Source organism: Drosophila yakuba, chromosome X, assembly GCF_016746365.2.
Source record: "Drosophila yakuba strain Tai18E2 chromosome X, Prin_Dyak_Tai18E2_2.1, whole genome shotgun sequence".
Taxonomy (NCBI): domain Eukaryota; kingdom Metazoa; phylum Arthropoda; class Insecta; order Diptera; family Drosophilidae; genus Drosophila; species Drosophila yakuba.
This window is the reverse complement of record NC_052526.2, coordinates 15,090,776-15,965,281: the sequence shown is the minus strand read 5'-3', so window position 1 is coordinate 15,965,281 and position 874,506 is coordinate 15,090,776. Positions and strand designations below refer to the sequence as shown.

Below are 874,506 nucleotides of genomic sequence, written 5' to 3'. Positions count from 1 at the left end.
TAGTTTAATTTGGCAAATGGTAGACGGTATTAGTTAATAAATGAAAATGTAGTTTAAATCGATTTTAATGGCGCCAAACAGAAAGCGGAAATAGCAATGATGAATAAGAGCCGGAAACTCGATTTCTTATCGATACTTACGAAACTGCAGTGACTGGCAAGCAACCGCGAAACGTGCACTCACCAACACTTTCCGATAAACTATCGCGAGGGTATCGATAGCACATCTAGCTATCGACGTACCGTAGTCATCGATAGGCTCGGACAGAAAACGCTGTTTATGTCGATGACAGTCTTGTTTTTGTTGCGTTTAGGTTACGAAATTAATGGAAGGCAGACGAATCCTTGTTCTGCCAGTATAAATAGATAGATATAAACAACAACACAAGTGTAAATTACTAGTGAATACCCCGAGAGCCAAACGAAAAAGCAAAAAGTACGTGCAAAAGGTTTGGAAAAGGAGAAAACGAAAGCGAAACGCAGTTACAGTGAATTTAAGTTGGTGTGCGTGTGTGTGCTTGTCGGAAAGTGAAAAATAAAGAAGAATAAAAATCTTTTTTTTAAGGTGCTAAGCGCACGTAAAGGCAACCAAAGAAAAAAAATACGTAGATAATAAACGATTATTATAAAAATAAAACCAAAAATAGTGCCCGTGCATGTGTGTGTGTGTCTGTTTATAGTTTTTGTTTCTTTCGTTTTGTCATGCGCTCTCTCTCTTTTTTGTTTTTGCTTGCTGCCAAAAAAGCAAATCCAAAAACAATCACACATGGCTGATACACAGGAAAAAGTGCAAAGCAACAGTTGCACAGAGAGTCTTTCCTCTCCATTTATTCATTTTTCCTCGATTGAATTGTCAGTCCTCGTGAATTTCAACACTGTTGTAAATAGAAAATTTGTATTAGCAAGTGTGTGTGTGCGTAGTACTGTGCTCCAAAACGAAAATTCGGCCACGAAAAAAGAGAGCGAGAGCGCAACTCAAAATTTCTTTTGTTCCCGGATCCTAACTAAATCCTGTTTTATAGTTGTTTGGTTCTTGATCCGTTTCGTTTCGTATTGTTTATTTAGTTTTTATTAGCAAAGTTTAGGCAAATAACACTTAAGACAACCAATGCAACAACAACAACTACTGCCACAGGAATAACAAGGACACGGACACGAAATAGAAAGAGAGAGAGAGGGAGAGACGACACCAAGTCAAACACACACTTACACATCCTCGCTGCAACTATTTTGTTTTTGTCATCCCCACCAGGAGAGACAAAAGGAGAGGGAGCGAGTGAGAGGAGCCAGTGCGAACGAGAGCAACGATGGATCGCTACGACATGGAGGACGTCGTGGTGGCGCCCCCTGCCGAGTGCAGTTCGCCGCTCAAGGAGTGGCGCCTCAAGCGCCAGGCAGGCACACTAGACCGCTCTGATATCATCGAGTTCTTAAAGCGCGAGTCGCCCAAGTATTTCGATTACCAGACGAGCGGTACGGATACAGGTGAGTCGAAGTGGCTATGCACGTAATCCTTACCCGTATGAATCAGAAACTGTCAAAACTAGTTTTATTGCTCTTTGGAAAACAGCTTTTTTATGTTGTGATTTAGGTATCAATCAATCCAATATACGCGTATACTTTCAATTCCAATAAGATACATGCATTTCATTCTTTGAGATAGTTTTCAATTAGAATATTGCATTCTTTCGATCAGAAGGCTGGTAATAATGGCACTACCATAATGCCAAATCGATAGGGGCGTCAAAAGTTGGTCGAATCCCATTAAAAACTCTCGCTCTTGAATTATCATTATTCGTCGTGTGTTTTGGTGCTATTTTTGTTCAGCTTTCGTCTTTTGTTTATTGCCATTGAACAATTGCACGCTTTTGTTGACTTTGCTGTTGTTCTCACGTTTTGTCTATTTCACATTTCCGCGAATTTGTTTTTCCTATGCGGCGTGCTTTGCTGCGCCAAGTTTTCCTTTCAATTGGCTCTCCAAGTTTGCCAGCTCAAAACGCAACACCCCCTTATCAGCCCACCGCTCACCTGCCCGCCTTCTGGATTTTCTACCTGTCTCGCCTTCTATGCACACTCACCATATCGTACACTGTGGGAAATCTTCTGATATTAATTTAGGAACTAAAACATAAACAAGAAATAATGTGCATTTTCTAAGGCTCTCTTTCAATTTGCAAACCAGCTTGCATGTACCAATTCTTATTAGAGAAGATTTTAAATCTCTCTTTTGTTTTTTTGCCCAGTGTATGCAAGTTGTTTCAACAATGGCTAAAGCCTGGCCTGGCAACAAATAAATGTAGTAAACAAACTCGTTTTGCACCACATTCCGCCAGAAGTTCGCATTATCCGAAGCTAAATGCAAAAACGCGACTATTGAAACAAACAAATTGGGAGAATCTAGGAAAGCATTGGAAGCGTCACTAATTTGGAGACGGCTTTACGTTTATAACATATTGATTTAATAGGAAATGGGGAAATGCAACGAGAGGAAATATTTGTTTGTATGCCAACTATGAAACATATGTATATTGACACGTATGACCAATTTATGTGACTAAAACAGCAAATCAGCAAGCACATAACCTCTAGTACAATGTAGGTAATGGGAATTGAAATATAAATAATAATTATTTCCAGTGTATATTCTTCTTTGAATGCTCTTCATTTCCTGGCTTTATTGAGTAATCCGTTCTTGGCATGGCGAATATTTCCGCCAATTACTTTAACAATGTTTACTTTCCGCTTTTGCTAATCGTGTTTTTACCCCTTTTCATGACCCTTATCATTTCTTATCGGCTGCTAAGCATATGGATGTCATGGCTACCGATGTTGTTGCGTTGCCATGCCCATATACCCTATACGAGTATAGCTCCCTGTATATTGCTTCGTTTCGTTTGGCAGAGAGCGGAGACGAATCCCCGAATTTCGCTGCTGACTGATAAGCCAGAGAGTACAGAAGAGTATACAGAAATATGTGCATACATATGTACATATGTATTTGGAGGCAGTTTATTCAACCTGCGTTTATCTGGTCCAGGTGCACGTTTGGGGCGTTTGACGTGTCCAGTTTTTGCCAATTTTCGGTGTTTATATCTCTGGCTGTTCGCCTGATAAACGCTATACATGCCCCAAAGTGCGAAGACATTTCTCATCATCTCGCAGTGGAAATGATTCAAACTTGGGAAACTCATGTATTATACATTTATGCGTTGTTACACAAAATGCTGTCCAAATTTTGTCTTTCTTTCTTATCTTTGTTTGTGATATCTTCCTCATCTTAAGCGTACACAAATGTCTTGTTTCTTTTTCCGCTTTCGCTCTCGTTTTTTTTTTTTGTGCAAAAACAGCACAGCTGACACAATTTTTTTTATATTATATTTAACAAAAGGTGTAGGTGTTTGTATTTACCGAGATTTATGTATATGAGGTCGATCGCCCACCTACCCTTGCAGAACTCAAAAATGCTCTTTGTAACGATTCGAGTCTTCAATCTCGGTATCGAGAAATGTGCAATACAGTGGGTGCCACAATTAATATCAACTTGAACAAACTTAAGATTTATTTGTTCTGAAAAATAACATTTCATTGGAAGCTGTAATTGCGTGTGTTGTTTGTAATTCAGTTTTTTTGCTTTTAAATTTGCATATATTTTGAATTCAGTCACCTTTTGTGACGTCTTGTTGAGATTTTAATTGTTACTTTTTAGTCGAATTTTGTTGAAACATACATATATACATATATGAAAATGTAAAAAATCTATGAATCATTCATTTGCCAACAATTTTGATGATCCTTTCATATTTCTTTTTGTAGCATTCCCCATATTTTAAAAATAGAGTACCGCGATCTCTTTTTGTGACCGTGCCTGTAGAATTGTGATTCAGGAACCGATAAGGTGGCCCTGGCCTCTTCTTTTCCGGCGTTCTTTCTCCTGTATAGTGCATTTCAGTTCAGTTCAGTTCAGTTTTATTCGATTCGTTTCTTTCTTTTATTTTCCGCTCCAGGCGCCTTCTTTGTTCCAGTCTATTGCGCCTCAGTAAACTGACGCACACGCAGTTTAAATGCATTTCTTTATAGCCACCCATGTACCTGGAGATATAGCTAAATGCAGCGATATGTCTGACCATGAAGATTATATACAGTAACTATTTTCGAGCTATCGCCGCTTAAGTCTATTATAACTATGTATATAGAAAGTACACAGCGAGTTTGCTATTCGTATTTACTGTATGTGCATTGCAGACATTGTAGGTAGTAGATACATATGCATATATATATTTTATTTTTCACTGATAGCCCTGAAGCTACGTCAGATGCGTTGATAATAGATTATATTGAAAGCTGTCGCTCTCTTTTCAATATTGTATTTTTTCGATTCTGCGCTGCAGAGTTTTCACAGCGTTTGTGGCGACCTTGAACTGCATTTGTTGTAAATTGTTTATTTTTGTATTTGTATTTGTATTTGCATTTGATTTCATTTGGTTTTTCTGGTTGCGAAAACTCGTTTAGCCCGAAGGTTTCTCTTGTCTTCGACTGTGATTCTCTTTTGCGGTCGCCCAGCCCCAATAATATAGCCGCGATGATCATGATCACAATCACGATCATTATCCACATGCGGTGCGGTCTGACCTGTTCTAAACATTTGAACGATACTCCAGCCTGACTATGACCACTATTGCATTACTCACGGCATCGAAAAGCAATAAAGCCAGCAGATGACAGTTTGCTAGCTCATGAGTCAGTATGTTTATTTATAACCTCCAATACCAATGTCTTCGAGCCGTCTCTAATTACATTTAACCAAAAGTTGGGCCGACCACAGCTATCAGTATATATATTATATATATTTAGAATTAAAGATTAAAATAATATAGCACGAGTAATGAAACTGCACCATCGCGTACCTAATTCAATTGTATTTTTAAATCATTTATTTGTTTTCAAACGTAAATTTAGACTTTGAACACAAAGAAGCTGCCAATATTATAGATTCTAAAATTTATTTACTTATTACAGTTACAATGTTACTAATTTCAAACAATTGTTTGTCTTTCAGATACCAATGCGATCACTCGTGAGTTCACAACTGTTTTAAGTGAAAATAAGTTCCAAAAATGACCAGATGCAAACGTTCGTTGTAAACTTACCTATAGCCACGGCTAAACTATAATCCCGATTGAACAACCACAACAGACACTATTTCACTAATCCGCCCAAACTCGCACTAATCGTAACCCTTCATCCTCCCCCACTCCATCCCCATTCATCAATCAAATCCAATCAAATCAAATGAAATCAAATCCAATGCTATGCAATCCGAACCGAACTGACCAATCCATCCAATTCCATCCGATTTCAACCGTGCGGGCTGTCGTGGGACAAACTGCTTGGAGTGTGGGTGTAATCACCACGAGCATGGTTGGGGCCAAGGGCCTACGAACACGGATAACTTGCGAGTTGGGGTGCTGTTCCATTTGACCCATGCGCAGGCGAACATGGTGCCAGAGATCAAGCGGCTTAGGTGCAGGATGAGCCTGATTTGCGGCTCCAGTAAGTCTGGAGCGGATTAGCGTGACGCGACCCCACACCAGCTAGTCTTTTAATATACTCCGCATTCAGCAAACCCATTGAGCCCACTTTTGGTTCCGTTCAAACTAATGGTGTTATCTCTTCTCCAGTCAAGTGCATGTTCAAAGAGTCGTTGGCCAAGGAGGAAATCATCGATGTTGTGGTGGAATTTATGCTGGGCGACAATCCATCCTCCGCGTTGGAGAAGCTCCGCCTGGAGGGCAACACGGCCACCGTCTGCGGCAAGGTCTTCAAGAACGGGGAGCCCACCTACAGCTGCCGCGAGTGCGGCGTCGATCCCACCTGCGTGCTTTGCGTCAACTGCTTCAAGCGCTCGGCGCATCGCTTCCACAAATACAAGATGTCCACTTCCGGCGGCGGCGGTTGCTGCGACTGTGGAGACGACGAGGCCTGGAAGAAGGATCACTACTGCGAGCTGCATCTGGTCAGTATCAATTACAGTACACACAGATGCAAATACTAAAAAAACTAATAAACACAATTTCTCCTTTCCAATCTGTTCAGGCAAATCGCAAAAATCCGCTGGAGAGCAAGATCCTGACAGACGCGGTACTGGAACGGGTTGAGATCTGCTTTGGGGCAATCCTCGCCTTCTGCGTAAGTTACTTGGAGATCGAGCCAAACGCCAGTCTGCAGTGCCTGGATGGGAACGTGGAAGGTGGCCAAGTGGACGGAGCGCAGTATTGCACTGTGCTCTATAACGACGAGTCGCACACGTTCGACCAGGTCATCCAGACGCTGACCAAGATCGCCAAGTGCCGGCCAAAGGACGCCATGGAAATTGTGGCGGCGATTGATCGCGAGGGACGAGCGGTTGTCAAATGCGATACATTTGAGGTGGGTCAAAAGACACAACTTCTTTGCAAGAGCATCATATATTCATAGCGGTATTCGTTTTTCAGGAGTGCAACAAACTAAAGGAATCCATCGAGAATCAAATGATCCTGCCGACCGCCCTGCTGTCGACGGCGCGCAACAACCAGTCCCTGAGGACATCGGTGCTGCACATCGGGGCCGTGGCCTGTCAGCAGTTTGCCCTGCAGCTGCTCGGCTGGTTCCAGGAGTTCCTGGTGCGTCACTATCTCTTCCGGAAAACGTTCTCCGAGCTGGTGCAGCGCAAACAGGAGGCCTTCTGCATCCGGCATATCCTCGAGTACGACGTGAAGCTGTGGAAGACGGCGCGCACCTGCTGGCACCGCCTTCTCATCTCTGGCATGCTCATGGAGTACGACAACAAGATGGTCCTTGCCCAGGAGTTTTCGCGTCGCTACGCCACTATTGTGGAGGACTTTATCAGCGATGACCACGATCACGCCTTTTCGATAGTCTCGCTCAGCGTTCAGCTGTTCACGGTGCCTAGCATAGCCCATCATCTGATCGCTCATGAGGGCATCTTTAACAAGCTGGTGCACACGTTCTACCACGTTGCCATCGAGAAGTTTATCCGTAACAAGACGCTGCACTTTAGCAAGAACATCGCCAGCCTCACCTTCTTCAAGCGGGCTAACTACATCCTCTACGATCTGCGATACCTGCTCAGCCTAAAGCCGGAGGTGATGAGCAACGATCTAAGGAGCGGTTTCCTAGAAGGTAGGCACCGGCAGCTTGTTCAATTTGTAAGCCATTCAACCTAATTGATCCCCCATTTGTAACACACAGGCTGTCGGGTTTTGATGCGCGTGCTAAACGTAATGCAGGGCATGGAGTCGATAACCAGGCAGACGGGCCAACACATGGACTACGAGCCGGAATGGGAATGCGCCTTCAACCTTCACATCAAGCTGGCCACGACCATCTCGCAGGTGATTGAGTGGGCGTCCGGCGATGTGAAGCTGCTGCGTAAGCTCTACAAGATGACATTGCGTGCGCTGGTGGGCAACAGTTTTATAGTGGGTGGCGAGAGGACCGTGCAGCCGAAAAAAGTGGCTGGCCATTTAGCAAACTGTCTAGTTTATGATGTAGCAGTGCAGCCGGTGTCCATCCACCTGCCATTGTCGCGTTTCTACGCCGGAATTTATCTGCACCTGGGTGCCCACGATTTAACCTACGACGAGCTGCAGACGGAAACAGATGCGTTAAGCATTAAGCTGACGCCCAGGGAGATCATCGAACCGGTTTTGTGCACCCAAGCTATGATCGCCCAGGTGGCCGCTGGCATGTGGCGCCGCAATGGGTACACCCTGTTGCACCAACTCTACTTCTACCGAAATGTGCGTTGCCGCGTGGAAATGCTGGACAGGGACATAGCCTGCCTGCAGATAGGCGCCTCCCTTATGGAGAGCAACGAGTTCCTGATCCATGTGTTGAATAAGTTCAACATGATCCCCTGGTTACAGGAAACATACTGGTCAATGTTGTCGGATAATGATATGAACGATGAAATCCTGCGAGAAGCATCAATCTTTGACGAGTTCCTCGAACTACTGATCGTGATCATTGGAGAACGTTGGATGCCTGGCGTTTCGATGGTGACCGAAGAGGATCGCCTACGCAAGGAGATCATCCAGCTGTTGTGTATCAAATCCTACTCACACTCTGAGTTGAGTCGCGCCTTGCCGGATGGCAATAGCGGAAACAACGACATCATTTTCGAGGATGTTATCAACACGGTGGCCGTGTTCAAGAAGCCCGTTGGAGCCGACAGCAAGGGCGTGTACGAACTAAAGGAGCATTTGCTTGTAGAGTTCAATATGTACTTCTATCACTACACCAAAGAGGACAAGTCCAAGGCCGAGGAACAGCAGCGGGAGCGGCGCAAGGCCAAGAAGCAGCTTGTCTGCTGCCCGCCACCGATGCTGCCGCAACTTACGCCAGCCTTTACGTGAGTTTAAAGGCAACATCTCCTAATCTATATATTGACGCATGGTTCTTTTTAGATCCATGGCCAACATCTTGCAGTGCCCTGTGTTCCTCAACATTTGCACCTTGGTCATGAACCGGGCATTGAATGTGCACAGTCGCTCTTTTACCGAATCGCATCTTCAAAAGGTATATGTATTATATTTTACTTATGGTTCAATCTTGCTAATATTTAATTTCGTATATTTCCCCACAGGTCCTTCACTTGCTGGGCTTTGCCATTCAGGAGGAGCTTAGCGAGCACTATTCCTTCTTGAGCTTCTACGAGCGTTCCCAGCAGTACGGAATTCTGGAGAAGTTGGAAGAACTCGCCCGCTGCCCGAGGGTGAGTCTGATCCCTAAAAATTTAAATTTCACTAGCTAATCTTTTTTGTTTTATAATTACCCGGCCAGTTGGAGGCTCATTACGACTTTGTGCTGTGGACCATCGAGCGCTACAAGCAGCTGCAGGCCAAGCAAGCGCCCAGTGATGGTGGAGCAGGACCTAGTGGCTCGCAGCAAAGCGCCGGTGAGGAACTGCCACTCAGCTCCGAGGAGCAGGCGCGTAAGGAGAAGGAGAATCGTGCTCGTTTGGCGGCTGAACGTCGGGCCCAGATAATGGCCCAGATGCAAAATGCCCAGAAGTCGTTCATGAACAGCAATGCAGAAATGTTTGCGGCCACCGACAAGGAAACGCGCGAGGAGTCAGCATCCACGGGTGCAATGGATTGGGCGGATATACCGTCCGAGGAGGAACAGGGAGCAGTGGCTCTTAAGCCGAACATAGCCTGCTTGGGACCGAACCGCAAGCTTTATCAGGGCAGCGACGATACCTTTAAATGCATCCTATGCTTCGAGATCTGTGCCATCAGTCGATGCGGCCCGCCATTGGTTAGCTCTGCCTTTGTCCAAACCTCGCGTGTGATTTACACTACGCCAAACTTGCGTAGTAGTCAAAGCGCACTGCACATGAGCTGCTGCGGCCATGTGATGCACTACAACTGCTGGCTGGAGTACTTCAGCAACGAGGAGTTCAAGGAGCTGCGTCGCCCGCACCGCAATCGTGCGGTCCTAGGAAACCAGTCGGCCAACGTGGAGTTCCACTGCCCGTATTGCCGAACCCTAAGTAACACCGTACTGCCGGTTACCGAAGCGTTGCCCGCTTTTTCGCCGGCTCCTACATCGACCGATAGCTATTTGCCATTGGATAGTTTCGTGGAGATCATGAGCACACTGGCCATCGAACTGGGTGCCATGAAAGACGACGAAGTGGCCCAATTTCCAAGTCTGTCCAACATTCTGCGCATGTCCGGCGTGGTCGGGGGCTTGGCTCAATTCGAGCGGAGCGTGCAGCTAATCAAGAATCCTACTAGATTGCATGCCGACTTTAGCGAATTGATGCAATTCCTAAACAAAACGCTCCTAACAAATTTCATGCAGATTCAGAAGTCACATTTTAAGGATCATCCACCCACTGAACCTAATCCCGAATGCCTCGAGTTGGTGTCCATGCTGTGGGACACGTGCAGCTACACGCTGCAGGCGTTGGAAATATATTTATTCGTAGTCCAAAAGCCATTGAAGTCCGAGCTGTCCATGCGCCACCAGAGTTGTGCCCGGAACTTGGTGAGGGCTTGCTCATTGCGTCCGTCGTTGCGTTTCGAAGCGGAGTTCTCCGCTAGACTCCTGGACACCGTCTTCAATCAAAATGGCACCAGTGTGCTCGAGTGGGACTGCTTCCGCGTGCTGGTGCCGTTCCAGTTTGGAGTGCTCAATCTGATGGTACCCGAAAAGGGTAAGTGTGAAAAAGTATTTATTAACCAGCTGTAATTAACCAGATTGTTTGTCATTATTTTTCAGGTTATAAATCAATCATACCCAGCGGCAGCATGTTCGACTTTTACATCCTGCAGACTATGTTCCTGGCCAATCTAACCAAGGCGGTCCTCTGCTTTGATGTGGATAAGGAAACAGCCGAACGTGCGCCCAATTCTGAACTGACACAATTGGATTATGTGGAGCAGCTGCCGTCACGGATTCGGGACAATATGGTGGCCTTTTATCGCCGCTACAATATCCCAGCCAGAGTGCTGCAGAAGAATAAACAGAAGCAGTTGGCGGAGGAAGACACGGAGGAGAATCAGAGTCATGAGCAGACAGTGGTGATACCCTGTGAATCACATCATTTGGCCCTTCTACTCGAATACGTGCAGCAGCAGATGAGCTCATTTCTGCGCTGCTCCTGCCTCTTTTATCGCTTCCTTACGGATGTGGAGTTTCCAGACACGTTTCCCACAGATCATCCGGATCGCTTTGATCTGATGTGCCAGTATTTGGGCCTGGATCCCATGCTGGGCGTCTACTTTGACATGGAGACGGTGTACGCCACCATGATGCACTCGTTTGCCTCGCATCCGCACATTGACCGCGACGTGGAGCAGCGTTGCCAGCCTGAGGCGCGTCGCTCCCTGCAGCTGGAACCATGCCTGCGCCCGCTGCCGCGCTTGAAGGTACTGTGTGACGACTTTAGCGATTTAATCAACAGCGTATCGGACATCTTCTGTCCGAACAACGAGCGCGAGGCCATGAAGACGCCAACGATGTGCCTGATATGCGGCTCAATCCTGTGTGGTCAATCGTACTGCTGCCAGCCAGAGCTGGACAAGGTCTCGGTGGGCGCGTGCACTCATCACGCCCACGCTTGTGGCGCCGAGGTGGGCATCTTCCTGCGCATTCGCGACTGTCAGGTTGTGTACCTGGGCCGCGGCAAAGGGTGCTTCATTCCGCCGCCATATTTGGACGAGTACGGCGAAACTGATATGGGTTTGAGGCGCGGTAATCCACTGAGACTTTGCCAGGCGGCTTACAGCAAGATCTTCCTGCAGTGGCTGGGTCATGGATTGCACGAGGAGATTGCCCGGCTGAACGACAACACAAATGTGGCGGCGGCGCAGTGGCATCACATGTAGTCCTCCGCAGGCACCGATAAGGGAGCAGAGGGCAGGCATAAAATAGGAAATGGCGGCAGTCTATGTGATTATTACATACTAACATTAGGAGAGCCTATTTATACGTCTAAGCATTTTACTACTTGTCCGTTTTGGAGACGCGCTCACTCATCCAGCGAGCCAACCACGCACCCAGCCAGCATCCCCATCTCACACAGTCAAGGACACCAGCCACGAACACGCCACCACCACACAATCCTGTCCAGCGGCCCTGAAACCGGCAACTGAAACCATTGTTTGATTTTCTTCTTATTAATTAATATTAATTGATTACAATATTCTTATTATTTTTTTGAGCTAATGTTAGAAAACTTGTTGATAGTTTGAGTTTGAGCGGCCCAGCGCCCTCTAGTTATATATATGTATGTATATATATGCATATTTATATATATATATATATGTTTATATATATATATGTAATCATATGCAAAAAATGTAACGACTAGGTTAAACTTTTGCCAGCACTTCAAATGTCGCAGCAACTAAAGGAAGAATATTACATTAAAATAAAGGCAAAAATTTATACGTCCCGCTCTCTCCCCCTCTCACCCCTGCTCATGCAGCCCCACTCCACTCGATGTATATATAGTCCCGAACTTTGAGTGCCGATCCTAACCAGGTTGAGATCATATTTTTGGCGTTTGTTGAGTTGTATATTTAGTTAGTGTAAAAATATTGATACCGATTAAGCGTACGTCCGAGAGTCGTAGTCGCACCGCATCCCCTTCCTCCTTCCCTCCATTATCCCAATTCCACCACACACCTCCCCATCCGCCCATCACCTACGCACACAGTGAAGCATACACCTACAGTCGCCCTCTCTTTCAGCGCCCCGCCTTGACACCCATCTCTCTCTAATCCAAGGAACACAATAAAATTAGTCAAACCATGTTTACTTGATCAATATACTTAACACCCTGTATGACTATATATTTACATAATAACAAGCGTATATATATATATATACTATAGATACATAACACGCATATTTCTTTTTATGTATTGTACAACAAAAAACAAAATCGACTATGTATGTGAAATTCAACCGAAAAGAAAAATAATGTTCTTGAAAAACATAAATCTTAAGAAAATGGATAATGAAACAGAAACAAAAAAAAAACAAGAAACAACAGAAATAAATGCAAAATTTTAGTGATATTCAAGTGTCCTTGCGTTTTTAATGGGTGGGAATGGGAATGGAAATCATCGTTCACATGAGACCTTTACTTTCAGTTATGACAGTGAGTACTTTCAAATAAATTAACTCAACTTGATGGTTTTATTATATCAAAATAATCATTAGCAAATGAATTTATTTTTATTAGTTAAATGGTTTTAAATGTAAGCAAATATTGCATAAATGCAAAACCAATTGAAAACATACATGTAAGTATAAAAACGATATAAGGCATTTTATAAAACCTTTGACTAATCTAAAATTTGATGCTCTGTTTGGCTGTGCCTAACTAATAGTTCGCCATACCTACATATGTAGATAAACGCTAGATATGTCGGATAACGAGCTATGTTGAAGACAAAGGGCGTTTTCTTAGTTATACAATTGATATTCCTTAAGCTTATGTACAATTTGGTATTTGAGTGCCGTTATTTACAAAAAAAGTGAAAAAAAATATTTTTTTTTCGTTGGCTAATTCGAAATATTGGAAAATTGTCGAAATAGTTCGTAAAAATATCGCTAATCGTATATATCCCTAAGTTTTGCGAATAAATTCTGAATATCTACATAAAAATGCACAAGACGACGTTAAAATCTATGTTTGGCAGCTGGGAGAGGGCACTTTTACTTGATGATGATCTCCGCCGGCGGCAGGATGTTGTCCCTGTACAAGCAGTACCAGATGCTGGAGTACCAAATGGTTCGGTCCACCCACTCGCTGCCCGCCAGGACATGACCAATGAATGGTGCATCGCGCGATCTGTTAAATAGGATGGATGATATTAAACTATTTCATTGCAGTCGCAGATGACGATGATGATGATGACCCACCTCATGATCTGCGCCTGCGTACGCTCCACAAAGGTGATGGCCCAACTCCAGGGAAAGTCGCGCTTGCGCTCGCAGCCGAGGTACGCCGTGCTGCTCTGCAGAAAGATCTCCCGCACAATGGTCGTTTTGTCATTCTTGTCCTTCTTGGACACCACAATCTTTCCATCACGCAGCTCGCACTGAAGCGTTTTAAAGGTTTTCGTTCTGGAGTCGGCGAATCGCAGCTCCTTGCCGGGCGTTACGGTGGCCAGATTTTTCACCGCTCTCTGGATCTCGCACAGCATTTCAACTGGACGAACCACCAGGTAGTTGTGCTTGCGATCCTCCTCCGGCCAATAGGACCAATTTAGAATGACATCGAACACCTTGGTATCATGATGAAGCGGACGCTCTAAGCTGTCGTTCAGGATCACCTCGTACAGGGTCAACTGGTGGGTGGGCAGCTGCATCTTGGCGGAGTATTCGCGACACAGCTCGTAGGCGGTCTTTGTGGGCGATATGGTGGCGTTCACTTGCGTCTTCTCCTGCTCATAAATAATAATAAAATTTTTTTACTATTAATATGCTTTAAAATATCGCACCTCAGTTTTGTTTTCAGGATTGGGATTAAGGCTGATCCAGATCTTGATGTCCCCGGACTGCTTCACCGCATCCTTAAGCGTTTCGGCGGCCGCATAATACTTTTGCAGACATGCCAGCATGGCCTGCTCCCGTTTCTATAATAAATACGATTTCAAATCATATTTTAAATTGATATTTATATTCAGTAAACTCACAATTTCATCGGCACTGCAGGGGAAAAGATTTTTGTAGAGCACTACTAGATCGCTGAGCACATCCGCCTCCTTTTGCGAGTAGATTAGCTCGTCGCTCTGTGGATTAAAATATTTAAAATAATTCATTTAAATTGGCAATGCTAGTGCTACTAGTAGTTACCTTCTTGGCCAGCAGCGTGGGACCCCAGATCATGGTTAGATTTTGAACACTCATCTTGTTCTTGGACTGCTGCGAACTGATGAAGACCAGATGACCCACAATGCGGCGCAGTGTTTCGCGCTCGATGGCGGATAGTCGGCCAAGTAGCTCCCGATAGATGGGAATCTTTTCGGTGGCCACCGCCAGCTCCGTGACGAAAACAAAGCTGTCCGTCAGCTTGCCGAGCAATCGTTCGGGTAGATCGCGCATAAAGCGCTTGAGGACATTGGCCACATCGTGCTCATTGTATTCATTTCGGGTGATCTCCACATTGAAGGCGTCCGCACGGAAGGCGCTCATAAGCTTGTGCATGGAGTTCTCTGATCCGGACTTGCGATATATACCCTCTGACATGGAACCGTGGATGTACACAAAGTTGATGCACTTGTCCACAATGACGGGCACATCGTACCGCGTAAGCTGTTGATCGCCCAGGGAAAAGCCATTGTTGTGGGCCACCTCACGGATGATGTGCCTCCAGATCTTAGTCTCGCGGGCGGAACTCATGATCATGTAGACAGCATACGGCGGGCAGTCAATCATCAGCATGGGACCGCTTTCCACGTGCAGATTGTCAATGGACTCGTCGCTCTCCTTCAGAACTGTTTGAAAATATATTGATTTAATGGGATTTTACGAGGATCAGTTCAAGGATCAGCTCACCTATGCAGCGGGCTTTGCGCAGATCCATCTTCTCCACATTGCCGTTGGCCTCGCTTACGAAGATCAAGCGTCGCTGGCTCTTGCGAAGCACCAACCAGGTGCCGCTCCACTCAGAGGTGATAGAGTTCTGCAAATAAATGGGCATAAGAATCCCAGAAATCCAGCTATTAAAAGTACTCACCTTCAGATAACACCATCCAGCACGATAGTAGTGGCAAGTGTACTTCACCGGCAGGCTGTTGGTCAAGCTCTCGAGTATCTTTTGCATCCAGACGCCGCGTTCCGACTCCTTGCCCACGCCATACAGATGCGAGACACGCTGTTGCTTTACATTCCCCGACGAGTTGCTGGTCATAAGAAGATTGGGATTGGAGGACATGGCATCTCCCGCTCCATTTCCGTTCTTCGGCTGCGAAGTGGTTATCTCGAAGCAATAGAAATGGGTAGCCGTGTCCGTGACGCGACTGTTGCTTACGCATTGCAGCGTGGTGATCGTGTCCAGGGGTATCATCTCTCTGGGCGTCTTCATCTCCTGGTCGAGGAACGTCTGGAACTGGCGTTCCCTGAGTATGGCCTTGCGATTCTGCATCTCCTTGAGTATATCCTCCACGACCCCAGATGGAAAGCGCACCAGCGGACCCTCGTAGCGGATTAGCAATGGCGATAAGCTCGGTCTGGGCACCATTTGCAGGGCCACCCGTACGTCGGACTGCCGCTGATTTGCTCCCCTGAAGCTGGCCTTTCGTTTCATGGCGTCCATTTTCAGTTTCACATTGGAGATGGCATTGATGGTTTGTCGGAAGCGAGAGCCGATGGTGGAGCGATTCTCCTGACTGCCGGCGGCATCCTTGCTGCCTCCAATGGCTTCCAAGTAGGTGGGTGGGCTGTCGCCCTCGATGGGCGGCGTAGTTTTGGAAGCGATGGGTGTTACATCGCAACCTGATGCCTTGTCCGGCACAAACCAGTTGGTGCGGTTCCTTGAGGCACTGGCCAAGTCCACTGGCCCACTTGCCTTATTTGCCGACTGCGGCATTCGGCTGAGATAGGGCTTTGCCCTCTCCTCGTCCCTGACCCGCTCCTGATCCGAGTCCAGCATGTTCTCCATGCTATCACTCAGCAGACGGGCATTCTGGTGCACTATCTGCGGCAGCTGGGGCTTCGGTGATGTGGCGGCACTCGTCGTGGGCTCTTCCTCGGAGGTGCACATGCTCACATCGTCCTGCTCCGCCTTAACCGTGCCGTAGGTGTCCTCCTCGAGCAGATGCTCCAGCAGCAGCAACTCATTGCTTTTGTTGGACCTGGCGAGGGTCGAACTCTTGCTGCTGAGCGGATCGAACTCTTCGATGAGGGCCTGCGGCAGAGGAACTCCGCCCACAGCTCCTTCAGCGGCATCCAGCTCCGAATCCTCGGTGATGCAGGCCAGCTGCTGCTGCTCCGCCACCTGGTTGGGGGTCAGCACATTGCTGCGACTGCTCCCTGCGGTGGCCATTTCAAAAAGCTTGCCATAGGTTGCCTCCTGATTGGCGTACACCGGTTCGGGCGAGGAGCTTGCCTCCTGTTCCTCATCCTCCTCCTCCACCTCGTTTTCGTCTTCGCCGTAGAACTCCCACGAATCGCTGCGTTCCGGCTTCGGTGTCTTGGTCTCCGCCTCGGCATTCTTGGCGGAGATCAGCAGCGATTCCTCGCGCTCTGCGGCCGCTGCAGCCCGATTAAGTTCCTCCAGTTGGGCGGAGTCGACGGGCGGACGTCGCAGTTCGATGTGTTCGTAGTTCTTACGACGCTTCTGGCGCACCGGCGGCTGCAGTGCATCCAGGCGGAACTGCTCCGGTTGCTGGGAGAGGCGGGGTGGCGGAAAGGCAGGCATGGGCAGTCGTGGCGACTCGTCGCTATTTGTGGAGCTGCTGCTCAGCTGCCGCTGGTTGCGCAACTGCACCAATTGGGCAGCCTCCTGTGCGAGATTCCTGGACATGGGTGAGGCACTGGGCGAGGGACGTGACCGCAGTGCCTCGTCATAGCTGGGCGGTTTGCCTTGCGTTTTGGGCACCTCGTAGCAGCCGTCGTCCTCCTGTTCCGGATCCGGACGCAGATACTCCTTCTCTTGCAGTTTCGCCTCATTTTCACGCAGGTCCGCAAGACCACCGTTTCGGTTCAATGGACTGGAGAACTGTATCGTGCTAAAGACCTCCGTATTGGGCATTGTCTGCCGCCTGTCCAGATCCATTTCACCAGATCCTCCTGGCCTTTCGCCTACTTCCGCCTTGTCCTTATTCCTGCCGAGACTGAAATTGGAGCCGAACCTTTTGCCGGCGTGCTTCAAACTCCGGCTGGCATCCGCTCCGAGGGTGCTGATTGCCTCCGTGGAGCTCTTCAGATTCCTGTCCAGTCGCTTCTTGGCTCCCTTGGCCTTGACCGTGATCCGCTCGCCGATGGCTTCTCCCAGCAGCTTAGATGTGGTGCCCAGCGATCGGAGCAGGTTACTGCGGGGAGTTCAAGGAACACAATCTATTAGATATTTCGATATTTTGGCACTCAAGACTATTCCATTCCCTTTAGTTAGTTTAGTAGTTAAGATCCAAAAAACATCAAGCTAAATTGGTTAGACCACAAAAAACTTCGTGTTCAGGCGGGGATCATTCCAAAGATTGAACACCAAGGTAAACCCAAACCGAAACACCGCACTTCATTCAAAGAACACCGAAATAAAGTTCTTTAAGGATTTTTACAATACTATAATTAAATTTAAACTATTTCGAAATAAGAAAAACCAAAACCTGGTAACTAACCAATATGCCTCACTTTCTTATAAAGTATCTTATAATACCTTATGCAGCTTTTTATACAATTTAGACAGTGCCCGACATTGCCTTTCCTCTACGCGGTTCCCAACCGATTGATCTTGAAAACCATTGTCAACCGCACAAAACTCAGATTTCGGTGTGAAAAACGATCTTAAGACTTTCCGCTCTACTATTTTTAAACGATCCCGCTTGCCATTGATCTTGAACAGACGCCAGGCTAATTATAGGCACGAATCCCTTGATGGTTCTATTTTCATTTACGGATGCAGAGGGAAGTGAAGGCGGAAGTGATCTCGTAGAGACATAGCCCGAAATAGTTGAGCATGGAGTTCCGCAGGAAAGTACATAAATCAGAAGGAATGCTATCAAGCTAGGGATATATTTTTGGCCCAATGTGATATGTAAATGATTAGTGAAACAGCTGTTTCTTTAGCAGGAAGTTTGAATATATCGTCTCAGCTCCATTAAACTAAGCGATTCATGCTGGAAGTGTCGCTGCTTAAAATTATTTATCTAAATTCCAAATACTCACAGAAAAAACCCCACCAACTGCGTTAAACTCTCGATAAGAGATTATTTAGAAAACAAAATTAATGGCTCAATAAACCAGATAACAAACTTAGCAAATTTGTACAGCAATGTCGAAAGAAGAATGTGATTATTTTACGCTGTTTGTTTAGGCTTCAAATGTTTACTGAAATGCAATAAAATGTTGCTCTATCGGCGCATAAAAACTTATTGTAACCACAACCGCAAATTAAGAAAACATTTATCAAAGTTTAACTACTAAACATTGTAGAGAAAAAAGAACATAAAAGTACACTTCAAAGATCATAGCTGAGAAGATTAATTTTTTAAAAATCAAAAGTGTCTGTGCATAAGTTAATAAAAACATATTGTGCAAACTACAAAATTAAACAAAAATACACCCAAAAATCCGCGTATATATTGTGCATTGTTAGCATCCATTTTAGAGCAAAAGAAAGGGGAACCCATCGAAAAACTAAGGAAAGTGCAAGACAAAGGGGTGGAAATGATGGTCAATGGTTTACTTGTCGTCGCCATCGTCGCCATCTTGGCTGCCGGAGGACTGTTCTGCGGAGGAGGACTCTGCCTGTGGATGGTTTCCGTTTGGATCCGGATGATCCGACTGCAGAATGGATGAATCGACGGCGTCTACGTACCCGGGTGACTGCGACTTGAACTTGCCGCTGTGGGAGCTCTCGCTGCAGTCCAGTGAGGCGTTGGACGCGTATCGCGATCCTTCCCGATCCTCGTCAGCTTTGCCCGGCGTCTGGACACTGGTGGTGGAGAACTCGCTGCAGATCGAGGCTCGCTGGTCGGGCAGGAAGTTGAGTGGCTTGGGCGGTATTTGTGGCGCCGCTCGCAGAATCCTTAGTGGCACCTCATCTTCGGGTTCCGGTTCGGGATCCTCCCGCTCCTCCGCTGGTGGCAATCGCTGGCGTGGAGCTGGCCTTGGTGTCGCATACACCGGCTCCTGGACATTCTCATTGGCATCCGGCCCGTAGATCGGCTGCTGGCTATCGGCGTTGTTCTCCTGCAGGATCAACTTGTTTTGTCCACTCGATGGCAGCTTCTTTTCCGCACAATTTCCATGCAGATTCTCCGCATTGATGTTAAGCTTCTTAATGTTATTGTGGTTGATATTGTTGTTAGTTGTATTGGGTGTCCTGATCTCTATATTCTCGTAGTTGGCGGGACGCAGCTCCGGATAGAGGCGGCGGGGAGCGGGCACAGGACGCGCCTGCTCCATGGTGGAGCCTGCAAAACACAGATGGAAAATCGCGTTAATACAGCTTATTACAAAATATATATATACCAAAGTTGGTATGGGCAAATAGAGAATAAAAACTATATATAGATAGCAAATTATCTAGGTAACACGAGACAATCCGCTCTTATAAGGACCGTAGGCAACCGGGTTATCCCAACAGCCTCCTTGTCACTTATTGACCCTAAAAGTTACCTGATTAGGATGCCCTAGGGATTTAAGCCCTGTTAGCGGATTTAACCCGTAGAAGATATATTCTTACAGGTAAGCCCTTGGAATTTCAGCAGTTACCTGCCCGAGTTACCGCCCAGGTAACCTCTTGTACTATATAAATGTCGACTACCGCTTGAAACCTCACACTTCTCACCAGTTAACTGAGCAATCGACATGTCCACGAGTTCTATCTCCGAATTCTATCAATCCTCATTGATTTTCTGGAGCCATCTGATCCACCTACTGCTGAAGTTCATCCAGACCAAGTGCTGGAATCACACCACACAAATGAAGAAGGAGCAAACGGAACTCAAGGAACCCTGTGCCATCGCAAGAACCATGGACGCCTTTGTGGAGGAGCAGCAGAAGCGGGTGCAACGGAAGGCCCAGGAGTACGCCAAAGTGGAGCTACTGCATCGCCTGCTCGTGCAGCAGCAACTGCAGGAACTGGAGCAGCGGCGACTCATCCGATTGGCTCTGGCCAGAAGGCGACTGGACTACTCCAATTAGACAATTAGACGTGCAATTAGCTCATAATTTATTTAGATTTATAATTTACGCTTAGATTGTGCCCAAGTATTCCCAATTTCCAAGTGGCCACATAATTATGTAAGTGCCAGCGAGGCAAATAAAAATCTGCAGAGAGTGCGAAAATTAAAGACACGTGTTTGCATTTCCTTACGAGCGACCAACAATATTCGCCTCTTCGATCATTAATTTTTCCCCCACTCACAGATGCGCTTTCACTTTCCGCTTTCAAAGTCAGCGCTTTTCAGTCGATTATTTATTCAGTTGGATTGAAACAGAGATTTGAATAAACAGCATTCAAACGGCCCAAGTGCAATTATCAGCACATTTTCGACGGCGAGTTTAGAAAGTGTGATAAAAAATAAACAAACGATAAGGGAGTATAACAATTTAATAAAAATAAAGTGTGCATTTCGGTAGCCCACATGCCCATTAATAAGTTATTTTAAGTTAGCTGAATGCCAAGTTTTTGCTTTAAAATAATATATAAAATTCTTACATGCCTTTTGGTGATAATAGTTTAATGTGTAATACGAATACCACGTTAGCTATTGCAATTCGATGCAGATAGTTCACACTTCCAACTACTCCGATGCAATGTAACTTTTACGAGTGCGGCATCTGGCATTTGAGAGTTGTTTACTCCATTACTTTGCTCCATTGATGATCCTAATTTCTGGTGCCCACCCATTGTTTCGCTGCACTTCCATTGCAGTTCCCTGAACTTTTCAACTCTCGACAGCGCCCAAAGTGGACCAGACCAGACCAGACCCCATCAGATCGGAGCGGATCAGATCGTATAGTTTGGCATGGGATTGCACAGAGTGGACCATCTGGGGATCCCGGGAATTGCTGTCGTTGTCGCTTAAGTGGTCGCCCCACTTCAAATGGGAGAACTCCTCCACTCCGCCACTCCACCAATAGTCCACATCCCTTAGCCTCGATGGTTTTTGTTTATAAGCGTTTAAAGTTTAAACGAACTCATTGTTGCGGCTATTGTCGCCGGCGCACTTCTCCTCACTTCTCTTGTTTATTTTTTTGTTTTGCATATTGCGCCGGATAAGTTGAATGAATGAACTTGATGGATGGCATGACTCACATTAGAACGGACCCTATATGTTTTCCGGGAATATCAGCTAGAACTACCACTACGCCGCCATTCGTGTCTTCTCCTCGATGATTAATCGAATATCAAATTTTACGCTCTCACACGACGGGCAATAAATGGATATACTCGACTCGTATAGTGAGCGAGTGCTGGCCAAGTGAATCAATTGTTTTGCCGCACACAATCACGAATACGAATCCACATTCAATTGCCCAATTCTGTGACCATGTGGACTACGTACAGTGCGTTTCATAGCATTAATGCACTCTAATTTCATATAAAAGGATTATTTGTACATGAAATTGGAACTCCTTTTAAACTGAGTTTTGTTTTATGTATTTTCTTTAGAGATCCCAACTCACTTCAACTAACGAATTGGAAAGTGCTCTAGCTATTTGTGTTTAGCTATTTGTTTTCCAATTATTGTCCCCATAAATATGACCGAAATGTGTCATACTTTCGTGTGGTGAGATACTCGCGAATTGTACCCAGTGCATATAGCTCGTATAGTATAAAACACTCTCTATATACACGTTTTGTCCAGATATCGTTCGTATTTATAGTGGTTGGGCAAAAAGAGCGATAAGAATGACAAGCCACCCAAGAGTGATAATTATATATGGATGTATGTAGCACTGAGTGCCAGTTTACATCATGAATGACCGGCGATAGATGGACGTCTGGAAGTCCTCGGATTTATATGCTAAAACTGATAGGCATATCAAAACTCTTGATTCATCAATGGCAGCAATGAGCAATATCGATATGCACTATTGAATGAGAAACTAAAAGTCCCAATACTATTTTCTTAAATGGATATTTTCGTTTGGACAATAGCCATAAATCCATTTTGAAGCCAACTTTGATATATATATTGATATATCACATTTCGCTGTCGCACGTTGCTCCATTATTTGGCGCAATTATACGATCTAATAGGGCTTACTTCCGTTGCGATATTATTTGGCCAAACAAAAAAAAAGGAAATATTGTTAGATATATACAATGTAAATGTGGAATATGAAAACGGATGGATTTAATACACATTTAAACATTTAAACATATAAAGGCTTGCATGCAAATAAAGTAATGCATTCATGCGCATTTGCAATTGGATAGTCATTTATTCGCATGAATCACTTGCGTTCTCCCTTTACGTTTTTATGCTTTTCTTCTTTTGTTGCATTGTTATTTTGCTAATTACAGCAGTTTCCATGGACCAAGTGCAATGGCTTTGTGGTAGTACACTGAGCAAAATAACTGCACATTGGTCATTTAGTTGGGATTCTGTTCTACTATTTTCATTTCATTACATTTGTTTTCATTTCATTTATTTTCATTTGTTCCGAAAATATTGTTATAATCAAAGTGGCAATTGCTCCTGAAGATGAAGAACAGATATATAGAATGATATTTTCACCGTGTATCTATACGTATTCTCTGATTCACGAACTGCGTTTGAGCTTTGTTTTTGTTTATGTTTATAAGCGCGATAAGCGCTGCGACAGTAAAAATAAGCTGAGTTAACTGTTCGTCCCTCATTCCGGGATCGTATTCATGGTGCAAAAAGTATAAATATTTAAAAAAAAAAATGGAAAAAAACTGGAGGAAATGGGCACAGATAGTTCCACACTCGAGTTAACGCTTCCATGGCCCCAATTATATAAGACCAGGCAGCGCGAAGAATCGGAGAATCACGGAGGGGCAGTGTGGGGTTAAGCGATCTCGCGACTTGCGACTCGGTTTCCAAGTCGTTTGACAGCATTTTTTGTCGTATGTAAGTTGCCATCGATTTGTGATTTGATTTACACACGGCGAAAAGAGAAGCCAGGTAGACGTAGACAGAGAAGAACCCACCAAACGATCGTTAGAGGGTAGAGGCAATCCCAGACACTTGACTACTGATTACCTGGACTATCACGAGGGGAATACTAAGCGTGGAGCCATTCCGTTCATCTGTAACTGTGTATATACATACATATATCTGTCACTGTGTATAGGGAGAATCTTTAGGTGCACCTATTAAAGGGTTACAGATTTATGGTCATTTACCATATTATTTTGACAAATACAAACGCAGCCTTACATGAGTTCCATTTTTAGGCAAGAAATTAAAATAGGTAAGCAATGGCATTTCTGAAGAAATGGGAGAAGATTACAGCTCTTGTTATTTAATATAAATATATTATAAATAGATTAAGCTGCTTTTCTCTTTTAATAATCATATTGTTTACAAATCGGAGATACGTATCTGTATAAAGAAGTAAATATCCAATTATTTGTCAACTCACGGGTTTGCTGTATTTTATTTTATTTATTGCCTAATAATAACTAAGAGATCTTGAGAGTCATCTATTTATTCAGCCCAACTTTCGGACTTTTCCCCTGGATTGATCGATTATTTGGTTATTGATTCTGCTGCGAAAGTCAAAGGGAAACCCGAATCCAATCGGAGAATGTGTGTCGACTGTCTTAATATGTTTATAATTGACTTAATTGCCAAACAATTAAGAACAGCAACAAAATGTGTCAAACGTGTGAAAGGGAGAGGGGAGAGCGGCGGAAAGAGATGGAGCGGAGAAGCTCAACAGGTGACACCTGTCCCGCTCACACAGCCAGCGCCAAATGGGAGCGATAAGCAGTTAGAAGCGAAATATATGTGTGTCAAAAATGATCATAATTACAAATGCGTTCAAAGCAATAGTGGTCTTATAAATTTAGGCAAAATTATATTTATATTGCTTAAATTTGCATATAAACAAGCTAACTTCATATGTTTACATAGTTGCCAAAACACTCTAATAAGCTAATAACTTATTACAAAATAAATACATATCTACTAACGAAGTATTTATAAACGTTTAAATGGGAGCTGAATAAAATGTTATTAATATTACCGTAATATATGAACAATTTCCTTTATTTTTAATATAACTATTATTTGGCACACAGCTGTCTTAAAAACTTATCAGCCTACCAACACAGACAAACGGCCCGCATATGTACACGGATTGATTAGGACGCATTGGAGAGAGAAGAGACAATTGAAAATCGAAGCCCGCAGAAAAAGAGATCGCGAAGAAACGGCGGCTTTCAAATAAGAAGCATAAAAATCGCTTTTACCTTTCGCTTTTTCCTTGTTCAAAATTCGTATGCAGTTTGTGCGTGGTCAACTTAACTTCGTTTTATATTCACAACACACACACACACAGAGCACAACAATAAAAAACGAAAACAAAGAGTGAGGGAGAGAGCGGTGGGCGAAAAGCAAAGTATCTGGTAAATTGCTAAACCGATTTCCCACACATATTGATATTGCACTGATATTTTACGGCCGCCAATTGTTGACACATTTCCACAAACATTTCGCCCCAGTTTGCACTGCTTTATATTATTTATTTATTTATTATTCTTGCGGAATGAATCACTTGCGGAATGTCTCACACACACATGCGCACAGGTACGCATTGTTTGCATCCGTCTCGCTCTCTCTCTAGCGATCGTTGCTGCTGGCTTTGGCAGAGAACAACAACTATTTGCCTAACAAAAGTTGACAATTCGCGGATGGAAAAGTCATGACCAGAACAAGATTCTTTGTTTTGTCCCCAAAGCCCGCTTTCCGAACCGGATTTTCCGATCCGAACGATCTGCGCCCGATCGAAAAATACAAATGCATAATGTAATATAACGGGCGCGCCCAGTGTGACCGTTCGCTGAAAGACAGGGATTGCCTGGAAAAAGTTGTAATGGTTATTATCAGTATTTTCCGGCACCGCCAGCTATCGATAGAAAATAATCGGCTGGTCGTGATGAATAAGAAAAAATGTTTTCACAACCTGGTAACACTGCATTGTATACCAGAAAAAAAAAATGGTATTAGCATTAGCAGCGAAAAAATCAAATAAATAAAGAAAAAATCAATTAAAAGTGCGCCGTACCAAAGGACAAACGCAAAAGACTCGATCAACGATATCAGATGCTTGAGAATCAGTCGGAAAACCCGACACCGAACCGTTAGGCTAGTGAAAAAGTGCAAAATAAACATTCGCCCAGGGGAGGGGGCCATTCAGAAAACAGTCGAGAGTCTTCCGAAAATACTCATATTACTCCAGACCTAGAATACCACACGGATCGTTTTGGATCTACAATGGCCACCAGCGAGATCTCGAGCTCCAATGAGCGCCACTACTACGCCAAACTGGAGGCCATCAAGGATATCAGGGACAAGACGCTGTCGCTGGAGAAGCTCAAGGTGCGGATTATTAAGGAGGTGAAGCTGAGCGATGATGAGGAGAAATGCCTGGAGGAGTATCGCAAGGAGATGGAGCACCTGCTCGAGGAGAAGATGTCGCACGTGGAGGAGCTGCGCCAGATCCATGCGGACATCAACGACATGGAGAACATCATCAAGCAGACGAAGGAGAACCAGACGCGCTCCTTCGACATGGCCAACCGGGTGTACGAGGAGTACCTGGCCCTCAAGTACCAGATCGATCACATGCGCCGCGATTATCTCGGACTAAGTCCGCTGCGGGATCTTCACGAGGAGGAGGGCAGTCCCATTTCGAAGGATCGCTTCCAGACCAACTTCCTTAAGGTGGCCGCCCAATCAGCGGCAGCAGCAGCTGCTGCAGCAGCGGCGGCGGCCTCCGTTAATCAGACCTCGTCGCTGGCCCGTCCGCATGCCCGGCATCCTCTGATGCCGGAGGCCACGGTGACCGCGCTGCCATCTGGCGGCGGACAGGGCGGCGTTGGTGGTGGCGGCGCTGCAGGCGGTGGTGGTGGATCCGTGGGCGGCGGAGGAGCCGGTGGCGGCAATCCTGGACACGCCTTCATGCCACCCGCCCCGCCGGGAGCAGGCAGTGCTGCTGCCGCCGCCGCTGCGGCTGCCGCTGCAGTGCGTCTGGGCAAGGGCGATTTCTCAGCACCACCGCCACCGCCGCCGCCCAGCAATCGACTGCAGCAGTCGCCATCGATCGGCATCGGCCACCATCCCTCGTTTCGCTCCGACTTCAATGTGAATCTCCGCCAGCAGCCGCCACCGATGAAGTCCTGTCTGTCCTGCCACCAGCAGATCCACCGGAACGCGCCCATCTGTCCACTCTGCAAGGCCAAGTCGCGCTCCCGCAATCCCAAGAAGCCCAAGAAGAAGAACAACTAAACGGCCACCGCTCAAGACCAGCCACTACACTCATCTTAAGTCCGGAGCTGGTTCCGGAAACGAATGTGTTTTTTTTTATGCCTCATCTATTTATTAATCCCAATGGAAAGTATTACAACACCACAAGGCGGTGTGCTCATGATTGTTGGAGAAGTTTGAGCGAAACATTAATATTTTATACCTTATTAGTGTATTTGAAAGCCTCTGGAGAAAATATTCATGACGCACCAGCCATTAACAAATTCTCATAACAATTTTAGTTGGTAAAGCAAATGAATTTGATTTTTATTTTTACTATAATCATAGGCTAAGTGTATTTTAAAAGCTCAAATAACGTGTCAAATTATCGAGAACAAAAATTCTTTTTATACATGTAAGCCATGCAAAATATGCAACTATGCCATATTTAAGCAGCAAAAAAAAAAAAACACAAAAATCAATAAAAATATTTCATTTTTAAATGTGTTCTTTTAGTTCTTTAGTTTTTAACTAATAAGTTCGAGTGTATATAGACGTATTTACATTTTACATTACCTTACATTATCCGTGAGCTCAAAAGTATTTGAAATATACAACGTACTAAAATTCAGATCAATGGTATTTTTGCTTGTCCCCGGATTTGGTCACTCCCAACTTAAGCCGAGCAACAAGTTCGGTTTTTTTATTTAACTTTTAATCCGGCCCGCAAAACAACAAATTCGTATTTGCTGCGCTGAGTTTCGTTGTTTCAATTGTTGTCTTAGTGAAAAGTAGCAACAACCACTTCAAATTGAACGCATCAGTGCACTTGTTTTTTATTTTTCTTCCTGTGGATCAGTTTGTGGTTTTTGTTCTTGTTGTCGCTGCGTGCGTAGAATTTGTGAAAAGAGAAAGTTCTGCGCCGCCTCTTTCTCCGCCTCTCTTTCCCCCAATTCTTCCACACAGTCGTGGCCAAGAAGTTGCGCCTGCGCAGCGACAATTTCACAAGAAATCGAGGTCGATCGCGAGTTGGTAAGTGTTTTACACGGAAAGTGGCCCAAAAGCTGATACTTAAAGCCAGTAACTAAAATAATAATAATAAATTATATCCCTGGAAACTCTTAGCTGTTTGAAGTCTTTATAAGAGATGTCTTTATGGTTTAGTTTGAGCAACATTTAAGGTGTTTGATATACAAAAAGCTGATCTTTAATCAGACAAAGATGGCACATCTAAAAATATTTTACTCAATAATATTCAAAAGTATTATATTATTATAAGCATTATAAGACAACTTATTACCCTAACTAGCCATATTAAAACAGCAACTGTTAAGAATATTCTGTAATTTTGTACTACCAACAGAAAAAGAAACATTTATGTTGAATTTTATTTATTTATTTGTTTTCAAGAGTTTTTCACATCTCATAATATTGTCAGTAAAACAATTTCTGAATTATCTCATTTGTTATTAAATGTTTTGCCCCATTTCCTTGCAGTAATCCGCTTGGAACACCATGGGCACCAAGCAGACCGTATCTCCGGTGGCCGGAAAGAATAAGACCACCGATTCGCCCAGCGGATCTCCATCGAAGCTCAAGTCCAATGGCCAGGTGCAGGGGAAGGCCAAAAACAAGGAGGTTAATGCTCTGCCGCCCCAGAAATCGGTGGTCATAGCCTATCTATGCTGGCTTTTCGGCGGAATCTTTGGACTGCATCATCTGTACCTGCATCGCGATCGACACGCCTTCATTTGGTGGTGCACCCTGGGTGGCTACATGGGCATTGGCTGGATGGGCGAGCTCTTCCTGATTCCCGAGTATGTGCGCGATGCCAACGAGGATCCCAAGTTCGTCAAGATGTTTGTGGCCAAGCTGCAGGCGTATCCAAAACCGCCGTATTCCTCGAAGAGATTCGTCGGCCAGGTGATGATCGGCCACCTGTTCGGTCAGGTGTGTTCCATGGCCATTCCGGAGACCGTGGTCGGCGGCTGGGATCTGAGCTTCCTACACTGGGCGATACCGCTGTTCGTTTCCCTGGGCGTTTGGATTGTGGGCAACATTGGCCGGGAGCAGGGTGTCTGGTGGCACTGCCTGGTGACCGCCTATCTGGCGTATCCGGCGAGGTATCTGATATACGACGAGACCTACTCACTGCTGTTCACTGGCCTCGTGGCGGCACTGACCTTTGACGGCTTGTCCAAGCAGTGGCGAAGGACGCCGCCACGAAGGGGAAGCCCCGGTGAGAGGACCTTCAAGCTGACCACCGCCGTGATCATCTACTGCGCCTTCTGGGGCAGCTTCCTGTACTTCAACGGCACCATTTCGGACGAGGACGGCGGCGAGGTGCCCATCCACGAGGCCATCCATAACTTCTTGGCCTCCGCCTGGTGGACAGATCTGAAGCAAGCCCTGCAGGACACCTATAACTATGCGCAGCATCACGGCTGGTACGAGACCTGGAAGGAGGTGTTCGAAAGCATGGACGTGGATGGCGAACGCAATTCATACAAGGTCTTGGGCGTAAGTGCCACCGCCTCGCAGGCCGAGATCACCGCTGCGTACAGGAAACTCTCCAAGGAGTACCATCCCGACAAGGTCAAGGACGAGGCCTTGCGGGCCCAGGCCCACCAGCGCTTCATCGAAATCCAGCAGGCGTACAGTGTGCTCAGCAAGATCAAGTCCAACCGGCGGCGCAAGAACAAGCAGTACCAGGAGGAGGAGGCCATCGTCCTTTAAGCGCAGCTCTTCTCCATCTAGTCTAAGTATATATAGCGACTAGGAAATAAGATTCTTCACATGCGATTACTTACAAAAATAGTACCTAAAGTGCTGCTAAAGCACATATTGCGAATTCTTTAACTGTTATTCATAATAAACTAATGCTTATCAGTTGTATTTGTTTCCACATATATTTATTACCATAAATCAGCTTTGTTTGTAGTCAAGACTGCGTTTAAAAATATTAAAGCACCCCAAAACACCAAAAACTATTTAAATTATCCCTGTACTGGGTATCTACAAGTCGGTTAAATCGACTGGACTGTGCGCAACTTCCATGCGACTAGAAAAAATAGAAAATTAGCTGCGCTTACGTGTCGCCCGTTAAGAAAGTGCCCTTAACTAATTAACGCGTGAACGGCAAAATATTACCAAATCACGCTTCCCTCTATCAGTGAAAGAATTCGATCCATTTAGATTTATATTCATTTATTTATTTTATATATTTTACATAATATAATGAACTACTTACGAGACTAAGCAAAAAAAAAAAAAGAAAAATATGTATTGTAATTTTTTTTCTCACAAATTTGTTGTGTGCGTGTATTTTTTCCATTAATATTTAAGTAAAACGTTTAAATAAAACGAACAAAATTTATATATATCGCTTTGTGGATGTGTTTATGGTATATCATTAGATTTCACTTTAATATTAATTGCCATCGCAGGGAGTTTGTTGAAAAAGAAGAAAAAATCAAACTCGAAATCGAAAAACAAAATATCGTAAAAATAGGGTTGACGAAAAAAAATATATAAACAGGAAACAATAACTCGCTTAATTTTAGTTTAAAACATAATACTGAGCAAAAAATGTGTATATAACATTTTGCCTACTAGATTTTTTGCTTTTTTATTTTAAAGATATTTTTATATATTAATTAATTGCTTTTCGTTTGTTTGTTTTCCATTTTTTCACTGATCTATCGTGTATATATATTTTTTAAATATATATTCCATCAGGGCCAGTATTTTTAAACTTTACAAATTTGACTATTTTTATATAATTGTTTTTTTTTTTTGTTTGTTTGTTGTTGTGACTGTTTTTGTGTTTCGTGTGGGCGTGTGTAGGTTATCACGTTTTCTTTTTCAAAAAAAACAAAAACTCAATTACAAAAAAAAGAAGGGTTTTACAATTCTTGTTTAGGGGTAGACTATATTTAAAATACGTTTTAAAATAAAATAACAATTTGTTAGGCATCGTACACACACACACTGCTGCAGTGTGTGCGTCTCGTGTATAGGTGTGTGCGTTTTTTTTTTTTTGTATGATTGTGTGATACCCAGTTTTCTAGAACGCCCTTATTTTCAAATATAAATGTACCGATAATGTATCGAAATGCATATTTCAGAAATTGTATGTTTGACTTGCATTCGGCAAATAAAAAACATTTGCGATTTCAAGTCGATGGATTATATCGATCGATTTCGATAAGCGTCGATTAATTTATATTTGAAAGCAGGAAGTCCGTATCAACCAAGTACAAGTGTGCTTACACCTAGACTAACACACAAAGGTTTTGCATTTTCCGGGGTTTCTCACTGCCTTTGCATTCAATAGCATTTCGCTCTTTTCGATCTCTTCTCTGTATGTACAAACTAAAGTTAAAGCCAAACTCGGTTGGACTTTGAGCTAAATGGTTTCTCTCTTGCAGGTGTCTCGGGTGTTCGGGGGGGTGAGGGGTACAAATGTTCTACTACAAAACTACAACCACAAAAGTATGCAACGCGTTGCGGCCTTCTAACGGCGCTAGTTGTTTATCGATCACGGAGCGCATTTGTCTATCGATAGTTATGCTAGTTTTCAATTATCGATAGAGTTCATCGTCTTTTTTTTTTTTTTCATTTAATCTTGTCTTTTTTTTTTTGCATTCAAATCGATAAAGCGTCCAATCAATTCGCCTTCTGTCTATCGATAACTTGATGGAATGTGGGGTGTGAGGGGCATGTGCGGTGTTTTTTGTTTTGCTTTCGGGGTGTCCTTGGGTGAGAATCAAACATTTACAGGCGCGTGACCACAATGTCCTCCTCGAGATCGTCCAGTTCGTCGTCGGTCTCCTCGACGCCATCTGCTCCTGCCTCGGCGGCGGCCAAAGCGGCAGCGGCTGCGGCGGCGGCTGCCTCCTTCTCCTTCTCGGCGGCCTCCAGTTTCTCCTGCTTCTTGAGCTTGCGTTGCTGCAATGGAGGAGGATATTAGGTTTTGGATGCATGTCAAGTGGGTGGCCCACTTCTGGGGATATTTGGGGCGCGGCTCCTCAAGGAAGCTTTTAATGCCCGAGTCCTTTTTTTCAATTTAATCCTATTCAATTCTATTGGAAACATGAAATACTCTTTTTATATTCTCTTTGCATGTGTACGTGTGATTCGCAAAAATGTTGCCTACTTTTGGGCATGCAAGGCAACGAGCAACGAGATATCAAATTAAAAATGTCTATAATTATAGCTATGATCTATTTTATACTTTCCAAATATGAAATAGAGTACTATTCGATAATAAAGCATCCCAGTAAAGAGTATTAAATGGGGACTCACCTTCTTCCTGTAGAGGATCTCCACGATCACGTAGCCGATGCAGCCGAGCGTGAGCACCGCCAGCAGAATGTAGAGCTTCATCTGCGTGCAGAGTGTGGTGGCGTAGGCGTAGGCAATCACGAATCCGGCGGACTCCCACAGGCGGTAGTTGGAGAAGGCGGCCTCCTTGTTCCGGCGGAACAGCAGTCCGTACAGTCCGTTGATCTGCGTCTGCCACACGGCATCGCCGACGCCCCACAGGCCGGACATGGCATAGAAGATGATGGGATTATCGGGATTGGGACGCCAGAAGAGCTCGACGGTGATCAGGGTGAAGTGGACGACGGCGCCGAGGACAATGATGGGCGTGCGACCAATGTACTTCATCACCGATCCGAAGAGGATCGAGCACAGGGCATTCACCACACCGAAACAGATCATCACGAAACCAATCTTGTTCACTCCCAGGGCGCAGGCCACATAGGCCTGGGTGAAATCGGCACCAATGAAGGCCTGTTCCATGCCAATGAAAACGGTGATGGGGATGAGGAGCTGCAGATTCGGTTTCTTCATCTGACGGAAGGTGGCGGACAGCAGCTGCAGTCCCGACAATTCGGCTGCGGAATTGGAACCCTTGCGCTTCTCACCATACCGCTTGAGGGGATCCAGGAAGAAGGCGATGATGCAGACGGCGGCCACAATGCAGGACAGATAGATCATTGAGATCTCGAAGATCTCATCCTCTGGCGGACGCTCCAGGTTGCCATGGCCGCCGCTGCCGGTGGTGCAGAAGTTGGCACCGCAGAACTGCAAATCCTCCTCGCTGACCGTCGTGTTCGAGCTGCTGCTACCGCCATGGGCGCCGCTGGAGAGGACTAAAGGGGATGGCAGGGTCTTGAGTTAGTTGGGTATTTCGATGTCTGGTGTCTGGCCAATCGGCCAGTGCTACAGTTCTACAGCTCTACAGTTCTTATCGTAATTATGTTTACTAATGTTGTTGATTTCCGGGAATCGGTTAGCGATTATCAAATATGCTTTGTAATCGCGCTGGCCTTAAATGACTAAAATGATTCCCGGTAGCTGGCTAAATCAAAAGCTAATACTTTATTAATTTAAGAGTCGAGTTGGCAATCTTTTCAGTCTTTACGATCGATCTGATTAGATTGCTGGTGACTTTTCGCAATTGTTTATGACTCAGTTATGACCATTTCGAGAGTGTGAGGAGATTACTTAGCATAGGAGTTTTGGAACTCACCCAAACTGGAGATGAGATTGCCCCAGAGCTCAGCGGATTGCCAGGCCAGGAAGAAGAAGCCAAAGAATCGCACTATAATGGCATCCACCGCCTGTTCCGTGATCTTGGCATACACCTGTCCAACCTGCGTCAAATAGGTGGCCTTGGACGCCCACATGGGTGCGGCGCCCATACCCACAAGGATACCGGCGGGCACCAACGTGTAGAATCGCGGGAAGAGCTGGAATGCGATGTATGGTGCGTAGCAGAGCATGCTGCACACCAATGTCCATTTGACCGTTAGTTTCCTAATGATCAGAGTGGGCAGGAAGATGCAGGAGACCACCAAGGCGGCGTAGATCGCACTAAGCGACACTGTGCCCAGGCCATCCTTGGCGTTTATAGAGGATTGCAGATTGGCCGTGCCCTAAAATATGAGAGTTTGGTTAGCTGGCGTGCATATCGAATTTATCGAGAATTTGTGATCAATTTTGGGTAATTAATAAAGCTGAGGAAAAAGTTGCTTAATAATGTAATTAGTTTAAAGTTTTTTAGGTTTTTAGTTTTTGGTTTTTAGTTTTTTGTATTTTTTTTTTGGTTTTTTTTTTTCAATTGGTGTTCAATTGTCAAAGATGGCGGTACATACTTTGTGATCAATATTCTTAAGTTATTTTAAATGCTGTTAATATCACAGAAAAATTCTGCAATAAATAAATATAACATTATTATACTTTTTGCATTCAAACAATTTGCAGTAGATTGAGTTCATCATAGGTACATAATTCGGATTCAAACAATTACAATTACAATGACTATTACATTAACAAAGAAATTTTGGCAACGATTACTACAAATTTCGAAACAGTTTTTCTTTTTCTTTTTTATTTTTATTTTTCTTTTTGGTTCGTTTTAAGGGCTATTGTGGCAATTGTGTCTCTCACCTGAAACGCTGTAAACTGCACCATGAAGGCGATCGAGATGATCGAGATATTCTTTAAGATGCGCCATTTCTCGCCCGGATTCAGCACAACTTTCTCTCGCAGCGAGGCGGTGTCGGGCTCGAAACCAGCTTTTGGCTAAAAATAAACGAAAAACAAGCAAAGAAAACGTATCGTAAGCAAAGTGGCAACAGATCGGTATTCGCTTTTGGCTCAGATCTCCCATCTCTCGCATCACCAAACCCCGAGGAGTGCAGCCCGCGAATATATATGTATATATATGTAGATGTAATGTCAAATGGGATGGGATAATGAATGGATGATCATGATAATCATGATCCTACTTTCTTTCTTATCTCCTCATTTTCGGAGCAGCGTTAACTTTCTTGCTGTGTCTTTAGATAATAAACAAATTTATTTAAATAGCTGACCATCAAAACCAATTTCCTTTGTGTTGTAAAGCGAAATGCACAGCGAGAAAAGCAGCGTGGAAAATATCCAAACAAAATAAGGCCAAGCAATATAAATTAATGTAAGATAATAGCTAATAGTGAATTGTTTAACCATCTAGATGCTATCAGTGTTCAAAAAAGATTCATTTCATTTATACTTTATTCATTTGCATTACTCTATAGAGCATTCGCAGTTCGTCTAGCCCCTTTGACAGCTTTCATTTTCTGGTCTTGTTTGTGCCGCCCGACACACTACACATTAATTAATTATTTATGTGTTGGCGCATTTTACACTTTTAGCTTTAAAAACAAACAAAAAAAAAAAACGAAGGGGGAAAATTTTCGGAATGATCCGCACTCAATTTAAAAAGCCCGCACGCGTTTTGCTCGCGTTTCGCGCGCGTTTTTGCGCATTGCGCATGCGTGGCGCGCCCTGCCCGCTTTTCGCCTCCAAAATGGCCATCGAAATGTCCGTGCCGCCTGGCGCTGGCTCCCGAGAACCGACCCAGAGCCAGAAACGGGCCCAAAGCCACTCCGAAACTGGCCATTTCGCATGCACCGCACAGGGCCAGAAGGTTACATCGATAGAGGAGTAGAGTACGTAGCATTTAGACAGTCAGGGGCGTCGGCTTCGCAGGGGGTTCGGTGCGGTTTGGTGCGGTGCGGTTTAACCCACACGCGTTGTTATGCAAGTCGCCCCATCAATTACATTTTTCACATTTTATCTGTTTCGTTCACTCGACACCTTCTGTGTATGTGTGAATGAGTGTTTTTTATTTTTACTTTTTTTTTTGTTTTTAATTTAAGCCAACAATATGGACTTAATTACAGCACATAATAGTTGCCGCTGTTCACACGATTTAAAAGTTAAGGAAATCGGCAGATCGGGCGAGTTGAGGGGCTATAGAAACCCCGTTTTGTTTGTATGCAAATTGCAGACAGATTTCAGATACAAAAATCCCCTCGCAGCTTATCAGCATAATAAAATTGCATTTAAATTTTGATTATAAACAAAAAGGGAACAACAAATGGCAAACCATTAAAAACGTCAGCGCAAGCACACTCAAAAAAAAAACAAAAAAAAAAACAAGAAAAAGGAAAAAATTCCTGAAACGCCTAAATGTCACATTTAATGAACTGGTCAAAAACGCAGTAGTGTAAAATTGAAAGTTAAGCGCAATTGGTTTATACAAAGTGCAACAAAAACAGTGAGCAGGCAGTTAAAAATTTAATATCACTCATACGCCCTGTGTGCGCACATTTTTAAAATCTACGTAAAAGGTATTTCAAATTTAAATGTGAGCCAGTGTTTTTGGGACAGCGTATAGATAAAAGTACGTATTGATGGATTGCAATCAAAAACAAAGCAATTAAATGGAACTTCTAAGAAAAGCGTTGGTGAATTTCAGCGAAACGCAGTGGCTGCAAGGGATTTTCAGCTATCGATTGCAGTTGCCACACCGCAAGTGCAAATGAATATGGGCTACGAAAGGTAGGAAAATCATGACAATGCGCAAAGCCAACTGGAAAACCACTCTCAACTGTCTGTCTGTCTGTCTGTCTGCGTTTATTTGTTAGTGTTTGCTGTGTGTTTGTGTCATGCTTTTCCCGCTAACAGCTGATTATTTGGGTTTTGTTCGCTGTTCACCCATTTCTAGCCAGTTTTGTATACCTTTGCTTCGCTTTTGTATACTTTGCGAAGAAACGGCAAGCCGAGCTTTAAAACAAGTGCGCGTAATAATAATGCCAGTGCACAGGGGCCATAATGATATGCGAGAGTGTTGGCAGCGACGCCGCTAGTTGAGACCGAGACAAACAAAAACCGCCGCAAACCAGTTCAAAGCGGCCTGCTGAGCGGACAGACTGTCGCTTCGAGTGTGGCCGCAGGTGTGCTGTGTGTGTTCATTTTGTATACATTTTCTTCGAGTGTGTTTGCGTGCGTGCACTAAGAGAAAATATGCAGCTCTTATTGACCATTGAAATGCGAGTTTAAATTTTAAAATAACAAGCTTATTTTAAAATTGGTTGACTAAATTAAATAGTTAAGATTATTCAAGAAAGCCGCACTAGCATTCATATAATTTATGCAAAAATGTTTGCTATGAGATCATTTCTTAGTAAAATATGCAAAAAGGTATTTAAATAATAACTACATATAACATTAACTACATATACTGCTTTAGAATTATTTACTTCATTTTTTTTTGCTGTGGAAAGCCAAATGCTTCGGCAACATGTTGCCAGCGACCTACTGTCTGTTGCACGTGTGTGTGTGTGCGTCTGCGTCTGTCTGTGGCAACATGTTGCGCACGCGCTGCGCCGCACGAGATTTGCGTTTTATTTTTAAACGCGGCACGTTTCGTGTTTGCTCAGCTCACACAAGTCTGCCACCCCCCCCACCCCCCTGGAAATCCCCTTCACATTTTACATGCCATTTGGCTGTGTGGTGCCTTACATACAGCAGCGGTCAGCAGAATGCAGCACAGCAGCCATTAAAGCTGCAAACACAGATGCATTTTACAGAAATCTGCTGCGTTGACCGCCGTTGTAAGTTGGTTAACGTTCTCTGGTTTCTTATACGAAATTGGTATTATTTTTATTATTTTTTTTTTTGGCTGCTGCGGTTCTGTGTTGACCAAGCGCGGAAAACGAGTTTGGTTTCGATGTCTCCCAAGAACCGATTACACACTGGGTGGGGCATGTGGCATGGGGCATGGGGCATGTGGCATGGATCTTGTGGAGGGAATGGGTGTGGGGTTGGGGGTGTGGTGCGGCCATTGTAAATTGGCAATATTTTATTATGAAACCTTGTCGGTGCTTTAATTGTGCAATACGTTTTTAGTCTGTCGTTAGTTGCTGTTTGTTCGTTCAACTTGGTTTATTATTATTCTTTTTTTTTCGGCTTTAGTTTCTTCTGTTTCTGTTGCTGTTACCTTATTTATTGCCAAATCGATTGGCCATCAGCTGGCTGGTCAAGTTTGTGGCTAAGACTTATCCATAAATACTTCTTCGTTTATGTGTGTGTGTGTGTGTGTGTGTGTGTGTGTGCGCTTTCTGCTGTCACATTTCTTTTTCTGCTTTTCAGCTTCTCGCGTGGGCTTTTCGATTTTTCAAATTTTTGTCTTTGGTTTTTGGTTTTTGGCTTTTGGTTTTCAGTTTCTTGAGGTGAAATTTATTTCGCCTCATTAAAAGCCAAGCCAAGGAGTGGCCAAAAGCAAGCCACATCACATGCTAATGATCATCCGATTCCGAATTTTGGCTTAGTTCGACCGGGTTTCTCGCTTTATTGAACACTTCCTCCCCAACATAAGGGCCATCGTAGGAAAAAAAAGACTGTGACGCGTGTCATTATAAAACATGATTTCTTTGGCGAAGGCAAACACAGTCATTAAGTCAACAGCAAAACAATACACAATACTAAACAAAACAAAATAAAAAAAAAGAGAAAAAAAATACAAAAATCATAAACAAACGGCCCCAGACACTCGATAAGTGTAATCCACCTTATAAGCTATATGGCCAAATGCCATACGAGTTTATATACCTAGTCGTCCATGCATGAATGAATGCCAAAAACGCGAATGTGACAGCAATTTTCAAGTGACTTTTCAAGCTTTTATGGTCATTTCGATAGGTTCTGTTCTATGCCAGAGAGAACCCGGTAAATTCCCAAGCCGTCTGATTAGAACTTGATATCTAGGCGTGTGTGTTTATAAGGTTGGCCATTGGCACTCCACAGTTTGCAGAACTTCAAGCTCAACTAATTCCAATGACTTCCTATGCGCGGCTCTCGTTGAACTGGTAAACCAGTTGGGATAATTGTGTGGCAGCCAGTTGATTTCATTGTAATTACCCTACTAAATCGAATTAATCTAATTAACCGACTAGGGCGATAATGTTCTATGTGATCTGCTGAACGGATAAGGTAACTTGCTTAGAATTCGGTATGTGGCACTCATTTGCACTGATAAGAAGTGAGGTAAACCCAAGTAAGAGACCTTACTTACAAGACCAATAACAACCCAACGATCTGAGTAATGAATTGAGGTTTGCGGCCCAAATTTGGTATAGGGTCTGCTCACACTTTTCAATGTTGAATAATTGAGGAAGAGTTATCATTTAATTATGCAGAACTCGAAATAATGAGCCTTGTTTCGTAATTTCTCTTCGCCCGCCTTTGTTTACAAGATTTGTGGGCCGGTGATTTCATTATGGGTACGTTGACGTGTCCAGCGCTTGTTCAAGATGAATGAGGAGGTGCAAGCCAGGTAAGCACTCCACGAGGTGGAGAACTACTTGGGATCCCAGCCATATCCCATCCCAGAACCCATAACAAAGTAAAACACTCACCTTGACGGGCTCATCGTTCTCGAAACCGGCGTTCGTGAAACCAGTCATCTTGCTGGCTCTTTGTGTTGTCCGCTCCCTTTTGGATTTATTTGGGCCTGGTTAATCAATTAACCCAAGGGAAAAGTGGGCTGCAAACAGATCGAGAGAGAGAGAGAAAGACATGTAACACCATTAGACTATTAGATTATAAAGCCATTTGTTCGCGATTGCAAAATACAGTGGATATAGCCCGCGATTTGCGAGCACTCGTATGTATTCAGCAAGCGGTAATAACAATAATAATAAAAAATATAATAACATCAATACAGAAAGATTTTCGTTATTGAAAATTGCCTGGAGCGAGCCATAATTGTTGGAAATTTCGTAGACAAATTGATGGCACTGACTGCTTGACTGCTTGACTGACTGACTGACTGACTGACTGACTGACTGTATATATATCTACATACATATATATTATAGCCCAGGAACAATTGCGAATCTGTTTGAGATTCAGAAGCATTCTGCCAAAGTCTTCCCCATTCATTTGGCCCGCGTTCCCATCGGTTGGTTACCAATTTTGCCATTGTCTAATTGTTTATAATTGACATTACCCGCCGTACCCGCCCCCGCCACCGCCACCGCCACCGCCACCCCCCCTTTCATCCGCAGTTCAAGTTCATGTCCAATTAATTGCATATTAGGCGGTATCCAAAACTATTATTCAGGCCCCTCAACTGAAGCGACAAAACACAATGAAACCTCTGACGACACAACAAAACACTAAAAAAAAACACTAAAATATCAAACACACTCTCGCACAAAACCAGTAATGATAATAAAAACAAAAAAAAAAAAATTGGGTAAACTTTTTATGGCCAGACATTGGCATAGAAATTCTCAAAGGAGATACGCTCAACAAATAATCAAGCGAAATAATCAAAACTCCAGCATAAAAATGCTAAAAACTTTATGAGTTATAATCATCGCCGGGTGCGGTTTCTTTTTACAATTCTGCATAAATTAATATTTATTTATGCTAACTAAGAAGTTAACATTTTCCGAAAAAAACGCAAAGACTTTAGAAATAGATGAGGATATAGACCGAAAATATCGATGGCCTCGGTTGGTTCACTCGGCTGATCGCCATTTGCAGTCACGTGTGGATCAGTGGACTATAACCAAATAAAAGTTTATTATATGTACTCTCTAACTTGTGTGACTTTTTATTGGTGCTAATAAATTGAAGGAATAGCTGGAGGCCCCATTTCGGGGATTTTTAATCTCTCTGTAACCAGTACATTTGTGGTTGTTTTTACACATTTTTAAATGGTACATTTTAGCTAACTATTTAGTATTTTATCTCCTGTACCATATAATCTATTTTGTGCATACATCTCACGTTTTTCCGATTTGAATGTTAGTTGGGACTTGTTAATGATTTTATTAGCAGACCCTATGACTGATTGGCTTAAGCGCGACCTATTGTTACTATAATGTGGCATAAGCTGCAGTCCCAAGTGTCCTATGAATTTTAGCAGTCACTCTGGCGATTGTCTAAGATTTTCTCTGATGCAATCCAATCCGATTCGACTAGTGAGTGACTCGTCACTATACGGCATGTGACTTCACATGCATTATATATGGGGACTTGGTGTTATGGCAGTGACAGTTGAATTTGCGGCGTGAAGAGCACGAGCTGTAGGATTGATAGGTATATACATAGATGTATTTGAGTACTAATGGGTATCAATATGCCAGTATATCCCAAACTATAATCGATTAGTGGGCTTAAGTATCTGCTACGCGACCGATTCAATTCGATTCGAATACGATTCCATTTGATTTGGTTCGACTACTATCGCAGATAATACGACGTAGATTGGGCATTTCGGGTTTTTTTTATTTACGAAAAAATCCAGAAACGTAGCAAACGTAACAAAAACTGGCCAAAATGAATAGGGCTCATAAAGAACTTGCTACTGGCGACTGCGATCAACGATCCACTGACGTCATCACAACAAAGTCGGCGCCGTCTAATGCTAATTATCTTAAAGCCAAACAGCTGGCAAAAGTCGATAGTCTTGGCCGTATATGTACATATATATAGGTACTATATATAGATATATATAGGTACTATATATATGTATAAACAATATGAGCATGCCAGAATATTTGGCCAGCACGTGTTCTTTTCAGAGCTTTTCAATTGGCGATATAGTTTTTTTTAGCGGATTTAGCCGATTGCACATATCTGATATCTGATGGCATGCATTCGATTAGAAGTGAATGAGCCGCCAGCGCTTATATAAAATGTATAATATGTATGTAGATACATCTATTATCCGAATTTGGCCGGCAATTGGCGGTTCTCTACATTTGAGCCAAAGATTTTTATGGCTGCTGCGTGTGGGTTAATTTTTGTATATGTCGCATATAGTACATAAAAAAAGCGCGACACGCGCCAAACGTCATTAAAAAAAAAAAACAAGCAATACGTTTTCAATTATTATTCTAGCGAAATAACGTACTCATCAAAGTCGGGAACTCCATAACACACGACGTATCAACGTATTTCCCTTTCCATCCGACGCCTTTCGAAATCAAAATCAAAATCGATATCGAAATCGGCTATAGACAATCTGCATTATCTTGGCTTAAGTGGCCTACAAATTGGCTAGTGCCAAATGTATTTTCATTGTTATTCGCTCGCTTTTATTTATTATTATTTCCATTTTGCCACACAGCCCTTCACCTAAACAAAGTTTTGGATTTTTGCACTTTTTAGGGATACTCTTGAATTACTTCAAAAGTTTGTGAATGAAAAATATTGCATTTACTTATTTACAGCACCTATTTTTCTTAAGGACATTGTCTGCTAATTTAAAGTTCTCAAAAATTATTATTTTTTGAATATAACATTCTCGATTAAAATTGAGGTTTTTCATATATATTACAATCAAATAAAAAGCTTCTAAGCTAACCCACTATTTTTGGCAACAAGTGCACTTGGCACTGCTACTTTTTCGACGAATTTAATTGAATTGAATCGAAACGAATTATTTTTATACAAGATTTAAGACTTTTTCCGACACGCGGAACTGTCGCAGTTTCCGCAATTGAGAAATAAAATCTATAGTATTATTTGTGTGGCAGTGGAAAACCTTAAACCGAATGCTTTATAGCACTTGTTCAACGAGTTGTATGCCTCTTTTTTTTCGCTTTATAGAGTAACTCAATACGGTCGGCTTGTTTTGATTTTTATTACTAAATACTACAATTTGCTTCGATTTGTTTTTTCTCTTTTTTATATTTTTTTCTGCATTCGAATTTGGTTATTTGTAATAAGTTTTTGTTGCTCTTTCGCTTCGCTTTGTTAAACTTTATGGCTGTGATTTGTGATTTGTTAGCCTTGTTTGTTGGCTGGATGTTTTTGGACTTTTGACAGGATCTTCACTTATACTTTTTGGTGGTCACACTCACAATTGTCGGGCAAAAAAAATGCGGATCCTTTGGCCGGTGGACACGGAACTCGAAACGTGAAACTTCAAAACTTCAAAACTCGCACCTTGAATCTTGGCGATCTTGGCGCAGTAGGAACTCGAATTGAGGACTGAGCCAAGGAATTAAAAAGGGAACTCCAAGTGGCCAAGTGGCTGTCTCAGAGCCTCGCAGTACAATGCCAAGAAACTGCGACAACGTGCGAATTTTAAACGAAAAGCACTTTCTAGCTAATTGGAGTGATTAGTGGCAGGCGTCGCTGTCGACGTCGACGTCGCCACCAGGTAATCGCAAATGGCGGTCCAAGAGCTGGCCAAGATATATGTGGGCAAGGTTATCGCCTGGCCGGAGCTAACTGTAAATAATCGGACAGAGACAGAGACAGAGATGGAGACAGAGACGGAGACAGAGATAGAGATACCGCCCCGGCGGCATTATTATATATATTTGACTATATATACTATATATAGTATGTATATTTGTTGTACTCGTCTTAAATTGTTAACTCATTTTGGGCAGATACTATATAGTATATATATTTGCACTCTCTCTCTCTCTCTCTGATTTGCCTTTGCCAATTTCATAGGGGGCAGCGGGTGACAGTGGGTGGCAGGTGGGCGTGGCAGCTAAGTCGCGGGTCGTGTGGCAGCTTTCAGGAGCGGTTCAGCCGCAAAGATCATTCAATGGGGCCTCTATAATCAACACAAGTTTAAAAGGATTTCCTAGACTTTCGACTGGGATTCCTTTGACTTTATAAGGATTCTTGTAAATACTTTGTAAGAACAAATCCCACTGGAAATGAATAAGATTCTAAAAGTTACCCAACTAAAAAGACTCTAAGAGTTCCTGAAAGCAGTAGCATAAATAATAGTTAATACTTTAGCTCAAAGTCCATAAACATGGGAACCCTTCGAGATGCCCTAAGTTCTAAGTTATTCAGCTTGGCATGCCATGGTATCGCTGCGATCTCCAGGGATCCGCTGGGACAGCCGCTCCTGGGCGATAGGAGGGCTCTTCAGCTGTCGAGAGATTGATACTTTGAAGCACTGGAGCGAGGAGTGGATCCGGCTCGATAAGATTAGTCGGTTCCAGCTCCAACGACATATACAATGGCTATTTATTGTCTCCATTTGGACGCGGCAAATGCCGTTCCATAAATTCTAATTAATAAACGCGCACGGGTTGATCGAAGGGCGTTTTTGGGGGTTTTGGGGGCGGTGGGTGGTGAGTTGTTTTTTTTCGGGTGGCTCATCCTATCACCAAAAATGTGATAGCCCGTCTTGTGGCTAAGTTATCGCGGTTATTAGCGCGTGATTATGTGGACTGTGATTTCGATGCCGGCGATCGTAAATAATATATGTATGATTAGCACAAAGTTACGCGGAAAACCGGGCAATAAAAAAATCGGGTGTCCACGGGTTTTTAGGGATTTTTTTTTCCACACTTGCTACCGCCTTTTCTTTGTTTCACTGCTGTTCGTTTGTGATTCGTTTCGATTCGATTCGATTCGTTTCATTTCAATTCGGCTTATGGTTTATGGCCACTTGGCCATTTCGGACTCCACTTGGCGGCAGTGGCTCAAGTGTCTGTGACTAAGGGTCTGCGGTTTATCGGGATATCAATAAATTCGGTCACTCGAAAGTCGAGAATCGGGTGACGGGCGCTAATGAAGAATGACGGATGAAATTGCCCCTAGGATAGCGATCAGTAATACCGGTAAAGTGCACTGTCAGAAATCGGGTAACAGCACACTGCTAAAGCTTGCCAAAATACGAACTAAATTCTTGCCTGTGCAGCTAAACAAAACTCGACTATACATAGTTGCCAAAAACAAAAACAAAAAAGAGTTGAAAGCCACAAAAAGCGAGTGTGCCGCAGTTGTGTCAACAAAAGTATGATGCCCGCGTTGAAGGGTATCGCACTTGACACATGCCTGGGTTTATTCACACACCGATCGGCTGTGAAGCTACTTAAGTATGTATGGAGCTTTAAAGCCGGCGAGACTCGTTGCGGATCTGGCCCGAAGGAAAGAGCCAACTCGAGGGAGTTGTGTTTAAGAGCTGCGATCGCGACTTGGAGCCCCACAAAATATTTGCTATTTGGATGACCCAGTTTTCGGGCCAAAGCAACCAAATAAAAAATGCCAAGACTTGGGTGAACCAAAAAAAAAAACAATACACTTCGATTGGCATTGGTGGGCATTTGAATAAGCCAGCGAACGTAGTTTCTTTCTTTCTAAAGGTGGTTTCAAATTTCAATAGAAGTATTTGAAAAGTATTTATGAAAAATGTAGAAATAACACTTTAATTATTTAAATGCCTTTGGGAGGAATGATCTTATAAATTAAAAAAGGTTTTTATGAACATGATTATTGCGGTTCTTAAACGAGCATTTATAATATACATATGTAAGTACCTTTTAAGCACTTTACTGAATATATAGTAGGTGCGCTTCTTATTCACTTATCCTTTCGAATGAGAAACACTCATCGAACCGCTCTTTGATCTCTAAAGGTTAAGTTCCCTAACGAATAGAGGCACACATTGTAGGGCTTTATCAGTCTAATAGATCGTTTAAAATCAATTAATCTTCGATTCGGTGTGTACTTAAGCCCTAAAGCCACGAGAGGCCATCGACATAAGTCAATGGCTGATTGATAGAGACAGCTTATCACTTGGAATACAACAATGGAAGTCGCATAACGCTTACAACAACCATTAAACCATTGAACCATCGAAAATCAAAAATCGAAAATCGAAAATTGAAGGCTAAACCATTGATAAACGACATAAACAGGAAAAGCTGCCAGCCAGGTAAATAATACGAGTATAATGAGTCATAAGATCTGGAGCGATCTGTTGTTACCAACTCAATTGGGCCAAAATGTGAATAACAACTGATGAACTGATGAAATGGGCCCAAATCACTGGCTATTCTTGCTAACAGAGGCCTGACTTCTATCGGTATCGATATTGATATTATATTAATTAACATTTTTTTTTCCACACTTTTTTTTTTTGTTGCTGCAGTGAATTCCAATAATCAGGTTTATTGCCAGAAAATTTCACAAAATCTCCACACACACACACACATGCGAGTATATGACAATTTTTTGCTGGTCACGTGCATGGATCTCGAGTGGGCTGAAAAAAACGCTGGGAACCCAACTGGTTTCGTCGTCAGCAATTGTGGGCATACACTCTTTGCCTTTTTTCTCTGATTTTTTTTTCGTTTTTCGTCTTTTTGTGGGCATTTGCCTATTTATAGCCAATATTTTTAGCTGCTGATTTCATTTCTTTACTGGAGTGTCCGATACTCGAGGCGGGTACATATATTTTAATTAAAGTAACAACACAAATCGCTTAAGTGACCAGCGACCAGCGAACAGCGACAAATTGTCTAAGGAGGATTAGAGATTGCGGCACACACGTCGTATGCGCGATTTCTGCTCAGATCTGCGCCAGATAGACATATAAGCCATTTCTAAGTGTTGAAGGGTGCAATTCGAAATTCTGATTAGCCACCTGATAGCCCGCATTCTACGAGATGTTTCTACAGGAAATTATGGTCGGCCAACTAACGAAATTGATAGCCGTATTGAAATAGGTAGAGTTTAAGGCAGGTGCCAAGTTATAATAAAATATTTATTTATTTTATTGTTTGTGCATGGATTATAGAGGTGCAGAAGAGAGCAGAAATAATGGAAACAACGTGCTCCAAACTTGACTAACAATCCAAATAACCAAATTGTTTCGCTTTGTTGGCCGTCGGCCGAGTTGATTGAACTGGCCCAAAAGCAATTGTACATGACAATTACTTAATAACAATACGGTTTCATATATTGGCCCGTATCTCTATGTGATATAATTAAAATCTTGACTCTTAATTGTTGTCGAATGTCAACGAGATCGGCACAAAGGCGGATTGATTTTGAGATTTGATAACAACAAGGCCCTAATGATAGTTAATCTTCGAGGGGCGTGGCAGGGGGGCCAAAGCGATTTGCATTGTGTTTCGGGGGCAAATTGAAAATGGGGAAAATAAATAAAAAAAATCAGAGAGATCAGAAAACAAAACACAAAAATAATCAAAACATAGAGGGAGAAAAAAGATTCTCCCAGGTTAAATCACAGTGGAATTAACACGCAACTGTGCACACAATAATCGTATTAATAACAATGATTTCCACAGTCCCCGGGCCATTCATACATCGTATATAGATATATAGATACATATATATATATATATATAAATATATATAAATGTTATATATGGGCATTATTTTGTTTTTGATATTATATGAACTAAGCCAGCTAGCCAATTTCCGCCCGCCAATTTGAACCTCGTCGAGTGAGTTTGCGTGATTTGTCTGGCCATAAAATATTATATTGGTATAACCGGGCTGTAATCGGCATGCTAGCCATATATCATATACTATATATATATATAAATATATGGGATGGCAGAAATCAGAAATCACGGCTTAATCAAATTTAAATTGATTGATTTGGCGGCGACCGTAAAGATTACTGCACGCGGCTATAAATCGATTGATTCGTATCAGCAGCTATCGCCAGCTCCTTTATAGAGCGTTATACAATAAAAATGATGCCATAAAATTATGGCCGGGATTAGGTGCCAAAGAGGAAGTGGCTCCAAGTGGTTCCAGGGTCTAGCGAAATTCCGGCACTCGAAAGGGTTCTGCACGTGTGCCCATGGAAAGTGAAAGGTTCTAGAAAGCTATTAACCTTAGTTCCAAAGTTCTCACCCAACTATTTATATATAAATAAAGCATTTCGTTTATTTTTCGACTGAGCAAAAGGAAAGGAAGGAGAAAATACTGTGCGCACAAGACAACCTAGACCTTGAGCCGGCTAAAAACATCCGATTGACATCTAACAGGTCGCCAAGACTCGTCATCGAAATGCATACTTCTAAGCATATATACATTTCTGCTATTGCAATTGCAATTGCAATTTCAAGAACACACAATTCATGTATTATTTTAAAATTGCTAGCTCTTGCAACCGATGCTATTTGCAACCTGCAACATTCTGCAAGAGAAATCGTATTTCTCTTTTTGCATCACGTATACGCAGCGTTGCTCTGCCCGGGCAAGCATTGCTCATACGCCGCGTGTGTTTTTTGCACATCTTGGCCAACTGCTTCCCACAGCAGCGCAGCGCAGTGCAGCGCGAGAAATAAAAGCACACACAAAAAAGCCAACAAATCACCGCGTAATACAGCAAACTGAACTAAAAATGGCCAAGACCGAGACCTTCGTCCGCGATTAGAATGCAATTAGTGGCAGCAAGCAAACGGCAAACACAGCAACAAAAATATAAAAAAAAAACAAAAAAAAAACTAACAAAATAGTAATAGGAAAAAACTCCACGAAAAAAAAGGTGTTCTAACAAAAAACATTGCATTGAGCTTCATTTCATATCATTCTGTTCAATTTCCATTTCCATTTCAGTTTCAATTCAATTTTTTACTCTGCCCGCCGTTACAGTTTCGTTTTCAGTTAGTTGTCGTTTTTATTTATTTATTTCTCATTTGCTCCGTCATTTTTTTTATCTGTCATAATAACTTCCGCTTCAGTCTCTTTACGAGCGTAAGAATAATTAGAGGGCACTATACAGCACCGAGTTCTTTACTTAACCCACATTGTTTTGCCCATGAGGTTTATTTTCAGCAAGAATTTTGGCATGAAGAGATTATGGGAAGAGAATAATGCCTTGTCACCTGTCTGCTTTTAATTTTATTTATTCTTGTGGCCAAAATAAATTGGGAATCGAAAAGTCTGTTTACAGGGAATATTGTATCATTGTATCGTTCAAATGATTTTCGAAAAGATTTCGATGGTGCAAAGAAGCCTTTGGGTAATTTATACCCATTTTATAGTACATATATATGTACGTATCTGTCACGCGTACAGTATTATCATTTAAACAAAATAACTCTAATAAATGCTTCATAAATTAAATGTAAGAACTTAAGCGTGAAAAGATTTTTAGACAAATAATGCCCAGTCACCTGTCCGTTTGTATTTCTTTTTCGACAAATAAACGAAAAATCTGAAATCCGCCTCCGCTTTTGGCCATTAAGTGTTTGCCCAGCCTGCGGCTTAAACTCAATTGTTTGGCTTTTGATATTTCTACGCTTTGGTCCGTGTTTATCTGCGTCGCAAAACATGGGCCTTTCCCAAGCGCCTTCATCAGCAAAGATTAAAAATCCAAAAAAAAAAAAAAAAAGGGAGTGAAAAAAATAGAGGAAAAAATGGGGGGCATAATGGGACATAATGAACGTGTTATATAATCGCAGAGCACATCAAAGTTCAATGTTTGCCATTGAGAGGCTTCTAGCACTATCATATCACTCTGTGATATTATGAAATGCGAGTGGGAATACGAATTCCAAATCTTATCTACCAGCGGCCACGAGTCTGGATGCTATATGCTAGTATACCCGTATTCGGATTCCAAATCGGATTCGGGCTCATCAGCGACGTGGCTGGTCATACGGTGGCTCTTATCACGGGCAGCTGGTAATTATTTGGCTATAAATAACAATAAAAACCTGATCGTAAAACTCACAGCGCACCTTATCACGATAATGATCGTTGGCCGCTTGGCTACTTGGCTACTTGGCTACTTGGCTACCGTCTTTCATTTCAGTATCTCTCTCTCTCTGTAGTTTTATAATTTCCCCCATTCCATTTCAATGGCGGGGGGCCTGTGTGGAAAATCAAAAAAAAACTACATCAAAATCAACACCAGATCGCGGAGCCTGTTTAATGGAAAGTTTTGATTGCGGCTTGGAAGTTTTCCCAGCGCCTTGAAACTCCGATTCTAGAGGTTACAAGCCGTTTCATGTTTATTTCATTTCATTCACAAAAGAAACTCGTCAGCGCCAACAAAAGGTGCCTACAAACATATAAGTATGTGATCCATATGTATCTATATATTCATATTGGATGTAAACAAGTTTTAGTCTTATTTTTGTCACCAATCATGGTTGCTGCTGTTCGAGGCTTATGCAATGTTGGCTATCGATTTTATCACTTGCTGCGGCCCCAAAGTGTTGGCCATTCAACCAAGTCAGCAGAAAAAATTCTAAATAAAAGAGTTTTTAAAGAGTCATATTAAAGAGTTTTACAAAAAAAATGCGGGTAAATTCACACAGCTATGAAAACTTGATGCTCAAATTTGAGGATTTAGTTTATGGCAAGTTAGAATTTAACAAACTGAATAGCCTGTGTATCTCGCAGATTGCTTACCTAGCGTATTAAATTATACAGTTTACCTTGCAACCTTGCTTAACATTACAATTAAATACGGAAAAATATAGGGCAGCCATAAATTGTGTAATAAATAAAAGCGGGGATTAGTGCGAGCTGCAAAAGGGACGGAATAAGTGGCGCATTTTATCAGATCTTATTCTGCTTATTTAATCATGCTATAACGAATTCCGGGAAAAATAAACGATTACGTGCAAACATGAATTTCAGTAAATTCTATCCTCTGAGCACGAATACAAAGCCGCCTTTTAGCCCACATTTTTTTTTTGCCTTTAACCAGTTTCGCTAACTTCTTTATCAGGTTGAGAGAACTAGAAGTTCAGCAGTCTGCTGGGGCTCTTCCCCGAAAAAAATGCAAATCGAGGGAATTGGCTGACTAATTACACCTTGATATCTAGATTCGAATTCAAGACGATGGCGATGATGATGCTGATGCTGATGATGGGTGCGCCTGTGTTTGCCGTGTTGCCAACTTTAATGAAGTGATAACACATTGGACGGCCCAAGAAGACGCTCCAATTTTGCTTTCGGCGAGGATGCTAATTTGCCGTTTACATAAACTTGATTTGCCCAGCGTATTAACGAGACGGCAGTCAATATTTGCCAGGCCATTTGGCACTGGTCGTGCCAACGAGGATTCGTCGTAGTGGTGCGACCACGGTGCGGATGAGTAATAAAGTCAAGCTGCCGTCTTCTACGCTGTCATTCAAGACGAAGTTGCTGTGCAAACGATCGCAGCACGGCACGATATCAACAGCAGATATACATACATAGCTGCCATAAAGCAGCCGCAAAACTCAGATATTATTATCAGCATTGTGTTTCGGTTTTTTGTTGTACTCGTACATCTGCAGCGTCAACAGTGCCGAAAAAAAAGCGAATAAACAAATACAGAATCAACTATGGACAATGCGTATAAAGAAAGTGCACCCAACAACAATGGAAAACTTATCGGCTTTTCTGATCCATATCGCATACTATATATAATATATAAACCTATGGGCTTCAGTTTTTCCTAGTCGAGTTCATAATTTAAGTTGCTGCCAATTTTATCGCTGCCTTGGCTATATTTCTGATTGATTAATGACCGACTATCTGAGAAACTCGTTCGTCATTAAGAAAATAATTCGGGTATTTGTTTTCATCTATTTTAAATGATGATTATTTCAGTGGTATTCAATTTATGGCCATGTTTGGGAGTATTAGACTTAATTTACGGCCAAGTTCCTGATCTACAAATTGATAATTTAAGCGACAAAAATTAATGAAATGCCATGTTCAAGATTTTTGTATAACAATCAATTTTGTTGTTGATTTAATGTTATAATTTATATTCAGCTTGCTGTAAACTGTTTGCAGTTGGCTTTTCGATTTATGGGAACATTTCATAAGACAATTAAGAGGAAAAAGGTTCACTTGCATAATTATCTAGATATTTTCATCGTAACAAAGTAATTTCATATTGTTTAGATTTCTTTCAACTTACAAAATATTTGCAACAATTGTTAATCAAAATTTTTACTGAATGCCTGAAAGCACTTAAGTTCTCAACGTTGAATTTAGTTATGTAATTGTTTAGTTAATATATTAATTAAGCAACCAATTTTAATTGCCTGCAAAGCGTTGCAATAATCGCTCGGATATATATAATATTTTCGGTTGGATTATAATAAGGCCGCTAATTAAATAAGACTTAATAAATCTGGTAAGAATAATCGCATTCTACAGTCCGTACCGTTAGGCGTGTGTACAATAATTGTGCGACTCATTGAGCCATAAATATTTCATAATTAAATAAAGAGTTTGATTTGTATCTGTGTTTGCCTGTGTTTGCTGTCTGCTACTTTTTGTTGATTTTGTTCGTTTTTTTTTTGTTTTTTTTTTTGTTTTTTGCGGAAGTGCATTGATTTTCCACTCAAGTGGGCACTTGACTCGCCGCTGTCGTCATGAATTGATTTTCTCACCTTTATTTACTTAAGTTTTTCAGCTTCTCCTCTCGCACCGCGCAGCGTTCGAAAAATGTTAATTAGTTTTTTCCCCGGCGGCCAGCACTTTTAATTAGAACTTAGTATTAGTATTTCTGTTTGTCAGCAGCGACAGTTGTTTCTAGGTGATTTGTTATCGCAACATTTATGCAAATTGCCATTGCAAGTGGGCAATTTGTGTGCGGAAATCCGTTTGCAACGCATCTTCATGCGACTTGACTTTTCAACAAAAAAAAAAAAAAAATGCAACTCACATCAATCGAAAAAATCGAAGAAATCGACCAAAAAAAATCGACAAAGCATCGAAATCGAAAAAAGCGCACTGTGGATCCCAATAGTGAAAGTTTTCTATGCTGATCCGGGGCGCCAGATGTGAGCTGCCTGCCATATAAGCCACATATAAGCCACATATAAGCCACATATAACACATATATAAGATATATACAAGCCCGTAAGCCGCTGACGCCGATTGACAAGCTGCGCATGCGCGGCCATCGCTTAAATAACGCCCCGTGTCTCTGCATCGCGCATGCCAAAATTCAAAATCCCAAGTCTATGTGCCTCCCTGTCCCCTGTCCCCTGTTTCCCAATCCCCAATCCACAAACCGCAATCCCAAATCCCAAAAAGTATCCATCAGATACAGCGCGTCACATGGCCATAGATGGGCGTGTGGGTGTGGACCACCCACAAAATGCCATTTGTGCCAAATTAGCCGACATCAAAATTGCGGGTACGTAAGGAAAGTCAAGTGAATAATGATTTCAAATCTACAAGCCACCTGAATATTTCCCTCTAAATCTCCATCTAAATTTACGAGCTTAATAACATATTTTCATGTTTCACTTGACAAACTAAGACAGTTTTGCTGCACAAAGTATTTGAATATTTGAAATTAATTGTAAATTGTAAATTTGTTGTGCCTAAATTTACAAATGCATATTCGTAGTTAGATTGTTACTATAGTAAGGTCTGGAATTTTCAGCTCCATTAACTCACATCGCCCTTCATTTGAAAGTCATACACTTTCTGAAGTTGAAAGTCTCTGCAAACTGAGACTTGAAAAGCGATTATCGTTAAGCTTGACCATAAATAATTTTTTAGTGCAAAAATCGGGCTGTATTTCAAAGATTGTAAGGGTTTTTCCAAACTCCACACATAACTCAACTGTTTTGAATATTTGCGAATATTTTAAAGAAAATATATTGGTAACATAAACTATATGTGATCGAACTAACTCAACTTCTACGCTCAACTTAAGGGGAACAACCCCATTTGCCACGCCCACTTGGCTTTCATTAGAATTGCCTAACAACTTCCACTTTTGCTGTGTTTGGTTTTCATTTTTATTTGTATTTTCATTTTCATGTTATTTTTATTTTTTATTTTGTTTTGCTTTTGGCCCCACTAAGCCGCAAAGTTTATGCAATTTGTTTATTTATATTTGCGGCAGCCAGTTGTTTTGGGTCTTTGGGTTTTTCGCCCCTGTAAATGAGTTCTCTTGATTAAGAAGGTTCGTTGTATTTTTATAAAAATGATTAATAGTTGCAAACAGTAGTGTGTAAGTGCTTTGATTGTTTTCAAGGAAATGCAATATTTGGGATATGTTATATAAGTGTATTTTTGTTTTCTAAACACTTACTATTATATAATTTTTTATGTTATATAAGGGAAATTAAAAATTTCGATCCTAAATTTGTATATTCCTCATTTAAAAATAATTTGTTTTCTTTCTACTATTTATCACAATTTATATTTTAAAATACCTAACGATCAGGAAAAAAGGCTATTTAATTCAATTATTTATGCTTAAAACATATATGTAAAAATTAAACAAAGCCTGGCTTCATGCTCATCAATTTTCAAATATAAATCAAATTAACTACAGGACACTGTATTTCACCAACTTTAAGTCTCATATTCTTAAGGACACCGACTTTATAGATCCCTTTTGCAAGCGTTAAGTTGGCTCCTGCACTTACCGTTATTTGTGGATCTGCAACTCTTAAACGAGAGAGCGACTTCCAGTCCTCACTGTGTGTGTGCGTGTGTGTGTGGGCTTGTGTTCGGGGTGCGTGTGTGTGCGTGAGCGTGTGCGGACGGCCCAAAAAAACAGGATGCGCTGCTTTGCCGCTTAACGAAAAAAAATGCACTTCCGTCTTTTAATGCGATCGCCTTTGTATTGGTGAGCGCGTTTTTGAATTATGATATTATTGTTTTTATTTTCTTTATTGTTTTTATAATTTTTGTTTTTTGGCAATTAAGTGTTATGTAATTGGATTTTGTTGCTCTTTTGTTCTGGACTTTGAAGCAGGAAGCTTAAGGGGGGCTTTTTCGGGGGGGCGAATGGTTTACATTTCCGTTGGGGAAAAAAATGGATCCGCAAAAAAAAATGTCACAAAGGATGCGTGGTCACCAACAAAGTCACATATGTGCTTTAGCTTTTATTTATTTATAGCGTATTTGGATTATTTTCGAATAGCAATTGATTTTCGAAATTAAAAAAATTGTTTTTTTTTTTCAATTTTCAGAGAGGGAAAAGCACACGACCAACTTGAAAACGCACTAAAACGGTATTAAAAGCCGAGACTAAAATTAACTTTGCAAGTAATTTACAAGCCGGAGCCGAAGCGAAGCCCGAAAAAAGCCGAAGTTGGCCGAAAGCGAGAGCGAGAGAGCGCCCGAGAGTTCACTTCACTTTTTTCTTGATATTTATCGCTGTTGCTGTTGTTGTTGTTGTCTTGTCACAGATCGTTATTATAATTGTTGTTGCTGTTGTTGTTGTTGTTGTTGCGGGGGAGAGAGAGATGCGATGCCCTTGTTGCTGTTGTAGCTGTTGTTGCAGTTGTTGTTGCTGCCGCCGTTGCGATGCCAGATAATGGATAATGGCAAAAATCAGCCGAAATCAGCTAAAATCAGGCAAAATCAGCTGCTCGTTATCGCTCTCGAGTGCTGCTGTCTGTGGTGGCCAAACGTTGATCGCTGGCCGTTCGCTTGGGAATGATGTTGGCTTAAAGCCCGGCGCTACGTAATATACGCTCAGATCCTGTTTGCATGCCGTCGACGTCGCTGCCGGCGTCGCTGTTGGCGTCGCAGCCGGCTGCAGAAGAGAGCGATGCGAAGAGATGGAGATGAAGTGAGCGAAGAGAAAGATCACGAGCTTTTTTCCGATTTCTGTTGGCCCTGCATCGCACAGTGGGCCAGAAAGCGGAAAATGCCAGTTGGCTATTTGCCCAGACACAAAAATACAAAAAAAAAAAAAAGAAACGGGGGAATAATTGAATCAAATTGTTTTGGTAAACATTAGCCACTTGGCAGTTTGCCTATTACGTTTTAACAAATCAAATATATTTTAAGTGCAAAATAACATGTTCACAAATATTACAAGGAACCTATTTAAAGCATCGTAAGAATGTTAAGATCGCGAAAATTTCTCTTTCGAATTCGAATTTTACTATCCCATTCGAATTTCTGAAAATCAAATGCAAATCGGTGTTTCGACCAGCAAATTAATCTAATCACATTGATTTGGTAAATATATTTCCTAGTTGGCACACTGCCTATTACGTTTTACATATCAAATAATACAAATAATATGCAAATAATTAATATTAATCAAAATCAAGGCAAACTGTGTTTTCTTACATTTGCATGTCAATTACTTTAATAACGTTGACTTAAGAAATTAAAGAAATTCAAAGTGATTTGGTAAACTGTAGCCACCTGGCAAATTACGTTCATTACGTTTTTCAAACCAAATATATAAAGTCACACTAGATTTGAATCATGAACTGAATACAAATAATGCAATTAATACCATTAATAAAAAATATATCTACATCTAACGAGCTAACCTTTGGGGTTCATTTCTAATGTAAATAATATATCAACATTTACAGAGGAGTTTTGATATTTCTTAGTTTTCATTTTGTCCGTTGTTAATTAGTGATCGTGAAATTGGAGTTCTTGAACTTGGGCCCACTGTGCGGAAGTCGACTGCGCAGCATGTGGGATTCACACGCCAGCCAATCGCTTCCAGCGGCTCTTTTCAACTTTCATTAGAAATTATCTGATGCCACGCCCACTTTCGTGGAGTATCCGATTGTGTGTGTGTGTGTGTGTGTGTGTGTGTGTGTGAGAGTGAGTGTGTGCTTGTGGGGATGCATATATTGAAAATTGGATTTAGCGGCAGCGATATCGCCATATCCCCCCGATTCGGCCATATAGCCCCCCCAATTTTAGCACATCTTAATTCGATAATTGCCAATAATTGCCGTTAATGGAAGAGATGAAACAACAATTGGCGCAACGCCATTGATAAATCGAGGAATATGGCACATTAAATCGGTTATATGTGATACATATGCGATATCAGAGATATAGGCTCCCCTCAAATGCAATTGTTTGGAGCGAAGCGACGACAAACAAACGGATGGATGGACAAACAAAACAAAAGCCCCCCAACTTCCAATGCTTCCATAATTGTTGGGGGGGGGGGGGGGGGGCAGAAACAAAAGAGCCAGACAAGCCGTCAAGCAATTTTTATCGTTTCATTTTTAATTTATTAATTATTTATTTGTTTGCTTAAACGAACGACGTTGTCGTTTATTGTCGTCTCCTCATCGCTTCTCGGTGTTTGTATCTCAATTTTCGGTATTCCGACGTCACGATATGGATATATGGATACGGATACATGAGAGTAAGAGTAAGTATATTTATGCTGATACACAGATGCGGGCCCATCCACAAGTATATGGAACGTATGTATATATAGTTCATAAGCGAGCAATCTAGCAATCGAGCTTACCATATCCGCAATGTTTTGGCCTTCTTGCTTCGCGAGAATTTGGCTGGAAACTCGGTCTAAAGAACATTTGTTTCGCCATTAAGCGGTGGTTCCTTTCATTTCTCGTTTTCTGTCAACTTTATGTTTAAACAAAACATATACGTTTCTTTTGTGTAAATACGCCCGAGTAAGCTATTGAACGATTTCGGTTCGTTTAACCCGGTTTCAAGGCCAGGCTATAACCCACATTTGTTATTCGAAAATTGCTGGTTTTCAAATATATTTTAAACTCCAATTTATATATCGAGTGTTTATATTGTATATTTATAATTATATGATTTAAAGTCACGTGTCGTTTAGAAACCCTTATACGCTTGCGTATACTTAATATTTATTTTGGAAATATTTACTTTTCAGTGTCCACTCTTTGAACGCCTTTTGCACTGCGCAATTGATCCTAGTGGAATAATACCAAAGTGCAGATCGCTTTAAACTTGTCGACGTCATCAGGCGGACAAACAGTGTCGCTGTTATCAATCTCGTGTATCTCATGTATATGTGGATATATGTATATCCACATCCATAGATACATTGAAGGGAAATGGGGAGGAGTGGGGTGGCAGCAGCGAGCGTTGTCCCTCGTTTAATTGTCGTTTTATTTATTAGATATCGCGATTCGATACCCCCACCATCTGCCATTTCAATTAAACACCCAAGGCACAATACAATCTGCACTGATCTGCCCCAAGCTGACTCGGTTAGGATCGAGTGCGTACATGTGCATATATAGTATAGTGAAGTATAGTATATTATGGTGTGTGTGTGTGTGTGTGTGTATATAAGACTGATTCATTTGGCCTCCTGAATGCGTCACCCGGATGCCAATGGGCGGTGGGAGATCCGATGCGATGCGATGTGACTTCCAGTCATAATGGCTTATACAATTATCGCTGGCACCACATGATAGTGTATGTACTATGTAACTGCGAGATGGGGCGCTAATTGGAGGCGCGACACGTGCTAGTATCTGCCAAAGGCTATAATCTATAGGCTATATTCTGAACCTGAAGCTCTATTAATCAAATCGGTGTGAAGTTGCATAACCAAAGTGAAGCCCCCCAAAACAAAGACAAAATCCATACCAGTCATCACAAGATACTTAGCTCTTTTGGGCTGACTAATGCGAGAGATAAGCCACCGCTTGCGATAAGATAGATCTAGATCTCTAGAACTGGAAGTTTGTTTATAAAGCAAATATATTCAAATTTGGTCGCAAAGAATTCGACTGGAATGTAACTAGTTTTACCAAACGGTATTTAGTATGGTAATGAGTTTGTGCCACCCAAAAATGCGTTGTAAAAATAATGGGAACTTTGTGTAGATATCCATAGTTATTGGATTGCACTATTGGGTGGAATCTTCTCAGTACTTATTTTACGGTTTCCAGAAAACCATATCTCTGCCATGCAGTTACTCTAATCTGAAGCAGAAGCCGCTGACTAACCAGCCCAGCGATATTTTCACAGATCTGTTAAATCTTTTGGGATCTTTTGGCGATAAGGAGTGCGTTAGAATTCGTGGACCATGCTTCGCGGTGTTTGTGTTTGGCCTTAGCAAATTGCAAATCACTTTACGAGCTCTGCGAACTGTAAATCTAGTGCCACGGAAAGCGACAAGAGTTGGCTATAACTGTGCACATATAGGGCTATTTATCTGGCCGATCTGGCGACACCCATGTGGGTCAGACAGCGACGAATATATACGAGCACGGGTATTTGCCTTAGCGCCCCGACTACCGCACTTGAATTTTTAATAACCTTTTCAAGTTCACTGCCTCGTATCGTTGTATCATTGTATCATTGTATCATTGTATCATTGTATCATTGTATCATACGGCAGCCATATAATAGCCATTGTTTACTATACTATGCCATCCTAAGCCATCGGATCGGATACCCAGCATTTCATCATCTGCAGCAACATTTGATTCGATTTCGGTTTCGGTTTGGCTCGAGTTCGAACTTGAGTTCGAGTTCGTCGTCGTTATCGTCTGCTGCCGTCGTTCATTCATTAATTCAATCAATTATTAATGGCTAAGAACAATTAACACTTGGCCAAGCCGCTGTAGATATATGTATGTAGCTTCCGAAACGCATATAGATACAGATACATCTGCGATCGGCAGACCGCTCTGCGCCGGACCCAATTGGTTTCCATCCGCCTCGATCTGCCGATCCATCGATTCACCCAACTCCTCTGCGACATGAGTATTATTATTATATTATTTTCCTTTTGTTCGTTGCTGGCGGCTACTTGTGTGAATTGGGATGTCTGAATGCAGACATGCGTATAAAACAATTTAATTAACTTTTTCTGAGCCGCAGCGAGTTTCCACTTCAGCAGCAGATAGCTAAATTAAAGTGCTCATTTCCCTACTCATCCTTAGACAGCTTTTAGCTAATGCAAAAGACCATTAAATTTCTCTGATTACGTTTTAAGTGCTAGATTTTAATTAAAATTGTGCGATTTTCGGGGCGTTCAAGTGTCGAACTTAAAATAGGCAATGCGAGTGATTCACAGCCTTAAAGTGGAGTACTTTAATTATAAAGAAATTTATTTATGATATTTTTATTTTTCGGCAGGTAAAGTACATAGATAAAAGCGAGCCTTGAAAACTGGGAATATGGAAGGTGTGAATCAGCATTGTATGCGGCTATTTCATCAATATGGTCAACGAGTTGTATGAATTACTGCAAACAGTTCGTTAATATTGTTAATATTGTAAATAATCATTAAACGGTTTAAACAGCTGTCACTATTGGCAGTAAAAAGATGTTCGGGTGCTAAGTGTTGAAAATTATAAATATAGCACCCAAGAACCAAGTGTAAGTTTTTCGCTGGCCATTTTGTTTACCAAGTCACAGTTAATTAAATATCAATCTCCCGTCAGCTCTTCACATCGTTTGGGAATCGAGTTGGCTAAATAATGAACTCAGCTAAACGGCATAAATCACACGGGCTCCTAATGTATAATTTACAACAAAAGAAATCTTTAGCCAAATGATGATTGAGTATGGGAAATTCTGCTCGTTCCTGCCATTTAAGTGATTATTATTTTCGATGAAAAATTTCCGCTTTTCAGTAAGAATTTTGTGCGACGCAACTGTTTTTCCTGTCCGAAAAACACCAATTGCCCAACCCAACCCAAACCCCATTACAATCCATTCCAAACCATTTCAACCCATTTAAACCCACGCACGCGAGCCAAGAAGTCCACGGGTGAGTCCGCAACGGTGGTTCAGTCTAGATCGGGAACGGACAGTTAGGATGGTATCGAATGATATGGGGGCTTAGTATCGGCCCGCTTTGAATCATTAGCCATAGACTGTGGCACAGTCATCAATCTTCCAATTGTCCACGTCCATAGCTCGGCTTAGCCCCTTCGATCCGATCCGATCCGATCCATTCCTATCCATTCCTATCCATTCCTATCCGATTCGATTCCAATCGCAACGGAGCCACACGAACAAGTGCCAAAAACTTGGCTGGCACTGCTGAAAAACACTAGATACTCTTGCAAATATCGTGATTAGTGATGGATTTAATGGCTTGCCTAGTTCAATCGCAAAACAAATCTTACGTTTAAACGTTGAGTAAATGATTGGTACCTTCGCTATTTAATGAAACTTTATTTGGGCAACTGCTTTGAATAACTTCCTCAATAAGCAGAAACCTGATTAAAATATGTCATAACTTTCTAATAAAGAAATAAATGATGCATGCACATTATTACAACTTAAGAACTTGATTAAAAAGCATAATGCCCTATAAATCCCCTGCTTAATTGCCAGAAAAGAAACAGTATTCAGAGATCTACATAAGTGGTGTGGAAAATGGTGACAAGTGTGGAGCTGTGAGCGGAGTACCCCCAATGAGGGTATGTAAATAAATATTGTTGAAAACCGGCAAGTCGGCGACGTCGATGGAAACAGAAATCAGCTTGAAACTGCTTGTTGCCGGTTGAAACTAGAATCGGTGGACCGTTCGGATCGGTTCGGATCGGTTGGGTTTCAATTTTGGCTCGGATTGGCTCGGATTGGATTGGATTGGGTTGGGTTGGGTCGGGTTGACTTGCGTGCAACTTGCGGGCCAAGTTAAGACGGGCTTGACTTGGTGGTTATCGGCCCATTAAGACGATTTGCGGGCATCCGTATATCGGACATTGCAAACTAACAAACTGGTGAAAAAGTCGCTGATTTACGGACTTTAACCCGCACCTGACAAAGAAAAAATGAATCCCGATCCCCCATGAGGCCACAAATTATTGGCATGGCCGACTAAGAAATGCATTAAGCTGACTTAAATACGATTATGATGTGGCGTTCTTTAAGTTTCGGCTGGCCTCTCATTTGAAAGGATAACGACTAAGGAATACCTGTTAGCCTAAATTCTAAAGACTACGTAACATAAACCCATGAAGATCCATCTCCAAAACAAACAGATTTTAATAGTTTACACTTTAACTACATATACTTTTAAAAGAACGACTATCAGTACTATATCTCAATTTAAATAAAGTAGGTTGTATAAACTAAATAAGCTATTGCTGAGCAGAAAACCCAATCACGTGATCTTGTGGGCACTTCTTCTCCCTGAAAATCCGTTCTCCTCAGAACTACAGAATATTTTCATTCTTATTGCAGGGTTTGGCAATCGCATACTCGTCGCATGGTGCCACTCTTGACGGTGTTTTTTGCGAATCGTGTCGCATAATTTGCAGTGAACCGCAATCGACATAACTCATACGCCGCGTGTCCCAAATGGAGGTTAAGAGCCAGTGCAGTCGGTGCAGTGCCAGTTCGAGTGTCTATAAATAAATCTCTCGATGCAATCGCAAACTGGTCTGTCCACTCGGACTCTCGTACCCAAAAACGAAACCATACGATCCGAACCATTCAGATGCGAAACCAAACGAAACGAAACGAATCGAAATGGCCTGCAGTTGCATGCCGAAGAACGGCCAAAACGCGTCCACATCAGTTTCAGTATCAGTATCAGTATATTTCGGCTAAAGTCATTTCTTGGCTGTTTTTGGCAGCACCGACGGTCAAGGACGTACATTAACCAGGGCCCACTGTGCCGCGACGGCTGTGGCGGGGCGGGGCGGGGCGGGCTATACAGTGAAGACAGAGGCCAGACAGACAATTACATAAGTGCACGGCACAGGTAGTTTGCTCGCTCAGGGACCACAGTAAACCAGAAGGCACGAGTGAAAGCATAACTAAATAAATGAAAAGCATCAACAGAGAAAGAAAGAACTTTGCAAATATATCAGCGACCTAAGATTCAAGCATTTTTATTTGTAAATGTAACATAAAAATATAAGATCAAAACCTAATATATACCTATATAAATAAATAAGAAGCGAAAGATTGTGCTTTTTAATAAATCGCCATCTCGTATTAGCGAAGCCCAAAAGTGAGTAGACAAGTTCTGCAAAATGATTAACTGAAAAACGAACAAATGCATAATTCAAACCAGAAAAAATATTAATTGGCCTGACAAGTTGGTAAAACCTTTCTAAACTGTTTCTTGTTTATTCTCATTTTTTGGTTTCGTTAGTTTTCGTTGACATTGCTCACTTGGCTGCACGTGGCGTATGCGCAATATTCTGTGGTCGGTGGTCGGTGGTGTTTGGTCTGAAATCTTGAATTAACAGCAGCCACACCCCGAAGACAAGAATGCCACTTTTTGCTCGGATCCATTTCAATTGCAATTTTTATAACGCTGTCCAGCGTTTTTATGCCACATTTTATTGCTTAACAATGGGATCTGAAATTCGGTTTTTTCTCTCTTATCGCAAGGCCGTTCATGAAAACAAAAACAAATATGCACACAAGTATATATTCAGTTGATCTGGACTGTCCCAGTTGATTGCATTTTATTGATTTTATTATTCTGCGCTTATGGCTCATTAAGTTTACAACTTTTCGGCCATCTTCTTTAGCATCGTACCCATTTATACACCGATTGATTTATCCGTGAGATTGTGTAAAAATTGCACTTGCAATTCGATTTACAAAATATACGGATATATTTACAATAAAAAGAAAAGCTCAATGTTATAAATAAAATGAATTTTGGGAAGGACAAAAGAACCGAGGTCTGTGTAAATATTTACGTGCGTCATTATATTTGGCCAATTACCTTATGTGCTAGACGAATTTCCAATTAAGCGAGCACTTTTCAACAAGAGAGCACTTTTCTCCCACAATAGATCAATGACACCGCCCCAAAACATCCGCCCCGAAAAACGAATAACGAAAAACGTTTCACAATCCCAAGAAAACTGGGGACCTTGACTATCAAATGCGAACTACATTTCAATGTCGACACTAATACCGCCCACCCCCTGAGAACACAATGCTACTTCCAGATACTACAGCTGAGATACATTCGAGATGTTCTAGATACGATCTGAAACGATCCGATACGATACGATCCGATACGATCCAATCCAAAGCCGTGCTCACGACCTTCCTCGTGCTGCCTGCGTTGCCTTTGCCACACGCCACACAAATTGACGTAGTAAACTCTTTCCAACTGGCGGTAAATACCATTTATGTACTTAATATTTATTTATTTTGTATTTTTTTTCCCGTTGTTCGAGTCTCTCAGGGTAAGTTTTCCAAACAATAGCGGGAAAAAATTAGCACAGCTGCTTCAAAAAAAAAAAAAAGCAAAAAAAAAGGGAAAAAACCGAAATGCAAATAACACACCAAATTAAAAGAAGAAGAAAAAAGTATTGAGCAAAGTACGTGAAAAGCGCGAATACAAATACAAATATTATTGCAAAAAATTAAACAAATAGGAGGCTTAGGAGGCTGAGAAAACTATTTAGTTTTTTTCAATAAAACTCCACAATATTTATTAATCGAAGAGCAAATTGCAATTAGCAGCAATTTGCGAACTATCTAATTGATAAGCTCCATATTTGTTTGCGCTGGCCCAGGTGAAATTCGTAGTCTAAAACTCATAATCCACATATCCATAATGTATAATATATAATCCGTAATCCAGACCAGACTTTGCATAGCCTTCCCGTGAGTGATCAGTCATCGCGACAATTAATGTACGACATTAGAGTGGACCATTAACACGGTCATGCTAAGTGGCCATCCTCCAACGTTTATTGTCCATCGTCCATTCGCAGTGCGGTCAAAACCCCTTCAACCCTTGATTAATTATCGCCAATCAATGGGATGTCGCGTCTTGCGAAACCCACACAATGATGAAATATATTTTTTTGTGTTTTAATCTAGGAATCGAAATTGGAATTAGAGTTCGTAACGAAAATTGGCGCGGCGGAGGCCTGTCGTTCATACTATACGATCTTCTTCTGTCTGTGGAATCGAATCCGGTTTTTATTTTCGGCTCTTGTGTTGTGGCTTTTATTTCCAGCATTATGACAAATGTCTGGCGATCCATCAAAATGTGCCAAACACTCGGTTATTTATGAATGTGGCGTAGCAAATGTCCAACGTTCCCCGTAATTTGGTTCACTTTATTGTCTGGCAATATCCCAATATCCAATTTCATACGACTTTCGGGGCGGAACCTATAAGCTATACATACCTGGAAAATACTATCTAAATTCAGCCAGGAGGGGTTGCCATTTTGGCACATTAACTAAAACAGACTACCATTTATTGCGCACTAATTTAAGGGTGTATTATTATATAATTTCCAAATAATCATTTGCAGTTAAGTGTAAGCAGCCCTATTAAATATGTTATGCAAATTTATAAAACGTATATGTATTTGTCCCCATTCAAAAGCCCAATTAATCATATTTTTTCCTGCCCGCAGTTTCAAAACATTAATTAACTTCTTCTTTGTGGATTCTGTCAAATCAAAACCACTCCCATGTGCAAAATTCTTGTCTATAAAAAATATGCAACAAAAAATAAAGAAACAAAACCGCAACTGAATATTTATTCTGTGGTTAACCAAAAAAAAAGACCATAAAATCCAATAAGTTATGGGGACTGTAAAAAGTGTATAGAAAAAATGTAAGTTTGACAGCATTTACAGCCAAAAACCATCTGGGCCTCCAAATAGTTATAATTCCGTTCATCTACATCTAGTATATCTTGTTAACATATTTTGTGTTGTTCACATATTTATGCTTCGCCGTTTGCATGTGAATTATTATTTAATTTTATCTGCGTAGCCGTCCGTCCATACAATTTCCTTGAGGTTTTGCATAAAAGTACAAAAAGCATTTGTGTTTACAAATCAATAATGCAAAAATCCGCATGGTAGGCGTAATCAACAACCGTTGCTGTTGTTGACCACGCCCTCCCCTTCCTCATCATCATTATGGTCACTTGCACAGTAAATAAAAGTTCAATGTTTGAATACATTAAACTTAAAGACCCAGCCTAGTATGTAGATACTTATACTTATACGAGTATGTGCTGATAATAATACTGCTGGAAATTGAGGTGCTGCGGGAGGTGGAGGTGGAGGTGGAGTTGGAGGTGGAGGTGGAGGTAGGCCAGACTTGTCGAGGTGCCTCGAGGTGCTGACAGTACGAGCAGCGCCAGCGAAATGACCATTTTCAATAACACTCACGTAGCATCCGAGTCGATAAATTACAATAAAGGCGGCGAGGGATCCACAGTTGAAATTTCGTCGCTGGCAGCACGTCCAAAAACAACATTCAACATTCAACAATCAACTTTCAACAATCAACAATCGGCAATCGGCAATCCAGTGGCAGCAACAGAAGCGACAGAAGCGACAGCAACGGGAGCAGCGAATGGGAAGGTTACCACTTTTGGTGACCCCAAACCCCACGAATTACAAATGCACTTAACATTCTTCGACAAAAGTTCCATGCTCTCAGCAATTAAATCAAACTAAAATTAACAATATTAACTATAAGTGTATGGTAATTAAACAAGAAGAGATAAAATATTGACAACGCACATAAATAAATATATTTAGTATCAATCATCGTATGCATAATAACGAATGATTTAAATACGAAACATAAAAAATAACTAATAACAGCTGATTAGGTGTCAAATATTATAAGCTGTTGAATAGCAAATGAAATAATCAATAAGACAGATTATAATAATAAATACAAATGAGCACACACGAATAAATAAAGAACTCATTTAACAATGCAAATAAATAAACACGAGCACCGAAAAAGGAACGCAATAGTTCAAAGTGTTAACATTTTGTTTTCTATAGAAGTGACTGAACTGCAGGTAGGAGATTTATTATCCATGGATATACATACATATATTGTGGGACCAATTCGACAATAAAATCAATCGAACCCGATTTAAAGGGAATAGGTAGCAGAAACACAAGGCAGACGAGTTTTGCTCGGCGAGGAGTAAGAAATAATTATAATTATGTATGTGAAGGACAAGGACGAGCAGCCATTCCCTGGATTCGTGATCGGGTCAAGGGATTTCCCACTCCTATTTTAAGGCAGTTCGATGGAATCAATGAAATATTATATCAAGTGGGCTCTTATCACAAAAAAATCAAGACAATTACGCCGGAACAATAAATACAACAAATAATGGTTGACTAAGCCGCTTATTTATAATTCTTTATATTTATACACCTATACACTTGATTGAGCACTTGGCACGAGCTGTCAACTTCCACGATGATGATATGCCAAAAATAATTGAAATTCGGGATGTCTGAGGATGATCTTGAGTATGATCCAAAATCGCCATCTTTTCTGGCAGGCCTTGAATCATTGGGGTGATTCCCCCGCCGCCTATCCGCATGAATCACCGCCGCAAATAGGAATAATAATTTTTAATCAAACCTCGATAAGCATTTCGAGTTGCATTTGTATTTCCTAATTAATTAGCTTCACGTCTAGTTCTGTTTGCCCGATTTTGTTCATCGAAAACATCGAGAAATGCAGACGTCATACATTAGAAAACAAGATATCAGTCAGCATTGTATTTGCATATATTTGGGTGTGCACTTGAAATAATACTATGCACTTTGTAAAACATTCGTCAGTTCAACAAAAAAAAAAAAAAATTAAATAGCTCTGCAATATTTGTTAGTTATTTTTTATCAAAAAATAGAAATAGCCCTGCAATTTCATGACTCGTAAATAGATAGCACTACTTTATGCGGCCAATTAAACAAATTGTTTCAAATCAAGTTTATCTTTATTGATTGTTTATAGTTCGATCTATTGGCGGCAATTAAAACTTTCGGAAAAACCTCATCCACCAGACTCTGCCGAAATGATAAGGTCGCCGAATGATAAGAATCGAGGGATGATAAGTGCCCTCACAATGATAACGCTAATAATTTCCAATTATCGACGGCTATTGTTTGTCACAAGGGGGGAAATGGGTTTTACTATCAAATTCAGCAATATCATTGAATGCAAACTTTACTTAAAAATCTATATAACTATTATTTAAATATGAATATGTCATAATTTGATTTTTGAGCTACCAAACGGTTAGTATCGGTTGGCTTTTTGGTTTAGGAATTGGTCCAAAATGTTTTCGAGCGCGAAATGTTTGCTGTTCAGCAGGTGGGTTTGCAGTGGCAAGGGGGGTGTTGAGGGGGGAAAAGGGGGGTGCAAAGGGGAGCAGGGGGGCGTAGAGGGGGCGGTGAAGCGACCTGAGCTGGGGTTTTGAACTGGCTTGGCTACCTTACCCGTTCACCTTGTAAATCAGCGCCACATACTAAAAATACCAGTGATCCGAGCTCTTTTGTTGTTGTTGCTGCTGTTTCTTGGCTTCTTGTTGTTGTTGTTGTTGTTGTTATTATTGTTGTTGTGGTTGTTGTTCTTGTTGCTGCTGCTGCTGCTGTTTGTTTTTGGCCAGTATTTGTTATTGTTTTCATTATGGTTTCTGCAGTCGGCCGACTTGAAGTTGGCCAACGAGCAACGACTTTAGCCTGAACCGCTTCTAATAGTTTATAATTTGAGCCAAACCTGTCGGCCATTTTGCTTGCAAATTTTTATATGTCTCGCATTTTGTTTATGTTTTCGATTTTGGAGTTCTTCGAACTCGTCGGGGTTTTTGAGATCTCATGAAAAATTGCCCAACCCGCTGACAACAGAAGAAGCGCCATCACTGAGCGAAAAATGCCACAAAAAACAAGACAAAAAAAGGGGTAAAAAAAAAAGGTAAAAAAACCAAAAAAAAAAAAAAGGCCATCTGGTGAACGATAAGAGGAGCTGAGAGTTTTTTGCCATTGCGGAAGCTATATTTATACGAGTGTTTTATTTCTTTTCTGCATACTCTAAAAGTAGGTATTTCGCTTTACGTATTCACTTGGAAATCGACACCTGAATTATAACGTTGGTATTCCAAATAAAAAAAACCTTATTAGCAATAAAAAAGAAAATGTTTACAAGTGTTACTTTTATTTGTGGGCATAAAAGATGTTCGTGTTTGGCGGCAAAGAAGAACGTTGGTATCCCAAATTGTTAAAGCTGCTATTAAAAATATTTAAGCGAGTAATTTATTTCTTTTTCTTTTTTTTTTTTTTGGTATGCCAAACGATGTAATTCGACTTTTGTGTTCAACGGTTTGTTATATAGTCGTAATTCCGATTTCCAATAGTCGTTAAACACCAATTCAATTAACACAATGTGAGAAAAGGTATGTAATTTTGGCTATTTGAATTATATCCGGATAGGGTATAAACCCCGACTACAATCAAGTTGAACTTCTCTTCTCGTTTTTTGGCAAAAACGTGCCCGAGTCCGTTGCCCGTTGACCGATTTGTTTACCTCGGTCACAAAAAAGAACCTGAGGAGCAGCCGCATCAGCACAAAGAATATTTAATAAGATGTGTCTTCAAATTCAAAGTGTCGAGAAGTCGCCAGAAGCAGCAACAATTCCACAAGCCTAGGTTTTTAGGACCGGCGTTATATACATACATCTATTATATCTGCTATATAAGTGGTGTGCGTGCAGATGGCATTATTATAATTATTATTATTTGTTTTTTTTTTGGAACCGGCTGACAGTGTGAGTGTCTCATTCGGATTCTCAGGGTTGGCAGTTTCTTGATCCGCACAGCGCCTGCTCGCAGTTCCTGCTTTTATGGCCATTTTGCTTGTACCATTTGTATATGGTTATACCCACTTTTTGCCACACATTCAATTCTGCGATTCTGTGATTCTGTGATTCTGGTGTGCAGGTGGAGCGGCGCTTGTAAGTGGATTCCAATTAGAACGCCGACTCCACTCCGCTTTCAATTTGCCAATTGGCCTTGGCTCAGCCGCACGTTTCTGCAGCGGCCAGTGAGAGAGATAGCACTATGGGCTTAGAAAGAGAGGGCTGGTGAGCACATGGTGTGGTTTGCACCAAATAAATATGAGAACTAAACAATAATGAAAATAATAATGAAAATATCACGCATACGACCTGTTTTCCACACAGTTGCATACAGAATTTAATATATTTAATTATATTTAATTTAAATATTTAATTATATTTAATATATATATTTAATTATATTTAATATATATATTTAATTATATTTAATATATATTTTGAATTATATTTTATATATATATTTAATTATATTTAATATATATATTTAATTAATATTTATTTTCAACAGATTTGCAAAGTTACCCCCACCTTTGTTAAGATTTAATATTTTCTCATACTTTCTCCCACTTAGTTAGTAACTTATATTGAGCTATTCTACTAAAGTTCTATGTTACAATGTATATTTGTAGATAGTTTACAACTCAGGTAACTACAAATTATATTTTACATTCGCGGTCCACCCTAATTAACAACAGTGTAATAGAGTAAAGGAAGTCAGCCAGAACCGAGCGACACATGTTCCAACACTTTGTCAGCCGGTCCAAGTGCAATGCATTTGGTTTAAGAATAGCCTTTAAGAATTGCCAAGCTAAGCAACAATTCGATATTGCAACTCATGACCAGCAGGGTCGGTCGGTCAGAGTCATAAATCAGCGCTGGAAATAGTAAATAATAGAATAATAATAAATAATGGAAATAGTGGTAAGACACGGCGGTTTTGCTTTCCTCGTCTAAGCATTCTTTGCGGATTATCCAACTGACATTTGCGTAGAGCAACTTTCTCTCTGCATCTCTCCAATCCTTTCACATTCTCAACATCTGCCACTTTCATCTGTCATTTCAATTCTCACCGCTCGCAATCGCATTCCAACGTTAAACGACATCTGCCGACTCTCGATTTCTGTTAAATCAATTATATTGAAAATCTTTTGGCAGAACTTTAAGAGGCCTTTAGTGGCTTACGAAATGGAATACTCTGCTAAGTAAGTGGTAAATATAAGTTCCCCTTACTATTCAACACGGCTTGCCATTTTGTCGGGCAGAAAAGTGAAACCTTAAGTAATATGGCGCTATTCTTTCTTTCTTTAGTAATAGCTAAATTACTTGAAATGCTTTACCGCAGTCTGAATAGATTTTCGTAAAGTATACATAAGTCAGCTCACAAGTTAAACTGCCCAACCAAGTGGCATTTATGTTGTTGGTCACTCGCTGGCGCTTATTTGCTGTGAACCTGTTACAGAGTTGGGCTCAAGTGGAGACCATGGCGGTGGCATTCCTGAGCCTGGCATGCCCAAAGACGAAGCCGCACCCGCAAACGCTATCCATCTCGATCGGATTGGGATTCGGATTCGGATTCGGATTCTCTATTATCCAATATCCATTCTCCTCTTACGATCTGGGAAATACGTTGATCTAGGCGAGAGAGGGAGAGAGAGATCAATTAAGACAGGTGATTGCCTGGCCAGCAATTAAATTCTTGACGGGCTCTAATGTATGTCCATAGTGTTTATTGCCAATGACTGACTGAATTCAATTGAAATGTCTATATCCGACTCTTACCTCAGCGGTGCCAGGTGGCACTGGCGATTCGAGGGGGCCTTCGAAAGGAAAACCGGACACCTCGCAATCCAGTTGAATCCAGTAAGCCGCCAGCGGTATTCTGGCCACCATGTCGGATACGCGATTTCTGAAGATCAGAGATGGCCAAGGAAAAGGTCAGTTTTTTGGCCAAAATAGAGGATATAATGGAGGGTTAGTATTGGTAATTAGAAGTAAAAATATGTAATTCTTTTGTCTGTCTGACCATTTTTATCCAAGTTAAGTTAAGTTACCGAAGTAACAATTTTTCCTACCATCAACAACAAATTTCAAGGAGATCTGAATAAAATATACAATTATTTTCCGTTCAAAGGAAAACCGAATAATGCATACAACCTGCTAAACGAAATTTCTTTCTGCTCTAATTTACAGACAAATTTGAAAGAAACTTGTCAAACAAACAATAAAATCGATTATTGGTTGTACATTGCGCAAATTGATATCAGCCTCTAATTGCATATTAATTAACCGCGAACTTGGCGAAAATTTTCCACCAGCGCCATATATGAAAAAGCCACCGAAATATTTGCTGTTCGCAGGTAAATGCTAGAAAACCGAAACCAAATCGAAAGGTTCAATAAAAGGCAATTTGCCAGGGAACATTTGCAGCACCAGACTCAACCAGATATCGAATTTGCCATCCAGAATCCGAATTTGCCAGCTGTAAATGGCAATTTAACGCCCGGCATACGAAAACTTTTATGGGCCACTGTAAACGCCCCGCTAATCAATTGTGCAAATGTGACATTTTTGAGGGGCCATTTCTTGTTTGCCGAGTGTCTTAAATTTTGTTTTTTTTTTTTCATTGGCATGGTCGACTGGCTTTTGGCAACTGCCACACAGCCGCCGCAGGGGGTGTGTATACTCATTGGCCATCAGGGGTTAAGGGGGTTAAGGGGGTTAAGGAATGACACCCAGGCGGCTGCAGTCAATTTGCTTTAACACTTTGAGACAAAGCCCACTAAAGGAGGTTTAACGCTTTCGATACTCGAGCTCGTACCTTCCGCATACACTGCCAGAAAATGGACACATTTTGAATAATATTCTGCCTTTCCGTATTTAATTGAAGAATATCGAACGATAGACATAAACCTTGTTTATTGCCAAGAACCTTAATTTGGCATAATTCTAAACAAGTTTCTAATCAATAAGTTTGGCAAAAAAGAAGAACCAAAAAGATCGAGTTCATTAAGACTTAATTAGAAGGAAAATATGTTTCGATGAATCATCACTAAATATAATTGGTGATCCTTTTGAATGGAGAGAATTCCATGCAAAGTTTAACTAACTTTATGTAGATTTGTTATTTATTCAAATGCCAATGCAAAATTCAAGATCAAGAACGCAAATGCTGCAGATTGAATTAGTGATTGTTTGCTTAATTCGCAAACAACTGAAATGACCTAATATTAAATTCAAACATTTTATTTAATTTTGAAACGTATTTGATTACTAATAACATAATTGAGCTCTGCCCGAAAGCATTCAATTTGATTTGCTGCATCGTTAACTGAATCTCTAATTCGCAACAATCCATGCTACTTCGAAATGTATATCCAATTGAGCCAATCAGAAGAGCTTTAGATACTCGATCATTTTCAGTCGGATATGGATATGGATATAGAAATGAATATGGATATAGATGCCCTGATTTGGATGAGGGATCCCTGCACTTCCTAATTACTCAATCAACTGGGATCTCCACTGGGGCATGATCGCATCTAATGATCCAAATGATCAGCGATCGGATTGCAGCTTCGGCTTCCCCACAGCCGCTGTATCGTTTACACAATGATAGCCGTAGGCAATTAGATGATGGCCGTAATTACGGGCCAAATTACCCGGCAGCCGAAAGGGAATCTGCCAGTCTGCCAGTTTGCAAGTCCGACTGAAGTCTGACAACCTTCATCAGCGCTTGCATGATTGCCATATTTAGCTAATCTATCAATTATTGCATACAACTAATTGAAAATGGTTTAGGCAAATAATAAAGACAAGTCAGCGAAGCATGTCCAAGTCGAGGTCACGTGATCCGTAACTCCGTGATCCGGAATCCGGAATCCGTGACTGTCTGGGAATTTACGCCATTATACAAGGGTTTAGGAAGTGCTTATCAAGCGTTTAAAATTATAAAATTATATTTTTTAATTTAGTTAATATGTGTGTTTCTTCCAAGATCAGATTGAATAAAATAATAATAAGCATGGCTAAATGTTAATAATTGTTTTTAGACAACTTAAGCACTCCCCTCTCAAGTCGTGGCCATCGAATCCGGAATCTTCCATTTGCGTGTCGGCTCCACATTCACTTGTTTGCCTTTTTGCGCATTTAAATTTGCTATTTATTTATTTGTTCCTGAAAGTATTATTTATTTAATTAATTTAATACCCTTCTCATTTATTTATTTGCTTAATAAACAAAATGCGAACGGCGAACGGCGAATGGCCCACGATGTGTACTCTACATATTTGCTCTTCCCATTTTGATTAAATGCTGTTTTCTGTATTTAATCAAATGAGAGTGGGTGGTAATGGGTGGTGCTTTCATTATGGAGCGTAGATGAAATGTCAACGACTTGTGACAAATTAAAAGTGCAACGTCAGCGAGCAGGAAATGATCTTGGAGTAGCGAACCCAATGGGCTGAATGCCCTCGATAGGGAATTTCAATTCCAATTTCCAAGGAACTCAGGTGCACCTGTTATACTCTACGTTTAAAGCAATCGAAAATTGGTCTTTTTCCAGTGAAAGCAAATTGTTAAGACATACAAACAAATAAAGAAAGAAGCGTCGCATTTAAAGCTGCAAACAGGGCGTATGCGTTATATTAGCAAGAGGGTTAACTTTAATAAATATTTGCTAGTTTCAGCCAATGGGAGCCACTTGTTTTTGTGGGAATCCAGGAAAACAAACCCCCATTTTATGGCTTGCAAAATAGCATGCAACAGTGTTAAGCAGCCAATAAATCTAAAAATAATTTAGTTATACGATTTTTTCCTGCATTTAATCCTACTGAATTCATTGCATTGCTGAATTCCGTACTCGCAATGGATGAGCATCCCCGGTTCTTATCAACTGCACTGCCAACTATCCCGGAGAATAGTTTTGAGTGCAAACAGGCAAATAAACCGAACGAGCGGGCAAACAATGTTTATGGAGTTATATACAAAACAGTAGCCAAGTAGCCCGTTTGCACAACGTTCAGATCCACACTTCTATATCTATATCTACAACTATATCTATCTCGGTATGTGCATATGCATATTAATATATGCATGTCGCATTGGCCCTGCCCGCTAAATTGTACGAATTATCTATCGCATTTATATAAGACGGGCAGAACAGGTGAAGTCGGGTAAATATGGGATCAAACAATGAAAAAATTAATAGAAAAACAAGAGGAAATGTTACGAGTTGCAAATAAATACACTGCGTTTTTATCTTAAGCAGCAGATACAGATACTGTATCCATAGGTATACAAAGTAATAAAGGCACTTAGATGTAATGTACTTAGATTTAAATACTCTCACATCAATCTCAAAGAGTTTGCGTGCTGTGGCCCCTTTCAGAATTCGACGTTAGTTGTGTATTTCTATAATTGCTGGGAGTTATGCCCATTAGGCATTAACGTGCACTGATAATGACAGACTGTGAAAATAATAAGTTTTGATTAAATACGAACGTGGTTGTTTAGAAATTCGATAACATCTTTATGCCAAGTTTAGCATTGGCAAGGAACTATTGTGTTCGACCTTGCGTTAAAAATAGCTTTAAAATAGAATCAATCAACTTTCGAATCTGTCCAGCAAATGGATAACTTGCAGCAACTAGAAGTAGTAATATAAGCATTTATATATTATTTATATACTTCTTATACTATACTGAAACATTAGTAAGCAGAAGGCTCATCCTGGAAGCAGCTTTATGAATCTTTAAAGAAGCTATTCAAATCTTTTCGAAGCTGCAAAAAGCTGAGCACAGCATGTCCTTTCTAATACTTTCTAGTACTTGAATGATTCAAAATGGATGTCTTAGCACCGGGATAATGGGTTAATGGGTTAGTGTGCACCCATATAACTAATGCAATCCGGACAGATCGGGTCAGCACCAGTTCAAAGCGGTCTTTGTGGCTGGTTAGTTAATACGGGTGTTTATGATGCAAACACATTCGATCGGCTCACATCAGCTGTGACCATTATAATACTCATTGTAATTGATGCATATGAATTCCGACTATATTGCATTTGCATGAGCATTCGACTCGAAATTTGCATTCAAACAGTGCGTTGCAGTCGCAGTAAGGCAGTAACTAAATGGGGAAACACTTTCAAATAGCATAATACCATTTCTATAGGAATTTCAAAAACCATTCTCTAATTTATCGAAGTAGAAAAATATCTTATTAGTTATGGCAGCATAGTGTCATGCATACCTACAATCCCGTACCGCACTGTATCCTATATAGTGCAGTACCAGGCATTGTAATCGCATCCCATCGATCTCAATCGCAAATGGAGTGTTATCGAACACTCTGGTACCCTGTAACTGGTACGAAGCTAGTGGAGTCGACCTCAAAAGGCATTTAGAACACATTGTGCCAATAGGCGTCACACGCCGCGTCGAGTGCAGATTTATTACTATTTACTATTTATATTTGGAATTTATCGTTTGTTGTGACTTGACTTTCGTCAGCTAACCGCCTGTTTATTGTTATTACGACACCGCGCGAGGCAAACAGATAGCGGCCCAGAAAACAAATAGAGTCATACGTATTCTATAACATCTCATGGAAAGCGGAAACTACACACACACACACACACACACACACAAGTCGACAACTCCCAGCAGCTTCGAACACATATTTCATCATCTATATGATAACTAGATCTAAGGCTATCAATGGATATTTTCAAGGAACTCAGCTCCAAGGACTATAGGTGTACGAATGAATGTACTCCTATGTTTAATGTAAGCATCTTTTCTATATGGAAAGCATTTCATAATATCCATATACCCATTCACATGATCCATTGCATTATTCTTCAAATAGTTAGAACTCAGTAAGAAGTATTTAAATCAAAAAAGTAAGCATTGACACAGTACAAATATTAGCAGAATTTTATTGCTTCACTTTAGCCCACCCACAAAATGATTCACATGACGAATGCAAACCACGTGCATTCAACAATACGTTTTATAAGAAAACCAGCTGAACCCGAATGCACAAACATTGTAAATTTCCCGAGATCTGCAAAGTCAGTTTTGGACGGGGGAAATCACCTTATATGTACGTAGCAATCGTCACGCGGAATTGCGAATGAGTTCAGCGAATTTGGACGTTGATGTGGAGATGGATGTGCATGTGGATGTGGAAATGGAGATGGATGTGGATATGGATATGGAGGTGACTGTGATCTGGGGATGGCGCCGCATCTGATCCTTTGGCAAATAGCAGAAGGGGATTACTGGGCTAAGTTCCCATTTCGAGTGCGGGGCTTATCGCCAGCGCCACCAGAAATAACCGAAAAATGGATGAAGATGAGAAATTCTGTTTCTGTTTCGGGTGCATGAATATGAAATATTTCGCTTTATTTGCAAATCATTTAGCCAGCGCCATAAACGGTGGGACGCGCCATTGAAGCCGAGCAAACACCACCAAATCAGGCCATAAAACCAGAGCAGCCTGGGTGCTATAAAGTATAAACTATAAAGTGAGCAAACAGTGCCATCCCGTCGAGATTCACTGGTTCAGTGTCAGGGTGCAGTCCACGGTCCTCACACTTTCCCATTATCACCGCCGGTGGCAATTGTCAATGGTTCGTGGCGTAGATCTTGAAGTAGAGTGCCGCACAGGTCTTTATATCTCCCGAGGTCAGGTGGACCAGGGCCTTCACATCTCCGGCGACGTCCATGCGAGGCAAGTTCCTCAGGAACACATGGTTGCTCACATTGACCAGGCTGTAAACGTGCTGGAAGATGGACAACGAGTGAAAGTAAATGCGAAATCTCCCCCGAATTTTATCCCTTTAAATTCCTTTCTTTCTCTTTGAACTCACCCCCTTGGTCGGCGGACAAACCTTCTCCTTCTTGGGGACTTTCATGAAGACGAGATGCCACAGCTCCAAGGGATCGAACAAGGCGTGGCACAAGTTGTTCCTCTTCAGGGCCAGCGGTGTGGGTATCCATTCGCTGCGTTCCCAGCGGAATACATCCACCTGCAGGACAATCGGACGGTTGGGCAAGTCCATCAACACCCTGATATCGCCATTGAAGTAGAGGGTCTCCAGATCCTTGGCCATATTGAATGTCAAATTGCTAATGTCGATAATCTGTTGCATCGGCGTATTGCCCCTATCCTCTGCAGCATTGCACTTGATATTCAGGGTCGTGTCATCGCCTAGTACCTCGTAGTTCATGCCCTAAATGAAAATGTATTATTTGAGACAACTAAATGATTCAATGCTTTTATACCTGTGTCCCTTGCAGGGATTGCAGAATGCAAAGCAAGCCAATAATCCAGCCGATGCACTGCTCCATTTGGTGGTTTTTGAAGATCACCCGTGGTTGCAACAATTTATACGGGGCGCTGCTAATTGCTCGCCAATTAGCCTACGATATTCGCATTGTTTAACTAATTGCCAAATTAAGTTGTACACAGATTGTTTAATTGCCGATGCAGATACTCAAAAATGCCATTCAGATTCACCGATCGTAGCACCCTCGAAAACATTTTGGAAAAAAACGGTGTAGAGAACACTGAAAACAACAACGAAAGCGGACCAATTCGGCATGCGGCGGGCGTAATCCGGAAGGTCGGAGCCCGGATTCGTCCGGAAGTGGGTCGTCCGTCTCAATGGAACACCCATGCACATCTCATACACCCACATCACGCATACGTCGTGTGCGCCTGCGGGACAACGAGTGTACACACTACGAGTAGCCAATAAAAATAAGCAAACGCACTTGACCCTGGACAACCGACAACCGACAACCGAGCGACAAGCGACTTGGGCTTGGCTCGCCGATTCTGTTTGTAGGCCATGGCTGCCGTAAAATAGCAAATCGGGCCGACACACGACGCCCGTTATCCATGTTATCCAAGTTATCCGATAACGGAGCGCCTCTTCGTAAGGGCCATAAAACGCAAACAAGGCAAAAGCCAGAACAGCAGCAAAAGCGCGTGGCCCACACTCGCGTGTCTTTGGCCCGGGAATGGAGCAGGCTGCTCCGGAGCACTAGCATACTTTACGGGTTGCGATCAAAGCTAAACAAGGCATTGTTAAAGATCTATAAGAACTAGATTCTGGTCGCTTATGTATGGCATTTTTAATTGCAATTACTTAAAAAAGAGCGTTTATGCTATCAACACACAATTTAAATCTAATTTCTTAGGCTCCTAAGCGTTTGAAGTATCATTTTACAACGCTCACTTAGAAGCCTAAAAGAGTATATTAGAGGTTGAAATTCGTTCTTATATGATACAATCGGTCTCTTTTTACAAACATTAAGTCATAATTTGGGACTTTCAGAATCATTTACAAATTTGTTTCTAATAAAATTGCAAAGTAATTGTTGATCATTTTACGTTTACGATGCATAGGAATTTTCATGGCCGAAATGCTAAATTCTACCGATACTAGCCTAATAGTCTTTTCTAACCTATTTTACAATGTATCACGTCTGGTTTTCAGGATTGTCTTTGATATGAGCCAAATTGCTAAATGGAAACATTAAAAATGTTTCGAGTCTTGAATCAGTCTGTTGAATGGTCTTGGTCAGTTTCTTGAGAGTTGGCGATTATTGGTTTGCCGTAGAGCAGGACTTTGGCCAAAATGGACTTGCAACCAGAGGCGCTAGCATCGACACTGCGGATTATCTCATCTACGTGCTCATCTTCCAGTTGCACCATCGCGTTGGCGGCTTCCCTGCGGATGCAGTCGATCAGATGAGTGGATTCCAGTGTTGCGTATGTGATCACATGGGTGTGTGGCACATTTCGCAGGGTTTCCATATCCATGTTATATGCCTTGCCGGACTGCATGCTATTCACGTTAAAGATGAGCACAAGGGTCAGGAGTTTCTGGTGCGAATGCTCAGTCTGGTTGGCGTTCTCTTTGGCCAGATTTATTAGTTGGTTGATGGCAGGCACGAATTGTGCATCCTTCGGCGTCATGTTGTCAATAAGGATCATATTCTGGCCGCAAGTTGTAAGGTCGGATAGCATGCTCTTCAGTTGGCGCAATGTACGACTATCGCTCCAGGAAAGCGTCTTTATGTTCTCGGACCAGGGAAAGTTTTCCCGCAAGATGCGCGCAGTATGGCTCTTGCCCACGCCCGAGGTGCCCACCAAGACGATGGTCTGTTTGGAAGATAATCAGGGGTATTAATATATACTATTGGTTATTCATCAAAATTAACAAAGGTCTGTAACCAGAATGACCACATTCTTGGTAACTATACGCTTAGGATGTACTGTATATCTATAGTTAGTTACCTCTTTGGCGGTGCTGTCCAGTGCCAGTTCTAGTTGGTCCAATGCCTGCTTCTGGTTGAGTACCTGGCGGCGGGCGTGCTGGACCATGTCGCCCAGCCGCTGGGAGGGATTGCAGTAGTTGTCCTGGTTATGCACGATCGATTGGTATTGGTTTTTGTAGTTTTCCAGGAATCCGCAGCCCGTGGGACAGTTGTCGGTAAGCCTTAGGAGCACGCTGCCCACTGTGACGATAGCGAGGACGAAGTATGCCAAATTCTTCTTCTTTTGGTCACCACCACATGTGAAATGGAAATTGGCCACTCTTTCTTCCGATCGCCTGTTCTCCAGCAGGCGGCGAATCCTCCTCCTCCTTCTGGCGTTTATGATGCTCGTCGAGGCCGCATCGGGTTTTGGCTTTAGAGTATTGGATGTAGTCATTTTACTTATATTTCCGTTTTTAGAACCGAAGTTTTGTTGTTCAATATTTTGTTGGTGAAATCTTTTGAAAAAGTAGGAAATGTAAAAAGTCGTGTGTGAAATCGAAGTTGTTAGCTGTACGAAACCACTAGGGAGACTGAAGGTTTTGGGTTGACTTGTGGAGAAATACAATTTGTAGCCTACTTTGATTAATTTTTATGAAAACTATGCTCGCAAAGTTACAACCGGCAAATTAATCTAAATGCCGCCTCATGCGGTATTTCTCTAAGCCAACATGTTTTGGTATTTTAGTATTAAAATATTTTTACATTTTTACATTTTACACATAAGTAAACAATTAAGTAAAATTTTTAAATCTAATTTAAAGGATATATATTAAAATCATTTTTATCAATGCAATATAAATAAATATGCATAAATTATAATTTAAGCTTATTCGTACTTGGTATTAGCTAGTACTTAAATTCAAATTGTATCTTGAATAAATTTCAAAATCATTTTAAACCGCTTATTAGTTATATTGCAGAATATAAATTAAGTACAATCTAAATTGCATTATTATTAGGTGCTTTAGTGCTAATTCAAAAATCTTTAAAATTATCAAAAATATATCAAAACTTATCAGTAAAATCAACCCTGCTTGCTGTGGTATATTCACGGAATATTTTTCCGTGTGTCAATTTCGGTATATTTTACGCGCCTCAACAAAAACGGTCAGTTTGCAGAATCCCACTTCTTAAAACTGTCATTATTTCAATAACTCAATAACCCGGAGCAAATCTCAGCCAGTTAATCCGATCCGCAATGACGAACGAGGATGTGGGCACCAACAGCGTCGCCGACCGCCTGCAGGTGGGTCCGCGCGAAGGCGTCACCTATCCGATCCAGATGAAGTACTGTGGCCACTGCACGATGCCCATTGAGGTGAGTTCGTCTGCAAAGCTGGGAAAAATCCATATGATCCCTATTGGTCATGAACTTACATATATGTATCCTTTATCCGCAGTACTGCGAGTACTATCCGGAATACGAGAAGTGTAAGGACTGGCTGGAGCGCCACATGCCCGACGACTTCGAGCGACTGAAGATCGAGGAGGAGGCTGCCGCCGCCGACGGGACGGATGACGACAAGAAGCGCCAGAAGCGCGGTGGCAAGGGACTGCTGCGCGTCAAGAAGAAGGAGGATGTGCCCAAGCGCATCTGCGTCTCGAGGGCGGCACGTGGCAAGAAGAAGTCCGTGACCGTGGTCACAGGATTGAGCACTTTCGGTAGGTCTCGGAGTTGGCATCGAAAATAGTCATTATTTCCGTCCTCAAACCATGAAACTTAGATTTCTTCTATACATCCTTGTGAGCTTTATTGTTAATTATGGCTAATACCTATTCCAGATATTGATCTCAAGGTGGCGGCCAAGTTCTTTGGCACTAAGTTTGCCTGTGGCTCTTCGGTGACCGGCGACGATGAGATCGTCATTCAGGGCGACGTCAAGGATGACTTGTTCGATGTCATACCCGAGAAATGGGCCGAGATCGACGAGGACGTCATCGAGGATTTGGGCGATCAGAAGCGAACATAAATAATTTACTTTTTTAGCTTATTTTATACGCTACATCAACATAAAAATATGAAACGTTAAACGTAATAATCAGTTGGGTTATTCCGGTGGCTGCTCCCCAGGTTTTTCTCCATCTGCTGGCGGAATGGAATCGATTTCCATTGGAGTTGCTTCATCCGTTGCAGGCGCTGGAGCAGCTTTATTCTCTGTTTCCACAACTACAACATCCGCTGGAGTAACTACATCCGCTGTCGTGGTTTGTTCCGCTGGAGCGACTTCTTCCGCTGGATTGGATTTGGCCTGCGAATTACGCTTTCCAGTCTTGCCGGTCTTTGCAGTGGTCTCCGCAGGTTTTTCCGCCGGTGTTTCCTTACTAGCGTCTTTGGTTTCCCCACCATGGAAGTGTTTGTAGCTCAGCTGAATGATCTTCTCGTTCTCCTCATCGGTTAGTGGAGCTTTATTGTCGTCGATGAGCTGGGGAGGTTGTTAAATGTTACTTGTTACTTAACCTTTTTGGTTTATGATAGACTAATCCTCACCAGCTGCGTGTGCAGGGCACTTGTAGGCGGGTCGTTGATCATTTGTAGGATCTCTTGGCACTTCAGACGATAGGAAGACAGATCCTTCACGTAATTTGCAATGTTCTCACGAGTTTGTGTCTTGCAGGGCGACTCCTCCAGATACTGCAGTGCCTGTAGAAACACGCATTTGGTTAATTCATCTATTAATTAAATATTTTCAAAAAGCAATACCTCATAGGTAACAGTGGCCAAGTTTCGCATGCCGAACTTCTTTTTGGTGCTCTTGATCTTCTGCAGAATCTGCATCACCTCCAGATTGGTGAGGTACGAGAACGTGGGATTGACCCTGGAATGGAAGCGAAATCATCTGCATATTACTCACTGTTTAATGTTAAATTTAAAAAAAACAAAAAAATCCTCACGTTTCCATTTCGGCAAATATTAGTATGACCGCAGGGCGCGCGCTGAAATATACCACACCACTGCATATAATGGTAACGTACTACATATAAATGTATTTATAAAATATATATATAAAAAACATACTCAATAAATTTATTGGTGTTAAATGTATCAGACTTGGTGCTCAATTCAATTAATCGATAAGGTTAATAAATTTGTTGTTAAAAGTGGGAACATATACATTGAATTAAAGGTAAATCATATTTTTAAGTGCTTTCTTTTTATTTTATCGGATAAGGCCTTTAATATAGTAATACGTTTAATTAAGTTTGTTAAGCGCGTAGTTAAAATTTTTACATTGTAGTATATGTATTTTTTTCCATTAAAGCTATGGGCACACAACTGCATCGCTTAACATAACATTACAGCGAATTTCGCCACTGTTATTTGATTGTGCCACTTGCTGTTAATGTTTTGGAGTCCACTCCGCTGTTGGAAGCAGAGGATGTGGATGCGGTGATACTGGAAACCTGTGGACGACATGCATTCCCATACGAACGAGGCGGCGGCGACGTCGACAACGGCGGGCGTGGTCACGAACGGAGCAAGCGGATCGGGAGCTGGAGCAGTTGGAGCCCATGGCAGCACGGAGGGCAAAATCCGGTGCATCTTCCTCAGCGAATTCCATGCAACGGCGGGCTGCAAGATAAGCTGCCAGGTGAGCTGGTTCCCAGGAGTACTGATAATACAATTAAATTCAATTCGAATCCACGTTCCTCAGGTTCCCGATAACTACATATCCAAGGATGTGTTTGATGCCATCAATGTTTACATCATACCCAAGCAGCATCTTCAACGCTGCATTCTCACCGTGAACGCAATGGACGTGAAGATAGTCGGCTATCCGGTGGGCATCCAGGATCAGCAGAAGTACGCACGGAATGCGTTCCTATTCAACCTATGCTTTGTGTGCGATTCGCGGGCCAGAAGCGTCCAGTACGAGCCGGTGGTCAAGAAGCTGTCCGAATACCTCATAATGATGGAGGAGGAGTCGTGCTTCCTGTCTCGCGAAAATGACAAGCGTCGCCTGCAGAACATCTTCGAGACTGTACTACGGGACCTTAACGAGCGCAAGGTGGCCACCATTGTTGAGGGCGACAACACCATTTACCTGAAGATTGTCATGCACAAGCCGGACCCGCCGCCGGTCAAGGATCACATGGTGCCCCTGCTTCTGGCGAACCTGCGCGATGCTCCGCTGGACAACTGGGACCTTACCACGCAACAGGTGCGGGCTATGCCTGATGCAAATTTCATTTCATTCATTCATTCAATTCATTTCATGGTTTCCTCCAGATCCTGCCATATATAAATGGAATCAACCATGTTGCCCGCATTGCCGCCGAAGCGGACGTGGAAACGGATCTGGTCAAGTCGTGCATACAGAATTTGGTCTACTACGGGGTCGTCCAGCTGCTGCCCATCCTGAAGTACAGCAACGTGTACATGACGCAGAACCTAAAGCATCTCATCCAGAGTGCATCGCTGAGCGGCGCCTGCCGGAAATACGTCGCTTTGCGTCCGGACAAAACGTTGCCCAGTGTGCAGCGTATCTTTCAGTTCTACGCCTCGATGACTCACGGCGTCACTCTGCGAGCCATTTGCCAGCGATTGTGCCCCCAGCACCACAACATCGACGAGCGACGCATGGTGATCTTCGGGCTACAGCATCGATTCATTCGCTGCATCCACAAGTACCCGGTGTTCACGGGCTCAGTGCCTTCCGGGCGACAGAAGATGTACACCGGGCTGATCAGCTTTGATGAGATCTGCTGCAAGACGGGTCTCTCGCCCTGCACCATCGAGCGGGATATCGAGAAGGACACGAATGTGACTGTGATCTGGAAGTGACGACCGAATGGACGTCTCCAGCCGGTTGGGTTTGTTGTAGTTTGTAAGCGAATAGATTGTTATGTTTCCAATAGCTTTTTTATATACACACATATACACGTACAAGTTGAAGAATTCAGTGGTTTGGCTTGGGCTGGTTCCGGATCTGATTTGCCAGCTGGCCAGCAATCAGGAATCTTTTGCGCCAGAGAGAATGCAATCATGAACCGCCTGGGCCACACAGGCGTCCTCCGAGGCCATGCCTTAAGTAGAAACAATGTGAAGTGAATTTGAGTATAACTTTGAAAAAGACAGAGATAGTCATATAGTTAAGTAAACTTAATAAAAACGCACCCATGGATTGAAAGATGGTGATTTCTGTCTCCTTGGGGTAGTTTTCACTGAGAATGATCTGTCCCACTTCAGCGGTGATCGGAGCAGGTAGCCCCACCAATTCAGCCTCGGCATTGGTATAGCAATCCACGTAGACCTTGGCCTGGTGGTAAATGTCTGGAGCCAGCTCCGAAAAGTGAACTTCGCCGGCTCCCACAGCTACAATTGAAAGTTAAGAAGAGAAGGTATCTTATTATTCCCTTAATACAGCAGGCCTACCATTAATATGAACACCCTGTTTGGCTTTCAGATCCGCAAACTGGATGACCGACTCCTTGGCGTACGTGGCAATGCAGATGACATCGGCATCCTGGCAAGCTTCGTGAGCACTTGAGCAAGCTTTAACCTGGGTTTCGCTTTCGGTGTCCAATGTTCGCTGCAGTTCGTCCGCCAAAACCTGAGCCTTTGCCAGCGTGCGATTGTACAGATTGAGCTGCTTCACCCGGAAGTTAGCGCAAAAGGCGGCGGCATGGAGCTGCCCCTGGACTCCACAGCCCACGATGGCCACGTTGATGGACCTTTCCAGCTCCGCCTGCGACCCAAAGCGCCTGAAGTACAGATACTTGGTGGCCACCAGTGAAGCGGACACAGTGCGCCAGGTGGTCAAGTCGGTGCCCTCCATTATGGCCGACAGTTGACCAGTTTGATTGTCGAACAGCAACACATGGGCATGGATGCTGGGCAGTGGGGGATCCCGAGCGGGATTCTCACGGAACGAGGTCACCAACTTGCAGGCTAGTGTGGAGCGAGACTGCTGGGCATCCCCAGGAGATTTTGGCGATTCCAGGCTGTAGTTGCCCACATAGGCGGGCATGGTGAACAGAATCCTTCCTGGTTCCTTGCCGCAAGCGGTGAAACTCCTCTTCGGTTGGCAGGCAAAGGATGTAGATTGCGGATGGGTTTCCGCATCCTGCTTAACTATAGCTACAAGTGCTGTTTCCACTGCTCTATTGACCAGCGGCCAGCTGAGAACCTGACGCACTGCATCCGCATTGTAGTAAGCTGGTGTAGAGCTGCTCATTGTTAATAAATTAATAATAAAGATTAATAATCTGATCGATAATTGGAATCAAACTTAGTATCTTATCCGATCTGAGTTTCTTATCGGATTTTGTAAATTTTCGGGCACAAAAGCTTGAAAAGTTTGAAATTTAGCAGCACTATTGACTCAAGCTAATAAATGTACTAAAAAATGCCGTTAATTTTATTTAAAACTTATCGAAACCAACAGTCGATTATTTGTATAATGCAAAGCGTTAAAATTTTAAATTTGAAGGGCAATGTAAGCATTTTGAATAATATAAAACATTTTAAAGAAAAAAGTTTGAGGGCCAGCTGAAATCAGGAAAGACCATTAAATAGCGAAATAAAATGTGAAATGGGAAAAGCCAACCAAAAACCAATTTTCACGGGCGACTGTTTTTCCTCATTTCTAATGCAGTTTTCCCCATTCTTCGGCAGCGCTGGGAAAATGCATTTTCACCGCACGCCAAGGGCGAAACCGCAGCGCGAAAAAGGGAAACCGCTTCTGTCAACGGCTTTATCGGCCCCAAAGCGATTCTCGCGAACAGCTGGAAACTGAACCACAGCCCACACAACCCGTCCACTTCACTTCACTTCACTCCACTTCAATCCAATCCAATCCCACCCAGAGCAATCCAATTCAGAGTCGCAGCAGCCGACACGAAAGTGAAAAGCGAATGCACTTTTCCGAGGCTGCAGCTGATAGGAAAATTAATTTATGCACCGCCATTGTCTTTCTGCTCGCGCCATTTTATTTTCCCAACTGCTAATTCAAATTTTGACATAATTTCTTCACTGTGCGCCTCCGTCGCCTGCTTTCTCGCCTTTTTCCCAACCAATTTCACTTGACTTGACCTTTGCGCGGCTGCTTCATGGGTTTCAATGCACTGCGCGAAATATGTCGCACTTCGACAATGTCATTTCGAGTTCTTCCAAATAGCTACCTATTCTGTCAGTCATACAAAACGGCTAGGATTGTACACAGTGAGAAATTTGGGAAGCTTTTCATTATTTTATATGTATACAAGGAGTAGTTTTGCGTTAATTTATGATACTAAAATGCTACCTAAATAAATGGAATTTTTTAAGGCTTTCGAAATATACAACGGGATGAGCTATACTTTTCTTTCGAGTGCATGGGCCTGTGTGGTTAGGTGGTGGCGGCCTTGGGAATGTGCAGTTGCTGCCTGATTTATATGCGCCCCCCAAGTGCAACAAATCAAAGTCGAGCTGCTGCTGACTCATTGGAGCGGCTCCTGGTTTATCGCGGTGACCTGTTGCATGCCCCACTCCTGGAAACTCGGCGGTGGCACCACCAGAACCAAAAGAACCAAATGAACCAACAGAACGAACAGAACTTGCAGAACCACCAGCAGCAGCACTTCTGAGTGTTCTGACCTTGCTGGCGGGTAAGTGGTTGGCCATAAATTTTGGCATTGCGCAAAAGCCACACCGGCAGCAAACAAAATAACAAAAAAGAAAAACGCCCCGATTCTGAGCTTATTCCAATTCCAATTCCAATCCCAAGAATCCATATCCGAAAAGTGAATTGTCGCTCTGACGCTTTGAATAAATTGCTGAACGATTTGGCAAGCGCCAAAACTTAATGGCCAAAAAGGATTTCGCCTCGCTGCGCATAAATTTGCGGGCCAAAATCAATGACGAATTTATTGGCCAACTACGTAAATAAGAAGTTGAGGATTTTAACACTGCATAAAATGAAACTAAAATGTTACAGACTGACTTTTATATTTATATTTATATTTTATATTATATTATTATATTTTTTATTATATTTTATATTTATATTTTATATTTATATTTTATGTTTTGATAAGAAATTTTTAAAATTGATTGAATTATGTTTAAGCACTTTATTTTATTTATTTTAATTATTTATTTTAAATACAATTTAAAGACTTTTTTAACCATTTAACGTTTAGTAAGTACATTTTTCCAATTGAACAATATTCAGTTATTATTTTTAATGGTTTAAATAGATGCTTAAAATCCATCTTAAAAAAGAGCTACTGAAAAACGAATTTTGCAACTTTGTCTGGCGGCTTTTGAAATGGAAACTGTAAGTGTAACTGTAACGGTAACGATTCCTGTAACTGTAATAGTTATATTAATAGTAATGGTAATAGCAATGGCAATAGTCTACTAGCCACACACAGAAACAGAACGTTGCCACACCTTTTCTTTGCGGAGCTGGATTTTAATTTTTTACTGCCTTATTTTTGCGCTTAGTTTAAATTTGTTATTGTTTTAGTGCGCGCCCGCACACTTGGCCCACACAGATACACACTCACACTAGCGCACACACGTACATACATAGGTTAGAAAAAGGAAAGTCTGCCGGCGCGAAAAACTCGGTGCTGAAGTTTCGCATTTTGTATCTCGCATTTTGTACCCCGTATTTTGTATTTTGTAGTTCGTATTTTGTAGATCAATCTTGGAATGGGTTTGTGCCGTTAGCCGCCGGCGACGTCGTCGCTCACTAAAATGTTGTTTGTCCTTGGAGAATGTGGCAAAAAAGATAGAAAAATTGTATGGAAAAAATATTAAAATTATAATATACATGTGCGCACTGTTACCGCGCAAGTGCACAGTGAAAAAAATGTTTAAATGTTAAATGTTTAAACATAAAAACCTTTTGGTAATTTAGGTTATAATTCACGGGAATTATCATTCTATCATATGAAATGTCTCGTAAACACTCGAGTGTTTGTGGTAACATAATTACCGAAAAACAAAATAGATTATGCCCAAAATCTGTAGATAGCTTCTTTTTTGCATTTAATTTTACAAAAATTAAAACAACACGAAATATAAAATTCCTTTTTATATATTTGATCATTATTTGATTGATTGATATTATTTGCTTCGTTAAAATTGTTAATATTTGCATCTCATATTTAACTTTTTAAATGTATAATTTTTCATTTAAAAATGATAAAAAAAAAAAAAGCAGCCACAGCTAAAAGTCAGAAAGCTAAGCGTCCCTCTCCATTTCTCCCCAGTACTCACCCCTTTCCTTAAGCTCTCCTCTCTTCCACGTCAGAGCAGACAGCTGGTTGTAGCTCCTGAGAAACTGAGAAATAGCTAGCTCAGGCACTTCCTCCAGTAGGTCGAAATCACTTTATGGATATCCTCTGCTGCCACATAAAATCACTGCACCACTCACTCACTTTTAGTATTTTTTTTTTTGAAAAACATCGAAAAAGTGGTTTGCTTATGTAGGACTTTTGAGAAGCGCAGAGGAGGGCACTTATTTTTTGGTATTATTTGGTATTATTTAGTATTAAGTATTTAGTATTATTTAGTATTTAGTATTATTTTAGCGGGTGCACTCAGAGTGCCGGTGGCTCTCTGCAGTTCTCTGATTCTTAAGCAATCGTTGCCCAAAAGAGAGCTATAGAATATGGAAATTCTAATTGGGACATATAAAACACCCAATATGGAATTACTCTAATTATATTACAAATATCAGCACATAATTATATAAAAATTAAAAAAAATTATTTAACTAACTTGAAAAGAGTAATTTAATTGTATATAAAAATCATTAAATATAATATATAGCTTGTCGCAATACTTATTTAATTGTATGAACAATTTGGTTCAGTAATCCTTTTTCTAATGACCATCAAATAGACAATCATTTTTTTCCAGTGCCGAAATATATGTGTGCACATATCTGACGACGACTATAATTGTGCCGTTATGTTTAAGCGTTGGCGCCGCACCCAATGGACTTCACCGAGCAGCCCCCACACCCCCTCCACCCCTCTGCCAGCCAACTCCCTGCCACCCCCCACCATCCTCCTGCACCCCCAATTAGATTCGATCGGCAAGTATTGTTTCTTGTTATTGTTGTCGAACTCACTGCAGGCATTGCCTTAGTTCGCCTTTGTCTAATGATTTCGATTATTGGATTGTTTTATTTTCCCCCTTTTTTATCGGACTATGTACGCTTTTCTGCGATACATTTTTACAACTTCCGTCTGTGCACTTTGCGTGGAGCATTGGAATGCTAGAATGATAAAAATGCAAATTGGACACAACATCAACATAAATTGGAGCTTGTTTAGGTAGTTCGATCGAAATCGACTACATATTCGAAAGATATTTTCTTAAAATCATATTAGTACAGCAAGTATTACATGAAATAAATTAAACATTAGCCTTTAAGGGTGCTATTTTCAATATCTGTATGCTAGAATAATACAAATGCAAAGTGGACTTCAAATCAACATAAGTTGAAGCTGGTTTTAGTAATGGGTTTCTAAACTGCTTTTATATTATTCGAAATGTGTTTTCTGAAAATCCAAATTTATGGAAAATCAATAATACACCGATTTCCATATTTATTTTATTTTAGACATGCTAATGCTATAATTATAAAAATGCAAATCGAATAGAAGGGCTTAAAAAGCAGAAACAAATTGAATTCGATTTGACTACATTTTAGCAATAACATTTCCTGAAAACTATCATACTAAAAGTAATATTGTAACATACAAAAATTTAAATATTTATTGCGTTTAGTTCACAAAGTTAATGTTATGAAAATAAAATGCAAATAGATTACCGCTTACAATCGACTTATTTTTGTTGAGGAAGAACATATGTTTACTTTATCACATTTTCAGTAAAGCCGTTTTTGTGTGGAGTACTTGCAGGTCTTAAAAATGCAAAATGCACTTATGCCAAGTTACTGAGTAGTATTTTTTTCCATTTTGGGCCTGAAATTTATGCGCCGGCCCTTCATGAGTCTTTATGGCTGCAATTGCTGCACCTCAACTGCTCGACTTATTTCTGCTGCCTTTTTCGTACGCCCACTGACTAATCCAGGGCCTAATATTTCAGAGGCCTATGATTAGCATATTTCAGACCCCCCCTTCCACACACACCCCTTCCCCCTAGCCATTGAGTTTAGGCCGCGTTTCGTTTCCACCAACTTGGCTTTCAGTCGTTCCACTGGCTTTTCAGTCGTCTCAGCCACGATCGTTTGGGGGATCGGTTTTCTTCGCCGGCGATTTTTCGGTTGAACTCGGCTTGGCTTTTATCAGGCAGTCAGTCAGTGTTTCGCTTTTGGCCAGAGCTGACGAATTTCCTCCTCTCGCCTTTTGAGCCCGGCCAAAAACCATAATCAAACGGGCTGCAGAAACGTTCAAAAACTTGGCGGTTGTGTGGTGAAGTGACTATGAATTGATCAAATTTATCAATATATACTTGTTATAGTATAGAAAGGGGTAAATCACATTTATTCGCTAATGATTTGTTCTGATTTGCCAATTTTTTTTTGTACTCCTTTTTGTTTTTGTGCAATTGGTAATTTATAAGATTCTGTACATCGTGGTATTATGAAATTCAACAACAGCAGCAGCCACAAATAATAATAATAATATTAATAATCAAAGAAAGCGAAGCGAAGCGAGAGAAACAACAAATTCTTATATGCTAATGAATTAAATTTGTTTATGGTGCAGTCGAAGGAATTCCAAAAATAAAGTGCAAATAAGTAAAACAACAAAATAATTTTATTTGAAAATTGAACCTGTTCTGTTAGCGGCTGAATCCGGCGATTGAGGTAAGCTGATTAATTTTGGCTTAATCATATTCAAACACAACTCAAATGCGTCGCAAAACATCGCTCATAAAAATGGGGGCATATTAAGATATACAGCATATATGTATATTTTATATGTTTATGTTTGCTAACTGGCCGATTTGGCTGCAGTTCTGCAACGCTGAGTTGGACTTGGCTTTGGCTTTAACTTTGGATTAGTGGCAGTAAAACACTTCCGATCCCACTGAACCGCAACCATCTCGATGGAAGAAAGACGACCTTGCCCATGAAAGAACCAGAACCCACTGCCTTGGTTCCATATACTATATGTGTTATAGGTGTCTGCATTTATGGTCTTCGGGAGGAGGAAGTCCGGTTGGACTGAAGGATGGCCGAGTGGCGGAATCAAGGCAAGGTCGTCTTCACAAGTTCAGTTCTAACAATTCATTTTCAGAATGCCATCATTTATGGATAATCTCAGAGTTGTTATGTTTTAAGACTCATAACTGAAGAAACATAACTTTCAGTTGCTATTTTCTCTAAATGCAGGAATGATGTTATAAAGGCTCATAAAATGTATAAATTTATGCAAATTAGAAACGCTGTCTGAAATATTTCAAGCACTTAATGAATGAATAAAAACAGCATTTCAATAAGTATACTAATTGCCTTAAATTGTGGGATATACATAAGTGTAAATTTAAGGCATGATGGAGTAGTTTAAATAAAAATAAAGATTTTATAATATTTTTATATTACTTCGCTAAATAGATTTTAATTGTTGAATTCAACGCAGTTCCCAAAATTCAATTTAAATTATAATATGTTTCATAGCTTCATACATTTTTGAATTAAATACAATTGGAAAAATTTGAGTAAATCATTAGAATACGTTTCGTAATGCTCCCTGAACACCTTCCCTATTTATGGGTCTTTCGGATTCGGGATTACCCCATCGCTTGCCCAACTCTCGGCCCCATCCATCCATCCGGTGGAGTGAAAAGGGGATCGGGTGAGCAGTGACCACAAGTTGGCAGCTTGGCGGCATTAAAGAGCAACTTAGGCACTTACCTCTTGACCCGACCCACTTCCATATGTCACAAAAGAACAGCGTCAGTCGGTGGTTATAGTGGTGATAGTGATTCGATTCAATTCAATTCGATTCGTTTCGTTTCGGTTGTGTGTGGCTGTTGTTGCTGTAGCCCCCGGAAAATCAGTGAAAAAACTTACAAAAATTCCAGACCCTCGATCATCGACGATTGCGTTGTTTCATATGCGCATAAAGCAAATTGCATTAACATTTAGGCCTACGCGCAGAATGCCGCCCACTTTGCGGCTGTGCTGCGGCAGCAAATGTGCCATTCCATGCCATCCATTCCGCTCGTTCAGCCGTTCCATTCCACATCGTACCGTCTGTGCTTTATCAGCGATTCGCAGCGATCAGTCGCAATTCAAAGTGCGCGCTGTGCGGAGCCATTTACAGCTATTTAAATCGCTCAACCGTTTTCCGACGGCGGTTATTTTCGAAAATCCCAAATGAAAATTGTGAATATAATCAAATAAGTCGATCGATTTCAATCACTAACGGTACACGGTACTGGGCATGCACTGATTTCAAATGTCATGTTTATCAGCAATAAAGCAGTGATTTTTTTTGGGTTTTTTCGCCAGCCGATCGGTCATAAAAATATATGATAAAAACAAGGTGCATCCAGTGAAACAAGCCATAAATTAGCAAAAGGTATGCGTAATACACATAAGAGTGATGATGATACAGGCCCAGAAATTAGCCACTTTATATGGACAGAGTGTTGTGCGCATGTGAAAGTGATGGCTACCTTTTTAGAATTTCAAAACCCAAACAAATTATTACAAGTGTTTAATTGCATGCAACAAAAAGTGTGTTAACAAATACAACAATATTTGAACAACAGGAATTCAATTGTTGAGAGGCTACGAAATTTGAAACGCAATTTGCTTTAAATAGTATATATTTATATTTTGAAATATGGTTTTACATTTGTTACTCTCATAAATATTGCAACAATAGCGAACTCGTTTTGGGAATTCTAAAATATTTCGGGTTCAAGTTAATTATTTATTGTTAATTCGTGTTGTCTGGAGTACATATGCTTTGTTTAATCTCATAATTTGCATAATATTCATATATTTATATATACACTGGAATATGAAAATATTTCTTATTTTATGCTGATATTCAATATATGCTTACTTTGTATATCATTGGTTTGAAATTTAATTTCTTTTAACTAGAACTTTTCCTTTGAGACAGTTTGTAATAAAGTCAATATCTTATACATGTATCGAATACCTAACTATTTTGGCTTTATCCCGGTAGGAACTATTTGCGATCTACAAACGTATTGTATTGTTTGCCGCATTACGTTTTCGGTGATCACGGCGATATACATAATTGCGACACAACCCGGTCATGTGCCCATAACTTCCCATTTCTCTTGTCGCTGGTCAAGAGTCTTCAGCACTTTGTTCGATTGAATTTTTTGTAAATTGACTTTCTGCGATTGTTGCCGTTTGCCTTACGCTATATGTACATACATACATGTGTACATATGTATATATATATATAGCGCATATAGCTATATATCGGTGTGTCGCTCGGCTTTGGCTCACTTTGGCAGCTTTCTTGCATAATAAACAAGATCAGGCTCAGCACACAATGTGCAACATTAGGCCAATGTTGGTACGTGGACACACTCCTCCAAAAGGGGGCGGCCGCAGCGGGGGGAGTGGCTGCGGCGGATGCGGGGAGGGTGAAGGAGGGGGGGGGGGGGTCTGGCCTGAGTGGGGCATGGGGACAATCATGGACGGCGGGCGCTAAACTGCTAAGAAAACAAAAAGCGAAAAGCAGTCGGTAAAGCACACTGTAAACAAAAAGTGCGAACTAGGATTAATCTAGAATATCATTATTGGGCATAGAAAAAGCATTAAACACTTTAGAAAAATCTAAAATATATTAGATATATGTGCATTATTTATCAAGCTTAGAATTATCCCATGTAACAAATTTAATATACCACACTATTTAGAAAAAAAGTATATAAAATATATAATGCTCGTATCAAGACACTATTTATATACATATATTAAAGCTGAAATAACATTTCGAAATGCGGTAGAATTTTCTCTCAGTGCAGCGCCAACATGCAGCGCAACAAGCGATGTCGGTGGCTACTTTTGCTCTCGTTTCGACTGCTGCGTGAGGCACATGGATAACTGGATAACTTGGACAGTTTCCCGTTACCTGTGTCCCGCTCTGCCCCCCTCCATCTTCCTCACTCTCCGTCGCCCCTCTCTTTCACTCTGATCGTGTTCGCTGTGAACCTGCCACAGAAAACAACAACAACAACAACAAGAAAAAAAATAACCACCGAAAATAAATCGCCAACCGCAAAAGTTTGCAAACTTTTTTAACTTCACAATAAATGCAAACGAAAAATGAACAAATGTTGCTCCATTTCGCAGCTCAGCGAACCCTTTTTTTTGTCTTTGCCTGCGATGTGAGACTATACATTAAAGTTAGCCGCTGCCTACAGTAGAACCCCCTTACATGCGAAAAGCTCTGCAAGAGAGTCCTTTTAAAATGGTAAAAGCACTTTAAATATTGGGAAAGGAGTCCAGATAGATGTGACCTCTTTCCGAAGTCTTCCGTTCGGCAGTCAATCTGATGCGATGAGATGCGCAGAGATTGCAGCAGCAGATGTGATGGACTCCGTGCTGCAGGGGGGATTCCCCATAATTTGTTGGTCTTGTAAATGCGGACGCGTGGCACGAGTCGAGTGCGATCGAATCCCCAAGTCGCTGCAACCATAATTGCCGGCACTCACACATACACACACGAGCAAAATAGTTCCATCATCCACTCGAGGAGTCGTTAGTCCCGATCCACCAAGTTGCAAGTTGCAAGTCGCCAGTTGCAAGTCGCCAGAGTCGAGAGTCTTCAGTCCAGAGATCTGGTGACTCTGGGCCAACTTGAAAAAGAGCCAACGTCGTGCCCAGCGATCTGCATTGTTTGGCAAATTTGTAAGCCAAAACTTATTGCAAACTTTATTTTTTCTCGCTGCCGCGGTGGCTATTTCTGCTTTGCATACCCTTACACAAGGTATATCTACTTGTTGAAGGAGTTGAACATATTTACAAAGTCATTAAAGAGGACTCACTGTTTTATGTTCTTTGTTTGATTTTGACGCAGCTCTTGCAAGTTTCTGCTTTACTTTTGGGTTAACACTTTTTTCAAGGAAGAGTATTGCAGGTCTGCTTCCCTTTCCCGTTTTTCTTTCGCTGTCCGACTGACTTTTGGCTGCTGCTTTGTTGCTTTTGTTGCCTTGTTGCTTTTGCTGCCTTGTTGCTTTTGCTGCTTTGCTGGCCAAAAGCCGACGACGACAACAGCTTCTTGTAATTATGGCGAGAGCCGCAAGTTGCGGACACCTTGGCCATGTTTATCTTGCAGGAACTGCGAGTCTGGGCCCTCAGCAAAAAGATAAGCTTCGCCCACATGCCACATGCCACAAAGTGTCGGCGCTGAGTGCTCGCGTCTCCGAAATGCCACTGCAAGATGACAAAGTGCCACATCCAGGTAGCTGCCATAATGGTAACAAAACAAAAGCCATTAACCGATTGGGTAACTCCGGAGCTTATATTAAGCTGAAAATATGTAGCACAGCTTACTTGGATTTTACTTACTTACTTTTTGTTCTGAAACTTTGAAACTAAGAAATGTGACAACGAAATGTTAACATTTTGCTGAGCACAAATAATTATACATATTTAAAAAATATTTAAACAAAATTGTGAAATGCTGGCAGACATACGAATTTTATTGTAGTTTAAAATGGAAGGTTCTCTAAGGTTATTCAACAAAATGATGCATTAACTACAAAATGCATTACTCGTATTGATGTGATTCCTATTTTTAGATTGATGCCACAGCAGAATGTGTTACTAACTGGGCAATTGAGAAGATGTCACAGCTGCAAACAATGCAATTTCCACCCACATTTTCCAAACGATTTTGTACATTTTAATTAGTGGATTGTGCAATATGCGATGCCATGTGTTCGCTGGTGGGATGTCTCATTTATGGCTCGCGCCCCGTTTTGGGCGACATCAAAGGGTGGCCGCAGGCGAAACCACTGCACCACTGCATCACTGCACCACTGCATTGAACCACCTAGCAGCTAGCGAGCCACTGAGAGGCACCGCCATGCGAAAAGTAAAACATTTAGTGGGCAAAAGTTTAATTAAAGCAAGGCGCAGGCATGTTCGGCTAAATGAACCTTGGCAAGAATTTCCATGGCGCAACCACCACGGGCAACAGGCAACAACAACCACTCAAGCGCGTCATTTGGTTTATCAATTTTCCGTTGCCGCGCTGCCGTCTTGTGCAATTGCATTTTCCGCACAGCCCCTTTGGTTTTTCATTTTCATTTTCCTATTGGGCTTGTGTTTTGAGGTTTTTCCTTTTAAACATTAACACACACACACGCTCCCAGTCGCTCCCATGACTCACGTTAGAAAAATAAAACTAAAAAAGTGCATAGATCTAGCATAAAGTGGAGCAACAAGCACATGTGTGTAACGCCCACTGGGTGTGGAGACGTCCGATGCTGGATGGCCATGCCTTCAAGCTGGCAAAACAATTTGCTATTAGCAGTTTGGTGTTTGGTGTTTGCCGTCTGGTGTTCACTGTTTGCTGTTCACTGTTTGCTGTTTGCTGTTTGCTATTTGCCATTTGATTTGCTTTGGCAGCTTTTCATTTGCAGCCCGCTGATGACAACAAATCATGACAATGCTCAAGGTACAATGTCAAGACCTCGCGCCACATGCCTCGCAAACTAAGGCATTTAAATCTAGACATAAGGTGGCGTGGGTCAAGCTGTTCGAGAAGTCTCCACCCCCATCGCTGCTATAGAAGGACGCACCACACTCGCTCAGGTCACTTACTTTGGGGCAACAAGTTACACAAAGCGCTTTAGCATTTTCTTAAGATAGTTTAATCTTTATATGCCACACTTTTAATCTTTAGTTGGATTAGCTAACAATCGTTGAAAGTGAAAAATTCAGAACAATTCATGTCTTGTTTTAATGATCTCTTAATTTCCACTTCTAACGTTTGCATGCATAGTATATATTTCCTTTGGAGCAACCAAGTATTACTTTCAAATTTTCGCGCAGACACAGTTGGCCAAACATTCGGCATGGCTATGCTCTATTTGCCCGCGGTGGTTCAGTTTGGCGGCGGTTCGGTTCGGTGGTTCAGTGGTGCAAGTCGGGGCGGTTCAATCGATCGCTGGTGTCGCCGATAGAAGATTCGATGATAGGGGAGATCCAAATGCGCGTTGTCTGGCATTCACTTGGCTGATTGACGGTGCAAGGTTGGGTCAGGGTTAGTGTCAGGTGGTGTCAGGTGGTGCAGGGGGGTGCAGGGTGGTGCAGGGTGGTGCAGGGTGGTGCTGGATGGCGCAAGCGGTGTTTCAGACACCTCAGGGTATTTATGTGCCGAGGTTAAAGGGGATTAAACGAACCAGCTTTGAATGTAACTAATATTTAGTCAGCTTTGAATATTACTGACTTTGTATTAGAAGTGCAACTTTTATGCTGTAGATACTTTTGTACCATGTTAAAATATTTATAAGCATGTATATAAATCTTATTATACATTACTTATTTACATATTTATTATAGATGTCATAGTTATTCAGAAAACTTAGACTGCAATTTACTTTTAGGCAGCGTTTTAGTTATATCAAATATTATATATATTTTTCTTATATATTTCCTATATATTTGAATGCTGTATTTTCCACTTGCTGAATCCTCGCCGGACCAGCTTCGCCTTTTGACCCACAACCCAGCCCAGAACCACTGAACCACTGAACCCGCGCTTTGTGTGGCTTTCACTTTCGAATCGCAGCTCGCCAGTGGTTTTGCTTGGCCTGACTTGCTTTTGTTTATTTTATCTGACCGAATCGATCGGGATCCAATCACTTTGTGAGTGGCTAGTTGACGCCTCCGTGAACCACCGCTGACCTCTCACCCACCGCACAGCACCACCCAGCACCACCCAGCACCACCCCCTCCACCTCGTCCATTGATTTTCGCGATGCTGTGCCGCTCTTGTAGATAATCCATTGATAAGGCTTGTACTTTACGGTTTTCAATTTCGAATTAAAAGCTGGCCAGGCCAGGAAAAAGGTTTGGTGGGCTGGGGGGGGGGGGGGTGGTAGGGGATCAAAATGGCGCAATGACATTTAAATTGGCTACGAAGTTTTCCTTCTTTTTTTTCTCGGTTTTCTGACCGCCCTACAAAACGTGCTCCATAGTTGGTGGTGCTGTGTTATTTTCGGGTTTCTTTCGATAAAAGCCAGAGCAACGACTTGACAAAATGAAATGCGCTCAAATTAAAGTGATTTTTGTTTTTTTTATTGGTCGAGGCTTTGGCTTTGCTTCTTTATTGCTTAGCGTACTGCTTGTTGTTGTTGTGTACCTTTTGTGGTTTGTTGTTTGTTGGTTTGTAGTTTGTTGTTTGTTTGTTGTTACAGCAACGAGCAGCGGCTACGAAAAGGAAACTTAAAAAAAAATACAGAAAAATTATGACTTTTGATCTAATTATGGCTTTGGACTCTATTTGTTTGTCCCGCGGCAACCTTGGCACCAATTTGTTTGCTTTACTTTGCCCAACTTGGTATTTTGTTTATTTTCTGCTGCCTGTTGTTGTTGTTGTTATTATTTCGTTTGGTAATTGTATTATTGCTTTCTCTACCGCATTCTAAGGCATAGCCGTCTGCCACGCCCACACATCGATATTGCCTGCAAACAATAATTACTGCAGCAACATTTGGCAATTTTTGATTTGATTTGATTTGATTTTGGGATTGGTTGCTGTGCGATATTTTAAATTGGAGCAGTAATCGAGACAAAGGAAAACCAAGAAACATATTTGAGATAACCAAACAATTATCCAAAACCCGCTGGTCATATGATTTACTGGCTTTATTATTTTTTTTTATTTTTTGCTTAAGTTGTTGCACGATGTTGGATTTCTGGGATTTCGGGAGTTGTTTCGTTTTTTATTCCCCAATTTTTTTGCGCAATCTTTAGCGCCGCCAAACGGCCAAACGAATGACTTAAGAAACGAACTTTAGCATTTTTTTTTCTGCCTCCGGCCCGGCTTCTTTTATTTTTTCTTGCGAATTTTCTTATCCACCCTGCCCCATGGAAAAATCCCAGGGGCGTGGCTCAATCAAGGGGCGGAGAAGGGGGCTTTTGATTTTTGCTTTTTTTTCAGCTGCACAATTTTGTCGCTCAAACGACTCCATTAAGTCAGTCGATGGTTTTATGGCTTTATGCTTATTGCCAGCTGATGAATTGCATTTTGCATACCCTAACTAAATTTGTGTTCATTGAATATGCTATGTATTTTGTTAGAAACATGTTGGCAGGATAGTTGACGTCTTACATTTTATTAGCTGTTATAATACTTTTCAATTGGGCTTATGATCTATTTGACTTGGTTGTAACTCTTCTTGAAAAGAGCATTACACATTCAGTATTTGTCGTGATGTGTGTGTGGCTCATTTAAACGTTTTTCCTTCTTTTATTTTCAATGCTCATATTTATGTAAATTTCATAGGCGTGACTCAATGATTTGTAGTCCGTGGCTATATAAGCGTCGATCTGCATATCGCCTATCGGCGCGGCTATATTTGTGTATTCGAATCGCGTTGACAACTCGACGACGGCCCTTTCACATATATTTTTTTTTACTTTTTTTTATTTTGGACTGAACAATCAGTGGCCGCGGATTAGCTGCATCGACAAATCCGAATGGGTTGCTATATATGAGCATATATATCCATAGATATCCATGCTGTCAAATTCGTTGCACTCATTAGGCCAATTGAATTGGCTGCGGGAAAAATGGTAATAAAAACCCAAATACAAATCCAAATCCGAAATTGTAAACGTGTCTTAATTGTGTTGTTAAGGCCGTTCGGTAATTCGATATGACTCGATATGTGATATGTGGCTTAAAAAAAATTGTAAAAATTGAAAACTAAGCCAAGCCTCCGCAACGTCAAAATTAATCACTTCCCTTTTACTAGAATTTGCATGCAGACCTCAGACTTTCGATTTTTTTTTTTTTTTGCATGCCTCTGATTTGATTTGATTCGAGTTCAGACGCCTTTTGTGGGGTTTTTCATTCGCTTTTCGTTTTGGTATCAATTAAAACCCAATTATGCCCCGCAGGCAAGACTCGGAAAATGCGCACCCAATGCAAAGATAATGCCCGTCCGGTCATAACGGGTTTGGGCCACGCATCCAAGGTTACCATGAGCAAATATTCATGTGCGATCGACGACTTATATGCTATATATATGTGTATATTCGAGTGCAGATCAGCGAATGCTCCCCGTTGTCAGGCGATCTGTAAAATGCAAATATCTGGAACAGGCACCCAGATCGTTCTGCGAAGTGAATCACGGCATCGAGGAGTCCACAGATCAAGGCAATTAATCAGTAGCTCTGGTATGCCAAGGAGTGCTGAAAACTTCAATTAAAATGCAGTTCTAAGGCTATTCCATCTATGGTTTAAATGGCTAGCAAAACATAATAATTAAAAGAAAAAAGGAAAGGTAAAGCAAAAGCTAAGTAAAAGCACGCCAGGATTTAGATTGCTTTATAATCTCTTAAGACATTTGAGAAAAATTAATTAAAGTCCGTTAAAACTAAGTTCCATCATTAGGCACACACCATTATCATTTCATCCACAATTAAGCTTTATTTGCAGTCATATTTCGGCTATAACAAAATATCTTTCACTTAATACTTCGCTGAGTTTATCTGCAGACATTCATCACTAGTAGTTTGCCCAGTTTGCATTACTTTCTTTCTTGTTTTTCCCCACCCATAACGAGATCACCATTATGTTAGCAATATCTTAATTTATTTGGCGCAGCAAATAAGGAAACTGTTTGGTGCGCAAAACAAAAAATTATGATGAAAAATTATGGAGGCTGAAAAGATAATTTATACCCAACTACCGCCCAAGTGTGGTGTCCGTTGTCAATGTTCGATTTATTGGGCACATGTCCGACTGTCCGAATCGTGCCGATTGGCAATCGATAACGATAGGTTCGACAAGCTGCCGTCGATGTGTGGTCCCATCGATCGATCAAGTTGTCCGGCCGCCTGTCCAGCGATAAGATCAGATCGCCATCTGTTTTTCAGTTTTTACAGCCCCTGTTTTTTGCAACATATTTTTTTGTATTTTTGATTTTCCTACGATGAAGCTGTCATAAGTTCTATGCTCTCAATTTCCAATTGACAATTCGATTTGTTTCAATTCGTTTCGTTTGGTTTCGATTCAATTTATGCGCTTCCTGTCCAATCGATTGGCATCAATTATACGGCATTCTCGACTTAATAATATCGCCGGCTGTTCATGTCAGATGGCATTGATTGCATCCTGTTGAACACACATTTTTCAACCACTTTTGGGGGTCTGTCCAAATGTGGGGCATTCTCTGCGATCTCTGCAACACCAGTAAAATATACCCCACCAAACTTCGTTTTGGCATGCCGCTCATAAGACTCTTTTATGGCGTTTTAAAGTGTTTCACATCGCAATTATTGTTAATCAGCAGCCGGCTAATTGCAGCTGTGGTCCCCGCCATAAACAGACGAATTATAATCACAATTAAATGCGATAAGTAGCCGCTTAGCGCGGTTGACAATGAAAATTTCCAAGTCATTTTAGTTTTGGTTGGAAAGACACAATTTCCTTGGGAATTTATTTCGTGTTGCTAATGCTAGGAAATCTGCAGATAGAAAATTACTGTATGTATGTGATTGTTACAAATTTAAAATGTGCTTTTAAATTCGTTTTTATAATTGTAACTTTGAGAAATACTATTGACATGATGCTACTAAGATGGCTACAACATAATTTAAATAAAATCTCCAAAAAATCATTGACTCTGCGAACGGAAAAATGCATAAATCATTTATTCTCTGAGCGAAAACTCATCGACCATCCCTCTTTTGCGATCTGCCATTCGATTCAAGGGCCTTTGGAATATGCATTAATTGCTGTCATAAGCAATGAATGCATATCGTTTGTCTTGTGGCACGGCAAAGGCAAATAACTCAGCCCGAACAATATCTGGTTGGACAAATGGTTGGCAATATGTTTTGCAATCGTTGCCATATTCCGTATTCCGTATTCCGATTCCGATGGCGATGGCGATGGCGATGTCGATGCCATATGTCAATGGCTTCTGCGGGTTCTCACAATTGCCACACATTGTTTTTATTACGGTTGAGGGCAATTAAAAGCGATTTAATTATCAAACGGATGGCCAGAGGGATGGGGCAAATGGCTAGATATATGTTTTATTTCTTTCGCTGGAATTAAATGCAAATGAAGAGCGCAGGCCGCAGAAAATAGCTGAAATAGCTGACTTCGTTGCGCATGCGTGTGACTTGATTACAACAACAAAACCGTTGACAAAGACTTTTATTGGCAGGCAACAAACGGCGGCGGTGCAAAAAAAAAAAAAAAAATGAAATGAAATGAAATGAAAATTATCGTGCCACCGCGCAGAGAAATAAAGGAAAAATGCATCGAACGCGCACGCATACCAAGCAAATTATAGAGGGACTAGCAACAACAAATAAAAAAAAAAATATAAAAAACCAGACCAAGTGGTTAAGTCTGTAGCCACTTGCGTCATCTAGACATATGCATTGTGGCATTTGTCATTTCAATTGCGCGTAAGCTTAAATAACTGGCAAGTTTGTGTCCTAAGTCTTTCGTTTTTTCCCCATTCGAATTTTTCCGCTGAGAAATTCTGACTGCGAAATGAAAAAACTGCATTGGGAAATTTAACTGGGAATTAATAATATATAATTCATGAATAAAGTGAAATAATATTCTTGTTAAACATATTTTTGTATTTTATTATCTTTTTAGAAATCTCTGCCAATCGTACAAATGTTTTTGGCGTGAGTGGAATACTCATGAAGTGTTTTTAAGTAAGTGGTTAATTGCTTTTTTTGTAATAAAATTGAAATTGAATTTTGAGTGAAATTATAAGCATGTTTGTGCAGATTTTAATTTAATCGCTATAAGTTTTTTATTACAATGTTTCATAGAAACTCTTTTATTGCTCAAATATTTATTGTAGTCAAACACACTTTGCCATACTGTTTACCTCTTTAACGCTCATCTATTCGCCGATATACACAAATGTAATTTTTGGGCATTTTAATACTCGTTTATTATCTGCCCATTAAATCGGTTTATCTATCAATTTCGTACTTACTTTTTACACAACCAACTACATCCGACCGAGCGCCTTTTAATTTAAGCAACAACGAAAAAAAACCCTCAAGCTAGCTGAAAAAAAATTAAATCACGAAGCGCGAGCAATTGCAAAGAAAAAAAAAAATTAAATAATAAAACCATCAGCATAATCTGTTGCTTGGTCAAAAAGACGATGATTATGTTGATGATGATGATGCGCGTGCCGTGGCGCCATTTAGTGCAAATTTGTCGATGCTTCCGGCCAAAAAAAGATTTCGCTGGCCCACCTGCAACAGTAGCAACATCAAATACCAACTGGCAACTGGCAACTGGCAACAAGCAACTGGCAAAAAGCAACACCAACGGTGGCAAGTGGCAACATCAACAGCAGACATTCACTTTGGCTACCTTCGCATTTCCATTTCCATTTCCATTCAATGCCAAAAAGAAAAGCGCCTCATAATTTCCGTGCCGCTTTTCCACTTTTTGGGAAAATGGATTTGTGGTGAAAGATGAGTTGGCGCTTTTTTGTGGCCACAATACTGGCCTGTCCTCACCTCGGCCCATCTATCAATTCGAATTGAATTTAGCCAGCCCACTCGATTTAGATTCATAGTCGAGTCAAGTAATTTGCATGATGTTGCTGCTGCTGCGGTGGCTGCTTTTGCCACTTTTGCTGCTTTTGCCACTTTTTGCTGCTTTTGTTGGCAATTAAGCGTTAAGAGTTGGTCTGGCCCGGAAGCCGTGCCCAAAAGATCGCGTACAGTTAGAACGGCCGGCGGCAACCGATAATTATGGTTAATAAATATTAGCTGCCAAAAGTGCAATAAACCAGACGAGCGACAGGCGACAAATGCAAAGCAGAAAGCCACCGGGTCAAGGGGGCGTGGCAAAGGGGGTAGCTAAGGGGGAAGGGGCAGGGGGAAGGGGTGTTTGTCTGGTTTGGTTCTTGGCCCGATCATATTTCCAGCCAGTTAATTACATTCGACACACACATATGCTATCTGGCATGCTAAGGAAAATAATCGAACAAATTGTCACACTATTTGTGGATTTTTTAAAAATTATGTTTAGTATTTATTATTTATATATTTAACAAGTTAGAATCATACAAACTTAAATAAGAAATATTACAAATTTGTTAACTATTTGTGTGCTTTTGCATACTTATGCATAACTAAGTCTCTATTTATTGTATACCATTTTATATCACATCTCAATTTAAATGCTATTAAATAGTAATGGAAACTATTAAGCATTTTGAGCATTTTAAACTGCCTTGCACCACTGTAACCTTTGGTGTTTCCATTTCGTTGGCTGCCAAAGCGCAGTTTAAACAAACATTTTGCTGACCGACAGATCGCAACGCACCACTACCCCTCCCCCGTCTTATCGAGGGGGCGTGGCACGGGGGAGCGAACTGAAAAAATGAAAAAAAGTACTAGGTTGCATGCAACAATTTCAGAGTTTCCAGTGGACTCCTTGTTAACGTTTGGCAATTAAACCGTTATCGGGGACATTAAAAGGCACTAAAAACAAAAATGGTGGAAAAAATCTTAGAAGTAAAGTAAGGTAAAACCAATTAGAGCGTTTAGACCAGACGAGATTTCGCAATTGTTTAATAGCCATTTTTCAACCTGACGGACCGAGTGATCGATTCTTAAAATTGAATTTAATTAGAGCTGAGTACTATGACAAACTGATTAATTAAAGCCAATTCGAAACGCCCACTTGGGGCCTACATAGATATGGGCCCAACATATGGGCTTCGATCGCTAAATGTCTATATACATACGTAGTATACACATATGTAGGACCCGGTACTTATCCGATACGATACGATACGATCCGGGCAAGTGTCGTTGCTAATGGCTGTGGAAGCTGGCGACAAGTCTGAGCTGAGATGCTAAATTGTTGTTAATTTGCAGCCATAATTCAAGCCAAGCGCCTCATAAACAAACAACTTTGTTAACAACATAATGGCCAGGGGCGTGGGTGCAAAGGGGGCTTCAGATGGGGGGTGGGGGGTCTGGCCTCACTATCAGTTGCAAGTGTTGAAGTCATAAATCTGCATAATGATCATGTCGCAGCCCGTTAGTGCGTTAGCTTATTTAATACTTAATCGTGTTACGCGCCCGTGTTCGTGTGTGTGTGTTTGTGTGGGTTGATTTGGCCAAGACAACAAACAAAATAAAAAAAATATAACAACATTTTCTGCAGATTTAATGATCTGTCATGGGTTCCTTTCACAATTTTAGAAGGGTGTCAGGTTGCTTTGAGCCGCCGCTGAATCAGCACAAAATTCTAGCCGTAGAATGGACCGAAATAACATTGATTACCCTTGAAGGAATATAAGCAAATCAAAAGACTTAGGCAAAGAACTCGGAGCAAAATAAAGTCAAAGTTACAGGCGTCAAATTACTTTTAAATTATAAAGAGTTTCTCTTCTTTCAAATTACTTTTAAATTATAAAGAGTTTCTCTTCTTTAAAAAAATATTCGAACTAAGTACTTGGTTTGCTTTCCCAGTTTCCTATTAGTCATCCAAAACCATAGCCATAAACTTTCCTACACTTTCGTACAAAACTGCAAACTTTCCGCCACTTTCTAGATATCCAAAGGCCCCTTGCATGTGCATATAATAATAATAACATGATTCTAGGGCCAAAGTCACTCGCTTTTCGCAGCTTTCACAGTGCTGTGCGAATTCAAATCCAAGTATTTCTCTGGCGGCACTCCACTTTTGCCCGCCCCGTCATTGTCATTAGCGCTGGACTACAAACTGCAGACTGTAGACAGTAGACACTCGAAAACAGACACATGTGAACAGCTCGGGTGCCACGCCCACCTGACAGTCGACTGCCCATTGTTGACAGCGGGAAAGTTGCCTCTTTGTCTGCCGTTTGTTTTTTTTAGTGTCTTGACTTTTGCCCTTCTTTCACTCGATGGATGGTGAAACAAAAGCCAAAAAGAAAAAAAAAACAGGCAGCTGAAACTAATGCTATTGGCCCACTGTGCACCTGGCACGGTTCATTAACGCCGCAACACCTCAATTAAACCGAATTAGTAAAAGCGCGCCGCAATTGCCGACCCACAAAAGCGAGATGTGATGTCGCTCATTACGCGCATTTGCATAATGATCGGGGTTTTATTCTAATTTCGGTCTTTTGCCCGTCTTCTGCAATGGGAACTGAGAGGAAAGTGCTCATTAATTGACGTGGATACACCATAATATGAGTCTGGGTAAATAGACTACTTATACCAATTGTAATTAGTAAACTGTGGGAAAAAAGGGGGAAAGCACTTGGGATGTACAGAGATTAAATACATTCAGTTAGTGAATATTACTAGAAATCATATTGGCAATGGTACATTTTCCAATGGCAGCAGACACTTTTCCGTTTTCCAAGCCACCCACATTAACCTTGAAAGAGAGCGTGTGGCAAACGAAAACCTTGTAACAATCAATCGCCATAAAAACGAGATCAAATCGATCTCTATCGGATATTAAGTAGCGGGTAGCGAGAGGATGGAGGTTAGTACTCAGCCAGACAAACGAATCTGCTGTCGAATCATGTTCGAATCCCCAGTCGTAATGCCTTCCGTTCACAGCTCAAAGAAAACCATAAAAAACCAAAAAAAAAAAAAAACAACTCTATTATTCATGGGGCAAATCGACGGCGAAAATCAAAGCAAACAGCATCGTTGTCGGCGATTAAACAATAAAATAACAATTATTGGCGGCAGCGCAGCAGAGCGGCTGTCCCGTAATGAATGAATTTGGCGAGGTGATGAGTGCGGCAAATGAGTCAAGTGGCATCCATGAGTGCAGCTTCCACGAAGTTGCAGCTTCTGCGAACGGAACTCGTAAATCAAGTGCTTTTCGTCCGGCGATCGCTGTTTGCTGCACTGAAAATAATCTAAACTAAATAATCTAATCAAAAGTGAATGGCTTTTTAAAATGTTTCAATGTGTAATTTAATGAAAATAAATTATTTAAATTTGTTTACACATTCTGTATGCTTTTTACTTAATTCAAGATGAATTGTTACATTTATTGTATACTTTTATAAATGCAATTGATAAATCTGTTTGATTTCGATTTTAAAGGGTGATTGATTATATTCAAAATAAATTAATTAAGTAAGAAATGGGAACATATAAGTATATATTATATAATGCTTTTATATTTCTTTCTGTGTATTTTGGTTTGGCGTCCACTTGCTGCTCTCATGATGATCAACACCATGAGTTGGGGGCATTCAAACGCTTAGCCATTAATCGGCTTTGGCTGCACTTAATTTTCGGGAGCCTAACGATGGATGGTAAAAACAAATAAAATTGTATATGCAAGTGCTGTTTAATTGAGGAACCGCCGATCATGTGGCACACGCACATGTTCAATTGCAACATGCCACATACATACATACATATATCTCAGCAGTTACAGTTACAGATACAGATACAAATACGGAGAGCAGCCGATTCATGGAAATCTTAGGGAAATTGCAAAACATTTACTCAGTTTCAACTTCAACTTCGACTCCGATATCCGGTTGCCAGTGGGTTTCTGTTGCCTTATTAAATCATTTTTGCCGACTTCATTTCGCCTTCTTCTCGTTGCCTGGCATTTTTGTGCCTGGCATACAAAAGCACTGCACGCAGGAAAAGCAGCAAAACGATATACTCGTATGCACTGAGTGTGGCAGATGCCAGAAATAATATTGCAAAATCTTAATAAACTGAAAAATAATGCAGAGGAAATGAGGCAAAGCAAAAGGGAGGAACATTACGTGAGATTGATTGCCCATTTACGAGGAGTAGATATGAACGCAATGGCTACGAGTTGGTTAACGCAGGAAAGTGGATTTTTGAGGCTTGTTCGGAATTTTTAATTTAATTTAATAAAATAACCAAAAGGAGCGATGTTTTAACTTCTGCCATACATTTCATGGGTAAAGGAAGCATTTATAGATCCTTGTTTGATTTATTCAGAAAGTTTCAACTCTTCAGCGAGCGCATTTAAAATATTCATTGACAAATCCAACGAGTAATCTGTTTAAGCAACTCAACAAAGGTGCTTCAAAGTGCCACCGCCGCCGCTCGGAAAAAGCTAAGTACACTTGAAAGCCAAGTCAAACATGGCCAAGTCGGGCCAAGAGTGTTGGCCAACATTTGACTAATTAACACATCACAGTCAACTGGGTGAGACGACGGTCAGCACTCGATAAATGGGTCAGTCGGCTCACAGTTGCTCACACAGTTGGCCTAATGTGATTTTGATGTACTGCACAAAAACGAGTGTGGAAAATATGCTTGCTTATTTATCATTTCTCTTCTTAATGCGGCAATTACGTGCAACGTGCAACGGAAGGCAGATGGACACTCATCCGCATGGATGGTGACAGTCTCGCCAGGTGTTGCATCCACACCAAAACAGAAAAGCCGAACAAAAATCGTTGGCAAAACTATGGACTTCCGCCTTTCGCCTGTGGAAATAGTGGAAATAGTGGAAGTCGTAGAACTGAGCTGCCTCCGCTTATAAATCCCCTAATTAAAATCGTAATTACGCTTTGGATTGCGTTTTTGTGCTGCCAGCGGTTTCATTACCATTCTTGTTCTGGGTATTAAGTAACAAAGATCTGTAAATCAGCTTCACTTTCAGCGGCTTGAATTGATTGAATTTTGTGGCCATCTGGTATTACAAGTAATTGGTTTTATCAACAAAGTGTTACAGTACTTTATTGTACTTACATATCATGCGATACCAGTTTCATATATCCCTACTTCCCTTCTTAAGTATGAATATCCCCGTTTTTGTAAACCCGAATCACTTGACATTTCTGTCATTGTTCGGCTACATCCAATTGCGTTTATCAACTAAGTTTTACATCTATATCTGGTTTGAACTCAAAAATAATAATAATTTCCTTAACCTCTTGCAGTTCGTTGATTGGCGGCCAGAACGCTGCGTCATGTTGTTGCTGCCAACGGAAATGTGTCCAGCAGCAACGACAACAACTATAAACAACACCAAAAGTTGCCCAACGAAAAGTAATTTGCGAAAATCATAAAAAAGTAGCGTAAATAACTCCCGGCTCTACCAGATTCAAGTGGAGCAAAAAGCACAAAGGCCAAGCGCGAAAATAGCCAGAAAATTGCTGGAAATCTTTTGGTTCACACCAAAAACAAGAAACCCCAGAAACGCAAAATAATAACATTCTAGAACGACAACTATAGGAACAAGCCGAGTGAAAAACAAAAAAAAAAAAACTAAAGACGAAAAAAACAACAGCAAGTGTCGCCGTTTTCTTATGCACAAAAACCATTCTGTGATATCTCAAGACCCAAAGGTGAGTTGCACAAACCAATTTTACCGGCGAATTGAAAAACGCCAAGTTTCCAAAAGGAAATCAAAGTTGGAAGTAAAAACACTTGGCCTGCGGAAACGGAAATGCATTAACCTTTGTTTATCAAGGTGGTTAATGGGTTAGTTTAAACTGAAAACTCCAAGTTAGAATTCGAACATAGGTGTTTTGTCTATTAATTTAAATGGCGTAGTAAAATAAAATACCTTAATCAGCTAATTAATATGAATGCACAAGTGATCACAATGTTTATGACTTCATTATTGGCAGTTGGTAACAAATGATACGTATTGCCGCAAACACCTAATCTCATTAATTTATTACTTCAACTTTCATAGATCAGCCAATCCCATTTTTCACCCATTTTTTTCTGCACTCATAAGTTTCCTGCTTAGATTGTATCTCACTGGTTGTCCCCCATGCGATTCTACTGTCTACCTAGCTGGATAGATAGATAGATAGATAGATAGATATATACATGTATGTGGATTGGAATTAGTCGATCATGTTGCGTCCCAACTTAACGGTGGGTGTAGCTCAGCTCAGCTCAATTAACAACGACACTGCAAGAAAAAGTAGATGCACTGGGGAAAATCAAAGTGACTAGCTAAGAAGTATATATTTTGTAAAGAATTAAATTAAGATCTAAAGTTCATGTGGTTCCATTATGATAAGTTACTATTCTTTGGACAAACTTATTCAGTAAAGAGGAATTTATTTTCGCGGTGTGAAAACCGCATTCTTCGCCTGTCGTTGACAATTAGAGAGCGAATTATGCTAACTAAATGTGCGACGGGCCAAACGGAAAACTGCATCGCAACTCGGCGGGAGGGCCTCGAGATCGGGGCGTGGCTATATAGCGCATTGATCCAAACCGATCCATTCCAGATCGACGTTGCATAAATGCGGTTGGGAAATTTTCATTGGGTTTTTATTTTTTTGTTTTTGCTGAGCCGCCGTAGTGAGTGGCAATTATAATTATAGATTATCGGGTGAAAATTCGGTACGAAATTCGAGTTTTTCGCGGAGGCCACATCAATTTTCCCCCCATGGGAAAAGCCGGTGGGTGGCCGGTGGTGGAAAAACCTGTGGAAATGTGTCACTCGGCTACCAAATGCCCGCCTGTTGTCGCCCCATTGCGTCACGGTAGTTAAAAGGTGTCAATCACCGGCCAAAGCCGACCAACAACCAACAACCAGCAACTCGCAACATGCAACATGCAATATGTGTTGCATGTATTGGAGCCGCGAGCGATTTGATTTTGGGGGAGCTCAAAACTACGTGATTCATTTGCGGTTTCAGCTGGGAACATTTCGTCGTTGTGGCTCAAAAAAGGAGTTGGGGTCTAGCTTTCGCTTCAATGGAACTAGCCGACAATCTAAACAATATATTTTTTGTTTCAGGTTTTTATTGTAACGCTGCTATATTCTCCCATAAAATCATACATTATACTCCAGATCTCAATGTAAAACGTACTTAAAGGCACCAATAAAGTTCAATCGATGCATATCGATTCTGTTCCCATAAAATTGAAGCAAATGCTGTCGCCCTTTTCGCTTGAAACGGCACACGAACCGAATGGCTTTACACGTTGGTTAACTAAATACTTATATATAGAGCTAAGTAGTCAGCTTGTCATTAGGGCAAAATCATGATGGGAATGGGAAGTGAGCAGTGGGTACTGTGGACTGTGGAGTAGCCACGACGAAGGGGGCATTCTGGGCACTTTGCATAATAAAGTTGTTTGCTTTGGCTTTTGCTGCACGCTTCCCACGCCCAGTTTCCCCTAGTTATAAACCACCAAATTCCACCGATTTGCCCCCCTAATCAAGTGTTTTTTTTATTGCTCGTTTCGCGCTGGGTCTGCGATTTCGGTTTGGAGTCAGCACCGACAGAAAAGACAGACAGACAGACACGCCCAGCAACACTGCTCTGCGAATGACACAAGATTTCCGCTTAATTGAGGGTTCAATATTTCTAGCTGCGGACCAAGTGGCGTATGCGCAATGCGCGGAATGCATGCCCAAAATATTACGCATACGCCGCGTTGCCGTGGAGGGAAGAGAATGTTAGCTTTAAATTGTAACAAAAAACGTACTCCCTCATTATTGCATCACACACTGCAGCCTGATCAATCAACCCGCAACAACAATAAAATTCCCAAAAAAAAAACAAAAATAAATTAAAGGCATAGCAATAAACTCAGAAATACCACATTTTAAATCAATGAATATTTTGTAAACATTTCTCGTTGTTGTTGCTGGCCCAGTTACGCGCCGAGCATAACTTTACCCATAATAACAACGACGACGGACTCTCGCTTTCACACCCGAGCCGCCGGAATACAGAATGAAATATATACACACAGACGGGGTCAAGTTAATAGTTCTGCGCTTAGATAATAACTCTCAAAAGAAATGCAAACAAATGTCATTTTAAACGAATTATTAAGCATCTTATTTTATATCAAATAACTACTGAGATTTCTTTGCTACCAGAACTATTATTTTGGACACGGGTGTAGGCAAAGCTGGCTTTACTTGGGTTGGTTAATGCGCCGAGTGCCTCTTGATATTCGTTGCCAATAAGCAGAAACAGAAACCAACGAAAGACTAACGATAATACATCATATATTAAATTGTTAGGAGCTTACGCAAAGCCAGGAAGTGTCAGGCACACCTGATACCCTGTAAAATCCATTAAAATATGTTTTAAATATGTTGCGAAGAGCTTTTTTACTAGAACTACTATGGTTAAGTTTTGTCTGCTCAAAGTCCTATTTATTAACTTAAAAAAAATTTAATATATTATACTGAAGAGCAAGAAAATCATAATTGACTTTTTAATAATTGCGATATCCAACGATTTGCAGCAAAATGCCTATGAGGTATTTTAGAGTTGCATTGCCCCTGATATTGTTTGCCATTTTGTTATTCTCTGGTCGACAGGCAGCTTTTTTGTTACTTAAATTATTTACCATAAATTCACAGAGCAAGTGGCGTCCAAGAAAATAGAGCAATAAGTTGGGGGAACAAAGTAAAGTAAAGCCAGGCAAATTGTTGCACAACTAAATCGCATTTATTTAAAATTCCAGACCATTGCGAGCGGCGTTCAACGAAAGGTATCAACGCGAAACAACGGCACAAATACAAATATTTCGCTTTGGCGGCAAAATAAATATATGTATGCAAACCGAACGAACGATCATGTCCCAACTTCTGTGGATTGCAGTCTGGGCAATGCGGGGTATCAAGGGGTATCGGGGGGTCTGGAGGGGTCCGGTGTCCACGATATCCAGGGTAGTTCGCCCCCACAGTGAAGCCTCGTGGCGGTTTAAATTTTTTCGATTTTTCCACTGTTTTGCTGCCTTGTACTACTTTCCTGTCGCTGATTTCGGGCTGCGATAACCAAGTGACTTACTATTCGCCATGTTAAGATCGCGATTCGGTTTTTGGTTTCAGCCTGGCCTCAGGTGCACTGTTAGGCTTATTAAGGATGAAGGAATCCGTCGTAAACACCATAAATATGTCGCCATTGACAGTCTTTCACTTGCCGAATCGCTTACCAAATCATAAGTAAGAAATTGTAGTATTTCTTTTAAATATACAACCTTTATTTCGCTGCTTTTTTGGAGCACAATAAATTTAAGTATGGCCACCTCTATAAAGTGTAACAACCCATAAAACATTGCACCTTTCCATTGCTATCAATCATTGACCATCGCCTTAACCGATTAACCTTCACTCCAATTCGGTTTGGCAGTTACGCCCAACCGAAGTTGCAACATTTTAATTTCGATTATTTTATTCGAACGCACAATTCCACGGAAAGTTTCTTTCTCCGCTCCAAATCCGCACACGAATTTTAATATTTTTGATTAGCATTTAGTTTTAATTGTTGGGCTTATTGTCATTCGACTTGCTCCGCTACTTCCATTGTTCTTTGATTAACTATTAACTAGAGCACAGCGTTCGTTGACTTATTCGAAACTGAAACTGCCATCTAAAATCAAATATTAGCCACCCCTAAAAATTGAAACTCACCAAATTCCAGCATCAGTTCTCATTTGAATTGTGCCGCGTTACAAAGTGTTGCGGAAATATAGTTGATCAACTGGGTATATTGTAAATCGAGAACAGGCAAAGGAATGTCTATGTAATAAATACGAAATAATAACAAGAACAATTAGATAATAATGTGGAGCAAAAAAAAACACGAACGGCGGCGATAAAAAATGAATTGAGTCCAATTTAATCTATGACACCATCGCCCAAAACTGCTTTCAAATAAACTAATTAAATTTAAGTAAAGCAACAGGCGCAGCAACAACAAAGAATTATTTATTGCCAATGGCCAAAGACAACCGCGTTGCCTTTCATTCAAAACACAAAAGCCTACGAAACAACAAAAAATGTATGAGAAAGGCGGGCTTGTCAAGTCGCACCGAACGGGTATACCCTTGAAATAGTTGCTGAAATATCAAAATAATAATGTAATAATAATAATACATGCATTTGTATATTATATACCTTTATTAAACTCGAGAAAGTGCTTTTGTGGATCCTTAAATATTTATTTATGTCTATCTGACTTATGCCAAATTTTAAGATATTAATACTGCGATAATAATAGATGATTTATATAAGAATCAGTTATATTATATATAAGAATCACTCTTAGATTAGAATTAAAAAAAACCTAATTTAAAATATATAGAAAACAATTCGATTGCCGACTAGTGCCAAATTCAAAGATTAAGCCACTTTGCAGTACCCTCGTTGCGGTTATGAAAAATGCCTCCAAGTGGCTGGCGGCGACTCCAAGGCTTGGCCTGGAACGTGGTCGCCTCTATGACGAATCTCTGGCGGAGATCGGCGATCGGAGAACGGAGAACGGGGGGGATACGGGGTATCCGGGGGATTGGCCACTACAGGCACCGTTAGGCACCGACCACTGCGCACGCGAACAGTTTTCATTATTTACTGTTTTACTGTTTTACTGTTTATGATACCCTACGCCCACAGCGATCTAAACAGAGTGGGTACATGCACTAAGCTATAAAGTATGCAAAGTGCATTTTAAAAGTGATACTTAAAATCAGATCATTTGGCAAACAATTGAATACAAATTGGGTCTTAAGCAATCATAAATTCTATTACTATTAAATAATAAATATATGCAGTGCTTTTATATACATATATTATAATATTATATTTATGGCTTCATTTGTACAATATATTTACCAATCATTCTGTTTACAACTTGTGAGTGTACTTAACATTGCTGGACCTACCAGCCGCGATTAGCCGCTGACTTTTTGTTTCAACTTCTTTTTTGATTGCCAAACAACAATTTGGCAGCCGTCGCTGGTCGCTGGTTCTACGAATAAAATAAGACCCAAATAAAAGCGGGCTAAAAGCAAAGGCTGAAATTGGAGCGCAGTGGACAGGCGCTAGGCACACGATACAACGCATTCCTAGTCCATTCCGAAGTCCAGTCCAAGTCCAGTTTTGGGCTTAGTTTAAGTCTCGGCCTGGGTTTCGGTTTCAGCCACAGCTTCAGTTTCAGTTTCGGCTTCGAATCACGTTCCATTTGATTGTTTCTATTTTTTCCCCCACTTTTTTTTTCTTTTCTGTTCACCCTGCATATATATCTGTTTTTTTTTTTGTGACTGCACTTTGCATTGTTTTTTTTTTCGGGGTTTGGCAACTGCGCCCAACAACGAAAATGCCTCAAGCTTGGCGCCTGCACTTGTGGGCGCCAAAAAAGAAATATAGATATACCATATATATATGTACATATATATATATATAAGAAATATAAGAAAAAGTCTTCAACCTGTCGCGTTTTTTGGTCAATTAGCCACGGCGCGTATGAGTAATGCCCAGCGACGAGAAGTAGTCGAGAAAAACACAAAAACACAAAGACCAAAAGTAAAATGTTATTTATGATTCGATTTCTTCAAAGCTCTGTCCTTGATTTCGCATTTGGCATTTCGGGGCGTCGAAAGTGACTGGCATCGAATTGGATTGGATTGTATTAAATTGATGGGCGGACAAGCCTACGTTCCTTCGGCTTCAAGTGGCGTAGGAAAATCGGTCTTAAGACTCAAACTTAAAGGTTTAATTGGAGGTGCATTTCAATGGCTACTTCATAGCTCCTAGAACTAGAATTCATTCATTATTGGCATCATATAACTTAGAGCATACAAAACCTAAGTGAAATATGCAAATTAGAAAGGTTTTTAAATTTTCACAACATGAAGAATGAAAAGTCTTTCATAGTGAGAATGGAGTTGGAATTTCTAGATAAAAATGCTTTATTTATAAAAGGCAAATATTAATAAATTTTTAATTATATTATACCACTCTGCGATCATGAATTTCTCACCTTTTCCTGCTTTTAATTGTGCAATCGAATTGCTGAAAAATCACGAATCGCACCCCTCTCTTTTTTTTCCAACGATGCGCTCAAGTGCATTTGTAAATGAAAAAAAAAAAACTATTTTGACTTCAGGTTTTTTTTCGCTTGTCTTCACTTTTTTTGGGGTTTTGGATTTTTGCAAGCGACGCGTGCTTCAAACTTTACGGCTGCTTTTTGTTATTGTTATCTGCTCATTCATGTTAATTAACCGCGCGCAGCAACAACAACTACAAACACGATTGTGAGCGGTCTTGGCATACACATATTTGTTGCTATTTCCAATTGATTTACGGCTGAATGAGCCTGCTTTAAGCCATTGTTTACAGCGATCTTTCGAGATCAAATCTGAGGGTACTTCGAAAGGGTTATGTTGGCAGGAGATTTATAATTAAAACCCACTCTATGTACCAGATTAATTCACTTTGCTTTTAAATTGCTTGCTGTCTTATGAAGTTTATTAGATACGTTAACTTGTTAACTTAATTACCACCCAAATAGCAAGCTTATTATGCAATGTTGACTTATATAAGATACATTAAATAATATACTAAAAATAATAAAATACTTTACAAACTTATTTCTTGTACAAATTAGTTTTCCAAACCAAAAAACACTTACTTCAAAATAATTATAAGTGATTTATAAGGTTTTAAAAATGTTTAGGCATAAATAAATCTGTAAATAAAGTGGGAAATATGTGCATAAACTTTAAATTACCTAAAAGCGACTTGGGATTGTAATGTTTATAGTTTTCAAAGACAGTCTTTGCTCTATGTGTTATATTTTCCACTGTTTTCCGTTTTCTCCGATTTAATAACACCCATTTGACTGGCGCTCGTGTTGTGTTTCTTCTGCAGATGGCATCGTTAACCTTGCACTTGATAGTGATAGCTCTGCTGGCGTCGACTGCGCTGTCAACGGCGGCGACACCAACAACAACAACTACAGCAGCCACAGCAGCAACTGCGACAGCGACAGCGGCAGCGTCGCGACAGCGCGGCCGTGGCGCAGCCCTCTTTCAGGGGGCGGGGGGCGTGCCGGTGTCCACCAGCAGCACAGAGGCGCCAACGCTGAGGGCGCCACGTCAGCGTCGTCCGCCCACGACGCAGTCGATCGATTTGACGGTTACGGTGACCCCGATTCGCAGTCGCGGCCGCAGTGGCAGCGCAGCGACGCCTCTGCCGCCGCTGGCAGCACCGAGAACAACAACAACAACAACAACAACAGCAACAAGCGGTAGGCTATTGCAGCGGCGGCGCAGCACAGCAGCAACAACAACAACTGGAGCTCCTGCCTCGGTCGGCAGATCCTCCAGGGATCGGGGGAGTGTGCGGAGTCCCAGGCAACCGCGTGATACCCCGGATTTAAGTGGCGATTCGAGTATTCGACGCAGTTGGCAGTCCGCGCCGCCCACCGCCAGTCCCTACCACGCCCACTCGCCCACTTCCAGTTCCAGTGACAGCGCAGGCTCCGCTTCCAGCACCACTTCCAGTCGTGGCGCACTGAAAACGTGAGTGATACCCTACACTAAAGAGGCTAGGTATGCTGGTTCTAGCATAGTTACTTTGTCTAGTGTAAAACAATTAAGAGATTTTTTATTGCAAATGAGAAGAGTAATCTAAAAAACAATATTTTTGATAGTTAACTGCAAGTTTAGAGTATTAATTTTTCTTTTAAAATGCACGGTACTTTAACCGTCGGTTCGCCCACCATAATTGCCCACCATGATTGTGGTCTTTGCCTTTTGAGATCTTGGCAGGCGCCTGCCCATTTTGGGTGCCGCCTTTTGATTTATGTGCCATGGCACAGATGTGTGATATTCCCGATCCCTGACTGCGATTCCCCAATACCAATTTCGTTGACAGGCCCCGAATGATTCAGCGCCTGGTGGCCGGTCACATCCACAATGCCCAGGGGCACTCCACCTACGAGGTGTCGGCGGTGAGTGCCAACAGCTCCTTCTCCAGTTTTGGTCCTTCTACGACGGCAAGTACGAGTACCTCGACATCGACAACAACGACGACAACCACGACGACGACGACGAAGAAAACTCCTTTGAGGAGCAAGGCGAGCAGCAGCTACCGACTGGCCAAGCCATCGAGCAGGCCGAGATTAACCAGCACGGTAGCCACCACGCGATTTAGCAATCCGCCGAGCATCTCGAGATCCACAACACCGCTGCCCCCACCCACATCCAATACCCCGAATCCCTACAAGGAACGGGAATCGGACGATGATGAGGCTCTGCTCAATGAACCCGACGACTTCGACAACTGGGACAATGGCATCCTGCGGCTGAGCGCTGGATCTGGGAAGGAAGCCGATGCACCGGCCAAGAAGCCGGCCAAGGAGGACCAGAAGAAGACGCTGGCGGATCAGGTGAGGGATGGCAAGTACGGGCTGATCGAAAAGGAGCTCTTCCGTCGCATTCCCAAGCGACCGGGAGTGCTGAGCTATGCCCGCAACTCGGAGGTGCCGCTGGACAACGAACGCAACTACGGTGGCCTGAACGAGGAGGATATCTGGCTGGCCGAGGATCACCTGCTGGTCATTAAGGGCGGCTCCCTCAACGAGGAGGCGGAGGACAATCAGCACGGTCCGTGGCCGGCAATCGATGACTACGATGCGCCCGGGAGACAGATCAAGTTGCCAGCAAATCCGGCGGTGCCGCCTCCATTTCCCGTGCAGCTCGAGCCAAACGGGCCGCTGCAGCTTATCCGAGATAATCAACTCGAGATCCTCCGTCCGGCGGCTGGCAATGCAACGCTATCCGCTAAGGGAGCCAACCACCAGGGCCACCAAGGCGCCGCCGCTGAAAATCTCTCATCGCATCCTGTTGCCCGGACGGGAGCGACTGCAGCATCTCCGGCAGCTAAGTCCGCGGATGCCGCCGGTCCGGATACTACCGGTCCGGCCTACGTCTATCCGGCGCCCTATGCCCCCTGGCTGCTCTACCCCACTAACGACACGGTGGCGTCCAAGGGCCTGCTGAGGACTCCGCCGCTCCTGGGACCCTGGCTGATCAACGGCCTGAATGGCAACGGTTCGCTGGTCGGCGATTCTCCACTTCCGGCCAATGTCAGCGATTTCGACGAGGATGATCCCTCGCTGTACTATCCACCAGCCTACACGTTCGTGTACAGGAGCAACTACACGAATCCCGTGCCACCAGGACCGCTGGTGCCGGGCATTGTCCTACCGCCGCCACCGGATCACTTCAGCCGACTGGAGGGCAGTGGCTCGACGCGAAGACCTCCGACCACGACCAGCAGCACTACGAGCAGTACGAGCAGCAGTACCACGACCACAAGCACCAGCACCACTACCACTTCCAGGCCACCAGTGCACTTGCCCGCCATCCGAACGTCGTATAAGCCCAAGTATAATGGCATCACCTATCTGCCACCGCCGCCCAGGCACAGTTCACCCAAATATGTGGAAAGGGTACCTGTGCCGGTGGCCGTGCCCATTCCCATCTATCCAGTCAACTACACACCGCGACCCCAGCTGGTCTTCGTTCCCAGCTCGACGGAGAGCTCTCGCCAGGATCAGTCACTCGATCCGCCGCTCTCCAAGTCCAATCCTATTTACTACGAGTACTTCGAGGCCAAGCGGCAACCGGGTTCAATCAAATCCAATGCCATCGATGACTTTTTGGCCACCAAACCGCCGAAACGACACCATCACAACAATAATCTCCACCAGCGTGAGCATCTGCAGCACTACAAGGCGTCGCCTAGTCCCGCCAACGATGTGGCCCCCGAGGTGGTCAACATCACGCCCAAGCCCAGGAACGCCCAGCTGCAGCTGCATGCGGAGTACGAGGCGTCACTGGGCCAACTGCTCAGGAGCAACCTCATCTCGCCGACAGGAGGAGCAAATGCGGGGCGATTCCATGTGAGTTTGATTAAGAATTTCAATTTTATTAATTTAAGGAATTAATTATTTAAACAAGAGAGAACGCTGTAGTCGAGTTTCTCGACTATCTGACACCCGTTACTTTACATGCCTGTTACATACTTTTCAACGAATCTAGTATACCCTTTTACTCTACGAGTAACGGGTATAATCATTTGTTAAATTAACAAACAGAAAAATCGCCACGATTAGTATTTTCACCACAGCGCCATCTATGGACTGTCTCAGAAAGCTTTTGACAGTTGAATTAAAAATGCTGCATAGTTTCAGGCTGCGTTTAACTGGCGGATTTTAATTTATTTCGTTTTATTAAAGCGACAAATCCGTACATGCAGTACTAGTACCATAACATTGCAATTAAACATATAAATAATATATATATAATATATAATATATATAAAAAAAAAAGAGAAAACGATTTTTGGCAAAAATGAAATATTTACGATTGATATTTTCGGTATAACTTGGCTAAAAATGGTCAGAAAGTTAAAAGAATTACATTTTTGTACTCCTAATTACCAATACTTACCAACCAAATCACTTTTTAAACGACTTTGTTTGTAATTTTTGGCCAAATTTTCGCATTTTTTGTAAGGGGGTAACACTATCAAAAATTGCAATAAATGTGAAAAAAATTTTAATTTTCTTCTGAAAACACAGTTTGATTGGAAATTTAATTACGAACTCAACGAGGTATGACATTCCATGATTGGAGTTATGATCAAAATACTGCTATTTATAGTGGCAAAATAACTGAAAAGCGATTTTCGGCCAAAAATCATCATCAAAAATTGGAAGAAAAGTGAAAATAATATTTTTTTTTTTTTGAAAACACAGTTCGATAGGAAATTTATTTACGAGCTCAACGAGGTATGCCATTTCACATTCGGACCAATATTTCAAAAGTTATGATCAAAATACTGCTATTTATAGTGGCAAAATAACTGAAAAGCGATTTTCGGCCAAAAATCATCATCAAAAATTGAAAGAAAAGTGAAAAAGTTATAATTTTTTTTTTGAAAACACAGTTTGATTCGAAATTTAATTACGAGCTCAACGAGGTATGGCATTCCATATTCGGACCAATATTTCGAATGTTCTGATCAAAATACTGCTATTTATAGTGGCAAAATAACAGAAAAGCGGTTATTGGCAAAAAATCATCATCAAAAATTGGAAGAAAAGTGAAAATAATATTTTTTTTTTTTGAAAACACAGTTCGATAGGAAATTTAATTACGAGCTCAACGAGGTATGGCATTCCATATTCGGACCTATATTTCGAATGTTCTGATCAAAATACTGCTATTTATAGTGGCAAAATAACTGAAAAGCGATTTTCGGCAAAAAATCATCATCAAAAATTGGAAGAAAAGTGAAAACAATATTTTTTTTTTTTTGAAAACACAGTTCGATAGGAAATTTATTTACGAGCTCAACGAGGTATGCCATTCCATATTCAGACCAATATTTCAAAAGTTATGATCAAAATACTGCTATTTATAGTGGCAAAATAACTGAAAAGCGATTTTCGGCAAAAAATCATCATCAAAAATTGGAAGAAAAGTGAAAATAATATTTTTTTTTTTTGAAAACACAGTTCGATAGAAAATTTATTTACGAGCTCAACGAGGTATGGCATTCCATATTCGGACCAATATTTCGAATGTTCTTATCAAAATACTGCTATTTATAGTGGCAAAATAACTGAAAAGCGATTTTCGGCAAAAAATCATCATCAAAAATTGGAAGAAAAGTGAAAATAATATTTTTTTTTTTTTGAAAACACAGTTCGATAGGAAATTTATTTACGAGCTCAACGAGGTATGGCATTCCATATTCGGACCAATATTTCGAATGTTCTTATCAAAATACTGCTATTTATAGTGGCAAAATAACTGAAAAGCGATTTTCGGCCAAAAATCATCATCAAAAATTGGAAGAAAAGTGAAAACAATATTTTTTTTTTTTTGAAAACACAGTTCGATAGGAAATTTATTTACGAGCTCAACGAGGTATGCCATTCCATATTCAGACCAATATTTCAAAAGTTATGATCAAAATGCTGCTATTTATAGTGGCAAAATAACTGAAAAGCGATTTTCGGCAAAAAATCATCATCAAAAATTGGAAGAAAAGTGAAAACAATATTTTTTTTTTTTTTGAAAACACAGTTCGATAGGAAATTTATTTACGAGCTCAACGAGGTATGCCATTCCACATTCGGACCAATATTTCGAAAGTTATGATCAAAATACTGCTATTTATAGTGGCAAAATAACTGAAAAGCGATTTTCGGCAAAAAATCATCATCAAAAATTGGAAGAAAAGTGAAAATAATATATTTTTTTTTTTGAAAACACAGTTCGATAGGAAATTTATTTACGAGCTCAACGAGGTATGGCATTCCATATTCGGACCAATATTTCGAATGTTCTTATCAAAATACTGCTATTTATAGTGGCAAAATAACTGAAAAGCGATTTTCGGCCAAAAATCATCATCAAAAATTGGAAGAAAAGTGAAAACAATATTTTTTTTTTTTTTGAAAACACAGTTCGATAGGAAATTTATTTACGAGCTCAACGAGGTATGCCATTCCACATTCGGACCAATATTTCGAAAGTTATGATCAAAATACTGCTATTTATAGTGGCAAAATAACTGAAAAGCGATTTTCGGCCAAAAATCATCAAAAATTGGAAGAAAAGTGAAAACAATATCTTTTTTTTTTTTGAAAACACAGTTCGATAGGAAATTTAATTACGAGCTCAACGAGGTATGGCATTCCATATTCGGACCAATATTTCGAATGTTCTTATCAAAATACTGCTATTTATAGTGGCAAAATAACTGAAAAGCGATTTTCGGCAAAAAATCATCATCAAAAATTGGAAGAAAAGTGAAAACAATATTTTTTTTTTTTTTGAAAACACAGTTCGATAGGAAATTTATTTACGAGCTCAACGAGGTATGCCATTCCACATTCGGACCAATATTTCGAAAGTTATGATCAAAATACTGCTATTTATAGTGGCAAAATAACTGAAAAGCGATTTTCGGCAAAAAATCATCATCAAAAATTGGAAGAAAAGTGAAAATAATATTTTTTTTTTTTTGAAAACACAGTTCGATAGGAAATTTATTTACGAGCTCAACGAGGTATGGCATTCCATATTCGGACCAATATTTCGAATGTTCTTATTAAAATACTGCTATTTATAGTGGCAAAATAACTGAAAAGCGATTTTCGGCCAAAAATCATCATCAAAAATTGGAAGAAAAGTGAAAACAATATTTTTTTTTTTTTGAAAACACAGTTCGATAGGAAATTTATTTACGAGCTCAACGAGGTATGCCATTCCATATTCAGACCAATATTTCAAAAGTTATGATCAAAATACTGCTATTTATAGTGGCAAAATAACTGAAAAGCGATTTTCGGCAAAAAATCATCATCAAAAATTGGAAGAAAAGTGAAAACAATATTTTTTTTTTTTGAAAACACAGTTCGATAGGAAATTTAATTACGAGCTCAACGAGGTATGCCATTCCATATTCAGACCAATATTTCAAAAGTTATGATCAAAATACTGCTATTTATAGTGGCAAAATAACTGAAAAGCGATTTTCGGCCAAAAATCATCATCAAAAATTGGAAGAAAAGTGAAAACAATATTTTTTTTTTTTTGAAAACACAGTTCGATAGGAAATTTATTTACGAGCTCAACGAGGTATGCCATTCCACATTCGGACCAATATTTCGAAAGTTATGATCAAAATACTGCTATTTATAGTGGCAAAATAACTGAAAAGCGATTTACGGCCAAAAATTATCATCAAAAATTGGAAGAAAAGTGAAAATAATATTTTTTTTTTTTTGAAATCACAGTTCGATAGGAAATTTAATTACGAGCTCAACGAGGTATGCCATTCCATATTCGGACCAATATTTCGAATGTTCTTATCAAAATACTGCTATTTATAGTGGCAAAATAACTGAAAAGCGATTTACGGCCAAAAATCATCATCAAAAATTGGAAGAAAAGTGAAAACAATATTTTTTTTTTTTTGAAAACACAGTTCGATAGGAAATTTATTTACGAGCTCAACGAGGTATGCCATTCCACATTCGGACCAATATTTCGAAAGTTATGATCAAAATACTGCTATTTATAGTGGCAAAATAACTGAAAAGCGATTTTCGGCCAAAAATCATCATCAAAAATTGAAAGAAAAGTGAAAAAGTAATAATTTTTTTTTTGAAAACACAGTTTGATTCGAAATTTAATTACGAGCTCAACGAGGTATGCCATTCCATATTCAGACCAATATTTCAAAAGTTATGATCAAAATACTGCTATTTATAGTGGCAAAATAACTGAAAAGCGATTTTCGGCCAAAAATCATCAAAAATTGGAAAAAAAGTGAAAACAATATTTTTTTTTTTTTGAAAACACAGTTCGATAGGAAATTTATTTACGAGCTCAACGAGGTATGCCATTCCATATTCAGACCAATATTTCAAAAGTTATGATCAAAATACTGCTATTTATAGTGGCAAAATAACTGAAAAGCGATTTACGGCCAAAAATCATCATCAAAAATTGGAAGAAAAGTGAAAACAATATTTTTTTTTTTTTGAAAACACAGTTCGATAGGAAATTTAATTACGAGCTCAACGAGGTATGCCATTCCATATTCAGACCAATATTTCAAAAGTTATGATCAAAATACTGCTATTTATAGTGGCAAAATAACTGAAAAGCGATTTTCGGCAAAAAATCATCATCAAAAATTGGAAGAAAAGTGAAAACAATATTTTTTTTTTTTGAAAACACAGTTCGATAGGAAATTTAATTACGAGCTCAACGAGGTATGCCATTCCATATTCAGACCAATATTTCAAAAGTTATGATCAAAATACTGCTATTTATAGTGGCAAAATAACTGAAAAGCGATTTTCGGCAAAAAATCATCATCAAAAATTGGAAGAAAAGTGAAAATAATATTTTTTTTTTTTTGAAAACACAGTTCGATAGGAAATTTATTTACGAGCTCAACGAGGTATGGCATTCCATATTCGGACCAATATTTCGAATGTTCTTATCAAAATACTGCTATTTATAGTGGCAAAATAACTGAAAAGCGATTTTCGGCCAAAAATCATCATCAAAAATTGGAAGAAAAGTGAAAACAATATTTTTTTTTTTTTTGAAAACACAGTTCGATAGGAAATTTATTTACGAGCTCAACGAGGTATGCCATTCCACATTCGGACCAATATTTCGAAAGTTATGATCAAAATACTGCTATTTATAGTGGCAAAATAACTGAAAAGCGATTTTCGGCCAAAAATCATCATCAAAAATTGAAAGAAAAGTGAAAAAGTAATAATTTTTTTTTTGAAAACACAGTTTGATTCGAAATTTAATTACGAGCTCAACGAGGTATGGCATTCCATATTCGGACCAATATTTCGAATGTTCTGATCAAAATACTGCTATTTATAGTGGCAAAATAACAGAAAAGCGGTTATTGGCAAAAAATCATCATCAAAAATTGGAAGAAAAGTGAAAACAATATTTTTTTTTTTTTTGAAAACACAGTTCGATAGGAAATTTATTTACGAGCTCAACGAGGTATGCCATTCCACATTCGGACCAATATTTCGAAAGTTATGATCAAAATACTGCTATTTATAGTGGCAAAATAACTGAAAAGCGATTTTCGGCAAAAAATCATCATCAAAAATTGGAAGAAAAGTGAAAATAATATTTTTTTTTTTTTGAAAACACAGTTCGATAGGAAATTTATTTACAAGCTCAACGAGGTATGCCATTCCATATTCAGACCAATATTTCAAAAGTTATGATCAAAATACTGCTATTTATAGTGGCAAAATAACTGAAAAGCGATTTTCGGCCAAAAATCATCATCAAAAATTGAAAGAAAAGTGAAAAAGTAATAATTTTTTTTTTGAAAACACAGTTTGATTCGAAATTTAATTACGAGCTCAACGAGGTATGGCATTCCATATTCGGACCAATATTTCGAATGTTCTGATCAAAATACTGCTATTTATAGTGGCAAAATAACAGAAAAGCGGTTATTGGCAAAAAATCATCATCAAAAATTGGAAGAAAAGTGAAAACAACACAGTTCGATAGGAAATTTATTTACGAGCTCAACGAGGTATGGCATTCCATATTCGGACCAATATTTCAAAAGTTATGATCAAAATACTGCTATTTATAGTGGCAAAATAACTGAAAAGCGATTTTCGGCCAAAAATCATCATCAAAAATTGGAAGAAAAGTGAAAACAACACAGTTCGATAGGAAATTTATTTACGAGCTCAACGAGGTATGGCATTCCATATTCGGACCAATATTTCGAATGTTCTGATCAAAATACTGCTATTTATAGTGGCAAAATAACAGAAAAGCGATTTTCGGCAAAAAATCATCATCAAAAATTGGAAGAAAAGTGAAAATAATATTTTTTTTTTTTTGAAAACACAGTTCGATAGGAAATTTAATTACGAGCTCAACGAGGTATGGCATTCCATATTCGGACCAATATTTCGAATGTTCTTATCAAAATACTGCTATTTATAGTGGCAAAATAACTGAAAAGCGATTTTCGGCCAAAAATCATCATCAAAAATTGGAAGAAAAGTGAAAACAATATTTTTTTTTTTTTGAAAACACAGTTCGATAGGAAATTTATTTACGAGCTCAACGAGGTATGCCATTCCATATTCAGACCAATATTTCAAAAGTTATGATCAAAATACTGCTATTTATAGTGGCAAAATAACTGAAAAGCGATTTTCGGCAAAAAATCATCATCAAAAATTGGAAGAAAAGTGAAAACAATATTTTTTTTTTTTTGAAAACACAGTTCGATAGGAAATTTATTTACGAGCTCAACGAGGTATGCCATTCCACATTCGGACCAATATTTCGAAAGTTATGATCAAAATACTGCTATTTATAGTGGCAAAATAACTGAAAAGCGATTTTCGGCCAAAAATCATCATCAAAAATTGAAAGAAAAGTGAAAAAGTAATAATTTTTTTTTTGAAAACACAGTTTGATTCGAAATTTAATTACGAGCTCAACGAGGTATGGCATTCCATATTCGGACCAATATTTCGAATGTTCTGATCAAAATACTGCTATTTATAGTGGCAAAATAACAGAAAAGCGGTTATTGGCAAAAAATCATCATCAAAAATTGGAAGAAAAGTGAAAACAATATTTTATTTTTTTTGAAAACACAGTTCGATAGGAAATTTAATTACGAGCTCAACGAGGTATGCCATTCCACATTCGGACCAATATTTCGAAAGTTATGATCAAAATACTGCTATTTATAGTGGCAAAATAACTGAAAAGCGATTTTCGGCAAAAAATCATCATCAAAAATTGGAAGAAAAGTGAAAATAATATATTTTCTTTTTTGAAAACACAGTTCGATAGGAAATTTAATTACGAGCTCAACGAGAAAGAACGAACGAACGAACAACGAAAGAAAAGTGAAAAAGTTATAATTTTTTTTTTGAAAACACAGTTTGATAGGAAATTTAATTACGAGCTCAACGAGGTATGCCATTCCATATTCGGACCAATATTTCGAATGTTCTGATATTTATAGTCGCAAAATAACAGAAAAGCGATTTTCGGCAAAAATTCAGAAATCATCATCAAAAATTGGACGAAAAGTTAAAAAAAAAAATGTGGGAGTAGTTGGAAAGTTAAAATCAAAGCTTAAACTATGTTGGCTTGCTTACACAAAATAATCTACATATTCTTGAATGTAATATATTATTATGGATTATTTGCAGGCCCCCGACTTTGACAAGCAGCCCTTCCTGCCCATGGTGAACTACAGTGCGGATGAGCACGATCAGAACGCCTTCAAGGCGATAGTTTACCAGCCTCCTGGCCAGCGACAGCGTCACTTGCGTGTGGGCAAACAGCAGCTGCAGTTGGATCCCAATCTGGATGCCACCCAGCCGGACTCCTACCTGCCGGGTCGCCACTTCCGTGTGGGCAAACAGCACCAGCAGCAACCGATCTATGAGCCGCAGATCTACAGCACGCCAATTCCGCAATTTGTGGAGGATCCACAGCAATTGCGGCCCCCATCTCCTGTCCAGTCCAATCCTCTGCAGTTCTGGCAGCGACCTCCGCCGCAGTTCAAGAGAGTGCGTCCGAGCAGCAAACAGGGACATCTTGCCCACTCCCATCCGCACTCACACTATCCGCCGTACTATGTGCCCGGATATCCAAGTGCTCCGTCGGCGGAGCCGCTATACCGTCTGGTGCCCGTGGCCCAGCACAAGCACTGGAGGAACAAGCAGCCGCAGGTTCAGCAGGTGCAGTCGCAGCCGATCCAGGTGCAGGCCCAGAACCAGGGCTATCCCGATCGGAGCGTGAATATCGGTCACAGTCTCGCCGGCGATATCCTGGTCAACTACAACACGAACAACCAGTTCAATCCGCAGGCGGAACTGGTGCCCCAGGCCCAGTTGGCGGCACCGCCTCCTCCGCTCTCCTATCAGGCCCAAAGTGGTCAGCCCTTGTGGTCCGAAAGGGAACGGGAACGGAATCGGGACAGGGAGCGATCGGTGAGGCAGTCAAGGGAACAGCAGCAGCAGCAACAGCAGCAGCAGTAATAATATACGTACATACTTATCATAATCTGAGTAATCATGTCGATAATGATGGTTCTATGTCATTGATAAGCGTAGTGTCAAAATGTGATCTATACGGAGGCCAATCCGAATCCGCTATTTTGCTATTGAATCCCAGCCTAGACGATACGAAATGGAAAGCCTAACCCTTTTAATAGAGAAATGATAATCTTACTCATTGTTTATAGCATTTCTTAAGGCCTTTGGTTTCCATAGACCCAAATCTTTTAATATGGTCTCACTTTTGTTCATTCAACATTTCTATATCTTCTGCATTATATTTTGTGTTTTTTTTAACAGAATATTTCGTGTACTGTAAAGCTGTTATAAAATTGAAACTTTTCCATTAATCCACTGTCTACTTTCTTCGCCACCACTAACAAATAGTTACGTTATGTAGAGCTGGTCATATAAGAAATAAACCCCGATTTGGTCCTGCTGCTCACCTTTCGATATGCAGATATACATACATATGTATATCGCCAATCGCTGGCAGAGTTAATATATATTTATACCACATTTAAGTACCTACATATGTAAATCCCTATGCGGTAAATATATACACGAGTATATTCGAAAACCTATGTAAATAATAAACGAGTGTAGGCGCTACGGACACCACTTAGTCTTAGGGGCAGTAAATTACTTTTATGCATTATCGATATGGATAGAAACGAAGGATCCTTCGCTTAGCCTTAGCTATACATATGTTTTATCCTGCACACACACACACTATATGTATTATTTTTTTCTATTTATTGTAATCTGTTTTTGAATGTTTTTCCAAAATCATTGCAAAACTTTGTATAAAAGCCATAACAACTAAGGTCACTATAAGTTAAAATCACGCTATGCAACTAATGAACACACTATGCGTTAATTACACATTTAGTTTGTATACCATACATAAAAAATATACATATATACTTTTTTTTTTGCTAAATGTAAACGAATTAAATAATTTGTAGACGAAAATTCTTATTATCGAAATAAAGCAAACTGAAAATACTGATTGGTTTTGTTTTCGAAGGACTTTTTGAAATCGATAATTACAATACTCGGCCATGGCTTTGAAAGTTAAGGATATGCATTTATCGATATCATATCGGGCATTGGTGGTCGATAAACAACAGCTGGCTGGATGTAAACAACGGTATTGGCGCAGGCGCAGGACGAAAAGAGAGCGGAAGAGCGGGTCGAGAGAGAGTTTCTGGGGTAGGAAGGACGAAAAATCGATGAAGGACTATCAGCAGGAAGCTCTAAGGAGCCGATTGACTTTGGGCCGTAAAATGATTACGGGCTAAAAGCTAAAAAACACTTCGCGCCAGAGCGAGAGAGCACGAGAGAGCGAGAGCGAGAGGGCGAGAGTGAGTGAGAGAGGGCAAAAGGAGCAACAGCGACAGCAAGCGAAAACTTGGAAAAAATCGCTGCTAAAAATAAAAAGAAAATTTAAATTAAAAATTCGAAAAATACACTAATTCAAAATTATACCAGAAAAGCTGCTGGAGCATTGTACTAAGCGAACCGTCACCTTGTGTGCGTGTGTGTGTGTGTGTGTGTGCCATAACTCCAGTGAATTTCAAGCATACAGGAAAAAAGGAAACGGAAGAGCGGAAGCAGTAAAATCGAAGTGAAAATCCAGGAGGAGCCAGAGGTGGAAAAAGCTTCGCAAAATGGCATTAGAAAAGGCAAAATGACAACTAAAAATTGAACAAAATCTATTTAAGCCATTCAATTGATTCACACACACACACGCACTCAAGCCCACACACACACACACACACACGCGCACACAGGCTGGGAAAACACCACCCACTTTGGTGAAAGGAGCAGCAGTAGGAAGCAGAAGTAGAAGCACTCGACAAGCAGCCGGCACCCACGCCCCTCTGCGCCCAGCGTTTAAAAATAGCCACAGCTCTGGAAACCAAATATCCCTGGAGCGCAGCCGTTCGAGAAAATGGTAACGATGAACTCGGAGGCGGACAAAACACAAGCCACCAATGCCAGCAGCACCGCGGCGCCGGCCAAAACGGACTGCTCCAGCAGCAACAGCAGCGATCCGCTGGCGGTGGCCATTCCGGAGCCACAGTCCGCCAACGCCACCACCACCGCCACTGCCACTGCTAGCACCAACACCACCGTCGTTGTCGGAGGAGGAGGAGCTGAAGGAGCTGCAGCAGCAGGAGTAGTAGTGTCCGGCACAGGCACTCCATCGCCAACACCACTGCCCAATGGCAGTAACAATGGCAGTGGCTCAGCGGCCTCACCAGCAGCAACAGGAACAGGAGCCACAGTAGGCACAACATCGGCATCCCAGCCAGCAACCACACCAACCACTGCACCCACATCCACATCCACACCCACCGTTGCAGGTGCCAAGACGGCAGCCGCCACCACCACATCCCCCTCCTCGGCCACAACCTCGTCGACGGCGGCGGCGGGCAGCAAGCAGAGCGGCACCAGCGGCGGTCTGCTGACCGTCAGCGGGAACCACCATCACCACCACCACGCCCACCCACAGCAGTCGGCGGCGGGACAGTCGGCCGCCCAGCCGCCACAGCCGCCCACCGCATCCGCCCTAGCGGTTCCATCGGCGTCGCATCATCAGCGCGGCGGGAAGAACGAGGACGCACCCAATATCCTAGTGTACAAAAAGGTAATGCACTTGTGCGACTAGCAGATGCCTTAAAAATAGTTATTATTTATGTAATGCTTCATTTGGTTACTTATGTTTAGTTATGTTTTCTACCAAACATTCTTGAGAGGTCCTAAAATTTTATTTGATTTTATTTAAACTTTATTTTCAAATGCACATGTGATAACCTTACAGGCGCATTATCATTAATTGTTACCTTGAACAATGCCTTGCATATTTGTATTCCGCTAGATAATTGCATTTCCCTTTCTTTTCTTGAGAGTGGTGTTCATTAGCGTTATTATGCACATGCCAGCTTATTCAGCTTATTGATTCGCATTCAGTTTTGCCGCTAATTGGCGCTAATTAAATCGATTCCATTCCCAGATGGAGGCCATCATCGAGAAGATGCAGGCGGAGTCGACGGGCGTGGCCGTGCGCACGGTGAAGGCGTTCATGAGCAAGGTGCCATCGGTGTTCACGGGTGCGGATCTGGTGGCCTGGATCCTCAAGAACTTCGACGTGGAGGACGTGACGGAGGCGTTGCATTTTGCCCACCTGCTCAGCTCACATGGCTACATATTTCCCATCGACGATCACGCGCTGACCGTCAAAAATGACGGCACCTTCTACAGGTGAGTGGTACCATCTCATATACATAGTATCTTTGCATCTTTCAGATACTTATATATGTAATTCTCGCGCCAGATTCCAGACGCCCTACTTTTGGCCCTCGAATTGCTGGGAGCCCGAGAATACGGACTATGCCGTCTACCTTTGCAAGCGCACCATGCAGAATAAGACGCGACTCGAGTTGGCCGACTACGAGGCCGAGAATCTGGCCAAGCTGCAGAAGATGTTCTCCAGGAAGTGGGAGTTTATATTCATGCAGGTCAGACTTTCAACCGATAATATAATAGGCCAATTTAATCTTATATGATTTGCATATTTTCCAGGCTGAATCGCAGAGCAAAGTGGCCAAGAAGCGGGACAAGCTGGAGCGGAAGGTGCTGGACTCGCAGGAGCGGGCCTTCTGGGATGTCCATCGGCCGATGCCCGGCTGCGTCAACACCACCGAGATCGACATAAAGAAGGCCTATCGACGCGGTGGTTCCAGCCATGGAACCGGATCCGCCGGCGCCTCCCTGGCCAAGAATCCCGTCGAGCAGCTGACGCGGATCATTGCGCTGCGCAAACAGAAACTCGAGCGTCGCACAATCAAAGTGTCAAAGGCGGCCGAGGCGTAAGATATACATTTGTGCATAAGTAAGATTTGATTGCATTAAAAATTATTTCTTTTTCCACAGTTTGGTTGCCTACTACGATCAGTACAATGAGTTTGATTACTTTATAACCTCGCCCGAGCTGCCGAATCCCTGGCAAACCGACAGCACCGAGATGTGGGATACGGAGAAGAATAGGTAAGGCACCACATATCTCAAAGTTAATAATGATTTATGCATTTCATTTGTTAATAATTATTTTCAATCTAACAGCAAAGAAGTTCCTGTGCGGCGCGTGAAGCGCTGGGCATTCAGTTTGCGCGAATTACTGAACGATGCCATCGGACGCGAGCAGTTCACCAAGTTCTTGGAGAAGGAGTACAGCGGCGAGAATCTCAAGTGAGTGCCTTCCACAATCGTTGCTAATATCTCCTATCCACTATCTCCTTGACTTTCCACAGATTCTGGGAATCGGTGCAGGAGATGAAGGCGCTGCCGCAATCGGAGATCAAGGAGGCGATCCAGAAGATCTGGCAGGAGTTCCTGGCCCCAGAGGCCCCATGTCCGGTCAACGTGGACTCCAAGTCGGTGGAGCTGGCCCGCGAGGCGGTCAACTCGCCGAGTGGACCGAACAGGTGGTGCTTCGACGTGGCCGCCTCGCATGTGTATCACCTGATGAAGAGCGACTCGTACTCCAGGTATCTGAGATCGGACATGTACAAGGATTACTTGAACTGCTCGCGCAAGAAGATCAAGTCCATACCAAATCTGTTCGGGGTGAAACGTTGAGATACGCTGCGGGGATTCCCCGTCATCGCAGTGGGCTAGGATGTCCTTGTGCAGGGGAATTACCAAATGAACTTGGTACTCACTCGGTACTCACCTCGGTACTCAAATCGGTACTCACCTCGGTACTCATTCGTTGTTACTCATTTAATTAATCTGCCACTGTGTCGCGTGTTCTCTCGATTTTGAAGTATTTTTTTATGTGATTGTTTGTTGATCGATTATGTGTTACCTCAAAGTGCCCCAAGAAAAACTATAGTAGCCATCTCAATCTGTAGCTATCTCCCTCTAAATCAGACGAAATGCAAAAACACCACTTACTATGCAAATATGAAACTGCCAAAGGCTTGATTAAGAACAAATAGTAATCGAATACTGGAGGTTTTTCTGAAATCAATGGATATTTTAAAACAATTACCTGCTGAGGTCTAAATGATAGGATAAACAATGTCCCTAGGAATTCCACTGCAATATATTGAACATAATGATTCCATAATCGGAGATTTCGAAATTTGTATTAACCTACTTTTTGGAGCCACTCAATAGTTGTTTTCAAATCTCTAGCGATTCTCAGTTAAGCCATCCGGAATGTACTTATTTTAATAACCGAATACGGAAAGTTGAAGACGAAAGACAACACCAACAACCGCCGAGACCTTATTCTCATACTTATAATATACAAGCGAATACGAATTATTAACTATTAACCGACATGCAAAACGATCGTAATCGAAGACACCAATATGAAAATATGAAGTAAAACCATAGAGAAACCACTAGTAAATGTCAAACTGTAACCAAATAACACCAAAGATACGAAAATCCAAGGAATGCCCCGATTCTATGAGGTACTTATATTCAAACTAAGAGAATTAGCTTAATTAATAGGAAGGCAAGGCGGAAATCGGAAATCTTACGAAAATTGAAAACGGAAAACCCACTCATGCTGGACAGCTTTTGTCAGCATGCGATGCCATAGCATTCAGCTTTTCTGCCGGTCAAATTTTAAATAGCTTTTGACACGATCCCACATCCATCAGAGAAATGTAAGAAAAATCTAATTGTTGGCTTAAGTTCCTTTATCACCTTGATTAGGTGTCTCTTTTCATCACTCCTCTCCCTCCCCCTCTCTCTCTCTCTCTCTCTCTTGCACACACACACCCGCACCGTTACCTGCATACCCATACACACCCACTCACATATCGTTAAGGCGCCAGAAAAATAAGAAATATAATAGCTAAGATTTTAATCATAATATTTTTTTGCCGCTCACTGTGCGCGCTTGTGTGTGTGACAAAGAGAGAGAGAGAGAGAGAGATGGTCTAATGTTTTCGTTTTTAGTGAATGTTTAGAATTAATTATGTTAATAATAGACAGTAAAGTAGTAGCAACAAGTGGAAGATGGCAAACGAGAGTGCGAGAGCCAAGTTCGGTTGGGCGAGTGGGCGGTGAAGTAGGATAGATAGGGTCAAAGGTGTGATAGCTTATAGGAAGTTAGATCAAAAAAAAAAAACAAGTGAGCTTTACAAACAAATAAAGGGGCTAAACAACTAGGGAGACTTGATAGCCCCAACGAACTTGGTTCTCCCAGTAGAATCTCTCCCAAAATATAATTTGGATTGGACAAACGGGGTAGGACTCGAAACTATTACACATACAGCTGCGGTCAAAACAATAGCAGCGTGCGCTTTAAAAATCGGAATATCCTTTAATTAATGCCTAATACCAAGTCTCAAAAGCAATCAGCAGTAGTTTTGTGTCTTATAAGTAAAAAATTAGTTTTTGATGGATAGAGCCAATTAAATAGTTTTCTAACTTATTTTTAGAAAGTTCTTTATTATTTAATTTAATTACATTATATTACGCTGCTCCTATTTTGACCGCAACTGTATAAAAGTGAGCGCATCTATATATTAATGTGAAACATCAAACTGATCCTCGGATCTTACGGAATAGCAATTAGACTTAGATAAACTAAGGAACTTGAACTTGAAACTTGGAACTATATATTATACACATGTAATTTGCACACACACTCATGCACTCATGCTGCCTACTTTTGGGCCAAAAAAGGATTAGCAAAAGGATACAAAAATCAGAGGCGTATTATATGTACGATTACTTAATTAGGATCGCATTGTGTGTGTCTATCTAATTGTAACTGTAATTGTAAATGGTGTCTACAAATAATAACTTCAACTATACAATATAAAGTATACAGAATTCAGTAAAATTAAAGATACACGAAAAAGGAAAAAAGAAAACGGAATAATTATAAACTACGATATATACCATATATCTCGATGTGCGTCTATGTGTTGGTAGTGAAAAATTTAAATCGATTTCAAAATAGCCAAAGCTAAGACAAGAAAAAAACTGGGAAAACCCCGCCATTCACACACAAATTTTCCTTTGGCTTTCCACTGTTATCGTTTGCCAGATTATATATAATTACATAAATATATATATAGAAACTGTTGGCCAACTGTTTTTCCCCTTTTACTGTTTCAACGCCCCCACCTAATGAAAATAACCATTAAATGTAGCGGAAACTATAAAAACTCTAAACAAAATCGATGAAAAACTAAGTGGTTAGAAGGGAAAATTGGTCCCCTAACTCGAAGAAAACTAATTAAATCAAATAATCAAAAAATATTCGATATATGTACGTGTACACAACAAGCAACAGCAAAACAACTTTTTAGGTTTAGACTGCAGGAAAAAATTTAAATAAAACACAACAAACAACATACAAAAATCAATAAGTATTAAATAAACTAAAACAAGCAAGGAAAACTACAAGAAAAACACAACAAATGGCCGCGTTTATTGTAAATTGTTCAGCAAGAAAAACAAAACTGAAGTAAATAAATAAAGCGCAATTTAAGCAACAAAAAACCAAAGTATAAAATAAATGAATTTCATTGTGACTCAAAACTAACTAAAACACAAACTTAAGCAAACATAAGTGCGTTTTATTTGTAATTAGGAGCTTAATCGATTTTAATTTATAACTAATTTATATATTTTTTAATTAATTTACGTTAATTAACCGTTTTAATTAATTTACGTTAATTAAAAAATATTTAAAATTAGGCATTTTATTTGTTTATTTCCAATATTTTTATAGAAAATTCATACCAATTCTACTATTCTTTTATATATATAAATACCCACGTAATTTTCCATGTAGGAATTTTACACGAGTAGTTATAAAAGTAGGTGGTTCCGTTGAAAATGGGGAAAAGCCACAAATCGAAATCAGAGTTTCCGTTGGCTTATGGCTATGCCGAACCCAAATCAAATGGCGATAGCGACACCACCCACAACCTCCTCAGACTGTCAGGTGTTTACCTTTGTTTATTCACTTTTTATTTATATTTTTTATTATTATTACCCGCGAGGTCTCGAGATAAGCCTAAGCAACAACGACTTCCCGTCCCGCAACAAAGCTCTGCTGCCCCCTTATCAATTTGTCTCCCGGAACACGAGTATGAGTATGAGTATGAGTATGAGTATGAATCTCAATCTGGAACCGAATGTGGCCAAGTTTTATCCGGGGGATGCGACTTATCTAATTTGCTTTAGCCAGGCTTTTGGCCAAGATACAGATACTTGCGAATGGCAGTGAAGTTGAGATGCAGGAAAAGATACTCGGATACAGATACAGATACAGCGGCATGCGACGTGACCGGCATTTTGCACAAGTTTTTCCCAAAGTCGATTCTACAGGGAAATGGCAAGGGGGGGAGGGAGGATTTTTTTTTAGAGAGCAGCCCGATCACGTTTTCGCTATAAAACCTTAAATGGGACTTGGCCGCTCTAAGCCCCGTTCTCTCTGGTAATCCATATATCTGCGTACCTGGAAAAAGAGTGATCATCTCGAGTCATTGCACTGCTGTCCATGTGTTCATCGAACTATCCCATAGGCACATACATACATATATGATATAATCTGGTTGGGGTAACGGTACCCGGTGCTTCGTATCCAGGCGAATCGTGCCTATTCGACGTCTCATTCGGGGCATTGATAATCCATTGACCCACATTTATTTTAAATCAAATACTCGTACAATATACAATACAACACAAAACAATATTCGGATGACGCAATCGGGGTTTATTGAACACAATTTTGACGGATCAAAAAATTAGTCTGATAAGGCAAAAAGGTAATGTACAGTCAAGCTTCCTTCAGAGTGTACCTTCTCATTTTAACGCAATATTGCAAATCAAAACGTAAAGATTTAATTCCTGCTCTATCTTTATCATAAACGAACTATTTTTAAATGAAACTACTGCCAACACACACGTGGACAACGCAGAATGATATGCAAATTGATAAAGATATCGTATAGTTTTTATGGCATTTTTTTGCGTCTTCACAATCTTTGTTATCTGCTGTAGTATAAGAAATATTTTCCTTTTACATTTTACAACTTCCATTGCAGTGGCTTCTTCTGCTCCACGAAATCTGTAATCTCTTCCCAGGTCTTAGTGAATTCCCAAAACTCCCCCCAGCCAAGAATCTAAATTCAAGGCTCACGATTAAGGTAAGCCCCATAAACATTTCTGAGAGCCAACTATCCAAAAAGGCACAAATAAATAGCAGTATGTTAGGTGAAGATTTCACCACTTGCCAGGCGAAGAATGTGCGAATAAAGATAAAGGAGCAGGAGAAGATAAGAGTGCAGAAGACTCCAGACAGAAGAGGTGTCTTCCCCCTTATCAGTGCTTTTGTGTGTGCGTGTGCAGATCGTTAAGCTGTGACAACAACAACAAGCGTTGGCCCATCGCCGCCTCAATGTGTCACATTGGCAATCAGATAACGGCATCTCTTATCACCAGGCTCCCGAAAATGAGCGAGTGAGCAGCAGCAGCAGAGAGAGAGAGAGAGCGCGAGAGAGAAGAATTGCGAAAAGTGTCTTCGGCCCGCTTCACGATTCACACATCAGCAGAGGAGAGAACCAAACTAGATCTACGAATGTTTCCAGAGATGCTCAGAAAAGTATTCATGATCAATAAATAGTTGATTTTATAAATGAAGAAAAAAAAATATCACATTATCAGAGTCACAAATACAGATAATTTCTGTATTTCTTGACTTTATATTTTACTTAAGAAGTCGTATAATTTGTAACTCTTCTTTTAAGGCCTTGAATATGCTATTTAAAGAATGAACTTGATAAAGCGTGGCAGAAGCAAAACAAGCAAACTGATTATTAAATTACAAGTAAGTATGGTAAATGGCATGAAATAAAATCGAAACATTTTATAAAAACATATTCATATTAAAGTTTAAAACTTATATTAAAATGAAGCAATTTTATTCGTAGTTACGTTGATAACTAATCATTTTCAACGCCCAGTTGCAGCATCTCTGGTGCGAAGATTGGAGAGCGGAGAGTGGAGAGCGGAGAGTGGAGAGCATCTTCACGAGCGCCAACAAAAGCAACAACAGACGCCTCCACCTCTGCCGACGTCGGCAGCGGAAAGCGAGGCGCTGGCAGCGACGTTTGCGATCTGCCAGTCGCTTCTCAGCATTCTTCGCCTCTGGTTCGAAATTCTCACAACGAGCAGAAAAGAAAAGCATAAAGACCCTACGTACTACGTGCCGAATAAAGACCGAGGAACAGGGGAGGAAGCGGTGGCCAGCGAACAGAAGACGGAAAATCCATTTCTATATACCCAACATCGACATCGGGATCGAGAATCCACATCGAGAATCCACATCGAGATCGAGATCGAGATGTGTATATGAAGGCAGTTCCTGCTCGCAGACCGGTCGTCCGTAGTAGTAGCATCGTTGTGCTCCACAGTTCCAAAGTTCAGTGAGTGGGCCACAGAAGAATCGCGAGGGTGGAGAATCCAAAAGCAAAACCAAAACCAAAACCGAATCAAAATCTATAATTCGAATCCTGCGCGGAGAAAAGAGATTCGATCCAAGATTTGTTGTAATGGTGCACAGGCGCTGGATTTTCTGTGAGAGCGGCGAGGATCCAAACTTCAGGAAGGAGCACTACGAGTACACCCAAAGCCAGCACCGATAATTCCGATAATTCTCAAAACCAAGTGCCAATTTCCAATTTCCCCTTAAAAAAGTCCATTCAACTTGCTGCAATTCAGTGTGCCAACGATCTCATTTGCAAACCGCAAAATAATCACAAACATAACAAAACAAAAATAAAATTTAAAAACAAAAAAAAATTCACCCACGAAAAACAATTGAAACGCGTGCATAATTGCTAATATAAAACAAAAGAAAAAAAAAACAGAATTTCAGTGCTTTTTGTTTGTATATTTTTTTATTGTTTGGCCTTTTGTGCTCCTCAAATTTGAGGAAGAGAATTCAATCGAAGAATTGCAAAAACGAAGCGAGGCAAAGAGTGCGTGAGATAGAGAGCAGAAAGAGAGAGAGAGAGAGGAACATCCACGGCGGCCAAAAAGCATTTTCAAGTGAGTACACAGAGAAAAAATACCTATGTATATGCCACTAAAGCTACAGTTATGCTAGTACAAAAGATACAAGAAGATAACATTTTAAAAAGGTATTAAGCATTCTTAAGCATTTAAAAAGGGTATTAAGCATTCTACGAGATATATTCAAAGCTACAGGGTCGATCATAATTTTCCAAGGGAGCTTTTCCATGTGGGTCGCTTTTCGCAAGTGTACCAAATGCCGACAAACATGTTTACCCCAAGTGACCCCCCAAAAAATCCCCCATTTCTAAGGCTATAAATAAAGTGCACAGAGTGGGAAAAGCCAAAGGAGCGAAAGGGATGGCAGACAGCTGGTGTGCATATTCGTATGGCTCATCTTTTTTTTTGTTTTGTTTTTTTTTCTCTCTCTGTGGGCCATGCAATTGGCAATATAAAATAAAAGAAAATTTGAGCCATCGCTTCGCTTGGAAAACAGGTGTTTTCAGTTTCAATGCTTATCAGCAGCTACAACAAAGCCATTTATTTTGAAATCCGCTCGGGAAAAAAGTAAACAATGTGTTTCCACACTTCGAAATGCTTTTGTTTCACAAAAAAAAAACGCGAGAAGAATCGTCAAGAGCAACAAGCGGATAAATAAAATTTATTGATAGCAGGCAAAAAGAATTAAATGTTTTCATCATTAGTTTCTATATATAGTATCGTTGTGCACACATATATAGCCCACTTCTTGCGCAGTCCAGCTTGTGAAAAAAATATATAAAAAACCAAAAAAAAAAAAAAAACAAAGAAAAACAATAAAAGAAGAACTTGTAGAACGAGCCGAGGCACTTTTATTCCTATATATCTATGTATGCACGATGTATGGTGGCCACCAATTATTGTCAAAAACTTGACTACGTGACCAAACAGGAAATAGAGAAGAAAAGAGCGAGCTGCACAAGTGGAGGAATCTTTTTCGGCTTTTCTGGCGAAGCTTTCACTTCCAAGGGGATCCCCGCTTCCCCTTCCCTTTTAGGTTTCCCCCCCGCCATTTAGTCAATCAAAAAGCATCGAGCAACAAATGCTCCCCCATTCACAATTAAGCGACACTCGGCGATCTGATCAATTAATACAATATTTAATGCCTCTCCATCATCGGCATCGATTCATTTGTTTTTGCTTCATGTAAAGCACTTAAAGATACAGATGCACACATGACCACAGTCGGGGTTAGACTAATAGATAAAGTAAAGTAAAGCGACATTTGTTTATCACCAGATTTTCCCCAGAGTCTACCAATTTCTGAATGGAAAAAGATGGGTTTTTTTCGTATGATTATTTTGCTGTAATGTTCACTGTAAGTTCACTTATCACTCAGTCATATCTAATTGTATAGATTCCCAATTAATTGCCCTCTGCTGTGTATATCCGATTCAGGCTCCCTTGCAAAGTGGGCCAGACAATTCCCAAGAATTTGTTGCCTCGCTTTTTGTGGGCGTCAGTTTCGTCAGGTTTTTCTTTTTTTTTCATTTTTATTTTCAGTTTCTGCTTTAGTTTTATGATTTTCTTGTCGCGGCAATTAAGGAAATTGTTGTGCTGTGCTATGTTGTGTCTGTTTGTGCCATCTATAGATTGCCACACATCGGATAATGGTGAGGGAGGTCGGGAATATCGCCCAAGGAATTTTAATTAAATTCTGCATTGTTCTGAGCCACAAACGCCACTTTTATTAACAAACTATAGCCATTCTTGCCGGTTTCATAACGTTTCAAAGCGAAAAAATGGCTGGCGGTTAGAAAAAAAACATTAAAACGCTGTCACTCTCAGAATTGGTATCTTTTCAATTACTTAAGCTGCTGAATAAGTGATTGAATATTGGCTGAGGCATTTAAATGTCACCTTCAAGTTTCATATTATCTATGCGTGAAATTACAGTAGTCCATATAAACATGATTCCAATGTAAATACATATGTAAGTAGCTGGCTGTGCCATGCACAATCAACATGATATCCGATGAAAATCTACCCCAAGTGCATTAATTTTGCTTACAAACAACAGTATATCATTTTTCCCTAGCAACTAATGGGAAATCTGAGCGGTACACAAAATCCACACACAGTACATATGTGTACATGTACATATGTATGTAGTACTATTACTACATCTATTATATATTTTGTGGCATTGTGGAGCTGCATTATCCCCTCTTATCGGGTTTTGATAAGCCCCAAAAGATTGCGAGCGAACTGCAGATTCGCCAAATCTGTATATTCATACCATACATGCATATAATTCCATTTAGCTGCGCTGAATCATATCGTATACCATATATGACGCATGTGCTCCAGAAAACAAATAGGGAAATTCACCCGTCTACTGGGAATCGTATACTTTTACGGCCTTGTTATTGTTTTTGTGTCTAGGCTAATTCTTTGTAAATCCGACAAACTGACGAGCCAAGTATCGAAATAAATAAATCCGAAGGCCCTAGCAGCACAACTCTAAATGCGAATTTAGCGTTTAACCAAAGTGCAGCTCCCTCGAAAATAACTCAAGCCGAGTCATCAGAAATTCGATACACATGCTGCATACCACATATGTATGTATGTATGTATGTATATGGCATATGGAACTGATAAATGTTCTGGTGATCTCTGCACTTGGCTGATTTGCACTCCAATTGGGTTTCTGGGCCACTGCTGACGCTCGAATGGCGATCAAAGTCTGTCTCTCTTTTCAAAGTCAAGCTCAGCCGGTAATGTAATTCCATGTTATTTGTAATTGCCGGTTGTTTTACCCTAAACTATATGCTACATCATATATATATAGCTGTTTTAACAGAGATTTAGCTTTTTGTCAGCTTTTTCTTGCGGCCTTTCCCTATTCATTTGATTTGTGGGCGTCGCTGACAGCCAATTTGTATTTGTAGGCAATCATTTTTTGATCAGCTGACATTGTGCACATGCAAACGGTAAAGATACTAAAGTATATCCCATATCACACATACTTAACGTCTGGAAATGTGATGTGCTTTTCAACATCTGGTCAATGACTCGATCCGATTTTCGACCCGTTGCTGATGCAATTTGTGAATGGAAAGCATGCGAATTGTATTCAAAATTTGGATATCGTCACGTAGTACTACGCATATCATCCCTGCACCGGAAGTATGCATATATATAGATATAGATATAGAAGTATCTGGCAGATACGGAAATGCATAGGCAGCGATTGACTTTAGTCGTAAATCTTACAGTTTTGCCAATGTGTTTATTGGAAAGACAAAGATGGGCCTCTGGATGATTAAAGGGATGCAAAAAACTTGCAGCAGATGAAATTCGAGCGAAATAATAACGGCAAACAAGGGAAAAGGTTAATGCGCCCCGATTCTTACGTAAATCGGTGTCGCAGTCGAAGACCCAAATTGGGTCCTCACCCAGAAAGCAAACTTTATGAATTAACAAGCGCATTAAATCATTCAAATGAGGCAATGAAGCGTCGGAAAACGGGAATGAAAACGAGGACAATCAATGACAAACTCTTTGCAGGCAAAACCGGTTTGTATTTGAGTATATTTAAGCCGTTGCGCCGTCTTATCAGTGTGAAACTGATAATGGCCCACCATCTGTATACGAGTGTATATCATATTTGCGCTTGTCATATGATGCATCTGTATCTGAGATCTATATGGACTGCAATTAAGAGTATCTATTGTGGCCGACGAGGTCCGGGCGTTTCATTCAGCAGACGCAGTTGGAATTACAATTGCAAATTTCCATTGTCTGATCGGCTTCGGCTTTGGCTTCGACTTCGAGGTTTTCACATCTCCAAGTTCGCCGCATTCCCATTTGCAGAGATCTTAAGTATTTCAGCGGTAATCAAGACTTGTCGCCACGCTATCTGCTATCTTGTATCTGGAATACATACAATATGTATGTATGTTTTTACCAGAGTTCAGACCACTTTCAGATAAAGTTCACCATATCAAAGGAGCGATGGCAGTTCTTTACAACCGGTTTCTAGATAATACCAGCTGACAAGAACCTTATTAACTTGCCCGCTATCATTATTTTCTTGGGCAATTACCACCTCTCTATGCCCTTTGCAATTTTTAATTTCCACCAAACTGATTATTTTCTGCTTAGCATTTCGTTCTGGAATTGCATTGCTGTGATCGCGTGCTGCTACCCATTGCAGTTTTCTGGGTATGCTGGCACTCTTGCAGCGGAAAATTTGCTACTCTAATTTAAAGTTTTCTTCAGTTCCCTGGGAATCCTAGATGGAATTATCACCTATTATTAAGATATATCCAAAGCTTAGAAACTGCCGCTTTAAGGCGTAATATTCCAGTTGACTTGAGTTCTGTAGGGTGTGTCCAAAGTCCAGATACGAAAGTGTTGAAGCTCTCAGCTGACAGCATATCCACATCGATTATGCTATATGGCCACTTTTGCTGGACGCTTTTCCAGTCCGATTTCAACATTTGACCGGCCCAGATCGCCACGAATCGGTTTCAGCCCGACCGAGCTGGCTTTAATTTCACTCTTTGTTTGTTTGTTATTTATTTTGTGCAAGTCAAGTCCAATGCTGAAGTGTTAATTGACAAACGCCTTGGTGCAAATACATATACCATCCTATTATTGAGAGACAAATAACAATGCGTGTGAGAACGACAAACAATCACGTGCAGAGGCCCTTATCGTTCAAGTGAACTGCAAATCCCCTTTTTGATAACACCCATCTTCGATGCAGTATCAACCACCATAGTTTTACAAATCAAGTATACGCCGGGTGTGGCGCTGATACCATTTCATCTTAATTTTTCCGCCTTATCTCCCTGTGCGGTGTAAAAAAAAAAACACAAAGCCATAAAGCGCTCCTCTCACAACACCATAAATAATATGCACATAAATTATAAACTTTATAAAGAAAAACAAAACATATATAGTAGATATAAATTAAACGTAAACGGCCGGTTTTTGTTTATCTAATGTTTTAATGTAAACAAGCGGCAAACGAATTAAAATAGTATCAAATTCCACTTTAAAAAATATTTGAATAAGTCAGCAATTTCATTTCCAGTGTAGATAGCAACGCTCATTGAGAAATATTTTTTATAATAAGTTGAATCTTTAAAGCGAACAATATAAACAATATATATGCTAATTAAATAAGAAGATTTAAAATTCTCTTGTTTTAATTACCGTGAATATTAGTTTTAAATAATAAACAGAAATCACATCTCTGTGAAAATGAAAAACATTTTTTTAGCTCAAATAATAAATAATAAATATTCGAACCTCGATGGCTGTAAGATCAAAGACTGCATCAACAATTCAACTCATGTGTCACACTCAAATCATTGAATAAATACGCTTACATCAACAATATAGAGACAGTAATAAATTAACCAATTGATATCAATAGAAAAACATAAAACAAAAAAAAAAAAAACAAAGTCGAGAGGAGTGAATAGAACGAATATCAAAATGCGCGCCGTATACGACTTGTTGCTGAGCAACGCCTTTGATCCCAGGTACGAATATGATTCGCCATATCTATATATATATGTATATATAGATATATGTATATATGTACATAAGGCTATATAGACCACAATCCCAATCAGAATCGCAGACACAGACATGTGGGTTTGGAATATGATACATCTTGGCCGGTAATTGAATGCTAACCAATGTTAATTGGACTCTAAACGAGAAATGCTTAGCAAATATTTGATTTTCACCGTCTGCGCCTCAGTGACGCAGTTGATTTTATTGACAAAGATGGGGCGTTTATCAAATGTTTATGGTATTATTAAGCCAATGCGATATGCGCTAAATATTTGCCAAACAAATCGAAAACAGCAATTGGACTGCAAAGTGTTCTTGGCTAAATAAAATATCGGATCTCCCACTCCGTTAACACAGTAATAAAACCTTGTTAAAGTCCAGCGATAAAACTTAAGTAATGATCCAGTTCTATTCGGATTAATTAATAATCTAGTTCCAATTGGATTTATTGCTCCCACACTGCAAACAAATCGATTCACATCTAATTATGTACTTTAAATATTTTGTACTTGTGTAATGCATGTGCATGAATTCCTATAAAATTATGAAATTAGCTCAGATCTAATAGTATGCAATAAGCTGTAATATATACGAAAAGCCACCATTGTGTGGATAGTACAGCGATTACAGTTAGTGATCGGAACCGCTTCCACTGCAAAAATCTCATGGGTATTCATTGGGGATTAACAATCGAGAGCCAGCAATTAGCCGAAGTTCCCATCACATAAACATGAGACGTCTGGGCAACACTGGGAGAAAAAACGCAATTAAATACCGGCTTATTGGAATACTTTCAAATCAATGCATTGTGCAAATGGAGCCGCGGAAAATGAAATAAGTTCAACATATCCTTAGGCAGAAAATTCCAATAGCGGCCATTAAAATGTTTTTTTATATGTTGAAACAATTTCCCCCTTGTTTTTCGCCGTGTAATCCTGTATGTTTGTCCCACTTTCCAGAATGGTGCTCCAGAACCACAACACGGTGGTGGCCCGTTCCACCTTGACGCCGAACAGCAGCAGCCAGAACTTTGGCTCCCATCCGCTGGGTGGATCGGCCAACGGTTCCGGATCCGGACGTACTCCTCTGAACGCCGGACCCAGCACCCAGCGTCCCATATTGGATCTGCTGGTGGCCATGGTGGCCGTGCCGGTGCTGATCCTCTGCGCCCTGCAGCTGGAGAAGAATCTGCGGGACAACAGCGTGGAGTCCCGCTGGCTGGTCTTCGCCCTGGGCATTGGGATGCTGGTGATCAGCGTGATCATCTGCGGCTATGTCACGCACCGCATGGGCGTCTGCATTTGGGCGGGACCCATCGATGAGGCGGGAAACCGGGCCACCAATGGAGCCATGCCACATGTGAGTACTGAGTAGTGGACAGAATGCTGATGAATCACTCACTCGCTGCAGAAGATTGATAATCGTTCTATATACATATATGGTATATTCTGAACTTATTTCCAGATCAACTCCCAGAACGATGTGCTGCGCATAGTGGACTCACTGCCGCCAAGTTACGATAGTGTGGTGAAGTACGAGCTGCCGCCTCCGGCCTACGATTGCCTGGTCATCGACATGGAACAGTCGAAGGATCTGCAGCCGCCACAGACCACCGCCAAGCCAGGAGCTGGCGGATCCACCTCCCCGCCCGGTGCCACCCTGCACATCTGAGGGGAAAGGGGACGGAGGGGGAAGGGATTGAGCAGTGGAAGGAGGAGAGAGAATTAAGAGATTTTTTCCCAACTGGCAGCGCAACGGATTTCTGTACTTGACCCACTTAAAAACCACATGCAAACATGTCTATAACTACGATTTCGATAGGTGGTAATCTGGAAACTCTGTTGTTTTTTTTCCGAAAGAAAAAACCCAGATCATTCAGCTGAATACCGCCATATATCCGTATATCAATTATAATGTTTGGCTCACTGGTAGCTTGGCAAAGCTTTATGGCATTGTATTTACTTTGTTTGTAAGCAGCTAGTATTTTAACTCGTAGTGCCCATCAATAACGATATCGATTCCTTTGCATTGTACATAGAGTTCTCTGAAAACACAAAAACACACAGCATCTAGTCCAAAGTTGTATATAGCCGAAAAAAGAAATAACTGAACCACACATGATGCGCCCATATATAAGTTTTAAACACATACGACTATATTGTATACTAAATGAATGCCAGGGCAGGGCGGGAATCAAACTACAAAACTACTGGGTAGCAATTAGTCTTAGTCTTAGCGTATTGCCTGTATATAACTATGTATATTTCAATTACAAATACTTTTATATAGCCATCTCGACAGCGATGTCGATTGCCAACAAATGTCGGAAAACGTTCAGTGTTGCTTTCCAGAAATAAAGAATTCCTATTAAGTTTATTGAAATGCAAGCAAATTTTTGGTTTTTGTTTGTTTTTATTTTTATTTTTATTTTTATTGTATAAGGTAGTAGTTAGGTAGTAGCATATAAATTTATATAACGTACGATATACATAGTATGTAAAAAAGACATAGCTAGCTTAAATACTTTCACTTGATGCGATCGATCTGCTTTCCAACTCTCTAAACCAGATCTGCCCATTTATACTCTCGTGTTCCATGGAAATTGCTCTCTTTTTCGGGCAGTTCTACTCTAATCTCAATGCAATGTTTCTGTGCGTGTGTGTAGGTGCGTTTCTGTGTGTGTGACTTATGCGTGTGTGAGTGAGTGGGTGGATGGGTAGTTGGGTGACCTCTTCAACTAATCACCCTAGAAACCTGCAACTCCGCCGCGTTTGCGATAGTCGGCATTCGCATAGATGGCAGTGGCATTTCTCGAAATGGCCGTGACCACGGATGACGTTTTCTTGGGAGTGGACTTCAACTTGTGTCCCCGTTTGGTCAGCAACTGGAGCAGGGCTTCCGGATAGCCATTCTCCTCGTACTCCAGGACATCGGGCATCAGTTGGTGGTAGAAGCGCGGTGCATCAATCGCCTGGCGCAGATCATCGCCGAACCACAGCACATTGGCGAGCACCTCGACCACGGCGGGTATGATCTTGCTGCCACCGGCTGCTCCAATGGCCATTTTCAGGTTGCCTTCCTTGTCGGCGAGAAGGATCGGCGATTGCGAGGACATTGCACGCTTGTGGGCCTCGATTTTGTTCGCCTGCGATGGGGGCAACTTGAAATCGTTGTTCGCCACCGCAAAGTCGTTCATTCCGCTGTTCAGCACAATGCCCGTACGTGGTCCAATTAATCCGGAGCCAAAACTGAAATTTATTATATATATTTAAAAGTTTTATGTGAACTAACTTATGGGTACTCACTAGAAATTGATGGAACTGGTCACTGAGACGGCATCTCCGTTGGGCGCCAGAACAACCAGATTCGATGTGCCATCCGGATCCGCAATGGCGGCAAAGTTGGCTCCATACGCCTGCGCATCGGGCAGCACGTGGGAATCATTGATCTTGGCCCGGTTCTGATCGCCAAAGTCCGGACTATTCAGGCGGCTAACCAGCTCGCGTGCATCAATGAAATGCATATCGCCCAACTCCGGACGCTGGGCAAAGGCGAACTTCATGGCCTCAACAAAGCGATGCATGGTACGTGCCTTCAGCTCATCCGTGGACAGATCGTGTGCCGTGAAGTTGTAGCCCTGCAGGATGGCCAGGATGTGGGCCACCACCGAACCGGAACTGACCGGTGGCACCACATACAGGGTGTCGTCACCCAAGTCCATGGTAATCGAGTTGATTACATCGGCCTCGTACGACTCCAGATCATCGGCCACAATAATGCTGCCGATGTCCTGTAGATCCTGCACCAGCAGCTTGGCTATCGTTCCATTGTACATGTCCATGGGTCCATTCTCCGCCAGCAGCTTGTAGGTCTTGCAAAGATTTTTCGGTGGCTTCACTACCGTTCCGGCGGCATGGGGCTTGCCTGTTTGCGCATTCAGATAGATTCTGCAAGAGGAACATACTACACTTAGAAAAAAAGGCACTTTTCAAAAGCAATTTCATGCTCTTTGGACAATTTACTGGTACTGCTCGTGCTTCTTGATGTTCGGCAAGGCGAGACCCAGCGAGCGTTCCATGTGCTGCGACACATGGTATCCCTTCTCGCAGAGCTCCAGCGATGGAGCCACCAGTTCCGACCACGGCAGCTGTCCGAACTTCTGATGCGCCACGTGGTAGCCCATCACCTCGCCGGGCACAGCGATGCTCAGCGGTCCCTTCATGGACTTTTCCGGCTGCTGGTCGAACATGTCCTCGGTGACCTCGTAGGGCGCCACCTCGCGGGCATCGATGGCGGTGGCAATGCGCTCCTTCCGGTTGTAGATGTTCATCAGGTGGCCACCACCGATGCCCATGCTCTGCAGCGTCAGCAGTCCGTTGCAGAGGAGGGCGGCGATCGCTGCGTCCACAGCGCTGCCATTCTTCTGCAGGATGCCGCTACAAGGATTGGGATCAAAATATTATTAATATATATATTCATATTATTAGTATATAACTATATATCTTTATATATCAATAGTTACCTGCCGATCTTGCTGCACTCGATGTTATCGGAACTCACGGCTCCATGTTGGTAGACGCCCAGCACCGAGTTGTACTCCTCGCTGGTATCGATCCTGATCTGATCCGCCAGCCAGGTGGGTGGTGCCGCCGTGGTTGCCGCCGTGATGGCGGCCACATTGGGCTGGTCCGCTGGAGTGGGCGTTGGGTTCGTGAGGTTGCCAATGTTGTTCGTTTTCGGTTCCGTTTCCGGTTCCTGTTGCTGCTCATCATCTGTTGAATGAAATGTTTTAGGTGTGGGGCTGGGATTGCTATCTGTTCTGCTAGTGGTTGTTGTTGTTGTTCTTGTTGTTGTTGTTGTTGTTGGTGGTGGTTGTTGTGTTGCACTTATTGTTGTTGCTGCTGCTATTGTTGTTGTGCTGGTGCTTATTGTGGTTGCTAATCCTGATGGTGCAATTGTTGTTATGGTTGCCTCTGTGCTTGTTGTTCTTGGTGTTGCTGTCGTTGTTGTTGTTGTTGTTGTGGTTGTTGTGTTGTTTCTATTTGGCGTCGATTTAGGCCAGTCTTCGTTGTTGTTGTTGTTGTTGTTGTTGTTGTTATTTAGTGAGTTGGGGTGTAAAGTTTTTGGTTGGGGTTTTGTTCATGTGAATACTTTTTGGTGCCACAATAGAAGAAATTATTTTGAACTAGATTAAGTGCCAGGTGCTTGGTTAAGATGAATCGAAAGCATGCAGTAAATAAGCAAAGATTTTTCTATATTCTATTTTATTTTATTTTTTTTATCATAGGGTGACTAAATTCGGTCTTGAATACGGTCCCAAAGTCTGTCTGTTCGTATACATACATCTACACATACAATATCTATCTCAAACGAGTTTCGGTATTAGTTTGCAGTGGGTGAGTGAATTGTTAGCTGGATGTGGTTGGCCATAAATGTACCTTTGACCCGATTACCCATACTCACCACTGAAACACAGGCTGATGATCACGTAGCTGATCAGGGCAATGCCGATGAAGCAGATCAGCACGATGGTTAGCTTCTTCATCCAGGCCAAAACCTTCACGCGCCTGCGAAAGTTCAATTGAAAGTAAAGGATATAATCAGAAATTGACCCAAAACCAAAGAACAATTTTTACTAACACCTATTTTTAAAATGATTTTGAAATTACTTATAATACTTATAATAGTGTAATCTTTAGCTATACATAGCTATATATTTTAATTGTTCAAAACAAGTATTTACTACTGCAGTTGCCTCAACTTGTTTAATGCGATTTCCATGTAAGCAGCTTCCTCTGCTCGTCGCAGCCATAAAACGCGCCAAGGACTCTTCAAACCTAAATGTTATTGTTAATGTCCTATTTTATGCTCACATCTGTTCGCGACGCGCCTCCTCGGCGGCGGCAGTGTCCTGCATGAGTTCGCCGCCATTCTTCTCCTCATCGGAGTCCAAACCGCCGGCGGACTTCAGGGGTATCTTGTTCATGGCATCCTCGTTGCTGTGGTGCACCATCTTGGTGGCATCCGCTGCTGCACTTGCTCCGGCTCCTGTTCCTGTTCCTGTTCCAGTTCCCGCCGAACCCGCTGGGATTGTGATGGAGCTGTAGTTTGGTGGAAAATGAGGCGTAAATAGGTTGTAAACAAATGCAACAGTTTTTGCTATTCGCAGCGCTCGAAAATATGCAACAGTTTTCGCCAGCAGCTTTCAACACCAACTGAAAATGAAACTGAACATGAACATAAATGCGGCCAAAGCACCGACAATCTCAAGCGATTCTCAGTCATCGACAAACGAGAACTACAGTGGAGTCTCTATAAATTACTGGAAGAGGTGGTATGCAGACGATTCACAATTCTTTAATATTTATAAAACCACTCTTTTTATATTATAAATACTGTATAATTTTGTTAAACAAAAACGTATATGAGTTCGTCTTAGCGACACTCCACTGTTACAACTCAAACAACAACTATATCGCTGTCGTCATCGCCAACTTTGATGGCAGGATGTGGCTTGTGTGCTCGGCTACCCGACACCGTTCACCACCCACCGCCCAACGCCCAACGCCCCCACGTTCCTTGGGTGGGCGTGTCCCGCATAAAAATGGGTCAGACAAGCGTCGACGTCGACAGCGGCAGCGACAGCGACGCCGGCAGAGGCGGTAGCAGTTGGAAATGCATTTTCCTCAATCGAGCGAGTGGATTTCCTTTTGTTGCTACGACCATAACCATAATTGAATGTTGTGATTGTGAGCTCGCGTGGTTCGCGGGATTTTGTGGGCGGAAATGGGGTGGTGTTGGGTTAAGTCATTGCTCGCGGGAATTGGGTTAATTGCTGCCAGCGAAAAGAAATAGAAAAAAATTTAAAAAATTGAAAAAAAAAAAAAGAAAAAACAAAAATGCAACGGACAGGGCAGCACCTTTTGCACCGCGGTCCTGACCTGGGCTACATTTGTAATTGTTGACGTCGCCACTCGCACTCGCACGAACCCCTTTTAACCCCTGAAACCCCAGCCCGCGAGTACGCCCCTTTAACCCACCACGCAGCGATGACGACACTTGCTGAAGAGGAAAAGCCCCTCGTAAAACAGGGTGCTTGAAAAGTAGCAACATTTAAATGTTAAATCGTTCTTGAGTGCAGTTCAAAGTCTTTGTGGGCTACACTGGCAGAAATTGTTTTAATATAGAAATAATAATATCACTCATATTTAGAATTAACTCATAATATTCCAAGCTTAGTTTATGGTTACAAAACCTAGTTTATAAATGTCAATTCAATATTGTAGCTTTGGAGAGAACTTTTCGTTGTTTTCTGCGATTTCTTTTGAATATATCGAAGTACCACTGTACGACCGTAGAAGCTCTGCCTGAAACGCATGGCCCTATACGTGGTGTGCACTTTTTAATATTGCCCGTTGGTGTTTCTTTTTTTCTGGTTAATAATACTCTTTGCCGCTGCCGACTTTGCGCGGCCTGGCAGGCAGGCATTAGCGCTATTTTTGGGTCAACTGCATTTAATTTCGCTTCGTTTTCGTTAAATGGTCGGTGGGCCGAAAGAACAAGCCACAATTATGAGGCATTCGGAATGCAATTGGGGTTTACGATCCACTTGTTCCTGGCTGCGCCCACGAAAAATGGCACACGGAACCCAAAATAGAGTTCGCTGTGCCATGACCATAGCAAGTTAAATACAAATACTCACAAATAGTTCCCTATTCTGTTTCACTTTAATTGATTGCTATTTCCACTTAGCGGTTCGCCGGAACCGAACGACAGGTGGCGTGTTGGTGGTGGTCATTAGGCAAGGATAATTACTCAATTGCAACTTTGTTTTGGCAAACGGCTGCTTTAGTTAGGTAACATTTTGAAACTCTTTTAGCTAATTTTACAATGTAATAAATTGTTAAGCTTTCTCTCCAAGCCTCATTATTATTATTAATGCTCAGTTCCTTTCTCTTTAGTTTACATTCCTTCAACTTCATTTTCACATTAGAACTTTTAGTTTTGGCGCTGCGCAAGCGCAAGCCTACAAACCAAATGAACTGCCAGCTAACTAATATGAAATCGCATTTGGAATTGGCTGTCAATATTCCTACGTGTGAAGACTAAACAATAGGCAATAATTTCAAAAATCCGATGCGAAACCGCTTGAATTATGGCTATTGGATAGTTTCGTCGTTTGGGCCAATACTTTTAAGGGAAGTGACCGACAAGCAATATTAATAATAAGTACACCCATGTCCAAATACATGGCGACATATGTTTCAGGCATGATGTGAGTGTGCATTACTTTAATTACTCCATTATATTCACAAGACAAAGGAATGCAAAAATCATTGCCTGGCTTTCATCTTTAGCCGACTTCTTATCGAAGGAATACACAATCTGAATAAAAAAGGAAGTATTAAGTGCAGGGTAAAACTATAACTTAAGATATGGGTCAGTCAGTACAGAGATAGCTTTGCAATTTATTCAAATATATATATTTCCCATTAAGCAGACGCATTGAAAACGCGTGTTTTTCCCTTTAACCACCTATAATTTGTAATCTAAAAGCTGAGTCTCAGCAAAGCATAGGTTATTTCGAGTAAATTTCCACACAAAATGCTTGATAATTGTTTGTATTTGAAGGGGGCAAGGGCAGATGGCCATAGATCATGGTTGATTGGGCATGCCCAAGCCCAATCAAATGGCGGCACCAATCCGATTTGCATTTCGGATGCCAAACGAATCGATTCGGTGGGCAATTAAATCAACAATTTGACAAAACAAATACAATTAAAATGCACGAAGACCGGCGCAAATAAATCAAAACTTGCCGAGGCCCATAATACGCTGCATAATTTAGCTTCGAGTGACGAACGCCTTTGGCGACACCCAAAAAATACTCAAAATTGCACTGCGCCTAAGTGTGTTATGTCCAAAAGTTTTGAGTTTTTTGCACCCAGAGACCCCAAAGTGGCCCCATTTCCAGCTTTACGAGGAGTCGGTTGGTTATAAGCTATTTTTACTCTGCTTTGTTCGCTGCTGCTCAAAAAACATCTTTCGAAATCGAATGGGCAGGGAAATTATGAAAACGGTATGCTTCAACGCAAATTTCACAAATCTAGAACAGCCATAAACTTCGGAAGTATTCAGATGACAAGCCAAATTAAAAGATCTAAGATATTTTACAGTTGCATGCATTGCAACATCTTTTATTTAGTTAGGAATACCCAAACCTTCCGGCAAATATAATACACTTTCTAAGCAACTTTATCACTGAGCACTTGCACGTAGCTCTCAGTAAGTCATTATATATAATTAATATATAAATAATAATTTGCCTAACCCTTTCAGCACAAAGATGGTTAATTCAATGGCCCAACGCCAAAACCCAGACGAGGGACTTGTCATAGATCAACTAGAACAAAGGTCTGTCATTGTGAAGGATTCCCGGATTCGCGGATTTACGGATTTTGACACATTCGGCGGCACTGGCGGCACTCGCGTTTTTCCAATCCAAATTGGTGACAGTGCAAATTGATCTCGCCCAAAGTTCAGGGCCGCTGGCCCACCAGATAAGTAGCGCAATCCAAATGCGGGTGCACATTGTGTACTAAATGCTACATAGTACATACTATATGCACACTGTACAGTAGCATCTGGGTGTTGTGTATACGAGTACACTCATAGCAGATAGACACCCCAGATCCAGATATTAGCTGGCATGGGCATGGCATGGGCTTTTCTTCAGAGCTCTGGTTTTGTTCTTCTCTGTTCACTCGCTTGATTAAGTTGTCAGCAATCAGCTGAAGGCACCGAAACGAGACGGCGTTTAGCGTCGATTACTGTTAGACTAAGTGGCCCGATCCCAGATCTGTTGAGCCAACACAATTGAGCGCTCTCCTGGGAATTAGCTTGATAAAAAACCAGCCCATCAACCAACCCACCAAATCACAACAAACCAAACAAACAAACACCGCACTAGGACTGTAAGAGTAAAGAAAACCAGGGAAAATAATGGAAAATAATGGAAAATGTGAAGGAAAGAGTTAAGGGGAGGGAGTTCATGCGGGATCAAAAGATAACCCGAAAACAAAGGGAGTTGTGATTTTCCCGCCTATTATCTTTATGCTGCCCACTGATCCCAGAAGTGAAGGTCAGGGCACCGAAAGCCAATAAAAAGATTAAGGGGTTGTGATTGCCAAAAATAGACTCAGCTCACACGACATGTCAAACTAATCCCAGCAAAGCCTATTTAATTCATTCATACTCATATTCACATTCATATCAAGTTACGATTTCCGAGTTCAAAATTACGAGTTACGAGTACCTATGATTCGTTGGAAATATAATATTTTTGCAGCTGCGCCTGGATGGCCACTAAACTTCTGCTCCTAACACTGAGTTCATTTGAAGGCGATAAAGAAATTGCAGACAATTCCACATCCATTGTCACTTCCGCTCTTGGCACTCATATCAGCATTTCTATGAATTTCTTTCCCGCTCCTTCCGCTTTTAATTTATCGGTTTAAAAAAACATGTGGAGTTTCCCAAGAACCGCTTTGGTCATTTTTGTATAATGGCACTTGTGTATATATGAAATCAACTACAACTAAATACATTTTGGTGCACCAATGAAATGTGATATATGGGAAAACTAATCACACATTTTCCTATTTTTCACGCCTTTCCCTGAATTACTTAAGTTTCCATGCCATTTTATTTTGACTGATTTATGGATTTGCCATCAATGGATTTCCATGAATTTCAGCTTGAATACTTTTGGCATTTCAGGAATTCGACATGTTATCACCCATTTTCCAATTCTTGAATATTTGTGAAGCAAACATTTTTCATGGCATCCAATGACCTTCAGCAAGAACAAGAAAAAGAGTGCATTCTCAACAAGTGTTTGCTTTTCTACGCTCTGTTTTTTTTGTATTTTTTTTTATTTGCTGTTTTTGTTAATATTGTTATAATTTTTATTTTGGCGCATTTGGCGGCATTTTCGGCGTCTGGCATTTATTTGGCTTTCATTCTTTGGCCGACGCCTTTGTTTCGCTGCTGTATTCGTTTATTTTTAAATATAATAATTGCAAAATGAAACGGAAAAGACACGCTGTGTTTTTTTGGCCCTAGACTTGGACTTGGACTTGTTGCTGCCAACGTATTTTTTATAAATATCACATATACATATCTCCTTCTATATATATTTTTTTTCTGCTCTGCGGTGGACGGTTTTTTTCAGGTGGGCGAACCTGGCGAATGCCGGCCCAGCATTAAACAAAAAAAGAAAAAAAAAGAAACAAGAAACAAGAAACATACAACATACAACAGAAATAAAACACATTTTGAGTTAACGATCCTGAGATACGCACACGCACCACAACAACAACAAAATGGAATAAAAAAAATATATTTTTTTGTCACCTTTAATTTTATATCTTTTTTTTGTAATTTAAGTCGTGTAATTTTTTCGAAAACGCGCGCGTTTTTTAGTTTTATACTCAAAAAATTGCGGAGTCGAGTAACGAATGCAAGCGTATTATCCTACGCAAATACGAGTATATATTCGCAGCTAATTATAACTGTGTGGGAATTCTATAATTTTCAATTATATATTTAACTTCTTTTTAGCTATATTTTTTAGTCGCGTGTCGCGTCTGCGACGTCGTCTGCGTCTGTTGGTCAACTGAATTAAGAACGGCCGCTAACGACGACGACGCTGGCGCAGCGGCAGCGTTTTGAGGCGGAGGCGGCAGAGCCAGTGATGCGCATCTGGCTTGATTCCCGACATGCTTAGAGATTTTTAAAAATAAGACACATGTGCACCGACAGTTGTACGTTTGTGATACTAGTACCTTTAGCAAGCAATCGAAACTGATAGGGATTTTATTTCAGAAGTATAAAAGACATACAAATTCACTAGCCATACCATGAAAAACCTAAAATCTTCTTTTAATATTTTATAGTAAATATAGAAATCATTACGTTATGGTGCGGGAGAAACAACTATTTATAAATTATTTCAAAAAAACCTGAAAACATGTTAGTGCAAAATTGAATACATATGTATATTTTGCCTTATTTTGTATTGCTTTAAAGGTGATCAAATATCTTAAAAAAATCAAACATCTCAGGTGAAGTTATTTAAAAAAAATATATTTACATATTAATAAAACATAAATGAAAACTATGTACTCCTAAATATAGATTTTTATTGTGGGAAATATTTAAAAACTTTTTTAAAGTGTGGTATAGCTTTCTTTTCTAAAGTATTCGACATCTCTGACTGCGACTGCTTTTCGTCTAGTCGAGTGGGCAGCGAAGTTGCGTCGCTGCCGCAGCGCAGCTACTGTTGCTCTTGTTGTATTTTTGTTTCATACTATATTTTATTTTATTTTTATTTATTTATATTTTTTTTATTGTTTTTTTTTTTTGTTTTTTGTTCCACGATGCATTGCAAATTGTTGCTGGCGGTGCGGAAATCACAAAAAATTAGACGACCCCGTGATTGCCATCATTCTGGATGCTAGTTCTGCGAGTTCTGGTTGGCTTTCGGTTTTAGTTATATCTGGGCTTTATTTTTTCAGTGGTTCCCGGGCTGGGGGGCGTGGCCACCACCCACCCGCCGGCGAGCCATTAAGAGCAATTTGTTGACAGTGACACACAAAAATGGACACACAAAGCGACGCGAGGCGACAAAACAGGCTCAACCAAACAAACAAACCGCAACCAAGCCAAACTAACAAAAATGAAAGAAAAAAAAATATAGCAAAATAAAATAGTAATGATAACATGGAGGGAAAATCGGAAAATGTGAGACAATTCCGTGACATCATCAAATCACTTTAATTGCAATCGCCGCCAAGGTTGGCAAATTGAGTAAGGATAACCGTCGTTCCTGTATTTATGTTCCTCATTTATTTCACTTTGATTTATTTCCCATTACTGAGAAAGTATCTACAACTGTTGAATCTAATTTTCCCTCTGACTTGGGCATCTTTCGGATGTCTGCTTCTGAAGCCAGGTGAAATTGAAGGCGCTTTATGTGGGAACAGGTGCAATAAAATAATGGCAAGCAATGGTAAGTTAGCTTGCAGTGACAGCTGATAGATTATGGTGAAAGTATAAGTAATATAGTTTTCAAAACTGGTGTCCTTTATGACCTATTCCCTAATCGATCTAATGACTTGACCGCGACTGTTGCTAGATGTGCGTGTTTGCTGGAGCGGTCATCGCTTGGCCATCATCTCCGCACATCCGCTGGGCATCTGAGCTGTTTTTTTTTGTATTATTTTGTATTATTTTGCATTTTCCATGCACTCTGGTGATGCGATGTGTGTCTTTGTGGGGCCACGCAGATTTCCGCTGCAGTTTGACATTTGCAGTGGTGCGCCGGTGATAAGAGAGCTGTGCAGCGGACAAAAGGCAACGCCAAACGCCACAAGGAGGCATCATGGATGATCATGGAAGCATGTCAATTGCACTGAGATACAAAGATACTGAGATACATGTGTGGCTGGCGAAAATAGTACTTATTTATTTCTACATGCGCGATGTCGTGCTGCTAAAGCGTGCAATTTGCCACAGTCGCCATACTATACTCTATACTATATTCTAAATGCTATATGCTAGATGCTATATGATATATGGTATATAGTAGCTGGATCCAAAGGCAAATCAAAGGCAGCAGACGACAAAAGGCGGACGACAAACAAAAAAGAGCGCACGGAAAAAATTAAAATGTGTGTCAACAAATTGCACAAATTATCGGCAGTTGAGCGCAGTTTGGGTGCACTCGAAAAAAAACTAAGGCACTCATAAGAGAAGCTCAAAGCGATATTAAAAAGGTGATTTTAAGAGGAAAAAGGTAAACCATCCGCAGAGAATGGTATACTAAACCTAACCCAATTGTCTATTTTATTGTTTAACATAGTATCTGCCAAGCCATTTCTTTCGGTGTAGTCCAACCTTACTGACCCACAACTCGTTTGTGACTCCAGTGTGTGACAACAAACAAAGATATGACCTTAATCTGATCACCTTTAAATTGGCATGCGAATAGAGAAGGCTTCACTGTACTTGAAGCGTACGCTTGTGGGCGGAGTGGGCGGCATTGCATCCATCCACATGACAATGGGCTAATTGCAGGGAATCCATCACGCGGACTCATCCCACTGTTCATAAAAAACACAACTCAACACTTGACCCTGCGGTATCTGCCCTTTTTGGTTTGATTTTATTCATCCCATTCAACTTTACATCGATTTGCATAATAAATCACAGCTACTGTAAACACAACATTGCGTGGGCCTCTTTTTGAATTAAAAATCGAAAAAAAACTGGAAAATCATACAAATTGAGCGAACTATAAAAATGAAAAGGAAATTGTCTACATTTATATGAAACAAGCGGATAAGTTTTGTATATTTTAAAAAGCTGAATTAAAAGTTGAATCTAACGATTGCTTTATATAAATAAATAAGTATCATGCTAAAATTTTATGGTATTTATTCGCTTACATATTTTCGCTCACATTTTTCAAAGTAAAATAGACAATAATTTCAGTTAAAAATCTTTATATGTATAATCTCTGCAAGCTGCCCATCAAAATCAATGGTCACAGGCCCAACCCAAATTAAATAAATAAATGGCTTTTTGCTCGCTGACATTTTTTAGGTGCGAATGCAGAGGAGAATACACATCCATCACATGCATTTTTAATTTTTTATTTTTTATGCGTTGGTTGTTGGCGACGCCGACGCGGTGACGTCACAAATTTTATTTAACCAGCTAACCTTGGCCCGATCTGCTCTCTCACTCGCACTCGCACTGGAGAAGGGGCGCGGAAATCGAGATTTATATATTTGTGCATTTCCACTGTTAACAGTGAAAGAAATGATTAACTATGAATTCAATAAAAGTCCTACGAAACATTACATTTTTGAAACACCTATGAACGTGTTCTATTTGCACGCAGTATTAGATTATCTAGAATAACATTGATATTCATTTTTGCGAGTGCATATTTGAACTTGTCAGTTGTCTGTCTGGGATTTGTGAATTCGGTTTGGGCAACAAATTGATTAGCACTGCCCATTAATCCGCCACCACCTCGGAATAGAAAAAAAGTGCAGATGGAGATGGAGATGGAGATGGAGGCACTTGGCGGGCTCATTAAATGGTCGTGGAAAAATTCCCTTCTGGTACTCGATGTTATTGTTTTCGTTTTTCGAATCTCTGGTTTTTGAAGTGCTCCACATTGTGTTGCGCGCTTTCATGTGGCATGCCACGCCACGCCCCAATCATCCTGTGGAAACTATTTTCGGTTCGTCTGACACACATCGATGGGCAGGAAAGGCGGAAAAAAGTGGGAAACGAGCAGAGTGAGTAATTGTTTACATTGCGCTTCTTGTGAGCTACTTTACGGCCCAGCATGTGACCACGCCCCCGCGCCCCCCACATATCCACCGATTTTCCTGCCCGATTTTCCTCCCCCAATTTTCCAGCAAGAGAAAAAAAAAACAGGGCACAAGAATTTCACTTGTTGGTTTTTCCGCGCCGCGTATTATCCCTCTTTTTTTTTTTTGTTGATGGATTGTTTTGCGGTCCACTGAAATGGACGAAACTTAAAGTTTGTACTAATGGCAACAAAAATATCCGAAGGAAACACCAGTACACACAGAAAAATAGGGAGGGGGTGGTGGGCACAATGCACATATTTGGCTGGCATGTAAATGTAAACAGCATTGAAGCGATTTGATCTTTGATTACCTTGAATTCACTCAGACATTTTGAAGATACGTAAACATTTCATTTGGGTTACCTTTGAGAGCATACAAAAATATCCAAACGTTTGTTTATGCTGCCCAAGATGTATTTAGTTAGTGGAACGTTGGAAGAACTATAGTAAAAACCTTGAAACAATTTTTAAATATGATAAAGTATTATTGTGCAATTGTCAACTAGCAAAAAAAATAAATACTAAAAAAATTATAAAAAGTTTTGGTATTTTTTGCTACCGTTCTATGCGATTCTCATAAGTCGCACGTAAGTAAACTCGATCGGCCAATAATTTAGTATGTTTTTCAGTATTTTTTGTGTATTTATTGTGAAGTGCTCTCTTAACTTTTTAGTGGTTTTAAGTATAGTTTGAAAGTTAATAAAGTTTTTATGGATTCGAAGACCCAATTTGAACCCAGGCGAACTTACGATTGCAGTGTTGAGAGATTTGTGGCCGACGCACCTACGCCGCATGCCGTGGAATGCATTTCGCAAATTTTGCCGATTTGATCGTGCTCTCTATGGGATTAGCACCTCCTCTCCAGCTCTTGGATGCCGATGCCGCCAACTGGCGATTCAAATCGCTTATGCCAATGCACGCACAGTAAAAAATTGCAAAAAAAAAATAAAAGTTATTATGAACCCGGCACGGATGGATTTCCTTGACTTCAAGTTTGGAAAATCAGTTCTGGTTGGATTTGAATTGGAACTATGATATGGAAGTGGAATCTAGAACAGGTTGAAAGTGGCGATTACTTCTGGTCGCGACTTTGGACAGCGACAATTTTTGGAGGCGGCAGCGTACGCGGCGTTCAGTTTCCGACTGAATTCTCACTTTCCGCCGGAGATGCCGTCCTGAGATGCTGCCGCTGCGACGCCGGCAGAGGCAGAGTCCGGCCCCATTTCCCCCATTTTAACATTACCATCACCATCACCATTCCATGCCACCTCATAGCTAGAGCCGCAGCTAAATACAGATCCGAATCCAAATCCACCCACGTGGGCCGGCCAATTGTTGCTGCCGTTAGCATAAACATTTAAGCATCCCGCAACAGTGCGCGACATACATGTAGGGCTAGGGAAATAACTTTGCTGTAACTCACCTTATACTTAATAGAACTTAGAAATGTATATATTGGCGCAATGTTAGCTAGACTTTTTTGGTTTTCACATATAAATAACAATAAATTTCTGACATATCTTATAATTTTGCCAGGCACTGTCCAAATAAGATAAATAACCGAAAGGAAATGACTGCCGTTGCCGTTGCTGTTTTCAGTTCTTCGTGTAGGTGAGCGATGCATGTCACTGTTTTATTTTACCACAATTAAACTACTCGCAACATCACAAAACATTGGAGACCAACGCTGCGTATGAGCAATGCGGCTAGCCATTAATCAGTTTTATTCAAAGAGAACTCAGGAAGTTTAATGAAGAACTCTTGCCTGTATGGGAATTTCTTGGATAGCTAAGGATGGCATACAAAATAATACCGACAAAAGAAATCCATAACTAATCCAAGATCTGTAAACCATTCCGGCGGATAGTTTTCCTGATTCCTGGAAGCGGCGGGCACATGTTGTTAGTTTGCGGGAATGTCTGTGGTGGCATGAATCCCATGAATCACGGACAGATAAAATATATCCCCATAAAACTGGAGGCCCCAAGCCAACAGCCGGCGAAAGTGAAATGTTCCGAGATAGATACATATATAGTCCGAAACATACGTAGATTATTCAGAGCAACCGAATGGACGAAAGACAATGGCGAAAAGTTGAGTTTATGGGCTGGCGAAAAAGAAGCCTATTTAAAGTTTGAAATTAATGGTCACAAGGGGTGGCTAAAGAAATATATATAAAACTCTTATAATCATTTTGTAGTTTCTGCTATGACAGGAAAAGTATTATATATTTTTATATATTCAATTTAATTTAATACATGTACAATACACATGCACTTTAATATTTTGAAGGAAGTCAGTGCGTTTTAAGGTCCCCATTCCCATTTCTAAATTTTCCCACTACTTCACTGACTAAGCCCATAAACAATCCGCCACTTGTTTGTTTATAATCCCCATTCCAAAAAGAGGAAGATCCCAAAATCGAAGAATATCGAAAAAAGAAATAGAATTGAAAATCCAAGCGCTATGTGAGATATTCCATCTGGCCGGCCGTGTAATAAAGATCCTCGGGGTGGCGGGGTTTACCACAAAAAAAAAAAGAAAAACTTGAAAGGGGGCAGTATCTGAAATAGAACAAAATGTTTTGGGGGGAATGTAGCGAAATAAGGCACTTATGTACTTAGAGCGATGCGAGATGTGAAGTCGAGAACTCGCAGAAACAGACACACTCGACCACTTGACATTGATGGGTGAGGATTCTCAGGAGATCCCACAGAGCGTTCGACTTGAGTGGTGTCACTTGGTCTCACCAAACCTCCCCCGACAGCAGCTCGTTAAAATCCAGACAAAAATCTAGAAAAAAAAAAAGCAGCGGAAAAGTGACATCAGCCCTGCGAAATTCTTGCTCGTTTCATGTTCGAATTTCGTTGGCCAAATACAAAAGTCCGGAACAAAATTTGGCCAATACCAAAATTGTCTCTCAATTAAGTTTCAATTGGCACACAATGCGGCAAAAGCAAAACAAGGGCAACACGATGGTTAATACGAACTCCGAATGCTCTGAAAAAATGCTTAAATATATAATATTTTTTTTGTGTTTAATATATACATATATATTTATATAAAATGTATTCCATTTTTTTATGTTTATGACTTAATTTTTAAATATGATAAATTATTATTGTGAAATCGTCAAATAGCAAAAAATGCAAAAAAAAATTAAATGATAAAATGTTTTGGTATTTTTTTGCTACCGTTCTATGCGATTCTCATAAGACGCACTTAAGTAAACTCGATCGGCGAATAACTTAGTATGTTTTTCAGTATTTTTTGTGTATTTATTGTGAAGTGCTTTCTTAACGTTTTAGTGGTTTTATGACTTACTATGATTTACATATAAAATATATAAATATATGTGAAAATATTTATAAATATTGAATTATTTATTTTTTTTATTTGATTTTATAACCAAGCCATATCTCTTTTTTTTTTACTTCGTATGGGCAGCAAGAGAAACTGAGTTGGGTATCAATTAAAATTGGAGTCGCGTGGCGATTAGCGCCATTAGTCGATATCCGCAATCGCTGAGGGCGCAGTCCAAATTTCCGGCGCAGCCCCTTTTTCCGTGTCTACACGCAGCGAAAAAGTGGGTAAGTCCTAAAAGTGCTTTCAGTATGTGCTAAATTTTCTTTTAAAGCTTGCATTTTGTATTGCAAGGCAAATAAATGTTTTTTTCTCTTTCTATATTAGCTAAGCTTTTTATAGTTATATATTATATATAGATATATTTTCTTTCAGTGTCAACTGAGGTCATTTTACCCGTGGATTCGGCGTTCGTTGCCCTTTTTTTTTGTTGGCTTTGCCGTGGATTTATTTATTGTTGTACTGTTTTCTGGGCCATAAACATTCGACTATGCAAGAAGAACAACAAATAAGAACATGAGAAACCTGGCTACAGAGAGAGAAAATCCAGTCGATTGAGGAGTTTTCATCTTCGAATATTTCCATCAATTGCTGTGCCATTGTAATCTTTAGTTTTTGATAAGGTTTTTATTGTATCGCAATTTTCGATTCAAAATCTGTTCTTTAACAATTACCAATTTTGAAGCAATTTCATTGCTTTCAAGTAAATGTTTCTGTTTTCGATGCAGTAAAATCATGTTTTTTCCTGTGTATACAGCTTCAACACCTAAACCTAGTCCAAATAGGGATAGGTGGGGAGTTCCTCATCCACCCGATCCACTGGTCGCACTTGCAGCGTCCGCCAAAGTTTCCTCTTGCCCGGCGCCGGCTTGTCCAGTTTCCCGCGGCTCTTTTGCAGATCATTGTAGGCCGGCGGCGGGGCATTCCGGAGCAGACCACCGCGGTTGCGGCGCACAGCTCTACGGACGGGCATCCGGATCGGGGTCAGCCAGCGCAGCTGCTCCTGGCGGCGTTTGTGGCGCTGCCGGAGTGTCCGGGAGGCGCAATACGGACGGACAGTGATGTAGAAGAAGACCTCGATCACCGAGAAGATGCTGAAGCCCATGAAAAGTCCCAAGAGACCGCCCGTATTTGCTGGTAAGTTAAAAGATTACCACAATTTATATAAGCTTGAATGAACTACTTTTCCACATTATAACTCTGATAAAAAGTATCTTAGTATTGGACACTTTGTCATAATGTTTCAAGTTGATTTGCAACAAACAAAACTCACACAAGAATTCAGTAAAGCCAAACATCTCGGACTTGGTGGTGCTGCGAAATATGTTGGTCATGTAGTAGAAGTGCAGGATCGAAATCTCGCTGGCGTTGCTATATGGTCCATGGAAGATATAGTCGGGCAGATTCTCGCCGGCCTGGAATCGTGGATCGGAAACGATCGAAGCCGTCGATATGGTGGCCTTGTAGGTGAGCTCAAAGCATCCCGGCCAGCAGCTCTCGCAGGATAGATTCGTCAGCGAGGACTCAATCTCGGTTTGTACCCGATCCGTGCACTGATTATCGTTGGGTCCACACACCCTGGCCTGCGGATCGATCCGTGGCAGGTAGTAGAGCACACAACTGCACTCGCGGAGCAACAACTTTGCCTCGCATTCCAGCTCGCAGTTCTTGCGCGAATACGTCCGGTAGTAGGCCAGGTCATTCTCATCGGAGAAGAGGCAGCGGCGCACCGATTTCTTGATGGACCGTATCGTGGGCAGGGCGTCCTCATAGATCGGTTCGATGGGTATTCGTGCCTCGCGTCCCGCGGTCACAACGAAGCCATAGTTGCTCACTTTCGGCAGTTCGGCGGGATTGTGAACGAGGACCTTGAAAGCGCATTTATGCATACAATAAATAGTTTACTGTTTAATGCTTTCTATCCCACCTTGAAGCCCACACTCATAGACTTGGTGCAGTAGTACTCCGCTATGGAGGCATTCAGCACAACGGTGAGACCCATGCGGATACCCGTGCCACCCGAGGTGCGCGGATAGTAGAACTCCGGTAAGTTGCGAGCGTAGCCCTTCTCCGGTGTCCAATCGATGGGCTCGTAGCGGGTATTCGGATGAGCCGTCTCCAGCCGCACATCGTCACTGTAATTCCGAATGAGATACGACGGATGCAAGGCATTGAAATTGCAGCACAGCCCATCGTCCGTCAGTATGGAGGTGAAGAGCCAGGAGCAGTCCTCCTCCCGCGATCCGTAGCTGCAGTACAGGAGCATTTTCTCGCACGGCTGGGCCACGTCCACCAGGATCGCCTTGAAGTACTTCCAGGTACCGATGTACGAGATGGTCGTGTCCCCGCCCTGGTCACACAGACCCATCAGCAGCGAGAAATTGGTGCTGCTGCGGCCAATAAGTTCCACTTTACTGAGCAACGCCTGGTTGAGATTACAGATCGTGATCGCCGGAAAGGGCATGTTGCTGGTCAGCTTTTGCTTGGCACTGGTCGATATGATTATGGGCGAGGCACTCCACTTCATGTACACGTTGGATATGAAGAATACGGACAGGATCACCACCAGCACGAAGGAAAGTCCAAAAAAAATGCTGAAAACGATACATGATAATGGAAATGCTGTACTTAATTGCATATACAATTTATGGTGAACTGATAATCTTTATATTATTTAAAATAGTATACAAGAACTTACCGTTCCGGAATGGTGATGCTCTCCTCGGCAATGTACTTCAATCCATGGAGAGTGCTGTTCTTCAGGTAGTAAACCACACTTCTCTTAATGGCCGCCCCGCTGCAGATGGTATTCGCATCGTCTTCCGATTCGGAATCCTTTTTGCACACCGAGGAGCCACTGTGGCGCCGCCTGCCTTCCGTCAACGTCCCCATGATGCACTGCGTCCGCACTTTTTGGGATCTGCACTATTTATAGGTCACTGCTAACTGCCAACCGACTGCACTTTCAGGTGCAATTCCATGGCGGTCATCAGCTTTAATCATATTGATCCAGAGCAAACACGGTCGTCCATTTGCAGTGATAACTGCCAAATTGATTTTAGCCACCCCGTTGCCATTCAGGAATTTGGAAAATCAAGTGGATGGCCAGAAAATACGATTACACCGAGGCAAATAAACTTTACACCTGAAAGTAAACATGGATACACGCACGCTCTTCAATACACATATTCTAGAAATATTATATACATATGAACGTGTTAAAAAGGATTAGAGCAGCACCTTTGCACCAAAGGCAATCATACTTTCACAAAAGTTTACAATTTAGCTGAACGCCATTAAAATTGCGATCAAGTTAATTGATGTGTAGTAAACACAAATATGAAAAACGGATGGAAGCCACAGCATACATTAAACTAAATTGGCCAAGATTTTTTATCACCACCAAATGTTCCAGCAAATAATAACGCATCCATTTCAAAACTCAAGGTGGCTAAATTCATTTAATAGGCATCTTTCGTGAGCCAGTTAAGTACTTCATAAATAATCTCCATCAGCCAGGGGCTGTTTTGCCACTCATCCATTTACATTGGCCTACTAATGGCAAGATATTTGGCTTTTCATTTGGTTTCTTTTTAGAATTATACATCTTCAATATTAAGCTTAATCTTCAGTAAAAATTCCAAATACTATAAAAAAAAAATTATCTAAGACCTTCCTTATTTCTATATTTACATAATCCATTAATAATCTTCTTAATTAATATTTTCAGTGATTTCCTTCATGCAATATACACAAAAAAATAAAATAAATGTTGTAAACTTTCATATTATACAACTTTTTCAATGTTCAACGTAAAAAGTAGTTAAAATACCTTTCACTCTATCATAGGATTCATCTTCTCCAAGGCTAGATAACCGCTTCCGGAAGAATTGCTCTTTCTAATTCGGGTTGAACTGAAAGAAGTCCACGTTGAGATCGAGAATAGCCTCTGTGTTGGGCGTTTCCTTCATGGTCAGGGCCTCCACGGCATTGTCGCTGGCATGATCGTAGCCGTGGTTCACGGTTGGAGCAGCAGTTGCCACTGGCGGCTGCATAAGATCGCTTACATTCCGCAGCAGACTCTCCTCGGAAGGCGGATGAAGTTGACCGCCCGCCGACAGATTAAGACGTTGTGCAGCCTCGTCAGTGAGTGGATCGTCCAGCGACATGCTCAGCTCTGCGTAGACCACCAGATTGCGGGCTCTTTCACTACCGCTGCCGGCAACCAAGGCGGCTCCCTCCGGTTCCGGCATCGGGACCAGCGGCGATTCCATGGCGGACATATCCAGGGCATACTGACCCTCGGGTATGCCCAAAACTCGTGCTATGCGTGCATTTACAAAATGCAATCCAGAGGTATTTCGTATAAGACGTTGGCTGCGCAACTGCAGCTGCTCCACAAAGTCGTTGAGTTCGTTCAGAAAGAGATCAGAGCGCTGTTCCTCGCTGAGATGCGAATGCCGTTGCAGTTGGGCGGTCAGAAGCCCGAACAGCGAGGGCGTGGACGGAGGAGGAGCTGTTGATGGTGCTGTAGCTGTTGCTGCAGCTGCAGGCGGTGGCTGCTCGCCCGGACGGGGCATGTGCTCTGGGAACTTGACAAAGTGACGCTGCAGACGGCGTCCCAGAAAGATCTTCCCACAGCCCGGACAAACGGCATTCTTGGGCACAGCTCGTTGAGTGGTTATTGTGGTCGGTTCCTGGCTTGTACTGACGCTGCTGCTGACAATCGTACTTTTGGGCGCTGGCATGGGTGCCCGGTAGTCCTTGTCGCGCAAGTCGGCCACCAGCATCTCCAGCAAGCGGGCAGAACTTGGCTCCACGGCAGGACCACTGGCCACGGGAGCGGGCTGTGGCATTGAGCTACGCACCTGGCGACCGGATCTGGTGCGATGGGTGTCGGCAGCAGGTTTCTGCTCCGCCACAGCTGGTTTTTTAGCCACAGGAGCTGTGGCAACCGCACTGGCTCTTTTCGATGGTCTTCCCACTTTGGGCGGTGGATTCAGAGCATTTTTCTCTATCGGCGGACTAATACCCATGCCGGCGGGATCCGGACAACGGTAAATCGTTATCTGCTGCGTCACAGCATCCGTGCGAATCACCTGATTGCGCTTTCTGCACAGGATTACAAGGTCACAGAGTGGGAAAGTTAATAAGAGCAACCAAAAAGGGCTTACTACGCACCGGTCGATGACTATGTGATCGTCTTTGGACAGCTTGTGCAGACTACAGGCCAGCTGGCCGAGAGTATCCTTCTCCCGCAGCAAATCGTCTCCAGTGACCGGCAAACCTCCGTCAGGCGCGGAATTCTCGGCAGTACTCTTGGCGGCCTCCTGCCGATCCTGCACAGAACCTGTCTTCTCCGGCAGCACCTGCAGGTCGGCCAGTACCGCGGGCTCCTCCAGGAGATGCTTCATTGGCCAGCCACGTTTGGTGGTTTTAAATAAACACAAAAAACAAATCAAATAACAAACCCGAATTTGGATTTGAAGGTGTTTGTGTTATTTTGGTATTTTTTAGAAGAACTAAGTACTTATTTAGTATATTCTTGTGACTAAGGTCACACAAATTGTTTGATTTAAATGTGTAAACACCTTGTGGTGAGAATAGACATGCTCATGCAGATTAGAAAACAAATCGATGAGTCTCGATTTTTACTCTCAAAAGAATTACTGTCATCACTCGCACTAACTTTTCAGATCACAATTACTAAGCGCAGGCTCATCAGACATCATCATAATTTAATCTATCATCATTTATATCCCAATTAAACTTTCGATATTAATCGCCTTCACTTGATATTCAACACAGCCATAGTCAAAGGCGTTAACCCGTTTTAAGCCTCAAATTCCGGATAATGTGTTTCAATTTGGAAAATTCGTGTAGGCGAAGAAAATGGCCGAGAACACGGGATTCATCAATGTGCCCTGGCAGCAGCACCGGCTGGGCGGGCGGTACACCAGGCCGTTCCCTTCGATGAGCCGCCCGAAATGCCTTGGCGTCTGCAGCATAAACGCTAGCCGGGATTATGTGGACGACGCCAGCCATGCCAGCTACCTGGCTGGCCAACCGTGGCCAGAGCTGCCGCTCGATCTCAACGATGGAATAGAGGATGTGATCCGCAAGCCCCTCGATCACATCAAACGGGATCTGGAATATATGCTGCTCTATATCAAGCATCACCAGAAGGAACTGCTCCGCAAGCGGAGCTCCGATCCGGGAAACCTCTTCTTGGACACCGACTTTATAACGTTGCGTGGTATTTTGCGGCAGATAATGTGCCTCCAGTATGATACTAATCGCACTTTCCGCATCAAGGCGACTCTCCTCAACGGCAGCGTCTATATGGCCAAAGAGGAAACGCCAGAGCAGCAGTGGGAGAACGAGAACATGAGCAAGAAACAGCTGGACATGTGCTCCTGGGGTTTCAAGTTTGAGCAGTACCTGACCAGTGCTCAGGCGCAGGGCAAGCCGATCACCAATGTGCCGGTCAACGAGGCAGAGGAGTTTATGGGCGTATATCGCGTGAACCTGGCCGGGATTGGGATACTCTACGGCGCCGAACTGGACTGTGTAGACAGCTTGGAGCCAGTGTGAGTTGTCCAGGGCTTAATGTCACTTATTGGTTTACAATTCTTTATTCGTAAATATACTTATACGAATCCCATTAGTGACTTCAACGATCCCAAAGTGCTCGACTCCTTGAATTTCGTGGAGCTGAAGACCAGCGCCTTCAATATGAACAGACACCAAATGCGCAGCTTCGATTCGTACAAGTCGGCCAACTGGTGGAGTCAGTCATTCCTGGTGGCCATCGATACGATATACGTGGGACTGCGCGACGCCAAGGGATTGGTGCAGAAGATCGATGAGATCGATGTACGTACACTGAACCACAACAAGCCGTGGAATTCATCGGCAATGGCTTGGTTCCTGGAGCAGTTCTTGCGCAATCTTAAGAAGCTGCTGGTGACCATTAACGATCCGTTTGCGGTGGTCCAGGTGACTTTTCAAGATAAGCGCGCCCACTATGAAGTGCTCCGCGGCCCGGAACACCAAATCCTGCCCGATTGGTATCGAGATTTGCTCAAGGCGACCACCTAATGCATTTGCACTGTATGACATTTGCTCTACAAGAGTAAGTCTGATTAATCATGGAATTAATCGTTTTTTATGATTCTCGTACGATATATACAGTTCGACTTAGAACTATTCAATTGAATGCATTAGTCACTTGAGGTCGTTGGTCTCCAGAAGGGGCACGGCGCTTGGTTCCAGCTTGGCACTGGTTGGGCCATAACGTCGTCTATCGGGCGGACTGCCGGCGGTGAAGCCGCCCATTCCAAATACGTGGCCTCCGCTGCCGCCGAGCGATTCGCGCTTCTCGATAACACAGTCAAAGAAGCGGGATAGTTTCACGGCATCAGTGGTTCCAGCGGCCAGACTCCGGTTGTCTCGGCAATTCAGCCAAATCTCCTCGGCGCCACACTTATCGGCTGGTGGATAATAAAATGGATGAATGTAAGGAGAAAACATTTGTCTTGTAGTATTTGGAGGCACCTATTCCGCCCGCCTTCTTCACCGCCGTCTTGGGCTGCCGCTTCTCGTCGATGAGGTCCAGTTTGGTGCCCATGACCAGGATGGGCGTTTGCGTGGCGCCTAGAAACTCCTCCATATCGAACCGGATGTGGCCATCCGTGCCGGAGGTGTTTGATGAGAAGCTGCTCAGTGGGGTGGACGGCGATGGGGGCATGGATGTGCCCCGCGATTTGTACGTATCCTTGCCCTCCTTGTTAACGATCTCATAAAGCCAGTCGAGCAACTGCTCCTGCGACTTGCCGTTGGTGAGGTCGTGCACCAGAATGATGCCATGGATGCCCGTGTAGAAGACGCTGCGAGTGTTTTTGTGGCTCAGCGAGCCTCCGACATCGAACAGCTCCACAAAGTAGGGACACTGGCGAGCGGTGCCCTCCTTGAACTCATGAATCTTCACCTGGATGTTGCAGCCCACTGTCCAGCCGGGACGGATGAGGGACTCGTTGTGGGCGATCAGATGCGTCAGGCAGGTCTTGCCCACACCTGAAGAGGCAATTCTCGAGGAGATTAGTGGCACGTAGAGCCTTTGGCGCCCATTATTTACCCGAATCGCCAACCACAACAATTCGCACCCGATTGTTCATCGCCATTTGATTGAGAAATTGCGGCCACAGCCACACTGGCATTTCGTAAAACTACTAAAAAATATAATAATATAAATTTCAGTAATAGTTAAACTATTAAGTAATGTAATTTCAAATGGAACTTAGTCCTTAAACTTTAAACAAATGCCTGTTCATTTAATCAATTAAATAATTTTGAAATATAAATTCCTTTGAGCTGGTATATTTTTAAGGGTCTTGTGGTATATGCAGGCTATCGCTCGCCGGTCACACTGGCTAAAGCTTAAAAAAAACACTTGGCAAAATTCAGATAATAAACAAAATCAAAAATAGTTGAATTTCGAATAAGATGGAGTACGAAAGTGTGCTGATCGTGAAGCCGGAGGTGTTTATCTACAAAATACCGCCCCGTGCAAGCAATCGAGGCTATAGGTAAGTGGACAAATCGGTTGGGAAAAGAGGCGACTATTTTTTTTTTCGCCCCCTGCTTTGGATTTTCTGCCACCAAAATTGAAAGTTTTCTCGTGCATTTCAACGCCCACTCATTGCACATATAACTAAATATATATGTGTATATATGCACCCCGGGGTGTAAGAATGCATTAATTATGTTTTTCTTTCTTAGTCAAGGTTACAGGGACCACGACTTTTTGTTGTTGTTGCTGCTGCTGAGGCTGTGAAGTTCAATTCCAATTGATTTTTTTTTCGTGCAATTATTGTTGAACATTTTCACGTACACGTATCAGGGAACCAAAAAGAAAAAGCAGAAAAACACACAGAAAAAAACGGGGGGCAGCAAAAAAGCTCCGCTGGCGTGCGTGTAATTGTTGCTATTTGCAGGCACTCTCTTTGTTTTCCTTTTGTTGCTGTTTATTTCACAGTTAACTGCGCTCAGGTGAGCAAATAACACAAATTAACGGAATATCTCAAATATTGAGGGTATACTATAATTAAATGGCTATGAACGACCTATTAATCGAGTGCCTGGTGAATTAATCTACAAGAACCACATTCTGCATTCCACCGGTTATTTCTAATGTAATTTATGGCTTGTGTATGGCATCGTGTAGTGAGTCCCTCAATTATCTTACAAGATATATTGCTCTTTATACCGACTATTTCTTCAGAACCCATATGATTATATAGCTTCACTTCTGAAAACTATCAAAATGAAAGAATTCTTAGACTAGAAGAGCCAGATAAAGTCCATGTCGTTCATTTTCTGTAAGATTTTCAGACCTAAATAATATATTTAACTTTCCTTATCAGAGTACATACAATTTCCGCAAGAAAAGATAACTAATTAAAGTAATTTTCCTCTTTCAAATGCATATTCACAGAGCGGGAGATTGGAACTTAAAAGAGCCCACCTGGACGGGCAGGATGCGACTGGTGGCCAAGGGCACCGCCGTCGTCCTGAAGCTGGAGGACAAGACCAGTGGTGCCCTGTTCGCCAACTGCCCCATCGACACATATCCCGGCGTGGCCATCGAGGCGGTATCCGACAGCTCCCGGTACTTTGTCATCCGCGTGCAGGACGATAATGGAAGATCGGCATTCCTGGGCCTCGGATTTGGTGATCGATCAGATTCGTTCGATCTGAATGTGGCGCTACAAGATCACTTCAAGTGGGTGAAGAACCAGGAGCAGATCGAGAAGGAGAAGACGGAGCCCAAGCAGGAGCTGGATCTTGGATTCAAGGAGGGCGAGACCATCAAGATCAACATGAGGATAACGGTGGGTACAACTGCATGGACTTTAAGCGCTAAACAACCATTTCCATAAGGCATCTGGTCAAGTTTTACACTTTGTGCTTAATCAGCTTCTGTAACGAAGTCTCTGTTTCAAAGCCACTTTGTTGAAGATGTGCACATTCCACGGATTTTGCTTAATCAGCTTATCTGAACAGCTGAAACTTGATCATTATGGTTTATGGTCCAAGATAGCGATTCTGGTCTTAAGAAAACGCTGAATCGAACTTGTTTAATGTTTGGAATTTTGATATTTATTTCAGAAAAAGGATGGTTCCGAGGGATCCTCGCGTACTGGCAAGAACAAAGGCTCCTCGGGCGTGCTGCCACCGCCGCCTGGTGGCCTTGGAAAGATCGCTCCGCCACCGGCCGCCGCCGCAGCCACGACGGTACGGCAAAGTCCCGGCGTTTCGCCTGCCCACAGACCCGCCGCTGGAGGATCCGAATGGACCGACTATGCATCCGCCGGGTGAGTTGTAACTGGGGTTATACCCAACTATGTTTATCGACTAGTTAAACAGCGAATTGGCTGTTGTGATTTACAAATGGGCATTGAATCTTTCTTACAAGGCGAATTCTTGTTTTCCAGTGGCAACCAGGGACAACAGAACTCGGCCAATGCCAACTGGGTGCAGTTCTAGATAGACATCATCCTGTTCCTGCTGCTGCTGCGCTCCTACCCCCCAGAACTTTATGTTTAAGACTCTTCAGATGTGTTTTTTTTTATTCACCATTTGCAAGCAAATTATTATCGTTTTAAATAAGACCAAAAGATTGAACAGAACATTCAGCAAGGGCGTCACGCGTTAAAGTTAAAGATTTTTAATTCAATTGAAATTGTGTATTAGTTTCCCCGCCCACCACTCGCCCACCTTCTCGCTCTCTCTCTCTCTCACTCCCTCTATCTGCGTAATTGCGTCTCGCTCTAATTGAAGAAGTATGATGAAGGTGGGCGGAGTTCTCAGTGAGCGGGGATTTGTAGCGAACTATTTAGTCTGGTTGTTAATTGTATAAATGAAAGTAACGATAATTTGTATGAAAATTATACTAAAATGTAATTTGTTAACGTCGAGATAATGCAATTAAAAATGCAAACTAAGTTTAAATCAAGTTATACACGAACACGAACACTGCAACAGCTAAACTGAAGTGAAATATTCAACTTTTGAGTACTTACACACGACACACACGCACGTAGAAAGGACATTCCGCAGATGAGAGATAGGACGCACTACATACCAATATAATTTATTGTTAACTCTATTCCCAATTCTCCCTGATCCGCTTGTTTTACACCCCTACCTTAAATGGAATACAAGAAATTATGCAGATCTATCCACCTGTTCCCGTTTTCGGCTTTAATCACATTGTGTGAAATCGGAATTGATTTAATCGAACATGAAACACTAGACATGGATTGAATTTTATTAGCCTTAGTTTCAAATGAATGCTTACTGGATTAGTTATGGTTTCACATAATTTGAGAGGAACGCAATCGGGATCAGGGCAATATATATATTTTTTTCTGTTTTTAAAAGGCACACACATGCATAGCAACTAAGTAAATCAAATGAATTATATATAATATACAATATGAAGAAATATCCATATGTATTAATAAACCACATTATTGTAGAGAAGGAAACCTTTCTAAATCTGAATTGTTGTTTCATCCCCGATTCCCCCTCCCTTCGCCCAAAATCAATATCCTATAACTATGCTAAACGAAACTCTGTGCTCCACTCTCTTGTTTCTGTTGCTGTTGATAACAAAAAACGAAGAAAAATGTAAAAAAAAAAGGGAGTTCTATTCGTTCCATAAATGTTTATGATTGGAGCTGCTTCTGGCACACATTTTCATCCCTTTACATTTAGAAATATCTATGTGGAAAGCCCAGCTCACGTCTTTTTTAACTGCTATATTTGATAGTTATTTTTTGAGCTAATTTATTATTTACTTTTAATGGGAAACTATACAAATCTTGGCTCCGCTTTAAGTAAATCTTACGACTTCAATAGTCAACAGCCAATAATTTGAATTGAGCAGTATGTATTCGGTTGACAGTTTGTATTCTTGAAATTCGCAGTCTTCAAAAGCTTCTATGATATTTTCCAAATTTGTTTCTGTTTATGGCGCCTTGAGTTTTCAGTGTAACATCCCAGAACTGCGAACAGGATATATTTTCGCTTAGTTTTCGTGGCTAATTTTAGATAACCTTCGAAACGAACATATTCGCCAGCTTTGAGCAGTCAACAAAATCAACAAACGAAACATAAATTACATGGAAATAAAATTATATATATATATACACACAAGATATATACAAAATGTAATTAATATTAATGAAATACGAAATAAAAATAGCAATGAATTTCAATGTAAAATTCCAAAGCTATTTTATGGGTAAAAACGATTTGGGCGTTAAAAAACAAGATTTTTACGAATTCCAGCTCGCTGATAAATATAATCTGTGTGTTAATTTACCCCTTGTTTAATAAAAACCACATTTGCTTTGAATTTTTCTGTTTTTTTTTTCATACGTTTTTATTTAACTTACAATTTTGTTTTCGGATTTCTTGTAGGTTGTTTTCTGCAATGATGTTCTTTTTTTTCGATTTTCTTATGCATTTGTTTTTTAAATAATCGTTTAGGTTTTAGTACATATAATTACAACGCAATATTTTCATAGGACTTCGATTTCCGACTCTCGACTGCCGCTTGACTTCGCGCCGATACACAATTAATTTATCCGGCTTTCTGCCTCCTCAATATTTAGCTTTAGTAATTTTCTGCCTCCGGATTTCACTCTCCAACTTCATTGCCGAACTACGTGGATCAATGTTACATCATCGTATTCTATTCATATACATAGCTATCTGCATAAATAGATGTTGGGTATCTGGTATAACCTGGCTAGCTTGAAGTGACAATCACCACGGATTGCACATCATAGTTTTAGTTTGGGTTCCCCGATCGAACTTTAGGTAATGACAGGCTCGTATTCTCCGCAGCTATTTGGAAATACAGTCAAGCATCCATAACTCGAATCACCAAATAAGAATACAGTTTACATGCCAATAGAACTATATCTTATCGAGACTCTGAGATATGGTTGCCCACTGTATATACATATAAGGAGATTTCGAACCGATCATTGCACATAGTTAGATCAGAGTTCCCTTTCAGCTCCTCCTCCGCCTTCAGTTTTGAGTACAATGTTATCGCTTTAATTTCGATTTCGTTAGGTGGAAATTTGTTTTCTGTTTCGGGGAAAGACACCACACACATATGCGGCATCATGAGCTGCAAGTTCCGGAAATTGGATGAAATAAGGCGGGTTAGGCGGCTTTAAGTAGCATATACAAATAGTGTATATATGTAACATTATATTTCTATTGCGATTTTCTTGGGGTGTCTCTTATTTTTGTTATTTACACATCTTCATTTGTGGTTTGCAAAATGCAAAAAAAAAAAAAAAATTTGGGGTTATACATTTTACAATACCATTCAATATTACTGCTTCGCTTAATCGTAAATCAGACGCACAGCTGGCATATAACAGATATCGTACTCCTAAACTCTTCACTCCGTTTCGCATTAATGCATGATGACAATGATTAACAATTTGTGCCCACAATCGGCATTATCCTCATCAACATAAACATCTTCTGGTGTCATTACAATCGACATGACTTTTTACTTAAGTGCTATTAACTAAAACATAACTTAACGCTATTTATGTGTGATTTTGTGTGTTTTTACGTACAATTGCTGCATGTAATGTGCACAAAGTGGGGTTAAAAGGGATTGCTTTTGTAAGAAAAATACGGTATGCAATTCTTAAACTGAAAATCTTAAATCAAATGTACAATTTATGTTCTCGGATGCCATCGACATCATATCGGCCGTTCATTCAGTTTACGCGCAGTGCTCTTTATGTTATTCTTTTTCATTTTCATTTTCGATGCCAGAAGGTGGAGTTGGTTGGTGTCCTAATGACCAGGAGCTTGGCTTTGGGCTGGGATCGCAATTGGTTGTGGATTACATGAAGCGCTGGCGTTTACTGCTATAGTGGCAAATGTCCATTTTGTCGTCGATGGGACTGCCGGGACGCTTGCAATGGCGCGCGATTTCGTTGGCAACAAATGCGAATAGTTCTGGGCCACTGAAACATAAAGAACATTTATTAGTCCACGTCAATTAGCTAGCTTTACTTGATTAGCTATATTATTTACTGAACAACCATCTTAATAAAATCCTTCTTTTTTACTTTATTTTTTCTAATAAAATAATAACAACTCTGTATATTTCCGCGCGTCTTTAAGTTTTGGAAAGATTGCAAAAACCAGTTTTCAATGCATATGCCAAAAAAGGTATTCTCATGTTTCCTGTTGCACTCATTCTCGTCGTTTTCAGAAAATTCTTTCGGGATTGTTAAAAACTTGCAGTGGCTGAACTTGAAATACACATGTTTCCTGGGATAACCTTCAAAAGCAGTCGCAGTGAGGACTAAACGCATGATAAACCCCTCAACTAACCGTGGGCGCAAAACCAAGGCCTCCTTGAAGGTGTGCAAATCATCGCCGATTCCGCCGCCGGTTCCGCCCGTTCCTTCCTGACGGCCACCGGCTGCTCCGGCGGACAGCAAATGTCCACCGCCGGCAGCTGTGGGCGGACCACCGGTCAAGCCCAGTCCGGAGCCGTGGAATCCCAGGCCAGAGCCACCACTGCCACTTTGGTGGTGATGCTCCGGCTTCGGCGAGCTGCAAATAACAGATGTAAGGATCCAGTTTTAAATGGGCTTGCTTAGTGGAAATTGCAACGGCGACTCACCGACGATTGGCATGTGGATTTGAGTTGGATGGCGGTAGGGGTTTTCCGGCCAGATAGGCCAACAGATCCTCGCGCCGTATCATACGGCGTTTTTTGCTTCGCGCCCAATCGGCCAATTCGCGAGTGCGTCTTTGGTAGCCGCACTGAATGGCAGCGTCGCTGGTGCGTTTGAGACCATCACATGATTCTGGAAAAGATCAATGCACACGGATTAGTCAGGCAGGATTCTTTTGGGGAACCGACTTGGACTCACCTTTGTAGAGTGTTGTCACAGTGCCAGCTGCGGTCTGGAAGGGCAGCCAAAGGGCGCCTGTGTCTGAGGAAAATGTGTTCGATGAGCGCTCTGTAAAATATGCAGAAATATGTTATTATATCCGGTTATTTCTAGTAGTTTTTTTTTAAATTTCTATCCTTCAGTGTTGCTTTTGGTTTGGTTAGTGTTTTACAGTCTTTACTATGAAAATTTAAATGTGGTGCTACAAAATACAGAATGTATTTGTAATGTTAGGGGAAAATGCCATCAATAGATCAGATACTTTAGCTTTGAGATATTTGTTGTATAACTTTTGAAAACAAGTATTTAAAATTGTGAATCGTATTTTAATAGTTGAGTCCATTGCTAAAATGGTAAATTATAACCTTAAGATATTAATTTATATATATAGCTACAGGATATAAGGACATGGTGAAATGAAATGGCGAACTCGCAGGCCTTGCAAAACCTATTCTTTGTGTTAAGCAAACAATAGAAACAAACATGTCCGACCTGTCGATCGTTTTTTCCCATTTCTCATTCTCTTTTCTCGGTTGACCCTTGCTCCTTGCACACCTGCTGCACGAAAGGACGAAAAAGGACGAGAGGGAGACAGAGAGAACGAGAAGAGCCGTTATCGACCCGGAGGAAGAGCAAGAATGCGGTGCAAGAGGGATGGCAATAGGCACTCGAAATTATTTGCAAACAAAAAAAAACAAGAATGAGAAGGCAAAGAGCGTGGGAGATTAATCTTACACCTATGTTCCCTACTTCATTTTGTTTTGTATTTCGCTAGCCGAAAACAATGACGAAAGCAAAACAGCTGTTCGACTCTCTCACACACACGTACGCAAGCAAACAGATGAGCCTGTACGCACATGTTGATTAATGATATCAACAACAACAACACCAGGGTCGGCAGCAACAACAAATATGGGCAATGAAAATTCTTAAAGGCGACGCCTCTGCCCTTTTTTCCTCTCGCTCTCCCTATTTTCCATAGCCATTGCACTTGCCATCTCTCTTTTCGTGCCATCTCGTTCTCTCTTTTGCTTGCTCCCCCCTGTTCTATTGCATCTCCCCCTTCTTCATTGCCTATAACCCAAAACAAAAACAACAAAAGCAACACTGGAGCCCTTTCTGCATTTTGATAATGCGTAGTATCGAAGAGCGAGCGAGAAGGGAAGTTGCATTTTCATGAAAGCCGGGCTGCTGCTACCTCCTCTTCTTCTTCTCCTGGCTGTTCTATTAATACCTCGCCCAAAACTATTTTTGAAGAGAGACTATACACACACACACACAGATGCAGATAGTCAGACGAAATGGAAACACAAAGAACAGTAACAAAAAAGCATGGAAGCCTACGCCCTTGGAAGGGATAACGGGATCTATCCCTCAGCCCCCGTCGCAATCAACTCACCTCTGTACAGCTGTGCAACGGCGGTGGCCGAATCCTGGAATGCTCCCCAAACAGTGCCCAGATTGTTGTCCCGCTGACGCACAAACTCCCGTTCGTATTCATCGTGCTGACCGTGGATTTCTCGATGACACTGCTCCTCCAGCCAGCTCTCCTCGCCTCCTGACTCCGGTTGTTGTTGCATTTCTCTTTCCTCTCACAGTCTCTCTTGCCTTGTGTCCCTTCCAAGTTACGGGTTCTTTCCCGTTCCGGCAAATGTGCCTGGACAATCTTCTTCTTCCGCTGCTCCTTTTCTGCTGCTGCTGTTGCTGCTGCTTCTTCTTACTCTGGTGCTGCTGCTACGACGACACACGCACACACACACTCACACGCGAAGCGAAACGCACCAACACACTCGCACGCACTTTGGACCAAACTCTTGGTTTTGATATTGGTTTTAGCCAGGAAATCGGTTGGCAATCCTTTGTTTCCACCTTCTGCCCAAAAAGAGGGCTCCTCTGGCCGCCCGGTTGGGAATGATAATAATTTATATATTGCACAAACGTAGAGCGAGCAGCACTTTTATGTAGTAAACCAGCACAAAAAAGAACGACACTCAGCGGCGGCGTTGCCAGATCTGCAAGAACTGTCGAAGCGAACGCTGCTGGCATTCTAGTTCGATTATGGGTCCGGTAGCAGATTCTAAGCCTTGTGAACCAGTCACTTATTTTTGCTTCTTAAAAATAAAGATGGCGGCATAATGGCTTCTTAAGTCTGACGTCAAGTAGAACATTTCAATAAATAAGTGGTCCATGTTGTTTTGGAATTATTTCGTATATGAGCTTTCCAGGTTTATAAATGTATTCTTATCTGGCGAACCAGTCACAAACTACTAGGTTCAAAGTAAATTAACGAAATTTATTATTTGTTAGTTTATTATTTAAAAATAATTTAAAACAGCCGTATTTATGCTGATAACGGTGTTTTTATGAATTAATATACTCTCTTTTATTTGTTGCGTTGCTAGAACCGAACACCTTTAACTGTTTTAATGTAGATGTTGTAATATTTAATAAAACGACTGAATCGACATGGCAATATAAAATACGAACAAGTAAAACTAAATGTTGCCATCTGATAACGCGGTATAAATAAATACATGTACATATATCGACAATACTAAAAATTTAATAATTAATTAAAAATACTAAATTTATTGCATACCCAACATTTTTCATAGGTTCCATAATAGAAGTTAGATGCTAAATAAGCCATAAATGCCTATGAACCATTTATTTAATTTGGGTAGCCAATTTAAATATTCATTTGTCCACAGGTGCACAACGAAACGGCGTAAAAAGTCCCCCTTCTGATGCCCCACAAATTTGCCCTCTAATTGCACAAAACAATACAATTGCTAAATATTTATTACGCACTTTTATAGTTCCAGTTCCGAGGTAACCAGTTCCGGAGCAGCATGTAGTGGAGCAAAGTGGCAGCGCCGCAGTCTGCACGTTTTTAAAAGCCGGCCAAATTCAGTCAGAATTCAAAACAAAGCAGAAGGATCCTCCCCAAAACCAGGATGTTCATGAACTCGAATCTCTTCGAGCCGGGAAAATCGAAACCGGAGCGTAGCTTCGTTCAGTTGGCGGTAAAGCAAAACCAGCGCTTCGATGGCCGGCGCTCCAACGAGTGCCGCGATGTGGAGCTGACCTTCGGCGCGGATTGGGGTACTGTGGCGGTGTCCATGGGCGACACGAAGGTGCTGACCCACGTTACCTGCGACATGGGCGCACCGGCCACGTCTCGGCCCAACGAGGGCAAACTCCAGCTGAACGTGAACCTTGGCGGCGTGGCTTTTCTGGACGAGGTGCAGACCACACATGACCAGCGATCGCTCACCCTGAACTCCCTGCTCGAGAGGACATTCCGCAGCTCCAGGAGCGTCGATCTGGAGTCTTTGTGCGTGGCCGCCGAGCAGCATGTGTGGTGCATCCGTGTCGACGTCAATGTCCTCAATCACGACGGAAATCTGTATGGTAAGGACACCAATATCAAAATTAAAGGTGATTGATTAACTTTTAAATGACCATCTGAGTTAGTCAAGAGCCCATACTTTGATCGTTTTTTAACTGCTGTTATTTCTTATAGACGCCAGCACCATAGCCACCTTGGCTGCATTGATGCACTTCCGCCGACCGGATGTCACGTTTACGGACGATGAGCTGCGCATCTATACGGAAAAGGAGCGGGAATTTATTCCACTGCTATTTCTGCACTATCCCGTCAGTGTAACCTACTGTATATACAAGAGCAGTGGGCAGCCAATAGTGGATCCCACGCTGCTGGAAGAGAACGCTGCCGATTCAGTAATTGTCCTGAGCTTTAACTCGTACCAGGAGCTTTGCAGCCTAAATGCCGGAGGCACTGCACCCACAAATGTCCGCACCATCATGCAATGTGCCCGCAATGCTGCGACTCGTTGCAAGTCCCTGGTGGATTTCGTACGCAAAGCCTTGTTGCTGGACGAAGAACGTCGATTGCAGGGCGGTCGATTGGTCAATGGACTGGTAGCTCTCATTGGAAATACGCAACACAAACTAAGTTTCAATAAACTGATGAGCTGCCAAAAGCAGGAACCGCAGCCAGCTCCAACCGAGAAAATGGAGTTGGATAACGAGAGCAGTGAGAAGCCAGAGGTCGAGGAGATTGAAGTCAAGGAAGAGCCGTCCAAGCAGGAAACAGGTGACGCCCCCATGGACTCCAGCGGTTGGCTACCCCAGGATGAGGACTCCCAGGAACTGTCCATACCCTCGGACGCATCCACATCGAAGGCAGGCAAGGGTAAACAAAATCGCAGTAAAAACAAGGCAAATAAAAAGCCGCAGCAGAAGAAACAAAGTAAGTTAACAATCAAAATAATTGATTAAAGTTGAATTCCATTTATAACGCACTTCTTCTCCACCAGATCACAGCGACTCTGAGGAGGAAGCCAGGCAATACATCTAGCCGATGTGATAGTCATGTAGTTAAGAGAAAATGCTTTCTATTAAGTTTTATTTAGGCTTAAATGTATGGCTAAAATCAGTCTAGGCTTTAACAGAAATCGTTTAATGCGGAATTCCAATTGATTTGTGGAACCGATGTTCGTCTAAGTTAGGCTTAAACTAGAGCTCAAAATATATTTCCAACCCGCCGGGGCAAACGACATGATGTTTAAGTTTAAATATTGCATGTTATTTCGTTCACTCTTTTACAGCGAGAATATATTGGCTTCCGATTCATGTTGCTTTCATTGAAGTCTAATTGTGCATTGATTCGTTTAAAGTTTCTTGGTGTTTTCTTGTCTTGTTGCTTACTGATGTCTAGCCATCCCCACTTAACTTGAATTATAATACAAACGATTAAATGAACAACATTCGCGTCGCCATGTCTTTAAGCCTAAGGATACGAGTTGCTATTTGATTCAGTGTGTTCAGTGTTTTCTGTTAATTCTCTTGTTAATTTACATAGTTTATTAATGTAGTGCGTGTATAAAGAGCTATTAACAACGGACCAAGGCTACAATTAGTTTTGTAAATTTCTTGTTTAAGATTAGGTTTACATTCGCGTTATACTATTTTTGTTTTGGGAGCACCAGTTGCCATTTTCCTTACATTCTTTCATTGCAGTTTTCCCTTTCGAATTTAACTTGTATTCCGGGGAGTCGAGGAAAGGGTTTTGGGCAGTGGTGGTTTATGGGCGCATAGGAGTGGGCTTCTTGGGGGTCACACAGATGAGAAGGGCATTTCACTATCAGTATTTTCGTTTATCCTTGTTCGGTTCAACAATGCTGACGTCCAGCAAATGCAGCAACAATGTGAGAAGTGTGTTTTTTTGATTGGCAGTTGGCCAGCGTTAAAAGGAGAAAACGTCGTCGGCGTCCTCCTCCTCCCTCCGCCCGCCGACGCGCCTTCAGGTGGTATCGTTGCCAAGGCCGTTTTTCTGGTCCAGCTTATTCGCGCCCATCTTCACCATATACACAAAGACCGTGATGATCTCCTTCTCCTTGATTTGTATTGTCTTAAAGTGTTTCATAATTGTCTGCGGGAGTAAAGTGTAAGTATGCATCTGGATTAAAACAGAGTCTGCACAACCCTATAAGCTAAATAAAGAGTAATAGGGCGATACAAAAGGTAATTTGGATGAAATGGTAAGGTTTTTCATCTATATGAATGATAAGCACTTCGTATGCATATGGCATAGCATCACATTTTGGCTGTTCTTGGTTATTAAAGAAACACAACTTGAATGTATTTCAATTTCACATGTAGCATCACACAGCACTTTACACCAGTGTTTCTACATGATTCGCTCCCAACTAAAGTGGGTATGCCCACCTAATATGTAAAGTAGGTCAAACTTACATCCGCCAGCTGCGCCCGTTTCATTCCCTGCCGTGCTTGGACCTTGTAGTGGCGTTTGTAGCGGCGCAGCGTGCTGACGCCCAGCTGGTAGAGATCGGGAAACTCGTGCAGGTCCGTGTCCGTCTCGTTGCTGTCGTCCTCGCTGTCCTTGCGACGTCGCTTGGTGCGCACAGACTGGATGCGCTCCTTGTGGTGGTCACAGATGTAGATGTGCTGCGCGGCGGGATCGCTGCTGAGCTTCAGCCGCTTTTGGGCCACCGTCTTCTGGATGCGCTTGGAGTAGCTGGCGTAGCCGGCCTGGTTGCGACACCGCTCCATGTCGTCGATTAGGCAGCAGGTTTGGTCCGTGTGCCCGCGACTGTCCTCCTCGCCGGTGCTGAATCCGTTGTTCATCCTGTTCCCGATCCTTGCCGATCTCTGGTGAGTTGCTATCCAATCCAATCCCTTCCTGCTTTGCTTGCTGCTCCTCTGATTTTCTCCGTTTCGCTGCTTTGTCTCCCCTTTTGCCTTTTGCTTTGCTTTGTTTCCCTTTTCAAGAAAAAAATTTTCTTTCAACTGTGTGGTGTGACCAGACTGGGAAATGGAGAAATTCCTCGGCAGCTGTCAAGCGCGCAAATATTTGAAACTTTTGTATTTTTATGATTTAATTATTATAAATGGGGTACTAATAGCATAATCGCACAAAGTGTTTTGGAAATCCAACCTCTTAAGCTATTTAACGAATTATTTATCTGTTGAGCATATTATGTTTGAAGCCGTTTGTTAGTATGTATATTAGTACTCAAATTAAAAAATACCATGTACTAAAAACTACTAAGTACCTTTTCCAACACTGATTCTAATAACGATAGGTAATCACCGGTACGATAGTTACGCCAGCTACAGTATTTGTCATCACTAGTTCACATTTGTTCGCTTAAACGAAATTTGAATTGTCAGAAAATTCCATCAAAATGCCTGGAACGCAAATTGCAAGCGACAGCGACATGGAGACCGCTCTGGAGGAGTTCAAGCAGCGCCAGGGACGCCGGAACAGCACCGGCTCGGCCACGTACACGTGCAGCATGCCCAAATGCAAGGCCACCTTCAAGCGGCTGGACCAATTAGACCGCCACGAATATCACCACACTGGGATTGTAAGTATAGCAAACGGGGATAGGGCATTGTATAGCCAGTAGTAACCCCGCCACCTTGCAGAAGAAGCACGCCTGCTCCTACGAGGGCTGCGACAAGACGTACTCCATTGTAACGCACTTGAAGAGGCATCTGCGGAGCACCCACGAGCGTCCGGATGCGGCGGCCATGAAGACGGTGAAGTGCGCGCTGGAGGAATGCAGCAAGATGTTCATCTCGGTCAGCAATATGACCCGTCACATGCGCGAGACCCACGAGAGCCCACGCGTCTATCCCTGCAGCCACTGCAGTGCCAATTTCTCGCAGAAGCTCAAGCTGAAGCGCCACGAGATCAGGGAGCACACGCTAGAGTATCCCTTTAGCTGCTCGAAGTGCTCGCGCGGCTTCTTCCAGGAGTGGCAGTGCCAGAGTCACGAGCCCAGCTGCAAGCTGTACGAGTGTCCCGGTTGCCCGCTGAAATTCGACAAGTGGACGTTGTATACGAAGCATTGCCGCGACACGTTGCACGGAAAGAATCGTCACAAGTGTGACCGGTGCGAGAGCGCCTTCGACAAGCCCAGCGAACTGAAGCGTCACCTCGAGGTGAAGCATAAGGAGGCGGCGGACAAGGATGCGGGCGCCTCCTCGTTCACCTGCAACGAAGAAGGCTGCGGCAAGAGTTACTCGTACCTCCGGAATCTCCGTCAGCACATGCTCACCGCCCACTCGGGCAGGCGTTTCGAGTGCCAGGCCTTGGACTGTGGCCGCTGCTTCAGCAGCGCACAGAATCTTTCCAAGCATCTGCTCAGGGATCACAAGGATGGCAAGAAGAAAAAGCAAGAAGACTTGAAAGCTAAAAAGGATAAGAGTAAGAAACTAGAAGGGGGCAAACTTAAATCCACTTCACGCAAGCGACGTCGCGATGCCGGACGCAGCAAGCACTCGAGGCTCTCCAAACTGGCTTGCCTGCAACTGGACAAGGAGGAGGACGAGGCGGTGCGTGAACGACAGCCCTTGGCCCTCGAAAAGATCACCCAGTCGCTGAAGGAAGACCCCATTGAGGAGCTGCTGGCACAGACCCTGCAGGATGAAGAGGACGTGGAGCAGGAGTAGGCCAAAATGCCATTAAATAAGGAAGCGAGTAAGAAGATCTAGTCCAAAACCACAAAATATCGATATAAATAACGTATAGTAGCTACAAGAGGCTACAAAATGCAGTGCGAATGTCTTTAAGCTATTATAAATCTTTCACAGAAACAACAATTCCATTAAAATAAATGTAACTACGCACTGAATGTTTAGTAAATAAATTAGGAGCATCCTTATAGCAAGCTATTATTATTAGTCGCCGCCTGGAGCGAATTAGTTTTTAATCAGCAATTTATTTACGTTAAGCTTGTAGGTATCACATTCCTTGACTTAAACCAATAAATCCTTGTATATACTATACTATACCATACTTTTCCTTTTAGACGAAATAAAGGAAAGATTCTCTCACATAATTCTTTTGTCTGTTTCTTTTGTTTATTAAACAATCTTCTAAAAACCGAAAAAAATGCTTAATGCGAGGACGCGTTGGCGCAGGAGGACTGTATGTTTAGGGATCGGTAGCAAGCGAGTGCCATATCAGGTGGCTACAGTGAGTTGATGATCTTCCGGCTGCGCATCTGCTCCATCCAGCTCTCGTACTGCTGCTCCGGCGTCTGCGGCTCCTGGTAGTAGTGCTGCGGCGGCTCACCCTCCTCCAGTCGCACGAAGTAGTGGCAGTGCTTGTACTCCACCTTGCCGAAGCGACCGCGAGCATGCCTCCTCACGCCCTTAAAGACGCGTCCCTTGCCCACGAAGGATTCGGCTGGAAGATGAGAAGTATACAGATATAAGATATAGGGATAGGATAGGGATAGAGAGTTTCCAATAGTTTCTTGCGCCTCTGCTCACCTATCCAGAGATTGCTCTTGTACTCAACATTGTGCCGCTCCACGGCCATTTGCTGGGCCTCCAGTATGGTCTCCTTCACATCGGTGGCGCCCTTTTTGAGCACAAAGTTGAGCTGCTTCAGCGCCTCATCGACGGAAATTCCGCGAACGAAGGCAGCGATGTACCACATCTTGTCCGGACTGTATTTGATGTTGTTGCGCATGTGGCAGACGTACTGGAAGTGGATTACAGGTAAATTGGGAGCATTATAACTGCGGCACGATCCAAAAATATCTTACAGCCTTTCTAGGCTCCTCGTCCGTTTCCTGCGGCGGATGCACGGTCTTGTTGTACTCCAGCCACTTACGGGGTCCGTAGTTGTACTTGTTCCACTTGGCGCACAGCATTCCGGCGGAAGCGGCCGTGTGCAGGGATTTCGACTGGAGGGCAGGTGGTGAAACTGGTGATATGGCGGTTGATCTGCTGGCTTCGCCCGATCTGAGGAGCGCTGCTCCCTGTGGCGCCTGCAGGCGCAGCTGTGACATCTGCCGGATCACCTTGTGCATCTTAGTTTGGTTGTTTTATCACAGCAAAACCAGGCAATTCAATCCGGAACGGAAAACGCAGACTTTCCGTAAAAAAAAATAATCGCGTAATCTGCCAGTGTGACCAGTGGCAGCAAGCATGCCGTGTGCCTAAAACGTACCGCAGAAACGGCTGATCTGCGAGCGGTCTGGCTGCGCTTGGTTGGGGTATAAAAAACATCTGGCAGCCTTATCCGTGCTGTTTAAAAAATATTTCATTTATTAAATTAAAAATTAATTTCAAATACTTAAATTAATTGATCAAATCAAATTAAATGAGATGAATGCAGTAATTCAAATTAATAGCCGTTTCAAATTATATGTTAAAACCAAACCATTAACGTAAAAAGCAAACTTAATTATGTTCTTAATAAATATATATAAGCTAACAATAAAATGTACTCTTTCACTAAGCTATTATTTTCACACATAATCAAAACTCGCTATGCATTAATTAAATATTCTAGTTGATATACACTTGACTTAATCGTGCTTAACGGAGCGTCGCGCCTTCGTTTGAATCGTCCAACAGTCTGGCAGCGCCGCTGATTATTTGAAATTGTATCTGAGGGATTGCTAGCCATTTGAGTGCTGCATTCGGTGGCGTGAAGCGAAAGTTGGCTGGTGTTAAGTGCGGAGCGCTCGCGTTCGAAACGGAAACTCAACGGGCGCCAGATTCGATTTAAATTCGAAACACAAATTCGCGTATGCAAATTCAATTCGATGGTAATTGGACGGCGAAACGTTACTACTTGCGTGATATCTGATATATCCAATACATTCGAAATGTTTAGCGCATTTCCGAGGGCTCATTGTTTGTTTTCATTAATTTGCATTGCCTGTTTGCTCTGCCTCGAATGGCCGGCGAAAATGCTCGTATTGTCGAGTTGCAATACATTCCGAGATCTCGTGATTGCGAATCTAAACCATCTGGATAAATGGGAGAACTTATTTTCGCTGCAGCGCTCTAATTTTCCAGGCAGAGTTCATTTGCTTCAACGCACATGCGAAAATCTATTAAATTGTGTAATAAAAACGTATAGGTTCCAAAGCAAATATAGTAAAATCGTTGAAAAAGTGTAATTACCTTTTCGAATTTTAAATTATATGATTTTCATTTTTCTGAATCTATATGTAAACTTTACCAACTGGCTAAAAATCATACAAGTTTGTGTGCTGCATACTTAAACATAAAAATTATTAATTTATATCCGAAGTCAAAACTATGTTTAAAATAAAGATTCTGCCATTTGTATGGGCCACAAAGATGACACATCAAATGGCCGAAACTTTTGCTAACGGAAATTACAGACTTCCCACACGAAACTTACCTTTGAAATCTGTTCGAGTGGGATGCTCGCACATAGATAATGAAAAAAAAATAAATAAAACTTTTGCTATCGTTTCGGGTGTTTGAGAGCTTTGAGATTGCTCTCCCGAGTCGAAAAACTAGAGACTACGGAGCAGAGTATGTCCATTGAGTAGGCGATCTGGCACGAGCAGTTCACCCATGTATCTCTGGCGGTGCTAAGATGTATCTTACAGATACTTTGCGCCATTAGTCGTGGTTTAAATCTTGCTGCGTTCGCTGCCGAGGTAGAGCAAATAGCAAATAGCTAAAAGCAAAAAGCAAATGGCAAATAAAACTACTACAAATATAACAAATAAAAGTGAACTTCGCTAATCAACAGCACAGAGAGAGATAATAAAAACGCAACACGCGACGCGCTAACAATTTGTTTGAAACATTTTTTTCCAGTGTTGCAGCACCAGTGAAAAGTGCACTCACCAAATAAATATTTATAATATATATTTTTTAAACAACATTTAACAAAAAAGCACAAAGAGCCAAAATCAACAAATTCAAATTGATGTCGCAGCTGTGTTTGCACCACCGCCGCGGCGTTTTGTGCAGTGTAGAATTCGATCTGTATATGCACGTCTATATATACATGTGCATATATACCTAGATATAGGCGGACTCTGCTGGGCGTAGCACACAGATTCCAACTTTTTAGATTTATTTTTAGATAAATGATCGGGTGTGTGTTTTTTCCACTAATTTGATGTGTTTTTTTCCGTATTCATATCTTAACCATCTGGGCAAGATTGTATCGCAATTCCAGCCCATGGCTGCTACTAATTATCTTAAATTGGTGCACGAAAAAGCAAAGTGTTAAAAAAAAGGCTTTCAAACCTATACTTCTATACCAAAGGTTATTTGGTGTGCAACTGAATATGTTAAAAGTTCAAGCGGTGATCGAATAAATTGGAAACGAACAAATATTTTTAGAAACTTTCGCCAGACTTTTGTGTTTTTTTTGCATTTAAATGCGAATTGCACGCTTAGGAAGTTATTTATGCAAATTTTGCAACTTTCAGTTAACAATTGTGCTCGCCTGGCAACGAACTTCAGTTTTTTAGCCTGCAATTTGTGGGCCACGAAATTAACTGTCTTATTTATATTGGCACATTCGCCAGTCATTTCGAATGCCAGCCGCATGATCAATTGTTAATTTTGTTGAATGTTAAATTGCCTACACCATATGGTGCGTTCTAAAGCGAATTTTTTTCGGTTTTTTTTTCGCTTTTCGTTTAATTATTATTCAGTTTCTTGTCTATGAATGGCAGCCGCCCATCAATGAACTCGAATCGCCCACACTCGGCGGAAAAACTGGGCATTAAGTGCACATATATATGGTGGAAAATGTGTCAAATGTCACCTGCTCACCGCCTACAACTTGTTTGTTTCTTTCCGCCACAGAAACCTAGCTGCACTGAAAAAAATATCATCCATCTCTTGCATCTACTTGCCACTAAAATAATAGTGCACTTGCATTTGTAACTTTTCCTTGAAAGTTATCTTCAATTTGGAGCAAATTTGTGTGGGAAGGGCTGGCTGGCTTCAAGCTGGCTAAAAGTCTAATGGCTTTTTGGCCGTTATTTTGTTATTTTGGCCAACCTGTTTGACGGCCCATTACGTCACCAGCAGCGCGATGCTGAGCGTAGAACGCGCCAAAATCTAAGCATGCAGCTAAAAAAAAACACCAAAAGCAAACATGAAACCGTCAAAAATGTCTAAAAACAACAAATCAGATTTTAGAATTAGCCAACATTAAAGACACGACCCGACTGATACCCTAGCACTTTGCTGCAGTGAAAACAAGAAGCTTCAAATCATTGAAACTGAACGTAAAAAAATTTTTAGCTTTCAAATGAATTAATGCAAAATATAAAAAATAAAAAATAACTGATAAACTAATAAAATTTGTAAAAATAATTGAAGAAGTAATTGAAATCTCAAGCTAATAAATATACAAAAATAAACAAAATATAAAGATTTTAAATAATAACACAAATAAGAAGCATTTAATAAGTTGAACCAGCATAAAAAACTAATGGAGCAATGTAAAACATTAAGAAATAATGCAGAAATAAATAATAATAAAATCACATTTAATAATAAATAAAATTTAATAATAAATAAAGTTTTATAATAAATAAAATATGGGTAGAAATGAATGCAGTTTATTGAGTTTTCGGCATTGACAATCGACGAATAATTATGTGAAGCGAAACTGAACCGTGTAATAAAGACCGATATGGAATACCCGTAATTGCCCGACATCCGACTTCAGACATTAGATATCCGACCAGCCCTAACCACCCCGCCCACCCCGCGATTTCCAAGGCCAAGAGATCTTGATTATGATGTTAAGACAGACAGAGAAAGAGAGAGAGATAGAGAGAGAGAGAGATAGAGAGAGAGATAGAGAGAGAGATAGCGAGAGAGAGACGTAGAGATAGAAATACGTGGAGATACTAAAAAACAGAGACACTCAGCATTTGCCGAGTTGAAGAATATAGTTTTTTGGTTTTGGCTTTTGTGTTTTATGCTCTTTTTTTTTGTTTTTTGGTTTTTGGTTTTGGAATCTCAACTCATGTTGGCCAAGGTTGAGTTTATATAATAAATAAAGCCGCGTGTGTGTGTATGTGTGTGTGTGTGTGGGTCTCTTTCGACCATATGTTATAATAATTCTCGATTCCGATCGCCAGCTGTGAAGATGCAAGCGTAAAGTGCCAAGTTCTTGGATGCAAGCCCAGCGAAATCGAAACAAATTCGAGAGAAAGTCAAAAATATAGAATAAAAGAAAGTAACCAGCGAATACGAAGTAAGAAAGTGCCCAAAATGAGTGGAGATCCCATCCACCGAAGAAGAATGGCTCTTCACACCCCGCTAACGAGCCTGATCCTGCTCCTGGTCGCCATCTCCACGCATGGCTACAACATCGATCTGCCCAGCTACGTCCGTTTCCGGCAGTCCAGCAAGTCCATGTTCGGATTCAGCATTGCGATGCACAAGGGTCGCAGTGGATTCTACGGCAATCAGAGCAAGTAAGTCCACATCATATAACTAGACTATAACTTTTTAGGGGTCAGTTTAGGTATGTGGACTATTAAGCTAGATTCTAGGGCTAAAGGAAAGAAATCTCTTACCATTATTCATTTCATTATTCATTACAACTTCCGAAGAGGGTCATTTATTTCGCTTTATCTGCGTACGACCCTCTTGACATTTCTTTTCAATAAATTATCTTCATTGGAAACAAAATGTGCTTTAAACTCAAACTCATTAAAGATAAGTAAATCATATGGGATTTAAGCACGCTCTACACTTCATGCCGTCTGTAAAGTCGTTTTATCTGAATTTCTCAATTTCTGAATTCATGCCGCTATCGGTTACTCTCTCCATTTCACTTTCCCAGTACAAATTGTATGGCGATCGGTAAAAGATGCTGGTGCTCGCACTTGGAATATCTTTCACAAATACCTGATAAGACCAAGCGATCTAAATAAAATGTTAAATATAGTATTTATTATTTATTAAAGCCAGCTTTTTCCCAAATTAAGTAGAACGCGACTGTGCCCAAAAAGAAAAAAAAGGAATTTCGATATGAGAGAAAAGGGAAAACCATTGCATCTGGCGATAAAAGAATTCATTGCATTAAGTTTAAGCTTCCGGAAGGCAACAGTTGCAATCATTCTTGTTCGGCAATCCCATTTTAAAGTCAGAAAAATGCCCAAATTGAATATGCAATAAGCAGCGACATATATGCAGATAGCCATATGATTCAAGTGACTATTAATGTTATCACTGGCATAGCAAACTGAGAGATACTTGGCTGCATGACAGTCATCTTTTTTTTTTCGCAGCCGTCCATTGGTGGAGATAATACAGTGACATGTTAATCTTCAAGTAGAGATTCCCGGCTATCTGCACTAGGCTCCCAGCACGCAAGCGCCTTTTTTCCAATCTTGAGGAGCGTGAAAATATGCATCTAGAATGCTAAACGCCCATTAGTTTCAATCGCAACGAGATAGCGTCGCCCATTCGGGAAAAGATTCATTGATAAATTTACGAGCGTGGTCATTTAAATCTATCTGGGACACTTGGAGCACTTCCCGCACTCCTCGACCTTCCGTCGAGCGGAAAGTTTATTGGGGTCTTTTTTTTTTTTTGTTTCTTTTCATTTCTGACCCCCTGACAAATGGCGAAAAACATATTTCCATTTCCCGCCCATGCGATCCACCCAGTACTTTCACGCTACTCATGTGAGCCGTTCGATTGCAGCGATAGCCTTTCTGAACCCGCAAAGTTCAGCTTGATGGACCGTGTTAATCGCATAGTCCCAGGCCCACACTGTGCGAAAATACCCCTAACAGATTCAAATTATGGTAAAGCTGCAGTTGCAGCCACTTAGACATGACTCGCTATTAGTTTGCACTTGCAGTTACTTGCATTTATGTGTGATAATGCATTTGTAATAATTTCTAGAAATATTTTCTTGCAGAAATATTTTGCTGTGTACTGCGGCATTGAGGCGGTAGTCTGCTTAGAGTTTTCGCACGTTAGCTGGTTTCCTTAGGAGGAGTTGGGGCCTCCACTTGGAGGAGAGTTCGAGGACTGAAGAACGGCGTTGAAGTCGCTGAAGAATCCGTCGAAGATCCGAAGATCGATGGAGAGAGTGGAAGGAGTGGATGAACCAGGGACCAGGGGCTATCAGGGCAACAGCATCTGGCCTGGCTACGTGTGTGAATGGCCTTTTGGCCGTTTGCACTTCTTTTGCCGCCATAAGTCTCTATAATCCATTTATACACAGCGGTCGCGGAGAACGGAGAGCTGCTGCGCTAAGTGCACTTAAAAGCAACGAAAATTATTTAAATGCAGCGTTAAAATTGTTTACAATTCAATAAACAGACGCAAACACACACGGAATTTGGTTAGACCCTGCCCCAGAAGTGGCGACAACTGAAGATACAGATACAGATACAGATACAAAGATACAGCTACAGCTACAGATACAAAGATACACAGATAAGAGACGCCAAACAAAAAGTTAGCACTCAGTGACTTTAAACCCGAGTTGAGCGATCTTCGAATGCTCTATACTCGTACGTAGATTTACAAAAGTATCTCAAACTGTTTAGCATATAGCTCTGGAGAATAATGGAAATTTGTTGAATAAAAGTATGTAACATCGAATTGAAGCTATGCATTGCCCAGACAATATTGATAGTAGCACTATCTATCAGCAAATTCTATATAGTAAAAGCGATCGCAAACTATGAAGTAATAGTATTCACACTTGCTATTAGCATTTTCCAGAGCTAAAAGCTTAAGACACTCGACTCCATGAGATAATTGTGCGTTAAACGAGAAGACAAAGATACACAGTCAAAGCGAGATACGAAGTGAGGAAAGTGGTGTGCACGAGGTGGCTAAGTAACTATTATACATAGATGTGGTTATTGTTTATAAGGCAACAGCACCCGAAGTTGTTGGCCAATATGTGGTTTGCCCTGAGAGCGGCAATTAATACGCGTTGTAACCGTTTTTGTACAAGAATTCTACGTGGGCCTATATCTGCCGTGCTACCTTGAATAGCGAATGTATCTATGTATCTGTATCTGGGCATCTATGCGATGCACCTGTATCTGCCGCAGCGGCATACTTATCTGCGTGGTGCGTTCTATTTACGGTCAAGTGTTCGGATACAAAGCGGCAAGGTTGTCGCCGCTTCACCCAATTGGCCAAATAAAGTCGTTTGTCCGTTATCCAGAACGAGAGTCGATCGGTTGGTTGGTTGGATGGTTGGATAGCTGGTCACAAGTTGCCTTATAGACGGACTTAATGGTCGGTACCAACTCATTAGCCTGACCCCGTTCTCCATGCCTTGCCTGCATTCGGTATCCTTGTGGCACATTATATCTAGTTCAGTGAAATCGCCGGTGTTGTGTGTTAATTCACATCATCAAATTGTTTGCCAGCCAGGCATAAAATGGCATAAAGATAACTCCCATGTGATGTGACTCTTGGTTTCCTTTGGTTGAAGGCCTAACTTTATATGCCTTGCCAATCAGCTGAGCTGTTATCACTAGAGCATTTCTATGAGTAATATGGAATAAAGCCAGGCGTGTATAAATAGATGTTCATATTGTTAAGCCTAGGTGCGATTGTTTTTCTAAACGATTTCATTTGTAATGTTTTATAATCATGGAATATACATACTTATAGCATATTGATGATATAATTTCAGTGCATTGCTTTTGAGTTGGTTTCGTAAACAGTTGATTATTTCAAAACCTTTTTGGGCAAGCAAACGTTTTCGTAACACATTTAGTAAACGCATCGCAAAGATAGCATCTCCAAAGTCACCCCTTGAATTATTTTTAGCCACTTCTCCGGTAGCCCACCAACATCGATCGTTGCCATTGCGGCATTGCAAGATCACTTGAGCAGTTCACTTGGGGTCTCCATCCGCAGTGGCTTCCCTCGGTTCTCCAGTTCTCCAGTTCTCCAGTTCTCCGGTTCTCTAGTTCTCCAGATAGCCAGACCTCCAGTAAGTGGTACGGGCAATCCATCTATTGCATAAACTCAAATAAACTACTGTCAGCTGCAGCCTGAGATCGTATCGATCGTCTGTCTCTCGGCCTTTTTGTTGTGGTTATGAAATGGCAAAAACGGCGGCGGGCAATGAGTACTGTAATTGATTTCAAATATTTATGCCGCACGTGCACTGCAAAAAACATTGCAAGTGCGAAGGTTATTTATCACTAGCACTAGTGTTTCTATATAAATCAAAATATTTTAAACATAATATATTTCTGTGCTTATTGATCTCTGATCTTAATAAATCATTTAAATTAGAAACAAACAAATGTTTAGAAAATGTTTTGCTAACCTCTAATTCTTTCAAATTCATACCTTTTATTTTATATATTTTTATTGAATAACATTAACCTCTTATAGTGACCATTTATATTTTCTCTGCACTCGAATACTTTGGCATTTTCATTTGTTTGGCCAAACCGCCTTAATTGCCGCTTGATTGCGGAGTTTCGAGTGCTGGGGTAGCCATAAGATATCCATCGCAGATCGGAGATAGTCGATCATCGATCGCAGATCAGCTGGCCATAGGGGAACCAAGGAAAACGGAAGTGTCAATGTGTAAAAAAGGTGCTGGGAAACCGCACACACACGCACTTGGGTGCGGGGAAATGGAAAATGGTAAATTGTAAATGGGAAATTGAAAAGGGAAAATGCTAAACTGAAAATGGTAAGCTGAAAATGGTAAATTGAAAATTGAAATTGGTAAATGGTAAATCGCTCAATGGACAAAACAAACGCCGGGTCTGTCACGTGTGCAAGGGTTTCGGTTCGGCTTTTCCCGGTTTTCCCAGGCCGCCGGAGGGCGCACACATGTTTAGCGCCGACACGCCCTCGCCGTCGCCCACTTTTCCCAATTTCTCCCCGACTTTCGCCTCACCCTCATATCATTCTCTGCCGATCGGCTACGATATGATCCTATCCCACACGATCCATTCGTTTCGGTTCCTTTAACGCCGCCTGACTTCGCAAGTGACTTGGCTGTTTTCCTCCTCACTTTTTTCTGTTCTGTTGCTCGAGTTGAAGGGAAAATGGTACCCCCTTTTATTTACCTTACTTGAAAGGTTACCACGTGACAGTGTCCCTCAAAAGTCAGCCTCAAACGGCGGAAGTTCGGTTTAAAGTTGAGCAACTAAAGTGGTTTTATAAACCTTTAAAAATTTAAATAATGCTGCGGCGTAAACTGGAGTAATGCAAATGAGAGCTGATTGGATCAGCGGAAATTGGAGTGGTAAACTAAACAATTTTTATAAACAAAGATCAAAGAATTTAGCTATGCGCAAAAAGTTTGTTTCATTTGTAATATTTATTTATTTTTTTTAATAGCGATGTAGCACATGATGATAGTAATTTTTGAAGGAAATTTATGCAGAAATTTCAATTTAATTTCACTTTTGCTGACAAGCTTAAGAGAACGTTCTGTGGGGAATCGCAGGCCATAAAATGTCACTTAAACCCCGTTTCTGCAGCTGTCTTTTGACATATCTATCTACTGGCTGCTTACTTTTCTGCAGCACTGTGGACTGAACTCATTCAGGAGGAGAAGTTTGTGGCAGGAAGCATGCGCAGCTTCACACGCGCCCCGCACCCACATAATTCAGAAAATTGAGAGCTGGAGAAGGCCTACAAATCCGCAGTGGGACTAAAAACGAATACGCACATGAATATACTCGTATGTACATACTCACAAATACTCGAACGGAGAAGTAGAGACGTACACATCCTGCGAGCACATGTGTTCTGCGAATGACTCGGAAGTCGGGGGCACAGGAGAGGCGGTAATTTTCAAAAATGTTATTTTTAAAACATTATTTTTATTGCGGCTGCTGCACGCGACGTCCAAGTCGAAGGTAATCCAAGACGGGTCTCCGTCTCTCTCTCCCTGGACAAACTCAATTTGGCATTCAAGGCGCGAAGCAACAGAAGGTTTCCATTCCATACCAAACCATACCATTTCAGTTTATTGTATTGTATGGCATGGTATGGTATGGTATGGTATGGTATGGCATTGTATTGTATTGTGTCTTCTTGGTGGCTCCTTTTTTCCCTGAATTTCGGTTTCAAGACATGTGTGCGGAAAATTGCTTTTCGATCTATCCTTTCCGATTGAGCCATTGAACCGTTTTCAAATTACAAATCGAAAAACCAAAAAAACCAAAAAAACTGAACAATCACATTTGTTCGTTTGGCGCCTGGTCGCATGTTTTGATTTTTTTCAATTGACTCGCATTGATTTTGATCATTTTAGAGGCTGGCATTGTGTGCGGTCGGGGGTTTTGATCTCTATAAGGTCCACTGAACACCCCGACAATACCATCGCATTCCGGACTGACGCGTGCTCTAAAAACTTATAAATTCAAATTACGTAAGCCAGAACGCTTGACTGCCTTAAATTCATTTGGCAATGGGGGAAATTTACAAGTGATTGCAAGCAAATCATCATGAAATGAACGCACAATGTGATTACCTAAATAAATGGGAAATAGTAAATAAATAAATAAATAGTAAATGAGTAATATTTATATGCATATTATTAATCAATACTTATTCAAAGCATGATAAAAAATCTATTTATAAAGTTCAACACAATCCAACTTGACTTCGTGGTACATAGTATATGCTATAAATAAATATTGTTCTGCATTGCAATACTTGGAAATCAATTGACATGAGTCAAACAAACAAATATGCATTAATCATCGAGTGAAGAAAGGTCTCTCATTTTTCGGAAATTTCGTTACTCATTGATTCACTGAAGTGAAATGCAAATGGGATCTACGAGGCGCCCCCTCAAATTGGAAACTCACTTCAAGAATGGGGGAACCTGTTTGAGTTTGTGTCATTTCTGTTCGTCTGTCCATAAATTAATATTAATTATATTCAAAGGCGAGCGAGAGAATGATCGAATCGACGCCGTTCGATGAATGCCAATGATGTCAGCACTGAGCGCACATATCAGATACAAAGATACAAAGATACGCAGATGGAAAGATACTCAATTTCAGGTTTACAGAGCATTAGAGAACTCGATCTATTGCGCTCAGTAGAGCTTTTTTGCTAGCGTTCTTTTTTTTTGGTTTTTGCCACTAAAATCTTAACTTTGCAATAAACTGCAGCTGCCCAGTTGTGCAGTTGTGTAGTTGAAATCTTTTTTGAATAAGTACGTTGCAAATGCCGCCAGAAACAACAGCTTGCAAACTTCCAAAGACCCGCTTCATTCAGTCGTTTAAAACCCTCCCATTTACTGCGCGACACTGTGAAAAAAAAGTGTGCTACACTTGTAATATTCAGAATAATATTTTAAGGCCAAACCTTAAACAGTTCTGCTGTTTGTAAACCGCTCCCCTCATGAATAATATGCTATTATAAAAATAGGCAGCTGTTTGGTGCAGAAGTAATGTGTTTGTTGAACTCTGTTTGCTGTTGGCTATTTGCACACCATTTTCACATCTAGGGCTGTGAATTTCCGCGCAGTGCACTTACTCGCCCATTCATAGGAAGTTCGGCTGTGGCTGTGGGTCGTCCCCTCTCGAGTTTCACGCATCTGTGGCATTTTTGCTTTAGTGAAGCATCAAATTGTTGCATGTGGGCCGCGCAGGTCGCTCGCCAAGGGGGCGGATCGTCGAAAAGGGGGCGGGGCGGTGAATGGGTGGCTTAATCAACTCTCAAGTGTTTGATTTGGACCGTTTGCGGCGTGCCGTCTGTAGCATCCGTAAAAGTTTGCTACACTTACAAAAAATTGCGCCCCTCTTATTAAGTTACTTTATTTATTGCTTTGGCAATTTATAAGTTGGAAATACATAGCAAATGTTTATAAAATAAGAAGACTATGTTTTGCTAAAACGTTTTAGAATTCTTGGAATATTTTTTAGAAATCAAATAAATAGAGACTTGCATTTACCTAACTATTTCGGTTTAATTCATGTGGAAGAATGTATTTGCTTGTAAATGACTTTTAAATAATAGCCAAATTGTGCCAGTGCATTTATTCACTTTCCGTTTTATTATGCTCAATTTTAATGAAGACCCATTTGCTGCACCCTAGGGTTAAAGCATCAACCATCGACCAAAGAACTGGGCACCCTTTCCCATTCTTTTCCTTTCTGTTCGCCGCACTTCCGCATTCAATGCTAATGACAGCTGTCAATGTGCGTGCCCCGACGAACTGCTGCTCCTGGAGGCGAACGAACCACTAGAACCATCACAGCCATCAGAACCACTGACTCTCCGAAGTCCAGAGCCACGGGGTTGGAAAGATCGAGGGTGCGGGCGGTGCTGTTCCATTGGGAGGGTTGCCGAGTGGCAAGTAGGGAGGTTTTGATCGGCTCGAATGGAATGGCAAGAATTTCAAGAGTCCAATTAAATGTGTTAAAGGAATGGCATCGGCAACTCATTGAAAGATCATTAAAACGAGGTTCGAGTGCTGAGCAGATGAGCAGACAAATTGTTGCAACCTTCAATGTCACTTAAGAATAACATAATTATATTATATAGGCTATACATGCAGGATAAAGGAGTTTCTTTCTATAAATTTCACTTATATATTTATGCCCCGTTTTCTGCCCATTATTAACATATATTTTCCATTTCAGTGTCAGCTTGGTCGTTGGAGCACCCAAATTCGACACATCCCGCTATCAACAGGGCGTCACCGAGGCAGGAGGCGTTTTCAAATGCAGCCTCAATGACGACGACTGCAAATTGGTGCCATTCGACTCCAAAGGTAAGTTGATAAGTTTATTGAGGGAAGAGAAACATACATGTATATGCACCTTAATTCGAGTCTGAGTCTGCTCTTGGGTAGATGGCAGTTCCTAAGCGCAGTAGTTGGCGCCAATCCCCGCGAGAAACTGGCGCCAGAAATTGCAATTAGTTTATTTATGGCCAACACGCATGCGCAACCTTTTAGTATGCAAAATGCGAAGAATGCAGTGGCAAACAAAATGTGCAAAATAAATGCGAAAAATGCAAAATTACGATAATCTATACATACATATATTTTTAGACAATTACCGAGCCGAACATCCGCGGCATAGAACGGAAATGATAAACTCACTCGCATGCACTTCCTACTGTCGCCCCAAAGTTTTAGCATATTTTTTGCATATTTTTGCCATTAACTGAGTTCTCTGCACTCGGCCATAAATATGCACAATTCGATTGCGGGGAAAAGGGGGAAATGAGTAAGAAATAAAAGGAAAGAGGTAAACACCTTGGGTAAAAGTTATTGACACGTGCCCCATCAGACTTCAGACGGCAGACTGCAGACTGCAAACTCGATAATGGATGTTAATGCTTCCATGGGGGGTGTGTCCCATAAATTTATAGACCCCCACCAGCTGCCCTCTTCATACCGCTAAAATAATATATAAATCTCTGCTCAAACTCATGCTTAATGTGGCTAAAAAAAAAAAATAAATAAAAAAAAATAAAAGGAGTCAACAGGTGCTTCATTCAGCTCGCAGGTTCGTTGGGTTTGCTCATCTACTTAAGTGATTCTGTGTGATTCATCGGGCTCTGTCAGCCATTCATTAGTTGTTAGATCTTATTCACCACTCACCCACCATTCATTACGCAGAATGCGTTGTCTTCATGACGCAATACTCATAAATACTCATATAGTACAAAAGGAGGAAAAGTATTCGCTATGTTTGTTCCGTGATAAATGTGTAATTAGTTGTTGTTTGAATTTCTGCAAAATATCACAAAATATTCATAAACTCAGTTAAATCTCTTTGACTGCTAATCCATTATAAAAATGGCATTTCAAATATCCCCCGAATGAATGGACAACAAACTTGGTTTCTATTTATTTTCCACACTTCTTCATCCATCCATCACCTTTAGTTAGCATTTTTGATGGATTCACTGCAGGGCATTTATTCCCTCATTAGCCCAAAATTTGTACAGTACGCACACTCCATAATTGCAATTAATATCATATATACACATATCATATATACACATATCATATATACACATATCATATATACACATATCATATATACACATATCATATATACGCGTATAGCACCTCACTTTACCCTCTGGAAATTGTGTCATAAATCAGCGACAAAGGAAGTGACCATCATCATTATCCATTATCCACGTTCTTCTCAAGTGTTTTGTGTTTGTTCTCAGTGTAGCTTAATTAGTTTGCCTTTCTCCCCCTGACTTAAAATACATATTAATTTCACTAAATTGTTCATTTCCGTCCACATTTTGTCAGAATTATTTCTGCGTCTTTGTTTTTTCGCTCTCCTCAGAGATCTTAATCTTTGCCCGCTTCTTTCTGTACAAAGAATTAGGTTTATTATCTCTTCAGCCTTGCAATTTTGATTTGCGAAATACAAATATTTGACGTGTTAATAATATGAATCTCTCGTTTTCCAAACCAGGCAACAATCGGAATGTGGACAAGGAGATCGTGGACAGGAAGTCCTATCAATGGTTGGGCGCCACTGTGGCCACTGGTCGGGATAGTGACTTGGTTGTGGTAAGTGTGAAGTACAATAAATAAACATGAAATCCAGTTATACTTTCATTTTTACTTTTTAAAGCACGTCCCAAGTCATTGATTTTATTTTGGGTTTTACGATTACCTAATGCCCTTGTGGTGTGCCCTAAAAATAGTTAATAACCCACCGATAACTCCTATTATCGCCCATTAAAACCACCGCTTTATGGTGGCACACAAAGTGAGTCAATGTGAGGACTAAGCTGACAGATACTTTCATTTTCCGCAGACCACAAGACGACCTATATACTAACTAAAAAAAAAAGGGGGAAAAAGGTCAGATTTTAGTGTTCACCGATGATGGCATCATCGTAGCTCGTTAAAATGTCAAATTGCATTGAAAGTGCAAGGGAATTGATGGCATTCGCCCACCTCAACGCGTAACTGACACCTTTTCCTTTTTCCTTTTTCATTTCCATTTCCATCATGTGCCAAGAAAATCTCTGAGGAAAATTACCTTTTTTATGGCTGGCTATCTGTTTGCCGTTAGATATCAGTGGGTGTTACGAATAGAAGACTGTGTTCTCAATGGGGTTTTTCGATTTCGATTTGGATTTTGTTTTGGTTTTGGTTTTCGATTTCTATGATTTTGTCATCACTGCGGTGGATTGCGTCAAGTAAGCCACAATAGAAAACCAAGACAGATGGAAAACTATAATAAGATACCAATGCTCAGATACAGTGCTTTGTGGCTGCACAGTGGGAAATCTTCAAGTTATTTCATGAAAATATGTTATGCCCTTTTGATAATACTTGCATATGTGCAAGTGTGCTTTCTTGCATTTGTGCCAAAGTGCTTTGCTGCTTTGGGAGCTGTATTTATTGATTTCTATATATTTTTATTTGAAGGCACTTTCGCGTTTATAAATATCAAATATTGTACACATTCTATGAAGTTTCTGTTTGTGCAAGTGCGCTTTGTTGCTTTAGTGCCAGAGTGCCAGAGTGCTTGTGTGCTTTTCTGCTTTTGGAACTCGGACTCTTAAAGGTGCGCCACGTCTCGCAACTTTTGTTAATTGCGTTGGCGTTGGCTTCTTTTGTTGACCGCCCACCCAGCATAAACATTTGATTTTCACTTTAGTTCTCAATTAACTTTGATTTGGCCCATTTGATTTTGGCCCTGGCGCACCAAGAACCGTTAACATTGATGGCCTTTGTTACCCTTGTTGTTGTTGCGGCCAGGTCAGGTCACTTCCGCCAAATGGGAAATGTGAAATGGGAAATGGGAACCTGGGACCTCGAAACTTGGCAACTGGGTCTGGGACTCCGAATGGGAATGGGAATGGGAATGGCCTTCAAACGCCCATTAACCGGATGAGGAGCGAGCAGGTCATCCATCCATCCATCGATTGCTTTTCGCCGTATTACAATCCATCCAGCGCATTACATCAGTCGCTGAGTTAATGTGTGCTGCAGTTAAGGAATTATATCATCAGGCAGCTTTAAACATTTAAACTTTGTAATCTTAGCTTCATATAAAGCATGGCTTATTCAGCATTTTAAGCTGCATTTTAAGCAGTTCTTTCAAGACAAATAGCAGTCGCAATCGGTTGGCAAACGCCAAGTACCTCGAAGTGACCTTTAGCCTGGCTCATTGTTTTGGGCATGTCAACTATGTATTTCCATTTCCATATCCATTTCCATTCTTTAAAACCAAATTGTTTTGTCGTGTTCCCGACTTAGTATTTCCTCAGCAGCTTAACATATTTTGAACGATTTTTGTGCCTGGCTTTTGTTTGAGCTTTCTTTTCGCTTGATATTTTTTTTTCTTAATTTTTTTTTTTTTTTTAGTAGTTTTGAGGTCTCTGTCTGTATTTGGGCTTTTGTTTTTTGGCCGATTTTGCTGTGTTTTTTTTTGGTTTTTTTTGTTCATGTGGTTTATTGCCCATGTTTGGAGCAGAGTGCATACCAAAACGCCAACGATAAATTTTTGAGACATTAAACTGCACTTTTGCAGACGCCGTCGGTTCTTCCTGTTTGTTGTTGTTTTACTCGTTTTTCTTGTGGGAGCAAACAGAAATAAAAAAAAAAACCAAAGTCAAAAGTCAACACGTTTGACATGGTCGACATGCAGACGTTACCATTGCGAATGCCCAAGAAGAATATCTTCTGGGGGCCAACGAGCCAGATGCAGATGCGGTTGCCAAATCGGCTAGGCCCAAGGCAACTCCGATCTGAGGATCCCCTCTAGTCCCTCATTCCCTCATTCCCTGATTCCCCGATCTGTTCTCCTACTCCGCCTTAACTATATATAACGATTTATATCTGTGTGTGCGAGTGCCCTCGCCATATTGGAGTTCAATAGCGCTGCAATTTCGCAGATCGTGTCGATGATCATGTCGCAATCGCAGCACGGCAAACCAAACAGCATCTCTTCCAGAATTGGTTAACCCAAAGCCGACTTTAAATTACCTAACTAAATGTTGCTACCTATATATTGTTTATTTATTAATTTATTTGGGAAGTTTTACAATTGAAATTCATTTCAAAAGGTTTCTTGAGTTATGCCACAATTATTCTTAGAACGCCCAACGGTTGCGTTCTAAAAGAATCAAGAATCAGGAATCAAGAATCAAAGATTCTAAAAAGAATCAAGATTTTTTGCTGCATACTTTTAGACACTTGGATTTTTGAAAGTTAACACCTGACTGCCCCGAGTAGTATACCCATCAAGTGGGTGTGTGGTATCAAAAAACGTAGCAAAACGAGACCGCACGACATGCGGCACTTGCGAAAGAGACGGCTATATGGGGGAGAGAGAGAGAGAGACGCATTGAGTTCACAGTGATGTCACCTTGGTGTTGTTGCGCCGCTGATTGCGGATCATGGTCATTGTGGGCGGTGGCGATGGCGATGGCGATGGTGATGGTAATGGCCACCCCGCCCACTCGGCGACAAGTTGTTGATTGGGGCCACATTCGGCGTGTGATCTCATACCAATATATATATTTTATTTTTTTTGGGCTACAGCATACAATTGTTGCCTGATCCTTGGCCCAAATTCACGGCAATTAATGCTGACCCAATTTTATTAAAACTTTTACAATCGCTGGATTCACTTCTTGCTGCATTTGCTTGGTAAATAATGCCCTTAAAGTGTTTATATTAACCACATTAAATATAAACTCTGGTAAAAAACGTATAAATATTGCTAAATGTTTGCATAAAATGGTAAAATACTTATGCGAAGTGCAATAAACCAACTGCGTAGCCAACTTTTTTGCCATACTTCCAAATGACTTGGCCATAAATAAGGCATCTGGAAATGGTAGTACATATAGAGTCCCACTCTTGGCCAAAACCCATATTCATAACCATAATTTTTGATTTCAATGCTCGGCAAGAAGAGCAACTTGGTGGGACCTGTTTCATTCGTTTCGGGATCCATTCTCCACCGGCCACTCCTCATTTGCATATCTAACTATTTTACCGCGAACTGCAAACTGTTACCGCTGTTGGCCAAAGAATCTGTCTGATAATAAAGTTTTTAATAGGAAATTGCTATTAACTTATTGATCATGGCATGGACAATGGTCCACGCGGCCAATTGTTGGGAATTTCAATTGAATTGTTCAACGCTCCCCCGATTGCCCAGCGGCAACTCGATTGTCTGTCGCGGCTCGCAGGGTCTTGTTTTTGTTATTATTTGCCCATTTCTTATGCACACACTGGGAGAAACTTCAGGTACTAAACAGATCACTTGATTATGTAGCTTCCCCGAAAAATAAACTTGGAAATTAAAGCGCTTTTTGTTATAAACTGGGTTGTTTTGTTTCTGAAACTGTGTGTTGAAAACTGTAGCACCCATGAGATGTACCCCTAGTTTTGGTTTTTTTATAATTTCATATAGAGTTGAGCTAACTTTTGCCCAGTGTAGGGATAGCTGGACTGTGATTTTATTTTTTTTTTTTTTAGATATTTTTCTCGGTTGCCTGTTTCTGCGCCTGCTTGCATAATATGGCCTGGCCCATAGATTTGTGATTCAATGGGGCATTTGAATGGCTCAGCCTCTCCAGCCGCTTCCATCCGATATCCGATCAGCATGCATTTTTGGCGATAGCGCGTCATTTTGAGTTTATGTCAGAGTTGCCAAAAGGAGGAGCATGGAGATGGAGCATGGAGGAGGAGGATGGAGGAGGAGGTTGGAGGAGGAGGTTGGAGGAGTTGGATGGGGCGGAAAAGCGACAGATACAGAGAGCCACTGGTTGCCATAAATGGCACAATATGTATAAATTTGTAAAAGTAATTGCACTGCAGAGACAATGGCCAGGCCTAAGATCTTGACGCTGATGTTGATGCCTCCTGCCTTCTGCCCTCTGCTGTTCCTGCCCCATACCCAATGCCTCATGCCTCATGCCCCATGCCACAAGCTCCGCAAACCGCTGACCATATTTGGAGCGGCACTGCGACAGAGATGGCTGAGACCTCGAGTCTCGTGCGTGTTTTATGTCCAACTGCCAGCCATTTATACATTATAAAACTATATAAACACACAGATCTGCTGGGATGCGAAGCGATCCAATGCGACGAGGCTAACTCACTCCCCAGGCACAGTGGGTCCAGTGACTGCCAAAAAGTGCAGAAATTGATAAAGGAATTTAGAGAACAAAAGTGGGGTGAAAAAGTAGAAACCAATAAGATATAGTTAATATAGAAATTTGGAATAACTGGTAGCTCTTAAAGTTCTTTCTTATGAACTTATAAATCTTAAAGTTCCATCATTGCACTAAATTTATCCAGAGATATTTAATCCTTTTTTTGAACTGTGGTCCCACTGTGCCTGGGGGATAGGGGGTCTGTTAATTCGCTTTGGCCATTTTAGGAGGGCCACCACTCCATGCCTTTGCCGTTTCTGCCATGGCCTGCCATTGTCTCACATCTTCACCAAATAATTTCCATGGCTGCCCCCGTCTCCCTCACCTGCACTGGAAAAAAAACATAATAAATATTCAACTAAATATCTATGAATAATTTTACAAAATAATATAAATGATATAATATGTTATTTAAATATAATAATCATATGTTAATTATTAAAGAAGTTCACAAAAATGATCAGTTCAGATATCTATTCCAATATATCTATTCCTTCTATGTACAAATTAGTCTGCATGTTAAGCTTAGTAGTAAATGATTACACTTAGTTATTAATCAATATCTACAGCTCATTTCTCGCCGTGTAATGCACTCGAATCTCCAATGATTTTCCCCATTTCCCATTGCAGGCCTGTGCACCGCGCTATGTCTTCCACACGATGACGCCATCGAGGGCGTTCCGCATTGATCCCGTGGGCACCTGCTTCACCTCGCACAACTTCGAGGAGTTCCACGAGGTCTCCCCCTGCCGGACAAGTGAGTATCGATCAGTGGGACAGGGAATGGTACCGGGATTAGCATTAACCCACACCAATGGACCCCAAGGCGACCTCCGATTCGTTGTGATTCGGTAATTCGAGCGGCACAGGGAATCCCTTGAAAAGCGAAACTCAAACTGTCAGTCTCTCTGGCATTCCTTCGGCTTTTGTTGCTATACTTGTAGTTACCTTTATATTTTTTTTTTTTTTTGGTAATACTCGAGCGTATCGAATAACGGCTACTTTGGGGAAAGTGAAAAGCCTCAAGAGTGCCCCACAATCACTTTGGCCACAATTTAGTTAAGCTGGAACATGTTCCACTGAAGTGAACACCACGATTCTGCGTCCGCGGTCCGAGAAACAGAACCTTACGGAACAGCAGCAGGCTGAAGATCTGATTAAACATCGAAAGATCACCATGCAGCTGTACGACTCGGTGAAGGATACTTTAAGCCCAATCCCCACGAGGACATCTCGCAGCAACCACTGCCCCGACCAGAAAGAGAAATCTTTTTCCTGGGAATCCAAGTAAACTCTAATTTAAATCACATTGAACACATGCAAGCAAACAGATGACACCACCACCGATCCCCGGTTCATGTCCATATGTGTCCGTTAGTGGCCGTACTTCTGGTACACCCACTCCTTGTTGTCCAGCGGGCAGACCAGGCGCGTCTTCAGCCAGCGCGCGATGCAGTGATGATGGAATGCGTGGTTGCACTCGCCCCAAGCCACGGTGCACTCGTCGTGGTTTGCATTCGGATCCGCCTGGCACTCGATGCACAGGTTCATGATGTGGTTACGGCAGATGGCACAGTTGTCCACCGCTACGTCCCATGCCCAAATGGCGCGTGCCACCCACTTCTTTACCACAAAGCGCTCCGTCCTGGCTGGGCCAGCTGCTCCACTACAGGATGGCTCCTTGTCATTGAAGTCCATGTCATGGAAGTCCTCCGCCTCCTCAACCTCTTTCTCCTCAACCTCCTTCTCCTCAACCTCTTTCTCCTCAACCTCCTTCTTCTCGGACATTGTGTAAAATAAATGAATTTTTTCTTTCTTAAACTAGGATTGTCGCTTCGTATTCGAATTTGATTTGAACTATTGTAGATTCCATATGTTTCTAGCGTGACATTAAAAAGAGTGACGACTACTGATTTAACTAGCAAAACCCCTCGGCGAATAAATAAAAAAAAAAATATGCCCAGAAAATATTTATAAAAACCAAAAATTTTAAATAAGAGTCAATTTTATGCAGATCGTTAACATATTCAAATGCGTTTGAAACACTTTCTACAACTACTTGCATTGTAGAATTGAAATTTTAAACAGAACTCCATTATTAAATGTTTAAAAAATAAATCGTATATGCTTGCAAGTACAAAAGTTTAGAAGAAGTTGATTCAACTTCAAAAGACTTTGAATGTTTGGATTACAAAGTTTATTATGCGATCGTGATCGAAATATAGCTTCTTTTAAGAACGCAGCTGTTGGAAAGTGAAGTTTTCGATGTTCTCTCATTTTTCGAACACAACTTGGCGATAAGTGACTAATTTGACGTCATTTGGAGGCATAAACCAACAGCAGATCGAATCGTAAACCTTTGCAACCCAGAAAATCCCCACCTATTTGGATGAACTGAAAGATTTATGCGACTTGACAGCCGACAAATGCTCACCGAGGAAAACTTGAAAAAACATATCCATGCTGTTTGTAAATCTAAAAATATTTAATTCGATGTAGTAGCTTTGTAGTTGTTTTATTTGTTTCGTTCTGATGCATTTTGTTTTTCTAGCTTTTACCTCACATTACTTTCCCTTGCTTTCTATTTTATTCTGTTTTTATTATTTTTACGCATTTCTTGTTTTTCGTTTCTCGTTTCTCGTTGATTTTGGGACAGCCTGCCAAATTTGTTTGGTTAGTCATCGCTTTAAACCGACTATATCTAGGTCTATATAAATGCTCATATAGGTATCTACATACATACATACACTCATAGATACATGTGCCAGCACACATGGGGCATTCGCGTCCTCCTCCTCCGCAAAGTTTTGGATGAGGTGTGATTATTTTTAGCAGCGCCTCGCAGATGCAAAGCATTCAACTGGCGTGTATATATGCATATATCTTTCGGATTTTTAAGGAGCTATATCCGTATATATATATATATATATATGGATGTGTGTTTACGTATGAATCTTTCTATATGGGGGCTAGCATATGGCCATTAGTCGGGGTTGTGACTCTTGAACTAGTTTATCATACGGAAGAATTGCTTTGCTTATTTCAATTTTCAGTTTTATAGCTTATTTGCTTAGTGGTTCGTGGAATGGCCAACAATTTGATGGCAAAGTACACTGCATTTGGTCAAAAGTCTGAGTCAATTGAGGTGGCTGTAGTAAACTGATTCATTCAGTAAAATGTTTCACAATTAAGTGAATTCTAGGGATAGTTTGCAACTGCTTATCGAACACGTTTTGCATGATAAAAAAAATACAATATATTTATTAAGAAAAGCTGAATATAATTCACATTGACCTAGAATTTCTAAAGCTTAAAAGGGGCTTCAAATAGCACTATAAATCAAAGATTTTAGTTGGAGTTATGGGTTTCATTTATAGCAGTCACATAATAAGCAGACTATAATAAAATGTTAAAATGAACTGCAATTTATGTGTAGTATTTAATATGCTTGTTTAATATGTTATAGTTTGCTTTACATTTTTATTGGCTATAATTCTTTGAAGCAGTTGCATGAGCTCATATGAGGCGATTGCTCAATCCGCGACCAAATTGGCCCAGCCAAGGGCGATTTATAGATTCTAAACACACACGAATGGGCCAACTCGATTCCCAGTGGCCAGTTTGTTGCGTTATTAATGCTGTTGTTGTGAAATGATTAGCAGCAACATCAGCAGCAGCAACAGCAGCAACAGCAGCAGCAACTCATCCTGACAGTCGGTCGGTTGGTTGAGCACATTCCGACATCACTGAAAGCAATAAATACCAACTTAACGCACAAAATGCCAAACTAAATAGTTAAAGGAAACGCAGGGCAATACAAATACAAAAAAAAAAAAGAGGGGTAAATCAAAGTACAAAGCAATCGAGTCGAGTCGAGTGACCAAGCCAAGTTGAAATGTCGGCAAAGGAGCGCAGTTCTCGGCGTGCCCTTGCTAAAAACTAATTGTAATTCAAGACGGGGCGATTTTATTATGGGAATTACTACAACTGCGAAGACAATGCCATGGGTATGCTCACGTACGAGGACCTGTGTGCGTTACGATTATACAAAAAAAAAAAACAAGAAAATAAAAACAAAAAAAAAAAAGAGTTAAAAGAGTTGACTTATGCGATTGCCGGTGCCAGCAGCAACATGTTGCTGCCGTCGCTGCTGTCGCTGGGCTCAAATTGAAACACTTCGAGACAAATTGTTATCGTTTAATTTGATCAAACGCACGATCTGCCTGTTGATTTCTCTGTTGTTTTTGCTCCAAGTCCCTCTTTCCTGCCCCTTTTTAGCTGGAGGCCTGGCTTGTGACATCAAGCTGTTGGTGTTGCGGGAAATACCCTTTCCTAAAGTACAGGATAGTACAAATTGACAAAGAAATGGAAAGCACATAAAATCACATACCGTTTTGATTACATTACATTAAAGGTAAAGTTCACCATTGGGCGACATAGTAAAACGCCCACCCGGGGGCGCCACAAGTTGCGCAGTGTGCATAGCTACCATGATAGCATTGTAATAGGGTATGCTAGCACTCGACTTCCTGCAGTTTTATTTCTTGTTGATCTTTTTGCTGATGTTACGTGATTTCGTATTTGGTAGCAAGGCAACATTCGCCAGACACTTTGCCGGACAAACAAACAAACAAACAAAAGGCGGGGCCAACAAAAGGATGTGTGACTGTGCATGGGGATATGGATGTGGATGTGGATGTGTTTGTGAATGTGTTTGTTGATATGTGTTTGTGGATATGTGTGCGGATGCCGTCTCCACTTTGGGCCTCGTCTTGATCTTTTTGTTTGCCGCTCGCAGGCAGTTGGGGCTGCCTTTATTGTTGTGTTTTCATTTCAATGTCCATCGCTGTGGCAGGCAAAGATCTTGCCCCAAAGGCGCGCTCTAATCCTTTTATGTTGTTCCAACTCTCGCTCGTCCAACTCTCGTCCAGCGTCTGACAAATAGCAGCGCAATTTATTGCATTGCATCGGTAATTATTTGCAATTTATTGTCCCACACACCGTTCCCCCCTTTCTCGCAAACTAAAAGCCCCGTGGCCCTGCGAACATTTATGATGAAATCGCACAATACCTAAATGGTCAACTGCGTGTGACTGGCATTCCCCTTGCCCCAGCCTCCCATTTTTTTTTCCCCCCCCATTTTGCCCAATCACTTATGCGATGCATTTCCATCTCTCGTTGCAGACAACTGGGGTTATCATCGCCAGGGCTCGTGTCAGGCTGGATTCAGTGCAGCGATCAATGGGGTAAGTACTCATTGGGTATCCGTATACCCTATTAAAGAACGGGGGGGTATATGGATGTCGTGGATGTATACAAATGTGTTGTTGAATTCCTAATTAAAGCCTATATAGCAGAAATAAAATATTAAAATAAATCATCTAGAACCGCTTGGCTCTATGAGTATTTTAGTATACTTGTCTAATTTAGCAAAATATCAAAATTATCAAAAGATCAAAGATCAAAACATACTGTTGCATACCTTTAAAACACCTTCATAAGTTGCTTCAAAATCATTGTATACATATAAAATATATGTCATATTTTAAACAATTTCAAGAGTATCCCAAGTGCGTCAATTAACTAAGTACGATCTCTAGATCTTCACAACGTTCCCTTTTTCTCTCTTGTTTTTATTTTTTTTTATTTTTTTTTGGGGCTTCATTGAGTTATTATATGCATGGAATGATTCGGATAAGACAGACGGACGGACGGACGTGGGCACGTTTAGTTGGCACCTCGTTGGGATCGTGGCATAACATTTGCATTCACAATTGCATCCCCAGCATTCGATTTGACTATTATACACACATGTGTACATATATGTACATAACTAGCTATATATGTACATATATATTTGTAACCTCTTTTCTCCCGTTGCAGAATGGCTCGCGTTTGTTCATCGGCGCACCTGGCAGTTGGTATTGGCAAGGTAAGTGCACGTTTTTCCCACATATACCGTGTACCGTTGTTCTACTTCTTATTTATTTATTTATTTATTTATTTATTTATTTATTTATCCGTACCTCAATATACCTTTTGTCTCTTGAGACGAGTTACTTTACTGTATGTATTTTGATGTTGCTGCTATTTCTAGTATCTCGTGTCTCAATGAGGCGACCGAAATTGATCCAATGTATTTAGACATAGCTAGAACTATAAGTAATATCCGTAAACCCTAGACCATCCCAAACACACGAACACACACACACACAAACACACACGTAGTCTGGTTTGAAATTTTGAATTTCGTTATCCCCATTTTTCATATAGCATTTAGCATTTGTCTTCGTCCTTTCCCTAGCTATGAAGTCCACGAAAGTATTGAATTTTGATTGCCTTCCGATGTACAAAATCAAAGTGATTGCATTAACATAGTATCCCCTAGTTTAGTTTATCTTACTCCCACTCCTTCGTGTGTTTTTTCACTTTTTATCTTTAGAAAGTGCGTAACCTAAGTAACTTTCACAGAGATACGAAATCAAATGGATAGTGTCCAAATAATATGGGTCTAGTTTTATGTATGTTTGTATCGTAATACCCATTTTCCGAAAGGGAACCTATGTTCTCCAGTCTCTAACACTCGATCCGTAGATCTAAGCGGGCTAAATAAAATGTGCATCTGTAGAAGATGGAATGCCAATGGAATTTAGCTGTATCTTAGATGTGTCTTAAGTGCATGTCGCATTGTAGTGTCGTCTAGTCGATAAAATATCCTTAGGTGTAAGGATAAAATTATATATGAAAACGTTATCTTTTTGTTAAATTGTACTGGCTAAGAAAAAACGATAAGTGTGCATCTGAAAGAGCTTATACTTTCCCAAAATATATATAACTAAAGTTTAGTTACAAAAGTAATAGTTATGCGCCAATCAATTGGTTACTTTAGGTAGAATTATTAAGTGCACACTTATCAAACGAATAAAGTTACCTAAGTTTTGTGACGTACATTCATAGATGTATGTAAATTGTGTTGTCGAGTTGTTGTCCTCCAATTCGTTTAACCCCAATTGGCCTAACGTCGCACTGTTGTCGCTCCCAGAAGCTAACTAGTTTGTACCGTACGAAATTGTACCGAAAGGTACATAAAAATCAAAAGTTTGCTAACTCCGATATCATCATCTACAACTCGACAGCAGGAGTCAGCATTATAACCGTAAATCGTATTATTGTTAATCGTAATTTAATGTATACTTAACCCAATTGAAATTAGCATTTACTGCATTTACTGTACCGTATTTGATACACGATTTCTACTGTAACTGTAACTGTAACTGTAACTGTAATCGTATCTATAACTGTAACTGTAACTGTACCTTTACCGTATAACGCGTCATGTTCTTCCTGATCTGATTAATCAAAATTATGTTCTCTCTTTCTCTTTATATTTTTTGCTCCTTCCTCCACCTTCTGTCTCACTCTACACTCAATCAATATCCCGTGTGTGTCGGGGCAAAATGCATGCGATTTTGTACCGAAATTGATATGAAAATGCGATATGCATTCTGTACCGATTCCCAAAAAAAACCGAACCGCACCACTCGATCACCCGAAACCCGTAAACCAATACCGAATACCGAATACCGAATACCGTATCCCAATCAACAATCTTTCCCAACAACCAATGTTGCTATCTAAAAAAAACTCCCGATATACCGAAAAAAACAAAAACCATAAAAAGGACAAACCTACTCGATACCGCCCGATGCCAAGTTTCCATTTAAGCCGCCTCTTTATCAGCCCTTCGGCACTGGAGGTAATAATAATAAAAAAAAAAAAACGCCAAAACTATAAAAAATTAAATAAACCAAAAATACAAACAGCAACTATGCTTCTCACCCACTGCCTCAAAACTCAACCGAAACTGTACCTACGAACATTAACCCAGCGTAAAAAAAAAGTACCTAAACACAAACACACACACACACACACCCATACATTCACACACACAAAACTCCAAATGAGAGTGGCATTAACGGTGTCTGATAATCAAAAATAAAATACCATCTCAACCTCATGAAAGCTCTATCCAACATCCATCATGCATATAAGAAAACACCCCTGGCAATCCATCGAAATAAAGCAAACTCTATAGATTTGTGCGATGCTTTGCAGTAAAACTCGATAGACGAAAGCTTCGCTTCCTAACTTCTGTGGTTCCATGCGGTCGAAAAATAGATACTTATAGTACCTAAGTTGCTTTGCTGAAATCTGCTTAAATGCTAAAATGTTGCCTTAACAACTCTACTCTCTTTTTTGGGAAACTTGGGCGAAAGAGAAGTTCTTTTATTCTTTTAAACAAATAAAGATAATAAAATAATTTCTCTGTCACCTAACTATGGGGTTTACCTAAAGGGCTGGCAAAGGAGTCACGGGACGGCAAAAAGAGATTATATATTATACTTTATATGGTTATAGTGGCCATAATTCAATACTTTATTTAGTACATTTCAAAGCTGTCTGAAAGTAGGCAATATATTTTTTCAATCGAGAGGTTCGTGACTTCCGAGAACGTTTAAAGTAAATGTTTATTAAGAAATAAAAGTGATGTTTACCAAACCAATTAAAAAGAAATTACTATTCCCAATGCCCCAGTGCAATCATGGAAATATTATATATTTTATATTTTTAAGATTACCTAATGAAAAATACTTGTTATTTCTCTTGCTGCCTGTACCAAGTCGTCCCTGTTGTCTCGCCCAAAAACCCGCTTAGCTTACAGCTGTAGTGCATGTAGTTTATATCTGGTCTTGACTGTACTAACTGGGTATGCCAACTAACCGTAATCTCTGCACGTTCTCTTAGCATGTTTCCGTTTGTAGTGCCCCCTGTAGTCACACACACACACACACACGCACACACACACACGTAATCATCCAAAACCGTAGCGTAGTATCTTGTGGTAATTGTTGTTGTGGCTTCCTTGGCTGGGAGTAGTTAAAAAACAAAAGGTCCATGTGCCATCTTATCATGTGTCCATCATCGTTGATTTCGTTGTTTGTTGTTGCCCAGCATGCCCATAGCCATTTAGCGCCAACAGTTGCGGTCACAAAACTAGATATTGGCATTAAATAGTAAATTGAAATTAAAAAAGTAATATACTATTATTTTGACCGCAACTGTGGCCAAACCAACTCACCTTAAAACACCAGAAATAGAGCGGACTTATCTTCCTCGGAGAATAATCGGAGCATTTTCCGCTGATTCACAGGTATGGCCAGCTCCCACGACGTGACCAGGCCGGAGAACCAGGTGTTCTCCACCTCGGAGAGTGCCTCGCTGAACGATGACTCCTATTTGGGCTACTCGATGGTCACCGGTGACTTCGATGGCGATCGCAGCGAGGATGTGGCCATTGGAATGCCCCGAGGTGGCAATCTTGTGGGCAGGATCGTCATCAATCGCTGGAACATGGCGAATATCTTCAATATCACGGGTCGTCAGATTGGCGAGTACTTTGGCTACTCCTTGGCCACCAGCGATGTGGATGGCGATGGTCTGGATGATCTGCTTATCGGTGCGCCCATGTACACGGATCCCGACAACGTGGAGGGCAAATACGATGTGGGCAGGGTGTATATCCTGCTGCAGGGTGGTCCCACCGAGGAGAAGCGTTGGACAACGGAGCACATTCGCGATGGCTACCACAGCAAGGGTAGATTCGGCTTGGCGCTGACCACCTTGGGCGATGTGAATGGCGATGGCTATGGTGACTTCGCCGTGGGCGCTCCCTACGATGGACCCGAGGGTCGTGGCGTGGTCTACATCTTCCATGGCTCGCCGATGGGTCCATTGGCCAAGCCGTCGCAGATCATCAAGTCCGAGCAGCTGGTGGAGGGTGCTCCCTATCCGCGAACATTTGGCTTCGCCCTGTCCGGTGGTCTGGACATGGACGGCAATACCTATCCGGATCTCGCTGTGGGCGCCTACAGCTCCGACCAGGTGTTCATCTTCAAATCGCGACCGGTGGCCGCAGTTAATGCCGAAACCAGCTTCGCCAGCAACTCGAAGCTGATCAGTTTGGATGACAGGAGCTGTCAGCTGCAAAGGGATCACAAGAAGGTGCCATGCATGCTGCTGACCACCTGCTGGAGCTACACGGGTCGCTATCTGCCCGAGCAACTGGACTTCGATGTGTCCTGGCTGCTGGACGCCAAGAAGTTGCCCAATCCACGCATGTTCTTCCTTAGGGATGAGGGCAAGAACATCAGGAATCAGACGATTCGCTTGAACTATGGCCAGAAGTATTGCCTGAATGAGACCGTCTATCTGCTGGACAAGGTGCAGGATAAGCTGACGCCTCTGGAGGTGGAAGCCCGCTACAATCTGCGCAGTAGTCGTCCCTTGGACCCGATGGTTCGCAACCGGAGGAGCATCCTTGAGCCGGTGATTGATCAGAACCGTGAGATCGTCCTGCGGGATGCCATCAACATTCAGAAGAACTGTGGACCCGACAACATTTGCGAACCAGATCTCAAACTGAAAGTCAGGTAAGTCATAGGGTATCACCTCGTTCAGACGTTCCTGGTAGTAATAACTCTCTCTTCTTTATGGAACAGCACTGTGGACAAGTATCTTTTTGGCTCGCCCGAACCTCTGGTCATCGAGGTCCTTATCTCGAACACCAATGAGGATGCCTTCGAGGCTGCCTTCTACATGGTCACCCCGCCGGATCTTCAGTTCAGGAAGCTGCAGCAGCTGGGCGAGAAAAAGGACACGCCCATCACCTGCTCGCCGCCCACGCCGGAGAACAACCACACACTCAAGTGCGACATTGGAAACCCGTTGGAGTCTGGAAAGATTGTAAGTTGTGTTATCTCTAAGTTTTGCATAAACTAATACAAACTTATACAAATCTTTGTAATCTTTATAGGCACACTTCAAGATCAGTTTGGTGCCGGAGGAGAAGTACGGTAGCTCGTCCAGCTACGACTTCTACTGGGAGGCCAATTCCACGAATCTGGAGAAACCCGGCTCCGATTACGACAACAAGATCCGGCAGAGCGTGGGCATCTGGGTGGACACGGATCTGGACATCAAGGGCACCTCCCTGCCGGACTACCAGCTGTACAAGGCCGACGACTATGTGGACTTGAAGAATGCCACTAAGGAGGACGATATTGGACCGCAGGTGGTGCACATCTACGAGATTCGCAACAATCGTCCGTCGATCATCGAGGAGGCGGAGGTGTTCATCCATCTGCCCCACGAGACAATCGTCGGGGATCCTTTGATGTACCTGTTGAATCAACCAGAGACCGGGGGCAAGATCCAGTGTGACGATGTGGCATTCAATGAGTACAATCTGCTGCTGGACGAGAAGCTGGTTAAGAAGTCCTATCTGCAGGCCCAGGGAGCCATTTGGAATTCGGCCCAGGTCTCTGGCCAATCGTCCAGCTCCTCGACTTCCGGCGGTGGCAGTGTTCTCATTGAGAAGGCCAGCGGTGATGGATTCGTCAGAGGAGTCTTGGTCAGCAATAGCACCGATGCGGGCGACAAATTGAGTCCCAAGCAAGTGGAGCAACGGCGGCAGGAGGACACATTGGAGGCACTGGGAGATGCATCGTTTGTGCATCGCGATCGCGCCAGTCAGGCGGTCCAGGAACCACGCATTAATCAGAGCAGCTTCACTACATGGTCCACCAGCAGCTCCTCGGGTGCTCCATCGGCACAGCTGCGTGGCCACAGCACCCAGGGTCACATCCAGATGGCCGAACCAGTTCAGCACACGAGCAGCTCGTCCTCCTCCTCCTCCAACTACCGAACTTGGCCAGCACAGCAGCAGCATCAGCAACTCCTTTTGGCCGGTTCCGGCGGATCGGGACTGGGATCCCCAGTTACCTTCAACGACAAATCGCAATTTGGTGGCCGTAACAACAACTTCCATACCGGCACTTTGGACTTGGGCACCCTAAATCGAGGCAATGTGGACAGTGAGCTGTACAGGAGTCAGGATCAATACCAGAATCCCAGCCAGAGTCTGGGCCAAAGCCAGGGTCAGTTCCAAGCCAATGGCAACCAGGGACACTACCAGGGCCAGAATCAGGCCCAGTTCCAAGCTCGTAATCCGGGGTTCCAGGGACAGACATCGTACCAGGGACAGACGCAGTACAGTGGCCAACCCGGTGGCTATCAGACCCACCATGTGACCTACTCCTCGGGCAGCAAACCCTACTATGGCCGCGAGAATGAGGACTTCTACGACGAGGACAACCTGCAGCAGGCAACACCTGGACACTGGAGCAGCAGCAGCAGCTCCAGTTCGAGTTCCGGCACACGCCGCCTGCGGAGATCCGACGATAAGGATGGGGAGACGGAGAAGCCGCAACAGATCGATCTGAACTCACCCTGCCAGTCGGCCAAGTGCAAGACCATCCGCTGTGTGGTCACTAATCTGGGCACCGAGGACGGCGACGCCGCCTTTGTGGCCATCCGGGCACGCATGGTGGCCAAGACGATGGAGAAGCTGGCCTCCAACGTGCCACTCAATGTGTCCACACTGGCGGTGGCCAATGTCACCCTGCTGCCCTTCATCGGAGCGCCCAAGGATGCCATCGTGAAGACGCACGAGATCTTCTACAAGGCGGAACCGGAACCGCTCCAGGTGCCCGATGTGGTGCCTCTGTGGGTCGTCGTCCTGGCCGCCTGTGCCGGAGCCCTCATCTTCCTGCTGCTTGTCTGGCTGCTGTACAAGGTGAGTTTGACATGAATGTGAGATAAAAAATGTCACTTAATTGAATAACTTATTATTTTACCCCTACAGTGCGGCTTCTTTAATCGTAACCGGCCAACGGATCACTCGCAGGAGCGGCAGCCACTGAGGAATGGTTACCACGGCGACGAGCACCTGTAGAGTGCCAGGATGTCCTCCAAGTGCTCCAGTTTAGCGAAGAGAACTAACACAGCCACGAAATACTTCTAACATCGCACTAAAACCAAAACACAACGTACTAAAAACAACGAAACGGCTCTAAGACGTACTAAAATCGAGCGCTTAGTCGAGTTTTAAACCATGCGATGTCGACACGGGAGTTGCCAGTGGATAATCCCCACTATATACATAGATATATATAACTATTTTGTTGGGGATCAGACTGCTGCTTGGATAACATGAGGGAGAACATTGTTAGAAAAACAACACATTTGAACTTGCCTAGTCACGACATGAAGAACTTTCTAATGCGTAAAGGTTTCTTAACTTTAACAAACACACACATATTTTTTTGATAATTTTTAGACTTTTGTGTTTTAGTTCTTTGCAAAAATTTCGAGGAAAGTTACACAAGTGCTATATTAATCTGTACTAAGGAAGCGAAATGAAGAAGTCGAAAGGAACCTAGGCTAAGTGAGTGAATGAATGAAATGAATTGACTGAATGAATGAATGAGCACTGATTGAATGTGAGTGATAGCCAATATGGAAATATCGAAGTAATAAGTTCTGAATCGAGAAAAAAGGGGAGTATGTAGAGCCGAGAGCTGCCCAATACTGCCACGCCCCCAGCAGCCCAGGCATGGAAAATGAATACAGAGAAAGTCCACACTTATTAGGTGCTACTCTAATTTTTTTTAAATCGCTTAAAATTATTCGGCGTTTGCCTAGTGCAGTGCCCATTAATGGACAATTGTTTGCCAAACTCAAAGTTTGCCGGTTGGAGGAAAAGTTACAACGCCAAAATGTGTTGAAAAATGCAAAAGAAATTATTAAAAATATTAAACAATTATTGAATAATCTATATAATTCTTGAATGTAAACTCTGTGTAAATACTAAAAATGAAAAACAAGGAAAGTGAAGAAGAAGAAGAACAGTTGAATCGTTATATTTAAATTAATATTGCATTTATTTCCAAATTACAGTGGGAGAAGCGCTGACCGACTTCTTGCAGTGTACTCTCGAAATAAAACACCTGTCTGTACCACGTAAAACCCCCTACTAAAAATTAGTCTCGCCCGCTGCTCACAGTTAGTTTAGTTCAATTATACGCTACTGTTTAATTTATTAACTGTACTTATTAATGCGTGTCATGAATAATGATTGATTGCCCCCTTATATTTTTTTTTTGCTAATTTCTGTATTAAATTTAATGATTTACCATAAAAATACAAATAAAAATGACGGTCGAGTTGTAAAATTAAATAAGTGTATGGGTAATTATGACTATCTGGGTGGAATATTTACGACGGTACAGTATATTCTGAGCATACTTTTCTTAATTTATTTATTGCAGGGATTTCTTTTGCGCATAATGATCTTAAACTTATTTAAATCATAAAAACGTTGTTTTCTGGCATCTCCTATTCCGGTTCATGTCTTTGCTATTCAATAGCACAGTTTTCTACCATTCCCAAGTTTCACATATTCGATATATCGCGCCGATATAGAGATGGTTTTTTGATTTCATTTGCGGCTCCGATTGTCCATCTCCAGCGACCATCGCCATAAAAATCGTCACAAAACAAAACTACGACCGTTGATTTGGATGTCGTTCCCCGTTTAGAAATTGAAAAGAAACCCTAAACCGCCGCGAAAATTATAAAAAGTTCGTATTTGAATTCCTGTTAATGATACAAAATAACTGCACTCGAATTTAAAACACGCACAACCCTGTTTTCATTGAGAAGGTGAACATAGCGGTTTATTCGGTTTCTCGTTGTTGTTGTTGCTGAGCGCGTAAGAATTCAAAGCAGATCTCAAAAAAAGTCCGCGCGTATGTGTACTGCTTGATTTTTTTTTCGAGTGTGTGTTTTTGCGAATAAAAGTATTTGTAATTGTGGCGCGATGCAAATATATCAAAATGCCAAATGAGCTATAAACAAAAAGGTAAAAAACTATGATTTTCCTTCTGCAAAGGAATTTCCAATCTCGTATGTGTGTGTGAAAGAGAGAGAGAGTAAATGTAAGCGCACTTCAAGCCAGCGTTTTGTTGTTGTTGTTTTTGTACGAAGGTGGAAAAGTGTCGCAGTGTGTGTGTGCTAGTGTGTGTGTGAAATGCCGGCAGAACCGGTTTAGCAAGTGGCCAAAGCAAAAACAAAAAGAAAATAAAAATAATAAAAAATAACCGATCAGATACTTCGTTCACACGTCGATCGGTATTGCGATCAGGATTTCTTATCACCTCATTGCGACTGATGATGTGTGATGATCGTTTAATTTGGGGATATAAATGTCATAAACGGAAACCGCATATCTTTATATATCAAGTCGTATTTATTTATACGCTGAGTAGATTTATTATTTTACTGTGTCAAAAAAGTTTTCTCACCGACTTATTTGTACATTTTTTTAATTCTTATATTTGTATGTTTTAAAAACTCAATTCATTTCGTTCGCAATCATTTATGAATAAACATCGCGATCTCCTTCGTGTGAACGAGCAAGCAACAGCAATACCAACAATTCTGTGTCGCTCTCTCTTCTTTGCCGTCTTCCCCCTGATTCGTTGCAAATGCGCCTGCGTGTCAATTCTTTTATTTTTATTTTCCTTTCCCGAAATTCCCGTAATTAATGCGTAAGAACGTCGACGTCGGCAGAGGAAGAAAACGAAGAAGCAGAGGATCAGTGCATCACGTCCCAAAAAAGAAAAACAACAAGAAATCATAATTTTGAGATAATAATCCGGTGACATTGAAAAACGACGTAAATCACCTTGATCTTGGGCAGAAATCTACAGATCTTAACGCCTGATTGCGTTATTAGTTGGTTTTGTAAACATTTTCCAAATGTGTTGCAAGTAGCACGGGAAAGGAAATTATTTGAAAACCTTCTTAAATGTAGAAAAATGTATTTATCAAAAGTAGTTTCCACAGATATTTCCAGGTACACGCAAAAAATTATTTTGGTACACATCGCATCATAAAATCATTCTAGTTAAATGAATATACCAGATGGTAATGGTTATTAAGTAACTTCTTGTATTTATTTTCCAGATATTGTTTGTTTTTGATAATTGGATTGTTCTGCGGATAATTATGATATTTGAAGCACTTCCTGTTGCAGTTCCTGTTGTTTTTACCCCTCTTTTCCGCTTCTTCCGTTTTGGCCCACTTATTTTTGGATTACCGTTATGCATTTAGCACTTTAAGCATGTGCAAAAGTAAACCCTCCGCTTTTCATCGTTGTAGAGCCATTGTAATGCTCACGCGCGATATTGGGACTGCACAATCCCCAAAAACTCCCTCAAGTTTTTTGTACCTATGTATTGTACATACATACATAGTTGCCTCCGCCCGCATTCGTCACTTTGCCATTGTCTGCGTCACTCGTTACGCACTTTTTGAAACATCGAAACAAAAAGTGAAACACTCGAAAAGCTAACCTTAACCGCACCTTTTTCCGTTAAACGTTTTACGGTTTCAGCATTCCGCTCGAGTGCTTTTTGCATACGAGGGTTAAGATCACAAAGAGATTGTGTGTACATAGCTCAGCTCGAATGGCTTACAGACCTGGTCGATCGCATATGATAGGTTTTAGAGCTAATTGCTTTTAAAATCAAACTTATCATAAAAATATAAATACATTTTCCTATGCATTTCGCTTGGCATGTTTATCAACTTTTAATTTAAATGGTTGGTGAATAACCAAGTAATGCTACATTTATTTGCAGTAGAGTGGGCTGAAAATCTTAGAAATGTTCTCAGCCAGCTCAATTAATTAGGTTTCCATGTTTAGAGTGTTTGTTTCGTTCGCAAGCAAAGTTGCATAAGCAAACATTCACATTCTGCAGTTCTCAATTTGTCGACTTTTTAGTGGCTTCGACTAGTTGACGACAAATTGTTGACACATTTAACAACTGATTGCGATGGGCGGTGGGTGGAAGGGGTTAAGAGGGGGGTGCGACAAGGTTATCATCGCACCCAAAGCTGCCCAATCAACACTTTTGATAATACTAGAGCGTTGTACGCTGTGCCATTAACTCAAATTAAATGTCAATAGCGCGGGGCACAAAAATCGTATAAATTGGGTTCGACATGGTGGCGAAAATCGCTGTCAAATTACGCCACACTCAATTAGCCGCAAAGTCAAATTGATTTTCTAATTCCATGTATTATTTTGTATGGCTAATATCTGTTTAGCACGTCTAAATTGTCAGTATGCGCCGAAAAGTATGATTTTTTAAGTCCCAGCATTACTTTTTATAACGCCTGTCACAACTGGTCATCGAATTTATGGTCTTCCCCAACCTATCTATACATTTTCGTTCATTATCTGTAGAGATTTATATGGTCGCTGGTGATTTATGCGCGGCATGTTCAAATATGGTAACTCGAACTGGAAAGGAAATAAATGGGAGGGGAAAGTGGAAGTCGCTTTTTTGGTCACACAAAGCAAACACCGATTTTCTTTCAGTTTTCTTCGGAGGCGGGGCAGCGGAAATATTACAATAAATACCTACATATGCTGTGAATGAATAATGTCTTCATTTCACTTTGGCTAAGAATTATTGCCTCATAATTGTAATGAATTGCGGCGCTGTAGGAATAACAATATAATTTTGGAGCGAAACTTGATTCATTATTACTGTTCCTGGATCAAAAAAAAAAAGAAGAACTGCTGACTCGCACTTTCATTGAGTTATTTTTCCATCAACACTCGGATTTTATCAAAGTCAGTTTATCTCCGACTTCCAAGGGAATTTCCCACACCTCTTCACATTTATTATCTCCATCCCCAATCGAACTGCGTCTCAACTTTCAATTGCGCTGCGCTCGAGGAATAAGAATAATAATCGAGAATCCACCCCAAACTAAATGACGCCGCATCTTCGTAATATTTTCTAGTGGCCGAGATAAACTCAGCATAAGCTTAAGTTTCTTTATAAGCTCATGAACCAATCAAGCCAAATATCAATTCGAGCCAAATATGCATAAATCAGAAAAAGAAATAGAAAAAAAGGCTGAAATCAAAGCAACCGCAACTTGATAAAGAACGTTGAAATCGAACTCTGGTTTGGCACTTCCATTACTAGAGCGTGTGTCCCCAATAATTAATGCTTTTTTTTCAATAAAATTTCGCAACTGCGGCAGGCGTTCTTTGAGCTGACAAAGTGGCCCATAAAACCCGAGAAGCTATGAGTGACAACTCATTTTAATACAAAATATTAAAGGCATTAAAGCCTGCAGAACATAAATCACTGAAAGGGTTGAAAGCGAAAACAGCAAGTCAAAGTAAATTCGTTATAAAAACTCTAAAAAGCTTTTAAAGAAAAAAATCTAGAAAATGTGTGAAACAATTAGGAATTGTAGCGTTATATTTTATAAGAAAATAAATGCTCAAGGAGCTGATTAAAATGATTACAATTTCTGTAAACTCCTTTAGAAATCCTCTCATTAATGCTTTTAAATCTGTTAGTTACTTTAGTGTGTCATCCGCGTTTATCTATATACGACTTCTTTTAGAGATCTTATCGCTTGATATGGGATTCAGTTCTCTCAGCATTACTCAACAACCTGAGATAGTCGCCCATAGCACCACCATTTCATCGTAACCTTCAGTTTTTCGAGTGGCTATATAGGGCTAGACAGATAAAGTCGGAGATATAGAGTGCGGTGATTATTGTTTATGGGCCTCCAAATTTCAAGCAGCCAAAGAAGAGTACTTATTTTTTTAATTAATCCCTTAGGCAGGCAATCTACAGAAATAATCTTGCTGAATATTACGAAATTGATTTATGCTAACCGTGAACTATATAAAAGTAATACTTATCAGGTTGAAAAAAAATAGGCGGAGAATGTCTTAGTAGCAGCGCCTAGAAATGAGCAATGTATTAGGCAATAATCTCAACTCGATAAGATAAGTAATAGCCGTTTTCATTGTTTCTTTCCCCGTTTCGCTTATATTATTTTTTACCCAGCCAAATCCTCACAACTGACCACAACTTATCGCTTTTTTGGGGCTCTAAAGATTTGCAGGGGCTTGGAAAAAGAAATCTAGATTGAATATCGGACTTCTTTTGTAAATGCCAATGCGCTGAGGGCTCTTCTAATTAAATGTAATTGTGATTCACGGCATGGTAATGTTCGCCAGGCATTTTAAAATGGATTTTTGTAATGCTGAAAAATGTATTTTTTGCCATGCGACTTGAACATCATGTGCTGATGCTCGAATTGCGCTTCATAATCGCTCGCGTGCATTGTATGTAGTTTCATAATTAACCTGCCGCCTCCACATTTTATTGTGTGGATGAATTGGCTGCTTTCCTCGCGGATTAAATGACACAAATGCTATACGATTTCACGGCGAAAACAAAAGGTGGAAAACAATTTCAAGTCTAGCATAACCACAGAGAAACAAAGCCCAGTGACGCCCTCTGGCGGTCGGCGGAGCGAAACTAAAGCGGTCTGCAATACAAATAGATCACTTTTAAAGATCGTACTCTATCGATTGATATAGCCAACCAATGGCTACTGAAATGCATTGCAATGCTTTAAAATAACATAATACTTCGCCTATGCGGTTTTTTTTTATCAATTTAGCTAAATTTTTAGGCCTTTGGCTTCATCTTAAACCCTAAACTTTCTAATACTCTAAATACTATAGAACTTGCCTACATTGCCAGACAGATTTTTCGTGCAATTAGCAATTAACCTAGTTTAGTTTTTTAAGACAATCGAGACGTCGCTGCATTTTTAATTATTTGCACGGCGCTCAATAGAAATTTATGCATGTCGCAAAAATAAAAGTCCTCAGCCAACGATCTTTCTGTCTCTTTCCCTTTCTCTCGGTGGTCTCACTCCCACATATTTGGATATATATTTTCGCCAGTCGATGTCTTTCGCCAGTGCAAATTGCCAGCAATTGTTGTCAATTTAAAATTGAAAAGAAGTCAAATGTTGAACAAGAATGCATGCAACATATGTATATATGCGCTTAGGAGCGAATATATAGCCGCTGATCTTGGATACTTGAACGCTTTCGTACAGCTGGGTGCATTCAAGATGGTGTTCAAAAACATATCCAGCTATTAAATATATTGTTTAAAACTTATTTAATGCAAATAGGTAGTTTTAAATAGCGAGCTAGAGTTTTGGGATTACCATCATGTATTCAAAGATCCAAAATAGTATTTAAACAATGATTGAAGTATGTAAGATTTCCTATTGATAACTTTACTTTAAAAAGCAATTCCTTGGATTATATGATTACTTTTAAGCAAACATCCAGGTGCCATTTTGCTGGCCGCAGCTGTGGATCTCAAGCATCAAGTGCCTGCTATCTCTGGCAATTTTCACTTATCTCCGATGCTCCACATAACAAAAAGGTTTCTTTATTGCCAGAGGTTGGTGGGTGGTTGGGTGTATGGGTGGGTCGACGAGTGTATAGCCCCGTATATCATGTCTCAAGGTAATCTTTTGATTAGCAAGAGACGTGGTTATACCGCCTGGAATTCCGTGTATTCGTATACTTTGGGTAAATTCTCAACGATTTCCTTGTTTTACTTGCAGAGCTACTTAGGAAGTGATTGAAAATGCCGAATCATCTGAATTGAGGGATAGAAACGACGAGAGCACGACTTAAATCAGCTGGGGAAAACAACGAGGGGCACATCCACACGCAATGGCCATCAATCAGGGCAAGTACAAACCGACGATCTGCGCCATCGACGAGGTGGATGACCGCAGTTTCAAGCTGCACAACAGCCAGGACGAGATCGGGGGCAAGCAGCAGCTGCAGCAGATCGAGGGCAGCGAAACGGCACCGCTGACCACCAATCAGCAGAAGTTGCACATGGACGACGGCTCACATCTGACGCCCAAGGATCTGGAGGCGGCGCGCCAGGATGCCCTCAATGAGGTGGCAGGCGGAGGAGCAGGTGGCAGGACACCAGCGGCAATTACACCCAACTCCACGCATCCATCGGCTAATGGACTGAGAGGTGAGATACCGTCATCGAAGCATTGATTCATTCATTTCCATTCATTCTCATGCTTCGAAGTTGAATTTTCTTGAAAAAGAAGATTGAAGATTTCAATAAACTTTGGAAATATGTACATATAAGTCTTAATGACCTTTAGTAGTTCTGTTCAAACTAAAAACGTTTATATTTTGTGTAACTCAAACAGATATTTCATTCAAAAATATAACTAAATTAAACAGTTAATTTGATTCTATTGTCTTTAAAGTTCACAATTGCGATTTAGTTGCTTTTGTAGAGTAAAATATGTATGCACTTGCAGCCAGTTCCATCCTCATTTCATTAATATCACATTCTCCCTATCCCTGGCCCTCGCCCGATGATAGCCTTGCTGCTTCCAGGCCGACGATCCTTCGACGCGCTGATGAGCCTGTCGCGCAAGCGACGCATCCTTTACGTAACCACCGCCTGCCTGTGCGCCCTGCTCCTGCTGATCATCATCCTGCTGCTGGCCTTCTGGCCGGAGGTGCCCTCCTACCTGCGGGCGCCGCTCTGCCTGGAGAAGGAGTGCGTGGAGAGCAGCAGGCAGCTGCTTCTGTGGGCCAACACCTCGAAGAGTCCTTGCCACGAAACGTACGAGTGGGCCTGCGGCAACTTTGCCAGCGATTATGCCAACCACGACTACTTTGTGATCAAACGCGGCGAGTGGAACTACGAGACCTACAATGAGTATCAAGGTAAGCTGCGCTCTATCCCCCATCTATCTGCCATTAATGTACCATATCTCTTCGCAGAACTCAATGAACTGAATCGATTTATTGCAATGCTGCCCAATTCGCAAGAGGGTTCCGTGGAGTCCACGGTGAGCAGTTTGTATCGCAGTTGCCGCGAGACCGATGTCCTCGACAAGAGCCAGTCGGATCTGCTCCTGAAACGGGCCATCAATGCAGTGTGTGAGTTCTAGTATTAACAACCTACACTTTTGCGGGCATATATACAGAAAAAGAAACTGATTGACTTCGATGCATATTGGTTTTCTAAGGACTTCTTTCTTTGCTGAACTTGTAAGCAAAAATGTGGCATACTTTTAGGCTTCGCAGTTAAAGTGTTACAAATTGACCAATACATTAGGAAGTTTTCTTCCGATTGTTAATAATTTGTCATAATTTGTTTGTTAAATTCAGGTTTCCTCATTCTCCGCTCCATGTAAAAAGAATCAAGACCATTATTTATATTCTTCTATTTCGTTTAAAATGTATTTATGCTTTCAAAAAAAAACCTTTGACTATTGCATCGCTGTACAGTAAAATTGTGGCTATTTATCATTATGCTGCTGACTATCTATTTGCCACTGGGTGGCAGATAGACGGCGCTCTTGGCATTCTTGATGATGGTGCCACCAGAGATGACTCCTCCGGCGATTCCGCCAGAGCTGCCGCCGGACGACGAGGTCGTAGTGTAGCTGCCACCAGTGGAGCCAGTGCCTCCAGAAACGTAGTGAGAGCTGCCACCGGTGGAGCCAGTGCCTCCGGAAACGTAGGTAGAGCTGCCGCCAGTGGAGCCAGTAACTCCGGACACGTACTGAGAGCTGCCAGAGCTGGCGGCACCAACAGCACCACCATCCAAGATGCCCACAACCGACTGAGCGGGGGCCACTCCACCATCCTGGTGCTCTGAGGTTCCCTCGATCCTGTCGTATTCGGCTGATAGATAAGGATGACGAGTATTAGTACAGTATTAAGAAGACCCTTTTTTATGGTGCCAAGATGTGGAGAACTCACCTTGAATCTGCTGCTGGGCGTGAGAGGCCTCGGCCTCGGTCTTGTACTTGATGAAGAAGACCTCCGGCTTGCTGGGCACCGTGGGTGCGGGTGTGGCAATGTCGTTGACCTCCAGCTGGTTGTCCTTCTTGCTGAGCACATAGATGACGGTCTTCTCCTCCTTGGGCGCATATTCGGCGGACAGCTTGACATTGGCATTGCTTGAGGATGGGGCCTTGATGAATACCACACGGTAGTTCTTCTGTGGACGTCCAATCACCAGATGCTTGGAGCGCTCCAGATTCTCATGCTCTTCGGGTGCGGCGACGGTGAAGAACTGCTTGTGGATGATGGGCTCCTGGAAGCCGCGCTGGACCTCCTGCTCCTGCTGCTGCTGGTAGCTGGGTGCCTGGTAGCCGGCCAGAGTACCGAATCCAATGTTGGGCGAGGGTCCAAATCCGGTGAAGGAGCTGCCACCATAGTTGGAAGAACCGCCGGTGCTGTAGGTGGCACCTTGTCCACCAGTCGAGTAGGTGGCACCATTTCCACCAGTCGAGTAGGTGACTCCTTGTCCGCCAGTCGAGTAGGTGGCTCCTTGTCCACCAGTCGAGTAGGTGGCTCCTTGTCCACCAGTCGAGTAGGTGGCTCCATGACCATTACCGCCGCCAGTGGTGTAGGTGGCTCCCTGACCACCACTGTAGTGGCTCACCGATTGGGGGGCAGAGGAGCTGCCCACCAGGGAGCCAACGCTGGCGGTCTGGAAGGCGCCCAGCGGGCCGTAGGAAGCCACCGAGGAGTGGCTGGGAGCGGTCAGGAAACCGCCGCCGGATCCACCACTGGATCCGCTGGAGGTGGTCAAGGAACCAGAGACTCCGCTGCCATAGTTATAGCCCTGGGGCTTGGCTTCGCTGAGGACCAGCAGAGAGCAAAGGGTCTAGAAAAGCACACACACACAAATAAAAAAAAAAAAAAAGAAAAAAATGTAATCCTTTGGTTAATCCTGCGTTCCCATCGCTCCTCCGCCGCTCTTCCGGTTAATCCTCCAGCAGTTAACTTACCACAAATAGACGCATGTTGAGTGCTTTTCAGTTGTTGGCTTAATGATGCTCCCCCTTGATGATTTGTGGCCTTTTATACCCCGAATATTGGTTCCTCCGCTTCTTACGATTTTTCTATAATTTTTTCTTTTTTTTCTTTTCGCCGGTTTAATTAATTGCTCAATTATTTGACTATCGCGAAGCTCTGACATTTGACTTGTGTGTCTGGCCCTCTCTGTCGCACCTCTGGGCGCCGTCTCTTTCGCGCTTCCTTTAATGTGACCTGTTGTCCATCGATGTTCGTTTTGTTTCTTTTCGCTGCGATCATAAATCATAGTCGAATTCATATATACTCGCGCCGCTCGTCGACGATGTTGATCGCAGGTGGATCAGTATCAATATCAATATCAATACCAATATCAATACCAATATCAATACCAATATCCATTTCAATTCCACACAACACACGAAATTCGGTTGCATTTTTTCCGTTTTGTCGCATTGTTGCGTGATCATCAAGCCAACATTTTCGCGTTGTATGCAAAAGTTTGCATAAAATCCTTCATTGATTGATTGATCTCTTGCGATTGATCAAGTATGGATATAAGTATATGTAGGAACGTGTTTATGACTTAATTTGATCAGCATTGAAAAGATTAGCCCGTTTGCAGAGATAAAAAGGTTTTGAGATATTCGAATTTATTAAAATATAATATTTATACCGTAAAGGTGTACAAAAAGTAACAAAATATATAACATTCTCTTCAATGTTTGGACTTCCATCGAGCCTTGCTCCCAGTGTCATTATCTATGGCGGATTTGAAGGCTCTGTTTTTTTTTGTTCTGCGCGTATTTGTTCAATAGTTAGGCTTAGAAACAGCTCCCTGTTCATCATCAGTAACTCTTTCATAACAGTGCTGACGAGTTCCTGGATTCTTTGACTCAAATGCATTTTCTTCATGAAATATAGTGATGGAAATATAATGGGCATGATGACCTCGTTGTTTTCCCTCATAAGCTCCAATAAATCCTCGTCTTCCCATAAATTGAGAGTCTGCTCAGCTATCTGAAACGTAATATTACTCTGGGTCATCCATCCATATACCATTTTTTTAGGTTCAACTCTTACCTTAGCGCTTTGACTGGATAAACATTTAGCAATTTGTTTAAACGCCGGCTCCAGAACTTTCGTAACCTCTTCCTCATTTTGTATTACCAGAATACTGGCAATCTCGGTCAGAAACAAAGTCTCCTTGTCATAGGCTGTCTTTGGCCACAGTCTCAGAAAACCAGTGACATATCGTTGAATCAAAGATGGGTTCGATTGGAGAAATTCGATAATGCAATATATTAGTGTAGAGAAATAACTTGGCATCGATTGGGGTTTGTGCAAAGGCAATAAGACCTTAAGCAGCACTTGCTCCTCATTGGTTTTTAGTGGCGCCGAATAGTCCTTGATTATACTGTTCGAAAAACACAAAATTATCAAGCGGTATACAATGTAATTTAGATAGAAACCTACTCGTAATAAATATCCAGAAGTTCTGTGATGCAATGACACTCAATTGATTCGAAAGTAAATCGATTGAATACATCGTTAAACTGTTTTAGAATAAATTCACGCAAATATTTAAACTTTATATAGATGCGCAGCAACAGAGACTGTACATATGTGCGATCGTCCACATCTTTTGTGTCCAAGTGTTCCAATAGCTATACGAATGCCATTAGTTAACTTCAAACTCTGAAGATTCCCACAACTCACCTTTACGACAATCATCTTATCGAGCTTACGTTCTTCGTCGCCGGGGTAATAAGTCCATCCGCTCAAGAAACAAGAGTACAGCTCTAGGACTACCTTCTTTTTGGCCAACAACTCCGTCCTTTTTTTGATTTCACACAGACTTGAGTCAATGCATCTGGGCTGAGAGTCAGAGTCAGAGTCAGACTCAGAGTCAGAGCCAGAGCCAGAGACAGAGTCGAAGCTACTCATTTTGGGAACGTTTGAAATAAAAAGCTATTTTTAGGAGCAGAATGGATGTTGACCGGTCACTCGATTATAAGTGTTATGTGCAAGTTGAAAGCAATCGAATAGCTTATGTGATTGCCGAAAAGTTTGTCCCAAATATACAAAGTTAAAGAACTATTTAATGCAATATTTAATGCAATAAGTGCAAGTTAACTTTCACTTGCAGTGCTTTCAATTTCCTTTAGAAATTCCCTTTCCATCGCATTTGCCATCTTTAAACGCACACTTGACCATTTGCGCATATATTTGAAATTTTAGCTTTAGCCATCTTGATTGATGGACGCGATTTGTTTGCTGTCTTTGTTGTTCAAACAAATGCCTTCAAGAATCAGTGGGTTCTTTATTTTCTGGTTCTTTTCTTTTCGCCGGTGATTTTTCTTGTTTTTTTTGGTTTTTTGGGACTTCTTTTCAGCTGGCTTGGTTCTTGGAATAGAACTTGCTTCCGCCATGGGACTTTAGTTTGACGTATTAAGCCTTTGTTAACAAGAGCTTAATTATGTTGGAGGAATTAAATAGCATCACTAAGAGCGTTATTATTTTTTCTAGCCACAGGCGCAGCAATTTATTGGCATTGACTTTATACTCAGCTTTTATTTTGAATGCTGTATACTCTTGTATATTTTGAAACGTTGAGATAAATGTATTTTAATTCAAAAGAAACTGGTGTATTTGATTATACACTTTCATTTATAAACTGCCTCTTGAATTGAATTCATTTTGAGTTTGAAAACTAGTCGGCTTTCTGTTGTCGCAATGGCATTTCAATTATTGTTGGACTTTAGGTTTCCGCTTTGATCTTCGCAGTTTTGACAAATCTTTGTTAGCCCATAAATTATATCATTAGTTTTGATAAGTTCGGCGGCATGGCAAACAAAGTGCCGAAAAGGATTTTATAATACGCCAGACAGGAAATACCCTAGGCACTTATATTATTTTAATATTTATTTATCTATAAGCTGCATAATTTTATTACATTTATTGCTAGTGTGTTTAGTGTGTGTGTTTTTTTTTTCCGTTCATTTCTATACATCCAACAAAGGGTATTCCAAAATATGCATAGATGGCGTTGTGTCATGGTCTATTTTTAGTTTTTTTTAGTTAAAGCGACTAAAAGCAGAAATTCCAAAACCACAAATCGTCGGCCGAGTGTTTCTGCTGGTTTTGTTGATGAAAAATTTCAATATAATTGCCATAATTTGAATGCGTTTTGGGCAGGGCCGATTTAGGCCCATTGTCTGTGTTTGCGCTTTTGGCTAAAACCAATGTGTGATTTATTTATATATTTGTTTTCGAGCACCTTGAAATGCTCAGTTTCATAGTGAAAACAATGAAGTGTGGAAAGGCAGGCTCAGTTTGGCGACTTAGAATCGCACTTTTTAGTTTTTAAATTTTCGCCATGACCTTGGCTTTTATTTGCTTTTGCTATGCTGGCCAACTAGCAACAAGATTAATTGCTGCCAAATTGTTGCTGCTGCCAATCAAAAAAAGGTCGCCCACTTGATGCCCAAAAATGGCTTAAAAAAATCCCATTAATTAAATGCAAATGCAAATAAATCCAAAAGCAGATAAACTAGCCGAGCCAAAGAGACATCATAAAAAACTGCATTGCCGTTTTGCGGTTTCTTTTTTCGGTTGCGAATTGCAAAATTTATGCAGATTGTTTGTTTTACGATTCTATTTTTTGCAAACTATCAAGCTGAAGCGAAATTTTTGAGACCCTGAATCTCAGAAATGCGAAAATGCCACAAATAGAATAAATAATTGGTACTTTTTTTGCTATATTTATTTATATATATATAGTTTTTTTCACATTTTTCTTGAATAATTTTGATAAAACCACTTGATGGGCAACTAAACAAGCCCTTTGCAAACTCAACGCGAATTCTTCTCCTTTGTCACAGGGTCAAAGCACTTTTGTCAGTATCTGTTTTCAAACACAAAGCAAATCAGATAAAAAAGTTTGCAAAAATTATGCTAAACAAGAAAAAAAAAGAAAACAAAAAACTTTTTACGCGTTTGCCATTTTTTATGATAAATTCGCTGGTGGAAATGGCTTATCAATTATATGCAAATAGCATGGAATATTCAACAAGTTGCGGATATAATCGGCGCTTCAGTTAGTTCGTTCCACTGGCGCCAACACTGTGGAGGTGGGTCTATTGTAGTGATAGCCGGGTGATTGCCCGGCACTTGGGTAAGGAGGAGCTGCTGGATATTGGGGGCTACCAAGTGCTCCAATCACCGACCTAATGGGCGCCACATAGGGCGCTGCGATTTCCGTATTTCCACCCAGTTGATCGTATTGCATTTGGATTTCCCTTTGGGCAGCCGCTGCCTCATCGTTGCTTTTGTACTTGATGAAGAACACGTCTGGCTTCTGTTCGACTTGAGACTTCTGCTGAGGTGCCACAATATCCGCGGCCTCCAGTTCCGGTTGCTTCCGGGTTAGCACATAGATCACAGTTCGCTCCTCTTGGGGCGCCAACTCCGCCGTATATTTCACATGCTCGCTGTTGCCCGTTGGAGCACGAATGAAAATCACTCGGTAATTCCTGCGCGGCTGTCCGATAAGCAAATGTTTAGTCCGTGGCTCCAGATCCTCGGCATCTTCGGCGGCTGATATACTGTAGAACTGCTTGGTTATGATGGGTTCCATGGCCGTAGTTGGTGGCGGTAAATAGTGCGATCCTTGTGCCCAGGATAGACTTAACAACGAAAGTGATAGGCACACAAATATGTTCAACATTTCACGAATTCCAGAAGACAACTGACTTCGGGTTTTCATCTCAGCTGCACTTTTAAAAGCGATCTACTTAGATCGCACAGTGCGATAGGAGTGAAAATTTGTGAAAATTAGCTTTATTACATATTTTGCCGAGCTCTAATCGCTCCATTTGGAGCCAAAACAAAAGACTTGAGCAACGAACTTGCTCTTGGCTCGAAATTTAATTGTGCGTGAAAATGTGGGAACAGAAAGAAGCTGCTCAGGGCTTTTTAGTTTACTGTATTACATAATAAACATGTTATCTCTTGCTCTTTACTATTATTAAATTATGTTAGTTGGCTTTGTAATAATAATAATAATAATAATAGTTTCCCCATAACCTTGTTAAAATAAATAATATAAATACTAAATATAAGTAAATCATCAACACATTATTAATAATCATCAGACTGAAGGATTTTAATTAAATATTAGTTTTATCAATGTTACATGCTTACAACAACGTTATTCTTATTAGTTCTTTAATCCAAGAAGTTCAACGTCGAATAGCCTTGAAAATTCAGTTGAAAACCCGATTACCCCAAAAAATCCCCTAACTTAATTTAAAAGCAATTAATTAAAGTTTGATTTGCTTCGGTTTTGACATACCTTTTCGTTATGCTCTTCTCACATCTCACCGATTTGCAGATCATTTATCATCATGTGGGATTCGGATATTGATGTGCTATGTGCCATGTGCCATGTGCTCTATGGTCAAAAGCATTCGGGTGGGATTGATCCCAGCATCCAACGCCCTCACCATTGACTAATGATCTTGGCCAACTCCAGTTGATCGCTGTTACCATCTGCATCTTTCGGCCAATTCCAAATCCGATTCCAATTCCGATCTTAGTTTAGTTGTATTTGGTTCGCAGCCTCGTCGCTGATTAGTAGATTAATTTGGGCTCTTTTGCTCGTTTTCTGCCCGTTGTTGTCAACAAGAGGCACTTACAATACCACCAATATACAAATATATAGTATATATGCATTGGATTTGCATAAATTGGCGCGTAATTCCCACACTTTCATGTCGCATTTAAGCAAAATGGTACAGCTAATTTGATTTATGTTCGCTTTTATTAAGAAAAATTGCTTGGCCATAAGCGGCATACGCATAGATAAGTGGGTTAGATGTGGCCAATGAAGATGTTATAGTTGCCATAGCTTCGTTTTTTGAGCCAATTCTAAATGATTTTAGTAATGCTATGATAAATAATATTAATCGGTTATTTGTTTATCCAATAATTTGACTTGGAATTGCATAAAAGTTCTCTGTTTGAGTCAAAAGTGGTATTATTTTGCAATCCCCAACTGCTCACTGTTATTATTATTTTTCCCACACATTGTTTTATTGCCGCAATTAAATCTCAATTAATATTAATGCAAATGCCAATAAAGAGATGCGATAACTACTTCCCTAATGCCCAAATTGGTTTGCACTTGGTTGTTTTATTTCCTCGCTTCAATTTTGTGCAGTATCTTGGGGTGCCATTAGCTTCGGATTCAACATTAATCAATCGATCTTTGGCCCGATTTTATGCAGCGTCAGTTTAATGGCCCAATCAAAGCAACAAAATGGAGAGAAATAAGCCAAAATCAAAATATAAAACTCTGCTATTTAATTAAATTTGATGGGCTTATTTTGATTTCTCACTTCATTTAAGCTAATTTCTGTTGGAAATTTTAACGGCAGCTTTGGCTGCGATTTCTGAATACCAACTTCGATTCCGATTTGGATTTGGATTTGGACATATATTGAAATGTCGCTGACTGCTGATGCTGATTTGAATATCGGGGAAAACAAAGCCGAAATGTTTGTTTCTGTCTCGATTTATTTTTGACTTTGACTTTGATTTGGATTTTGATTTCGTTTTTAATTTAATTGCGCCGAAGAGACATTTCAATTTTATTTATACGATTTTTATTAATTTTTTAAATGACTGACCTTCTGACTTCTTCCATACTTGTTTTTACATATATATATATATATATATTTATTGGACTGGTGAAACGAGTAATATTAGGTTTTCTTTTGAAACCAGATGCATTAGAAATTACTGAAGACCACCCATGTTTTTTCACTTGATAAAAGAAATTGCTTAGTTGATTCAAAAATGATATTATTTCGTTGAGAAACTTAAACACATTGCTTACAATTTTTTTTTAATATAAGCTTTTTATTAACAACAGTTCGATATAACACAAAAAAAATACAAAAAAATATTGAGGCATTTCTTAAAAATATACAACACAACAGGGTTCGAGAATGGGCGTTTTGTTTTTCTGATTTTGATTGAGATGGAGAGAGATGATCCACTGGTGCCGACATCCTCTAGTGCTTCAGCAAACTGGGCAGATACTGGGAGTTGGGCGCCACTGCCGGTGGACGGTTGGCGATCTGGCGGTAGTTGTAGCTACCATCGGGATTCAGGCCATCCAGGCTGCCGATCACCGAGGTGATGGGTGCATTGTTGTCCTCCTGGTACTCGTTGGTGCCGCCCAGCTTGTCGTACTGTCCCTGGATCTCCTGCTGCGCCTGCTTGGCCTCGTCGTCGGTCTTGTACTTGATGAAGAACACCTCCGGCTTGCTGGGCTGTGTGGGTGCGGGCGTGGCAATGTCACTGGCATCCACATCGTTATCCTTCTTGCTGAGCACATAGATGACGGTCTTCTCCTCCTGTGGCGCAAACTCGGCGGAATACTTCACGTTGGCATTATCGCCGGCTGGCGCCTTGATGAACACCACGCGGTAGTTCTTCTGTGGACGTCCCAAGACCAAATGCTTCACCTTGCCATCGTTGCTGTGATCCTCGGGTGCGGAGACCAGATAGAACTTCTTGTTGATGATGGGCGCCAGGGTGGTGCTGGCCGGGGGCAGGTACTTGTCGCCACCACGGTGTGGCTGGATGCTGACCAGACCGCCGCCGGAGGAGCCACCGATTCCCACGCTGCCAACGGGCGCGGATCCACCGCCGATGAAGATGTCCGAACTGGGTTGTTCGTAGCCGTATTGGGGACGGGCTTGGGTCAAAGCCACCAGGATCAGGCAGCCAACGAGCACTTGCTGGACAAACATGGTGATTTTTGTTATTTTTCGATTATGTGCGTAATCCCTTCCTGAGTGTTTGTAATCCTTAGTGGTAGTTGTTCTCCTGTTTTTGGGGATGCTGCGTTGACGAATTGCTGCGAGCCAATGATTGCATTTTGGGCCGCTCCACTTGTCTTAAATATGCTCCGATTGTCAAATGGCTGCCTCCTCTGTCGGCGTCGCTGTTTGGCCGTTTATGCAAATGCAAATGCCGCATATAACATCATCATAGCCGCTGCTCTCGATAGCCAAAGCATCGCCATCATCGTCACATCGTCATCATCGTCTTCTCTGGGCCTATGGGTCTACTGCTGCTATACGCCGCCTTGTGATCTGACCTAAAACTTATTCAAATTAGAACGAACGCAGCCGAGCCAGCAACACAGCAACAGCAACCACCATGGTTTGGGCCCACCATTGGACCATTGGACTATTGGACAAAGACGACTCTCCTCTGACATTGAACTTGACTGGGCCGGTGCGGTGACCCTGGTGGACGGCTGGGCATTCACGATGGATTAGCAAATATCTAAATGTACGGCTTCATCACTATATCTTACCTATCTCAGCTGCAAAAAAAAAAACTGAAAAAACTATTGAATGGAGGCCTAGCGAATCTCATTAAACGGCACCTCAACATCGCTGGCGGCATCAATCTTGTCCAGAAACACGTTTGCTGGGTTATTTGTTAGTTTGTTTGTTCACGTCCATCATTAGTTTCGGGCCTATCGATTAGTTTGCGAATATCTGTGACAGTTGGATTGATCAATGAATATCTTGGGCTTGCATTTATTTTCTATTTCTATTTTTGGCAAATTTCTAACTTCAAAGTATTCCATTTTTAACAAAGCTCTTGTTATATTGTGTTTATATTTTGTAGTTAGTTACTTTTATAGCTAATGAAGTGAAAACTGAAGAAGTACTTGCTTGTTAGTGAAATAAACAATAAATATTTATTTCTTATATATTTGGAACTTCTTTTGAAACCTTTTCCATTTAAATATATGCATATTGAAAATGAAACTGGCATTGTTTCACAATTGAGTCGAATTTAATTTCCGTTGCCTTAAAAGATCCAGATCATTATCGCCCAGATTAGCCATCTTGTTCCATCTGTGCGGAATTTCCCACCAATTTCGACTTGTGTTTCGCTATTTTTCGCTATTTTTGTCACCATAAATGGTGACCCAAACGCAAAATCGATCGGTGAGTCAGTCGAAAGCGAAGACTCGAACCAACGTTCACCCGGCGCTTTGGAGGTCGCATAAATATTGCCAAAATAAACACATAAAACATAATTTGCACTCATCGAGCGTATTTGAATAATGCCTTTGAATGGATTTATGGCCCCCAAGATTAATGATAGAATATAAACGCATAAAACAAACAATGTGGTGGCGTTTTGGACTAGATTGTAATCCGCATTCTAACCGTTTTCAATCGATTTGACTAGATACGACTAGACTAATTTAGCCATTAGCCGATCAGCGATCACAGATCATAGATCGCATATCGCATATCGCCGTGTGGATTATGGAAAACCGAACAAAATGATAATTATCAATTAGGCATTCCATATTTATAAGCACCTGCGTTCGCTCGCTGTGCTGGAAATTTATGTAACATTTTATTGATGATGACAGTAATAGAAATCGAATCGAGGGACAAATCTTCGATCTTTCGATCTCAATCTTCTTCGGACCTCGGCTCTTTGCGGCTACCGTCCGTCGCGGTAGGTTTTTTATTTAGTAGGTGTGATTATCTTTATGCAAAAGATCTGGCCGCCGCCCATTGATATGCAGATCTCCGGATCTCCAGATCTCCGAGCAAAGATATGGAAGATGGTAACTGATTTTTTCGCCCCTTCTTCTCCACCCATTTTGTAATTGATAATATACTTTGTTTGCGGGCATGACCCATTTGCCGCTCAATATATATTTGGTATAGCTAATTTTTATTTAATACCCTTAGGTATTTTAATGCGACTTGCATTGGCCCAACTGGCGACCTTGGCGACTGCGACCACCGATAGCGATAGCTATTCCAATTTTAATTCCAATTCCAATTCCATTTCCAATTCCAACTCCGAGTTGAGTTTCCTCTAATTCGCTAATTTATTTAACCGAGTGGCTTTTTGAGTTGAGTTTTTGAACGGGTTGAACGGGCCAGTTGATCGGGTTGAACAATTATGAGCAGCTTGCCAAATAGGCGAGGCAGCTGTCTCATGGATTAGTATTATGTATTTTTTTTGGGCGACATCGCGGCCTCTTCGATTATGCAAGATGCAGGCGGTTCAACCAGATCAATTCACTCCAGGGATTTCCATTTAAAGGTGAAAAATCTACAGACACTCGATTGTACAAATGCTAAACCATGACTTGAATTTTTCAACTTCATTGTACCAAAAATAGAACTCAATGAGCTTTACATTTTTTGAATGCCTATGAGAACTCTTAAAGTTTATTTAAAAAAAAAAAAAATGTATACACAAATAATAAGAATTAGGGCCGAAGGCAAAACTAAATAGGAAAAATCGCAAAGGTTTCCCCAACAAGATTCCACTGTAATGGGCCCCAAACCCAAGGGGTTTTCCCATCCAGTCCGAATCTTTCAGGGCTGAAGTGTGTGCATGTGTCATGTCATTGGCAGTGGATGCGGACTATGTGCTGGAATCCAGGCTACGATTCACCTACTTCCTCACCGGCCTCACGGGCAGATAGGTGGCCTGGGTATTGGTGCCGGTGGTCACGGTGCTGATCACCTGGCGCTGGCTACCCTCGGCATCGTAGCTGGCTCCAGCATCCACGGTGGGTACTCCGCCGGTGCCCACGACGCTCACGCTGCCGCTGGCATCGGTCAACACGCCGGAGGCTCCATTGTCGCCCAGGCTGCCGATCACGGAGGAAACGGGAATCACGCCCTCGTTGCTGGTCTCCGAGCTTCCACCCAGAGCATCATAGTTGGCTATATAACGTGGCATAGAATGATATCAAGTTGATGGGATTTGGAATGCAATCAGATGAGTGAACTCACCCTGAATGGTCTGCTGGGCATGAGCCGCCTCCTGAGGAGTCTTGTACTTGACAAAGAAGACCTCCGGCTTGTTGGCCACCGGGCGCTGAGTGACCACCTCGGCGGAGACATCCAGAGCGTTGGATTTCTTGGACAGCACATAGATGGCAGTCTTCTCCTCCACGGGCGCCACATTGGCAATGATCTTGGCCTTGCTGGCGGTGGATGTGGGTGCATTGATGAAGACCACACGGTAGTTCTTCTGGGGCCTGCCCACGTTCACATAGCGCACGATCTGCTGCTCATCGTGATCCTCGGGCGCACTGTGGATGTAGAAGTGCTTGTTGATCTGGGCGGGCTGGAAGTTGGCCAGGTGGCTGATGTACGACTCCTGCTCGTTGTAGTTGATGGTGGGTCCGGGCTGCAGACCGGCCAGGCCAATGCTGTCGCTCACAATGCCACCGCTCACCGAGGAGGAGGAGGAGTCCACTTGGTAGTTGGCAGAGCCAGAGCTGCCCACCTGGTAGTTGACCACACCAGAGGAGCCGACGGAGCCGGAGGAGCCCAGATTAAGCTGGCCAATGGCTGGTGACGAACTGTAGTAGTTGGTGCCAGCGGCCGTGGGCTGATACGAGGTGGTCACCGTGGTCAGGGGAGCACTGATCACCTGGTTGGCCACCAGGTTGCCGTTGTAGCCACCAGCCTGGTAGCTGTAGCCCGCCAGATGGCTGACATCCGGACGAGGAGCGGCCAGAGAACCGCCAATCACAGCCAGAACGGCCAAAACCTAAGGGTTTGGTCGAACTCTCTTAGTTAGTTGCTCCGGAAATCCCTTGAAGATTCACTGCGAACTTACCACAAACTGCTTCATGCTGGACTTGGTATAATGGATGGATGGATGAGGAGGAGGAGCAACTGTCGCCCTGGAGCTGTTGCACTGGATTGATATGCCAGTCACTAACAACTGTCACCTTTTATACAGCGGCCAAGATTTGCCTTTAATTGAAGTTAATTAAAGTGGTTTGCAATAAATCGTTAAAAAACTATAACACCCAAAAATCCCAAAATCGAAAATCAAACTCCGTGCTATAACTACGAAATCCGGCTGACACGGCTGGTATTTTGATTTATTTCTTCTCGTATCTCTTGCTTTTGTTTTTGTGTACCAGTATCAAGTGCTAATTGCAGGTGTCAACAGCCTAAAACACAGTCAATTTCTATGTCTGCATGTCATTCGACTGGATGATGAAGTTTGCGTGGATGGCACTCAATATGCTGACCCCACACCATGGGGTTGAAGTTATGAGAGATCCACATTAGTGATAATCTATGGGGTGGCACTAGCTGATGTATAAATCTTCCATATATATAATAATCTTGAATTAATATTACTTGCTCTTTTGGTTGATATCCCAAAAATAAAGAATACACTGCCCAATAAGATATAATTACTAATAAAAAGATCGCATTTAAGAAATGCACATTTCTACCAAAATTTTAGTAAATAATTGTATTTAAATTAATTTAGCTGTATAAATTGCCATATTTTTCTTTCAAGACTTTCAAGTGACTTCTTAAGAAAGGGCATTCCAAATGTTTTCTTCAACATTCATTGGTTTTTTGTTTTAATATTTTATGATTGCAAGAGAAGACGGACTAAGCGCCCCGAAAAATTTCAAGCAGGCAAACATTTTAGCGCCTTTAATTGCCATAAACCACCGACATTCGGCCATATAAACTTGATTCAGTGTGTGTGTATATGCGGATCTATGCTATAATGTGTGCATGCAACTGATATTTTCTTGCCAAAATTCATGGGCTTTTGGGTTCTGGGGAATGTCTATTAGCGCATAGCCAGCTCATAGGGGGGTTTCCACTGAAAGAACCAGAACTATTCGCATGATCCCACTAATGTGCGCCTCGTGATTTCTTTACAGATGGCTGGCAGGCATTCCGCGACTCCAATCGACTGCAATCCTGGGAATACAAGCGGGTTCTGGTCGTCCTGCAGGCCAAACATGGCATATTCCCCTACTATCGCGTCACCGTGGAGAACGGCTTTAGTAATCCCCACGACTATGTGATCACCCTGGACGAGGGGGAACTGGGTCTGCCGGACAAGTACTTCTATGGCAATGATGCCGATGAGGAAGTGGTTCGTGGCTATAAGCTGCTCCTCCGCGACTTTGCCATCAACATGGGTGAGTTTTTGAACTTAAAAATCATTGTTTGGTATTCATTAACAAATTGATTTATTTAGGAATCGTTTCCCGGGAGGCTGATCTATTTGCCGACGACATTTTCCACTACGAACGTCGCATTGTGAATCACATTGAGGACGCCAAAGCGGATGCAAGTCGTCCGATAAACAAGCTAATGCGTCTGGCCGATCTGAAAATTAAAGCACCATCCGTAAGTCAAGCTAATTTATTTGTGGCTATAACAATTTAACGATGGTTTCCCCTTTAGTTGCCCATTCTGGAGTCTCTGCAGGCCATTTTCCCGAAAACCAAAATCACCGAGGACACCGAGGTCTTGGTACGCGATCCAGAGGTTATGCATGCCCTATCTGTATTACTCTCCACTTCGGATAAAAAGTATGTTAGCATGTACATTTACTTGGCAGCTAATGCTTAATAATATCTGTTTATTCATAGGCCCATTAACAACTTTATTATATGGTCGCTGGCACGTAAAATGCTGCCGCATTTGTCCAAGGAGTATCGCACTTTGGCGGAGAACTTTGACCATGCGCTGTATGGACGCACAGCCAGCTATCCCAGGTGGCTCATATGCAGCAAAGTGGTGCGCGATTGGCTGCCCTTTGCTGTGGATGCACTGCAGCAACAGCCACCCAGGCAGCAATTCGAAGCGGTGTCGTCCAAGAGCAGGGGCTTAAACAAGACGCAGGGCAACGAGGAGCTACTCAAGCTGATGTTCTTCAGTCTGCGGAATCAGTTGAAAGATTCGCTGAATCAGGCCAAATGGCTGGAGCCGGCGGCTAGGGAGTTCATCCAAAAGAAACTCAACGAGATGCGGCTGCAGTTTGGCATACCCGATGAGGTGTTGCAGCAGCCCAACTATCTTGCGCAATACTACAACGAACTGATACTCAATAATGTGTTTTTCGTGGAGCATTTGGAGTGGATTTGGACATTCCGTCGATCGCAGATGGAGAAGAAGCTGGGCCCGCTGGCCATACTGGATGTGTAAGTCTTGCGCAATGTGCATCTGATCTGCTGATCCAAAAACTTTCTAACACTTTCTCCACGATCTTATTTATCCATCCATCCCGCTCTGTTTGGCAACAGCATTGTTTCCGAGATGTACACAAGGGACCATCCACAGGCCATCGCCTACTCCAATAAACTGAATATGCTGCTTGTCTCCAAGGTGTTGATCACCTCCAATTACTATGACTACCGATATCCTGTGTGCGTAAAATCAAATATATACTTATTTATAGTATTTATATTTCGCTCGATCACTTTCTAATGATTTCTTCTCTTTTTCCTTTTCGTGCAGAGCTGTGAACTTTGCCCGCATAGGCACTGATATATTGGAGGCCCTGATCGATAACTTCTCCACCTTCCTGCTGCAGTTCAACACCCAGAGCACGGATATCAGTGATGCGGCACCGGAGATTCGGTATGCCCAGCCGGATGTGAATTGTCTGGCAGCTGGACAGCCACCACGGTTGGTCCACGAGCTGAATGAGCTATCGAGTAATGCCCTGAAGAGCTTCCATGTAACGCTGAGTGCAGCTCGAACGGCGGCGAGGGCGTTGAGTAACTTTGTGAATGCCATTGATGCGGGCAGTGCCATTCCGGGATCGGGAATCGATCAGGCTAATACCTATGAGGCCCTTGGACTTACCAGGCGATTGAGGATACCTGGACTGAGGTCTTTCAATGAGAACGAACTCTTTACGCTCTCTTACATGCAGCAGCACTGCAGCACCACAATTGCGGACAAGGACTACGCCAGGATCAAGCCGCTCGTAGAGAGCCAGCTGGCCGAGAGCTATCTGTGAGTGGTTGCCATTTTAGTTACCAGCACAATAACCACTAATGTTCCGTGTTATTTCAGATTTAACGCCACCTGGCAGCACATCCAGTTCCTCCCTCGCTCCACAAACTGTGCCGCCGCGGAGGCGAGTTGCTCCAACCTGCTCTGAGATGCGTTTTTCCATCCACCAGGACCTCCACCTCAGCCAGAGGCCTGTGGATGAACCGGAGGGTGATGTCCTCGGCAGCTGCGAAATGGAACAACCTATTTATTGTACTTTTTTTTACTCCCACACATTGCCAGAGACACAGACACCGACACCGACACCGATATACAGAATACACTTTACACTATATACCATATATACCATACAGACAGACACAGACCCCACCCCACCACACATTGCTCTAGTTGTAGTTTAGCGATTAAGCCTAGCACGTAGCTTAACCATGAAGGATCAGACTTGACATTGACTAGCCACTGTTGACATCACGCCACACATTCGCAATCTGCTCCAACTTGACACGAAGTAAGCAAGTGGGGCAGCAAGTCGACTTAAGTACGAACCCTACGCCTAGTTTAGTCTAGTGAAGTAGCCTTAACTTAGTTAGTTGCTAAGCGCCGTCTGCCACCTTGTATAAATTGATGAATTTGATTTTTGGAGAACCATTAAATGAGAATGACTTTTCACTCCCAATTGGAAAAGGAACTTGTAATTGTTTGGGGACCAATATTTCGAATGTTCTGATCAAAATACTGATATTTATAGTCGCACAATAACAGAAAAGCGATTTTCGGCAAAAATTCAGAAATCATCATTAAAAACTGGAAGAAAAAATAATGTGGCAGTAATTCGATTGGAAAATGTCTACAAATCATTGCCTACTTTCAGGATCCCCATCAATTTAATATTAAAATAGAGTATCTATTCCATACACACAATAATTTTTATTTACATCATTTTTGGTCCATGGATTTTTAAAGTTCTGTTAATTTTACTACACTTACAATTTGTCACCTTGTGGCGGAATAAAGTTACTATTCACGATACCATAAGATTAGCATAAAGCTCTACATTAAGTTCTGTAAAATCAGATAAAAGGGTTGGCAGTTACGATGAGCATCGCAGGTTGTTGCAATTATCAGTTCACTTTGTGGCCTACAATGTCGTTGATATAATTGGCTACACTGCGATGAAATTCGACATCCACGCTTTCGATTAGCTGCGAACTTAGCTTGCTAGCCACTCTATAAAGTATTTATATATTATTTAGTTTATATTTGTTATATTAAAGTCTTACTTGGCATAGATTTTCCAGGGCGCTGAGCTGTGTGAATTGTTGTAGAAACAGCTGCGATTGCAATTGGCTTGAAAGCGGTCCCGCTCTTGGAGGACCTGCTGCCACGGATCAGTGGGTCTGGGAGTAGTTGGATTCTTAGACTGATTGCTATCATTCAGCTTCCTAATCTGCTCCTTCAGAAGACGCTTCTCGCGGCAGCTGATCACCAGCTGCTTGTCCCGCTCCAGCTGCTCCCGCTCCCGCATCGCCTGCTCCTGGCGTTCGGTCAGCGGCTGCTGAACGCTTCGATACTCTGGGGCATTACTCACACTATTGTACCGTCCGGTGGCGTGCACTTTAGGCTCAGTTTTCATATAGGTGTGCACCTTGTTTTCGCCCTTCAGTTCCTTCTCCAAAGTGCGAGCGTAGAAGACCTGGCCATCAGCACCACGCAGGACCTTCATCTCCTTGAAACACTGATCGCCGGGGCGTAGATTCCGTTGCTGATTCTGGCGCTCCTTCAGTTGTCGATTTCCTTTCAATAATTTCTCCTTATACGGGGAATCAGTCAGGCTAAGGGGTCTACAAAAAATTGGTTAAAAATGCATATTAGATTTGCAAATTATAAGATATTTATTTTATTTTGATGAACTTCGCAGATGCTGATAGAAGTCCTCAACATAACACCCGTATTCATAAATAGAAATGATAATATCAAACTTATACCCATGTATACATGTTCCCTATATAGATAAAGTTGAGTTATTGCATCAGCTTTCGGCGCTTTCTCCGGGAAAGAGGTGTCCGGGGAGCTGTTGGCACTGGCTTCCATATGGGCTGCCGTCACGCAAGTTTTCTTACTCCTCGGGGAACTGCACACGTTGTCCCAAGCCCCAAAACCTCCCAGCCACCCACTCCACTTATTTTTTCGCAGTGATAGTGGAAGGCAGAGGCCTCAAGGCCAATGCCAAAAATAGGAAAATTACAATTTCTCTAGAACACAATTTTAAGCACCCTATTCTTTGAATTCGATTAAATGTTCAAATTCTTCAGTTCAGTTTAAGTGTAGGTTTTTTATACTTCTTTAAAGTATTATGTTATATAATAAATGTAGACTAAAATATTTTTAAAATAATAAAGTTAATTTACAATTTGAAACACTATAAACTCAATGATAATGAACTATTGGCAAACTGCATGCGTTAGTCGTTGCAACTTATTGACTTCATAGAGCATAATTACGCGATTCATTCACTCATTCATTCATTTGTGCCTCTATTCAAAGCCTGGGTCACTGGGGTCAGGGTTGTGGCTCCACAACAACCCAACCACCCCCCGGTTTCCCGTTTTTGGGAAACCCCCTCTCTTCACCCATTTCGGTGGCAGTGATAGCGCACGTAAATAATATGACACAATCAAACTTGGCAATGGAGAAGCCAAAAACCGTTGAAGAATTAATTAATAAACACCGCCCGATGAGGCAACCCTCCGGCAGAAAGAGATGGGGCTAACCGTTCGCTAAATGGCAAAGCCAAATTTATTGATCAAACAAATAAAGCGCATCATCGCCAGCAGAATACAACAAATACAACAAAAGTCCAAAAGAGTGGAGCAAATGACGAAATAAAGTCATGAGAACTACGAAAAGGGTGGTTTCAGATCTACAGGATAGGATTTATCAAAAGGTTAAAAGGTTCTCGAACGATTGCCTATAGGTAAATATAGCCACGCACACCCAGTAAGCTACACATGTATAGGGTATAATTGGATCCCGAACTTTGGTTGGGTAAAAAGAAATATTGCATAGAAATATCACATAGAAAGAGTTAAAAAAAGGGTTATAAGGTTGCTGGCGTGCTTGAAACCCATCACTATTTATAGAGTTCCTTTATTAACCGAAATCGAAAGATTGCCGATTTTCGGTTGGGTAAATATAGCACAGCACACGGTATACGAGTATATACGCCCATATAACGCAAATTCCAACTGCAAACAGTTGTCGATTAGCGACCGGCGATCGTAGTATTTGATTACGTTCGTTCTTCATATCAGCAAAAGAGCAAACTGCAAAAAGCTGCCAAATTTGCACACCAAAAAGACAATAAAAAGCTAAAGAAAAAAACGTAACAAAAACGCGAGACATCATGAGACATTAGCGGAGCCAGTAATGACCCAAAAACCAGAACCATATAAAGCCAGTAATCCGAAAAATCAGCGGGAGAGCGCAGAGCAGAGCGACCCTGAACTTGCCATTAGTCACCGACTTTGTCTATCTTAACAGTTAGATATCTACAACTAAGCCCCACTGGATAAATATATATGTATCTATACATATGTAATACCCATGAATATAATTAACAGTTGAGAAGGGAGAAGATCATAAGTATTTTCTAAACAACATTACACTAAAGCAAGATTTGTAAAGAAATTATTAATGAATAGGTATAGCACTAATGCTTTATTGCTTTGACTGTCAATTCATAACATCTTAACAATTTGGCAGTTTTTATAATCAATTCTATTCAATTATTTAACGATATTGTTTGCCAATTTGTACTTTATGAAGCTGTTTGGACTGCAATAAAACTGATAAGTAGCTGAATAATAAAAATGCTCGCGAAGAATCAAATTCGAATCAACAAATTTGTGCATAAAAGTTAACTTAACTTTGCAGTTTTATGTATATTTATAAAAAAGTTAAGCTAGTAGTGTATATTAAACTATGGTAAATTAAATTAAATACAGGGTACCAAGGCTATCGAGTAAGTTGAAGCCCACAAAAAAGGGTCAAACGAAAAGAGAGCGAGAAGGAGAGATAGTTTGAACTAAAACAACAAAGGAAATCAAAACAAATACCAAAACACCTTAGTGGCCCTTGTTGTTGTTGTTGCTCCTGTTTTTGTTCTTCGTTAGCTGTTATTGTTGTTGTTGTCATTGCTTTAGACGCCGGCTAAGTTGTAGTAGTGTGTGTGTGTGTGTGTGTACATGAGTAACTCCACGCGAGCAGAGCATCGACAGCGCCGCCGGCAGAGCAGATGGCGTCAGCGGAGGAGCATTGCCAGCTGACTCCCACTTTCCGACTCTCGCCAATCCCCCCCCGAACTCCCCCTCTCACCCATCCATTTCGCACTCTCCCCCACACTCTCTCTCAGCTGACGACCGGCGATGACATCATTCTGGCGCTGGCATTGCCTCTGCCGCGGCGCAGTCGCAGCGCCCCAAACGTCGCCACCTCGTCAACAGCGAAGGTAAACTCAATAGCAACGCTGCTCACAAAATGCTCAGTTGCCAAAATCAAAAATTATATAATACGTTATTTATAAAGTATATTTTATAATTATATTCTATTAGATAATTATAGGTTAATTCTGCGACACCATTAATTTCGCTTAAGAAAAATAATAATTTCTGGTTGTAAAATAAGAAGACAGTATATAATAAATTAATTGAAAATGTTAAGTGTATCATTAATACCTAGCATGTTTCTTTAAATTACTGCTACTTTTTTTCAACTTTACGATAAGAACAATGCTTTTAAATAATTGTAAATGCTATTCTTAGTACCTCAGCTGTTTGGGGCACCTACAGCATCTGGAGGAACACTATTTGATTATTATTTTCAAATATTGCTGCCACCTGGGTAGCCAACCGAAACCGTAACCATTATACCGTTTCAACCGAAATAACCGAATCAATTTTACAACCGTAACTGAAAAAGGTAATTTCGAGAAACATTTCTACCGGCTTATATTTAATATGAATAGAATATATGTAGAGTAACTTACCCACAGAAAGTTAGATAGATAGTAACTAATAATTTCCGATAATCGAATATACTCACATCATCTGGAGCAGCATGAGCATGGTGTCCCGGGAGGCGTCTCCAGTGGCGCCCACCATATCCACGATGCCCTTGTCGTGCTGCTCGCTCCGCTGCAGCAGCTGCAGCAGTGCATCCCGCTTCGCCGGCGGCAGTTGTTGCGGATTCTGGACGAGCGGTATGGCAATGTCGTGGCGATCCCCTTCTCCATCACCATTCCGATCCCGATCCTCCGCCAATTCAGCGCCGCCTCCGCCATTGTTGTTGTTTCTACGAGCGCTGAGCATTGGCGTTCCAGCTGGCACTGGAGGTGGTTGCGCCATCTGGCGACTCACCCCCTTGGCGACCTTGACACCAGCGCCTTTTCTCCTGAACTGCGCGACAGGCGGCGGCGGTGGCGGTGGCTGATAGTCGGTGATTCGCTCGATCCTCGAAAGCATCAGCTCCAACTGCTGGTGCGCCTCCGCCAAGGATTTGCCCTTTGTGGACTGGCAAGGTCGTTGGCAGCTGGGCTGATCCCGTTGCTGCTGCTTGGGCGCCGAACGCGGATTGGTGGCGAGGTGGGGACACAGATGCGAGTCGACCTTGGCGCGTACTGAACGCAGACATGGGCGCATCTGGCTGCCAGGCGGCTGAGGAGCAGCTCTGCGCAGAGTGGGTGGCGCTGGTGGCACGGTGTAGTGCCCACCGAAGGCCGTTCGAGTGGCGGATAACGTTGGGTGCTGCTGGTTACGGTTCCTCACCGCTGATCGCTGACTTCGCTGGCTGACGATGGGTCGTCGCTCCTTGGGGGACTGATCATCCAGGTAAGGATTGGAGTGGGGCACCAACTGGAATTAGTTAGGTACGTTTTATTGGAAACAGCTTTACTGATTACCATTAGATGGGAAAGTATTTGGATTAGCTAACTAATTTAACTATATAGATTCAGTTCGAAAATATATAAGTAATTGCTTATACATAAGTATGATAGTCAGAACTTTCGTTATTAACTACTTCTATAATTTACTTCTATTTATATTACTTAGATAATATATTGCTTTAAATTATAATTAAATTATAATATTTAAATTATTGCAAAAATGCGCAATATAATATAATATAATATTATGACAAGAAATTGTTGGTTATTATAGATAGTTATTAAATACTTCCTGTAAGTTATTAGGATAACACATACCCTGGCGGACAGAGCTTGCCGCGGAGGCTTCACTGGCGACGCCCGTGGATGCCTGCGATCCTGCTGCCCCCGGGTGTCATTGCTACCTGGTCGCACTACGGCTATGTTGCCGGAACTGGCAGGCGAAAGCCGGCGCCACTTGCCGGTGGATGCGGTTGGGGTGTTGGCGTTGGCCTTGCCGGTATTGGTGGTATTGGTGGTATTGGTGCTCCTGCACCGCTGGCCCCTCGGACTCTCCGCAGCGCGGCCACTGCGCCTGCGCACCAACTGACGCGTCGACGACGCCGGCAGCGACGGCAGCAGCTGCTCCGGCCCCCTCATGTCCAATTCCATGCCGTCGCAGCTCCTCCTCTGCCGCTCCTCAGTCGCTCCTCAGTCGCTCCTCAGTTGCTCCTCTGCCGCTCCTCTGCCGCTGCGCTGCCACGCACGCCGACGACCGGCGGTTCAGTTTCAGTTTCTTGGCCGATGTTCGCCGGTTCGGTTCGATTTGATCCGATCCGATCCAATCCAATATATAACGCACTATATATTCTTCGACTGCTTTTCGCGCTACGCCAACGTTTCGCGTGTTTTTATTGCCGCCACTGCCCTTTCTATCCCGGTTTTCAACTGAAATTTGCACGGTATACTACAAAAAAATAAACAAACAAAAAATAAGTACGCAAAAATTGTGGGGAAACTTATTAATATTTGCTACAATTACATAAATTGTTCGAAGCCGTCTGTTTTCTGTATTTCGAACTTGCCTTTTATTGACAGCCTTTGCTATGAGGGTTACTTTGTTTTGATTCAACGAGGTGCGATTGAGCAGTTTCAAAAAGATGTGTTTTATTCAAAAATTAAATTAAATTATTAAAATATTTGAAGCATGCAGTGCATTACTTATTTTGCTTTTATTATAGTAAATACAATTATTTAAAATTTATTAAATAATGTGCTTAGCGAACTTGCTGGATTTTTAACTTAGAATTTAAATATAAACGTTGTGTTTTTATAAGGAAAGTAGCATAACCTTGTTTTTAGTAGGCTGTGAAAATCATGTGTTGTTTTACATTTTTTTTCATGTTTTCCCATTCAGTCAGTGCTTCTTTTTCCCCCGAGCATCAGCTCGCTCAAAAAACTAATGTCAACTGTATATTCTTACACTTTTTTTTAAGTTCAAATCTCATCGAAAAACAAGCACAAGCAAACACCAGCAGAAACAGCCAAAACAGCCAGCAAAATGGTAAGTGAATGAATATAACCATATAACCAATTTGGGGATTGAAAAAAGAGTGGGTAGAGTGGGAGGCTGGGTGCTCCAAATGCAAATCACTTTCCAACTTACTGGTCGCCCAGCTGGCTGGCCCAATACCCAATTCCAAACCCAATCCCAAAGCCAATTCAAATCCGAATCCCCAATCTCCGGCGTGGGCGTCTTTCAAACAGGTTGCAGATTGCTCATACGCCGCGTTGGCCACCCATTCGGTGTGCGGTGTGCTGTGTGTGTTGTTGTGTGTATGGTGTGTGTTGCGTCTAAGTTTTCCGCTTTCGATTTTCAGTTTTCAGCTTTCCTTGTGCAAGATTCATGGCACAAATGTGTGAGCGGAATTTTGAGAGTGTCAACTGCCAGCGAAATCAACTAAACCCAACTGAAATTGTCATCCATCTGGCTTTTGGCTACCAAAAAAAAAAAAAATAAAAATAAAAAACATAAAAAGAGCGAAAAAAAAACAAACAAAAATAAAAATTCACGCACACTCGAATATGGTTTGCCTTGCCTTATTAGACTTTATGTTAATTACCATACTAAAAATGAAAAAAAAAAAAATACAGAAAAAAAAACAGAAAAAACAATAATGAAATAGTAGTGATTTTCAAGAGTTACCAAGTGTCTGCCAAGTGGGCGTTCCAAGTCGTGTTTTGGAAAATATTTGAGTTTCGAATAGTGTTTTTATCAGTGGGCGATATAGCAAGTGTGCGGATTAAGGGCCATAAACATTATTATATATCTAGTTTGTATATATGTATGTACGTGCATTTGGATACATACTTAGCGTCCTAAGGTTAAGCTAAGCCCAGAACATCTCGCCTCGGATGATATCATCCCCGAGCTTTTTACACACAAAATATCATCAATTTACAAAGCGATTTATTCGTTGTCCGCTTAATAAAATGAGCCATATAAATCAGCCACTTTGGCGAAGCCTGCTTAACCAGAAGGTTTTGAGGAGTCATCATCACCGCGATCATCGCTATGTTCACCAAACCATAATGATCTCGATCGGGACAGGGATTGGGTTTGGGATTGGAACTGGGATTGGGATTGGGATCGGGAAGGGAGTGATGGTCTGGCCAACGTCTGGACGACTGATAAATGAAATTGGTTTATTCACCTATTCACCCGACTAACCACACGGAAATTAATGTTAATGCTAAAGTTAATGTTTGGGCTTGGCACTTTTCAAAGCACACAAGTCATTTGACTTTGGTTTTGTGATCTCCAAATAGTTTCTTCAAATGATGAATGAAAATGATTTGCTTTGATATTTTCAACAACTCGATTGGCTGGCTCTGGTTTTCTATAGCAACATGGTCTTCTTTTATATGTAGCACTTCAAACAACTCACTGGTTATTATAAATATGCATATTATTTTGATTCATACAAAACTTTCCATTGTCGTTCATATTTGTTTATCCCATTTAAATGGCTGCTGATTGAGAACTTCCTATTAGTAGTTTATGTCTTAAATGTTCCGATGAGTCTATTCTTTTTTCAGCATTTAATAAGTAAAACTTTCTATAAATTGACTAAATTTATGCCTAGCTTCCCTTTATCTTAACTTATTCAAAATGCTGTTGTTCTACATTTGTGGCCTTCGGAAGAGTACAATTTTCAATGTTTTTCGCCATGCAAAAGTCTTTGAATAATCCGCTCCATCGATCTTCCGCAAAAGTTTCCCGGCAGATAATCGCACTTATATATACAATTTGCCGTATATTACAGAGCCATTTCGGCATTTCACTCACAGTTTAAATGGCATTAATGGCCATTACGTATACGCAGTGTGTGCCGCACAATGTTTAGAGTGTGTGTGTGTGTGTGTGGGAATCTTTTGGGGGATCTTTTGCTCGTTGGAGGCGTCTGCTACCAATTATCTGATCCAAGGCAACGGGCCTTATATACACATTGCATACCCCGCACCGCGGTGATTGACAACTCTGATTGATGGACGCGAAGCAAATAACAATAACAACAAAAATCGAGAGCACTTGACGCCACCCCCTCGAAAATGCCACCCAAACGCCTGTAAATTTTCACTGCCTGCCATGAATCATGCATTCAATATTTTAATTATCGCCTATGAATAAACAATATACTCGCACACAATACAAAAGGAGAGAGCTGTAATATGGATTTCCACTTATTGCGGTGGCCTCTGATGTATTGTTTTATTTTTATTTTTCATTTTCATTTGTATTTTAATTTTTTTTTTTGTAATTTTTACGTTCATTTTTTTGCTAGTGCTTTCAAGGGAAAAAAAAATATTGGAATCGCTTGCAATATTGCGGCAATTAACTGATAAGAAATGCAAATCGTCAACAAAAACGTAATGAAACGTGAAAATTGCAATTCGAGCCGAACTGAGTAAGCAAAAGATGGGTGACAGTGGGTTAAATGGCGGGTTAAATGCGTTTGGAATTCGCAATTATATGGGTTAACAGGCGGCTTCGATTTTTGATTACTTCAATTTGCAGATGCAATTGTGAAGCTAAGCTGGCAGTAAAAGTCATTGAACTTCTTTTTCAAATCATACTAAATGTAGTGTATATACTTATTATTCAGTGCTAACTTTTTTATCTATGTATGTAGATATATATTTTTGTTTGTTTGCTTGCTGCTGCCCATTAGGCGCTAAACATTTTGCTTAATTTTTGCAGCCTGGCTTTTTGTTACTTTTTGTATTCGGGGGCTGTGTGTGTGGCCTTTTGTTATTGTTTTCTTAATCCAAGCAAACTTATTTGAAGTGTGCGAGCGCTGCTGCCCTTGGCCCCCTAAAAGTGCCTCCCCTCTCTTTCTCCTGGAATAGCGCGCTCTCTTTCTTCTGGAATAGCGCCCTCTCTTTCGTGCGGGATAGCGCCCTCTCTTTCCCGTGCGTGTTTGTTTAATTCGATTCTAACTCTAGCGATGATCTAAGTGAGACGTCGTCTAATGCAGAAAGAAATGCTTGTTGTTGCTGCTACATCTGGCGAACAACTTAAAACAACCCAAAGAACAACGAACAACGAACAGCGAGCAAACTTGGAAGTCCGATAGAAATGTGCGTTTAATTTGGGCAAATTAAATTTTTGAAAATTTGAACATTCGAAAATTACCGCTCACTGAAATGTAAATAAAACCGCAATGAAAACATCGAAGGATTGCAATTTGCGGATATTTCACATTATTCCCATTATTTATGGCCGCCTCTTGCGGCATTTTTATGAGCAATCGTTGCATTTTCCCTCTTCTATTTTTTTTTGGGCATCCATTTAAATCTTGTAACTTGGCCAACAACAATCCATTTCTAGCCCGACTTCTTGGGTGGCTCACCCTTATTTATTTATTCGGAGGTGTTACCACCAGGTGATAATGGCCCAAACGTGATGGGCTAGTTAATGTAATGCTTGGCCATACTAAAAGCTAATAGCGGAAGATGGCCAAAAAAAAGTAGAAAAGCAGTTGTTTGCTACCAAAATAGCATTAAACTGCATACTTTTGGGGTTAACTTTCCCCTTTCAAGGCAAGCAAATGGGTCTATAATATTTTTTGTATTACCTAAAAATACATAAAAATCTTAATTATATATTTATATATATATTCGTTCATATTTATTTATCTAAAACTCTGAACTTTCGCAACTGTGGTGGCAACCCACCTGACAACTCAATATTGTATAATATATGTGTTATGCTTATTGTTATTATTGCCGCTGCTTTGTAAATAATTTTACGCTGATGCTCATCATTTATTGTATTATATATATATATATATATATATATATATGTGTGTGTATATATAATTATTTTGATATTTGCGCCGGGTGTTCTTTGTGCTGAAGCCTCTGGCATTTGGTATTGGGTTACGTAAATTCGCACCAGCAGCTGTCTCTGCGGTTTTTGAACCCGCTGATGAGCTGAATCTCAGTTGAATCCCATTAGCTAGCCCGCTCCCAGAAAATTCGCCCACAATTATGGTGTATTATGAAATATTTGAAGTACGTGATTTTCATTTGAAATGCGCAAAAATTAATGGCTTGGGATAGAATTCACCATTCACTAATAATTGTTGTTGCTGCTGTTCTCTCATCTCATTTGCCCAGTCGGAGCCGATGTCCATCTGTCACAAGTGCAATGAGGTCATCCAGCAGCGCATCATCACCGCTCTGGGCAAGACCTGGCATCCGGAGCACTTCGCCTGCAAGGACTGCCAACGCCCCATCTCCGAGGCCACCTTCAACATCCAGGCGGATGAGCCCGTCTGCTCCGACTGCTTCGTGAAGAACTACTCGGGCACCTGCTTCGGATGCAAGCAGCCCATCCTGGAGGTGAGTAAACCATGTCTACAGATTTTTATATTTATATTATTATTTATAAATGCTCCAGTAATATTAGTTTATACTGTAAATATAAAGTAATGAAATATATGGTAATAAAATATATAGTAAATATATAGTAACAAAATATATGGTAACAAAATATATAGTAACAAAATATATAGTAAATATATAGTAAAAAATATAGTAAAAATATAGTAAATGTATAGTAAACAAATATATAGTAAATTTATAGTAAAAAATATATAGTAGCAAAATATATAGTAACAAAATATATAGTAACAAAATATATAGTAAAAATATAGTAAAAAAATATATAGTAAATTTATAGTAAATATATAGTATAAAATATATAGTAACAAAATATATAGTAACAAAATATATAGTAACAAAATATATAGTAACAAAATATATAGTAACAAAATATATAGTAACAAAATATATAGTAATAAAATATATAGTAACAAAATATATAGTAACAAAATATATAGTAACAAAATATATAGTAAAAATATAGTTAAAATATAGTAAAACAAATATATAGTAAATATATAGTAACAAAATATATAGTAAATATATAGTAAAACTATGTAGTAATTGAAATGTTCTTCACGGCATGCAGTAGTTTTCCTTATTCCATCCATAACTATCCTATTTTGTGAAACCAAAGTTAAGTTATCTACTTGCTAATTACTATTTGCCTGACAAATATTATTTAAATTCTTGTGCACCAGCCAAATTTGTTTCGCACCGGAAATTCGCAACCATGCTGATTAGGAACCGAATGCGCAAATATTTGTGTACTTCCCATCAGTGGTTCTGCATTCGAGTATAGGTATTCCTATTCGTATACGTATAGGTATCCGTATCTGTATAGGTATCCGTATCTGTATAGGTATCCGTATCTGTATAGGTATCCGTATCTGTATAGGTATCCGTATCTGTATAGGTATCCGTATCTGTATAGGTATCCGTATCTGTATAGGTATCTGTATCCGTATCTGTATAGGTATCTGTATCCGTATCTGTATCCGTATCTGTATTTGTATCTGTATCTTTTTCGCATCCATAGTTCGCATCGTCTGTTTGCCATAAAATCCGCGGCTTTACGAGCATCGTTGTAATGAATACTGTCAACATTTACCTAGATTCGCTGCGCCATAAAACCACTTAGATATCTGCTTAGTGACGATTTAATTAAGGAAGTGATTGCGTTTGTATTTTTAGACATTTGTGTTGTTTTCATTGAATAAGGCAAGAAAGTATCCGCAAATTTCTATTTTTATATACCGCGCGCTGAACAGCAAGCATTCAAAATTTCACCTTTCAAACTGAAATTCAAAACTGCATTTTAAGCATTTCAAATAAATACTTACTTAGTCTTAAATACTTTTGAATTGATGCAGAGACTTTATGCCAAAACTGCATATCACATGAAATGAATAATCGCAATTGTAGTTGGGGATTTCTAAATTCAATAAATGTTTTCCCCACACAGCATTTGTATTCATTTTATTTGGAGTGCATTTGTTATTCCCCTTTTGCAATTTTTTATTTTTATTTATTTTGCGCAAGGTCGGGCTGAACTCAACGTGGGTGTGTGCGCGATTGATTGGCTTTGATTATGATGATAAAATTATAAATATTGGTATATATGCACATTGTGTGCACCATTGGTTACTCGTAATTGGACTAAGTAGGCTAATACTTGGGCGCAGCTTGTAGTTTAGACACTAGCATATACTTTAAATATATATTCTCTAAATTTGCATATATATATATTTCCAGCGCACCATCAAGGCCATGGAGAAGTCGTGGCACGAGGATTGCTTCGTGTGCAACGGACCCTGCAAGAAGCCACTGGTGGGCACCTCCTTCTACGAGCGGGATGGCCATCCCTACTGCCGGACGGACTTCGAGCAGCTCTTCGCCGCCAGGTGCGCCGGCTGCGGAAATCCGATTACGGAGAACGCGATCGTGGCGCTCAATGCCAAGTGGCATCGGGAGTGCTTCCAGTGCAAGGTTATAACTGATTCCACTACTGATTCCACATCAAGGAGTGCCTAATGCTTATCCTTATTTCCATATTTCAGAAATGTAATACACCCATCACGGCCAGTTCCTTTGCCGTCGAGGACAACAAACCGCTGTGCACGGCCTGCTCCGGTTAAGGAATCCGGAGTCCGGAGTCCGTAATCCGTAGTCCGGAGTCCCAACCATTCACATCGCTATCTATGTATATTATCTATTCTTATGGTATTTGTAGTAATCCAATTTGTTGAGCCAATCGCCGAGGAACGCAGCAAGCAGCAAGGTCGTGGAAATGGAAAAATGGAAAAATGGAAAATTATGAAAAAGTCCAATACATTTCGGTGTTAAGAGAAATTTACATTTTGATGGACAGCAACACGAGAAGTGCATTCAAATGGGGTGGAGAGTGGTGGGGAAGGAGGGGGGGTTGTTAATGCTTGAAATAATTATAATTGTCTTTCTCTCTTTATCTTTCGCTATCTCACTCACGCCCACGACCACGCCCCCCAAAGAACGCCGCCCACTCACTGCGATTCTCCACTCGAAAATTCAATCGCGAACGTTGTCGTACTGCACAAAAGTATCTGATAAATACAAATTAATCTTTGAATCATTGTTGATATCTCTTACAAATAAACAAAATACAAATAAGCACTGTTTATATACTTTTCTGGATAAAAGAATTATAAAGCAAATGATATACTTTTCTGGAATTATATAATTAATTTATAATTTAATTTAATTCGTTCAAAGTTGGCATTTTATTCGCACTACGAATACTTAACAATTTAGCATTTGATCGATGAATAGTATTTGAACTAGTGAGTAATAGTTTAACAATTTGGCAAATGAACAATTTAGATGACTGCTGGATGGATGAATAGGTGCTTTGATTGATACATTTAGGATCTACTGCTCCTGGTGGACACCTCCGCCCTGGGCGCTCTTCTCAGCCAGGATGACGCCCAGCGATCGTATGAGTGGATCCAGCACCTGTTTCACCTGCGAACGGGACACCAGGTGCAGGGCATCCAGCAACACGCGATGCAGTTGCTCCTCCCGCGGCGCTGACCTTGCGCTCTCCTGCTGCACATTCCCGTAACCGAAGCGCTGACCTCCATAACCCAAAGTGGGCAGCAGGCTCAGGGAACTGCTGGTGCCACCATCGGCGGTCATCTGCATCTGGGTTTGCATATCGTCGACTCCAAGGGATGGCGCCTCCATATCAACGTGCTGTTGTTCCAGCTGCCCATTAATATTCTCAGCCGGATTTGCTGGATTCCCCGGTGTGTTGGTTGCATTTGGAGTGTTCCTCGGACGACGCAGCCGTTGTGGTCGCTGCTTCTCCGCCGGCGGACGCTCCTTGGGCACCAGACGCGGCTCATAGAGCTTCAGGTCATTCAGGCACATCTTGAGATCGTACCGCTCGTGGTGCGATCGCATCTTCTCCTGCCTCGGCTGAGTGGGTGCACGCGGTGGATGCGAGGACTTCTTCTTGCTGCCATGCTTGCGAGCACTCTGGTTACCCAGTGGATGAGTCTTGCGCAGACGCCGCATCGCCTCGCGTGCCAACTTGAAGCGCTCCTCCTGCATGTCCTCGATGAAGCTGAGGAATCGGGTGCAGCGTTCCTGCAGGCACTCCACCACCGGATCCTGGCGATCCAGCATGCCCTTGTCCAAACAGCAATTGGTCATCGTGTAGATCATCTCAATGAGTGCGCTCAACTTCTGTGGCACCTTCTCGAGCAGGAAGTAGCGCAGTTGCCGTTGGTACGTCTGGATGGACTGCTGCATCAGGCCATAGACACAGACGACCCGCTGGCAAGCCTCATTGGAGTGGGCACTATTGAAGCTGGCCACCGTGGTGTAGCGCACATCGTCGATCATTCCCTTCAATGGGTAGAGGAAGTTCCTCGAGAAGCGCACGCAGAATTCGAAGGCATTGCGCTGGCGCTTCTGCCGCTCCTGGGCACTGCAATGGGGCACCTGGAGGTGGAGCAGACTGGTCTGCAGCTTGTCCAGTGCGTTGATGATCCGCTCTTGCGTCAGCGTGATCTTGTTATAGATGGCCAGCTTTTCAAACTTCAGATCCTCCAGCGATTTGCTGTACACCACCATGGGTTTGGGTTTGCGCCGTCTGCTCAGCCTTTCCGGTGTGGTTACGATCTCCTTGAGGGGATTAGGGGGATTAGGTGGATTGGGGGTTTGTGGAGAGCTCTGTGGCACGGCAGCCATCTCATCTCCGCCTCCCGCTCTCAAGCTGCGTCGTGTCCTTGGATTAACCGGATTCCTATGACTGCCCGCCGCACTTGCCATGACATTAGAGCGGCGTGGCCTACTACTCTTTGGAGCAGCATCCACTGCCGCCTGCCTTTGATGGCCCCGCCTGGACTGTGTTGGCTTGGGCAGCTCCAAGGGTTGCAACTGGCTTTTCTGCTCCTGCATACGTAGCGTCTCCTCCGATCGCTGCGAGGTGTATCTCATGGGCGAGAGACTCTTGAGCAAGCTGAGTCGATGGGGTCGCCTCTCCATCTCCACAAAAACCGGCTGCATGGGCTGCTCCACCTGATTGTCCCTCTCCGAATCACTGGTGGTGTACTCCGGCTTGGACTCCACGTAGCGCATGTAGCCCGACCGATCGGCATACTCGTGCTCCAGGTCGCTGTCCTCGAGGAAGAAGGGCATCACTGGCTCTGGCTCCACGGTGCCATGTTGCTCCATGAACTCGTAGGCCGACAGGGAAGTGGCGTTTTGTGCCTGGCAGACATTCACCTTGATCGCCTGCGATGCCATCTCCGAGGGCAGGATGTCCGCCCACATGGGCTGCGGCTTATGATAGTCCTCGTAGGATACTTGACCCATTCGCGTCGGCGAACTATTCTCCCGTGCCTTCCTCTGCTTCTTGGCCCAAATCCTTCGCTGCTTGGCCAGCACTTTGGGACGCGGCGTGGCATCGGGACTAACTGGCGACGACTCGCCCATGCTCTGCAGCTCCGCACACACCTCACGATGCAGTTCCTCCAATCGCTCGTAGGTATGATCCTGCTGCAGCGCCTCCACATGATGATTCCTTCTTCGGCTCGTGGCCAGCTGCTTCTTACGGCTCCTGAGTTTCTTCTTGGCAACTTTCGGTGATTCGGAACCACCGCAAAGACGTGGAGACTGTTGTGCTTGGTATTTGTTACTTGGCAGGTCGTTTAACTCACTGCCATCATACTCCTCCTCCTCATCATCCTCATCATCATCATCCTCACCATCATCATCATTATCATCATCAGTATCATCATCATCATCCTTATCATCATCCTTATCATCATCATCCTTATCATCGTCATTGTAGATGGACTCGGAATCGAGGGACAGCTGGGTGACCACGTCCAGATCGCGTGAGGTCACCATGCTGGTCACATCCTGACCAGGACGACGTACCTTGCAGAAACGCGGCATGCTGGGCACATGGGATCTGCCCATTTCCCGCTGCCTCTTCATCTGCGCCAATTCCGCACCTCGCAGTGCATTGTAGCGCCTCACCGCATTCGGAATGGATTCCGGTCCAGAGAACTAGGTTACCAATAAGGTGGATCACCATTTTCAGCTGCTATATAATAATATAAGTGCATCAATCTTACCCGAAACTCAAAGTTGCTGCCACGACCTGCAGATTGGGAATCGAATCCATGGCTTCCGTACATATCTTGGTAGTTCATGTTCCTTCAGCTTCAGTTGCTTCTGTCAAGTGTATGGTTATGCTTTACCTTTTCACGGAAAATTGCATCTATAACTCAGTGGTTTTCTTAGTTTTTTGTTTTTTTTCAAGGATTAAATTTTGCTCTGAACGTTTTTTTCCAAATTCAAAACTTATAAGAACGGGTCTGAGTAAGAATTCTGTTGATGGGTTTTGCATGAACGTTCTGATCGACCTAGTTTTCCAAACTCTCTAAAGTCTTGCCACTGAAGTTAAACCTAAAATCTGACTACTTTTCTACAAGCTGCTCAGTTTAATGGAAAAATTGTGAAAATTGTGAAAATTGGGAAAATTGTGAAAATTGTGAAAATTATGAAAATTGTGAAAAAAGAAAACAGCATTTTCTTCTAGAATAGATTGCACTGGTTGAACGCTTTATTAGGGTCTCTTCCTGTTCACAATAAATAGTACGACGAAGGTGCCAACTTAAGTCCTAGGCATGCTTAGAAGTAAACAAAAAATCCTTAATTATCGTTTATCGTTTATCCTCGCTCCTCAGCCGAATATATTCGAGTACAGGCTATTCAATCCATTGCTGATGGTCGAGAAGATGCCGCTGTCGCTGGAGGCGGCGCCTGCGTAGGGCGGCACAGGTGGGCGGTAATGTTGGGGCGCCGGAATGGGGCGGTACAGACCACCCACGCTACCCACTGGCACTCCGCCGCCGGCTCCCATGGGCCCAATGCCCTCCAAGCGCTGCGAAGTCAACAAGATGTTGTGGTTATGATTGGTTCCCCATTTTAGATTATTATTACAAGCAACCATTATTATTATTATTTAGTTATAAACCTTTTACCAGCAAAGGTCTTTACATTTAGGTGAGTTATTAGTGTTTGGGATTTGTTTGAACAAAAAGAAACTCAATTATTTAAAGGCATAAACTGCAGATAAACGATAGGTAAGTTAAGTACATAATTTAAATTTATATTTTACTTCAGCGAATTTTCAAACTTAAACTGAACTAAACTGTAAGTAAATAACTTACAAACATTGACCAAGTAAAAACCAAAAAAGGATACTTAAGCTTAGAGTGAGATGTTCAATGGTGTGTTAGTGTTTTTAGTGGGTTAATGTTTTTAGTGGGTTAATGTTTTTAGTGGGTTAGTGTTTTTAGTGGGTTAGTGTTTTTAGTGTGTTAGTTGCGTAGCATTTCCTAGGTCTAAACCAATTTAGCTATTATTTACACGCCAGCCACACTTCACAAGACTGCGAATTGGACTCCAAGATCCTCAGATCTTCATTATTCCGGCGACAGCTGCAGCTTTCCATTCACGGCGGAGGATTTGGTGGAGGTGGATGTGGATGTGCCGGTAGCCACCAGATACTGATTATGGTTAGTCGATGTTAAAGGGGGATTCAGAAAACAGAGAGGGTTAGCCAGCACCTGGGATGTTGGGGAGCAGAGAATGGATGTGGGTGGTGGCTACGTACCTTCGAGGGCTGCAGTGTCACATTGAGCAGCGTGGGATGCTGCTCCACGATCACGAACTCCACCTCGCGCGGCGCAAAGCCCTCGGCAAAGACCTTAAATGGATGAACAATTGGCATGGGATTAGTTCTGCATATACCATATGATATGGTGGCTCAGCACTCACCTCCACTTTGTAGTAGCCCGGCAGCAGTATGCGCCAGAACTCGCCGTACTTGGTGGTCTGGAAGCCCACATCGCGACCCTTGATCTTGATGGAGGCACGCTCAATGGGCATGCCCGCCGGATCGAACACGAATCCCTGGACACCGCGATGCGCCTCGGCCAGGAACTTGATCAGCGACTTTGTGATGGCAATGAAGAGTTGATGAACTTTCAATAAATTATATTTAAATATATTTAGTTACCAGTTGATTATCCTCCCAGTACTTCTTGAGCTCGTAGGCTGGCGGAAACTTGCAGCAGGATATCTCCAGTGTGATCTCCATGCAGCCGTACCACACGTAGTTGTAGTCCTGCATGCCGCCAGTCAGTGGATACCAGGCGGCACCATTGGTGATGCCATTCTCGAAGGCCGGCGTCGCCGACTTGCAGGCCACGCCCCTGGACATCTTGGCATGGTTGCGGGCATAGACCAGGGACAGATGCTTGAACACATCGTCGTCGGGCGTCAGCGATGGCGCCGCCGAGTAGGTCTGGAACACTGCGCCCAAGGGACATGTTTTGGCGTAACGGAACAGAAAGAGAAGCAAACACGATTAGATGGATCGTTCGGGATCGGAGGTCGCGGTGGACGCGGAGGACTCACTCGCGCACAAGGCGGACGAACGGCAGATCCCTTTGAGCAGCCATATTGGTGGGAGAGTACAGAATCAGCTTTATCAATCGGCACTCGACTGGGAGTCCAAATGGGAAAGGATATGGCCTCGCAGAGCGAAGCCACTGGATGTCCTTGCAGATCGTACAAACCCAAATTCAAATGGTAATAGCTTACTTACTAAATTGTTTCAGCTCATTTACCAAATCATATCAGCTCATTTACCAAATCATATCAGCTCATTTACTAAATCATATCAACTCATTTACTAAATCATATCAGCTCATTTACCAAATCATATCAACTCATTTACTAAATCATATCAGCTCATTCACCAAGATCTCTTGATAATGTCCACAAATATTGGGTTATCATTGGACTTTGTAGGACTCTGTTGATAACACCCATCTGGAATTATCTAGAAGCCGCGTAATGTGCTTCCTAACAAAGTTTTGGTTGTGACCAACCCAGAAACATGGGTAAGCCAATAAGCAGACAGACATAACTATAAGATCTCTCAATGGAAAGACATAACTATAAGATCTCTCAATGGGAACTAGGAACTTAATCTCTGCAAGGACATTTGAGGTGTTGCATCTGGATGGGGATATACATACTACTGGGACTACTTACTGGAGTTTGGCGTATTGTCGTACGGATAGCTGGCCACCAGGGCACCACCATGCAGGCTGCCACTGAGCACGAACTGGATCTTGGATATCCAATCCTTGACAGAATCCGTTTCCGGCTGACCCCGCTTGTTGTTCTGCTTGAAATAGTCGGGGAAATTGCGATTCAGATCGAATCCTCGAGCATTATATCTAAAAAGTAAATGAGTTGAAGTTGCAATCTTGGATATAATCTCCGATGGAAACGCACCTTCCTTGGCCACCATCGCATGTGCCTTCTTTGGAAACGGCATATCCATCCGGATTCATGGTGGGCAGTATGTGTATCCGTGTGTTGTCCAGCAGCCACTTGACGTACTGATCCGAACTGTAGCTGGTCACAAAGTACTGGATGAGATGGAGCAGCATCTCCCGGCCGACGGGCTCATTGCCATGGATATTGCCCACATACTTCACATCCGGCTTGCCCACCATGTGCTCATACGGCGACGAGCTGACCACCATCACCCAGAGATCACGTCCCTGGATCGACTTTCCAATGGAGTACAAGGCAGTGAGATTCGGGTACCGCGCACTGGTCGCTCTGTTCAAGAGTTAGTAAGGTGAGTAAGCAAAATAGTTAGCAGCAGTGTATCTGGTTTAGAAAGTATAAACAATGAGACACAAAGGATCTCCGAATGAAGAACTCACCTGAGGAACCTCGTGAGCTCCTCGTGATCGTGGTAGACAAAGTCCAGGTGCTGGGCATCCGGCATGTAGGCCCTGGGCTCCGGCAGACCCGGTTCCGCGGTCATCTGATGGTGCTGCATCTGCATGCCATCGCCGGGATTAACCGTCTTGGCATCGCAGTGGAGCAGTTGGAGCAGCAGGAGCAGAACGGTGGGCAGCAGGAGCAGCAGCAACTGCAACTGGTGGCCGGCAATGAGTGGCGTTCGCAAGATCATGGTCGGTCGGCGGCGAGTCTGCGAATGGTCAAAACTGGCGGTCGGACAGACCATTTAATGTCTAGTAGTCGCTGGCGGTGTGAAATGCGGTTCGAAATGAGAGCCAACTGGTTGTGCGGCTGGCCAAGACGAATTGGTTCGCCAGAGGATGGTATGGTATGGTATACTGTGGTACGGTATACTATGGTATGGTATACTGTGGTATGGTTTGGAATGGGTTGGGATGAGATGAGCTTTGCTACGTGCGAGTCGAGATCTCCGATCTGCGATCTGCGATCTGCGATCGTTGGCCCCTGTCGTCGCAACTGTGTGGCATGCCTCAAACGTTTTCGCCCTGGATTATTACTCCCCTCCCCACACTCCTGCACCTGGACAGCATCCATTAGCACACCAGAGTTAAGAGTTCGTTGCTACATGGCCACGGAAATGCGCACATAGTCATCATACAACATCTTAATTAACTGGATCCCGAAAATATCAAAGAGATTCCATTGTAATAAGTCGTATTAAGCATTAAACTTGCACTTCATTTTAAATATTTATTATTTTGCAAGTAAACTGACATATATGCTTTAAATTGCGACAATAGTTCCATGATCGTTTTATAATTTTGCCATCCCTATCGCGTTCCTAGAAACTGATCCCCGCAGATATAATACCATCGATACGGGACTCGATCCCGATAGCCCCGCACAAGGCGAGGGCTTGTCTAATCAGGAGGAGTCGCTGTCACCGGATGGCTCTATCTATCCGGCTATCTCTCTCCAACTGGCAGATAAGATACCCATACCCATACCCATACCCATGCCATGCCCCCTGCATGGGTAGTGTGCCCTATAAGAACTCACGCCATCGCTGCGAGCCCATCAAAAGTTAAACAAAAGCGTAGTGCCATGCAGCTGCCCATCACCATTGGACTCATCCTTGTGGCCACCGTTGCGCTGGCCCAGCCGCAGGGCAGGATCGCTGGTGGAGAAGATGCCGTGCCCGGCCAGCTGCCCTACCAGGCGTCCCTCTCCGTCGGCGGCAGCTACAACTGCGGCGCCGTGATCATTGGCCAGCGCCACGCCCTCACCGCCCTCACCTGCGTCTGCTCCGATGGCAAGGATAACCCGTAAGTATTCGTACCAAAAATCTAGACAAATTTCTTATAGTTAAAGAGCAACTTGCAGAAGCTTAAATGTATCTATGTTACTAAGTTCAGTAAGGGTTTTCTTCCATAAGTATCTGATGGAACTGAAAAAACAAAGATAAACTGACTTTTCAAGTAGTTCTAAATACCTAGAAAATATTTCTTTAAAAGCGAAGATTATAAACTACATAGTTTAAGTACTTCTAAAGCTTCTTTTGAGGAACATCCTAAGATTTGAATTCCATTCAATTCCCGCCCATTTCAGTTGGCCTGCTGTCCTGTTCGTCGTGACCGTGGGATCGGTGGATCTCTACAATGGAGGCCGGCAGCTGCGCGTGGAGGAGATCACCATCAATCCGAACTACAGCAGCCTAAAGACTGGAATCGCCCTGCTCCGTCTGCAGGAGGAGATCACATTCAGTGAGACAGTGAGTGCCATTCCGCTGGCCCGCGACGTTCCGCCGCTGGGCGCCCAGGTGGAGGTCTCCGGCTGGGGACGCACCACCGAGTCCGAGGTGAACATGCATCGCACCCTGCAAATTGGCGCCGCCGAGGTGATGGCACCACGCGAATGCGCCCTGGCCAAACGGGATGAGCTGCAGCTGGTGGACGACCAGGTGCTGTGCCTGGGCCATGAACGTCGTCGGGGAATCTGCAGTGGGGACATTGGCGGTCCGGCCGTCTACCAGGGCGAGCTGGTGGGTCTGGGCGCCCAGATCCTCGGCGAGTGCGGTGGCATGCTGCCCGAGCGCTTCGTTAGCATCGCGGCCAACTACGATTGGATCCAGCAGCAGTTGCAATAAACCCATGTCGATGGCAAGAGCATTATGAAATCCTACGTTTTTATTTTAAATATTTTTAACAATATTGTTAATTTCAAAACAATATTGTTAAAAATATAGTTTATAGTATAACATACTGATATTATGTTTAGTGATGCAAATAAATCCAGAGGTACTTTCTTATGTTTGTGAATTAGGTTTCCTCTATTATTGGCTATTATAAGGCATATTAAGTGCTTTTGTTTATTCAAATTACTAAGTAGTCGTAAGCAAACTCATATCGATAGAAAATAAATATTCCTCGTACTATTTTATACAATTTAAAATCAGAATATCGTGGCATACTTATAGGAGCTTTTATAGAAATCCTATAAAACAATACAGGGTGCTTTAAATCCAATGTGTCTAAAGTATACAGTGAAAAATGAAACGTGAGCATTCGAAACGAATTCCATCGACATTTTATACTTAATTAATAATTAACACTATTCTATTTCTATTGTTCTAGCTGGCATTCAAAGGGAAATTATAAAACTATAAATAAAATTAAATTATAAATTATAAATACTAAATAATACTAAATACTAAATAGTACTAAATACTTAATACTAAATAATACCAAAAAATAAGTGCCCTCCTCTGCGCTTCTCAAAAGTCCTACATAAGCAAACCACTTTTTCGATGTTTTTCAAAAAAAAAATACTAAAAGTGAGTGAGTGGTGCAGTGATTTTATGTGGCAGCAGAGGATATCCATAAAGTGATTTCGACCTACTGGAGGAAGTGCCTGAGCTGGCTATTTTCCGGGAGCTACAACCAGCTCTCAGCTCTGACGTGGAGAGAGCTTGAGGAAAGGGGTGAGTATCCCAAAACAATTGGACAGTTTTAAAGACCCTCTCGATGTTTAAGTTGTTGTAAGATTAAGTAAGTGTGAGGTTTGGTTATATTATTTATATGTTTAATGGCAATGTTATGGTACTAGTACTGCATGTACGGATTCGTCGCTTTAATAAAACTAAATAAAAAAAATTAAGACGCACGATTAAGTCGTAAATTAATACCTGCAATCAACGATTGCTGAGTCAGCTAAAAATATATACCCCGCATAAGTTAAAAAGCTGATAGCACTTAGAATGTGTAATATTTCCTTGTAAGAATTACTTTCTATCAGAGAAAACAAAACCAACTTTATCTAAAACGCACTCAAAGTAAAGTTTTGTTATAGAAAAGATTGTCGAGTGTAAATCAAAACCGGAAAAGCGCACTTTACCTAAAAACACTATAGGTAAAAGTATTTACAAAATCTGTTTCGCTTCTATGTTATTAAAAAGGTCTAAAACTGAGGTTTAAGCTATTTAAACGATGTTAAGTAGTATGAAACAAAGAGTATAATTTAAAGTGGGTAATGAAAGTAATTGTTGAAATATAATGTATTATTATATATCACTATCATGTCCGCAACACACTAAATCCCCATTAATATCTCGTTTTTATTTAAACAGCGTTCTCGTTGATCCACTCCAGATGCTGGGTCACATCCACGTAGCCATCGGGCTGTCCGGAACCACATCCGCTCACAAAGAAGGCGGCAATGCCCACCAATTGGCTGTTGTACGCCGCCGGAGCACCTGCATCACCGGAACAAAGTCCGGCGAAATCCTCGGCCAACGGCGACAAACAGAGCAGATCCTCGTGCTGCAGGAACAGCTCCTTCTGGCAATCGGATGCGCTCAGGCTCTGCCTGGTGGCCACCTGAAGGCCATGACTGAGAGAGCCGTCCAACTGGCTGGAACCCCAGCCGGAGAAGGTGATCTCCGCACCCGCCGCCGGTCGCTCGGTGGCCAAATCAATGGGTTTCGTGTTCGCATTCAGCACCACCGGCGATTGCAGCTGCAGCAGGGCCAAGTCATTGGAGCCAACTGCATCCGCAGTGGAGTAGTTCTGGTGGATTATGATGTTGGACAGGGGCACCAGTTGGCCACCAGCCAGACGCTGAATGCTGCCCACTCGCACATTGTAGGAACGAGCTGGGTAGCTGGATGGAGGAGTTGGTATTGAGAAGATACTAATGTATACTGTTCCACAAGGTTATGCTACACAGTGAAAAAGTTTATGCACTTGGCTGCATTTGGAATTAATTGGTTTTATATTGATTATTGAGTGATTATGCTTTGGCACATTTCTTCATCTTTGCAAGTAAGTTCAGTATATAGAAACAATTCCATATAGAAAGAATTCCATATAGAAACAACCTGAGTTGACATAAACTTTTTCTCTCCGTGTAAATACCAGCTACCTCTGCTGCCCACCACCCAAGCTAACGCAATGGGCTGCGGTGAGAATCCACTTGTCGCGGATCAGAGCTCCTCCGCACACATGGACGCCATTCCGCCGCAGGGAAATGCTGTGTGGCTGGGAGCCCACCTCCGCCGGCAGCCGACTGGCCTGGACGACGCCCAAGGTCACGCTGACCAGGAGCAGGAGCAGAAGGAGTTGGTATGGATATGACTGAACCGGACTCATGGCTTGTGGGATCTCAACTGAAAGTTGCTCCTGCCGGCCGGCGTCCCTTTATAGAACACACACGTTTACGACCATGGGTTAAGCAATCTAATCGCCCACATTTGCTGGCCCCATCATAAATTCAAGTCGCACTCCTTATCGCCACACAATGGCCATCGCATCAGATAAGATCGCCGAGTGGCGGTGACCATCGATCGCTGGGTTCCATGCCCGTTCAGTTGCCAATCCAACGCCATGGCTGATCCACGCATCACTCTGGGCCTCGGCCTGCTAATCTTTGCTCTGTTGATCCTCCACTCCACGGAGGCAACGCCACAAGGTCGCATTCTTGGCGGCGAGGACGTCGCCCAGGGCGAGTATCCATGGTCCGCATCCGTGCGTTACAACAAGGCGCACGTCTGCTCTGGTGCCATCATCTCCAACAACCACATCCTGACCGCCGCCCACTGTGTGTCCAGCGTGGGCATCACGCCGTGAGTGCTAACTACACTTCTAGAAAATAGAATGCATTCTAATTCCCTGGTTTTTTTCTTCCAGTGTGGATGCCAGCACCTTGGCCGTCCGCGTGGGCACCATCAATCAGTACGCCGGCGGCAGCATTGTGAATGTGAAGAGCGTGCTCATCCAGCCATCGTATGGCAACTTCCTGCACGACATCGCCATTCTGGAGCTGGCCGAGTCCTTGGTCTTTGATACACGCATCGCTGCCATCGCACTGCCCACCAAAGAGGAGGAGGAGGAGGCGACGGAGGATGTGGACGCCGAGCTGCCCAACGGCACACCCGTCTATGTGGCCGGTTGGGGTGAACTTGCGGATGGCACCGCCTCCTACAAACAGCAGAAGGCCAACTACAATACGTTGAGCCGTTCGCTGTGCGAATATGAAGCCGGCTATGGCTACGAGTCCGTGGTGTGCCTCTCCAGAGCCGAGGGCGAGGGCATCTGTCGTGGTGATGCCGGCGCGGCCGTCATCGATGACGACCAGGTGCTACGCGGCTTGACCAGCTTCAACTTCGGACCCTGCGGCAGCAAGTATCCGGATGTGGCCACCCGCGTCTCCTACTACGTCAACTGGATCGAGGCCAACACCCAGTAAACCACCAAGGATTACCCTCTATTTTTTATTCCTTTTTTTTTACGTGCATAAAGTGTGTTTACTCCCTCTAAAAAAACAACAACAAAAAAACCTGAAATTGTGTTTTGAAACTTGCAAACTATATGGAATTTAGTGCTGGCCATAAAGCTGCAATCGATTTGGCGCCGTTCAAAGTTTCTTCAGTTAGCCAGAAACCTTGGGCAGTTTTACTACTTTATGGTTTATTTCATATATATCAAGGATTACCTAGCAATTGGCCATTATAGTTTATAGAGCCATTAATAACGGAGCAGAAAACTAAGATAGAAATCTTAGGAAAACCCGGTAAACGCCCACAGAAACACGAACAAACTTTTAACTTCAATGACTGGGCGAAATCTTTATAATCTCGATTGGTTATCGCCCAGCTAAAGATGCCAATCAGGGGTAATTCCTACTAAATACGTTGATTACTTGCTTAGTTCGAAGGCATTTGAAGTCATTAGAAATTATAGAATAGGATTTGCTTAGTTCGAAGGCATTTGAAGTCATTAGAAATAATAGAATAGGATTTGCTTAGTTCGAAGGCATTTGAAGTCATTAGAAATAATAGAATAGGATTTGCTTAGTTGAAAGGCATTTGAAGTCATTAGAAATAATAGAATAGGATTTGCTTAGTTGAAAGGCATTTGAAGTCATTAGAAATAATAGAATAGGATTTGCTTAGTTGAAAGGCATTTGAAGTCATTAGAAATAATAGAATAGGATTTGCTTAGTTCGAAGGCATTTGAAGTCATTAGAAATAATAGAATAGGATTTGCTTAGTTCAAAGGCATTTGAAGTCATTAGAAATTAGAGGATAACTTAAAGCTGCCAAGTTTCGATAATTCTTATTCTATGTAGCTGCCCTGAGTCATGACTTACTCATCTTTGTCTGATACACTCGTAGATGGTGTTCCATTCCCCCTGCCAACGCCCTCTGCAATTTTCTATTTATGTGCCAATTGAGCGGTGAAATAAACAAGTAACAATGGTCTATAGCGGCATAAAGCTGGCAATGGCGGCGATAAGATTAGATTTTCTCCGATGCCCAAGCCGTAGATAAGCATTGGTCAAGGCAGGGGTAAAGTAGAAGGCGGGAGGAGTGGGTTAGATGGAGCTAGTCACTTCAATACTCGCCGCTGGCATTGCGCATTTCCAAACCAACCGCCGTGGGCAGCAGAGCCACCAAAAAAAAAAAACGCCAGAAAATGATGCAGTCGAGTGTAGTGATTGTGGGTCTGATCGGATTGATGCTAGTGGGCATGTGCCACGCCCAGGGACGCATTATGGGCGGCGAGGATGCGGACCCCACGGCCACGCCCTACGCCGCCTCCTTGCGGGTGGACAATGTACACGCGTGCGGCGGATGCATTCTCGCCCAGACCAAGATCCTCACCACCGCCCACTGCGTCTATCGCGATGGAAAGCTGTGAGTATAGCACACTAATCTATCAATTTATTACTATTTAAACTATTTATTCAATGCCTTTTAACTTTTTTTGTTCAATAAATAAGTGGTTTTTAAAGAGAAGAAGTACTGAGTATGTACAACTAGGCGTATGAGTGATATTTGCAGATAGTAATACCTTTAGATACTATGTCTATAGTTACTATGTCTTTAATAAATGTAAAGAATAGAGTGAGGGCTTTTTGAATCTATCATAATAGTATTTGCTTTTTAGCTCGTTAAATTATTAGCTCGTTAAATTGTTAACTCGTTAAATTATTATCTTGATAAGTAAATATCTTGTTAAATTAATCGAAATTAATTACATTAAATTTCGCGCAGAATCGATGCCAGTCGCCTGTCTGTTCGCGTGGGCAGCACCAACCAGTATGCCGGTGGCAAGATACTCTTTGTGGCATCGGTTGCCGTGCATCCGGACTACTACTACCTGGACAACAACCTGGCCGTGATCACGCTGAGCACGGCGCTAACCTACACCGAACGGATCAGTGCCATCTCGGTGGTGGCCAGTGGTGAGGCACTGCCCGCCGTGGGATCGGCGGTGAGCGTGGCGGGTTGGGGTCACACCAGCGACGGCGCCACCTCGTACAAGATCCTTGAGACGAAGCTAACGGTGGCCACGGAGGCGAGCTGCCTGGATGCGTACAGTGGACATGGCGAGCAGAGCTTCTGCCTGGCACACGAACTGAAGGAGGGCACCTGCCACGGCGATGGAGGCAGTGGCGCCGTCTATGGCGACACCTTGATCGGACTGACGAACTTTGTGGTGGGCGCCTGCGGCTCCCGCTATCCGGATGTCTTTGTGCGCCTCTCCAGCTACGCGGATTGGATTCAGGAGCAGATCGCCTAGTTATTGCCATAACACTTCATGTTTCCTTTGCAAGCGAAGCTAAAATAATAACTATTTTCCAAACCCTTTTACCCCAATGGCAATGAGTCAATGGTTTGATTTCGATAAGGATAAGGATCGGCGATTGCCACTGGACACACTGGTTAACGTAATAATAGCTAACTAACTAAGCACCGCCGCCTTGCGCGTGAAATGCTTATATTTATTTATGACCTCAACTGCTTTTATTAGCCCACAACTCGAGACTTCGATAAAGCCCTCGGGCTTTGGGCTCAATTTGGGCAAGATGTTGAGCATGTACGCCATCTAGGCCTTCAATTAATTATGTAAGCAATCTTGAAGATTTTCTTATTCATATTTGCTGAAATTAACTGTCTTTCTCTTGACCATCGCATGTTACACAATCCATACGATGGCCTTACTTTTGGCACTTCTCCACCTAAAGCCCAGTGCACTTAGAAGGGTTTCTTTGCAAACCAAATTACATCCATAATTAAATTAGATTAAATTAAATAACAAGTTCAACAAGGTATGGCATAAAGTACTAATTAAAGTACTAATTGTTTTTAACCAACAATTAGAGCTACGATTTTTTGGCAGAAATACAGAAATACTTACTTAAATCTGCTCATTTTTAGCAAGATTTTTTCTGTAGAAATTTAACAGAAATTCAATACATTCGCTGTACCAAACTGAATATCTACTTTAAGAAATCTTTCAAAAATCCTATCAAATACTTGCAGCAAGTTAGTATTTGGTTTAAGCACTTTTGTGGTTCCCAAACCCTTTTGGGCCAACTTCCAACCTCCAAACTCTTTCCACCGCAGGTTGCACACCCCCAGCAATTAGAGGGGCTTCATTTGCAAACGAATTGGGGGAAGTTAACTAAATTAGGCTGCAGCTCGATAGCGACATTGACTTTGACATCTTAGGGAACTAATGATGATGAGGTTCTCCATACATATACCCAGTGAAGTCTGGCAGTGAGCACTACTCTTCAGTTAGCTAGCTAAGTCATGTTACCCATCTGGACACTTCTACTTCTACTAGTTCTTTGTGCCGCCGGAGTTCTGGGCCACAACGACTCCGTGGTGGAGCCCCGCATTGTGGGCGGCACCAAGGCGAACGAGGGTCAGTTTCCGCACCAGATCTCACTTCGCCGACGTGGCAGTCACACCTGTGGTGGCTCCATCATCTCCAAGGATTACGTGGTCACTGCGGCACATTGCGTGAAGCAAGGCAACAATGTGTAGGTATTTCAAGCTCAAATTAAATTATTTAAATTAAATTATTTTTCCCACAGAGCACCAGCTAACCAGCTGGAGATTCAGGCGGGCAGCCTGCTCCTCTCCAGCGGCGGAGTTCGCGTTCCAGTGGCCACCGTCACCGTGCATCCCAACTACAAAGGTAATGGCTACGATGTGGCCGTGTTGCGACTGCGCGATTCGCTGGCCCTCAACTCCAACGTGGCCGCCATCCAGCTGGCCAGCGATGATCCGCCCAACGATGCCAACGTGGACATCTCCGGCTGGGGTGCCATCTCGCAGCGTGGACCGATCTCCAACTCCCTGCTGTACGTGCAGGTGAAGGCGCTGTCGCGGGAAACGTGCCAGAGGAGGTACCTCCGCCAGCTGCCGGAGACCACCATGTGCCTGCTGCATCCCAAGGACAAGGGCGCCTGCTACGGCGACTCCGGCGGCCCGGCCACCTACCAGGGCAAGCTGGTCGGCCTGGCCAGCTTCGTGCTCGGCGGCTGCGGACGAGCTGCGCCCGATGGCTACGAAAGGGTCTCCAAGCTGCGCACTTGGATCGCCGCGAAGGCCAGCTTGTAAACTAAAAACTGGTAAAAAAAACTATATATATATCCCAACTTTATTTTTTTCTCATGAACTTTAGCAACTTAGCAGAATTATATGTTGTTAAAAGCGCTTAAATCAAATAAAATATTATCAGCAATGCACAGCTTTCTTAATAACTCTTTGTTTCGGAATAAAGTAACAAATGTTTTTCTTCTTTTATGCGAAAATAAAAAAAAGAAAAGGAAAAGCTACATATATACTCCACCTTTGCAAAGTTGCTGACCCCATTTATAAAAAAAACTACATATAACACTTGTAAAGCAAAGCTATTATTTTGGGAGTGTTTCAAATCCAAATGGGAGGTAGTTGATCTAATGAGGAGCCCCCCTTTTTCCCTGTTTTTTTGGGGTCATCTCTACATGACTCATTTGCGGGGCAGCGAATTGTGACGGCTTTTTAGAACCCGCTTTGTGGATTGGTAACTTGGTAACTTGGTGGCCATTTATCAGAGCGCAACTTTTACCCGCTTTTCCCCGCCTTTCCCCTCGCCAGTGAAAGTGAAAATGAAAATCAGCCAAGAGCTCGCCCAACTCTTTCTATTATTGCTCGGTAATTTTCCGCTTTTTTTTCGGTTTTCGATTTTCAGTTTTCAGTTTTCAGTTTTCCAGGCACTCGGCGTTTAATGACTTTGTTTTGCTTTTCATTTAACTGGTCTCGCACTTTTTATTTATCCACCAGTTTCCACAGCTTCAATTTTCCACCATCTCTTTGTTTTCCTTCGCTCTCTTTTTTTTTTTTTGGATTTTTCTCAATTATCGGATCGCTGGGGATCGTGGCGTGCCTCCATGGTTTTTGGTGTCCCAAAGTGTTGCCCCTGCCCCCCAGGTAAACTGGCACGATTTGTTCACTTTGTCCACATGGCTCTCAATCCATCCATCAATCTATCCATCAATCAGTCCATCAATGTGCCAGTTAATGCGACGCTTAAAATGCAATTCACGGACAAAGTCATCGAACCTTTTGGAGTTGAAGAACTCCATGATCTACCATCTTGGTGGTAATTCATGGGATTGGCTCTCAAAAACCTGAATATTTAATGCTTGGAGTTCAGACAAATGTTGCACTTAAATAATTTATTGCATTGGCAATTAACAAGTAACATATTCTCAGAGTTCTCTCTCAGTGTAGTTCAAACCTGATAAGAAATCGCCGAGTTTATCATCAAAGTAGCTCAATTTCACCCGGTCCACTTTGGTGCCAGTTCCAAGAAGCCAACCACACTCCGCACTCCACACTCCGCACTGTCCAGTGACCACTGACCACTGTCCACTATCCACTATCCACTGTAGACTGACCAGTTCCAATCCAATGGACGAGACTCCAGAGAGATACATTCAAAAGTCGAGACATGTCGCGGCGGCAAACAAATTTCTTCTTATTTTGGGCTTCAATTTTGATTAGCATGGAAAGTCAGTGTAAGTGGCTTTTAATGGTCAGAGCGATGGCAAAGCCGATCGGCGGGTTAATGCTAACGGGTTTGCCCGAATCCCAATCCGGCCATGGAGAAACACTCATGGCTCTTTGGAGTCCGCAGACTGAAAACTGAAAACTGAAGACTCAAGACAGCAGGCAGAAGACAGCAGACAGAAGACAGCAGACAGAAGACAGCAGACTAAAGACTGGGAATTGAAGAGCTGCGAGGGGGGAGGGAAGTGGAGCAGGGAGCAGTGGAGCAGGCCAGTTAACCCACTAACCTTGTTAGCTGAAAAGTGGGCAGGCACTGGTTAAAGGCGCTCACCACCACTGTCAAGTTCAATGCTAAAAGTCTGCCAAAAGGGGCAGCACACACGCGGCCAAGCAAATAGTTGCAGCTCAATTTAAATTGCACATTGCAAAATAACACTTTAAATGCAATGATATAATGTTAAATTGTTATAAAGAATTCTGTTGCTGTTGACACAAGTATTGCAATATTAAATTATTATTTAAATTATTATTTGTTACTTGGGTTAACAGCAAGATAATTCTTTATAATAATTTCACATCAAAAAATAACAATTTAAATGCAATGATATAATGTTAAATTATTATAAAGAATTCTGTTGCTGTTGACACAAGTATTGCAATATTAAATTATTATTTAAAGTCGTAGAACTTGATTAGCATATAGAAACCATATAAATTGCTCACATTTTCTTATCAATTTGCGTACATATGGAATTTCAGCGATAATCCATATGACATTTTAGTGACTAATTCCCCGTTGAATACAGATAATTGTGAGAGTATCCCTGCTTCTATGTTGTTGCTCACTCTGTAGCTATGCTCCTGCCCCCGGCTGTGGCAGGAAAAGAAGGCGGGCGGGCAGAGGGCGTGGCGGGGCCTGAGGTCATGCGATGGCCTTCGAAGGAGGCGACATGCGCAGTGGGTTAGTGAGCCATGTGGCTGGATGGTTGGATTGCTGGAGGGATGTGGGGTATGTGGGGGATGTGGGGGATGTGGGGGATGTGGAGTGGGGTGTTTATATAACAACAATGCCAGTGCAGGCCCGCCGACATTCGGCTGCAATGTGACCTTCACCTTGGCAGTGGCAGCAAGGCCGCGCCTGCACCACCCCCAAATCCACCCAATCGTCCCGAGGCCTGGCCTTGATCTTAAACTTTCCCACGAGAAACAGACGGTATTTGGTATTCGGTATTCACCTGATTTCCTGCTGCTGCCTTTGGATTTCCAGTTTTCTGCTCGACAGCAATTTCTACTATTATTATTCTTGCAGCTGGCGTTGTTTTTGTATTTGTTGTGTTGCTTGTTGCTGTGGTTCTTCGCACCTTTTTTTCTGCAATGGGAAATTTGCATAAAATATTCAATCAACTTTCATTGTTCCAGGCGGCCGCCTTTGCCGGGCTTCAATTTCGAGCACATCAAAAAAAAATACAAACAAACAGAAAGCAAAACAAATTCTCCGATTTTTGTGGTAGTTTCTCTTTGCGCCTACGCGATTGAACAAATTAGCACTGAAACATTGTTGAAACAAAAACAAAGCCGCGTGGTTGACAAAGCAAAAGGAAGATTTACGCGTTTAAATGGATTCTGTTTTTCATTTGCTGTAGCTTACACTTTCCCAAAAAAAAACCAGAATGAGATATGAGAGAGGGAGCTGGTTTTCAAAACGCGTCCGATTGCCAGCGCCGTTAAAGTTCGACTGAGTTTGTGGCGCGTTGTTCGTGGCTGCGGAGGCCAGAAATCAGATTGCCAGCCGCCAATGCAACGACCTCCAATCGGTCTGCACAAGCGTTTCAGTCGGAAAAGTTTCTTTCAAACATTAAATAATTCATTTTACGTGCTAAAATTAATTTTTTTGTAATTTTTCCTCTTAGTTTTGGAATTTTACAGGCAATTTTCCTGAAAAGCCTTTTTAACTTCCAGTTTTCAATACATTCTGCTTTTGTCAGCTTGCAAATTTTGAGCACCCGCTGCAGTCGCACAGCGGGTAGCTTCCGTCAGTGCGCAACACTGAGTTAGCTTATTCAGTATTTTTGAGTTACATTGCAAACTGAGCTGTAGCTACAAACTCTCTGTTTCTTTTCTTATTTTAGCTCTACAGTGCAATTTGCTTGTAAAACAGCTTAAAAACAGATTGCTTTATATTATTATAGAATTACGCACATACGTAAAGATATAAAATATCCTTGATTCTGCTTTTACGTTGTATAAAACTTCCCATAGTTTTTAAAGTACCTTTCCTTTTGATTTATAATTCTTTACTGCTTGATATTCATTACATACATATATACCAATATTATGGCTTTTATAATGTTGAATCATGTTAAAATGTACTTTTTGAGGTTTAAATTTGAAATCACGTATTCAAGTCAATTGGCGCGAAGTAAGACCGTTCTAATATTCGTGTGGTATTTTAATGCTGGTATTTGTAGTTCGAATGTTTTTGTAAATCGAAAAGCAAAGCAGAGCTAAATTGCAATCAGATCTCGACGCGACGGCGATGAAGAAGCATCATTAAAAGCGCGCAGAAAATATACGTTTCAAAATATACATATTGCGCTCAAATAACAATATTTGGTATTGTAAATAATATTCCCTTAGTAATTCGGAATATTTCTCGCGACAATTTTTTGTTTTCGTGAAGTTCTACGCGGTTTTGTTCGAGAAAGAGGAAACCAAAACAACGGAAATAGTTAATAACAAAGTGCGTGAGCCTATTATTTTTATTATTATTTTTTTATGTGTGTGAGAGCGGTGATTTGGCCGTGTGTGTGTGTGTGTATTGTGCATCTCACTGTTATTTGTGGTTGTGTAGGTCAAGGTGAAGCAGCTGCACCGTTAGTTTTCCACCCATTGACTATGCACTTTTCAATTGCGAATACATTTGATGTGCATATGTGTGGGCAGAAACCCTAAAAAGTCAATATTGCAGTTAGTAGCTCTCTTTCGCACTGCCTACCTCCCTCCCTCCCGCTCGCACCTCTTTGAGTGAGATAAGCACTAGATAAGCATGTGTGCGTAATTTACTGTTAAGCTTAACCCCTAGTAAACAACAAACTTTGTACATAATTAAAATGTGATGTTCAAAACTATATGGGAGAAAATGTAAAACAGTAATTTAAGTGATTGATTAACCCGCCCAAATACACTGTAACTAAAACTTATTCATATGCACACATTAAACTAAATATAGATTCGTAGTCTTTAATTTTGTATAATTTATTAAATACACCAATTCAATTACCCATTAAATATTAAATTTAGTGTCAATTTAATGTGGCAACAGTAGCAGCTGGCAACCTGCAGTAAAATCAACAACAACAACACCGGATTGTGCAACCTGCAACTTGCAACACAGGCGACAAGACGGCGTTTCTACCGCAGCGTCGCCTCTTCGGCGGCGGCAATGTGCCCCCCTCGGCGTCCATGAAGCACCAGCCGCCGCCCCCGCCACTCCCCCTCAGCCAGCCGCCCTCGATGGGCGGTGCAGCAGCGGGGGGCGTGGCCAGCGTTATAAGCAGCATGAACGGCGGCAGCAACAGCAGCGTCAGTGGCATTGAGGCGGTTAAATGCCGACCACCCATTTACCCCAAACGTAAGTAAATCCCTTCTTTAAGGGTGCACGCAAATCTGTTGACAAAAAAGCGGACGAAAACATCAAGGGGTTAATGAAGCAGTTCGAAAAGGGTTCACATATCATACATACATGCATACATACATAGTTTTAATGCGTAAAGCAGTTTCCTAGAAAACTCTGTCACAGAAAAGGACAGAAACCAAAACAGAACAATAATTTAGTACTTAATACATGCTAATTCTACCCTATAAGTTTTTTTGGCGCGCAATTCATTCATACATTTGTATCGATTCCTGAAAATATGGATTTAAAGAAAATGATATGATATTTGCGAGTTTTGCTTGAGTTCTGTTTATTTTGAAAACATCAATCAACGAAAGATAAAAGAAATCATTTTCTCTGTTTGAAGCTCTCAATAGGAATTGTTAGTTACATTATTCCAATAGTATTTCTTAGTGACTCATATCCATGATGTCTAGCTATGTACATACATATGTATGTACATATGAACATAAGTGAAGCCTACCATGGCTGAAGTTATCATACATAAGAAGTTGATAAAACGAGAACGACCTTTACAGATAAAGGTTTAATAAGTAATTTAAAGAATGTGTTCTTGAAAAACCAATTAGGTATAATATTTTCTTTTCAAATTACACACAACTCCACAACTTGGCGCGCAGTGCACTTGGGTTCTCCTTCTCCACGCCAATTGCCTTTGGCTGGATCGATGATATCTAGTATTTGGCATTCGGTATCTGGTAACTGGCATCTGGCATCTGGTAACTGGGATCTGTGATCTGGGATCTCGATAGGCTACCTTATTACGTGGCCCACTCCGCTGTTTTTCCGCCAACAAGAAAATTGGCTGGCCAGTTTCCGAGGCAACTACATATGCAAGTATGGATGTACATATGCATGTATGTATGTATGTACATACTGTATGTATTTTCCGATGGTTTTGGTTTTGGTTTTGGTTTTAGTTTCGGTTTTGGAGGAAAGTCGACGGCGGCTTCCTTTCCTTTTTTGCCCACTTCACTTTGTTTTGGCTTCGCTTTCGCCTTGCATTTTTTTCATCAACTTTTTCTTGGCTTTGACTTTTGGACTGCGGGAGGGGGTGTTTGTACTGAGTTGGTTGTTGCGACTGCCGTTTTTGGTAGGCGTAGACTTTGTTTTTATTTTTGTTTTTATTTGTATTTGTATTTGTATTTGTTTCCCCCATGTTTTCTATTTTGTTCCTACTCCGCATTTTGTGTAGCTCGCAGCAGGCCGCACCCAACACACCCAGCACAATCCCAATTGCAGATCGGTCTGTGCCTTGGGCTATGGGCCTTTTGGTCTTGGCCACTTGGCATTGGCCTTAAGTTGGTAACTTGGTAACTTGGTTACTTCGGCGGCAACGTGACCGCAGCTAACGGTTCTCCTGGTTGACATGTCGTTAGTGGCCGATGAGCATTTGTGTCGTTGATATCGGGCTACGTTCCTAACTTGGCCAAACGACCCATAGGAATATGTGTGTACTGGTCCACACTGCAAAAAAAAAGATAGCAGTTATGGGCTTTTATTACACAATGTTATATCTACATATCTTAATTACTCTTCTATGGTTACATACATTTGTATTCAATATATAAAGAACTTCTATACTCATATAAGCAATATATGGAATATTTTAGAAAGTCATCGTGCTTTATCATCTTTTTTCTTTTCTCTGCTTTTTTTTATATGGAGTGCGATATTTTTATGAGAATTATTATTATTAAGAGAATTTGATGAGCAATACCCACTTCATTTTACTCACTTCATTATGTTCGCACACATACAGCCATAGTCATAGACCTAGAATCGAACGTGATAAGATAAACACATTTTAGCGAGGGCTAATAGTATTTATAAATATTGCACTGAGCTCACCTTAAGTTGACTCTACAGTGTTTACTTGCCATTAATAAGTAAGCCAATTTGCAAATACGTTTTTATGGGCATTTCTATGGATGTGAAAAGTAGAGAGGGTCATCAAATGGAGTAACTGGAAAACTAGCCAATCAATTGATTGAAAACAGAGTTTTATTTGATACTTACTGCTGTAGTCAGTTAACTGGTGTTCACTGTACTCGCAGCCACACTCCCCAAATGGCGTTCAATTAATTGATGCATTGGGAAAAATCACGCTCATCGATTGTCTAAGTTTAGTCATACATTTCAACCATTTCCATTTCTCAATTGTATGGTGCCTTCACTTCACTTCGCATTCCCAGTTTTCCAAGTTGCAGTTCCAATTTTGTATGTGGCAGGCTTTCGTTTTGTTAGTTCCAATTAAAAATGCGGCAGCTTAGCGTTTTAAAACTCATTAAGAGCCAACTCCATTGTTATGGCAAATGCATACACATGTTCCCTTCTCCCGATGTCTCCTATATGTTCTACTATATGTTTTCTCACTCATTGTTCGAATGCGGGGGCGTATGTATGCAGTTGCACAGCAGCGGTCAAGAAAGAAGCATCATATATCATATACATACATATATCTGTTTTTGAATTAAAATTTTATATTATCTATTATTCCTATTTAGTTTAAAGCAATTCCGTCACTACTTCTCTGCCCGCGTCTGTGCACAGCGCACAGTGGGAGTGGAATTTTCATGGCAATTAGGGAAATCAGTGCATAAACCTGTCAAATTCCCCATTCTGTGAAAAGGGGTTAAGTGTCGTGGGGCTTGCTGCTGCAATGGCACATATTCAGATGTTTTCGGCTATTCATATGCTATGTACATGTATTAGATGTATTATAAATAGAATGCGTAAATCAAGACAGAGTGCATTTAGGCGGGAATATAAACCTACATATCTGCATAGAAGTGGTGGGATGTCAAAGGCGGGACAGATCCATTTCAAAGATCAAAGTTTCCGTAATAATAGCACTTTACGTATATATGTACATTGCAAGTATTTAGAACTTTTTGTTCTTGTCTTCGAAATCAAATGGAATCTGCGTGTTACTAAATTTACAGATTTTTGAAATCTGTCTAATCGATCAACATAACAGATGGATGTGGTTTTCTATGCTGAAATCTGAATGGTTAATACTTTGGCCCCATAGATCCATTTTCCCCAGTCGAGCTCCGCATTTGTTAGGCAATTTTGTGCATTTCGAATCGAGTTCAAAGATAAACAATTTTGTGTGTGTGTGGATACTGAAGAAGTTCGATATCCGAACGGTTGGAAAATGCCTCTCTGGATGCGAGAGAAATTCCCTGTGAAAAGCTGCCTGGGGGAAGGGGGTTGCCACGGGTGGTGGGGAATAGGTGGGAGGAATGGGAGGCGGTAAACCTGGCCAGCTACTTCAAATGCCGTCAATTGTTTTGAAAGTTTTCAGCGTGTCAAGAGCGGAGATGCAGCTATTTATGGAACAGCGCAACAAGGCAGCAACACGAATGCCCTTGGATGTGTGGACAGGCGTACAGTGAAGCCTGGCCACATCGAACCAGGGAGTCAGTAAATCAATAAGATTAAACTGCTGTTACCTAGAAAAACCTAACATTTTATATAGTTTGACTAGAAAAGAAGCTTGGCTAGAGATATTGGTCATGTGGGAGCCACTTCTGGCATGGCTCCTGTCAGCGCGCCTTTGTTTACCTAACCAAATGCCTGTGAGGCTGGTCTGGAAATGGCGGAAAAGTGAGCGGAGAAGAAACCCAATGCCGATGCACGTTCGATGGCTGCATCGCGAGTCATTCCAAGCCCCCAAAGACCCAGAAGTTCCCCCAAGTCTCCTCTCCAGATTCCTATTTCTCCGTCTGGGCACTCGTGCGTTCAACGAGCCACTCGAACTCCAGAAAGTGGAGGAACAAGATGCGTAGATGGGCTCCAAGAAAGTATATCAAGATTGGCACCGAAGTCGCCAATGCTCTACTAAAAATTCCAGACCTAATTTGATTCTATGCAGCATCTTATTTCCTACACTAATTTCTTAGGTATTGAATTTAAAATGAACTTTCTACATAATGTGCTTGCTTGATAATGTGGGTATCTTATTGCCAAAATAATTCATTTTTACTATGTAAATTCAGAACCTTAATAAAAGTAGTTAAACCCTTTGGTTTAGAGTAGAAAAGCGCACTTGAGAACATAAAAAATGAGCTGCATTTTGCAGCATAACTCGAATTGAGCTTAATTGAAATGAAATTGAGATGGCTGAAAAAGTAGAAGAAGGCGAATGAATGAGCGACCGAGATTGAGATTGAGATTGAAATTGATGTGTCGCCAAGTGTTAAATGGTCCGTCATAATGCCGATCGAGATCGTGTGTGTGTCGAGTGGCAAAGGGAAAATCATTTCCCAGGCCATTTGCCAGCGATTCTGATCAAACGCTGAAATGCTCAAGTGTTTGACACCCAACAACCTATCTAATAGTAATACCCATGGGCATTTTATCTTCCCCTCGGTTACCAACAGAATGCAAGGGAACTTATATCAAGTTATTTTCTTTTTTTTTGAGTGTAATACTTAAAGCGACAGACGAGCGAGCGACCCAGCAATAATGACAGCGACAAGTCTAGTCAATGAACCACATCGCACTGGGGCTAAGGGCGGGGGGAGGGGGGAAATCGTTGGGGAAAGATGAAAACTGCAACGCCCACAGAAAAGCTCTTTGGGATAAACAAACGACAAGCGACAAGCGACAATAAGCAGCGGCGATAGAGATCTTCAGGCACAGTGAGAAATATTGGACAGAGGGAGCATCAGATTTACGGAATTGAGAGCTCAGATTTTGTCCGACGAGTGTGGGTGGGTCTGGAAAATGGAAAATGGGAAATGGAGTATAGGTTCTTACAAATAGTGGGTGCTGGCTGGCTGTGGGCGTTTTCCCAACTATGTAGACTGATGATGAAAGAGATAGAGCAGGTGAAGAAGGAAAGCCAAAAGTTGAAGGAAGTCTACTTTACACTATGTTTGGTATTCAATAAAAATCGATCTTTTCTCTCAGTGCCTCATGGCATCTCACCCTTTAGAATCTCGCTCCCCCCGCTGTCTGTTCATCCCCTTCTTGTTTACACAAGCCAATCTTTCAGCCGGGCCAAGTCACTGTGCTCATTAGCCTTCCTTGCGGTCGCGTTCCGATTTCGCACATTTATCCGACAGATGGAGATATGCAGCAGATATAAAGATACCATCCATTCCGAGATAACTGTATCTGCGCTGAGCCCAAAGTCCCAAACAAATATCGTAGTCCATGGCGATAAAGCCACGCAGCAGCAAGTTCATCCCATTCCATGTTTGCATGCGATTCGCAACAATTAAACAAAGTTTACCCAAAATATTCCGAGACATTTGGCGATGATCATGCGGAAGCTAAGAGGTATCCTCCAACTGATATACCCCAATTTGGTAGCGTGTCCAGGGTGCATTACATGGATTTTGTAATCTGCTCAGTAGCACTTATGCACAATGTGCATTGCACATACATAAAGCATATATTTCTCAATATTTTTCAACAAATTAATCTTTAATATATACAATATAAATAAGCAATTGAATCTATTATCTTTATGGTTTTCTGTCACGCCAGTAGCGAAATCGGTTAAGTTTTACAACATCTAATTTATAAAATACTTTCTTTATGGCAACATCTATACTTTCTTAGCTTTTCTTAGTTGCCTAAAGCGGTTAATTGAAGCCACATTTCGCTTGGCCAGTGTCATTAGGAATTTGGTCCTTCAGTTTGAGGGCTTGTACTCGAGTTGCACTGTGTCATCCTGCAGACTAAGGGGTCCTTATTCCATATCCCCTTGGCCTTGCCAGCTGAGCGCCTTTCCAACTCGATTAAATGCGAAACGTGAGCGGGAACAATGAGCTGACTGTCTCCCCGCTGACTGACACCCTTAGGAACTCAGGAACTTAGGAAGACATAAACTCAGGAACTCAGGAACACAGAAACTCAGGAACATAGGAACTCGGTAGCTCAGGAACTTGGTAACTTGGGAAATCAGGGGGTGAGTGCTTTAGCGATCCGCGGGGGTGGGCCCTCAGCCAATGCTGCCGTATCGCAGGAAGCGTGGAAGGGGGAGAAGTGCCACGGGGTGCAAAATGCAAAACGGTTTGTAAGGAAATGCAAGTAACCTGAGCTGCGGGACGAGGTAATTCTGAATGTTTGCCAATTTGTTTGGCATTGTAATGGCAACAGAAATTCGGTAAACAATTTTAAATTAAATTTATAAAATGTTGTCCCAAACTTATATGGATTTAGTTATCATTATTCCTTGTTTGACCTAACAAGTTTTTGAGTTTCGTTGGTAAAACAACTATCTGGCAACATTGCCCACTTGCCCCGTTATTTTGTTATCTGGCCCACTTTTTTCCGGGCTTCCGTTAGTTTGAGCCAGGTCCTTGAGCGCAGGCGCGGAGAGAACGCGGCTCGAGAGGGTGATAGTACGGGTGAAAGTTGCATTTCGGTGTTGCCACTTGATGTAACATCCTTGGCAAAGGATAGTGGGCGTATGGTGAGGGGGTGTGGCCACAGGGCGCTGGGGAGAGAGAGCAAGAGAAAGAGAGAGAGTGAGAGAGAGACCATTAGATTTGGATGGTTTTAGGGCAGTTCGCTCGCCAGTTGCAGCTCCACCACAATACAATAAAGTGTTCATCAAACTCGGGGATTTATTTTTTCAACGACCAAACAACAAACCACTACAGACTCTCACTACGAAAATAAAACCGAATTAATAAGCGGTTGAGAACCATAAGCAAACAAATCCAACAATGTGGCAAATTTGCTGATAAGCAGGAAGACAAAGAGTGTTAACCCGGAAGGCAGAAAAAGTGGCGAGGCTTGGGCCAATTACGTTTTAAGTAGGCGTTCCGTATACACACGAAAGTCGGCGGGAAAGGGCGGCACAGGAGGCAGAAGGCGGAGGGAGTTACGAGGACCAAAGAACCCAAGAACCAGGACGCACACACACACACACACCAGCAGCAGCAGGAACATGTGTAAGGAGCGTCCAAGGAGCACAGATGGGATGCATGGGCTTCCTTCCTTGCCCACATTCCAAAAACCTGTCACCCCTTCACTCGAAAGTCATTCCCACATTTCATTTGCCTAATGAGACGGCTATGAAGTCGGCTCAAGGATTCAAGGACTCGAGATTCAAGACCCAAGTGCAAGGTCCTTCAGTCGATTAGCTCGTTTCGAGTTCTCATTCCTAATTAAACACTTGGCGAATAAATTGGACACTTGGCACCGCATTTGCTTTGGATATGTGTCAAGGAGTGGCATTACCTGTGCTTAACCACATGATATATAAACCCATTAAAGCATATTATTTGAATCCTTAAAACCTAATATTATGAAACAACCTTTTTTTAATGAACACCTCGACTAAAATCACCGTGTATACTCTATTTTCCAACAGCCAAAACGCCGTCGTTCGACAAGGATCGGGACTACATAGGCTTTGCCACGCTACCGGAGCAAGTGCACCGGAAGTCAGTGAAGCGGGGCTTCGAGTTCACCCTCATGGTGGTGGGCGAGTCCGGACTGGGCAAGTCCACACTGATCAACAGCCTCTTCCTGGGCGATCTCTACAAGAACCGGCAGATGCCCAATGTGGAGGAGCGCATCGAGAAGACGACAAAGGTGGAGAAGAAGACAATGGACATCGAGGAGCGAGGCGTCCGGCTCCGACTGACGGTGGTGGACACGCCGGGATTCGGGGATGCCATCAATTGCGAGGACAGCTGGCGCGTCTGCACCCAGTACATTGACGAGCAGTTCCGCCAGTACTTCACCGACGAGAGCGGCCTCAATCGGCGCAACATCCAGGACAATCGGGTGCACTGCTGCCTCTACTTCGTCCCGCCATGGGGCCACAGGTAGGATCCTAACTAATAAATCACTGTAAATCACTAAATGTTGTATCAGCTTGGATGTACTTTCAATATATGATATTATATAAATCTAAAATGTAATAATGTATGCTTTCATTCCTTTACAGCCTGCGACAGATGGACCTCGACTTAATACGGCGGCTGCACCGCAAGGTGAACATCGTGCTGGTGATTGGGAAGGCCGACTGCCTCAACAAGCAGGAGGTGCGCAAGCTGAAGGAGCGCATACTGCAGGACCTGGAAGACAACCACATCCAGCTGTATCAGTTCCCCGAGTGCGACTCCGACGAGGACGACGACTTCAAGCAGCAGGATCGCGAGCTAAAGGCCTCCATTCCGTTCGCCGTCGTCGGCAGCAACACCATTCTGGAGGTGGCCGGCAAGAAGGTCAGGGGGCGCCAGTACCCGTGGGGCGTGGTTAACGTGGAGGACCCAGAGCACAGCGACTTCATTAAGCTGCGCACCTTCTTGATATCCACGCACATGCAGGACCTCAAGGATACCACACAGGTGGGTTGTTATTGAAGAAAATTGAGTCTTATCTACGAGTAGTACTAACATATATACTCTTGAAATATTTCAGGACGTGCACTACGAGAACTTCCGGGCGCAGTGCATCTCGCAGATTTCGCAGCACGCGCTGCGTGAGCGCGGCAAGTTGAAGCGGGACTCGATTAGTTCGACCAACGGATTCGACGCGGCCATCTCGGAGACGGACAGGCTGCTCCTGCAGAAGGACGAGGAGATACGGAGGATGCAGGACATGCTCACCCAGATGCAGGAGAAGCTTAAGCAGACCCATCTTATGGAGATGAAGAAGAATGACAGCGTAATCGATGTCTAGGGAATGGAAATGGGAACGTGTTCAATTTTGCAACGCCATATATGCATCTACCTACTATATAGGACATATATGGTGACCCAGAGAAATCCTGGAGCAGCTGCAACCAAATCGACTTTGTTTATAAGCTAGCACAGACTTTTTAAAGACAAAAAACACCCAATTAAATCCAAAACAAGAATGATTAAGACAACGACTTCCCAAAAGCACAAAGAATCCGACGAACCAAAAACTGCAGACATCACAGCCTTTTTCAATTTTGTAGCTAAAGTTACGATTTCGTTAGTTCTCTAACGATTTAATGGAACACATCTATCTTGAGACATTAGATATTGAACAATACGATTACGATATTATACCAAAGTTTAGGGAGTTTCAAAAACTTAACGCAAGTAAATAGTTTATGGAAAAGATCAAGAAACCACAGAGGCACATAGAAGTACCGCTAACGATACAGAGAAAGACATAAACAGATCCCGAAAATGTTTTTATTTTATTGTACGAGAATAATTTTAATACATTTAATTTCCTTACATCTTGGGTTGAAAGATAAAAACTTGCGAAAGATCATGATATAAGCAAGTTTGCTTGAATTATGTGTAAAGAACTTGTACCATTTATATTGTAAGAATATATCAGATCGAATGATATAGGACAAACCGCTGGAGGTTTTGGCACTGAATTTTCATGAATCGACTTTCAGCAAGTTCCAATTATTTATGCTAATTACGTATTATCAGATATATGTATCTATGAAACAAAACGTATTTTGTTGAAACGAATTGTTAATGAATTTATTTTAAATTAATCGTTTAAGCCTTCACGCAACAACCATAATATTTAAATGAAATTATAGTCGAAAAATTATATATAAACATAGCGATTGCTACAAATCGATTTCAAATAAAGATAAAAATAATTTATGTGGCGCATTTCTTTTCTTTTCAAACAATGAACACAAATTTAAAAAGCTAGATTTGAAGGTTTAACAATAAGTTTCCTGTTTTCTTTTTGAAAAATGTCCGTTAATTCAGCTTTAAGTAGTTACTACGCACTGCTTGCACACTGCTTGCCGTGACTGCCAGGTGCCAAGTGCAACAGTTGCGCATCACTGGCAGAGTTGCACACAGTTATCGATAAGTGATTGATTTGTTGCAATGCCGAAGGGCGGGAAAGAAGAGGCGATTCTAGTTAATTTAAACAAATTAAAACCAAATTAGTTGTGACATTAATGATTTATTTTTGTACTTGTTGCTGTTGTCGTGGCAGAGAGGCGTACCGATTCGATAACATGACAGCGATGACGTCACGCGCCACGCAGCTGGGACAACAACAAAAACAATTGGATTTGAACCGGCAAGAACTGAATATTTTGGCATTATTATTAAAAATTCAGTATTTCGGCATTGGCGCGGGCCAAGATACTCTCATACACGCAATTAGCGCGCACACGTACACCGCAAGTGCGAGCGAGACAGCAAGCACTTACTCATGCGAGCGGAGAAGAAAGGCAAAAACAAAATAAACCAAAAGAAAGAGAGAATTCTGCAATATCATATTCGGATGTGGATGTGATTGTTATATTTTGTTATTAGTTCAGCGACGCCACTCGTCGTCAACCGTAAACGATGTCCGAAGATGCCAAGAGTAAGTGCACCCAGTGAGCTGGCAACTAATGCCACCTTGGCCCATCCGCCAGCAATCCCATTAAAACCGATTATTTCCAGGTCCAGGACCACGCACACGGAACATCATCGAGAACCAGCTGTTCCGCCGGCAGCGTAGCCTGAAATTGGAGGCACTGCAGCGCCAGCGGACCTTGGATTCCAACGACGGAGTGGAGGGATTGGGCGCAGACGCGGAACCCTTCGACAAGGTCAGTTATCATACATTTTATGAGGTGCTCCGCAAGGTATATTTACGAGCTTTTTACCCCAAACAACAGACGCACATCGTCATTATCTTTACGGAGAAGGCCAAGCTACGGCACTGCCAGGATGTGGAGAAGATCATCCAGGAGTTTGGCATCCAGACCACGCTGGAGATCGTGGGGTAAGTAAATATAATTAACTATATAAAGTAATATATAGATATAGACAACGAATCTTACACCTTTTTTGCTTAAAAACTATCAAGAAAATGTGATTGTTTAAGTCTTATGACTTCCAAACATTTAGCACTGAATATAGAAATTTATTTATGTAACGCACAAAAACTATGAAGTCTATATTATTAACTCGTTAGCAAAAACAAAAATAATTTTATATAATCAATCAACAAAAGAAATCTTGTTGAATTACATAAATGATACAGCGAAAAAACAATTAAGTTAAAAAATCTTCAAACTGATTGCTGTTCCATATAGTCATAGTTATAGCAACATTTCTATGAAAAACATTTAAAATCTAGGACACATCAGTAAATCAAATTAAATGAGCAAACAGCAAGTGCAGTGTTTACAATGCAAAAACCAGATCTTTTGATCTCCACTTTGTTTGGAAATGAATATCGATTTTACTATTTGTTTACGAAAGTTCTTGCTTAAGTACTTCTCCAGAAATAATCAAATTCAATTTGGATTGCAGAAAAACCGAAAAGTATCTATACTTGTCGGCCAGCGTGGATACCCTGCTCCGCTTGGCCGATGCCGCCGAGCTGGAGAAGATGACCACCACGAACAGCATGCAGAAGTTCAACCACGGCTGCATCTCGGATTTCCTGCTGCCCGGAATGGGCAAGGAGCAGATCCTGCGCTACTGCGAGATTCCTGTTCTCATCAAGGACGTCATCCAGGACGGCATTAAGTCCTACGTGCAAAAGGGGTACATCGAGGATATGTTTCCCCTCCACGATATCGTAAGTTATGTATCCTGTTTATATACGTGGATATGTTACATGCTATATGTAATACATCAATCTATACACCTAGCTGTATCTCGAACGCTTCAACTGGAACCTGAAACGCACCAAGCTGCCCATTGAGGACATCCGGAACTACTTTGGCTCCAGCATAGGTCTCTATTTCGGCTTCATCGAGTTCTACACAAAGGCCCTGATCTTTCCCGCCCTTTTTGGTATACTTCAAAATGTATTCGAACTGAACATCTCGCTGGTCTGCAGTTTCTACGTAGTTTGGACCACGGTAAGTTTATTTGTCCACTTAGAAGGCGAAACAAAGTAAACTTTTGCACAATAAAAATGAATTGCTTTTACAGCTTATAAATCTAAGTATAGCAACACTTAAGTGCTCTTAAGTTGGAAACTTTTAAGTGCTATAGTAAAAATAGCTAGCATGTATGTATTTTAATCTTGCAGTTTTACAAATTTTCAAGTTCGAATAGTTTAATTATAAACCGACTAAATCATTGTCACTAAAAATAGTTAACTAAAGATTAAATAAGCAAATACTCAAGAGCTGCTAGTTAGTAAGATTTTGTTTTTCCAATCGATTTGATACTAACATATTTCAATATTTTTAGATTTTCCTCGAGTTGTGGAAGCGTAAGTGTGCCGGCTACTCGTATCGATGGGGCACCATCGAGATGAGCAGCCTGGACAAGCCGCGATCCGCTTACACGGGCCAGATGAAACCGGATCCCATCACCGGCAAGATGACACTCCACTACCCGATGCGGTACACATACCTGCAGATGTACTGCATCTCGTATCCCGTGGTGCTGGGCTGTGTGGTGGCAGCCGGCTGGTTTGCCCTCTACCAGTTCCAGATCGAAGCCGAGGTGCTGGCGGATTTTGGACCGGACTCCTGGCTGCTGTACGTGCCGGTTATTGTGCAGTCGGTGCTGATTGCGATATTTTCGTGGGCATACGAGAAGCTGGCCACATTCCTCACCAACCTGGAGAACCATCGAACTCGATCGCAGTACGATCGTCATCGGGTCAATAAGCTGATGCTTTTCGAGATCGTGAATAACTTTTTCTCGCAGTTCTATATCGCCTTCGTACTGCACGATCTGCGCCAGCTGAAGTACCAGTTGATGATGCAACTGCTGGTCTTCCAGGTGCTGTGCATTGCCCAGGAGATTGGAATACCGCTGCTGGCGGTGCTGCGCCAGAAGTACGCTGAGTTCCGGCATCGCGAGGTGGCCGAGGAGAAGCTGCGATCCATCAGTGATCTGCCGCGCTACGAGCAGTCGTTCTACGAGTCCGGACTAGATGAATATCATTCCACGTACGAGGACTACCTGCAGGTCTGCATCCAGTTTGGATTCGTGGTCCTATTTGCTGCCGTTGCCCCGTTTGCCGCCATTGGAGCTCTGATCAACAACGTCTTCGCGGTGCACATTGATATGTGGAAGCTGTGCAACATCTTCAAGCGACCATTTGCCAGGCGGGCCAAGAACATTGGCGCTTGGCAGTTGGCCTTCGAGCTGCTCTCGGTCATGTCGTTGCTGAGCAACTGCGGTCTGCTCTTTCTCCAGCCTAATGTCAAGTGAGCTATGGCGTTTACCAACCTTCTTCTTTATATTCATCCTTTCCATTCTAACAGGGACTTCTTCTCGCACTGGCTGCCATCGGTGCCGGATCTTTCGTTCGTGATCTTCGAGCACTTGCTGCTGGGCCTAAAGTTCCTCATCCACAAGGTTATCCACGAGAGGCCGCGCTGGGTGCGCATCGGACTGCTGAAGGCGGACTTCGAAACCAGCCAGGCTCTCAAGCAACTCAAGTGGGTGTAAACATGCCAATGCGGAAGTAACTAGCTAACGAACTTTTTTACTTGCAGGAAATTCAAGGCGGAGGCCAACAAGATGGCCTGATGGGCCACGAGATCGCCGGATCTCCCATTCTACTCGTTTTGGTGCTAATGAAACCAGTCCATTTTAAATGTTATTATTTATAAACATACGACTAATCGCTTTTACCGTGAATGTTTGAGACCAACGGAAATAAGGTGCCTTAAACCTAAAACTCATATAAATACGTCCACAAATTACTTAAGATACTGTTTTTTTGTCTGGCCGGGATTAGCGTGATTATCGTGCGCCTCGAAAGTGCCGGAACGCCAAGTAAGCGTCCAGGGCATGCAAAATTCCCGCCGCATAGCCCATGTACTGAAAATTAAAGAATTAAAAGGATTGTTGTCTTTAGATGAATTAATAGCACTCACGTAACAGGCAGTCATGGCCGGATATGCCCAGAATCCGGGTCGCACCAGAAACTGCGGATGCAGCCACACCACGCAGGCGAAACCCATGTAACTGGATGAGCTGAAGTACATGCAGCTGGCGAGGCCATTGAACAAGGTCTCCTGGAATAGGAGCAAAAACCATATCGTATATAAATAAATGTATAAAATGTTTAAGTTAGAAATAATCTATTGAGGAAAGCTGTAAGTCAACCTACGAAAAGTGACTGGCGGATGAGGCTGTAGGATTTGTCGGAGAAGGCGTAGCACAGCAGCAGGATGCCGGTGGTGGTGAAGCAGTGGCCGGTGGTGGCCAGGAAGCTGGTTAGCGCCTGGCCAATTGAATCGGCGTATGGGACGCCATAGCGGATGAGCAGTCCCTCGCAGAGCATGGCCAGGCCCAGTTGCATCAGCTTGAGGAGGCCAATCCGCGAGAGAACGAACCCAAAGTTGATGCAGGTGCAGACGCGACAGCAGCAGATCCGTATGCCCAGCGGCTGGCTCATTCCCCGAACTCCAAACGAGGCCATGGTCTGATTGCAACTGATCCCGGCGATGCAGCGACTCCGCTTTGTTGTTGAATGTTGTCGTAGCGCCAGCGCTGCTATAAATAACTTTCGAAACACATGGACCCCAAGTGGCGCATTTCCTTGCAATGTTCCAGTGATGCTGCACCAAATCCACCCCAATCTCCAGCTAAATTTAGAACAGCCATGAGCAATTTAAACAATGTGCGAAGATTTGTCTATGCGCAAGGTTACCTCCTTAAATACCCGATTTATATACTCCATATTAAAATATACATACAATTTGTATAGTTAAAATATCATTTTGTTTTTATTTGATCCATTTACCCAAGTGTTTACTGTTTCTGCCTTGAGTTTAGTTTTCGATGCCATCCAAATTCTAGTCGTTTATTCAAATCGTTCCAAAAGCGTAGAGCATTAATCTCCAAATTTAAAGGTCACTCGATTGCAACGGATCCTGCATCCAAAGTCCCACTTCCAGTATGTGCATGCCGTATCTGAATAAGCTCTTGGGTGGCGGAGATCGCCGGCAGCGTCGCACCCGTGATGGAGGCATTACCCCGCTGCCCAGCTTGGCCAATGTGACCCAGGTCTCCATGGACACCGTCAAGTCCGCCAAGTCAGCGAAGTCAGGGAAGTCGGCAAAGTCCGGCAAGTCCGCCAGTCGCCGCAGTACCAATGCCAATGTTAATCCCTCTGAGTCCAGTGTCAGCAGCATTGAGGATAATACGGAGCAGCCTCTGGCTACCGCCTCCCGAGGAGCTGTGCGCAACACTTCCGCCTCGGTGGCCACCAGTGCTGCTCCAGCAGACGAAGCGAGAGCACGACGTTCCTGGTGGGGTTATTTTGGCATGAGCAAAACCAAGAAGTCCAGCATGGAGTCGCTGTAGGATTCCAAAGATCGGGATTGAAGCGAATTGCCACCAATGGGAAATACATTCAATGGGTACGAATGGTCATCGAATTCGGGTTGGAGTCTCTTATGAACTAATCAAAAATCTATTGCTTATTCGGTTTCAAGATAAAAGTTGAATTAAAATTTTTATTTTCGAACCTCTGGACCAAAAAGTCCTAAAGTTTTTATATGGGATCTGCTATTATACCATTTTAATCGTATTCAGAACTAAAAAAATATTTATTGAGTTAATGATCCGGATGGCAGGTATTTTCCGATTTTCCGAATTTCCTCTGTTCCGCTTTTCCGACCGACAACAACGACGACGACCAGTTCGTCGAATATCTCTTTATGCTCTCGTGTTTATTTTTAAAGATATGTACATACATATATAATAATATATCAACCGATCGGGCAGAAAATGGGAAAGCTCTGTCTGCCTTTCATTGGGGCAAATGCGTCTGACGCCGCAGCAGCAAAACAACAAAAGTTTAAAATGTTAAATAGTTTAAGTAAAGAAGCAAAGGGCTGTAAATAATTCGCATCTAAAAAATCCCTTGTAAATTGTTGTTGTGTAGCAAAAAGTCAGATTGTTGACTCAATAAAAAAGTGCGACAAGTTCTCGTAATTATTTTCATTTTAAGTTTCCAAATTCACTTCCCAAAAATAAGTTGAAATCCATTTAGTCAAGAAAATAAATCGTTTTATTCTGTTTACATGTTATTCTTCATGTTCTCAAAGTTTTTAAAGAGTCAATTTGAAAGTAAAAAAAAACGCAGCGCTTCCCCGTTGTGAAAAAGAGACGTTCTGAACGTCGTTAACTGATATTGTATGTTAATCAAAATGTTGTGTTCGGGTGATGCTTCTCGAAGACTCAGTCTTGGCATTCTCTGGTACTTATGAGCTATGTTATGGCACCTAGGCGCATAACTAGTGCGTTGAACGTTCTTATACGGTGTTCTCTCTTGGACGGTACACGAAACTCATGGTTTTGGTGTCGATCATGTGCATCTTGGCCACCGTAAGCCAAGTCTGCGGTGCCGCATCGCGCAGAATCGCCACTAGGCGCTTCACCGGCAGAAAGGCCACGCAGTCCTTGTGGTCCTCTTCCGGGCATTCGTCTTCGGGAATACAAAAATTAAGGTCGTCGTTGCTTGGGACTCCCGGAACAGGGCGCTCCACGGGGATCACATCCTTCTTACTTCCCTTGTACAGCTCCCCAGTTGCACTCAACAACTCAATAACCAATCCCAGGCGGAATACACGCAGCTGTTTGGCATTGTTGCTAATGGCACGCATAACGGCATTGATCATGTTGGCCGAATTATGAATACACTTTGGGGTCAGCAGCAGATCGGTAACAGTGGGGCACATGGCAATCAAATCGGTAAAATGGCTTTCTACATCCACATTAATCAGCTCCACTTGCTTTACCCCTCCAGCATGGGAAATGCCACGCATAATGTCGTACAACGGAAAAACGGCATCGATCTGGTGCTCGTTCTCCAAGCGAATCGACCGTAGAGACTTTAAATATGGCAGCACTTTCTGTCCAAATCGATCAGTCTTCATGCCCTGGCATGAACTCAACACTAGCACCCTCAGACGCGTTAGTTTCGTCAAGAACTGGAAGTCCTCCGCGCCTAGAAAATGAACTCCACGTAAAACCAACTCGGTTAGATTCTTCAGGTTGCCCAGAGAGTGGATTGATTCAAATTTGTTTCGGCGGTCCGACAAGAAGATGTGTAACACGCGCAGTTCATATGATTGATGTCCAAGATGGCTGAGATTTAATGTGGGACTGTTGCAGACTGTCCTTAGCTCCAGCAGATGAGGCAAATGGCGAAAGACCAAAATAAGGAACTCGGCACATACTGTATCAGTGGTTAGGACGCGTAGTGCTTTTAGGACGCGCATGTTGCCAGTAGTGAGAATCTGCGGCCTTGTCAATATTGCGCCGTACATGTCCAGCTCGCGAGTGCGATGGCGGGCGAGTTCACGCAGACAGTACACCCAGTTGTTAATATGGATGCCGCAAAGATCGACTGTACGCCATACACTCCTGTCCCGACTGACCATGGCCCAAGTTTTGCAAACCCGCGCCATTATTGAACGTTCCTGGATGGGGGAGACAAATCAAAATATACGCGTTAACTTGTACTTTCATATTTTGCTATAAGCTATTAAATTTACCTTCAGGTTCAGTGTTTTCATAATGCCCATCACCACTTGACATCCGATGTTGGCATCGCCCAGGCTCGCCACCAAGTCGTTGCCCGAATTCTTATTTGAGATCGTTTCAGAGACAGTCAAACTCTGCTGGCGTGGAACCCTGTCAATTTTTGGGGAAATACATATTAAATTAGCCATTAGCTGTGGGTTTCGTAGGCCCTGGTGGTCTTCGTTTTGGAACTAAACCGACTCACACTTTCACTTGGCGACGAGGCGAATCGGCTTTGATGGCTATAGCCTTCCGTCCGCCAATCACAACAATCTCCTGTTCCTTTAAAGCGGGCTTCTGACCCAAGTTGTTATACAGATTTTGCGGCGGATGTTGACTGGGCATTTTAATTTCCTCGCTGACCTCCATCACGCTGCTGACACTTTCAATGTCATCTTCATAATTATTCTGATCCTGATGTACCGGCATCTGCTTATTTCCGCTTTCCTTCTCACTCTTTTTCATAAAGTACATACATCTCTACAAAAAATGGTATTATAAGCCATTAAAATTCGTATACCCTTTCGAATACTACCTTGCACATATTAGGCGCTATCCCAGCCGAAATCATAGGAGCCTGACAGCGCACACAAGCCCTGGTCTTCTCAGAGAATCCTCTTCCGTGAGCCCTGGACATGAAGCTACAACGTATATAAATATTGAAAAGTATAAATGATTACAATATATCTACCTTCGCTTGCGAGTGGAGCTAATAACAATCGGTGAGCCACCGGAGCTGCTGCTGGCGTTGCTAGATGTCTGAACCCGAGATTTCCCCTTCACAGCCATGGTGGAGGTCCAGCCCTCGCTCGGTGGACTTGCCCCTTTGGGCACCTTAGGCTTCGGCACTCGCTTTCCAGTTACCGCCAAGGGAGACGGCTGGGGCTGTTGGTACTTCGGTCGCACTACGTGGGACGGGGTGGCTTGACCCACACTTACTTCCTCCGATTCCGGGACCGCCTTCTGTGCGGTGTGCTCGTTGGGCACAATAAAGAAACCGTCACCGGTGCGACGCCTTGGATTCCCAGAGCTGGGTATAAAGAGATCCCGCTCGTTTTCGGATTTTTGCTTCAGAGCTGCGCAAATAACTTTAGCGGTGCAATTGTCGCCGGTGGATTCTTTCATCACTTTCTTCGTCTCCTCGACCAGCGCTCCATGGCTGCTAAAGCGCACTGTACGACGCACCTCCTCCGTCCGCGAATTGTGGTTAGTGTAAGACATGGAACGTTGTTCGAGGCGAGCGGATGTGGCTTCCCTGGCGTCCTCAAGTGCAAGTCTTTCCCAAAAAGCCTCAGCTTCCGCCTTCATCTTGGCAAACTCTTCTGGAGACAGTTTTGTGTCCATATTGGACGTGCTGAGTTTGCAGACACCTACACTCGGCGGCGATGGTACCAATGCTGCATTTGAGTTGCTCTTATTCTCGTCCACCACCTGTTTCCCGGCAGGCATGGCATGCGGCTGCTTGTCTTCGGCCGGCTCCTTTTCCTTTGCCAGCGCCTTCTTCATAACTTCATCCTAAGGGAGAGTGGGGCGACACAAGGAGGAGAAAAGGTCAATAGTTAGTAAGTTTGTGATATTCCCAATTCTTAGCAGAAGATTTTTATAAGAGTCACCACCTTGAAGTCTAAAACAGCTTGTTGCACGTTGGATGCTGTTGTACTGGAACTGGATGTTGTTGCAGTACCAGTTGCATTTGTATTCTTGCTTGTGGTTGTAGTTGTGGTGCGTTTTTTTATAATGGCTTCGAAATCAAATGTCTGTTTCGGTTCTGTTCCACGTCCTGAAGCCATTGACACCGACATATTCATGTCCGAATTGGAGGACAGAGTGGTGTCGACCGGCAATGCTAACGACTTCGGCTGCTGCGGCTGCTGCGGCTGCTGTTGCTTTTGTTGCAGCTCCTTTTGTTGATGCTGCTTCTGTTCCTGCTGCTGCTTCTGTTCCTGCTGCTGCTTCTGTTCCTGCTGGTGCTTCTGTTCCTGCTGGTGCTTTTGTTGCTGCTGCTTCTGTTCCTGCTGGTGCTTTTGTTGCTGCTGCTGCTCCTTAGACTTATTAGTGATTTGAGCTGGCTTTGTTGAACCTGCTGCTGTCTCCTCTTGCGGTTCCACTCTTGGAAAAACCTTTAGACCACTCCATGGCAGTACACGCGGCATGGCCGTCGACTATTGTCATCGTGTGCGGGTTGTGTAATTAATTGGTTGAGATTTGAGATAGGCACAGATACGATTACGTGTTGAGACATACAATAATACAGAACATACAAATAGCTGTCCGCACTCTACAGAACACACAAAAAAGAACGAGCATAGCCCTCTGTATACCAGTTACCAAGTTTGATTTGAATAAACATAGGGCATTAGCCTATAAACAATTAATGGGGTTCTCATAACCGTACGCTCTTCGGATATACGGGTTATGGAAACTTCTGGTTACGATAAATACTACAGGACAGGCTGCTACTCGACCTTTTTGCAAGATTATTTACAACATTATAAAATAGACTAGAATTACTTTCATCGTACGTTAATAAAGCAATAGGGCCCATTTAAAGTGAAAATGATTTTCCCATACGAGTTAGAGGGCAAGTAATGCCTAATGATTATACACAAAAATATATTAATTTGAAGTTCAACTGGTGTGCAGTTCATATGGGGTTAATAAATTACTTTGGAACAAAAAAAAAATAAATGTGAGTTATGTATGTATGTGTTTTTGTGCATTAGTACCGACCGAAAGGGAGATTTTAATAGCCCATGTGTGGATTGAATGTGAGTATACAGAGGGAAATTCCATAAGCTTGAACAGACAGCAGCAGGCCAGCTCCCATCCTGGACATCTCCGCCATCCCCGCTACTCACCAGCGGCTCCGCATTCGAGTTACTATCAATGTTCGATATGGGCGTTAGCTTTGGGAATTCTCCAGTCCATCCCATGAGACCTAAATCTCCCGATACACGGCGGTCACGATTACGGCGATCACGGCGTCTGCGGCGTTCAATATGACTTTTCTTCTTCATCATCTTATCAGACATATAGTTAAAACCTATTGAAGATGGAGATGGATATGTTAGATTATACCACAACTAATGATTGATGTTCTTTGCTGCTTACCACCAAAGGTTACAGCATTCGGATCCTGATCAGAATCGGAATCGTCGAAGTTCAAGTCTTTCCTGTGAGGCGAAAGAGAGCCATCGATGACACTAAGATTCCCGAACGCGGAATTGTCATTGTGCACCAGCAGGCGGTCGCGTACATTGCTTGGTCCTACTCTGGCACTCTCTCCACCAACGGAACCCTTTCCATCTGTAGCACGACGACCACCTATGCGATTTTGATTCCCGGCGAAACTGCGTCCTGCAGCTGTAGATGATCCTGATTCGGAACCAAGGCCACGACTGCCGTTATTCTGCACCCATGACTTGGTATCGCTGCTTGAGATGCGATATGAGGGCTTCCTCTCACGCGGCTTTGACGGCCCGGGATAGTCATCGGACGAGCTCATGTCGCTCTGGAATGGATGTGCAAGAAATCAAGGCTAAGTTTCTGGCTATATGTTGTATATCTCCATATAAAAGAGTACTGCTTATGACTTACAGCAGCTTTAGGCACCCTATTCAATGGAATTTTGGCTGACCTTGAAACTTTCTGCTGAAGACCAGAGTTGCCACATTTTAAAGTCGAGCGAATTTATTGTCAATAATCTATCACTAAATTTGAAAAGATGGAGCTGAAAACTATAGTCTGTTTACCAGAGTTGTCACCTTAGACCGTTTTAATACTTTACATCAAACTATAGTCTGTTTACCAGAGTTGTCACCTTAGACCGTTTTAATACTTTACATCAAGCAAACTCGGCAAAATATTGACCTAGAAACTTTTCGCTGAGACCAGAGTTGTCGCTTTGAAATTTTGCATTTTAGAGAAACTCTTGGCTGCACCACCAGAGTTGTCCGAGCTGTTTATTGTAAGGTCCTGGAACTAGCACTTTTTAAAATTTGACAAGCGAATTCTGATTTCAAGTTTTGTATTTTATTTTTTGATATTCTGACATACATATGTATATGGTTGCATGCAAGGACCTGTTTTTCTGCTCATGTCAAAGAATACGCAACATTTACGCATTTGTGTGTGTGTAACGACAAATTTCGACAAGAGCTTGCAGGTAAATCTGCACAAACACACATACATACATATACATGCATCTGCGTGCGCGGCTTCGCGGTTTGTTTTTGTTACGTTTCTGCTTTGATCGCCACCCGCTCCCTTCGCTACAATTCATAATCAATAAGAAACCTGCACGCGCACACACGCAAAAACTTAATAGCTGTTTCTTGCCGGCAGATGCACAAATTTCAGTTTTTCTTGTTTAAGTTAAATTTACTAGCACTCTTTCGAACTTTTTCACTTGGCCGTTGTGTTTATAAGTCTATGCTTTGCCGCATCTTCGGCGTATCGCGAACTTGCGCTGCAAGTGTGTGTGTGTTTGTGTGAGCGACGCTTATTAAATCAACCGCAGACTGTTCACTTAACCGAGTTAAATTGGGGAAACTCAAGAATTTTGTTTTAATTTTTTCGCTTACCTTTATAAAAGAAAAGAAAATTTCACTTAAAAAGATTACTGAACACGACGAATTTCCTCGGCAAAGTGGTTTGAGCGCACAAGCGTAGTTAACTTATCGACTTCCACTCACACAATTATGCGTTTTGATGGAAAATCTCGAAGTCGATTATCGATACTATCGAATGGGATTTGAGATTTTCTTTACACATTTTAATACCAAAGAGTAGAAAAAAATGTTTAAATACTTACCGTTTTGTGCCCGGATAAAGATCACTGACTTTGTTCAAACAAATGTCTGAAAATATAATATTTTTCTCTTCATTTGTTATTTATTCTTCTAAGGGAATACGAAATTGCCAGTTCTGCCGACTCATAACGGTTTTTCTTCATCAAGTTTCATGCCATGTGCAGTCATCGATAGTCCAACAAAAAAGTATCGCGTGCAATCATCCCTGGCGACACAACTGGTTGTGCATATGTATGTCGCGATATTACATACATTTATAATATTGCCAGCTCTGCACGTGAAATCCGAAGACGGCTGTAGTAATCTGTGATCAAATCAAGTGAGTTGCGCTAAATGCGAACTTCATAAGCTATACAACACTATCTATCCATCCCTATAATTTTATAGACATGTCCAAGGCCAAGGGTAGGAAGAAGGAGCGCTTCGATGACGACGAGGAGCAGCTGGAGAAAGTTCAGGAGAAGAAACCGCCGACGAACAAGAAGGGCGGTAAGAAGGGAAAGCGAGGAGGTGGTGGCGACTCCAGCGACGAGGATGTCACGCCCAAGAATCGAGAGAACGAGGATCTGGAGAGCATAGCCTCCTCCAATCAGAGCAAGCAGCAGGCGGCCGGCAAAAAGCAAGCCAAGAAGGGTAAAAAAGGCAAGAAGAATGACGACTGGAGCGACGAGGATGATAAGCCAGCGAAAAGTCTGCCTGCCAACGATCTGGACGATGAAGATGACGACGAGGCGCCTGTGCCAACCAAGCCAGCTGCAAAAAAGCCACAGCCCAGCAAGAAGAACAAGAAGAACAACAAGAAGCACGATTTCTCTGACGAAGAGGAACCTGAGCTGGACTTGGACGATCTGAACGATGAGGACGAGGTGGAAGTTGTTGCTGCCAAGCCAGCCTCCAAGAAGTCGAAGAAGAAGCAACAGGCTCAGCAGAAGAACAAGTTCGCCATGAGCGATGATGAAGAGGATGAGGTCGCCGAAGATCTGCCAAATGACAGCGAGGAAGAAGAGGAACAGGTGTCCAACAAGGCAACCAAAAAGTCCAAGAAGGAACAGCAAAAACTACCATCCAGCGAAGAAGACGAACAGCCCGAAAAGGAAGTGGAGGAGCAGAAAGTGGCGGAAGTCCTAAGCGAGAAAGTGGCTGCAGTGAGTCTCAAGGAAAAGACACCTGAACCTGTAGCCGTACCCGAACCCGAGCCCGAACCCGAGTCTGAAGCTCAACCCGAAGAGGAACCCGAAGCTGAAGCCGATCCCAAGTCCGAGGACAGCAAGGAAACCAAGGAGAAGAAACTCACCCACAAGGAGAAGAAGAAGCAAAAGAAGCAGCAGGAGTACGAACGTCAAATGGAGCTGATGACGAAGAAGGGTGGTGCCGGCCACTCGGACTTAGACAATAATTTCACCATGTCCCAGGTGCAGAAAACCGCTGGTCAAAAGGCGGCGCTTGAGCAAGCCGTGGACATTAAGATCGAGAATTTCACCATCTCAGCCAAGGGTGAGTCATTCCTTCAACTTTTCCTTGTGTATTATTAATAATATCTCCATCTTATAGGTAACGATCTATTTGTGAACGCCAACCTTTTGATTGCTCATGGACGCCGTTATGGTTTGGTGGGTCCCAACGGCCACGGCAAGACCACCTTGCTGCGGCATATTTCCACCCGTGCCTTTGCCATACCGCCCAATATCGATGTGCTGCTCTGCGAACAGGAAGTCGTTGCTACCGACAAAACGGCCATCGATACAATCCTGGAAGCGGATGTGCGACGCACACAGATGCTAAAGAAGGCTGATGAACTGGAGAAACAGTTTGTTGGTGGCGATTTGACTGTGCAGGAGGAGCTAAACGATACCTTCGCGGAACTGAAAGCCATTGGAGCGTACTCGGCGGAAGCCAGAGCACGACGAATTCTTGCTGGTTTGGGTTTCAGCAAAGAGATGCAGGATAGGCCCACCAATAAATTCTCTGGTGGCTGGCGCATGAGAGTGTCCCTAGCCAGAGCTCTCTATCTGGAGCCCACACTGCTAATGCTCGACGAACCGACCAATCACTTGGATCTTAATGCTGTCATTTGGCTGGACAACTATCTGCAGGGCTGGAAGAAGACCCTGTTGATCGTGTCTCACGACCAGAGTTTCTTGGACAATGTCTGCAACGAGATCATTCATTTGGATCAGAAGAAACTGCAATACTACAAGGGCAACTATTCCATGTTCAAGAAGATGTATGTGCAGAAACGCCGCGAGATGATCAAGGAGTACGAGAAGCAGGAGAAGCGCCTGCGAGAGCTGAAGGCCCACGGCCAGTCGAAGAAGGCAGCGGAAAAGAAGCAAAAGGAATCGCTCACACGCAAACAGGAGAAGAACAAGTCCAAGCAGCAGAAACAGGACGAAGACGAAGGTCCACAGGAGCTGCTGGCCAGGCCCAAAGAATATATCGTCAAGTTCCGCTTCCCAGAGCCATCGCAGCTCCAGCCACCCATTTTGGGTATCCACAATGTCACCTTCGCCTTTCCGCCACAGAAACCACTGTTCATCAAGGTTGACTTTGGCATTGATCTAACTAGTCGCGTGGCCATCGTGGGACCCAATGGTGTGGGAAAATCGACTTTCCTCAAGCTGCTGCTCGGTGAACTGGAACCGCAGGAGGGTGAGCAGCGCAAGAATCACCGCCTCCACGTGGGCCGCTTCGATCAGCACTCAGGTGAACATCTCACGGCAGAGGAATCGGCTGCGGAGTACCTGCAGCGTCTGTTCAATTTGCCTCACGAAAAGGCGCGCAAGGCATTGGGTTCCTTTGGCTTGGTCAGTCATGCCCACACCATCAAGATGAAGGATTTGTCCGGTGGTCAGAAAGCTCGTGTGGCCCTCGCTGAGCTTTGCTTGAGTGCGCCGGATGTACTCATTCTCGATGAGCCTACGAACAATCTGGACATTGAAAGTATCGACGCCTTGGCGGAGGCAATCAACGAGTACGAGGGTGGTGTGATCATCGTCTCCCACGACGAGCGTTTGATTCGTGAAACAGGTTGCACCCTCTACGTTATTGAGGACCAAACGATCAATGAGATTGTTGGAGAGTTCGACGACTACAGGAAAGAGGTTCTCGATTCGCTGGGCGAGGTGGTCAACAATCCTAGCGTGGTGGCCAATGCGGCTGTGCTGCAATAACCCTCAAGTTGCATACGGACTTGGAGTCCATGCCACTGGTCATCATCTCGTCAGCCGGCTCGCTCTGTTAATTGTTCAACTGTTGAATGGATTATCCGCTAGTTAGCCTTTTTATACCAACATATATACAATAACAAATTGTGCAAGTAAATGTTATTACACAAGAGCGGTGAAGAACATGTTGTTTATTTTTATCATATGAGAGTTAAGAAATTATGGGATAATATTGTTGTTTCTGTATGATGACATACAATAACTGGGTAACTGGGTAAAATCACTCGTAAATTCTAATGGTAAAATTTGTGCTTGCTGTTTATATATAGTTTATTCCGAGAAATGAGGAAAATAGTAATTAAAGTACATAATATTAATTCTTAGATATAATTGTGGGTATCCTAGCCGCTGCGATAGAACGCCTTGACATTATTAATCAGGTGGCTCAATCCATTATAGCCATCCTTATCGAAGTCGATGTTCTCGCCACCAAACTCAATGATCTGTAAGTGAATAATTGGGGGAAATGGTTAGGGATCATTGAAAGGACTCCAAGGAGTGAGTGCACCCACCTCCTTGGCCCTGATGGTGTCTGCACCATGGGGCACACCAATGACCTCCACCCAGGCTCCTTCGGCGGCGCCCAACTCTCCCGGCAGATTGATCTTCAGCTTGTGGTTATCCGTGGAACTGGCCAGCAAAGTGGATCCCGCCACGCTCTCCACGCGAACCATTATGCTCACGGTTTGGCCAGAAAACTGTTTCAGCATGCCGCCGTTGATAATTGAGCGTGGATCAAATGCATCCATATTAAGCCTCAGTTTATTTCGATTCAACAAGCAAAATTCGCGAATTTCAGCAGAAAATGAAATGCCGTAAACAAGAAAGAGCGCCAATACAGCTATCGAGCCTGTCAATCGATAACCTTATTGCATGATGTCGGCTCTCGACGGTATTCGAATTTTGTAGTCAATATATTAATGATTTATTGTATTTATTGAATTTATTATAAAGTCAAAAGTCATTAATTTTTTTCAGATAAAAACTTTAAAACTGTGGACGTATGTATTATAAAAAATAAAACCAATTCCTTTTGATTTCAACAGTGATATGAATTGTGATCTCCAAAGATAATGCAAAACTAAAAAAAAAAAATGTATGAATTCAGCGTCTTGATTTGTAATAAATTCTGAAAATTGACTTTACACCTAATGGATTACAAGTGTTACATCAAAGTTATCGATAGCATACAAGATGCGCGGTGCTTACAGATATGCTGTACGGTGAGGACGTGCGAGTTTTAGCACGATAGCCAGTTACATCGATCTATCGATAGTTAATAGACTGGCCAATGTTTATTGTTATAAAATAAATGTTAAAAATAAACAATTAATCACTTAATATAAACAAAAACTAGTGCAAGTAGCAAGTGCGTTGTAAAGACGACCCTGCCCTTCGAATTTCCTTATTGCGGGCATAAAACCCCTACAACAACAACGCCACCATCAGCAGCAACAACAATAAGCAGGAGATTCAGATTCGCAACGCAATCAAAACGAAATAAAAAAGAAGGAAAAAAACTACAAGGCGAAACGCATAAATAACTAGGGGAACAAATAATAGTAATAATAAGACTAAAAGCAAGTGGAAAAGTACGAAAGCGAAAAGAGAAAACATATGTACGTTGCGTGAGAGTGACGTGTGTGTGTGTGTGTGTGTGTGAGCGAAAGAGAAAGAGCGAGAGGGGAGGCGAGCAAAAACAAAAACAACATCACAGCATAAGCGAGACCTTGAAAACTTTAAAAGCAGCAAAAAACAAAAACAACAAAACAGCCAAAAATAAGAAACTAAAAGCTGAAAAAGTAATAAAAAATAGTTTACCCGAAAAAAAAATCCATATAACATTTCTAGAAGTGCGGAGCGTATACTCTGTTATGGAGAGTGACGATTTTCATTTACCGCAAGGCGCCAATTAAAGGGGAAAATCCATAAACCGAGGATTACAAGTGGAAAACAAGGACGCAGAAACGCCAAAAAAAAGACCAAAAATGGCAGCAGCAGAGGCGGGCAACACGGGCACCACAGGATCAGCTGGCTCCACAGGATCGGGATCGGGATCGGGAAGTGGAAGCTCCTCAGATCCAGCGAATGGACGGGAGGCCCGCAATCTTGCCGAGAAACAGCGACGTGATAAGCTTAATGCCAGCATCCAGGAGCTGGCCACCATGGTACCACATGCAGCCGAATCCTCCCGTCGCCTGGACAAAACCGCCGTCCTCAGATTCGCCACCCATGGACTGAGACTCCAGTATGTCTTTGGCAAATCCGCTTCCAAACGTCGCAGGAAATCCGGCCTTAAGGGTTCGGGTATGTCCGCCTTACCTGTCGGAGATCTACCCAATCCCAGTCTGCATCTAACGGACACTCTAATGCAACTGTTGGATTGCTGTTTCATCACTCTAACCTGCAGTGGCCAAATTGTTCTGGTCTCCACCAGCGTGGAGCAGCTATTGGGCCATTGTCAGTCCGATTTGTATGGCCAGAATCTGCTGCAGATCACTCATCCCGACGATCAGGACCTGTTGAGGCAACAGCTAATACCCAGGGATATAGAGACCCTGTTCTATCAGCATCAGCACCAGCAGCAGGGTCACAACCCCCAGCAGCACTCCACTTCCACATCAGCCTCGGCTTCGGGCAGTGATCTGGAGGAGGAGGAAATGGAGTCGGAAGAGCACCGTCTGGGGCGGCAGCAGGGAGAGGTGGACGAAGACGAGGATCACCCCTACAACCGACGCACACCCAGCCCGCGGAGAATTGCCCATTTGGCGACTATTGATGAACGGCTACGCATGGATCGCCGCTGCTTTACCGTCCGTTTGGCAAGGGCTTCTACGCGAGCGGAGGCCACTCGTAATTACGAGCGGGTAAAGATCGACGGCTGCTTTCGACGCAGTGATTCCTCCTTGACTGGAGGTGCCGCTGCCAACTATCCGATTGTTTCCCAGCTGATACGGCGCTCGAGAAACAACAATATGCTGGCTGCTGCTGCAGCTGTGGCAGCAGAAGCGGCGACGGTGCCGCCCCAGCACGATGCCATTGCCCAGGCGGCGCTGCACGGTATCAGTGGCAACGATATTGTCCTGGTGGCCATGGCCAGGGTGCTGAGAGAGGAACGGAGGGAACCGCCTGAGGAGACGGAGGGAACCGTGGGCTTGACCATCTACAGGCAGCCAGAACCCTATCAATTGGAGTACCATACGAGGCATCTAATCGACGGCAGCATCATCGACTGTGATCAAAGGATTGGTCTGGTGGCGGGCTATATGAAGGATGAGGTGAGTATACCAACATTATCTTCCTGAACTGTTTATAACTAATCGTGTATTCTCCATTCGAAACAGGTGCGCAACCTTAGTCCCTTCTGTTTCATGCACCTGGACGACGTTCGCTGGGTGATTGTGGCCCTTCGACAAATGTACGATTGCAACAGTGACTATGGCGAGAGCTGCTACCGTCTGCTGTCACGCAACGGGCGCTTCATATACCTGCACACCAAGGGCTTTCTGGAGGTCGACCGTGGCAGCAACAAGGTGCATTCCTTTCTGTGCGTCAACACGCTGCTCGATGAGGAGGCGGGCCGGCAAAAGGTGCAAGAGATGAAGGAGAAATTCTCGACAATCATCAAAACGGATGTGCCCACGCAAAGCAGCAGTCCCGATTTGCCCGCCTCCCAGGCACCGCAGCAACTGGAGAGGATTGTGCTCTATCTAATAGAGAACCTACAGAAGAGTGTAGACTCGGCGGAAACGGTTGGCGGCCAGGGCATGGAAAGCCTAATGGACGATGGCTACAGTTCGCCAGCAAATACGTTAACACTCGAAGAGTTAGCTCCCTCGCCCACGCCCACCTTGGCCTTGGTGCCGCCGGCTCCGTCTTTGGTCAAGAACTCCATCTCCAAGTCGGTGAGTGTGGTCAATGTTACGGCGGCCAGAAAGTTTCAGCAGGAGCATCAGAAGCAGCGTGAACGAGATCGGGAACAGCTTAAGGAGCGCACCAACTCCACGCAGGGCGTGATTCGCCAATTGAGCAGCTGCCTAAGCGAAGCGGAAACAGCATCCTGCACTCTATCACCAGCCAGTAGTTTGAGTGCCGGCGAAGCACCGGACACGCCCGATCCGCACAGCAACACATCACCGCCACCATCGCTCCATCAACGTCCCAGTGTCCTGCATCGAACCTTGACCAGCACGCTGCGATGACGGGCTGACGGAACCTGGTTTGCCTTCTAATTGGGTGTGGAAATGGACGTCATTGGTAGCTCACATGGCTCACATACAACTTAGTGTCGGTAATATAATCCTAGCCAATCACAAAGTGAGAACCCAAAATGTATCGGAGGAAAACGGGCAGGAGAACATGGGTTGAAGAACCTTTTTTATTCACATTTGCAAACTTTGAGCAATTAGACATTTTATTTTTCAGTATATAATGAGTTGACTTATAAATGCAATTAACAAATCAGAACTTGTAATCAAGCAATTCTGTAATTTAATATGGGACTTTCCGTGATTTTTGCCTTCTACGTACTTTTCAACTTGTTCCAAACGCATTATTCATTATACAGCAAACATATCTATAGGGTTACCGTATTATAAACAAAATTAACGTGGTTTCATTTGAGTTTAAAAATAACCATGGCTATATGATGAAAGTGCAATATAAGCTCGCATTTATTTTGATATGATGATATTATGGCAGTAATAATGATCTGATCACGATAAACGTTTTTCTCAAAACATAAGCGATACATTTTGGGTATATGGCTATTACTGTTTATGTGTGTGATTTCGGTATAAAAAAAAGTAGTTTGATTACATGTTATATTGAATGGCGATCGTGTTGTGTGCTGCTAAATGCGTTCCATTATCAATAATCTTCGTTATGTAATTACGTTTAATTTGTAAATATGTATGAGTGCGTGCGAGTGTGTGATCAAGTGAGCATGGGTATGAATGAATATTAGATCAGTGCTCGGATTTGGTTTTAGTTGAAATTTAAGCCCCATTTCCCAATTTCCCAGTTATCACCTTCCGCCCCAAAACACCAGTGTAAAAAGAGTACAAAAAAAAAAAAAAATAGAAAACAAACAAACAATTATATATTTATTTCGCCCTAAGTCAAGAACGTGCTAAAACAACTCATTAATAGTTAAACGGAAGTTGCAATCGATGGAAATTAAACGTTCGATTTTAGTTTTGCCATCTCCCTCGAAGAAAGAGAAAGGACTACATACAGTCAAACTTCTCCAAGTCAAATTTATATTTTATAAAATTATTTTTTTATAAATCTTAACAAATCTTTTATAACCCTATGCAAAGAACACTTTTACGCGCAGCTACATTTCAAAACATTATATAGTATTTGGAACATTACAAAGAATATAGAGAACAAAATTAGAAACTAGGAATGCCAAAATGTATATTTTAAAATATACAACGAACTACACCATATCTATACCCTCATAAAAGTTTGTTCAAAATTAAAAAAAAAAAGTTCGCCACTGATATAAAATCCAATTTGCTAAAGACAAAATAATCACTATAATGATCCAAGTTACATGTCTATATTGTCTACCGGAAGAAATACGATACATTTGTTGTTTAGGTTCGTATTAGCGAAGTTTGGCTGTAGTTCAATACTCACGGAAAGGGAGCGAGACATATTCCCATCTCGCTCCAGCGTGTTATCAAAGCCTTTGCCATTGTCCTTGGCGTTGCGTTCTTATCACCGGCGTATCGGAGGGAATATATGATTTTTTTTCGGGCAAGTGGTTCTAGTGGTAAATAGGAGGCGGTGGGTGGTTTCGGGGGGTTGCGGGCATGGCGGATGGTGAAGGGCGTAGAGGACGGCGGGGGTACACGTTTCGTTATTTTTTGTTTTATAGCGAAATTCATCTAGCTATAAACGTATGCATATATACTATTAACTTTTCGTTTAGCTCAATTTTTTGTTTGTATTTCTAATTATTACTCGGTTTGTCTAGTGTGTAATTTAATTAAAAGTCCAATGCTAATTCCCCAGCGAATCGTTCAGTGTTTGTTTATACGAGTTGTGCTCTTTAAACACTTTTGGCTTATCCTTTCATTTAATTTTTGTTTGTTTTTCTTGCGTTGTTATATGTACAAATAAAAATAAAAGTTAAAATTGTTTTTTTTTTTTAGCAATTTAGTTGTAAGTGTAATGTCAAATGTCAAGAGGTAGACTCTGCATAAGAATAATAATGTGTAATGTCATTTTTAGAACTTGCTAATCTTTAGCAATTAAAAAGTAGCCTGTAATTAACAATAATTAATTATAATAACCAGTAACAATTCATGCAGATGAAACTTTAATAAATAATAAATTATATAAATAAAAATGAAGGTGTTTTTATTTATAGAAATTAAATATTACATTTTTCTATAGGGGATAAGCTTTAAGCGGAACTGGTAAATTTATAGTTTCACTTTTAAATTTCTTTTGTCCACTTGAATATTCGAGCCAAAACTGATTTGAAATGCGCGCGCTATCGAACACTTCTATTGCTGCCTCGCTCGCACGCTTAGCAGCCGTATAACGGTGGTTCGAATTCCCCTTAGAGGTGGATTTAACTATCGAGTATAATCGATTGTAGTCGATTTTAAAAAAACCAAACACCTCATCTTTGTTTTGAATACATGATACAATACTACATTTATTTTGTAACCACGCAGGAAAGTAACGGATAAGGTTGATTTTAAACAGTGACAAGAGAAACATAGAAGCCGAACAGGTTCCTATCGATACTATCGGAGTGTCATCGATTATTTGTCCAGCTCTACAGGTGAAACGAGCGTCGGCGATTTCGATTCCAATTACGATTTCGACTCCGGGTTCGAATCAGATTCCAATTCAGTGTGGTGAAGAGCGAACGGGAGTGCGGACGGAACGGACGCGAAATCTATTTAGGCGGGCCGCAAAGCAAACGCTCGAAAAACGCAAAATTTGTCGATTGTCCGTTCCGCTTTTTTTTTGTGTCTGTGCTTTGCGTCGCGTGCCTGCGTGTACGTGTGCGTGCGCCTGTGTTCGTTTTTTGTTATTTTTTTTATAACCAACGACAACAACAGAAGTAAATAAAATTCACAAAATTAACGGTGTATATATTTAAATGATTTGGTTGTTTTTGGTGGCGTGCCGTATGAGAAAAATTTGAGAATAACGCAGTGGAAAACGTAAGAAATGCTGAAATAAAGCTTAAAGTAAAAGCAGAAATTGAGAGTTGTTTGTGCGTGTGTGTGTGTGCAACAATAATAACAAAACGAGATGGCGAGAGGGGGGCAGACAGAGACAGAGCGAGAGAGGTAGAAGCAACACCTACGCAGCTTTTTTGTGTGTTATTTCGTTTTTGGCATGCCGCTGCTTTCTCTCTTTTACACGCAGCCTCATTTGAATATTTTGTTGTTGTGCGGCAAATTTCTCCACTTCCTGTTTCTCTGTCGGCATTTAATTTTTGGGGGAACTTTTTGGTGTGTTTCATATAATCCCTATTTAATACCCTCAAAAAATTGCGAAAATTTTCCAGCCGCATTAAAAAAAACTTGTCCCACATTTAACAATAAATAAGAGGTGAAGAAATATGTACGTTTATAAAAACTTGTTTTGTTTTTGTGTTTTATGTGCCGAGATCATAAAGCTCTCTCTTCCCCTCTCTCGATCACCCGCTGCTCTCTTTCTCGCGACCAGAAGGAAAAAGATCAATCAAATCAATCTGCTCTGCTCTTCTTCTCTCTTTTCCTCTCTTTGCAACAAAGTTGAAGGTCTTTTTTGCATAGCAATGTTGCCAAGCGCAGAGAGCAACAAAAACACAGTGCAACAATAACAAACCATACACAGAACATTATTTAGGAAATTAAAATGGCATCACTCCCAAATTATATTCGTCTTAAGGAAGGATTACCAATTAATTAGGAGCCTATTAAAAAGTTACAAGGATTAGATCGTGAATCTCCCAATAAGATATAATAATTGTCAAAGCAATTTGAATTTTGTGCGGTGTATCGTTTCGATTTCGCAAAACTGGTTTTTAAGGCGTTTAGTTTTATTTGTTTTTCATATTTATTTGTTTTATTTGCTGGCTGCGATATTTTAAATATTTCAATGACGTCAGCGGAGGCTAAACTGTTGATCAGCAGTATTTTTTGCAACTGCACAAGACAGTGCAATTAATTAGCACTTATCTGCGAAAGAGATTTAAATGAAATTAATGCATTGCAAAATTCCACAGTTCCAGGAGTAGAAACAGGTATATGATTTCTTCAAGCGCAAAAATATATTTTTTAAATGTCTAATGGTTTATTAAGTAAAAGTAAGTCTTGAAAGTTGTATAGTGGTGGGGTTATAAATTTGATTTTTATTTAAATCCTCAATGTGTATTCATATTTCATTTAAGGCTAGTTCCAATGTGCACAAATATAGAAACAAGTCGCAGAAAAATATGAAAAAAGAAACAACTGAAGCTTTTGGCGCAAGCGCAAAGTGTTGGAGAAGAAGAAGAGGAAGCAGAGCAGGTAGAGAGCAGGATAGCGACACTATCTAGCTGTCTCCTTCTCGCGATCGCTCTTTCATTTATTTTTATTTCATACTCTCTTGCAGATCACAAAATTAACAAAAACAAAACAAAAATATGTTATAATCAATTCAAATAAAATCCGGAAAGAAATATATAAAATTGCACTACGCTGACGAAAAAAACTGTGAAAACAATGCATTTAATCAAAGTAAAGACTAAACTCGTGCTGAAAATGCCCGAATTCGAAAGAAACTAGCGAAAAATCCAATTCAAAAATCGCACAATAAATTGCAAAGTCTACAGCAACAGCAACATAGAAAAAAAGAGAACAAGAAAAGGAGAGAGAAAGGGAGAAGGAGAAGGAGAGGAAAACAACAACGAAAACAGCAGCAAAACGACGGCCCCAAAATGTTGTACCAGCTAAGTAAAGCCACAACTAGAATCCGGCTCAAAAGGCAAAAAGCCGTTCCACAACATCGCTGGCTCTGGAGTTTAGCATTTCTGGCAGCATTTACACTAAAGGTAAGCGAGAGGGCCAACAAACATGGCCAAAACACACAATAGCGGGTGGATTTATAGACACCAACGGCTCAGGCAATCGTATAATTACTCGTTTCGGAGTCTTAACCTGGGAAAAAAACAAATACTCAACACAACTTTCCATCTTACATCATTATTTCAGCATTAATTCAAAATAAATATGCAAATATAGATAGAATGCTTAATAGAGCCTCGTATTATCTACATTTTCAAAGTGATAGGATATCATAGCTGAAGGACAATAACATTAAATAACTTCATTTAATTTCCAAATTCGAGGGCTATCGGAGATCGAAAAGGTTCTGCAAACATTGTCCAGAGTTATTTAATTATTTGGTTGTGCACACCCCCGCCCCCCCATCCCATTTACCCACCCACATGGAAACCATCGTCTTCATCGTCACTTTTGTCTGTGGTCTTTCCCATGTTAATTAAATTCAATTATTTCGCATCGTGTTTGCTTTTCGCTATTGTTCATGCGGATGTATTTGTCTCACTGGACACACACAGTACTGAAAACAAACAAACAAATAAACTCTACCCCAATCAAAGACCTTGAGGAAACAACAAACAAAAGCAAGAGTAACAACAATAACCGAACAAGATTTTGCATTTTGCATTGTGCATCTCAAGTCGTGTGTTGTGCAGATATGAAGTAGAATGCATTTAACCGAAGATAAAGATGCGACATATGCCCTGTACTCACAAAAGAGTTAAGTATAATTGCACTTAACTCGTTGTCCTACGTTTGTCTAATAAAATACTTTGCATGCCTAACATTTTTTAATTGATACTTTAAGGTGTGTGTTGCATAATAAGTAATTGCATTGCCTACTCTTCGATGTGTGCAACCATGCAACTACATACATACATGTATGTGATGCAATCGATAAGACTGGCAATTTTCCTAATTGGGTTTTCGACTTTTGCGAGTTTTGCACGAATTCAATTTTCATAAAGTTGATACTTAAAGGGAAAATTTCTAAATTTCTGCCTATTTCATAGGGCATTGAAGCTAACTCAAGTCGAGCTGTTTGCCAACTGCTATTCACCGGTTACTGTGGGTAATTAATTGTTACAGATGTGGGCACGACTTGTCATGAATTCTAGACCCGCAATGAACCGGCTAGAATCCGATATCGGTTTCATTTTACATTGACAAACTTTTATTTGTTTGTTTTTATTTGTTTAGCAAAATTGTTGGCGCGTAACGGCTACTACATATACATAAATGTATGTGTAAACATTCTATTCTATTTCTAGTACAACTAACCAATTGATTCCCGGTAGATCCCTTTCCATTGGTTTTTTGAGTCGTTAAAGTTGCAACACCGGTTGTGGGTTTGTTTTTCAGTTTTTCATTGCACCGATAAGTGGCCAAAAATATTTGCCATTTGGTCACATACAATCTCAACTTATTTCGTCGCTGGTGGCCATAAGTCACGTTTCACTTTAATAGTAAACACGAATATATGTATGTAGATACATTCATTAATGCAAGTACACATCCATAAGATACTTTTCGCTTATATTCTTTTCCGCTTAAAATGATCAAGTGTTTCGCGAAATGTGTTACCTATATATGTATAAATGTATAAAGCAATAAAAAATAATTTGTTTATAGCCTTAAAGAGAAAATTTAAAAAAAGCTCAATAATCGGTATAAACATTTGTTTTTGGCATATTTATGCCATGGATTAATATGAACCGAGGCCCCCGATTAAATGGAGCGGAAAATGTGGCTTACGGAGAAAATTTAAAACAATTATTCCAGTAGGAATGCGGGCGCGGGGGGAATAAAAGGAAGTGTTGGGTAATTAAATGCCGGCCAGAATTCTCAGATGCACAACGCAGATAGGACGACACTCCTCCCAAAAAAAAAGTAACTCCGTCGAAGACCACACCCATTTCATGTCCAGGACACGTGTCAACCGTAGCAGAAACAAAAACATCCAGATGGGGCACACTTCTTCCAGAAAATAGCCGAGATTGGGGGGAAAAAGGTGGTAAGAAGTCGGTGCAGGATGGCAATTAAATGCAACCCTGCATTGTCATGCAATTGACACCGAAAACACTCAGGTTTTTACCCCCTCTACTGACAGAGGGAAACCCCTTTGTTTTTTGCACCCAGCGCTAAAACCGAATTCTACTTGAAAACGTGCATAAATTAAGCAACAATTAACCCAAGTTGAGCTGAGCTTATTAACCCTCCGATGGCCTGACTAATTGATCTTATTCCAGATTAGCAATACTCGAGTGAGTCAGTTGAAAGTGCAGAATAAAGTGAAGGTTATCTCAGAACTTAGACTGCAGAGCAAAGCAACAGAATAGATCACTTCCGCTTAGCTCAATAAATGATATTAGTGCGCCTGGTGCGCTTCGTCACTACGTGGACTGCCGTCCACAGTGATATATGCCAGATCGACTTTTGCGCGAGTCTTAAAAATATCTTGCAACAATATTTTTTGAACGAGTTACCACTTCGTCTCGCTTTCCCAGACATCAAACACAAACTGAAAATAGAGTCCGAATGCCGGAAATGCAATATCAAAATGCGAAATTAAGAGTGAAAAATCGAAAAGAAAACTGCAAGTAAAATGTGGTTTTCCAATGGGGGAAATTGTTTCCATAACTGGATCCATTTCTGCCTCCGACTTTTATTTCATAGATCGATTAAGCCCCGAGGAGGAATCGTTTGGCCAATCCTCCCCTGCTTTCAAGTATAGTTTCTGATTGGAAAAACGGGCATTTTTCGGCATGGAGGAAATGTTTGGCCCATTCGAAATATACGGCATTGTCCTGCCACAAAAGCCAGAAAAGAACCGAAAATGAAATTGCTCTAACGGTGTTTGCTCCCGTGAGGCGTTTTTCGATTCACCCACTATTTTATAAGGGTGACTTTTCCGCACAACTCTCGCCATATAAAATACACTCATATATAAATGTATATATATCTTTGGAGGTATTCACAACTGCGGCGATGAGTGCAGCAGTAGTAATAAAACATAAAAAATTAAATTATCAATGCTTAACACACTTATATATAGCGTAGTAATTTTGCTATTTTAAGATTTAAGTTTAAAATGTTTAAAATTATTAAGTTTCATTTCAATATACGAGCAACTATAACTTCTAAAGATCTATATCTTCATATAGTAAATCTTCATTTGGTAGCAGTTTTCAAACTTAGTTCTACAACTGTGAACGCGTCTGTTGCCGAAAAGTGTGTGTGTGCGCTTTCTATATAAAGTCACTTAATATTTAGTTCACTGTACACATGATTCATAACCGGGGAGGTTTCTTCCAAACGAGGGGAGTTATTATATGAGGGCGAGGCCGGAAGGAGACTGCACTAGTTCCTGCCGCCACTTGAGCATTATGAAAGTCATAATTTTTGTATGCGAAAACTTTGTTACATAGACTGTCTGCTTACTAATTACTTGTCTGTGTGTGTGTGTGGGTGTGTGTGTGTGTGTGTGTGTGTGTGTGTGTGTGTGTTCTGCTGCAAAAGGTCGACAAAATGACTTGGCACAAATGAAGAGCTGAAATCTGTTGGCCAAAAGTAGAGCAGACTGGCCAAAGAGTAACAACATATGGTCGTATACCAAGTCTGATCCATTTTGTAATACAAAACGGAATTCTCGACTGAAAATGTGTGATAAATGCGCTAAATTCTTAGGTAATTACAACTTTAATTATCATTATTGATCTGAGCGCTGCACTTTGAATGTTCCCTTTTTTTTATAAATGCTCACTCCATTGATGATTAGCTCAATTTTTATTAATTAAAATCGATGCACGTACATTCTGCACTGCAATCGTAAATCCCGATCCGTTTGTATACAGGAATTCGCAATTCCAAGTGAACAAAAGGCAAACAAGCAGACGGGAAAATAATAAAAAAAAAAGGAAAAAACTAATGAGAAAATGCAATGGAAAATGGGGGGAGGAGGGGTCGCTGTTTTGCAGTTGCTGTTTGTTTAATTGAAATTTATTGACTGCGCGTTTGTAAATGCTTTCATCTGGAGCCGGCGGAGCCAAAGTGCGGAGTTACCAGATGCAGATGCTGTGGCAGGCGGAGAATTTACTTGCCACAAGGGCCACCCTTGGATTTTCACACTCTGATTTTCCCCATTTGCAGCCCCGCATTTGCGGCTCATTTGTGAGCTCCACTTTTCCCCATGCGCTGACATTTTCATTTTTGTACAAGAAAATCTTGCGAAATAATCCACAAAAATTCTTGGGTGCCCAGTAAATGACTCCATATGGACGCATTAGCACCATTGGAGATTTTCCTTTTTATTTTCTTCTAGCTTGTCAATCTCTTTATTGGATAGTTCTTGGCCCGATGCCTGTCAGTTGGCCCAAACTGACAGCTTGTCTGTTTTATGCTATATTGTGACAGGCGAAATAAGGTGATTTAGGTGTGGAGTGGATGAAGTACGTCTAAATACTCCAGAACTTTGGGGTAGAATGTATATATATATATATATATACATGTATTTCTATACAGATTGGAGGTAATTTTGAACATCACTGTATAAAGAATTTATTATTAAGCATTCCAACTAAGAACATGCGACTTTTTTCTCACAGCAATTGCACTTAGTGACAATCCCAATGCAGTAAACCACTTTCATGGGCATATAATACTCGTATATATCCATTCTTTTGTAACAACTGGAATCGAACAAATCCACCCAAAAATCGAAGCTGAACAGGAAATAAATGAATAGAGAAGACAAATCGGATCGCATCAATGATTTCCCATTGCAGGAAATAGTGACCGATGTCATTGGCCTTGAAATTTTTGAAAATTCGACAACCCTCCGATGGGGGAAAAAAGGAAAAACTCCCTGTAGGAAAACTGTTTGGCCAGCACGATCGTAATTTAGTTGAGTTCGAAGGGTGTGAATTCATTTGTCGATTTAATTATTAGTTGCTGCTGCTGCTGCTAGTGCACTTTAATGAAAAAATAGTTACTTCAATATTATTATAGGTTGGAGCGTTTTTATTGCTAACGTAACTGCTACATGCGAATTACAAATTTTATAAACAAAGATGTTTAGCTTTCAAATTTGTTTCTTGCTAAACAAGATTGATTTATTTTTCTCAGTGCTGTTTTTGTGAAACCCAACTCTCGACTACTTCTGTTTTATTTTTCTCTGCCAAAGCAGCGAGGGTGGATAGAAAAAATGTCCACCCCCGAAGAAAATTATCGAGTGCGTGCGTACAATTCACTGACCTTGGGATATACATATGCACTCGGATTGGGAATCGGAATGCGGAAACCTCAAACTCAATCGAATCGGGGTTGCAAGTTAATCCACTCCACATGGTCCATCAATTCAATTAGTCGATGGGAGCAAAATGAAAGATAAAAGCTAGCCTGTTATTTGCCATCGATAAACGAATAACGAAAGAATGTCTTTTACTCCAAAATGAAAGTGATATCTTAAAGGGGCGATATCGTAACTGATACGTTTAAAGATATACCCCCTTTACTATTCACATTTCCTTAAAATGACGCCAAACTACAGGCAATTCCGAAGTGTCATAGAACTTTAAACTCGAACAACTGATTCACTGATTCAGGTTTTCAAACGAAGTTAAATTGGACATACCAAGGATGACTGAGTTCCTGCACGTTGCATATTCATCGCTTGCAACCAATCACCCGCCAGACTTGGCTATGGACTCCATAATTGAGGTGCCTTATGCTCCAGAAAAAATAAATGTATGAAGGAATATTCAGAGGATGTGCTCCAGGGCTTGGAGTCTCTGAACGAGCATGTAACTAGACGCTAAATAACGTTTAGCATGGAAATTGCAACATTTCGCACAGTTGGCTCGGGCTTCACCTGTGGCCACCACCATTTCCACACACTTCCTCAAGCCTTCCAACTTCACTCGTGACTTAAACTGTTTGCATAAACATTTCCATTCTTTCTGCCATCCACATACGTCGTTCGCAACCCGCAACTCAGCCAAATCCCACCATGCACCATCATCCAGCATTAGGACTACGTGCTAAAGTGCACTGCGGAGTCAACAGCGTCTTCCCTGCAAATTCAATTTGCCGCAAGTTTAGCAAACACTGCGAAAATTACCACAAACTGGGGTACAACTTGTTCTAGTTAGTTTGGTTCTTTAAGAAAAAGTTCCACAAATAGTAATTATAAGTTTGCACCACCCGGGGGCGCCACAAACGTTGTACTGATTTCTAGATGTTTTATATATTCAAATGGTTAATGTTTTCAGCTCTCTTTTAAATATTATCTTAAGAAATAAATAAATAAATAAATTGTGACTTTTTTTCTTTTGCTAAAGTTATGATAAAGTCTTGAGCAATTAGGTTCATAATTATTTCAAAATGTTCCCTATTTTCTCAGTTCCCCTACTGTTGACAGTTATGGCAGTGGTAGCAAAAGCTTGTGGGTGGCAATGGCAGTTATGACAGTGGTAGCAAAAGCTGGTGGGTGGTTCTGTGGCACGTGGAAATTGGGAATTGGAGGTGCATCCTTAAGCCCTTTCTTAAACGTAGCAATCAGCTTACATGGCCGTAATTCGCATAGGGTTTCAAGTGAACTGCGAGTTTATGATATCGTGTGTGCCAGCGACATTTTGATCGTCCTTCGCAGTTTGTGCAAGTTATCAGCACATTAAATGATGGCCATTGGCAATTTTCGGGGATAAGGTTCATTTAATGTCCTTTTCGACACGTGTGTGTGAGTGAGTCGCGTTTTCATTAGCACAGCATTTTATTGCTATTTTTTATGGAATTTCACGCACAAACAAAGGAAAAGAAACATCTATATGATGGGACCTCTTTAAGTTGAAACATTTTGAAAAAAACCTTTTTAAAAGAGAAAAGGTATATATAATATTGGAAGTATAATAACAGTTGAATGATTTACTATCCCCCTCCAAATGGGAAACACAATACAAAGAGGGAAATCAAAGCAGCTTTTCCTCTTCCTTCTGCTCTCCTCCCTGCATGGAATGCATTTTTAACACTTTTTTGGCACGCATCTCGCGCGACTTTTCCCAAGGGTGGAATAAAAAACCGAAAGGGGGGTTCCAGATATGATGGCAATCGAGGGGTGTGAGTAGGCAACGCGGGGTAGTTCGATCTGGCTGCCTTTAATATTTATCGATTGGCATTCGATTGGCCATTCGGCCTGTTAACAATTCAGATGGTGAACAATGGACGACAGACAGCAGATAGCGTTGGCTTTCATCAATTGTTTATTTTGGGACAACACCTCAAGCTATGGTACACTTAAAAACATCGGTTTTTTCAATTGATTAAGTAGCCGAGTTTGTTTAAAGTTTCCGTAGCGTAGAATAAGCCTAGCTAGGCATGAAATTTGAGATTTCTAAAGCCTTAAATTAAACAAAATAAAATCTAAAGCCAAATAAGCGCAAAAACCGAGAGCAAACCAAACCAAACCAAAAACAAACAAACATATCAAACGTCCCTCAACATCTGTTGAAAAATGATTGAAGCACCCAAATGCCGGCTGCCACAAACGAATGGTAAAAGGCCAACATATGTGGCGACCTAACCCCAGCCCTTCCAAAAGTACATACATATATACATATATATTTCTTGACATCTTCGTGGTATTATGTCACAAGGTGGGCTACGTGTTGGGCTTATGCTAATTTATAGCTGCACCAGAAGCTATCTAGACTCAGGTTGTAGCAATTCCAGGCCTACGCCTGGTGCTAACTTTTGCCACCACCCGCGGACAATTGAGATATCTGTGTGCTCTAGTTATTTTATTTTTTCCATTTACCATTTTGTCTGGGCTTCTCGGGGTTTCCGGGGGTTAAATCGCTGGGCAACAACAAATGACATTAACAACGCTTAGAGCAATTACACAGAGACAGACGGCGAATAAGAGAAATATGTGTGTATGGAAGGAAGGGTGGCTGAATGGGTGGGTGGTTAAATGGGTGGTTGCCACTGGGCAGGGGATCGGGGATTATTTATAATGAGGCAATAACAATTTGTGCTGCAGTTGGTCATGACATTCGATTAAGCTGTCGAATGGCTTAGCTTTTGTCTCTGGCCGTTCTGCTTTCTCACATAGCCCAAAAGTTAAGCTGCTGGTTGTATAACTCATTTGCTATGTTTCCACATTATCATCTCTTGTAATCCGTGTAGTTTTTACCTTAAATTTTAAATCAAGATGCCCAAAATCGACACCTGTAAAGTTATTTATTAATCTCACATAATTGATATTGCAATTTGATTAGAATGTGTATTTAAGAGCCGTTTCTCTCTTTTCATTTCAGGTTCGTACATAAAACTAGTTAACCTCTCAACTTCCAACTTTCAACTAAAACTTCTATGGTCGCCCAGAAGTGAAGAACATTTGACTTTGTGGACTCTCAGTACTGAAAGGAAATTGTGAAAGGAATTGTGAATTGAATTCAGAGGTTTAGGTCTAATGCCACTTCAAAGCACTCAAGTTGTCGCAATAATGCTCTTAGGAGCAGCTACATCTATACAGATAGATTTATATACAAATGCATTTATACATCTACATACATTTGGGAAAATTGCAAAGAGTGGGCGGAATTCAACGCATTGTTGCACATAATTCAGGTTTATTGTTAAAAAAAAAAGACAAAGACAAAGCCAAGTCGCAAACACTCCAAGGCAATTGTGACTTGTTTTATTTCCAATATAATTTCAAACTATTTGTAGCTGCATCTTTAAAGATTTCATGTCCTTGGGGCTTTAACCTAGAGTTTGAATATTTTTAAATGATTTATTTCAAATGGTTTCTGAAAAGCGTTATTGCATTGGCCATGTGCCACACAGTCAGTCCAAAATTTATTCATGCACTTGGCCCTTGCATAAACTTACTTGCTGCATTTAAATGCGTTTAGAAACGCTTAGCTGGCACTGAAAACAGCCAGATGGAGATGGTAAGATATGGGATATGGGATATGCAGTGGGGTGTGGGGTGTGGGGTTACCACAAAAGGTCGGCCTTAACCCCTGACAGCCCCCCTGGAAAAGAATGGAGACGAGCGGTGGAGCTCGCTAAGCTAAGACAAAGCTTTCTGGTTTATCTGTCTGCAGCAGGCAAGTGCGATTTCTCTTTCGCACTCTTTTGTTTCTGTCTCTGTTTGTCAACGCACACACACACACACACACACAGCCAGACACACCCAGCAGTGTGTGAGTGCAGCTCCATGCGGTTTATTTATGCCGTCTGCCTGATTTCCGCTTTTTAAATGCTTCTGCCCTCTGTTGCAGCTTCTGCTGGTGCGCCGCTTGGGCGAATACACTGAAAAAACCAAATGGCACTTTTGAAAAAGAATTAAAATTTCAAAGTCGAATGACTACTTGAACATTTGTAATAACAGTCTCACTTTGAACACTTCTTTGTAATCTATGTACTCATTATAATCCATAAATTCAGACAATTTGATCGTGAGTGGATACAAGTACATATTAATTCAAGCTTTGAACTTCTCTCAGTGTACGCTACATCGCCTCTGTCCTTCAAATCACACAACAACAAATTTATTTCCATTCTGTTCTTTTCTATGCGTTCGCAGTTAATTTTCGCTTTTTGTTTCATTCCGTCCGTCTCACTTCCAGCCTCACTCCATCTCTTTCTGGCGGAGGTGCTAAGTGGAACACCAATTGGCCCTGACAAAGGCATTGCAATTAGAGAGGGGGCAAGCGAGACGGGGAGAGTGAGGCCCGAGTGAGATGGATAGAGATTGAGCTGTGGGTGCAGAGAAAAGTTAATGGGGAAAGGATTTCTTGTAATAGATCCGTTCCTAATGAACAGCTCCATTTCCTCAATTTGAGAAAGGAAGAGAACTCGAGAAAGCGAGGGAAATTAATTATAGGAAGGTACAAAAGTTGTTTTTTAGCGAAGAGACGTTGACAAAGGATTGAGAATTAATGTAGAGGTGGAAAAGGAAGAAAGTGTAAAACAATGGGCAATTGTTTAATTTATAGGTTTATACATTCTGAGTTTTCCAACGTTCCTGGTTTTCTGGTGTATCTTTCTTGCTTCTTAGGATCTTAGTTTGCTAGCTAAAATGTTTCGTTTTCAACGTTCCTACAATATCAATGGACTGCAATGTCTTAGTTGGTTCAAGAAACTCTTTCATTAAATACACACTAAGTGTCTACCTAATTCGATAATATTCTCGTTAAATTTATCCCCGACCACATGGCAACTTAATCAAACAGCAATTCAAAGCATTTCCCCCATCGCCACCATCCAAAGTAAACAAATCAAACGGGGTGCAGATAATAAATGGGTGACGTGCGGTGACGAGTTGCATGCAACCCCAAAGAAGAATTAGATGCACTGACCGCAAACTGAAATGGAATTCCCTTGTCCAATGTGTCCGAAAGCCGAAAGGTCAACGCCAATAAAAGGGTTGTGGATGGAGATGGATGAACGGATGGATGTATGCAAATGAGTCTAATTAGATGACAGGACCTGCACACATGATTAAAACGAAATATTTCGGTTTTGTCGGGGTCACCACATTGGCTGTTCTTCGTTTTCTATTGAACCCCATCCATTTAGCTGGCAAATAGAGTTAAAAGCCGAAATTTGAAGCGGTTACACATAATTGTCAACAAATTTGAGCACGAAAAACCTCAACCCCCCACAGAAACCTCAAACATTTTCAAGTACACCCTGCTGAGCATTGAAATACTTTTAAGCCAACGCTAAAAGCAAAATGATTAATTGCATTTGCTTCACGGCCAAGGAAAAATGGAAAAACGCCAAGAACAAGAGAATTTTCCCGCTTCTTAAGTAATTTCGGGGGTTGATAAACTCACAGAGGGAAAAAATCTTAGCTTTTTGATTTAATTATAAATGTGTATTTATTTTAAGATTACAGACTTCTGCAGTCAGACTAGAACGACTATTTATTTGCAAGAAAACTTCCAGGACTTTATGTCTGAAAGGCTTTCCACTTCGTGTAGGGCGTGTTTCGTTACTCTGTGCGACTTTTACTTTGCCGCCTGATAAATTAAATTGAATTCCCTTCCGTGGCCGGGTTGTGATGTGATGAAATCCGTTTAAACACAACTTTATATAGACACCCCGTCCCCAACTGGATACCATCCCCCTTATAAGTCTGCCACCCCGCCAAGCTGTCGCATCAGATGCTGATGATGATGATGATGATGATGGGAGCTATGAGCATTTCTTGTCGCTATGGCGATGGGAAGTGCTTTTGACCAGCTTACCAACCCCGAACTCCCCAGGAAAAATTGTCTAATTTCTGCAGGATTTTTGTGCAAAGGGGGGATAACTCTGGACTTGGTACTCCTCAAAACGCCAACCCACTTTATTCCCTCATTTCCGTTGATCAGGGGGGGGAGGCAATAGTTGCTCTAGGCTTAAGCTTTTCCTGTTTGTTGTTGCCATTGTGGTTGGTGTGCCTTGAGCTTGGAGTTGCAGGTTTATTTCATTTAAAGAAGGTTATAAAAATTGCCAGCTAGGGCAGTTCTGGATGCTTGGAGGGCAGAAAGAGATAAGGGGTATATGCACGGAATAATTAATGGTAAATGATTTTTCGATGGATATACATTTGATGAAGATGGATGCTCTTTCAAGCCACTTTGCCCATTGAATTTTAATTAATTAAGGGCAGAAGTACGCTTTGTGATCAGCAATATGATTGATATCAGTGGGAGGTGCAGTTGGGTAAACTTTAGTTTACGTGTTTAAATTCAGTGTTTTACCAATAGAGAGAGACCTACTGAAATGACAGGAAAGAAAGTCCGTGTTTAAATCACCTTTTCCCCATTTCGCCTCCCTGCTTACTTCCACCCTCCTTTTACCCCCTTTTTTAAGTCAGCTCGTTGATTTTATCGCCTGCTTTGACAGCTGTCACGCCGCCATTGTTGAATGCCATTGGTGTTGCCGTCGTGTATTGTTGTTGAAATTGCGTTGTCGCTGTTGTTGAGTGTGTTGTTATCATTGCATTCCCCCATGTGATTCGCATTGATTGATAGTCAGCGAAGATTTTTGCAAAGGGGAAATGAGTTTGCGACGTTTGTAGACAGAAATTGTGACAGAAATTTGTATTCGGTTTTAGATTTTATTCGTGGATAAGCGTTACAAAGTGGATAATTAGTAAAAGGGCTAAAAGAGTATGTAAAAATCAAAGTGGATCCACTAGTAAAATTTATATATGCGTACAGTTTGATTTTGAATACGATACTTGTGATACTTGTATCAAATTCACTTTATTAATAAGTGGAGAAAGCTTTTACGCTCTGTGCCTGCAACAATAGATCACAATTCCATTTCCGTAGTAGTCGCTTCCTAGCAATTTCCTGACGCCAGGTGTCGCATTTGTGCATTAATGCTCACCTCATCCATTGTGCTCCGGTAAATTGCATCTGTCTCACTTTTGGTGACTGTCTCTGCCAACATTTCCGCCACAGACGACGAATGGAAAAGTGTCGAGGAAAAGTGGGCAAGGTGTATGTACATATGTATGTATGATGGGTTGGAAAAAGGTCTGAAGTAGCTAAAGGGAATTGTTTTGCTCTCGTTGTCTATTGTGCGATGGATGGAAAGGTGGAGATAGCAAGGGAGTTGCGCAAAGGTGCATAGAACACACACACACACACACACACACACACACACTAATATTGATTGCTGCGGACCCTATGCGGGCAAATAAACTGAACTATGCATGAACCCAAATCGAATTACCTGTCTGAGTCCACCGTTGGACTTCATTAACTGGTGGAAATCACCTCTCTGGTTGCTGTCAAACCCCTATTTGCCTCCTTTCACCCGGTGTCACAGCTAATTTTCCATGCAATTACATGCAGTTTACTGTGAAGTACTGCCCGTGGTCTCCTCGACTACGTTTTTCACTTCCCATCGCCTTCCACTTCCACTTTCACTCGTCGTGTTGTCCTGTTTTGCCTTTGGGGCATATGGCAATATCCCTTCTGCCGTTTGGTCTTTTAACTTTTAATTGCATCAGTGACGCTTGATTTAACATGTTCCAAAGCGAGTCATTTGTTGGCCAAAATGGAAAAAGTCAATTTGGGACTATTTTTGACAGCTCCAATAGAACGCAAATAGAATGCAGAGGGGAACTGCTATTCATTTCATAGTTGAATGAAAACTGTGAGGATACATTTCCTTAATGCATAAATGAATTGTTTTCAAAACAAAGAAACCCGCACACAAAAACATTTGTGCGCCAAATAAAAGAAAAGACATTTTTGGAAAAACTGTGTAAAAACCAAAAAAGTGGGCAACAAAGGTGGTCCGGAATTAATCAATGAATTTTTGTGGGATTTAACAAGTGGGTCAGATGAAATGCCCATGGAAAACGCACAAACACATGTAAGTGAATACGGAAAGCAAAGGGAAGTGCGGAAAAACAACAGAAGCTTGCCGAAAAAATAAGACTTTTGTGAATGATAGCTGCTATATCGCTATCTCTGTCCAACGCACCATCTCTTTTGCACTGCTTTCTTCCTCTGTTCATTCATGGAAATTCAAATTTTCGCCGCTGTTTTCGCATTTATCTAACGGCATTTACTGCGCAACAATCGTGCCCTCTCTCTCTCTCTCTCTCTCTCTTCCGGCATCGGACCCTCTCTTTCGTTCTGCCGCCTTTGGCGCTGTACCACATGGCGTATACGTATACGAAAGTTTTGCCGGCTACTCTTCGCAGGAACAAACGGTCTGTGTGTGTGTGTGTGTGTGTGTCGGCGCGTCTGTGTGTGTATCTGCCGAAATATATTGATTTTCTCTATTCCCTTTTATTAAGCATTTTCTGTTCACTGTTGTGAACACTTTTGTTGTCTGCATTTGTTGTTGTTGTTGTCTTTGCTCCCCGCAGACGAGACTTTCCTTTTTTGTTGTTGTAACTTTGGCAAAAAAGAAGAAAAAAAAAACAGGAAATCACAACAAAAAGTTTGCCGGCTCCGGGTAAAGAATACATATAGTTGTAATGCTCATTTAATATTTCCCCCCATGTTTTTTTTTTCGTTGCCTGACAACCCTGGCACAGTGATGCAATTTGGTTTCTAAAGCTGTTTACATTCATAATATTTTAATTTAAAAAGTATATCAAATTAGACGAAAATATACTATTGTCAAATATAAATATAAAATAATAATAATAATAATATATAATATAATAATAATTTTTCCAAATGCTGAAAATAATCTCCAAAACAACGCGCATGTTGCCCACTGTACAATGAGCACGACATTTGCTTTCTCAGCTTTATTTTTGTTGTACTTTTTTGCGTCGGCTCTTTTTTTGTGCAGCTTCCGCTTTCACATAGTTGGGCTTCCATCTGCCACTCCCACTCCCTGTGCCGCCCACTTCTGACCCTCCCATTCGAAAGAAACATTTTGTAGGAGAAAACAAATTGAATTTGTCTGCCCGGTATTCCAAGACTTTGCCGGCAACCAAACAGAATCCCTTTTTTAGGAATTCCCTTCGGAGAAAGTGCGAAAAAAGGCCAGCGAGTACAGTAACTAATTCAGATTAATATTTTAGTTTCGATTTTTATAGAGAATATTCCGCATATCTGTATAAAAACTTCGCTACTTAACAGCACAATATTTTAAGTAGAAGATTTGTTACTAACAAGTTTGCTTTTTTCATATCTTCAATAACAAAATGCAACTTATGTGACTTATTCAGTGTGTTATGCGGTTCTACTTAGTGAGTGCTCACTGTAAGCCCTAGCTTCACTTTCAGGCGGCTCTTTGTAAACGTAAACAAAGCGCCAGGGGAAAAGGTTCCCGGGAAAAGTGGAAAAAGGAGCGGATCCTGAAATGGCTACAGGGCGAACACACATTTGTAAACACTCCCACACAAGCGAATACATACGTATATACATATGTATGCACACACCGATGATACATACAAACAACACCCACACACTCGTAGCAATTTATGTATGTGCAGACACACACTTTGTGGCTGAAAATTGTTTGCACAAATCTTTTGCCCGAGAAGAAGAAGAGGGATTTTTTGTGTATGAAATGTGAAACTTTTGCCAACCGTAAAGTTCCTGATGATGAACAAACCAAACTTCTCTGTGTGTCTCTCCTCATGTCTAATAGCATTAAACTCGGAAATATTCATATTCCATTCAGGCAGTGAAAGTTTCCCTTCCACGCAGATTTCCGTTTGAATTTTGCATAGATTTTTTAAATAAACCTTGAACAGAAGGCAGGACTCCTCCTGTCTGCATTTAATTGAATTTAATTCACTGATTGTGTGTATGGCTTTCTTGGGTTGTGTTATTTTTGGGGTATCACAGCATCTAATTGAATTATTTAGAGATTCTGCACAGAGGTACAAAAAAAAACCTAAAATGTGTACTGGAAATGAAATAAAAAGTACATACATATGTCTTCAAAGTAAGCTCAAAATAAAGTTACTTGCATTTTCCCACTTTTGTGTTGCCTACTTTTATGGGCTTCCCATTTTGTGTCTTCTGTTTCAATTGCTAAGTAATAACCAATTTGTCATAACAATTGTATGGAGATTTTGCTTTAGATTTCTTGTTTTCAGCTTTTATGGTCTTTTATCGAACATTAAAGCTTGCACGTTTCATTCGGTATCCTTTTACAATCCGGCCAACCTATTAATCATTCTATCAATCAATCAATTCATTAAATTCTCGGACTTTCTCCCCTTCTTTTATACAACCCTTTTTATGGGCAAACTTTTCTTCTTTTTGCCATCATCTGGCTTTTTATTTCTTTGACGTCTTATGCGATTTTGATGGCCATAAAATGTCATGGGCTACGGCGTCATAAAAATAAGATGAAAATAATGGGAAAATGAAGGGAGAGTGCGAGAAAAGAGGGAGTTCCTGTAGAGGCGAGGAAGAAAATGGGGTTTGTTTGCGATTTTTTCGCAGTAAATTAGGCAAATTAAAATGGCAAAATTTCCTTTGACAGAAAAGAAATGCAAATTTATGTGCAGCACACGTCCATATCTCCATTGCTCAAGGATCTGATCAAAAAATTTTGCAGCAAGAAAGCTGAAAGCTGAAAACCGAGAAAGGATAAAAAACGGCAAAAAGCTGAGTGCAGAGATGCAGAAAAAGGAGTTGGAGATTTCGTTGGGGTAAGCAAAACAATAGGCGGCACATGGCAAGGAATAAAAGCGAGGAAATGCCAGTGGAAATGGGAAAAGAAGACGTTGATTTGTGGGGCTGAATCCGCCATAATGTCCTTGAAAGGATGTGAATATATTTCTATGTATGTATGTATGTATATATGTACATGGCTGTGTATACAGGTGGCCCATAGCCCAAAGCCATTTTCCCTATTTTCCCCATTTTGCCCACCACCACATTCCCTGCTCCCTATTAATCCAGGTCCTATTCCTTTGGGGGCCCCCATTTCCCATTTCCCTATTAACCGGGAATTGTTTGCACAAATATTTCCACCGCTTGCGGCCTCAAAGGAAAACAAAAGAAAAGCTTACAGTCCACACGCCATCCACAAAAGGAAAAGTATAGCGATTTTCTTCTAGGATTACTCTAGGATTCGTTAGCAAATATTTTACGGCTGCTCAAGGAGAACCTTTTCGATAACAGCATTTTATTGTACAGATTTATAGTTATTTCTTTTGACTGTATTTAAATTTAATTAATTTGGAGCCATAGAATAAGCATTTATCATAAATACAAATCGAAGTAAAGGCTGGTTACAGGTTGTAGGCTTATCTTGGCATAGTTTGTGTTTGATTTTGGACTTCAACGCTTACGTATTTATGGAGTTTTCTGAAAGAATTCTGCAATCTACATAACTTGGCAATTAGAAAATGTAAATTGCCGCAGAAAAGAAGGCCAACTGCCTCACCCAACCTACACATATACACATCTGCCTGACTGTGTGTCTTTTAATATTCTGCTGCTGTTTCTTCATTTCGGAGTTTGGCAAATGCAAATTGCCGCACAGCTGCCGTAAGTTACTGCCTCCTAATCCTGCAGTTCCTGCTTTCCGGCTTTCCTGGTTTCCTGGTTTCCTGGGCTGCTCCTGCTGCCATTCCAGCCGTTGCTGCAAAATGAGAACATGAAATGAGAAAATGTTAATTAATTTGAATTTCAGCACCAAGAAGGGCGGGCCAGTCTGCCGCAATTTCCCATTGCCATTGTGTTTTGCTGCAGAGAAAACAAATTTCAGATCAAAAGTAATGTTAAATATTTGCACATTTGATTTCGTTGGTTTAAATAAGTGAAGTTTGCAATATAATGTTAGGAGTATTGAACATAACCACCGCTAGGTGGCGCTCGGGTATCTTATAGTCAAAACACTTGACTAAATCGTTCTGTTTCTTTCTATCTTAAATTACGATGAATTCTTATTAAGTAGTAGTAGTTTTAGAGCTCATTGCATTCCAGTTTTTTTGTGCGGTGTAAATGATAGCACTCCCGCGAAACTGGCAAACTGATGCAATGACAAACTGACGCCGCTGTCAAGTAGGAAATGCGATGCATTGTTGTAGTTTGTTGTCGCTGTCGCTTATAACAATGACACCAAATTACATCATTAATGAAAAATATAACACAACAAGAAGGCGGCTGCGAGCTTGTCGCGCTGCAGATGAAAACTTGCATCACGACAACAGACGCGGCCTGCTTTTGCCATACAAAACATAAACATATACATATATACACTTATATATACATATATATATTTATATATACATATATGTATTTATATATAAAGCAAAAAAAGCATAGGTACCACTGGCATATGCATTGCACACACATAGATAACCTTATCTAAATATCTACGAGTGTTTGTCTGCATACTTGAGTTTGAGTTTTGCGGTTTGGGTTACATGCGAAGTGAAATCGCTGGAAAATCCCAAATAGGGTGAGAGGAAAACCTTACAAAGAGAAAATGCTCAAGCACTCGAGCATTAAAGTACTTGATATACATTTGTGGTTCTGCGGAAAACCGAGCTACTTAATTCCACTGAATAATGTCAATTCCGCTTTCAACGACTTCTAGCTGGGCAATTTCTTAGAGATATTCGTTGATGTATTTCATTAGAGATTTTCGTTAATTTACTATATTTTATGACAGTTTTATTACGACAAACTTGCAATTATCGAACGAAACTTTATTTAATTTTTCCAAATTAGTGCACCAAATAAATGAAAAACTTTGCTTCGTAAGTTTCACCCAAGGAGAACTATTTTGATACGAAAGAAATTCGCCGCTTTTTTGCCATTTCAATGCGTTGCAATGCGAAACCAACTCGAACTTTGAACATTCAGCAAAGAACTTGCGCCCCTAAAGTTTGCTCTTAAAAGAAATCTTCAACTTTTGACACTTCCATGCACTCCAACGCTTCTCAATACATTTTCCAGCACTGGCAGGTGTGCTTTATCGCGCAAAATTGGTCCTCAAGCTGACGTTCTAGGCGAATAGTGTGTGTGTGTTGGTTTGCCCCCAACCACAAACACATTTATGTATGTACATTTCTATCTTTTAACATCATCAAAAACCATCAGCTGAAAATGTGTTCGCTATTGGGTACACCTATGTATCTATAGCAGGGATTATAGTGCAGAGTACTGGTTTTGGTATTGGTTTTTTTCAGCAAACAGCTCAGCTTTTGGTTCAACAAACTTCAATTAATGGCACACGGCAGGTTGAGCTTTTGTTGTTCCTTTGTTTGTTTGTTGGCCAAACTAGGAAAAAATGTGGAAAAATGGCGTTGAAAAAAAAGGAAACTTTGCGACACTTTCAAGTGTCGTCGGCGGCTGGTGGGCTCATAACGAACACCAGTTGAGAACTACGCCCAATGCACTGGCAGAAAAAAACGTGTCAGTTTATTCATTAACAATTCTTGTAGCAAACTATCACAAGTATCAAAAGTAAATGGTAGCATAATTCGTGGTAACTTCTTCGGTCGCTTCCATTATGGAAATTCCCGCTTGATTTTTTCCAGTGCATCGCCGCAATATACCCTACCCACTGGCACTGCGCCCTCAGCCATTCATCTAAATGTTGCCTAGCCTAGTTTGGTTTTGGTTTGGGCTGTATGGAGCCAGCTCGCCGCCACCAATGGAGTTTTTGAATTTTCCTATGGCTTTTCCCACTTTTCACTACCCCCCTCACCCCCCATTTAGTTTTCACTCTCTTTTATGCGTTTTTGTTGGCTTCTTCTTCTTCGCCCGCTGCGTAAATATTTACGTTGCTTAAAATGTTGCTCTTTGGACTTGTATAGCATGGGCGCTAATGCCTCGGTGGGCGTGTGGACTTGTGGGCTTGTGGGCGTGGTTCAATTACCGCCTCTGAGGTTGTGCAAAATTCATTTCACACATTTCTATACATGGAGATTTGTGGCTTAAAATGCATCCACACACACACACACACACACACACAGAGCCAAGTTCTGGAGAAATGGTGTGCCATTTGGTTAAACTATCAACTGTAAACTATAAAGTCGCAATCAACACTGTTGCTTATCGTAGTTGGGCTATATTCATTTGTCATTGCTTTCTGCACATTGCACATAAAAACAAAAAGAAAAAACTGCACATAAAACTGTGGCAGTGCGAATTTTTATGCTGCAATAAGTTGGTTTCATTACACTGTTTGGATGTAAAAATTGGAGAGAGTTGAAAGTAATGGTTTTGCGGACAGGCAACAAAGTTTTTAATTACAAGCGTGACATACTTTTGCGACAGTTGTTGTTGGCTCAAACAACAGAAGAATAGAACAACAGAAGACCAAGGTGGCCCTATTAATTGGCAACAGGAACAAGGAGCCAAGGACCAAAAGCGCTGTTCATTCGGGCCCAAAATCAGCGCAAATGGTTATCCCAACTGCCTTGGCATCAATCTGTCAGGATATAGCCAACTGGGCTAAGAAGCGATTCTCTCGCTTTAAATCCTTAAAGGATTGAGTTCAGCCAGCCGAATTGGGGCTAAGGCCTTGCCACGTTTCGCTGCACATGCTAAAATGGCAAAATGCGAAAATGTGCAAAAAGCAAGTGGCTGCGCAAATGCAAATGCAAATCCGTATCCAAATCCAAATCTAAATGCGAATGCAAACGCCGAGTGCAAGTCGAAGTCATTTAATTAAAATGCTGCATGCCGCATGCTGCTAACTTTTAATTAAGATTAAACGCACTCGCCATTTAATTGTGAGCAACTAGCAACTAGCTAAAATTACAAGTTATAATTGGAATATATTGGAATACAAAACAAAATAAATACCTGTGTATTGAAATAAATACTTAAAATTTATATGATAACCAATCAAATGGAATCTCTAGCAGAGAAATGCAAACATGGTTATGTCGTTTCAAATTCTATCAAGTTTTTCTCGCTCGTCCAAGGAAAATAGGTTAGCGTATAACGATTTCGCCCAACCCCATTTCTTCGGGGGGGGGAAATGGGGGGAAAATCCTAACTGACATTTGACATGGCCAAAACCGAGAAAGCTTTGTATTGGCAAAATGTCAAAGGGGCCAACAGCAAACAGCCGAAATCCGAAATCGAAAGAAAAGCCGGAGAAATGCAAAGCACACATTAAGGTTAATTCCCCGAGATGGGCATTCGACAAGGTCCATTAATAATGCTAATTTATTGATTTCGTGTTGCACAACTCGCTTTTGCGTCCACTCATTTATCTACTTCCAATCTTTTTTTTGTTTATAGCCGCTTGTGACCCCGATTACGTAACTGTGTGTTGTATATATATTGGAAGTTTAAAATGTGCACATTTAAATATGAAATTCACGCTAGAACATTAGTATATAATTTGTTGTCTAAGAGAAGAGTTTTTACTGCCAAACGTTAATTACATGCTTAATACTTGCAGCATTATTTGGCAACTTTTAACCGATTTCCAAAATATGCCCAGTGCGTAATTATGGCTTTTGGTTGCAGACTTTTACCTAAAGTAGCCACTGAATACTTTCCCATTTCAATGGCCAGTATGCGAGTTCCCTCAAGGAATCACCAGTCCTCCCCAAAATATTTCCATTTGTATCCCTATCCAGGATACGCATCGTTGAGCAGCAAAGAAAATGGCAAACCGAGGAATAATATTCAGTGCAAAAGTTTTTTTTTTTTGCAGATGGAGAAGAGGAGAGGGAAAATAAGAGGAGGCCAAGGGGAATTGGCAGTGGAAAATTGTTACCATCTCCTCTCTGTCTTGGCATAAATATTGATTTTTTCCTTTTTTGCATTTGTTATTTTGAGTTTTGCATATAAGGGAAGCTAACTTAACTGCAGACCCTTCACCATTTCTCCCCTCATTTAAAACATAATTTATGCAATCCGCAGCAGAAACTTTGTTGGCAGGAGTAAAAGGGTTTTTTTTAAAGTGTCATTTTCTGCAAAGGAGAAGTCGGCGCATTAAATTCCCATTTTGCAGTTTTCATTTTTAATTAACTAGCAAAAATGCATTGATTGAAATGAGCACACTTTTGGGTTGAGGATAATTCTGTCTGAGCTTCCAAATGTTGAATAAAAATTTAATACAATAAATTATATACAATAACATCAGTTAAATGAATGTTTAAATGCAGAAATGCAGAAAGAATATTAAATATGAGATGCTTAAAATGGAAATTTGACTTTTTTTTTGACATTGGGAATCCACTTTGTACTGATGTCATTTAAATGTACATATTCGCGTACATATTCCTCCACTTGATGAACAACAACAAGCACTTGACAATTTTTCCCCCTGGCTTTTCCATTTGCATAAACACATTCGATATGTGTAAAAGATAAGCAGCACAAAATGAAAATGGTGAGGTGTTGAAAATATTATGATAAAGGTGGCACATTCTTGTTGAAACTTTTACTTTAAAAAGGAATTTAGAAATTTATAAATGTAATTATTTATTTATAATTAGTAGTTGAGAAATAAACAAGTTTTTCAAACTTAAATCTGCGTCCTATCGAAATAGTGTAATTACAATAATGACGGTGGCTTTATTCCTTTACCGGTGCTGGCCGTCTCTTTCGCACAGTCTACCTGTCTCACCTGTATCCCGTATTAAGCAATTATCAAGATGGCGCCTCGTCTGTGTAACGGCAACTTTTGAATGCTCACTCACTTTGCACACACACACAGACAAACATGCACACGCATAGGGACACAAACTGCGCCTAGACATGCCATCCCTTTTCCTCCTGTTGCCTATTTTCCCAACCCCCCTCCGTCCACCGACCACATTTGCCGGCACCTTTGGCTCCTTTTATATGCCCATTTGTCACAATATTTGCCATGAAAGGCAACTAATAAATTCTCTTACTGCGCGCTACTTGGCCTTCCCTCCTCCTCTTGTCCCTCCCTTATCCACCGTTTCACTTTGTCTGCAAGTTTCCAACTTGTACACACACACTCCCTCCCTCACACACACACACACAAAGATGCCGGCATACACATGTCAGCAGGGCAAAAGTTTCATTGGTAAATTGCCTGGTCAAAAGCAAAAGGCGAACTGTAGTTTGCTTTCAGGCAGGCTAAGCAAGTCACTACTCGTGTTAGTGTATTCATGCACTCAGAAAAATCGCTATTTACAAAAAAGATAAAGATGTAAACTATGAACAATTGCTATCTGAAAGTGTTTTAGTAAACAATAAAACTTTTAAAGTACGTTTAAATTTGAAGAAATGCTTAAAGAATCAACTTGAATTAAGTCTGAACGTTAAGCAATGAAGTTTTAACTTCATAATCATTTTTATCATTTTTCTCAGTGCATAACTATGTATGTATGTATGTCCTTATGTCGGGGAGCCTAACTCAAGTCCACAAATGCTGTCCTTTCGCTGTCTGTTTGTGCTTTATGGCTGAGGCCCATTCACAAAATACTTTTCTATACCTTTGGGCATCTTCAGTGTAAATGGAAGCTGGAAAATGGGAAATGGGAAAAGGAGAAGGATTCAAAGCTACTTAGACACTTCCCCTGACCACTGCCACCGACGAGGATTCAAGGATTTGGGCTTTGGGCTTTGAGGTTCCTTTGGGACATTTGTTGATTGCCGTCTGCCATCGAAATCGTTTTGTAATTGCAGAATTGAGCACTTTTCAAAAAGGCCACGGGTGGGGAAAATTGTGCAACATTAGGAAAAGCGGTATAATAAATTGCTGAGCTTTAGTTATTTCCAAAAAAAAATACTATTTACATACATATGTATGTGCATATGTAACTACCTTGGCATGGAAACTTTAGAATAACACATACCCTTACTTATTTTTGAACTGAGCTTCGCAGATATTATTGCAAAGCGGAAGTCGTAGGCGGAAAATAATGATCGACTGAGCTTAAGAGATACGTCTGATTCGCAACTGCGATTTCGACTTGCAGACAATTTTCGCGGCTCCAATTTAAGTTTCCGGTTTTCGTTGTCAGTTATTAAAGTTGCGGATAATGCTGATAAACTGATAGCTGTTATGACAACAAGCAAAACAAACAAGAAAGTCAAGCAAAGACGAAGCAATTCTAGTCACGCATATTAACCAATAAAAGAAAGGTGAAATGCGGGGGGAGGGTGCGGGGTGGGTGGCCGATGGGAGGTCTTAAGCGATTTAAATAGCCGCTCAACTGAACTGAGCTCGGCTCAGAGCTTAGAGCTCAGAGCACAAAAACATCCGAAAAAAAAACAGTAAAACGTACAAAAAACTACGGGTGCAATTCAAAAGAAGAGAAACAGAGGAATGCCAAAAGAAATAGAAATGAAAAAAAAGAGAAAAAAAGAAAAGAAAAGGAAAGAAAACTGAAAACAAAAACATCCAAAAACGAGACGTGCAATGAATGGCAATTTCTACGCAAAGAGATGGAGAAGAAGCAACAAATGAGCATAAATTGAGGTAATTGAGGTGGGAGAGTGAACTACACTTGAAAATGTATTATAAACTTAACATTTTTCATCTTAAAAAACAAACCTTAACACCTTTTTCTTATTCTTTTTAAATTTACTATATACAGCATAAGAAAGTATTTATGTAAAGTAAATATCCCTGTCTGTAAACCGGAATATACATATTTTTAAACTATAGAATTAACAAACAATTTTCCGGGCTTCGGGTGAGCCTAAAACAATTGAGCATAAAAATGTTGAGATCCGCTTTTTTATTTGTGTACGCACGCAATAACCAGGCAACTTTTGCATACATATGTCACTGCCCAGCCTTATCCGCCACGCCCACTTTAGTTACTCACTCCATTGTCCACTCTTTATTTCGAATACCCCACCTACCTTCATTTCCGTCTCTCCTCCACCTTCCACCTTTCGCCTGAAACCTGCAATTCAAGCGGCAACTTTTCACACTTCAACTACAGCCACGGCCATAAGTAAGGAACTAGTTGCAACTGCAACAGCGTCTGGAGTCAGAGGCTTAGGTGCTGTTTTTTTCGAAGGGGGATTACATCATAGATTACCCGCTGCCTTATAACTGGTACTCAAGAGTATATTTGAGATCATAATTTAATTATATTCCCCAGAACTTAAGCACTTTAGCACACTTGTTTTACAATTAGTCATTAGTCATGCAGCATCCTGGTGCTTTTAGAACCCCCCTTTTCGTTGCGCCACTGCTCTGTCAGTTGGCTGTCCGGGAAACCGGAGAACCGAGGAACGGACAAGCTGGAGACCCCCGAATGGAGCACTTTATGCTAATTGCGCTTTTCTGCCTCTCGGTCAGGTGGCCCAGCCAGCAATACAAGTCGTAGACAAGTCAAGTGCTAAAAGTTCTGTGCACAGAAGATACAAAAATGTTGCTTTCAAGTGCACTATTACTGGCTAATTAATGGTTAAAAATAAGCTTGGCAATTATGTTGGTCATTTTTAAAAATAAGGGAAAAGAAAATAAGGGAAAAGGGAATAATTGACTAAATAGTAGTTAATAATTAGCTTTGGCTTTCGCGATTATCAGCGGGTAAACTAGATATAGTGTGACCTTGCAACTCAAAGAAGCACGCAGTGTGAACTTGCAACGATAAGGATTAGCACCTAATCATTTCATCATTTCCTTTTACCATTTAAATATCAAATATCTTAAATCCTAAGAAATTTTCCATTTCCTAATTCGCGCATTGGGTGAGAAAATTGAGAAAAATATTCAGGTTTCTAAATAAGAGAAACTGGAGAAACCTATGTACCCAAGTGAGGAAAATGTCTTAGAAGAGACAGAATTTCGAGGGCAAGTATTTATGTGCATTTATCCTAAAAAGCACTATAGCAAAATGTGCCCCAGTTGTTTTCTTGTGCCGTCTTATCTCTGGAAAATGTCCAGCTTTTCTTTATTCAGTTGTTTGCTGGCATTGTGTGCCCCATGTTGCCATTGTTCTACTTGTGTTGTTGCTTCTTGGATTGGCTTTTCTGTGGACTTCTTTTATTCATAGGCTGTCCCACCTGAGATGACGTTGAACTTTTAACTTGCGAGAGATGTCGTAACTTCCCATCTCTTTATGTCGCTTCTTATTTGTTGCTGTCCAAATGTCTTTATGTGCGCTTAAAGGTGGAAATTCTAGTATCCAGACTCTTGGGAATTTGCCTCTTGGGACTTTGAAATGCAATTTTACGCGTATATTGTGGCTAAGAAGTATTTGGGTTAAAGTCTTACTCAACGGGAGTGGATAGATGAAACATATTTCAAACATGGTCTCAAATTTATTTGGATAAAATGTCCAGCGGCATGATCCCAAAATGCCTTTGGTTATTACGGCTTTGCACTTGTTAGCCAAAAACCGATTTGGCTACTGTGTTTAATTATTCAAATGAAACTCGCCCGTTGGTCGTTGTTGTTTGCAGCGTATGTTTGTTTGCTTCGCTCGCAATGTTTGCTTTGCATTTGTTTGTCTGTTTGTTTGATTGTTTGCTCTTGGCCTTTGTTTGCCTTGGCCAGTCTGCATCAGCAGCTGCGACAGCAACAGCCACAGCCAGAGCGATGGCAAAAGTTGAAGTTCATGTTTCTTTAGTGGCTCACGGCTGAAAAGTACGCACAAACAAATCACAGAAAAAACAACATGACGAATAAATATGATTTTAATGCGGGAAAAGTCTCTCCCATCGGACTTCTTCAAATATGTTTATATCAAAAGCAATAGCTGCAGTTAAAAGCCTGTTTCTGAGATCGACTTTAAACAATGAACATGCGTTTCCCCACAAAACTCCTTGATAATCTGCGATGTTTTCGAAGCCTTGGCCATAAAACCACTTGATACGAACTTCAAGACCATGTCTGGCTTAGGGTTTTATACTTTATATGTTATATAACAAATTCGAAGGCTTTCAGCCCATTGTTAATTGCCATTAATTTTGATATTACCATTATTATTTGTTGTGTATTTCTGCAAAATTCGTAGCTTCGCCTCTGGCTTAAACAAATGGCAAAAAATGTGTGAGTCACAGAGCGTGGACTTGAAATGAGAGGAGTGTAGTACATATGGGGTGTGGTTAAATTAACTCAAATGGTTTGTGCCCGAGCAATTGCAAAACAAATAAAAAAAATAAATAAATAAAAATAAAAACCGCCAGCGAAAACTCATGTGCGAATAATGCAAAGTGTAAATTGAGCATTTAAGTGAAACGAAACCACAACAAATCGTACATATATACTATACATATATATATATATAAATATCCATTTAATACACATATATGTGTACACTTCTTCAATGGAGTATGCGATGCGAATATTTAATTGCATAATGTGAGTCTGACCAGACTGACACACTATGCGTTAATAATAATCAACAAACTTACCATGATCATCGTTAATGTTGCCATTGATTTCAGTGCTGTGCGTTTGGCTTTTTTGCAGCCAAACTGAGTTTTTTTTTATTTCCACCCTGTTTTTAAAAGTTAGAGGAGTTTCAACTTGTTCTAATTCCCAACTGGTCGAAGACCAACTAAGTTCTGATGATAAAAAGCAGCTCTACTTTAAGTTCTCTGGTTTATAATGCATAAAACTTAGTTACTGCAAGTTATATGGCTTTGTAATAATAGCATCACTAATTCACACCATCATCATTATCTTGGCTAATGACTAATGGGCCATGGTAGCTGTGGAGCTCATGTAATGGCCAGAAAGAAAAGAAATGAAACCAAAGAAAAAGAAAAGAAAACGCCAGTAACAGACGCACAGCTCGAAAAAGCGAAATGAAGAAAGCAAAACAAGAAGCTCAACGAAAAGTGTTCAATTATGCAAGCGAGTTACAGTTAGGCGCCCACCAAATACAAAAAAAAAAAACAAAAACAAAACAAAAAAAAAGTTGAAAACATTAAATAAAAGAGGTAATACGGGTATTCCAGGGGTAAAAGTGGGGTATAGCCGTTTTTGGAGCTGCTGGCCAACATTTCATTTCGATTTCGAAGCGAAAGCGCAACGCAAATTGCAATTGAATTCATTTATTTTTTGTTTTTTACTTATTTGTTTCACTCTGCCTTTAGTTTTCTGGCGAAAAAAAGCGTTGTGAAAATATTGCAAGTAAGCCGACTGGGTTGGATAAATAATAAATAATTGATTGTTTGACCGATTGATTGAGTGAGTGACGACGGTAATTGGCAAACTCCATTCCGTATGCAGTGCAATTCGTTTCTGGAGTGGAGTGCCATTGCCATTTTGCGACGGGGGTACAGGTGGGCTGCACTAAGTGCTCACTTTAAAGTGTTTGGTAAAAAAAAAAAAAAAAAAACGAAAATTGGGGAAATTGAGCTGTCAAAGCAAACAGGTTGACAATGCTTTTTACTAAATGGCAATGTGAAAATTGCCACTGAATTAAGATTTGCATACGCTGGTGATTTTTTGCACGTTCTACTCGTTTATGCGTTCGCCAAATTGGGGATTATTCGCTGAATATTTTAATCTCAAGAACTATGAAAATGTAATTTTGCGAATAATTATAATTGTAATTGAATTCTGCCCTCGAAATATTTGTTAATATAAATTTTGAATAGTTGTTCTTGGCATGAATAGCAGTAGATGAATATCGTGAAGTTCTGACACATAAACTTGGCATAAAAGCGACTTTTTATTTGCCGCCCAAAGTCATCAATCAAGCCAACAAGTTGGCAACATTTTTTTTATCCACTTCCTGGCGCCATTTTTTTTGAAACGCCATTTTGTGTGTGTTTGAGTTATACCTTTTTTCATTCTTGTGTTCAAACGCTTTCAGTTTGATGGTCAACTTGCTCTAGCTTTTTTATGAACTTTCTGTACGGCCATTTGAACACATTTGAAAACATTAGAACAGTCACGCCTGCCATAAAAAAATAAGAGCAGTCCCGCAATTTGATCGAATCGAAATTGCTGCCAAATGAAATTACAAAAGTTGGAACAACCGCCCCGAAGAAATTGATAGTTTCAGTTGAAATGGAGGATATAACCACGGGTTTCGTTGATTTCCATTTTCCTAATTGAGCGTTAAAATTGAGTGGTTCGCAAAACCACTCCAGTCCAGTAATTGGATATAGTAATAACCGTCATAAAGTCGAGTTTTGGGTTAATCGTGTTTTCCTGGCAAGAAAAGTACTGTATTTAACTGCTATAAACTCAATGCTCTTTGTTGTTAATAACATTTAATTTTGAATTCTTTCAAGCTCTAGAAAATGTCTAGTTTCAAAGTGTTTAAAGATTTTATCTAGTTGAAGATGAACTACATTTGAAAAGGTGCACAATTGTCGCGTTTAAATGCAATGCAATAATAGCGGGTATGCAGTCTGGATTTAAGTCTCCACCGACGGCGACTGCATTTCCCTCATTTTAATCCTTTAATGTGCCGTAGTCCTCTTCTCCTTGTCTGCCGCCCCGCGGGATGTGTGGCAGCATCTGTGTCCTCTGTCCTATGTCCTGTGTCCTGCGTCCTACGTCCCTCTGCTAGCCAAATCCATTATACCGCCTCCTTTTTTATTTCGTCGCTTGCCTCATTTTCGCGGCAGTTTCGAGGGGGGTTCCAATAGTTGGGAGTGGGCGTGGGCAGAGCTCATTGTTTGCGGTGTTAATATTTGGCGTCTGGCACCAGCAGACAGCGCCAGGAATGCCGACAAATACACCGAGAGAAAAACGAAAGCGAAATCTGTAAAAATCAAAGCAGCAAATCATTCTAAACAGCAATAAATCAGAGGGCTAATGTGAGATTGCTTTTCTCGACAAATATATCTTGGTTAGCAACAACTAGCAGCCCATTTCTCTCTGTGTGCAAACGAGCGGAGTAACAAGGACAACCGTTTACTGTCAACACTCGCTCATGCCTTCTCTGTTTGTATCTGTATCTGCATCTGTATCTGTATCTGCATCGGTAGCTGCATCTCTATCTGCATCATCGTCATTATCATCATCATGATGTGCCATTTAATTGTCACTCGCGTTACTTTTTGTTTGTTTGCCAGTCAGTAGTCGTCCTTGTTGCTTTTGCTGCAGGTATTGTTGCTGTAATGTCATTGCACTTTTTGTGCTAACTGAAAATGACAGAGAGTAAACTTTAAATGAATGTACATAGCAACAAACTTAAACGTAAGCGCATAAAAGGGCAATGCCATAAGAATAAGAAGGATATTACTTCTCACTAGAAACTCTAACTAACTGTTATATGTTGTATATCTTATCTTCTTGCAGGACGTGCGATGTGCAGATCTAGCCATAAGTATACCCAATAATCCCGGCCTGGACGATGGGGCCTCCTATCGCTTGGACTACAGTCCGCCCTTCGGTTATCCGGAGCCCAACACGACGATTGCCTCGCGGGAAATCGGCGATGAGATCCAATTCTCACGCGCCCTTCCGGGCACCAAATACAACTTCTGGCTGTACTACACGAACTTCACGCACCACGATTGGCTCACCTGGACGGTGACGATAACAACAGGTGAGTGATGAGCGAACAATAGTCCTTAAAATGCTACATACTTCGAATGTATCAATACCTATCACATAATTAAGGAATTAAGGGAGCATATTACAAAGATGTCAACCATATTACTTATACGCAACATTGACTCATCTACCAAATGTTCTTCATTGTTTTAACTATTTGCATATATACCTACTATATTATTATTATATGTTGATCCTGCACACTTTAAGTTCTAGATAAACAGATATTGCAAATATACTGAGCAGACCAACGTGGCGTATGCGTAATATTGAATTAAAGCCATCGCTGATCAACATAAAAACCCTAAAGTCGTATTATCCGGTATAGGGCACTATACCAAATATATGTTTAATCGATCTCTATATATTGTTGTCTCCCTTTCACTTGCAAACTCTGCCGGTTTTTGAGTAAAAGTGGTTGGCCATTACGGGTTTTGTTTGTGTTGCCTTTGTTTATGTCTTTATGTTACTTTAGCCTCTGTTTTTATTGTATTTTTTTTTTTTTCAACGCTGTCGATCGGCGGCGATAACTTGAAATTTTTGTACACTTTCTTTCGTTGACCAGCTTGGTGTATTTATTTTTCTTTTTTTGCAAAAAACAGCAGTAAAGATTAAACAAAACAAAAAATGGGGAAGAGTGTTTTAGCGGAATTTCTTGAAAATGCGTTGGCAATAATAACATAACAGCATTTTGCTCATTATCGTAGACAGTAAAAAGTACAAATGATACAACCGTTTGTAACGCTTTTCTTTCCTCTTTTTCTTCCCTGCTTCCATAACTTTTCCCCATTTCCCATAAACGAGACCCTTGGGTAATTTATAGGCATAGACTGGCACTCAACGCCCTGTTTTTGTCCACTCCCCCCGGTTTTCCCACTCCCCCCCCACTCCTTGATCAACCCCTCATTTTGGCTGGACTTTCGCAGGTGTCGGTCGAGTTTTCACCCTCCGTATTTTTCACAGTTGGAAAAACATCCAGTTACTTCTGATATATGATGTTCTATTAGTTTAGCTTACATTTTATATTTTTTCCATTGCTGAATTTTTAATTAATATTCTATAAATCGTACATGACACACTTTGGCCCCAAAAATTATACTTCCAAATACTCGTGTATGCAATTTTTATTATCTAGAACATTCGTATATGCAATTTTTAATATCTATAACACGTGTTTTGTATCAGTGTAGACACTGCACAAACTCCCACTCCAATTAACCAACTTTCGTCCATGTTGTACTTCCCCTCTATCCGTTTGTCTGATTGATTTCGTTACTTAGTTCGATTTGCTCATTAGCCAGCTTACAAACATTTGACGAGGGTGAGGGGGCTGTGGAGGGGAAATGTGTAATATCGAACTGCAATTAGCAGTTTGTGGCACTTGCAACACGTATTTGGTTGCATGTTTCGTTTGCTTTCTTTCAAATACAACACAACGCAATACAACAGGATAAGGCAATTAGATGGAAGCCATTTGGAGGACAAGGCCAAGTTCTATCACTTTGTAATCCTGTATCTTGAATTTCAAACTATTTCAAATAGGGGTGATTGTAATTTATTTCAAATCCCTTGAAAAGGCTTCAAGAGCTTCTCAAATTGCAAAGCCCTTCGGTGAAAAGGGAACTATTGATACAAATTGAACTTATTGGCCGAGTAAACCAAGTAAACCATTACAAATTCAATTGTATTAATTTAATGTGCTTTTCCCCGGCAGCTCCCGATCCGCCATCGAATCTGTCCGTTCAGGTGAGGAGCGGCAAGAACGCCATCATCCTGTGGTCACCGCCCACCCAGGGCAGCTATACGGCATTCAAGATCAAGGTGCTCGGCCTGTCGGAGGCGTCGAGCAGCTACAACCGCACCTTCCAAGTGAACGACAACACATTCCAGCACAGCGTCAAGGAGCTGACCCCCGGAGCCACCTACCAGGTGCAGGCCTATACCATCTACGATGGCAAGGAGTCGGTGGCCTACACCAGTCGCAACTTCACCACAAGTGAGTACATCCCAGTCCATTCAAGACAATCCAAGCCCAATAATAACCAGAGTATCAAAGCCAATACCCCACTATACACTTGAAAAATAAATATATATGTTATTGTTCTATACGGTGATGGTGACTTAACCTGATTAACTTCTTTGTCTCCCGCTTTCATTGTAACTAAAAACCAAATATACACGCACAAAAAAAATGAATTTAAATTAACAACACGTGACAAAAAGGTCGAAGGACGCGGCATAAAGAATTGCTGGACATTAAGATCCTAAGAGGTAATGTTTTAGCTTATCCCTTTCCCTAAAAACTGATTCCTTGCCCTAAAAACAAATTCCTTTTCCTAAAAACTGATTCCTTGCCCCAAAAACTAATCCCTCTTTGCCTCACTAACATATATTGCACATATTAACCTACTCCAATAAACACCACTTTATTTGTAAGTTCTTCAGTTCTTACTTATTTAAATTAAATACCATAAGCCTTAAAACGTTTCTGCCTGTGTACCCAGCACATGACTGACCTCAAACCACCTCCTTTGCACAGGCTACAGTCGAAAATTGCATTCCAAAATGCATTTGTGATCCAACAATTGGCAACCGCAGCGCACTTTCTCCACCCAAAAATGGAGGAGGAGGCTTTTCCCCATTTTCCCACACTTTCCTGCCGCTTTTCTCGCAATTTCCCCTGCACAATGTGCTTGTCCAGCCGCAGCAAAGTGACCGAATCACAAATAACAGTGGTCACATTGTAAGTGCAACGCTTGCTGGCAAAAATACCTTAATCTGTAATAATCCTAAAAGAGGCTTATGGTGCAATTTACTTCTTTTTATACTTTTTTATATATAATTGCTTTTAACATTGTGTATGAGTTAAGTATGAGTAGTTTTAACCTTTTTTCCACATTTTTTTTTTAATTTTTAACAAGAATTGGTTCTAGTTTTCTTTAACATAACTCACATTTTTGTATTTATTTAGTAGTTTAAATTAAATCAAATATAAACCTTTTGGTGCTGGAACTCACTGCTCACATCCACTGTGCCCAACAATTCCCAACTGGCACAACACACACACACACACACACACATATATACACATAGCCTGCGGCAAAATGCCTCATAATCCAAAACCCCAAAAACTCTAACCCCCCTGAAAAACAAACTAAAACTTCGACCCAACCAAAAATTCCGACTGCGACCGCAACTAACGCAAAGCCACTTCTCTGTCTTGTCCGGCAAATCCACAACCACGTCCGCATCCGCATCCGAACACGGAACATCCACTCCAATTCGCAATTGGGAACCCGCAGAGCCCAACACTCCGGGGAAATTCATCGTCTGGTTCCGTAATGAGACGACACTGCTGGTCCTGTGGCAGCCGCCGTATCCGGCGGGCATCTACACGCACTACAAGGTGTCCATCGAGCCGCCGGATGCCAACGATAGTGTGCTCTATGTGGAGAAGGAGGGCGAACCGCCCGGACCGGCGCAGGCCGCCTTCAAGGGTCTGGTGCCCGGTAGGGCGTACAACATATCCGTGCAGACGATGTCCGAGGATGAGATCTCATTGCCGACGACGGCGCAATATCGCACGGTGCCATTGCGTCCGCTGAACGTGACCTTTGACCGCGACTTCATTACCTCCAATTCGTTCCGGGTGCTGTGGGAGGCGCCCAAGGGCATCTCCGAATTCGACAAGTACCAAGTCTCGGTGGCCACCACCCGGCGCCAATCCACAGTCCCCCGCAGCAATGAACCCGTGGCGTTCTTTGACTTTCGTGACATCGCCGAACCGGGCAAGACATTCAATGTGATCGTGAAGACCGTTTCCGGTAAGGTCACCTCGTGGCCAGCCACCGGAGATGTCACACTGCGTCCACTGCCCGTGCGCAATCTGCGAAGCATCAACGATGACAAGACCAACACCATGATCATCACGTGGGAGGCGGATCCGGCCAGCACGCAGGATGAGTACCGCATTGTGTGAGTATCTGCCTTCAATCTGAAATTTCATTTCAACTGAAATACTGATAGTAATGTTTACTTCCGTTTACTTCCAACAGATACCACGAACTGGAGACGTTTAATGGTGACACCAGTACGCTGACCACGGATCGAACACGATTCACCCTGGAGAGCCTGCTACCCGGCCGTAACTACTCACTGTCCGTTCATGCTGTATCCAAAAAGGTGGAATCGAACGAGACCAGCATCTTCGTGGTCACGCGACCCTCGTCGCCCATCATCGAGGACTTGAAGAGCATACGGATGGGTCTGAACATCAGTTGGAAGAGCGATGTCAACTCGAAGCAGGAACAGTACGAGGTGCTCTACTCCCGGAACGGAACCAGCGATTTGCGCACCCAAAAGACCAAGGAGTCGCGTCTGGTGATCAAGAATCTGCAGCCTGGTGCTGGCTATGAACTCAAGGTGTTTGCAGTTAGCCACGATTTGCGAAGCGAACCACATGCCTATTTCCAAGCAGTTTGTAAGTTTAAATCTCACGATTAAAATAGTATTGTATGCAACTGAAACTATGCGATTTCAGATCCCAATCCGCCGCGCAACATGACCATCGAGACGGTGAGAAGCAACTCGGTGCTGGTCCACTGGTCTCCGCCGGAGAGCGGTGAATTCACAGAGTACTCGATACGCTATCGCACGGACAGCGAACAGCAGTGGGTGCGCCTGCCCAGCGTTCGCTCCACGGAGGCGGACATCACCGACATGACCAAGGGCGAAAAGTACACCATTCAGGTGAACACGGTCAGCTTTGGCGTTGAGAGTCCCGTGCCCCAGGAGGTGAACACCACAGTGCCCCCAAATCCGGTGTCCAATATCATTCAACTGGTGGACTCACGTAACATCACCTTGGAGTGGCCCAAGCCAGAGGGTCGCGTCGAGTCCTACATTCTGAAGTGGTGGCCCAGCGATAATCCCGGTCGTGTCCAGACCAAGAACGTCTCCGAGAACAAGTCGGGTGAGTTAGCGATCGATTGGACTGATGGCGCCTTCTCGAATCCTGAATATAAATCGGAAACACTCTCACATCCTTCTGTCTGTAACCCCACCCACTTTATGCTATGCCTTACCAACTCTTTTGTTTTCGGCATATCTTCTAGAAGTCATCCCTTTCCTATAATGTTTTACCTTGATTTCTGAAACTTGTAAAACTGAACTAGCCGTAAAATAGACTTAAATTCGTTCTGTTCTTTACACTAAAAGAATACCATATATTCCTCTGCTACAACTGCTTTCAACTGCAATCTTCTGAAGCTTCCTCCTGTTCTGTTCCACTCTAACCCTTCCCCATCTGCTTCTGTGACTCATCCAACAACAGCCGACGATTTGTCGACGGTGCGTGTCCTGATCGGCGAACTGATGCCCGGCGTGCAGTACAAGTTTGATATCCAGACGACGTCGTATGGAATACTATCGGGCATCACCAGTCTCTATCCGCGCACCATGCCGCTCATCCAGTCGGACGTGGTGGTGGCCAATGGCGAGAAGGAGGACGAGAGGGACACCATCACACTGAGCTACACACCCACGCCGCAGTCGTCGTCCAAGTTTGATATCTATCGGTTCTCGCTCGGCGATGCCGAGATTCGGGACAAGGAGAAGCTGGCCAACGATACGGATCGTAAGGTAACGTTTACGGGTCTGGTGCCTGGTCGGCTGTACAACATCACGGTTTGGACTGTGAGCGGTGGTGTGGCCAGTTTGCCTATACAACGACAGGATCGCCTGTATCCGGAACCCATCACCCAGCTGCATGCCACCAACATCACGGATACGGAGATCTCGCTACGCTGGGACTTGCCCAAGGGCGAGTACAATGACTTTGACATTGCCTACCTCACGGCGGACAATCTATTGGCCCAGAATATGACCACCAGGAACGAGATCACCATCAGTGACCTGCGACCCCATAGAAACTACACCTTCACCGTGGTTGTCCGTTCCGGCACTGAATCGTCCGTTCTGCGGAGCAGTTCACCACTGTCCGCCAGCTTTACGACCAACGAAGCGGTACCGGGCCGTGTGGAACGCTTCCATCCCACGGATGTCCAGCCCAGCGAGATCAATTTCGAGTGGTCGCTGCCCTCCAGTGAGGCAAATGGCGTTATTCGCCAATTCTCGATAGCCTATACAAATATCAATAATCTCACGGATGCGGGCATGCAGGACTTTGAATCGGAGGAAGCATTCGGTGTGATCAAGAACCTCAAACCCGGCGAGACGTATGTGTTCAAGATTCAGGCCAAGACTGCCATCGGTTTCGGACCGGAGCGGGAGTACCGACAAACAATGCCGATACTGGCGCCACCACGTCCTGCCACACAGGTGGTGCCCACCGAGGTCTATCGCAGCTCATCGACGATTCAGATTCGATTCAGGAAGAACTACTTCTCGGATCAAAACGGCCAAGTGCGCATGTACACGATCATCGTGGCCGAGGATGATGCCAAGAACGCCTCCGGCCTGGAGATGCCCAGCTGGCTGGATGTGCAGTCGTACAGCGTTTGGCTGCCCTATCAGGCCATAGATCCCTACTATCCATTCGAGAACCGATCCGTGGAGGACTTCACCATCGGCACGGAGAACTGTGACAACCACAAGATCGGCTACTGCAACGGACCACTCAAATCGGGAACCACCTACCGCGTAAAGGTGCGGGCGTTCACCGGAGCGGACAAGTTCACGGATACCGCCTACAGTTTTCCCATTCAGACAGGTGAGTGTGGGGATCGATTTTAAATGGAACTATGTAAGGTAGTCAATTGAACTAATTAAGACAAACTGGGGGATGACAAATGATCTTAGATGCATAGAAATATAGTTGGAATTCCATTTACTTGGAGCAAATAATATTAATAGAACTTAAAACCTCTTTACTTATCCATGACTGTTCCGATATATACATGTATATAGAAATGCTAAGTTCACCGGGTAAGCAATTTGTAATATTTTATAAACCTCAACGTTCCTTTTGATTGAGTTTTTAGCCATTTTCAAAGTTATGTTTTAGTATTCGCTTAAGGAATTATTTTATGATTTAATGATTTATGATTTGGATTACTGCAACTTTTTGCTCGACAGTCTTACTCATCCAACGCATAAACTTTCATCCACAGATCAAGACAACACCTCGCTGATTGTGGCCATTACGGTGCCTCTGACCATCATCCTGGTGCTCCTGGTGACCCTTTTGTTCTACAAACGGCGACGCAACAATTGCCGCAAGACGACCAAGGATTCGCGGGCGAATGACAATATGTCACTGCCGGATAGCGTGATCGAGCAGAATCGACCCATTCTGATCAAGAACTTTGCGGAGCACTATCGCTTGATGTCCGCCGATTCGGACTTTCGTTTTAGCGAGGAATTCGAGGAACTGAAGCACGTGGGCCGGGATCAGCCATGCACCTTTGCCGATCTGCCCTGCAATCGTCCAAAGAATAGATTCACCAATATACTGCCCTACGATCACTCACGTTTCAAGCTGCAGCCGGTGGACGATGATGAGGGCAGTGATTACATCAATGCCAATTACGTACCAGGACACAATTCACCGCGGGAGTTCATCGTGACACAGGGACCATTGCATTCGACACGCGATGACTTCTGGCGGATGTGCTGGGAGAGCAACTCGCGGGCCATTGTCATGCTGACCCGGTGCTTTGAGAAGGGGCGCGAAAAGTGCGATCAGTACTGGCCAAATGATACGGTGCCCGTCTTCTACGGGGACATCAAGGTGCAGATACTCAACGACAGTCACTATGCCGACTGGGTGATGACCGAGTTTATGCTATGCAGGGTAAGTGGTTCTTAAAGCAGAATAACGTAATCGCTAACGACCTGTGGTATCTTCAAATTCTAGGGCAGCGAACAGCGCATTCTGCGGCACTTCCACTTCACCACCTGGCCGGACTTTGGGGTTCCCAATCCGCCACAGACACTGGTGCGCTTTGTGCGCGCCTTCCGCGATCGCATTGGTGCGGAACAGCGACCCATTGTGGTCCACTGTAGTGCCGGTGTGGGAAGGTCGGGCACCTTCATCACCCTGGATCGCATCCTCCAGCAGATCAACACGTCTGACTATGTGGACATATTCGGCATAGTGTATGCCATGCGCAAGGGTGAGTATTTGTTATTAACATTAAATGCACAACTATATCGCTTATCATTTATCACAGAGCGCGTTTGGATGGTGCAGACGGAGCAGCAGTACATCTGCATCCATCAGTGCCTGCTGGCGGTGCTCGAGGGCAAGGAGAACATCGTGGGTCCCGCTCGCGAGATGCACGACAACGAGGGCTATGAAGGTAGGTCGCTGGACCAGGGGCATTAAACTTTTCCCCAGCCAGCCCCAACCGTTCGTTCGCACACTGACTAACCAAAGACAAAAAAAAAAAGCAGAAAAAATAATTAAACCAGATAGACAAAGAGCCCCAGGACATTGTGGGACTTCTTCTTCTAGCCTATTGTTTTTTTTTTTGTTGATCCTTACTAGACCTAAGCTTTATGTTTCGATTTTCATTCTGGTGATGGGTGACTAACTATGAGCAAAATCATTTTCCTTCATTTTCCCCCCCCGAAACAATGCAATGCAAACGCAACACGCAGGCCAACAAGTGCAGCTGGACGAGAACGGCGATGTGGTGGCCACCATTGAGGGTCACCTGTCGCATCATGACCTACAGCAGGCCGAGGCGGAGGCCATTGATGATGAGAATGCGGCGATACTCCATGATGATCAGCAGCCGCTGACCAGTAGCTTTACTGGACACCACAGTCACATGCCGCCCACCACATCGATGAGCTCCTTTGGCGGCGGAGGTGGCGGTGGTGGTCATACAAATGTGGATGCACCGGATAGATGACATTCGGTTGTCAACCAGAGTGATAACAACAATTCGGTGGTTATCGTTCTGGTTGACAACAAGCCCAGCTCGATGATCTGCAAGGACAGCAAGGGCGGCAACATCGATGTGCTCGAATCGCAGCAGCAGCAACAGCAGCCCATCCAGGGAGGCCACAACATAACCACCATATCCGCCGTCAACGGCTACAATACGCTACAGCATAGACGGAAATCGCAGCTGATCACGTTCAGCTCGTCGTCCTGTGATATCAAGAACAGTCTCAGCCATGAGTACATCAATGGAACCAATGGATCGGCAGCTAATGGTCCACCCAGTTCCGGTTCCGGTCCAGGAAGCAATCGGGCCAGTCGTGCCAATGTCCGACTAAGTTTCGCCGAAGAAGATGTAATGATCTTGCCGCAAAGCCACAACCAGCAATCCAATCATCAAGATGACGAGGTCTTCACGCGACGTCGTTCACTTCTGGAGGTGGAACTCGGTGTGGAGGTGGGCGAAGATGGTGAACTGGCACCGCACGATATGGAAGAGGATCTCGAAGAGGAGGACGAGGATGAGGAGCTGTATATGCACGATGAGTTCGAGACCCACATCGACACCAAGTCGAATAATGCCAACGATGACAGCGGTGGCGGCAGCTACGAGGACTCCCATGCTCTACACTCCTCATTGGGGGGCAGTAATCGAAATAGTCTGGAGAAGGATGACGACGACATCGAGGTGGATGTAATTAGCACGGACGTTAGCTGTTACGATCAGCTGCTGGGAAGCAGTTGCAACACGCGAAACGGCGATGACGATGACATAGCCACGCTGGTCGGCGATGGCGACTATTCCACCACAAAACTCAGCAAGGCATCCCGATTATCCGGCACCGGAGTCGGTGGATTAGTGGTCAGCGGGGGAGGAGTTGGAACTGGCATCGGCGGTGGAATCGCTGTTAACGGTGGTGGTGTTTTGGGAAATGGTGTTGGTTCCGAGGCTGGCGGCGGCATCATCTATGCCAATCCGTTCATGGGTTTGTAGAAACTTACGCAAATCCCTTAGGAGTGGGTCAGTGCGTTTCATGGGCACAACAATAGATTTGTAAATATATAACTTCTGTAGTTGAAGTCAACGTGTTCACCATGAAACGCACTATGGCCGCCACATTCCCTAGATGTTTTGTATCTTTTCCGATTGTTTTTACCTGCATGATTATGTACCTGTTTCTTGTATTATAGTATTGATTGTTTTCTAACCCCGCATGTGCTTAGCCTTTGCTCAACTTATCGTACCAGTCTAACCATGCCATTTCGACTGTCTTTCAGATGACGAGGGCATTGCAGAGTCGGGCATGTAAAGCCATTCCAAAACTCCAGCCAATACTCCAGCAAATCCCAACCAACTGAACTCAACTCAACCGAATGGAACCCAACCCAACCCAACCATCTTGTGGCAACTACATTATTATTTACTTAAGGGACGAAGTGCGGAGGAGAGCGCGTAGAATGAACGCTTGATATTATACTTGGATATATGTGTACTACACTGGATACTACTGGATATATATACTCTACACCGATCTATCGAATGGGAATGCAGCAATCTCGCCAAACAGAACGAACACGCATCAATTTATACATTTTATATATATCTAAGATAACGAGAAATTGGCGTACAATGTAACCGCAATTGCCGCTTCAAACCGACGGACGGCAATACTAAATACTGGAATACTGATTGTATTTTTACGCTAGCCACAATTTGATATAAACTATATATCTTCCAATTTTTTTGTACACCTAATGTTAGTTGAAATATGTGAGCGAGACGAGCAAATTTTTGTAGCAAACTAAAAGCGCTAAATGTTTACTTTTTTATATTATTATATATATAAATACTTGATAAACATATACCTAATATTAGATCTAAACTAAACTAACTATAAATCGCACACACTCATACACTCACACACAAACACAATGCAATAATTGAGTTACATAGTTTTAAACAAATGTTAAAACATTTTGCTGCAACCGTCGGAGATGTAGTGTACAATTTTAAGTTTCTCGTATTTTTTTTTTCTGTTTTGTGTTTAACTTTTTGTAACTTTTACAAAGCGTAAACTGTGTATGTATGTGCTACATTGATTTTTGTTTAATTATATCAAGTTTTATTTAAAAAAATCGAATACCACTTTGCATTCTCCTCATTTTGAACTTGGCGCTCACACTTATTACTTATAATAGGTCGAATCCAGCTGGCGCTGGATATCAATCCAATCAACAGAAAGTAATGTTAAACACCGAAGTAAATGTTTAAACAAAAACACACAGAGACAAAAGAGTCGTGTTTCCATTTTCACTTACGTTTGTCGGTATGCGATTTTACTCACAGAGAAGGAGGGTTTTTTAGATATTCAGCTTAAAACTGAAAACTTTTAATAAATCAGCAAGCTTAAATCGATAAAATTGTTGTATATATCAAATAGTTTAGCACTGTGTGATTTTATTTATCTTAACTCGTTTTTAAGTGCTTGCCGTATGATCTTACTTAAATAATTAATTAAATTTTATAAACAGAAAGGCACTTTAAAGAATTTATTTATGTGTTCAATTATAAAAAAAAACTTTAATTTAAATTAAGTGAATATGGAAACACAGCTAACCAACAGACAGCACAAATAGAACAACAGGAACAAATGACCAACGCATTTCGTAAGGCGATAATCATTTACACGAAAAAACCAATATAAATAACAGAATCCCACGCAAACTGAAGACTAACTAACAACCAAGTTAAGGGCTAGTTAATGGAGCCGGTGCCAAAGCAGAAATGAAAAACAACACCTACACACACGACAACTAAATGTAACAATAGCAATAAATTTTAATGAAAATTGTAGTCCAAATAATTTGCATACATTTGTATTGTATTTTGTCCAAACTTAGTTGAAATGATTAACCGAACTGTGAAAGAGTGCAATAGAAATCGTTTTGCTTCTAGATTAGTGAAAATACAACGAAGCCCCTAATTTGAATACGAACTAACCAAAAGTCCCCGCCCTCCCCCAATAACAATAAATACATATGCATAAATATGCAAAAAGTTCGAGAAGATGAAACTAGAAAGTCTGTATAATGCATACATAATATACGACTCCATTATACACTTACTAAGGCCGACGAATAACATATGCATATACAATATAGACATATATTAAATATATATCATTGTAATAATTTGTAATGTTTATCAGTAGAATTATGGTCCGAGGTGGAGCAGACGAGTAAAACGCATGCAGAGATCCATTAAAGTGTACTGTAAAATGTGCCACATTTTGTTTTATCTAAATTTATTCTATTGCAGAGGGTAAGTAAGACCTAAAACTAAACAACTAGTCTTATTTGGAAGATCCTAATGAATTTTGGAAATCATCGCAACATTTCATCCATCGAAGCTGAACTCTTACTATAGTAAACATTTGGCTACGTATGGAAAATAAGCCAATACTTAGTAAAATCCTTAGAACATTAAACAAAAACGTATTTAACATTTGGCTACGATCGTGCTAGTTAGTATTGCATACTTTTAGGTCCATCTTTTTGCACAGAGATTGTGTGAATTACCTATCAAATTGGCACTGGAATTGGTCGATGGTGTCCCACTACTGATTACCAGACGCTGTTGCTCCTGCAGCCTTCATGGCCAGCATGGCGTCCAGTTCGCCCTGGATGTTCTCGAACTGGTTGAACAGTTCCATTAGTTCCGGATGCGTCATTTCGATGTTGATATCCTCGCCGACGGCCGTTTTCATTTGGAGCACGGCCAGCGGGGTCTTCTCCCGCTGCTGGCAATGCGAGGAGATCTCCATGTTGAGCTTCCAGGCCACATCTTCGATGACATTTGATTCGTACCGCTTGCTGGCCAAATTGTTCATAATAGGCGTCGTTTCGCGCACCCACAAACGCAAAATGGCATCGATCTTGGCCTCATCCTCCAGCTGCAGTTTCTCGCGCAGCTCACGCTGCAGCAAACTTGGCTTGATGATGAACGTGGAGATGCGACGGAGGATGTAGGAGAAGGTCTTGATCAGCAGCAGAAAGTCCTGACGTGGCACGCCCACCAATCGCTCCAGTTCCTCGAGTGTGTACTCCGGTTCCGTGCTGCTCGTGGGATTCTCGTCAGCGCTGCTATCAGCTCGGCCGGTGGTCGTCACACTGGTGCCCACCGTACTACTGGTGGCACTCGCCGACGCTCCGCTGGGACTCATCTGCCGGTGGGTGTAAAATAGAACCGTCGTGAAGGTCTCGTACGGCAGGGCATTGATGATTTTAATGCCCTCGCGGGCTCTAAAATATAAAAGCAAACCATTAATCACTAATAGAAAGTAAATAGCACATACCTTTCGGTGATCTTTATCCAGTTAATGCTCATTGTACGATGTAGTTATTTGTTTGTAAGGAACATAGAGTTATCAAGTCTTTAGAAGCACTTTTTGAATAAGACTGTGACTGTATTATTATTTGTTTATACGGAGTGACAAAATAAAAAAACCATCGACTTGCCATTTGGCGGCGTTGCCACATAGATGGTACTGTCAATAATAACGGTAAATGATAGCTAGATATACAATTATATCGTACATATATAATTTTTTATTATTATAGGTTTAAATGATTGTAGCGCCTTCCTCCGCGCTTCTTATCTCTATGGTATCTGAACTTTTCCTAATAGTATATTTTTAGCGCCTTCCTCCGCGATTCTCAAATTTTTAATATAACTATTGCATCTGAACTACCATTTTTAGTATTTTAGTTAATTTAAATTCTGGTATCTCGATTCCTTTAAACAAAACAAAAATACAATGTTTTCAATAATGTTTGCCCTGAAAAATAAAACCTAAAAATAAAAAACAGCTTACGTTAATTTCAATACAAGAATATTCTCAATTTTGAAAATATTATTAAATATGTATAATTTTTCAACTCACTAGCTAGATTTCACATGAAAACCGCTCTACCTGGCAACTCCTCTGATGCTTATCGATGGTCCGCTCGATAGCGCCAACAATCGATAGGCAGTATTTGTGTATTGGAAACGCGGCTTAACTTAGTGCAGATTTTTCCGCTGATTCGGCTGCAAAAGATGCACTTTTGAGGCGCAGCGAGTGCACCCACGCCCCCGAGTTCGAGTGCAGTTGCAGTCGGGAAAGTTTGAAAAGTGCGCGGAGCAAGGAGAGCGACGAGTTCGTTGAGCTACAGCGAAACGGAAAAGTGGCAAAAGCGGGGGAAACAGGCGCAGCGGAGCGAATGATAAACGGAAATCGGGATCGAAAAATTGGAAACAAAACCAACCACCGATTATAAAAAAGGCAGCATCTCAAAAGTAAGGACACCAAGCTTAAGTTTCTGCGAAAGCGCGAGAAAAACAAAAACGCCAACTAAACTAACGGAACAGTGCGTCGAGATATATGCATGTGTATGCAGTATACGTATGTGTGTTTTTGCCTTCGTGTAATGGTGTTGTTCCTGTGTAAATAAACAAAACCCGGCTCTTGAGTCTTTCGTTAGTTCCTTTCGCCTTGGCCTGCGTGGTATTTTAATGGGAAAAACTTAATTTGGCATAGCATAACTTCCAGTTTATTTCCCTATTTAGCAATCTGTGTGTATCAGTGTTCTGGTGCTTCCAACATGCCGTAAAAATCGATAGCGCGTCGTCGGTTGTTTATTTTATGCTTCGTCTGCATTTTGCAGCCCCTTTTTATCGCTCTCCCCTTTTCACCCACCCTTGCACACACTCACACTCTCTCCGGCGGAGTCGTATTGATGCATACACACACACACATGCAGACGGCTGATATGGAAAATTAAAAATAATACTTTTTATCGCGGCATGCAAAAGGCAAAGCTGCAAAAACAGAAACAATTCCAATTCCAGCAACAATAATCTAGCCATGCAATCAATTTTAGCAAAACAATAAGAATAATAGTTTGCTTTCAGTTTCCTTGCTTTTCTTTCCCGTTCTTTTTTTTTTCTTTATATTCGGTTTTATCGCATTTTCCGCTCATTATGGCAGTTTAGCATATTTATGCTGGAAAAATATTGGGGTTTCTTCGCTTCTTACCTTTGTTTTACGTTTTGTTTGTTTTTCCGTCGGGCTGTAAAAACAGCAGTTAATCCAATTAAGAAAAATAAAACTCTAAATGGTATAGCCACCACGAATTTTAAATCACCTTTCAACTAAATGTTCAACTTACCACTCAACTATAAATTGAATATCTGCTTGTGTCAGCTGAATTAATCATTTGTTTTGCAGGCATATTTATAGTTATTATTTATGAATTTGGATTTCTGCAGGCTGCGATTTTATAAAAATGACTCAAGTTTTTATCTCGACTTTGCTAATGAACTTCCTACATATGTAAGCATAAAATAATTGCTGCAATGACAAATTCTTATTCATATTCAACTTTTGTTTAACGTAGTCAATTTTTTATAAAATGTATATAGAAGAATGTACTCCACTTCCTATGTGATAACGCTACAACTTTTGTCTATTAGAATATATTTTATCCCTCGCTTATTGGTTAATCTCGAAAGCTGGTCTGGTTAACAGGGGATCTTGGGATAGTTTCTTGAATTGGATATAATTTGCATGGTTGGCCAATCTTTTGGGTCGGCTATGCCCGCCTCTTTGCTTGGTAGAGGAGCTTGGGCAGCGGGCACTTGCAATTGGCACCAGCTTCGGGCCAGTCAGTCCGCCAGACTTGGTCTTTGGGTCGAGATGTGGAGCTGGATATTGTGCCACACTATATAAGGGATACTACTGCGATACAGATACCGCGGATACGCCTGACATGCACTAATGCCCCGAATAATGCCTATTGCAGACGGGGATAATGGAGTCACAGAAGCGGCCGTCGTTGGATTTACACACGGATATGCCAGCAGGATCGGCAGCTGGAGGATCTGGGCTGGGAGCTGCAGCTGAGATGTCGCCCACTTCCGGATTCCTGCCGGACATGCCGCAGTGGAAGAAGGACCTCATCCAGCGCCGAAAGACGAACGTGGCCCGCACCCAGGCGGCGTCCATCACCTCGCCCACCGATGGCAGTTGTGGGGCTTTGGCAGAAGCCACTGCCGCTCCAGGTGCAATTGCAGGTGAGTGGTGGTTGGACAAACTGGAATACTTTCACCTGACATGCAAATCAAAGGTATTTCCAAGCCAAGCATTTCTGTCAAGACATGTTAGGTGCAAGTATTCGTATTTTTTATCGGTGTTTACTGCATTTTTCTTTTTAAAAATCTTTATTTCGAACAACCACCATTCTTATCCCTTTAAAGAAATACCGTTCGTTACTTAAAATAATCTTAACGAACTAAGTTTTTTGCAAATGCTCTTTAAAATAGTTTAAAGCTGCCGTCCGTCGAAAGCAAAGAAAAATAATTTATTAATAAGTGTGAAATATATTGACTGGAAAAATTCGAAAGACTCATTGTGACTTACGCAATCTGCAATTGCTCAGTTGCCATTTAAGTCATGAGTAGTGGTAACAAGTGTTTTTAATTCGTTTTGGCGACAATTACGATTTCTATTACCGGTATACTTTCAAATTACCCGCCGCACATATCGATAATCGCTTATCGATAGCTGACAGAGTTGTCAGATTTCGGACGAATAAGACAAAAAAAAAACCAAGTTATGTTTTATTGTACTGTCGGTATAACATTTGTATTTGATTTCTCTTTTTAACCCTTTTTCCAACAGATTCCATGGAACCGGCGACAATCAGTAGCACTAGTCAAAAGAGAAACATGATCGGTTCAGAGGAAAAGTCTGAGAAATCTTCTATTTCCAATACCAATTCCGACTCCACTGGAGGTCATCACTCTGTTGTTGCCGTCTCCCTTTCGCCCGAAGCGGCAGCAACAACAAATGTAACAGTAACACCAATACCAAAGCAGCGATCGAGTTTACTCAACACAAGAAGTCAGGAAAGGGAGATGGTGCGATATATTCTAAGCGAGAGCGGAGAGCGTGATGGAGAGCCAGAGAGTAGCGAACAGCCGGCTGGTGTGGTGAGTAGCAGCCGGTGCGGTGAAGTTGAAACTGGCACAATTGGATCGCCGTCGTCGTCAGCAAATCAAAATCCAAACCCAAATCATTTAAAAACGAAATGCAAACCGGGACAGAGCGTTGCTGAGGGCAAGCCTTCAGCGAAAGAGACCATCGTCGATAACAGCAAGAGCTGCAGCAAAACCAAGAATATTTCCGATAAATTGCAGAGCAACAAGTTTATAATTCAACAGCAGCAGCAGCAACAACAACAACAGCAGCATCAGCAACAACAGCAACTGTCGCCCACAAAGGTAACGGTAAAACCGACAATGGTCGCCATGCAAGAGATGAAGAAGACAACCAAACAAAATGGCCAGCACCGACATCTAGCGGGCAAAATTGGCAGCGTAGCAGGAGGCGATGTGGATCCACAACATCCACCGACGAATCCCATACCAGATTCATTGGACACCGGTGAGGATCTAAGCTACGGACCCGGAATTGTGTCCAAACTGCGATGCCGCTACTTGAGCCTGGCCCTTCGCGAGTCCCGCCAGCAGAGCAGCAAACAACGCCTCCAACGCTCCACCAGTCTGAACACCCTGCTCGACCGCGACGATGATGAGGTAGAAGTGGAGGAGCCCGAGGTGGCCCCCAGCCAGGTGCGTGCCAAATCCACACCGCCACCGATATTGGGGGCAAAACCGACACCGAAACCCAGCAGCCAGCAGCAGCGTCCCGTCAGCCTGGGCGCCAATGGCGCTGGATCAGCTGTTAACCCGCCCTCAAATTTGGATCATGCCCAACCGGGCGTCGTTGCCAATGGAGGCGCCGGATCTGGCCAACGATCGCGTCACTTTAAACGCGGCAACGAGGTGATGAAGCGGGCACGTTCCGTGGAGGCTCTGCTCTGCGAGAAATCGCCATGGAACAGCCAGAGAATCAGCACTGCCGGCGCAGCAGCAGCAGCAGCGCCTTCACCACCTGCTCCCAAGGCCACAGCCACTGCTCCCTCACCTGTTACCTCGCCCACCTGCGTCACCATCGAGGATAAGATCCACAATGCCCGCGAACGGTTGCACAGCGGCACGGACACGGCGCCACCCAAGCGCCTGACCTCCATCATCGATGACACCGAGCGGCCGCCACCGGATCTGGTCAAGCAGACGCTCAAGATGTTCGAGGCGAGTGCCAATCGGCGTCCACGCGCCGCCCATCGTTCCAATGGCGTGGGCGGAGTGGCCAGCAAGGTGGCCAACTACAAATCGATCATTAAGGATCAGAAGCAACCATCATCAGCAGCGGCGACGCCACCGCCGCCCGGCATGGGCTTTGCCTCCTCCACGCCGCTAAGACATGTCCATCCGGATATTATACCCCGTCAGGTGGATTCGCCCGTATCGGCGTTGAGTGTGATGATGCGTCGCATGGAGCTGCAGGAGCCGGAGACGCCGGAAAGGGAGACACGGGACGCGGAGGCCACACCGCAGAGCGAGGCGCCAAGTGAGACTGAGCGAAATGATCGCGATGAAGGCGATGGCGAAGTCGATGACGACAACCACAACAACAACGACGACGATCACGACGACGGCGACGACAGCAGCGACAACAATGAGCAACGCGATAAAATGGGCGCGGCGTCGGCCGTGGCAGGCGGCGATAAGCCTAAGTCCCCAGCGGAATCGGCAGCGGGAGGCGCCCAACGATCATTCGCTCCCTCGACGGAGAACGCGCATGTAGCCAGCGGGAGTAGCAGTACCAGTGCCAGTGCCAGTGTACGCAAGCTCAGCAACAACAACGATTCCAGCGGACCAGCAGTGACCAAACAGATCGGAGTTATACGTCCACTATTCAATAGCCAGGGAGCTGGGAGCACGCCGCTAACGAGTCGCGAGATCGAAAAGAATCGCATCAATGAGATGAAGAAGTCGACGGCCACAGAAGCCGGTGGTGCGGTAACCGGGTCCGGATCCGGATCAGGTGCTGGCGCTGGATCAGGAACCTCGCCCACCACTAGTCTCGACAGCGTGATAAACACCAAGGATGCGGCCAGCAACGAAACGGAGGCGAGTGCCTCGCCACTGTGGACACTGCGCAAGCTGAGGAATCAGAGCCAGGCGGCCGGTGGAGGATCGGGTCCCAGTTCCAGCCTTCATTCCACAGAGAACACCTCGATGGTGTTCAACTTTTCCAAGAGCACCAAGGAAGTGCCCGACTACATCGAAAGCGACGTTGTGATTTTCAGGCGCAAGCGGGAGCTGCCAAAGGTGAGTACCAAATGGGAAAGGGGAAACGGGTATCTATGTGCAGGGTACTACTGGTTAGTAGGGTTTCCATTCTTTTTTCTGTACGAAATCTTTCCCGGAAGAGTCACATTCGGGCGTCTTATCGGCGGACAGCCTTGCGGATTATTCATGCTTAATAATTACCCCATGCATTATTATTTTCCCCGATAGTAATTTGGTTTCTTTCGTCCGTCCCCAATATCGCTGTTGTTTTGGCTCATTTTCCGTTTCTTTCTCGCGTACTTTTTTATTATTATTATTTTTCCCTTTTCTTTTTATTATTTTTTTGTGTCATACGCCAGCCAAGCCGTATAAACAAATATGAAACAAAGCACACAGAGAACAGCGATCATGCGCATTTCGAAAGTTCAGCAAGGCAGGGCGAGAACGGAACTGAGGAACTGAGTAACTGAGGAACTGAGTAACTCAGTAACTGAGGAACTGAGGAACTGCGGAGAAACGGAGAATCGGGCGTAGAATTGACAAAGCGCAACTTGTATACTCTTTCTTTCTTTCGAGCGAACTCGTGGGCATATACATATCTCGACTTTGCTTTCTGGGAAAATTAGTCATGTGTTGTGCAAACACGTCGTTTATAACGCCAATTGAGCCAAGATGACTGACTAATTGCCTACTTGCGATAAGGAAAGGGATCTCCTCCAGCTGTTCGATCAATGATCGGAAATGGAAATATTGATGGTTTCGAGTTTTTTGTATGCACGAAGATACATACAGTATAGCATTATATAAAAGAGATCAGTAATGTAAATGCATTATGCTTCAGTCTCAATGTTTAGACTACTCCAATTAGCATTGGAATTAGCAGAAGCTGAGGTTTTCAATGATTTCTTACCGCCCATTTATTATCTGCCGGCAGCCAAATCATGGTGTTGATCAATACGATTACATTAATTAACAATTCAGCGATTTGGCAGATCAACTATGCATCTGCCACTGTCATTGCCACTGCCATTGGTGGTGCGCTACACTGCTGTAGGAAGTGGCAAACCCCTAATAGAGATCGAAGCTTGCATCACAGCTGCGAATAGTTCGATGTGATCTTCTGCTCCGAGTCAATTAAAATTCGCCTTGAATAGCTCGCCGATCGATAGCCCCGAATGAGCAGATGCCCCTCCTATGTATGTATATCAATGCATATACATAACTATATATATACATAGCTATATATCTACATAAACACATATCTGCATATTCGTTCCCAAGTCTGCTTTGTTCCCAGCCAGATGCGCGTCTCATCTTCTGGCAGTCTTCTGCCTTCTGTCTTCAGTCTTCAGTGTTCGGTCGCTTCTTCTTCTGCGTTTGGGCTCTTCTTTGGCTGCACTTTTCGAGATCGGAAGAATGGGAAACCAGTTTTGAGGCATGCATGTGGACGACATGAGAAGATATTTCTGCGCTTCCTGCTGCCAGCAAAAGTCCGAGTCTGTAGAGATATGTGTACACAGTGCCCATGAGATATTATGTGTCTCTCTGTCTGTCTGTGGGGAACTTTATTCTTGGGGCAGGGATGAGCTGCTCCTCGGGATGCCGGTTTTGATGGGTTTGGGATTACAAGGCAAGACAAGGCTGCTCCTTACAGCTGTTCCTGTTACCTTGCCAAGCATGTTCAAATACCCTCTATTTTGTGATGGCAATTCGGCTTTTTCTTGTTGTTTAGCTCATCTTATCTAGCTAGTCTTAAATCTGTAGAAAGAATCTTATTTATAGTAGATTTCCAATGATTTTCCATTTAGATTTTGTTAATATTTCGATATCTTTTTATTACATTTAAGCTAATACCAAATTAGGTAGACAAATTACCACAAAAGTAGCTTAACTAAATCATGTTCTTTGCAGTTGGAAAAGCGAATGGTGTAGCCCATACTCTATATAGCTATAGAGTCTATAGCTCTCCCTTAGCTTTAGACTGTAGCTTTCGGTGCGGCTGAGTTTTCCTCTTGCCTTTTTCTCGCTGCTAAACCCGTTTGGTTTGTGCTCTGTGCCGTTCTCCTCTCTCTCTCTCTCCGTTGGCATGTTACTCTCTATGTCCATATCCATATCTCCATATCTCCATGGCTCTATATCTCAATGGCTCCACAGCTCCATGGCTCCATAGCTCCATGGCTCCACAGCTCCATGGCTCCATGGCTCTCTTGGCCCTCTTCCTACCACTGAACTCAATTTTGTCAATTCTTTTTTGAGGCTCACTTCTACTTGCTGTGTTTGCCTTTGCCTTTGCTTTTTGCCTTTGCCTTGTCTCTTTTATCTCGCTTTGAACTTTATTATCTGCGGCAATGGTATACGAGTATATGGCATATATAGCATATGGTATGTTATATGGCTGGGGGTCGATTTGTGCCACAAAAATACAAAAAATGGGCCAAAAACTGTGAGATACGAGGGGGGTAGTGTATAGGGGGATAGGGGAGATACATGACATGAAACGGGACTGGGAACTGAAATTGGAACCGGGATCTGGACATGAACCTGGACCTGGACTTGGTACACTGCTCTGGTGCGCTGGAACACCCGCCGTGAGTCACAAGATGACCCATAACATAATGCCGATTAAGAATGGCTTTCCATGAATTTCACTTTTCGAACACATGGTGACCTGGAAACCGGACAGATTTTCGGGTGGAAGGGGTGAAGCTGATCCATCCTCCTTTGTAAATCATCGAGCGACAGCCATTTAAATCCGAAAACAAAAATCGAGAAAAAAAACTTATGGTAAACGAGTTATACATCAGCGAAATGTGGAGGGTTGCTGGACGTTCTGAAACTTCAGTAGGTAGTTAAACCGAAAACAAGGCGTGTTTACCATTAAGTGATCATATCTGCAGCAACAGAAGAACATTGCAAATAGCTTTAACAACATTCGAAGGCAATAATACATTTTTAAAGTGGCTTGTTTGCATTTAAACGAATTTCATTTCCAAACAAACAAAGCGTTTGCAATGAAGATAATGAATACTTTTATTATTGGGGAGCACATTATTTGTTGTGTTGTGATTTAGCTATTTGTTTGTGATGTAAACCTTTTAGAAATGCTTGGTACTAATAGTATCCTCTCTTTTCTATCCTTTTAGCCAAACGAACCTGGCTTCGTGCTGCTGGGCGATCTCTCCGTGGAGACGTCAACGGACACGGACTATGACGACTACTCCATGTGCCCGCCATCGCCATGCGATGTGGAGTTCGAGAATGCCAACATTGTGATCGACGGCAAGTCCAGCATACGCCAAAAACCCAAAGAGTCTTCGGTATGTACGCAAGGATATGGACTGGAATGCAAAAGCACCTAAATCTGAACTCTCAACCTATAAACAGCTATAATAGTGTAGTCGTTACATACCCCACTCATGAGTGAGTCAGGTGCGGCGTTTTGTTTTGCCACCAGAATGGGTAGATAGCATTGGTTCTTTTTGTCCAATTCCAATTCCAATTCCAGTTTGGGTGTTGTGTATGTGAAAAGGATAAGATAAGATTATTTGTGCCCCTTGGCAAGGAGGGAATGTACATACAAATTCGAGTGCCATGCACGAACTGTTTGACCACTCCAATCAATGGGTGAGAGCTCGTCGATAAGAAAGGGGGGAAATGTAAAGCATAAACATTTTATTTTGCCTTATATAACATAACATTTATCGGCTGTGTCGGTCGCCTGTCCAGGGACTATTAATCAACCAGCATTAGGTTCGCCTTATTTCGAGATTTGTTTGCCCATTTCGCTTTCGCAGTGGTTTGATCTGTACACTGCTTCGTACTGTTCTGTTCGCCTGGCGCTAATTTATTTATTTATTCCCATACTCGGGTGCGTTCCATCAGTGTGAATGATATGGGATAGCCTCAGCAGCCACCGGCTGTATTTCAGAATCAATTCAATCGTATTCGTATTCGTATTCGTATTCGAATCGTATCGCATCGCAACGCAACGCATCGAATTGCGTCGGTCTGTTTGGGGTTTGTTCTCCGATAAGGAAGAAGCCCGATTTCTGCAGTCATTGGGGTTGACTCATTGATATGCCATCGCGATAAGGCATCCATCGATGAGTAAGTGCCGACCGGGTTGGTAGTTGCTTTTGGAACAATCTGTTTGCCATTATTACCCCAATGTCACGGTTAAATGCTATTATTGCTATTGCCAGCTGAAAAGTGGCCAAATGTCCAATGCATTATGCATTTGCCCCACACATTGCCTTTCATTCATCAGTCGTTTGGATATTTGATTTATTTATAACAAGGTTTATAATTGGTCCAATGCTTACGTCTAACCTTGAATTTGTTTAATGGCAAGCTAAGAAACTATATTCGGTGATTTGTGGACCGCTAAATGTAAATCAAACCGTCTGGTTATGTAAATTATACACCACTAGCTAAACGTAACAACAGTCTAAGATAAAACACATATCTTAACGTGTTGATCTTCACTTTAAGTGCCTTTATAGGCCTACAGTTTACATATATATGTAGTTTTGTTTAAAATGCAGTATCCAAATAGTTATCACTAAGTTCAATGGCGCCAGTATTATAGTATATTCAACATTGGTTTTGTTATCAGCAATGCCAGCTAGTCATACATTTGTGCCAAATTAAAAATAGTTTCGTTTAAAGGGAAAGTATAGTAAAGTATAGGTTGAGTGGCATGACTTCAGTTTAGTATAGCTATTAAAATAGATATTAATTAGACGACTATCACAGTTAGGCATGTAAAGATCTGTACCAAAAATGGCACAAGCATTTCAATGTTTATTATTATTATTATTCAACAAACTATCAATTATAGCATGAGTTAGTGAGTTCGGATTCTTCCACATTTCTTGATGCCCCATTATTGAACCCATCGAAGTGAAAGTAATCTCAGAATCGAGCACTGATCAGATTTCTTTTGATTTTCCCACAGTTCCGCGTGCAGTTCAACGACACGCTGACGTCGACGTTTGAATACCCCTCCGAGGCATCGATGACCATCGAGGATCCGCCGTACGCCGATCCATTTGGCCATGTGAGCAAACACCACCAGATGCTGCTCGCCGAGCAGATGCACCTGTTGCAGCACCAGGAGCAACTGGAGCTGGAGCAAATGCACCAGCTGGGGCTGGTGCCGGAGCAGCATCATCATGTGACCGTCGACGAGATCATCGAGCTGCCCACATCGACGGCGGGACATGGACATGGACATGGCATCGGACTTGGTCACAGGGCGGGGGCGGCGGGGGGCGGCACGATGCTGGGGAATTTACCGTTGGGTAAGTAATATCTGTTCCACAGCGTTCATCCAAGCGTGTATTGTATTATTATTATTATTGTTGTTGCTGTACGTTGTACGTTGTACGTTGTACGATGTATGTTGTGTGTTGTTGTATGTGGCATGCAGCAGCGAATGATGATGGAATGGCTTTTTATCTTTGTCTCTCTCTCTCACTCTAACTGTCTGTCTCTGTCACACACTCTGTCGCTGTCTCTCTCTGTCTGCCTGCCTGGTTGCCTGCATACTTGCCTCTCTATCTATATCTCTAACTCTATCTCTATCCCCGTCTCTATCTCTGTCACTTGCCTTGTCCTTAATCTTGATTTACCATCTACCAGCTGCGTTCTTGAGTTTTGTTTTTTGTTTACCATCATTAATACCCACTCATCCATCACACATCGTCGCGATCTCTGTTTTTTTTTTTTTTCTTTTTTTGAGTTCAACACTTTCGTTCGCCTTGGCCGGAACGCGAATATCGCAATTCAAAAACCAAAAAAAACCCCAAAGACACTTCCAGACACTTGTCAAGCAATGAACGTAGATAGGTAGTGCCATATATCAGTTATATCAGAATAACTATCCTCGTTACAATGCTGATCGAGTAATAAATGTTAAAAATAAACTTTAAAAAGAGCTCAAGTCAAGGAAATTACATGCACAAGTTTATGCTCCATGTTAGAGAGTTGCATATTTGCTGTAAGATCTGTACTGTTCCAATTAGAAAGTGTTTCCAAATTGACAAATTGATCAATGTAAAGTTATATAGTACAAAACAGATTTAAACTAAAGTATTGGACTAGGAACCAACTGAAATCGGTGACCTGAGAGCCCAAAATTAAAAATCGGGTATATAACAACGAAGGTTTCTGCACTTTACAGATGCTGATAGAGCCACCGAGCACCCTGTCTCCGTATCAGTTTCTGAGCCCGCTCCAAACTCCGCTCCAGCCTCCGCTTCAGTCTCCGCCTCAACTTCCGTAACCGTAACCGTCTCAGAACCCAAATGTTTTAGCGCCAGGACCACGGGCAACGGCTGCTGGTCGTGGCCGCGGTTCCGTACGGTCCTTGGTGCTCAGTTTCGCCGGCTGACCAGGCGCATCAGGTGGGTGCAGCCATCAGCTAGCCGCCCTTCCAATGCCCCGTTTACCCCGATCCTCCTGCTCTTCTATAAACGCTATAATGTCACAGCTCTCAACGAACCAATAGCTAACGAACCCAAGCAACCGAGATCTCCAAATAGCAAAAAAAAAACCATCGTGCTCCGTCGTCTTTACTGGCTGAATGGCTTTCAATTTCGCCTCACGCATATTTTGCAGATTACCCAAGTTTAGGGAGGGGTATTATCTTGCCACAGTCGCCACAACAGCAGCCACCACAGCAGCAGCAGCAGCAGCAGCCGCAGCAGCCAGAACCTGCAATAGCCACATCAGCAGCAGCAACGCTGGCAGCAGTGGCAGGATCAGCAGTGGCAATGCCAACAGAAGTGGATGTCGAGCCACCACCAGTGGCACCACCAGCCACAGTCGCCAAGCGCCCCGAGCTCCCGGCGAAGCCAGCACAGCAGCAACAGCAACAGCAGGCGGCGCGTAGGGCCAGGCCATCGGTGCTGCTGAAACCGCAGTACGCCTGCTTCCTTCGGCATGACGATGATGCACCCAAATCCCAGCCAGCTGCTGCTGCACGACCGCGCAAGGCAGCCTCGTTTTCATTGGGCGGCAATCAGCAACGCCAGTCGAAGGAGAAGCAGCAGGAGCAGCAGCAGGAGCAGCAGCAGTCGCCTCATCATCATTACCAGTCACAGTCACAGCCACAGCATCAGCAGAGTAAATATGAACGAAGCGATTGCAGCAGGAGTCGGAGCAGTGGCGAGAGTCCAGCTCCAGAACTCCAGCAGCGACGTCGTCGGCCTAGTCTGCCGTCGTCGCTGGCTTTGTCCAATGCCAGCTCGGCCCTGCTCCAGGCACGCATTCCAGGCACCACGCTCTACTATGTCTGATGGCCTGGCCTGGGCCACCCGATATGAATAGCACTAGTCTCCAAACTCCAAACTCCAAACACCAAACACCAAACTCCAGATAAGCAGATAACCAGATATCCAGATAACCAGATAACCAGAACTCCAACTCCGAACCGATCTGAAAGCGCCAGCGAAACGTAGGCATTGCCCAAGCTTTACTATATGTTTACAACTAGGCTAAAGAACACCCATCATCCCTTGGATACCTCTTGGTGACCCCCGTTCCGCTCCCAAACAAAACAAAAACAAAAACAAAAATACTTTGGTTTGATGGCCGCTAAACTGTAAAGTGTAACCCTGTGCATATCCGACTCACTCCAAAACAAATAACTCAATGCGGAAACCAGGAACACCAAACCCCCGAACACACGAATCACCACACACACAAGAAAACACTGGGGCAACCGGACACTCGAAACACACGTTTAATCGATTCATAGATGCCCAGATGCTTCCCGATGCACTGACGCCGTTTATGCGGATGCCCTGGATAACAATCAACAGCAATTCGCGAATTGACGAGGGAAGAATTACGCAAAGGATGGATTTTGAAACTAACTTTAATGAAGGATTATGCTGGTCTCCCTACACTTCACTAAAACCAAACCACGTTCCCTTGACTGCTGATTGATAATGCCCTGCTCCTCCGTCTCTATTCATTATCCACAACCCTATGTATAAGATGCTCTATAGCGTAAATTTACCTAGTAAATTGTATGCCAAGTATCAGATTGAACCATCAGCTCATCTTATGTTAGAGATGATTGTAGAAACGTTTTTAGGGCACCTATATGCTTAAGAATTTATGCAAACTAGTCAGCTAGAGATCGAAGAAACTGTTGAAATACTTAATATCACGTTTGTAGGGGTAACAAAGCGTTTAATAAGCTAAAAGTCGAGCCTCCAATGCCACCTAATGCTGTACACAAAGCAATGCACCTTATGCAGCGATTAGTTCCGACATGTGGCGGTGTAAACCAAACAAAAACGAGTCATAGAACACTAGTTAGTGACTATTTTCATTTGAGTTACGTATTAAGTATACATATTTGTGCACCCGTGTGAGTTGGCGTTAGTTATGTGTTATGTGCTTATGTATGTTTGCTTTGTTTCGTTTGTTTGGTTCAGTTCAGTTTAGCTCAGCTCAGCTCAGCTCAGCTCAGTTCGGTTTGGTTTGGTATGCAGTTGTGGGGCATGTATTGAATTGCAATTTGCGATTTGAAATTGTAGCCATGTAGTTACGCTAACCTACCTTCTCGCCCCCCCGCTGTTTCCCCCGCCACCCAAATGGTTTTCATTTCAACAACAAACAACCTTTTGTTAAAGTGTCACCGCTGTCGCTTTGTTTTGTTTGCTATTTGTTTACTTCTATTTCTATTTTTTGTTCATACTAATTTCTTTTTGCAGATATTATTTAAATGTAACAGAAAATACATAAGCAAAGCGTTGAAATAATATCTATTGTATACCAAAACCAAAAACAAATATCTATGATAACAAACAAGCAAAGGCAATTAAACCGATCCGTAAACTGAATAACCGATTAATAACTGCAGCCGCTCAACCCGAACCGCAATAAATAACTATCGAGTAAAAAATAGAACCACTAAAACAATGCAAAATGCAATATGCAATATGCAAAATGCCAATCCAAATAACCCAATAACCGATTCAAGTGCGAGAACAGAAATGCCACACCTCTAACCCAGTGCACTTGCTCTGTCTGCTCCGCTGGGCAATCAAACTAATCGCCAATTCATATTACTATTAAGGTAACTAACCCAGATTAGAACAGAAACTCAAACACACACACATACATACACCCACACCACATGGCACATCCTGGTCATATCATCAACTTCCATCGCTCATCTCCACTTCATCTCCATTTCTCCATCTCCGGGTCATGTTTCGTTTTCATTTGCTTGAAAAGATCCGGGCGAGATCCTCCTTTATCCACAACACCATCACCGCCATCACCCCCCACCCTGATTATATATATGTATGTATATATATATATTCTCAAGTATATTTCCCAACTCGGTGCCACCTTATTTACCACTGTACTAACCCCAAATCCTCACGAGGATTTAAACTCACTTAATGGAAATGAAGTAATCAATCAGCTAATCTCAATCCACGCATAATTGCAGGCTCCACGGCCCTGGGCTTCTACACGCCCATGAAGGGCACGCCGATGGACAACCTTTTCCAGCTGGGTGTCACCCGGTACGCCCTGCCCGAGAGCAGCAGCAGCAGCGGGAGCAGCAATGGCAGCCACAGCCCAGGCAGCAACGGGAGCAGTCCAGCCGGAGCTGCGGGCAGCCGGTTGATGTTCAACGGGAATGGCAGCATTATGGGCATCGGCGAGGGACTGATCAAGGAGGACGACTTGGCGGCGGCGACGGAAGCAGGACCTGGATCTGGAGCAGGTGCCTCCAAGAAGGGCTCAGCTGTGGACGAGGATGATTACCATCTGACGGCGACGCCGGGCGCCGAAGTTGTGTACAGCGAGGGTACACAGAAGACGGATTTGCTATATTAAGTCGTCCTGCCAGCCAAAAAAAACCGGAGCGTGTTGCTCATTTTTCTACCGGTTTCCTTCAAACTGCAAACTCCAAACCTTCCAAACATAATACCCTACCCAAAAACCCCCCACCATTCCCCATAATTGAAAAGCGTGCGCTTAGGTGAAATAACGATTTCGGTTAGACACAAAAACAGAAACAAAAAAAAAAAAAAAATAACAAGGCAACGTAAACCAAGTATGGCAAGAAATCCATCAAGATACGTATATAAATAGATATTATTTGTAAGTTTGTAGGCCTAGAGATCCGATGTGTATGTGTACAACAGCAAGCGTGTGTGTCTGTCTTCTTTATATATATATATATGGTTTTTTTTTTTCGATAAATTAATAATTATATTATTGTAATGTATCTACATACGGCACTGAATGAACAACTTTGCTGCTGCAATTGTATTTGTATTGTGTATTCCATTTACGGCATTTTGATAGTAAATATACAACAACAACAAATCAACGTATTTCCGACTGCATCCCGAAGATTACTGAAATCTTAATCTGAGAAATACGCAACGAGCGGTCAGGTCCCCAGGTCCGCCCGAGTATTAACTTAAAGGATCTTAATGATCCAATCTTGTGACCCATCATCATTTCTATTCGCGACCCTTCCAAAACGAAAATGAAGAACATTCTAAGCTCCGCTTACCCATTCGGAAGAAAGCTAAGGAAAATGTAACATTTGCCTCATAATTATTATATACATTAGCGCTTATTGAATATTTTTTACAATTGTATTCCGTAAATAAATATAATATACATCAACATCAAGTCGCGTTTTTTAAGTTAAAGCCAACTTTTAATAACAGTTACTTTCAAAAGCTATCATTGAATAATTGCTTAAAATGTATCAATTGGCTTACTGTATAAGGGCAACTATATTTCGCTAAAAATATCAAATTATAACTGAAAAACGTATTTTTTAAATTTAAAGTTGCTTTTAGCAGGGAGCAAGTATTTGCTACCGTGTCTTTGCTAACAGGTGTAAGTCTTCGCTAAGGGAGAGAGGGTGTCTTTGCTAATTGCACCCCTGGTCAGGAGTGTGTCTTTGCTAACAATACATAATCGATAGGCTATCGACAAGCTATCGATGTCGTCGGTTTTCGTGAATACTCGATAGTATCGCGTTGGTATCGAGGCTAGTGCCACCTCCAGTTTTGTGATTGTGTCAAAAATACAGGGTTTTATTGTTGCATTTGCAATTTAATCCGATAAATATATATTTGGCGTGGAGTTATGCACGAGACGTCGTTGCCAGCGATTAGAGAGCCGAGCGGCCACACGTGTATGTGTTTCACTGGCGGTGCGTGCGCCAACTCCGCCAAAAAGCGTACTACTTTTAACCTTAGTTGACATTGAAATGTACCCGCTTAGTTGGATGTCCACGATGGTGCGTGTGTGTGTGTGTATATGTGTGCTGTGCGGCGTCTGTGTACGCGAGTGTGTGTGATTGCAAAGGAGGATGGGAGAAACGAGAGCAGAGCAAAAACAAAAACAAAAGGAACAGAAACCTGCTGCACATAGTCGCTGCATGCGAGCCTGTGTGTGTGTGTGTGTGTGCGTGCAAGCAAAACAACTGCAAGAAATCAGCAACAGCAGTAAGAAGCAGAGAAACAGTATCAGTGATAAGGAGGCTAAACAACAACAACAGTAAAAGCAGCAGCAGCAATGATAATGCACCCTTTTGAAATGCAAACAAAACAAAGCGTTGTAGTTGTGTAATCATTCACAACAGACACACACGCACACACACTTGTGTAATAATAAATTTTAATTCTATTATTTTTGATTTAATTTTTGCCTGTTATTCAAATCGATTTGTGCTTTTGCAGTTGGCATTCGTCGTTATTAATTAAATCAGCCGCCAACAGCTGAGCGAGAGAGCAATAGAGAGCAACAGAGAGGGAGAGCGACAGGAGAGGATCCCACTTTCAATCGAATCCGAATCCGGGAATCGAAAATCGGAGCAGCGCAGTCGGCAGCGCAGTTAGCAGAGGCTTGGTAATTAAAAGGAAAGACCAAACTGAACCGAACTGAACTAAACTGAAACGAAACGAACTGAAACGTTACGTTACGAACTGAAGCGACTGAAGAAACGAAAAGAAAAGAACGAAAGTCGGCAGAGTCGGAAAGTCGACTGTCGGCAAGTCTGATTGTCGGCAAAGTCCCAAAGTCGGCAAAGTCGGAGAGTCGCAGTCTCAGTCGCAGTCACCGAGACAGAGATTCCACTCGTGTCGCACGTCCGTTCGTTTCCACATTGTCGTTATAAAAATAGCAACGCCTTAAACGATCGCATCAACCTCATCAACAGAACACCACCAGAAATCACCGCCCCCTCCTACTCCTCCTCCTCCGCGTCCGTGTCCGCCGCCACCACCGCTACCACCGCTACCGCCACCGCATCCCATCACCATCATCTTCATTAGCAGGCAGCCCGACAGAGTAACTAACTGATCTTGATTGCGATCATGATCACTGTCATTATCATGTAATCCTTCACTAACCAATTGCTTTCCCACTCGCCCGCTAAACAGATTCCAACCTGCCGTTTCGGCAGCCGGCAAGATTTCACTAGATCTAATGGCCAAGGACGAGGAGGATGACCTGCTGCCCGACAAGGATGCGGCCAAGGGCTTCTATGCCAAATACGAGCCCAAGGAGATTCTGGGCAGGTGAGAATCAATAATCGTTAGACATTTGGCGGCACCTCAAACCCCTTATCTAATCCTTAAAAAATCATTAGAACTTAACTATTCAAATATGTTCCTCTCTATTTTCACTTAAATTATTTGATATTCATGGCTTAGTTATTTCTGCCACTTAAAAATCCTTTAGATCATAGAACTATTGATCATCAGAAATCACTACAACATCCAAAACATCCCAAATTCTTACTGCTAGGTCTGCACTAATGCAGTTTGGCTAAATGGTGCTAGTGAGTCAGCCTCATGAACCTTCCACTCTTTGCATGGAGCAATGGCATGGGCTGCTTTTCAAGCGGCGCCTGTCTGCCGTCCACTTCTCCGCCCACTCAAGCCTCACCAAAGATCACAATTTGCTAGGCAAATAGCAGGAGACTAAGCGAAAACAAGGGCTAATTACATATTACAATTCTAGTGATTAGAGATTAGATAAATTCCCGATCATAGCAATGTCAAGTGCAGCAGAAGCAGAATTGTTTATATACATCCCATGTTTGTCTTACAGGGGCATCAGTTCGACCGTGAGGCGATGCATCGAAAAGGAGACGGGCAAGGAGTTCGCCGCCAAGATAATCGACTTGGGTGCCACCACAGAGGCGGGCGAGACGAATCCATATCACATGCTGGAGGCAACCAGACAAGAAATCTCAATACTGCGCCAGGTTATGGGACATCCCTACATAAGTTAGTTACACATAGCACTCACATGTACACAATAACACCACTAACCATCTACATTGTCGTGCACAGTTGATCTGCAGGATGTGTTTGAGTCAGATGCATTTGTTTTCCTCGTGTTCGAGCTGTGTCCGAAAGGCGAGCTCTTCGACTATCTGACCTCTGTGGTGACGCTCTCCGAGAAGAAGACGCGCACCATTATGCGACAGATCTTCGAGGGCGTCGAGTATATACACGCCAAGAACATTGTCCATCGGGATCTGAAGCCCGAGAACATCTTGCTGGACGAGAACCACAACGTAAAGATCACGGACTTTGGCTTCGCCAGGCAGCTGCAAGAGGGCGAGAAACTTACAGGTAACTATTATCTAGTTTCTATCTTTCTTTGCTAAGCTTAACTATATACTTTCCGCCCATTAGATCTGTGCGGAACGCCGGGATATTTGGCGCCCGAAACGCTCAAGTGCAACATGTTCGAAGGATCCCCCGGCTATTCGCAGGAAGTGGACATGTAAGAACGAACAAGCTAGCCATTTATTAATACATGACACCTTTTTTGGCTCGAGTAATTCGAAGAAGTAATTTAAGCACGAAAAGTATCAGATATATTGTAATACGAATTTTCTGCTCGAATTACCAAATTGCTTATGGTAATAACAAGTGTTATTATTAACTTTTTTGCTTACATAAATATAAAAGAAAAGTCTAAATGCTCCCATCGATATTAGACCCATTTCCCACTTCTTTTTTTTTATATACGCAAATTTGCTGATAGTTGTTTATACATTGCTTTTACTAGTGTTATTCGCGTCAGGCGATTTGTTTTGATCTTTAGGTGTGCATTTTAATAAATGAGTCACACAAGCAGAAAGGCTGAATAATAATCTGAAATCTGAGTAGTTCCGATGCCGACGTCTATTTTTTTATTGGTTCAGCAAAACGCAGGGCTTTTTGTATTTTTCGGTTCTTGAACGTTTCCCACTGATATCTACGTTACTTGGTTTCAGCAGAAATTTAAAATAGGAAAAATTGACACCTTTTACCCATTTCTTTTTCGATTTCGATTTCTTTTTGTTGTTTTGCAGATGGGCCTGTGGCGTGATTATGTTCACGCTGCTCGTCGGTTGTCCACCTTTCTGGCACCGCAAGCAGATGGTCATGCTGCGGAATATCATGGAGGGCAAGTACAGCTTCACCTCGCCGGAGTGGGCTGATATTTCAGGTTGGTCCAATGCTATACACATGCCAAACGTATGCTCATTTATCTCGATTGATTGCAGAGGATCCCAAGGATCTGATACGCAAATGTCTAGTCGTTGATCCCGCGCAACGTATCACCGTCAAGGAAGTATTAAGACATCCATTCTTCAACCAAATGGTAAGTGCCGGAATTGTTGGCAGCCGCCGGGCTCCAATTACCAACACAACCACCACCACCACCACCACCACTACTACAACAAACACCTGTACAAGAGGAAAATCAGTTAAATTAGTTCAATTAGTCGCCAAGAATGAGGTCCGCCTTCGAGTCGCCTTTTGTGTTCGGGCAGCAGTCTATATAGTTTTCCGGGTTCCTGTTCATGTACATAGATACTAGATCTCTAGTTGATGGGCTTAACCTGTGGAGGGGATCTTCTACACAACCAACCCACCCAACCAAACACCTGGCCCTGCAAATGTTCCTAAAAACACAATGTACACCTAAGAACACACACTCTGATGGAAAGAACACACCTGTGACTCACAAACCACTCACAACAGCCTATTAACTGCTTCTTCTTACTGTTACCTCCTAAAAATTACGATTATGATTTATGATTCGGTTAGGGTAGCAGCCTAACCACCCGTAGTTTAGTCCAATTGTCAGATATATGGCCTGACCAGATCTGTCATTAGTTTGGATCCCTCCGTCACAAAAAACAAAAATGAAAGAAACCCTTCGGGCCCTCTTAAGCAGCACTTCGCGTTTTGTTAACTTTTTATTTTTATGATTACTACTTATTATACCAAACATTTTCTCTCTTCTTTTCCTTACATATAAACTATATATCAAATCGAATCCAATTAATTTTAAACGAACCCAAACGAACGATAACGAACACACACCACTACTATCGATAGCTGTTCGAGCAAAACATTGATGGCCTCAAGCGCAGCCTGTCGACCAAGTCCCGACGAATGAGTCGCATCACTGAGATCGCACTGGTAACGAACCGTTCCCGGACTAACCCAAGCTCTCTCTTTTAATCTCTCTGTGCTGTGTGTCTCCGTGTCCATTTAATATCGGAGCCGTAATCGTAATCGCAATCGCAATCGCTGTAATAACGATGATCCCGATAATAACGATAATACCGATAATCAAACAATCGGGCCGGCAGACCCAACTCATGACCATATATGTATGCAAAACCTGCCGGCCCAGCATTCGTGTCTGTGTTCCGTTGCATTCTGTTCTGTTTCGTTCTGTGCCGATCTAATATAACCCAGCTAAACTGTACATCATAGTGCATATCAATTGTATACTATACACATTTACTTACTTAAATACCGTTCAGGTCATCTGTGCCAAGCATAATAACTTTTATTCGACAATATTCAGCGATAAACGAAACGAAATGAAACGACAACTAAAACTAAAAACGTACCTGATCTGCTTCGTTTTTGTTTGCATCTGATTTGATTTGCTTGTCGACTGATCGATGCCCCATGATGATAACAAAAAAAAAACCCTCCTCTAATCCCATTTCTTGTTGTGTTCGATGTTGTTGTCGATTTTGTGTGTTTTTTTGTACAAATCAACCGATTGCCCCGATAACTAAAAACGATAACACACGTCTGCAGCTCAGCGCTCGCCATTTGAATCATAATCTGTTAAGTTAATAACTGTGTCTGCATGCCAACCAATCAACAAATCCAGCAGGGTTTCCCTTATCCCAACCTCCAAGGAAAAACCCCAATCCCTATTTTGAGTCACTGCATGCAAGCGTGCATTAACCATTTTAGTCAGCGAGAAGAAGGAGAAAAAGGCAGTGAGATTTAAGGATAGTACCTTGAAAATCTTGAAAAATTCACAAAGTAAAATAATAGAATAGAGTAAAATTCAAAGGCATTGAATGAAGGTGCATATAAGTATGAAAAGCGAAGGTATATTAGGCCACTAGGATGTATCTAGACTGTAAGTTGAGTTCACTTTAGGTATTATACGTATAAGAACGCCCTGATGCACCCCAACTTTTGATTTAATCCCCATGACTGATATACCAATTTTAATTTCTTCCGCGCCCACTCTGCTGCTGCTACCTCTGACCACCCTCCTGCCCACCAATCTCATCCTTCCTCCGCCTCCGCCTTCGTCCTCGGTTTTTTGTTTGCCACTCGCGGTGTCGACGGGATCAGGTGTTAATGGGTGACCGCCGGCACACGGCCCCGCCCATCGCGGCCGCCCACTCGAGCAGCAGGTACCTGTTCAATACAGAGGCGTCATCATACCGCTTTGGGCAGCTAAACAGTTGCAGTGGCGGTGGCAGTGGCAGTGGCGCCCCCAATTATCTGTACTGTGCGCCACAGAGCTCCTACTCGTCGAATCGAATGCGGGATGGGCCGCTGGACGATGCAGCTGCCAGTGCATCCGCCACCTGCCATGCCCATGCCATGTCATCCAACGCCTCCACCTACGCCAGCAATGCCAACAGCAACGCCAACGCCGCCACGAACTCGGCAATGGCATCTAGCTCCTTGGCATCCGCCTCCTCACACAAAACGCTCACGGCGACGGTCTACTATCAGCAGCAGCCGCAACAGCATCAGACGCAGCAGCAGCAGCAGTATCAGCAGCAGCAACAGACGACGCAACTGCCGGTGCCGATGCCGATGCCGGTGCAGTTGCAGTTGCAACATCCACAATTGCAGACCGGTGGCGATGGCAAGCAATCGGTGTATGCACCTCCTACAGTGCAGGCAGGTTTTCCATTAATACTCTTTGATCTCGCTTACTCCTTACCCATTCACGAATGGCCCAACGGGCGGTGGCAGGAATCGCTAGGGAAACGTTAAATTGCATACCACAGACCTGGACGAGTGTGCCCCACATTTCCAATCGAGTTTGCCTGAGTTTATTGAATTTTCTCTTTAAATTTTTATAATTTACATATATTTTGTTCCCCTTTTTTTTATTTAAATGAGAACTTGTGTTCATTTTTGTTTAAACTTTCCGTTGTTTGATTTCTACTTGCTGTAAATTTAAAAGTATCTTAATAATGAAATCAACTTTTGATCACTATTTAAGTCAAATCACTTTATCAGTCAGTTTTGTATGGAATTTTTCGTTTTTGCTAACGTTTTTTGACAGCCGCGTGGGTTATGCCTAATATTTAGTTGCCACACGTACTATTACCGATTAATTTCTAGTGCTTTTAGTTGATTCGAATCAGTCCACTCCACTCCATAAATCATCAGAGACAAGCTGCACTCGATTTTCACCTCCAAAGTATCATCATTCACCCATCACCCCTCTCACTCCCACTCATCCACACGCGCAGCACATCGTTTGGCTGTCTCTTTCTAAATGATGTTCGATCCTTCGATGGATCGTATGTTAATATCTACCGATCGATCGATCAGCCGCTGCTTTCTATCCAAAAACCCAACCATCTACTACCAACCGTCTACTATTTAGCATAAGATTTTGAAAGTACCTCTACCTCTGCATTATACTATTACTATTTCTATTACTATTATTGTATTTTCTTATAGCTGACACTTAGTCATATCATAGCGAGTAAACACTATGTTTGTATTATATGCACCTTTCTCTAGTACATATCTCTCGGGTGAACTGGATGATATTTACAAGAACTGTATGTAGTAGTTGACTTGCTTCCGCAGTTTATACCTCTGTGTAGCGTTAGTCTATAGTAAATACATAGTATATATATACTATCTATAGATCGTATATACATAGATCACTTATCCTCTCGGTGTCTCTCATTTGTCTCTGTGTCTTGTGGAGGAAGTCAGGATAGTTTGATAAGCTAACTAGCATGTTAGTCTTAATTATGATTAATCCCCCCATTAACAACCCCCATTGTGTATATACACGCAAAGTAAAAACTATGGCGCTTTTCGATCGTTATTAACCATTTCTGCTAAATTTCTAATCAAAAGTCTATGGTTTCTACAGCTTTATTTGGCTAATATATTCGGATTTAATATTCGTTTTGTGTGCATATACTTGCCCATTTATAATCAATTATCAATTATGAAATAACGCCAAAATCGATTCACTGACAAATTATTTTGTTTAATTTCTCCTCTGTTGATGATGTTAAACACGTTTTGTTTGTGTGTCATGTTCTCTATATTGTCAGAGTCTCAACGCCCTTATAAGATGTGTGTCTATAAGTCGGTGTTGTGGAGACTCCCTTGTGAGTAAACCAAGTCAAAGTGAGATAGATTTGCATATACATAGTATTTTATCCATACAACCACGCCCACTCCGCACACCTAAAACACACTCAAATCGTCTATGTATGTATATTCGTTCGATTTGCATAATGCCACACATGTGAATATATATATATATACATATATGTTGAATGGTAATACGTAAATAGCGTCAATGTTGTGGTTCACCTCAAAATATGTTTCTCTCACTGTAATTTACCCCGCTAACCCAATGCCCTAACCTCTGACATCCGACCCCTGACCCATGACCCATGACCTTTGGCTAATGGCTTTCGGTGATGGCTTCGTTGTCCTCTGTTTACTGCGTCTGCTTAACCCATCTAAACACTCGACAATGAATGTAACTAATGCCAACTCGAATCCACTAACGCTCATCCATCGAAACACTGAACCAAATGTTGTACTTACTCCACTAAGAATAACACCCAAATGTGGACTAACACTGGGACCAAAACACTCGAAAGCTATCGCTGTTCCCGATCCGTATTGTTCTTCTTCGTTTGTCCGAGGAGTTAACCATTAACCATTAGGCTATAATCCAATTGCTAACCACGAGACGAACTAACCGAAAACGTAACCTAACACCCTTTAACCTTTAACCCACCCCGCTGATTTAACCCATGGCGTGTGCACCTCTAACCCAAACACGAAGCCAAAAGAAAAAAGAGATCAATGCCGCAATGCCGTGTATCCAGTTGGTTTAATCCGTATCCCATTTGTCCTCTCTCTCTCACGTTTAGCTGCGCAAACAGAGTCGCTTCAACGCGCGCAAAAAGTTCCAATTCGCCATACTCGTGATACGGGCCGTCATCCGGATACGGCGCCTGCGCTTCACCGCCGAGCCGCTTCACGTTGAGGAGGCCATCCGGGATCCGTATCGCGTCAAGGTTCTGCGCAAGGTGAGTGTTAACTCTAATCGCGATAAAGCGATCTGGAATATATGTACTCATTCTACTTTCTTGCAGGTCATCGATGGCTGTGCCTTCCGTGTCTACGGACATTGGGTTAAGAAGGGCGAGGGCCAGAATCGGGCCGCCCTCTTCGAGAATACTCCGCGCACCGAGCTGCACGCGCTCTACATCAACAATCTCAGCCGATAGGAGGCGGTCGGGCGGCGGGGCGTGGTCGCTGAGCTACATAAGCACACACAAAAAAAACACACACACACACACAAAAAACACCCACAAAGAACACCCACACTCACAGCAAAACAGCAGAAAAAATAAGCGAAACCCAAGCTCTAGCAAGCAAGCAACCAAGAAACGAATTAGCAAAAGTTACTATGAAAAACAGGAAATTGCAATTGCAATGGAAGAAAGAGATAGAGACACACCAAAAAGGATGCAATCTAACCATTCGGATTCGCCTCGTTCTGGACGGAGAGCCAACTAGTAACATTACCTCTCTGCCTTCTTCGTCCTTGTGATTTTGTTTAAATACCTTTTTTTTTTTTAAAAATTGTATTTCATTTTATTATGTCTTATGCGCCAGCCATCTAGTGTAATCAGTTAGTAGTGTAGCGTCGAATCGGGCCATATATCATAACCATGCCCAGTGGTGGTGTACCATATAACCCGACGCCAGAACGAGCCGAATCGGATATTGGATATTGGATATTGGATAGTGGATATCGGATATAGATGAGATAGGTAGCTAGGTAGATCCAAACCTGGTCTCACCATCCTCCATCCTCCATCCTCCAAAAACCCAACTAAGCCCACACAAGCAAGCGTACATGCATATGTATTTTCTGTTAATGATTCTATTAAATTATTTAATTGTATTGCTAAGCGTTTACATTTTAATTGTTATGTTGTAGTATACACAATAAATAAAAAAAAAAAAAGAACAAACAAATAAATCGAGGATCGAGGTTAAAAACAATACCATTGCAAAGGTGAGCAATTGTAGGATTGAATTAATTAGCTTTAGATGTGCTTCTCGCAATTGTATTTGCGCTCGCAGCACTCGGGGAAATCGCGATTGATGTTCACAAAGTCGCGCTGCTTGCAGCCGGGCGGCGGAGCAACTGCATCACAGGTCTTGAAGGTCACCACGCCATCCGCATGGCACTCGGCCCTCACACACTGCAGATTCGGCGCCAGTCCCGTCTGTCCCGGCGACAGGATCGTGTTCGTGTCCAGCACACACTTGCCGGGATGCGCTGCAAGCGGATGAAGCATAAGGTTATTACATGGCATAGAAGTACGTTGGATCCCCGATGTGGGCACCAGCTCACCTGAATTGCTCAGCTTGACTTTGGCAACGGCCGCCTGGGCACCTTGGCCGCCAAGGATGACGAGCAGGCTGAGGAGGAGGAGTGCGGCAACGGCGGAGGTAAAGTGCGACATTCTGCTTGATACACTGGCTGGACTGGATCACTGGTAATCTCTGGTGGAACTCTGGATCGAGCGATGTTATCAACTGGGATGCTGGTGCGCAAGTGCTGCTGTTTGGTTGCCAGTGGCAATGTTATATACGCAGCCCGGGGGCGTCGGTTATCAGAAGGCGAAAACCGAAAGCCAAAGCCCCCGGAATGAGGCGGCTTATCCGCTCCGCTCCAGCTGCCGACGACATCGACGACACCGACTTGACCTTGTCCAACGAACGGAGCTCCTTTTTCCGATTCCCCGGCTGCCGGTTTAGCTGCCTGTTTGGCTGCTTTTTTCATTTCGTTTTTTTTCTCAATATTTGTAATCGTTTTTTTTTTCACTTCCCTGCGGTTCATTGAGTACTTAATTACAATTGCCCACGCACACAGTGACGCCTTTCATTTATTTATGCACAAGCACACACACACACATATATGTTTATTGTTATTATTCTTTTTTTATTATTTTTTTAATCGACGCTGTGGAAGCTTATCACGTTTCTCATTTTTTTTTTTTGGATTTTCGGCACCCGTTTTGGTTTGCCACCTTTTATTTTTTTGATTTTTGGGTTTTGTGGGGAATTTTCTTGTTTTGGTGTTTTGGAATTCCTGCGGGTTTGCGCAGTGGAGCTGCAGCGGGTTTACCGCCACTTGACTCATCATCCCGAGGGCACGCATCTTCAATTTGCACTTTCACCGGCGCCACGGGGTTCTTGAACCGCCGCAAAGCCATCATAACAAACTGGTCCCTCAATACTCGTTGGATATATAATATTGATGAATGATCGGTAGTATCATTCTCATTCTCATTCTCAGGTTGAAAAGCCTTTCAACCCACAGGCCAATGTAATTGGTGTAATGGCTTAAACGAACAACAAAATGCGAAATGTTAACAACAAGCTCGGATCGAAAAAAAGACAATAGACAATTGTTTCTTTTTAAAACATTTCTATTTATTTCTTTTACTTTGACGCTTGAATTTATCAGATTTAGTTTTGTTTTGCGTCCTTTGTGTTTTCTTTGTTTTTTTTTTTTTATTCAACTATTTTACAGGTGATAGACTATATTGCGCTTAGTGAAACTACATGCACTTCTATATATAATTTATTTATATATATATATAAATATATTTATGTATATTCTTGTCAACATAATTTCTTCGGCTTTCGGCTTACATTTTATTAAAAGACTTGTACAAATGCAGAATTAAAATAAGATTCAGAATTGGAATCGCTATCAGAGCGTAAAAGTTCGTAAACGAGAACAAGAATGAAAAAGTCACAAAGTATTGATGGACAAGTGACAAGTACAGAAAGAGCGAGATTTCATTTGAGATTCTGGACATTCGATAGATTCTGGTGATGCTGATACGAGCCGATGCGAACTGCACCATGGAAATTCCAGGTGGAATGCGGCAGATAAGATTTACAGATCAATCAACAACATGGCCGAGAAAGGAGTGCTGTGAGCAGCGAACTAAATGCCCGCATAGAGCGGCAGCTTGGCGGTGTCCACCTTCTCCTCCACCTTGAACGAGGGGAATAGACCGCCCTGATTGGTGCGGGTGTTCTTGCCCTTGGAGTTGCCATCCCAATGGTTACCAGCCACTGAGACTAGGTCACCAACACGCAACTGTAGATCCTCGTGCGTGCGTGGCTTGTGGGCGATAACGACGCGACGATTGTGCGCATTCTGACCTCCGTAGTAGTATATGTCGTCCAGCGACTTGAACCGATGCGCTGCATCCGGATACATCGTCTGCATTATCTCGTAGGCCACGCGACACACCTGCGACGAGAAAGTGCACACCAGATGATCGGACATGGAGAGCAGGTGGATGTCCAGAATGATCCCGTTCAGGGCCGTATCCGTGTATCGTGTGGAAACGGACGCCATGCGCGCCACCTCCGGATCACCAATGATCTGGTACTGTGGATACTTCCTGCGAGCCTCTTCAATAACCTGAGCATCATCCGACGCGAGGAAAATGCGGCGAGCCACAGTGCTGCCATTCACCTCCAGTGTGCGGTAGTAGTCCTCCACATAGGTCATGTACTCCTCCACACTGTGGCAGGCCGCCTCTGTGCCCACTTTGTCCGTGCGACGGACATGAACGCTGTAACAAAAAAACAACAAATATTTCATTTCTTCAGGAGAACAATAAGTCTTGGTGCACTTACCCAACGATGGGACGCTCCCATCCCAAATTCCGCATGCCAGCGGTAAGGAAATCCCGCGTCGTTGGTTGCGGTCGAAGCAAATACTTAAGGAACTGACCCACCCACCAAACGATGGGGTCTCCATGCAGACGCTTGAGTCTCGGCGCCAGATCCTCGGGAACGGCGAGCGGCAGGTACGGCGGTCTCGGCATCAGCGAGTCAATGATGGGCAACACCAGCACCTGGGTGTTCGGCTTGCCCGGCCAATTGTATGTGTTGGCTGTGCCCGCATCATGGCAGCTGTTGGACACCGGCTGAAAGACCTCCTCCCAGCCGCCCTTGTGATACCGCCATCCGCGGGATTTCAAGATGAGCGTCCGCTCGGTGGCATAGGCCACTATAAAGCAATACACCACATGGTGCAGTTGGCAGCCGTAGCCACAACCCTGGAATTAGATAAAGTCGTCGATCAAAACATGTGCATGCAGTTATAAATAGTTAACTATAGAACTAATAACAAGCAGATTAAATGATTTCCTTGTTGGTATAAGCCAAGGAAACCATTTTCTAGTGAATTGGGTTTATGGTAACGGAAAGATTAGCTCGAGAAATAGAAGGAAATCTATATACCGCACCTTGTTGAGCTTGCAGACCAGCTTGCGCGCATTCTGACAGTCACTGGGATTCTGTAGGTGGTGCAGTCGCCGCTGTACCAAATCGCTAAGTTCGCGCGCCTCCTTGTGCCGCCAGGCTTCGTAGCCATCGGACTGACGCATTCGCTCCATATCGCTCAGCAGAGAACGCTTGTGCTCGGCGCCCTGCAGCAGCACCTGGTTGATGGACTCCTCCAGATCGGCACTCGCATGGCCGGCGGTCACTGCTTTGCGCACTTTGCCCAGTTCGCTGCTGAAGAAGTTCCAGATCTCAGCAATGTTTGTCTGGATGCGTCGGCGCGTGAACTCGTACTCCAGGCTGGGCTCAAACTCGCCATGATCGTTGACACCTGCCTCCAGATCATTGGGCGCTCCCTCGGCCACATTATTCCAACCGCGCAGATCAGCGGGCGCCGACTCGAACATGGATTCTGGTTCCGGGCCGCCGACCTCGGGCGCTAGCTTTGGATTCAGCGCATCGTTCTCCAGCCTCTGCACCAGTTTCAGTGCGCTCTGCTTGTCCAGTTGGTCACTGAAAACAAAGAGATGGGGGTTCAGGTTAGCAAAGCAGCTTATCGCATGTAATTCCGCCTACGTGCCATGCATAATTAGCCACGCCGCTAACAAATCAGAAAAAATGATGATCGCAACAGTGTACCTGGCAATGCTACAATGTTTCAGGTAACTATACATGGTAGAACTACGGATGAAGTTCCTTTATTTCCATATAAAACGCGAACTGGTTATTGATTGATGTTAATCTCTTTGATATCACAGCTGTTGCGGCATTTAAAACTTTATACAAGTGCTTCAGAGCCCAGAAAACAATTATTTAGCAAAACTAAAACGGGATTTCAATGCAGGGAATTGCGAACAATGATATTCTGTTGCCCCCGGCTGTATGCCCAGCTCCAGCCAGCTGTGTCAGCCACCTACCTCATCAGCTCGTCGATGAGCTGTTTAAGCTCCTCGTTGCGCTGACGTGTGTGCTCCAGCATCTGAAGCGCCTGTGAGATGCGGCGGGCGTTCAGCTCACTCTCCCCGGCCGCCTGCTGCCCCTGTGTATTGGTCAGCTTGACCACAAACACGTAGACCAATCCGATCCAGGCCAGGACGAATATGATAAGGGCACGGGCCCACGAGTTGGCCGAAGCCCCGAATAGCTGACGCACCAGCAGCATGGCGGCGTTTCCACTGCTCCTCCTCCTATGGATACAGCCCACCGCTCGCCGGGACCACAATCGATCAGCCAGGGGATCAAGGAACGGGGCACCGAACGGGGGGGGGGCGGACTTGGGAATGCGCTCTATGTGGACTTTGATGCGGAGCTGTTTCAATTCCGGCACATAGTCCCAATTAACTTCGATCCGGCCAGCGACCAAGGCGGTCCAATGACATGGTCGACGGGTATAGGGTTCCGCTTTGATTTATAGATATTGTATATGTGCTATATGATGTATGGTGGCCCGCTGCAATGCGAGTTGCATGCAGTTCGATCAATTCCAGAATGAAATTTCTGACTGGAGGAGGAGGCGCAAGTGGATATCGCTGATCGGGCTGGCCAGGTAGTCGTGGCAAAGTCAAATTAGGTGCGAAATTATTCTATATGTTTCCGTCCTGTTCTGTGTTTTCTTTTGATTAGCACTAGAGCTGTGTTGTCAACACACAATGTTATCGATATGCAGTAATCGAAATATATATAAATATACCCACGACTAGAAAAGCGCTGCCATCTTCGAACAATTGACGACCTTATCGACTTATCGATAGAAGTCGATGACCATGACGATAACGAGTTCCAACGGCTCTACACGTAACGCTTATTCAAAACGTCAAATTAAAAACAAAAACCTATTGAAGTGATAAAACAATTGAAGATGCTTTGTGGATGTTTTCAGTTTTATGCCGTGTTCTCTTAATATTTCACATTTTATTTGGACTTATGCTACTAATAATAAAAATGATTATAATTTTCAGATGTGTTGTTATTTTCAAAGTTCCGACCGATCTGCGAGTTGTATGGGTCGTGGATAGCGGGGGAACCACCCGTTACCGGCAACCCAGACCACCCGGAGATCGGACGACCTGCGCCGGGTGCAATCAAGATGCGGGCTTCTTATGCTTTTGTTTCTTCTTTTTTTTTTTTGTGGAAATCAAATGAAAAGTGATTATCGTATAAATTATAAAAAATTCAGTATATGTAAAGTTAAAAAAAAAGTTGTACACATAAAATATAAATTATATTATTATAATTACGACCACAAAAATTTCTTAGTGTTGAAATGAGTTTTGTTTTGTTTTTTTTCTTCCGAGTGTTTGTGTTATGTGTGTGTGTGTGTGGGTTGGTGTGTGTGTGAAAAGGGGGTGTATTGTGTGTGCGGCGTGTTTTTTGAGTGAGAGAGATAGAGAGAGCGCGAGTAGCTGCGGGTCGTAGGTCGAGGGGGTGGAGGTGGTGGTGGGGCTTGGTTTATGCGACAAGTTTTGATTTATTATTAAATTTAAATACCTATGTATATAAATTACGTTTCTGTTTTATTATAATTATTGTTGTTTCCATCTTAATCATTTTGTTTTGTTTCGTTTTTTATTTTCTCATTTTTTTTTTTTGTTTTTTGTATGTAGTGGGCAACTGCGGCATTTGTAAATTTCTTTATATTTAAATGTTCCTTTTGACTGTGTAAAAATATCGATTTCCATCTGATCTTGTTTTGTAGTTACTATTCATGTATGCATTTGCTTTTCGTTTCAGTTATATTACGTTAACGCTGCATTCTGAACTCCCATTTGCTGCTGCTGCTTCTGCTGTTTGTTCTTCGGATTCTTGATCGGATTCTTCAGATTCTTCATCTTGGCGCGCTTCCTATGCTATTGAAATGTTGTTTGTGGTACTGCTTACTGCCTTCTGGATCGGGATCTTATATTCCGCTCTGATCTGATCGGTTATGTTTATGTTATATGTCGGATTGTGTGTGTATGTGTGGTGTCGTGTTTTGTGTATGAGAGTGGAGTGTGTTGGGTGTTCGCTTCTCGTTATATGTTGTATATATATATAATATATTATATGTATGTATAATTAGTTGCTTAATAGTAGAATTTCTTGAATGTTGTTGTGGTAAAGTGTAGGTAATGTTGCTCTATGTCTCTATGTCGACTCAACTGCACTACATACATATGTCTTTCCACCAGATACGCGGCGAAACGAACCGAACCGTGCCGAGACGAGCCGAACCGAACCGAACCGAACCGATCCCCGTTTCTGATCCGCATCCGTATCCGTATTTCGTATCCTCACCTCCGCCTCATTCGCTGCGCAGTTTCTTTAGCTCCGGTGACTTCTCCCCCACGCTCACACCAACTCCGCCGGTGTTATTCAGCTCCATATCGCAGTGCAGGGCCGTACGCTTCTGGCCAATAGCTGGCGCCGAATCTGCACCCGCTGACGCTACCGGCGAAACCGCATCCGCCACCTTCTTCGCCGCCAGCTGCTGCAGTTTACTGTCCCTCACAATGCCGTTGCTGCTATTGCTCTCGTCAGCCTCTAGCTCCGCCTCATTATCCTCCTCCTCGTCCAGCTCATCTTCCTCCTCGTCCTCCGCCTCATCCTCATCCTCGTCGCCCAGGACGCCGTTCCCGTTTCCGTTTCCATTGGCTGGTGCTGCAGTCGCTTTGCTGGCTGGCTGCGGTTCTGCTGTAACCGCTTCCTCTTCTGCCGATGGAGCCGCCTGACCGTTGTTGGTGATCGAATTATTAGTTTTGTGGGGCTGGCTCGGCGCCTGCGTCTGATTCTGGGTCGAGTGCTGTGTCGGAGTCAGGATGGTCAGGCTGTTGGTCTTGGGCGGCGCCTCCTGATTACTTTCGGAGTCCGAGGCGAGCGGTGTGCCACCCAAGCCGATGCCGATGCCAATGCCCAGGGCTATGGGCTCGCCGTCCTCTGTGGAGGTGGTGGCCGTTGTCTGTGTGGTGCCATCGTTGTCATCGATGATCGGCTCCTGGGAGGTGGAATCGTTCGACACAAAGTTTGAGTCACCGTCCTGCAGGGCGGCGCCTACGGCAGCTGCGTTGTTCTTGGCTTCGCCCGACTGTAGAGGCGTCAGAGCAGCCGGGTTGGTGTTCTCGTTCTCTGTCTCCGATTCTGTAGCAGTGTTGCGACCGCCTGGGGATAGAAAGCATTGGGTTAGGCATCAATGGACAATTTGTTAACTCGACGAACTGCGACCAGAATAATTGAAAAAAGAAACCTTGTGTTTGCTATCTGCGGTGCGGATATTACCTATTTTACTGTAGTTGCTCATTATTAACTTTACAATTCTTGCTCTTAAACTGATATGTTCTCAATCGTAAATGCGTTCAACGAATATGTTATAAATTTGACTGATAATTCATCTACTACTGCAATACTAATAACATAACTTTTCATGACATGACATTTCCTAACACAAGGTTTCTGGAAAAGATTACTCGTTTGAGTCTGGTGTTGCTCGTGTGAAAACTCTAGCCGCAGCTGCCGGATCATTTTCACTGCTTACCTGCTCCCTGGCTTTCGTCGTCCAAATCAACACCCACACCGTCGTTGGTATCGTCGCCATCAAGCACCTTGCTGCTGCTGCCGTTTGTGCTGAGTGAACCGGTGCCAGTGGCGGAGGCGCCGGAACCCGGCGGCGGCATATCGTCGAGCATCTCGGGACTGAGATCGTTGGCCACATAGTGAGACCAGAGGGCCAGCTCCACGCGATGCGGCGACCAGTGCGGCGTATCCCCGCCCACCTCCGCATTGAGGCGCTCCACGGTGGACTGGATGTGATTGACGAAGTTGAGGTACTCCTTGGTGGTGTAATCGATGCCCTCGATCTCTGGTATGGCCATCAGGCACTCGTCGGCCATGAATGGTGCCGAATCGGGAGCGGCGGCCGCCAGCAGTGCACTGGCCATTGTGGTGCCGACGCCCTTGAGGTTCGATAAAGCTGTGATCGCCTGCTCTAGATTGGGCAGCTTGCGGAAGGCCTTCTTCGTCTCCTGGATGACGGCGCGCGGTGTGTTGACCTTGACCAGGTAGGATAGCTGCGGATAGAATTTGCCGCGCGACTGCTTCCATTTCATCGACTGGACGAGTTCATCGTATACCATATGCGCATCCTTGCCGCGTGCCTTTATCAATTTGGGCAATTCATTCTGATACCACTGATCCAAGCGGATCAGCTCCTGCGGCTTCTTGCAGCGCTTCTCAGCCTTTAGCTTAAGAACCTGGGGATAGAGCTGGTAGCAATACTCGAACTGTGTGGTGCTCCCGTTCTCGAAGAACGAGACCGTCGCCTTGCCGTTGGACATCTTCTGCGGGTGCGGATTTGTCGTTGTCGCCTGCTAATGATTGGTGCTATCGGTGTATCTCCTTATCGTGGGATCTATCTTCTTGGGGCCCAGGACGTTGGCTGATCCGCAAGTGCCCGGCTGGCTGACTGGCTATATATATATATATATATATATATATATATATAAATATATATATATTTACTTAGGTGTAAGCTACTATATGTACGCCAAATCAATCTATTGCTGACGGTTTAATCTCCTGCTTTATCCTGTCCGTTCCGAGCTGCTCCTGTCAATGTACTGCTATTCGTGCGTTGAGAGTTCCCGGCAAGGAAGAAGAGAGTACGTGAGAGACAGCGAGTGCGAGAGAGGGAGCACGAAGAAGCAGCAAAGCAAAGGAGAGTGGATGAAAAGAGAAGAAAAGAGGCACACAATTAGGTTTACAGTTACGATTACATATGCAAGGGGGATCGGTGGCATCGGGCGGTACTTCGATTGATTACTGTTAATGCTGTTGCTGCTGCGGCTGTGTCTCTGTTGTTTGTTGTATTTACTCAATCCGATAATCGCTCACTATTTGCCAAAAATCTGCTCGCTTCCTCCGCCGTGTGCACAACACACAAATCGAATTTTTACAGTGCCGTCGTCGGGTTCTTTTTAGTCCGCCATGCACTCACACAGGCAAACTGACAGGCACACGGACGGACAAACACACACACGCACACACAACCAGCACACTCGCTCTCGCACACCCAAAGAGAGAGGCCGCTCATACACAGGCAAAAACACGCACACACCACACACACACACACCGACTAAAACACACACTTATATACTGAGGCAACAGCAGCAGCAGCAGAAAATTTCTTTTTCATCTAGGTTTTCGAAAAAATACGAACGCGAGCATTAAATAAACGAATGCTACTATTTTTTCGTTGTTGTTGTTTGTTTGTTCTTTTTTCGTACCTCTTGTCTTTTTGGCAAACGCTGAGAACAGCTTTTCACTAGCACACTGCACGCACACAGATGAGTGGGTGAACAACAAATACCTTTTAGTTAGTCGCCGCCAGTCTTCCTTTCCGTCCACATCCAAACAACTACTCCAATGCTTTGCTGTTTTTCTGTGTTGCCTCTGCTTTGCTTCGCTTCGCCTCTGTGCTTGTGCTGTGTGCTTCGTGCTGTGCCCGTGCTGTGCTTCTTCTTCTTCTTCCTCTGCTGTTTCAGTCTCTGCTTCTGCTTTCTGCCTGCAGGGGCGTCGTTGACAACCGACAAATGAAAAGGGGGTAACTCTGTTCTCCAAATGAGCACGCCACAGAAAGCACAACAAAAAAGAAAAAGGATCGGAGCGGAGCTGAGCGTTGCAGCTGTGCGATGTGCTGCTAACTCGTGTGACGAGAATTGGGAATTGGGATTGCGAATGCGAATGGGAATGGGAATACGAGAAGCGAATATGGGAATGACGAACGACGACGAACCGGGAACAGGAGTTGTCGCTCTATCTCGCCCGCACTCACTGCCCGAAAGTATCTGTATCTCTCTGGCACCCTCGGCGTTCCATTTTGCCGGCGACGTCCGTGCTCTCTGCCGCCGCTCTGCCATCGTCTCTGCCGCTGCGTTTATGCGAAATGCGTTACACGAAAACCTGTTCAAAGCGGAGGCATAAACGCGGCTTTGTCGATCAAATTCCAAGTTACCGAAAGTCTTGTTTGAGTTATAGAAACTTCGAGTACAAAATATTTATATTTCAGCAATTTTTACCCTTATCGGCTTAGCTAATGCAATCATGCTTTATGTTTTTACAAATAGCAAGCTTGCACTGGAATTAACTTAAAAATATGTATTTCTATTTTCAGGACCTTAAATTTAATCCGTACTTAGTTGGAAAATAAAATGGAATGGGTTCTGTAATAATTTAAGAATTCGCGATATTCTAGTGTAAACAGCTTGTTCGCTGCTTTTGTTGTGCCAGTTGCCAGCGGCAGCGGCGTCGTTGTGCCATTATTCATGAGGGGGTGCGTCAGGTTTGCTGAGTTTTACCGACTTGTTTGCGTAAAGCGAAATTATTTATGGCTCAGCACGAACAGCGATAGAAATGCATGCATACATATGTTGCTCGTTGCTTAAAAAGTTGCCCTTACATGCAGTTAAGTGGTTATAATTTGTCTACTTGCACATATTAAATAATGTACATAATTAATCGGCGGTTCGAGGAAGAACTGGAGAATGTACGGAAAGAATTCGAGTGATCAAGAAGTAGTTATGTATATTTACATACACATACATATATATTTATATATATAAATATCAAAAATATTATAAAATTGTTTTAACTTTCAAGCATTAACTAATTCGAGAACAGCTGCTGGTTCCATAATCGAGTACACACGTGTGCTACTCAATGTCTAAGCTGAGAGAGCGGTCGAGCGGCAACTTGATATTTAAAAAACAGAACCCTACTTAACAGTCGACTCAAGTTTGATCCCCCCGCAAGTACGCCCCTCAGTTCACCTATCGCTCGTTTGCCTTTGCCGCCATCATTCGCTGTGGCCGTTTCTACCCTATTCGTTGTCGTCGTCGTTCAGCGACGAACAACATAGCAGCTGCAATTTAGCTGTTTCTGTTTGTGCCCTCTCTGTGCCTGCCATTCGCTCATTATACCCTTGCAAAGAGAACTATCGCTATTTAAGTCAGCGGTAATCCTATCTTATACATTATCAATCTGTTTAATGGTTTTATATGTACTTTAGTGCGATTTAGTTGACAATTCGATAAACTATAAAAATAAGCCCTTTGCATGGCATTAATTTCAAAGATGTTTAAGCGAAATCTTATTTATTCAATAAGCAATCGGACTATTCTAGTTTGTAGAGCACCAAAACATTGGCTAGACGCAGATGGCTTCCTTTTCTCGTTTTGCCCCGCTGCTCTCTCACACACACACACAAACGCACACATGCAGTGATGCATGTGCGACGCGGCGATATGCGTGCGATATATCGCATCGATACTCGATGCGGATGCCCATCTGTTTTGCGGCTTTTTCCCGCTTTCCCTGTTGCAAAACCCGTTTTTCGAATTGCAAAACGGAGTGTATTTCAAAAGTGATAATGATTAATTTTCTAAAATCCCCGCTGGAGAGCGGCATTCGTAGTGGTTGGATTTGTATTCTCTCTTTGCCATGTCACGGCTGTATGTATTAATCATTCGGTATACAAGCAACTTTTTCGCACACCCCCCTCCCAAATTAACTACGTCTCTGTGTGTGCGATTCGCTCGTTTTTGTGTTTTGCCATTCTCGCTATTTACGCACTAATACACACAAGTAGCTGTTCGACGTTGCCAGATCAGCATCTTATGCGCTCAGCGTTTTACCGGCGCAGGAAAGTTTAAAATGTAAAATGGTTTATGCATGAATATGCTTATATTTCTTTAGAGACAAAAAAATAATATAATATAGTACCAAAATTTAATACGTAGAGTATTTTTAGGATTTGGGCAGCGTACAATTTAAGGAAATGTTATATTTAAGATTTGGGCACAACAGTCACGATAATGTAAGTTCCCCCTACCATTTGTATTTACTTATATCGATTATCAGCTGGCCCTGCCTATCGATAGCCCCGTTGTGGCATCTCTAGTCTTGTTCATCAAAATTTTATTTTGTATCCGGACGTGGTCCCCCAAAATTTCAGATCTCTCCAAGCGTTTCGTGCATCATGTTCGCCAGGTCCATTTTATCTGTGGCCGTGTGCGGCCTTCTCCTGTCGCCCCTCCTGCCCATCACCCGTGCGTCCCAGGAGGAGGAGGACAAACAGTTCGCCGTGGAACTGGACCCGGAAACCTTTGACACGGCGATTGCCGGCGGCAATGTCCTCGTCAAGTTCGTTGCTCCATGGTAAGTTGCAATTCGTTTTGGGTTCCCCTCCCCTACCCTTTATATCGACCTGCGCCTACACTTTAACGAAATTAAATGTCGGCGTCCCAAATTGGCCAACTTTTGCCGGCGAATCACAGCGGCCCACATAGGTCGTTTATTTTATGTGATCAGGCCACGCACACATAATTATTAGTGGTGTTTTGGTTTTCACTGGCAACATTAATATTAAAACTGTTAACCAAATCTTGTTAATCAATATTTACTAAAATTAAATGTAGCACACAAATAATGGTCTTCAAAACTAGTCAACTACTTAATTAAAAATTTTAATAATTACAATATTTTTTATAGTTATTATTATTATTATTGAGAAATTAACGCATAATTAAAATTTTTTATAGTATTAACCATATAAACTATAAAAGTTGCAAAACCAGTAGTATCCTTTCTTTTCAAATAAGAAAATCCATTACAAATTTGGCGAAATACGTTTTGATACCAAATCAAATTCTTTACTCTTAGAAATTCCGAAAATGGGAATCTGAAAACCAGAACACACCGTTTGTTAAATTTGTTATATTTGGGCTTGCATGAAATACCTGGCGATCTTCAGTGACATAAATTCGTGATCCCGCCCATTTGGTCAAAAAACGGAAGATCCGTAGAACAGAATATTCGTCACGTCTTTCGAGCAAATCGCACGTTCGCCGATAAGACGATCAAAGGGGCTTTGTTGTCCCCATGATTGACAAACTAAATACTCCAGATTTCGGCCACTATTATAGTTTCCATAGCTCCCGGCTCTCACGTCTTATCAAAAGCCATCACAATGTCTATGAGCTAATTTGATTAGGTTCAATTATGTTGCTAGGAAGTGCTCTGCGATTAGAGGGGGGAGTTTAAGGAAGCTCGAAATGCGATTCGGCATTAGCGGCAGATGATAAACTCTTTGTTCGGGACAAAGCGCCAAGTCTTATCGCTGTGCATTGTTTTGTTTTCCTTTGTATGCGGGGGCAAAGCAATGTGATTTTGACCGATTTATCGAAGCTTATTTCAAAATCAATTTAATCTCAATAGATTAGGGGCTATATATATTGTTTCCTAGTTGTGAGTCATACAAAATTTGTATCCATTTCATATGCCATTATTAAATCCTACATTTTATTGTACATATGTAAATAGGTGCCCCCATTGCAAGCGTCTTCAGCCCCTGTGGGAGCAGCTGGCCGAGATGATGAACGTGGATAACCCCAAGGTGGTCATCGCCAGGGTGGACTGCACCAAGCACCAGGAACTCTGCGCCACCCACCAGGTCACCGGCTATCCCACACTGCGCCTTTTCAAGCTGGGCGAAGAGGAATCGATCGAGTTTAAGAGCACTTGGGACTTGCCCGCCATTACCGATTTCATCAACAAGGAACTGGGCGCACCCGCCGAGGGGGATCTCGGTGATGCCAAGCGTGAGCAGGTCGAGAACGTCAATCTTGGCAAGGTGGTGGACCTCACCGAAGACACCTTTGCCAAGCACGTGTCCAGCGGCAATCACTTTGTCAAATTCTTTGCACCCTGGTGCAGTCATTGTCAGGTAAGCCAAAACAAATACAATGTCTTCTCGCTGAATATGTTTAACTGTGACATCCTTTCTGTACAGCGTTTGGCACCTACGTGGGAGGATCTGGCCAAGGAGCTGGTGAAAGAGCCTGCCGTAACCATCTCGAAGATCGACTGCACCCAGTTCCGTTCCATATGCCAGGACTTTGAGGTCAAGGGCTATCCTACTCTTCTCTGGATCGAGGATGGCAAGAAGATTGAAAAGTACTCGGGTGCTCGTGATCTGTCCACGCTGAAGGTTTATGTTGAGAAAATGGTAGGCGTGCCACTGGAGAAGACCGCTGGCGAGACCGGCGATGAGGAGGAGGCCATCAAGGAGGTTGCTGGCAAGGAGGAGGCAGCCAAGAAGCTAGCCCCACAACAGCTGACTGGCGAGGAAGAGTTCGACCAAACCATTGCCGAGGGCATTGCCTTCATCAAGTTCTATGCTCCGTGGTGTGGACACTGCCAGAAGCTGCAGCCCACATGGGAGCAACTGGCCACGGAGACGCACCAGGCTCAGAGCACCGTGAAAATTGCTAAGGTTGACTGCACGGCACCGGAGAACAAGCAAGTGTGCATCGACCAGCAGGTGGAGGGCTACCCAACCCTCTTCCTGTACAAAAACGGTCAGCGCCAGAACGAGTACGAGGGCAGTCGCTCACTGCCGGAGCTGCAGGCCTACCTTAAGAAGTTCCTCGGCCACGACGAGCTCTAAATCGTCTGCCGGTTCACAGGGGATCAGCAGTAGTCCAATGATCAAATAATCACCCGCCAAATTAATTGTAATCGTATGTTTTTCTCCAGCATAAACCTCTGTGAGGAGTCCGCATTTAATCAATATAATCGAACAACTCCCAAAAGACAACGCGCTTTACTGGAATTGAAAAGTTCAATCTATGTTCCTTCGCTGTTTTTAGTTTTCGTCCTCCTTAGCTGAGTTTGTTAACCTTTTTTTATGTATTTAGTGTTTACGTAAATGGGCCACGGGACTGTATGCGCGAAGAAAAGCCATTTAGCGTAATTTAATTTCAATTTTAAAATCATTTTGTAGCCTATGTTAAAGTCATTCTTAGAAACATTTTTCAACACAAAAATAAATATCAATTGGAAAACAATAGCCTGCTGTTTAAAGTATTTAACGTTTGCCTAATGAGACAATAAACTGTACATATGGTTTATTTGAATAATTGTTTGGGAATAACCACCATTTGATGTTCCGGAGAGCTTGAAACCAATTGTTTATGGGTTTTTTTTTTTTAAATAAATATAAATATGCCAGTTCTGTGCTAAGGTTTAAGCTGACTTATATGTGTACTTTAAATATTTGTTTAACACACTTGCAAATCAATGTAGATTTTAATGTTAAATTGAAATTATTTAACAATGGAGCAGACAGTTATTTTTTTCAAATTGAAATTCCAACTGCGCGCACTTAAACTACGATAACAGCTTATCGATTTTAGATGTAGTCGAGCGAATCGCCATTTGATAACACTGCATTTTCGAAGAATCTTTATTTGGGCTGCCAGATCTACGTAATAGATAAACATAAACCGAAACTTGTTTTATAAATTGCATTGAAGTAAATATTGTGTTTTTTTTTAATTAAGCTGTTATTAAGCTTGATATGTAATTAAATTTGAGGGGATCCACAAGAATATAATTATTAGGGATGCGACAATTTAATCGGTACATCGAACATTAATCGCTATCGGTCAGCCCTGCTGTTTGGGATGCATCCCTGGGACACAGCTGCGATATATATCGTATCGGGTCATATGCATCGTCCGTCGTTGTTTTTGCATCTGAAGAGAGACTTTTTGCCATGTCTTTGGTTCGTGCTAACGGAGCCGTCCTATAGATTGTCCTTAAGTCACTTGTCAGCGCAGACCGAATCCCCAGCCGGGTTCCCATCGATACCCAATATCCCCGATTCCCGATGAACGCCAGCGGTAACGGTGGAGCACCGCCCGTCTCCGGTGGAGTGGGCGGTTTTGGTGGTGCGCTCGGAGCGGTTGCTGGCGCTGGTGGTGCTGGCGTAGGCGGTGGTGGTGGCGGATGCGGAGCTGGAGCTGCTGGCGCAGGTCCGGACGGAGGGCCCGGTGGCGGGGCAGTTGCTGCGGACCAGGCTGGCGAGGCAGCTGGAGGTGCAGCAGGTGGCGATGCAGCCGTCAATCCGCAAGGAAATGACAATGGAAACAGCGATAGCCCAGCGAATGGACCCAACTCTACCGAGGATCAGGACGCCAAGCGTCGCAAGTGTCGCGAAACAGAAGAAGCTCAGGATGGAGCCAGCACGGTGGGTAAACGCCAAAAACAAGCTCCTATTAACCAGTTATGAACCATATGATTGCCCACATCAATGTGTGTTATCAACATTATTGATTTTGTCCACTATTATTGGGGGATAATAGTACTGCATAGTCAAACTAACTAAGAACCTTTATGTTTACTAGATCCTTGGAGAATATGCTCTAATCCTGTTGAAATCTTACCCATCCAGATGATCGATGCAAATAGTGTGCTCAATAAGATCGCTAACCTGTACGCCGAACAGCTGATGTCGGACATAGTGCTCCTGGTGGACGGCAAGGAGTATCCCGCCCACCGCGTCATCCTCTGCGCCAGCAGCGACGTCTTCCAGGTGATGCTAATGAATCCGGAGTGGAACGAGTGCAGCAAGCATGTTATCGAGCTGCACGAGGAGGCCTGCTGCTCGGCGGTGTTTCCGCAGTTCATCAAGTACCTATACGTTGGCCACATCGAGGTCACACTGCAGACGGTGATGCCAATGCTGGCGCTGAGCGACAAGTATAATGTGCGCGACCTGATCGATCTGTGCGTGGGCTACATGAACAAGCACGTGGCCAAGGCGGCCACCAGCGGTTACCTAGTCTCCTGGCTGCAGTATACGCTCTCCTTTACGCCCACCCACAACGATCTCACCGAAACGCTCAAGCGGTTTCTCAAATGGAACCTCGAGATGGTGGCCGAGTCGCGGGACTTTGTGGAAATGGACCCGGCCATACTGATACTGCTGTTGCAGCAGAACGATCTGGTTGTCACCAGCGAGTACAAATTGTTTGCCATCCTGCAGACGTGGCTGCTGCATCGTCGCGAACAGATGGAGGCCACTGGCAGTGGCGGCTTCATGGAGCTAATCGAGCAGACTGTGTCGCACATTCGCTTTGGCATGATGACGCCGCGCCAGCTTTCACACCTGCTAATGGATCCGTTGATCGAGTACCACAAGGAGTTCCTCGTCGAACGCATTGCCATCGGCATGAGCTATCAGTCGGGCCAGGAGGATCGTGTGCGGGAGGTGCGAGCCACCGAATCTGGTGAGCTGCAGTTTACGCCGCGACTCTATTGGAACGACACCTGGAGCGTCGACATCGATGTGCACAACTTTGACGCGATCGAGGACTACAAGAATTATGTGACCTGCTTCTTTTCGCAGCGTCACATTGCCGAGACTGAAGAGGACGGTAAGTAGTGGCCGCCAGCTGGCCTCGATTGATGATCTAGAATATGATAACGATGACTTATTTCACAGATCCCTGCATGACATGGGAAATCGAGTTTTTCCCGCGAGGCGTTAAGTACAACAAGGCCAAAATGGTATGGGGCGAGGACGTACCAGGCTGCTCCTTTAATACAGTGCGTTTACGGGTTACCTGCAAGCATCAAAACATCGGCGAGGAGCGTTTTAAGGTGATTATAGTTCCGCTAGTTCCCCTGTGCATTTGTAGACTTTGGGACATAATCATTCATGCGTTTATGTTTATTTTCAGATCGCCGTGCTGATCGTTGGCGTACAGAACCAGATTATGCACATTCGCACAGTCGTGGAGCGTACGGAGTACTTCTCGGATACGTCGCGCGTTATCAACCTGGACAACCTGTTGCCGTACGAGGAGCTGGAGCACACATCACCGTACTTGAGTCCACATCTGACGGGCACCGCACGAAACACGCTTACCCTGCACGTGGTCATCACGCCAATGGGCTCCCACACCTGCCGTGATGCGCCGCCGTTTCAGTTTTAGAAAAGAAGGGGAAAAAAAGAAGCGATTTTGTGGGCATCTCAACTATAGCACTCCGTACTTCCCGGCGCATCCACAGGCACACGCATCCTCATGCATCCCCACAGCCGCCACCACTGTATTTCAACCTACCATTTAAAATTTGTATGTATGTATAAATCCACTGTGACTGCGAATCCCCCTGGGCTCAATCTTTGCGATCCTATCTGGCGGTCTACTACGGCCCCCAATCGATCACATTTCGATTGCAATATGTTTTGTTATTAGTTTTTTTTTTTTTGTTTTATATTACACTAATTCCTATAAGTTAAGCGCACCGACAGTGAGTGAGTTCTTAGGCAGAGCCATATTCACTGATTGATGTTGGCCATATTGGACCCGAAGTCCATATGGTACTGTATTTACTTTACCATTTCGCAGAAGACTATTGAAAGGAGATTTTCTAATAAACGTTAAACTGTAAAGTAAAAAAAAAAAGAGAAAAAAATCGCCAAAATCGCTACCGACATGGCTGAGAAAGAGAGGGTCGCGTTTGGCTATTTGCCGTCTCGTTTGCAAACTGTAGCGCCAATGCATGAGGCATCAGTTTTAATGTTTTACAGCCGATAGATATGTGTAGCCGCTTGTGTGTGCCCGCTTAGGCTTTTGGATCCCTTTACGAGTGCGTTTGTGGCCCGGGATCAACCTGTCGCGTCTCGGGGGCCTATCTTTATGTGTGTGCTCTCTGCTGTCCATATAGTCTACAGTGCGGAACACCAAATATGGCATAGAGATGATGGACTCTGTATGGAGTCGGTCGCCAAGACAAAACGAATATATGTACATATATATGTATATATACATATAGATATGTGTAAATCGGTTCAGGTAACGATCATCAATCGAATTGATTTAATCTTGGCGTTAATGTAGTTGTTAAATAAAATGTCTCTTCAAAAATCAGCTATGGTCTATTATTGAAGTTTGCGTTTTCATTAGACTGAAACTAAAGACTAGAATTACTGTCATTTAACAATATAATTTAGTGATTTCGGTTTTAATTTAATTATTGCCTAACGTTGACCAGTCATTTTGTAAAATAACGTCTCTGAAAACCTCTAATAAAGGTGTATAAAACTTGAAACTTAATGTTTTTATTACCTCCTGTAGTACAAATATGATGATAGGCTTGCATGAGAATATTAATAAAGTATTTTATTTTACTTTAATCCGACTTATTGTTTTATAATTTCTCCTGGTTTTTCATTGGTTCTAGGGGAGTTCTACTGGATTGCAATGTAAGTTCTTGAAGTATTTTGATTTCTATAACCCATCTATAACTATAACTATCTTACTATCCACTCGAAACTGTTGCTATGCTCCAGGAATCATTGCTTAAGAGACATCCAGTCACCAGGGGGCTGTTTTTGATCTAATGTGATGCCATTTACGATCGGTGGGCTTAGTCTTATCGCCGATCTTTCATCTTGCTTGCTTAAATAACCAAGAACTTTAACACCACGATACATGATACTGACTTGCAAATTGCTTTAAGTTGATGGTGCGGTTGGTTATTCAAGATTTACAGCTCTTGTTTTCGTCTTTATTTTTGGTGGGTTGCGGATATCTCTGTCGGGGTTTACGATTGTGTTACCGTACAGAGCTTTACAGAACGCAATTGCGATCGGACTTTGAAGCACGTACCTCTGCGTTCGGATACCCGGACATACTTTTAAGTCCACAGCCCCACGGAGCTCATCAGTTGGCCGTGAACCGTGCCGCCAGTCGCAACGAATCCTCGCTCCGTCTCCCACATCCAGGACATTATGGATAATCCCGCATATGTAATAGATTGCGAGCGCGAGTTCGGTGAGTGAACGAAGGAAATGATTATGGTTTAAAGTGAGATCTATTAAAATATGGAAATAAAAACGCGAATGATGAAAAGTTGTGATATATAAGATATTATAGTAAAATCTGATCGATATTAGAAATAGCATTAAAATGATCACAACACGGTTTTTGTACTAGTGAAGATAATACAAAATATTTCCCAAGCAAAAAGGACATAGTTAACTTATTTTTGTTTGCTATGCTTTATTATTGCCAAAATGACTTTGTTTTTCTTGGTATACATATATAAGATATATGCGGTATATAAGATATATATGCGGTATATGCCCATCAGTTACAGATTCAATTCTATATCGTATGCATATCGTTTATACGTATTATTATAATTTATTATTGATGAATTCAATTCTCGTGTCTTTGGATGCAGATGCAGTTTTACTATCTCTCCCTTTCACCTTCTTTCTCTCTCTCTCTCTCTCTCTCTCCCTCTCTTTCTCTTGCCCACTTTCCTTAACTATTTCTCCCGCTTTTTCGCTTAGTGTAGTTGGTTTTTGATAGGTTTGCATTTAGTGTGTAAGTATGTGAATAGAACGAGCCAATGTCACGTCACACATCGGTTATATGCCCCATATATGTACATATGTGCATATATGACCACATATTTGTTCTTGAGTTGAGCACGCCAGGTTTTATCTTGAGAAGCAAAGCGCCTATGGTATTACCCAGCTATTTTTAGGCCACTTTATAGTGCGAATCTCTTGTGTGTCATTCACGTGGCTAATTAGGCTTACATTTTACATTCGTTTGCCAGATAATAGAGTTCCGAAACCAATATTTCGTTGAATTTGTTGTACATGCTATTAGAAGTACATAATATAGCCAGCATATACCGATATCTGATCATGACATAGTCCTCTTTGCGTGAGGCGACTTGGATTGTGTGTGATTCATACTGATGCTGAATTATAGTGACATTTATCCGCTTCCCCGTTTGCAAGGGGGATATACTCCTTGGATGGGTTACTGGTAATTGGTAATTGGTATTTTTGTAATTGGTAATTGGTTACTAGTTACTGGTTAATGGTTAACTGGTAAACTCTGGTTACTCTAGGGTTGGCTAATTATTGTAGTTGGTGTAGCGTTCGCTAGCTGCCTGGAAGCAGTGTCCTAGGTGGGGTGAGTTTGCTGCTGAGCTTGGTGAGGTGAGCCGCCTGTGTGATCCGTGATCCGTGATCGCTGATATCGTGTGACTTTCTACTGAAGTGGGTCCCGTATTATGCGTGTGTGTGTCCCTTTCGAGTGAGTGTTTTTTTTGAATTGAGTTTTGAATTGAGTTTAGTTGAGTGAAGTGGTGTGGAGTGTGGTTGGTACATCGATTATCGTTTAGCTACGGTTTCAACTATCCTTTTGCAGTACATAACGTTTATTAACCTCTTCTATTTGTGGCCAGGCCTGGCTACGTATATATATGGACCAATTTCTAGCTCAGTACTGATACAAGTCATGACTTACATGTATCTATAGCAGAAATAAGTTATGCAACCGATCTACTTGCTTTGGCTTTTGTTTACATTATAGAATAAGCGATTAAAACGTTTGTTCCTAAGCTATTACTATAAATCGTTCATTTGGTTCAATCGCAAACGCATTCTACGCATTAACTGAGTTTATATTTGTACCTGTAAATTTCAATATGAAATGTCTAATATATCTCTATCAATTTCGAAAACATATCTACTCGAACTGATTAATTGAAATATCTTTTCCATGCTTATGCCAGTACTGAGCTTAACTGAGTTATTTCTCCATTGATATAGGTATGACAAGGTAATGCCCATATGTTAGTCATTTTTTCATTTCTGTGAGCTAATCTCCAATTCCGATCTTGACTGTAGTGTATATTCCTCTATATGCATTACAAAAAAAAAAAAAACAATGAACCACGACGTTTAAGTTTAAGTTTCCTGATTGGGTCCAGTTCCTTACTTCTCGAAGATCAGCTCGCCGGTGAGGAACGGATTGAGGTAGGTCTGCGCCTCGTAGCCAGAAACGGAGGCAGTCGTGGTCCTTCGTCGCCCGCCGGATTGCGCCCCGTTCCGCCTCTCGCCATGGACATGTCCGTGGGCGTGATGTGAGGGTCGCTTCTCCTCGCTGGGACTGAGGATCAGGGGAATGGGCATCGAGGTGTATAGCTGCAGTTGTGGTGCCTGGACAATGGTTCCTGCCGCCGGATTCAGTGGTGCGTCCATATAACCGTGTGGCAATGTGGCCGCAGTGGCCAAGGACGCATCTCCTCCGGCTGTGGTGCTCGGCGTGGAGCTGGCAATCGAATTGGCAATGGACAGTTTCTTTTGACCACCGGCTCGAGCTCTATGATGTTTGTAGTGACCCCGATGTGTCTTCCGCTTCAGGTGACCCATTCCGGTTACTTCGATCGGCGGCGAGGTGTCCAGGATTAGGGGCATATGAGCCTGCTCTTGATCTGCATCCAAGTTGCCCAGGCCCGACTGATCACCACCCATCGTGTGACTTATGTTTGCCGGTAGCGGGCTATATGGACCTAAAAGCGGCTTCTTGGGCGGCTCCCTGGGATGTGGATGGGGATGCGGATGTGCCTGAATGATTGTGGCCGTGGCAAAGACCTCCTGGAAGCGATTGTTTGCCTCCAGTTGCTGTAGTTGAAGATGTTGGCGCTGCAGCAGTTGCTGGCGTTGCTGCTGCATGTGGCTGAGGATGCGGTACTGCTCGAGGATGTGTTTGTAGAACTGCTCCGCGGTCACTTCCGATGAGTTCAGGAGGCGAATGGCTATTTTTTCGGGTATCACAATTTTATCTGCAAGAATTGAAAGCGAATTTGTATTTATTACTGCGATTTAAAGTTTAAATTCGTTTCAAAAGCAATCATAATGATTCTATTTTGTCTGTTTTTGCAAGTGTTTAACTTAGTTTTAACTTAATAGCTTGAAATGGCGAAACTCCAAAGTTGGCAAAACTTCAAAAGCGAACACTAAGCATATTACCTTACATTCGGTTCTGGCCAAGTGCATTCTCGCTGTCATAAATTGCAATTTTGTTTGCCTTTCTGGCGTATTACTTTCATTGAGCCCCCAGATTCCACACTTAATTGCATCAAATTAGATTTATTGAACTGCAAACTGCAAATGGAAAGTACACCAAGGAAAACTGCACCCTAGCGTGTTTCGGGCGGTGGGTGGTTTCGGGTGGATTTGGGTGGTTTTGGGTGGATTTGGGTGGTTCGGGTGTAGTCGTGTGCATGACACCCCATTGACCTAATTTCGAGTTGATTTACAAAAACAGAACAAAAAGCCAAGAATCAGCGGAAGGATGAAGGCGGAACGAACTCAAGCCGAAGCGAGTGGAACATTGTGGGCGGCTTTTTCACGTCCTTCCTGAGAAAGTGTTGCCAATTGCGATATTTTGCCAAGAAATTTGGGTACATTCTGTTTAAACTTACCTAAAAACTACGTGTGCCATTGTTTATTACAGAATGCTTAGTAATAAATTAAAGAACACTTCAATTAAGACCCTTTTAATGGAATTATTACTGCGAGTCACCACTTTACTATCTTTTCATATAGTTAAAAACGAAAAAATTCTTCAATAGCTGTCACTTCTTTGAATCAGATATGGCAGTACTTAACCATATTTGTTCGACTGTGTGCACATCGTGCACTTTCCGTTAAAAGCACTTTATATTGAGGCTAAAAAAAAAGGGTCAACACTATCCTGCCAGCCATCCAAGCCCATCGGTAATGGCTAACTACTAATGGGTGACCCAGGCCCAACGTCAACCCTAATACCCCATACCCATCACCATGCCCATTCCCATCACAATCGTAATAGCACTAGCTCTTAACTCTGGTAGCCTAGATTCGGGCTTTGTCCCAGATTGACCGCTGGCCGCAAATTACCCGGCGCGTGATTGGTTTCTGGTTTTTTTTTTGGTCACATGGTCACTGGTCATTGGTCATTTGGTGACCGGTTGGCAGTCATCAGTTTATGATGGGAGCAGTTTAACCGATGATGTGGAGTACAGTGATTACACGGTTGATTAACCGCCCGCCTTACCGCAATGCGTGGCCTTGGTGACAAAGGGCCGAATGGTGGGGTCCCAGATGAAGATGTAGTACAGGGATAGCATGATGGCCGCCAGCGAAACGCAAAGTACATAGACGGCGACGGTCAGGATGCGGATGACCTTGCGGTTGCTCTGCTGCGGCTGGTAGCATCGGCTTATTGTCTCCGTGGGCGGCAGTTTCACTTTCTCCTCCAGCGAACTGTGTTTCGAGTTCATTTTTGATTCGATCTATTCGTTTGTTTTTTTGATTGTTTCGATATGGCTCTTCTTGATTTTGCTTGCTTTCCTTTAAAAACTTATTTGAATTCTCTTTTGGTTTTTTTTTGTGTTTTTGGCAGTGTCCCGTTATAGTCTAGTATTTTGTATTTGTTTAATAAATGCAAAGTTCTTTTTGGTTTTTAGCTAGCCACATTCGATTAGTTTTACATGTAAATGATATATATTTGATTTGAATTATTTTATTATTGTTGTTTATGCGTGGCGAGCTTAAAAGTACAAAAAAAGGGCGCGCAAAAACTTGTCTGCCAACCGACGCGTCGAAAGTGTGAAAGCGAAATGAGAGCAGAGAGAGAGATTCTGACAGGAGTTGGTACCGTTTTTCGCCTTCGTTCGCTTTTGCAGTTCCTGCTTCGTGCGAGAGCGTATCGCTCGCTCGCTCACACTCGCTCTTCCATCCTTCGTAGCAACTTCGGCTGCCGTTGGTGGAGCGGGGGGCATTAGCGTTGCATTAGCGATCTTCGCTTTTAATTTCATTCATAAAATCCATCTCTCTCGCTCGCGCTCATTTGCATTTTCGGCTGCCCACGCTCAGTGTTGTTTCTTCTGTTTCTTTTTTTTTTCGTTGTGTGTTCTTTTCATTATTTCGATGGATGGCATTCCTTGAAGGCGAAATAAAAACAAAAACAAACCGCATGTCGGCACGTTGCCGCTCTTTGTGTGTCAAGTGCAGTTTTCACTCCCTCGAAAATCAGCGCTCCCCTTTTTGCGTTCGATTTACATGCGGAAATTAAAATGCGCGCTTGAATTAATTTTCCATTATTCCAATGATTTCAATGCCAATCAAATGTTTGGCCAATTGAGGCGATTTTTCGCATCGATAAAATCAAATGTTGTGCAATTTCTGGTGGGCCGTTTTCCGCCCAGTTGGGCGGTGGGTTATATTTGTGGGTGTGGGCGTGGGCGTGGCGGTGCACTGCTGGCTTTGACAGCAACCTTCGCAGGTGCCGCGAAGGACGTTCAAACTTTCGCTGCACCGCCCGCCATAGCCCACCTTTAACCCGCCGTGCACACCTTCGTTTTCCGTTGCCTTCGGGGGGTTAACAAACTGCAACTGGGTCACTAGGACAAGTCGAGAGAGAAAATGGCAGAGAGCGAACGAACGAGCAAGAGAGTGCAAAGGGAGAGAGCGAAACGAATGCAGCGCTCGGCGAATTGAAATGCAGACGTGCGAGTGAGAGGACCGAACGGTATTGCAATGTTGGCCATTGATTTTGTTGTATAAGTTCCATACACACACACACACAGCCAAAGTGCTGGGAAAGAGATAGCCAGTCACACACCCACAAGCATGTGCAGTTACAGGTGAACTTGCAAAACGCAAACACAGGACTTAAATGCCTAAAAGTATGCTATAGAAATATCAAAATGTGTAGATAGAGGTTATTCAAACCGATAACTTAAAGCCGAAGGTGGTGGCGCGTGTTCGCAATAACAAAGCTCCACTGTACGTGCACTTAAATGCATATTCATCATGTGGGCCAGGATGTAGGACACGCTCACACTCACACGCAAGTTCACATGCATTTGCCGAGCAGCATTGTTGCAAAGTTTCCTTCAAGGAGTTTAATTCGCCAACGTGGCCAGGTAGAGCACTCATCCTGCCTGTTCTGGCCTCGAAAATGTTTTGGGCCCGGCCTATTGCATTTTCCATTTTCCATTTCCCCCCCCCATTTCCCATTTGCCATTACATATTTCCCACCACTTCCGCTTCCCTGCAGCCATTTTGCCCATCGCAAGTTTAAGGATGGTTTATCCATCTGCTTACTTATGTGCAGACAAAGCTGATTAAGCAGCTCGGGCAGCCGGAACGATGGGATAACTTGGGCTGTGGGTCTTGGCAAGCGGGCAAGGGTAAACTTATTCCCCCAAACATGCATGATACAGAGTTGGATACACATAATTAAACTTAAACTTTTGCTGGGCGCAAAGTTTCTGGGCCAAAAAAAGATGGGCGAGAAGGGAAGGGAAGGGCCTATCCACTTAATAAGAACTAATGGCATGACTCGAGTAAATGTCTGTGCAGGAAAGATATTGGTTTTGAATTAATTAGACTAACAAAGTTTGCCATTCAAATCAAATTTAAAAGTTAAAAGCCTGGGACAACATTGCGTATGAGTAACAAAAGCGGGTACCTCAAATATAACTCATACGCCACATATGCCAGAATGTGGCTGCAATGCAAATTATGAATGCAAATTAATCCTTATTGGATCCTTACCAAAAATGAAAGAACGTTTCTCTGAGTTGGGTGCTATTGATGGTGGTGAATGATGGTTAGCCTGGAAGGATGGATAGCCAGGCTGCTCTAGCCGAAGGCAGGTCCCTTCTTCTGGCCCTTGTAAACGGGTGGCATGCGTGAGTCCCAGAAGAAGATGTGGTAGATGGACAGGAAGAAGCCCAGACAGCAGAGACCGCACAGATAGATCACGATCACAAAGTACCGAGCAAATCGCTCGGTGCACGTGGGCTCAGCGAACACAATCTCCTCCAGCTGCGGTGACTTGGGCACATACGATGTGGCACAGGCACTTCTACGCGGCGCACTGCTGCTGGCCAAGCGAACGCTGCTGCTACTACCACTTCCGGTTCCGGTTGAACCCCTGACCGCTTCCTCAAGCACCTCCGCTTCCTCACTCTTCACATTCGATTCGATAAGATTGACAATCTTGGCCAGATTCGCCATGCTGGCCGCATTGCCCAGGCCCACTCTGCTGGATTCCGACGTAGTGGACATTACTGCGGATATACACGTCGTTCTGGTCGTGCCCGTTCAGCTCGCGATGTGCCAGCTACTGATTTAGCAAATGCCACCACGATTAAATCAAAATCACTCGAATGACGCCATATCACCCCCTCCCCCCCCCCTAGGTAGTTGGTGGTTTCAACTCTGCGATTCGGTGGCACGTAGCAAAGCGGATTAGTTTTGTGCCTGGCTGTCAACTTTTGATATCGGCCACGGGGCCAAATTAAGCCACTAAACCCAGCCCACAAACAGTGTTGACTGCTTTTTGCCAAATAAAATCTCTGTCGAAAGCAACCGCAATAGGATTAAAGTGCTTTGTACCAGATGTTAATGCAAAATATATAGGCATTAGGTGCCTAGCGAAAGAATAACTTATACAGGAATGAAAGGTTAAATAAGAAACATGTTACTGTAATGATTAGTGTTGAAGTGTTCATGATTATCATAGTAGAAATGAGTCAATTTTATATAGCATACTTTTTCGCGCCGCTCCTCAAGATTAAACATCAGTGTAGATTTGTGTGTAGTGCAAGCCAAAAGTCAATCTAATTAGGTAGCAGCGATTTAATTGACAAATAGCCAAATAGCTGACAGCACTGTCGCCATACGAATGACCCTAAATTCTGTCCGTTGTCGTGGTCAGTTTGACGTGGCCACTCACCCAATTCCGGTCACTGATGTCGCTGGGAGATGGCTAACTAACTGCCTGACTGCCGAGACGATCCTAGCCAATTGGATGCGTGTGCTTGAACACGGGCAGCGGCGGCATGCGGGAGTCCCAGATGAAGAGGTAGTAGACCGCCAAAGTGAGGCCCATGCCACTCACGCCGCCCATGTAGAGCATCAAGGTGAGCAGGCGGAAGGTTTTCGACTCAAAGAAGTCATTCGATTTGGGCATCGGTATCTCCTCATCCTTGGCCTCCTTGACCACATCGGCCAGGTTGGCCATCAGTGCTGATTGTCCGCTCATTTCGCTGTCGCCCACTTCTTTTTCCTCTAGATATATAAACAACAACAAAAAAAAAAGGTGGCCAATTGCAAGCGTAACCGCCTCTTCGAACGAACTGAACACAATTGAGCAATTGCTCCGACTGTCCGTGGATCTGGTTATTGGTTCTGTTTCTTCTGTTTGCCGTTCGTGCTTCCTCGATTCTCGCATTCCGCTCGACGGTTTTTTGCGGTTTCTTTGGGTTTTGGGTTTTGGGTGTGGGCACCTGGCACCTGGCACCTAACTTGGGCCAGGGTGGTGGTGGATTCATCGTCTTGGCGGCCACGCTAATAAGATTCGCCAGTTGCACTTTGAGTATCCCAACCCATTCCAACCGGATCCGCATCACGTGCTGCGTTCTTGACGACCACTCGACCCGGTTAGTCGTCACTCCTCCAATCCTGATTCCCTATCCACATACACTTTGCTTTATTCTTTATTCTTTAGCCACCAATTCTTGCCGTTCCATATGTAGTCCATATGCAGATTCTATATTCATGTTTGGCCCGGGAATTGAAAGTGACGTTGGTGGATGGATGGGCAGTGTGCTCAAAAAGGCATAACCGAATTAAAAAGCTTCTGGAACTTGTTAGTTCATTCACATGGATGGTATCGATTTGTGTGCCTTCTATACATTTTAAATCCATTCAAGTTATTTGATTAATGATTTATATATAGCCATTTTATACTGCTCATATTGTTACTATTCTTAATTGATTTTCACTTTTTTCTGATTCAAAAATGGAATTTTCTTACACACTTAAAAAATAGAATAAACTACTTTTTCTGTTTTGAATAAATTTCCCTCTTTTGTAACTAGTAAATCTTTGCATATTTGTATTCAAGGGCATCTCCCAGTCGAGACTTTCACTTGGGCCCACTTTGCCCACCTTTGCTAGCATTCCCAAATCCAATTAGCAGCAGTCCAACCCACTTCGCCTGCAATTGTGAAGGTACTGGTACTTACCGTCCGGCTGGGTCAAGTGGTCAAATGGTCAAATGGTCACTGGTACTCGTGCACCTTCTGCACTGGATGGCCGCCAATGGAGACGGGGAACTTGAGGTGGATGTCCGGCATGCTGGAGTCGAAGAATATGAGATAGTAGAGTGCCAGCACCATGCCCAGGCCACTGATCCCGCCCAGATACAGAATGATTGAGATTATGCGAAAGGTCTTCGATTCGAAGAAGGCTGGCGGTGGCTGCTCCTTGGGCAGACGCACGTCGTCGTTCTCCTCCAGCTTCTCAGCCAAATCCAAAGTGGATGAGGCCATGATTGAACGCCAACTAAACTTGGATTCCTGGCCAAGCGAAATGCTGGGGAAAAACTTGAATTATTCCATAAACTCTAGGGTTTCGCTTTGAGTGACAATGATTGACTGATCCTTTTGGATGCGTAAACTGAAAGAAATTAAATGCATCTAATAATAAATAATGAAAATAAATTAATAATAACATGAAATTTTGAATATTTATATACAAAATTTTATATACAATATTTATATACAATTTCTTAATAAAAGAGTTATGCTTTTAATTAATGGCTTGTATCGCCCACATTTTCGCACCGTGTAGCAACCATTGCCGGGGGTCGCGAGGAGAACCTGTCGGAGAAGCCCCGGCCGCACACTTTCGAGGAGGCCATCACGCTGACGGGAGTGGGCCGCTTCCACTACAAGTTGCTGCTCATCTGCGGCCTCTGCTTCATGGGCGTCATGGTGGAGATCATGGGCGTTAGCCTGATCATGAACCAGATGAAGTGCGACCTCCAGCCGACGCTGGAGCAGCAGGGCATCCTCGCATCCGCCGGTTTCCTCGGTGTCGTCTTGAGTTCCCATGCCATGGGCTTTCTGGCGGACACTTGGGGTCGGGCGACCACCTTGCGCTACGCCCTGTGCCTCAGTTCGTTGTGCTCCATTGTGTCCGCCTTCTCGGTGAACATCTGGATGCTGATCGTGTTCCGCTTCCTAACGGGCTTCTTCATCTCCGGCGGACAGGCGTGCGTGTTCAGTTTGTGCGGCGAGTTCCATGGCTCCGGATCGAGGATCAGGCATGTGACCCTGCTGTCCGGATTCCTGTGCACGGCCATGATGTTTGCGCCAGGTGAGTTCAAGAATGTGAAATAAGTCTATGATGGATTTGCATCTTATGTTGTCGCAGCTATGGCAATTGGTATTTTACCACTGCGGATCGAGACGATTGTGTTTGGAATGCGCTTCTCGTCCTGGCGCGTTTTGCTCCTGGCCAACGTGTCCGTTTCGCTGCTGGCTCTGGCGGGGATCACCGCTCTGCCCGAGACACCCAAATACTTGCTGGTCCAGGGACGTGGCGATGAGTCGCTGGAAATTCTGCGCAACATTTTTGCCCAGAACTCTGGCCAAGATCCCGCGGAGTATCCGGTTAAGGAGGTGGCCCTGGAGAGCGGTGGCGCCAGCTTGTCCGATGTCCATGGTTTCGTGGACGCAGTGCGTCTCGTTTGGCACCAGACAGTGCCGCTCTTCCATCGCACCCGACTGTGGCACACCCTGAACATTTGCTGCACCCAGTTCCTCATCTATTTCCTCGCCCAGGGCATCTTCATGTGGTTCCCCACCATCCTGGATGAGTTGGGCACACGCAATGGCGATGATACGCTGCTCTGCAATGTCCTGCAGGATTTGAATATTGCTACTGCGTCGCAGGAGGAGAACGTGTCCAGCTGCTCCGTGGCCGTGGACACCTCCACTTACCAGGTGATGATCATCATCGGCGGCTGCTTCGTGTTGATCTACCTGATCTTTGCCTATATCATCGACTATATGGGCAAAAAGAATCTGCTGAGTGAGTAAACAATAAGTAAAGTAAGTCGACGATCCTAACATTATCCTTTCCAGTGGCCTGGATGGTCCTGACCATGATCTCTTTGGTGGCACTGCACTATGTGGAGCAGTTCGCCCTGGTGGTGATCGCCCTGACCGTTGTGATGGCCATTGGCAATTGCGGCGGCCTGGTCAGCACCATAGCCATGGAATTCTATCCCACGCACATCAATGCCATGGGCATGTGCTTCATCATGATGGTGGGTCGTTTGGGCGCCGTGGTGGGCAGCAATATCCTTGGCCGCATGCTCTTCGCCAGCTGCAATCCGATCTTCTGGGCCATGTTGGCCCTGGTGGTGCTCCTCTGCGCCTTGGGCTTCCTCCTGCCGGAGAAGACACGTGCGCAGCGGACGAAGCCTTCTGGCACAGCAAAGGCTATCGTGGCTGCCACCACTAGCCCCATTTTCGCCATTAACTCCAAGTAGGATTAGGTAACGCTAAGTAGAGAAAATCCACACAACAACCCATCGATTTAACAACTTCATTCAAATGCCTTTTTTTCGATTTCCTAAATACTGTATATATTAAAAACACTTTTTAAAGTTTTTTTTTCAATATAATTAATTATGTACTTAAAAAAATTATTATTAAATATGTACTTAAACAAATAATATTAAATATGTACTTAAACAAATCTTATTAAATATGTACTTAAACAAATATTATTAAGTATGTACTTAAACAAATATTATTAAATATGTACTTAAACAAATCTTATTAAATATGTACTTAAACAAATATTATTAAATATGTACTACAAAATTATTATTAAATATGTACTTAAACAAATATTATTAAATATGTACTTAAACATTATCATAGTCTACGGTAGGGTAAACGTAAGTTTAATAAAATTACCGACTTCTGAAAGTCAAAGTCAAAAAAGAGAGAAAAAACACACTTTAATGTTAAGTTAATATCTTTATAATGCTTGGGAGTGGCGATGGCAAAGGAGAACTGCACCAAGTTGCACGCAAATGGCTAAGGAATCAGGAGCGGGAACAAGAGCAGCCGGCTTGGAAATGGGAAATGGATTAGGTAAATGTTTGTGCCCATTCCGCCGCCAGTGGCGATGGATGTTGTCACCGAGGCAACAGGCACAAGTAGAAGTAGCTGCATTAACATTCCAGGCATTCGTCGCTGGGCGCAGGGGACGCTGGTCAAGGGGGGATTGGGGAAGACTAAACGCATTCCGAGTGCCGTCGCATCACCAACTTCAACTTCAACTTCAACTTCAACTGCTACTCAAGGTGGCGGGTATTTCTAAGGCGTGTGGGGCATATTTGCCACTCTCCTATTGAGTTATACTATTAGTAAGTAGTAGTAATCAATTATTTATTTACATAACTAGAAAGCATTGGTATTGTTCATTGTCCGTACACTTGTCCGCTCAAGAGAGAACTCAATGATTTGGACTTAATTCACTTGTTTTTGAATCTTAATGTTAAAGTTGCTCGGCATATTTGTAGCTCTTCTTTTACAGGGTAGAGCATAATCGAGTTACTCAAACGAGTTCTGGCCAACTTGTCGGCCAGTGTTGTTGTGGGCCTTTTTTTTTTTTTTTATTTTGTTTGTATTTATTCAGCAAAACGGTATTTGCTCCGCCGGCTGGTCACAGTCTGCGCCTGCGTCTGTGTCTGCGTCTGTGGCGGCACCTCCAACCCGCCGATCAGGTAGGAAATGGGCAACCAAGCAAGTGAACAGGTAAGCAGCCAAATAGCCAAATAGCCAAAGAGCCAAGCTAGCTGGCCAAGCAACAAACCGTTGCCAATCATAACACACACGTTGCCACACAGTGAAGCCAACCGACGCCGCGACTATGAGACAGTGTCATTGCGGATTCCTAACGCCGATTCCAACTGCAAGTCCAATTCCGATCACCTCCGCCACAATCCCTGAGCTCATGAAACGATCGCCCGATCGCCGGATCGCCGGATTGCCGGCCATTGATTGCCTAACTGCGCATTTCTCGACTTATATGGCATTGGCCAGATAACCACCTAACAACTGCCAGTCCCCAGTCTCTCCTGAAGATACTCAGTCTCCAATGTCCAGTCTTCAGTTCTTCACTTCACCCAGTCTACGTTTCGGTACTCCATCGGTGTCCATCGTCTGAGTGTCAGTTTCGTCTTCGTTCTGGTCCCAATGCCAGTTCCATTAGCCAATGCCATTGCCATTGCCATTGCCATTGCCATCTTAACATCGCCGAAGAGCCATCTGTGGGGGCTAGCTGGGAATCCAGTCCGCAGTTTACTGTCCAGCCAACCCACAACATCTTGGCCATCGCCCAATTCTGGAGGTGGCTCGAGGTCACCATCGCAGAAACCCCGATTTTCAATCTGACAAATTCAACAATGTAATCGGCATAAGCTATCGTTATCCACAGATGTATCTGGGTCACCTTTGTGCAGTTACAGATACAGATAGAGAAACATAAATGTGTGCGAATATTCTTTGGGATAAGAAATAACTAAGTTGGATGCAATTATCTTTATTTATTTTAGAAGATTCGGGGTCACCATTTAACAGCGTCAGGTGACAAATGAGCAGAAGTTGCAGAATATTCGTTGAGGGGCGACCATCCATTGTGATGGGGCCCATCGACCGGCCCACTTACCCATAATGCTGACAAGTTAGCATCGACATTAACTCAGTGGCGGTATCGCCTCCTCCTCCCCCTGCTCCTCCTCCTCCTCCTCCTCTTCCGCCGGTCACAAATGCGATGCTAATTGCAACAACACCTGCGTTGATGGTTCGTAATGGCGATGACAATGGAGGAGTCTGTCCGCGGCGACAGCTTCATTTGCTTGTGGGTCACGATGCTCGGTTTCTTTGTGGCTGGTGTCGAATGACTTGGGACATCATTGGAGCCACAAGTCCATACCGACCAGGTGGGCTCACGGAGGGTATTAACATCGCGCACGCCCCAAATGGAGCAGCATCTGCCGGCGTGTGACAAAAATAGTTAAATAGCCGACTTAGCCAAATTGGCACTTGGCACTTGGCGATCAAGGAGGCAGTGTACAGTAAGAGAGATGCACTCAAAGAAATATTACAGATTAAATCAATACAAATAGAATGGATTTAATGGGTCCTAATTGGTGTATGAAAAGCTCCTTTTACCAGAATTAGTTTATAAGTTACTATTATAAGTTACAATTTATTTGTAAGTTACTATTTATTGTATATTCTTGAGAGCCAATACTTTTCTCTGAGTGCAGCTGAAGACGGCAGCAATAGGAACAGCAGTCGGAGCAGAGATGGATTTAGAGACAGCTTTAGAAGTGCGTTGAGGAATTACAATGATGACAGAAAGGAGAGGAGCAGGAATAGCGGAGTCTGGTGGCAAAGGGGGAGGGGAAGCGGTGGTGGTGGAACAGCGGGCGGACAAAGTGTGCCGATGGATGTCTTAGAAACGGGCGATGGCGAATAGCCAACACGCCAAGTGGGAAAAAAGAACGAGCAACTGAGACGGCGACAGACGCCAAATTCAAAAGTGGACTGCGCATGCGTGGAATGGGAATGAGAACGAGAACGCAATTGCGAACGGAGCATCAGAGAATCAGAGAATCAGAGAACTGGAGAATTGGAGATTCGCACTTGAGGAGTTGGGACAGAAACAACTTTGTTGCCCTGACTCCCATGTTGAGCTAATGAAGCGGGCCAGGAGGTGGTTTTGCTGGAACGACCAGGTGGACGCCCGCCAAGTCAAACGTTATTTAATCACAATTGCAATGGCCTCACTGGAAGCAATAACAACAACAACAACAAGAGCTCCAGTCTGGCCTGGGAGAAGTAGCTACGACAGGTGCTGCTGCCGCCGCAGTGGTACTGGAATCCAAAGGAATGCATCACGGCAGAACAACAAAAACACAAGTCCAGGAGATCGCAGCTACCTTTGCGAACCGGAATGTACTTATCATTATTACTTATCAAATTAATTTGTAACTCTCTACAACTGATGAGTTGATTACTTACAACAGTTTTGAAAATGTTAATGATTTAAATAAAATTGGGAAATAAATAGGGTCAGTGAACAAATTATTTCAATCAAAAGTCGCAAAAGTTCAAATATAAAATGGTAACAAAATGCAAAAGCTAGTTCGTTTTAAGGAACATCAAATAAAGGACGCATTCTTCTGGGCCCAGGGATTCTTCCACTTTCTTCCGCCAAACACATCATGCTCTCAGGTGCGCGAAAGAAGAGGGTACTACTACACAAAAAAAAAACCCGATGTGGCAGCCGAGACTCTGGAAGAGGCAGTCGCAGTGGCGTGTGGAGTATGCAGGCGCGACGGCCAATCAATTCTCAGAAATGAAAACGCCGTCTTCGGTGGGTATTACCGTTGCTGTTGTTCTGCTTCTGCCGCTGGCTCTTCTCATTCTACTGGCTCGGCTCTTCACATTTCTCCGCCTTGTTGTTGGCACAATTGTGCGATGCAACACACAGCAACAGCCACATAAACAGAAAAGAATGCGAAGAAATGCAAAATGCAAACACCACGAACCACAACACAACCACTTTCCAAATGCATTCATGATGTTTACCGTTTAAATGCGCCCAGTCTACAAAGAGAGTTAGTGCCAGCACGAGGGAAAGAGATGGAGAGAGGCAGTGGGGCAGTGAGAACGAGAGATCGAGCGAGAGCGAGGAGCAGTAGCCTCTCAAACACTAACAACAAATGTGGAGAAAAGCAGCTGCCAGTAGAAGTCCAAGAGGAAGAAGAAGAAGAACGAGGAAAAGAAGAGCCAGCATTAAAACCGTTGCAGATTTGCAGATTTGCGTGTGAGTGTGTGTGTCAGCTTGGCATACAAATGAGTGCGAAAGAGACGGAGCACAAGATCGCAAGAGGAAACGGATTTTGTTCTTTTTTTTTGTTTATTGCTTAAATCAGCGCCGATCAACTTCTGTTCCCATCTTGATTAGTTGTCAACGACGGGCGAAAACTGTTTAACCGTTATGAGCCGGCAGATCGGTTCCCAGCCCCAAAAAGCTAACTTATGCACCTTGCACACCTGAAAAGCTGGCTACAATATTTCGCCCTGCCTGCGCACAGGCAGGTTGAGGTATAAAGGGTATAACGATTATTTGGTTAGTCTATATCAGGATGTTTACTTTTTAATTATTACTTCTGAAGCGTTTCTTTATTTTGTATTGTAAATTAAATTAAATGTAGTTAACAGAGATGCGTGATTTAATTACAATTTAATTACGCGTTTAAAAAGTAATCACCTAATGCATGGATAACACTATAGGGTATCCATTAAGTCGAAAGCTCCTTAACGAGACGATCGAGCCGAAAGTTCAAGTTCAAGTGCGCCAAATTCCCGACGTCGACGTCGGCAGCGCTGCCATCATTCCAGTGGAGTGCCGTTTTCCTGCAGGAGAAGGAGTTTCCACAGATCTCGCGATCTCCTGCTGTTTGAGGGGGCGTTCGAAAATTATCAAAGTGCTAGATGTAAGTTTCTTTTTATTGGCCGTCTAATTGGCAGGCTATTCTATGTCATTAGGCCGCTTGATTAGCGCCAGCAACAACAATCACAACAGTAAGAACAACAAGTTCTGGCTGAGTTGTGCTCATTTCCGCAGCTGCCAACGCAGGTGTAAAAAGCTCGTCGCGCAGTCGCAGTCGACGCAGACAGCGATACTCTCTCAGTGTGTAACTGTGTGTGTGTGTGTTTCTAGCTTCGCCTGCTTCTTTCGCTGCCGCTCTCCCCCTTTCTCTCTTGCTCGCTCTTTTGTGCTGCTGCTGCTGCTGCTTCTTCTTCTTGTGCTGCTGCTGTTGCCTCTTTCTTCTTATGCTGCTGCTGCTGCTTCGGCTGCTGCGACTGCGGCGGCGACTGCTGTTCCCGACAGTTACATTACGAGGCCAAAGAAAGTATCGCCAGGCTGGCTTGCGTATTTCGCGTTCGTCGCTCGCCGAGTCCACACGTGCTGCTGCTGCTAACGGTCGTGATCGGTGATCGTGATCCGTGATCCGGTGCCCTGTGTGCGCTTTTCCAGTCCCCCCCACAACAACAAAAGTTGATCAAATATATAGAAATTTCGAATATAATTAGAAAATCAAATAAGTAACACCATCCAAAGTGCTTACAAGTGTTAGTGCAATTTTTTTTTTATTGTTGTTATTGTTGCCACTGCCTGTTACCGTTACTTGCTTAAGCTTAAGCAAGACACCGAGAAAGAGAAAGAACGAGCAGCGAGTTGAGAAGAAACGTCCCCGCGAAGTGAGTGTTTCTTCTATCCAAAAGCAAATCATTTTTTTTTGTAATTTTTTTTTTGTATTTGCGATATATTGCCAATTTGAATTTTGAGTTGCGTGAAATATCCACGATATGCAACTCAAGCAGCAACTTAGTTTATTCCTTTGGCATTCTTCTTAGACCATTTCTTCTGCTTTCTGCGAAGACTTTATTTTTTGGCATCTGCCATTTCTGCTTCTTAGTCGTATATCTCTTAGTGCAGACCCAATGGCATGGCTTGAGTTCTGTGAAACATCCAATCTTGGCCTTTCCAGCATCTTCTGCCCCGACTTCTTGCACTGCCAGTGGAGCCGATTAACCAGCTAGACAGCAAATGCAGCCGAGCATTTCATGCTTTCTAATTTTCCCAATTAGCACAAATGCGGCTAGCTTGTTGCCTCCGCTTCTTGTGCCCCACCCCGTCGTCCCCTCGTCTTCTGCCTGCCACTGATTCTTCTACTGCTGCTGCATCTGCTGCTGCACCTCTTGCCTCTGCTGGCAGATTGTCTTCTCAGCCTGGCCAGAATCGAAATCAAAATCAAAGGTGTTGCATGCACTGCGCCTTGGCGGCGGCTGGTACTTTCCAAAGCTTTTCCCGTGTGGAAAATATAACAATCATACATAATAATAGTCATAACAATCACACGTACCACGAAGACGAGACGCAAAGAGTTAGAGTCCCATAAAAGACAAAAAAAAAAAAAAAAAAAAAAAACAGCAACATCATCTGTCGGATCATATTCCCACACGCCCAGCAGGTGCACTATTTATTGACCGAGCTCCAAAACCCCCCAATTCTCCGCCCCCTGCCCACCACACAACTCGCATACACCTGTCAAATGGCAACTAATCATCAATCAGTCGCCATGAGCACGGTCTTCTTCTCTGTTCCCTCGGACTGAAAAGTCTTTGATGACCATGATGATGATGATTCCTCTTTATTTGCGTTACGTGTTTGGCAGTCCAGTCCGGTTCGGTTTGGTTTGCTCCGTTCTGTTCTGTTCCGATTTCACTTCTGTGCTCCTCTGCTCCTCTGCATCGTACATATTTATGCCACTCCATTTTGCCTATTTTTTTTTTGTTTTTTTTTGGTTCGTGCCTCACTCACATTTCAATGCATTTGCCAAACGCAGCGAGGGGATTTAACAAAAGCACGGAATTATAAGGAGTCCAGAGCAGCTGCATCACACTCAGCTGTGTCCTGACCCTCGGAAAGATTACTCTTCATCGGTAAGTTACTCGACTACGTACTGTCTTTAATTGGCGCTACTAACTTTGTGGGCAAAATAGCTTATATTGATAACTTGTAGTACTATGAACCATTAAACCTATAAAACCTTTTAAAGTTAAATTAGCTGGCTCTTTGACTTATCAACTTATTAAGTAATTAATTAATTAATTGCATCGACAATGGTCGATACAAGCCAGACAGATGGACACGAGGATAAGTGTGCCAATTGCAAGTTTATTAACATACTATTTTGACACCTTTTGCTGAGACCACATTGCCACCATTATAAGACGTTGTTGACAGCCAGCAGATGAAATGTTATGACAACTTTCGTCACTTGGCAGTTGGTTCATTAGTCTGCGAGTTTGTCTGCGGCAGAGAGCAGATAAATAGAACAGATCTTCGCCAAGATACACGGGGCCAAGTGGATGGAGAAGTGAGTGGTAGCGGTGCAAATGCATTTGATCCGTTTTGGAGCGCATTAAATGCACCGTTAACTACTTCGAATTCTAATTAAGCTGATGCGACAATCCAAAGCACGCCGCTGTGGCACAATAAACTCAATTCCAGGAGGCCAGATTGGCAGTGCGGCCAGAGCGGCAAACAAACACGCGACTTGGCCATAAATGCAACGCCAAGTTGCAACCAGCCAGTTGCAAGTCTCGTTGTCGCATTCGCATCGGCATTGGCATTGGGATCGCTATTGGAATCGGTATCGAACAACGGCAACTATCTCCACGCTGGCCTATCTCTTTGTTTGGCCTCAAATGATTGGCTTTAACCATTATTGGTGGAACCCTAAGCGGCTTTATTCAACCCCCCCTCCCCCCTCTTCTATCACCCCCCCCCCAAACACTTTTCGTTGCAAGGTCTGCCCCTTCGTTTCTTCATTCATTGTTGCCGAGCCTCGTCCCATCGATGACGCATAATTTATGAGCTGCTGCCGCGATCGACCCAGTAAATTCTGTTCCCAGTGTTCTCTTTCACATCCATATACCATATCCACATTCGCAGATACATCGTAGTAACAGTAGATACTTGGATACATGGATACATAGATACAGATACAGATACGCAGACGTGTACAGTATGCAGATGCGGATACGAGATAAAACCTTGTCGACAAGTCTTTTCTTCCACAGAATGTTAATTTGTATTCAGCCAACATCAAAGATACTTCGGACACTGGAAAATACATATGTAGATTGCGATGGAAGGGGGGAATGGAGAGGGGAGCTTTGAGATGCCGGCGTCTCGTCGTCTAACTGTTCTTCGCCTTTCTACAAACATTCCATAATGAAATGGAAACTTTTCGTGGCACATTTCGGCCTTTGGTGCATCTCCGACCCAACCAAACGGTTAGAAAAGTGAGAGTACTGATCGAGCCATCAAGTTTACATCTCTTAAACACTTGGGAAATAAGTTTACTTAAAAACTCAAGAATGGCTAAAAAATACATTTTGATAGGGAGTTGTTAGCCCTTATGAAATTTGGATAATTACAATTTCCATTTTTAAATACAGTTCGATATGTAACATTTCATATTTGGGCTATTATTTTAAAAAACAACTTTTGGACAAAATGCTCTGCTTACAAAAGAAATATTTATCATTACTAGACTAAAAATGGTAATATAATACATCGAAAAGAGTAATAGTTTTCTGCAGCTAATTACCAATACTAAGTATCTCCCTTTTAAAGGATTTTGAAAACTTAATTTTGTGTAAATTTGCAACCCATATTTAAGCCATTACTTGCAAAGTGCTGGCCTAATATAACAGATTACTTTCAGGCGGAAAATCGAAAAACGGAGTTAAATTGGCTATTAAGGTGTGAACATGCGGCAGAATCGCTTCTCAAAGTCGAAGCCACTCTGAGCCACAACAGTGCGGGCCATGAGTGTATGTACATATTTAAAGACCTCGAGACGAGTCCTCTTCAAGCGCCGAGTGCCAAGTGACCCAAGGGCACAGCGCATCGAGCAACTCTTGAACACTCTGTGGCATAAACATGCCCAATAAAGATGTTGGCTTTTCGTCTGTGCATCCGATGATAAGCAGCTGGAGGGCTAGATGGCTATGTGGCAAGGTGGCAAGGTGGCAGACTGGGCTTGGTTGTGCCGTCGAGACGGTAATGCCCCAATGCTACCAGCTCCAAGCACACCCAATCCCATTCATTCCCATTCTTGAATTCGAATCCGAGGAGCATTGTTTGCACTTGACTCTGCTGGCAGTGGGGGAGTGGGTTTCCAAGTGGGATTCCGAGTGGGAGTCATGGATGCTGGTTGGAGGATGAGCGGGCGCTCAGTTGGCAGTTGTCATGTTGACAACAGACTGCCAAACAAAAGTTTCGCTGCAACGAGTGAGAACGAAGGAAAGGAGGAAGGTTTTCGGTGTTTTGCAAATGGCTCTTCACTCTGAAGCCATGATTCCCAGACTCTGGGCCTGGCCCAAATTTGAATGGCAACTGCAACTGTCGGAGGAGGGATTTTTATGCCATAGTATGCCATGGTATGGAGATGGTATGGAGATGGTATAGAGATGGTATGGTGCGGAATGGTGCGGAATGGAGTCAGGGGCCATTTGACACGTTCTCGGTCTTTGCCAGCGCCATTTGAACGTTTTCCAGCTGCGGAATAGCTGTTGACAACTGCTGCAACAGCTGGGAAACAACTGGGAAACGATGTCATCCTCACTGTCGCCTCTTCCACTTCCCATCTCACTGCCATGAGATTTAGTGGCAAATTGTTGCCATCTTCGTGTGTGAAGAGGCGCACAAATTTAATATTCTGAAGCTATTAACTCGGGGACTGTTTCACTGTTCACAGCTTGTTTGGGAAAAACTTACGTTCACCAAATTGGCCATCTTTATGGATCAGCTTTAATTGCTGAGCCGGCTTTTGCGTACCAGCCTAATTAAACCGAATAAAATTGCATTTGGCGATGTTGGACGCTGAATGCGCCCCCGAAAAACAAAATGAAAAAAAAATGAAAAACTGTTGCCAAAAGTGGACAAACTTGCTCCAAAAAAAAAAAAAATAAAGGTGGCCAAGTCGGAGGTGGCTAGCTGGTTTGTGTTTGTAACCAGTTTAATTAAAAGAAAGTGAACCATTTAAAAATGTATTTTGATTTCGGCTTTTAGCTTTTCCCATAGCCAAACCAAAGCATCATTATCATTATCGTGCTTTTCACTGGGGCATGGTAAGCTAAAAATACGTGCTATTATATACAGACATACATACAAACATAGATAGATAGATGTATCTCATCAAAAAATAAGCCAACGTAAAGATATACGAGTTTACGTTTTATATATCTATATCTAAACTGAAATGAAGCATGGGCAGGTGATTTACCGTTTGCTTTTTGCACAGACCGTTATTCGATTCGAAAGTGGTCGGCGCCATCGGCATTTCCAACTCGGATCCAACTCCATTTCCACTTCCATTTCCACTGGCATTTCCATTTCCACAAGAAAAGTGAAAACTGGTGGTAACCGTAAGCAAAGTTCGGCATTGATCGCCTTTTGATGCGACAATTTCTATACGATTTCGATTTCGATTTCGATTTCGTTTTGATTCGATTTTGATTCGTTTTTGATTCGTTTTTTGATTCGTTTTTGATTCGTTTTGATTCGTTTCTTGATTCATGTTCGTTCGTCTGACTTGATGCATAGTTAATGAGTCAACAAATGGATCGCATCGAATCGTATCTATTGGATCGTATCTATTGGATTGAATCTATTGGATCGTATCTTTTGGATTGTATCTATTGGATCGTATCTATTGGATTGAATCTATTGGATCGTATCTATTGGATCGTATCTACTGCAGTGTTTCTTTATGTTTTATTTATTTTTTACATATTTTTTTTTGGGCATATAGTTGTTAGTTTATTTTAAGGGGGCCCAATTCACAGAGCGTGTCGAGTTAACTTCTACTTTTCCGCTCTGCCCCCTGCTTCTGCTCTCCTTCTGTTTCTGCCCCCCGCGTGTTGCAAGTGCGGTACTGTTAATTGCAACGCCAGCAGCAGCAGCAGAAGAAGAAGAAGTAGAAGAAGCACCACTATCGGCGGCGTCATTAATTAAGCGCCACTAGAGCGTGCAACACGCGGCCAAAGAGCTCCATCGCACTTTCTTTGGCTTAGTTAGTTAGCTGGCTTGGCAGTTAGTTAGTTAGTTAGTTTGCTCGTCATGTCCCCAAGTGGGAAAGGTGCTACATTGCTGTACCAAAATCCAAAAAAAAAAAAAAAGAAAAAATAAAACAGCCTTGTTTTAAGTACATATATAGATGTGTCAAAATATGCATATTGGATACTTGCGCTTGGAGACACAGTTAAGTTCCTAATCCGCAATCTAATCCATAATTCAGTGCGCTGAAGAGACGCACAGATCCGTGGATACCACCCATCAGTGCCTCCGGGTAAAAAGTCTTAATTGGACGCCCTCTGTCGGCGCTCATGCAAATTAGCACCTGAGTTACAGTTAGTCTAGCCGCAGTCTGGAATTTGTTTTTTCTTTTTTTTTTTTCTTTTTGGGCGCTACTTGGCTACTCTTAAATACGAACAGTTTTCACTCTTCACTCGCTAGATAAAAGACAACAAATAAGAAAAGAGGAGAAAAAACAATAAACAAGTGGAGAGAAATTAATTGGCTCCGAATTAAAGACAAATAAGCATATCGGCTGTTCATCGTTTACCGTTGGTAACGTCGTTTTTTTTTTGGTTTTTTTTTTTTTTTTTTTATTATCTTTCAGTTTGTTGCTTTTTATTTACAGTTCTGCGCGAGATTCTCCAGTGACCGCATTTTTGCGCTTCATTCGGAGGCTTGTCCATCATCTTTCATCTTTTCGTGCATTCGAATCTCGCATTCGGTATCTCGAATCCATGGATACGAAATTCGCTTTGTTTCCAATTTCATTTTCACCTGTTTTATAGCCGCGCACACCTGGTTAAAAGTGGGCACACGAATCGCACAATGAAACGCAGACAAGAAATGAGATTTTGTTATTATTATTATTATTATTATTATTGCTGCTCTATGGATCTGTGATCTGTGCACTGTTGTGGGCTTGACCAACCGACCAACTGACGAACTGACGTACTGACTCACTGACTCACTGACTTACTGACTATCTGATTGATTGATTGATTGCCGGCGTCACCTTAATTGCTGGTCGATCTGGTGAACAGGGAAAGTGCAGCCAACGCACAATCGACCGACCGTGTAAATATTTGTCGAATTTATTTATTTATCCGCCACTGTGCGCGAATAAATTGAACAAATTGGAAAGTTTGCAGTGAAATTTTCGGCAATTTTCTAATGTCAATTAATGGCATTTAATGGTTCTCGCCGCTTTAAAAGGTTCTATAAATAGTTTTCAATGGCGAAACGGGACAGTTTTGAATAATTTAACAAAATACTTTGTGGCAAAAATAATCTGAAAATGAAACCAATCTTGTTGGTATATATTTAAAAAGGAACTGAACTTTTAAAACAAATGTAGTCAAGTGTTTCCGCTGGGAATAAATACATATTATATGTATATATATCTAGGCTTTTCATGTCTCAATAATTTAGTTTGACTTTTAACACATAATGCTGCAGTGGGTCACCAAGCATGACTCACGATTAACTCCTCCTGCGGCTCCAACTTCAACTTCAACTCCAACTCGATCTCCATCTCCACCTCCATTTCCATTTTCATCGACATCGATCTCAGGCACCTCAATTTGCAATGTTGAAATGACGCCCCCGGGGGTCCCGTGATCGAATGGATCAGAGTCGATCGGCGATCGGCGATCGGCAGGTTGCAAGTTGCAAGTTGCAAGTTCGGGTTGGGGTTCAGGTTCGAGGATCAGGTACGGGCAAAATTGGCCGCCCGGCCGTTTATTAAATTTCAATTTGTTTATGGCTTCTTTTCGTGGTCGCGCAGCTCCACAGCCTCACATTTGCGGCCATTTCACGTAGTTGGGCAATTTTCGGCCGATCCATTTGGCCAATGGTTCAATGGTCCAATGGTCCAATGGTCCATTGGTGCACTGGTGCATTGGCCGGGGGCGTCGGGTTAAGTGCGATCTGGCCCCGGATACGGACAGCGCGCTAATGACGAGCATCGACATCTTTATTACCCCAACGGGCTCCTTCGACGTGCTCCAGAAAACGGAAAAAAGAAGCCAAGGAACCCAAAAGAACCACAAAAGAACCCAAAGAACCCAAGGAGCCCAAGGAACCCAAGGAACCCAAGGAACCCAAGGAATCCAAAAGAACTAAAAGAACCTTGAGGGTTAGGACCCTTCACAATTGATATTTAACATACGAATCGTTTGGCGGACGACAACGATGATGATGATGATGATGACGATGTGACCGCGCCCACTCTGTGTTCTTGCGCCGCCCCACAAAAAAAAAAAAAAATATACAAAAAATGAACAATTTGGGAATTTCATGGGAAAAGAAGAAAAAAGGCAAGGAACTCGATGGGAAGAATTGTGTAATTAAGTCAGGTGGAATTTGCTTAAGGATACTACAATTCAATCGCCCATTTAAAAGCCTTTTTCGAATACAATTTATGTATGTGTAACTACATGCCAGTGCTACTTAATAGCTTAAAGATGTTAAGTGCGTTGCGATCGAGTTTGAGATGCAATAACTACAAGATACACGGCCCAAATTGAGTTAAGATCGGATTAACATTCGCTTTTTGCAATAAGTTAGCCCAGTTTCCTGGTTTCTAGCCTACAACCACTAGCAGGACAAGCGATTGCAATCAGGGATCAGGGGATCAGTCAATCTCTTAATGCAATTGCCGCAATTTTCATGGCCACATTTACTGCGGATCACGACTTTCGCTCCCTCAACTTGCAAGCTGCCCACCGAATTCGTGCCTCTAAATCGATTGCTTTCCTTGAAAGATATTTATGCACTATAGTGCAATACAAAGCCCTCAGTTTATTGTGCAAATGCGTTCAATTAAGAGTGTGCAATTAATTGAATACATGCGCTACAGTGTTGATTGGCTGGCATGGACGTTGAATAACACACGCGCAGTGCAGTGAAAGCGTTTCAATTATATCCGTTGTTTGGGTGGAGAAACAGCTGATTTCTACTTTCTAACACTGTGCTACATGAATGCAGCATTATTTAAATTGTAGTTAAATAAGATAAATACTATGAATGTCTGAAAACAACATTGTTGTTAAATTAAAGAAGAGGTGAAGAGAGAAAACCAGTTAAAAGCCACTTTTGTATGGCTATTTTGTATAATTGGGGTAGTCCCAGAACCACAGAGCTAACTAAACTGTCTGATATGATTGACTGATTATTATTTTGTTTGTTTTTATTTTCAGATCCGATCGCCACGCCCACAGCCCCAACATGTGGAGCCCACAAAAAGGCCCTACACGACTGTGGGACCTTAGGTTTAGTAGCTGTATATTTATCTTACACTTAATGGTAAGTATAAAAATATGTCTGAGCTACAAATAGAACCTTATCTTATCTACCGAATCGTCGCGAAAGGGATTCCAAGTTGTTTGATAAACAAATGTTTTGATTACAGCACACAAGCAATACATTTTAGAAAAGTTCGGGTTTTAATCAAATAATATTTGGATGCATTTGTCATGATTGAAATAGTTAGTTGAGAAGTTAAGATCTCTTCAGATATCACACACGATCAACTTGGTTCCCAGTAGAGGCAGTTTGCTACCCTAGATGGTTTCGCCAACGGGCTTGATGATCAGCTCGTGGATCTGGACATTGGGCGGCGTTTGGATGCAGTAGCTGATGGCATCGGCCACATCCTCGGAGCGAAGCAATGGTAAATCGGGAATAAGTTCCAGGGCCTTCTTGTCGATGATCTCCGTATCCACGGCACCGGGACTGATGCTCTACAAAGGCACAAGGAACACAAAAGATACGGATCAGCAAGGGTTGATCAAAAGCCCAGATAATCTCAGTGCACTTACCGTGATCTTGGTCTGGGTCTTGCTGGTGAGGAACTCATGACGCAGCACCTCCGTCATCGCGGTGACGGCAAACTTCGATGGCGAGTACATGCCCATGATTAAACCAGGACTGGTGACCACCCGATGACCGGCGACACTGTTGACGATCAGTATGTGTCCATCGTTCACATTGCGCTTCTGCAGGGACTTGAATGCCTCGCGGGTGCACCAGGAAACACCCAGCACATTGGTATCCAGAATGGCACGCAAATCAGCGGCATTGCTCTCACTGGTGATGCCCACTCCAACACGAACAATGCCAGCATTGTTCACCAGCACATCGGCGCCACCCAGTGTGGCATCGATCCAGGCGAAGGCATCGATCACCTCCTGCTCCTGGCTGACATCGCATTTGCGTCCATGGAAGCGACTGCCCTGTTCCGCCGGCAGCGATGCCTTCAGCTCCTTCAGACGCTCCTCGCGACGTGCCAGACCCACCACCACCATGCCCTTGGCCACCAAATCCTTGCAGACGGCAGCTCCGATTCCAGAACTGGCGCCCGTAACAACAGCAACGCGATTTAGCCAACGATCCATAGTTTCTGCTTGCTATTTGTTTATACTATACTATTCAGTTGATAGTTACTCGTCTTTATATACAGTTGCTTAGCAATTGCGACCTCGTCTAGAACTGCTCTTTCCACGCCGATCCACTGGCTTTTATAGTTCACCATCATCAGTTCACAGAAGCGACCAGAGTGCCGAACTCAAATCGGGAGAGTCTAGAAGTAGTATATTTCACCACTCGTCTCTGTTTGGCTCGAATCCAAAACATTCTCATCGTTCAGCCGGCGCTTTTCAATTGTAGCGTAAGCGTGACTCGGCACAAAGCCACAACACATTCTAGAAACACACACTTCGAGCATACATCATATGCGATAGCCATCCCCCTTTGATGATAAACAGAAAAAAACAGAAACCAGAATGAATGTGATTGTGGATGGAATTCATTGTGGATCAGCACATTCGGTTGGGAGCTTCCGAAGACGGAAGACCACATTGTCTACGTCTCACTAAAGTTCCATGTAGAATTCACCAAACATGACGTATTTGCTTTGCACGAAAAGTGCAAATCATTGTAAGTAAGGGAAAATCATTGATAGTAGGCAACTTTTTGTAAATCTTATCAAACTAGGTAAAACTTTCAGTAAGAGATAGTTAAACTTAAGCAATAGTTATTGTAAACAGCGATGATTTTCATAGTGCTTATTACGCATACGAACGCTTTGTTCATTACGCATACGCACTGTTGCCAGTGATTTTATTTGAATGATTTATAAAACATAAAATATGATGTAAAATACGATGCCAAACTATTCGTTGGCTTGATCAAGATGTAAAACAATTACAACGCATTTGCATAAACTAATTTATACAGCGACCAGCAACTGGAAGATCTGGCTGCGCCGTCAGACAATGTGGCACCAGCCAAGATCGGATGCTATATACCCGGTTATATACATATATATATATCTATATATATATATATATATATCTACATATATATACGTGCTTATAGCCACTTAGCCAGTAAGGCAACTTTTACTGGCGGAGGGGGCATGGAAAATGTAAATTCCTTGAGCCAGCGACTTTGCACAGACTTGCCTCGTTTTGATTTTGCTGATCGAAGCCGATCTATGCGGCATGCGGCATGTGGCAAGGCAGTTTGGGGCAGGTATCGGTATGCAAATATGCAAATGTCAGGTGCAACTAGCTCCCCAAAAACCACAAGCCCCTGTGCAACATGCAACATGCAGCATGGGAGCACAGGTTCCAGTTAGATCCCCCTCAAAAAGCCAAACGGATGCAGGCCAAGTGGAATTCGCTTTCCCATTTCGATTGGCCTTCATTGGCCATTGAATTGGAGGGGGAGGGGAAGGGGGAGGGGGAACTGAAGACTGGACACCAAAGACCGAAGACTGAAGAGCCTGCAGCCTGAAGACTGAAGACTGGAGAGACTGGATTGCCGTTTCGTTTTTATTGGCAACACGTTTGTCAGGTGCCACCAGGTGCCAGGTGGAACCGTTAGGAGCCCACCCACAAGGTTGGCCATTGAATTTCGGGATCGGAATCGGGATCGGGAATATCAAGTTATAGCTGAAATCTATACAAGTTCCAATTCAAAACATGACTTTTAGATGACTAAGTTTAGGCACAATGCATACTTGTTTTCATTACTTCTTTACAAATAATTCATAAACGATAAACAAACAATTAATAAACAATTAACAACATTAACTTTTTCAATTACAGTTTAGTTTAGTCATAGCTGGTAATGAACTATGGCCCATGGAGCGGCCAGATGGGATGCCCAACATCGTTTCACTGGAGGTGATGTGCGGCAAGGATCACATGGATGTACATCTAACCTTTTCGCACCCATTCGAGGGCATTGTCAGCTCCAAAGGTGGGTCATCACTGCAAGTTCTATAAAATCTATAAACTTATGTACATCATTATCCCTAAAGGACAACACAGCGATCCGCGCTGCGTTTATGTGCCGCCCTCGTCGGGCAAAACATTCTTCTCCTTCCGCATCTCGTACTCCCGCTGCGGCACCAAGCCGGATCTCAACGGGCAGTTCTACGAGAATACGGTAAGTGAACCCTCTCTATAACAAGAAGGTCCTCTGATAATCTGATCTGATATTCCACTTTAATTGTCAGGTGGTGGTGCAGTACGATAAGGATCTGCTGGAAGTTTGGGACGAGGCCAAGCGATTGCGCTGCGAGTGGTTCAATGACTACGAGAAGACCGCCTCCAAGCCACCGATGGTAATTGCCGATCTCGATGTTATCCAGCTCGATTTTCGCGGTAAGTAGTTTACAATAAATGCGAGTAGTATCATACCATGATACTTGCACCATGATCTATGATTAAGATTATATGATCTAGTATGATTAAGAATTTGATTTGCTGTTGCAGGTGACAATGTGGACTGCTGGATGGAGATACAGCATGGCAAGGGACCCTGGGCGCCGCCAGTTAGTGGCATTGTGCCACTCGGCTCCACTCTGACCCTGGTGGTGGCCATTAACGATTATCGAGGTAAGATACTCATCATTCTCGCTCGCTTTCAAGTGCTTAAAGTAATTGAATCCATGCTCGATCTCTGCCAGGCGAATTCGATATGCGTGTCAAGTCCTGTGTGGCGTCCGATGGATCCGGTCATGTGATCAACCTGTCCGATGAGTTTGGCTGCGTGCTGCGACCCAAGATGATCTCACGCTTCCTAAAGGCCCGTGCGCCCGACGAGAGGGCCACCGTGATTACCTATGCCTTCTTCCACGCCTTCAAGTTCCCGGATGCGCTGAGTGTGCACATCAAGTGCAAGGTGGAGATCTGCCGTCACGGCTGCCTCGATCATTGCCAGAATACGGGCGTGGCCGGTGGTGGTGGTGGTGGTGGATCCGGCGAGAATCTTGGATTGGGTCTCGGCCTGGGACTGACCAATGCCAATGAGCGCAAGGATGTGCACATTTCGGATGCCATGGGCAGCAGCAGCAACGATCTGCTCAGAGATCTGGCACTGCCGCCGGGCGGTCAACATGGCATGGGCATGGGCATGGGACCAGATCACGACATCTTCTACGAGGACATCATTCACGATCACAAGCAAACGCTGGGCGGAGGCGGTGGATTGCCAGCTGGCGGCGATTATGGTCACGAGAAGAGTGTCAATCTGCAGCCACGTCCCGTGCACGAGGAACAGGAGGAGGCGGATCTCTCCGATCTGTTTGGCGACGAAGATCTCGCCGACTTGGACATGGAAGGCGGCGAGGGTGAGCGTTACTTGGGGCTAAAGAAGAGCGGCAAGTTCCCACACGGTCCGCGGCAGCTGGAGGCCCAGAAACGCATGGGTGTACCGATGGCGGGACCCCGTTCCCTGGAGCCACATGGTCATGAGGATGAGGAGGTGCCACGACCCGTCTACAGGCCACAGGCAGAGGCGTTGAAGCAGCCACGCGAGGATCACATCGATTTGGACAAGGAGGAGGAGGAGGAGGAGGAAGAGAAGGTGCAAAAGACGCAGCCGGAGGAGAAGCTGACAGGAGAAGCAGCTGCAGCTGCAACTGCCGGCAATGATTCCTCCAAGAGCCGTCGCCGTCGTTCCTTGGTCATTTCCGATCGCAAGGTGCGCAGTGCCGACGTGGGCGTCAGCGGTCTGTACGATGTTATATCCGAGGCGGATTTGGCCTTCTCGCCGGACTCCAAACAGGAGGCGGTCACCGTGTTTCAGGGCAAGATCAGCGAGGAGGTCGTCTACGGCATATGCATGCCGGTGCCCGGCTTTAGCATTCTCTTCATCGTTGTCATCTCGGCAACGATCGTGTCCGCTCTGGTGGCCGGATCGCTGCTCTATCGCTACCAGCTGCAAAAGGAGGCGCTGGAGAAGCAGACGCCCATGCCGGTGACCGGAACACTCGCCTCCTGGATGACCCTGCGACTCTTCCGCCTGCGACACATGCAACAGCAGCAACAGCAACAGCAGCAGCAGCAGCAACAAGTGAGGCAGCCGAGTTCCGGACATGAAACGGTCCAGTGATCGTTCAGGATCAAGATATAAATCGCAATCAGAATCAGAATCGGAATTAGAATCGGAATAGCAATCGAAAGCGAATTCAAAATCGAGGTGGAAACCAGCAAAAAACTAAATCAAATCACGTTGCCCACATCTATGCCTTCCATTATTATTTATTTATTATGATTATTGTTTTTTTTTTTTGAATGTATTATTGGGTTGTTTGTTCGGCATCCTGATCCAAACAAAAAGAGATATATGGTGCAGATATCAGAGATCGGGCAACAATGCAATACTCAAACTGCTCGATTCGGTGCTGAATGTTTTCAACAAGTTTTTTTTTTTTGTAATTTGTTTTTTGGGTGCATTTAGTCGTAAAATTGCATAGAGAAAATCATAGAAAAATAATGGAAAAGTACACAAAGAGAGAGAGAGAGATGCACAAACGTAATGAAATCAAGACTCCGGAAAGGTGCTCCAGGTTTAAGGAGATGGATGTTATGCAACGCATCCACTAGGCGTAAGGGAACTTATTTATTTATATATATATTTATATCTATAAATTATACATACGAGATTTAGCTGTAAGTCGCGTGGTATGGAAATTTTTAATTTTATTATGTTTCGGACACTTGTTTAGTTTTTTTTTGCATTTGTGCGCTCTTTTCGATCCAAACATGTAGGGGAATTTTATAGTTAAATTTAGTACATTCTCACTCACACACACAAACACACACACACACTCATAAAAGCACAGACTTGCTGACGCACACATACAAAACCGACTACCATTTTCCATTGAAAGTATAAACAAAAGAAAATGCAACTGCTTGCATGCATATTAAAATTTAAGTGCAAATTTTGTAACTGAAAAATTGACAATTGAATAAAGACTAGTTGAGATGAAAAATAAAAAAAACAAGCCATTGTCGGAATTTATTAGAAGCTCTATAAAATAAAGGGTGCTTTAAATCCAATGAGTCTAAAATTATGCAGTAAAAAATGGAACGTGGGCTTTCGAAACGAATTCATTTTATACTTAATTAAGAATATTCTATTTCTATTGTTCTAACTGGCATTCAAAGTGAAATTATAAAATAAAAGGTAATAAGTAAGGAAATAATGAATAATACTAAATACTAAATAATACTTAAATACTTAATACTAAATAATACCAAAATATAGATGCCCTTCTCCGCGCTTCTCAAAAGTCCTACGTAAGCAAACCACTTTTTCAATGTTTTTAAAAAAAAAAATACTAAATTTGAGTGAGTGGTGCAGTGATTTTATGTGGCAGCAGAGGATATCAATAATGTGATTTCGACCTACTGGACGATTTTCCAGGAGCTACAACTAGCTCTCAGCTCTGACGTGGAGAGAGTTTGAGAAAAGGGGTGAGTACCAAAAGTTATGTAGTTTGTTGCATACTTTTGCATACTTTTAGATTTGCTGGAAATTTCTGCAGTACTCTTGATTGCCCTCTTTGATGATTTTGGCATACTCACACAGAATAGTGTACACTCTTCCCATAAAACAAAATCAAAATAAGAAAAAAACGCTTTAGGGATTCTAAACAATTTATTGAACACTTTTATCTTCTCACTCGCTTTGCTCGGCTTACAAAAGTAGACAAAAAAAATCGAAGATATATATAAGGCGGTATATATGTGGGTATGTATGCGATATGTATAAATCATTATGCAAATAAATAAGTGGACTACAAGGGCGTACTAACTGATATAAGTGAAGGGAGTCGTCTGGAAGTGTGGGCAAATCTCTCTGACAGTGGGACGCAAAAGTATTCGGCTTAGTCTACGGCTTAAAGCGCTTAAAATATTTAGTGACTAATTCAAGTGTATATTTGTTATGCATGTGTTTGTGTGCAAAATGTGTGTGTATGCGTTTATGCGTGTCTACAAAGTCTTAAGAGAGTCTTACGAGAAATACTCTAAGTAATGGATTGTATCGGCTCAACTGCTGAAGAAAGCTACAAGTGATTGTCAGATGGATATATGTTGTATGATGTGGGCTGATCATGGCTTAGCACCGTTTTACATGAAATAGAACCTAGGCTTACACTAAAACAAAAATAATCGATTATCGGACTGCCACCAAGAGAGGGAATGTGGATGTGATAGATGCAGACAGGAAGTGGTGTGCTAGGGTTTATAGCTACAGTTTGCAGGAAACGGAAACGGAAATGGAAATGGAAATGAACATGGAAAAGGAGGTGTAAAAGGTAGAGGAAATGGAAGTGGAAGTGGAAGAGGAAGAGGAGGAGGAGAACCCAGTAAACGGCTTGAGTTAATGTTAAATGATTTGTATCAAAAATTATACTAACGAAGTGTACGCTACAAATTTAAGAGCCGCAGACGCAGACACAACTGTACCTAGAAACCGGAAACGGAAGCGCTGGCGAAACGCAGTAGCTAGTGATGGCACCAATGGCAGTTACTCTTCAAATCGGTCTCATTGCATTTGAATCTTTTTACTAACACAAGAATATAAAATTCAATTGATTCAAGCCAATTTCAATTTGAATTCTAGAATTTGATCACTTTAAGAACGGTTTTGAAAACAATTTATACTGTTTATCAACCAAAAGATGTGATTCCATAGAAGCTATCAGTAGTGCCATTGCCCAGCCGCCGCCAATCGGTAATCCGCCCGTGAAACTAGTTGCAGTCGCACAGTCGGTGGCGTGCTCACGACATCGCCCGCTTCTTGGAGAGCGTTCCCTGCAGATCCGCCGGCGAGGGCAGCTGGATGACGGGCAGCGGTGCCAGCTGGGGATTCGTGAAGGCCACCGCGCGCTCCTTGGCGCTGCCGGCGAACGAGGAGAACGGACGCAGTCGAACGTAGAGGACAGCGGACGTGAGGCAGGACGTCACCAGGATGCCCAGAAGCACGATGAGCGTGATGGCAAAGCCCGGCGTGGTCATGCAGATCAAGCCCTCCTCGCGCAATGGAAATACCATGGTCTGTGGACTGCGATCCACGCCAGAGTTGGCGCCATTCGTTGAGCTACCATTACCATTACCACCGGCCTGCTCATCGATGGCGAAGGTCAGATCGCCGGAGGAGACCACCTTGATGATCCGATTTAGACCCACCTGCGGTTCGGCCACCGCTCGAGCACGTCGCTGCACCCTGCGCTCATCCCGCCGCTTGCCAATCGCGCTGGCCACATGGTAGGCATCCACATGGAGTTGCGGCGGTGGTCCGTACTGCGATTCGGGACCCACCTGCAGATGGTGGACATCCTGCAGGTTCGTTTCCGCCGAACATTGCTCGGGACAATGGTAGCGACAGATCTGGATGGTGCACTGGAAATGCACCTCCATTGAGTCCGGGAACTTGAAGGCCTGGAAGTGGGCATAGGACAGCACGGACGCAGAGGCGCCAAAGTTCTTGATCTTGGTGAAGCGCGACATGAGCTTGGGTCGGGTGACACAGCCACGCTGGTCTACCAATTGGATGGGCGCCCGCTTGCCGTCGTGCGCCACACAATTCCTCACCAGCATATCGAACTTGGAGTCATCATCCTTGATGGCCAGCACCATGGTCATCGTCTGGCCGATCTTGACCAGGCCAGAGACCTCCGATGCCCACGGACCCTTGCCCACCTGGATTTGCATCCAGCAGCCAACGTTATCGCCAGCAAAATCGGCCCTCACCACATCCAGCATATCGACGGGGAACGGACGGAAGGTGACGCTCTTCTCGTACTGATCATGCCACGTGCAACGCAGTTTCCTTGCCTGATCCCACACCTCCTGCACCTGCGGATCATACTGGATGACGATGATGTTCTCGAAATACGTTCCAGCACCCGTGCTGCCCGCCTCATGGCCATAGCCCTGGCCATAGTTGTCCGTATTGCCGGCGGTGCCGCACTCGTGCAGTCCAATGTCAAAGGTCGCCGAGCTGCGTCCCAATCCCGATGGCAAGTGGACGCAGTTCATGTTGCTGTAGTGACCCTTGGAGAAGACGATGCCATTGAAGGGCTTGTCGAACTGCACGAACACCTTCATGCCGTTCTTCTCGCACTTGACGTCCAGCGACACAATCTTGGGCATATCCTGCACAGGTGCCGCCCAGATCTCATTGTTGCTCGAACCGCCCACACTCAAGTCGGGCACCTGCACCTGCTGCTGCTGCCCCTGCTGCTGCTGCTGCTGCGTATGTTGCTGCTGTTGCTGCTGCGGTTGCACCTGCAACTGCAACTGCGGCGGTGGCTGCGGTCGCTGCTGCAACTGCGGCGGCGGTGGTCCCTTGTAGAACTGGGCACCCGGTGGCGGTGGAGGTCCAAACGGCTGGCCAAAGCTCAGCGGGATGTTCTGATGATTGTCTGTGGGAATTCAATATTAATATCCATATTAATAAACTAAATACTACATACTGCAGTGGAGCTAGCTATTTGTACTTACTGCGCATGGTGAGTGCCACATTTGGTGGCGGCTGTGGCATGTTGTGCTGGTAGTGCACCTGCACCTTGGGCACCGATTGCGGCAACTGCATCTGGATCTGCGGCAACTGCTGATGCTGCTGCTGCTGTTGCTGCTGCTGCTGCTGTTGTTGCTGTTGCTGCTGCTGTTGCTGTTGCGCCTGAGCCTGCTGCTCCTGCTCCGATTCCTGGGCCATCTGGTCCAGCTCGTTCTCGTGATCCCCAAGAGCGATGGTCAGATCGTCGTCGGGTCCGCCGGCAATCGCCTTCACCACCTCCACATCGTCCGCGCATACGAGTGCGACCTGTAGCCCCATTTTTTTTGATGTTAAATGAGGAGAGGGTGAAAAGATGAGAATGAGAAGTTGCGCTGAAGAACGGTTTGATTTCAGTTGGGGAATGTCCAATGGAATGGGCGCAGAGCAGCAAGTGGCAAGTGGCAAGTGGGGTAGGCTGGTTGCAAGGCGGATGCGGCATGCAACTCAATTGCATAAGGCAGCAAAAAGCCGTAGAGAAAGAGAAAAAAAACCACTGGCACTGCAACAATTTCGCTTTTTTCCGCCGTCTGTTTGCCGTTTGTCGATTGCCGTTTGCCGTTTTCTGTTTTCTGTTTTCTGTTTTCCAACCAGCAACTCTTCTTGTGCCACATGCAACGTGCGGCGACCCAATTGCCATGGAGATCCGCCTGGCTTAAAAGGCGATGTCAAGGCTAGAACCAGACCAGACCGGGCCAGACCAGACGACTACACAAACAAAAGACCAGAGACCATGGACCATAGACCATATAACATAGACCATGGAGCCACGGACCCAACCCCAAAGACCGAAGACCGAAGACCGAAGACGGAAGACCCAAGACAACAGACACCAGACATTCAAGACCCAGATTGAACATGGAGTAGGAGATGCCGGGCTGGAATGATGGTGATGTATACCCGATAATAGCCGCCTAACAGATTAGATGCAATCCAGATAAATTAGATGCCGGATGGATGGGAAGCAACAGCTCTTCTAGTAATATTAATATGAAATGGAATATTAATTTCTAGTTCTACAGTAAACTAACTGCTGGAATACTAGAAACTTAGTTAAGTATATAAACATACAAGTAAAACCTTTCTCTGTGCAACTGTAGCATCTTGAAAATGTTGAAACATCTTCTATATATAAGCCATCCATCCTTTCTAATCAAGATTCCCATGTCGCAGCTTGTGACCAACTGTGCGATCTGCTAATAAACTTAATTAATTTTCCATTACTTTCTTTTTGCGTCCTTCACTCGCCGCTTGGCAGTTTGGATTGGCCAGTGGCCAGTGGCCAGTGGCCATGTTCCGGGTGACCATTTCTACATTTCTTCATTTCGCCTGGCCATTCAGGAAGATCTTGATCCGCGACGACGACGATGGCTTGGCCGTGTACTTGTCGCCGACAACTGGACTGATTCAGTTACCAACTCGCCAAGTTGCCAAGTTGCAAAGCTGCCAGGTTGCCTGCACTTCCCTGCCTATCTTGGCAATTAGATGAGAGAGCGGCAGGAGGTGGAAGCACTGGAGCAATTGCGGACAGGTGGACGACGATGATGGCCATGGCCATGGAAATGGCGATCATGGCCAAGATACTCATACCCATACCCATACCCATACCCAAAACCCATAGCCATACCCATACCCATACCGATACCCATACCCAAACCCATAGCAATCCCATGATGAAGATGCCCAGCGAAGATGGCGAGGCTGCATCCCATTTGGCCAAATCTGTGCCGCATCGCCGAAAACAACTTTCTCCGCCAACTGGGAAGCTGAAGCTGAGAAAACTGAGCATCCGAGTGTCTCAGTGTCTCAGTATCTCAGGTATTGGATTTTTATATTTCTTTTTTTGTAGTCTTAAGTTGGGATGTCGCAACGGCTGAGACGGCGGCATCCTGAAGCAATCCTGTTTGGTAGAAAGTGATGTGGCAAGCGCGGCAGACAATTGACGACAAAAAGCAAGTAGGTAAGCAAGCAAGCAAGTAAATGGTAAAATTGTAAATGCTCGATGGGGCAAGATGCTTGGAGGCTACGGATGGCAAACAAACGTGGGCCACGAACCCAGCAAAACCCACTGCTCAAAATTCTAGAATCAAATTTGCATGTAGCTACGTGATTTGGAGCAACTGCAGCGTCAAGCCATGAATACCAAAAAACTCTGCTCAAATTCGGGCAAATCGCACAGAGAAAAAATAAACCAAAAATATGTTATAAAAACCTAGACATTTGTATACAAATTTTTCAAATTCTAGTTGTGATTATATGTGTATTTATACCAAAAAAAAAAACACTTTTTGCCAACTTCTTTGTGAAGTTTTGCAACTCATATGCGACTTCAACCAGAAACTAATCATCTCGAGGGAACTGCGTTAATTGAAATGTGTGCCAAGTGGGCTTCACTGTTTGCCCATCCAAGCCAGTGGGAAGTCGTGAGTCTCAAGGGGCGCCCCCTCCCAAATCCTCCATTTGGAACCCCCCCTTTGCGGTCCCCCACGTAATACGAAATGGAGAAGACTAATGATGTGACTAAAGACTAAAGACTAAAGCCTCAAGACTCAAGACTTAAGACTCAAAACTCAAGACTTAAGACTCAAGACTAGAGACGGAAGACAGAAGACAGGAGACAGAAGAAACAGGCTGTTGTTGCCAATCTTGACCTCGACCAATGCTAGGCTAAATTTTTGTTTTTTTTTTTTTGTTTGAGGGGGAATTGAGGGGGATTTCGGGAAGAGGCTGTCTGCCTGGCAGCGCACCAAATCGGGAGAAAGTGAAACATTAGCAGAGAATCGGAATTTGGCAACCACTTGGGCATGGAGGAGCATTGAGAAGCATGGAGGAGCATGTTGGGATGGGGAATAGAGGATGGAGGATGGAGGGTCAAAGGTGAACGCCAGGCCGTTTGGCAGCATTTCTCGACCCCAAGATGAAAGCGAAAAGGAGGCGAAAAGTGGCGATGATGCTGCCACCACATGCTGCCGCTCGTTAAAGCAATGGAAATGGAAATGCTTCGTTTTCCTATGCTTTTTTTTGGCCCGGCTAAATTGTGTCATCGCCCCCCAGAATGGCCGAAAAAACGCTGGCGAACAACAAAAAGAATAACTTTCTAACATCATGAACGCTGGACACAAGGAGATTTGCACTGGGAGGATGGGGAGTGGGGATTGGGTCATGTGGCATGGGTATTACCTAGGCAACATGGGATGCACATGGAATTTTAATATGTGCCAAAAAGGCGAAAAAAAGAAAAGAGAAAGGAATGCTGCGACTGTAGAATTATGTGCTGCATAGTGTAATATCATAATAAAGCACGTTGCCTCAAATAGTTGCTAATATCCATCTAAATGTTTCTACATAGTTAAAGTGGAGCAATCTTTGCGAATTAATTGAAACACCGCCTGTGCTACGTTAAGTTTCTAAATTCCAGAGATGGCATCTGCCATGTGCAGTATCCTTTCCATTACGCGCACTAATTACTCGATTTTCCGTTACTTTCCCCGCTGGTCACTGCCATATCATATACACATACATATATGTATATGTTCCTGATTGGTTCCAGGAACTAAAAGCAGCACATGTAACATTCGCACAAGCCGGAGAAACGAGGCCATGCCAATTACACGTCCCATCCAACCCATTCCCACACATTCCCACACATTCCCGCACATTCCCACCCATTCCATGGCGTTCCATTCAGTTCAGTTCAGTTCCTCTTAATTCCGTTTCATTCCGACAGAGGCTCTCTTTCACTCACACACTCGCACACTGGCACACTTGGACTCGCACGCACACGTCGCGGCAGACGACAGGCAGACAGAAGGAGAGGGGACGTGGCGGAGAGAGCAGGATGGGCAGCAGTGGCGCAGAAAAGGGGATCTTGGTAATTGTAATCACCGTCTGAACTAATTATTAACTAAATGCAATGTTAAACGCTTTCGTTTTAAACTACGCATTTCTTTTATATTTAAGTATATTTATATTTTTATTTAAAACCGCCTTCTAATATTTACGTACTTCTTTACCCTAGCCTTCAGCTAAAGCGGAATAAATCCCCCTCTAATAAAAAGCCACGCACGCCACTGAAAGTGAGAGAAGCTTAAGCCGGCTGCTGCTAATGGGAATTATCTTTTTAAGCTGCCGTTGTGTCTGCGGCTTATGGCTTCAATTGATTTCAATTATTTGCATCGGCTCAACTCACCTGCAGTGAAAGGAAAATGATAAGCGGCAGCCAAATCTTCTTAGCACCGATTTCTACGTTTCTTCGTAGATTTCTGCAGCGCACTTGCATGTGTTGTTGCTGTTGCTGTTGTTGTTGCTGTTGCAGCTGCTGTTGTTGCTGCTGCTGCTGCTGCTGCTGCTGTTGTTGCTGCTGCTGCTGCTGCTGTTGTTGCTGCTGCTGATGTTGCATGTTGCTGCCGTTACTGCTGCTGCTGCTGCTGCTGGTGATTGTGATGATGGCGATGGTGTTTCTGTTTGTTAAGTGTGTAATTAATTTGTTTATCGTTATTCGATATGTGTAGTGTTGTTGTGGGCGGTCAAAGAAGGAGAAGGAGAAGGCGAAGAAGCAGGAGAAGAAGGAGAAGAATAAGCAGAGGAAGCTGATGAAACGGAAAGCGGCAGAGAGAACGAAGCGGCGAAGAAAGTGCTTTTCGCTTTTATTTCTTCACATTGTTATGGTTACCTGCTATATGAAAGTGTTGCCCGCTAATTGCAATTTATTAGCAATTTCTCAGTCAACTCAATGATGATTGATTGACTTGCTAAGTGTTGCGCCCCCTCTTCTTTTCCCCTCCCCCTTCTTTCCCCTTTCTAACTCCACCCGCTGACCATAAATGAAAAGATTACAAAAAAAAAAAAGACACACAGACAGAAAGAAAGAAAGAAAGGGAAGCTGCGACAAGGCGAGAAAGAAAAGAATCTGTGTAATGACAACTCACTTGTGAAAATAAAAGGGTAACTGCGGAGGTGAAAAGTGTTAATAGGTTTCCCCATAACTCAAGTGGGTCAAACTTGGCCCAGACAAATACGAGCGCTCTTAGTTGGCCAATTAGAAGGCCAAAGATGGTGACAAAGGTGCGAGGAAATGCCGCCGAAAGAGAGAGTGAAGAAAGAGTGCAGGCGAGAAAGCAGGAAAGCTGGAAGAATTCAGCGAATTCTACACTCACTATTTATTGACCTTGAAAACTGACCGCTAACTCCTGTCATTACGTTTAATTATCAATGCTTAATTTATGAATTCTCTCACTTTGAAATTAAGTTTACAGAGGGTTGCATTTAAGAAGACAAGGATTTCCCTTTTTAAAACGTAATTATATACTTTTAAGTTTTTCTTACTTTTTAATTCCTCGCATTTTAAATTATCATTTGGAAATCATGTTTGCCTGTGAAAGCAGAATGCTGTCTTATAGCGTTGGATTCTAATAATCAATTTGAGTTATTCTATGTTCCTCAGCCAACTTTATTGATAAGGATATATTTGATCACTAAGAAACGCCTATTTATGGTGAAAAACTATAATTTCTATTAAAAGAAGTTCCAAATAGGTGAACTAAGATCACTTCAGATCAAATATGTACTATATGTTAGTTAATTGATTGCGAGTGATAACCACTAAGAGTAAGTAAAACCCCAAGTTAAGATCTCTCTTTATGTCTACCACCTATTTTCCTCATCATTTTCATAATTTGGGATCCTCTCTCAGCTATTCTACTGCTTCCGTTTCCGCTGCGCACGAGGCAACTTCCGGCTTGTGGATCCTATCCTAGCCGGCACTTACCTATAAGGTCCTGGGCTCAATTCCAATTCCTGCTGCAGCTAAAGTTTCGATTCCCGATTCCGAACTCAATTTCAATTCCAAATCGAAATCAAAATCAAAATCAAAATTCCGAAGGCTGACAAACAGGATGCGTTAGCGGCAACTTTCGAAAACAGTTGCACTTGGAACGGTGGCCGTTACGATGATGTTGTTGTTGCTGCTGCAGTTGCTACTGCTGCTGATGCGGTTGCTGTTGCTGCTGATGCAGATGCTGCTGCGTCTGTTGCTGATGCTGCTGCAGTCCGCTGATGTTGCCGATGGGAGGAGGGGGGCGGTTGTTGCACGCGGTCAACAATTAACGATCGCAAGTGGAGCACACACAAAAGAAAATGCAAACAAAAACAACAACAACAACAACCAAAAAAAAACAAAAGAAAAGGACACAAAAAGCGTGTTGATCACTTTGCTGCTAACCGTTTTTCCCAGCGGTTCTTTACGTTCCGTTCCGTTACGTTTGACGTTTGACGTTTGACGTTTGCTTTACGTTTGTTTACTTGTTTGTTTTTCTATGCGCTTTTTACATATGTAAGTTGGCTAATTTGTTCGATTTGTTGCCGTTACGCTCGCATATATATCTTGATCGTTTTTTTTTTTTTCTTTGTATTATTTGTGATTTTCGCTATGCAGAACGAGGATCGATCGCGCCTGGAGGAGCAGAAAGAGGGAGCAACGCGTCTGCTTCGCGCCGTGGTTTAGCGCCGAATGCTGCAGACACCTGCTTTCTCGCAGCGGAACACTTCGCATGCGCAGCAGCAGCAGCAGCAGCAACAGCAGCAGCAGCAACAGCGGCAGCAGCAGCAGCAACAGCAGCAGCACGACGTCAACGTCGGCAGCGAAATTTCTTCTTTCCATTCCATTGAGGCCTCCAGTGAGGCAGTCGGCCAAGTGCGGCAAGCCAAAATACGATGCCAAGTACGACTTGTTCGAGTACAGCTTGCCGGCTCATGTTGCATGTGCCTGTTGCTGCTGCAGTTGTTGTTGCATGTGCCTGTTGCTGTTGCTGTTGCTGCTGCCTGTTGCTGCTGCATGTTGCTGCTGCTGCTGCTGTAGTTGTTGTTATTGCTGCCTGTTGCTGCTGCTGCTGGTGTCGCTTTTTGGGCCCAAATGTTGCTGCTTTGACTGTTGTTGCTTTGAATACTCCTGTTGTTGTTGCAGATACTGTTCATGTTGTTGCTATTGCTTTTGCTGTTGCTGCTGCATGTTGCTGTTGCTGTTGCTGTTGCTGCTTGTGGCATGCGTCGTCGGCCGCCAGTTGGTTTCCCCCATCCTTCTGTTTGTTTACACTGGGCAGCAGTTAGATTTACATACATATACATATGTATGCATACATATATACATACATATATGTGCGTACAACTTTCAGTTGCGCTGGGTTACAACAGCAGCAGCAGACGACTTCGTTGACAATTGCATGTGGCACAGCACAAGTCCTCTAACTGTTTGCACTTTCTATTCCCCTCCTGCCACCAGCCAACAGCCAACAGTCGACTGCTTGCCACACTGACCAAGCCCACAAGACGCGGACTCCGCAATTATTGACTGCCACTGCCACTGCCCATGCTCCAGTTGTGGCAAGCAATCAAGCCGAGCGGCGGTGCAACGCGTGTGTGGGCGCCCTACGATTGCCGCACGCTGCGCTGCCCCCAGTGGGTGCCCCAAGTGGGTGGCAAATGGGTGTTGCAAGTTGGTTGGGGTGGCAGTGAATAAAGTAAGAAAAAAACTGACACACAAACAAGTGCGGCAGAGATATCGTGGTTTATTTTTCTTTTTTTCCTGACTCCCCTTGTAATGTTTCATCGACTGTGCCACTTTTCCATAAAATATTTTTGCCAACTGCCGCATTTGGCATTGTCGAGCAACACAACACAACACAACACAGCACAACAACAAAAACTGTAACACCAGCCACAGCAGCAACAACAACAACAACAATAAGTGTACGCCACTTGCTCTCGTTGCAATAATAGGATGAGCAACTGCAACACCAGCGACAACCAAGCCAATTGATAACCAGACGGCACAGTGGGGCAAAAGCATGCATTTCTCTTCCATTTCCTGATTATCGGGCAACTTAAAAGTCTGCATTGTGGTAAAACTTTGGAAATAATGGTTTAAATCTAGTTTATTCTAAATTATAAATTAAAGCTTTTAATTTTTTGACATTTTTTTTTAATTTTTTATCAAAAATACGAAATACGAGCAAAAAATTAAATTTTCTATATTTTCCAAAAAGTGATAGCGATTGTTAGATCTTTTACTAATATGACAATTTTTAATCCACTGAATCATAAAACCCAAAAAAGAAATGCAGAATTTCGAATTCATAGCAATGTATTATATTAAAATTGAACCAATTAAGGATCAAAATATTATTAATATTATTTAATCATTAATATTTATTAATCATTATTATATATGAAATATCCATTTAATATAAAATAATTTTGTTAATCAGCCGCAAATGAAATGTAAATGTTGCAATCAACATCTCTGGATGGCCACTTTTAATGACCCAATGACCCACTGTGCGCCATGCCCCATGACGATTCCATGTCGTTCCGGAGCATTTCATCGCCATTTCGATGCCACTTGGTAGTTTTGAGTTTTTAGGGGCGCCAACTCGCGATTCATTCCATTCCTGTTTGCTAAATATGACCAAAAAGACCCGTTTCGAAATTGGAGTAATTTCGATTGGAGTCATTGAAGTGGTGGCCAGTGGTTGGGTCCAAAGCTGCTCCGGTTCCGCCAGAAAGTGGCGTCTATCGCTGCACACATTGCACACCGCACATTAAGTAACACGCGCCATTCAGTCTGCCGTCCACTAACTTGGTCTGCTAACTTGGTCAATTACTGCCGATTTTGCATGGATCGCAAAGCAAATCCAATCCCAGCGGAAGAACCTGCAGCTCAAGCCTGGTATGTGGCATGGTGGCAAGGTGGCAAGGTGGCAAGGTGGCTTGGTGGCTTGGTGGCATGGTGGCAAGGTGGCTTGGTGGCATGGTGGCAGCATATATCATATAAAGAAGGGCAGCTGGCTTCGCTGGTCGCACGCCTCACGCATCTTAAGCGGCATCGCGAGATGTCTTATTAAAAGTATCTTGTTACTTTCACCATCCGCCGTCGACTTGAATTGCGCTTCAATTTCTCACAACTTTTTTTCCGTTTTTATTTTCTTACTTTTTTTTTTGTGTTTTTTTTTTTTTCCTCTTTTTGTTGTATTTTCGTACGGGGGGCTATGGGCTTGTTGGCTGACCAAATGTGGTGCCACATGTGTGTTTGTTGTGCGTTGTGCGTTGTTGTTGTTGTTGTTGTGCGTTGCAAAAGGTCTGGGTGAAAACGAGATGCCGGTGGAGCAGGTCGAAGTACGTCCATCGGGATTCTACGGTTCTGGCTGCAGCTAATGCCACATCAAGTAGACACACATACATACATATGTATGTACATGCATATATGTACACATATGTATGTATGATACATACATACGTACTACATAAGTTGCCGGGCCAAAATCCTCTTCGCCACGCCGGTTTTCTAGCCAACTATTTGGGTCGCTCTCACAATTTATTGGTTTAGTTTTCATTGCATTGACACTTCATCATCGCCGGGCAAAACAGCCTGCGTTTGTCATCTGTCGCGCTTGCTGCTGCTGTTGCTGCTGCTGCTGCAACTGCAACGTGCTGCTGCTGCTGCTGCTGCTGCTGCTGCTGCTGTTGGTATAACCTTTCGGCTGCTTGGCCAGCGCCCAGAGGGGTTACAAGGTGGCAATGGCAGATATCGACCAAAGTGAAAACACCGACAGCATACAGCACACAACAGCAACAAGTGCCACGGCAGCAGCAGCAGCAGCAGCAATAGCAACAATTGCTGCAAGTGCAACTGCAACAACAACACCGTGTGTCGCCACAAAGCGGCAGCTGCAAACAGTAGCAATAGCTGCCATTAGGCCATGAGAAGACACTTTTTGTGCGCTGTGGGCGTGGAAATATTAGGCGGAGCAGCCGCCACCCAAGGGAGCAGATTTGGTTTGGCTTACACTGCGAGAAAAGTCCCAGTAATCGCAAAAGAAGTTTGTGCTTTACTCCTCCTTACTCAGTGTATTACAAAATGTTACCTTCATGATGTTCTTAAAAATACTATAAATTATAACTTAAATTCTTCATCATCAAAAATTGAAAGAAAAGTGAAAAAAAAAAAAAAATTTTTTTAAAACACAGTTTGATAGGAAATTTAATAACGAACTCAACGAGGTATGACATTCAATATTCGGACTAATATTTTGAATGTTCTGATCAAAATACTGATATTTATAGTCGCAAAATAACAGAAAAGCGATTTTCGGCAAAAAATCATCATCAAAAATTGGCAGAAAAGTGAAAAAAATATAATATTTTTTTAAAAACACAGTTCGATAGGAAATTTAATTACGAACTCAAAAAGGTATGCCATTCCAAATTTGGAGCAATATTTGCACCCCGCACAAAAATAAGAAAAATTTCAAAACATTTTTTTAAAGTGTAGGCGAGGCAATTCCATACTTGTCAACGAATCTAGTATAACCTTTCACTCTGCGAGTAATGGGCACTATAAAACAACATTAAAAGTCAATTAGCCGCTGTCGAAAGAGATTCTCCAATCGAAGCCTCATCCGATTCCATACGATATGATATGATACAATCTACAATCCGATCCCATTCGATTCGATTCGAACGCACACACACACACATGTGTGTAGTGTGAGTATCTCGAGTATCTGAGGGAGTACTTTGGTGTATCTGAGAGTACGTATCGCGGCATCCCAAGTATCCGAGCAAGTATCTTGGCCTGCGGCCATATCTTCAGCCTGGAAATCGAATGGAATTTCAGGTGCGGACGAACCCCATTCGATGAATGGGGCTGGATGGGATCCATCGATCGGTTATGAAAGTTCCGCAACAAAAAAAAAATACAAAAATGTATGTACACTTTTTGAATACTTTTGAGCTACATTCTCGCCATGAAAGTTTTTATTTCTGGGAAATGAAACGGAGAACTTTCATATCGTTGGGTTTGGTAACACTTTAGCAAAAGGCGCAACTTAATTTGCTCGAAAGATGGCGAGATATGACTTTTCTAAATCGAAATGATAAACAGCTTAATTACACTTTTAAAATTGTCTTCAAACCGCAAATTATTTTGAGTACATAATAAATTAAGTTTTCACTCGTAAATAAGAAACCCGAAAATGGTTAAATACTCAGTGTAAAAATTTAGAGATCATGCAAAATGTCATCATAAATTAGATGGACCACTTGACTGCGCTGAACTTGCCCCTCATATTGGGAAGATCACTTTGAAGAGCATCGTAGATCACTTTCCTCGTTTTTCCTCGTTTTTCCACGACATTCCGCGCATTTCCTTTTCTTTTGGGGCTCAAACATTTCAGTTTTCAGTTGACCCCAGTCCATCAGGGGAGGCACATTCCCAGACCCAAAGCAGCCAACTGGTGACCAAGGCGTTGACATTGGAGATGTCTGTGGAGTTGGGGGAAGTCTGTTGGAGTCTGGGGGAGACTGGGGCAGTTGGGGGAGTCTGTTGGAGTCTGGGGGAGTTGGGGGAAGTCTGGTGGAATCTGGGGAGTCTGTGAGCACGGCCATTCGGACAGCTAGACAAACACACCCACTTTCCAAATGAAAACAAAATCGCGGACCACCAAATAGCAGCACGAAGTCGCCTCCATCCTCCTGCCCCCCACATTTTCCATTTCCATTTTGTTTTTATTTCTCTACTCCATAGCCATAAAAAAAATACAAAAAAAAACTAAAAAAAAAAACGAACGAGTGTCTGAGTGCCGCAGACGACGATCGTGAAATATCGATGCTGAATGCGCCGCGCATGCGCAAACAAAACGGAACCCACTTGATGGGTTTATGTTGCTCCAACGACGGATGATGGATGGTGGCCATGGGAAGGGCACGCACAGACCCCAATCCCCACCACAAATCCCCCTGCATACCCCTTAAATACCGCGCAGATTTTCCAGCATTTACGGACTTGTGTCGCTGCATAATTGAGCCGGTGGCCAGCGAAAACTAGCCATGATCCATGTGGCATCAAGTGCACTCCAAGTAATCCCACACTGGCTGGGAAAGCCACACGCACTCGAGTTCAGTTGGAGGAGCAGCTGATGGCCACCACTCCATGCCAGGCCAGTATCATGCAGAATCCATGTGCAGCGTGGGCAAAAGTTGAGTTACTTGCAAAGGCCAAGATCTTAATGGCTTGGTTTAGATGCGAAAATGGGTTCAGATTGCAACTAATTGCAATGGAGTGGTCTCTTCAAAAAATGATCTAATAATAGAACATATAATATAACTATATAATTTCATATAGATACATAGGATGTGTGTGATAGAATAAGTAGCTTGTATTAATGTTAAGATGTATCTTTAAGATACGATATCTATATCGTGTATCTATAACATTTTTATTTATAACTACAAGTGGATGTCTACAGCTAGTCGATATCTTGGACTCCAAAGTATGTAAATATATATAAGTTTATATATATAATGTATGTATATATTTGCAATAAAACGAGAAATTTGCCTATCGCGCTAATCAAGAAGGTCCATTGTCTTGGCAGCTGAAAGTTGTAGTGGCACCATAATCCAATCCATCGGCCTGCTCCCCAGTTCGGTATGCCATTAACGAGCCCACCGGACGTGGACACCATCATCCACCAGCGTCCAGCTCAATTCAATTTCTGCGTTAACGTTTTTTACTATTTTCTTTGTATTTTTCTACCAATTTTTTTTTGTTGCGTTTTATTTTGTACCATTTTATGTGTGGCTGTTGTTGTTGCCGATTGCTTGGCAGGCTTCGCAGGCGGGCATCGATCAATTGCAAATAGAAAACAAATCTCCAATCAGCCGAATTGCTCCCACAGCTTGTCCATGGGCGGGGGATTGAAAAAAAAAGGGGGGGTTAGGTTAGCTAGATGGGTCATCAGCTCGGCTTGCGGGTGGTGGCCAATTGGACGAAAAGAGACAGAAAACGCGATGCTGCGAAAGAAAGTGTTAAGACCAATTTGGAATATGCGCTGGTGAAATTTAAATCATTTTCAAATTTAATTACCGGCAAATAAACGTTTGACATTCCACACCGCACCGCGCCAGACATTCCGTCGACTGTCACCTGTAGCTCAAGCTTAAGCTGAAGCTCACCTGTGGATTCCGATTCCGGCTGCACAGATTTTGAGTTGCCCCACCTGTTACCTGTTGTTGCCCCATTCAGCTTTTTGGATGCCAACTCACATTCGCCGTCGGATTCAGATTCAGTTTCGGTTGCGGATTCGGATGCGGATTCGGGTGTGGCACTCCCAGTGTGCGAGGCATTCCGATTCCGGCTGCAGACCCCCATTTATGTGGCCATTTCGATTGGATGGATGGAATGGATGCGATGGATGGATGAGCGGCTGGCGTGTCCAAAAGATCTCAGCCAGAGTCGTTCATTGAGTAAACTCGATGCGCTGCCGGATGAGCACACTGCGAAAAACTAGTGAACAAAATTTTAAAAAACAAACAACTCAATAATTACCAAAACAGTTCTAATACCTCTTAATTAACCTTTAACTATTTAATGCATAGTCTAATTTATTTTAAAATATCTTACTCAAAATATATTTAAATATATTTCAATATTTTTAGACAGATTTAGATTTCCATGAAATCTATATTTCATATTTAGATGATAAGGCTTCAAAATGGTTGCCCACATATGGGTTAAGGGTTTGTGGGAATGCTGGCCTACTTATTCGGTTTCTCTATCTTCGTACCTCCCCGCTGATCCTGCCCTTTATCCGCCCTTGATCTTGGTTTTCATTCATCCGCACACACACACACACATACGTGCTCCAGTTAGGAAAAGAGAGCGCAAACGAGAGAGCAGAGAGAATTGAAAGGAGAGCGGGAGAGCGAAAGGAGCAGGCGACATTTCTTCGATTGCGCGCACTTGTTGCTTTAGTTCGTTTTCGTTTCATTTCGTTTCGCTGCCGCATTAAGAGCCGCTTTTCGCTTCGGTGCGTCTGCGATGGCGAAGGAGAGCGAAATGGAGGGGGGGAGGTGGCGGCGAAAGGTGGGAGAAAGGCGAGGGAAGGAGCTGCCGTAGAAGCCGGAACTGGCCGCTAACGCATCGCATCGCAACGCAATGCGGCGACGAAAGTTGCGCCGCGTTTTTGGGCTGGCCAACAAAAAACCAGACGACTCCAAAAGAAATGAGAGAAGCTACAAAAAAACAACAAAAAAATGCGATGCAAAAAGAAGCTGAGCTTGCAGACGCAGGCGGAAGAAGAAGCGGCGGCGGCAAAAGTAGCAACCTTCGAGGATGTCCAGTTTCATTCCAGTCCGGTCGTGAAAATGCCGCGCAACTCGTTTCGCAATAAAGAGAAAGTGTCCAGCGGATCGCGCTGTTCGTTCTGGCGATCGTAAAGAATAAATTTGCTGGCTATTAAAATGTTTCCTGTTTCCACTCGCCGCTTACCGCTCACCGCTCGCCACTTACCCTTCCCGCACACACTACCCCGAAAAATTCGCTCTCCGCGGCGAGAAAGTTGCCTGGAAATCTGGAAATCTGCATCCATGCGACAAGTGAAAACAAGATGCAGCCAAAAATACCTACCCCCTTCCCTAGACTCTATATATTTCCATATACGTATATATATATAAATATATAATTATATATGTGTGTGCATTGGAAGGCGTTGACTGGACTTTACTGGCAAAACGGACGTTACAATTGATAAGAGCGACTAACTCACCCGCGCTCTTGGAAAGAGAGCAAGTGCATGGGAGCGGGGAGCGAGGGGAGAAGCAGTGGCGGCTGATTAAGTTCCAATATTAAAATGCTGGAAAGAGATGGCATCGCCTTGGAAACAAGCTAAACTTTCGGTGCTAGCGATTCCAGGAAGTAGTTGAAAGGTAAGTCAAACCATATCCTGGAATCATAAAGTTTGTATTTTTTATTAACAATTTAATGGTGTGTGTTGTACCCAAATGGCAAGCCAACATGTAACACTCTCTCAACTTTAATCAACTTCTATATATAGCTAGAATCCAGCCAAGTGCTCAGTAATGTCGCATTTATTTCCAGCCACCCGATAATGACCCAGCCACAGCTATTCCCATAGAATTCTGTGGCAATAAGAAGGCGCCTTATCCGCAAAAACATCCGAATCCGTTGCGTTCCGATTTGTTCAGCACTCGGAAAAGCAAATCTCAACATTTGAGTTATACAAATAATTTGTTTTTCAAACATTTCATAATTAAAGTGTTGTGTAAAACAAGAAATATTTGAGATTTATACCACTACATTAAAAAAATTACAAATCCATACATTTAAGCAGCGCAATGATACTTAGCACTTACTTACCATTCCCAGACTTCTCTTCTAAGTTTTTCCATATTTTTTTTACAGTGTACCTGCTGCTGGATGCTAATGTCGCATGTTGCTCGCGGAGATGGCGCAGTGCCATCGAAAACAGTGCCAGCTAAAGCGCAACGGAGATCGAGCGTCTGAGACCGCCGGAAGATTGACGACAATAATCCGGAATAATGCCAGCGATCATGGGCAGGACTGGATCGCTCCTGCTGATCGCCGTGCTCATAATCATCCTGGATGCTTTGCTCAGCCCGGTGGATGGCAATCTGTGGACACGACACAATAGCAATGCCTATCAAACCAGGAGGCGCTCAGGTCCCAGCAATCGCTGTCCCAAGGTATGTACTCCAGCCACTCCACCCACTCCCATCAAGGTCAACTAAGCACATAAATAAATATGCATGAGTGTAGTTCATAGTATGACTCATTCCTTTGCCCGCTAAGCAAAAAGCCCCTTATGAAATTCAAATTGCCAGTGAAACCCTGTTATAACTATATATTAGATTTGCTAGAGAACATAATAGCATTTGTTTGAAAAACAACCGGATATTAAGGTCACCTGGCTAAATAGCAAAGCGAGTAGAACGGCAGACAGTCGAGGCGATCCATTGGATAGTCGGGCGCAGGTGCAGCTCTGGATGTACAGGTTACCGTCCCTGGTCACGTCCCCGGCCTCTCCTAACTGGATCACTTTCTTTGGCAACGCTCCGATTCGATTTCATTCTAAGCACAGCCGCCGGAGGAGGCGAGCATCTCAAATCCAAAACCGAGCCAAAAGCGAGTCAAGCCCAAAGACTCATCAATATGCCGGACATATTTCTAGTCGCTAGTGATGACACCATCTACTTAGCTGGCAAAAATAACTGCGTCTATAGCTGGATCTTCCTTAACTGAAACGATTTTGTGGCTAAAAAGCTGAACTCTAACCCTGCAGATAGTGCAATATAGTGATATAAAAGTATTAATAGATTTGTAATAGATTTATCTGTATCCTGCCTCACTGTGTAATCCATTCATGTTCCATCTCTAGCGAGTAGAATGAATGGGACATGAAGCGAGCGCAGAAAGAGGCAGGCAGAAGAAATGGGCTCACACCGATGCCAAAATCAATCACACTTTCTAAGTGGCTCAGACGTCGTCTGAGTCTCGCTGTCTTCTCTCCACTCCACTCTTCTTCTCTTCTCTTCTCTGCTCTGACCGCCCTCCTCCCCCCCTGTTTTCTACGTCTGCATCTCCGTTGGCGGCGACAATTGCACTTTGATGCAGGTGCAGTTCGACAAATACTGCTACGAATACAAATACCGAAAAGCGAGCCAAAAGCCAAAAAACAATCAGCGAGAATAGACAAAAGACACGCACGTAGAGACCCGAAGAAAGACACGGCGCGAGGACAGAGGCTAACGAGATGAGGGGGGCCCCAAGTGAAAAGGGGAGTGGTGGGAAAGCGGGGGGCGACACATGCGGTGCAATGCGCTTTTGAGGCGCATCAATCAGAGGCTGTCTTGCGTCTGCAACTCGCGTCTCCGTGTCTGCGCGTCGCGTCTTGCAAGACAGCGAAAGAGATGGCAACAGCGGCGCAGAGAGAGAGAGAGAGAGACGGCCATAGTGACTTCTCAATGAAATGTCAGTAGTCAATCACGGTGACAGCGCTAACGGCTTTCGTCGTCTGTCGCTTCTTTAACTCTTTCACCAACCTGAAGTTTGTTTTGTTTTGTGGTCGCCAGGGCAAACAATGTAAATACTTCCAACGGGCGGGAGGGGGAGGGGGATTTTAGCCAAGAGTCATTTGTGGCCTAAGCGTTTATTGCGCCTATTTATTAGCAGCCTTGTCCTCACAAATGTCATACTAATGCTCCTACACTTAACTTTCCATTCAAAAAACCTAAAACCTTTGGAAAACCTTCTACATCTACTTTTAAGTTATTGAAATAAATCTCATTATACATAATGCTTTCAAAATCTGAAGAGGTTTTCCTTTTAACATTATAAAGATCACCTAACAATAGTATTTTAACTTGTTATGGTTATCAAATTTCCGTTACAGGTGGGCGCCATTAAAAACTTCGATTTGGAACGCATGATGGGCTGCTGGCACGTGGTTCAGTATTATGCATCCACAGAGGAACTTCCGGAATACGCGTGCATGCGCAGTCACTTCTCCTTCTCCAAGGAGGATCAACATGTGAGTGGCTGCAAGGATCTCCATACCCGTAACAAATAATTACTGGATTACTAATTCAATTAGATAACGATGAACTTTAGCTACATATTTGCGGAGGATCCGCTGCGCGAGAAGCTGGTGGGCAACATCACCTGGATGATACCCAAATTCGAAGAGCCAGGACATTGGCAGCACACGGAGGACATATGTGAGTAAAGAAAAGGTTTTTCACAAGCAAATTTCAAACGAAAACGCTTTCCAAATTTTGGTTGAAATATGTTATTACATTATATTATGGCAACTATTATGGCTAATAATGCCATATCATTTAGTGCCTAAAAGTACACACCAAAATTTACTGATGGAATATTTAAGTGCATACTCTTAAGAGCAAATATATAAAGTGTAATAAATTCGATCTGCACGGGTTTAAGATATAATTAAACAGCATTTAAGTTTCTAAACGCATATAATAGAAGATTACCCCCTTCCAGATGAGGGCATCTACAACACATACGTTCTGGACACGGATTACGACACCTGGGGCCTGGTGATGCACTGCGCCGAGAAGAAGAAGCAACCACGTTACCTGTCCGCACTGCTTTTGTCCCGGAAAACCTCGCTGGCCGACAACGAGATCAGCTTCCTGCGCGGCAAGTTGCCGCAGGATATCGACACATCCTTTATGTTCGACATCGGTCAGGAATCGTGCGAAAACCTAATGGAATCCAGTCGTGACGATCCGCTGGCCTATGTGGTGAATGGAAACCAGAGAGCCAAGGAAATCTTCAAGATTGTCAATAAGCTGTGACAGTGAGCACATGCACATAAATATAGACGTATTATTAGTCTAAATAATCATCTAAGAAAAAAATATTATACCAAAAATCGATTTATTTTGTCGATAATAAAAATTTAAAAATTCACTTTCAAAACTTGCAACGTAGTGTGACCATACAACTGATACAAAATAATACCCAAAAGTAGAAGTAAGACCATCTTGCAATACGTAATCAGTAAATCGATAGATAAATAGTAAAACAGCCAGCTAAATGGGGGTAATATAACATGTTTAAGCACATGCATTTTTTTAACAAATAATGCCACGTTATATTAGGTTAATTGCTTTCCTGAAACAGTGTTTTCAAGCGCGCAAGCCATACAAACCGATATATCGCTTAGCGATGACACGGCGTCACGGCGATTGGCAATCGCCTGCGGACAGCGCAGGACAGCGGTTATCGATAGTCGCGATTGCATACCTGGTACCATCGTCTTCGCTACAATATTTGCCTTTACCGGTTCAGCTGCATTGCAAAATTCAATCAATTTGCGTAATTATTAACAATTTAGGTGAGTGCTGGCCACTGGAAGACAGCCGCAGCGGAAATAATGCAGAAAAGCAAGTCGGTGTGCGTTGGATTGCGCTCATCAGTGTGAAGGCGTGCGTGTGTGCACGTCTCTATGTGCGCTTCCCTGTGTGTGTGTGTTTGTGTGTGTGGCCCCTGTATATGTGTCTCTTTTTTTCTCAATTGTCACAGTGTGTGCTTCTTCTTGCTGCTCGGCACATTTTGTATGAGCGCTTGTCAATTGTCAAAATACGAGTATAAAAATTTATTTTTTTTGCCCCATTCCCCCCATCCAAACGAACTGATCATCGAAAAATAGTAACATTACACAAGCAAGGAGAATCGCACGGAAAACCGAAAACAAAAACCTCAACAGCCAATCCAACCAAAAAAAAGGAAAAAAAACGAAAAAAAGCGGAAAAAGAGAGTGTGGTGTGTGCGAGCAACAAGAAGCGGAGCCAAAAGGAAACGAAAAGAAAACGGGGGGCTGGGGAAACAAGAAAGTGGAAAAACTTTCGTCAAGTTTGCGTTCCATGGTATTTTAACAATAAATTCCGAACGCCAGCCCAAATTACGCAAAATAATCCCCTTAATGTATGTAATAGTGCGTGAGCGTTTGTCTCAGTGTGCGTGCCATGATTGCATGTGTGTGTGTGTGTGTGCGGGTGTGCATGTGTGGTATGCGTGTGCAGGATAATTTGTCAGCAAGAAAAAGAAGAAAAGATGAATTAGCAACTCTATTCGCTTATCTTTGCAGCAAAATGAGCAGCTCCGAGGAAGTCTCCTGGGTCACCTGGTTCTGTGGACTTCGTGGCAATGAGTTCTTCTGCGAGGTGAGATATCTTCATCATCCATCAGCATCAAAGACGTTTTACCCGCGATAATCGCGTTATCTAAGCGCGCGCTATAAGTGCAACAATTGCAAAGTGCAGCCCTGAATCTCTGCCTATGCGTGTGTTACTCTGTGTGTGTGTGCGTGTGCCGCAAGGTGGGGCAATACTGTGCCCAACTGTACACACATGCAGATACCCCACGATATAGTAGATATATGGGGGCATAATCCAGAACACATTCTAATTGCATACGCTTTCGATTCCAGGTGGATGAGGACTACATACAGGATAAATTCAATTTAACTGGTTTAAATGAGCAGGTGCCCAACTATCGCCAAGCATTGGACATGATACTGGACTTGGAGCCGGGTAAGATCAGAATGAAATATTTCCCCCACCACCAAAATCCTAATGCATGTAGCTAATGTGCCTTTTGAATCCACAGAGGACGAGCTCGAGGACAATCCCCTGCAGTCCGACATGACCGAGCAGGCCGCCGAGATGCTCTACGGCCTCATACACGCCAGATATATACTAACAAATCGCGGCATCGCTCAAATGATCGAGAAATATCAAACTGGCGATTTCGGACATTGTCCACGTGTCTACTGTGAAAGTCAGCCCATGCTGCCATTGGGTGCGTAAGCAGATCCTTGATTAATTGCTCTTACCAATTGCTCTACCTCACATAATATTAATCTTTCTGCTCGAAATTGATTATAATCTGGAAACAACATATCCACGAGCAACCTCGTGCTCCGTTCTCAAAACAGTATCTACATTCTCAGAAAAGATCAAAGCGTTCATAATAATACATCTATTGCAATTCCCTGAGTAGCAAATCCTTGGGGCTTTCCCAGGATACATCAACGCATTCTTAAGATCTCTGTTTTGTTTTCAATACTTAAATTACTAAAACAGAAATGCAATTACCTTCGCAAAGCTTCTCAATTGCCAGACGTAAATAAATAAATCATTCCCGAAACTTCCTCAAACGTCGTTATCGATCAAATTAGACAATGCTGAATCAAATTCATGCACAAATGCAAGATAAGATTTCAATTTGTAATAAACAAACTGCCCCATAACGCAATCTTGTGCAATAGACGTGCCTTGTAAACATTTCTGCGAATGCGATTGGCAACCTATTTAAATTTCTAAAGCTCAAATGATTATTATTGTAGCCATGTTCAGTTAAGTCAATTTAGATGCGTATGTTCCAGATTCTCACAAACAATTCGCTAGATCTTAGATCTTTAAGTTGCTCTGCCACTGCTCTAATACTCTTGTTAATCCTCAGGTCTGTCGGACATCCCCGGCGAGGCAATGGTAAAGACCTATTGCCCCAAGTGCATTGACGTGTACACACCAAAATCGTCGCGCCATCACCACACCGATGGCGCCTATTTCGGCACTGGATTTCCACACATGCTCTTCATGGTGCATCCCGAATATCGTCCCAAGCGTCCTACTAATCAGTTTGTTCCAAGGTGAGTTTTATGCCGCTAACTGTAGACAATCAAATTTTTGACATTCTCTATATTTTATGTATCCCACACGACGAACAACAACAAATAGGCTGTATGGCTTTAAAATACACAGCTTAGCTTATCAAATTCAGCTGCAGGCAGCAGCCAATTTTAAAATGCCACTACGAGCGGTAAATTTAAAACTTAATAACTAGCTATTAGTGTCCTATCCACCGTTTACCCCACTCCCTCATCTTTTTTGTTGTATTTTATTTTGGAATCTAAAAATCTATATATTGACTAAAAACCAAAAAAAAAAAAAACACCACCTAAGGATCATTCAACTAAGCATATAAATATATTATATCTTTTTTTATTTGTTTTCTCTCCCCACACATACAAAACCACCAAACCAACCACCACCACCACACAAAAAACCAAATCAAATCAAACATCCATAATATCCGATCGACAACCTGAACCTGAATATGATTATGAATCGAAACATGTCTCTGCCTGTCTGAACAAAACAAAAAAAAATCAAACCTATCGATCTACAATCGATCGTTCCAATCGATCGATTCTTAACATTGGGTGTAGAAAAACTAATTAAATAAATCCACCAACAACAACAACAAATACTACAACACAAACACATACGCACGAACACAACAACAACAAAAAACAACAAACAATCCATTCAACTGCATGTAAACCAAACAAAAACAAAAATCGAAATGTTAGTTTACAACGGGAAGACCGATAGACAGCAGCACACAACAACAACAACAACCACAACCACACTGAGAGACGGAGAGAGAGACAACTGTATTGAGGTTTTTTAACGCTAGGAGCAAAGTTTCATTTATATAAATATAAAAACTAAAAAACAACACAAAAAACAAAAACAAACTGCGTTTATATTTAAAAAGAGAAGAGAAACAAAATAAGAGAAATTAAACATTCAACAGAAGAAATTGTATAACAAAACAAAATGTGTAGACGAAAGGACACACAGACACACGCCGATTCATTTAGAGCACACACTCGAAACATGTGGAAACCTCATGCGATTTTGATTTTTATTTAAATCACTGCAACTTCTTATTAATCTAATCTTCATGCAAACATTCAGAAACATGTATTAAGTTAGCTTTTAGTATTACCGCTGAGCAGGAAATCCTTCGCATTGAAGTTTAAGTTCAAGTACTATACAAGCATAACTCTCAAATACACACACACAAACATCCACACACACGCGCTTATATATATTATTTGCTTTAGTCAATTAACCAATTACATATGTGTTTTTACCTGTTCGTTTCGTCACTTTTGATGTATGTATGTTTTTGTGTGACATTTTACAACACTGGCGGTGCAACACTTGACCAAAAACAAAAGAAGGAAAGAAAACAAACAAACAAAAGAGACTCGAATTAGACAGAGAAAAGAGAGAGTGTGTGAGAGAAAGAGAGACAGAGAGAGTTAGAGGTATAGCGATAGGTAAGAAGAAAGTAATTTAAAAGTAGAGAAAACAACGATATAAGCAACATAGTACTTCCAAATAATAAAGAACACAAATAACGATCACCATTTATGTAAACGACAACGCAAATAAAACCCTGTATAAATCCCATAGAGCCGCCCAAACCCGTGAAGATCCCCAAGCTAGTGGCAGTCAAGATAATTAAGGAAGAAGTTAACGAAACCCCAACTCCCTCAAAGAAGTAGCCGCAAAATCAATGAAATCAACAACAACAACATCCAGTACAGTCATCCCCATCCATACACCTACCACCCACCCCCTGACTCGCACACACACAGACGCACAATCACACATAGATACCGAAATCAAACCCCCATCCCTCTTAACACCCACAATCACAACAAAACACACAGAATAAAAACAAATGAAGAAAGCCACCTTTTGGAAGACACAGAATAAAAACAAATGAAGAAAAGCCACCTCTTGGAAGATAAGGATGTGGATCGAACAAGAGGAAGAAGTATGGCATCTGGACTCGAGCAACAAACCGAACGAATCAAGCCCCAAAAAGCCCAATTAGACACACACACACACAATCAAACAAACAAATACATGCACACCCACACACACACTCATGAGCATGCACGGACAAGCAGACAGCAAAAAGCAAAAGAATGGCAAAAGGATCCTTTTTTCATGATGTGCACACACTGTAATCCAAGCGAATGTTGCGGCAAGTGTTGCCTTATCGTTCCCAGAAGCAATAACTAACTTGTGGCAGTGTTCAACAATCAATCAAAAACGCAATAAGAAAAACGAATGAAAAAATAAATCGAAAAGCGAAGCCAGCATTAAAATTCATTGCAGATTGTGTGTGTTCAGTAAAGTAAAAAACAAGAGAAAAAAAAAACTACAAAAGATGCAAAAACGTACATAATACATACATATATAGCTTTGGCTTTGTTCCAGTTGTAGCGGCATTAATCGGTATAGTTTAGTTTTTTAAGGGTCCAAAATTGGAATCTTTTCCATTTCAAATTCTACTGAATTCAACTCGCCCTCCCCCTTGTTGTTCTTTTTTTTTTTTCCAATTCTTAACTCTAAACGTATTGTATGTAGTTGCAAGAGCATTTTCGCCCAATTGTAATAATGTAGAGAATTGCATTTCTTCTGCCAAAACGAATTAATTCAATTTGTTTTTTTTTTTTTATGTTGTTAAGATCAATATGAATATTTGCGTAATTAGGAAGAACGCAAAACAAAACAAAACACACAAACAATAAAACGAGAAGTGAAGAACGTTTTTTAAGAAAATTAGAAATAAAGTATAAATATATATATATATATGAAAATCTATATAGAGATCGATAGAAAGGCCGAGGACCGTTGATAAGTTAATCTGAGAGTGTGCAGAAAACTGTTTACAATTAATTGATGAGAAAATAAAACGAAACGAGAAATGAAAATAATGGAGAACAAAAGTAATAATAACAATAACTAAAATAAAAACGAAACTGATATTTAATACAAAAACGCAGTCTATCATTTCGCGACACTTTGAATTCGAGTATTTGAGCATTTCCTCATTTGAACGCCTCACAATCGCAAGAAAATATTATTATATTATTTTTGAAAATCTTTTCTTCTTATTCCTTACATAAAAAGGATTTGATTGGTAATGATAATTAGCTTAAAAGAAACATAAGGAAATCTGCCGCTTGCGTCTTTCGTGTCCCTTAAAGATTTGTAAAATATGTCACCGCAGTGTTTTATGTTCCATGTGCCCACGCCATCCTGGGTATTTTCGTATAGCATTTTAATTTGATTTCACTTTTCCATATGCTTCGCTTTTTGCACCTCCTCAAGGACTATATTGCACTCTGTCAGGAGATCCTGAGTCGTCCTGATCCCGAGGCCGAGGCCGAGTGATCGTCGTTGTTCCATTTTCCACAGACGAACTTCTCTAGCTCGCCCACAAATATTATATTTCGAGAGATATTGATCAAATATTTTATATGCTAACTTAAAAAAAAACTAAAAAAGAATTCTGTTTGACAGTTTTTTGTGTAAAGTTGACAGATGTTTTTAGTGATTGAAGCAAGAGTTCAAATAGATTTAAATTTAGCTTTGCCAGTTCAAAGAGATTGTAAGCTTAACTCGAATCAAATTGAGTTGGAGAAGTTCTACTGCGATTATTTCTCGATCCATTCACCCACAACGACGATGCACTGCTACATATAACCGGTGCTGACAAAACCTGGCTGCTGCAGCACCCGCCTGACCTATTTTAATTTATATATACCCCTCCAGAAATTACCTGCTTAGCGGCCGATCCTAATGCGAATGTGAAACGAATACGGCAACGAACATTGAATCATGTGAACAAATAAATATGCTAAATTTATACATTATTGGTTTATTTTTATTAATAACTTAAATGGGCCCAATCATGCACCTCACTCGACACACACCCATACACATACAAATGTTTGGAACTGCTTGCTTCTCCATTTCCATGGAAAACACCCCGTAACCCCCGAAATTCACTGCCCCTACTTACAACTCACACCTGGGTGGGCGCAGACTCTAGAGATTTAATAATATTATTTCGAAATTAATTTATTTCTTGCTAGTCTTATTTGATTCACTTAAAATGTACGTTTTGAAGCATACTTTTCAGCACTTTTTCTTTAAAAGCTTCCAGGTGCATTTAAAAAGTACTTTAAAAAGACTTTATTTAAAACAATTTTCGTTGCTTTTAAATAATTTAAGTCTCTAGAGATTTTGAGAGTACCACAGCAATTAGGGGAAAAAACAACACAATTGGAACATTAATTGAAAAGAGAACACAGAGACGCAGAGACGCAGAGACACACACATAATGAAGATTACTCAGAATTTGGAGATTTAGAAGGACATTCATATCACCGCTCCGTTCCCCCGGATTTCCCATGGAACTTTTCCGTTGGCTCGGCCAACTCATTTGGTATAGACATTCACGGTTCAGATCAATATCCTGAAGCCATTTCCATACCATTATAATCTCAAATCGTTTTCCCATTTCGAAATAAAGATGTCACTCTTAATGCAATTATCTATCTATAACATTCAAATACAAATCCAAATCTGAAGAACAACTTTTTTAAATTGAAGTTCATAATTTTTAATTTTGCATTCGAATTAACTTTCCCCAAACCTGTAGATACTAAAACAATTTTACTGTTTCGATCAAGCATATATAGAAATTTACAAAGTTTTATTTGTGAGCTTGCACTAATTTTGATTCTGCCGAAATTGGAAAGACGGGTTGTATTTACACCAACTTATTCCCACAATTGATTGAATTGATAATTGATGTGTGTGTTTCTTCTTTCTCTTCCGCTTTCTTTTTCTACTTTCTGCTCTCTTCCACGTTTTTACCCGTACGTGTGCGTTTTCTTATCATTTGTTTTTCCAACAAAACAACAATTCGCTATGATCTGATACGATTTGATAATGGCAATTCGCTGATCCCCGTGCAGCAACGTGGTCAGCCGCCCAAGGACGAAGAGCCTGAGAATAATGCCGATACGGTCCCCAAGCGCCTCTAAGCGCAAGCAGTGCATCCAAGCAGTGCAGCCAAGCAGTCCAGCAGCCGATACACCCAGTCACACACACACACACACACCTGAAGACAGACACAGATACAGATACACACACACAGGGCGGCCCACACTGAGGAAAAGAATTTGGAGATAGACAGGAAGGACCAACATCAAAATCTTCAACGCTGGATCCAAAAACAACAGCAAATCACCCGTTAAACACATACCGACATACACACACACACACAGCCAGCTCCTGTTCGAAAAAAGAAGGAAAGTAGGATCAGATGCAGTGTGTTCAGAGTTTTGAACGCAAAGGTAAAAATGAATCTAATAACCAGTGCAAAATTGGATAATGTATTATTATTCCATTGTTTTGTAGTTTTTGGTCCTTAAATAATTTTAAGACATGTGTTTTTTTCCTATTAACTATTCGCGTGCATCAAATGTGCTACTTTCAAACTATTTATACTTGTATTTTAAATATTTGAAATTGTGTTTGAGAATTTTTGAAAATTGTTCCCGAATTGACAGTTATTAGATTACTTTTTACTCTGGTCACACTGAACAGGTGTCGTCAACAATATTCTTTGCATTTTATTTATTAAGTGAAATGAAAGGGGCTAAACCGATTTAGATATATAGTATCTTTAAAATATTTAGTCATGTGGCCGTATACCCACCTTTGTTCCCTCATTTCAAAATCCTCCCCCGTCCCGCCCGCAAAGAGCCCAATTCGATATCGAATCGCCCAGCCTGTTTGCTTCCTCTTCAAAGCGTACTACTTCAAGAACTTGCATATGTCGAAAGCGGAATGCGGAAAATCTACAACAACAATAAGAACAGAAAACAAAAACCCAAAACTGAACGTGAGCCGAATTCGAATGCGAAATCGTTCGGCGTTCCCTTTTTTCGAAATCTGAGAGTGCATATACTTATATAGAAATACATATACATATAACATATAAACAATATACCGTTAGCTTATTTATATATGTACACACACATACACAACATACACACACACACAGACACATGCAGACCTGTTCCCAAATTCGAATCGGTTTTAAATTGAGCGAAACCGGAAATTCAGTTGTTTTCACAGCCCAACGAAGCCAAGAAATTGAAAAGTTCTTCGATTGAGTCAAAATCGCCGCTCTTTCGAGTTCGTTGAATTCAAGATCGAATACGAAATTGGGAACAGAACAGATATTCAACACAAACAAGAACAACAAACAAAACAAAACTAAACAAAACGGAAACAAACAAAATATTTTATGTATTTTTTTAATGTATTTAAGAATAATTAAGATTAAAAGAAAGAAACAAAAAACGAGAGAAAGCAGTTGGCGTAAGATGATAATGCAGTTATCGCAGGAATTACATATATAGCAAAAAACAGAGATAAGGTTAATATGTTGCGCAAGGAAATGAGAAAAATAATGAGATGATGAATTTCGATGCCAGCGAATGGGGAGAAAACAATAAAGATGAAGAAAAACGACAAATATTGTTATTTATTTTTGGAAATACCCATTATCTTTATCCTTAGCGAAGGAACACAGAAGACCCAATTATATTCTCTTGCCCAATTAAAAAACAAACATATTTAATTTTTTCCATTTTTTTTTATTTTATTTTTAAATAAATTAGAAAATTCTTCGTAAAATCGAAGAACCCATTTATGAAGCCTGGCCCGATGGTGTTAGCCGTAGCTTTCTAGTGGTTTCCTTATGATTTTGTGGTTTATCTCTTGCTCTTTTGCCATTTGCATTCTCATCGACCTATTCTCCGCACGACCCGCAGCTCCCTGTGCTCCTCTCCCTTCTATATCTCATCAATATAGCCCGATTTGCCGACATATTCGCATTGCTATACAGATATCAGTGCCAATATGCCCGTGGAATTCGGACCATTACTCGCTTATACATATAACATTTGTCTGTTTTGTTTGTTTGTTTGTTGCTTCCGCTTTACATATCCGTAGGCTAACGCTAACCTATTGATTTGCGACTCCTCGGGGATTTCGGGGCTTACAGTCGTCACAGTTATGTGTATAGATATATAAAAAAAATTTACAGTTTTACATAATTATGCAGCTAACGTGTGGGAAGTGGGCGGAAGGGCGTGAGAAATGCGAGGAACACTCGAATAAATCGTTATTACATTTCTCATATTTTTTGCCGACAAAAAAATACTTTAAGTTAAAGTGTAGAAAAAAAAAAATGTATAAAAAAAGGATTGTGTTTTTTTCTTTTTGTTTTGTTTTCACGTTTTTCTAATGGATTACTTTCTGGAAAGTTTGCCTTAAAGGTCGAATGGATGGGGGATGGCTGCTGAGGGCTGTAAAGTAGTATTATCTTTTGCTGTTGTGATCTCTGCTATATCTTCCTCTTATTCTTCTTGTTGTTGATGTTGTTGTTGTGGCTACTGCGTTTGCAATTAAGTTAAAATTGTTTTTTCAGTCTGAATTCCAACACTATGATCTCGAATGGATGCGGGCTGGGCTGTGTGTATGTTATGTTGAGGAGGGGTGGCCATCTTACAGCTCGTCCTTGAGATCGGCATCATCGCCGCCCTCTGGAGGAGGAGCACCGCCAGCACCCTGGTACAGCTTAGCGATCACGGGCTGAACGATAGCCTCCAGATCCTTCTTCTGCTTCTTGTACTCCTCGGGATCGGCATCGGGATTCTGTTCCAGCCACTTGATCGACTCATCGATGGCCGACTCCAGCTTGGTCTTCTCCTCGTCGCTCAGCTTGGCGCCCAGCTTGTCCTTGTCGCCGATCTGGTTCTTCAGACTGTAGGCATACGACTCCAGTTCGTTGCGCGACTCGACACGCTCCTTCAGCTTCTTGTCCTCATCGGCGAACTTCTCAGCATCGTGGATCATGCGATCGATGTCCTCGGGCGTCAGGCGGTTCTGGTCGTTGGTGATGACGATCTTTTCCTTGTTACCGGTACCCTTGTCCTCGGCACTGACCTGCAGGATGCCGTTGGCGTCGATCTCGAACGAAACCTCAATCTGGGGAATGCCACGGGGTGCTGGTGGAATGCCAGTCAGATCGAATTTGCCCAACAGATGGTTGTCCTTGGTCATGGGACGCTCGCCCTCGTACACCTGGATGGTGACAGTGTGCTGGTTATCGGAGGCAGTGGAGAACACCTGCGACTTCTTGGTGGGGATGACGGTGTTACGGGGAATCAGCTTGGTCATCACACCGCCAACGGTCTCAATACCCATGGTCAGTGGGTTCACATCGAGCAGCACAATAGCATCGGTATCTTGTTCGCCAGAGAGCACGCCAGCCTGCACAGCAGCACCGTAGGCCACAGCCTCATCGGGATTGATGCCTCGGGATGGTTCCTTGCCGCCGAAGAAGTCCTTGACCAGCTGCTGTACCTTGGGGATACGAGTGGAGCCACCGACCAGCACAATCTCGTGCACGTCCTTCTTGTTCATGTCAGCATCCTCGAGCACCTTCTGCACTGGCTTCAGGGTGGAACGGAACAGATCCAGGTTGAGCTCCTCGAACTTGGCACGGGTCAGGGTCTCGGAGAAGTCATCGCCCTCGAAGAAGGATTCAATTTCGATGCGCACCTGGTGGGAACCAGACAGGGCACGCTTGGCCTTCTCAACCTCACGACGCAGCTTCTGAACAGCACGGTTGTCCTTGCGAATGTCCTTGCCCTTCTTCTTCTTGTACAGCTTGATGAAGTGATCCATCACACGCTGATCGAAGTCCTCACCTCCCAAATGAGTATCACCGTTGGTGGCCACCACCTCGAACACTCCGTTATCGATGGTCAGCAGGGAGACATCGAAGGTACCGCCGCCCAAATCGAACACAAGCACGTTCTTCTCGCCCTCCTTCTTGTCCAGACCGTAGGCAATAGCAGCAGCAGTGGGTTCGTTGATGATGCGCATCACCTGCAGACCGGCAATCACACCAGCATCCTTGGTAGCCTGACGCTGGGCATCGTTGAAGTAGGCTGGCACAGTGACGACAGCATGGGTGACCTTCTTGCCCAGATAGGCCTCAGCGGTTTCCTTCATCTTGCCCAGAACCATGGCGGAGATCTCCTCGGGTGCGAAGACCTTGGCGCCCTGCGACGTGTCAACGCTGATATGGGGCTTCGAGTTCTTCTCGACAACCTTGAAGGGGAAGAACTTGATGTCGTGCTGCACATTGGTGTCGGACCACTCGCGACCGATCAGACGCTTGGCATCGAAGACCGTGTTCTCGGGATTTGTGGTCAACTGATTCTTGGCGGCATCTCCAATGAGACGCTCACCGTCAGCGGTGAAAGCGACGTAGGAGGGAGTGATGCGGTTACCCTGATCGTTGGCGATGATCTCAACGCGTCCATTCTTGTACACACCAACGCTGTAAGGTGAATATGAGAGAGAAATATTTAAATTAGTACCGAATCGTAAATTGAAAGTAAAGATGCCCAGTGGTTGCGATACACGTCTACACGTGTGAGTAAATTTAATCTTGAATCTCTAACTACAGCGAAAATTACTTATTATAATGCGCACGTGGAAGTGTGTCAGCTAAAATTACAAGTATAAGTGCATAGATAAAGTCCAGTTTCTTAAGAACTTACACAATCGTAAGTTATTTTTTAGGGCATTTCAACTTTACAAAATCTAAAATTGTTAATACTACTAGAAAACACAAGAACACGTCCCAATTAACGCAGGAGTATTTATGACCACTGTATTGTTTATGATCTAGATATTTCAAGGGGATTTGATATCGATGGAAGAGCAGGTCTAACTTACCAAGAATACGTGGTGCCCAAATCAATGCCGATCACTGTGCCCAGCTCCTTGTCCTTCTCCTTCTTTTCCTCGCCCAGCGAGAGGCCAACGAAGGCCACGACAGCCAGTAATATGCATAACCTCATATTGAAGATCTCTCAGGAAAACTGCAAATAAAAAAGGGATAATGTTAATTTTTGCCCAACTATTTCAAGCTCGGCTTTTTGTACACGTCAACACAATCACACGCAGACACACACACAAACATCTATGGGCACAGTATTCTTTCTCCCTCTCGCACTCTGCGAGAGAACTACTACTGATGACGTCGGCCAAATTGTCAACTGTCAACATATACCGTTAGCTGTGCCACTTTGGCAACCTTATTCTTTTAACTACAATTCTACGATTATAAGTACCAATACCTTTTCTTTAAGTCAAGATCAGTTGAAAAACACGTCTACTCCAATGGCTAACTGCCCGGCAACTGCTAAGCGGTGCGCTCATCTCTGTTCTGCTGACATTGACCGACGTCGACGTCGCCGGAAAGCGAGAGAAGGAGAGAGAGAGAGCGCGTGAAAGAGCTGCCAAATTTGTATACGTGTAACATTTTTCTGGTTCTTTCTTTGGACAAGAGGACGACTGCTGCCGGCGAGAGAGCGGCCAAATAACTGGTTTAATTCTTTTCGTACTTTCACGCACTCCGAGAAAGTCCCCCTCCCCACGCACAATTCTAGAAGGAAAGCTGGCTTTGCACAGCTGTTTGTAGCTTAACCACTCAGGTATTTTATTCTTTTGTTACTATGCCGCACTGACGTGTACTTTGCGACCAGCGGCAAAAGGCAGAGAGAGAGAGAGAGAGAGAGAGCAAAGCGATGAGCTTATAAATCTGTTAAATAAATGACGTGTACCAAGCGGATTGAGCGCACACACACACATACAGATAGCCCTACTCCCACTCACACAGACGCCCAAGTGCGCAAGCGCTTTGCGGTCTTTCAAAAAAAAAAAGAAGTGCATGCTAAATTAACCGTAAATTACTGTAAGAAGACAACAATAACTTCACCTATGTAAATGCAAACTTAAGATGTAAAAAACTAACACAAAGGAGCAAACAAAGTTCATTCACCGAACTTGTCATTTGCATATTAACTAAGTCGTGCGTCACGACCACCACGTCATTGGTTGGCCTTTATGGGATGCAACTATAAAAGAACATAAATTCACACGTTTCTATTTTTTTTGGGCACGTGCTGGCAAACTTTTTGTGGCAGACCCCTTTTACTTTTGCCAACATGGCGACCGTAAAGTTGTAGTGTATTGGTGTTCCTCTTAGCTTCCCGTTCCTTTTACAAATATTCTGGCAGTGCCTGTGCACTTTGCAACTATGGTTGCTAACGTTTAGCTTGTATTTATGCCTTTTTTTTGTAACTAACACTTACACTTATCGCTGAGCGGATAACAATTTCGGATTTGTTTCGATTTAATGTGCTTTCTCGACGCTTCAAACTGAACTGACAGAGCCGTAGAATATGTGGCTGCTGCTTTTCTGACTTTTTTGCCGGCGCTTTCTACGCACGCACACAGTTACACGCTGCGGCACACACACACACGTGCAACTCTGGGGCCGAAAAGACACGTCAGTGGTAGATCAGTGTTGAAAAGCGTGCGTTTGTTGATCCAACGAATAACCGTTTTTTGAATATATTTATTGATTTCTAAACACTATATTTGTGTTACTTTTATCAATGTCAAGTTAATTTTAAGGTTTTGTAACTATGTGTATGCTGTATATTTGCTGTTACGAAGCAAATGTTTTATATTAATTTTTCTATTAACACCTTTCTGTCAGTTCAATTAAAAGCTGAATAGTTGGCTCAATTTTGTTATAAAAAAAACAGAAAATGCTATAACTTTATCCAAGCCAAGAAATTATTCCTGACACACACACCAATAACATATTAAAAAAAAAATAACATATCTGAATATACACTTATAAAACAGTTTATAATATCCTTTTCATATACTTACATTTTCTAACTAAAACTATTAAAAAAAATTCACTTATTTAGGTAATTGTCACTTTTTGTCACAGAAGTATAAGTCTTTGTTGTTTTTTGGCTTGGTTTTAATTTATCTAATGGGAATGTAACGATTTCTTGTTTATATTTGCGGTCACAGCGCGTTACGTTGTTCTTGGGATAATAAATTGTATTTAATAATTCGCGTTTCTCTTTTGCTGTGCTGTTATTCCTTGTACTTTTGTTTTGAAACTGATTTTCGCTCTCTGCTTTCCGGCTATTTATTGCTCCTCGCTCCCACGTACCACTGACGTGTCGATGAATTTGCTTTTCTAGAAACATCGATAGGCATCTGGCAATCGAATAAGTCGAACAAATATCACGTTAGACAAAAATTCTTAGTAGATAAAGGTGTTGAGAATATTTCCCTTTTTTTGATACTAATAGTTTTTTTTTATTTAAAACTACATTAATATTTATTCAATACATAAAATGCAATTTTAAACGATAATTCTCTTAGCATGTTCCACCTCTAGCACTGACGTGTCGCAGGCGTAGCGGTACCGCCCACTAATGCCAACACTCTCTCTCTGTGAGCTTTCCACTATTTGTTTACCCAAACATTTGCGGAGCGGAGAGAGTGCGATGTTTGGCCCTCTTTTTTTCTTTTTTGGTGTTTGGTTTGTCTGATGCAAATATGCGTTTGCCTTAAGTAACGCAAGCTACGAACACTGACGTGTACATTGCCCCAGGTTTACCGTTATGCTTCCAGCTGAATCTGGACGTTTGCCGTTACTTTAAGTGGGGCGTAATTACTGACAACTTCCAGAGTCTAAAAAACTTCTCATTCCAATATTTAAAGTTATAATTCATGCATTCTTTAAGAATCTTATTACTGTAAGCAGATATTTACATTACGAATTCCAATTCAGTTTGTTTGTTTCAGTTTCAAATTGTTTTTCAATATTGTAAGAATACTATCTGCTGATATTAAAAGTAAATACGAAATATCTGTTTTACGAATATTAAAAATAACAACTAATACCTTATGTCTATTGTGATTAATGAATGAAAATATATATAATTAAATTAATATCCTATAAAATAATCTAGAATTCTATATATAAATTGGAATAAACTGCTATTTTGAATTTCCAATAGGAACTCTTGATTTTTGCAACACTTCCCAGAACTTTATTTAATTAAAATAAATCATGTTTCGGTTTTATCTAAAATGTTGAAATATGTTGAAATAGCACACCCCAAATATTGGTTAGAACATGTTTCGAAAATATCATGACTAATAATTTGGTTGATTCACATGGTATATTCTCCGAATGAGTCGAAAATACCACGATTGTCTGGCAATTTCCAGGCATTTCCCCGATCTTCATTCCAAATGATAATTTCCATAAATTAAACCTCTGCCGATAAGACCAAATATGTATATGTATAGCATATTTATAGCGAGTGCTTGACCGTTCCGCAGTACTTATCAGTTCGCATCCGCCCGAGAATAAAAAACACCCACTTTTTAGTTTTCCTTTGGTTTTTTTTTTTTTTTGCTTTTTTGTCGATTTTTGTAATGACACTCATTCAATATCAATATATTTTCATAACAATACATAATAGCATGTAATAATCTTTTTATCATTTCCCCGCTCAGCGCCCCATCGATATCGTACCGTACTTTACATTAAAAAAGTATACGTTGACCAAATTCTGGTGTGGAATCCAGCCAAAATAGTTTTCTTACTGTCGCAGATTGTGCAGGAAAAACTATGGACAGTTGTACACTCTAAGCAACACATTCAATAATCTCTATTCGGTAATTTCCATATCTATTAAAACAAACTAATAAAAAAAATTTATAGAATTGATGATACAATCTAGGTTCTCTATGGCGAATTTGCTACACTCGGATAATGGGTAATGAAAATAATGGTCGACGTGGTCGAAGAATAGGCCACATCATCTGCACTCCACAATAATTAAAGCTTAACGACAATATAAACATCAATTGCTTTACAATGCTGTCGTTTCTCTGGGTTTTTGTTTTGTTTTGGTCAAAAGTTTGTGGCTATTTGAAAAAGTGAACTAAAATCGCTAAGATGTATATGTTTCACACATATTTATATATATATAAAAAGTCGGAGCATAAAGAAAAGCACATCGAAAAACGATTAATAGTTAATAGTTTGTATAAGAGTATAGTTACAGCTTTCTTTTTTGCTTTTGGGCAATAGAGTGCACAAAATTGGTTTGCTTTCTTCGTATATAATATATAAAGTGGCTTTAAATTGAATTTGTATGCTTGGTTTTCCATCGCGAGTTGCTGAAACACTTGAGTTGCATAGATCCTTTTTGAGTGTGTTCTAGGCTTTTCTTTTTTCTTTACCATTTTGTGAGAGAGTTTGGTCCGTAACTGCGACACGAAGTGATTTATTCTATGGATACAGCATGTTGGCTCTACGGCATATCTTTACGATCTTAGAATCGCCGGCTAGTTAACAATATTAACAAAGGGCAAGCAGATGTTACTGAAAAAGTTTGGAACAATCGAGTTATCTGTGGACAATACTTGGCAGTTGGCCTTAATTATTTACAACGGACAAATTGTGGCGCTCTCATTTGTGTTTACTTAAAAGGTCGAAATGTAAATGGAACATGGAAGCTTTTCGAAAGAAATGTAGTATTTTGTGACCCATATCATATGAAAGGCCAACTGGCTTGGAATTATCCAAAGATTACCCTCTGCCAATGCGATTCTTTGTCAAACCAAATAAAGACCCATTTTCAGCATATATCTGCGTATATATAGTGGTGTATATATATATTCTGTGTTCTGCTTGGTGCGGTGGCAGCAAATTGTTTCATCATTTTCCTCCATATCATCCTTCTCATCAACATCCTTCAACTTTCTGCGGCTTTCTGGGGCTCCTACTCGTGCCTCACTCCGCAAATGGACAGGAACGTACTGAAGTTGTGCAGGCTGCAGGCGGGCAGCACTGTGTAGACAATGGCGGCCGTATCCTGGCACTTGAGACGGAAATCGTGCAGCGCCTGAAGCAGCAGATCCGTTGCCGGTGCGGCATTAACTTGGTAGAACAATTTCAGGTGAATCGCCGGCACTGGCTGGTGCTGATCTCCGCCAGCACCGCCCGGTTGCGTGGGTGTGGCCGGTGGAGTTCCCGAATTCGTCGGTTGCTGCGCCTGCTTCTTGGCCAGCGGATAGTCTTTCAGCAGACGATTAACCACATACGTGAAGATTTCGTCCAGATGTTCGGCAGTAACCGATTGTGCAAGACGGCAGTGATTGCCCAGTATGTCGTCGCTCAGCTGCGTCAGTTGGGTGGTGGACGAGGCCAGGCCAGTGGACACATAGCAAACGATGGCCGCGCAATTGTTCTCGTAGTTCCAGCGACGACGTATCGAGATGGTATAATCGCCCACCGAACAGCCAGTCTCCTCATCTGTAAAGCAAAATAAGGAATAAAATAAGGAGATGTTTGTGTGACTTGTAATTTATGTGCCTCACAGTCGAAACGATCGTTGTGGGTGTGCGCCCACACCTGCCATTCCACCAGTGCCTCACGCGGCAGTGCCGGCAGCACTATATAGTCCATGATGGCATTGGTGGTGCGACGCTCCCACTGGCGACGCGCCTCGCCAATGAAGGCTGGATGGGTCACAAAGCAGATGCCGTGCACCACATCGCGCAGCTGGCCGTGGGCGTTCATCGCCTTGGCAATGCGGCTGATGTGGCGCAACGTGAGCTTGCACTGCGGACGGATGCCGCCCTCGATGATTGTCATGCTGCCGGGCACCAGGGCGATCTGGCCGGAGATGTACGTAATGTCGCCAATCTGCAAGAGATTTTAAGATTTGGGAATTAGTGCTTGTAGAATTCGATCGATCTATATTCTAAATCTCACCCTGGTGGACTGGCTATATGGTCCAATGTTGGCCGGCGCCCAGTGCGAGATGCCCTGCACATGCATCGTATTGCGGCGCCCGTTGAGCAGCGCCGCTGCAGTCTCCTCGCCCTCGCGATCACGCTCCTCGGCACTGGATATCGTTCCGGCCACCGGTTGGCGGTAGGCAATGGCCTCCATTACCACATGGCAGCCATCGGGCAGCGGACACTCAACGCAGACGCGCGTTGGCGGATTATGAAAGTCGAAGGCGCGATGGTAGACACGATTTAGCGCTGGATACTCGCCGATGGAGCGGACATAGAGCGTGACATAGCACAGATCCTGCAGATCGTAGCCCTTGGCCTGGCACATATCGCGCAGCGTGTCCAATGCCTGCTGCATGCCCTGCTCAATGCCCTCCGTTCCGGAGCCTGTCGAAGGATTAAACATAGCGTTAGCAATCAGTTTTGGAGTCAATACAAATGTCAAGCACGGTGGTCACTTGTTGAATCTACTCGTAATGTTTTAGTGTTAGTTTAGGTATGGGAAATGTTAGTTTTAGTTTGACAATACACTAACTACAATATATAATTTGTACTCATATTATACTTATAAACAAATTATACTAAAGTACGAAAACTGTTTATAAGAATTATGCAAAAGCTCGAAACACATTCGTTATGGGTTACTGTACTAAGAGCGAGTGACCACCGTGCCCATTGAAAGTGATAGTATAGAGATGCAATAGAGACTCTTTGGATACCCTGTATGCCCGCCAGCCACATCCAGCCCTTGGCATTGATGGCCGCTCTGGCCTCGTTGACCAGTGGACGGAATTCCCGCTCGTACTTCAGCGGACTGGGCGGTTGTGTGGTGGCCAAAGGTGCTCCTGATCCTGCTCCTACTCCTACTCCTATTCCAATTCCTCCACCAGCTCCGCCCGGATGACAGCAGGTATTGGCGCTGAGCCCAAGCGAGGAGATGGCCAGCGACAGCGAGCCGCACACGGCGGCCGTGCTGCTGCCGAGCCCATGGCCACCGCCCTGGCTCTGTGAGCTGGCCAGGCTGCTCAGGCCGTCGGCGGTGGTGGCCAGCAGCATGGACGCACAGGCTGAGGTGGAACAGATTGGCGGTCCTCCAACTCCGCCCAGTATCGGCGCCGCCGCCGCTGTGGGCTCGTCGACGCTGGCGCTCTTCGTGACAATGGGTATCGGCGAGGAGGCGGTGGCGGCCAGATGGCGGCCAAATGAGTTACTGCGCGATATCAGCTCACTTTGGCTAAGCGATTCGCGCAGCCTCGTCTCCTTTTCAATCAGCTCCAGTTCCGTTTCACTGAAGTCCGGATCGCTGAGGTCGCTGTACGTCGATTCGTTCAGATCGCTTATATAGTCGAGTGAACGCTTCACGAACACCACCTCATTGCCGCCACTGCTGGCCGCGCCCGCCGCCTCCTTTGGCTGCAGCGTCAGTTTGGTGAAATTGATGTAGCCCACCGGGCAGATGGGATCGGCACTGCTGATGATCGTCTGGATGTCCTCGACAACGATGCGCTGCCGGAAGAGCGGGCAGTCCAAGGTGAATGTCTCATACTCGCCACCCTCGCCGCACACATTCAGTCCGTACTTGTCGCGCATCTTCAGCAGATGCGGCTGCATCTCGCGCAGCGACTTGCCCAGATGTCGATCCGGCACGAGGCCCAGGGCAGCCACCTGTGTCCGGGATATCGGGGGAGATGGAGGCGCCGTGGATGGTTAAGCGTGGGTATATTGCGATACAAGAACACCTTCGATGGCGTGCAGACTTGCAATGGTTGTGGTCTAAAGATCTACTTTAGATGTGAAGTACTCAAGTATTGTAAGTTAACTTAACTATTTTCAATACTTTTCATCCACAAATTGTTTGGAAATAATGCTATTGAATCCTATTATTCGCAAATTAGCATGTCGCATATCATCTTTCTCTACCAACAATTGAATAGTCGTGAACATCATTATGTTGTTATTTTGTATATTTACAATGGTTGCTTATGGCAGCTGGTGTGTAATTCAGGTGAAATAGATCATTTTCAGCTGAGCAAGTCGAGCGTTCTATTTACATGGTCTAAATTTAGCACAAATGACAACTCAGCTGATAAATTGGATAGCTGGAGCTGCGGGCGTGGATTGGTTACGATTATGAAACCCATCAACGAATATGTCATGTACGTTCATTCAAAAACTCCCTCACAAATCTGCACAGCCATCGAAGGTGTTTCTTAACGTTTTTCTTCTATATTTTTATTTTGTATTTTCACAAACGTGTATCGCAACGTGCTTGTGGACGCATTCATACGTACCTTGATGATGATGGCGTGCACCTGGCAGTCGATCATCTCCTGCAGCAATTCAGTCTGATCTCTCCTCCACAAATAGGCCAGGGATATCAGGTTCAGGCGGCTGCACACGTTCTCCACACGCACGCGTTGGTAATCCGACAGGATGGCGCCCACGGCCACCGCATCCACCTGCAGTTCGTGCTGCGAATGGAATGGAGCATAAGTATATATCGAGCAGAGTTGGATAACTATGTATATATGGGACAAATGGATATAAGACGAGGCGTTGGGTCAGTGAACTGTTTAACAGTGATTATATTTAAGATGATATGACAATAGAGATCCCCTTAAAGGTTAAACTCTAATAAAGTAGATATTAGACAATATTCAAGACCCAAAAATGCTACTTGCCTTTTGAACTTCAAAGTCATCGAAAGCATGCCGTCATAATTATTAAACTATTTTCGCAGTGAAAGACAGCACTGTATTAGTTCTTATATACGACACTGTGCCAACGTAATTAATTTGCTATCAGCTCAAAGCTGATCAAATTGTAATGCACGATATCAGCTAAGCGAATGCAAAAATGTAATTACACTTTGAGTGCAGGCGATACTGATACTGAAACTGATGGTCGGTTCGGTTAATAATACTATAATGCCTATAAGGCCTGCCAAACTGTAATCACCATCAACAGTTTTTCTTAGGCCGTTCGATTCTCTGCCAGTAAACAATTTGTGCGATTATATAGTATAGTATAGTATTCCTGGTTCGTATTGTAATTGTTTTGGTTGCTGCGGTTTTAATACAAATACATGATATATATAGGTTTATAAGTACATATATATTTTGAATACTTTCTGTATTATTATTTTGAGTGTGTTTTTTTAACCCGGCGGAATGGTTCACGTGCACGGCAACAGCTCGTCCCGTCTCGATTGGCCGGACATCGCGATAAGATTACCCACCGGCGACTTCCCATCGCGAATGGCTGTATATGTGAATATTTAAATGCGAATGAGAATGCGCCCATCCAATTACCGGGTGGCTTGTGGATTTGCAGTTGCAATCTGTGCTGCAGTTGATTGATGCGCAGAAATGCGGATGAGTGGGCACGACCAGGACGACCAAGGACATCGCACAACAAGCGCGGATTTACGAACCAAAGCGCAGAGCACTGATAGGCCCACGAATGAAAACTAAAAACTATTACGTGCAGTTAAAGAAAATACTTTTCCCACTAAAACAGATACACTTCAATCATTTAAGGCTTCAAATTCATTACCTAGAAACAAAAACCCATTGAAAAGTAACCCCTTCAAGCTCATTTATCAAGATGTTTTGTCTAGCGCAATATTTGCCAACGATAGGGCTCGTTTTTCTCCGTGTATATGTAACCCAAACCAAATGAAGGCTATGTGATATAACTATATCTGATAACACACACTTGCGATTTTACGAAAATAAGCAGGACTGCGTGGAGACATAAACAAGTAATTCGAATCGATTTCAATGGTAAGTGCACTTTTTCCGCTTCTATTACAAGCAAAACTAAACAAAAAGTTCGTCGAAGCAAACATTTACAGGCCTAAAGGTCTCGTGTTTTCCAAGTGAATAGGAGAGCTTTAGAACCCTTTATAAATATTCCTTATAATTCCATAGTAATGTATATATTAAAAACCAATACACAAATATGGAAAGGCTTAACAAAACAAGAGTATCAACAGCAATTGCAGTTGATTTTCCCCCAAGTTTTCATATCACCCGTATTAATCAGAGTTTGGGGAATGGGTTGAGGTTGGGATTTGGGGCCAATCATTAAGCAATCAATCACCTTGCATGTCTCCAGCAGACTGTATAGATCCTCGACCTCGTCGTCATCGGTGGGCACGTACTGCTTGCCGGTTTGGGTGCTCTTGCCCTTGGTTTCGCGCCGGTACAGTGGCAATCCCATGGCGCTGGCCAGAATCTCGATGCCCATGTGGCCGACCGTCTGGTACATGAAGCTGTCCAGTTCGTCTGGAATGTAGAGATTCGGAGGCACATGCGACAAGAGATCAAATAAGGCGTATCGCTGATAAATGATATTGCAAATAGGAATACCAATGTTGTGTGCTTGTGACAAACAACTAAATTGAAAGCATACAGCTATCAACATTTATGATCCTTCTTCAGAATCGTAATCAATGGTATACAAATGGGGGAAAAACGAGATGTGTTTAGTTTTCTATATCCTTTAAGCTTGATATGATCGCCGAAGACTATGGCTAAGTGATTGCTGTGGACTCACCTCTGTCCTTGGGATGCAGATTGGCCAGGGCGACGATTTCGTGACCCTCGGCGACGCACTGCATCATGTTGTAGCAGCTGTCCTTGCCGCCACTGACCATGGCCACCACCCGCATCTTGAAGCCGATTTCCGATGCGATTTCGCTCAGTGTAATGGGTTGTGCTAGTGTGTGCGTGTGTGTGTGAGTGTGTGTAGCGATGTCTTCTGCCTCTCTTTTATCTTTAGCTTTATTTTTGGCTTAGTTTGTGCTGCTCGTTAGTCCCGAAGTGCGTGCTCATTTGGTCTGCTTTTGTTGACTAGACTGATTTGCCGTGTCTTTTGGTTTGTTTTTCACTCTTCCCTCGCTCTCTCTCTGCCGCCGCCTCCGCCGCTCTTGTGCTGCAAAAGAAATAGCAATAGAAAAGTAAAAAAAAAAAATAACACAAACAAAAAAACATATAAATATGGAGGAACTAAAGGAGAAGGTAAATTGCCTGATTACAAAGCTTTCAAACTGTAAAAGTGCCCGTGTGTAATTGTTTTAAAACCGTAAGTGCTTGTTGCTCGAGGAAATTGAATTAAAGCTGGGAAAATACCCCCACACACACACAAACGCACGCACGCACATGCACAGGCGATCTGATTGCATTATCGCAGGACCTCGCTATTCGGCTTCCTCCTTCTCCCTTGCCATCGCTTCTTCCTCTTCCCCTTTCCCAATTGGAAAATTGCACGAAGGTCACACATACACACACACACAAGCGCGCGAATAGATAGATGCTTTTATTTTGCATTTGTTTAGAGCAGAATATTTAAACATGTATAAATCTACGTTTTATAAATAAATCGAATTAGTTGCGCCGGCAGAAGAAGCTCGTGCAGCAGCAACAACAAACATGCGGAGCAGCAAAACAAGAAGGCGCAAAGAAAACGAAAGTAAAGCGAAAGGAGATTAAGGAAAAAACGAGTGTGTCTTATATACAATCACACCCACGCACACACATGCACGCACAGATTTGACCCAAATATATTATTTTCAACATATAACACTTTCTTCATTTCCTTTCCTTTTTCTCATTTGGATGAACTCACTCTGGATACCAAAACACAACCAAACACACACGCACACACACACACACAGATAGGCACAACCGCAAATAAACACACACTTTGCGAATTTCGAAAAACAACAAACACAATGCGCCGTGTGGCTGTTGTGCAAAAATATGCCGCTGGACAGGATTAGATGAATCCTGGGGCAAATGGGAGCGATCACGAACGCTTACCAACCCAGCTGGTCGAGCTTTATAATTGTTGTGCGACAGAACTTTACGCCAACGTAAATGGCAAAAAATTAATTTTTTTTGCCGCTAATGCAGCGCCAGTGTTGCCAAATGGCGTTGGTCTGAATTTACCAATCGGTTCCGGCCTAGGACAATAAGATACTAAAAAATACTACAAAAGCTCAAATTTAATAATGACATAAAATACTAATAAAATAATTAATACAGAAAATATGTGAATTTGAAACTATACTATTTTTAAGAGCATTTGGTATTGGCTTGTTTATATTTCAGTAACACATAACAAGTTATAATATTTATTCATTTATCCGTTACAAATCCCTATTAATATACTTTGAAATAACATAATGTCTGGTCACACTAAGCGCGCTATACTATAAATATCCCGATACCCCAGCACCCTACTAATTTGGTTTTTTAGATTTCAGCTGCCGCGGTCACACTGGCAGAGCACCCAGAAACCAAAAGAGCGAGACAAAAAACAGAGACAGAAACAGCGCAGCAACCAAAATAATAACAATTAATAATACTAAGTGTCCGCTAAAGATATTGCACGAATAAAGGCAAACGCTCGGCAGCAGTCAGACCAGCTAGTACTAGTTTTTTTTCCCCTTTCGTTCTGGCAGCAATCTCTCTTGGTTATTTTCTTTTTTTTTCTGTTGCGACGCATAAATCGTCTCTTAATCGATATATACATATATATATATATGAGTTAACGGGAGAGTACGAAAACAAGGCGAACGTTTTGCAGATTTAATGTCGCAGTTACTTTATGTGCAGCAACAACAATAACATTGGGAGTAGGCAAAAGCAACAGCAACGATAACAATAACAAAATCATAAACGAAAAACGACGAAAAGGAAACTCAAGTAAAACGTACGACGCAGCGCAGTCGTTGTGTCTGTATTGGTGCGTGTGTTTGTGTGCGCGAGTGCGAGTGAGCCAGCAATAGGGCTCTGCGTCGACGGCGGCAGCGGCAGAGGAAGACGAAGAAGAAACATACAAAAAAATAGTTCAGTTTTTTTCAAACAAAACTCGAGCTCCGCAGTTGAGAATTTGCTGCGCGTTTTGAAAAAGCTTGTAATTAATAGGAAGACGCCCATCATTAAGCAACAACAGTTGGAGGGCGTGGCAAATCAAAATAAAAAGTAGCACATAAACACAACATAAGGGGGAACGAAAAAGAGAGAAAAAGCAAGACGCAATTGGAGATTTTGTTGCTGCTGCTGCCGCCTGCAACAACCGAAGATAATAATAAAGAGGAGTTTCAAACAAGAACCAACAAAAACAACAATAACAACTGACGAAAAGCACACACCAAAAAGGAAATCAACAACAAAAGCTAAAGCAAGAAAGAGAAAGAGGCGAGAGAGGAGAGCGAGCAGCTAAAAACATATGATTTTTGTTTGTGTTGTTGTTTTTGCGCGCGCTCTGCGGAACGTGTGAGAAAAGTGGAACGAGCGAAACGAGTGGCAGTGTTGTTGTGCTTCAGCTGCTGCTGATTCAACCAACGAACAGCAACAACAACGCAAGTGGTAAGTTCTTCCTCTTCTTCTTCTAGTTGTTTTTGTTTGACGCGCAAAAAAAAAATGGAAAAAGAAAAGCAAAGAAAAATCGTGTATATATGTGTACGTATATGAAAATCAAATCCTCTATTTATGCAACTATTTGTTTATTGTTGCTCTGTCGAAATCACAGACGTGTAAGTTGTGCAAACAAAGAGCCAAGAATAGAGCAAAAAAAAGGGGAAGCAAAGCAGTGAAAAGAGAAGGAGAGAGCAGAAATTGTACCACCAAGTATTTGCTGTTATTTAAATGTCAAAAGTAGTGGAAATTTTGTTTTGGCTGTGACGCGAAAAAAAACAATATTTCAAAACACAAACAATGAAGAAAAAAAATCACACACAGATACACTCGCCCACATATATGTATGTGTGTGTATGTGCGCATTAGACGGCCAACAACAAAGCAGTGGAATCGAAACGAACTGATAGTGGAACACATTTGAGCACAGTGCGCTAAAAGTGAGAAATCTATCATAGAAAAAATAATGCTTTTAAAATAATGAGATTAGCAAGGACAAATACTATTTGAATACTTCGTTATTTAACTTTACCACAGCTTGTTTGTTATATACAATCTCATTGCATTACAACTTTAAATTTGTGTTCGTGTTTTCGATCCACTGTGCGACGCTGCAAGGCAAAAAGAGAGAGATTGAGAGAGAGCAATAAGAGCATAGCTGCAAAAGAGAGGACACCAACAACATTTCGTTGCAGCTGAGTTGCTGAAAAGTGCGTTTGTGTGTGCATTCAAGTGCAACTGGCAGTGTGTTAGAGTTTTGTTTTCGTTTTCGGCTCTCTTCTCCTCCATCTCCCTCTCTCTCTATCTTTCTGTCCCACTCACTTTTCGACTTCTGTATATATTTTGATAATTGCTCTGCTTTTGCCTCTTTGTTTTCCAGCTGTATTCGAGGGCAAAAGCAACAACAGCAAAATGCTGTCGTGTAATCAAAAAATAACAAAAATATTTGGATGGCACAAATTGTTTTGGCTTCATTTACAAAATTTAAAACGCACATTAAAAGTGACATTTTTCAATTGCCACCACCCGCTCTTCTTTTTCCTCATCGCGTACTGTTTTCACCCCACTTTCCCCCAACGGCCCATCTGTGATTTTACCTAATAGAAATGTTTGCCAAAAAATCGCTAAATGTTTGGCCGAGTGGGTGGGTGTCATTGAAAATAAACAGAAACACAAAAGCAGAGAACAAAAAAACAAAACATAGAAAAAGCGAAAATTGCATTCCGCCTGTCAGCACTACAGTGGTACTACGTTCTGTTCTCCATTTTTAAAAGTGTCTGTTTTACCTTCTATTAGAAATTTTAAAGCGATCCCCAGTAAACTAAAAATGCACTGAAACCAAAAGCTTCTTTTAATATTGCACATTGCCTTATAAAAAGATTTTCTACAAAAATAACTCTTGCTTAAAAACGCATCGAAGGGGTTTTGCTGTGCGAGTATGGCCTATGGGCTAGTTTTATCTGCTCTAGACCAAGAGGTTCCTTTGTTCGCATCCAAGGACTGCCAAAGGTTGAGGGACGTGGACGGAAGCCCATGTGCCTTATCATCTGATGAGGTGTATATGGGGGCGTGTGTGAATGATATACGTACATATGTATATGTATTCCACTTTAATCTGCATCAATAGGAATTATTTCGCTTGTAATCAAGTGAAAATAATCAGCTGTGTGTGGGTTGATGAACTTGTGGTTTAAAAAAAAAATCTGTTTCACAAATACTTTATAAAGTAGCTATGTAAATGTATGTGTGTTCGTGCAACTCGGGAGAATAAGCACTCCAAAATAGAATGGTTACCAGGAGAAATTTATTTTAAATAAAAAAAACTGGTATTTCTCTGTTTAAAATTGCTGTTACTCATAGCCTAAAACACGTTTAATTACTAAAACTGATGAAATAAATGGCTTGTCTAACATCTGAACAGTGTGTGTTGGTATTGATGGTAGCACCCCATTGCGTTTTTGGGATGTTTTTGAGTGTGGAACTGCAGAGACCTGTTCGCGAATTGTTTTTGTATGTACATATACATATGTATGTATGTAGAAGGAAAGGGAAAGGTTTGCTGAGATTTTGTCAAGTGGCCTTTGGCAATGGGCAGCATAAACAATGGGGCTTCCAATGCAAAAAGCATGTGTCTCTCTTTGCATTTCTTTGGTACGATGGAATTGCATCGTTTATGCGTTGGCCGCGTTCCCGTTTGAAGTTGCACTGGAATTGATCGAGTGTCAAGGATGCGTGTAAACTAATTCGAGGGCAGGTGCAGTCATACCCCCATATAAAGAATCTCAATTAACTTAACGACCTGGCTAGTAAAGTTTAAGAAATTCAACATTTTCAAAAGCATCTCAACTAATTAAAATAATCATTGCCATTTAAAAATGGTCAACGATCTTGGAGCTCAGTATAATTTTGAGCAAATGTATGCATTTATGAGCAGATGTTTGAAAATAATATTTTGCTGACCTACATATTTGATGCTGGCTTTTGTTTTGGATGTTTGACTGTATTAACATTGAGGGGTCTGTCTCTTTCTCCCTCACTCTGCACTCTTTCTGCGATTTAATGCCGTTTGGATGTCTATTGCTAAACAAAGGCAAATGCGTTACTTATGGTCGCTGTGTGAGTGCGAGCGAGAGAGAAACAGCGAGGGGGTGGTCGATTGTCTCTATTTCTCTCGCAAGTATGTCGCTTTTGAGTTTGTGTGACATTGCACGTTCCTATTACAGTTATTGTTTTTGTTTGTGTTTGTGTTGCGCGTGTGCCAAGCCAATTGAGGAATGCAGTGATGCAGCTGCACTCCTCCCACACTCTCCCGATTCTGTGGGGGAGCTTAACCCTTGGGTCACTAGAATCCCGACATTAGAATTTCGTTTGGGAATTTCTAGTGCTCAAGAGCAATGTGTGCCCCATCTTTTGAAATTCCTCTCTGGTATTTCGCAATTTTTACTAGCGTTTAATTGAATCATTACGCCTTTACAACACGACTTCGTGCCTTATCATTTGTTAATTCCAATACGGAATACTATAGACGTATATAGTTGTGGTAATTACCTCATTTCTATCTATATGTGGCGAAATACCCGTTTAATCAATTGCAACCACACGTGGAAAAGTTTTGCCAACTGCATATAAATATTCATTATGCATTTTATTTGTGCAGTCATCGATAGGGATCGTTCACCCATCGTCCTTCGAATAGGTTGAATGGTAAATGAATCAGACTTACGGATACCTCTTAAAAAGCCACCTTTTTGTCAAATTTGTTTAAATCACATAATTGTATGTGATTAAATCAGCTTAAATCAACAGTTTAAGCTTAGGTGTTAAAAAATAACAATACATTAATTTAACGAAAATAGAAATGATCCTTTACGCGGGTTCATAAGGGTTAATGTGTGTTCCTTTTACGGAACTTTTTTGCTGTCTTTGTTTTACCTTCTCATCAATTGGAAAATGGAAAATGGAGATTGGATCTTAGGCTTGGTTTAAACGGTAATTTCCAATAAGTTGGGAAAACGGAGAGAAGAACAGCTCATTGCGAAGTTCTTTGTGTTTGCATATTGCGTTTTGCTGGCGAATATGAGGTGAAAAGGAACAGAAAACCAAAACTAGAAGCTAAAGGCTAAAAGCTGAAGCAAATGGCCTGATGATTTCTGCGTGACTTTAAGGTTTGTTGTTGTGGTTTGAAGCTTGCTTTTCTTTTTCTTTCCTGTATACAAGTGTTGTTTTATTTTTTGCGTTGTTTATTTGTTTTTACGATACCTTCAATTTGTAAGCGTATTTTGTTGCTGCTTTATTGCACACAATTTGCACCCATGGAATTGAAATTGACAAAAGTGGTGGAGGGAGGGGGTGGGCTCAGAAAGCCATCGAAATAGTAAAATTTATATAAAAACAAAGCGCAGCGAAGAAATACACGTAATGCGCTAATAAATTGGTAACAAGAGAGTGAAGAGGGGGCGGGGAATTGGGTGGCAGTGGGTGGGGAGGTGGTTACTGTCCAAAGATTAAAGCATTTTGATTGAGACAAAGAGAAAACGGAACGAAATGGAATGACCAAAAGAAACTATGAAATGTGCGCATTAGGGTGGACCTTAACTCAATGTTAAATCATACGTTCTTTATCACGCATACGCAGTGTTGTCATTATTTGGGAGTGCATGTATTGTAACGAGCCCAACGATTCTGATTTATTTCCAAAGCTTTGCTCAATATGCAGATTACTTTAAGACGAAAAATCAGGACATTTTTTTTTTTTTGCCCAAAATGATTGCTTTGATAACAAATAATTAGTATGTTAACTGGGCGTAAAAGTGTTTAATTATTTTTAATGATACATCAAGTTGAGCAACCTGTTTTCGGTGCATTTCAGGTTGTTTTGCTGTAATTGTACTTTGCAATGAGTCAATTCGCATATAATTACGAATATTAATGACTTCCAAAAGCTAAACAAAAAGTTGAACAGACTATCAACATAAGATCTTGAAACTATTGGTGCACAGTTCATGTTTCACAAACTCGGCCAAAGTTCTTTTGGGTTCACCCTAAAGAGGGTGGAACAGATGAATGTGTGAGATTGTTCAATTTGTTTATTTATTGTCTTTGCTTTCTATTTGCAGTTGACAACAAGAGAGCAAACGAGAGAGAGAGACAAAGCGAGAACGAATCAGCTGGGGAAAGAAACAACCGATCAGACGCAGTGTCTCCAAAAGAAAGAGAGTAGACAGGAAAAGCGAACGAGGCTGCCACCCGCCACCCACTGCCATTAGCCATCAGCCATCTGCCACCCCCAGCCGTCCGCTGCCCATTGACCTCCAGTGTGGAGGCACTGCATCATTGGCAGCAGCTGTGGTAGCAGCTAGAAGAGGAGCGATTCCGGCGGCCAGCAGTCACCACCGGCCATCCCCCCCAGCAGCCGCCGCATCATGTCCGCGGACTCGCCACGCCGCCATCCCTCCGGCGTGGTCGGTTCCGGCATTGGATCGGGCTCCGGATCCGGTTCCGGCCTGGGCTCCGGTTCTGCTGGTGGCAGCAAAACGGGTGCCGCCGTGCCGGCCATTGTACCTCCGCAAACAGTGTCGGATCGCTCGATCCTTGACTCAGCCATTGGTTTCATCAACGATGTGACGCTGGCCAATCAGCCGGTGCAAGATCCCAAGGACACGATCACCTGGGCCCGTTTCGAAACGTGTGCGGATGTCAGCGATCCGCGCTTCGGTGATGACTGGGAACTGGACGGGAACGCAGCGCCACCACTGTTGCTGATTCTAGGCTACGGTCTCGGCGTCCAAGTGTGGGCTATACCAGCCAATGGCGAGGCGGTCGAGGTGCTATCCTGGCGTCACGGCGTCGTCACTGCGCTCCGTGTGCTGCCCACGCCGGCCACGGCTGCCGCCCTGGATGAGAATGGTCGGGCGGATGAGCCGGTCGATGCCTTTGCCGAGAAACGTCCCCTGGTGGCGTTCGTCGATGGCGGCAGTGCAGCGGCCAGCGGTCTACTGGCTGGTAGCTCGGGATTGGGTCTGGGTGGCGGCGGCGTAGGAGTCACAACAGTTGGCAACTCGGTTGGAGGAGTCGGCGGTATCGGCGTGTCGGCCGCTGCCCAATTCAGTGCCGTAAATTTTATGTCCCTCAAAACGGGTGTCCAGGTGAAGACGATCAAGTTCAAGAACGCCGTGCTGGACATCCAGGCCAATCGATCGGCGGTGGTCATCACGTTCCACGAACGGATCGCTGTCTTTGATGCCAGGACACTGGAGGACCGCCTAACCATTACCACCTGCTATCCCAGTCCGGGGTAAGTTCGGATCATGAGAAAAACCATTAAGTCAATTAGTTGAAATTGAAGATAGTTATAACGCCCAACCATTTCACATTAACTAAAATGATAGAAATAATGATAATGGGAATCTAATGAACTCAATTTGTATTACATGGTGACAGTAGGTCATTTTAGATGGTTCATTTAATGTGATGATAGTTAGAATTAGTTGAAAGTAACCAACGCTAGTTTTGCTAATGAGAACCTAGAATCTAAAATTGATTGCTCTTTCTTTGCAGGATCAACCCCAATCCCATTGCTCTGGGACCGCGCTGGCTGGCGTATGCGGAGCATAAACTGCTGCACTCCAAGCGCAGCGGCGGCGGATGCGATGGCGAGGGCGTTCCCAGCTACACGGCCACTGTTCTCAATGCGGCCAAATCCCTGAGCAAGGGACTGCGAGAGTTTGGTGAACAGGTGGCCGCCGGTCTAACGGGCACCACTGCCGGCAGCGGCGCCAGCTCCAAGAGCAGCAGCTTTGATTCGGCCAGCGGCGGTCCCGATGCCAAGCAGTCCGGTGTGGTCACCATCATCGATGTAAAGGTGCGTGAAGAAATATTTATAGTACTATATTTGATCCAATACTGATTACATTTATGATTGCAGCATCCGGTGAAGGACTACAGCCCCACGTCGGGTACTCCGTTGAGCTCCACGGGTGGCTCACAGGGCGGTGGCGATCCCATCGTTGCTCACTTTGTGGCCCACAGCGAGGCTCTGGTAGCCATGGAGTTTGACAGCTCTGGTATGCTGCTTCTCACCGCCGATCGACGCGGTCACGATTTCCACGTGTTCCGGGTACAACCGCATCCTGTGGGTCCCAGCCTGGCCGCCGTGCACCACCTGTATGTGCTACATCGCGGCGACACTAGCGCCAAGGTGCAGCACATCGCCTTCTCGCTGGATTCGCGCTGGGCTGCCGTGTCCACGTTGCGCGGCACCACCCACGTCTTCCCAATCACGCCCTACGGCGGCGCCATGGGCGTTCGCACGCACACCTCGCTGCATGTGGTCAACAAGCTGTCCCGCTTTCACCGGAGCGCCGGCCTCGGAGCAGATGGGCGCTCCAGTTCGCCGATCTCGCACTCGGAGAGCACGACGTTCGTGCAATCACTGCAGCCGTATCATAATCCCACGTTGCCGCCGTATCCGCGGCCGTCGGTGGTGCAACCGCTGGCCCAGTTGCGCCAGCCCTTCACTCTTGGATCACCGCCAGGATCGGCGGGTCTGGGCGGTGGAGTGGGCGGAGGCGGAGTCATGGGCTCTGGAGTTAGTTCCGGCGTTCATGGTGTCGGTGTTGGTGTAGGCAGTAGCAGCCAACGGCAGCGGCAACGTCTATCCTCGCTGTCGGACGATAGCGGCAAACCACTGAGTGTCTGCTCCATCTTCGCCAAGTCGCGCTCCTGGTTGCTGGAGCCACCAATGGCGACGCGAGAGCAGCCGCATCGTGTCCAGCGCAAGGCGGTGGACTCGCTCTTCGTGATGGCCGGCCACGGGGCGCTTATCCAGTACGATCTGGACACGAAGCTAGCCTCACGTAAGTTACTCCAGTAGCTTTTTTCGTATCATCTACTGTATGGCACACAAATCTTGTCAATTGCAGATGTTGCCAAAGAGAAGATTTGTGATGACACGCCCATCGAGCTGGAGGTTGAGGCCCGCGCCCAGTGGAATCTGGGACGGCGCAAGGATGGATCTCAAGAAATCGCACCGCCGTTGGGTCTGGACAATTGGCTGATTAAGGATCGCCATGCCAGCCTGCTCTTGGACAGCGCCCATCATTTTGACGAGCCGGACGAGCGAACCGAAAGCTGGCTGGCCCAGGTGGAGATCATCACGCACGCTGGTCCCCATCGCCGGCTGTGGATGGGTCCGCAGTTCGTCTTCAAGAACTATAATACGCCCAGCGGGTAAGATAGTCTATTTATTTGGGCAATATGTCGAGGGAAAACTAATCCGCATTTCTTCTATCCTCATACAGTTCCAATCTGAACCACGTCGATGCAGAGGCTGTGGAAATTGGCGTGACCAAGACGACGACCACCACGTTGCCCTCGACGGCAGCTGCTTCTGCCTTGGGATTGGGTTCGGTGGGAGGCAAGGATCGCTCCAGTCCGCTCAATATGCCGCTAAGTGCAGCCACATCGGTGGGCGGAGCTGGCATTGGCAGTGCAGCAGTGACGGGACGCAGCGGTGCCGGCGTACCGGTTCTCATCGAATCCGGATCGTACAGTAAGTATTCTCTACTTTGTCTATATTTAGTTCCGCAGCGTACTTATATATTCATAAACGCAATAGGCAGCATTGAGCAGAGTCCCAAATTGATGGATCGCTTTCGACATGGCCACCTGGATTCGGATTATGGCCATGGCGATACACGTCTGAAGGAGGATTTGGCGGATGCCATGCGAGAATCGCCATCTACGGCAGCGGCTCGACGTGAGAATACGGGTAAGTGGCTACCAAATCCCATGTCGTCCTGGATAGATGTACACAAAAATATCGCATGTTGTGCAAGACTATTCGAATGCTAGCCGCTGATTCCGGGAAGGGACCTTGCTTCTCTGATTCTGGACGGGATCATTCAAGCGGGTTGAGTTCCCTGAGTCAAAGGCATCCTCGTTGATTATTAGCCGATTCTCGATGTCTTCACAAATTTGTTTATTAATTGTTTACCATCTATACAAACGTTTTATGTACTCTTCTTATATTTTGTAATTTCTACTTGTATTTACGTTTTTGTTTTGGAAACACTCATATTTTTATATATATATATTCTTATTCTTACGTTTTTTATTTCGAACGCTTTCAAAATGAAAATGTTTAATTCAAAATATTTTTGGTGGTCAAAAAAAAAAAAAAAACTGTATTTTGATCTTGTTAATGAAACACCACGAAATTGGCATTGGTTGTTGATAATGATGATAAACTAAGATGATATGATGCTGATAATGATGATGTTATAGCCATCCCTTCCACCTTTCTCCTTTGCATGTTCCTTTTACTCTACTTCAACCTCATTTCACTAAGCTTTCTCCTCATTCTCCATCAATTCACATTTTCCCCCTTCTCTGCGTGTGTGTGTGTGTGTATGTGAGCGTGTGTATTGGAGTGTTTTTGTGGTGTAAAGTGTGTTGGTAATTTTTTTTTAAACTTTAGTTGTTGAAATTTTATTTTTCTAGCCGGATACAAAAATCACTTAACCAAATTAACAATGAACTTATCTTTGGTGTTTTTGTCTAGCCGTAAAATGAGATACCACTAAAATTAATCTATTTCTATTTTATTGACTACTAAATTTAAGCTAACAACATTTTTGCCACAGCAGTGTCCACTATCTAAACGCAAATATAAAAACCCACAAAAACCATACCCACCCCCCCTCAAAAAAAAAGAATTCTTCTGCAACACGTTATATACACATCTACTTTTGCCCCATTGGTCGCTGTTAATCCTGTCGAGCACCTAACCCCCTGGAATTTGGTCGGACTGATCGGGTGGAATGTATGGAGTTATATATCCTCGATCTTGTCTGATTTTCCCAATGAAAAATTGAACGCTTTTCTCCACACGAAGCAGCACAGTATTTCCATTTTCTTCTACTCCACCACAGCACTTCTGATCCTATTTTACTTTCTCACACTTTGATTTTCCCATAGATCTTTTTTCAGTTGCAAGCTTTATTTTACACGTTTTACTCACCAGCGTTTACTACTTTCCACAAAAGTTTTTCCAACACATTTCCCCACAACCAACACTATTTCTACGTTTTCATCTCACGTTTTTTTTGTAATTTACGCGTTTCTCGTAAAAACTAGTTAAAAGGAAGAGTTTCTGTTCTTCTAAAGTATTAAAGTCATGTCCCAATCTTCATCCGTCTGTCTGTCCGTATAAAATGTTTGTCCGTATAAATTGAAGTCGCTTCTTTAAACTACCGACAGATGTCGCTTTTTTCCGCCAGCTGGCTAGTTTTTTTTTCAAAGCTACTTTTATTTTGCAACGGGTATCAGATAGTCGAGGCATTCGACTATGGCGTTTCTTCATAACTTCACATTGGTTCTAAGCTTTTCATCATTCAAGATTACATTTTTCATCACATGTGCTTTGCTGCTTCCTTCTCCTCTTCTTCTGCTTCACTCTAATTATGGGTGCCTGTTTTTCTTGTCCCTTGTCTCTTGTGATTCGTTTGATGCACTTCTAAATTTGTGTTCGTTAAAAAAACGAAAGGAAAGAAAAATTGTGTGCCGAAAGTTTCATTGCACGTGCGAGTGAGAAAGCGAACGAGTGTTTGGGGGCGAGTGAGATGTAAAGAGGGAGCAAGCAAGGCGGGAGAAAGAGAGAGAGAGAGAAAGGGAGAGAAAGAGAGAGAACGATTGAGAGGAAAAAGCACATTAATCTACATGAATCTCTTAATAAAAAGCCAAAGCCATAAAAATTTCGGAAACGCAATTCAAAATTCACGATTAAACTATTTCCAGTTTCGTTATTACTTCCCCAAAATCAATGTCTCGCTATTATCTTAACTTTATTTTTTAATTATTTTCGTTTTCACACTAAAACAAACAACAAATACAAAAAAAAAAGACAGTTAAAAAGTTTATTTTCGTTTTTCATTTTTAAGATGCCCAATACAAATATATATCTTTACAAATTTATATATTTTTCTGTTTCACGTTCGATTTTCCATTTTTGTTTTGAGTGTTTTCCGCTTCCTTTTCAATCGAAAAAATAAAAAAAAAACAAGTTTTAATCGCGCCTACTGCCAATAATGCATTACAAGCTTAGCTTAAATGTTACAAAATATGTAGAACAAACTGATCGCTGAAATGTATTTTCCAATTAAACATTTTCAATACTTCGAATCAGTATCGAAATCAAAATTCGCCTTTGGCTTTTTGTTTTTTGTTTCCTGTACGAACCAAAATGCGCTTTTCTCATAATTTGTTTTCTCTTCTATTTCTCTTTTTTCTCCGCTCTGTGTTCTGTGTCCTGTGCCCCAACGTTGTTGACCCGCCTGCATCTGCAGCTGCATCTGTCGATCAGGCAGCTCCCCCATGTGGCGATCACCTGGCCACCGCCTACTCGCCTGCTTCAGCGGATCAACTGGCTGCCGGCGCCGGAGGAAGTGCGTCCTCGAATTGTGATAATGCCTGCTATTACGATGCGCTCGCCGAGCACGAGAGTCTCAATGATCTGGACGAGGTGGTGGAGGATCCCCAACAGCATCAACATCAGCATTCAGATACGGAGACGCATTTGCATTCAATGGACTCCATTTCAGCCCTGGCATCCGTTCTGCCCAACATTTGTAGCTATTCGCGTGTGGAGAAGATGGTCAATCCGCTGGGCACTGTCACGGATCTGAATGCGGGCATCTCCGGTGAACTGCAAACGGATATGCTGGACGAGGTGGTTGGCCAACTGTCCGCCGAGGATACGGTCATCCATGAGAATTGTGATGAGGCTCTCTTCCGGCCAGTGGTGGCCATCTTTTGCAGTGATCCGGCTGAGAGGCAGAAGCTCCTTCAAAAGGATCAGCAGACGGAAGAAGCGACGGCATCGGAACTGGAACGCGAACAGGCCAGTTGCCAACCGCCCGTGGTGCTGGTCAATAAGTTGATTGTACCGGTGATTGCCAAGGAGGTGGACGAGGTGCTTGTCCAGAAGGAGAAGCAAAAGTCCCAGAAGCAATCACACAAGGCGCAGCAGCAGCAGCAACAGCAGCAGCAGCAACAACAACAGCATCAGCAGCAACAACAACAACAACAGAAGACCCTAAGATCCCTGGCTGCCGCCGAAGATGCGGCACAAGCGCAGAAATTCGCAGAGCTTTCACATCTCAACAAGCCCAGGGGCAATAGCAACAGCAACAACAATAAAACTGCCAGCCAGAAGAGTGGTAGTGGCACCTCCGAGGATGAGGCCACCACTACCATCACAATCGCCAAAACAGCGAAGAAGGCCAAGAATAACAAGCAAAAGACCAGTGGCAAAGTCAGCGAAAAGAAGGCAGAGCCAAAGAATCTGGAGGAGGAGAAGATCACTGTCGAGAAAGAGGAAGAGAAGGCGATTCCGGTGGTCAAGGAGGGCGCATCCCACAAGGAGGGCGATTCGGATGCGGAATCTGATCATGCAGATAGTCTGCTGGCCAACAAGAGCAGCATTGCGGCCGTCATGGTGAGCAGTGCCAGTGCCCAGGGATTAAGTTTGCACGTGGAGATGAGTGCGCCGGAACCGGAACACGACGAGGATGAAGAGATAGAAGAGCTCGAGGAGGAGCCACCCAAAATGGCCACCACCAAAGACAACAAGAAGAAGCAAATAGTAGGAGAAGCAGTGGCAACCATGACAATCGACAAGGAGAAGGAAAAAGCCAAGGAAAAGGAGATGAAGCTAAAAGAGAAGGAAAGGGAAGCCAAGCTTCAGGAAAAAGAAAAAGAAGAAAGGCTGAAGGCCAAGGAAAGAGAAGAGAACCTTAAGCTGGAGCGAGAGGAAAAGCTTAGGGAAGAGAGACTCAAGGAGAAGGAACGCGAAGAGAAGTTAAAGGAGGAAAAGATCAAGGAAAAGCAACGGGAGGAAAAGCTGAAGGAGGAGAAGCTTAAGGAAGAGAAACTTAAGGAGAAGGAACGAGAAGAAAGGATCAAGGAGAAAGAGCGAGAAGAAAAGCTTAAGGAGAAGCAACGAGAGGAAAAGCTTAAGGAGGAAAAGATTAGGGAAAAGGAGAGGGAGGAAAAACTCAAGGAAAAGCAAAGGGAAGAAAAAATCAAGGAGAAGGAGAGAGAAGAAAAGCTCCGAAAAGAGCGTGAAGAGAAAATTAAGGAAAAGGAGCGAGAAGAGAAAATCAAAGAGAAGGAGCGAGCTGAAAAGATCAAGGAGAAGGAACGAGAAGAGAAACTGAGGAAAGAAAAGGAAGAAAAGCTCAAGGAGAAGGAAGAGCTGCTCAAGAAAAAGGAGAAGGAGGAAAAGGAGAGAGAAGAGAAGCTCAAGGAAAAGGAAAGGCAAGAGAAGCTGAAAGAAAAGGAGCGGGAAGAGAAGCTCAAAAAGGATATGGAAGAGAGGCAACGAGAAACGGAAAGGGAGGAAAAGCTAAAAGAGAAGGAAAGAGCTGAAAGGCTCAAAGAACTGGAAAAAGAAGCAAAGCTGAAAGAAAAGGAGGAACAGCTCAAGGAGAAGGAAAAGGAGGTTAAGCTGAAGGAGAAGAAGGAGAAAGAGAAGGCCAAGGAGAAGGAGAAATCTCTAGAAACCGAAAAGCCCCTCATCTCGGCAAACGTGAGCAATCCCTGGAGGCGAGTCGTCGAGGAGACGCCACCCAAACTGCCAGCGGTTCAGGATTATCCGAGCCTTGGCAAGAATCCCACTAAATCGAGTCCGGAGAAGAAGCGGGATGAAAAACTGCTGCCAGGACTGACGACTCCCCCAAAAGAGGTGAACGACACCTTTGAGGACTTCTTGAGCGGCTTAAAGCCACTGGAGGCCTTGCCACCTCTTCCCGCTCTCGAACCCCTGGAGGTTAAGGAGGACTCGAAAAAGGAACCCGTCAGTCTAATCAATTTTGAAAGTCCGTTGCAGGAGACTGCATCCATACCGCGGAAGATTTCCCCACCGCCTCGTGGTTTCACCGAACAGAACTTGATCCTCGCCTTGTGCGGTTCCCTGCACTATGAAAATGAACAGGAACGGATGCGGGAATCGGACGCAGAGGTGCAGCCTGAGGTGTTAACCACACCGGAACCGGTCTTCATTACCCTGGATACGCTAGCCCTGCAGAAATCCACCTCTACGTCAAATAACTCCTCCGGATCCGAGGAGATTGTCGTCATGGAGGAACCCGTAAAGAAGCTGAGCAAGAAGCACAAGCGATTGAAGCAGCTCCAGCTGCAGCAGCAGCAGCAGCAAAGGGAGCGGGAACCGGACGATGAGGAGCTGCGTCCCCTGATCAGCATCAGCATGTGCGATTCGCAGCTGGAGGTGCAGGACATACCAGCCAGGACCACGCCCGACGACGATGAGGGTGTCGAGGAGGAGCCTGAGACGGAGCCAGAGCAATCCCTGCCGGAGGATCTACTGCACTTTGGGAGCAGTGGCGTGGCCACCAATGCCACCACTACCGACAGCGAGGGACCAGTGCCGGCCACCACATCCGACGACAATGTCGTCTACGGCTCCGCCAGCACAACCAATGCCGCACCGCACAAGCTGAAGACCAAGAAGCTGGAGCACAAGATCAATCTGATAGCGGCCATCGAGGCGGCCACCTCCTCGTCCACATCCTCGGCGGAGGAGAGCAGTGTGGAGACGACGGTACATCCAGATCCCACGGGACTCGGTCTCGGCATTGGCCTGCAATCCCATTCGCCTGGCGCTGCAGTCGCCGCTGGGAACTTGATCACGGGTGCCGCTGCACCTGCATCTCTGCCCGCTGCCGGTGGCGTCACCTCTGTGGGATTGGGCGTTGGCGTGGCCAGCCCACCGAGTGCCACAAAGAAGAAGACGAAGCGCCGAAAGAGATAAGAATTAGCGATCTGTTTGCTGTGCGTCTTTAGCCTGGTGGTCCTGTGGCATCTGTACGCCGCCAATCGACAGGATGGAGCACCCACTGCCCATGCGCTCCAACAGCAGCAGCAACAACCGCAACAGCCGCCGCCACCGGATCATCCACCACCAACGGAGGAGGAGTCAGGGCCAGCCATTCTTCAGCCCAATCCCGTGCTGAAGCAGGAGGAAGGTGAGCAGCCGGCGGGCAGGACCAGAGCCAAGTAGAAGAAGAGGAGAGGACGCCAAGCAAACGAGTGGAGATCACCGAGTGCTCCACACAGTAATGGACAGCAACCACGACAGATGATGACTCTGGATTCATAATTTTTAGCTGAGTGCAAGAAAAGTATATCATTTCAGTAACCACACAACAACAAAAACAAAAACAAAACAATTCAAAAAGCAAAACCAACAAAAAACAAAACAAAACACAAAACTCTGCAAAAAAAATGTGATTTATCGAAAAGAAAAACAACAAGTTAGTTATAATGCATAATTTAAAGCGAAACGAAACATAAACAACAACAAAAAAAAAACAAAATGAAAATGAAAACAAAACGACTGTAGCTACTCGTTTAGACAAAAAACATAAAACAATTAAGGAAAAGCGACAAAAATATTTAAATACTAACCAATTTTTAAGTGCAAAGTTATATTGTTAGCTATACATTTCTAGAAATTAAAAATATAACAATATATATATATAAACCAAACACACTTATATATATATATATATATATAATATATATTGAAAAGGCCTAAAAGTAAAAACACTTTGATCAAGTATCAAAACTAATTAATGCTCTCAAATTGTACATAAATGGCGCCCGAAAATCCGCTCAGTGTGGAGATCGAAATTTGTAAAATTGATATCCTGCCCCTAAGCTAACAAACACACACACTATACACTCACACACATGCAGCTAAAGCTTGCAGGACACCCAGTTGGAATTTAATGGTTAAATACAGATATTCAGGCCCATAAATGGGTATTCAATAGAACGACTTTTCCCCAAGAAACTACATTTTCCTGCCCAAGCAGCCAACTGCGTGTAAGAACCTACTGCAAAGCGACTAATGACAACTATGTGGATTATATTACTAATTGTCCAATGTCACAATTGTTTAAACTCGTTTCTAGGCTTTGCTTTCGTTAAGTTTTCTCCATACTCGTTCGAGTTTCAAGGTCTCTTTTTTGAACCTTTTCTTTTTTTTTTAATTTTCTTTCATTGTCAATTACTTGATGTTAATTTATTCATTTTATTAGAAATGGTCTCGCTTGTTTGTGTTTAATTTGTTTTAATTTCGTAATTTTTTCTGTTTCTTGAAAAGATTGTAAAAAGTGAGGAAATCAATTGTTTTTTGTATATAATATATGTATATCGTATAAAAATTACATCTAACTCGCAGTATTTATGATTTACGTTTGAGAGATGGATGAAAAAAGGAGGCAAGGAAATAGCTAAACACTAAAATTTAATTTAATTAAATGATGTATGATTAAATAAATGCAATTTTAGTTAAAACAACAAATACGACTAAAAAGTGTTGTTACTGGGAATCGCGGTAATTTAAGTATATTATTTTAATTTTGGCAGCAATTTGCAATAGATTTCCTGGATTTTCAGTTAATATAAATGCATGACAAACCAATTTAGACTTGCAAGCCTAAAAAGATTCCTCTTGTTTGTTATGAAAGATTATAAATGAAAGATTATAAACTAATGTGCATTCTACATGTTTTTTAGGCATCTACTTCACCACGGATCAGCTGGATGGATTGGTTCTGAACAACAACAATAACATCAACAACAACATCATCCCAACCAAAGACAACCCGAATCCCAATGCGATGCCAAGTAGCAAGGACAAGGTCCAGAAGCCGGAGATCAGCGATGCCGGCGACTATCCCATACGCCATTCGTTCGGCGATCAGGGCGAACTGTCGACGGTGGTGAACATCGAGGTGTTCGACGATCAGCTAAGCATGAGCAGCATCAGCACCAACAGTCGCCTCTCCCTGGAGGGACCGCCATCGCAATCGTCGCCGCCACTCAGCCTGACCAACGGTCTGATGGACACCAATCTGATGCACTTTAGCGAGAGTGCGACTGCCACTGCAGTGGCGCATGGCGCGCATGGAAGAGGTGCCAACCGCTACGAGGTGGACGACGAGGAGCTGGACGAGGAGGCGGAGCCGGATGTGGAGGAGGATGAGGCTGCGGCTGAGCGGGAGGATCGCCAACTGGGCAGGCGGAATTTGTGAGAGTTAATGCAGAGGGCGGGCCTGTTGGGTGGCCAGCTCCACCAGATGCGACGCATGTGCACCCAGCTCTTCGGTGCGCGCGCTGGCGAGGATTGCTAGACGTAGCTTTTGGTAGCTGCTTGCTCCAACCTGTATTCTCTGTATCTGCAGATGTATCTGCATTTGCATCTGCATCTGCATCTGCATCTCCAGCGGCTTCTGCCTCGGTATTTGTATCTGTATCTGTGTCGCCGACGACGACGATCTGTGTCGTAGTTTAATTTTTGCTTGTTTTGTTTAGTCCAAGTAGTCGATGTAGTCGAGGTATCCGGTAGCGATTCTGTAGCCATTTTAATATTTTTTTTTTTTTTAGATTCTGTTTATTGATTTCTACGAAAAGAAAACATACTTTCCCCCGAGAAAAAACTAAAATGTGAAATGCCAATGCAATAAAAGTGAAAACAAAATCGTGTGAAAAGATATATAAGCATAAGAAATAGATCAGATCAGACCTCAGCTGAATGCCGTGATATTTAAAATAAAATTTAACAAAAAAACCAATTAAACAAAGTGAAACGTTATGAAAGCAAATGAATTGAGGAGCGTAGAACGAGCGAGAGGCGTAATACAATACAATATTAATTATATATGTATATAGATATATATATATATATATATATAAATATATGTATCTAGAGATCGAAGGGCGCAACGAGCGCATCAACCACAATGAACCACAAAATATGAGATATGTAATAGCATAATAACTCCATCTACTTATCCTAGACTAAAGATGAGCTCCTTAAGCCCAAATTCGCTTATTTTTCCAACTCTTATTTTATACCTTAATTAAGTAGGAATTTAGTTTTATATACTTTTCTATTGTGAACCAATGAACTCACTGTGCGTTTAGTGAGCAATGATTTATTATACACATTTTCCTTACCCAACGTTTTGTGAAATGCACTGAAAATAGTTAACTAATTCCGAGTCCTGAATATTCTGCCTTCAGCATTCATAGTTTTGGCAATACTTCGATACGGAAACGAGAAATCATTCCAAAAATGACGCGCAAGAAACATTAACGTAAAGTTCATAATAAAGTTGCCCAATATAAATGAGAAAAAAGTAAATAAATAAATAAAAACATATCCATTTACAGATATACATATATAGTATAGAATATATCCACATTGGTGCATTAACGACATCCCAAAATGAAAAGCAAAAGTCTTGAGAGAACAGTTCAAACTTCATGGCAAAACATGTAAACTATATATTTTTTTATAAACGTTGAACGATGATCTACACATTTATATATTATAGATGAGCATACTAAGAAGATCCCATCCCACGAATAATCAAAATCGAAAATTGAAAATCAATCGCAGATAAGCAATGAGAATTTGCTCTTATTGCCGCTTCCTGTTTCCACCTAAAAAAAAAAGGGGTAAAGATATAAAAACTGAGGTCGCTGAAATCAAACATAGATACAAAAACATACACACACACATACACACACGCATACTGCTGGCCAGGTTGAGGTTGTGGATATAGAAGATTGAACATTTTATATAACAAATGAAAGAGAGAAATGGAAGTTTTGCAGAAGGAGAGAAGAAACAAGCATACAAATATTTTTTATACGTGCAACAGTCGTCTTCACTTTGTGTTTGTTTTTGATTTTCAACAACAAATTTTTTAGCCAGCTAAGTCTACGGATATGATTTCGCTTATATATATATAGAGATATACACACAACATATAGATACGCAAATTGGCAGACCATTTACTTAAAAACCTATATCTAAATATATGAGTATATATATCTATGTTTATGTGGGCATCTTATCCCGATGTTCATTTCATGTCGTCGCATGTTTTTTCCCCTTAGTTAAACGAAAATCAAACAAACAAACAAAAAAAAAACACCTAAAAGCCTAAGCAAAAAAATCACAAAAAAATCTATCTTTTTTAATTCATTTGTATAACCGAAAGTGTCATAGAATTCATTTGAGGAATTGATTCTAGAATTGATTCCACCATATAATATAATAAATGCATAAACTAAAAAACTCAATGAACATCGTTTTTCTCTGCAAGGGTTTTTAGTGTTACGAATATTATGATTTAATGTCTTATAAACTTTTTAAAAACTTGATCTTTTCGGTTTTAAGATTTTAGTTTCTACAAACATGAACTGAAATCCGGTTTAGAAAATGTTACTTTCAATATGTTTTTCAATTGTTTTATTTGTTAAAAAAAAGGTATATTAAGAAGTGTATATATCAAAGTCGGTGGGTTAGTTTGTAGCCAAAGGACCTAAATATTTAACCACTGCGACGACTGCGTCGCACTTTCTTGGAATTCTTGTCCTTCTTATCCTTCTTGTTTTTCTTGCTACTCTTGTGCTTGGACTTCTTGTCCTTTTTGTTCTTCTTGTCCTTCCTGAGGCGACGGTTGACGTAGTGCCTCCTGTGCCGAACTTTCTTATCGCTGGACGACGATGAACTGGAAGCCTCCGTGGTGGTGGTGGTCGTGGGCGCTGCTGTCGTGGTAGTGGTGGTGGTGGTCGTCGTGGTGGTGGTGGTTTTAGTCGAATCCGTCGGAGGCGTAGCCGCTGGCGTACCAGAAGGAGTGGGCGTAGCTGCCGGAGTGGGCGTAGCTGCCGAAGTGGGCGAAGCAATCGCCAGGATGCTGGCGAGGATCAGAACGCAGAGGAATCGCATGGTGTGGTTTTGAGGCAATGGCACTTGGAACTGTGCTTTTCAACCGATTCTTAACAGACTTTTATAGCACCCATACCATCCAGAACATCCAACCAGCATCCAACTGCCTGAAAATGAATGTTCTATTTGGCCAGGGCAAATAGTGCCACCCATTTCTCGCCTGTCTTGGATCTCTGCTACTCCGGATTCATGGCTTTGTTTCATTTGGTTCGCTGTTTGCTTGGAACACGCTTAGAATCCCAGTTTGTTTGCACTGGAGGCACATATCATAATAATTGGCAATATTTGCCAAAATCGAGGGTACAAGTTGTGTTTGTAATAAAAGAATTGTTGATATTGTCAGGCGGTTTATTAATATCTTTTGCACATGTGATTCTGTTTGATGGATCTGTTTCACTTTAGGAACTTCTGGCGAATTTTCGGTTCTAGTTATGATGGTATAATGATTATGATATAAATCTGTCTTAATATGATATAAATCTGTCATATTCTGATATAAATCTGTCATATTCTGATATAAATCTGTCATATTCTGATATAAATCTATTTTAATCTGATATAAATCTGTCATATTCTGATATAAATCTATCTTAATCTGATATAAATCTGTCTTAATATTGATATAAATCTGTCATAATATGATAAAAATCTATCTTAATTTGATATAAATCGGTATTAATCTGATATAAATCTGTTGTAATCTGATATGAAGATATCATAAGGGATCTTCTCATGCTTTGCAGACCCAGCGTAATCATCACCATCATCAAGAAGCTGCCCAAGATCCCTTCACTTGACATTCGCTTTATTTTCGTAGTGCCTATGATGAGCCGGAATCCATTAGATACGGTTTTGTCAATGCCACTGACCAGTGGGATTTAGAGCCACCTAAATTATGAACACATTTTGTTCGAATAATTATTATACTATAAGATATCCTATACCAAAGAGCGAATCTTTACAATCTCTACTTCAAAGTATCTGCTATAAACTTGACAGAATATTAGCAAACCTAAGAGGTCATCTTTAGGCAATACTTGTGTGTTTTCTTTCGCTGTTTTCTGGTATTAGAGCACTGTGTTTACATAATACCATCAATCATGGTAAAATCCTCAGTGATTGATGGAGGAAGTGACCGCTGCACAAATCCCCTAATAGAGTCTCGATTTCCCAGTTGATTGATTAGATCGCAAAGCTCACAAACAACCAACCATGTCGAATTGCATTCGTCACAGTTTAAGTGACACAAAAGATGGCAATTTGAGGGGATTTCAAATTTGCCAATTGTTTTGGCTAAAGTTTTGGAAAAAAAGATGTGTTTCTCATCCACGAGCGGAGGGTGAATAAATATTTGTGGGCAAATATAGGAATCGAGCAGCTCAACACTCGACAATGGCCTCTTTTGTTGAATTAAGTGTTTCAATTTGCTTCGTTCAGGGTTGTCAGGTTGCTGACAGAGTACTTTCACTACTCCAGATTTCAACTTTTTGTTGCAGTGTGCATGGTATACATGTATCATCTGATTTTTGGTCCATTTTTCGATTTCAAAAGTTCATTGGATATGCAACTCCCCTTAGTTGTTCTGATATAAGAGCAGTTCGTAGCAGTAATTCGATAATGGCAGCCCCCAAGTTCCAGCGACACGCAAGCTCACATAAGATCATTTGCAAAATGGGAAAAAAACTATATTATATATATGAAATGGAAATGGAAGCACGCTAGGGAGGAGATGCCCCATCCCCAAGTCCCAAGATGCGCGTATCCAATTCAATTTCATCCACTCAGTTTCGCCTACGACGTCGTCATGTTTGGATCGCTACTACTGGGCATCGCCACCCTGCTGGGCATCATCTACGCCTTTCTGGTGTCCAACTTTGGCCACTGGCGGCGACGTGGAGTCACCGAACCCAAGGCCCTGCCGCTCTTCGGTTCCTTTCCCAGCATGGTGTGGCCACGCCAGCACTTCACCATGGACATGCGCGATATCTACATGTGGGTATTCATCTTATTCTATATCTTAGATCGCATTTAATGGATGCACTTGCTCTGCAGGCGTTACAGGCACACCCATAGCTATGTGGGCTGCTACCTGTTGCGTGCACCCAAGCTGCTCGTCTTGGAGCCCCGCCTGGTGTACGAGATCTATGTGAGCGCGTTCAGTCACTTTGAGAACAACGATGCCTCCAAGATGGTGGACATCGCCAAGGATCGCCTGGTCGCCCTCAATCCCTTTGTGCTCGAGGGCGAGGAGTGGCGCCACCAGCGGGCGGTCTTCTCCACTCTGCTGACCAACGGTCGCATTCGCACCACCCATGCCATCATGCAGCGCGTCTGCCAGGATCTCTGCCAGTTCATCGCCATGAAGTCCGCCGGCGGCAAGGAGCTGGACTGCATTGATGTGAGTTATCTTATCACAAATGGCATCAAACTACTTCAAAGGGTTTCTACAGCTTGGTCTCCGATTCACGGGCGAATCCCTGTTTGACTGCGTCCTGGGCATCCAGGCGCGCACCTTCACCGACAATCCGCTGCCGGTGGTGCGGCAGAACCACGAGATGTCCGCCGAGAATCGCGGATTGGCCATTGCCGGTGCCGTCAGTGGACTCTTTCCGAATCTGCCGCGTTGGCTGCGTCCCAAGGTGTTTCCTCGTTCCCACGATCAATTCTATGGCGCGATGATCAGCGAGGCACTGCGTCTGCGACGTTCCAAGCATCAGGAGCGCAACGACTTCATCAATCATCTGCTCGAGATGCAGCGGGAACTGAATCTCAGCGAGGAGGACATGGCCTCGCATGCCATGACCTTCATGTTCGACGGTCTGGACACCACCTCCAATAGCATTGCCCACTGCCTGCTCCTGGTAATGTACTTCAACCATCTGCATATTTATTCTAACCTATATGAATCGCCCTAGCTTGCTCGTAATCCCGATAGCCAGCGACGTCTGGTCGAGGAACTGCAGCAGGTCAGTTCTGGCGGAGATCTGCCCGATCTGGATGCGCTGATAGACCTGCCCTATCTGAGTGCCTGCTTTAATGGTGGGTAATCCTATGCAGCATTCCAAATATTTTACAGATATATATTGTATATATATATTCAGAGAGCTTACGGATCTATCCAGCTGGCGGCTGGGCATCGAAGAGCTGCACCAAGGAGTACGAGCTGCGGGGTAGCCACCATGCGGAGCCACTGAAGCTGCGGCCCGGCGACAATGTGATGGTGCCCATCTACGCCCTGCACAATGATCCCGATCACTATCCGGAACCCGAGGTATTCCGGCCAGAAAGATTCCTGGACGGCGGCCTGAAGACCTGCAAGCAGCAGGGCATCTTTCTGGGCTTTGGGAATGGACCGCGCCAGTGTGTGGGTATGCGATTGGGTTTGGCCATGGCCAAAGCCGCTCTGGCGGCCATTGTGCAGCGATTCGAGGTCCTGGTCAGTCCACGGACACTGAGCGGCACGGAAATCGATCCCATGACCTTTGTGGGCGTCCACAAGGGCGGCATTTGGCTGCAGTTCGTCCCACGGCAAAACTGGACTAGGAAACCCATTTAGAAAGTAGTTTCAAGAAACACATTTACTATACATATGTATAATGTTATTCATTTAGTAAAATAATATTGTTGTATAGTGCAACTTATAGTTCTAATTGTTTATTACAAACTTGTAAGTTGTAAGTTTTAGTTGAGTTTGATCCATAACCTTTCTATTAGCTGTTTTCATGGGCTTTCCCATCGTGTTTTCAATGATTTGTATTTTCATTTTATCAATGGAAATTAGAGTGGACCTTCACCTTTGTTGAGCTCAGGGTTTAGCTGCATTCAGCTGGGAATTATGTCATCGGGCGATGTCCAAACACTGGCATTATAATTCATCAAAAGGGCGGCGGAAATAAATGCATTCATAGCAAATGCACTGAAAGAAATACACTGAAAGAAATAAATGTTGGCCTGAAATCAAAGAGTTATGTTGAATATTCAAACAAAAACATGTTAATTACCCAAAACAAATTAATAAATATCTATAATAATATACACAATGGTGACCACATTTTCCCATTAACTTGAAATGAGTTATTTGCAAAATCATCTGTTTATTTCTTTTTTTCAGGGGGAAGGCCTACGATATTGGGTATTGAGTAAGGTGCGAATAATTGTCATGGCATCACACTGAAACTGAAACTGAAACTGAAAAATGGAACGTGTAGGCCCCAAAATCCCAGAAATCCGGTCTGGCCTTTCACTATTAGCCGCTTACTAAGAGCGGAAGCAAACAAATAAATAAAACCCGTCAGAAACCCACTGTTCGCAGTCCCAAAATGAAAATGAAACCAAAACCACCGAAGGTCACGCATTTGGGAGAGAGTTTTTGGGCCCCAAAACCAGAAGATGACACGCCTCTGGGATGAATAATTTGGGATCAGAGACATCGTCTAAATTATAGTGGCAATCATAGAGATGTCACAGCTATAACCATCTAAATTGTTTATAGGGTTTTTTTAGATGTAAAAGATGATAATATGAACCCAAACTGAAGATTCCAAGTGGAAACTCTTTGAAATGCAATTCAAAAGAGTTGCTATCATATGTTAGCTCTTTAGCAAACATTCAAGTATATAGTGTTATATATCTTCTGATTGCAATCGCTGCCAATTCGAGTCGAATAAAACCGAGTACCCTATACTGATTCACCTTCTCGTCGAGCACAACCCATTTGTTGACCATTAAAATTCAAGGTTCGCCGTAAAATGCACAGCCAACTGAGATTCCCGATTAGCCCCAATCAACGAAATTAAACAGTCAAATTATTTACATATTTTACGTAAGTATAAATTTATTAGGTAAGAAATTCGAATCGGTTGTTATTGCATGCAAATGATTTGATTTCGAATGCGATTGTGTCTCGTGTATTTGTGGGTTTTTTGGGTATTTGAATTCGTTACTGAAATGCATGCGAAATGTGGTGGAAAATCGAAAGAGTTGGAACGAAAAACTCAAAAAAAAAAATATATATATATATATGTATATAGCAAAAATATATATAGCTGAATGATGAGATTAAGAACTAATCAGTGCTGGGCATTGCGCTCCGGGTGAGTGGCCCAATCCTCTACAGACTGGCCACGGGATGCAGACGCAGTGGCTTCGATGCCTGCCGCACGATACGCGACCTGGGACGAGCTGGTGGCAAGTAGGCATTGCCACGTGGCTGCGCCAGTGGCAGCAATCGCAGTGGCTGCTGCACATCATCGTAGATCTTGACGGTCTGCACATGACTCTCTGCACCACTGTGCGCATTCTGGGTGACCACCCGGACCACCTGATGACGTCCCTGCGGCTGCTCATTGCTCGCGCCCAGTATCTTGATCGTCTTCACACCAGCCTGATCGAGTTGCTCCAGCACCTTGAACGTTCGTGTGGCATGCGGCTTCACTATCTGCACCGTGCGCACCCGGGAGCTGCCACGCAGCGCAACAGGTGCCACCACTGGGGCCGTGGCTGCCATGGCCACATTCACCGCCACCTGGACGTCCTTGGGCATGAACTTCTGCAGCGATTGCTGCGCCTTGAAGTTCAGCGTGGGCTGCAGCTTCTGCTGGCTCTGCACCACGCGATGGTAGTGGTGGTGCAGGTGGTGCTGTGCCTGCTGCACCTGCTGGGTTTGCTGGCGGGGCACAGCATTGCTCACGTAGGCAGGGGCATAGAAACGAGGACGCTTCGATTGCTCACGGTACATGGGAGCCACCTCGATGACCTGTTGCTGCTGCTGCTGCTGCTGGACATGATTATGCTGCTGCTGCTGGACATGATGATGTTGCTGCTGGCGGACAGTGACTGGCTGCGCATAGCGGGCGAAGGGCTGCACGGTGTTCATGTAGCTCCGCAGGGAGTGGATGTGAGTCACCTGGGTGGGCGCTGGAGCTGGCAGCGAAATGGCAATGGGAGCGGGGCCACTCACGTGGATGGGAGCGGGCGCGGGAACTCGCACTGGAGCTGGAGCAGGTGCAGCAACACGAACTGCAACAGGAGCTGGCGCAGGAGCTGCAACACGGGCGGGAGCAGGAGCTGGTGCAGCAACGCGGACTGGAGCTGGAGCAGGAGCAGCAACTGCTGGTGGCAGATAGCCAGATGCCCTGTATTGCTGCTGGTAGGAGTGGCTGCTAGAAGTGGCTGTCGCCTGGACAACGGCAACAGGAACTGCAGCTGGAGCGGAAACTGGAGCGGGAGCAGGAGCAGCCAAGGGAGCAGGAGCTGGAATGGAAACGGTAGCATGTGCCGCAACTGGCGATGGAGCTGGAGCTGATGCAGTGGCAGTGGCAGTGGGAGGCAGGTAGCCAGGAGCCGTAAACTGTTGCTGGTAGCTGCCACCAGTGGATGTGGCCAGTGTGGCTTGAGGAGCCAAAGGCTGCTGCTGCTGCGACTTGGGGCGACCATAGACGATGTCTGCGCTTTGCTGTTGCTGGGCAACCTGCAACTGAGACTGCACCACGATCTGTTGCTGCTGCAGTTGCTGTTGCTGTTGCTGCTGTTGCTGCTGTTGCTGCTGTTGCTGTTGCTGTTGCTGCTGTTGTTGCTGCTGCTGTTGCAAGAGCAACTGCTGCTCCTGCTGCTGCTTCAGCAATTTGGTTTGGGTTTGCAGGCTGTGCAGCTCGGCAATGGCGGCCTCGGCGTTTTCGGGCTTCACGAAATCATAGCCATCGGGCAGAGCACCAGGATTGCTAGCGGTTGCTTCCGCGGGAGCAGCGTATACCTGTTGCTGCTGCTGTGGTTGCTGCTGCAGCTGTTGTTGCTGCTGCTGCTGTTGTTGCTGCTGTGGCTGTGCCTGCTGGTAGGTGATCTGGGTGGGTGCCTGGGGACGTGGCTCATCGTAGCCAGGTGGCAGATAGCCAGGAGCACGATACTCGCCGGCCACCTGCTGCACGGATGCAACACTCTGTGTGGTGGTGGCAACATTCTGAACGGAGGACACACTCTGCGCTCCGGTGGCGACACTCTGGCTGAGCGACACGGGCAACTGATCGGGAGACGCGAATTCGTAGCCAGGTGGCAGATAGCCAGGAGCACGGAATTCCTGACCCGGATTCTGCACAGAAACCTCCTGCTGCTGCTGAACGGACTGAATCTGCTGCACTTGCTGTTGCTGTTGCACCTCTTGAACTTGCTGCACCTGCTGCACTTGCTGCACTTGCTGCACTTGCTGCACCTGCTGCACTTGCTGCACCTGCTGCACTTGCTGCTGCTGCTGTTCCTGCTGCTGTGGTGGCAGATATGTTGGTCCTTGGAAGACCTTCTGTGGCTGCTGGTAGCTGATGGGCGTGGCCTGGTAACTGGGCACTGGCTGGGCAACTGCCTCTCCGGCAGTAGGTGGCAGATATGCTGGTGCCTCATAGTTGTTCTGTTGGCTGTACTGCTGTTGCACCTGCTGCTGCTGCTGCACCACTTGCTGTTGCTGCTGCGGAATCACTTGCTGTTGCTGCTGCTGCACATACTCCTGTTGCTGCTGAATCACTTGCTGCTGCTGCTGCTGTTGCTGCTGCTGGACAATGGGTGCGGTAGCCGTGGGTGGCAGATAGGCCTGACCGCTGTAACCCACCTGGGATGAAGCCGGAGCTGTGCGCTGGAAATCATGCTGGTAGTTTGAAGGGAAGGGCACGGGAATCGAGGCAGCAGCTGGAGCAGGAGCAGGAGCAGCTGCAGTGGCAACTGGAGCTGGAACTGGAGTGGCAGCAGGAGCCGGAACTGGAGCATCGGCAAAGTTGAGGAAGCTCAAGTCCAAGCTATCGTCGTGGGCATGAGCATTGGCACCCTGACCCGCGGGCGGCAGGTAGGCGGGGCCCTTGGCGGCAAAGTGATTGTGCACCTCGAAGATCTGATAGCCGGAATTGGCGTAGTTGCTCTCCTGGAAGCCACCGCCCGTCTTGTAGTACTGCTCCTTGGTGATCAGCTGCGGTTGCTGCTGCTGCAGTTGCTGTTGCTGCAGTTGCTGTTGCTGCTGCTGCTGTTGCAACTTGAGCGATATATCCGCTTGGGTTAATCCGCATAGCGCACAGATGGCGAGCGCAATGAAGGCGCCAAAGAACTTCACCGAGAACGAATCGTAAGGAAACAAACACAAAACAAATACTTTGAGTCACAGAAAAAAAAAAGATGTTATAGATATGTTGTTATATTATCACTGTTATGTGGATGGATGTGGAATTTTGTGTGTGGTGAATGAATCCTTGGCTGAATGGTAATCCTTAGCCATGGGGGGCAGGTGCAGCGCTTACATTCATCTTCACAGTGGTCGTGCTTGAGCCCTCGATGTCCAACCGATCAATGATGCCCCCATTGACCCAGCCACTCGTTTTATACAAGGGCCATCCGCAAACTAGTCGCTAGTCGGCGCATCTTCAACTTCATCGTCATATTCATCTACATCTACATCGATCGACATCTCATCGCCATCATTTTGCCCCCCTTTTCGTTGAACCTTCGTCATCTTTCGCCGAGCTCCAAGCTGCCCAGTGGTCAATGGTCAGTGGACAGAAGGGGACCTTTCATTAGTTGGGTTTAGTTACCATGGGATGCTGCGCAACATTTTCGGATAGTTGCGCTGCGGCGGCTCGTTCGCATTTCGCTCGGCTATTCAGATTCCGCTTATTGAGTTATCGCCGCTCAGCTACACTGAAAACTTTCTAGTACTAAAGATCAAATGGTCAAATGAACAGGCTAACTTAATATGTATTATAATAATTTTACTAATTATGTAAAGTACTACGTACTACGTATTACGTTACATAAAAAGGAAATAATGAATAATACTAAATACTAAATAATACTAAATACTAAATAATACTAAATACTTAATACTAAATAATACCAAAAAATAAGTGCCCTCCTCTGCGCTTCTCAAAAGTCCTACGTAAGCAAACCACTTTTTCGATGTTTTTAAAAAAAAAAATACCAAATGTGAGTGAGTGGTGCAGTGATTTTATGTGGCAGCAGAGGATATAAATAATGTGATTTCGACCTACTGGAGGAAGTGCCTGAGCTAGCTATTTTCCGGAAGCTACAACTAGCTCTCAGCTCTCACGTGGAAAGAGGTGAGTACCCCAAAACAATTGGACAGTTTTAAAGACCCCCTCGATATTTGAGATTTTGTTGTTAGTCCTCCCGCGATAAGTGAGAGGTTTGGTTATATTATTTATATGCTTAATTGCAATGTTATGGTACTAGTACTGCATGTACGGATTCGTCGCTTTAATAAAACTATAATATATTTTTTCTTTTCCAAAATTGTCTAAAGTTTTTTGCAGTGCATGCCGTGCGCTTTTGGGCGGATGTAACTAATACGCCTGCTAGCTAAATACGCCGCGGACATGGGACATCAGTCACCGGTGGTCAGTGCGTTCTCCGTCCGGATTGCGCAATCCTACGGCTTGGATTTCCTGTTATTAGCTTTTCAGCTACGCATTTGCATCGGTTTCGGATACAGATACAGATACGGATTCGGATTCAGATACGAATTCAGGTACGGATACGGATACGGGTTTCGCAAAATGCTCGCTAAATAGCTGGCTGGCATTGCCAAAAATGATTACATCTGTCATTAGCAATGCGTGTCGGCTGATTTCATTTGGTTTTTATATTTGTTTATTTATTTGTATATTTTTCGAGGGCCTATGAATTAAACATTAAATATTGATAAGCGTGTCGCCTCACCTCTGGAGTTGCAAATAACACCACCTGCTAAACGGGAAATATTCGTGAATTCTTGTGCAACAGCAGTTGAAGTTTTATGATGGCTTAAAATTTTAAATGCCACTTTAATTGTTATAAAAGCCATTTTTAAGTGAGTAAAGCGATTCTTATCAGCATTTTAATAAGACAATATTTTTACACACTCTACTATTAAGAAAGTACATATTTTATAATTCTGCAAATAAAATATCTCACATCTGTGCTCCAAAAACCTAAAATTGGGCCCCAGCAAAATGCCAACCATTCATTCACACATCGCCTATCCAAAAAAACGACATAAAACATGACTGTATTCATAGGCTTTTGATACCAATCACAACAAAACAGATGCAGTTGTATAACCATTATAGCGACATATGTATCTTTCATTTGGTTTTCCGCAGAAACGCGTGTAATTTTCCCATGGCGATCGGTTTTTTGGAGGGGGATTTACCCCTCTCGCCAATAATCGAGAAACCTTGACCCATCTTGACTCAAATATTTTATGCATACGCTAGCCAATGCATACAAAACGGCCAAAACGATCGCCAGCCACTTGGCCAACAGACGACAAAAGGCGGCCGAAAGGGGAAAATATTCGGAGGAGATGGCCAACAAAGGCGGGACATGCAAATAATTGAATCGAATTGAATTGAATCGAGATATTGGCCAAACAAAAATCGAAAATATCAAAGGGCCTGGCCCAGAGATACTTATTAACTGATTAAATAAAACAATGTGCGAACGTTTATTTCGGTTCGCATTCATGGGGCTTTTATGTGTTGGATTGCATAATTATATGGCATTTGTAAAATGTTTTATGACAATATTTTGACATGATATATAGTTTAGATGAGAATGGGAAAAAACGTTTGTAGCTTACGAACTTATTAGATATATATATTTTGTAATATATTTCATTATATAGTTTAGAAAAAAGAAAACTTATTATATAAATTAGATACATATATTTTTTAATATATTTCATTATATAGTTTAGAAAAAAGAGAAAAACTTCGTTAGCTTAGGAACTTATTATATATATTAGGCACATATATTTATTTAATAAATTTCATAAGACAATAAATAATCATCAACATTAAGTTCCATTTTATTGTCAATTTGCGTGTAATAGTTTAATGTTAGACCATCTAATTTAAAAATCAAATAATGCGTCTTGCCACAGTAATTACAGCCAGTTAATGAAAACTATTATTCAAAATTGGTTATGAAATGCATTTTATTGTAACTCTATCCCCAATTCTTTGGGGCCATAAATTTGGGCTCAACGCGAATTAGCATTGGATATGCATTATTAATTATTTATGAGTGTTCCCCTGCATTTTGTTGGCATAACTACAAAATTTGATATGCATATTGCCTGGCTTGTTAATTATTTAATTTCTCGCTTGAATTCCCTCTCTCTCTCTCTCTCTCTTTCTGCTCTATCTCTCTCCCTTTCCGGTTCCCTGTGGAAAATGTAAAAATGCCCAAAAATGTGCATATATTCACATTAACAAACATCGCCACCCATTAGTGGGCCATTGGAGGTCGATTTACATACTTATAACTTATACTTATTGGCCATGCGTTGGCTGGCATATCTATTGGTATTAAATGTGTGCCATATTCGAGCTGGAACAGCAACAGGTTGCAGCCGAAACGTAGTGGGGCTACACAGAAAGAAATTGGGTATTGCTACATACTTAACAAAAATTGTTCTTTATATGTATAACTTATATTTCCTATGTTTTTACAATATTACGCAAAAGTGTTACTTAAAGTAGTTATCTAGTCATTTGATAATTTTCATCATAAACACTTTTTCATTTAATCGTCCATGTATTTTAACTACTGCTATTTCTGTCAGTGCATTGGAAATATTTGGCAAAGACGATAAAGATAAACAAACTTACTACTACAAAAAAAAAAAAAAAAATCACAACACGAAAAATAAAAACGAAATGAAAAGGGAAACCGAATCGATTTAATAAATATGCGACTGCAAAGAGGGCAGATCAATGGCTTTTAAAATAACTTATTTAATCAATAAATTAATATATAGTCAACTTACAGCATGTCAGCTTTAGAAACTTTATTCATAACTGATGCAGTTCTTTGGCACATGAATATATAATATTTTAAAAAAATCAATGTGTTGTCAGTGTTAAATAAAGAACAATATTAAGCATTATATTTCATAATATATAAGTATTAAAAATGAATTATCATTCTTTAAAGCAGTATCAGAGAAATCTACAAAATGGTTTGCTAATGTTTTATTATAAAGAATTTGCTCACCATTTTCTAGAAACTATTGAGCAACCCTCGCAGCATCCGGTCGCAGATCGTCCATTGACGGATGGACCGGTGTCGTCGGATTACTAATTGACACATAAAACCCGGAGAGTCTCCGGCAGCCACAGCGGCGACCTCTTGGCCCAAAAAGTGGGGCTATATTTCGTGGACTTTTCAGGGGGATGGGGGGTTTAAGGCATGGAATGAAACTCGCATATAAAATGGGCGTGGCGCTTTAGGAAGCTTGGGGCGTGGTTGGCTCATTTGTTTTTGGGGGCCTCATCGGTGACGATACATTGATTGACCATTATCTCTTTTGATTGAGCCACGCCATGCAAAACTGATTGGGTTTCGAAATCGCAGTTTTTAATTACCCCCGCTGGCCAAAATAATTGCTGCGCATGAATAATTTATATCAATTAATATTTATAAATAATATCTATAAGGCTGTACGTTAAGAGTTACATCCTAATAGTTGGGTATACAAATAGCCCCTTATTTTATAACAGGAATTATAGAAAGCTAAGATTGAAAGACACTTGATGAAAGACTAACTTATAATTAAGAGTTTATGGTATATTGGTAACTGGGTCTGCGATTTAAACTCTGACACACGTGCCACCATAACTCGAGGTGTGATTAACCCCATTTTGGGGCCGATCAATCGATCCGCTGACAATTCATTTACAAAAGTCCTTCGGATTGGATTTCCCTTTCACTTTGGCTTTGAGCTACCTGGCCATCTGTTGTTGCCAAGTCGCGAATTCAGTTTGGGCCAATATCTTTTAGGGCCAGCGAGGTAATTAATTAATGTGTCAAAAATAAATAAAAAAAAACTCCAATGTCTTGTTTATTCTCTAGAAATTATACTAATCATAGTTGGATATTTAGAATATGGGATAGTTATAATTACTTTTATCAGAATAAAAAAAGGAAACACAGGATATATTCGCACAACTTCAAAGTTAAAGTGTAAACCTATTAACAAAAACCACTTACAGCATAATAAAGATATTTCATACATATTTAGTATGCAAGAAAAAAATAGATAACATTTTTGGCAATTTTATTGTTTATTGTTTTTTGCCCCAGCATTTTTTCCCTGAATGATGTGTCACTGTCATTGTCTTGGACTGATTTAAATACTATTAATTGGCCGGCGGACAAACGGCGATATTTGCATATCATTTAACGTATTTGATATCTGAACATGTGTATATATTTGGCAATGTCATATGCGATTGACAAAAGATCTGCAAATTTCCATGGGTCAGTCAATGAAGATCAACAAATAAAAGTTGACAGACCGCGCAAAAGGCAGTTAAAAAGATTTATTGCATCTCAATGGCGCATCAGCTCAGCGGTGGCAACAATTTGGTTTGCATAATTGTCGTTTAGTAACACGAATCCCCATACGGATTTCATAATATCCATTATATTTGCTGATATATCTGGGTGTGTATTATCTCTTATCAGTTTTCAAACCAATTTGGATCTCAAAAGTTGACCAAGTTGCCCAAATTATTATCAGACTGATATGGCTGGAAGTATGAACAAGATTAATGCATTCATAAAAATCAATGATAATTTTCCGTTTGCTGATAAATGTATCCCTTTATTCCACTTGATAGGTACGTGCTATAAGTTATCATATTCGTGGCTGCTTTATTCATTTTGTATCTTTGTATCTATTCATATGTCATATCTATATTAATTTACTTTACAAAGAGTAAAACTTAAAATATGCTTGAGCATATAATAATATAAAACCCAATTAAAGTACATTTTCTAATACCACATACTCCACCACGCAGCTAAAATACTTTTCTATTGACTCAGCTGAATTTTAAAAGATATATACGTACAAATCTTAGCTATATCCGTGACGTTTTACACGCCACGCCATCTGAACTGGGATATGTTAAAAGAACAGAGTCTTGTGAAAATTCAGTCGATTTGGTGTTTAGTTTAGAATAAATATAGATACTTTTACTGCGCGAAATATTGACGAAGGGGTTTTCATTGTTTATATCTTTCATTGTCCGATTTTCTTGCTTCTGGGCGAGATTCATGCCCCAATGAGCCCTCCCCTATTGAAACGCTTTGTGAGTACCTTTAGCTATCGATTTGTGGTTGCTTTTTTATGTATTTAAAAAAAAAACATTTTCTGTTTTACCGGGTGGGGTCTTAACGAAAAAATATTACATGTCGTTAGGGGTTTTTTTTCCCGATAAAGAAACGCCCTTGAGGGGGGGGAATGAATACGTTGTGGCTAAGACGAGATTGACAACATTTCGGGGGATTTGGACTGTTGGGGATTGTTGTTGTTATGGGGGGACACCCTCTCCCTTCAAGGGCTCTGAACTAAGCTAGATCCCAACATGAAGCCCGATCCTCTAGAGCCGCCCGTAGTGCGCCTGGCTGGGCTTTCGGTCCGTAAAGAAGTTCCTCAGTACCATAATCTGAACGAGACCGATCAGGATGACGGCGGCCGTCTCCAGGGATGACCAGACCATAACCCGCTGGTTGAGATCTTCGGCCCGCTTGCGACCTTGCGCCTCCCTCAGCCGGTGATGCGTCTGGGCGTCCAGAATATCGTTGAGGCCCTTGTGAATCGCCTGCGACGATGTCTCCATTTGTGTAAGCACCGTGGCATGTTCATCCACACCGGGGAGAGCCGGCTCGTCGCCCACTTGGAAGTCCACGTAGACGATCTTGTGCGAGAAGGCCGAGAATTGATTGCCAAAGCAGGCGGTATACACGCCCGTTGTCTCGGCAACAAACTGATGGCTGTCAAAGGTGGCCTTTTCCAGTTTGTAGATGACCTTGCCCTGCGGATCCTTCAGGGTGACGTCCACATCCAATTGGCCACCGGCCGACACCTGGAATTCAAAGTAGGCGCTCGAATTCTTCTTGATCTCCTCGTAGAAGCAATCCTCCGCATTATCGGCCAAATCGAACGTGAATTCCACGGCAGAGATGCAGTGCATCATCAGAGCCACCACAAATACAACGATTTGTGTGTTCATGGTTCCTATTTGCTTTTTGGTATTGCCTGCTGGATTCGATTGATTCCCTGGTTCGCCGCCTGCTATTTTTCCAGCTGCAAAGGAAATACGCTGGGTCACTGCCAAGATTCCGGCCAAATGCGATGCCACCTGTCATTTCATTTACTCACCAGCCTCCGTCCGGATTACGTGACGTGTTTTTGTTATTTGTGATATGGTATCGATATGGCCACCAGTCGGCGTTCTTTGTTATCGCCGCACGATAGGTCTGAGGTTCTGACGTGTCAACACTCTTTTTTGGCGCTCGCTGTACAACACTACATGCCCACGTAGAGGCTATCGGTATTTAATGCGCTACCTATCGATATTACAGCGTTGCCACACTTTTTAAGAATCTTGGCTTGGCGCCATTATTAAAATTTGTTATGTATTTATAATTAAACTTCATCAAAATAACAAAAATTTAATATATATACATTACATTATTTAAAATTTTATTACGTCATCACGTTCTCAAGATTGTTGTAAAACTATTAATCTTCTAAACACGTTTCAATATTGGAAATGTGAGTGGCTAAGTGCATAAATCCAGTTATTGTCCACCGAACCAAACATTTTTTAAAAGTAAATGGCGAAAAAGGGAAAGGGATTCCTGCCAAGGGAAGCTGATCAGGGTCTACACCTGCAGGCGTAGCAGTGCGTGCTTGGAGAGAACGGTGATCACATTGTTTGCCGTAGTTATACCCAGAATCTCGTCAACATTGTCGCCCAAGGTGACGAGATTCTGTTTACCCAAGGAGACGGGAGGTCCGTTGCGCCTGCGCAGACCACCAGCGGATTCGTGACTCGGAAAGTAGACGAGCACGTGGCGTACAGGGTCACATATGACCACGTAATCCAAATCCGGACAGCAGGCGGTGAACTTTCGCTGAACCTTGGAGGCCTGCACGTAGCCGAAGGCGTGCAGCTGGCCCTCGTGGCGGACACTCCATTCATCTGGACGACTGGGCTGGTACATCTGCAGCCATATGGAGGCGTCGACGCCCTGGCGGGTAGCAAAGGCTGCCGGAAACCCAGGACGCAGCGTGGTGGTGAGCACCAGTGGCGTGGAACCAAGAAAAATGGTGTGGGTGATGTTCCCGCTGGACAGATTGAAGCGCACTGAAAGAGATAACGTTTTAATGAAGTATATACAAAACAATGAAATACTTACCCATCTTAATTTCCTCGTCAGCGGGTCCCAGGTCGCATTCCTCAAGAGGATTCTCGAGATCGGGAATGGGCAGTGGTGTAGCTTCCATGGGAGCTACTTCTTCCGCTACTCCTTCGTCCTCCTGCGCGAGCAGCCGTGGCCAGTTTTGTGTCTCCGCCTTGGTAAGATGTAATTCTAGGCCATTCTCCACCAACTTAAGGACACCTAAATCTTCTCCCACACTGGCGTATAACTCTTCGTTGAAGATAATTTGGTCCCGGTGCTTTACAACGATATTGGTGCTTGTGCCGCTCACGTCAAACTCTTCTGCGGATGCAGTTGAAGGAACTTTGAAACGAATGAGCACATTATCATCTGTCTGGGACCAGCCATAATTAGCTTGGCCACCATTTTGCAGTTGGATTTCCTGGTCAACTGGGGGATTTAAGCGGGCAGCGACTGCCGCCGCAGCGGCTGCTTCTTCGGCTGCCTGACGCTGCTCGGGTGTCTGAACTTCGCGGTTGCTGGCAATGACTAGGGACTCGGCGCGAGGTTCAAAAGCGCAGTATTGCAATGAGCCAGTGGTTTCCAGGCGTTGGCAGATGCTATATGACCACTCCTCATTGTTGGGCAATTGAGTCCACCGTGCCCAGGTCAAATCCATGTAATAGATATGCGTCTGGTCCCGGGCAACTGCATCACGGCGTGCCACATGACCGGCCACCAGTGAGATTTGCTTACGTTCCTGAACCACATCCAGCCGGGCATCAAAGAGTTCAAAGCCGCGATGACCACTGGCATTATTCACAGGCGAGCGTGTAATCCGTTGCCATTCCTGCTCACCAGATCGCGATCTGTCGCCAGTGTCCACTAGATGGTATGAGGTCATCCCGTCGCAGATCACACAAAACCTTTCCGAAACGAAAATGATTGTGTAGTTGTAGTCCCCCGGCCTATGTAGCCTCTCATCGCCCTGATCGCTATAGTCCACCGTGAAGACAACACGCTGGCCACGTGTATGCCCACTCTGTGGATCGGAGGTGCACTGCACCAGCTGGTGGCGCTCGTTGAAGAAGTAGCTGTGGTGACGCAGCCATGGATCGGCTACCAGATGATTGTGCCGGGCAAACAGCTCCACATGCAGCAGCGAGAACTGACTGGCGTGCGGCTCCAGCACGTAGGCATCACATCCAAGATCCTGCCGCAGCACTGGCACCGAATCGAAGGACAACTTGTAGCCATCGAAGTTCGGGCACACCAGATTGCGGTCCACTTTTAGTTCCACCACCGGCATGTTGAGTTCCTAGGCCAATCTTGAGTTCGATTTTAGTAGAGATTTGGAAAAAATGGAAATAGAAATTCCAGAAAGTCAAGGCAAAAGGGGCCAAAACAAATCAAATCAAATCGTTTGTCAGCCGGATAGCGATGACAGTTCGGGCCGAAGTTTGTATCGAGAACTGGGGGATATCGATAGTGGGGGAGCTTTTTGCTGAACGATATCTCGATATTCTAAAAATCAAATTTTATTTGGCGTTATGTGTAGATGTAAATTTTTTGCTCGAAAATTAACTAGAGTTCAGCTTTAAGCGAAACATTAGTCAGCAACATTTTGTATCATCCCTTGTACTAAATTATCGATAAATATATTATCTATCGAATCGAAAGCTTCAGCGATATATCGAAATGCCCAACGTGGTATCGGACATCTCGAGAGCGCCTGTCTATCGGCTTACGGCCATCGCTAGTTGCGTGCCGTGCGAAAAACATAACGGGAGCGGAGCAGCTGTTGCCTGTTAATTGAAAAATTAAACACAAAAACACAAAATTGTGAGTTTCGTGTGGAGTTTGGCCAAGTGAAAAGCGTTGGCGGGAGGCAACTACTCCAACACAACAAATCAGTAGCAGCTGCAATACGACACACTCGACTCCAAAGTTATTTTAGTGACACAATTCGGTACGGGCAATAGGGCGAGGGGCAACTCAAAAGTTCAAAATCTCAAGTTATCAAGTGCTCAAGTAATTCCGTAACGTCGTATTCCGCCCATCAAAATAATGCACATTGAGGATGCCAAGTGACGGAAAAGAAGCAGCGACAATGTCCACGGTGCGCCTGCCCATTGTGGGCATGACTTGCCAGTCGTGTGTGCGCAATATCACAGAGCACATTGGCCAGAAATCGGGAATCCTTGGCGTGCGCGTCATTCTCGAGGAGAATGCGGGCTATTTCGACTACGATCCCCGACAGACGGACCCCACCCAGATAGCCAGCGATATCGACGACATGGGCTTCGAGTGCAGCTATCCAGGGGAAGCACCAAATCCCCCCACAATTCCCACCAGCGCTTGGACCAACATACGGGTGGTGGGCATGACCTGCCAGTCGTGCGTGCGCAACATTGAGGGAAACATCGGCACCAAGCCGGGCATCCATTCCATTGAGGTGCAATTGGCGGCCAAGAATGCCCGCGTGCAGTTCGATCCCGCCAAGTATGATCCCGCCCAGATAGCCGAGCTCATCGATGACATGGGCTTTGAGGCTAGCGTGCAGGAACCTCGTTCCCCATCCCACTCGCCGTCACCCGCTCTCGCCTCATCACCCAAAAAGAGAGCAACTCCCACTCCCCCTCCTTCATATGCTCAAAATGGTGCAGCAGTGGCCATACCCGTCGAACAGGAGCTACTGACCAAGTGCTTCCTCCACATCCGGGGCATGACGTGCGCCAGCTGTGTGGCCGCCATCGAGAAGCACTGCAAGAAGATCTACGGACTGGACAGCATCCTGGTTGCCCTGCTGGCCGCCAAGGCGGAGGTCAAGTTCAATGCCAATGTTGTGACGGCCGAGAATATAGCGAAATCCATCACAGAGCTGGGCTTCCCCACCGAACTCATCGATGAGCCGGACAATGGCGAGGCCGAGGTGGAGCTGGAGATCATGGGCATGACTTGCGCCTCCTGTGTCAACAAGATCGAGAGTCATGTGCTCAAAATAAAGGGCGTGACCACCGCCTCCGTCACACTGCTAACAAAAAGGGGTGAGTACTGCACAAAGTAGTTTACAAACATCGAACTAGTTTAATAGTCAATGTAGAATTTAAAATCACGTTCTGGGTCATGCACTCGCATCGCGAGTCTGGCATTCCACAAGTGGTGGTGCCAAGTGTTACACAATATTTATAATAAACACCTGGAACCGGGCCATCAACCGAATTGCACCTGTTGCGGTTTACTCTGGCCCAACGCCCACAAGTGTTCAGCTTACGTTTGATCGTATATCTGGTTTATATCCAAACTTAAGGGTTCAAATTCTGGAAATCGGAGTAATGAGGTTTAAGAGAAACAAACTATTTAAATGGGAATAACAAATGATTTATATACACATTAAAGGGTATTTCGAAGTGTGCCCTTGTGCGTTTTTATTCGGCGGAAAGCAACAGCTGTTCCTTTATTAACCTCCTAGTGCAAATGTTTTTGTTCGCTTTTCACAATTGAAAACTGGCCCAGCAATTGTTTATTGCAACTGATATACTCGATTTACCTTATGCTCCATGGCTGGGGGGGCCTATAATTTCGGTAGGGTGCGAGGCGGGTTGATAAGAAAGTGCGAGGAGGAGCACTACTAGATGTACATTCATACTTATATATATACATATGTACTTTATAAGCCATACACTATGCTTTCAGCAAACAATGCCACTGGCAACTAGATTAAAGTGCTGAAATCCACGCTCGTGTGCGTGGGCAAGTAAAGTTATCTGGAACACTGGGGGAATTCAATGGCGAACCGAGAGGCGGGAAAGCGATTAGGGATTCTGCTAAAATATTTGAAATATTATTGCTCTCTAGAAAAATAGATATATGTCACAAGTAGGGAGTTTTATTGCCTTGACTAGACTATGGAGTATTTTTTGCTAGTGTTCAGGAAGCAGCATACAAGATTAGCTGACAACAAGGGAGCACAATTAAAATGCAAAGTGTGATTGTTCGAAGCTCTTTGTTTTCATAAACTTGGACTGCCAATATCGAGCTAGCATTTAAGCCTTGAAACTGAAAGTCCGCCTGTTTGAAAAAAGAAAAAAACTCAAAACAAAAGTGAAAGAGCTACAACACGCCCCGAAATACAAGTACATTCATATATTTATATTTATATGTACATATATACGAGTATATATCTACGATCGGGTGGCAATCAACTGAGGAACTAATCTCGCTTTGGTCTGGAAAGAGGGAGACCTCTCTCTTTTGCAGCTTTGGACTCTTTGTGCTCCGCATGCGTGACCACGAACTCCCATCCACTCCACTTCCACTTAGTACACAGCGAACAATTGGGCTAGCTAAGATATATGATAAGCTATGATTATGTTTAAAGAAGTTGATCAAATATCTAGCTGGAACTAGTAATATTTAACACACTTTGCATTCAATGAGTTAATAGTGTAGTTATATTATAAGCACCCCTTTTTTCCCAGTGCATTGCCAGTTTCATTCACCTTCACTTTGATTTAGAGCTGCGCTCTTTTATTTTACCTTCACTCATTTGAGTTTGCTCTTGTCCCGCGTAACTTGATTTCAAATTAGTGGCGAATTATGCAATGACTTCGCTCTGATCACCATTTTAATATTGAATTCTGGCTGATTCACGAATATCGGTTTGCATACCTGGATTCAACGGGCGTACGTGCGCCGTTTGAAAAGCTAAATTGCAAAGGGGAAAAAATTAAATAAATAAAGGAAAATGCATAAATGGGAGCCTCGTAATTATGATTGCAATGGAACTGGTTTTCGGTTTCAGTTCACTTGCCTTTTGCGATTTTTTTTTTCGCTTTCGACATGGATATGCACACGGCGGAGAAAAGCGAAACTATTTCGATTATATGACACTGAAAACTATTTTGGAGCAGCATGAAAACATTTATGAGAGGATATTTGGTGCTATATTGCATGCATTTTAATATATTATTTAGTATTTGAATAATTTGAATTTACCTATTTATTGGGATAAGATCTATTTATATATTCAAGTGTATTAGTCATTATTCCCAAGCACAAAAAAGTGCATGACTTACTTTCAAAAGAGTTTTTAAGTGTTTTGGGTTCCGAAGTTTGATTCCTGCCATATGGATTAGTCCGATTCCGTGGCACTGCTTATCTTTCAATTAATTAGCACTTAAACTTCTTCAACTTCGGAACGCATTAACTCCATCTGATTAGTTTAACTTGTAGTTAACCAATTGTTACTTGAACATTTGCTTGTTCTCGCTTGTTTGTTTGCAGTTTGTTTGGCCCAAGTCGGTAGTCGAAATTGGGAGTGTAAACTGTTGAGCAAAACATATGTTTTTCTACGATTCTTATCGTCCGGCGATAAGTGAACGACGGAGAACAAACGACAGCCAATCTCAATTCAAATTGAAAATGTTCTAAAATGGTAACAACCAAGCACGAGCGATAAGATGCAATAAGCGAGCAAATAAAGAACAACTGAATGGAGGCTCTCTATAAGATCCTAGGTTCCAGAAAATATACTATACTATAAATAAACTCAAAAACGCTCTAAACAATAGAAAGACTAGTGTACCTCTACTATAAATACATGCCATTTGGTAGAACTAACTAATAGTCTATAGAAAATGAAGTTGCAAAGCGAATTTCTGGTGGCATTTCGAGTGTACACACGACCCGCACTTATCAATTGAAAAGCGGGCGAAGATCGATCGATGGCACTGATAATTAGCGGCAATTGTCACTTTTGGTGCGATCAACCTAATCCTTCCTCAATTTTGCACACGACCCATGGTCTGGTGTCCACTTGATGACCCTCTAATTGAACGATAAATAATCATATCATGGGTTCTGTCAACTATTTCATTCTGTCTTATTCATTTTCGAGTATATTTACAAATGACAAACTGCTCATAATTGTTTGTTTATATAAGAAGCGGGTGAAGATATCCACAAAAAACTCACATTGACATCAATTAAGGGACTTTATTCTTTTGAATAATCATTGCATTTTGCGTTACCACACAGACGGCTAGTAAATTGTTTAATAAACAAACCGCTGCTCTAATCTAAAAGTAAATTTGCCTAGTTACAGCTTACGAGATTTCAAATGAAACAGAATGATGATCTTTTGTTATATTTTGATATGAATGCTTAATAGTGATTGCAATGAGTAGACAAAAGTGCAGGCACACAAATATTGATAGACTCAAATGTAGTATAGGTAATACTAAGCTTCCAGTTTTCTTGGCCTCTATAAACATATGCCTATGTATCTTTAAAGATTATTCTGGGCTGTAGGAATAAATGAGTAAGCACTGGATTATTAAAAACTGTATGAGGAATAATATATGGTATAAAAATGTATAAAAAATGCAAATCCCGAGGGTTGTGATGGTTATATGCACAACTTATAAGGCGATTACTCGCGTATCAATGAACCCAATTGAAGCTTGTAATGCTGGTGGCGGGGAAACCCTTTCAAATAGAGATCGGAAGTGTGGAAAACTAATAACACGATGAATGGGGGAACCTTCTGGGGGAATAACATGCTCAACAGATGGCAATAATATCGAAAAATTCCAGTTGCGACATGCTAATCATGTAGAACGGCAGCGATTCAGTTTACACATTCGACACACATAGTTGAAAACTTATCTTATCTATATTTGCCTTAGTTCCAGCAAAGGCAATGAACCTACAACTGCGATAATTTGTCCACAAGATTCCGGGAGCTTCTAAACCCCACGGGATCTACTCTAATTCGGCTGCAAGCGATAGTTTTGGCCACATGCCTGATAAATAAGACGGCCTAAATGAATGGTGATATGTGGCAAATGTACGTTGTAGCTCACTTAGCCAAAACTATCAGCCATTGCAATCGAAGCCATTCAAATCTGTCGCCATCGAACCGGTTGTACGCTCCAATTTCAATACCAGAACAACCGGCATTATTTCCAGTCACAAATTCATTTGATGCCAACATCAAAAAGGCAATCTCCTCCAAAGCTTCCCTATGTATATGTTTACTATATGGAAATACTATATGTCTTGGCAAAACACTGGAGTGGCTATAAAAGTGATAGCAAGCTCCAGAAACTGTGATGAAATTGATATGACAGTCAGATATGCAAGTCAGATTCAAGTAAACATATCCAAGGAAATGGGAATTTCATTGTGGAATGCAATGTACTGTAACCTAAAAGTAGTAATTTTTAAGTTCCCAAGATATATGCATCTCAATTTGTATGGTTTTGATCTATTTTGTGGGCATTTTCAGTCAGTTTCTTGGCATTGCAATCGCTATTATAGATCAGCAGTATGTACATGGCTTTCTCTTCAATCAACTGGAATGAGCGCCTGAATCTGTGATGAATATCCTATGTGAATATTCACTGGCCATTCAAAGTGGCTTTTTCTATTTCTTACAACTCGTTCTGTAATCGTTGAACATGAAGCAAGTCCGGTTTTGCAGTGTACCAATTTAAATAAACTAGGCTGAAATGGGGGGAATAATAAAGAAAACTTACAGAGCTACATCGCTGTAATTAACTTATTCAACTGATTAGGATAGATGATATTTAGTTAAATCTTAGTTAGTTTATTACATAGGTTAACTCAATTTAGATGAATTCCTTAACGCATTCGCAAGATAACAACACTTAATTGCGTCCATCTTAATTTGCACAGGGAAATTCCGGTACATCACGGAGGAGACGGGTCCGCGGAGCATCTGCGATGCGATCGAGGGGCTGGGATTCGAGGCCAAGCTGATGACCGGCCGGGACAAGATGGCACACAATTACCTGGAGCACAAGGAGGAGATCCGGAAGTGGCGCAACGCCTTTCTGGTCTCGCTAATCTTTGGCGGCCCCTGCATGGTGGCCATGATCTATTTCATGCTGGAGATGAACGACAGGGGACACGCCAACATGTGCTGCCTCGTGCCCGGATTGTCGATGGAGAACCTGGTGATGTTCCTGCTGTCAACGCCAGTGCAGTTCTTCGGTGGCTTCCATTTCTATGTGCAATCGTATCGTGCGATCAAACACGGCACCACGAACATGGATGTACTGATCTCGATGGTCACGACCATCTCGTATGTGTACTCCGTTGCCGTGGTGATCGCAGCCGTATTGCTGGAGCAGAATAGCTCGCCATTGACCTTCTTCGATACGCCGCCCATGCTGCTGATCTTCATATCGCTGGGTCGCTGGCTGGAGCACATAGCCAAGGGGAAGACATCGGAGGCGCTGTCCAAGCTGCTATCCCTCAAGGCGGCCGATGCCATGCTGGTCGAGATCTCACCGGACTTCGATATCATTAGCGAGAAGGTGATATCTGTGGATTATGTGCAGCGTGGCGACATCCTAAAGGTGATACCGGGCGCCAAAGTTCCTGTCGACGGCAAAGTCTTGTACGGTCACTCCAGTTGCGATGAATCCCTGATCACCGGTGAGTCCATGCCGGTGGCCAAGCGAAAGGGATCCGTGGTGATCGGCGGTTCCATTAATCAAAATGGAGTGCTCCTGGTGGAGGCCACGCACACGGGTGAGAATACGACGCTCGCGCAGATTGTGCGATTAGTGGAGGAGGCGCAGACCAGTAAGGCGCCCATCCAGCAGCTGGCCGATCGGATCGCTGGCTACTTTGTGCCCTTCGTTGTTGTGGTTTCGAGCATCACGCTGATTGCTTGGATCATCATTGGCTTCTCCAATCCAAACCTGGTGCCCGTGGCCATGGAGCATAAGGAGCACATGGACCAAAATACCATCATTGTTAGCTATGCATTTAAATGCGCCTTGAGCGTGCTGGCCATTGCGTGTCCATGTGCATTGGGCTTGGCCACGCCCACCGCCGTTATGGTGGCCACTGGAACGGGTGCGATCAATGGCGTGCTGGTGAAAGGAGCCACTGCCCTAGAGAATGCCCACAAGGTGAGCAATCGATTTGCCATGTTAGCATGCACCCTACTTATACACAACTTTCGCGATTCCAGGTAAAGACTGTGGTCTTTGACAAGACCGGCACCATAACCCATGGCACACCGATGACCAGCAAGGTAACCCTCTTCGTCACGGCCCAGGTCTGCAGCCTGGCTCGGGCTCTGACGATCGTGGGAGCCGCCGAGCAGAACAGCGAGCATCCGATCGCCTCCGCCATTGTGCACTTCGCCAAGGATATGCTGAACGTGGGCGCGACGCCTCAGGCCGGCAACTTTGGCAAGAGCAGTCACTTCCAGGCCGTGCCCGGCTGTGGCATCCGCGTCACCGTCTCCAATTACGAGCAAACCCTGCGACAGGCGTGCAACGCCGAACGCATCATTAACTACGAGAACCTGCATCGCACTCATCCACAGGTTTCGGTGCCGGTGGACAATGGAGCCAGTATCGAACACTTGCTGCCGCCGTGCAGCGTACACAAGTCCATGGAACTGAACAATCAGCAGTTGCTATCCGACTTGGTCTTGGATCAGGAGGAACAGCTTCCCGCCGATCAGAAAATCATCGATGGCCCCGAGATTCTGGTGCTGATCGGCAATCGAGAGTGGATGGAACGCAATGCCATCGAGGTGCCGCTAGAGATAAGCGATTGTATGACGCATGAAGAACGAAAGGGACACACCGCGGTGCTGTGCGCCCTCAACGGGCAGCTGGTGTGCATGTTTGCGGTGTCCGATATGGTCAAGCCGGAGGCCCATCTCGCCGTCTATACACTGAAGCGAATGGGCATCGATGTGGTGCTGCTCACTGGGGATAACAAGAACACGGCTGCCAGCATAGCCCGAGAGGTGAGTCACCAGGATTAGCAATACTGTTTCCAGGCTAATAATCTTATTTTTTTTATTAGGTTGGCATCCGAACCGTGTACGCGGAAGTGCTGCCATCGCACAAAGTGGCCAAGATCCAGCGTATACAGGCCAACGGTATTCGCGTGGCCATGGTGGGCGATGGTGTCAACGACAGTCCGGCGCTGGCGCAGGCGGATGTGGGAATTACGATTGCAGCGGGCACCGATGTGGCCGCCGAGGCATCGGACATTGTGCTGATGCGCAACGATCTGCTGGACGTGGTGGCCTGCCTGGACTTGTCCCGCTGCACAGTGCGTCGCATTCGCTACAACTTCTTCTTTGCCAGCATGTACAATCTGCTTGGCATTCCGCTGGCCAGTGGCCTGTTCGCACCCTACGGCTTTACTCTGCTGCCATGGATGGCGTCCGTGGCCATGGCCGCAAGTTCGGTGAGCGTTGTCTGCTCTTCGCTGCTGCTTAAGATGTATCGCAAGCCAACGGCAAAGACGCTGCGCACGGCAGAGTACGAGGCGCAATTGGCGGCGGAACGAGCTGGTGGCTCCGAATACGAGCTGGACAAGCTATCCCTCCATCGTGGCCTTGACGATCTGCCCGAAAAGGGCAGAATGGCATTTAAGCGGTCCAGCACATCGCTAATTTCACGCATTTTCATGCACGGAAACGGCGGCATCACGTCGCCGAATGCCAAACACGAGGAGGGATTGCTGGATCCCGAGGAGCAGTATGATGGCCGCACCAAGATCGTGAGGAGTCGCTTTCATGCCAATGATAGCACCGAACTGCAGAAGCTGTGAGCTTAACGATGGCAACTATCCAGCAAACCACAATCCAACCGAAGACCTCAAAACGACAAATTTTCAGTGAAATTGTTAGCGGACTTTAAATTGAACCAGTAAGAGAGCGAATTATAAAACCTATGTACATATTTGCAGATTGTTTTGACAAAGGATAAGCAGTAGGATCCTAGAGCTAGCTTTGTTCCACTTGCAGCTTAATATGAGTTTGTGTGCCTCACATAAGGAAAAGATATAGGTTTGTTTTTTAGGAAAAGTATTCCCTGTATGTAAATATAGCTCAAACACAAAGTCGTTCACTTTTATTTTAAGTATACTTTTTTTTTGAACAACTGAGGTGCCTTCTTATCTTTTTGTACTTTGAGAAATGCAAACTTTATATTAAGTATTGAAACAAACAAAGACGACATTTCGCTACCACTGATTCTAGAGTTCTTTTGTTGTAAAATCAATTTGTGGCCGGTTTTCCATTTCTTAGACCCACAACCACACCGTCCCCATTTTCTATACAATTGTTATTTTTCCCATTTTTATTAAGAAACCTTGAACAGTTATAAGTTTCTTGTTTGATACGACAGTTTCTTTTCTTTCCCGCTTGATTATGATTATGATTATGATTATTATTATTGTATACAAACCTTTTTTTTTTTGTTATAATCGTAAGTAAAATATTATTATTAAGTTCAACTGAACAAAGGCAGAGGAGTCACAGACCAGGAGACGAGACCCAGACATCAATCATCATTGAACTATTGTTACTCATTGTTAATTCACATTATCATATATGCACATATACAAAGGTAAAATAAATCAAAAGACGAAAATCGAAAATCGAACAACTTTAAGACCATTTGACCATTTCGGCTTTAATCCTTATTTAAGCAATCCGAAGACGACGAACACTTGTAAAACAATTGGGCACAAGTATAAGACGAACATTCTTTTGATGTACATTTAATGTTTATAAACATATAAATAAAACGAGAGTTACGGCAAGGAGAATTCCCATACCAGCAAATTGCATCGGAAGTTTTATTACTTGACACTTCACAGGATGCCCAGGATGCAAATTGCATCGGAAGTTTTATTACTTGGCACTTCACAGGATGCCCAAACACAAAACGCAACTTGATTACTTTAAATTTTGATTTTTATTCGTGTATTTGTATTAAATCAGTACGAAAGTCAGTGCGATCGAACATAAACGGTGTTTCCATACTCCAAAATGCATTTGTCCTTAGCTGCGTGTGTGCTGCGTTACTAATTTATAATGGATGAGCGTATTACAACATAAGCGCAAATTCCTGACTTGGTCAGAAGGTAATCGTAAAAAAAAAGCTTGCATTCTGTGTAACTAATCTTCTACCTTTGGCTAGTGAAACAAATTGAAATGGCGGAGATGGTTTGTTGGGTGGGTGTGTTGGGTGTGTTGGCCGCAAATCTCACGCCTGGCCGAGTGCATCCTCAATGCGAGCGGTGAGCAGCAGCTCCTCGTCCTGCTGGCTCTTTTGCTTGGGATAAACGTCGAGGCCCTTCTTGAACTCGTTAATATCCATTATGGTGTTTTGATTGGGAGCACCGGGCAGAAAGACGACACTCAACTTATTTTCTAGAGCAGCAAATAGATCCTCGTCGTCCTCCTCTTCCGACGATTCCTCCTCATCCTCCTGATCGTCTTTATCAGAGCCACTCTCATCATCCGATTTGTTTGCGTCCTTGATGTCTTCATCGTTGCGATCGATGTTGGTACCACACAATGGTTCCGGCATACCTGGTGGCCGATGGCCAATCACCTGCACGGACAACTTCCTCATGTTATCGGCGTCAATGCGCAGAAGAAAATCAATGATCTCATCTTTTTGCAGCGTGCGCAATATTTCAATCTGGCGTCGTCGACGATCGAAGAGGTAGTCTTCATTAATGATCTCATCCCAGTTGCGACCCATTTCCGTGCTCAATGCCATGTCCGCCACGAGCTTCAGCTTGATCAGCGAGTCGCGAGTGTGTTCGTATTCATCTTCAGGCAGGTGGCGCAGAATTTGCAGCATTTTAGCGCGGAACACCTCAATGCGCGTCTCCACATAGTTGGCCGTTGTCTTTGTCTCCTGTGAGTTAACCATAATGGAATACCCAGCAATGCCGTAGTTAATTCTAACAGTGGCGCCCACATGATAGCCTAGCTGTTCTTTGGTCCGCAATTGGTCAAACAATGGTTCGTCCACGAACATCATCATCAGATCGAGAATGCTCTCCACACGAACTGTATTGGGTCCGATTTGATAGAAGTTTGTAATCACCGTGTTCGTATCCTGCTCGTTGAGGGCATGGCATCGGATAATATTGGTTCCCAGCGGCAGCATTATGGTCCTATCCTCCACGTAGCGACGCTCCTTGATCGCCTTGCAATCGAGGCGACTCAGCACCGAGTTCAGTACATTGTGAGCGGACTCCTCCGTGTAGTTGCCCTGGATGAGAGACTGGATGTATAGTTCCTTTGGGAACTGGCGGGCAAACTCGCGCAGATCGTCCAAAGTAATATCGTTGAGGCACTTGTACTTATCGATCATCAGCCAGCGGATTTGCTCCAGCACACAAAGACGAACGTCCCTGAAAAAGAGCGAGCAAGATATACACATAGTTTAGTATCAGCATTGTTTGACTTCAGGTATTTCTTACCTGTTGAGTGCCTTTGGCTTGATCAAAGTGTTGAAGAAGTTTTTACGCTGGTTCTTGCGGAAGGCAGCAAGCATGTTTTCGTCGAGCGTTTCAGCCACATGGAGCATGCCTTCGGCAATGGCTTCCACGATGAGATGCAGTTTTTCATTGTAGCCGCTCACCTTGAGGAGCAAACCCTTTTCGATGGCGTTAAAGGTGTAAGAAAGTCCAGCGCTAATGGCTGGATAAAGTTCCTCGCACACATGGAACTTAACGAGTTCCTCGTAAAGTGTGCACATGGCATCGCTGAACGAAAATTAAGGGTAAATATATGTGTAAGAGGACCTTAGGAAACTACGTGTATGTACTTACTTCTTGGCACTTTGCCGCTGCAGCGGCGAGATAAAATAAAAAGCCATGTGGGCTTCAGGTAAATCGAACTTATCATCCTGGCGGAACCAGAGCTCGCAGGTGTCCGTCTTGAGCAGCTTCTTCGGTGCATCGGGCACTTCCGGCTTTCCCATCGAGTGCCAAAACAGTGTAAAGTCCTCCGTGACAAACTTATTCGGCTCGGGCAAGAACAATTCCGGTAGAGGCTTTGAGTCCTCCCACAGCTTGCGCCACTTCTCTGGCATCGGAATGGTGGCGTACTCAGTGCCGAACCACTCCTCTGTCTGATCGTAGGCGGAGACGCCATCATACTTGTTGCGTGAGGTAACCATCAGGTTGAACTTCATCTCATTCAGGTGGCTAATCAGTTCTTTGAGATGCTCCTCATTGTACTCATAATAGAGCTCCTTGCCGGTGAGAATATCTTTCGGTGGGAAGTACTTTGAGTTCAACACCAGCTCCTGTACATTGTCGAAGGCTGGACGCTGAGCCTGGAACCGGAAACCTGTTTCCTCGATGCGCTGTTGCTCCTCGTAAACTTCCTTCATGGAACCGCAGTTGGAGAAGAGCTTGACGTAGGCAAACGTTGCTGCCAGGACTTCGTCCAGATTCTTAAAACCCTCGTCGGTGAGGTAAATGCAAACGTTGAACAGAGCATACATGGAGTTCAAATCAAAGCCGTTCTCCTCGATGCCCGCAATCAGATGGAGAGCCCACAGGCGGCGTCGCAAGTAGGCACAAAGGCTGCCACGGCCTTCGTAGCCCAGCAAATACGACAGAAACTGGTCGGGCTTGCTGCGGTAATACTGACGTACATTGGGCAGCACCCAGGTCAGCTCCAGTTTGCACTCGTTCTCCACCGGCTTCACAAAGAACACCTGCTCGTGGAACTCGGGCTTAAAGGCGTCCCTGTAGTTGAAGCTGCTCAAGTCGGGAGCCTTCACCTCATTGTGGGGAACATCAGAAAAGTGACGCACCACCAGTGATTCCAGCTCATCGATGGGCAAGCGAGCCTGCAGGCAAACATACATGCGATTGGCGCCATAGTGTTCCTTGCGGATTTCGTGTAGAATCTTGTGCAGCTCAGCGTCGTCAACGTTTTCCTTCAGCGACTTCATATTGCCCCAGGCAAAGGTGCCATGGGGGAAACCTTTGGTGGCCAAACTGGCCAGCAGCTGATCACGTCTGGTCTCATCATCCTGAAGAATCTGCTGGAACTCTGAGTCGACGGCGCTGCGTTCGCGTTGCATAGCCTCCTGCTTCATCAGTGGCGCCTTCATCAGGGCCGTAAAATAGTCCAAACTGGAGTCCAGATGCTTCTCGGCTACCTCGAAATAGAAAAGTGTCTCCTCGCAGTCAGTGTTGGCATTGCTAAAGCCGCCGCATTTCTTAATGTGCGCATCAAAAATGTTCTCCTCTGGATACTTTTCCGAGCCCATGAAGATCATGTGCTCGAGAAAGTGTGCCAGTCCCTGATATTTTGTGGGCTCAGCAAAGGATCCGTAATCAATCAAGAGGGCGCAGGCGGCCAGTTTTTCGTCGCCTTCCTCGCTGCCCGATTCCACGCTGCTGCCAGTATCGGAGGAGGTAGACGAGCTGGAATCGCTGCTTGAGGTCACGGAACTGCTGGTCGACTCGCACTCGCACGACTTATCCGAGGACGACTCGGATGTGGTGAAGCCATCGTGTGGCATGGGACTGGGATCGGAGACAATCAGCGCATGCAGTCCATTGCCCAAGAGCAGCGTCCTAAGGGAAAAGCAACCATTGAATCCGGTTCAACTGGGTAAATAGCCCGCTACTCACTTGTAAAGCTTCTTGTCCGTCTCCGACTTGTCCGGCGTGTCCAGATACTTGACCTGGTCTGTCATTTTGCACAACGAGCCGTGCGTGAAAGTCCGTACGCCGGTTAATTGAGTAATTGGGCTCCGGCGTTTTGTCCGGACGTGAAACTCGATTTGTCTGAACAAATGTGCGCTGTATCGCTGCCAGCGCATGCAACTCTCGAATGGGAATAAAGCGGATGACGATCCGGATCGACTGGGATCGGATCGATGGGAAATCCTGGGGGAACAACGTCACAGGCTGCCAAACTCCCGACGCAAAGGCAAATAATTAATATTTTAGCGATAAAAACTATTAATCGAAAGACGTGGGCTCAGTGATGGGACCAGGTGCTTGGGTGTCGCCTTATCGATAACGCCGTAGAATTGGTTTGTGTGGCGGTATTTTCACATGTGGTGAAATGAATATTTAAATATACCATGTAAGGTATGACAGATTTCTTTGCAGTAAATTGATCTCTGATCAGTTTCTCAGTTTAATGAAATCAAAAAATATTTATGAAAATCAACAGTTATGAAGAAAATATGTAATAAAAAATACCAAAAGCTTGCACCGATAGCCGCGGACAAATATCGGAAACCGATAGACTCCGATAAGCTCGGACAGATTACGTCTGGTATCGAAAGGAAGTTGTGTTTATTCCAAATAAATCCGATTCCAGCGGAGATGCAGTCGCGCAGCAAGTCAGATATGAAGCCCATTCGAAAGGAGATTCTCAATCCGGGAAACGCTTACATCGAGCTAACCCCGGGCACCAGGGTGAGTACCCAAAACCGCTCAGCAGGTTGTTCAATTCCATCTGCGACAGATGCAGCAGGAGCAAAACAGTGGGAAATTGGGCCAAGGCCACAGTTAGTGGGTGGTGCACCCAACACAGCCTCATCCATCTTGATATTGCCGTTTTTCAGGTGAAGTTCCACTTCCAAACGCGAAGGGCCGGAGACAGTCGCATCATCGATGACAGCCGCAAGATGGAGAAGCCCATGGAACTGGTCCTGGGAAAGAAGTTTAAGCTGGAGGTCTGGGAGCTGATTGTGCAGCAGATGTCTCTTAACGAAGTGGCCAAGTTCACGGTGCATAAATCGGTAAGGGAATGTGATGTACACAACCTGGACAACCTAATATCCACTGATTTAATTTTCCTCAAAACTCAGCTCTGCTCCCAATATCCGTTCATATCGAAGACCCTGCGGGACATTGGCAAGAAACCAGAGGAGCGACGTCACTGCTGCGGAATGACGCTGCAGAACGAGGGCATTGGGTACACCGACCTGGACGAGCTGCTGCAAAATCCTGCCGAACTAGAGTTCATCATTGAACTGATCTCCATTGAGCTGCCCGAGCAGTACGAAAAGGAGCGCTGGCAGATGTCCGACGACGAGAAGATGCTGGCCACCAGTACGCTACGCGAACGGGGAAACAACTTCTACAAGGCCAGCCGGTTCACTGAGGCAGAGACCTGCTACCGCGAGGCCGTCGGCATTGTGGAGCAGCTGATGCTGAAGGAGAAGCCGCACGACGAGGAGTGGCAGGAGCTGGCGGCCATCAAGACACCGCTATTGTTAAACTACGCGCAATGCCGGTTGATCGCCGGTGACTTCTACGCTGTGATTGAGCACTGCAACGAGGTGCTCACCCTGGATCCGCGCAATGTGAAGGCACTTTTTCGGCGGGCCAAGGCCCATGCGGGTGCCTGGAATCCAGCTCAGGCACGTCGCGACTTTCTCGACGCTTTGGCCCTGGACGCCAGTCTGAAGTCGACTGTTTCTAAAGAGCTTAAGTCCATCGAGGACCAGCAGCAGGCCCGTAACGTCCAGGATCGCATTCACATGCAGAAGCTCTTCTAGAACATAAGTTGCGTCAACGTGCTGCTCATGCTGCTTGTCTATTGGAGCAGCTACCTGCAGCGCTAGCAGTTCTTGTCACTACCTTCGTTTCTTTCGCTGGCCGTCAGCTTCGCCCACGGTCTTGTGCTGCTCTGTTCGATGGCGAACCTATTCCTCTGCTGCTGGACCCTCACGAAGCTACTGCGAGCACTGCAGGGGATCAGCTGGTGATTTTGCGACAACATAACACAATCAACTACGGTACCATACCACCTCATTTTGTGAGAACTGCATTTCAGAGCACTATATGCCCATACTCATCCTTCGCCTCGACTCACAATAAACGGTGTAGGCTAAAGGGTTTAAATATAATGTAAATGTACCATCCAAATGCTTGAATGGAATTGTAATCGTGTGTATATGGAATGCAACATGTTGTTTGCGTAGCGTTACCAAAAATAGTAATCAAATGTTTCACATTTGTTGTCCATAGTCGTATATGTATGTTTGTATTTGTATATCCCTATGTGCGATATTTATTCGTAGCTAGAATCTATCCTAAATCTAGACAAATTGTATAAGATGTAATAAATGTGCTTTTGTGCTGTCTAATTGTTAATTGTAGTTGGAGACTTTATTGTTTGTATATATGCTGCAAGCATACGTAGTAATATGCATTTGCATAAGATAATACATTGTATTAAATAAATAACCAATCCTTTAAATGGACTAGTAACTATTTCTATGGTTTCCAAATAATATCAGTACTGAGCTGAGTTATCTTTTGTGGTTAGCTGACCGAAATAAAATTATCGCATTCGCTCGTACACCAAAGAAAATAACTTATTGACTACAAAATAATGACAAACAATTTTGTTACGCCAAGAAGCTTTTGTTACTTCCCCGATATCAAAAACACAAATATTAACAACATGCAACCAACTGCGGTTCAAGAAATAAAATATCAAATTTTGTTTTAATATTAAGTTTGATTTACTAATTAAAAATCACGATTAAGCGGCATCGTTAACGAGTAATATACACAGTAAATACACGAATATTATGAGCTAGGAAAATCTTTGGAGACCAATAAGAGTGTGGATTCAGTGGGTATCCTACAGCCGCCACAGACGACTGCTGTTGCCCCCGGTGGCGCCCTCAGCCTCGCCGCGCAGTTTGTTGTCATCGGTGCGCCAGACGAAGGGCTCCAGTCGGTCATCGTCGTCCAGGAAGTTATTGATCGCCTCCAGGCTGGCAATGTTCTCGTGCAGCAGCGAATTGCACCTGCTCAGCTGATGGGATATGCTCCGGATCTTGGCGAATTGCTCGGCGTACGAGGCGTACGTCTTTTGCATGTCCACGAATCCGGCAAAGAGGGTGGTGATGGAGTTGCTCACCACCTTGGTGCGTTCGACGAGGTGATTCTGTTCGCTGGCCACATAGCTGGCGCACAGATTCAGATGTGTTTGCATGCGGGCACATATATTGACCAGATGCTGCGAATTCAGTCGCTCCAGAATCTCCGCATCTCGTGTATTGGTCGCCGACGTGATGGACTCACGGAGCACGGGCAAAAACTGCGGTATATTGCGCAGTCGTGCCAGGTCTAGGTCCACATCCTCGCCAGCATCGCTGGCACCGGGACGCACAATCACAATATTATGACTGGATGCCGTGGACTGGGGTCGCTTTGGTTTCACGGCGCTGGTGAGTCCACTCGGATGTGACTTTCTGGCCGCCGCCCGACTGGCGCTGCTCTGCTGGAGCATGTGCGCCGGCTTGCTGCGTATCTTGGGCGAATCGCCGATGGGCCGATCCGTATAGGACACATATGGAAGGTCGGAGCAGACGCTCAGCGGCGGCGAAGGCGGTCTGCTCAGTTCGGAGCCGCCGGGCGAAGCGGCCTCGGCGATGATCTGCTTGCTAGCTATCACAATGCTAGCTGGACCCACTCCAGCTCCTGGTCCCACCAATGTGCCACCTGCTCCTCCAGTCGTCGGCTGGCGATGACCAACACCACGTCGCTTGTTGGCCGCCGCCGTTGCCGCCAGCATCATGGAGCTCCCATCGCCGAGGGATCCAGTGGCCGCTCCTGGCGGCTGGCGTCCGTCGAAGATCTCGTGGCCATCGGCCTCAGCCCGCTGCTGCGAGTGCTCGGCGCCCATTTATCGATCCGATTCCTGGCAATTCCGACACCAAGTTCCGCGTACTCCTTGGCTGAAGTTCGTGGTTAGCTGGCGCTGTCACTGATGCCGTGCTGGGCCCACCTGCTGCATCATTTCCAGTGGTCAATGCCTGGGGATTCACTCCCAAAAACAAATCGATGTTAATTCCTTAGAACGAATCCCAACAAAGTCCTAATTAAGTCCTAAAAATTTCCCAGCTGCCAGTTAGAATGCGCTAGTGCGTTTTGCGGTATTTAAATACAAATAACGAGCTGTTTCCACCGCTCGTACGATTGCAGCTTTCAAAAACGGGGGTTTCCATTTTTATGTGAACTTTTCTTTTCCCAAAAATATCATTGAAATAAAAGTTAAACTATATAATTTATGATGAAATTTTAAAGAATATTCATATTAAATAGTTTTATAAGAAGATAAAAGATTTGACAGAAATACTGCGCTTATAGTTTTAGAATCTAGACATACGCTCTGTTCTTTCATAAGTTTAAATTTGAAGCCGTAGTTAAACTTTATAACTTCTTATTTCTTAAGGTTTAATAGACTTTTCAGGTAGCTGCTGATAATGTAAAATATAAATATGTAACTTTTGTATGCAAGCTCTTATATTATCTTTGACCGCTGTTTTGCGATCGAGCTCTAGTTGGGCTGTATAAATAGGGGGATGTCATAGAGGTTCAGATAAGCAGAGGCGATAAGTGGAAAGCCTTCTCTCCCATTGCTTCCGTATAAGTTCGCCAGTGTTTCTGTGGCCGTCGTCGTTCTAACCGGCATTTTCGACCGACGCGTCGTGTCTTTTGAGGTGCTAATTCTCAGCATCGGATGTAGACTCGGTTTTGCTTTTTTTTTTTTGTTTTTTTTTGTTATTGGTTTCGGTTTCGATTTCAGTTTGAGCAATATTCAGCAAAGTCAGTTGGCTGACGACCGTGATCGCGATAGCAACACTTTCACCCACCAGAACGGATTGCAATGGTGAGCAGGGATTGGTGCTTTCGTGGAATAATCTTATCGAGGTGTTCCATCGATCTACGCACCTGAACTCTCTAGTCTATCCATATATTATTATTATTATTACTTTTTGTACCAGCTATTTTAAATTGGCTTAGTTCTTAAAGCCTAACTAATGTTGGTCTAGGTCATGGATTTTTTGTATTCAAGATTTTTTGTCAGTTTGAATTTAATGTATTTTTTAAATAAGAGCATTTTTTTAAAACTGAATCATAATATTTTATTACTCAGCTATTTTTAATGTTTAATAAATTTCCTTTTATCGCCTTAGGCCAAACCGCAGCACATTTTGCAGCTGAGTGAGGAGCAGCGGAGCAGCTTCGTCGACTCCTTCGACCGGGTGCTCAGCGACATCGATGGCGTCCTGTGGACCTTGGAGCACAGTGTGCCGCGTGCCGCCGATGGATACGCTGCCCTCCAGCGGATCGGCAAGAAGCTGACCTTCTTGACCAACAACAGTGTGCGCACGGTGGAGCAGTGCGTCCAGAAGTTCGCCAAGATCGGTATGCAGGTGCGGCCGGAGCAGATATGGCATCCGGCCAGGTCCGTCGTCAGCTATCTGCAGAGCATCAAGTTCCAGGGCCTCATCTACATCATCGCCAGCCAGCAGTTCAAGGCGGTGTTGCGCGAGGCGGGATTCCAGCTCCTGGACGGGGTGAGTGGTAACTAGATGGGTCCAAGTTTAAGCTTCAAAAAGGGTTTCAAAATATAATAATTATCATTTTATGGCTAGGATATACATATATATATATTGATAATGTATACCAACTCTTCCTGCAGCCCAACGAATTCATTGAGGAGAGCTACGTGTGCCTGGCCCAGCACATCTTTGGCAGGGAGCCGGTGCGCGCCGTCATCATCGACGTGGACTTCAACCTGACCTCGCCCAAGCTGCTGCGTGCCCATCTGTATCTGCGCCATCCCGAGTGCCTGCTGATCGAAGGCGCCACCGATCGCCTGCTGCCGGTGGCCAAGGGTGTGAACATCATCGGTCCGGGTGCCTTCGCCTCCATTCTGATGGAGGCCAGTGGCAAGCAGGCCCTAACGCTGGGCAAGCCTGGCCGCGAGTTGGGTGAGCTGATTGTCGAGCAGTGCAAGATCGACCAGCCGAGTCGGGTGCTCATGATCGGCGACATGTTGGCCCAGGATGTGAGCTTTGGGCGTCAGTGCGGCTTCCAAACGCTGCTGGTGCTCAGCGGCGGATGCAGCAGGGAGCAGCTGCTGGCGGAAACGGATCCGCAGTTCATACCGGACTACTATGCAGACTCCGTGGCCGATGTGGCCCAGTTGCTGGGTGAGGCGCCCAAGTCGCGTGTCTAGACGGAGTCGAAGATCGGCGGAGATCGAACAAAGATATATATACATTAGCTGTAGCTGTAGTTATGATGGGTATCTGGTTAACTGATATGCATACGTAGTTTATTATTGCTAACAAGATCGTATTCTGTCCCTTAGTGAAATTTGAATCATAGTAAGCAAACAGAGTTGACGAACCTTGGACTTCCAGGAAATAAAGCCATGCAACCATTTGGTCGTAAAAGATTCATAGATGTGCAGTGCATATATATACATACATATATACATATATATTATATAGTCTAGCTGAAACAAACCACGATATATATTATCTGAAATATACACAAATTACAAAGAAACTTGGAGATTGCACTTTGGGATTCCCCGCAATTCACAATGTAAAGAGATTTCCATTTCTAAAATAAAAAGATTTTAAAACATTACGCTCATCTATTATTTTATATTTCGTAGATCATCTTGATCAGATATCAAATATATATGGAAATTGTTAATATCTCATAAACTTTCTAATATCTATGTATATTCCAAATGGATCGCTATTTTCCAAATAATAGGGTATCCCTCACTTCCGAAGACGAGGCACAGTGTGCAGTGAGTAATCGTAGATACTTTGGTTTTCTGCCCATTACCAACAAACAAACTTGATTACAAACTGAAATCGGCAGATAAGTTTGACAAACACTTGAGCACTATCATCAAACTGAATGCGCCGAGTCAGGGTTACTCGAATCCGGATTATGGGGTGCCAACTGGCCGAGGCAATCGGCCAGGTAATCGGGCATGTGGGCATGATCTTTGGGCAGCCGCTGGACATCCTCCAGCTTCGTGCCGCCGGTGAGGACGAGGAGCGTCTGGTAGCCACTGGCGCGCGCGAATCCAATGTCGCTGGCCAGGCTGTCGCCCACGAAGAGCACGCGGCTGGGCGGGATTGCCCGATGGCGCTCCAGCAGTAGCTTGCGCAGATCCTCTCCTGGCTTGCCCAACGTTATGGGCCGACGGCCCACCGCCTGGGTCACCACATCGATAAAGGCGCCGGGTCCTGTTTGATTGGAAGCAATCGAGTAACTCCATGACATGGATTAACCTTTTAAAGGCCAGGCTTACCTATGATTTCACCCTTGCCAAACGGAATCAAAGCATCGGCAGCTCCGGCGAGGAAGAGGCACTGCGGATTCTGGAGCTGAACATGGGCGCGCATCAACTTGGCCGCCGACAGATTGAAGTCCACATCGATAATGACCGCATCCACCGATTCGCCGGAGAAGATGGCCTCGTGCAGATCCTTCAGGCTCGTAATGATTCCCGGTCCACTCTATTCAAATGCCAACTAGAGATTGTGAAGCTCTCGCCAGGATTTGAACTACCTACCTCTTCGGTCAAACGAAAGCCGGCATTCACGAGGACTTCCTTGAATGGCGGAGTGGCCAGGCAGTAGATGAGTCCCTCGAAGTTAATGGAGCTCAGGTGATCGCAGATGGTTTGCGCAGGATGTACGACTTGATGCTGGTTAGGAAGATATAATATTTTACAATATTGTTTGCCATTCGTTTAGCTCACCTCATCAATCTTAAGATGGCCCTGTTGCTCGAACTTCTCGATGTGCTCCTTCAGCGAACTGATGCTATTGTTGGTCACGAAGGTCACTTCCTTGCCCAGTTGGGCCAAATGGGCCAATGCGTTGGCGGAACCGGGTATGAAATCCCTCAGCGGATACCAAACAACTCCTGCAGGAATAGACCGAGTCATGACCAAATCGAGTAGTTGGAATCTAAAGCAAACTTGCCATCGCAATCGCAGAAAACCAAATCGAATGAGTCAATGAACTCCTCGCGTTCCTTGTTTGTCATGTTCTTTAGATATTTAATCTAGGGAAGAGATATGTTTTATTGAAATCTTATCCCTTTAGATCCGACAAAGGTGTATCTATATATCACAAAATCCGCTTATCCAATCAGATCATTGTGCTATTATTTCGCCTGCCATTCTACCCACCGAACTCATTCCGATCGAGTGATGGAAACCACGACACAAATCCGGATTTGGTGAGGTTTAAGCACGGGATTCCAATTTCAATTCCAAATCTAATTCCGATCCAGATTCAGATACAGATACAGATTCAGGAACAGATTCAGATACAGATTCAGGTACAGAAGCAGATTCAGATACAGATTTAGATACAGATTCAGATACAGCTGCAGATTCAGATACAGCTACAGATTCAGATACAGCTACAGATTCAGGCTCGGAATCCGATTCCAATTCCAATTCCAATTCCAATTCCCATTCCGATTCCTCGCTAGATTCCAGCTGAAAGTTCCAGTCCAGCGATGCGACTCAACCGAAGTGCCAGCGACAGATTTGTAACTAAGTCCAGCGAGACGAGCACGCCAATCTGGAAGACCCAGCGCCCAAGAGCACCGCCTGGCTGTGGAAAGGGGGCGATTGCATTACACATTTCAAATTGCATTAGACTGCTGGCTGCAGGCAGTCCAGTGCATGCAGATTGGGGCGAGGTAAGTGGCGCACACTGTTCAAAATAGATTCAAATAGATGTATTTTCCAAAAATGCATGATCTAGAGTAGTTGGTACTCAAAGATTGGTTAGCCAATCTAGAGCTTAAACTCTTCTGAAAACACTTCTGTGTCCAGATTTTCATTTCTTTGTATATAAACGAGTAGTATAGAACGTTTTTCCAAGTGTAGTTACACCTCAATCGCTCGTAATCCATGGGCTGCTGGGTGGCAAGGGGCAGTAGGTGGTGTCACTGGCAATTGAATGTTGTCCAGCCAAGTCGCTGGGTAGGTGGCGTTCCAATTGATTTGCTTTCATCGCCTCTCAATTGAGCAATTTCGATGTCAGCTTATCCATATCCAGTGCATCCGGTTTACTTATCTACAAACATTTGTGTACCTTTGTTTGTACATGCAAACTAAGAAAATTATACAAGTAGAATGTCATATCATAATCATATAAATAATGGAGTTAAACCCATTTCGTTTATTTGTTATTCCTTTTTTTTTTATCCGGCACACAACACAATTGGTTTCTGGCTTAAACTCTAACGTAATCGTAGCTGCTATGATTAGTTTTAGTTCGTATCGTATAAATATGTTTATCAAAACAACAATTCACTATAGGTGTACGCACTGGTAAGTAGCATTTAGAGTTCTACAAAATATTAATATTGCGAAATGTGCAATGCTCTCGCTTGGCAATAATCAACAATAAAAACAATGATTTCTTGTGGGTGGAAGGATGAACTGCACATATGTATGTACATAGGATACATACATATGGCTGAGTTCGCTTCTCGGTTTGTGGGCAACATTGTAAGGTACATTGGATTGTTTCTTAGTGTCTGGGTTGGATGCCAGCTTCTTCAGCTCGCACACATTTTGTGGTGTATAATTCGTAATCGTTTTGCTCATGACCGATCCAACATGGGTATGTGGAAGTGGGCAGAAGCTACCACAAGTTCCGCCGCTTCTAAATTATAAATACTCGTTGTTAATGCACTTTGGACGTGTGGTTGTGTGTTGTCTGTGTTGTGTTGTGTTGGTGTGTATAATAATTTAAAAATATTCAAATACATATCCCTAGAACTGTGTGTATATCTCTGTGTGTGCTGCTAAAGCGACTTGGCCTCACTGTGATCCAACCGGGTGATGATTCAGTATGCTCGAGTCCATCAAGTAACAATATAAAATCCTATTCTTGTTTGTATGTATATAAAAATGCAATTGCTTGACTCGCGGGGCACCGATTCCCCATATTCGTTGAGCATTTCCCATGCAAACACAGTACAAAAATCATCATAAGTACGAAGCACTGCATCCATGCGATGGCAGTCGACAATCCCTAGATATTCGCGTGTCGGTCTACATATATACAAAAGTTTAGCTAACTACGGGGAAACCAAGGAATGATCTGGCGAACATGCAGCTCCTACACAAAAGAGGTGGCATCATCGCGGCTTCGGATCACCGTTTCGTTGTTGCGCTGACGCAGTTCACCATCCGACTTTGGGTGGCCATTGAGTTCCGTCTGCACCAATTTCATGGCGTGCCGTTTTTCGTACTCGATGATGTGCTCCCGCAGCAGGAAGTTCTCCCGCTTGATGCGCTTCAGCAGGCGACCCGAGACATCCGGCACGGCCCATCGCAGTATGCCCTGCAGCATGGTGATAATGTTCTGTGGGCAAACACGATCAACGTTAGCTCGAAATCGATTTGCACTGACTTTGCTCACCTGGTAGATGACGATGAAGGCCAGCCGACCCGTCAGTATCTTCCAATATATCATGGGTCGTTTGTAGGGATGCGGATCGTCCGGTGAGTTTCGGAACTCGGTGTAGCGACACACCGTCTCGTTCACATGCTGACTGCCACCGAGCAGTGGCTGCACCTGGAAGTCCTTGGTGTTGAACACGGCCAGCGTGAAGTTGAGATAGTTGTTCAGCTCGGGATCACCCATTGAGGCGGCATACACGATTTTCGGTATGAGGTTCGTGCTAAATGCGATTATCATTGCCTGCAAAGCGTATTTGTATGATGAATTACTAAGCAATTGGAGCGGAGACATGTGTATTAGACTCACACTCGAGGCCACGGCAATACGCGTGACGACGGTCATGATGTTGTGCCACACTCCAATGTCGCGGGCACGCATTCCCACGGGCCGCCGCAGGAAGCGCAGCATCTTGATGGCGTCCAGGCGCACCTCAATCACATTGTTCAGCAGGGCCAGCAGCGGCGCCAGTGGGAAGGCCAAACTGAACAGTGTGATGAAACCGAATTGCACAACTGCAGCAGAAATGGTTCGTTAATAAATGGGAAGTACAAGTTATAGTACGTATAGTACGTATAGTTATATACGTACCCATTTCGAGGTACTCCACGTAGAGCGAGTTGTTTTGGGCGGGCAGTAGATTGTAGTCCTCGGTGAACTGGTTGTAGGGCACCAGACGCTGATCCTGGTGGCTCTTATACCAGCCGTGGCGATAGCTTAACTCCTTGAAGGTGCGCATCAGATAGGGTATAAGCATCTCCACGATGGCATTGACCGCCTGCTTGCCAGCCATAATGATGACCAACTGCATGCAGAGCTCCATAAGGCAGCCGCCGGGATTGCACTCCTCCTGGCGGAAGCCCAGCACGCGATTGTACTTCGCCGGATAGCCGACGAACTTGCCCTTGAGGAAGGCGATGTAGAAGAGCGAGGAGTAGTAATTGACGAACTGGAACACATAGTTTTTGATAGTTAGGCTCTCATCGTACTCCGTCTGGGTGCGACAGTACTCGTAGTTGGTTAGCTTCACGGCCAAACTGGAGTACACCATGTCCAGCAGCGAGATCACTATGAGGTCAATGATGCCCGCCGTCATGGGCAATATCATAACCTTAAATGTCATGGAATTCTCACTGCCCAAAATGCTGTGCGAGGCTCGCTGTGCCATCCTATAGATGATTATGCCCGCTATGGCGATGACTGATATGCAAATCTATATGCAAATAGAAGACATTATATATAATGTGCGGCTCCAATGGCAGCAGATTTGTGGTTGTTACTCACAAACAATATCATGATGCTGTAACTGGTGAAGTTGGGCAGGAACTTGATACTCCAGAAGGGCACATCCGGATCCAGGACGGTCCGCTTGCCAGCCTGATCCTGTTCATAGGCTTTTCCGGCCAGCCTTTTGCTGCGCGATATTTTGGCCAAGTACTGCGGACGCGGATGCTCCACGTGGTGGGTGAAACCGGTCAGTCCCCAGCGGTGCACCAGACCCGCCGAGTAGCGTTTCCAGAACTCCAGATACACCACCGCCCAAATGGCCATCGAAAAGGCGAACACCACCGTCATATTGTTGTCTATCAGATAGTTGAACTTGGAAGAGGTACACGTCTCGTTCAGTCGCCAATAGTCACAGCTGCGGTCGCACTGTGGACACATGATCGTCCCATTGTCGTTGCAAATGTCCCGGCTAATCGGATCGCTGCTCCACGTGATGAAGCCGTACAGGAAGCAGAGCACTCCGAATATGCTAATGGGTATCAGCATTTGCGTGTAGAATCCCAGCCAGGCAAAGTAGAGTGCCACCTTTGCGCCGAAGTAGTCTTTGATTTGGTCCAGTGGCTGCAGGCTGCAAGTAAACGATTGTAGTGCTTAACTTCTAGTCTAACCAGGTGCCTATATTATGATAGCTTCGTTTTAGAGCTCCATGGCTTTACCAGGAATGGTGTATCAGTTCTAGTAATATAATCTTCTAACACAACACCCGCTTTTCTTTACCATATTCTCATTAATTTGCAATCTAAACAATCAAACTTGCTTCGAAAGGATCAGCTTTCTCGGGTCGAGTAGCCTTTCCAAGAACTTCAACTATTGTTTAAACTGAAAGTGTCTGATTGCCTTACTTCTTCCACTTGGATATGTTGGCCCACTCCTTGAGCAGCCGATTGCGATCATCTTTCTGCAATGAAATATGAATGCCTTATGAGTGAGAAATTCAAACTGAAAGGGCGTTTGGAGTTTGAAACCCACATCGTGCAAGGTGTAGGCGCAGGTGTATACGCCATCCTGGACGAGCTTCTCGATGCCCAGATTGTCGGCCGTCTCCTCGCCCTCCACGAAATGCTGGCGCTGCAGAATGAAATTGATGATGGAGTAGCGGGTGCTGGCGTCGAGAAAGTTCGGATGCTCCGTATCATACAGCTCCAGATAGTTGCGGGAGAACTCGAGATGGATGCGCGGTTCGCGTTCCGGAAATAGAGCCGTATTCAGCTGCACGGAGCTAAAGAGACTTTTGCACATGCGACTCAGGCAGGTCTTGAACTCGTGCGCTGATTCGGCAAAGATTTGATCCTGGCCGGGTATCGGCTTGAGCGGCACCTTGATCTTAAGTATCTCCGCATAGCGATATAGAACCTCTGTCGGCGCATGGATCTTGATGAAGTGCACGCGCTGCACCTTGTTGTGCTCCAGCTGCAAGCCCTCCCGCTGCAGATTCGCCTCGAAGATCTCGCACTTGCGCCGGTGCTCCTCCAGCTGCGTCTCTCCATTGTACGCCAGCACAAAGTCCACGCTCCGTTTGCCATCGTCGAAGCGTCTGTATGTCTGCAGAATCACAGAGAGTTCCCGGAGATGAGCATGTGCCAGTGGTCAGAGTTCCAGGAGATGAGCATGTGCCAGTGGTCAGAGTTCCGGGAGATGAGCAAGTGCCAGTGGACAGAGTTCCGGGGATGAGCAAGTGCCAGTGGACAGAGTTCCGGAGATGAGCATGTGCCAGCGGAGAAGAGAGAACGACAGAGAAGGGAGAGCATTAGTATAAATCAGTGTCACGGTGAGTCACTCGCGTGTGATCTTGAACTTAAAAATACATTCGCTTATCAACTAGACGTGACGGAAACAAAGCGTGTGGGTGCGTGTGCCTACACCTTTACCCCCTGGTCACCACCCTATCACCGTGGCGGACTCCTCTCGCCGATCTCCGGAGCGCAGGCCACGCAGGAGGCAGCACTTCAGCATGATGGCAGTCCGGAGAAACCGAATCGAAACACAACACAACCGTCGTGGTCGAGACACTGCTGGCAAATAGAAGCTCCACAGCGCACAGCTGTTGGCTGCAATCAGTATGTGCTCCAAAGTACCAAAACGCCCGACTTAGATTTATTTAATATAAGAGTATACTAAAATTCGCATTAAGTGTTCATACCCAATCCCGCAAGCAAACTATAGGAAATAGAGAAATATAAACAAACAAAGGAGAGCGTGAAAGAAGGCGGCAAGAACTTGATCAAGTGCAGAATATGTGTATATATCTATATATGTGTATATATCATTGCAGAAAACAGGGGAATCATATACGTGAGTGGTGCGGGTACAGTGGTCGCTCCTTAGCGCGAATCCTCTTCGAATTTCAAAGGAGAATCGAAGTATTGAACTATATTCTTCAATTTGCTGAGTGCTATAAACATAAACATCTGATTACGAGCTAAATTCACAGATATACTATATTCTATCACAAAAAATCTTTTATAGATTTCTAAATATTTCAATATATAGGTGAGTACTTGTTAGATTGACACACAATTATTTTTGAAACTTATTAAATGAGTAATTCGTATTTTCTAATAAGTGTTTTAAATTTCGTTGTGTAATAGTATTATATATACTATATTATTAAATGATTTTTAGATTTCTGAACAGAAAACTAACAAATAAGTATGCAATTAAAATGTAGTAGTTATAAGAAGTTAAAGTTCCCTAGGAGTGCTCATTTGAAAGGACCTCTCGTGGAGGCAACCACTGCACCGCGTTCCATCGGGATTCGTGTCTAAAAGCTTGAATGAGCAGATGATCCAGCAGATGGTTGAAAGTGATTGGTGGATGACGAGCGGATGAGATGGACTGGGCAACAGCAACTAACTGCAAGACAAACATGGAGGTGAGATCGATGGACGTGCGATGGAGATAATTGACATCGGCGGCAGTGCAAAAGCGAAGGCTTTCAACCGGAGCCATGTGCTTAAACGTTGTGGAACGCATTTGGTTTTTGAATGTTGAATTGCAATTGGAATTGGAATTGGAATTGGAATCGTATCGTATGCTATACTGTCGTTGTTTACCCTTGATTTCCACTGGGAGTATGTTATTGGCAATTTCTTATCTTTATTAGAAATGTTGCTACTAGTTCTTAACAGACGTCTAGAGACCTCATCGTCACCACCTCCTTGTCCTCCATCTCCGGTCACACCAATCCCGGTGGGCAGATGGTTTCGTCCGTTTTGCAGGGCAATCATTTGGGCGGCAATCGCGGCATCCGTGTGATCACCACTACCAACGCCACCACCACCACCACCGCCGTTGAGGTGCTCCAGTGCCGTCGACTGGCGATAACCGGGCTGCCAGGCCAGCGCCGCGTGCTCGGCGTTTGCTCCGCCGCCCAGACGCAGTCTTCCTCCTAATCCGCCTCCTCCTCCTCCTCCACCTCCTCCTTCATCGCCCGCCAGATCAACTGCGGAGTGGTAGATGGTGTTGCGCGACTGTGAGATCGATTTGCGATGCGCCGCCGCAGCAGCCGCCGCCTCCGATTCCGCCAGCGATATGGTGTCGAAGTACAGACTCTCCCGCTCGTCCATTTCCGATTCGGGATAGTCGTAGTCGTGGGTGCGGACTGCAACGAAGTTTGAGATTAGTCGGATGTTCTGGCACTCGCATTACAAGTAGATGAGATTCAGATGATATGAGATGAGTTGAGTGGAGTGGAGAGGTGAGGCGGTGGTGCTAATGAGTTAGTTGTTACATTGCCACACTCCAATTACGTGAAAGAGTGCTTGACTACGATTCATTTGAAAGCAAGTTTAGCAGGAATGGTAACAACACTTGGGTTTTGCAGATATATGACATGATATATGATTCTATAAATTTCTATTTCTATAAAATTTCTGATAAAATTGAACTGATGAAAGAAAGGCAAAAGTGCTTGATATAATCCGATATAATAACAAATTGAGCCACTTCAACAAATAATTAGCTATTAAAGTGTGACATATAAAAAATATGTAAAGCAAATAATACTTCAAAATTAAGGCAGTGAGATCATTTGACAAATTCCAACTTATTAAGTGCTATAAATTCAATAAATGATATAATAAAAGAGAAAACACAAAGTTGTCTATACCCAAATAGATTATTTGCCCCAATGTTATTAATTGAGATTAATCGAAATATCAGACCCGCTAATATTAATTACTGATAAGCGCCGAAAATCCCGATAGTGAGTCTGTGGCCATGATAATGGGGATGATGGAATTTGATGGCCTTTCAGGCGGACCCAATTTGGAAGCCAACTTATCGGGTCCCAGCTCCAGCTGTCGCTGATACCGCCCCGCCTGACTCATTTAAATGCGGTCAATTACATAAGTGGCCCACATAAGTGCGTTTCCATGTGTCCATTCCATGGCATGCGTGTGAGAACTTCGATGAATGAATGAATCGAGGGTGGGATCGAGGGTTGGATGAATGAACGGATGATTGGATGGATGGACACACTGCTGCTGCTGATGATGATCAGTTTCCGGAGCAGGAAATCCCCATCCCAGTTCTATTTCCAAACTAAGAAGGGGCAAACTGAATCAACTCAAGCTTGAAACAAAAACCAAACAATGACAATGCTCCAAAGATCAATATTATACTGAACGAAATGAAACAAGTATGACGATCAGACATACATATGTATACATACATATATATATGTATATGGTGTGTACATAAGAGCGGAGAACAAACAAATTTGCATGCCAACGGTTGCGATGTTTACTTAGTTAACTTAAATAATTTACCCGCCGAATACATGATTGGTGTGGCTAGGGAAGAGCTAGGTGAATGTCTTGGCGGCAGTTTGGTTTTATGGGAAGTCGATCGATCGCTGATCCCTCCAGCGGTCTGTTACCAGCGATCCAGCTGATTCAGCTGATCCACCTTATCCTGCTGATCCTGCTGATCCTTCTGATCACTCTGATCCCTCGTTTCGAGTGACTCCTTCTCAAATCCTGAATCTTTCGGCACTTTCTCGGCGGCTGCGCAGCGGCACCGACTTCCACGCATTACGATTCTCGGACTGCCGGCAGTGAAAGAAGAGCAATTGGTGCAGGCAATAAGCTCGTGGCTCCACAAAACCAAAACCAAAAAAAAAACTAAAAACTGGATATTTCTAAGCAACAAGTGCAAACTAAAACCGAAAGCGAAACACTCAGAGATTCGGCCGCGAATGATGTCAGACGGGAAAAATTAAATGTTGAGCCAGTGGGAAAGAAATGTGCGTACACTCGCGTTGTTTGGCGATTACTGAAAACAGAGTACGAAAAGAATAATAGAGGCAGAAATATATACAAATTCGGTTCGGGTTTGCCAGCCAGCCAGCCAACCAGCCAACCAGCCAGTCAGTCAGTCAGCTAACCAACCTCACAAATCGCCGACCGCCACAATAAACTGATTGCCCAAATAGGCGTGCAGCTAGATGTGACGACGCACAGTGGCCGGAATTCGCTCGAAATGGGTGCCATAAAGCCAGTGCCCCCCAAGAATACTATCCAAACTTTAGGACCATCTAGAGAGATAGATGGAAGGGCTTCAGTTTAAACAATTATTCAGTTAAGTCGCACAGAGATCTTGCAGTTCTATGAAGTACGTTACTTTCTATTCAGTATTTGAAATAATGGATCTTATATGATTTTATATTAAATATTATAGAATGCATAGAAATCATAACCATTTAATTGCCGAAGTTCAAGTCGTAAACATGATATATTTGTGACTTATAGCTGCCTATCTATTATTGGGTGACTATATAGACCCACTGTAGTCATATGCACATTAATACAGAAAAGTTTCACGAGAGAACAACTTTTTGTGTCCATCTTAAATAGTAAATAAATACAAACAGTCGATTGTGGTTTAGATTCAATTTCGCCTGTGTATACACATATATACCCATTTTTCTCATTTTCCAGAAATCTGATAATCGTACGACTTTAATAGGTGGTGCTTATTTTAATGTTAATTTATGGATCATTAAAAGTTGAGAATATAGAAAGATGGAAACGCACAACATTAAGATTCTAAATAACGCTATTGTCTTAAAATGCTTGTTTCAACATAATACAGTGCCATTGACTGCTTATAAAAAGAGAGCACGGCAATTTTTATTGATGTCAAGTGATTGACCCGTCTGGATTGAATGTGTTAACAACGGCAGGATTTGTATGTAAAATATTTGAGTTTCGACATCATTTTCCTGGGAAAGTGTGGTGCCAGAATCATTAACCTTGACGGAATACAGGCAATCCCTGGGTGCAGGCGAATGTTTGAATTCGATGGGCGAGAACGGGTTAACATGTTGGCGGCAAAGGTAAAGGTCAAGTTGCTAGCGCAGATTGTTGACAAACCAAAGTGCGAACAGAATGCTCGCATAGAAGTCTCTCTATAGGAACGAAACCAGTTTTGGCATATGTATAATGGAACACCCATAAAATAAAGGTGGGAGGAACTAGTCCAAGACACGCGAATCGGTTGAAAGAACATAGAAGCACGCCGGAGAAAGCTCTAGTCCCCAAAATTCAGAATACCGGATGACGACCGGGTGAAGGTGATGATGATGATGGCGTTTCTGATAATAATAATGATGATGATGATGATGATGATGCACTACACCTTCGATTCTGTCTATGTGGACATTTCTATTTTTAGCAAACTGCAGTGGCCGAAAATAAACGGAAGGCCTGCCGGCGGAGCATTGAATACTATAGCTATGGAATATCGAGATTTTGGTTAGGAACAAGTTGTTAGTATAGCTGGCAATGTCCTGCCAACGTGATAAATCCAAACCCATTTAACTTTTGTGCTCTCACCTGGGTTTGTTGTCGTTGACTTCAGCTAGTGTTCACCGTAGTTGACATATCCACTGGCCCTCGCAAATAACTGCCGCTTTCCGCGCACTCCACTCGATTCGCACAGGCGACAAACAATTATTGTGATGGAAGAGACCGCCAGCAAGGCTTGTTTTTAATAAATTTATTTTTTAACGCCACAAACGAAACGTCCGCGGCCAGTGTTGCCAGATGCATAACATTATTCAATCAGCTGTTGATTGGGTTATTCATTTTGCGTTTACCAACACCACACTATCTATCGATAGGCATACAGATTGTTTTTGCATATCGGTGATACGATACCAGTGACTTGACATTGCAGCTGGTCCATCACTAATACTAGTTTGATATTTTGGATGAACGTGAAACATCTGTAAGATACTTATCTTTATAAAATTGTGCGATAAATTAACGGTGGCTGGAGCATCCGGGAGGATAGCGAGGCGCCATGGTGTACATCGACCATAGTGAGTGCAAAATACTTGAGTTCACCCTGGAATTCCCATCACATATTGCATTGTCTTGATTCCACAGATGGGCGCGTGTGGGAGAAGCGTCCGTGGGACTGGCGACGGATTGTGGAGCTATTTGTGGGGATATGGTTTGCCATCAAGCAATTGTGAGTTCCCCACTGTACTGCACGTCGTGCATACCAGCTAATGCAGCATGATTTCCCCCGCAGATTCCTTACATTCCTCGCTCCCTTTACGGCCAACGATAACCAGGCCAATCCGCGACGCGGAAATGGATGGGGAGGCGGTAGTGGATGGGGAGGTGGTGGTGGCGGCGGAGGAGGCGGCGGCGGTGGAGGCGGCGGAAGACCTGGATCTGGATCAGGTGGACTAAGACCAAACCGCCGGATCGGACGCATTCAGCCTTCTATGAGCTGCAATATGCCCGCTGGAGGCGGATGAGGATAGTAGCGACATCCGGTACCCAAGATTCCAGCACTCTTGGGAGGATGTCGCGCCGACAGAAGGCTGGCCGCGTCAAGCAGCATCCCAAATGGCCCAGAAATCACGGTTTATCCCGCCCATGTGGCGCATATGACGCAGTTGCCTTAAACTCGGATTCGAGCGGACAACTGCTGAATACGATTAATCACTGATTCCTGGGTCGCTGCTTACGTGGCCGTCGTCGGTTCCATTTACCAACTAGCTCCAATATATAGCTACAGGTTTTTTTCTATCGGTCTGCGGGTTTACATTGTTCAATTTACAAGTTCAAAGTCACAGTACCCAAATATACATAGTAACTCTGGTGAAATACATAAATAAATACCAACCATTACTTTTGCAAAAGCGCTGTTTTAATAAGTTCCAAAACAATGTGTTTTTTAATTCAAATATTTATCCATTTATATGGATATTAATTAACATTTTTCAGTGACTATCGAATGACATCAGCGCAGGCTTTGCGATATTTGTTGTTTCATCAGCTGCTTTGTTTGTCCATCTCTAAACACCACGTCAATTTTTGTTTTGTACACAATCAGATCAAAAAATTAAGCTTTGGCCCAGATTTGGAAATATTTGAAAGAAACAACAGATTTGCATGTTAGTTTCGACTTGAAATGGCATACGTCGATCAAAGTGAGTGGAAATGGATGAGCATGTGATGTCCAGAGTGATGAGCCCTTTGTTTTGCAGATGGTCGTCTATGGGAGAAACGTCCTTGGGACTTGAGACGGATTTTGGCCATATTCGTGGGTATATGGTTCGCCGTCAAGCAGTTGTAAGTGATAAATAAAAGTTCCAGATCCAGAACGCTTTAACCCATAACCTTTTTTTCAGGTTTGCATCGTTCCTGTCTCCATTCACTGGAAATGATAACAGCGGAGACAACTCCCGTCGCGGAAGTGGATGGGGAAGTAGCAGCTGGGGCGGAGGCGGAGGAGGAGGTGGTGGTGGTGGCGGAGGCGGTGGAGGAGGAGGAGGAGGCGGTGGCGGTGGATATGGCGGAGGAGGATTAAGGCCCAACCGACGAATTGGACGCATACCGCCGCCCTCCCAATCCTGCAGTGCTGGAGGATGCTGCGGTTAATCGAATAGTTCGTGCGTTTTGGTCCCCAGAACTGCTTAACCAAAATGCTCCAATATGTAATCCATCTCACTTCGTGATGCGGCATTAAAGTATATAGTTATGGTGTTTTAAATATATTATAGCTCTATTTTAGTCATATGGTTTTGGATTAATTGAGCAAATTCAAAATATGCATTCATAAGTATATGTACACACACAGATGTATGTGCACATATTCATAATAATAAACTTTGTAATTTCCTAACTTACATTGAATCGTAGCTTAACATTCTTTTCACTTATATTTGCTGCAAACTGTTGTTGCACTTTCATTTATTTGTTTAATTACGAGCTCATATCTGGAGTTCGATAGGAAATTTAATTACGAGCTCAACGAGGTATGCCATTCCATATTCGGACTAATATTTCAAATGTTATGATTGAAATACTGATATTTATAGTCACAAAATAACAGAAAAGCGATTTTCGGCAAAAATCATCATCAAAAATTGGAAGAAAAGTGAAAAATGTAAAAGTTTTTTTTTGAAAACACAGTTCGATGGGAAATTTAATTACGAGCTCAACGAGGTATGCCATTCCATATTCGGACTAATATTTCGAATGTTATGATTGAAATACTGATATTAATGGTCACAAAATAACAGAAAAGCGGTTATTGGCAAAAAATCATCATCAAAAATTGGAAGAAAAGTGAAAAATGTAAAAGTTTTTTTTTGAAAACACAGTTCGATAGGAAATTTAATTACGAGCTCAACGAGGTATGCCATTCCATATTCGGATAATATTTCGAATGTTATGATTGAAATACTGATATTTATGGTCACAAAATAACAGAAAAGCGGTTATTGGCAAAAAATCATCATCAAAAATTGGAAGAAAAGTGAAAAATGTAAAAGTTTTTTTTTTAAAACACAGTTCGATAGGAAATTTAATTACGAGCTCAACGAGGTATGCCATTCCATATTCGGACTAATATTTCGAATGTTATGATTGAAATACTGATATTTATAGTCGCAACATAACAGAAAAGCGATTTTCGGCAAAAATCATCATCAAAAATTGGAAGAAAAGTGAAAAATGTAAAAGTTTTTTTTTGAAAACACAGTTCGATAGGAAATTTAATTACGAGCTCAACGAGGTATGCCATTCCATATTCGGACTAATATTTCGAATGTTATGATTGAAATACTGATATTTATGGTCACAAAATAACAGAAAAGCGGTTATTGGCAAAAAATCATCATCAAAAATTGGAAGAAAAGTGAAAAATGTAAAAGTTTTTTTTTGAAAACACAGTTCGATAGGAAATTTAATTACGAGCTCAACGAGGTATGCCATTCCATATTCGGACTAATATTTCGAATGTTATGATTGAAATACTGATATTTATGGTCACAAAATAACAGAAAAGCGGTTATTGGCAAAAAATCATCATCAAAAATTGGAAGAAAAGTGAAAAATGTAAAAGTTTTTTTTTGAAAACACAGTTCGATAGGAAATTTAATTACGAGCTCAACGAGGTATGCCATTCCATATTCGGACTAATATTTCGAATGTTATGATTGAAATACTGATATTTATGGTCACAAAATAACAGAAAAGCGGTTATTGGCAAAAAATCATCATCAAAAATTGGAAGAAAAGTGAAAAATGTAAAAGTTTTTTTTTGAAAACACAGTTCGATAGGAAATTTAATTACGAGCTCAACGAGGTATGCCATTCCATATTCGGACTAATATTTCGAATGTTATGATTGAAATACTGATATTTATAGTCGCAAAATAACAGAAAAGCGATTTTCGGCAAAAATCATCATCAAAAATTGGAAGAAAAGTGAAAAATGTAAAAGTTTTTTTTTGAAAACACAGTTCGATAGGAAATTTAATTACGAGCTCAACGAGGTATGCCATTCCATATTCGGACTAATATTTCGAATGTTATGATTGAAATACTGATATTTATGGTCACAAAATAACAGAAAAGCGGTTATTGGCAAAAAATCATCATCAAAAATTGGAAGAAAAGTGAAAAATGTAAAAGTTTTTTTTTGAATACACAGTTCGATAGGAAATTTAATTACGAGCTCAACGAGGTATGCCATTCCATATTCGGACTAATATTTCGAATGTTATGATTGAAATACTGATATTTATGGTCACAAAATAACAGAAAAGCGGTTATTGGCAAAAAATCATCATCAAAAATTGGAAGAAAAGTGAAAAATGTAAAAGTTTTTTTTTGAAAACACAGTTCGATAGGAAATTTAATTACGAGCTCAACGAGGTATGCCATTCCATATTCGGACTAATATTTCGAATGTTATGATTGAAATACTGATATTTATGGTCACAAAATAACAGAAAAGCGGTTATTGGCAAAAAATCATCATCAAAAATTGGAAGAAAAGTGAAAAATGTAAAAGTTTTTTTTTGAAAACACAGTTCGATAGGAAATTTAATTACGAGCTCAACGAGGTATGCCATTCCATATTCGGACTAATATTTCGAATGTTATGATTGAAATACTGATATTTATGGTCACAAAATAACAGAAAAGCGGTTATTGGCAAAAAATCATCATCAAAAATTGGAAGAAAAGTGAAAAATGTAAAAGTTTTTTTTTGAAAACACAGTTCGATAGGAAATTTAATTACGAGCTCAACGAGGTATGCCATTCCATATTCGGACTAATATTTCGAATGTTATGATTGAAATACTGATATTTATAGTCGCAAAATAACAGAAAAGCGATTTTCGGCAAAAATCATCATCAAAAATTGGAAGAAAAGTGAAAAATGTAAAAGTTTTTTTTTGAAAACACAGTTCGATAGGAAATTTAATTACGAGCTCAACGAGGTATGCCATTCCATATTCGGACTAATATTTCGAATGTTATGATTGAAATACTGATATTTATGGTCACAAAATAACAGAAAAGCGGTTATTGGCAAAAAATCATCATCAAAAATTGGAAGAAAAGTGAAAAATGTAAAAGTTTTTTTTTGAAAACACAGTTCGATAGGAAATTTAATTACGAGCTTAACGAGGTATGCCATTCCATATTCGGACTAATATTTCGAATGTTATGATTGAAATACTGATATTTATGGTCACAAAATAACAGAAAAGCGGTTATTGGCAAAAAATCATCATCAAAAATTGGAAGAAAAGTGAAAAATGTAAAAGTTTTTTTTTGAAAACACAGTTCGATAGGAAATTTAATTACGAGCTCAACGAGGTATGCCATTCCATATTCGGACTAATATTTCGAATGTTATGATTGAAATACTGATATTTATGGTCACAAAATAACAGAAAAGCGGTTATTGGCAAAAAATCATCATCAAAAATTGGAAGAAAAGTGAAAAATGTAAAAGTTTTTTTTTGAAAACACAGTTCGATAGGAAATTTAATTACGAGCTCAACGAGGTATGCCATTCCATATTCGGACTAATATTTCGAATGTTATGATTGAAATACTGATATTTATGGTCACAAAATAACAGAAAAGCGGTTATTGGCAAAAAATCATCATCAAAAATTGGAAGAAAAGTGAAAAATGTAAAAGTTTTTTTTTGAAAACACAGTTCGATAGGAAATTTAATTACGAGCTCAACGAGGTATGCCATTCCATATTCGGACTAATATTTCGAATGTTATGATTGAAATACTGATATTTATGGTCACAAAATAACAGAAAAGCGGTTATTGGCAAAAAATCATCATCAAAAATTGGAAGAAAAGTGAAAAATGTAAAAGTTTTTTTTTGAAAACACAGTTCGATAGGAAATTTAATTACGAGCTCAACGAGGTATGCCATTCCATATTCGGACTAATATTTCGAATGTTATGATTGAAATACTGATATTTATAGTCGCAAAATAACAGAAAAGCGATTTTCGGCAAAAATCATCATCAAAAATTGGAAGAAAAGTGAAAAATTTAAAAGTTTTTTTTTGAAAACACAGTTCGATAGGAAATTTAATTACGAGCTCAACGAGGTATGCCATTCCATATTCGGACTAATATTTCGAATGTTATGATTGAAATACTGATATTTATGGTCACAAAATAACAGAAAAGCGGTTATTGGCAAAAAATCATCATCAAAAATTGGAAGAAAAGTGAAAAATGTAAAAGTTTTTTTTTGAAAACACAGTTCGATAGGAAATTTAATTACGAGCTCAACGAGGTATGCCATTCCATATTCGGACTAATATTTCGAATGTTATGATTGAAATACTGATATTTATGGTCACAAAATAACAGAAAAGCGGTTATTGGCAAAAAATCATCATCAAAAATTGGAAGAAAAGTGAAAAATGTAAAAGTTTTTTTTTGAAAACACAGTTCGATAGGAAATTTAATTACGAGCTCAACGAGGTATGCCATTCCATATTCGGACTAATATTTCGAATGTTATGATTGAAATACTGATATTTATGGTCACAAAATAACAGAAAAGCGGTTATTGGCAAAAAATCATCATCAAAAATTGGAAGAAAAGTGAAAAATGTAAAAGTTTTTTTTTGAAAACACAGTTCGATAGGAAATTTAATTACGAGCTCAACGAGGTATGCCATTCCATATTCGGACTAATATTTCGAATGTTATGATTGAAATACTGATATTTATGGTCACAAAATAACAGAAAAGCGGTTATTGGCAAAAAATCATCATCAAAAATTGGAAGAAAAGTGAAAAATGTAAAAGTTTTTTTTTGAAAACACAGTTCGATAGGAAATTTAATTACGAGCTCAACGAGGTATGCCATTCCATATTCGGACTAATATTTCGAATGTTATGATTGAAATACTGATATTTATGGTCACAAAATAACAGAAAAGCGGTTATTGGCAAAAAATCATCATCAAAAATTGGAAGAAAAGTGAAAAATGTAAAAGTTTTTTTTTGAAAACACAGTTCGATAGGAAATTTAATTACGAGCTCAACGAGGTATGCCATTCCATATTCGGACTAATATTTCGAATGTTATGATTGAAATACTGATATTTATAGTCGCAAAATAACAGAAAAGCGATTTTCGGCAAAAATCATCATCAAAAATTGGAAGAAAAGTGAAAAATGTAAAAGTTTTTTTTTGAAAACACAGTTCGATAGGAAATTTAATTACGAGCTCAACGAGGTATGCCATTCCATATTCGGACTAATATTTCGAATGTTATGATTGAAATACTGATATTTATGGTCACAAAATAACAGAAAAGCGGTTATTGGCAAAAAATCATCATCAAAAATTGGAAGAAAAGTGAAAAATGTAAAAGTTTTTTTTTGAAAACACAGTTCGATAGGAAATTTAATTACGAGCTCAACGAGGTATGCCATTCCATATTCGGACTAATATTTCGAATGTTATGATTGAAATACTGATATTTATGGTCACAAAATAACAGAAAAGCGGTTATTGGCAAAAAATCATCATCAAAAATTGGAAGAAAAGTGAAAAATGTAAAAGTTTTTTTTTGAAAACACAGTTCGATAGGAAATTTAATTACGAGCTCAACGAGGTATGCCATTCCATATTCGGACTAATATTTCGAATGTTATGATTGAAATACTGATATTTATGGTCACAAAATAACAGAAAAGCGATTTTCGGCAAAAATCATCATCAAAAATTGGAAGAAAAGTGAAAAATGTAAAAGTTTTTGTTTGAAAACACAGTTCGATAGGAAATTTAATTACGAGCTCAACGAGGTATGCCATTCCATATTCGGACTAATATTTCGGATGTTATGATTGAAATACTGATATTTATGGTCACAAAATAACAGAAAAGCGGTTATTGGCAAAAAATCATCATCAAAAATTGGAAGAAAAGTGAAAAATGTAAAAGTTTTTTTTGAAAACACAGTTCGACAGGAAATTTAATTACGAGCTCAACGAGGTATGCCATTCCATATTCGGACTAATATTTCGAATGTTATGATTGAAATACTGATATTTATAGTCGCAAAATAACAGAAAAGCGTTTTTCGGCAAAAATCATCATCAAAAATTGGAAGAAAAGTGAAAAATGTAAAAGTTTTTTTTTGAAAACACAGTTCGATAGGAAATTTAATTACGAGCTCAACGAGGTATGCCATTCCATATTCGGACTAATATTTCGAATGTTATGATTGAAATACTGATATTTATGGTCACAAAATAACAGAAAAGCGGTTATTGGCAAAAAATCATCATCAAAAATTGGAAGAAAAGTGAAAAATGTAAAAGTTTTTTTTTGAAAACACAGTTCGATAGGAAATTTAATTACGAGCTCAACGAGGTATGCCATTCCATATTCGGACTAATATTTCGAATGTTATGATTGAAATACTGATATTTATAGTCGCAAAATAACAGAAAAGCGATTTTCGGCAAAAATCATCATCAAAAATTGGAAGAAAAGTGAAAAATGTAAAAGTTTCTTTTTGAAAACACAGTTCGATAGGAAATTTAATTACGAGCTCAACGAGGTATGCCATTCCATATTCGGACTAATATTTCGAATGTTATGATTGAAATACTGATATTTATAGTCGCAAAATAACAGAAAAGCGATTTTCGGCAAAAATCATCATCAAAAATTGGAAGAAAAGTGAAAAATGTAAAAGTTTTTTTTTGAAAACACAGTTAGGAAATTTAATTACGGAAATTTAATTACGAGCTCAACGAGGTATGCCATTCCATATTCGGACTAATATTTCGAATGTTATGATTGAAATACTGATATTTATAGTCGCAAAATAACAGAAAAGCGATTTTCGGCAAAAATCATCATCAAAAATTGGAAGAAAAGTGAAAAATGTAAAAGTTTTTTTTTGAAAACACAGTTCGATAGGAAATTTAATTACGAGCTCAACGAGGTATGCCATTCCATATTCGGACTAATATTTCGAATGTTATGATTGAAATACTGATATTTATGGTCACAAAATAACAGAAAAGCGGTTATTGGCAAAAAATCATCATCAAAAATTGGAAGAAAAGTGAAAAATGTAAAAGTTTTTTTTTGAAAACACAGTTCGATAGGAAATTTAATTACGAGCTCAACGAGGTATGCCATTCCATATTCGGACTAATATTTCGAATGTTATGATTGAAATACTGATATTTATAGTCGCAAAATAACAGAAAAGCGATTTTCGGCAAAAATCATCATCAAAAATTGGAAGAAAAGTGAAAAATGTAAAAGTTTTTTTTTGAAAACACAGTTAGGAAATTTAATTACGGAAATTTAATTACGAGCTCAACGAGGTATGCCATTCCATATTCGGACTAATATTTCGAATGTTATGATTGAAATACTGATATTTATAGTCGCAAAATAACAGAAAAGCGATTTTCGGCAAAAATCATCATCAAAAATTGGAAGAAAAGTGAAAAATGTAAAAGTTTTTGTTTGAAAACACAGTTCGATAGGAAATTTAATTACGAGCTCAACGAGGTATGCCATTCCATATTCGGACTAATATTTCGAATGTTATGATTGAAATACTGATATTTATGGTCACAAAATAACAGAAAAGCGGTTATTGGCAAAAAATCATCATCAAAAATTGGAAGAAAAGTGAAAAATGTAAAAGTTTTTTTTTGAAAACACAGTTCGATAGGAAATTTAATTACGAGCTCAACGAGGTATGCCATTCCATATTCGGACTAATATTTCGAATGTTATGATTGAAATACTGATATTTATGGTCACAAAATAACAGAAAAGCGATTTTCGGCAAAAATCATCATCAAAAATTGGAAGAAAAGTGAAAAATGTAAAAGTTTTTGTTTGAAAACACAGTTCGATAGGAAATTTAATTACGAGCTCAACGAGGTATGCCATTCCATATTCGGACTAATATTTCGGATGTTATGATTGAAATACTGATATTTATGGTCACAAAATAACAGAAAAGCGGTTATTGGCAAAAAATCATCATCAAAAATTGGAAGAAAAGTGAAAAATGTAAAAGTTTTTTTTTGAATACACAGTTCGATAGGAAATTTAATTACGAGCTCAACGAGGTATGCCATTCCATATTCGGACTAATATTTCGAATGTTATGATTGAAATACTGATATTTATGGTCACAAAATAACAGAAAAGCGGTTATTGGCAAAAAATCATCATCAAAAATTGGAAGAAAAGTGAAAAATGTAAAAGTTTTTTTTGAAAACACAGTTCGACAGGAAATTTAATTACGAGCTCAACGAGGTATGCCATTCCATATTCGGACTAATATTTCGAATGTTATGATTGAAATACTGATATTTATAGTCGCAAAATAACAGAAAAGCGTTTTTCGGCAAAAATCATCATCAAAAATTGGAAGAAAAGTGAAAAATGTAAAAGTTTTTTTTTGAAAACACAGTTCGATAGGAAATTTAATTACGAGCTCAACGAGGTATGCCATTCCATATTCGGACTAATATTTCGAATGTTATGATTGAAATACTGATATTTATGGTCACAAAATAACAGAAAAGCGGTTATTGGCAAAAAATCATCATCAAAAATTGGAAGAAAAGTGAAAAATGTAAAAGTTTCTTTTTGAAAACACAGTTCGATAGGAAATTTAATTACGAGCTCAACGAGGTATGCCATTCCATATTCGGACTAATATTTCGAATGTTATGATTGAAATACTGATATTTATAGTCGCAAAATAACAGAAAAGCGATTTTCGGCAAAAATCATCATCAAAAATTGGAAGAAAAGTGAAAAATGTAAAAGTTTTTTTTTGAAAACACAGTTCGATAGGAAATTTAATTACGAGCTCAACGAGGTATGCCATTCCATATTCGGACTAATATTTCGAATGTTATGATTGAAATACTGATATTTATGGTCACAAAATAACAGAAAAGCGGTTATTGGCAAAAAATCATCATCAAAAATTGGAAGAAAAGTGAAAAATGTAAAAGTTTTTTTTTGAAAACACAGTTCGATAGGAAATTTAATTACGAGCTCAACGAGGTATGCCATTCCATATTCGGACTAATATTTCGAATGTTATGATTGAAATACTGATATTTATGGTCACAAAATAACAGAAAAGCGGTTATTGGCAAAAAATCATCATCAAAAATTGGAAGAAAAGTGAAAAATGTAAAAGTTTTTTTTTGAAAACACAGTTCGATAGGAAATTTAATTACGAGCTCAACGAGGTATGCCATTCCATATTCGGACTAATATTTCGAATGTTATGATTGAAATACTGATATTTATGGTCACAAAATAACAGAAAAGCGGTTATTGGCAAAAAATCATCATCAAAAATTGGAAGAAAAGTGAAAAATGTAAAAGTTTTTTTTTGAAAACACAGTTCGATAGGAAATTTAATTACGAGCTCAACGAGGTATGCCATTCCATATTCGGACTAATATTTCGAATGTTATGATTGAAATACTGATATTTATAGTCGCAAAATAACAGAAAAGCGATTTTCGGCAAAAATCATCATCAAAAATTGGAAGAAAAGTGAAAAATGTAAAAGTTTTTTTTTGAAAACACAGTTCGATAGGAAATTTAATTACGAGCTCAACGAGGTATGCCATTCCATATTCGGACTAATATTTCGAATGTTATGATTGAAATACTGATATTTATAGTCGCAAAATAACAGAAAAGCGATTTTCGGCAAAAATCATCATCAAAAATTGGAAGAAAAGTGAAAAATGTAAAAGTTTTTTTTTGAAAACACAGTTCGATAGGAAATTTAATTACGAGCTCAACGAGGTATGCCATTCCATATTCGGACTAATATTTCGAATGTTATGATTGAAATACTGATATTTATAGTCGCAAAATAACAGAAAAGCGATTTTCGGCAAAAATCATCATCAAAAATTGGAAGAAAAGTGAAAAATGTAAAAGTTTTTTTTTGAAAACACAGTTCGATAGGAAATTTAATTACGAGCTCAACGAGGTATGCCATTCCATATTCGGACTAATATTTCGAATGTTATGATTGAAATACTGATATTTATGGTCACAAAATAACAGAAAAGCGGTTATTGGCAAAAAATCATCATCAAAAATTGGAAGAAAAGTGAAAAATGTAAAAGTTTTCTTTTGAAAACACAGTTCGATAGGAAATTTAATTACGAGCTCAACGAGGTATGCCATTCCATATTCGGACTAATATTTCGAATGTTATGATTGAAATACTGATATTTATGGTCACAAAATAACAGAAAAGCGGTTATTGGCAAAAAATCATCATCAAAAATTGGAAGAAAAGTGAAAAATGTAAAAGTTTTTTTTTGAAAACACAGTTCGATAGGAAATTTAATTACGAGCTCAACGAGGTATGCCATTCCATATTCGGACTAATATTTCGAATGTTATGATTGAAATACTGATATGTATGGTCACAAAATAACAGAAAAGCGGTTATTGGCAAAAAATCATCATCAAAAATTGGAAGAAAAGTGAAAAATGTAAAAGTTTTTTTTTGAAAACACAGTTCGATAGGAAATTTAATTACGAGCTCAACGAGGTATGCCATTCCATATTCTAATATTTCGAATGTTATGATTGAAATACTGATATTTATGGTCACAAAATAACAGAAAAGCGGTTATTGGCAAAAAATCATCATCAAAAATTGGAAGAAAAGTGAAAAATGTAAAAGTTTTTTTTTGAAAACACAGTTCGATAGGAAATTTAATTACGAGCTCAACGAGGTATGCCATTCCATATTCGGACTAATATTTCGAATGTTATGATTGAAATACTGATATTTATGGTCACAAAATAACAGAAAAGCGGTTATTGGCAAAAAATCATCATCAAAAATTGGAAGAAAAGTGAAAAATGTAAAAGTTTTTTTTGAAAACACAGTTCGATAGGAAATTTAATTACGAGCTCAACGAGGTATGCCATTCCATATTCGGACTAATATTTCGAATGTTATGATTGAAATACTGATATTTATAGTCGCAAAATAACAGAAAAGCGATTTTTGGCAAAAATTGGAAGAAAAGTGAAATATGTAAAAGTTTTTTTTTGAAAACACAGTTCGATAGGAAATTTAATTACGAGCTCAACGAGGTATGCCATTCCATATTCGGACTAATATTTCGAATCTTATGATTGAAATACTGATATTTATGGTCACAAAATAACAGAAAAGCGGTTATTGGCAAAAAATCATCATCAAAAATTGGAAGAAAAGTGAAAAATGTAAAAGTTTTTTTTTGAAAATACAGTTCGATAGGAAATTTAATTACGAGCTCAACGAGGTATGCCATTCCATATTCGGACTAATATTTCGAATGTTATGATTGAAATACTGATATTTATGGTCACAAAATAACAGAAAAGCGGTTATTGGCAAAAAATCATCATCAAAAATTGGAAGAAAAGTGAAAAATGTAAAAGTTTTTTTTTGAAAACACAGTTCGATAGGAAATTTAATTACGAGCTCAACGAGGTATGCCATTCCATATTCGGACTAATATTTCGAATGTTATGATTGAAATACTGATATTTATAGTCGCAAAATAACAGAAAAGCGATTTTCGGCAAAAATCATCATCAAAAATTGGAAGAAAAGTGAAAAATGTAAAAGTTTTTTTTTGAAAACACAGTTCGATAGGAAATTTAATTACGAGCTCAACGAGGTATGCCATTCCATATTCGGACTAATATTTCGAATGTTATGATTGAAATACTGGTATTTTTGGTCACAAAATAACAGAAAAGCAATTTTCGGCAAAAAATCATCATCAAAAATTGGAAGAAAAGTGAAAAAAATATTATTTTTTTTTTGAAAACACAGTTCGATAGGAAATTTAATTACGAGCTCAACGAGGTATGCCATTCCATATTCGGACTAATATTTCGAATGTTATGATCAAAATACTGATATTAACAGTCGCAAAATAACAGCACCCCGCATCTCGTTATCGAGGTAAAGTTTTCTTAACTAGGCTAAAAATAAACTTACTTACAAGCTTTTGAATCTTCCGCCAAAGAATGATTTCCGAATAATCGAGAATACCCCAAATGCAGCCACTCTTTGACAAACCGAGCGCGATCTGGTAGCGCCGTTCGGAACATATGTTCAGTTGACTGGTAGATAGAAGAAGCACAGATGCGGCGCCTGGTGCGAAATTGGAATTGCCGATTGTTATTCAACGCCAAATCCGGCCAAGAAATTGTGAGACATGCCGGAACTCACCAGGAGGCCAAGATCAGTGCGGATCCCAAGGATAAGAAAGCGGTTGAGGTGGACAAGAATGGATACGGGGCCAAACATTGCATGAGTCTAGTGGAGTAAGCTGCACAAACTTGAACGATTCACGTTATCCGTATAATTGAATATGAATCTATTGCGGATAACTAGGAAATACGACTACGAGAACTACCTGTGCACCCTGCTCCTGCCGCGGGAACTGCGACGTGCTGCCTTCGCCCTGCGGGCATTCAATGTGGAGGTCTCCAGATCGGTCAGCGGCCATGTGAGTGGGGCATCTGAATCCATTGGGGCTTACTTCATGGGTTAGAATAACGTGGGCCTTTAGTTGCAAAAGGAGCTTTAACTCCTTGTCTGTTTTATCTATAGCACCAGCAGCTTTTGTCTGCATCCCATGAATAGTTTATATAATCTTATTTATTTTGTCAAACTTACTTATTTCCATATCCTTGCAGCAAATTGAGCCGCAAATAGCGAAAATGCGCCTTAAGTTCTGGCACGACTCCATAGATAAGTGCTTTGAGCCGGATTCCCAACGGTCCTACGTGGAGGACCAGCCTGTCCTGCGCGAACTGAAACACACGGTGGGCAGTCGCAAGCTTAATAAGGTCTATTTGCGTCGTCTGGTCACAGCACGTGAACGTCCGCCCACCCATGCATTTCAGTCGATACGCGAGCTGGAGGAGTACACGGAACAGACCTTCTCCTCGCTACTGCTCCTGCTGTTGGAGGTGGGCGGAGTACGTGACCTAAATGCCGATCATGCCGCCTCCCACTTGGGCAAAGCCCAGGGCATCGCCACTCTGCTGCGATCCATACCGCTGGCAGGACGTCAGCAGGCGCCTTGCATCCCGCTCGAGGTGCTAGTGTCGCATGGCGTTAGTCAGGAGCGCATCATTCGCTCCAAGAGCGACGACAAGGGTGTCGAGGACTGCATATTCGATGTGGCCAGTGCCGCTAATACGCACCTGAAGCTCGCCAGGCAGCTTCACGATAAGGTGCCGCCGCAGGTGCGCAAGATCTTCCTCTCCGCCGTGGCCACAGATGCATACTTGGAGCGCCTGCGCCGTGCTAACTTCCTGTGAGTTCCTTTGTTATCTATTCCTTTTTTTATATTCCATTGTTTCATATTGGATGTTATTTTTATTCAGTTATAAGTACTACTTCTTCAGTTTAAATGGTAGCTACATTTAGTTTTTATGTTCAGTATTTGTGGAGGGGAACCTTCTCATGATTTAACCCCATGTTCATCATATGCTTTTCCCATCTTATAGGCTGACCCACAAGAGCTGCGTAGGCCGCGACACCTTACTGCCAGCACGTTTATTCTGGAAGTCGCTGTTTAATCGGTTCTGAGAGCGAAAGTAGTACAAAAAAAGCTTTATTGTTGACTTCTTTAATAAAAACCACTATAAAATATCAGGTTTTACTTTTTTTGGGATCAATAGAAGAGGATTTTCAAAGTTTTACACTGAACTATGAACTCTGATCGTAATTGTTTGGATGCAAAGGGTTAAGACGTTGCAGGAATATCGTTATCTCGCTTCGAATCGGGAGGCGAATACTATCGATCACAGGTGGACGAAAGGATCGTCTCGCGGAAGGTATCGATGGATACGATGCAAGGCCCGATTGGTACAGTAGTTGCTAGATGATTTCAGAGCGTTACAGGCGCAGTTTTAGTTTTTTATGAATGTTAGAATTGATGTGGAAAGTGTGTGTTGGATACTATTGAGAACGGAGCAGTGCGACAATCGCTCAACAAGATAAGCACCGTTTGTTTTTGGTCCCGTTTCCGGTTTTCCGTTGCCGGTTCCGGGAAAATTGCAACGCCCCCGAATATTTGGCAATGGTGAGTTTTTGGCGCGCTTTCTTCCCACTTCTATTTTGAACTTTATAAACGCTTATTTTCCGCTCATATTCTCTTCTTGCAGTTGCCGGGCTTTATTGCCTTTTTTATTTTGCCCACTTTGCGTTGCGATTACGGTTCTCCTTGCATGTAACGGTTCTTTTTGGACCCCCCCTATCACACACAACGAAACGAGAAGTAAAGAAAAGAGAGGATAGGCAAGGAGACCGCAATTTACGAAAATTAAAAGAGTGTGTGTGTGAAAATACGGCACTTTTACACTGGTGGCCGGTGAAAGTGAGTCAAAGTCAATATTTAAAATCCTGAAATGAAATAAAGTGTATATGACTAAAAGCACCAAAATACAACAAAGAAAAGAAAACCTAAAAAAATCAAAAATATAAAAATACACAAAAATTTATAATATATATCAAAGCAAAACAAAAAACAATAAAAAAAAATCTAAAAAAGTTTTTCAACTCGAAAAAGAATCTAAAAAAATTAAAAATAATTTTATCCTAACTTAAAACTAGTTTTAAGCAACTGAGCGCACGGGCCGAGCAATTTTTTATACCCAAAACTCGAGCCACGACAGCCACATACCCTAGATTTCCCAATACCTGGGCTATGTTCACCACCCGCATATCCGGCGACATGAAGATCTTTGCCGCAGATGTTGCCGAGAGCAGCGCCACAGGAACTTGCAACACGACCATGCAGCAGCAACAGCAGCAGCATCAGCAGTCGCAGCAACTCGAGTTCCGGCCACTAATGTCCGCCGGATCGCCGAGTTCCAAGCCGGGACAATGTCATCTGAAGTTTGGCAAGTACAACAATAAGACGGCCAATCTGATGCGCCAGGTGAACGGTTGCCACAGCAGCAACAGCAACACCAGCAGCAACAACGAGGCCAACAAGGGACAACAGGAACTGCACTACTGCAACAACAACAACAACAGCAACAACAACAACAACAATAATAATAATAGTCATTCGTGGGCCCGAAAGAAATACTTTGGCAATGGAAACAGCAATGGCAACAACAGTCTGCAGCAGCAGCAGCATCCATCTTCGTACTTCCAGCGGCAGCAGCAGCAGCAACAGCAAATGCAGCTGCAACAAGAGCAGCAGGCGATGAACAACAACGATGTGCTGATGAAGAATCAAAATATTGCTAACGCACAGGTGTCTGATAGCAAGTCTAGCGACAGCAACAACAACAACAGCAGCAGCAGTAACAACAACACTAGCAGCAGCAGCAGCATCAGCAGCAGCAGTTGCAGCAACAGAACAAAGCCAGCCAAATGGCTCAATGAGAACAGTAGCAGCAGCAGCAACAACAACAACAACATTAATAACAATAATATCAGCTGCAGAAATAACAACACCAATAGCATTGTTACCAAGCGGCGCAACTCCTCATCAGCGGACGCAAGTGCCGGCTACTTTCGCAAATCGGAGTCGGAATCTGGATGCTCGGAAGCTGCAGCAGAATCGGCGGAAACAGAGGTAACCGGAACAGCTTCCTGCAACAACAAAAGGTACACAGGAAACGCGGCGAGCGCAGGCAGTGGAATTGAAGCGAGCATGGGTAAAAGTCAGGATCAGGAGCAGGATCCGTCGGCTAAGCAGCGACCGCGACAGCAACCCCTGAGTTTCTGGAAAACCAATTACCCACAGACTAGCGCTAGTCAGCTCAAAGATGTGAGTGGTTCTTCAGCTATGCTCTCAACTCAAGGCTTAATCCATGATTTCTTTCAGAAGGAAACGGTTGCAGCAGTTGTGTCGGCGGCCGCAGTAGCAGCAGCAGCTGCAGCATCGGAGCAACAGCAGCAACAGCAGTCGCTGTCCCTCGAGCACAGGCGCAACTCGGGCTATCAGCAACAACAGCAGCACAACTACTATCCATATTACTATTCGCAGCCCAAGCAGTTGACCATCGCCTCGTTCCTGCAGAAGGAAATGCTGCCGGATAGCACTGAGAAGTCCAGTCAGCATAGCAGCAGCAATACGGGCAGCAGCAGCAGCCACAACAACAGCAGCAGCAACATGATTGGTAACAGCAGCAGCAGCAACGGGAATAGAAACTATTCACGGAACCAATATGGACATCAGTCAGCGGGGTCCGGCTACCAGCAGCAGCAGCAGCGCTACCGCAATGCCCAGAATGTCTATCAGCAATACCAGCATCAGCAGCAGCAGCAACATCATGCTAACCAGCAGCAGCAGCACACGCATCCGCACTTCCGCCGGAAGCACAGCGACAACGGCAGCGGCATTAACAAGAAGATGCACTACAGTCCACCGGGAAAGAGTGGGGATCAAGCGGACAGATCCGCATCTGGACAGCAACAGCACCACCATCCACATCAGCAACAGCAGACAATCGAGATCTTGGCCAGCAGCCACTTCAACGCCATGCACCGCCGGATGCAGGGTGGCAATAGTAAGAACGGCTACTACCAGCACAGCTATAATCCACTGACGGGCGAGGTTGGTTCCACGCCCACGCGCTCCGAGCACCAAAATATCTATAATCTTACTTATATTCATGTGGACACGGAGGCAACCAGCGAAGCCGCATCAGCAGCAGGATCAACACCGGTGGTCAAGCCATCACTGCTCAGCAAGCCGAACATTTCGATAACGCCAGCTTCAAGCACAACGCCGACCCCTGTGGACAGGGCACTGCCGCCGGCGGTTCGCTCCGCATCTGCTCCGGTATCCGGTTCGGTTTTATCTGCGCCAACGAACCACGTACGAAACATGTTTCCACCGCCACCGCTGGCTTTGCTTGGTGGCCACGGATTGCTGTCGCCGGTGACCACAACCACGCCCACCAAAATGATAAGCTGCGCCCAGCTGGATGAGGCCATCACTGCGGCGGCCGCCAGTGTGGACAAGTTGTCCACGAGTCCAAGTTATAATCAGGCGGGGCACTACATTATTCCGCCCCATCAGCAGCAGCCATCATCGCACCCAATCTCGACTGGGACGAGTTCACATCCTCCGCCGCCGCCACCGCCACATATGTTCTTTCACTTTGCCGACAGGTACTGCAATCCGGGCAATCAGGGTCACCAGGCGCCTCCAGCTACCGTGTGGCCGCACTCCAGTTCGCCCTGCTACCCGGCCTCCTACGGTTCCAGCTGCGGAAGTGGAACTGGAGCCGGAACATCGCCGCACAGCAAGGATGGTAATGCCGTTGCACTACGACCCGCATCGCCAGCGCTCTCCTCATCCTCACTTGGCAGTGAGTCGCACTGGAGTGGAACGAGCAATCGCAGTCGGTAAGTCCGGTACGGGCTTAGGCCAGATGAAGCCAAGTTGATCTATTAACTGATTCATTTTCAGCTTGGGCCATAGTGGCCATCTCTCTGTTTCGCCAACTCCTAGCGCACTGGGATCTGCTCAGTTATCTCCGCATCTGGCCGAGATGCGTGTGCAGCATCCATTGCACCAGCAACATCCTGCATCACATGCCAGTAATCGTCCACATGGGCAGATGGGCGGACATGCAATGAGCTCCTATGTTGCGCACCGCCCACCACCACCACCACCACCTCCACATCCGTCCATCTCATCGCCGAACCCAACTCCAGTTGCTGCTGGAGCCGGAGGGCCGTGGTACGAGATGCTCCTGCCTCCCGATCGCTACTTGGCCCAAGCGCGAAATATTGAGGTCGCCGTGCAGCCAGAGAAGCTCATCTGCATGTGCAAGTACGACAATCTGTCGGCGGAAATCTGGAAGAGATTCCGGGGAGCCCAGCAAACGCACAAGAAGTTTAAGCTTAAAATGCGTCTCTGGCGGTACTTGTACCTATGGATGCACGTAAGTTAAGCTCATAAATGGATGAACATTATTAAATGTAATGTAAATTGCAGCAACCGATGTTTGAGAGGTATCGCATCTGCCTAGTTGGATCCACCATCACGGGCTTCGGGACGGACTCATCCGATATCGACATGTGTCTGCTGCCCGAGCAGGGGGTACATCCCCACCAGCATCAGTACCACCAGCACCAGCACCAACACTTCCACAATGAGAAGCGAACGGAGGCACTGATCATTCTCACTTTGTTTAACGCGGTTTTGAAGGACACGGGTAAGGACAACGAATTCCGTATACCGATTCCGGAACAGAGTGACTGTCGTTTGCAGAGGTTTTTCAGGACTTCAATCTGATCGAGGCAAGAGTGCCGATCCTGCGCTTCAAGGACATCACCAATGGGATCGAGGTCGATCTCAACTTCAACAACTGCGTGGGTATCAAAAACACCTATCTGCTACAACTTTACGCCCAAAGTAAGATGTTCTTCAGAGTCTTTTGGTATTTAAATTCAATGTGTATTGAAAATTCTTCATGTTCTTGTCAATGACTCTATTAGAATTTGGTGTGCGTTTGACTGAGTGCCTGTCCTAAATGTTTTAAAAAGCTAGCAATCCTTTCAGAGGATAATGTTACAAGTAAGTTTACAAGCTTTAGTTGTGTGAATCAAATAAATATGTTTATTGTCAATTGTGTGCCCCACTTATGAATACTTTGTTTATAAAAAATGTTGTAACTCAAACAATATCCTTGCAGTGGATTGGCGAACACGACCATTGGTGGTGATTGTGAAGCTCTGGGCCCAGTATCACGACATCAACGATGCCAAGCGCATGACCATTTCCAGCTACTCGCTGGTGCTAATGGTGCTGCACTACCTGCAGCACGCCTGCGTGCCCCACGTCCTGCCCTGCCTGCACTCGCTGTATCCGGAGAAGTTCCAGCTGGGACAACAGGACTGCCTGGACCTGGATCTCATCGAACCGATCGAGCCCTACCAGGCGCTAAACACCCAGACGCTCGGGGAGCACCTTTTAGGTTTCTTCAAGTACTACAGCAGCTTTGAGTAAGTCCCGATCTGATTTTCCACCAACTGAATGTAATTCGCCATTGTTTATTTGCATACAGTTTCCGGAACCTTGCCATCTCCATTCGAACTGGTGGTGTCCTGCCGGTTTCCACATGCCGAATGGCGAAAAGCCCCAAGAACGATGTCTACCAGTGGAAGGAGCTGAACATCGAGGAGCCCTTCGATCTGTCCAACACGGCGCGATCCGTCTATGATGCGCCCACATTTGAGCGTGTGAAGGCCGTCTTTCTGATCTCGGCACGTCGGCTCGATCATACCCTCGACCTGGCCACCATCTTCCGGCCCATTCACCACGTGCCCGAGCACTTTCCCCAGCAGCAGCAGTTTGAGCAGCAGCTACACCATCCAATTGCCGGTCAGCAGCGAAGTGCCGGAGGAGGAGGTGCCAATCCGGTGTCGGGCAAAATGAACCCAGATGCAGCGTCGACCTTTGCCGAAACGACTGCAGCGCATGTCGCCTAATTGGAGCCGATTGAATGGCAACGTAAAAGAAACTTACAAAAATGAAGAAATTAAATAGATAAGTAATATGTGCAGCAATGTTAAAACAAAACAGAAAACCTTGTAAATTGAAATTCAAAAAAAAAATCCGAACAATCCGTACGGAAATTTACGTGAAAGCCCGACTGGAATCGAATTTCAATACATTTTTAATGCATTATCTTGTTAAATGTTATTATATTCACCTATTTATACCTTTATAAACTCAAATTGTTTGCTCGCATTCCATTAATGATTGTAAACAGCCACGGGAGGTGTGCGATGTCCGTCACTCCAGTGGTGTGTATGTATCTTTTTGAAAAACAATATGTCATCCGAAAATGTAAAATTGCAAGTTCTGTAAAATAAAAAGCAACAAAACAGCCAATCGCCTTGGCATTTAAATTCATTTTTCATATGCCCCAAATAGAAAATACTTTGCGCACTTATTGGTTTTTTCGCAAGGGAAAACTTAAATTCTTTATTTTGAATTTCAAAAAAAAAAGTTCCATTTTCTTGAAACAAAGAGTCGCATGGAGGAAGAATTAACTCACAATATATAGAAAAAATATACCATTCTCATGTCGTTTTAAAAACAATGAACAGGCATCTGTAACTGCATTAATATTATTAATTATTAACCTTTTCTGATCTTGACCCTTTACTCCGTTGGTTCGGTTTGTAAATGTTTGTTGTGTACCTAGATTGAAATATCGCAATGCGTTTCCTTATCAATCATTCGATTTCCGAACAGCGCTGGAAGCCTGCATCCGCTTTGGGGGATCCGCCAGCGTTCCCGTGCGATTGAAAATGGTGTATCCATGTTTTTTTGAATTTGATTTTGTTTCGTCTTGATTTTTTTGTTTGTTTTGTTTGATTTTATATCGTGTTTGTTAGGATAACAAATGCATACAGTAATCAAAAAAAGAGTCCAAAAAATGTACAACAGTGGGCATACATATATGGGGATCGGTGTGAGTAAACCGCTTTGGGTGGGAAAAATGTTAGAACAGGAGCTAAAGATTGGCTGCTGCACTGGAGGCCAGAATAAGGTTAGAAGGTAAGCCACTTGGTGAATACGTGTCCTGGGCGGGAGTGATTGCGTCTTTGCGTGTTAGGCTCCGGCTGCGAATCCTGGCTGGCAAAACAGAAATGAAACGTGTCGAGAAGTTGTCCATCGTCGTTTCAAGGGCATCTTTTGTGGCGCCTTGCTGGCAGGTTGACTCATCCATGGGCGAACTCCGCCTAAGGAGCGCACTCCTGACCAATGGCCAATGGCCGGTGGCCAGTGGCAAGTCGCCTGGCTATGACTCCATGGCCCGCGGCGTTTCGGGAACAGCGGCTGCAGCAGCATTGCATCCTGGCAGCCTACAGTGATTTGCTCTCGATTTCCTTTTCGATCTTTTGACATCCCTCCTCCTCCTCCGTCTCAGTCTTCATCTTAACTCCACTCAGTCCACATCTTGCCATCTCCGTCTCCATCTGTCACACTGTTTCGTCTCGATTTGCCGTCTTTAATGTCCCGCTTTGTCCTCATGTTCCTAGGTCGCATTTTCGCATTGTTTCCCGCATCTGTCGTTGTTCCCGTGATAGTTCTCTTTGCTTTGTTCCTGCTGCCTACTGATGCTACTCCTTGATGATGACTTCAAAGTTGAGTTTGTTGTTGTTTCGTTTGGGTTGCTTGTTATCGTTTGTAGTTGGTGCACCTCCGGCCGGATTCTCAATAAGGCTGTGAGAACTGATTCAAACTGCGCTCGCCCGACTGCAACACACAAATAATTCAATTACGATGGGCGTCACTTAGAATTATTCATTTTAAAACCATCAATTCCACACTTACCACGTTAAAGGCGACATCCTGGGATAACAAACCGTCCATCTGCGATATTTGCCCAAAGTCCTGCGAAAGTTCCGGCTGCTGTGAAAGAGCAAATCCGCTAGGCTGCGTCATCTGCAGCGACAAAGGCACCGGTTGCTGACTGAACGGAGTAGCACTGCACACCGAACCCGTCTGCCCGCCTGGTCCTCCAGTTGCCGGTGCTCCACCAATCACACCACCCGTTGCGCGCGATTTTCCCAGTTTCTGGGTCTTTTTATTGCCGGCTAGAGAGACGCCTGTTCCGGCTCCAGTGATTCCAACTCCCGAATTCGACGGAGAGAAGTTACCCGATTGCTGTTGAATGGCGCGATTCTGCTTGGCCGCCATGATCGCCTGCTGGTGCTGGTTATAGAACCGCGGCGGAAGATTGCTCATGTTCATGAACATGCCAACCGGGACTGGCATGTTGCCGAGCGCTGCTGCTCCGTGCTCGTTGGATATGTAGCCAATGGAGTCGTGGTGCAGGTGGGCAGCCGCCCAACTGGGTCCGGTCCCGCCAGCGCTTCCGAAGTTGTTGTTGCCACCGGCACCACCATTGCCTCCGCTGCCCAGGCCAAAGCCCATCATGGAATTGGAGCTGGGAGCACCGTAACCGAGGGGTGAGTTCCCGTAGGGACCACCACCTCCATTGCCGCCGTACTGCCCGCCATTCATGGTCTGACCGGGCATTTGGCGACCTTGGCCGTAACCGCCACTGCGATCGTAAATGGAGCCCGGGACCATTACTTCCTTGGCATCGGCAATCATGGTGGACATAAAGTGTGCCCCAATGTTCATGCTGTTGACGAGCTTCTTGGGTTTCTGGAAGTGGATGAGCGACTCCTTGAGGTTGTTCAGCGATCCCTCCACGAGCACCTTACGGTCCTTGTAGAAGTTGAGCAGATGGTTCCACAGCTGCTGCTTTGCTAGCACTTTGGGATTGCCCACAATGATGATGCCATACTTGGCTCGGGTAAGGGCCACGTTAAGGCGACGAGGATCGTTTAAAAAGCCGATTCCCTGACGCTCGTTAGATCGCACGCATGACATGATAATGATGTCCTTCTCACGTCCCTGGAACGCGTCCACGCTGGCGATCTCGATCTCCTGGTAAAGGCGAGAGTGCAGGCTGCCCTGGTATTGCATGTACTGCACCAGGTACGCGCGCTGACCTTCATAAGGCGTAATGATTCCAATTTGTTCAGGCTTAATGCCTGCCTTGAGGAATCTGGTCGTGATCTTTTCCACGTTGGCCGCCTCTGTGCGGTTGAGGAACGACGTACCGGAGCCGGCAATCTCCTCCTGTCCCTGGGTCACCAGGAAGAACATCGGTCTCTCTGGCTGTGGCCAGGGGAAATCGAGTTTAAGGCGACGATCCTCCGCGCAGACACCGTTCTGCAGCGATCCCTCGTAGAAGAAGTTGGACGGGAACTGGGACAGCTCGGGGTGCATACGATATTGCACCTCCAGCCGGAACGGACGGATGCCCAGAACCACCAGGCGCTCGAACAGACTTTGCGAGAGGCCGGCACGAGCTGCTTTCTTGCACATAACAACCGGTCCCAACTGGCAGTGATCGCCCACGAGGATCAGCTGCTTGGCGCCCAGCACCACTGGCACCATGCACTCCGGCTCCGTCGACTGCATAGACTCATCGATCAGGATCGAGGTGAATTTGATGCGCGATAGACGTCCATCGCCGGCGCCCACGCATGTGCAGCAGATGACGTCGGCAGCCTCCAGCAATTGGTTCTCGGCGGCACGTTTCAGGCTGCGGTAGCGCTTCTCGTCCGCTGAGCTCAGCTCGCCGGTTTCGTCTTTCAGCTGCTGCAGCTTCTTTAGCTCCGAATTGGTCTCCATATTGCGGATTTGGTTGTGCAGCGCCAGGAAGCTGACTGGGCTATCGATAGCCTCGCGACTCTTGGCGCAAACACGCACCACTTTCAGGTTTGTGCGGTGAATCTTCTCCGTTAGTTGGTCCACGGCCGTGTTGCTGGGTGCGCATACCAGCACTGTGCCACCATGCAGCTTGACCAGCTGATAAACAATGGTGGCCGATGTCACTGTTTTGCCGGTGCCGGGCGGCCCTTGGATCAGCGAGAGCGGTCGCTGAAGCGCGTGTTTTACGGCATACACCTGACTGCGATTCAAATCGGGCAGATGCGGGGCACTATAGAGCTTGGGTTGGGCGCCGCGGAACAGCACCTCGTCGTTTGAGTCCGGACGACCGTGACCCAACAGGCGCGAGTAGATGTAGTTCGACACCGAGTTGCGATCCATCGCAAATTTGCGCAAGGCACGTGTCATGCGATCAAAAGAAGTGCACTTCCATATGAAGTCCACGGTAAAGTTGCTGGTGCACTTAACCGGGGCATTCGATGAGGTTTTCAGCTCCAGGCCGACGTCGTCGCCGAAATTGTCAGGCACCTTGATAACGTGGCCGATCTCGCTCCACGGATTGTACAGCTCGCCCACGTAGCGCAGGCGAAGCTCGTCGCCGTGCATGAGCTTCATGTCTGAGTCGGTCTTGGCCAGCGTAAAGTAGGCAATGGTCTTCTTGTTGAGGCCCACGTCCCAGCGTACCTCGATGTTCTCCTGGGTGGCCGACTCTTTCAGCTTCTTGTCGTAGTCGGCCTCAAGGCGGACCAGCGGCCCAAAGGTTTTCTCGTACTGATAGCCATCCTCGTAGCGAAGCAGCACCTGTGCTGGCTCCGAGTCGATGCCTGGCTTCTCCAGATCTTGGAACGTGGCCTCAATATTGTCCTTCCATAGCTCCTCCAGCTTGTTGATCTGGGCGGCTGAGATTTGGCGCGCTCGCAGTTGTCCCTGCTCGCTGGGTTGCTTTACCAGCCAAGGCAAAAAGCAGCGGTCCGCAATCAGAGGTTTCCACTGTTCCTGGTCCCAGTTCATGTCCTTTAGCGAATTCTGGGCGGCACACGGCTGGCGACAGAGCAGCACGACCACAGAATCGGCCTTGGCCGGAATGAAGCCCAGCACAAAGACGTTGCGCACACCGCAGGAGTAGCACTCCAGGATAGTCTCGCCCAGGGGACCTTCCCCATGGAGAGTCACCTCGCGATGCTTGGCCCTCACCAAATGATTGATGATGTGCGAACCAGAGGTGCTGCCACGTCCGTTGCAAAACCATTTGCGGCAATTGTTGCACATGACCACAGTGGCTGGATCGTGGATGCCGCAGTACTTGCACGCATGCGCCGGCAGCTCCTTCACATACGAGCTGCCCCCCTCGTCGTCCTCCTCTTCGAACTGCAGATCGGCCAGATCGTTGGTGATGCTGGCCAGTCGCGGATTCGAGTCCCCGCCGGAGCGGCGTGGCTGTAAGTTGAAAAGGGAAAATGAAATTTGGGTTTTATGAACAGTTTTAGGGCCAACTCACGTGCAGCTCCAGCTGATCGTTCTGCGTCTGGCTCTGCGAGGTAGAGGGCATGGTAAAGTCGCGGTAATCGTACTGCGTGGGCTGCGTATCCGCTCCCGGGAGCAGCTCATTGTCGTCCATGTCCAGGAACGAGAGCGCCGAGCTGGGCGCGTACGTGTCCACGCTCATGGCGCCTGTTGTTTCTTCTCACCCAAGGTTGTTAATTTTGCTGCGTTTCTGCGGGGATCGCGGTGAGATCTCGTTAGCAATGTGCACTGGTGGATGGGTATGGCGCCCGGATGGGACTAACGCTCACCTGCAGTACCCGTTGCAAAGGCACAGATCGCTTGGTCCGGGTTTCCGGAGAAATTCCTAAGCTTGGAGCGTGGCCGCGATGATTATGGTATGGTGATGGTATCGTGTGTGCGTTTGGCGCTTTCCGATTTCGGGAGCCGGCCGTTCGGCGCTTTTTCGAAACAGTGGCTGTTGTATGTTCTGAAGCGAGTCCGTTCGAGATTTCCACGCTCGTGAGGGGCACGTAGGATTAAAAAAAGGCAACGAATTTCTCGCTTGTTCAACAAATTTGCCCGGCCTGCTTTGCCAGTGTTAAAAATACGTCAGTTTGCATTTGACTCACGAGGGGCTTATCGATAATCGTGTATGGCAATGGTCCGAGGACTATCGATAACACGTAACCACTAGTGATGAGCAAGATGACTGTAGATAGTATCGCTGTCGGGCGAAATAAAATATCGTTTAAGTATTTTGTTTTAAATTATTCGTCAAATAGTTTTAAAATGTTATGCTTGCTGGGAACAAAATTAATTACCGTTTGCCGAAATATTCCCAAAAATAAAAGAATTGTATCAAAAAGCATAGGATTCGTGCATTGCGTATTTATTTAAAAGTGTTTACATAGGAAACTTTATAAAATGCATTAATTAGCTTTAAAAATATACATATATCGAAATACATATGGCCAGAAAAATCAAAAATACTAATACATAGCAGCCTACTGCAGTCCAGAAAAATAATTGTAGCTTATAGCCCATAAATAAATTTTGGGAATAGCTTGAGCAAGCCGCAGCATTAACTTTGCCTGCAATATTTCTTCTGAAGTATTGTTCCTGGTTTGAATTGCTGTTCATTATCATTTTAGAATTAAGTGCGCGATTAAGTTTGATGTCAACAAGTTCCACCTATAACACATAAAATTGGTTTTAAATGTTCTTACTTCAATTATATTTTTAACTTACTCTCTAAACAGGACATTCCAGCATAAAGCTTCTTGATTTTACTACAAAAATAAATAATTATTTAACATCCAAGCACTTTATCATTTGGCATCACTCACTTTAATTGTCTTCAGGGATAGACAAAAATTATAATAAAATCGTTTTCGTACTGAATGTTGTATATTAAACAATTCTTTAGAGGATCAGTATAGTTTACGTGTTTCCCGGTCGAGACTCGGAAACGGTTTGAGTTCAGAAAAGTGTTTTTTACTTGAATTGAGCGAGGGCTTCATAAATTTACATTCATTCATAGGTAGGCATGTGCATATGTTTTCCTCGAACTGCGACAGCAAAACAACTGAAAAATGCGCATACAGCATTTAAAATATACACTTGGGAAAATATTTTCATAATTCCGAAATAAGAGACGCTTTGGTCATATTTAATTTTTATTTTTGACTTTTTTATTATTTATGTAGCGGAAATTTCGATTTGAAATAAAACCAAGGCCAACTTTGTTAGTGGGTATATTTATTTATTTATAATTTATTTCAAATTGTTTTAGAGTATACACATTTTGCAAGGCTTGCGTAGCCAAAAAGCGAATTAAATATGTAAGTTTGTTGTTTATAAGGCATGTTTGTAGCATGTCGCTATCGCTGATTGCGAAATATTAATATTTATCAATTAAACTTATAGTAAATGTCTTGGACGGATTAGTACTATGTTACGAGAAAATTGATTATCATGAGAAAGTATATCGTGTGAACTTGCAATCTGCTTGTGTCGTTTGTTCAATTAGGATACCCGAACATTTAGTCTACTCGTATTCAATTCCAATATGTAGTGTATCGAGGTGAATACTATGCAGTAGTAATACTTTTATTTCAAACCTGTGTATCTATCCCATCTACCGGAGTAACATATATATGTAACATATATTTTAATAAAGACTGAAGATCCTCGAATCTGTAATCTGTAATCTGCAATCTGTTCAAAAATCCATTGTGTGCATGTGGCAGTTTGAACTTTATATATACAAAGTACATATATACATTTGCAACTAGAAAGTAGTAGCTAAGCATAAACAATTGGACTTGCAAACAACTAATTTCGACAATTGTTGATAAGTTGTAAAGTTGAGAAGTTGATAGGTATTATCATTTGGACAGGATTTTGTGACTGCTCATACAAATTTCCCATCAAACGGCAGCGTAACATTTAAAGAACACTTTTAGCTAAAATTATAACACTCACATACCATCATCTACCATCTGGTTAATTAACTACCCTGCTCTTTTCCCTTTAGAACATCTTTGATTAAATGCGAAATCTCAGGTGGGAGTGCAGAACACACGAATCGAATGGAGTTGATACCACTGGGAAACAAAATTTCAAAATTTCAATACAAATTAAAATTACGAATTTCAAAAAAAAAAAAACAGAAAACTAAGTCATCATCATGATCATCATCATACGCTTTGAACTGACAGTGAAGTTTTTCTTTATAGTGGCTACTTTGTCAGGCAATTGTAATTGGCACGTTTGTTAATTATTGTAAGGTTATTGAGTACTCGTACATATATGACCCATTAATTGGAATTGATATGCCCTCGATTATTCGGTCCTCATTCGGTCCAAGGTGGCTCATCTGGAGTTTCCTACCGATTGTTAGTGTCAATGGGAGTTAGATTCCGATCCCTTTACCACTTGCGTGGCGGCAAGGGCATCTCCTTCTCGGCGTGGTACACCCTCCGATGGGTCTCCACGTATTCACTCTGCGTCTGGGTCTGGGACAGCACACGCTCGCCGCTCCTTCCGGTGGCTAGGGCCACTTGGTTGGACGACAGGGGCTGCAAGGATTGGATGTAGAATGTAATATGGGATAATGGCATTCATTTGGCAGGCGAACTCACCTGTCGGGCGCGGCGAGTGTGCGGAGTGCCCTCCGGCGAGGAGACCTCCATCTCATCGGGCGCTGTCCAGTGCTCGGTGAACTCGCTGGCGGATCGGGCCAGCGAGGGATGGCTGAGGGAGCGGTGGAAGGAGCGCCGGTCGTCGTCGTCGTAGTACTGCATCCGGTAGTAGCTGCTGGCGTCGCTCACGTTGTCCGGATGGTCCACCTGGTGCGGGCGCCCAAAGTCGACGGTCACCTCGGACATCGATCGGAAGTCGTTGTGGTCGGTCTGGTAGGAGGTGCGCGAGCTGCGACGCGAACGCTGCAGATTGAAGGGTCCGCCAGGACCGACGCCAGGTCCTGCTCCTGTCATCAGCATGCCGGTCATGCCCGGATCGTTGCGAATGGTGCGCACACTCGAGCCACCATCGCTGTCGTACTCGTAGAGCGTGGGCAGGGAGCTGCGACGGGATCGGGTGTCCCATGGCTGCGGCGATGCCTTCTTGCCGCGCCTGGGTGTGCGCATCTCTACGTCGGGATCATCGTCGCCGGGCGGTGCCAGGATGCGTATGATCACGTCCCAGGTCTGTGGCTCGAACATGCGCTCGTACCGGGTGTCCTGGCGAATCCGCTCGAAGTCCTCGCGCACCACCGCCTCGGTGAGCATGGTGCGCAACGAGGACTGGGTGGTGATGATCTCCTTCCACTTGGCCCGATCGTCGTAGCTCAGATTGTGCACGGAACTGACATCGTCCTGGCCCACCTCCGACATTTCGGGCTCCTCTAGGATGCGGATGAGCACGTCCCAGTTTGGCACATCCTTGTCCTGTGGCGGCACCTCGATCGGCTTCATGTTGCCCACCAGCTCGGGGCTGGTCAGCTTCAGCTTGTTGTCGTGGATCTGGGCCGGTAGCTCCGCCGGCGGCAGGCTCAGCTCGCTGCGTTCCATCTTGGGCGTGAGGGTCAGTCCGGAGGCGCTGGAAATGTCCGAGAAGTTCTCCCACAGCTGCTGCTCCCGGTCGCCCGGGTAGTTGCGCACCCGCACATCGAACTTGGGATCCACTTGCGGTGGCGGTGGTGGCGGCGGCAGCGGTGCCCTCGGCTTGCTCTTGTACTCGGTGACCCTACGCTTGTGGCTCTCGATGTCCTCGATGGTCTTCTTCTCGGTCACCGTGCGCAGATAGACATCATCGACGGTGTGCGAGGTCACCGGTGGCTCCACCGCCGGCATGAACTCATCCTCATAGTAGTGCATCGTTTCCACCGTCATGTCAGGGGCCTCGGAGGACAAGTCCGTAATCTCGCTGGGTGCCGGGCCGTCGGTGTAATCCGACCAGGTCTCTGGGCGACCATCCACCACCTCGTGATGGGTTCGTGTGTAAACGGAGAACTTGGGCTCGACGACAGCCGGCGGCGGGAGGGGAATGGACTGGGGCACTTGCGGCGCCGGATGGAGTTCGGGCACGTAGGTGAACTGCGAGTGGATCGTCTCCACTTGCGGTGGCAGGGAGTCCATGGTGAGCACGCTCTCGCGATCCTCGTAGGCCTCCATGATGGTCGACAGATTGTTGCGATCCGGACGCAAAGTGGCCACACTCTCCGTATCCGAGGTTACGGGGGAAGGTGGTGGCGGTGGTGACTTCTTCACGCGCACCTGTACATCGAATTTGGGTGAATCGACGGCGGCCACCGCCTCCTGCATGGGAATCGAGTGGCGGGTGACCGAGGTGGTGGTCATCACCGCATTCGCGGACGGCATCTCCTGTGCGGGAGCATAGTGATCACTGTAGATGCTCGAGGTTTCGTGGACAAAGGCGCGATTCTCGAAGCTGCCCGCCGAACTGAAGGGCAGCGATCTCGTATCGATCTCCTCAATCTCCGAGTGCGATTCACTGGGATAGTCGGAGGGTATCAGTGCACCCTCGCTGCCCGACGAGCTGTAGACCGCCTGTAGAGCGGCATGGGCTCTGGGTATCTTGACGCCCTCGAAGGCACTGATGTTGCCCACACTGCTGCCACTCAGCTTGGTGATCTCCGATCCGCTGCCCATGCTCATCGGCAGGCGACGCACCACCGGTATGGAGCGACTGCGCAGGCAGTAGTAGGAAACGGCGAGTCCCAGGAGCAGCAGCGTGAGGAACATGATGGCGCAGATGATCATCAGGATCTGGATGCTCTTCAGCGGCGGCTGCAGCACAGAACTGGTGGCAATCGGGTTCAGGCTGTGCAGGAGGAGGGAGCATAGGCATTGGATTGGTCATCATATATTGGATGGGAGTTCTTGGGAACTCCTGGGACTAGACTTACATGGGCGCCGGCAGAGCAGGTGGAAGCGAGGGCACGGGCGGTGGATAGCGACAGACTATCGTGATGATCTCGTCGCCGTCCATTTCCAGATTGGCGTGGAATCGCACAATGATGTTGTTGGTGAACACACGGGTGGGGTTCTGCGGTGCAGAATGGGATAAACAATGGGCCTAGATAGTTGTCACCACAAGGCTACTCACCTGGATGGTACCGCATCCCTTGAGCGGCAGCTCGAGTCGATAGCTGAGCGCTCCTTTGCCACTAACGCGGCACGCACTGCTGCGATCATAGTCAGCCTGGATAATGCCATGGAACGGATCGTTGAACTTGAGATCAACCTGTTGGGGGGGTAAAGCCTAGTTAGTTGAGATCTTGGGTTGGGATAATCCTCGAAAGGAAATGCAATTACCTGCATGGAACCGGCGGCGCAGTTGAGAGCGGCCTTCGTTCGGTTGAGGAAAATCAGTGGACTGATGTCGTCCAGTTTGGTGACCTTCAAGAAAGCATACAAGTCTTTTAAGTCATGTCAAGAATATATAATTGCTTCATCGCTTTCATATTACTGTTCACTATATATCACTATATATCTTCTTCTGCAGAGCCCCAATAATAACAATTCCCATATAAACCTATAAGCCTAGACATTCCACAGCAAACTAACTAGGTGGCTGGGTTCATGCATATTTAATAGGCACTTTCTGCCATGCTCCATCGTGCTCCATTTCGAGCCCGAAACAATGGGTCTGCGAATTTCCCTAGGATCTGTGGAACTGTTTCTGTGTAAAATCGAGCATCCATTGTGAATTCGAAGCCACTTCCAACGGAAGTATGTAGCCCGAGTTGCTGATATAACACTAGTTTATAAAACGAAAAGATGCAAATGTCTTTAATTTGCAGTTGCAGTTGCATTTCCCCATTGCAAATAAGATGAAGCAGTGTTCCCTACCCATTAACAATGTGCATTCCTATTCTTCTCAGCCTGTTCTCGCAGTTTAAGCCCATCTTAGATGCAGCTTTCGACATTGACGACCGTTTAAATGGATAAACTAGCGAAGCTTGATGGATGCCTCAGCCATGACTCCCCTCCCCCGCCACCAACTGGCAATTGCAAGGGCGTTAAACCGAGTAAAATTGTTGGAGTTGCTGGATCACTCACCTTGCCGTCCAGTGTCGCCTCCTCGGGCAATCCGTTGGTGGTGTAGTTGCCGCTGTCTCCATGCTGCACGTAATTGGACTGGGCCGCCGTCTGGCCGGCGAGGGAAATCAGCAGGAGAGCGGCCAGCAGGCCACGCCGTCCTCTTCTGGCCAAGAGTGGCCCTTGGTCCGAGCTCATTTCGGTTGGCAGTTCCACGCGGGGCTCTCCAGAGCCAGAAAAACACAAAAAATGCGATCGGGCTGTGACAAAAGAAAGCTCAATTAGGAAATAGATAGAAATATAAATATATTACAGAAATAGCTACCTAATTACCTTAAATAATAATGCATTAAATATTAAATAGTTACACATACCATATGGCATGCCAATGAATCGAACAACACTGCGTATGCGTAATAAATACTTCATACGACCTGTGTACTGTGCACCATAAGATCGTAGACACACAAGCTTACAATGAATATAAAGGCTTCCTGCTTTAAATCGTATCTTTTTGCTAGACGTGCAAAGAAAGTTCGAAGTACCTTTGTTAAATAACTAAGCATAAGTCAGGCAGTTAAAGTGCATAATTTATTGCTAACCCGAAAGGTACCGTTCAGTTGAACCATCATCAAAGACTCAGATAAAGACTCAAATAAACTACCTCCACCTCGCCCATTGTATTTCTCTGGCTTGTGGTTTTTTTTTGGCGGCCTTCTGTCAACGACCTTCGCCCCAAATATCGCGATGCGAAGATACATAGATACATGGATAGATGGATACATGGATACCTAGGCACAGATACATATGTGATTCATGTGGAGCTCGGCTTAGCCATAAAGTCCAGAACTCATTTTTCAATCTGAGCTCTTATGTATCTCTTTTTACTTTGCCTTCAATTTTGGCTTTGATGAACAGATGCTCGTTGCGAAGATTGATAGGTCAGCCAACTTGGGATTTGTAGAGATCTGAGACTGGCATACGCAAATTACACTAGCTAACACAAAAAAACACAATTATACAAATGCACTTTTGATACAGAAAGTCATATTATCAGTTTGAAATTAGGTTGCACTTTTGATACAGAAAGTCATATTTTTTGTTTGAAATTAAGTTGGGTGTTTATGACTTTAATTTTGTCATCCAGTTTATTTATTTATGCAGTTTATTTGTCATTCCAACCACTTACACTTATTGCATAAAAGCGTCTGCGCTCACGCAACGCTGAAAGACAAGAGATTCGATGTAGAAGTTGAGGCAATTGGTAGACCAATATAGACAGACACCTACGACAATTTAGCCATATTTGTCACAGGCACTCGCCTTGAAGCGGATCTCCCTCCATCTGCCGACTGCATTGCGACAAGCCAAAGCAAAGCAGAAGCAGAGCAAAAGCAGTGAAAAAGCAAAGCAAAAGCAGAGCCAGTTCGAGTCGAGTTGATTCAAGACAAAAGTGTAGCGAAAAACCAGCACTGGCTGTGGCTAAGACTCTACTCCTCCGATATAAGCTTACCATTTTTTGCAAGAACGGGTTTTTCACTCAGCCAACCAACACAAAGCACACAATTTCAGCAGACAGATTCAGATACGTACGTAGCTCAGCTACAGATACAGATACAGTGGCAGGGAAAAAAGCTGGGCACGTAGGAGCGGATTTTAGCGATTTTAGCCACAGCCCTGGCAAGGTAACTTAATGGTACACCTGGGCCAAAATCCTGTTCCAGCCGCTCGATTTAAGCCATGCAGCCAGCACACAGCACTCGAACTGCACTGCAAATATATATGTACATGTACTTGTCAAGGTTGCTGTCGCGTTTCAATAGACAAACTTTGTTATCATTCGAGTGAGTCACGAATCTGGCTTAAATATGCGAAAAGAACTTGTTTTTTGGTTCCACCGGAAACCCGCTATTTCACTGCCCATTTCAAACGGATCTTGAATATATAGTACATATATTATATCTCCAAACTCTGAACTTTAAAATCTTGCGTTTTCCAATTTCGCTTGCACTGCTGAGCTTTCAAGCTGAGTTATTTTATATATATTATATATATATATTTAGATACAATGGGGCTTGTAAATGCAGTCAAGCGAAAAAGTTCTAAGGTCCTATGAGATAAGATGTTGACTCAGTCACTAAAAATACAATGAGTCAGGCTTTTCCTATTTACTTTTCACAAACGTGATTGTATATATATCCCAAAACATAGAAATAAAGTACTTACATATATCAAAAAACATAGAAATAAAGTACTTATATCCCAAAACATAGAAATAAAGTACATATATCAAAAAACATAGAAATAAAGTACATATAACAAAAAACATAGACACCTAATTATGTTTTCTTTAATTAGGTACGAGAATATATTTTAAGTTAATTTCAAATTTAAAAGAAGTTAAACATTGCTTTCGAAAATAAAAAGATGTCAATAATTACGAGTTTATTTTTGAATATTATAAAATCTACTAAAGTTGGGAAATAAAATATGACTTAAAACTAAAAATTCTCTCCGCTAAGAAACTGCTTTTTTTATGTTACTATCCTGCAGCGGAAAATCATAAAGTGTTTTCTAGTTTTATTTTCGTGTACGTGAGGCCGCGCAAAAAATCGCAATTAATTGGATTAGTGTTCTTTCTCATGTAAAAATTTTCGGCACACACATGTGTGTGTGTATGTACCAGCACACCTTTAGCCATGTAAGTGGGTATATATGTATGTATTTATGCACAGGTAGGTGAGTATCTTTTGTATGCAGCCTCACACACACACACACACACACACAGAGAGACACAAACACACCAACACTGAGAGACCAGAAGGTATCTATAGATAGGTTCGCATTGTCGCTCAGTTGGAAAAAACTGGTATTTTGAGCGGTCGCTCGCTCGCTCCGAGTCTCAAATACCCCTGGTAGCTCCACCATGCTCCACGGTACTCCGCACCAGCACCCGCCCCCGCCCCCGCACCCGTCCCTCCAGATCCGAGCTATGGTTTAATGATTACGCGACGACCGAGAGTTGGCAAGGCATGAGTACCAGTCGAAATACAAGTGCACCGGGAGAAACAGGTACGCATATTCTGGAAGTTCGTAACTGCAACTACTCTCTGCTCTCTTATAAGTTTCTAATTTTAAAGCTATGGTAAAATGGGTTTAGCATTTTGCAATGTTTTGATATCAGATCATATTAGATAATTTAATATAATAATATTAATAATTTTATAATTTCGACATAATTCTGTAGAATTAAAAGTATTTACACCTTAATAAACCTCACTTTCTTCAAAGCACCGCACCGTTTCTCTCGGTGTACGTCAGGTATGTATCGCAAACTCTGGCTGCGCATGCGCTGTGCGCTTATTGAGCCGTCTCCCTCCCGCATCGCTGCCTCTCTTTCGCTCCCCCGGAGACGAGCTTGCCTCATCGCAATGCGTAAGCATCGGCGACACTGCTCGGTGTTTTGTGTTCAAGCTCTGGAAAACAAGAGCTTCTACGGCGGCGTTTCAACGGCATTCCAACTGGGCGATACCCACGCATTAGCCATGAATACCTTCTGAAGTACAATCGGCACTGAAAATCTGCTGGCTGGTACTTAGATTCTGGTTTGGCACACGTTTTTCCCTTCTTAAGTGGTGCGGTGGCCAAAACTGGATTATGATATACTTGCAATTCATTTGCCTGCAGCCTTCTTATATAATACGTAACAAACTCACTTAAGCTGAGTATCCTTAGAAGTATCTGTGTTATGTATCTGTATTATGTATCTGTATAATATTTCGATGCTTCCTCCCTTCAGAGAAGTACCAAACTACCTTAAGAACTCTAGCACAGTCATAATTGGCTTATAAAGCAATTAGTAGATGACTTGTGGGATATGTAATATGAGACGAAAGTCTGATAACTGCAGAATCTAACTGGTAAGTGCATTTTAAGCCACTACAGGTAATCGATTCAAGAGCCACTTGAAGTGCAGCAACATAAGTCCAGTGGCATCCGTTCACGAAAAGGCAGTCGTCACGATGGAGATAACAATTAAATTTGATGAAATCATCAAGTCAAATCATCAAGGCGCTGAGAACTCTCCATTCCGCCACACTTCCGCACACGATCAGATACAATTGAGTGGAGTGGAGTGGTTTGGAGTCGTTTGGAGTGAAGTGAAACTTTCTCGGATCAGAATCAAAAGCAATTTATTCTGCCAGGGGATTACTGTACCTCCTCGGCTTCGATCTTTCCTTTTCATTTGTCTGGGAGGGAAAGCCCAAGATTGGTTCTTTTGTGAGTGGGCCTGGCTATTGGAAACAGGGCGCCATTGTCCGCTGCCCATTCAAAGTGCTTAGCTTTTCTATTTGCCAACGAGAACGGGAACGAGAATGCAATTCCACTGGGTTAGTGATATATTAGTAATGCGAATTCCTGGAAGACCGACGATGATTTATATATTCAGTACCCCGAAGGCATCACTTGCAAAAGTGTCACACCTTACTCAACTCAAAATTGAGTTGCAGCACACATCTCGATGTTTGTTTTTCAAGTGTTAGCACAGTTTGGATTATTGGATACTTAAACAATGATATTGTATTCTTCAGAAGGTTGTATATATGCGATTAGTTCGTAGTTTTAATGGGTCATCATGTCACATTTAAGCCTTCTTGTTTACCAGCTTACTAGTTTATAGCACTACTCTGCGGTCATTATAGTTTTTCTAGCTACCAACTTTAAAACCGTAAGCCACATAAAAAAAAAATTGTAGTTTCACTGACGAATGTTATTCACCAAAGTTGTTTGTGCTAGGCCATTTCAAATGTTGTTTGCCAGTTGGGTTATTCAAATTAGCCACGAAGATGAGCTTTCGCAAGTGTATTGCGGGAAATAGATATGCAAATAACAAAAGAAAAAACTACTCGTGCAACTTAAACGAACAAAAAAATATGAAACAAAACAAAAAACGTAGTTAAGTATATATACTTTTTCCGTTTGAGTCGCGCTTCGACGTCTGCTTGTTTTTGAATTCACTAAATGCCGATTTGTATCTCTTCTTTCTTTTCTCACAATATTTTTTATTTATTTTTTTGGAATTTTGTGTGATCTGAGACCAGACTTGTCTCTAACACTTGTCCGTGCCCGAACGCGCTCTAGTGGATTACTGGCTGGCGACTGACTGCTTGGTTTGGGCCCAGTCTGGTCGGATCGGCCTTCTCGGCCCACAGCTTTTGAGCCAGCCAGCCAGCTTGCCAAGTTCCCAACTTCCCCAGTTGCCAGTCTGCCAGTTTGCCAGTTTGCCAGTTTGCCGAGCTGAGGCTGGGTCTCTGAGCACTTATCATTCGCCGTCTCCCCTTCTACCAACTGGCTCTCTGGCTCGTCGGAGTTGGTAATCTGGCTATAACTGCGAACAAACCAGCTAACAAACTGAATATTTCAACAGGTGTCCAAAAGTATGCAGTAAGTGGGCCTGCTTCTTCATAACCTGGCTTAAAATGATCATACAAAGTAACTACTGTTTTAAATTGCTTATTATCACTGCCAACGTTTAGTGTAAGTTTTGGCCATTTTCCTCAGGAGTAAGATCATCAAGAAATGGTGAAAAATGAAGATTTCCCAATTCGAATGCCAAACGATTGGGAATTCAATTACGAGTTCAACGAGGCATGGCAATCCATACTCGTGCAATTATTGCCAGTGTTTTGCAATTAAATAATTGTTTTTAGATGGGAAATATTTTCTAGACTTTTGTTAGCTGTCATCTGGCTACTAATGCTGTACTTGGCGCATCACTGGCTAATTACTTTTGGCCGTCTCTCTCTTTCTCGTGCTAACGTAATTCGAGCTCGGCTTTCGGCCTAAGCCTCGTTCACCTTTGCTGGCTCAGCGATGCACGACCAACTCGATTATTTGGCAGTGGGTTCCGAGCCCCAAATGAGCGCCCTTTTTGGCCATCTCTCGCCTCTTGGTCAGAAACCTGTTGCGTACAGAGAGAAAAGTCTCACTTCTAATGGCTAATAGTTAGATAGTTTGGTAATAGTTAGAAGGCCTAAAGAAAAAACTAATTTCGTTAAGTCAAACAGAATTAAGCCGAAAATAGTAAGTAGAAAATAAGCGAATTATATATATATATAGATTTAGTAATATAACTAACAAAAATACAAAATAATATCATTAAATATTTGTTTATATATTTCAATACATATTTGTTATCTATGATTTTGCCAAGTGTACCTGTTATGGAGCCAACGATCTGCTCTCTCTCAAGCTCCAAGTGTCTCTCCCCATTTAAAACCTCGAGCTTTTGGATCCCAAGCTTATGCTGCCAGTAAAAAGCTCCACTTTTAACCAATTTCAAATGGTTTTGACCAAAAAGTACAGCCCACAACCAACAGATCAAACTCGCTAACCAAATTTGTCCATTTCACTAACGTTTTCTGTGGGATCCATAACTGTGATCCATAGTTTCTATCAAAATATTGTCTATTTGACTTGGAATAGACATTATAGAAATACTCAGAATTTCATAAGAAGTGTGTGTTTGTGGTTTTTGATAAATATATATATATATAAATTTATAAACAGAATAAATAAGTTGAAGGAGGGCCGTTCAGGGCGCTCTCTTTCGAGATAACGAGAGATTTGTTTGTGGTGTTGTTGTTTTTTTTTTTTTTGTGGAAAATGAGTGGCCAGGACATCCAGCCGGTCTACCAGTCATCGTCCATCTCCTTGGAGATCTCAAGGAGGAAGGGCGTCTTGAAGTTCTGCAGCTTTCGTCGGCAGTTTCTGCTCAGCGGATTATTGCGCAGATCGACGAGGGCCAAGTTGTCACTGGTAATTGCCTCGTCGGTATCAATTTCTAATGGATATAGCCATTTGGATCATTAGGTAATTGGTTGGGCGAAGGCTTCTGCTATGGTACTCACCCAATATGGCATTGTTCTGGGCATCCAGACTGGCAAGACTCTGAAGCTTAAAGACTACTTGTGGCAAAACGATGAACGAGTTGTTCGAGATATTCAGCTTGGTCAGCGCAGACAAGCTGGCGAACTCCTCTGGCAGCCTCGACAGTTTGTTGTGTGACAGATTGAGATCTTAAAAGAAATAGTACATTTAAATTAATATATAATATTATATATCATTGTGCCCACCTGTGATGGTGCTGAACTTTTGCGAAAACTTGGGCGAAACGCTCTTGAGCACATTGCCGCTGAGATTGCAGGTGACCAGCTCTGTGTTACGCATAAGATGGTAGACTGCATCTGGTATTTGCATCAGTTCACAGCTCGAAAGATCTGAAAGAGCAGAAATGTATAGTTAATAACCTTAGGGATATGAACAGCTGGTAAAAAACCACTGGCTTCAAGAACAGAAATAGCTTTTGCCATTGAAAAGCTATACAACATATGTTCTTCTAGTTCACCATGCATATGATATGATATGGTATTTGGTGTAATTGAGTTTATAACTAGGGAACGAACTCCTACCTAAGTGAGCACTTTCGTTGGCTTCTTCACAACGCTCAATCACCCTGACCACCAAGTGCGCCATCGCCAAGTTTCCATGCGATCCCCTGGAGTATCGTAACCAGCCTTATCAATATACCTATATGTATATAGATATATATTTATATATATATAACTTCCCGATTTGCCTTATGCTCGCTCACAGCCGATGTGGTCAACACTGAGCACGTGAATGGAACTGCCTAAATATAAATACGACATTTCCCCATCTGCGCACGCAACTTGTTATGCGAAAAGAGCGCCGATATCGGTGGACTCTCTATATGCTCTATATGCTCTATATGCTCCATATGCCTTATAGTTATAAGTTATAGTGAGTCACGATCGCGAAAGCTTTTCGCTTTTCGCTTTCCGATTTTTGAGTATAAGAGCGGAGAGAAAGACTCTGTTTGTTTCGCGGAAATTGCGTTTGTCTACACTGCGAAACTGCGTTGTGTTTTCTTTTTGGGAAAAACCGAAAATCCAATGAAATAAAACTGATTTACAACATTTCATGAAAAGTGTGTCCATGCATTGTATATATTTATGTTTTTAGAGCAGGAACACTAGTAAATACATACTAAAGTTTTCAGTTCATGGTAAACGGGAAGTAAATAAATAAAATAATAAATATGTGCACTTTAAAAAAAAGCTTTTTTACATTTATACATTTAAGTTTTGAAACGTAAGTGGCTTTGCTTTTACTGCATATATTTTATAGCATCGTAAATCAAATTGTAACAAATTGCTAAAATTTAGAACCCTAACTTACGAGATACACTTTAAACAAAAAGTTATCAAAGTGTGGCTACATTTTGTATTTCAGCTCTGCTCACAAAGATTTTTAGATTTGAAAAACAATTTGTAAATATGCAATTCCAATCGCAGGACTCACTCATCATAACAAACAATCCCCACCACTGAAGGCAAATCTGCGTATCGAAGAATGAAATCATATGGAGGCCAATGTCTTGGCAATTAGTACCACCCCCACTCCCACTTCCACCCCTCACCCCAACCCCCACTACCATTTCCCCTTTCATTGCCACTTATCGCGCCCATTGATAATTTACCTTTCTTTGTTAACCGATCGTGATTCGAGGCAACAATCTGGGAAAACAATGCAATATACATACATATGAGCAACGCAATCGGCAGAGACGCACTTTCCTCGTCAATTTGTTGTTCTTTTCGGATTGGTAAGGCACTCAATTATAAACAAATTGTTGGCTTTTGTATGGGGAAGTCGGTGCGCAATAACTGAAATTGGCAATTGGCCAATTGTCCATACTACGACCTATATGCGAATGTGTGCATATATGGATGGAATAAACACAACCCGTCTAGTTGCAACTGCGCCTCAAGCGCAAATGAGTGGGTCACATGCACATACTGAATGCCTAGTATACCCCAGTGTACCCAGTATACCCAGTATATCTAGTATACCATCTATGACCTACCCAGCTTGTGGTTCTCCTTGGCGTCCTCGCACCGCTGAACCACCCGGATGACTCCTTGTCCGGCGATCGGAGGACAGGTGACGATGCCGCCGATCCTCGCTATGTGCGGCGGAATGCTCGGATCGTCTGAAAGGCCGGACTCCTCGCTGGGATCCTCACTGGAGAGATTGGTGCTGCGGTTGTCGTTGCCATCATTGGGATCGTTGTTGCCATTGTTACTGCCATTATTACCACCATTGCTGCCACCATTGCTGCCACTGTTTGGGATGTTTGTTATGTCGTTGCCAAAAGGCCGCATCTTTGGTTTTGTTTTGTTTTTTTTTGGTTTTAACTAGCTTTCGGTGGGGTTATATGAAGTTGGCGTAGTCTCACTGGGTAATCAATCACTCGAAAAAAATATGTGTTCCAATCACTGTTGCAAGTGTATGATGATTGGTTCAAGATATATATGTTTCCTATTATTTGGACTGTTTAAAACGCGAGCTGCTAACTGAATCGCAGCCAACTGAACGTGACTATCTTCCGCATTGAAATATTGAAAATGCTTTTTACTTTCGGTTTTTATAGCACGAAGAAGAAAGAAAAGCTGCGCATAACAAAACAAATGAAAAATAAAATGGGAAGAAAAACAACAAATAATAGCACAATTTGGCAGCTTCAGCCGCACACCGAACTCCAGATACTCTTTCTTTGGCTCTGAATGAGGCATTAGATCTATCAGAAGAACTTAGTGTTCATTAAATCTTAAATTTGTGCATGTTTGAAGGAAATGGAAGTGATAATCCATATAAAGTATCTTTCAGTTTATCGAATTAAAACAAAAATAAAAAACAAAAATATATAAAACGTAAATATATACATAATTTTGAGATACATATAAAGACATCTTTGAGTGAGAACTAAAACATAAAGCGAGTTCTAACGTGAAGTCCTGCTTGTAATATAGTTAATATCTCTAATATTCGAGTTAAGGGGTATAGTGCAGTCGATTAACCCCCACCAAAGGGTATAGCTGCAGCGTAACAAAATGTCTTGTCATCTTAAGAGCAATAGCCTCTGATATAAACAGTCCTTCTTTCTCTTGCCAATAAAATGAGCTTGTTCTATCTGCGGAAAAGTGTAAAAGTTCAATGCGAAAATAGAGAGTAGATGTTTGAGAGAGAGAGAGAAAGAGAGAGGATCGCACCGTACACTAGTCAGCAAAATAATGGAAATACTGAGATTTATTACCAAAGTGTAATTACGATACAAAAGCTCCAAGATTAGCAGCAGATTTTCATACATGCAATTAATTTAGAACGACTTTCATAACTTGTTGACCAGTGTAAATTGGCCAACATGCCTATAGAATCGACTTTTACGCATCAGCCGTTCGCTGTTTTCCTCCTCCAGTCGAAAACGCGTCGTATTGAACACCTCATTTCCATGTAAGATATGTAATTATAAAATAATAAGCAAACTTTTGTGCACTTATTCGAGATAATGGCCATTTTCAAGGTTGCCAAGGCCATTCTACCCATTATCTTGAAATAAAGATACAGATAATTCCAGTCGATCAACGAGAGCTGTCGAAAGGCAAAAGGCCAATTTCAAGTTCTGCTCCCCAAAGCTCCACATTGCACTTTCTTTAAAGTGGGGAAAAGCTTTCGCCACAAAACATTGAACAATGTGCATTTGGAACATCGAAATACCCTGTAGTAACGTTAAACAATTATCCAATAGATGCACCCTTTTTATAAGAATTAGGATTGGAATATATTCCTTTCCAAATCCAAAGATCCTTTCAGTTCAGAAATTTGCCAACCTCGAGAAGAGTATGACTGCATCGAGAACAAAGTGTCTGGTCATCTCAAGAGCAATAGCCCCTGATATAAACAGTCATGCCTGCTGCCGCGGAAAAGCTTGTTCATTCTGAGGAAAAGTAGGAAAGTGGAAAAGTGGAAAAGTAGAAAAGTGGAAAAGTGGAAAAGTTCAATATGAACGGAGAAAGTGCGTCGTACATAAAGCGTACTTATAGAACCGATCTTCTACGCATCCGTCATATGATTTTTCTCTGTTCCGGAATCTCTCGAGTCTCTAGTCTTTAGTCTCATTAGATCACTTGGCATTTTGAACTTGACATTTCCACGTTCGCATATACTATAGAACACACACAGCATGATATGATAAATAAACCCATTTTGGAAAATGATTTAAAAGTAGCTACTAACTTTGCTAAAGGAAATCAATGCGAAAATATTAAAATCAACGTCAAAAATATTTAATTTAATTTGCACACACTTTCTTTTCACGTACTCTCTTACATACCGATATACAAAGATTTTGCTATAAAATATTAGATAAATATCATACGAAATGTGATGGAACTCGGTTAAAAATGTTTATTTGCCGAAAACAAGTTGGGAACTCTATGGATACCATTGATATTAATATCCATTAAGTTTTGGGTTAATCCCATATTATGTATTATGTATGTACAAATCTCTGTTTTAAAACTGACAAATAAGCGTATTTTGATCGAAACAAATGGCTAAAATTGAAATACTTCTAGTTAAGTATGCCACAACACGAATTAAAAATGCCCATTAGTTCACTAACACATTTCCAGTCTACTACTTAAGATTATGTACGAGTTCACGCGAATACACAAGTATTTAACCATTGACATTGCGACGATCATTGAGGATCCCAGTGTCCCAGGATACCAGGATCATCTACTACTGCAGCACCACACCCTGGGCATGCTGCAAACCCGTGCACAAGTACAGCATGATGATGCTCAGCGCCTGGACGCGCTCATCCGATCTGTCCGACTTCCAGGGCGAGGACTCCGTCGCCTTCTCCGCGTCGTTCATCTGCGTGTAGCCCTCGGTCTCCGCATCCAATGCCACCTTCAGTTTCGTTAGCTGCAAGTATCATATTAGTTATATATATATATATGTATATTCCAGATGCCAAATGGCAGACGCACCAGCTCGTTAATCTTGGCCACACGCTCGTCGGGCGGCAGGGCAACGTATAAGTGTTTGCTGGTGCTCTTGGCCAGGTTCATCAGATCCTCGTTGCGTGTATGCCGGATGATGGGCTCCGTGATGACGATGACCTGCTCGAAACTTAACTCCGGACAGTCCAGGGGCAGGGCCTCGAGGTGCTGGGTGACGCTCTCGAAGGGATTCTGCTGCAGCGCAGGTGTCGCCTCCTCCACAATCGATGATTTTCTGCCAGTTGGAGTTATGCAATTAGTGTACCCACATAAGTTCAGGATGTGGACTTACCGGGATGGAGTGTGCTGTGGACTGGGCGGCAGACTCTTGGAGTTCATCTGCTGACCACTGCCAGTTAGCGAGGAGACGATGCCGGGAATGTCCAGGTTGCTCGCCTGCCGCTTGATGCCCTGGGCCAGCATTCCGGTGAGGCTGGATCGATGGACATCCAGGCCGGCGGGCGTCGGCGATTGAATCTGTACCTGATCTCCGCCAGCTGCAGCAGATGTCTCATCCAACGGAGTCACGCCCGTGCTGGCATCCAGGATCTGCGGATTGTCCGGCTGTGTAATGGTGAACTCCGGCCGGCTGGCCATCGAAGGAGTGGAGGAGGTGGAGGAGGAGGTGCCAGGCATGGAGCCAGTACAGTCCACCGGACCGCAGACGGTGGCCATCTGGCACTTGACTATGCACTTCTTGTGGCAGCACATGGAGCACTCCTGGCACTGCATGGCGTCCTTCAGCCAGATCTTCTTGCCGCAGAAGTCGCACTGCGTCGCCCGATGGAAGTGCGTCCTCACAAAGTCGTGTGCCCTTGGAGCGGCTGCTCCTGCGGCACCAGAGGATTCGCCGGCTGTGCCGCTGTCCGCCAAGGAGCTCGTCAGCTTTAGGAACTGCGACTGATCTTCTGAAGCCACTCGATCGCCAGCCAATGGATTCCTGCAAAATGCAAAAACTATGAAATAGTTCAGTCTTTTAATGCAGAACTTGTGGCGATTACCTGGCCGGAGACTGGGACTTGGAGGTGCTTTTGATGGGCACATCGCCCACCGTCAAATTGGGATTGCCCATCCAGGAGAAGCCAAACAGAATGTCGCCAAAGCAAAAGTGCGGATTGAAGCCGGACTGATTGGACAGCGGATGCGTCTTCCTGCGGCACAGTAAATACACATTATATTAAATCAATTGTGGCTCCTGAGTGATTCACTGGCCAACTTACACAGCCTGCAGTGATGCGGGTTTGAGACTGATCTGCTTGAGGCACTGATTCAGACTGGTTTCGGAGCACTCCACGAGGATTTGGCCGATCTGGACATTGTTGTAGCCCAAGAGCACACTCTCGCCGGCGGATTTGCCAAAGACGCAGACGTTGAGGAAGCGACTGGAGTTGTCCAACTGGAAGCTGCACACGTCGTCCATGTGGATGAGTGGACTAAACGGACAGTCGATGGTGGAGTGCTGGTAGAAGTAGTTGACCGCCTCCTCCACTTCCTCCTTGCCCTTATCCTTGTCCTTGTCCTTGTCCTTGTCTCTATCCTTGTCCTTGTCTTTATCTTTGTCCTTATCCTTGTCTTTATCCTTATCCTTGTCCTTGTCCCGATCCTTATCGCCGCTCTCCCGACTCATCGTCTTCTTGATAGCCTTGGCAATGAGGTTGGACTTCTTGGGTGAATTGGTTGGTGTACCGCTCAGGCTGGGCTTCACCACCAGGTGCTTGGGTGCCGGATCAGCGGCTGCTGCTGCAGCTGGCGGAGCAGGCTCATCCGTTTCCGCCATCCGTTGCTGGCAGGAATATGAAGTGGGCAGATCGCCGATATCCTCGTACTTATCAAAGTCCTCCAGTATGGCATCGTTGCGAATAATGCCGGGAATAATGCGCTCGATGCGCAGACTAAAGACAGTGGCCTGCAGCGTCTTGACCACCTTGGCAATCTGCTGGATGGTGGTCACCGGCCTGCCCTCGATGGCCACCAGTACGTCGCCGGCCAGCAGATTGGACTTGCAGGCCGGTGTATTGGGGAGCACGGATTCGATGCGGACCACCTGGCTGCCGCTCTGCTTGAAGACGATGCCAATCTGCTGGTTCTTCGCCTTGTGAATGAACACGTCCAGCGAGATGAGCACATTCCGGCTATCCCGCTGACTGGCCTCGATGAAGGGCACCGGCGCCAGTGTGATGGTGCAGTACGTCTCACTGGCACCCGGATAGCCCATCAGCCGGGACAGCTCCGCCAGCTTAACGGTGAGCATTCCATTCGGCTGGATGTCACAGTCGCCGGCATCCTCCTCCGCCGTCCAGTGGAAGAAGGGCTTGTAGCGCAGCTTGTAGTTGGGCAGCGTGTGTTTCCGGCGCACCGCCTTCCGGATCTGGTTCGAGATCAGGTTGGTTATGTTCGACTGCATCTGGCGGCCCTGGTACTTGGACTCGATGTCCAGGATCAGCTCCGGATCGCCCAGGAAACTAATTGACCAGTGCGTGTAGGGCTTCCTCGTGAACTGCAGTCGCGCCATTCCCGAAAGCTGTTTCACTGCAATGGAAGATGTTTTGATAAGTAGTTAGTAGGGATTAGTTAAATATATATGTCTAAAGTACAAATTAGGGACAAAATGTAATACCCTAATTATTCCTATTTCATACACTGATATATCAAAAACATACATTTCTACAATGTATGTATGTATTTCCAGAAGCTTTCATGAACAATTAAGTTCCATTCCCAGTGGCCAACTCACTCACCCCTAAGCGTTATCGATCCCTTCTTGCCCAGCACCATGTCCGCGTCAATGGAAGTTGTGAAATTGCCCACATAGTTGATGTCCAGCAGCAGGTCAAGATTCTCGATGCGCTGCTCATCCTTGTCCAGCTCCACGTTGTGCACTGATAGCGACTTGACGTCTGGAAACTGGTCGCCCAACTCGAGCTCTTTAATCTTAAATATTGTGATTTTGTTAGTACACCAATCAATTTCGAAACTTTTTTGTATAAAAACTTAAGTAAATCTCACCGTGAGCTTATCCAGCAGTTTTCCGGTGGTGGTCTTTGAAATCAGTTCGTCCAGCTCAATGGACAGCTTGCGGTAGAACCACTTCCGCACCCGATTGGAGTTCTTGAACTCGTGGAAGAGAAACTGCATGACAAAGTTGAGGGAGACCAGGGCGGAGGCTCGCCGTAGGCTCTCCTGGTGGTTCTCGCATCCATTCCCTGCGCCTCCACCCACTCCAGAGTTCGATAGTCTCTTCAGGTTCCTGGCCGTTTGCTTGATGTTCTTCGATTGTTGGAATAATAAAAGCAGTTGAAAAGGGTAAATGCAACATGGGCTTGTACTTACCAATGGCAGGGTGTATTTGGCATTCGCCTGCTTCTGCTCCTCGCTTTCGTCGGGCAGATTGGAGAACTTGATGAAGATGAGGTACTGCAGCAGGATCATCACCACTCCGCCGATCAGCAGGAAGATCAGGCAGAGCAGCAGAATGTTTGAAATGGGTATCTCCATGCTGGTGGCGCTTTAAACTCCTCCTTTCCTCTCTCTCACGCGTATTTCACTGTCTGTTGCTCCGGATTTGGTTGCTGGAGGAGCTGCGAGGATTCCAATGCTCCACTGGCCACAATATTACTGATGTCAGTCTTTTCAATTACGTTCTGGGTGTGCTCGCATCGTAACGTATCTCGTCCAGTATCGCCCAGTATAGTTCGCAGTTCACACGCAGCAGTTTGATTGCAGCCGAACTCTTGACCCATCCATTTGGCTGGAATCCAAGCCGATTTGGCCAATATGAGGTAGCTGCGAACTTACAACTATATACAACTTACAACTGCTGAATAGGCGACATAAAATCAATATGTATCCGCAGCACTGGCTGCGCCTTTTTTTGTGCCCTGTGCCCTGTGTACTGTGTACTGTGTACTCTGTGCCCGCTGCAGTGCGCCTGCGTCCGGATCAGCTGGTCACCTTCCTGGGGGTGGATTCGCAGCCAATCCGGAGGCCAGTCGTCAGCCGGACGGACACCTTGTCGTCAGCTGTTCGGAACGGTGGACTGGGTTGCACGGAAGCCACTAGTTCAACAGGAAGTTCTAATTCGCTTCAATTGCATGGAATCCAGGATGCTGGAATCCTTGACTGGAATCCTTAGTCGTTGAAAACTTAAGTACTTCGATATTCTTTAAATAAAATACGAGATGTGCAATTTTTGTGTTATTTTTTTGACATTTATTTTCTTGTTGTTTTTTTTTTGTTTTTATTATGGTATTCCTTTACTTTATGTAAAATAAGAAAGTATTAATAGTTTTATTAACAAATTTGTTGAAGGCAGGTATTTATGTTATTATATGTTTATGTATGTATATCTTGTATATAAATTACGAGTCATCTTTATAATTACATAATTATTAAATGTAGTTTAATTATCTCTAGCGTATCTTAGTAATTAATTTAACTGCTTTATTCACTTAGTATATTAAATTAAGATATTTATATTTATATTCATGTTTTTTCTTTTTGTTTGTTTGCTTTCATATATTTATGTATATGTTAGCCGTAACAGTTACATTCTTCTAATTTTAAACTAATTTCATTATTATTAATTTTGTTTCCTCTCCTATTCGCATATCATCCCCACTCACCTCCTATATTTTATATATTCTTGTTGCTTTGTAAAAAAAAGTCAGATCTACTTACATATATGTATTTCCATTTTACTTTTGCTTGTTTCCGTTCTTTTTTTGGTTTTTCGTTTTTGGTTTTAAGTTTAGTTTTTTTTTTGGTTTGTTTTTCATGTAACCGCTCACACCAGACAGTAAACAAATAACAAAATATACAGTCGAATCGTTGAGTTTGGGTTAAATGTGGTTAAATGTTTGCTGTTTCGAAAGAAGTAAGCCAGTAAGAAGTAGGACATGAGTTGGGGAACACAGGTGTAGCTGTATCTGTAGCTGTATCTGTATCTGTATATGTAGCTGTATATGTATCTGTATCTGTATCTGTAGCTGTATCTGTATATGTATCTGTATCTGTATATGTGGCTGTATCTGTATTTGTATATGTATCTGTAGTATCTGTATCTGGATCGGGCAATGCTTCTTATGGCATTTCGAACTGGGGAGGGAATGCGAGGATCTGGATCTGGAAGAACAATCGATCGCAGCACTGTGTAACTAAATGTTTGTTATATTGTTTGCTTAAAACTTTCTGTTAAATGGCGGGACGTGGTGCCCGAATTGTTCTTCCCCGGAAAAGTGATGTTGATATTTGATCCCTGCACCTGGCAAATGGCAAATGGCACCTGGCACCTAAACACTTTTTGGAGTACGTACGAGTGGGAGTACCATGTATGTTGTGGGAGTAAAGTTGGGCAGAGTTCGCGGTCGGCCAGCTGGGAGCCTTTTTCGAAGGACGAAAGCGGATTGAATCAAATAGAATTGAAATGGAATCGAATTGAAATGGATGGTCCGGAGCATGCCAATATATTTGCTAACTAAATATTTCCTCTATAGGCATCATGAACTGGATAAACGTCTGATACTGAATGCATGTCAGTAAACTAACTTCATACTTTGTACTCATTTCTATTCCTTTTTTTTTTTTGGTTTTTTCTTTTCTGGTTTCGGTTTTTTCTTGTATTTTTTTGTTTTTTTTTGGTAGGTATTTTGTGTTTTTTTTTATTATTTATCTATATTTTGTTTAGTTTTGGCATCGGGGCAATGATTCAGTAGTAGTAATTGAGCTAATGAGCCCTAAGCTGCCCTTCCAAGAACTCTACTGGTGTGGGGATATCGCTAGTTATAATTCGAATGTTAATGTTAAGCAAGCGGTGCAAAATGAAGGTAAAAAATCGGATCTTAGCCTAGGACTGAGGACTTGAAACATTTGCCACGCGGACAAACTTTTACTGGAAGTAGTCAAAAGTGAACCTCGGAAATACAACGTGCAACGTGTATACAATTAATTAATTAATTAATTCATTGGAGAGTGATTCATTCTATATCGGCGATCTTTGTTTTTTTCTTCTTTTTTTTTTTTCGTAGCGATGGAGTTCCCATTTTATTTGATACTAGTTATAAACTATTGTATATTTTATCTATGTAGGCGTGTATATATATCTTCAATGTATGTTTGTCAGCATCCGTAATTAAGATAATTATAGAAGAATACGCTTGTCGGTTACCTTTCTCACACTCCCCTCTCCTTGTCTAGACTTTAGAAAATCGCCATAAAATCAACAATTGAAATGTTCTAAAAAAAAAACACACACAGGAAATGTTACGAGAAATTTTGGTTTAAAAATGATATTAACAAGACTTGTGATTTAAGTTTCCTGTAAAATAAAACATTGTATTCACACAAAGAAACCAGCAAATTCAAAATAAAACAGGTAACAAGTAACAGTTATAAAAATTCAGTTTTGGAAAGTTGGGAAAATGTGGGGCATTTTTAAAACTTACGGCTCACAGCCACAGACATCTTAAAATGGCGAGTTTCTAAGTTGAATGGCGATCTTGACCGTTTTTTTGAGTGTATATTTGGGTTAATCGATTCTAGGTTAGTCGTTTTCCCTATTCAGTATTGCTCAGTTAATATTTAAGTATCGTACACAGCTAAAGTCAGCTCAGTTAAGTTAGTTTAGGGCAAGTGTTTCTGTTTGCTAAATGTTTTTCATTTCATTTCATTTAATTTCATTTTCATTTTAATTTTCATTTGAATTTTTTTTACTTCCGTATGCACTCTACGCTAGTCATCGACATATTCGTAATGGTAAGTTCATTTGCTGTGTAAATTCGCATTACTGCTCAGCTGCTATAATTATTTACTTAAGTTATGGATTCATTTCTTTAAATTACAATTATTGTGCGCTCTTCGATATCCCGTCGTCCAACATGTACGATTCGTCTATCTATACACATGATGACTGCATTTTCTGGTAGTGAGTTGGAGGGGCTGTGTGCATGGCTATATATTTGAATACATCATTACGTTTGGTGTGCCATGAGCTCTGCATTTTTACACATTACATTTTTACACATTCAATTCGAGTATGAGGAGTCGGAGGTGTATATATTATATCTACACATGTTTATGTTTTGTGGAAACAATGGCCTGCTCGTTATATATAAATACATATGGACATCGAGTTCTTTCAACTGATCGGAAAGTTTGCGAGGAGCTAATTTCAGCATACGAAATACATTAACAGAAGCATAAACCTTTCTTCGCAGATTCTTGCAGATTACAGAGTAACTATGAAAACTATGAAAACTATGAATACAACGTTCCATTTGCTAAGGGAAAGATTATGATAAATAAGCTATTGTAAATTGCTAAAGTCTGTATACACAAATGGCACTGAACGATGCTTACTTTACAGATACTTGCTTTGGTCATAATTGAGTTATTTGGATTTAGTTTCGGATTCAATATGATGGATTTGCCATATAGTGTGGAGTTCTTCTAATCATTGAAAAAAGTATCCGCACGAGTATAAATACAGAACTGAATATACAAATCGTAGGGCATTAAATTGCGCTAATATTCGCTATCGGGTTTCGTTTTGATGAAAGTATTTATAATAGTAGTCGTAGGTAAATATATTACATACACATACAAAAAAAAAAACAAAAAAAAAAAGAAGCTATTTGATATCTACAATTATCTGGTATGTACATTGAATAAATAAAATGCCGCATTTAAGTACACATACAATTGAATGACTAACTTTAAATACAAACAAGTCAAAAACGCTTGCAGATTATCGTACCGATTCCTCGAGCTAAATCCTAGATAACTTACAATGTATGCGAGTACCTACAATCTTTATTTCCTATGTATTTTCGACCTAGATCTATGTGTGTGTGTGTGTGTGTGTGTGTGTGTTCTGCTTGAAAGAGTTCTGTTATCGTCGTTAGCTTCATTTTGATGTGCTCTTCGTCTAGACTTGCCCTTACATTAAAAAAAAGTACAATACACTTGATCATATTCATATCTAAAATTATGTTCTTGTCTACTCCTATTTCTAAGCAAATAGTAGCTCTAATCTGTTTACAATCTCCCCACTTCTACTCCCATTGCGTGGAATAGGGTCTCTCACACATTCATTACACCTCGTTTCGGTTTCGGTTTCAGTTTCAGTTTGAGTTTCAATTAAAGTTGCACTTTTAGTGGATCTGCTTTCTGGTTTCTGGATACTTGATTCTGGATACTGGATACTTGATTCTGGATACTGGATTCTGTATTCTGGATACTAGTCTCTGGATTCTGGATACTGAATACTGGTGTCTGGACTATGAACTTTGGATAATGGATGCTCGTTCTTGATCCTGTCCTCCTTAGAGCGTATGATACGAATACTGCGGATCGTGCTGATGGTGCTGCTGCTGCAGTGGTGGCTCGTGTTGTTGTAGATCTGGTGTAGTTAGTTCTGGCTGGCGATAATGATGAGCTGGTGCATCCTCCACTCTGTCATTGTCAGTTCCTCGTTCGGTATTATAATTAATGTCATTATCTGAATATATCTTTTTAATAGCTAATGGGGACGTTATTGTAATTGGTACGCTTAATATCATTGCTTCAGTTTTAGTTGTCCTTGGTGTTATTGCAGTTGTTCCGGTTTCACTTCTCTTCATATTTCTAATGAATTCGATATCGGAGTGGGGCGATGTTGTTCTGGTCTCCGGTAATGATGCCATCACCGGGGATCCGTATGGAACCGCTTGCCGGTACCATCTGAGCCACCCATCCTGATGAAATTGTTGCTCCTGCTTCTGTTGCGATTGCGGTTGTCGATTTGGGTTTAATTCCTGTAAGCTAACTCCAGCCAATTTGATATCAGATATAGTTGTTCCTAGTTTCGGTGTCGATACGTTCGTGCCATACCTTTGATATAGGTGCTGCTCTTGGTGTGGTCGTTGGTGTAGGTGGTGTAGGTGTTGGTGTAAATGTTGGTGTTGGTGTTGGTGTACTAGTGGACAAAGGTATGGATGGGTTCGCTGATGTTCGGGTATCTGATAGCTGTGTCGTATCGTATCAAAATTGTGATCTAAGTTTGGTGCTGACAACGAGGAGCAAATGGCCTGATGCTATACCCAGATCTGATCCTTTCGATTACGCGATCGCAATCAAAGCCTTTGCTAGCACCAATCCTCCTCATCCGAATCGGAGTGTCGAGGGTTCAGACCACTCTTTGGCTTAAAACCATTTAGAACTGGAGATGGCAGTACACGACCTGTTCGGCCCATAGCCAGCGCTTGTTCGAATGACAGCGGTGCTATATATTCCAGTCTATGGGGAATATGGATTACTTGAGTATATAATTACTATATAGTACTAGCACTACTCACCTTTCTCTTTCGACCTCCCGCTCGCGATCTCTTTCGCGCTCGTACAACTCCCGCTCCCGATCCCGGTACTCGTAGCGCAGGTCGTACTCGTGCAGGCGATCGCGATCCCTCTCGCGATCCCGATCCCGATCCCGATCCCTAAGGCGTTCGCGATCCCGCTCGCGTTCTCTACTACTGTAGTACATGTCCCTCGGATCTCGCAGCAGGTCGCGGTGGTGTGGTAGCGAGTGAACACTGTGGGGCGTTGAGTGGTGTGTCTGGCAGAAAAAGAAGGTTACATGGGGTAAAGGGTATCTGATAGTCGAGACATTCATCATCACTTACATGTGTGGGACTGGCATTCAGTTTGGGGAAATTGATATTGGTTGGCTTGAGCTGCAGTGTTGACGGTTTGCTGGGCGTCGGAGGAAGCCGTCTTCCGATGCCGGCTCTTCGGGAGGCCAGTGTAGGGTAACTGTGCTGTACATGCGTTACACCTGCGGAAATTGGGGACATTACTTCCCTGTGGGCTGAACAGGTGCATTCTAGGGCATTAGTCGTTGCAAAAATACTCTGCTGTTATGATACTGAACAAAGTGTACCTAAGTTGTTCTTCATTAACATTAACATGGACTTAAAACATACATACAAATATATATATGAAACATAAGATAGAATGGGACATGTTCATTTCGTTTAGTTTTGGCACTAACTATCTAACAACTGAAGACAATCAGACAGACTTTAGCGTAACCGGGTTTATCATGAATTTTATTGTGCGACATTTAGTTGCAGTCTTGTTTAGTTCTCATTGAATTCTGAAAGTACAGGTCAAAATTAGCTCAAAACGTATTAAGATTTTACTAGTTATGATTATAGTTTAGAAAAATACAAACAATGTTTATTGGACAGGTACTTTCAAAACTCAGAGTTTATATCTTTTGCACAATTGTGATTTAATTGTTTTTATGACAGGTGATTTTACATTGACATTGAGGAGAGGATGAACATGTCCCAATGAGTACGTAGTTTACATATTTAACTTGAATGTTGTTTAAAAAAATGTTGCTATGCCAAAAATGCATTCACTGTATCTACGTTCATAAGCGTGTGGAATTATTTGAGCACCCTACAGAATTATACAACTTAGAAAATTATGGAACAGTAACAGTGCTATATAATGTATTGAGAGAAATATACACAAGTAGTTGGATGATTTGGGATTTGGGGGGAAATGGCCGGTCGGCAGCTAAATTGTTCATGGCAACATGCGTGACTGTTCGATTCGATCTATTGAGATATCAATTATGCAAAAACGAAAAGGATGGATTAAGATTAAGATGGTGCAGAATTGAACTATTGACGCACATTCACAGATAGATAGATAAGATAGATAAATATGCACACACGTCTAGATACTGAAACACCCGAAGGCTGCAACCCAAATTATTCCTCTGGTAAATATTACATATAAATATTACATGTACGTAAGTAGCTCAGTCGATTTCACCGCCCACAACTGGTACAAAAAACATTGCCTACATATCTGTGTAATAGTAACTGGGTGTTTCTTTTTTTTTTTTTTTGGTTTTTTTTGTTTTGTTTTTGGAACAAGAAGCAAGCTTTAAATAGAGATTCTTGGTCAGTGTCTTATCCTGTGCTGATCAGGCTGACAGAGGTCAATTTCGAACGAAAAAAAAAATAGGATATTTGGCTATGGATGACTATGGCTTACGAACTTCACCTTCTTTGTGGGATTGACTAGGAAATGATGTTCACTTATCTCACCCCTACACATTGTATTGCTGTTCTTACATCGATGCTCTGTTTTCAGGAAGTGACCAGTACTGGGTGTTCGCCTCAGAGTCCGTCGAAAGTAGTCCTAACTTAGGAATGGTATATGTGAAACGCTATTGCTCTATTGCTCTATTTAACAGTTGGAACAGTTCATTTGCCAGAGATTCAGTGTGGTAGTTTGGTAGTTGATGACGAGAATGGATGTCTGTACATGTCAGCACCATACATACGAGATGTGATTATAATATAGGTGGTGGTGGATGGTACGAGGATGGCATCTAGAGAAATGAAAACAATAAACGCTGCTAGTGTAACAAGAGTACGAATAGTTGGGCACATAATCGTAATCATGAGTACTTCGGTGTTGTAGATCACTGATCTGAATGAATTCGAGAGCTGTGTGGAATGTATGATAGGAGTATTTCAACTATTCGATTTGTTGAAGCTTATGGTTGACTGGTTGACTGATTGGCTGATTGATTGACTGGTTGATTGACTGTTGGTTGTTTTCTGATTGAACGTCTGGGCATGACAATACATGGTACATGTTAAGCATGGTTGGCAACTATGTACGAATACAAGTTAGTTACGGATTACGAGTTACGAGTTAACGAGTTTACGATTTACGAGTAAGCATGTCTGATCATTGATGTTTTGTTAAAGTTGAGATGGTTGAAGTCGAAATTTGTGTAGAAGAAAATACTAGCATATATAGAAAACAAGTTGAGTAGTTGTTTTTTTTTTTTTTTTGTTTAAATTGTTTAAAGTTGATTTTGATTGAGCTTGTTGGACTTTAGATAACAAGTGCTAAGGATGTACCCATATCAATCCCATAACCAAGTCTGTCTCGTTCACGCATCTCCTGAAGTCTAGCGGGACTCGGCGATCGTGATCTTTGACATAGACTGGTTGTCCCATATGTGGGATAAGGCAGTTGAGTGCGTTTACTGCGAGACAAATGACCACCATATCGAGAAGGCGAAGGCGAACGGGCCGGACTTGTCGATGCTGACCATGAACCTATATTGTACATATAACAACAATAATAAAAAAACGTAGTAATTAAGGATGTCGGGGCACAACATTTTACGTATTTGATCTTAGCAACATATTTTCATTTCAGTTTTTTTGTTTGTTTTTTTTTTGCGATTTTTTCGAAGATAAATGTAAACGATAAAGGGGGACCGACTTAACGGAAACGGAAACGATCAAATTATTATTGGAATATAATATATTTGTATTAAGAGATTTCGTTAATAGCTATGGAATTGTAGACATATATGTATATATGTATATAACTACGGTTCTACGAAATAGATCAAAAATCCCTGGAGTGTCCAAGTTCCTGGTTCTGTGTGTGCCCCTGTGTGGCAAGCCGATCTCAGATGGATACAAAGTGATTAAGGGCAACATCGGAGAAAGGACAAATCGAGAATACAGGATAATGTTCGTAAATCCCTAACCAGATCATTTGGCTTACCACCAGCGCACACACACACACACACACGCACGAAAGTCAGTTGGAAGTAGTAGTAGTAGTAGTAGTAGTTAATGGTTATAATGCCATGGGCCATGGGCCATCGAGCCAATAAATACCTCTTGGATACCGCGGATGACTGTTGCCATGCCTAGGATGGCGAGTCTCCTTGACCATCTCTACAACATTAGATACGGTATCGGAGAACCCGATATCATGATGTATGTATTGATGGCCACGCCGTCGAGGACTCGGAGATCTGGCCAGTGGAGAGCCGTTGTGCCTGCAGAAAGCAGAAAAGGTTTAATCATTAATCATAATTGAGAAGGAAATGTACTATTCATACCTCAGGCTAGGCGATCGCCGATGGCCATTCATGTACGAATGTCCAGGATGTAGATGGCCAGCATCGGCACCGGTTAGCGACTCCTGCGATGGGTGTCTCGATGCGTCCTGCAGCTCCAGCATCTAGTTGGAAGATGATGGTGGAACGTTTTAGTCAGCCAACTGGGTCACCATGAATGCTACCACTCGAAATCAGTCCGAAAAGATTGAGAAGTAGTTTGGGGTACGGAGTTTGAAGTTCGGAGTTGGGGGGTTTCAGGTTGGGGGATAAGCAGGTGGTTGGTTTCGATTGGGGGGAAACACTTCCAGATGATCGAATCGATTCTAATTTGCACAGCATTTCTATAGATTTCATATTTTTGGGTGACTCCTCTAGACCGATTTCTTGTGGATTCATTCATTGCAGGGATACGTAAGTTTAGGTATATCTGTGTATTTATAAATTTAGAACTATAGTTGTCCAATGCCCCGTAATGGAGCGTTGGCAATAGATATGTTTATATGCTTGTACTTGTATATAATGCTACAAAATAAATATACATAGAGACATGTATGCTTACTTTGTGGGATATAGTTGTTAGGGGGGGGGGGTAGTATACGGTATATACGGTATATAAAAGTAAACAAAAGCAATCATTACTCCACTGCAACAAAATACATATTCAAATGCGTTTTCAATTGTACTAGTTTGTATAGAAGGGTTCTTAAATGCGGGATTATATTGGTATTTGTATTTGATGTTTAACCTATTTTAGGGCATGTAACATTTAAGGAATTCCATACACTACTCGGGAGTATACATATACATATATACTTGGTCACTTTCTCTAGATAATTATTGGTTTTGGGTTCTCTTGTAATCGACTGGATGTCTTCTCATACTTGAGATATTTTTTTCTGAAAATGATATGACTGCCATTTTGCGTTTCTCATTACGCCAATTGTTTAACTTTCGACTTTGTCTACGTTATTTGTTTTCTCTTTCTTTTTTTTGGTTTTTTGGTTTACTGTCCTATATTTACGGTGATATGATGTCGTACAAAAGAAGTGAAACGCAAAATACGAAGAAACAGCAAGTATCAATCGCTCTTTGCATCTGGATAGTGTAGATTTGCCAGATTTTCGCTACAAGATATATCTACAAGATAAAAAGGATTGCTAGTCATGCAAGTGATTGTGTTGATAGCGTGTAGTTGATAAAGCAGTGATACATATAATAAGGCGGAATATTGAAAGCTAGGCAAATATGTACTATAACTACGGGCATGCACTACTTAGTCAAAATTCGTTGGTTAAATGTGTGGTGTAATGGTGGGTAATGGGTGTTGGTCAGGTCCTGAGTCCTGAGTCCTTTTCCAATTGCTCCTGTTTTTTTTGGGCCGTGGAAAGAGCAGCTGCATCGAGCGCCAATTGATTTGCAATCGACGAACTTACTTACCGTTCACAAAAACCGTTTCGCATTCGTGATTGGACTTTACGAATAACATTCAAATACCAAAACTGTATACTTATTACATTCAAATCGAAATTCGAAAACAATTACTACCTACACATAAAGCCGCCTTTATATGTGTAACTAGAGGGAAAACTCGCTAGAAATCAATAATCAGAGATCTTCGCCTCACTTTAAGTCTAAACCATTACAATACAAGTTACAATTTGTGTGCTAAGTGGCTGGCTTCAACTCTAAAAGCCATTCTCTAGTTATGTGTTATAGTGTTAGAGTTGCCCTATGAGTGACTAAAGATTAACCTCCTGATTAACCACTTCCTAACCAAACTGGAAGGTTTTCCTCCGCAAGGCTTTATGTGTACGTAGAAAAGTGTATCAGGTCACTTCCGGTTCTCAATTCCACTGTCCAACCGGAAGTCGGTAACACTGAAAGTGACAACTAGAAGTGACGCGATATTCCTGTCAGTTTGAAGATTGAAGATTATCGGACTTTGCACAAAAGGCTGTGAGTGGGAACAGAGTTAGAACCGCCAACTTATTTCACATGGCTGGCACGCCTCATGCGAATTGCTATCAACGATTGTTAATTGTCAATTTTCAATGGTTAATTGTTAATTGTTAATTGTTAATGTGGCAGACTTGATCTGAGAGTGGGAAATTCGCAGTTTCTGGTGTAAGAATGAAGGTGTCTCGATATGTCTAGGTCGCAATTGTACTGGGGGGATTGGTGAGTTAATCATACATTGCTGGCATGTTTTGTACGTGAAAACCAAAGATGTTATTGCACTTCTGCCTATGCTTACACTATTTTCCTAAAGGACCTGGCAAACCAGTTGGTGAAACGGGCTCTCACACTCATTGGAAGGGGGGAGAAAAACGATTGCAAGTCCGCTCTTTTCAACTACAAGTCAACTTTCAAGTTTGCAATAGAAATAAACTGTTCAATGAAGAGACTATTTATCAGAAGAGTGAGATTTCAACCTATTCTTCATTAATGAAAGATGCTTTTCTGTACATTTTCAGTACTTAATGTGGGATCGGACTGTGATTTATTTGGGGCTGAGTGGAGCTTTGCCAGAGCCTTTCGGTTTGCTGTTCGTTGCCACTGTTAACCGCTCAACTTGTCCAAGAAACCAACGAACCAAGGATGCCTAAGTACATGGGAGTACATTTAGTGGTTATAGAAACGATCAAATTACAACATTGAGTACGAGTACGAGTACTAAGCCAAGTTTTGCGTTTCTAATGTTATTGTTTTTTTTTTTTTGTTGTTAAATTGCTATGCAACATTTAGGTACGAGTATGTATTGCACTATTGAGTAAACGCAAATTAAAGTTTTATAGTAGGTTGAGTACGCAGTACACACATGTGCGCATGTATATATGATGTATGTATGTATTTATATATTCATATTTATGCATGTGAAGTTTGGCAATATCTGGCACATTATATATTATATATTCATATTGTACATAGTCATAGATACGTCGTACATGGGCGCGTACAGCTATACATATACTTATGAGTGAGTATGTATGTATTTAAAGGTACTAGTTGATTACTTGACTTAATCGGTTTTGTGAACAACATTTATATCGGAAACGGAGTATGGACACAAAGAGTATTCACATAAATTTATATAATACACAATTAATTATTATTTTTGGATTAGTAAAATTTGTTGATAATTTCATTTTGGTTTACCGCTTGGAGTTTATCAAACTTATTCACCTTTTTGTTTCTGAAATATTTAAAAATTAGAAGAAAAACAATTTACTTATGTCAATGTTGAAGAATGCGCAAAGGCACAAAGATCTTGTAGTTAGTTGCTAATAGTGTTGGTAAGTGTTGTTGTTGTTAGTAGTAGTAGTAGTAGTTGGATTTCGATAGTGTTGTGAAGCGAAAGTTATCTTATGCATGTACATATGTATGTTGAATGTATGCTGTGGTCCTTCACGATCAGCGAAATTACTGACTCACTTTCAAGGAAGATATCGAGATTAGATCTGAGTTTCAAAGAGCAGCTTTCTCTTATTTAGGAACAAGTTAAGTTAGTTTGGGTTAACAAGCGAGCAGCTGTTGAAATATTGGGAATTATTACGCTGTTAGGATCCTATAACTTTATAGAGAATGTTTGGCGGAAGCGCTCGTTGACTTGTTCGTTTGTCTGGGGAAAGGAAGTTACAGCAGAAGATATTGTAGCATACTTTTTTGCGCAAAGCGGAATAGATATTCCGGGAACGAGCTCAGAGCTTAGATAAAGTATATATCTGTATAAAGAAGACCACTTGTCTCGTTTTATGAATGATAATGAACTGATGAATGAGCTCAAATGGTTATAATGGCGATGGCGATGGCAATGACGATGGTTATGATACTTGGCACGTTACGGACTATGGTTAAGATTGAAGCTGGTTTAAATTACCTAACTGATCGCTTTCTGATCGTACTCCGCCGTGCCAGTGTTGCCAAACTGTTGTGTTCGGCATCACCGTTTGCGTGGTGGTGGTGCGTGCTGGCTAACAAATGTGTTTGTGAGTTGGCGGCTCCTTCCCCATTCGGCTCGAAACTTATGGAGCCCTGACGCGATCCTCCTTTGTCAAGGGCGGCCATATCGAGGAGGCAGTTAAAGAATGATTGTTTCTACGGATTGTTCGGTTTTTCGATTGGCCATTGATTTGGTAGACAGGAAAGTGCAGTGGTTTTAATTGCCATTCCGTTCCGTATTCGGTATTAGTTTGGTTTCGTTCGTTGCAGTTCGTTTTCATGAATATTTTTCGTGTATTTTTGTTTTTATATATATTTTTTTTTTAGTTGTAGTTGTTTTTTTTTTTTTTTAAGTTGTAGAAATACAGATTTCAGATAGTGTTGCAATTCAATTAAATTGTTGTTTATTGTAGACACAGTTGTGGTTAAAGTTGGGTGATTGGTGGTGAATATTTGATGTAGTAACATTGCAACGCATTGGGATTGGTTTTGATTTTGTTTTTTGTTTTGTTTTTTGTTTTGGTTTTTGTTTTGGTTTTTTGTTTTGGTTTTTGTTTTTTTGTATAAGCATTGAAAATGGAATGTAAGAATTATTATAGAGTAATTAAAAAGTATAAGTAGATTACAGAACAGAAATGATAATCAAAAGTATCGTTATTATCGCATATACTTGTATGTATGTACATATGCATAGTATATATTTGGTTTATACATATGTACGATTGTTAATAATGGAGCGATGGCCCCTGCTTAATATCTTTACATTGAGGTATGGTATAGTATAGTAGCATTTCGAGATGTGTCAAGCTCTATTCGGGATTGTGTCGGTATTATGTAGGTTGGTTTTTGAGGAGGCAATGTTGTATAAGAGATGCTTTCGCTTAAGATTTCATAAATAGCTTAAAAGAGAGGCTTGCTTAATATGGTAAAAGCATGCGCAAACATTTTTACAACTCACTATGATTTAAAGAAAATCTAAGAGGTACCGCTATGAGACAAAATTGTTACGATTGTTTTTAATATTGTTGGTATTATTATTATTATTATTATTATTATTATGTGCCGATTTAGAGAAATGGTCAACCAAACATGTGATTACGAGATTTATCAAAGTTTTGTCTATGAGTAACAAAAGAATAAACTATTTTGTGGGAAAGTAAAATATAACTTATACTTGTATGGCGTTTAAATGGATGTACCAAATTAATATTAATCCTACATGCCCATATGACATTGGACCTACATCTTTGAAGTTTTCTTTTACCAACCAGATGAGTTTTTAAGAAAACGTAGTTTTAATGATGTGCTATGTAGAATGTTTCTTTTTTTTAATTAATAATATTAATTACCCCTTTCAAAAATCTTTGTTATTTTCTATTCTTGATCTCATGTCATATAGGCATATTGGCATACAAAAACTTGACCGATTTCATTCTTCCATGCTTTTGTTTTATTAATTTTTGAATTAGTGTCTTAAATTGATGCGATCGCTTGGTTACCTTAAGCATGCCTATTCAGCAGAAAAGATTACAAGAAATTCAGTGGCAATTCGACTGGTAAATGAAAATATTAAATATAGGACATTTGCCTGATACTATCACAAAAGGCCTAGTTCATATAAAGTGTGGTTTCATTGAATCCACTTTCAATCTTTCCATCTAATCAAATTCCAATATATACAGATGGTCTAGAGTTCTTTGTGTCAAAGGTTAAGTATATATATATTTGGTCGGTATAATAAAATGCAGACTTGCGATTGAGTGCAACAGTCCGGATTCATACTTAAAAACAGTGCTTTACTTTTGTAAAGTGTACAATAAACTAAAGGACAATTACAATTACTTCAAATGCATCAACACACAAGGACTTAGACGTTCCACAATGTAAAAATAGTTATTAAAATCGCAGAGCCCTAAACAATAATGTTTTCATCGTAATCTCGATCGAAATACTTTTATTTATTCAATTGGTTCGGAATTTCTGCATTTAAAAACGAATTTCGCCATTCAAAACGCACCATTTATTTGTAATATATATCGATATTTCTTATATGAAACTAATATTTAAAGTCCTTCGTTTAAAGTCCTTTGAAAATCGTAACAGACTCCGGAGAACGAAGGACTGGCTGCTATATGAGAACTTGCATCATCACTTGCGCCATTCCAGCTCTAAAGGAGAAGCCTAGTAATTAAAGCTTTTGCCAGGACCTTAGGAGGTCCTTTGGGGTAGTTAAAAAGCAGGACTATCAGGGGAATAATCCCTGCAAAGTGCACACTCTTCTATGGCTATTTTAAAGTGTGCTTGACTAGTGGGTGTGTTAAGCGAAACATGACCATGGCATTGCAGTTGGGTGTTCATCTACAGCTGGATTATTATTATAATTATAATTAGGATATAGGTGTGTTTTCGGTTTGGATAGTTTAGTTTTTCTTATATACGATGGTAGGTAGGCAGGCTTATGCTGGTTTCCTAGTGATATTATTGCACTTAGGCGAGTATGCAAAACATGCCTCTAGCCGAGAATGGTGAAACAGTTGGTTGTACAAAAGTAGTAGACGCAAAACATGTGGAAGAGGAGGAGCTTCGTATTTAAAAGGCGAAAGTAAAACCAAGCGAAAGATAGATAGGTATACTCGTATATATATGGAAATATATTATATACCGGCTCCTCGACTGCCGTTGGGCTATATTTATGCTCATCGTCGTGCTCCAGCTTCTTCCGCTATCATAGATCATCGATGTAGTTTACGATGTAATCGTAACCACATTGTCCAATTATTATTTTCAGTTCAGTAGAACATGGACCAAATGTCAATTATGCATTTTTTTTTTTTTAATTTCAATTTTGAGTTGTCAATTGATCGTTTGTGTGTTGTGCACAAAAACAGGATAACAGATAAAACATTTTGATTAATTATTTCAATACTGGTGTGTGTTTAGCCCACAGGGATTCGCTTTTTCCTTCATTTTATCGAATCAAGTACATTTCGCACAATTTTGTGTAAAAGCGAACCCGTGAGTGGTAAGATTTAGAGATAAAGTGGTTGTGTGTTAATGTTCCTTGACCTTTTTAGTGGTCCCACTAGTAATACGACTAATTTGGCGGATATTGTATGTTTCCGGATTTTCTCTTGTGTTGACGTTGTGTAAAAACAAATGGCAAACCTCTAGAAATATCTAAGTATCAATACATACAGTTTTGTGTAACGAAGTTAACTCTGTTTTTTTATTATTTTTTTGATTGTCGTATCTACTTGGAACGAACATACAATCGCAAACTGTAGAATCAAAATACGAACTTCTCAACTCTACCGATATATATATATATATATGTAGGTATATATATTTGAGTATGTAGTTATAGTACTTAAAGATACTCGACTTCTACTGACTCATTATACGAGTTAAGTTTCACCGTCTTCCCTATTGGGTTGCAATACTTTCAGCTCCCGATTTGGAAACTTTCAAATGGATTCGAATCGAAAGGGAGAAAAATATGCATCCCATGCAGTGGCAGATCCAAGAGTTCTATACTAATTACAATCGAATTGATCACAATTAATTTCCACTTCCTCTGCAATTTTCCTCTGGATCCGCCCCTTTTGCTTCCACATGACTGCCCGTAGATAATTTCAAATTTTGGCGGTAAAATATATATGGTATATATATGCATTTGAGATCGGATCTGATCGGGCCTGATTAAGCCAATTAAGGGCAGCTGCGAGTACACATAGTTTGAAATATATGTGGTTAATCGCAAGTACTCGCATGTGGTTATATAAATGCGATTGTGTGTTTCTAAGATTCGTGTACTTGTCTCACATACAAACGGGCATGTATGTGCGCAATATATAGGGTATTGTATATACAAATGTGATAAACATGAGGTTGCATATAAAATTAATTATATACCTCCTTCCAGTTCTGCATATTTTGCATTATTTCGTTTAATTTGTTAACGTTTGTTTGTATTTTTTTTTTTTTTTTTAATTTTAATTGTTGTTATTCAATGAAGGAGTTCATATTCAGTCGTATGAGAAGAGAAATCATAATATCACATATTTATTCCATGTTATATAGATTTTATAGAATATTTTGTGGTTGGTGTCGTTTAGATTGAAAATGTAAAATTGTTTTGTGGTAGAGAAAAATTCTTAATCAAGCTTTGTTCCTAAGCGGAAAAATCGCCCTAAATAGGTTAAATTCTATGGTAAAATACTTGTTATTGAATGATGCCATATATAAGTAAACCTTATTTTGTAGTATATAGTAAGTTTCTGTGTTATATACATAAGCGTTTCCGAAGATAGGATTTTCCCGCCTTAAATGCGGATTGTAAAACCTTTCATTCCAAATAAAGTATGTTTTAAACAGCTTAAGCCGAAAAAGCCTGTAGACTTCAGACTTTAGATATACATATATGTATTTTTGAAAAGTATAGGTATTTACACAGTTTAGGAAAGTTGAAAGTTGTGTGACGCTTTTTTGTAATTCAGGGCGATTTCTTGAAAGTGCAATGTGAACTTAAAGTGCTTTGAACTTTCCAAAAGACCGATAGATAGTTGACTTATATAACTTCCTAATTCTGGCAGGACAGTGGACTTATCATAGATCGATGTGTACACCGAATAAATCTGCCTAAGTTTTGGGGCTTACGGATGCCTAAAGATTCCTTAAGTGGGTACCATAAAACTGAGTAATATCCTGACTGGATGAGTCAGTCCATAGACTCATCGACTCATCGACTCATCTTTGACTCTACGCAACTGGAGTTGTGCGGTAGTTTGTGTTCAGGGGCTGGATGGTTGGGTTTCTTGAGTGGCTTACCGGCATTCCCGAATCGAGTTGGCCGAACCGCGTGCTGCGCCAGGACTCCAGGATGAGGAAACCTGCATAGATTTTACCCACTGACAGTTTGCCCTTGTTGAGCTGATCGCTGGGCGGGACCAGCAGGTTCAGCATCTTCTTCGCCTGCAATGGCCAGATGTTCGTGATGGTCTCCCGCAGTTCCATGTCCGCCTGGTCCATCTCCTCAGCTGATGGTGAGATAAACACGATTAGTGCACAAATCATACGTGTCTGTATTGATTCCATAACATAAACATAAATCCGGATTACACAATACAAATATTGCATCTCTATTAACAACGATTTCTGAACATGCCATTTGGAAACTAATACTTTGAAAGATATGTACATTGTAATTAGTAACTATTGATAGAAATACATACGCGCTCTCATTTTGATGCTGAGATTCTCGCGAATCAAAGCGAATAACGTTGTGGTGAACTGAACTCTCAATTCATCGTCCAGTGGCATATTCATTCTAATCAGTTTCTTGTAGGCCAGTCGATTGGGACACTTGTTGCCAAAGCCCAACGGTGGATCCATGTTCTTCAGCATGTCGTACATTTCCGTGTAGTGTATCTTTCCACTAGTTATCCGGGGAACACAACAAGAGTTAGATGCTTAATTGCCCCGTAACAGTAAGTTCATATCTATAGTCGAGTGTACGGACTATGTTTCACCCAGCACTCACATTATCAATTTGCCATCAATTTGTGATATGTGAATACCGTGCAGAAAACAGTGTAAATTGTGTTATATCGGTATATTGATATCGTGCAGCTCACACGGGTTTATCTCATGCGAGGAAAAAAGTAAAGAAAAATCAAGTACTCGGCATTGCATTTTACCCAATCCTTTGTTCATTTGCTATCCCTTGTATAGGACTTAAGCTCAACTTGTGCACAAAGCCGCTCGGGAGCGATGTCAACCAACGAGTATGAATCAAATACGACCAAATAATAATCGTTTAATATATAGAAGGGCAGCCGAGTAGATTGGCTCGAATGACGGAAGTAGAGGGAAATCAAAGTGAAATCATATGAACAGAACTTAAGGTTTGAGGGGGTAAATGTGGTGGTGATGTTGGTGGTTTTGGTGGTGTTGGTGGTTTTGGTGGTGTTTGTGATTTTATATTAAACAGATAATTACGTCGCATTTGGATCATATTCCGCCCATATGCGCACAAATTCGTCTAAGTGATGGGCACCCAATATGCTGGAGTCCCTGGTGAGATAATCGAAATTATCCATGATGACGGCGACGAACAGATTCAGCATCAGGAAGGAGCAGAAGAATATAAACGATACGAAGTAGGCGTAGGCCAGTGTGGATCCGCAGTACTCCCCAGGTGCCTTCTCGGCGTCATCGTCGCAGGCCTTGCCCTTCAAACATGCCAGCATTATGTTGGGCCAGGCCTCGCCAGTTGCACACCTGTGGTGTGTGTACGATGTGGTGTGCAGTGTGTGTCAATCGGTTCGACAGTTCAGTTCAGTTCAGTTGCATATGCAATATACAAGTTGAGTTAATTAATGCGCCAATTGGGGCCAGACTTACAGCTCTACATGTGTGTGTTTTTGTTTGATTGATTGGGATTGGCATTGGGATGGGTCGGTACGAAAATGCTCTAGATGGCTTACTATAAAGTATAGTTTGTATAATATGTATTGTATGGCAACTACTAGGTATTTACAGAGATAGCTGGCACAAGTGCCAGGCTCAAGTGTTCAAAGTGTATATACATACAGGGGGGCACTGCGGGGGTATATTTGGGATTACTGAACGATGTAGTAGGTATAAAGCTTACTCTATATATCTATGTATGATTACGAGGTATACGTATGCACTCTCTTCAAGTTCTAGTTGCTAGCAAACCTAGCTATCTACGAACGATGGACACATATCGCCATATATCTCAGGGATCGCAATGATTGCATAGCGCGAGAACCCTGAAATATATTGCTTCTCATGGCTATTCTATGTAATTACCATTAAATTATTATTAAGCTTACAAGTTCTCAGTAACACATTAAGTATACTATATGCTCTAAAGTTTAGGCCATTGAGTGAAATGACAAAACAAAAACAATTTGGAATTGGTATGATATTCTAGATTCTGACTCTGGTTATATGTTCAGAATTGCTAGCACTATTTTTTGCTCTATAAAGATTGTTTGATTTACATACAGACTAAGCTACGATTTAAAATTACTTATGATTGGCAGTTAGCGGAATTTCCGGACAAACGGATATTTATGCCAATGGGAGTTACGGTTTTTATTCATACAGACTTTTCATACCTAGAGCTATGGTGTTAATAAGCTAGATGAGTTCCATAGATGAGTTTCATGAGTTAGATGAATTTCATACAGACATACATATATTTTAAATTTCAATCGAGAGTTCTATTAACTTTGCTATTAACTATAGCGATATATATTTATGTAGATATAGAGAAATATAAGTTGGGATGGGCAAATCGTTTTGCGTCGTACAAGTATATAACAGCTATATATGTATATGTATGTTTATATATAAGTAGCTATAACGTAAATTACCAGCAATACTGTAAAACTATTGAACTTTCATTGAAATCTCAACTGATTAACTGCAACAACGAAAAGTGCAAACTTTGAAAAATCAAGCTGCGCTCAAATGTAGTAATTTTTCAATAATAATATATGTATGTAGAGCTCTACAGGTTTGTAAATACATAGATATTACATATATGTATACGTATAGTCCAGTTTTTTTTTTTTTTTTTTTTTTTTTTGGTTGAATCAGTGTCACAACTCTAGAACTCAATCTACTTACACAGGTATCAAAGAACTTGAATTGTTGTTACGCAAAACGAATGTACGAGTATGTAATGAAATAGGTTCGAGATCTGAGTGGTTTTATATTGTAGTTATGGATTTACCACCGCTTATAAGGTTGTCACAAATCCGATTTACTCCGCGACCAGCTTGGAGAAGCTCGAAAAAGTTATATTTCATCGTACTAGAAACCATATAAGGGTTACATAAGTATATGCTAAGCGAGTTGTTCTAAATTCTAGAATTTTCTATATAACTTCGAGGTACATATGTAAATGGGCTAGAAGTTTGAAATTGCTTATGGGAGAATCCAAGAGCTAGAATTTGAAGAAAATCCCCTACTAAGGCTACGAATTTCTAAATATATATATGTATCTATAACTCACACATATCGTTGTTGCTAGGGTTTGTCACTTTTAGGGTGCTAACCACCTTATAGATGGACCCTATCGCTAATCTATTGACGTACTATTTAGTTATAAGTTATGTTAGATCGCGATAGTGGTAAAGTTAAATTACGCTAACTTGTATTAAATGTATAACTATTAACTTAAGTACTGAGAGTCGAAACTTTTTGTTGGGTTTTGTAAGAAATGACTGAAGAGATCTAGGAGAGTTACGTACCTGAATAGCAACATGACGCCTTGCTCAAATGATTGGAAGTTGTTGTGTCTAGTAATGGAATTTTCCACCGTACCTAGTTTGATATTCCCGAACACCTATTCACGATTCAGATATCGGTAAAGAATGCATTGATTATTGGTTCATTTTTTGTTTAGTAACTGAAATGGTTAAGTTATATTCGTTATTCACATTACACAGATTCGGATTCAGATTAAGATTCCGTCTTCACCTCAATTATATTCAATATTCTCCACAATGCTGTCTCTACTACGAATGGAAAAACCCGCGAATCCTGACCAAAAAAAAACGGCAAATCCATGTGTGAGTGATTCAGGACGATCAGGACTATAAGGACTACAATATGTGTGCCCCGCCCACTTGCCCCGATTTGCAAAGTCGATGTGGATGTGTGGGTGTGTTTGATTGGATAGTTTGGGAATTGAGTTGCATAGCTAAAACTCTATGACAGTCAAAATGGGAACGGTTAACACTTATTTCATTTGCTCAGCAGCTCACGAATCCAATTCAAAAATTATACTTATAATTGTGCTATTTACTGAGCCCACAAAAACTAAAGCCAAATGATGATAATTGCAAACAATAAGGACTTCTGCTACCATCCACAAAGAAAAGCAGTTCTTCAAAGGTTTTACATCCTTGCACTTGGCATTTATGCCATTTACTATTTTAGTCAATTTACTTAATGAGTTTACTCTCTTTTTAAGCTGTATAGTTTTTACAAGTATAAATTATTACTTTCCTAATATATATAACATATTTTTACAATTAGGAAAAACCAGAGACTCTTTACTTGAAGCACATCTACTAAACAATTATTACACTGTTATTATTATTATGAATCTGTTATTGTTTGATCGATTTTTATGCTAACTCAATTCGATTTGGGAAATTGGGAAAGTTTTCAGCTTTTCAGATGCCACGACTGGCATCCTTGCAAACACACAAATATTAAAGGAACACAGGATTCATAGGAACTTCATTAACTAGCGCATCTATGTACAACATTAAAATAAAATGTGCTATGGAAAAGCTACATTCACATTCGATTAGTGATAGAAACGAGATCGGGATAATGGAAAGGTATAAAAATCAAAGCTACCAATACGAATATGTACGAATATGTAGCTCGATTCAAAGTCACAAATCTTAACTGCAACTGCAAACAATACGGATCAAACAACTTTTAAACGCATAAACTGTATCCACGATTTATAGCGCATATGCATAAGCTTTTTAATTTCATTTCATTTTATTCAAACAGACTACGAATTGATGGTTATACGAGTAGTTTGGCATTTTAGTTTTACGGATAGATTATGAAAACCACAGCGGATGGATGGATGCCCTCTAGTAAATTTACACCGACCGAATGCACCACAATCACAGTAGCAGTACGATTATATCGAATTGTGGCTCGACATATGACTACGTATTGATGTTGAGTAGAGTTAGAGTTAGAGTTAGAGTTAAGAGTATATAGGTGACTGTGGTGCCTTTATCAATTTGGGTAATCGCTATTTAGTTACTATTGCTAACTAGGTTACAGTTCTCGTTTACCGAAAGAGCAGCATGATTCCACCGGAGAACGACTGGAAGTTATTGTGGCGGTTGAGTTGCGTATCCGGATCATATTTAATGTTGCCGAAAACCTTTTGGTTCCATGTAGACATTATAATTGAATTGAATTGAATTCATGTATTTGTATTATTTGCTTTAAAGAAAACCAATATCCTCGTTTTTGTCTCTACTCTAGTGAGCTAATTGAAAAGTTAGTAATGCAAAAACCAAACAAGAAAACTAGTTACTTATGCTACGTGATATATATTTTATTGCACATTATTGCACCCGATTATTCATTCATCACCCCAAAAAGCATTTGACAGTGGAGAATGCCTATTTAACCCTAGCTAATACAAATACAAAATCCACCATTTTGTTTATCGTTAATCGGAAATCAGGACTTCCGTTTCCGGTTTTCGACTTACCTGCATGCCAATAATGGCGTATATGAAAAATAGCATGGCTATAAGCAAACAGACATAGGGAAGTGCCTTAAAGGATTGCACAAATGTCCACAGCAGAATTCGAATCGTGTATCCTTGTCGAAGTAATTTGATAAGTCGCGCCGCTCGAAATAAACGCAGGAAGCCGACGTTGATTGAGTTCGACTGTAAAATATTATTGGCCAAAGAAGAAGAGAGTCGAAGAGACAAACAAACAAATAAAAAACGAGAGAGAGAGAAAACAGAACGGATAAGGAAATTGGCATTAGAGACTGCTTGCAAGTTTCCCATCATTACAGTGCGAAGATTCAATGAGCTCGGCTCACGGAATCCAGGGAACTCGGGAAACTCGGGAAAACTCAGGGAAACTTGGGGAATCTCGGGGAAACTTGGGGGAACTCAAGGATCTAGAAGGCGTCGTCATCGATCTACGTGATTCGATGCATTTCAATCTAAGCTATCGAATGATAGTAGTAGCAGTATGCAGTAGGTACTAAGTAGTAGGTACTAAGTAGTAGGTAATTAGTAGTAGGTAGTTAGTAGTAGGTAGTTAGTAGTAGGTATTTAGTAGTTAGTAGTTAGTTGCTCGTTCCGTTAGTAGCAGTAGTAGTTGGCAAGTAGTTAGTAAGAGTAGGTTGTATCAGGCTGTATTAGGTGAGGTGCAGTAGTATGTTTCGGTAGGTAGTAAGTAATAGGTAGAGAGTTACATACATAGAATAGAAGTGGCAGTAGTAAGTTGTTTCATTGGTTAGTTGTACGTTACAAACAAAGTAGATAATTGAAGCTATTTTAGTTAGTTGTTTGCTCTATCACAAATGGAACAGAAACGAAACCAAAGCAAAGACAGACAATCCAATTGGAATTTACTGATAGTATGGCTATACAGAGGACAAATGCTAAACAAAAAAGAATTATCATTTAAACCATTTGTACAGCAATCGTAATTGTAATATACAAATTCGGAAAATTTATAAGCAAAATGAAAAGTAAACTATTTAATTGGTATTTTGTGCGTTGTATCAGTGTTTGTGTTATTCGGTTACAGTGTCTTGTGTTTAGATTATCACCCAAAAAGTAGTAGTAGTGATTTGTGCGTGGCCATCTGCCAAAAACTAATTAACAAACTGTACGTAGTAGAAAAATGACACATATTTGTTTGTTCGTCTAAGGAGGAAATTTGGAAAAGCGATGTTTGTGCGTGGGTACTTATTAACGTATTAATTGGTATTCTCAACATTTTGATTATTAGTTCTTCGTCTAATCTAATCGTCCCAAGGTAAAAAGTGGAACATGCGAGGCGTGTTCTACATATGTACGTAAATTGAAATTGAAATAGAATTTGAATTGAATTTGAGATGGGCCTAGGTTGGCGAAAAACCAATTGGACAGTACAACAGTTGGGTAAGTTATGTACAATGAAATGCTCCCCTTTTGTGGGGAGAGTGAACGTTGCAGTACTCTAGTTGCTTGTACAGTTTTTGTACAGTGTACATTTTGTATGGAAATGTCGATATCGACGGGTCTTTGGCCAAAATATTTTACGCATCAGCTGTTGGAATCGTCGCATGGGCGGCTGCAAACCAGGATTTCATGATTTCATTTAATCCCCGCTTTGCGACCGATCATGCGCGATGTGTGAATGTGGCATTAAGTGGCGGTTAAATTGTTAACCGACACTTCAACCGCTGATTTAAGGACGCATACCGCCTCACCGTGGGTTCTGCATTGTTAAATCACGTTCGACTCGACGCTGTAGAACATGGAATTATTTATATGTATATATATATATATATTGTATACTATTGGTAATTATATATTAATATTGCGTATGTACACTGAAACAAACAAAGGTGAATTCCATACCGAACGGCATTGATAACGGGGTAGTCCTGAAAACGCGCTTAATTGTTATCCAAAAAAAGATCAAAGTTCAAAGTTATTCGCATTTACATTATCACAGATACCCCTTAGTAAGGTAATCTCTTTCGGATCAATTTAGGCCAATTTCGGGTTTACCCCATTGCCAATCGGAGTTCGGATGTGAATTGCGTGTGAGTACTTAACTAATGAGTTTGCTTGCATATACTTAAAGTTAGAGAGTGTTTAAGAGTATATAGAGACTACGGAGTCTAGAGCGGATGAAGGGGTTATTAGATGTTTTTTGAGTAGCAAGTGCTGACACACTACAGTGTCCTCGTTGCCTGTTGCAAAATTCATTGGTGTGTGGATTGGTGTGATCGAAAAATGAAAGAGCATCTAACGTCGCAGTGTACATTTCCAAGTCCTCGATCGAGAGTTATATACACGGGATATGGGATATAGAATGGCATGAAAGCTAAGCAGAGAGGCGCTATACATCACTACCTGTGATTCTGCACTCGGCTATATATGTACTAGTTGGAATCGCTCTGCGGGTTATGCGGCTATTATTTATTATACAGATTTACGATTTACGATTTAGATTTAGATATAGATTGATATTGAGATTGATATTGAGAGAGAGGACAGTTGTTCCTTGCGAAGATGTGAGTCTTGGGAAACTTGGGACGACGCACTTAAAAGTAACTTGGATGGACTAATCTAACCCAATAATCGAAAATTAGGGATGCGGGCAAGTACACACAAGTATACATATATATAGTTGATGATCACAGCCCTGGCTATACTCGCTGAATTATTTATATATATATATATATATGTAATCTCATATATATGGTTAACTAGCTAGGAGTAATTACGTAGAGAGCGGGCGAACAAATAAAAGAAAGTTGAACTTGAATCTACAGATGATTCATCGATGTGATCGATCTACTCGTATTATAAAGAATTTAAGTTCAAAATGGGAATTACGATTCGTGGTAAACATTCTGGTTGAAGTTAAGGTTGGCTAAAATTTCTAATTAGACAAAAGAATTTTGTAGAGTGTTGTGTTATGGGTTTGTATCATATTGTAATTGTATTGTTTTGTTTGTCATCGTTGATGTTGGAGTTTTTGTTTAGTTTTGAAAGTAGAAAGCTTGTTAGGATAGATTTGTTTACTTACATCCTGTTAGTCAGAAACCATTTTCAATTGAAATTTTTGGATTTGTTTTGAGACAAATCAATGTGCACACAACTCATAAAGCGCACAAGAAACGATTCGTATATATATTTGAATATATATATATATATATGTATATATTTTTTTTTGACGACTCAGGCAATTGTTCAATCATTGTTGTAGTTGTTGTTGTTAGTTGTAGTAGTAGTAGTAGTAGTAGTAGTAGTAGTGGTTGGTGATGTTGAATTTATCATTCAGCAGTTTGCAATCGATTGCAATCAGATATTCAGATTTGTAGTTCAGATCGTCGCAATTTACAAGACGAATAACAACAGGGAAATGTTTATGATAGTTTTTTGCATTCAATTGGTTTCGTTTTTTATTGGTTTTGGTTTTTGTTTTTTTTTTTCAGTGCAGTTAATATGCACTCAGACGTTTGACGATCGATCAATCACAGGTCAAACGAAATTCGTTGGGCGGCGTTCAATTTGTTGATTTTCGTAATGGTTTTAACACATTTTTTTTGTGATTTTTTCGTTTCGTTTCGATTGGTTTTGATTTTTTTTTTGTTTTTTTGAAAAATACAGAAAACAAATAAAGTAGAGTTGAAAATTAGTAGGACAAGTTTTCTGCAGTTTCTAGCAGGCATACAAAGATAGATCAAGATCAATATCAGTAAGCAGAGAGTTTTCTATGTTGTTGTGTGTAAAATATGTATGTCATTGTACTAGTGTCTCGATTGTTTTCTAATTCATTTGGTTTTGGGGAAATTACAGCTCAGCAAGGGTCTAAAATTCGATATGTTTCTATTCACGCAGATCGGCTTAGTTATGCTAGGCATTTGTTTTATATTCACTTCTACAAGGGCTGTTGGTTTCGATTAAAAACGTATTGAAAACAGAAAAGAGAGAGAGAGCAAGGTTGATAGACGAAATGAATAACGAAAACCGAAAGTTACCTCGCAAATATTCTTTTGTTTTATTATTTTTTTTTTTGGTACCTCTCTTACCCAGGACTTTTGTAAGGACCTTTTGCAGGATCTGCGGTGGAACAACCAAGGCAAGCAACTATATAGTACAACCACACATTTCAGCATTGGAAACTTCTTAAGCAGTTACAAGAATTTGGGGTTGCGTGTGTTTAGTAAGCGGAAGCCAAATAAACTGATTGCTTAGAAAAACTCCGAGTGAATTGAACGATCAAAACCGCAAATGTGTGAGTGACTCGAGTTAATGATTAGATTCGGAATCAGAATGTGTATCTGAAGGTGCAAAATGTGAAATGTGAAACATGCAGGAGATGTAACGAAAGCTAATCCAAATCCCTACTAAAAAGTTGCAGTCATGGTGGTGAAAGATGTGAGCATAGCAAAACTGAATGTGGCGGTGTTAAAAAGAATTCTTCTTACGGGGGGCATTAATTTAATTTTTTTTATTTTTCTTATTTTTTGGTCGTTTTTTTTTTGAGGCGGGAGTAAGCATATCTGGAAAGCCATCCTCTATCTTATGATAGTAAGAAACTACTGGCTGAGCCGGCGAAAAAAAAATATTACCCAGAGAGAAAACTAGCAGAAGCAGGCGGAAAATGGACTGGGGTTTTCTCAATCAATCACAGACGCAAAAAAAATATATATATTAAACTAAAGACCAGACAGTAGTATTGGAAATCATGCTTTTGAAGAGTCAAGTTTACGATTGTTCAAGATCAACAGAATTCGATAGACGTACTATACTATATGCATGTTAAAAAGTTAATCCAGTCTGAGCCGCAGTTCCTGCAGTTGTTCATGTAAGTACCTCTTTGGTTGGCCTCAATGCAATTTACTCGCCGACTTCGAATGCGACTACTTACAGTTACAGTGTAACAGATCGACTGTTGGGCAGCTCAGCTCAGTTCAGCTCAGTTCAGAAAATACCTCATCCGATGCACAAGTTCGATGTGATAATGATGGCAATGATGCTGATTTTGATCTGGCTTTGGTTATATATCGGTTTATATATCGAATAGTTTCTCGAAGCATTATCCAATATCGGATATTCTCAGGGTTTTGCGTGTATATATTTTCTGTGTGTGCATGATGGACAGTGTGTGTGAAGCGTTTATTCGCAACGAGTGTTTTGGGTTGTGTGTTCTGGATTGGTGACGAATGTCGTGAAATTGCAATATCGATTAAACCAAAGAAGTCCATGTGCACTGTTAACCAAACGGAAGCAAGTGGATCAAAACTCGAACAAAAGTTGCATAATACCTATGCATATTGTAGGCACTTCAGCAAATGGACTTACTATTGTAAGACTCGGGTATTACTAACTTATAGGCAGATTACACTGGCTTGCGATCCTTTAGTTGCTCATAATCTATGGTATTTTTTATTCAATAATCACGATGAAATTATTTATGAGTACAAACCTTATTTGTACTAACTAAAACCATTTAAAGGCAATTTGTTTTGGAATTATGAGAGCCCTTTTAGATTCAAAATATGAGCAACAATAGGATCGTTAAGGTAAAGCCATTAATATTTATATAAAAACTTTGGCCTGCTTATTTAGGATGCTTATTTAAAGGGATGCTTATTTGTAGTATTTAGTTATTAGTTCTTGAACATTTGTGAAACTTTGAACTTGAGCTTCTAAAGTCCCAAGGATTTGACAACACATATATGCATGGGTCACCCTTTCGCTGTACATTCCACCATTATCTTTTGATTTTTGCTTGACTATAAGCCTATATAAGCAACTTTTTACAGGAGACAGAAAAGACAGTTTATAGGTAACCATAAAATACAGATAGATATAGTGACAGACAGAGAGACACAGTAGCAAGTACAAATCGCAATGTAGTGTGCTAGGCAACAGAAAATCAGAAACGGAAACGGAAATGAAAATGAAAATAGGAAATTTAAGCGAGATGATTTAACTAAGTGAAATTAGTATATATAGTGTCGCACGGAAAAAGATGGAGCTAATTGTCGGTGAGTTAATAATTATTGTAGTAAGAACTAAAATGAAACTAGGCAGATGTTCTTAGGCACAACGAAAATGATAGAAAAGTCAATAGTTCATAGTTAAAAGTGAATAGTGAATAGTGAATAGAGTTAGAGGATCGTAATTAATAAGCTTTTCTGAAGGTGGAAGGCCATTACTTAGCGTTTTAAGCGTTTTAAGAATCTAAGTTCATCGATTGGTATTGGAATACACATTGAAAACTTTTTGGATAAATGCAAAATCAGTGTAGACAGTGTTTCGTACTTACATCGTGCTGCAGGTTGTGTCGTTTGGTTGTACATGTTGTAATCGATGTTCGGATGTAGTTGTTGTTGATGATGATATATATTGATAGAGATATAGCCACGTTCACACATACACGGACACCGGCCACCGGAAGCCGGCCACATGTGTGTGTGTGCACGTGCAAGGATGCGATTATGCATGTGTATATGTGCGTGCACGCGGTTGATTAACAGACACACAGTAGCAGGACATACACATACACATGCATGGGATTGGTTTTGATTCGATTCGTTCAGATGTTCAGATGATGATCATATATTTGGAATCATTTGAATTGTTGATCGATTGTTTGATTAATTTGGTCGATTAATTCGATATGTTGATTGATTCGATTTCATTCGATTGGGATTCCATTTCAGATTTCGATTGATTTCATTTGATTTTTGTTCACATTTTGCATATAATAATCGTTTGAATTTGAATTTGAATTTGATTGGTTCAGTGAGTTGATATATAAATATTTTGTTTTTTTTTTTTCATATACAAATTCGGTGGTGATTTGGTGGCATTGGTGATTGTGGTAGTGGATCGGTGGATCAGTGGTACAGTGGTTGGTGGTGGTTTTTGGTGATCGAGAGAGACATATATAGAGTTTGTTGCACATTCATTGCATTTGGTATTTGTAATTACATAGATGGTATTGTTGTTATTGGTTGTTTTGTTTTTGTTGTTGTTGTTGTTGTTGTTTGTGTTGAAGTTATTATTGTTTGAACGAACGTTGATTGAATTCGATTTCAATTCATTCCCGATGTGGCCAATTGCAAAGGACATATAAAACGTGAAGTTCGCATATATAAATTATACATTATATATAAGATAATTGTACACCAGTGTATAGATGTGGAGATTTGCGTGAGTTATATATATGAAATTACACATTTTTTGAGATGTGTGCGTGGGTTTTTTGGATTGTTGTCATTATTGTGTAGATATATATTTATATATATCATTGCGTGAGTGATTATTATATATTTTATGTAATTTTATATTTTTTTTTTTTATATTTGCATTCATCGAAACATATTTTTGGATTGATTCGGATTGGGTTTTCCCGATTTTGAAACCACATTTGGTTTTTGGTTTTCGTACATAAATAAATATGGAAAAGGAAATCAAAAAAGATATATGATTATTAATTTCTGTAATTTGTGATGTTTTTGTTTCGTTGTTGTCTGATTTGGTTATACTGATTGTGTGTGTATTCCTTATCATATTCATAAAAATAACCAAATTAATTTCGGTATCGGTGTCTGAATGTAAAAGGATAATTGTAAAAAACATGTTAAAACAGTGGGTGTAAAACTGTACTGTCCTTGCCATCTGTGCATAGTGCCAAATCCTGACTGTTGCGCTGAATAAAAATACGACTTAATGCTAAGTGCGGTGAAGGCCCGCAAAAAGGTGTATTAGATATATGGTTTTAAAGTCCGCAAAATCGGACGAACTCAGCTGATTGGCTGATTCCCCCCATTAAAGAAGCAAATCGCTGAAAGGGTTTCTCAAGAGCCAGATCCAAAAGCTAATGACTCTTGAGAGCAGCTAACTGGAGCCAGCAATTTTCAACATTTTTCAAATCTTTACCCCTGATTCTCTGAATGTCTGGAATAAAATAGTTTTTGGCAAAACAACATTCGTGCGCATGAGCCTAACGTTGGTTGCGAAATTATATAGACTTAAAGATACACCCGAGATATATGTATATGCACATACGCATCAGGGTAATCATATAGATACTTATTAGATATTTTCTTCTTTCTTAGTTGCGTGTACTTGTTATAAGGTGTGCTTGTGTCGTAGTTCAAGTGTGGACATGTATCTTGGCAAAATAATGAAGCTAGATACATTTGTTATTAAGTTTGGCATAACATTGTTTCTTGTCTTGCATAACGGCACAGAAATCGAACACAACAATAATATGTATGCTCTGGGTTGTGTGGTGGTGACAAGCAACTGATAATTACCCCGAATTCCATCCAAAGTGCATCCACAATGCTGCCCAAAACGGTGATCAAATCGAATATGTTCCACGGGTCCTTGAAGAAGTTCTACAACGCGATCAAATTCAGAGTATGTATTAATATGCAAAGTACTAGCATTTAATATGTAATACAAAGAGTCATAAGGAAGTAGCAAGATTTTCCATTTAGGGTTATTCATAATCAAAAAACACTCACCTTAACACCGAATCCAATGATTTTGAGCACCGTTTCCACACTAAACATGCCGGTGAATCCCATGTTGATGTACTTCAGCGCCTTTTCGTACATGTCGCCCTGATTGTGATACTGTGGGGATTAACAAATGTGATTAGATGCAATATAGATATACATTTTTACACAGCATTCAAAGCATATTGCAGGGAAATTAGTAGACCAGAAACTTACCTTCATCATCAGCAATAGGGTATTGAATACGATCAACATCATAATGAAGTACTCAAACGGCGTGGACACCACAATGCGCCACACTTTATACTTGAAGGTGTTCCGATTCTTGGGCATATAGCGTTCGAGGGGACGGGCTCCTATAGTGAAATCGATGCAGGATTTCTAGAGTGAAGAGAAATGTAATTATGCACATGAATTTCGCATGTCCTTGAAGTGACGCTCGTGGCTAAATGCATTGCACAATACAAATACATTTGGTACCAAACGTTAACTAGGGTGTCTTAACGCCTATATGTTTTGAAAGCACATCAATTCGATTACCAGTTTCTAATTCTATATACACACATTAATCATCAACATCGATTTAAACCACTACGATTCGACACCAAATCAAAGCAAACTCAAAATGAAATTGATACGTTCATATATGCAAATGGTTTTGAAGCAAAACAATAAGGTTCTACCCCCTTCAGTTAAAGGCGAATACATTCATTTAACACATGCCCAATTTGAAATTTATGGTTTTACTTTCGAGGATGTGTCTGTATTTGGAGGGCACAAAATCACAGGGATCACCCGTTAAAAGTTTAAACTAATATTACACTTTTCTTACGATATTTCCACTACCGACGGATGTTTGTAGAATGCATACTTACAATCGTCTGTGTTCGCGATTTGGGATTTGATGGATTTGACGCGTTTGAAAAGCTTTGGCAACTGACTTTACGATACAAATCGTTAAATATTCCAAGACTACTGCGGAATATTTAAGGACTATCGTGTGTGAAATGATACATCTCTATTTTCCGGTAAATGTTCACTATTTATATCAAAAAGGCAACTAATCGAGGCTTCTAAGCGAATGTTCAGTAATATTTATATTTATATTTATATGTATATGGTTCTGGGGACTAGGGACTAAACTCGTTTCGAGGCCCACCAAAATACACGTGGATCTAAGGGCGGATCTATACGCAAATGTATTCAAACATATATATTAAACATATATGTATATAGAAAGAGTGTTTTTTTTTTTTTGTTTTTGTAGGGGGGGTGTTATTGGGGATCATCCACAACGAAGGGCGAGAAAAAGCAAGGCAAACATTTTGAGCACATACGAGTACATGTGGAGCTAGACTAGGATTTACGTTCTTGGATTTGGACACATTCGATGTACGAGTAGAGTATTTGGCTCAGTGTACTCAGTGTACAGTGTGTACTTGTTGTGTTTGAGTTGGAGTTCGTTGACTTATAGGTATATATAAGTATATTCTTGAAAAGTAGTAGTAGTTTGGGGGGTAGTAGTTAGTAGTTAGTAGTTAGCAGTTGGTAGTAGCAGTTGTGGTAATGTCGATAGCGGGCTTTACGAGTTAGTGAAATGTACGTGCAAATCAATCAATTAATTCATTAAAAATCAACTTTAACATTGTTAATGTTTTTTTTTTTGGTTTTTTTTTTTGGGCAGGGGGCGGGGGGGCAGGGTGTTTTACATATACGACAAGCAGTACATTACACACACAACACACACATAATTTATAAGCAGAGAGAGAGAGAGAGAGTGAGACAGAGAGAGGTAGAAAGGCGGACTCACATATGTAGGTATTACGGGTCGGATGGGCGTGGCTCACCTGATTTTTGTCAATTTCGCCATCTTGTAACTCAGCTTCGCCTTGCTCTTGAAACGTAATAATAATCAAGGCCACGAATATGTTGACGAAGAAGAACGGAAATACAATAAAATACACAATATAAAATATGGACATTTCGATCCGGAAATTTTGGATTGGACCCCTATCTTCATAAGTGGCAGCCATTGAGTGTTGCAAGACCCTATTAATCGGTATGATCGCAGTTCAATCGGTATCGGTATCGATTTCGAGATCGATATGGAATGCGTTTGTCGTTGGTTTTTGTACACAGATGTGTGTGGATGGACATTCAGGTGCAGTTGGTATTGTGTTGTGGATTGTTGAAGAAAGAGAGGCAAAAGATATTAGTTAGCTATGTCTTCCATTTCGATTTGCTCATCCGACAGATAGACAGAGAGTTCGATAGACAGGATACAGATACAGATACATATTACAGTTCAAGATATATAGATTTAAATGTAGATGTGAATAGAGCGGGGGGGGAAGTATACATAATCGATCTTATCAGTTAGAACAACAACAAATTGGCTTACTGTGGCCATCCCTCGCCGGTCTGAACGGCGAACAGGGTCAACATCGCAGCGGCCACATTGTCGTAGTGGAAAGCCCGCGGTTTCCAGACACGTTGCTCCTGTTTTGGCAGCGGCTCATCCTCCTCGTACTTGAAGTAGTAGCCCCTTTGGTTGCGTTTTTAAGCGTTTTTTTGGTTTGTTTGTTTTCGGTTCATTTAGGGTTTTCATGTTTTCATGTTTATGGTGTGGTTCAGTCAGTTATGTGGATTTATATTAGTAAATTTGATTGAGAATCATTGAGAAAAATACCAACATAAGGTTTGCACAATAAAACACTAAGTTCGAAACAGAAAATTTGGCAATGAAACTAAAGTTTGGCAAGCATCTAAAAACTGAACAGAACTCTAATTGGGAATCGTTATTTTGTACTATATTTTCTTTCTTTTCTTTATGTTTTGTAGCTTTTGAAATCTTAATGGCGTGGTGAAATGATTTGAATGTGAACTGTATGTGGAAATCGAAGTCTAGTAAACAGAACGACACTTAGTTTTCTATAGAAACACATACTGGGGTGCCGTAAAAATCGTATTGTGTTATAGAATTTTGCTAATGACCGCATTTATGTACTACCAATCCTTAATATATTTTCGGACACCCCTTGAATGAATTTTGAGATGGCACGATGGTTAAGTCAGTGGTGCAAAAAGCTGCTGTCACATCTACAAACTGCATTGACCAAGTACGAGTGTGCAAATTTGACTTGGCTTAAAAGAGAGATCAACCCAAATCAACACTCGATACGGTCTTGAATAGGAAGGCGTACAAATAAAGAAATGCTCGAAAATCACTACATACAAGAATGAAAAAGAAACGAACTAGTTCTAAGCCCATTACCCGTGGAATGGATGAATGGAATAAAATCTATGGGTCGACTTGGAGCTGTGGATCAAAAGTAGAGCTCCCTCTTACTGGCACTACGTGGTTCGTAGTTTGTGGTTTTTGGTTTGTGGTTTTTGGTTCGTGGTTTTTGGTTTTTGGTTCGTGGTTCGGCACGTTGTCGGTTCGGTGATGTGTAACAAAGCAGCCGCGCTCAAATGAATGGGTTCTCAACTTGAATTCGAAATAAATCAAGCTAAACTACACACCTAGTTTATTATAAAATATGTAAAATGCAAACATTTAGGTGGCAAGGAATGTGTACGAGTATTAGAAACTTTAGCTGCTTTTGAAACTGCACAGGCTCTATTTACCTAAAGTTTTACTCGAACCGATTTACAATTTTGTAGTAACTCGAAAAAAAATTAAATATATTTATATAAAGTTTCATCGCTGGCGGCGTATAGGCGTGAGTGTAGATGCTAGTGGGCGTTGGGATGTACGTGTACATATGTATTGGGTTTTTTTTTTTTTCTTTAAGTAAAATTTTTATTGGTTTTGATTTTGGTTGTCAATTCGGGTTGACCGAAGTTATTGCATACGAAGGCCAAACAGCTAAAACAAACCGATACTCAATGGCTTTTGGTAGTCGTTGAACGTCCATCGGTTGCAACGCGAGTATCGGACTTTGTTTTTCACTTCTCAACAGCGTCGAGTGTAAGATATTAACGCGGTGTTACATAATAATAATATAATAGACATATAATGATACTCTTTACACACACAAATAACTTGGGAAAGAGCGCTCGTCATCTAGTTGGATATAGTCTACTGCAAAATGGTTACGATACCTACGATAGCACTATTCGTACAAACCGAAAACTGTCTCCTTTTATTATATTCATATATTTCTTTATTACTTTTCTGTTTCTGGAACAGTTTAAAAGACTGGCACTGGAACATACAAATAATGGCGTGTATGCATGGATGATGGCTAGATATTGGGATACACGTACTACTTGGCTTGGAATAAAGAGAACTTGGAGTTAAAAGGAAGCCAGGAAGCCAGGATGCCTTGGACAAGAACTTGCATTCGAAGTGTACAGGTGGATAGGTGGACAGGTGGACAGGTGGGTCTTCTTGAGGTTGAGCTTTGCAATATCCGAACTGAGTTACCCTATCTAGTTGTCTAGTCTAAAGCGGTCCGTGGACTGCTATGCGCGTGCTTATTAAGAAATCTTCTGGTAGTAATATGGACTCTTTGGTATTTGGAGAATACCCAATTGCAAGTAAAAATGAAACATTTAAATATTGATATAATTTATATGGTTTTAAGTACACAAGCTAAACGCGAAGACTCTTGCTAGTTCCATTGGTATTGGTGTTAACCGAGCTTTGATTTTAGGTTTGTGAAGACAACATATACAAACATACACTGATACGTCTGATAACTGATTAAATATACATATATAAAATAATTATAGAAAATTAGGCGTAACTGGTAAGGTATTTCAGGTGGCAACTAGAAACTGTAGGTTTGCATTTCTATATCACAGATGTTGATTCGAACGCATTTTCTCTCTATTTCATATGCTTTTTATCATTCACTTTTTTGATTCGGTTGGTTTTTCTCTTTTTCTTTTCTCTTTCTTTTTTGCCTTTTTTTCTCTTCAATTTTTGTTTATGGTTGATTTTCGTTTTTGTTTTTTTTCTTCTTTTTCTTTGCTTTTATTGTGTTGTTTTTGGCCCGTTTAATCGCGTGACTGTTAATTAGACAAGTCAGGCAAGAAAAACATGGCGAGAAACTATAAAATGCTACTCTTACATTCTGTTAAATCAGTGCACCTTTTTTGGTTTCATGAAAACAAATATGATAATAGAACAAACATAAGGGCAATAATAATGCTTAGGTTAACGAAAACAATCGTACAACACACATACAAAAAACAGGAATGGATCTGGAAACTTATATCCTAAATGCTCTCTATTAGGACCACTTTAAATTTACACATAAACGTGGGCATTGTTAGTTATATACACTAGGAGGACTTGAGATTATCTAACAAAGATAATGATTAACCTGCTTTTGCTCGGTACTTGTTTGGTATTACTGATCCTATTAAAGCTAGTTTGAGTCTTGGACTCACAACGAGGGAATATTTGCTAAACATCAATGTATTCGGAGTTTGGAAAGTGTTGTGTAGGCAAAGCACTCCTATGAAATGCAGCTGGCCTTGAAATATTACTTAATTGATAGTACTCAATTCTCCCATCACCTTAAACCACACATTGTCTCGGTTTTTCATACAGCTCTAGAACAGTTGTGCAATACCTTGAATGAGTTAACTATCTAGTATCTGTAGAAAGTAAACGAAGTTGCACCAGGTTTTTACTTCTGCCCTCTTAAGTAGGCAACATATATTAGCATAATCACTAGACCTAACATTTATAGCTAAACACATACACATACACATACATATGTATAATGATGCATCGGGTCGATGTGGAAGATATTTACTTTTCAAATTACTCACTTTAGTTCTACTGCATACATGGTTTTTAAGAAAACATTTAAGTGAAATTATTCGCTACAGCAGCTAGTTAAGTCTTATAAACTATTGCACAGCCGACCAGTTAAAAATATATAAAACAGAGCCAAGGCACTTTTGATGGGTGATGGTAGAGGGTGGTACTATTTTCTTGAACATAGCTATACATGTACGTGTAAGAGCCCAGAAAAATATCGGGAAATGTACGTACGATTGGATGGTATGTGTTTTTGTTCTTTCTTCTCGTATCTATAAGCTACATATGTTTCGAGGTATTTTCAAACATAATCATCTAGTTGTATAAATGGACCTTAGACAAGGAAACACACAAATGAGCAATTAGCAAGAGACACAGATAGAAAGATAGTCATAGAGAGCGTGTTTTTTGTGGAAGAAAGTAGGGAGAGCTAGAGCGCTACAGTGTAACGCGACTAAACGAGACTGTAGAGGGTTAAATGATTGAGATGGTAAATCAGAACAAAAAAAAACAAAAATAGCGATCACTACGGTGGGACAATGAATATCAGAGAGGCCGGGATACCTACGGCAATAAGGATGATTCAATAATAGAAGAATAGAACTTAAGATCGAGACAACATTTGAAAAATCAAGAATAATAAGATTACAAAGAACTTAGGTAAGCGAACGAACAGTTTTGGTAAACTTGAAATTGAAATTGAATAGAAATGTTACTTACTGGCACTCTGCGGAAGTATGTTTACTTTCGTCCGTACAATGAAAAAATTTTCCATTGAACAATTGTACTCCAATAACAGAAAATATAAATTGAAACAATATGTACACGATTAGAATGTTAACAACATTTTTCAATGAGTTCACGACGCAATCGAACACGGCTTTCAATTTCGGTACACGCTTAATGGTCTTCAATGGGCGCAGTACACGCAATACCCGTAGCGATTTAATAGTCGATAAATTTTGTCCAGCGCTGCTACCGCTCATATCGAAACCGAAACTAACAGCAGCGCATATAACGACCACAGCATCCATAATATTCCAGAATTCTCTTAAATAGCTGCCAGGGTGCAGGATCACACCCAAGTCTACAATTTTCAGCAACATTTCTATCGTGAATACGCCGGTAAATGCATAATCGAAATAATTCAATATCTTGTTTCGCCTCGAGTTCTCACGAACGGGATCTTCGGCTGCTAATGCTATTGATGACATTGAGATGACAACCATAATGAAGAAATCAAAATATGGTAAATTAACCACCCAATGGGCGCCGCGTCGTATGCTGTATATGTCGTACGTTATCGTTATCGTTATCGTTATTTTCATTTTTAGATTTTAAATATATGATTTTAGATTTTGATTTGATCGAATTTCATCATCGGTGGATAGGATATTTCATAAATATATATCGTAGATATAGATTTTCGTTTAATCATGTAATCAATTAGGATCATGGTCGTATTTTTGCATTCAGGATTGCGTCAAATTCGGTGGCAGTTTTTGTTTTGGTTTTGATTTTATAGTTTTGATCAGTTTTCATTCGAAATTCGGTTTGGTGTGGGTAGAAAATTTCAAAGATTTTTGTTCAGGTTTCCATATCAGATTCCGATTGTAATTTTCGCATTTTTGTTTTAATTTTTTTTTTTGGTTTTTTGGATGGTTTTTTTTTTGTGGGGCAACCGTTTATTTTGATTAAATTTGTTGATGGTTTTTAATTTTTTGTCATCGTTCCAATTTCGCATTGAATTTGTTTAGGTTTTGATTTAGTTTATTGTTTGTTTGAATTTTGAGATGGGTTCGTTGTTTAAAATGAATTGTTGTTGTTTTTGTTAAGCAGTTTGTTGTTGTTTGGTTCGAAGTGTCGATGATTTTTTAACAAAATTGTTGCGGTTTTTCGAGATGATTTTGTGGTGGTGGTTGATGGTTGATGATGGCGATAATAGTAGTCGGATATTGTGGTTGAATATATTTACAAACACATGTCAATTCATTAATTTGTTTGTTTGTTTGTTTGTGTGCAACATAAGATTGTAATCCAAAACAGGAAAACAGGAAAAAAGGTAAAAAGAAAAGAGTATATAGCATCAGTAATTGATTAAGTTGTACTACGGTTATAGTAGTTTATCAGATATTAGAATATGTCATTGGCTATGGATGATATACGTAGTAACTAGAATAGGATACTGTACAATATGCATAAGGAATACTTCTATAGAACCCTTTAGATAAGCTTTTGATAACCTTGAAAACTGGATCATGGCTACACAATGATCAAGGCATCATTACAACAAACAGAGAGTGTTCCAGTAGTCTTATTTTCTCCCTAGGAAAACGGGATTGGATCCTGGAAGAGACTCGATTAACTTAACTCTAGGATGGAACCCTATCTGATCTGAGCACTACGATTGAATGACCCATGACCTATGACCCCGACCATGAGCAATGGAGAGTTGATTGAGTGATGGAATATTTACGGATTGGTTGGTGATAGTATAAACATCGATGAGTAGGGCAGCATCGGCTTGGGACCCTCGGTCACCTCCTCCTCCTCCTTTTTCTCCTCCTCCTTCTTCTTGCCCTTGGACTTGCTGGGGGCGACAGCACCGTCGCCATTCTCCACATGAACTCCATCCGCCTGGAGGGCCTCCATCTCCTTCTCGAGCTCCTGCAGTTGTTTCTCTTTATCCTCTTCGACTTGTTCCTCTTCGGCTGCTGTAAGTTCTTGGGCATTCGCCAAATTATCAACGGCGATAGCCAAGAACACATTCAATAGCGTGTAATTTCCGAAGAGTACCAAAACGATAAAGTATCTGTCGAAAGAGCATCAAGAACACACAAAAAACAATCAGAGTTGAACACACTCAATTGTATCAATCTATTTTTGGGGCATTAGCTCAGGAGAGGAACCTCCTCGATGATATGAAACTCAAAAGATACGTCAACGTGTGCTGGGAAATTCTTAAAAAAACGTAATCGGGAATTAATTGTACGGCATTTTGTGGGGGCTGTTTGAAAACTGAGAGGCAACTACGTTTGGTTTTGAGAAATTCATTCTTTCTGTTTTTCTGTTGCATTCCTGTAAATAGAGATGAGATTGAGAATAGACAAAGGTATAGCGTTTAATGGACTGTACAGATTCATTATCAAAGACCAAAGGTTCTCTACACTTACGGATTAATGGGTATTCACGATGAATGATATAGTTAGTGGGTGGCTTGATTGGCGGTTTGGTTTTTTTTTTGTATTTTTGTTAACTTGCGCTTGCAGAATTTTTGCTGAGTAAAATTCTTCAAGCCTGTAAGTCTGAGGTCGATTGCACACATTAATGGTTCGACGTTCAATGAATTGCGAATATGCTCGCTTGGTTGGAAGTATCATTAACATTATCTAGCGCTATCATGTCGATTATTGACTTTTAGGGATAGAGGGGCGGCAAATAGAATCATAATCCTAACGTTTTTGATCGAGATCAAAAGGTTTTCCATAGTGCGTTAACTACATTTACCTTTACATATACATGTACTTGTTTGTTTTTAGTTTTCGACTGGCATACATACAATGCACATGATAGAATGATGGGTACACGGAATACAACAAAACTTAAACTTACATAGAGTAAATCATTCCTTTCTGCGCACCACCCTGAGAAATGATGCCCTGGTACATGACCTCGTTCCAATCTTCGCCAGTGAGGATTTGGAATACAGTCAACAGTGCTATCGGGAAAGTGTTAAAATTCGTTTCGGGCGTGCCTCCGGGCAGATTGAACTGGCCGCCAAACAACTGCATGCCCAGTAAGGCGAATATAAGGATGAACAAGAAGAGCAGGAACAACAATGAGATGATCGATCTCATCGAGTTCAACAGTGAGATGACTAGATTGCGCAGCGACGACCAGTACTTGGTGACTTTGAAGATGCGCAGCAATCGCAGGGCACGCAGCACAGACAGACCAAACGAACCGCCTTTCACCTCGGACCAGATCACTTCGAATATCGAACCACTAATGACAACGCAATCAAATCGGTTGAACGACGACTCAAAGTAGATGCGGGGCCCCAACGCGTACATCTTGATGAACATCTCCGACATGAACAGTCCCAGGAAGATGAATTCAGCATAGTCTGCAAGGGAAAAAAATACATTATCCAATGGGTTATCGATTATCCATAGTGATACGTACACAGAAACTCCGTGAGGAACGAGGGCTGGCCGTAATGCTCGACGGCAACACAGACGGTGTTCAGAAAGACGAGGACGATGACGAACCAGTAGAACCACTGCGTCTTCACCGTGTGCCGGATCCAGAAACGAAACCTCTTCTCCGCCCGCCAGAATCCAGTACAACTTCCTTGGGGTTTCGAGCGCGTTTTGAGGTAACCTACAGAGAACAGAGAACGCCAGCCAGTCAGTTGAGCAGCCTTTAAAATACATGGTTATATCTCCACCTATGATTACAATCAGGCAAGTGTGACCTGCGTTTAAATACGTGTGCGATGCACTTCAAAACAATTTAAAGAGCTCTTACTCTTGCTGTGTTTTGAAACGCACAACGCACTGTTGGCAACAATTAATGTACTCAAATATAAGGCGAAAGATGTATGTGTTTTTGTTGATCGTAGCGATAACGAGTATGATTGACTATTTGTTATAAAGACGACGTTGTACAAGTGCGAATTGTATTGTTTTGGGTGGGCACTATCTCTATATTCACTTTGTCCTTACGATTGTTGTCTAAAAGTTTCTATGAAAGGTGCTTATTTTCAATAATAAAAGATCCCTCAGTTGACTTTCTACCCTCACTACCTCGCGATAGTTAATGTTCGTTATGAGTTAATTATATTAATTAATAGGTTTTAGTTTACTAGTATTTATGGAGATTGTATACCCCACATACATATAATACCAACTACTTTCTCATATTTACACAAGTGAGAAGATTACGTATATAGTATTTTTATAGAGTTGCTGTACGATGAGAACAATGAATTGGTTTAATTCTAGTTAATTTGTTAGCACATTAAATGGGATTTTAACTATCTGACGCTTGTGCAGATTTTTCACTTGGTGAAAAAATAAATAATAATTTACTTACACATTTCGATAATATTCAAGGTAAGAATTACAATTTCGTTTGTTGTAGTAAGTTCAAACATAGAAATAAAAAATGTATTAATTGCACATCGAAGTTCCTTAAAACGCAATGCAATAGGAAAACTAAAAACTAAAGAGTTCAATTAAGTTTGCAGCCAATTGTTTTTTGTTTCGTTTATTGGTTAATTGCTTTATCCCATTAAGCAAACATTTCATTTCATGGATTGTCATTTATGTTGTTTGTTATGTTTGTCAATTATATAGACCTGAGCTCATCGAAAACTATTTAAAATATCTTTCTTACCATCGTCTCCGTAATCTTCCTCCGCTTCCTCTTCCTCTGTATCTGTGGACTTGGATTTTCCCAAGCTTTTCAGCTTTTTCCGCTTGGCAGCATTTCGTCTTCGAGCTAAAGGGAACAATTTTATGATAAAATATTATATGGGTGCTATGATTAAAATTTAATAGAACTCACCCTCCATTATGTGCATTTTCTCCTCTTCGGTTGTTCGCTCCTCGGCCAGGATTACCTCCTCTGAAATAGCATCAAAATGCAGTGATTGGTGATGGGTCACAGCGGGGAAATCGATTTGATCAACACATAAGCAGTGGGGGATATATGTACATTATAGTCAAAATGGTCAAAATGTGGGTATATGTTTATATATTGGGGCGGCATGAGGGATATGTGTCCATATTTCCACGAAAACTATTTTAATTCGGAGTATATTGAGGAATTTATTCACTTTCAAATTTGGCAATGTATAGATAGATAGGTTCGAGGGTTTCAAGTCTATGAGGAAAGGGATGCTAAGAGTGTGCCAAAAGTGCTGGCTATTAAGAAACATCTCAATACAACGTATATTTTATTTTTATATCATCTTAGGTATGTATGAATATATCGTTAATTTATATGAAAATGATATAAACGATATACAGTTAATGTATCTTTCAGTGAAGCAATGATATTGAAGAAGAATCACATGTTGCGCATTTTTTATTGTTGGAATCCTGTTGCAGTTTGGAAATAGGATTTAATAATGATTATCGACCAGCTTTTGGTAATCTACTATAGTTTTCATATTTCCCATTTCCATTGTGTTTAGTTTTGTTTTATAGCCATGGAAAAGGACCTCATTTAAATGTTGGCATATACTTCGTTTTTATAATATATATGTACATATGGATGTGGATGAACATGGGGCGAGTGGTGTTTAAATTTTTATGTTTGTATATATTTGTGTGTGAGCATTGTTTGTTGTATGATTTTAGTCATATTGTGTGTGTGTGTATATAGATTTACAAACAAGAAATAGGGATAAATACTATACCAGCTTTACAAATCCATTCAACATAGCCGTTCAACTCTCTTTCTAGTTGCTGCTGCCTTCTAAGTTTAAGAAACTCTTGTCTATTTTCTACTTTTTCTCGTTCTTTTGCGAATTCACTACAAAAAATAATTAAATAGAACGTGATAAACCAAAAAACAGGATTGATTGATTGCTAAAACGATCATGTATGCTTTGGTATTACAATATCAAAGTTCACACCATACTTTCGTCATTGTTTGTTGTTTTTGTACGAGTGTAATCAACAGAGAAAGAAAAACTTAAGGATTCGTAAAATGAAAATATGCCAGTGCCTTTTTTTTGGAAAACAACAAACGGGCATCAACAGAAGATTGAAATTATTTACTGGAAATGGAAATAAAGCAACAGAAATGCAATTTAACACATATATATTTATTGCGCCTCCGCGACGGGACCCTTCAATGAGGTCAAAAGTCAGGGGAAAATATATATAAAAGAAGGGAAAATGTGTTAGATTATATGTGTGCATACAAGCAAATATGAAATGATTTATTCGTATTCGGTGGCGACAAATAAATATATAGAGAATGATGATGCCATTGCATCATTGCATCATCGGGATTTCACGCTAAATTCAATAACTCTAAATTTTCCCTGGTTCGCTGGGAGTCTAGGAGTCTAGGAATCTAGGAGTTTAAGAGTTTAAGAGTCTCTGAGTCTGGAGCGATGATACATTTTGATGGCGATAGTTTAGTTGGTAACCAGGGACAGAACATATTGAAAGGTGGGTGCACTGCTCTATCAGTGTATATAGTGTAATTGGGGAGTGTACTATATAGCCGAGATATCGAGAACGAGAACGAAAACGAGGTCGAGACTCAACAACAATTCACGAGTCCGCTGGCGGGGATTGTATATAGGTAAGTAAGTAACTGGAGGTTAAGATGGCTAACTGCAGTTGAAATAGCTATGCATTTGGTTAGTTTGGTTTGGGGGAATTCAACTTTATCGCTATGGTAGTTAGAATCGGGTTAAGTGTGTGGCAAAATGCAGAGAATATAATACGCATTACGCACTGGAGAGTATATGGATTAGATTATTGGTTGTTTGGTTTGGTTTGGTTGGTTGGTAGAAACTATATAGTGGGGTGAACGGCATCTCGCAGTTAATATTTGAATAATTCGGTTCATTGGAGGTACATAGTAGTTGTATTGTATTGATTGTAAGTAAGTAAGTATGTTTTTTTTGGGTACCAGAACTCTTTGCAGCCGGGGAATTGCTTGCGATCTATTTAAGAATACATAACTAGCAGTAAATCAAACACGTTCTTTATAAACTGGTTAAGGAAGTACAAAGTATGGGTCGGAGTTTGGTTTGCTTTTTGGTTTAATTAGTTTAATTTGATGGGTGTTTAACGCAATGAACTCGGATAACTCGGATTCGATAGCATTAGCATACGAGTAGACATATTTGTTCTGTATTTGGCCGATAATAGTTAGTTAATTAGTTATATTTGCAGGTTGTGTTTGTATGACGTTCGGGTTGATTATGGCAGTTTACTTGGTTGCACTTAGATATAGAGATCTAGTTGTATAAACCTGCTTGTGTGATCCAGTCAAGGTACGAGACCATTGCTGTCTGAAACATGGCCCGAAAGCGGCATTTTTGAAACTCCATGCGACGTTCGACACGATTTCGTTCGTTCGAAAACTCTCTGAATTCGGGAATACGATAGTTAAATGCATTGAACATAATTTCGGAGAAATCAAAAATATACATATACATATATATATAACCAAACGTACAAGTTGAATGCAAATCAAAATGACAGTATATCGAACACGTACATACATATATTTCAATCGTCCGGTCACAGGCGCAATATTTTTCATAATTTACAGCCAAATTGACTTTATTTTTACCTTTTTATTTTTTTGACACCATGCACGTAGCTCTACGTAAAACCGATATATACATATGTATAATCTGGCAATTGGACACTCGACACTCTCTTTACATTTAATCTTTACAAAAATATTTAAACGCGACGACATTCCAAATCGAAATGATCTAAACATATGTATGCAGTATTTTCAGATCCCATTTAACCATTTTTTTTTCTTCATCTTTTACTCAACATAAATCGAATTGAAATCATAAATAGAACGTAATGTGAACTGGTGTAGAAGTGGGCTTCATCGTTAACATAAAGCAATTCGCGATCAACTTACCCACTAAGGACACCAAGAACTAAGTTGAGCATAAAAAATGAGCCTATAACTATAAGAGGCACGAAATATATCCAATTCCATCCTGAACCTAATGCGTCGTTGGTCTGCATAGAAGTTGAAGTAGAAGTAGTAGTAGTAGTATCAGTTTGGATATAGATAAATAAAGAAAACTGATCGCGACTTACCCAATACAGTATTGCCGTCCAGCCCTCCATGGTGATGCATTGGAATACGGTCAACATGGCAAATCCGATGTTATCGAAACTCGTGATACCTGAATTTGGTCCCTCCCACTTCTCCAGACACATGCTCGTGGTGTTGTTGCATACGAAGGAGCCGGCGGCCTTTTCCAGGATGTTGTCCGTGTTGCAAGGCGTCTCTGATTCGCCCTCCTTCACTAGTTTGTCTGCTCAAAAAAACAAGAGATCGATTAGCTGGGATCGCGAAACTCTAGCATTTGATGGGATATTACTTGGATCTTCTAAGCTATAACAAGTCTTATGCAGTGCGCCCGAATAAAACTCGAGTCCAATGATTGCAAAAATTACGATTGCAAACAACACCAAGAGACCGATTTGCAGTAAAGGTGCCATCGCCTTGATTATAGATTTTAAAACTACTTGTAAACCTGTTGACGTTGCCGTTCATCCGATCCAGAAACGTTGATTGGTTGAGTTGATTGGTTGAGTTGATTGGAGAAGATGTACGTTGGATTAGAAAGATGTGTATGCTGGGTATGTGTTCACATTTAGGACATGATTGTCGCAGCTGGAAAGCTCCACGACAACCATGTGCCACAAAACAACCATTCTAGTCAAAAAAGAGTACGTTTCAAACGAAAATCGAAAACTAAGTGGTGGCAAAGATGCAGGCTCTTCTCACACACAATTCCCACTCACTCGTACTAGAAATCAGAAATCAGAATCAAAAACAGTCTCATTTACGCACACTTAAGAGTCTGGAGCAAGGTTTGGGGTATCAAAATCAAGAATTAGAACAGAAGGACAACAACGACATGTAGAATTAAACAGAGGAACTACTCACTAGGAATTCCAGACACTAATTTTAAGGGCCGTAGCACACGAATGGCTCTAAGTGTTCTTAGGTCTACCTCGGGCCCTATTTGTGGGTACTGTGTCATGAATCTGTTTGCAGACGTTAAGCGATCGAAATGAAGTTATATATTGATTAGCGATACACAATGTATACAGATCAAAAATATCATATAGATCATATAATCATAATTGGAAGATCGAAATCATACGAGTACAAAACAAAAGTTCATATGTATTGTGCAGCTTAAATCGAAACTTGAATCGAAAGCAAGAAGCAACCAAGAAGTGTACAAATTTAAATAACTTAAGTAATCCAGAGTAACGTTTAACGCGCGGTTAGTTCATATTTTTCGCACACACAATGGGTAACCCAAGCGAAAACGCAGAATAGTTTATCTTTGCTCTCCTTTCCAATATTCAATATTTCAATATTCAATATTTTCTGGCATTCACATACATAAATTGTATATTGGAGAGCAAATGTAAACTATGGTTTTGGTCAGCTATGGAGTAGAATATGAGTTATAGCTATCGTTTAAAATATAAAGTCAATCTAATGCTTATTACATACACACTGCTTATTTTAAAGTTCTAGGAAATTTAAGTGAATATTCTAGGAAATTTAAGTGAATATTCTAGGAAATTTAAGGAATATTCCCTTTAAAAGACACAAATTTGTGATGTATAAAATCAAATAATAAGTTGAACACATCTACAATTGACTAAAACTGATTTTGGTCAGTCGCTCTATGGTTTCTATAGTTTTATATATAGATGTAAACTTATCATTTATGTGCCAGCTATTATCGAAAATCAATAATATTCGCTATTATTCTACCACCTTTAAAAGGGGGTTTATAGGTGACTTGCAAGTTGCGATCTATTTTAAATCCAATTGACAGGTAACTTGAATTATAGTCATGGAATCACACATAGTTATATAGAGCCTTTAACTCACTTATATGTATCTAATTATTATAAAGCTAATATAATATTCTTGGCTAGTCGAAAGCACTACAAAACATAAGGAATATACAGTTATATATATTTATATATCCATAAAGAACTACAGAGTGTTAGCCACGAAATATATGTTTTTCAAAGTTGAATACGGATTTTAAGCTCTTAAATTCGTGGCTAACACTGTACACGAATTTATTTATTATATAAACCTACGAGATAACACATTGCATCCTACTGATGCCATCTATAATTGAATAATGCTACCGCTTTCCTTCTTATAATTTATTTTGTTTGAAAACATCTGTAACAGTGTTGTTTTGAGAATCATAGAACATCGAAAGCTTGATCGAGATCTAAAGTTATTTTATAACTACTTAATGTATAACTATTAAATATATAATAACACTATTTTAGCATCTAATTCGGTTTCTGTTAATGCCATTTTCGCTACTCCTATTCCAATTAAATTCAGGATGAGAGTCCATGTAAGTTAACTAGCTTTTTCGAGTGTAATTTGTTTGGTTAATATATATGTTTACTGAAGAAAACGATGTATTATCTGGCCTAGGTTTTGGTTTTGTAGCAACTAATGGTTTGTTTGGCATTTGTTGGCAGATGTCTTACTTGGAATTCGGGATACGAGCTTCAGTGGGCGTAAAACACGAAAAGATCGCAACATACGCAGGTCAACATCTATATTGGCCTCAGCAAATATCGTCATGGCTCTGCAATTGGCATTGATATTTGCCATTTCGAGTTCGTTACACGCATTTGAACATACGGGAGAAGTTGTTAATACAATCGCTTACTTTATCGCTTATTTCTATATGCCTTAGTTTAGAAAGTGGTCTTACCGCAACACCAAAAAATATTGGGCACTTAATAACTAAATACTTATCGTAATGTAGAATTTATGGAGTGTACAATTTTAAATTACAACTTACTACTAAAGTTCAGATCTATGATGAATCGAGAAAAAGTTACTGCGCTTTTCAAAAGATTCAGAAAATCTTAGGGAAAACTTTTTCTTCGAATTCATAATGAATCAAGACATATACATAGTTGAAATTGGTTTGGATTGAACAAAAAAAAAATGCTTGCACGGCGTGGAGTTTTGAAATCGATATTATTTGAAAATAAAATTGGTGCATGTGCTTGAAATATGTATATATAGTTTGGTTCATTATTTACCCCGTAACTACAACGAAAAAATCCATGATGTTCCAAATATTCCTGAGATAGGAGTGTTTATGCAGAACAAGCCCTAAGGCGAGGATCTTGAGCGACGCTTCTACACAGAAAATGCATAAAAAATAGGCCTCCGTTTTTTCCTAATTAATTAATGGCCAAAACGTATATATTAGGTGAATCCGTTTCAGCATAGCAAGCATAGCAAGCATATCCATCTTACCAATTTTTGAGCCAATACTGTCTTGTCGCCCCCTGGCAAGTGCTCCTCTAGTGCCAACACAACACAGTTGGCTATGATTGTCAATAACACAGCGTATTCAAAGGGCGGCCATTCTATGATGAATCGTGTGTACTTTCTAATTGGGTTATCCTCGGTTAGAATAAACAATGACGTCGGACCACCACCTGGTGGGTTTTCCTCTTTTTTCGGGCCACCCATTCTATCAGCTAAGCGATGGGCTCCCTTTCGACCCAAGTGCCCCCCGCCTAAGGAGTCCTGTTGATGCTCTGCTTGCACTACTTCCTGAGCCGCTTCCAACCTGTATGGATGAAGGATAGAGTGTGAAATATTGATGTACTGCCTACGAAGGACTACTTAGGCTATTCCTATTCATTTAATCGCGCTTAGGGCTGATTTAAATCAAATTACTCGCTCAACAACGACATATAGTATATTCATATCATATATATGAACAGCTAGGCTTCTAAATATCAATGTAAATATGTTATCTAATTTTATAAACTCAATTCTTGTTCTAAATAAACAACTGTTTAAATGATATAGTTATAGCTTTCTGAAATATAAAATAATTTATAGAAGTATTACTCATACGCCATGTTGGTAGTGATTTTGATCTTCATATTTTATATTTTGCATACATAACAATGTAAGCAATGTATTATTTCGGTTTTTAAATAAATATTTCTATACAGAGAAAGTCGTTTGTATTGTGCCTAGCAAACAGCGCATGGATAAATTCTGGAGCAAAAAGCTTTGTTTTATGTCTTAAATATCAGAAATATTACAAAATAAACGAAGAACATATAAACGTATTGCAATTCATATTTATAGCTTTAATTCGGAGCCATAAAGTGGAAGAAACCTAAGAAACCTGTTCTAAATCAGGACAGCAAGCTATTGGACTTTAGAATTCATAATATTTTTAATTAGAGGTGGAGGTGGCACGTACCGTCACTGTATCCAATTTCTGATACTTTTGTAACGACCGCTCGGCCATAATTATATTAAACAAGGTCAACCACAATACGCATTTGTCGGGAGTGACACGCCGTCCGTATGGAACGATAGCGGCAACTGGACATTTAGCTCGCGAGTCCGATTGACTGTTGCTGGTGATTACTGGAGGATGTGGAGGATGTTGTTGAGGTTGTGGAGGATGTTTGAATTGGAGGCTGGACGCTGAAGGATTCCGGATGCGAGTCCTTTAACTTCCTTAGCTTCCTTAACTCGCGTCCTCGTCCTGAATCCCTCGATCGTTGACTTCTGCTTGGCCGTTTGTCTGCACGTATCCCTTTGCCGTATTTATCGCTCTTTAAATCGTAGTCTTTCTATTATTCATTAGCTATTCCGCATTACCACTGTGTTATTTATTGCACTTGAACTGAATATGGAAATTACAAATTAGACGCCATTCACACACGCACACTTGATTGTAAATAAAAACTGGTCAGATTTCGGAATCTGTTTCTTTTTTTTTTGTTGCTTGCGGCGGTTTTGAGTGTTTCGATGTTGTGCTACTTATTTTGCCAACCGATAATTATGATGCGCTCGGGTCAATTCAGTTCATGACCTATTGAAAACATGCTCATACACTCGCGCACGAACATATACATACATATGATTGGATGGGAATGACTGTGGTGTGGGTATGGGTATGGGAATGTGGTTACTTAGGTGCATACGAAGTGCATGGCTGGTGTTATTTGTGTACCTAATAATATGTGGGGTGTATCTATAAGGAAGCAGATCCAGAACATTTGAGACTGGCTATGGCTGTGGACACGGTGTACAGATAGATGTGGTTATTTCGGTTATTGGTATAAAATTCCATTACTGGAACACGCCATGAATGAAAAACGTTAGGGGATGAAAAAGTCAGAGGCTGAGAGACGAGAGACTGGCACACATACAAATGCATGTGTATGGGCCACCAAAAAAAAAAAAAAAAAGCTCAATACACACGCACACATATACACGGGCTGTGGTGAGTTGCGAAACGGTGAGATTCCGAGTTCTGAATTCCGACTGGAAGGATTTTGAAAACTTGTTTACCTTTTTCGGACTAATCTTGAATTAACAAATCAGCGAAACAGGCGGTGGTGCTATTAACAAGGTTTTAGCTTTACAGCTATGTGTGGATTAATCAAATGTTTTGATTTAGTTAGCTGATAACAAGAATTGGCATTTGCAAATTTCAACTCTCGCCATTCCATCCACACACACACACACACACACGTGCCGGCAGAAGCTCTCTCTCTCTCTCACTCTCTCTCTCACGCTCTTTTGGTTTCAACAATCACTGGGTCACACCGATAACGATAACATCGCAGCCACAAATCGCTTGCCTACTTTTAAGGGCCCAGTAAGTCTGGTTGCATTTGCATTTAAATTAACTATTGGCCTATTTTAAATTGCGCATTTTCAATTGCGCAAAGCAATGGGTTTTCTTTAAAAGCTATCTTTTTGTTAACAGGGTACATTTACAGTATAAATCCAGCTCTTTTTTCCCTAGTGACGTCACCAGGCACAGTTGTCTGCAGTTTTTTTTTTGTATGTTGACGATGTTTTTTGGAACGAGTTTGGGTTTTGGAATGGGCAGAAGCTATATGCATATATATCTGTGTGTCTGACTACAATCGGGCCACAGTGAGACCAACGAACCTGTAATTGCCAAAAATAAACAGCAACAATGACACACTTGCCATCGCTGCCCCCCTTAACTAACGCTTTTTGTTATTTTTTGCTGGAAATGTTACACTTTTAATGGGGCTTTAAGGACCAACTAACTGAAATTTGATATATCGTTATTCTTTAGTTACAGAGCACACAACTACCACAATATTTGCTCATATGCTCGCATTCAATTCTACATATTCATATGAGCATTGTTCAAAGAACAGAGACAAACAAATTTTTCACTTCCGTGAAGAGAGAAGAACATCATTAGAATTCGTTTCCGGTATGGAAAAAATATAAATATGTGCATGTGTATGTGTGTGGGTTGGGAAATTTACGACTAGTAAATATTTGTGTGGGCTGGGCGAAATATAGTTAATTTAAATATTCATTGGGGGGGGGGTGCTTCCTGCTACATCGCCTCAATTCATTCACCTCGAAAGTGCGTGTACACGTCACAAAAATAAACGATAAACCGATAGGCTAAAACAGCCGAAAACTCCATATCTCCTTTTCCTTCAGCTTCAGCCTTAGCTTTAGCTTTTCCTTTCGCCTTTCGCCTTTCCTTTTCCACTTGCCACTTGCTACTTGCCACATCCACTTCCACTTCCATTCACCGCAATATATAGCACCACCGACGCAACATTCCGCCCGTTGTGCTACCGACCCGCTGACCCAATCCCAACCACTATATATATAGCTATATATATGCATATGTATATGTATATGGATATTTGTGCCTGTGTGTTGGTGTTGGTGTGTGGTGCGTTCGTTCGTGGGGCTTGTTAACTTTAACTTTTACAACTGGTTTTTAAGGATGGCTACGGTAATTGGGATTGGAATATATATATGTACATATATGTATGTGGCTAAAAATAAAAATTAGATCTGAGTGCCTGGAGAAGCACAATCAGAGGTCGTTTATTGGCTTCAGTAAGCCCGAATAATGCTTTTCACTTGGTTTCCCGATTTCTTTTCTTTGCTATTTGTGCTGTCCTCGCCGCCATTGTCGCCAATTCAACGTTTTGTCATTGGGTTTTTACACGATTTTCACGATTTTCACGCTTTTCACGTTTTTCCGACTATATTTCTTGTTCTTGGTTTGGATGTTTGTAGTGTTATTTTCACCACTCGACCCGAATTCGGATGCCAGCGCACACAACATTCGAAATGTGAAATTTTCACAGCACTTTTGAGCCCGCATTGCGAGTGCTTTGCACTTGATTTCTTAACACCATGCATTGATATTCAGCCACATTTGGATTGTCGCATATTTGCTGATTAAATGGGTGAGCCACGAATTGAAAATAAAAAACAAAAACCGCTTCTACGAGAGCTGACAGCACCGACTTTGTCTCACCAGTTGGACGAAAAACTCAACAAAACGCAAGACTTCAACTCGGCGACTTTGTATCACATACTACCACATCGCCAGGGCCCACACACACGCACAAAGGGCAAAAATATGGGGAAAAAAATCCACCAGCCCTGCGCTCTGCGTCCGCCCGAAAGCTCAGGTCCAAGCTCCAGTTCAAGCTCAATTGCAGGGGTGGACACACTGGCCAGTGTAGCGAAAGTGCAAGAGAGAGCGCATGCGTGTCCTCTTCAGCTCTAGCTCTTCTTGAGAGCATTACATTCGTTTATTGAGCTTTAAGCTCCGCTTGCTTTTCACTTCTTTGAAGCAAAACTATCGAACTTTCGAGCAATCGGCGTTTCAAAAGCCTGGCTTAGGAAGTACTTTCTAAATTGAAAAGAAGAAGGACGAAGTTTAACCTACTTAGCTATCCTTAGATGCTTTTTTTACTTTGCAAGGATGCTGCTTTACTACGGTTTAAAATTTTTGACAAAGCTTTAAGCTCTGCATGTTTTCAACCCCTAATAATGAAAACCCCCGCATTGTCGAGTTATCGGTTATTTGAAAACGCGGCTTTAACCAAATTTCAAAGGCTCAAAGGGGCTACCATGTTTGACCTGAATAAAATGAAAGTATACAACTTATTTAACCCCTTATCCCAAATAAAAGTTAACTTTTGGGGCTCATTTCAATAAGCCCTATCTATAAATTTTAATCAATTTATCAAGAAAAAATCAGTTTTCAGTTAGGTTTCAATACTTGTTCAAAGTTAGAATGATCTTTTTAAAAGAATATTAAGTTTAAATAATTGATGTTTGAGTTAAAAGTGGTACTTACATTAGGTCGCCTAGATTGGGTCGCGTCTGGACAAGAGCAAAACTTTCCGGAGCCCGGCGCCTTTTGCTGGACCCTTGGGAGCCGTAGTGCGTGCTCCGCCGGATGACGCCATCGCCGATGATGGCAATATTGTCATCCAGGCCGTTGATGTTGCTAATAGTCAATCGCGCCATAGGAGATGAGCCCCTTCTGCGACGAGCTCCCACTCCGCCCAGCATTCTGGGTATCGATGAATCGAACTTTGCAATGCGCGAAATAAACTCCAAATATGGCCATTTCTGTAAAATATTCACTACCAACCGGGCACGTTCACAATTCGAAAGGGTTGCACTGGCCAGCGGATCTTCATCGATTGCGGATTGCGAATTGCGGATGTCCGGAGACGAAGGGCCCAGAGCCCCGGGTGTGATGCACCAGCTGCCACGGTCCGAACGGAACTGAACTAAACTGAACTGATAGTCGATGGCTACGATGGCTACGTTTGCTGTCGATGCCCCAACAGCCCAGCAAGATAGATAACAGCCCAGATGGCGATGACGACGATTGCGGCTGATGACGTGCTTGATAGTAGCCAGCATATGCGCAGTGCAGTCTGCTGCTGGGCTGGTAATTAGGGTGTCCAGGTGTCCGTGGGTGAACGCCACTCAGACTGGGCAGACCGCCCACTCCGGATATTGACAGCTTACTTTGTTCACGAGCGCCAGCACACTGATAACAAAGGTGTGGCAAATGTTACTATATATCAATTAAGTTTGCTATCATCAAACATACCTGTGATTCTCTCTGTATACACGTTTCCTTTAGGTGGTCGATGGAATTCAAATATTGAGATTTTAATGTTGTTAATTTGGTGTTAATTTGATTTAAAAGTGTAGCGATTCTATAGGAAACTTCCTTTTGGCTTTCCCGTGCCATAATTTATTATATGAATTGCCTTACTGTCTTAAATAAAAGTAAAACTGAAATGCCATAATCATTCACAAGTTACTGTGCGAAAACTAGAAAGTAAACCGATATCCGCTAATTACTCCGAGTAACTTTTTCCCATCGCCATGCCCAAGGGGCTATCACAGCGCTTACATACAAATGCGTTCCCCATACGCATTTCGGATGTGATTTAAATTACGAAGGCCGTGATCCAGTCCAGAAACTTGGCCACGTCGGCATATATGATGTACTGGTTCTTACAGCAAAGCTTATGGCTAGATTCCGGATCCGTTGACTCTACGGCGGGCAGAGCCGCTGACACTGTGCCACGCAGCATCCAGCGATTGTTCCGGCGGATGAAAAGCCCGGCCCCCGATATGCCGGTGTAAATGCTGGCACCACTCTGATGCGTATCTCGTTCCTCCGCCTGGATGCCGGCGCAAAATGTTCGATTTGAGGATAGGCTGCGAAAGTGGGCATTGGCCCGAAAGCATTCGGCATTGCCGACAATGGGTGCCTTTACTACCTTGGGTGCACTGGCATCGGTGGACTTCTTGCCCGGTAGCCCCGACAACAGCTTCTGATCTTGGGTACTGTTCGATCTGTCAAAGCTCCAGCCGATGACGATGCCCCGCTCGCCCACAATATACTCCGTTTTGCTGGAACCAGACCACAGGCAAGCGGGCCGAATAAAGGTGTTAAATCTGCATGGAATGTAATAAATGTTACGTATTAGGATTGATTGAATATATAAACAGACCCACCGAACTTCGTCCTTGAGTATAATCACTGCGATATCCGCATCGTAGCTGCTCAGCTGACTGTTGAAGTCGGGATGAATGTAAATGCCATCGACGGGAGCCGCCAGAGATCCCTCCTCGTTCCAGTTCTTCAAATTGTGACGGCCCAGAAAGACGAGCACCTCGTTGGATGTGTAGCGTTTGTTGAACAACTTGAAGCAGTGCGCCGAGCTGATTACCACGCGTCCCGAGACCAGCGATCCACCGCACTGAAAGTCCAGGGAAGTCAGGTTGTTCACATAGATAGCCGCTAGCCAGGGCCACGATCCCCTGGTGATCGATGGCAGGCTATCAGCGCCATCGCTTTCTATCGCTTCGGCATCCGCTTCCGATTCGTCCACAAACTGATGCTCAAGGCCATCATCTTCGTCGTCATCGACAAAAACTGGCGCTGTGATGTCATCGGAGCTCTTGGGATCCCCTTTTTGGCCATGAAGTGGTTCCGTTCTTTGGGACAAGTGAAAGTCCAGTTCCCTGTCGATGCGTCCGCAAATCTCCTTGGGCGCCTGGGCAAAGGGTTTTCTACAAAAACGGACATTAAGTAACGAATGAATGTCACGATCGTGTGTGTGTGTTTTAACCGACCAAAATCCGGATATCCGGATGCATACTTCTTGAACTGGATGTGCGGCGTACTGGGTGGCTTGTCGATCGTTTTTCGCACCTCCTCCTCCTCCTCGTCGGGATCCAGCAATAGGGAGCTCTTCTTATCCGGTATAAAGGACAACTTCCTGATGTGCTCCAACTGGATTTGGGTCATGAAGATGCTGTGCTCTGTGGTGCGGGCAAACAAATCATGGGTTAAATCGTGTGCTCCGTGCTCCCGAGTTCCGTGGATACGCACCGCCGGATCCAAAGCAGATCACATGATTGTTGGCCGACAAGAGGAGCAATTTGGGCGGGAAGTGATGCTTGGGAAAGCGGATCTTGTACAGAACCGGGGCATTGTGTGTAAACTTGCCGCGTGTAAGTAGCTCGATTTCGCCCAGATAGTTCTGTGTGTACGAATTACTATAAGATAACAACTGGATGGCACTATTCCTCTATTACCGTCGTGGGCTTGCCCCGCATCGAGAGCGTCACCCGGATGTGGAGCGGCTGGTGGCCATCCGGACTGCGCACGGCCATCAGGCCGAACCATTCGCTGCCGTCGAAGCGGTACTGAAACACCTTGGGGCACGGACTGATCGGCATTCCCTGGGCGACCGCCTTGGATACGTGCTCGATGCAGAGGATCAGGATCGCCGCCAGGTGCAGCCTCATTGTTAATGTCTGGGAATGCCCGGATGAAAATGCTTTTTCACTCCAAAACAAACGTAAACAATGCCGTGATCTCGATCGAAGCTTTGACGGTCCGGGAACGCTGTGTGCATTTTATACCCCAAAACAGCGTTGCCGGACCAGCAAAAATGAGGGAAATTTCCACGAACGTTATCCTTTAAATTCTAAAATTTCCCATTTATTATTATTTCAAAGTTTATTCGAGTAATTTCTTGTTTAATTAGAGTAAAACTAGCAAGGCATTTTGTATTTTACAAGGTTATTTACAAAGCGATCGTTTTGCAATGATGATCAAACTCCAAATGGGAGAAACCGCATTTATTTGAAATTGTCTGATTTATTAGGAAAATTCATCCTCCTCGCCGTAGCCCCATTCATCCTCGAGCTCCTCGTTGCCAAAGAATCGCTCCAGATCCTGTTCGGCCTCCGCCGGCACGGTATCGGCGGTGAGCAACTGGTCCTGATCCTCCGGACAGCCGCGGCAGCGACTCTCGTTGATTCCGTAGTTGAGGCAATTCTCGCCGACGCACTCGCAGCATCCGTCGTGGAACCATCGATAGCTACTGGCGCCCATGCTCTCGCACTGCTGCCGGCACTTGTTCGCCCGGATGCACGAGTTCACATAGATGACCGTGCACAGCGTGACACTTGCGGAGCCAGCATTTCCATTGCTACTTCCGGTTCCGGCATCACCGCCTTGAACGCGCTGCTTGAAGCCGGCACGCATGGAGAACCGTATGGTGGACCATCCCTCGTCATCCTCGGCGGTCAGGGTGTCGAACAGCTCGGGCACACCCTCAATGTCCCCGATTTCCGAGCGTGGTGTCAGCGAGGGCAGGGCATCCTTGTGCTTGGGACACATGTCCAGGCAGCCACAGCACTCGATGTACAGTTCGCCGAGGCAATTCAGACAGTCCTTGCAGCAGTGGCAGTCATTCAACTTGCACTGACAGCTCTGGGTGATGAGGCACTTGGACACCACCGATCCGCAGACCACCTCGTTGCAACCATCATCGTTGGCCAAGGCCGCCAACGGAGCCAATCCAAGGAAGAGGACGACGGAGTAACACAGCAACTGCATTCTGTTCGAGATCTCGCTGCCTTCTGATGCATTATGCAGGATTGCAGCATACCTTTATATATATTACATATACTATCATCCAGATGGCCAGGTAGCGAGCACATCCTCACCACAATCCACTAATCCACTCGCTTGAGGAAAATCAGGTAGGCGGACTGGTCATTTAAAACCATTTAGTTGCTACTCCCCCAATAAAATGGCCAAAAATAAGGGCTGATCCTGCCAAAATACCATCACTTTTAAGGCGATTTCTGGGACTTTGGCACTTTGAACACAGGTAATGTAGCTATTGACTAATATGAACCGCCATAAAGTAAGCCAATTAGGTAACATAAATAAAGTCCTCTTCTTAAACCTACATACATCCTAACCGCAAACAGGTATTATTTGTGGCATGGTTTTAACAGGTAATGTTTTGGCCAAAAAGCGAAATCTACATAACTTGCCTAAATGGATAGCAGCTGTAAGAGAAGTGTCAATCGATTGGAAATTGAATTAAGAGTTTGACGAGATTTGACATTCCATACTTGTATTAAAACACTGATAACAAGGATACCCATTTAAGTTATTTGTTAGATTTGGCAAGATCTTGTTTTTTGCAATTTAGTTGCCCCTTTTGATTGGGTGCGTGCCCCAATTAATTAAAAGTGTCTGCGGAGACTTATTCTCGCTCATATCAATCCCCATTATCACTATCACTTGAGGCGTACACGGAGAACACGCCCGATATCTTTACGGCTCTAATGTAATTGGGATTTGGCCGACTCTGTTTGCCAGCTGACGCAAGCAGCGAAATATTTTCATTTCCTTATCAGTTGCAGGTCTAAACATAAGTTAAGATATACACACACGTTTATTTATATATGTACATATCTAGGGCCGGGGTATAAGGTACATATGCTTTATTGGAAACACACACACACTCTCTTGCCCGTCGGTTATTTACAGTGTTTGTTAAATAATAGCAACTAGTGACACAATATTTCCAACAAATCGTCATAAAATATAGTACAAATTAGATGTAAACAAATAAAAAAAAAAAAAAAGAGTGATATAAAGTAATGGATATGGTAGATATGCATATGCATATTGCCTATGCAAAACCGCTGCACGTCCGATTTTTTGTACTCTCCGTGTTGATTTTCACACAAAATCATCGAGCATATTGCACAAAAGTAGTAATCGCTATGATCCCGATCCCTATACCGATCCCGATCAGTTGCCGAACTTGATGGACTTTTCCGCGTGATGGGCGGATCCATGATTGAAGCTGGCGCTGCTCCGACTGCTTCCATTCTTCAGGATCCCATTGGATGCGGGCTCTCCATTCGTTTTGCGCAGCGTTTCCCGTTTCGTCGTCGTCCGCTGATCTCCGTACTCCCCAATGGTCACGGTGCCCAGTCGCAGGGTTCGTCGCTGCTGCTGGCTGGTGGCCGAATCCCGTCCAGAAACCCCAACACTTCCTGGCGGCGGCGATCGCAGCTGGACGGCATCGTAGTCGGGCTGGGGCGTGGCTGGTGGTCGGAATCCGCCCACACTGATGCTGGCACTGCGCATGGGCGACATGGGCTGCTTGACCTTGGCCAAGCTGCCGTTGCCCAGTCCATTTCCACTTCCGTTTCCGTTTCCGTTTGCCGCTCCGTTTCCGGTCATCAGCTTGAGCTGCTGCGGCGGCATCTGCTTTGTCTGCGGATTGGCGAACTGTGGTGGCTGCAAAACAGTTGCGAAATCATTTAGATGCAAAAACTATTAAGTGCATTTATAGCCATTCAGCATTTATAGCCACTAAAGGCGGAGCACCGCAGAAAAGCTATGATTTTTAATTTTGAGATAAAGACGTTTACGATTTGAATTTCGAATTTGGTGGGAGGTAGTTTTATTGATAGCTGCAAGGCTGGCTTAATCATAGGTCTTAGGTTTTGGGTCATAGGTCATAGCTCTGCTGGCCTATTGGTTGGGTAACTCGGACACGGTTCATTCGCTTACCGGTGGCGGCAGTTCCGGCGACCCATTGCCATTCGCCGTATGGACTCCGTTCTGTTGCTGCAGGCGATTGTTGCTACCGAAGTTGCCCATGTTGCCCATGTTGCTTGTGTTGCTTGTGTTGCTTGGGTTGCTTGTGTTGCCTGTGTTGCTTGTGTTGCCTGTGTTGCTGTTGCTCCTGTTGCCGCTGAAGCCATTGCTGTTGATACTATTCCGATAACAGCTCTCATCCGGCATAATCGAGGTGCGTTTCAGCGTTTCACCGCGCTCCTGCAAAACGAAAAAAAAAAAACGAAGAACAAATTAGCAGGGGAAAAACCCCAGATTAGCAGTAGATCAAATTAGAGTGCATACTAGTCCCTGAAAATACCTGGTAGGTGGACATGGTCACCAGGGGACGACCCATGCTAACTGGCCGCATTGTGGGCATGGCACCTGATCCCTCCCCGCCACCACCGCCAACCGCTCCACCGTTTTTCACGCGCAGCAAACTCATTTCCTCCGGCCGTAATGTGATCTATCCGCCAGCGAACTCTTGCCAAGACTGGACAACTTCGGCGACGCAGTTTGGTTCATCGTTCATCGTTCAGCGGCCGACGGACGACGGGACGACTCGTCGATTAGATAAAGCCATTGAGGGGTAGTCACTGAACAGTCAGCTCCAAAATATACCCATTCACCCCACCTGTTTACTCTTGGCCATTTGCTGTTTGCCCGACTTTGTTTTGGTTTCTCCAACATGCTCCACTCTCTCCCTCTCTCTCTCCCCTTTGGCTTTCTCTCTCTCTCCCCTTTGGCTGTCTCTCTCTCTCCCCTTTGGCTGTCTCTCTCTCTCTCCCATTTGGCTGTGAGTCATCTGCCCACTTTGGCTGTTGGTGCGGAACTCTGGCCAAAATTGGCCTGGAGTCGCCGAAGAGCGGAGAGTCATTGATAACAATTGAAGTGTCATTGGGCAAACGCAAAAGTTTGATTGATTTTCGCGGAACTGCAAGTGTTCCGTCATCCAAAAACATTAAGCTGACTGCGATTGCCGTTTAAATATGGAAACAGTCAATACTGATATGTTTGATTTGGAACTTTATACCTAATTAGGTAAAAGTATATATACGAGTGGCTAATACGATTAACCAATTACTAATTATGGCCAAATTCGATGGATGCAGCAAGTCGCATTGACCATTTGCTCACTGACTGATCCTAATCAGCGCCACATGCTGCCCAGTTATATGGCCCATGCAATCTGGGCTTATCGATTTGGCCGATAAGAAGCCATCACCAAGTCATAATGGAGCACTAACCCCACTTCCATCTCCCCAACTGCTAGTGCCGCAAGTGGGCAGCTACTTGAGTTGCTGCTCGGTTGGGTAATAGCAGCGATCAACAATGGTTTGGGAACGGGTGTCTTGAGATGGGAAGGGTTGACGAGGGGGCTACCACTACCACTGGCCCACGACAAGTGCAGTCGGTGGAGTTGGCGCTGGCTCTCTTGACCTTTGCGAGTAGCCGACTATCAATGGACTGGCGATGGGACTGCTGCGTTTTTGAACTGTTGCTGCTAGTTGATGTTGCTGCTAGATGATGTTGCTGCTTGCTCACCTTGTGCTCGCTCTCATGGAACCCGTTCCTGAACATTCGCTGGTGCGCCCGCTTGAATTCGTCCATCAGCGCCGTGTGCTGATCTCCGCCAGCGCCACTTGAACCACTTGAGCCACTGGAACCACCAGCCCCTCCAGCTCCTCCGGCGCCTGGCAAATTGCTGATGCGTTCGCTGCCCTGCAATGTTGCAGCCACGCCAGCAACATTCGCCCGCTGGCGATGCGACACTTGGCCGCCGGAGCTGCAGCTGCGGTGCCCTCCATTTCCACTTCCATTTGCAACTCCATTTCCATTGTGACCCGTCAGCTGGCGATCCACGTTTCCATTTCCATTCACATCCCGATCTCGATCTCGATTGTTGCGCTGCTGCTGCTGCTTCTGCAATGATTCCAATTAGTTGCTGGTGGAGCAATCTTTCATGGTGCACTTAAAAAAACGAGTGTCACCTCAGAGCGACATTTATAGGTTTAAAGTTTAAATATATATATTCTTTAATACCTCTTTGCGCTTCTTGAGCTCCTCGGTTATGGCACTGGAGAGACTGCTGCCCACTGAGCCACTGGCATTGGCTCCTTCATTCATCGCCGGCGGCGGTGGAGCAGGTGCAGCGATGACTCCTCCTGATCCTGATCCTGTTCCAGCAGATCCAGCAGGACCGCCTGCTAATCCCATGCCGGAACCAGAGGAGTTGACCGGCCGCAGATGGCTGCGCTTCATGGTGGTGGAATTGCGGGTTGGATGCGATTGTGACTGCTGACTGCGACCGGAAGTTCCGCTGGCCGAAGATGCGGAACCCGAAACGGAACTGCCACCGGAACTGGCTATATATGTGTTGTTTATGGAAGTGCCATTCTCCGTCAACTTGATGATGGTCCTGTTCATCTGCTTGTGCACCTCGACGCCCTGCGACCAATTTGGACCACCTGCCCCATGTCCGGCTCCAACTGCTCCACCTGCTCCGGATTCCTCCCGGACCGCCGTCAAACGCTTGGACTTGGCGTCCGCCCAGCAAGGACTCTGATCGCCCGTCACCGAACTGGCAGAGCTATTGTAGCCACTGGATTCACCCGGAAAGAGGTCACATCCGGCCGCCGTGCGCACCACCATGTCCAGTTTGCTGCTGCTCTTCATCACGGCGACGGCCTCGCTGAAGAGCACGTCCGAGAAGTCGATGCTGTTGACGCTGAGGATCTGGTCACCCGGCCGCAAGCCCGCCTCCCGGGCCACACTCCGCTCCTTGGTGAACTGCACAAAGATGCCCGGCTTCCACTCGGGACCCTTGCAAATGCCCAGTCCCAGCTTCGTCCTGGGCGCCACATGGAGCACCACACTGATGTCCCGGCTGGCACCGCGTCGCTCGCCCTTGAACGAACTCTCCGAGGGAGTGCCACTTACGCTGGGCAACTTCACCACGCTCCACGACAAGCGTTCCTCTGGTTGGCTAAGAAGTTGTATGCCTATTAAATCCAATTTCGCCTTGTCTAAAACTAAGTTGCACTTACTCTCTGACAGGCAGCATTCCCACACCGCGCACTTTCAGGGTGACCCGATCCTGGCCAGCCACCAGTTGGATGAACTCCTTGTGCACGGCATCGTCCAGGCGAAAGCCATTGATCCGCAAGATCTGGTCGCCAATCTGCGCGAGAAAGCAGTGCGTAAGTGGAAGACCTCGCCCTGGAATCCGTCACGTAGTGCTAGTGCTACGTGATTGGAATTTTCGATTGATCCACTGGTTGCCCCAGTGACTCAGTGACCCAGTACTTGCTACTTACCCGCAGACCCTTTAGCTGCGCCTCGCCGCCGTGCTCCACGTGGGAGACAAAGAAGCCGGTGCCGTGTTCCCGTCCGCCGCGCACCGTGAATCCGTAGGTGCTGCCCCTTTCCGGTCCGCCGACCAGGAGGCGCCTCTGATGCGGCCGCACCAGGCGCAGAACGCGGAGGCGGGAGCTCGCAGGTATGGCGCACCACGAGGAGGCCGCCGTGGTGGTCAAGGTCATCACATCGCTGGACGCCGAACTGGTCGTCGATCCCTGCATGCTGCTGCTGCAGTCCGTCGACGCCGAGTTGGTCAGCGATGCGGATGTGGACATCGAAGCCGAGGCTGCTGTCATCGCCATCATAATGCGGATATGTCTTCACAGGCAGCTGCAGCAAAAGGAAAACAAAATTTAATATATAATATATATTTACAATATAAAATGTTAGATTCTTTCAAACGAACTCCGAAGTCAAGACCTAACTACTCCAAATGTGATCACCGATGTCTAAAGGTTTTAAGCTATAGATATTAGTTTCATTCTAGATATTATAGCTTATTATCAGTCAGAAATCGAAGTGAAGTTGAGTTGCCAAAAAGCGAATTAAGTGGATGCCGTGCGAAAGTTGAAGAAAGTGGGGAGTGTCTTCCCCCTTCTCGAAAAATAATGTCCGATTCGCGACGTGAACAGCCTGACAAGTAATAACGTAGAAGACACAAGTAGTACATACATACATATATGTATATATGTACATATGTATAAATAAAGTGAGCAAAACTTGAACTTGCAATCGAAAATTTGCCGAATTGGGTCACACGCATCGGCAGAGGCGGCGCTGCTGGTGGTTTGTCTACACTGAGCGAATTTCCGGGCTGCGAGAGCGTAGTAAGCTCATAAGAAGGTGTTGTTTAATGGGAAAACAAATACAATGAAATGCAACTAAAATAAAATAATAGAATAAAAGAATATAATAGAATATAATAGAATATAATAGAATATAATAGAATATAATAGAATATAATAGAATATAATAGAATATAATAGAATATAATAGAATATAATAGAATATAATAGAATATAATAGAATATAATAAAGTAAAATAAAATAAAATAAAATAAAATAAAGTAAAATAAAATAACAAAATAAAATGAAAATACAAATTGATTATAGAGTAGAATATTTTAAAAGAACGCAAGCCATGTATAGTTTCCATTTGGATAACAACTATTTATTTGGGAATATTTCTTGTTGGTGCCAAGTTTTTCGCGCGGTGTAGAATTGGTGCTGGCGGTGCCTGCTTTCACGCACCACTGCCACCAGTTGGTGGAGCTTGCGAGTTGGTAAGCCCAGAGATCTGAGGCGATTTACATTCACTGCCGCCGCCGTCGCATAATTTCACTTTTTCACGTAATTCTACGCTTCACTTGCAGTCAGAAAAAAATAACAACAAAAAGAGCAAAAGAAACTGGGGAAAATTATAGAAATTTATTATTGAAATTATGCGACTGCCCCCGCCGGGCCTTGCATTATGCACTTCGATTTGGAGCGAATCAGCTATTTGTTAGCTGCTCCAGCTGCCACATAAATCATTCGCTTCGCCAAAGTTCAACTCACTTACCAGCGACCCAAAGACAATATATATATATATATATATATATAAGGGGGGGATTTGGGAGGGGAAAGGTGGAGGTGATGCCAAGATGTGAACCCAAATTGCCTCAGTTACCCACTTACGGCGCACCACTGACGCAAGTGGCAATTACTTGGATCAAAACATTTATAATTGCCCGCCGCCTCATAGCAAAATGGAAATATGAATCGGAATTTTGAATTGCAATCCGAATGGGAAAGATATAAATCATTCGATAATCGGACGCTGGTTGCTATGGGTATATGGCGAAGGAAAAGTGTGTCGAATGGAAAGATAATTGCATATAGCATAATATAGAATTGGGTTATGTGAGCAGGCTGATTTAATACCCATTAAAACAACGAATGTTGAAATAAGTGAAGTGATCGATTATTATTTAACTATTTTGCGAATTGTGTCATCAAAATTAAACGAGGGGATTGCTGTCATCTGAATAAATTGTTAAAGTTAGTTAGTTACATACATCGTAGTTAGATTTGCAATCACTTATTAATAACCAACATCTTTGGCTGTTAATTAAAAACTCCAAGGGGTCTTTCAAAATAGATTGTAGTGGCTGTAACTTGCAGTATGTTGTGAACACTTAACTTAAAAAAGGTGCGGCAAATCGCCAGGATTTCTCAATGAAATATTCATAACTAAAGCCAATCGTACTTAGTACTGAAAATAACTTGGCTTATTGAATGAAGCCAGTCGACTTTCGAGACATTGAATTGGATTGACAGCCAGTGAGATAAAAGTATGCTGCATTCAACGCACATCCGCTGGCAATTTGACATCGCAGCTATTCCGCCGATTAGCGACAATTATCGGTGGTTAAGTTCAGACCCAGACCCAAATACCTGCACTTTTATCTCGATAATGGAGGAGTTTCCCGACCTGCCAGACAAAGATCTCGTTCAGCGATGTCGATGAAAAGCGGCAGCATGCAACCAGCAAACCAGCAACACAATCAACCTGCAACCTGCAACTTGCAACATGAAACTGACAGACGGCAAGCTGCAGCACCGCTCCCTTTTCCTTTCGACAGTTAATAACAATAGAAAGAGTGTAATAATAATAATAATGATAATCTCTTTCTGTGGCCGCCACGAATTATTTGGCAGTTACAATTAAGTTTCGACAAACAACTGCAGCGGCGGCAAGAAAGCGGCAGCCAAAACAAAACCAAAAAGACCAACATCTCTGACGGCCTTTCACCTGTTGAATGTCGAAAAAAAAAAAGCAACTGCCTCACCGCTCAATTCCCCCGTTTGACCCCTCTCTTGACCCCTGCAATTAGTTCTAATGAGTTGCTGCTGTTGTTGCTGCGGCATCTACAACTTCCTGTCACGCCTCAGATATCCACCTTTCCCCGCGCTTTTATTTCTTTTTTTTTCCCCACCGTGTTGACACTTTCCGTTCGGTTTCCGTTTGGCAATTGCTCAGCTTTTGCTTACACTTTAATTGAAAAAAGCAAAAAACAAAAAAACTAACTACAAAGCAAGAGAGAAATAACAAAAAAAAAATAACAAGCCCTGACCACTGGCTGATTTGGATTTCCATACGAATTTCATGCTCGGCAATTCCTCGGAAATGTGCGAAGAAATTTTCTCGGCCACGGCTAAGAAAAAAACAACAAGTAAAAATCTGTTTTTATCGCCTTGTTTTCTGTGTTTCGGTTGCGTCTTCTTAGGCAGCTGAAATGTAGTAATTATTTGTGGACATGACTTTCTCTGCACATATGCATATAAGTAGTATGCCATATAGTCAGTTGTCCAGCTTCCAGTTGGGCATTTTCCATCTAGACTTTTAGTGCCCTGCCTTCTTTTTTTTTTTGGTTTTTTTTTTGTTACCGGCTCACGTAGCAGTACGGTGTGTTCTCCGCATTTCATGTGCGTGACAAGCGCGTTAAGTGCTTTCCCATTTGGTTCGAGATGGAGATTCGTTGGACTCGCATTAACATCGGGTTCTCCATAAACTGATAATCACGCCCGACTTTTGTTTCAGTTCTTCGATTGCAGCTCGCAATTTCACTCGAAATTGTGGAGTCATGATCGAGGGAAAGTCGTAAAGGTCCGCTGATCGATCGCGTTCTATGTGTCCCATGGGTGTCAACGCGTATTGAATGATTTATAGTCCTATTCGCCTAGTTGCGTTCGGATAATAGCCCATTTACACTGAAGCATTTTCACGCAAGATGTCAGGAATACACACACACATTACATGCACACTCAATTGATCAAGGTTTGGTTAATGCTTTGCTACAAACACTTTTGAATAGAATAGCGCGCTTTTCTAGAAAACCGCATTTATCGAAGAAACATTTTAGTTAAATTATATAAGCTAGCTTATTATTTACACTGCAACAGTTGTGTGCAATCTTTGCCATAAATTATCCAAAAGTCAAGGGCGATTGACAAACGGCTTGATGTTCACTTGGCTAATCTTTCAATCGGCGTCTTCTCGCAGAGGGAGACATCCATTAAGCATTCACTCCGTGCCATGTCGAATTCCGTAGCGCTGGATCGTCAAAATGACTTATCTCGCGTTCGTTGCCTAAGTCTTTCGATTCACAGATTGCCGCAACGAGGGAAACATGGGTTTGCTGTTACTGTTGCTGTTGCTGTTGCTGCTCTGCTTTGCTTTGCCTGTAATTACGAGTTCATTGGGCATGATTTAATTGGCCACAACACAAAATGGAAATATTTGCACGTATGCATGCAGCATTTCTCCATATTTTCACATTTGAATAGGCAGGAGCAGCAGCTGCTGAGCGAAATTACAATAAATAAAAGAGAAATTTCTGTCGAATTTGTCGTCCGTTGGACGGCGACACACACGTGTGCGCCTCAATTGCTTATAGCTTGTGTATCTTGCATGTGGCACTTTTGCATGTGGCACTAGTGTTGTTGTTGCTGATGCTGCTGCGACTGATGATGCGCACCTGTGCCCAGGCTTTTACTTCCGCCGCGGCAATCAGGCAAACGCACGACTGACAACGTGACAAATTGTCGATAATCTAAGCAGCATCCTCTGCTGCAGCTGCCGTCTGCCGTTTGCTGAACATTTTTCTGGTGAAAACGCCGCTTGCCAAGGCTTATCGCCAAATTTGCAAGCAATGTCAAACGTGGGTTATGCCACCGAGGAGGATGCGCCGTCGCCATAATCGTGATGCAGCGCCTCGGCAACTCCATAAATACCAAATGCGGATGTCGTGCGCAAGGAAGCCAATGGCAACAGGCAACTGGCAACAGGCAACTGCCAACTGGCGACCAGCATCCACAATCCAGCAACTTGCAACACGGCTGGCTGGGAATCTGCTCCTTCGTCTGGAGAAAGCGCCTTGTGCACTTTTACTCTGGCTCATTTTAATTGCAGAACATTAACAGCGATGTGTGGGGGTTAAAGGAAGGTGACTACGTCTGTGTCGCCTGCTTTCACCTTCAGCCAATTAAGTGCAGCTTATGCAACAAGCGCCAAGGATTGCTTCACACAACGGACACAAGAGAAAGGGCAAGGCACCGCAGCATCTGCAACATCTGAAAGTATGCAGCTATTTCCAAATATACTAATGTAAGAATGGATAAACTAGAAACAGTTTTCGCCTTCGGAACAGGCAAATATACAATATTTGTGGCCACAAGTCAATGGAGGAGTTTATGTGGCAGGGAAAAACGCTTTGCGTGTGTGTGGCAATGGGACACAGCCAAAGAAAACAAAAAAAGTGCTGGGGTGAAACCCTCGGCTGGCAAAACAATTTAAATTTTGCGCTTCAAATCATTCCGAGTTTGATTGCGTGCAAGATGAGCTTGCCACCGCTGCCTGCCGCCGCCTCTCATTTGCCTGATTGCGTCAGCTGGAAATTGGCACTCACAGCAGCCAGCAACACCAACCACATCAGCTAAATTCCCGCCCAGCAGCTGCACAATGGGCAAATGGCAGCATTGCCGCTGTTTACTTTTGGCTGCCCACTGTATTTTTTTTGGCGGCGAAATGCAACAGCAGCAGCAGCAACACTTGAAACACTAGACACACACTACAAAAACACTGCAGACGACTAGCTGCAACATCATCGGTGGCAAGCTGCAACAATCGCATCATCAGGCGATGCCGTTGCTGCTATTGAACTTTTGCTATTTGGCCAAGATTCCCACACACCTGCTGCAGCATTGAGTTGTTGTTGTTGCTGTTGCAGCTGCGACTTTAGTTGTTGTTGTTGTTGTTGATGCTGCCACCCACTTGCAGCGTGTGAAACGTTGAACAACTTTGTGTCCAAGGCGTGACACGAAACTTTCAAGTACGTTTGCCGTGTGTTGTGAAGCCCTGCAGCCAAATGATGGGTGCCGCTTAAAAAAGCCAAGAAAATAATGATGAAAAAAAAATTAAAAACAGCAGAGGGTGTTGCAAACGGGGTAAATGACCGCTGATGGCGGCAAAAATTGAATTGTTTTGCATAAATTGATGTTTCACCGTAGTCGTCCGTTTTCAGTTTCGGTTTCGGTTGCAATTGTGTCTGTTTGCATTCGAGGGTGTTGCTTTTAATTGAAGTGCCATGCTGTCCCGTTCCCACTCAAATACACTGTTATAAAAAAGATAAAGTCACTTTGCAATGAAAGTTTGATATGTGTTGAATAGTTACTACATTTTTTCCAGTGCAACTGTGTTTGATTTCCTAATACATTTGAATCGCCAAACAAACAGTTGAAAAGGGACCGCATATTTCCCATTCGACTTTGTTCATTATTTACCTTATGAATATGACAAAAAATTAAGCTGACAATGGGTAGCTGATATGCTGATATTATTATTGTTGTTATTATTATTTTTTTCCCTGTGTACCCCCTTACCGCAATCCCTTTTTTTGTCCAAGTTGCCCACGCGAAACAGCTGCCCAAACTCAACGAAGGCGAAGGAGATTCAGCTGCAGTTGGGAGATTGGAGATGGAGCCACAGCTGGCGGCCCAGCTGCCACTTCTGGGTATTTTTCCGTGGGCGCAGGAGAGGATTGGCGGCGGACCAAACTGGATTGGCTGGGCGCGGCTTTGGTCGAAGCCATCTGCAGATCATCACCTTCTTGCCACAGCGAAAGTTGCAGCGAAATCTTTGCCGGCGAATTCTAGAGCGTCACAGCCACTAATACCCATTGCTACCCTGTATCTCCGGGAAATTACCCCATAAACAGCATCGTAATGAGACCCTCTTTCCTTCTGCCAGATGTATAATTTTTCACTTAAAGAAGACATCCCACTGTTAGACTGTTGAGAATTTCCGTTTGTCTAAGCTAATTTATATGAAAATATTTTCCGCAAACATGCAATTATGTTAATAATTACTTTAGAAGAAACATAACTTAAGAATTTATGCAAAGTAAAGGATTGAGAAAAATCATGAGAAACTCTAATTACCGTAGCGAAAAACAAAGCAGTGAGCAAACGTTTACTTTTCGCTAATTTAGCAACGGTTGCCAGTGGGTTAAGTTGCCTAAAAGGCTTATCCTATGCCACAAATGCCAGTCTTGGTAGACGCGGTAGATGCGGTAGACTCGGCAGACCTGGTGGAAAACCCAACCAGTCCAAGAGTCGCCGCCAAATGTCCGTCCTTCTGTTTTGTCCGCCAAGTCCGCCTGGCAAAAATGCCATCTGAGGCTAACTGGGCGGCGAGGCGAACTGGTTGCCCAGGCCGTTTGCTGCACCGAAAATATTTGGGAAAGCTTTCAAAGAGTTTTTTGATAGATATTAAATTGATAAAATAGATAACAAGTTTGGGAATAACGAAATACGCAGAAGGAATATTAATTAAACATGTATCTTTAGGATACAAAACAAGTTTTAGGCTTAACACATTATAGTATAATCCTGAAAAATGCTAATTATTATGGAACCATTAAAGGATTAATAGCAGGCATATGACATATTTCCATCGAGCTATATGTAGTTCATATCTGCTGTCCAAGGATTTTCTCCGTGTGTGGTGCAGCTGGTGGTGCGGTGGTTCGAATTACAAAAGGAGCTGAGTGGAGTGGAGCCGGGTTTCAAGTTAGCCTGGGCAGCCGAAGGCAGCGGCGGCAACCGTTTTTTGCCTCATTGCTTTTTATTATAATTTCAATTTTGTGTATCTATGAGATACGCGCAACGTGAATTGGCATTTTCCATTTGGCAATTTGCATGTGCAATGCAATGCGGGCAGCAAGATATGCAGTGAGATCCAGCAATCCAATGATCCAATGACTCCAAGATCCCTGCCAAACAGTCCGGGTAATTAAAGAGCCATTAACGCCCCATCATCATGGGAATGGCTTGCAAATGCTGATGACGATGACAATGATGACGAGTATCTGCGATGACGCGGTGGTGGTGGTGATGATGGTGGTGCTGTTGATGATGGTGGCGTTGTCCAGGAAATGCAATTAACCGATTGGCCCACAAGCCGTGCTCATTGGAAAGTCGCCGTTTTGTGGCACTCTGTTTGTTGTTAGTTGTTTGTTGTAAACTATTTGCTGTTTGCTGGCCGAGCCACAAAGTGTGCCTGTTATTGTTATTGCCATGGCTTTAACCCACCGCAGGCCCATTGGCCAGGTGCTCACCAGGTGAGTGCCCGTCCGCGGCTCGAGTGTCCAAATTGCTGGCGGGGATTGCATAAGCGGCCCAGCCAAGATGCAATGATCAATCAGGCGGCCCAATCAGTTAGTTACCCAGTCCATCAATCATAACGAGGCCCTCAGTCGCTGGCTCATTTTCAAGGAAACCGCTGCTGCTGCGTAAACGATTCTACTACGGGCGGTCTTCGGTCTTCGGTCATCGAGAATCTCGTTTATCAGCCGCGAGGCGCACTCTTGGCACATATTTTCCTCTGACCATAGTTTTTCAATCCACCATAAGTCTAAGTACTGCTTTTCACATCAATTTACCACGTGTGGTTTTAAATATTTCGAAATATGTACATTCAAAGCAGTTAAGTTCATTTGCGGAGCATTCACAAAAATCCTGTAGTAAGGAGTGGCCATTTCGTAAAAAACCCATTTTAATTCTATTAAGTTCTAGTAATTTTAACTATAGTATATTAAACATCTGAACACATAGTTCTTGCCGTTGATGGATTCGTGACTTATTTCGGCGGTGAGAACTTTCTTATTTTCATTTCTCCAAATCTTCGCCATGAACTTTAAAGTATTTAGAGCAAATCTAACACGAAGATACAGCAATAACAGCAATAACAATAACAATAACAAGGGCAGCAATAACAAAAGGCAGCTGAAGGCCGACAATTAACGCGTTATTTATTAATATCTGAAAATTGTGTCGCCCGTTAAGCGGTTTACAGATGGCGGCTACCAAGACGACAATATAATGCCAACAATAACAGCCGAGACGAGGCATTAAGTTACATCTTCAAACACACACACTGTGCAGATGAGGACACCGAGAAATTGGGGTAAATACTCCAAATTGTATGGGACACGATAAAAACTAAAATCATCATCATATTTCACATTCGTGCATTTTGGCAACTATTTATTTTAGAATTCTGCTTAAGGCGAATTAAGCATAAAGTTTCGTTAAAGAACTTATTCTCCCTGTGTACTTCGTGGTGGTGCATAGTTTGCGTAGTTTATTTATTATTTTTTACCTCATTTGCGGTGCGGGCGTCCCAAGAAGAAGAAAAAGAAGCGCCTGAAGAATTCTCCGCACGAAGACTAGCAATTAGAGCGCGGCAGCAACAACAACAACAACAACAACAACAGCAACAACTCGCGCACACGCTCGCAGAATTCTTGCTGAATCGCGGATCTCGAAATCGCAAGCAAAAACAAAACAAAAAGCAGAAAAAAGCAACCGAAAAGCAAAGAGTCGCGCTGCACTTTACACTTTTGTGGCTTGAAGCGCTCAGGTGAGACAGGTGCAGCGTTTATTGTGCCCGCCAGCACTTTCAGCACTCTTTTTTCTGGCCCCAAAAATTGGAATAATGCACTCAAAAAACAAATGAAAAAAGCACACACGTTTATATTATATACATGTATTTTTAGAAGCCGGCTGCGTTGGCGATATTCTTTAATTCGAAGTATTTCAATCTCGAAATTTAGTCGTTATCAATGTACATATGTAGGTTTTCCGCTGTGACGACGTGAATCCCGCGAGAAGCGACGACAAATTGAAGCGGTAAATAAATTGGAGCCGTCGTCAAAGTGACCGCGCAACTGGAAAAGCTTAAGAAACCGAAAAGAAAAAAAGCTGTTGCCAAACCAGTTTTCCACACTGCGTTTGCTTTTGCGCAGAAGCTACCAGATGTTCGAACCTGCACTTTAAACTTCACCATTGGGTAAGCTTTTCGGCAACTTCAATTCAAATTTAAATGTTGATTATTATATAAAACAAATTCAATTCTTTTAACAATGTTTAGAACTGAGAAACAGAAGAGAAACAGAGTTTTATAATCGGTATTGTTTATGATCACCACTTACCGCTGATCTGGCAACGCTGCGTGTACTGTTATTCCCCGAAAGCTGCAGTGTGACCAACAAAATTTCCAAGCACTACAACTGCAACTCCGCAATAAAACACACACACCTGCCATTGAGATTTGTTTAGTAAAGTTGCGAAAGCGTTGTGGAGTCGTTTATTCTCATTCATTCATGTTACAAATGCACTCTTGGAGCGTTTTAGTTATAGCCTAGTGCGATCGCGGTATTTTCCTCATTTCTTCTACACTTTCTGCGCGCCTCTGCAACTGCACTCTTCGCACTTACACTTACAAGTCAATAGAAAGATATAGATTGAGAGAGTCGAGATGGGCAAGTAAATAACACAAGTACATGGTTCTCTATATTATATATATATATGCATATAGTATATATATACACACATGTATATATACATACTGTATACTGTATACGACGAAGCGAAAATAAATGTATATTTGTATAGATTTATAATAATAGTATATGTATAGATTTGTAGCGCTGTTGCTAATAGTTTTCACATATAAAAATGTTTCCTTTGTTAGACATTTACAACATTTATATCCAAGTGGCAACTATAATACATATAAGTACATTTATGTATATCAATATATAACTCTTTAGATCTTTTTATATAGGCATATAACTGTACGTAGCTGTCTGTATATATAGGTATCGGTATCGGTATCATTATTAGCTGGACGCGGACAGAGGCAGGAGAATCCGGAGTTCTAAATATGTATGTATATATATATATATATGTATATATGTACTGCCCGATTCCTGATCTGCTGATCTGCTCCGATCCCTGATATTACATATGTATGTATGTATGCATGTGGCATGTGTGTGAGGGCGTGAAAATATAGGCTAGTAAGCTTTGATTTGATAGTGCAGCAAGGTGGCTAGAATTTGTTTCGGTTACAATACTTCCGATATTTTTCCATATTTTTTTCTCTTAGGTACGCACACTGGTACAAAAGTATGCAAGTATTTGTTTAAAGGCAGCGCGGGACTACTTGGACACACATATGTTTTGTTTTGCTTTTCTTTTAGTATAGGCTCTATGTGTACGCGTTTGTGATCTAATCGTTAATGGTGGTAATCGTGGATTAATGGGCGGCACTGATTTTGTGTTAGTTAACATTCGCTATAAGTTTACATAGGTTACACTCTTAATAAATATATTTATATATTTAATATAATTTAATATATATGTATATATAATTTACTGATTTTAGGGCGGGGCAGGTGCTCGCTGATACATCTTTACAATATTAGAAGTCGAAAAGTGCTGGGAAAGGGGGGCGTGGTTGGGGCCTAAGAGGGGAAAGGTGGAGCAAGGGGTGGTGGGGGCGTGCAGGGGCTAAGTGTGAGAAAGTCTTGACTAAATGTAATGTACAGGACTACGTTGTCTACGCTTCATCGTCATCTTCATCCTCTAATCACAAGACGATATCCTACATATCTGATATCCTTGCAATGCATCGACACTGTTGTACTTTCGATAGATTTGCTTTGTTGTGCTGGCATGTTGAGCTTTTACTTTGAAATGGTTTGCCTGCTGTGCTGGGGAACCGCGGGCGAGAGGGATAAATGGAGAGTCTGCGAATAGTGTGACCAACGTTGCTAGTAAGGCATGACAATTATTCATACATCATATAGGATGTACGAAGAAAACAAGAATCTGTTTTAGGTATTAAACGTATCTCGAAAATTTTAAGAACTGTAATACCTGCTTCATTAGTCAATGAATAATACAATATTTGAATACTTTCCGTAACATCGAGTTAGAAGATAATACTGATACTGATAGCACTGCTTTTGATTGAATCAATCTTAGGTCATGAGGTACAGATATTCTATAAAGTTCACTGGAGTATAACCACTTACACACCGCAAATATATAGGTTTTGATAACATGAACAACACGGACTACATTTTCACTTTCTAGGGCAATACCCATTGATATACACTTGTGATATATAGTTGGCCGCACTGAAGCATCAACCCTCCACCGACGGAGAGAGACAGATATAGAGAGTGAGACAGACAGAGAGAAAGAGAGAGAGAGAGAGAGCATGAGATGCAGACGTAGCTGTAAATTAGCCATTCGGGAGCAGGAGTGGGATTACTTTCGGAGGACTTCTGGAAGGAGGTGGAAGGATCCATTGGTAGGGGCAGGGGCTGCGCCTACAGATCAAAATAAAACTCAACAAGCATGGCCTAAAACTGGTTGACCTTCAGCTCGTTGCCCTGCAGCTGGACTAGACGGAAGGCCTCGCGAATAGTCGGTGTCATTAGGAGCTTGAGGTTCTCCTCGGCCTCGCCGGGCAGCGAGCGCAGTAGCTCCATGGAGGCCACCACCAGTTGGGCGAGGGCAGCCCTCTTGTAGTTGGAGTCTTTGAGGATGCTGCTGGCCCGCTGCTGTTCGATTTCCGGCGAAATGGACTCCGCCTCCGAGGACTTGGCCTGTCGATTGGTGTCGAACGGATTGCTGCGGCACTTGGGCTGAAACTCGCTGATCAACGTGGTCATGGTCACATTCTCCTCCTCCTGCAGCTGGACGCACTTGCTGGGCGAGGTGCTGCTGCCGGATCCGGATCCGGAACCAGAGCCCGTATCTGTCATTTCGGCATCTCCATTTCCGTTGAGCGAGATGCACATGGGCTTGGTCTGCGGATGGTGTAGTAGTTGCGGTGGCTTCTGGCGCAGCTTGCCCGACCCACTTTCGATCTCGTGAAGGGCAGAGTTACTCAAGTACAGCTCACATACCAGATTCCAGGCGTCCTGCAGGCAAAACAGATATCGCACAAAGTTCTCCTTCTTCTTCACTGTGGTGGTGTTCAGGCGGGAGCAGGACTCCAGAATGAAATTCAGATCCTCGGGTCCCAGATTGTACACAACAATGTCGTTGAGATGCGAGTCCACCAGCGCAATGTAGTAGATCATCCACGAGGAGGTCATCTGCTTGTACAGATTCGCGGCGTACTCGATGTTCGACACCTTCTGCATGAGGAACTTGAGGCCGGGTCGCGAATCGAACTCCAGGGCGGACATCAGGTACTGCTTGACGCAGCGCAGCAGAATCTCCTTGGAGCGAAAGTCCAGGTCGTAGTCGTGACTGGGTGAAGCCGCCGAAGCTGCATAGTTGTCGAAGATGCAAGTGGACACCGCCTGGGGGACACACTTCAAGCGCGACAGAAGCAACTTGGCCACCAGCTGGAGTAACATCTGGTTAGCCAGCAGACCAACCACTAGGTTCTTGAACGGAATCCGGATCACAAAGTTATCCAGATTCGAGTTGAAGCCATTGTTAAGCGGGTACAAGAGAAACGAGTAGCTTCGGTCGTCGGACAACTTGCACTGCGAGGCACTGGGCGTGGGCGCCTGATTCTGACCCGGTTCCCGCTGATTGTCGGACAGGAAGACCTGCTGCGCCAGCGCATATATCCTGGCCAGCTCCTCCAGGCTGCTATCCCGCCGTGCAGCCACCTTCACGTTAGCGCAATCCCCGTAGAAACTATTCGACTTCTCGTGGAAGGCGAACGAGAGCTGACGCAGCGGAGCAATGGTCACGGTGCAGGCGCGGTGGATTGCGGAGCATGCGATCATCCACTGCGATTCATTGAAGAGCATGCCGGTGGAGAGGATCACGTGCTTCAAGCAGGACACCGATATCCTAGCGATTGCCTCCTGCGACTGAGCAGCACACTCGATGAGGACCAGCAGCAATTGCTTCAAGGCCAGCGTGGCCGAACCCGAGATCTTGGTGGGCGATTCTATAAGGTTCGATCCACCTCCTCCCACACCTGCGCCGTTCTTCTGCTGCTCCTCGCTAGCGGAACTGGAGCTGCTGTCGTACTGCTGCGTGTAGCCACATCCGTGATCCTGTACAGACGGCGACTGCTGCTGCTGCTGCTGCTCCCTTTCGATTCGTTCCGTCACGAATTTCAGCTTGGAGTACAGCAGATTGTCCGCCGGATGAACTATTTGCGCTAAACGTGTTTTGGTTCCCGCTCCTAGGCGCCGCTGCTCCGGCACCGATTTCTCGATGAACTCCACTACCAGGTCGGTGGTCATGCAGCAGCAGTGTTTGAAGTTCTTCTCCACAAGCTGCCAAGAGGAGCCCGTTTTGTTGATGTACCGCAGCCAGTCCTGGATCATCGGCACCAGCAGATGATTGATGCAGTAGAAACCGAAATCGATGCCCGGGCTGGCAAGCAGATTCTTGAACAGCTTGAAGATCGTCTGCAGGATGGGCGCCTGGTGGGAGTAGGGGCAGACGATCAGCGAGTTTGTGAGTCCGTCGAGCAGCAGGAACCAAACTTTGAGCACACCCGACGGCTTGTCCATCTCGTCGATCTTGACAATGGTGTCCTTATCGATGTGCAGGGACCGGTAGGAGATCATGTACTGTTCGTTGCGCGTCTGTAGATAATCGTTTCCGAAATAGGTAAAGTTCTCCATCGAACTGGGTATATTCGCGTCGATGATGTGCGTGTACGAGATGCCCTTGATCTTGTATGTGGAGTGGAAATTGGGACACTTGGGCATACTGTGCATGAAGCCCAGGATGCTGGAGCACCGCTCCAGGAAGCGAAGAGTCTCGTGGAGAAAGTCCGTGGGCCGGAAGGTGTTATCCTCCTCCTGCTGGCCACCACTCGATCCAGTTCCTCCAGCTGCACTTCCACTGCCACTGGAGCAGGCATTGTTATTTCCTCCACCGGAAATCTCCAGATAGGACAGCAAGCACAGGATGCAATCCAATCCCGCGTTGGCGAACACCAGCGTGTTGTCCGAGTCGAGGAACACCCGAAAGATATCGATGATGTTGCTCATGTTCAGCATCCGGCTACGTGCATTCCGAAGGGTACCGAACAGTGGTCGCCATCCGGAACGGATCTCTGTGCGGTGCGCCTCCACCACCTCGTACAGACAGGCCACGATCTGATCCTGTACATCCACATCCGTATCCATGCTCAGCAGATTCTCGAAGGGCTTCAGCAGTGCCTCGTTGAAGTGGAAGTACGGCAGCTCCGACTGCTCCACCAGAAGCGCTGTGATGATGTCGTGGATATACTCAATCGCTCGCTTCGAGATCATCCGATCCCGATGGCAGGCAGCCTATGAATTAGATAAATATAAATAATATGTCAATTGATCAAACAAAATCCCAAAGAGGGTGTACTCACATCCATCAGATGCGGTCCTGTGATGGCCCAAACTTTGAGTACGTGCAGCAGCGGTCGTGAGCTGCGAAACACCTTGAGCGTGACATCGCCAATGCGGTGGAGGAGCAGCGACATGGGCAGCGAGTCCAGCTTCTTCCAGCCCTTGCTGGGCCACCAGATGCGACTGCCCTTGCGCGCCACCTGGCTCTTGTACAGCTGCTCCCTGGAGGCGCGGCACAAATGCTTGAGGAACTGACACAGCGAGGGCAGACTCAGCCGTTCGGCGGCGTCCCCAAACAGATTTTCCGCCTGGTGGGACAGGGCGCAGAGCACCTTGGAGGTGTCGCTCTGACTCAGCAGCACTGTCTCATTCGTTCCCGAGTAGACCTTCAAGATGGATGTGATGTTCGTGTTGGGGCTCTGCATCGGCGCCTGCAGAAAGCTGTACACATCCACACTGAAAAGGAATATGAATCAGTATCTAATTGAAAAAGTATGGGGCATACTAGCACTTACCAGGTCTCGTCATCATCGATGGGGATCGAGGACAAATTGAGCTTGTCCTGGGCATTGCCGTTGCTCAGCTTCTCGCCCGTCTCCAAGTCGCGGCGACTGCTGCCCGGTGAGGCGGAAATGGCCGGATTTTGCATGCTGAAGATCTCATGCTCCAGCTGGCTGACATGACGGCAAACGGCGAAAATGCTGGGCCAACAATCTGCACTGTAGCTGCCCAGATTCAGGCCACCGGTGAGCACCACGTCCATGGACATGGCCTGGCTAGCGGAGATTCGCGGCCCGGAGGTTTGGCAGACGTTTGAGGCCAGCAGGTTGAGTATCTTCCCGGCCAAATGCTGCAGATTCAAACTGTTGCTAAGCGTGGCGGCCTAAAAATATGCGACATCTTGGATGAGTAATGAACTAAATATGATTTGAATAGAATTCTTACCGAATGTAAACCATCCAAGCACATGGCATACAGGGCCTCTCCATTCGATTTATTCGCCTTGGCCTTCACCCTCAGTGTTCGCTTAGACAGGGCCACCAATTTGTTGGAGGCAGAACTGGTCTGCAGATCGCCCAAGCCGGAACTCAGCACGATTACCATCGAGTCCCAGCAGCAGGTGAGCAGGCGGCGGCACAGCTTCTTGGCCGCCTCTCGGCGCTTGTCGTGGAGCTGCTCCTCCTCCTTGTGCTTCACATTGGCCGTCTGCAGGCGCTGCCACTCCGACAGCATCTGGGTGGCACCCAGTCCTCCGGCATCACACAGCATGTCGACGAGGGCGCAGCGCGGCCCAAGGCCTTCCAGCTGCTGGCGGGGCATGGCCTCAAGGACATTGCAAACTGTCACCGATTGGTAGAGCTCGCACAGCCACGGAGAGGAGAGATAGACAAGGACACCAGTGTTCTGGACTGAGGTCACAAACTGCTGCTCCGACATGGGCACCAGGATATCCTTGTGGGACATGCCTTGGGCCACCTGCTCGTAGTAGCCGGCCCGCATCAGCTGCAGACTCAGCAGCAGCGATGAGTAGATCGCCAGGTAGATGCCGTCCGCATTGATGGCCGTCAGGTTGTAGTCAAAGTCCGAGAAGTTCATGCTGTTCTCCTGACAAACGGCGGAGGCAAACTCCTGCATCGCTTCGTCCAGCTCCACGCAGCTGCGCAGTCGCAGGAGTTTCGGCACCAGATCCTGCCTTAACGCCCGGGCGAAATCCCGAGCGTGCTGCCGATCATTGTCGCTATCGGTTCGTATGGGCATCACGGGCGCCTCCAGATGCGAGTATGGCCAGCGGTTCTCCACGCGGGACGTTTCATCGCTGGAGCTGCTTGGATCGTCGTCTTCGGGTCCCTCTGTATCCCCGGAGCCATTGGAGGCCGCATCCTGCTCGTGCTGCGGCTCACCCTCGCTCTCCGATCCCGAGGAGGTCTCAAAGACAGTCTGCCGGAACTCCACTATGGCATCTCGATACGGAGCTGGCAGGCGGGCCATACTCTGATAGGTGAGTGGACCGGAGTAGTCCGCATCCTTGAGCAGGTCGTGCCGCCCATTGACCACCTGGACGATCTGGTCGCTGATCATCGACTCAGTGAGCTCTCCGCTGCAGAGCACTTGCAGGCTGTCGAGCAGGGCCACCATACACTCCACGCTCGCCTGTAGACTCGCCTCTGTGGCGGAACCCACGCCGCTGGCGCCATAGGCACACTCCTCCATGGCGTCCACCAAACTAAAATACAGTTTAATATACGTTATGCATTTTAAAAGCTGCACAGTAAACTTACAGCCGGAATAACGCCATTTCATCACTGCATCCTTGGGCGGTGTTTTTGTCGACGTATAGAATCACCGCCAGGTCGATGAGACGCTCCGGACTCTTGAAGATCTCCCTAACGCAACGAAGTGGCTCTGTGCGATTTTGGGGCGCTGGCAGCAGAAGCATTCGATGGAAGAGGGCCTCCAGCATGGGGCGCAGTGATCCGTGGGCTCCGGCAATCCGGAGTAACTGAATGGCGGTCAAATAGACGCAGCGAGCTTGCGGGCCATCCAAGCCTGGGCCCGTGAAGAAGCCACGTGCCTCGTTCTCTATCATGTGTAGGGCATCCCTGAGAGAATATAGAGATTTGTAATATACATTCTGAAAGATTTAGCTTTTACTCACTTGTAGGTAAACTTCTTGTCCAGGTTGATCCTTCCTGGGGATCCCAGTGCCGCCGCCAATGTGGGGCAGAACTTCTGCCAGAGGAACGAGGTGAAGTGCGGATTGGCATGTACATTCCGGGGCAGAGCGGAGCTCAGCGTGAGGATGCATTCGGTGAGGTACAGCGAGCTGTGGTTTTCGCACTTCTTGTTCGGCGAGGCATTCACGTTGGGCTCCACCAGCCGGCTGCAGAGCCACTGCATCACCGGTATGACCTCGTTGTAGACGGCGGAGGCCTGCGTTTGGGTCATCAGGCCGGCGGGTGCCGTCTTTTTGACCTCCTCGGCCTCCTCGATGAGGAAGGCACAAAACGTACGCAGGCACTGGGAGGCGGCGGCCAGTGAGGCGGCCTTGGTGGCCCGCGAGCCCATCTCCCAGCACTCGCCGCATCTGGAGAGGATCTCGATGAGTAGGCGGCCGTTCAGGGTGCATGCTGGCGAGCAGGCCATCGCCAGGAAGAGCCGGAGCACGTTGACCACCGTGTCCTCGCTGCTCGTCGTGGGCAGGATGCCGTTGGTTGCCCTCAGGAGCTGCGATGGCAGCCACACGGAGTCGTCCTCCGGCTCAAGGCCGATGTAGAAGCGTTCGTCCTTGATAACGCGCTATTGGGATGGCAAAGCAAAGGAAAAACAGGATTAGTAAGGGGCGGTAGTAAATATATAGATAGTATAAACGGAGAACTGGTAAATCAAGGATAAATTGCAGGAATCTAGAACATGTGAATGGCAATGGAATAGCGAAATGGGCAAGCAAATCCGGAATTATTGATTACCATGTTGTTAACCAGTCATAAACAAAAGTCACATCCGACCCTTGAGGACTCCCAGCAATTAGCCTATTCCGCCTGTTGCCCACCAATGCCCCAATGGCCCACATATGCCATATTCCATATGCCACATGCCACATGCCATCTCCCATGTCCCAAATCCCATTGCCCATTGCCCATGTCCTTTGTTCGTTGTTCGTTGACCAGTGTGTGCATATGGAATGATAAATCCGTTTTGTGCGCCGGAAGTTCCGGCCGGAAAATGTGTGTCAGTGGTTGTTATGGCCATTGTTTGGCCCACAGTCCCATTACCATTTAACTGCCCCTTCCGATAATCGCCGTTTCCGGACGGTGCACTTACATGGAGGCCATTGAGTCCCATCGTGATAAACTTGGGCCGCTTCGTGTCCAGCGCCATCTGCAGGGCGGTAAAGCAAACGGAGCGCAGCTCGTGCGACGGATCCCGGTGGATACCATGCTGGCGGTACAGCTTATCTGCAGGGTCAACAAAATTGGGTCATTAGTTAGTGGGTATTAGTAACATGTATCTGCGCAAATACTATCTTTATCAACTGAAAATCGCACTGTAATATCTTCTGCTTCTCTTAGAGCGCAAAAAGTTATATTCTGAGTCGCTGGCAAAACGTTGCGATTAATGTTCATCGCCGTGGGCACAAGTATGTACATATGTATGTATGTAACTAATGCAGCCAGTAAAATCAGTACTGATAAGCGAGCGGAAGCGGTGCGGGAACCCATACGCTCCACCATCCGCAAATAATTGCCTATTTTTCTGAAACGCCAACGCAGGCAAACACAAAAAGGTACTACAAAATCGGACTTTCAAAGCATAAAATAAATTATAAAAAATAAATATAAGAATAAGCATTTTCAATTTACAATTCACTTATTTCCAATATAAAACCTTATAAATGAAAATGAAAGTCTTTGCCGAAACTTAAGTGCCGCGCCGAAAAAGCGAAGGGCATTGCACAAAGGAAGTGGCAACTAACGGTAAACAACAAACATTTGGCGGCAACAAAAGTAGCCAAAGGGCAAGGGAAAGCGAGAAAGGAAGTGAGGAAATGGCAATAATCTCGTTCGTTCGCCCGCTATCTCTCCCTCTCTCTGTCTTTCTCGTTTTCACCGTGCTAACTGTAAACGGAGTTCACACAACTTGCAAAAAAAAGAGAAAATAACAAGAAGAAGAAAACTCACCGTAAGCGATTTGCGCCGTTTGCCGCAGCGCATTGTGTTTAGTGCCCGTTGATTCCTTGATAATGAGCAAGAAAAGGTCCTCCATATTGCCCGTCTCTTTCTAGGCCTCACTGCTCGGTGCGGCGACGGTAGTAGTTGTGTGCGTTTGTGTGGGCCAAAAGTCTCTCTGCTGGTGTGCGTGCGTTTATGTCGCTGCTTCAGGCAATTCCTCTTGCTGTGGTTGTTGCTTCGCCCTTGCACGCCATCATTGGTAGTAAAAACAGCAACAACAACTCAATTAGCGCCTAAAAAAATTGGTAGTAAAATCAATACAAACGAAGATAATAACAATACAGCAACCGTGAAGGATTGTATATATATATATATATATATATATATGTACATATGTTATGTTGCCGCCATATGTATGCTAACACACACGCATACACACGCAAACTCGCACTCACACATGGCGGAAAGTTTCAATGTGGCGTTTTCGCGTCACGTCACTTTTGCACTTCTCAAAAACTTTCGCACACACATTGCAATTGTGCACCTTCGAAAAGTTCAAACAGTGTGTATCCGTTTTCCTTGAAAAACTTTTCCCACTTTCACATACACACACGAACACACACGTACAGGCGAACAATGCACCAGGCAATTGCAACGGTACTTATTTTTTTTATAAATTAAATCCATATGTCAGGCGATAACCACAGCCCACAAGCACTTGCCACTGCGATTACTCATCGGAAATTACCATTTCTTGCAATGGAAGTGGTCCATGGTCCTTGGTAACGGTATCCAGCCACCACTTGTGGTTTTTCCCCTATGTTTTCAACCGTTATTCCGAACTTTACTTTCTGTGTTTTTTTTTTGGTGTGTTCTTATTCCTCTCGCTTTTCCGGGGGAAAATGCGCTGCACTTGCCGTTGGATGCGACAAATGCTGTGTGACGCGAAAGGAAAGCACTTTCTCCATTTACGGCGGAGTGCGCACGGAGTTCCGTTAGCAATGCGCATGCCTGCCAATCAGGCAATCAGCTGTTCGATTGTACCGTTTATCGGTCAGCTGAAAGTTTGGAAAAACTAGGGCGGCAGACAGTTTGATTACACACATTACACGATCCCAGGAAAACCTGTGTAGTTTCTATACATCCAGCAGCATAACCATTTGGAAAATCACACACTTCCATTGACGATGCACACTAATGTTGCCACAAAGTATGCTATGGTATTGAATAGAGTCAAACGAAAATAGGATTGCAAATTTTTATACAAAAAAGACTTTGTTCCTTGTTTTGCGAAGCTTTATTTCATTTCACTGGAAGTAAAACAACTAAACACTAAACTGTGTACATTTAGTTACAAGCTCTTTTTTGTATACATTCTTTTTTTGTATTCACAAGTGCCCAAACATCAACTATAACCTTGAAATGTTTATAATAGTGGTGTGCAGCCCTGGCAAACTTTAAGCTGCTGGCCATGTTTCGTTGATTCTTCGACTAATCAATAAACAAATGGAGTCACAGTTACGGGAGTACAGTCGAAAGTAAAGTAAGTGGTAACAAAATGAAGACCGCCAAACAGAAGACTTTTCAAAGGTTCAGTCATACCTGTCCACATCCGGATAAAATGCTCAAACTTAGATCCACTGGACACCTTTCACTGGGACCGTTTCCACAGGTGGTTGGTTTCCGTTTCCAGTTCTCTCGCTCTCTCTCTTTCTCTCTCTTGCAATCTCTCTCTGCTCGCTTTAAATGCCATTAATTATATTTCGCATTGATTTAAATAGTTTAACTGACAGAGTAAAATTAGGAGAGAAAAAAAAATAATAAACAATATTCAGTTGCGTATATCAAAAACCATTCTTTGCTCTCATGACATAGAAGACTAAAAAGTGCAAGTGCAGATTCCTATTTCGCCTACTTCACGGGCTTCGACTTCCACAGGCCGTCGTTGAGGAAGTGGTACGTCTCGATGCCGATGCCTTTGTTCTTCGCCAGACTGTGGAGATGTCAAGAGAAATGGTGGTTCATGGTTTAATCAAATGTCAAAAATAACCTAACAGTTAGGAAATATGAAAGTTTCTCAAACGCGTTTCCATTAAGAATGATTCTTTCACATCTGAAGCTTGCAAATAATTTCCACAACCCGAAGAAGTTAGAAAGCAATAACCATTCACATTTCGACACACAATTATGAATGTAAGTATAAAATTGGATACTTTAAGATTAACTTCTAAGTAAAGGCACTTACATTTCCTGCGTGGATAGCGTGAGCAGTCCGATGGCCAGGGCGTGCTCCTTGCCCTCAGCCATGATGGCCACCACGGTGTCCTTGTCGGCCGGCGTCATGCAGGCGCCTGGGGAAGTGAGGCCGGGACACATGACGTTGGCGCCGCTCAGTACGAAGCGGATGGCGCCTTTGTCCACTTGCTGCATGGTGACGAAGTAGGGGAACTTGTGCAGGAGCCGCAGCGTGGGCATCCAGGGGCCATCGCGGTGGCGGAAGAACACCTGTTCGCCGGCTCCATTCAGCAGCAGTTCGATGTGGTCATGGCTGGCGGAGTAGCAATGGGATATGAATGGTGTTGTGCGGTGTGAGTAAGTACTTACCATTTGGCGATGCGGTACGAGTCTTTCTTGGGCAGGATCAGGTCAATGTGGGACTCCAACTTGGGATATGCCTCCAGCAACTTGGCACGTATGCCCTTCTGCACCGACGACTTCAGCTGCTGAATGCTGGAAATGCTGTCCTTCTCCTCGAATCTGCACAGTTTGTGGGGCTATGGTTAGTCTGATACCGCCATTGCATCCATGGCATACGTACTTTTTGAACATTTTGCACGATTTCCTTGCGTTCTTTTTCCTGGTCCGGCGGTGCCAATCGCTCTTCAATGTATGACAGAAGCTATCGGTTATCGATTTCAGCACGCGCTGCAGTGTGACCAGATTTGCGCAAAATACCAACTATCGCTTGTGAAGTGTGCGTGCGATATATGGTATTGAAAATTTACATTCGAATATGATAACAGAGTATTTGACTTTACAGATTGAAGTAATTGCATTGTATAATAGCTTATTTGACTTAACAAATTGTAACCGGCACAAAACCACTTACTTAAAGATTTTCGGTATACCAGAAGCCGAGTTATAAGTAGGCGCTGATCGCTGACCTCTGAACCGATAGCTAGCGTCACTTTCAACACTGGCCGAAATGGCACATTAACAAAACATTTGTTGTATCAACAACATCGTGTCCGAGTCGAATTGTATATATTTTGTAAATTATTTATATTTTTATAAGCGTACTCGCATGAACGCCGCCAGCGGCAGGTATATCGCAGGAAATGAACGCTCCAGAAGCACACAGTAAGTGGTAACAGCTGCATACAATTGGGCTCAATAGGAATCGCATCATGCGCATCAATCGCATCATTTGCTCATCCGTTTCCTTAATTTGCAGAGAAGACGCCATTGGAGGTAATCCATGAGTTCATCAAGGGCGTGGATGATGGCACCATACGCCGCGATCTGGCGGAGGACTGCATCCTCAGCTACTACAGTCGTAATGTGCGTGGCGCCAAGGCCATCACCGGATTTCTAAGAGCACAGTTGACAACGCGCTACAAGCACGACAATTTCGAGGAAGCGGAGCGTGTGGCAAAAGGCGACGAGCTGCTGCTGCAGGCACGCTTCGGCAGATCCTTTGACGCCGCTCGTCGTCGCATCTACGAGGAGAAGGAGCGCGATAGCGCCACCACGCTGCATCTGCATGCGGAGAGCGATGACGAGGGTGCAAACGAGGAGTTTTCCACATCCCTAATCACGCCCCCTCGCCCCTCGAGCTACAATTTGAAGTCACTGAAGTATGTGGAGAGCTGTGGCCTGTTGAACAGGCGCGATGAACATGTCTACGGCGGCCTGGACTTGGGCGAAACATGCGCCGTTCACCTCACTCTGGGCTATCGACGCACCCAGCTGCCCGGCGGTCAAGTGAGCGGCTTCGAGATTTGTCTGGCTGTATACGATCGGGGTCTAACGAACCTGAATCGATCCACTCTAGCTCCGCCGCAATTCGGCATTTCACTTCCACGACGGTCCCGCTGTAATGAAACTACCGATGATGAGGCCGATGCCGAGGAGGATTCACAGCCGCCCACATCGAGGCGCGGCGTTCGTCGTACTTTATTTACCGAGGAGAACACTCAGGAGGAAGGGGATCGCGATCCCGAACCCATTCCCGAGGTGGAGCAGGAGCAACCAGCACCGCAGGACGCTGAGGAGTCGGCTCGCGAGGCAGTCAACATCGTCGTGGACTTGCCCACACCCCTGGAGATGACAAGCTACAGCAGCTATACACCAAGGAAACGCCTACAGACAACCAATGGCAACGAAGTGCCGCCCAAACGCACACCGGGACGACAGCGGATGCGTTTCTAGACCAGATAGATCTTTAAGCAGCTGTAGTCATTAATTGCTTTTCCCAAATCTACGTAGCACAATTCTTTTTTTGGACTTTCGAGGATACCCCACAAATTTCCGTAATTATTTGAAGACTGACTGATTGCAACCGTTATGGTACCGCTTTCAGGGACGCCGCGTCGCGCTAGGCTAAACTACAATATGTATTGTATTACATAATCCCTTGTATTTATTTATGTATTAAAGTTCAATGTTAATTAAAGCCAATCTTTTGAAAATATTCGCAAAACTGATCAAAAATTGTACGTAAATGCAGACATGTTTTTGCATTTCACATACAATTTGACTTTACACGACGTTAGTGGTTGGTGCGTGTCTCGGCTTAAGTTTACACAACGGCAATGGTTGGTGTGTGCCTCGGCTTGAATTTACCCTGCTTGGTTTGTGCCTCGGCTTGAGTTTATCCTGCTTGGTTTGTGTCTCGACTTGATATTGTCCAAATGCAATGGTTGGCTTGGGTCTCCGCTTGAATGGTTTTTGACAACTGTTCCCCGTAACTAATATTATATAGGAAAATCATGTGAACCATAAAATAGTTACTATAAACTGCGTGTGTAACTCAGTGAGCTATAATAATTAAATAAAGCCCATTAGCTAGTAGAACATATACTTAAACAAGTTAATAGTTAATTGGCATATTTTACCTTTTCTCGATAAAAACTATGAAAACCATTTATTTCTTCGACTTTTCGCTGCAACACGGCAGCTTTATCAAATTGGTCCAATAAATTTGGGAAACTAAATCCTGGCAACTTGAGATGCCGTAAATATGTTGTATATATGCCATTCAAGCCATCGATGCCACCGTGAATAATGCCTGGCAAACTATATAGCTATATAGATATATAGCCGACTAATGCCGGCAGAGATCAGACGTGAAAGAACCTAATAAATCGTCGCTCCTGTTGTCGCCACTCTCAAGTGGGTGGGCTTGTTCGGCAGGTCTATTTTCGTAATGCCATCGGGGGGAAGATTGGATGGAAAATGGAAAGAAAATCCATTTGATTAAAACGGTATGCCGGGTAGGGGCGGGGCGAAGTGGGGAGGGGCGGGAAAATCGTAAGCAGGGGGTTGGTTTACTGGCTGGTTCGCATTAAGACATCAAATAGACAACAAAGTGGGGTCTGGTCTCAATGTGCTGCATGTGCTCTCTGGGCCCGGCCAAAAAAGCCCGAGAGCAGTTCAAATCGTTAAGCCAGCCAAGTGGAAAAGGCAGACTCCTTCTCCTCATCCCTCCTCCATCCATCCCCTCCATCATCCCCATCCTCCTGCACCTGCTCTTGCTGCTTTTCCCGCTTTTCCTGCTCTCTGGTGCTTGAAATTAGATTTCTGCCGTTGGTCGGCATTCGTTACGAGGTTTACGGCGGCACACGCTCTGAAATTCACCAGTCAAACGATTCGCATACACTCGAATATGGGACAATAATGCCCACACACACACACACACACATTATGTGACCATATGAGGTACTTAAGTTACTTAAAGTAAAAAAAATCATAAATTGAAACTATTCCCCTCAATGCAAACTCTTTCCACAACGAAACTTAAAGTTAGGTAGCTTGCAACTGAATTTTAGTTTTATTACTTATTAAATGCTACAAACAAATAACATAGTTTACATAGCTGTGCTGTGTCAGTTGTGCTCATTTTTTCTGAGTGTAGCTGCAGTAGAGCCGGGTTGAGCCTGGCAAATCCTTGGTTTAGCTACAGCTGATTTATGTTTGGAGCCCTGCGACTTCACGAAGGTGGGGAGTCATGTTGGGTGGGTGCGATGTTTACGAGCGGATTAAGTTTTGCCTTTCAAACAAATTCCATTCGAATTTAATGAGCCCCGAGATTACATCACCGAAAGGCAAGGGAGGCGACACAGCGGATGAAGGATGCCAACGCGGTAGTGGGATGCGTTTTTAATTGAAAGATGTCGCCGCGATGCAGACGCAATTTGACAATCCATCAGGGCGTCAATCGGATATGTGATATATAAGATATATATGGTATATATAGTTAAATGTTGTATATACTATATATGCTATATATGGCATGTGTGGTGTATGGCATGGTGCCCAATCTATGATTCCGATCCACTTAGACGGGCGTTGTCTCATTTATGCCGCCTTGTTCTCAATTAGTTGCAACTGCAACAGCAGCGGCTGTTTGCCCCAGGGAATCGGGGGGAATTGGGGAGGTTATACTATATGGGGCGAGTTCTCCACTTACAGCAGCACGACAAACCCGAAACTATTCGTCTAGCATTACACGATACTTAGCCGCCGCTTATTTATGTCCCTGTCAACGCCTCTCAGCTGCTCCGCCTTCTCTCTATCTCTCTTTCTCTTCCTCTAGAGATTCCTCGCCCCCGTCGAGAACATGCGAAATTCAGAAGCATGTGGGGCATACTTTTGGTTAATTGAAACCTGTTGTAAATCACAAATCATATTGACGTCTGATGTCCCCCAAGAAACAGATATAGAAACTGAAACTGCAGCAGATGTCGTCGGTTTTTCATAATCTTATAAATTTGGGAACGAAAGCTCTGGAGAGGCAGCTGCTTTGCGATCTTAACGAACTCGTGGAGCTATGGGAACTTTTCTATAAACATGATATACTTCTAAGTACTGCAGCACTCAGCTGAGTTTAGCTATTTTTGCTAGTATAAAGATCTTTAGAAATCACAACAGATTGGAGTTCCTGCGCTCCAAGGCAGTGCGTAACTCACTTGGAAGTGCTAACCATTCAACCCCATCTAACCAGCATTTCTAGCCCATGAATAAGCTTGAAAGCACTACCACTTCCAGTCCATAAACTTTGCCCTCAAACTGAATTTTAAGTTGATTTCGCTTGATTACTTCATTTTCGGGCAGACAAGAGAGCATTAGCAAAAAGGGAACAACTAATGGTGAAAATATTGCCATTGCTTTTGCGACAAGTGCGCATTTCTCTGCCCTCAACTCTATTAACGTACATATATAACTATCTATATATATATATATATATATATATATATATGTGTGTATATTTTTCCGGCTGCTATTGTCCATTTGCGATTGTCGAGGGTGTCATTTGGTAATTGTTACAAGCTGCCGCATATTTGGACAAGCAACTCGCAGCACTCGAAAACAAACAAATGACTCGAGAGACGACGAGTGGATGCGAGTGGATGCGAGTCAATGGGATTGGAAGTGGTGTGGGAACCACCCTCGACGGGCTACCACTGAATGCCACTGGTGGTGGTGGCTCATCGCCCAGCCATCCACACATTTGTAAGCGGATACGCATCCAATAACCAGCAGTAACCAGCAGTAACCAGGACTCAGGACTCAGGACCTTCGACTCCGGCGAATGTCATTAGTTTACAGTTGTCTGATTTCCATTCTCGACGCTCGAGAATGTTGTGATCGATGATGACATCTCCATTCGAGCATCTCCATCCTCCGTGGGCTTGTTGATAATGATGTTGATTTCGGTTTTGTGCACTTCCCCTTCGACTTATTTCAACATATGGCGGGGTGATCCCAAGGAGATTACGTTGAGCAAATCATTGTCCACTGCTTTTCAATCGATTTGAGATCTACGTTTGTGGGTTTAACGAAAAAGGGTTCAATGATCTCCAAGTGCACGCAACTTCCCAGAAAGTAAAGATCTGCTTTGGAGTACTGCAATTAAGCAGTAATCCTTCTCTATTGGAATTCCCCGAAAATGCTCTTCAAAATGAATGGCTAATTGCATTGGATGCAGCCACTAGTCAAAACAGGAAAAATTCCCAATTCCGGCGGCCAATTCCCAGACAACTAATTAATGTCAGTCGTCTGGGAATGCGCAATTCTCGGTCCAAAAAGTAAAGGGAGTCCTCGTAACCCCAAGGACCTCGAAGTGGCGCAGTGCAGCCGCGTCGTAACTCAAAAAGCACTTAACCCATAAAAGTGAAATAATTCGGTGGAATAACAAACGCACTTAACAAATTACAGATGTGAAAATTTCATTTTCGGTGTCCGACCTCCATCCTTCCTTCCTCTTTTACCCGCTTTTCCCTGCTTTTCCCTGGTTTTCCCTTTCCAGAAGGGGGATGTTTCTCCCCTCGATTCACCCACTCTGCATTCCACAAATTAGAAAATGATTAATGGACTCAACCGGTTGCACAGCAGCATTCCCCTTCCCCCCTTCCCCTGCTCACTAAATCCAGGACCTGATCCACTCCATGGTGGCGCCGTCGTGGTCACATCCTCGCCAAAGGAGCAGCCAACAGGCAGGAGGAACAGTGCGTCTGGCACACTTCAGCATAAAATAGCACTCGAGAGAATCGAATGGCTGGCGACGGATGCACTGCGACAAAAATCGTTAACTATCTTAAATCAGAAACTATTCAAAGTTTATTTACAAAACCTTTAGCACATAGAACTATAGTTAGTAGTAACTATAGCTTATTGTATATATTGTATATATATATATATATTGTATATTTGTTCATATTTTTCTCTCAGTGCCTGGGCACCCTGCTGCTTTTCGTCCTGCTGCCGCAGGAGTCGCGTTAAAATCACTCTTCCGTTTCGCAGGCAGAGGCTGCTGGTCCTCCATGGAAGGGGGATGGATGGAAGGAGGGGGGCTTGAGCCACCCCCGACCCACCAGGAGGGGTGTGTTTGTTGTCATTTATTGCTGTTGTCCTGCCCTCCTCATCCTCCTTCTCCTCCTCCTTCTCCACTTTCCGGCCTTTCCTCCTGTGTTGTGTGATTTTTTCTGGGGTCACGCTTTGCTCTTTTGATCACTACCACATCCACAGCCACATCCACTTCCATGGCCAGGACACCAGCACATCCTGGCCGTGAATCAAATTACACTTTAAATCCTTGATTTTAATCTGAAGGGGCTGACAAATGGATTTTTATGTCAATTCCCCGACAAAGGGCTAAGCAATTGAATTTCGCATTCTGACATAACGCTGGCATAAAGCAGCAGGGATGGCGTTTATTCCCGCTGCCCAGGGGGTTACATTCGTGTTACATCCATGTATGCGGTGTATTCCCGCTCCGCAGGATGAGCAGGACTCGGCTGGATTCAGCAGGATGCAGCCGGATGCTGTGGGATTCAGTGGCGGAAGGAAGCAATCAGTGGGCGTTGTCTCTGCGGGCGGCGTTTTAATCTCTGATTGGATTGCCGAGCTGTTGATGTTTAACGTTTATGAGGTTGCGCATTTTCCGACACTTTTCCGCTCTTCCGTTTTCCCGCCCAATTAGTGAATAAACAAATGCAGCCACTGTGTTAATTTAATACATAATTTATTCAGCTCTATTATTTATTTTTAATCATTTTATGACTCCATATTTACTAGAATTCTAGTGTAAAACTAAAAGTTTAACCATATGACGCATGTTTTGTGCTTAGACTTTCGAGTGGCGCAAGCTGGAAAAGCTGGCCAAGTTAACCGGTTTTTTGGCCAACTCCATGGCGCGAATGCAGATCCTTGTTGGCAGGAATCTGGCCAACTTGTGGGCGCTCGATAATTAGCCATGCCTGTCACACATACCCAAAGATACACCCTCGAGTAACTGGAGAATATGGACAATCTGGCAGGGGAATAGGGGTATGGGTATGGGTATGGGTATGGAAAAGGTGGGACAGTGTCATAAAAATGTATAATAACAATATTTCAATGTCGCAGCGGGACATCATTGTTGCCATGTTAACGCTTATTTTTTGTTTACATTTTCATAATTTCCAGCGCAGCGGCTTAAAAAGCCAAAAACTTTGAAAGCAGACACACCACACAAAAGCCAACCGAAACTGAAACTGAAGCGAAACTCGTACAAACTGTGCCCACTTTTGGCAGACAAAAGGAATTTCGCGGTATTTTCACGCTTGAAAAACAGAAATCGGAATGGGGATCGGTACTGGTATCCGTACTGGGATCGGAATCGGAATCGGGATAGTTACTTGGATCTGGGAATCAGGAGTGGTGGCTGCTTCGGTTTTGGGTTTCATTCAAAGGAAACTTCACTCCTTTTTGGCCGCTGCGGATTAAAATGATAACAAGACTTCGGCGACCAGCTTTTGTTTCGTGCACTGAGAAAAACTATAGTTAGGCCATTTGTAATGGGTTCCAGCTGGATTTAGACCGTAATTAAATGGCACTTTAAATTATACGTGCATATGTATGTACTTAAGTTCTATTTACACCTTTATAACATTATTAGGCGAATTCCCCCTTTTTTTTTCCAGTGTAGCAAGGGGTTCCGATTGTTGCAGCATAAAGATGAGTTCAACAAAAAAAAACGAGGCACCTGCCTGAGTTGCTCGGCCGCTTCTCTGTATCCCAAAAAACCATCTTCTTGGCGACTTCAATTCTGTTTTTACGCTTGAATTTCTCGGGACTGTTTCAATTTGGCCCTCAAAAGGAGCATGTTTGTAATCGCGTCAGGCTCCAGAAACGCAATGATCTATATGAAAGTTGCGATTGTGGGGCATTTGAAGCTGTGTTTCTCATGTTCGAGAGCTCTGAGTTTATCTGGCACAATTCCCACATTGCCATAAGTTTAGCAAGTATATTATTGAATATAAATAAATATATAGATAAAGATATGCTCGCTATATTTAATTATTGCCCCTTTTAATGAACATTTTCGAATGACCACCCAATTCCTTAAAGATCCGCCGGCGATCATCGTCCAGAAATACAGAAAAACATTCGAAACACGAGGCACGAATGTTGGCCAACAACTCAATTGGGTTTAGGATTTTATGGCTTCATCTGCGACTGGCTTTATGGGGCATAATTAAAAGTTTATGGTTAACGCCGCCCATCGGTGTTGGTATAGGGATTGGTATTGGGATTGGGATTGGGATTGGGATTGGGATACCGCATTCAAAGATCATCGCATGGCGCCCATTTCGCCCATAAAATGGGGCATTAAATCTGCAGAGCAAAGCAGATTTGCCTAACACAAAAGTCACTAAGTCGGCTGGGCACTGTGACTAAGCACTGATATAAAGATTATCTTTATGGATCGTGTTGCCGTTTAGTTTAATTCGCCTCAGTTCACATACGATTCGTTTTGATTCAATTCGATTTGATTCGATTCGATTTGATTCGATTCAATACGTTCAACGATCACTTCTCCACAGGTGGCACTTCACAGGCTACACGGGGGCAAATGCAAATGATTATCATTTTGTGGCTTAAAGTGTATTCTTTCGTTCTTGGCTAACAATGGGATTAATCACTGCTTAGTATACACATAGGTTCTCTCTCCCTTTTTCGCTCAGTGTAGGAATATTTTCGACTGTGTTGTGAGTAATAAAATCTGCATAAATCATCGCCGCTTGGCATTCGACTCGCTCAGCTCGTTGCGATCTCTTTGCTCGATTCTCTGGACTGTGACCTCTTTGTGTTCCCAATGGACATCTTGGGTATCATGGGTTTGGAGATGGGTATGGGTATGGGTTTGGGGCTGGAGATCGCGGGTTGGAGTTCGGCGCTGGCTAATGAGGGCGTTGCCAATATGTCAATTTGATCGCCCCGCAATAAACGCATTTCGTTTCGCTTCCCATAAATGATATAAGCTATAAGATAAATGATAAATGAGCAGCGCGTGCCCCCCAAAAACGACGATCTTTAAGCCGGGGTCATCGCTGGCTACCTGTGTTCCAGTTCGAGTCGCGGCCACCAGGTGCTATTTTGATGCATGGCCCACCATCAATTAGGGGCGCAATTGATTTTCGCCGTTCCAAATTGATGGACGCCTATTTGTTTGGGCTCAACACAGCTCTCGTTGAGATCTTCAAAACATATACTCATATTCCGTTCACTAAACTGCGATCTCCGATCTCCGAGCTCAGATCTCAGATCTCAGATCTTTTGATGGATAAGCGGCATTAGGGCTGCCCTGACATGATGGCCCTTTCAAGATGACACACCCCGGGCCAGGAGTTCTATCCCATCCCATCCTATCCTATCCTATCTTATCTCATCTCTACCCATACCATCTGTAACTCCATTCGGCTTTTGCTCAATGCTTGCAGATCTTTTTGCGGCCCATTCATCAGCGCATTTCCGCTTTTAATTATTGCCACGTCGCATTTGCCGCTGGAATGACATGCAACCAAATTGCCGGCGATAAATTTTGCGCACATTTCAGCAAAGAGTCCAGGGAAAATTGCAGCAAAATAAAAGCAGCGTGAAAAACACAAGCAGCACGCAGCTACACATAGCTACATATAAGTATCTGTACAAAAAACTGAGTATAAGGAGTATGCACGCAGTTCCTAAATATATTTGTAAATTAACAGGAATTAATAAAAATATAGAATTATTTACATTCTTCAAAAAAATGCATCATAAATTTCAACTTATATTTCAATAGATTTTAGTTGCGTACACATACTTTTGCGAGCCACTGTATGCCATTTTCTGGATCGCGTTGCGCGGATTGCCAATTACATGCAACTTAACATAATTATTTGTCACCAGGCGCAGGACAAAAAAATCCAAAAAAAAAAACAATGTTAGCTGGGGCGAGAGCGAGAGGGTGAGTAGAGTGAGAGAGCGAGAGTGAGAGGCAAGAACGCACTGGAATGCTGGCAGCAATTGGCGCGCCAACAAATTGCTGGAATAATTACGCACACATTTACAGATTGATTCGTCGCCGCTGACAAAAAGGCATTGAAAAAGAGTAAATAAGATAAAAAAGGAAATAAATGACAACTAAAAAAGCCTGACGAAGTGCAGAGTGAGCGATCTGAGATGTTGCTGCTGTTGCTGCTGCTGCTGTTGCAGATGTTGCTGCTGTTGCTGTTGTTGCTGCTGTTGCAGATGTTGCAGCAATTCATTGATGAACGTGAGGTGTCAAGCAAATTGACTGCCGTCCAAAGGCGTGGATTCATTTCCTTTGGCAGTGGGAAAGCTGCTGCATATGCGTGTGCATCGATAGGGAGCTATCGATATTATCGATTTTGCTTATCGCAAACTGACCGATTAGTTTGGAACATGCCAAGCTATACTAATAGTAATTGCCTGAGAAATACAAGATAGATGCGCATAAGACAACCAAAACCCACAGAATGTATATTTAAATCAATGAGCTCAAGTTAAGTTAAGAGCCCCTTTTCGCAGACGCCCCTGGCTGTGCAAGGAATGCGACGTTTACGTGAATTACGCTCAAATTACAAGAGGCAGTAAAAAAGGCCAGGAAAAATACCTGCGAGACACGCGGACTGAAAATACATAGCTGCGACGCACTGAAAATGCGCGGCAAATTAAAATTTCTCGCAAATCGGCAGACGTGAATGGCCAACAGGATACACTTTTTATGTTCGCTTACTATCTGTTCATATTTAAACATATCTTTATTTACAGTGGAGACATTGCACACTGGTTTCTAATTACAAATTTGTATTTGCAACATTTATTTGGAACATTTATTTGGAACATTTATTTGGAAAATTTATTTACAACATTATTTACAAAGAAATATTTATTTACAATATTTATTTACAACATTTATTTACAACATTTATTTACAACGTTAATTTACAACATTTATTTACAACATTTATTTACAACATTTATTTACAACATTTACTCACAACATTTACTTACAACATTTATTTACAACATTTATTTACAACATTTATTTACAACATTTACTCACAACATTTACTTACAACATTTATTTACAACATTTATTTACAACATTTATTTACAACATTTATTTACAACATTTATTTACAACATTTGCTTACAACATTTATTTACAACATTTATTTACAACATTTATTTACAACATTAATTTACAACAATTACTCACAACATTTACTCACAACATTTATTTACAACATTTATTTACAACATTTATTTACAACATTTACTAACAACATTTACTTACAACATTTATTTGGAACATTTATTTACAACATTTATTAACAACATTTATTTACAACATTTACTTACAACATTTACTTGCAGCATTTGTTACCCCTTTTTCCTTTTTTTTGTGATGTCTGTCGCATTTGCTCCTTTCTCCTTTCGCGCTCATTGAGCTCGTTAGGCGATAAGTTTATGCGGCATTAAATTTTATGCGGCCATAAAACAAACAAATACGCCCCTGCTACACTAAGGCAAATATTACGGCAACTGAGCACGATAAAACAATGAAAACAACGAAAACAACGAAAACATCAAAAACACCAAAAACACAACAGAAACAGGAACAAAAACAAGAACAGAAACAGGAACAGAAACAGAAAAAGGCTACAACAATAGCCGGCAAATGGAATGTGCCATGCGAAAGGGAGTGGGAGTTGTATGGTGAGCACTTTGCAGGGAAACAGGAGCAGAGCCCAAAAAAGGACACAGTTTTAGGCGCAAAAAGAAGCCAGTGCGCGTGCTCGGCATTCAGGGCGTATACGTAATGTGGAGTGGTAGTGGAAGTGGCAGTGGAAGTGGTGCTAGTAGTGGTACTGGTAGTGGTAGTGATACTGGCAGTGGGGGAAAAGGGGATTCAAAGTCTGGCAAAAAAAAGAAAGAAAACAGAAAACATGTTGCTTTACGCCCTTCGACAACTCAACTTGGTCCATTGACAAAGGCCAAAATGGCCAAATATGGTCAGCAATTGTGGCATTGTGGCATTGTTGCAAGATCGCAAGAGCAGAAATGTAGTTAATACTTTAAGGCTAGACACGAATTAATAAAAAGCGTGGTTAGTTACGTCTCATTTAATTCGTTCAGTGCAGGAGTAGAACAGCTGCTCATGTCGTGATTATGCGTCGTAATTCGAGTCTAATCGTCGATTAATATTTATGGCAACTGCCTATGGAAACTGCAACTCGGGCAGGAGAATGCAATTCAACCTCTGGCAGAATTACGAGTTTTATCTTTTATCTAATCGCGTGTCAAATCGCGGGAAGTTTCTCACTTCTTGACAGCGTTTTGATGGTAACCCAAAACCAAAGTTCGCCATCGCGATAAGGCTGAAAAGATGAAATGCAGGGGATGCAGGGGATCCTCGAAGGACGAAGGATGCGGAATCCTCTCGCTTGTAAAATGATTAACAAGCCCGATAGGCCGTGTGCCCCGAACAATAGCATTGCCACTGGAATTTGCCACATTCCCGCCCTCTTTGCCACTGCGTGCCCCTCTTTTCTTTGCGTGTACATAGAGTCACAAACACAGCTGTTCTAATAAATAGTAATAATGCTGAACAATAGGGCACACACAATGCTGCCTCCGCTGATTATCTTCCCTGTGGATTAGCACACGAGTTTTCCAACTTCCTTGAACTTTAGGTAGGCAACTTCTTAGTTAACCCTTTTGCGCTCAACGACCGCAATTAGTCGCCACACACTTTATGTAAATTTCGAGCTGTGGTGATAAAATATTATATGTCCTTGCCGCAGGATTCTAGTACTTGCCACCTGCAGCAGCAGCGGAAACTGAGAGCAACACAACAGGAGTCATGGAATGCAGCCATGCAGAAAAGGAGGTCGGCAAACGATGTGGCAAGTTAATTTCCCCCCCCAAAACTCCAATGCTCGTAATCCAATAGATTAATGGGGCGTACGCCTCTACGAATATTTATGGGCGTGGCCGTGTTTGCATTTAATGAGCGCGACAAACATTCGACATTCGAACGTTGATGATTTATGCGGCTGTTCATTAGGTTCATTAAAAGTGAAAGGATCGCTCTGATCGGCAGGTGGCTACATGGATGTGAATATGAATGTGAGTGCGAGTGTGAATGTGAATGTGAATGTGAATATGAATGTGGATGCGGTCGATCTTCGATGATCTCGCCTCGTTCTGGGCGTTTATTTGTTTGTTTATTTATTTATTTGTTTGTTTGTTTGTTTGTTTGTTTGCCCGCTTATTCGCCCCGAAATGAGCCGTAACTAATAAATGTTTACGACTCTTCTGTAGAATTCGAGGCGACCGCAAGTGTAACCGAACAGCCCAAATGAGCACAATAAAAATCATTTCGAGCGGCATTAAAATGACACATTGTCGACCCCAGGCTCTTGTATTTTATGCCATTCTTAATTACACTGCGCAAAAAAAAAGTGTGAGGCGTGTTTAACAAGCAGAAAACAGGAGGTTGCATTTCTATTAGTGCAAAAGTTCATGATCATGATCTCTTATCTTAGTTATACTCTGAACTAAAGCACGGACATCAGAAAAATGACTAATGTTTGCCATGACTCTTGGGCATTTTCTCTCAGTGCATCCTTTCCGCTGGCCAACGGGTCAGCAGCTCTTGGCCAGGCGCCACTCAATGGGTTAGCAGCAGGTCAGCGGCGTCTTCGCCGGCGGACAACCCGCAGCGTTCGAGGAGCAACAAAAACCACACCACGCCACACAACACAACACACACCACAACACACACACACACACACACACACACACAACACACACACACTACAGCACACACAACACACACACACTACAGCACACACAACACACACACACTACAGCACAGCACACACAGAGAGAAGGGGCAGAAGTGAGTCAGAAAATTGAAAACTAAAGGGAACCGAGAAAACAGCAGCCAACAGTAATGAGCTGACAAAGGGCAGCAATGTGAAAAAGGTGGAAATTGGCTGGTGAACGCAGCGCTAACACGCGTAGCTCATTGTTCGCGCACAATGGCATTATGCAGTTTATACACTGCGAGATTTACTCATATAAAACGCACTTTGGTTGTAATTGAATGCCTTATAATATAGCAGATATACAAGGCTATTGAAGGCTATGGAAGGCTATTGAAAGCTATTGAAGGCTATGGAAGGCTATGGAAGTCTATGGAAGGCAAAGAAGGCTAAGAAGGCAATTGAAGTCTAAGAAGGCATTGATCAAACTAAAAGAAGAAGTAATTATGTATGTATGCTACATGCGTTGACAACTTTAGGGACATACACATTTTCAAGGGTCGCAAATGGAAAAAGGGACTGGAGAACTGGAGGATACGCCAAAGTCCAGTCCACGAAGATGGATGGCCTTCTTATCTAACGTCCAATGCGATAAGGCTGATGTCGGTGGAGGCGAGCCAGGTGGATGAGGGTCGGAGATCGGGGATCGGAGATCGGAGATGGAGGATCGAAGTTCGAGGTCTCATCTCCATGCTCAAACAGTTGGGGATGGAACGGCGGCTGTCAGCGGACATGGCCAGTCCATAAATCATATGTTCATTGAGCCCACGCCCCCAACTCCCATGAATTTCCAAACGCCTTCGTCTTGGTGACATTTTCTCCCCCTCTCTCTCCCTCACTCTATATATATATATGTATATATGTATAAATAGGTATAGGTACCCGCTTTTTACTCGACTACTTTTTATCGTGCTGGATCAAGCGATCAATCCAGCACAGGTAGTAAAAGCAACAACAACAACAAGAGAGGGGAAGGGAGCAGGGGGAAGGGGTAGCGGGGAAAAACAGGTACAGGTGCATTGATGGCATTTTAATTATTGCGCCCATTGCGACGTTTAGCCAAGCAAACAAGCGAGCGAAGAATCCAAAACCAACGCCAAGATGGATCTGCCTTTGGAGCCTTGGGATGTGTCCACTTTGGAGCTGCGTTCCACTTGCAAATATAGCTGGCAGGCGTGAAATTTCCCCAATGCGGTGGGTCCAACCGTACTACAGTGGGCACTCTGAGATATGTATCGGAGTCGAGGTTGCAGTTAAAGTTGGTGGATGCGAGGCAGGTGAACAAACTGCGCTGCAAGTGTCCGCCCCTCGATAAAGGAACACTTTGCGAGCACTGTAATTTGGCACGGATCGCTATTTGTTTTGCTTGCCCAGCACAGTGGGTCAAATATGATTTTCACACTTGATTTTCGAATGCTTACAGATGCTTCAAGTTCGAAATTCAAGTTTGCCGAGTTTTAAAGCATAATACAACTGAATTTATTATTTAATTGTTATTAAGTAATTCTTGCATTGCTTTCGTTGTTCAATTAGGCAGGCACCACTGTACGCTGATCGCTGATCGCGACGATCGCACGCACGCACATTTCACTTTATTTATGAGGCGTGCGCGGTGGGCGTGGCCCACCTTGTTGATCGGCGCTACATTCCAGGCCCCGCCACGCCCCTCCCCCCGCCTCCTAACAGCGCCCACTTGCGAGCGTTTTCAATCAACGTTCGTTCCCGATGCTGCCAGGCGAAGACAAGCGCGGACCACCCTTTTAATGAAGCCCTAATTACAGTCTTTATAACAAAAGGTGATTACCAAAGCAAACCAACAACACCAACTCCAATGCAACCAGAACCGAGCTGGGTTTCTGGAATGGGAATGGGCATGGTTAGGGAATGGGCATGGATACTTGGCCATGGGATCGAGATCGGACCACATCAACGGCTCTTTAGCAGAGGGACTGCGTCTGCGGATCTCGCGTCTTCCGCCTTCGGCGCTCTCTGCAGTGTCTGCAGTCTGGGACTTTGACTTGGGTAGCGACTCCTCCTCCTCCACCTCCTCCACCTCCTCCCCCTCCTCCTCCTCCTCCTCCTCCTCCTCCAGATCTCCCCAACTCTGCACTGCGCCAATCGCTTAGAGTAAAGTATAGTAGAGTTTTTATCGAGTGATACACTTTTCTGCCAGTGCATTGCCCTGCCGCTTAGCACTGCCCATCATCGTCGCATTATTTATAACTTTTCATGTTTAAATTTGTAATTTTGGCGCACTGCAAGTCAGTGGTGAATCTCGTGACTGGAGCCACTCTTCACCTGGCGATGCCTCCTCCTCCTTCTTCGGAGCCCTGTAAATATTGATTTTAATCGAAATTGCCCTAAATTGCTTGTTTTTCATGTGCTCGGCCATGCAATTTAAGACACTTTTGCTGTGAACAAAACTGCGTGTGGCTGACAAGCGAGAAGCGCACGAAAAATAATGTATAGGTAAAAGTAATGTACAGCTAAAAATAATATACAAGTAAAAATAATGTACAGCTAATAATAATATACAAGTAAAAATAATATACAGCTAAAAATAATATACAGGTAAAATTAATAAATAGGTAAAAATAATATACATCTAAAAATAATATACAGCTAAAAATAATATACAGCTAAAAATAATATACAGCTAAAAATAATATACAAGTATAAATAATATACAGCTAAAACTAATATACAAGTAAAACTAATATACAGTTAAAAATAATATACAGCTAAAACTAATATGCAGCTAAAAATAATATACAAGTAAAAATAATATACAGCTAAAACTAATATACAAGTAAAAATAATATACAGCTAAAAATAATATACATAATACAAACTAGTACTTAGTTTAAATTGAATTTAAAGCAGAGTTGCTTCCTCAGCACATTAGTTATTATTACTATTATATTCTCATGTCGCATATCAATGCGCTCCTTCGATTCTGCGATTCAGTTCAAAAGCAAACCATTAAATCCATTTGCAAGTAAAACATCAATGCACCGCATATAACCCTATATAACCATATAAACCAGGCGATCTGAGAGCCAACTTGAAAGGAAGCCGCCATTCCGCCGACAGAGAGCAACTTATCATGTCCAAATTAAGTTCAATCCCAAGTAAACAAGCCCAGCAACAAGGGGCACTGCAATGGGGCGAAGGGGGGAAACAGTACCAGCTCCAGTAACCAGGACATGGGCGTAGTTAACATAGTTTAAACAGGAAGATCTTTTAAAGAATTCCAGTAACCAGGACATGGGCGTAGTGGGCATCCTTTAAACAGGAAGATCCAGCTATAATATGTGATATTTGGGAATATGTACCCCCCTTTTAAAGAATTCTAGTAACTAGGACAAGGGGCGTAGTTGGAATCGTTGAAGGAGGAAGTATTAGTATCCAATCTTTTGTAATCTCACCCCCCTTTGAATGCCCACTCACCACGCACATGACACATATGTCGATTTGCGATTCTTCCTGCCAACTCTATTTGCCAAGAGCCTCTGAGTGGGAGGCTCATAGAGGGGAAAGGAGGAGGAGTGGGGGGGGGGTTTCTTTTTGGAGGGATTGCTCCACCGAAGGCGCTCAGCTTTTATTTCCCTCTTCATTTCGTTGCTTTGCGTTTCTGTGCTGGGGCCTTTGTTTGAATTAATCGAAGTGATATTTTGCTTGTCCCAAAATAATTTATCCCAGCCGCAGTCATGCTGCCTTCAACCCTTTCCCCTTACCTACACTGAGCCAAAACTATTGTAAACTTATGCTACAGCTTTCAAACTAAAGAAACAAGTATTTATTGCATATAAGTCGGGAGGATTTAAATGAAGTTCTTTCTATGTCAATTTGATATTCGTTTGCTATCGTAGAAATATTTCGTTTAACATTCTATAGAAAGCTGATCGTGACATTATACTAGCTGCCATTTGTTTGCAGTGTAGCGCTGTGCGACTGCCCCAAGCTCCAACTGGAATCGGAGCTGGAGTTGGAGCCTTTATTGGTTTTGCGTGGCTGTTGGACTGTTTGGCTGTTGGACTGTTGTTTCCACTTCTCATTGGGGCGAGCGTCGAAAGGCGATGGAGCGAAATATAAATATTCGCCATACGGTGCCCCTTGATGCATTCTGACGTGAGTTGTGGCCTAAGCGCGCGTTATTAACCGCAATTTATGCGCTTTTGAAGAGAGTAACTGCGTCTTTGGTTCTGCCTGCAACTGCGAATGCGAATGAGAATGCGGCGCCAGCGGTGCTCCCACTCTGGATTCGATTGCAGATCGAACTCCGATCCTTTCTCCAAGCAAATTGATTTCGAACATTCATTATGCGACGCGAAAACGGGGCAGTTCTTTCTTGGGTATCCTTAACCCGTGTGTTGCCATTGAATTTCTTGATATTCTTATTCATTCAAAACTTTATATTTGAATGAAAGGCGTTGCTATTGGATATGATAACACATTCGCTCAAATGAAGACAAGTGGCAGTCAGCACTTTAGCCGATAATTGTACGTAATTAAACGAATTAAATTAAATTGAATTAATTTCAATTGAAACGCAGTGATTTTCTCGCTTGTCCGATTGTCCATCTCACAATGGAAACGTCCAGTGGATAATGACAGTTCCTGACAGCAGGCTAAGTGTGGATTTCCTTTGGGAAAATACACATTTTGTGTTGCGTTTCACTTTAGTTCATCTTGGATTTGCAAGTTCTCATTAGCATGTTGTTCTCGCTCCGCACCCCACGTTTTGAGTCCCCAAACTATTTCGCATACGCAGCTGCCGATCGAGTTCGTTGCCTAAGTCTTTCGTTGCGTGCGTGCCACTAAGCAAAATGCGCACGAACGAGACAGATAGATAGGCAGGGGAAAGGGGGAGGGGGAAGGGGAAGGGGAAGGGAGGCATGGTCTGAAAGTTTATGTGCAATTAACAAGATTCGCATAAAATTACAAAACTGGCATAATTCAAGATAGCAACATGATCAGCTCTCACAGAACCATCACAATCGAGTTGACGGCGAAGGAGTTTTGCCGGACAAACGGACAAAAATAAACGGACAACAGGACAAGAGGACAACGGACAACGGACAGCAGCTAAATGGCCTGCTAATGGCCTAAAGTGTACTTGCCGATAATATTAAGCACATGTGCATCACTTAGTCGCCTCGCTGAAATTTATTAAGTTCCAATGCCCATTTGTCCGCTGTCCACTGTCCGTTGTCCGCCAAACGAGAGATAGCCGCTCTCCAAACGGAGATAGTGGACATAAAATTGTTGAAATTATGAGCGCTGGTAGATGAAATCAATTTACATGCATTCAATTACAAATTGTGAACCATCAGAGACAAGACTCGCTTTCCAGTCTCATCAGTTTGCCAAGTTTATGGCGGGATTTGGGATTTGGGCAGCTCGAAATGGCCAACTGCCTTGTAACTGCCTCGTTTTAACGATCCTGCCCAGAAGATCTCGTCGTGGGTTTGTTGCGACAACTTTTGTGGCGCAGTTAAACGTTTGCATGATTTTGATTTTAATGATGCCACAGATGCCTCGAATCGGTTACCAGATACCAGATACGAGATACCCAGATACCCAGATACCACTGACCAGATACGAGATACCACATACCACATACCACTGAGAGAGTTACTCCATGCTCCAGGGAGGTGGGACATCCTAATTAGCGACTGGCTGTGATGGCCATCAAAATAAACACTTGTACAATACGAGCCAACTGGGATTGCGACGTGTTTGCGCCATAAATTTGTCAACTTTACAATGGGAAATGCCACCAGCCGGAGGAGGAGGCAGCCAGAAGGGCGGTGTTTAGGATCCCCAAGAGAGAGTGAGAGAGAGAGAGAGAGAGAGAGAGAGAGAGAGAGAGAGAGTGAGAGATAATGAGTGAGAGAGAGAGAGAGAGCTGTGATCGATGGTCGGCGAGGTGCGGATGAGCTGGGTTGTCCATCGCCGCAATCCTCATGCTAAAAATGCCATTCCAGTTGCGATAATGCAAAGTGGCCTTTGGTAGCCCCATTTCTGGGCCATAATAGCAATTTCATGTTAATGGACGCCAGCTCCAGTTGCCTTATCTTCCAATGCCACTCCGATGATTCCTCCTCCTATTCCTCCTTTTCCCCTGGTGATGCTGCAGATTCCAGATCCTCGCGAATATCGTTGCCATAATTTAAATGAAGCCCAGCGATAAGACAGCCTGCATTCCCCGTTGTATATATATGTATATATATATATATATATATCCCAACCAGTTGGACTCCTCTTTTTTCGCAGACTTCACAGTCCGCAGTGCAGAACTCCGTTTCTTCGACTGACGGTCAGCGCTGCATGTGTTTTTGGTTATAATTTAAATGAGAACGATCGCTAAATGATCTCATTCCCGTCTCGACTCCGAAACCGAATGCTGTGGGAAGATCTCCAACTTGCCAGCTCCAAAGTGACCATGCTGCGCCACATGGCAGGCGCACTGATCCAATGGGGATCACTTAATGCTATTAACTAGCATACTAACCAACTTCAAGTGATAATATTTGATTTGCACTTACTTTTCTTTGTCATCGCTAAAGAGTATAATTTGGAAATCGTAGCATATGCAGAGCATATCCCTGGCATTAGGCGCATTCTTTAGCTGCAGATTGTGGCCCATGCAATTACCGACTAACTGCTACCACGCAATTACCCCAAAACCCCAACTTCCTTCAACTTTGGGGAACGTGTCAGTGGCTCCAGCTGGAAAGAAGTACGAAGCAGAAGATTACAGCCCGTTGACAAGGCACCAGAGCTGGGATTAATCAATTGCTCTGCCATTATCGGGGGGCTAAAAAGGGAGGTGGAGGAGGAGGAGCAGTTCCCCAACAGGAAGAGAAAAGGGAACACAGTAAACTGGAACCCATCACGCCGCTCGTACAAAGCCTAATGGCCATAATGAATGGATTAAGCCAGCATTTACGCAAACGCGTTGATATTTCCTCTGACCAAACAAAATATAAATCGAGCCAACTACATGGGACCTGTCCAAATCAAAGGGGGGGTGTGGCTTGGAGGGGGGGTGCCTTAACAATTTGCATGTTCCTGCCCCCCCTGAGCCGTTGCTTGCATCTTGGCATCTACTTAATTTCAAGTTGTCCGCGGAAAAACTTAAGCATATTTAACCGCATGTCGCTGATTTTAATGGCGCTGCTTGGGCGAGAGGAGCGTATCTGTATATATGTATATATGTATATATGTATAGAGGGTTAAGACTGAGGGGGGGAGGGGATGGGGAACTTGGGGCAAGCGAGCTTGTTCTTCAGTCTCATTTCGTGGCGACGCTCACGCATATTCCGCATATGCAGACGACGCGCGACGGGATGCAGGCGCCACTTGGCCAGCAAGCAGAGTCAGTTGCTGGGTTCCGGGCATCTCGACATCTCTGGGTCTCCACTGGGTACATGGCTACATGGGTAGATGGGCAAGGGCTCCAGGGCGGGCTAATGCCAGGTAAATGTTAAGCGCGGAATGCCATTGCCCTCGTTGCAGCCAGCTGACCTTTGCACATGCCACACCATCGCTTTCGATTCCCAATTCCCGATTCCCGACTCCAAAAGGGTCAGCCCGGAAGGGGGGAGGGGTCAGCCAGGAGGGGGGGGGGGAAATCAGGAGCATATACATGTATATACATGTGATACTTGTGTGTACCGCAGACAAGCGCCAGCGATTGTCTTCATCAAAAACGCTGCCTGTCAACGGGGCCATCATATCGAATGACAAACTCGAGTGCACAATAAGAAAGGCTTAAAGCATTCAAAAGAAAAAAGAGAAAATCAAAAAAAAAGTATACAAAGGAATGAAGAGAAGGATGAGAAAAGGTTATATATACCGGGATTATCAGGGCTCCGGCCAGTTCAATCGGAAAATGATCGATGAGCGATCGTGGCAAGGTGCATCTTTGTTTGGCCTAATTAAGCCGAGTTATTTAAGCTGGCTGCCCATCCTCTCCACACACTCCGCACTCCATTTCATTGGGAGTCAGGAGTTCGGGGTACCAGTGGTTTCCTTTGAGGTAACCCGATGATATAGTCAGGTAATCCAGCCGACAAACGTGTGTGGCTTCTAGAAAGGAATGTTTGAAAGCTTTCCATATCCTACATCTAATCTAGGGTATTATGTTTCCATTGATTGATAACCCGCTTGTATTACTTTCAATCATTTATTTGATAGTCCTAGAAGTCCTAGAAGCATCCTTCCTATTGGAAGCACCACAAAGTTGCCAGCTCTGCCTGCAGAGCAAATGTATCTCCTGCTTGCATCTCGTGGCCCGAATCTCCGGATAAATGAACATGTCCGCGTCAAAGTGTCGCCCCTGCGAAAGCGCCACAAAGGCGCTGGAAAGGATCAGGAGGGGATCTGGAGGAGACAGGAGGGAACAGCGGGGTCAGAGTGTCGTGTAGGAACCGCGGCAGCTGCTGGGTTGTCCAGCCCGTGTCCATGGCCCGGCAAAGGGAATGGGAATGGAATGGAATCGCAGGGAATGGAGAAAAGCAGGGGAGGATCGCCGGGCGAAGGGTTGTTGCTGCTGCCAGCGATTGCAATCTTTGTGCTGCAGTTGTCGCTTCTGTTTCTGTTTTTCGGTTTCTTGTGCTGCTCCTGCTGCTGCTCCTCCATCTCCTGGTTCTTCTCCTCCAGCTCCTGCTTCTCCTGCACCAGCGGATGCTCCTTTTCCTGCTTAATTTTCCGCCATTTGCTCATTTGCTGCACAAACAGAAAGCGTATGTGTGCTACAGAGAAAAAAAAGCCATTAAATTAATTAAAATAATAGAAATATATATATCTATATATAAATATATATATATGTGTATATATACCATAAAATTATATTAAATTATTAAAATAAAAAGTTCCTTTTGGAAATGTACTTCTGCTTACCTTGTTTATATACAAAAGACAGCACACTTTTTTGCGGTGCAGATGCTGGGCGGGATTGAAGGTGGAGATCTCGTGCAGCTGATAAGCAGCGCCTCCCGATGAAGCCGTTTTTTTTTATTTTTTTTGGGTTTTTTTGGGAATCCCGAGAGCCGGCGACATACACAATTTAATTAAAGACGCGACTACCGGATAGGATTGCATCGGAAACTATCGCCAATCGATCGAATCGCGGATCGCGGATTGAGGATCGCGGATTGAGGATCGCGGATTGAGGATCGCGGATTGGGGAATTGGTGACACGCATAAGTCCTGCACATCGATGCTAAAGATCCAATGATATTGGGAGCTCCTTTACGTTCCTCTTGAGTAGCTGACCTTGGGCACTAATGAAGATCTCGTCGAGACGCCGCTGCTGCGGCTGTTGCATAATTCATTTCCAATTTATACGCCATAAAAGCGATAATGGTCGCAATTAAGTTCGTGTTCCTTTGATAATTTTCCACATTTACGCGGCCATTAAAATGATTCCGAACGCATTTCTCAGACCCTCCTATCAGCTCGCCTCATTTCCATTTCCATTCTAGGTGCCCATACCCATACCTCTAGTCATACCCATACCCATGCCCATGCCCATTCCCATTACCGTTCCCAATCCCCGACAGGCTCCATTCAACGCTTATCTCGCAGCGGCGTGGAGTTGGGTAAGAGCAACTGGGGGAATTGGGAATATTGCATAGGTATAGCCATAGGATATAGCCATGGCATATAGGCATAGTGTAGTCCAACCCCGAGGTGTTAATTAGCATTATCTTAATGCACGTTCCGGCACACAGTTCAAATTGAATTATACATAATAATTTGTCCGCCGCTCTTTAAAGTGCAACTTAATGTTCCAGCGGACAGCCCATCTACATCTCCATCTTGCTCCCTGGCCCTGGAACTTGGACTTCTCTGGCCTCCAGTTCCTGGTCTCCGGAGTAGGGGTCAGTGGTGACCCCCAACCCGGAACGCAGCGCAAATATGGTGGAGTTCCCGAGGAGGTCGAGGGGTAAGTCCAGAGAGCTCGTGTTAAGCGCTCATTAATCACATTAGATATGCATTAATTCGGTAAGGAATTCAATGGCGTGTAGCCGAGCGAAAGAGACGGCGACAGTGGGTGGTGGGAGTGGGAGAGAAATAGATACTTCTCGGGCGAAAGAGAAGGAAGCATTACTTTTGGGTTACTTAGCTTTCAGGTCTACAGTTCTAGGATAAAAGCCAATAATTGTGTAAAACAACTTCCATTTGAATTATATCGTTTATAGAGGAGTGATTCTATAGTTTGCCTAAAATGGTACATGAAAATTTACGAAAAATGCTAGAAAAATGAAAAGTCTAGTTTAGAATATACGATGTAAGAACTGAGTTCGGAAAGGTAGGACATTGAAAGATGCAACCAATTTCAGCCAAGTTATGAGTTACAAGTTATAAGTTACAAGTTATAAGTTACAAGTTATAAGTTACAAGTTATAAGTTACAAGTTATAAGTTATAAATATATATTAACATTTATCATTTAACAAACTTGTGTCACCATTTTGGGCTACTCACTTGGGGAGCAAAGAAATCAATATCTATAATCCCAGATCCCAGTTTATTTTTGCCACTGTCTGGCACATTAGACGTGTCCTGCAACGCCCAACCCCCAAAAATAAAACCCCCCAACCCCCAAAAATAAAAACCCCCACAATTCCCCACAAAAAGAGCCCCACAATTCCCCAATAATTCATGCAGTTCACCGTTTCCACCCACCACAAAGGCAACAACACAACAACCCCAAGAGCCCAAAACAAACAAAACAAATAAAGCGAAAAGAACAAACAAACAAACGAGGTGAGCACTCTGTATGGGTGAGTATCTGTGTGAGCGGCTGCGAGTGTGTGTGCGTGAGAGAGAGAGTGTCAAAGGGGGCGGAGCCAAAGGAAGGGTGGCTCAAAAGCGGCGCTTATCTACGCAAATATAACTATAGAATAAACTATAGCCAAAGATCTGCACGCGATTTTCCATGTGTGCTATGTGTGCTATATGTGCTTTATGTTACTTTATGTTTTTGTTTGTTTTCCAAATTACAGCTATAATGCGAGAGAGAGTGAGAGAGAGAGCGAGAGAGAGAGCGAGAGAGAGAGCGAGAGAGAGAGCGAGTGAGCGGCACAGCCATGTTGGGGAGCAGGCGCGAAGGAGAGAAAGAGCGAGAGAGAGAGTGAGAGCGCGCTCGCGTGGCTGGGGCTGTCTCGCTCGCACGCGAAAAGGGGAGCCCAGCCGGGCAGCGCAGCCAGCGGCGGCAGCGACGTCGACAGCGACCGAGGCTGAGGCAGTTTTCTTGCGGTGCGCCCGCCATTCAAAATCAGTCAATGTTCAGTTGACGGCGCGAGAAGACGCGGGAGAAAGAGAGCGGAGAATTGGAGAGCTAAAAGCTATAGTTAGGAATCAGCTACAAGATACAATCAAACAAGATACAAGATATAAAATACAATTATACAAGATACAATCATACAAGATACAAGATACAATCATACAAGATACAATATACAAGTTAGAAGATAGAATTCCCGTCGCAGAATCGAAGCTTCTTCTATGTCAACGCTATAAAAGATTGCAAAGCTCGCAAGAATCGCAGAATCAAAAGAAAGAATAGAAACTAATCCAATCAAGTTGCAGTACCGTCGCTGTGCCGTTACAATTACTTATTGTTTTTTGTGTGTGCGTGTGTGTGTGTGTGTGTGCGTGTGTGACTGACTACATGTGTGCCTCGTAGGTAATGAGTGCAGTTGGCAGCAGTGATTCCAGCAGCAGGAGCAGCAGAGACTAAAAGACTTTGGGCGCCACACGAAAAAAAAGTAGTGCCCCGCCGTGTGGAGAATGCTGGTGCCGTCGGACATGATTGCGGCACAGTCCAAGATGGTATACCAGATGAACAAGTACTGTGCGGACCGCGTCCAGGTGCGCAAGGCTCAGATCCACAAGCAAATCCAGGAGGTCTGTCGCATCGTTCAGGATGTGCTCAAGGAGGTGGAGGTGCAGGAGCCGCGCTTCATCTCCTCGCTGAACGACTACAATGGGCGCTTCGAGGGATTGGAGGTTATATCGCCCACCGAATTCGAGATCATCATCTATCTGAATCAAATGGGTGTGCTCAACTTTGTCGACGATGGCACACTGCCCGGCTGTGCCGTTCTCAAGCTGAGTGACGGCAGGAAACGCTCCATGTCACTGTGGGTGGAGTTCATCACGGCCAGTGGTTATCTGTCCGCCCGCAAGATTCGCTCCAGGTTCCAAACGCTGGTGGCGCAGGCGTGCGACAAGTGCGCCTATCGCGACATCGTCAAGATGATTGCCGACACCACGGAGGTGAAGCTGCGCATCCGGGAGCGCATCATTGTCCAGATCACGCCCGCCTTCAAGTGCGCCGGCCTCTGGCCAAGATCCGCCTCCCACTGGCCGCTGCCGGGCATCCCCTGGCCGCATCCAAACATTGTCGCCGAGGTGAAGACCGAGGGATTCGACATGCTCTCCAAGGAGTGCATCGCACTGCAGGGCAAGAACTCCGCCATGGAGGGCGATGCCTGGGTGCTCAGCTTCACCGACGCCGAGAACCGGCTGCTCCAAGGTGAGTTGCCGTCGGGAAATCTCTGATTGGCTGTAGCCAATCTCTGGGTAGAGAGGGGGTAGAGCTCTTAACTATCCAAGTATTCCAATGAAGCTTATAACTCTTGCAGTTACTTAGTTGCATTGACTTGGCTTTAAGCATCACGCTATCCTTCAAATTTATCATATAGTATTAGTAGCACATTTCACGCCTTTCAATTTATTACTACAAAAGTGGGATATCATTAGATAGATACATGTATAATATTATCTTACTGCCTTAATCGGATATGAAATGAGTACACTCTGATTTCTCTCAGTGCCGACTGAGTGGCTACCGTATTGCGAGCATGTTTTGGAGGCAGTGCCTCCAGTGTCCCCCAATCAGTAATCAGTGACACACTTAAGCTGAATTGATTTATTCCCATCAAATCAGCGACTTGGTCTTGATACGCCCGTAATTGGTTGTAAATTAACCGTGCGACGGGGGAACATCGTATCATTTTGAAGATCTTTCAGCTGGCTGGGAGAAGAATGAAGTGGAGCCAACTTGCATTTTGGTTTTAGGTGATCGGGTAGAACAGTAAATGGATTTCACACTTACTTGCAGTAAACCTAACTGAATTCAAATCAGCGGATTCACTAAGGATGTGGGAATTGGATTAAGGAGATTAAAGGCTTCTCTAAACGATGTATCATATTTGACTGGTTGTAAGAGACAAGATATCTTAAGAAAACACCCTATCTTTTGAACTTACTATCTAAAATAGATGTAGAGCACTGTGAATATCACACACACAATCATTTTGCAGCAATGTCACATGGAATCTGCATAGTTGGGCGGCAAATTGCACTGCAGATTCAATTCAATTAGGCAGGGCGATAAGATGGCCGTCGATTAGTGGGTATCCGTATCCTCCGTACACTCCCATTGAGTCCACTCGACGACGACTGCCCAACGAGACATGCGATTATCGGACGCAGATATGATATGAGATACGAGCCAGCGTCGCCCAGTTGGCTACGATCATAAATCTGATGTTCGATCGTTTGGTTTTTGGGGGGGGGGAGTCTCAATACTTCGTACCCGTGGAGTTGGAGTCTTCAGCTCTTTGGTTTTTTAGCTTCTCGGTTTCTCAGTTTTTTTCAGTTTTTTTTTTTTGATTTTTTTTTGATTTTTTTTTTGGTTTTTTGGTCGCAGCGCGACAACGCACACAAATCTGCTGATCACCGAGAGATAAGCGCAGTCTCGCGGTAGTCGTAGTCCCAAGGCAGTTAGACGGTTAGTTGCTCGGACTATGGAGCCACAGAGCTACAGAGCCAAAGTGGAGCTACAGAAGTAGAGAAACAGGTTTCTGTATGAACAATGCCAATGGCTGGGCCATAAATAAGTTTCTAAACGATTTTATAAATATTTTAAATCTCGGCGATTAGATAAAGTCAACAAATAAATAAAACAACAGCGAGCCGGGCATGAGATGACACACACACACACACACACAGACACACACACACACACACATGGGGGCAAGCAAAGGAAACATAACGAAAGAGGTAGAAAGATTGGATTTTGGGGTTTGTGTTTGGGTTTTGGGAATTGGGAGCCAAAAGCTGGAAGTCGAGGCAAAACAGAGAAACAGAAAATCAAGCCAGAAACAGAAACAGAAACCAAATTCAAAATCAAAATCACAACCAAAACCAAATTTAAAACCAAAACTGAAACTGAAACCCAAATCGAAAACCATTCTAAAGCCCCTGACAACGATCTCTGATCGATATTGATTCGACTTTTTCATTTCATTTAATGACTCCCAGACTAACTTTCTTCTGGATTAAGGTGCGGTGCATAAGTGTAGATCGCTAACTATAATTATAATTAGCACGCTCACCAGCAGCTCCAAAATTAACGTCCACTTGACATGGCATCGATTTCGATTGGCACTTGGAATCGCAAATCGCACAAGTCGAGTGCCAATATTGTGGCAATATCGTTCACCATTGATTAGTCCAAATGTGAAGCGCAATCCGGAGCAAGAAGCTCCGGAGCGGGGTAAAAAAAAATAAAAAGCCGTAGACGTGATTATCGGAACGGAGCCGAGATTAGCCCAGCTGACATCGTGCCAACGTAGCCATGATTTATGTGCTCCAACGCACTGGGGCCACAATAAATTAGGAATCAGACCGCGTTTATACCTGTACGTCCGCCTCTCGAAGGAGAAATGGAAACCAGAACATAAGTACCCCATATACGTATATGGTTGATCAATCAAACTGAAGGGCGGAGAATATGGAGAGTGTTTTGATATTTGCACGGGTATAACTCGAAAGTACTCAGTAATACCTATCTATAGAATGTAATATCATTTCAGCAGTTTAAAAACAAGAGAGAACGCTATAGTCGAGTTCCCCGACTATCTGATACCCGTTACTCAGTTAGTGGAAGGGAGAAGGAGAGTCTTAAACACAGTTTTTGGCGGTTTGTGGGCGTTAGAGTGGGCGTGGCAAAAAGTTTTTTTGCAAATCGATAGAAATTTACAAGACCAATACAAAAATGAAAAAATTTCAAAACATTTTTCAAAAGTGTGGGCGTAGCAGCTTTGGGCGGTTTGTGGGCGTTAGAGTGGGCGTGGCAAAAAGTTTTTTGGCAAATCGATAGAAATTTACTAGACCAATACAAAAATGAAAAAATATAAAAACATTTTTCAAAAGTGTGGGCGTGGCAGTTTTGGGCGGTTTGTGGGCGTTAGAGTGGGCGTGGCAACATGAATCGACAAACTTGCGCTGCGTCTATGTCTCTGGAGTCTGTATACTTAATCTCAACTTTGTAGCTTTTGTAGTTCCTGAGATCACAGCGTTCATACGGACGGACAGACAGACGGACAGACGGACAGACGGACAGACGGACAGACGGACAGACGGACATGCTCATATCGACTCGGCTATTGGTCCTGATCAAGAATATATATACTTTATATGGTCGGAAACCCTTCCTTCTGCCTGTTACATACTTTTCAACGAATCTAGTATACCCTTTTACTCTACGAGTAACGGGTATAACTATATATAGAATGTAATATCATTTTACTAGAGGGAACTTTCTATAGAATGTAATATCATTTTACGAGAAGGTTCTAACTATAGAATTTAATATCATTTCAACAAAAGGAACTATCTACAGAATGTAATATCATTTCACTAGCATGGAACTATCTATAGAATGTCATATAATATCATTTCACCTTAATGAACTATCTACAGAATGTAATATCATTTCACAGAAGAAACACAGAAGATTGAAAGTCAAATAATATCATTTCACTAGAGGGAACTATCAACAGAATATAATATTATTTCACTAGAAGGACCTATCTACAGAATGTAATATCATTTCAGCAGTAAGACCTATCTATAGAATGTAATATCATTTCAGCAGTTTAAAAACTATCTATAGAATGTAATATCATTTCACCAGCAGGACCTAATCTGCATTATCTCCTAGAGTTGCTTACTGCCACTTTGCATATAGAGTCTACCTTTCCACACTTTTACTTGATATCAGCACAAAAGGCATGAGGCAGGTTTTGAGAATCGCCAAGCTTTCTCAAGTGCTCCCAATGCTGATGCACTTGAGATAGAAAGCGTTCCACTGACCAAGCCCATCGATCAGTGGCTGTTTCACTGACTAAGAACGATTCAACTATAGGAGTTCTGTCAAAATCGTTTCAAATCAATAGTGCTCGAATAGTATCGATGGCATCGAATGGACATAATGATGCATTGGGCCAAGGGGCAAACAATGTGGAGCACGAAAAAGAAATCATTGTGGTCCTTACTAGCAAGTTCTAGGCACTAACTTTTGGTATTTATAGAACTGATAGGAATCGTAATGAGAATTGATTAGGTTTAAGTGCTCTTAAGCACTCTCTCATACTTGCTTGCAATGATATGTTTACTATATATTATATTTATATTTAGCATATATTTTGTTTATATTTACCATTTATTTTATTTATATTTACCATATATATATATATTTATATTTAGCATATATTATATTTACCATATTTACCATAATTCCCATGCAAAACTTGAAAGTTAGAGGCGTTACCTTTGCTGAGTACTGATCAACTCCTTTCCATTTCCGAATCATCCAAATTCCAGGAGCGAGTCGACGTCGCTGCCTGAGCATCCTGAAGACCCTGCGAGATCGGCACCTGGACCTGCCCGGCAATCCGGTGACGTCGTACCATCTGAAGACCCTGCTGCTCTACGAGTGCGAGAAGCATCCGCGCGAGATGGAGTGGGAGGAGAACTGCATCGCGGACCGCATCAATGGGATATTCCTGCAGCTGATATCCTGCCTGCAGTGCCGCCGCTGTCCGCACTACTTCCTGCCCAATATGGATCTCTTCAAGGGCAAGTCGCCGGGTGCCCTGGAGAATGCGGCCAAGCAGGTTTGGCGGCTCACCCGGATCATGTTGACCAATGTCCGTTGCCTGGAGGAGCTGTAGGAGCTGTAGGAGCTGCTACTACTACTATCCCATTGAAACCATTGGAGCTGGGGCCTTCTGTGCTTTTTTTTATGCGCCTTTTGTTATTAACTGATGTGTTTTTTTTTTTTTTTTTATTTGTACAACTAAAGACAAAGGATCGCAAGGATCAAAGGCGATGGGCGGGATCAAAGCAAGGAAGGAGAAGAGAAGAAAGAAAGTAGAAAGTAGAGAAAGAGAGAGAGAGAGAGAAAGCAGTGAAATTGTAACCCAAATACTATTTGATATTTCGCTAGATCGTAACTTAAGTTTAGGTGCTTTCGAAAAGTATACGCCGCTTACAGAGTTTCCTATAATTAGAGCATACTTAGTGTTATCCATTTAGATCGTCATTGTCGCAAAACGCACACAAGTTACCAACTAGTTACATTTGTATGTACGATATATACATATATATATTGTATATATATCACATTTTTTTTTTATTCGGCCCAATTTGCTAATAGCAAAAGAGTGCAGAGCAAAATTAGCTAAATTAGCTGTAAGTCCAATGAAACTGAGACAGCCGAGCGGTGGAATATTTCCCCGTCGGTGCTAAATTATTTATTCTATGTTTTTGCCTTCTTCTTGTGAGTTTAGTCAATAAAACGTAAGTTTTTCAATGAATTCAAGCAGTATTTTTACTATTTTTGGGGGTTAATTATTTTCCATTTTGTTTTAAGAACAATTGCAGTGACACTTAATGCCCAGCTATTGGCCATGGAATATAGTAGTCTTTATATGGCCATTTTGGGTATGCGGAATATCTGTGCAAAGCTGCCAACTTCTCGAGGGTCTCGTCCGTCGATCAACGGCTGGTCCTTTGATGTTTTGCCGACTTTATTGATAGGCCACGATTTCGATGATTTCGACGATGGACGAGGGACTGTGTGGAAAATGTCAGAGGCTGACATTTTCGTTGGCCGCCGACAGGTTGCGCATTTTAATTGCGAATTAACAGCGATTCCGCGGACAGCTAACAATCCCAATAAACTACAAACTGCGTGTGCCACGCCCACCGCTCAACGCCCACCACTGAGTCAGAATGAAGAAAAGATACATATATTTGCGTTTTCCCATCGAATCGATGAAACATTTTGGTCACGTGTCTGTTTTCGTTTTGGTTTCAACTTCGGTTTCAGTATCGAGCGACAGACATAACATTCAAATTAAACTTTATGTCATTCATAAATTAAATCATTTAATTTTTAACCCATTGTTGTTTCGTGATGTTACTTCTTCAGTACGACTGTCCACTTTTGCGGCTCTCTTCATTATTTTTAGCCTTAATTTATACTTTATTGCGACCAAGTTGATTTATGCATGTGCGGCTTTTGTATTTTATAGTTGTAAATTAGCCTGCAAATGACAATTGCGCAGGCGACACGACAGACATGCCAAAGAAAACGTAATAGTCGCACCTCTGCATACCCTTTTATGCTCATTTTTAACTGGGTGGTAAGTATGTGATTTAATAGTTTGTTATAACCATTCAAGTGATTTTCTAGTTGCGTGACAAGCCGCAAGATATTATATTTTATGGGAGCAATTTCAATTTCAATTTCCATTTCGATTTTCGATGTCAACACATTCATATTCACATTCACATTCGGATCGTATCGAATCGAATTGAATGGATAGAATTTATTCAGGTGGGCAATTCGGTTATGGCCATTTATGACGGCGTCGATTTTGGTTCAACTCGATTGGGCCAAATTCGAATGAAATGGCTTTTATCTTTCATTTCGGGTTGTTAACCGCCTAGTTGCGCTTTTAATGAGTTGTGTTTTATTGGCATTGATTTGCATTTTAATGTCGCTTTTTTTTCCCAAAATTTATTATTTGTTGTCTTGTTTTTTCTTGCTTTTTGTTTTTCGTATTTTGTTTGTTGTTTATATACATATACATATATATACATATACATTGTTTGATCCGCCGCTTCCCACACAAATTAAACCATAATTAATAAATGATAATTTGGCAATCGGTCGATGATGAACCCCATTTACCCCTTTGGCCCACAAGCTGCCCGATTTCCATGCAATTTATATACGTTTTAATGGCCGCAAAAGCAAATTTTATGAACATCCCATAATCGCATTTTAAACACACAATTTGTCACTGAAGATGAAGGGGTTCTTCTTGCTGCTTCACCCACTCGCAAAATGGGCAAAGTAATTCGGAAATATTCATTTTTATTGCCACATTTCAACTTTTCTTTTTCTTTTATGGAAGTTCGGTTTCCCTTTAAAATTAATATTATATTTTTGAGCTGCTGATCTCAACTGTTGCGTGCAAGGCATTTCGCACTTCATTGCGTGACAAATTGGCGGAAAATCCACACACTCTTTTTATATATGTACTTATATATACACATACATTTTATATAAAATAAAAGAATAATATATACCAGTTAAATCTGGCGCTGAACTTGAGGATCGCACTTCTGACCGCCTGTCAGCCAGCCTGTCCCAATCCCAATCCCCTCCAATCCCCTCCAATCCAATCCCCTTCATCTCCTCTTCCTCCATCTCCCTCCACCGCTGGCAAATCAAAACAAATGTTTTATTTAAATGGTTAATTTGATCGGGCGAGAGCATCTGTGCCGGCTTGTTGGCGATGGCCAAATGAGCAGCTTACAAGGAGATGATGAGGCCCGAGGTACACAAATGGCTGCCAAATCGTGAGAATTGCATTTGGAATGCCACCAAGCCAAGTGGATTGGATTCGGTTTGCTAAGTTCTTTGGGTTTCTTTAGGTTCCTTGGGTTGCTTTGGGTTCCTTGGCTCTTTGGCTCTTTGACTCTTTTGGGGCACCTGGCAGGGGATTTTAATTTGCTGGCTTCAATCAAACTGCAGCAGGATGAGGCAGCAGGATGGGGCAGCAGGATGGGGCAGCAGGATGGGGCAGTGGAGGCATTGGAGGCAGTGCATTAAACCTGCAAATATGCTGCTGAGCTGAGCTGAGGGATGAGCTGGCTTTGGCTACACTGGCACAAATCTAGGCGCTGTATCAGCTAAATTTTGTTAGCTATGAAATGCATTTACTGTTGCCTGATTATTGTAGATTTAACAAGTTTATAGAGTTACAAGTTTTACAAGTTTATAGAGTTACAAGTTTAACAAGTTTATAGAGCTACAAGTTTAACAAGTTTTTATATATAGCAGCTACAAATTAAGTGGATTTTTTTGCAGTGCATAATTGTGCTTCTGCAGCGAGGATCACGCGAAGCTCAACTGCGTGAAGGTCGGAGTAGCATGCGGATGGACATGGACATGGGGATGAGTACAAGGATGAGGATGAGGATGAGGGCAACCACGGCGCTTGCCACTTAGCATAAACGGAAGACGAGGGCACCACTGGAAGTAGGAGTTCCACTCCCAGTGCCAGTCCCAGTTCCAGATCCAGATCCACTCCAAGGCAAAGGCAAAGGCAAAGGCGAAGGCGAATGCGAATGCGAAGTGAGCCACGACCTGTGTGGCCGCTGCATCAGGGTAACAAGCTGTAATTAGAGCCTCTTAGCCTGTCATCGCCAGCGTGCTTGATTATAGCCTTTTGACAAAAAGCAAATATTAATTTAATACATCCGAGGGAGCGAGGAGCAGCCAGGCAGTGACTGCCCCAGGGCAGCCTCTCCAGCTCGAGAACTGCAAGTGGAGGAGCTGCAAGTGGAGGAGCTGCAAGTGGAGGAGCTGCAAGAGGAGGAACTGCAAGTGGAGGAACTGCAAGTGGAGGAGCTGCAAAGGGAGGAGCTGCAAGTGGAGGAGCTGCAAGTGGAGGAGCTGCAAGTGGAGGAGCTGCAAGTGGAGGAGCTGCAAGTGGAGGAGCTGCAAGTGGAGGAGCTGCAAGTGGAGGAGCTGCAAGTGGAGGAGCTGCAAGTGGAGGAGCTGCAAGTGGAGGAGCTGCAAGTGGAGGAGCTGCAAGTGAAGGAGCTGCAAGTGAAGGAGCTGCAAGTGGAGGAGCTGCAAGTGGAGGAGCTGCACCCATTGTGGCTGATAAATTTCACTGCGCTCACAGGTGACAGTGAACGCGATCAACGGAGCAACTGAAAGGGAAACCCAAACCAAAATGCATAAAAGTTGCTAGGGAAATCTATGAACATCCTTGGATGTCTAGCACTCGTTTCTCATAATTCAAATGGACAATTCAAGCGACAAATTCGTATCAAAAAATGCATATTAAAAGCATTGCCCTTATCGATCTAAATAATCCGTGCTATCAATTAACATGATTGGGCTTCCCAAAAGAAAGCAGAAAGAGTACAAGGTAACCAAGTTACCATACACCATTTACCATTTACCATTTACCATTTTCCAGTTACCAGTTACCTTTTACCAGTTCTCAAAGACGGCAGCTCACGTCGTCGGCTTGGCATCGTCATACGCCCTTCTTTTGATTTTGATTTTGATTTCAATTTTTTGATTTTTTTATTTTCACATTTTCTTTGTTTTTGGGCCAAAAACAATGGGTTCAAACGGCTGCGCTTCAGCGGAAAAGGAAAAAACGGCCCTAAATCAATCACAGGCGGCGACATGTCAACAGTCGTGGGCATCGGCATAGGAATCGGGATGGGGATGGGGATGGGGATGGGGATCGAGATGGGAATGGAGATGGGATCATGAATTGAAATGGAAATGGAGACGGCGGGGTGTACATACTCGTACATACATATGTATATATCTAGTGGGGCAAAATGTCAACGTGATCGTGGCATCTTGAAAAGGGCCGCCGCCTCGCTTATATTGGCCATCCAATCTGCCCAAGTGGAAGAGAAGGGGATCCGGGATTGGGATAGGGATAGGGATCGGTATGGGGATCCTGCCCTTTTTCATGAAGGAACAAGAACGTGGCCACATTTTCGGCCTCTCTGTGTGCGCGTGATATCTGAACTACGAAATTGAGATCGATTCCGCGCTACGTGTCTGAAATGAGAATCGCACTCGGTTTCGGAATCAAAATCAAAATCGAAGTCGGAATCAGAATCAGAATCAGAATCACCAAGAGGAGTCCAAGCAGCAACAAATGCCTGGCGTTGTAACGATAAATTATGATATTATTGGAAATTAATGTTAAGTAAAATGACATCAGTGGGCCTCCACTCCACTCTTCTCCTCCCAACTGGCGTGCACTTGTCCACCAGATCGTTGGATGGAACCAAAACCAAAAGGGAAAAAAAGATCTCAACTGCATTCGTCACAATTAATATTCCAATCAGATGATGAAGGAACACATGTCCGCGAGTAGGCGATGTCGAGGCTCCAGTCCGCAGAACCGATGGATGGTACACTGTGGAAAATAGGGAACAAGTTGAAATTGCAGCAATTGATTAGGCGAATCAAACTAGCAATTGGATATGGAAATGTATAACTAATAATGTTTACTATAGTTACTTTTACCAGCGATATATCTAATAATCTTATTATAGTTACCCTAACAAGAGATATAGCTAGTTATCTAATTATACATAGTTACTTTTCTAGCAATTGAATATAGTAATGTAAATTTAATATTCTTCTTATAGTTACTTTTACTAGCCATTGGATATAGAAATGTATATCTAATAATCGCATTTCTTTTACAAGCGATGTATCTAGTAATCTTACTATAGTTACTTTACGATTATAGTTACTTTTACTAGCGATTGGATTTAGAAATGTATATCTAAACATCTTATTATAATTACTTATACAAGCGATATATCTGATAATTTTATTATAGTTACTTTTACTAGCGATATATCTAATAATTTTATTATAGTTACTTTTACTAGCGATATATCTAATAATCTTATTATAGTTACTTTTACAAGCGATATTTTTAATAATCTTATTATAGTTACTTTTACAAGAGATTGGATAGAGAAATATGTATCTAATACTCTTTTTATAGTTACTTCCGATATATAAATTAAGTTGGACTTTCTTTGAGATGCGCCCCAGAACTTCCTACATTTTACATCTATAACTTCTAATCTGGAGAGTACCCCATGTTTTTCGCCCAGTGTAGCAGTGGGTTTTAAATCTTGGGCGGCGGTGGCGCATGCGCAATGAGTGGAGGCAAAAAACAAAAAACTGAACCAAATGGGCTTTACGGGCATGGATGGCATGGTATGGCATGGTATGGAGAATCGATGATGAGAGGATGTGATGCACTGGCTCTTCATTGGCTTTTCACTGGCGGATCGTGTCGCTGATTTGTTCGCTGTCATAATTCAATAAAGTAGTCAAATGTCAGACGGACTTGAGCAAAAAGCGCCGGTACGTCAACAACTGAAGTTTCCCCCGATCAGCGATCTGTGATCTCCAATCCGCTCCACTCTGCTCCCCGATCCACTCTGCTTCCCCGATCCTCCAGTGATCCTTCAGATCAAGAAGTAGCACCACACACACGGCACCAGCGCCGGGTTAATGGCCATAAACGCAAATCCGCTTAGCATTGCAACACGCTGGAGGTTGCTGAAGTTTGCTGGCTCCGAGCGGAAGGAGCTGGAGGAGCAGGAGGATGGAGGACAGGAGCACTTGCAGTCAGGAGTGGATTGGCTGCCTTTTAATTCATCACACGCTGCTGCTTTGCGTCGTCATGCGATGGGCAAGGCATCGATGACCAATGACCAAAGCCGCTCAACAAATTGGGAATTACAAAGTATCAATTTACCAGCTGTTTACTTGGCAGCTGCTTAAAAGCGATGGAATATCTTTGTGTCACTGAGATATGTGCGAAATCAGGGAAGCTAGAAATCTAGAAATATCAATAAAGTCAAGGTATTATAATCTACAAAGTAAAGCTGGTACTTCGGAATGCATATACTATATATACATATTACTCCATCTATTTACTAGCTTTGCTTTCCTTACTTTCCAAGATCTAGATACAAGATCTTCTTAATCTAAATCTACTTCTCGCTATTTCCCAGAACTGGAGGGTTCAGCTCAGCTGGACAGAGCGATTAAGTCCATGTGCCGGAGGAACAAGCAGCGACCCAAGATGGCACTAGAATCGAACTAGAGTCGGTTAGGATTCGATCAAATCGGCTGGGATCGGATCGGATCAGATCGGATGGGGATGGTGTAAGATGGTATAGGATGGTTTAAGATGGTATAGGATGGTTTAAGATGGTATAGGATGGTATAGGATGGTATAGGATGGTATAGGATGGTTTAAGATGGTATAGGATGGTTTAAGATGGTATAGGATGGTATAGGATGGGACACAGGCACTGAGACAAAAGAGACGATGACGCGGCGACGAAGGAGCAGAGCTGGCGGAGCAGCAAGAAGACAAACGTGGCGGCGACAACGGAGCAAGTGACAAACGTTTAGATGGATGGATCGTTCTTCATTTCGGGGGAAACGCGAACGTGAACGTGAACTGAAGCGAACCGGACCAGAGCTCTAGAACAGGCGGTGGTGGTCAGTAGGCAACCGAAAAACAAAAAAAAAAAAAAGCGACGATTGCACATAAATTATATTCAAATTTCTTTGAGATCTAAGAGATATATATAAAATACGGGAAAAACACACACACATGCCACATGCCACATGCAGCCACATGAATGGTCGGCGACCCCGAGACCCACGATCCTGGGTCTCAAAAAAAAACCAAAAAAAACTGGGAACTAAAAACAAACACTGTGTAGTTCTCCTTGTTGTGGCCCTTTTTTTTTTGTGTTTTCCTACGTTTGTTGAAATTTATGCAGATATGCGCGCATCTAGATAGGAGTTCCACCAGTGCCACCTCCATCTATCTGGTTACGTGGAAATCCAGCGCGCCAAAAATCCAAATGCCATGTGGGGAATGGTGGTGAGGAATGGTGAGGAGCACCTGGCATCGTCGTTCGCTCAAATGGCATCCAATCGCCATCCAATCGCAGCCCCATTCATTGGGGGGAGCTCCATTAAAATTCGGCTGACAGCTACGACGATTCACGTTCAGGTTCCCAACAAATTGGAATGGGCTGAATACTATTTAGATACGGCTAGATCTGCTCAAACTGCCACTGATTGATGCCAATAAGGTCGAACAAAAGACCTAACAGCCACAAAAGATACAGTGGGCAACCGTTAAGTGGTCAAAATGTGTGTGTGAAAAGGGCAATCTAATTGATCAAAATTCGATATATGGTTCCTTATTACTTATAGACTTGTAAAGATTTGAGTTCTTAAATAAGTTGTTTAGTTGTTTAGTTGTTTATCTTTAATAATATAGCTTGTGCATTTTGTGTATCGTGTATCTTGCAGATACCTTCACTTTTAGAGACATCTTCAGATACTTCCGTCAGCTTGAGATGCTTGACCGCTTTTCTAACACTTCCACCAGCAATTTCATTCTGCGAAAATTGTGTTCGGCTTGTGTTTTGCCTCCACTCGAATTAGTGGCTGCGTCTGGGATTTGTCTAATTGGAGGAGGCGACGGGCGCTTTGATCTTGCCACATGTCCATCAAGTACACCGCATATAAACACGTTGTATATACAAGTGTAGATATATATATGCATATAGTATATAAGAGGTAGTGAGCCAGAGACGGAGGAAGTTACTCGCTTGGAACTGAGAGGGCTGTCAGAAATTGCCAACTGGCACATTAATCCACGCGACATATTTATGAGTGTAAATGTATCTGTGTATCCGCGAGATGCGAGATATAAAGATATCGGCCGGCGAACGTGGAACAACATGGACGAGGGTTGCTCGCTGTTGTCGTTGCTCGTTGCTCGTTGCTCTTTGCTAAATGAGTGCACATTTCAGATAAATTATTGCACACAACTTGTACGCGATGGCAGGCCAAAATGTATTTAACAAATTAAATTTACACACAGATACACACACACTGACGACCGCACGACTTCAAAGAGGGCGCCGCAGCGTAACGGCCAACAAATGGGGCGTGGCCACAGCGAACCAATCGCAATGCGCCGCTCTCACAGATACACAAGCAGGCAACCCCATAGATACACCCATACACATGCACGTCGGCGAGACAGAGAGCGTGTTTGTTTGCAGTACACGCAGAGAAATCAGGTGTCTGAGTGTTTCACTATTTAAACTAATAAATTGAGAAAAAAACAAACGAACTATTAATACCTATTAATAACTAATATACATGTATGACATGAAATGAAATTCTGCCACTGTTTCAACTCAAATTGTATCTGCAACGTTTCAGGCATCTGGCTTTTTGTCGCAGTGCATCTGGCAGATACCACAGATACGCGGTGCCTGTGGCGAGTATCTCATCGATTTTTAAAGCGTCGGAATGCGTGGCACGAGACAGAGACCCCTGTCACGTGACAGCACCGACATGTATCTGCAACTGCATCTGTATCTGTATCTGTATCTGTAGCTGTAGCTGTATCTTTGTGTGTGCAGCTGTGTGTGTATCTGAGCCACAGCCTGTGAGTCCCATTCATGCCACTGCCACCGAGATGGCGGATTTGTTAGATACCCCGATACTGGAATGGATATTGAGATACTCCGCCGCTGCAGCCGTGCCAAACTGCATTTTCAGCGCTTTTCATTTCGTTGTTTTTTTTTTTGTTGTTTGTTGTTTTTTATCTGCCCGAAAGCTGTAAATATCCGCGAGATTTACAACGCCAGCGAGCCGCGACTTTCGGCATCGGTATCGGGGTATCAGTATCGTTTGGCGTACTCCGATTCGTACTCGGAATCGCCAGCAGCAGCGGCATCTGGCTGCGGGGTATCGCTTTTGAGCGCAGCACATCATTCGGCCAGCGATTCGCCAATGCAGATACTGTATCTGCGGCCAGCAGCTACTAAATCGAATACAGTCAACAGCTAAAATCCCCATATATATATCTATATATCCCCATACATACTTGTACATCACGGTCCATCGTCTCCGTTGTCGTTGTCGTCGTGCTCCACTTGTGCCCATTGTTGGTTCTGCTGTCACCGTAACTCACAATTGAATTGTTCCTTTGTTCTGTCCCGTCCAGAAAAGAGAACCGCTGCCGAATTTCGCATAATTGGCTGGCTTTTAAGTTGGCCGCCAGACCAAGTGTCGCCGCTAAAAAGATACATCTACACATTGATCCTCGAAGTATTGAATACTGAGTACTGAGTACTGAGCACACCATGCTGGTGCCGCCGGACATGATGGCCGCACAAACGCGCATGGTCTATCAGATGAATCGATTCTGCGAGGAGAGGGTTCAGGCGAGGATGTTCAAGACGGCCACCGCCATACGGGAGATCTGCAAGATCGTCCAGGACATCCTCAAGGAGGTTGAGCTGCAGGAGCCGCGCTTCATCTCCAGCCTCGTCGAGTGCAATGGCAGGTGAGCTAGTGAACTAAAGTAGTAGTTTGAAATCTGCATAGCAATGGAAATTTGCAATAGTATCCAAGTATCTTAGTATCTCCATATCTCCGTATCTGAGTATCTCCGTATCTGAGTATCTCCGTATCTTAGTATCTCCGTATCTAAGTATCTCCGTATCTTAGTATCTCCGTATCTCTGTATCTCCGTTTCTCCGCATCTTAGTATTTCCGTATCTTAGTATCTTTTTTCATTTGTTGCTGCAATTAAATACCGCTCCAGAACCTCTGCACAAGTTAGCTAATAGAAACGAGAGCTGCTCATCCGCTCTTTTAGGTGTTTAGTGCACCCAACCACAGAGATTGGAGAGATGGGTAATTCCAGTGCCCTGTGGACTGTCAACGCGGCTGCTTACCGCTCCAGTAGTTCCCGCTCCATGGCAATCCAATCCGATCCTCCACACGCCACTGCCATCATTACAACCAAAGTGCAGAGTCATTGTCGGTTAGCTGGCAAGTCATGCTCATCGGGGTTTCGCCAGCAGAAAGCAGTAGCAGTCGCTCCCTATTAAACTTATTTCAACACATGAAATTTATATATATATAAAGTTATAGCTTCTTCGCATTTCATATCGATATAACTTACAGATTCGAGGGCGTGGAGGTGATATCGCCGAATGAATTCGAGATAGTGCTGTATCTGAATCAAATGGGCGTCTTCAACTTCGTGGACGATGGCACCTTGCCGGGCTGTGCGGTCTTGAAGCTGAGCGATGGACGCAAGCGGTCCATGTCCTTGTGGGTGGAGTTCATCACGGCCAGTGGCTATCTGTCCTCGCGCAAGATACGCGCCCGTTTCCAAACTCTGGTGGCACAGGCCTGCGAGAAAAGTGTCTATCGCGACCTGGTCAAAATGATGGGCGACACCAGCGAGGTGAAGTTGCGCATACGCGAACGATATGTGGTGCAGATTACGCCGGCCTTTAAGTGCTCCGGCATCTGGCCAAGATCGGCGGCCCACTGGCCGGTGCCACATCTGCCCTGGCCGCATCCCAACCTCGTGGCGGAGGTGAAGACGGAGGGTTTCGATCTGCTGTCCAAGGAGAGCGTCGTCATGCAGAACAAGAGCAACAATGCCGCCAGCATGGAGGGCGATGCCTGGGTGCTCAGCTTCTTCGAGGCCGAAAATCGCCTGCTGCAAGGTAACTAACTAACTACTTCTAACTACTGAAATATATGTTAAATAGTATTTGGAATCCTTTCAGGTGGCTGTCGCCGTCGCTGTCTGAGCATGCTGAAGACCCTGCGGGACAGGCATCTGGATTTGCCAGGCAATCCCATTAGCGCCTACCACCTGAAGAACCTGCTGCTCTACGAGTGCGAGAAGCATCCGCGCGACTTTGAGTGGGACGAGAGCTGCATCGCCGATCGCATCAATGGCATATTCCTGCAGCTGATATCCTGCCTGCAGTACCGCCGCTGTCCCCACTACTTCCTGCCCGCACTGGACATGTTCAAGGGCAAATCCCCCAGTGCTTTGGAGCAGGCGGCCAAGCAGGTGTGGCGACTGACCCGCGAACTTCTCACAAATGCCAACGCCTTTGAGAAGTTGTAAGGGTTTAGAGTTCACGATGGGTCCATATAGTGAGGAATACTGGGGTATACTTTATCATTAGTTGGTGCCACACTCTTAGAGTGCTTGGCTATCGTTGCTCTTGTTGTCTTGTGTTTTTTTTACCCATTTATAGTTTTATATTTTTCTGGTACTCCTTGGATTAGCTGCTTTTGTTAACTTAACCAACTTTCTCTGGCTTCGTATCGATCCATCGAAAGTGGGGGAGTGTGGATGTGCATGGGATGAAAGATACATGTGATGAAAGATACATGTGATAAAAGATACATGTGCGAGTAGATACGTACGCATGGATACAGCTCCTTGGCGGCCATTTTGTGCCATGTCCGTGTGCCTGTGTCTGTGCCTGTCTGTGTGCGCCTGAGTGTGTGTGCGTGTGTGTGAGTGTGTGTGAGTGTGTGTGAGTGTGTGTGCGTGTGTGTGAGTGTGTGTGTGTGCGAAAGTGTTAATGCGAAGATGCGAGATAAGTCCACTCCCCATTCGACTTAACTCGACTCAACTCAACTCGACTCGACTGGATTCGAGATATATATCTGCCCATCCAGGCGTTCCGGCTAAGCCTCGAATATTGTTTTTAATAACTCGCCCCCCTCCCCTCTCCCCTCTTCCCCCTCCCCTCACGATGCATCCTTTGTTTAGCCGGCGAACAATGGACTCGCCGGATGGAAAAATCGAGAAATCGAGAAAAAACGAAAAATCGCAAGAGGAAAAATGAGCATTTGTGCAGGCGGCTCCTTTTACACGGTGGCCATACACACTCGACGTATACGATTGTTTCACAGTTCGCAGATCCTAGATCAAAGCAAAACGAAACACAACAACATATAATATATACATATAATGCAAAAAAACAAAAAACAAAAAAACACAAAAAAAAGAAGAGGGAGACACAGATTCCAATTGATTGTTTCAAGTCCAACTTTACATTGTTATTTCTTTTTGTATCTACTACTACTTATCGTATATAATACATAGGTCGATGTCTATTATGCGATGCCTAACATTTACCACGATTATCCGCAGTGTGTTTTTAAGTAACGACATAATCCTAGATTGCTTAAGTAAAACTAAATGCTTGAATAAATTCAAGGATAGCCAAAGGCAACACTTCTGTTATTATTGTTTGCCTCTCAAGAGAGCGAGGTATTATAAGTCGGTCATTATCATTGCATCTTTGTTACAACAGAAGCTACTTGATGGCTTGGAAAATACGTTTTTATACTTGCAAACTTTTGCTTGATGTTCCCCCAACTGATGCACATATATTCAAATTAGGCAAGTTGTATGCAAGGCCAAAATCTGGAGAGGATCTGCCTGGGAGCCCATTAGTTGCAGCGGCGGTTGAGTTAATGTTATGATTATTGGCAGTGCCGAATATTTATTTGCAAGCGGCGACATATCTGGATCTGAATGTTAATGTGGATCTGGATCTGGAGCTGGATGTGGATGTGGATGTGGATCTGAGGCTGGGAAGATGGCAAGATGCAGCTGCTGCAGCGACAACTGAGCATCACTTTTATTACCCTTATTTATGGTTATTTATTTTTTATATATACATATATATATATTCTGGCGGGGGATCTGCATCCACGAATACCGAATACCGAATACCGAATACACCGAGTGGTTTGGCTGCTTTGTTCTGCGGTTCTTTTGTGTCCCTTCGCTTTACTTTATTATTGCTCCGTTTGTTGGTTGTTTTTTTTTTTGTTTTGTTGGTTGTTTTATTATTTTTGCGCGGAACGAAAACTTTCAGCAAATGTAATCGATATTTTCTTCGATGGAAGCGTCGGACAAAGGACAAAAGGTGTCTCTAAAATACGGGAAATAATCAGCGTCGTCAGCACAAAAAAAGAGCCAAAGAGCTCGAGTGAGTGCAAGGATGTGCCAAGAATATATGCCATGGATATAATAATGCGTGGGCCAAAAATAACAAATTATGCCCAGGCACGCAGGGATCATGTTACGCGGCCCTCCATCACCATCGCCATCAGCAGCAGCAGCAGTAACCCTCAGCAGTAACTAACCCTCGAGTGGGTGGCTTTTGCTTTGGTCCTGATCCTGGGAAAAGCATCATCAGGTGACCGCATCCGTATCCAAATCGGTATCCGAATCCGAATCCGCAGGCGAATCCTCCGCAGGATGCGCACTTGGCCGCCAGCGGGAGGACACGTGACCGCCTGTTTTTCTTTTCTTTATTTATTTTCATTAATTTCGTGGATGGAGTAACCAGAACCATGTGCCACTTGCAACGCGGCGATAAGGCACGATTCCCATTGCCCATCACCCATCGCCCTGCTGACAAATGGTATTTGAGAGCCCATTAAATGGGCGCCACCAGTTCCAAAGTACCAGGAGCACCAGGAGTACCAGGAGTACCAGGAGCCGTGACTAGCAGCACCTGTCCAATTCACATGGGCCATGTGCCCAAAGCCCCACAAAAATTATCCCATTCCTGGGCATCCTTGATATCCTTGACATCCAGGGCATCCTTGACATCCTTGACATCCTGGGCATCCTGGGCAGCCCTTTCATTTGGTCGCGCTGTCACAACTTTGGCCAAAGTCACAACCAAATATTGTCGCTTAAGTTTGATTTGTACACAGGATAGATACCCTGGGAATTTTGGGCATGTTCCTTAAGGATTTACAAGGTTTAAAGTTCATTTATGAAACTAGTGCCTTAAATGGGCTTCCAAATAAAATACTTTCATAGTCAAATTATAGTAGAATTTGCTCATAAACAGTACTTATCATTATTCATTTATTTTACTCCAACGAGGGCATCAAATATTCGAGTCTTGCGCCGAGTCGTTCGTCATTTTTTTTGTTGTTTTGTTTTTCCTGTTGACATTTATGCGCACCCGCCCTCCAGTTTTCGTAGCTCCTGACTCTGGATCCTTACGCCGTGTCCTGCCACGCCCCCCGGCGACTCGTGGGCGGTGACAGGCGGCTGCCGATGACGATGGAGATGGAGATGGTTGTCCTGGTTCTTCTGGCTTTTGTGTTTTTCTTTTATTTTTTTTTTTGGCTCTGGGTTCCGTTTTGTGGCTTTGTCGCATGGCTTCGAATGGCATTTCTTTGTTTTAATTGTTCACTAATGATATTTAAATTAGTGCTCTAAGTGACCGCAGGCGGTTTTCTGCCATACTGCCATCCAGTTATCCTGCTCCTTCGCCCAAAAATTCAACCGCAACCCCATCATCCATTATCCTTTTGCGCCTTTTGTTTTTGTTTGTCGTTTGCATTTTGACATTCCATTTGCTTAGATCTTTCTGCGAGGGTTGACACACCAGTTGGGCTAAATAAAAGGGTAAGTGCGTGCTGAAATTGAAATACAAACTTTACTTGCTTTGTTTTAAGCTATTTCTACATATGTATATAATTATTTCCCATTTTACGCTATAAAGTAGCATATATGCTTATCTAAAAAACACTTCGAGTTTGCTTATAATAAATAATAATAATAAATAATAAATATTTATAATAAAGTGCAAGTTAGGTTCTACTTATAATCACTTGCTTTTCAAAGTGCAGGATATATTTTTCTATGATTTAAATGCAGTAACTCCGCTTTTGCCGCTTTATTCACCAGCCACTTGAACTTGCGGCGTAATTATGTCGTCATTATCAGAAACACGTGGTGCAATTTACCAAGCTGACAAAAGGAGGCGACTCATCATCCGGAATCCTCCTCCTGCCCAGCTGGTAAATGGGATTCAATGGGAGTTTTTCTTTTATTTTTTTTTTTGAAGAGGGGGCAGAACTCGGCGCACACGCCACGAATTATGAATATCAGAGAAATGCACAAGATGAATGGCACCGGGAAAATGCCAGCGGGATGGTAGTGGGAAATTAGTTTTCCACGCATCGCCAGCAGAGACAATGGAGCGCAGGAAAAGCGGGGAAAAGCGGGGAAAAGCGGGAAAAGCGGGGGAAAGTTAGGAGGACGGCGTCACCTACACGTGATAATTTAGAGCAGATTGTCGCCTATAGGGTAGCATGCGTATATCACATATATATACATTTTTTTTTTCGAGTGGAAGGGGAACACTTTAGAGCCATCGTATTTTTGGATGGACATTTGCATTCAATTACGGCAGCTGTGAGCCGGCTCTGATTTATATTTATGCACGCGTCTCTGACGGCCCATAAAGGAAACCCCAAAATGCGCCACAGCGGGGGGAAAACTCAGGATGATTTCCCCCCTTTTATTGCGATCTAAAAAAAAGTGGGAAAATAATAAAGAGTTGGCGCTGCCTGCGCTCAATCATAATTATGTGATTTGTTTGCGACGCCGGCGCTGCCAACTAATTAAACGGCGAAATGACAGAGTGGGTGGGTGGATCTACATGGCCCCCAAAGTGGAAAGGAAAGGAAAGGAAAGGAAAGGGTGATGGAAATCTGGAAAATCTGGAGAAAAGGGGTGGGGGGGGCATGTTGACGTATTGTCGCCGATGTTGCCCCGTTGAAATTATGACATTTTGATTTGGGCCTCGAGGCCCATTTGATGTCCCTCAGCCGGCGCACTCGTCTGATTTATGCCACAAGTCGGGGGGTAAAAACGGGGGAAAATCAAGGGGAAAATCAAGGGAAAAATCAAGGGAAAAAATCAAGGCGAAAATCAGTGGAAAATCAGTGGAAAATGTGAGGAAAATCATAAAAAAGGAGTATGAAAATCTAAGAAGGAAACCGAGGCCAAGGTGAACTAATTAAGAGGCGGATGGCTAATGGATTGCAGCTGCAGTTTACAGCCCCAAAAAGAACAAAAAAATGCATAAAAACAATGAAAAAGGGGAGGCACTTGGCCATTTGCTCCAACGTAATTCCCATGACATTTTCGGGATGACATTCGGTGGCCAAGATCGAAAGGGGTTATCCCAAATCGATTAACATTATTAATGAATGCATATCATGGAAATAAGTGGGCAGCCAACGAGGGGAGAAGGGGGATGGGGTGGGGATACAGGTGGAGCGACGAGACGAAAGTCAAAACATGAAAAGGTTTTCAAACAATTTCAATTCCCAGAAACGAATGAAATGAACTCCAGCGAAACATTGTCAACATGATCATCAGCCATCTCCCTCTCTCTCTCTCTCTCTCGTTCTGTTTCTGTCAACATATTTATGGGCCAGGTTCACATTGAGGTTGCGACTGAAGCTAAACTACACTGAGAATAGTTCTAGGGAACTTGCGCTTTGTAACTCAACTAAACATTGAAAGCATCAATCCAAATATTGAGTGTCACAGCTCGTATTTTAATGCCCCATTGGCACTTAAATCTGGGAATATATTTTTTACAAAATTTCGTAAAATTACTTAAAATTCAGTTTTTAGAATCCTGTGAAGTGTGATTTATTTCAGCTTCTGCGCTGCACAGCACAAAGTCTTTCTTAACTATGCGACTACTTTTGACCGCGTAGTAACTAAAAAACCGCTAAAATTACATTTAAATCTTTAATCTGTAAACTTTTTTTCTGTGTATTATCCGAGGCTTTGGGGCTGCCCGGAGAGCGTTGGAATGTCCAAATGTTCGATCATAAAACAAAGAGCCGGCCGCAGAAACAGCAACAGCAACAGAAACAGAGACTTAAACTGAAACTCAAACAAAAACAAAACAGAAACAGAAACGAAAACCAAAACCAAAAACCAAAAACCGAAAACGAATTCGAGACAGCAGCGAACGAAGTTAAAGTTGAAAACGAGTCGAATCAATGCAGATAATATCAATTATATGTAAAAGATACACATGCATGCGATAGATACATTTGCCCCGATAAGCATTTAAAATATTAACATCAACACAGACCGGGTATCCCATATCCCCCATATCCATGTCATGGAATGTGCCCCGTCTCCAGGGTTTCGTGTTTGTGTTTATAATTCATTAGAATCCACAGCTGATTTGAGTTATGGCAGGCACATCCCATCCACAACTGGGGGCTTGTCGTGTTGTCTTTAACCTTTTTATCACAATTATCGAACTTCATCTAACTTCATTCAACTTCAACCAACTTCAAGTTGCCCATAAGTCGCGCTTTCGGCGCAAGAAATGGGTCTTCATTTGAATATCACACGAGAGTTACTTCTGAAAATGGAGCATGTACATATACTATAATATAAGCGCAGAAAGATTGTTTCCATTTTTAATTTTTATTTACATTAAATTACGACTACACATACATTTAACTCAAAAAAAAAAAAGAATATATGCAAAAAAATATTATTTTATAAAATAAATAACGGTTTGATGATTGTTTCGTATTGCGAACTATTCAAATACTATAATAAAATACAAACTTTTCCTCCTCAGCGCGCTGCTATAAAAGTCGCACTGGGAACACTGCTACGAACTGTTCCCATAGCACAGACACGCACCTTTGTGGCTGCTCTGGTTGTTCCAACAACTTAGCGGTGGCGCAAACCTGCACTGCTTTCTTTGATTTTGTACACAAAGCATTTGTGCTGAGGAAGTGCCAACTAATTGCTTAATTAATTAGCTAATTAATCATTGGACATGAGCGAAAATCAAAATTAATTAGCTAATTAAGTAATGATATAGCTTACATACAATTCCGAATTTAGTGGTTAATTGATTGACTACTAGAAATGACAATATCATCATCAATTAGCCAAAAAACTAACCAAGTGGCTAGGTAAACAGGCTACCATTAATCCTTGCAATAGCTGGAGCGCAGGACATTTTCGGCGCCCGTGAGAATGGCTCCTTCGTGCTGCGGACACAGTTTAAGGTACAAGTCGCTGGACTCCATCGCCTCGATGAGTATGTACTCCAAGTAGATACGCGGCGCAGATAGGATGCGCCAGGTGAGTGGATTCAGTATATTGGTGGGGTACTCCCAATTAACAGTCGCGTACTCCGGCTCCCGGAGATTGCGTCCGGCCACCAAGGCTTTGTACTCATAGCCTGGCTCAAAGTACATCGCCTTCTGGGAGAACTTCATCAGCTCCGTGGCAGCGCGTTCCTTTTTGCCACCCATCTTCGCCAGGGCATCGTGGAGCTGAATGGACAGGATGCCCACCTCGCCGCCATGCAGAGTACTCTCGTCGTGTCCGGACACCCGCACTGTTATCCTGTAGTGCAGGCGGCAGAAGGGTTTGCTATCGCCGGTCCAAAGGTAGAAGACTCCTGGTGAATCGCCCTGTTGCAGCTGGCCGAGATCCACCTGCTCCTGGTAATCCTCCTGGCTGTGGTAGCCCATTCGCAGGCACGTGTGGCCCGGCTCCTCGCAGCTGGTGCACTTCGTGTCCTTGAAGCTCTGCAATAAACGAAAGAGTTTGAATATACAGGATTGTGGAACTGTTGAAAGGGTTACCCACCTCGAAGGAATCACAGGTTATTCCAAGGAAAGGACACTGCGAGCCGATGCTTTCCGTGAAGTACTGCTGACTGCGGATGTGATTGCAGCCGAGGAACTCCTGCATGGTCAGGAAGAGCGTCTTCTTCTTGACCACATCCTGGAACTTCTTGTTGCAGCCGGGATTATCGAAACCACCATTGGGAAAGAAGTCCACATGACCCAATCGCATATTGATGCCCAGTCCACCCTTCATCAGTGGATTGGCGTCCGTGTGCACAATGTCCACAAAGTGGGCATCCGTCTTGTCCAGCCGCACAATGGGATCGGTGTCGGTGAAGAGTGGAGCAGCCGGATCCAGACCCGTTATCCTGGCCGGTTTCAGACCAAAGTCGTGCTGCAGGTGATAGCCAGCATAGCCGGAGAGATGGGCGCCCAGTGAGTGGCCAATGATGTGGACATTGTCGAGATTCGGCAGACGCAGCTCCTCGTACAGCATGTGCACCACATGGGCGGTGATGGCGCCCACCAGCCGGATATTGGCCACCGCCTGGACATACGGCGGACTGGCACCACCGCCCCAATCGATCAGCACCACAGCTGCCCGACCCTCGGGCTCATGGGCGAGCAGCGCCTTGGCCATGTCCCACATCCAGGGTATCTCACCGGACTCCAGATAGCCATGGACTAGCAGGAATATCTTGCCCTTCGGATCCATACCCATGCCCTGGACGCTATCCGGATCATTGAGATCCAGATACTTGGGCTGATCCAATGCCCTGCGCGTGTGCAGCGTGAAATGTGGCTCAATCTCCGAGGGCTTCTGCGGATGCACATTTATGGAACGGGTCACCGTGTTCCAGGGTCCATTGATCGGAAAGCAGCCGTACACGCCGAAGCATTTCACCTCGTTGATGTCTGGCGAGGATTGAGCAAATCAGTGGGTTAGTTGTGCCATGTTTGGGCCATAAATTGTAAATCAACGGAACAGCGAACACCTGAACTCAGATAAGCGTGCTGCTATTTTAGCAACAAATAACCAACTATCACTACACTTATATAGTTATTGTTCAAAGAACCACTTGGGCTGAAATCTTTGACCTAATCTACTGTAGCAGTTTCCAATCCAAGAGACCATAACAAGCATTATAAAACCATTAAACTGAACGCATTTGTAATTTTAATATTCCCTAACCCTAACGATCTTGCAGATCGCAATTAGAATTGCTGAGTTCTGTTGCAAAAGCCCAACGAACCATGAAAAGTCGCAGACAATTGACAATTTTGAAGATGCCTCTAAACTGGCATTAGGTATTTCCCTATTGGCCAGCAAACTCAAGTTTATTTGGCCAGTGGTGCATGAATAGTGGACGTCTTTAGTTTATCACGGTCTTCTTTGGCTTTCCGTTTTGTATCGGAAGTTTTCGATTAGATAGGCGTGTGCCGCGTCCCTTTAAATCTAAACTAAATACATATATCTACATATAAGTACGTAGATATATGTACGTTATGTATTGGAAACCGCACCGGACGGAGTCGCGTCATTAGCCTTTTGGGACCCTGATTTCCAAATCAAATCGCCACCTGTGCGTCCATCACTCAGGTGATCGCCAGCGCCGCGGGCTTCTTGGCAGAGCTTTCCCCATTTGGCATCTTTGGTTTTTCGAACCACTTAAAGATCCGAATACTGTTTGTGCAGCACACACAACACAAACAGCGAAAAAAAAACCACTTAAGGTGGCCCTAACTGGGCTCAAATGCCACAGCGGCGGCCAAAATCATAGCTACAAATGCTGAGCTCTCTAAACGGAGACTTTTTCGAGTTATGAAAAAACAAATGAGAGTTTCTAGTTGTGATTTTGTATAATAAAAATCTAATTTGGGTGCAATATTTTTGTAAAGATTTGTTTGATCTATATATGCTGAGCTCTCTAAACTGAGTCTATTTTGAGTTATGAAAAAACAAATGAGAGTTTCTAGTTGTGATTTTGTATAATAAAAATCTAATTTAAGTGCCATATTTTTGTAAAGATTTGTTTGATCTACAATACTGATATACTTTGATAGCTACTTTGAAAGATACTTTTGGGCCACTTTCAATGGACATGTTCTAGTTGCGCTGGTTGGCGACTCGGATTACTTACCACTTTTGGGAGCTGGTGGCAGGTCCACCAGCGTGTTGACCGCCGCCCGGCTGGTGTGATTGGCCAGGTACAACATGGTCTGCAGCATTAGGCCGCCCGTGGTGTTGGCCACGTACATCCTGCACTAGTATCTGAATCCTCTTGTAAGCTCTTGGATCTCTGCGTACTGCCCAACTTGAAACACACACTGATTTTTTTTCCCAGGGCTTTAGAAACACAATCACAAATCACTTGCAACGAGTGCCACTCGACTATTGGCTATTATCAAAGGCTAGAAGTGTATGGTCGCGTTGCGATGGGATCGATTGTTTGATCGATCGATCGATCGCTTCTTTGGTGCCTGGCTTTTCTTTTCTTTTCGAAGGGTTTTAATTAAGTTGACGTTAATCTTATCGACTGTCTTTCGTCTCGAGTGTGCCGTTAGCTGGTTAGCTGGCGTTCCTCGTTATTCGACTTTGACTATCGCCTATGACTATATGTATATGTATATATATATATATATATGGGGGTATATCTCCGCCGATCTGAGTCGCTTGGGAACCGTCGCCGCACTGAGCGGATCAGCTGCGCCCCACGCATTTTTTATAAAGACGCAGACGTCGCGAGAAATCGAATCCGTAACCGAAACAACGAAATCAGAAAGCTGCATCCGAAGCTGCAGCCGAAGCCGCCGATCGATGAAGTGGCGGCGATAGTGCTGCTCGATCCGCCGACTTTCCGACATATATATGTGAACACTACGGCTAACACTCGATGGTTGAGTTTAGTAAACAGTCATGGAATTACTCATGACATTACCTTTAGAGGCTTTCTTAAATGAAACTCTTTATTCTTCTTTAACCCTTAACTTATGCACACATATTTATCACTAATTTTTTACTCTTTTGACTTGTTTATAAAATATATATTTATTTTTTAGTAGTCATGTCATATCTTCGCTATATAGCCAGCACTGACCACCAATAAGCTTCGGCACGCGACTTCCAGCGGAGAGTGTGCGGAACAGAGCGTAAAGAAGTGGCCCTGAGCACAAGGCAAGCGTTTCGCTCAGTGTAGATGCAAAGTACACCAGCTGCGCTTTGTTGGATGCACCTTCTTGATAAGGAAGCCGATGCGCTCCGCCGACGACAACAAAGTGACCGCCATGGAGGCGTTGGGCAATCTCGTTACAGGAAGAGGGCGGCGCAAGGGAGGATCCCATGATGGGTCAGCAATGAAGGATGGGGAACAGCCCCCACTTCCACCCCCATCTCCTCTTGGACAATCAGCAGCTGAACCCATTGGGCACGGAGAGAAAAAGATACTATTGTTCAGATATCACTTACAAAGATTCCCTTTTGAACCATGCAAATATCATAATCATAATATTATAATTTAAGTTTATATGTCTTAATATTTTCTCTATAATCTAATATATTCTCTATATTCTCATATTTTTCAAAATTCAATATTTTTGCAGAATATATTTACATATATTTACTACGAACCTAGTTTATTGCTCTACTCAAACCCTATTTCTCTGTGTGCAGAGGGCGAAGTGAATTTCTGAGAAAACTGTGTCAATCGACGGGCCCCTGCCACGCCCCCGTCCCGCTCACCGCCCCCGACAGGTGATGGTGTCAATACAAAACATATTTGCATATACATATGTATTAGGCATACATATGTATGCATTATGTTGCCATTGGCACACACGTTATCAGGCAGCGATTCTCGCAGAATCCCGTTTCGCTTTCGAGGCGTCCAAAGTCCGGTGAAGGTGTTTACTCCACCAGGATCTCGAATATTGCCCATTGACGTCAAAGAGGCGGCCTTTCCAATGCGTTATCATGACCCAAAGTCTGTCTGCTTGATTCCTTCTTGTTTTTGTTTACGACTTTCTTTGACGGCCGACGGTCGACGGCATCCCCTTTGCCAAACCTTTTTCCACAACCCAAACGAATACCCTGGAAAAATACTTAGTACGTAGCTAGAAATACGCTCTATATTTAAATGATTATGACTCAGGGCGTATTACTTCCGTGCAAATTTAGCAGCTATTACCCCCGATGACCGATAAGCAGCGAACTTTGAGTTCGAAAATTGATTCCGGTTCAAAAATCCACTTGCATTGCACATCAGCACAGGTGTCTGTCTATTTGTTTTTGATATTTCCCCCATCACAGGGTCCAACGTCATAGGCTCAGCCCCTGCCACGCCCACTGGGCCCTAGCAAGTATAAAAACATTTTGTTTACAACGCGAATTACATGGGGCATATAGATTACACCGATTGGCTAATTGAAAACGGAACACACAGTGCTGCAGAATGCTGAGTATATTGAATAACAATCACTGCAATCACTGCAATCGCTGTCAATGACATAAGCCCCCAAGGGGATTACTGTTTACATAGATCAGTGCCAGATCGGCGGACTATAGCTTTACAGGGTACAAAGTATAAAGTACGTGCCAAATGTTAAACGGTGAAGAGCCATGGTTATTACGAAAGGACTTTATATACATGGAAAATGAAGCTGAAAGCTGGTAAGACCAAGCTTTAAATTATACTTTTTTATAGTTACTTATATTCTCTATAAATTAGCTTATGGTTTTCCTAAGCCAAGTTCTAATCAACATTTTGGCATACGTTCAAGAATGTAGGTCATCTAAGCATAGACAAGAGGCTGGAAATTTGTAATCTTTAAAAGCAAATGAATTACTCATAGTTTTGATTGTTTAGTTTGGAACAAACTTTCGGTACGATTGTTTATTTGCTAGAAAACAAATTTTAGCGTAGATTTAACGTATAATTATGTCAGATCTATCATAAGAAGGGCATTATTTGGTTATGGCCGACTGTTTTGCGCCAAATTTTCCTTGACGATAGGGGATTTTTCATTTGTTTGTGTGCAGGTTTCGCTCGGTAAAGAATACAGGGATATATGTATGTATGTATGTAGTATATAATATTATGGGCTAGCAATGGCACTTAGGATTAGCTTAGCATACAACTAGTTTAACATAAGGATCTCGGGCAAGTGGGATCACTCGGAGCGCTGCATGATCATCTCGATTTTATCGCCAGCAGCGGCGATCAGCGGAACGGTAAGGCAGCAATCAAAGTCCTGCGTCTTCATCTCATTCACCTGGGGATATACATACACAAATAAATATAAATAAAATAATACAATTGAGGATAGCTTCAGACCAACCTGCATGATCCGATCGAAGGGCTTCAGGAGACCGCACATATCGGCGGGACCACCGCTGCGAATCCTGTTGATGAAGACGCCGCGCTCGTAAAGTCCATCGGAAACGGAGAATCCATAGTCATCGTACACCTTATCCTTGTACAAGGTGACATGGAACACGCGGGGCTTTCCACTGCCCGAATTCCCATTGGCTGCTCCGCCCCCATTGGCATTCCCGCTGCCCGACTCCTTGCTGGCCTCCGTATTGGCCGACGGACTCCGCGGACGCCGTTGCACCTTGGCATAGATGGCCTGCGTTTGCGGCAGATGACTGCCATTGGCCAGATCGTGACTGCGCAGGATCTTCAGGTCGACCAAATCGCCAAGATTCTGCAGCAGACTGGTGGCATGCGAAAGGGGCATGCCCTGCACCGAATGCTCATCGATGGCCAGCAGCTGGTCGCCCACATGGATCTGGCCATTCTTGTGCGCAATGCCACCTGTTTTTTATAATATACATGTGATTTAGTTTGCAATAATTATAATATGATCGTATGTATGTAGACCTACCCTCTACGAGGCCACTGATCGTAATGGACTTGGTGATGTCCTCGCTGCCGGCCAGTGTGATGCCCAGCAATCCTCCCTTGGGCTCCAAGCGCACCGTGAAGATGACCTGGTGCAGGCTGCTCCCGCTGCTCTTGCTGCTCGAACTGGCAGCCGATCCGTACACCTTGTTCTCCATGGGCGGCGGCAAGGCGGTGCAATCAACACTGTAAAAAGAAACAATATTCAGAGATGTGTTTCAAGCATATAATAGGATTTGGACGCACCTGGCATAGCGATTGAGCTCGTATCCGGGATACAACTGTTCCTGCTCGTCCTCCTCCTCGGGCAACTCGGTGGTCAGACTCTGCGTATTGGTTGGCGCCACATAGGAACGGCTGTTGACGCCGGTGGACCAGCTGTTGCCCGCCTGGTTACCGCCATTTGTGCCCGATCCCGATCGCAACTGCACAGACTGCAGACTGGCATCGTCCATGCTGGGCACTCGGAAGTAATCCGGTTGCGGTGTCCTCGATTTCAGGGACACACAGTCGGCATACTTGCCCGCCGTCACATAGGCACTGCTATAAAGATCGTGATCCGTGCTGTTGGACACACCCATACCCATGCCCATGCCCAAGTTGATGCCACTCGCCGGGCAATTGCTGTAAATCGGACTGGACATGGGCAGGAAGTCGGGCAGCACAATTCGCTTGATCGTCAGCGTGGTGAAGTCAGAGGAACTGTGGCTGGGATTCTGCGTTCTGCCCTCCTCTTTCAGCAGTGCGTCCACATTGAAATGCTGCACTGGATGCTGATCAACGGCCAGCAGAATATCGCCGGTTCGCAGGGAGCCACTGCGATGAGCAGGACTGCCCATTTTCACGTCCGAAATGACCAAGCCACCATGACTGGAACCACTCACGCTCAGACCAAGTCCACACTTGCCGGCCCTCAGCAATTTGACACTGAAGACACCACTGGCGGGCACCACGGCATCCGGCATATCGAACTCGATCTCCAGCTCCAGCCAGTTGGCCGGCGTTCCAGTGCTCGCTCCATTGCGTATGGATCCACCCTCGAGCAGTTGCCTCATGGCCGCCGCATCCAAGCTGTACATCTTGTTGATGGCCACAATGCGATCACCCGCCTGAATGCAACCACTGCGATCGGCCACCGAATCCGCCAGAATCTGAGCAATGGCAACAGCACCAGATCCACCAGATCCGGTTAACGCATCAGAAAGGATGATGCCCGCTCCGTGGCTGCAATCGAGGAGAACGGGAAAACTCTCCGCACGGCAGAGGCCCAGACCCATGCCCAAGCTGCTGCTGCCATGGATGCCACCAGTGGCCATCGATGCGCCCGTGGAGCCGGGATTCTCCAGCGGCAGCGAACTCTTGCGCGCGAAACGCTGACGCTGGCGACCCGCCGTCGAGGATTTGCGAGACTCCAGGGTGCTAAAGCTGTACTTGGGACTGCCCAGCGCCGTGTGACCTGAAAGGATTTGGTATGAGTTACATCTGCTTCCAAGTTCATAGATCTCCCACTAAACAAAAAAGGGAGTGTAAGTAATGCCCCCTTCTCCGCTGCCTCCTCTCTTTCCATTTGGCTAAGTAATTCACCCCCCCCCCCCCCCCCCCCCCCCTGGATATCTGGTACATTCAATCACACCTCCAACTTGTGGAAGCTTTTAAGACCTTCTCCGCTGGCGCTCCGCACTCCACACTCCACACTGGCGACTGATCCGCAGCTTAGCCAGCTGCGTGTCCTCTCTGCCCAGACCACAATTTATGGCCTCCATCCACTCGCCGCTGTTATTTTCTATTCCATTTGCTATTTCCGATTCGGATTCGGATTTGGATTCGATCGATTGTCAAAAAAATAAAAAAAAAGAAGGAGACTACTTTGGGGGAAACGATTTTGGACTGCGACGCTGCGTGTTTGCTTAGCAAATGGAGGGAAAAACTTGGAAAAACAATTGATTGGCTGCAGCGAGGGTGGACTGAGCGCTTCTAGGAGCATTAGCAAGTGGCCAACTCAACTTCCACTGAATGCTGATTCTTAACTGGTGTGCTATTCTATATTAGATGATATAACTTCGTCTAGAACTCATCGATCTCCACTCGCTCCAAAACTCTATAAGGCCTGGCGTCTCTATTGTTTCAGCCGCCGCTGCCATTGCTGTTCATTAGCCGTGACGCCCACGCAGACCTTCGTCGCGCCGCTTGGGAGCCTGGCTGATTTGGCCTTGCAGATTTCGACTAGCAGATAGCCGAAAAAATAATGAAATTGGGGAGGGGGTGGTTTCTGGTATGGTCTACACTGAACTTGCAAACCAAAAGCACACGAATACTCACCGCGACGGGCCAACGCGTGAGCGGGCATGATCTGCATCTGCGTGTAGCCGCGTCCCGTGCTGGTGTCCAATATGGTCATCACCTCGTCGGGACTGAAGGCGGTGTGCTCGATCATTGTGTCGTCGATGGAGAGCACCTGATCGCCAACGGATAAGGCGCCGCAACTGGAACACAAGACAAAATTTCAAATGCATCCCAGATACATATATTATATATGATATGTATGTATATGAGCATCACCTACCGATCTGCAATGCTGGCGGGCAGGATACTGGCTATAAAGACGCCCGTCGATTCCTCGATCTTCTCCACACTGGATGGCGTACTGGCACCGGAACCGGAAGCGGGCATCGTCGCCGTATAGTTGCACAGCACCAGGCCCAACTTGTCGTTCATTGGTCGCTCGATTTCGATGAGCAGCGGTCCCATTGAGAACTCCACGCTCTGCACCACGGAAACATCGTACTCGATGGTCAGGTTGGTGTAACCGGCCACATGACCGCCGCACTTAATGATCTGCTGCGCCTCCGCCAGCGTCTTGCCAATTAGTGAGACCTGAGTAAAAATATAACCATTTAGATAACATATCTATTTCGTAACTTATTCTAACGAAAATCAAAACTATTTTTGGCATGGCAAAATTTCTGGAGAAAACCAAAGCGGCAAACGGAAGTGTCACTCCAAATCGAACAACCAAATCACTCACATTATCGACGCGCAGCAAGCGATCGCCTGGCTTGATGCGACCGGTCTTATAGACTGGTCCATGTGGCCTCACATGGGTGACGATCAGCGGGTAGTCGGCACCGCCCCTCAACGTCAGGCCCAGGCATCCACTCTCCCGCTCCACGGTGATCTGCGCCAGCTTCGAGGTCACACAAAGGCTGTTCTGGGAAACTGCTGCGCCACCCGGAAAGAATATATGAAAAAAACAAAAAAAAAAAAGAAAGAGTTTATGGACTGTTTGACCACACTTTGCAATGGGTTAACCTACTGCATTCGGGCAGAGAGTATTCGATCTCCACGATGGCTGGACACGCATCCGATCCACCGGCACAGAGCATGTTCATCACCTTCTGGTTGCTCAGCCCGATCGTCGATATGCCGTCGATCTGGTGGAGACGATCGCCCGGCGCCAGGAAGTCCGCCGCATGACCCACCGGATTTAGGGAGCCCACCACCGGCGGATACGACAGATCGTTGCGTTCTAGGGGATTCAAGATACGTATACGTATTTATATATTGAAAGATATCTTAAATATACACTTGATTGAATGAAATAAGTGTAGTTAATAAGTTTAATAGACTTTCAACCAATGCCAGTAGATATATATGATATTTCCCAGTTACTTAAGTTGATAAATCACATAATTCGTAGATAGATAGACATCTGATAGAAAAAAGGATTTATACTTTATATAGGAAGATATCTTAAAGATGTAGTTATTTATATGCTATACCCCTGATTGCAGTAAATGAACTGAGTGTAGTTAATAAGTTTTATAGATTTTATTGATATTTCCCAGTTACTTAAGTTGATAAACCACATAAATCCCAGATAGATAGACATCTGATAGCCCAAAGTGCGTGTGAGATCAATTCCCCGTTGAGAGACCAACACCTTGGCGAATTAATTACAGTTCCTCATCCTCAGCCTCCCGATGACTGATGACTCTGGAGGTTGTATGTGGTAACCCCCCTGATTCCCCCCTGGATTCCTGTGGCGACTCTGTCAGCGACTCATCAGCCGACACACAGGAAAAACGCATGAAAATCGAGAGGTGAGGAGGGGAGGGGAGGGAGGGAAAAACTAGATACTCGTAGTGCGGCGCGTAAATAAAGAAATTGGGTAAAAAAAAATAGACGACGGCCAGTAGTTTGGGGCCAGCCGCAATGGGAGCGCTGCTGGCGAATTGCCAAAAATAACAAAATAAACTAACTGAAGAGCTAGCCGCCGAAAAATACAAAAAAAAAAAAAAACAAAAAAAGGAAAATACAAGAAAGGCAGAAAAATTGCAGAAAAATGGTTGGGGAAAAACAGAGGCGACGCGACGCTTTATGACAACACACATAGCTGGCTGGCGACCACGGAGAAGATGATAATGGATCGGGATTGGGTTATATGGAGGCAATGCTTACGTCAGCGACCAGCGGGAGTAAGTCTAAGGTTAACCCCCAAAATGACCAAAAAAAAAAGAAAAAGAAAATAAAAGACGACCCTTGCCCACTTCAGCCCACTTCACTTCTAGCCAAAATCCTCAGCGCGGCAGATTAGTCAAGAGTACAAAATCCGAATGGGTGGACTTTATATTCTGATTCAGACGAAATCAGTCACAGCAACAGCTACAGCAGCGGGTGAGCAAATAGTTGCTAGCTGCTAATAATACCATTCACTTTGGTGCACACAAATGTACAATTTATGCTTGCTGTCAACTGTTTTCTTATCACTTTTGATTGTTTTTTTTGAATGGGCTTGAAATATGTTTTGTTTGGTAACTATAGTAGTGAATGCTACTGTGGCCACATACATACGTGTACATACTCATTATTATGTCTGGCATCGAAGAAACCCTCCAACCGCCCCCTCAACTTGCCCCTGGGGGTGGGCTTCTCTGTAGATTGGAACGATGATTTATTTTGGCAGCAACAACGGCAGACGGAGACACGAATACGTACGAGTACGAATACGAATACGAATACGACTACGACTACGAATACGACTACGAATACGAATACGAATACGAATACGAATGCGACTGTGAATACGGAGCAACGGCATTATCGACGGAGACGGAGACGCGTTCCGCATTCAAATCGAATGATTCGGGGCCGGCCCACTTTGTCTGGCGATCGGCGGAATACAGCTATAGCAATGGCAATAGCAATACTACAGCTATAGACCAGGAGCCACCCCGAACTGTTGGCCATGCCATCGCATCCCATCGCATCCCATTCCATCACATCCCATGCCATCCCATCCCATTGCAAACAATATCACAGGGCAGCCCATCATGGAGCCGACCCCATCGACATCACAATAAATCAATGCTGAGCCCCAGAAATTAGTACAGCCGTCGGATATAAGGGGCTATATAGACACTTATATATATTTTTTTTATTATAAAATATTTTATTATAACTAAATGCGGTTTTTAAGTCGGTTTTTAGCTAAGAACATCTACAAAATACTTCACACCATTCAGTTATACATCGAATAATGTAAACTTAGGAACTACATTAAAGCTTTGTTTGGAATGCCAATTGATTTAAAATTAAGTTACGAGTTCAATGAGATATGTCTTGCCATATTAGGATTATATCCTTTCGTTGTTATAAGCAAAATATTGAGTTATGGAAATTTTTAGCTAAAACTGCTTTATTTTGCAGCAGTTTTTTTTGGTTATTTCTCAATCAAAATGTACACAGTAACCTTGGAAAAATAATAAGTTAATTATCTATTTTTATACCTCAACTTGAATGAATCTACCACTTCAGTTGTGCCAAATTGTATTTGATCGGAGATTTTCATGGGTTAAGCAATCTTAATCATTAGCGACCCGCATAATATGTGCTCTCTCAATTGATTTGATTGATCCGTGGCTCAATTTGTGTCTAACATAATTATACAATCAATGCTGATTTACCATGACAGCTGTCAGAAGATTTCCCCTCGCACAAATACAAACGGGTATATGTATGTATGCTACATACATACTCCCCTTAAAACCGCCATAAAGATATCGACTTACCCCAGGGATGCCCAAATCCCCAGTTCCACAGATCCACAGATCCACAGATCCACAGATCCACGGATCCCCAACCCTTCCTTTGCGTTCCACTTGAGATGCATTAGTGGACGTGGATGAGTCCCCCCCCTTCTCACCTGCGAATGTGATGGCCAAATGCAGGGCATTCCGTGGCAGAGTGATGGTGGCGTAGGTGGTTCCCCTTTCCGGTGCCAGTCCGGAGTCCTCCGATTGCGCCGGACTCATCGCCCGGTCAACTGCAAGAAAAATAGAGAGAGAGGAGAAAAAACTAGAATAAACACGGTGCCACATCTCACACATCAAAGGGCAGTCGTCGTCGTTCGTTGACCAACTTCTTTTGCATTTTTCCTTAATCTATTCCGCCACACTGGCACATCAAAGGAGAGGCACTGCCTCCTCCACGACCACCAAAAACCACCACCTACATGCAACGTATCCAATTCGATTCGAAGAATTCCCAATTTCCCCAAATACGATACACAAATCGCGACCTTCGGCGTCGCCAAAAAAGCTTCAATTAAAATTCCACCAGCGAATGAATCTCACTCGAGGCATTATAAAACCACAAAAACAGACATGTACAACGATATATTTATAAAAAAAAAAAAAAAAAAAAACAACAAAAAAATATGTGAACTCAATTAATCTTGTAGGATGCCCCTTAAACATGTGGCACAATAACAAGTATAAGTGGCGGATCACTCTGGAAAATTGGGAAATCAAATCGAATGGCTTGATAAAGCGCAAATGCCAATACAATGTACAAAAAAGCTTTATCAACTTGAGTCCACTCAAGTAAAAACAATGTTCAGACAATGGCCACACTTTTTGCAATCAACAAATGACTCAATGATTTCATTATTTCTTTTTTGCATACAACAAAAAACAGTACAAATAACTGATGAAGAGACTTATGCATACAACAAAAAACAGTACAAATAACTGATGAAGAGACTTATTCACGATTGTTTGCAATGGAAGCACAAAAGTTGCACAAAAGTTTCGGGTGCCAGAAGTACGATTATTTACTGTACCGCATACAATGTATGTGGCACTCCCCCCTTATTTTCCACCCCTTGCCCATTTCCCACCCCTTTTCCACTCCTTCATTCATCTTTTTGTCTTTTTGATGTGTGTGGCAACACTTTTTGGCTTTTTCTATCGGGTACCATGGGGCGTATACGCGATCTGCTACAATTACGCCGTGTGCGCGTAACGAGTGAATTTCCCTCACGCACACGCTGGCGCAAAAAAAAAAAAGAGAAGAAAAATGCCGAAAAAAAACGCAACCGAAAATTACAAGAAAAATAAAAAAACAAAAAACCAAAAAAAAAAAAAAGAACAAATAGAATAAGAACACACGTGGCCACGTTTGACGCAAGCGGACGCGACTTTTATTTTCGAACGCTTCAATGGCGCATAAAGTTTTTCTTAATGCGCCCGCCCGACTATGAAAAGCAGCAACAATAATTAGGCAAAAGCGCCCAAAAGAAAATGGAAAAACGGAAAAGCCAGAGAGCTAGAAAACCAGAAAACTAGCAAACTAACAGGGGCGGTGAGCTGCTAAAAAAACGTAACGTTTCGCTTCATTTGACCGACACACACAGAAACACACACATGAAATTTTCACATATAGAGAGCTGATTCGCTATAATTTATTTTCATTTAATTCGTTTTCTTTTGGTTTTCGGCCGTGCTGCTTCTTCGGCTCGCAAAGGTGTGCCAATTTGCTTCAGTTGCACCTTTGGCCACACTCGAAAAAATTTCGTTGCTTTCGCATGCTTTGTGTAGAATAAAACTTAAGTTTATAACTAATGGATGAGGCTGAAATCACGTAAATGATCAATGAAAAGTGGCGCCCTATTCTCTCAGCTTTTCCAATCAGGTGAAAATTCTCTCACCTTTATCCACCCCCCCTTTCGTTTTGCTTTCCTCCTTTTCTTCTTCATTCCGTCTCCGCTTTGATTCGCATTCGCTTTGAAGTGCGTGTTTTTTTGGATGCGCTTTTCATTTGCTATTTTTACATGGCTGCTTTTCATTTTCATTTTGATTTTGATTTTCATTTTGATTTTGATTTTCATTTTGATTTCCACTGGCAGGCAAAGGCGCTATTAGTTATTTCGATATTGTTGTTCTTTATTTTGCTGCCCAGCTTTGATTTTCCACGGTGCTTTGCTTCTTGTTTTCATTTCTCTGTTTTTTTCTCTCTCTGTTTTTTGACATAATTCATTGGGGCCGGCGAGCGGAAATTATATGTACCCGGTTTCATAAATAAATGTAATCAGAATTAAGCGAAAAGCGGGGAAACAAAAAAAAAACACAAGGCAAAGGCGAACACGAGATGCCCTGGAAGTGCTCGACATTTTCCCATCTCGGAAAATTGAGGGGGTGGTGGGGGGTGAACAAAAAAACAAGTCGAAATGAGCCAAGCGCTAAATGAAATCGAAAAGAGCCCATAAAATAGCCAACTAATGTGATGGAGTGCGTATGGATTTATGAAATACTATATACATGTGCTGGAATAACATATGGAGGTATATATATCTACATATATACATACTATATATACATGTGTTCCGATTTGATTCCGGAACTGATTTACACATTCCTTACATTCAACTTTGAATGTTAACAAGTGGGCGGAAAGCTCTGGATTAGTCGAAATTTATTTATTTGTGAGGGAAATTAATTTGAAAGTAAACCAATCGATAAGAAAGTCACCGATAATACACCACAAATTAGTCGATAAAATCGATACCTTTCGATATGCAAATGCCAATGTTCTTTTGATCATAAAAACATGTAAAATCTGCGGCTATTTAGCTAATTTCGCAAATATGACAACTGCCAAGGATAATTGACTTATAAGTATCATTACTCAACTTTATGGCTCCGCAGCTATTAAGTGTTTCCGGGAGAAACCGGGAAAGTGTCATAACATTAGGCCCAAATTAACTTATGGACGCTGTCTAATTCACATTGCCATTTGCAGTTCCGTTCTGGAGCAGATGAAATGGATTTGGGATCTTTGGGATCTCTGGGATCTCTGGGATCTCTGGGATCTCCAGTTTGGTGGTGGAGCAGTTAAAGCTATTTTTGCCTTCTGGCCGCCTGTCGTGCGTTCGTTTTTATGGCCACTCGCGGAAAAGTTGCAGGCAAATTTATCGGCGACAGTTGCCAATTCCTTCTCTAGCGGAAATTGCGCTCATCCGAAAAAGATGCAAGCGCTTGCAAGGCGGGAGAAAGCGAGGGGGTGGGAAAGCGAGGGGGAGTGGGAGTGGGAGTGGCAGTGCCACCCATTCTATGGAGCACTTCCTGAAGTCATCATCCTGTCGAGCCAATTAGACGGAGGCACAGATAGTGCTCGCAGTGATTGAAATAGACCCCAGGCGATGATGCCCAGATCTGAAGTTCTGAAGATATGCAGATCGGCGCTGGAAAATTGCACAAGTGCCGATCCAGACAGACAAGATAGTAGACAAGTTCCTTTCCATCGCTGGGGGTCGTCAACGTCAGGGTTTCCCAGCGATTATGTTGTCTTCTGAAACAGTTCATTTGCCTGAATGGAATGCGTCGGCGATTTGCCACATTTACTGGCAAAATATACGCCATTCAAGGGAAATCTGCCCAACGTGATCTGTTCATTATACGAGTAAAGTGGCAGTGGTGGAAATGGGGGAACTGACATTTCAAACTCTGGGAATCTCGCACATCTCAATTCAAAGTATTTAAGTATAAATAGTTTTAAGATACGCAGTATCTTTGAGGTGCTACAACTATCTAGTTGGATATCTTAATCCATCTTCCTCCATCGAAGCGTTCTACTTGATTGAGTTGTTCTTGCAGATACGTAAGATACATATATCCAAACATATATCCAATTGACAGGTGCTGGAGGAAGGAGTCGACTCGACTAATTGACTGATTGAGTGTGTGAATGTCCAACTGACTGACTGACTGTGCGCTGTGTATTGATTGATTGACATGCCAATCTATTGGCAACTTGACGCTCTGTTATTGTTTGCATTTAGCGGCGCTTTTCTCCACGCAATTTCCAGTTTATTTTGCTGGCCACAAAAAAAATTGAATGGGTCTATTCAGTTCAGGGGGGACTACTCTGGTTAAAGGGGGGGGGCTAAAAAAAAGGGGGGGGGTTAAAAGGGGACTAAGGGAAACTGCGTAGTTTTTACGTTCGAGTAAGTGCCCATGTATCCATTAACCCACAAAATGCAGACTGGCTCTGCACTACAAACAAAAAAGTGACTCGAAGCGTAAACATTCATACATTTTTCATTAAACAACTTTAGACAATATTCTTTGTTGTCATTGTTGTCAGGCTAAGAATTTACTGCTCCATTATTACTTCAAAACTTTAATGATGTAAATTAATATTAATTCAATGCAATTCCCTTTTTTTTTTTATAACATTACTTTTGACTTTTTCATTAACGGACACGCAGTTCAGGGCGTGAAAATGCGAGAATGTCAAAAATTTCACAATGAAATCTATTTAGCACAAGGCTCTCCCCTTCACCCCCCTCTTAAAAAGATATATATCCTATGTATATATGTGGATTTCCCCGCCCATTTTCCTTCTTTGGCGAAGACAACAAGAAAAACCAATTATTGCAAATGAACTCGAGTGTGGTTCCGCAAAAATGTCAACATCTGATAAAGCCGCAACAAAAGCGAATTTCCGAGGACAGCCCTCCATGGGCGTCGGCTGCAAGTGGCAGCAAGGGGGGGGGTGGCAAGGGGTGGGGGGCAGCCAAAGTGCAACAGCCGCAACGAACTCAACTTAAATGAACCGAACTTGGCGCAAAAAAGGGCGACCCTTGCCACAAAAAAAAAGGAAAAAAAGAAAGAAAAGGGGAAAAAGGGGAAAACTCAAGGAGTTCGAGGGGAGGAGAGAGGAGCAGGAAGACAGACCCACTCACATCCTCGGGTATTTAGCAAAACGCTGACATTCATTTGCCGACTGAGCCACATTAATAAATTTATAATAAATTATGAAGGCAAATAGCCCAAGCACAACAGACACTCAGGGATGTAACAATATGGTGAAAGAAAGATATATTCAAATAGTATTAGTAGTAGTAGGAAAAGCTACCTTTGAATGTTGCTTAAATGTTTAAATGTTGATAGCCGATCAGCTGGACGTTTGTATGTGCAACCAGGACACACAATGTTGTGCGTTGAGCCTGCCACACCCAAGGAGCCAGAACTCAGAACTCAGAACCCAGAACCCGGGGCTTCCCAGTGAGCTGTATCCCTGGAAGGGCAGTGGAGTCTTCACTTCATGGCTGCCCGCACATCGCACATCGTAACAAATGTGGCTCTTGTCCTCCAGCTCCTCCAACTCCTTGGCAGTGCGAATAAAAACACCCTTTACGCGCAAAATGTTTGCAGTCACAGAATGATGTTGCAGCTTAAAGGGAGGGGGGTGGAGGAGAAGGGGAGCCGCCACCAAGTCGCGTTGCAGTCGCGGAACTCTGCATCAAAATTGATTTACGACCATTTCGGTATTTTTTATGCCCGTTTAAAGGGGCAGCAGCAGCGAGCAGAAGCAGTGAAGTTGCACTTAAAACATTTCGTAAGCAAATTTGCAATTGAGCAGCTGATAGATGGCCAGAAGTGAAAAGAAGCTAGCATGGCGCATTTCTCGCAGTGCATATGGAGTCATAATTGTGTACAGCACATTTCATTTGCACATCAGCAAGCGAAGGGAAGAGCATTTGAGACAATTTCAGCAGCACTTCTCATATCGCACGCCATGTGCGACAAATTCTCCCCTCCAGTGTCCACTGTAGCACCATCAACATACCCAGTTGCCCAACATTCCGGACGCGTATCGGTCGGTAAGGGGCCCCAGATTTATGCCCCAAAATGTTAATTACCCGTAACCGATCCCCGGCCGCACTGCCAACTCACGCACCAAGCCAATGAACCAATCGCCCCATTGATGATAAGACTTGGGTTCCCGTAATGAAAATAGGTTCAGTTTTTCAGTTTCAGTTTTTCAGTTTTTTCAATTTTTGGATATCTCTATTGAGATTTTACCGTTGACAACGATAACGCTTCGATTTGAAGAGCAGAAGCTGAAGTATTCAAGTACTTCACGCGGAAAAAACGATTGGAAAACCGAAAACCTCATTAAATTTGTTTCGGGGATTTGTAGCAACTCATTGCGCTCGAAATTCAATTAAAGGGCCACCAGTAAAAAGATATATGTATGTGAATTATTCACATTATTCATATGTGAATATGCAAGAAGTGGGAAGGGCAAATGCTGGCGGTTATGAGATTAAATGAAGTGTTATGCCGCCCATAATGAGACTGTGACCGATCACTGGATGGCTAGTCGGAATCCAATTTCCCAGTTTCCCAATTTCCCAACTTCCCAAATACTGAAAGTGCATTTCCCATGAAGCGCACAGCATCCACCCATTTAATCGTATCTGCGACGCCTAAAAGTAATTCGATCGTTATGAAATTTGATTGATTACGCGATAAGGGAGTTTTATCTGTTCACAAATAAAGGGTTGATAAACTTTGATAAACTGATGAACTTTGTATGATGGTGGTATTTAAGAAAATGACAGTTATTTGTAAGATATTAAAGACCATAAGAGAGCATAAATATTTGCACACATAATTGAGGGGGGAAAGTAATGAGGGGAAAAGTGGAAAAGTGAGGAAAATGCGCTACCAGTTGTGGCAAGTGGAAAAGTTAAAGAGTTGCTCGGTAGGGAGGTGGATGGGTGGGTGGCAGACAGACAAATAATTGTGGCAACTGGCAGTGCAAGTGCAACAGAGAGGCAAGCCTAATGAGACAGAGACAGACAGAGACGGCAGTGTTGTCAGCCAACGGCAGACTTTACAAATTAATCCAAAATGCAAGTTGTAGACGCGACAAAAGGAGCAAAACCCAAACAATAACAACAACAAATTACATTAAACGTGTGCTGCAAACAGTGGCGTAGTTGGGGTTTTTTTTTTTGAAAAGGGGGGCCAAAGTTGCCAGCTAGTTTTATAAATGCTAAAATCATACCAATTTCGAAGGGGACTGACTGTAGCCCCCTGTAAGACAACGGCGTACGCCCATGGCTCCATGAGTGTTGTTGTTTTTATTTTCAGTATTTGTTGCTATTTTTACACTGCGCTGCACCATCAGCCGTTGAAATTGTGACATTTTCCCTCACTACGCATATTTTCTGGTTGCAGCGGAAAATGGGGAAAATGGGGAAAACGGGCAAATGGCTGGGGAAATGCAGTTGGATGGCAGGAAAAGCGGCGAAAAGCGGGGACCGACCATCTCTCACACAAAGGACAGCGTCTGTTCGGCGGCTCCACAAAATAAATGTATTTTCAATTCCAAAGTGTTGCTTCTCTGCAACGCAACTTTCTGCATTTCAGTTAATAATACATTTTAAGGAAAAAGCTGTGCCTTAGAAGTTTTCTAGAAGAAAATGTTGCAAAGTTTCTAAAAATCTCAATTGATGTATTTACCTTTAAAGGGTAAACGTTCGCTTTTGGGAACTTCTACTGTAGGCATCAGTATGTTTATGTGAAATGTGTGATTCCCCTGCTGTCTGCATCTCCATTTCTCATTTTCTTCCCCTTCTCCTTTCTCTTTCTCTCTCTGTATCTCTCTCTCTCTCTCTCTCTCCGCTTATGTTTGCCGCCGAGTGACGTCGTTGTGGCAGATTTCGCGGCAGCAATAGGAAAATTAAACAAATATAAATGGCAGCAAAATGTTTGCAACATGCCACTGCAGCAACAGCAACAACAACAACAACAAAACCATAAGCAATTTGTTTACAACAACAAACAAGGGAAGACCACACAAAGGAAAAGTGACCATAAAATTGGTTCGAAATCGGTTCTGGGTAAAAAGTAATTGTCAAAAATAGGCGAAAATTGGAAAACTTCAAAAGGAAAGTGCCAAAAGTATTAATGGTGTTTTTTTTTGCTAGAGGAAATTGCAAGAGTATATTATGCCAAAAACCATTAAAAATTGAATATACTTGCCGCAGAAAGGAAACTTTTGTTTCACCAAATTGCAAAGTTACATGACACATTTGGAGAAAAGCGAAAAATACTCCGAAATATTACTCATTTAGTAATTAAGTAAAATTGTATATAATATTCATCAAAGAAAAATCTCTTTCAAGCAATTTTGCATTAACTAACACGGCGTTCGTTTGAATTGAAAAAAAATCAGCTATTAAATCAGTTGACTACAGTGAACCCTGGAGTTCAACGGAAGTGCAGTGAACTTCTCTATACAGTTATTGTGGCGGAACTTTGCTTCTGTGTTATCAGTTGGCAGCAGCTGCCATTCCACTCCACCCCCCACCCCCCACTCCTCTTTCCCAACCGCCCACTGTAGCTATTGTGCGCCATGCGGCCCACTGTGCACAGTGGGGCTGGGGCTGGGAAAGAGGTAACAGGCACAAATGTCATTTGCCTGGAGCGCGCTTTGTTTACGTGCTGGCTCTTCTTCTTCTTGGGCGTCGCTTCCGTTTGATTTGGCAGCTTTATGATATGGGGGCCCTAAAGGATTTTCACGCCTCCCAAAACAAAAGAAGCACTCTTCTTTGCCACTCGAAAGCAAAACACTCAACGCCCAGTGGCGTAGTCTAACTTTTTGTGTGAAGGGATCTTCATAAACTTATAACTCATATCTATTCATATTTACATATTTGGATAGTGACTTTGTATATTCCATTCATAGTTATTACTTTATTTTTGTTATTTATTTGTTAGTTTGTTAACGTGATTCGTTTTTTGCCGCTTGGCACTTTGACACTACTATTAATTCCATGTAGGTTTTCAGTCACAGTTACATTTGAAGGGGGTGAGGGGTTTCAGCACCCCCTTGTGCGCCCCTGTGAAAAGTAGCACCAACTGTTGAACACACTGAGGAATCCCACTCGTTTCGTTTTTAATTGCGTCAAATTGTTGAGTTCCCTCCACTCAGAACGCCCCCCTCCCCGCCGCTCATGTACGTGGCGCGTTGTTGTTGCCTTTTTGTTTTTGTTTACACTCGATGGCCGCAATGTGGCGAAAAATAAACACACACACTGGCACACGAGCACACACGCGGAGAAAACTCTTACGCACATGGCATGAAAATTGAAAAAGTCGGAAAAGTGGGAAAAGTGGCAAAAGGTGGGGGGAAATGCCCAAAAACGAATGGGGAAGTGCAGCTGGATGGGCGGCAAGGAGCGGGGGGAACTTGGCAGGGAAGTGATGCGACAATCTTACACTCAGAAAAAGCAAGACCAAGACGCTACAAATGTGATTCAATTCAACTGAATTCACGAAACTCTACAACTTTTACACTTCCTAACTTAAATTCAATAAGTAGGGATAAAGTAGGGATAAAGTAGGGATAAAGTACTTTTCTTATCCTGCGAAGTTAGAAATGCTTTTTTTTCTTTGTGTAGGGAGAGAAATTTGAATATTTACCCAAATAGGCACAGACTTCTTGTCGTCGGCAACAATGCAATGAGTTAACCCGCTCCCTCTCTCCGACGCCCTTAAACCATTCACTCAATTCCCCAAGCTCCTAAAACTCCTCCAAACTCCCCATTTTCCCCACTTTCCCCCGCCATTGCATCCATCCATCACATATCACCCAATTCCTTGGAGTACAAATAGTAGAAATAGACCGGGAATTATGGAAATCCCTGGATGAGCGAACCTACTCCCAGTTTTTATTGTTGCAGCATGGCCTGAAATCCCCGAAGAGGGGGAGGGGTAGGGGAGTGGGTCTCCGGGGAGGAAAATAAACCCATCAACAGCAATGAAATGTCGCCAACGATTCAGAAATTGCAGCAAAACAGAGGAGTACACTAAGAAAAAACTATGGCGATACTAGAGGAAACAAAAAGTACTTAAAATAAGTCTTGTGAAAAACATTTGGAAGTGAAAACTCCCCCTCGAACATAAAAAACTAATTTGAAAAAATGTTTAAAACACAATTGCTTTCAAATCAGTTGTACATTTCAAACACTTCAATGCACTGGTAATAAAAATGGGAGAACAATACTAAAAAAACGCACAATAAAGCCAAAAAAAAACACACAGATAACATAGATAGTAGCCGACCCATTTTCATTTGGCATTTTACTTGTCATTCAGGCATTTATTCAATGCAGCTCATAAAACATCGACATATGCAATGAAAAATCGTATAAAATCTGAGCAAAGAACACACATGGCATTATATAGATGTGAAACACAGAAGGAATTATTCACTATGAATTAATTGCCGATTTTGTCATTGGAACTTTGGTAATAATCATTCATAAATTCCATAAATTTAATCGCCTCATAAGTTCGACACATTTTCCATGTCAGACGTGATCTTTTTCCGATTTAGCATCACAAAAAAGATGAAACTTTGACCTCGATTGCATTTTTCTATCATTTATTTATCACCGTGAAAATGTAGCAATTTATTGCTACTCCTCTTTCGGACAAATGCCATTTTGTCAAAAAAAAAAAGAAATATCTAAGATGTTTGAGCATTTATAAGATTTCCATATTCCTAAATGCATTTTAGTATTACTTTACAGGAAAAAATCCTTGGGAAGCCCCGCGAATTCAGATCGTATTCCCATCGCCTGTCAACGCTGGCAATATAATCTCTTGATCTATTATATCATTTCGACATTTTTCGAGTTGTTCCAACTCTTTTTACGATTTCCAATGTTTTGTCGTTGATTTTATGGGCACTTAATGTGCCATAAAAATGGACAAGAGAGCGGGTGGTTCTTTATTTTTTGGATTTCCATTGGGGAGAGTTGAGTTGTCATCTGTTTGATTTTGGCTCCGATGTACGAGTATTCGATGGGATGGATGTTCGGTGCATTGACATTGAACACCTTTCGATATTCACAGGCCTTTGTTTGCATTTTGGGGGGAGTGTAATGTAAAGAGCAGTCAAATCAATCGCTGCAGTTGTTGTTTCTGCTGTTGTAGCTGTCATTACTGTGTAAACAAGTGACATCTGGTCATCCTCCGCCCTTTTTCGATCCCCCTCCGCGGATGAGTGCACGCCTCTGTTTGCCTTTGGATAGGCACAGCCACCAATTGCAGATGCATCTATCTACGTGCGTGCCTTTGGGTTTACAGAGGGGGTCGAAACAATAGGAGATCAAATGTTATGTGTCAACAGGGAAATAAATCTGGGAAGATTCAACTATGCATACACTGGAAAACTAAACAAGAACAGTTATAATTAAAAACTTCTTTGTAATTCAAACTCCCTTCAAATTACTACTATCTTGACCGCTGCTGTACGCCTTCATCTAGTCATTTGGCATCAATGGGCGATTGTCTGGCCCAGTAAGCACATCCACATCGACCAACTTCAACCAGCAGAAGCTGCATTCTGGCCAGGCACTTGGCCTTATCTACCACATACAATCTGTGGCATTCCGCGCAAGAAAATTAAGCAATGAAAAGGGGCAACAGCAACAGCAACAGCAACAGCAATAGCACTAGCAACAGCAACAGTTGGGGCAACAACAACAATGCGGAGCATCAGAAATATTTAATTAAATGCTTAATTACGCTTGCCATGCCATAAATTCATCAAATGCAATTTAAGCCCGCGCACACGAACAGATGCAGATACTTTTGTATCTCCTGCGCGCTTCTACACTTCTTCACTTCACTTCACCCATACCATATCCATACCATATCGGTATGGATATCTGATTCTGCCACTTCGGGCCTTTTCATTCATTGGAAAGTTCAACTGCAGTTGCAACTGGAGTTGGGCCATCATTTTACCCCCGCCAAATTCCTTAACTGGCATTAAATCCCAGCCAAACTCCATCCTGGCGGCACTTTAAGATCATTAATCCGCGCAAGATCAGCGGAAAAGCTGCAAATGCAAACAGGAACAGCGTTCGCGGAACGGTCTCTCAGATCCTCCAATGGGGGGATCCTATCTAGATCTACACTTTTGATAGGTCAAAGTTGAAACAGTAGCCTGCTTGCAAAATTTGATACTCTTGATACTTCCAAGCTGATTTATTATAGTAGGTACAGAAAATTCTGTGTATTCTTCCTTGAGATTGCGCAATCCATTCAATTAGGTCTTCAATTGATGGGAAATGCATCTGATCATCGGATCATCTGCTTATCTGATCAGCTCCAATTAGCAATGATATATGGCTGCGATCCATTGAACTTCACTGATTTGGCAATTCAATTCGATTGCCATCCGCGATGGCCGGGTAATCCATCAAACTGCCTTCACTGATCCTATTAAACCAATCGCTGGGTAATCAAGGGTCAGGTCACCCAGCTCCATGGGCTCCATGGGGGGTTTCTTTATTTCTTTAATACTTTCTGGGGAGATGGGGCGTTGCAATTGACAAATTTCGAGCGATCGGAGAATGGAAACGAAACGAAATGCGAGCAATTACTTTCAATTGAAAATGTCAAACAATGTCTTGGCCCACAAGCATACACTGAGCGAAAACTACCTTACTCAAGAGTACATGTCTATTTGGATACTTGGATACTTGGATATAGAGATGCAAATACACCGTCGGTTATTTGTATACAAATCTATATCTAAAGTCGAGCACTTGAGGGCCGTACGCAAGCACCTTGGGCGGAAATGCGATAACCCTGAGCGGGCGGGGAAAAGCGGCAAGTCGGAAAAGCGGAAAATGGGAGCGCACATGTTGGGCGCTTTTAGAAGATTTTCGGCTGGCTATCTGGTGAGGAAGTGGAAATGTTTTCGGGAGGGGGGAAATTGAAAAATTGAAAAATTGGAAAATGGAAAGATTGGGAAAGCCCCATCACTTACCGGATAGCATGGGCGCCAAGGCAGTGTCCGTCGGCGGATGGTGGTGTCCATTGAAGGAGTTGTTGTGGGACTCCTGTTGCTGCTGCTGCTGTTGCTGCTGTTGTTGGTCCTGTTTTAGGGCGGCCGATTTGCCGGGCACACAGCCACCAATGGGCTTCTTTGATTTCCACAGCTTCATCTTGAGTTTTCTTTTCTCGATTTTCCCCCCCAATTGGGAAAACGTCGCGATCTCTACGATTTTTCAACACTCATGGCAAATTTGGCATTTTCACAAACAACAAAAAAAAGTATATTTAAAAAAAAATAAGCAAGGGCAATCTCAAATTTGGTTTCCAATCGAAATCGGAAAATTCGAAAACAATTTGGAAATTCAACGGCTGCGGCGGCAACGACGACTGCGATGCGACTAAACCTGACGATGCGCGCACGTCCGCGGAACACGGCCCGAAATTGCACAATGAGCGATCTTGCCGCCAGTACTAGAGGTGGAAGAATAATCGATGTAACTGCGATAGTATCGATGCTGGCCAACTTTTTTATCAACTTTGATGTTTTTGTTTGTAATTGACGCATTTAATACAAATATGTTTATTGTAATAAAAAAATGTAATAATAATTGGTGGTGTTTTGGAAGGCATCGTGGGAAGGTCATGGAGAATATTGTTAAAAGCAAGTTCATTAAACAAATGCTTGTTTTGTATAATATGCATACATATGTACGTATACTTGAACAGAAATTAAATTGCTAACTCGCACATGTATATTTAATTACTTATATGTAAATAGTTAAAAACAATTTGTAAAATATATGTTAATTGTAAGTTCTTATTTTGTTTTTTTTCGACAATCGATTATAGTATCATCGGAAACATCGTTGTGGGCAGACATCGACATTTTACCATCTCTTGCACATACCGCTAATGCGTGACTCACTCGCGAGGAGAAAAGGAAGAGGAAAAGGAGAGCGCGAGAGAGTGGCGCGCAAGTAGAGCACTTTTTTGGGGAGTTTTGGCGACTGGAGAAAGAATTCACTCTCGCTCTCTCTCTCTCTCTCGCAAGAGAAATTGGGGAGGCACTCAAATCACTGCCCGCCACTCCAAAAGCGCCGTTAGGAGCCCGCTGATGAGCCGCAGGCATGACAATCAGCTGCTTCCGTAAACCGTTAAGCGGTAGTCCGAAATGGTTATGGTTTAAGGGGTGAGGGGGGCTTGGGTTTTAACTTATGACCCCAAATGCTAGACGACAACAAACGCAGAAAAAACTGCCCCCAAAACGGGTGTCGCGAATTTGCTAATTAGTCACGAAAAGCGCGACGGCAACTGCTCGAAATGGTCAACAGAAACAGGACACAACAAAAAACGAAACAAAAGAAAAATGAAATGAACCGAATTGGCAGCACGCAACCAGTGGCACATCTGCTAAAACCAACAGCTGGTATTAGCCATGCACTAAGCCAACTTCATATTGCACACACTCAAAGTTTAAATTCTATAAAAAATTAAGAATAATTTAAGAACTTATTGCATGATTTGGCGCTTAATTACATTGCAATTGTATATTCGTAACGCTGGAATGTTGTTTGTATAACATGTCAATGCTGCGATCAATCAGTTTTTGGGCAAAGTAAATATTTCAGCGGATATTCCCACCAGATGCCCCCACATCCTGACCCCGAGGGCAATGACATGAATACCATTTTCCACTCTTACACCTATTAATACGTATTTATGTATATGTGCCTTAAATCCGCTTTAATTGCAAGTACAAATGTGGCCACCTTTCCAGGTTAAAGCTGCGGATTTATGTGTGACTTAACTAAGGCCCATCCCGCCCCAAAAAAAAAAATGCATATGTATATGTACATACATACATATATATTTATTTTTATGCAATTCCCTCTTCCGTTAAATGTTTTCTTCCTTCCCAATTTCTTTTTTGGTTCGTGGGCGCGGGGGTTTAATGTCTTTAATGACCTCGACTAATGATCGAAGCTGATTGATTCAGCAGAATCGTCGAAGGCACTCTCCAAGTTTGTCTGCCTTATTTTTAGATCCCCTGCCTTATATGCCCCATTCCCCACTCCCCAGCCGCCCTACGAAAAAGCAAAAATTTAATTCCCAGTCCAAGGTGTCACTGCAGGCGGAGAAAGCAGGACGGAGAGAAGCGGATTGACTGACGATTGCCGAGAAAATCGGAGAAAACTAATGCGACACATGGGAAAAAGGAAAATGCTCATTGGGCGCACAAATCAGCGCACTTTTCGTAGCATACATTCAGGCTGAACCCAATTCAGAAAGCCAAACAGGAACAAAAATATATTTCGCACTATATATTAACCATGTTTGTCCCACTGTACTGAAACAACAACTGTTATTCTTGTCTCTCGCTTGCTCTTCCCCATTCACAGCATACCAATCCCATTTACGGTTATAGCTTTACAGTTACGAACAGAGGAAATGGCACACGGAAAGTAAACCGCCATGTGAATGGAATTGGAATGAACACATCACTGTAGCTTAGTATTGCAGGAACTGGCTGGATACAGTAGTAACTGCCACTCTTGCGAAATGGTTTCGCCCGGCGTGTGTGCAGCATTTTTTAGTGTCCTAGTGTTAATTAGCTATATCGCCCAGGTGCGAACTGAGTTATCAGCCGCGGAAGTCGCTGGAGATCCGAGTGCAGCCCAACTGCTGCCCAGTTCCTGTCGCCATGGGCTGAATGGCAGTAGTTCTGGCCCGGAAATCCGTCTGCCCTTTGTGGACATGATGGTGCGCCATGAGCGGCCACTCTTTGTGCTCCGCGAACCGGAAGAAGATCTAGTATTACTGCTCCATGGAGCCGAGATTTATCAGCTGCACGTGGCCACCGGCGAGAGGCGTCTAGTGCCGCTTGGCAACTTGGCGGGCCAGATCAGTGGTCGCCGAGCGCTTGGAGCAGATGTCGTGGCCTGGCGGGAGTTCCTACTCTTCGCCATTGTTCTGGATGAATCCATGGAGGTTTACCAGCTGCCCAAGGAACTGCTACTCTCCGAAGATCCCGCCACACAGCTGAGCTTTGAGCCTTTGCAGGAGTTTTCGTTACCAGGAGCTTTCCTTCAGCTGCACCTTCTGAAACCCAGTGGCGATCAGGTGCTCCTTCTGGTGGCCTCCAATCACACCAGATCGCACAGCAAATGCAGGTGGGGATTGCCATACAAATTTTCAATGTGAAAATTGATAAATCTGTTTAAAATATTGACGACTTCTCCACAGAACCTTTGAGTGGCTAGACACCTACTTTAATCCTCTCGAGGAGATCACTCTACCAGCCATTCGCGTTCTCCAAGTGGTTGGTCGTCAGCCACTATATATCATTTTCGGGCGATCTTTGAGGGGTTCTCAGTCAAAGGTGATATAAAACCTCATGATATAAATGGTTTTTAATGCCATTTATTTTCCCTTTAGCTGGTGCTCACTGTCTATGAGCTGGATAGAAACAGTCGTATCCTGCAACAGCGACAGGCCTTGACAGTCCAGGCGCAAAGTGTCCAAGCTGCCAGATTTCGTGGGAGGAACTGCCTCATCGCCTGTGGCTCCTCCGCATCTGCTTCATGTATTTTCTTTCGAATGGTGGATGGACAATTTGTGGTGTACCGCAAGCATGCTCGAAAGGATTTGAGTTTCCGTCGATTGAGTGCCACCAAAAAGGGTCAACTTCTGATCGGTGCCCGTGCCAATGGCGAGGTGATCGTCTTCAGCTCCACTCGCCTGGATTGCTATAGTGGATTTCAGGTGGCTGGTGAAGCGGAGCCCAGTGGATTACTAATTCATAAAAACTTGCGCAATGAAACCTTCCTTTTGCTGGCCTATCGAAGATCCTCGAGTGATCTGATCCGAACTGTGCAACTGGGTGGCGTTGAAGAGGCCTCCAACCAGGTGGGCGCTGCTCCAGATGAAGGTACAATAAATGTAACTCTGTGGAGCGAAATTTAAACTAGCGCTTTTATAGATCTAAGTGTGGTCCAACTGCATCGTCACGAGTTCGAGGAGTCCATCAATGCCTTACGTGGCCTCCTGCTGCGCCGTCGTTCCTCAACAGAAAAGCTGAGGAACCTGGTCGACTCCTTAAAAGAAAAATCGCCAATCCAGCTCGACAAACCACTGCATCTTCTGCCGCAAGGACACATAGGAAGACTTCAACTGGTGGACGAACACCTGCGCACTCCCACCCAGTTAAAGCAGCGTCTGGAGGAGCTTCGTCAGCGAGTTGATGCCATGCAAACCAGGCGAACCACTCGCTCTTTTGGGACAGGAAACGAGAATGGTGATCCGGAGACACTTAAAACACGACGAATGCGCGTGGGCAATCTTATCTACAAGGGTCAGCTAATTTCAGGCAAGTATGGGAAATTCAGGAACAAGATATGATATAAAACCTTTTTTTTTTCTAATTTACAGGCCACATTTTGGATAACTCAAAAGCACCCATGCTGACCATCAGGAACAGTCCTTTGAAGACCAAAAAACTTACAGCAAAACAACTGGTTACTCCCCAAGATTTCCGCAACTCCAGTGGTGCCCAGACTCTTCCCGAAGAAGCCAGTGAATGTTTAGTCCGTCATCTGCGAGTGGAGCAGATAAATGGAGTGCAGTGGAAGGACTTTTTGAACTCGCTCTTCCTGCGCAGTCGTGACACTGCGATAAAAGGACGATTGGTTATGCAATCGAGAACACGGGTGAACAGTCTAAAGACACCTCTGCTCAACGGACTCGTGGTGGATCGTCTCTTTAATCTGCGGCGTGCCCAAACTATCAATTCTAATATCTACATGTCCGCCTTTTTCGCGCCGCGTTTGGAGGCTCAGCGGGTGAATGGTCTGGACTTTGCCCAGGATGTACTTCATCGCGGTAGCACTGATCCATGGATAAAAAGCAAGTGTCTTACTTGATATTTTCCAAAAGGGGTCTAACAAATTCTTATTTTCCAGCTCCTGTTCGCATCAATCAGATGAGTGTTTCGGGCGACATTCAGGTGGGCAATACGAGCAAGTGGCAGCCACAATCCAGACAACTCGAAGAACCAATGGAACAACGTCTGCAACAGTACTACACGGGCAGGGTTACCATCAGAGGTTCCCTGACGGTTAAAAATATCCTGCGGGACACGGCAAACTCACTGATAGTCCTGGGAAACCAATCACTCGCCAGACAAGATATACAATCGACTTATCTTCTTGATCAGACGCCACAGGTTGAGATACATCTACATTTGATTCACTTTAATAACAAAAGCCTTTTTGCAGAACATCTCCAACTTGACCTTTGGACATGCCAGAGTTAGTGTTCCCTCACTGACCACCAGTTATATTGAGGGACATCCTGTGAGGGATCATCTTCTAAGCGGAGGACAGCAGAACAAACACACTCATCCAAATCGCACGCTACACCTCATCTTTATGAATGCAACCATACAGGGCGATGTTATTTGCAGGGATTACAGCTCCCGTTTGGCGGAGATCGCCAAGGATGCAGTTCGTCATGGAGAGGTGGCTAATATCACGGGACACAAACACTTCCAGGCACCTCTAACTGTTCAAGCACTGCAAACCAATGAAATAAACGGAGTACCAGTTAGTCAATTAGTACTGAAATCGAACACCGCACAAAACTTTACGGGTACGAAGACCTTTGCCCGTGTGGTGGTAGCGAATGATATTCACGTCCATGATCACTTGAATGCGAGTCATCTTAATGGATTGCCATTGCAACAGCTGCTTGGTCACGATATCAGCCTGCAGCGCCTTGAACTGACGGAAACCCCACATCTGGAGAATCTTAATTTTCGGCGACTTAATGGATTGCCCTTCGACGAACTGCTGTCCAAAATTTCGGAGGACGGTGAACAGCCCCTACTTCTTCACAAGCAGCTACTGATTGAAGGAAATGTCCGGTTTGAGAAGGCTCTCCAAGTGCAGAGCATTAATGGAATTCAATGGGACGAGTACCTGGGTCGCCTGGTAAGATCCGATTCAAATGCGGAAATACGGGGTCAAAAGACATTCATGGCCGATGTCCAAATAAATGATGCCCTGCGAACTCCGCACATCAATAATATGGATCTGAGTTCCCTGCTCGACAATACCTTACTGCGAACGACACCTCAGCAAATCAGTGGAAGCTACACTTTCGACCGAATGATGGCCACCAATGTGGATGTAAATCGTATAAATGGGGTGCCCAAGGAAGAATTTATAGACACACGCAAGGATGTGGAACTCAAAGGAGATCTCTACCTAAAGCAACTTAACATCAATGGCAGCCTAAAGTGTCCCCTTGTCCATGAGGCAGTTTTCAAGGATCTCGAGCAACGCGTGGAGCAAGTGCAGCAACTTCCCTGGCGGAATTTGATAGTCACCGGCGATGCTCTATGGGATGGTGAGGAGCAGACCCAATCCCAGCTAGACTACCTACGCCAGCATGCAGTCAGGAGAGATGGAAACCAAACCATTGCCGGACACGTTCTTTTAAAGGCACCCTACCTAATGAACATTCAAAGCAAGCAGCCCCTGCCAGTTGAACTTAACTTCACTCACTTGGCCGAAGATGCCCTACTCCGTCGGAGCCCCACAAACGAAACCCAGGTGATTACAGCCCCGCAAGAGCTACTGGGTTCAGTTACAGCCCATACCCTACATTTGGAAAAGGATGCACACTTTGGACTGATAAACGGAATCGACATACGACGATTCAATGCCTCACTGTACCGCCTCTCCAGCGGAGAAGCCATTGCAGCGGATCTTCACTTTCTCCAGGCTCCCAAGATAGGCAAACTTCAACTGGATTATCCAGAAGTGAATGGAGCTCCGATAGAGAGTATATTCCAGCAGGGCAAGGGGCAATCCTGGCCACCCGTAACGTTCAAGAACCTCTTAGTCGAACAGGACCTGAATCTGAAAAGCGTAAACAACATGAATCTGGACTACTTACTACAGAATCGCATTCCCTTGAAGGGCGACGCATTGGAGGTATTCGGATCACTGACCTTTCAACACCTACAACTGGGTGGAAAGCCTCTTCTACGTTCAATCAATGGCATTCAATTGGATAACCTGGTGTTTCGACATAGCAATCGGACGCAGAGCATCACGGGTGCCAAGACTTTTCGTGGCGGTGTGGCGTTTACCGGGCCCGGTCATGTGATGAATCTTAATGGACGTGAACTTAGCGAAAGTTTCAGGGGCAGCATCTTTCGGAACAGGGACTACAATATCGATAGTCTAGTTCTGGACAAAGCTCTCTTCCCAGGAGGCCTGGTTTTGGCAGGACTTCAGAGTCAAATTCCCAATCGAATGCGAGCGATGGAAGTGCCAAGCAATTCGTTAGAGGAGCTCCAAGCACTTCTAGCACTGGGCAATCAAAGCACGTCTAGGAGACTGCTCTATCTGGATCACGACACAGAAACTCTGGAGTCCACTTGGGTAAAAGCCCCTTTGAGGGGATCTCCGGAACTGCAGGTGAGCCTGCCCTTGGGTGATTCAGCTCCCTGCCAGCGCAGGACTTTACAAGCCCAGCTCCGGATTCCCGAACGTCGCGTCCTCCTGGCCAACTCCAGTGTGTCAAATCAACTGATGAGACTTCATTCCGGCGATATCCGTGTGAAGGTGCAGAACCACTGTCATCGCCCTGCGAGAAGATTGCGCAGCAGGATCAGAATTAGTTGCCGAAACGAAACGCATACGCTGGGAATGCGTCAAGCTGTGGAGGCCATGGATCTCTTGGAAATGGGCGAGATGGTGCTGCTGCTTCTGGGCACCGAAGAGGAAGTTCGTGTCCTACGACTGAGGAGGAGTAACTGCAGTCTCACCGATTGGCAATCCGTGCTGCCAGCAGATGGTCGTCTCATGAAGCTGATTCGCATGGGTATGGGGAGGCGACAGGATCTGATACTCACCAGTGCCATGAGTAAACATCGTCCCGTCCTGGCCATCCATGCTCGGGATCCCCTAAATCATAACTTCAAAGTGCTGCAGTTGATTCAGGGCTCCTACGATCTGGCAGAGATGCAGGGAAGCCAACTTCTAGCCAGCTGCCTGGGCTGTCGCCATATAGCCATCTTTAATCGGAACTCTCAGTCCGAGGAAACTCACTTTGAGCCCATCCAGCAGTTGAGCTTCCAGGAGCGCATTCAACAACTAACTCCATTCAAAGTTGGCGATCAGCAATACCTCTTGGTAGTCACGCAGCCGGAGGAAGAACATTTCTACCTGTTCAGCTATAATCCAGTGGGCGGTTGGCAGCAACGCACGTTTGGCATTAAGAAGCAGGGCCAGTGGGCGTGGTCATTGATAAAATCGGGCCAAATACTGGAATCCGATGAAACCCCAATTCTGCTGCTCTGTGGAAAGCAACGCGAGTGTAGTCTAGTGAAAGCCCTACTGGGTTGAAATCTGTATCATATTGTTTGTAATCTATGTGTATTTGTACTGTACATAATTATGTTAATCCTATGTATATAAATGAAATGTTTATTTTTGTTGAATTAAAAGAGTATTATTACTTTGGGAACGCAAAATTTACATATATCTTTGGAATTTATCTTACTAACAGATTTCTACAAAAAATGTAGGGTGCCAATCGGGCTTAAAACGAATGTTCCGCTCATTGGATCGGATCGAGATTATCACACTCCTCGGCATTTCATTGAAACCCATGGAAAGCCTTGGCTATCTTACGTGGCTAGTTTTCCCCCAATTTTCCAAATCAAAAACCCCCTTAGAAGGCAGCTCAGGTTGAAAAGCTCTTAGTGCTGATGGTGATCACGTAACCGGTGAATACTAAGAAACCCAGTATGCCCCAGATGGCGCTATTCTGATTGCCACCATCCCCAATCTTGGTCAGTATCCAATCCACATGGCTGGCCACGTCCTCAAAAGCTCCGTCGATGCTTCTCAAGCCCACGAGACGATCTCGTTCCGTCAGCGTTGCACCGGCATCCATGTAAAGCTGACCACGATTGTAGTTGCACGACTTCAGCTGGACACAAATCCTTGGCGATTTACTCTGCTGCTGGTGGCAGGATGTGTGGGTGGCATTCAAGGTGACCAGATCGTGCAGCTCGCGTATATCGCCATCGTAGCCCCAGGTGTTAATCTGCAGTAGATTCTGGTGCTCCGCGTCCAGGATGGAAGTGGCTCCAGGAGCGGGTAGACCAATGGCTTCAATATAGGGATGATCCTCGGGCACATCCTTCTCCAGCATAACGATGGCCAGAGCCAGGTCCTTGGGCGGGTGATGGATGTGGGTCACTCCGAAGACGAGCGCCTGCTCATGGGGCGCAAATCTCTGGGGGCTTCCGAGCACCACTCGCAGTTCTGATGGATGGTAGTTCGACTTCTTCACTTGGCTGTGGGATGAATTACTATTAGATCTGGCAGGATAACAGTTGGGGATATATTAATATATATATAATCTTACCTGAAGAGGCAGCTACTGACGGTCAGCACAACAGAGGGCGCCACCAAAGCGCCGGAGCAGATGTGACCCTTGCCAAAGTAATCGCGCTCCAAGGCCAACAGCCGTATGGATGCCTGGTGTGGAGCCAACATATTCAGCTGGAATCGTTCCTTACCCGTTGGCGCTGCAATGGCATCCATTTCGGCCAGGCTAATACCACGTTTGGCGGCCAAATCACGATGCGTGTATGCTGCGTATATGAGAAAGGTAATCACCATTTGAAAAAGCCGAGTTGAAGGTTAAGCGCTAGGAAGGCGCTGATAAGCCCGCCGGCAATCGAGATCCCGATCGAATCCGATGCCCCCATGGAAACAGTCTCCGAGTGCAGTTGGCGTTATCACCCACCTATGTACAACAGCCAGCTATCAGCAATCGGCGCCTGGTCAGCGCCCCGATCGCTCCCTGATATCAGCTTATATCAGCATAGCACCTTCCAGTGCACAAGTCCCGGATTCGACCCGATCAGGCCACCACTCGCATTCCCGGCGTGATCACAGATATGATAGTATGTGGTATCTTTACCCACTAAGCCAAATCCAATCGAATCGAACTAAACCCACTCTCATCCATTTACTTATTTACACCGGAAGTTTGGTGCGATCACGCGATGATGGATCGCCAATTGATCAATTTGAAGTGACGCACTGAAAGCGTTCAGCGATTTGGATAATCGTGGGATTGTGCCAAAATACAGTGGGCATATATATTGTATTTTAGGCTAAAATTCAGTTCCATAAAGTTCAAGCATAATGGGTCACGTTTTTTTGAGAGTTGCCAATTTCCCATTGTAAAATAATATAATATTAGAAATCATGACTACTAGAAATTTATATTTAGAATAAAATCGGTAATCAGTTGAACTTTGGGATCATCAAAACAAATGTTTGGAAGGCCTGTTTATTTAATAAAAAAATAAATACAGTGGACTACAAAATTAACAATCGAATTCTATAAAGGTTTTTAATATACTTTCTGAATTTGAAGTGCCCATGATATTTAATACATTTTTAATACTTTTGGGAATATCATCAAATCAAAAAAGAGGTAAACTGTACGTTGTATCAAACTTTGAAAATAATTTTTATAATAATAAATCTTATCCCACAGTCATAGATTTATCGAAAATCCTTTCATTACTATCTGATGTACTTACTCGTTTGCATTTCAGTGCATAGGAATGCGAAGATCAACGTCTTCACAATCTTGCGCCAATGATCGTTCAACTGCATTTCGCCAAAAAAAAGGTATCCGTAACACAAAATTCACAAGCAAAAATATAGAAAAAAAAGGAGTAGCTGATCCTGAATATCGGGTATCGAAAAACGAGGCGATCCAATATTCGTAATTGGTTTTCCGAGAGCAAATTGCGATTCACCTGTCGAGAGCTCCGAGCGTTGAATGAAGAAATTATAGCGCGCGCTTCCTTCCTAAATCGAATGAACGCAAATTCGCAAAGCGTTCTTAGATAATTCCATAATTTTTTGTTTTGGTTTCGTGTGTCTTGATTGTTTTTGTTGTTGTTTTCGCGGCCGATGTCGGGCGATAAAGCAATAGCGACATACGACCCAGGCACCCATACTGCTATATAGCCGAATCAAATCGAATCGAATCGAAACGAATCGAATCGAATAATAAACAAACACTCACTCACTCACACGCCATTGGAATCGATAAGAGCGCAGTTTGATTATTATTTTTATTCACTTGTATTCGCTTGAATTTGTTTATGCTGTTATGCTTAAGTTAGGATTACGATGGGTAAGTCTCTTGGCATTTGAGTTATGATTATTGTTAACAAATTCCTTCTTTATCCTTCCTGATAATCCTGAACTTTTGGTGGTAAAACTATGTTCCCAGAAAACTATAAAAAATGCAAGAAATTTGTAAGACATGGTTTACTGGCACTTTTTCTGTAACACTCGATACCTGGTGAATCAAACCAAATTCCTCATACCTTTTCCATTCAGAAGTACCTCTCCCTTTACAAAAGTGTGGCGGAAACTACAACTTCTGCTCGAGAACTACATATAACCATCTTGAAGCGAACTAAAACCGAAAGCTGATTACAACGCCAAACGTGGCTGATACGGATCGATTGTCCACATACCAATATACCACCAAAAACCAGGTGGTATTACTCGATCGCCAAGATTTCTAGTGCTGTAACACGACCTTCGGCTGAGTTACTTCGTATCATTATCGCAGCGACAGATAGAGTTCTATAGTTCCATATATACGAGTACTACTCTCGATTGCCCAATGCAACTGGACCCATTGACCTTGTCTGCAGGTCCTAAGACTTAGATTGCTTGATTAGTTGGTCTGGACGGGATTTACCTGCAGTCACGGACGCCATTCTTCAAGTCCCTGACCGTCTGGTGGCATAAAGATTACCGATATCAGGTGGTCACTTCCATTCATCGAACTAGCGAAATCAAGTTTCTTTTCTGCGCCGTAAACTATTTTTAGTTAACGAACCACAGTTATCGCTGATAACTGAGCGATCGCGGATTATTTGGGTTGTATGCTGAACTTGGGGTAATAAATAATAAAAAAAAAACAGCCTGAAAGTAGGCTATAGTTTTGTGAATCGAATGTTTAGAATCAGAGAACTGCGAAAGTGGCATTTTTTGCCAGCCTAATCACACTCAACAAAATAGTCGGGTGGGTACTTACAAAAATTTAAACAACACGAATTACACTTTTCTTTTTTATATATTATATTATTTGCTTTGTTACAATTTGTAACATTTGCTTCTCATATTTAACTTTATAAATGTATAATTTAACTTTTTAAAATGATAAACAAAAAACAAGGTACTCACCCCTTTCCTCAAGCTCTTTCCACGTCTAAGCTGACAGCTGGTTGTAGCTCCTGGAATATATCCAGCTCAGGCACTTCCTCCAGTGGGTCGAAATCACAATATTGGTATCCTCTGCTGCCACATAAAATCACTGCACCACTCACTCACATTTAGTATTTTTTTTGTTAAAAACATCGAAAAAGTGGTTGGCTTACGTAGAACTTTTGAGAAGCGCAGAGAAGGGCACCTATATTTTGGTATTATTTAGTATTATTTAGTATTAAGTATTTAGTATTATTTAGTATTATTCATTATTTCCTTTTAATGTAACGTAATACTTTCAGCTATCTTACTTAAAATTTTATAATTTCACTTTGAAAATATATGTATATCAATACAAAATGAACACAGATAGATAATTGTAGAAAATATTTAGGAAAACCCCTTATTTTCATTGAAATACAAATTTAATTTCTTACACATAATTTAAGTAATGAATTTTAAAATGCATATTTAATACTTAGATTAAATAGTTTTATTCAAATGTTTTTAAAATTGCGTAGCCATTAGCCGCAGAGCGAGGATTCCGGGCAGAAGAAGGGTCAGAGTTCCGGCCATGGCGGCCATGGCACCACCACCATCACCACCATCACCACCACCACTTCCATCTTCACCACTGCCTTCGCCACTTCCATTGTCACCACTTCCTTCGCCACTTCCCTCGCCACTTCCATTGTCACCACTTCCTTCACCACTGCCTTCGCCATTGGCATCCTCGCCCATATTCTTGAGTATCCAGTCGTAGTAGTAGGACACCTCTGTGTACACACCCGGTAGCTTGGGCAGGGCGCACTTGATGCCCCAGGAAACCACGCCGGCCAATTCACTTTGGCAGACCAATGGGCCGCCGGAATCGCCCGCGCAGGCATCCTTCTCGCCCACCTCCAGATAGCCGGCGCATATCATGCCCGGCTTAATCAGATGACCCAGGTCACTGTCATTGATGCACTGCTCCTCGCTGATCATCGGCACATCGACGGTCATTAGGATATCGGAGACATAGCCATCCTCCCGATTGCCCCATCCCGTCACCTGGCAGACGACGCCCTCCGCTATGGCAAACCGAGCGAGGGCAATTGGACGAATGGTCGGATGACCAGTGGGCACCGTATCATTAAGCTTCAGCAGAGCGATGTCCTTGTCGTAGGTGGTCAGATCGAAGATGTCCAGCTGCATGATGCGCTCATCGATGGTGAATGTCAGCGTGTTGGTGCGATTGTAGCGATCCAGGTTGCCCATCACCACGATGAACTCCTCCTTGGGCACGAAGGTGCCGTCGTAAATAATCTGACTGGTAAAGAACCATTTGATAAGAACGAATAGTTAGTAAAGTTATTATAGTAAGTTAATCAAAATACAAGAAATCTTCATTTCTAAACCCATAACTTTAACAATTGAATATGGATTTTTAAGCAAATAAATTGCACATTTTTTGGGAATTTTTTAAAGGCTCTCAAAAGGTTAGCCAAACGCACTTACTCCACAAAGCAATGGGCGGCGGTGAGTACCCATCCCGGCCGGATGAGCGATCCTCCGCAGAGGTGGCCCGTTCCAAAGAAGTAGCCATCGTTGAGCGCCTTGCGAATGCCCACCTGGTGCCGTGTGGCGCCCAGCGAGGCCTCCGTACCATTGATAATCCTGCCGGGATCCTCACTGAATCTCGAACGAATGGCCTTCGTATCGTAGCGTGTACGTGTCGTCGCACCTGCAATAAAAGTGAGTTTTTCAATTGAGATATATTCCAATATTTCCAAATAACTCGCACACAAACCTCGCAAGCCCGCTGGCAAGGAAGTGAGAAGAAGGGCTACCGCCAATAGTTGTGCCAATGCGATCATGCTGCCAATCTAGATGCTAACTCCTCGACGTGGCGATGCCAACTAATGAGGCAGCCGAGCCCAGTTGTCCAATATCGCGGCCAAAATTAAAATCTGGAATACTAATCTAATCAATAGACATCGTACAATTCAATAGAACACCACGAAAAACACCGGACTGACTTGTCATCGCCGGAGAAACGTACCGAAGACCTCCGTCCGGGTCTGACGAACTGCAGCCATTGGTTTTAAGTGGCTCCGCCGGGTTTTCCACGCGTCCAATCTGTGGGTTTACCACACCGATTTATGAGGCCCTTGAAAAACGGTAGTTCACCAGGGGATTTTCTATAAAGTTTGCACAAAACTGAAATCATGGCGATCTCTGTATCTTTTCTATATCTTACTTCACTTTACTTTTATGTATTCAATTATTCATATACATTTCACTTATTCCTTTATTTTAAGTAAATCATGGCGATCTCTGTATCTTTTCTATATCTTTGGGTATTTCTGAGTTATATTTTAAGTTATTTTCATTAAGAACCCAACCTTACCTTTATGTATACAATTATTCATAACATTATTCATTTACCTTATTCACAAATTTGGTTGTGTAACGCAGTTCAACGGTCCTGCATATCAGGCAATAACTCCTAAAGCATTTGTCAGCCAAATTTCCTAATAATTCCCAAATCAGACGCCATATATCTTCGATCTTAAATGCGAATTGAGGGTCCAGTGTACGTTTTTAATTAAGATATTACACGAACTCGTGGCGTCATGTGCAAACAATATGGACTACTCGTGCCAACTTCTGCTTACTTGTTAAATAAACAATTTAAGGAAACCGAAAAACTGCGAAAAGTACCAACCGAAAGTTACTCATTCATTAATCTAGGCCATCATTTGATAGCCCTATATCTTGTTCCAATAAAAGTCTATTTGCATGACCATAAAAACGATATAATAAACAAACTATTAAAAAACAGGGATTGCTAAATTGATTTATTGGCTCATTAGATATACTCGAAAAATGTTGGCAAAATGGCAGTGTATATATAATTTCGACAGGTTCCAATGTACCCTGTAACCCCAAACCCGGAACCCCTCCTGGCATTGATGTCATCAATGCCGTCGATCAGCGTCAACTATTGGACAATCAACAAGTGGGTGCCTCCGCGCCTCCACGATTAGATAAATCAGTTGTAGAACAGAGAAGAGCATGCGATTTATTGTGCTGTCCCATTGTCAAAGAAGAAGGCTCATGATAAGCGCCAGCACACCAATACCCATTACCAAGAAGCCCAAAGATACAGATCGCCAACGACATCGACGGTTAGCCAGATTCAGCAGCGGCATTTGCCGGTACTCGGAGTAGTCCAGCGAAGCGTTTGCCCCCCGTATCCAATTTAGGAAGTGCGACACATTGGTATAGACGCCCGGATAGCCGGGATCCGCACAGCCCACGCCCCATGATATAATCCCGGCCAGGCGGCCATCGCAGATCAGCGGCCCACCGGAGTCACCCTGACAGGCATCGATGCCGCCCTGCAGGAATCCGGCGCACATCTGGGAGGCGGGCAGCTTGTAGATCACCTGGCAGAGCTCCCGGTTGAGGATCGGTACTGGTGCCTGCTGCAGCGCAGCCGATTTGTCCTTCTGCACGAAAAGTAATCAAAGTTATCTATCATCTCTGGGCTAACGGACACTCTCTTGAGCGGACAACGCAATGATTTGAAGGGCAAGACTCACCATGGTGACCTTGCCCCAGCCGTGAATGAGGCAGGTGGTGCCCTCCTCGGGTGCTTGTGTGGCCAGCGGTATGGCACGCACCCCATGCGATTCCCAGGGTATGAAACCGTTGAGAAAGAGCAAGGCGATGTCGTTCTCCAGCGTGCTGCCATTGTAGCCCTTGTGGCCAATGATGCGCTGCACCAGGTACTCCTGGGTGAAGCGGTCCGTCCGATCGATGGCGCTGCTGCCGGCCACCACCACATAGAGCTCGGGATCACGATAGACCAGTGGCACTGTGGTATTTCTGAAAAAAAGGAGTTCGCTAGTTACACATCTCATGGGTAACACAGACAACTGCATTAGGTTCACCCACATGGCATAGCAATGTGCCGCCGAACAGACGACCCGCTGGGAGATGACCGCTCCGCCGCACACATGACCCATGCCGTAGTGCCGCTCGTGGATCGAACGCCGGCGCACGGACACCTGGAAGGGCACCTGCTCAATGGTCACCGTGTAGCCGCCGACGATCTTTGGCAGGATCTCAAAGGGCGAGACTGTGTGTGCCGTCGGTAGGGCAATCTGGGATTTGCTGCTTCCGGTGTGGGCCACCAAAATCAGCAGGCACATCCATAGGTGGTCCATGGTCCATTTGGGGGCCACACAAAGGTCTATACTTACACGCCCCACAAAAGCACAAAGTCGACAAAAAGTTTCAAATTTAAAAAAACTGACAGCCCGTGGATGTTTGGCATGTATTTGTAGCGATACAAAATGAGCAGGTGTCAAAAATAAAATTCTTTAATTAATTTAATAAATTATTTGCTGCATTAACTTAAGGTTAAAATCTAGTTTTTTGACTCTTTGGCGGACGACTACTTTCAGCGACTAGATTCAGCGTTCCAGGAGGAAGGCCACAATGAGCGGCAGAAGCCACAGGTAAGACCAACCAGATCCCTGTGTCACTCCGCCATTATGATAGATCGTATAGTTGAGGGAGTTGTTCTTCTGCACAATCCAGTCGTGATAGTACGACACATTGGTGTAGACACCCGGATAGCCAGGTGCTGCGCAGCCAGCACCGTACGAAACGATGCCGGCCAACATGCCGTTGCAGCTCATGGGTCCGCCGGAGTCACCCTGGCACGCGTCCACGCCGCCACTCCAATAGCCGGCGCACACCTGCGACACCGGAATCGAGGTGTACGAGATGCGACAGGTGGTATAGGACACTATGGGCACCGTGGCCGCCTGCAGCGTATTGCTACTATACGTGCCGCTCTGAAAGTTCACACAGTTTGTATCCACCAGTATCAGTTATCAGTAAATAGAAACTCACCTGCTGGAGCAGACCCCATCCGGAGATGAGGCAATCGGTGCTTGTGGCCACCAGTTGGCTGTTCAATGCCAGTGCCTTCACCGTTGGCCAATTCCAGGGTATATAGCCATTGATGAACATGAGCGCAATGTCATTGGTCAGCGCATCCGGATTATAATACTCGTGCGTGATCAGCTGCTGCAGGTAGTACATCAATGTGCGATTGGTGGAGCTGGTCAGGTGGGTGCTGCCCATGACCAGGACGAATTCGCCAGCAGTGCGGTACTTCTTCTTTTCGGTGCTGGAAATCGAAATCGAAATCTTAATCTATAAGAGCTTTTTTGTTGCAGGAGAGTAGCTTGTGTGTACGCACATGTAACAGCAGTGGGCGGCGGTGGCCACCAAACGCTGGGAGATGACCACTCCGCCGCAGAGGTGACCGGATCCATAGCTCTTCCTATCGTTGGCGGTGAGCCGTATGGACACCTGGTAGGGCACCTGCTCTATGGACGTATCATAACCGCCCACGATCTTGGGCTCTATCTTGCCAGCCGTTTCACTTCCCAGGCCTGAAATCAAAAATAATTACGTATTTAATGTACGATTAAATATCGGTCATGGGCCTGATAAACATCCATTGACATTTGATTAACCTTCCACGCTTGGCAACTATCTATCTATATATATATATATTAAATATGTTTATCTGCGGCAAGAAGATAGCTGCAATTGTTTACTTAACAAGAAAGTACTTAAAAATTTTATTGTGAGTGGTTTACAACGCGGTGATGGAATGGAAAAACAAGACAATCTAATCGAACGCCACCCACTCCTTGCAAAATTGGATAATTCCGTAAATTAGTCAGTCATAGAAAAAGAGCTATAAACAGCCATGGAAATATTCAGTTAATTGCTTTTACTTTGCCACTTAAAACAAAAAGAATGATTATTATAATCATACCATTTTCATTTTTACTTTTTGTATATCCCAAAGCAGTTGAACTTGTTGAATGTTTGTCATAAACATTGGGAAATGATTTGTTTCTTTATCTTGGTTAATACCCAAGCACTTTAAAAAACAAAAAAAAAATTATCAAAACAAAAAGCAAAAGAAAAAAGATAAAGTGCTGGGGTTTTCCCAACTTTCAAAGTTTTGAACAGTTTTTGGTTTTCATATTCACACAACTTTTAACCAAACACTCATAAATGGTTTAATGATTTAATGGCTCTGTTGCTTGTAATAAAATCTCTACTTTCGTATCACTATTCGGCTGCAATCTGGATTGATAGCGATCAATCCAGTAGGTGACTCACTTTCGCCGGAGGCCACAACTCCTAGGAGTAGCGATATGGCCGATATGAGCGTTATGGCCCAGATTTTAGCCATCTCTCTGGGGCACTTGGCAGTATTGAAATTGGAAATAGCACAGAAATCGACCGAATTTCTTGAATAGAGCCAACACAATGAGCCATCCCGACCCATGGCCAGTTGATATTATTTGTGGCTGGTGGTTGGTTTATCTTATCGCCAAATGTGCGTAAATTGAATGTTGCCAAAGCCCCAAAGCTCCACATTGACAACAAAGTCGATGGCTCGATCGGGTGCCATAAAAGTGCACAAATGGCAAATCAGAGCAAAATTTGATTTTGATTTCGGTTGGCACTGGAGGCAATGGATTTGGTAACTTTAGCTGCCTGGGATTCCACAAACTTTAAAGATTATCGGTAAATGCCAATTGTAAAAGAGGTGGTGTTTTTCCATTGTTTTTATTAGTCGCCGTGCCAAAAAAAAAATATAAATATATATACTTTATACATAAATATAAAACAAATAACATGAAATGCATCGATCGGGGAGGTTATAGCCATTGGAAAGCCGTGACTAATCGTTTGATAAGTAAACACGTTATTCCCCGGCAATAAACAGGCACATTTTGATATCATTCAATATGGTCGACAGAGATAGGAGTTCCTTCTATGCAGTGGAACTCTACTTGTTTTCGTACTGTCGCTGCTTTGGTAATGCGTCTTATTGAAAACTACCACACTTTACATCCTGTGCTTTGTTCCATTTGATTTATCAACAAATGGTTTTATCCTTTTATCACTGAGAACTTGTTATCTCAAAAAAAAAATAGAAAAAACTATTCACTAAAGCTTAAGTTTTGCTTGTACCACCATTTAGAGTGAGATCATTTTCTAATCCTTCTTTTTTCGATCCACTATCAGTTTCTGAATCAGTTTTTGGGTGAGATCAGCTGAGTGAAGCAGTGTGGCTCTGAGCTCATCCAGCTCGCCCACCGGAGAATCCTGGGTTTTGGGTTCTTGGACGGACGCCTTTGGGGAATCGCATAGTTCTTGAATGGATTCAACCTTCTGTATGATGAACTTAAAAGTTTCCTCCTCATCCTTAGCTTCCCCCTCGGCATCCGAACCAATTTCATCCTGAGATGCAAGTTCAGATTTAATTACACCATTTCCGAGGGTTGCATTTACTTTGGTTAGTTTTGCCGATCCGCCTCGGAACAGTCCAGCCGATGTGGATGGCTTTTCGTCATCATCGATGGCCCCTTTCTTGACTGTTGGCACTATCTCTGTGAAGTAATCATCCACGATTGTCTCTTGGGAGCTCTGCGAGCTTCTGTACTCAATTTGCGGATTGGAGCGGCGCTGCATCACCTTGCGCTCCATATGATTGGTATTGATTTCAAGAGCCTTGCGCTTTCTGTAATTGCAAAAACATATATTATTATTATATTGCACAAGTGTCCAAGTAGAAGCAATCTCACCTGAGGCGAGGCGTCACTTTTGGGCTTGATGTCTCCGACGAAGCTGAGTAGCCGGTTGACGGCGTCTTGGGCTTCACATCCTGCGCACTTGGCGAGGAGAACGCAGACAAACTTCTCGTTGGCTCACCATCCGCAAAAACACTCTGCACCTTCTGGTAGGCAGCGGCGCTATCCAGCACCTGCTGGTGCTCATTCATAAAGCCCTCGAAATCAAAGGGTTTGGTCACTGCGGTCACTAAAGTGGGTATAAGGATTTGCAGATTAGTAACTAAACTTAAGGAGAATAGCTTGAACTTAACTAACCCCTGCGCAGCTGGCAACCCTCGGTGCGATACTGTTTCAGCTCCTTGTCCTTGGCCTTGAGAATCTCCAGCAGCAGGGATACCTGATCGCGCAATCCCGACGCCGTGGACATGGAGTTCATGCAAATTTGGCAATAAAACTGTGGGAATCATTATAGTTGGGAATCATTATAGTTGGGTATCATTATAGTAGTTATAGTCACAGTTGCTGACCTGTGCGGCATCCGTGGGGCTCAAGTGCCATTCCCACTTGAGAGGCACCGCCGAATTGGCCATCGCATACTTCAGCTTCCAGATGGTGTTTGGATGCTTGTCCAGCTGCTGTTCCGCGTGCAATGGATCCTCGCTGACCAGGACCACCCGCACCGATGCCTCGGGAAACTTTACCCGTGCGTTGAGCGTCTGTACGACGATGACAAACGTGATGTTCTCACACTTTATTTCATCACTTGAGAATACTTGTTTGAACTTACTTTCAAACGCTGCTGGTAATCGTGTTTGGCCAAAGTCTCGGAGTAACTGCGATTCTCGCCAGGTTGGAGGACGTGAATGGTTAGGGTTTCATTCTGCTGCCCCGCCATGCAGGCGTAGACATGCTGCACCCCATTTACACTCACCGTCTTCAGCAGCATGCCGGAATTAAAACTAAAAAGAAATTAAAAGGCAGCTCGTCGACGCAAGAGGAATGCATGATATCGGTGTGCTATCGTTGTGGCAGCGCTAATCGGGCAGCTATCGGTTATCGATGGCAAACCTTTAGCGGCGCCATAATTTGAATGCAATGAGTAGAGAGTAGATTTCGTTTTAAACATATTTTAATAGATATTTACTTTATTTGTTTTAAACATATATTATTTTTGTTTTGTATGTAATACATATTGTTTGTGTTCGTTTTCGTTAGCTTATCAAAAAATTCACTTCACTTTCGTGTTAGTTTATCGATTAACTAGTTTCCATAGGTTTTATGGTTTTGAATTTCACTACCAAGAGAAATGTAATTTACCTCTACAACAACACGTGCCCGTGCGTACTAATACGTATTTATACGTATTTCAATTAACTAATCGACGCGTATGTATTTTATAGACATGTATTTATATTATATATATTATGTAATAATAAGTTTCTAAATGTGTAGAAGATCAGTTATAGCTGCGACCCGCCGACGGGCACGGGCACAACACATTAATGTGGGAATCGGAATCGATTGAGGAGGAAAGCTTTACTCGGCATCCAAAACTAGCCTCGTCTAGCTGTCTTTTTATCCTTGCGTGATCCTAGATCAGCCTGTGGCGTCGTTTGTGACTTTTCTGCAGTTTCTTTGTGGTTACTTCTGCATTGGTGGTTGGTCCTCAAATCTGCGGACGTGTCCATAGCTCGCTCAGATCCTTCTTCAGCTTGCCCAGCTCTGCAAGTAGGGATTGGTTTGGACTTAATTCCCCAGTAAGTTGATTTACTTGTTGGCACATTCGTCGCTCTAACTTACCCAGCTGAGCTGGCATAACGCCCCCATTGCGAAATCCCAAATCAAAGCGCGGCTGAACTCCCAGCTGACTTGTCGAATTGGATCCCGAGTTCCGGAAGGCGGTGCCACTAAAACGGTGGAGAAAATCGTTGTTTAAAACTAAAAGCCTGAATTGTGTAGCTTAAAGCATTTCAATGTACCTGTAAGGATGCTTGAGGCAGCCATAGACCTCGCGGTAGCGTCCATACAGAGTGCCATAGGAAACGCCCAGAATTCTGGCGGCCTTCTTCATCTCGAGTCTTTTGTTTTTAATGGCGTCCAACACCTAAAAAAGATTGCAAAAAAGATTTAGTTGGAAAAATATTTAACAACCCATGAAACTCTCCTCTATTATTATCATTACATTACTAAGTTTTTTTTTTAGTTATTTGATGATGGAATAGCCTTGTCACACCTAAGCAATTAGTTTAATTTTCACTATTCATAGAAGCTTACTAAACTTGTCGTTTGCCATTAAAACAAAGTACAAAAAATGACGGGAGAAACCAAAACAACAAAAAAAGGAAGCTTAAAAACCAAAGCTTCATTTAAAAACCACAAAAAGTGTACACTTTTTAGCTGGTTTATTATTGTTGAGTATTTAAGCAGCACATTTGCCTGGCCAAAATCAATTGTAATATTTACTATTCAACATTGTAAACATTTATGGCTGATATAATATAAACATTTATGGCTGTTAAAATATAAACACTTATAGCTGATAAATATAAACATTTATAGGTGATATAATATACAAATTTATGGCTGATAAAATATATACACTTATAGCTGATAGTTGGCTTACACGCTTGGTGAATGGCTCCTCCCAGAACTGTGGACGCCGCCCCTTGGCCAGATAGTCGTCCATCTTGATGACGTCCTGCCACTGCGACAGCTCCTCGTTGGTCAGTCGCAGTTCGGCGGCATCGAAGTCCTCCAGCTTGATGTCGGGATAGTCGGCGGCAGCAGCAGTTCCACTGCCACCTGCATCCTGGCCACCGTTTCCATTTCCGCTTCCGGCTGTGGCATTTGCCACTGCGGCGGCGGCTGCTGCGACGGCCACAGCTGCGGTGGCGGCGGCAGTGGCCACATTCGGTGCAAATTCGTGGGCCATCAGCATGCCGTGTTCGTTGATCAAGTAGGAGGATCCAGAGCCAGTGGCTGAACCAGCGCCACCGCCTCCGGCAGCCACGCCACCCTCGTATTTGCAGGCAAAACTAGCTGGTATGACGACCGTCGGACGTGGCGACTCAGCCCTATTCGCCACCAGATGCTCATTCTCGATCTCCTCCAGCGGCTGCGGCAGCTCATCGGGCTCCACCTTGGGTGGCTCAACCTCATCCTCGCCAGACTTCTCATAGAGGCGACGAGCATGTCGTAGCTTGCCATGGCGTTCGCGTCGCTCGCCAATCTTCTCCAGCTTTTTGGTGGCGCTGCTGCTGGCCGTGGTGAGCACTGCCGGTAGCGACTCATCGCCGTCGCCCTCCGCCTCCTGTTTGTTGACAACGGCATCGCTGGGCGTGGCACTGCCATTTGCCTCCAAATTGGACCAATCCTGGCCAGCAACCGGCGGCTCCTGCTCACCGGTATCCGACTGAAGCAACTGTTGCTGCTGCTGTTGCTGCTGGTGACGTAGACGCTGGCGCTGTTTGGGCGGGCAGGCGGCGGGCGGGGAGGCCAGCGAGGCGGCATGGGCGGCCAGTGGCGGCTCCTCCGAAAAGTGACGCGCCGTCTCCAAGTAGGCACGCTGGGCGGGCTCCAGATTGGCGGCATACTGGGCCAGCTTGCGTCTGTTCAGAAGAATAATAATAATTTTTATAATGTTTAGCATTTTTTTTTGGTCTTTACTTACACATTGAAAACATCGTAGGCATCGTCTAGTGGCGGACGACCACGCTTGCGCTTGGGACCCAGGAAGTGTTCCACGGGTGCGACACCCTCGAGGGCGGAGCCACCGGTTACCGCACCCACTGCACCCGAAACCGTACCCGAACCCGAAGCTGAAGCTGAAGCGCCCGGCAGCGGCGTCATCACGGGCATGCGACCCAGTACACTCTCCATGCCCGGCGATGACAGACGCTCCCGTTCCCTCTCCCGCTCCCGCTCCCGATCTCTGTCCAAGAGCGCAGAGCTGTGCAAATGCAAGGGCGGAGCAGCTGGTGTCTGCTGCTGCTGCTGCTGCTGGTGCTGGAGGATTAGGTCCTGGGCGTAGCTCTCGGCCAAACTGCGCGGCGGTGAGTGAAACTCGGCGGCGGCCATCGGTGGCGGTGGTCCGTCCTCGTCATCGCGCCAGGTCACCTCGGCCAGGCCCTTGATCTTCAGGTCATCCGCGGTCTTCAGCAGCGAGGGTAGGCTGGCCTGCAAGTAAGTCAATTAAGGTTTATAGACAGGATTTATGGGTTTAGTTGTAGACTTACATGCTCCACGTTGATCTCGCCCTTGTACATGAACTCGATGAGGCACTTGACCTCCGCAAAGGTGACATCCTTCATGATGATGATCGGATCGCGTTCGCTGGCGTAATTCGAGAGCACGGCATCGAAGAAGGTGCTGCAGGCGCACAGGACGACGCGATGGGCGCGTATGAGTTGGCCCTCGCAGGCCAAAGTCACATCGCAGAAGCAACCGCGATCCAGGAGCTGGGAGAACATGGTCTGCAGATTGCTATGGTGGTACTTCCACCTCAGGCAGTACTGTTGCGGCAGCATGGTGGTGCCGCGCCTGCTGCTGCCCCTGATGGTGGTGCCTCTTTTGGTGTTGCCTCTGTTCGTGCAACTGGCTGTGGCACTAATTCTAGTGATTCTATCGCACAGCTTCTTCTTCTTGGCCAGTTGCCAGGCTGCAAAATACAATGATCGCAACGTTCAGTAAGGATGTTTCGCTAAAATACATTTCAATTATGAGAATGTGAAAATAATTCCCTCCAAAAACTTCATTAAATTCGCTCAAAGGACATTTTGCAGGCGCAAAAAACTACACATGATTAATAGTCAAACGAATTATTTGCCATATTATTAAGCGTAAATAAAAGCGATTTAGCCCGCCAATCGTGAAAGCCGAAATTGACTTTTCTTACTGCGTAACGTTTTTCCGCGCATCTGAACCTGATATTTGCAATCGTTTTTGTCCTGCCAGCCGATGAACTTGTTATCCCTATGAATCCTTTTCACAATGCGTCGCTGTGTAAATGTCAATCGCGCTACATGCAGCTTTTTACTGTTTATAGTTTATATAGTTTATATATAGTTTATAGTTTAATGAAAGGGTTTGCTGGCTTTTTTTTGCATTGCCACTTCTTGCTGGCATGTGTTTTTTCCAAGGTATTTTGCGAATTAAATTCATCGCAATTTTTTCGGCCAAATAAATAATCGAAATTCCCGCTTTATGTGCAGCCAAAGTCGGGATCGGTAAAAAGTAAAACAGGAAATGAGACAAAAAAGAAACCAGAGTCCTGTGCCAGTCATCGAATACCGAGATGTTTTTTCCAGCTCCATTTCCCCGGCAACAAAGAAGCGCCAATGACTTCGCTGGGTGTGGGGGAATAAGGGGGCGAATTTTCCGAAGGGGGGGGGTGGTGGAAAGTGGCGGTCGAAAGGACGGTAGTTTTTTTCTTTCAGACTGCAGCACCATAAAAATGTTCGTCGTCCTCGTTTTCATTTTATTATTACTCCTCTTCACCTCCCCTCATTCATCTCACCCCTCATTCATCTCTATACACATAAAACATTTTCATAATTTTATTTTTTTTTTTTTCGCACTGTGCACACTTTTATGCAGCGCAAATATTTTGCGCAAGGTAAAACTTAACTTTCCTTTTGTCCTTTTTTTTCCCATACATACATATATACATATGCACTTATGTAATACATATGCATGGGTATATAAAGAATAAACATATATACTTGGTATTTCGGGTACATGTACATGTATATACATATATGTATATGAAATGAGTTGACGCTTAATAAAAACACAATTTTCCACCCGCAGCAAGCAATCTGTCAATATACTTAAACACAAAGTGCGGAAAAAATGAAAAGCGCAATTATAAAATCCCTTTTGTTGTCGATTTCCACAGATTCATCGTAATTGTAAAATTGCATCGATGTGACGAAACGTCGAAATAAATTGATTATCGCGGTAAACAAAATGCCACATTCCAGGGTAACTCTATTCGAATAAAATCCAGCAGGCATTTCTGTTTCAAAAGTCCAGGCATTTGATGAACTACTCAAGTAGAAAGTTGTGGCTTGTAAACATTTTCAATAATATAGTTTTATACATATGTATATAGTTTACTTAAATACATACTGTACATACATATGTATATAAAAGGATAGATGTATATAAAAGGATATATGTATGTATATAAAAGGGTACATGCCCTCAACACTTTTTTGTGGGTAAGGTAATAAATTTTAAGAATTCCCCCAAACAATTTTGCTACCCTTTTTTTTATAGCTGCCAACAAATTTTTGAATTTTTTGTCTCTTAAACTTTGTTGTGTTTTTTTTGGGGATTTCATTTTTTTTTTTTTTTTTGTGAAACGCATTCTTGGTTTTAGTACTTTAGTACTAATAGCACAAGGGAAGGACAGTCGCAAAAAGGGTAGGATAATGGCGGGGGGAGTTAGGAACTTTATGTTAGCCGCGTTTTATGTCCAGTGTACAAAATGGACCACACACACATCTATCTATATATATATATATATACATATATATTTTTGGGGGGAAAAAAGGACTCGCACTCAGAAAAACTGACTTGGGAAGTGGAGAAGCAGAAGAAACACTTCTTTAGCATGGGTCAAATTTGGACTGAGAAAACGAACGGGGAGCTGTAGAAAAACGCTGGTGAAGAAAGATGGAAGAAAGAAGAAAGAAGCTCGCGAACAGAATGCGAAAGCAAATTTCGCTTCACCTTTTTCAGCTGCAAGAAATGCCAACGGAAAGTTGAAAAACAGAAACCAAGCGGCAAAAGAAAAAAACATCAGCAGCAGCAGAAAGCTGGCAAATAAATTGCACAAAAAAACATAAAAAACAAATAAACAAAAAACCAAACGAAATTGGGTAGAAAAACCCACGAAGAAAGGACTTCTTTGGCTAGTGTATATAAAAGAGTGCCATATGTACCGGTTTTTTTATGTGCAACCATTTGATTGATATATAAAATACAGGCGAACTTTATTTAATCGAAGTCCCATGTTCCAACTAGCTGTATATACTGTAATATCTTTATTATATGAGAAGGTATTCTTATAAATTACAAGTGTATTTGCTTACGAAGATGTCACAGAAATGCCAAAAGTCTTAAGATTACTTACACAGGTGACCTAGAAGTATGCAGTGGTTCTTATAACTTCCTCTTTTGAAATGAATCCACCGCATTGCATTTTTAAAATTTTTTTGCATACTTTTAGACACCTTTAAATTTAAATTTCAAATCAGTTAACATGTCTTGGGTTTGCAGCACATGGAATATAAAAAACATATAATAAATATGTAATATACATACATATATAATACATATAAAACATATTTTTTTCTATTCCATCGTACAAATGCTCCACTGTACAAAATAATAGTGGCATTAAAAAACGCAGTGTCCGGCGCACAAAGATTGGGATTTGAGTTTGGTTTCTGTTTCTATTTCTGTTTCGGTTTTCCGACTTGGCTCACTCACAATAATAGAAAGTCCGCCTTTCCCACCTCCCACCCACACACATAAACACCCAAACCCACACCCACACACAGACAAAAGTTAACTGCAAAGGGTTTTTGATCCCAATCTTTGCCACCCCCCCCACACACACAAACACACACACACCCACACGCTGAAGGCGTTACACATTTAAGTTCCTTAAAATAAAAACAGCTACAACCAGCACAGAAACACACACACACACACGAAAGGGGGCGGTTGTGGGCGGGTTGGCATAAAAAATACATGTTTTATTGTAGTATATTTTTCCCGCCAAGCAGTCGCACACACACAACCAAACACACACACACACACACGCAGACAGGCACAGAGCCCCTTTTCTTTTGGATTTTCTCATGGAAAATATTTTCGGTTTTTATCACATTTTTCTTCTTCTTCGGATTTCGTTTTGTGTGTTTTTTGCTGCATCTTTTTGTATTTTATTTTATTTTTTTTTTGTTGCTTTTTTCCCCTCTCTCCCTCTACTGCTTGTAAGCAGTGCAGGCTGGGTGGTTGGTGCAAGGGGAGGGGGGTGGTGTGAGGGGAGTGAAGCAAAAAGGTTGCGAGCGGAAAAATAAAAATGAAAAAAGACATTACAGCGACGGCGACGTTGGAGAGAAGAAAAAATAAATAAATAAAAACACAAAAAGCTGCCAGAACGAAGGGAAAATAAAGAAAGGCAGGGTACAAAAAAAAAAAAAACTCACACAACAAAAAAAATGAGGAAAAACATAACGACCGTTTCTCGTTTCATTTCGTTTCCCCCAAACCCCAAGCATACCCCCTCTCCCTCCCTCTGTTTTTTTTTGCAGTTTTTTTGCCCCACTGCTCTTTATTATTATTTTCAGTTTCTGTCTTTTGCCATTTATTTTTCTTTCTTATTTTGCGCCCCACGTTTCTCTCCTACTTTTTAAGCTGTAATTTTTTACTTTACGTTTTTTATGTTTTTCTGAGAGAGCTCAGCTCCTTCTTTTATTTTCAGCAATTTTATCCTTTTTTTTAAATATCGATTTTCATGTCAAGTTAAATGAAAGGTACACAGTTTTCCATACAACAACGTACAAAAAAAAAGACGGAATGTAAAAAAAGGAGAGTACGGAATTTATATGTGAACCTGTCATCCAAGTGTGTGTGTGTGTGTGTGTTTGTAATGCTTTTCTGCTTTTCCTCGCTGTCTCTTTTTATTATTAATTTTTTGTTCACACACACACATCCACACACACACACACACATGGTAGATTGTAGATTTTCCCCATTTCCCATTTCCTTTTTATAAATGCTTGGCAGGGACACACACAGCGAGGAAAACAACTCCAAGAATCCACTTCTTTTTTGCTTGACTTCCCTTTTTTGCAGTAGTTTTTCCTTAGCATTTTCCGAACACTTTATGGGTGGAGGTGGTAAATTCCAGCCATGATTAATGGAGAACTCAACTCAACTCAATCGAGATAGAACCACTTTTATATACATAACTGAAACACTTACAACCAATACTTATGGATTTCTACTATATGTTTTATACGTCGATTTGTGAACGGCGCAATTCCATTTCTCAATGCCAATTTTCGATTGAGATCAAATGGATTTCGAACTCAACGAGTTTCGTGGTTAGAAAATTGCCAACCATTCAAAGGACGTTCACAGTGATCCTTTGAACTTGCTTAATGGCAATCTCTAGCAATGGTCACATAATTATGAATTAATTAAGGTGCAACCAATGGTTAATCACAACGAACGCAGCTTAATCTGCTTGCACTGCTTTACGTCCTTGTGGCAATCGAACTGCTTGCCACACTGACCTCAACGCAACGCAACGCAACGCAACAAAAAGGGATAATCCCGCGGCATAAACCGATTTCGGAATTAACTCAAACGAAATTGCTTTTCATACTCGACACGAAATGGAACGGAAAAAGGAGTGGTGCTGATAATAAAAAAGAAAGAGAATATACTGTAACCGCATTATCAATTGCATTAAGCCACCGATAAGTGCAGGGCACTGGGTATATATACATACATATATAGAAATATATAGATATATATAGCCCGATATATAATGTGCCATTCATGTAGGTGGCTGGTTATGTACACGTTCTATGCATTATACACACATCCTTTTCCTGCCAGCAGCAATTTTCCTTCTTTATTTTTCTGCTTCTGCATCAGGTTTTTTATTACTTTTTTTCAGTTTTTTCGTTTTTTTTTTGTGCTTTGCTCGCTTTTGTAATTTGTATAATTTTTTAACATTGTCGACGCTGCTGCTCCTGTTTTTTTCGATTTTTCTGCGTTGGGTTTTTGCTTCTTGTTTTTCACCTCGTTTTCTGTTTTCCGTTTTTTTGTTATTTTGTTTTTTTTTTTGGTATTTCCTTAGCGTGGAGCAAAAAAATTTAATATAAATTTATGTGCTGGCAGGCGAGGAAAATGGGGGGGTGGCTGGTGAGGGGTTTGTTATAAACTTGTTGGCAAATGGAACACGGCAAAAATATGTAGAGTGTTTTACACAATTTTCATTTGGTTATTTTTAATATCAATAAAAATAATAATACGCCAGCGAAAATATGTGCGTATATGAAAATGAAAAAGTTTCATTTCCGTTTACATCTTCGTTTATAGAGCTGCGAGTTATGACCTCTCCGAATGTCCTGGCCCCAAAAAAATCCCCAATCATGAAACGTATTTTATCGCACCATAAAAAGTTTTGATAAAACAAAGTATAATTCAAAAACAACGATTTCACATCCTGATATCTAAACGAAAAAAACCGAGAGGAAAAACCGAATATAATCACTCAGATAATTGAAGTATATGTTTGATTAAATTATACAATCGCAAGTTAATGAGAACTGCAGAATATTTATTTGATTTATGCAAGCATTTCCTCTGCTCCTTTTTTTTTTGTTTTTTCAATCAAAAACCGCAAAGAAAGATATTCAAAGAAAACAGAAAGCAAATACGATCCGCAGACATGCGAAAATCACATCGAGTACAACGAAAACCACTAAATACTGTAAAAATCTGCATCAAGTACAGTGGAACGTCTTCCAGTTGAACGGCTAACCAATTGCTTGGTCAGTTTTCAGTTGCTAATTAATTAATGGAAAAAAAAAGAGTTTTGAAGGCAAGTAAGCTTTCTGCAATTAAAAAGGTAGCACGAAGGTGAATTCGTTTTAGGCAAGTTTTGCTGTAACAAAAAAAAACCGTGGACTTCTTCAGCATCTTTGGGTTTCTTTCCATTTCTTCTAGCTCCCAACTACAACGTGTCCCGCTCTTCTGCTTGCATAAATAAATCAAGAAGCTTGGATACGGCCGACTAACATATACCCTATACCGCATACAAAATACGCTCAAGATGCAAAGTGCACTCTCTGTTAATAGATATTTTCCATGATGGTTAACTTCATTATTGGTCAGGCGATTGGAAAACGGAGCATGCCCCTGCATTCGGCAGCTTTACAGGGTATCACAAAATAAAATAAACGAAACGACAGAAAGGCCAAGTCAAATGAATAAGCAGTTTCTCCGCTTCTGCTCCAAGTCAGAAAAAAAAAACAAACACACACAAAAAAGAGAAAAGGAAACATCGACGAAAAAAAACAAGAGAGAACGCTATAGTCGAGTTCCCCGACTATCTGATACCCGTTACTCAGCTAGTGTATGTGCGAAGGACAGTTTTTGGCGGTTTGTGGGCGTTAGAGTGGGCGTGGCAAAAAGATTTTTGCAAATCGATAGAAATTTTCAAGACCAATACAAAAATGAAAAAATATTAAAACATTTTTCAAAAGTGTGGGCGTGGCAGTTTTGGGCGGTTTGTGGGCGTTAGAGTGGGCGTGGCAAAAAGATTTTTTGCAAATCGATAGAAATTTTCAAGACCAATACAAAAATGAAAAAATATTAAAACATTTTTCAAAAGTGTGGGCGTGGCAGTTTTGGGCGGTTTGTGGGCGTTAGAGTGGGCGTGGCAAAAAGTTTTTTTGCAAATCGATAGAAGTTTACAAGACCAATACAAAAATAAAAAAATATTAAAACATTTTTCAAAAGTGGGGGCGTGGCAGTTTTGGGCGGTTTGTGGGCGTTAGAGTGGGCGTGGCAAAAAGATTTTTTGCAAATCGATAGAAATTTTCAAGACCAATACAAAAATGAAAAAATATTAAAACATTTTTCAAAAGTGTGGGCGTCGCAGTTTTGGGCGGTTTGTGGGCGTTAGAGTGGGCGTGGCAACATGAATCGACAAACTTGCGCTGCGTCTATGTCTCGGGAGTCTGTGTGCTTAGTCTCAACTTTCTAGCTTTTGTAGTTCCTGAGATCTCGACGTTCATACGGACAGACAGACGGACGGACAGACGGACAGACGGACAGACGGACAGACGGACAGACGGACAGACGGACAGACGGACAGACGGACGGACAGACGGACATGGCCAAATCGACTCGGCTATTGATCCTGATCAAGAATATATATACTTTATATGGTCGGAAACGCTTCCTTCTGCCTGTTACATACTTTTCAACGAATCTAGTATACCCTTTTACTCTACGAGTAACGGGTATAATAATAATAAGAAATGTAGAAAGAATTCGCATTCGAAAGCAATTCAAAGGAAAAATCTATGCGTTCTTTTGATTCTCGCTTTCTTGGCAAATTGGTAGGAGTTTTTTTTATTTACTTCCCTCTTTATTTTTGGTTTCTGTTTTTTTTTTTTTTATTGTGCCATCGCGTTTATGTTTCTTTTCGTACCCATCGTGGTTTGCAAATTGAGCGGGGTGTCTTCGAATTTTCATAAATATTTACTCTGGCACTTTATGCAAGCACTCGATGATGTAACCTGATAGTAGTATACATATGCAGGGTACGCCCTAGTACATCATAATTGAACTATAAGATGCTAATTACCAACATTTCGAAGAATCGAAATCGAGTAGTAGCGCACACCTAATGGATATGGCATAGTCGAACCCATTTGACACACATCGTTTTGCTGCTGATTGCGAATGGACCACAATTCAAAATTCATATTATTAATAAGTAATAAAAAGAAATGAAGAAAATTGCCAAAGAGCACAGAGCACGCAAAAAAATCCACAAGAAGAAGTATCTCGCAGATACGCAGGTTTCCCCCTTTTTTTTTTATTTATATACATACATACATATGTACATATGTATATATTCATTTTGCAGATTCTGCGGTTGCGTTTGCCTTTGGGTTCTTGTGTTTGGTTAGTCTTCTTTTATTTTTATTTTTATTTGGAATGCCAAAAGTGCTGGCAAAAAAATTCAGACCTAGGCCAAGAAAGGGAATGGCGGTCCAAATTGAAGTCCAAGATCAAGACCGGGTTCCAGATCTCCTTCCCCTCCACCTCTCCCCTCCCAGCGGCGGATCCCCAGCGAAATATACAATTGCGAATAAGGCCAAGTGCAATAACACTTAATGCACAAACAAACACACACACACACACACACGTGCGCGATATATACATCGCATATATACAGATATATCTAAAGAGGTACGCAACATCATAAAGCCTTCTGCCCCCAAAAACAACAAAGCTGCAACCAAGCAACAAAAAACAAAAACATGAAAGGAAAAAAAACTGTGCAACTTTTCTTTACGATCCTCTATAACTATGATATGACCGCTTTGTTGTTCTTGTTGTTGTCGCTGTAGTTGCTATTATTGCTGTTATTGTTGTTATTGTTCTTGTTGGCCAAGTGCATTCGCCTTCCGTTTTTGTTGTTGCCGTATGTTGACTTATGCAGCTTCTTCTCCTTCCCAGCTTTTAAGCCCACTACACCGCATTATGCCCCTATGACACTGCACAGAACAACGATCCCGAGAACAGGACTAGTAAAGTAATATAGTATAGGAATGTAGCATAGGTATATAGTATGGGAATATAGAAGAGGAATAGTACAGGAATAGGAATACAGTATAGGAATATAGTATAGGAATATAGTAAAGGAATATAGTAAAGGAATATAGTATAGGAATATAGTGAAGGAATATAGTACAAGAATATAGTATAGTATATGTAGGCATATAGTATGGGAATGCAGTATATGAATATAGTATAGGATTATAGTATACGAATGTAGCATAGATTTATAGCATAGGAATAGTTTAAAAACAGTGCAAATAAAGCATAAAAGCGAATTTATTCTATATAGCTTAATCACTTTCGCAATTTCGAATCTCCACTTTGCTGGTGTCATACAGGCACAATTTAGCCGAGCTTTTCCAAACACTCGCTTCCCTTTTTTAAGCTGGCTATGTGGCTGTTCCTGTTCAAATTATTAGACAGCAATCGTACAAAAAACACGCAACGTCCAGTTTGGCACACTCACACACACACACACACACCTTCTAAGATAAAGAAAAATATTTTCCTTCATTTTTTTTGTTGTGTGCTGCACATCTGTGTAACCTCAAGGTTGCTGAACCTCCAAGGAGCTGGAAAAAAAGGAGATGTTTGTGGGTGAAGGAGGAGCAGCAGCGGGTAAAACAATGCAAAAAAAAAAAAAAGAAAACAGGACATTGCCATAAATAGAGTCCTAGCCAAATAACCAGATTGCACGATTCCGCTTCCTTTGGATATTAAATATTACAAATTGCAAGTTTCAGTGGATGTAAAGAGTAACTTTGTAAATATGCTACGCATCATATTTATCAGCTGGTACGACATGCATTCGACACTCCACTTCGATATAAAACCGGGTAATTGTTTATGGAATAGTAGTAGGTATTGTGCGAGGAATTTATAAACAATTTGATTCATGGTATAGCAAGTGGTTGGTTATGGAATTGTTTATATTTTCTATAAGGACTTGGTCAAAACTTTGAGTTCAGCCAGACTGACTGACTGACTTTGCACCTCATAAATGTCGGGTGCGCAGTAAATCCATCTTGCAGATGCGTTCAAGGTGTTAAATCAAGTCAAGGTCTAGCCCAAAAACCTATAAATAATGTTTGGCTAGATCTCGGAAACCCTTTTTACCGCGAAAGAGTCAAAGGAGCCGAGTGGCTCTGAACCTGATGATCAATGGCAATGACTCGGAGCAGGTGGATGGAATGAGATTGGATGAGATTGGATGGGATTGAATGCCAGGAGGGATCTGCTGGTGAAATGCGCTTTTTACTTTTTACGTTTTACGTTTTAAGGTTTACTTTATACGTTTTAGTTTTCAGCTTGGCTTTGACTATATCTACCTTGTTAACTGATACTACTTCTACTTCTACTGCTGCTGCTGCTGTTGCTGTTGCTGCTGGTGATGCTGCTTGTTCTTTTGCTGGAAAAGCTGCACAAAAACCTGGCTGGCTAAAATAGCAAACAAAACACAAGAGAACACCAAAAAATCGAATAAAACAAAAGCAAAAAGGGAGAGCGAGCGAGCGGGTAACACAAATTGCAAAGCTGGAAAAAGGAAAAGCTGCTTTGCACAATCTCAAAGGGGAAATCGGGGGGGAAATAGAGGAAGTTACCTACTAGTTAATGCACAGAAAAAAAAAGAAAAAAAACCTTGGCAACTTTACCATTCTATTGCAATATTTAACATCTTTTGGTGCCTCTTTTTACCTTTAATTTGTCATTGGGGGAAATGAAATATTTAAGGCCTTCTGTCTGTGAATTCCTTCATTAAGTTGGTTGCATTTTCTCTACGTGTAGCTGCTACCAGCTATTTCTTCGGCTTCGTTCTATTCTATTCTATCTTATTTGATTTTTTTGTTTTCGGTGGCGGCGCATGAAAAAGCCAAAGAAGCTGCAGATACAAATGTAAGATGTTGGAAACTCAGGGGGTAGAAAAACTCACTTGCTGGGGGGAAAAAAGAACATTCATCAAGAAAACTGTCGTCGTTTTTTGTGTGTGCGCAAAATGCTCTACGGCATTTGGTATCTGTATCTTTAGCCGCTGCTATATGTATCTGCATTTGTATCTGTAGCTGTAGCTGTAGCTATAGCTGTATCTGTATCTGTAAGTACGTTAGCCTCCGCCGCGGATTCTAACTCATATTACTGCCTTGTTTACTGGCTTTTGCCTCTTGTTACCAACATCGCTACATTACCACATTCCCCCGCCAGCCAACCATTTGTTTATGTCGGTGTTTTGTGTCCAATCCGCCCGCCTGCTCGTTTGTTTTTATTTTCATTATTTATCATATTTTTTTGCTAGCGCCTAATGTAAACTTTAATATTATTTCTGTATTTTTTGTACTTCTGTACTGCTGTATTGTTCGTGGAAAACCCACAGAAGTGTGCAAAAACGGGCAGAGTCAAAAAAGTATGGGGGAAAATATGTCGGGGAAAAGTCAAGAAAAGCTCGGTTTACCCAGTTAAATAAAAACAAGTATTTCATTTCGTTGCCAAAGAGATTCAAAGAAAATTGTGCTACTGAAGCTTTACGTTTTTTAATATACATCATTTTACATTAAGTTTGTTTTTTTTTAACTATTAAATAAGTGAATCCTTTTTGCCCGAGTTCCTTTAAGCAATTTATTTGAATATTGTAACGCAAAGGAAAATTTCCAATTAAGTAGAACAAACTTCGCCAAGATTTACCAACCGAGTATTACTATTTCATTTAAATTACGTTAATAGCAAAAGTCTAACTACAAAATAAATGGAGAGCATGGGAAAACAACAACAAAAATAAAAAAAATAAATGTAAGCGGAAAAACGTTGTTGATGATGGCAGCGAAATCTCGAAATGAAAAGAGCAGGGAGTTTTTTTTGCCGCTTGTCTCCTTGAAATGAGAATATTGATGCCCTGCAAATGATACGAATTCACGGGTATGCCGGACTGAATGGAAAAGATGCAAGTAGCACGACTTAAGCAGAAGACTTGACATCTTTTCAAAAACCACGCACTGCAATCTATAAACTTGTTTGGCCATAAAGGCAACTTGTCTTTAGCGATCATAAAATGTGCACTACCGAAAGTTATTGGTTTTCTATAGCATTTTTATGCACTCGACTGTTAAGTCATCCCATCACTGGATATCTGTTAGTCGTTGTCATTTTCGAAATGGCTTTTTTGCACTGGCTGCCTGTTTTTGCCGCTTACTGTTTTTTTTTTTTTGAAACAAAATCGGTGTGTTCCTCGTTTTGGGCACTTTGTAATTTATTACGTTTTTTGCCGTTGTTGCTGCTCCGTTTGAGTATTTTATAAAATTGTTCAATTTTTGCACGAGACATTGTCGCAGGGTAGCCTCAGTCTACCCCCTCCCGTGCCCCCTCAAAAATCCCCACACCCCATGAAAAGCAGCAGTAAAGTGGCGCTGGAAAACGAAAAATAATCAAGAAAAAAAAAATAGAAAAAGAAAGAAAAAAAAATATGGGGGAAAAAAATATGTGGAAAAAATGAAGGGAAAATAATGGGCGGGGCAAGGAAAAGCGAACCAAAGTGAATATTGAGATATTTTCCATGCTGACAGCCCGCTTGGTTCGTTTCGTTTTCGGTTTTGGTTCGTACAAAAGTGATTTACTCTTTTGGTAATGTGCAAGACCCTCCCAAAACTCCACCACCCCCTACCCCCATCCCCACTCCTTTCCCTCAATTTTCCAACCATTTTTTCATTTTTTCGCCTGCATGTTTATGTGCAATTTTCCCTCACACATACACACACACACACACAATTGCTACTTTTGCCATATACAGTTACAACATATCTGCACTTATATAATATATAAGAGTTTTTCTCGCTTTTGGCCATAAAAAAGGGAGTACTCGAACTAAAAAACACACAAAAAAAAACACCAATGTATAAAGTTCATTTGCAGAGCGTGAAACCATTGATACCCTGGCAAAAGGAATGTCATTTCAAGCATGCCACACTTTCAACAAGTAGATGGCATTCCACTTCATTAACAGTCGACCTTGCGACGGCATTTGCCCGTCGTGTGTTTCAAATTTGATGAAACTGCTAATACATCCCATGGGTTTTAGCCACAAGCCAAAGAAAGTAGCAAAAGTTTTTAACTAAATCAACAAGACTCGTTCACTGCGACTTGAATACACTTACTATAATCATTTAAGCGAAATTGAGTGTGACCAAATGTGCATAAATGCGTTGCAGTGTGACCAAACGCGCATGGAAATCTGAGAACAAACTGCTGTTTTGCAGTTTTGAAAATATTGAAAATATTTGAAGTCGGCGTTTAAAATTTTGTGCTGTGCAAAATACAAATGAGGGTTTTCACCGCTCGTACTCCTAATTCCTTATTTTATTTTTTTTTTTGTACTCCAACTTATTTTCTTACCTTCCCCAACGCCGGAAAAGTTCGTTCGCTCACTCGGTTACAGTTTTCTTTGGCCACCCTTTCCGCGTCCTCCTTTTAAGCTTATAGTTTTCCATCCCTTTGCCAAGCGCGCCAAAAAAAATTGACTAGGAAAATGGGGAAAAATGGGGGAAATGGGGAAAACGTGGAAGAAGGGAAGGGGGGCGGCGGGGTGAATGTAGAAAAGCGGACAGGCAAAAACCGAGCAACAGTAAAACGAGCGTTTTTTATTTGCCCCTTTTTTTTTAGTGTGGAGAAGTGGGTAGGTTTTTGGGGGTAAATAAATTAAATGCTTGACTTTATTTTGCCCGACGATGTTTGCCTTGTTTTAATATTTTCCTTGCCTTTCTCTGGATATACTTTTCTTGTTTTTTGCCAGTACTTTTCCCTTTGTCTCCCTCACTGTTTTTTATATACATTTTTTTTTTGTTGTTGTTGTACATTTTCTAGCCCTTTTTGTGCCATTTTAGAGCATGATTTGTAGTTCGTTTCGTTAGATGGAATTCCAATCTGCTGGCGAACAAAAGGGTGGAAATGTACGAAAAGATTTCCATAAGTTCTTGTCGGTTGGCGGGGGTAAGGGGAAAAGGTGGAGGGGGGGTGGCGATAAAGGAGCACAAAAGGATACACTTTGAACCTGTTGCGGTTCAGAGAACCTGATAAAAACTTGCATTTCTTCGGGGTAAATCGTTTACGAAGCACCAACTTTATGCACCTTACATACATACATATATCTACTGATATAAATAATACACTCTGCAAATAATACACTTTAAATAAAGTATTCAGTATGTGCAAAAACATATGCATATGCACTTTCTGCATATCACTCATACGCAGTGTTGCCTCGCTAAATCATTTATTGGTTTTGTATTTCTTCCTCTGCTTCGCTGATAACAACTAATTAATTTGCAAGGGGTCCACTCTAATGTCGCTGCATTCCAACGCAAAAAAAAAATAAACAAAAAAAAACCACTCTAAAACCAAATCAAGTTTACACAATGCACTTTTGCAAAGCTTGCTTATCAGCCAAGGTTTTTTACAATAAACAAAAAAAAATATGAATAAAATGCAGTAAAAAGTGTGAATGCGGTTGCTGCACACACATACATATACAAATTGAATTAATAGGAAAGTAAATATAATTGAATCAGTAACACAATTTGAGCTGGAAAATTGTTGCAAATTACTACATATATAGAAATAAAATGCCACATTGCCACGGAAGCAGATAAAATTAAAAAGGCGAACGAAACAAAATTGAATTAAAATGTATTAACGCAATACAACAAAAAACCAAAAAGCACAAGCAACAAAAAAGGAAAAAGAAAAAAAAACTAAACAATAAAATACACAGACAAGCCACAAAAAACGTTTTGTGATTCATAATTTCGATTCGTATTCGGCTTTTTATTGTTATTATTTTATTTATAAATGTGTATTTTTGTGTTTTTTTTTTTTGGGTTTTGGGTGATTTTTGTAGAGTTCGCTTTTGTTGCCCATTTGGAGTGTGCGTGTATTGTTGTTGTTTTTTTCTTTATCTTTCCTATTTGAAAATGTTTTTATTGGTTTTTTTTTTCGTTTTATTTTGTTTTTTTTTTCTGGCGGTTAATTGCATAAAAATAGAGGCCGCATTTGTGTTGCCTTTTTTGTGATTTTCGATCGCGACATAATTTGATTTGAAAACCTTGGGCGAACAGAGAAATAAAAACCGAATGAATGAAACTGGGCGCCAAAGAATTCTCGACTTTCGAAGGGCGATTTAATGATGGGGATTGATATCAAAAATCTCAAATATTTTCTCTATTATTTCCCATTGTTTCGCTTGCTTTTTATCTCTTTGGCATTGCATTGATTTCAGTCTTTTCGTTTCTTTTCCAATTATTATTACTCTACTCCTCTTTTTTTATTTTTCTTTGGAGCCCCAGTGTTTTCACCACTTCTCAAAGTTATCAGCGAAATTTGCCTAGCGTGTTTGTTAGTTTTTTACTTTATTTTTAGTGTCTCGCCCCGCAAAATTTATATACATACATAATATATGTACATTGGTGTGTATATTTATGGCTTTGTTAATTTTTGTTTTTATATTTCCGATTTGCCGTTTGCAGTGCAGTTTTTTTCTTTGTTTATTTTTAATTATAAATACGAGCTGATATCAAAGAATGAGGGGAAAAAAACTATGAAAAAGAAAAGGCTGCAAAAAATATTGAACCCTTTTTTTTTGGCGAAACTAAAGGCCTGTGAAAAGTTGAAGGAAGTGCTTTTGTTATCATAAAAAAAGAAAAACACTGGATATAGGAACTTTGTCGGCATTTTGAGAAAACATTATTTACGCATTGCAAATTATGCTTATCATTTTTCATACAGTGCGCAAAACATAAACAACCGAAAATTTACGTAAGCGAATTTTATTTGCCAACTAGCAAAACAAAAATAAAAAAAAATCAACACATAGAGTAAACTAAACTTAAAGCTGGTATGACAACAACAACAAATACAAATGGCAACATTATAATCACACACGAAAAACAATATTTCGTGTCAAAATTTGTGTCGTTTTTTGCTTCATTTCCTACTGCCGCTTTTGTTTTTCTAGAGAATTTTTATTTGGTTGCGGAATAACACGAAAATAAGTGTGATTTTGTTATAAACACGCCGCGGGCTTATTTTGACTCGACTGTGGCAGTACCCTACATTTATGTTGTTATTGAAATTAAGAGCAATGCTTATTTTTTGGCAAGTAAATCCAAATTGGCCTCTCTGTGAAAGCCAGAAAAATGTACAATTTTAAAATGCTTTTGTTGGAATAATAACTTTTTTAGTTTTATACTAATTTGAAGATTTATTTTGCTGTTTCGCACATATGTACAGATGTACTATAGGTCAATTAACTAGTGGTAACTTTTTAATCATGGCTAAATAATAATACTATGTATTTAAGCCGAATTGGGGGGCGTGGCACGTTGGATGCTGACCTGCCCTTGTTTTTTTGCCTTTGGCTGGCGCTTGTTTGTTATCACTTTGTGCTGATTTGTTTTTGGACAATGAACTTGAAATTTGGAGCACGCGTCTCACATGTAATTGAAATGTGTGTGAGTGGGGCGAAGGAGCGGGCGAGGCAGAGGGGCGATGAAGATGGCGAGCAGAGAGCAAGAGCAAGTGAGAGCGCTCACGCACAACAACACTAGGGCACAGAATCCAGGGGCGGATCAAGGGGTAAATATTCGGGTTGAAGGGCGCTAGGGTTATGAAATATCTAAATAAGTTTAAATGTATTGTATATATAATATATTTAAATAAATGAATAACTTGTTCACTTTAAGTTTTTGTTGCGAAACGGAAACCCGCTTCAAAAGTTTCCGGATTCGCTCCTGATGCAATCCGCTCACTTCCTCGCTCTCTCTCTCTCGCTCTCTTGTTCACCGTGCCGCCTCGCCGCCCTCTCCCACACTCTGATTCGCCGTTTCATTTTTTTTTTTTTTGCGCAGACGAATGCCGCTGTGAAAACAAAAAACCGAATAAAACAGCCGACAAAAACAAAAGGAAGGAGAAACGTTGACGGCGACGTCACTCAAATGCGATTTGCAATTTTAATTTTTGCCGTTCATGTTTTGCAGTTTTTTGTTCATATAATTAAAGTTGTAAAAATGAATTGCCATGCAGCAACAAAAAAAAATGAGAGAAAAGTAAATTGCAAATTGTAAATTGCTTTTGCCATAAAGGCGGAAATGCCCCTCTCAACAACAAAAAAAAAAAAAAAAAACATACACATACACATTCAAATAGTGCAGCAAAAAACTAAAAACAAATAAGCCGAAGTCGACAACAAAAAAAATGGCAAAACAGAGGAAGAAGAAAACTAAAAGCCACAGAAAAAACAGAAACCGATAAACCCATAAATAAAAAAAAAACGAGCACAAAAAATAGCCCCAAAACTTAAGATACACAACAGTGTACAAAATAGTAGTAAACTTATTTTAAGAGACACAAGTTTCCATTTTTTGTATATATTTTTAAGCAACGACTATTATTTTGGGCATAACTATAGGAGATAAGCAACTAAAGCGAACTTTGAAAGGTCGCAAAAAAACCCTAATTACCAAGCTTAGACAAAAACAAAAAACTACAAAAAAAAAACACAAAAAATGTAAATTACTGGCCTATGAATTTAATTAATTTTTTGCAACTCTGTCGTTTTTTTCCCCCAAGTTTTTTCCATTTTTATCTTGACGATTAGTTGGCAGCAACAATTACAATAGGCGAAGAAAAAGCGCCAATCGTTTCCTGGGCGAAAAACAATTGTTTACAATAATTGCATGCGATTATTATTTATGTCAATTTCGAATATTCAGCTGGCAAAGTCAACAAACCCGGAAACCTTCGGCGAGAACAACGGAATTTTTATCGTAATATTTTTGTTCGCCTTTTTGCGTTTAACAAAAAAGAGCACGCACAAAACAAAACAAAACGTGCACAAAAAAAGAAAATAAAGAAGCACAAAATATATTATTGAAAACACAAAAACAAAAACAGAAAAAAGGGGGGAGAGCGGCGAACATAAACAGAAAATCGCACAAATAACACACAACTTTTGTTTGGCTAAAAATAAAACGACATTCGTTTTGCGTGTCTTTTTAGCACATGAAATAAATAATTTGTTTTCTCACCTTTTCTTTATGACTTTTCGCGTTATCTTTGCTTTTTTTGGGCTTCTTTTCCCCCAATTTCTTTTACTTTTCCTTTATGCTTTTTGTTTTGTTATTCGAATCGAATTGCACACGCAGCCGTTTTTTTGTCCACAAAAAATTCATTCATTCATTTAAATTCTGGCTTGCCATTATTTGTTGTTTCATTTATATTTGTTTTGTAACATAAAAAAAAATTGCAAAAACAGCGAATTCAAAACGCGCGCGTTTTTTTCTTTTGCCCCCTGCAAGCGGTTAACGGTACACACGCAAAACAATATTTTAGTTTTAATCACTAACCACTAAATTGTCCGGCGAATCACCAAAAATAATTGATTTGTTTTAGAATCGTTGCGAATGTTTTGCTTATGTTTTTGTTGATATTTTGCGGTAATTTGTTTTTTTTTAGCGGAGCATCCAAGAGAAACACACCGCGAAGTCGACGGATCTTCGAGTGAAAAAGAATTGAACTTTGCGTGTTGCTTATATAGACTTTGGCTGGCAACAATGTTGCCGGTGAGAGATGTTGCGCTCTCCCATACGGTTGGCAACATCTCTCCCGGTTCAGCAGCACCACAAATTTGGTGGGAACTTTCAAATGCACTAACGCTTATCGCTTATAAGCTGGTGTACATCTAAAGAAAGCACCTAAATTCTTGATAAATTGTTTGTGTTAAGTAGTTGCACTAGATTAATTATTTTATCAATTGCAAAAACATAATCGCTCAACCAGAAGGAGGGTATTACAATTACTTTTATTTGTAAACATTTGAAATATTTTCCCGTAAAATCAATTTTTAGCGCCAGCGTTGCCAGACGGCGCCGAAAGCTCCTAAATCCAGCGATCCAACCACGCAAACAGCTGTTTTAAGTCGGCTAGCAAATGTTGTTTACCGACGTAACGCGTGTTTGCATTTCGTATTTTCGGCGTCGAATATTTTGGATGCTGGCCAAGAGATAACACAGCGGCCTTATCACCGTGTCAGCGGGTCAGGGGTCACGGCTTATCGTTATCGCTTATCAGTGCAGGCGTCCTGCCATCGCCGGCGACTCTTTTCCATACATTTTGCGGCAGTTCCCAATCGAACGCAGACGTGTGAGTATTACCCCCAAGTCAAATACAAAATTTAAAAACACAACCAATAATATTTGGCATATTTGGCAGCGATTTCACGGGGTTACATAGACATGCAGCTGGCGCGCTCTACACTGCCACAAAAGCTTCGCTTTTGCCTTAGCCGGGACCTGAACACCCAAGTTCAAGTTGGCAACCCGGTTAACGGGTTTCGCGCAGCGAGAACTGCGAGCGGAGCTTTAACTCGCGTCGCTTCCAAAAATTACCAACACCAACAACATCAACATCATCCATTGGCGTTCTTTGGGCCGGCGATCAGACGATATTCGGACGCCAAGCAGAGCACTTTGAAGGTGAGTTCGCCGCAGCAAGTGGACAGCCCAGCCAGGCGATTGATTAACTGCGCCTAATTGGCTGCCCTTGCAGCTCGATTGCCCCCCCATTTCTCGCAGTGATCGCGGTAAAGTGCGTGTTTTAATACATTACATAAGGACGCTGGTTCTCTGGCTCCGCTCTGCCATGTGCTTCGCTGCCACGCCAACCATGTGTTCCTACCCTTACGTGGGTCATTCCAACGTTTGATACCCTATAACCAAGTCATTTGCATGTCGTGAGCAGTGTTATCTTATAGATTGAGCTGATTGTCCAGTATCTATGTAGTTTGAAAGCGCGCCTAAAGTATGTGCCATGTATTTCTGTCAGTGTATGCCCAGCACATTATTCGTTTGTAGCTCCAAGTGAGAGTAATCTAAAGTCGGCTTATTTTTGATTCACATTCGCTAACTCAGCCTTAAACTCGTTTTTGGGCCTACTCGAATTTCTTTGGCCCTGTCAACAATTGTTGTTGTTGTTATATTCTCGTCTGCACTTGTCTAAACATGCAAACTGATAGCGCAAAGGAAAAACATGGAAAACCATCTGGCAATGACCATTAAATCGAATTTCCAATGCATATAGAATCTATATATATTGCGAGTGGCTTTAAATTAGCGTTCAATTTGGGGGGAAATACCAGTTTATAGTTGCTAAAAGGTAAAAATAGCAGTGTGAGTTTAAAATATAGGTATATCAGAAATAGAGAAAAAGTAGAAAACAGTTGCAGTTTGCAGCTGAAAACCTTGATGAATTCCAGTAGAGATGCATAATTGCTTGGAAATTCCAGGCCATGTTCGCCATTTCCAGTGCACACACACACAAGCTTCCCGATCTTTCCAAAGTGCGTCAGCTGCAAAGGGGGCAGTGTCCTTATCGTGCGGCCACTTGAACTGGTGACCCAGACGGCTGAGATTCATGGGGAGCGATAGGAGGATCGCAAATAGCTGGAATCCCATCCATGGGGGGTAGCATTCTCGAACACGGGCGTCTTATGTTTGTATGTACTATAGTAGCAGTGGTGGCCAATCTAATCGGTGGATTTGGAGCGCCTCTCGAGCGGTTGCCATGGTGCATCCAGGCGTAATCTGCGCCTGGCGATAGCTACGCTCCGAATCCAAATCCGAATCCGACCAACACCTTATCGCCGAAACTTTTCCAATGCTATAGATGCCAGTGCTATTTGAACCCATTGAACCCGTATTTGTTTGTGCATTTTCGCCATCCGCGACGTGGGAAACATAAATAAATATTTTTGTTGTTTATAAAAACGGAAAGCTGACCAGGCAGCCGAGCATTTTCCACAAGCCGCACAAATCCAACGAACGTCTTGGCGAGCGCATCGCATTGCAAATCATAATATACTACTATATACTTTCTACTATATATTATATACTTTATACTATATATTATATACTTTATACTATATACGAGTCCCAATCCTGCTATACAAACAGAACATGGCCGATCAGAAGATGCTGCAAACCCCGCTGGCGGCGGGCGATCCGGAGCTGGCCGAGCTGATCAAGAAGGAGAAGGAGCGACAGCGCGAGGGTCTCGAGATGATCGCCAGTGAGAACTTCACCTCGGTGGCGGTCCTCGAGAGCCTGAGCTCCTGCCTGACCAACAAGTACTCCGAGGGCTATCCCGGCAAGAGGTGGGTGCATTAGATTACCTGCTGAATCCGAACTAATCTCGGGCATTCCTTCCCCCTTTGCAGGTACTACGGTGGCAATGAGTACATCGATCGCATCGAGCTGCTGGCCCAGCAACGTGGACGCGAGCTGTTCAACCTGGCGGAGGAGAAGTGGGGCGTGAATGTGCAGCCGTACTCCGGTTCGCCGGCCAATCTGGCTGTGTACACAGGCGTCTGCCGGCCTCACGATCGCATCATGGGTCTGGATCTGCCCGATGGCGGTCACTTGACGCACGGCTTCTTTACGCCCACCAAGAAGATATCGGCCACATCCATATTCTTCGAGAGCATGCCGTACAAAGTGAATCCGGAGACGGGCATCATTGACTACGACAAGTTGGCGGAGGCGGCAAAGACTTTCCGGCCGCAGATCATCATTGCGGGCATTTCGTGCTACTCCCGACTGCTGGACTACGCACGATTCCGTCAGATATGCGATGATGTGGGCGCCTACCTGATGGCCGACATGGCCCATGTGGCGGGCATTGTGGCCGCCGGCTTGATACCATCGCCATTCGAATGGGCGGACATTGTGACCACCACCACGCACAAGACGCTGCGCGGTCCACGCGCCGGCGTCATCTTCTTCCGCAAGGGTGTGCGCAGCACCAAGGCCAATGGCGACAAGGTCCTGTACGATCTGGAGGAGCGCATCAACCAGGCGGTCTTCCCCTCACTCCAAGGTGGTCCGCACAACAATGCCGTCGCCGGCATTGCCACCGCCTTCAGGCAGGCCAAGAGTCCCGAATTCAAGGCATACCAGACGCAGGTGCTCAAGAACGCCAAGGTCCTGTGCGATGGCCTCATCTCGCGCGGCTATCAGGTGGCCACCGGCGGCACCGATGTCCATTTGGTGCTGGTCGATGTGCGCAAGGCTGGCCTCACCGGCGCCAAGGCCGAGTACATACTCGAGGAGGTGGGCATCGCGTGCAACAAGAACACCGTGCCCGGCGACAAGTCCGCCATGAATCCCTCGGGCATCCGTCTGGGCACACCCGCCCTGACCACTCGCGGCCTTGCCGAGCAGGACATCGAACAGGTGGTGGCCTTCATCGATGCCGCACTCAAGGTGGGCGCCCAGGCAGCCAAGCTGACCAGCAGTCCCAAGCTGGCCGACTACCACAAGACGCTGGCCGAGAATGTGGAGCTGAAGGGCCAGGTGGACACGATCCGCAACAACGTCGCCCAGTTCAGCAGGAAGTTCCCGCTGCCCGGCTTGGAGACCCTATAGGTTCCCAGCTTCCTGCTCCCTGCTCCCCATTTGTTTCGCCTTCTGATGATATATATATACCCTCGAAAAATCCGTTCCGCTTGCGAAAGTGGAAGTAAATAGTCGCTAAGCCATTAAACGCATTTCAATTTACATACCATAGCTATGGAGTTTTATTTGGAATGGCATCGCTAATATGTACACGAAACTATGCTTTGCTATTCGACTTGATTCGAAGTTGGTTTTAGGATAATACAAAGGCATTTCCGCACAAGGAATACCAAAATCAATAAAACTATGTAAACTAACCACGGAGCATTGCTAATCCTTGGCTACTTGGCTGTTTGCTTCGAGCAAATTCCTTTCTGGAACCGGAAGTGTTCCATAGTTATGGCTATAGTTCCATAGTTATGGCTATAGTTCCATAGTTATGGCTATAGTTCCATAGTTATGGCTATAGTTCCATAGTTATGGCTATAGTTCCATAGTTATGGCTATAGTTCCATAGTTAGGATGTATGATGGATATATGTGTAATGGTAATGGCTCAGTGATCGGTGTACTCGATCTTGGTGAATCCCTTGGTCGAGCAGCCCATTTCGCGATGGAAGCGCGAGTTGTGCGTGGACAGGGACCACTTGGTCTTGAAGCTCTTCGTGCAGATGAAGCACTCGTGCTCCTTGCCCTGGATCTCCGAGTGCCTGGAGGCGATGTGTCTGCGCAGTGCGTTCACCGACTTCAAATGCCTGCTGCAGATGCTGCAGCTCAGCGGTGCGAGGCTGGTCTCCTGTGCGTTCTCCTCATCGCTGCCTGCTGCGATGGCAGTTGGTGCCGCTGATGCAGTTGCTCCACTTGCAGGCGCGGAAGCTCCTGGCGCTCGGCTCACTGATTCCGGCACAGCTTCCTGCTTCAAAGCGGCTGTAAGTGGAAGAGGAAGTGGAAGTTTCAATGAGATCGCTGCACAAGGAGTATGAGTATGAGCCCAAGTAAGAAGTGGTTTGCAATTGAAATGGTTTACATGAATTCTTTTATTTTCTCTCCCTCTCTTTTTCGCCTTCTCTGCAGCTATCTATCTGCCATCTCTGTCTCTTTTCGGTTGCTAGCCAAACGAATTTGAAATTGTTTAATTTAGTTTCATTTCATTTCATTCGCTGGCGAATCGTGTGGCGGCAAATCAATCAATCTACGTACACATGGCTTAGACTTAGTGTGTTTTGGGTTTGGAATCAGTATCGGTATCTCTGCCACTTCCGCCCAAAAACTGATCCGTAATCCCAGTCGGGCCGTAAAAACCCCCATTCATGTTTCGTTGATAAATTCGCAATACGGTGAGTGGATGCCGGGCGAGATTGGGTGAAACTGGTGGCTAGGTGACTTGATGGCTTGGTGGGTGGTGGTGGTTCTGCTGGAGGATCACGGCCGGCGAGAACGTTGGGAACGGATGGTCAGTTTGGGCATTGGCCGTGTTTAGAGATATAACATTAACTATATGTTGTGTATACATAGATCGATAAGTAATACGTATGAGTTGTTCCATTTAACTAGATTATCTTTAGTATGCATGGGTTTTGGGTTTTGGATTTTGAGTTTGTCTTGGAGAGGATTTCTACAGGTTTCGATTTCTTGATTCTCGTTTTTTTTCTTTCTTGTTTTTTCTCGCTTTTTTTTCTTCTTTTTCTCGTTTTTTTCTTCTTTTTCTCGTTTTTTTCTTGTTTTTTTCTTGTTTTTTTCTTTTTTTTAATTTTTCTTCTTTTTTTTTTTGTTTCGTTTTGGAAAATACTTTCAACTAATCCTAGCGTACGCGCTATGACTTCCGTTTTCACTTGGCTCGTGTGGGCTGCTACTCAACTAAGTTATACCAAACTAAACTTAACTAAACTATGTCCGCTCGAATTTGTAGGGAGGGGGAGGGAGTTCGGGGGGGAGGGAGGGTGGTGTCTTAAACTAAACTAGAACTAATTTAGCTAATTTACAATCAACTGCCAACGCTGTAACGCTGTAACGCTTTAACGCTTTGATGCTGAACACAGATGGCCAAAAGCGCGCTGGATAATTGGATTCAATATCGTCGTTAAATTTGTACACAAGGGGTATTTCCTCTCATTTTCTCCACTTCTCTGTTGTTTTGAGCAAAGTACAGAGCTTCTTCTGGGAATCGAATTGGGTCAGAGAATCTCCGCTGGCACTGCCACAGAAATCTCTTCTTTTTTTTTGGGTCGTCTTAGAGTAAGTTAAGTCGCCTAGGCTCTATATACAAAACTGAATAATATCAGAGTTTTAAGAAATACATATCGAGGGGTTGTTTAAGAGCTAAAATAAAGTGATCAATATGGGGTATACTACATACTCGTATGTAGGTGTAACATTAATAACCTACAATCAAATTGAATTTCTGTTCTCTTGCACATAGTATCACTCTATCTGAGCTATTAAGCACCCAAAAAGTGCTCTCAAATCATCCAAAATTCCTGTGTTCTCGGTGTTTGGTGTGTTTTGTGTGTGTGTGTTTGTTTTTTTATATACATTATGGTGTGTCAATGGATTTTGAGGGCGTGTAACTGGCCGTCGATATAATAGAGAAGTACCTAAAGCAAATTGGTAGACTAAAATACAAGTGGTACATGTACGCATTACGTGGACACATGACATGGCTTGGTCAACGACGGGATCACCAGCTCCACTCTTTGAACTCTTCCAACTGACTGACCGCATCGACTTAGTGGCTATCAAGGGAATATATATATAAATTTATATATATAGAACTATGTGGGGTTAAGCGCTGAGAGTAGCGCTTCGTACTCCTTTCTGCTATGCATTCAAGTTGACAAATTTGGCTAGTTTATCGTTTTGGGGGCCTTTGATGGAAATACGAGGGAATGGGCTGGTTGATTGGCTGGCTGGCTGGCTGCTCGCTAAGCTGGACGTAATTAACTATATATCTCTCCCCTATAACCTTATAACCTATCGATCCCAATCCAGATGCAGATGCAGCTCCAGTTGCAGATCAAGATGCTGTTCCGGCGCGCAAGCGACCGAGGCTTATGAATACGCATCAGTTCTCCGTCTTGATGGCCACCTTCTGCTCGTGCGAGATGCGTATGTGCTCACGCAGACTGTACTTGTTCTTGAAATTCTTATTGCACAGATCGCATTTGCGCGGCGGTTGCGGTGTGTGTTGGGTGCGAATATGTCTCCAAAGATTAACCGTGGTTATAACCATTTTGCAAAACTGACATTCTGTCCACTTATTATTGGGCGAATCTAAAAATATACAGAAAATACGTACAATCAGTATAACAGTCTCGATTGCTGCTTGATCCCTAAAAATTCACTGGGTAGAACACACCATTTATCGTTTTGGAGACATATTCGACAAACCACAACAACTAATAGTTACAAAAAGAACATAGGAACATAACATTTAACAAATAAACCAACATAAAAGCCATGAAAATACAAAGTAAATAATGGACAAGCTTATGAAATAAATAAACAAAATACACTTATACATCAAGTACATGTCTTTCTGCATCAATTCAATTCGCTTTATACAACTAAAAACCCTTTTTTAAAGTACAAAAATATCTTAAAATTGCAAAAACTTCTTAAAACTTGTAAGTAAACCTAAGTCATACTCACCATTTGTCCCGCTGGCCTTGCTGTCCGATTTGACCGGCGTCACAGACACCGTAGTCGAGGGACCAGTCGTCGCACCGCCGCCACCCGAATCCTCCATCACTTGGCCGGAACCCGCACCCGTCGTCCCGCTGGCGGTGCCCAGCAATCGGGCTACAATGCATAAATCGGTTCAATAACCACGATGCAATTTTATGAAAAATCGCAAATATAACTCACTCATCTCAATGGCAATTTCGGCGTTGTCCGCATCCGCCTGGTACTTCTCCTCCATTTCGGACTCGGTGAGTATCTCGTACTCGGAGGAGTACTGCGCCACATTCTGCGCCGCTGCGTTGGTGGCATCCTGCGACGTTTGTGGCGTTGCTCCATCCGACAGGCGGTCATCCACCTCGCCGACAATGTAATCGGGTATGTCCATCTTGACGGCGCCACGCAGGAAAGTCATCTCGGCAGCTAAAACATCGAAATCGATGGTTAAATGAATGTCTAAGCACAAGGGCAAACGCTCCAGACTCACTCTTCACTATGGTCTGCTCATCTTTGACGGCATAGTCAACGGTTTCGGTGGTGTACATGTTGTCGTCGTCGTCCGAGAACGTAATCTTTCGCTTCTTGACCGAACTGGTCGCCGGCAGGGCCACCGCATTGGTGATGGTCAGGTGTTGCGTCTGCACGGGAGTCGTTTGTTGCTGCTGTGATTGCTGTTGCTGCTGCTGTTGTTGTTGCTGCTGCTGCTGCTGTGGGGGCGGCGCCGATTGCACTTGAATGTGCTGGATCTGGGTGGTTTGTACATGGTGATGCTGCTGCTGTTGCTGCTGGACCTGCAGCTGCTGTGCCGCTGCTGCGGCTGCTGCGACCACCTGCGATTGCACCTGGCTGGCGGTGGTGGCCTGCAGCAACGTGGCCGTGGGTATTTCGATGGTTTGCGTAGCTGTTTGCGCCTGGGCCACATTGGACACCTGCTGCTGCTGCTGCTGCTGCTCGTTGACCGCGCGTATGGTGCTCGGTATGGTCTTGATCAGCTTGTGCTCGCTGATCAGCGGCGCCACTGGAATCTGCGGCTTCTCCTTCTCCTCGGCGGTGAGCCCCTGGACGGCCAGCAGCTCGGCGGTTTGCAGGAACGATTGCAGCGCCTCCTGCTGCACATTGACTTCGCCCTAAAAACGTAAGAGCAATTAGTGTTTGGTGCATTTAAAAGTATGAAAAAACTATTGGCAAATACACACCTGGTACATGAACTCGATAATCGAGTTGAGATCCTCGAACTTGATGAACTTAAATATAATGACCGGATGCGGATGTGGATTCTCCTTGAAGATCTCCTTGAAGTACGACGAGCACGAGGATAGCACCACCTTGTGGGCCTTGATCCTGCGCCCATCCACACACAGGCTGACGTCCACGAAGTCATCGTTCAGCCGATGGTTGTCCAGGGAGTAGGTGAGGTGGCGCAGGTAGTTGTTCCACCGCAGCGAGTACTGCTGGGTGGTGGCCATTGTGGCGGCGTCCTCTCTGCGTCCGCCTCCTAGCCCCCCCTTCTAGTCCACTCCCGCTCGCCCGTCCAGCTGCCGCACCTGGTTCCACTGCCTCCGGATCCGGCTCCCCCTCTTCCACTTCCTCTTCCTCGACCGCCTCCTCTTCCTCTTTCCAGTCCAATCCAATTAGCGGCAATAATTCCCGGGAAGGGAGGAAGCTGCCCGCCTTGGCAAAAAAAAGTGGCGAATATGGAAGTGCTCCGGTTTTTTTTTTTTGCGGCCCCTTGCAACGATGCGGCAACGTGCGGATCCCGTTCTCTGGACTTGGGACCGCTCGCACTCTCTGTTTTGAGCGCTTTTATGGCGTTTGTTTACGGCGCTGCTCGCACACACGAATACGGATATTTTTATATTCTATGCCAAACAAAAATATTATACGCCTCCATTTTGTTTTTTGACAATTTCGTTGCAACCCTGCGTGTGCTGCCACCTAACTGAAGGGGGGCTGCCATTCGAGCCGGCAGGTGGCGTGTCGCCAGTGCTGCCACATCGACAGCGTGACAGTTTGGCGGGATATTTAAAAATAATACTAACAACTGTATAATTATTCTGATTTTAATTCGAACTATAAAAGCATGTGAGTGCGTAACAATTAAATGCAAAAAACAGAATTAACCAATGGCTGGAGTATAGTTTGTTATACTACCACAGACGCACTAGAAATCGGAATATCAGGCGCAACAGAAAGCTATAGACGATGCCACGGCACAGAAAGTCCAGCACGTAGAAGATCTTCACGCGGAATCGGGCGGCACTGCTGCTCTCGGGACTCTCCTTCAAGAGGAACTCCTTGGCGCCGCGAATGCCGTGCTGGAAGAACTCCGTGTAATTGATATTGGCGTGCTGCATGAAGCCAAACGTGGAGCTGAAATCAAACGATAGATCAATAGCTAGCTATGGCAGCTCAAAGGTAACTACTCACACTTCGTTGGCCGGAACGACATCGTGCAGTGCCCGGAAATTGTTGTTCTGAAAGTGCCACTCGGTCATCGCGAACACCTGCAGCGCACTGAAGGCGGCGAAAATGCGGCGTTGCAGCTTCATCAGGCTGAAGAAGGCATAAACACGTATACATTAAAACTTTCCCCCCAAAATCCGCAACTTTTGCGCAACTTACAAGGGCTTCTCATTATAGAGACGCAGCAAAGTGTCCACCACGATGGCCATGAGCAGGTGCATGGTGCAGAACTGAAAGTTAAATCAGGGTCAGGTTAAATGCGTATCCGTCTTATGCCATACTAATGCCCAAACTCACGCGCACAAAGTGAAGAACCGGACAGGTGGTCATCCCGCCGCCGGGCAGCCAGAGAGTCTTCTCGAAGGGATTCTTGCGAATGAACGTCTTACCGATCTCGATCACCTCGCCCATGGTGATCGGTGATATATTCGCCGTCGCGCAGTTGACCACATACAGTTCGCTGTCCTTGGTCCGCGATTTCGATTCACCCATGAACTTGTACACCGATGTGATCAGCGTACGGGCCACAATATCGGCGGGCACAAAATCGGCCACAATATTGGGATCACAGTTCTGGGAGCGCAGTATGCCCACGCCGCAGGCCACCAGGAGACCGGTGGGCCCATTGAAGTTGTCCGCCCAGCCGGGCATGGGCTCCTCAATTGTGGACACCACTATCGATGGCCGGAAGATGAAGATGGGCAGTCTGTCCCTGTACTCATTGACCACCTGCTCGGCCAAGCTTTTGGTAAAGGTGTACGTATTCGGCTGAAAGTTACCATATCTGCAGGGTATATACCATGTTACCATGTTACCATGTTGGATTCCAGTTGAATTCGACACTACTCACTTGAGATTGAAGATGTCCAGGATCTGCGCATCGTAGGTCTCCGCCAATTTGATAGTGGTCCGCCAGTCGGCCAGCGGCGGATAGACGCGCTCCTCCACCTCCAGTACACTCGGATTCGAGTAGGTGGTGGACACGTGGACAAAGGCCTTCAGTTGGGGCCACTCCAGGGCCAGCTTGACCAGCTCATGGGTGCCACGCGTGTTCAGTAGTATGGCCGTGCTCAGGGCATCATCGAAGCTACAAACATAATGTATCAATGATGTATATATATTGCACATCCTGGACAATATACGCACCGCACACTGGCCGCCGAGTGGTAGACAATGTTGACATTGCGCAGCCGCTCCAGATCCGCCTTGGCAATGCCCAGGCCAAGTTGCTCCACGTCGCCGGCAATGGCCACCAGTTTGGAGCGGGCATCGGGCTGCTCCCGTCGCAGCCGTTCGTACAGCCTCGTTTCCCACTGCTGCTGCAGGCGCTCCTCAATGGTGTGGCCCTTTTTGGGTCGCATCAGCACATAGATGCGGCCCAGTTTGGGACACGAGCGCAGCAGCTTCTCGATCAGAGCCTTGCCCACGAATCCTGCGCAAAGATATCAAGATTATTCCAAATATAGCAACATCTTTTGGGTTGGCAAAAGGCAAGTCATATGTATATACCCACCGGAGGCGCCCGTCACGAATATTTCCTGATCCTGGAAAGCTTCCGGTATGGTCATGGTGTTTTGGTTTTCGTTCGATATCCGTATATCAATCCGCACGTGTCGCAGCTCCAAGTGGTTCTGTGCGAAGTACGGCGGACTCACGGCGGGAATATTGAAATCCGGCCAATCACGCCGTTGACCTTTTCGCCAAAAGGGATCACATCGCTGAATATTCAGTTGTTAGGAGGCTCACACTATGTAAGCGTTGAGTGCGATACCCTGTAGAAAGTGGGGCGCAGCCAACATACATATCATATCATATCCACATAGATACAACAAATATGCCCAATATAAACCCTATAATACTATTATATTCTAATTATTCCATTATTTGTAGTGGTATTCTCTAAATTCGGATTGCTTTTAATTAGGCGTACTGATTATTTGAATTTTCGGGTATTCGAATATCGAAAAGAGCCACTATCTACATATGTATGTATGTACATACATACATATATTTGAACGCTCAAGGTGCTACTAAATCCGTTGCGAACAAAAACAATGGAGAACAGCTAGAAACGCAAGAAGAAGAAGAACGAGATCAACAAAAACGGAACCGTTGAACCTCGAGAATCAAAGGAGAAAGCACAATAAGATAACTTTTACCGTAGCACCCGAGCGCCAAATCAAGCAGAGCCCATAATTACACTGGCAGAAATAAAATCGAAGTCGTACTAATATCTAAATATTAGAAACATTTAAAAAAATAATTTTATCTGAACATATATATTTGTCAAGTGAATTAAGTAAATTCATGAATCCCAAATCGCAACACCTTTTTTCCGGTGCACTGCATTGCACGTGCGAGTGAGAGAAAGATAGTGGCCGCATGAATGGAAAATGTTTGGGAAAAACCGGATAAACGGCGCTTGCAGCCGCTTCTTTTGGCCAAACTGATGGATGAAACTATGCCAGCGATTTGTGTTAGCGTGTTCGCCTTATTATCTCGACTTTTATTTGGATCTTGGCCATTTAAAACGGCACTTTAATCGCATCATTAGCCCGCATGCGTGCATGCGTGTGAGCGAGATAGCCGCCGATCTTCGCAGCCTCAGTTCGTCGACCTCTTGCCCTCCTCCTCCTCTTCTTCCTATCCCTTTTCCACAGACAACCGTTGCAGTAACGGTAGTTATACAATACACATGTACCAAATTGTTCGCTTGTTGTTGTTGTTTCATTTCATCAGTTTTTCAGTTGCATTTTCACATTTTAATTAACATTTTCAGGCGTAAACTTATCAATCGATACGCATGCAATTAGAAAAGTGTACAAATCAAAAAAAATACATGTTTGCTTGTATGCTTGAATGTGTGTGAATATCGCACGCGAAACTGCAGCCAAGTGTGAGTGTGTGTTTGTGGGTGATTTTGCCGGCCGGCAAAAAAGTAGGAGAGAGATAGACAGACAGAGATGTAAGAGAGGAGAGGGCGAGGAGAGCAGCAGAGAGCGAGAGAAGGTGAGCGGGGGAAAGAGAAGACAGCTTTGATTTTCCTTTTTGTTTTCATATTTTTGTTTCACTTTGTTTATAATTACATCATAATTAAAAAATAATACATAAGGTTGCTGACGAATTGTACAAAACGCTAGTGTGTTGTTTGTGTTTTGCAATGTGTGTGTGTTCTTTTTACGCTTTGGGGAATATCTTTTTCAAGTTCTTCTTTATCTTGATGTCCTTGTCATGCCGCGAGTGTGTGTGTGAGCTTGTGGGTGTGCGTGTGTTGGGTGTTGTTGGTGTGTGTGTGGAATGGCAGAATATGCTTTTTCGCTTATTTTCATTTTTTGTAGTTCTTGTTATATTAAAGGTTTACAAATAAAAAAAAAAACAAAAAATACATAGTATATCATATCATATCTCAAGTGGAATAAATTAATTAAATTAATACGCTGGAACCACACAACACGCGCCCAAAACGATGATGATAATGATGATGGTGTGCAGGTGGTTCCGCTCTTTTCATCTTGTAGTTGGTGTTGTTGTTGATCTTGTTGTGCTGCACTCCAAACTTCCACCACTCGCACTTGCACTTTCGCTGCTGCTTCCTCGACTTCTCCTCCTCCAGCAGAATCACGATCCTTATCCTGATCCGCCTTCTCATCCTCCTGACGATCCTCCTGCCAAGACAAGCGAACCTTCTTAGAAGCACTTGCGGTGCACAATGGAGGGGCCGGACTCGTCGTACTCCTGCTTGGAGATCCACATCTGCTGGAAGGTGGACAGCGAAGCCAGGATGGAGCCACCGATCCAGACAGAGTACTTGCGCTCTGGTGGGGCAATGATCTTGATCTTCATGGTCGACGGGGCCAAGGCGGTGATCTCCTTCTGCATACGGTCGGCGATGCCAGGGTACATGGTGGTGCCACCAGACAGCACGGTGTTGGCATACAGATCCTTACGGATATCCACATCGCACTTCATGATGGAGTTGTAGGTGGTCTCGTGGATGCCGCAAGCCTCCATTCCCAAGAACGAGGGCTGGAACAGGGCCTCAGGGCAACGGAAACGCTCGTTGCCGATGGTGATGACCTGTCCGTCGGGAAGCTCGTAGGACTTCTCCAACGAGGAGCTGCTGGCAGCGGTGGCCATCTCCTGCTCGAAGTCCAGGGCAACGTAGCACAGCTTCTCCTTGATGTCACGGACGATTTCACGCTCAGCGGTGGTGGTGAAAGAGTAACCGCGCTCGGTCAGGATCTTCATCAGGTAGTCGGTCAAATCGCGACCAGCCAGATCCAGACGCAGGATGGCATGGGGCAGGGCATAACCCTCGTAGATGGGCACGGTGTGGGAGACACCATCGCCAGAGTCCAGCACGATACCGGTGGTACGACCGGAAGCGTACAGGGAGAGCACGGCCTGGATGGCCACATACATGGCGGGTGTGTTGAAGGTCTCGAACATGATCTGTGTCATCTTCTCACGGTTGGCCTTGGGGTTCAGCGGGGCCTCGGTCAGCAGCACGGGGTGCTCCTCAGGGGCCACACGCAGCTCATTGTAGAAGGTGTGGTGCCAGATCTTCTCCATATCGTCCCAGTTGGTCACGATACCGTGCTCAATGGGGTACTTCAGGGTGAGGATACCACGCTTGCTCTGAGCCTCATCACCCACGTACGAGTCCTTCTGGCCCATGCCGACCATCACACCCTGGTGACGGGGACGTCCCACAATCGATGGGAAGACGGCGCGGGGCGCATCGTCTCCGGCGAATCCGGCCTTGCACATGCCAGAGCCGTTGTCGACAACCAGAGCAGCAACTTCTTCGTCACACATTTTGTAAGCTGCAATGGAAAGAATGCGAGTTTGCCATTAGTTCGTGATTTACTTTTGCCATAGCGATCAATGAGGGCCAAAAACCAGAGAATTTGTATGGTTTTCTTGAAATTCTCTGATCTACCAAAGTACAATCGTTATAAAAAACTAACTAACATGTTTTACGAGTGGGAAACACTGCAATTTATTTAGTAACAAATTTTAATCTTGGGTTAATTGATTTAGAAAGGCAAATTTGTTCATAAAACAAAAAAAAAATATTTTTTTTTCCTACATATGTAAATACTTTTTCACTTAAAAACTAATTTTAAATTGCAATCAAATTTAAAAAAAAGTAATTGAAAAACCGTTACAGAAAAGAGAGGAATGGCAGCCCCACCCCGAAAAAATAAAACCGCAATACGAAAATGCCGAAAAGGGAGAAACTTCTGGACGACACTTAACGAATGCCGGTGCAAAGGAAAGCCGCCAAAGAGAGCACAGCTTTTGTAGCGTGTGTATGCGCCCTTAAAATGGCGGCTGCCTAAACTTGAAATTGGACTCCGAATCAATAGGGAACATAAAAATAAAAAAAAAGATACTAAATGCACTCCAAACAAGCTAACAATTATAAGTCGCGAAACTTTCGGAAGCCAGTTAAACTTTACCTTTTTGTTCGATTTAACAAATTCAAGGCGTGAAAACTACTGTAAACTCAAGTGGCGAGCTGAGCTGAGCGACCGCACGGTTTGAGAGGAATGACTGGAATGAACCGACTGGAAGTGGCTGGTGAATGTCGAATGCCAGTTAACTGCGTTTTTCGATCGCTGCCTGCGTCGGCGTCGCCGTAGGCGTCGCTCCCTCTCGCCATCTCGCTCGCTCTGCGCCATGGTCGCCATGGGTGCGAAAGAGAGCGCTGGTGTGTTGAGTTGCGGCGACCAACTTTTGTGACCATATATGGTCATGTTTCGAGGCGAAAAGCAAATCGTCGTCTGGCTTTCGCTCTCTCACACACACACACTCTCTTTCTCTCGCCATTTATGCGCGTGCATGTGTGTATATGTACGAATGGTCGAAGGTTTTCTCCATTTTTGCAACTACAACTTTGAAAAACCGGCAAAATTTTCAGCTTAAGCCGAAACGGCTGCCTACGTCACTATTTCCAAGAACCTGATCTAGTTTTATACATTATAATATGCATATTCCATACATATATGGATGGCCTGGCGTCTTGGAGCGTGGGAAAAAAAGAAAGTGTTGGCGAATTGATTTGCAAATTCAAAATTTGGCATATCTTTGGGTGAAATCGTGACACGCCCACATAAGCGATCTTGGTTTTTATCACTTATTAGATCCTAACTTTTGAATTGATTTTTTTGGTTTTTGTAATTTCCTTGAAATCTGCTGTTGTAATCCTGATTCTTGAGTTATGGTATTTGAAACCCTGGTTCTGTTAATTTTGATGACTTCGGACCTCTTGGCATTCGAAACGTTTTGATTTTGATTCGAGAATTTGGGGCCAAACTTGGGTATTTTTTGGAGTTTTGGTTAATACAATAACTCTTTAGCTCGTGGCTAGCATTTTTTAGATCACTTCAGCACTGGCACATAAAAAAATGTTTTGTTTACAAAAAAAATCACACATTTTCCGCGGCTTTTCTCGATGATAGTTCTTATTTTTCTTGGTGATGGGTAGGGGGTTTGGTTGGCTGGAGGAGCTACTTACATTTGGTGTGTTTTTTTAAAATTAATTAAATAAATATAAATTAAGTCTTTCGGTTTGGTGTCTCTGGATTAGACGACTGCTGGCTGATGGAGCGGCTTTGTGTCAGGAGGAGTATCCACACAGCACAAGAACTCAAACGGTAGTGATATGAAAACTGGTCCCGCCGCCCGTTTTATAAAGCCCGCTTAGCGCTAAAACCTTATCAGAGGCAGCGCTCTCCGCTCTCAAGTCGCGTTCAAAACTTTTACCATATATGGGTATGAATTGTTCGCCGATTCGGTTTTCATTTTCGGAGAATTTCCTCTGCCCAAGTGCAACTGGGTGTGCGCGTGTATGTGTGTGTGTGCCTTGTATATCGCCATGTATAGTGTACTACTTCCATGAGTCCTATCAGTTGCGGCATGTGATTCAGTTTGGGGGTTACTCATATTCGATACTTTGGCTCGTTATCTTTTTGCTGTGATGGTCACGGTGCTTTTACAAATTTTTTGCCCAACTACTCATTGTATGCCAAAACATTCATAAGTACAGACATATGAATGTAGTAAGTTTATTAGTAATGTACGGCGATATTATAACATTACAGTATTATTCATACTAGTTTACGTTTACTGATTGAGCAAGCTATTTTCTAAGGACATTGAGTTCCAATAAGACATTGCTATCTGCACCCAAGCCCTTCAAATTGGTTTTTCCAGCAAACATCAAAAAATGATTTTTATAAAGAACATAAGCATTTGGTGCAACACACTCTACTTCAAGCTGTTGCACATATTCTAGAAGGGCATTCGCTAGTCGTTGAAAAACACACCGCTAAAGCCGGTTTTAACAATAACGGCGAAACAGCTGCCAGACGAGAGAAAGACGTACACAGCAATAAACATTAGCGCATGGATGCTGATCCTAAATATCAGCGTTTTGGTTCAAATTCATCATTTTCGTAGCATAATTTGCATATTTAAGTATGCGACTTTTAAGGTAAGTAGTTTCTTAATAGTTTGTAATAGTAACAGTGCAAATATTTATTCATAAATAAAAGGTAGTCGATTTTTTCAGTGCAGTCTATGCGTTTGCGCAACAGAGATGGCGAGAGAGACGCCTCACTCAACACACACACACATGTGCGGTCTAAGCTGCTCTCCCGTCTTTTTCTCTCTCTCTGGTTTGCGGCACTTTTCCAGAGGCTGTGCTGTGACTCAGTGAGCATTTGTTGTTGTTGCCGTTAATGATAAGCGCCCGATTCTTGGTTCTCTTCCAAATTTTTTGTTTTATTTGTTTTGTTTGTGTTTTCAACTTAAGCTACGGCATAAACAATATTAAATATCGCAATTGTTACGGCAAATGCATTCGTATCAGGCGCGTTGATATTTTTCCCAAAAATTCCTGGTTTTTTTTAGCGTGATTTCAGTTTGCCGGTCGTGCCATCTCGCTCGCGCGAGGCTTGCAAACAAAAAAGTGAAAGAGGGAAAGCCGCCGCCTGTGTTGTTGCTTTTGTTGTTATCGTTGGCTGCACACACATGGCAATAAGTAACCATATTGTAGACTTATTTATTTGCGCTTTTTTGTTGACTAATCTTTGTTTAAATAATTGCCTATTTCGAGCCAAAATGACGCATAAAAGGAAACGACAACATGCGGTGCGTTTAGCATGCGAGGGCGTGAGCGAGATGGCGCTAGAGAGAGCGCAGCATAAAAAGAAAACAACAAACGCACACACACACACGCATGCGAGTGGCGAGACACGAATACACACACGCACACATGGTCGAAGGAGTGGCTCCAACGTCGGTGACGTCGCGCCCAGCCACAGCCCCCGCCACGCCCCGCCCCGCCCATCCTTCCGCCCCCCTTCCCTTCCCTCTTTGCCCTCTCCATCCCCATCCGTTTTGCCGCATTTGGTATTGCCATCTCGCTTTTTTGGCTTTATTTTGCTTTTCGATTAAGCCAAGAAACTGAAATCCAAGCGGACAGTCCCAAAATTGCGAAAAACAACAATTGCACATGCACTGGGTTCGGCGAATAACGCCGATATTCGAGTTTGACCAAAAACGCATCCTTAAATGATGATATCATTGATAAATGATGAATAGCAATAATATATTCCAGGAATTTATTTTACAATCGATTTCATTTATTACAATGCATTTATTCTCGGGGAATCCATGCCAAATATGTATGCAATTGAATTCCAGTTCCTTATCATATTTTAAAGATTTAATTCCACTTCTTTATCACGCTCACAAAATTTTCCGTCAAAATTATCTATAGATAAGATGTTTTTGTAGAAAATTCCCCTAACTGGAATTCGAATGAATACAAATTATGCTTATTGTTCAAAATACTCGCCGACGTCATCGCGAAATTCCTCAGTCTTCTTCTGCTTCTCTTTCTTGGCTGTCTGCGGCAAAAGAAGAGAGACAGCGAGTGACACAATCTTATCTTGCAGACGAGTCTTTGGAAATGACCCCGGCTAACGGTGAAAAACATATAGCCAAGAATGGAGCGATCGCCAAGCGATGGAAATTGGCTTCAAATTGCTCCGAATATGGCCAGTTGGTCAGTTGGCATTCGATTGTGGAGAGCTACTAGATCAACTCGTTCTCGTTCTCCTTCTTGTTCTCCTTCTCGTTCTCGTCCTCGTTCTCCTTCTCAGTCTCTTTCTTCGCCCGAAGACGCTTCTTTTATCGCCTCTTTCTCGAATGCACATATTCATTATGTATTTGGTGGTGTTTGTCGTCCATCAGCCAGCTTTAATGGCCATAAAACGCGTCTTGGTTTGTGGGCCACATAGCCAAGCAGCGAGATCTGGAAAAATGATGTGACACTGGAAATGAGAAATAGATGCATCTGCAAAGTGGTTGATTCAGAGTTGATTCCATTCATGGGAAAAGTCATTTATGCATATTAATTTTCCTATTGCTTCTATCTATTCTATTTGCTTTTTGAAACGCAATCCTAACTATTTTTTTTTGGCTCTATTTGCTTTTCTCAAGTTCGTTGCTCGATCGTTTGTTTTTTTTTTTTGGCAAGGCGACGAAAAAACTCGCAGAAATTTCCCCGGGCCAATGGCTTTGGTTTTCGGCACTATTAACCTTGCGCCACTGAATTCAAGAAAAAATAAAGCTGTTTTTGAAGGGAAACAGTTCGAAAAAGAGTTGAAATCCGACGGAGGGATGGCGGGGGGGAGGGGTTATCGAAACTAGAAATACTGAAATGGCCAAAAACAGCGCGTTGATGTTGACTTTGAAACCGCTATTAAGCGTAAAAAACAACAGCAACAACAACAACAACATTTAGCCATGATCAACGACCTTTCTCCAAAAGTACGTATGTACGTAAATAACTCGTCACGTTTTCTACGCTCACACACGTAAAGCGAAGTAAATGAAATAAACAAGTTGAGCGACTTGGGCCAAAGCCATTGTCAAGGTCATTGAATGTGAAAATTTTCGTACATTATTCGCATTTCATTTGGTTTTTCTTCCATTTCCATTATTTTTCATGCACGCACCGCCAGGGTTGCCACCCCACCCCTTTTTCGCTTTATTTGTATATCTAAATACATACATATGTATGTATGTATTTGTATTTTTCGCATTATAACAGCTGGCATTGCAGTTAACCGCTTTTGGCCATCTTCAAGTTGCAACTATGTATGTACATACATATATATACATTTTCACTTGGTCGTTTTTGGCTATTTCGGCATCGCAACGCAAATGGCAAAAATTAAATACAGCCATTAATTGCCCGTCTTAATTAGTTTGCGTGCACAAACATGTTGCAAAAAGTGAAGGAGGGGGAGGGGTTGCTAAAAGGGGTATTGGATGTTCGTATGTTTGGATCGTGCGTTCGCAGTCGGGGGAGTTAAGCGCCCGAAACCCAAGGCCACGGACGGTTAGTTTGGCTAAAAAGGCGAAAAAACGTTTGAAGAAATCTCGAAATCTGAGCAGCGGTTTCAAAAACAGCAACGCTCAAAATTATAGCACCAAAAGGAAACGGATCACCATGGGCTTCACATTAAACTATTAAAATAAGAGTTAAATTCTTAGTAAAAATCTTTATATTTAAACGAGGTTGCTACATGCAGCTTATGAAGTTGCTAGTATTCTGACCTCCACTGTAAGCATTAAAACATCTCTCGCTCCATAAGAAAATCCAGGTATGTATATACATATGTACGTATGTATGATCCGTGGTATAAATGCCGACACGAATTTATGTTAATGTAATAACGCTAAATCGCCGAATTCCATGGCGCTAATTGGTCCGTTAATTGGGAATCGCACTGCATTGCCGACATTGTTGCACCTGTCGTGGGGGCGCAACCACGCCCACCTGTCTGCAAAAGTCGGAAAATGCAGCAGACGCTGCGGGAAAGCGAAAAATATGAACTGTTTCGAATTTCAATTGGGAATTTTCATTTTCGCCATACATTCCACTCAGTTTCAGTGGGTGTCTATTATTTGTATTATTATTAATTAAATTACTATTATTATTATTAAAGCAAAAATACAATGTACTATAACAATATTCATTTTCATTTATAGCACTCTTCAAAATGAATTACTGCTAATAAATATGGTGCAAGTGAACTTTCGGTGAACTGGTTAAATTGCTTGAACTTTACCACCACAGTCAAGCTTCTTGAACATGAACGTTAAATAAACCACATTTTGGAACTTTGCTTGCGCTTTTTTAGTTTTTAAGTGATATACATACGTAGTTCTCATTGTAAGTGAGGTGTGCTATAAATAGTTAGGTGTCTTTGGGCCAAGTTAACCAACGTAAGCAGGCTCAACTGTGAGTTCTCGGTAGCACATTATGGTTTATTTATAGTCCTCTGTCTCATGGCAATTGCTCAATAAAATAGTTGACTGTGTGCAGGGTGAAAACAACAAAAAAAAAAAAAGAGGCGAAAAAAAGTTTCATTGAGTCATTTGGTCGGGCCACCAGACAGACAGACAGACAGACAGACACACTGCACTGCACTCACACACCCATTGAGTGTTATTGCAAGGGAGGCCAGCCTCTCAGACAGAAAGGTGCAAGACATGCGCACAGCGCTGGCCACACAAATAGCTACCACTAGTGCCAGCGCTCCAGTTCAAGTAAAAATTGATATAGCCTTACAAGCAGCATAGTTTTGCTATTGAATATGTACAAATTTACGCTTGAGTGAAGAGCACTAGCGTTGTGAGCGCAACTGTACGCACATAGCTCAGTCTGGAAGACGACGGACTCACCGCCCCCCCCTCGCATCTCTTCACCTGTCTCCGTTGGCTCTTTAGTTGCTTTCTTGACTTGTTTATTGCGGCGTCAGCTTTGGCGAGACTTTATTTCTTGTTGCCTTTTTTTTTTTGTACATACTTATGTACATCCACAGCCATATGTATGTATGCATGTATTCAGCTGCAGCAGCTGGTTTTCGTGCTTCTTGTTGCTGTTGTCGCATCTGATTAGCGCCAAGCTGCTATTGGAGCTGCTCCAAGCTGGCCATGAAAGAAATGTGGGCAAAAAAGTAGCGAAAAGCACACGTCGCGCCGTCTCACGTGGGTGCCGAGGTCTACGGAGGCAGCAACTTGTAATCAGTCGGCACTCTAAGAGCCAGTGGAGATGGGGCAATCGGGGAGGCAGTGGAGACGGGACATTAAGAAGGCTGAGACTGGAATGAAATATATTCTATGCTGCAGAGCGATGCTAAGCATTAGGTTCCCACTGATTTTGATAGCTACAAGTGAATTTTTGAAACATCATTTGCTTGCCGATTTTCGGCTAAGTTCTGTAAGACTACAAAAATAGCTCTGTTTATTTTAGTGATACATTTTTGCGCGATATCCATAATTTTATGCGCATAAATCCAGCGTATTTTGTTACATTCATTTGGCGCAGTCCAAAACAGGGCCAAAAATAAAAAAAAAACAACCTCTGGCTTAGTCTTGCATTTATAAGGCTAGAGCAACATATTTGCATGGTGAAGTAACTAAGCAAAGATCGGATTTACAGTGGGCACTGCTATGTGAAGTCTATGGAATTACTAGGCGTATGCCATTTGGAACTGGTTTTTGGTCAGTGTGCTTTTAAGCCAGTCTCTACTGCAGTTAGCGAAATCGAAAACAAAGAATGTGGGTTGCAAAAACTAAAACCTAAAAGTGGTTTTTAATGAAATTTTCTATATATGCGTGTATGCTGGTTTTATGTGGCAAGCAAACACACATGTATGTGTGTACATTAGTATGTACATATGTATGTGTACACATGGCGACTGTGCAATGTATTATTGTTTGTGGGCCCACTTCCACATCCACATCCACGCACACCCACTTCCCATTCCGAGTCCCATTCTGATTCCCATTCCCATTCCTGGGGTTCTGAGTTTTTCTGTTGTCTTCTGCTTTCTCGCAGGGTTGGCCCGTTGCGGTCTACTGCCATCAGCTGGGTGTTGCATGTGTGTGCGTGAGAGCAGCGTCAATTAAACCAAAAAAAACAATCAAAAATGAAGAGGGGACCGAAGTGAAAATACCCTACTCTGCGTTGGTTTTGAGCCCTCAAACTTAATACGAAGTCCTGAAAGGTTATAATACACACACATACCAAGTTTCATATCATATAATGCAGTAAGTGCAGAGTTACGATGGTTTGGCTTTACTCTTCTCAAAATTATTCAAAATTTCCATATAATTTCAAACGTTATGCACATTTAATGACAATTGCGCTTTGGAAAGGGTATGCAAAACATTGCCGACAATAAAGTATTCAAATAAAGATGCCTTTTTTTTTGCGCCGCTTTCCACCTCTAATTACACAAATTGAAAAGCGCACACGTGAGCTTTGCTTTTTCTGCTGCGGGTGTGTACGGCCACACGTGTGTGTGCATCTAGGAGCGGCCACGCCCAGATCCCGGACAGATATACAACGCCCCCGCCCCCAGGAGTCCGCCGGAATCCGGATTGAGCCGGGCGCAAAGCGGATAGCATTGCGTGAGGCCCCAAATCCGGGCACTCAGCATAATGCCCGGTGTACTTAGGGCCCCAGATCGTGCCAAGCAGATAGTTAGGCCTAGCCCCGCCCACTTTCCAGTGGGTGCGACATGCAAGGTGCTCGTTTAAAGTACTAGTTTGTTACTAGTAATAGTACTAGTACTTATTCTAGACTCCAACTCACTTTTTTCAAATTTTCAACTACAAGCCGAAAATCTGATTGTTTTCAGCTCAATTCTTAAGTTTAATGTGATTTATTTTAGTTGCAAATCCTAATGCAAACTGTTAATGAACTTGGCAGAAATATTGCAAAACGGGTTTGTCTGATAAATTATCGCTTGCGTTGGGGAAATATTCAAATTTATGTGAAACGTGAAACGTGAGGGGATGCAGTTTATTGCACAATTTGTTGCGGAACTGCTGTTGCAGGGGAATTGCACTCATCGAAACTAGTAACGAACGCTGTGCTAACGCGTATAAATAACTTTCCTAATAAACCAAACCATAAATATTTGAAAAACTGAGTAATGCCCGCTATGTAATACAATATTGACCGAATTCTTGTGAATGATAAAAATAAGCCAGCCGCTTGGACTTCCTATCTGGTAAAGTTAGTCATCGAAACGCCAATTTCTTAGAACATTACTACTACTTGTTGTAGAAATTAGTTAAGTTTGTTTTGATAAATACATTTTTGTTTGCTGAATCTTAAACGGCGCTCTGGCTTATCAAGTTTGATTGTTTCTCGAATTGTGAGCCCGGAGGTTTAGTAACCATAGTTTGATGCCTTCAACTCCCGCATGATTTCACTAGTCCCAAAATATTTTGCATTATCAGTGGAATAAACCCTGTTACTTATTGCTCATACCATTATCTTGTGGCCCTTATCCCTTAGCCGCTCCCTTCTTTTTTGTTTTTTTTTATATTTTTTGTTTTCACTCGCATGCGGGTTGATTCGAAAATCATTTTGTTGGCGCCCAACGCCCTGTTATCAGGCACATAAGCACTATTTTACTGATGGACACGTAGGCCCATTACCATTTACCCACAGCCAATAAATAATAATGAAATATATAAGTGGTCGAATATGTGTATTTATTTCAACAGCGATTAACTAATAAGAGTGATAACAGTGCGCTGAAAATAAGTACACTATATGTATATGTGTACATACTACGTACTTGGCGATAAGTCGGCATAAGTTGGCTGACTCACAAAAGCTGTGGCACCTGACCGATCCGAAACGCTATAGCCGCCGATCTTGGGCGATAGCTTTAACGTTAAGTAGGAGTGACGCGGCTATAACTAGATCGTGAGTCATCCGGATTCCAGATGACAGTGGGTTGACTTTGAGAGTGGGAAAACAAGACGAATCTGGGCTGATATAGATTAATTATTCGGTGATCTCTTAAAGCGAGAAAAGCTTTGCCAAAACACAAACTTCATATAAATACAAAAAATACGTGGTAATGTGATTCAAATGAATGTTTATTTATCCCAAACCCTATAATACCGCCTAGTCACTCTCCGGAACTTTTGATGGACATATTTGCATTGAGAAACGAATGTGTGAGTCACAAGTTCGGCTTACGTCCAGCTCAAAGTCGATTCCATGTTTTTGGAGTGAATCATCACAACCCGAAACGTAAAGTACACTTATTGGTTGCCGTATGGTTTTGCATATGAAACAGCAAAATGAGTGGAAAATAAAGCAAAAATCGAGGTACAAACATGCTGAGGGCGCGAAGAAAACAAAATCCATAATAAAACACAACAGAAGACCACCTACAAAAACCAACAGCAACGGGCAGAAAAGTTAAACGGGTTAAGCGGTAAACCCACGAAATGGGTGAATATGCATAGAAGAAATATAAACATAATCCCGCTGCGAGCGAAAAAATTATAAATAATTGAGCCGGGAGCACCGTTTAGCATAAAAACACACAAACACCACAGAAACGATGATGATGAACGTAGCTATCGTAATGACGATAATGGCCATGATCATCGGAAACCGTTTGGCGATTGCTTCAAAAGCACAAGCACAAGCACCTGCCTCCCAACAATGTAGAGAGATAGTACACTCGCCGAAAAATACAATCTTAGATTGAAGATTTATTTCGATTCGTTGGGTGCCTTGAGTGTTTCGAGAAACATAGTTTCATTTTGATGTGATCTTCTCTTCACTTCAAGGGTAGCGATCTGGTTAAAGATAAGAAAACTTAACTTTGAGAATGTTAATTTTTTTTTTGTAGTGTATAACAAGGGGGGAATGATTAAAAAAGTCCAAGAACAGTCCGCCCATTGTTGACAGTTACGTTTGAAATTGCCAGGCCGTTTGGCAAGAGAATGGAAACGAGAGGAGTGAAGAAAGCATATAGCAGAAGCAAAAACAGAAACAGAAGCAAAAGCAGCGGCACAAGATCCGTAAAAAAAGCAAAACTTGTTTCCCACCAACGGAAGAAACAAGCTGCAAAAAAATCTTAGCTTACAGTCAAGCTGAGACAATCAGACCCATCAAAATAGACGTTTTATAGCAATATAGTTAATATCGGTCCACAGCAGATTTTCACATTTTCGTTCGTGCTTTTCACGCTGATATTGCCAAAGATTGAGCTCTTAAAGTTAAGTCTTGTAAGTAAGTTGTTATACATATATTCTAGTCGCGTTTCTAGCTCACTAGCCGCAGGTGTATGAAACAAATTCAAATGCTGCTTGATGAAACGGTTTACAGACAGTCTAGAAACGGAGACACACATTCGCAAAAGCACGCTTTTTGCTTGATAGTCAGTTGCTGACGGATGAATTCAAATGGATCACTGCAATATCGGAGTAACCGATATTTGGGCGACTTTTCACTTTTGCAATGCGGATAATAAAACCAGCGAATTGGGGGACTTCAGTGCGTACAAATGATATCCGAATCAATTCGGTAGAGGCAATAAACATGGAAGAAAGAGCGGCAAGCAAACACACAATATACAATATACAATGTCAACGTTTTTGGCATTTTTCATTTAATTTCGTATAATTTATTTGGGCTTTCGAGCAGCGCACATATGTATGCGCTATATAGTATATACTATATATACATAAGTTGAAGCCATTGACATTGAGCTGTCGCTGCCCGTTTTTGGCCGTTGGCATTTTGAATGGAAAACGAGCAACAAAAAAGCGAGGCTTTTATCGGTTTTATCCCAAAAATGTACAATGTATCCAACAAATGTCCAAAAGCAACGAAAACCAAAATTGTTTGGATCAATCGGTGTTGTCCGTAGCTGTGTGTTTGTGTGCGAGTGCTGAAATGTAACGAACTATTTTCGAAAAACTCAAACTAAAAGCGGAAACTCAAAATGTTGCCCATATATACAATTCTGTACATAGATCGTGGGCGTAGCCATACGTAATCCCCAAAAGTCGAAACCCTCACCTGTAGCTTTAGTGATGTACATATGTACGTACATACGTGTGTGTTCTATACGGCGTTGCATCCGCTGTTTTACTAGCTTAGGAAATTAAATGGGAGCCAAATAATTCCAAATATGGTCAATCAACTTGAGTGCCGATGTTTTTTCTGGACGGACACTTGGTATGTATGTAGATGGCGTCACTAATTACTTCGAATGCATTTCATATCCGTTCATATCCATAGCAGATATGCGATCTATTAGGTAACTCTGTTTGATCCACTGACAAACCGCTGCTCGTTCAAATCCTCATCAGATATTCATCTCAGTATCTATCTACCTTGCATTTTAAATGGCACAATTCGTTGTTGTTTGTCCGTCCGTTTGTTCGCATGAAAACGGCAAACGGACAATGCCATAAAAGATGAAAATGATCGAGCCAAAGCGGTTAACAGTTAACGGGGAAGAAAGGCGGAGAGAAAGGGGAAGAGGAAGACATGACTTTCACTAGCTAATTAGAATTTCAGTGAGCGCTCGCCAAATGAAATGCAACAACATCAACAACAGTAACAACAACAATGTGGCATTTTTATTTTTAGTTTTCAATTATTAGGCAAATTTTTGCGAAAGTCTATTTGGAATACCGTTGACTGACCGCTGAGAAGAGGAAGAAGAAGAAGGGCGATGGGGAGAAAGGGAGTTACGTTCTGGTGACATCGATCTGAAAACTTTGATCAACTTGATCAATGAGCCAAAAGAGCTATTACCTAAGTCATCCGTTATTGTTGGCAAGTCACTCACGGATTTTGGGGATTTGGAGATTGAAAAGTTGATAACCATCTGGAAAAACCAGCTGGAAAGGTATCTCGATTTTACAGCTATGCAGCACCGACCTAAACAAACATTTTCCCGATTTTCCATCTTCTCTCCCAAATTTGCATATGCTTAAATAGCATTTTTGTGTGTTTTTATGGCGTTAAGATAAATAGATCATATTTCGGTTTTAGCTAAAAAGAAAAAGATTCTGGGCATATTTTTGTCCGAGATTCTTCGCCAATTGCCTGCTATTGATATAATTCATTAATGAATCATCTATGAGATCACAGAGGCAGTAAATGAATAAATGAATAATTCGGGAAATTCACTGCTCAGCGGGGGGAGCACAGTGTCTAGTATAACTGTTGTTTTTTTTTGTTAAATTGTTTAATGGTCTGTATTAGATATACATACTAATTTGGAGAAACAAAGTATCCAATGCATTTTCACCCCCACCCCGCCAAAAAATTCCACCGACTAAAGCATACCCTAGCACGCTTTTCGGAGACTGTAATCAGAGCGCAACAAATTGCATTTCCATTTCGGCGCAAAGAAAAGAAAACGAAATGGGGAATGCAATTTGCTCGAATGCATTTAACTCGAAAATTTCATCAAAATGCAACAAAATCAAAGTCCATGACTCATCACGGATTCGCAGTGTGAATTTTTCGTCTCTGTTTTCGGTTACTTTTCCAGCATTTTGTGAAAGTGACACGTGCTGCGTCCCTTTTGCGAATTTTTTTTTTGGCCAAAAAAAAGTAAAATAAAATAAAAGAAAAATAAAGACAAGGAAGAATAAAAGCAGGCGCTGAATGATTCACCCGGATGTGAAGGATATGCAGGATATATAGGGTGCATGGCATAGGGGTGGGTGCCGTTACAATTGCCACCCCAACTGGGAATGCGCAGGGATGGAATGCACTGCGAGAAATCACTATGTCAGTCATAAGATTTAGCAGATCAAAAGTGTATATATAATGATATATGATAGGTTTCTGATATGGGTCTGATAGTGTGATAGTTCTGATATTTGATAGGTTTGGCAACCGATTTCTGTCAGTGCATCTGCTTATGGGACTGGCATTGCCCAAATGAGGGTCGCACTGCAGCGGCTCAACCTTGAACCCCAGACACCCGTCACTGGATTTTCGAGGGGGGGGGGGGGGGTTTCGGGGTGGGTGGGTGCCACCGTCCTGGGCCAACATTTTGCTAGGGGATGGGATCAGCTGTTTGTGCCAATGTGGTGGTTCGCTTTTCGGCCACTACTGATTACTGGTGGTGGTGGTGGTGGCAATGCCGTTGACTAATCGCTCCCAGCCTCAAAAGCATAATATTCTCGGGCTCTTTGTATATATACATACATTGTATATATGTATATAACCCAAAATGCAAGATAAGATGGAGGAGTAAAATTAATGTGCCAACCAAATGCATATGTACATACATATGTGTATGCCAATGCATTAAATACAATACACACAAACGCGATTAAGTCAAGCATACAACGCCCTAACCACTTGGCTTTTCACTTTTTTATATGTTTTTCTTCTCAAAAAAACTCTTTAAAATCGCATTCAATGTGGGATCGGAGGGAACTTCGACCCCAAACTCCGGGAAGTCATTAACCCTATGAGTAAGCGCATGAAAGATCCCAAATATTTATCACTTAAGTCGCATAGCACTCTGCATCTCAAGTGGCGTTCAAAACTCCGACACTTACTCACTCACTAGCGCATTTAAAACATTTTAAACATTTAAAACATAACTTACTTGAGTCAGCAAGCAATAAATAAATTTAATCAAAAATTGCATTAAATGACTTAGGCATTGCCCTGATTTTCGCTATCTAGAGACCATCTGGGGTTAAAAGTAGCTGGTGCTCAGAGGGTTAAGGCTCCACTGGTTGGGGGGTTAAATTATGACAGTGCAGAAATGGGCGTGGCTGACAGGCACTTCCGTCGCCAGGCCAAAACGGGAATGGCAAGGAAATCAAAGGAATAAAACAGAGAATCGTTAAAATGGGTAAAGTGGATGGGAAATGGGAAAAGCAAAGGGTTGCACTCGATGGCCATGCGTCATATATGTACATACATATGTATGTATAAAAAAATTCCTAACGTATCATCAGGTGCTTCAGTATCAAGGTGAAATACTATATCAGTTTCGTTCTGGTTTCCCCTAACTTATCTCGAGAACCCACAGCAATATCGTTCGATTTCTAGCAAAGTTATTACTAACTTCCAGTTCTAGATGTAAAGTATCTAAGTTCTTAATTTCAACTAAACTAGTTAGATATTTTAGTTATTTATTGTGCAAAAGGAAAAGTTACCGAAGTTGCTGCTGATTTTGATTGAAGTAAACGCCTGAAACGAAGTGTTGCATATATGGTTTTACGACCTTTGGCTATATTGGTTCGCCATAAGTTGGTGGCACTGTCGAAGGAAGCTCATCCCCATACCAGATACTATATATACTATATATACTCATTATATACACTTGATCAGTCACTCGAACGGAAACGGAGGCGATTACGAATGCCGCTCACAGCGCAGACCGATGAAGAGGGCGAAATAAAAAGGGAAAAGCAGGCAAATGGAGTTGAAAACGAAATGAGAAATGGTTATTATACAGGCAATCGACGATCCACGATCCACGATCGTTATTATTCAAATCGCATCCCTCGCATCATCGGAGGACCTTAGCAGGTAGAAGTCGCTTCATAAATCGATTCGATTCAAGACGCGCGGCAAATTCTGCGCCCATAATCGGAAATTCGTTGGAAGATTTTTTGAGTCGAAGGAAACCGGAGGCACAAGAAAAGGGAGTGCAAGCGGGCGGATGGGCCAGTACAGTGTTGAGTCTGTAAGACAAACTTACAGCCTATGTGTGCAAGAACTTCAATTATCTATCTTACGTACTTAACAAACCCATTTTACTATGCACTTATTTTGTACAGCCTTCTTTGGTTTGGCAGTTGAGGGTGTTTTTTTTGTTGGTGCTTACTGTATTTGGGTGTGTTTGTCGCCGGCTCTTTTTTTTTTGGGCGGGGGCGTCAACTCCACACACACATGCATATAGAAATATATGTATATATACGCGCAGAGACGGGTGCGGGAAGTTCAAGTTCAAATATATTTGTATTATTTCATTCTGTTACTCCGCTCTCTGCGAGCAAGAGAGCGGTAGAGAGAAAGAGAGCGGTTTTATGCTGAGCGCAGCTTATACGTGTGCACACATACACTTGCACACACTGCAGTTGGGCAAAATGCAAGCCAAATATGGTTATACGCAACAGCCGAAGCTCTCTCTCTTTGGCGCTCTCTCCGCTTTCGCGTTTTATGCTGTGTAAGCCGTTCTCCACACTCACATCCCCCCTCACTAGTTAGTACCCCTCCCTCACCGCTAAACAGCCCCCTTTTCCAACAAGAAGCACGCATTGATTTATAATGCAAAGTGATCGATTGCCTTCATTTTATGGCTCACTGGAAAAACGGGAAGTGGAAATGGGAATGGAAATGGCAATGGAAATGGAAATGGGAAACGGGAGGTTAAAGGTGTGTGATTTATCTCTACATGGATGGGAAAATGATCAAGAAGGAAGCCTTAACCCTTAAATGGGCGCATAACTCATTCTGTGAACTTAACAGAGAAGTGCATTTAACAGTTCATTCTAATCGTAAAAAAATGGTAATAATATTCAAAGCATCTTCAAACTTTCGAACTGCATACTCGTCTTAAGTTACTTATGTATCTATATATGTACATATATTATATGCTTGTATACATGGATATTCACTTTATGCCCTTGTAAAATCCTACGCTCCACCACTTGTTTGGGGTTCGCGACGAAAAAAAAAAAGTGAAAACCGATTTGGAGCTCACTGTTCTGTGTCTAAAAAAGGCATGGAAATTCATCGGTCCAAAAAAGAGCATTGCAAGGCGGGAAAAAACGAACTCAGAGCGCAGAAGCTGTTCTATATCCAATATGTCCATGTTGGCACTGCACATTATGTACGCATCGATGTACACAGCTGATGCAGCGTATAAAAGTCCACATAAAAGGCCATAAAGTGAAGCCTCGTAGGGAGCGATTTACATACATTCATCTTAGATGCAAAGTCTTGCAGAAAAAAGATTTGCTTATTCATAGGTGTATCTTTTTTGTTGATTATCAGTTTTAAGGGTTTTAGGTGACCGGCCGTATCATTTTATCTTAACAACTGTAATCATTTACTTTATCTCATTCTAATTACACTGGGCATAGTTGAACCCACAATGTCAAAGTTCAAAACGTTAACTCGTACATATGCAGTTAGCTGTCATTTTGCATAGCCCCATCATTATCATTATCATCAATTGCAGCTGTTTTCATTTCCCTCTCTCTCTTCCAGTCTCTCTAGCTTTCTCTCTCTTTCAGTGCAACTGCTGGACAAAAGGGAGGCGAATTGGGGTGGCGTGGGCAGATAGGTGTGGTGTATTAACTAAAATAGCGGCGGTGGTGGTTTTCGCAGAATTCGCCGCATTCAGGGGAAACTTACCCGGAGAAGTGAGAGAGAGAGAGAGAGCAAGAGAGTGTGCAAGGACATCGGAGAAAGCACCGGTCGAGTAACGGTAAAACGCCTGCGCTGCTCTCGCCCACAGCACGTGCAAATATTCTCATGCAATATGCCGGCCGCTCTCTTTCGCTCAGCAAATATGTGTATGTAATATAACAATGTGAGTATACATATGTTTGCGTGTAAGTATGTGTGGCTTTAACCCTCCTTGACCCGACCTTCTGTAACCGCCCAACATGAAGGTTAAAGTGCTTTAAAAGGCGCTTCGAGCACATTCCTAAAATATCTGCAGCGTGCTCTCATTTCACATACATAAGTAATAAAGAATAAAATTCAGCATTTATAACTTTATGAACTGCGTTTCGCAATTGTCTTTCGTTAGTCTTAGCTCGGTAACACTGAAAACTTATTAAAGGACCAGAGATATGACATTTATTGCAGCATACTTATTGGGGCAATTTATAAAATTAATATCTCTCTATTTTGCGCAAACGTGTGGTAAATCACCATTATCTCGACCATGCAAGGTTGGCCCAATTACAGAATGCCATATCAGGCGCAATAATCGAATACCTCGAGTGCCGAATGTCTGTAAACACGTTAATCAGGCGCTCTTCCTCTTCGCCTTTTCCATTTCGTGTAATTCCCTTGAGTCGAGTTTTCCATATCGTCAATGATCGTTCAAGGTCTGTGGTTCCATTCGGTTTCCAATTTTTCTACTCATCACTCAATCAGCAATGGCATTTATGATCACTGGGCAACGCACATATGTACTATATGTACATACATACATATGTATGTTTGCTGATAAGAAAACAACGCCTTTCAATGTCTTGGGATGATTAAAACTGCACAGATGCCAGGTGAAATAGTTTATGATACTCGTACCCTATGTGCGCCATATAGGGCGTATCTTATCCAAACCCCCAACCTGCGTCACGATGCTATAATTGTAATTATAACTGACGCAAAACTAGCTCAATTTATAAACTAACTAGCTGAATAGCTTGAATATTACATGATAATTGAATTCCAAATGACTTCATTTACTTTGTTTTGGGATTTATTCTGATAATATATGGGATTTACCGTCTGATATTTTGGTATATAGCATAAAAGGCGATGGTATATTGGCTATAAGGCGACGTAGTTGGTGGTAATATGGAATCACGAGCAGAACGAGCTGGTTAATCTAATCTTCCCTGGCGCTTTATCACCACAATGGCAATAGTAAAACGATCCATTCCGTTTCCTCGATAAGATTGCCACTGCGATTGCGTAATATCGCTCGGGAATATTACTTTTTATACATATATACATATATGTAGATACATACATATGCCTTTGGCGCAAAAGCGGAAATGAGTTTAATATAGTAACGATGATGGATACAGTTCTGATGGGGATTTCGTATGTGCGCTTAGCCCTTCAAAAAATTGTTTCCATGTGATATCGATTTCGAAACTATGTCATTCCCAATTTCCGCGATCGAAATGAAATAGCTTTTTGTACTTTTTCGCACTTGCTGTGCATAGATAGCGCAAATAAGGGCAAAAACCGAAAACGAAACTAAAATTGCAAATGAATGCGAGGCGAGGTCATGGGCTTTAAAAAGTCGACAAGGCCAGGTGATAGATATTTAAATTTAACCTATTTTACTGCATTTATTATAAGGAACAAAATCATTAACCTTTATCTAAAATAATAAATATGTAATTCGAATTTGGTGCACATTTGAAAAACGGCTACCAAGGCGCCATCTGGCGAATTGTTACGTCATGTAGCGCCACCTAGCGGCATTATACATATTCTCCCCGATCTGGCATCCCCGCAGATTCAAATATCCAAAGTCACGTATTTTAAATAAGTTGTCGTTATATTATAAAAATTAGATGTATTACTTTTTTCCACGCCAGCAAAAAGATTGAATCAATTGAATTCATTTATTTTGAATATCGATATACTAGGTAAAGATAAATCTTAATGCACCCACAAATGTATTTTCCTTTCTATTCGTGTAGATTCAGTCGAATCACTGCTGCTGATCAATAAAACCATCAAACTAAATTCAAGTTGGGGTCACAAAGAGTCTAAAATATGGGATTAGTCCGGGGATTAGGGTACACGTGTATAATATAATATATATATATATTTATCGTAAGTCTGAAGAGAAGGTTAAGATTACGAACATTGAGGAGCACACATAATCGAGTTCGCTTTTCGTAGGCCCCACAAATTTGAATTTCATGTTGAATTTTCTTGTTTATCACAGACGCCCCAGCACATTCTTGATTCTCTTTCAGCCAATTCAGATCCCATTTGTTTTTTGTTGCAGGGAGATTTGGATCTGGAGTACTTGGTTACTACTTGGTGGTTACGGGTGTGCGTCAAAATTTCTACGCAAGTGTCACGTCATATGGAAAGAACATCTGCGAAATGGGGAGAAACGTTGAACAATCCGCTCGCCTCCGCCTTCGCCTTCGCCTCCTTTGCCCAAAGGACAGTTGCTGTCCGCCACTCCGGGATGCCCCAACATCATGCAGATCTCCGCCATCTGCCGGTCGCCTACAGGTGTGTCGTGAGTGTTTTCTATGCTGGTATCTAGTGTTGCCTTAGACGGTAGACAAATCCACTCCCGCCCACCTAAGGTTTGGCAGTCTGGGCCTGGCCAGCGGTTATGCCACTGGCCGTGGGAGCGGCAGCCTCCGTTGCCTCGCCAGCAAACGTTTTGTTGAGGATCTGGTGGAAGTGCTCCCCGAACACGGCGTGGTTGTAGGACACCAGGCGACGGAACGAGGCGATAAATGCAACCAGCTCCTCCTGATAGTCCGCGAATCCCGAGGGCGGCGGCGGAATGCTGCCATTGGAGCGCAGCGTCACCCGCACATAGCCATCCAATCGCTTGGCTAAAATGGGATTCAAATGGATTAAATAGTATCCTTATTTTATATAAAGATGGTAGCTTACCCATCAAACTGGACACTGGCGATGTCTTGTGGGCCAACTTGAGCACCTGGTTCTTGAGCGCCGCCTGGTCGGCATCACTCATCGCGGGCATGTTTTCCTGCTCCAGGGCCTTGTTCACAAAGGAGCGAATCTGCTCGTAGCAGCTCTCGATGGCAGTGGCTACTTGGCTGTTAATTGGAATTGTAGAAGGGTTAAATAAGCGCTTGGCTAGACTATTAGGATTCTTACTCCTGGTTTTTGATGTCCTGCACAATGATGTCCAGCTGCTGGGCCAGCTTGATGCGATTCTCGCGGCGCTGCGAAATAATGGGCGTGCTCTGGGCCACGGAGATGAGTGAGGCGCACAGGATCAAGCGCTGGGCACGCCAACTCAGGCCGGCAAAGCGCTCCTTATCGATGCGCAGCAGTTCCGGGAATTCCTTGTCGGCCGGATAGTCAATCAGCTGCATGTAGGCATTGTAAATGGTCTCATCCACGCTGCTGCCGGACCGGTGACGGTGCAGCCAATCCTCAGTGGCCGGAAAACCAACTGTAATGGTAATGGAATTCCAAATAAATTTATGATCGAGCACTTGTAGTTTTTTGTGGCCGACAACCTACCATTTCCATGGAACTCGCGCAGATATTTGCTGAACTTCTCCTTCTCGTACTGCACTGAATTGGCGGCGATCTCGGTGCGAGCCAGGCCCAGCATAAAGTTGGCCATGTCCAGCTTCATTAGCGTCATCAGCTCGAGGATGCTGCGGAACGTGTCCACCACATCGTCGATCTCCCGCAGGGCGGCCACCGCTTCGTCCCTGGCTGGTGAACAGGAACGCGACAGGATGTTGATCACAAAGTTGGCATACGCCCGAAAGTCGAGGGTACCACGCTCCGCCTGCTGGCGGATGACGGAATCATCCAGCACCTCGTTGATGTGGGCCAGGGCACGTTCGTTGTTGGGCGACAGCAGCTGGGGGAAACACTCCTTGATCTCGGCCAGCAGCCGGATGGCCTGGTCATACGATGGCGGCTGGCGGTCCAGCTGCTGACGCAACAGATCCCAGAACGCCTTGTGCACCATCTTCTTGATGGCGCCCTCCAAACTGGGTACATTAAAAGGGTATTTTAATGGAATGGCCTCCATGTTTTGGCTGTTAGCATTGGCTTACCTATCCGAGGGCGGCTCGTATTTCTGCAGCTTGAAGTCCGGATTGAGGGCTATTTCGTGGGCCAGCTCCATGTTGCGCAGATTCTTGAACATGCTGGACACCTCGTCCAGGGTCACGATCTTCGGCGGTGTGCCATCCAAGCTGGGCAACACGAAGCGCGTCATGCTGTCCACGGAACTCTCGCTGTCCGTCCGAATCCGGTGCTCCTCGTGCTCATCCTGTTCGGCCGATTGACCCGACTGTACGCTCCTCTTCTCCTGGGCATCCATGGTCCCGTCGAGCTCTTTGTTGTCTGGTCACGGGCGGAAGTGCGACGTTAGGCAGCTGCAGCAACTGGTTACGACCAAGTGCGAATTTGGTTACCACCGGTTAGAGCCAGTTGTGTATATGGCTTGCTGGCTGCAAGGCAATGGCAACTGCACTCGGGCTTTCTTTGTTCTTTGTTCGAGGTCGTCACTAAAGCTCCGCTCGGGGTCAGTTTGCCTGCGAAGAAGAAAAGGGGGTCTTAGATACAGTGGGCATACGATACAAGTCACTGCTCATAGTGCTTAAGCTCATAATATTCTATATACATTATTAAAGTGTTACGTTTACATTTCGTTGTTCAATCAATTTTAAACTACTACATGACCTTCTGCAGTTCCATAAATAAAAAAGTCAACAGAAAAATATTTTTAGGTTTATGATTGCCACACAAAACCAATTATTACAGATCAGTTGCTGTGTGCGCATATTTCTCAACCCCAAAATAGTTTTTCAATGGGCAGTTTCGAAATAAATGTTAGCCAATACCCACTGTAAACAAACACACGGAAGGAAACCGTTAAACGTGACTGGCACGCACACACGAGAGCGAACAAGTGTGCGTTTGTTTGTATGCATGTATGTGCGACAAAGAGAGAAGATACGAGAGATTTGAATGGAATCGAAATGTAACACTTTCGAAAACTCTCGAATATTCTAGAATATGCAATTTGGCAAGCAGCGTGGCATAGATTCCAAAATTAAATGTGGAAAATGGGAGCAAATTGCACAACGGCCATGCAGCGAATGGGCGACATAAACAAACGGCGCAATAAAGCAGCAACGAAAACAGAAGTGATTAGGTTCACGCATGTGTGTGTGTGTGTATGTATTTATGTTTTGTTGTTGCTGCTTTTCAATTGCGCAGCAAGAGTCAGCTGGGAAAATTGGAAAATTGCGAAATGGACACAAGGACGATGCCAAGTGGCATCAAACCAGATGAAATCCAATTGTAATACTCACAATAGGAATAACCGACGAGAAGGTTCCAGAGTCTTCCGTTTAAAATTTCCCACACAGCTGATTCACCTTCCACAATCACTTACAAATTTTGCAATTAATTTTTACTCGTTCACGCTCCACCTTCTCTTTATATTGTTTAAACCCCCAAAGTTGTTTTATTCTGAACTGAACTATCACGAACGACGACCGAATTCCGAATGTTTCCGTTTCGATTTGAAAACTTTGTTTGTTGTGCCTGCTTTGTTTTTCCCTTTATTCCAATCCCCTTTCCACACAGCTGTTGTGGGGTGACTATCGAAAGTCGATGGAATGCCCACGCTATCGATAGACGACGACACAGCGAGTACAGAAAAGCCCAACTACGTTTGAAAATGTTAGCTCTTCAAGTTATGTTAGCTTAATGCTCATAGCCTTAACCTTCACATGTAAATCGATTCGGTTGCCTATTGAAATACTCGATTGCCTTCGTGCCACAACGATATCGATAATTGTGCGCTAGTGTTGCGTAATGGCCGCACTTAGTGGTGCTAGCAATTGAATCGCTATACAACACAGCAAGAGACACAAAAATTTTTCGGTCTAAATTCCCCCAACTAGATTTATTGGTCTGTGTGTGATATTCGCGGCGGGATCAGGAGTTCCCGGCACCGCAGTGATCCGCACCGGTTAACCAGCCATCGGAAATCCGAAGCCATGGAGAGCGAGAAGATTCTAATGGCCGCCGGAGTGACGGTGGCCGCCGTGGTGGGAGCCTTCGTTTTCTGGGGTCCTTCGGGTGAGTGGTAGATCTTCTTCAATGGCCTAGTAGCCCCACTTAAGCGAAACATTTGCAGGTTCCCGGTTGCGCCAACGACGCGGCCAAATAGCCGGACTTCACAACTTTGGACGGACCTGCTTCCTGAACACTCTGCTGCAGGCGATGGCCGCCTGTCCCCAGTTCATTGCCTGGCTGCAATTGTACAACAACGCATCGCCGGATCGAAAAAGCTTGATCACCTCGATGCTGAACACCCTGGAGGTGGTCAATGGCACTCATGCCACCCTGCGCGGTGATCCCCATTCCCCGGGAGCCGTTCTTCGTGCTCTGAATGCCCTGGGCTGGGTGATTCCACAGGAGGAGCACGACGCCCACGAGCTGTTCCACGTGCTATTGTCCTCCCTGGAGGAGGAGGCCATACGACCACAGCCCCTCGGCTGTCTGTCGGATGCTCTGCCCACGGATAACGATGATAACAGCAGTTTTGCGGGCACAGCCACGCCGGTGGGCGGCTTTCGACCGATTAGCTCCATGGCAGCGGGTCTGGGCGCCAGCCAGAGGATCGGAGATCAACCCAACAGGCCCTCCAGTGCCATGCTCACTGATTTCTTGAACATGGAGTACGATGAGAGCACCAGTTTGCAGCGTCTGGTGCGTTCGGAGGCCCACACACCGGATTCGCCCGCTTCTGTTTGCGAACGTGACGGAAACGATCGCCTGGGATCCCTGCTCCTAGATGCCGTTTCGCCAGGTACACCCTTTGGCTTTCCGATAATCAGTGATCCGGACTCCTTGGCCACGCCTACGTTGGGCGGCGAGCGTTTGTCGCGACCGCGCCTACCACAATCCCAACAGCAGCAGGAGGAGGGCCTAAATCGCCGAGTTTCCAGCTCCTGTCGATCCCTGGAGCGTCTGCATCGTGGACCCGGTCGAGTGTCCATCTGGTCGAACATGATGCCCAGCCAGGTGGCGCATCCGTTTCAGGGCGCCATGGGCGCACAGATCGTGTGCAATGGCTGCGGCTCCAAATCGGCCGTGCGTTACGATAAGTTCGATAGCATCACGCTTAATCTGCCGCCGCAACGCAGAACCGGCTTGAGTTTGGGCCACCTTCTCAGCGAGTACATCACATCGGAGGATCTGAGCGATGTCAAGTGCGATTCCTGCAACGAGACCACCACGCACACCAAGTCGGTTACGTTCGCCAAACTCCCGGCCTGCCTGTGCATCCATGTGGCGCGAACGGTGTGGCTGCCAACTGGACAGGTGTGCAAGCGGCAGGACTACGTGCACTTCCCCGAGAGCCTCTCCATGGCTCCCTACAGCTTTGTGCAGCCGCATCTCAACAGTCAGGTGAGCATCTCAACCATCTCAAAATATAGTTCTATCCCTTTCTAATTGGTGCACATAGTAGTGGCATTCAAAGCAAAAGCACATTACATACAGTAACTCACATATTGATACAAAATTTGTTTATGAATGCAGGCTGGCACTCCCTGGGGCTCGACGATGTCCCTGTATTCCTCCAGCCTGCCGATGAACAATGGCGTGGGTGGTGGCGAGGGCTTTGGCACAATGTTCCCCAAGAATCTTTACCGGCTGCTGGCGGTGGTGGTGCACTCCGGAGAGGCGAATAGCGGCCACTTTGTTACCTACAGGCGTGGCTCGTTGCGGAATGCCCATCGGTATGGTTTCCATGGTTTTCTATATGTGCAATTATTGTGCTAATTGTGTGTTGTACTTATTAGGTGGTTTTACACATCGGATACGATTGTGCGGGAGGTGAGCATCGACGAGGTGTTGAGCGTGCCCGCCTATCTACTATTCTACGATCGTGGCCAGCAGAGGCAGCTGAACCTGCGCTAGTCAGGCGGAGATCGTCGGGATCATCCTAGTCAAAACGTTTGATGTGATGAATATCTAAAACCAAATCCTTTTTGTCGAACGGTGGCCATAGCGAACACGCGTCACATTTATAAAGATATATACATAACTTATATATGTACGGGAACCCACGATCTGATCTATACTCGGCGGGGTCATGTAATGGTCTACGCATAATGATAACTCTGTGTATGGCAAATTGCATATAGTAACACCCCACACGATCGCCACAGAGAACTCGACTCTTCATTTGTTATCGATGCATTTAAGATTTTTTAAGAATTCCAAATTCATGCCGTGCTTTTAGCTGTCTGTATTTAGCAATATACACCAATGAACTACCAATAATTGTTTGCGCGTTATTTCTGTAGGATAGATGTTCAATAAAAATGTCGAAACTTATTTTTATTTTCTATTTTTTGCTTCTCCAAGCTTGTAGATAAATAAACTCATAAGATTATAATACTTCATTCAAAGAAAAATCCAGAAGCTGCATTTCAAAAAGCGCGCGCAAGGTATCGGCGCAGGCTATCGATAATAGTCGATTTATAATCGATTGAGTGGACTTTTTTTTTGTGGGAACTCAGGGTTGCATTTCACGCCGCATTTCGTTTCTTTTCGCAAAAAAAAAAAAAAGTGAACAAAAATACGCAATTGGACAAATCTAGTGGGCAAGAATGTCTGAACCGGAGCTGGAACAGACGCCCAGCGTGGGCCATGCGGAGGAGCAGCCGCCGGAGGAGGAGCACGAGCCGGAACAGGAGCCATCCGATGTGTACACAATTGGCGGTCCGCCGAGGACGCCGGTTGAAGATGCGGCGGCCGAATTGAGCGCCAGTCTGGACGTCAGCGGCTCAGATCAGTCGGCGGAGCAGTCGCTGGACCTCAGTGGGGTACAGGCGGAGGCCACTGCGGAGTCGGAGCCACCGCCGAAGCGCCAGCATCGCAATATCAGTCCCATTTCGGAGGACAGCACGCCAGCGAGCAGCACATCGACGAGTTCCACCAGGTCGTCCAGCTCCTCGCGCTACGACGATATCAGCGAGGCGGAGGACGTACCACCAGAGCCGGAGCAACCACAGCAGCAGCAGGAGGAGGAGAAGGAGAAGGAGGAGCAGGAGCAGGTGAAGTCACCAGATCCAGTTGAATTGCAGGCACAGGAAGAAGCGCAGCCGCAAGAGCGGGAAGTGGAGATGGACCAGGAAATTGACACCGAGGATGAGCCCTCCTCCAATACGGTGATATGTGTGGCCGACATCAATGCCTATAGCAGTGGTTCCAACATAGACGACTTCGTTATGGATCCCGATGCGCCGGCCAAGGCCATCATCACCGAGGTGGTCACCATTCCAGCTCCACTTCGTCTCAAAGGGGCACAACAACTGAGTCTGCCACTGGCTGCCCCACCGCCACCACCACCTCCTCCAGCAGAGGAAGAAGTCCCCGAGACTCCAGCCTCGCCCACAGATGACGGCGAGGAACCACCAGCAGTGGGCTTATCCTCGTACATGCGCGTTCGTTACATGCAGGACTCGACACCTGGCCTGCCCACCCGCCTGGCGCCTCGTGATCCTCGCCAGCGCAACATGCCGCCGCCAGCCGTAGTACTGCCCATTCAAACCGTACTCAGCGCCAACGTGGAGGCCATTTCTGACGACAGCAGCGAAACGAGCAGCAGCGAAGACGACGAAGAGGAAGAGGAGGACGAAGACGATGCCCTGACCATGGAGCACGACAGCACTTCCAGGGAGACGGTCATCACCACCGGCGGCGATCCTCTGATGCAAAAGATCGATATAAGCGAAAATCCCGACAAGATCTACTACATTCGACGCGAGGATGGCACCGTGCATCGTGGCCAGGTGCTACAGTCGCGCACCACTGAGAATGCGGCCACGCCCGACGAGTACTACGTCCACTATGTGGGCCTTAATCGCCGCCTGGATGGCTGGGTGGGCCGGCACCGGATCTCGGACAATGCGGATGACTTGGGCGGCATTACCGTGCTGCCAGCACCACCATTGGCACCCGATCAGCCCAGCACAAGCAGGGAAATGCTCGCCCAACAGGCCGCCGCTGCGGCAGCTGCCTCATCCGAGCGACAGAAGCGGGCGGGCAACAAGGACTACTATCTGTCCTATTGCGAGAACAATCGCTATGACTACAGCGATCGCAAGATGACACGCTACCAAAAGCGGCGCTACGATGAGATCAATCATGTGCAGAAGAGTCATGCTGAGCTGACCGCCACGCAGGCGGCGCTGGAGAAGGAGCACGAGTCGATTACCAAAATCAAGTACATTGATAAGCTGCAGTTTGGCAACTACGAAATCGACACCTGGTACTTTAGTCCCTTTCCCGAGGAATATGGCAAGGCACGTACGCTATATGTTTGCGAGTACTGCCTAAAGTACATGCGCTTCAGGGAGAGCTATGCCTATCACCTGCACGAATGCGAACGACGGCGTCCGCCCGGAAGAGAGATCTACCGCAAGGGCAATATATCCATTTACGAGGTGAACGGCAAGGAGGAGTCGCTCTACTGCCAGCTTCTGTGCCTAATGGCCAAGCTCTTTCTGGACCACAAGGTGTTGTACTTCGACATGGACCCGTTCTTCTTTTACATCCTGTGCGAAACAGACAAGGAGGGCAGCCACATTGTGGGCTATTTCTCCAAGGAAAAGAAATCGCTAGAGAACTACAATGTGGCCTGCATTCTGGTATTGCCACCGCATCAGCGCAAGGGATTTGGAAAGCTGCTAATAGCCTTCAGCTATGAGCTGTCACGCAAGGAGGGTGTCATCGGTAGCCCGGAGAAACCGCTCTCGGATCTGGGCAGACTGAGCTATCGCAGCTATTGGGCATACACGCTGCTTGAGCTGATGAAAAACCGCTGTGCTCCCGAGCAGATCACCATCAAGGAGCTGAGCGAAATGAGTGGCATCACCCACGACGACATTATCTACACGTTGCAGTCCATGAAGATGATCAAGTATTGGAAGGGCCAGAATGTCATTTGCGTTACGGCCAAGACCATACACGACCATCTGCAGCTGCCGCAGTTCAAGCAGCCCAAGCTGACCATCGACACCGATTACCTCGTCTGGAGTCCACACAATGCAGCGGCAGTGGCCAGAGCTCCGGGAAATTCCGGCTAGCATACGGAACCCGGGGATCCCGTCCTGCTTTCATCGCATATAATTGTTATAGACGATGATGACGATTAAGATTTTTTTTTTGTATTTTGTAAGAAAGCGTAGGAATAGGCTATTGTACCCCCTCCAAATGTAAAATGTATAGAGTCATATATCTAAAACGAAACCAACAGAAGGTTTAAGAACATTAAGCAATGTATTACTTAACATTTGGTTTACAACTATTTTTTTTTTTTAGTTAAGGAGTCTTACGGATAGGCTGTTGTACCTCTTAATGATTGAACCAAATGTCAACTTCCTTTGGATATGTATAAACAAATGTTTTTTTTTTTTTGAGAGGAAATTCAAAACAACCATTCAAAAATTTGAAAACTCGGTTGTTGAAAATGTATTCGAAATATTTTTAACTACTTTATGCCCAAAAAAAAACTGTGGACTTGTTTTAAACTCCAAGCTGAGAATACGGAGTCTTTGGTTGTACTTTTTGTCTTAAATAAGTGCTTCGTTACATTAACGTCATAAATAAGAAGAGGAGAAAAATAAATATTATTTACAATGACAGTTTATTCTTTTAATTATTTTTGCAACACATTTCTTTTTTTCATTTACCTAGTGTTAAAGGAAACTAAAACCAAACGTGAAGGGTGACTTAATATGTACTTTTTGATACAATAGAAAAAGGCAATAAATTGAAATATCAAAAATATTCAAAAATCTAGTTTTAAATTTCGAGCTTTAAAAATCATCGCAAGCACTCTCCTCTCTAGTGGCATGCGCAATCGGCTATCGACGGTATCGATAACGCCCGCATCCGCATCGATACAATTGCGCCGGCTTGTCCGATTCGTGTTGTTGTGATACGGGATACGGGATATATACAGGATATAGGGCATCCAAAATGGGCCTGCTATCCGATCCGTCGATATCGACGCAAAGCAAGCTGGTGGACGGACTGGCGCGCCATGTCCGCAAGGTGTGCTACGCCCTTTATGTGGCGGGTGTGGCCTGGTTCTTCTGTTTGGCCCTGCCGGAGTTCAACCACGGCACATATCTCTCCGAGAATGCCCTCTCGCCAGGTGAGTTGGCATTGCACCCATTGCACCCAAAGTGCCCCCCCGCTAACCATAGGTGTGCTCTGTTGCAGGCTTGGTCTATCCGGAAATCCGCATCGATGCGAATCGTCTGGCCATTCAGCTGCTGGAGGAGCTGCAGCGGGAGCGCAAGGATCATCTGTCTACCACGCCGCACGCCTGGATTGCGGCCAAGATGAACGAGTTCGGCCTGGAGACGCACACGCACAACTACACGCTGCGCTATCCCTTTGGCGGCGGCAAGGAGTATCACGGCAAGAATATCTATGGCATATTGAGGGCTCCAAGGATTGCCTCCACGGAGGGCATCGTTTTTGCGGCTCCCTATCGTGCTGCCAGCTCCGTGCACGCGGACATTTCCGCCAGTGTGCCGCTTCTGCTGGCCTTCGCCGATTTCGCCCGGCGCAAGAACTACTGGGCAAAGGATCTGATCTTCCTGGTCACCGAACAGGAGCAGCTGGGCATGCAGGCCTGGCTGGAGGCCTACCACGATGGCGATCGGGATCTGGACGTGAGCAAGGCGTACCTGCGTCCTGGCAATTTGCCCGCTCGCGCTGGTTCGCTGCAGGCGGCTTTGAATATTGAAGTTCAGGATCTGGAGATCGATCATGTGGATGTGCGAATCGAGGGCTTGAACGGCAAACTGCCCAATCTGGATATGTTCAATCTGGTGCAGAGGATTATGGCCCGCGAGGGCATCGCCTCTGGCTATAAGCAAGCGCCTCGCAAGAAGCGTCGCCATAGCCAGTCGCACTTCGAGCAGAATCTCCGCCAGATGCTGACCATGCTCGCCAGCCAGTCGTCGGGCGTACCCACTGGCAATCATGGACTGTTCCACCGCTATCGTATCGATGCTTTGACCATAGCTGCCAATCGCAGGGCCACCCATGCCACACTGAAGGGCAGTCCAGGATCGGCAGCCGTGCCTTTGCTGAAAGCCATCGAGGGAATAGCCAGGAGTCTGAACAACCTGCTGGAGCGCTTCCATCAAAGCTTCTTCTTCTATGTGATCGTGAATAACGATCGTTACATCTCCATCGGTGATTATATGCCCGCGTTGGTGGCTCTGGTCGCCTGTGCGTTCCTAAAGGCCTATCTAACCTGGTCCACGCTACCGGCGACCAACGCTGAGCTGGATAAGGCTGCTGGCTGGCTTAAAGAGCACGAACAAGAGGTGGAACTGGAGGAGAACTTAGATCCGGATAAGTTTGAGCTGCCGTATGGATCGGTATTGATCTACCTCACTGCCACCCTGTTGATTGGTTTCCTGTGCAATGTGCTGCCACTGCAGCAATATTTCCTGGAGATTCCCATGGGCGCCGCACCGCTGACCACCTCAGTGCTCAGCTTTCTTTCGCTGATCGGATTCGTGCTGCCCTTTGTGGTGGTTTTGCCGCCCGGCGGATTGGAGCTGCTGCACGTGGCCTTTCTGCTTATCTATGGCTGCGCCTTGATCGTCATCGGGCTGCTCAATTTTGCGCTGGGTTTCTTTGCGGCCGTGCTAACTGTGCCGCTGGTCATCGCGCTGGAGACCAAGGAGGAGAACTCGCGCAGCACGCTGAGGAACACGATCCGCTTGGCCACGCTGGCCATGAACCCCATGATGGTCGTCTATGTGATCGTGCTGGCCATGACATTCTACCAGTTTCCGGAGCTGCCACTGCAGAAGATCATGCTGAGGGCGGCCACCGCGGCCATGGACGCCTCAGCTTATGGACTCATCGATTCCGTGGTAAACTACGATTTGAGTTGCCACTACTTATGTATATAAACTTGAATACTTTTCTATTGCAGATCTATGGCAACTGGCTGTACTTTGTCATCTGCACGATCTTCCTGCCCCTGTGGATCATCTGCTGGACACTGTCGCTGTCCAAGCGACGTGACTACGCAGATTACCTAGACTTTGATGAGTCGCCATCAACGCCTTCGCAGTTGCAGTCACAGGTGCAGCCTCAGTCGAAGGTGAAAACGAATTGAGGAGATGGACGACAGCACGGATTGCGATTCAAGTGGCTACATATATCAACTGGAAATGATCCTAAGATGAAGTGTGATAAACCCAACAAAACTGTGTGTGATGGCGGTAAGAGATTGCACATGCTGAGAAAATTCCATTTAAATGTTATGCATTTGATTAAATGTCTAAATAAACGAAGCCTATTTATTAGTTGGAATAACTAAGTGATGTAATCCAAAATCTTTAAATATGCCAAGGCAAAGGTGATTTACATTGGTGATGAACCCTGCTGTTTTCATTTGAAAAGTAAATGAGTAATTTTGCCATTCTTTTTATTAAGTTAATGTAAAATCTGTTAACTTCGCTGCGCGTTTCGTGTAAATATTTAATCACTGAGCTCTGCCAAAGCTTGGACATACGTTTAAACTGTACAAAAAGTGCATATATTCTATGAAATCTATTATATTGCGAACCTTTCAATGTTTCTATGAGCCATCGATCAACAGCAGAACACCAAGTGATTTTCAAGTCGTGTATCTTTATTCAAATACTATCCAAGGCAGGCTTTGCGTGGCACTCTCTGCTGCACTTGGTGGCCTTCGCCTGCTCCCGAGTCTGCTCCTGAGCCCGCTGCCTTAAGCACTCCGCCGTACTTCGCATCCATTGGCATATCACATTTGCCCAGTGCTGGCAAAATCTCGTTCTCAGAAAGATCGGTTTGGGTGCCCTTGCCGTTGCCCTCGTCTTCATTGAGATCAATGCGCTCCAGATGCGAATCCTCTTCGGAATCCAGCGCCAGCTGACGCTCCGCGTGGCGTTCCAAGGAGCGATGGCAACGCCTCCAGAGCGCCTGGACATGCTCACTCTCGCAGTCCGACTGAATGGCCTCTATCAGATACCTCAAGGATCGCCCATTGTACTCCATCTCCAGACTGCGTATTAGCTCCGTATCCCTTTGCCATTGACACTGGATCGCCACCTGGCGTTCGAGGGCCTTGGCATCGTATAGCAGTTGATCCAATAGTGCGTCCGTCTCGGCCATTTCGATCCGTAGATGATCGGCCGTCTCCAGGGCCACATCAAGTTCCCGTGCCTGTGGGTAGCGTGGAGAGGGCGGTGGCGGTGGCGGCGGCACCGGCAGATGTGCGGTCATACACTGGACGCCACGTGGCGTCCTCAGATGCGTATCAGTCTTGCGTAATTTGATTGCCTTGGCCGCCGATCGGACTTGGCCACTGGGTTTTCGCTTTGGACACGGCCTGGCCGAGCTGGTCGCTGTGGTGGTGGAGTGTGCGGTTTCACTGTCCGTCATCGGCAACTCTGGCACTGCGTGCTCCAGGAGGAATCCCTCCAGCGATCCATAGCCCTCCAAGCTGGTAAAATTGAGACGACGCGCTTGTTGGACCAATCTGACAAGAGCACGATTCAAAGCCAATTTCTGGTCAAGCACGGATTCCACTGGGTGCGCTTCATTCGGTGATTCAGTGCTCATCCTGAAGGAGATTCAGTGGAAAATTTTGATGTGGATAAAATCTATATGTGCTTGTATCGCGATACTATGCAATTGTAGTTTATCCGAGATTTAGACTACAGCTACAGACCGAATTGTGGAGCAAACGTTTCGTATGTGTCCCAGTCGAGGATGTTGGGATGAAGTGCTGCCAGCTGGAGGCGGGCCTACTGGATCCGAAAAACTACAGGATAACTTTAAAATGAAGGTGTCGAGAAGTATGCAGTGGGAAAAATACAGATACATTAAATGTTTGGATCTAAAATATTTAGCGTTTCATAAATTAAACTTTGAATGATGAAATAAAAGCCACTGCAACGCACATTTATTCACTTGCAGAGCGACTTCATTTTCTTTTTGGGGCATTTTCTGCCTTCGATTGCTTTACTTTCAAACCTTTGACAGTTTATTGTGTCCTTCGTCCTTCGTCCGCCCCCGTCCCACCCCACCCACATTGCGAAAAGCCCCCCATCGAGAAGTCACGTGGCATTCCATTTTTGGAAATGCGCGATGTACATACATATGTACGAAAAAAAGGGCAGGTGAAGTAGAAAAAATGCATAGAACAGATAAAAAATATATATATTCATACATATGTAGATACACACTGAGCTCTTAAATATTATCCTCTTCAAAACATACTACATATGTATTTTCGAATTTATTAGATTTATTTGCGTTTAACTTGGGTATTTACTGCAATTGCTAAAACAAACCAACATATAAAATTAATTCATTGCCTGGAATAATTAATGCATTAAATTCGGAAATATATATGTGTACATAAGTACAATTTTCTTAAATTCTAGCACTAAATGAAATTCGCGATTGCTTCTTCTTTAGTCAATAAAGCCGTTAATCCATTTCGCTATTGCTCTTTCCATTTTGCTCTTCCCTATCCCCTCCTTTGCCTAATTTCTCTCTGCATATTCCGTTTCGCTCGTCGGCTGAGAGCTTCGGCTTTGGTACATAACAGTCGGCGAGTAATGAACGAGAAATGAACGAGTAGCAAAAATCAAGAAAATAATCATCACAATTTCACCGATTTCATTTTTTTTAGACAGATCGCGCACGAGGCTCTGCTTTTGTTGACGATGATACTGTGGCGGTTTTGAGTAGCGAATAACTGTGAAAATGCAAGGCATACGTATGTAAGTACATACATAAGTGCGTATCAGAGAACTGCAGCAACCCACCGGCACTCTAAGTGCACCCGCTAAACACAGGGTGCCTCAGCACCCTCTCTTCGACACTCTATTTGCGGCAATAACAAACACCCGGGTTTTTTTGCCACTCTTACCTGTAACGAAACACCCGAGTGCCTGCTTAGGTCATTTTCTGTATTCCCACAATTTGTATGGGTGGAAATAAAGGGTGAAAGGGAACACCCAAGAAAATGGTCTTCCACATGTTTTTGCGTTTTGATGCACCCCACATCGCACACAAAGAATATTTGAAATTAAAGACGACATTTGTTGATATTTTACGTTTTTTAATGTCTTAATCTAAATAATAATAACAAAGTGGGTTTTACAAGTATATATTAAATATTTTAAAACGCATTAAAAGGGAACTTCATTTTTCTTAAATTTTAAGGATTTTGTAACCTTTGTATCTTATGTCTTAACAAATAACAATCTTATACATTAAATATTAATTATTAAATAATATTTACACTTAATTAAGACTATTCTATTCCTATTGTTTTCTTTATCATTTTAAAAAGAAGAAAAATCATATATTTTAAAGTTAAATATTATATATTTAATACTAATAATTTAATACATAAAAAAGGAATGTCTATTTCGTATTGTTTAAATTGTTGTAAAAAGAATGCAAAAAAAGGAGACTATCTACAGATTTTGGGCATAATGTATTTCGTTTTTCTGTAATTATGTTACCTGCTAGGGAAAACACTCTCTCAGCTGCTGCGCTACTGGCTGGTAATGATAATAGTTTTAAAGCTAACTTTGACAACAGAGGGTAACACGTCTCATTAATTTTCCACCACTCAATTGCCTCAAAATTTTCGGATAATGGAACTCTTTGACTACAATATCTTTCAATTTCATCTAATGGAGTTTCAATACAGTTGGAATTAGACGGAGCTACTAGCTTTGAGAAGAAGAATTTTGTTTTAGAAACTGTTGGTTTATTGTTTACTGGTAAAAAGTTTGGACTTTCTGGACTTGTGTATTGACTTGAAAAACTTAAACTTTCTGGTGAACTGGTATTTAAATTTTGAATTTCAGTAATGCAAAACATTTTAATTTCCAAAATATCGTCTTCCTGCAAATGTGCAGCGGGTGGATATAAAAAAAACGCCACCTTATGCCATATGCTTAGATTTGTCAGCCAAATCTCACGAATATTTTGTATAATTTTTTCTTTAAGCAATGCTACTGCTGAAATGTCTAAAATATTCCACTCGCATAATTCAAAAATTTTAGAAATGGAAGGCAATACAAAGCATAGAGATGGTGAGCTAAACGTTTGCAACTCCTCAAATATTCTTTCAAAATCTTCCAGAAGATCTACCAAAACTTTTAATGTTGATTCATCTACATCTATATGGATTTCAGTTTCACTTAATATTGCATCCCAGTTATCTAGAATGGACTTTAGCATTTTGTAATTGGAGTTCCGTCTGGTGGGACATGCGCTTTTCAATGTGGTTTCTAAAATATGCTGCAAATTTGCCTTTTTTAAATACTTTACGAGTTTATTGCATTCTTTTACCATTTTGTTGAGTTCAATGACCTCGTTAAAAGATTTTTCTAAAACATTTGACAACAGGTGACTGCTACAATTTAAACGGGTGTGGCCCTCTAAAGCCCTTTCAATATTTGATCCCCTGTCAGTCACAAACTTAACATTATCAATGTTCTCAACATTGAATTCCGAAAATAAGCACTTAATTTTCATTAATATGTTTTCGGCAGTCGATTTTTGGAAATCCATCGATTTGAGTCCCAAGATCATAGAACAAAGTTTAAAGTCTTTTATATAATGGAAAGTGATGCCCAAAAAGTTTCTTTGGGCATACTCGTCAGTCCACATGTCGACGGTCGCACTTGCTCCTCCACTTTCCACAGCTTCTTTTACCTCGGTCGAGATTAGAGTCCTCTTTTCTTCTGCATCCATTTGGATCTTTCGGCTTAATGTTATTGGATCAGGTAGTAAGTCATCGACGTCTACCTGGTCCCCATAGACAGCGCCGATTTTTAAGAAAAACTTTACCAAATTTTTAAATCCGGCTCCGGTTACTGCAGAAAACGGCCGACAATCTTGCACAATCCATTGGGTGCATTTTTCAATGGCTTCTTGACGCTTGACGTTTTCAGAAACAATATTTAACTCTGTTGGTTGGATGCATTTTTCAATGGCTTCTCTCTTGACGTTTTCAGAAGCAATTCTTGACATCGTTGGTCGCCTTAGTGTTAGACAACATTTATGGCGGGATAAATTGGAAGTGTGATTTTGTACAAATTTGAGCACTTTCCGGCATTTAAGGCAAAACAGCCATCCGTCCAGAACAGTTGCATCTTCGTTTAAAATTTCACATAAAATGCTCCACATGACACTTTTTCCCTTACGACGATTGGCAACTGAGTAAGTTCCATTCAAAATTTTATTTTTTATGAATTCTGCCGTTCCTGCCTTAATTGCGACCTTTTTCTTTGGCACGCATCTTTCAATGGCTTCCTTTTTGACGCCTTCAGAAACAATATTTATCTCCGTTGGTCGTCTTAGTGTTAGACAACATTTATGGCGGGATAAATTGGAAATGTGATTTTTTATAAATTTAAGCACTTTTCTGCATTTACTGCAGAACAGCCATCCGTCGAGAACGGTTGTTTCATCTTCCATTAGAATGTCACATAAAATGGTCCAAATGACACTTTTTCCCTTACCTCGCCGATTGGCAACTGAGTAAGTTCCATTCATAATTTGATTTTTTACGAATTCTGCCGTTTCTGCCATAATTGCGACCTTTTTCTTTGGCTTCAAAATCAGACTGAGTCCTAGCACACTCTCTTTACCCGTTATAAGTGGTGAGTGTGATCGGCACCCGCGACGAAGAGTGCCGCATTGACTCGGGTGCGCGCACACCCGAGTGCTTGCAAACACCCGAAGTGGGTCGATGTTTGTCAGTACCTGCGATGCCCGGTGGTGAGTGGCACCCGACACTCAAATTTGTTGAGTGTGAGTTCTCTGGTATGTATGTATGTATATATGCGTACGTACATACATACATATGTATATATTCAGTGAGCGTGCAACACACAACTTGAATAGTCTCTTGTCGAGGCCCCGTTTCGTGAACATACGGATACAGCCATAAAGAGGCGGTGGGAAGGAGGAGGAGAATTTAAGGGGGAGGAGAAGTAGAAGAAGAAGGAGGCGGAGAAACGATGCCGCGAAACAAACCAATACATTCACACGTATTTATGGCTGCATGTGTGTGTATGTGTCTGTGTGTGTGTGTTAGTGTGCACAGCGCAAAGGGCGGGGAAAAGTGGGCGTGGGCGGGGTTTACAGGGGATGTTGTTGCTTTGTTCCACGGGGTGGACTTTGCAAGGGGCAACCGAAGAGCCAGGCCACGTAGAAGAGAGCCGGAGAAGAGGGGCAAAAGAAAGTGGACGGAAAATGATGTCCATAAAGGAATTAGGCAAAGAAAGAGAAGTTCTAAAACATTAGGGGGTAGTTTTTCGTATTCTTCTCTAGCTTTTGGCCTTCGCTTACTCTCTAGTCTCTCTTCTTAAAATCTATTCCTTTACTTTGATCCTTTTCTTTTGCTTCTTTTTTGATCTTTCAGATTTATTTTCTTTCGCCTATTTAAAGTTTTTACTTTGCTTTTAAAAATTTTTATTTTGATTTACGTTTTTATTAATTTTATATGATATTTTTAACTTAAATTGTTTCCGTCACTTGTCTTTCAACTTCCAATCTTTTTTGTGTTCTGTTTGGGCACAGTTTCTTTATCTTCCAAACAAATTTCATTAATTTTCTTCTCTCCACTCTATTGGCAGCTATTATTTGTGTTTTCCTTTTCCTCCTACTCATATTTTTTTTGATGATTTATTATTATTTTTCGGCTTGGTGGGTAAATGTGTTTTTAATTCGCCAGCCATTTTTGTTCGTTTTTTTTTCTCTTGTTAGATTGATTTTTTGGTAGGGTGGCAAAATGAATGGAGTTTTATGTACAAGTGTATATACATGTCGAATCGCAATCACTTTCGTGTTCTGCATCGCTTTCCACCGCGTCAGCGTAACGTTTTCTGGCCGCGCGTTTAATTCGGGAGCGAGGCATGTCTAACTTCTTCGGCGATCAAAAACTTAATGTCAAGAACAAATGTTGCAATAATGCGTAAAACCCGAGTCTACGCGCAATACCAACACACTTTGGAGACTTACTTCACTCCACATACATTAATACCAACACACATACTGGCAATTTTGTCTATTCCTTGCTCGTCCCGTTCTTAGCGGGAATATATCTCTCTCCCTCTCGCTCACGCCCGCGACCAGACTACGTTCGGCAGAAACAGTTATTTGCCACGCTGTTGCGAAGTAGAAAATGCGTGTTCTAAGAACATGCAAAACGAAAGAGGCGAACACAAAGTAGCAGAAAACGGTCGTTATATTTGAAATTAAAAGTAAATCTGCGACACGGCCTTCCTGACCTCACACACGTCCTCGTGGGTTAATAATTCATAACGCATTTTCTTTTCTCAATTCATTTACATCATTATTATTTTCTGTTTATTCTTTAAGCAACTTAACACATTTCTTCCAAGTTTCATTTCTTAGTTTTATCATTTAATTTTAAGCCATGAGATCCGGATTACCACCAACTTTTATTCAGAACATACCATATTCATAGTGCTTCTCTGAGAGCGTTTACATTCTTAGTTCATTACATTACTTTCTTCCACTAGCGCACGGTTCATCAAACCGGCCAGTCTATACTCTTATTAGCCTAGAGCACAGCTTACAACTCGACAAACCGGCCAACATACATGGCACACGGTTGACGCAGTCTATAAGCCAGCCAAATAACCAGCACCAACAATCGTTTCCGGGATTCGAACTAATCTGCAATCAAATGGCGAACCACATTAACTCGGGCACCCATCTGAAGAGAAAGTCGTCTCCCGAATCGATCCAAAGGTTTACAAAATCTTAATCAATTTCAAGGTCCCAGCCCTCACTGGCTTGATCCTCATCACAGCCCTCACTGGCTTGATTCACAGCGTCTTTTTCTGCGCCTTCATCTTCTGATTCTGTGGTAATCCCCTTCTCAGGCATACTTCGCAAAAATTCGTGAGAATATTTATAAGTTCTATTATTGTTTAATGCTTTGAGCTTATATCTATCTCCTGGTAGTACCTCGGACACCAAAAATGGGCCTCTAAACTTAGGATCTAGTTTGGTCTGGTGCCGCTCTTCATTTTTGAGTAGGACATGGTCACCAACCTTGTGTCTCACAACAGTAGCTTTATTCTTGTCAAATCTTTCTTTATCAATTTTGGCATTTTTTTCCATGTTACGTTTTGCTATTTCTCTAACTTTTTCCACATCGACAGTATTTTCATTATTTATGATAGGTGTTAGACCAAACGGCCTTGCTTCTTTGCCAATAAGTATTTCTAACGGGCTAACTTTGGTCACTCTATTGGGCGTGCTATTAAGAGCCAGTTGAATTTCACATAAAGAATCCTGCCAAGATCCCTGGCCAGTTTCAACCGCAGTTAGCATGGATTTGAGAGTACTCATAACTCGTTCTACTTGGCCATTGGCACGACTAGCACCTGTGGCGATTAAGTGCAACTCTATTTTCTGAGCAGAGCAGAAATCACGAAACCCTGAACTAGCAAAACTACGTCCTTGATCAGCGATCAATCGAGAAGGGACACCAAATAACGATATTAAAGACCTTACTGCCTTAATGCAACTTATAGTATCTAGCTTTATGGTATGGGATAAGAAGACGAATTTGGTAAATGCGTCTATTAGCACAATTATATATTCCTTCTGATCATTTTTGCCGCTAAGTTTCCCGGTAATATCGACATGAACTGTATGCCATGGGATGTCAATCTTAGGAATGGGATGCAGTTCGGCTTGTATTTTGCCAGACGGGGGCTTTGACAACCTGCAAGTAATGCAATTGTCCACAAATTTGCGAACGTATTTGGACATTTTATCAAACCAATAAAACTCGTACATTTTCTCGAGAGTTTTCTCCCAACCAAGGTGCATGATTGACTCGTGGACATTGTTGACAGCAGACCACCTAAATGGCTTTGGGATTATAGGCAAACAACGAGACTTTCCGTTTCTTTGGATTTTCCTATACAGAGTCCCAGACCGTAGTTCGTAGCTTTTAGCCAAATCTCCGGGCAATTCATCATTACGTAATTTAGACACAATAAGAGCGGTTTCTTCGTCTCTTTGCTGTTCGGCCAACAACCAACCATCAGATATTTCTGTCAGATTGATATGCTTTTCCACTATACCTGCTGAATTCCTAACACTTTCTGGAACTGGATTCCGGGACAGAAAGTCAACATGGGCCATACGCTGTCCAGGTCTATACTCTATATCAAAATCAAAACATTGCATATACGACCACCACCTATGAACCCTGGGAGTTAACTCTATCTTTGTACGAGAGGCCTTAAGCGAATTGCAGTCGGTGAACACAACAAAATAACGGCCATGCAAGTAATGACGGAAGTGTTTTATGGAGTTGTATACGGCAAGAGTCTCCAGTTCGTATGAATGGTAACGCGATTCTGTTGATGACGTCATCTTGCTAAAATATTCGATAACTCGAGGCTTCTTTTCAATTCGGTGCAACAAAATAGCGCCATAGCCATCGGCACTAGCATCCGTGTGAAGCTCGATATCAAATTGTGGGTCAAATATAGTGAGACAGGTTCATTAGTTAAAATAGATATTACTTGTTGCCGGATTTGCTCATGCTCCAATTCCCACACAAATGGTTTGCTCTTTGAAGTTAAAGCGTAAAGGGGTTTGAGCAGTTGTGAAAACTTTGGTACAAATTGGCGAAAATACGAGGCGAGTCCGATAAATTGTCTCAACTGAGTGATGGACCGCGGAAGTGGCAGATTAACAAGGGCTTGAATTTTTCTAGGGTTTGGTCGAATCTCACCTTCTCTAACTTCAAAACCCAAATACTCTACACAAGACTTAAGAAACGAGCATTTTTCAATATTAAAAGAAAATCCTGCTTGAGTGAGTGTTTGCAATACTACTCGTAGCCTATCAAGCGCCTCTTCCTTTGTATGTGCAACTATCATTACGTCATCCATGTAGACAATTGCGTATGAGTGGGTAAGATCACCTAAGGCACGATTAATGGCTCTTTGGAACACATCAGGGGCATTTTTGAGTCCGAATGGCATAGTTAAATATTCGAATTGGCCTTCTGGGGTAACGAACGCCGTCCGCTCAATTGAATTCGGGTGAATTGGGATCTGGTGAAACCCGCTTGCCATGTCTATACAACTGAAAAACCTGGCACCACTCAGCCTAGCGATCTGATCTGAAATAAGCGGCAATGGGTATTTCTCCGAGACTGTATTTGCATTAAGCTCCCTATAATCCACACAGAGGCGGTCTGTACCATTTTTCTTTCGAACAAGCAACATAGGGCTCGCAAAGGGGGAATAACTAGGTCTTATAATGTTTGATTCTAACAGCTGTTGAATTAGATGCCGAACTTTTGCCTTTTCGTCTACACTTAACCTATACGGGCGTCTTTGAACCGTCTTATTTTGGTCGATCAAGCGAATTTCTAGCTGTCCTGTAGACACACGGCTTTGTGGAATTCCACTAATAAATGAACCCGAATACTCTTGCAAAATTGATAACAATTGGTCTCTATCAGATCCATGCACGTCGGTGTCAACATTAGCCAAGTCAGGATTGCATTCAGAAACTTCAATGGGTAATATAGATTTTTCGTTAAACATAGTAAGGGCCTTTGATGTAATTGTCACGCCGATTCCCTGGCTCAGAATATCTCGACCAATCAGAGCGTCATACTTGATGTAATCATTTAACACTACATGAAACAATATTTCAAATGAACGTTCACTAATCATAACATTTGCCAGTATCTCTAAAGTGCTACAAACAGTATTACTACCAATACCCTTTAAAATGACTACGCTGCTTATTCTAGTTCCGGATAGTCTCTGCGAGGCGGCTTCTTTGATGAGTGAGCATTCAGCTCCGGAATCGAAGCAGAATTGGAACGACTCACCAGATTGCGATACAGTTCCAACGGGCTCAAGGACAGTACAGATGTTGACTTCTTTTACGATATGGGTTTTGTTAGATGACGAACGCTCCTGACGATCAGGACACACAGTAGAAACGTGTCCATCTTTTCCGCACTTGTAGCAGGTCACAGAAGACCGATCTCTTCCTCCCATGTAACCAGGGCGTTGTTGGCCGGGTTGCTGGGTATAAACTGCCACTGGTTTTGAGCGACACTCCGCCTTTTTGTGGCCGGTTTTTCCGCAATTATGACACTTGATGTGAGAATAGAGCTTAGCTCGTTTTCCTGGCGGCGCTGATGTATTGTTGGAATGCTGGCTCGGTCTAGCATCAAACGAATAAGCTTTAAGTTCTTGTTGTAATTCGTTCCGAGTGTCGATATTGGTGGTAAAAACTAAACGCCTCAAACGCCTGTCAATTCCAGCTGCATGTGCCAGCGCAACGGAGACTGCAATTTGTTTCACACTCAGCGACTTCCACCTGGCCATAAGCGAAGTAACCATTCGGCTTCCGTATAATGACAGGCACTCTCCTTCCGTAGGGCATCCTTGTAGCAGATTCATAACCGCTGCAGCTAATGTCTCTGTTCCCGCAAAATGTTGCAAAAATAATTCTCGGAACTGAGTCCATGTTATGCCAGGGAAGCACGTCTGAGATAGCCAATGGGACGCGCTCCCTTCCAGCGACTTGCTGAGGGTCATCACAAGAGCGCTGCCGTCCAGTTGATTTTCGGAAAATATATAATCCACCGTTGAGCACCAGGATTGAGCGTCTGAGCCTGAGCGTTCGGGATTAAACTTTGGCAATACGACAGCATTTGAGTTTTTTGGGTCTCTTTGTGAGTTTTGCACTTGTTTAAACAGTTCAGAAAAATGGTGATTTTGCGACTCCAAAATTGTCAGTAAATTATTTTCACTATTGGAAGTAGGAGTAGGCGATCCCACTTCTGATGTCGAATCGCAATCACTTTCGTGTTCTGCATCGCTTTCCACCGCGTCAGCGTAACGTTTTCTGGCCGCGCGTTTAATTCGGGAGCGAGGCATGTCTAACTTCTTCGGCGATCAAAAACTTAATGTCAAGAACAAATGTTGCAATAATGCGTAAAACCCGAGTCTACGCGCAATACCAACACACTTTGGAGACTTACTTCACTCCACATACATTAATACCAACACACATACTGGCAATTTTGTCTATTCCTTGCTCGTCCCGTTCTTAGCGGGAATATATCTCTCTCCCTCTCGCTCACGCCCGCGACCAGACTACGTTCGGCAGAAACAGTTATTTGCCACGCTGTTGCGAAGTAGAAAATGCGTGTTCTAAGAACATGCAAAACGAAAGAGGCGAACACAAAGTAGCAGAAAACGGTCGTTATATTTGAAATTAAAAGTAAATCTGCGACATACACATACATACATTTATACGTATATAGTGGATCAGATCGAAACAGCTCTCTTTATTAAATTTTTTCATCCAGCGATGCTTTGTATTCTCCACTTTATCATTGTTAATGTACATACATACGTACATATATTAAATTTGAATTGTATCTTATACCCTGGAATTATTATCTACATACATAGCTACATATGTACAGCTATAACACTTAGCTTCACATACATTCATACACGCACATGCACAGCTGGGGGCAAATTGATAGTTTGGAATGTGTAAAACATGCATAATTATTATTATAAAGCTAATGATACTGATCTCAACAGTAAACACTCTGAGAGTTATTTTCAGTTTACCTTAATGCGTGTGCACTGTACGTAAAATATGTTTAAAAACTTTCTATTATACCGTTACCACCAAGCTGACCGCAATTGTTGTCTCAAATATGTATGAAACTTTGGCCATAGTGAATGGAAAAGCAACAAAATCATAGCCAAAACAAGAAGCGGGCGAAAAAGGAGCACAGCGTGGAGTGAGGATGGTAGGGGGCGGGAGGGGGTGCCAGAGTGAGAGAAGCGGAATGGGGTGGAAAAACGGAAAAGTGGTCTGCAAAGAAACGGGCTGTTGCATTGTGGAAATTGCAGGGGGCTGAGGTGGGGTGGGGTGGTGTTAGCAGACGAAAATTTAATGCAGTTTTCTCAATTTTCTATGTGAAATTCTGCGATGCTCGACGTCGACAGCGACGCCGGCTGCGACGTCGACTGCAGCAGCGGCAGCGACAGCGACAGAGGCAGCAATATAAAATGACGGCGACGACCTTCGCTACTGCAATCGTTGTTGTAGTTGAAGCTTTTGTTGTGGTTGTTGTGTTTTCTTGCCTTTTGTTGCTGTTGTTGTGGCCGGCCCTCAGTTTTTGGTGGCCGATGGCACAAAATTGTATATTGGCCATGTACAAACACACACGCAAAGACACCCAACACATACACCGTGAAAAATGGCCCATGTCATTAGACTTAGATGAGATTTATTCATAAACACAATTACTTTTAACAAGCGGTTAGGAGTTTTCCCCACACCTTAATTTATAAATTCAGAATTTTAATTAACTTTTGACATTAGCAAGGCGTTAACCTAACAGTTGTAAATTAGCACATATAAATATAATTTAACATTCCCATAGATGAACTTTAATGTGGAACTATGCAAACTTATTTGATTCAAGTGTGTATAAAATGCATAAATATGTGCATATGCATGTACGTGTGTATGTATGCAGTGTCCGTATGTCTTGCGGGCGTTTATATAAAGTAAGACTCTTTTGTGTGTGTGTATCTGGCTTATGCGATTGTAACTGTTTACCACCTCTATAATCGACGCTCTCCCTCCCACTCACTGGCCACCTGATATTGCCATCTCTCTTTTAACATAACCAGCTGCGACTTTAACTTTACAGTTGTTGTTGCTGTTGCCCTGCCTTTTTTGCTCTTTTTGTATCTGTGTGTGTGTGCTTATTTATGTTTTTTTTTTTTATTCGAGAGAGAGAGAGATACTTTGACCTTTTTTCCCATCAAGAAGTCTGTGAGCTGGAGATCATTGCAGATTAAATACACACACATACAACCAAAACACAACAACAACAACAGCGAAATGTATCTGACGGATACACAGATTTGTATCTCCGCTTTTTTCGGTGTTCTTCTTTGTATTGTTGTCTGTTTGCTTAATATTAAATCTCTGTTATTCGCTTTTTTGGAAGTATTTTTATTTATTTCCTTCCCCCCCGGCTTTTATGACTTCATTTTGTTTCTTTCCCATATTTTTTTCATTTTTCCAATTTTGCTTGTGTAAATATACGTATGTATGTATATGTATAAGCTATATGTACATATATTTCGCTTTGTTCCTAGGCACCCAACATTTTTCAATGGAATCGATTGTGGAGAACGAGGGGGCGGAAGACACACACAACAAGTGGAAGCCAAAAATCTGCATGTATCTGGGTATATGCATATGTACGTGGGTATGTTTGTATGTATGTATGTACATACCCCCCACATCCAACCCTTTGGCCCATTGCAGACCCCCTTTTGAACTCAAGCAAACCCCAGCCCCACATCCCCGCACCCACCCACCGCAAACCCCTCCGCAGTTCAATGGACTCTGTATTTTTCGGCATACCCTAACTCTTACGAATCGGGTAGAATGGAAACTGTGCGCAGGCTGTAGATCCTTTAATAGAAAAATTAGTACCCACGAGGTACCATTCTAAAAAAAATATTTAAACTTACTTTCAATATTAAGCATGCTATACTTTTTAGATCTTAAGGATAATACCGTAGTCTGGAAACTAAATACTTGCATATAGGGTAAAAATAAAACGACTATTAGTCAATATTTTTCACTGCGCTTGTTTCTTAAGTTTTTCTTTGGCATGGCACCAAATTTAAAAACCACTGAAGTCTTATGCATCTCGAATACTCTGCCAAACAATCAAATATTCTCGATCATTTAGTTTTAGTTTTTTTTGATGGGAATACTTTGAAGTCCTTTCATTTGAAATCATTTGAAATGTTTGATAAATCTGCTAGTTGGGCTACGTAGCGAATGTACCCTTGTTGCCGTAGATTTTGATAGAGGGAAAATAAATGGGGAAAAATAATAATACAAAGGAAAAATTAGCTGCTATTTGTTCATTTTTCTCTCTCCTTCATTCCACCACCCTCCTACCCTCTTTCCATCTCTTTCGCACCCGTAACACCTTCGACTTTTATTTGCGATTTTTCTTTCTGCCTTTCTTCGCTGTTGCAGTGCAAATAAATAAATTATAAATGTCTCTATCCACACACACACAACTATGGTTACATACATACAAGTGTGTGTATGTATAAAAAGATACATACATATATGTATCTTGATATCTATATAATCCATTGATTGTGCATATATGAACATATGTATGTATGAATACGGTATATCTGTCGGATATTTCATATTAATTTATGTGCCACAAAGAAGAAACAGTTAACATAAAAACATTATACATATATGTACCTATAGTCTACACATACAATCAAAGCGAAGCAGCACAAAGCGGAACGGTAAAAGTCAATGCTGAATACAAACGTACATGTGTACATACATACATATTGTTTATATGAAAAACCAATTTTCTTTTTATGCTTGGATTTCTATATTGTATGTATGTAAGTCACTCGTAGATTTGAAAAAGTGGGCGAAAATGAGGAGGTAACAAAACAAAAAGTACAACTTTGTTCCCAAATGTTTGAAATACATTTATAATTTACCAGACACTTTTATCTCATATTTAAATCTCTATATATGTTTGAATATCTGTATTTTCCATATATGTACATAATTACACTTTTAAAAACCATACCATCTGGTTAGGTATATAATATAATGTGCAATTTATTGCTGGGGTTTCAGGTAAAAAGGGATTCTTCAAGCTTTGGGTGCAGACTTAATAGATCTTGCATTCTAATCAGGTAGCCGCATATGTCAAGGATGCGTAATGATAATGGGAAAGGACGACGGGGTTGGTCAATCGGGAATATCCCGCTGTGTCTTATAACGATCGCAATTATTATGTTTGGCCTGGGATTACTACTGTACTTCCCAGTGCTCGAGGTCTATTCGAAATAACGTTCCCATAGCAGGCATTATAACTCAATTACCTAGTAAACTCCTATTTAATGCATGCGGGATCATACACCTCAAACTAGCTACAAACATGTGTATATATATATACATATACATATATGTATAGAAATTCCACTCTATTATCACTGATTACATATGTATATCGTTTGATAAGCAACTGAATCATTGTCGGTTTTTATATGATGAAGCTTACTTGAAGAATTTAAGTGAATCACTTTATACATACATACATATGTACATGTGTACGTTTTCTGCAATCTAATTATCTTAAAACTATTTTGTTTTTATCCCACTCTTTTGGTTTTTTTTTTGCATTCCAAAATTAGGTTGAATTCTATGAAGTGTAGGCAGTATTCAAACATTAAACAGAAAAGAAAAGCCAAAAATTTAAGGAAAACATGAGCAACTGACGACAGCTGATTTTTCTTTCTTATTTATCTGAAAATGTGGGCATGTAAAATTCCATGAATTTTATGAATCATACAAACCGACTATATTTATATGTATGTATGTGTGCGTGGAATTTAAGCAAAACGGATTGCAACAATAATCGCAATGCTAATTGCAAAGTACGAGAAGCGAAAACAGAGTTGCCATGTCATACGGTGGCAACCCTGATCGAGAGAAACTACGAAAGCGCTGACTAACTGTACTTTATCCCATTTTTCTTCAACATTGCCAAGATTTTTTTTATTGGTTTTCTTTTGTTGTCTCCCTTCTTACGATTCTAATAAGCACACCCTTTTTTCGTCTTCATTTTCTCCTTCTAATTTACCAACGTGAATGGGCAAAAATAGAAGGGACGGTACGTAGAAGTGGCAGAGCAGAGAAACCGTGGAAGGAGGCAGAGAAAAGCCCAAAAAAGACCAACCGCAAAGCGAACATAACAGAAAATAAAGCTAAAACCGAAACCAAAACCAAATCGGTATGTAAAAAGTGATGAAAAAAAAGCGCTGCGTCGACGTCGACGTCGCTGTCGGCAGCTTTATTGTGGAATTTACCTCTGCCGATTTCGCTAATCTCCCACCCACACGCACACAACCAAAACGGGGTTTATTTATAACTATGTATGTATGTATGTATCTACATACATATGCATGCATAACGGGGTGTCAACCAAATCTCCAGAGATTTCCACTTTGGCTGGCTTGCAAAAATCCCAAGAAATCTAGAAAATCCCCGGAGATTTCATTAATCACCATAACCATTTTGCATTCTATATATGCAATCCAATTTGATTATTCAATATGATATTTTTGACATGATTGTACTTCACAAATCTGTATCTTCTACTTTCCCTGGTGTATGTAAATATGCACTACAATGTACATACGTACTATGTGCCAATATTGTATGTATATTTGTAGCTTTTCAAGTTTTACACATACAATGCCTCAGATCGAATTGCAACTGAAACATCTCCGAAACTCTCTTATCAATGGACACCTGTCTTCTCGTTTTTGTGCGTGTGTGGGTTCATGTTATCAGCTCACTGCCACAAACAACACACACACACACGCACACACACAGTCGTAGCATGCGGAAGTGTTTTTGCTGTGTATTTTCATTGCTTTGTTGTTTTGGCCTCTGAATGGGAAAAATTGCAAAAGCGAAAACATTCGATACAACGACAACAGTAATAATAATAATAATATTTATAGGTGAATATGATTCCTGAAATTTGCAAATTTTGCGCAGCAGAAATCTAAGCAATGCAATGACAACGATGACGACAAAAAAACCCACGACAGACAACTCGGCTCTTGGATCTCGGGGCCTCTAGGGCTTTCAGACTCGTAGACTTCGCTCGACGGCAGGGGAAGCACCGCGGTGCCGGCCAGCCAGAGCTTCGAGTGCCCTACATGTCAAGGTCGCTCAGGGAATGTGGAGGCCCGACTTCTGAGTACTCATGTACGCACTTTCCACATAAAACCCAACGTTTTGCACGTTAATGTTTCATTTAAGGCTTATTAATTAAAAGAAAATATATGTTTAATAAATGTTCATGTATTAATTCATTTATATCTCCATATTACTGTCCATTATTATTACTCGGTATATCTTAATACTTAAGCTTAAAAAAAATTCTTATATAAAAAAGATATTACTGAAGATATCACAAAAAGATTCAGGCAACCAATATGCCAACCGAATTACTGCAAGGGCATTTAGCTTCACTACAGAAATGCTTTAATATTGATAACAATAATAAAACAAAAACAAATGCCACAATAACAACAACAACAAAGCGAGTGACGAATGAGAAACGCAAGGCGCAGATGACA

General features: G+C 42.8%; 122 protein-coding genes and 4 long non-coding RNA genes across 231 annotated transcripts; 55 read left to right on the top strand and 71 right to left on the bottom strand.

The window, feature by feature from the left end:
* The first annotated feature begins 261 nt into the window (after positions 1 to 261).
* LOC6525610 (E3 ubiquitin-protein ligase UBR1) lies at positions 262 to 12,597 on the top strand. 5 transcript variants are annotated; one of them, XM_002101409.4, is made up of 12 exons: positions 262 to 435; positions 1,252 to 1,484; positions 5,056 to 5,073; positions 5,367 to 5,549; positions 5,678 to 6,012; positions 6,093 to 6,425; positions 6,491 to 7,178; positions 7,248 to 8,409; positions 8,465 to 8,576; positions 8,644 to 8,772; positions 8,841 to 10,221; positions 10,287 to 12,597. In XM_002101409.4, exons 2-12 carry the CDS (start codon positions 1,307 to 1,309, stop codon positions 11,393 to 11,395), a joined length of 5,628 nt encoding a protein of 1,875 aa, XP_002101445.3. In that variant the 5' UTR covers positions 262 to 435; positions 1,252 to 1,306; the 3' UTR covers positions 11,396 to 12,597. The 5 variants fall into 5 exon arrangements, with proteins under 5 accessions (XP_002101445.3, XP_039233644.1, XP_039233642.1 ...); XM_039377710.2 differs by having other exon boundaries at positions 1,135 to 1,484; XM_039377708.2 differs by having other exon boundaries at positions 1,065 to 1,484.
* A 114-nt stretch (positions 12,598 to 12,711) lies between these two features.
* Positions 12,712 to 25,207, bottom strand: LOC6525609. 2 transcript variants are annotated; one of them, XM_015190900.3, is made up of 9 exons: positions 24,643 to 25,207; positions 18,931 to 19,660; positions 15,262 to 17,557; positions 15,081 to 15,207; positions 14,379 to 15,019; positions 14,219 to 14,314; positions 14,024 to 14,158; positions 13,443 to 13,966; positions 12,712 to 13,371 (listed from the first exon to the last, which is right to left on the bottom strand). In XM_015190900.3, exons 2-9 carry the CDS (start codon positions 19,650 to 19,652, stop codon positions 13,236 to 13,238), a joined length of 4,677 nt encoding a protein of 1,558 aa, XP_015046386.1. In that variant the 5' UTR covers positions 19,653 to 19,660; positions 24,643 to 25,207; the 3' UTR covers positions 12,712 to 13,235. The 2 variants fall into 2 exon arrangements, with proteins under 2 accessions (XP_015046386.1, XP_015046387.1); XM_015190901.3 differs by lacking the exon at positions 24,643 to 25,207 and having other exon boundaries at positions 19,063 to 19,660.
* On the top strand, positions 19,666 to 20,542 carry LOC6525608. The gene has a single exon (XM_002101407.3). The coding sequence runs from the start codon at positions 20,058 to 20,060 to the stop codon at positions 20,391 to 20,393; it is 336 nt and encodes a 111-aa protein (XP_002101443.1). The 5' UTR covers positions 19,666 to 20,057; the 3' UTR covers positions 20,394 to 20,542.
* Positions 25,208 to 25,363: 156 nt separating the features above from the next.
* On the top strand, positions 25,364 to 27,269 carry LOC6525607 (zinc finger C4H2 domain-containing protein). The gene has a single exon (XM_039377713.2). The coding sequence runs from the start codon at positions 25,667 to 25,669 to the stop codon at positions 26,678 to 26,680; it is 1,014 nt and encodes a 337-aa protein (XP_039233647.1). The 5' UTR covers positions 25,364 to 25,666; the 3' UTR covers positions 26,681 to 27,269.
* A 63-nt stretch (positions 27,270 to 27,332) lies between these two features.
* LOC6525606 (dnaJ homolog subfamily C member 22) lies at positions 27,333 to 29,533 on the top strand. Its single transcript, XM_002101405.4, has 2 exons — positions 27,333 to 27,670; positions 28,136 to 29,533. The coding sequence occupies exon 2, from the start codon at positions 28,154 to 28,156 to the stop codon at positions 29,372 to 29,374; it is 1,221 nt and encodes a 406-aa protein (XP_002101441.1). The 5' UTR covers positions 27,333 to 27,670; positions 28,136 to 28,153; the 3' UTR covers positions 29,375 to 29,533.
* A 1,663-nt stretch (positions 29,534 to 31,196) lies between these two features.
* On the bottom strand, positions 31,197 to 54,669 carry LOC6525605 (UNC93-like protein). Of its 2 annotated transcripts, none has more exons than XM_015190899.3 (6): positions 53,644 to 54,669; positions 38,899 to 39,026; positions 34,100 to 34,234; positions 33,180 to 33,585; positions 31,946 to 32,799; positions 31,197 to 31,588 (listed from the first exon to the last, which is right to left on the bottom strand). In XM_015190899.3, the coding sequence occupies exons 2-6, from the start codon at positions 38,944 to 38,946 to the stop codon at positions 31,415 to 31,417; spliced, it is 1,617 nt and encodes a 538-aa protein (XP_015046385.1). In that variant the 5' UTR covers positions 38,947 to 39,026; positions 53,644 to 54,669; the 3' UTR covers positions 31,197 to 31,414. The 2 variants fall into 2 exon arrangements, with proteins under 2 accessions (XP_015046385.1, XP_015046384.1); XM_015190898.3 differs by lacking the exon at positions 53,644 to 54,669 and adding an exon at positions 42,361 to 42,533.
* Positions 54,670 to 76,214: 21,545 nt separating this feature from the next.
* On the bottom strand, positions 76,215 to 77,008 carry LOC6525603. Its single transcript, XM_002101402.4, has 3 exons — positions 76,876 to 77,008; positions 76,461 to 76,823; positions 76,215 to 76,373 (listed from the first exon to the last, which is right to left on the bottom strand). The coding sequence occupies exons 1-3, from the start codon at positions 76,939 to 76,941 to the stop codon at positions 76,215 to 76,217; spliced, it is 588 nt and encodes a 195-aa protein (XP_002101438.1). The 5' UTR covers positions 76,942 to 77,008.
* On the top strand, positions 76,336 to 78,049 carry LOC120321387. Its single transcript, XR_005560982.1, has 2 exons — positions 76,336 to 76,397; positions 76,510 to 78,049. It is a non-coding gene; the product is annotated as an uncharacterized LOC120321387 (long non-coding RNA).
* On the bottom strand, positions 77,778 to 79,541 carry LOC6525602. Its single transcript, XM_043207007.1, has 2 exons — positions 78,899 to 79,541; positions 77,778 to 78,763 (listed from the first exon to the last, which is right to left on the bottom strand). The coding sequence occupies exons 1-2, from the start codon at positions 79,313 to 79,315 to the stop codon at positions 78,158 to 78,160; spliced, it is 1,023 nt and encodes a 340-aa protein (XP_043062942.1). The 5' UTR covers positions 79,316 to 79,541; the 3' UTR covers positions 77,778 to 78,157.
* A 478-nt stretch (positions 79,542 to 80,019) lies between these two features.
* LOC6525601 (density-regulated protein homolog) lies at positions 80,020 to 80,952 on the top strand. The gene is made up of 3 exons (XM_002101400.4): positions 80,020 to 80,239; positions 80,322 to 80,583; positions 80,704 to 80,952. The coding sequence occupies exons 1-3, from the start codon at positions 80,120 to 80,122 to the stop codon at positions 80,889 to 80,891; spliced, it is 570 nt and encodes a 189-aa protein (XP_002101436.1). The 5' UTR covers positions 80,020 to 80,119; the 3' UTR covers positions 80,892 to 80,952.
* Positions 80,647 to 81,945, bottom strand: LOC6525600 (DNA-directed RNA polymerase III subunit RPC9). Its single transcript, XM_002101399.4, has 4 exons — positions 81,814 to 81,945; positions 81,623 to 81,737; positions 81,410 to 81,562; positions 80,647 to 81,344 (listed from the first exon to the last, which is right to left on the bottom strand). The coding sequence occupies exons 1-4, from the start codon at positions 81,819 to 81,821 to the stop codon at positions 80,970 to 80,972; spliced, it is 651 nt and encodes a 216-aa protein (XP_002101435.1). The 5' UTR covers positions 81,822 to 81,945; the 3' UTR covers positions 80,647 to 80,969.
* A 256-nt stretch (positions 81,946 to 82,201) lies between these two features.
* LOC6525599 (GATOR complex protein NPRL2) lies at positions 82,202 to 84,050 on the top strand. Its single transcript, XM_002101398.4, has 3 exons — positions 82,202 to 82,511; positions 82,575 to 83,081; positions 83,150 to 84,050. The coding sequence occupies exons 1-3, from the start codon at positions 82,335 to 82,337 to the stop codon at positions 83,702 to 83,704; spliced, it is 1,239 nt and encodes a 412-aa protein (XP_002101434.1). The 5' UTR covers positions 82,202 to 82,334; the 3' UTR covers positions 83,705 to 84,050.
* LOC6525598 (ketimine reductase mu-crystallin) lies at positions 83,764 to 85,251 on the bottom strand. 2 transcript variants are annotated; one of them, XM_002101397.3, is made up of 3 exons: positions 84,296 to 85,247; positions 84,038 to 84,235; positions 83,764 to 83,946 (listed from the first exon to the last, which is right to left on the bottom strand). In XM_002101397.3, the coding sequence occupies exons 1-3, from the start codon at positions 85,095 to 85,097 to the stop codon at positions 83,873 to 83,875; spliced, it is 1,074 nt and encodes a 357-aa protein (XP_002101433.1). In that variant the 5' UTR covers positions 85,098 to 85,247; the 3' UTR covers positions 83,764 to 83,872. The 2 variants fall into 2 exon arrangements, with proteins under 2 accessions (XP_002101433.1, XP_015046383.1); XM_015190897.2 differs by having other exon boundaries at positions 83,764 to 84,235; positions 84,296 to 85,251.
* Positions 85,252 to 90,210: 4,959 nt separating this feature from the next.
* LOC6525597 (mucin-5AC) lies at positions 90,211 to 129,443 on the top strand. Of its 4 annotated transcripts, XM_015190895.2 has the most exons (7): positions 92,118 to 92,415; positions 102,688 to 102,749; positions 108,965 to 109,073; positions 109,127 to 109,372; positions 116,668 to 117,320; positions 117,676 to 119,707; positions 127,580 to 129,443. In XM_015190895.2, exons 4-7 carry the CDS (start codon positions 109,334 to 109,336, stop codon positions 128,411 to 128,413), a joined length of 3,558 nt encoding a protein of 1,185 aa, XP_015046381.1. In that variant the 5' UTR covers positions 92,118 to 92,415; positions 102,688 to 102,749; positions 108,965 to 109,073; positions 109,127 to 109,333; the 3' UTR covers positions 128,414 to 129,443. The 4 variants fall into 4 exon arrangements, with proteins under 4 accessions (XP_039229293.1, XP_015046381.1, XP_015046382.1 ...); XM_039373359.1 differs by lacking the exon at positions 92,118 to 92,415 and adding an exon at positions 90,211 to 90,695 and having other exon boundaries at positions 108,965 to 109,372; XM_015190896.2 differs by having other exon boundaries at positions 108,965 to 109,372.
* A 315-nt stretch (positions 129,444 to 129,758) lies between these two features.
* LOC6525596 (regulator of G-protein signaling 7) lies at positions 129,759 to 136,038 on the top strand. The gene is made up of 7 exons (XM_002101395.4): positions 129,759 to 131,087; positions 131,454 to 131,701; positions 131,775 to 131,958; positions 132,023 to 132,309; positions 132,374 to 132,487; positions 132,563 to 132,688; positions 132,751 to 136,038. The coding sequence occupies exons 1-7, from the start codon at positions 130,389 to 130,391 to the stop codon at positions 133,076 to 133,078; spliced, it is 1,986 nt and encodes a 661-aa protein (XP_002101431.2). The 5' UTR covers positions 129,759 to 130,388; the 3' UTR covers positions 133,079 to 136,038.
* A 2,558-nt stretch (positions 136,039 to 138,596) lies between these two features.
* Positions 138,597 to 139,259, top strand: LOC120322398. The gene has a single exon (XM_039377616.1). The coding sequence runs from the start codon at positions 139,033 to 139,035 to the stop codon at positions 139,123 to 139,125; it is 93 nt and encodes a 30-aa protein (XP_039233550.1). The 5' UTR covers positions 138,597 to 139,032; the 3' UTR covers positions 139,126 to 139,259.
* A 130-nt stretch (positions 139,260 to 139,389) lies between these two features.
* Positions 139,390 to 147,461, top strand: LOC6525595. Of its 2 annotated transcripts, none has more exons than XM_015190894.2 (3): positions 139,390 to 139,531; positions 146,029 to 146,428; positions 146,534 to 147,461. In XM_015190894.2, exons 2-3 carry the CDS (start codon positions 146,030 to 146,032, stop codon positions 146,738 to 146,740), a joined length of 606 nt encoding a protein of 201 aa, XP_015046380.2. In that variant the 5' UTR covers positions 139,390 to 139,531; position 146,029; the 3' UTR covers positions 146,741 to 147,461. The 2 variants fall into 2 exon arrangements, with proteins under 2 accessions (XP_015046380.2, XP_002101430.2); XM_002101394.4 differs by lacking the exon at positions 139,390 to 139,531 and adding an exon at positions 144,808 to 145,032.
* A 23-nt stretch (positions 147,462 to 147,484) lies between these two features.
* Positions 147,485 to 161,634, bottom strand: LOC6525594 (glutathione hydrolase 1 proenzyme). 2 transcript variants are annotated; one of them, XM_015190893.3, is made up of 7 exons: positions 161,270 to 161,634; positions 150,943 to 151,170; positions 150,533 to 150,636; positions 149,592 to 150,132; positions 149,092 to 149,505; positions 148,375 to 149,016; positions 147,485 to 148,317 (listed from the first exon to the last, which is right to left on the bottom strand). In XM_015190893.3, exons 1-7 carry the CDS (start codon positions 161,326 to 161,328, stop codon positions 147,816 to 147,818), a joined length of 2,490 nt encoding a protein of 829 aa, XP_015046379.1. In that variant the 5' UTR covers positions 161,329 to 161,634; the 3' UTR covers positions 147,485 to 147,815. The 2 variants fall into 2 exon arrangements, with proteins under 2 accessions (XP_015046379.1, XP_015046378.1); XM_015190892.2 differs by lacking the exon at positions 161,270 to 161,634 and adding an exon at positions 156,485 to 156,752.
* On the top strand, positions 151,178 to 154,694 carry LOC120322400. Its single transcript, XR_005562199.1, has 2 exons — positions 151,178 to 154,354; positions 154,409 to 154,694. It is a non-coding gene; the product is annotated as an uncharacterized LOC120322400 (long non-coding RNA).
* On the top strand, positions 157,510 to 159,768 carry LOC120322401. The gene is made up of 2 exons (XR_005562200.2): positions 157,510 to 158,927; positions 158,994 to 159,768. It is a non-coding gene; the product is annotated as an uncharacterized LOC120322401 (long non-coding RNA).
* A 2,856-nt stretch (positions 161,635 to 164,490) lies between the features above and the next one.
* LOC6525593 (pickpocket protein 28) lies at positions 164,491 to 166,776 on the bottom strand. Its single transcript, XM_002101392.4, has 4 exons — positions 166,582 to 166,776; positions 165,811 to 166,477; positions 165,157 to 165,751; positions 164,491 to 165,017 (listed from the first exon to the last, which is right to left on the bottom strand). Exons 1-4 carry the CDS (start codon positions 166,773 to 166,775, stop codon positions 164,656 to 164,658), a joined length of 1,818 nt encoding a protein of 605 aa, XP_002101428.1. The 5' UTR covers position 166,776; the 3' UTR covers positions 164,491 to 164,655.
* Positions 166,777 to 166,892: 116 nt separating this feature from the next.
* Positions 166,893 to 169,395, bottom strand: LOC6525592. 2 transcript variants are annotated; one of them, XR_005562197.2, is made up of 3 exons: positions 169,065 to 169,395; positions 167,716 to 168,995; positions 166,893 to 167,028 (listed from the first exon to the last, which is right to left on the bottom strand). XR_005562197.2 is itself a non-coding variant. In XM_002101391.3 (2 exons), exons 1-2 carry the CDS (start codon positions 169,295 to 169,297, stop codon positions 167,783 to 167,785), a joined length of 1,446 nt encoding a protein of 481 aa, XP_002101427.1. In that variant the 5' UTR covers positions 169,298 to 169,395; the 3' UTR covers positions 167,317 to 167,782. The 2 variants fall into 2 exon arrangements, 1 of the variants encoding a protein (XP_002101427.1); XM_002101391.3 differs by lacking the exon at positions 166,893 to 167,028 and having other exon boundaries at positions 167,317 to 168,995.
* Positions 169,396 to 169,569: 174 nt separating this feature from the next.
* On the top strand, positions 169,570 to 171,413 carry LOC6525591 (decapping nuclease DXO homolog). 3 transcript variants are annotated; one of them, XM_002101390.3, is made up of 3 exons: positions 169,570 to 170,473; positions 170,552 to 171,018; positions 171,078 to 171,413. In XM_002101390.3, the coding sequence occupies exons 1-2, from the start codon at positions 169,776 to 169,778 to the stop codon at positions 170,982 to 170,984; spliced, it is 1,131 nt and encodes a 376-aa protein (XP_002101426.1). In that variant the 5' UTR covers positions 169,570 to 169,775; the 3' UTR covers positions 170,985 to 171,018; positions 171,078 to 171,413. The 3 variants fall into 3 exon arrangements, with proteins under 3 accessions (XP_002101426.1, XP_039233547.1, XP_015046377.1); XM_015190891.3 differs by having other exon boundaries at positions 169,998 to 170,139; positions 170,199 to 170,473; positions 170,552 to 171,102; XM_039377613.2 differs by having other exon boundaries at positions 170,552 to 171,102.
* LOC6525590 (rab-like protein 3) lies at positions 171,033 to 172,175 on the bottom strand. Its single transcript, XM_002101389.4, has 3 exons — positions 172,021 to 172,175; positions 171,441 to 171,959; positions 171,033 to 171,376 (listed from the first exon to the last, which is right to left on the bottom strand). Exons 1-3 carry the CDS (start codon positions 172,100 to 172,102, stop codon positions 171,111 to 171,113), a joined length of 867 nt encoding a protein of 288 aa, XP_002101425.2. The 5' UTR covers positions 172,103 to 172,175; the 3' UTR covers positions 171,033 to 171,110.
* A 116-nt stretch (positions 172,176 to 172,291) lies between these two features.
* LOC6525589 (NECAP-like protein CG9132) lies at positions 172,292 to 175,435 on the top strand. The gene is made up of 4 exons (XM_002101388.4): positions 172,292 to 172,471; positions 173,380 to 173,776; positions 174,054 to 174,259; positions 174,380 to 175,435. The coding sequence occupies exons 1-4, from the start codon at positions 172,389 to 172,391 to the stop codon at positions 174,429 to 174,431; spliced, it is 738 nt and encodes a 245-aa protein (XP_002101424.1). The 5' UTR covers positions 172,292 to 172,388; the 3' UTR covers positions 174,432 to 175,435.
* A 1,702-nt stretch (positions 175,436 to 177,137) lies between these two features.
* Positions 177,138 to 180,909, bottom strand: LOC6525588 (UPF0472 protein C16orf72 homolog). Its single transcript, XM_002101387.4, has 5 exons — positions 180,297 to 180,909; positions 178,877 to 178,966; positions 178,624 to 178,810; positions 178,329 to 178,553; positions 177,138 to 177,955 (listed from the first exon to the last, which is right to left on the bottom strand). Exons 1-5 carry the CDS (start codon positions 180,475 to 180,477, stop codon positions 177,832 to 177,834), a joined length of 807 nt encoding a protein of 268 aa, XP_002101423.1. The 5' UTR covers positions 180,478 to 180,909; the 3' UTR covers positions 177,138 to 177,831.
* An 833-nt stretch (positions 180,910 to 181,742) lies between these two features.
* LOC6525587 (exosome complex component rrp45) lies at positions 181,743 to 183,499 on the top strand. Of its 2 annotated transcripts, none has more exons than XM_015190890.3 (3): positions 181,743 to 182,311; positions 182,424 to 183,173; positions 183,238 to 183,499. In XM_015190890.3, the coding sequence occupies exons 1-3, from the start codon at positions 181,855 to 181,857 to the stop codon at positions 183,279 to 183,281; spliced, it is 1,251 nt and encodes a 416-aa protein (XP_015046376.1). In that variant the 5' UTR covers positions 181,743 to 181,854; the 3' UTR covers positions 183,282 to 183,499. The 2 variants fall into 2 exon arrangements, with proteins under 2 accessions (XP_015046376.1, XP_002101422.1); XM_002101386.4 differs by having other exon boundaries at positions 181,745 to 182,311; positions 183,241 to 183,499.
* A 265-nt stretch (positions 183,500 to 183,764) lies between these two features.
* LOC6525586 (histone deacetylase complex subunit SAP30 homolog) lies at positions 183,765 to 185,227 on the bottom strand. Its single transcript, XM_002101385.4, has 2 exons — positions 184,679 to 185,227; positions 183,765 to 184,355 (listed from the first exon to the last, which is right to left on the bottom strand). The coding sequence occupies exons 1-2, from the start codon at positions 185,069 to 185,071 to the stop codon at positions 184,227 to 184,229; spliced, it is 522 nt and encodes a 173-aa protein (XP_002101421.1). The 5' UTR covers positions 185,072 to 185,227; the 3' UTR covers positions 183,765 to 184,226.
* A 326-nt stretch (positions 185,228 to 185,553) lies between these two features.
* On the top strand, positions 185,554 to 187,240 carry LOC6525585 (transcription factor IIIA). Its single transcript, XM_002101384.4, has 2 exons — positions 185,554 to 185,814; positions 185,876 to 187,240. Exons 1-2 carry the CDS (start codon positions 185,632 to 185,634, stop codon positions 186,902 to 186,904), a joined length of 1,212 nt encoding a protein of 403 aa, XP_002101420.1. The 5' UTR covers positions 185,554 to 185,631; the 3' UTR covers positions 186,905 to 187,240.
* Positions 187,154 to 188,384, bottom strand: LOC6525584 (39S ribosomal protein L22, mitochondrial). Its single transcript, XM_002101383.4, has 3 exons — positions 188,008 to 188,384; positions 187,730 to 187,943; positions 187,154 to 187,643 (listed from the first exon to the last, which is right to left on the bottom strand). The coding sequence occupies exons 1-3, from the start codon at positions 188,272 to 188,274 to the stop codon at positions 187,426 to 187,428; spliced, it is 699 nt and encodes a 232-aa protein (XP_002101419.1). The 5' UTR covers positions 188,275 to 188,384; the 3' UTR covers positions 187,154 to 187,425.
* A 497-nt stretch (positions 188,385 to 188,881) lies between these two features.
* LOC6525582 (integrin alpha-PS2) lies at positions 188,882 to 221,048 on the top strand. 5 transcript variants are annotated; one of them, XM_015190888.3, is made up of 12 exons: positions 188,882 to 189,018; positions 192,349 to 192,687; positions 200,833 to 200,963; positions 202,639 to 202,736; positions 207,983 to 208,109; positions 212,537 to 212,598; positions 213,236 to 213,284; positions 215,034 to 215,108; positions 216,564 to 217,842; positions 217,912 to 218,155; positions 218,226 to 220,046; positions 220,116 to 221,048. In XM_015190888.3, the coding sequence occupies exons 2-12, from the start codon at positions 192,482 to 192,484 to the stop codon at positions 220,203 to 220,205; spliced, it is 4,182 nt and encodes a 1,393-aa protein (XP_015046374.1). In that variant the 5' UTR covers positions 188,882 to 189,018; positions 192,349 to 192,481; the 3' UTR covers positions 220,206 to 221,048. The 5 variants fall into 5 exon arrangements, with proteins under 5 accessions (XP_015046374.1, XP_015046375.1, XP_039231480.1 ...); XM_039375546.2 differs by having other exon boundaries at positions 188,885 to 188,997; XM_002101381.4 differs by lacking the exon at positions 188,882 to 189,018 and adding an exon at positions 189,748 to 189,888.
* LOC6525583 (RING-box protein 1B) lies at positions 208,622 to 209,243 on the bottom strand. The gene has a single exon (XM_002101382.3). The coding sequence runs from the start codon at positions 209,138 to 209,140 to the stop codon at positions 208,727 to 208,729; it is 414 nt and encodes a 137-aa protein (XP_002101418.1). The 5' UTR covers positions 209,141 to 209,243; the 3' UTR covers positions 208,622 to 208,726.
* A 754-nt stretch (positions 221,049 to 221,802) lies between the features above and the next one.
* On the top strand, positions 221,803 to 246,599 carry LOC6525576 (protein gone early). Of its 2 annotated transcripts, none has more exons than XM_015190887.3 (11): positions 221,803 to 222,173; positions 227,795 to 228,225; positions 228,606 to 228,941; positions 228,999 to 229,157; positions 243,832 to 244,095; positions 244,155 to 244,306; positions 244,364 to 244,491; positions 244,552 to 245,103; positions 245,206 to 245,328; positions 245,420 to 245,923; positions 245,984 to 246,599. In XM_015190887.3, the coding sequence occupies exons 2-11, from the start codon at positions 227,907 to 227,909 to the stop codon at positions 246,069 to 246,071; spliced, it is 2,625 nt and encodes an 874-aa protein (XP_015046373.1). In that variant the 5' UTR covers positions 221,803 to 222,173; positions 227,795 to 227,906; the 3' UTR covers positions 246,072 to 246,599. The 2 variants fall into 2 exon arrangements, with proteins under 2 accessions (XP_015046373.1, XP_002101411.1); XM_002101375.4 differs by having other exon boundaries at positions 228,591 to 228,941.
* On the bottom strand, positions 229,448 to 231,130 carry LOC6525581 (uncharacterized PE-PGRS family protein PE_PGRS54). The gene is made up of 3 exons (XM_039375575.1): positions 231,023 to 231,130; positions 229,986 to 230,898; positions 229,448 to 229,907 (listed from the first exon to the last, which is right to left on the bottom strand). The coding sequence occupies exons 1-3, from the start codon at positions 231,035 to 231,037 to the stop codon at positions 229,546 to 229,548; spliced, it is 1,290 nt and encodes a 429-aa protein (XP_039231509.1). The 5' UTR covers positions 231,038 to 231,130; the 3' UTR covers positions 229,448 to 229,545.
* On the bottom strand, positions 231,738 to 233,064 carry LOC6525580 (serine/threonine-protein phosphatase 2A 56 kDa regulatory subunit epsilon isoform). The gene is made up of 4 exons (XM_002101379.4): positions 232,767 to 233,064; positions 232,524 to 232,714; positions 232,131 to 232,464; positions 231,738 to 232,067 (listed from the first exon to the last, which is right to left on the bottom strand). The coding sequence occupies exons 1-4, from the start codon at positions 232,992 to 232,994 to the stop codon at positions 231,810 to 231,812; spliced, it is 1,011 nt and encodes a 336-aa protein (XP_002101415.2). The 5' UTR covers positions 232,995 to 233,064; the 3' UTR covers positions 231,738 to 231,809.
* Positions 235,007 to 236,124, bottom strand: LOC6525579. Its single transcript, XM_002101378.3, has one exon. It carries the CDS (start codon positions 235,813 to 235,815, stop codon positions 235,144 to 235,146), a length of 672 nt encoding a protein of 223 aa, XP_002101414.2. The 5' UTR covers positions 235,816 to 236,124; the 3' UTR covers positions 235,007 to 235,143.
* Positions 237,951 to 240,561, bottom strand: LOC6525578. The gene has a single exon (XM_002101377.4). The coding sequence runs from the start codon at positions 238,868 to 238,870 to the stop codon at positions 238,127 to 238,129; it is 744 nt and encodes a 247-aa protein (XP_002101413.1). The 5' UTR covers positions 238,871 to 240,561; the 3' UTR covers positions 237,951 to 238,126.
* Positions 241,261 to 242,882, bottom strand: LOC6525577. The gene is made up of 3 exons (XM_002101376.4): positions 242,751 to 242,882; positions 241,916 to 242,681; positions 241,261 to 241,846 (listed from the first exon to the last, which is right to left on the bottom strand). Exons 1-3 carry the CDS (start codon positions 242,763 to 242,765, stop codon positions 241,572 to 241,574), a joined length of 1,056 nt encoding a protein of 351 aa, XP_002101412.1. The 5' UTR covers positions 242,766 to 242,882; the 3' UTR covers positions 241,261 to 241,571.
* Positions 246,600 to 246,830: 231 nt separating the features above from the next.
* LOC6525575 lies at positions 246,831 to 252,515 on the bottom strand. Its single transcript, XM_002101374.4, has 4 exons — positions 252,183 to 252,515; positions 251,024 to 251,832; positions 247,204 to 247,764; positions 246,831 to 247,150 (listed from the first exon to the last, which is right to left on the bottom strand). Exons 1-4 carry the CDS (start codon positions 252,513 to 252,515, stop codon positions 247,045 to 247,047), a joined length of 1,809 nt encoding a protein of 602 aa, XP_002101410.2. The 3' UTR covers positions 246,831 to 247,044.
* Positions 252,516 to 252,667: 152 nt separating this feature from the next.
* Positions 252,668 to 260,441, top strand: LOC6525574 (transforming growth factor beta-1-induced transcript 1 protein). 2 transcript variants are annotated; one of them, XM_002101373.3, is made up of 5 exons: positions 252,668 to 252,805; positions 253,340 to 253,407; positions 257,526 to 257,750; positions 259,548 to 259,781; positions 259,853 to 260,441. In XM_002101373.3, the coding sequence occupies exons 2-5, from the start codon at positions 253,405 to 253,407 to the stop codon at positions 259,928 to 259,930; spliced, it is 540 nt and encodes a 179-aa protein (XP_002101409.1). In that variant the 5' UTR covers positions 252,668 to 252,805; positions 253,340 to 253,404; the 3' UTR covers positions 259,931 to 260,441. The 2 variants fall into 2 exon arrangements, with proteins under 2 accessions (XP_002101409.1, XP_039231546.1); XM_039375612.1 differs by having other exon boundaries at positions 252,707 to 252,839.
* Positions 260,442 to 260,527: 86 nt separating this feature from the next.
* Positions 260,528 to 263,754, bottom strand: LOC6525573. Its single transcript, XM_002101372.4, has 2 exons — positions 263,420 to 263,754; positions 260,528 to 263,351 (listed from the first exon to the last, which is right to left on the bottom strand). Exons 1-2 carry the CDS (start codon positions 263,495 to 263,497, stop codon positions 260,700 to 260,702), a joined length of 2,730 nt encoding a protein of 909 aa, XP_002101408.2. The 5' UTR covers positions 263,498 to 263,754; the 3' UTR covers positions 260,528 to 260,699.
* A 126-nt stretch (positions 263,755 to 263,880) lies between these two features.
* LOC6525572 (carboxypeptidase D) lies at positions 263,881 to 280,283 on the bottom strand. 5 transcript variants are annotated; one of them, XM_015190886.3, is made up of 10 exons: positions 280,139 to 280,283; positions 279,726 to 279,859; positions 267,101 to 267,388; positions 266,661 to 266,993; positions 266,415 to 266,602; positions 265,773 to 265,802; positions 265,372 to 265,667; positions 265,131 to 265,307; positions 264,967 to 265,059; positions 263,881 to 264,231 (listed from the first exon to the last, which is right to left on the bottom strand). In XM_015190886.3, the coding sequence occupies exons 3-10, from the start codon at positions 267,352 to 267,354 to the stop codon at positions 264,031 to 264,033; spliced, it is 1,572 nt and encodes a 523-aa protein (XP_015046372.1). In that variant the 5' UTR covers positions 267,355 to 267,388; positions 279,726 to 279,859; positions 280,139 to 280,283; the 3' UTR covers positions 263,881 to 264,030. The 5 variants fall into 5 exon arrangements, with proteins under 5 accessions (XP_015046372.1, XP_015046370.1, XP_039231497.1 ...); XM_015190884.3 differs by having other exon boundaries at positions 263,881 to 264,859; positions 265,773 to 265,814; positions 280,139 to 280,282; XM_039375563.2 differs by having other exon boundaries at positions 263,881 to 264,859; positions 280,139 to 280,282.
* LOC6525571 (serine protease SP24D) lies at positions 268,206 to 269,461 on the top strand. Its single transcript, XM_002101370.4, has 2 exons — positions 268,206 to 268,468; positions 268,752 to 269,461. The coding sequence occupies exons 1-2, from the start codon at positions 268,248 to 268,250 to the stop codon at positions 269,287 to 269,289; spliced, it is 759 nt and encodes a 252-aa protein (XP_002101406.3). The 5' UTR covers positions 268,206 to 268,247; the 3' UTR covers positions 269,290 to 269,461.
* Positions 270,637 to 271,818, bottom strand: LOC6525570 (serine protease SP24D). The gene is made up of 2 exons (XM_002101369.4): positions 271,563 to 271,818; positions 270,637 to 271,301 (listed from the first exon to the last, which is right to left on the bottom strand). Exons 1-2 carry the CDS (start codon positions 271,787 to 271,789, stop codon positions 270,761 to 270,763), a joined length of 768 nt encoding a protein of 255 aa, XP_002101405.1. The 5' UTR covers positions 271,790 to 271,818; the 3' UTR covers positions 270,637 to 270,760.
* LOC6525569 (chymotrypsin-1) lies at positions 271,992 to 274,127 on the top strand. Its single transcript, XM_002101368.4, has 2 exons — positions 271,992 to 272,262; positions 272,327 to 274,127. The coding sequence occupies exons 1-2, from the start codon at positions 272,024 to 272,026 to the stop codon at positions 272,883 to 272,885; spliced, it is 798 nt and encodes a 265-aa protein (XP_002101404.1). The 5' UTR covers positions 271,992 to 272,023; the 3' UTR covers positions 272,886 to 274,127.
* On the top strand, positions 274,089 to 275,301 carry LOC6525568 (trypsin-3). The gene is made up of 2 exons (XM_002101367.4): positions 274,089 to 274,335; positions 274,696 to 275,301. The coding sequence occupies exons 1-2, from the start codon at positions 274,115 to 274,117 to the stop codon at positions 275,222 to 275,224; spliced, it is 750 nt and encodes a 249-aa protein (XP_002101403.1). The 5' UTR covers positions 274,089 to 274,114; the 3' UTR covers positions 275,225 to 275,301.
* On the top strand, positions 276,204 to 277,196 carry LOC6525567 (serine protease SP24D). Its single transcript, XM_002101366.4, has 2 exons — positions 276,204 to 276,473; positions 276,528 to 277,196. The coding sequence occupies exons 1-2, from the start codon at positions 276,241 to 276,243 to the stop codon at positions 277,054 to 277,056; spliced, it is 762 nt and encodes a 253-aa protein (XP_002101402.1). The 5' UTR covers positions 276,204 to 276,240; the 3' UTR covers positions 277,057 to 277,196.
* Positions 280,284 to 281,008: 725 nt separating the features above from the next.
* Positions 281,009 to 291,744, top strand: LOC6525566 (septin-2). 4 transcript variants are annotated; one of them, XM_002101365.3, is made up of 5 exons: positions 281,009 to 281,230; positions 281,816 to 282,121; positions 289,506 to 289,965; positions 290,088 to 290,490; positions 290,564 to 291,744. In XM_002101365.3, exons 2-5 carry the CDS (start codon positions 281,953 to 281,955, stop codon positions 290,822 to 290,824), a joined length of 1,293 nt encoding a protein of 430 aa, XP_002101401.1. In that variant the 5' UTR covers positions 281,009 to 281,230; positions 281,816 to 281,952; the 3' UTR covers positions 290,825 to 291,744. The 4 variants fall into 4 exon arrangements, with proteins under 4 accessions (XP_002101401.1, XP_015046368.1, XP_015046367.1 ...); XM_015190882.2 differs by having other exon boundaries at positions 281,813 to 282,121; XM_015190881.2 differs by having other exon boundaries at positions 281,791 to 282,121.
* Positions 291,745 to 291,969: 225 nt separating this feature from the next.
* LOC6525565 (anoctamin-10) lies at positions 291,970 to 295,777 on the top strand. The gene is made up of 8 exons (XM_002101364.4): positions 291,970 to 292,468; positions 292,549 to 292,697; positions 292,767 to 292,873; positions 293,407 to 293,677; positions 293,751 to 293,963; positions 294,301 to 295,271; positions 295,329 to 295,505; positions 295,563 to 295,777. Exons 1-8 carry the CDS (start codon positions 292,450 to 292,452, stop codon positions 295,594 to 295,596), a joined length of 1,941 nt encoding a protein of 646 aa, XP_002101400.1. The 5' UTR covers positions 291,970 to 292,449; the 3' UTR covers positions 295,597 to 295,777.
* Positions 295,658 to 296,757, bottom strand: LOC6525564 (protein singles bar). 2 transcript variants are annotated; one of them, XM_002101363.4, is made up of 3 exons: positions 296,183 to 296,757; positions 295,947 to 296,087; positions 295,658 to 295,890 (listed from the first exon to the last, which is right to left on the bottom strand). In XM_002101363.4, exons 1-3 carry the CDS (start codon positions 296,492 to 296,494, stop codon positions 295,813 to 295,815), a joined length of 531 nt encoding a protein of 176 aa, XP_002101399.1. In that variant the 5' UTR covers positions 296,495 to 296,757; the 3' UTR covers positions 295,658 to 295,812. The 2 variants fall into 2 exon arrangements, with proteins under 2 accessions (XP_002101399.1, XP_015046366.1); XM_015190880.3 differs by having other exon boundaries at positions 295,658 to 296,087; positions 296,183 to 296,756.
* An 80-nt stretch (positions 296,758 to 296,837) lies between these two features.
* LOC6525563 lies at positions 296,838 to 297,544 on the top strand. The gene has a single exon (XM_002101362.4). It carries the CDS (start codon positions 296,974 to 296,976, stop codon positions 297,379 to 297,381), a length of 408 nt encoding a protein of 135 aa, XP_002101398.1. The 5' UTR covers positions 296,838 to 296,973; the 3' UTR covers positions 297,382 to 297,544.
* Positions 297,545 to 298,067: 523 nt separating this feature from the next.
* LOC6525562 lies at positions 298,068 to 304,327 on the bottom strand. 6 transcript variants are annotated; one of them, XM_039377628.1, is made up of 9 exons: positions 304,191 to 304,327; positions 302,719 to 303,118; positions 302,466 to 302,650; positions 301,224 to 301,769; positions 300,299 to 301,122; positions 300,143 to 300,248; positions 299,813 to 300,087; positions 299,580 to 299,718; positions 298,068 to 299,504 (listed from the first exon to the last, which is right to left on the bottom strand). In XM_039377628.1, the coding sequence occupies exons 2-9, from the start codon at positions 303,110 to 303,112 to the stop codon at positions 298,335 to 298,337; spliced, it is 3,639 nt and encodes a 1,212-aa protein (XP_039233562.1). In that variant the 5' UTR covers positions 303,113 to 303,118; positions 304,191 to 304,327; the 3' UTR covers positions 298,068 to 298,334. The 6 variants fall into 6 exon arrangements, with proteins under 6 accessions (XP_039233562.1, XP_039233560.1, XP_039233561.1 ...); XM_039377626.1 differs by lacking the exon at positions 304,191 to 304,327 and adding an exon at positions 303,245 to 303,295; XM_039377627.1 differs by lacking the exon at positions 304,191 to 304,327 and adding an exon at positions 303,245 to 303,295 and having other exon boundaries at positions 300,143 to 300,236.
* Positions 304,328 to 304,513: 186 nt separating this feature from the next.
* On the top strand, positions 304,514 to 307,754 carry LOC6525561 (ATP-binding cassette sub-family F member 1). The gene is made up of 3 exons (XM_002101360.4): positions 304,514 to 304,737; positions 304,806 to 305,912; positions 305,970 to 307,754. The coding sequence occupies exons 2-3, from the start codon at positions 304,808 to 304,810 to the stop codon at positions 307,586 to 307,588; spliced, it is 2,724 nt and encodes a 907-aa protein (XP_002101396.1). The 5' UTR covers positions 304,514 to 304,737; positions 304,806 to 304,807; the 3' UTR covers positions 307,589 to 307,754.
* A 140-nt stretch (positions 307,755 to 307,894) lies between these two features.
* LOC6525560 (replication protein A 14 kDa subunit) lies at positions 307,895 to 308,508 on the bottom strand. The gene is made up of 2 exons (XM_002101359.3): positions 308,155 to 308,508; positions 307,895 to 308,085 (listed from the first exon to the last, which is right to left on the bottom strand). Exons 1-2 carry the CDS (start codon positions 308,389 to 308,391, stop codon positions 307,984 to 307,986), a joined length of 339 nt encoding a protein of 112 aa, XP_002101395.1. The 5' UTR covers positions 308,392 to 308,508; the 3' UTR covers positions 307,895 to 307,983.
* Positions 308,509 to 308,899: 391 nt separating this feature from the next.
* On the top strand, positions 308,900 to 314,003 carry LOC6525559. The gene is made up of 2 exons (XM_002101358.4): positions 308,900 to 310,920; positions 310,987 to 314,003. Exons 1-2 carry the CDS (start codon positions 309,631 to 309,633, stop codon positions 311,842 to 311,844), a joined length of 2,148 nt encoding a protein of 715 aa, XP_002101394.1. The 5' UTR covers positions 308,900 to 309,630; the 3' UTR covers positions 311,845 to 314,003.
* Positions 314,004 to 314,499: 496 nt separating this feature from the next.
* LOC6525558 (tyrosine-protein phosphatase 10D) lies at positions 314,500 to 358,778 on the top strand. 4 transcript variants are annotated; one of them, XM_039373253.1, is made up of 14 exons: positions 314,500 to 314,835; positions 316,256 to 316,694; positions 346,327 to 346,576; positions 348,299 to 348,580; positions 348,808 to 348,855; positions 349,887 to 350,559; positions 350,640 to 351,064; positions 351,125 to 351,556; positions 351,917 to 353,314; positions 353,512 to 353,529; positions 353,715 to 354,397; positions 354,461 to 354,719; positions 354,777 to 354,905; positions 355,207 to 355,607. In XM_039373253.1, the coding sequence occupies exons 2-14, from the start codon at positions 316,581 to 316,583 to the stop codon at positions 355,461 to 355,463; spliced, it is 4,968 nt and encodes a 1,655-aa protein (XP_039229187.1). In that variant the 5' UTR covers positions 314,500 to 314,835; positions 316,256 to 316,580; the 3' UTR covers positions 355,464 to 355,607. The 4 variants fall into 4 exon arrangements, with proteins under 4 accessions (XP_039229187.1, XP_039229241.1, XP_039229219.1 ...); XM_039373307.1 differs by lacking the exon at positions 355,207 to 355,607 and adding an exon at positions 356,774 to 358,778 and having other exon boundaries at positions 314,501 to 314,835; XM_039373285.1 differs by lacking the exons at positions 348,808 to 348,855; positions 353,512 to 353,529 and having other exon boundaries at positions 314,501 to 314,835.
* A 5-nt stretch (positions 358,779 to 358,783) lies between these two features.
* Positions 358,784 to 360,031, bottom strand: LOC6525557 (COMM domain-containing protein 10). Its single transcript, XM_002101356.3, has 2 exons — positions 359,851 to 360,031; positions 358,784 to 359,797 (listed from the first exon to the last, which is right to left on the bottom strand). The coding sequence occupies exons 1-2, from the start codon at positions 359,880 to 359,882 to the stop codon at positions 359,113 to 359,115; spliced, it is 717 nt and encodes a 238-aa protein (XP_002101392.1). The 5' UTR covers positions 359,883 to 360,031; the 3' UTR covers positions 358,784 to 359,112.
* A 482-nt stretch (positions 360,032 to 360,513) lies between these two features.
* On the top strand, positions 360,514 to 376,097 carry LOC6525556 (PH and SEC7 domain-containing protein). 3 transcript variants are annotated; one of them, XM_039373358.1, is made up of 7 exons: positions 360,514 to 360,833; positions 362,339 to 362,609; positions 363,217 to 365,774; positions 368,879 to 369,052; positions 370,693 to 371,038; positions 372,357 to 373,194; positions 374,465 to 374,593. In XM_039373358.1, the coding sequence occupies exons 2-6, from the start codon at positions 362,348 to 362,350 to the stop codon at positions 373,034 to 373,036; spliced, it is 4,020 nt and encodes a 1,339-aa protein (XP_039229292.1). In that variant the 5' UTR covers positions 360,514 to 360,833; positions 362,339 to 362,347; the 3' UTR covers positions 373,037 to 373,194; positions 374,465 to 374,593. The 3 variants fall into 3 exon arrangements, with proteins under 3 accessions (XP_039229292.1, XP_015046365.1, XP_002101391.1); XM_015190879.2 differs by lacking the exon at positions 372,357 to 373,194 and having other exon boundaries at positions 360,517 to 360,833; XM_002101355.4 differs by lacking the exons at positions 372,357 to 373,194; positions 374,465 to 374,593 and adding an exon at positions 375,211 to 376,097 and having other exon boundaries at positions 360,518 to 360,833.
* Positions 376,098 to 376,770: 673 nt separating this feature from the next.
* Positions 376,771 to 386,179, top strand: LOC6525555 (phosphorylase b kinase gamma catalytic chain, skeletal muscle/heart isoform). Of its 9 annotated transcripts, none has more exons than XM_039373436.2 (12): positions 376,771 to 376,926; positions 377,474 to 377,642; positions 378,176 to 378,313; positions 378,849 to 379,027; positions 379,094 to 379,378; positions 379,442 to 379,532; positions 380,107 to 380,243; positions 380,302 to 380,399; positions 381,143 to 381,226; positions 382,418 to 382,978; positions 385,225 to 385,383; positions 385,450 to 386,179. In XM_039373436.2, the coding sequence occupies exons 3-12, from the start codon at positions 378,222 to 378,224 to the stop codon at positions 385,582 to 385,584; spliced, it is 1,821 nt and encodes a 606-aa protein (XP_039229370.1). In that variant the 5' UTR covers positions 376,771 to 376,926; positions 377,474 to 377,642; positions 378,176 to 378,221; the 3' UTR covers positions 385,585 to 386,179. The 9 variants fall into 9 exon arrangements, with proteins under 9 accessions (XP_039229370.1, XP_039229399.1, XP_015046358.1 ...); XM_039373465.2 differs by having other exon boundaries at positions 377,474 to 377,653; XM_039373541.2 differs by having other exon boundaries at positions 376,793 to 376,944.
* Positions 385,926 to 386,945, bottom strand: LOC6525554. The gene is made up of 2 exons (XM_002101353.4): positions 386,724 to 386,945; positions 385,926 to 386,648 (listed from the first exon to the last, which is right to left on the bottom strand). The coding sequence occupies exons 1-2, from the start codon at positions 386,833 to 386,835 to the stop codon at positions 386,413 to 386,415; spliced, it is 348 nt and encodes a 115-aa protein (XP_002101389.1). The 5' UTR covers positions 386,836 to 386,945; the 3' UTR covers positions 385,926 to 386,412.
* Positions 386,946 to 387,786: 841 nt separating this feature from the next.
* On the bottom strand, positions 387,787 to 391,333 carry LOC6525553 (alpha-(1,6)-fucosyltransferase). Its single transcript, XM_002101352.4, has 4 exons — positions 390,604 to 391,333; positions 389,650 to 390,199; positions 389,036 to 389,460; positions 387,787 to 388,971 (listed from the first exon to the last, which is right to left on the bottom strand). The coding sequence occupies exons 1-4, from the start codon at positions 390,846 to 390,848 to the stop codon at positions 388,332 to 388,334; spliced, it is 1,860 nt and encodes a 619-aa protein (XP_002101388.1). The 5' UTR covers positions 390,849 to 391,333; the 3' UTR covers positions 387,787 to 388,331.
* A 298-nt stretch (positions 391,334 to 391,631) lies between these two features.
* On the bottom strand, positions 391,632 to 396,430 carry LOC6525552 (protein bfr2). Of its 5 annotated transcripts, none has more exons than XM_039373721.2 (3): positions 395,941 to 396,430; positions 394,194 to 395,277; positions 391,632 to 393,820 (listed from the first exon to the last, which is right to left on the bottom strand). In XM_039373721.2, the coding sequence occupies exons 2-3, from the start codon at positions 394,990 to 394,992 to the stop codon at positions 392,967 to 392,969; spliced, it is 1,653 nt and encodes a 550-aa protein (XP_039229655.1). In that variant the 5' UTR covers positions 394,993 to 395,277; positions 395,941 to 396,430; the 3' UTR covers positions 391,632 to 392,966. The 5 variants fall into 5 exon arrangements, with proteins under 5 accessions (XP_039229655.1, XP_002101387.1, XP_039229682.1 ...); XM_002101351.4 differs by having other exon boundaries at positions 394,194 to 395,274; XM_039373748.2 differs by having other exon boundaries at positions 396,024 to 396,430.
* A 2,156-nt stretch (positions 396,431 to 398,586) lies between these two features.
* LOC6525551 (thioredoxin domain-containing protein 5 homolog) lies at positions 398,587 to 401,304 on the top strand. Its single transcript, XM_002101350.4, has 3 exons — positions 398,587 to 398,869; positions 400,034 to 400,436; positions 400,503 to 401,304. Exons 1-3 carry the CDS (start codon positions 398,691 to 398,693, stop codon positions 401,157 to 401,159), a joined length of 1,239 nt encoding a protein of 412 aa, XP_002101386.1. The 5' UTR covers positions 398,587 to 398,690; the 3' UTR covers positions 401,160 to 401,304.
* An 896-nt stretch (positions 401,305 to 402,200) lies between these two features.
* On the top strand, positions 402,201 to 405,613 carry LOC6525550 (BTB/POZ domain-containing protein 17). Its single transcript, XM_002101349.4, has 4 exons — positions 402,201 to 402,743; positions 402,948 to 403,932; positions 404,001 to 404,158; positions 404,239 to 405,613. Exons 1-4 carry the CDS (start codon positions 402,384 to 402,386, stop codon positions 404,491 to 404,493), a joined length of 1,758 nt encoding a protein of 585 aa, XP_002101385.1. The 5' UTR covers positions 402,201 to 402,383; the 3' UTR covers positions 404,494 to 405,613.
* A 523-nt stretch (positions 405,614 to 406,136) lies between these two features.
* Positions 406,137 to 417,828, top strand: LOC6525545 (synaptic vesicle 2-related protein). The gene is made up of 4 exons (XM_002101344.4): positions 406,137 to 406,338; positions 416,007 to 416,534; positions 416,592 to 417,251; positions 417,305 to 417,828. The coding sequence occupies exons 1-4, from the start codon at positions 406,296 to 406,298 to the stop codon at positions 417,712 to 417,714; spliced, it is 1,641 nt and encodes a 546-aa protein (XP_002101380.2). The 5' UTR covers positions 406,137 to 406,295; the 3' UTR covers positions 417,715 to 417,828.
* On the bottom strand, positions 406,547 to 410,660 carry LOC6525549. Its single transcript, XM_002101348.3, has 2 exons — positions 410,413 to 410,660; positions 406,547 to 409,156 (listed from the first exon to the last, which is right to left on the bottom strand). The coding sequence occupies exons 1-2, from the start codon at positions 410,636 to 410,638 to the stop codon at positions 408,306 to 408,308; spliced, it is 1,077 nt and encodes a 358-aa protein (XP_002101384.1). The 5' UTR covers positions 410,639 to 410,660; the 3' UTR covers positions 406,547 to 408,305.
* LOC6525548 lies at positions 408,992 to 413,542 on the bottom strand. Its single transcript, XM_002101347.4, has 2 exons — positions 412,920 to 413,542; positions 408,992 to 409,156 (listed from the first exon to the last, which is right to left on the bottom strand). The coding sequence occupies exon 1, from the start codon at positions 413,433 to 413,435 to the stop codon at positions 413,007 to 413,009; it is 429 nt and encodes a 142-aa protein (XP_002101383.1). The 5' UTR covers positions 413,436 to 413,542; the 3' UTR covers positions 408,992 to 409,156; positions 412,920 to 413,006.
* On the bottom strand, positions 408,992 to 415,735 carry LOC6525546. The gene is made up of 2 exons (XM_002101345.4): positions 415,400 to 415,735; positions 408,992 to 409,156 (listed from the first exon to the last, which is right to left on the bottom strand). Exon 1 carries the CDS (start codon positions 415,703 to 415,705, stop codon positions 415,436 to 415,438), a length of 270 nt encoding a protein of 89 aa, XP_002101381.1. The 5' UTR covers positions 415,706 to 415,735; the 3' UTR covers positions 408,992 to 409,156; positions 415,400 to 415,435.
* LOC6525547 lies at positions 414,106 to 414,547 on the bottom strand. The gene has a single exon (XM_002101346.4). The coding sequence runs from the start codon at positions 414,412 to 414,414 to the stop codon at positions 414,169 to 414,171; it is 246 nt and encodes an 81-aa protein (XP_002101382.3). The 5' UTR covers positions 414,415 to 414,547; the 3' UTR covers positions 414,106 to 414,168.
* A 5,360-nt stretch (positions 417,829 to 423,188) lies between the features above and the next one.
* Positions 423,189 to 438,210, top strand: LOC6525543. Its single transcript, XM_002101342.4, has 8 exons — positions 423,189 to 423,517; positions 424,666 to 424,762; positions 432,110 to 432,215; positions 435,023 to 435,176; positions 435,238 to 435,365; positions 435,436 to 435,583; positions 435,695 to 435,817; positions 435,889 to 438,210. Exons 3-8 carry the CDS (start codon positions 432,138 to 432,140, stop codon positions 437,313 to 437,315), a joined length of 2,058 nt encoding a protein of 685 aa, XP_002101378.1. The 5' UTR covers positions 423,189 to 423,517; positions 424,666 to 424,762; positions 432,110 to 432,137; the 3' UTR covers positions 437,316 to 438,210.
* Positions 432,333 to 433,401, bottom strand: LOC6525544 (farnesol dehydrogenase). Its single transcript, XM_002101343.3, has 2 exons — positions 432,731 to 433,401; positions 432,333 to 432,652 (listed from the first exon to the last, which is right to left on the bottom strand). The coding sequence occupies exons 1-2, from the start codon at positions 433,304 to 433,306 to the stop codon at positions 432,473 to 432,475; spliced, it is 756 nt and encodes a 251-aa protein (XP_002101379.1). The 5' UTR covers positions 433,307 to 433,401; the 3' UTR covers positions 432,333 to 432,472.
* Positions 438,211 to 438,850: 640 nt separating the features above from the next.
* Positions 438,851 to 446,969, bottom strand: LOC6525542. Its single transcript, XM_002101341.3, has 4 exons — positions 446,954 to 446,969; positions 445,963 to 446,093; positions 441,722 to 442,043; positions 438,851 to 441,642 (listed from the first exon to the last, which is right to left on the bottom strand). Exons 1-4 carry the CDS (start codon positions 446,967 to 446,969, stop codon positions 439,997 to 439,999), a joined length of 2,115 nt encoding a protein of 704 aa, XP_002101377.3. The 3' UTR covers positions 438,851 to 439,996.
* Positions 446,970 to 457,073: 10,104 nt separating this feature from the next.
* Positions 457,074 to 459,982, top strand: LOC6525541. The gene is made up of 4 exons (XM_002101340.4): positions 457,074 to 457,331; positions 459,038 to 459,175; positions 459,239 to 459,362; positions 459,649 to 459,982. The coding sequence occupies exons 1-4, from the start codon at positions 457,167 to 457,169 to the stop codon at positions 459,963 to 459,965; spliced, it is 744 nt and encodes a 247-aa protein (XP_002101376.3). The 5' UTR covers positions 457,074 to 457,166; the 3' UTR covers positions 459,966 to 459,982.
* Positions 459,983 to 460,363: 381 nt separating this feature from the next.
* On the top strand, positions 460,364 to 469,383 carry LOC6525540 (casein kinase II subunit beta). 7 transcript variants are annotated; one of them, XM_002101339.3, is made up of 7 exons: positions 460,364 to 460,507; positions 461,261 to 461,336; positions 461,603 to 461,705; positions 461,782 to 461,973; positions 462,637 to 462,826; positions 462,915 to 462,996; positions 467,813 to 469,383. In XM_002101339.3, the coding sequence occupies exons 2-7, from the start codon at positions 461,265 to 461,267 to the stop codon at positions 467,879 to 467,881; spliced, it is 708 nt and encodes a 235-aa protein (XP_002101375.2). In that variant the 5' UTR covers positions 460,364 to 460,507; positions 461,261 to 461,264; the 3' UTR covers positions 467,882 to 469,383. The 7 variants fall into 7 exon arrangements, with proteins under 7 accessions (XP_002101375.2, XP_015046351.1, XP_015046354.2 ...); XM_015190865.2 differs by lacking the exon at positions 460,364 to 460,507 and adding an exon at positions 460,769 to 461,097; XM_015190868.3 differs by lacking the exons at positions 460,364 to 460,507; positions 467,813 to 469,383 and adding an exon at positions 466,158 to 466,695.
* A 100-nt stretch (positions 469,384 to 469,483) lies between these two features.
* Positions 469,484 to 474,902, bottom strand: LOC6525539 (endoplasmic reticulum chaperone BiP). 3 transcript variants are annotated; one of them, XM_015190859.3, is made up of 3 exons: positions 474,675 to 474,902; positions 472,665 to 472,810; positions 469,484 to 472,263 (listed from the first exon to the last, which is right to left on the bottom strand). In XM_015190859.3, exons 2-3 carry the CDS (start codon positions 472,787 to 472,789, stop codon positions 470,418 to 470,420), a joined length of 1,971 nt encoding a protein of 656 aa, XP_015046345.1. In that variant the 5' UTR covers positions 472,790 to 472,810; positions 474,675 to 474,902; the 3' UTR covers positions 469,484 to 470,417. The 3 variants fall into 3 exon arrangements, with proteins under 3 accessions (XP_015046345.1, XP_015046346.1, XP_002101374.1); XM_015190860.3 differs by lacking the exon at positions 474,675 to 474,902 and adding an exon at positions 474,086 to 474,239; XM_002101338.4 differs by lacking the exon at positions 474,675 to 474,902 and adding an exon at positions 473,069 to 473,208.
* Positions 474,903 to 477,090: 2,188 nt separating this feature from the next.
* Positions 477,091 to 484,593, bottom strand: LOC6525538. Its single transcript, XM_002101337.4, has 8 exons — positions 484,451 to 484,593; positions 483,186 to 483,563; positions 482,730 to 482,914; positions 480,917 to 481,096; positions 479,345 to 480,290; positions 478,600 to 479,012; positions 478,203 to 478,530; positions 477,091 to 478,137 (listed from the first exon to the last, which is right to left on the bottom strand). The coding sequence occupies exons 2-8, from the start codon at positions 483,298 to 483,300 to the stop codon at positions 477,605 to 477,607; spliced, it is 2,700 nt and encodes an 899-aa protein (XP_002101373.1). The 5' UTR covers positions 483,301 to 483,563; positions 484,451 to 484,593; the 3' UTR covers positions 477,091 to 477,604.
* Positions 484,594 to 484,898: 305 nt separating this feature from the next.
* LOC6525537 (breast carcinoma-amplified sequence 3 homolog) lies at positions 484,899 to 504,730 on the top strand. Of its 2 annotated transcripts, none has more exons than XM_015190858.2 (8): positions 484,899 to 486,004; positions 490,669 to 491,846; positions 492,110 to 492,413; positions 492,477 to 493,407; positions 493,474 to 493,780; positions 493,852 to 494,102; positions 494,169 to 494,321; positions 496,897 to 501,938. In XM_015190858.2, the coding sequence occupies exons 2-8, from the start codon at positions 490,975 to 490,977 to the stop codon at positions 500,379 to 500,381; spliced, it is 6,303 nt and encodes a 2,100-aa protein (XP_015046344.1). In that variant the 5' UTR covers positions 484,899 to 486,004; positions 490,669 to 490,974; the 3' UTR covers positions 500,382 to 501,938. The 2 variants fall into 2 exon arrangements, with proteins under 2 accessions (XP_015046344.1, XP_002101372.1); XM_002101336.4 differs by lacking the exon at positions 496,897 to 501,938 and adding an exon at positions 502,154 to 504,730 and having other exon boundaries at positions 484,901 to 486,004.
* A 154-nt stretch (positions 504,731 to 504,884) lies between these two features.
* On the bottom strand, positions 504,885 to 505,751 carry LOC6525536 (salivary glue protein Sgs-3). Its single transcript, XM_002101335.4, has one exon. The coding sequence runs from the start codon at positions 505,377 to 505,379 to the stop codon at positions 504,981 to 504,983; it is 399 nt and encodes a 132-aa protein (XP_002101371.1). The 5' UTR covers positions 505,380 to 505,751; the 3' UTR covers positions 504,885 to 504,980.
* Positions 505,752 to 507,157: 1,406 nt separating this feature from the next.
* On the top strand, positions 507,158 to 509,029 carry LOC6525535 (probable cytochrome P450 28c1). Its single transcript, XM_002101334.4, has 5 exons — positions 507,158 to 507,371; positions 507,432 to 507,777; positions 507,830 to 508,240; positions 508,295 to 508,418; positions 508,481 to 509,029. The coding sequence occupies exons 1-5, from the start codon at positions 507,184 to 507,186 to the stop codon at positions 508,933 to 508,935; spliced, it is 1,524 nt and encodes a 507-aa protein (XP_002101370.1). The 5' UTR covers positions 507,158 to 507,183; the 3' UTR covers positions 508,936 to 509,029.
* Positions 509,030 to 510,187: 1,158 nt separating this feature from the next.
* Positions 510,188 to 513,756, bottom strand: LOC6525534 (chromatin modification-related protein eaf-1). The gene is made up of 3 exons (XM_002101333.4): positions 513,650 to 513,756; positions 512,575 to 513,459; positions 510,188 to 512,514 (listed from the first exon to the last, which is right to left on the bottom strand). The coding sequence occupies exons 1-3, from the start codon at positions 513,653 to 513,655 to the stop codon at positions 510,490 to 510,492; spliced, it is 2,916 nt and encodes a 971-aa protein (XP_002101369.2). The 5' UTR covers positions 513,656 to 513,756; the 3' UTR covers positions 510,188 to 510,489.
* Positions 513,757 to 519,510: 5,754 nt separating this feature from the next.
* Positions 519,511 to 520,705, bottom strand: LOC6525533 (transmembrane emp24 domain-containing protein 3). The gene is made up of 2 exons (XM_002101332.3): positions 520,579 to 520,705; positions 519,511 to 520,503 (listed from the first exon to the last, which is right to left on the bottom strand). The coding sequence occupies exon 2, from the start codon at positions 520,427 to 520,429 to the stop codon at positions 519,797 to 519,799; it is 633 nt and encodes a 210-aa protein (XP_002101368.1). The 5' UTR covers positions 520,430 to 520,503; positions 520,579 to 520,705; the 3' UTR covers positions 519,511 to 519,796.
* Positions 520,706 to 520,881: 176 nt separating this feature from the next.
* LOC6525532 (nudC domain-containing protein 1) lies at positions 520,882 to 523,034 on the bottom strand. Its single transcript, XM_002101331.4, has 2 exons — positions 521,622 to 523,034; positions 520,882 to 521,569 (listed from the first exon to the last, which is right to left on the bottom strand). Exons 1-2 carry the CDS (start codon positions 522,892 to 522,894, stop codon positions 521,085 to 521,087), a joined length of 1,758 nt encoding a protein of 585 aa, XP_002101367.1. The 5' UTR covers positions 522,895 to 523,034; the 3' UTR covers positions 520,882 to 521,084.
* Positions 523,035 to 523,325: 291 nt separating this feature from the next.
* Positions 523,326 to 533,220, top strand: LOC6525531 (copper-transporting ATPase 1). The gene is made up of 4 exons (XM_002101330.4): positions 523,326 to 524,632; positions 529,287 to 530,533; positions 530,596 to 531,387; positions 531,447 to 533,220. The coding sequence occupies exons 1-4, from the start codon at positions 523,666 to 523,668 to the stop codon at positions 532,200 to 532,202; spliced, it is 3,762 nt and encodes a 1,253-aa protein (XP_002101366.2). The 5' UTR covers positions 523,326 to 523,665; the 3' UTR covers positions 532,203 to 533,220.
* A 114-nt stretch (positions 533,221 to 533,334) lies between these two features.
* LOC6525530 (nardilysin) lies at positions 533,335 to 537,466 on the bottom strand. Its single transcript, XM_002101329.4, has 4 exons — positions 537,054 to 537,466; positions 535,230 to 536,996; positions 534,879 to 535,163; positions 533,335 to 534,809 (listed from the first exon to the last, which is right to left on the bottom strand). The coding sequence occupies exons 1-4, from the start codon at positions 537,242 to 537,244 to the stop codon at positions 533,645 to 533,647; spliced, it is 3,408 nt and encodes a 1,135-aa protein (XP_002101365.2). The 5' UTR covers positions 537,245 to 537,466; the 3' UTR covers positions 533,335 to 533,644.
* Positions 537,467 to 537,687: 221 nt separating this feature from the next.
* LOC6525529 (AH receptor-interacting protein) lies at positions 537,688 to 539,537 on the top strand. The gene is made up of 3 exons (XM_002101328.4): positions 537,688 to 537,851; positions 538,001 to 538,177; positions 538,247 to 539,537. Exons 1-3 carry the CDS (start codon positions 537,759 to 537,761, stop codon positions 538,937 to 538,939), a joined length of 963 nt encoding a protein of 320 aa, XP_002101364.3. The 5' UTR covers positions 537,688 to 537,758; the 3' UTR covers positions 538,940 to 539,537.
* Positions 539,538 to 539,887: 350 nt separating this feature from the next.
* Positions 539,888 to 541,291, bottom strand: LOC6525528 (BLOC-1-related complex subunit 5). The gene has a single exon (XM_002101327.3). The coding sequence runs from the start codon at positions 541,081 to 541,083 to the stop codon at positions 540,034 to 540,036; it is 1,050 nt and encodes a 349-aa protein (XP_002101363.1). The 5' UTR covers positions 541,084 to 541,291; the 3' UTR covers positions 539,888 to 540,033.
* A 545-nt stretch (positions 541,292 to 541,836) lies between these two features.
* On the top strand, positions 541,837 to 543,761 carry LOC6525527 (chronophin). The gene is made up of 3 exons (XM_002101326.4): positions 541,837 to 542,070; positions 542,378 to 542,761; positions 542,887 to 543,761. Exons 1-3 carry the CDS (start codon positions 542,068 to 542,070, stop codon positions 543,424 to 543,426), a joined length of 927 nt encoding a protein of 308 aa, XP_002101362.1. The 5' UTR covers positions 541,837 to 542,067; the 3' UTR covers positions 543,427 to 543,761.
* An 81-nt stretch (positions 543,762 to 543,842) lies between these two features.
* Positions 543,843 to 545,789, bottom strand: LOC6525526 (4-nitrophenylphosphatase). Its single transcript, XM_002101325.3, has 6 exons — positions 545,416 to 545,789; positions 545,207 to 545,288; positions 544,981 to 545,147; positions 544,792 to 544,926; positions 544,528 to 544,735; positions 543,843 to 544,462 (listed from the first exon to the last, which is right to left on the bottom strand). Exons 1-6 carry the CDS (start codon positions 545,422 to 545,424, stop codon positions 544,119 to 544,121), a joined length of 945 nt encoding a protein of 314 aa, XP_002101361.2. The 5' UTR covers positions 545,425 to 545,789; the 3' UTR covers positions 543,843 to 544,118.
* A 594-nt stretch (positions 545,790 to 546,383) lies between these two features.
* LOC6525525 (anoctamin-6) lies at positions 546,384 to 556,056 on the bottom strand. 5 transcript variants are annotated; one of them, XM_002101324.4, is made up of 10 exons: positions 555,835 to 556,056; positions 553,768 to 554,272; positions 552,052 to 552,599; positions 549,968 to 550,540; positions 549,841 to 549,896; positions 548,996 to 549,566; positions 548,303 to 548,924; positions 548,021 to 548,226; positions 547,673 to 547,954; positions 546,384 to 547,615 (listed from the first exon to the last, which is right to left on the bottom strand). In XM_002101324.4, exons 2-10 carry the CDS (start codon positions 553,778 to 553,780, stop codon positions 547,370 to 547,372), a joined length of 3,117 nt encoding a protein of 1,038 aa, XP_002101360.2. In that variant the 5' UTR covers positions 553,781 to 554,272; positions 555,835 to 556,056; the 3' UTR covers positions 546,384 to 547,369. The 5 variants fall into 5 exon arrangements, with proteins under 5 accessions (XP_002101360.2, XP_015046342.1, XP_039230195.1 ...); XM_015190856.3 differs by having other exon boundaries at positions 552,139 to 552,599; XM_039374261.2 differs by having other exon boundaries at positions 553,768 to 554,045.
* A 109-nt stretch (positions 556,057 to 556,165) lies between these two features.
* On the top strand, positions 556,166 to 557,156 carry LOC6525523 (glycine-rich selenoprotein). Its single transcript, XM_002101322.3, has 3 exons — positions 556,166 to 556,322; positions 556,390 to 556,474; positions 556,538 to 557,156. Exons 1-3 carry the CDS (start codon positions 556,304 to 556,306, stop codon positions 556,767 to 556,769), a joined length of 336 nt encoding a protein of 111 aa, XP_002101358.1. The 5' UTR covers positions 556,166 to 556,303; the 3' UTR covers positions 556,770 to 557,156.
* A 132-nt stretch (positions 557,157 to 557,288) lies between these two features.
* LOC6525522 (glycine-rich selenoprotein) lies at positions 557,289 to 558,158 on the top strand. Its single transcript, XM_002101321.3, has 3 exons — positions 557,289 to 557,447; positions 557,505 to 557,589; positions 557,649 to 558,158. The coding sequence occupies exons 1-3, from the start codon at positions 557,429 to 557,431 to the stop codon at positions 557,896 to 557,898; spliced, it is 354 nt and encodes a 117-aa protein (XP_002101357.1). The 5' UTR covers positions 557,289 to 557,428; the 3' UTR covers positions 557,899 to 558,158.
* An 11,753-nt stretch (positions 558,159 to 569,911) lies between these two features.
* On the top strand, positions 569,912 to 571,516 carry LOC6525521 (NADH dehydrogenase (ubiquinone) complex I, assembly factor 6 homolog). The gene is made up of 4 exons (XM_002101320.3): positions 569,912 to 570,177; positions 570,248 to 570,362; positions 570,553 to 571,178; positions 571,372 to 571,516. Exons 1-4 carry the CDS (start codon positions 569,996 to 569,998, stop codon positions 571,451 to 571,453), a joined length of 1,005 nt encoding a protein of 334 aa, XP_002101356.1. The 5' UTR covers positions 569,912 to 569,995; the 3' UTR covers positions 571,454 to 571,516.
* An 894-nt stretch (positions 571,517 to 572,410) lies between these two features.
* On the top strand, positions 572,411 to 577,726 carry LOC6525520 (poly(A) RNA polymerase gld-2 homolog B). Of its 3 annotated transcripts, none has more exons than XM_039375584.2 (7): positions 572,413 to 573,650; positions 573,711 to 575,236; positions 575,301 to 575,778; positions 575,832 to 576,051; positions 576,108 to 576,251; positions 576,532 to 576,841; positions 576,904 to 577,726. In XM_039375584.2, the coding sequence occupies exons 1-7, from the start codon at positions 572,574 to 572,576 to the stop codon at positions 577,325 to 577,327; spliced, it is 4,179 nt and encodes a 1,392-aa protein (XP_039231518.1). In that variant the 5' UTR covers positions 572,413 to 572,573; the 3' UTR covers positions 577,328 to 577,726. The 3 variants fall into 3 exon arrangements, with proteins under 3 accessions (XP_039231540.1, XP_039231518.1, XP_002101355.3); XM_002101319.4 differs by having other exon boundaries at positions 573,708 to 575,236; XM_039375606.2 differs by lacking the exons at positions 576,532 to 576,841; positions 576,904 to 577,726 and adding an exon at positions 576,335 to 576,406 and having other exon boundaries at positions 572,411 to 573,650; positions 573,708 to 575,236.
* Positions 577,727 to 577,791: 65 nt separating this feature from the next.
* Positions 577,792 to 583,202, bottom strand: LOC6525518 (regulator of nonsense transcripts 1 homolog). Its single transcript, XM_002101317.3, has 4 exons — positions 582,896 to 583,202; positions 582,601 to 582,816; positions 579,186 to 582,539; positions 577,792 to 579,107 (listed from the first exon to the last, which is right to left on the bottom strand). The coding sequence occupies exons 2-4, from the start codon at positions 582,766 to 582,768 to the stop codon at positions 579,066 to 579,068; spliced, it is 3,564 nt and encodes a 1,187-aa protein (XP_002101353.1). The 5' UTR covers positions 582,769 to 582,816; positions 582,896 to 583,202; the 3' UTR covers positions 577,792 to 579,065.
* A 253-nt stretch (positions 583,203 to 583,455) lies between these two features.
* LOC26534793 lies at positions 583,456 to 584,558 on the bottom strand. Its single transcript, XM_039372431.1, has 3 exons — positions 583,934 to 584,558; positions 583,836 to 583,876; positions 583,456 to 583,778 (listed from the first exon to the last, which is right to left on the bottom strand). Exon 3 carries the CDS (start codon positions 583,731 to 583,733, stop codon positions 583,527 to 583,529), a length of 207 nt encoding a protein of 68 aa, XP_039228365.1. The 5' UTR covers positions 583,734 to 583,778; positions 583,836 to 583,876; positions 583,934 to 584,558; the 3' UTR covers positions 583,456 to 583,526.
* A 760-nt stretch (positions 584,559 to 585,318) lies between these two features.
* Positions 585,319 to 594,336, bottom strand: LOC6525517. Its single transcript, XM_002101316.4, has 7 exons — positions 594,125 to 594,336; positions 589,175 to 589,413; positions 588,428 to 588,511; positions 588,219 to 588,356; positions 588,019 to 588,158; positions 585,731 to 587,933; positions 585,319 to 585,667 (listed from the first exon to the last, which is right to left on the bottom strand). Exons 2-7 carry the CDS (start codon positions 589,349 to 589,351, stop codon positions 585,518 to 585,520), a joined length of 2,892 nt encoding a protein of 963 aa, XP_002101352.1. The 5' UTR covers positions 589,352 to 589,413; positions 594,125 to 594,336; the 3' UTR covers positions 585,319 to 585,517.
* Positions 594,337 to 595,678: 1,342 nt separating this feature from the next.
* LOC6525516 (leucine-rich repeat-containing protein 20) lies at positions 595,679 to 598,651 on the bottom strand. Of its 2 annotated transcripts, none has more exons than XM_002101315.3 (4): positions 598,104 to 598,651; positions 596,290 to 596,433; positions 596,065 to 596,232; positions 595,679 to 595,997 (listed from the first exon to the last, which is right to left on the bottom strand). In XM_002101315.3, the coding sequence occupies exons 1-4, from the start codon at positions 598,399 to 598,401 to the stop codon at positions 595,846 to 595,848; spliced, it is 762 nt and encodes a 253-aa protein (XP_002101351.1). In that variant the 5' UTR covers positions 598,402 to 598,651; the 3' UTR covers positions 595,679 to 595,845. The 2 variants fall into 2 exon arrangements, with proteins under 2 accessions (XP_002101351.1, XP_015046338.1); XM_015190852.3 differs by lacking the exon at positions 598,104 to 598,651 and adding an exon at positions 596,626 to 596,812.
* Positions 598,652 to 600,341: 1,690 nt separating this feature from the next.
* LOC6525515 (PDZ domain-containing protein 8) lies at positions 600,342 to 605,051 on the bottom strand. Its single transcript, XM_015190851.3, has 9 exons — positions 604,899 to 605,051; positions 604,417 to 604,834; positions 604,093 to 604,353; positions 603,825 to 604,017; positions 602,307 to 603,615; positions 602,088 to 602,237; positions 601,379 to 602,026; positions 601,075 to 601,321; positions 600,342 to 601,009 (listed from the first exon to the last, which is right to left on the bottom strand). The coding sequence occupies exons 2-9, from the start codon at positions 604,579 to 604,581 to the stop codon at positions 600,821 to 600,823; spliced, it is 3,162 nt and encodes a 1,053-aa protein (XP_015046337.1). The 5' UTR covers positions 604,582 to 604,834; positions 604,899 to 605,051; the 3' UTR covers positions 600,342 to 600,820.
* Positions 605,052 to 605,309: 258 nt separating this feature from the next.
* Positions 605,310 to 658,688, bottom strand: LOC26535870 (voltage-dependent calcium channel type A subunit alpha-1). 31 transcript variants are annotated; one of them, XR_005562184.2, is made up of 38 exons: positions 658,669 to 658,687; positions 655,582 to 656,013; positions 654,612 to 654,930; positions 654,392 to 654,531; positions 652,227 to 652,327; positions 651,655 to 651,810; positions 651,368 to 651,588; positions 651,183 to 651,286; positions 648,973 to 649,088; positions 648,117 to 648,176; positions 647,946 to 648,050; positions 646,731 to 646,928; positions 646,158 to 646,671; positions 645,022 to 645,357; positions 643,266 to 643,829; positions 639,165 to 639,308; positions 638,611 to 638,812; positions 636,980 to 637,144; positions 636,770 to 636,880; positions 636,557 to 636,640; positions 634,558 to 634,563; positions 631,306 to 631,308; positions 628,245 to 628,427; positions 626,239 to 626,333; positions 623,951 to 624,232; positions 623,185 to 623,387; positions 622,781 to 622,989; positions 621,866 to 621,877; positions 620,616 to 620,675; positions 617,892 to 618,109; positions 617,198 to 617,207; positions 614,015 to 614,136; positions 613,788 to 613,951; positions 613,011 to 613,211; positions 610,740 to 610,891; positions 610,416 to 610,672; positions 609,952 to 610,356; positions 605,310 to 609,882 (listed from the first exon to the last, which is right to left on the bottom strand). XR_005562184.2 is itself a non-coding variant. In XM_039377525.2 (37 exons), the coding sequence occupies exons 3-37, from the start codon at positions 654,828 to 654,830 to the stop codon at positions 610,206 to 610,208; spliced, it is 5,868 nt and encodes a 1,955-aa protein (XP_039233459.1). In that variant the 5' UTR covers positions 654,831 to 654,930; positions 655,582 to 656,013; positions 658,669 to 658,687; the 3' UTR covers positions 605,310 to 610,205. The 31 variants fall into 31 exon arrangements, 30 of the variants coding, with proteins under 30 accessions (XP_039233459.1, XP_039233463.1, XP_039233458.1 ...); XM_039377525.2 differs by lacking the exon at positions 648,973 to 649,088 and adding an exon at positions 650,550 to 650,665 and having other exon boundaries at positions 605,310 to 610,356; XM_039377529.2 differs by lacking the exon at positions 626,239 to 626,333 and adding an exon at positions 627,817 to 627,908 and having other exon boundaries at positions 605,310 to 610,356.
* A 1,689-nt stretch (positions 658,689 to 660,377) lies between these two features.
* LOC6525512 (serine protease gd) lies at positions 660,378 to 662,577 on the bottom strand. Of its 2 annotated transcripts, XM_002101311.3 has the most exons (5): positions 662,277 to 662,577; positions 662,071 to 662,221; positions 661,838 to 662,000; positions 661,191 to 661,748; positions 660,378 to 661,130 (listed from the first exon to the last, which is right to left on the bottom strand). In XM_002101311.3, exons 1-5 carry the CDS (start codon positions 662,487 to 662,489, stop codon positions 660,617 to 660,619), a joined length of 1,599 nt encoding a protein of 532 aa, XP_002101347.1. In that variant the 5' UTR covers positions 662,490 to 662,577; the 3' UTR covers positions 660,378 to 660,616. The 2 variants fall into 2 exon arrangements, with proteins under 2 accessions (XP_002101347.1, XP_015046313.1); XM_015190827.2 differs by lacking the exon at positions 660,378 to 661,130 and having other exon boundaries at positions 661,415 to 661,748; positions 661,812 to 662,000; positions 662,277 to 662,569.
* A 111-nt stretch (positions 662,578 to 662,688) lies between these two features.
* Positions 662,689 to 663,629, bottom strand: LOC6525511 (protein twisted gastrulation). The gene has a single exon (XM_002101310.3). It carries the CDS (start codon positions 663,586 to 663,588, stop codon positions 662,848 to 662,850), a length of 741 nt encoding a protein of 246 aa, XP_002101346.1. The 5' UTR covers positions 663,589 to 663,629; the 3' UTR covers positions 662,689 to 662,847.
* A 793-nt stretch (positions 663,630 to 664,422) lies between these two features.
* LOC6525509 (cell wall protein AWA1) lies at positions 664,423 to 678,680 on the bottom strand. The gene is made up of 7 exons (XM_039374064.2): positions 678,185 to 678,680; positions 668,940 to 669,312; positions 668,670 to 668,803; positions 667,666 to 668,608; positions 667,168 to 667,545; positions 665,575 to 665,841; positions 664,423 to 665,298 (listed from the first exon to the last, which is right to left on the bottom strand). Exons 2-7 carry the CDS (start codon positions 669,285 to 669,287, stop codon positions 664,804 to 664,806), a joined length of 2,565 nt encoding a protein of 854 aa, XP_039229998.1. The 5' UTR covers positions 669,288 to 669,312; positions 678,185 to 678,680; the 3' UTR covers positions 664,423 to 664,803.
* A 454-nt stretch (positions 678,681 to 679,134) lies between these two features.
* Positions 679,135 to 689,826, bottom strand: LOC6525508 (brefeldin A-inhibited guanine nucleotide-exchange protein 3). Of its 2 annotated transcripts, none has more exons than XM_015190826.3 (9): positions 689,607 to 689,826; positions 688,868 to 689,151; positions 688,011 to 688,144; positions 686,845 to 687,485; positions 686,468 to 686,788; positions 685,134 to 686,412; positions 684,704 to 685,071; positions 684,209 to 684,644; positions 679,135 to 684,140 (listed from the first exon to the last, which is right to left on the bottom strand). In XM_015190826.3, exons 2-9 carry the CDS (start codon positions 688,950 to 688,952, stop codon positions 681,240 to 681,242), a joined length of 6,165 nt encoding a protein of 2,054 aa, XP_015046312.1. In that variant the 5' UTR covers positions 688,953 to 689,151; positions 689,607 to 689,826; the 3' UTR covers positions 679,135 to 681,239. The 2 variants fall into 2 exon arrangements, with proteins under 2 accessions (XP_015046312.1, XP_002101343.1); XM_002101307.4 differs by lacking the exon at positions 689,607 to 689,826 and adding an exon at positions 689,314 to 689,500.
* A 773-nt stretch (positions 689,827 to 690,599) lies between these two features.
* LOC6525507 (malignant T-cell-amplified sequence 1 homolog) lies at positions 690,600 to 691,805 on the bottom strand. The gene is made up of 4 exons (XM_002101306.3): positions 691,677 to 691,805; positions 691,463 to 691,615; positions 691,104 to 691,406; positions 690,600 to 690,851 (listed from the first exon to the last, which is right to left on the bottom strand). Exons 1-4 carry the CDS (start codon positions 691,685 to 691,687, stop codon positions 690,770 to 690,772), a joined length of 549 nt encoding a protein of 182 aa, XP_002101342.1. The 5' UTR covers positions 691,688 to 691,805; the 3' UTR covers positions 690,600 to 690,769.
* Positions 691,806 to 691,951: 146 nt separating this feature from the next.
* LOC6525506 (cell cycle negative regulator roughex) lies at positions 691,952 to 693,533 on the top strand. The gene is made up of 2 exons (XM_002101305.4): positions 691,952 to 692,218; positions 692,313 to 693,533. The coding sequence occupies exons 1-2, from the start codon at positions 692,197 to 692,199 to the stop codon at positions 693,287 to 693,289; spliced, it is 999 nt and encodes a 332-aa protein (XP_002101341.1). The 5' UTR covers positions 691,952 to 692,196; the 3' UTR covers positions 693,290 to 693,533.
* A 23,500-nt stretch (positions 693,534 to 717,033) lies between these two features.
* LOC6525504 (protein mab-21) lies at positions 717,034 to 723,430 on the top strand. The gene is made up of 2 exons (XM_002101303.4): positions 717,034 to 718,296; positions 722,436 to 723,430. The coding sequence occupies exons 1-2, from the start codon at positions 717,549 to 717,551 to the stop codon at positions 722,783 to 722,785; spliced, it is 1,098 nt and encodes a 365-aa protein (XP_002101339.1). The 5' UTR covers positions 717,034 to 717,548; the 3' UTR covers positions 722,786 to 723,430.
* An 8,811-nt stretch (positions 723,431 to 732,241) lies between these two features.
* On the top strand, positions 732,242 to 735,812 carry LOC6525502 (protein mab-21-like). The gene is made up of 3 exons (XM_002101301.3): positions 732,242 to 733,096; positions 733,723 to 734,276; positions 734,340 to 735,812. Exons 1-3 carry the CDS (start codon positions 732,894 to 732,896, stop codon positions 734,687 to 734,689), a joined length of 1,107 nt encoding a protein of 368 aa, XP_002101337.1. The 5' UTR covers positions 732,242 to 732,893; the 3' UTR covers positions 734,690 to 735,812.
* A 5,032-nt stretch (positions 735,813 to 740,844) lies between these two features.
* Positions 740,845 to 744,720, bottom strand: LOC6525501 (pancreatic triacylglycerol lipase). Its single transcript, XM_002101300.4, has 3 exons — positions 744,171 to 744,720; positions 742,049 to 742,944; positions 740,845 to 741,987 (listed from the first exon to the last, which is right to left on the bottom strand). The coding sequence occupies exons 1-3, from the start codon at positions 744,286 to 744,288 to the stop codon at positions 741,379 to 741,381; spliced, it is 1,623 nt and encodes a 540-aa protein (XP_002101336.1). The 5' UTR covers positions 744,289 to 744,720; the 3' UTR covers positions 740,845 to 741,378.
* A 2,157-nt stretch (positions 744,721 to 746,877) lies between these two features.
* On the bottom strand, positions 746,878 to 767,315 carry LOC6525500 (glutamate receptor-interacting protein 2). Of its 3 annotated transcripts, none has more exons than XM_002101299.3 (10): positions 766,854 to 767,315; positions 754,132 to 754,251; positions 751,243 to 751,455; positions 750,955 to 751,148; positions 750,493 to 750,803; positions 750,249 to 750,412; positions 748,176 to 749,385; positions 747,913 to 748,115; positions 747,364 to 747,842; positions 746,878 to 747,297 (listed from the first exon to the last, which is right to left on the bottom strand). In XM_002101299.3, the coding sequence occupies exons 1-10, from the start codon at positions 767,029 to 767,031 to the stop codon at positions 747,196 to 747,198; spliced, it is 3,174 nt and encodes a 1,057-aa protein (XP_002101335.1). In that variant the 5' UTR covers positions 767,032 to 767,315; the 3' UTR covers positions 746,878 to 747,195. The 3 variants fall into 3 exon arrangements, with proteins under 3 accessions (XP_002101335.1, XP_039226160.1, XP_015046310.1); XM_039370226.1 differs by having other exon boundaries at positions 750,955 to 751,145; XM_015190824.3 differs by lacking the exons at positions 750,249 to 750,412; positions 750,493 to 750,803; positions 750,955 to 751,148; ... (1 more) ...; positions 754,132 to 754,251; positions 766,854 to 767,315 and adding an exon at positions 749,563 to 749,747.
* A 2,022-nt stretch (positions 767,316 to 769,337) lies between these two features.
* On the top strand, positions 769,338 to 775,403 carry LOC6525499. The gene is made up of 7 exons (XM_002101298.3): positions 769,338 to 770,031; positions 770,105 to 770,240; positions 770,297 to 770,789; positions 770,841 to 771,227; positions 771,290 to 771,763; positions 771,820 to 772,082; positions 772,135 to 775,403. Exons 1-7 carry the CDS (start codon positions 769,421 to 769,423, stop codon positions 775,273 to 775,275), a joined length of 5,505 nt encoding a protein of 1,834 aa, XP_002101334.2. The 5' UTR covers positions 769,338 to 769,420; the 3' UTR covers positions 775,276 to 775,403.
* Positions 775,287 to 777,758, bottom strand: LOC6525498. The gene is made up of 3 exons (XM_002101297.4): positions 777,498 to 777,758; positions 776,306 to 776,534; positions 775,287 to 776,234 (listed from the first exon to the last, which is right to left on the bottom strand). The coding sequence occupies exons 1-3, from the start codon at positions 777,571 to 777,573 to the stop codon at positions 775,616 to 775,618; spliced, it is 924 nt and encodes a 307-aa protein (XP_002101333.1). The 5' UTR covers positions 777,574 to 777,758; the 3' UTR covers positions 775,287 to 775,615.
* Positions 777,759 to 779,660: 1,902 nt separating this feature from the next.
* On the bottom strand, positions 779,661 to 781,106 carry LOC6525497 (trypsin-2). The gene is made up of 3 exons (XM_002101296.3): positions 780,980 to 781,106; positions 780,688 to 780,913; positions 779,661 to 780,499 (listed from the first exon to the last, which is right to left on the bottom strand). The coding sequence occupies exons 1-3, from the start codon at positions 781,044 to 781,046 to the stop codon at positions 779,698 to 779,700; spliced, it is 1,095 nt and encodes a 364-aa protein (XP_002101332.1). The 5' UTR covers positions 781,047 to 781,106; the 3' UTR covers positions 779,661 to 779,697.
* Positions 781,107 to 782,228: 1,122 nt separating this feature from the next.
* On the bottom strand, positions 782,229 to 783,438 carry LOC6525496 (trypsin). The gene is made up of 3 exons (XM_002101295.4): positions 783,133 to 783,438; positions 782,778 to 783,063; positions 782,229 to 782,684 (listed from the first exon to the last, which is right to left on the bottom strand). Exons 1-3 carry the CDS (start codon positions 783,402 to 783,404, stop codon positions 782,274 to 782,276), a joined length of 969 nt encoding a protein of 322 aa, XP_002101331.1. The 5' UTR covers positions 783,405 to 783,438; the 3' UTR covers positions 782,229 to 782,273.
* A 41-nt stretch (positions 783,439 to 783,479) lies between these two features.
* Positions 783,480 to 785,659, bottom strand: LOC6525495 (trypsin eta). Its single transcript, XM_002101294.4, has 4 exons — positions 785,392 to 785,659; positions 784,451 to 784,646; positions 784,099 to 784,378; positions 783,480 to 784,040 (listed from the first exon to the last, which is right to left on the bottom strand). Exons 1-4 carry the CDS (start codon positions 785,558 to 785,560, stop codon positions 783,654 to 783,656), a joined length of 1,032 nt encoding a protein of 343 aa, XP_002101330.2. The 5' UTR covers positions 785,561 to 785,659; the 3' UTR covers positions 783,480 to 783,653.
* Positions 784,615 to 787,874, bottom strand: LOC6525494. 2 transcript variants are annotated; one of them, XM_039377411.2, is made up of 6 exons: positions 787,642 to 787,873; positions 787,382 to 787,570; positions 787,170 to 787,308; positions 786,867 to 787,101; positions 786,574 to 786,802; positions 784,615 to 784,646 (listed from the first exon to the last, which is right to left on the bottom strand). In XM_039377411.2, the coding sequence occupies exons 1-6, from the start codon at positions 787,798 to 787,800 to the stop codon at positions 784,617 to 784,619; spliced, it is 981 nt and encodes a 326-aa protein (XP_039233345.1). In that variant the 5' UTR covers positions 787,801 to 787,873; the 3' UTR covers positions 784,615 to 784,616. The 2 variants fall into 2 exon arrangements, with proteins under 2 accessions (XP_039233345.1, XP_002101329.1); XM_002101293.4 differs by lacking the exon at positions 784,615 to 784,646 and having other exon boundaries at positions 785,808 to 786,802; positions 787,642 to 787,874.
* Positions 787,875 to 788,022: 148 nt separating this feature from the next.
* Positions 788,023 to 809,782, bottom strand: LOC6525493 (protein bric-a-brac 1). Of its 2 annotated transcripts, none has more exons than XM_039377410.1 (7): positions 809,306 to 809,782; positions 791,090 to 791,511; positions 790,525 to 791,030; positions 789,478 to 790,462; positions 788,834 to 788,958; positions 788,655 to 788,761; positions 788,023 to 788,599 (listed from the first exon to the last, which is right to left on the bottom strand). In XM_039377410.1, exons 2-7 carry the CDS (start codon positions 791,378 to 791,380, stop codon positions 788,562 to 788,564), a joined length of 2,052 nt encoding a protein of 683 aa, XP_039233344.1. In that variant the 5' UTR covers positions 791,381 to 791,511; positions 809,306 to 809,782; the 3' UTR covers positions 788,023 to 788,561. The 2 variants fall into 2 exon arrangements, with proteins under 2 accessions (XP_039233344.1, XP_015046308.1); XM_015190822.2 differs by having other exon boundaries at positions 788,023 to 788,576.
* A 446-nt stretch (positions 809,783 to 810,228) lies between these two features.
* LOC6525492 (serine hydroxymethyltransferase) lies at positions 810,229 to 813,838 on the top strand. The gene is made up of 4 exons (XM_002101291.4): positions 810,229 to 810,419; positions 810,489 to 810,751; positions 812,228 to 812,427; positions 812,491 to 813,838. Exons 2-4 carry the CDS (start codon positions 810,512 to 810,514, stop codon positions 813,695 to 813,697), a joined length of 1,647 nt encoding a protein of 548 aa, XP_002101327.1. The 5' UTR covers positions 810,229 to 810,419; positions 810,489 to 810,511; the 3' UTR covers positions 813,698 to 813,838.
* LOC6525490 (transcription factor GAGA) lies at positions 813,820 to 819,259 on the bottom strand. Of its 2 annotated transcripts, none has more exons than XM_015190820.2 (5): positions 818,541 to 819,259; positions 817,832 to 818,471; positions 817,531 to 817,767; positions 817,315 to 817,464; positions 813,820 to 814,593 (listed from the first exon to the last, which is right to left on the bottom strand). In XM_015190820.2, exons 1-5 carry the CDS (start codon positions 818,808 to 818,810, stop codon positions 814,223 to 814,225), a joined length of 1,668 nt encoding a protein of 555 aa, XP_015046306.1. In that variant the 5' UTR covers positions 818,811 to 819,259; the 3' UTR covers positions 813,820 to 814,222. The 2 variants fall into 2 exon arrangements, with proteins under 2 accessions (XP_015046306.1, XP_002101325.1); XM_002101289.3 differs by lacking the exon at positions 813,820 to 814,593 and adding an exon at positions 814,680 to 816,936 and having other exon boundaries at positions 818,541 to 819,255.
* Positions 819,260 to 819,386: 127 nt separating this feature from the next.
* Positions 819,387 to 821,473, bottom strand: LOC6525489 (putative fatty acyl-CoA reductase CG5065). Its single transcript, XM_002101288.4, has 7 exons — positions 821,321 to 821,473; positions 820,954 to 821,239; positions 820,658 to 820,894; positions 820,105 to 820,591; positions 819,967 to 820,037; positions 819,772 to 819,897; positions 819,387 to 819,714 (listed from the first exon to the last, which is right to left on the bottom strand). The coding sequence occupies exons 1-7, from the start codon at positions 821,373 to 821,375 to the stop codon at positions 819,492 to 819,494; spliced, it is 1,485 nt and encodes a 494-aa protein (XP_002101324.1). The 5' UTR covers positions 821,376 to 821,473; the 3' UTR covers positions 819,387 to 819,491.
* Positions 821,474 to 823,325: 1,852 nt separating this feature from the next.
* LOC6525488 (actin-5C) lies at positions 823,326 to 825,415 on the bottom strand. The gene is made up of 2 exons (XM_002101287.4): positions 825,273 to 825,415; positions 823,326 to 824,633 (listed from the first exon to the last, which is right to left on the bottom strand). The coding sequence occupies exon 2, from the start codon at positions 824,623 to 824,625 to the stop codon at positions 823,495 to 823,497; it is 1,131 nt and encodes a 376-aa protein (XP_002101323.1). The 5' UTR covers positions 824,626 to 824,633; positions 825,273 to 825,415; the 3' UTR covers positions 823,326 to 823,494.
* Positions 825,416 to 828,439: 3,024 nt separating this feature from the next.
* Positions 828,440 to 831,605, bottom strand: LOC120322367. Its single transcript, XR_005562149.2, has 2 exons — positions 831,053 to 831,605; positions 828,440 to 830,700 (listed from the first exon to the last, which is right to left on the bottom strand). It is a non-coding gene; the product is annotated as an uncharacterized LOC120322367 (long non-coding RNA).
* Positions 831,606 to 844,018: 12,413 nt separating this feature from the next.
* LOC6525487 (T-complex protein 11-like protein 1) lies at positions 844,019 to 847,789 on the bottom strand. The gene is made up of 6 exons (XM_002101286.3): positions 847,474 to 847,789; positions 846,208 to 846,690; positions 845,657 to 846,141; positions 845,285 to 845,585; positions 845,057 to 845,223; positions 844,019 to 844,995 (listed from the first exon to the last, which is right to left on the bottom strand). The coding sequence occupies exons 2-6, from the start codon at positions 846,474 to 846,476 to the stop codon at positions 844,733 to 844,735; spliced, it is 1,485 nt and encodes a 494-aa protein (XP_002101322.1). The 5' UTR covers positions 846,477 to 846,690; positions 847,474 to 847,789; the 3' UTR covers positions 844,019 to 844,732.
* Positions 847,790 to 847,908: 119 nt separating this feature from the next.
* LOC6525486 (ubiquitin carboxyl-terminal hydrolase 30 homolog) lies at positions 847,909 to 850,516 on the top strand. The gene is made up of 4 exons (XM_002101285.3): positions 847,909 to 848,248; positions 848,307 to 849,583; positions 849,716 to 849,915; positions 849,979 to 850,516. The coding sequence occupies exons 1-4, from the start codon at positions 848,167 to 848,169 to the stop codon at positions 850,094 to 850,096; spliced, it is 1,677 nt and encodes a 558-aa protein (XP_002101321.1). The 5' UTR covers positions 847,909 to 848,166; the 3' UTR covers positions 850,097 to 850,516.
* A 187-nt stretch (positions 850,517 to 850,703) lies between these two features.
* LOC6525485 (males-absent on the first protein) lies at positions 850,704 to 853,830 on the top strand. The gene has a single exon (XM_002101284.3). The coding sequence runs from the start codon at positions 850,792 to 850,794 to the stop codon at positions 853,270 to 853,272; it is 2,481 nt and encodes an 826-aa protein (XP_002101320.1). The 5' UTR covers positions 850,704 to 850,791; the 3' UTR covers positions 853,273 to 853,830.
* Positions 853,831 to 854,053: 223 nt separating this feature from the next.
* LOC6525484 (glycosylphosphatidylinositol anchor attachment 1 protein) lies at positions 854,054 to 856,553 on the top strand. Its single transcript, XM_002101283.3, has 3 exons — positions 854,054 to 854,345; positions 854,414 to 856,092; positions 856,155 to 856,553. Exons 1-3 carry the CDS (start codon positions 854,168 to 854,170, stop codon positions 856,338 to 856,340), a joined length of 2,043 nt encoding a protein of 680 aa, XP_002101319.1. The 5' UTR covers positions 854,054 to 854,167; the 3' UTR covers positions 856,341 to 856,553.
* A 288-nt stretch (positions 856,554 to 856,841) lies between these two features.
* Positions 856,842 to 858,020, bottom strand: LOC6525483. Its single transcript, XM_002101282.4, is given in 2 exon segments — positions 856,842 to 857,001; positions 857,003 to 858,020. Coding segments are annotated over 2 exon segments (948 nt in total). The 5' UTR covers positions 857,813 to 858,020; the 3' UTR covers positions 856,842 to 856,863.
* Between the last annotated feature and the right edge of the window lie 16,486 nt (positions 858,021 to 874,506).

Bases quoted from the DNA above. Each gene is read 5' to 3' on its own strand.
- LOC6525610 (XM_002101409.4), top strand. From the start codon at position 1,307: ATGGATCGCTACGACATGGAGGACGTCGTGGTGGCGCCCCCTGCCGAG. The intron at 5,550-5,677 runs GTAAGTCTGGAG...TCTCTTCTCCAG, and splicing joins GAGCCTGATTTGCGGCTCCA to TCAAGTGCATGTTCAAAGAG. The intron at 8,577-8,643 runs GTATATGTATTA...ATTTCCCCACAG, and splicing joins CCGAATCGCATCTTCAAAAG to GTCCTTCACTTGCTGGGCTT.
- LOC6525609 (XM_015190900.3), bottom strand. From the start codon at position 19,652: ATGGAGCAGGCGCGTCCTGTGCCCGCTCCCCGCCGCCTCTATCCGGAG. The intron at 15,208-15,261 runs GTGAGTACTTTT...ATTTATTTGCAG, and splicing joins CTGGATGGTGTTATCTGAAG to AACTCTATCACCTCTGAGTG. The intron at 13,372-13,442 runs GTGGGTCATCAT...CCTATTTAACAG, and splicing joins ACGCAGGCGCAGATCATGAG to ATCGCGCGATGCACCATTCA.
- LOC6525608 (XM_002101407.3), top strand. From the start codon at position 20,058: ATGTCCACGAGTTCTATCTCCGAATTCTATCAATCCTCATTGATTTTC.
- LOC6525607 (XM_039377713.2), top strand. From the start codon at position 25,667: ATGGCCACCAGCGAGATCTCGAGCTCCAATGAGCGCCACTACTACGCC.
- LOC6525606 (XM_002101405.4), top strand. From the start codon at position 28,154: ATGGGCACCAAGCAGACCGTATCTCCGGTGGCCGGAAAGAATAAGACC.
- LOC6525605 (XM_015190899.3), bottom strand. From the start codon at position 38,946: ATGACTGGTTTCACGAACGCCGGTTTCGAGAACGATGAGCCCGTCAAG. The intron at 32,800-33,179 runs GTGAGTTCCAAA...CATCCCCTTTAG, and splicing joins CAATCTCATCTCCAGTTTGG to TCCTCTCCAGCGGCGCCCAT. The intron at 31,589-31,945 runs GTGAGTCCCCAT...CCTCCATTGCAG, and splicing joins AGATCCTCTACAGGAAGAAG to CAACGCAAGCTCAAGAAGCA.
- LOC6525603 (XM_002101402.4), bottom strand. From the start codon at position 76,941: ATGGAGCAGTGCATCGGCTGGATTATTGGCTTGCTTTGCATTCTGCAA. The intron at 76,824-76,875 runs GTATAAAAGCAT...ATTTTCATTTAG, and splicing joins AATCCCTGCAAGGGACACAG to GGCATGAACTACGAGGTACT. The intron at 76,374-76,460 runs GTGAGTTCAAAG...TCCATCTTCCAG, and splicing joins TTTGTCCGCCGACCAAGGGG to CACGTTTACAGCCTGGTCAA.
- LOC6525602 (XM_043207007.1), bottom strand. From the start codon at position 79,315: ATGACTACATCCAATACTCTAAAGCCAAAACCCGATGCGGCCTCGACG. The intron at 78,764-78,898 runs GTAACTAACTAT...TCTTCCAAACAG, and splicing joins TGGACAGCACCGCCAAAGAG to ACCATCGTCTTGGTGGGCAC.
- LOC6525601 (XM_002101400.4), top strand. From the start codon at position 80,120: ATGACGAACGAGGATGTGGGCACCAACAGCGTCGCCGACCGCCTGCAG. The intron at 80,240-80,321 runs GTGAGTTCGTCT...CTTTATCCGCAG, and splicing joins ACTGCACGATGCCCATTGAG to TACTGCGAGTACTATCCGGA. The intron at 80,584-80,703 runs GTAGGTCTCGGA...TACCTATTCCAG, and splicing joins CACAGGATTGAGCACTTTCG to ATATTGATCTCAAGGTGGCG.
- LOC6525600 (XM_002101399.4), bottom strand. The intron at 81,563-81,622 runs GTATTGCTTTTT...GTGTTTCTACAG, and splicing joins TGGCCACTGTTACCTATGAG to GCACTGCAGTATCTGGAGGA. The intron at 81,345-81,409 runs GTGAGGATTAGT...CAACCTCCCCAG, and splicing joins GTGCCCTGCACACGCAGCTG to CTCATCGACGACAATAAAGC.
- LOC6525599 (XM_002101398.4), top strand. From the start codon at position 82,335: ATGCATTCCCATACGAACGAGGCGGCGGCGACGTCGACAACGGCGGGC. The intron at 82,512-82,574 runs GTGAGCTGGTTC...CACGTTCCTCAG, and splicing joins GCTGCAAGATAAGCTGCCAG to GTTCCCGATAACTACATATC. The intron at 83,082-83,149 runs GTGCGGGCTATG...GGTTTCCTCCAG, and splicing joins GGGACCTTACCACGCAACAG to ATCCTGCCATATATAAATGG.
- LOC6525598 (XM_015190897.2), bottom strand. From the start codon at position 85,097: ATGAGCAGCTCTACACCAGCTTACTACAATGCGGATGCAGTGCGTCAG. The intron at 84,236-84,295 runs GTAGGCCTGCTG...TTTCAATTGTAG, and splicing joins ACAGGGTGTTCATATTAATG to CTGTGGGAGCCGGCGAAGTT.
- LOC6525597 (XM_039373359.1), top strand. From the start codon at position 109,334: ATGCACAAAAACCATTCTGTGATATCTCAAGACCCAAAG. The intron at 109,373-116,667 runs GTGAGTTGCACA...TTTCTTCTGCAG, and splicing joins TGATATCTCAAGACCCAAAG to ATGGCATCGTTAACCTTGCA. The intron at 117,321-117,675 runs GTGAGTGATACC...TTTCGTTGACAG, and splicing joins AGTCGTGGCGCACTGAAAAC to GCCCCGAATGATTCAGCGCC.
- LOC6525596 (XM_002101395.4), top strand. From the start codon at position 130,389: ATGGTAACGATGAACTCGGAGGCGGACAAAACACAAGCCACCAATGCC. The intron at 131,959-132,022 runs GTCAGACTTTCA...CATATTTTCCAG, and splicing joins GGGAGTTTATATTCATGCAG to GCTGAATCGCAGAGCAAAGT. The intron at 132,689-132,750 runs GTGAGTGCCTTC...GACTTTCCACAG, and splicing joins TACAGCGGCGAGAATCTCAA to ATTCTGGGAATCGGTGCAGG.
- LOC120322398 (XM_039377616.1), top strand. From the start codon at position 139,033: ATGGTGCACAGGCGCTGGATTTTCTGTGAGAGCGGCGAGGATCCAAAC.
- LOC6525595 (XM_002101394.4), top strand. From the start codon at position 144,986: ATGCGCGCCGTATACGACTTGTTGCTGAGCAACGCCTTTGATCCCAG. The intron at 145,033-146,028 runs GTACGAATATGA...CCCACTTTCCAG, and splicing joins AGCAACGCCTTTGATCCCAG to AATGGTGCTCCAGAACCACA. The intron at 146,429-146,533 runs GTGAGTACTGAG...ACTTATTTCCAG, and splicing joins CCAATGGAGCCATGCCACAT to ATCAACTCCCAGAACGATGT.
- LOC6525594 (XM_015190893.3), bottom strand. From the start codon at position 161,328: ATGCATTCCACGGCATGCGGCGTAGGTGCGTCGGCCACAAATCTCTCA. The intron at 150,637-150,942 runs GTGAGCATAAAA...GAACTTTCGCAG, and splicing joins GAGGCGCGTCGCGAACAGAT to GCGCGTGAAGGTTTTGGCCT. The intron at 149,017-149,091 runs GTAAATTGTCCA...TTCCTCTTGCAG, and splicing joins AAGAAGCACGAGCAGTACCA to AATCTATCTGAATGCGCAAA.
- LOC6525593 (XM_002101392.4), bottom strand. From the start codon at position 166,775: ATGGGGACGTTGACGGAAGGCAGGCGGCGCCACAGTGGCTCCTCGGTG. The intron at 165,752-165,810 runs GTGGGATAGAAA...TGCGCTTTCAAG, and splicing joins CTATGAGTGTGGGCTTCAAG to GTCCTCGTTCACAATCCCGC. The intron at 165,018-165,156 runs GTGAGTTTTGTT...TTAACTTACCAG, and splicing joins TGGCTTTACTGAATTCTTGT to CAAATACGGGCGGTCTCTTG.
- LOC6525592 (XM_002101391.3), bottom strand. From the start codon at position 169,297: ATGAAGCATCTCCTGGAGGAGCCCGCGGTACTGGCCGACCTGCAGGTG. The intron at 168,996-169,064 runs GTGCGTAGTAAG...AATCCTGTGCAG, and splicing joins GATCACATAGTCATCGACCG to AAAGCGCAATCAGGTGATTC.
- LOC6525591 (XM_002101390.3), top strand. From the start codon at position 169,776: ATGGCCGAGAACACGGGATTCATCAATGTGCCCTGGCAGCAGCACCGG. The intron at 170,474-170,551 runs GTGAGTTGTCCA...GAATCCCATTAG, and splicing joins GTAGACAGCTTGGAGCCAGT to TGACTTCAACGATCCCAAAG.
- LOC6525590 (XM_002101389.4), bottom strand. From the start codon at position 172,102: ATGCCAGTGTGGCTGTGGCCGCAATTTCTCAATCAAATGGCGATGAAC. The intron at 171,960-172,020 runs GTAAATAATGGG...TTGCCTCTTCAG, and splicing joins TGTTGTGGTTGGCGATTCGG to GTGTGGGCAAGACCTGCCTG. The intron at 171,377-171,440 runs GTGCCTCCAAAT...ATTATCCACCAG, and splicing joins GAAGAAGGCGGGCGGAATAG to CCGATAAGTGTGGCGCCGAG.
- LOC6525589 (XM_002101388.4), top strand. From the start codon at position 172,389: ATGGAGTACGAAAGTGTGCTGATCGTGAAGCCGGAGGTGTTTATCTAC. The intron at 173,777-174,053 runs GTGGGTACAACT...TATTTATTTCAG, and splicing joins AGATCAACATGAGGATAACG to AAAAAGGATGGTTCCGAGGG. The intron at 174,260-174,379 runs GTGAGTTGTAAC...CTTGTTTTCCAG, and splicing joins ACCGACTATGCATCCGCCGG to TGGCAACCAGGGACAACAGA.
- LOC6525588 (XM_002101387.4), bottom strand. From the start codon at position 180,477: ATGCAACAACAACCGGAGTCAGGAGGCGAGGAGAGCTGGCTGGAGGAG. The intron at 178,811-178,876 runs GTGAGTCCAAGT...GATCTTTTCCAG, and splicing joins TGTGACAACACTCTACAAAG to AATCATGTGATGGTCTCAAA. The intron at 177,956-178,328 runs GTTAGTTGAGGG...TTTATGTTTCAG, and splicing joins GCCTTGGTTTTGCGCCCACG to TGGCCCAGAACTATTCGCAT.
- LOC6525587 (XM_015190890.3), top strand. From the start codon at position 181,855: ATGTTCATGAACTCGAATCTCTTCGAGCCGGGAAAATCGAAACCGGAG. The intron at 182,312-182,423 runs GTAAGGACACCA...TATTTCTTATAG, and splicing joins TCACGACGGAAATCTGTATG to ACGCCAGCACCATAGCCACC. The intron at 183,174-183,237 runs GTAAGTTAACAA...CTTCTTCTCCAC, and splicing joins GCCGCAGCAGAAGAAACAAA to CAGATCACAGCGACTCTGAG.
- LOC6525586 (XM_002101385.4), bottom strand. From the start codon at position 185,071: ATGAACAACGGATTCAGCACCGGCGAGGAGGACAGTCGCGGGCACACG. The intron at 184,356-184,678 runs GTAAGTTTGACC...TTACTCCCGCAG, and splicing joins AACGGGCGCAGCTGGCGGAT to ACAATTATGAAACACTTTAA.
- LOC6525585 (XM_002101384.4), top strand. From the start codon at position 185,632: ATGCCTGGAACGCAAATTGCAAGCGACAGCGACATGGAGACCGCTCTG. The intron at 185,815-185,875 runs GTAAGTATAGCA...GCCACCTTGCAG, and splicing joins AATATCACCACACTGGGATT to AAGAAGCACGCCTGCTCCTA.
- LOC6525584 (XM_002101383.4), bottom strand. From the start codon at position 188,274: ATGCACAAGGTGATCCGGCAGATGTCACAGCTGCGCCTGCAGGCGCCA. The intron at 187,944-188,007 runs GTAAGATATTTT...ATCCACTTCCAG, and splicing joins ACGAGGAGCCTAGAAAGGCT to TACGTCTGCCACATGCGCAA. The intron at 187,644-187,729 runs GTGAGCAGAGGC...CTCATCTTCCAG, and splicing joins CAAGAGCAATCTCTGGATAG to CCGAATCCTTCGTGGGCAAG.
- LOC6525582 (XM_015190888.3), top strand. From the start codon at position 192,482: ATGAGTGGAGATCCCATCCACCGAAGAAGAATGGCTCTTCACACCCCG. The intron at 215,109-216,563 runs GTAATAATAATA...GCTGATTCACAG, and splicing joins TCAGCCCTTCGGCACTGGAG to GTATGGCCAGCTCCCACGAC. The intron at 217,843-217,911 runs GTAAGTCATAGG...TTTATGGAACAG, and splicing joins GATCTCAAACTGAAAGTCAG to CACTGTGGACAAGTATCTTT.
- LOC6525583 (XM_002101382.3), bottom strand. From the start codon at position 209,140: ATGTCCGAGAAGAAGGAGGTTGAGGAGAAAGAGGTTGAGGAGAAGGAG.
- LOC6525576 (XM_002101375.4), top strand. From the start codon at position 227,907: ATGGCCATCAATCAGGGCAAGTACAAACCGACGATCTGCGCCATCGAC. The intron at 244,096-244,154 runs GTGAGTTTTTGA...TGATTTATTTAG, and splicing joins CGACTTTGCCATCAACATGG to GAATCGTTTCCCGGGAGGCT. The intron at 245,104-245,205 runs GTAAGTCTTGCG...GTTTGGCAACAG, and splicing joins CCGCTGGCCATACTGGATGT to CATTGTTTCCGAGATGTACA.
- LOC6525581 (XM_039375575.1), bottom strand. The intron at 229,908-229,985 runs GTGAGTTCTCCA...CTTATCTATCAG, and splicing joins CGCCCAGCAGCAGATTCAAG to CCGAATACGACAGGATCGAG.
- LOC6525580 (XM_002101379.4), bottom strand. From the start codon at position 232,994: ATGAGTAGCTTCGACTCTGTCTCTGGCTCTGGCTCTGACTCTGAGTCT. The intron at 232,715-232,766 runs GTGAGTTGTGGG...GCATTCGTATAG, and splicing joins ATAAGATGATTGTCGTAAAG to CTATTGGAACACTTGGACAC. The intron at 232,465-232,523 runs GTAGGTTTCTAT...TTTTTCGAACAG, and splicing joins CTTCTGGATATTTATTACGA to TATAATCAAGGACTATTCGG.
- LOC6525579 (XM_002101378.3), bottom strand. From the start codon at position 235,815: ATGAAAACCCGAAGTCAGTTGTCTTCTGGAATTCGTGAAATGTTGAAC.
- LOC6525578 (XM_002101377.4), bottom strand. From the start codon at position 238,870: ATGTTTGTCCAGCAAGTGCTCGTTGGCTGCCTGATCCTGGTGGCTTTG.
- LOC6525577 (XM_002101376.4), bottom strand. The intron at 241,847-241,915 runs GTGAGTTCACTC...CACGTTATATAG, and splicing joins TGCCCAGCAGACCATTCAGG to CCAACTATGATGCTCTGGGT.
- LOC6525575 (XM_002101374.4), bottom strand. From the start codon at position 252,515: ATGGAATTGGACATGAGGGGGCCGGAGCAGCTGCTGCCGTCGCTGCCG. The intron at 251,833-252,182 runs GTATGTGTTATC...AACTAATTCCAG, and splicing joins GGCAAGCTCTGTCCGCCAGG to TTGGTGCCCCACTCCAATCC. The intron at 247,151-247,203 runs GTAAGACTTTAA...AATACTTTATAG, and splicing joins CCCTGGAAAATCTATGCCAA to AGTGGCTAGCAAGCTAAGTT.
- LOC6525574 (XM_002101373.3), top strand. The intron at 257,751-259,547 runs GTGAGTAAACCA...ATATATTTCCAG, and splicing joins GCAAGCAGCCCATCCTGGAG to CGCACCATCAAGGCCATGGA. The intron at 259,782-259,852 runs GTTATAACTGAT...TCCATATTTCAG, and splicing joins GGGAGTGCTTCCAGTGCAAG to AAATGTAATACACCCATCAC.
- LOC6525573 (XM_002101372.4), bottom strand. From the start codon at position 263,497: ATGAACTACCAAGATATGTACGGAAGCCATGGATTCGATTCCCAATCT. The intron at 263,352-263,419 runs GTAAGATTGATG...TTGGTAACCTAG, and splicing joins GCAGCAACTTTGAGTTTCGG to TTCTCTGGACCGGAATCCAT.
- LOC6525572 (XM_015190886.3), bottom strand. From the start codon at position 267,354: ATGATCTTGCGAACGCCACTCATTGCCGGCCACCAGTTGCAGTTGCTG. The intron at 265,803-266,414 runs GTAAGTAGTCCC...GGCTGCTCAAAG, and splicing joins CGACAATACGCCAAACTCCA to GGATCTGCCGTTCGTCCGCC. The intron at 265,668-265,772 runs GTGAGTCCTCCG...CCTTGGGCGCAG, and splicing joins TTCGTCCGCCTTGTGCGCGA to TGTTCCAGACCTACTCGGCG.
- LOC6525571 (XM_002101370.4), top strand. From the start codon at position 268,248: ATGCAGCTGCCCATCACCATTGGACTCATCCTTGTGGCCACCGTTGCG. The intron at 268,469-268,751 runs GTAAGTATTCGT...CGCCCATTTCAG, and splicing joins TCCGATGGCAAGGATAACCC to TTGGCCTGCTGTCCTGTTCG.
- LOC6525570 (XM_002101369.4), bottom strand. From the start codon at position 271,789: ATGAGTCCGGTTCAGTCATATCCATACCAACTCCTTCTGCTCCTGCTC. The intron at 271,302-271,562 runs GTAGCTGGTATT...TCCTCCATCCAG, and splicing joins TTGGGTGGTGGGCAGCAGAG to CTACCCAGCTCGTTCCTACA.
- LOC6525569 (XM_002101368.4), top strand. From the start codon at position 272,024: ATGGCTGATCCACGCATCACTCTGGGCCTCGGCCTGCTAATCTTTGCT. The intron at 272,263-272,326 runs GTGAGTGCTAAC...TTTTTCTTCCAG, and splicing joins TCCAGCGTGGGCATCACGCC to TGTGGATGCCAGCACCTTGG.
- LOC6525568 (XM_002101367.4), top strand. From the start codon at position 274,115: ATGATGCAGTCGAGTGTAGTGATTGTGGGTCTGATCGGATTGATGCTA. The intron at 274,336-274,695 runs GTGAGTATAGCA...AATTTCGCGCAG, and splicing joins GTCTATCGCGATGGAAAGCT to AATCGATGCCAGTCGCCTGT.
- LOC6525567 (XM_002101366.4), top strand. From the start codon at position 276,241: ATGTTACCCATCTGGACACTTCTACTTCTACTAGTTCTTTGTGCCGCC. The intron at 276,474-276,527 runs GTAGGTATTTCA...TTTTTCCCACAG, and splicing joins GTGAAGCAAGGCAACAATGT to AGCACCAGCTAACCAGCTGG.
- LOC6525566 (XM_002101365.3), top strand. From the start codon at position 281,953: ATGAAGCACCAGCCGCCGCCCCCGCCACTCCCCCTCAGCCAGCCGCCC. The intron at 282,122-289,505 runs GTAAGTAAATCC...ATTTTCCAACAG, and splicing joins ACCACCCATTTACCCCAAAC to CCAAAACGCCGTCGTTCGAC. The intron at 289,966-290,087 runs GTAGGATCCTAA...ATTCCTTTACAG, and splicing joins GTCCCGCCATGGGGCCACAG to CCTGCGACAGATGGACCTCG.
- LOC6525565 (XM_002101364.4), top strand. The intron at 293,964-294,300 runs GTAAGTTTATTT...CAATATTTTTAG, and splicing joins TCTACGTAGTTTGGACCACG to ATTTTCCTCGAGTTGTGGAA. The intron at 295,506-295,562 runs GTGGGTGTAAAC...TTTTACTTGCAG, and splicing joins CAGGCTCTCAAGCAACTCAA to GAAATTCAAGGCGGAGGCCA.
- LOC6525564 (XM_015190880.3), bottom strand. From the start codon at position 296,494: ATGGCCTCGTTTGGAGTTCGGGGAATGAGCCAGCCGCTGGGCATACGG. The intron at 296,088-296,182 runs GTAGGTTGACTT...CTCCTATTCCAG, and splicing joins TCATCCGCCAGTCACTTTTC to GAGACCTTGTTCAATGGCCT.
- LOC6525563 (XM_002101362.4), top strand. From the start codon at position 296,974: ATGTGCATGCCGTATCTGAATAAGCTCTTGGGTGGCGGAGATCGCCGG.
- LOC6525562 (XM_039377626.1), bottom strand. From the start codon at position 303,280: ATGTGGCAACTCTGGTCTTCAGCAGAAAGTTTCAAG. The intron at 302,651-302,718 runs GTAAGCAGCAAA...CATCTTCAATAG, and splicing joins GAATGCTGTAACCTTTGGTG to GTTTTAACTATATGTCTGAT. The intron at 301,123-301,223 runs GTGGTGACTCTT...ACTCTCCCTTAG, and splicing joins AAGCTGTTTTAGACTTCAAG to GATGAAGTTATGAAGAAGGC.
- LOC6525561 (XM_002101360.4), top strand. From the start codon at position 304,808: ATGTCCAAGGCCAAGGGTAGGAAGAAGGAGCGCTTCGATGACGACGAG. The intron at 305,913-305,969 runs GTGAGTCATTCC...TCCATCTTATAG, and splicing joins TTTCACCATCTCAGCCAAGG to GTAACGATCTATTTGTGAAC.
- LOC6525560 (XM_002101359.3), bottom strand. From the start codon at position 308,391: ATGGATGCATTTGATCCACGCTCAATTATCAACGGCGGCATGCTGAAA. The intron at 308,086-308,154 runs GTGGGTGCACTC...ATTCACTTACAG, and splicing joins ACACCATCAGGGCCAAGGAG to ATCATTGAGTTTGGTGGCGA.
- LOC6525559 (XM_002101358.4), top strand. From the start codon at position 309,631: ATGGCAGCAGCAGAGGCGGGCAACACGGGCACCACAGGATCAGCTGGC. The intron at 310,921-310,986 runs GTGAGTATACCA...CATTCGAAACAG, and splicing joins CGGGCTATATGAAGGATGAG to GTGCGCAACCTTAGTCCCTT.
- LOC6525558 (XM_039373253.1), top strand. From the start codon at position 316,581: ATGTTGTACCAGCTAAGTAAAGCCACAACTAGAATCCGGCTCAAAAGG. The intron at 348,581-348,807 runs GTGAGTACATCC...CGTGACAAAAAG, and splicing joins CAGTCGCAACTTCACCACAA to GTCGAAGGACGCGGCATAAA. The intron at 350,560-350,639 runs GTGAGTATCTGC...TACTTCCAACAG, and splicing joins CAGGATGAGTACCGCATTGT to ATACCACGAACTGGAGACGT.
- LOC6525557 (XM_002101356.3), bottom strand. From the start codon at position 359,882: ATGAGCATTAACTGGATAAAGATCACCGAAAG. The intron at 359,798-359,850 runs GTATGTGCTATT...TTTATATTTTAG, and splicing joins TGGATAAAGATCACCGAAAG to AGCCCGCGAGGGCATTAAAA.
- LOC6525556 (XM_039373358.1), top strand. From the start codon at position 362,348: ATGGAGTCACAGAAGCGGCCGTCGTTGGATTTACACACGGATATGCCA. The intron at 369,053-370,692 runs GTATGTACGCAA...ATTTTCCCACAG, and splicing joins AAAAACCCAAAGAGTCTTCG to TTCCGCGTGCAGTTCAACGA. The intron at 371,039-372,356 runs GTAAGTAATATC...CATATTTTGCAG, and splicing joins GCTGGGGAATTTACCGTTGG to ATTACCCAAGTTTAGGGAGG.
- LOC6525555 (XM_039373436.2), top strand. From the start codon at position 378,222: ATGGCCAAGGACGAGGAGGATGACCTGCTGCCCGACAAGGATGCGGCC. The intron at 379,028-379,093 runs GTTAGTTACACA...TGTCGTGCACAG, and splicing joins TATGGGACATCCCTACATAA to TTGATCTGCAGGATGTGTTT. The intron at 380,244-380,301 runs GTTGGTCCAATG...GATTGATTGCAG, and splicing joins GGAGTGGGCTGATATTTCAG to AGGATCCCAAGGATCTGATA.
- LOC6525554 (XM_002101353.4), bottom strand. From the start codon at position 386,835: ATGTCGCACTTTACCTCCGCCGTTGCCGCACTCCTCCTCCTCAGCCTG. The intron at 386,649-386,723 runs GTGAGCTGGTGC...ATCCGCTTGCAG, and splicing joins AGTCAAGCTGAGCAATTCAG to CGCATCCCGGCAAGTGTGTG.
- LOC6525553 (XM_002101352.4), bottom strand. From the start codon at position 390,848: ATGCTGCTGGTGCGTCAGCTATTCGGGGCTTCGGCCAACTCGTGGGCC. The intron at 390,200-390,603 runs GTAGGTGGCTGA...CTTTGTTTTCAG, and splicing joins CTCATCGACGAGCTGATGAG to TGACCAACTGGACAAGCAGA. The intron at 388,972-389,035 runs GTAAGTGCACCA...TTTTTGTTACAG, and splicing joins TGGGAGCGTCCCATCGTTGG to CGTTCATGTCCGTCGCACGG.
- LOC6525552 (XM_039373721.2), bottom strand. From the start codon at position 394,992: ATGTCCAACGGCAAGGCGACGGTCTCGTTCTTCGAGAACGGGAGCACC. The intron at 393,821-394,193 runs GTAAGCAGTGAA...TTCTATCCCCAG, and splicing joins CGACGAAAGCCAGGGAGCAG to GCGGTCGCAACACTGCTACA.
- LOC6525551 (XM_002101350.4), top strand. From the start codon at position 398,691: ATGTTCGCCAGGTCCATTTTATCTGTGGCCGTGTGCGGCCTTCTCCTG. The intron at 398,870-400,033 runs GTAAGTTGCAAT...ATATGTAAATAG, and splicing joins GTCAAGTTCGTTGCTCCATG to GTGCCCCCATTGCAAGCGTC. The intron at 400,437-400,502 runs GTAAGCCAAAAC...CTTTCTGTACAG, and splicing joins CCTGGTGCAGTCATTGTCAG to CGTTTGGCACCTACGTGGGA.
- LOC6525550 (XM_002101349.4), top strand. From the start codon at position 402,384: ATGAACGCCAGCGGTAACGGTGGAGCACCGCCCGTCTCCGGTGGAGTG. The intron at 402,744-402,947 runs GTGGGTAAACGC...TTACCCATCCAG, and splicing joins CTCAGGATGGAGCCAGCACG to ATGATCGATGCAAATAGTGT. The intron at 403,933-404,000 runs GTAAGTAGTGGC...CTTATTTCACAG, and splicing joins TGCCGAGACTGAAGAGGACG to ATCCCTGCATGACATGGGAA.
- LOC6525545 (XM_002101344.4), top strand. From the start codon at position 406,296: ATGGATAATCCCGCATATGTAATAGATTGCGAGCGCGAGTTCG. The intron at 416,535-416,591 runs GTGAGTTCAAGA...ATGTTGTCGCAG, and splicing joins GGCCATGATGTTTGCGCCAG to CTATGGCAATTGGTATTTTA. The intron at 417,252-417,304 runs GTGAGTAAACAA...TATCCTTTCCAG, and splicing joins GGGCAAAAAGAATCTGCTGA to TGGCCTGGATGGTCCTGACC.
- LOC6525549 (XM_002101348.3), bottom strand. From the start codon at position 410,638: ATGAACTCGAAACACAGTTCGCTGGAGGAGAAAGTGAAACTGCCGCCC. The intron at 409,157-410,412 runs GTAAGGCGGGCG...CAATTCTTGCAG, and splicing joins CACCAAGGCCACGCATTGCG to ATAAAATTGTGATACCCGAA.
- LOC6525548 (XM_002101347.4), bottom strand. From the start codon at position 413,435: ATGTCCACTACGTCGGAATCCAGCAGAGTGGGCCTGGGCAATGCGGCC.
- LOC6525547 (XM_002101346.4), bottom strand. From the start codon at position 414,414: ATGAGCGGACAATCAGCACTGATGGCCAACCTGGCCGATGTGGTCAAG.
- LOC6525546 (XM_002101345.4), bottom strand. From the start codon at position 415,705: ATGGCCTCATCCACTTTGGATTTGGCTGAGAAGCTGGAGGAGAACGAC.
- LOC6525543 (XM_002101342.4), top strand. From the start codon at position 432,138: ATGTGGAGCCCACAAAAAGGCCCTACACGACTGTGGGACCTTAGGTTT. The intron at 432,216-435,022 runs GTAAGTATAAAA...TTTCAATTACAG, and splicing joins TATTTATCTTACACTTAATG to TTTAGTTTAGTCATAGCTGG. The intron at 435,177-435,237 runs GTGGGTCATCAC...TTATCCCTAAAG, and splicing joins GGGCATTGTCAGCTCCAAAG to GACAACACAGCGATCCGCGC.
- LOC6525544 (XM_002101343.3), bottom strand. From the start codon at position 433,306: ATGGATCGTTGGCTAAATCGCGTTGCTGTTGTTACGGGCGCCAGTTCT. The intron at 432,653-432,730 runs GTAAGTGCACTG...GTGCCTTTGTAG, and splicing joins AGACCCAGACCAAGATCACG to AGCATCAGTCCCGGTGCCGT.
- LOC6525542 (XM_002101341.3), bottom strand. The intron at 442,044-445,962 runs GTGAGTTGAGCC...ATGGGGCTACAG, and splicing joins TCATTTTCCTTTCACTGCAG to GTCGCACTCGTATGCGCGGA. The intron at 441,643-441,721 runs GTAAGTACAAAT...GAATTCCCACAG, and splicing joins TGTGGCACTCACCATGCGCA to ACAATCATCAGAACATCCCG.
- LOC6525541 (XM_002101340.4), top strand. From the start codon at position 457,167: ATGCCAGCGATCATGGGCAGGACTGGATCGCTCCTGCTGATCGCCGTG. The intron at 457,332-459,037 runs GTATGTACTCCA...TTTCCGTTACAG, and splicing joins CCAGCAATCGCTGTCCCAAG to GTGGGCGCCATTAAAAACTT. The intron at 459,176-459,238 runs GTGAGTGGCTGC...TAATTCAATTAG, and splicing joins TCTCCAAGGAGGATCAACAT to ATAACGATGAACTTTAGCTA.
- LOC6525540 (XM_002101339.3), top strand. From the start codon at position 461,265: ATGAGCAGCTCCGAGGAAGTCTCCTGGGTCACCTGGTTCTGTGGACTT. The intron at 461,974-462,636 runs GTGCGTAAGCAG...GTTAATCCTCAG, and splicing joins TCAGCCCATGCTGCCATTGG to GTCTGTCGGACATCCCCGGC. The intron at 462,827-462,914 runs GTGAGTTTTATG...AACAACAAATAG, and splicing joins ACTAATCAGTTTGTTCCAAG to GCTGTATGGCTTTAAAATAC.
- LOC6525539 (XM_015190859.3), bottom strand. From the start codon at position 472,789: ATGAGGTTATGCATATTACTGGCTGTCGTGGCCTTCGTTGGCCTCTCG. The intron at 472,264-472,664 runs GTAAGTTAGACC...TTCACCTTACAG, and splicing joins TTGGGCACCACGTATTCTTG to CGTTGGTGTGTACAAGAATG.
- LOC6525538 (XM_002101337.4), bottom strand. From the start codon at position 483,300: ATGCGGGTGGTGGCCATGGTCAGTGGCGGCAAGGACAGCTGCTACAAC. The intron at 480,291-480,916 runs GTACGTATGAAT...TCCCGGACACAG, and splicing joins TGCACGCCATCATCATCAAG to GTGGCTGCCCTGGGCCTCGT. The intron at 478,531-478,599 runs GTGAGATTTAGA...AATCTCTTGCAG, and splicing joins CATATAGCCAGTCCACCAGG to ATTGGCGACATTACGTACAT.
- LOC6525537 (XM_015190858.2), top strand. From the start codon at position 490,975: ATGTCCGCGGACTCGCCACGCCGCCATCCCTCCGGCGTGGTCGGTTCC. The intron at 492,414-492,476 runs GTGCGTGAAGAA...TTATGATTGCAG, and splicing joins TCACCATCATCGATGTAAAG to CATCCGGTGAAGGACTACAG. The intron at 493,781-493,851 runs GTAAGATAGTCT...ATCCTCATACAG, and splicing joins AACTATAATACGCCCAGCGG to TTCCAATCTGAACCACGTCG.
- LOC6525536 (XM_002101335.4), bottom strand. From the start codon at position 505,379: ATGCGATTCCTCTGCGTTCTGATCCTCGCCAGCATCCTGGCGATTGCT.
- LOC6525535 (XM_002101334.4), top strand. From the start codon at position 507,184: ATGTTTGGATCGCTACTACTGGGCATCGCCACCCTGCTGGGCATCATC. The intron at 507,372-507,431 runs GTGGGTATTCAT...CTTGCTCTGCAG, and splicing joins GACATGCGCGATATCTACAT to GCGTTACAGGCACACCCATA. The intron at 508,419-508,480 runs GTGGGTAATCCT...ATATATATTCAG, and splicing joins TCTGAGTGCCTGCTTTAATG to AGAGCTTACGGATCTATCCA.
- LOC6525534 (XM_002101333.4), bottom strand. The intron at 512,515-512,574 runs GTGCAGCAAGTG...CAACAGCAACAG, and splicing joins AAGTGCAGCAGGTGCAGCAA to CAAGTGCAGCAGATTCAGTC.
- LOC6525533 (XM_002101332.3), bottom strand. From the start codon at position 520,429: ATGAACACACAAATCGTTGTATTTGTGGTGGCTCTGATGATGCACTGC.
- LOC6525532 (XM_002101331.4), bottom strand. From the start codon at position 522,894: ATGCCGGTGGTGGAACTAAAAGTGGACCGCAATCTGGTGTGCCCGAAC. The intron at 521,570-521,621 runs GTAAGTATTTCA...TATCTCTTTCAG, and splicing joins TGACGAGGAAATTAAGATGG to TGCGCTTCAATCTGTCCAGC.
- LOC6525531 (XM_002101330.4), top strand. From the start codon at position 523,666: ATGCCAAGTGACGGAAAAGAAGCAGCGACAATGTCCACGGTGCGCCTG. The intron at 524,633-529,286 runs GTGAGTACTGCA...TAATTTGCACAG, and splicing joins CACACTGCTAACAAAAAGGG to GGAAATTCCGGTACATCACG. The intron at 531,388-531,446 runs GTGAGTCACCAG...TTTTTTTATTAG, and splicing joins CTGCCAGCATAGCCCGAGAG to GTTGGCATCCGAACCGTGTA.
- LOC6525530 (XM_002101329.4), bottom strand. From the start codon at position 537,244: ATGCGCTGGCAGCGATACAGCGCACATTTGTTCAGACAAATCGAGTTT. The intron at 536,997-537,053 runs GTGAGTAGCGGG...CTTTTCCCTTAG, and splicing joins ACGGACAAGAAGCTTTACAA to GACGCTGCTCTTGGGCAATG. The intron at 534,810-534,878 runs GTAAGAAATACC...GCTCTTTTTCAG, and splicing joins AAGCCAAAGGCACTCAACAG to GGACGTTCGTCTTTGTGTGC.
- LOC6525529 (XM_002101328.4), top strand. From the start codon at position 537,759: ATGCAGTCGCGCAGCAAGTCAGATATGAAGCCCATTCGAAAGGAGATT. The intron at 537,852-538,000 runs GTGAGTACCCAA...GCCGTTTTTCAG, and splicing joins AGCTAACCCCGGGCACCAGG to GTGAAGTTCCACTTCCAAAC. The intron at 538,178-538,246 runs GTAAGGGAATGT...CTCAAAACTCAG, and splicing joins AGTTCACGGTGCATAAATCG to CTCTGCTCCCAATATCCGTT.
- LOC6525528 (XM_002101327.3), bottom strand. From the start codon at position 541,083: ATGGGCGCCGAGCACTCGCAGCAGCGGGCTGAGGCCGATGGCCACGAG.
- LOC6525527 (XM_002101326.4), top strand. The intron at 542,762-542,886 runs GTGAGTGGTAAC...CTCTTCCTGCAG, and splicing joins GATTCCAGCTCCTGGACGGG to CCCAACGAATTCATTGAGGA.
- LOC6525526 (XM_002101325.3), bottom strand. The intron at 545,148-545,206 runs GCAAGTTTGCTT...CTATTCCTGCAG, and splicing joins GGTTTTCTGCGATTGCGATG to GAGTTGTTTGGTATCCGCTG. The intron at 544,736-544,791 runs GTAGGTAGTTCA...GCATTTGAATAG, and splicing joins GCTTTCGTTTGACCGAAGAG to AGTGGACCGGGAATCATTAC.
- LOC6525525 (XM_002101324.4), bottom strand. The intron at 548,227-548,302 runs GTACGTATATAA...TTTCTGCTGCAG, and splicing joins CGTGGAGTACCTCGAAATGG to TTGTGCAATTCGGTTTCATC. The intron at 547,955-548,020 runs GTGAGTCTAATA...TACGCTTTGCAG, and splicing joins GTATTGCCGTGGCCTCGAGT to GCAATGATAATCGCATTTAG.
- LOC6525523 (XM_002101322.3), top strand. The intron at 556,475-556,537 runs GTGAGTTCCCCA...TTTCCCCCGCAG, and splicing joins TGGTTTGCCATCAAGCAATT to ATTCCTTACATTCCTCGCTC.
- LOC6525522 (XM_002101321.3), top strand. The intron at 557,590-557,648 runs GTAAGTGATAAA...CCTTTTTTTCAG, and splicing joins TGGTTCGCCGTCAAGCAGTT to GTTTGCATCGTTCCTGTCTC.
- LOC6525521 (XM_002101320.3), top strand. From the start codon at position 569,996: ATGCGGCGCCTGGTGCGAAATTGGAATTGCCGATTGTTATTCAACGCC. The intron at 570,363-570,552 runs GTGAGTGGGGCA...ATATCCTTGCAG, and splicing joins CCAGATCGGTCAGCGGCCAT to CAAATTGAGCCGCAAATAGC. The intron at 571,179-571,371 runs GTGAGTTCCTTT...CCCATCTTATAG, and splicing joins CTGCGCCGTGCTAACTTCCT to GCTGACCCACAAGAGCTGCG.
- LOC6525520 (XM_002101319.4), top strand. From the start codon at position 572,574: ATGTTCACCACCCGCATATCCGGCGACATGAAGATCTTTGCCGCAGAT. The intron at 576,052-576,107 runs GTAAGGACAACG...TGTCGTTTGCAG, and splicing joins CGCGGTTTTGAAGGACACGG to AGGTTTTTCAGGACTTCAAT. The intron at 576,252-576,531 runs GTAAGATGTTCT...ATATCCTTGCAG, and splicing joins GCTACAACTTTACGCCCAAA to TGGATTGGCGAACACGACCA.
- LOC6525518 (XM_002101317.3), bottom strand. From the start codon at position 582,768: ATGAGCGTGGACACGTACGCGCCCAGCTCGGCGCTCTCGTTCCTGGAC. The intron at 582,540-582,600 runs GTGAGTTGGCCC...TTCAACTTACAG, and splicing joins ACGATCAGCTGGAGCTGCAC to CCACGCCGCTCCGGCGGGGA. The intron at 579,108-579,185 runs GTAAGTGTGGAA...TGTGTGTTGCAG, and splicing joins AGGATGTCGCCTTTAACGTG to TCGGGCGAGCGCAGTTTGAA.
- LOC26534793 (XM_039372431.1), bottom strand. From the start codon at position 583,733: ATGATAATGAACAGCAATTCAAACCAGGAACAATACTTCAGAAGAAAT.
- LOC6525517 (XM_002101316.4), bottom strand. From the start codon at position 589,351: ATGAGCTCGGACCAAGGGCCACTCTTGGCCAGAAGAGGACGGCGTGGC. The intron at 587,934-588,018 runs GTAAGTCTAGTC...CCTCCTGCACAG, and splicing joins CCTGCTCTGCCGGCGCCCAT to CCTGAACCCGATTGCCACCA. The intron at 585,668-585,730 runs GTGAGTTCGCCT...CAATCCTTGCAG, and splicing joins ACACTCGCCGCGCCCGACAG to CCCCTGTCGTCCAACCAAGT.
- LOC6525516 (XM_002101315.3), bottom strand. From the start codon at position 598,401: ATGCGGCCTTTTGGCAACGACATAACAAACATCCCAAACAGTGGCAGC. The intron at 596,434-598,103 runs GTAGGTCATAGA...CTGCTCTTTCAG, and splicing joins CAAGGAGAACCACAAGCTGG to ATCTTTCGAGCTGTGAACTG. The intron at 595,998-596,064 runs GTGAGTACCATA...TATATCCATTAG, and splicing joins CCAGAACAATGCCATATTGG to AAATTGATACCGACGAGGCA.
- LOC6525515 (XM_015190851.3), bottom strand. From the start codon at position 604,581: ATGGAGATACCCATTTCAAACATTCTGCTGCTCTGCCTGATCTTCCTG. The intron at 603,616-603,824 runs GTGAGTGAGTTG...CTTCCATTGCAG, and splicing joins GGGATCGATAACGCTTAGGG to TGAAACAGCTTTCGGGAATG. The intron at 601,322-601,378 runs GTAAGTCCACAT...TCCAACTGGCAG, and splicing joins CCACAGCACACTCCATCCCG to AAAATCATCGATTGTGGAGG.
- LOC26535870 (XM_039377525.2), bottom strand. From the start codon at position 654,830: ATGGGTGGCCCGAAAAAAGAGGAAAACCCACCAGGTGGTGGTCCGACG. The intron at 637,145-638,610 runs GTGAGCCACGCC...TCTTCACTCTAG, and splicing joins GCGAAATTGACAAAAATCAG to AAATCCTGCATCGATTTCAC. The intron at 636,641-636,769 runs GTGAGTGTTTTT...ATCGCGTTGTAG, and splicing joins TCATTGGATTCGGTGTTAAG to AACTTCTTCAAGGACCCGTG.
- LOC6525512 (XM_002101311.3), bottom strand. From the start codon at position 662,489: ATGAGGCTGCACCTGGCGGCGATCCTGATCCTCTGCATCGAGCACGTA. The intron at 662,001-662,070 runs GTGCGTATCCAC...CCCGCACCACAG, and splicing joins GATCTGCTTTGGATCCGGCG to AGCACAGCATCTTCATGACC. The intron at 661,749-661,837 runs GTATGCATCCGG...CCGTTTTTGTAG, and splicing joins CCGCACATCCAGTTCAAGAA to AAAACCCTTTGCCCAGGCGC.
- LOC6525511 (XM_002101310.3), bottom strand. From the start codon at position 663,588: ATGCAGTTGCTGTGTTACTCCGTCGTCCTCTTCCTTGGATTGGCTCCG.
- LOC6525509 (XM_039374064.2), bottom strand. From the start codon at position 669,287: ATGATGGCGATGACAGCAGCCTCGGCTTCGATGTCCACATCCGCATCG. The intron at 665,842-667,167 runs GTGAGCAAGCAG...TTCGTTTTGCAG, and splicing joins TCCATGAGAGCGAGCACAAG to GAGCGCGGTGAAACGCTGAA. The intron at 665,299-665,574 runs GTAAGCGAATGA...ACTGTTTTGCAG, and splicing joins CGCCGGAACTGCCGCCACCG to CCACCACAGTTCGCCAATCC.
- LOC6525508 (XM_015190826.3), bottom strand. From the start codon at position 688,952: ATGGAGGACCTTTTCTTGCTCATTATCAAGGAATCAACGGGCACTAAA. The intron at 688,145-688,867 runs GTGAGTTTTCTT...TTGACCCTGCAG, and splicing joins AACGGCGCAAATCGCTTACG to ATAAGCTGTACCGCCAGCAT. The intron at 686,789-686,844 runs GTGAGTAAAAGC...ATATTCTCTCAG, and splicing joins GACAAGAAGTTTACCTACAA to GGATGCCCTACACATGATAG.
- LOC6525507 (XM_002101306.3), bottom strand. The intron at 691,407-691,462 runs GTAAGTACTTAC...CTACTCCGCCAG, and splicing joins TCGTACCGCATCGCCAAATG to CCATGACCACATCGAACTGC. The intron at 690,852-691,103 runs GTAAGTGCCTTT...ACATCTCCACAG, and splicing joins ACGCTATCCACGCAGGAAAT to TCTGGCGAAGAACAAAGGCA.
- LOC6525506 (XM_002101305.4), top strand. From the start codon at position 692,197: ATGAACGCTCCAGAAGCACACA. The intron at 692,219-692,312 runs GTAAGTGGTAAC...CTTAATTTGCAG, and splicing joins GAACGCTCCAGAAGCACACA to AGAAGACGCCATTGGAGGTA.
- LOC6525504 (XM_002101303.4), top strand. From the start codon at position 717,549: ATGCTGGTGCCGTCGGACATGATTGCGGCACAGTCCAAGATGGTATAC. The intron at 718,297-722,435 runs GTGAGTTGCCGT...TCCAAATTCCAG, and splicing joins CGAGAACCGGCTGCTCCAAG to GAGCGAGTCGACGTCGCTGC.
- LOC6525502 (XM_002101301.3), top strand. From the start codon at position 732,894: ATGCTGGTGCCGCCGGACATGATGGCCGCACAAACGCGCATGGTCTAT. The intron at 733,097-733,722 runs GTGAGCTAGTGA...TATAACTTACAG, and splicing joins CTCGTCGAGTGCAATGGCAG to ATTCGAGGGCGTGGAGGTGA. The intron at 734,277-734,339 runs GTAACTAACTAA...GAATCCTTTCAG, and splicing joins CGAAAATCGCCTGCTGCAAG to GTGGCTGTCGCCGTCGCTGT.
- LOC6525501 (XM_002101300.4), bottom strand. From the start codon at position 744,288: ATGTACGTGGCCAACACCACGGGCGGCCTAATGCTGCAGACCATGTTG. The intron at 742,945-744,170 runs GTAAGTAATCCG...AATCCTCGCCAG, and splicing joins GCCACCAGCTCCCAAAAGTG to ACATCAACGAGGTGAAATGC. The intron at 741,988-742,048 runs GTGGGTAACCCT...CGTTTATTGCAG, and splicing joins TAACCTGTGATTCCTTCGAG to AGCTTCAAGGACACGAAGTG.
- LOC6525500 (XM_002101299.3), bottom strand. From the start codon at position 767,031: ATGAAGCTGTGGAAATCAAAGAAGCCCATTGGTGGCTGTGTGCCCGGC. The intron at 754,252-766,853 runs GTAAGTGATGGG...TTTTTCTTGCAG, and splicing joins CTTGGCGCCCATGCTATCCG to TTGACCGGGCGATGAGTCCG. The intron at 751,456-754,131 runs GTGAGAAGGGGG...TGAATCCCCTAG, and splicing joins TTTGGCCATCACATTCGCAG to AACGCAACGATCTGTCGTAT.
- LOC6525499 (XM_002101298.3), top strand. From the start codon at position 769,421: ATGGTTTCGCCCGGCGTGTGTGCAGCATTTTTTAGTGTCCTAGTGTTA. The intron at 770,790-770,840 runs GTACAATAAATG...GCGCTTTTATAG, and splicing joins GGGCGCTGCTCCAGATGAAG to ATCTAAGTGTGGTCCAACTG. The intron at 771,764-771,819 runs GCAAGTGTCTTA...CTTATTTTCCAG, and splicing joins CACTGATCCATGGATAAAAA to CTCCTGTTCGCATCAATCAG.
- LOC6525498 (XM_002101297.4), bottom strand. From the start codon at position 777,573: ATGCAGTTGAACGATCATTGGCGCAAGATTGTGAAGACGTTGATCTTC. The intron at 776,535-777,497 runs GTAAGTACATCA...TCATATACGCAG, and splicing joins ATGCACTGAAATGCAAACGA to CATACACGCATCGTGATTTG. The intron at 776,235-776,305 runs GTAAGATTATAT...TTCATCCCACAG, and splicing joins GTCAGTAGCTGCCTCTTCAG to CCAAGTGAAGAAGTCGAACT.
- LOC6525497 (XM_002101296.3), bottom strand. From the start codon at position 781,046: ATGATCGCATTGGCACAACTATTGGCGGTAGCCCTTCTTCTCACTTCC. The intron at 780,914-780,979 runs GTTTGTGTGCGA...CTTTTATTGCAG, and splicing joins CTTGCCAGCGGGCTTGCGAG to GTGCGACGACACGTACACGC. The intron at 780,500-780,687 runs GTAAGTGCGTTT...GTTCTTTACCAG, and splicing joins GCCGCCCATTGCTTTGTGGA to TCAGATTATTTACGACGGCA.
- LOC6525496 (XM_002101295.4), bottom strand. From the start codon at position 783,404: ATGGACCACCTATGGATGTGCCTGCTGATTTTGGTGGCCCACACCGGA. The intron at 783,064-783,132 runs GTGGGTGAACCT...CCTTTTTTTCAG, and splicing joins GCGGCACATTGCTATGCCAT to AAATACCACAGTGCCACTGG. The intron at 782,685-782,777 runs GTGAGTCTTGCC...CTTTTCGTGCAG, and splicing joins GCTGGGGCAAGGTCACCATG to AAGGACAAATCGGCTGCGCT.
- LOC6525495 (XM_002101294.4), bottom strand. From the start codon at position 785,560: ATGGGTCGGGATGGCTCATTGTGTTGGCTCTATTCAAGAAATTCGGTC. The intron at 784,647-785,391 runs GTGAGTCACCTA...TTTTGATTTCAG, and splicing joins AGTTGTGGCCTCCGGCGAAA to GCCTGGGAAGTGAAACGGCT. The intron at 784,041-784,098 runs GTGAGTTTCTAT...GTGAACTTTCAG, and splicing joins GATGGGGTCTGCTCCAGCAG to AGCGGCACGTATAGTAGCAA.
- LOC6525494 (XM_002101293.4), bottom strand. From the start codon at position 787,800: ATGCTGCTGAAGACGGTGAGTGTAAATGGGGTGCAGCATGTCTACGCC. The intron at 787,309-787,381 runs GTCAGCAACTGT...TGATTCCCACAG, and splicing joins GCCCCACGGATGCCGCACAG to TTTTATTGCCAAATTTGCAT. The intron at 786,803-786,866 runs GTGAGATTGCTT...TTGCAATTACAG, and splicing joins AAAGTGACGCCTCGCCTCAG to AAAGCGCAAGGCTCTTGAAA.
- LOC6525493 (XM_015190822.2), bottom strand. From the start codon at position 791,380: ATGCTGCCGCAACAGTACTGCCTGAGGTGGAAGTACCACCATAGCAAT. The intron at 790,463-790,524 runs GTAAGTAAAGAC...TCTTCTGAACAG, and splicing joins GCCTACGATGTTTTCAATGT to ACGCAAGCTGGCCCAGTATG. The intron at 788,762-788,833 runs GTACATTGAAAT...CCACCGTTTTAG, and splicing joins TGCCTCAAGCATCCTTACAG to TGGCACCGCCTTCCGGAACT.
- LOC6525492 (XM_002101291.4), top strand. From the start codon at position 810,512: ATGCAGCTGGCGCGCTCTACACTGCCACAAAAGCTTCGCTTTTGCCTT. The intron at 810,752-812,227 runs GTGAGTTCGCCG...CTATACAAACAG, and splicing joins CCAAGCAGAGCACTTTGAAG to AACATGGCCGATCAGAAGAT. The intron at 812,428-812,490 runs GTGGGTGCATTA...CCCCCTTTGCAG, and splicing joins GAGGGCTATCCCGGCAAGAG to GTACTACGGTGGCAATGAGT.
- LOC6525490 (XM_015190820.2), bottom strand. From the start codon at position 818,810: ATGGCCACCACCCAGCAGTACTCGCTGCGGTGGAACAACTACCTGCGC. The intron at 818,472-818,540 runs GTGTGTATTTGC...TTACGTTTTTAG, and splicing joins TTATCGAGTTCATGTACCAG to GGCGAAGTCAATGTGCAGCA. The intron at 814,594-817,314 runs GTGAGTATGACT...TTCCACTTACAG, and splicing joins CAAGGCCAGCGGGACAAATG to CCGCTTTGAAGCAGGAAGCT.
- LOC6525489 (XM_002101288.4), bottom strand. From the start codon at position 821,375: ATGACCATACCGGAAGCTTTCCAGGATCAGGAAATATTCGTGACGGGC. The intron at 819,898-819,966 runs GTAAGTTGCGCA...TGCCTTCTTCAG, and splicing joins CTCTATAATGAGAAGCCCTT to CCTGATGAAGCTGCAACGCC. The intron at 819,715-819,771 runs GTGAGTAGTTAC...GTTTGATTTCAG, and splicing joins GTCGTTCCGGCCAACGAAGT to CTCCACGTTTGGCTTCATGC.
- LOC6525488 (XM_002101287.4), bottom strand. From the start codon at position 824,625: ATGTGTGACGAAGAAGTTGCTGCTCTGGTTGTCGACAACGGCTCTGGC.
- LOC6525487 (XM_002101286.3), bottom strand. From the start codon at position 846,476: ATGGATGCCCAGGAGAAGAGGAGCGTACAGTCGGGTCAATCGGCCGAA. The intron at 845,586-845,656 runs GTAGGTTGTCGG...TTACCATTACAG, and splicing joins GCGCGAGTTCCATGGAAATG to TTGGTTTTCCGGCCACTGAG. The intron at 845,224-845,284 runs GTAAGAATCCTA...TCCAATTAACAG, and splicing joins CAGGACATCAAAAACCAGGA to CCAAGTAGCCACTGCCATCG.
- LOC6525486 (XM_002101285.3), top strand. From the start codon at position 848,167: ATGGAGAGCGAGAAGATTCTAATGGCCGCCGGAGTGACGGTGGCCGCC. The intron at 848,249-848,306 runs GTGAGTGGTAGA...AAACATTTGCAG, and splicing joins CGTTTTCTGGGGTCCTTCGG to GTTCCCGGTTGCGCCAACGA. The intron at 849,584-849,715 runs GTGAGCATCTCA...TTATGAATGCAG, and splicing joins AGCCGCATCTCAACAGTCAG to GCTGGCACTCCCTGGGGCTC.
- LOC6525485 (XM_002101284.3), top strand. From the start codon at position 850,792: ATGTCTGAACCGGAGCTGGAACAGACGCCCAGCGTGGGCCATGCGGAG.
- LOC6525484 (XM_002101283.3), top strand. From the start codon at position 854,168: ATGGGCCTGCTATCCGATCCGTCGATATCGACGCAAAGCAAGCTGGTG. The intron at 854,346-854,413 runs GTGAGTTGGCAT...GCTCTGTTGCAG, and splicing joins CGAGAATGCCCTCTCGCCAG to GCTTGGTCTATCCGGAAATC. The intron at 856,093-856,154 runs GTAAACTACGAT...TTTCTATTGCAG, and splicing joins ATGGACTCATCGATTCCGTG to ATCTATGGCAACTGGCTGTA.